Source organism: Rhinatrema bivittatum, chromosome 7 (genome assembly GCF_901001135.1).
Source record: "Rhinatrema bivittatum chromosome 7, aRhiBiv1.1, whole genome shotgun sequence".
Classification (NCBI taxonomy): Eukaryota; Metazoa; Chordata; class Amphibia; order Gymnophiona; family Rhinatrematidae; genus Rhinatrema; species Rhinatrema bivittatum.
Genome location: NC_042621.1, coordinates 95,063,721 through 96,203,498, shown reverse-complemented (window position 1 = coordinate 96,203,498; position 1,139,778 = coordinate 95,063,721). Strand labels below are relative to the sequence as shown.

Genomic DNA, 1,139,778 nt, shown 5'->3' with positions numbered 1-1,139,778 from the left:
GGTGCTCATCTCCGTAGAGGTAAAAAGGAATGGGTTACCTTGCCCTTGATCTTTTAGAGTGCTACATTTAGTCATTCCTACTCATTTTCCCTTTCTTCACCACAGAGTATCCAGCCTGTCAGCACAGTGCACTGTAACACGCAGGGCCTTCACAGTCCGTTCTTCAGTACCTGGCTCATAAGAGACTTGTGACTTCAGGGCGATGCAGAGCACCATGTCAGAAATTATACATAGACTTAGACATACATGCACATACAACACACAAACCTTGAACGTCACCCATGCCAACTTATTGTAAAACTTGATGAGGTCAGGAGCAGTTTTTCTTCTACCCAATATCCAGAGCAGGAAGAAGTAAGCAGCCACAGCCTCTAAGCTCAGTGTATAATTACAGTACCTATACAAAGTACATTTAGGAAACTCCATCCCTACTGCTTTTACTAGCCCAAGATAAGGTGACTCAAGTGTGAGCGCTTTCATACTGTCACAATGAGGATATTTCTCAGGATAAGTACCAATCAGTAAGCAGCACTTCACCACGCTACTCTTTTAACAGGTACATAGTGCTGCTCGATACTATTGGGGAAGGAAAATATCATTCAGAAAGTAAAGAAAATTAAGTACGATGATGTTTTCACTTAATTTACATTTCTTCATCTATAGCCAGTAAAGTCAATGAGGGAATGGGAGAGATTGTTTCATTCATCAATTGATCGATTCTCTCTGCTTATATACACATGAACAGCACAGAAAGCACTTAGTCATTGTCTTTCTAGTCTAAATTCTTTCCTGAAAAGGTGAGGATTGTTGTGGCAATTGGATTTTATGTCTGTGGTATAACAGCATAATAGTGCTGAAAGTTAATTAAAGTAGCGGGTTCTCTCACATTTGCTATAGTTCTGTTATAACAGAAAGTTCAGTCAGGACCAGCTGTTAATTTAAAAGATGTTTTTTCTGAGCTCCATCCCCTCTGCATCGATAACCCTAATTCATTAAAAGGTCATGCAAACCTTGACATCAAGGAGCGTGTTTGCGAGCAGAGGATACCATAGCACGCTCCCTCTTCACAGAACACCAGTGGAGGCAAGGAGCCTGCCTGGATGCGTTAATGTTTGGGGGTGGCTTGCCTGGTGTTCATAAAGGGTTAAGGTATCACAGTAAATAGTGATGTCAGACCTACACATGAAATATCACATTCTATGGATATGTCTGTATGACCTACAGTACATTGCAGAGCTATGTAAGATCCAGGAGGAGGAACTTGAGGACCTGGTAGATAAAACTGGAATTAAGTAATCAAGGTATTCATCCCCACCACACGTAGTTTGAGGACTAGCATTACTGCTTATAAGTTTCAAACTTGTGCTAATGTTACCCCTCTTTGTGTGGGTTACCCACCTCAAGGTTAGCATAAAACTAATAACTTTATTTTGGCACTAAAAATAAAGATGGCCCAGCCAAGGACTTCCATGCCTTTAACACTCATACATGCTTCTGCAGTGGTCTCTGCTTTTAATACTGCTCCTCTTTTCAGTTTTCTATGAACCTGGTAGGGGCCTGCCCCTTATTCAACTATCTTTTGCAACAAGTTTTCAGTCAGCACCAGGTTCCAACTAGATAACCAACATGCCCTGGCATCTATTTCTGAATGTTTGGATGGTTGCATCTGCACCTAGTTGGTCTGTAACTGTGAGGAATGCCTGGACTTTCTGCTTTCCCTGGCCTTCATACAAAGCTAATCTGAAAGCTGCTTTTGTAGAGTCCAAGAGAGAAATGGCCCCGAGAGGTGCCTAGGGACAACTGACAGTGACTGCAACTGCCTGAACAGGAGTTAGAGCAATGCCGTGATAAACACGTAATAGGTGCGTACTGCCATTAGGCGTACACCTACGTGGGTGTAGCATTCATTGACCCCCACCAGTAGGCTTATCAGCTGTGGAGAGCTGTTCTACCTACCATGGGTTCATTCACATTTGCTTGTAGACACAACATAGCAGTTTAGTGTGCATTAGAGCTCGTTAGTGCATGCTGGCACCAGGTGGAATGTTCCCCTCACCCAAAAACACCAATGCCAAAGCCTGTAGCTGTACCCTCCAACCTAGGCCATTTATCAACTGCTTCAGCCCTTCTCTGACAATTTTCACACGAGGCCCTGCCCAGATTTCTGAGTTGCAAGAGGATCAGAGACAGACATGCAGGATAGGAATGAGCTCTCCATTAGGCATTTCTTTGTACTTTATCAATGAGTACCTAAAAAGGAGGAAAATAGTTTCTATTTCAACCATTTCAGTTCCTTAAGAAAAAAAAGGAAATTATGTTCTTAGAAATAATATCAATGAGGACTGGTGGCTCATTAGTTAGATATGGAAGAGCGGATTGTAGCTTATTACCACACAGGACAGTTATAATCCTGTATAGCAGAGCTTCCCAAATGTATCCTCATAAGCCCACAGCCACTGGAGTTTGTAAGATATATTATATATATATATATATACTCTGAGTCTCTAGTGTATATAAATCTATCTTATTCATATTGGCTTTCCTGCAAACGCAACTGGCTGTGGAGTCATGCAGATTTAGAAAGGCATGAGGTAAGCCCTAGAACTGAGGGTTCAGAGAGTTAAGCAAGAAATGTAAACTGATACCCAAGCCAGAAATGATATTCAAAAGTGATGAGTCAGAGGAACTGAAACAAATCTCAGTGAATGTGGAAGATGTAATAGAGCAAACTGACAAACTAAAGAATAGTAAATCACCTGGACCAGATGCATACCTCCCAGAGCACTGAAAGAACTGAAAAATGAAGGTGCGGATCTGCTACTGGTAATTTGTAAACTATCATGAAAATCGTCTATGGTACCTGAAGACTGCAGCATTGCTAATGACAATTTTTAAAAAGGGATCGAGGTGTGATCCAGAAAACTACAGACCAGTGAGTCTGACATCTAGGTCAGGCAAAATGGTAGAAACTATCACAAAGAACAAAATTACTGAACATATATGTAAATAAGTGAAAAAAATACTTGCATTCTGTATGCCTGGTTGAAAGAAATCCCAGCCACGCTGCAGTGGTTAAAACCAGGGAAAGACAGGCTGAGAGAGCCAGCCTGTGTTTTTATCTCATCCATACCCTATTACCTGCTATAATTCTGAAAGAACAGCAAAAAGCAGGCTTCAGCCAGGTCAAAAGTGAGAATAGAAAGGATCCAGCTCCTGTTATTACAGAAGAAGCGGGAATCACAAACCCCCCCCCCCAAAAAAAAACAACAAATAACCACAAAGAGATTGCACTGAGAAAGTTGCAGTTGTATCTTTTGAATCATCCTGGTCTGCAGGGAAGGGAAAAAGGAAGTGACATCAGCACAGATCTCCAGTAATATAAATCTCTCTGAGAAAACCAGAACAAAAGTATTGAAACCAGTGCCAGCCTAGATGTGAGCAAACATTGAGCAATCCCTTCGTATAATATTTATTTCAAACCAAATTTCTTTAAAAGTTTTAGAAGATAAAGTTGGATGGTATTTCACAGGAAGCAGTTGGAGACAATACAAATCTATGGGAGGTCAAGGAGTAGCATCAATCAGTTGGCAAAACAAAGTTCCGTGTGTGCATAGGTCCCCTGTGACAAGCTAATTTGAATGGGCGCTGACCTTAAATGCAAGAAAGCTTTGTGCTTAATTTTTTTTGTAAAAAGGCTGTGGAAGAATCAAGGAGCTGTGAGTTGACTGTTTCATAAAAGTTTATTACTATGTTTAACAAAAATTCTAACTGGATAATATTAATTGTCAGACTTCTGCCATCTTAAGATTATAAAGGAGTCCAGGAAGAAGAGTTTAAGGCTATAAGAGCACTACGTAAGGAACTATTTTCTATTGTGACCTCATCCAGGGCAGTAATTCTCCTTGTGGAAAAAAAAAAGCCAGTGCAGAAAGAAACTGGTCCTTTGCAGAGGCAGGAGCTTACAGCTGGAGCTCTGCCTTGGAATCAGGGGAAAAGGAGAAAACCCTGTTTGAGACAGAGTGGGAACAGAGAGAGAAAATCTATCATTGTTAAAGCCTGAGCTAGTCAAAGAATTAGGAGGAGACTGTGAAAAAAAATCCATTGTCAAGGAATGCGGAATTTACCTATTCTATTCAGGAGTGATTTACCAGTTAAAATGTTACTGGGAAGAGGGGGAAGTGATGTCACCCGCACCAGATGGACGCTCCTCACTCATTCTCAACCACTGCCGCTAAAACTTCTCAGCCCAGGTAAAAAATACCTATTTCTGGTGTGGGAAACCTGTCGGAATGTCCTGCAGGAAGAAGCTGGTCGATTTGAAACTTTTTTCATGTGATTCGAGCGGCTTGAGGTTTGCGGTCTTGACGGACGCCACAGACTCAGGAGACACTAACATGGCCGCCGCATCCATAAACCTTGCGGCAGAAGGGGACTCCCCTACAATGAGCAGGGAACCTACAAAAACTAATTTTCAAAACTGGTTCTCAGAGATTCAGAAGGACATTAAATCTGTTAAAAAAGACATGCAGAGTGCCCTTAAGGAATGCCGCTAGGAGCTATTAGACTTTGGGTAGAGGATGTAGAAGCTGAGATGGATGAATAAAATTCTGAGGTGACTCTCCTAGAAAGAGATAGCTGTGTGCCAGAAAAACTCAGAATTTGCCCTCAAATTGGAGGTCCTAGAAAATAGGTCTCGTAGATCTAATATCCACATTCACAGAGTCCCAGAAGACGTGGGCCTGGTGGTGAGGAAGATATGCTGTGCAATCTTAAACGCTAGAGAAAATGCAGATACGCTGGGAGATGAAGATATTGTTTTAAACCGGCGCATCGCGCACTAGGAGTGCCCAAGAAGAATATACCCAGGGATATAATAGCATGCGTACATAGTTACCAAGTGAAGTGCAAGGTGTTGCATATAGGGAAAAATAACCGTTGCTGTAGTTACAAGATGTTAGGTTCCATATTAGGAGCTACCACCCAGGAAAAAGATCTAGGCATCATAGTGGATAATACTTTAAAATAGTCAGCTCAGAGTGCTGCAGCAATCAAAAAAGCAAACAGAATGTTAGGAATTATTAGGAAGGGAATGGTTAATAGAACGGAAAATGTCATAATGCCTCTATATCGCTCCATGGTGAGACCACACCTTGAATACTGTGTACAATTCTGGTCGCCGCATCTCAAAAAAGATATAGTTGCGATGGAGAAGGTACAGAGAAGGGCAACCAAAATGATAAAGGGGATGGAACAGCTTCCCTATGAGGATAGGCTGAAGAGATTAGGGCTGTTCAGCTTGGAGAAGAGACGGCTGAGGGAGGATATGATAGAGGTCTTTAAGATCATGAGAGGTCTTGAACGAGTAGATGTGACTCGGTTATTTTCACTTTTGAATAATAGAAGGACTAGGGGGCATTCCATGAAGTTAGCAAGTAGCACATTTAAGACTAATCGGAGAAAATTCTTTTTCACTCAATGCACAATAAAGCTCTGGAATTTGTTGCCAGAGGATGTGGTTAGTGCAGTTAGTGTAGCTGGGTTCAAAAAAGGTTTGGATAAGTTCTTGGAGGAGAAGTCCATTAATGGCTATTAATCAATTTTACTTAGGGAATAGCCACTGCTATTAATTGCATCAGTAGCATGGGATCTTCTTCGTGTTTGGGTAATTGCCAGGTTCTTGTGGCCTGGTTTTGGCCTCTGTTGGAAACAGGATGCTGGGCTTGATGGACCCTTGGTCTGACCCAGCATGGCAATTTCTTATGTCCTTATGAAGGAGAAAATTATGCAACAAGCGAGATCTATGGGCAGTATCTCCTGGGAAGGTCATAATATAGCTGTTTATAGTGACCTAGCGCCCATTACACTTTGAAGAAGAGGAAGGAACTGCAATCTGTGACTGCATTCTTGCGAAGGGAGAACGTACACTATCGCTGGCTATTCCCCTGTAGTCTGACTTTCACCATAAGTGGAGTTACGTCAAGGATTTTTTCAGAAGAGGAAGCGATCCCAATTTTGACCCCATTTTGATTTTCTGCCCAGCCTAAACCTGACACCGCACGCCCGAAAATAATATTGGAGACCCCCAGGTGGCAACGAGCAGGCAAAAATGGTTCTCGACTGCGTCGCAGATCCCACGAGTACCCTCTACGGGAGAAGGATACATGAGGATATGATCACTTGATTCAAGGGAAGTCATGCAGATATGGCTATTATATGGAGGATGACTGTTTTCGGATTCTACAGATGGACACAAGGGCTGAGGATGGACTTAGTGCTGAGTTTTACTTCATAGGTGGTGGTTGAGAGACAGCACTGCGGTGGTGGTGGATATGGTATGATGGGGAGGGAACCAGTGGGGATGCCACATGAATAATAGAGGTCACATTGCCAGATTGGTAACTGATATATTTGTCCGAATATATTATGAGCCACGGTTTTGGTTTTACTGATGATAAAAAGGTTGGGTACATACATGTTCTCCTAATGGCTACTGTTAAGTTTGTTTCGTTAAATGTTAAAGGTTTAAACTCTCCCTATAAAAGGAGTGTGATGTTTAAGGAATTGCTCTCTCTGAAGGCCTCGATTGCCTTTATTCAGGAAACACACCTGCATAAAAGAGATGAGACTATTGTTCTCGCCACACTTCAGCCATATTATTCTTGTAGCTAATTCCCCAACTCATAAATATACTGGAGTTGGGAATTTAATCTCTAAAGATTTGAGAGTTCAAATAGACTCGATGATTAGAGATAATCAGGACCAATACCTGACTGTACATTTGCGCATTCAAAATGAGCTATTTGTGTTGAACATTTACTGTCCCAATGTGCTTCAGAGAGAGTGGGAAAGTAATAATAGGAGATGATTTTAATTTAGTACATAATCCACTGCTGGATTGTTCAAAACGCAGTTTTCATCACTCCCCTGTAGATAGGAAAGCACTACATAATCTACTCTCCCGGTGGAATCTGGTGGATGCCTGGAGAGACAAACACTATACAGAGTGGGATTATACTTTCCATTCTATACCCCATGATGTTTACACGAGAATTGATTTCTTTCTCATTGACCAATCCTTGGCTTTGATAACTAAAGAGGTTAGGATAGGGAATATTTCCTGGTCAGACCATGCCCCAGTGTGTTGGGAAATGAGAAGCACCCCGTAGAGTGATGGGCAGCGCTTCTGGAAATTAAACAACTCCTTGATAAAAGATAAGGATATAGAGGTACAAATCAGATCCGCAATATTGGAGTACATCCAGCTCAATAAAACACCGGAAGTGAATCCGGTTGTTCTTTGGGACTGTCTGAAAGTGGTACTTAGAGGGCATTTAATATCCCTAGCCTCTTATAAAAGAAAGTTAAAGAAAGGTTAAAACAACAACTAATTATCCAACTGAATAAAGCCAAACAAGCTCATAAAAGGGACCATTCCCAGAGGATACTACAAGATTTAAGGAATATTTGCTATAAATTGAGAGCTGTGGAGATGGAGGATTTGGTGTACAAAATGGATCTGCTAAAACAGACTCATGAGCATGGCAATAAAGCAAGTAGGCTTTTGGTGCATGCACTAAAGGCTAAAATGACACAGTCTCAAATAAAAATAAAAGATGAAAAGGGGACAATGTTGGAAGAGGAAGATAAAATTCAGGACAGATTTAACCAATTCTATGCTACACTTTATACTAGGGATTCTAATATTCTAGATCCCAGTATCGACTCTTTTTTGGCAAATATCCAATTACCTTGTTTAGACTTGGAGACTGCCCAAAAGCTGGGAGATCCGATCACATCTGTTGAGGTGTTGGAAGCGATAGGGGAACTAAAGTTGGGGAAGGCCCCAGGTCTAGACGGTTTCACCTCTTTATTCTACAAGAAATTTAAAGAAGTGATAGTTAAACATCTCAACCAATGGGCCTACTATCTCAGGACAGACTTTTTTTGTCCCCAGTTTCCAACACTGCGGGAATAACTATTTTCCCCAAACCAGGGAAGGATGAGACAATATACAGTTCATACAGACCCATATCTCTCATAAATGTAGATCTGAAGCTGCTAGCCAAGATCCTTGCCAAACGTTTGAGTCTTGTTATTACGGTGTTGGTACACAAGGACCAAGGAGGTTTTATGCCCGGGCGAATGGCAGGGGATAATGTCCGCAAGATTGTCAATCTCACCCATTATGCTAAACACACCAAGACCCCATGAGTTCTGTTAAGGGTAGATGCTGAAAAAGCATTTGACCATGTGCATTGGTCTTTCCTTTTTCAGGTTATGGGGAAAATGGGACTTGGCAACCACTTCCTTAACTGGTTAAAGAACTATATAAGAACTCCTCGGCTTGTATCAAGATCAATGGGGGGTATTCCAAGAATTCTGAAATGCAGCATGACATGAGACAAGGATGCCCACTGTCACCGTTGCTATTTGCAATCTGCGTTGAACTGTTGGCCAAAAGGATTAGGCGACAACATGACATTCAGGGTATCACTATTGGGGGGAAGCAATATAAAATTTCCTTATATGCTGATGATGTTCTATTCACACTATCTGAACCTGAATCATCCCTAAATGCAGTAGTGCAGGAGCTAGATGAATATGGGAAGGTCTCCGGATTTAAAATTAATATTGATAAGTCAGAGCTGCTACCCATTTACATACCAGGCTCAAAAAGCGGTTCCCTTGACAGTGGGCACGAGTGGCAATGAAATACCTGGGGGTTATGGTGGGAGCAGATTACTCTAAACTGTTCCAATTAAACTATGGACCAGTAGTTAGGAATCTGGAAAAGGATTGAGCGTGCTGGGATAGGCTAACTATATCTTGGCTAGGATGGATAGCAGCGGTGAAAATGTCCCTACTACTGAAGATTGGGTATCTGTTTCAAACATTGCCCTGCAGTGTACCAGTGGGATATCTGAAATCCCTTCAACAAAAGATTTTTTCCTTTATCTGGAAAGGACGGCCGCCCCGAATCTCCAGAACAGTATTGTTCCAACCCAAACTAAATGGTGGCCTAGGAGTCCCTAATATTTTCAAATAGTATGCCGCCGCTCACATAAAAGCCACTGTTGAATCCCACAACAGGATAAAATGCAAACAGTGGGTGGTCATAGAAGAAGGCATGGTGGGGGATGGGAAAATCCAGGACAGATTCTGGATGGGGAAAATACATAATTTAATGGACGTGTCACCGTGCACAGCAACCACATTGCTGGTATGGAGATCTTGGCGCACACACATTGTGGGTCATCAAAGCTATACATTCTCCACAGCAATTGGACAGTGTGAAGCATTTCCAGCAGGCAGGGAGGGTAAGCCCTTTCAGTAATGGGCAGAGAGAGGACTATGTACCATCGGACAGGCCTGGCAAGGACAGTCTGTAATACCTTTTGAAGTGCTTAAGGAAAAATTCCTTTTGACACAGACTACTTTGCCTACCTTCAGTTGAGGCATTTTCTTCTCAGTAAACAAGTACAGATCAAGGGGACAGCAATGGGGGCTACAATGGCCCCCAGCCTTGCCTGCTTATTTGTTGCACGGTTTGAGGAGATTTACATTTACCCCTCTGTGTGGCACAAATTCATACATGCCTGGTACCGATACATTGATGATGTTTTCCTAGTTTGGTTAGGCACTGAGATCCAATTCTTTTTATTTTTGGATTGGCTGAACAGTTGCAACCCACATCTCCAGTTTTGTTCTGATTTTCACCATGACCGGATTCCATTTTTGGACATGTTTATCACACTAAAAGATGGCCTTTTCTCTACTTCGATTTTTAGAAAACAAACTGATCGGAACACGATTTTGAAATTTGACAGTTGTCATCCAAGAATCCTTAAATCTAATATTCCAACTGGTCAGTTCCTTCGCCTTCGACGGCTCTGCTCTTCTAGAGCAGAGTATACGTCTAAAGCTAAGGAGATGATCTCCCGGTTCCAGCAGAGGGGGTACCCTTTTAAGATTCTCAAACGTGCTTTTAAAAGAGCGTTGTACGTTAACAGGGATGTGCTGTTCCTTCCTACACAAAAGGATGGGAGTAACACCACAAACTGCATTTTACCATTTACACCTTTTAGCAAGGATATCTCCACTATTATTCGTAGACACTGGTCAGCTTTATCCTTTTCTGAGTTTTTTCAAAGTTCTTTGCGGTTTACTTATCGCAGGGGTAAGAATCTAAGGGATATTTTAATCCGGTCAGATTTTTCACAAAATATATTGCAACGTACACCTGGTTGTCATACCCCTTGCGGGAACTGTTCCGTTTGTAAACATACAACTACAATGACAAGTTTCACAGATCCCAGTTCCGGAAAAATTTATACTCTATACGGGTCATCTGACTGTAGTTCAGTGGGTGTTATATATGTTATTCGCTGTCCATGCGCAAAACTTTACATTGGCAAGACTAGACGACAAATTAGGACTAGGGTGATCGAGCACCGTTCCAATATTAAACATGCTAGGGCTTTAGCCCCTCTTGTTGATCATTGGGTGTCCTCATCTCACACAATATCGGACCTATTTTTCTTTGTACTTGAAGTAGTCCCTGCCCTACCCCGTGGAGGTGATTTTGATTCTCACTTGATTCAGTGTGAACAACGCTGGATTCATCGTTTGGACACGGTTGCCCCGGCGGGGCTCAACAAAGAGATTGAATGGGTGCATTTCATCTAACTCCCGATTGGTCAGGAATTCGTGGCTCTGATTGGTGGGCTAATCTCTTAGCTGATTGGTCTGTAAAAAATTCTTGGCGCCCTTTGACAGGTTTAAAGCTCCCTGTCTAATTATGTGAAACGCGCTCCCTGCTATGTCACCCTGAAGACTTTACTTTGGTAAGCGTTTGTATGTTTTGTATTGATATGATAATCATTATGTACGGCACTGGTGTTATTCTAATACGGTCCTATGTTTATGCTTTGTTTACAGTACTCATTTAACTCTTTTGTGCGTCCCTCCCGATGCAGCCCTTGGCGAAACACGGGACCGTGTCGGGGGACCCCTCTTTTTGCAAACAATTATTGATATATACAGTGGAGTTGCCGAAATGAACAATAAAAATTTCTGATACTTTAAAATTGAAATTTTTGGGACTGTATACCCTTTATTCTAGCACTCAATTTCTGGTGTGGATATATATAGAGTGCTAGTGGTGCTCGTTTGGCTGTGTACACATAATAGGGCCACATTGTTAGATTGCCAGAAGATAGATGTGAGAAGCAGATAGTTTCCTGACTTTTTTTTTTAAGTCAGGCCAATAGGTTGTTCCTGCCATTCCTGGAAGGCGATCAAAGAGAAGAGGACCAGAGCCACAAAACCAGGAGTGCTTCACTCTCAACCAGCACCACAAGCACCTTTTTGGAGCATCCTGCATCCTTCAGCTAAGTTTGCACTCTCACAATAGCCTATGTCTGGCCAGACACTAATGACATTCGCTCAAAAACAAAAGAAATACAGGTATATGTGGATAGACTTGAATCCTTGGAAAATCAAATTAGAAATCAAAATCTTAGAATTTTAAATTTTCCAAGGATTAATTTGATTGCCCCGAATGATTTGTTTCAAAGCTATTTAATGAATATTTTGAAGTATTCAGAATCAGCTTTACCGGCAATATCTAGAATATACTATCTTCCCCAGAAACAAGGGGAAGAAGTGAAACAGTGCTCGGAGGAAGAACACAAAGCAAATCTAAATCTGATATATTAGAGAAATCCTTTGAAGTAAATATATCGTCTAGGGCCACCTTGATTGTTCATTTCACATTTCTGATGGAAAAGGACTCGGTATTGAAGTTATATTTCAGAAATCAAAAACAAAATTTTTATGGCCAAACTATTAAAATCTTTCCAGATATAGCTCGCCCCACACAATTACGTAGGAGAAAATTTATATCAATGAGATCAGAAGTGGTGGAAAGAGGGGCAAAGTTTATACTTAGATATCCCTGTCGTTGCCTAATTACCTACCAAAATTCTAGATATATTTTTAATTTTCCGGAACAGTTAAGAGCTTACCTGGATTCCCACTCTTAAAGGTCCCTATAGTAACTGGGATAATTTAGAAATAAGATGAAGTATCGACAATTAATATTTTCTTGGTGGTAAAATTAATTTATTTAACTGCTCCGAGTGAATAAGTCCTGCAACGTCTCTATTTTCCTTGCATTATGAATGGAGGATATGTAAGAGAGTACATTATTGTTTATTCTTAAAATCTTTGTTGATTTATGGTTTAAAATTTTATCCTTTGTATATTCTATCCTGAAAATTATTTGAAAAGTTCAATAAAAAAAAAAAAAAAAAAAAAGGAATACATAACAGAATTACAAGAAGAAAATTATACTTACATAAGAGAAAATGTTCAAACATACTGCAAGCTAGAGAGCAGTCCAAAGCATCAGTTTCAGAGAATGTATTGGTGTTAAGTAAAATACAGTACAAAGAACAAGAATGGACAATATTCTGACTTGCCTGAATAACTGTTCTGAATGCATCTTGCTTCTTTTGAGAGAGACTTTGAAGGAAATGCTAATTACCATAGTGACTTAGTTGGTAAAGATTGTTCTGATAACCGTTCTGATATCTCAATTGCAAAAGATTTAAAATGAATTGCATTTTCCGTTGGTGCACAATAGCTGTTGAACCTGGTTTTAACATCATTGCCAGCTGGTTAAATTTTGTTTTTTTATTATTTGCATTTCATAATTGTTACCACAATAAAGCTTTTGTTAATTTTAAATGATTCTTTCCTACTTAATATTTTTCTTCCTCTTCGCTTCCCCTCCCAACCTCCGGGAGCTCCATTGGCTGGGTGGGATTTCCCATTTCTTTTAAATTACCCAGTCAGGAAGAGGTCAATGTGTGGAGGCTCCTTTAGTTGCAGCTCAACTCTAGTACCATCGACCTACCGCACCGCCACTCGGAAACTATAACCACCGTAGCGGAAGAGTCGCCATGTCCACCAGTTGCAGCTAGGGGGCGCTACATATAGATAGGCATAGTTTAATGGGACAAAGCCAACATGGACTTAGCCAAGGGAAGTCTTGCCTCCAGAAAGTATTTGACAAACTCCCTCACTGAGAGGAAATAAATGGGATAGAAGTAGTGTCTTATTGTGAATTGGGAGCTAGCTAAAATATAGAAAACAGAGAGTAGGGCTAAATGGTAAATTTTTTTCATTGGAGAAGATGAATAGTGGAGTGCCCATGGAAATGAGAACGAGTGTGGTGATCAAATTTGTCAATAACACAAAATTATTCAAAGTTGTTAAATCACAAGAGGATTGGTGAGAAATTGCAAGATGATCTTGCAAAATTGGGAGACTGAGCATGCAAATGGAAAATTAAATTTAATGTGGGCAATTGCAAAGTGATGCACTTAAGAAAAAAGTAACCCAAATTATAGCTACACAATGCAAGCTTCCACATTAGGAGGCACCATTCAGGAAAAGAATCTAGGTATCAATGTTGATAATATGTTGAAATCTTCTGCTCAGTGTGCAGCAGCAGCCAAGAAAGCAAACAGAATGCTAGGAATTATTGGGAAAGGAATAGAGAATAAACAGAGAATATCATCATGCCTCTGGATCGCTCATGAGTATTGTGTGTAGTGCTGGTCACCACATCTCAAAAATGATATCACAGAATTAGAAAAGATACAGAGAAGGGCAACCAAGATGATAAAGGGGATGGAATGAATCCCTTATGAGGAAAGGCTAAAGAGGTTAGGACTCTTCAGCTTGGAGAAGAGTTGATTGAGGGATATGATAGAGGTCTATAAAATAATGAGTGGACAAGTAAATGTGAATTGATTGCTCTTTCAAAAAGTACAAAGACTAGGGGACATACAATGAAGTTACTAAGTTGTACATTTAAAACTATTAAGAGAAAATATTTTTTTTACTCAATGCATAATTAAACTCCAGAGTTTGTTTCCAGAGGATGTGATGAAAGCGGTTAGTGTAGCTGCATTTAAAAGAGATTTTGACATGCTCCTGGAGGAAAAGTCCATAAATTAAGGTGGATTTTCAGAATTCCATTGCTTATCTCTCGGATAAGGAGCATGGAATCTATCAACCTTTTGGGATCCTGTCAGGTACTTGTGACATGGATTGGCCATTTTTGGAAAGAGGATACTGGGTTTGATGGACCTTTGGTCTGACCCAGTATGGCAGGTCTTATGTTACTCCTTTAAGAAAGTACAGGGTGTTTCCTGTTTTCACTGAAGCAATGGTGGGACAGTAGTAGGAGCTCCCAGCTAAAACGTGGACAGGGGTTCCCAAACATATCCTGGTAAGCCCACAATCCGTTAGGTTGTCAGGATATCTGCAACAAATATACATGAGCTCAATTTTCATAAACTAGGTTTCCAGAATATGCAAATTTATCTCTGGTATATTTGTTGCAAATATCCTGAAAACTCAACTAGCTTCAAAATGACCAGAACACGTTTGGAAAGCCCTCGCTTATGTCTACCTAGCCCAGGACAATTCAGATCATTACACTCTTTCTACGTGTTTTTAAATCTTTTTATTGTACTATCCTGTCTATTTTGCTCCTGTGACTGCTCTTAGCAGCACTGCCTCTTGATCTGCAGAATCCCCCAAACCAATTTTTGGTCATCACTAGCAGCAACAAAGGGGGAAGAGCGATTGTCACTAACGGCTCAAGCCGAGCCGCCCTCTCAATCACATACCGTACAGAACAGCACATTACCATTAGGACCTGACTTTTCTGTTCCTGCCTCGTCATAGACCTTCTGTCCTTTTCCAGTGCAGACAGCATGGCATTGTAAGGGAAAGAAATGCAGTCCCTCAACAAGCCAGAATCCAACAGGGCCTGGCGGAGGCTTTGGTGCTTTTAGAGTGATTAAGTAACTAGTTAGAAGGGGGTGCTTGCTGTAAGATTATATTGCACCAAAGGCGTGCTTTGTCCTCCTATCAGCAATCCCTCCATACATCACAGACAGGTAATTGCTATTATAAAATGGTTAATAATTTGTTATGTTGACCCTGGTAACAGTTAACATAGTAAATGAGAGCAGATAAAGACCAAATGGCCCGTGTCTATTAAACTGAGAAGTGCAGCAGAGAAGCTTAGTGCATATTAGGTATTATTAAATCTACCGTGCTTTTAGTCAGTGTCACAGCACCGTTCAGATCCGAGAAGCCATGGCACCCCCAGACCGTTTGCAGTACCACCTATAAACCTACAACCAGATTCCCTTACAAAGATCCTGCGCTGAAGGGTTTAGGGAGAAGAGTTAGCTCAAGCCAGCTAATGAAGACAGACATCATATTGGGAAGCCTTGATTCACAGGTCTGGGCACCCTATCTCCTCTGGGATTAGTCGGATAGACAGAGGTGCTACCAATCACCAGTTAGTACCACGCACGTGTGATGCTTAAGAAGGGAGCAGCCAGTGCTCTAGGGCACAAGGGGCAGAGCTGCCAGGAAGTGTAGATCCAGTGTGAATGACTCGTACGTGAGGAACGTCATACACAAGGGGAAGGAAGGGGCTCACTGCTCAATGTGGCTAAAATCATAGCAGAAGTTGAAGTTACTGGGGGGTTGGGGGATGACGGGGGGTGCGTCGGGGATAGGAATGCTCTCCAGGTCCAGCAGGCGTAGTTTGATCTCCATGGACAGCAGAATGTCAAGATCACTTTTGGTTCTCTCGCTCGTCATCTCTTTCCCCATCAACACATTCAGGCCATCTGTCCAGAGGCAAAACTGCAGAGTAAAGGAAAGGGAGAGACGGATAATTGCTGTGTGTGTGTATGCGTGTCTATACGTCACTGTGCATCAGATCACACCAGACCGCCGGTTTCTAACAAACAGGAATGCTGAGTTTTTGAGAAGATCTCCCCCGACATTCTGTGCCGGACCTTCCACGAGCAGACGCCGTGGGATGAGAGAGGATTATGCCACGCGACTGCCCTCCCCACTCCTGGCACACTCATCATACCCACAAACTCAGCCCTCGCAGCACTTGGGCCGTCCACTAGCCCCTCCTAGATCCCCCGCTGCATCTCCTGGCCCGGGTTGGCATCAGGCGGAGGGGAGAGGTAGCAGCGGTGCCCTGGAACCAGGAGCAGAGGAGGGGCTAAAATAAGAGACCCCCCCCCCCCCCCCATGGCAGCATCACCTCCTCTTTCTGGTGACCTCTCTCCCTTCCTCCTCTCCCCGGTGCACAATTCCTACACCAGGCTGAAGCACATGCGTGCAGGAAGGGAAGGAGGGATGGCAATTGCCAGAAGAGGAAGAGGAGCTGGCCCATAGGGCAACCATGCACGGCTCTCTTACCGCTCTCTAGGCTGCTGCTGGGGGAAGACGAAAGCAAGAGAGCAGGGAATGGAGGGCTAAAAGGGAGCCAGGGATTCAGTGAGTGGACAGAGAGAGCTGAAAAAGGGAGAGAACTACAGAGTGAGTGGTGGAAGAGGCAGAGAGGGATGATAAACAGCAAGGATGGAGACCTGAAAGGGGGAGCCAGAGATCTGGAAAAGAAGGTGGAAGGCGGGCAGGTAGGAGAGATGGATTGAGGAGGAGGAAAATAGAGGAATGAGACTAGAGAAGGGGGGAGGTGGAAGAGTGATTGATGGATAAGAGAGAGGCAAAGGCAGTGATGATGGGGGGAGAGGAATCAGGCAGCAGAGAAGACAAATTAAGAGAAAAGATAAAAAAAAAAAAAACCCCCAATAAGCTAGATGTAGAGTCAGATGAAGGGAAGAATGGAGATTCAGGAAAAGAAGAGAGAGAACAGTATAATTAGGAAAAGTTCCCTAGACAAAGGCAGGATAAAAGAAAACATTTTAATGTCAGACAATTTTAAAATCTGTAACATTTTGCCTGCACAATCTATCAAAACTGCACTGCTTAGAGTTGGCACCGTCTCCTGAACTTCGCCTTTGCAACTTCTATGCACCAAATGCTCTTTTTGACACAATTTTCCGCAGGGCGTGGGGGTGCTGTGCAACTCCCTGCAGACGCGAGCTGCCCGGGGGTCCTGTCCCTCGTCAGTCACTCACCTCGTATCTAGTGGGAGCGATGAAGTTCAGGCAGTACTCCTCCATATCGTAGGTGATGGTAAACGCCAGTTCCAAGACATCCTGCAGGAAAACAGCGGAGGGGAATCCCAGGGTTTAAGTGTGAAGGCAGGTAAAGTGGCAGGCGGTGTCACAAGCTAGCAGGAAGCGAGCATTGGTCCTCGCCTTTCATCCTGGATAAGGAGGAGAGCTGGCGGACCCGGCACAGGTGAAAGTCAGCCCCCACCCCATTCCCTCTCACTATGAGGAGGCAATAAGAAGGATAGGGGGAGGCGGATAGTAATCCAAGCCTAAGTATTGTATTTCACTTGGGCGTAAAAGTATTTCTTGTTCTGGCATTTAGTTGTCCTTTGTCCGTTGACGTATTTTTCCTCTCTTGCGGTTGGCTAATGACTGTCTCCTTATTCTCAGCACATGGAAAGAGAGTTTTGAGTGATTCTGCAGCCAACACGTTGCGTGCTACTGCTGCTGCTGCTGCGGGGGCTTCAAGCCCTCCTTAGTTTTGGAGCAGGAGCTCTCTCTCCTGTACAAGACACGAGATCCAATCAAAGCCACTGGCTTCCTGCGATTCCACTGCTGCGGCAACTGCCCCAAAATCTGGCTTCCGGGGCATCATTGGAAACCCGGAACCATTATCTGCCCTGGGCCATTACATTCGCTTTCTCTCCTTCCCCCCCCCCCCCAGCCGTCACCAGGCTACCAGACTCTCTTTTCCCTCACCCCCCCCCCCCCCCCCCCCCGGAAGATTTTCCCAGGAATCTATTTACTAAACTAAGTTAAAAACATTTAACAGCTGATTTTCATGTGAATGTGAGCGCTAGCTGCCAACGTAATGTCAGATTTACTAAAGGTTTTGCCATGGTTGATAATGCATGTGCTCTGTCCTTGACACATGGCAAGACCAACCCTAATGGAGGCCCCTCAGAGTCCAAGATAGAAGGGGCCTTATGTGTTGATTCCCCCCCCCCATTTTACACCCTGCTACTAGATGAATAAAGGGCCACCCCCTGCCCGCTCTGATATACCCCCCCCCCCAAGTCATGATCAAGGGCTTGCCATGGGCCCAATCAACCCTCCCAGTTCCTTCCCTCCTCCCGCCAGGTGATTCCCTTCCTCCTCGCCTACCCTAACCGACGGGCTCCCAATGAACATGGAAGCACAAAGAATCCCAACTGCAAACTGGCACTTCACAGAAACATTTTACATTTTGGAGGCCGATGGCAGGGGGAGGGAAGGAAACCGGAGAGCTGTCTGGACCATGGCAAGCCCTTGATATTTACTTGAGGAGGATGGTACATCAAGGCTGGCAGAGGGTTGGTTTTGTTCAGCCAGTGGGATTCGGGGGGGGGGGGGGGGGGGGGAGGCTGACTACCAATGCTCACATAAAAGCTTAACTATCCCTCAAATTTAGTTTCCGTGATCCCAGAGTTAGCACAAATCACATTGCTTTGCTACATATGAATATAAACGAGCTTTTCAACATGCATTTTCATGCTGTTTCATTTACTAATTTTATGTCTTGCATGTACACCACAGCTCCAAGCAAGTTACAGCAGAATAAAAAACTGTATAAATCCATAATAAAAAAAATAAACATAAGCCAAATCCTATAAATACAACCAGAAAATAAACAAACCAGAACATAAACAGACCACAATCAATACATATAAACAAATTACAGACATAAAGCAATGAACACTGCAGCTCATTTAAATATGCTTGTTATGCTGCAAATATTTGCATTAATATTAATGTAAATGCGTTAATGCACTATAGCAAATAGGCCTCTCTATGTCCTTTCCCTTCTGCATACTCTCTGTTCCCCACTTGCTGCTGCTGCTCTCTCTCTCTCCCATCCTAAACCACTACACCTCTTTTCCACTGCTGCGCCATTCTCTCTTCCACCCCCATCCTGGCACTCGCACCATCTACTCTCTCTTCCACAACCCCTGAGCACTGCATCATCACATCATGCTCTCTTCCACACACACAACACCCTGGCTGTCGCACCGCTCTTCCAACACCAGCATGCGGCTCTCTCCCTCACACGTACTCCTCCACCAGCTAAGGCATCATTCTCTCTTCCACCCTCAACGCACTTCTTTTTCGCACTCCCTAATCATCACGGGGGCCATCGTGCAGCAGGCAATGCAAACAGTAAACTATTCTCACCGTCAGCAACAAGAAATAAGTTCCTGTCGACAGCACGAAGACTGCAGGCTGTGAGGGAAGGGGGGAGCAGGCGTTAGCATTTGAGGGGGGAGGGTGACAAATGGAGACGAGGTGAATCAGAGAATTTGGAGGGATGGGAGATGGAGGGGCAAGGAGGGGAACCTGAAGGGATGGAAGGGTCAGAGAGGGAACGTGACTGAGTGTGCAGGTAGAAAATAAGGGATGGAAAAGTGAGAGGGCAAGATGGTGGAAGTATGAGGGGAAAGAAGGATGGAAATGTTCTGCAGAGGAATGGGATGAGGGAAGATGGCAGAGACATGTAGGGAACGAGGGTGGGTGAGAGGGAAAGATGGAGGAAGGAGCGAGGAATAAAGGTTAAGAGACTGGAGGGCAGGGAAGAGAGGCATGAGGAACATCAGATCACAGCGGAGGGAGAAGCAAGACGGGGTGAGAAGAAAGGAAGGATGAGAGAGAAAGCGATGACAGATTAGAGGGAGAGAAGAAAAGGAGAGACTGGAGACAGGAGGAAAAGTGGCACTTTTGATGGGGGAAGAAACAGGCCATAATGAGAGCAGGGCGTGAGAGGAAAGAAAACGGAGAAGAAAGGAAGTGAAGGGAATTGGAAAAAAAAACAAAAAACCCTAAAAATGATTCAGACAAGTTAGAAGAATATTTTATTTGAAAAGAACATTTTTATAACGAGAGAGATTTTCCATTATTTTTTTTGTATATAGTTATATGCAAATTAATGTAAACATGCCACAGATTTTTCTAACCCTTGCTATAGAATCTACATCTGAGATGGCAAAGGAAACTGGAAGCCAGGGCCATCATGTAAACGTTGTACATGAGAGGTGCTGTGATCTCCAGGTAAAGCGAGACCTGAAGTGTCCTAATGCCATCATCATAAAGATCATTTTGGTCAATATCCTCACTTTTATATCCTGACGTCTTACCACTTTGAGTTCAAATCCTATATGATCAATCACAGAAGCTAAGAAGGATGGAGCAGGGCCACTGCGTGGATGGAAACTCCCCAGGACCTCTGGGTAATGCAGGACGTGGTTGGTTGCTCAGTGGACGCTGCCTTCCCTCTGAGCTAGGGTTGAATCAGTGCCCCAAGCTTAGTGTAAGGGGGCCCGACACTGCTGAGGAGGGAGCCTTAAACTTATGCCCGATTACTCTGTGAATGTTAAAGATCCCACAACCCTTTTCACAAGAGCAGGGACATTAATTACGGTCGCATGTTTAAATTTCAACACAGGTTTAACAAGCTTTTAACCTGCCAAATTTCCCCTCTAAAATGTGTTATGGAAAATCTCTTTTGTATAAATGCATTTATCATCAACTGTACAGTATTTTATATGAGAGGACTACACAAATGCATATATATTGCTTTGACTAGTTTGCTATCAGACCATAATGCTTTGTTTTTTCCCCAGACCATGACAGGATAGGTCTTATATAATCACAAAGCCGGTTCACCAGTCCTATTGCCCTGCTGTTTCCATCCACTGGCAGTCCAGGCCTCATTCTAACCCCATACACTGCACAGCTTGCTGTACCGAAATGCCCCCACAGTCCCATAGAGACTGTACCCCTCATGCCTTCCCTAGAGAGGCCTTGTGTCCCTCACCTCCAAAAACCCCCAGGACTGAAACCTCAGGAGCTCACCTTGTTTTGTTTGCCGGCACCTTTCTCCCGCATGTGGGGACAGTCCTTCCCAATCAGCAGGGTCTTGATATCAGCCACTGGAACTGAGGAAGGAGAGAGAGAGACACAGAGCTTCAGTCATGAGAATTTCACTTCCACTGCCTTATTCCTATGCCTCTGGAATAACCATGTCAGACAGCACGGGTCCAGATGGTGGCGAATAAATGGAGATTTCTGGAGTTCCTGTTTTAGTCACAAACAGGAAGGCAGTGAGCTTACATACTCTTCTCCTGAAGGCTTTCAATTGGAGGGCTCTCAAGCCCATCCTCCACATCTCCATAGTGCAGGACTTTGTGATTGGGCGACAGGCGGCAGTACCAGAGTTTATCTGAAACGAGAAGGCAAAAGAGCAGCAGAGCTCAACAATCTGGGCTCAGTATTCAAAGGAAATTGTGAAATAGCCGGATAAGACCTATCTGGGTAACTCACACACAGGCTGATACAGTAAAGTGCACTCACAATAAGGGGTTTAGCGCGGCCAAAACGTGTGCCCGAACCCCCCCGAAACTATCAGCGCTCATCACATGCAAATGCACGAGGCTATTAGCTATTCGCCCAGGTACAGTAATGTGCGCCCGATCCGCACATTTTACGCTCAGAAATTAGCGCCTGGCCAAGAGCAGGCGTTAATTTCTGAGCAGCCCAAAAAAGTGTACAGAAAATACCCCTTTTCTGTAAACCCTCCGCCTTAATATCATGCTGAATTAAGTCAGAGGAACCAAAAGGTTTAAAAAAAATTTAAAGACATTAAATAAGCATGCCGGCGGGTTAGGTTAGGAAAACGGATGCCCGATTTTACGAGCATCCATTTTCCTAACCCGTGGCTTTGCATAGGTTAGGAAGACGGACGCTCATAAAACTGAGCGTCCGTCTTCCAAACCCGCTGACAGCCACCTCTCCTGGGCTTCTGCTGCTGAGGAGGCGCTAGGGGTGCGCGATTGTCCCTAATGCCTCCTTTTTAGCACGACCCCTCATTTAAATACAATATCGCGTGCCCAGGAGAGGTGGCTGAGCACGCGTTAGGCGTTCAACACTGAGGGCCCGTTTTCCCGCAACCTACTGTACTGCCTATACAGCTGAATAAATCACTAGGTAGCCAGCTAAGTCTTCTCTGACTAACTTCAGACCTGCTATTGATCAGGTCTAATTTATCCAGTTAACACAGCTAGATAAGTTTGAATAGCACTAGTTATCCAGCTTCGTTAACTGGACAAGTAGTTTCTCCCCGAAACTCCCATGTCCCACCCACCTCTTAGCCGGATAAGTACTTATTTATCTGGGTAAGTAACAATGAATATTGACCTGCCTCTCTTTTTCAGACCACACTGTTGGCACATCTCAGAGTTGGTGCACTTTTTTGTCTCAGCATGGCATACGACACATACAGCTGGCATAACATCTGGTAAAGGCTTTGAATTGTTTTGCATGTTTCTATACCTTTTGTTGGTCCAACATATAAATAATCTAATGATGAATTTCAGAGACCCCTTGGGCCCTGTCATCAGATGTGACTAGGTCCTTACACAATTTTTTGCCTATTCGTCTATCACACAACCTACCAGAAGCCATGCTTTTCCAATACATATATGGATCACAGAACTCTGTGTACAGACTTTGCACCTTTCTGCCAGGGCACTGCGACAGCAGTAGTGTTTGGAATATGCAGGTTACACGTGCAGTGTGTATGAAGCCTGTGACATGGACCATCACCGTGTACACATGGGGCTGTGCGGGACCCCCCCTAGCCCCCGGCATGGAATCCACTCAGTTCTGAACAGGACAGAATCTCAGGCGCAGAAGCACCGGGCTCCACCTGCTATAGGGTTTGACTCTGCCTGCTATTCTTTCTGACACAGACTTGGGCCTGGGCTGAAAAGGCTTCGGGGCCAGCTTTGAGCGAACCGATGGTTCCCCCCACCTTGTCGGCGTCGGCTGCTGATCTTGCGGAAGAGCGTTCCCTCACATAGTCGGTTCAGACGCTGCTGCTTAATGAGCTCCAACAGTTCAGGTTTTAGCTTCTCTCTCAGTTCCCTAAAGAAGGGACAGGAAACTGACCACACTGGAAAGCAGACTAAACACCTCCCACAAAACATATTGCCAGGTTCCCCCTTGCCCTTTATAGCAGTGAACTTCCACCCTGCAGCTCCATATGCACCATACCCTTCACATTCAGAGCACTGATAGCTCGTTGTACTCCTAACCTCAGGTCCTTGCAAACTCACCAGATCGCTGCATAATCATGTACTGAGGCATGTCCTACAGCTTTAGGAACCTATGGGGGCAGTCCCTAGCCATGAAGGACCTTCGGTGCTCAGTACTTGTGAATGTCCTCTAGGCTCCTCAACCCCACATGAGCTGCGCTCTACTCACAGGACAGGCGCCGCCAGTGTTTCCTCCTGGTGCATCCTTTCAGTCTGCCTCAGTTTCAGGATCTCACTGTAGTTCAGTGCATACACTTTTGTCTTGAAGAGTTCCAGTGAGGTGGGCTTGGAGGTTAGTGTTCGAATTATCTGCTCTCGGACTACCTGCATCACCTAGGAAGAGAAGATAGCAATTCTGAACAGAGCATGGGCCCACTGGCAACAGGGAGAGAAAAATGCAGATGAACAGAGTAATGTGAAAACTACCTAGCATATAAACATCCAGTTACACCAACTCGATTCCCAACAGACAAAGAAACTTCACTCGGTCTACAGCCATCTCTACCCCAGTCACCTGCCAGTGTTAACACCATTCCATAATACACACACACACACACAATCTGACAACATTTTTGTTGATCATGAAAACCAACTTTTTATTGCAACTTTTCGCAAGTTATTTGATGACATCTAAATCATGTGTAATATGGTCATGATAATGAGCTGCATCACACGCAAATGCATGCAAAGCAGCTCATTGCTTTGGCAAAGGTGGTGAGGCTTGCGAAAAAAACCTTTGCAAACTGCACTACTGTGGATGCCTGGCGATGCTCCCAGGGCACCGACCTAAAGGGTTGCAAAGCCCTGTAAGAGTCCCTCCACCCCCACGTTAAGGGCAAAGGAGCACCTGGGAGTCAGCTGGCACCACTTTGAAAGATGGTGCCAGCAGGGCAGGAGTGAATAGGGATCGCTCCTGCCTCTAAGTTCCCCAAGATTATGGGGTATGCCTGGGAAATGTGAGGGGTGCGATTTCGGAAAGGGGAAGCATTTGCTTTGCAAAGTTAAGTGCAGATAACATTTTCTTAAATGTATGCACCATGTACGGAAGTCAGAGGGTGAGAGGGTTGTTTGTCCTCAGACCATCATGGAAATTTATTTTTTTTTTTTTTAACAGGGGGAATTCATACAAAGCCATTTTAAAGATGGTGGCCCCAGGATGTGGACTGCAGCCAGGAACACTTGGCTTTCCAGCCATGGCAATGCAAGGAAAATTCCTGCAGGATTTAATAAACTGCAGTGCCTGAATTTAGTAAAACCTACTAGAATTTCCTAGCGATAAAACAGAACGGGAGTACACTGTTTTATTGCAACTTAGTAAACTGGCCTCCAAATTATCTGACCACTAAACTACAATGACGGATGACAACAAATTTGCTGGAGTTGATCTAGTCACGGAGTGTACAGACATCCATTTTTTCCCCATTTTAACCTAATCTCTCTTGCTGCCTCCCTCAAACCCGGCCCAATTCCTTCTGCTGTCCACTGCTCCCCAGGCCGGGCCTTGCCTCACCTTATCAAAGTCCTCCTGTGTAGCTCGCATTTCCTTCCAGGTCTTGTTGAGGAGCTGGATGCAAATACAGAAAAGTTCTGCGAAGCAGTTATCCTGAGCAAAGAACAGGGGGTAGAAGTTCTGACCTGTTTCAGAGGCTGCAGCAGAGAGCAAGAGAGGAGTATTGCAAATCAATGAAAACCCTACCATTCCACCTTCAACTATGACCTGCATCTCACTACCAAGGTTCTAACCACAACCTCCACCCAAGTAGTGAACGAAGACCTGGCCTCCTAAATCAAAACTGGGACCTGCTAAAGGGAAGGCAAAGTTGCTTACCTGTAGTCAAGAGTTTTCCCATAGACAACAAGATAAATCAGCCATAATGGGTGACTTCCTTTATTGATGCTCTCATGGATCCAGCTCTCAGAGCTCAGAAGCCTATCAATGCATGCACAGACGTTCTCACGTGCGGTCACTGGCTTGTGAGCCTGTGCTGGGGGACAAAAGACTGACGTGCATGGACTGAGAGAGAGACCTCAGGATGATGACATCTGATGATTTGAAGGTGGCAAAGCAACGTGACAAAGTAGTAGCTAAGGCCAGAGGGATGCTGGGCTATACAGAGAGAGGCATAACTAGGAGGAATACGGAGGTTATAATGCCCTGGTACAAATCATTGGTTAGGCCTCACCTAGAGGCCTATCTCAAAAAGGATAAGGACAGAATGGAAGCGGTCCAGAGAAAAACGTGAGGTCTGCACACAAAGAAATATGAGATTCTCTGGAAGAGAGGAGAGACAGGGAAGATATGATACAGACTTTCAAATACCTGAAAGGAATTAATAATGCGCAAAAATCAAATCTTTTCCGATGGAAAGGAAGCTGTATAACTAGAGGTCACAATATGAAACCAAGGGGGAAGACTCAGAAACAATGTCAGGAAATATTTTGTCATGCCCTCCTAGAAAAGGTGGTGAAAACGAGAATGGTAATGATATTCAATAGGGCATGAAACAAATACAAAAGATCCCTGCTAGCTTGAGAATGGAACTTTTCTGCTACACCTTTAGTTTATATTTAGGCTTGGGGTGGCCTGCATGGTGCGGCAGTCGCTACTACCTTAAAACTAAACTAAATTTTAGAAAAGATAGATTCTAAAAAAAAGAATTGCTAGGCAGACTGGATGGACCATATTGTCTTTATCTGTTGTCATTCACTATGTTACTATGTCATGTACCTGAAGGAGGATCCGCAGTGAAGATTAAAGTCGTAAGATGACCACTGATGGAATTAGGTAGGCCCTCAGAGGTAGTAGCTGATAGATAGGGCTGGAGGCACCATGCTGTAGCAGGAGGTGAAGGCACGGTCAGGCAGGCAGAGATTGGGACAGGGAGCATTCATACACAGGTGACAGTCAATCCGAGGTCAGGGCAGGCAGCAATCAGTATGATGTCAGGAACAAGGCTGGGTTGCAAGAAGTAGTCAGAGCAGGAACAGCAATGAGACTCAGGAGCAGGGAGCAAGACCTGTTGCTAAGGCACCCGATGAGTAGAATTGGCTTCTATATATAAAGGAGTAGTGCTGACATCATCAGTCAGTGCTACAGGAAACTCAGGAAATCAGGCCTATAAAAACCCAGAAATAATAGCGTGCCCTAGATAGAGTGGGATACAGAGTAGAATTATCTACTCTGTATCCCACTCCGTTTCTCCGTTTATCCCACTCCGTTTCTCAAAGAAAAAAATAAATAAATGGACTCTTAGACTTCAGATTAAAGCACCGTTCTTAAGTTTGTAACTTGTACACTCTACGGTAAAATTACTTTACTGGCCTTTTCTTCTTTCCAGCTTGTTGCAAGCTTCCAAGTTCTCGCCCCCTGTTGATTGTAACTGACTTATTCCTGCTTTGGTTATCTTTCGTTTACGTGAATTTGTTACTCTAGTTTTTTTCCCTTTGTTAAACTGTAAACCGATCCGATATGGTAATCTACTATGAAGGTCGGTATATAAAATTGTTAAATAAATAAATAGAAGCTAAATGTCGAGAGCCATGCTAGAGGACCTCAACAGGCCGCACATTTCAGCAGTGGGACCCGAATCGCGAGGCAAGAGCACATGGTCGACAGTATGTTACTGAGCCCCTGAGTCTCTTCCAGAGGTTAAGTTTAGTTGAGTAGTTGATTCCCCAGGAAGGTAGGCATATGATAAATTTATGGCTGATTTATTCTGCTGTCTATAGAGAACCCTGGTTAGAGATAAGCAACTTTGCTTTCTCCACTGCCATCAGGATTTCATCAGCCATAGGGAATCCCACATTGAGGGTTGCCTTGTGGAACAAATACTTAATAGACAATCCGGACCCCACCAGTGAAGAGTGGACTACTTGGTGAATAGGTTGCACAAAATTGCTTATCCAAAGGTACTGTCTCTTTGGGACATGGTGTCCAGAAAATAGTGGGACTTGAAGATGTGGATCGATGACTAAATAGTAGTTTTGCATGTGTCTTCAACAGAAGCGGCTCTCATATGAGCCACTGAAGTCACCATGGCTCTCATTTGATGACTTCGATAAAGTCTAATCTGTAAGTCAGTCAGCTCATAGCAGTGCACTCTACCGTCCACTAGCCAATTTGAGGTTTTTTTGCCACTGCACTTCCCAACCTGTTGGGATGAAAAGAAATGAATAATTGAGAAACTTTATGGTGAGGTTGAATCCTCTGCAAATAATAAGCTAGGGCTCTTTTACAATCCAAACAGAGAAGAGCCTGTTTGCTTGTTGTGTGCATGTTGTTACTGATTGAAGGCATGGTATGCCACAATCCCTTCATGAACTTTGATACTAAAGGGTGGAGAGAGATTGGAGCTCTATCCAATTACTGGTGATAAGCCATAGTGGCATTGAGATGTACCTTGACCATAGAGGCACTGAAGCCTAATGTCAAGATGAAGGAGAGATGCTGAATAAGGTCTCTCAGGCTACAACAGAAAAGGTCCAGGAAACTGTTCACATGCTTCTTGAAAATATAGGACTTCCTTGTGGAAAGCTTCCTAGCTGAGATTACAATGTCATTCACAGCTGTGGGAAGAAGCAAGAAGGGCACTACTGTGTACTCAACGTCCATGCCATGACGGCCAATTATGGAAGATCCAGGTAGCAGTTTTCCATTCTCTTGGGTGATAAGAGTAGGAGATAGCATTAAATGGATCGGAAGCTGAATTAACAGATGAAAGAGATAAAGTACCAAACCTGATGCAGCCAAGCTGGGGCTATAAGAATGATCCTCCCCCTGTCCTGTAGAATCTCCTGGACAGTCCTGGCAATGAAAGCAATTGGAGGGTATTTGCAGAGCAGAGTAATGCTACAATTTAGCATGAAAGCAATGGAAGCTGATCTGTAGCTGCTCAGTTTCATGGAACTGAACTGACTTACCTTCCAATTGTCCTCCAAGACCGATGCAAACAGATCAGTCATTAGGGATCCCCAACAAAGGAACAGGTTGTCCATGACATCCTGATCTAGGGACCACTCATGGCATTGCAGGACTTTGTTGAGCCAGTCTGCCAGCATATTCCGAATACCTGAAAGATAGTTCACCTGGAGATTGGAGTGATGATTGGCCTATGACCACATCCGCAGTTGTTTCACAGAGAGCATAAGAGCCCATTGCTCCTTGTTTGTTTATATACAACATGGCCACACAATTATCCATTTAGGTTATAATTCTGCTGCCAATGAGCAAGTGGGAGAACATTTTTAATGCATGCTGAATGGCCCACAGTTCCAGCAGGTTGATCTGCAATGACTTTCCACTCAGGACCAGACCTCTTGAGTTAAAAAAAGAACCAGGGTGTGCCTCCCACCCTCTAGAAGATGCACTGGGACATGCAATGGAAGTCCTATTGCTAGAACCTCTCTGCAGTGCTGGATAAACTGGGACACTGTCTGAGGAGCAGCATTCTGTGCTGGAGTAGGTGGGGATACATCCACCTCTGATACCCAGATAAGTTCTTCCCACTAGGTGCCACAGTTTCAGGAAGTGCTCAGTAGACTAGGCACTGGGGCCAGGACACGCTTGGAGATATGCTCCATTGGCTGGAGATCTGCTGCACTAGTAGAACTTGTCTTTGCGCTAAGGTTTTGCTTTCCATCATGCATGATCTTGTTGGCATTAAGACGCTCCACTCCGAGGAAACAGACTTGACCTTGTGCCTTGGCCAAGGCCACAGCACTCTATGCAAAAGAACTGATGCACCTTGAACAGCACCAGTATGCTCTGTGCCAATATAACCAAAGGCATCCTTGATGGCGCCATGGCCAGGGCATCCAGGGAGAATAAGCTGGCCAGCACCATGGAAATCCTCCATGCCATGGAAGATGACAATATCTGTGCCAAGGAGCAACTCACTAAAGAGACTGAAGGTGCTCTTGGTGTTGAAATGGGATCTACCCAGCAAAACTCAGAGCAGACGGCGCTAACTTCTTTGGCGTTGAGGGAGACTGTCTCAGAGGGGATCCCTTGCACTGCTTAGGCACTCTTCTCAGTGCCTCCTCCTGCACAGGCCTTCTACTCCAAAGCTCAGATCCTGATCTGTGATGGCTGTAGAAACCACACCAACAGGAGGGGGGCCTTCCTAGCCAATTTATGGGAAGAAGGGGAAGTTGATTCCTGGCAATGATCTCCAGTGCTTCGTATGGTACTGGGAGTCTGGAAAGGCCTCTGTCCAGGAGGTGCAGTAGCTGTTCTGCCCGCTCTCATGCAGAGGATGACTTCCATAGGTGGTCCTCTTTCAAGTGTGGATCTGAAGCACCCATGGAAATATCATGTCACAAGTAGAGCAATTCATGGCATCGTGGTCCAGACCTAAGCAGTGGTTGCACACTGTGTGGGTGTCCATGATGGACATCAGACATGCGTACTCGCCAACCGCACGTTTTTTTGGTCTTTGATTTCTTTTCTTTGAAGTTTTTTTTTTTTTGAAGGGCTGATATGACAGTGGTGAGAAAAGGAATTCACAATACGCAAATCTAATGCAAATCTGAGCAAAAAGAATAGATGTAGAAAAAAATATGCACGTCAAAATGTGTGGTAGCTTGGATGAAGAAAGACTGAGGGGCTCACGCATGGGAAACTCCTGCTCAGAAATCATCTGACAGTGCCATCAGCTGACATCACCCATGGTTTATGGCTGATTTAATCCTGCTTTCCAATGGAGAAAGGGAGAGGGCATCTAGAAGAGAATGGGTCACGGAAGGCAAAGGCAATAGCAGCCGAAGTAGAATAATAAAAGGCTAAAAGGGGGGAGATGCAGGCTGCCCTGTGAAATCCCAATCATGGCCACCACCCACCCTACTCAGTAAGGCTTTGTGAAAGTCACATGACTGCATTGAGCTGCCCTAAGTACCTGCAGTAGAAAGGAGGAGCCACAGTCCTTCTGGGGACAAGCAGCAGAGAAGATAGGAAGGAGCACACAAGCAGAATGGAATGAGATAAGAGAAGGCACAAAGGTAGAAAGGAGGGAAGGAAAATATGTTGGTTGGGGTATGAAAGGGGAGGAAACACGCAGGGTAAAGATAAAACCAGGGGATTACACAGGAAGGGGAGAGCAATGGGAAGAACGAGGACTTTTATTTCCGCATGGACAGCCCCTTAAGAATTCCCCTCCATCACTGACGGAAGCAGAGTAGTTTATCAGTCCCAAGCCTAGAGTTTGGCCTGTGGGGAGAGGCCTGCAGCTGACTGCACTCTCCAGGCATCATTTGGGAGTCAATTTATTCAACTGCAGTTTATTCCTGTGTTAGTGTGCGCTGACAAATCTTGGGAGCCTGAGAAGATCAGACACGAAGAACAGCAGCAGCCCATGCAGTACGTTACAGGGAATTAGTAATTTGCCTGCCTTGCTATGTCAAAAGGGAGTTGATGGGGATCAGAGCCCCAGATAAAGTGGTAGAAGTCAAACTTACGAGGTTCCCCAATGCGCAGAGTCTCACATAGGATCAGGGTGAGCTGAATGCTGCTCCGAGCAAATGGACATTCGTGTTTATCCTCACGGCTACTGTTCTCAAGAATAAACTAGAACAAGAAACACGAAATTAAGGCTTGGAGTAGAAAATTCACTGCAAAACTACATTCCTCCCAGCATATTTACAGGTACGTCAATCCCTCCCCTTCTCTCAGTAAATATACATCTAATCCAGCCTCTCCAGCAAATCCTCAGATTTACCAACTCTTTCCTTTGTAAATATAGGATTAACCTAGCCCCCTCCCCTCAAATCAAATCCATATATATCCCAAGCCCTACCCAAGCAAATCTAGACAAACTGGAATGCATTTTTAATTTTAAAACACTCCACATGTAATAGGCATGCCTTTAATGTGGACACTTTACACCATCAGTCAGCACCACTTAAGCATATACACATACGTTTCCGCCACATAAGTCGATCTGCAAAGATGATGCACACGGGTACTTTGCGTCTGAAAAGCAGCTACGTTTCTGCAGGCTGAAAAGGATGTGTCCTTTTGAAGTTTAGGTGACCTAGTGAAAATTGACTCTGGGAGGAATTGTCTATTCCCCGGGGATATCCAGGTGCGCAAAACCTCTTATCCAAGCAGCTCCAGAGCTGTCCCTTCTCTTACTGCCTCAGTCACAGAAAAATATATTCCACCATGAGGTCCATACTGAAATGGTTTTTTCAGGTAAATTCGGACTGAGCCAGACAAATCACAGGATTCAGAAATCAGGCCACTCTGATTGCCTCTGACTTTTCCAGCTAAGGTTTCAGCCAGATAAAACTTGCCGGGATAAATCTGAGGCATCCTGGGGTGGAGCTCACTTATCCCGAAGGAGTACTGAGAGAGCAGAAACTACCTGCGCTTGTGCTGGAACAGGATCCTAAGTATTGTTTTGCTGGGGAAATTTTGTGACCTAAAGCTTGGGAGAGAAGAGAGACTGTGGGGATAAAGTTGGTTATTCTTGTGGGGATTTTTGCCTTTAGAATTTAAAAATGCTCTTATTTCTGTGTCCTCTGTCTTAAAAGAAAGGGTATTTGAGAAGGCATGAGAGAACTGTGATATTGGATTTGAATAGTGTTAAAGTACTGTCAGAAAGGGAGAATGGCTGAGAGGATCATTCTGGCAAACATACGGGCCGATACAGTAAAAACTGCGGGAGAGCCGGCGCTCCGAGGCGAGCGCCCACTCTCCCGGCGCATGACCAGGCCATTCTCCTGGGCGCGCGATCGAATATTTAAATGCGGGCCTGCAGTAAAAGGAGGCGCTAGGGACACTAGCGCGTCCCTAGCGCCTCCTTTTTGACAGAAGCGGCGGCTGTCAGCGGGTTTGACAGCCAACGCTCAATTTTACCGGCATCGGTTCTCGAACCCGCTGACAGCCACGGGTTTGAAAACCGGACGCCAGCAAAATTGAGCGTCCGCCTTCCAGCCCACGGGCAGATTTTAAATGTTTTTCTTTTTTAAATTTTAATGTTTGTTTAATTTTGGGGCCTCCAACTTAATATTGCTATAATATTAAGTCGGAGGGTGTACAGAAAAGCAGTTTTTTCTGCTTTTCTGTACATTTTCCCTGTGCCGGCCAAAATTAACTTTTGTCTTTGGGCAGGCATTAATTTCTGAAAATAAAATGTGCGGCTTCACTGCACATTTTACTTTCTGTATCGCGCGGGAATAGCTAATAGGCCCATCAACATGCATTTGCATGTTGCGGGCACTATTAGTTTCGGGGGGGTTGGCCACGCGTTTTTGACGCGCTATTATCCCTTACTGTATAAGGGGTAAAAATATCGTGTCGAAAACGCGCGGCCAAACCGGGGCTAAAGGTGCGCTCAGCCGAGCGCACCATACTGAATCAGCCCGATAGTGTGAACCATCAGAGGAGTTTGGTAGAAGGAATCTGCCTATATATTTAGCAAGGCAGCGAATATTTGTGCTATGCGCAATTTTATGTACCTTGTGTGAACTATGGGGGATGACCCACAGGAATTATTTAGTAAAAACAATTTAACTATAATAAATCAGTGTTCTTTTAGATACTAGATTAGTTTTGAATTATGATAAAATGCTCATCAAGTGGTTAGATAGGTTTTCCCTTTTGAGAAGTTTGGGGATATTAAATGATGACGTTATAGTGAAACTGAGTGAGGAAGTAAGAAATTTACAGGCGATGTTTGATGATAAATTGTCTATGAAAGTACAAATAAAAAGTTGATAAACTGCATTTTATAAAGTAAAGATCATTCGTCCATTTAGGAAGTTGCTTTCTGTTCAAGAGTTTTGTACTGCTAGTGTAATGAGCAACTTAGATTATTGTACGCTAGTTTACCTAAGGGTTTGTTACCGGGTTTACAATTTAATTCAAAACGCTGCAGTACGTGTGATTTTTGGTTTAAAAATGGGAAGACAGTGTAGCTCCTCATTTGAAAGAGTTACACTGGTTAGCTATTGCTCAGAGAATGCAGTTAAATTATTGGTTTTATTGCATAAGGCCTTGTATGTTGAACCTTATTGTCTGAGTGATAAGGTTACTCGGTGTATAGCACTTTGTTCTTTACATTCTTCTGGTCAGCTCTTATTGTCCGTCCCTTCGGTGCAGCAGTATACTTTATGTACTAAAAGTTTAAGGCTTTCTCTATTATGGGCCCTGGGGTATGGAATGCTGCTCCAATTCAAATTTTCAGTGAGTCTGATTATTTACATTTCCATAAATTGATAAAAGCTTTTCCTTTTTAGACAGGTTTTTAATTGAATTAATGTAGGAGTCATATTCAGTGGGGAGGCTAGTGGACGAATTATCCGGATAACTTGTCCCATGTATTCAACCGGATAAGACCAGCCTAAAGTTATCCGGCTACATGTGCTCCTCTGTGCCTTTTTCTTACACTCATACACACACATCCATGCTCAGTTACACATAGCACCAATGCTTATAAGATCTTCAACTGTACTACATTTACCCAAAGCCAAGCAAGTTGACTGTATTAATCATATAGTCAGCTCAGGGGCGGATTGGCCTATCGGGGGATCGGGCATTCCCCGGTGGGCCGGTCGCTCCAGTTATGTGTCTGCCATGCACGGCCGTGACGGAGCCGCGCTCGGCAGACCACGTGATGTGTCCTGGGCGGCGAATCCCCGGGCCGGTCTTCCTCGGGAATCCGCCACTGAGTCAGCTGCAGCCTGAAATCCTCTAACACAGACATTAAATCATTAACATCTTTGACACTAACTGAATTTGCGATATGACTCAAATGTCTACTGGGTTTCAATTGACAGACTCATAATAAGAGGCTTCCAAAGAGAAATACATTTTTAAAAATTTTCATCAGTTTTCTGTTGGCATACCAATTTCTCAAGTTGAAATCTTTGCCATAAATCTATATCAGGTTCATTTTATTATACATTTCCTAGCTACCATTAAGGCCAAGTCAATAAGCATCTATTGCTCTTATGTACATTATTTTCCATCATTCTTAAACCCAACAATGCTCCTGTGCCATCACAAGGCACGCTCACTTTAAAAATTCTCTGTATTTCTCCAAAATTGCTGGGCCCAATATTCAAAGATATTTGGTTATTTAAATTAGCCGGATAGAACTTATCCGGTTAACTTAGAAGAGACATTCAGTGGCATGGCTATGCTGCTAAATATATCCATTGCTATTTCGGTGCTGGTAACTGCGGCTTCTGAAGGAGTCTTACCCACAAAAATTGTGTTAATTGGAGGGGGATCATAGAAAATATAGGTATTATTTGCATGTTTGACCATACATTTGCATGGGAACTTTAGAAAGTCAATGCCTCCCAATCTAGGTGACTTACACATATGCGTCAGAGACTCTAACATTTAAACCGCACTTTGTGAATTTTAAGATGGTTTTATTGATGCTGCTTCTCCCTAGGTTATCCCACACTGTAATAGTATTTTTATGTTTGCAATATTTATGGAAGCAGTGTTAGAATTCTCTCTCTCAAAATCTGCGCTGGAGTACATTTCATACTAAATATATAATGCTGTGCTTCCAAAGAACCAAATAAACTGATTATTATGCAAATCAAACTTTCTTTTCCGCTCGGCAAGTGTTAACTGAGATTATCTGCATCATATCTGATACTTGCCTTGTCTATGACATTTTAAAAATGTTTTCTCTACTAAATTCAAACATTGGATTCAGAGGTGAATAATTGAATATTGGGCTAACAAAGACCATCATTTCCTCATGTAATTCCAAACTAATCTAGCTGATTTAATCAGTAGGTGCATTTTGATTTCCCTGTGTAGGGAACCACACATCCCATGAACCACATTAATAGACAAATATGACTTCATTATATCTAGGATCCAAATCTGGTGTAAAATTAATAGTTCATATGCTTCCCATTTTTGTAATCATTGAAATCTGAGTCCTGAAAGAATACAAGGTTCAGCCTCCAAGAAAATGGTTCTCTCTCTCTCCTCTATATATACTCAAAGTGGCATCAACAGGCCAATGATCAGAAAGTGGATTTGCTCCTCTATATGCAGATTAGGTTTTACATTACAAGCTGTGACATATCAGGACATAATCTAATGCACATTTGAAAAGGTCTAATCTTGATCCTCTCAATGTGTCGAAGAGATCTAGATCTCTTCATTAGGGCATTTTCACCATTTTTAGCATCTAATTTACCTATTAAATAAGAGGGAAAAACATCTACAGTTTTGTTTGGAGTTATGTTGAAATCACCTGCTAATATAATTTGATAATCTGCAAACTGGGCCACCTGTATAACAATTTGGGAGAAGAAACTATGATTGTATTTGGAGTATCCAGATTTCCCAGCAATATTTTCACTCTTTTCACTTGACACATTACCAAAATAAAATGCCCCTGTCAATCATGTAATGAAAGCTTTTATGTATGAGGATCACAACTCCTGGAAAAAAAAAAAAAAGTACACACAACTTTCAACGCTGTCAGATTTTAATTTTGCATGTTCTGTAACTTGCAAGTGTGCCTCTTGCAAACAATGCAATTTGTGTGTGTTTAATATCTTCAAACAGGCCAATATTTTCCTCTTTTTAGTGGGGAATGAATACCATTCACATTCCAGGCCTAAGTGTCAAAGTAATAATTATTTTTACAATATTATAGTTCCAAGATAACTGAATAATTGCAGTTGGGGCCTCCCAGCCTAGGTGACTGACACACTACTTACACACATGCTTCAGAGAAGATTTCTGTGTCCAGTTTATTTGGTTCTTTGTTAGAGAAAAAGGGATCTTAATGATTGGGACTGGGGAGAAGGGAAGGGGAGGAACCTGGGAATGGGAAGAGAGTAGGGAAGTGGAAAAGGAATCTTAGGCAGGAAAGGTGGAAGGAGAAAGGAAGAAGAAGGAAAGAGGCACAGAAGGAGGTGATGGGGAATTCAGGAAGGATAAAGAAAGGGAATGAGAAGAGAGGAGAGGAGGGGGAAGGGAAGAGGGATCAGGAATGGGGAGGAAGAGGAAGGATTCAGATGAGGAAAGGAGTATAATTTGCTGACTTACATTTTTTGTTTTTTTTGAAGGGCTGTTCATCTTTGTCAAAGTTATGGAAAATTTAATTCCCTATTTTTATTATTTCAATAAAGCACGAAATTAAAATAAAACAGAGCACGATCCTTACCCTGCTGTAAGCATTGGGCCATCGGTTTGAGAAGTAGACCATGTTGTCGAGGGCCAGCAGCCCTGGCGGAGTGCGGTACAGGTCCAGAGAAGGGTTGCTGTAGTTCTGAGGAAGGTGTGGAAGAGAAGAGAGTACGATCAGAGCGAGGGCAGGACAGGACACGAGAACCAGAAAACATTCCAGTGATCCAGCCACCCAACTGGATCGGCAGCATTAAACAAGAGAGCCAGGCCGAGTGACAGGGCCAGGCGAGAGGCTGAAAGTTACATGCGTAGATGCTGCCCAAACCTAGGGACTATAGTAGAAGGCCTACATCCAGGCAGTCCAAATTTGGTCTTGGAGATTTAGCTGAATTCTCAGCCACAAACTTAGTCAATAGACTCGGCGGAAAATTTCCCAAACCTAGATGGCCAAACCGGGTGGGTCTAGCTAAGGTGTTCGGCCACAGCCGAAGAGTGACCTCTAAATGATACAAGGCCAGATTTAAATGGCAGGCAAAGTGGGGCAAAAAAAAAAGTGTTCAAACCAGTTTTGCTGCCCAAGGATTTTATTTCCTGTTTCTTCTGGAAGGGAACACATTCCACAGGCAAAAAAAAGTCCAAACGAAAACCATCTGCAGACAAATAATGTGGACCTTTCACCCCCAAAGTGCTGAATTTAAGAATCAGGCCAAAATTCCCCAGGGCTTTGTGCACAAGTTTGTTTTTGCAGCTTTGTGTATATTTTTTTCTCTTCTGAAGCTGCAGAAAATTAAATCCTTGGGAAAATCATGCACTATTGCTAAATTTTGTAAGCAACTGGCTGGCAGGCTTTGTGTGCATCCTGTTGTCCAAAACTTAAAAATCTGCTCTTGACATATTTATTTAAAAAGTAGTTCATTTCTGATCAACAGTTATAATCCAAAGTGCAACTGCAACTTTTTTTCATCTAGCGTTGAGCGCTCTTAAAATGTATCCAGGATATTACCTTGAAATGCCAACGCCTTGTTTCCAAGTCGATGTCACCATAACTAGTTACATTTAGTGTCACAGGAAAAAGGAAGCAGTGCTCACATCAGCACCTCCTACATTTTTATGCAACAGGACCCCATCTTAACACTTGAAAATGTACACGACCTCAGAGAGCAGCCAAAGTATAGCAGCAGATCTCCATTCCCCCTCCTCTGCCCTCCCTTACACCTCACTCACCCCAATGCAGGGAAGCAATTAGCAGCAGCAGTCAGTCAGCACGGGGCCTGCGAGTCAGTCTGCGCTCACAGGTCCCGAGACTGGAAACCTGTGCAGAGCGGAGGGGTGCAGAGATCCCCTGTGGTGGTGGTGGTGGAGGGGAAGGAGCAACCCTGCTTCTGAGACTCCCATCCACTGCTTTTGTGACCCTATTTCGGGGTCTCTCGACCCACAGTTTGGGAACCGCTGGCTTGGATGACTATTCTGCTAAAATATCATTATAGCCCCTCTGCAGTGCAACTACCCACAATGAGCATCATTGAGCATGTAAAGCAGGTCAGCAGAGCTCCTTGACCTCCTCTGCTGCTTTTGTCGTCGGTTTTGCCCTGGCAGTAGAGTGAGAGTGAGAGTGTGAGTGAGAGTGTGAGTGAGAGTGTGAGAGTATGTGTGTGTGTGTATGTGTGTGTGACAGGAAATAGTACCTGCAGGTAGCCACGTTGCAGACATCACGGAGCACGCCAGAGGATACGTACCGTGAAGCCCAGCTTCTTGAACTCCTTGCAGCAGAGCGAGCGTCGGCGCTCTGTGTTCAGATGGCCGGCGGCAGGGTCGCTCTCGGACTCAAAGGCAGTCTGACGCAGGGCCTGGAGAAACTCTCTCTGTTCCTGAGGGACGGCATGAAAGAGTGGAGAAGGAAGCGCCCCCGTTATTCCCTCTCCGCACTAAACAACAGGCGGCCCCCACAGAAGCTCGGCGGCCAGCATCAGCACCGCCACACAGCACCGTCTGGCACAAGCAAGACGTTTTATTTATTTATTTATTTTATTTAGCATTTTTCTATACCGACCTTCATGGTTAAATACCATATCAAATCGGTTTACATCGAACAAGGGTAGATAACAGAAGGAACAACTTTTTATATTCAAGAAACAAAAAACAAAAGCAATAAAAGACGAAAAGTTACATTTAACAAGGACTGTAAACTTGGAAGCTTAGGTAGCTGGAAGAAAAAGCCCAAAGAGGGTATTAAATTAGATTAAACTTTTCTGGGAAACAAGCCATCCATGCTAACCTGTTACATGCAAGGGACAAAACTGCAGTTTCAGAATCCCGGTGATGCAACAATCCTGTTGACATCGTACGCCTGTGTGATGTCAGAGGTCTAAGTGCTCTAAGGCCCTGAACACATCCAGATGTTCTTCATTTGTCAAAGCTGCAGCATGCAAAAGTGAGTGCATAAAACAAGATCTGCGAGGGAAGTATCCTCATCATCCAGGTAAAGCTAGCTTTACGCTATTTTGTTCTAACGTGTGTATGTGCTCTAACACATTTACAATGTTCAAAGTTTCATCTGCACTGCAACTGATATTCAGGCATCTTCGTGTTCAGTTATTTTATTTTCCTTGGGAGTTTTTCACCGTTTTATCATAAAACAAAACAAACTGGAGAAAAATCAGTAGAAGAAGTGACTCTCTTTTTTCCCACTAATTTTTCTCTTGTTTCTGTTCATCGTAATAAAATTAAAAAAACAAAAAAGAAAAGAAAGGTCCCTGCTAATAACGAAGCTACGGGATTAAGTTCATAGCTAAAGTGTTGGTAGTCCTGCAAGCGGCCTCCCGTGTTTCCTGTGCACTCTGCTGAGGTACGACTTCCTGGAAAATATCCCCCGGCCACCTCTCAACGTAAGCTGCTGGTGAGAAGGAAGGGTCCTGCTAATAAGCCGATGCAATAAACTGGCGGCTGGACAGCCTGGCACCGGCCCTGCTCCCTGCCCAGGATCAGGAGTGTGCACTGCTTTCACAGCTCACCTGATCCCAAGCTGGCTTCAGAGCAGGTCTAAAGTTATCCGGCCTCGTGTGGCCAGCTAACTTTACAAATAACTGGCTACATTCTTTAGAAGTAGTGCTGTAAAATAAAAAAAATTGTGAATTTACAGCCCTAACCGGTCCCCTCCTCCCTTTTATTCCAGCTTTAAAGGCTTGGCCCTATTCCTCAAATTGGTGTCATCTCAAATTAGAAAAGCAATAGGGGTCATGCCTCATCCCCTCCCCCCACTCCCAGGTTTTTTTTTTTTTTGTTTTTTAAATAAGCTTCTTTCCAGGGTTAGCCCCCCCCCCCCTCCCATCCCAACACTATCCCTTCCACCCCCTTGTAAGCTGCAAGCAAGGTTTTCTTTTGGCTTGGATAGCTGCATCATCCTACCGCGATCCGGGCCCAGCACATCTGCATCACCCAGCTGCTATTCAAAAGAATAGGAACATTGGTTCTCCCCTGCTAATTTTCATTCCTGTAGTACCACAGATCAGTCCAGACTCCTGGGGTTTTGCCTCCCTGCCAGCAGACTGAGACAGAGAAAGTTTCACTGACACTGTCCATAACCCAGTGTGTCCCCTGCAGTCCCTCAGTACTGACCTGTAACCAAGCAGACAGCAACCACCATACATTTCTAAGCAAACTCCCTCCCCTCCAAGGGGTGGAAGAAGGTGAAGTTGCCCAAAAAGACAATGGAAAACTCGTTTCCCAAATTTAACATATGTGGTCTGCATTGAAAACCTTCAACAACTCTGCACTATATACAAAGCAACAGTACGAGCAGCGGACTCTCTCCCCCCCCCCCCCAGTAAATCGGTGGATCTCTGGACTGATCTGTGGTACCTCAGGAACAAAAATTAGTAGGTAAGAACCAAATTTTCCTTTCCCTATACATACCCAGATCAGCCCAGATTCCTGGGATGTACCTAGGCTCCCCTTAACTCGGTTGGGACCTGGAGAGTTCTGTTCTCAAAGCACATGGAAGCCGGAGCCCCAACATCAAAGCAATAATGCCTAGCAAAAGTGGGCAATGACTTCCCAGTAGCCACCCAGCAAATTTTATGCAGAGGCACCTGTTGCAACTCAGCCCAGGAAGTCGCCTGAGAACACGTCAAGTGTGCCCCTTTAGAAATGTAAATTGACTCGATTGCGTCCTTCAGCCACTGCACAATTGTAGCCTTAGACACCTTACTTCCCTTCTTTGGACCGCTCTATTTATTTATTTTATTTTTATACACCGATGTTCGATTTTACATATCATACCGGTTTACAGACAACTGAGTGGTGCAGGAAACCAAGTGTTTCCCTTTGTCTAATACAAGGAATGTTTATAACAGCAAAGATGGATAAAAACGTTAAACAAATAGTCAAGGTGTAGATATATATTACAGGATAACATCTGTAATTGATTAACGGTTAAACAAATAAATAAAGGTATAGATATTATATATCAAGTCGGTATACAGGGAGCTGAGGTGGGGGTAAGCTACGGATACAAAGAGGTGATCCGATCTATGGAAATCATAAGTGACCTTTAGATACCTCAATAATGCATGCCTCCCATGTAAGAGCCTAAGTTCTCCTACATGAGACGTAGACGAATCCAAATCCGAAAAAGCTGGAAGCTCCACTGTCTGTCTAACTAAGATGAAATGCTGAGACTACCTCAGGCAGAAAAGAAGGCACCATGCATAAAGATACCCCCCGAATCAGACATCTTGTAGGAAGGGATCTTGACACAACAGTGCCTGGAGCTCTGAAATTCCGCTGTCTGAACAAATAGCCACCAAGAAAACCACTTGAGTCAAGTCCTTAACTGCAGCTCTCTTTAGTGGTTCAAACCGAGCTTCACACAATCCTCTAAGGACTAGATTCAGATTCCAAGACGGACAAATGTTCCGCACTTTGATCAGAACCTTTCTGTAGAAAAGCCAAAATTGTGTGATTTGGATGGAATCAGAGCTCTGGTGCTGCCGTGGATTAGAGGGATTCTTCTTTGTCGTCCTTCTGTGGTCTCTGATGGTCAAGGGATTATGGCAGATAGAAAAATATCCAGGCAACATGATCCTGGTAACTCCAGCGTGGCCACATTGACCCAGCCTGAACAGGCTGAGGCTGCACTCCGTCAACAGCAGACCAGGACTTGAAGATCCTCCAATTTTGGACATACATCAAGGATGTAGAAAGTCGCCTAGCCTGGCAGTAAGTTGGAAATAACTGCTTTGGAACTCCTTCTCAGTCGTCTTCTCTCAGAAGCGAAGCTGTAAGACAGAAGTGAGCCACCTGACCCGAAAATATTGGGCCCTGGTGGAAAAGAGTCTACTGATGTCCAAACCTCAGGGGCCATCTATGGCCATGTTGATCAGATCTGGGAAGCATGGTCAATGTGGCCACACTGGAGTTACCAGGATCACGTTGCCTGGATATTTTTCTATCTGCCATAATCCCTTGACCATCAGAGACCACAGAAGGAAGACAAAGAAGAATCCCTCTAATCCACAGCAGCACCAGAGCTCTGATTCCATCCAAATCATGTTTCTGTTCAGCAGCTGTAAACTGTGACTCTTTGGTTGGCATACTCCCATCTTCCATGAATGAGACACATCGCTGCCATTGACAGCTCCCATTCCCTGAGGTCTTTCTCCAACTGAGAAAATCTGCCTGAATGTTGTTCACTCTGGTGATGTGAGATGCTGCCAGCCATTCCAAGTGCTGCTCTACCCAGAGAATCAACTCCCGGGCCTCTCAAGCCACTGCCTGATTCTTGGTTCTGCCTTGGCGGTTGATTAGGCCACCATTGTTGCATTGTCTGATAGTATCCGTACTGGATGGCCACGTAATCCTTGGCAGACAGGCAAGCAACATGAAATGCACTGCTCTCGTCTCTAACCAATTGATAGACCATGAGGCCTGTTTCCACCACTAGCCCTGTGCCGACTGATCTTGCCACACTGCATCACCGGTGCAAGCCAAGAGGCTTGCACCGGTGATGACTATTACCCAATTCAAAACCTCCAATTCTGCAACACGTTTGAGATTGGTGTGAGTAAACCACCACAAAATACTATCCCTGGCTTCCCCCTCTACCAGAAGAGGAAGATGAAACTCTTCCAATAACAGATTCCAGCGGGACCGAAGAGCCCCCTGCAGAGGCCACATATGCGCAAACGCCCAATGCATTAATTCCAATGTTGATACCATAGAATCCAGGACCTGTAAATAGTTGTATTTTAAGTGAGATGTTTGGCACTTGATCACATTTTTATTTCTTTTATCCTGTTTTATATTTTGTGCTTCTTGGGAACCGTTGTGAAGGAACTGCTCTAAATGACGGTATAGAAAAGTCACTAAATAAAATAAATAAAATAGTTCCAAACCCTGGACTCCGAAAGCTGTAGCAGAAGCCTAATCTGACTCTGCAATTTCAGCAATCTCTCTCTTTGAGAAGCACTCTCTCCGCCAACGTGTCAAACTGAACTCCCAGATACTCCAGTTTGAAAGAAATGGCTCGTTGCTAGGTTCACCAACCATCCTAGAGACTTCAAGCTCATCAGTACCTTTTGCACTAATTGTCAACAGAAGTCCTTTGATTTCACACGAATGGATGCACCAACATACTCTCCTTTTTGCAATGCGGCCACCCCCACCATCATCACATTGATGAAGGTACATGGGGCCATCACCGGCCAAAAGGAAAGGCTCAAAACTGAAAATGTTCCCTTAGGACCATGAACCTCTGGAATCTCTGGTGTTCTAGCCTGATGGCTATGTGCAGATGTGCCTGAACTCTTCCTTGTGTACCACCACTATGACGGACCTCAGAGTTTCCATGCGGAAACGGGGAACCTTGAGATCCACATTTAACTTCTTTAAATCAAATATCTCTTGAATTGGATACAAGGGGGGAAAGAAACAGGACACTTTTTAAAATTTGCCTCCAGCCACACTAAGCATATTCAGGGTCTGAGCCAACAAACTCAGCAAAACATCTCTGCATATGACTGAGAGCTAAGAAAAAAATCTTAGCTCTCAGTCATATGCAACATCTCCCTCCTTCTACATGTAAGAAAGCCAATTCCCCACTGGAATCCTCCGATGTCACATAATCCACATCCCCTTAAACATTAGCAGGGACAGCCTCTCTGCGGCATTTGCCCGCTCTGAGTGACAAATGGGAGGCCCGAGCATACGATCCCTACATAGTAGGTTGCTTCGCCTTCAGCGGGCACCCCTACAGAAATGTCTGCAGACCCTGAAAACATTCCACCCAGGAGAAGGAGGCTGGCTCTATATCAGAGCCTGGATCTATACTGGAGCTCATAGGCCCAAATTTGCTCTAACCTCTCTCTCTCTTAGGGAAGCTTTTGCCTTTGGAAACAAGGGTGGATGGAGAACTGACTGTTGCCTTGTCTCCCCACTCCACTCACCTCTAGACCCACCATAGGCCGAGGGGATGCAGCAACAAGGGCAAAAGCTGTAGTAGTCAAATCGCTCTGAGCATCTAAACAGTACTGACACAAACGGAGAGAGAGTGAGGAATGAATTGTTATCAGACAGCAAGCCTCACAGATAGCAAGGCATTTGGACCTGTTTGTCCCCAGCGCCTAGCTCTCCTGAACTTTGGCTCTAGGCGGCCTCCTGTGCGCACACCAATGCCGTCCGGACATACACACCCCCCCCACCCCCCCCAGGACGCGTGCATATACAAGCTCAAAACTAGGTCGCGGTCGTATGCACACAAGTATATGCGCAAATATGCACTTGTATAGTCCGTGGTCGTACATGCACAAGAACTTGCTCAAACATGCGCTTACGTTTAGATTGCAGTTTCATGTGCACAAGTACCCGCGCAAACATGTGCTCCAGTCTAGGTCACGGCCTTATGCGCACAAGTACCTATGCAAATATGTGCTCAAGTCTAGGTCGCAGACGAACGCACTCAAATCTAGGCACAGATCACCATGCATGCAACTGCCCCGCGGTGAGAATGCGCACACGCCTATGCACGAGGAAAAAGAACCGCTGCCGTAGTCTACCACACAGCTAAGCAAAGCCTGCCTGTACCTTCAGCACATTTAGGCCCAAATCTTTGCAACATATGGTGCCAAAAATCATCAAAGGCCTGAAGAGCTTCTCAAAAGCTCAGGCCTCTTGATTGGCCAAGAATCCATCAAGACTGGAGCCAAGAGCCAGCATCCCCTATTGCCTTTTCCATTAAACAAGCTTTGCGCATAAGCAAAGACCTCTACCAGAACCAGAGACGACTCCTCAGTGCAAGTGCCTCTCTGTATCTCCCAGGGACAGGGAATCACCAGTGAGAGTTGAGGAGGGATTCCCTACTTCTCCCGCCATCGCTACTAGGGAATCAAAAATGGCTGCTGTTTCTAAGCTGACGGGGAAAGCCTCAGCGCTAGACCCCGTCACCTGCGAGGCTTCTTCTACAGAGGCGGCCCTGCTCAATGCAGAACACCCTCTCCCCGAATGCCATGCCGCTTTTGCTACACACACATGCTGTTCCCTCTCTGCACCCGTGGCACCACCAGCACCTCAACAGTAAGCAGGGAAACAATCCCTTAACACTCTAGAGCCAATACCCAGTCTCCTCCGTGGGCAGAGAAGCTCCTTCCCTGGAACCCCGATACTGCACAGATTCCTCTAACTAGTTCCTTGTTGTTGGTTTGTTTGTTTTTTTTACCTTTGAGAACAAATAAAAATACATAGAAACCAATAGTTTCCTTTGGTGCAGAGGTTCCGGTTCCAGGAGCGCAGGCCACATGGCAGATCAGAAGCAAGCCAGACCACTGGCTATATCTGTCTGCTTTCAGCAAACTTTAGAACCACAGCCCAGGACAAACCGTGTAAAAGGAATACCTCCCTGCTCCACTGGGCTTGCAGTGCAGAACTGCCTGCAGGTCCACCACTGTCTCATGGGGAATGAGGGATCTGGACCACCAGATGTCCACCACACGGACCTCCAGACTGAGCTATCAGAAAGGTCACCAACCTACTGCTCTCGTTCAACTCAAACCAGGGGGGAGTGGCCCCCACCAGGACTTCCCAACCCCCTGGGAGGATCCAGAAAATGTTGTCTTTTAATCTTGTCTCTCTCTCCAGGCTGCAGGTTTTACACCATCTACCATCTGCTGGAGACACAGAAATACTGAGGGACTGCGGGAGGCACACTGTGTTATGTACAGTCTCAGTGAAACTTTCTCTGACTCCGTCTGATGGCAGGGAGGCAAAGCCCAGGAGTCTGGACTGATCTGGGTCTGTACAGGGAAATCTGGTTATGTTTAAAGTTATCCAGCCACCATTAGCCAAGGATATTCAGTGGAACATTTATCCTACTGAATATCCAAAATCAAGTTAGCCGGATAAATTGTCCACTAAATGTCCTACTGAATATGGACCCTAAATTTCCACCATGTTACCAGCTAAGGAAAAACATGTTTTCCTCAATTCTGGAGAAGATCAAGTTCATTTATTTGATTTATATTCTGCTTTTCAGGCACTTCAAAGTTCAGATTTATGGAAGTTCAAGTCTAGATTTCTTTTCATAATTGCTCTGGTAGCTTTCAGAAGAGGATTCCAGGCTACCTTCCACCAGTGGCCTCTGAGAACAAACCATCTGTAAGAGTCTGGGGCTACAAACACCTCCAAAAATCCCAAGTCCCACAATTATACGTCTAGCTATAAGCCCCCCCAAAACCACTGTCTCTGATCTGTTGATAAAATTCGGTTTTGCAGCTTTATAAACCATCCTGGGCACGGAGACTGGGAAACCGTGGGCTCCTGGAAACAGCATCTCCAAAGTTATCCCACTTCATAGAAAGAAGGGACCCTGCTCATATTCTATGAGACCCATTGCCTGAACGCATCAGGCTCCTAACTGACACCTTGGGCTTTAAGATGGCTTTAAAAAACTGTTTTATTTACAGAGGCCCTTAATGTAGACACCTAAAGTACCAGTTGCCGTTTATTGTATCAGGAAGGTTTGTAATTACTGTTTGTCTCTGTACAGCTCTACAGAAGATCTTATACAGCTTTGTAATCTATGCTATTTTGTCTTGTGAACCATTTCGTCTATTGTTATTTTGTATTTTACGAGTGTTTTTACTATAACCCGCTTTGAACATCGCAGAACATGGGCTATAAATCTTTTAAAACAAATAAGAACATTCAGACTAATAGAGCTACCAGTATACAGTGAAAAAGAGGCCTAACTGCGCTCTGAGGTTTGGACCATTGCTCCTCTTACTGACTGTACAGCAGAGCTCCCCCCCTTCTCGCCAAATGATCCTCCTCCATCCCTGAACGCACCGGGTTATACGGATCCATAGACATCTTCATACGCGGCTCCAGAAGATTCAAGGATAAGGACTGTAGAACGTACAGATAATGAGCCATCTCATCTCCCATTGACTCTGAGCTGTGGATAATTTTCTAAACAAGCCGACACACACACACACAAAAAAAAGCAACACATTATACATTGTAGTAAATGCAGCTGTCCAATGCAGGCAACTGGGTGGAGCATGGAACTACTATACTATAGTATTGCTGATTGGAGAGAAGTCTCAAACTGTGTAATCTCATGAATCTCCTGGGGTTTTCAAGTATGTTCAGACTGCAACCATCTTGTGAAGTTCTTGAGGGAGCTCCAGGCAAGCAAAAGTAGGGTACTGCCTCAGACAACCTTCCATGTGTCAGATTCTAGTCACCACCGATATCCATAAGATAATACTAAGACTGCTGCACTGTCTGGATCATCAATGCACAGAAATAGGAAGTAATGTCAGGAGGAGCAATAGGGGCTACCAGTATGGTGCAGGGCCCTAAGGCAGTCACCCCGAATCCTGTACCCAAGGATGGTCTTGCTCATCAATGATCTCCAGAACACATACCTAAGGGCTTCCCATGAAGGTAAAGTGGGAGATAGGTGGACAAGAGATGGGGTGAGTATAGTTGGATGGTTAAATAAGAGATGACGACAAAAGATTAGTGGTAGACTTGTTTTTCTCACCTTGTGAATAAACTGCCTCACATCCCTTCTCCAGAGAAAGTCAACCATTTCCTTGAATAAAAAAGGGAGGCAGAACATTATGAAAATAATTTCCTACCCTTTTTCCTTTTCATCTCAGCTAACCCCTACAAAAATATATAGCGAGCCATTTCGCATGTCCTATCATTCCGATTGCTTCCTTCAACAAGTTGCCTGTGTTGTCTCAAAGGAAGACAAAAAAAGCAAACTAGCCAACCTGGTAGATATCCTCTCCTGATATGGTCAAGGAGACCCTCTTGAAACAAAATTTCCATGGATTATAAACCATTACCATCTGACCATGGGTTCAGTGGCCTGTGTGTATGTAATGAGTTAGTAGGCTCAGTCAAGTTCCCTCTGGACAATTGCACTCACCACTTGACATGAACCACCAAGGTCATTCAGCACTCTCAGCAGAGCTGCCGAGCATTGGATGTGAACAGAAATTGAATTCTCCTTCAGAATAAGAATGAGGTAGATATTGACAGGATAGGGGGAAGTTTACACTGTCATTGACTCTGCTGTGCCTGTTGGGTGGATGGGGGAGCTTTGTCTACAGTGCTTCCAGTTTATCACCTTTTATAAACAGTAAACATAATCTAATGAAAATGAAATGAATGAGTCCACCACGTTTCAGCTATTACCTTCTTCTCCCCATCGCTTGTGCTCTGCAGCAAGGCAATCAGTAGGGCCATGGCTTTTATCTGGATCTTCTGGTTCATCCTGCAAAAAAAGGTTAGATACAGGCAGTGACTAAATGAAGAAGCAACAGATGGCTACAGTCAGAAGGACTCACCAAGCAACTGATAGAAAGAGGCAGATATCCCAACAAATGCACCCACAGCGTTTGATACCTTGGACCATAGTATTCTAATATCACATCTAGTTCAAACTTGGAATCCCAGGGACTGTCCTTGCATGGTTGCATTCCTAATTGTCAGATCACATGCAACAAGTCAAATATGGCTCCCAAACCTTCTCCAGATATCTTTTATTGACTGGAGTCCCCTCAGGGATCATCACTGTTGCATTATTTAACATCTAGTTAAGGCCAATTTATTATTTGCTATCTGGTTTAGGTCTCCATGTTCATTTGTGTGCAGACAATATTCAGTTTTTCTTTCCAATTACAGCTGATATAAATACCATGCTCAGTCTTATTGCCACCTATTTGAGTGCTATTAAGAGTTGATTATTGCTCAGTTTAGCTAAGACTGAGATTATCAGACTATGCAGATTTTCTTCATTTTATTTTCCATTGTCCTTTCTGTTTGAAGGTTGCACAAAGTCCAACTTAAGAAAGCTAGGAACTTGGGAGTCGGAGTTATCATTGAAAGCTCAAGTTAGAACAGTTTTACAGAAATCCTTTTTTAAGTTTTGGATGTTGTGGAAGCTTAAACCATATTTGGAAACGTGATTTTCATACAGTTGTGCAATTGCTGGTATCAGGACTAGACTACTGTAATTCTATCTATCTTGGCCTTCTTCATTCCAATTTAAAAGCTCTTCAAATAATTAAAAATTCTGCAGCGTGCATTCTTACAGGGACCATGCGCTTTGAACATGTCTCTCCGATTCTGTATTCATTATACTGGTTGCCAGTGGAATGGAGAAGATGATATAAGAATTTATCAAGGATTCATAGGAGCATTGAGCAATGAAGCCCGGCAATGGATTAGCTCATTAATAAAAAAAATGTATTGGTCTGTGAGAAGTCTTCGATCTTCCGGACAATGCTTGCTGGATCTATTGTCTGCTAAGTTTGACAGATTAGCAGCGTCACAAGAGAGGCTGTTCGCAGTAACAGGTCCAAAATTATGGAACAGACTTCCTGATGCTCTCGGGGAAGGAGGTACGTTTTATAACATTTCTGTTTAGGGAGTTGTTTAACTTGAGTTGCGACTAAGAAAGCAACGAAAGGTCTCAAGAGTGCTATTCATGCTAGTAGGTTATAGTCCATATATTGAAGAGAGTTCTGGCCCATAATGTATGTTTGTTGATCAATTGTGAATGGTTTTATGTAAGCTGCTTAGGACCCTGGATAATGCAGCATAGGAATTTAAAAAGTTAAATCGTAAAAGAGCCTCTGGTGTGAGAAAGAAGCATTCAGCACAGAGATCGATATACAATCAGACATCTGAGGAAAATGATTAGAAGCCATCCAGCGATGTGCGGTGCCTCCCTGTCCATACAGTTAGCTGTAAGTTAATAGGTATTGGTGCCAGCGTGATTTACTATTCAAGACTATCACTGTATGCAAGCTTGACCATTGGATTTGTATGCAGAGACAAGCGAGACCAACCTGTGCACAGTCACAGCCTTGTACAGTATGACATCTATAAATTTACTATAAAGCACTTACAAATTTTAGATTTGTCAAGGCTGTATAATATATTTTTGAATATTTTAAAATGCCCTGGGCAACAGGTTTATTTATTTATTTAAAACATTTTTAACCCACCCTTCCCACGTTCAGGGCAGGTTACAGTATAACATTCACAATTTTTTTAAAAACAGAACATCGAGATGTCACATATAATCCTTATAAATAATCGACATGTAGTCAAAAAAATATTAGACATGAAATTAATAACTAAAAGCAAGTTTAAATAAAAAGGTTTTTAATGTGTTTTTTTTAATTTTAAAAACCTCAGGTCATTTAGGCTTCTCAATTTGTTTGGTAGCGAATTCCAGAAAATTGGACCGGCTATTGACAGTGCTCTTTCCCTTGTTTCATCAAGGCGTGCCAATTTAAGGGAGAGAATCTCTAAGAGGTTCTGATCACGCCGGGGAGTGTATTTTCATGATGGCGTTAATCCATGGAGATTGTATATTATTAATCAGGGAATGAGTAATTGTGGCAAGTTTATATTGAATTAGGAATGGTATTGGTAACCAGTGAAGTTGCTGTAATACTGGGGTAATGTGCTCACGAACTGCTGTGCCAGTCAGTAAACGAGCTGCAGAATTTTGAATGATCCGTAATGCTCGAAGGGTATACTTAGGTAAATCAATGTGGAAGGAATTACAATAATCTGTGATAGAAAATAGTAGTACCTGCAAAACAGTTTGGAAATCAGCAGAGTCAAGAAATGGTTTAAGGTGATGTAATAGCTTTAATTTGTGATATGATGTCTGAATCAAACTTAATTTGAGCATTCATGCTTAATGATTGATCAGTTTGGATACCGAGATTTCGTACAGTTTTTTTCATTTCAATGCATTGACCATTAAGAGTAAGTTCAGAAGGAGCATTACATAAAGGAAATCTTGCTAAGCGTATTATTTCAGTTTTTTTGAATATTAAGTGCTTATTTGTTTTGAGATAACCAGTTTTTAATAGTGGTAAGATAATTAGATAAAACTCGTTCAGTTTGTGCCCATGTCGATTTAATTGTAAGGAAATATAGTACATATCTGCATATAATCTATAATGTAAGCCAAGACTTGCAAGTATTCAGCATAATAGTGTCATATAAATGTTGAATAACTCGGCCAATAATGTGGAGCCTTGAGGAACTCCAGACGTTATGTCTGCCAAGACTAGATATAAGATTCGATCTTGACTTGTAGAGCTCAATTTGACAAAAACGAAGTGAACCAAGCTAATACTTTCCTTGTTAGTCCTAATGCACCCAAGCGGTTTAACAAGATACTATGGTCTATTGTATCAAATGCTGCCAAGATGTCCAGCAGCACCATAATATCACTTGTACCATGCTCAAAGCCTCATCTAAGTATGTCAAAACTCAGATGAGGCTTAACTAGCATGGTACAAGTAACTAGAAGTGGAACAATCCAACTCCCAGTAATACTTGCTTAACACAGTACCAGAAATACAGGTAAAAGGGTTGTTTATCAATCAATCAATGTGATTGATTAGAACATAAGATTTGCCATACCGGGTCAGACCAAAGGTCCATCAAACCCAGTATCCTGTTTCCACAGTGACCAAGCCAGGTCACAAGTACCTGGCAGGATCCCAAGGGATTGAAAACCCTCTGCTGCTTTATAATGCTAGCAACAGTGTTCAGTGACATTAAGCTCAAAACAGAGCGTGGTTAAATGCAAGAAGCTCACTCTGGACAGACCGTAAGAAAAGAAGAGTCACGGGTGAAAATTACTTTGAGTGCCGCAACCAAACCTCCCTCCCCAGCCCCCAAAAGTAGAAAATACAAAAGAAGATCAGAGGCACACCAAAAAGTGCAGTATATTTTATATTTGGAAAACTAATTCCACAGTTATAACAAGCAGCTATTGTCATAACAGATCACGTCCCCAACATGTGCTTCATGTCTACATAATGATTGTCCTTTCTTCTTACATAATCAACTTATACACTGATTTTATAGTCATAAGATTAAAAACTTATATTCAGATAATTATTATAGGGGCCTGATTTACTAAATTTCTTTTCCCCATAGACTTAGAATAGGAAAAGAGCCTTAGTAAATCAGTCCCTATAGCGTAGGTATACCGGCTACCGTGCAGACAGATGGATAATATTTATAGCTGCAGGGCAGACTCCACTGATGTGGTTATAGATAATCCTCTAACTGCAGGCTGGCTTCTGTTTGCATCATACTTACACCTGCAGGTGGGTGACAAGCCTGTCCAGCGTCACATCACTTTTGACTAGCTTATAGAGGTAAGGGCTACTGAGTACCATGTTCTCCAGGATTGCCAGTGAGAGCTGCTGGACAGTGGCATCCATTAAATTCTTATTCACATAGCTCACTATCTGCAATGGGAGAACTAAAAGTAAATCATGTCGTCATGCAAAGAGTGGTCAAGTCAATGTCATAGAAAACTACAGAGATCTTGTAAAATTGGTTCATTCAGAATATCCAGTGCTTTCAGTGATGAGCTCTATGTATGTGTACAGGACAGAGGAAAGGTTTTCCCTTGAGCACAGTAATAAAATGCCTAAGACAGGGTTACAGGAGGGTCCATTCAGTTATAACTGACAAACCCTAGCTATGGTAAGATATCATTAAAAAAAAAGCCATATCATCTCAGAAGCGATGCAGTTTCTATACAGCTAATATTAGGCAGCTTTAAAATGATTAAAAAAAAAAAATCCTAATCCACCCAAGCAAAATCTGCTTCCCAAAATCCCCTGGGCTCTCCTCACAGTTAAGAAAGGTCTCCAGGTATTTTCTTACCTTTGAAATGAAAGTCAGGCTTAGTGTCTCCCAGGAGACAAAGCCGTGCTCCATAAGCTCCATGAAGGCGTTCAGAGTATAAGCCAGAATCTCACCAATCCTGAAACACCAAATCAGCAATGTGCGGTAAAATCCAGAGAGAGATGTCACCGAGACAGACAAAAGAAAGGATAAGCGAACTAACAGAGAGCTGGAGAAACCGCAGAGAAGCCCAATTGTGACAAAAAGGAGAAGTATTCCAGCAGAAAGCAGGAGAGGCTGCTAAGGAGACTGACAGAGAAAGGAAGGACAAGTGAGTTGAAGAGACTGCAAAGAAGACCAAGTCGAAAACAAAGGTAAAGAACAAATGAGTTTCTGAGAAAATCCAAGATAGAGAGAGCTGGCGGGATCTAAGGCTGAACCAGTGAAAGAAGAAGTACTATCAGACACCTATCCAAGTTCAAGAAGGAAGGCCCAAGAACGTGAGGCAAAATAAAAAGGAAATCAATGAAGACTGCTAGGAAGTAAGGAGAAACAATGAGAAAACAAGACCAATGAGGAACCAAGGAGGAACATGTAGGCGGAGACCAGAGGTAACCTAAAAGGAAATAATTCCAGCAAGAGAGGCTCAGAAATCCTCCACAAAAATCATGTAAAAAGTAAGATCACAAGAGGCCTGGATGAGTGGAAAACTGGGACGGACCAAAAGGCAACCATGACAAGACTTGATAACAGAGTGCTTGGGATAGTAACCAAGGGAAAGCCTTAAAAAAAAAATCATAGAAAGATTTAAAAGTCTATACTCTGTCTAACTTCAGGGCAGCTCTTTGGTTATGACCAGTTTTACCTGGATATGTTATCCAACTAACTCTGAATATTGGATTGGCCTGGATAACTTAGCTGGTTAATGTAACTCCTCCCAGAAATGCCCCCAAAAGGCCCCTAAGCTAGCTGGATAAATTTTAGCCTGATAATGAGATATCCAGATAAATACCAAAATATTCAAAAGTCGGCAACTAGCCCGATAGCTTGTGAGTTATCTGCCTAAATGACTCTGAATATGACCACTCAAGAACAAGGGGTGTTTCTCCAAGATCCTGGTCTGGCACACAATAGTCAAACATTCTAGTTTAGGATTCTAATAGTTGTCATTCCTCCACTTCTTACTCTAAAATATTCTCCTGTGCACTGCTTCTTAGTAGAAAATAAACAAAATGACCCTCTGCTTCTTTGCACATCTTAAAATTCTCTTCAAAAAGAAAATGTGTAATAAGAAGTTATCGTGGTTGTGTTGTCCTGGAATAATACTTTTATTGGACTAAGATGAAAATTATGCACAGATGAAGATGCATTTGAGTTTTCAAAACCACACAGGCCCCTTTCTTCAGCTATAATCACAGAAAAAAAATACATGGAGGCATTCCTTAGCTCATTTAATACGATGGGATCGCATTTGCAGAAGGGAACTGCGTGATCTCAAAAATTCATGTACATCACAGTCTCTGCCCAATTTTCATGTTGGTTCAATTAAAAGGTACAACAACGTAAGAATGAAATGAAATTTGAAATGTTGGCAGTATCCAACTTTATACTCACTCGTTTCCTTCTTCTACAATCTGAAACAGGATTTTCAGCCCATCCCTGCTGATAAACTCTTGTGCAAAGGTAATATCTGTGGAAAGGCTGGCAAGCTTCTTCAAAGAATCCAACTTTACATCCTGGTTGCTGCTCTGAACTCCGCTGTACAGCCTCTGGGCCTCTTGCTCCTATTGTGAAGCAGGGCAATCAGACCATGCTAATCAAAGGCCAACAGAGAAATTCCAACCAAAAAGATCGCACCGTGAGAAAGCAGTAGGAAAGCAAACACAAGCCAAAGTTGGGTTTTATGTGCGCAAGTTGCTTTCAAAATCAACTGGGTGTTTTGGGTGAAAAAGATACATGCAAAACATGATTTCAGGCATACTTTTCCCTGCACTCCTGGTAGGCATTCCTGAACGGTGGCGCTCTGGCGGGGAAAGGATTTATGCGCACATTTGATTTTCACAGGAGCAAGGTTCCTTTCAACATGTTGGGGTGTTCTGATTTCACGCCAACATCCAAGTCAGTCCTGGTCATGCTCCTTGCAGACGCTGTTCACTTTGCTCTATATCAATGTGCACGGATAGAGTTGTCACTCCCAGTGGCTATCAAATCCACCTTCACCATTCTACTCATGTCAAACCAGTGGGGTCATTTATGTGATTAAATGCCCCTGCGCTAAGTTCTATGTTGGCAAAACTACCTGGGCTACATGTACCAGGATGATAGAACATCGTAGGTGTTTGGACAAGGGTCAACTTGTGGCACCACTGGTCACGCATTGCATTGATTTTGGACACCGTTTTGAGGATCTTCGGTTCTGCATCACCAATGTTCCCTGACTAAGTTGGTGTGGGAGTGACTTTTCCTACTGCCTTTTACAAACAGAGCAGCACTGGATTAATTGGTTGAATACTTTGGTTCCCCACAGTTTAAATACAGATATGGATCTTAAAGTTTTCCTCTGATTTTTGTTGCATATTTTCACTTTTGCTGACTGTATTAGTGAGAATGGACTTTTGTTAATTACCTTTTAAGAGTTTTGATTGGTTTTGATTAATTTCTTTGCCATTGGGCCTTTTCAACAGCAAATAAATGAATTAAAACCAATCAAAACTCTTAAAAGGTAATTAAGAAAAGTCCATTCTCACCAATCGTTTGTTTTTTGGGTTTTTTTTTGACAGCTTGACATGGATGGATTTTGGCATCACTTCTTGATTTTTCCCTGTAAATGCCATCAGATTATGGCCAAGTTCAGAAGACCTTTTAAATGTAAGAGATTGGGAGATCCATTTGGAGCAAATTATGCAGACCTTCCCCCAATGCAGGTTGTCCAAAATGCCAGCTGATGTTGGGGTTTGATATTGACTTTCTGCTGTTATATGATTTATTAAATGTTTCTCAACTGCAACAAAAAAAATAATCTTGAAAAATAACTGTGTTCGGCATCCTCAGTGGGCCCTGGGTGAATGATTGAGTAGACTGGGGATCCGCCTTACTGACCCCCTATTATAATAGTGCATTTTTTGCAATTTCTGCATTATCTTTGAACCTTTTGCCTGGTTACAGTTTGATGTCCTTATCTTTTGTGGATATTTCAGTCTTAGGATGGTGTCTACAGGCTTTCATTTCTCAGATAACCCAGAATTAAACATGGAGGCGTGTATTTTATATAGTGTGCACATATACCGTGCTGTATTAATTAAACTTGCTTGGGTTATTTAAGTTGGGGGGGTTTTTTTAGGGGGTTTTTTTGTTTTGTTTAACAATCCTGCAAATTTTAGTCCACAGAAATTGGAGAGAGTTTAAGAGAGAAAAATAGGAAAGTAAGCCCTATGAAATTAGCAAAACAGGGCATTCAAGAAAGGAACAGCATATTCCATCTTAAAGCAAGTTGTCATGTTGGGCTGACAGTCGGCTCCTCTGGAGGCCATACGAGATTTTATTAAATAGAAAGCTGACACCTAGGAGTAACGAATGCCTTGATATTTTATGATGCATTTGCAGGGAAACCCTAAAGCAGACGAAGTCCAAATTTAGTTGGGGATGGAACCATAAAAATTGCTTCCTCTTCCTCTGTATTAATTTGTTTTATGTATGTTTCGTTGAATTAAGAACTTTTTTTTGTATTTGTATGTTTTCTTAAATGTATACAGTGGGGTAGATTTTATAATTTAGCGTGAACAAGAGTACGCGGGATTTCAAAAGATACGTGCGTAGCCGCGCGTATCCATTAAAATCCGGGATCGGCGCGCGCGCAAGGCTGCCAATTTTGGGCAGCCTGCACGCGCTGAGCCGCGCAGCCTGCCTCCGTTCCCTCAGAGGCCGCTCCGAAATCAGAGCAGCCTCGGAGGGAACTTTCTTTCGCCTTCCCCTCACCTTCTCCTCCCTTCCCCTACCTAACCCACCCCCCCGGCCCTATCTAAACCCCCCCCCCTACCTTTATCGCTGGATTTACGCTTGCCGGAGGCAGATGTAAATCTGCTGGCACGCCATCACCCGACCCAGGGGCTGTTCCGGAGGGCGCGGCCACGCCCCTGGGCCGAAACCACGCCCACGGCGCCGCCGGCGAAACGTCACGTCACCCGCGCCACGCCCCCGAAACGCCACGTCACGACCGCTGCGCCCCCCGGCACACCTCTCCATGCAAGCCCCGGGACTTGCGCGCGCTGCCGAGCCTATGCAAAATAGGCTCGGCGCGCGCAGGGGGGGGTTTGGGGTAGGTTTTTGGGGGGTATGCGCGTACCCATTTGAAAATCTACCCCAGTGTGTGTAGGGGAGGTGGATTCTTTGGAATTATGAGGATTGTAGATGGTGAGTTTTTGAACTTTTGAGGATTGTAATTTATATTTTTTTGTATTTTGTTAAATTGTTTTGTTATTTTTCATTATATGATAATTTTTTGAATTGCTTTTAAATAAATTGGTTATGTATATATAACTTTAATATATGGTTATTCATGAATATATTTTGTTTTAGTGTGTGATATATCAGGAAACATATGAATTGTTATTCAGAAACAATGTGAAATTTGAGAGCTTACAACTAGAAACACAAACTATGTTGACTGTTTGGAGCTATATACGTGTAGTTATACGTAATGCATCAGAAACCCGCTGCCATATAGAGGGAACTGGCTTCGATTCCTAGCTGAGGTGAGTATTTATTCATTTATTTCTTTAATTTCTTTATTACATTTTCTAACCAGCATATTCCACAAATTTCATGGTGGCTTACATAATTATATTGTAAAATTAATATGCAGAACAATGAAAACAAAGATAAAACAGTGCCTAGTTACAAGGAGTAGGCGAGGGCTGGGAGAGCGGTGGCACGAGGGGCTGGATTTAAGGCCCATGACTGAGGGTTTTTGAAAGGAGACCCTGGTGCAAAGCACTCAGCCAAGAACTCTTGTTGCAATGGCCGGAGTAAAGTAAGTTGGGAGAGTATATAAAATAAGGTAAACAATACACCCCCGAGTTTTAAAAAAAACACATTTCCAGCAGCCATTCTCTGAGTCCAAAGCTAGTTGGACAATCAAAGTAGATCGTATTCCAACCTCTCAAAAAATGCAGTCAGATCAAAAACCGTCAAGGGACAGTCGGGATGGCTTTCCCTCACTTTTCAGTCTCCTACAGGTCAATACAGTAAAGTGCGGCCGCAGTTACCCTGCTTCTAACCCGCCTTTTACTCACAATTTGGCCGCGTTAGCCCAACCCACGATTCACTATCCCCTTTAACCCATTCTTACCGCCTCTTTAAATCAACGGGTAACCCTTTCCGCCCGCGGCATGTGTATGAGATGTAAACGATCGGATTAGCTATTCCCCCCCATTCAGTAACGCGCGCCCCGACTATCGCTTTTTTAACCTGGAGTCTAGCCGCGAGTCATGGTGTGCGTCACTCACGCCCGTCCCTATGCTTTCATGGGCTTGAGCGCCCGTCAATTTGGGCGCTCAAGCCCATGAAAGTACGTTTCGCTTCCAAGGCCGTAACTCAGCAGTCTTTTTTTTTTGGGGGGGGGGGGGGGGTTTAGCTGTCAGCCAGAAGTCGAGCTGGCTCCCAGGAGAACCGGGACCTGCGCGGGGGGGGGGAGGGGGGGCCGCTGCAAGTCGCTTTCGCCGCCTGCTGCCCCCTCCGGAGGATGGCAGAGAAGGCTGAAAGGGCTGAAAAACAACAAAAGGTAAGTTGGCACATGTCGAGCCGCTTCGGGAGGAGGGGATTTTAGGTTTTCATGGGTTAAAGTTGGGATCCACTTCCTGGTGCCTGTCATTTGAAATGACATTTGAAATGACAGGTACCAGCGCACCCAGGTTACTGTATAGGCGCTGTATTAAGTGCCTATACAGTAAAATGGTTTGCGCAGGCCTAACGCTTCACGGACGCTTCTTGGACGCGGCTTGCATTTGCAAGCTATTTAAATACAGTATCGAGCGGTAGGTGAGCCGGACTGTGTGTGCGGCAAACGCAGGTGCGCCTGGCACTAACGCAGCTCTTCCTACCGCTCCTTACTGTAATCGGCCCGCTAGTGAGTGGAAGGTTATATATTTTTGAAAGAAAAGGGATACATGTAGTGCATACCTTAAGAATCTCAAACATATATTTCTTAAACATAGTATACGGAAAAATTGTAACAACATTATGTGATTTGTTGCCCTGCATTTTGTATTCACAAAAGCAGGAGATATCTCAGAATGCTTAACAATAAGATCTAACCCAAAAAAAAAAAATATATATATATATATATCTCAGGGCTGGAACAAAATCTCCTGCCAGTTTGGGTTTAGCTAGCAGTTCTGTCCAAGGTTAAGTAGAAGTCAGACTAGAATCTTGCAGAAAGCATGGGGCAATCAGCTCAGAATAATCAAGTGGAAACCAAATCAGAGGACGATCATGTTCAGTGTGTAAAACCATAAACTTATTAGAGAGAAACGAAACAAAGGAAGAAAAAAAAAAAGGCTACAATGAGAAAAGCAGAAAAGAGATGGTGAAAGCTCATAGCTCTCCATCCTGCCGTCGCACGGTGACGTGCAATCTGTCATCTTACGGTGCTCCTACAGGCAAGCCACAGCCTTCCTATGTTCTCGTGCACAGCACCCTGCATCTTCCAACGCTCTTATACGCATCGAGAGCACAGGTCAGGCGAGATGGCATCACCACTGTCACATGGGCTGCTAGTGCAGCAAATCGGTAAGGAGGAATGAGAAAAAGAATAGCGAGGGAGAGCTTACGTTATAAAGGGAAAGAGAGCTGAAGCTAAAAAGATGTAGGTTTTGATTACGCACCGGAGCAGTGGTCAGCCGCAGAATGCTGCCATTCTTAATTTCCAGACGGTTCTAGAATATAAAAAGTAAAGGGACAAATGAAAAAAAAACCCCAAACCTGAACCTTGCAGGAAGACGCACAGCAGGCCTCTGCTTCCTGCCTCTCCCCTGTTGCTTCTGAGCTGAGCAGGGTGGTGGTAGCTGGGCACAGTGGCTAGTGACTCACTGGGACCTAGAAGAATGGCTGTTCGGGCAACCATCTCCCTAGTTATGTCAGCGGTTTTCAAGTTTAGTGGTAAGACATGGGGAAGCTGGAGGCCTGCCGGATTAAGTACGGGATCACGCGTGCTCACCTACCCAGGACGGTAAAACAAAAAAGGAGCTGATATCTTACAAGCAGTCCCGCTTCTACAGCTGGCACACCCGCCCTCTGCCGGGCTCCTCCGGTCACCCCTCCCTGCTTGCCATCTTCCACTTTTCACTGTCTGTACCCTCCAATGCTCCCCCCTCCATCTTCCCATCCCGTTGTCCTCCCCAGTCCTCAATATCATAAAAACATAAGATCAGCGTTCCCCGTTTCTTGCAGCAGATTTTTCAAGATTCTCTGGCAGATTTTTAAACATCCTGTGCAACTAATTTGCATACATTTGCGATTCAAATAATCCTTTTTTTTTTCTTTTACTTTGTAAAAATAAAGCTGTTTTATGACATTTCTGGGGCCAGCTCATTTATTTAGTTCTTTCTTAGAGGGAAAGGAACCTTCTTGATTGGGGCTGGGTTAGTAGGGGAAGGGATCTGTAATGGGGAAGAGAGGAGATCACAGGGGAGGGAAATGAAGAAGGAATCTCAGGCAGGAGTGATAGAGGTTTAAAGGATGGAGAGACAGGCACAGATGGAGAGGGAGAAGAGGATGGGCGATTCAGAGAGAATAAAGAAAAGAGAATGAGAGGAGATGAGGTGAGAGGGCTCAGGAGTGGGGTGAGAAGGGAGGTGGGAAGAAGGAGAGTTAGGGATGAGGTGGAAGAGAAGGAGGGAAGATTGGGATGAAGGAGGAGGAAAAAGGGAGGGGGTAGAGGTGAAGGGGATGGGGATGGGGTGGAAAAGGAAGGAAGCCACATCCCCTTTTCCCTTATCCCTCCAATCCCCTCACTCACCTGAGTTCCCCCCCACCCCCCCATTCACTCACCTGGGTTCACTCCCTCCTTCCCACAAACCTCTCAGTCACCCTGGTTCCCTTCCTCCTCCATCCTACTCACCCTCATTCACCCTGGGTTTTGCCCCCGCAGTGTACGTTTATGTTTCTTTATTATGCTGCCACTCAATGCTATCTTATGGTATCGCTTATCTTAGAGTCTCTGCATGTTGTAGAGCTCTTTTGTCTGATTGGTTATTATCTGAATATTTCTGGGCTCCTTATTGGATCTATCCTACTACTACTAAACATTTCTATAGCACCACATGACATACACAGCGCTGTACAAACACAAAAAAAGCCAGTCCCTGCTCAATAGAGCTTACCATCTAATAAAGACAATCATACAGGACAAGAGACTCGGAGTGTTTCATAAAGCAAGACAATGGTTAAAAAGAAAAGAAAGTTAACAAGACTAAAAGCAGACATTCAGACATAAGATGTAAAAGCAGTTTAAAAAAGGTGGGTCTTTAGATGGGATTTAAACATGGCAAGAGAGGGAGCAAGACGCACCAGTTCAGGAAGACTATTCCAAGCACAGGGCTCCGCCAGGTGGAAAGCACGGAGTCGGGAACTGGCAGTAGAGGAGAAGGGCACAGATAGGAGTGACTTATCTGACGAGCGGCATGCACAAGGAGGGGTGCAGAGAGAGATAAGAGAGGAGAAGAGGTGAGAGAGCGGCATGCACGAGGCAGGGTGCAGAGAGAAATAAGAGAGGAGAGGAGGTGAGGAGCTGCAAAGTGAAGGCAGTTCTAGGTGAGAAAGAGGAGCTTGAACTGTATGCGGGAGGGGATAGGGAACCAATGCAGTGACTTTAGAAGAGGGGTTATGTGAGCACAGTGACTTTGGAGAAAAAAGTCATGAAGCTGAATTTAGGACAGATTGCAGTGGAGAGAGGTGGCTTGCTGGGAGACCTGTGAGGAGCAGGTTTCAATAGTCTAAGAGGGAGGAGGTGAGAGAGTGGATAAGGGTTCTGCTAGTGTCTCTGGTATCTGTTTCATTTGTCTCTCTGTCTGTGTTCATTTGCCTCTTTCTATTGGGCCCTTCACCCAAGTAATCTCTGGGACAATTTTCCTGCAGAGACATTCAGTTTGAGGTAGGCTTTTGGCAGGTAACAGCTTTTACCCACCCTCTTTTGGGATCTGAGAGGGATCATCTTTTCACCTCAGAGAAACTTATCCCAGCTGTATCAATCTCATCAACCTGTTCAGCTACTCTTGGGACTTTCTCATCTACTGTGGGCGTTGAACTGTTCTTCATTCACATAAATGCTTTTGGTAACCAAAAACTGAGTTGATCCGAAATCTGCAGCTAGGGAACAGGTTTAGTTGACTGTCTAGGGGTTCAAGTTAGACACTGAATGCCAAGAGCAGTACACACCTTGCAGGGTTCCCTCCCTCCCATCTCCAGTTCACCCCTTCCCACCCTAAACCTTCCCCGCTCTTAACATGAAACAGGAGGAGGATGGCAGCCTTACAGAGGTGATGTGATTAAACTGTCTTGGACTGGCTAACATTTCATATGCCACAACCTGTTCTGTTTCTGATAACCTCACCTTTCATTTAGATTTTCTGGTGTGAAACCTAAATCATTTTTTTCCAATTTAGATTTTACTGTTTAATGCATAAAGCAAACCCCACAGCAACATACTCTATAACACACGGAGCTAAGAAATGGAAATAAGCTAAAGAAAATGAAAATGCATAACAAGAGAATATTTTGTTTAAATATAAACCGATGTGATATGTAAAATCGAACACCGGTATATAAAAATAAATAAATAAATAAATCAATATTAAAATAAGCAAACAAACCGGATCCTCCAGGCTCTTGGCATATATATATCATGTTAGAAGGCAGCCCTTGCTGATGTCAGGGGGGTTGGCCCTCTGGCCACTCCGTTAGCCCTTTCGGACTACAGGCGGTGATGTGGACCCCTGTGTGGTGAGGCAGCAAGAAGCACCAGTGATGAGCCTGACACAGGCAGAAATGCCAAAGAGGGACCCGAGGAAGCTTCACCGACACTAACCCATCGTTCCCTCACGTTGGGCCCTCGGTGCGGACGGCCAGCAGGACTTGGGCAGATGCCAAGACACAATCAGGCACAGGCAGAAGCCAGGAGGTAGTCCGGGATCGAGGCAGGCAGCGGGCAAGCAGAATCCAGAATGGTCCAAGGTCGAGACGGGCAGCAAGCAGGCAGAAGTAGCGTCCAGAACTAGGCACACAGCAAGCAAGGCAGGAACCAGGAACAGGCTAAGGAACTTGTTGCCAAGGCAAGGAGTCCAGGTCTAGGTAGTCTCAAGTAGTTTTGAGAGTGTGACATCATCATCATCGGGGTAACTACCTGACCCTCTCAGACTGCGCACGCACAACCTATGTGTCTCTTTGTCGGGTCCTGTGTCAGAACATGCAAAGGTGGCTCCCTGCCATGCAGCGAATATCCGAAGCCAAGGATTCTGGGAAGGCAGCTGAATTCTGAACACATAAAAACCCACTGCTCAAAACGTATTGTCTTATTTGGCCCAAGTGTTTTGTAGGGAGACTTTTCACTTTACATATGGATCCCATATCTCCTCAAATCTAGAAATATTATGCCACTTATAAACAGTGATCTTTTCCAAGCAATAAATACATTCTAATCATTTAGTGACTGCTGATATTGGGGGATTATTTATACATTTCTAATGGTACTCAATGAAGTTATTTAATTTTTGAACTCTTATTTTGATTGGCCACCTCTCTGTTTATAAAATTAATCACATTTTTCTGCAGTTTTTACTATTTGCTGATTTTAACAGACTGAAAATAATAAAACAGTAAATAATGGCATAAGCAAATTTAGACACCCTTCTAGTTGATTTATCACTACTTTCTTTAAAAAGTTTGCAAATAAAGTCCAAAAGGTTAAATGATTTATTAGGCCTTCAACTAATCAGGTGAAGACAATTCCAGGTTTGAACAAATACACTGATCCTTCTAACCTCTCAGGTTGTGATTGTTCTTCTGTCTACTTTCAACAACCATGGGTTTCTCTAAGCAACAGCTGTTCAAGCTTTTGAAAATTGTATTTATTAAAAACATTTATATACCACATTAATTCACTCTTACAAAGCATAAGTCTATAAAACAAATCTCTAAAGGCTTCTAAGCTATCAATTTCAACTGTCAGAAACATTGTGAAGAAATGGAAATTACATAGAACTGTTCAAATTAGGACACGATCTGGAAGGTCAAGAAACATTTCTCACAGAATTGCCTGAAAATTGGTCAAATCTGCAAAACAGAACCCACAAATCACTGTAAACGTCCTGCTGAAAAGTTTAGATACCACTACAACAGCTGTCCACAGGTCCCCAGTACAGCATTGCTTACAGAACAATGACCTGCCTGGGAAAGTTATCAGAAGGAAACCTTTTCTATGACCTTATTACAAAAGTCATCATCTAAAGCAGGAGTCCCCAAATTCTGTCCTCAAGGACAGAGGTTGGGTTTTCAGAATACACAAGAGATCTATTTACATACAATAGAGGCAGTGCATGCAAATGGATTTCATGAATATTCCTTGTAGAAATTCTGAAAACCCAATCAAGTTGTGGCCCTAGAGGATTGAGTTTGGGGACCCCTGGTCTAAAGTATGCAAAACAAAACTTTGATAAACCTAAAATCTTTTGGAACAAAATGCTTTGGACAGATGAATCTAAAATTAAACTGTTCGGCCATAACCACAAAAAATACATTTGAAGAAAAAACCCTTGCCAACCGTTAAGCATGGGGGTGGATCAATTATGCTTTGGGGGGGGGGGGGTGTGGCAGCCAGTGGCACAAGAAACATTGTGCAGATGGAATAAAGAATGGATTCACCTAAATAGTGACATATGCAAAGCTAATGTAATGTCAGTGAAGACATTTAAGCTGAAAAGAGATTGGATATTTCAGCAATGCAATGATCCAAAACATACTTCAAAATCAAACAGGAAAGAAAGATGAAAGTTTTGGAATGGCCTTCCCATTTCCCAGACCTGAATATTTTTTTAAAATCTGTGGAGAGATCTCAAACATGCAGTGCATGCAAAGAAACTTAAGAATATTTCTGAGCTAGAGGAGTTCTGCAAGAAGGAATGGGGAAAACAAAATTCCAAAAGCAAGAATAGAAAGACTCTTAGCTGAGCTACAGGAAATGTTTGGAAGCTGTTCTTTAGGCCAAAGGAGGTGTCCAAACGTTTGCATATGCCACATTCATTGTTTTATAATCTGCAATCTCTTAAAATCAGCAAAGAGCAAATTTGCATTAAAAAAACTGGAAAAAGATATCATGTTTAACTTTGTACCATGAAGAGGCTGCGTCAGCTTCTGTTCACTTAGAAATTCATTGCCTGAACTTCTGCACACAACTTAATTAAAATAAAACTAACTACATAAACATAGCTTTTTTTTTTTGGCAAATATTTGCCAAGGAGCAATATTCTGAATCCAACTCCAATATGTGAATAAAAAAAGGAATGGTATGTATTCAGCTTCACATGTAACAATGTTAGCATCGGACACTAGATAGCAGCCCCATTGTACTGTAGCTGAAGAGCGCACACTTATCTGTCTTTATCTGCATCTGCTGGGGCAGTTCTCCCATTGTGACATTGGCCTTAGCTTTTGAATAAGCCTGCTCTATCACACCTTCCACTTCTCCTCATTCTCTCTGGGTGAGAATATAACCAGGGAAACGTCATTAGGCTCTATGGAGCACATGTTGTTGGGAAGCTAGCAAACGCTGTGTGATGAGTATTTGTTTTGTACGAAAGTGGCATTAGGCAGAATGCAAAACTCTAGGGAGGGGACAAAGAAAGCTGAGAGATGATGAGGAGTGCATGAAGTTGCGCTCACCGTCTCTGTGATGTACGTCTGTTGTCCGTCCACATACTGCAGCGCATATTGTTCGGAGTTATTGAGGTTCCACCTGCAGTAATAAGAAAAAAAGCTGTCAGAGCTACGTTTCACCTCCTGTTTGGTTACATCCACCAGGTGTAAAGAGATTAGATCCATGCAAGGTAACCTCTCCCTTGCCAAACATTCTGAGGGCAATTTTCAACGCCATTTAACGAGTAATTTACACACAGGGACAGTAACTTTCAAACTGATGCACAGGCGCTCTTTGGCGCGCGTGCGCGTCGGTGCCAAGACACGCAGTCATTTTATACCTTGCGCGCACATAGGTTATAAAATATCGCATACATGCACCCAATTTGAAGGGTAAATTGGGGAATTTTAAAAGGGGCTTGTGTGCACGCCACTGCCAGTTTCATCAGTTCGCCCAGCTAGGTCCTCCAAACCCTCCTAGTTTGATAGCCTGCACGCTGCCCAGTAAGCCCTGAGAAATGGCTCTAACTTACGCGTCATCCCTAGCAGAAGTAAGCTTACATGCCACTGGACCTTGGCGCGCAAGCATTTATGCGTACAGCTCTTGGCCATGCCCTGCCCCTTTCTGAAAACTTTCGACATGTGCAGACAGCAGGAGATGGGCATTTCTGGGCAGTTTTTCTAAATTCAGTCAGGGCGTTCCAGCCCGACTGCTGCACGCCTCTCCCAGTTGATGCTTGTGCCGGGCTTCTGAAATTCACCTTTTAAAGTTGGCCATCTGGAAATTACTGTCCGCAACACATGTCCTTTAACTGTATTTATTTATTTATTTAGAATTTTTTATATACCAACATTCTTGAAATTATTTAGAAGAGATGTTTATATATTTATAATTATTTAGAAGAGATGTTCCCCAGGGCTACTTTAGCCCTGGGGATGGGGAATAATGCATGTAAATTGCGTTTTCAACTCTATGTACATTTTCCATGAAAACAGCACGCACATTAAAAGGAGGTGCAATGTCCATGGGTAATTGGTACCCATGGTAAGTTTCAAAGTGAAAATGCGGGTGCAACGTTTGCGGATAAAGAGTACCCACAGATTCTGACCCAATGCTGGCAATTTGAAAATTCCCGCCTCCCGTGAGACCAAAACAAATCACTCGTCTATCCCATTTCCCTTCATCTCTGCTGTCCAAACATAGGGTGCTTCAACCCCCTGATAGTCCAGGAAGGTCAAGGATTGAACGCTTACAATGATGGACAGCGACAATCCAACACACTTAGCATAAGGTTTTAATAAATTCCTGGGGGGTTTTTTGGGTTGGGGTTTTTTGTTTTTTTTTAACTTGGCAGCTTCCAGCTCAGTTGGAACCAGGGCTGGAATCTGGTATCTCGAGCCTTCATTCCCAACTACTCAGATGTTTCCCCCTCCCAACTTACTCTAGTCCGATCCTTGCATGGACAGTCCTTGGCTGAGGGCCCAGCACTAGAACCTCTTTCTGAACCCTGCAATCCTCAACCCTAAATCTGACCACAAGGTGTCACCATTGCACAATGACTATGATGCCCTTCCCCTGGGGTTGTGAACCTCTGCAGCATCCCCAGCCATGGCCAACCTGGGAAGCAGAAGATCTGAGCTAGGAATTGAACCCAGGTTACTCACAAGAACATAGGAAATGCCATGCTGGGTCAGACTAAGGTCAATCGAGCTCAGCATCCTGCTCCACAGTGGCCAATCCAGGTCCCATAAAGCAGATCTAATTCCTGTTAGCAATGGCTTTCTTTAGTCTACCTGGCTAATAATGTGTTATGGGCTTTTCCTCCAGGAACTTGTCCAATTATCTTGATCATGCCCTCTGGCAAAGGATTCCACAGCCTGGAGTGAAAAAAGTACTTTCTATAATCTGTTTAAAATCTGCTGGTTGTGCGTTTCATGGAATGTCTCCTTGTTTTAGTATTATTGGAAAGCGTAAATAACCATCCTTTATTTACTCGTTCCACCCTACTCATACATTTCCCCTCGTTTAATCAATTCTAAGCAGTATTTTAGAAAGAGTAGCAGCAGCAGCAGTGCCATTCATTCTGAAGCAGGAACAGGGAGGGTATCAAGAGAGCACAAAGGGGATGCTGACTGCAGTAAGAAAGGCAGAGATACCAGAGGAACAGAGAAAAGTTACTCACGCATCACAAACTTCCTTTAAGACAGATGACAATGGCTTGGTCTGCAAAGGGAGAAAAATAATCATGTTAATCCTGTACTTTAAAGCCAGCAAAGCCTTTTGACTCCATCCCCACTGACTGTTATTAGACTTTACCACCTCCCATTCTAACACAGTCCTCTAGTACACACCACAGATATAACTGGGAGCTTCTTCCCAAACAGAGACACGTTAGAACCAGAGAACACTCCAGCATTCTCCTAACTGCACCCTGTCAGTGCAAAGGATTACATTCAGGCAACAACCAACAAGGACTGAACTTCACAATCTGGGTAAACAATCCTGGGGGTAGCTGCTTATTACAGTGGTTAATACCCTAAACCAATTAAGCCTGATACATCACTTTGAAAGCATATACAGCATTGCTCTCTGCTTCAACAGTAGGGGGAAGTGAGGAAAACAGGATTTATATTCAAACATCATCCAACAAGGCATTGATCTGTGCAGTCTGGATAAACAAGCATCGGGGTAACTTGCTTGATGCGGCGGTTACAACCCTTGACCATAAGCCTTATGCTCACCTTTGATGCAACTCCAACATTACTCTCTGCATCAATGACAGGGGATGGCAGGAAATTGGAATCAAACAGTTACCAACAAGAGCCCTGAAGTTGGTGGTTGGTGAAACAGATAAGTATGGGAAAATAAGTGTGGGAGCTTGCTGGGCAGACTAGATGGGCCGATTGGTCTTTTCTGCCGTCATTTCTATGTTTCTTTGATTCTATAGCAGTGCCTCATTAGTACCAGAGAAGACTCCAGCAGAAGGCCCCCTTCCTAGCTGTGCCCTGTAAGTGATAAAGAGGATTCTGGCAAGATCTTTCAGCAGTGCCTTAGCCGTGCCAGAGCGGACTTCAGCACCACAGGATCACAGCCCCAGAGAGAACAGCAGGAAAGCGTTGGATCAAGAGAGGGCTCCACAATCGTGTCAATCTCCAGCAGTGCCTTCTGCGCAAGAGTGAATTTTCCCTCCCAAGGAACTGAAGCAGAAATAGCCTCCCAGAGCCATAAAAAGAATCCTTCCTTACCAAACCAAGCAGGCAAGGAGATAAGAGTACAGGAAAAAAAAAAGTGCTGATTCATGCAGCCACACCCTGCCATCATCATCATCCACACCATAATTCATGGAAATAAAAGAGACTGGCTCAATACAGCAATTAGACTACCTGTTCCACAAAAAAAAAATCTGGGATCTGCCAATAAAGATTTAACAACAATTCCCACAATAAAAACAGCAAGATTATGTGAGGTACGTGAAAGGGCAATTTCTATTGCAGGACCCAAGTTGTGGAACTTGTCCAATTCTCTTTTAAACCCTGCTGTGCTAGTCACCTTGATCATGCCCTCTGACAAAGGATTCCACAGCCTGATAGTGCACGGAGTGAAAAAAGTCTAGCTGCAAACAGTCTAGCTGCAAACAGACCTTAAGAAATTTAAACGTGGCTTTTTAAGTGCGCCTATGCAGAGAGTGGGTAATTTCACATTATGCTTTTACTTTGTTTATTATTAATTTATTTATGGTGTTTCCTTAACTTTAGTAGGATGTTTATGTTTTATTTTATATTTTAGTCTAATTTTAACAGCTTTAGTTTAATTTTATTTCTACTTTGTAATTTTAGCTGTTATTATCTTTTATTGCTATCTATTGTATTTCCCTGTTTTAATGGATTGTACACCGTCCTGAAGGTTTTTACTGATTTGACGGTCTAAAAACCAAATAAACCATAGAAAAAGCCCGTGCCTCACAGAATCTATGGGGGCTGATGCAATACAATGTGCAAACACACACACAGCCACCTCTCCTGGGTTCCTGTTGCTATACTTTAATGAGCTGCTGCGTTTAAAAGGACGTCCTAGGGAAGAATTGTGCGCCCCTAGCACTCAAATGCATCGGGCACCCAGGAGACGTGGCTGTGTTCCCACAATATGAGCGTCTGTTTATCCCGCTTCAAGTCGATTTCTGGATGCCTAGTAACACACACACAATAGCAAGGAGCGAAATCGGCCTGGAGTGCGTCTACTGTACAAGTATATTATGCATCCAGGATTTTTTTTTCATGAAGACGTTACATCATACCTTTATTCTTAAACACCGTGAGAAGTAGGTATTTAGGAATAAAGGCAGGAACCATACGGGACGAGTCCTTGACTCGCGGACTGATTTAAAGCCAGCTACGGGGCTAGAGTTAAATTTGCCGCATTAAAAAGTGCGCATTGGGCACCCAGCGTTTTTCTGCATCAGGGGGCAATAGCTAATAGCCTCATCTGCATGGACTTTAACGTGTGATGAGCGCTATCGGCTACGCGTTTGTTTGGGCGCGTGTTCTGCATGCGCTCATTTTATTGCGTTGGGTGCTAGTCTAGCACATCCAAAACACTCGCGTCCAAACCTGTGCACTAGGATGAGCGCACTTTATTGCATCAGCCTGATGGCCTGCAAACGTGTGGGAGGACTCCAGCCGAGTGTGGTGAATCCAGAGAGTCAGGTAAGCCAGCCACAAATTGGTAACAAGAAGGGGGATATTCCCTGCCTAAAATTATCTGCTTACCTTGCCTGCGATAGTACCTGGCTGTGGCTGTCTCCCCGAGTGAGGGCTTAGGCTCCGATGGGCTCATAGAGCTGCTTAAAGGTTGATGTTTTTAAAAAGTCAGGCCTGTGCTATGTTCTGTAATGGCCCAGCCCCGACACTGAAAGCAGATCTTTTTCTGGCCTGCCTCCGGTAAACATTCAGAGCTGAGGAAATCAAAAGGCAGACCTTTGTCCGAAATTTCTTAAGAACTTGGCTATTCAAATCTCTGGGTGCTTCTTTGTATAAGGCCACAGGGCCAAGAGGCCCAGGGTCTTTATTTTACTGAGGCTGGGAGCCTGGACTGACAGTTTGCTCTAAAGTTGTTCTACCAAGGTTGAGTCAGATCCCCGAGAGCTTCAGTGGTCTGGCTCTCTCCCCCCCTGCACAGGGGACTCCAGCAGCATCGGCTATCAGAGAGGATATGAGCAGAGCTCCTTCTCCCAGCAAAGCTTTGCCATTATCAGCGAGAACCCCAGCAACACGTCCCCTCCCGGCAATTCCCGGCCGTGTAGCAGAGAGGACTCCGGCCAGGACCAGATTTTGACGCCTTTGGGCAAAGGGCCACGGTGGCGTCCCTTTGAAGTTCTGCCAGCACACGGCCCTCAAACAAGTGGGAAGCAGGATCCTCTTTGGCCTGGATATTTGGCACCTCCAGAATCTGGCGCCCAGGTCAGCTGCCCTTGTTGCCTCTGCTTAAATCCAGCAGGGCATCTCCTCCCAGCAGTGCCAGAGAGGACTCCAGACTCCTCTTTCGGCCCTGCCCCCGTCAGCAGCAGAGAGAGCTCCTGTAGCACTAGCTTCCTCCTAGCCATTCCCTGTGGCGTCTCTCCCCTCCATTCTATAAGCTTCAGAAAGTCAGGCAGAACGGGACTAGAGAAGCTGCCCGCGCTTCCATCTCCTGCAGCCCCAGTTCTTAGTGCGCGGCATCCGTGGCCTGAAGACTGAAACCGGAAAGGGCAAATCTAGTCCTGCCTCCTCTTCGAAAGCTGTCAGATAACAGGGGGCCGATTACCTGGTTCAAGTCAATGAGCTGTGGATAAGCCCCCATCATCTGTATGGCGACCTTCACAATATCTTTTGTGGGTGGCATGCTCTCCCCTAGCTGCTTCTGAAGAGGGAGGTTGCTGCTGGGACATCTGTCTGTCTGGAAAGAGAAACACGGATGCATTCAAAACATCTGAGTAATGGAGGAATGGGTCAGAGTGAGATGAGAAAAATATGCTGCTGAATTTCAGACAGAGTAAAAAAACGTATATATCCTTCCAGATTCCACATGGAGTAAATAGCATGTCCTTGAATTAGATACTGAATATGCATTAATTCTATTAACTTCTAAAAACTCATCCAACTTAACTGAAAAAGTGTTAAATGAAGTGGCCAAGTTTGTCGTTGTCCACATCATATTCCATAATTTAATCTTCCAAGGAAGCTAAAGCCACAGCAGTAATTATGAAGTTCAAAATATCAACCAGCCTGGTTTCCTGCCTTTCCTGGCCACCTTTCATTTGTGCTCAGCATCTTTCACTGCCCTTTTTAAATCTGTTTACAATAAAAGCTTCGCATCTTCATTGTAACACAACTCCCAAAATTTCTCCTTCCAAATCTGCTCTATTCAAAATTTTTCCATGTATCAGCTTTCAAAAGCTTCAAACCCTATTAATCACCTAAAGAATCAAATAAAAAAAAAAAGGTGACAATTGTGTGTGTTTTATATGCCAATTGAATTATTTAAAAAATAGTTGTGTTAGTACTACTTAAAACAGGATCGACCCTTGCAGGACACCAAACAATAAAAAGACACCTTGCACTAACAGCAGGAAATCTTATATACGCCAACAACAAACTGCTAATAGCAGCGAAGCACAAAAGCTGCAGAGATAGGAGAAAACAGAAGAGAGGGGGGACACCAAAACAAAATATTCAGACGGAACCCAAAGGGAAATGGGAAAGAAGATTAGCAGATTAACCCACCAGCAAGCAAGGCTGAAACAGGACCCCTGCTATCCTCTCCTGGGAGGTTTAATGGGCTTTACCGGGGTAAGGATGCAGGTAAATCTGCTCTCAATGGGCAATGGACGCTGGAGAGTAAATGTCCCCAATTTTATTTTTTAACGTAGCATTCCCCCCCCCCCCCCCCCCCTAGAGATTTCTCCAGCTCTATTCCAGAGAGTTCTGGTAATGAACACGAGGCCAGATTTTTCTGTTCGTTTTCCTCACTTTGTTGTGCAAGGCGATTTTAGTCTGCATATGGATGTGGACGTGGGAGGAGGGCTACCCACAGATGTTATGGGGTGTATGGCCGACTTTGGGTTTATCTCAGTTAATTCACGTACTGACGCATGAAGCATGACAGACAGTGGATTTCATGTTTTGGAGCAGGTATGCGGTGCCTCTGAAGATACTTTAGGAAGTACCAGGTACTGTGTGGACGGGATCGCTATTTTATTGCTTCTACTACGGTGGAATGTCATCTGAGAGAAAAATCAGCCCCTCCTCAGACTGGACAATTTAGCGCTAGTTTTTAAAAAGGGCTCCGGGGTGATCAGGGAAACTATTGACCGTTGATGTACAGTGTCTTTGGCAGAATGACCATTTCAGCCACTGCATACCTGCCCAATTAATAAGGGCAAATGCCTCCACTTCTTCAAAAGTTTGTCTATACCATCCAGCCCACATCCAATATTCAAATTATATAAAGTCTTTTCAAAGTGTGCCAAATCAATCCCCAGGTATTTCAATTCCCTATCAGCCCAAAGGGAAACTCGTCTGCCCAGATAAACCTACGGGAAATGCTTGTGATTTGGCATCATTTATCTTAAGCCCAGAAAATTCTGGGCCCATGCCATCAAGTCCTGGAGCCTTTGCCGGCTTAAACTGAGAGACCTTATTCTTTATTTCTGTCACAGACTACCGAATGCTGCAAAACTTCAAGAGTCTCAGCAAATACTATATTTACATTTCAGTGTGATATTTAGGCCCATTTTACAAATGTAAAAATAACTACTCCACACACATCAGACTCTGATGCTGCTGAGTTTAAACCGAGGCTAGCAGGGAATGACGACAGTGCTGTGGAGCTGGCAGGATGGACGGACCTGGAGGGCCCAATTTCAAGTGGTGCTTTGTTGTCTCCTCAACAAATTGGGGGCAATTTCATGCTCCAGGAAGGAACAGAAGGAGCTGTGGCACAAAAAAGGTGGGTCAGACAACCAAAGTTTACATTGTGCACATCAGGGAAATAGGGATGAAATTTTACAAGTGGACACTACCCTACTTACCGCACTTCTTCCAACATTAAAAAATATGAACAAAATAGTGTATGGTGTATTTCAGATATACCTACTAGATGCAGAAAATGGAGCTAACAAGTACAAAAGTAAATACTTACATACTTAAAAAAAAAAATTAGAAATAAATATTGCATAGAATATTAGGGAAGTGCATTCGTTGGTTGATTCGTTTCGGTGGTGCATGCAAAACTGATGGTATGTGGGTGGCCACTTCTATACATGTATATCATCAGTTTTGTGATGTGATGTGATGTCTCATTCGCGAGATCCAGATTGGGAGAAGCAGAGGGACACAGACAGATCCCGGTCTTTGCTCCCATCCTTCATATGGAATGGTAAAAGAGCTAGGGCGAGTTATTACACATTAAGAGTGGGGAAAGAAGAAAGGGGACTGGTGATACCTGATCTTCGTATATATAATGTCGCATCTTTACTTAGCTATGTGCAGGATTGGGCGTCCCGGGGTTCTGAATTTGATCCAGAGGGCTTGCTGAAAGATGTGGATGTGCTGTATAAGCCTATAAATGTATTGCATGGGCCAGGGGAGCTGGCAGCTAGCGAGTTCTGTGGTTCTTTTTGTTTTAGGACATTTCAGAGGGCTTGGAAGTGGTGGCATGCTTTATGAATGTATTGCCCTTTTTATCCTTGATGGGGAACCTAGATTTTCCAGCAAGACTGGGCTCACGGGTCTTTTTTGATTGGAGGGATCAGGGGTTATACGGAGTGAGGCAATTTTATGATCCAGAATCTAAGATAACGTTATCATTCCAGGACTTGGGACCTACTAAATAATCATTATTATGGCCATCTGCAGACTAAGCATTATTGCTCAAGCTTTAGTAGAGGGCAGGAGGGGTACTTCACTTTTTCTGATGAGGAAGATGCCTTCTTTGATACTAAAGTATCTGTGTGGGTCTCTTCTATTCAACAGTCTATAAAACTGCCACATTTGACCACATTAGCTGCCAAGGGGAGTATTGATCTTGATATTCAATTAGACGCTGAAGAGGTTTTCATGCTTTTCTACTTGAGTATTTATTTAGCATTTGTTTATATACTGATGTATAGCATACATTGCCTTCACTCCGGTTTACAATGAAACAACCAGTTACATTTAAATTCATAATAAAATGACAGAGAATGAATCAGAACAATAACTTATTAAAATCATTAAGATCAAATACAATGAACATTATAACATTAGAAATGAGTGTATGCAACTAGAAGTTGACAGTAAATACCGTACATGAAAGAAAGGATTCTGCGAGGCATGGCGAATGACAGAAAAGGGGAATGCAAGAAAAAAGGAACATGTAGAGGATAAGATAAAGGAGTTATGTTCTGCTGTTGTTGGGTGAACAGCCATTGTAAGACTGTGATAGAAACCATTCTTTAAGATCTTTTTTAAATGATTTAAAATTTTCTTGAGAGTTGAGGTGTTGAGGTAGTGAGTTCCATAATTTTGGGCCGATGATAGAGATGGCTCTATTTCTAGTGGAGGATAGTTTGGCTTGTGGAAGTGAGGGGACATCCAGCTGAATTTTATATGTTGATCTTGTTGTACGTGCTGAGGTGTGTAGATGTATAATATTGTTCAGGGCAGTGTAGTCTGCTTTGTGAATTGTTTTGTGTAGGATAGTGAGGACTTTGTAATCTATTCTTTTTTTAACTGGTAGCCATTGTAAGTTGTAGAGTATTGGGGAAATATGGTCGGACTTTCTTTTACCAGTCAAAACTCTGGCAGCTGCATTTTGGAGTAACTGCAAAGGACTTAAGGTTGAATTAGGAAGGCCAATTAAAAGGGAATTGCAGTAGTCTAAGCTGGAGAAGATTAGGGATTGAAGAACAGTTCTGAAATCCTTGGGGTGCAGCAACGGTTTTAGGTGTTTGAGTGTTTGAATTTTGTAGAAGCCTTCTCTTGTTCTTGTTGTGATGAGTTTTTTAAAATTTAGCTCATTATCTAGCCAAAAGCCAAGGTCTTTAACGTTATCCTTGAGTTGAATTTGAATGTTGTCAAATTGGAAGGGAGGAGTGGAAGAAATGCCAGAGATTTTTCTTGTAATTAGTATACATTCTGTTTTGCTCATATTTAGGCATAATTTTAGGTTATTTAGCAGTTTCCGTATTGCTTCAAGGTGTGAGGATGCTTTTGAAAATGCTTCTTCTAAAGATGAAGTAATGGGAATGAGAAGTTGTATGTCATCAGCATACATGTAGAAAATGATGTTAAGGCTTGTTAAAAGATGGCATAAAGGTAGAAGGTAGATATTAAAAAGAATGGGTGATAAGGCCGACCCCTGAGGAACTCCAGTTTCCAGAGGGATGGCCTCAGATGAAATGCCGTTGTAGGAGACTTTGAAAAATCTGTTTTTCAGGAAAGAAGAGAACTAATTAAGGGTTATTCCAGTGAGTCCGATGGATTCCAGGCTAAAAATAAGCCTTTTGTGGTCCACTGTGTCAAAGGCTGCAGACAAATCGAGTAGGATCAGAAGGTGATCTAGTTTGTTATCAAAGCCTCTTAGTAATGTGTCAGAAAGATTGAGTAGAAGGGTTTCTGTACTGAGGTTTTTTCTAAAACCGTGTTGTGTGGGAAATAGAATTTTGTGATCGTCAAGGTGTTCGTTGAGTTGTTTCAGAACCGCCTTTTCTGTCAATTTAGCAAAGAGGGGAAGGTTTGATATTGGGCGATAGTTGTTTAAATCTTCTGGGTTGAGGTTCTTTTTCTTAAGTAGTGGCGTGATTGTAGCGATTTTTAGTTTGGAGGGAAGCTCACCCTCAGTAAGAGATTTGTTGATGATAGCTGCTATTGTTGGGGCAATGGGATGAGCGATTTCTTTTAAAGCTCGAGTTGGGATGGTGTCCAAGTCATGACGCGCAGGGTTAATTTTTTTCAGCATTTTCTCTGTTTCCAAGTTGGAGATAGGATTGAATTCATGCCAAGGACTTATGTTTAATAATGATTGCTTTTCTATGATTGAAGGGGTGTTGAAGGCATCAGTGATTTTTGAAATTTTGTTCTTAAAGAAGATGGCTAAATCTTGGCTCAAATTTTTTGTTACAGTAGTGTTGGGAATGTTGTTATCAGCGATGAGGTTGTTTACTATGTTAAACAGTGATTTAGATTTGTTGGCGGAGTTATTTATTTTTTTACTATAGTAATTACGTTTCGTGATCTGGATGGTTTTCTTGTAGGTGGCTAGATGAGTGCGGTATTTCTGCTGTAATAAAGGCTGTAATAATGGCTGTTTATTTTTTTGCCACTCTTTTTCGATTTTCCTGAGAGCCGATTTCATATTTTTTTAGAGTGGAGTTGTACCATGGGTTTTGGAATTCTCTTTTGTTCCTTAGCCGTTTGATTTTTTCTGGGTTAATGTAGTTGGCGGTTTCTTCAGTGATTTGATGCCAGGATTGGATGGCGTTATTTATGTTAGATAGGTCGAGATTGGAAAGTTGATAACCCAGTTCTTGTAGGAGAAGATCAGATTGAAATGGTGGTCGGTATTTGACGCAATTTTGAGTGTCCTTGGTGACAGATGAAATGTTGGAGTTTAATTGAGCTTTGCATAGAATAAGATGGTGGTCAGACCAGGGAACTGGATTATGGAGAGTTGAAGTATTAGAGAAGTAGTTATTAGTGAAAATTAGGTCTAATGTATGACCTGCTTTGTGAGTGGGGTAGTTCACTTGAAGGGAGCAGTTTAAGCTTGAAAGCATATCTATAAGGGTTTGGCAATTTAAAGATCTTGGGTTGGCATCTATGTGGAGGTTGAAGTCACCAAGAATGATTGTAGGTTTTTTCAGATTAATGTAGTTAATAAGAAACTCAAGAAGGGGAGAGATGTTGCTATCGAGAAGTTTAGGAGGGCAATAGACAAGGCAGATTTGTAGGTTTGGCGAGTCGAAGAGCGCAACTTCGAATTGTTTTGGGAGGTTATGTGGGATCATTTTCATGGAGAAATGTTTTTTGATAATTAGGAGTAGACCGCCTCCTCTTCGGTAATTGCAAGGGATTGAGAAAGTGTCATAGGTATTGTTGTCAAGTTGGTTCAAGAGGACTTGATCGGTGTTTTTGAGCCAGGATTCTGTGATGGCAATGAAGTCAGGTTTTTTTTCTTGTAATAAGTCGGATATTAACATGTATTTTTTGGTTAACGATTGTGCATTGATGAGGAGGAAGGTGAGGCAAAGAAAGTTTTTGTTATTTTTTGTGAGTGGGATGTTTATTAGGTGCTTGTGACTATTGTGGTGTTGAAGGTAAGGTGGATTCCCCATCTTACGAGAGCTTGTGCTGGATGTTGAATGAAATCAGGTGTTGACTTTTGGGATCTGATTGACGTTGCCTGTGGTCTGGAAGAGGAGTGTTGAGAGTTGATTGACGTTGCCTGTGGTCTGGAAGAGGGGTGCTGGATGACTGTATGAGCAGTAAACTTAAAGGAAATACAATTCAAATTGATTCATCAAATTTACATAAACAGGGTGCGGGGAATGAGAAGAAAGCTTTGGACTACTGACATATACTTAAAGTATGGCATAGATAGTGCCTCATTATGCCATATGTTCACTGGATACAACAAACTGAAGGAATATTGGGCAAAAGTGTGTTACTTGATTGAAAACATTTTGGGCTGCATTGTTGATTGCACAGAGAAACATTTGTTTTTGCATTTATTAAATAATGAAGTGCGGCTGCAAAGAGGAGAGCTGACATTCTTAATTATATCTGGGTTTTGTTTTGTTTTTTTTATCTTGCAAAGGGGCTGATATTCCCGACTTCAATGTTTGGACACAGTTGATGATACAATCTGCCCTGTATGAAATGCAGAAGTCTGCGGATATTATTAATCCGTAGCAGGCAGCGGAGTTGAAAGTTATCTTCAACTATGGAAGAAAGCGTGCAAGAGTCTGTAATTCTTAGAAACAGGAGGAACGCGCGCATTGAAGGGTAAGTCACGGTGAGCGTGTGTGTATTGCTGTGAGTATGGGGTGTATGTTGCTATGGTAGTAAGTATGGGTGGGGGGGGGGGGAACTGAAAGAGGTTACGTTGGGCATGTGTGACTAATTTGCAGTACTCTCTAAGGGTTATAATAAGTCATTTCTGTTGACATTGGTGTTTCTTGCCTTTTTCTGTAATGTCACAGTGATTCCAATAAACAAAGTTAACAAAAAAAAAAAAGAAAGGCATGTAGTCCTGCAAGGTTGAGAACCACTGCCCTGATCTCACCCTCCTTTCTGTTGGAATCCAGTCAAACAATTCTTGCATACATACTGTGTGGATGAGAAAAAACACAAAACGTGTAATCCCTCCTTCTTGGGTTCAAGGTTCTCCAGGAGCTTAACAGCTCCATACCCTTCAGAAACATTTGTATCACTTTCCTGGCCTTTGTATCACGTGTAATGTTGGTTTTGGAGCAGTCCCAGAAAGACTGTATGACTGTTGTCTTCCCAGAACTATGCTCCCCTGAGCAAACTTGGCTAATTTAATGATTAACTGGAGGAAAAACCTGAACCTGATTTTAAATTAGGCGCGGAAACTATTGCAAGAGTTAATGGTGCCCTGTTTACTGATCATTTCACAAATAAGAATTCAGCGTGGTTAACTGCTGCTCTCTCTTCTGGAGCATAAAATAAAGCAGGAGCAAAGATACGAACGTGGGGGAAAATCCCACAGGGGTGAGAGAGTTGACAAACAGATGTGTGGATACCTGGGAAGGTCTGTAGGAACGTAGTCAGGAGGTTCCGGAAGGCGAGAGAGCGTCGGCGCAGCCTCAGGCACCAAGGTGGCAGAGTGTCAAATCAGGCAGCAAACAGCTACAATGAAAAAGGACAGACAAAACAGCTTATTCGTCCTCTTTATGAAGAGCATTTCCTGGTTTTTATTTTCTTTCAATTCTCCAAACAGTTTCCTCTTACTGGGTGAGTTAAGATCCTGTACAATTAGTGTAAAACATCTTACCATTGGTTATCTATTCCAGTCTAAGCTGCATAATGACAAACTTATTCATTTAAACAACTAAAATTAACAGCCCCTTATTGTCTGGTTGCAATTATCATCCCTGGACCTTTTACTACTCATGCTCAGCCAAGTCTTCCTGAATTAGAACCCAGATGCCACCCAATTTCTCCTATTCGTATTAATCCAGGCCAGGATTAGGTGTCTCTCCCTCTCACTCCCCAGTGGGATTCCAGTTTTCACGTGTTGCTTCCTCAGAAGGAGATGATCATTTCTGTAATTTTACTGTTTTTTCTCATTATTTTAACCATTTATTCTTCCTCACTCCAACACTCTCCCCAAATCTCATCCTCAACCAGCCCACAAACACAATTACCTCAATCTTTTACCTGCCCAGTCATAAAATTCTCATTTTTTAATTAAAAACACTTTTATGGTACAAAAAACTCCCAAATGGATTATGCCTACTACGCACTTAATATCTTGATCAACTTTTGACCTCACCTAAGAGTTACTACTATTAATGCTCTTCATTATCAGGGGCATATGGCAACTGTTGATGCTGCTGGTGCCCAGAAACCGTGCAGCTGCCACGTGATTGAAAGACAAGAATTTTGAGATGCTAAACAGAATTATATCCGGCCCTCTCTCAGGCTTGCTGCTAGGGAGAAGTAAGGGAGAGTCAGACTGGGGGATGCGAGCAGAAAAGCAGTCCAGGGGCAGAGAGGGAGTCACTACAGCATGCGATAGGTTTGTTTATCACCAGCCTTTCTGGTCAAATTGCTTTCCAGGTGCGATACAGAGGCATTATGGCATTTTCTGTTTTATTCTCCATTCAATTTCTTTTTTTTTTTGACTGCCACCACACACTTAGCAGAGGATTTCAAAATACTGTCGACTCCTAAGACAGAACCTAACATCGTGTAACTACAGCAAGGGTTATTTTTCCCTATATGCTTCACTCTGCATTTGTCTATATTAAATTTCATCTGCCATGTGAATGCCCAGTCTTTCAGTCTCACAAGGTCCTCCTGTAATTTTTCACAATCCAATTATTATTTAACAACTCAGAATAATTTTGTGTTGTTTGGAAATGTGATCACTCATTGTTTCCCTTTCCAGATCATTTATAAATATACTAAGAAGCACCAGTCCCAGTACAGATCCCTGAGATTCTCCATTGTTTATCCTTCTCCACTGAGAAAATTGACTATTTAGTCCTACTCTCTATTTCCCATCTTTTAACCAGTTTGTAATCCACAGTAGGACATTGCTCCCTATCCTGTGACTTAAAAACTTTTTTTTTTTTTTTACAGCTTTTTTTTTAAATACATCCATGAAAAATTCTTCTACAGAAAAAGAAAACAATATTGAATATATCAAATATATAAGGAAAATTATAATCAGCTTTAGCCCACAAGTACAATAGTAGAGAACAAATGTTTAAACAAAAGGAAAAATACAATCAATCATGTCACCTAAACACAGCTAACAATTTATACTAAGCTAGCTTGAGGAGGCAAATGACCTGGAAGAGAATGAAACAGGTGGAGCACTAAGGGTTTGCCTCTGGATATTCCTTTTTTGATCCCCAACAATTGACAAACTTCATAACTCAAGAGGCCTGTAACTTTTTAATTTTCTCAGGAGTCTCTCATGGGGCACTTTGTCAAATGCCTTCTGAAAATCCAAACACACTATATCCACTGGTGCACCGTTATCCACGTTTATAACCCCCTTCAAACAAATGCAGCAGATTGCTGAGGCAAGATTTCCCTTGAGTAAATCCATGCTGGCTGTGTCCCATTAAACCATATACCGGCATTTCTATATGATTTTTCCTGGTATTGAAGACAGTCACATTGGTGTATAGTTTCCCGGATCGCCCCGGAGCCCTTTTTAAAGATCGGGGTTACATTGGCCACCCTCCAGTCTTCGGGCACCATGGATGACTTTAATGATAGGTTACAAATTACTAGTAATAGATCTGCAATTTCAGTTTTGAGTTCTTTCAGAAATCTGGAGTGTTTATCATTTGGTCTACCATAGGGCTTCCCAAACCTGTCCTGGAGACCCCACAGCCATTCAGTATATGCAAATGTATCTCATGCATATTCATTGTGGATATCCTGAAAACCCGACTGGCTGCGGGGGCCCCAGGACAGGTTTGGGAAGCCCTGGCCTAGGTGATTCTCTACTCTTTAGTTTATCAGTCTGCCTTATTACATCTTCCAGCTTCACTCTGATTTGTTTTCGTTCTTCTGAATCATCACCACTGAATACCATTTCTGGCATGGGTATCTTCCCAACATCCTCTTCAGTAAACACCAAAGCAAAGAATTCATTTAGTCTTTCCGTGATGGCCTTATCTTCCCTAAGTGCTTCTTTAACTCTTCGATCATCTAACGGTCCAACTGACTCCCTCGCAGGCTTCCTGCTTTGGATATATTTTAAAAACATTTTTATTACGAGTTTTTGCCTCTAAGGCCAGTTTCTTTTCAAATTCTCTTTTAGCCTGCCTTATCAATATTTATTTTCTACCAGCCAGAACAGTTAAAAGAATTCCTACATAATAACAGCTCTAAGCTACAGTTAGATAGCATTTACGTTCATCATGTTTGTATAACAGGTTAATAAGGAAGCCTTAAGCTATTTTTTCTTTATTTCCTAGATTTTCTCCTTGATTTTCTGTATCCCCGCCCCCCCTTATTTTTTGTGGTCTAATGGGTAATAGTAATAGAAATTTTTTTCCTGAGATGTTTATTTTATTAATGTAAAATTGCTTAATATTTCAAATGTGAAATACCATATTTTTTTTGCAAAGTGGATGCTTTGTTTATAATTGTAAAATGAATAAACATAAAATAAAATAAAAAAAAAAAAAGAATTGCAACTACCTTGAGATCACCACACAAATTCCAGTTGTACCTTGAGTACTCAAAGAGGTTCAGCAGTAGCTGCATGTTCTCATATGTTTCTTTCATATGAACAGCATGTCCGACAGGTATTGATGAGTAGATATTGCCGTTGTACAGCAAAACAGCCTTCAAAATTAAGATTGATGAATCAATAAACAGTCGCCATTCTGTTGGGTTGTGGAGATATCCGAGAGCACAAAACAATCCATTGATGTCACAGCAAAAAGTCAGACTGTCTACTTAGTTGAAATATTTTGTCAATTCTTCATGACGGCTGAGAAATAATGAAATTTTCGTATCAGATGACAAAAGATTCCATTCTTGCAGCCTTGACCCAAGCAGCTCCGCCTGACTCTTCAATAAAGCCAAATCTCTGACCAGATCGTTCAGCTCTGACCGAGATATTAAATGAGGATCGCTGGATGTTGATGGCACAAAGTCAGGATCAGCCGCAGCTTCCATCTGCGACGGCTCGCCATCATCGCCTACCTCCTCATCAAGTGTCCACACCTCTGGCAGGTTTGGAACAGGAAGACTGTCGTTATGCGGCACTGGTCTCATTGCTGATACTAGGTTAGGGTACTCATACTTCCTCTTTTTTGATGAGTATCCTGACACATTCGTCATGCAGAAGTAACAGTCAGTTATATGATCTTTCTGTTCCCTCTATATCATTTGGATAGCACTTCATGAAGTTAGCAAGTAGTTCATTTAAAACAAATCGAAGAAAATTATTTTTCACTCAGCACATAGTTAATGCTCTGGAATTCATTGCCTGAGGATGTGGTTGTTGCGTCCGGTCCCAGACGGCTTCGCCCGACATTCCTCACCTCTATTTTAGCCTCCTCCACCAGCCTCGGGAGAATGGCGTCCATAGCGTCTCCTTGCCGCACCCTCCGGCGTCCCCAGAGCGGCTTTGGCACGGTGTCCCGCCATGTTAACCTGAGGCCTCCTAGGGCACGCGCGCACGCCTCACGTCTTGTAACAGTGTTGGCGCGAACCTTGGGGGCATCCCCCTCAAGTGACGACACTGCTTCCGACTACAAAAGGTTGCCCATTTGCTGACTCTCGCGAGTTAGCAACGGATTGGATTCGTTCCGGTCTGAAGATGCTCTGCTGCTTGAAGCTATCTTCACCCTCCCGGGTTCTACTAACTTGGGTACCCGCTCCTTGGGAGCCCTTTGCTTATTTCCAGGTGCCTATCCTGAATCCAGGTACTCACTCCTCGAGGGCCTGTGTGTCTATCCTGGTGCCTGCTACCAATTCTTCTACCTGCTGGAACACTACCTATCAGCTACAGAGAGTGAGTGCTACTTCTCCCAGTCTGTTCATCTACAGCTCCTCGTTGTCTATCTGCATCGGGCCCTACACCACCACTGTGGAATGGGACTCCTCTGCCGAGGATCACAGACTGTTGCTACTTATCCTCTCTCTACTGCTTATTGGGAACTTTATCTACTCAGCTACAAGGGAGTGTGTAATAACATCTGCCAGTCTGTCTCTCCTACAGCACCTCACTGGACATCTGCATCGGGGCCTTATACCACCATTGTGGGACGGGTCTCCTCCACAGCGGATCACAAACAATTGCTATCTAATCCACTCTCTACTGCCACCTCTGATGAACCATACAAGCTGCATAATAAAGATATATTCTCTGTGTTTGTGCTTCTGAGTCTAGCCTGGTGCTACAGTTCCCTACGGGGCTCCTCCCCGTGGGAGTCACTATCACTGTTGCCCCTAAGAATCCACCCACCAAATACCTCGATATCACAACAGTGGTTATGGCAGTTAGTGTAACTGAGTTTAAAAAAGGTTTGGATAAGTTCCTAGAGGAAAAATTAATAAAGGTTTATTAATTAATAAGCAATAGTAACATGAGATTCATCTAATGTTTGGGTACTTGCCAGGTATTTGTGATTTGGATTGGCCACTGTTGGAAACAGGATGCTGGGCTCGATGGACCCTTTGTCTGACCCAGTATGGCATATCTTATGTTCCAATGTTATGGCAAACGGCATGGATGGTCGTACACCTTTCAGCCAAGCTCGCAGACTACTGGCGCAAGATGCGCAACATATATGAGGAGCCCATGCTCTGTCCTGGTCACCAATTTTGCACCAGAAATATAACTTGTATGCCTTCTTAATGAGTGCAGTCATACTCCTTTTCTGTGCTTTCAGAGTAAACTCACCACAGATGTAACAAAACATGTCACGGCTATTAAGACATTGGCACGACATTTCATAAAGTATATGAAATTAAATCCACAAGCTTTAAACAACAGTTTTAGCGATACGATTCGCTCATTCACACAGACGTTGCATAGGAGACATATAAGCAACAGCAATAGTAAAGGCTGCGTCGTCATGGAAACAAGTTGGAATCTTGAAGCCGAGCTGGGGCTTGCTCGAGCAAGTTCTGGCATGATCAGGTAGAGTTTCTTGGTGTATTTTTTAAAAGGTTAGTCTCTGTTACATGTTATGTTGCTTATGGCCGTCAAAAATATGACATGAATTTTAAAAATTACTGTCCAGCAAGAAAATATATGCACGTGAGATTGTTTTAAAATTTCACAAATTATTGCAACACAAAATTGGGCGTTTCTCAAAAACCTTACATGATGTACAAATTTTGAAGTAATATCTGTGATCAGCATCAAAAAATCTATTTGGAACATCAAAAATCCTGAAGGAAACAAAAACTTTGTTTACCATTTAACCATACTTGTGGGACTCTACAAAAGACTGGAAGGCCAACATCTCGCTGATGCACTGCTGTCTGCATCTTAATTCTGTCGAATTCTTAGTTAATTCAGGAGGCTATGACAGTATTGATGTGTAGATCAGAGTTCTTTAAATTTATGTGGTTTATTTAATGGTAATTTGGCAATTACCTGCAAGGGTACAATTAATTGATAATAGCTAGGTTACTCAGTTTTAAATAAATCTCAGATTTATTTTTTTTATACATGAAAATGTCTCTCGTCTTCTTATATGGGATAATTTATAAATCAGAGCTTGGGGTGGGTGGGAGGGATAGAAAGACATTAAAAGAAGTAATCTACCTTTTCTGGTCTTTTTTTTATTTTAATCACGGCACACACACTAAAAATTAACATACTCTCACAAGGTCACCTCTCCCCAAACTTTTAAGTTCCAATATTACCCAACAAGCAATACTTACCTATCCTCTTCAGCCACCAGCAAAATCATCTTCTCCTCTTAATAGCTACACTAACAGCTTTCACCACATCCTCTGGCAACGAATTCCAGAGTTTAATTATGCGCCGACTAAAAAAATATTTTCTCCTATTTGTCTTAAATGTATTATCTAGTAACTTCATTGTGTGTCCCCTGGTCTTTGTACTTTTTGAAAGAGTGAACAACTGATTCATGTTTACTTGTTCCACTCTACTCTTTTTAAGGACCTCTATCATATTCGCCTCTCTGCTGTCTCTTCTCCAAACTGAAGAGTCCTAACCTCTTTAGCCTTTCCTCATAAGGGAATTGTTCCATCCTCTTTATCATTTTGGTCTCCCTTCTCTGTACCTTTTTTGAGATGAGGTGACCAGAACTGCACACAATACTCAAGGTGCAGTCTCACCATGGAGTGATAAGAAGCATTATGATAATCTGTTTTATTCTCCATTCCTTTCCCATTAATTTGTAGCATTCTATTCACTTTCTTGGCTGCCACCATACACTGAGCAAAGGATTTCAACATAGAAATGTGACCATATAACTCCAATATTGCAAGCACACCACTGGTTGCCTGTAGGATTATATTTAGAATACTTTTATGCTTCATGCCCTACTGTAATGGTTTCGCCTGCTGTACAGCCTCACTGTGCCCTGCTTCTATCTGCTATGATGCCACCCCACCAGAAGAGGCCTCCAGTGAGCTCTATTCCCAGCTATCCGAGCCTGCTCCTCACTGACCATCTGACTCAGTAGTTCCTGCACTATTTAAGCCAGCCTGTCCAGTCCATTGATGTTTCTTCATGGAGCGACCCTTGGGTCTCTGACCTTGCCACACTTACTTGTTCCTTACCCTGTCTTGTAGTTCGGAAGCTAAAAAAACACCATCTCCTCCTCCTCCAGTTTGTCCTTCCCTTCTCTACATATCTGTCTCACTTGTGAAGCCAAAGTTTCCACCCACCCTACTCTCAGAGATTCCATCCCCAGAGCCTCACTGAACTTTCCAATCCTCTTGCCTTCTAGGAATTGTAGTCCTGGCTCTAGCTCTGCTTGCCCTGGAGACATATGGCTTTATTAAACCTTTCTGACCTTTAGTGTTCAAATTATTTGGTCTCCTGATTCTGGTCTCAACCATAAACTGGGACGAAGATGTCTACCTTGTCACAGTACATACAGCTCTCTCTCTTAGTGTCTCACTTGAATTTCTTTGGGGACCTAGAACTCTATGTGCTCTATTAATATCAATATTTTCTGACTCTCAGCTATATATTAGCTATAGTCCTTTAAGTATGGCTCATTAAATCATCCTATTCCAGATCTTCAGAAATTTTCCAATTTACAGATGTTCTCTGGTCTTATTTTCAACAATATTGATCTTTAATGCTTCATTCTCCTCTTTCAGCACATTCACACTGCTCTTTATATCGTAAGCCAGCTCCTCATTCTCCATTTTCTGTTCTTGTACCCTCTTTCCAATGTCATCTACCTCTTTTTTTAGTTTGACCCATGGTTGCATCTCCTTTAACTCATTTAGCAGTGCTTTTAGGTCTGCTTTAGTTACTTGCCCAATCCACTTCTCTGTCTATGTCCCCCACAGTTGCACCAATACCATCTTTTGTGGGTACATGTTGTCCCTCCTTCATTAATAGGTTTGTCTGTCTTAAAGAAAGATTTGAGTTTGCTTGATAGTTTTTCCTGATATTTGCCTCAACATTCACTGCTTTTACCTTTGGTATGTGGGCAAAATGAAAGTTTTGAGTTAAGAACATAAGAAATGCCATACTGAAACAGAGAGTCCATCTGACCCAGTATGGCATATCTTATGTGGCCAATCCAAGTCACAAGTACCTGGCAAGTACCCAAACATCAAATAAATCTCAAGCTACTATTGCTTATTAGTTAGTAGTAGTTTATGGATTTTTCCTCTAGGAACTTATCCAAACCTTTTTTAAACCAATTACCCTAACTGCTGTAACCACATCTTCTGGCAAAGAATTCTAGAGCTTAACTATGTGTTGAGTAAAAATGAATTTTCTTTGATTTGTTTTAAATGAGCCACTTGCTAACTTCATGGAGTGCCCCCTAGTCCTTCTATTATGGCAGTGAGTTAGTAATCCAAACAGCTTACAAGCTGCCATTAGAGTTGTTGGTCAGGGGGACAAGCTCACCCCAGAAGTATAATTTCCCTAAAAGCTTTATTGGGATTTTTTTCTTGAATGCATGTTTACAACCTAGTCTATAGCATGGGAAATTGATTGAAAATGCTGATGCCTTGAGCCAATTACTGCTGAAGAGTCAAGAATTCAATATTCTGCCACTGCCTGAAGTTCTGATGCTAGAAGCAATGCCAAAACTGCCCCTGCATGGCAATCAGATTGCAAGAATGATATCAAAGGACCAGATCTTGTCACCTTTCTGCAATTAAATGAGGAGAAAGACCAAAAGAAGCTGGAGAAGCATTTTAAGACTTTTGTGGCTTGTGGAGAAACACTGTCAGCCTATAAAAGATGTTTTGTGAGGAGAAGTCATGTCATCATTCTGAAAGAAGGAAGGTTGCACAAATTGGAAGTTCTTCATGCTATGCATCCAGGCATCATACATCTGAATGCTTAAAGCTAGAAGCCAGAGAAACTGCTGACAGCAGAAACAGCATTTGCTAATAGGTATGCAGGACTTGTGAGTATTGGTTTGCTTGGGAAAGTGTGTGTTTAAAGCTTGCAAAAGAAATAGAAGATTAATAGTTTATTCTGTCACTGACAGGGGCGTGGGTGGGTTTGAGGTTACTTTGGTAATACCCTTAACATGTGTTTTTCTTTACTATTGATGTGATCTGTCAGAAACAATCATGACCATATCTATTGATGTTTTCTAAATGTATTTTAATAAACAGATTTTAACAATAAATGTTTATTCTGTGTGCCTATAAAATGTGTTAAGCATGTCTGTTGGCCAAAGGCAATGTTGAGCTTGACCATACAGTGAACAAATATATCTTCTCAAAATTGAAGACAGCGTTACACCCATGGAAAATGACAGTGAACCCATAATCAAGACTGACTTTGAGGGACTGTTCCAAGGACCCGTGTTTCTCATTGTCTTCACACTTTTATCCAAATGATGAGAATTTGCCCCAGTCAGAACAAATGCAGCCATTACTATTATTATGCTATTTACAATGCATGGAATTTCAGATGTCATGAAAAACAATGGAACCGTATCAAAATCAGAATTCAAGACACATAAAATGAAATCTAATTTGTCCCACATCAAATGATCAAGCTAGCAAACGATCAACCACTGATAAAGAATATCAAAGGATGCAGACCAACCTGACTCACTGTTTCCTAATATCTTAACATGCTATCTCATGTACTATGATGAGAAGTCAAGCAGAAATGTTCATGAATAGCTGTCTGAAAATTTGTTTAGATCACTAAAACCCAGACTAAGCTGAAGATCTTAAAAAAAAAAAGCAAGAGTCTACTACAGAAGTCAAAGACACAACCAAAGTTTGAAATGGATGTTCCAGTTTCCCCACCTAACTACAGCTTTGGAACACAGTGGGCACCAGTTGTCATCATTGAGGGGACTGGACCAGTTTCATACATCTCAACAGGTCCGGCATTGTCACATTCACCAGTTCCGCAACTGTGAACCAGAGACACTATTAGAATCATATGTGGTTTTTGCCACAGCATAGATTCTTTCACCAAGCTCAATAGGCATGCCACCTTCTGTTCCATGAAACAATGGAGCCATCCTTGGATGGCACATTGATCCAAACACCTGTTGAGTCACATTTGTCTGAAACCACTGGGTTGGGAACACCAACACCAATCATTATTTACACCCCTGAATTTACAGCGAGACTGTAGCATATTCAGGTTTGACTCTAGAAGACCATATGCAGTCTAGTACAAACGTTAGTGTCAATTGCTAGGTTTCAGCCAAATCATATTTTCTCTGACTGCACTTTGTGTGTCTGTCTACTACGCTGCATGGTGTGATTGTATAAAACAATCAATGTTTAGCTCCTGAATAATCCTGCATTATCAAGCCTTTTGCCTCGCCTATGAGCAAGGACACAACGTGTGCTATGAGCTATATGAAGGTAGTCTTGAATTACATGAGCCAAGGCTGTGAGTTATTCAAGCCACGGCTGTGTTTTTCAAGTGAGGCTAAGTAAGGAACACCAGTATATTAGGATGCAAGAAGAGCCAATGCCTCTGATCTGCCTAAACTAGTCCACATTCCTCACATTCCTCAGTTAGCCAATTCTTCTCATACTCACCTGGAAGTACAGGGATTCCAGAAGTAGAGAAGCAGAAAAGAGCAAAGGATATGTACACTGCATATTAGCATCTCCAGAAAAAGGAGTCTTCAGTAGCAACAACTCCCCCAATTCCAGCATCATACATAGGAAACATTTTTAAGAAAATCCAAGATCTCGTCCCAGTTGTGATGCCACTATTTTCCCCAGAATGTCAGCCTCATTAGAAAAATTACTATTAGCAGTAGCAGGACTCCAGGAAATTGATAAATGGAGAGGAACGATCTTGGGCTAGTTGTTAGTTCAGCCATGTCTCCAAAAAGCAAAAGAATTGCAGGGTTTTGCTGGTCCTTCTGAAATGGGACAATTCCTCATTGAGGGCCTGCTACCACCATCTACCTCGCATATGGGCTTGTTGCTTACTGACGAGCTACTGCAGCTCTCTCTCTCTTCTAAAGCCTCCAGATTCCTGTGGCAAATCTGTCAAGCTTCTGTTGCAAGAGTTAGCAAATTTACATCGTTTTGCATAAAGATTCATACCTCTGACTCTACAAAAAGAGAGGTTTTTTTTATTGCACACCCATTCATGTTTGTTTTAAACACTAAACTATATACAAATAAAAAAAAATGTACCAAGTTCAAAAATCAACAATTTATCAAGACACAGAAGTTACAAACTTTTAACCATGAAATGTTACTATTGTTTTGAACTGAAATAATGCAACCATCCTTTTTATATTTTCTTGTCAGCTTTCCAAGAATATGAGCTTATTTGTGCCGAAAATGCCCTCAATATCAGCAGCTTATCTTTCTGTAATTAACAGCATGGCATGTGCACATATATTGGACACAGGCTAACAGATACAGAAAGGGGTTGAATTAGCCAAGTTTGAAACGCGTCAGCAGTAGTGTCAGTCATCAAGGGTTCTATGAATTAAAATTCATGCCCTCCCTGCCAGCTGTGGGACACCAGCAGTTGGAAACCTCCAAACACATCCAGGTCTTTGTAAACTGTGTATGACTGGTCACATACGCAGGTGCAAGAACATAGTAACATAGTTACGTATTTTGATACTAGTAGTAAAAGCCCATCCAAGGACAGGAAATACTATGAAGTGTAGGAAGTAAATGAGGTACGTGGTGGTAACAGCACGCATGCTAAACATAAGGTATATTGAGTGATAGAGAGTTGACTATTCAGAGAGAGAGGGGGGCAGAGCTGGAGAGTAGAGTACTGTCAGAGAGAAGGGCAGAACTCAGTTTCCATATATGGTAGTAGAGAGTGGATTGGACAACAGAGAGAGAAAGAAATGGGTGGAGCAGAAGAGTAAAGGGAAAGAGAAGAGTGGAGCTCAATTTCTACAGAGAGAAAAGACAGAGCTGGAAAGCACATGGAAGGAGAGGAGCAGAGTTCAATTTGCAGGTGCAGGGCAACTTTCCTCTCCTGGATGGAATGATGTCCCTTTAGAAGAATGTAATCATTGGCTCGATTTAAAAGATCTTTAAATGATCAAACATTGACTGAACTTTCTCTGTCTATTCCAACTTCACTTCTCCCTTCCTGTTCCCTTCAGGACAAAAGAAGGTGGAGGGGGAACAACAGAAGGAAAAGGGCTGGAAAAGGGGAGAAGACTGCCTCTTATTTCATCCGCTACAGCCTCAGCCTCACCTCTTCTATTTCCTGAAAGCTATTTACAAAGGGAGGGGCTGCGGCGGGAGCAGAGATGAACAGAGGGCACCCTTGTAGCTTTCTTTAGAAGACTGAATTAGGAGGTGGGAAAGCATCAGGCAGGTTTTCTCCCACAGCCACACACTTGTGGGAAGCTAGCGACACTGCACATAACCAGTGCAGACAGCAGTGCCCACTGCAATGCAAGTAAGACAGTTGCTAGTCAGTAACCAGCAGTCACTCTGGACTAGCAGTGTCTCATTGCACTCCTCGGCCAGCATGCACATTATATATATATATGAGATTGACTTCTACAAATCCTTCCTCCTCCTTTAGGTTATTTTTCTTGAATTTAATTGAAATATGAAACTAGAGCAAGCGGAGATCTCCTGTCTATTAGGTAGCTCTGGAGGGCTTTATAGGCCACCGAAATGCCTCTTCTAGGGATATCCTCTGTTTCCCATAAAGTGAGTACTCGAGGTTCCCATCCCCCCCTCCCTGTGCCTTCTGAGCACATTCAATAGCCTATAACAGCGACCAGAAGAACCCTCCCCAATCCCAGAGAGTCTGAAAGGATTTATGATACCCCTTTGCCTTCCAGTAATTGACCAACAAGCTTTAATCCCAATCTCCACTAATCAGCAGCTGCTCTACCAAAGGCTTGGACAGACAGTGAGGGATTGCCTCGAATAGGAGACAAGGCAATAAGAGAGTCCAGCAGGATCCCCAGACCCTTCCGTACCTCCCCACCAGACCTTCATAGTCAAAAGATGCAGCAACATGTCCAGCTCAAGTAAAAGGAGCTTCAACTCCAGACGCTCCTTCAGAGCCATCTCTGGGGAATACCAAGTCACCATCCTATCTCCATGTCCCCAGACCAATGCTCCCTACAACCCAGCTGCCCAACAGGAAGCCTGCAAGTTAGGTAGGGCCATACCTCCTAGCTCTTTGGGTCTCCACAAGGTGTGCAGCTTAATGTGGGGCTGTCTATTGTGCCAAATAAATCTGGAAAGCATCCTGTTGACATTAGCAAAGAAGTTATCTGGTAAAAAGCATGGGAGATGTAGAAATAAATACATCAGTTTAGGCAAGGCATTCATCTTCATTGCTCCTCTCCTGCCAGCCTAGGATATAAAACGCCCATCACAATTCATTAGGTCTCATTGGATCTTGCTAACAAAGCTCTTCCTATATAGGTCAGAAAGCATCCAGAGCTCTCCTAAATCGCAAAATCCCACTCTGCTTATCATCCGCAGCAGCCACCCCGATATGGAATCCCCTCAGATTTGTGAAAAAACTTACCTTATACCCCTAATCTGCCATATTCTGATATTAAGCGCAGCACTCCCTCCACCCAAACCCTGAGATAGCAGAAGATGCTCTTATAGGCTGTGCCAACACTTAAACTGCTGGGTCAAATAACAAATGGGACGGTGGACAACCTTGTCAAGTGCCATTGAGAATCAGGAACAGGAATAATTTAACCTGGGACCTGAGAGACTGAACTTCTCTAACACTGAAAACAGAAAAGGCTAATGTATCCTGCCTAAGGCCTTCTCTGCATCCAGCGCCACCACCAGGCCAGTCACCTTATCCTTCTTAGCTAAGGACATAATATTAACCTTCTCATATTAGCAACTGTTGTTCTCCCTTTGATGAAATCAGTCTGGTCGGACTTAAATATTTCATAGCCCTCTATAGCCTAATCTGGAGCACCTTAGTTAAGATCTTACTATCAGTGTTGAGCAGCAAAATGGGACAATAAGAACCAGGGTCGAGCTTATCATGAGGTGGCGGACCTCACGCGTCACCTAGATAGGATTTTAGACAGCGCTGGGGAGGAGCCGGCTGTCGTGGTACATGTGGGCACCAACGACATAGGAAAATGTGGGAGGGAGGTTCTGGAAGCCAAATTTAGGGTCTTAGGTAGAAAGCTTCAATCCAGAACCACCAGGGTGGCATTCTCTGAAATGCTCCCTGTTCCACGTGCAGGTCCCCAGTGTTACTGCCACGGCAAGCTGCAACCGGGGCCGGGTGTCATGGCCACCGGCCGCAATCAGGTCTGGGCCAGCGGTCGCGCAAAATATAATTACCCGAGGCGTCGGGCATCGTCGAGGGCTCCTGCGGGTACAGGCAGCCCTCTTCCTCCAGTAGCCACTGCCGCGGCCAGGATCACCAGCATGGTCCCGCGACGATTCGGCTCCTCCCCCTCTGCTTTCTCTAGGAGCCGTGCGCACGACTGATGAGTACTCTTAAAGGAGCCATGACAGGAAGTAGTCATGGCTCCTCCTGAGACTCCTCCCCTGGCTTCCTGTACTTAAGGCAAGGTCTGAGCCTCAGACCTTGCCTTGGTATCAAGGTTCCTGGCTGAGTGTGTTCCTGAGCTCCCTGTTCTTGGTTCTTCGTCCCGCTCTGCTTCCCTGCTCTGTGGATTGATTCTTGGCTTCTGACTTCTGGACCGGCGTACATGTTTCCCTGGCTTCGGACCCTTCACCCGCTTGGATCTTGGACTGGACTTCGACCCCTCTTGTGTACCGAACCCTTGGACCGGCTTGGACTATTCTGGTTAGTGTGGTTTCCACTGCCAACCTCTTGGAGGGGGAATGGCAGGGAGATTTCACAAATTTGTCTGGAGGGATGCTATGGAAGTCCAGAAAGTATCCCTCTCGAATGATGGTTAGGACCCACTTGTCCGACGTTATCTCGACCCATCTTTGGTAGAATCGGGCAAGCCTGCCCCTATGGCTTCTTCCTGTGGATGGGTCTGTTGATTCTCATTGTGGGGTGCGGCTGGGGCCTGGACCTGAGTCGGCTTCCCTCTTGTTGTGTCTGTTCCGAAAGGATTGGCCCCTGCCTGCGGGGCGAGGTGCTTGGTATGTATTCCTGTACGGTCTGAAACACGGTGATCCTCTGCCCCTGGATGTCCGGGGAGAGGGGCGTTGGCTTCTCTTGATCTTGTCCTCCAGTAACCGAGGTACTGGAGATTCGCCCCATTTGTCAGCTAACTTCTCCAGTTCACTGCCGAACAGGAGGGTTCCTTTAAATGGCATTCTCATGAGTTTCGTTTTGGACGTTGCATCCACTGACCAGCTTCGGAGCCAGAGTTGTCTTCTGGCTGCCACAATGGATGAGACTCCCCTGGCTGAAGTGCGCACCAGATCGGAGGTCGCATCCGTGAGGAAGAATATTGCCGATTCTAATGTTTCGACGGGCGTGGTTGTGTTCCTGGCCTGTGACACGCATGCGCGTGTCACCACGGCACAGCAGGCAGCGATCTGCAGTGACATAGCTGCTGCCCCAAATGACTGTTTAAGGATGGACTCCTGACGTCTGTTTTGGGCATTCTTGAGTGCCGTTCCTCCTTCGACTGGAATGGTGGTGCACTTTGTGACTGCGCAGACCATGGCGTCCACTTTAGGAAACCCCAGGAGTTCTTTGGCTGAGGGTTCCAGTGGGTATAGGGCTTCTAGGGTACGTCCTCCCTTGAAACTGGCCTCCGGGGCATTCCATTCCAGGTCGATCAGCTGTTGTACGGCTTGCAGCAATGGGAAATGGCACGAGGCCTGACGGAGCCTGACCAGGAGAGGGTTCGTCTTTGGCTCTGCTGAGGCACTTGTGTCTGGGACGGCCAGCTCCCTCAGACTCCCAGACACGAGGTCTGGTAGTTCGTCTTTGGAGAAGAAACGCATCATGGTTCGGGATGGTTCTGTTCCTGGAGGGGGATTTCCCCTTCTTCCAGGGAGTCTTGGTCTTCCTCCGAGGTGTCCGTGTCACCTAAGGTTAGGATTTGTCCGGGGGAGGCACGTCTCTGGGAGGCCGAGAAGGGCCTGGGAGGTTTGCGTCCTCTAGTGGAGGCTGGGGCTGTGTCATCGGTGACGCCGATTGCGCCTGAACGAAGGTTTACAGACCATTAAAGAATTCCACCCAGGAAAAGGTTCCTGGGTCTATATTGAACCCAGCGGCGTTCCCAGAGGGCTCAGTCTGAGGGAGGGCCGAGCTGGGGATAGAGAGGTCCGGAGTACTATCAGTGGATCAGGATTCCTGTACTGGCTGGGGGGGACCTTGCCCTGGTTCTCCCAGAGCCGCCTCGCACTGTAGGCACAGGGCAGTAGCCTCTTCATGCTGGGCAGCTCTTATGCGGCAGGCTGGGCAGAGGGCTTGTGCTTTGGCTTTCTTGGCCGGTGGTGCCATGGTTTGTGCGCGTAGGGACGTTCAAACCCGGTCTGTGCGTTTATATACGCGCGCCGGAAGGCTTAGATACGCGCTCCGGGTGCGCCGAGGGTGTGCGTACAGGCTGTGAAGATATGTGTGCAGGCCAGTCTGTGCGCTTACGGAGATGCATGCGCCGCTGTGCGCGCAGCTGAACTTGTGCGCCCAGTACTGCTGAGCGCGGCACCTATGCGCGCCCCTCTGTGCGCGCGGCACCTATGCGCGCCCCTCTGTGCGCGCGGCACCTATGCGCGCCCCTCTGTGCGCGCGGCACCTATGCGCGCCCCTCTGTGCGCGCGGCACCTATGCGCGCCCCTCTGTGCGCATAACTATGTTATGCGCCTGGCTCGCCACTGTGCGCACGGCTCAGTTAGGCGGACAGTACAGCGATCGAGATGGGGAAATGGCGCCGGTGACCACGTGATTAAGATAGTGACACCCCCCCCCGGAAGGTCTCCACGTGGGAGGACCCTTCAGCCGGATCTAGCCTGGAAGGGGCTGCTCAACTTGATGGGACAGACGCCGACGGGCAATCTGTGCGGCTATCCGAGCCTCAGAGACTGGAGACTTAAGAAAGTTTTCTACCTTACCTTGTCTCAGTGCTCCCCGGTCTCGTGCCGGGCGGTCTCTGGCTGCGGGGGGAGAGGGAATATACCTTCACTGTCGTGCTCGGTCTTGCACCCGCTGCCACTCAGCCGCTCCTTCCTGGGGGCTAAGTCCACACCGGGAGCCGGCTGCCGAACCGAGGCTTACCTCTGAGGGATCTCGGAAATCACCTCAGGAATTCTCGACTGGGGGAGGAAGGACCCTTAGGTATCACCGCAGGACAGCGGGGCTCGTCTTGTAGAGGTAAGATTTTAGAATTTTCTTTCTTCTTTGGGTTTGGATTTTCTAACGCTGTGCAAGCGTGTATAGAGTCCCAAACTGCTATGGAGATGGAGAAATACTGAAGAGCGGAGCTTCCTGCAGGGGTACGTGTAGTGCTGATGTTAGATTGAAATCTGATCCATCTCCAACTACTATCAGGAGCACACTATACCCATTGGTCCTGAGTCCATCAGCTACATGTAGGAAATAGACAGTTTTTGGGTACTTGGATTGGCCACTGTTGGAAACAGGATGCTGGGCTTAATGGATCCTTTGTCTGACCCAGTATGGCATGTTCTTATGTTCTTAAGGAATAATAGCTTGGGATCTATTTAATGTTTGGGTACTTACCAGGTACTTATGAACTGGGTTGACCACTGTTGGAAATAGCATACTGGGCTTGATGGACCCTTGGTCTGACCAAGTATGGCATTTCTTATGTTCTAATACATTGAAATTGTCTGCTCAGTGTGCAGAAGTAGCCAAGAAAGCAAGTAGAATGCTAGAAATTACTAGGAAAGGAATGGAGAATAAAACAGAATATCATAATGCCTCTGTATCGCTGCATGGTGCAACCTCATCTTGAGTATTGTGTGCAGTTCTGGTCACCACATCTATTCCCATTTCCATTTATTACAATGTATTAATCGCTTAACATTTAGAAGTATAAGCGATGTAGAATAATATTCTCATATAAAATACAAAAACAACTCTAACTTACTGTAATATAAAGAACTCACAGGGCAAACTATAATTTTGTGCATCAGAGACTTGATAGAAAGGTTAAGCTGCAAATTAAAAGCTATTATCGAGATAACTTAGCTGAAGGCCCTCTTCAATAGAAAATTTTGTAAAGCTTGCCTCAAAGACTTAATACACTGACAAAGCCTTAATTCAATCAGTAAGGTGTTCCAATCAATAGGAGCTGCTACAGAAAAAGCAGATTCTCTTGTGCTTGTAAGCCGGGCAGATCTGACAGAGGGAACGTCGAGCATGCCAAAGCATCTCAAAAAGATAGAGCAGAATCAGAAAAGGTACAGAGAAGGGCAACCAAAATGATAAAGGGGATGGGACAATTCCCCTATGAGGAAAGGCTAAAGAGGTTAGGGCTCTTCAGCTTGGAGAAGAGAAGGCCAAGGGGAGATACAATACAGGTCTATAAAATAATGAGTGGACTGGAACGAGTAAACGTGAATCGGCTGTTTACTCTTTCAAAACGTACACAGACCAGGGGACACACAATGAAGTTACTAAGTTGTATGTTTAAAACTAAGAAAATATTTTTTTTTTTACTCAATACATAATTAACCACAGAAAGGGTGATGGATACTTGGAATACCATCTCGCAAGAAGTAGTGAAGACAAGAACAGCAATGGAATTTTAAAGAGCATGGGATAAAACACTGAGGAACCCCAGTGGCTAAAGAATGAAAATAAAAAATAAAAAAAACCACAACCACCAGGGTAACTTGTGTTAACTTTAGCTACAATACTTTTCTGCATGGGGGTAACCTGCACAGCGCAGCATTATTACCCTTAACAGAAAGTATGGAGGTAACCTGCACAGAGCGGCGGTTACTACCCTATCAACTTGCTGGACAGACTGGATGGACCATTTGGGTCTTTATCTGCCATCATTTATTAGGTTCCTATAGATTCTAATTTGGGGGTTATGGATGGTACAGTTTTGAGGTTTATAGACGATGGGTGAAGAAATGATAGAAATAATTAGATTTACAGACTTTGAGCATATGGGATGCACTGGGATGACACTTTGGGCAGTAGAGTTGGGGGTGAGGGGCTGTGTAGTTTGAGCGCATTGTGAAGGGACTGGGGTATTTTAGGGATATTATGAGGGGATCAGTGCAGTCTGGGATTATTTTGAAAGATCATGCATTTGAGAATGATCGGGGTAAAACTGGAGCTATTTAGACAGATGGGGAGTGCAGGGTTGGGTCATCTTTTCAGGAGCTGGGGAGGTTTCCCAGCTCTGAGCAGTGACATACAACTAAAGGTTAACAAGTGAATTAACATGGCGATCTCACTACTTCATTCTGTGTCTCAATGAGAAGGGGGAAGTAATCCTGGGTGCAGGGGACATGAATTTGTACTCCCAGGCCTAGTGCAGAGCAAAAATCTACTCACGGGAGCAGAAGCTGCAGGGCTGAACTCGCTGACTCAGCTTAGCTCCAGACTCCGGGAATTTCGCTGCCCTGTGATTGGTACAATTCTGGGTTGGAATTAAAAGTGAAAGGGGAGTGCCCTGGGGTAGCCGGAGGAGGTTCAATCTGGGCAGAGGAAGCAGGAGTGCCCTGCAGTCAAGGACTGACAGAGAGAGAGGGAACGGCAGGCAGGAGGAGGGATCCAAGACTGAAGGAGAAAGGTTGGAAAGTTCCAGACAGGAGCAGAGAGGATGTAAAGGGGAGGATCCAGCAGTTTATAGAGGAGACAGCACCCTAAATACAGTTTTGGATCCGTTCTCTGGTTCCATCCATGCGCAGGACTTCGGCCATAGAGTAGCTGGTTCAGTCAATGCTTAAACACACACTCTGATACCAGCAGAGAGAGTGTCCCACTCCTCTCCTCCCCAGGTACCAGCCACAGTCCATGCTTTACCCTCTGCTTGCCCTTCAGTCACAGCTCATATTTAACTCCTCAGTCTGCAGACAGCTCCCACAGACAGCGCTTAAAATCCTCACCCCTGGGAATCACCCACAAACCGACAAAATTGAACCCCTTTCCTCCAGGATAAAGGCCATGGAGCTCAACCCAGGAGAAGACCTACAAACAGAAATACCAACTGCAGACAGTGCTTAAACCTCTCCCCAAGAGGGACCCCCCATCCCCTATCTGTGCTGGGGAAACCATTCTCCCATGCCTGGAGGGAGAAACATCCCCTCCCTTCAGGCAGGGGAGAAGCTCTCACCATAAGTACCAGTCACAGACAGTGCTTAACCTCTTGCCCTGGGTAAACCATGCCCTCCCCAATCAATGCTTACGTTTCTCGTCCCCTCCTCTGGCGAACAGTGCTTAACCACCACAGACTGCTTAACTATTTACCCACAGAAAGCATTCTAGTGCATTATGGCAGACATTTTTAGGGGGTGGGATGGGGCTATATTTGGAAGGTATAAGGGGGTCTGCGGAATTAAGGTGCAGATTTGTGGATACAGGAGGGCTTGGGAATACAGAGTGGGTATAGGAAGTGTTTTAGATAAAGAATTTAGAAGTACAGAGAGGTTGGGATAAAGAATTTGGATTTATAGAAGAGGTGAGAGGATAGAGGTAAAAAGTTGAGAGGTATAGAAGGGACAGATTCAAATTTGGTGGCACAGTTTTGGGTATAGAGAGGATGAATTGAGAATAGGGATAAAGCAACGTTCAGAGCAAAGCGATGCTTTTTTTTTTTTTTCTAGAAAATAAAGATGGTAATACTCTGATACAGAGCCCTCCTTGACAGGAAGAGGGGGACAAATAAGGGCAACCACTCATAGCCCGGTATCCCCTAGAGTAGCCCCACCCCACCCACAAAGCCCTGGCATGGGGACACGGTGCTTCTGCCCTATCTGAACCCCATTCCACAGGGACCATGTGCTTCCTGCTCCAGCACCTCCAGGCAACCTGGAGGGAATTGGAGGGGAGGGGGGACAGATCAGAGAAGAGCTGTCCTGGCCCGAATCCAGTCCCTCCCTTCGCTTCCCCTGGGGCAAAAGTGGGGGGGGGGGGGGGGATGGGCGGTACCTGCAATAAAAAGTGCCCAGAGGGATAATTAGGATATTATGTACTGGGACGGAAAGTTTAGAAGGGAGAGATGGGGGATGAGAGGCAGCATAGTCTGAGAATATTTTGAAGGGATTGGAGAGTTTTAGGGATATGGTACGGGGTTCAGTACACTTTGGGAATATTTTGTGAGAACCCTGCAGTGCAATTGGGGGATATTTGAATGAGCTATTTGGACAGAGGGGGGTGTAGAGGGTTTGGTCATCTTTTCAGGGGCTGGCTGTAGTCGGAGGATGTTTCCCAGCCCCCGAGCACTGCCATATACGACTAAAGTTTAACAAGTGAACCTCACTCCCTTCGTTGAGAGATAAGGAAGGAATCCTGCGTGCAGGGGCCCGCGGGCCAGCACGAGACGAGATTTACTCACCCGCCGAAGAGAAAAGCAGATCGGCTCTCACGGGCCCAGCTGAGCTCCAGACTAAGGGGGATTGCGTTGCTCTGTGAACCTACGTTTCCGGGTTGGAGTGAAAGGGAGCAGGAGGGAGTGTCCTTAGGTGGCTGGAGGAGGGATCCGAGGAGAGGAAGAGGTGGGAGGGGAGCAGGGAGCAGGGAAAAAAGAACCGAACTAGAATTGATTTGTGTCATTTGTATCTTTCCTTTGTACCCTTTTGTTTTAATCATTGCACGTGTTAATTTGGCATTTTATGTAAAATTATCCTGCCAATGACGTTACCTGACTCGGGAGTAGGCCAGACAGAAGAAGGGTAGCAAAGGTCACGGTGTGAAAGGGGAGAGCCGGCAGTACCTTAATGCGGCGCTTGACCAGCTCTCTGCTCCCACCTCTGCCCTGTCCATGGTTACCAGGCACAGCGCCTGCTTGCTTATCTCTTCGGCGCTTGAATATAAACCTCTCACTTCTGGGAATCATCCAAACAACACAGCTTAAACCAACCCCCACAGACAGAAGCAGAGGAAAGCAACAGAGCTTAGCGCGCCACCCCTGGGAACACTGAGGACCGGTACTTAACCCCTCAGCATAATGAGACAACATCCCCAGTCAGTGCTTAACCTCCACCCAGGGATACCACACCCACAGAAAACTCTACAGTGTATAGTGCTATAAATATTGGGAGTCTGAGACATTAAGGTGCAGAGCTTGGTACGGAAAGCCTTGGCTCACAGAAGAGATTTAGGTACAGAAGTACAAAGAGGTTGTGATGGAGGAATAAAGGGTTGGGGGTGAAAAGAGGTGCGGAAGGGCTATTAAAATTTAGGGGATAGGCGTGGCACGGTTTTGGAGTTTACAGAGGGTAGAAGAGATTAGAACACAGCTTCCCAACTTTTATCCAATGTGACCCCCATTTTAGCACTTCCAAATTCACATGACTCCAGAAAGCGACCAAAACAAAGTTAGGTGTACAATCTCCTAACAATCAAGGCATTGGCACTCTCCCCACACTCCAGCTGATTTCCCTCTCAATCTTCACACTCTCCAGTCAATCCCTTCTCTCAACCTCTACTGCCTCCAAAGGTTATCCTACCTTAACCTTCTTCCTTCCCAGTGCACCTCCTCTTTCAACCTTTGATCTTCCAGCTGATCCCCTCCCCCTTCTGCAGCCCTCCCCAGTGATCCTCTCTCACCCCCAAGCCCTTATGACCTCCCTCTCTACCCAGCTCCTATTTTTTTTTCTCAATCTCAGTCTCCTCTCATCCTTCCCTCCCCCCCCTCCCCCCCAGCTGAACTCCTCTCCCTCAGCTCCTCTCTTACATTTCCCTGTTGATCTTCTGTCAATCCCACACTCAAATCCTTCCTGCCTTCCTTCCAACAGCCCCTCCTCCAAACATCCCCCCTGGCCAGGGTCAGTGGCCACATTGTCCCTTGGGCCCTGCTCTAAAAGTGGATAACAACTGGTGGGAAAGAAAGGGTTAGGATGATGAGCGGGGCAACATTTTTATCTTAATCTTAAGACACACACGTTAAGTCACTCCAATGTTATATGTAAACCGAAGTGATTAGCAACATTGTTGCTGGAACTTCGGTATATAAAAAATGTTAAATAAATAAATAAATAAAATAAAAATCTTGGTTAGGTTCACTGGTGGCTGAGGAGAAAGGAGGAGTGGCAATTTCCAAAGGCTCGTACACACTCTCAGCCTCCCCTCAAAGTTGGTCTCAATCCTGACACAGACCTGCAAGCGAGAGCTGCATTAGTAATGAAAATAAGCACAGGGACTGGTGAGCCAGTGAAAGGTCTCAGGCCCTACAATGGTCCTGAACCCGTCCTCACGCAAGGTTTTCCTGTTACCACAGAAACTCATGGGAGGGCAGGAACACTGAAGAGTCTGAGTGTTGCTGGTTCGCAGGCTCCACTCTGACTTCCACTACTAACGCCACTGCTGCTGGCATCTGAAAGGAGCTTGCCATCCCCAGCTGGGGCCCTGACCCACAGTTTGGGAAGAAGGGTTCAGAATGACATAGAGAAATAATTAGATTCACAAACTTTAGAGAATATAGTAAGTATTGGGATGGAAAGTTTGGGGGAGTAGAGATGGGGATGAGGGGCAATGTAGTTTGAGAATATTTTGAAGAGATTGCTGTATTTTAGGGATATTGTGAGCGACTTGGTAGAGTTTGGGAATATTTCGAGAGATCATGCATTCCGAGAACACTACAAGGGATTGTGCAATGTAGGGATATTTTGAATAATCAGTGTAATCGGGATGTTTGGATGGAGAGAACAGAATTTGGTAATCTTTTCTGGGACTGGGAGTAGTCTGGGGATGTATCCCAAGCCGTATCATACAACTAACAGGGCATTCTGAGTTTGGATGAGAAGCAGTCCTGGGTACAGGGGACATGGACCTGTACTCTCTGTGCCAGTGAAGGGTGATTTACACACTGGAGAAAGCAGAGCTGCTCTCACCGACCCAGCTCAGCTCCAGACTGCAGGGATTTTACCATTCTGGGCTGGATTAAGAAGCGAAAGGGGAGGAGGAGGGAATGTCCTGGGGTGGTACAGGAAAATCTGGGCAGAGGACACAGAAGTCTCGCACAGTCAAGGGGAAAAGAGAGGGAACGGCGAGCAGGGGGAAGAGATCCATGGCTCACAGAGAAAGGTTGAAATGTCCCAGACGGAAGTGGAGCAAAGCAGGTGTGGAAAGGAGAGTCTGTCCGTTTGTAAAAGGAATAGCACCCCAGATGCAGTGCTTGATCCACTCTCTAGCATCAGCCACAGAGAGGGTTTGATCCCACTTGAGTAGCTGGCTGCAGTCGGTGCTTCAGTCCACTAGGGCGCCAGTGCAATTAGCTGATCATTAAAACCGTGTACTGAAATTCAGCTGTTTCTTCTTGCACACGCTCATTTGTTTTTCAAATCCCCGCTTATGCAGTGGGAGTTAAAAAATGCACACAAAGTAGAAAATGTGCACAGAGAGAGAAAGTGTGTGAGAGAATATTGTGGGCAGTGCCCCCCTCCCCCCGGTACATCTCAGGAAGACCACAACTGGAAATATTTCTACATATGTTGTGTGGCGTTATCTTTTCATTGGACACACACATTTCTTGACTAGCCTTCAAGGCACAATTATCTCTTCTTCAGGTCAGAATTAAAACAAGAAAAAGATAATACCAGGAAATATGAAGGCGTGAGGCTGCCATAAGTGAATCATAAAAAGCATTAGAAAGATAGGATGGAGGGGAAGGGCAAGGGGGGGTTGGTGGGTGATCAGAAAGTGACAAGCAGTATAATTTTTGTGGCTCATACTGTGAGACGAAACTTAGGCCTCTGCTGTGACCGTTTTTGTCAGTTTCAATGTGTCTGATCATTTTGATTTCGGAAGTCTTGCGTTTTGGATTGTTTTACATTTTCTTGTGATTATCGTGGGCATAAAGTCATTGAGGCAGTGGTCTGGGTTCCAAAAAGTGCTCCCATATGAAGCTGTCAGCCTCGTCTTCCCTGTGGCATTTGATCTCGTGTCCATGTGAACTGACTCATCTTTAATGTTTGACCTAACTCACCAATGTAGCACGCTTCTTCACATTTTCTGCACTGAATAATAAACATTACATTAGAGGAACATAAATAGAATGTCCTTATGCTGTTTGTCCCATGTGGATTATTATGGGGTTCTGATATGTATTGGCATAGTTGGCAGCATAGTGCATTGCAAGGATATGGGCCATTTTCTTCTGTTAGAAGCTTGCTTTTTTACTAATTTTTGATTCAGATTAGATGGTTGCCTGAAGATCAATAGTGGTGGTGCAAGGAATATTTCTTCAGGTGCTTCATCCCCCAGAAGTACTAGCTGTAGGTCTTTTAAAGATGTTTCTTAGTTTCTGGCCTGCCCAATACTGTCAAAATGACACCAGCTTACACTTTCTATCTAGCTGCAGGTCCATGTATGAGACAGGAATTAGCCTGCACCAATTGAACAGTGATGGGCAAGGCAGCAGGTGGTAAGCACCCAGCCTCCTGCAAGAAGTAGGGGAAGTCATTTAAGGTGGTCAGGGCCCTGGGAAGGTTTGAGGGATGGGCAGCTTGTTACAGGCAGCTCCAGTTTGGATTGGTGAAGGTCAGGGAGATGGGCAGGGCAGTGAGGAAGAGAAGCAGAATTTACAACATCCACCTCCACTGCAAAAATGTTTAAATGCATTTACTAAGCAGTAGGGGACATAGCTTTAACATAATGAAAGTGCTGCCACCCATCTGGTATCAGTTATTACACTTAGAATGGGCTGGTGCTGGGCTAGGGCAGCATCCCAGCTGGATCCTGCCTAGAATGTCAAACACTAAAATTCCCATAATCAAAATAAATGTTTGGGGGGGAGGGGTCATTACCTCACACCAAAATCAAAGAAGCTGATCCATTTCTGGTTATAAACACCCCCATCCCCAAATTGCATGCCTGGAGTTTTATTTCTGATTTTCTTAGGCAAAGCAATAGGAAATGAAGCCAGAACTGGATCAGCCTGATTGACCTGGATGAGGTGGCAGTCCCCCCTTTCCTCTATTTTTCCTTACCTCCCAGCTGGTCAGCTCAAGTCTAGAGCTGTCACATCGTCTCCTGGCTCTAGTTTATATTGGTCTGTCATCCTCTCTCCCACGCTGCTCAGCTTCTTACTGTAGATCACTAGGTACATTCACTAGTGCTATAAAATGATAATCATTAAGTCTCCTCCTCTCTCTCCCCATCATTTTAGATTGTAATTTCTTTTGGATAGGGACTCTCCTCTCTACCACAACCTCTCCCTCCTCTGTGCCCATTGCCAAGCATCTCCCTCTTGCTACTCAGCATTTCTTCCCTCCCCTCCCAAAGAATGGCTGATCATCAATACTAGTCCTAGCAGCAGGTTCCCTCAGTCCCTCCGTTGATGGCTTTGTCTCGGCACTGCTGAGCACAGGCTTGGCTGACACCAGTGGTAGCTTTGCAGCTCTTAACTCCTGCACATAGAAGTGGCTCTCCCTTTTCAGCAGCCAGCTGACCCCCCACAAGTTACAACATGCAGACGCATGCCAGGCCCCAGGCACATAGCTAGACATTGTTTCATTTGTGGTCTTCCTGAGATGTGGCAAGGGGGGTAGGGGGGACAGGGGTGCTGCACCCTCCCCCCCCCACTGCAGTACTATCCCCCTTTTGCCAAATTGGAGGACACTCTCCCTTCCTAGGTATTTCACTCAGAGCCTCTACTTTCACCTCCTCTTCCAGGCAATCTGCCGTGGGGGGAGGGGAGATAGAGGCTGGCGCAGATTCAGATAACTTTATCGGCAGGACAGTTTTTATAGATAGTGCCCATTGACACATAAGTGGCTAAAGCAAAAGGGAGAAACCCTCCTCTACTAGGGACCGTGCACTATCCATTGCAGGCCCTAAACAATGGAACACCCTCCCTACCACTCTCAGGCTAGAGCCATGTTACGCCAAGTTCAGAAAAAAACTTAAAACATGGCTCTTCCGACAAGCCTACCCTGATTAAGTACACCGACTTCTGCAAGTATCTTGCCTACGCCTTGTATATTCCTGTAAATAGTCCGTTGCAGTTTTTATTTATTGCTTTAATTCCTCCACCTCCTGCTCTTTGTATACTCCTCCTTGTTCGCCCTCCCTGTTCATTGTAATTTCTACCTTTAAAGTTACATTGTAAACCGGTATGATGTATGCATACTAATACCGGTATATAAAAGTTTTTAAATAAATAAATAAATAAGTGAGATAAAGTTACAGAGCAGACAAGGACGATTTCCAGGTTCTGCTGCTGGGCCTTATTGTCTCTGGTCAGATCCCGTTTCTTGGGTGGTGGCAGAATATGGAGTGGAGGAGTAGCCTAGTGGTTAGAACAGCAGACTACAAACCAAGAGACCAGGATTCAAGTCCCACTGCCACTCCCTGTGATCTTGGGCAAGTCACTTTACCCTCCATTGCCTCAGGTACAAACTTACGGGCCGATACAGTAAAGTCCACGGGAGCCCGCTCTCCTGTGCACGCGATTCAGTATGCAAATTAGGCCTGGTGGTAAAAACAGGTAAAAGGAGGAGCTAGGGACACTGACGCCTCCTTTTGGACCGGAGCAGCAGCTGTCAGTGGATTTGACAGCCGACGCTCAATTTTGCTGGCGTCGGTTCTCGAGCCCACTGACAGCCATGGGTTCAGAAACCGGATGCCAGCAAAATTGAGCATCCGATTTTCGACCCACGGGCCAACTTCAAAATTTTTTTTTTTATTTTGGTAACTTTCGGGACCTCCAACTTAATATCGCCATGATATTAAGTCAGAGGGTGCACAGAAAAGCAGTTTTTACTGCTTTTCTGTGCACTTTCCCGGTGCCCGAAGAAATTAGCGCCTACCTTTGGGTAGGTGCTAATTTCTGAAAGTAAAATGTGCGGCTTGGCTGCATATTTTCCTTTCTGAATCGTGCGGGAATACCTAATAGGGCCATCAACATGCATTTGCATGTTGCGGGCGCTATTAGGTTCGGGTTGGGCGCGCGTTTTCGGCCCCTTACTGAATAAGGGGTAAAGCTAGTGCATCGAAAACGCGCGTCCAATCGAGGGCTAACAGGGCGCTCCGTTGGAGCGCACTGTACTGTATCGGCCTGTTAGATTGTAAGCCCTCTGGGGACAGGAAAATACCTGCAGTACCTGAATGTAATCTGCTTTGAAGTGCTGAAAAAGTGCAAAAAGCGAAATCTAAAATATGGAGAACCTTCTTACCTGCTACGTTCCTTTCCAATAATCCTGCTGCATCAGTCCAGTCCCTCACACGTGGGTTATTTCCCCCGACCACTAGAAGCAAAGAACCCTGTTTCTTATTGTGACATCACTGGCACTAGGGGCGGTGCTAAGCAGCAGGAATCCAAGAGCCTCTGCCTCCAGACGATGGGAGGACTGCAGTGGGGCAGCAGCATGGTGTTGGATCTGGGATCAAGAGGCGGGTCCAGGCTACTGCCCACCACCAGCAGTGTGAGGCCGACCAGCCATTCCCAGTCCTAGCAGGGGCTTTGGTTGAGTGTGGCTAGGGGAGCAGTTGATTGAAAAGGAATTTAAAAAGAATATTTTCCTTCCCTTTTTTCTTTCTGAGGGGAAGTCTGCCTGCTACCTCCCCCCCGACCAGCATCCCCTTCTTAGCCTCCTGCCTGGACATGTCCTCTTTTTTTAAAGTTAAGAAAAAAGAAAAGAGAGAGGAGGTGAGATCAGCTCCTCAGCCTGAGGAGAAAGCAGACTGAGGGCGAGTCCGTCGCAGACTGGGGGAAAGAGAGGATGAGATTGAAAATAGTTTACTGCTAGAGTTACTGTTTCCCCCCAGGACACAGCTGAATCCATCCAGCTCTTCTGCTCCTCTTTCTCCCTCCTTTCACCCACAACCTCCATCTCCAAGGAAACCTGCAGAGAAAGCAAAGTTGCTTTCCTGTAACAGCTGTTTGCCATAGACAGGACAAGTCAGTCAGACAAGCATGCACCAGTGTGGAACTTACTCGTTCAGAAAGACCTAGAAGTCTTTCAAAGTAAGCACAGGGCTTCATGTGCCATCGCCACGGCTCTCCTCAGTCATTTTACAAGCTAAACATCAACTCTCTAGGGAGGAGGGTGGGATGGTGTGGCTCATTTGTACTGCTGTCTACAGCAGGACAACTGTGCTTTCACCATAGTCCAGCAGCCACACAAGTGCAGACTCCCATGATGAGGGTTGTATTAGATATTCTCCTCTTACACAATTCTTCAAGACCTACCAGAGATGCATATAGAGGTTCACTCCAGGTTCCTCCAACCAAAGCCTCTAGACATATTACCTTGAGAGATCAGGCCCTCTCTACCGCCGGTCCCCCTTTATGGAATTCCATCCCCCCAGACCTAAGACAGGAACCCTGCCTCCCAACCTTCAGGAAGAGACTTAAGACTTGGCTCTTCAAACAAGCTTTCCCGGACTCCTGCTAATGTCCTTCAACTTCAAGTTCTATAACACAACCAGCTCATTTAACTGTTCGTTGTAAATATTTAAAATGCTATTAACCTTTTCTTTTTCCTTCCTCTCCCAGTTTAAGCATCCCTGTTTTTTGTAACTGCTTTTTTCCACACTACAGTTCCAGTTTGTTTTTTCTTTCTATGCACCACTGTTTTAATGTAAACCAGCATGATGTGATTTTATCTTGAATGCCGGTATATAAAAACCTTAAATAAAATAAATAAATAAATATTTGTTTTTGCTGGTTAAGGAGGAAGTGCAACCTGGTAAGAGAGAAAGGATGGGGAGTGGAATCTGTTAAATAAGTTCTTCAGGACTTCTTGACCAAAACTAATCTTTGCAAGAGTCTTCTTTGAAACATTAATGCTTGGCAAAGGCATGGATGGGAAGGCAGATTCATTAACTGATGGAATCGTGCAGCAATAGAACTCAAATGACCTCTTACTGAATTGGTTGCTGGTCTATATTTAGAGAGATTCAGAAGATGCTGCAGCAGGATGGAGGTTAAGCATTTGAAGGAATTCTGCTCAAGATACATACCAAATGAAGAACCGTTTCTATTTAGATGTAAGAATGTCTGGTAGATGCTGTTATTGCTGCCAAAATTATTTCCATTGTCTGTCCGTACTTGCATTCAATATCCATGCTGAGAGCTAGAGATTGAAGACTGGGGTGAAGAGACCCTCCTCTTGTGTTACAAGTTGGGACTATTTGCAGGAGAACCAGCTGTACAACAGTCTTTGAAGTCACAAAAACCATACTTGGCGTGTCCAAAACAGAGCTATTAAAATCATTTTTTCTCTTTGAGTAGTGTCTTGGCAACAAGAGGTATGGCAGGGAAGATACACATCCGATCTTTGTTCCACTGAATCAAAGCAGCATCTGATGACAAGGCCTTTGGTAATGGTCTTTTAAAGTAGTATAGTGGGAGTGTGTGTAATTCAATGGGGCTGCAAATAATTATTTTTACAGTATTATTCATATTTGAAAAAGAAATTGAATTGCATTGGTATGAAGAGACCACTTGTGAGGCTGAAGATGACTTGGTCTAATTTTTTTTTTCTTCCTGAAAAATGAATAGTATTGAAATTAATCTTCTTTACAATTGTCCAATTCCAAAGTTGCAGGCTTCCTGCCATAGGATGATGGATCCTGTTTCTCCATGTAGGACACTACAACTATACTGTCTGTCTGGCTTTGGACTATTGACCTTCAACCATGGCTCGAACATTAGAAGAGCTTTGAAATGGTTTTCAATTTCAGAAGGTTTATATGGAGAGCTTGTTCTTGACCAGACCAAATTCCTTGGGAACAAGCTGTTTTGAGATTAGCTCCCTCCCCCTGGCTGGAGACAGCTGTGGTTAACTTGTGTTGAGGCTGAGGGAAATGAAAATGTTGACTGCAGCGGATATTGGTTGGTAAAGGTCACCTGTAGGACAAAAGCACCTCCACGTTGGGGCAAAGATCTGTATCCTGTTCTTTTTATTTATTTATTTAAAATTCCTTCTATACCACTATCTACAATAGCACAGGAAGTAGTTCACAAGGCATATTTATAATACTTTAAAATAAAATACAATAAATCATAAAATCAAAAACCACTGCTCAAAAACAATGTGAATGCAAGTAAGATTGCAAATGCTTATTAGATAAAATCAGACACTTGCAATAACAAAATAAGCTTTACCAGTTACTAAAGGCCTGTTTAAATAGGTCTTAAAGTCTCTCCTAAATTACTTGTTTCTTGTTCTATCCACTGGCCATTTTAGGGGCTAGAATATCTAGCAAATTTTACTTGCGGAGTGCAGCTGTTGCGGTAGTTTATATATGCACAGCGAAGTACAAAGCCAGGTGTTGAGATAATTTAGCAAATTAAAAATTAACATTAAAACTTTGTACTGTATGCAAAAAGAAATTGGTAGCCAACGTAACGATGCAAGTATAGGGGTGATGTGTTTTCTCTTCCAGACCCAGTCAGAATATGGGCAGCAAAATTCTGAATCAATTGTAGTTTGTATATGGAATTTGCGGAAATGCCCAGATACAGAGAGGTGCAATAATCAATTCTTGATAGAATTAGGGTTTAAAGAACCATATGAAAATCGTGGGGCTCAAGCAGTGGTTTTAAACATTTTAGTAATTGTATTTTGTATAAAGATTTTAAAACTGATGAAATATGATGTTGCATGTAAAGAATCAATTATCACTCCTAAAGGTCTAGCTTTATGCACATTGGGAATCGAAAAGCCACTGAATGTTACTGTTGCAGGTGGAGAATTAATGCAATTAGGATCCTGGATAGTAATAATATTTCTGTTTTTGCAATGGTTAAGTTTTAATCTGTTGTGAGCTAATATCTTTTTCTAATATGACTAGCGGTGACCGATCCTGATTTCCTGTGTACAATTTGACAAAAATAGATTTAAACCTAAAACAATACCAGCAATACCAATCGATTCCAGGCACTGCAGCAAGATATTATATTCCAATGTGTCAAAAGCAGCTTTTACATCTAGCACCAGAATGTAATCTGTGTTAGAATCAAAATCACGCATAATAGCATCAAAAGATGAGAGCAAGAGTGTTTCTGTGCTATGACCATGTTGATTTGCACCTAGAAATGCATTTTCACTTATGTAATCTGTTTGCTGATATAAAACAACAGACTATTTTTACTAGTGCTGTCAAGGAAGAGATGGGTCTAGAATTGGCATAATCTTGAAGATTACTTAATTGTTTCTTAGGGAGTGGCAAAACTAAGGCACATTTTAGCTAATTTAGCATTGACCCACAGGAAAGAGATGAATTTCAAATTTGCATGAATTATTTAGCAATAGCCTTTTTTTGCTTCAGTAGCAATCCCACTCAGGAAACGCAGTCTGTGTTCCCCAGGAAGATATTAATGAAGATACAGTTTTGCAGTAAGGCAATTCTTCTTATGTTCCCGAGGACAGTTCCACACTTCAGTGATTGTCTTGGGCAAGGCTGGAGTCACGCACACCAAGCCTTCTGGTTAGCTACAGGGAATTCTCACCCCTTAGAGTAGGAAAATAGATGCTGGCCATCTTCTCTCTATGTCTTTCACACACTTGCTGCCATGCCTCAAAAGCTCAAGCTGGAGATCAGGGAAACATAAGAGAAGAAAAAACCAACAACAATTGTCCCAACCTGTTCTCCTTCTGAGGCATGTACATAAACTGAAGGTGCGCTTACATCTTTCAGAGATTAGCTCCCTTCAGTTCAGTAGGGCAAATGAAGAAGAAAAAAAAGTCTCTTGCCTACTTCAGGCAGACCCTTACACTCATCGAGCTCCTGTTCTCTAGGCTTTCCTCTGAAGGCTCCTGAGGGTTTCTTCCTTCCTCCCTTCCTGCTTCAGGTTTCTCAGCTCACAGCTAGGGCATGGGAAGTCCTGTCTGTCCTCCAATGAGTTTCTCTCGTTCTCCCTGACCCCTGCCTCGGCTCTGGCTTGCACTTTTGGGGGATGGGAGCAAGATCCCTTTTGCAGCCTCTCTGTGCCATTTACCTTTTCCAGGAATTTCAAATTGGAAGGAAATGTAAATCCCATTACACCACTACTTCAAGGAAGAAATGAGAGGTTTGGGGACAGGAATCCTGCAGGACAGTGGATGCAAATATTGACTGCACTGAAGTTTCAAATGCCATTGAAGAATGAGTTAGACATAACTGGCATCTCAGAGACCGGGTAGGAGAATAACCAAAGGGACAGTGCTATCAGGGTACAAATTATACTGGGAGGATCAACTTGGTGGAGGTGTGGCACTTTATGTCTGGGAGAGTATAAAGTACAACAGAATAAAGATCATACAAGAGACTAAATGTTCAGTAGAATCTATAGGGGTAGAAATCCCATGTTAATTGAGTAAGAATATAGTGAAAGGAGTATACTACCATCCACATGGCCAGACAGATCATGAAACGCTAAGAGAAATCAGGGAAGCTAATCAATTTGCTAGTGCAGTAATAATGGGAGATTTCAATTACCCCACTATCGACTGGGTAAACGTAACATCAGGACATGCTAGAGACAAAATTCCTGAATGGAATAAATGACTGCTTCAAGGAGCAATTGGTTCAGAAACCAACAAGAGAGGAAGTTATTTCAGATGTAATTCTTAGTGGATCGCAGGATTTGGTAAGAGGTAATGATGGTGGGGCCCCTTGGCAACAGTGATCATAACATGATCAAATTTGAACTAATGACTGGAAGGGGGACAATATATACATCTACAGCTCTAACATTAAATTTTCAAAAGGGAAACTTTGATAAAATGAGGAAAATAGAAAAAACTAAAAGGTGCAGCTGCAAAGGTTAAAAATGTATAGCAGGCGTGGACACTGTTTAAAAATAAAATCTTAGAAGCGCAGTCCACATGTATTCCACACATTAAGAAAGTTGGAAGGAAGGCAAAATGATTACCAGCATGGTTAAAAGGTAAGGTGAAAGAGGCTATTCTATCCAAAAAACATCCTTCAAAAATTGGAAGGATCCATCTAAAGAAAACAGGAGAAAGCTTAAGCATTGATAAGGCAGGCTAAGAGAGAATTTGAAATGAAGTTGGCCATAGAGGCAAAAACTCATAAAACCTTTTAAAAATATATCCGAAGCAAGAAACCTGTGAGGGAGTCGGTTGGACAGTTAGATGACGGAGGGGTTTAAGGGGCTCTTAGGGAAGATAAGACCATTGCAAAAAGACTAAATTAATTCTTTGCATCCTTGTTTACAAGTGAGGATGTTGAAGAGATATGTTTCAGAGATGGTTTTCAAGGGTGATTGAGTCAGATGAACTGAACCAAATCACTGTGAACTTGGAAGATGTAGTAGGCCAGATTGACAAATTAAAGAGTAGTAAATTACCTGGACTGGATGGTATTCACCCCAAGGTTCTGAAGGAACTCAAAAATTAAATTTCAGATTTTTTAGATAAAATTTGTAACCTATCATTGAAATCATCCATTGTACCTGAAGAGTGGAGGGTGGCCAATGTAACCCAAATATTTAAAAAGGGCTCCAGAGGCGATCCGGGAAAATATAGACCAGTGAGTTGACTTCAGTGCCGGGAAAAATAGAAAAAAAAACTATTCAAAAGATCAAAATCACAGAACATATAGAAAGACATGGCTTAATGGAACACAGTCAGCATGGATTTACCCAGGGGAAGTCTTGCCTCACAAATCTTCATTTTTTTGAAGGGGTTAACAAATATGTGGATAAAGGTGAACCAGTAGATATAGTATACTTAGATTTTCAAAAGGAGTTTGACAAAGTCCCTCATGAAAGGCTTCCTAGAAAACTAAAAATTCTTGACATAGGAGGCAATGTCCTTTCGTGGATTACAAACTGGTTAAAAGACAGGAAACAAAGAGTAGGATTAAATGGTCAATTTTCTCAGTGGAAAAGGGTAAACAGTGGAGTGCCTCAGGGATCTGTACTTGGACTGCTGCTTTTCAATATATTTTTAAATGATCTGGAAAAGAATACAAGTGAAGTAATCAAATTTGCAGAAGAAACAAAATTATTCCAAGTAGTTAAATCACAAGATTGTGATAAATTACAGCAGGACTTTGTGAGACTGGAAGATTGGGCATCCAAATGGCAAGGTGATGCATACAGGTAAAAATAACCCTTGCTGTAGTTACACAATGTTAGATTCCATATTAGGAGCTATCACCCAGGAAAAAGATCCAGGCATCATAGTAGATAATACATTGAAATCATCAGCTCAGTGTGCTGCGGCAGTCAAAAAAAGCAAATAGATTGTTAGGAATTATTAGGGAGGGAATGGTGAATAAAACAAAGTTTCATAATGCCTCTGAATCACTCCATGGTGAGACCGCATGTACAATTCTGGTCGCTGCATCTCAAAAAAAGATATAGTTAGACTGGAAAAGATACAAAGAAGGGTGACCAAAATGATAAAGTGGATGGAACAGCTCCCCTATGAGGAAAGGCTAAAGAGGCTAGGGCTGTTCAGCTTGGAGAAGAGACGGCTGAGGGGAGATAATATAGAGGTCTTTAAAATCATGGGGTCTAGAACAGGTAAATATGAATCGGTTGTTTACTCTTTCGGATAATAGAAGGACTAGGGGACACTCCATGAAGTTAGCAAGTAGCATATTCTTTTTTTTATTTATTTATTTATATTTTATCAATCTTATAAACAATACTGACAGCAATGTCCGCTTGTCTAAACAATAGGTACAAGTAATTTTTCAATTATGAAACATAGTCATAATAAAAAGAAAGAAAGAAAAAAACCCTGTTATAAAGCAAAAGAGACTGATTGGTTGACCATATTAGAGCAAAATCATAGTAATACAATAGAAGTAATAATGATGCATCTTTACTTTACCTTAGACTAGGATATAGTGACAGGCAATCGTGCATTAAGAAAACTTCTCAACTCACTTGGTTCCAAAAACACAAAGCTTTCCTGTTGGTATTTCACCACACATTTACATGGATAATATATAGTACACTGGGCCCCTAATGACTTTACCTCCTGAAACATTTGTAGGAAATTTTTTCTACGGACTTGGGTTACCCTTGTAATGTCAGGGAAGGTCCAGGTCTTTTGACCTAGATATAAATTTTCTCTACTCCTTAAACACAACTTAAGTATCTTATCTCTTTCCATACTTTGAGAATTTAACACATAAAGTGCCTCTAAACTCGACCTGCTCAGACATAGTCTGTTCTAAAAAGGTTGTTAAATTGCTCAATTCACCTTGTTGTAAATTCTGTAAATTATTTCCATTTTTCTTTTTTCCCATAGCTATAAAGTATATTTTCTCAATAATTGGTAACTCTCCTTCCGTTAATTTCAAACTTTCTATCAGAAAATTCCTAAACTGCTCGGAAGGGAATATTAATTTCACCTTAGGGAAATTCAAAATTCTTAAATTGTTATATCTTATTTGATTTTCAATCATTTCCATTTTTCTAGCATTCAGCATATCACTTTGAATCAAACCTGTCTGAATTTTTTCAACCTGGATGAACCTATTCTCTAAATTTACTAACTTCTCTTCATGTTTAACAACAACTGGTTCAACCTTTGAAACCTGATTTTGTGTACCTATAATAGTTGCGTTCAGGTTTAAAATAATTGACTTCAAGTCTGTAAGGGTAGTCCAGATTGTTTCCAAGGTAATAGGCTGTGTCTGAGTCACATTGGAGTTGTCCAAAATATTCACTATTCCTTGAGGGCAGGTTCCACTTCTCTTAATGGAAGCTTCTGTCCCTCCTCCACTCCCATTAGGTGTTGACGTTATTGGTACACCGTTTTTCCCATCGGTGTCCCCCAAACTTAAATGTCTAATCACTTCTTCCTCCATAATTCCTCCGATAGGGTTGGCTTCCCTTAACCCAATGGGTTGGTTACCCAGTCCCAAATTTGGAGGCTGTGAAAGACTTGGGTGTAGAGGAGTCTGAGGTTCTCCGGGGCTTACGAGATGTTAAGTTCCAGTGGTGCTTGTGTTTGCTCTCCACTTGCACCAGCACCAGAAATCGCTCCCGGATTCACTGCACCAAACCGCGTGAAGAAGTCTCCAATTGTAGATTGAGATGGGATATTGGCTATTGGGGTCGGGAGTTCCCCTCTGACCCTCCCTTTTCTCTTCGTATGTGGCATAATATACAAAGAAATAGTTTACTGGGGTCCTCACGCGAATAATTTCACTTACCAAATCAGTCTCAGGTGGCAGTTGCGTTGAGAAATAGACTTTTCCACCTATCCGCCGAAATCCGGACAAAGCCGCGCGCGCCGGCGGCAGCGGTGCGCCGCTATGACGCCGATTTTATGGGCATCTGTTCCTCCCCTCAGCGTCGCGAGATGTCAGGAGTGGGTCCAATCAGATGAATTCTCTGGTTCCAGTCCAGGCAGGTCTGTAATCCCCAGCAACTGCGGCTGAGAACCGCAGTGACGCCGATTTTATGGGCGTCTGTTCCTCCCCTCAGCGTCGCGAGATGTCAGGAGCGGGTCCAATCAGATGAATTCTCTGGTTCCAGTCCAGACAGGTCTGTAATCCCCAGCAACTGCGGCTGAGAACCGCAGTGACGCTGATTTTATGGGCATCTGTTCCTCCCCTCAGCGTCGCGAGATGTCAGGAGCGGGTCCAATCAGATGAATTCTCTGGTTCCAGTCCAGGCAGGTCTGTAATCCCCAGCAACTGCCGCAAGTAGCATATTTAAGACTAATTGGATAAAATTATTTTTCACTCAATGCACAATTAAGCTCAGGAATTTGCTGCCAGAGGATGTTAGTGCAGTTAGTGTAGCTGGGTTTAAAAAAAAGTTTTGGATAAGTCCATTAACTGCTATTAATCAATTTGTCTTAGAGAATAGCCACTGCTATTACTGGCATCAGTAGCATGGGATCTACTTAGTGTTTGGGTGCTTCCAGGTACTTGTAGCCTGGATTGGCCACTGTTGGAAACAGGATGCTGGGCCTTGATGGACCCTTGGTCTGACCTAGTCTGGCAATTTTTTATGTTTTGCCTCCTCTGAGGATCTGCTCAATATTAGCTGGTCATTCGAGGACAGAAACATTAATACATTGTTCTTTCTGATATGGGCAGCTACAACCACTAGGCATTTGGTAAATACTCTTGCAGCTGCTGAGACCGAATGGGAGTATGCAGTATTGGAAGTGCTCTTCTGCTATGGAGAAACAGAAGTACTGCCTGTGATTGATGTGAATGGGAATATGCATATAAATATCTGTCATGAGCAAGGTGGTTAAGCCAGGCACTGACTTCCAAGGCAGGAAGGATGCTACTGAGGAAGTTCATTTTAAACTACTCTTTTTTAGTTTCCTTACTCTAGGATGGGCCAGAGACCTCCTGACTTCTTGGGGATAAGAAAATACATAGATTAAAACTCCCTTCTTTCTGTTATCAGGACTGGCTCTAGTGCATGAGCTAACAGCAGAAAATGTATCTCATCCTTCAAAATTTGGAGTTGGTCTGTAGAAACTTGGAGGGGGCATAGAACTACAAGAGGTAGTACAGCCTGAAAGTTTAGATAACCTTTGAGAATCCTTTTCAGAACCCAATGATCTGTAGTGATAAGTGACCATGGGAAATGGAAAAAAAAAACCGGAAGCCTTCCCCAAAGAAGAGCTTTGAAGGGGGGGGGGGGGAATAAGAGAACACATTTCTCTTACCCCATCCCCTCAAAAATTCTGAGCTGGCTTTTTTGATGATTGTTGGTTAGACTTTGATTGAGGTCTATCCCATGGACAAGATCTTGCCTGAAGGTGTTGGTTGCTGTTGGGAACATTGGCTCTGAAAGGGATAAGGATGGTGTCTTCTGAGGATAGTAATATTATTTCTAATAGCTGCAGTTGATCTCTATTTTGAGATGAAACAGAGTCAGAAGTTGCAGTTAGTAGTATCTGTAAAGTTGAACAATGTTCCTTAATAATGTTGATTATTTCTTTAATCTTATCTCCACATAAATGCTCCATGTTCTGGTGGTGATGTGCTAACTTATCATGGATGTCTTCACCAAGTCCTGATGCTTTGAGGCAAGCTATTCTTCTTGTATTTATAGTTAAGGCTGATGACCTTGAAGCTGTGTCAAACTCGATACATTGATCTTATGAGGTGAATTTTGAAACCTGGCTGCCCAGTGATACATTACTAGAGTTTCCTAGCAAAGGGGCCACAACCCCATGCCTCCCTGCTTGATATAAATCACCACCATCTGGTTGTTTGTTTGAATCAAGATCCGCTATCTCCGGAGGGTTTGTTGGAAGGTCACAAGATCGTATCTTATTGCACTTAGTTCTAGCAGGTTTATTTGGAAGAGACTCTCCTTGAGGGACCAAGTGACCTGAATCCAAAAAGAACCTGTATAGGCACCACATCCTATTGTGTAAGTTTCTGTCAGAGTAACCTGGTGCAGTAGAGTGAAGTGACACACCTTGCAGAAGCTCTCAGGATTGCAAACACCAGCAGAGGCCCTTTTCCATATGCGGGGAAAGAAATCACTGTGGTCAAAGGCTGTAGCAGTTTGGCACATTGGTGGCACAGACCCCATTGCAGATGACGAATGTGGATGTGTGTGAACAAGACCACATGCACTGTCACCACCATGTGATCCAACACCATCAAGACAGCTCTCACTATGGACATCCGTGAGGACTGAGCTTGTGTATGAGACACACTAGCATGGCAGCCCTTTCCAGTGGCAGAAAGGCGCTCTCCTGTATAGAGTCCATCCATGCCTTTGGGAACCAGGTTCAATTTCTTGAAATTTATCAGGAATCCCAACTTCTGGAGAAGCTGAACCATTGTACACAGAAGGGTCAACACTGCTTCCTAGGAGCATACTATCACGAGCCAATTGTTCAGATACAGGAACAATTTAATTCCATGAAGCTTCGTTGAAAACCCTTGGTGATGTCAACAAGCTGAAGGGGAGCACCAGGTTCTGGTAGTGGGAAAGAGTCCAGTTTGAAGTGAAGGTGGCGCCAGTGGAGCAGGTGAATTGGATTTGTGTACACATGCATCCGTGAGGTCTAGGATGCATATCCTTTCTCCATTTCACCCAGATGGGGGAATTGTTCTGAGTGAGTACACTCTGAATTTTTCCCGCTGTGTTTGTTTGGCCTTCTCAAATCGAAGATTGGCCTCAATTTCCCCATCTTCTTTGGAATGAGGACGTAGTGGGAGTAAAACCCCTACCCTTACTGGGACAGAGGGATTGGTTCTATCACTCACTGTCACAGAAGGGAGTCCTAGACAGAGCTGTTTGCGTCAGATCTGAGCTGAGCGAGGAGACATGGGGAAGTGACAGCAGTGTAAACAAATGCAATCAGTAACCAAAGTGTACTATTAAGGACCCACTGGTTCTGTGTAATGAAGTGCCACACCTTCAAAATATATTGATTTCTTCCCCCCACTGGGGCCTCTGGCTGGCAGAGGATCAGAGCAATCAAAAACTAGGTCCCAGCTTAGGTAGGGTTTGCTGTTGCACCTTGGGTTGCCATGGTTCGTGCTGGTAAGGCCTCTGTGAAGATTCCTGCTGGTACTTGGTCAGAAGACAATACCTCTGAAAGGAGCAGAACGGACTCCTAGAAGCAGAAGGCTGATCAAAGTGACTGAACCGCCATGTTCTGTTCCTTGATGTGGGCCATTGTTTCTTGGAATTTCTCCCCAAACAGGTTGTCCCCCAGACAGGGGAGGTCTGCCAATGTTTGGTCAGCATCCTCCTGAATGTCACTAGCTCTCAACCATATGGAAGCAGTTGAGGTGCATGAAATGGAGTTGAATGATTCATAAACCATAGAAAGTAGATGTCTCACGCCCTACTCTGCATCCAAAAAAAGCTGGGGAGTAGTAGTTAGAACTCTCCATCAGTTTGCGAAAGATTTACGTCTCTGCAGACACTTGTAGATGTACTGCACAGTGTAAAATTGGGGATTACCAATGCAAGCAGTCAACATGGAGAGCTGAAAAACCCTCTAATCAAAGGGCCATGCATTGAGAAAAGTGCAACAACTTCCATTGGTAGTTAAAGCTTTGGTGCCATCTGCAATGCTGATGCACCATGCCTCAAGGTAAGCTTCGGCTGCACAGATGTATCAAAAAGGATGGTGCACTGTGTGTTGACATCGACATGTGGCCAATATTCCATACATGAAAGCATCCCTGTGCACTCTGTTTCTTTGACACCGAGGGATCCACAAAATAATGGCATCTCTTCACTGACATAGATCAATTTCCACTACTCGAGCCTAACGCCTCAGCCCGATGCACTGACAGGGAAGTTTTTGAAGAGATTCAGCTTAATTCTATACACTATATCAACAGGCTCACCTTTGCATGCATATTTACACCTTCAAAAAAAATTAGTAAGGCAAGATTTCCATTTATAAAAACCATGTTGATTCTTTCCCATTAAGCCAGGTCTATTTACTGACCACATGAACAGGCATGGTTTAATGAGGGAGAGCCAACATGTTTTTTTTGCAAAGGGAAGTCTTGCTTTACTAATTTACTAGATTTTTTTGTGTGTAAATAAACAAGCAGACAAAGGTCCAGTTGATATAATGTATTTGGATTTTCAAAGGCATTTGACAAAGTCCTTCATGAGAGACTCCTCATGGGATTGGAGCCAATGTCCTATTATGGATTAGTGAGTAGGTAAAAGACAGGAAACAGAAGGTGGGAGTAAATGATCAATTTTCTGAATGGAGAAGGAGAAATTACTACTTACCTAATCATTTCCTTTTCTTTAATAAGGACAGGTGGATCCAAAACCAGTGGGTTATGCACCTCTACCAGCAGATGGAGACAAAGCAAAACTAACATCATGGTATATATACCCCTGCACTGACATCAGCCTGCCAAGTATTCTCTGCAAAAGCCAATTGTGGACAAACTAACAAAACTTGATTATTAACAGATAACCATTCCAGCACTTAGCCAACAGGAAACCACTGAGCTCAGAAAAAGTGTGTAACACTAGTCTAAGGACTGCAGGAACACTTACCACTAACCTCTGAAACACACGGCCATGCAGGACAATAACACAACCATCCGACAGCCAAGGGTGGAAAGGTGGATCCACCTGTCTTTATTAAAGAAAAATAAATTATCAGGTAAGTAGTAATTTCTCCTTAATATACGGACAGGTGGATCAAAAATCAGTGGAATGTACCAAAGTTACTCCTGAACAAGATAGGAGGCTGCTGCGGTCCGAACAACACTGCACGTGCAAAGGTCGTGTTCTCCCAGGACTGCACATCTAGGCAGTAATGCCTGAAAAAGATGTGTAAAGAGGACCATCAACAACAACAGAATAATGTGCGGCAATTAATTATACTAGACAATATCACTTTAGCAGGAACAATTTTTAATTCTATATTGTGCACACAGCAACTGTGCACAAAGGTTCAATATCAAGGTCAAATGTTGATTAAAAAAGGCCCAGACACGGCCGTGTTTCGCATCAGGCTGCGTCAGGGAGACAAATTCCAAAGATTCTTAATGCGACTGAACCTACAGCTCAAAACGCGGCGGAACCGTAGCTATGCGACTTTGGAGCAAAGCTTCAAAACTGAGAAACCCCGCACGGACTCTCTCATATATTAGCAAAGCATGAAAACAATGGGTTCCATCCCTAGGACCATCATGGCACGGAATAGCAATTCAAGGAGCGGACCAGAAGGTCTCTAGGACTGTAAGCTTATAGCTTTAGGAGTGTAGCACGTGAAATTGACCAAGAAGTCAACAAAATTCTGTGCCCAGACCGATTATCTTGAGAGGTGAAGACTCTTCTGCAGAACAACCTGGCACTTAGATAACTTCAACGCGATGTCCAAGAGGACCATGTCACAGCTCAACAAATGTCAACGGGAGACAACATTTAACTTCCACCTATGACACTGCCTGAGTCCTAGTGGAATAAGCCTTAATCTGACAAGGCAATGGCTGCTCAGCATCTACATATGTGGCTGTGACTACCTCCTTAATCCAGTGGGCTACTGTAACCTTTGACGCCAGCTTGCTCTGTTTACTCCCCCTGTGGAGAGCAAACAGACCAGCCATCTTCCTGAGAGGTTTGGAAACCTCCACATACCTCAAGACATGCCTCTTGACATCCAGGGGCCGTAAAAGGCGATATTCCTTCACATCTCTTTCCCTGGCCAGAGACAGCAGGGAAATTCACTGATTCAAGTAAAAATCCAAGACCACTTTTGGCAAAAAAGGAAGGAACAGTATGCCGCTTTATCACCCCCACAGTCACTCATAGAAATGGCTCCAGGCAAGACATGGCCTGCAGTATGGATACTCTACATGCCAAACAAATTGCCACAAGAAACACAGTTCTGAAGGTCAGTAACCTCAAGGAAAGGCTATAAATTGGTTGAAAAGTGGGGCCTGCCAAAAAATCCAAAACTAGATTAAGACTCCACAAAGGCACTGGTAACCACAAGGGAGGATGAAGATGTTTCACTCCTTTTAAGAAACAGGTTGGATGAGCCAACAAGGGTCCACCATTCACCTTACCTCAGAAACAGGCAAGAGCTGCCACCTGTACCTTTAATGAATTAAGGGCCAACCTTTTACTCAATCCATCCTGCAAAAATTCTAAAAATGAGAGGATCTTAACCAAATGAGGGAGAACCCCTTGATCCTCACACCAAGCCTCAAACACTTGCCAAACCCGCACATAGGCTAAGGAAGTGGAGAACTTTCTCACTCGTAGCAAGGTGGCAATCACCGTAGCAGAATACATATGCTTCAGTAACAAAGCCCTCTCAAGGGCCATACCATAAGACAAAATTGAGTCAGATCTTTGTGAAGAACAGGCTCCTGCTGAGGCAGATCCCTGTGAACTGGAGGGGAGAGTCCACCAGGAGCCTTCACAAATCTACATACCACGGTCTTCTGAGCCAATCTGGTGACACCACAAGCACCTTCCTCATGTGACTTTCAATCCTCCAAATCATTCTGCCCAACATGGGCCATGGGGGAAACCCATATAGTAGCTTAACGTCCGGCCAGTCCTGCATGAGGGCATCGATGCCTAAGGACTTTTAATTTCTCTTGCGACCAAAGAAGCAAGGAACCTTCACATTGCAAGAAGTCACCAGCACGTCCAGAAACAGAAGGCCCCAGCGATCCACTAAGAGCTGGAATGTCTCGTTTGATGAGTTCCATTCTCCTGGACACAGACCCTATCTGCTGAGAAAGTCGGCTCTTACATTGTCTTATCCTGCAATGTGCAATGTGTGAGGCTGAGATCTCCTGAAGATACACTTCCACTCACTCCATAAGTTGGGCTATTTCCTGTGACATTTGCTGGCTCTTGATTCGGCAGATTGATATAAGCCATTGTCATCGTATTGTCTGACATTATCTGGACCACTTGATCCTGCAATCGGTTGCCGAATTGCAAGCATGCCAACCAGATGGCACAGGCTTCCAGCCGACTAATGCTCCAGAGAGACTTCTGAACTCCTGCACCCTTGCGCTGTCATCTCCTGTCAGTAAGCTCCCCAGTCCTGAAGGCTCGCATTGGTCATGAGTACTAGCCAGTCCTGTGATCTCAGGGAAACTCCCTTTACTGGATGATCTGCTTGCAACCACCACTGCAGGTGTACACAGATCTCCATCGGTAGGTGGAGCAGAATTAAATAATCCTGAGACTGTGGGCTCCAATGAGACAGCAGAATGTGCTGAAGAGGATGCATATGCATTCTCACCCATGGCACCACCTCCAAGGACGCCGCCATCAATCCATGTACCTGTAGATAAGACCACACTGTGTTTGTCAATAGATGCACCTGTGCCATCAGCTTCTGAATACAGCCCTCTGGCAGGAACACCCTGCCCTGCTTCATGTCAAACTGAACACAGAGATACTCCAGTGACTGTGATGGCTGAAGAAAAGGGATCCAGACCATGTCCCACACACCAAGCCGAAAACTACTTCCACTTGAGAAAGTAGGATTTCCTCATGGAGGATTTTCTGGACTCTCAACAGGATGCACGATATGCCCTCTGAAAGGCCCAGAGCCTGCATAGTCACACAGTCAACATTCAAGCCGTGAAAGTCAGGCCTTGGAGGTTGGGGTGACAGAGCCTGCCCTGGGCCTGAGAGATTAGGTCCAAAGCAGTCCCCAACCAGATCGGGGGTGCAAGGCCAGCTCCTGTAGAAGTGAAAACCAGACCTGGTGAGGCCAAAAGGGTGCGATCAAGATCATGGTACCCCAGGTCCTGTTGGAGCTTTTGGAGTGTTTTTGAGATTAGTGGAAGGGGAGGCTAAGCGCATAGCAGTCCAGTGCCCCAGTGAAGCAAAAAGTCATCCGACACCGATCCTCTGCTCGTTCAGCCCAGAGAACAGAAGCGATCCACTTTCTTCTTCTCTGTGGAAGCAAAGAGGTCCATGTCTGGGGTCCCCCACAAGCGAAAAATGTGGTTCGCTACCTCTTGATTGAGGGACCACTTGTGAGCCTGGAAGGCCTGGCTCAAGGAGTCCGCAAGGACGTTGTCCATCCTGGGGAGGTACATCGCCCAGAGGAGAATGCCGTTCTTGATGGCTCACAACCAGATTTGGACTGGCTCCTGACAGAGGATGTATGACCCTGTTCCTCCCTGCTTGTTCAGATACCACATAGCTACCTGACTGTCGATCTGAACAAAGCCACTTTGTTGAGCAGTTGGCTCTTTGAACATCTGCAGGGCGTACCGGATCGCCCATAATTCCAGGAAGTTGATCTGGGACTGCGCCTTCTGCAAGGGCCAAAGACTTTGAGAGTGTGGAGGCCTGCAACAAGGGTTCCCCAACCCATATGGGATGCATCTGTGGTGAGGATAATCTGGTGTTGCGGGCTCCAGAAGGGCATCCTCTTTTCCAGATTTTTTGGGGTTCCCTACCATGCAAGGGATTGCCGAAGGGGAGTGGTGATCAGGATACGAACCCGTAGATCCTGAGTGGCTTGATACCACTGGAAGCATAACATCCACTGAGCCTTGCACATGTGAAGTCAAGCAAATGGCGTAACGTGCAGTGTCGATGCCATATGACCCAGCAGCTGGAGAAACTGGTGTGCCTAGACATGGGAGCGACTGGAGACTTCCCGAGCGAGAGCAGCAAGGGTCTCCACCCTGTCTTGAGGTAGAAAGGCCTTCTTCTGGACGGTGTCCAGACAGGCCCCAATGAAGTCCAGTTGTAACGACAGCTGGAGATGGGATTTTGGATAGTTGATCAGAAAACCCAGATTTTCCAAGAATCATATTGTGACATGCAGGGCACTCTGCGCCCCATCTGGAGTTGCTCTTGATAAGCCAATTGCCGAGGTAAGGGAAGACATGAACCCCCCGACTTCGAAGACAGGTCCCGAATACCACTAGGCATTTGGTGAAAACACATGGTGCGGACAAAAGGCCGAAGGGCAGCACCTGGTACTGATAGTGTTTCCCTTCCACCAGGAATCGCAGATACTGTCAATCCGCCGGAGCAATGGGAATATGGGTGTTCTGTCCCCAGCAGTGGGTACATGTTTGTATCTGTACATACATTGCAGTTTAACTGTGTCTAGTGCAGTCCTTCCTTCCGAGGACTCTTAATATTAAAACCCTCAACCCTCAACTATGTACAAGAAGGATGCCCTCAACCATCCTTCTTGCACATAGTATTTAAGTTGTATATTGTTTAAGCGTTACTAATTTATCTCTCTCTTCCTCCTCATCCCAGTTCTGCTACCCTTGTTAAATGTAACTGCACTTTCGGGCACCTCTGTTCCAGTTTCGATGTATCTACTGCACTCCTGTTTTATGTAAACCAGCAAGATATGTTTTCATGATTGCCGGTATATAAAAACCTTAAATAAATAAAATAAATAAATAAAACACTTTTTTTTGCCCTTATAAGAAGCTCCCTCCCTCCTTTACTTTCTCTCACTATCGGAAGAACTCGAATGCCCCTCAATCTAACTTGAGTCTTCCTAAGTGCCCTATTGGCTCAAGGGACTGCCCTTCATGCTCCTCCTGTGTCACATGGGTCCTAGGCTCGCTGCCATTGGACCTTGCCCACTGTCCCCAGCTTGTGGAGGCGTTTTCTGTAACAGATCTCTAGGAGAATTTCAGTCTTGCCCATGTGGGCTTCAAAGCCAGCAGCACTTTGTAAAGCCCTCCGAAACGATTGGCTTTTTTACATTCTTCTTATCGCTTTATTCTAAAGATTAAATCAGCCTCAGAACCCTCTCACTCTGCAACCCAGAAACTCCATTCTCCCCTCTCCTACCTATCTCCAGCTACAAAGATCTTTGCCTGGGGCTAGATGTTTGAGATACAACAATTGTAAGTAGAATCTACTTGTACAATAAATAATTTCAAACTTAAAGGATCTTTGGCTTGAGGACTGATTGGGAAGAAAAATTAGCTGTCTGGATGAGAAAACACGTATGTTTTTATTGAGCCAGAACAATGGGCATAGCCATCTTTGAGATTGAGGGAGCAGAGACAGTCTCAATTTTACTTAGGGAATAGCCACTGATATTAATTGCATCAGTAGCATGGGATCTTCTTAGTGTTTGGGTAATTGCCAGGTTCTTGTGGCCTGGTTTTGGCCTCTGTTGGAAACAGGATGCTGGGCTTGATGGACCCTTGGTCTGACCCAGCATGGCAATTTCTTATGTTCTTATGTTCTCCCGCCCTGAGGAGGGGAATCAATTTCTCTGACCAGAAACTGGTTCAATGCCCTCAGATCCAGAAAGGGCTGAAGGCCACCAGTTTTCTTGGGAATCAGGAAATATCTGGAGTAGAACCAGTCGCCACTCTGGCATGGCGGAAAGCTCTACTCGCAGTAGCTGCGGGCTCCCTACTGCTTTCCACCGTGGACATAGAGGAGAGCAGAGTGGAACTCGTTGGAAATGCAATCTGTACCCCTGGCGCACAATGGATAGGACCCAGAGGTTCGATGTAATCAGTCCATCAGTCTGCGAACTGCAGTCGACCCTCCACTGGGGAGTCAACACCATGGGGCAGGGGAGGCTGGCTCATGCCGGTCAAAATCCCGTAATGGGGTTCTGCGACAGGGCACATGAGGTTGCTGTGTCCTTGGTCTCGCTCTAGGGACCAGCGGGTAGTACTTGTGTGGCTGGTAAAAAGGCCATCTCGGATTCTGCCTAGGGGGCTTGCTGGGAGGCTGGGTGTTGGAAGTACTGGCTGACAACTGTTGAAAGAGCTCATGATAGCCCTTCAGTTGCGCCACCACTTCTTTAATCCTGACCCCGAACAGGTTTTCACCCATACAAGGCAAATCTGCCAGGTGATCCTGGACCTCCGGGTGCAGATCAGAGGTGAGCAGCCAAGCCATACAGTGAGCCCCCAATGCCCTCTGTGGCAATTATCATGGCCGTTTCAAACATCATATCCAGAGCGGAACCCATGTTTATCACCTCAAGGCCCTGCTGCACTACCCAATGAAATTCCTCCTGAATTTGCTGAGGGAGGTATTCTTCCAACTCCTGGGCCTATTTCCAGAGGTTCCTGGCGTTTTGACTCATAGAGAGTTGGTAACAAGCCATCCTGGCCGCTAACATAGCGCCTTGAAACACCCGGCACCCGAGAGCATCCAGAGCCCTATGCTCTTGGCCCGGGGGGGCTGAGACATGAGTGCGAAGCCTCTTCGCCTTCTTCAAGGCCGATTCTACCACCGCCAATTGGTGGGGAGCTGTTGGTGCTCAAACCCGGTGGTAGGCAGGACTAGATAAACTGTGTCTGTTTTATGGCTCACCGGAGGAACAGAAATGGGGTGCTCCCAGAGTCAGGCTACCAGCTCCTTAAAGATGTCATGGACAGGGACAGCCACCACCTCTTTCCAGGAATTGCAAGATCTCCAGTATCTTGTGCTGAAATTGCTGCTCCGTTAACAGCTGGAAAGGCACTGACTCCACCATGATCTTCCAGGGGGATTTCCGCCACTCTTCCGGCGGAGGGCTCTGAGGGCAAATACTCTAATCCCCTCGGTGGAGGAAACAGATGCCTCCCCTTCCCAGGGATCACAAGGGGCCTCCCCTCACTCTGTGCTTCCAGAGACGCAGGGGGCCGAGTATCCAACTGCGCCCTAAGCATCAAGTTAGGGGGCTGCGCAAGCACTGTCGGAACTGAAGAGGGAACTGAGGGCACCAGAAGGGCTCAGGGCCGTATGAGCACTGAAGGATTCATCGGCTTCGGAAATGCCTATGGCACTGATGGTACCGAGGGCATCGGTCCCAATGGCCCCGGGAGAGCCAGAGAGTGGCAGGGCGCCATGTGCAAGCGGGGCACCACCGATCCCGATGGGCTGTCCTCGTCCGAGGAATCACTCACCAGAATGGGAACCGGTGGCAGCAGCAGCTATGCTTTTGGCCACGAAGAGGCTTGGGGAATTGGAGCCAGCTGCGTCAGCAAGACACGAGCAGCATATGCAGCCACTCCAGGAGACATGCAAGCACCATTGGAGTCCGTTCCAGCAGCGGTTGGCAGTCCAGGTAGAACCGGAGGCTCGATGCCCTACAGGGCCCAGCCAACCGCACACGCCTCTCCAACTCCTCCTCAAAAGCTGCTGAGGATAAAACGGCTTGAGGAGGTGGCAGCAGAATCAGAGTGTTCCATGAGTCAGGGGAGATACCAAACCCTCCACCAGCGCCGGTGGAGACCGCCGTGAGTCCTCGGAAGGACCAGAGGGAGTCGCTTCCTCAGCACAAGACTGCTTCGGAGGAGGCACTGATGCGGTCGATGCTTGCCTGCGGTCCAACTTGGAGGAAGATGAGGGGACCGAGAAGCAGCAGCAGAGGTGACCCTGACCCAGACGCCGAATCCGAATGTTTAAGGACAAACAGCTTCTCCATCTTCTCCAAATGTGCCCGACAGCCCTTGGGGGTCATCTGGGCACAGAGATTGCAACCACGGACATTGTGTGATGCCCCCAGGCAGAGGACTGACTTCATGGGGCTTGTGGGGGCACCGGCAAAAGCCAGACGATGGCATAGCATAAGGACACAGCGCGCAGTTGATGGCTGGCAGCCACCTAGGAGTGACACAGTCTGTGATCAATCTTGAGAACCCAAGAATCTTACCAAGACCATAGGGGAAAACCCCGAGAAACGCAGGGGGACCCAACGCGACGCTAGTGAAGAAAAAACTGCAAAAAAGTGAAGAAACAAGCATGAGCCCCACGACCACGAGGCAAAATCTTTGCAGAAAGGAAGAGACTGAAGAGGGACCCTGTGTGGACGTGTGGTTAGCGGCATGCACAGTGTGCCAGTCAAAGTTTCTAGAAACTGATAAAGGTTTTCCGAGCCGGGCTCCATCTGATGTCACCCATGTGTGAGGACTACCATCCTGCTTGACCTTGGAGAACTTATGGATAATACTTTGAAATCTTTAGCTCAGTGTGTAGCAGTGGTCAAAAGGCAAATAGAATGTTAGGAATTATTTGGGAAAGAATAGAGAACAAAACTGAGAATATCATAATGCTGTTGTACAGATCCATGGTGTGACTGCACCTTGAGAACTGTGTGCAATTCAGGTCACCTAATCTCAAAAAAAGACATTATGGTCATAAGAAAGGTATAGAAAACGGCGACAAAAATGATAGGGATGGAAAAGCTCCATTATGGAGAAAGGCTAAACTGAATAGGGTTCTTTAACTTGGAAAAGAGATGACAGAGAGGATATGATTGGAATTTATAAAATCATGACTGGGGTCAAATGGGTAAATACAGAACTGTTATTCACCCTTTCAAACAAACCTAGGATTAGAGGACACTCCAAGAAACTTGCAAATTTAAAACAAATCACAGGAAGCATTTTTTCACTCAGCACACGATCGCGCTATGAAATCTATTGCTGGAGGATGCGGTCAAGGCAACTAAAATACTGAGGTTCAAAAGAGAATTGGACACGTTCCTGAAGGAAAAGTCTATAACCAGTTATTAGCCAGTACTTATCCCTGGGAATGAAATATAAGAAATAGATCAACTATTGGGGATCTGTGACTCAGATTAGCCATTATCTGAGACAGAATGCTGGGCTCAATGGATCTTGGTCTTATGCAGCACAGCACTATGTTCTTTACCTAAGGCAGATGATGCTGCGCTGCAGGTTGAGGTATGATTACTGCTTTGAAACTTGCACAGCTTTTCCAATTCTATGGGTCCTGGATTGCTAAGAACAAGGAGACATTCTCCCACTGGATTATCAGTTTGCCTGGTAATGCTCTGGGGCAGAGGTAGAAGTAGCACAACTCGTGCCCATCCGTAAGGGACAAGATTTTACCGCATATGCAACTTTTTAATACACTTATGGTGCTCTTCTTTTTGCCTGACATGCCTGGAGGTCCAAGGCAAATAATATTCCACTTTCCAACATGGTACATCTTTTCTTTTTTTTGTTAGCACTTAAAAGTTCTGTTTTGGGGCTACCAAAGCAACAAAAACGGAATGGAAAAGTGTGTTAAGATTAGGAAAACATTTAATGGGGAGACAAAGTTCATGTCAGTGCTGTGCTCGGACAAAGAAAATGATTGAGAAGGCTTACAAGGCAACATCTGAGCAGGTACCCCCAGACGTGCTCAAGAGAGCTCAAAGCTCTACTGACTAGGAAAGACAAGTCAGTTTGATGCTAACAGATGAAGTCACCCATGTGTTGTGGCTAATTCAGCCTGCTTATTGATGGAAAATTTCTAATATTTCCAAAACTATAGTAAAAACTATTTTAGGGTTTTTTTGGGGTATTTTGTAGGAAACTTGAAAAGAAAATAAGAAAGAATAAAAGAAAAAAAGCAAGAAAACATGAAAAAATAAATCAAAAAAAGCTTTGAAATACCTCAACACCAGAGCAAAAGCAGAAAAAAATGTTTTTACTGTGGCAGAAGAAAAAAGACTGAGGAGACTCAAGTAGTGGCAACTGAGCAGGAATATCCATGCATGTTCAGCAAGACTTCTAGGTCTTTCTAAACTCTGTAGTGATGACATCCAATAACGTCACTACTTCTACGGATGTATTTTGTCCTGCTTGTCCATGGAGAAACCCTTTGAATATCGGCCTATTTCTTCAATATACTTCTCCTGCAGGGTCCCTAAATATCCGGGAATGATAAGTTACCTCTCACCCAACTGGCCCATATTGGCTATGACATCACAAGTTAAAAACCAATCAACTCCTACTCCAAGTATGGTAATTTGTGACAATGCTTAAACACAGCTGCTCTGAGACCCTCAGAGAACTGTAGGGAAGTGGCTTCCTGCCATTCAAAACTGACAACTACGATGTAGTACAATACTCGTTTGGTGGCAGAGTATTTGGTTTTGTTACATTCACTTTTCAAATATTGCATAACATGAACAAAGATTCTTTAAAGCAAGGCTTTCAAAATCTATCCTGGTGACCCCACAGCTTGTCACAAGTTTTAGGATATCTACGAAGATTACACATGAGATAAAATTTGCTAACAATGGAAATGCAGCGCATGCAGATTTACCTCATGCATATTCATGCTGCATATCCTGAAAACTCAACTGGCCGCGGGGCACCAAGATAGATTGGGGAAGTTTTGCAGTACAGTATGGTCAGAGTAAACAAGGTACAAAACAGTAACAGTACAATAAAATCATGGTGGTATGGGGAAAAAAAAATGCAAAGTTCAGACCAGCAAAAAAGAAAATAAATTGCACTAAGAAACAGATAAGGCAATATTTTGCAGAAAATAGCATTTTCCCTTTTCCCCTTTCTGCATACCACCCAAATCAGACATAGCTGCATGTCTGTTTCTAAAGTACTGAGATTCTAATGATCAATGATCTCTGGACAGTATATCATAAAGAACATTATAAATATCACAAATAATTAGACATTAAATGAAAACTCATGAGAAATCAGATTTTTTTTTAGTTACCAAACCACATTTTCACTTATAAATATTTTATTCAAAAGTATCTTCAGTGTTGTGATGAGAGGTATTTGAAAGGAAGTGCTTTAAAAAAAAAACTGGTGAGGTCAGAGTTTGTTCATTGAAAAAGCTTTAACATCATAACCTAGCTGGATGCCTCCAGCATTACTAACTGGGTCAGTGCTAGCCCAAAGCTGTGAAAACAATGAATGTTTCTGCTCCTATTCAGAAATTAACATGTTGTGTTATCAGCTAAGAAAGATATAAAGAAACACAGGGGAGTAAAATATACCTCAAGAGAGACCATGGCAGGTCTGATCACACCAAAGCATACATTGGCTTACCCCAAAACTCCCATAAACTAATCATTAGGATCTCTGGTCTGTGAAATTCAGACATAATTTTTGCACTTTGTATTAAGGCAAATTTACATAAGATAGGGCTACATATCATCTGCCCTAGGCCAACCCAAACATTTTTATGCTGCTTGAACAAAAAGCGCCACAAGCTCAAGTATTTGACTAATTATATGACTTAGGAATTTTGCAAAAAAGAAACCAAGATCATTCTTTCCCAATGACACATACTAAAACTTACAAGCTCTGATGAATGCACATTCAAATGTTAAGAAAACCAACCTACAAGCAGGCCTGCATTAAAAAAACCCCACATGTACAAAATATAAAACATGGAATCATTTATTATAACATTGAATAAGTATGATTACCCTATGTAACCAGGATGCTGTGCTGTCAATGTCTCCTTCCACCAGCAGCATGAGTTGGTCTATTGTACCTTTACTCACAAAATACTTTCTAGAGAAAGCACAGTTGCTTACCTGTAACAGGTGTTCTCCTAGGACAGCAGATGGGTGACATCATTAGATGGAGCCCAGCATGGAAAACTTTTGTCAAAGTTTCTAGAAGCTTTGACTGGCACACTGAGCATAACCAGCATGCCATTATCCTTGTGCCCACTATCCAGGGCCCACTTCAGTCTAGTCACATAGAGAAAGTACAAGCGAAAAAATAAAATATGCAGGACAACCCAACTCTGCGGGGAGGCAGCCGGATTTCCTGAGGACCAACTTCCTGCTGTCCTAGGAGAACAACTGTTACAGGTAAGCAACTGCGCTTTCTCCTAGGACAAGTAGGATGGTAGTCCTCACAGAAGGGTGATACCAAGCTCCAGGCTGTTCACGGCAATAACCTGGACCAACAGGTACCGAACAAAGTGCCAACGGGCACAAACACAACTGAGGTACTGTTGGGTGTTGGCAAAACAGCCTGGGTTCATCTTCCAGGGATTTTTGCAGGAAGAATTGGGTTTAAGTCTGGAAGAGGCTGTGTAGGAAAGATTGGCCGAATCTACCATCTTGTCGACCATCCTTGTCCAAGCAGTAATGGGCGGTGAATGTGTGAAGGGAACTTCACGACGCAGCCCTGCAGATTTCGGTGAGGGGGACCGCCCGTAAGTGAGCCACCGATGTTGCCATAGCCCTCACAGAGTGAGCCTAAACTCAGCCTTCAAGTTGAAGGCTTGATTGTATCTCATTCTGCTATGCACAGTCTGTTAGCCAGTGGATAAGGCCTGTTTACCCACTGCGACCCCCAGTCTGTTCTTATCGAAAGATATGAGTAGCTTGGTGGACCATGTATGACCTGCTGAACGATCTAAGTAGTAGGCCAGAGCTCTCCTGCAATCCAAGGTATGCAAGGCCTGTTCCCCTTGATGGGAATGGGGCCTCGGAAAAAAGGTAGGTAACACAATGGACTGATTAAGGTGAAAATCAGTCACGACCTTAGGCAGGAACTTGGGATGTGTATGCAGAACCACACGATCATGAAAATATTTTGTGTAAGGTGGGTACGTCACCAAGGCCTGAACGTCACTTATCCTCGAGCCAAAGTAACTGCAACCAGGAGCAGGACCTTCTAGGTGAGGAATTTCAGCTCAGTTGCGAAAAGGCTCAAAAGGAGGATGCATGAGCCTTGCCAGCACAATGTTGAGATCCCAAGAAACCACGGGGGGGCTGCAGAGGCAGCTTTAGCTGCAGCAGGCCCTGCATAAAGCGACCTCAGTTGTGTGCTTTAGCTGCTGCAGGCTCCACATAAAGCGACCTACTATAGGTTGAACCGAGATGGGTGTGCTGGCAACACCCCGATGGTAAGCACTAATCGCGCCGAGATGGACTCTGACCGAGATGGTTTTAAGTCCGGCCTCGGAAAGGTGCCACAAGTAATCCAGGAATCTGGAAAGTAAGCAGGTAAATGGATCTAATCCATGCCCCTTACACCACACAGAGAACCTTTTCCACTACAACTTGCAAGACTTCCTGGTGGAATGGTTCCTGGCAGCTACCAGCACCTGGGCAACATTTTCTGAGAGATCCAGGGGCTGAAGAACTAGGTGCTCAACATCCAGGCCGTCAAGGATAGCGCTTGGAGGTTCGGATGGTGCAGGGCACCCTGATTTTGTGTTATTAGATCGGGCACAGTCCCCAGGCTGATGGGATCCCTGATTGACAGGTCCTGAAGGAGGGGAAACAGAACTGCCTGGGCCAGTGAGGTGTTACTAGGATCATGGTCCCCTGGTACTGCTGGAGCTTCAGAAGGGTTTTCATGAGAAGAGGAAGAGGAGGGTATGTGTACAGGAGACCCGTGCCCCAATGAAGGGTGATGGTGTCAGAGAGAGGACGGCCGTCTGTCCTGAATAGGGAGCAAAAACTACTCACCTTGCAGTTGAATGGGGAGGCAAAAAGGTCCACAACTGGAGTTCCCCACCAGCAGAAGATCTGGGCTGCCACTTTCGGGTCCAATGACCACTTGTGTGGTTGAAATGAGCGCCTTAGACAGTCTGCCAGCATGTTCAGCGTCCCGGGCAGGTATATTGCTCACAGAGTCATCCCTTGCGATAGAGCCCAGGACCAGATTTGTACAGCCTCCTAGCAGAGTGGGAACGACCCCGTGCCCCCTTTCTTGTTGATGTACCACATTGCAACCTGATTGTCCATTCGGATCAGGGTCACTATGTGGGACAAGCGGTTTCAGAATGCCCAAAGCACGTAGTGAATTGCCAAAAGCTCCAAGACGTTTGTCTGGCATAGAGCTTCTTGAGCGGTCCATTGACCCTGTGTGTGGAGGTTGTCCACATGGGCTCCCCAGCCCTGGGGAGAGGCATCAGTCGTTAGCACTACTTGAGGCGGGGGAAGCCAGGAAGTGGATCCCCTTCTCCCACCAGGATAGAGAGACTCTCAGAGGTTGCATGATGCAGACACGGGTCTCGAGATCTGGGATGCCTGCTGCCATTGAGACTGCAATGTCCATTGAGCTCTGCGCATACAGAGTCGGGCTAATGGGGTAACATGAACAGTGACTGCCATGTAGCCCAACAAGCGAAGTAGTAGCTGGCACTCACGCACTGACTGTTGCACACCAAGGTTGCCAGCGAGGATAGAGCAAGAGCCCGATCGCAGGGCAAGAATGCTTTTGCCTGAAATGTGTCAAGCCTGGCTCCTATAAAGTCCAGCTGGGGAGACAGACAGGAGCGGAATTTCGGGTAGCTGATAAATCCCAACGAGACTTCAGCACCCGTACTGTCAGGGCCAGGGCAACCAGCACTCCTACACTTGGGAATCGCTCTTGACTAGCCAGTCATCTAGGTAAGGAAAGATGTGCACCACATGGCATCCGAGGTGCGCTGCCACCACTGCCAGGGATTTGGTGAAGACACGAGGGGCTGAAGCCAAACCAAATAGCAACACTCTGTACTGGTAATGAGCCTTTCCCACCACAAAGCAGAGATACTTCCTGTCTCTGGGGAAGATGACAATGTGGGCGTAGGCATCATTGAGGTCGAGGAAGCAGAGCCAGTCCCCCTTTTTGAGTAGTGGGATCAGAGTACCCAGAGAAACCATTTTAACTTCTCCCTTCGGAGGAATTTGTTCAAAACCCAGAGATCAAGAATGAGGCGTAAGCCTCCACAGTTCTTTTGGGTATCAGGAAATACCTCGAACAGAACGAACCCTCAACCCTGATGGTGATGGGGAACAGATTCTACTGCCCCGCCATTAGAAGGGCGGAGAACTCTATGAGAAGTATGTCCTGTTATGCGGACTAACTCCATGATGGACATGGGAGAAGAGTTCTCCAGGATTTCTCTGAAAATTAGATGATACCCCTGATGAAAAATAGTGAGGACTCATTTGGTCCGAGGTGATGATCGACCAACGATGGGTGAAGCAGAGAAATCTGCCCCCTACTGGGGGATCGGGTGTCAGGGATACATCGTACTGACGCATGATCCCTTGCCTCCAGTCAAAAATCCCATAGCCGAGGCCGGTTGGGGTCTAGGAGTTTTCTGTTGATGGGGCGGCCCCTGGAAGCAGTATGGGGCGTGCGAGTCTGGAGGCAGGGGGGATAATACATCCGCTGCCCTTAGAAGGGCTTCCTAGAACTTGGTCAGGAAGGTTTCCTTACGGAGGACAGCAGGTCCAAAGCACTAGTGGATAGCTATTGAAGGGTTTTCATGGTGATCCTTCAACTGGGCTACTGTATCCCTGACCTTGTCTCCAAAAAGATTCTCTCTTGGACAAGGGAGTTCAGCCAACTTCTCCTGGACCTCTCACCGTAGGCCGGAAGCACAGAGCCAGGCTATCCTACGGGCACCGATGCCCACAGTGGCCACCCTGGCAAAGGTCTCGAAGACGTTGTAGGTGGATCTCACCTCGTGTTTTCCCGCCTTGAGACATTGTTGCATTATAGCGGAGAACGACTCCTGCTGCTGTTTTGGTAGGTGCACCTCAAGTTCTTGCACCTCCTTCCATAAGTTCCGATTGTTCTGGAGCATGTATAACTGGTAAGAGGCTATCCAGGCGATGAGCATAGCGCCCTGAAATAACTTCCTATCCAAGGCATTTAGCTCCCTATGCTCTCGCCCCGGAGGGGCAGACGCATGGGTGCGGGAATGTTTGGCCTTTTTGAGAGCAGACTCCATTCCACAGACTGCTGGGGGAGATGATGCCTCTCAAAGCCCAAGGCCTGTTGCACCAAATAGGTTGCATTCACCTTCCTATTTACTGGGGAAATGGATATCGGGTGTTCCCACATCCGAAGAAGGAGGTCCTTAAAAATATTATGGATGGGAACAACCACTATCTCCTTTGGGGCATCAACGAATTGGAGGACTTCCAACATTTTGTGCCGTGCATCCTCCTCTGTGAGAAGCTGGAAGGGGATGGTCTCGGCCATGGCCCGTACAAAACCCGTGAAGGAGAGGTCCTTTGGGGGAGACTGATGCCTTTCCTCCGAGAGAGGATCGTCAGATACTTCGAGGAAGATTCAGAAACGTCATCTCCTCATGGATCATATGGACCCGCTTCCCCGCTGAGGTCCCTGTGGGGCCTGCATGGGCGAGATCTGCACAAATCCTCAGACCTAGGCTCCGAGGAACTCGAGGGAACCAAAGGCACCGATGGAGCCGCTGGCCCCAGTGTTTTCTGGAGGCAGGATGGCCCAGGCAAAGGCTTGGGGAACAGAGGCCTCGAGACCTCTGCACCGGATGGCACCAGCAGTCTGTGTGCATCTTCTTCCTCTGAGGACCCAAAGATGGGAATCGCTCCTGAGGGAGGCATTGGTGGCCACTGGGGAATAGAGGGTCCCTCGGGCACTGGTTGCGTCAGAAGTGCTCCATGCAGGACATCCAGATGCTCGAGCAGGGGCGTCAAGATAGATGGCGCAGGCTCCGGCACCGGTATGGGGGCCAGTGGCAGGGGCGGTTCAATGCTCCTTAGGGCTCGGAGTACCGTACACTGCACCCTGTAGTCCAACTCCTCTTGGAAATCCTGTGAGGACAGGATGGAGGGGGATGAGGCATCACCAGAGCTCTGAGGAGGCACGGTGCCCGGCACCTTTATCGGTGGGGAACGCCTTGGACTCCTGGGCCTTTCGGAGGATGGGGCCCTCCTCACCATCGGGTCACTTCAGTTGTGGCATGGCAACTGCCGGTGCCGTACCGGGACTGGTGCCATGTGTCGGTGTTTACGGGATCTCCCACAATGCTCAGACCAGTCTTTCCCCAGCACCGAGGAAGCCGAGGATCCCGATGTCCTTGAAAGTGGAGAGACCATGGAACTGTGGATCACCATCTCCACGGTTCATGGATGATGTTGCCAGCAATGTAGAGAGGGAAAGCATATCGAGCGGTTCCCCTCAACCCCTTGGCGCCGATGATTCCAATGCAGGTATGGATGGAGCAGACTTTTTGGGGCCAAAAAGTTTCTCCATTTTATCAAGATGCGCACGATGTCCCTTGGGGCTCATCTGATCGCACAGCTGACACTCTCAGATGTCATGTGATGCCCCCAGGCAGAGGATGCAAACCTCATGCGGATCCGTGATAGGCATGGTATGCGGGCACTGGTGGCACCAGCGAAAACTGGACGACGCCATGAAAAAGAACAACCAGTGAGCTGTCTATGGCCGGCGGGCACTGTGAAGTGACGCACCGGGAATTGACTGCAAAGAGGTAGAAAAGTTAACCTACCATGCCGAGCAGGGGGACACAGTTCGGAGAAGGAGGACCCGGCTTTTGGAATGAGCAAAAAACCAGAAAAAGAAAAAAAATATCCCTTTGAAGCAGAGTTCCAAAACTGTGAAGCAACTGCACCGTGGAAAAAAAGACTGAAGGAGGACCTTGTGTGGACACACGGATAATGGCATGCTGGGCATGTTCAGTGTTCCAGGCAGCGCTTCTAGAAACTTTGACAAAAGTTTTCTGTGCCAGGCTCCATCTGATGATGTCACTCATCTGTGAGGACTATCATCCTGCTTGTCCTAGGAGAAACTTTTTAAATCTTTAAAAGACCTGGGGCAGAAGATGAAAACTCTTAAGCTTATTGCTCCTGAACACACACACAGATGAACACACAGGTGTCCTACACAGACTCAGAAGAAAATACAGGTATCCCATGAACTGATACCATGTAAGTTTGCCATGAATCAATCAAGACCCTATGAGAAAGGGATATGCTGGTGTCCAATAAATCTACACAATACCCCTCTGAGGTGGGTGTTGAGTAGGTGTCCCATAAAACCAAGACTCGTGAGTGTTTAAGAATGCTGGTATCCCAAGCAGGCTTCAGTTAGAGATATATATGCCATACACAAGGATGCTTTGAGTGAGGAACATGCTAGTACTAGATGAACTGAGACTATCTTAGAGCATCGTAAGTACAGATATCCCACACACAGATCATCTGAGAACATGGGAAATTCAGCTCTCCCATACTTTGAGAATCTAAGCCAGAGACATAAAGGCATCCCATACACAGACTGATTAGGGAACATATAGATAGGTGTTACATGCAGGAAATGTGAGCATTAGGACATGGACATTTCCCTTCAGCTAAGATTCTGAGGAAGAGATATTGAACTATCCCATGATTTCAGGGACTTCAGGACATACCCTGACTAATGAGCAGCAGGGCTCAAGTTCATTATTCTTTGTCAAGAAGAGCAACTTCAACTCCTAGACAAAGATCCAGTACATGAGGCAGCTATCAGCAAAGACCTACACGCAACACCTTGCCAATCTGCTCTTGCTCCTTCCTAGCACTGGGTCCCTGAATGATTTCAGTTCAAAAAAAAGGAGAAAAGCTCTGCTGGAGGAACAGGAAGGAGCAGCATCTCTCTTGCAGGGAGCATAGAGTTATTTCACAATACAGGTTTCTTTCCAACTTTGTCTAAAGTGCCAACACAGGAGGCCACATCTTTTTATTCATCAGAAAACACTTTACAAAAATTATATGCCTCTCTAAACAAAAAAATATAAAAAATAATTTTATATGACGCAAAGCATTTGTGTTAATGTATATTTTTTCTAAATATTTTTCTTCAAACATTGTTTAACTGATGTTCAGAGATTAACAAACAGGTTGACGGAAAGAGGAGGAGTCTGGGCAGTAATATGGATAGCTCACGTTAACTATCACTAGCTGTCGCTACACGAGGAATACAGTCATTGCTCTGCTCTGTACCTAGCAACCTCAGGGCAGTTTTAGTGCAGGGAGGGGGGGAATAAGATTATTTTGAATTTGCAAGAAATTGTCCATTTGTTTCTGATCACTGCTGCACTAAAGATGGGTAGCAAGATTTGTCTTTACTTTAATACAGAGAGTTTTTGGAACTGCTCCCTAAATTCCAATGTTATAACATGGAAAAAGGACTCCAGGGCTCTATCGCATCAGTGTTCATCTGAACATGCACTGCTATTGCTTGCAACTCAAATGTCTGTGCTGCAGCCCCCTTGCCTTCTCTGACACTTACTGCACAGATCTTTCTCTCAGTCTACTCATCCATCCTAGCAGACATGACTGGCAATGGTGTCTTTATCCAGTCTATTCCTCCTAAGAGAGGCTGGCTGGTATTTGTGAATTTTAGTCCATTCTTCATGCGACACCATTCAAAGATACAAAGCCAGTGAGAATACCATTATTCCTATAGTCCATCCCAGTCTCTACCCTCCTATTAAATTTCCCACAAAAGTGGAGTTTGAAGCCAATAGCACCTCCTCCAACAGGGGAAGGGATCTCAGTCACCATCTCTTTCTCTATTCCAGCACTCTTCCCCCATTAACCTCTGAGGGGAAGTCAGTCCACTGCCTCTTCCTTTATTACAGCATCAACATCACTCTTGGAGTAAATAATCACTTGCATCTCTTCGCCTTAATTCTGTATCCTCAGTAGCCAAGTTGCACATCAAATATTAATATTCTGCCTAGCAGCAGAAATGGCCTGACATTTTCTGAATGCTGGGCAGCTGGAACTTAAAGAGTACCTTGTTGGCTTAGCAGCAGGGATTTTTGTTACACATTATAAGCTGTCTTAATGAGAGCATCACCAAGTTGTACTGTGGTCACACTCTCTTCCTCTCACTCTAGAAGCTGTGAGTACATTCAGAGGTGTGGTGACTAACCAGCTCAGAGCCCCAAGGAGACAGGCAGAGGGCCACTTCTGGAAATGTTTACACACAAATTGGATTCCTTGGCAAAAAGTGAGGGTTTGTGTAAAGGTCAATGACGACGAGTCAAATATTAAGTGCACCAAACTGCTCACAGGGCAGCAATGCCCCCAAAGGTCATCAAAGTCATCCACATTTTCTAAGGACTACAGGTACAGATGCCACAATTGTGCTGGACTAAGTATCCAATGAATCCTCTGCAAATGGTTTCAGACCAGAACTCATTATCCAGTGAAGAGATGCCTCAGATCTTCCTTGTAGGCAGAGAAGAATGGATAGTGATTCAAAGATATCCCAACATGCATCTCGTCTCAGTAAAGAGACAGGGACTTCCCTTCTCCGGAAATATCTGCTTGTTCAAAGTCCAAAAGCACAAAAACATTTCATTTCCTTGCTAGGTCGTCACTCACACACAAAGAATCCAAAAATAGACATTTTCTCCAAAAATGGTTAAAAGACTGTTCATATTCACAGAGTTGACTAGCAGAGTTCAAAGGTCAGAGGTTGAGAATAGGCACATCAAAGAGGTCGCAAACACCTTCACTCTCATCTAAATTGTAGATGTAGTCATGGTCTCCAGGAGGAGGGGAAAGTCGAAGCAAGGGAGCAAATACTGGCAAAGGACAAAAACAAATGTACTATTATAGTAACATCATATCAGTCTTCACACTTTGAAACCACCCCACCTCTTAATTCCTCTCAACAATTCCATGATGCACTGTATAGCTTCAGGCTCAATGTTGGATTCAAACCACAGCCCATCAACATTCAACTACAAGCACGTCTCAGTCAACATCATGAGCAAACTCTGACTTAAGCACTGATTTGAAGTTTGCAAGATAAGTGATTAGCAACGGAGCTTCCCCGCCTGTATTGAACCATTATGCTGACTCTTACATGGCTTTCACATACAAACCCTTCTGATCTTGGATTAGTTAATGCAGCATTCAGTTCTCAAGGAATCAACCTGGCTTTGCTACCTGTTTCAATCACAAGGAAACTACTCCAGGTATAATCCAGATTTAATCCTGGAGTTGTTTTCCCTGTTGAAAAAAAAAAAAAGGCAATAAAGCAAGTTTGCTTAGCTGCTGTAGACAGCAGGATAAATTAGCCATGACGCGTGGGATGATGACAGCAAATGGACTTATTTCTCTAGCTCGATTAAAATCGTTTCAGCATTTAAAACCTGTATCATCAGCGACAGAGATTCTGATGGTGGTCCAGGGCATGGTCATGATTAAAGTTGACTACAGTAATGCTCTGAATGTGGGGTTATCAAGAAAATTATTACAGATGCTACAAATAATACAGAATAGGGCAGCACAAGTAATAACAGGAACCAAATAACATGAGCACATGCACTGGCTGCCAGAATATAGTTTAAGATGTTAAATATTATTTAATGCATTAGAAGTCAAGGTGGAGAGCCAAATCACCACTACAGTAGGAGAACACAAGACAGATTTGGCAAGAACTTCAATGTCCAAAATATTCAAAGCTGTTTGTCCAAAATAATTTAATAAATTTCATCAAGATATTAGGGAAAGCTTTTCAACTACATTCATGGTCCCCCACTGTGTTGGGAGGGACCAAATCTTGATAGTGAGATTCAAAGCATGTTCAATACATGCTTTGGACATGGACATTTTCCATCAGCTAAGATTCTGAGGAAGAGACATTGAACTATCCCATGATCTCAGGGACTTAACTTCAGGATATACCCAAAGCAGTGGAGGACTGTGAATACAGTTGAAAAAGCTTTCCCTGATATCTTGATGAATTTATTAAATAATTTTGGACAAATAGCTTTAAATATTTTGGACACTGAAGTTCTTGCCAATTCTCTTTTGTGCTCTTTTTATTATTTAATGTAGTACATAAGAGGGACTGCCACCGGATGAGTTAGTTCAACCATTTACTAGTATTCATTTCTTGTGCACTGCAAACCAAAGTCTGTTCCATGTACATATTTTTAACAATTTCGCTCATCAGGAAACTCGAAATAGGGTATTCTTAGAAGTTGGACCTGTGATTTGGAACACAGATGATGTAGTGCTAAGGAGGAATGATGAATTTAAATTCTTTTTTGGAAACACCTGAAGACTAGTCTTTTTAAACAATGATTTTAAATGTTTTGTAATCTGATTTATCTCTATGAATGTATTTTTATTATTTATTTATTTATTTCGGATTTTTATATACCGACATTCTCAATACAAGTATCGAATCAGGTCGGTTTACATATAACAAAACTTTCGCACAAAAGGCGTTACATGGAACAGCGTTTCTTAACATATAATGTATAACATATAGCATATAGCATGTAACATATAACATATTTTGTTATATGTTAGATATGTAAGATATGTAAGATATATGTAAGATATATATGTAAGATATGTAAGATATATGCATATATGTAAGATATATGCTCCGTGCAGACTGACTACTTTAGATGTTGTGGATTTATGAATGCACCAAATAAATAAATAAATGCTGCCTTGTGCATCCTTCATGAAGAGCTCACAAAACAGCTTTAGCTACTAGGTAGTCTACTCTCCAGGGAGGCAGGCAGGTATTAAACATGGCTAATTCATCCTGCTTTCGGCAAAGAATTCCATTTATGGTAAGCAAACTTGCTTTCTCCATCAACCAGCAGGGCTAAATTATCCATGACACATGGGGAGTCCAAGGCTGAAGCTTGTGTGCCAGAGCACGTACTGAAAAAGCAACTACCTCAACTCCCACCATGAGGAGAGTGGACTATTAGGGGAAGAGGGCTGCACAAAACTGCTTGTTCAAAGTTACTGCTGCTTGTTCAAAGTTACTGCAGCTGTCTAGACAGTAATGAGATGTGAATGTGTGAACCAATGACCACTTTGCAAAGGTCTTAAATGGACATTGCTCTTAGGTGAGCCAATGAGGTAGTCATGGCTCGTACATGATGCGTCTTAACAGAGTCTGTGATCTGGATGCCAGCCACAGCATAGCAATGTGCAATACAGTCTGCTAGCCAGTTGGACAACGTGAACTTGGCAATGGCTATTCCCAGTCTGCTAGGTTCATAAGAGATGAAAAGTTGAGAAGCCTGATGATGTGATTGAGTTCTCGTTAGATAATATGCAAAGTCCTTTCGCAGTCCAGTGAATGGAGGGGCCTTCTCCCCTTTATGTGCATGAGGTCCTGGAAAGAACTCTGGTAAAACAATGGCTTGAATCAGATGAAAAGCCAAGACTACTTTTGGCAGAAACTTGGGAGTGAGGGTGGACAACCATCCATTATGGAAAAACTGCAAGTATAAAGAGTAACAAATTAATGCTTGCAGTTCACTGACTCTTCTAGCTGAAGTGATGGCGACTAGAATACTGCTTTCCAGATAAGGAACTTTAAGGAAGCTGACAAATGTTTATAGGGCAGCTTCATCAGTTGTATCAAGACAACATTAAGATCCCATGGCAATAGTGGTTTGGCAACCAGAGGTCTCAGATGCCACAAAAGCCTTTCATGAAATTCAAAACCAGAGGATGTATGGAGATCGGCTTACTATCCACTTGAATACGATAAGGACTAATGGCACTGAGGTGCATCTTGACCAATTTGAATACGGTAAGCAGTAATGGCACTGAGGTGCATCTTGACCAATGATGTATTGAGACCCGACGAGGAGAGGAAAAATAAATACTGAAGTAGATCCTTTGGTGGGCAGGCAAACAGATTCAAGGAGCCTGCCTCACATCAAGGTGAAAAACGCTTGCATTTAAAACTGTATGCTCTCATGATAGATGGCTTCCTGGACGAAATACAATATACTCAGCTTCTTTGGATAGAGACAGAAGAGACCATTGAGTGCTCAACATCCATACTGTCAGGTTAACAGAGAGGAGCTTCGAATAAAAGATGACTTTCTTCTTGAGTCGGTAGATTTAGATCGGATCCCAGAGAGATTGGTGGGCAAACTGACAACCAGACTTGTCTGGGCCACACTGGAGCAATGAAGATAAGATGTGCCTGGCCCATGAGTACATTCTGTACCGATTTTGCTACCAATAAAAGTGGAGGAAAGGCATACAGAAGATCTGCATCCCACTTGTGCAGAAAAGCACCTGGAGCGGATCTGAACCTGCACTGAAGAATGGAGCAAAAGTTAAAGTTAATAAACTTCCTGATGCAAAAAAGTCAATTGAAGGTTGAATGTGTTGACGGAGATGGTGGAACAGAAGGCTGGTGCGGCGATAGCACAAGTTGCTTCAACAGGGCCAAGGCTCAGTGCGATGCAGGCTTCGGCATTGACTCAAGTTTGGGTGGTGCCGACTGCACTGCCTGCTCTGACATATGGTGTTTCTTTTTATGTACTGAAAAGTCTGTTCTAGCCTCAGTGTGACAGAGACCAAAGGGGAGCACCCAGTACTGGTCATGAGAGGATTCCACTACAAAGTGAAGACAATACTAGTGGGAGGGATGAATAGGTATGTGGGCATACACCTCCTTCAAATCCAGGGCACACATTCAGTCCCCCAGCAGAATGGTATGGAGTGAGTTCATCTTGAATCACTCCCATAATATATTCTTCTTCAGACTTCTTAAATCCAAGATATGTGTCAAACCCCCTGATTTCTTGGGGATAAGGAAATAGTGGGAGTAGAACTCCTGGTCAAGCTGATCTGCAGGATAGGTTCTATTGCCTACTGAGGAGTCTTCCTCCTCCAAGAAAAGACTGATACAATTTGAAGACTGAGTAATGAGGAAGTGTGGGAAGTAGGAAAACTGCAAGTGGTAATCAGATTCCACAACTTTAAGAACACAGCAATCTGGTGACCTTGCGCCACTCTTCCAGGTAGTGACAAACTCTCCTCTCTACTGGAGAGGATGAGTGTTAGGTCTGGAGATTGGTCAAAAAATTGAGCCATGTTTTGGCTGGGCTTGCTAAGTGACTGTTGATTGGTGCCTTTTGCTTTGTTGGCCCTGAGCCACAAGCTGCTATTGTGGAAGCAGAGGAAGAGCATGGTGTTGCTAAAAAGGGCATATTTGAAAGTATGACAGTTTAAAATTGAAGTAGAGCCGCTTCTCAGTTGATTGTTGGTCAAAGGCGGTTGAGATTATTAAACTGCCATTCACTGCTCCTTAATCTGAGCAAATTTCTCTGAGCTTTTCTCCGAAAAGGTGATATCCTAGACAAGGAACGTCTGTTAGTTTATTGTGGACATAGTCATGAAAATTGTTGGCCCTTAACCAAGTCATTTGGCGTGTACCAATGGAGAATGAAGAGACGTGGATCGCTGTATCAAATACCTCATAAACCAATTGAATAATGTGGCGTATACACTCTTCCGCATCTGCAGGTATACAGAGGTGCCCTCAACAGGGGCAAGGAGAGGTTTCAGGTTCAAACACAATTATGCAAGTATTGCACTATGTAAAATTGGTGAACAGAAATGCGCACATTAAGCATGGAACTCTGGAATACATTTTTACCCACAGCTTTCCCTGGTGAAGTGTTGGAAAATATCCTTGTTTTAACTGTCTCTACCACAACTGATTGGTAAGGTACAGCTATGGCCCATGTACTCATGGGCCATAGCTGTACTATTCCAAATCCCATAATATACTGGACTCTGTATTTTAAATACAATTTTCTGACTACTGAGGCACAGGAAATCAGGTTCTCCGACATTCTCATCTATTATTCTTGTAGGATCGCATGGATCGGAATGGCTGCCAGCTCTGCCAGGGTATCTAAAATCTGGAGAACATTGAAGACTTTAGTGTGAGGGTTCTTGTCTTTATGGATATTGACTCCTAAGGCTTTACCCAACTTACTCAGAAATCTGGCATAGGAAAGGTCCTTGGGTGAAGATGAGTGTTCCAGAGGCTTGGGTCGGCGGGTCAGACAGTATTAATAGTGAACCTTTCTTGATTCGTGGGGAGAAGGGACACTGATCCAAGATCCTGCCGATGTAGTAGGTGATTGAGGAGGGGTTCTTGGTTGCCAAGGAGATGAATATTCCAGGTGAACATTCTCCAACTGGCTAGACTCTACTGCAAAATAGTGTTGAGGATTTGAACCACCTTGCAGGGGTTCTGATGGTGTACCCCTTAAATGTGGGGGAGGGAGCAAATCTGATATTTTGTAAAGGAGAGGTTGAAAAGTGTCCTCCTCGTCCTTAGCCACCAGTAAAGTAAAGAAAGTCTTCACCAATTTCATCACTTAGTCTAAAGGCTGCCATGCTATCTGGCCAGGAGTTGAGGGGTGAAACATCCTCTTTAAAGACCAAGAAGGATTCTTCTTACAAACCCTCTGGACTTTGCAAAATTGGTCCCAGGAGCTGGCTAGAAATTAAGGGTAGCAAAGAACAATTAGGATCTGGAATATCCAGACGTAAACCTTGCTCCATAGGTCTCGATGGGGACATCAACCTTGACACAGGAGAAAGTAAGCAGAGAATCTCCTGTGCACCTGCCATGCTCCCTAAGTGTCTGGGAGGAACTGGGGACGTGATGAAAACTGTCAGTAGAACCAAGGCTCGGAGTGTCAATGGTGCTGATCATCTCTAAATCTTGAGGCATTGATGGAGGACGCATCATTAGTGTCGAAATTCAATGCGTCAAGTGCTATAAAGTAGGATATGTCGACCGTGCTGGGACTTAATGCTCTGGTGAATGGTGCACCTGCACTATATGAGTCAACTGCATTGTTGGCATTGAGGCTCTGTGTTTCTTTGGTGCCACCATCTCCAAGAAATGGTGCTTCCTTTTACTAAACCCTGAGCTCCGTAATGTATGCAAAGAGCTTAAGAATGGTGAAGAGGCTTCAGGCCTGATCCATGAAGGGGAGAGCTTACTAAAGAAGCTCCTGCTCAATTTGGCATCTGGGGAGCTAAAATGACTGTGGATCTTCAGAGACTTGCACACCTCCTCCATTTTCCAAGCCCTGGACTTCTGAGCGTGCAGGAACATCTGGCCACAGTGGTAGCAGTTAGACTAGTCATGATTTGGTCCTAGGCACTAACAACAGATATTTCCATTGGTAATGGCTATTTTCCTATCACATATGCAGTCCTGGAAGCCACAGATTGTGGGCTTCTTCGTGCTGGACATCTCTGTGGAGAAGTCTGTTTTATTTTAAAATTAGCACTGAAAAGAACTGTTTGAGAGGGCTGCCGAGGCAGCAAGGCAATATAGTAGACTTCAGAGTCGAATTTAAGATACTAAGAAATATTACTCAAAGAAAATGAGAGCATACACATCCGTGCTGATGTTTGGATGAAAAAAGATTGAGGGGCTCATGAGACAAAGTCTATGCAGGAACTTCCACCCATGCTTAGCAGAGCAAAAGCTCTATGAGCTAAGAGAGAGGGGTTCATTTGGAACCAGATGATGTCAACAATAAGTCATGGCTAATTCAGCCCTGCTTGTTTGCTGGCAACTTCTTGGAACCAGACATGATCTTCTATTTTTCTTTTTTGGTACCACTGAAAAGTGTTGTTGAGGGGCTGCCGAAGCTGCGAGGCAACGCAAAGTGAATTGAAGAGAAAAACTCTGAAGTAAAAATTCCCCCCAAAAAGACAGAGAGAACATGTCCATGTGGAAGCTTGGACCAAAAAAAAACAAAAAACAGAGGGGTTTCATGAGGCAGTGCATATGAGAATTACTGTACATGCTCAATAGTAAAACTATACTGAGCTAGAGAGATGCATCTGTTTGGTACCAGAAGATGTCATCTTATGTGTCATGGGTAATTCAGCCCTGCTTGTTGAAAGAGAAAGCCACCCTAACTAATCCAGAACTGAATACTGCATTAATTAATCCAAGGTCTATGTATGAAAATAGTGACAGCCACTTGTTACCACATTAAGTAATCCAGGAGCAAAGCTACCTCCCAAGAAGGATTATGTTATTTTCACACAAACTGTTAATTCAGATTTGAGAACAGTTTCAATCTAGGGCTGTTCCTTTTTTGCACTCAGAGCTTGAAGTGAACAGGGAGCAGATGTGCAAATACCACATTCATCTTTCTCAAGTGGTAGTTATGCTGGGTGCGACTAGTGCTAGATTAAATACATGAAAATTAAGTTTTGCAGTCATAGAGAAAGAAACTATTCCACATTTAATCTTGGAGTAGTTCCATAGTGTGAAAACAACAGGGAGAGAAGGCAGACTAATTAATCCATAATCAAGAACATAAAATAGGAGGGCTCAAGTTACCTTTCCTCTTTATTAAGTTTATCAACCATCACATATTTTGCTATTAAGTAAACCTGAAATCGAGCTTTCTTTGTTTCAGGCCCTACTCATTGGAATTTTTTGCTGGACTCCCTTCGAGCAATTGATAATATAAAAGTGTTTTGCATACAGTTGAAGGCTTTTACTATTTCAGGCAGCATTTCATAGATGCTGTTTTTAATTTCACTGTTATAAGGATTTGTTGTTTGCTTATATTTTATTGCAACTATTGTTTTACATTTAATGTTTAAAATTTGTAATCCGCTTAGCAATGTACTTCATAATGGGGCGGATTTTCAGAGCCCTGCTCGCGTAAATCCGCCCAAAACCGGGCGGATTTACGCGAGCAGGGCCCTGCGCGCCGGGAAGCCTATTTTACATAGGCCTCCCGGCGCGCGCAGAGCCCCGGGACTCGCGTAAGTCCGGGGTTCTCGGAGGGGGGCGTGTCGGGGGGCGGGGCCCGGTCGTCGTGGCGTTTCGGGGGCGTGTCGGCAGCATTTTGGGGGCGGGTACGGGGGCGTGGCTACGGCCCGGGGGCGTGGCCGCGCCCTCCGTACCCGCCCCCAGGTCGCGGCCCGGCGCGCAGGAGTCCCGCTCGCGCGCGGGGATTTACGCCTCCCTCTGGGAGGCGTAAATCCCCCGACAAAGGTAGGATGGGGGTTTAGACAGGGCCGGGCGGGAGGGGAAGGTGAGGGGAGGGCAAAGGAAAGTTCCCTTCTAGGCCACTCCGATTTCGGAGCGGCCTAGGAGGGAACGGGGGTAGGCTGCGCGGCTCGGCACGCGCAGGCTATACGAAATTGATAGCCTTGCGCGCGCCGATCCAGGATTTTAGCCGATACGCGCGACTACGCGCGTATCTACTAAAATCCAGCGTACTTTTGTTTGCGCCTGGAGCGCAAACAAAAGTAGGCTATTCGCGCTCGTCTGAAAATCTACCCCAATATGCGTTAATAAAGAAGATATGCAATGCTCGGTCAGATCAAAGTCAATTTGAACCCTGCATCCTGTTTCCAACAGTAGCCAGATCTCAAAAAGTAGATCTATTTCTTGTTGCTTACTCCCAGGGATAAGGGATGGCTTTCCCAAGTCTACCTGGCTAATAATTATTTATAGACTTTTCCCCCAGGAACTCATCCAAACCTCTTTTAAATCCTGTTACAGCATTTGCCTTGACCATGTCTCTTTGGCAACATATTCCGCAGTTCAATTCTATGATTTGTTTTAAATCTGCTGTTTGTTAGTTTCATGCCATGTCCCCTCTATTATCTGGAAAGGTAAATAATTGTACTCTATTTACCCATTCTACTACACTCATGATTTTATCACCTTCTATCATATATCCACTCTCATTGTCTCTTTTCCAAGTTTAAGAGCCATAACCCATTTAGCCTTTCTTCATAAGGGAGCCAATTCCATCCCCTTTATCATTTTTCTTGCCCTTCTCTGTACTTTCTCATTCTGCGGTCATATTTTTTTTTTTTTAATATAGGGTGACCAGAATACCACACAATACTCAAAGGTGCAGTTGTACCATGAATTGATAAGAGCCATTATAGTAAGGAGAAATTTAGTCTTACTCATGACTTTAGTCCTTCCATGAATCCTGCTAGACCAGTCCAGATATGTGGGTTTGTACTATCTCACCAGCAGATGAGAACAGAATACAATCTTTTCATTACTGCCTACAATGAGTGGTGCAGGCTAGTCATTTGCCAGTATCCTTATGTCAAAGCAATTGAGTGGAGGAAAAAAAAATCCTATGAAAACAAATTGTGAACAAAAACTTCTCAATAGGAGAGGACCCTTCAACAATTATTCAATACCTAGGACTCCACGAGGGAGAAATGGTAGGAATACAGAGAGAAGAAAAAGAATACATAAGGAAATCTCTAGCTCCTTCCCAAAGAGACTGTGCATCTCTGAGAAACCTGAAAAGAATTCTCATTCAAAACAAACAAAATGCTGTTGCTTTACCGGAGAACCGCTGGGAGAGATAAGGAACAAATCGCGCAGGGGTCGTGCAAAATCTAAGGCGTATCCGTGAGTTATAATGTCGAGGACCCATTGGTCGGTGGTAATTGTGGCCCATTCCTCCCGAAAGTGAGAGAGTCGTCCTCCGACCTCCGGAACGGAGGAATGGACCGGTGTCCCTTCATTGAGCCGCCTTAGAGGTGGCGAAAGTGTGAGACGCTCCTGCGCGTGCCGGTCGTCTACCACGAAAGGAAGGAGTCCATGCTTGGGAGCGCGTAGATGGCTGTCTTGTAGCATAAGAGGAGCCCCTCCCCGATCGAAAACGGAGCTGCCTGCGAAATCGCCCGCGGAAGGTGCCCGAAGGACGAAAAAATCTAGGCTTGTCCTCTGGCAACTTGAATACCTTGTTCTCTCCCAAAGATCGAATAAGTTGCTCTAACTCGGTCCCAAATAATAGTTTGCTCCGAAAGGGAAAAGAACCGAGTTGAGCCTTGGAGGAAGAGTCTGCTGCCCAGTGACGCAGCCAGAGTAACCTCCGTGCGGATACTGCCGAAGACATAGACCGGGCCGAAGTGCGGAGTAGATCATAGAAAGCATCTGCGGCGTAGGCCACCGCGGATTCTATGCGGTTTGCTTGCTCTGCTTCCTCCGGAGGCAGCTCTTGAGCTGTCAACATCTGTTGTACCCAACGAAAGGTAGCCCTCTGTACCATGCAACTGCAAACGGCCGCCCGTACTCCCAAAACTGAAACCTCAAAAATGCGCTTAAGCAACATCGCCAACTTCCGATCTTGAAGATCCTTAAGGGCTGTACCCCCTGTTACGGGGATGGTGGTATGTTTAGCCATGGCTATGACCGCCAAATCCACCTTTGGCACCTTAAGGAGCTCCAAGGAATCAGCAGGGAGTGGGTAAAGCTTATCTATAGCGCGGCTGACTCTAAGAGTTGCCTCCGGATTATCCCATTCCCGGGATACAAGCTGAAACAGTTTATTGTGAAAAGGAAAAGCATGTGAGGGTGTGCGGAGCCCGTCTAACTCAAAATCCCCTGGCTGGGAATTCGATTCAATCTGGGGTACCGGAATTCGTAGTTCTTGAAGAACATGAGTGATCAAGGGATCTAATTCTTCTTTATGGAATAACCGGAGTATCTGAGGATCATCCCCCTCAACTGGGTCAACTGGGTCCGTATCCCCCACATCAGTACCAGAATCCGGAACGGGCGGGTCCTGTGAAAAAGGATCCGGAGCTACATGCTGTGGAGGTTTAGGTTTAGGAGGAGGGGCCGGATTTGGATCCCCCCGTCCCAGGTCAGTGAGACCAGTAGAAATTTTGCCACGTTTATCTGGGGCAGGAGCACCCTGCTCCCATTCAGCTTCGGCCTCCATATAAGCCTTGTGCAGCAAAAGAACAAATTGTGAGGTAAAAGGATGAGGTCTCTTCAAAGAACCCCCCTTTGCTCCCATAGGTGGCAAATCTATAAGCCCTGGTAAACCGTGGGGGCTAAGGTCCGGTGGGGACAGAGGCGGGAGGTCCTCCCCATCTTCCGACGAAACTGCATCGCAATCAGGCTCATTTAAAATGGCCGCCGAATTTTCCAAAATGGCCGCCGCCCCCGGTATCGGCAGCGAGGACTGCCGAGAATTGCCCAACGCTGCCCGTGCCCCAAGTCGTGGTGAAGAAGAGCTCCCGGCCGCGGCTGGCCCCCGCGAGGAACCCTCACCCCCGGGAAGGCACTGGGAGCAAAGGCCCTCGCGGGAGAGCCGGTGGCCCGGCCCTCCACATGCAGAGCAAACTGTCCCTCGGGGCATTTTATATATATATATTTTTTTTTTTAAGAAGAAAAACGGCGCGAAAAAGGGCTGGGTGACAAGCCACCCCTTCCGGAGACCACAGTGAGTAAAGCAGGCAGTGGGAAAAATCACCTCGTTTTTTTTTTTTTTTTTGTAACTTTTATAGCGCTGCCACCGGCAGCTATGAAAATACCTCACAAGTCAATTCTATGGTGGAGCCTGCAGAGGGTGTAGCATACCCGTCTGAACTTTCTTCTCCGAGGAATTAAACTTCTCAGGAGGCGGAGAGGGAGAGTGACCGGCCCACCGATTAATCCTCCCCTCCTCTCACTGGGCAGGGCTGAAATAAACCCCGGGAAAAGGCTCTAGGGCAGTGCCCTGCCTTGCCTGCTACGGCTCCTATTACTAGTATTAAAGTAGTTCAGAAAAATTACATTGATCCAGTCACAGGATTTCTCAGATAGTCTAAATCAAACCTGATAGGGAAAACCCCTCTCAATTTACAGGAGATCAGGACCGCAGGTTATGCTCTCTCATCTGCTGGAGTCAGAGATATACTGAAGGATCACAGGGGGCGCACCAGGGTATATCAGTGGTGCCTTTTCAGTTTCTCTCTGACTCCATCTGCTGGATGGGAGGCATAACCCAGCAGTCTGGACTGATCCTGGTACGTACAGGGAACAAGAGCTTAAGGTTTCCATGCAGAAATGAATTACTCGTAGATGTCAGTTGACGCTCTTGAGGTCCAGGATGTGACAAAAGGGACTTTCCTTCTTGGATACGATGAAATAACGCCCCTTTATTTTCCTGGGGCACAGGTACTGAGATTATAACCTTCATCCTGAGAAGCCTTAACAGGGTTCTTTCCACTGCCTGCTTCTTGTGCTAGCAGTGGCAAGGAGATGATATGAATATGTCCAGAGGAGTGCTGCGAAATTCCAGTGCATATCCTTCTCTTATGACCTCCATACCCATTTGTCCGAAGTGATCTCGAGCCACTGCTGGTAGAAGAGGGACAGTCGACTCCCTATCTCCTCGTTCCCAAGTGGGTTGGCAAAATTTCATTGGGGGGTTCAAGACAAACATGAACCTGAGCCTGTCCCTCTCTCTTGGGCTGTTGGCTCAGAAAGAACTGAGACCTCCTAAAGGACGGAGACCTCTGAAATGTCAAAATTTCTGTAGGGGCGAAAGCGTTGGGAGCCCTTGGATCGACCCCTCATAGGCAAGGGGGCGCTGAAACTGCTTCCTCTTATCTTCTGGTAGCTGGGGAACTGGAGATTCGCCCCATTTACTGGCCAGCATTTCCAATTCGCTTCCGAAGAGAAGCGATCCTTTAAAAGGCATCTTTATGAGATTTGCCTTGGAGGTTCTTCTGCTGACCAATTTTGCAGCCATAGCTGTCTTCTGGCTGCCACCACTGAGGCCACTCCTCTGGCCGAGGTACGAACTAGGGCCGAGCCCACGTCAGTTAAAAAGGTGGCAGTGGGTTCCACAACTGCTCTGGAATTTGCCCCCAAATCATCCACCTCCTGAGAGAGGACCAGGGACGAACGGACTACTAGGGCACAACAAGAAGCAATCTATAAGGTCATGCTGTTGCGTCAAAGGCCTGTTTATGGATGGACTCCATCCGTCTATTGTGTGCATTCTTTAAGGCTGCTCCTTCCTCCACTGGGATAGTTGTTCACTTAGAGATGGAACAGACCAGGGCATCCACTTCAAGGAAACGCAAACATTCGCTCACTGCCGGATCCAGTGTGTATGGAGTTTCTAACCCTCACCCACCTTTAAAATTTGCTTCTGGGGCGTCATTCCAGGTCAGTCAACTCTTGGATCGCTTCCAGTAGCGGAAAGTAGCATGAGGCTTTCTGTAGGGAAATCAGAATGGGATTCTTCTTTGGTTCAGTCACAGAATCTGCCCCAGGAACTCCCAGCATCTTCAGGGTCTGGAAAACCAGGGCCGGCAATTTGTCTGTATGGAAAAACTGCAACATGGTCAGGTACGGTTCAAAAACCAGGGGGAATTTCTCCATCTTCCAAGGAATCTGTATCCTCCTCTTTGTCCGTGCCATCCGGGTCCCTGCCAGGGACACCCTTGGTGAGATGAGGCTTGTCTCGAGGTCTGCCAATAGGACTGGGAGAGGAATGGCTTACCGGCTGAGGTTTCGTCCGGACAGGGGCAAGTGAGGTAGCAGACTGCGCCAGTACAAAAGCTTTGAAAAAATTCCAGCCAAGAGAAGGCAGCTGGGTCCATGCCTAGCCCAGGGGGTACTGGGTTAGATGCCGCCAAATTTCCCTCTCCCATGGATGACCCAGTCCTGGGGGTACTCAGATCTGGGGTACTTCCAGTTAAGGCTGTGGCTGACCCATCCTCTAAATGGGAGGAGCTGGGCTTAGCAAAGTCCGGGAAGGCCAACTCTCCCTGGGTTTCCTCAGAGTACTGACATAAGCAAGAATCCAGGTCACACTGTGCAGCCCTAATATGACAAGCAGCGCAGAAAGAAAGGCACTGATCTTTCTTGGCTGCTGGAGCCATTGGCGATTTATTTTATTTATTTATTTATTTTAAATTTTTATATACCGGAATTCCTGTATGCAATACAAATCAGTCCGGTTTACAAGTAACGAAAGAGGTTGCCCTGGTCTGGGAAGTTAGACCTGGGTTTTTTTTACATAGAACATGGAACAATAACAATAAACCATTGAACATTATTACAAATAACATAGAGTGTAACAATAGCGTTTAACAGATTTAACCTTTTTTACAAGGAACTTTAGTAGCGAATATGGTCTGCAGTAGACGGTTATATAAAGGTGAATAATGACTGTTAGAATTGTGAATAAGCAATTACGGTATGAAAATTAAGTGGCAAGGTGTTGGTGATACCCTGCAATGGTTGGATCTGAAAGTCAGGAGGAGGTGCCTATTGGAAAGCTTGCCTGAAGAGCCAGGTTTTTAACCTTTTTTTGAACTCTAGTAGATTGGATTCGAGTCGAAGGTCTGGTGGGAGCGCATTCCATTGGTGGGAGCGCATTCCATTGGTGGGAGCGCATTCCATTGGTGGGAGCGCATTCCATTGGTGTGGCGATAATAACTGCGTGTTCAGTCGGCTCTCACTTAAAATTTTATGCGCATAGATTTCGGGCATCTATGCAGGCCACGGAAAGGCGCACTCAGCCTGTGTGCCCGGCTATACTTGTATTCTGTACCTAGTAAGTTGCGCTCATATGTATGCGTGCAACCTTATTCGCACAGCTCGTGCGCAGAGCCAACATGCACAGCGTGTACAGACGCTCTATGATGGGCAAAACAGCACGCACAGACGTGCACAAGATGACGCAGACGCAGCCTACCACGCCTAAAGCGGGACCTAGCCACTGGAAGGCCACTGAATCTGTTCGCAAGCCCACTTCCCCTTACCCCAATGGGATCGGGAACGATGTTGGAAGAGCACACCGAGCAAGGAGATCGGAGGAAGTCTTACCAAAAACCCTCCAAATGTCTCTGAATTGGGAGGTAAATCCTCTTCTCTTTTTTTTTCTTACCTGGGCTCAGCGCTTACCGGCTGAGTACAGAGATGGTCTCCAGCTGTGGGGGAAGAGGGCTTTTGCCATTACTGCAGTGCTCGGCTTCCTGCACCCACTGCCTTTCAGCTGCTTAAGCAAAGTCCATGCCGAGAACTGGCTACCGGACCAAGGCACACCTCTTACGGATCTCAGAAATCACCTCAGGAATTCTCAACTGGGGGATGGACTTTTACGTATCATCAAAAATAGAGCGGGGGTTCAATTTTTTTTCCAATTTAAAAGTAGAATTTTTTCTTCCAAATGTACAGCGATCCCCATAGGGAAAGCACGTCCACCATCTGCTGGAGATGGAGAAATACTGAAGGGCTGAGGTCATTGCAGGGTGTATATATAGGTTGATGTCAGCATTGAAACCGGACTCAGTCTCCATCTGCTGGCAGGGGAGCATAACCCACTGGGGTCCTGAGTCCATCTGGCTACATGCTAGGAAAGCAGGTTTTCCACGCATAAAATATGCTTCATGCACAAAAAATGCCTTCTGTGCAGAAAACATTTTGTGCGCATAAATCATACTTTTATATGCAGAAAATATGATTTGTGCATGTAAACCATGTTTTGCTGCGCACTAAGCCTTTTTCTTTATACACATTTTTAATTCCCAATGCAGTAGCATATCATCAGTTAAATAGAAATTAGCTTGTGCGTCAGGAACTGTGCGCTGAATTTAAGAGCACGGTTTTAATGCTAAGCTTTCTGCATATTAATAGGCACTGTTCATTTTGCAGTGTGATTGCAAATAGGGAATGAGTTTACCCTGAAAGTGAATTCAGATCAGAATTAACAGAAGGTGTGAAAATGCTAATTAGCAGAGAGATACTGAGAGTATTCAATTCTCCCAAAAGCTAGAACATTTCATTAGGTAAATAAGTTTTCAGTTTTGGAGGAAGAAGTCTGCCCCCTCTCCTATCTGTACGTTCAGAATTCAAGTGGTTCCACGCAAACTTCTTGAGAGGTTGGCTTTGGAGGAAAATATGCTAAAACAGAGAAAAAGATGGAGAAGGAAAACCAAACGTACCTTCTGATGACATTAATTCATCCAACAAAAAATCGGAGTTCATACATTCTGAAGAACAAAAAAGGATTATTAGAAATGTTTGCGTAAGTCAGACCAATACCCCACTCCCAAAATGCCACAGACAAGATCCTTGCCAACTTACTGCCGCATACTGCTACAGGTAAGTCTATGCCATGTCCCCAATCCATTTCCAGACACCCAAGCTGCCATAGACAGACATATCATGCTCCTCAAACTGCTATAAACATAGCCACACATGCTGACGACTTGTTCGCTATACAATGCGACAAAGCGCAAAGGCGCAGCAAGGAGACTTCAAAGACAAAAGTCAAGGAGGACATCTCTCAGTCCTAAATTTTTCTAGTGATTGTTACTGGGTGTCAAGCACTAGGCATATTCACTGTTGGCACAGAGAACACCGTAGACCTAGCAACCTGATGAAAGAGGAAATAAAGTCTTCATATGTTACCCCTCACAAGAGACCTAGTACCTAAGCAGTAATACCTCATGTGTACAGTCATGTGCTATAAGGCACTCAGAGGTCAATGTGGAGTGTAGAAGCAGGCACACCAGCTGGCATTACTCTGCCTTTACATTGGGGACATAACCCACTGTCTGGACTGATCCAGGTACGTACAGGGAAAAGAGTTTTCTGACAGCAGATCTATTCCCATAGGGGCGGATTTTCAGCGCCCTGCTCGCGTAAATCCGCCCAAAACCGGGCGGATTTACGCGAGCAGGGCCCTGCGCGCCGGGAAGCCTATTTTACATAGGCCTCCCGGCGCGCGCAGAGCCCCGGGACTCGCGTACGTCCCGGGGTTCTCGGAGGGGGGCGTGTCGGGGGGGCGGGGCCGGAGCGCGCGGCGTTGCGGGGGCGTGTCGGCAGCGTTTTGGGGGCGGGTACGGGGCGTGGCCACGGCCCGGGGGCGTGGCCGCGCCCTCCGTACCCGCCCCCAGGTCGCGGCCCGGCGCGCAGCAGGCCCGCTGGCGCGCGGGGATTTACGTCTCCCTCCGGGAGGCGTAAATCCCCCGACAAAGGTAAGGGGGGGGTGTAGACAGGGCCGGGTGGGTGGGTTAGGTAGGGGAAGGGAGGGTAAGGTGAGGGGAGGGCAAAGGAAAGTTCCCTCCGAGGCCGCTCCGATTTCGGAGCGACCTTGGAGGGAACGGGGGGAGGCAGCGCGGCTCGGCGCGCGCAGGCTATACAAAATCGATAGCCTTGCGCGCGCCGATCCAGGATTTTAGTGGATACGCGCGCCTCCGCGCGTATCTACTAAAATCCAGCGTACTTTTGCTTGAGTCTGATGCGCAAGCAAAAGTAGGCTGTTCGCGCGCCTCTTAAAATCTACCCCATAAGTAATAAAGATATATATATATATATATATACACACATACACACATGATGAGTAAACATTACTTAGCAAGTCTCAACAAGAAATGTTGGTTTTAGGACATACACTAAGGGGCGGATTTTAAATGCCCTGCGCGTGTAAATCCGGCCGGATTTACGCGCGCAGGGCCCTTGCCCGTCGGCGCGCCTATTTTGCATAGGCTGCTGGCGCGCGCAGAGCCCCGGGACACGCATAAGTCCCGGGGCTTCGTAAAAGGGGCGTGTCGGGGCGCGTTGCAGAATGACACGGCGTTTTGGGGGCGTGACACGGCGTTCCGGGGGCGGGCCCGGGGGTGTGGCGCCGGCCCGGGGGCATGGTCGAGGCCTCCGGACCAGCCCCCGGGTCGGGTGATAGCGCGCCAGCAGCCCGCTGGCGCGCGCAGATTTATGCCTGCTTTCAGCAGGCGTAAATCTGCCAACAAAGGTAAGGTGGGGGTAGGGCAAAGGAAAGTTCCCTCCGAGGCCGCTCCGAAATCGGAGCGGCCTCGGAGGGAACAGGCAGCGCGCGCTGGGCTCGGCGCTCGCAGGTTGCACAAATGTACACCCCCTTGCACGCGCCGACCCTGGATTTTATAAGATACGCACGGCTACGCGCGTATCTTATAAAATCCAACGTACTTTTGTTCGCGCCTGGTGCGCGAATAAAAGTTCGCAATCGTGCAAATTTATAAAATCTACCCCTAAATGTTGCTGCTTTACCACAACTCCCCACTGGAGTGTATAAAGTAAACCAGAGCGCACAAATCCACTGCTCATCTTGGGAAAGTTCCGCCCTTACTGTGCATTAAAACAATACCACAAGCTATTTTTCCCAATTAGGCATCTTGGGATTTGAACCAACCACCTTCTGGTACCAAAGCAGGGACTCTACCTCAGAGCATCAGTTACGGATGACTCAGACTGCTCAAAATTAACAGATAGCCACTGCTTTTTAACAACCACAACATCCTGTGCTGAAAGCAGTTTTAAACTGCGTAGGGATTGGAAAAAAAAAAAAAGACACTATGAGGGAGGAAAAACAGGAAAACAAAAGAGCAGGACAAGCAGGATATGAGAAACAAGAAAGGAGGACCTACCTTTTGGATCAAACATTTCTGATAGTTCTTTGGGAAATTCCAGAACTGGAATAAAAAGAAGCAAGTTATGTTCCATCATTCATCTTGTGCCTGAGCAAAGGGGAAGGCTTATCTTGTCCCTCCCTAAATCTGAATCTAGTCCTGTTGCCAGGATCTGTGCCCAGTCTCTCTCTCCCCCCCCCCCCCCCCTTCTATTTCCTCTTCTCCTGAAGCCTTAAAACTAATCAGGCCTGGAATCGCCACTCTGGTAGAAGCAGTAAGAAGCAAAATGGTGAATATCCTCAAGACAGATGCAAAGGATGGTTGTGAGGGTAAATGGGAGATACCCAGGTACCAAAGAGTCTACAGTGGTGCAGTGGACAGCAGTAAGCAGGCAGACTGGACAGGTCACGCTCTCTTTATTTGCTAACACCTACTACAGTACTGTATGTTCTGATGATGTAACAATCATGCTAATATCTGTGACATATTAAAGGCCTGATACTAGAAAGCCCTGGACATTTCTAGCTAGTCTTCATTTTGTAACACTGCTGCCTCTTATAGATAGTTAAATTATTGTGCTCCTTTCACACTCCACTTAACCTTTGTCTTAAAGGCAAGATCTTTTACATTGTCAAGTATTCATTTAGAAACTACTGAAATCATTGTACAATGTTACAATTACTTACCTGATAATTTCGTTTTCCTTAGTATAGGCAGTTGGACTCAGGACCAGTGGGTTTATGCTCCCCTGATAGCAGATGGAGACGGAGCAAGCTGACGTCACAGTCTATATAACCCTGCAGTGACCCCAGCCTGCCAGTATTCTCTTCAAAAGCAACTGTGGACAGACTAGCAAAACTTGATTAAAAACAGAACTGTACTCAACCAACCATAAATACTGAACTCACGTAAGAACCTAAGTACCCTGAGCTAGGGACTGGATGAACACTTACCAGTAATTCCTTGGGACCCAGAACCCCACAGGCAGATTACTGATACACTCAAGCGGCAGCCAAGGCCCGGAAGCTGAGTCCATCTGTCTACACGAAGGAAAATGAAATTATCAGTTAAGTCATTTCTCCATTTCCTAGCGTGTAGCCAGATGGACTCAGGGCCAATGGTATTTACCAAAGCTACTCCCCAACAGGGTGGGAGGCTGCCCGTGGTCCAGTCAATACCGCACGTGCAAAGGCTGCATCCTCCCAGGCCTGCACGTCCAGACGATAAAACCTGGAAAAAGTGTGCAAGGAGGACCACGTCGCAGCTTGGCAGACTAACCTCTGCCCATTATACTGCCTGAGCCCTACTGGAATGAGCCCTAACCTGAGTAGGCAACGGCTTTCCAGCATCCACATATGCAGCCGTGACCACCAACTCAATCCAACGAGCTATGGTAGCCCACAAAGCTGGAGCACCCTGCTTACTCCTGGCCATGGAGAACAAACAGGTGATCCTTCTTTTGAAAAGACTCAGAGACCTTCAGATACCGCACGACAAGATGCTTAACATCCAAGGAGCGCAAAAGGTGAAACTCCTTCGCATCCCTGATCTTAACCTGTAATGGCAAGGAGATGGACTGATTCAAATGAAAGTCTGAGACTACCTTGGGCAAGAAGGATTGAACAGTACGCAGCTGTAATGCCCCAGGAGTCACCCAAAGGAACGGCTCATGGCAAGACAAGGCCTGCAACTCAGAAATTCGACACGTAGAACACATAGCCCCCAGGAACACAGTCTTCAAAGTCAACAAACGTAAGGAAAGTCTATGCAGTGGTTGGAAAGTAGGACCGCCAAAAAGTCCAATACCAAATTAAAACTCCACAATGGCACTGGTAACCTCAAAGGAGGCCTAAGGTGCTTCACTCCCTTCAAAAAACAGACCATATCAGGATGAGACAACAAGGAAATACCATTCACCAGCCCTCTGAAACAGGCAAGAGCCACAACCTGCACCTTCAAGGAGTTAAGGGCCAAGCCTTTATTCAATTCATCCTGCAAAAAGACCAGAATGAAAGGGATCTTAACTGAACATGGAAGAATCCCCTGCTCCTCACACCAGGCCTCAAAAACTCTCCAAACCCGCACATAAGCCAAGGAAGTGGAGAACTTGTGAGTGTGGAGTAAAGTGGCAATCACCACAGAGGAATAACCATACTTTAACAGGCGAGCCCTCTCAAGGGCCAAACCGTAAGACAGGATGGAGTCGAATCCTTGTGAAGAACCAGTCCCTGCTGAAGTAGATCCATGTGCAATGGAAGACAAAGGGGGGGCCTCCACCAGGAGTTGTCGCAAATCCGCATACCATGGACGCCTGAACCAATCTGGCGCTACCAGGAGTACTAGCCTCCTGTGGCCTTCGATCTTGCGAATTATCCTGCCCAGCAAGGGCCAAGGAGAAAAGGCATAAAGCAATCTGTCTTCCGGCCAGACCTCTATGACAGCGTGTGTTCCCAGGGACCACAGATCTCTCCTGGGACTGTAGAATCGAGGAACCTTCACATTTCGAGAAGTCATCAGCAGGTCTAAGAATGGAAGGCCCCAGTGATCCACAAACAGCTGAAATGCCTCAGCTGACAACACCCACTCACCTGGGTCCAAACTCTCCCTGCTGATAAAGTTTGAACTTATGTTGTCTTTTCCTGCAATGTGAGAGGCTTATATCATCTGCACATGACTTTCCGCCCATTCCATCAGCTGGTTTATTTCCTGCGACATTTGCTGGCTCTTTGTTCCTCCCTGGCAATTGATATAGGCCACCGTCATCACGTTGCCTGACATCATGCAAACCACTTGATTCCATAGCCTGTGGCTGAACTGCAAGCATGCTAGCTGTACTGCTCGGGCCTCCAGGCAACTGATATTCCAGCGGGACTCGTCAGCATTCCAGAGCCTCTGAGCCGTTAACTCCAGACCGTGAGCTCCCCTAACCGTGGAGACTCGCATCTGTTGTACCAACCAGGTCAGAGAGGACAAGGGAACGCCCTTTCTCAGATGATCCTCCTGCAACCACTACTGGAGGTGGGAGCAGATTTCCATCTGCAAGTGGAGCCAATCTGTATAATCCTGAGATTGCGGATTCCAACCAGATAGCAGAAAGCACTGAAAAGGATGCATCAATCACCAGGAAAAAACAAGAGGCTTTATGTAAAGAAACCAAAATGGGATTCTTCCTCTGTTCTGACACAGCATCTGAACCAGGAACACCCAGCTGTTTCAAGATCTGGGAAATCAGGGCCAGCAGTTCATCTCTATGAAAGAACCACAACAGGGTTCGATACGCTTCCAGCCCTGGAGGACTTTTCTCCATCTTCCAGGGAATCAGGATCAACCTCATTATCAGTGCCATCCAGATTCCTGTTGGGAACACCCACAGGGTGCCAAGGCGAGTCCTGGCACTTAAACATAGGACTGGAAGAGGGAGGATCCACCGACTGACGGTCCGATGGGGGAAGTGGAGGACTGCACCTAAAGAAAGGCTTGTAAGCCTTGAAAAAATACCACCCAAGAAAAAGCAGCAGAGTCCAGATCAAGCCCAGAAGGAACTGGAGTCGGTCCCACAGAACTGCCCTTGTCAGCGGAGAAGCAGTCAAGGGAGAAGCAAGATTTGGCATCTCCCCAGTCAAGGCTATGACCAACCCATCATCAGAATGGGAAGAGCCAGGCTTAGCAAAATCCGAGGAAGACAGCTCTCCCTGAGCGTCTGAGCAGTGCTGACACAGGTTAGAAACCAGGTCAGGCTAAGAAGCCCTAATATGACAAACACAAATAGGAAGATACTTAGGCTTCTTGCTTACCGGCGTCATTGCTGCAGTAAACATGCGTTGCAATGGCTTGCGTTCAAAAATGAAATGCGCCCAAAAAATAAGCGCCTAGAAGAAAGCACAGCAAGGCACATGCACAACCTGTGCACTGAATTAAGCATGTAAAAAGGTTTGTGCACATAAAAAGCGCACCCAAAAACAGAGCGCACAGTGCATGCGCAGAGTCGACACTGCACACACCAATGGCCTATAGAGGGCAGAACACGCAGAAGAGCACACAAAAACGGCTGCCACGGCCTACCATGTGGTGTGCAAGAAAAAAGCCTAAGTGCGGGACGTAGCCTACCAGGGACCACTCAACCCGCCAGGCTGCCCAATTCCCCAAGCCCAATGGGAGCGGGAACGAACGTTGGCACAGTGCGCTGAGAATAGAGACTGGAAGAAGTCCTGAAACCCTTGTAACTGTCTTTTTTTTTTTTTTAAACCTTACCTGAGCTCGGCACTTACCGGCTGAGTACAGAGATGGTCTCCTGCTGCGGGGGAAGAGAGCATCTGCCGTCACTGCTGCACTCAGCCTCCTGCACCCACTGCCTTTCAGCTGAACTAGCAGCTAAGTCCACGCTGGAAAACCCAGCTACCGAACCAAGGCACACCTGTGAGGGACCATGGAAATTGCCTCAGGAATTCTCAACTGAGGGAGAGACCTTTAAGTATCTCTGCAGGAAAGTGAGGCTTTCTTTTCCTGAATTTAGAATTCAAATTTCTCCTTTCAAAAAGCTCAAAGCAATCCCCATAGGGAGATGCACATGCACCATCTCTGCTGGAGACAGAGAAAACTGGCAGGCTGGGGTCACTGCAGGGTTATACATACTGTGATGTCAGCTTGCTCCATCTCCATCTGCTGGCAGGGGAGCATAAACTCGCTGGTCCCGAGTTCACCTGTCTACACACTAGGAAATAATTCATTTTAATTTATACTGTAAATCCTGATAAAGATAAAGAATTAAGAGTAGCAGAGCAGTGGGAGGAATTTGAGGCCCTGTGTCCAACAGGAGATGTAAGAAAACTGTGCTGGAAACCAGTATTCAGCCCCAGGGACCACGTGTTTACATAGCTCAAGAGAGATTTTGGACTCTCAGTCTTGCTCTGGCCCTGACTCTCTCCACCAAAGCAGGTGAAAAAGAAAGTCCTCCCCTGCCAGAACCTCACCACCCCTTCAGAATACAGCACATGATTTCACTTTCTATCACTGATGGCAGGAAACTGCAATGTTCTGGAAAGCTGAACTGCAACAAAATGAATCAGAAACCCAAACAATCTGGCAGCCTTGAAAGAACAAGACATAAAATAGCACAAAAGCCTAGAAAGAGTCCAAGGACACAGCTAGCAGCACCTGTCACAGAAAATCATCCTTCTGGCCTGGATTAAGGACTTTTAGACTCCCGAAACAGAAAAATCCATCCACCACCCCAATTCATCTTATATATAGCAGTTTTCTGTATTTCAGAAGGATTGGGAGGCGGTTCCTGTATGCCTGGATTCTTTATTTTAAGGCATCGAGGAACCCATAAACTCTTTTACCCCTTTGTAACCCTTTCAATCCAGCCCTGCCCATTTCTTTCCCCATCCAACTCCCTTGTACTGCCAGGGTGGTGGCCAACTCCTCTCCCTATGTCAAGTCCAGGGACTGACAGGCTATCGGTGTCTACAGGTTGTACTGAACAGCAGCTGCTGCACTTTTCAATTCCAGGGCAGTGTTACAAGTCTCTCTTTGCTCTACCTAGGCCCAATGCCACGGTACAGATTCCTCTTTAGCATGGCTTTGGCTGCACCAGATGTCATGGGCCCCCTCCTTTAACTAAGGGTCCCTCAGCTTGTCCTCAAGATGGTACAGGCAGAATTTTAGCCATAGCTCTCCTCTCTACCTCTCTCTAAAAACACAAAATGTGGAACAGATGATCTTCCAGTACCTTTGGCTAAAGGAAAATTAGTTTCTTACCTGATAATTTTCGTTCCTGTAGTACCAAGGATCAGTCCAGGACACCTGGGTTGTGACTCCGCACCAGTAGATGGAGACAGAGCAAGAGCTGTCGGGCTCACCCATATATGGTCACACTCCTGTCACAGCCCCTCAGTCTTACGTAATGTCAAAGTAGCAAAGGACAAAACAAACCAAAAGAGGGATCCCTCCCCAACAGGGAGCAACGACAAAACCCCCAACTGGAACAAAACTCTCAACCGAGAAAGCAGAACCGTAAACCGAAATACTGAAAACCTACGAGCGGACTCTCCGTTTCTTCTGAACAGTACGGGCGGGATCCTGGACTGATCCTTGGTACTACAGGAACGAAAATTATCAGGTAAGAAACTAATTTTCCTTTCCCTGTACGTACCAGGATCAGTCCAGGACACCTGGATGTACCAGAGCTAACTTACCGAGGGTGGGAAGCAGAGAGTCCCGCACGGAGTACCCTCTCTCCAAAACCCCTAGCAGTGTTCTGAACATCCAGCCAGTAATGCTGCGTAAAAGTATGCAAGGACTTCCAAGTAGCTGCCCTGCAAATTTCTTGAGGCGACACCTGAGAAGATTCTGCCCAGGAAGCAGCGTGCGACCGGGTCGAATGAGCCTTGAGACCCTCAGGCACTGGCTTCCCTTGTACGATGTACGCGGAACCAATGGCCTCCTTGAGCCATCGGGCAATTGTCGTCCGGGAAGCCATGCCCCCACGCTTTGGACCTGAGAACAGAACAAAAAGATGATCCGTTACACGGAACGGACTGGTGACTTCCAGATAGCGGAGAAGTGTCCTCCGAACATCCAACCTCCGTAAATCCCGCAGCTTTGACTGCGACGCACCCGGACGTTGAAAGCGGGAAACTCAATGGACTGGTTCAAATGAAATGGCGAAACCACTTGGGCAAGAAAGAGGGGACCGTACGTAAGGAGACCCCGGAATCCGAGATCCTTAGGAACGGTTCCCTACATGAGAGCGCCTGCAACTCGGAAACACGGCGCGCTGAGGCAATAGCGACAAGGAAGAACGTTTTCAACGTGAGATCCTGGAGGGTTGCCCTCTTCAAGGGCTCAAAAGGAGCCGAACACAACGCAGAGAGTACCCAATTGAGGTTCCAGGACGGACATGGAGGACGTAAGGGAGGACGGAGATGCTTGGCCCCCCTCAAAAAACATGCAATGTCCGGGTGCAGCGCCAAGGAGCCCTTCTGCCCCTTGCCACGCAGACATCCAAGTGCTGTCACCTGGACCCGAAGGGAACTACACGAAAGACCTTTAGCCAAACCAGCCTGTAAAAAAAAAAAAAAGGAAAGGAAAAGCTACGCCCCAGCAGTACCGGATCCATGTTTGCTGCCTGCCGGGGTACCACCGGCGGCGCCTCTACCCCCAGTTCCTGGAGGATAGCCGGAATAAGCGGGGTTAGTTCCTCTCTGCGGAACAACCGGACCACCTTTGGGTCAGCACCCTCGACGGCCGGCGTTCCTTTCCCCGCTCCCGGCTGAGAAGGACTCTCGTCTGCCGTATCACCGCCCCCCCCCCCCCCCGGGGGCTCTGCAGCCGGGTCATCTTCCTCCTGGGAGGTAGAATCTGAGTCCGTAACCTGAGGCATCCCCCGCACAGGGCGCTTCCGCCGCATTGCGTCGCCCTCAGGGACCGCCGAGGATCTCCTCTTCCAGGATCCAGCTGATCTGCTGGAACCCTTCGCTTTCTTCGGCCTCCTTTTGCTCCGTTTATATTTTAAGATTTTGCGCAAAAGTAGCGCAAAATCGGATGAGCAGGAGGACCCGGAGCCCGCAGTGTCCTCTTCAGACCCGGACCCCTCATGGGACCGGGCCTCCCCAGGGGCTTCCCCCGAGGGACGTTGTTGTGGCGAAAGCGCGGGAGGCAAGCCGCCATTTGCGACTGCCACCCGCGTGGCTTCCCTGACTGTGGACAAAATGGCCACCGTTCCCGCGCTAAGCGGGAACGGGTCCCCCGGGCCATCAGCAGCAGCGGAATCGCGAGGCGGCGAACGCGGCGCCCGGGAACGACCTTCCTGAGAGACCCCCGAAGGACCTTCGCCCCCGGCAGCACAGGACGCGCAGACGCTATCCAGGGAGAGGCGAGAACGCGCCGAGCCGCACGCGCGGCAGACGGATCCTCTCGGCATGCGGCCCAGATGGGAAGGAAGGCCCCGTGTAAATTAAGGTTAAAACGGCACGGGCGGCGACGAAGACGGCCCCCCCCCCCCCCCCCCCGGAAGGAACGGAGAGCCGGCGCGAAGGAGAAGCCGCGGCACAAAACAAAACAGGCAAACACTTTTTTTTTTTTTTTTTTTTTTTTAAAGAAAACTGCCGCTGTCCACGGTCCTGAGGCTCCTGTTCCAGCGGGGGTGAGTGAACCGGGCTCCCCGGTGTCACCCCCGACGCTGCTACTTCCCTAGGCGGGTCCTCGACCCTAGCAGCGGCCTCAACCAGGGGGGGATGGTCCCCTCAGAACCTTCCGAACCCCCCTGGGAGGCTGGACCAGCGGGGTGTATCCTTCTCAGCAGAGGAAAAAAATTCCTAACTTTTTTTTTTTTTTTTTTTTACATACCAATCAAATCCCAATTAAGTAAAAGAACCTTAACAACCAAAGGAAAGAACCCCCAGGGAACAGCCAAAACCCCCAGGGACCAGGGCTGTGACCAAACCTGCACCATCTACTGGAGACAGAGTAAGACTGAGGGGCTGTGACAGGAGTGTGACCATATATGGGTGAGCCCGACAGCTCTTGCTCTGTCTCCATCTACTGGTGCGGAGTCACAACCCAGGTGTCCTGGACTGATCCTGGTACGTACAGGGAAACCACATTAACTTAAAAATAAACACGAACATGACAGCAAGTTTGCTTACCATAAACAGGATTCTCTGTAGACAGCAGGAGGAATTAGCCATGACACGTGGGGTGACATCATCTGATGGCGCTGAACAGATCCTTCTCTCTTAGCTCTCAGAGCTTTTTGCGCTACTGAGCATATGCAGGAATTACTGCACAGACACTGGCTTGTGAGCCGCTCAGTCGATTTTAGAGTTAAACTTTAGCTATATAATAGACTATCCAGGGAGGCGGGTGGGTAATAAGCATGGCTAATTCATCCTGTTTTCTATGGAGAACCCCATTTACAGTAAGCAAGCTTACTTTCCCTGTCAGCGAGCAGGGCTGAATTAGCCAAGACCCGTGGGGATGCAGCAGAGCAATTACTTACAAAGCAACCCACACCCCGCTGTAGAGAGTAGACTAATGTGTGAAGAGGCTATGCAAAACTGCTTGTCCAAGTTGCCCAGACAGTAATGGGACATGAAAGTTGCAGCTTTGCAGATGCCCTTAATAGGAATGGCTCGCAGATGAGCCACTGATGCCGCAGTGGCTCTCACTTGTTGAGCCTTTAATGGCGTCTGTAATCTGAAAACCAGCAAGTGCATAGCATTGTGCAATACGGTCTACTAGTCAGTTGGACAACATAGGTTTGGCAAGTGCTATGCCCAGGCAAATAGTTGTGAGGCTTGACAATGTGGTTGACCTCCTCTGGTAGTTAGGTTTGCTTACAGTCAATGAAGTGCTTTTACTCCTTCATGCACACATGGCTTTGAAAAGAATGTGGGTAACACTATGACTTGATTTATGTGGAAAGCTGACACCACATTTGACAGAAACATGGGGGAGTGCAGAGCACCACCCTATTGTGGAAGAATTGCATAGATAAAGAGTATTGTACTAATGTCTAAAGCACATTCTTTTGGCTGATGTGATTGCAGCATAGAAATAGATGGGCACAAAGAGATCATATAGCCCATCTATGTGCTCATTCAGCCATTTAGCTTTATAATTCTCATCATTCCCTTAGGAATTATACTTTGCATGTGAGAAACTTCAAAGAAGCAGATTCCAATGGCTTGAATGGTGGCTTCATAAGCTGTGTCAGAACCACATGAAAGTCCCACGTAACAGGTGGTTTGGTATGCCATAGGACTTTTATGAACATGGCCGTAAAGGATGAGTGGATATTGGTTTACCCTCTACCTGAAGATGGCACTAAGATGCACCTTGACTGACAAGGTACTGAATCCCAAAGAGGAAAGGGAACAAGTATTGAAGTAGCTCCCATAGTTCACAAGTGAACAGGTCCAGGGAGCTCCATTGACACCAGGATGGAAATTATTTTCATTTAAAGCTGTAAGCTCTTCTAGCTGAGGGCTTTCTGGTAGATACTAATACATCTTCAGTTTCCTTAAGTAAGGACAGGGATATGATAAGCGAGCATTCAACATTCAGGCTATCAAATTGATAAAAAAGAGGTTTAATGATGCAGACAGCCCTCTTCTTGAGGCAATAAGCTTGGATTAGTTCCTAGAGCAAATTGTGAGTGGGGGTGCAGGAGGGGCTGAGGGACAGTTGCACTAGGTACAAGAACCATACCTGTCTGTTCATGCTAATGCAATAAGTATCAAGTGGGCCAGGTCTTTGAGTACACTTTGCACTGTTCTGGCTATTAGCGGAATTGGTAGAAAAGCATACATGAGATCTGCATTCCAGGTGAACAGAAAAGCATTTGGAGCAGATCCGAGTTTGCTTGGAAAAATGAAGCAAAATAGGAAAATTGGTTCTTACCTGCTAATTTTTGTTCCTGTAATCCCACAGATCAGTCCAGACAAGTGGGTTTTATTCATCCCTACCAGCAGATGGAGGTAGAGAACAAAACTTTGGGCACTGCCACATATACAAGAGTGCCACCTGCAGCCCCTCAGTATTAACCAATACCTAAGCCAAGATAATTAACCCAGAGGGCAAACGAGGCCCCTAAGATAGATACCCATGAACACTGGATAACAAACTTAGAAACATTAAACGTAAAAACATGTTACAATTCTTAACAAATCATGGAAGCTCTGCTTTGCAAACAAAAATCCAGCAGCAGAACAAGCAGTCTTTCGGCATAGATCACCAGAGTGGGCCTCTGGACAGATCTGTGGTATTACAGGAACGAAAATTAGCAGGTAAGAACCAATTTTCCTTTCCTGAACATACACAGATCAGTCCAGACAAGTGGGATGTACCAAAGCCCTCCTATTCCAGGCGGGAACCCCGAAAGACCTGCTCAAAGAACACTCTCCCCAAAAGGAGCTGTCTCCGGGGCTCACACATCCAAACGGTAATGCTTTGTGAAAGTGTGAAGCGAAGATCACACCGCGGCCCTACGTATCTCCTGGGGAGACACCAATTGACACTCGGCCCATGATGCTGCTTGAGCCAGTGAACCCTAAGCCCCACCGGAACTGCCCGGCCCTTGGAAACATGTGTGGCAGAGATAGTCTCTTTCAACCAGACGCCTTCTCTCCCTTTTTGGTTCCCCCGAAAAGGTCAAATAAATGATCAGAGCGACGGAAACAGTTGGTGACCTTCAAGTATCTCAACAAAACGCGTCGCACATCCAAAAGATGGAGCTCCTTTCCCATCGAAGGATCCCGGAGCCCAATCCGGGAAACCTGGTAACTTCACTATCTGGTTTACATGAAATACCGACACCACCTTAGGAAGGAACGAAGGCACCGTCCGCAAAGACACTTTATCAGACGAAATCTGGAGAAACGGATCACGACAAGAAAGCACCTGCAATTCTGAAATCCTCCTAGACGAGCAAATAGCTACCAAAAAGGCAGTCTTCAGGGTAAGGATCTTTAAAGACATCCGACCCAGTGGTTCAAAAGGTTCCTCACAGAGGGCCAACAATAGAAGATTGAGATTCCATTCCGGGGATACGTTGCGAAGAGGGGGACGGAGACGCTTAACCCCCCAAGAAAACGCACCACGTCTGGATGGGAAGCCAAAACCTTCTCCTGCACCTTCCCTCTGAGACAACCTAAAGCCGAAACTTGGACCCGAAGTGAAATATGGGTCAACCCTTTGGATAAGCCCAACTGCAAAAAGGACAAAATATGCGATACGGAAACTTTAAGAAGATCCAATCCCTGATGTCCACATCAGGTCTCAAAAACCTTCCAGACCCTGGAATAGGCCAAGGAGATAGAAGGATGCCTCGCCTGAAGGAGGGTAGCAATCACCGATTCGGAATATCCCCTCAAACACAATCACCACCTCTCAAAAGCCAGGATGCTAGACTGAAGCGATCCGCCCGATCCGAAAATATGGGATTGTGGCGTAGTAGGTCCTGCAAGTGGATCAGGCGTAGCGGTCCATCCACCGCCAGATGAAGCAGGTCTGTGAACCATGGACGACGCAGCCACTCCAGGGCTACAAGCACTACTGGGCCCGGATGAGTTTCTATTCTTCTGATACTCTCGCTATGAGAGGCCACAGAGGAAAGACATACAGAATGATTCCAGTCGGCCACGGACATACTAGGCCTTCGAGCCCCACAGCCCCTGACTCCCTCCAGCGGCTGAAGAACCTCTCTGTCTTGGCGTTGAGACTCGTCGCCATGAGATCCAACAGAGGTGTCCCCCCAACGATCGCAGAGGAGACCCCAAGCTTCCGAGGACAGTTCTCACTCCCCTGGATCCAACGGTTGATGGCTGAGATAGTCCGCTTGGATGATGTTCAATCCAGCAACTTGCGAGATGGCGATCCCCTCGAGATGGAGCTCTGCCCACGCGAATAATAGCTGAGCCTTCTGAGCCACCACGGGACTCTCGGTTCCCCCCTAGTGGTTGATGTAAGCCACAGTGGTCGCGTTGTCTGATAACACCCGTACCATGCGAGTGCAGACCAAGGGTAGAAATGCCAGGAGGGTTCTGTGCACCGCTCTCGTCTCCAACCTATTGATGGACCACGCCTGCTTCGATGTAGACCAGAGGCCCTGAGCTGACTTGCCCAGATATACTGCATCCCAGCCCCGAAGACTGGCGTCCGTAGTGACCACCACCCAATTCGGGACCTCGAGGGGCATCCCCTTTTTCTAGATTGCTCCTTGTCATCTATGAGGCCAGATTGGACCTGGCCGACATCGGAAGAGAAAGGGACAGAAAATATTGCTCCGACAGGGGACTCCAGCGGGACAACTGCTCTCTGCAGGGGCCTCATATGAGCAAATGCTCAAGGCACCAGTTCCAACGTGGATGCCATCGATCCCAGGGCTTGCAAGTAATCCCAGACTTTGGGAAGCGGCAGAAGAAGCAAACAAGCTATTTGCCCCTGAATCTTGTTCACTCTGTCGTCCATGAGAAACACTCTGCCCTGCTGGGTGTCGAAGCGGGTGCTCAAGTACTCGGGGGATCGGGCAGGCACCAGGTGACTCTTCTGCAAATTGATGATCCAACCCAGCGACTCCATAAGAAACCTCACCTGGACCACGGACCACACACACACTCCCTTCTGTGACTTCGCCCTGATCAGCCAGTCGTCCAGATAAGGGTGTACTACCACCATCACCTTCGTGAAAGTCGAGGGGCGGTGGCAAGACCGAAGGGAAGGGCCCGAAACTGGAAGTGCTGTCACAGGACCAAGAACCCAAGGAACTTCTGGTGTTCCTGCTCAATGAGGATATGAAGATAAGCCTAGGTGAGATTCAGGGACGCCAAAAACTCTCCTTTTCGGACCACTGCAATCATGGTGCGTAAATGTCTCCATCCAGAAGCGTGGCACTCTCAAACTCTAGTTGACTTTTTGCAGGTCCAAGATGGGCCAAAAGGTTCCCTCCTTTTTTGGTACCACGAAATAGATGAATTACCTGCCTCGCCGCTGTTCAGAGACCGGTAATCGGGACCACTGCCTCCAGACTTAATAACCGCTGAAGTGTCTCTTGGACAGCTGCCTGCTTGCTTCGGGAAAGACATCGCGACTCCAGAAAAATGACTGTAGAGGATGAGAAAATTCTAAGGCATAGCCTTCCCCGACAACGCCCAGCACCCACCAGTCAGATTTAATATTGGTCCACTCCTCATAAAAATGGGCCAGTCTGCCCCCAATCACCAAAACGAGGAGTGGACCTGCCTGATCTCATTGGGAGAATTTAATTCCTCCTGCCCCATGGGTGGGCCCCCTTCTAGATGCTCTTCCAGACCCCCGAAAGGACTGCTGTCTATTTGAGGACTGCCTCAGAGCCGAGGACCCTGTTGTCCTGGCAGAACGAAAGTGCCTCGACTCCCGAAAACGAGACCAAGAGGAGAAAGGCTTCCGGATAGACTTCTTATCCTCCGGCAGTCTATTGCCTTTCATCTACCCCAAAGACTTCATAAGGCGGTCAAGGTCCTCACCAAACAACAGTTTGCCCTTAAAGGGCAGATTACACAGCTGCGATTTCAACGAAAGATCCGACCAGTTACGCAGCCACAAGTGACATCTGGATGCTACCACCGAGACCATACCCCGCACAGTGGTCCTTACTAGGTCATATAATGCATCTGCTCCATAGGCGACTCCTGCCTCCAGGCAAGCCGCTTGGGTCAGGGAAAGAGCCCCGGAAACCGCCTGCTCCTGCGGCTTCTGGATCCAACACAAACAGGTTTGCTGCATCAGACTGGCACAGACCAGAGCCCCAGAGCCATAACCCGCTTAAGGTGCATCTCCAGTTTCCGATCCTGAACGTCCGTCAGAGCGGAGGCTCCAGCGACCGGGATGGTGGTCTTGGTGATTGTCGAAACAGCCGCATCCACCTTCGGAACCTTGAGGGCATCCAAATGCTCCTGTAACAACAAGTAAAGCTTCGGCATGGCTCTGCCCACTCTCAGTCCCGAGTCCGGGGAGTCCCACTCACGGTTGATCAGCTTCTGGATCTTCTTAGGAATGGGGAAGGCACTGGGAGGTCTCCGTAGGCCATCGAGCACCGGATTAACCCCTTCGGTATCAGAGTCCTCCAAACAGAGCTTGATCCCTAATTCCTCCAATACCTGGGGAATAAGCGACGTAGCTCCTCCCTCTTAAAGAGACGGATCACCCATGGGTCATTGTCCTCAGCCTCCGGACCCTCAGAAACACCCTGATCCGCCCTAGGGTCTCCCAGGTCCTGGGGGCCCCCGCCCCCCCCGCAGAGTCTGCATCCTGATCGCCTGCCAAGGAACTATATCCATCCTCCTGAGAATCATCCGAATTGGAATCCAAATGCACTGGGCGACTTCTCTGCGACAGTCTCCGTGACCCCGCAGCACCCTTAGGAGGCACCTTCATCTGTTTAGCTGAGTCCGCCGGGCTGTCTTTAAAACTGAGCTTGCCTGCCTGCCTAGCCAGGAAGGCCTCATGCAGAAAAAGAACAAACTGGGGGAAATCCCCCCCCCCCCCGAGGGTTCCTTGGGACTGCTAGGACCCGAATCAGCCGGGTCCTCCTCCCGCGGCTGTACGACAGGGGAAAGAGGTGGAAGAAACTCCCCAGAGCCTTGGTGAGGAACCCCCCTATCCAGCTCTCCTTCCACAGACAAAGCAGCACCCTCTGTGGTAACTTAGTGTGTGACTTAGTTTTTGGGTACTTGCCAGGTTCTTATGGCCTGGATTGGCCACTGTTGGAAACAGGATGCTGGGCTTGATGGACCCTTGGTCTGACCCAGTATGGCATTTTCTTATGTTCTTATGTGGTCCAAGCAACGCCGCTGCGGTCTGCGAGGCTCTCCGAGACCTCGGTCACTTTGCCAAAGCCCCCTCTCCCCCTGCACACTCCACACAGAGGAGGAGGGCATTAAAGGCAGATGACCAAACCTCGTAGGCCCGACCGGGAGGGGGAGTGGGAGGGGCACACCACGCGGCTGCTGCCGAACTCAGAAGAGGGCGCACTGCCGTAAGAAATTCCCGCCGGCACGAAAAAACGCTGGTGTGGCTGAACACGCATGTGCTCAAACAGGCCCTAAAAACAAACACCAAACTCACAGGAGGCACTTTCCCCAGTCGGGGTACACCCTCCTCAGTTGGCGCTGCCCCAGGCTCCCCTGCACCATCTTAGCACAACAGGGCACTCTCCCGACGATCCCGCCAGGCTGGCTGCCTGACAGGCAGTTCTAACACTACGTCCGAGCTGCCGCTGCTAGCACAGCAGGCACTCCCCGTTTCTGGGTGGTTTTTTTTTGTAACTTTCTTAAAGGCCCAGAGCACATAATAAGCAACATCCCAAACAAAAACCAAGAAGGGATACTCTCCTGAACTCCTGGGCCGGCGGAGGGGCTTCGGATCCCACTGAGGGAACCAGACCACTGGCTGTCAGGGATCCCGGGGTTGCGGGCTAAAACTGGGCCGGGGTATCCAACCCCCCATTCGCCCGGCTCAACCCGAGGGATGGCCCTTCTCAGGAACCTGGCACCTCGGGGAGCAAAATTCCTCAAAATATCCAACCAGTCAGGACTGCAGGTCTAGCACCTCTACCATCTGCTGGAGATAGAGAAATACTGAGGGACTGCAGATGGCATTCTCGTATATGTGGCAGTGCCCAAAGTTTTGTTCTCCCTCCATCTGCTGGTAGGGATGAATAAAATCCACTTTTCTGAACTGATCTGGGAATGTTCAGGAACTTTCCATTTTTCTGTTTTCCTGTGATGCGAAAAGGTCAATTAACAGATGTCCCCAAAGGTTGATCATCCTGTCTGCTACTGACTGATGTAGAAAACATTTGTGAGGCTATCTTCCTCTACTCTTAGATATTTATATACAACCTTCCTGCTCCAGTTTCTTTATATTGCAACCTTCAGTCAGGGAGATGTTTTCAGTTTTGCTTAATTTTCCTTTAAGGAAAGTTGCCTTAGCACATTTGTCCAAGCCAAATGTCATTCTGATGTTATCTGAGAGAAGAGGTTGAAGAGTGCCCTTCATATTTATAACCACCAGGGAGGCAAAGAAAGTCTTCACCAACTATGCCAATTGGTCTAAGGGATGAAATGTTCTTTGACCAGGCGATGGGGGTGGAACATCCTCTTCTGATCCCAGAAGGGGCTCTTCTTGAAGGCCCTCTGGACTTTGCAATATTTGCCTTGGGTAAGGGGGTGGGGGGTTACAAGATTAAGAGCACCACCAAGCATATGGGATCCGGTGTCTCTAGACAAAGAACTTGCTCAAGCAGACTAAGAAGAGTTAGCCCTTGAGATAGCTCGTGCAGCATGTCTCCCTCCACATTTCCCATCCTCCCTGAATGTGTCAGATAGACTGGCAATTTGTATAATAATTGTGTTGGCAGCACCAAGATACAGTGCATCAACAGCACTACAACCACTCCAAGGCATCAAGGGATCCTGAATCCAATGTGATGAGGGAAGAAGCATCATCAGTGTCTAGGCTCAATGCTCCATCGATTGGTACATTTTGTTTGTTTATTAAAATGTCTTTATCGCTTACTGCGTATGCTCTAAGCGATTAAATTACATACATACATTTTTTTATTTTTTTTAAATGACAACAAACCACATTACAACAAATGAAATAATTTCATCAAAATAGTCCAGATCTTAAAGGGCTAAAGTTAGCTGAATGCACAGTCAATCAGAAAAGCCTTTCTTTAATGCTGAAATAAATTTTTTTGAACATTCCATCAGACTCAGTGATGCAGGAATAGAATTCCACAGGGTAGGAGCAGCAACTGAAAAAGCACAGTCTCTTGTAGAAGATAACCTTGCACCCCATACTGTAGGTACCTCAAGTAGGCCTCTCTCTTGTGATCTAATGTTCCTGGTCGGTTAATATATATACACAATAAAAATCGTATCCAAGGAAATGAATAGGTACTCAGTAATTTATGAGTCAAGAGTAAAGTTTTTTTTATTGAACTCTGTAGTGAACAGGAATTTATTGAAGATGATACAGAGATGGCGTGATGTGATCAGAGCATTTGGATCCAGTAATTAATTGTGCTGTAAGAATTGAGGAACAGTTGAACGGGTTTTAAAATCAACTAAGGAAGACCAAGATATAGGGCGTTGCAATAGTCTATCACTGGTAACAATGATGCCTGGACCACCAATTTAAAATCATTTGGTTTAACAAATTTCTTAAACCATGCAAAACCCTCAACTTAAAAAACTATTCTTTGTCACAGTCTTAATGTGATGACGAAATGAGAGAGATGAATCAATCCAAATACCAAGACTTTTGACATGTGGTGCTAGGGCTTCATAAATTGACTGCCACTAATGCCAAGGCTTGGTGCTGCTTCTTCAGCCCCAACTATCTCTGAACAGTAACGCTGTTTCTTCTTACCCTGCTCGGAGCCCCACATTGCCTGCAAGAGACATGCAGACATCTGAAAACAGCACCTTCGCTGCTTACTCATTCCTGATGAGGTTGAGGAGGCCCCCAGCTTGCTTCACAGGGGTGGGGAAGGTCTACTCAAGCAAAACCTGCTCAACTCGGCATCTGGGGATCTAGAAGAAGTTCTGTTTCGAGAGGAGGAACTACAAAATAATTGCCAGCCCTGTCCCCAACGAATCCAAGGGACTGGAACCACTGCATCAATGATGAGAAAACAAGCAAGAGATCTTTGAACCAACTCCTTCATTTGAGAGGTGAACAAGGGAAACCATAATGCATCCATTAAGGATGGAAAAAACTCCCCAGCATAGCCATCTCTAATATCCTCCAGGAACCACCGTTCTGACATGATTGGAATCTGTGTGAGTAAGATATCTGTCAAGGGAACACCTTGCTTCGTCTTGGAAGATTGAGTCCTGAAATTACCACAGAGAGTTTGGGGAGGACAAGGTTCCCTCTATCTTTTTTTTTTTCTCTGTTTTTGGTTTTTTTTTTAAAGATAGAATGAATGAAATGGAACCCTTTAGAGCAACCTTATTTGATACTTCTTCAGTGAAGATAAGTTCTAGTTCATACCTCAACCCAAGATTCTTAAAGCTTAACCTCAGAAAGCTTTAGACTCTCTCAATTCTGGAGCTTGCTAAATACAGTAATAGTCTTCTTTTAGGGAAGCTTGGTAAGAGTATTTTAGAATCTACTTCACAGACCAAATAAGGTGCTCCGGAGAGTGTCTTGCTGCTACCACGAGGGCCATGCTCCTCACCATTTTGTACACCAAGACAAGAGAGATGTCCTGCTTATCCTTTGTAAACAGATATTAATGGGCACACCAGGATAAAGAAAAATTGGTTCTTACCTTTCCTTGAGTCCCACAGACTAGTCCAGACATGAAAATACAGAAGAAAAATTTTCTGTACTGCTGGTACCTAAGTTACTGTGCCACCTGCAGTAACTCAGTATAATCTGAAACCAAGCCTAAAATTTATACCCTTACCATAGAGCAAGGGAAAACAAACACTATCAGTAAACACCAAAGAAAAACTTGAAAATTTCCCACCAGAGGATGTAAAAATCAGAAATCATGCTGAATACACACACACAATTCTGGCCTGATCTGAGGGACTCAAGGAAAGAAAATTAGCAGGTAAGAACCAATTTTTCCTTGCTTAAGCCCCCCAGACTAGTCCAGATTCATGGGATGCACCCAAGCTTCCCTAAACTAGATGGGAACTTGCAAGATCCGCTCTGAGAACAGGGCATGCTGATCCTGCATGTTCAATCTATAATGCTTGGAAAAGGTGTATAATGAAGACCAAGTCACAGCTCTGCAAATCTCCTATCGTGAAACCAATCGATATTCAGCCCATGACATTTTTGCTGTTGAGTAGAATGCACCCGCAGTCCCTGAGGAATCTGTAGACCCTTGGAAATGTACACTGATACTATTTCCTCCCTAATCCACCTTCCAATTTATGCCTTTGATGCTTTCCCTTATTGCGACCACTGATCATCATGAAGAGATGGTCCGATTTCTTGAAGCTATCGATAACCTTTAAATATCTCAGAAGGTGCTAAAAACATCCAAAACATGAAGTTCACTAGAATGCACAGAAGGTGGTGAATCCAATTTCCGAAACACGGGCAACTCAACTGATTGACTTAAGTGAAAGGAAGAAACCACCTTCGGCAAAAAGAATGGAACCATATGAATAGAAACCACCCTCTTCCAAAAATTAGAGGAAAAGATCTCTACATGACAAAGCCTCACTGACAGCCACTAAAAACAGCTTTCAGCATAGGATCCTTCAAAGATGCCCTCCTAACTGGCTCAAAAGGAGGCTTTAACAAGGCCATCAACACCAAATTAAGATTCCACAGTGGAACTACATGCCAAACTGGGGTACGCAGATGCCGAACTCACCACATCCAGATGTGAAGCTACTTTTCCACTGTAAGAGGACAGCGCTGCTACTTGCACTTTAAAAAAGTTCAGTGCTAAACCCTTCTGCAAATCTTTCTGCAAAAAGGCCAAAATCACTGGTTGAGACCTGAAGTAGAGAGACCCCCTGACTCGTCACCAGGACTTGAATACATTCCAAACATACATGTACACCAGAGAAGTCTAAATCTTTCTAGCTGTAGCAAAGTCATAATGACCTCTTCCGAGTATCCCTTCACTCTCAATCTTCTTCTTTCAAGAGCAAGGCCGTGAGACAAAAGTGGTCTTCCCGCTCCAAGTAGACTGGAGCCCAACACAGTAGCCCGAATCATGGCAGAGATTCACAAAGTCTTTAAGATAGTGTCATCTGGACTACTCTGGAGTTACCAGAATTACTCTTCCTCAAAGTCTTTCTATTTGTCTAACTACCCTTCCTATCAGGGGCCAGGGAGGAAAGGCAAAGCAGGAGCACTTGAGGCCACAACTGAAACGGGGCATCCAGATCATCTGACCCTAGCTTTCTCCATTATCCAAAGAACTTCAGGGCTTTGGCATTCTACTTCATTGCCATCAAATCCAACTAGAGAATTCTCCATGTGACCCTGATGAAAGAAAATACTTCCTCCACTAACTCCCACTCTCCAGGGTCCAGAAGATACCTGCTCAGAAAATCCACCTGCACGTTCTCTACCCCAGCCATGTGAGTCACAGACAATGTTTTTAGATGTCATTACACCCAAAGGAACAATATCTCCACTTCCACGGAAATCACTGGACTCTTATTTCCTCCCTATCTTGTTTATATATGCTACCGCCATTGTACTGTCCGAGAATATTCTCACCACTTGTCCTTGACCAAGAGCTGAAAGAATCCCAAGGCTTTCCTGACCGCCCTCGTTTCTAACCAATTGATAGATAAGGTTGCCTCCATTTCAGTCCACACACCCTGTGTTGATTGATTCTGAGAAATGGTCCCCCAGCCACTCATACTGGCAACCGCAGTCACCATTACTCAATCTGGAATATCCAACCCCATCCTTTTGACAAACTGGCCTTCAAGAGCCACCAGGAAAAGCTGGATCCAACTTCCTCTCAGGGACAACAGATCTCAAAATCTTTTATCTGGGGACTCCATTGTGAAAATGGGCTTTCATGTAAGCCATAGAGCCTACAATCTAAATTTGCTCTTAGCAAAATTTACCATCCAGCCTAAGGACTGCAACAGCAGAATTACTCTGTGAACAGACAGCGCTTGTTTTTGCCTGAATTAACCAGTCATCCAAAAAGGGATGCACTAGGATTCCCTCTTTACACATAGCTGCTGCTACTACCGCTATCACCTTGGAAAATGTGTGAGGAGCTATGACCAAGCCAAAGGGAAGTGCCCAAAACTGGAAATGTTTGCCTAGCATTGCAAATCTGAAGAGTCTTTGATGGCTTCTCCAAGTAGGAAAATGGAGATGTACCTTTAAAAGATCCAAGGATGCTAGAAACTTTCCTTTTCGGATTGTCACGATTACCAATTAGAGTTTCCATGCGAAAATGCTTCACCCGCAAAGATACATTCACTTTCTTGAGATTCAGGATGGGCATAAGAAAGGGCATAAGAAATTGCCATACTGGGTCAGACCAAGGGTCCATCAAGCTCAGCATCCTGTTTCCAACAAAAACCAAACCAGGCCACAAGAACCTGGCAAGTACCCAAACATTAAGAAGATAAGAACATAAGAAATTTCTTGTAGTGCATAAGCCAGCCATCCTAAAAGGATGTGCACAGCCAAATCAAACTTCAGGCCTAAAGCAACACAAAGATAGAATTTTCCAATCACGATGAATTCTGCACTTTTAATGAGACTGTGTGAATTACACAAAGCGAAGAAACTGCTTGTAAGCCTGGTCCACCTTAAGTCATAGACATGAAAGGAGTTCCGCTCTGAGAGCGTTCTCCTTATATGGGGATAAGAAGCTAGGCCCAGGGAAGAGAAGGAAGCCTAGGAAAGGCTAATACTGTTGAACTGTAAGTTATATTTCTGTCTTTATTTTGAGATCTGTGAAGATAAGCACAACTGCTGCTGGTTCAGTTTTTTTGTTATTAATAAAGAAGTTTGAAAGAAAGCCAGAGTCCAGCCTGAATCTGGCTAGCCCAAGACCGCTCACAGTGCCTCACTGCTATTGTTCTTCTATCTGACTTTTGCTGCACTTTATAATTTGCTAATACAGCAAACATAGGACTTGCTAAGCTGTGGCATTGACCACAACTTTGTATATAGCCAGGAAATGACCACTGATTCCTTTATTACCAAACGGTGAAAATATGCATATAGCTTCTGACAGAGATGAAGTTATATCAGCAGTCCACCAATCATCTGTCTACAAATGATGGTAACATCCAATCAGCATCAACATTCAGACTTTACGGTTCTCAATATGCATGAAATGCCAAGCAGAGAAAAAGATTCTGGACTTTACAGAAGGATTTGGATTCTATTCCATTACTTGGAACTTTCTATTCTATTGCTGCTGTTCATGTGAACTCCATGCCTGTGACCTAATCAGCATTGAAAAAGCTAAGCTACCAAACTGAATTCAAAGCCTGGCCCAACCCTGCTCTAGTACCCATGGAGTACTTACAGTTTCTGCCTGCCTAAGCCCTAGGCAAATACAGCCTTCTTCACCCCATTCATGCCTGAATTGATACAGAAGTTCTGTAAGCATTATGGGTTTTGCTGCCCTGAGACTGTGGCACAACATGTTGTTTGCCTGCATGAAGGTTGAGCTGGCGAGCTGCTTTCCAACTGAGACAGGACACTGAACTCTTCAGAGGGAGTAACTCATCAGTGGAGAATGAAATCTGGCTTAATTACTACTTCAGCTAGGGCTAGTTAAATTGGCATTGCATTTGTCAAGTGCAGGCTGACCGAGTTAACGCAAGGTTTGTTTGCATAACTTCTAAAAACAGGGCTATGCCCTGTAAATCAGAAACTTAAAACAAATATATTTACTATAATATATTTACTGTAATACCGTTGTATACTTATGCTGCTATAATAAAACAAACATCTACTTAAAAATGTGTAAGCGTTCTGTTCTCTTTACATGAATCTAGGCCTTATTTTATCTGGTTTAAATGTCAGATAAATCATGCAAGACAAATCCCTTACAGGCCGAAACATGCCCTCCTTTTTGGGCACCACGAAGTAAACAAAGTACCTTCCCAGAACTCTTTCTTCCTCTGGAACCAGGACCACAGCATCCAGAAGAAGCAGATGCTCTAGCGTGGATCACACTGCCAACTTCTTTATCCTGGAAGTGCAAGGAGAAACCATGAAGGCCTCAACCACTGGATGAGCAAATTCTAAGGCCGAGCCATCACCTACAATGGAAAGAACCCATTGATCGGCTGTTATTTTGGTTAACTCCTTGAAAAAGCAGACCAGTCGCTTCCCTATGTGCACACATGTGGAGTGGACCAAATGATCTTCATTGATAGCTCTTAAGTCCCCCTGAAGTGGGACTGGAGGTCTCTCCCCTATAGTTCCCCTGAAAGGATTGATTTGGATATAAACTGGCACTGCAAAGAAGAACCCTTTCCAGGCCGATAATGCCTGGCCTCCCTAAATTTCTGCCTAATGTGGAAGGTTTTTTGAACCTCTGAAGTTATCCTCTGGAAATGTATGGGATTTTGAGTCATCATGCTGCTTGACCATCTGCTCCAAATCTTTCCCAAAACACTGCGTGCTTCGAAAAGGGAGATTACCAAGCTGAGACTTGATCAGACATCCACAGCCCACTTACACCGCCAGAGCAGCATTCTAGCCGAAACTGCCAACACCATATTCCTGGCCAATGTACGAAGTAAATCATACAAGGTATCAACTATAAAGGCTAAGCCAGCTTCAAGCTGCTCCACCTCCCTTTTCTGAAAAAAACACTTCCGAATCTACAGCTGGGATCTGCTGTACCCAGTGCAAGCAGGCTTGAGCCATAAAACTACTACACAAAATAGCACGGAATGCCAAAGCTGAAACTTCAAGTATCTTTTTAAGCTAAAGCTTGATCTTGCAATCCTGAGCATTCTTAAGAGCCATAGAGCCCTCCACTGGAATGGAGAAATTACTTACCTGATAATTTCATTTTCCTTAGTGTAGACAGATGGACTCAGGGCCAATGGGTTATGCTCCACTGCCAGCAGATGGCGACAGAGTCAGGTTGCAAAGCTGACATCACCGTACATATACCCCCTGCAGTGACCTCAGCTCTCCAGTATTCTCTTCAAAAGCAACCGTGGATATACTAGTGAAAGGACGTAATTGAAAATATGAATAAAAATATGAATAAAAATATGATTAAAACGATTAAAAACAGATAAACGTAACTGTACTTAACCAACCATAAACACTGAACTCCAGTAAGAATATAGGTATCTTAACCTAGGGACTGGCTGAACAATTACCCGTGATCCCTTGGATTTGAGGCCCATTCCACAGGTGAACCCGTGGCACAGATCTTGGGCAGCTGAGGGTGGGATGCTGTGTCCATCTGCCTACACTAAGGAAAACGAAATTATCAAGTAAGTAATTCCTCCATTTCCTAGTGTGTAGCCAGATGGATTCAGGACCAATGGGATGTACAAAGGCTACTCCTGATTGGGGCGGGAGGCTGCCCATGGTCCAGCCAACACCGCCCGTGCAAAGGCCTCTTGGGCCTGTATGTCCAGGCGATAAAACTTGGAGAAGGTGTGCAAGGAGGACCACGTCGCCACCCAGCAGATATTGACGGGAGACAGCAGTCTGACCTCTGCCCATGAGACCACTTGAGCCCTAGTGGAATGAGCTCTAATCTGAGAGGGTAATGGCTTTCCAGTCTCCATATAGGCTTCTGTGATCACCTCCTTAATCCAGCGAACTATGGTAGCCCATGAAGATAGTTCACCCTGTTTCCCTCTGCCATGAAGGACAAACAGGCGGTCCGTCTTTCGGACTGGTTCCGAGACTTCCAGATACCACACTAAAAGTCTCTTGACATCCAAATGACAGAGGAGCCTATATTCCTCCGCATCCTTGAGTTTATCTAGGGATGGCAACGAAATGGACTGGTTCAAATGAAACTCCAAAACTACATTGGGCAAGAAGGACAGAATAGTATGTAACTGCAATGCACCTGGAGTCTTCCGGAGGAAAGGCTCCCAGCATGACAATGCTTGCAGTTCAGAGATGCGATGTGCTAAGCATATAGCTACCAGGATCATCGTTTTCAAATTCAATAAACGTAAGGAAAGACCGCGCAGCGGCCAAAAGGAAGGACCTGCCAAAAATTCCAGCACTAAATTAAAATTCCACAAGGGAACCAGCAATTGCACGGGAGGCTGAAGGTGCTTCACTCCCTTCAGAAAACAAGTCACGTCTGGATGAGCTGACAGGGAGACCCCATTCAACTCACCCCTGTAACAGGAGAGAGCCACTACCTGCACCTTCAAGGAGTTAAGAGCCAAACATTTATTGAAGCCGTCCTGCAAAAATTCCAGAATAAGTGGGATTTTGACCGCCCAAGGGGAGACAGCGCATTCCTCGCAGCAGGTCTCAAATACTCTCCAGACCTGCACATACGCTAGGGACTTGCAGAACGTCCGAGTACGAAGTAAGGAGATAATTACCGCTGCGGAATATCCCCGCTTCTTCAGGCGTGCCCTCTCAAGGGCCAGACCGCATGACAGAACCAAGTCAGATCCTCATGCTGTAACAGGGGGGTTCTCAACCAGGAGCCTCCGCATGTCTGCATACCACGGACACCTGGGCCAATATGGAGCTACTAGCAGGATTAAGTCTCCTATGGTGCTCGATTCTGCGAATGATCCTGCCCAGTGGGGGCCATGGAGGAAAGGCATAAAGCAATCTGTCTTCCAGCCAGATCTGGGTCAGACCAAGGGTCCATCAAGCCTGGACTCCCAGGGACCACGGATCTCTTCTGAAGAATCCCAGGGACCACGGATCTCAACTGAAGAATTGAGAAACCTTCGCATTGTGGGTTGCGACCAGCAGGTTGATTAACGGGAGGCCCCAATGATCTACTATCAGTTGAAACGCTTTGGCCAACAATTTCCACTCTCCTGGATCAAGACTCTCCCTGCTTAGAAAGTCTGCTCTGCCATTCGGGCTGATACAGTAAAGTGCACTCAGGCTGAGCGCACTGTTAGCCCCCGTTTGGAAGCGCGTTAATCGACGCGCTATTTTTCCCCCTTATACACTAAGGGATAATAGCACGTGGAAAATGCGCGGCCAACCCCCCCGAAACTAATAGCGCCCGCAACATGCAAATGCATGTTAATAGGCTTATTAGTTACTCCCGCGTGATTCAGAAATTAACGCCTGCCAAAGGCAGGAGTTAATTTCGGCCAGCACCAGAAAGGGTTACAGAAAAGCTTTTCTGTATACCCTCCGACTTGATATCATAGCGATATTAAGTCGGAGGCCCCAAAAATTAAAAAAATAAATAAAAATTCTTAAAAAAAAAAAAAAAAATCTGCCCGCGGGTTGGAAGATAGATGCTCAATTTTGCTGGCGTCCGTTTTCCAAATCTGTGGCTGTCAGCGGGTTCGACAACCGACGCCAGTAAAATTAAGCGTCGGCTGTCAAACCCACTGACAGCTGCCACTTCTGTCAATAAAGAGGAGCTAGGGACGCGCTATGTCCCTAGCTCCTCCTTTGTACCGTGGGCCCTCATTTGCATGCTCTTGCTTACTGAATCACGTGCCCAGGAGAGTGACCTGGGTGTGCGTCGGGAAAGCGGGCGCTCGCCAGCTCTCCCGCGCGTTTTACTGTATCAGCCCGATTGTCTTTTCCTGCAATGTGGGAGGCTGAGATCACAGGTCTATCACCTGTGACACTTACTGGCTCTTGGTTCCTCCCTGGCGACTGATGTAGGCCACCACAGTTGCATTGTCCAACATCATACGGACCGCCTGGCCCCAGAGTCTGTGGCTGAACTGTAAACCCGCCAATCTGACTGCCTGGGTTTTCAGGCGATTGATGTTCTAGAGGGCCTCTTCTTCTTTCCAACTTCCCTAGGCCGTCAGCTCCCAACAGTGGGCTCCCCAACCCTGGAAACTCACATCTATCGTGAGAATCAGCCAGTTCAGGGAGGACAAGGACACATCCCTGCTCAGATGAGCTGACAGCAGACTCCCCTCAGTAAGTGGAGACGAACCGAATAGTCTTGAGACTGTGGGTTCCAACATGATAGCAATGAGCATTGAAAAGGACACATGTGTGCCCTCGCCCACGGCACTACTTCCAGAGCTGCCACCATCAAACCGAGAACTTGGAGATACATCCACACCATTGGGTGTACCGTGTTCACCGACATGCCCAGTACATCAACTTCTGTATCCGTGTGGATGGAAGAAAGACCTTGCCCTGCCTGGTGTGAAACCAGACTCCCAGACACTCCAAGGACTGGGAAGGCTTGAGGCTGCTCTTTGAAAGGTTTACTACCTAACCGAGTTCCTGTAGCAAGCAGATCACCTTGTTGGTCACCAGGAGGCTCTCTTCCACGGACTTGGCTTGGATCAGCCAATCATCCAAGTATGGGTGCACCAGTTCCCATCTTTTCTCAATGCTGCCACCACGACCAACATAATCTAGGAAAAAGTTCTGGGGGTGGTGTCTAAGCCAAACGACAGTGTCCAAAATTGATAATGTCAACCCAGCACCACAAAACATAGAAAACGTCGGTGATCCTGTCGGATTGGAAAATGTAGGTAGGCCTTAGTTAGGTCCAGGGAGGTTAGGGACTCTCCCGGTTGTATGGCCATTATCTCTGTGTGAAAATGAGTTACTCGCAAGGGATGGCTGGCGCTCTTGAGGTCCAGGATGGGGCAAAAAGCAATCTTCCTTCTTGGGTATGATGGAATAGATGGAATAATGTGCTGTATTTTCCTGGGGCATAGGTACTGGGATCACCGCCCTCATCCTGAGGAGTCTTAGAAGTGTAATCTCCACTGCCTACTTCTTGTGCTGGGAGTGGCAAGGAGACACCATAAATACATCCCAAGGAGTGCTGTGAAATTCCAGTACATATCCTTCTCATATGACTTCCAGTACCCATTTGTTCAAAGTAATCTCGACCCACCGTTGGTAAGAGAGAGACAGATGAGCCCCTATCTCAGGGCTCAATTTTCTTCAATTTAGAATATAGAATTTCTCCTTCAAAAAAGTACAGCAATCCCCATAGGGAGAGGTACATCCACCATCTGCTGGAGACTGAGAATACTAGGGAGCTGAGGTCACTGAAGGGGTACATGTACGGTGATGTCAGCTTTGCATCCTGACTCAGTCTCCATCTCTTGGCAGGGGAGCATAACCCATTGGTCCTGAGACCATCTGGCTACACGCTAGGAAACCAGTGGTTTCTTGCTAACCGCTGAGACCAAGGCATCCAACTTAGGTAACTTAAGAAGATTCAAGGTGTCCTCCCAGCAAGGAACATAGCATGGCCATAGCCCTGCCAAATTTAATTCAGATTCCAGAGTATCCCACTCTTTAAAGACCAGAGCTTTCACAGTTCTATGAAAAAAAAGGCTCTAGGGGGACCATAGCCCCTCCAAAATTGAAACCTCTCCATTGTGGTCTGACTCTACATGCTTATCCTTTATCCCCGAGCTCTGCCAGGACTTGAGCAATCATCACAGGCAATTCTTCTCTCTTAAAGAGACTAACCACTTCAGGGTCATCCCCCTTCACTACAGGAAGTTCCCCTTCTTTCAAGGGATCCCTAGCCATGTCCTCATCCCCAGGGATATCAGAAACTTCTGCCCCACTGACCTCCCATGACACATGAGACATGAAATCCAGACCTGGATCCAGCTCAATTGTACTCTTTTTGGGATTTGACGGAACCACCAGCCCCCCTCTCCCCTTAGGGGAAAAACATTTGACCTCTGCTCATTTCTTCGAAAAAGGCTTTGTGCATTAAAAGCACAAATTCTGGAGAAAAGGGTTCTTCAGAATCAGAATCCTCTGCTGGACTGGCCCGAGGAGCACTGGAGCCCCTCAACATGGAAAGACAACTGTGAGGACTCAGCCTTCCCCGCCCCTGAACTTGTCTGCCCTATGAAGGAAGACTACAATATGGCCACCATTCCTGTGCTCTACTCTCTCTGCCAATCAGTGATCAAGCACCGCAGGTCTGCTGTTTTCCTGCCGACTTCCTCCCATCAGCAGCAGCACACAATCCTGCAGCTTGGCTCTGTGGTCTCCGCAAGCTAAACAGCGCTCAGTGAGAATGGCCATGATTGTAGTGCACCTTTGCACTGAAAACTGACAAGGCCTTGCTCCCTTTTACTTGTGGTCACCACATTGCTCCAATAGCTCGAACCACAGGCAAACTGACCACAACTTTCCCTGCTCTCCAGAACACAGAGTTTCGTACTCACACACCCAGCCATCCAGTCATGCACTGCTGCTGCCTAACTGCCTTTTTTTTTTTTTTTTTTGCAAAAACTTAAAGTGACCCAGCACCCAAAATAAAAGAGAGGCCCCTAAGAGAAATGTAATAATTTCCTTACTGGAGTCTTCAGATGATGGCAGGAGGAATCAAAGAGATTGAGGTGAGATTAGGGCAATGGGAGCCAGCAGCACTGACTTTCAAACCCTCCTCTAGGACAGGGTCCGAGACACCAAGGGCCATCGACCCCCTTCTCTACCCTACTCTACCAGGGGGATGCCCCTAAAACAGAGCCTAGCACAATTGGGGGTAACAATTTTGTCTCCAAGTCCAACTGCAGGTTTGATATCTCTACCAGCTGCTGGAGACATAAAACACTGAGCAACTGCAGGTGGCACAGTAACTTAAGTACCAAGAATAGAGTAAAGCTTTTCTTCTCTATCTCCATCTGCAGATAGGGGAGAAAAACCCATGTATATGAACTGATCTAGGGGATGATACGAAATGTGGCCCTGGGATTCTGAGACACTTTTATTAGATCAGACTCTGAACCATGCTGACACCTACAGAACTATACTGGAAGCTTGAAGGTTTGCTGAAGCTATGCCCTGTTCCCCAGGAAGAGTAGTCCCAACAGCAACAACCTACTCTAGGGTGCTGAACTTCTATCTCCCAGGGGTACATCTTACCAAGCCCACTGAGCTCTAACCTCAGCCTCTGGTGCCTTGCCTTCTAGACCACTTTCACTGACCGACAGAAGCAAGCCTTGAAGGGTCTCCTCACACTAATCCTATTGGAGATTCGCAACTTGCTCTCTGCTGGCAAATCGTTCAAGTCTTTTAAGGTTTAACAGCCAGAAATCTGATAGTCCTAGGAAGGAATGCATCGCAGAAAACAGCCTTGGAACAGAGCTCTGCTCCATACAGGAAACTGTTGAAGGCTTTTTTTTTTTTAAGAGGTAACAGTTATAGATAAGGGGCATACTGGCTCTGCAAACAGTGAAGCCAGTACAGCTGTGGAGAAACATAAAACCACCTCCTGTCCCGTGAGCTAAACACAGCAGTCCTGAGAGAAGTGGCTTAAACATATGGCTGCTAGTCCCACTACAGCAGCAAGAACACCAGTGGGAACACAGTGGACTGCTTGCCTTGCTGTTTCGGGTTCCTTCTAGGCATCTACAAACAATTGCTGACCTGTCTCCTTCCTCTGTGCAACCTCAGCTGGCCTGTTCCACTGCCACCCCCCTCCCCCCCCCCCCCCCAGCAACTGCCTGCAGTGAAGCCCACTATATCTAGAGAACATGGACTTCTTCCCACACTCCGGGAGAGCCGCCGTCAGCACCATGCTAAACGCCACCGCGAACTGCCATGGAAGGGCTCCTTAACTTCCTGGATGCTGCCCCGCTAAATGAAGATTCTTCTCTCCACTCACCTGTTTTCTGTTTTATTTAACATTATGTTGTGCACCAAAAAATAAGCAAAACTGCTGCCCCCCCCCCTTTTTTTTTTTCTCAAATCATTGAACAGGAAAACAGAAAAAACTGGGGGTGGTGGAGGAGAGAAGGGGACAGAGTTGGGGAGAGGAGAAAGGGCCTGAAGATATCCTTCTTTTCCAGAAACTTGAAGTCCCCCCCAGTCCAGTGCTCTGCTTAACTGAGGGAGGGAAAATATGCAACTTTCACCTCTGCAGCTGCCCAGACACAATAGAAGTTTCTTCTTCATCAGGCCTAACCAGGTCTCAGCTCACAGTACGGGATTGCCTGCCTACTAGCTACTGGAGACAGAATACTGGAAGGCTGATTTAAGGCATGATATCAGTGATCTGTCTCCATCTGCTGATCGGTGAGCATAACACATTCATCTGGACTGGTCTGACAGGATGAAGGTCCATTTGGCGCCATCGGATGTCACCCCACATTTCATGGCTAATTCAGCCCTGCTTGTTGATGGAGAAAAGTGCTATTATTTGTAAGTTTAATTTCTCTTCAATGATCTCCTAAACGTAACCAAGTCAGACCCGCTTCACTCCCTCCCTCCCTACTTCACAAAATCCAAACTGTGGCAAATCTCAGACAAAGGACACTATTGAATAGTAGAGCAGAAACACCCAGCTTCAAACCACTTGAAAGGCTACTCACTTTCTGTAGGATCTGGCTTGATTGGCTCAAAGGAAGTGGAGGGTTGGTGCACAGTGGAGCTGCTATCTAAAGAGGCAGAGGATTGCAGCGGCTGTGTATCTAAAGAAGCTGGTGATACAGTGCTGAGAGGGTCCAGCTCCAGAACACTGTTACTGTGGCTCTGAGACTCTGTCCCTGACTTGCAGGATACTGGGAAAGGCACAAAACACAAAATCATGTTCATTAAATGGTGCACAAGCCTGAAAAACCACTGAAATCCGATTTAATGAGGCCCATATTCAATAAGACGGTGAGCAGCACGTTAGCTAATTAAAGTTAATTGGCTGACTCTGGCTGGAATATTCAGCAGGACTTATGTCTATTACATTTCCTGCCTGCCCACCACCATGACCATAATGGCTCAGACCAAAGGTCCATGAAGCCCAGCATCAAGGCCACATATACCCAGAAGGAGCCCAAAAAATAGATTCATTTTTTTCTTACCCATAACCTGGGAAAAGCAGTAACTTTTCCAAATTTTTTTCATTTGTGCACGCCCATTCCCTCCCTACTATCTTCCTTTCTTATGCGTGTCTCTCTCTAACATGAGATGGGGCACACATGCCTATATCTGACTTTGACTGACCTGTGCTTGTTACTGTAGGGGAACTGGAGCAATGGGTCTGATGGCTGGCAGAGGTGGGTGTAGCAGGCTGTGTGTCATTGGGAAGTGTTGCCTCTTGGTGCTGAGTCAGAGCTGGTCTCTGTGGTGTGGTTGGTACAGCAGGCTGAGACTGGACCAGATCATCAGGTGGTGGTACTGGTACTACGACTGGCGGGGAACTGCATGCATCCTTATTCACCAGCAGCACATCGATTGGACCTGTTGTGCTTTTCAAATGGATCTGATACTTTCTCTGTCCATTGAGACCCTGGGAGATGGAAAATAAACCCAAATAAGAACATGCAGAGCTAAAAATCACTTACATATACACATATAAAATATGAAGTAAGTGTGGGATCCCTCTGCCTATCACAGTTCTGTTTATGAGGGGAGTCACCCTCTTCAGTAGAACACACATATATTGCAAAGACAGCACATGTTCTTTCCTAAGCTGTGCAAGACTGGAAACAATGCAGGATCGGGGCAGGCAGTAGGACAGACAGGAAGAGGATGCCTGCATCTGAAGCAGTAGTAAGGTGGAAAGGAAAAGTGTGTTGGCCTCAGCCTGGGCAGGCATGGGACACATCCTAGATTTGGTCTTGGAGGGTGGAAGCCACATGTCTTCCACTGAATTTTCAACAAGTTGCAGCTAAAATGTATCTCATAAGAACATGCAAAATGGAGAAATTCTGATAATTTCATTTTCCTTAGTGTAGACAGATGGACTCAGGACCAATGGGTATAGTGCTTTTCTGCTAGCAAATGAGAGACTGAGTCAGATTTCAAAGCTGACATCACTCTAGATATACCCCTGCAGTAACCTTAGCGCTTCAATACTCTCTTCGAAAAGCCATTGTGGATATATATCTTTGCTCAATTAACTTGATTAAACTTGAATGAACTGGTTCAACTGATTCAAAACTGGAGACCACCAGTGCACTCAACCAATTAACGCAGACATCGGATAAACTGTGGGTGTCTTGAACTATGGGTAGGCCATAGCTTACCCGTATTTGTTTAGTCTCAAGGTTTGCTTTCCAAGGTTCTCCTTCTCTGGGGCAGCCGTGGGCGGGATGCTGAGTCCATCTGGCTACACTAAGGAAAACAAAATTATCAAGTAAGTAATTTCTTCATTTCCTAGCGTGTAGTCAGATGGACTCAGGACCAATGGGATGTACAAAAGCTACTCCCGGATAGGGCGGGAGGCTGCCAGTGGCCCACTTAGTACTGCCCTTGCGAAGGCTGCGTCTTCTCGTGCTTGACCATCCAGGCGGTAGAACCTGGAGAAGGTGTGTATGGAGGACCACGTTGCCGCCAGACAGATCTCAGCAGGCGACAGTAGCTTGGTTTCTGCCCAAGAAACTGCCTGGGCCCTCATAGAATGAGCCTTAACCTGTAATGGTAAGGGCTTCCCTGGCGGGCTATGGTCGCCCGTGAGGCTGCTTCTCCTTGTTTCTTCCCGCTGTGAAGGGCGAACAAGTGATCCGTTTTGCACACCGGTTCCAATCTTTCCAGGTAACTTACTAGGAGTCTGCTGACATTTAGATGGCGAAGGCGGCGTGAGTCTTCAGAGTCCTTGTGTTCATCCCGAGATGGTTTGGTTCAAGTGAAACTCGGAAACCACTTTCGGTAGGAATGAGGGGACGGTGCGCAGCTGTATGGTTCCAGGCATGAACCTAAGGAATGGTTCCCGACAGGATAGTGCCTGTAGTTTGGAGATGCGACGAGCTAAACATATTGCCATCAGGAATAACGTCTTCCATGTTAAGAGGCGTAGTGATAATGTTAAGAGACGTAGCACATTTAAAACTAATCGGAGAAAGTTCTTTTTCACTCAACGCACAATTAAACTCTGGAATTTGTTGCCAGAGGATGTGGTTAGTGCAGTTAGTGTAGCTGTGTTTAAAAAAGGATTGGATAAGTTCTTGGAGGAGAAGTCCATTACCTGCTATTAATTGAGATGACTTAAAAAATAGCCACTGCTATTACTAGCAACAGTAGCATGGAATAGACTTAGTTTTTGGGTACTTGCCAGGTTCTTATGGCCTGGAATGGCCACTGTTGGAAACAGGATGCTGGGCTTGATGGACCCTTGGTCTGACCCAGTATGGCATGTTCTTATGTTCTTATGACTGCGTGTTGGTCTGAAGGACTCCCTAGCTAGGAAGTCTAATACTAGATTGAGATTCCATAGAGGCACCGGCCACTTCAGGGGTGGTTGGAGTTAACACCTTTCAGGAAGCAGGGTCAAATCTGGATGGGTTGATAGCCGGATACCCTCCACGCCAGTTCTGAAGCAGGACAGAGCGGCTACTTAGACCTTGAGGGAGTTGAGAGACAACCCCTTCTTCATACCATCCTGTAGGAACTCCAGAATCATGGGAATCTTGGCTGTCCATGGGAGTATCCCGCGGTCCTCACACCAGGCTTCGAATACTCTCCAGATCCATATGTACAACAGGGATGTGGAGAACTTGCGCACTCGGAGCAGGGTGTCAATCACGGCCTTTGAGTAACCGCGCTTCTTCAGGTGAGTCCTCTCAAGGGCCAGACCGTAAGAGAGAATAGAGACAGATCTTCGTGGAGAATCGGGCCCTGCCGGAGAAGGTCCCTGTGTGGAGGGAGGCACAAAGGGTTCCCCGCAAGGAGTCTTTGCATGTCTGCGTACCATAATCGTCTTGGCCAATCCGGGTCCACTAGTAGAACTGGTCCCCTGTGATGTTCTATCTTGCGGATGACCTTGCCCAGTAGTGGCCATGGGGGAAGGCGTACATTAAGTCTTCCTCTGGCCACGTCTGGACGAGAGTGTCGATTCCTTGGGAGTGTGGCTCTCGTCTGCGGCTGAAGAACCTAGGGACTTGGGCATTGAGATGGGTGGCCAGTAGATCCATGGCTGGGAGGCCCCAGCGATTTACTGTCAGTTGGAAGGCTGTGGTCGACAGCATCCATTCTCCCAGGGCCAGGCTCTCTCTGCTGAGTAAATCTGCTGAGACGTTGTCTTTTCCTGCAATGTGGGAGGCCAAGATCTCTTTTAGGTTTATCTCCACCCATGCTATGAGAGGGTCTATCTCCAGAGACACTTGCTGGCTCCTGGTTCCTCCCTGGTGGTTGATGTAAGCAACTGCTGTTGCGTTGTCCGACATTACTCAAATTGCTTTGCCTCAGAGTCTGTGGCTGAATAGCAGGCACGCTAGTCTGACTGCTCAAGCTTCCAGGCGGTTTATGTTCCATTCCGCCTCTTCCATGTTCCATTGTCCCTGGGCCATCAGTTCCTGACAATGGGCTCCCCACCCTCACAGGCTCGCATCCATGGTGAGCAAGGTCCAGTTCGGTGGGGGATGGGCTTACTCCTCTGCTTAGGTAGTCTTTCTGTAGCCACCACTGGAGCTGAGAACGTACCCCTGCTGGTAGTTGGAGGCGAATTGAGTAGTCCTGGGACAATTGGTTCCATCGTGACAGTAAGGAGCGCTGGAGCAGTCGCATATGGGCCCTTGCCCATGGGACAACCTCCACGGTTGATGCCATGAGGCCGAGGACTTGAAAAAAGTCCCATAACTTGGGGCGTGCATTGGTCATCAATCGTCATAATTGATCCATCAGTTTCCTTCTCCTTGGAGAAGGGAGGAAGATTTTGTTCTGTTTGGTGTCGAAACAGGCCCCCAGATACTCTAGCAATTGGGAGGGCTGCAGACTGCTCTTGCCTGTGTTCACGACCCAACCAAGTTCCTGCAGTAGGTTCTTGCCTCTGCTGGTCACCTGCCGGCTCTCTTTCGAAGACTTTGCTCTGATCAGCCAGTCATCCAGGTAAGTGTGTACCAAGATGCCTTCCTTCCTCAGTGTTGCTGCCACAACCACAATGATTTTGGTGAAGGTTCTGGGGGCAGTTGCTAGGCCGAAGGGTAGCACTCGAAACTGGTAATGGTATCGCAAAGCGCAGGAAGCGCTGGTGATCCTGATGAACTGGGATGTGAAGGTAGGCTTCGGAAAGGTCCAGGGAGGTTAGGAACTCTCCCGGTTCTACTGTCATTATTACGGAGCGAACAGTTTCCATGTGGAAGTGTAGTATCCGCAGATGACGGCTGACGTTCTTGAGGTCCAAGGTGGGTCGGAATGATCCTTCCTTTTTGGGAATGATAAAATAAATGGAATAGCACCCCATATTTTGTTGGGGCGTGGGAACCGGAGTTATTGCCTTCAGACTAAGTAGTCTTGTCAAGGTGGCTTCCACTGCCAGTCTCTTGGTGTAGAAGTGGCAAGGTGACATTATAAATTTGTCTCGAGGGATGCTGTAGAACTCCAGAGAGTAATCTTCTCGAATGAGGTTTAGAACCCATTTGTCCGACGTGATCTCGACCCATCTTTGGTAGGGCAAGTCGACCTCCTATTTCCTCTTCCTGTGGATGAGTCGGTCCATTCTCATTTTGGAGCATGATTGGAACCTGCCCCCTGACCTGCTCCTCTCTTGGTTTGTCAGTTCCAAAAGGACTGGGACTTTGTGGAGGGACGAGGTGCCTGGAACTGTGAATTCCTGTAGGGTCTAAAGCGTTGCGAGCCTCTGCCCTTGGTTCTTCTGGGAGAGAGGCGCTGAGATCTTTTATTCTTATCTTCCGGTAGCCGAGGCACTGGTGATTCGCCCTCTTGCTGGCTAACTTCTCTAATTCACTTCCGAACAAGAGAGATCCTTTAAAGGGCATTCTTGAGATTCACTTTAGATGTCATGTCAGCAGACCAATTTCGTAGCCATAATTGTCTTCTGGCTACCACTACCGAGGCTACGCCTCTGGCAGAGGTACGCACCAGGTCTGAGCTTGCGTCCGTCAGGAAGGCTGCTGCAGGTTCCATCAACTCACCGGTATACGTTCTGGAGTTATTTGCCTCTCTCGAGAGGAGCAAGCAAGAACATGCTTCTTGCTACGCACTGGTGGCAATCTGCAGTGTCATTGCTGTTGCATCGAAGGCCTGCTTAAGGATGGATTCCAATCGTCTATCCTGAGTATCCTTCAATGCAGTCCCTCACTGAACAGGAATTGTTCGCTTTGAGACAGCACAGACCATGGCGTCCACTTTCGGGAAATGCAGGCGTTCCTTGATGGCTGAATCTAGAGGGTATAGGGTTTCCAGGGCCTGACCCCCTTTGAAGCTGGCCTCCGGGGCATCCCACTCCAGGTCAATCAATTCCTGGATGGCTTCCATCATTGGGAAGTAGCATGAGGCTTTACGAAGGGACACCAGGATAGGATTCTTCTTGGGTTCCACCATCGGGTCTATGCCTGGAATACCCAGTCTCTTCAGAGTCTGGGAAACAAGGGCTGGTAATTCATCCTTGTGGAAAAAGCGAAGCATGGTTCGGTATGGTTCCAGGCCTAGAGGAATTTCTCCTTCTTCCAGGGCGTCTCCATCATCATCTGAGGTGTCTGGGTCCCTGTCAGGGAGATTCTTGTTAGGCGAGGCATGTCTTGTGACATCCGAGCAGGGCCGGGAGGATCTTGTGCTTCTGGCCGGGGTTGAGCCTGGGGCCAGCCAAGGCTGATTGCGCCTGAACGAAGGCTTGTAGCCCTTGGAAAAATTCTAACCAGGAGAAGGTCCCTGGGTCCATGTTAATCCCAGATGAAGTCTGTGTAGGAGCCCTCCTGTGGAGAAGTCATCTCAGAGATGCATAGGTCTGGGGAACTATCGTCTGTAGTAGTTCCTGACCCATACCCGGACAGTGAGTGACCAGGCTTTGTTCCCCCTGAGCTTCCTCACAATGCTGGCACAGGCAAGATTCCAGTTCAAGCTGCGAGGCTCTTATGTGGCAGGCTGTGCAAAGAGAGTGCCTTCTGGCCTTCTTGAGCGCCGGTGCCATAGTGTTTGCATGCGTGCAGTTGCAAACGCAGCTGTGCGTGTAGTTATGCGTACGGGTGCGCTTAGTTGTGCGCGCCTCTGTGCGTGCGTCTGTATTGGACGCACGCAAGTTAGGTGCATCGGCTGCCTGGCTTGCCCCGCACGTACCACTGGTCGAGAAGGGAAAATGGCACAGACGACCCCCGCGCATAATATGACACCCCCTGAGGGTCTCCACGTGTGTGGACCCTAGCCCAACCAAGACCCTAGCCCAACCAAGGCTGCTCAACCCGATCGGTGCTCTCTTTTTAACCTCGCTGGAGAAGAATTTGGTACAGCAATCCGAGCTCTGGAGACCGGAGACCTGAATTTAAAGATTTTTTTCCTACCTGGTCTCGGCGCTTTCCGATCGTGTGCCGGACAGTCTCCAGCTTCGGGGGGGAGAGGGAATTACCTTCACCGCCGCACTCGTTTCTGCACCCACTGCCTTTCAGCCACATTGGGGGCTGTCCACGACGGGAATCGGCTACTAGACCAAGGCACACTTCTGAGGGATATCTGAGATCACCTCAGGAATTCTCAACTGGGGGAGGGACCCTTAGGTTTCACCGCAGGAGAGCGGGGCTCGATCTTCTTTAAGGTAAATGTTCTTTTTCTGTAATTCTTAACACTATTCTAGTGTGTGGGATAGTGTCCGCATCTGCTAGGAGACGGAGAGATACTGGGGAGCTAAGGTTACTGTAGGGGTATATCTACAGTGACGTCAGCTTTGAAATCTGACTCAGTCTCCCATCTGCTAGCAGAAGAGCACTATACCCATTGGTCCTGAGTCCATGTGGCTACACGCTAGGAAATCTTTCATTATTTTGTGCATAATCTTTTCTAGAATTGCATTTTAATTTCATTCTAATTCCAAAATTATTTTATTTCAATTCTGCTGCAACCTGCCAGGGGAAGACAGGCCAGATGAATGCACATTGAGGTCAAAGCAAGTGAAATAAAAATCTATGCATAAAATTATTTCTGGAAAACAAGTAGAAAAATTCCAGCTATTCTGCTCTCTGCCTCACACCATCGTTTCTGGCTCTCACACCAATGCCTCCAGTATGCACCTCATCTCACACCACTAGTTTCTTTAAAATCTGACAAAATAAATCATCACCTACCTCTGGGATAGGAACCTCTAGGCGTGTGCCTGATGGTGCTCTAATAGCTAAAAGAGTATCACCTGTAAAAGAAAAACCAAGCTTTCAGATAATGTGCATCATGCTCTAAACCCCTTCCTGCCTACCCTAGTGATCAAACCTCAGACTCCTGTATCTCCACTTTACCACTTCCCTCACCCCCCAACATCCTGGAGGCTGAGAAGCCACTATATCCTAACCTGTGTCAAAGATTAACATGCCTCTATCACCAGAAGAGAAGCCTTCTCAAGTACCCTAGGAACCAGCTCACCAGTCTGATCTAAAGTTAAGCTGAAAGAAGACCAGAGATTCATCCAGTCCAGCCTTCTTCTGTCTCCCTGTGATAACCCAGAGGAAAGGGCATTTGTAGCCAACTACAGTCAAGCAGTCCTTGCACTGCTTTGGAGGAACAAGGTCACCTGGTAGGTGACCATCACCTTGGGATGGCAAGAAGTGATCCTCTGGCTAGGACCTACCCTCCACATGATGCTTTATCCTCTCGCATTGAGGATGTGTCTCCAGGGTCTGTGCCCAGGAGGGAAGGGTTAAGATGGCTATTGTAGTATAATTCAATTATTTGAAATGTAGATGGCTGGAGGGCAAGAGGATCACTTGTTAACGTGCCTGCCTGGTGCAAAGGTAGTGGGCCTCACGCCACCTAGATAAGATTTTAGAAAATGCTAGGAGTGAGTCCGATGTTGTGCTATATGTGGGTACCAATGACATAGGAAGGTTGCAAGAGGGAGGTTCTGGAAATACATTTAGGCTCGTAGGTAGGAAATGAAATCCAGAACCTCCAGGGTTGCATTCTCTGAAATGTTCCCCATTCCACATGCAGTACCCCAGAGGCAGGCAGAGCTCCGGAGTCTCAATGCGTGGATGAGATCATGGTGCAGAGAAGAGGGTTTTAGATTTGTTAGCAACTGGGGAACATTCTAGGGGAAGGGGAAGATTATTCCTAAAGGATGGGCTCTACCATAAACAGAATGGAACCAGGCTGCTGGCACTAACATTTAAAGAGATAGAGGAGCTTTCAACTAGATCATGGGGGAAAGCCTACAGTTGCTCAGAAGTGCATGGTTCAGAGGGATGTTTCTTCCAAAAGGTACCTAAGACACTCCATGTCAAGTAGACCAATTTAGAAAATCATCTACGCTCGGCCTCCTTCAAATTGAATAAAATTGTGGATATTCGCTAGGGCCTCATACAAACCTATGCAGAATATTTCAGATGGATCTCTACTGGTTCAAGAGCTAGAGGCAGCTGAATGAAGTCACTCTTTAGAGTACTGTGCTTTGAGCAACACAAAACGGCCACTTTTTCTGGGCACTGCAGCCAAACAACCCCCGATAGGGGCCTGAAAGTTTGTGGATTATTACAGCCTCTGGTGTTAAATTCCTGTGCAAAGTTTTGAACCTAATATGAGCTTGCCACCCTTTTTATGGACCAGCAAAGTACATGAAAACTTTTACAAAAGAAATTTAAGGCCCACTTTGACTCCTCATTGCTCCTGATATATATTTCAATTCAGGCCATAACTGGATCAGTAGTTGTGGCTCATGACTACATCTAGCATTTGTATTAGGAGGCTTTGCAGCCAACTGGAAGCAAAAATATAGTTACATAAAGACAATGTCATCTTTTTATACAAGTTTCATCATTTTTCAGTGCAAATATCTGTGTAGGTTTTAATTTTTTTCTTTCGAATGTCATTTGAAAGAGCACTTTTTTTGCTACAAAAGTCACCCTGTTTCGTCTTGGACTCAGCCTTGTTCTGGTCAGAATTACAGTCCCAAAGATAAGCATCATTTGCATGCTGTTATGACTATGGCTGCTGTGCAGCCTCCTCACCACCAGAGGCCCCTCATGAGCACGCTCCCTTGGCTGGCCCAGTCTGTCCTGCCTATCTGCTCCACTTCTCGAACTCCTTACTTAACCCCACCTAGCCCATGCCTCGGTGCTTCGGCATCGAGTTCCCTTGGGCTCCCTGCTTTAGCCTCCTGTTACTTATGCTGTGCACCTCCGGGCTTCTTGCTTACCTGTCTTGCTCTGTGGTCTTGGGCCTCTGTTTAGTCGGTCTTGTAGGCATTCTGCCTTGCCTGCTTCCTTGTTCCCTGTTCCTGAATCCCTCCCTGTTGCTGTCCTACTTCCCCCTGCTTCCTTGCCTCGCCTGCCTTCGGGTTTTTGTGTTTCCTGTTCAGTGTAAGTCTTGTCTTTGTTTGTCTAGTCCCGTCATTATCTGTCCTGCTCTCCCTGGTTCTCTCATCCAGCTCACACTTACCTACTTTCAGACTTATGCTTACCTCCACGCTATCCTGATTCCACCCATACCTGCACTCAGTTCCTGTGTACAGACCATGCTTACCTGCACTCACATCCACGCATAACCCCATGCTGTTCCAGTGTTTCCCGAAGTTCACCCTTATCCCACGCACCTTGTTCCAGAGACTCCTTCTCAGCCAGCATCAGAGACTCTTTCCTGCCAGCACCCACCACCAGAGACTCCTCTCAGCCAGCACCAGAGACTCCTCTCAGCCAGTACCCAACACCAGAGACTCCTATCGTCTTGCACCCAGATCCAGAGACTCTAACCAGCCTTACCAGAGATTCTGCTGTGGCTCCTACTCTCCCTGTCCTGAGTCACCCCTGCAGGTGGTGTTCACCACACCTGGCTATCGCCCAACCATAACACATGCGTGAATGCACTATGTTAAAAAGAGCCATCTTTGGCACCCAACTGTGAAACATGCAAATGAGCTCGAGATGTGAAATTTTACAATGCAGCCCAGTTTACTATGTTTACCACATTTTTAGCTTTTGACACATATTTGTTTAAACATGTAGTCATAAATTAGTCAAAGTCAGTGCAAAACTTTAGTTACCTTGCATTGGTTAGTGGTGGCTGAGCCTAGGGATATGAATCATTTTTATAACGAATATCGTACGATATTTCTCAATTCGTTATATATCTGTTAAAAAGCGAAACGAACATTTTTTCCTCCGAATTTTCATGAAAATCATTTCTCGGTTTAGTGCACGCTAACTCCCGTTAGTGCGCGCTAACAAAAAAAACAGTTTATTTTTGTTATTGTTTGTTACTTTTTGTTATTTTTTGTTAGCGTGCACTAAGCTGAAAAGCGAATTTTCACTACAAAAAAAAAAAAAAAAATGCCGATCCAAGGGCCAACAAGATTTTCCCGAGACCACACGAACCCGAAAGCGCAAACGATCGGGCACCTGATTCACATCCCTAGCTGAGCCACTGCCAGTTCAGTAAAATTGACAACCCCATCGCCTAGGAGCCATTCCACACAAGGTACCAGCCACAAGTTTCCAAGCTTTTAAACAAAAAAACAAGAAAACACAAGAGACTACATACAAGAATTGCCTTAACTGCAGATTTCACAAAAATTCAGTGTCTTTTTTTCTGTCTTGCACACGCTTTTGAATGCCCCATCAACACATGACAAAGTGGCTTGTGAATAAATGTTCTGACTGCCTGATGACGTTGTTATGGATGCATCGGGAGTAGCAATAATGTGCTCTTCTGGAACCCAACAGGTGTCTCTAAGGGGCGGCCAGTAAAATGAGCTGGCAGGACCTTGGGGTGCAAGAAACTGACCAAGACGTTCCTCAGTTGAGACTTCGCATATATGGCCAATCCACCAGGATTTATCACAGATGCAAGCTAAATACTGACCAGGTTGGAAGCTGCATACTTGAAGGGTAGGAAAATATTCACGTTCCTGTTCTAGAACACTTGCAATGAATGAGGTGATGGCATTCGAAATTTTGCTAATGCACATTTTAGTTGCATAAATGGGTTTGAATTGATGATTTTTCTTTGTGCCAGCAACTGTATGACCTTTGCTAAAACTCTCAATCTGAACAGGTCTGATTGCTTCAATGTCCTCCTTTGGCACAAGGAAAAATTTGATACCAGGGACACAAAGAGCACAATGGTGTCACAGGCCAGGGCATGTTCCCAAAATCTCTGCCACAACACACTGCTAGAATGACATGACCATAGCTCCTTGTGAAGGTGATACTTTTGCATATTCAGGCTTGCATGCAGTAAATAACAGCACAATAAAGCGTCCATTTTGACGGGTTATATATAAAAGTATGTCGAAGCAAGATGCATCTTAAGCTACAAGCAGGGTAAGCACAATAAGCTTCATCGCACCTTAGAATTTCACATCTCTAGCTTATTTATATGTTAGAAAGAAGCATCTTTGGCCTTAATTCTGACCAAAGCAAAATCAGGACCAAAACGAAACAGGGTGACTTTTGTAGAAAAAAAAATGCTTTCAAATGACATAAAAAAGAAAAGAATTAAAAACCACACAGTAGAGATATCTGCACTGAGAACTTGCAAAAATTTGCAAAAAAGAGTGACATTGTGTTTTATGTAATTCTATCTTTGCTTCCAGGTGCCTGGAAAGTCTCTTAGTGCAAATCTTATACATATACCATGGGCTATGAGTACAGGTCCAGTCAGGGCCTGAATCAAAGTATAGGTCAGGAGCAATGAGGAGTCAAAGTAGGCCTTATATTTCTTTTGTAACATTTTTCAGATACTTTGCTGGCCCATAAGAAAGGAGGCAAGCTTGCATTATGTTCCACCAGGGATTGTACTAATCCATTCTTAAAAACAAAATCACTGTACTTATAGATTGACATGATTTAACTGAGAAGAATCAACAGTTTTAGTAAGAAGTTGTCTTACCAATTTTTTTAGAATTTTTTGAAGGTGTAAATACACATATAGATAAAAGGTGAGCCAGCTGATATAGTATATTTGGATTTTCAGAAGCCATTTGACAAAATCACCCATAAGAGACTCCTCAGGAAACGATAAAGTCATGGGATAAAAGGCAGTGTTTTATTGTGGACTGGTAATTGGTTAAAAGGTCAGAAACAGAGGGTAGGACTAAATGGTCAGTTTTCCAAATGGATGAAGGTCGTTAGTGGAGTACCACAGAATCAATACTGGGACCTGTGCTGTTTAACATATTCATAAATGATCTGGCAAAGGGAATGATGACGAGCGAGGTGATCAAATATGCACGAGACAAAATTATTCAAAGTTGTTAAAACAGCAGTAGATTGTGAGACTAGGAAACTGAATGGCAGATGAAATTTAATGTGGAAAAGTGCAAAGTGATGCACATGGGGAAAAATAATCCCAACTACAATACTAATATGCTGGGTTCTGTATTGGGAGTCACTATCCTTGCGGACAATATGTTGAAATCTTCTATCAGTGTTTAGCGACAGTCAAAAAGTATGTTAAGAATGATCCAAAAAGGAATGGAAAATAACAGAAATTATATTGACTCTATATCAAGCCATGATGCGACCACACCTTGAGTATTATTTGCAGTTCTGATCGTCCCCCTCTCAAGACATGGCAGAACTATAAAATGTGCAGAGTATGGTGACAAAAATGATAAAGGGAATGGAATCTCTCTCCCTGATGAGGCTATGCAAGCTAGGGCTCTTCAGCTTGGAAAAGAGATGGTGAGGGGATATGATAGAAGTTTATGAAATCATGAGTGGGGTGGAATGGGTAAATAAAAGCAAGTTTGCTTACTGTAAATGGTATTTTCCAAACATAGCAGGATGATCTGTGGGTGACGCACTCTGATGGCACTGGACAGAATTGTCTCTCCACACTATTAAAGCTTTTAGCTCTACCAGGCTTGCCTGGGACTTCCCGTGCAGGCATAGTCATTGCAGCTCCTTTAACGGCTATTAATCAAGTTTACTTAGGGAATAGCCACTGCTATTACTTGCATCAGTAGCATGGGATCTTCTTAGTGTTTGGATAATTGCCAGGTTCTTGTGGCCTGGTTTGGCCTCTGTTGGAAACAGGATGCTGGGCTTGATGGACCCTTGGTCTGACCCAGCATGGCAATTTCTTATGTTCTTCCAAAAGCAGTAGATGGTATTAAGAATCTGCTATCCAAGGAGGAGGGCGGGCATCTCATGGCTAATTAATCCTGCTATCTATGGAAAACACTGTTTATGGTGTTTTTTTCCGTCAATAAGCAGGGCTGACTTAGCCTTTATCTGTGGGGAGTATAAAGCTCATGCAGTGCAGTGTTGTAATATAGCAACCTGGACGCCACCATGGAGAGTAGACTACTTGGACATAGCATAGCATGCCCCACTGCACTGTTCATAGAAGCCAAGGTATCCAGCTAGTAACAGGAAGCGAATATATATATATAGATAACCAGGTGGCCACTTTACAGATATCCTCAATTGGAATTTCTTTCAGGTAAGTGATGGAAGAATCAGTAGCATGAACCCGATAAGCCCCGACTGGACCCATAAGTTCTAGTCAACTTGTGAGTAATAGCATTAAATACATGTGGATAACTACTACTAGATGGCCTAAAAGCTTAAGCAGGTGGCAAGCTGTGGTTCAGGGCATTTTCAGAAGTAAGTTGGTAATCCTGCGGCAACTCTATCTGGGGGATGGAACACATTTGCCTGTATAGTGTCTATGACTTCCCCAAGAATTGCAAGCATTGGGTGGGATCCAGGACAGACTTCTCAATTGATGAGGACACCCAATGATTAGAGGAGGAAAATCGTGGTTTAGGTGCATCTGCAGAGGATGTCCTACAATGGCACCACCAACAACCAGTCATCCAGGTTGGGAAATAAGTCAGAATCTCTTGATGTATGAGGTGCGTGGCAACCACTGCCAGGCATTTCATGAAGATCCACTAGGCAGATGAGAGCCCAAATGGCAGCACTGTGTACTGGTAATGGCAGTCAGCCACCCTGAAGCAGAGAAACTGCCAGCAAGACAGGTATATGGGTATGTGAGTATAAGGTCCTTGAGGGGCAGGGAGCACATCCCCCATTTTCTTTGGTATTAGTAATAGAAGACCTGGTTGTAAAAATGGTTCGGTTCTTCCTGAATCGCATCCTGGTGTAAGACTTAATGGACCTCGTGGGTCAGAAGCTCCACCTGGGAGGGGTTGGTGGGCAGACTGCAATGTATGCCATCAATCACAGCAGAACAAAACTGAATCAGTAGCTGTGTTCTACTATGTTCAATACCCATTGATCATTGGTGATTTGCCTCTAGGTGGAAAAGAAGAACTGGATTCTCCCCTCCACTCAAGAAGTCAATTCTGGGCAGGGGAACATCAAAAACTGGATGCCAGTTTAGCGGGTTGCGTTGACAGCGCTCCCTTGAGCATGCATGTGAAGAAGGCCCTTGGGGTTGTTGTCTGGTAGGTGGGAGGGGTGGTAGCCGGTAGTGTGGATATGGCCAGTAGGGCTTCCTGGGATAGTATGGTCTCTTGAATGAGAAGTACAGTCATCTAGCAGTAGCCTGTGTGTCTGCTGTCATCGATAAGGACTACACTGCCACATTTTGCTCTTTGATTTGGGATATCATTTCTCTGAGTTTTTCTCCCAGGCATGGAAGGTCTGACAACTTTTCATACACATCCTTCCAGATGCCACTGAACTGGAGCCAAGCCATGCAGTGAGCACCTATCAAGGCTGCAGATGTGTTGGCAGTAGTGTCAAATGCCTCGTAAACAGACCACATCAAGTGGCGGACGGCCTCCTCCAGGTCAAGCAAGGAAGTGGGTGATATTTGTGCCTCAGTTTCTACTCAAATTAACAGTTTGAGGTTCTGGACACACTCATAGATGTACTGCACCATATAACACTGGTGTTGTGAAATTCGGGCTGTGAGCATGGACACCTGGAAGACCATTTTCCCAAATTTGTACAGGAGCCTGTTGTCTTTTCCTGGAGAAGTATTTGAATACAGAAGTGTCTCTTTTGCTTTCTTCATCATAGATTCTACCATCAACAGAGTTGTGGGGCAACTGTATGACTCCATATCCAGGAGCCTTCCACATGTGAAATTTTAAGTCCAGTTTCTGGGCCACTCTCCCATGCATAGTGAATACTAGACCAAGAAGATCATGGTGAGGGCTGAAGACTGAATATCGCAGGGTGGGCTAAGGCAAGAGGTGATCGTTCATTTGATATAGACAGCATCGCCCAGATGATGATGATGATGATGGTAGTAGCAGCACAGCTGGCATTACTCTTAGTGGCAAAATTTGAAGATTTGGGTAGGCCGGTGGAAAGACTGGTTGTTCCGGTTCTGGCAAAAAAAAAAAGGCAAAGAAGCCACAAACTATATTGGTTATTTTTTCCATTGCCTATTGAGATTTTTGTGCTAGTGTCAGTGGCAGGGCATCTTCTTGACACTACAACAGACTCTCATTCCATTACTGGTGGAGAATTGGCGACTCATTCCATTACTGGATTGCCCAACACTGTGTGTTGGGCAATCCACGCTTGCTTCAAGTGCACCAACACAGCATGCATCTTGCGATCTGGTGCAGCCTGTGTCGATGTCTTCAGCGGCCCAATGTTTTGTATTGATTGCTTTGGAGTCCTCGATGCATCTTTATGGGAGGTCATTTCTCTCGATGCTGCACTGGGGCTGATTACACAAAGTGCGTTGAGCAGTCTTGGTACTTGGCCTTGGTAGGCACTCAATAGATTCCATTGAACGAAGCTATCTAGGGCTGAATACACCTTGGGCCATCCAGTCTAGGTCGTCATGGTGCAAAGAAGCGGTATCTGAGGATTTGCTTCAGCCGCTTTTGGAAGAAGGTGAAGAATGGTGGCTTCTAGAAGCTGATCTGATTTTGCTTCTTGCTCTCATGTTAGTTATTTTAGCAGCTCTGGATCTCTGTGACCTCTGGAATGTCCAACCACACACAGGACAGTTCAACCGGTCAAGATCCGGTCCCAACATAAGTCATGCCCATCTGTTATGGATAACATCTGCAACAAAAATAATGTGTGGCAAATAATATACTGGTCAATGGATAGATAATATCTGACCACAAGTGCAGAATTTGTAGCCGCTAATTATTTTCCTAAATGCTATGCTCTAGAATGTTCAAGGTGCTCTTCACACTTTTCTTTTACTTTCTTTTTTCCTTCAAGTCAGAAGACTGAATAGCATTGAAAAGTGAAATTACTTCTTACTTAATTTCCTTTCCTCTAAGGAAAGCAGGCCAAGCCACACCAGTGGCTTATGTACTCGAAGTAAACTGATTTGCTGACACCATTGACATATAATCCTGCCCCAACATCAGCCCACCAGTATATCTCTAGAAAAGCCAAACTGTGGACAAACTGATTATACTTGAACCATGACTTAACAGCCAACGACTCGTTTCTTCCAGCCAACTCAGAAGTAATGACATCAGTAAAAACTATCTTAGAGGTTGGTTCCTCACTTACCACACCTTCAAACGACTCACAACAAAGAACACTTTGCATCATCCTTGAATAAGAGATAAACTGAAACCAAAATAAAGTAGGCAGCCCAGGACAGGTTGTAGATTTGCCTGCCTTACCTATAGAAAAGGAAATTATCAGATAAGAAGTAATTTCACCTTCCTCTGCACTCAGGCAGGCCAATCCATACCGCTGGGATGAACCAAAGCTACTCCCAAAATGGGTGGGAGGCTGCCTTCGCACCCATCAACATCGCCCACGCGAAAGTCGCAACCTCTTTAGCCTCAACATCCAAGTGATAATGCTTGGAACAAAGTATGCAACAATGACCATGCTGCTGCCTGGAAATAACCGAATCTCTGTCCACAAGATCGCCTGTGCTCTAGTGGAACACACTTTGACTTGCCTGGACAATGGAACATCTGCATCAACATAGGCATCTATGAGGACATCTTTAACCCAACGGGTTACTGTCACCCGCAATACCGGGTCTCCCTATCTACCTCCACAATGGAGAACAATTGAATGTTCTCCATTGAATGTTCTTATCTTCGTATTCTCTCAGACTTAATGTTTTAATGTAACGCTCACCCGCGACTGTTCTGTTGTACTGTAAACCGGTGTGATCTGTATATCATACAGGAATGTCGGTATATAAGAATTCAAAATAAAGAAAGAAAGAAAGAAAGAAAGAAAGAACAAACAGCTAATCATTCTTCCTCAAAGAGCGAGAACCTTCAAGTACTGCAACAAAGGCCACATCACAATCAAAAATCCCATTCATCTCTCTCCCTGTCCAGTGTGGGCAGGGAAACAGACTGATTCAAATGGAACTCCAATACCACCTTCAGCAAGAAGGAAGGTACAGTCCTGATCTGCACTGCCCCCCGGAGTTATTAGTAGAAACGGCTTTCGGTAAGAAAGCCTGCAACTCGTAAATATGCCTTGTAGAACAGACAGTCACCAGGAAAACTATTTTAAAAAATAAGCAGCCATAAAGAGAGATCACGCAGCAGCTGATAAGTAGGGTCCATCAAAAATCTCAGTACCAGAAAAAAGTTCCAAAGAGGCACCGGTAAACGCAAGGAAGGCCATAGATGCTTAATTTCCTTCAAGAACCTAGACCCATCTGGATGGGAGGACAAGGGCCTGCCATTAATCTGCCCTCCATAGCTTGCAAGTCACCACCTGCACCACCAGGGTGTTTAGGGCCAAGCCCTTAATCTCGCCTGCAAAAATTCCAAAACTACGGAGATCTCTACGCAGAAGATGTGAACCTCTCCCCCCATTCAGTTCTCGAAAACTCACCAAACAGAAGCCAGAGATATAGAAAACTTTCTAGCACGAAGCAATGTGGATATTATTGCCAGAGAATAACCACTCCTCAGCAGACGAGCTCTCTCAAGAGCCAAACCGTAAGGCAAAACTGACCCAGATTTTCATGTACAATCATTCCTGACCGGCAGTCTCATAGAACTGCCCACTAGGAATCATCAGAGGTCAGTATGCCACGGTGTCCAGAGCCAATCTAGAGCCACCAGAAGCACGGACTGGATATGACTCACAATCTTCTGAATTACCCTGGAACATCAGCCAGGGAGGGAAAACATAACACCTCGTTCCATGGCTGCTGGAATGACATTGATTCCGAATACTTTCAGATCCTTTCTACAACAGTAGAACTGTGGCACCTTTGCATTGCTGTAGCTTGCCAATAAATCCAGATAGGGCTACCTCCATTGAGAAGCCATATGCTGAAAGGCATTGTCTGCCAGCTCCCATTCTCCTGGGTCTACGGCCTGCCTGCTGAGAAAAATCAGCCCTTACACATTGTCCTTCCCGGCAACCTGAAAGGTGGATAACACCTAAAGATTTTGTTTTACTCATGCCATAAGAGAATCTCTCTTCACTGACACCTGATAATTTCTGGTTCTACCCAGATTTATGTAGGCAACTGTCACGGCATTGTCTGAAATTACTCTAACCGCTCGACCTGTCAACCTCTTGGCGAACTGCACAGGCTTCCAACTATCGATGACCCATCGTACCTTAACAATGAGCTCCCCCAGTCCCAGACACTCACAACTGTTATGAGCACCAACCAACCTGGTGCCTTCAAGGGCACTCCTTTCTTGAGGTGGTCCCGATGCAACCACCCCTGCAATTGCTCGCTCACAACCATCGGCAAGTGTAGCATCACTGTGTACTCCTGTGAATGCAGATTCCAGTTAGAGCACCGCACGATGAAGTGGTCACATATGCGCCCTTGCACAAGGCATTATCTTCAACATAGCTACCATCGACCCTAAGACCTATAGATAAGTCCATGCCGGTGGACAAATGGCCCTCCTCAAAGACTGAACTTGAGTCACCAACCTCTGAATGCATTTCTCTGGCAGGAACACTGTGCCCTACTCCATATCGAATCACAGTCAGAGGTATTCCAGGGTCTGTGTCTGCTTTTAGCTAAGCTCACCACCAGCCTAGCTCCTAAAGGGGATAGATCACTTTGCAAGATGCCAATTGGTTCAACTCAATCAGTCATCCTTGCCCAGAAACACTGCTACTACCACCATGACCTTAGGGACGGTTTTGTGCGCTGTAATCAAACCAAACGGAAGGGCTTGAAATTGATAATGGTGTCTTAGGATAGTAAAACAAAGAAAACTACTGATGCTCCTGTCAAATGGGATTATGTAAATAGGCTTCCATCAGATCAAGAGATGTGAGTAACTTCCTTTTCTATACTACGATGATTACAGAGCATAAGGTTTCCATTCTGAAGTGAGTCATGCGCAAATGCCGGTTGATTCCCTTCAGATCCAGGATTGATCAGAAGAAACCCTCTTCCTTCTTGAGAATGACAAAATAATTAGAATATCCCCTGTATTGTCCTGCAATCTGGAAACCAGAATCATGGTCCTGAGATTTAGCAGCCTTCTCAAAGTAGCCACCATTGCCACGCTCATTAGCAAATTGCATGGAGAGACCATAAAGGCATCCAGAGGAATTCGGAGAAATTCTAGAGCATAGTTGCTTAGTACATCCAGGATCCACTGGTCAGATGTGATATAGGCCCACCTGAGATAAAAGTGGGATAGATGCCCACCTATTTTCGGAATCAGTGAGTCCCCGCACCTTCATGGCAAAGATCAAAATGCTCCGGTCCTGGAATCTACATCTTTATGTGGCTTCCTAGGCCGAAAGGATCAAGATCTTACGAAGGGCTCAGAAGTCATATCCTCATTCTCCAGTTCACTCCCGAACAAGAGAGAACCCGACCAGTTCCGCAGCCTCAGCAGGTGACTTGCGCTATCTCGGAACCTACGCCTCTAGCAGCCATATGCACCAAGTCAGAGCCCGCATCAGTTAAAAATGTGGCTCCTGGTTCCATCACCGGCCCACTATCGGTTCCTGCTCTTTGAGTCTCCTGAGAAGCACAATCCACTCGTGCCACCAAGCAGCAGCAAAACGCTATTTGCAAATTCACTGCCAATGCTTCAAAAGCTTGCTTAAGAATGGCCTCAATCCTTCTATCCTCAGCATCCTTTAGTGCTGTTCCCCTTTTGACTGGTATAGTGGCTAGCTTGGTGGCAGCACAGATCAAGGCATCAACCTTCAAGAATCACAACTGCTCTCTTGCCTTCAGATCTAAGAGAATATCCACCTTTAAACCTTGTTGCCAGAGTTAGCCTCAAGGTCAATTAACTTTTGCACTGTTTCCAGGAGGGGAAAGAAACAGGACACCTTGCATTAGGTAACCAAACTGGGATCTTTCTTTAGTAATCCCTTAGCATCTCCCCTGCCTACTCAGAATGCTTTCAGGGTCTGAGTCAACAGACCTGGCAACTCGTCCATACAAGAGAAGCGGATTAGAATCCTATGTGGTTACAGGTCAGGCGGAACTTACTCCTCTTCCAGAGATCAGGAATCCGAGTCACCACTGGAATCACTGATGGATCACGATCCTCATCCTACACTAGCTCACCAGGGACAGCCTCTCTCTACAGGGCTTGCCCAACTTGGACACCAAGTGGAAGACCCATGATGTGTTCCCTTCTTAGGGGGCTGCTTTGCTTCCGCTGGATGCCTTTCCAGAAAGACACCTGTAATCCCTGGAAAAACTCCCGCCAGGAGGAGGATGAATCCATACCAGAGCCCACAGGACTGAACCTGGCATACTATGAATCCTCCCCCAGGCAGGGAGTCTATCATATCACCTCCTGTACCCCTGCCACTGAGTCCTCAAACAGTAAGGGAAATGTCCTGATGGCCAAAACTTTGGGAGGTAAATCGCTTTGAATCTCCAGACAACACTAGCATAAGCAAAGTGGGAAAGATGGCCAGATTGCCCTTATATGGCAAGCCAAACCAAAAGAAAGGCGCTTAGACCTTTCAGCCCTCCCCAATGCCATTATCCATCACCAAAAGGTTTCTTTCCATATGGCCTCCTGCATGCACACCAATGGGCGTGCGGACATACCCGCTCAATTATGAGTTCAGATCTAGGCCATGGTCATGCACGCCTATTCCAAGGCATCGCTGCACTGTGCGTACTCGTGCATGGGAACAAAACACCGACCACGGCCTAAGTACGTTTCGCTGTGGCCCAGCCGCCCACCATGCAGCAACCAACAGAGCCTGCGATGCATGGCCTATTGCGAGTGCTGTTCCACCCACCAACTTATTCCGCCTCCATTCTCCACTAATTCCCTGGAGGTGTGAGGACCTATTACTCCCTCCTTTCTCTTTTTTTACCTGAAACTTAGCTCACCTCTGGCTGACAGCATGATCAGGTCAGCGGCTGTAGAGTGAGAGGGCACAAGTCTTCAACACCGAGCTCTCCCTTGTCCTCCAATGCTCTCGTTTTCTTGAAGCTTAAGCCTAGTCAGGCATTGAGGCTCAACCACTCATCTGAGGGAGAGACCAACCCAGTGTCAATCTCCACACGGGCAATCCCCGCCAGGGAGATGCATGTCCACCATCTGCTTTAGACAGAGAATACTAGTGGGCTATCAGGGCAGAACTATGTCAGTGACGTCAGTGAATCAGTTTACTCCGTCTCCCATCTGCTAGTAGGGGTGCATAACCCACTGGCTTGGATTAGCCTGCCTGAGTACAGAGGAAAATGATGTTGTAGGTTGCTGAAATAGCAAGGGTTGAATATTTTAAGACTACGGAGAAGGTATTCCTGAGAGAAACAGAAAAGCCATCTGTGCGAAACACGGACAAAAACAGACTAAAGAAATTCTGAGACAACGCCTGCACGAAGAACTCTTGCACATGCTCGATAAAGCTCAAAGCTCTACTAGCTTGGAGAGAGAGTTCAATTCAGTGCCGCCTGATGTCACCCGCAGATCTTGACTAATTCAGCCCTGCTTATTGAAAGAAAAAGGGACTATTATTTACCCTTTCAAATATTATTAAAATAAGGGGACACTCCATGAAACTAACAACCAGCAGATTCAAACGGATTATAGAAAGAACTTTTTCACTCAGCACACTATCACGCTGTAGAATCTGTTATCAGAGTATGTGATCAAAGTGACTAGCATAAAGGAGTTTTAAAGAGTTTTGGACAAGCTCCCAGAGGAAAAGTCCATAACACACTATTCGCCAGGTAGACTAAAGAAAGCTATTGCTATGCCTGGGAGCAAGTAATAGGAATTAGATCTTCTTTATGGGGTCTGCCATGTACTTGTGACCTGGACTGGTTACTGTTAAAAAAAAACAAAAAACCCACCACGAGTATGCTAGGCTTGATGGAGCTTGGTCTGAGCCAGCATGCCAATTTATATGTCCTTAAGTTATGTTTGTTTGAAAACGTCCTCCCCAACACGTCATATAGCGATATCTTTAAGAGTCTAACTATACGGTCTTGCCCAGTAAATTTCTATTCTTCTAAAAACTTGCCTAATTTACTTTTCAGGTTTTGTGTTGTAGCCAATGACTGTCTGCACTAGCAAAATGTTTTCTGTCACCCCATCCCCGTTGAATACCACCAACATGCATCCAGCTTTGGGCCACTCACTTCTAGTTGGTTATTAACTAATATGCTCAGGTCATTTTCCTGATTAGGGTTAGCAAGTAGTTTCACAATATAGGCTAGTGTATTTGTGTTCATATTAAATCTCATCTGCCTCATTCTGTGCCCACTTAGCTAAAATATCTGTATCCTTTTGTAAAATCAGTGAATCCTGCATGGTATTTATAATGTGACAGTCTGATTTCATCTTTAAACAGTGACATCTATGGGAACCCATTTATTACCCTCTTCCAAAAGAAATAGGTGCCAGTAATTATGTCCTACTGGTGCCATCCTGTGACAGGAATTGCTGTCTGGCTATACCAGCTATGCTGGAGTTCCTGAGAGTGAAGCACAGTATAAAACCTAACAGATCATGACTTTTTCCATTAACACTTGGCTTCCTGAAGAGCTGGACTACCTGCACTCTTTCTGCAAGTTGACCAAATAGAATAGCTTTATTCCCTTTCAACCCTCCCATGCTTACCTTTGAAGCATCTGCAGATGTCCTCATGTGTTACATATGCTAACGTTTCTGAGGTTAAGAAGAATGTCTCTGGCACATACTATGCCATCACCATGCCTATCCTAGCCTTCTAGAAACAGTACAGCTCAGCCAGCTTCTCCCAGCAACTCCGGATTTAAACGCACAGGTCTTGATTACATCTATGATCTGCTATCTACGCAACATAGTCAAAGAGTAACAATGTACATAACCAACACAATATAGCTACATCCAATACTGCATCACTCTTACAGCTAAAACCACTTTCTCAATTAATGCTCTATTAACCTCACAGGTGTTCCCAGTACAAGTCAATACTGTATCATTCCCATTGCCATACCATTACTGTATCCGACAATGCATACTGTTTGGTATATACAATTTCAGATAACACTATATCATCAGTCAATGCTATATCATTTCTGCAATCAAGATCTTTGCAACTGCCAATACTGAATCACTCTCAGTACTACCATTCATGTGGTGTCACTGCCAGTTGTTGCGCCTAACACTACATTACTCCTCCTACAGAAGGTAAAATTAGTTCTTACCTGTTTATTTCATTTCCTTGAGTTCTGCTAGACCAATCCTTACAAGTGGGATTTCCCTGCTTATCACCTGCTGGAGACAGAGGTCACACCTTTTCCTGTGATATCATTCTCAGATATAAAAGGTGTGGCTCTAGGCAGTTGTCAGTAACTTTTTGTCAGAGCAAGAGGACACCTTCCTAGCCTGGAACCTCAGGCAATGTTTATACAAAAAAGGGAATTTTGAGACTACCGAAGAAACTCAAGGCCTACCCCAGGGAGGGTTAGAGAGGCAGGAGTAGTAGAACTGACATTTATTTATTTATGAATGAACATTTGATATTCCACCTTTTATTAAAGTAGGTCTCAAGGTGAAGTCCTCACCAGCAGCCCCTGTATTCTCAGGAGAGCCTTGGGCTGGTCTAGGAGCACTCAAGGAAAGGAAATTAATAGGTAAGTACTAATTTCACCTTCCTTTTCTTCCTGCTAAACCAGTCCTTACATGTCAGAGAGTTACCCAACCTATGACTAGGCCGGGAGGAAGGACCCCAGATCCAAAGGCCACTTTCACCTTGGCTTTAATGTAAGGAAGACAAAGGGCCATCTTACAAATTTCATCTGGACACCAAAAATGCCTCTGCTCAAGATAACGCTGATGTACTTGTGGTATGCACATGGAGCACCACAAGTACTTGCCTACCATCGAGCACGCAGGCTGAAGTGACTATTCCTTAGTCTACCTGGCTAGCATGGCTTTAGAGACAGTTTCTCCTTTCCGAGAACCCCCATACAGTATGAACAGCTTATCCATTTTAATGGCAGGGGTTCATCACTTTGAGATACCTTAAGAGAATGCAGCGTATGTCCAGAAGATGCAGCCTTTTATCCTATCCCTTATACTCGCTGCCTCTGAAGGCTGGGAGAGATACCACCTGATTTAAGTGGAAGGATGACATCACCTTGCCAGAAAGGATGGGATTGACCAAAAAGTGAGAGTCTAGTGAAAACACCAACTATGGGTTTCTACATGAAAAAGCTTGAAGTTTCAAAATTTGCCTAGTGGAGCAAATCTGTTGCACGTTAAGGAAAGATCTTTAAGGGATGCCTGTTTAATTTGTTCAAAAGGAGCCCCCACCAGAGCTCTGAGGACCAGGTTGAGATCCCACTGAGGCACCAATGGTCTAAAGGGAGGCCGAATATGCTTTACCCCCCTTAGAAAGAAAACTACATCTAAGTGAACGGCTACCTATGGCTCCTTGATCAGGCCCCTATAGCATGATAAAAGTTGCTACCTGTACTTTCAGGGAGTTGAGAGCTAGGCCTTTATCTAGTCCTCTTTCCAGAAAGTCCAAGATACAAGAGATGTCTGCTTTCCATGAGGAGGTTCTATGCTCGAGGAAGAATTAATCGAAAAGACGTCAAACCTAAAATGTAGGCCAATGAGGTAAAATTCTTATACACCTTTAGCATGGTTATGATAACTAATAGGGAGTAGCCCTTCCTTCACAAGCATGCCCTTTCAAGGGCTAGACCACAAAACAGAATGGGGATGGGTCTTGCATTGGTAATGGGCCCTGCCACAGCAGTTCTTCCACAGCAGGGATTCTGGCCAGTAGCATTTTTAGATCCACATACCAAAGACTCCCTGGCCAACCCAGTGTTACTGGGATCACTGTTGATGGGTGATCTTCTAACCTCTTTATTATCTTGTCTATAAGATGTACAGGAAGGTGTACAGAAGATTGTCCCTTGGCCTTGGCCTGATTAAGTCATCTATTCCCCTGGACTCCATTTTCTTCCAGTGGATGAAAGACATACTACTGGCTTTGGCATTTGTTCAAGTTGCCATTAAGCCCATGAACGGGAGGCCTCATTGGTCCACTATCAATTGGAAGGCTTCCTGGCTGAGCTCCCATTTCCCTGGGTCTAGTCTGGTCCTGCTGAGGACGTCAGCTTAGATATTCTTGCTTCCCTGAGCCGGTGCAAGGGAAATAGATGCCCTAGGCGCCTTCTGCCTCGTGCCAACCCCCCCCCCCCCTTGTCATGCCGTCACCCCCAATAGGGGGTGCGAGCCATGTGGGGCCGCAAGCGGTGGAGTGCCACCCCCCAAGTCGCGCCCCAGGCCTAGCTCACCTAGTGGTTCTGCCAACCCTGTTTCTTCCTGCAATGTGAGATACTGAAAGAAGCAGCAGATGGAGCTGCACATGCCACCTTCCTTGTTCGCATATGCCACTGCTATGGCATTTGCCGAAAGAATTCTGACTGCCTTTCCTTTTATTAGCAAAATTGTTGAAGGGCTAATCTGATGGCCTTTGTCTCCAATTGTCCAGCAGCCCCGCACCACCGGTCCCTGACAACGGGCTCCCAACTCACCTAAGCTGGTGACCATGAAGGTGATAATCCAGTTGGGAAGCTCTAAGCATACGCCTTTCAACAAGTTCGAGGGCTCCTTCCATAATTCCAGGCTCCTTCTTACTGCCAACAGTACCTGGAGGCGGGATTCATAGTCCTGGGAGGCAGGGGACCACCGTGACAGGAGAGCCCACTGTAAAGAACGCATATGGGTTCTGGCCCACAGGACCAGGTCTAAGGTGGCTGCCATCAGCCCCAAGAGCTGGAGGTAATCCCTTATCTTGGGTGGCCCTCTAAGAGCAGATGGCTCTCACCTGGTTGATTAATTTGGTGACCCTTTTGTGAGATCAGGTAACCCAGTCCTTTGCTGTGTTGAACAGAACACGCAAAAAAACTCCAGAGACTAAGGAGAGTTTAGGTTGCTCTTTTCATTATTCACTATCCGGCCTAGTCATTCCAGGAGTTGAACCACAGAGGCTGATGCCTTTTGGTTCTAATGGTACAATTAGGCTTTCATGAGCCAAATGTTTAGATAAGAGTATCATTATGCCCTGCTTGTGTAGGGCTGCAGCTACCACCATCACCACCTTGGTAAAGGTCCTTGGGATGGTCAAAAGCCTGAAGGACAGAGCCTGGAATTGAAAATGCCTGCTTAGTACACAGGATCACCACCAACGGGGAGACTCCATTTGGTAGTGGAGTACATAAAGACACTTGTTGACCCCTTTTAGGTCTAGGACAGGCGGGAAGGATTAAATCTATGGGTCCACAAAATAAATTATGTATGTTCCTTGACCCTCTCCAGCAGGAACACAGGTACTATGACCTGTAAGTTCTGTAACTTTAGCAAGATAGTTTCTATGGCCTCCCTCCTGGCCTGAGAGGTACAGGTAAGACCATAAAAGCAATTGGGACAGGTATAGCCAGTTCTAGGAAGTATGCCCTCTATATAATCCCCAGGATCCACTGGTCTGTAGTTATTCGGGTCCATTCCACATAAAACTGGAGAAGATGTCCGCCCACTAGTATTATCACCGGAAGGACCCACTGACCATCAATGGGGAAGACGGCTACCACCTGCTGTTGCCAAGGGGTCACCTCTTACCTTAATGGCTTCTCAAAAAGAATGGGGGCTTGCCCCAGGTTGTCTGCGGAGGTAACTGTTTACTTGCTCCAGTTGTCCAAAATTTCCAGAGAAGTTGGTGCTTGAGGCCTCTTGCTCCGTAACAGGGCCTATCCTCAGGAGCCTTTGGGGCCTCTTCTAGGCCCTTAACTAGCTTCTCCAAACAGCAAATCATCCTTAAAGGTAAGCTTGCAAAGGCAAGTTTTAGAGGCGGAGTCTGCCATCCACTTACGCAGCCAGAGGAATCCCCTCCTGCCTCTGCCAATGCTACCGCCCAAGAGGACATCCTAATCAGATCATACATCACATCAGCTAAAAACACGATGCTGAATTCCAAGCATTTCCGCACTCTCTAAAGGTGCTGGATCCAGCTTATGACTGCTTGGGTCATGCATCTCCTGCAAACGGAGGCTTGTATCACCATCGTGTCTGTAGAAAAGTCCTGCTGGAAGGTAGCCTCAATCTTCCTATCTTGCAGGTCTTTTATGACTGTCTCTCCTTCCACTGGGATAATTGTTTTATGGGTTACAGTTAACACAGGTTTGTCCACCCTGGTGATTTTTAGAAAACACATTAACATAGTAACTTAGTGAATAAGGGCAGGTAAAGACACAAATGGTCCATCCAGTCTGTCCAGCAATTATTTATTTTTTTGTTAGGGTAGTAGCAACAGCCATTACTTGCAGACCACTCCAAGCCTTCTGTTAATGGTAGTAGCAACTGCCACTCAGTGCAGGTCGCTGTCTCTCCAATCATTTAGCAGGCCATCCCAAAGATTATTCTTGTCTTCTAGAGATAGAGGTAGAGGATATGGTCTGCTCATAATCCTTTAGCCTTAAAGACCCCGTTAGTACTCGCATTTCAGGGCCTCATGTAAAGGGAAGGTTTTTGGGGTCTCTGTATCCCTTGCAAGATAGAATCACCTTCCATCAAGTCCTCCGCCTTGGCACTCGAAATATTCAGGATGACAAAAACATTAGAAATGAGGGCTGAAAGTTCTTCCTTACAGAATAACTGAACTATTGTGGATTCTCAAAGGAGCAATCCCTTTATTCTTGGGAGTCTGGGAGAGTCTGATCAGATTCAATCACCTGACCAGGAGCCCTCCATTGATTCCGGAACAGCAGTCAGGGCCAGGGACCCCAAAGCCTTCAGGAGTTTTCTGGGTTGGTCAGGTCAGGGCAAGAGGAAGACTCTCCCTTGCCCCCTCTCCCCCCACCCCACCCACTTCTGCGAAGCACAGAAAGCTTGGTGCATAAGCACCATGAATTCAGGGGTGCTTGGTACATAAGCACCTCAGCGTGCTCCCAAAAATTCCCCTTCAGATTCCCACCCTGCTGCCTCTACAATGAAAGAGGCATTAATCTCTCATCTCCCAAAGGAAAAGGCAACGAGGCCACATGTGATCTCTTCCAGTGTTACCTGCGCCGGATCTGGCTCTGCTTCTACCTGCTCTCCTGGGTCTGGAAGGGGCCTGTCGCACACCCGATACAAAGAGCCTGCAACCCTGGGGATTTGCTTTGAGCCACAGGCTGTGGACCTGCAGCCTCAAATCATATTGCGCAGTGCCTAGCCAGAGTGGCACCAGTCGCAAGCACAATTTGGTCAGAGCTACTTGCTCCAGGTCGTAGATGTCACCACTGCCATTGACTGTCCCTTGATTTCCCCCCACTCTTTATTTATTTATTTATTTATTTTTAAATATTCACCATCCCTGGGGGAGGCTGAATGCACCGGGTCTTCCAATGGATTTGAGCTAATGCTGCACGAGGTTCTCTTTCTTTCCCCAACAAACTTTACACCTATTGGGAGGCATCTTCCTTTAAGATGCAAAGGGAAGGTGGGGATGGAAGAGTCTTGAGTGCCTCAAAGAGCCTTTACTACTCAGGCTAAACTCCTTCTGGTTCTATCTGGTCCTGAAGACTAGAGAACCCCTTTCCAGGGGTGATCAACCAGACCCCAAGGGATCAAGCAAGAGGGTGCCTTTAGGTTTTCTCCTGGGAAACAAGCTCTACTGGGCGAAGCAGCCCCAAAGGACAGTTGCCCCAGGAACAGATGAGCTCAGCCAGATGGAGGCCCAACCTTGGCTGTGGGAACTGTATGCTATCATTCCTCACTTGACTGCAACCAAAGAAAAGTGTCATTACTAGCAACTGCCTAGGGCCATACCTCCCTTACACCCAGGATGTTGTCACAGGAATGTCTCCAACAGTTGATCAGCGCAGAAATCCCACTTGTAAAGGACTGGTCTAGCAGGAAAAGGAAATGACATTACTCATGCTGCCGAAACTCCACCTTTGCCATATCAGCAAACCAGGAGGCAGTAATGTCACAAAAAAAGCCAGGGTATAAAGATACTGCAGGGAAAAAGAGACTGGGATAGCAATGACAGTGAACGGAAACACTGAAAGGATATCTGCTGTTCTGCACATCATCGGTGACATTTTTGATGCTCTGCTGGACACGGATTCTCTGCTGGTCAAGTTCCTGCTCTCGTCGCTCCAAGTCAGAAATCTCTGCCTTCAGATCAATGAGTTTATCTGCGATTTCCCGAGTGTTACAGCCGGGTCCCACACCCCTGATAAAGAGACACATAATTAGGTTACCAGAGCTAGGAGGCAGCGTCAGCCCAGAGCAGAATGGATGGAGTCACTCACTTCCACTGAATGCTGTTTTTGGATTTCTTCTCAATGAGTCCTATCCCTTCCAGCACATTTGTGATGTCATAGATCCGTCGCTTCTGCCTCACAGCAAGCGTGTCAGCTGCCTAAGGAGAGCAGGACTACATGTCAACAACCAAAGAGCACAAGAGGATAAACACCAAAGAAAGTTCATGCCACCCTGTGCGCAGGCAAATGCAGCACTAGAACTCCTGTACCCAATACCACCCTAAGTCCTAGAGTATTGAAGTCTGACTGTGAAACCAAGTTTCTCTGGGTTTTAAAAAGCAGTACATAAAGCAGAAAGAGGTAGATGTACTGCAGAATACAGGACAAGAGAGACACTAAAACGGAGCTTGTCACATGGATGGCTAAAAACTTGCTCCGCAAATGCGATCTCGGAGGATGACAATTCCACAAACAGTCTGCATAAATATGTGCCTCAATCTGGCTTTAGGAAAGGCTACAGAAAGGAATCCGTCCTGGCAGCCTTAACTAATAACATCCATCTGTGTGTTGACAACAATAGACACTTCCTCCTGGTCCTACTAGGCTTTTCTGCTGCATCTGACACCACTGAGTGTGCTCCTGCTACAATGCTTGGGAGGCAACAGAGTCAAGAGCTCAGTCCTCAAAACGGCTCAAATCATGCCTGAACCTCCACAGTCCTTTTATTTTATCATAAAACATATAAACTACATCAAAAGAAGATAGAACAAATAAAATATTCATAAAAATGTACAAATTACATGATAATAAAACAGACATTCTCACTCGAGTCAACTTATCATGCACACCTAGGGATCTCATCTGTGGAGAGCCCCTGGGGTTCAGTGTTTTTACATTTACATCCACTCAATTTTTCAACATCAAATGTCACCTATTTGCCATCATTCAGCTCTGCATCAGAATATAGATGGACCAAACCATGGCCGTCACTCATCTCAGCGATTGCCTCAGAACAGTAGCACCATGGCTTAAACAAACACAAGCTCTGGTGAAGTCAACAAGGCTATTTTCTATCTACTTTACTAACTTTTTCAGGAACTCCCTTACAACCTAAGGGTTTGATTTTAAAAAGCATTTACTCGAGCAAAACTGGTTTTTGCTCGAGTAAATACACTTTACTCAAGTAAGTGGGCTTTTCAAAATTGCTACAATATATGCCATTGAATTGTCCATAGGATTTACTCAAGTAAGTGCACTTTACTTGAGTAAATAGCTTTTGAAAATTGCTACGATAGTATGTCACATTTACATGCGTAACTCCTTTGAAAATGACCCCCTAAGGACATTGTATGCAGACTTGGGGTACATCTTGACAACCAACTTACAATGGAAACCCACATCTCAGCTGTGGTAAAGACCTCTTTTGCGCATCTGTGCCAGATCCATCAACTGCACAATTACTCTGAGAAACACAATCTAGCTACTGTCATACACTCATTGATCACCAACCACTTTGACTGCTGTAACTTCTTTTTCCAAGGCATCCACAATACATCATCAGAAGTCTCCAACTATTGCAGAAAACTTTTTGGCAGGGGCTAAATCCACTGGCCATGTATTGTCGATTTTGAATCAGCTACACTGGCTCCTGGCTGAGAACAGGATAAATTTAAAACACATTGCTTAGTCTTCAAATGTGTGAATCAAGTGGCTCCTAAATATCTTTACTGACTTCTGCTTTCCTACACTCCAAGAAGGGAGCTTCGATCCTCCCAGGAGTCCCTTTATCCTGCCATTCATTGGCTTCAGCTAGGCCAGCATGCATGAGACTTCACGTTTTCAACTGCTCTGCCCCTAAAACATGCAACAAGTTACTGCTAATGCAGAGGCAGCCAACTCTGGTTCTCAAGAGCCACAAACAAGTCTGGTTTCTGGGACATTCACAATGAATATGCATGAGACAAATCTGCATACAATGGTAGGTAGTGCTTGCAAATCATCTCATGCATATTTGTTGTGGATATCCTAAAAATCAGTACTGTTTGTGGCTCTTGAGACCCAGAGTTGGCCACCCCTGCTGAAACACCATGCACTAAAACTTATATTTCATTTCAGAAAAAAGTCTGAACTTGGTTGGTTAGGTACCTTCCACTAGAACCCACAGCAGAGACTCAGCCTTCTATCACCTACCTACCCAAACTCTTTCTGATCACAAAATTCACCCACTTCTGAATCATATCTACACAACTATTTCTTAAATAAGTCTCACACTGACACTGCTTAACATTTCTTAATACTTGCCCTCTCTTGCTAGATATACACACACACACCACTTTATATATCCAGTTAACCTAATCGTTAATTCTTCCCAATGCACACAGATTACACATCATTTAAACTAAAATTACACCTTACCTGTAATCTACCCATCTGTATATTGTACCTACATATACTTTATTATATGCTCAATGATACTTCTTAAATTTTATGTAATCTGCCTTGCCCCTACTTTTAGGAAAAGGCAGAATATCAAATGCTTATAAATATATAAACATAATATTAGCATGTCAGGTTCTGCACATCATCCTAAAGACAATGGTAATTCTATCTTTGGAGGAGAAGTCATTCTTGTTACATTAGGAAGGAGTGTATGAGTTACATAACAGTATGTATAAATTATCAGTTTTTAAGGTCCAAGCAGGCTACCCTTGGCATCCACTCATGTTGCTACTGAAGAAGAGCCAATAGCTTATTGGTACTGAAATATAAAAAATATAACACAAATAAACAGAAAGATTATTCCCACTATAAGGATCACTGCACTTTTTCCTGAATGTTTTCTCACTGACCAGCATAACAATTTATTTAAAAAATCACTGTGACAGAGGAAAGTATGCATAAATATAATGGTGAATATGAATATTGTTTCACTGTAATTCCCAGCATCTTATTCAAAACTCAATGATACCAGCAGATGTATACATATATATTTCATAACTGTCTTCTAAAGCACCATGACACCATATAAAAACAAATGTAATTAAAATGGTTACTGCAGCATACACAATCGAAGCCAAAAGTGCATTATATATACATACAAATGCCACATTTTTAGACTAGAGATACCCCTCCTGCAGTCAAGTAGTCTAACACGACAAGAAGACTACTTTCCCCAGTAGTTGTATAAGAGCGATTAAGGGAGGTTAGATGCTACCGCAGTTAAATGGTCACAAGCCAGTAAATATATACATAATCGGATGATTAGAAGCATGCATGGAAATGCCATTATTATTACCACCCTAAGGTTCACCGGTTAATACTGTCACCGACTAAGCGGGCCAGCTCGTCCTGACAGCATCACCACCACAGACCCCCGGCAATATTGTCACTGTGAGCATGGAGGCTGCGTACTACTGCTGCTGCTGCAGCGTGGATCCTGACACCGGATGGTGTTGTACACAAACGATCGGATCCCACGCGCAGCCCCCCCCGGTAATCCTGTCACCGGGCAGACGGGGTGCGCGCAAACGATCGCGGGTCCCAGAGGCGTGCATTTAAAGGCTCTTATTACCACTTTCAGGTCCAGCACGCCGTCCTTGGCCTCCTGCAGCAGGGACACGAACTTGGTGGTGAGGAGGCCCAGGCTCTTCTCGTGCCGGCTGGGGATCACCGGGAGCTGCTGCGCTGCCGAGTCGGCCATCGCGGGATCCGACCGAAGACGGGGGGGGGCCCTTTCCGGGGTCAGGGGGAACGGGGCCGGGCTCGGTTCCGCCGCGCTGGACTCTCCGGAGCAGCCGTTGGGGGGCCGCACAGCACGCCGGGACGGGTTTGAACAACGAGGAGCGTCTCGCAAGTCCGAGCCGAACAAAAGGAGGAAGGGAACACGCTCCAGGGACCGTCTCCAAACTACCAGTCTTTGCGGCTCAGCTCTTCTCTTGCCAAAGAATTGACTTTCATTCTGTACCTAAAGGGGAAAAACATCTTGATAAAAATAAACCCAGGATGTCAAACATTGTCTCAGGAGATTTAAAACAGATTTTGTTTTTCAGAGTGAAAAGCTACAGCGGTTTTTAGGGTTGACAATCATTTTTACAAGAAAGTTTTATTATGCAGTATCTGGTTACACGCAATAGTAACTGGACATAGCATAAGTACAGTTGGCAGGGCCCACGTTCTCTACTGGACATGGTTGGTGCAAGGTGGTGATTATGCTAATTTACCAACCTGCTTCTATGAAATATTAATCCAGAACAGGGCTTAAAATCAGCTATAGCTGGACCCAGGAAATAAGGAACAGACTAAGCCAGTCCTGGTTATACCCTATTGCATGCAGGGACTTGTAGTTCTGATTGTGAAGGAGAAGCCTAATAATAGAGCATGGATTGCTAAAGGCAAATTACCTCTCCCTCTGGCAAAAAATAAATGTGGTGACTAACCCTATTAGTAGAGCAGCAGATTATAAACCAGAGAAGCCAGGATTCAAATCCCACTGTCATTTCTTGGTTAAGTCACTTCACCCTCCATTGCCTCAGGTATAAGCTTAGATTTTAAACCTTCTTGGGATAGTGAAATACCTACAGTACTTGAATATAATCTGCTTTGAAGTGACTGGAAAGCAGAATATAAACGATTTATCTAAGAAATATGATCTACTTTAGATCATTCTCTGATACCACTGGGTAGAGGCACCCAAATCAGTGCATATGAACTTAGTTCCCTCAGGGGGAGCCAAAAGAGAAAGGACCAATTTAAATTAAAATTCAACATAAACTGGTAACCGTACCTATAAATCAAAAATGAAATACTGTGCACAGGGGAAAAAAACTCAAATGTTCAAATGTAAGTGAAATCTGGAAGGGCTGGAGGTGAGAAGAACACACGGCTGATGACGATATCTACTGAACCAGCAAACATTATGAGGTGGGAGTGCACCGTCACCCAGAACAAAACCCACTGTCCCAGGATGTCTCCCCATCTGGTTGTTGCCTCCAAATCTTGTAGATAAAATGCTTCATGTGGGGGGGGCATTTAATCCCAGGGCACACAAATTTATTTCTCTTCAGGGCTGCTTCATCTAGCAATGTACTCCTATGCTTAAATTCTTAATCCTGGGGAGCATTCTTTGTATGGGGAGAAGCTCTTGCTTATGGCTCGGACCATGAGCATCGGTATAGTAAAAGAAATAAATAAAATAAATAAATGGTGTCTTGCTTTCAATGTGTTTAGAGTATAGTCGCACCTCTGAGGTGAGATGCAGGGACAAATTGTTATTTACACTTTTGAATAATAGAAGGACTAGGGGGCATTCCATGAAGTTAGCAAGTAGCACATTTAAGACTAATTGGAGAAAATTTGTTTTCACTCAACGCACAATAAAGCTCTGGAATTTGTTGCCAGAGGATGTGGTTAGTGCAGTTAGTGAAGCTGGGTCCAAAAAAGGTTTGGATAAGTTCTTGGAGGAGAAGTCCATTAATGGCTATTAATCAATTTTACTTAGGGAATAGCCACTGCTATTAATTGCATTAGTAGCATGGGATCTTCTTAGTGTTTGGGTAATTGCCAGGTTCTTGAATCCTGGATTGGCCACTGTTGGAATCAGGATGCTGGGCTTGATGGACCCTTGGTCTGACCCAGCATGGCATGTTCTTATGTTCTTATGACCAGGCTTGGATGTTAAAGTTTAGTGATCTGATAATAATTACATTAAAAGTCCATTTTGTCCATAAAGAGTGAAGTTACATCTGACTGTGATACATGAATGATTTTCTCTATAGGCAGGTATCCTTTATTTAGGTATCTGGGTGGAGCTCCCATGGTGATTTTACTTGTACAAAGTTCACCCAGCAGCTAACCCAGGAATCCTATTTGAGGGGGTCCCACTTCACAACAAAAATCCTACCTTGCTCCATCTCCCTCCTGGACACCCAGCCTGTCCTGGTCCCATGAATGGAGATCCAGTTGGGATCTCCCAATCCTGGTCTTTCATCCTTAGTTGATATTTTTGGGCACTTATCTTTGGGAAAAGTCAAATGGGATCAGGCTACCTAAGCACTGCAATCCCTAGGGGGAGGGAGATTCAAAAACCTCCCCACACTGTCTGTCCAAAAAATATTTCCAAATATAAACGTTGGCTATACCTTCAGCCTTCAATGTCTCTCGCAGCAAGATCTGTCACTGGTTGCTTGTCCACCTAGGGTTTAGAGTGGACTCACAAATCTTCAGTCCTCTGGTTAATAGCCCTTTCACTCCGAAACATAATCAGGCTTAAAAATGTGTCTCTTCTGAAAATTAGTGGAAGAAGGACCCTCTGGGCGAGAGTCCGGGCCAGCGCGTCCATTAGGCGAACTTCGGCGGTCGACTAGGGCGCCGAGCCATAGGGGGTGCCGAAGAGCAGCCACGTGGTGCCACAATCCCACTCACGGCAAACAGAAATAGAGACTGTGTGCACTCAGTGTCACACCCCCCCCCCCCCCCCCCCCACACACACACACACCTGTTTCGGCGCCGACTGTTTCTATTTCTCTTTGCCGCAAGCAGGATAGACCCCGCTTGTGGCACCATGTGGCTGCTCTTCGGCGCCCCCTACGGCTTGGCACCCTGAGAAGCACAAAGTCGGCGCCAAAACAGGTAGGGAGGGGGCGCGACCAGGAGGAGGCAGCAGCACAAGGGTCGCCTAGGGTGCCCAATACCCTTGCACCAGCCCTGGCGAGAGTGCCTGATGAAATATCACTTCTAACTGAAACTCCTTCTGGGTGAAGCTGGGAGGCCTCACCAGAGTATAAAATTTAAGCATCCTTTCTGTTCCAAGGCTTCCTACAACTGATCCCAAAGAGTCCTAAAATGGCTGCGCTAAACAGAACTGAAACATCCAATCCAGACCCTTCAGGTTGGGAGGGGCAGTGAGGGATGAAAGGCTCAGTGATAGTGTGTTCTATACAGGGACAGTGACATTTAGTGGCCAACCCAGGGAGGAGGTGCTACATTCACAAGATCCAGGAGGAGGTTGATGAGGAGTTCCCTTGCCTGTATGCTATAGTCTTGGATCTGGAGCCCAAAAGTAAATATGAGGGGAGAAATTCAGCTCAAACTGCAGAAGTAGGTTTTTAAGCAACAGAAAGAAGAGCTGCAATCTGGCATGTAACATGGACTCCATCCCTACATAGAAGGGGCAGGAAGGTGAGGAGTCCATTAAACAGGCTAAAAACTCAACTGTACTGAAAGCACCATGCAAGATTCTCTAGCTCGGCTCTCCATTGAGCCTCAGGATATGCTGGGAATAGAAGGATGCCCACTGGGGGTTCTTGTTCTCAGATGAAAGAATGGCATCCCGCCGGATGGTGTCTGGGTGGGAGATGATGGCAAGGAAGAGCATGGTATGTAGCATGAGCGAGTAGACCTTCTCCCCTGACATGGTGCACAAACATGTCCGAGTGAATTCCAGCAACCCGGATGGGGTGTCAGGACAGGGATATCGAGGGCATTTAAGGAGCTTGGAGTTGATGAGCAGATAGAGATGCATGGGGCTCTAACTTCCGGTAGTGACATGTGGTCTGCAGAACCCTCTCAAGGAAGCAGCGTTGGTCAGGTGATAAGGTATTCTTAATCTCTTGGAGCAGGTGATGAATGACACAAGAGGTTGCTAGACCCATGAGATGGGCTAGGTTCACCCACTCATGTCTATCTTAGTTTAGGAGATGCGAGACCCTAGTGATCCTGGCTGAGAAGAATCATTGGCAAACTGCTGGGGATTGTAGAGCAGAGCTCAGACAGGTATTCTGTGCTTATGGTTGCTGAGACTTCTCTTGATGCAATGATCACATTTCAGGCTCTTATCAGATCTTAATAGAAGACTGGAAGCATCTCGAAGTCTCTGCTAAAACCCCTTAGATCAGTGGTTCTCAACCTTTCTAATGCCGTGACCCCGCAATACAGTTCCTCATGTTGCGGTGACCCCTCGCCCCGCCCTCGCCCCGTGAGGGTGGGGTGAGGGCGGGGCTTTGGTCATATGGGGGCGGGGTTATGGATGGGGTTGGATTTTAGTGCACACTTATCATTTAATTATGACATTTATAATGTGAATGTAACTCAACTCACCATAGGTTCTCACATGCATGGCACACTGACCCATGATTGTCACGGGGCTAGATGTAAAAGTACAGTTTGTATCCACAGGAACCCCCCTGACCCACAATAATGGATGTAAAGCAGAATTATGACATTCCCCATACAACTCACCCTACAAAAAAGATATTCTGGTTCTAGTGACATCTCAGTAACAGCAACTCAAACTCCTTCTATTTCCAGGCTCAATAGCCCTACTTATGAAAAGACAGCAGTTTACCACCAATGCATGTTCTCTGAGAAAACACAACAAATAAGACCGATACAAACGCTTACATGCTAGCAAAATATCTCATCTCGGTAACAGACACAGAACCGACCTAACATACTCCCAGGATCTGTAGTAATGCACATAAACTAATCCGCACACAGTTACACCTGTATTATGGAATACACTCAAACAGGAGCAACCCTATCTATGAAAAGGCAACACTACAAATATTAAATCAGGTCCTAAAAACCAATACACCTCTTATTAGGAAAACAGAACTAGCAAGCAGCTATAGATCCCCACACAGAAATAATTGTAAAACTATACTAATAAGCAGAATAAATGTTTCAAAACAGCTATGAACATCCAACAATTAAAAACTCATAAAAACTATTAAACATTCTCCAAACACCAATAAAATATTTCAAAAAAGCAGACATCACACAATTAAAATGGCAGTCAAGAAAAATAAACTTAAAAAGCCACCTTTACTTACCCCCTCCAGCAGCTCTCCTACTCCCCTTCCCTGCAGGCCGTGGCACTCACCAGAAGCAGCAGTAGAAGCTAAGCTCTATACTTATGGTCCTCTTCCTTAGTGCCCATGTCTCTCACACACACACACCATACCAGTCATGCCCCCATGACCAGTTTCTGTCTCTCACACACCAATCATCTCCCAAACAGTCTTTGGCACACACACACCAGTCACCTTCCTGAACAGTTTCTCTCATGCCATACACACACACACACACACACACACAGAGGCTTCCCACTCCCGTGTTCTACTTACATATATGGGCTTCTCACTCTCATAATCACTTTCTCTGTCTCTCTCTCTCTCTCACACACACACACACACACACACACACTCACTCACTCATTCCCATGCTTGTTCTCTCCACATGCACAGGCTTCTCATTCCCATAATCACTTTCTCTCTGTTACACACACACACACCCCCACACCAGTCTCTCTCATTTCCATGCTCACTCTCCACGTGCACAGGCTTCTCATTCCCTGAATCACATTCTCTCATATTCACACACACACACCAGTCTTTTTCTCTCACACGCACCATCACCTTACCAAGCAGTCTCTCTCTCTCATGCATGCACACTCACCCAGGTTTCTCACTCCCATGCTTTCTTTCACCCCCACAACACCAGGCTTCTTACACCCATGCTTTCTCACATACCCAGACTTCTCACTTCCATGCTTTTTCTCTCTCTCACACACACACATCAGTCACCTCCCTGACTAATGTCTCACACTCTCACATACACATCAGTCATCTCCCTGAGCAATCACTTTCATTGTCTCTCACATACACACACACATCAGCTCTCTGACCAGTCAATCACACACAGGCTGGCTGGCTGCTTCTCTCTCTTTCTCTCACTCATTTCCTCTTCTCCCCCGAGCACAAATGGGAGCTGCAGCAGCCTCCGCTGGCCAAGAAAGAAGAATCCCATCGGCCACGGGAGGCTCATGCTGCTGTCTCCTTTCTCCATTACCAGCTACTTCTATTGCTCGAGGACCGATGCTGCAGCCGCTGCTGCTACTTTTTCGCGCGGCGCAGCTCTCTCTCCTTCCCGCGCACCGCGATTCACTTCCTGTTCCGGGTCACGGGAGGGAGGGCAGGCGCAGGAAGAAGAAAAGGCCCAGCCACGGGTGCACAGCTTCTTCTAGCGCCGCTGCCGTTCCCGCTGGGCTTGAACGTGCTGACAGCCCGGCGGCAACGGCAGCGGGAGAGACCGGGAGCGCGCGACACACCTGCCGGTGCTTGGCGGCGCCGCGGACCGGCAAAAAACTCCCACGGCCTGGTCCCGGTCCGCGGACCGGTGGTTGGGGACCCCTGTGTTTTGGGCGTTCGACCCCCGCCGGGGTCGCGACCCACAGGTTGAGAACCGCTGCCTTAGATGAATACAGAAGAACTGCCAGTTGAATCATACATAGGTTGTTCAACTGGCAAACATAGTAGCATAATCACACAATACGTAATCACAATAAGTACTGACGAGAACTTGAAAATAATGTGAAAAGACGTCAATATAAATACTTTTCGCTCTAGCAAGGAATAAACCTTTTTGTAAATCAATGAAGTTTAACCAAAATATTTTGTTTTTAGTTTTTGGTTATTTAAGGACCGTCATACCACCCTGCGGATACTGGAGTTACTACTTGAGCTTCCAGTCTGTTCACCGCTGCAGGTATACTTTAATCATTGGTCCATATAGGCACTTTCAAAAAGCATATATATTTTTTTCAATTTTTTAAGCTTTTTTATATATAAAAGAGAGATACTTCCCCTGTTTGGCATAACCCGACATGTATATCATGTTTTGCTCAAGCTGCCTCAGGGGCCTGCCAAAACGGCTTCTTTTCAGCACGAAGGTATATCTCCAAGCATGTCAGATAGAAAAAACTTGCACGAAACGTGCACTGACAGTGCACGTTACCGCTCGTGTCCAAAGTTTCAGACACGGTTTTTTCTATCCGACATTTATAAGGATACTTGAGAAGAAATGTGGCTGCAAGAGCCCCAAAACCTCTCTCTTAGCAGAAGAAATTGTTTCCTCTGAGCTTGAGTAACGGGGGATACATAAGGAAATATTTGTACCTTTATAGCCACAAAAAAGGAAATCTTTGTTTTTAAAATATTTTTAAACTACCAGGTCTTTATCCTGTTCTAATCAAAAAGAAGTTAGGAAAACAAAGGAGATAGATACCAAGGTCTTTTTCAATTCTGTGCTTATGTAATCCGCAATGGCATTGAATCTTATCTCTTTTGAAAGTGAAGATTCAATCTTTGTTATTACAAGTGGAGACTATAATCTGGAAGTGAAGCGCAAGGAGCCAATAGAAGAATTGTATCCACAAGATTATGATTCACTTTCAAAAGAGATAAGATTCAATGCCATTGCGGATTATGTAAGCACAGACAATGAGAGGTCGGGTAGGCTTCATGCCTGCCCGACCAAGATAATATGGCGCCAGGCTCGCTAATGCAAGCCTGGCTGGCGTCATGCGGGGGGGGGGGGGGGGGGGGGGGGGAGGGGAGTCTCGGGGTGGCCGGCCAGCCCCCAGGCTCCTCGTGCTTCCTGCTGCTCTGGGATTGGTGGTTCTTTTGAACCACATAGTGGTGGGAGCCAATTGGCTCCTGTGGTGTCTGGTTGGGAGGGGGAAGGAGGAGTTGGAAGAGAGACTACCTGATTCTTTGGGTCTGTCTCTCTTCCTGGCCTTGCATCTGGTGCTGCATCCCACCCGCCCGCCCTTGTTGTTATTGTTTGTTGTTGGGGTTTTATCGTTGTCGCAGCTTCATTGGGGGGGGGGGGTGGCGGGTAGCCCGAGCCGATTGGTGGGGGGTTGTGCTGTGGTAACTGGTGGCTGATCTGGCAGGGGGCAGGTCAGTGGTCCCTAGCCAAACAACTGGGTGCAGTTGTGGCTGGTACGGCTCCTTCCTGGACGGTGGCGGGGGTCGATTTATTCGGCTCATTGTTGGACAGTGGTGGGGGTCGATTTATTCGGCTCCTTGCGTGATGGCAGTGGGAGTCGTGGGGACGTGATAAAGGTGGGTGCTTCATACAGGTTAGCCTGAGTCTTGGAAGAGAATTCACTGAGTATGAGAGGTTTCAAGAGTGAAACGTGAAAAGCGTTTAGTCCGGGTGGTAACTTCAAACTGTAGGTGATGTTGCCAAGACGTCGGAGGATTGGAAATGGTCCAACATAGTGAGGAGCGAACCGAGTGGAGGGTAATTTCAGTCTGAGATGTTTGGTAGATAACCAGACTTTGTCACCAGGTTTGAAGACAGGCGCTTGAGAATGGTGAGCGTCATAGAACTTCTTAGCGCGGTCACTCGCTTTAACTAGCATGTCTTTCGTCTGAGTCCACAGGTTATGGAATTCATCAGCAGTAGATTGAGCTGCTGGGGACGTCACTGAGAGCTTCAGTGGAAGTGGCCGTGTTGGAGAGCATCCATATACCACTTCAAAAGGTGTTGATCCAGTTGATGTTGCTGGATGAGAGTTGATGGTGAATTCAGCCCAAGGTAACAGTTCAGCCCAGTTATTCTGACAGCAACTCACGTAGGCTTGAATGACCTGTTTTAAGGTTCTATTCATCTGTTCTGTTTGGCCATTTGATTGCAGATGATAGGCTGAAGTGTAGCCTAGAGAGATGTCGAATAACTTGCACAAGGCCCTCCAGAATCTTGCCGTGAATTGAGATCCTCGGTCTGAGACAATGTGTCTTGGTAAGTCGTGAAGGCGAAAAATGTGCGATATGAAGAGCTTCACAAGTTCCAAGGCTGAAGGTAAGCCAGGCAGCACCACGAAATGGGCCATCTTGCTGAAGCGATCGACTGTTACCCAGATGGTATTCATTCCTCCAGAAGGGGGTAAATCGACTACAAAATCAATAGCAATGTGTGACCAGAGCTGTTCCGGAACTGGCACTGGTTGCAACAAACCCTGCGGTTGGCTAGAAGCAGGTTTGTGTTTGGCACAGTTGGTACTGGATGCCACGTAGGATAGGGTATCCTTCTTGATAGTAGGCCACCAATAAAACTTCTGGATCTTGGGCAGGGTACGGCGTTGACCAGGATGGCCAGCCAGCTTGGAATCGTGCGCCCAAAAGAGCACTTTCTTCCTGAGGTGTTTAGGCACGATGGTCTTACCAGCGGACACAGAATGTGTAGTCGCCAAGATGACTTTCTTCGGGTCAATTATGTGCTGAGGTTCTTCAGGCATATCCTCCAAGAGAAAGGAGCATGACAAAGCATCAGCTCTGGTATTTCTATCTCCGGGGGGATATTTAAGCACAAAGTCGAAACGATTGAAGAATAAGGACCATCTAGCTTGCCTGTGGTTAAGATGTTGCGCATGGCGGAGATACTCTAGATTTTTGTGGTCCGTGAATACGGTTATTTGATGTTGAGCGCCTTCGAGCCAAGGCCGCCATTCCTCGAATGCAAGCTTTATTGCCAAGAGCTCTTTATCGCCGAGCCCATAGTTCTTTTCTGCCGGGGAGAAACGTCGTGAGAAGAAAGAGCAGGGACGTAAGGCTTTAGAGTCTCCAGTCTGGCTCAATACAGCCCCCATGCCGACATCTGAAGCATCAACTTCTACGATAAAGGGCTTGTTGGGGTCAGGATGCCGCAAGCATGGTTCTGTGGAAAAAGCAGTCTTTAGTTTATCAAATGCGGAAATGGCCTCCGCAGACCATTTTGAAGCGCTGGCACCCTTGCAGGTCATTGCGGTCAAGGGTACTGTTAAAGAAGAGTAGTTCTTTATAAAGCTTCTATAATAGTTGGTAAACCCCAGGAATTGTCCCAGGGCCTTCAGGCTGCTGGTTGGGACCAATTTTTGATACTCTTGAGCTTTTGAGGGTCCTTCTGGAAGCCATCTTTAGACACGATATAGCCAAGAAAAGGCACTGAGTCTTTATGAAATTCACACTTGGAGAGTTTGGTGTAGAGCCGGTGTTCACGGAGTCGGCGTAGTACTTACTTGACATCCTCTAGATGAGTGGGCAAATCCTGGGAAAATATCAGGATATCATCCAGATATACCACGACACTCTTGTACAGTAGGTCCCGCAGGATATTGTTCATCATGTTCTGAAATATAGCGGGTGCGTTGCACAGGCCGAAGGGCATAACTAAGTATTCAAAATGGCCGCCTCGAATGTTGAAAGCTGTTTTCCATTCGTCGCCACTACGAATGAGAACTAAGTTGTAGGCCCCCTTCAGGTCGAGTTTTGAGAATATTTTGGCCTCCTGAAGCCGGTCAAACAGCTCTGAGATTAAAGGCAGGGGGTAGTGGTCTTTAATCGTGATCTCATTCAGACCTCGGTAATCAATGCAAGGACGTAGGGTACCATCCTTCTTCCCCACAAAGAAGAAGCCTGCGCCGGCTGGAGACTTCAATAGTCTAAAAAACCCCTTCTGTAAATTCTCCTCGATGTATTCAGACATTGCCTTGTTCTCAGTCGCTGAGAGTGGATAGACATGTCCTTTAGGAGGTTCAGTATTGGGTTTCAGTCTTATGGCACAGTCATAGGATCTATGCGGAGGAAGAATGTCAGCAGCTTCTTTGGAAAACACATCACTAAAGGATGCGTATTGGGGCGGCAGTCCCAGCATCACTGGAGTAGTAGGCATGCAGATGACAGGAACAATCTCCTTAAAGCACTTCCCATGACAACCTGGGCCCCAGCGGGAGAGTTCCAAGGATGCCCAGTCAAATTGGGGTTGGTGCGACTGCAACCAGGGTAACCCCAGGACGATAGGGTCTCAAACACAAAGAAGGGAGTTGACTCAATATGGAGAGCTCCGGTGCGGAGAGTTACCGGTACAGTTTGGCAAGTCACGTCACCCGGTAAGGGCTCTCCATGAATGGAGGATAGGAGTAGTGGAACCTTCAAAGTGACGAGGGGAATCCTCAGATGTTCCACTAGGCGTTGAAGAATAAAGTTGCCTCCTGCCCCTGAGTCCACCAGGGCAAGAGTTTGAAACTCAGACGGTCCGCAGATCAAGGAGACTGGGAGAGAGAGCGGAAGAGAGGGCGTAGTAAGGCCCAAGAACAGTCCTCCTGCAGGACTTAGGCCTGTCCGTTTCCCAGACGAATTGGGCATGTTGGGACATCGTGACCAGTCTGTCCACAGTACATGCATAGACCATGCCTCTTCCGAAGTCTTCTCTCTTTGGAAGTCAAATGTCCGCGACCAAGTTGCATCGATTCATCTCTACTGACAGCAGGAATTACTGGAACCATCCGAGGTACAAGTTTAGCACTAGCCTCCTTCTGATCAAGTCCTCTATTAGGCCGGAGCTCTTTCACCTTATCACGAAGCCGGTGATCGATCGTAGTAGCCAAAGCCACTAGTTCATCCAGCGAGTCAGGTGTTTCACGAGCAGCCAGCTCATCTTTCAAGCGAGTATCCAGGCCTCTGAAGAAGAGGGTCTTCAGGCATTTGGGGTCCCAGCAGAGTTCTGTAGCAAGAGTCTTAAACTTTATCGCAAAATCAGCCAGTGGTCGGTTGACCTGCTTCAGGTCCACCAGAGTAGAACCAGCAATGGTCACTCGAGCAGGATCATCGAAAACGGATTTAAATAAGTCCAAAAATCCATCTATGTCCTGCAAAATAGGATCCTTGCATTCCCATAGTGTAGAGGCCCAAGACAAGGCCTTCCATCAAGATAAGAAAGAATGTAAGTAGTCTTGGAAAAACGTGACGTCCCCAGCAGCTCAATCTACTGCTGATTTAAACCAGTGCATGCAGCACTGGTTTAAAAAGCCCCTGGTCTTCTGAATCTCTCCCGAGAAACGAACTGGAGCAGCCAGCGGTACAGCAGTCTTTAAAGTTACTTCATGTAACTGACCTTCATTGCTGGAATTAGCGCCTTGGGTCTTCTGTGTGTGCAGCTGATGAAACGCTGAAGTGAGTTTCTCCAATGTGTCTTGCTGTTCAGAAATGCGCAGGGCCAGGCCCGGAATGGCCTGCAGGGCATTGAGCTGTGCCGGATCCATGGAGTTAGCAATCTGTTATTGTTTGTAAGGTTTTGGGTGGACCCTTGGACACTGTGGCTACTGACCATGCCCACGGGGGGAAGTCCCATGAGGGGCAACAGGTCAGGCTCAGCTTAGGACACATAACACAGATAGATCTTTTATTTACAGTATTGAGGAGCCACCAGAGGTGGCAGTAGTGAGCAGAGATGAAGCCCGGCTGGGCTTGTAGTCCCTCAGGCTCTGGAACAGCGATCCCTCAATGACTGTGCTGTAGTGAAGTGAGTGCAATATGCAGGGTTCTGGAATAGAGCCTCGTTGGTTGACTACTCACATAGCGGTTTCTCTCAGTAGGAAACACAGGAGCTGGAGTAGAGGCAGGCCCTTGAGGAGTGAATACCTGGTTCCAGGGAACAGCTCTGAGAGAAGTAGATGGTAACTCACTGATGGTGTAGGCAGCGGTATCTTCCAGGCAGAAGTAATGTTCAGGCAGCGAGTCTGGAAACATGGGCCCTCGAGGAGCGAGTACCGGTTCCAGACAGCGACCTGAAAGAGAAGAGAGAGGCCCCCGAGGAGCGGGTACCCCAAATAGAGTAAGTCCAATAATGGAGAGGCAGAGTACCTAGGTACAGAGAGTGTATCCCATCCGTAATGAGTTCCTGAACGAATACCTTTGCTAACTCGATTAGCTAGCAGTAGAGTAGGCTTTTCGTATCCGGGATGTGTTTCGTCATCACAGGGGGACGCTCCTGAGTTTCGCGCCAAAGAAAGTATTTGAAGCAGGGCCGCGTGGCGCATGCGCCCTAAGGCAGCTAGACAGCATGGCGGGAGGCAGCGCCCAAGCCGGACCAGGGATGCCAGAGAGGACGGCAGGCTGACGCAGCGGTAGCCAAACGTCCGTCAACCACAGGAGGAGTCGCCAGAGAGGTAAGGAGGGCGGAGTGGAGACGTCGGGCAGCGACAGTCGTAACAGTGGGTAACCTCACGAGGAAGAGGTTCTCCATGGATAGATGAGAGTAGTAACGGCACAGGAGAACGGATGGTGGGGATCCACAAGTGTTCCGTGAGTTGTTTCAATATGAAGTTCCCACCGGCCCCAGAGTCCACCAATGCCAAAGTGTGAAACTCCTGGTTGTCCATCTTAATGGAAACGGGGACAGTCAATGGAGGAGATGGTGAAGTCAGGCCTAGGAGTAGTCCTCCAGCAGAACCTAGGCCCAGGAGTTTCCCGGACAGACTGGACACGAGGCAATGGCATGTCCAGGTTGGCCGCAATACAGGCAGAGACTGGATTGCTGGCAATGCCGTTGTTCCTTATGAGAAAGTCTGCTCCGACCCATGTGCATAGGTTCTTCCTCTGCTAGGTTCTGCGATGTGTTCATTCTGGGAGAGGAAGAACGTCGAGTTCAGGACGAGCCTGAGGTAGACTTCCGGAATGCTCTGGACTCTTGAGAGCGTTCTTGTAGGCAACTGTCAATAAGCGCAGTAAGGTCTATCAATGAGTCCAATGATATGGGCAATTCACGAGCCGCCAACTCATCTTTAATCCGAGGGCTCAAACCTTCGAGGAAGATGGAACATAGACAGTCAGAGTCCCAGTGAAGTTCCGAAGCAAGGGTTCTGAATTCAATAGAGGCAAGAGCCTTGTTGGAGATGAAGAAGTGATGACCTGGAAATGGCTCTTCGGCCAGGGTCTTCAAAGATGGACCGGAACAGGGCCAGGAACCCTGGAAGATATCGAAGAACCAGGTCAGCACGCTCCCAGAAGGGTGTCGCCCACGCCAAAATCATACCATCCAAAAGGGAAAGGATGTATGTAGTCTTAGTGATCACGTCTGGGAAGTAAGCTGGTTGCAGACAGAAGTGCATATTGCATTGATTCAAGAAACCCCTGCACATAAGAGGGTTCCCTGAAAAGCGTGGAGGTGCCGGCAAGGGCACAGTTGGCCAGGGAACCAGCGTAGAGGTGGAGGTATTGAGCTTGATAGACGTTGTGGTGGCAGTCATGGTAGCATCTAGACGAGTGCTCAAGTTGTCGATGGCAGCTGCCAGAGACTCCAGGAATTTTTGCTGTTCACTGATCCTTTGTGCCAGGGCCAGGAATGGCCTAGAGGGCCGAGACCTCTGCCGGGTCCATGGTCCACACCGTCGGGAGGTGAGGTCAGGCACAGCTGGGAGCTGTGGGTAAAACTGTGGAGAGGTCCCAAGGAGCGGGGTAAGAGACACAGCAAGGAGGGATCCCCACAGTAAGTAGGCAGGTTGGAGATCAGTACCTGGGCAGAGACCTCCGAAGGGGGTGGCACTAGGCAGGCCCATGGAGCGGGAAGCGCAGGACAGGATGTGCAGGAGGTATACTGTAGAGGCAACCCTGAGGGGCGGAGCTGTGCAGCGAGGGAGGTACTGATGTGATGACGTAGACTAACCCGCGGAGGGGGAAAGCCCGAGTCAGGTCTCCAGAAGATGACGTAGACAAGCCTGAGGAGCGGGAGGTGCTGGTAGTCACTGGTGGTTGAATCAAGGGTACTGCCCCGAGGAACAGGGAAGCACAACAGTTCCTGATATCGAATGTAGGCACTACCCCGGGGTGTGAGGAAGCACTGACAATACAAGTGTAGAATGTAGGCACTACCCCGAGGAGCGGGGAAATGCAGAGGTAGAACTCCTAAGTGGTGAAGGCGTTCCAGAGGCGGCCCCGAGGAGTGGTGTGCCAGCAGGACAGGACTTCTGGAAAGGGCAGGATCAGCCCAAGGAGTATGGAAAACCAGGAGACCAAATCTCCGTAGAGTGCACGCTGGCCCCCGAGGTGCGGGTACCAGGCAGGGTTCAGAGTCCAAGAAGGGTCCGGTAGTGTCACCACAGGTCCAACGGAGACAGGAGCTCGAAGAGTATCGATGGAACTCATTGCCAAGTCGGCTAGCTGGGGGTGAAGGTGGAGCATAAGAACCCTGATCCAATGACGTCATCAATCAGGGACGCCCCGAGGTTCCTGCCGTAGAGGCTTCAAAAGAGGGCCCGATGGTGTACGTGCATGCCTAGGAAGGCCCGAAGTCGGCGTCGGTGGCAGTGGCATCCCAACCACCACGAGGAACCATGGGGTACGTGGCGGCAGAGACTAGCCCCGCCGTGAGCAGGCCCAGAGAGGGAAGGAGGACGGTACAGGAGGTGCGTATATGTGGTCGCTGCCATCTGTGACCGACGGATATAACAGATATTTTTGAAAAAGTCAGAATGGGAGTCTCTGAAAATATGGCCTTTTGTAGATTTAGAAAAAGCATCTTGAAAAGCAGCACTGTTTGGGACCGAATGAGATAGTTTGGACTGCCACATTTTGTTCTTTAATTTGAGCACTATTTCTCTGAGCTTTTCTCCAAATTTTATTTATTTATTTATTTATTTAACTCTTTTCTATACCGACCTTCATGGTTAAATAACCATATCAGATCGGTTTACACAGAACGGGGTAAACTGTAACAAAGCACAATCATTTAACAGAAGAAGCAAAGCCACATTCAATAAGGCGGTTACAAAGTTACATTCAACAAATAGATTATCCCCTAGACAAAGAATGTCTGCCAACATCTCATGTACATCATCCTGGATGTGTTACGTTCAGCGGCTCACGGGATGGTCCCATGAGCCGCCTTACTCATCCCTGATGCCACCAGCAAGTGGTGCCACTGACTGCGGCTCGAGATGCCACACACACTTCCTGCCTATCTCACCCTGCTGGGTCCTTTGGCACATGCGCCGTGCCAGTATTTAAAGGCCCCTTGGCGGGAAGGTGCCTGAAGATGATATTAGTGCAGCTGTGTACTTAAGCCCCAGCCACACGCCTCAGCAATGGGTCTCCTGCTTGCAGTTCATGTTGCTACTTTCTGTGTTCTGTTTCTTGCCCTATCCAGCCTTGCCCTCTAGCCTCACCTTGTCTCCCTTACTCAACTCCTCCACTCTTGGCTTGCCTCTCTGGATCTTGACCTTTTGCCTGGACCTGACCACGTTTGCCTGCTGCTTGGATCTGTCCCCTTCCCTGGCCCTGACTATTCTTGCTAGCAGCCTGCCCTGACCTTGGCCCATCTCTGACTGTTAGCCTGCTGCCTGCCCTGACCCTGGAGTGTCTCTGGACTCTAGCTAACACCACCGCCCTAGAGACCCGCCTATGTCATGCTGGCTGCTAGAACCCAAGGGTTCAACCTGCGGAGGAGGTGACTGATAAAGGTGAAGCTCCAGACTGTCAAGCTACAGGGCACATTCGCCAGCTGCCAGCATAGGCCTCGGGTGTAGGCCCTCGAAGCTGCATCAACTGCACCACAGACCTAAGGGCTCACATACCACTACCCTTCACAGGATGCTACTGGCTCTGAGCCATACCATACATCAAGCTCCAACTGAGGCAGAAGAAGTACATGAAATGGAATCAAACGACTCATAGATGGAACGGAGAAGATGTCATATGCTTTCTTCTGCATCCAACAGCGGTTAGGGGTAGTAATGTCTGCCCTCTGTAGAAAGGGCTTTAGTTTCTGAATACAGTCATTAGATATTGAACCACATAAAACTGGTGAGTAGTGATACAAGCGGTAAGCATGGAGCACCGAAAAACTTTCTGTCCAAAATTGTCTAGTATCCTATTGCATTTTCCGGGGGGGGGGGGGGGGGGGGCAAATTCAAATGAATTCATGGGGGGGGGGAGGGGTTCACCTTTTTCGAGGCAGATTTAATGTCGACAAATGAAGCAATTGGACAATTCCAAACCCCAGGGATTTTTTAACTTTACATTTACTTTACATTTCAGATCTAGCTTCCTAGCTGTAGGAATGCCAGAAACAGGAGTTTGCCACATTCTCATCTGCAATAGGTGTATAAAGTTGTGGACTGGAAGAGCCATGAGTTCTGATAGAGTGTCCAGTATATGAAGGAGCCCAAATACTTCCGACCAGGTGTCTTTGTCTTTGCATACATTGACACCAAGTGTTGTTCCCATCTTTTTCCACAAACTTGGATTATCTAAAGTCCTTTGAAGGCGATGTATAGTCAAAAGGATGCAGAAGTGGGTCAAAAGGAATTCCTGAAGACCCTTCTTCTGAACCTAATAGTGGGGGCTCACTAAGCCAGGTCCCCAGTAATAAAAGCAACGCTGGGCTGATCCCTGTTGCCACTGCAATTGAAGAACCCTGTAGCAAGGGTTCTGATGATGTGTGCACTCTTATAGGCAAAGCTGGGACTCCAGCCTGTGGGATCGCCATAGCAATGGTGGAGAGGAGAGAATGGCTAGTTTCTTCTGTCTCCTTCGTCAAAGAGGGCTTTTGATCCTTGTGCTGCTCCTGCTGGGGAATTACTTTGAACCAGCTGGCCCTAACATACATGTTGGGTTCCTGCAGCATCAGCCCAGTGAGCCTCTTTTATAGTAGGTGCAGGAAAGGCTTAATGGACAGTGCATACATTTGCCCCAATAAGGAGCACCCTTGACATTCTCCTCACCTGAATACCAGAGATGCTATCAGAGAACAGTTGACCTTCATGAGGCACCCTGCAGAGCTAAACAGGAGTTGCAGAAGTTCCACAAAATGCGGGTCAAAACAAAACACCTGCAGGGTTTTCATGAGGTATCTCTGAACCATCCTATTGAGCACCTTTTCCTGGTCTAGCACAATCACAGCAATTGACAGACCAGTCCTGTGAGCAAGATGGATCAGATCCTGGACTAGGGAAATATTACTAAATATAGTTCAGCCTGGGATCATGTAATTCATATCAGCCAGAAAAGTCTTAAGCTACAGTGAGATTGCTTTGGCTATGATTTATAATCTGGTCTGAGTAGTGAAACTGGGCACCAGTTCTTCATGTTGTACAGATCCCCCTTCTAAGATATTAGATTTAACACTATGCAATGGCATGAAAGCAATAACTGCCCGGTCTGGAGGGCTTTTTCTAGGACTCACGGAGGATGGGCCCTACCTTTTTCCAGAAGTGTTGACAGACCTCCTCGGTCAGCCCAGAGACTTGTTGTAGGGAATTATACCTATAGTTTCCGAGAGCTCGGCTAAGCTGAGACATTTGTCTAACCACTCTGACCGATCATGGGAAACCCCTCCCATAAAATTCTGTTGGTATCTAGGTCAGTGTTTCTTGGCTTCTCTTCTCTAATGCACAGAAGAAGCATGAGCATGCAGGGAGAGCGGAGTAAAGGGCACACACATTTAGAGATACAGCAACAAGAAAATAATGTGCGGCAATAACTTAAACTGAACAATACAACTTTAAACAAACTGTTAAGTTTTAATAGGTACACACAACAATAGTGCACCAAATTTAAATATTAGCATTTAGAATAAGTAGTTACACAAAGCCCCGACACGGCCGTGTTTCGCGTCAGGCTGCGTCAGGGGGATGATTCCAAAAGTCTTGAACAGGCTGAAGCTGCGGCTCAAGGCACGGCAGGAACGTAGGTACATCAACATCTTCAAAAACAAAGACTTGTAAGGGAAAAACTTCGGGACGCTGTGATAATATTTGTCTGAGTCTTCAAAGTTTTTCTCTTACAAGTCTTTGTTTTTGAAGATGCCGGGTGCTACTGCCTAATTTAAATGACGGTTTGCCGACCGCGTATGCACTTTGTACATATCCGAGAGAGCCCCGGTTCCGGTTCTATATGTTGATTTACTGACATGGTGATCCCCGGACATTCATTTTTTCGAGGTTCTCTTTACTCCTTTAAAGGGTTTACCCGGATCCCTCCTGACCCGAAGCTTTGTTGATGTACCTACGTTCCTGCCGTGCCTTGAGCCGCAGCTTCAGCCTGTTCAAGACTTTTGGAATCATCCCCCTGACGCAGCCTGACGAGAAACACGGCCGTGTCGGGGCTTTGTGTAACTACTTATTCTAAATGCTAATATTTAAATTTGGTGCACTATTGTTGTGTGCACCTATTAAAATTTAACAGTTTGGTTTTAAGTGGTATTGTTCAGTTTAAGTTATTGCCTCACATTATTTTCTTGTTGCAGAAGAAGCATGAGCCACAATCTGTTTCTCAAAGGATATGGATGTGTGATTATATGTAACTCCCCCAGTCTGAACATTCAACTAGATCCCAGAGAGTGCGCTTCTTCTCAGTGTACTGTACAAGCTTGGCAGACAATGGTCCCTAAGTGCAGGTAGGCGCTTCCCCCTCCAGCTACTTAATCCCAGCATCATGCCTCCTGCTAGCTCCTCTGGCATGCTCATGATAGCAGATCCAGAGACAGACCTTCCCCATGTCCAACCACTGACAGGAGAAAAACTGGAGGGGCTGTTGTCCATGAGGTTGTTGTTGTTTAGGCATGGGTAGTAGTGGGTGTCCAAGGTATCCGGATATCTTTTGCTCCTGCTCCCTTTTTTTTTCCTTGGTGGTGGTCTCCACCCCTTCTGCTGGAATAGGAGGGGCAGCTGACAGCTCCACTGATGGCAGCAACACAGAGGTGGCTACCACATTCTTGTCCAAAGCAGATTTCTGCAGGATGACCTTCATAGGGACGTCTACCTCAGGAGTCCTTAATTGAGGGGCATTTCTCTTACAGGTGGTAAGTACTCACATACCCCCCATCTGGCCTGCCTTATTGGTTTTCCTTGTCTTTTTTAGCATGCAAAAGGAAACTATCTCTTGGTGTGGCAGTAGAGGGTGCTTCTATGGTGGCCTTGGTAACCTCTGAGGTGACATTGGAGGTCTTCCTCCCCATTGAGGCCTGCTGTTACCTGGTTGGGATGGTTATGCCAGTGTGGTGGATGTCTGCAGTTATGGTAGTGGCGGTAGAGGGATGCAGGTCCTAGCAGCAGCAGTGTTGGGAGCATGAGGACCTTGTCCTCCAGAGGCATGGATATGTACTTTGACTCCTGGGCTGCCCTGGGAAGGGCTGCTGCAGATTTCTGATGAGTTCAGCCTTCAGACCCTGCTCAGCAGCTGAAATGGTTACACTGACTCCTGACATTCCGGTAGGAGTTGTTATGAATCCTCCTGTAGCTGTGCTATGGGAGGCTTCTCACCTCTTTCCTGGAGGCTGCTCTGAAGCTGGGGGATCGCCTACGAACTATCCAGGATTTGCTCCAGGGCCTGGCAGGCCTTCGATGTCCTTGGGGCCTGCCTGAGGCTTGCTTGGGTTTGCATGGACTTCCTGGTTTGGGCCATGCCCTTCTCCCTAGGGGCCGGCCCGTTGCACTTCTCCTCAGTTATAGGGCCAGCTAGGTGTGGGCCATCCAAACTCCTCCCAGGGAGTTGCCTGTCTTCAGCCCTATAAAAGGACTTTAACTTCCAGTCAGCTTTGCCTTCGCAATGAGCCAGTCGTCTGAGGAGCTTCTCCTTCCTCTTGGACTCCATGTTCCTGCTTTTGCTTGGTGTTCCAGTATTCCAAGGGATCCGCTTTGTTTCATCTCTGCTGTTCCTGATCCCGGTCCCTGATGTCCTGATGTTCCTGACGTCCTCTGTCTCTGCCCTCCTGATGTTCCAGACGTCCTCTGGGAGAACAAGGCCTTCCCAGCTGGGGCTCAGACCGGCCAGGGGCAGCAGCTGATGGCACCTAAACAAAGGCTTGGAAGTCCTGAAAGAATTCCACCCAACAAAAGGTCACCGGGTCCATACTTAGCCCAGGAGGAACTGGGGTAGGGGCCGCTGAACTGTCCTCTCCCGGTGAGGACCAGCCCCAGGATTGCTCAGATCATGGCTGACCCATACTTCGACTGGGAGGGGCTGGGCTTGGAGACGTTTTGAGAGTCCAGCCCTCCCTGGGCTTCCTCACAGGGAGTGTCTAGCCATCAAAGACGTCAGGCCCTTCTGACATTCCAGAAGGCCTGACGTCCTTGATGGCTAGAGGTCCTTATGTACCTGATCTTCCTGATGTCTGTTCCTGCAATGTTCCAGCTCCCCAAGTCCTCCAGATGGCCACCCCGAGGGTAAATCCGTTCCGTCCAGTTCCTGTTTCCGGTCATTGGAGCCTCTGTCAGTTGGATTCCTTTCCTGAGCCTGCCCCGCTCCCGCATGGTCCGTGACCAGCCTCCTTAGGATGTGTAGGGTGCGTAGAGGACAGGGTGGTCCGTGACCAGCCCATTGGGTCCGCCCTGAGTACTGGGCTGTGTACGGCGCCCTGAGAAACAGTGCCCACTTGTCTTCGTCTAAGTCTTCCAAGTCCTTTTCATCTCGGCTGGATTTCCAAAGGTCCGTAAGAGACATCCTTGCCTCTGACATTTCTGTTGCCTTGAGACTTCACCTACTCTAGTCTCAGATGCCTTCTATGACCAGAGCTTCCATCTGCTCGCCTTTCTGCATGTCGATGCCTTGTGTTCTTCTCCTGAGTCCTGAAGCCCTCGTCTCAGCCTTCAAGCTTCAGCCCTTGTCCGCCCTCGTCTCTTGTCCGGCCTGCCGCCTGTGCTGCTCCCTGCAGCAGGTCCAAAAGGGCTGGGAGTAGTTGGAGGACCACTCAGAAACCAACCTTGCGTGGTTGTCCTCATTCAGGCATGCAGGTCGGCAGGGGCCTGGTCACCTCCAATCCTAGACGAGGTCCGTCTCACCGCAAGGGGCACACATCTCACCCCTGGCGCTCCCAGCCAGCGGAGTGCAACAGATTGCGAAGGCCTCTGAGCTTTCCCACGCTCAAGGCCGCCCTTTCTGTAACAGGAGTAATCAAGAAAAATCAAAATTGGGAAATTTTGGAGTAAGATAGATTACAATAACTAAATAAAACTGTAAAGATAGAGCACCTCTCTTTCAGCTCCTTTGGGTGACTGAAGAGAGGAGCACAAGTGAATGTAAAATTTAAAGCAAACAAGAAGAATGTGCCTGCGACACTAAAAGCTTCTAAACTAAAAACCCAGGCAGTAGTTAGAAGACCGAAAACTGCCTTCCCTCAACAAACAAAATACAACTGGAAATAAAAGAAATGAACTGTAAATGAATAGGAGGAAATGTCTCTCTTTACAAATTTGAAAGAAATATGTCAGAATTTACAAGGATATGAAAGTAAAGTTTTTTCATGCGGGAGCGTGACGTGCACACAGGAGCGTGACGTGCACACAGGAGTGTGATGTGCATGCAGCAAGGTAAAACCAAGAACGGCTTAACTGTTCTTTATGACATGGAACCAGGTGGCAACCCTAACGCCATGGGCCGGGACTCTACCGACCGTCACAAGCTGGACTGAAACCTCTTGTGCGTTGGATAGTTCTGCTGGTAGCCAGGGTCGGGCGGTCAGTGTGTGTGTGTGTGTGTGTTCATTTCTGCACGTATGCAGGGTGTGTATATGTCATTCTCTCTTGCTATAATGGTTTCTGTGGGTTGCCAGGGTCTAGGATTCTGCTAGGTTAGGCAGGTTCTGCATTGTTTACTGTGAGAGACAGAAACAGAAAAGTATTTCTTCCTGTGCTGTGCGAAATACAAAGATATCCATGATTCACATTTATTTACTTATTTAAAGGCCTGAAGCTGACAGGGAAAATCAGACCTCTGGCAAAAGAAGGAGCAGGAAAAATCTCTGTATAATCTTGGGGGAAACAGAGAAATCCTGCTATCAGGCCAGCAATGTAATCTGACCATTGACAATATGGACCAGCACCAAAACCTAAGACTTGTACTCTCTGCAACCCGTAGTTTTACTTTGTTGATATTTTTTTAAAAGTGTTTTCCCCTTTTTAATTATTCTGTGTCTTACTTTGGCAATACATGTAAAACTGTCATGCCAATAAAGTTATCTGAATGAGGTTACAGAGGAATTAATCTATCCTCATAAAACAGTCGTTTACTCCTCCTTCATGCCCTGCCACCCACCACAACAGCTTCCCCCTCTAACAATTTGCTCTTTCAGCTGCTAGTCTCTGGAGTTCAGAGGTCAGAGCCTTTGGTCAGAGGTAATTAGTCCGAATGACTGCAGCCTTTGCGGAGATAGAAATTGCGTAAATGAGCCTTTCCCCTGAAGCTGCAAGTAAGATATACTAGGCATTTTTGTCATAGATACAAAATGATAAATACAAAAAACATTAATGCATCAGGTCCCTAAGCTTGTGTGCATCGGGCATTAAATTAACTGTTCAACGTTTACATTAAAGTGCTTTGGACATGCCTAATGACCAACTTTAAGGAAAACTGAAAACTATGTCTTACTTAGGAACCATCAAATCCATTTTTATTTTCTTAAACATCAGAAATATTAGCTTCCTTTTCATTTTATGGAGGAAGAATACAAATTTCCATTGGTGCTTTCAAGAAGGCTGGGAGAGCTCATAGGTCCACCTCTCAAAGCTGCACCATTGGTTTTTCGCCTGACGGGACTAAATAGCATAAGAACCTAAGAAATTGCCATGCTGAGTCAGACCAAGGGTCCATCAAGCCCAGCATCCTGTTTCCAACAGAGACCAAACCAGGTCCTTTGAAAGGAAGGCTGCTGAGAGAAAGGACTTAGGAAGCAGTTATAAGAGGTGAATAAAAGAGTTATGCTCTCTGTCTTTCAAGAACAGAGTTAAAAATAGCACAACAATGCGAGAGTGGCGGTGCGCTATCGCAGTTGGGCAGCAGGCTTCTGAATGCTGCATTGTTACCCAACGTTCATCTCTTTGGACTGAAAATTAAATTGTCTTGATTCCAGGAATAAATTGGCTAGAATTTGAAGGGTCTCTTCCCCTTCACCTCCAGAGTTCCCAAGGACAAGAAACAGAAGGACTAGTTGGGAAGAGCGAGAAAGCTGATGATTCCAATACCCAGTGCCTTTTCGATTTGCTACCTGTCTGTGGCCAGGGATGAACTAAATATAATCCAGACCAGAAGCTTCAACCAATAATTGGAGAACAGATGCAAGGAAGAGAGGTTTAGCTGCTTTAGAAACTAGTGCACCACCTGGAGGAATTTATCTAGAAGTGAAAGTCAGCATCTTTCTGCGAGAGGAGGAGTCCCCCATGGACAGTAAGTATAGTTCTACATTCGCATGCGTTTAAACTGTTTGAGACTGAGAGAGGTCTGCAGATTGAATTAGGGAGAAACAAGCTGTTATCCCCCACATACGATTGAGGTCAGAGGAGAAATTCTTAAAGAGGGAAACCTACACATGTACATGGAGCTTAAAAATTGTAAGAAAGGGGGAGGGATGATAAAAAGCAAAAATATGAAACAGGTATGTTAGAGAGTATTTCTGATAGTACCACCATTAAGTAACTTATAAGCACATGGACAGGCATTGCAACATTCAGCCATTTATACATCACAGTACTAGAGTAGTGTTCAGCCTTTGCAGTATATTTAATTATAAATAATATTTATAAATGTTTCTTTGTTACGCTACCACCCTGTGTTATCTCATTGATATTGCACAGATTGGGTTCGCTACATATTGTAGAGCTCTCCCTCCTGATTGGCCATCTTTGGAATGATTCTGAGCTCTATTTTGGATCTTTTCCTGTTTTGATTTGTCTCTCTGCCTGTGTTCTCTTGCCTGCTCTCATTGGTTCCTTGCCCCAAGGATTGTCTGGGACTGTTCATTTCCTGCAGAGACTTTGTTATAAGAGGTTCCTGGCAGGCTAGCAGCTCTCTCTCTCTCTCTATGTCTTCCTACACAGGCTCCTTAAAGCATCGCTTTTTCACCTGTTTATTCCTATCCCAGTATCTACAGTTTCTATCACAGTTGCAGTTGTCTCTCCCCTGACTACTGAACTTTCAGAAACTCAATGGCTGAACTGGACTCTGCTTCCTATGCGGCTTTCCTTGATACCTTCACATCCACAGTGAGTTTGAACTGTTCAGCTTTCTAATAAATGTTATTTGCTACTCAAAAATGGAGTTCTCTGGTACTTGAAGTTGGGAAAGGAAAACGTTTTACTGAGTGCATAGGTACTCAATCTAAGAGAGCGAGAATGGAGGGCAGTACAAGTGGCATCCAGGTTCTTCCCCATGGGGCTACTCATGGGGGGATTCTGCACACAAAAATTAAAAATTCTGCAAACTTTATATTGGTCAAAATAATACAATTTACATGACAATCTTTAAGTAATTGCATTTTAAATTAATACAGAAAAAACTTGTTACTTAGAGATGCAGAATTTCCCTAGAAATTCACTGTAATTCACTCGCTCTCCCTACTCCCCTGGCCACTTTGCTCTCTCAGGCCCCAACTCTTCCACTGCCAGTATCTCTCCCCTCCACCTTTAGGTTCAACCCCTTCCACTCTATCGCCAGTCCCAGAATTTGACCCCATTCTCAGTACTGCCCCTCATACAGGCTCCCTCTGTCCCTCCCTCTCTCACACACATGCTCCCTCTCTCTAGTACACATACATATACCCTCATACAGGCTCCCTCACTCTCTCTTGCGCACACACACACATACACATCCCCTCATACCGGGCCCTCTCTCTTGTGTACACACCCACACAAGCTCCCTTTCTCTCACACATACATCCTCACACAGGCTACCTATGCCTCTCTTTCACGCACCCCTTCACACAGGCTCTGTCTCACACATACACAATCCCTTTGCACAGGCTGGCACCCTCACATACACATGATCCTTTTCCATACACACCAGCTCCCAAGCTCTCACACACATACACACTCCTTCACAATCTCCTCATATAGGCTCCCTCTCTCTAGCACCCACACTCAAGGGTCCACCTCCAACGCTTCTTGGGCATCCGACTCTCCCGGTGACGCTCTTGGAGACGATGATCGATTCGGCCTGTCAAGTCTATAAGTCTATAAGGTCCTCAAAAAAGGAAGGGAGCTCCCTTGCAGCCAGCTCATCCTTCAGCTGTGAGGAAAGTCCATCCAGGTAGATAGCTCATAGGCAGTCTTCCTGCCAAGTGAGCTCGGAGGCCAAAGTTCGAAACTCAATGGTATAGTCGAAGAGACTTCTTTGACCTTGACGAAGATGTAACAAGTTGATGCTTGCCATGGCATGCCACCCAGGATCATCAAAGGTCCGTCGAAACAGAGCCACAAACTGAGATAACTCTCTTAGGAGTGAGTCCGATTGTTCCCATAAGGGCGAAGCCCAGGCCAGTGCCTTTCCTTCAAGACGAGACAGGATGAAGGCGATGTTATGGTTTTGAGGTGTTTGGTGGATTCTTAGGTGCTGCCAGTTCTCCGCAGGGGGGTACTGCCAGTTCTCTATGGGGGAGGAGCCCCCCGGAGAACTGCAGTACTGGGCTAGACTCAGATGCACAAACACAGAGATAGTCTTTATTGTACAGCTTCTAGAGTTCACCAGAGGTGGCAGTAGTGAGTAGATTCCTGCAACAGTCTTGGGTCCTCGGCTGAGGAGCCCCATCCCACAATGGTGGTATAGGGGCCCCGATGCAGGTTTCCAATGAGGAGCTGTAGGTGAGACAGACTGGTAGATATTAAATTTCTCACACTCCTGTAGTTGTAATGTTGGAGTTCCCAGCAGGTAGAAGTAATAGTAACAGGCACCATGATAGACAACTCAGTCCTTCGAGGAGCAAGTACCTGGATACTGGATAGGCACCTGGAAAGAAGCATAGGGCCCCCGAGGAGCAGGTACCCAAGTTAGTAGAACCCCAGAGGGTAGAGAGAGCTTCCAGCAGCAGCAAGAAGCAGCAGAGCAGCTTAGACCGGACAAATCTAATCCTTGCTAACTCAAAGTCAGTCAGCAAATGGGCAACCTAAATACCCGGGTGTTGTGACGTCACTCGAAGGGGACGCCCCAGAGGTTCGCGCCAATGTTGGAAAAAGACGTGGGTAGCGCGCACCCTAGGAGGCCCTTAGGTGAATCATGGCAGAATGCCTTGCCATAGCAGCTCCGGGGATGCCGGGGAGTGCGGCAAACAGACGCAGTGGTCGCCATTTTCCCGAGGCTGGTGGAGAAAGCGAATATTGAGGTGAGGAATGTGGGATGAAGCCGTCTAAATCCGATAGATGCAACAGGTGACTTTGGTCAGTTCATCCTGGAAGACGGAGGGCTGCAGAGCAAATTGCATATAGCATTGGTTGATAAACCCTCTGCAGAGTCTGGAGTCACCGTTGAAACGTGGGGACACTGGTAGGGCCAGCAGGGCTCGAGGCATCAACGATGATGGCTGTGGATGAGGAGGAGCCAGTGTAGGAACCGGATTGCTGGTGAGGGCATCAAGCCGGGCGTGAAGACAAACAATGGAGGAGGCCAGTGCCTCAAGAAACTGCTGCTGTTCTTGTACCTTGGATGCCAGGCTGGGAATGGCCTGGTGGGCACGCGGCTCCACAGAGTCCATGGCCTTTGCAACCTGTTACGTTGGAGGTGGACCCTTGGGCCAAGGTGGGGTTGATACAACCCATAGGTAGGTACCTATGGGTCCCCACCGTCGGCAGGCGGAGTGGGCTGATAGAGGCCCCTGGAGCTTCACCTATACCAGCCCTCATTCCCCGCAGTTTGAGCCTTTGGGTGCCGGGGCCAGCAGGACTTAGGTGGGCCTCTGTGTGTAGTCGAGGTGAGAGTCTGTTCAGCCCAGAGATAGCAGGTGAGAGATGGTACAGTCTTACTCTGGACAGGGTAGTGTCCTGGAAACTCGAGCGCCAATGGAACAGAAGCAGACAGGGGGCACTCAAGCAAGAGCAGGCCGAAGCCTGAGTAAACCACTTCCAGAGAGTAAGCTGGAGAAGCATCGAAGATCAGGCTTGAGTCAGGGCTGGTGGCAATCTGAAGGCAGTGGCAAGCAAGGCTGAGGTCTGATCACGGAGATAGTCAATAGCGTAGTCATGCGAAGCAGAGGTCTGGGTCTGGAGATAGGCAATAGCGTAGTCAGGTGAAGCAGCGGTCTGGATCTGGAGATAGGCAATAGCGTAGTCAGGTGAAGCAGCGGTCTGGGTCTGGAGATAGGCACTAGCGTGGTCAGGCAAAGCAGCAGTCCGAGTCTGAAGATAGGCAATAGCGTAGTCAGGCAAAGCAGCAGTCCGAGTCTGAAGATAGGCAGTAGTATAGTCAGGCGAAGCAGAAATCCGGGCTTGGAGAGAATCAATAGCGTGGTCAGGCGAAGCAGACATCCGGGCTTGGAGAGAATCAATGGCATGGTCAAGCGAAGCAGAGGTCCGGGCTTGGAGAGAATCAATGGCGTGGTTAGGCAAAGCAAAATCAAAGTCCATGAGGTCAATCCGAGGAATGAAGCAAGTTAGGGACAAGGAGACAGGAACCAGGAACATCGAGGAAAAGGAACGCAGAGATGAGACGAATCTCTAGAAGGCAACGAGTATTCGACCAGTGAGGAGACCTGTTGCAAAGGCAAAGCTAGAGAGCGGAGCCTGAGCTTTAAGATATAGCTGGGTTGACGTCATCTTCCGGGGCCGCGGCTAGATTCCTGCCGCAGTCCTTACTTAAACATCAATGGTGCGCGCGTAGCAGCATCTCTCTGCGGGCCACACGGAGAGACCCGATGAGAAGTGGTGGCAGGACCGGGAACACCAGGAACTGCGGCAGGGCCGGAGGCACCGGGGGAGGCCTGAGGACGAAGCTGACGGCCCACCGCCACCAGCGAGGAGGAACCAGGAGCTGAAGTCACTGTAGAAAGGTGAGGGAGCCGTGCTGCGGGTCTGCCACAGACGGCACGCGTAACAAGGACATTAGAGACACTGCATCCATCTGTCAGTACCAGGTCTAATATTGCCTGCCAATGAGTAGGCTCCTCCATTAGCTGCCAAAAGAATGGAGTTTCGGATGACTCTTTTCGTAGATGATACTGCAGGTAAACAGACTCCACTCCACCTTAGGTAGATCAACGTCCCATACAAGCAGCAGCTCCCCTTTCCACATAGCTTCCTAGCCGAAGGCAGGCATTGGCTGGTAGGTTTGTTAATTGGCTCCAATATTTACCAAGAGGTTAATTCAGTCCTGGTTTTACCCATCTCAGTTCATCATTTCAGTATTATGGCACCCTGCCTTTACCCTAGAGATAGGCTTAACCAGACAAGGATTCTTCCATCTGAGTTATGTCAGTGGCAAGAAAGCTATAAATGAGTTTAGTGATAGCTCAGAGATGCATTCAGTCACATTTATTTATTTATAACTCCAATTTATTCTCAATCCAACTAATAATAACACTGTTCAGGGTAAGTTACAGAGCGGAGAAGTAAACCCAGCACTCCTCATTACACAGGATCTTACAGGCATGTAATAAACTGACCCTGACAACAGTGATGGAGCCAGAAGCTTCTTGGTGTTTGTGCATCTGCAGAATGAATAATCTTCAGTTATAGAGCGCAGCTGGGATCCTGTTTCAGAGCCTGTTTGCTGAGCACTGGCACTCAAATACCACATAGAAAGCAACAGCATATATTGGCTAACTCTGACAGCAGTACATGTGCTATGCACTTCAGATCATTGTGGCTACAATAAAAGGCACACTTAAAGTTTGCAGTCCTCCAAAGGAACTACAGAGTTTGCTAAGTAAGTAAGGCATTTGAAATACCTTATATCCTAGGCCATGCTGGAACACCTCTGCATAACAGAAGAACAGGTGAGATAAGGACAGAAATCAGGGAGTACAAAATCCTGTTATTACAAGCTTGTCTCAAATTATTTTAAAGTAAAAACAACAAAAAGAAATTTCCCAAAACAACTTAGCTGAAAGAAAAAATCTAGAAATTAGAGGTTGTTAGAGCTATAAAAAGCCTAGTAAGACATACTTTATTATTATTTTAGCCTGGCAGGTTTCTCTGCTTCCTGTGCACTTACAGCATCATTAGAACTAGCTGCTACTATGCTATGAGCTTTCATTTGCAACTACCAAGAGGTAGTTTTCCCACCTTTTTAACCCTCTTTCCCCCTCGTCTACCCCAGGCATTGCAGTGACAGTCCTTGGCCAGGGAACAGAAACTGACTCCCTTCAGAAAATGGCAGGCATGCATTCTGAATCTGGCCACTGGGTGTCATCAGGGGGCAGAGTTCCTGTCTCTCTTTGCCTGGATGCTATGAACACTGCTTCCACAGCATCCCAAGCTCTGGCCAACTCGAGGAGCAGAAGCTGGGAAATTCGAGGAGCAGGAATCCTCGCAGAAATTCCTTCCAGCAGCAGACAGTGTCAGATCTTTGTAGAGCCTGGTTAGGAGTTTAAAAAAAAACCAAACAAAAAAACCTAAATGATTAAGCTCCCACTTTTTGTACTCATCTCTATTTAATTCCTGAGAAAATATTAAATTTTTTTAAGCTTCTGAAAGCTTCTCCAACATAGTTACTCATCCCATTCTGAATGTAAGGAAATCATGGCACTGCTGTGCTGCTCTTTATCAGAAGCCTATGCAAGCATCGCACTGAAGGATGAAAAATTCATCTCTGGTCGAAAACCCGTTTACTGAAATGTTTGGGGTCAACGAGTGAATAGAAATATTTGTATCATTCCTTGTGAATTTAGCAGTGCCAGTGAGCAGCGTCTTTACTGTAATTGCATGGACCCTGCTGAGCTGGGTCACTTGCTACCACTACATAGAAATACACTTGGAAATAAATGCAAAAATGGAACTCTAGAATAGATGTAGATAATGGTTGGTTAAGATAAACAGTGGCAATAAACTGTTAAGTCTTTCATGGTTTCAGAGAGGTTTATTTATATATTTACAATAATTTGTATTCCACCTATCACCAGGCCCTGTTCTAGGCGGATTCCAAGCATTTAAACATAAGATTAAAAAAATGTCCATACATCATGACATTGCAGCAATACAACTATAAAACCTAGATAGCAAAGAAAAACAGCATTAATACATCATACTTAAAAGCCCGACCACAGTAAAATCAGCCACAGTTAGCAAATGCTTCATGGAACAAATGTGTCTTTTAGAAGCTTTCTAAAACTTTTGTAATCATCCAGCTTTGCGAATCGCTAAGGGAAGGCTGTTGCATAGACTCTGCGCTGCTATAGAAAAGGCTGGTCGACAGATTTCCATTAATTAGACTCTGTTCTTATTAGTCTCAGCGGGTAGGAATAAATTCTCGGATTGCAGTGCTCTCGCTGGGCAGTGCCATGTTAGCGGCTCTGAGAGATAAGCAGGGCATTTGTCACGGAGAAGCCCTGAATGCCAAAGTTAAGACTTTAAACTTCATCTCTGCTCTACTGGAAGCCAGGGTAAAGCTGGGTAGGTATATGATCTACGTGAGGAACTGCCTGAAACCAGATAGGCTGCAGCATTCATCAGTAACTGTAAAGCTGCTAAATGATATTTAGGAATACCCAGGTGCAAGGAATTGCAATAATCCAGCACAAATGCCAGAATAACCGACCTGAAATCATTACAATCCAAGGTGGATTTAAGATGCCCTAGCTTCCTTAATCTAAAAAAAGCCATTCTTTACTACTAAGTGCAGTTGGGACTGGAACTTAAAGGAAGCATCAAATTGAAATCCCAAATTGTGGACATTGCCTAGAAAAGGAATGACAGCCCCGTCTATAGTCAGCTGAGGAGTTAACAGACTCAGTTTTTGTGTGTGAGATCTGTATCACTTCGGTTTTATGAAAATCCAACAGCAGACCATTATGATTCATCCATGTCTTGACAGTACCCAGAGTCAAATTTTATGTCTCCACTAAATCTGTGGAAACTTGGAATAGAAGCTGAATATCATCTGCATACATGTTAAAAGCAACCCCCAGTTCATACAATCAAATGGCTAAAGGTCACTTGTATACTTTAAATAAGGCAGCAGATAGACAAGATCCCTGTGGCACACCTAAATCAATAGCATATCAATCGTTTTTTCAATGTAATATTTATTGGACAACAATTAATAAACACATCCAACATCTTTAGGCTATAGCATCAGACCATAGCTCATATCAAGATAAGAATAATCAGACCATCAATGCTGAACAAGCAAAGGTATAAGCCCTTAAACCATTGAACATACTCCTTCTGTGTCCTATACCTCATGCGTGATCTTTTAATGTTATTTTAATAATGCAATCCCCCCAGACCCTTCCCCCCCATTGGATTCATCTCATCCCCCTCCTCACAACAACCCACCAAAGATATCCAAGAATAAAATAAGGGAGGGTGTGTCCATTAGCCCTAAATATGTTAGCCCGTAAACGTAGTTCAAGCAAAATCCCCCTTTTCCTTCCTTTTTAGATAAGGCGCCCAAATCGTCTCAAATTTTGGCAAAGTGTCATGCAATATAGCAGTAAGATTCCCCATCACGAACACTCTGGCTAACCGAATGCACACAGGGCTTTTTGACGGAACTTCCACTCTTCAGCGCCACGCAGCCAATTCACATCTAGCTGCCACAATTATAGCTATAATCAGGCGCCTTATCGATTCTCCCAGTTCCCCCACCTCCAGAGTTATCAAAAACAATTTTAGGTCTTTCGTCACCTTGCGACCAGTGATCTCAACTATTAACGCTCTAATCATATCCCAGTATTGCCTCACTTTAGGACACTTCCACAAATATGATAAAAAAAATCATCCTTTTCTCCGCATTCCCTCCAGCAAGAATCTGAAATTGAAGGATATATTTTCCTTAATTTAGCTGGTGTCAGATACTACCTGTAGAGAATTTTATACCCATTCTCAACAATATTTGAAGAGACTGAGTTTCTCCCCATTAGCTGAAAACAGGAATCCCAGGCATCTTCCTCCAGCTTTTCACCCAAATCTTTTTTTCCTATGCTAACAAATGCCTAGGTTTGAATTCCAATACACCCAGCAAAGAGCATAGATTTTTGAGATTGCTTTAGAAATCCAATCTGCCTTACCACAATATGCCTCAAATAATGTTTTGCCCTGTTGCAAGTCCCTAGTTACTGCCCTTGAAACAGATAAATGAAGCCACTCGTATATACATAAACCTATCTCTTTCCCATAGGGCAAAGCTCTGACCCAGCTTTTCAAATGTCACAGCCTTTTCTTGTCCTAAATTTATCCCATTCTCTCCAGGCCCACGTTAATCCATCTAGTTGCCACCCCCCCTTGTAGTTACCCGAATGAAAATCTCTATGAAATAGAAATGAAGTTCTGTGCCAATATTATTTATCACTCGCCCATACCTTCCTCTATTTAACCAAGGTTGCAAGTGTCGATTTGGTGCAAGGAGACAAACCTTCCCATATGTCCCCCTAAAACTCCCCGGCATCCAAACTAGAGAAGGAACCCCAGCGATTTCCCGCTCTGTCATTATCCACGGTTTCTGTGTTCTCACGCAGCGTCACTCCAGCACTGCTCTCAGCTGTGCCACTGCATAGTAATAGCCCGGCATTGGAGTTCCCGGCTCCCCCCTGCACTTTTGGTTGCTGAAGAACCCTTCTGGCCATCCTAGACAGTCTTTTCCGCCAAATACATCCAGATATTTTCCCACCCTCTTAACACTGCATCTGGAGCCTGCATGGGAAGGTTCTGAAAAACAGCAGAATCTGGGCAGGACATTCATTTTAATAGTATGCATTCTTGCCAGCCATGATAACTGTAACCTCTCCTGGTCCCTAAATACCCCTCATGTTATGTTATGAGTAAAGTCAATAGTGGACCCTTGGGCCGGCTGAGGTGGACAGCGTCCACAGGAGTTAATAAGCCGGGAGGCGGCACTCAGCTGGAGCGGACTGATGGCGTCTTCACCCTGGAAACCCAAGACCCCCCCAGGAGGAGCCCGTAGGGGTCCGAGTCGCTGGGACTTAGGAGAATCGTGAATGAGTCCAAGGTCTGTGGCTGGCTGAAGACAAAGGAGAATCGTGAAGAAGACCAAGGTTCGAGGCTGGCAGAAGACAAAGGAGAATCGTGAAGAAGACCAAGGTTCGTGGCTGGCTGAAGACAAAGGAGAATCGTGAAGAAGACCAAGGTTCGTGGCTGGCTGAAGACAAAGGAGAATCGTGAAGAAGACCAAGGTTCGTGGCTGGCTGAAGACAAGGAGAATCAGGAACCGGAGCTGGAGTCAGGATATGTAGACAGCAAGTAGAGCCCAGAGCTGGAGCCAAGGCACAGCAGGACCAAACAGAACCTGACCTGGAAGCAAGGCACGGCTGGGACAAGCTGGAACCGGAGCTGGAAGCAAGGCACGGCTGGAACAAGCAGGAACCAGGGCTGGAAGCAAGGCACGGCTGGAAACAAGCTGGAACCGGAGCTGGAAGCAAGGCACGGCTGGAACAAGCAGGAACCAGGGCTGGAAGCAAGGCACGGCTGGAACAAGCAGGAACCAAGGCTGAAAGCAACGCTGGGAAGCAACTAAGCACACAGTAGAGTGACCTCGTTGCAAAGGCAAAGCAAGGAAGTCAGACGCTGGTTTAAATAGCCGGCCAGCGTCTGACGTCAGGAACGGGGCGGTTCAGCACTTCCGGGTGCTGGACCTTTAAGAGCCCCCTGCTCGCGCGCGCGCGTTGCCTGGCAGTGGGAGGAGTCTGAGTCGCTCCTCGGCAGCGTCTCCACGTGGAGAGAGACGCTGCCATGCGGCCCTGCAGGCCCCAGGAGCAACGGAACGCGGCGAGACCGGGAGAGGCAGCAGAAAGGTAATAGCGACCGGGACCGCAACACCTCATACTAAAGATTTATAATTTACATCCAATAGGTTTTCCATATTCAAACAGATCCTTACTCCGAGATATTTCACGCTCTCCTTGGCCCACCGAAAAGGCAGCTGGGTCTGCAATCTACGCTCCTCTTCCTTGGACATCTCTGATTTGTTTCCTCGTTTACTTTAAACCCTGATACGGCCCTGTATGTCCTAAGCTCTTTAAGTAATTTTTTTCAAAGATACATCCAGGTCCGTCAGCATAAATAAATCATCAGCAAACAGTCATTTTATAATCAATCCCCCCACCCCGCCACTGAAACCCCTTTTATAATCAAATTTAACCTAATTTTTGTAGCCAGCGGTTCCAAAGAGAATGCAAATAACTGAGGCGACAGTGGGCAGCCCTGCATGGTTCCCCTCTTTACTGGAAACAGCTCAGAGCACCCCCCCCGTTTACCCTAATACTTATCTTCAGTTGATCATCTAATGCCTGAATCCACTTTATAAAATATTCCCCCAACTCCATATTCCTCAGGACCTGGAACAAGAAAGAGCAGTGCACCCTATCAAATGCCTTTTCTGCATCGATTGCTAATAATACAGATGGGACCTCCCGCTTCCCCCACCACATTAGGTTGATAACCCTCCTCACATTATCTGCAGCTAATCTGCCTGGAACTGAGCCCGATTGGTCCCCATGTATTCATAGATGAGCCACTTTACCTAATTGTAGGGTTAGGACCTTTGCCAGAATTTTCAGATCCAAATTTATTAGGGAAATAAGACGATAAGACCTGCAAAGGGTGGGATCACGGCCTTCCTTTGCCCAAACCGTTATGCCAGCTACATTCATCCCAGGAGCTAGTTCACCATTTTCCCTTAAATAATTAAACATCTCAACTAAAGGTCTAATAACAGACGGTTTAAAGGTTTTATAAAATGTGGATGACAACCCATCTAACCCTGGTGCCTTTCCGGCCTTTAAATCTGATATTTCCATAGACTCCTCCTCTGCTCTTATTTTCTCATTTAACAAATCCCAGATATCCTCTGCTAGGCAAGGAAGGGGAATACCCTTGAGAAAGTGTTCAATATTTGCTGCTTCAATATTGGCATCATTTATTTAAAAACTTTTCTATAGCGTCGCTATGTTATATACCATCGTAATGGTTTACAAATAGGCACATAGACTAAGGTAAGTAAATGTAGGTTATCGTACATTCTAACAGGTGCCAATAAAGTTCAGTTACAATTTCATAAATAAAATCATTATTTGAGTAATGTTGGTCAAGTCCAGGTATATTATTGAGTTACTATCTCTTTGAGATATTACTTCTTAAATGTAGGATTGAGTAAATTCATTCTCATCTGCATTACCCTGTACTTTCATTCTCTACCCTCCACACTCTTTAGTGAAGGCTTTTTTAAAGAGCTATGTTTTTAAATTTTTCTTAAAAATTTTGAGATTATTCTGTAATCTGAGTTCAGGGGGCATCATGTTCCATAGTATGGGCTCAGCCAATGATAAAGCCCTTTCTCTCACTTGGGTTAATTTTGCTGACTTTACTGAAGGGATTGTTAGTAGTGCTTTGTTTGCTGAGCGGAGGTTTTTTTGTGGAACGTGTACTCGTAAGGCTGTGTTTAGCCAGTCTGCTTCTTTATCATATATTAGTTTGTGTATGGTACATAAGCCCTTGTATTTTATCCTGTATTCGATGGGTAACCAATGTAAGTCTGCTAGAGTTTCGGTTATATGGTCCCTCCTCTTTTTTCCCGTTAGTATTCTGGCTGCAGTATTTTGAAGTATCTGGAGCGGTCTTATTGATGTGCTTGGGAGTCCTAGTAAGAGTGCATTGCAGTAGTCAGTGCTGGAAAAGATAAGTGTTTGCAATACTGTTCTGAAGTGGGCGGGGGTGAGTAATGGTTTCAATCTTCTGAGGACCATAAGTTTTGCGTAGCCTTCTCTTACTTTTATAGATATGTGTTGCTTCAGGTTGATTTCTGGGTCCATTATTACTCCCAGATTCCTTACTTTTTCGGCTAGCTCAATTTTCTGGTTATTTCTTAGGGTTATCGGTGTTTGAATGATTTCAGTATGTTTTCTCTCAAGGTGAAGGAATTCAGTTTTGTCAATGTTGATAACCAGTTCCATTTGGTTTAGTAGTTGTTTATGTCTAGGTACATGTTAGCTAGACTTAATGTTTTTTCAATTGTGTCGTCTATTGGTAGAATTAATTGAATGTCAACTGCGTAAATATAATGTATTATCCCTAGGCCTGCCAGCAGATGACATAAGGGTAGCATATATATGTTAAAGAGGGTAGCAGACAGCGCTGAACCCTGAGGTACTCCTGTTTCAAGTTTAAATTTTTCTGATAATGTGTTTTTTATCTGGACTTGAAAGAACCTGTTGTTTAGGTAGGATCTGAACCAGTTTATTGTTTTGTCACATAATCCAATTTCTTCAAGTCTTTTTAGTAGTATTTTGTGGTTTACTGTATCAAAGGCTGCAGATAAGTCGAGCATTATAAGGATTTAATGTTTAGTGTTATCAAAACCTCTTAGTATGTTGTCTGTTAGTGAGAGAAGTAATGTCTCAGTGCTGTAGTGTTTTCAGAAGCCGTGTTGTGAAGGGTACAGTATGTTATTATTGTCTAGGTGTTCAGCTAGCTGTTTCTGTACTGTTTTCTCAATTAATTTAGCTAATAATGGGAGGTTTGAGACTGGGCGGTAGTTAATGAGGATTAGTGGGTCACTGTTTTTCTTTTTGATGATTGGTTTAATGATTGCCCCTTTTAGTGTATCTGGCATTAATCCTTCAGTTAGGGATAGGTTTATGATATTAGTTAGTGTTGGGGTTACTACATTGGTAATCTTTTTTATCTCAGTTGTTGGTATTGTATCGATTTTGTGTGGAGCAGGGTTTATATTTTTTATCATTGATTCAACTTCTTGTTCTGATATTTCTGTAAATGAGGACCATATGTTAACATCTCTTTTTTGCATTACGATTGCTTGTTTGCTGTTTTTTGGGAGTTTATTTCTTAGGTTTAATATTTTGTCACAAACAAATTTAGCTAATTCATTGCATTTTGATTCAGGAAGACTTTGAGGTGATTCTTGTTTGTCATTTGTGAGATTCGTTACTATGGAGAATAAGGTTCTTGTGTTATTAGCAAACTTTTCTATTTTATTGGAATAGTATTCTTTTTTAGTATTAAGGATCAGTTGTTTGTAGAAAGCTAGATGTTTCCTGAATTTGGTTAGGTTTTCAGTTGTTTTGTGTTTTCTCCAGTTTTTTTCAAATTTTCTGAGCTTTCTTATTGCATCTTTTATTTTTGCATTATGCCAGTGGTTATTTTGTTTTGTTTCTTTGATAGTTATTGTTTTGATGGGGTTTATTTCATCGGCTATTTTTTTGGTTGAGTCTAACCAGAGTTCCGTAGCTGAGTAACAATCATTAAGTGTTATGTCTTTTAGTTCTTCTTCTAATTTGTCCTTTAGTTCATCGTTGTTATAGGGTGGTCGATATTTAAATTCTATGGAATTATGAGTTTGTATGGTCTGAGGATTGAGAATATTAATATTGGACTGAATAAGGAGGTGGTCAGACCAAGGAATTTGTGTGTAGCTTGTTGCTAAGTGTTCTAGATAGTTGCTATCTAGAACACTTAGCATAAAATTGGGCAAAACGATCAGATATAAGTTTGCTATCATAAATATAACCCCCCCCCCCCCATCTTTAGATCTGGTTTTGCATAATTTTCCTCTTTAAACTTCTGGCTAGCGAACGTCCCATCTTGTTACCATATTCAAAATATTTTTGGTGAACCCTTTCCGTTTGCATAGCTATTTCAGACACATCTAAAGCTTTTCATTCCTGCTTGGCTGACTCCAAACGTGCCATAACTGATCCCTCTCTTACTGGTATGCCTCAATTCCAATTTTGCTGTCTTTTGCAGCAGCTCCACTCTCATCTTATTTTTCTCCTTTTTCAAACATAAAGCTCTGGGGGGGTGCTGTTCGCGTCGGATGCGTGCAGGCGTGTGAGACCACAGCTCCGATTACCCACCCGCTTACAAGACCCTGGAAACCGCTTGAAAATCAGCTAAAGTTGGCGAAACAGCTTACAATTGTGAGTGGAACTCACTTTACCTCTCAGAACATGACTACGAAGCGAAAGACTGCAGATTTGAGACAATTCTCCTACGAGAAGTTGTCTGCTGAAACAAGCCAAGATGGCGCTGATGCCGAGGACACAGCGTCGCAGGGGTCGGAGAGTGTGCCGGCGCAGGCAGAGGCTCTCAATCCTGATGCACACAGTGCTAACAGTACTAGCGCGGCGCTCCTCACCCGAGATGAAGCCCAATCATGGTTCCTCGAAATTCAGGCTGATCTTCGACAGCACCGGGAGGAAATCATGGCGTCTGTGGCAGATCTGAAGGAGGACCATGCCGCCTTAGGAAACAGGGTGGATGAAGTTGAAAATCGAGTGGACGGGCATGGTGACTCCATTAACTCTATTATTTCTCAACAAGCCTCTACAGTCTCTATTATATTAGACCTGCAAAACAAAGTAGAGGACCTGGAAAATAGAAACACGCGCAATAATTTGCGCATTCGGGGAGTACCGGAGACCCCGGAGTATGCTGCTGTGGTGGAGATCGCGACTCAGATCTGCCAATTCATACTTAACCAAACAATGGAGGGGACACAGACTACCACTCCATCACTGGAAGAGATTAAATTTGAGAGGGCGCACCGAGTGCTAGGCCCCATTGTGCTGTGTTTTTCCAGCTTTCCAGTTAAGGAGCGAATCTACTCTTCTGCCAGGAGGCTGAAGGAAATTAAATGGAATAATCATCACACTTCTCTCTATCAAGACCTGGCACCTGTTACTTTAAAGAAAAGGTACGAGCTACACGAGGTCACTGCGCAATTGAGGGAGAGGAATATCAGGTACAGATGGACTTTCCCCTTTGGACTTTCATTTCAGTTCCAAGGAGTGGGGTACAAAATCACTTCGCTGGACGATGCAGCAGCGGCCTTCTCCAAAGCCCAAATTCCGATTACATTTTAGCAACCAGTGCGTCGCAGAAACAGCAGAGGATGGACAACGCACTCAGATGGCAGAGAGCGGATAAAGGAGGAAGGCGGCTCAAATGACAATCCGACTCTAAACGTTTGCTGGAGCAAGATCAAGGGTGACAGTTGGTAGCTGTCAGATTCACTGCTATGATGTAGGGTCCACAATATTCATAAGTTGTGTTTTTGCGCTTGACTTTCACAGATATACCCGGGAGGGAATATCTCTGTTTCGCTGAATCCCAGTTCAAACATGAAGCTCTAAAAATTAATTTTCCCCTTAACACTGCCTTTAGACATTATTACCTCACCATTACTGTTCGTATCTAGATGTCCATGAATTTTCTTCATCAATCCCTCATTAAAAGATTTATCTGATATCAGTCCCTCATTCAGCCTCCAATATTTATTTCCACCCTGATCACGCCTTACTCGTAACTCCACCCACGCTGGGGCATGGTCGGACCAAATTAGATTTCCTCTCCCTGCGCCTATTGTATGTCCTACCAAAATCTTATCTAACAGGAAAAAATCTGTCCTAGAGTAGGATGAATGTGGTTTGGAGTAGAAGGAGTAATCCCTCATTGTCAGGTTCCTCAGTCTCCAGACATCTATCAGATGCCAGCTAATTAGGCAGATCCTTCAGTTTGGCTCTCTGTTTCTTGGAGACCCCACTTCCCCCTCCCGAGTTATCTAAATATGGATAATGGGTCATATTAAAATCTCCAGCTAATAATGCCATATGATGGGCCTTCCACCCATCCTATAAGTGTGTCAGAAGGAGAGGAGAGAAAATTCCCTTGATTTGCATTGGGAGCGTAGACATTCACCAAAATAAAAAGCTCACCCTGAAGGAACACCTTCAATATTAAAAACCTCCCCTCCATGTCTCTTATTACCGCCACAGCCACAACCAACTGTTTTGCAAACAAAATCCCCACCACCCATATGTTGCTTTTCGTGGCAGGCGCAAAATATTGAGTAAGGTAAGCACCCATTAACATTACTCTCTTATGTCTGGCTCTAAGGTGGGTTTCCTGGCAAAAAATTACATTCGTCTTCAAGGTTTCAGCTTCCTTCATTATTAGTTTTCTCTTTAAAGGCAAATTCAAGCCTTTGACATTCAAAGACATTAACTTGAGTTGTACCATCGTTCCCTCCAGCTCCCTACCCCAACTTTAAGCCTATCCTTACATCCAGCACAACACACTCACCATCATCTCTGGCACACCCACATTCTCTCCTCTGACATCCCACTCATCCCCTCTACCCCACTGCATCTCTCCAAATCCCCTCTGCTTCCATTTCCATACCCCATCATCTCTTATGATGTACTCCCCCCTCCATGAGGAATGATCCCCGATGAACAGCCACCTTGGTCCGTACCCCCCATCCCCAAATAACCTTGTCAAAGTCACCATGTTTTCTCATGTCAACCTATTGAAACAATTAGTGCCCCTTTCTCCATTGCTCGCATCCCACCCATCTTATATGAAATAATCCCAACATCCGGGCCCCATTACCCTTTGCAGACAATCAGTTAAGCTCTAAATTCAAGCCTTATAGGAAGATAGTCAAAAGGTCCTTCATTTGTATCAACCATTCGCTGTTCCAGGTGACGAGGGACTCCTCGTTTGTCTGTGTAATCTTCTGCCAGCTCCTGGCACTCTCTCCCATTTTGGCCATTCCTCTCTTCTCTTCTGGATAGATGAGTGCCCATTTTCTGCTTCTCCCAAAAACACAGTCACTCCCGCTTCCCAGAGAAAAAGTGCAGCTGCCACCACTGTCTTCACTCTAGCTGTTTTACATTGAATCATGAAGGGCAAGCCAAAAGGAAAGAGCCAACGATATTTTATGCCCTATCTTTTCAACACCAGAAGTATACTTTTGAATTCTCTGTGTTTCCTTATCGTAATGGGTGAAATATCCTGAAAGACGTCCACCTTCTGGACTCTCCAATTGATGGGGCCCATTTTTCCGGCCTGCTGTGCTACTTTTTCTTTAACCGTGAAATTGTGAAAACAGACCACTATGTCCCTGGGTAGGTTTTCATGCTGTGCTCCTAGTGCCCTATGTGTTCTCTCTAGTTTTATGATAGAATCTGCTTCCAAAATAGTTGTGCAAATGCTGTTTACTATTTGAAAACTGTCATTAAATTCTGCCATTTTCTGGATGCCCCGAAATTGGAGGTTAGCCCACCTAGACCTATTCTAGCTATTCCTCCAGCTCCTCTGCCAGTTTTGATAAGCCTGACAACTCCCCTCAGCATGCATGTAAATCCCTGGCCTCCTCTTCTAGCTGAGCCTCTGTGCTCTCCACTCTTTGTCCCAATTCAGCGACATCACCTCTCAACTCGGCTACCATTGCACCAAACTCCTCTTTAATCCCGTCCATGTCCTGCCAGACTTCCACAAACCATTTTTTAAAGTCTGCCCTTGTCGAGATACAACTTTCATCCCCTGGCATTTTGGCGACATCTGATGGCTTAAGGTTGCTGGATCGGGGTAAGAGCTCTGAACTCAAGCCACCGTTTCCTGGGTGATGTTATTTCCTCCCTAATATAGAATACCAATCTGAAAACTTTAGACCAACATGAATCTGCTGAGATCAGTTGGCAAGGAATGAACAGAACCAGTCTAGAACCACTCCTCCTATCCCATTTTCTTTTAAGCACCGCAGCATGTTAGTATGTATAACTGAATCAAAAACTACTGATACTTCTATGAAAATCACAATCACTGACTGTTTTTGGTCTAACTTGGCTAACATCAAGTCCGACACACATATCAAAAGAGTTTCCATATTGTTACTGTTATGAAAACCTCACTGTGCCTCTTGTAGAACATTATTTTCTTTAAGAAAGGAGTCAAACTGCAATAAGAGAATTTTTTTCTATTAATTTGCCTAATGAGGGCAAAATAGAAACCGGTTAGTACAGTGATGGCCAACCTTTTGAGCTCAGTGTGTCAAAATTCATTTAAAAAAAACGAGCATAACTCGGGTGGTGTGTCACTTCTAGAAAAATCCATAATTTAGTGATATTTGTAGCTCTAATCAATAACAAAAAGTTATAATTTTAATATGCACTGTATTTATTAATAACGCAAAAACAAATAATTCTTTACCTTACCTGCTTAGTGACTTTTTTGTTGCTGAATTTCATTGGCTAAATCTTCAATTGAAGGTTGGTATTTCGTACACTTCAAGCCCAAGCAAGCGTTACAAACTTCATCTGTCAGTCGGTTTCTTTTATTGGCTCCCATTCATTTTCACACCACTCCCTCCCCATCCCCCAGGCATGCACACATTCATTCTCACTCACACAGACCCCCAGGCAGGCACCCATGCATTCACACACATACACCCCCAGGCAGAATCCCATTCATACACATGCACACACTAAAGGCAGACCTCCCTCTCTTTTGCCAGCAACCTCAGAACCTCTCTCATTCCTCTGCTGCCACTGTCACTGATGCTGCGTGGCTATTGGGGAGGTGCCGATTGCTGCTACTGACACTGAAGCCCATTCTGCTGCCTCCTCTGTGCAGGCCCCGTGGGCTTCCACTTTCTCCATGCTGATCTCGTACATTGTGAGATCCATAGAGAAAGTGCTATTCTTGCACATTCCAATGTGCCAATCACTAAAAAGTAATTTTTTTTTTTTTGCCTTTGCTGTCTGATCTTAATTTTCTAATTGGTTGGTCACAGGCTTTTTTTTTTCCACCTTCCCTTTCTTATTTTTTTGCCAATTCCTTTTATATTGTCTTTTTTTCTGTTTCTTTTCTCTCTATCTTCTTCCCTCAAACACAAAGTCAGGTTCTCATTCTCACATGCATTTCTCTTTCTCACACACACACACAGGCTCTCACTGGCACATGCTCTCTCTCATACAATCATTCATACACACAGGCTCTCACTGGCACATGCTCTCTCTCATACATTCATACACACAGGCTCTCACTGGCACATGCTCTCTCTCATACAATCCTTCATACACACAGGCTCTCACTGGCACATGCTCTCTCTCATACAATCCTTCATACACACAGGCTCTCACTGGCACATGCTCTCTCTCATACAATCATTCATACACACAGGCTCTCACTGGCACATGCTCTCTCTCATACATTCATACACACAGGCTCTCACTGGCACATGCTCTCTCTCATACAATCCTTCATACACACAGGCTCTCACTGGCACATGCTCTCTCTCATACAATCCTTCATACACACAGGCTCTCACTGGCACATGCTCTCTCTCTCTCTCTCACAAACACACAGAGGCTCTCACATGCTGTCTCTGCAAACATTCAGGTCTTCACTCCCATACACAATCTCTCAACTCATCTCATACACGCACACATGCACACTCTACAGACCCTCAGCCTCTCTCTCACCTCTGGGCCTCCTCTTCGCGGGTCGCCGCAGGATGGGCTCTGCAGCGGCCCTGATCTTCTCGGGCTGCGGCGGCCCTGCTACCGGGCCTCTTCCTCTTCTCGGGCCGCTGCGACTTGGAATTCGCGGCGGCCCACTCAAATGCTGCTCCTCTTCTGCATGCGCTGATGCTTCACATCCTTCCTGCCCACGCGGCTCCGGCAACGTTTACTTCCGGGGACGCACAGGCAGGAAGGAGGAGGAGCATCAGCACATTTAAACGCGATCTTTGTCTTGCGCCTCATCGCTGCGCCGCATGAGCTTCCCTGCGCCCGGGGGCATTGGTGGAGGGGTTCGGAGGGTAGGGGGAAACTAAAAAAACAAATTTTAAAGGCTCGGCACAGCCGATAAAAAAAAAAAAAAAAAAATCCCGATAGTACTTGAAACGCTGCGTGTGTCAGCAAAAACGTCTCGGCGTGTCAACTCTGACACGCGTGTCATAGGTTAGCCATCACTGAGTTAGTAGCTGGCTGGATCATCCAACTGACAGTGTGAATTCTTTATGATTGGGCGCACTATAGCGCAGAATGGATAAATTCCCTCAGACAAATACATGTTAACCAATTTATTCAGAATATCGACAAACAACTTTTTCAATCTAATAAGGAGCCAAAACGGACAAGGATCTAACAGACAGAATGACGGACCTCGTTTAGTACCTGATTCACTAAGATTTTTCACATAGACACAAAATGGGAAAAAAGCCTTAATGAATCTGGCCCTTAGAGAGAACTGGTTTTGGCCACATACTCAAAATTAGTCCACCTTACTTCACACTCTATATTAGGTACAACAGCCACACTATCTATAATGGTATCAGTGCCTACCTTAGTGTGTATTTGTCCCAATTTATCCTTACAGAATTGAGTAAACATATTGCAGTCAAATGTCACTATATCTCTGTTAGTGCCAGTGACATGGTCAAACGAGAAACTAACTGAAAAAGTTCCCAAGGATGATTCAAAGAGGATGATAAGCGTATGGAATAATATCATCTCTGCACTATTTCGAATGCAGAGCACCAGGACCTACGTGCAGTGCTATAGTTTTCCTTTGTTACATCAGAATCGTGTTTTCTCCATCTTTTCTCTGCCTATCTCATTACACTTTTCTGCTAAAACTGAGTTATACCACTGCACCCATGGACACAATAAAGGAAAAGTCAAAGTCTTTTAAGAGGATAACCTTATCAATAACTGTAGTTAACGCAACACAACAAATGTGCCAGTCCTAAAAAGGTGTCAAATAGTAAAGTATCTTCCACCAATATCCTTTAGTAAAGACTACCTCCCCTCTAGACTGATGATGATACCCCTTGGGGTGAAAATTAAAACTAATCATAAAATGGTCAGTCCATCCTACTTCTGTAGAGTGTAAATCAGGTAGAAGGTTAGTGTGAGAACCACAGAGGCAGTCATGGCAGCCATGTTTTGTAAACTCACAATATTGTCTTACTCTGCTTTGTTACAGACAGTAATCTGCTGACCCAAGTTGTAGTATGGTCACTAGAGAAAATCACAGGGGGATATCAATGGAATCAAGAAAAAGCTACATCTCTCATTCTAATACATTCTCCAGATGGTTAAGAATGTTGACGCACTGGAGCTTTCTCAACCTTAGCGCTACCAAGAACAAGAACCATCAGAAACTTCCAGTCGATGTCAAGACTGAATCTTCAGTTAGTGCACCTAAAGAAGCAAGATGAAAACAGGAAGGGCCTGCAAGGGTGGTGTCTTTCCATTGCAACATTCAGGAACTGTTCTGATCTACAGAGGAAGTCTGAGGTATGTTTCTATCAGCTCCAGAAACAATTTGTTCAAAGTTTTATCAGCACTCTTCAGTGCCATGAGGCTCAATGCAATGCAAAGTGCTGTGCAATGTGGGAACAGCATAGGGCTCATAAGGCATTTATAGACCATAAGTCAAGTATACACACAATCTATTCTAGGTGGGTCCATGTTATTAATTTCTTAGCCCAGGGACGAAGTAACCTAATTTCATTGGGAAGCCTGAGAGGATTGTCTATGGAAACATTTTGTGCTTTCTGAACCACTTGTAAAAGTTTACCTTTGGGAACTTAGTAATGTAGTAGATGATGGCAGAAAAAGACCATCTGAACATCCAGTCTGCCCAATTACTCCTGCCCACACTGTCAAGGAACTATCCCAGCTGCCAGCCACAAAGAGTGACTGCCTGTAGTATATTCTTTATCCAAGACAGTTTATATCAACTTCCTCCATTACTCCACCCTCTTGGGTAGCTGAACATATAAGATCCCCGCTTTAGTTCCCACCCAGCATCCCTCTCCTCCCATGGCCAACCACAAGGTCTCACAATAATCCTAGCAGTCACAAACACCAGGAAGGCTATAACACAAACATCTAGCCTCCTAACTTCTCATGTGCTTTCCAGATGGTGCCAGCTACCACCAACCCGCCACACTAAGTCAACCTGAGTAGTGTGTGGCCTGCCAGATAGACCCAGCTACATCAATGCTTGTGTTTCTGCTAGGATTTCTCATTTTTACTGTTCTTCCAGCCTGATAAATGGACCCAGCTGCTAATATCTTCTTTTCTTCATTTTTGTACAGCTAATCCCATGCTTTCTTGATGTCCATTATCCAATTGTGTACATGGCTTCTCTACAATGGGTCAACGTCTACCCACTAATCCAGACTCTTGGATTATGTTGCTGTCATTGAAAGCTCTGGATGTCCCATGTTCAGAAAGGGCAGGCTACCAGGGCACTTACCTTCACATTCCTAAGACCTTTTTGTCTTCTCCTGGGTCTTCCCATTCCCTGCTTTTCCATTTTCCTTTTTATCATGTGGAAAATATTCCCTTTGATCTATGCGTTGTGGCACACCTCAAGGCTGACATGCCCTTCTAGTAAATGATATTGGTCTGTGGGAAATCTGCTGAACTACCGGCACAGTTCCCTGCTCAGCTGTAGTCTCCTGCCAAGGTTTCTATCTCAGTAGGCAGCTCCTCCAGATCTTCAGTAATGAATTGTTCTTATTGGATGAATGTGATATCTCTCTGCAAAACTGTGCAACATGGCAGAAATTGTGAAGATCTTGCAGATTTTCCCACAAGCTAAAACTAAAGAAACCAAGGAATTTTTTCATTATTGACTTTTTACTTGTGAAGGGAGAAAAGAAAACAAGTCCTACAACAAAGTCTGCCAGGCATGAGATCAGATTAGAATGACTATCATGTCTACTCACTCAGAACAAGTTTGGTCTGCATGGACATACTGTCAACTGTTTGGGGTTTTTTTTTTCTGAATTGCTTTTCACTTTGAATGTTTTATTGTAATCTACTTAGTAAGACTTGTGTCATAATAAGCAGGATAAAAGAATTTTAAAATACATAAATAAATACAATTAATATATGGGCTCAGGAAATTCACCCATCCTATTCATAATCAGCAGCCTCTTGTTCTTATGTTACACTTTTCCATCCCGGAAGGTCAAAGCGAGTTACAGATAACAATTAGGTTCTACAATGCATCGTGATGGGTTACGGTATTTGTGCTCCATGAGCCATATGTAGATAATAGCAGATATATAATGAGGCAGATTATGTTATGCTCTCAGCTACCCAAGGCAGTGTGTCAAGGTTTTGCTTATTTCACAGGCTCTCTGTGCCCTGGTTCAGCATGTTGTGCAGCCTTCCCTCCATCAAGGGTCCTCAGCAAACCTTACCTCCAGCCTTGCCAAGTTCCTCCTCATTACTCACACCACACCCAAGCTCCAGCCTCTTTTAACCCTGCCTTGCCAGAACCTCAGTGCCTCTTCAAGGAGTCCCACTTGGCTCTCTGACCTGGCTGCTCTTACCTTGCACCTTGCCTTGTGGCCTCCAGGCCTACTCTTACCTTGCACCTTGCTCTGTGATCTACCTAGGCCTTACCTTGCCTTGTGGCCTCTGGGCCTGTTCTTACCTTATACCTTGCTTTGCGGTCTACTCAGGCCTTTCTTTGATTTGTGGACTCTGGGCCCCCTCTTACCTTCTGCCTTGCTCAACGGCCTATCCATGCCTCTCTTCCTAGTGGCCTCTGGGCCTTATGCTTAGTGGCCTACTGGCCTTTTGTGTCTCTGCCTCGGGCCTCAGTGTTTTTACCCTTGTCTAGTCTTGTCTGGTCCTTTCCTTGTCTGCCATGTCTAGTCCTGTCCTTGTCTTGCCCTGCGCAGTCCAGTCCCTAGTATCCATGCCTTTGCATTGTCTTGCCCCAGTCTGTATCTAGTCTCAGTCCCTGCTCTGTGCATGTCCAGCCTAGCCTGTATGTCCAGCTTTCCAGCTTCTGCCAAGCCCAGCACCAGACTAGCTTCTAGCCATGATGTACTGCTGCCACAGCCAAGCCCTATCGGATCCCAGAATCCAAGGGCTCAACCTGCAGGAGAGGGGCTGGCTAGGCGGAAGACAGGCCTTTGTCCAGCCTTCCAGCCCTGCACTGTACCTGAGGGCGTGTATTCCTCCAGCCTGGCACCCCATGATAGTGTGAGTAGTACATAACACGGATCATTTTTCAGTGTTCAGTATGGAACAGGTAATTAGTTAAAAGAAATTCTACATAACAATTCAGTGTAACACAATGCATTACTTAAGTAGCTGGTATAGAGAGTTTTTAGACAGTTGAAGATCCTTGTGGCTAATAGTTAAGTAAGCTGGGTAAGTCTCTATATAGTGCAAAAGGGCAGAGCAATTATATATATAGTTTTATATAGTTCAAGTCACTGGTTGACACTAGTCTAGCGTGAAAGATCCGGGGCAAGTCTGATATGAGGAGATAGAGAGTTCCATAGTGTAGAGATTGATCCAGTAAAGGTTTTTTTCCTTGTGTTGATGAGGTTTATTCTGGGGAAGGTACAGCTAGGCAGGCCTGACTCAACAAACTAGTGTGCTGAAGCTATAAAAATACTTCTGGTTATGGCACATTGGCTCCTGAGATCTTGAAGCACCAAGTCCATGGGCATAGTTTGGGGTGAGGGGGGGGATCATTCTCCCCCTCCCCCCCCCCCCAATGTAACTGAGCTGGTCACCTGCAGTGGGCACTCTCCTTGCTGGCTGGGTCTGGAGGTATGCCCGTATCCAGACTCGGCAGCAAACATGACACAATGCATGTGCACTGCTGCACTTGCTGTGCTCTCTGCCATCCCTGGCACATGCTGGAGCTGCCACCAAGATGGAGTCAGAGGAGCAGCAGCAGTGCCTGTGCAGCATGTTCAGAAGTCCCCAGGCACTGCTGGGCCACTGGGGACACTGTCAGAAGGCACAGTGCTGCAGAAGGCAGCACATGGCTGTGATGTTTGATTTTTTGCTTTTATATCACAATTCCAGAATCTCAGGTGCAGTCTTACATAGCAGTGAGGATCAATCAACCACCAAGAGAAGTAGGAGATGGTAGGAACCAGCCTGATGATGGGAGTGGGGTGTGGAGGAGGCCTGGATTCAGACTTTTTTGGTGAGAAGCGGCAGGCAGCACATATGGTGACCAAGAGGGAAGAGGGCTGGATCAACCCCTGCTTTGTCCCCCCCCCCCCCAAATTAAGTAGTCAAACTATGCCTATGACCAAATCCACATGCATCCCATTGGTAGCCCCATGCACACTGGGCTATCTCATAGAACTCCCTATACAGGTCCCTGATCTGCCAGGCTAGCATGGCATTCCTTAAAAGAGACTAACACCAATCAGAACAACAGCCACCCACTGAAAGGAGCTCATAGCTAGGACACTAAGTGCTGTCAAAACCTGGTTCATTACTTTGGCAGCTATACAAGCCAGACTGGATAAGATATATACCCTTTGCAAAATCACTGCACATAAACAAGGGAAATATGGGACCTTTCTACGGGTATGGCAGACCTACCAAATATGGAGGGATTCTCGTACATAGGAGTGTTTACTACCAATTTTTATTTGAAACTAGGATAATTCTTATTTGGATCATACATGCCTGTAAGTGATTCATTTGCGGGGAGGGGAGGGAGGATGAGGGGGGGTGAAGGGGTTATTTCTCAAAGGAAAAAACATACAGAGACTGTTGTGTTCTTTATAATGTTTATTTCGCCTGAAATTTCTGGTACATTGGTTTGTACGATATATTTGTACTTGTCTCTAATAAAAACTTTAATTATAAAAAAAAAGCCTGGTTCATGTATAGACAAACTGTAGGAGTTCTGGATGTGGCCTCAGCTGGTCACTCAGCTCAGGGAGGAAATGCTTGGTCAAAATGTATCCATCCACTCTCTCTGTTTCTGAGACCACGTCAGACGCAGTCTGGGTGAGCAAGTCTATTTTTAAACAGGGCCATCGTCTCATGCTCACATTCCACTCATACACTGCCCCAGTGATGTATGTAGAGCAGGAGAAGAAACTATTATTCAATACAGAGAGTGCTGTGTGAACCATAAACATACAACTTTATTTACAGCACGTGAGCCAGCCGGTCACTGTAAATAGGCGCCTGCCACGTTCACAGTGCAGATTTCAGAGATGGCACCATCAATGGCTCTGCAGGACAATCTCTGTGATTTCAGCTCTGCTCAGCAACCTCATTGGTATTCCATAGTACACTGTTCCAGGACTGACGTACACAAAGGTTTTCTGGCCAACTTCATACAAACCGGAGAAAAATGGATTGAACAAGTAGGCAAAAATAGTTAGAGGGAATATCTGTCCTCCGTGTGTGTGACCTAAGGAAAAATGAAGAGCTGTTACCAGTGCATACAAAAGGATTCAATCGGATGGCATTCTCTTGGCTGCTGTGTGGTCTATGCTTTCTGTACACTGCCACTGGCGGTGGCGTGGCATTTATGACCCAGCAATAATTTAGCTTCATAATGATAGAACCAGGGTCGTAGCCCGACAATAACTTCTTCCAAACAACAGATGGTAAGTACATTTTGCATTATGGTTAAGTGGTATTTTAGCAAGCGTACACTGTGTAGGCCAAAGACTAATCAAAACCCTGAGGCCTGTTCCCTACCAAATGACATTGTAAATACTAAAGCGACATCATCCTTCACTATTTATTTATTTTTTCAAATATCCTTTTTCACTAAGGCCCTCGATAATGTAGCAATTGTATTAATAGAAAGACCTTATAATGCAGAGACAGAATGCAGGCTAAATTATGCCAACAGGCCAAAACCCTTCAGCATAATTTAGCCTGGATCCTGTCTCTGCATTAATGTCGGCTATTTTTCACTTGTAATTACAGCTCACCCTCTCGGACTTGCAAGGATTTCTACAGCAGCAATTTCTGGTCATTAGATTAACATGGAAACAAGCCACCGAGTACAACAATTACAAGCCAATTTAATTATAACACCCACTAATTAAAAATGAGTTTGCTGCTGCTGGCCAAGGCAGTGCAGAGGGATCCAAAAAGCACCACCCAAGGGCTAGACCCGCTCTGACCCCTTGCACACCACACACACTGAGTCAGATTTAAGGACTGGAAAGCAAAGCAATACTCCTGCTAAATTACAAGTACTTTGTCTTTGCAACATATTTAAGGTTTGTACAAAAACCTTACTTATGCTCACCATGCTGCGAAGAAACATTGCCTACAAATCTGCAAAAGTCCACCGTTTAAAAAGAGCACAAGGTTTGTTCAAGGCATAGCAGACAAAAAAAACTGGCTCAGAAATGTTGGGGACCACTTAAAGATGTGCAACTAGCATTGCAGAGGTTTGCCCAATCCATAAATCTGGCCCTAAGTCAGTAAAGAGAAATCAGGAGCCAAAGACAATTGCAATTGTAATTATGTTTATCTTTCTGACAACGCAAAGATTCCATATGGGCAGATGCGCTCCAGAGACACAGAACACAAAGGCAGACTGATCAAAAGGAAGGAAGGCGGGAGATAGTACTGAGCTGCTGGGAATCGTAGTTCAAGGAAGTTACAGTAAGATCCAAGAAAGGGAAAGGCTGATACAGCTTTAACGGGCCGATGCAGTAAAGTGCGCTCAGGCTGAGTGCACTGTTAGCCCCCGTTTGGCCGCGCGTTTTCGACACGCTATTTTTACCCCGTATACAGTAAGGGGTAATAGCATGTGGAAAACGCGCAGCCAACCCCCCAGAAACTAATAGCGCCCGCAACATGCAAATGCATATTGATGAGCCTATTAGTTATTCCCACACAATTCAGAAAGTAAAATGTGCAGCCAAGCCGCACATTTGACTCTCAGAAATCAACGCCTGCCTTTGGCAGGCGTTAATTTCAGCCAGCACCAGGGAAGTGTACAGAAAAGCAGAAAAAAACGCTTTTCTGTACACCCTCTGACTTAATATCATAACGATATTGGATGTTGGAAGACGGACGCTCAATTATACCGGCGTCCGTTTTCCGAACCCGTGGCTGTCAGCGGGTTTGAGAACCGACGCCGGTAAAATCGAGCGTCGGCTGTCAAACCCGCTGACAGCCGCCGCTTCTGTCAAAAAGGAGGTGCTAGGGACGTGCTAGTGTCCCTAGCGCCTCCTTTTACCGCGGGCCCTCATTTGCATTTTTTTGTTTTTCTGAATTGCGTGCGTGTTTTTCTGTATCGACCCATAAATGAGGAATATCTGAGGATTGTAGTCCCAGGGTTGCTTAGCTGTGAAGGTAAACAGGGTGAGCAGGGAAGAAGGTCTCCAGGGGGGACATGCAGCATTCCAGGAAACTCCGGAGAGGGCAGAGGCAGGGGCCATAAAATTACTAGGAAGGCCACAGAGTGAAAGCAGGGGCTAGTCAGAGAGAGGCCATGGTAGATTTAATGCTGCCACTCTAATTCAAGATGTAAAAGCTGGAGGGCCTAATTGCTAGAGTCCTAGCAGCGTGTTGATGGATAGGTCAGAAGGGGATGTTGGGGGTGGTCGTACAGAGGGAAGGGACAGATGTAGCTGTGATGAAAGCGGCTTGATCAAGGAATGCAGACATTACTGCAAGTGTCTGGCTGTGTGCAGTATTTTCAGGAACCTGATCGTGGTCCAGAGCAGGTCTCAGGCAGCAGCCTCCTATAATCTTTGACACTCACATCCGCCTCTTGCCTCTTTGGACCTTTTGGGCTTACAGCTCAATCAGAACTGCTCTCCTGGGGCTATAGTGCCATAAGCTTTAATTCACAAATCACAACTACTCCAGAGTATCTCACTCATTTTTAACCATCTCTTCCCTCCCTTTTAGGCCGTAACTGTTGCTTGGTGTAAATTACCCCCATACAGAAATGTTACCACAGGTTACCTGATCTCTTCATTTCCATCCTCAAACCACTAGGGATTCTCTGTGCACTCTGGGCCTTTTTAAAACTCCGTTACCATCCTTGTCTTCACCATCTCTTCTGGAAGGGCATTCAATTATCCAGCATCCTATCCATAGGAATTTGGTGCAAGAAATGGTAGACAAATACTAGTGCAGCCTCAACCAAATGGCAGAAGCCATGCGTATCGCTTTTAAGATGCACCTTATAAGTTGCTATTTTAAAACCTGCCAAAGTGACACACCTAAGTCTTTTAACTGTGTTTATTTACTTCCATTCAATATCTGGGGTAAGTGATTGTAAACATCGTTAAAGTGAAACAATGAGTGGGCAGAGGATCTGTGTTCACTGGGAGGACTACAAGCTGAAGAGCCAGAAGGTTTTCACAAGCTGCAGATGGACTGAGAGAACGGGTAGATTAAATGGTAAAACTGGTTATTTGATTGCCGCATATATGTTATAAAACACCCTGATTTACATGTGTAAAAGCCAACTAATGGGAAGTAAAAGAATCTAATTAATGCAGTAAAAATCTACACACATATCCTTGTAAAACTGGAAGTACAAATATGCAGGTATATGAGTTGTACAAACTTATCTGGCTAATTTCAACTTCTTCAGCTAAGTAGCGCTACTTAGATGGACAAATTTGAACTTATTTGGATAAGTTGTGGCACTTACCTGTCTATATTCTGATTTATCCAGCTAAGTAACAGCATAGCTGGATATGTTTGAAAAGTGCTACTTGTCTGTCTAAGTAGCACTTTTTGGACTTACCCGGCTCAGTGCTGCTACTTAGCCAGTTAAATCAGCATTTATCTAGATAAGTTAAAACTTGCGCAATTGTGTTTGCGCAAATGTACTTGTATTTTCCTAGCATGTAGACAGATGGACTCTGGACCAGTGGGTTTATGCTCCCCTGCCAGCAGATGGAGACGGAACAAGCTGACATCACAGTATATGTAACCCTGCAGTGACCCCAGCTTGCCAGTATTCTCCATCTCCAGCAGATGGTGGACGTGTATCTCCCTATGGGAATTGCTTTGAGCTTTTGAAAAGAGAAATTTGAAATTAAATTGAGGAAAAGAAAGCCCCGCTCTCCTGCAGAGATACCTAAAGGGCCCTCCCAGAGTTGAGAATTCCTGAGGTGATTTCCGTGGGCCCTCAGAGGTGCCTTGGTCCTGTAGCTAGGTTTCCCGGCGTAGACTTAGTTGCTGGTTCAGCTGAAAGGCAGTGGGTGCAGGACACTGAACACGGCGGTGACAGCAGATGCCCCCCCCCCCCCCCACACACACACAGCTGGAGACCGCCTCTGTACTCAGCCGGTAAGAGCTGAGCGCAGGTAAGGTTTAAAAAAAAAAAAAAGGAGAAAGTTTTACCTTCATCAGAATCAGAGGGGTTTCAGGTCTTCCTCCGGTCTCCGTTATCGGTGCACCGTGCCGACATTTGTTCCTGCTCCCGTTGGGGTTGGGGTACTACTGAGCATCCTGGCAGTTTGAGTGCGCCCGGTGGGCTAGGCCCCACACTTAGGATTTTTTCTTGCACGCTGCGAAGTAGGCCACAGCAGCCGTTTTCGCACGCGCATCCCAGTCGTTGGAGTATCTGGGGGTCCAGTTTGACACAGGACAGGACAGATTTTTCCTACTGGAAGTTCGGATCCAGAGGTTGATGTCTCAAGCGTGTCAGCTGATAGATTCAGCTTCCCACCCATGGCTGCCGCATGAGTGTGTCAATAGTCTTCCTGTGGGGCTCTGGGTCCCAAGGGATTACTGGTAAGGGTTCATCCAAGTCCCTAGCTTGGGGTTCCTAGAATCTTATGTGAGTTCAGTGTTTATGGCTGGTTGAGTACAGTTCTGGTTACCTGTTTCTAATTATTTTTTTAATCTCTTGCTAGTCTGTCCACAGTTGCTTTTGAAGAGAATACTGGCAGGCTGGGGTCACTGCAGGATTATATATACTATGACGTCAGCTTGCTCCGTCTCCATCTGCTGGCAGGAGAGTATAAACCCATTGGTCCAGAGTCCATCTGTCTATACTAAGGAAAACGAAATTATTAGGTAAGTAATTTCTCCATTGATAAAACTTTCCACACTGGTTATAAAATACAGTAGCAGCTTTGCATGCACGAATATACACACGTAAATGGATGGATATGAGAAATTTTGAAAGTTATCCTCTTAGAGAAGAGCAACCCAAATTATAGCTACAAAGTGCAAGGTTCCACATTAGTAGTCATCACTCAGGAGAAGGATCTAGGCATCATCTTGGACAATACATTGAAATCTTCTACTCCGGTTACAGTGGCAGCTAAGAAAGCAAATAGAATGCTGGGAATCATGAGTAAGGAATGGAGAATAAAACAGGTATAATGTCTCTGTATCGCTCCATAGTTTGAACACAGCTTGAGTATTGTGTGCAGTTCTGGTCATTGTATCTCAAAAAAGAAATAGCAGAATTAGAAAAGGTACAGGGAAGGGCGACCAAAATGATAAAGGGGATAGAATGATTCATCTGTGAGGAAAGGCTAAAGAGGTTAGGGTTCTTAATATTAAAGAAGAGACAATTGAGGTGAAGTATGATAGAGATCTATAAAATAATGAGTGGAATGAACAGGTAAACACAAATCGGTTTACTCTTTCAAAAAGTACAAAGATTAGCGCACATGCAATGAAGATTCTAAACAAATAAGAGAAAATATTCTTTTATTCAACACATAATTAAGCTCTGGAGTTCATTGCCAGAGGATGTGGTAAAAGCTGTTAGTGTGGCTGGGTTTGAAAAAGGTTTGGACAAATTCCTGAAGGAAAAGTCCATAAACCATTATGAAGATGGACTTGAGGAAATTCACTGCTTATCCCTGGGATAAGCAGCTTGGAATCTGACCACCCAGCCAGGTACTTGTGACCTGAATTGGCCACTGTTGGAAACAGGATGCTGGGCTTGATGGACCTTTGGTCTGACCCAGTATGAAAAATTGTATGTTATGTATTTTCCCCATTCCCAGAAAATAGTTTATTACTATAGTTCTTCATTTATAGTGACAGCCCCTCTTCCCCTACCTCCAGTGAAATATGTGGTCATTCATAGCCACACCACTGAGGGGTGATGTCTTTTTGGCACCCCCCCTCCTGTGAGGGCTGATGCCCAGTGGTCCTGGTGATGCAAGATGATCCCTGACGACTGTCCCTATTTGCATAGATATATGTGTTCATGTTATCTGTAGTTATTTAGTCTGCTTTTCAGAAAAAATAATTTGTAGCTGTTGTTCATTTTTCAGAAGCAAAAAATTACAGTGAAACTGGAAAAGGCAGTGCAACCAACACAGGTTGAAGTGGCCTAAACCTAGGCTCCCTATTCTCACTGAAAATGGTGACTGAACAACAAAGCATCCAGACTCAAAACTAGATAAAACAACGCTTTCAAAAGTGAAAAACAAACTGATGTGTTAAAGGGTACGGGTGCATTCTATTTTACTACATCTTATAAAGTATTTGGGGATATTTTTGTTACACAACTGTATTGTGAAACTACTGAGAAGATAGAAAACAGAGATAGGAATCAGGGGCAACGAAGAGAAGAAGTTCTCAGACGGGGGATGCAGAGAGGCAGAGAATCCATGGCGAGCCTGTTCAGCTGTAGAGAGGCCGTCCCCTAACTGTGCCTATGACAGGGCTCACAGCAACAGCAGTATGGAGGGTTAGGAAGACAGAGCTCCACACTGACAGCTACTATGAAGTGTGGCCTCCTTGCTCCAAATCTTTTATTTCTTTCACAAGAATTTCTTACCTGAAAGGATTAGGTCTATGTCTGGTCGAGATTGGAGGGCCCATTTTGCAGCGAGGGGCTGGTGGGCTAGAAGCACAATGGGGTGGTCCTGGCTGCAACCGTTCAGGGCTTTCTCTAAATCCATTCCATGTCCTGCGTGCCTAGAACCATAAATCAGCATTACTAGGAGCAGTAAATAAAATATAGGCAGTCTGAGGCACGGATTGGTTCTCTCTGTCATCTGCCTGTAATTACTGCAGCAAGTGGCACCAGTTAACTTTTGTTTTAATCAAGACCTAGGATCATGTTTTAAATTATAATTAGGGCTTCTGATTTTCGGTGTTTTATAAATTGTAAATGTAGGTGTTTATTTTCCAGCTAATTAGGAATTCTTTGGGGTTTATCGGTGATTTTGCAGTGCAGGTACTATTGCTGGGTACCTCCTCTAGTTGAATCAAATTTGTCAAGGAAACGTTAGCATGGAAAAGGATCCAGGTCAGGCAAAGGAGGGAATGCAGAATACTAGGGGCGTGATGTTTAATAAACACCTATTTTATTATTTTTTTGTATTTGGGATTTTTATCAAGGTTTATCGGTTAACATCTAAAAGCAGAAGCCCTAATCATAATGGATAAACCTTTTTTTTCCCCAATTTATTTATTTCCAGCATTATTACTTATTATTTTACTTGGGCTCTGCTGTTCAGGCACTTCAAAGCAGATCACATTCAGGTACTCTAGGTACTGCAATCATGTGGCAATTAAATTGACTAAAATAGGTAAATCCTACAAATCACATAAAACGAAAGTTGTGATTTAGCCATGCAACTGCATGCCTGATCTGCAGTACACAGCCAGGATAGGAAGCCTTAGCTTTATATCAGCAAAATAAGGAGACAGTCAACATATTACTAATGTTCAGGCCTCTCCCTTATTAAAAAAATATAAATAAAAGCTGCAGAATAAGCAATCTTGTGACTATTAGGGAATACAACAGATGTGTTACAAACACAGACCGAATGCCACCGCCGCTATGGGTCAGAATTAGGGAAGAGGCCATTACTACCACTGGAGGGGGAGAGCCTGGTGAAGCTAACCAGGGAAGCCAGGACTCAAATCCTACTGCAGCTCCATGTGATGTTGGGCAAGTTGCATTAACTGTTATCCCCCAGTGCAGAGAGGTGCCCAGGCTTCAGGTTTTGTTAGCCCTAGAAACTTGAAGGTTTCCAGCACTAGTGTCAGCCTGTGAGCAGAAGCCAGAGTTCAGGCCCTGGGACCTGTAATGTGGAATCGTGAATGGAAAACGTGCTTTGTCCACAGCCAAGGCTTGTTTTCTGTGCATAAATATGATTTATGCTGAGCACACATTTCCACCCGGCACACTGTTTGCTGCCCAGTGCAGCTGTTAAAACATTTTTTTAACCTGTGCATTAAGAACCTGTGTGCCGAGTTTCAGTGCACAGTTTCACTCCCACCTTATTTCATCGGGCCCTTAGATTGTAAACCCTCTGGGGAGAGGAAAGTACCTACAGTACCTGATCGCAACTCACCTTGAGCTGCCAACGAAAAGGCGTGAGCGAAACAAAATTTAAAAGCTAGTGGAGATTCTCCCTTCAACTCCCGTCATACGGTTACTGCTTCTAGCCTAGAGGGTTGCCATTTTTAGCCTCTCTGGAGCATCTGGCAGGGAGGCTGAGGTACGTATGGGGTGCGAAGTCCAATACATTGATAGAGGTCAAACTGAGATCAGGTCTGTGGGAAGCTACATCTCTGACTTACAGTGGGAAAAAATAGGAGATGCCCAGGGAAGTAAAATCTCATTAATTCTGAAGTCTTCCATTGGTCCACAAGCAGCTGGTGGATTTACAGCAGCAATACAAACTGATGCTCTGTCCTGTTATTACATTTCAACCCAGATCTGGAGAATTCAAGTTACCCGGGTAAAGACGAATTCAGATTCCATACTGAGGCAATATCGAAAAAGTACCCTCCCACAGTAAAGAAGGAGCTTCAAGGGTTACATAGTAACACAAAACATTTCACAACTACCACTCTTTTTTTTTTTGTTACTAATTTGTTTATATGGAGGAAAAAGACTTCCGAAACCAACAGGGGACAACTGGGGACACAGCCCCTTCTGCAGGTGCATGACTGCAAAACACCGATAGGTTGTGACTGTAACTCCACAGAGAATGAAACAAGTTCCTACTTTGGTGAGCATCTTCTTGTCTCCTGGATTTTTCTACAGATTTGTAAAAATAAAAAAGTCACCAATAAAATACACAACCTCAGAAAGCTATTCCCCCTTTCTTGATCTAGCAAAACACGGGGAAAAAACCAAATCTTTGTGGATAGACTCTTGTCCGGTATCTTTATAGGTAACATCCAAAGGGAAGTACCTCGATATGAATATGTACTGGTTTTGCTTTTACATTTTATGAGTGAGCTTAGTGCTAGTGCATCTATTTCAATTCGGACTGTTTACAATAAGTTAAGTCGGCGACACTAGTCGTCCCAGCAATGGGCGGCTTTATAAATATTCTGGATAAATGATTTATTTAGCCGATCAAAGACCTTGTCAAGGCCTGTGGTTATGAAGGAGAGCCTATACAAGTGGGTTTTAAAAGACTTGAGTACATTATGATTGCTAAAATAAAGAGGTCACCAGAGGTCACCTTTTTGCTGCACCAACCCAATAGAACGGTATCATCCTATTTTTTACATATTTAAGTAGACTAATACAGCAACCACACTACTTTTGCTTTGCAAGTTTGCAATGAAGGGCCGGCCCAGTGACTCAGTGGCAATGTTATGCACTTGCCATGCAGAAGAGCTGGCTTCAACTCCCAGGCTGAAGCAGTAATGCTTCGGAAGCAGCATTCACACCCTTAGGCGTGGGGTGGGAGCCTGAGCCATCTCACAGCTGGTGGCCAGATTCAGGGGCCCTGCCTGCCACGTTCCCCAGGGAGCTGTGGCCATTGAAAGGGCTGCTGCTACAATGGGGGTTGGATAGGTTGGGGGCGGATAGAAATTGTGGTTAACAGTGCCAGTGGAAGGCTGTCCAGCTGCCCTAGGTGTAATGTCTTCATGTGATCTCTCTCTCTCTCTCTCATTGTAGGCAACGAACAACCCCAGCCCCTCCCTCCAGCTCCGTGCCTCACCCAAGCCACTTTTCATCTCCTCTGTTGTTTCAAAACTGCAATGCTTAATGGGCTACTCTGCCGCCCCGCCCACTTCTGGCACCCTAGGCCACTGCCTTCCCCGCCTAAAGCTTCCCCCCAGCCCTGGTGGTTAAACCCCAGGTAATTGCTATCACCGAAGAGAGTCCCAGCCGAGCTGGAAACTCACAGGTGCAGGAGGAAACCTACTGAGTCAAAAAACAACCCAAATTGGAACAAACAATCCCTGGCTGCTGAATCCGCATGGCTAGGAATATGGGAAGCTGCGCTGACTTTTCTTGTGCGATGATAGCCAACTGACTATTTGTTTTCTGGGTACTGGATTGACCGACTCATTTAAAAAAAAAAAAAAGAGATGGTGAGGGCTCGATTTTAATCACAAGTTTTCTCTTGTTTTGTGCCAGTGGGGATACCGCTTGGCAAACTGGTTCCTGAATGTGCTGGACGCCAGAGCCTTTTTAACTGGAAGAAATGTCTATTCCTTGCAAACCTGAAATCTCCACTGAGAAAGTGAGACGAGTTTACCCCAGAGCATTAGCTTCGATATCATCCACCCCAGCCAAACAGAGCCAGTCCTGGCTATTTCTCAGTCCAGTGATCTTCATGTTTTCATTGTGCAGAGGGTGAATATTCATTGACTCAAGAAGTTTAAACCAGTTGTCTACGTCGGAGGTGTAATATTCATGGTTTCCTAAAATACGAAAACATACCAACAAATGCATAAACAACCAAAAAAACAGAAAGATTAACAAGTTTTAATTCTCAGTAGATCTGCTGTCCTGTGGCAGATAACCAGGCTTTTCTAGCCCTACCCATTCCTACTTTTTTTGCCCAACTAGACCTGGGCTACTGATCACCTTACATTCCTTGCCAGCCCCACTCCCAGGTGTCTGTGACTCCCTACTATTGTTCCCCCACCCCGGGAGAGTCCCAATGGCTAGAGTTGGGATTCCTCCACCCACCAAACACCAAGGGGATGAAGTCCAAGAGCGACGGCTGCGTTATGCACCCCTGGCCACCAAGAAGCATCCGAGGTGATTTAATGGGGCCACCTTTTGGGGCTCATAACCTTTTCCATTCCTGAACACCCTTATTATTGGGCACTATGCGCTTATCATTACCTGCCTCACACATACTCTTAGGGCTGATTGTGTTCCATTAAACCATGTCTTTCTATATGCTCTACGATTCTGATCTTGAGAATAGTTCCCACTATTTTTCCCGGCACTGAACTCAGGCTCACTGGTCTATAGTTACCCGGATCGACCCTGGAGCCCTTTTTAAATATTGGGGTTACATTGGCCTCCCTCCAGTCTTCAGGTACAATGGATGATTTTAATGATAGGTTACAAATTTTAACTAATAGATCTGAAATTTCATTTTTGAGTTCCTTCAGAACCCTGGGGTGCAAACCATCCGGTCCAGGTGATTTGCTACTCTTTAGTTTGTCAATCTGGCCTCTTCATCTTCCAGGTTTACAGTGATTTGGTTCAGTTCATCTGACTCATCACCCTTGAAGACCATCTCTGGAACTGTTATCTCCCCAACATCCTCATTAGTAAACACGGAAGCAAAGTATTCATTTAGTCTTTCTGAAATGGCCTTATCTTGCCTAAGAGCCCCTTTAACCCCTTGGTCATCTAATGGTCCAACCAACTCCCTCATAAGTTTCTTGCTTTGGATACATTTTAAAAAAATTTTATTATGAGTTTTTTGCATCTATGGCCAACTTCATTTCAAATTCTCTCTTAGCCTGTCTTATCAATGTTTTACACTTAACTTGACAATGCTTATGCTCTTTCCTATTTTCTTCAGATAGATCCTTCTTCCAATTTTTGAAGGATTTTTTTTTACTAAAATAGCCTCTTTCACCTCATTTTTTAATCATGCCAATAATCGTTTTGCCTTCCACCTTTCTTAATGTGTGGAATATACATCTGGACTGCACTTCTAAGATTGTATTTTTAAACAATGTCCATGCCCGTTGTACATTTTTAACCTTTGCAGCTGCACCTTTCAGTTTTTTCTAACTATTTTCCTCATTTTATCAAAGTTTCCCTTTTGAAAATTTAGTGTTACAGCTGTACATTTACATATTATACCCCTTCCAGTCATTAGTTCAAATTTGATCTTTATGATCACTGTGGCCAAGTGGCCCCACCATTACCTCTCTCATCAAATCCTATGTTCCACTAAGAATTAAACCTAAAATAGCTCCCTCTCTTGTTGGTTCCTGCTCCATGAAGCAGTCGTTTATTACATCCAGGAACTTTATGTCTCTAGCAAGACTTGATGTTACATTTACCCAGTCAATATTGGGTAATTGAAATCTCCCATTATTACTGCACTGTCAAATTGGTTAGCTTCCCTGATTTCTCTTAGCATTTCATCATCTGTCTGACCATTTTGTCCAGGTGGACGGTAGTATACTCCTATCACTATACTCTTGCCCAACACACAAGGGATTTCTACCCATATAAATTCTACTGATCATTTAGTCCTTGTATGATCTTTATCCTGTTGGACTTTATACCCTCTTGGACATAAAGTGCCACACCCCCACCAAGTTGATCCTCCCTATTGTTGCAATATAATTTGTACCCTGATATAGCACTGTCCCATTGGTTATCCTCCTTCCACCAAGTCTCTGTGATGCCAATTATGTCAATCTCATCATTTACTGCTATACACTAACTCTCCCATCTTACTTCTTAGACTTCTGGCATTGGCATACAGACATTTCAAAGTGTGTATTTTGTTTGTATTAACAGCCTGCTTTTAATAAGTATGTCCCCTTGCCTGATTGCCTACAAAGAATTTTCCTAGGGTTGAAAAATTAGATCTCTCCATTTGAGGACTTAGATTGAAGAAAGGATCTCTAACTGCATTTGCCTAATATCAAATAAGTTTTATTTCTATTATTATTGCGTTTTCCTGTTTGCTAAAGTATTTGAAATATGTATATCCATTTTATCTGTTTTCCATTCAAGTGTCATCTTGAAAATATTGTAAAAAAACCCCTTTAAAATAAAAAATAAAAACAAAAACCCCCCTGCTTTTCAGTTGATAGGGATAACGTGGAAATCTTTAGCTCAGGTGATTTTTTTTACATATAGGCACATGGACTACTTTTGCTTTTATTGGAACCTCTCTGTTGGGACGCCCTAACTCTCCGAACCATGCACTGCTGAGTGACTGTCAGCTTTCCCCCTTGTTCTAGTTTAAAAGCTGCTCTATTTCCTTTTTAAAGGTTAGCGCCAGCAGCCTGGTTCTTCTCTGATTAAGGTGGAGCCCGTTCTTTTGCAAAAATCTCCCCCTTCCCCAAAAGGTTCCCCAGTTCCTTACAAAGCTGAATCCCTCCTTCCCTGCACCATCGTCTCATCCACGCATTGAAACTCTGAGCTCTGCCTGCCTCTGGTGACCTGCGCGTGGAACAGGGAGCATTTCAGAGAATGCCACCCTGGAGGTTCTGGATTTCAGCTTTCTACCTAAGAGCCTAAAGTTAGCTTCCAGAACCTCTCTCTCACATTTTCCTATTCGCTGGTTCTATTTACATATTTTGACAAAAAAGCAGGTAAAGAACACCCCCCTTCCTATGGTACGGAAGCCCTAAGTAAATGGAAATGTTCTTTCTTTCCTTTCTTCCTTTGTTGGATTCTTACACCCTGAGGAACAGAGCTATCCTAAGGACTGATGGCTCCGTTTGGAGTTATAACTCAAGACCAATCAATAAAAAGGCCTTACCTGTAACAAAGTAGGTACCTAGCTCCGAGTTCAGTTCTCTAAGAGGTTCAGTAGCTGTCTTAAGAGTTGACACTTCAGAATCAGTTAGGTCTCCAACAATGACAATGATATCTGTGGTTGAACACAACCCCGTAAAAAGTTAGGTACTGTTTTAAGTTTCCTCATACCATATGGCAAAAAAAAAATAACATTAACACAAGCAACAATAGTAAACCTAAAAACATGCTCATAATGGTGTGAAGTATCTCTGTGTGTAACAGAATCTTGCTATAATGGTGTCTTAAAGTTCAATGTCTTTGTCTTATTGTTGAGCTTCTGTTTTAAGTTTACTTCTCACTAGTTTTTACTTTTTGGTTAGGTAGTTATCAGCAGGAAATATTTGTTTGTGACTTATCCTCCATTAGTAACAGCTGTACATCTTTTAACCATGGGTTGCCTTTTACGACAAGACTTGCTCAGTGGTTTTTCTCTGGTTGTAATGTAGCACATTCTCCCTGGGTATTTTAAGGGAAGACGAAATTTTCCTGGAGATCATTTTGTGGTTATATTCCATTTGCTTTGCAATCCAACTAGTACTTTCAGATATTTGTCTCTGTCAGTTTGCGCTTCAAGCTCTGATTAAGACATGCTAAGGCCCTAAGCCATGTCAAGTTTAAGAAGACCCATAGCATTACTGAAAAATGTAACCCCCGCCCCCCCCCCCTGAAATTTAGAAGCACTTCACAATCTGAAGTCCTAAACTGTAGTTTAGGTACTTTGGGGGCCGATTCAATAACTGTGCACAGAAAATGGATGCTCAGAGTGGAGCGCCCGTTTTTCTAACGGGCATCCAGCCACCTCTCCTGGGCCCGCAATCCAATATTTAAAAGAGGGGTCACGCTAAAAAAAAAGGAGGGGCTAAGGAAAAATGTGCATCCGTAGCATCTCCTCAGCATCAGGCACATAGGAGAGGGGCTGTGAAGTGGGTTGGGAAAATGGACACTCAGTCTACCAGCATCCATTTTCTCCTACTACCGACATGCACAAGCACGGCCTGGACTGTGCATCTTGTGTGTGAATTTTTTTTTAATAAATACTGCTTTATTTGGTTCCTCCTACTTAGTATTGCTACTATAGTGTTAGGAAGAATCATAGAAAGCAGGCTTTTTCTTTCTCAGTGCGCCCTTTAGGCCAGCCCCGAGCTGGTGTAAACTTTGCCCCGTTGCAAGGGCGCGTTGGCCACGCAGAGAATTTATTGGATTGCAGGGATTACCTAATAGCCTCGTCTGCATGAATTTACACGTGATGAGTGCTATTAGCTCACAGCGATTTGGACGTGCGTTTTGGATGTGCTAATTCCCGTAGTGGATCCAATCACGTGTTAAACCATGCGCAGCGGCCTCTTTGTTCCTAAATCCGGCACTGTTGAGCATATACAATGGGTACCAAGTGACTGAACTATTTGCATGTGAATGATTTGTGGAAGGGGGCAGAATCCTGGTCATATGTCAATTAGTGCATGTGAAAATATAAGCGTGAGGTCAGTGCTTTGAGGACAAACAAGCGCCCGGGGCCCTTTTCGCCCCAGATGCCACCATCAGACCAGACCCGACCCCCGGACCTCGCCGGACCCACCAGACCCACCGGACCACGCCGGACTTCGCCAGACCGGAAGAGGACTTGGTGGCTGGCGCGATCAGCGCGCACCCGTCGGGGTAAGGGCCGAACTCGATCCAGGCCTTACCAGGCCCTATTCGCCTTCCAACGCTGACGCTCCGCCCCCTCGACGTCACAGGAGGCGGAGGCAGCAGCAGGCCCTTAAGGCCTTCCGCTAACTCTGGCGCCGCTCGCCGAAGGAGCACAAACTAAGGGGTCTGCCCCTTGGTGCGCCCCTTAGTGAGCACCTCCTTACCTCAGAACCAACGACAAACCCCGCATCGACAGATCGGACGGCTTCATAATTGGACCTTCCTTCTATTAACTATAACTATTAGCAGTGCTCTCCGCAGTCTCTAGCTCATCGTTAATCAATACCAAGAACTCCCACTGTCTTTTACTGCCTCTTGGTGTTTACTTGCTGTACCATCCCATATCTTAATTGCTGTACCACTTTGCATTCTATCCACAGTCCTCTCTTCATATTCACCATATCCTCGCAGCCCCCCAACTTCCGCCCAATCTCCTCAGCTACCCCCCCACAGAGACAACCCACTCTGTCCACCCCCCTATTATTACCAGCTGTCCCCAATGGCTTCGTACCCCATCCCTCGCATCCACTATCCCCTCTCCAGACTATCCTCCCCACGCCCACCATCCCTCCCCTCTTCGCAAATCTTTAATCCCCATCCTCACCTCTTCCCTGACACAACTCTTAGGCCTCACCACCCTCTCCATAATATTCTTTAATGCACAATCCCTATCCAAAAAGACTTCCATCCTTAATGACCTCCTAATCGATTGCAAACCAGACATTTGTGCTGTCACTGAGACATGGTTCAAAGATTCAGATACTATCCTCATTAACCAACTCCCTACCTCCTCTTATGAAATCTTCTCTATCCACAGACCCAAAAAAAAGAGGAGGAGGTCTCCTTTTGGCAGCCAAGAAACGTCTAAACCTCAAGCCCATCCACGTAACTACCCCACCCAAGCTTGAAATAGGCCTCTTCAGATCAGCTGCATTGCAAATCTGTCTAGTATACGCTCCTCCCACCTGCCTCGAGTCCAACCCCTCACCTCTAATTGAATTCATTGTTGACTGGATAAAAGCCGATATCCCCTCCATTATCCTCGGAGACTTTAATCTCCATGTAGACTCACTAACCCCCTCTGCGTCATACGAAACTCTCATTCAGTCCCTCCACGCCATAGGCTTCCGGCAAATTATAGCATCTCCCACACACAAAGCCGGACACACTCTGGACCTGATGTTTATCAACTCTGATGTCCTTGCCACCAACACTCCTACTTGCACCCCAGTTCCCTGGTCTGACCATTATCTAATAGAAGGCCTTCTTTCTACCAATGTCCTTCCCCCAAGCAACAATACCCTCTGCACCACCATTATATCCAGAAAATCCTGCCCTAGTGAAGAGCTAGCAGATGCACTATCCACCTCCTTATCCAGTCTAGTCTGCTCAGATCCTGACACAGCATTAGCATCCTGGAATAACCTCACAGGAGACATTGCCAACAAGCTCTGCCTAATCTCCAAATGAGTCATCAGTGCCACCTCGAAACCTACAAAGCCATGGTACACACCAGAGCTAAAAACCCTAAAAAACAATCTCAGGCAAAAGGAGAGAAAATGGTGCAAGGATCCGACCCTGCAACACTCCTCCATCTACAAAACAGCACTACATAGCTACAAACTTTCAACCCAAAAACATAAACGAGACTTCTATGCTAAAAAAATCCATGATTACAGATTCAACCCCAAAGTGCTTTTCTCCTACGTCTCAAGTCTTACCACATCTATGCCCCCCCACTAACCAGACTCTGATGCAGCATCCAAATGTGAAGAACTGGCCAACTACTTCCAGAGTAAAATCTCCAACCTCCTTTCGAGATTCCTCCCCTCCACCAACTGTCCCCCCTCCGCCCCACCCACCTTACCCACACCCTCCCAACCCGCAATGACTGCCCTCGATTTTACTTCCTCCAAAGAAGTTGTAAACATTCTCAGAAAACTTAAACCTGCCTCTCATCCCATGACACCATCCTTCTAAAGCCCTACTAGCCATCCCTAACGCCATAGCTAGGGCTATAGCAGATATCATCAACTACTCTCTCGCCCATGGGATTGTCCCAGACACACTCAAGCATGTGGTAGTCAAACCCCTCCTAAAGAAACCCTCCCTAGACCCGAAAGACCCCACCAACTTCTGCCCAATCTCTAACCTCCCATTTATTGCCAAGCTAATGGAGAGAGTTGTTAATTCACAACTCATGGACTACCTTGAAAATCATGCGATCCTCCGTGTCTCACAATTCGGTTTCCGGAAACACGTCAACACTGAATCGCTACTCCTCTCCCTATCCGACCACCTCCTCAGAGGTATGGACCAAGGCCACAGCTACCTCCTCACCCTCCTTGATATTTCGGCAGCGTTCGACACCATCAGCCATCATCACCTCCTGGCCCATCTGGAAAGCATTGGCATCTCAGGCCTAGCCCTTGCCTGGTTCAAATCCTACCTCTCGAACAGAAAGTTCTCTGTTAAAATAGGTAACATCATATCCACCCAGCATCCCTTACAACAAGGAGTCCCGCAAGGCTCATCACTTTCATCCACCCTCTTTAACGTCTACCTTACCCCACTCTGCCAGCTCCTCTAATCTTAAACTCAAGTTCTCTCTCTACGCTGATGATGTCCAGATCATCATTCCTATCCACAACTCCATCTCTGATGCCCTAGAGCACTGGGAAACTGACTCGCAGCTATCAACTCCCTGCTCACCAACCTCCACCTTGCTCTCAATACGAATAAAACTGAACTCCTACTTAACTCCTCCCACTCTTCCCCCTCCCCCCCACTGTCTAACAACCCCAAGCTTAACCTCCTTACAACGCAACCATTTGTTGCGTTGTAACCTTGGAGTTCTCCTGGACCACCAATTAAGCATGAAGAATTACATTAATTCCATTCTTAAAGCAGGTTTTTTCAAACTCAACGTACTTAAAAAACTCAGACCACTACTATACACCCAAGACTTCCGCACAGTGATCCAGGCCACCATCTCTTCCAAATTGGACTACTGTAACGCTCTCTTCCTAGGGCTCCCCCACTCCACGATAAAACCACTACAAATGTTACAAAATGCAACAGCAAGACTCATCGCAAATACCCGTAAACATGAACACATCACTCCCATCCTCAGAGATCTACACTGGCTCCCCATACTCTCCCGCATTCACTACAAAACTCTGACCATAGTACATAAATCCATTCACACCCACAACTCCAAATGGCTTGACATTCCTTTCAATGCTCCCCAGTCTACCCGTCCTACCAGAACCGCCAACAAAGGCACCCTACTTGTACCCTCACTGAAAATAGCCCATCTCTCCTCTACACGCGACCGTGCCCTCTCAATTGCTGGCCCCGCTCTCTGGAACTCCCTGCCCCCTAACCTGCGCCTTGAACCATGTGTGATCAGCTTTAAAAAGAAGTTAAAAACTTGGTTATTTAAACGAGCCTATCCAGAATAGATCTTCCCCCGACTTGTCATCCCATACGTCACCACATGGTGATTATACATTCCTTATGTTAAGGATCTCGTTGTCTTGTTAATCTATATTTCCACGCTGTACTTTGTTACCCCCCTCCCAGTTCCTATTTCCCTGTTAACATGTATTTTCCAGCCTAATTGTTCGAATGTAAACCGGGATGATGTCCCCTACTAATACCGGTGTATAAGAGTCTCTAAATAAATTAATAAATAGATAAATTAATAAATAAATACCGTTTGTTCGCAAGTTGTTAACATTGATATTACCTGGTTTCAAAGCGTTCACCATTCGAACAAGCATTGCCATTTTAGTCTTTCCCACGGTGGGTCCAAGATGAACATCGGACAGTAGCACCAGTTTCAGTTTATTGAGGGATGGGGGCAAGCTGGGCACGGGAATTGCCACCGATCTCACTGTAGGGGGCTGGGCTGCATTTAGGAAGCCAGTAACACTCAGCGCCGCAGTCACAGCAATGGCTGCAACTGATTTCACCACCACCGGTTTACTAGTCTTGGGGACGAAGCTCCCACGCGCTCTCTGCACCAGCGCGTAGCTTTCCTGCATGCAACCGAAAACGAACAAGAAAAACAGCAAGATGACATAAGCCCCTAGGCAGACGTAAGCAGCTAAGGAAATCAAGTAGGGCTCTTCCGCCACAAGGAAGATCGGGGTAAAGAAACTGAAATGCGCCAAACTTAAAAAGACGAACACGGCAATTTTCCACGGTATGCACGACGGAGAGTACGGATCCGCGGTCGATCTGCAGAGGGCGGTCACCGTGTGCTTCCAGATATACCGGGAGCCGATGAGCATCAGCAGGTTCACAAACAGAGTCACCTGGAGGCGGAAAAATGGTTTCCCTACGCCGGGAAGCCTGCTCCCTCCCAGGTACTTCCGCGTGAGCAGCATGGAGAGGAGGACGAGCCCGGCGGCGGCCACAACTTTCGCCTCCAGGGACAGCGCTCCGAGGCGGGGCGGCATGGCCGCCGGATCACGCCGCTTCCCGTCACCGCCCGGCCTGTCAGCGGACTCCCCCCTTGCCCGAAGCGCTACTGCGGCGGAGGTCGCCTCGCTTCCCTAGCTGGTCTCGCGACGAACATCTCACTGGCCCCCGCGAGGGACTTTTCCGCGATCCCCAGCCGCGACGCCGCCACGGGGTCTCCGGAGCCTGCAGACTATGCCCGCCCGCCCGTCCGGGACACTTCTGCTGCAAATTGCAGGGCTCGGTCGCATTAGGTTGCCGCCTAGTAGACGCTGGATTAACTGCAAAGTGGCCTCCACCATCCTAAGACAAAAGGGGAGTTCAATCAATGACTGCGCAAACGCTGCAAAGATGTTCCCGGAATAAGAAACCGGTATCTCCTGGCCCTCCCTTCGGCTGTGTTGCCACACTCGTCCTTGTCCAGAAAGCACGGGCTCCGCCAGCCGGCGATCAACATAAATGTAGCGCGGCAGAATATACCTTTCAGACTTTATGAGTAGCCTAGCAAGAGGAAAATAAAGTGATAAATTAGGCTAGACTAAATAATCGTATTAAAATATGAAAAAAGACAGAGCCCCCGTAATCATGATTGGGAAGTTTGTGTAAGTGTTGGAGGGAGGTAGGCAGCAGAGAAGTCAGGATGGCCGAGCGGTCTAAGGCGCTGCGTTCAGGTCGCAGTCTCCTCTGGAGGCGTGGGTTCGAATCCCACTTCTGACAGACCTTGGTTTTTTTTTTTTTTTTTAAATCATAAATCACCTTTCCAACCATTTTATTAAAAATATTACATTTTAAATTGTAAAAAAATGGTAAATCTCTGTTAGAAATACTTGGATATTGTTCACTAATTCTTTTGCAGGAAGTTGTAATTTCATAACAGTAACAAATATAAAGCGAAAAGTAAACAGTGGTTTTGAGTAAAAGTTTTACTACGGTTAACGTTAGACTTGGGGGTAACCTGCACCACGGAGTGACATTTACTAACGTAAGAAACTTGCTGCGCGGACAGATTTGGTCTTTTTCTGCCGTCATTACTATGTTACTATGTAAACATTTAGTGTTAAATGATTTCACTTTAACATTTGATTGTTCTCTTGTTGATAAGTAATATGTATTTGTAAAAGGTAATCGCGTTTCTCTGTTGTCCTGAATTTACTACTTTACCAGGGCACTGAGCAGATAGCATTAATATAATTAATTTCTCTATTTTTTGTACGTGAAAGCCAAGCATTATTGAGTTTGTAATCTATTACTGGCACGTAGTAAATCGTTTATATCACAAACTTTTCAAAATAATTAGGAGTGCTAAACTGTACACTGGGAAGGAAGTTGTTCGATATAGAGGGGTGCTCTGGCACCTCTCTTTTGTATTGCTAGTGCTTTCGCATTATAACATCAAATGCATGTATGACAATACGATATTATTTTTATTGCCATAAGAGTGAGGAGTATAAAATTTAAAGAAGTACACACTTAAATTTTGTATAAGTAACCTAGAAAAATAATTTGTCAGAAGTGGGATTCGAACCCACGCCTCCAGAGGAGACTGCGACCTGAACGCAGCGCCTTAGACCGCTCGGCCATCCTGACATAACGCTTAACACGTTTTTCAATAAACTAGTACCTAACCAGATTGTGGCAATACTGTAAACATAACATGCCATGCTGGGTCAGACCAAGGGTCCATCAAGCCCAGCATCCTGCTTCAAACAGTAACTAATCCAGGCCATAAGAACCTGGCAAGTACCCAAAAACTAAGTCTATTCCATGTTACCGCTGCTAGTAATAGCAGTGGCTATTTTCTAAGTCAACTTAATTAATAGCAGGTAATAGACTTCTCCAAGAACTTATCCAATCCTTTTTAAACACAGCTATACTAATCGCACTAACCACATCCTCTGGCAACAAATTCCAGAGTTTAATTGTGCGTTGAGTAAAAAAGAACTTTCTCCGATTAGTTTTAAATGTGCCCCATGCTAACTTCATGGAGTGCCCCCTAGTCTTTCTATTATCTGAAAGAGTAAATAACCGATTCACATCTACCCATTCTAGACCTCTCATGATTTTAAACACCTCTATCATATCCCCCCTCAGCCATCTCTTCTCCAAGCTGAAAAGTCCTAACCTTTTTAGTCTTTCCTCATAGGGGAGCTGTTCCATTCCCCTTATCATTTTGGTAGCCCTTGTCTGTACCTTCTCCATCGCAATTATACCGTATCTTTTTTTAGATGCGGTGACCAGAATTGTACACAGTATTCAAGGTGCGGTCTCACCATGGAGCGATACAGACACCTGGGAGTGGGGCTGGCAAGGAATGTAAGGTGATCAGTAGCCCAGGTCTAGTTGGGCAAAAAAAGTAGGAATGGGTAGGGTTAGAAAACCTATAAAGGTCTTGAGCGGGGGAGGGGGGAGGAGAGATACAGAAAGCAGAAGAGTAGCAGAGTACATAACACACTGATGCTCTGAATCAACACTGAGAGGGGGGGGGGGGGGTTGCATACAGTGACGTCATACAACCAGACGCAGGTTGATCATGTCACACAGGCAGCATCACAATGTGTGAGGCCTGGCAGCTGCAACTTAGCATGAAGGGAGGGGCCAACAATGTCTCAGACAGACATGGTTAGAGGATCATCTACACAGCCACTGGGTCAGTGGGGGAGGGGAGGGAGAGATCTGCAGGACCACAGCAGAGACTGACTTAGTTCATTCAGAGTTCTCAAACCCGCCAGCAGCTCACGAGTTGCAGAAAATATTTAACCATAATTTACAGAATATTTTATACTACTGCACTGCGAGAAAAAGAAAGAAAAAGCTAAGGCGGAAGTTATTTGCCAAGTTCAGACGGAAAAGATGAAATCTGGATACCTTGATGGGTTGAACATGGCCAGGAGCTGGGGCTTTAGCTGTCCTCTCAGGCAGATCCGTGCCAGGTAGTGGGGCTCCAATGCAGTTAAATCTTCTGCAGAAGAGAACAACTTTGGAAATGTGCAGCAGAAACTCTCCTAAGTATTCTCCTCTAGCCACTCAGCATGGAAGATCTTCCAGGAGACTGCTGGAGTCTCATTTCACAGTTTGCTTCAGAGACAAGGAAAGGCACGAACTGGGACCCCGTGAAGGAACACAAAGGAATTATAGACTCTCTCATAGAAATAAAGGTCAGCAAAGACTTTGTAAGTGATACTTTTTATTGTACTAACAGATGTATTAAGTTATGCCAATAAAAAGATATCTCCTACAATTTGGGGTTTTTTTTAATCAAACTTTATTTTTATAGATCTAAATATAGGAATGCTGCAACCACATTACATTATTCAAGATTTCTCTAATCAGGGCCTGATTTATTAAGCTTTTTTTCAGTTTTTCCCATAGAAGCAAAATGGGGGGGAAATACCTTAGTAAATCAAGCTTGGCCTGCCTGCCGAGTCTTTCACTGGTGGATCCGCATTGATTGCATGCAGAAGGGAAGAGTTATGACCACATCTCATTGCAATATGTCTGAGAATCTGACTCTAGGCTGGGAGACAGGGAAACAAAATGTAAAATATTTTTTATAAAGAAGGCCAACATAAAAAGTATTTCAAAGCATAAAAGAACTTGAAACTAAGAAGAACACAAATGATTATTCTCAGACATGTAAGGAAAGCAAAACGACAGACAGGTAGAGTTGTTATCAGACTATAGAAGCTATTTACTAAGCAAATGCCTTAGGTGAGGAGAAGGTTTCTGTTCTTCTGACCCCCTTCGAAAAAAAATCTAAGGAGCACAGGAGAACAAGAATGAATTAAAGGGAGAAACTGGACACAACAAAGGAAGCAAATGGACACTGCGACTTGCCATTGAGATTTATCAAATGGCTAGAAACGTTATGGCTTCAGTACAGAGACCAGACATCAATGACTGGATAAGGATTGGGGAGTATTTTAATATGGAGTTTGGCATCAGATAAGGCTGCCCCATATCTCCTCTGTTTCACTTATTCCGGTTACTCAGTGCCTCGGATGAATAGCACAGCACAAATGATGGCAGGAAGCCTAGCCCCCTCTTCAGAGATTTACTGATGGGCTGAAAGTATTGGTCTGTGCAGGTAATAATATCATTTCGGGGTTGGGACTAGGGGTGCTTGGAGAAATGCACAGCCCCAGAGAATGCAAGCTCCCACTATAACAATCGGAGGAGCCTGTTTACAATGCTACCGTAGAGGCAGCACAGGCAACCAGCTCGAGCGACAGATTACCTGACACAAAATATGGGGCAGCCTAGGACCACTCCTGTTTAATGTCCCTAATAGAGAGGGACCTTCATTTTCAGTTTTTATTTTATTTTGTCTGAGAATTTCAATGTGAAAACAAAAAAAAATCAGTGGAAAAAATGACTTACAACACTTTAATATGGGTTGCACGCCACACTGTGTATTCTATTACTATCTCATGCTACATTGTATATATTGTATCATAGTATCTTTTAAGAGGCCCCCTAGCCCAGTTCTACCTCTGACTTTTGCAACATCCTAGACTTAATTTATAATGTTATTTTTGTTCTATGTTGACCCATTAAGGTTCAAGGTTGCAATGTATAAATATAGTAAGACACCCCTGTCATACTATTACACCTGTTATAATGTAAACCGATGTGATGTACTCCAACGAATGTCGGTATATAAAAGCAAACAAATAAATAAATAAATAGGAAAAGATAAAGTAGAAAAGGCATTTTCCCCCATTGTTTTTTGTTGCTATCACATTGAAATGCCCAGGAAAAATAAAATAAACACTAAAAATGAAGGTCCTTACTAGTAGACAATCTTATGACCTGATAAATGCTGATTTAACAATATTCTCTGTATCAAACAACCCATGTGAAGTGGGTAAATCTGTGGAAAGTTTAGTGGTAGATGAAAGCCCCGAATTCCTTGTCACTGAGGAGATACAGATGAGCACAAAAAGGAATCAGTTTTAGGGGTGTTTTTTCACAAGGAGAGGCCCTATTTACTAAGCATTTTTCACATGGATACAAAATAGGAGAAAGCTTTTATTACATAGGCCCCTGCGAGTTTGCAAAGAGAAAGTGATTAGGTGGAAAATTATCAAGACCTTTCTTATCTCAGTTTTCATTTATTTATTTATTTTTTTTGTTTTTTTCCCTCCACTGGATCAGGTGACATCCCAAAACATTTTAGCTTTATTTTCCCCCCCACATACCATGTGGGAACATTGGATTAATAGAGGAACTGTATCCCTTGAAATAAAACACAAAAATGTATTATGTTACTCCCGTCGGTCACAGACGGCTGCGACCGCAAGTGCTCATCTCCTACACGGCTCTCCTGCCCTCCCTGGGGCTGCTCGCTGCACGGGATTGCCTGCAACGCCATGTTCCATGGGATTCTCTTCGGCAGCATGGACGCTGCCGTTCCCTGCTCCGATGCTGGGCCCTCCTAGGCGCGCACACTCGCGCGTCACAGGCCCCGCCTATGAAGCCTCTTCGGCGGGAACCTAGGGGGCGTCCCGCTCTGATGATGTCATCGGCCTTCCATTTATAAGCGCCAACAGTGTCCCCAGCAAACCGACTTGGCAACAAGTTCCATCCTGCACTGAGCTCATGCAGATCCCTGAGACGTCGCCTGCTGCTGTTCCTTGGACCCTGTCTGGCACCCGCTCCCCGCAGTGCCGATAACCCGCCTCCTGACAACACGGACCTGTGGGGCTCCTCCCCACAGGCTGTAACAACTCGTGCCTCGGGTCAAGGGTCCACAAACCCACAAAGCATAACATATTATATGCACATGGAAGACTAGAATTTGATTTAGGACAATTCTTATTTATTACAGTTCTGAATTGACATTGGAGGAATATAAATAAATAAAAAGATGTAGCACTGTTTCCACTGCTTGGGAGGCTGTTAAACTAATCCTGATCAGAGGAGGGACCCTGTTAGAAATTCAGAGGAAAGCTTGGGTATTTGTCATTCCATAAACCATCAAATTATTGAACAAATGGAGCATATTTAGCATAAATTCAAAATCCCTGTCCCTCCCCTACAAAACAAAATTCCAAACATTGGGGCCTCATTTTCCAGTAACGCAGTGAGTGAGAGAGAGAGAGAGAGAGAGAGAGAGAGAGAGAGAGAGAGAGAGAGAGAGAGAGAGAAAGCCTTGCTATTATGTCTACTCCCTAGACAGGTATTTGTATCCCTATGAGAGGCTCACCTAGTAACTCGAGGTGGGGATTAGGTATGAGTGTAGGGGGTTGGGGGCCACTTTCACATTCAACATGAGACGTACGAACAGAACAGTGGTCACTTGTGAAGATTTGATGGCCTTCGGAGTGAGGAAACTCACTCCAAGATGAGATTTGGGCAACGTTCTCCCAAACTAGCTTGATGGACACTCTACCTGGGCAACAACAAGCTAGGTTGAGAGAACGTTGCCCAAATCTCATCTTGGAGTGAGTTTCCTCACTCCGAAGGCCATCAAATCTTCACAAGTGACCACTGTTCTGTTCGTACGTCTCATGTTGAATGTGAAAGTGGCCCCCAACCCCCTACACTCATACCTAATCCCCACCTCGAGTTACTAGGTGAGCCTCTCATAGGGATACAAATACCTGTCTAGGGAGTAGACATAATAGCAAGTCTCTCTCTCTCTCTCTCTCTCTCTCTCTCTCTCTCTCTCTCTCTCTCTCAAAAGATCAAGGACATTCATTGAAAGGGCTGTGTTTTTTTAGTTGCTTTTTAAAAACAAAAAAAAAAAAGCATTTTTATTTTTGTAAAACTGCACCCTTTGCTGACATCTCAAATATGTGCGAAGGGTAGTAACACAAGTCTTTATTACGCATCAACAGAAGCAAGGTGAGTTTGCTGTTAGTACAGAGTTTCCGAAGAAATGGATTCCAAAAGCTCATGTGTAGACTTTACTGATTTTAGGACTGATTCATTAAACTTTCCCCCATAGATAGAGAATGGAAGTTTAAATCTTAAAAATGTTTCTTACTGATGAGACACACAACTAAGACATCAGATAGGAGGTGCAGTGGTTTTGTGCACTCCCTACTGGAGATGTCTAGGGGTTTTCAGCTGAATACAGCGAAGGAACTGAGAAGTGTCTATGCTTTGTTTTGTTTTTTTTTCATAGGTGCAGTCCAGGACTCAACATCAGAGTCACTGGAGCAGCTTTGCAGGGGCTCTAAGCCAGAATCTCGGAAAGATGATTTTAGAGGGAAAAACTTAATCCAGGTCTGTGAATTCTTGGAGACATGTAAATACGCTCAGGAGTAGGCCAAGCACTAGGAAGTACCAGTTCTGCAGCCGAGGAGATGTGCAGGCAAAGTGCCCTGTAAATCAAAGGTGTATTCAGAGAAGGAAAAATTGACAGTTTGATTCTGGAACAAAAGAGGTACTCTCACAGCCTGGGAGGTTCCTGTAAAGTATCCTGATAGGAGTCAGAGTAATCCTCTGGAAACTTGGAAAACTGTATTGTAGGTAGTGTGTATTACTGTACTGTAATATACAAATTTTGTTTTTGCAAGTTGTTTGCCACTCATCAGTTGTTTCCGTAAACATTTGCTTTTGGAACAAGAAGAAAGTCTGGGGTGGACAGTGAATTTTTTTTTCTTGTGTAATGATGTTGTCCTAACTAGGGTTGCCAACTGGCTCCAGGTTTTCAGGACAAGTCGATCCGGTGCTGGTTTTACCCCAGTGCATGCAGGGACCTGCAGTTCTGATTTAAGAAAAAGAAAAACTACAAGTTCTTGCACACAATGGAATAAAACCAGGCCTGGATCAAGCTATCCTGAAAATCCGGAGCCAGTCGGCAACCCTAGACCCTGTGGGCTCCCAAACTATCGGAAGAAGCCCAGGGGCTGCATACTCTGCAGTAGAGGAGAGGGGTGTTACAGAAGAAAGCCTCCGTAAATTAAGCCCTTACATTTTCATTAATAGGTAAATTATCCCACTCTCCACCTTCTTGAAGCCTTGATTTCGTTGGAAGATCATTCCTGTTGCTTTTTTTTAAGGCGGTCCCACTGAAGGCTCGCGTACTGTTTAACCTGCAGGGGTGGAAAGTTCACGGCTGGTGGTGGCTGCTGCTCTCTGGTTGAACCGGAGTAACACGTTTCCCCGGCGGGGATAGCGCGCTCCCAGCCCGCCCTCGCGGGGAGCCTGTAAGCGGATACGTACATTCCTGCGCTGCCTGGGCGCGGGCTCCTGCTGCAAGCAAACGCGAGAAAGGCATCGACCGGAACCGAACCAACTTCGGTCTCCCCCTTCTGCTCGAGCCATCGGGAGGCCCCCTGTGCAAGCAGGCGAGGCAGGTGCCAGCCGGGAGCCCGGGCCCCGCGCCGCCATGGCCGAGTTTCCCTCCAAAGTCAGCACGCAGACCAGCAGCCCGGAGACTGCGGCGGGCGCCGGCAGGACCTTCTCGCTGCGGGCGCCGGCCTGCGATGTGGCTTTCCTGCGCTCTTGGCTCGGCGTCCTGATGGTGCTGGAGATCGTAAGTAAACCCCCCCCCCCCCGAGCCTCCTGCCGGCGGTGCCCGTCTCGCTTCGTCTGCAGACCCGATCCCCCGGAGCACTCAGCGCCTGTGAAGGGCTTGCGCTCCCGGTGCGATTGCCGAGGCTCCCCCGGAAGGCTGGGGGGGGGGCGGACACCTGTTGGGCGCCAGCAGTAGGGCTATGGGGCGCGTTACTCCGTACATGCTGCGAAGACAGCGAGGGGGGCAGGAAGGAGGCCCCTCCAGGGTCTGCGGGGCGGGCGACCCCTTCCCGGGTTTCAGCAGTTTCAAAGGTTTTATTTAACCTGTTAATTGTTCTCATTAAGTTACATAATAGGACTTAATGAACCCGTTCCTCACGAGCCGAAGCCAGGCGATCACCCTAAAATCATATTATTCCCTTTCCCAATGCTTTATCCAATGGCCAGGCCATAGCATAGAGCAGCGGAGGAGTATTCCGCCTGTTTTTGTTTTTTTTTTATGTGCTCGGTTCAGTTAATGAAGGCAGGAAGTCTGAGAGGGTGACCGAGGGATTGAGGGTGGGGAGGCTGCAGAACCAGAAATGTAGCTGCCAGCGTCAGTGACAGAATTTCCACCAATTCCATTCTCTCCTCTCCCATTCCCCCCATCCCGGGAAGACTTTGAATTCCATTCTCTCCTCTCCCATTCCCCCCATCCCGGAAAGACTTCGAATTCCATTCTCTCCTCTCCCATTCCCCCCATCCCGGGAAGACTTTGAATTCTATTCTCTCCTCTCCCATTCCCCCATCCCGGAAAGACTTTGAATTCCATTCTCTCCTCTCCTCTCCCATTCCCCCCATCCCGGAAAGACTTTGAATTCTATTCTCTCCTCTCCTCTCCCATTCCCCCCATCCCGGGAAGACTTTGAATTCTATTCTCTCCTCTCCCATTCCCCCATCCCGGAAAGACTTTGAATTCCATTCTCTCCTCTCCTCTCCCATTCCCCCCATCCCGGAAAGACTTTGAATTCTATTCTCTCCTCTCCTCTCCCATTCCCCCCATCCCGGGAAGACTTTGAATTCCATTCTCTCCTCTCCTCTCCCATTCCCCCCATCCCGGAAAGACTTTGAATTCTATTCTCTCCTCTCCTCTCCCATTCCCCCCATCCCGGGAAGACTTTGAATTCCATTCTCTCCTCTCCTCTCCCATTCCCCCCATCCCGGAAAGACTTTGAATTCTATTCTCTCCTCTCCTCTCCCATTCCCCCCATCCCGGGAAGACTTTGAATTCCATTCTCTCCTCTCCTCTCCCATTCCCCCATCCCGGGAAGACTTTGAATTCTATTCTCTCCTCTCCTCTCCCATTCCCCCCATCCCGGAAATACTTTGAATTCTATTCTCTCCTCTCCTCTCCCATTCCCCCCATCCCGGAAAGACTTTGAATTCTATTCTCTCCTCTCCTCTCCCATTCCCCCCATCCCGGAAAGACTTTGAATTCTATTCTCTCCTCTCCTCTCCCATTCCCCCCATCCCGGGAAGACTTTGAATTCCATTCTCTCCTCTCCTCTCCCATTCCCCCCATCCCGGAAAGACTTTGAATTCCATTCTCTCCTCTCCTCTCCCATTCCCCCCATCCCGGGAAGACTTCGAATTCCATTCTCTCCTTCATACTTCATTTTTTCACCATCTAATCCCTTAACCCACCTGCTGGCCTCAGAATCCATTCTCCTCCCCCCTCACCTACCTTCCTTTTCACAGCCCTCCATCCCGTCCTGAAAGCCAGTATAAGCGTTCCTTCTTACCTTACCCCCTCCAATCCCTTAACCCCCCCCCCCCCCAGCAGACTTCAGACTCCATTCACTTCCCACCCTGCATTTATTTACAAATACTCATATCTTAAAATATCCAATAAATCCTGTTTCCATTTTCATTCCTCTTCCTTCTTTCCACCTCACATCCAATCGCTTAACAGCCCTCTCTCACTGCAGACCTTAACTTTTCTTCTCTACCCTCTCCTACCTCCAATTCCATTCTTTCACCCAGGATTCTCCCCATCCTGAATCTTAGATCCCCTCTCTTAACCCCACCTGCTGACCGCAGAATCCAGTCTGCATACCCCCAGTTTCATTCCCCTTACCTCACCCTGCAGATTTGATCCCTTAACCTTCCATCTCCTCACCCCCATCTCCAACTCCGGGATATCAGGTTCTGATCTCTCTTTCTCACCTCCAATTTACATTTTACCCACCTTCTGACCTCAGATTTAATCTCTTAACCTTCTCATCCCACCCCTACCTTCTCCTGCAGATCCTATCCCTTAACTCCCTTGGAGACCTCAGAATCCATTCTCATCCCTCCCCCCCCCCCCCCCCCCTCCCAAACCTCTGGTATCATTTCTCTCCCCATCCCTCCTTCCCCAATGTCCTTTTGCTTCAGCAGAAGGAGGGGAGCCAGGCGGTAATTCCTCACCCCCCTGGGACATATGGAAAAGAGGTGTCGCATTGCGCCTTTCTTCAGTCCCCGCCATCAGGCCATATGGAGAGGAGCTGGGGACTGGCTCTTCACTCTCACGGGCTTCATCCCGGGGTCAGTCGCAGCCCATCTGCTTTTCAGCCTTGTGGGCCACCTCCTGGGTGGACGGTACTACGATGGCTGCAATGGAGGTAGCCGGTGCACTGGGACCAAAGTGATGAAGGCAGGCTCTGTCGCAATTAGAGTAAAGCCTGCGAAGCTCAACCAGCTGGCCCCCGTGTGGCTCCTATACAACGGGGTTCAAATCAGCTGAGCTGCGCAGGATCCCTTTGGGCCCAGCGCAATCCGGTGTGCGCAGCAGAGCGCGCGGTTTTATCTCCAGTTGCACGTAACATTTGTTTTGTGTGCAAACTCTACTTCCGATGCACCAAGGAGTTTTGTGCACCAGAAATGTGTGAGTAAAACGGTGCGTGCATTGAACGCATTGTGGAAACTATAAGACAGAAAAGTCGCTAAATAATTGAGAAATAATAATAGCATTATGTGGCTGCTTCCCTCTTCTCTCTAGCGTATTTCCTGCGGTCCTGCTGACTGATACGTTCTGCCAGGCCACCCTCCTTAGCTGTGAAAATGTTTCTGCAAGTGCTAAATTTTAAAGCTTGTTCAGATCTATATTGTTGCAAGAAAAGCATTATATATTTTGCCTTCAGTCAGGCTTTTGCCTAGGGTTTCTTCAGTTTATTACTTTTGGTGCCTTACAAGGCACTTTTGGTGCCTTACAAGTGGAGTGTTTTTTTTACTCATAATTCAATTGTAAATAAAATTGGAGAATTTAAAGATAGTCCACTTTAAAACTGATGATTAAAGCCTGCTCTGGGCAGCCGTTAATTTCTGATCCCTAAAATGTGCGTCCTAGACACACATTTTTTATTTATTTTTGGCATTGGGAGTGAATAGCTAATAGCCTCATTCCCATGCATTTGCATGTGATGAGCGCTATTAGATTCACTCCGCGTTGGACGTGCGTTGTAGAAGCGCTAAACTCCTTATTGCATAAGGGGATTAGTTAGCGGCTATGCAACCCGCGTCCACCTGCGGCTTATACAGTGCACTCGGCTGAGCGCACTGTATTGCATCGACCCCACTGACTGTGTTTGTCCTAAATGAGTGTGGATTAAGATGATCTTGAGATCTGTTTCTATTTTGATCCGTTCCCAGGTAGTACACAATTCACTGTTATTGATGACGCGTCTTTACCATTTTAACATTTGTTATGATTTTTATTTGCTATGACATAAGTTATTTTTTGAGATGAAAAACAAAAAAAAAAGGAGGCAAACCTCAAATTTTGAGCAAAATTGTAAATAACACACCCAAAAAAGGTAAAGAAACAAATGTAAAATCTCCCCAGAAGAATGAAATTGATGAAGTGTGGTGCTTTCATACAGAATCTAAGTGTCAGGCTTAGCACCAGCACAGTGCTTTCAAATCATGAGGTCTCTTAAGAACAAAAGAAGTGCCATGCAGGGAAAGACCAATTGACCATCATACCCAGCATCCTGTCTCTGAGAGGTTATCACTTTGGGTGACACAGTTTTCACTTTATCATACAATCTACTCACAGGGAAGTCACTATATGTTGAATTTTAATAGAACAAGTGGAAAAGGTGCATCCTGAGGCTTCCTGTAGCTTGGTGAACAAGCACGTGCCAGGGGAATCTATGTAGAAAAAACTCACACAGGTCATGTTTCACCCAGAGGGCTGTCTCGTGAAGAAGCCGGCGTGCATCACAGACCTGGCACAACACACTCTCTTTTAGGGGAGCCCAGCAATTTTCTCTTGAGCTTCCAGATCAATTGGAACTGGAGTAGGGAGCCAGCACCACGAGTGTTCATTCGCAATAGGGGACATCTCCCCCCTATTTAATATCTCCTCCCAACTCAACAGGTTGTTTGTAAAATTCAGGCTCGGAGATATTTAAGAACTGCTAAGGTAGCTAAGAAGCATTACTGCTCAGAGGTCTTGAAAGCTTCTCTGGGTAAACTAGAGGAACAGCTGCATTAATGCAGGAGCCGATTTTTCCACCTTTGACACAAGAGATGGTTGATCAGGCTTAGTGGCAGAACGAGCAGTTTGCAAAACATTTTACTGTATTGCAGGGGCCTCTTTGTATGATACTTATTGTGAGAGTACTGAGGGGGGGGGGGTGTTCAGGAGTTGGATTTGTATCTCCCTCTAAAGGCTGAAGTAGCAATGAAGCTTTTTTGTGGACATGCCTCAGGGAAGATATCCAGTTTAGCTGGGTTAGAGCAGTGTTGGGTTGCATGTATTCAAAGAAGAAAGTGGGAGGGGAAGGCAGACCCCTGGATTAATGAAGTATTGGAGATTGGTAACCCAGTCTAGTGATCTCTTGGAGCTACATTATTGCTAGTGACCTTGTTGCGGGTTCACTCTGTGGATGTGGAAAGACACACATCCGCTGCCCGGAAACAAACAAGGCCCAGTGTCCTGCGAGCCCCTCTCCACAGGATCCGCTGCTCTGAAACAGAAATGAAGCCACTATCCTTCCTGAAAGGATCTGCTACACAAAACACTTCCCACCACAATTTCACACTCAGACCCTGAGACAGCACAACTGTAGACTCCAGGATAAATCAGTGGTTTATTTCTAATGCTAGATAATTCTCCAGAAAGCACCGCAGCAAAAGTAATGTACAGATACAGCAAAGACAATAGTTGCAGTAATCTAGTACAAATACTTTTATTACAATTAGGAGTGCGGCAGAAGTTTTGGGATTCTGTCTCTCCGTCTGTCCTTCGCGCCTCTCTCTCCCATGCCTATGTTAATTATACTCTTTTCATCTTCACATTTGAAAACATGTTCTGAGAGGTTGCATGCCATTTCCCAAAACATGGTCCAGGAGGAGAAAACAACTGGCTTTCTCTTGTGACTCTAACTCCCTCCCCCCTTGTTCACTTCTTCCTTTCCCACACTTGTTGCACCGTCACATGATGCAGGGATCAGCGGGGAGAACACAGGGTCCAATGAGTGCATCCTAATCCACGTTTGGTAGACTTCGGCCAAAAAATGCCATTACAGGCCCATAAGCCACTAGGGGATGCAGATGAGATAGACAGTGACTAGAGCGAGTGAAAAATAAATTATGGGTATTCTTTAGCCATTTAGACATCCATAGCTGCTCCTTATCCCTGGTTATGAACAAAAGGAATTGGATCTATTTGGGATGCTGCTGCGTACATGTGACCTAGATAGGATGCTGAGCTTGGTGGACCTTGATATGATCCATTATGGTATTTCTTATGTTCTTTATCCAGCTGGATTAGAAACAGGAATTTGGACATTATAACCTCCATGTAGCCTACCTCCTGTGATTTGTGATTAAGTTTTTTATATTTTGATTTATCTGTTATGTATGTTGCTTGTTACAACTGAGATTTGTGGGTCAGCGGAATATAAATTTCCTAAATTGACTAAATTTGGACCCATGTCATTCTTGGGCTGTGAGATCTGCGAAAGAGAATTTTTTTGGGTTTATTTTTTTTTTTTTTTTAGTGGGATGGGTGAGTCAACTGATTAATTACTGCAAGAACACTTATTTTACAGATTGGGTGAAATGACTATCGAAAAAGCCATCTCTAGCTCCAGTTGAAGTGACATATTATAGGCCTGTTTCTAATCTCCTGTATCTAAGAACACTGATAGAGCAGTGGTGTCGAAGAGCTGGAATAGTTGGATACATTTCAGTCAGGCTTCAGGGTGTGTCATAGAATTAAGACCATATCTGTGGCATTATCAGACAATCTACATCGGTGAGTAGACAATCACTGCAGGATTAGACTGATCCTATTAGATCAGTCAGCTACATTTGATATGTGTCAACTATAGTATCCTCCTTGGGTGGCTGAAGGATATGGGAATAGGCATCAACGTCCCAGATTGGGTTTCATCATTTCATTGAAGAACATAGCCTGTGATTTTCGGGGAGTACTTTTCAGATCTAAGGCATGCCACAGGGCTCCCTGGTGTCACCAATGCTCTTTAACATATTCCTATAGCTACTGTGTGCCATTTATATTTGTGAGCTTGGATTACGTTATTTTGTTTATCTAAGGTACAATACTAAATCGGAGTATACAAAATATCGCATATATAATATAACCCACCATGTGTACATACCTCAAAGTACTTTACATTTAAAATAATTATTCCTTTATACATGTATATAGATTATTTTGTTTATGCCAACAACTTTCAGGTATATTTTCTGTTGAACAGAAATATTAGCGGATACTTTTAATTATGTCAATCAGGCGAGCGATAGAAGCTGCCTCCAGTTGTGGATGCAGGCTAAGCTCGTCTCACTGTCTGGCTGATGCAGTAAAGTGCGCTCAGGCTGAGTGCACTGTTAGTCCCCGTTTGGCTGCGCGTTTTCGACGCACTATTTTTACTCTTTATACAGTAAGGGGTAATAGCGCGTGGAAAACGTGCGGCCAACCCCCCCCCCCAAACTAATAGCACCCGCAACATGGGCCTATTAGTCATTCCTGCGATACAGAAAGTAATGCCTGCCAAAGGCAGGAGTTAATTTCGGCCGGCACCAGGAAAGTGTACAGAAAAGCAGAAAAAACAGCCAGCAAAATTGAGTGTCTTCCAATTCGCGGGCAGATTTTTAATTTTTTTTTATTTTTGGGGCCTCCGACTTAATATCGCTATGATAGTAAGTCGGAGGGTGTACAGAAAAGCAGTTTTTTCTGTACACTTTCCCGGTGCCAGCCGAAATTAACTCCTGCCTTTGGCAGGCGTTACTTTCTGTATTGCGTGGGAATGAGTAATAGGGCCATCAACATGCATTTGCATGTTGCGGGCGCTATTAGTTTTGGGGGGGGGGGGGGGGGGGGGGGGGTTGGCAGCACGTTTTCCACGCGCTATTACCCCTTACTGTATAAGGGGTAAAAATAGCGTGTCAAACACGCGGCCAAACGGGGGCTAACAGTGCGCTCGGCCTGCACTTTACTGCATCGGCCCGTTTGCTGCTTCTTGAGTTCTTGCATATTCTTGCCAGCACTGCAAGCTGCTGTTAGCCAGCAATCCACTATTAGCTCTGAAAATAACCGCTTTTAAGGTTAAGGTTTTGCAGTGTACTAGAAAGCCCGAAGAGAGTTGGATAAAATTAAATCTGACATTCACCTCTTACAGGAAATCAATTTGTAATTTATCAGCTCAATTTATAAGTTAAAGGCACCTTGAATTGGAGAGACTTGTCACTCTAACAGTGCTAGGGTGCCAGTATTTGAAAATATGTACCTATTATGATTGCTGGACAGGGAGACAGGTTAAATGTGACAGGGCAATATATCTGGAACTGGAAACAGACAGTGGAAAGTTTTGCTTGGCTAACATCAGTATCCCTAATATAGCCTAATTACAATTTATAGTTGCTGTATTAAATACAGGGGAGGACTTTTCAATATAACCACTGGTTAGGGGTGGGAGTGGATTTTACATGGGTACCCTGAGAGTCAATGGATAGGTCAGGCCATTCTTCAGGCTCATTGGGAGAGACAGTGTTGCTTCCTGATAAATTTCCGATCACTCATTAATCGATGTATGGAGAGAGTTGTACCCTGAAGGAAAGCTTATACCTGTTGATCTTATTGCTGTATAGATTTATTTTTAGTTAACCCGGGTTTCTTCATGCAGTAATTATTCCATAATATGCTCTGACTGTGCTTCGTTGCATTTGGGGCTAGCTGGATTTTTTTAAGTTGAATTTAGGAACAAGAAACTTGGCTCTGAGTAAATCCCTTCTTCAGAGAGAAGATTTTTGAGCCATAATTGATGCTGGTGTTTACAGGTTATTGGGTATTTTAATGACAGTCCCGAAATAAACTCTCAAACCCTGTGGGATACAATGAAGGCAGTGGTCTGAGGTAGGCCTATTGCATTTTGCAATGAAGTGTTAAGGTTATTTCCAGATGATTTGAAATTTAAGGAAGCGACATGCAAGCAAGAACAGTCTGTGGAAACAACTCTTAACGTTATTACAATTAGAGAGGCAATTAATCTTCTTCTAGTGAAAGAAACAGACTCTTATGAAAAAAGCAGGGCAGGTGTTTTATGCTATGAGGGGGGAGAATGAAAACTACCATTCTGCAAATTAAAGGTGTTAAGGGGGGTGTGCATAATACACATTATACTTCTCGGATGGTAAATGCTCAGAGGAAGATATGAAACGTTTTCTTATTCACTTAAGTGCCATTTCTGACCCTGGAATGGAGGCCGTAGAAGTTCCTGTTGTGTGCCGTGAAACGCCTTGGGCTACAAACTCCCCAGTGGAAAAGCTATAGGGCCCCATTGGCTTTTCGGTGGAATTTTTCCAGAAATTCATGCAATGCATTGTCCCCTTGCTGACAAGAGTCACAAATCGTGCTTTGGAACCTGGCCAGGTGCCATGAACTCTCTTGTAGGCCACTTGTCACAGTTTTGCCCAAGAGTAGGAAGGATCCTTCATTCCCTCATTATGCAGCTCATGTAGGCCAATATCCCCAGTAAAAACAGATGCACAAATAATGGCATTTTCTTATGTTCTTATGACTAAAGCCCTTTGCGATCAACCAGGAGCTAGCGTAAAAATAAGGAGAGCTTTGACTCTGGCGATAATACTGGGAATATGAACTCGATAAGGGTGCCCATTGTCACCTTATGTGCTGTTGCTGTGGCTACTCAAGTCACTAATCACAGAATACGGATTACAACGGGGGGAGGGGGGATTTAAGGATAAAATTGCACTCTGCAGATGAGGTGGTAATATTTTTAAAGAGACCTTTCACGTCTCTTCCTAATTTATGGGCTCTCTGCAAAAGGTTTTGGCTTGCTTTCCGCTTATAAACTTAATGATTCTAAATGTGCTCTTATCCCTTTCTTGAAGAAAATAGGAAAAATCATTTCCCCTTTAAGTGGCAGCATTGACATGAAAAGGGGAGGAGAAATTCCTTCCCGAATACATTGTTATGAATGAATTTTAGCCTCTCCTTTTTATGTCAATTAAAAGAAAGACCTATCCCCTATATTGCAGATTACTTGGGACAAACCTAATTGTGTTAGACGTGACGGAGGACCTCCCGGCATGCAGGGGCACACAGGAGGAGCAACCTCCCCGGGGTTCTGGGCTCACGGGGGTGGGGACCCTCAGATTGTCTCTCGAGCCCTCTGGAGTTTCGGTCACAGATGTCCGGGCTTCCCAGGCGCTGAAGAAACAGGCGGGGCCACTTGAAGCGGATGTTCAAAAACAGTGCAACTTTACTGCAACCAAGGAGAACGCTTTCAAAGTCCCATTCAGGAAAATATGCTTTGGAAAAAATCATGATGCGCAAACAAAAGCCCCACATGCTTTAGTATCTCAGGGGGATCTTTCTCCTGAGTCCGAGCCCCGCTTCTGGTGACAAAGCCCAAAACCCTCCTCCTCTTTAGGTGGGCAGGATTTTTAGTGGTAAAATATTCCTCCCCTAAACAACTGAGAGAACGTTCTTGAAGGAAAAGCTTTTATCTAACGCAGAATCCTGCTAACTCTCTTTTCCACTCTAGTGAGAGACATGAGCTCCTTATCCTGCCCTTTCCCAGACAGGGGTGACTTCCCTTCCGGGCAGCAACACAGCTCAAAATCTCAGACCAGACTTCCTCCAAAACTCCCTTTCCCTCCTCAGGTTCTTGGGGCACCAGTCCAGGCAAAGGCCTTGTCCCTATTGCACAGGCCGTGAGGCCAACACAGAGGTCCGCCATCAACTTCTTCCTTCCCTTTCACCCTGCCACCTCCAGCTGTGCAAACCCTGAACTTGTAGGGAATTTCTGACCAATCCAGGCTAGCCGAGAGGGGAGGAGTCATTAAGGATGCTCTGCAAAGTGCTAGAATTGAAATCCTAAACCTAACTAAGGGCCATCCTATTGGTAAGGGATAGAAGAATCCCTCACATAAAACTGAATATTGCCCCAAAACCTTTATATTTATTTGCTGTAATCCCCTGCATAATATCTGATTTATGTTTTTCAGATATTAATGGGACTTTATCTCCCATATCTAGTGCAGCAAGCTTGCGCAAACAAGATATGCGTAAATGTGTTTGCGTTTGCCTTTTGTTGCTATTATTGGATGCTGTGTATGTGTACAAGACTTGTTGGCTGGTTTCAGTTCTTTTATGTAACTTATCTTATGTTAATAACCCTTGTAATTGTGTTTATTGTTATTAGCATAACAAAGTTTGAAAGAAATTGAAAATAAAATTGTATTTCCTGCTTTCTTTGAAGGAATTTGAGCTTCAGTTTCTGGTAGATTTTTAAACAAAATTGCTTAGAATTCAGGGTATATCTTTCTTTTTTTCTCTGCCTGCTTTTGTAAGCAAGCTGATTTCCCGGCAGGTATTTCTTCCTTCTCAGCCACCCTGCTTCCTTTTGTTATGTAAAGATTAACAAACAGAAAATATCAGCTGATACCTTTTTCATTGCACTAACTTAATGCATTTTCAGTCTAGCTTTTAGGAGTTCACACTCTCTCTTCCTTGGGTCAAAACAAAATGAGCAAGTCGGAGCAAGACGTGACATTGTCAGGAAAACACAAGTGAATTAGTTAAAGCCCATCTATTCTCTGGAGATGGAAATGATGAACTTGTAAGCTAGCATGCGGGATCGCTGTCTGTATTGGTACAATATTACCAGGGAAGGCATTTGGGGTCTGGGTCAGTAAGTTTGACTGGTCGTCTGTGGTACTGCAGTATTTGGGGTCTGGGTCAGTAAGTTTGACTGGTCGTCTGTGGTACTGCAGTATTTGGGGTCTGGGTCAGTAAGTTTGACTGGTCGTCTGTGGTACTGCAGTATTTGGGGTCTGGGTCAGTAAGTTTGACTGGTCGTCTGTGGTACTGCAGTATTTGGGGTCTGGGTCAGTAAGTTTGACTGGTCGTCTGTGGTTCTGCAGTATTTGGGGTCTGGGTCAGTAAGTTTGACTGGTCGTCTGTGGTACTGCAGTATTTGGGGTCTGGGTCAGTAAGTTTGACTGGTCGTCTGTGGTACTGCAGTATTTGGGGTCTGGGTCAGTAAGTTTGGCTGGTCGTCTGTGGTACTGCAGTATTTGGGGTCTGGGTCAGTAAGTTTGACTGGTCGTCTGTGGTACTGCAGTATTTGGGGTCTGGGTCAGTAAGTTTGACTGGTCGTCTGTGGTACTGCAGTATTTGGGGTCTGGGTCGGTAAGTTTGACTGGTCGTCTGTGGTACTGCAGTATTTGGGGTCTGGGTCGGTAAGTTTGACTGGTCGTCTGTGGTACTGCAGTTAAGTAGTAGAGGGCATTGTCTTGGTTTTGTCTGTTTGTGATTGTTTTACATTTTTATGTATGTTGTATGGTAAACCGATTTTATAGTTTTGTGGGGCAAAAATCTCTTTATTAGTTTTAAATGTAACTTTTCTTGAACCAGCAAAATCAACAGACATCTTCAATTATTACTAGAACAAGAATATTACAAAAAAGCAAGATCCAAAAGGGTTCACACAATTTATAATCCCCTTTATCCCTAAAAATAACACCCATAGCTCCACCCATACCCAGCAATTGCCTTAGAGAATCTGAGAGTGGATAAGCTGAAACAGATAATGGACTAACTAGTAGCTCAATTTATATTTATATTTACTGCTAAGTGTAAAACAGCAGCTTGTTGGAGAAAGATCCTTGTACCCTCCCTGGATCCATTGAGTAAGTGAATATGGATTGTCTTTTTTTTTTTTTTTTTTTTTTTATGGCTAAATTGACTGCTCTTCTCTACGTAAAGATTCTCTACCTGTTTTTTTGAACTAGTTTAATTTTGTTCATAGGTAGATCAATAGGGAAAAGAGAGAGAAGCAAAATCTTAGGATACCTGGGCAGTCTGGCATCCAACCCCTACTTAAATAAATCCATATCTGTCTTTCAAAAGGTTTGAATATGCACACAATCCCACGCCAAATATGGAAGAAAGATCCAACCTCCCCACATTGACGCCAACATAAGCCAGTAAGTGAAGGATATATCTTGTGCACTTTGAGTGGAGTCAGATACCACTTAAGAGCACCTTATAGCTATTTTCCACTATTGGTGTAGAGATTGAGCTCTTAGCAGCCCACCAGTAGCACTTGTCCCAAAATATCTCATCAATCTCACCTCCCAGATCGTTCTCCCAGTCAAGTAAATGTTTGGTTTTATGAGCCAATGTGGGAGAAAGCAACCTGCAAACTTTGGAAATAAGAACCTGCAGCACAACAGCTTTAGAACCTAATAGCTCAAACTGGGTTAAAGGTCTAGATACCTCTATACTAATCTTCTCATTCCTCAAAAAGTGTCAGATTTGAATAAAACTATATCTATCCTTCTCTGTCAACCCAAACTGTGAGATCGTATCATCAAAACTGAGCACATTTCTATTGTGGAAAAACTGCCCCAGTCATTTTAGTCTCAAAGTGGACCATCTAAAAAAAAAACAAACTGGCAAAGTCATCCCAGGTGTATTCAGGGTTAAAGGTGAACAATCATTATGCCCAGTAAGAGCAGCCCTATATTTTCCACATAAATGCATAGTTAGCTCAGTTGTTTGCTGATTTTAGCTATCCCAGGAAACCATCCTAGAACACTCAGTGGGATAGTCCTCAACACCCACTGTTCCATAAACCCCATTGTTTAAGCTTAAGAATATACGCCACCCACACAGAACCCCAAATTGGGTGGCCACATAATAGTGTTTAATGTTAGGCGTCTAGACACCCGAGGCAGCTTCCACTTCCAGATAAAACTAAAAATGCTCTGCTGCAGTAATCGCAAAATCTCTTACGAGGAAGTGCAAAAGGCAGAGTCTGAAAAAGAGAGCACCATTTAGGTAATAGAAACATTTTATTCCTCTTTGTCCTGCCAGACCAGTCTTCACAGTGGGTTTTGTCCCCCTACCAGCAGATGGAGGCAGACCTCTTCCCTGAGGCCCTCCTCTATGTAGCCTGATTCAGCAGGGAAAGGAGTCAGTAGTTCTCTGCCTCTAGCAGATGGTAGGTGGAGCTGGTTCAGCAGGAGGAACAGGTAGGGGTGATGGCCTTCCTGAGGTCGCTTTCCCCGGGGAAGAGCCTGGGCTGGGTCAGGGGTCCTCCTTGGAATGACGGCCCTCCTAGGATCGCTTTTCCCTCCCTTAGGTTGGGCGATCGGGCCTTGTGGCCTAGCATTTCCCACACATAGGATGCTCAAGCAGTGGTAGTGGTGAGTAGGCCCAGTGCCTAAGGATCACTGGACCTGGCCCGGTCCCCTGAACCCCACGCAGCGACAAGGTATGGAGAGGGGCAGGAAGTGCCTAGTGTGCAGGGTGCAGCGCATGCCGACTGTCACCGGCTCTTTCTGCCACAACTGCGACGGCGCAGCAGCTGCTGATCCGGACATAGTTGGGGGGGGGGGAGAGACAGCGGCACAGCAGAGGGCAGTGAGGCAGTCCCGGTTTCTGCACCGCTATCAGAGATCGCCACTGGACAGCTCCCCACCTCCTCCCCGGCAGCCTTGGAAGAGGAATTTCCGCAGGGGGGGGAGAGAAGTTCTCTTCAGAATTTGTGTTCCTGATGCACAAAGCAAACAAAGAAATGAAGGGGAAGCCCATGGACGTGGGCCCCAGAGGCCAAGGCCCTGACTCCACCCTCCCCTGCAGGAAAGAAGAGGAAGTTGGCAGTTAGGGAGGAGGAGAAACCCAGGCCCCTTCAGGAGCTCCTGTCGGACAAACAGGAGGAGTCTTTCCAGGGGGATTCCCAGAAGGAGACGGAGGAGGATGAGGATCTGGGACCAGAGCAGGAAGACCCAGCAGGTTGGCTGTTTAGGGCTGAGGAGTTAGGGGCTCTGATTTGAAAAGTCTCCCAGGTCCTCAGGCTCTCAGAGGAGCACCAATGCCCCAGTTCCCAGCCAGGGAAAAGGAAGAGGCACATACTCCATATTTTTTCATAGTGCCAAAAAAGGACGGATCCTACCACCCAGTGCTGGACCTCAAGAATGTAAACCAGGTGCTGAGAATCCCGCATTTCAGAATGGAGTCCTTAGGTACAGTCAAGGCGGCAGTAAGAAGGGGCAAATCTCTCTCTTCCCTGGACCTGCTGGAAGCCTATCTACACATTCCTATGTGGGAAAGCTTCCAGCGGTTTTTGCACTTTGCTCTTAGGCAATCACTGTTAGTTCCAGGCATTACTGTTTTTGGTCTGGTAATGGCCCCTCGTATCTTCACGAAGGTCTTGGTAGTCATAGCAGCTGCCCTGCCTAAGGAGGGAATCAGAGTCCATCCTTATCTAGATGATTCGCTAATAAGAGCGGACTCTAGGCAAGAAGGGGTCGCAGTAACAGAAAGGGTCATTCGACAGCTAGAAGCCTTGGGGTGGATAGTAAACAAATGCAAGCGCCATCTCAAACATTGCGGTATCTCTGAGCACTGTTCAATACAAGCAGAGGGATGCTGTTCCTGCCAGAAGAAAGCATAGTCAGGCTGCAGCAGCAGGTGAACAGGTTGATCTCCACCAGGCAGCCCAAGGCAAGAGTGTATCTACAAGTTCTGGGATCGATGGCCTATGCGAGGACCTGGTGCTCTCAGAGAAACATTGCCCCAGACAAGACGAACAGGCCTTGCAGTTTCTACAAAGATGGTTTGGACAAGGGGCTAGCAGTACTCTCCTTTAGAGGCCAGGTAGCGACTATCACCTGCAACAGAGGGCGGATTAAAGGCTCATCTGTGTCATCTCTGCCAAACGTGGTCCACTTCCTATGAGGGGCAAACCACATATGGCCTCCCTGCAAACTGGTAGAGCCAGCTTGGGATCTGAACTTGGTGCTGAGAGCGCTAGCGAAAGCTCCTTACGAGCCGCTCAAAAGTATCCAAGTAAGGGACCTCACCTGGAAGACAGCCTTCCTGGTGGCCATATGCTTGGCAAGAAGAATATCGGAGATACAAGCCCTATCGTGCCAGGAACCATATCTCTCCTTCTCGAAAGAAAAGGTGATACTGAGGTCGGTTCCATTCTTCCTCCCCAAGGTGGTGTCTACGTTCCATGTTAGTCAGCCGATCACTCTGCCAGGGATCAGAAGGGCGGGCTGTACAGAGGGGAGGACTTACACTCTCTGGACATTAGAAGGGTCCTCCGGAAGAATCTGAACAAGTTCAGGAAGTCAGACTCTGGAGCCCGCAAAGGGGAGGCAGCCTCCAAGACCTCTATCGCAAGATGGATCAGGGAAGCAATTGCCGCGTCATATGTAGCATGCAGCAAGGAGGTACCACAGAGCCTGAGGGCACCCTCAATAAGGGCACGGTCCTCCTGGGCAGAATTTAGGTTGGTGGCTCCTATAGACAGAATCGTTGGAACTAAATTTAATAGGGATATATAGGCCTATAGGAGCTTCAAAGCATAGCATCCTTGCCTGGTTTAAGGATCACTGTGGTACCCGCTTGATTCATAGAGGGGGGGGGGGGGGGGGGGCAAGCTTGGGATGCACAAAAGAGAACTGAAGAGCTTCACCAAATGCAGAATTAAAAGGTCACTGAATTATTATTATTATTATTTTTTTTTTAATAGAATTTTGCAGTGAAGCCATCGAGTCCTGGTGACTTGTTCATTTTCAGTGATCTAATGGCCAACAAAACTTCCTGTCCAGAAATGTCTTTATCTAGTGTCTGTTGGGCCTTCTGCAATATCATAGTCTGCTCTAAGCACTGATCAGTTTTCTTATGTATAGTTAGATTTTATAGAGAATTATATATGGAAAATCAAACAAATCGTTCCATAATCAAATCATTCTCCAATAATAATAATAAAAAAAACCAACCCTCCCTTCTCATCTCTGATTTTCTTAATCTGGTTTAAAGTCTGTTATGATTTCACCTTCCAGGCCAATAACCTGCCGCTGGGCTTATTGCCAAATTCAAAAAAAGCTTGCCTTGTTAGATGTAATGAATAACAAATATATTTACAAAATAAAATACATTACAATGGTGTTGTGGGGAGGGTTTTATGTGTTAGAATAAGAAAGTGCCAGAGATACAGTAGAATTATTTCTGGTAGTGAGTTAAAAAAAAAAACGAGCAAAACAAGTCTCTGTTAAGTTCTTATGCGTCCTTTTCTTTTTGGACCTGAGGAAGGGAGTGCTGACTCCCAGAAGCTAGTCAAGAAATCTATGAAATGAGGCTGATATCTTTTTGTTGGACCGTGTTATTATTTTTTAATCTTTATTTCAGTGCATTCAAGTGGACTAACATGAGACCCACACTCCTGCTGTTACATAGAGACTGATCCCTGATTCGGGGTGGGCACTTCTGGTGTGGCTGCTGCTGCTGCCGGTATTTTCAGGGTAACTGAGTGACTGCTGAGGGAACTAGTGCAGTGCTATGGCTGTGGGCTCGCAGCATTCAGGGGAACCTTGTGGAAGCTTCGCTCTTGCCCTATCTATGTTCAGTGTTCTGGGTTAAAGAGGGAGACCGCCAGACTTGGGCTGAGCTGGAGTTGGTTAAAATGACCACTCGAAAGGGCTATTGGAAGGATATTAGGTGCTCTAGGCAAAACTCACATCTTGCTCCTTCCCTCTTGCTCACCTGCCTATTGATGGCAGCTCTGGTCCCATCATCTCCCGCCCCCAGCATCCTCCTCTCACTCTTTTTTTTTTTTTTCTCTCCCATGTTCCACATCCCTCTCCCTTATCCAGCATCGTGTCCCTCTTCTTCTCCCACCAAGCATTCTCCTCTTTCTCCTCTTCACTTTCTGCTCAGCGCATCAGCATCATCCTAATCTCTTTAGCTCCCTTTCTGCAGTGCCCAGCATCCGGTGTGTGTGTGTGTGTGTGTGTGTCTCTCTCTCTCTCTCTCTCTCTCTCTCTCACCACACCCTACCTGTCCAGCATTCTCTCTCTCTCTCTCTCTCTGACCACCCCACCCTCGCCTGCCCAGCCCCCATTCTCCCCAGCTCTCCCACCCAATCAGCTTTCTCTCTGTCTCCTACCCCCACCTCTGCCCAGCATCCATTCCATTCTCTCTTTTTGGGGCCCTGCCTTAGAATTGGGGAGGCCGCACTGGAAGTTTGTGGGCTTTTTGCGGCCTTCCTTCCCCCACAAAACCCCCCCCCCAAACTTTGGTGTCCTTAGGCGACCCAACTAGACTGCCTAATGGAAGGACTGGCCCTGCAGCCTGGGAACTGCTGGTACTGAGATCTCCAGAAAGGAAGGCTCTGTCGTGCTGCGGGCTCAGGGAGAACAGGCTCCTGCCGTGTCCCCACTCCTTTACCACATTTGGTGAGCTGAAGGGCACTCAGGGTAGGGATTACAGTTGACGAAGGGGGACCTCTATCGAAATACCGGTGGCAAAGGTACCAACCAGAAAGGAAACCACCTGATGGAGGACACCTCCAGAGAGCTGTATAGCGCTAAGAATTAACCAAGGGGAGAGGAAAGTTATTTGCTTTTTAGGTGTCTCAGCCTAAGGAATGGGCAGAGTGCAGAGATAAGCTAGAGAAATGTGAAAGGGAGGTGAACTGGATATCAGTGTGCACCGAGATACAAATGACCTAACAAGTGAGGAGCAAACAAAGATTAAACAGCAGTCAAAGGAGTTAGGGAGAGGTCTTGTACAGGTCCCACACAGAAACCTTCGATCAGCAAATCAAGCACTCTTAATTAGAGATGTGAATCGGAACCAGAATCTGTTTGGATTTCAGTTCCGATACACCTCTCTACTCTTAACCATTCCGTCGGTAAAAACGGCGAGACTAACCCAAGTGAGAGAAAGGGCCTTATCACTAGCAGGCCCCACACTTTGGAACACAATGCCTACAGAGATCAGATTGCAAAGAGATCTCAAAACCTTTAAGAAAAGTTTGAAAACATGGCTTTTCAAACAAGCATTTTATAAAGAGACGGGAGAATAGAAAACATTTAGGAAGAGGCAGAAGAACGCTGGCGCACAGCACTTAGGATTGTACAGTAGAGTGGTCCACAAACTCTACATCACTATAAACATAATTGTAACACTATGAATAATGAATTTTACTTGTGAACAGTACCTTCCTGGTACACTTGGTCATGACCTACTCCACTAAACAATTGATTGTCTTTAATGATATATTGTAACTGAACCTTTGACGGATCTGTTAGAATGTACTGTTGTACGCCCTCACCCACATTAATTTATGTACTTACATGTAAACCGTTGCGATGGTATATGACTTAGCGACGGTATAGAAAAGATTTTAAATAAATAAAACTATGTCCATGGTCTGTACTAGGTTGAGGCTGCGACGCAACGTGCCCTACACAGCCCACCCATGGGACTGGTCACAGACCACGCTTGAATGCGAATCAGACTCCAGGAGCAGAAGTGGAACTTGAGACTGGAACATGTCGAAGATTCAGTAGAGACCTGCACCGGTGCGCGCCCTACACAGCCGCCAGTGGCTGGTCATGCGGGAGCGGAGCAGGTTTTGGCAGAGTCTTGGTCATGGACGGAGCAGCCACAAGGGAATCCAAGGGCCGGAACGAGCCTCAGGGAACAGGACTGAGACAGGACTTGGCTACAGGGAAGGATGTTCCTCCGGAGGCTTGTGCTGTGGACGAGGAGGCAGGCCTGTGCCACAAGGTGACAGAGCACGACGGTGGCACGCCAAGAAAGGTGGACGAGGAACCAGGGGTTCAGGACATCAAGGCTAGATCACGGAACATCCGGAACATAAGGATTGGATCACGGAACATCAGGACTGGATCACAGAACACGGAACATCAAGACATCAGCAGAGACCAGAAATGGAATAACGAGGGATCCCACGAAGAACAAGGAATGCCAGCAGGAGTGAAAACGAGAGGTCCTAGGGAGGATTAACCCCTTGTGAAGTCAAGGACAGACTGACTGCAGAGCCCTTTTATAGGGCCGAAGAAGGAAGATGCCCAGGGAGGAGTCCAGGTGGGGGTCAGAAGTGCTGGCCCTTTAAATCTTGAAGAAAGATGCAGCCCTGCCCTTTAGGGGAAGTGGGCAGGGCCAAGGACAGGGGCCATGCTGCCGCTGCATCGCTGGAGAGCGGGAGCTGGGCCGCGGAGCAGGCCCCGATTGAAAACGGCGGCGTCCTGCCGCTGAAGAGGCACCAAGGGCGGCTCCAGCCACCAGGCAAGACTGGGGATTGTGGCCTTCGGGCTGCGAAGATGGAAAGGGCGGCGGCAGCAGCGGCTCCAGCCGCATAAAGATCGAGTCGGCAGGCTCCGGGCCTCGTGAGATGCAATAGCACGGCTCCAGCCACGTGAGGAACGCATCGGCAGCCCCGTGCCGTGCAGGTAAGTGCCCCCTCGTGGGTCCCAGCCGCAAGCAGGAGTGTAACACACCAGTCTCAGAAATTTTGTGAAGTGAAGAAAATGTGCTCCTAAAAAGAGACCTTTAGCTCACCCAGCTCTAAATTCTCAGGCTTTGAGTGAACACCACATAGCAGGTTACCATAGTCATTTTGAATATCTAAAACATTTTTTTTTTTTTTTTTAAATCAAAGTAGTCAGCAAAAGGCATCTGCCAAAAAACCTTTTATACTGTATGTTGGCCTCTCCCTGGAATGCCCTTAGACTGCCCCCTTTTTATTTATTTATTTATTACTTTTTACAAGCGTATTATTTACCTGCATATTCTTGATGTTTATACAATAGCACGTGCGCATACGTGCTATTTACATTTTTATATGCTAACTTTTTCACCTGCAGCCTTTTGAAAATTCACCCTAAAGAGTTTAACTAAGGATGACATAGGGTAGTTTTTCAAAAGTACGCGCAGGCGTACATGCTCGCCCGCTACCTGGTGTGCACACGTGTACGTCCGATTTTATAACATGCGTGTGCAGGCGCGCGCATGTTATAAAATCGGGGGTCGGCGCGTGCGCGCAAGGGGATGCACACTAGTGCACCTTGCCTGCGCCGATGCCCGCAGTCTTCCTCCGTTCCCTCCCCCCCCCCCAAGCCCTACTCGAACACCTCCTCCCCCCCCAATTTCTTATCTCACCTTTTGTGCCTGCCGGCAGCCTGCCGGCACGCAATCCTCCAACACGGCGGCAAATGGCTGCTGTGTCTGAGGCCTCTGGCCCCGCCCCCAGACTGCCCCTTTAGTAAAGCCCCGGGGCTTTAAGTGCGTCGCCGGGGCTTTATAAAATAGGCCCAGCACGCGTAAGCCACTCTATGCGCGTAAATCCTTTAAAATCCGGCCCTGTATGCACATGTTTCTATTTTAAAAGATACACGTGAAGACTTGGCAACTTAAATAATTTTATACCTGCTAATTATCTTGCGTAAATGATATCAAATGGATTTGTTTTGTATTATTGAGTGGGTGGGAAGTCTGGGGGAATTGTGTGAAATAGTTTTGTTTTTTTTTCCTATTTATTTAGATCAACTGTTCTTACTTGTTCCAAGATTTGTTCCATGTAAACTGCCCCCCGGCAGTAGTTCTTCTGTTAATTGTGAACCGGAGTGATATGTATTGTATACAGGAACTCCCGGTATATAAAAACTATAAATAAATAAATAAATAAATAAATAAATACAGGAGAGTCGCAGTGACCTGGAGATGGACTGGGTGAACTGGTGGAGGGAGTGAAAAAAAGGGTTACTTTCCTTTACCCGTGCAGTTTGAAAATCTGCAGGCTTACATGTGTAAATAGGGTCTTAGGCAGGCAAGTCCTACTTAATTTTCGCATGTAAATTACCCATGCATATTATTTTTAAAAAGATGGGGAAAATACACACTTTTTTTTTTTGCATCATATGGACATTCAGTGGTTCGGAGCCACTCAGCCAGATAAGTTCCGACTTCTTCAACCAAATGGCGACTGCTTAATGCCACCACTTAGAAAGTCTCAAAACGAGCTACTTAGCCACCTGAGACTTTCCAGCTAACTTAATTAAATATTTGTGCATTCCCATACCTGTGCATATGCAGGAAGGTTGCAGGCTGGATTTTATGTGCCCTGCATACGTGATAGGCACCGCTTATAAAATATTAGGGGGAGATCGTCCCGCGGCCACAGGTGCCCGTATCTGGGGCCATGCGCAGTTCTTTCAGAGAAGGGATAGTAAAATGATTCAGGGCCTGTAACACAGAGATTTAAGGCCCTCCCAATGCACTTGCTGAAGGGAAAGGAGAGTAGGTATGATATTTATTTATTTGTGTTTTTTCTATACCGGCATTCGCGATAGGTATCACATCATGCCGGTTTACAATTAACAAAGGGGTGTAAAAAGAAGATACAATAAGAACATTAACAGGTGCGGAACAAAAAACGATGCAGTTACAATAAAACAGGGAAATACACAACTGGGAGCAGAAAAGGCGATAGGAAGTTTAACAGAACGAACAAAATTTACAACATTTTTTTGGTATTTGCTAAGTTATGGTGTTTTGCAGTGTTGTTATTTTACCGTGTTAAGGTAAAGTCTGAGAGTCTGTTAATGGTGAGTTAAGGCTCTATTAATGGTTAGTTAAGGTTCAGTTGGGGTCTGGAAAGGCTTTTTTAAATAACCATGTTTTGAGTCTTTTTCTGAATGTTGGAAGCCATGGTTCCTGTTGTAGATCCGGTGGAATGGAGTTCCAAAGAGGTGGTCCTGCTGTGGAGAATGCCCTGTCTCTGAAGGTTATATGATGTATATATATGATAGAAACATTCAAAGATTGGACAAGTTTAATAAAGTATAGGGAGGGGCCATTTTCCATAGAAAAAGAAATGCAAGAGGCAAGGGGTCATGATAGGACGTTGGAAGGAGACAGGCTCAGAAGAAATACTTATTTTATACTGAGAGAGGGTTAGATGCCTGAAATGAAACTACTAGCAGAGGAAGAGGAATTAAATATTTTGACTGAATTTAAATGAACGTGAGAGAGGGGGCAATGCTAGAAACAGGATTATGAAGTGGGATGAAAGACGTGATGGGGGCCTGGTGGTTGTTGTAAGTATGGTGCATTCTATTCTCAGCTACCCCTAAATGGTAGAGGATCAAAGAGGCAGACGACAAAACTGCCTTGGATAAGGAGTGATATCCTGCAGGCAGATGACAAAACTGCCTTGGATAAGGAGTGATATCCTGCAGGCAGATGACAAAACTGCCTTGGATAAGGAGTGATATCCTGCAGGCAGATGACAAAACTGCCTTGGATAAGGAGTGATATCCTGCAGGCGTTTAAGCATATACAGCTGGGATATAATAATAATAAATAATTGTTTATTTATATTCTGCCTTCAAAGTGGATTACATTCAGGTACTGTAAGTACCCCCGAGGGCTTACAATAATAAATATTTTGGATGCATGGGTTTTGGACCACAATAATGATGATATTTTTCCCTTGAAGCCGGACAAAAATGTTGTGGGTGTTTTGGTTTCTTGCATTGATATTTCTGCTAAAGGAGGGGGTGGGGTTAAGTAGTAGCCCTAACAGGTGCTGCTCTTAGCCTTGGTCCTGGTCGAGGGTCTCTCTTATCATTACATAATATCCTGAGCAACTTAAGAATGACTGATTCCAAACTTGATAACTAAAGAGGCTAAGGAGTCTTTATTGGAGCAGCTAGTTTAATTATTAACAGCTGTCTTTCTGAAGCAATCTTTCCAATTCGCTTCAGTTTGCTCCTTATTGAAGGAATCTAACACAGATCATCGGCTTAAAAATAAAGCAACCAGTTTTGAAATATGCATTTTTTTTGTGCAAGTTATTTGAGAAAGTGGTTGCTAACCAGCTCTTAGACTATCTGGAGGATGCACAGAAATAGATTATCAAAATAAATATAGGATGATACCTTTTTTATTGGACTAACAATATGTTTCTTGACTCGCTTTTGAGACCTAATACTCTCTTCTTCAGGTCAAATGTGTAAAAGACGGCATTACCAGGAAATATAAAACAGTGCGGCTGCAATAAATGAGTTATAAAAAGGCATTCCAATGATAGCGTGAAGGGGAAGGAGTGCGGGAGGTTCGATGGGTGATCAGAGGGTGACAAATTCATCCTTACATACAACTGCTTCAGCTTTACATATCTACAAATCACAGACACTGCCATGGGCATCAGTTTGGGCACCACAATATGCCAACCTTCGTATGGCAGAACTAGAAGAGACAGTTTTGAATAAACATCAGGCTAGACCCTTCAAATAGTACCAGTATAATGATGACATTTTTGTGATTTGGACATAGCAGAGACTCTCAAACAATTTTATAATTTCCTTCACGCATTCCATCCTTCAGATTCAATATGGACAGCTCCACAGAAAAAGTTAACTTTTTGGATGTCACAGTTTCTATCGACAATGGCTACCTCCAACATCTGTATACAAGAAATTGACTGGCAGGTGCAGTTACCTTCACAGTTCCAGTGTGCACTCTTCACATACAAAAGAAGTACATTACACACAGTCTGGCCACCCATTATTACTTTATATGCCCCGATCCAGAAGACAGGGCGAACACCTCAAAGGCCTGACTGAATCCTTCAAACAAAAGCTGTTCACATAAAACATCCAGGACCATTCTACTGCCATGCAGAGTACCCCTTGTAGTTACATACAATCTAGAGCTGGAAAAATTAAGACAAATATGGATCCCGCTGAGCTGGCTGTGCGTGTGGTGGCCCAGGGTAAACTCCTGGAGGAGCTGAACGGATGCCTGGTAAGCCTGCACAAGAGCCAGTTGATACGCTCGCTTGAAACCTTCTGGGCCACAGTCTCACTATACCCCCTGCAGCTAAGGAGCATACGCATAGGGAGCCCTAGGAGGAAATCCCTCCACGTTTTTCTGGAGATCCAAAAGCCTGTCGCGGCTTTTCTGAATCGGTGCTTTTATAGTCCTTACCCTGCAGGCTTCCTGTATTCCCGGCCATAGGTCACGAGCGGCATACATTAATAACACTATTGACTGGGGAGGTTCTGGCCTGGGCCCTCCCCACTCTGGGGGAAAAACTAGGATCCCTTGATCTGACTGTGATGCATTTGTTATGGTGTTTCAATGCATTTTTGATGTCCCAAGCCACTTGATTTCAGCTTCTACCTCCTCTTCTCCACATGAAGCCAGGGACTCATACTGTGAGGCAGTACGCAGTGGAGTTTTACACGGCTGCGGCAGAGACAGGTTGGAATGATGAGGCCCTTGTCACAGCGTTCTGGCATGGATTAGCAGACGGAAGCTCCTAGAAGCAGGAAGAAACTGCTGAGCCAAAAAAAAAAAAAAGCACGAACCTCAAATTTTGAGCAGAGACTTTGGTGAGATGCTCTTCTGAGCTTTTCCTCCGGCCCAACCAGATTCCCTGCAGATCCAGGCACAACTGTGCTCTTTGACAACCTGGGAAGTTTAAGGCATCCTTGACCGTCTCATCCGCCAAGGGGCGGGGAGTCCAAGTCATTGCACGGTGACAACGGCCAGTCTCCTGGCAAGGCCCACGATTGCATGGCCCCCAACCAAGGACTGGGCTAGGTGAGTGGTGAGGGGATATAAAGCGGGGTAAACAAAAAAAACCCTCCAAAAATAGCTCCCTAGCTATTGCACAGGAAGGCTCATGAGGCTGGGTCCCAGCCGTCGTTTCAATTGAGCTGGAAGCCCGACCGAGCAGGAGGGAACTGCTGGGCGCACCCATTTTGGAGTCATCAGTCAGGGCCCTGTGGATTCTCCTCTCAGCCGCTTGTTGGCCTTGTGAAAAGACTATTGAAACTGAAGCCCATTCTGTGGCTGGGGCAGTGCTCTATTATAAATGCTGCTCTCGAATGTCCTTTAACAAAAGCTCTCGCAGTATGTTAGTGACTTGTAACATGAGCTTACACATATTGAAATAACTTCATTTTTATCTCAATTATTTATCTGACCTCGCCTTGTTCTCTGGCTGCTGCAGGCTGATGCCCTGTTTGCTTTTTAGGATTATAAACCACAAAATAATAATTTCCAAGCCCTTAATGACCACAGGTATTTATTGGCATTCCTCTTTGAACCTATTATGTACACATAATAAGAATGAGCATAAGATCAACCCATACATGTGGATGAAACCAAAATATCCGATGAATGCCAGGGATAGATACAGAAATAAAAGCCCAAGACACATTTCTTTAATTTCCTTGGGCATATCTTACTGCATGGCCACAAATGACAAAAGGAACGTTTCCTTATACATTATACAGCTGCCGAACGTGCGCGCTGGTGCAGACGTCTCCCTCTGCTGTCTGTGGGATGCAGGGGCTCCGGAGGTAACAGAATCTGGTACTGTGGTCTAGTGGGGAGAATCCAAGGCTGTGCAACCTAACCATACAGTCCCGTATTTCACCTCAGCTGTTCAGCAGGAGCAAACCTGCTTTGTAAAAGAGAAATACCCATGTTCTCACACCTAAAATAGACTTCTTGAGCACTGTTAGCAAGTTTTAAGTTGAGCAAGGTATAAATCTGTTTTTTATTGTTGTTTGTGTGACCTCTACCTCTGGTTGGTGCCACAAGAAGGGGGCGAGGTTCAACCCCTTAGAAGAAGTAATTTCCCACTTAACCTGGTTCCCTTCCCGTGTCCCTATATTCCTCACGGGCCTCACTCTTGTAGTTCTGCATCTGACCTCAGCTCCCGACACCCCTCATCTAGAGCGGAGGTGGGGAACACAGCAACACCACAACAGAAGAAAGGGAGCACATCTGAACTGTGGGATTTATTGATTCACACAGTATGTGCCATACTTATAACTCTTTGTGCAATGGGGAAAAAACTGGTCAGGTAACAGTGACAACTCGCACAGCACAAGAACAAAATAAACTTGTAGCAGATAAAGCCGGACCTAGCAATAAATGAACTTCTTCAAAATCCAGCCTCTAAACTCGGGACAGGCCTGAACTACCATCCCCACGGGGAAAGTAAATAGTACAACCAGGGAAGAACAAAAAAAAAACCCTTAAAAAAAAATAAAAAAAAATATATATATAATACACTGTCCAAAATGAAGGCTGCGCACAAGTACAAAATGAGGTATTTTAGATGGTGCCCCCTTGGAGGTGCTTTTCCTTATGGCTGGGAAAGGTGAAACAAATGTTTATCCTGTGGATGGGAGGCAATGCTGCTATTTCTGTACAGTCGGTGGCCTCCCTTAAGCTGGTAAGTCACTGTAGTTCAGGACAGTTTCAATCTCAATCCATAAAGCACCCACTAGAGCTCTGCCAGCTACAAACTCGCTGCTCCCACTACGAAAGATTTACTGGAGTCTCTGGGGTCTCCCTGCTCTTGAAGCACCGGATGAGCTCCCGCACAGCTTTAGTCTGGAGGTGTAATCTGAAATTACAAACCAGTGCAGAGGGCAGCTGCAGTCTATCCTCTGAGCTGGCTCTGGTTCCTCAGTGTTAGGGGAAGCCTATCTGGTACTCACTCTGTCCAACACGCAAATCCTTCCTGATCCTCCATAGCTCTCATGGCTGTCCCACTGATCCCTGACTCCTCTCTCCTCGGTTGGCGGGAAAACACAGGTCCTCAAGGAATTACACTATTATAATTTTGTTTTATATTTCTTGATTTTATTGTTTGATGCTTTATAAGGTATGGTAATGTTTCTCTTTTTCCATTGTTGTACTGCATACAGAGTTTGTCTTGTTGCGGTTTGTTTTTGTCTCCATGTTTTTATTTATTTATACTTTATGGTCTCTTGGGTCTGTGTTCTGCGTGTGACCAAGGTGAGGTATTCTGTTAGTGTGTAGTTTCTGTGAAGGGATCTATAGCAGCTTGGCTTGTTGTATATTCCTAATAGGGGGTGTATTGGTGTTTTAGGGCCTGTTGTGATATTTGCAATGTTTTCATAGGTAAGGTTGTTACTGTTTTGAATGCTGGCAGTGAGTGCTGTTTTGGCACGGGAGATTTACTATATTGCAATTGTAATTATAGATGTATGGCTTTCTGAGGGCCAAGTCCACACCTAATACCATATGGGTTCAAAGTGTCTTTTTGCAAGGTTTTCTGGTTGGCACCACAGCAATATATGTAAATGTAATGTACACATTGTTGGAAGTGGTATTTTTATCTCAGAAGACTGTACTTTAAATGCCATTTTTTATGTAAATCTTTTATTATAAATGCATATTTTTTCAATTGTGTAAGGGCAGGCACAAGGCTCTAAGGTTCACCTGAGGCACCTAATACTTTGTACCAGACTTTACTCCTTCAGTGGCTATAAGATTGATATTGCAGACAGTTATGTTGTATACAAGAATATTCATGAACTAGCTCCCTACAATACATAGGCTTCTGACAGTGCTTCTACTGTTCATGAGGTGTATTTGTATGGTTTCAGTTTAGTAAGTGAAGGGGAAATGGTACAGCAGACTTTCTGATGGAGAGAGTGTTTTCTAAAATCTTGTTTCTTTCCAATTAATTTCAGTGACACCAGACCTCTGAAGAACTTTATAGTTTAGTTTATGAGAATTCTTTGTATACTGCAGTTTCATGTTAAATATCAAAGTGGCCTAGAAATAAAAATTAATAAATACAAATAAAAACATATGTGATGGACCCTCCAGTCCATTACCATGAAGCCCTGGGTGAATCCTTAATTTAGCTTGGTAAGTTAGGGGAGGTCCCCTTTAAATACAGCCTCTCCCTTTGAGGGGGCTGGAATGGCCACCCCCCAGGAAGCTTTTAAAGGCAGGCTCTCTCTTGAGAGCTCTGGGGGGTGGTGTAGCTTGTGCTTGAAGGTTTAGGAAATGTGTGGGAGCGTTTGTCTCTTTTTGGGGTCTGCTGGGAGTTGGTGAGTTGGGTTGGGTTATGTGGCTTGCTTATCCACTCCTGGTGGGTAGGGTTAGTATCCCGGGATATTCTGGGCTTTTGAAAGACTTTTGATTTGTAGGAAACGTGGTGAAACCCTGCGTACCTCCTGGTTTCAGGGCGTGGGGAAATCTGTGTCTAGGGCTGCCCAGGCTAGGGAAGGACCTGCTCCTCTAAACCCTCAACGAGGACAGAGGAAGGTGATGACCCGGTGCCGGGACCTTCTGGTGTCTTATCTCAGTTTTGGGAAGAAGATCTGGGAGGAAGCGTATGTCGTCCCCTCTTCCTGCCCATCAGAAGGAATAACTGGAGCTGCTTGTTCCAGAGTCAATCTCTCCCATCAGGGATTCGCCTAAGAAAAAGAGAGAGTATTGCAGACCATGTAACTGTGAGTGAGGAACTGAGTAGGAACACTGAGGACACCCATTGGGAGTCTTCACCCTGGGGAGAGAGAAGGTTTGCATTCTTTGTGCAGAGACAGGACTCTGATCTTCTTCTTACCAGTCACCCGGGGGACGCTTACTTATCCAAGGCCTGGATGGTGGATGTTTCCCTGGTACAAACAGAGGGAAAGGGACTGAGAACAAAGCGAGAGGTTTGTGGTGCTGAAGATTTAGTGTAGGCTACCATACTTTATCAGAGTTTAATTTTGGCCACTAACCCAGTGGCTCCAGTGTTTTTTTTTTTATTCGGCACCCACAGTGGAGGAAAGGTGCCCCTCTCCCAGGGACAAGAACAAAGGCACCTAAGGTCACCCCTAGCACTCTGGGCCTCGAAAGTAAATCTTACCCCCCCCCCCCCCCCACTCCCCACCACCAGCAACAAAGGATCCCGGCTCTAGGGAAAAGGGAAACATGTCAGAGCTAACCCGAAGTGCTTCCAGCTCCAAAGAGACTACTACATCTCTTATGGTCCCATCGGAGTGCAATCCGCACCCAGGGATGGGGGCTGAACGAACAAATAAATAAATAAAATCATCCCAACTATTATCAAAAAACAACACAAAACAATTTCAAAGTTCATGTAATACAATCTAATGTCCACAGTAAACGTTAGTGAGCAACCATGATTTCACAAATTTCTGGAACTTATAATCTTTTTCATGTCGTAGGTCTAAAGGTGCCAAATCACTAAACGCTGTGGAACGTGTACGTTCCACCCTGATTTACATTTGGTGCAGGAGTTGCTAGTAATTCCGGCTGAAGAGATTTATTTATTTATTTTTATATCCCGGCATTAGATCAAAGATGTCCCATCGGTTTACGGGGAACGGAGAATGAAATAAGCGAAGGGATTCTTATTTCTTACAGAGAAATGTAACCGTATAAAACGTGCATCGAACATGGGTAACTTAGTGACGTGGAAACCCTATAAAACATGAGTCTGACATTGGTAACTTGGACATGGGGGGCATTAGGTCACTGGCGAAAGAGCCACGTTTTTAGGTGTTTTTTGAATAGCTGAGTTGAAGGTTCAGTTCTCAGTTGTACTGGTAGAGTGTTCCAAAGCGAGGGTTCAGCTACAGATAGCGCGCGTTCTCTCGTTGGGGTTAGATGTGCCTCTTTTGGGGTGGGGATGGGGAGAAGTCCAGTCTTGGTGGAGCGGAGGTTTCCTTGGGGTGTGTGAAAGCGTAGGGATGCGCTTAGCCAGTCCATTCTGTCGTCGTGGAGGGTTTTGTGGATGAGTGTTAGGGTTTTATGTTGGATTCTGAAGGTGATGGGTAGCCAGTGGAGGTCCTTGAGGATGGGTGTGATGTGGTCATAGGCAAGGCCGGAGGAACCACTAGGTGAGCTAGACCCGTGCCTAGGGTGCCAAGACTTAGGGGGCGCTGCAGGCAGCAGAATTTTGAAAGGGCAAAAAGTGCGCCTTCAAAATTCTGCCCAGCCACCCTCCCAACGCCCCCTGGTGGTCCAGCGGAGGGCCCGGGAGCGATCTGCGCTCCCAGGGCCTCAGCTGCCACTAACCAGAATGGTGCCGGTGGCCTTTAGCCCCTACCATATGACAGGGGCCAACCAATGGCACCGATAGCCCCTGTCACATGGTAGGGGCTGAAGGCCACCGGTGCCATTTTGGTTAGTGGCAGCCAATGACCCAGGAGTGGCAGTTCGCTCCCAGGCTCCCCGCTGGACCAGGTGTGTTTTTGGTTTTTTTGGGGTTTTTTTTGGGGTGGAGGGGAGGTTGGGAGGGCGGGGGAGTGGCGGCATGTGGTCCCTGCCCCTAGAGTTGGGGCTGCGACTGGGGGCGGGCTGGTGGCAGCACGATGTGGGGCGGCACAAGGCTGAAGGTGCCTAGGGCGCCGAATCCCCTTGCACCGGCCCTGGTCATAGGATAAGTAGTCAGCAATGTGATCAATTATTGAGGGAGCCCTCCATGAACTGTTTTAAAGCTCAGTGTTAAATGTTGTTCTACATTTCATAAGTAACCAGCTGAACCAGGGAGTGGAAGACCAGCTCAGAGGATTGAACCCTGGAACATCCACATGGCAAAGCACAGCACTTGGCACCCAAGCCACTGGAGCATCCCCCATAAAATGCTTTTTTTGAAAATTGTCCATTCTACTGTTAGATTGTCAGGCATGAGGCCAAAGGTTGAACAGAGCTGGATTTCACATTAATCGAAGCAGACAGACCTGTACCACCCAGGGTGCTGTCAGCATTATGTTAACCCCTTACTTTCCCTCCCTCTGGCCAGCCGGAGGACAACAGCGTTTCTTAGGCCTGCATTTGTCTCCTCCTTTGCTGGCTTCAGTCTGAATAGTGCAGGGCGCCACTTGTTTCACCTTCAGATTTAAGCTGGGAAAAGAGGAGGCAGATGCGGATCAGAAGTGCTGTTCCCTTCCTGCTGGCAGGAGTGAGAAGGGAGATGGTCTGAGGATTGTGCTAGAGGCAGTAGCATCTAGGGACACATGAAATGTCAATTTGGTAGTGAGTTTGAGGCTTATATCCACAAAAAGCAGCAATATCACCCAATGCCTTCCTGTGATTATACAAAGGGGTAGATTTTAAAAAGTGGCGAATGTGCGTCCATGTGCGAGCGCTACCCGGCACGTGCACATGGACGCCCGATTTTATAACATGTGCGCGCAGGTGCACGCATGTTATAAAATCAGGCATCGGCACGTGCAAGGGGGGTGCACAATTGTGCAACTTGCACGTGCCGATGCCTGCGGCCTTCCCCCGTTCCCTCCCAGGCCGCTCCCAACCCCCTAAACTAAACTCCCTTCCCCTTCCCCTAACCTTCCTGTCCCCTAGCCCTATCCTAAACCCCCCTCCCCCCGACCTTTATTTTACCTGTTGCGCCTGTCTCCGGGCAGGCGCAAGTTGCGCACACCGGCAGCCTGCCGGCACGCGATCCTCTGACACAGCAGCAAATGGCCGCTGTGCCGGAGGCCTCTGGCCCCGCCCTGGGATCACCCCGCCCCCCCCTCCCCGCCCCTTCTTCAAAGTCCCAGGACATACACGTGTTCTGGGGCTTTACGCACATCGCCGGGCCTTCCTAAAATAGGCCTGGCACGCGTAATCCCACCTATGCGCGTAAATCCAATGGATTTACGCGCATAGGCTTGTTAAAATCTCCCCCAAAGATTTCAGTTTTTATATCATTACATGTTGGGCTCTCTGAAGTTTTCCTATTGTTTTATAAATGGTGTTTAACTGCTGTGCACTGCTTTGCTTCTGCTAGCATGCAGCTTGGAGATGTCCTGAAGTACCACTGTGCTAGCACTGCACTGACACTGCTAAGAGGTGGAGCAATAAAGATATTACTGTTCATGTTACTGTGAGGAGAGCCCTTAACCACATTAAAGGGCACTGCACTGCCAGGAGGACCAAGAAAGCCATGCATATTACACCTTCAGCAATGCAAAGATGTGGCTGGAGTCCCTTCTTTTACACAGCTTGGGCTTAGTCTGGCAGGCTTGCTCAGATATTAAAGATGCAATATTAATAAGAGCTTTCAAAGTGCCTCCTGACTCTTGCTTCCTTTTTCTGCTCCTATTCTTAGATTATATGCCCTGCCCAACAAGTTCAGGGTAAGTTACACACCAACATCGTAAAACATATGATAAAGGTACAATTGAATTACAGTGACAAAATCAAAAAGGAAAAACCAAACTGGTAAAAAATAGTTTATTAACCCAATACTAAATATTTATTTTGTGATTTTTTTTAAACATTCCTAATAAAAAGCTGTGCCCTCTAGGTAAGACTGCACTATTTTTAGAAAAGGAAAAAAAAATCTTCAGAGAGCCCATAATAAAATCACAATTATTTTTAGTGGTTTTTGACAAGAACTTCAGCTGCCATCATAGGAAAAACACTTTTTTCATCAAAAAACTCTCCAGTTATGTACTGTTCAAATCAACTTTGTATATATCCACAAGCTGTGAACAGCTGCAGTCATTTAGTTCACCCAATGGTTACTATAACTCTAACCAGATTTTTTATATCTAATAAGTGCAGTTCTTATCTGCAGAGAGACCAGACCAACGTGGCCACCTTTTGCTATCATCAAGCTGCTTCAGGGCCTTGGAACCAGATTTTAAAGTGGTAGCATCCCAGATCTGCTCAATGGTAATCAGTCTTCTTGACTCTACAAAGGAAAAAGGCATTTCTTTTCTAAGAAGGCTACTCATTGTATTGACCAATCAGTAAAAAAAAATTATTGTTGTGTTGACGAATCAGCAGAAACCTATTGTTCGTTTACAAATCCTTAACACAACAATCAATCTAACTCTAAGTATTTAGCAATTAATGAGTAGCCTTCTTAAAAAAGGAACACCTTTATCCTTTGTAGATTCAAGATGGCTGCCTACTATTGAGCAGATCTGGAAAAGAATAGGGACAAAATTGAGAATATCATAAAGCCACTGTACAGATCCATGGTGTGACCATGCCTTGAGTATTGTGTGCAGTTCTAATCGCCCCATCTCAGAAAAGAAGGGCAATCAAAATGATGAAGAGGGTGGAATTGCTCCTGTATGTAAAAAGGCTGAAGAGATTAGGGTTCTTCAGTTTGGAGAACAAATGGTTAAGGCAGAGAGATGATAAAGATCTATAAAATCATGAATGGAGTATAATGGTTAAATGCAAATCAGTTGTTTACTCTTTCAAAAAATAAAGACTAAGGGATACTTCATGAAGTTACTAAATAGCACATTTAAAACAAAAGACGGAAAATATTTCTTCAGAATGCACAATTAAGCTCCAGAATTCATTGCTGGAGGCTGGAGTAAAGGCAGGTACATCCAAGAACTTTGGAGAAGTTCTTGGATGAAAAGTCCAAAAACTGTTGTTAAACAGGTAGATGTGAGGAACGCCACTGCTTATTCCTGAGTGTAAGTAGCATGGAATCTATCTAGGGTCAGTTTTGTCCCCGACCTTTTAAAATCTTTATTATTGTTATATTATTTGTTGGATTTGTTTGACATCTATTTTTTTTTTAATTTTTGGTAACAATATCCAGTTGTATTTTGAGGTGTCTGCAGATGTGCAGACTACTTTGTTGCAAGTCTCTCGCTTTCTTTCGGCAGTAATTAAATCAGTTCTCTCCACTGGATATTTTAAATTGAAACAGTTGCGGCATCTTAGACCTTTGAGTTAACTGACTTTAGGACCATTGTGCAGGCCTTTGTTTTAATTACATTGGATTATGGAAATGCAGTCTATTTAGGGATTCCAAAATCTAGGCTCTGAGCACTCCAGCTGCCTCAAAACTCGGTGGCTAGATCGGTGTTAGTCTTTGCGATGTGATCATGTGACCCCCCTCTACTCTGTTGGCTTCAGAGAATCAAATTTAAGATTTTAATTTTTATATTTAAAGTTGTACATAGAATTGCTCCTCCTTTTTTTTATCTGATTTGGTCCAATTTTATGTCCCTAAAAGAGCACTTCAGTCTTGTGATAACAAACTTTTGGAATTGCCATCATTCAAAGCTGTTCATTTTCAGGATTCCACACAAAGGTCTCTTTCATTTGGGGGAGCTATACTCTGGAATAATTTGCCAAATGAGATCTGGGGGCGTGTCTGATTTCAAGTTATTTAGGAAAGCTGTTAATACACTTTTATTTTCTGAGGCATTTTTAACTTGATTTGTTATTTTACCTATGATGGATACTGTTTGTTATTGTATTTTTTGTATGATGCTATATTGTATTTTGATGTTTGTAGTCCGCTTAGCATGATAGTTATCAATATAGGCGGAATATGAATTTTAAATAGATAAATCTGCTATTTGGGATCTTGCCAGGTCTTATGATTTGGATTGACCACTGTTAACAAGATACTGGGATTGATGGACCCATGATCTGACCTAGTACGGCAGCTCTTATGTTATTAAAATCTGATTTTCCACTGGTAACTAATGTAACCACAAGCAGAACTGTGACATGATCGTAACTTTTCTCCCCTAACAATAAATTTGTGGTTGTATTTTGTAATATTTGCAACTGGCTGATGCTGTGTTTTGTCCCTCCCGAAGCAGCATTATATGTGAAACACGTACATGTCGGTGGATACACTTGCATGTAAATACACTGCTTTTGAACTGCACATCAGAATGATACACTGATTGAATAAATGTTGCTATTCGTTGGATCGGATGAAGTCACTTTGTTACTATTAACTCTTTGACCTTAAATTACATGCCATCTCACCTTTGTGCATACAATACATTACAACAGTTAATCCGATAAGTCACTAAAGCGTGAACAAGTGTTGCAAGGTCGGTCTCTTTCAAAAATGGATGCAAATGTTCCTTCTACTTCTGCCATGATCTGTTTCTGCATGAATAAAGGTCCAAAAGCACTCTGACTTTTAACCTCTTCCTGCAAACAAAAGGACTTTTACCTACTTCCCAGAAGGCACAGGGTGGGGGTGAGGGGATGTAACCTACCCTTAAGAGAAGACACGGGGTATGGGGGGACGGTTACTGCATGTAGCAGAAGTTACCATTCGGGCAACTTGCTGGGCAGACTGGATGGACCTTTATCTGCTGTCATTTACTATAAGGACAACCCCCTAACTCTCTTCCCTGCCTACCCAACCTGTTTCTTATATTTTTATACTTTCTTGAGATAAAAGATTGGCACCGTTTTAGAAATCCTCCTTCCCTCCACTCTTCAGGGTTTTTTCCTGCATTCCTATTTTACATGGCGGATGCGTGGACTATCGGTGCAGCAGCGCATACATTCATGATGGCGGCAGCGACTGCGCAGGAGAAGCTTTTGAAAATTCTTAATATGTTCTTAAGAAATGACCTGATATTCAGTACAGAAAAAGTCTTTTTCGCTTCCTTATTCCCCCCCCTGTTGGCTGGTGGGTTGGCATCTCCGGGGCACATCCTCAGTGCCACGCTGCGACCAGCTGGGGCCACCACTGCAGTGGCCTTTTCCTTCCCTTGGTCTACACACGTCAGTCACAACCAGACCTGAACAGCCCTGATGGACCTCCCCCTCCCCCCAACCTGAATCCCCCCCCCCCCACCTTCACAACACTGCGGACCCCAGCGTTGCAGCCTCGGCTGCAGTGCCAGTGCCTTACCCATGGTTTTAAATACAATTTATTTTTGCTTATAAAAGAGCAGACCCATCCTGGCTGAGCTGCACATGTCTTTAAGCAAAAAGGACAAGTTGTAGCAAAGCATCCCCACGCCTGGGGAGTAATTACAGCAGGTGTGGTGCTATTGATATAGAGAACATGACACCACACCCCGAGGGTTCCCACCAGGAGGAATGCTGAGCTAATCGCTAGTGATGGTAGCTTGCATGTGCACAGCACCTTTCAGACAATCAACAGCTCAAAGCACTTTTGAGAAGTCTGCATGCAACCAGCTCTGGATAGGCCTCTCCCAAGGGAAGAGGGAAAAGAAATGGCTACTATTCTGCATAATTAAGTGCTAGGCAAAAAATATCTTCATGGGGGTAAATCTTCATGAGACGGAGTCAGGTATCCCCTGAATGAACCCAAATCATCTTCTTCTTTTTTTTTTTTTTTCTTCATATGAAAAAATGTCACGGTGCGAGTGTCTCCAGATTGTTGATCATTTTACAGCAATTTCGATAAACTGAGGACAATGTTATTACTTAATGTGGGCTAAGCTGAGGCACAGGGTATAAAGTTACCCGCAGAGGCTGACGACAACCCCTGGAGAACAGAGGCCTACTGTAGCGACAGCTGCACAGTAACCCCTACTGATGACTCAGGGCACACATGTACCAGGTTTGGGGGAGAGCTGTGGTCCGTAGGGATGTGCAAGCTTTTAATTTTTTACGGGCTTTGTTTGTTTTTATCCAAATTTTCTTTATTCAGGGAGCCATTAAGAAAAATACATCTTCCTTCAGTAGGAATCAACCGGTATAAAACGGGCCACAGTATTCACATACAAGCTCAGTCCCCTCCTCCCTTTTCTCCAGTTTCTCTCCCTCCTTTTCAGTAGTTCAGGCTATATTACAGTAGTGCACGCTAAAACATTTTACTGGCACAAGAGCAGCATGCACTGAAAAGCCCCAGACTGAACAGGGGGTAGGAGGGATCCTCAGCTGCTTGCGCCCTGCCCATGCTGTATTCCAAAATGGCGCCGGCCTCAGGTCAGCTGATACCGTCCTGGAGCTCGGCACCAGTAGGCCAGGAGTAACTGGGGAGCTTTTCTTTACTCACTGCCCGCCAGGAACTTTTTAATTTTTGAAATGAAAACCAACAAAATTACCATTTTTTTGGTTTCATTTTAAAAACAAAAGGAAACGAAATACTTATTTATAAATACGTATGTTCTGCTACTTCCAAAGAGTATGTTCAGCGTGGATTACAATTGGAAATGTCAATAGGAAATTACTATAGGAAGTGTAATTTTCAACAAAAGCGTGCTGCTGGTGGTCTGTGGCCTCTGACCGAGGAATGTTGCTGCTGTGCCTGAGCCGGATGCAAACAGGATGAAATGGGCTAATCCTGCGGCTCAAGCTGCAATGCTTTGCTTTATAGTCCGGGGGATCCAGGTTCAGATCTCTCCCTCTGAGTGTATTTTACACTGGGTGAATTACAGAGATGATATGGGGAGGGAAGGAAGACGGGTGCTGCTACAGTATTAGTCCATATCTGCCAGCCGGTGGCACTCCTCTAGCCTTGGGGCTGATACTGTTCAGACGGCCTAAGGAAGGGTTGAAGTAGCAGAGACTGTTGAAGAATCAAGAGGATATTGGACTTCTCCTCCAAGAACTTATCCACACCTTTTTTAAACCCAGCTACACTAACTGCACTAACCACATCCTCTCGCAACAAATTCCAGAGTTTAATTGTGCATTGAGTGAAATAATTTTCTCCGATTAGTCTTAAATGGAATGCCCCCTAGTCCTTCTATTATCCGAAAGTGTAAATAACTGATTCACATCTACCTGTTCTAGACCTCTCATGATTTTATACACCTCTATCATATCCCCCCTCAGCCGTCTCTTCTCCAAGCTGAAAAGTCCTAACCTCCTTTAGTCTTTCCTCATAGGAGAGCTGTTCCACTCCCCTTATCATTTTGGTAGCCCTTCTCTGTACCTTTTCCATCCCAATTATATCTTTTTTGAGATGCGGCGACCAGAATTGTACACAGTATTCAAGGTGCGGTCTCACCATGGAGCGATACAGAGGCATTATGACATTTTCTGTTTTATTCACCATTCCCTTCCTAATAATTCCCAACATTGTTTGCTTTTTTGACTGCTGCAGCACACTGAGCCGACGATTTCAAAGTATTATCCACTATGATCTTTTTCCTGGGTGGGTAGCTCCTAATATGGAACCCAACATTGTGTAATTATAGCATGGGTTATTTTTCCCTATATGCATCACCTTGCACTTGTCCACATTAAATTTCATCTGCCATTTGGATGCCCAATTTTCCAGTCTCACAAGGTCTTCCTGCAATTTATCACAATCTGCTTGTGATTTAACTATTCTGAACAATTTTGTGTCATCTGCAAATTTGATTATCTCACTCGTCTTATTTCTTTCCAGATCTTTTATAAATATATTGAAAAGTAAGGGTCCCAATACAGATCCCTGAGGCACTCCACTGCCCACTCCCTTCCACTGAGAAAATTGTCCATTTAATCCTACTCTCTGTTTCCTGTCTTTTAGCCAAGTTGCAATACACGAAAGGACATCGCCACCTATCCTATGACTTTTTACTTTTCCAAAAGCCTCTCATGAGGGACTTTGTCAGACGCCTTCTGAAAATCCAAATTCACAGCATCAAAACACTTCCCAGTTTCCAAATTTTTCTGTGCCCCTGTCATTTGTTCCCATCCTCAGGAACAACTCCCTCGAGACCTTTATGCCCTTATCAATGGCAGATGTAAGTCGTCATCGCCAAACATTTGCAAGGAATTAACAATATTGCTTCGCAGCTGGGATACCAAAGAACTAATAAAGGGATCCCATATCCATAAAAAAAAAATAAATTGGCTGGCTTACATGTAAGCACTGACAATTTCCCTAAAGTTAACAAATCATGCATTGAACTCTCCACATAGACAAGCCGGGCAGATCTTTCTCAATGCATTGTAATAAAATTCACTTCTTTACAATGAGACAAGCTTGCTGTAGATATAATAACAAGTGACGGGGAGTCCAAGCAATCACTAGTATTGCCCTTGTAATTGGAATATTCAGTAGCTATAGGAGGGTCTGGTATTTTGCATTCCTCCCTATGTGATAACCCCACTGTTTTTGGGGGGGGGTGGCATCTGGGGCATACATTGCCCAGGAGCACGCTCAGAACCTCAGAGGGTTCGGCGCGGCTGAAGGAGCCACTGGAAAGCAGCTAGAGATCCCCCCCCTGGGATTTCGGAGCAAAGGAGTTAGCATTTTGACATCCCCCCCCCCCCCCCCCAGATTTCAAATACTTTTGGAAAGCTTTGGATCCTCCTAGGATCTAGGAGAGGGCGAGAGGTGTTTTGGGACTCTCCATAGGGTCTCAGAGGGGTCTCTGCTCATCAAGGTTGGTAATTGAACAGTGACAGAGTTTGGATTAAAGGCCTTTTTTTTTTTTTTTTTTTTAACGGACTTTGGCTTGACCAGTTTGAAGGGAAGGGTGTGCCCGCGGTATCCCTGAGAATTTGGGGCAAGACTGAGGACTTTGCGACAAGCGTGGGGATTTGAAGCAAGACTCTGCTGAGAGACCTGAAGAATTAGGGGTAAGAAGATTTTGATACTTTGAGACAAGGACTCAAAGGGCTAAACCCACTGAGATAGTGATAGTGTTTTCCAATTTTGAAGAAAAAGTTAAAACTTGGACCAACTGAGGATGAATGTTTTTGTATGTGGGGACAGTTTTCCTGCAGTTTTTATGCTTGGGAAGTTTCTTCTGCCTGCTGACTGACTGTTATGCTCGGCAGTCCTCGGGCTATTCTCTCACCTCTGGCTGGCCTGGTGGGGCCTCCTCTGGTATTGTGCCACTTCCCGCTGCGAGGGGTTACTAGGACTCGCGGCCGAGATGCCATAGACGGGTTTCCACGCGGCGCGTCTTCCTTAGGTGTGCGTTGTGCGGCCCTTGTCGGAATTAAAGGGGCCGCGGCAGGAAGAGCCTGCAGGCCCCTCCTGATTTCATCGCTCTGCCAGCTCTTTAATGGGCCTCTTCTCACGCTCCACGGATGCCTCGGCAATAGGTTGACAACCTCGATAGAAGCAAGTTGCCTCCTGTGTTCCTGATCTTCATTCCTGTGTTCCTGGTCCTCGTCTTGTCAGCTTCTGGTTTTTGTTCCCAGGTTCCTTTGTTCAGTCCTGTGGTCAGTCTTCAGATCATCATCTTTGTTCCTGTGGTCAGTTTTGGTTCTTCAGTGTCTTCTCCTATCCGCCCGTGCTGCTCCTCGCCTCCCTGCCTGCCTTCCTGTCCTGTCTGTTTTCAGATGGATTTCTGGTTTTGAATTCAGTTTGCCTGACATTGACTCTGATTGAACTCCGCCTGTCACTGACCCCTGCCTGCATCTTGTCCATGTTAGAGCTACACCTGCCACCAACCACTGCTTGAATCGACTACAATTGAACTCTGCCTGCTTCTGACCTTTGCCTGACTCCGACCAGTCTGAAGGCCACCTGCCCTGTCCTCTGCTTGACTCTGACGACCATCTCGATGGACCATGACCTCCTCCGCAGAGGCCCACACCTAAGTCCTGTTGACCCTGGCCACCTGAGGGCTCAACCTAAGGGGAATGAGGGCTGGTACAGGCGAACCTCCAGTTGGGCCTCTGCCACAGTTAGCTCTGCCAGCCGATGGTGGGGGACCTGCAGGTTGCGCCAACCCCACCTCAGTCCAATCAGATTTTTCTAGCAAGGGGCTCCATGCTCCAACAGGGGACATCCCCCCTTCGTCCCTTGCATAAAGGGGAACTGCTCGGTAATAAATAACTGCAGCTGTGGGGCTTCGGTGAAGTAAACGGATCCCCTCCACAAACTGCCCACGGAGCCTCCATTTCTCTAACATAAAAAATAAAAAAAAATTGCAGGATAAATGATGAAAAGCGCTTCACAGTATCGAAACTGATGAGCATTGAACGATTTCCAAATTTACCTCCGGTATCGACCACTGCCAACATTTTTCAAATGTTAGCCATAGCTGTCCTACCCTGAACAAAGCCCACCTGCGCCTTGCAAATTTAATCAGGCAGGACTCCTCTTGAAAAGTTTTTACTTAGAAAAAATAAACTTGCAGGCAAGTATTGTTAGTGCGTATAAGACACACAGATAATGATTAGGAATTTCAACAACTCGGTACCTTAATGATAATAGAATATCACGAAACAATATACTGGGTAGCAAGTAGTTAAGCATCAATGCAACGAGTTTGTCCCCTGCTCAGCTACCAGATTACAGAGAAAAAAAACTTTAGTTCCCTCCAAGCTTCTCTCTTATGACATGAGAGGTCCCTCTGTATCAAAGTCCTTGAGTCAACAAATCATTCCATGTTGGGGAGAGCATTTTGGGATTTTGGATGCTTACTGTGTAGGCTATTCATCCCCCGAAGTTACCAAATAGAACTGAGTCAGTACTGGTATTCCTCAGTTAATCCTCTTTCACAAGATAGGTCCCTTTGGCAGAGGATTTGCAGTAAATAATTAACTGTTTTTAGACTCATCCCATCAAAGCTCCCGTCAAGATTTTTATCCTTTCTCTCAGTAGATTTCAGAAAAGGGAAACCATTGCTGGAACAAAACCAGCAGTTTTTTCCTGTCATCTAGCTAGCTGTCACTTGTAGTTCTCACCTGGATTTCCAAACAACAGACTTCAACTTCTCCCAGTATCTTTTTTTCTCTCTCTCTCTGTCTCACAGCACCTAATGGCTCTAGTTCTCCCCCAAAAGCCTTCTTAGCTCTGATCTTTTATGGCAGGCTATTTGTAACTGATCTGTAATTCTACTGGACAGAATCAGGAAGTACACTGTCTATCAGATATTTACTTTTTCAGATAATACAAGGCCCAGGGGGCACTCCATGAAGTTAGCATGTGGCACATTTAAAACGAATCAGAGAAAATTCTTTTTCATTCAACGCACAATTAAGCTCTGGAATTCATTGCCAGAAGATGTGGTTAGGGCAATTAGTGTAGCTGTCTTTATATAAAAAAAAAAAAAAAAGGTTTTGATATGGTCCTGGTGGAGAAGTCCATAAACTGCTATCAATCAAGTTGACTTAGGGAATAGCCACTGTTATGTCTGGCATTAGTAGCATGGGATTCATTTAATGTTTGGGTACTTATAACCACTGTTGGAAACAGGATGCTGGGCTTGATGGACCCTCTGACCCAGTATGGCATTTTCTTATGTTCTTAAGCCCCTCTTTGGTCCAACAAAGTCAGAAGTGTTTTGCCAAACTGGACTATACCTGTAGCCTGTCATCGCCAACCTGCTGTGTGTATTTTTTTTTTTCAGTCTTGAAGCAAACACATATTTCCAGCACACAGTCATAGATTATTCCAAGCTAACAGCTATAGTTAGGTAGGCAGGTTGTGCTAGACGTGTCCAAAGGTCTGACGTCCTAAATCCTGGTAAGGGACATGTTCCTTTCTTCCCATTCTGAAATAAAGGAACATTAGCAGGGGGTCCTGTAAAATGCATTAGGAGGTTAAAAGTCCCGGTGAAGGTTACCTGTAGCTCAGAATGTACATCCCCCACACACACACCTATTAACTTGTTCCATACCTCACACAATTTTATAAACGTCAATCATATCCTCCCTTAGTCATCTGTTCTCCAAGCCGAAGAGCCCTAACCTGTTTAGTCTTTCTTCACTGCTCCATTCCTTAATCATTTTTGTTGCCTTTCTCTGCACTTTCTTCTAGCTCTGGTATCTCTCTTTTTGGGTTATGGTGACCAGAACTGCATACGGTGCTCAAGGTATGATCGCACCAGTGCGGGCCTGTGGCCCCAGGCAGTCGGGAGGCAGTGAGAATGACGCCACCAGCCCAGCCCGGGTCCCCGCCCAGCGATCCGTCACTGCTCGGAAGAGGCTCCTGCTCCACGTGGACAGGGGGCGGGGCTGGAATGCTGTTGACCTGCCCTGTGACCTCGCCCGTGACCAGGTACATTGATGTGCCCCGGGCAGTCACTCACCTCTTCTGACATCGCCGGCACCACGGATCGATACAACGGCATTATTATAGTCCTAGCTTTGTGTTCTGTTCTTTTCCAAATAATTCCTAACATTCTGTTTGCCTTTTTGGCTGCTGCTGCTGCTGCACCCTGAGTTCATGATTTCAGTGTATTGTTCACCATGACTCCAAGGTCCTTTTCCTGGACGGTGACTCTGAATTGGAACCCAGGAGTGTGTACATACAAAGGGTAATTTACAAAGGCATTTCCACAGGTTAAACAGTGGCTTATCCATAAATATGGCTTGCTATACAATTGCCTGCCTGAAGTGTAGGTAAACTTACACATATATGTCTTATATGTGCATAAGTTTACCTGTGCTGAGCAGAGGCATTTCGTGGGGCAGAGCTGGAGAGGGGTGTGGATTTACCATTTTCAGAAGTATGCACCTGCAATTTCTCAACGTTTCTGCACACACATTAGCAGGTGTAATTATGTCTTCATAGTTTTGGTGAATGAACATATGCACTTAAGTTTACTTTTAAAATTGGTGTTTTATGCACATATTTGCCAACTTTCTTATACGGGCTGTTACAAAATTACCCCCAAAGGATTGGTTTCTCTATGTGCGTCACTTTGCTGTTAGGGTCCAGCCTGCTATGCAGCCTCCCTGCCACCAGAGGTCCCCATGGACCTATACCTGCTCTCTCTTCAGCTGTAGTCTTTATGGGCTCAGGGTTTGGCCTATTTAGCTCTGCCTCTTGCAATACCTGATGCCTTGTCATCAAATCTATTTGGCTCCTTGCCAGGCCCTACTCTGTCTTGCATTCCCTGTGGCCTCCGGGCCTTCCAGCTCTGTTTTGCCTTGTGGCCTTATACCCAGCTCTGTGGTGGTCTCAGGTCTTCTGCCTAGCACTGTGGTCTTCTCAGGCCTTCAACCTAGCCCTGTGACTTTTGGGCCTTCTGCTTGTGACCTTCAGGCCTTCTGTGTTATCTGTCCTGTCTAGTCCTTGTCTTATCTGGGTCTTGTCCTTGTCCTGTCCTTGGTATCCGTTCCCTGTACTGCCAGTGCCTTGCCTTATCTCAGCCTATCTAGCCTACTTCCACGTGTGTCCAGCCCTTGCCTCCCACCTTGCCTTGCCTTGCCTCAGTCTCCAGCCTGCAATGTCTTTGCTTCCAGTCCTGGTCTCCAGTCTGTGTCTCCAAGTTCCAGTCTGCACCTTGATCCCAGCCACAGCCCAAGTCCTACCAGCTGCCAGAGCCCAAGGGTTCAACATGTGGGGAAGGTGGCTGGTACAGGCAGATCTCTCTGCCCTGCCCCTGTGGGGGTTCCCCAGCTCTAGCCGGACCATCAGTTGAGACATTTGCATTAATTGATCTACTGGTTATAATGTGCATTTCCAGAATTTATTTTATTGAGCAGATGTTGGGGGTTTTATTAATTTTTGTTTTATTGATTGTTTTGATATTGATATTTTCGGTTGCATTTTATTGAATCTTATGTATATAATATAGGGGCAATATTCAACCTCAGGCCAGCTTGCAAAGTTAGCTGGATAAACTTACCTGGTTAACTTTGTCAGGATATTCAGTGGCACAGCTACACAATTGAATATATTCAATTATCTTAAAGATAGCCGACTAACTTTAGGACTACTGTATGGCACAACCAGAGTTAGCCAGATAAGTTATCCAGGGGTGGGCAAACTTATCCAGCTAACTTAATTCCACCCTGGAATGTCCCTGGAACACTGCTTCCTTATTTGGCTAACATTTAGTCAGATAAGTGCCCAAATTATCCAAAAGTCAGCATTTAGTGAGATAACTGAAAAATCTGGCTGAATGCCTTTCAATATGGGCTCCTATGTTTTGTTAAGATTTGTAAATTGCTTCGGGCTATTTTATAGAGGTGGCACTACCTAAATCAGAATAAATAAGTAGATGCCCAGTTCCCCAGTGTCATAAGGTCCTCCTGTAATTCCTCAATCAGCTCATGTTTTAACTATTTTGAATAATTTTGTTTCATCTACAGATATGGTAACCTTACTCTGCTTCCTTTTCCAGAATCATTAATTAATGTTAAATCACATCGATCGCAATATATGTCCCTAGGGAAACTCCACTATTCACTTTTCTCCATTGGGAAAACTGACCATTTAGTCCTACTCTTTGCATTCTATCCTTTAACCAGTTAGCAATTCACAGTAAGACATTACTTCCTATCCCATGACTTTTTAATTTCCCGAGGAGTTTCTCATGAAGGACTTTGTTGAATGCCTTCTAAAAATCCAGATAATACTATATCAACTGGCTTACTCTTATCCACATGTTTTACACCTTCAAAACATTCTAATAGATTGGTGAGGAGGGACTTCTGTTTGCTAAATCCATATTGACTCTTTCCCCCGTAAGCATTGTCTATCCATACACCCAATAATTCTGTTCTTAACAATGGCTTCTACCATTTTGCCTGGCACCAATGTCAAGCTCATTGATCTGTAGCGTTCTGTGCCGCTCCTGGAGTCCTTTTTAAAAATTTGTGTTACATTGGCTACTCTCCAGCCCTCGGTGGCAGATTTTAATGATAGATTACAAATTACCAGTAGGAGATCTGCAGTTTCATTTTTGAGTTCTTTCAAAACTCTGGGGTGAATACCGTTCTGTTCTGGTGATTTTCAGTTATTTCACTTGTCAGTTTGATCTCCTGCATCTTCCAGGCTGCAGTGTTTTCCTTCAGTTCCTCTGAATCCTCAACGTCAAAGAATGGTTCCGATGTGCGTATGTCTCCAACATCCTCTTCACTAAAGACGAAAGCAAAGAATTAATTTAGTTTTTCTGTTATGTTTTTGTCTTCCCTGAGTGCCCCTTTTACCCTCTGGTCATCTAGTGCAGGGGTGGGCAAACTATGGCCTGGGAGCCCAAACTGGCCCACAGAATCACTTTATCCTGCCTGCTTTTACTTTAAAAAAAAAAAAAGAAAGAAAGAAAGAGATTATTTAGTGGCCCACCAATGCCAAAATTCTGATGTGTCACTGGTGGCATCATCCCCAAAGGTCTGAGGTCATGTGTGCCTCTATATGAACAACATGGGCTTCTGCTAATGAAGTCACTAAACAAGAGAAGCTGCCACTGCTTTGCTCCAATAAAAGTAGCCACCATCGTGCAGAGAAGGAACTGCTGCAGCAGCCACTATGCATGGGCCGAAGAAGAGGGAGACACTACTGTTGCCATCACATGCAGCCAAGAAGGAGCCTTGCCTATGGGCATGAACGGAAGAAGAGGACGTCATCACAGTGAAGGCAGAGGAGCCACTGCTGCACAGGAACAGCATGTGCTGGAGAAGGGAGGAAGGAAACCTCACTGGTAGGAGGGGATCTGACTGGCGAGAATAGTGGTGTCTGTTTTTAATTTATACATTGATACTCCCATGTGCTACAATTGTGCATTGCAAAGCCTAAGTGTATTTTTGCTTATGTAACCTGGGAGTTTATTTATTTAAAATATGTATAACCTGCCCCTCCATAGTTCAGAGCAGGACATGAAAAATACTCATCATAAAATCAATGTTTATACAATAAAACGACATATAATATTCAAGCCAACAATACAATACAGTAGCACTGCAAGGGATAGTCAATCTGTCTTTGTCCTGAGGAGGGAAGGTCATGTCTGAATCGCCTGTAAGTTGAATGCTAGCTTGCAGAAGCCGAGTCTGTAGATCCTTTTTAAATATTTTAGGATCCTGTCTATTACAAATAGACTATGGAAGGAAATTTCAAAGCAATGGTCCAGCCACAGAGAATGAAAGCTCCTGTGTCTCATCGAGGTGTGCCAGCTTGAAAGAGAGGACATCCAAAAAAGCCTTGTCTGGTCAATCTTAATGTGCACGATGAAATCCATGGGGAATTGAGATTATTTAGTAAACTGTGAACGATGACTGCCATTTTGTATTGTATGTACCATGAGACCGGGAGCAAATACAATGATTGTAGAATTGCTCTCGGAGCGGTGTACCACTTAATAGTCTGACTGCATTGTTTGGGACTAGTTTGAGGTCTGAGTGAGGCTGCATGCAGCCCAATGTAAAGACAATTGTAATAGTCAAACCTAGAAAATAATAAAGTTGTAATACAGTACGGAAATCAATAGGTTCTAATATGGGTTTTAAATGACACAATAACCTGAGATTACCCAACGAGGATTGTACTACAGTCTTAATTTGTGCTTGCATGGACAAAGATTGATCTAGAGTAACCCCCAAATTTTGGACAATGTTTGAGATTCGGATCTGTTGATTGTCAAATTCTAATGTGCCGGCTAAGTCAGAAGAAGGAAAACAAGAAAGAATAATAATTTCGGTTTACCAATGTTTAGCGCAAACTTATTGTGATGGAGCCAACTTTGAATAGTGGATAGACATAAGCAGACAAACTGTTTTGTTAGAGACCAATTGAATTTGAGGGGGAAAAAAAAACTGAATGTCATCAGCATACAGTTTATAATGTACCCCAAGGCTCGCCAACAACCGACAAAGTGGCATCAAATAGATGTTAGAGTGCTGAAGATAAAGCCGAGCCTTGGGGTATTAAATGGAAAAGCAGGATTATATTTTTATATTTTATATATTTTTTTTATATTTTCTTGCTGGTGTCACGCTGGTGAGAGAAGGGGAGGTCGGAACCAGGGTGGGGGGCAGGGGGGGGGGGGGCGCAGCGGCCCCGTACTCCTGCAGCCCCTGGCAAAAGTGATGGATACGATGTGTGAGAGAGGAAACCCACATCCTATCTCACACATAGGAGAGTGTAAGTTATGCTTTTCTGATGGGGTAAAGGAAACCCCTTCTCTTCTGCTCCCTGACTGAAGCTTTGAAAGGGGATCCCCCCCTGCTCTCCCTGACCAGAGCTTCATGGGGGGACCATGGCCCCTGGTGCCGACGAGAGCCACAAATGTGGACCATCATTAAAAAAAAAAAAAAAAAAAGTCTGCCTACCCCTGATCTAGTGGTTCAACAAATTCCCTGGCAGGCTTCTTTGTTGATGTACTTGACAATGTTCATATTGTTGGCTTTTGCCTCTATGGCAAGCTTCTCACATTCTTCTTTGGCAGGCCTTGTTAAAGTTCTCCATCTAAATTGCCATTGCTGACGCTCTTTCCTATATTCCTTGTGTAAGCCAGATTTCCATTTTTTAAAAAGATATATTTCTTTTGCTTGAATAACCTCTTTTACAGTATCATTTAACCATGCTGGCAGTCACTTGATATTTCTTCGAGTTGTTTTTTTTAATGTATAGCATACATTTTATTTGGGTTTCCATGCCTCAGCCCTTTGCAACTGCTCATTTTAGGGGTTTTTTTTCAACTTCTTTCTTCCTTTTATCATAGTCTCATTTTTTAAAGTTAAATGCTACTGCAGTATTTTTCCTTCAGGTGATTACGTAAAACTTTGATTGTAGTATGATCATTCTTCTCAAGCGGCTCCACCACTTTTACCCCTGTATTCCACAGGGAACGAGATCGGAAGCAGTTCCCAATCTCACTGGTTCCAGGATCAGCTGCTCCATAAAGCAGTCATTTATGACATCTCAAATCTTTATTTATTTATTTATTTATTTAAAGTTTTTTATATACCGACAATCGTTAAGAAACATCACATCGGTTTCCATAGAACAACAAACTGGCCAACAGGGCTTCACAGTGTAACTGATAAAAGAACTAGAACTAGAACTAGGGGGGAGGGGGGCAAACAAGGGGGGGGATGGGGTGGAGGGAGGAGGTTTTACATAGAAACAGGGGAGATATTAAGGGAGGGGAAGTGGGGGGGGGGGGGGGGAGGGGTAAGGGAAACTAATTTTTAAACTGTACAAATATTTACATACAAAATATAATGCTTAAATACAAGAAAAGTATAATAGGACGGTATACTGGGAGGAAAGGGAAATGAAGGGGGAATTCAGTAGGTGTGGAGAAAGAATAAGTATGGGAGAGAAGCAGAGAAGGGAAGTGTTTTTACCCGATCTAGCTTGCCTTTACCGATCTTTACCGATCTAGCTTGCCTGGATTAAACATTCACCTAGTTTCCCAGCATTCTTGTGTTACCAATTTTACTCTCCTGTCTTTTAATGTATGTTAGCATTTCATCATGCTGGTCAGTAGCACATCCTCCACTGCTTTGTAGTCTTAATCACCCATGGAATTTCCATCCATAGAGATTCCAAAGTGCATTTTTTCCCTGCAGAATGTTTATCCTGCTTGACTCCATGTCATCCTTAACATATAGTGCCATCCCATCATCACTTTGATCAGCATTTTGTGTATCTTATTAATTAATAAAAGATTTTTATATGTATTTTTTTGTATTTTGTATAAATAAAAGTAAAAATTGTATATGGGTTATTATATCACTTTTCTTGTTTTAAGACTGAAGTATGTGTGATATATGTAGATTTGCTGTATTTTTTTTTTACAGTATTTTCCCTGACAAAGCTGCAGTATTGAATACTGTGCAGAGTCCATGGCAGTACAATACTGTGGGGGAAAAATACTGTAGCTTAGCTGAGCCCCATCAAAACCATGCAATGGCGGCCACGAGCTGTGAATTAAGGGGGGGCTGATCGGTCGGGAATAAACCCACAAAGTGTAATAAAGAACCCAGAAGTCTCTCAAGACCCCCTGTTTCCACCACCCCACCACTACACCCCCTCCCTTGAGGCAGCTAAGACCCAAAAATAAACTTCAAACCCCCTGTTGTGATTCAGGCCTTCTCCTAACACCTCTCCTTTTACCAAAATACACCTTCTGGAGGCCCACAAATCCTCCATTCTAGCCCACCGTGCTGACCCCATTGGACTTATCTCTAACTTGCCCTGCTAATCTAGTGAGAGTCAGGAGCAGCCCCTGGGCTCCAGACCTGCCGGAAGCCATTTTCCTAAACGGCACCAGCTGTCCATATCACATGAGGCATAGACAAGATATCAGCTGGCTGGCACCATTTTGCACAGTTGCGATACTGGGAGCGAAATTGTGTGTTATTGGATTAAGGATTTGATGCATGATAAACACCTAATGCAGCTAAGTAAATGACCCCTTAAGTTTGAATCAGAGGCAAACTCGGAGGGTAAAGTGACCTGCCCAAGGTCACAAGGCGTGTCAGCTGTCCTCTGCGAGGCCATCAAAACTATGGGTGTTTAAAATAAAGTTTACTGATTTGGCAATAATTAAAGTCCATTGTCCATAACGTTGAAGTTATATCTGATTGCTGATATGTGAGTATTTCTCCATAGCTAGATGTCTTTTAGTTTCAGGCATCTGGGTAGAGCTCCCATGGTGGTTTTAATTGTGCAAAACTCACCCCCAGCGGTTAACCTATTTGAGGGGTCCCCACATTCACAGCAAAACAGTCACACCTGACTCCATATCTTTCCTGGACATGCAGCCCACCCTGGTCTCATGGGTGGAGATCCAGTTGGATCTCCCGATCTTGCTCTTTCATCCTTAGTTGTTACTGAGGACTTCTCTGGGAAGAAAAGTTAAAAAAAAAAAAAAAAAAAAAAAAAAAGGATCAGGCATCCTCAGCTCTGCATCCCAATGGGGAGGGGTGAATCAGAAAAAAACCTCCCCATACAGCCAATGTCCAAAAAAATACTTCTAAAAGGTAAAGCTGGAATCATCTTCAGCCATCACTGGGTCTCTTAGGATCTGTCACTGTGCTTGCCTCACCTAGGGTTTAGAGTGGACTCACAGATCTTCAGTCCTCTGGGTGAGAGTCCTTTTGCCCCAATCTCTCTGTAATAAATGTGAAAAGGATCTTCTGGCAGGGAGTGCTTGATGAGGCATCACTTCAAACTGAAAGTGTAGCGTGAGGCTGGGAGGCCTCACCAGAGAGTACAACCAAAACATCCTCTCTGTTTGGAGGCTCCCTAGAACTGATCACACTGAATTCTAACATGGCTGGGGTTTGAAGCGTCCAACCACAGCCCTCCGGTTGAGAGGGACTGATGGGGATGGAAGGCTCATGATATTAAAGTTCTCTATAGGGACCTAGTGACATCTAGTGGCCAAACTGTAGGAGTGCCATACACAAATATTTATTTATATACATTTAGGAGAAAAACAAAGAACATGGAAAGAGAGAAAAAATGAGACCAGTAAGTCCTCATACTGGAAATGTTCTAGTTCTAAGATTTCTGGGCAGAGTAGTGTTTAATAAAGTTAAGCAAGGTGGATTCAAATGTATTCATATTATTTTCTAATACTTCCCATTTGTTTTCTTCAGGTGCTTGGCTTATTGGTCTGGGCGCTCATTGCTGACTCACATTATTACAACTGGGGCGCCTACCATTGGGTGATGTTCGTGGCCGTCTTCTGCTGGCTTCTGACAATAATTTTCCTGGTGATCTATCTCCTGCAGCTGCACTTAAAGCTTCATGTGATACCGTGGGCCATTGTGGTAAGCTCAAAAGTTACTGAACTAAATTGAATATGCTACTGGCCAAATCTGCCTCTGAACATGTCCCTTCAGTAAATGAAATTACCGCTTCACTCCAATTACTTTGAGGCTAGCATGAACTGTTGAACATGAACAGAGCCCCCGGTTTCCTGCATCAACTCAAGTAGATTATGTGGCACATTTGCATAAATTAACATCTTATAGCTATTCAATAATGTACATTTTATTTTATGTGATAGCAAGAGTGGTTTTCCAACCTTTCTTGCGTGGCTGTATAATTTATTTGTTAGAGTTTTTGTGGGGGTGATGAAAAGGGATCTTGGGTATTGGAATAGGGAGGGAATATTGGGGATGTGAGGAGGAGATGAAACGGGGATCTCAAGAATAGGAGGAAGGAGAGGGAGAGAGGACCAGGGATGGCAGGAGGAGAAGAAAGGAGGATTGCAATTTGGGAAGGAAGATTTGGAATTAAAGGGAGCATGCTTAGGATTCTGGCATCATGGGGTGAGAGAAGGAGGGAGAATCTAAGATTGGAAAAAGAGAGAGAAGGGCAGGGGCACCGTCAGCTATGGGCACATAGGGTCCATGCCCCGAGTCTGCTATAAAGAGAGTGCGGAGTGGGGAAAAACAGGCTCAGGAAGGAGTGAGAACAGAGAATGAAATCTGAGGACTATGCAGGAAGTGAAAAAGGGAAGGATGGTAGGGAAGTGAGATGGAGAACGAGAAGGGGATAAGGAGTGAAATCTCGTTTTACTCCTAGGGGAATTCTGTGCTACTGTGGAATGCAGAATTTGCGCAGAATTCATCTCCTGCACAGAATTGACTTTTTTTCATGCAGAATTTGGAGATTTCTGGTGGACTGCGAGTGAAGCCCATCCTGCTCACAACTGAAGAGGATGTGTGCCACAAGCGGAGCCCATCCCACTGGCTGCTGCGAGCGGAGCCCCACTTGCGGCTGAAGATGACGGAGGCCCTATCTGTTTGTGATTTGGAGCCTGTGTGCCTGAGTGATGGTGTGTGAGTGTTGAGAGAGGGAGCCTGTGTGAAGGGGGTTGTGTGTGAGAGAGAGCGCCTATGTATAGAGTTGTGTGAGTGTGCAAGAGATAAAAGAAGCCTGTGTGAGTGTGTGTTTGCAAGAGAGAGATGGAGCCTGTGTGAGGGTATGTGGATGTGTGCATGAGAGAGAAAGGGAGCCTATGTGAGAGGGTGTATGTGTGCAAGAAACATAGCCTGTATCTGAGAGAAGGACAGAGGGAGCCTGTGTGAGGGGATGTGTATGTGTGTGTGTGTTGAGGGAGCCTATGTGAGGTTGTGTTTGTGTGTGAAAGAGAGGCAGCCTAAGAGGGTGTGGTGTGTATGAGAGAGGGAGCCTTTGAGGGGATGTGTATGAGAGAAGGTCAGAGGGAGCCTTTGTGAGGGTGTGTATGTGTGTATGAGAGAGGAGCCTTTGAGGGGATGTGTGTAAGAGAGGGACAGAAGAAACCTGTTTTGAGAGTGTGTGTGCATGCAAGAAAGAGAGAGCCTGTGTGTGTGTGGGTGTGTTTGAAAGAAGGAGGGAGCCTGTGTGAGGGGATGTGCATCTGAGAGTGGGACAGAGGGAGCCTCTGTGACAGTATGAGAGAGTGGTCAAACTTTGGCAGTGGAAGGCTGGGAGGTGAAGTTAGTGGAAGGAGTTGAGCTTGGAGGGGGAGGGGAGATAGTGGAGAGCAGAGGAGTTAGAGCCTGGGAGGAAAGAGTGAAAGGAGTCTTGCCAGGAGACTAGAGAGAGACTGTGGAAGGGTCACTCTTACAGTGAACTTCTAGGAGAATTCTGTTCAAAATATTTCAAACTTTGCATCTTTGAGTAATAACTTTTCTGTATTATATTAAATTTAATTACTCAAAGACTGATATATATTGTGTTATTTTGACCAAAATAAAATGAGAATTTTAAAGTTTTGGGCACAGAATTCCCTCAGGAGTATAGTTTGGAGTGGATAGAGGCAGAAAAGCTAATGAAGAAAAGAGATGAAAGGGGAAAAGACAGAGACAGGAAGGGGAGAAGGGAAGAAGATAGGAGAGAGAAGAAGCAGAAAATGAAAAGGAGATCCTGGAAGTTAGGAGAAGATAGACAAGAGGAGGGAAGAAAAGAGAATGGGACCCAATGGCAGTAAAAAAAAAATATATATAATGCCCAAACAATAAAGGCAGAAAAAACAGCCATCTTATTTTCAGCGTAGTGACTGGAAGATTTCAGCTTGAGAATGTGCCTGTGCCTCTTCTATTTTTGTAGTTTGCCTAGGATAGGAGGACATGAGTATCCGTTTCTCCTCCGGCAGTGCTGCACTTCTCAGGGTTTCCGTTTCAGTTTTTGTCTGCACCTTTCTAATTTCTAATTAGCAGTCAGGTATTCTGTATTTGGTGAGGTCTGTCTGTGTCGTGCATGGGTGACCGAGGTAAGGGATTCAGCTCGGCTGTTTCCATGTAGGAAGCTAGAACAGTCTGAATTGTTCTGTTTGTCTACGAGGAGACGTCCTGATGTAATGTTTGCAGAGTTGCTTTTTCATGGGTAGGATTGTTGTTGTTTGAGTCTGGCAGTTAATGTTCTGGTATGGCAGGTTTGCTCTAGGGTCCAAGCTCAATTTTTTGCGGAGTTTTGTATTGTTTCACGATGTACCTGATAGCAAAAGGGCGTGCGTTTGGCCGTTACTGATGTGACACAGAATTTGAATTTTACTTTTGTATGGTAAGTAGTAAGTTTAATATTTAAAAGTATGATGTCCAATTACTCATGTTTTAGAGCACTTTTTTGGTGCTAGCCTTACCCGGATACGTAATAAGGCTTTTAGTGCTAAAAAAAAAAAAACAACCAACAACCCCCGTGGTATGATTAGTTATTATCCTGCAATGCAAAGAGGCGCGCCAGGGCGGAAGCTGTCTACGCACCTCATTCTACTGCAGACATTTTAACTCCTTAAGCATTTCATGGTAGAGAGGAGGGCACCAAACACCACCTGGGCGGGCAAAGCAGGTTAGATTGGGCGGGTTGGCTTGGCAAGTCCTCTGTCTCCTCTCCCAAGCACACCAGGCCCTCTCACTATAAAAAAAGAGGCGAGTTGGGTCAGTCCTTCCTTCCTCCCTCAAGCACTCTTCCACCCTCTCATCTTAAAAAAATAAATCAGGTCGGCACCCAAACTCCAGCACAAGGGGGGGGGGGGGAAGAGCTTATCTCAAGCCACCTGTTAGCTTGCTGCAGCTCTCAGCTGTAAAGAATTACTATTAATTATTTCACTTCACTGCTGGTCACCGATTGGTTCTTTCACTGACAGCTGACAGTGAAAGGACCAATCCCCATTCAGTTCACGGGGATTGGTCCTTTGGCTGCTAGCTGTCAGTGAAAGGACCAATCGGTGACCAGCAGTGACAGGAGGAGGTAAGCTTTTCTCCTCCTCCTGCTGCTGCATTTGGGTGTCAGGAGGGAACTTAGCCCTAAGCTCTTCTCCTCCTCCTTACCTTGTGCTGGAGTATGAATTATGGGTTTTTTTGTTTGTTTTTTTGCAGTATTAATGCAGGAAATGTGCAGGCTTTTGCTGTTTCCATGAATTTAGGTGAAAGCAGATGATGCAGGAGGATGGTGCTGTCCTTAGCAATGAGGGTGAGCAGAGAAAGTTGAAGAGGAGGCTGTGCAGCAAGGGACGTCACTTTGCTTTGGAATAGGAGTCTGCTCTGCATTTTAGAAGATTACTTTTCACACATTTTCATTTTCTTTTCAGCTTCTGATGTTCAATCTGGGAGCAACCATCCTGTACATTATCGCCTTCATAACATGTGCAGCTTCCGTGTCAGTTACATCTGAGAAGTACTCTCAACCATACAATAAAAGGGCAGCTGCCTCAGTAAGTATAAAGACCACAGCCCGTATCTAAGCTTGCTTCAGTACGGAATAGGAAGACTTTGGGTTTTAATTTGAGCTTTTTGACATAGTGACTATCTAGCTCCATGTCTAAGTGGACAAGCTGAGCCAGGCCTAAGTTTACCCCATTGCATAAAACCAGGCACCAAATTATCACCATAAAGTGGGAAAATATATCAAAAGAAGTATGCTTTGGGCTAGCTTGATGGCTTAGTGGCAGTAATGTGTTTTAGTCTCTGGAAGACCAGGGACAGGAAACTACAGGCCAGTTGGCCTTACCCTCTGGCGAGAAAATTAATGGAGTCTCTGCTAAAGGAAAGAATAATGAAGTATCTACAATCCAATGGGTTACAGGATCTGAGGCAACATGGTTTTATATAGAAACATAGAAATGACGGCAGAAAAGGACCAAACGGTCCATCCAGTCTGCCCAGCAAACTTATGGTAGCAACTGCCAACCGTACAGGTCTTCCCTATAATGGCAGCATCAAGGGGTGGCATCTGCCATGGCATACAAGTTACTCCCATACTTAGTTTCCCAAACCATTAAAGTCAGGGCCCTTGTTGATTACTGTCTGAGTCCAATTCCCTGTTCCCTCTTGACACTGAATCAGAGAGCAATGATGAGTTACATCACAAGTTTAAGGTTTATTGGTTAAGGGCAGTAACAAATAAGGGCATGCTTATTTGTTTTCCCAGACCGTAAAATTCAATGTCCTTGGTGGTTGTTGTCCAAAACTAATTCCCCTTTTCCTCTTTTCTCCTTGCCGTTGAGCAGTGATGGAGTTGCATCCACAGTATGAAGGCTTATTGGTTAAGGGTAGTAAGCGCTCATGCACTCTTTTCTTCATTCCCATCCTCTAGCCTTTAGGGATCCACAGTGTTTATCCCATGCCCCTTTGAATTCTTTCACTGTTCTTGTCTTCACCACTTCCTCTGGAAGGGCATTTCAGGCATCCACCACCTACTCCATGAAGAAATATTTCCTGACATTGGTTCTGAGTTGTCCTCCCTGGAGTTTCATTTCGTGACCCCTAGTTCTACTGATTTCTTTCCAACAGAGAAGGTTTGTCGAATGTGCATTATTAAAACCTTTCAGGTATCTGAAGGTCTGTATTATGTCTCCCCTGCACCTCCTCTCCTCCAGGGTATACATATTTAGTTCCTTCAACCTCTCCTCATAAGTCATTTGATGGAGACCTCCCATCATTTTAGTTGCCTTTCTCTGGACAGCCTCTATCCTATCTCTGTGCCTTTTAAGATACGGTCTCCAGAACTGAACACAATACTCCAGATGCGGCCTCACCAAGGACCTGTCAAGGGGATTATCACCTCCTTTTTCTTACTGGTTATTCCTCTCTCTTTGTAGCCCAGCATTCTTCTGGCTTTAGCTATTGCCTTATCACATTGCTTCGCCGTCTTCAGATCGCGAGACACTATCACCCCAAGGTCCCTCTCTTGCTCTGTGCACAGCAGTCCTTCACCCCATCACATTCAGCTCTTTTGGATTACCACACCCCAGATGCATGACTCTGCCTTTCTTGGCATTGAATCCCAGCTGCCATATCTTCGACCACCGTTCAAGCATCCTTAAATCAAGTTTCATTCCGGCATGTCCATTCTGTTGCAGATCTTAGTATCATCCGCAAATAGACATAAGAACATGCCATGCTGGGTCAGATCAAGGGTCCATCAAGCCCAGCATCCTGTTTCCAATAGTGGCCAATCCAGGCCATAAGAACCTGGCAAGTACCCAAAAACTAAGTCTATTTCATGTTGTCATTGCTAATGGCAGTGGCTATTCTCTAAGTGAACTTAATAGTAGGTAATGGACTTCTCCTCCAAGAACTTATCCAATCCTTTTTTAAACACAGCTATACTAACTGCACTAACCACATGCTCTGGCAACAAATTCCAAAGTTTAATTGTGCAAACTTTACCTCCAAAGTTTACCTCCAAACTTTACCTTCTATCCCTTCTGCAATGTCATTCACAAAGATGTTTAACAGGACAAGTCTCAACACTGATCCCTGTCGTACTCCACTTAACACTGTTCTCTCTTCAAAGTAGGTTCCATTTACCATACATGCTGTCTCCTATCCGTCAACCAGTTTGTAATCCATGCCACCACCTTGGCGCTCACTCCCAAGCTTCTTAATTTATTCACAAGCCTCCTATATGGGACTGTATCAAAAGCTTTGCTGAAATCCAAATAGATCACATTGAGCACTCTTCTTCGATCCAATTCTTTAGTCACCCAATCAAAAAAATCAATCAGATTTGTCCGACAGCTCCTTCCCCTGGTGAATCCATGCTGCCTCGGGTCTAGCAATCCTCCTGACTATTCTTTCCTTCAGCAGAGTCTCCATTAATTTTCCCACCACCAAGGTGAGGCTAACTGGCCTGTAGCTTCCAGCCTCCTCTCTGCTCCCCCTCTTGTAAAGCGGGGACCACCATCGCTCTTCTCCAGTCTCTCGGCTCCACTCCCATTTCCAGGAATCTATTGAACAGGTCATGCAGCGGAGCCGCCAGCACATCTCTGAGCTCCCTCAGTATCCTGCGATGAACCTCATCAGGCCCCACGGCTTTATACACTTTCAGTTTTCTTAGCTGTTCCCATACATTCTCTTCTATAAACGGTGTTTCGTCTATTTCTCCCCCCTCCAATGTCTTCTTAACTAGTGATGGTTTTTCTCCAGGATCTTCTTTAGTGAACACAGAACTGAAGTATTTGTTTAATATTTCCACCATTTCTTTGTCTCTCTCCACACATTGATCCTTTTCACCTTTCAATTTCACTCTATCTATTTATTTACATCTTTTGCTATACCGACGTTCAGGACAAAGTCTTATCACACCGGTTTACATCGAACTGAACCTGGGGAAAGTTACATATAACAAGGGAATAGTCAAATAAATTCAGGATAACAGACAGAATAGATTAGAACTTAACTCTAAACTTAACTTAGTTCTTAAAGAAGGACAGGGTTGACTAGGTAACCACTTCGGACCTTTCTCTGATGTATCAGAAAATTATTTTGTCACCTTGCTTTACCTCTTTGGCAATCCTTTCCTCCTCCTGACTTTTTGCATTCTTGATAGCTTTCTTCGTCTCCTTCAGTTTCACCAGATATTCTTCCTTGTGTTCCTCCCTTTGGGATCCTTTTATTTTATCAGAGGAAAGTCCTGTCAAAGAAATCCTGATTTTTTTTGGATTGAGTGACTAGACAATTAAATGAAAGAAGAGCATTTGATTTCAGCAAGGCTTTTGATATAGTCCTCCCGAGGAGGCTTGTGAATACGAGAAGTCTGGGAATGGATCCAAGGCTATGGAATGGATTAGAAATGGACTGAGAGATGTCAGCAAGTAGTGGTAAATGGAACCTACTTAGGAGAGTGATAAATGGAGTTCCTCAAGGACCAGTTCTTGGGCTGGTTCTGTTCAATATCTTTGTGAATGATATTGCAGAGGGATTAGAAGGAAATGTTTGTCTCCTTGCGGATAACACCAAGTTGTGGAATAGAGTGGTCACCCCTGAAGGAATACAAAAGATGAGAAGTGATCTAAGAAAGGTCAAGGGTTGGTCGAAGGTTTGGCAGCTGGGATTCAATAAAAAGACAGTCATAAAAGTCCACTCACCATAATCTACTAACGAGATCTATTTAAATCTTTATTAGTATATAACTTTTTATCTCCTAGGCAGATACATAAATGTGACAAAATCTAACACACTTGATCTGGTCCTGCTTCAGAATTGGTAGATTTGGGGGAACAGATATTAGATTAGATGCAAAAAGGTACTGGACTTGTAGATGTCGTATATGAGCCAGTAGGGACTATTCCTGTTCATACCCCAGATCAGTCCTATACAAGTGGGTTTATGCATCCCTACCAGCAGATGAGGCAGAGAACAAAACTTTGAGGCATTGCTATACATCCAAGAAATATCAGTTTTCTCTGTCTCCAGCAGATGGTAGAGGTGCAAACCTGCAGTCTGTTAAAGTAAAGTAAGATTAGTTTAAGATTTTAGACCAGATAGAAAACTGGACAGAGCTCCCTGAGGTGTTAGATGACTAACGAAGGAACCTCTCTGGTTGAGCAAGGTGAGTGGAGGGTTGGAAATCCCTTGCCAGACTCGACCCTTGATTCCGGGGAGGGCGGGGGGGGAAGCCAGGAGTTCTGGTTCCCTCACCCCCCCCTGAGGTCCTCTCACCCAGGCTGACCGGATGCAGCATCCTGGAGCTTCCAGAAACAGGAAAGTAGTATTTTCATTTGCTTTTACTGTTCTGTGTGGCTCAGCAGGCTGTTTCTTTAAGAGCTTAACTTTAAAAAAAAAAAAAATAAAATAAAATAAAAAAGCTCAGAAGCTGTGAGCCCTGTTTATTTTTTCTCCATCGGAACGCCTGCGGTGTGTGTCAGCTCAGCATCGGGTGAGGAGGAAATTGGCTGGGGCTTTTTCAGCACCTGAAGCTGGGACAGTGGCGGCAGCTTTTTCTCCTGCCGGGGTTACTTTTAGCCCTGAGCAGTGTTGTGTATGATGCCATCTCCCGCTGAGCGCAGGAAAGCCTGTTGGGGCTGCAGGGGGAGGCGCTCTCGCCTCAGTGCGGCCCTTCTCTGCTCTGCCTGTGTCTCTTGAGGCAAGGGAGCCTCAGCAAAAGAATCAGGGTGCAGACGCTGCACACGTGCTGCACGTCTTATGCAGGAGGCCCGGGGGTGAAAGAGATGGCGGCCATTTTAGCTCTAAATGGCAGGAGCCCTGACATGGATAGCGAAGGCAGGGAGTCCCCTCCCCCGCTTTCTCCTGTGCATCAGGGGCCTGGAGGAGGGGAAGATGTGCCAGCAGACGCAGGTGAGGACCCGGCGTCCATGGAACAGGGAGACCGCTGCGGATTTACCACAGATTTTGCTTTATTAATGCATGAGGCCTATCTCACCAGGCAGGAGCTGGTGGCAAAGAGGCCAGCTTTTCAGACAATCCGAGGCAAGGCTAAGAAGGCTCGGGCTAAAGCGCCTCCCAGGACGGGGGGCATTTTGCGTCTGTTGGGTCTGGATCGATCGAGAGGGGAGGATCTTTCCTCCAAGGATTCTGATGGCGCTGATCTGCAGGGCAGCGATCCACAGGACCCGCAGGTGGACCAGGGCTCTGGTCAGGGCATGGATCCAGTGACTGATCTGCTGGAGGACCTGGATGTGGATGATGTCCCTCTGACGGAAAGGGATGACCCGGTTAGGTTATTCCGTAAGGAGGAATTGCGGCCTCTCATCCCTCATGTTCTGGTGGAGCTGGGAATTAAGGTTGCGCAAGAGGATTCAGACAATGAAAGGGTAATCCTGGTATTGGAGGGACTGCAAGGACCTCCGAGAGCATTCCCTTTGCCAAAGCAGGTAAAGAATCTGATTGACCAGGAATGGGATTTCCCAGAAGCTGGTTTGCAGGTGGCCAGGGCTATGGCCAGGTTGTACCCCCTGCTGGAGGACAAGTTAGAGCTGTGGAAACTGCCGAAAATGGATGCGGCAGTCTTGGCGGTCACAAAGAAAACTATTCCTGTGGCAAGGTCGGCGGCCTTGAAGGATGCCCAGGACCGGAAGCTGGAGATCCTGTTGAAGAGGCTGTTTGCAGTCTCGGTTCTGAGCCTTAGGGCTGCAGTCTGCGCTAGTCTAGTGCAGAGGGCCTATTTGTGCCGGGTGCAGAATGTGCAGGTGAAGGCAGCGGAAACCTCGGTGGAGCCTGGCCAGAATGCTCAGTTGGAAGTGGGGGTGGCCTATGTAGCTGATGCCCTCTATGATATGCTTCTCACTTCAGCTAGGAATATGGTGTCTGCGGTAGCCACACAAAGGCTTCTGTGGCTACGTAATTGTTTGGTGGATGTTTGGTCGAAGGTGCAGCTTTGTAATCTCCCCTTCAAAGGAAGGTTATTGTTTGGGGTGGATCTAGAGAAGCTGATGAAGCATTTGGAAGATTCTAAAGGGAAAAGGTTGCCTGAAAATAAGAAGGGAACTAAGAAGACCTTCCTGCCTCGCGCTCGCTTCTGTGAAATGAGGAGATTTTGCTCCAGCAGAGGGTCCTCAGGCTCTACACCGAAGCAGGGTTCAGGAAGGTCTACGGGTCCCTTTCGAGGGACCCATAGACCAGCCAGAGAGAGTACTGGACAGGGCTCCGAAGGTGCAAAGCCTGTCCAATGAAGGCAGGCTAGTCCACTCCTCCCTGGTGGTGGTCGAAGGAAGATTATTCTGGTTTTACGAGGAGTGGATCATAATCATTTCGAACCATTTGATGTTGGAAGTAATAAGGGAAGGCTACGCTTCAGAATTTTCTCGACCCACCCCCCTCGAAGACACCTTTGTGCTGTCCCGTTGCTCTACGCCTGGCAAGCGGGCGGCGTGCAGGACACTCTGTTGTGGCTGCAGTGATTGGAAGCCATCCTACTGGTGCCGCAAGAGGAACACTGTCAGGAAAGATATTCTGTGTACTTCGTGGTTTCCAAGAAGGAGGGCTCGTTTTGGCCCATTCTGGATCTGCAAAGGGTCAATGCGGCATTGCAGGTGCCATGTTTTCTGATGGAAGCGTTATGAATGGTGATTGTAGCAGTGCGCAAAGGGGAGTTTCTGGCCTCCTTGGATCTTACGGAGGTATATATCCACATTCCCATCAGAGCAGACCATCAGAAGTTTCTACGCTTCACGGTGCTGAGGAGCATTTTCAGTTTTAAGCTCTTCCCTTCAGGCTAGCTACTGCTCTGAGAACATTTACAAAGGTGATGGTGGTAGTGGCAGCGGCCCTCAGAAGAGAAGGGCTACTGGTGCATCTGTACCTGAATGATTGACTCATTCGGGCAAAGTCGGAGGTGGAGTGTCTATGTTCCATTCGGCGAGTTATGGAGCACCTGGAGTCCCTGGGCTGGGTGATAAACCGGGCAAAGAGCCATCTGGAACCATCCCAGTCCTTGGATTATCCGGGAGCACGATTCAACACCCAGTTAGGCAAGGTGTTTCTTACCCCAGAAAGAGTGCTCAAATTGCAGTGGTTCGGCTGAGGGTCCTGTTAGTCCCCAAGATCTGGGATTATCTTCAGGTGCTAGGGTCCATGGCTTCTGCACTGGATTTGGTGCCATGGGCGTTTGTGGACGAGTCCACTTCAGAAGGCACTCCTATCCTGTTGGAATCCAATGTCAGAGGAGTTTCAGCTGCTGTTACTGCTTCAGGAGCAATCCAGGTCCAGTCTCTCATGGTGGCTGTCACAGTCCATTTTAGAGAAGGGAGTGGATTTTGTGGTTCTAGACTGGGTGGTGGTAACCACAGATGCCAGGCTGAGTGGCTGGGGAAGCGATATGTCAAGGGCAGTGGTCTCCGATGGAAGCGTCCTGGTCAATCAACTGCAGGAAACAAGGGCAGTCCGGAGGGTGCTGTTCTTTCTTCCTTGGATTCAGGGACAGGCGGTATGCGTATTCTTGGTCAATGCGATGCTGGTGGCCTATATCAATTTACAGGCAGAACGAAGAGTCGCTTGTTGGCTCAGGAGGTTCACAAACTCTTCGCCTAGGTGGAACTTCATCTAGCAGCTCTTGCAGCTTCTCACATGGCAGGGTGGACAATGTGCAGGCGGATTATTTCAGCAGACAACAGCTGGACCCGGGATAATGGGAGCTGGCAGCGGAGGCCTTTGCGCTCATTCAGTGAGGTGAGGCGAACCCCAGTTTGATCTCATGGCAACGAGAAGGAAACCAAAGTGACCAAGTTTTACAGCCGCTGAAGGGAGTTCAGCTCCACGGGGATCGATGCCCTAGTTCAGCCGTGGCCGGAAAGGCTTCTGCTATATGTCTTTCCTCCATGGCAACTCATAGGTCGGGTGTTGCGGCGCAACGAGCAGCATCAGGGACACCGTCCGTGGTTTGCAAATCTGGTTCAGCTAGCGGTAGATGGGCCCATTCGGTTAAGCCACCTGGAGGGAGTGCTGTGTCAGGAACCCATCTTGTCAGAGCAGGTGGATTGCTTCTTTTGAGAGGCATTTCCGCTTGAAAGGATATTCCAAGCCGGTGATTACTACTCTTCTTCAGGCTAGAAGATCCTTCACTTCTTTGGCATATATCAGAGTCTGGAGAGTGTTTCAGTCCTGATGTGGGGTCCATGACTCTGATCCTTTGCAAACGAGCATTGCCCAGGACTTGGCCTTTTTGCAGGAGGGCTTGTCAAAGGGTTTGGCCTATAATTCTCTCCGAGTCCAGGTGGCAGCCTTGGGTTGTTTCAGAGGGAGGATGCAGGGAAGACCCTTAGCATCTCATCTGCACGTTGTGCGCTTGCTGAAAGGAGCAAAACATGTGTCCTCAGTCCATAGACTTTGTCCGTCCTGGAATCTTAACTTGGTCCTGCGAGTACGGTGTGGTCCTCCCTTCAAATCTTTATGAAGGGCTAATTTGAAGGATTTTACCCTGAAGGTGGTGTTCCTAGTGGCAATTTGCTCGGTGAGATGGATTTCTGAGCTCCAAGCCTTAATGTGCAGAGCCTTTTTTGCGAATTTCTGATGAGGGGTCTCGTTGAAAACGGTTCCTTTTTTTTTTTTTTGCCCAAGGTAGTGTCGTCTTTTCATCTTAACCCAGATGGTGGAGCTGCTGGGGTTTTCTCACCCGATGATCAAGCTCCCTCGTATGGGGAGAATCGGGCTTTTTGGATGTGCGTCAGGTTCTCCTCAGATATATCAAGATGACCAATGGATTTTGGTTCTGACTATCTTTTTGTGTTATTCAGTGGACCAAAGAAGGGTTGCAAAGTGGCTAAGAGTACGATTGCTCGTTGGTTGAAGGAGGCGATAGTTTCAAGTTATATTAGTAAAGGTCGGTTGATCTTTGAGGGATTGCATGCGCATTCTACTAGGGCACAGGCAGCCTCTTAGGCGGAGTGTCAGTGTCACCGCAGATTTTCTGGGCGGCAATTTGGTCCTCTTTGCACACTTTTACCAGGCATTACTGTTTGGATGTCAGGGCCCCAGAGGAGGGCTCCTTTGGTGTGTACTGTGTGCAGGCCTTTTGGGATCCCACCCAGGTTAGAAGGGCTTGGGTACATTCCACTTGTCTGGACTGATCTGGGGTATGAACAAGAAAGGAAAATTGTTTCTTAGGTGCTAATTTTTGTTCCTGGAATACCACAGATCAGTCCAGAATCCCAGCCCATTATAATGCTCGAAAGACCTCTCCTGATTCTGGACTTTCCTAGTGATGCAGACTTAAGTTGTGTGCTGCAGAATAATATTGTATATAGTTCTTACTTGTTTGATACTCAAAATCCTTTTTCTTGCCCCTAGTCTGGAGTCAGTTTAGGTGGGGGTTTGCAACTTGTGCCCCAGCTTTTTTTAGAGGAAGAAATCCTGGAGGTGGGGGGTTAGACATCTTGGCTTGGGTACAGGTCAATACTGAGGGACTGCAGGTGGCACTCTCGGAATTGTAGCAGTGCCTCAAAGTTTTGTTCTATGCCTCCATCTGCTGGTAGGGATGCTAAAAACCCACTTGTCTGGACTGTTCTGTGGTATTCCAGGAACGAAAATTAACAGGTAAGAACCAATTTTCCTTTGTCAGATCAGTGCGGGAAGTCTGCACCTCGCTCCCGGCGGGGCATTTCAAAGTATTGGGAAGGTCCAGGGGCACAGCTCATCACATTGGGAATGCAGGTGATGTGGGGACTACCCAATTGTGACTTTTGTCAGCAATAGGTGAATGGGGGATGTTGAACTGCAAGCCCCAGTATAGTATTTACTCATGTCGGAGACTGGGGATGGCCCAAATAGTGCTATATTTGACATTTTGTGGGACAAAGAAGGGATCGGGCCACAGACCCTTTCACATCTTTTATTTTTAAAACCGTGCCACTTACCTGGGTATCTTTGAAGATATCTGGATAAATAGCAAATTATCCAGCTACATCGTAAGCCCTGAATCATCAAGTTCTTTTCCCATGGACGCAGAATGGAGAAAAGCCTTAGCTGGTTATAGTTTAAAATCAGCTAAGTTAGATGGATAACTTAACTCCTCCCTGAAACACCCTCAGGCCACTTTTTAAAAAATCTAGCCTGATAAGGGTCTGAATATATAAAAGCTTGCCATGTAGATGGATAACTTTTAGTCTATAAGACTTTTGAATATTGACCTTTCAATGTATATACTTTTTGACAATGCAGGTAACCTGTACTTGATTTCTGGGTGTTCATTTCTGACTGCTGATAGTTTTACATGGTGAAGCATTATCTTGCTTTTGTGTTGTTCTCTTACAGTTTTTTGCATGCCTGGTGATGATCGCTTATGGTGTGAGCACCTTCTTCAGCTTCATGGGATGGCGAGGACTTGGTTCTAATGCAGCAACCAGCCAGGCCCATGGGGCTTGATTTTTCAGGCAACTTTTGTGCAAGATGAAACGTACAGCTAGTGTAAATAATGTAAAAATGAACACCTTTATATTCTGCATTATCTGACTTGCAATATTCTGAATTAAATCTTTTTATAAGCTCTTCATTCATTTTTGAGTTTATAACTTCTAAAATCATCTAACCAAATCAAACTTACATTAAAAATTTTTCAGAAAGTTTATTTCATTATAAAAAAGATTGGGCAACTTGTGGTCTATACTGTTGTAGATGATCCTACCCTATTAAGTACTACTGAAAAATGCCCAGCATTGCTTGAGTAGTCTGGTCTGTGACAGCCTGTGTGTGTGTGGGCCTGAGTCTCTGCCTTTGTGTGTCAGCCAGTATGTGCGCTTGTGCACATACTGGCTGACACACAAAGGCCTATGCCTGCTCGTCTGTGTGTGTGTGGGAACATGAGACCCAGCGTTTTGTAGACAGAGCTTATTAGGAAAAAGTATCTGGCTTTGCCTGGGTTGTCACGTCAATAACAGCCTGTGTAGGGGCATGTGTGTGTGAGCCTGACAGACCGGGCATTCATGATGGAGCAGATTGTCTTTGAGCCATGCACCTTCCACTGTTCTGGGCATTACCTGGTTGCCAAACCCAGACATGACAGTGTGACAGACTGACCATCACGACACAAGCCTTTTAAATGTATAGATTTGGAATTTTTGTAATGTAAAGGTGAGACAGCTGAAGACAATGTAGAGATTACATAGACAATCACTAATTTATGAATTCAGCATGAGAATGTATTACTAGTTTAATTTTTAATACATTTTAATATGATGGAAATGAGAACTTTATATTTTAAAAAGCTTACAATTTAGAAGGCTAAAAATGTATTACCATAAGTTAGACTTCTACCGTCCAGTATAGGTTAGAGCATAATCAATGATAAAGACAAACTATGGGCTGGCCCAGTAGTGACAGTTTGGAGAGCAGATGCTGCACTCAGTCCTGGAGCTTGTACCCTAGGCTGGTAGTGGTTACTCACAACCTGTAGGGAATTTGGGCTGAGGGTATGTTACATGTTGCTTTTCAGCATTAGACTTGTTACAATAATTAGTGTAATCCTTTATCAATGTAATTTCAAATAAATTCTCATTTTTTCTCATGCCTAAATGTAAAATCTAATTTCCAGTATGACTAGCAATTTTGTGTGACCATTTTGCTCTGTTCTTTCCTCAAGAATCTTTAACCCTTTTGGTGTTAAAGGAATCAGTAATATATTGCATTCTAGGAAATTCAATTAATTAAAATCATCATCTATAATATGCTTGTAGACTCAAAGTATTCATGTCTATGGAAGTTCACTCCAGCACTGGCCACAAGGTATAGTCCTCGGCGAATTCTGCGTTACTGCAGAGAGAACATAGTTTGTGCAGAATTCCCATCCCCCGCAGAATTTGTATTTTCTGCACTTGGAGGAAGACCTAGTTGACTGGGAGTGAACCCCATCCTGCTTGCAGCCAGAAGATCAGGATGGCCGAGTGGAGCCCATCCCACTCGTGGTGAAGGTAGGCAGGCCTGGTGTCAGAGAAGGCCCAGCCTAAGAGGCAAGAAAGCAGTGCTCATGAGCCTTTGTGTGAGAGAAATTGTGCTGTGGAGTGGCTGTGTGTAAGAGAGAGGAGGAGGATAGGTGAGGAGAGATTGTGAGGGAGTGTATCTGTGAGCAAGGGTGTGCGTGAGAGAATGATTGTGCATGCATGTGTGTGAGAGGGAGCCTAGGTGAAGGTGTGTATGGTACAAGAGTAGGAGCTTGTGTACAAGTGGGTATGAGAGGGACAGAGGGGGAGCTTGTGTGAGGGGCTGTATGAGAGAGCGCTCAACTGTGGGAGTGGAAGGTTGGGGGGGGGGGGGGGGGGTATGAAGATAGTGGAAGGAGTTGAGCCCGGGAAGAGCGGAGGAGGTGGGGGGCCTGAGAGGGCAGAGTGAAAGAGATCTACCCAAAGGAGTGGGAAGAAGTGGAAGGGACACTTAAGAGTATACTTCTAGGGGAATTCTGCTCAAAATATTTAAAGCTACATCTTTGAGTAATTAATTTAAAATGTAATACAGAAAAGTTATTACTCAAAGACTTTGATGTATATTATGTTAGGTGCAGAATGCCTCTTGGCATAAAGGTGATAATATCCTGCTACTGACATCTTGTGACCACTGCTGGTATCACAGCATCTTGGTTTTCCGGGATAGCTACACAAACATGCAGTAAACAGATATCCACATTTGTGGGGATACAGCGCATAAAATACTGGGCTGCCCCTTTGACGTATTGCATTGTCTACAGTGTTAGCCTTGTGTTTGAAATTTCAGAGTTATCTGCTGAAGTTGCAGCACCCTAAGATGAGCATTGCGATTAGCATGGTGCCTTGGCCATGCAGAACCACACTTGTATAAGGAGTACCTTGAGGGTAGGGTGTTACCTACTAAGTGGAAGAGAGATGGGTGTAAGCATGGGACGATGGAAGAGTGGCAGGGCATGCATGGCAGCAGTTCAGCTGTATCTGAGCCACAACTGTTGGCCATCCATGAAAGTCACAGAGCCAGAGACACACGTGACTGCTGTGCACCAGTCTGATCAGCAGCATGGGCTACACTCGTGCTGAAAATCATGGCCACACCAGAAGCTGCAAATGTAGCACAGGCAGACAACCCAAAGTTGAAGCAACAGAGGAAACTGCTGCAGTTGATATGAGCGGGAACGGTCCAAAGTTAATTTTTCCTGGATATTCAGCTGCACTTAGCTGGATTAGTCTGCTGCTGAATAAACAGAGGGAGCTAGGACAGTGATTTTGCCAACGAGACTTACCTGTTGATGTTTATGTGGTTAGTGCTGAATATTGCTGCTAACCAGCTACATTTTAAACACACCCAAGTACAATTTCAGCAGTGGGAGGGGCAAGAAATTTAAAGCTCAGGTTTTGTCCAACATCAAACCCTATTGAAGATCCACATTGCAGTATTGATACTGGTTTTACAATCATTTCTACCATTCATTATGACTTTGTATTGTGATATCTTACATATTAAAAAAAAAAAAGGGTACTAGAGCTGGGCCAGTGGCCGTTATGGGTACTCATGTAGCAGATTCAAGTTTGATTCTTGAGCCCAGTTTCTGTGCTGTAGCTGGGCCGGTGCTGGGATGCCATGAAGGCAGTGTTCACAGCCCCTGAAGGGCAGCAAGGGAGTCTCCCCAAGCATTCAGTGGTCCTGATCCTGTATTCCAGAGAAAACTGTAGTTTGTGGCCCCTGGCCTAGGACCAATGCTACATGCCTACACTAAATGAGTTGTGAAGTGATATAGTTCAAAATTATTCCCAACCAACTGGTCTGGATGAAACGTTGATCTCTCAGCTGTGGGGGTCGACTAGGGGTCAATGCTTTTCCCAATCTTTTTCAACATTTACATTGAAAAACTGGCTGAAGTCACAGACTGGGCACCTGACATCAGCCGTGGCTTTCACTTAACTCAATGATTGTCTCTCAGCAGTATCACTGTAGCTTTATGAATACAAACAAGTTAAACCCCTCCAAGTCCAAACTCCTCTCGTTAAGCTGAAAAGAGCATCCTTTATCTACTTTCTCAGGATCTCCCTTAAAACCTAAAGACTCCATACTCTGTCTAGGAGTACAATCTGACCACCATTTTATGACAAAAACCCACATCTCAGCTGTGGTAAAGATCTCTTTTATGCATCTGTTCCCAATCTGCCAACTGCCCAAATACTTCAAGAAACATGATCTAACTACTGCACTCACCGATTATCAACTGCCTCGAATATGTTAACTCTCTTTTCAAAGGCATCCCACAATACAACCTTAAATGCCTCCAACTATCAAAGAACACAGCAGCAAAACATTTGGTAGGGGCTAAATCCACAGACCATGTAATGCCAATTTTGCATTAGCTACACTGACTTCTAGGTGAGAGCAAGATCAAAGTTTTAAAATTTCTTAGTTTTCAAATCCATGAATTAACTGGCCCCTGAATATCTTTCTTAACTTCTGTTCTCCTATACTCCCACAAGGAAATAGTGATTCTCCCAATAGGCCCATTCATCCTCCAGTTCACAGGCTTTAAGTAAACTAACATGCACAAGACTGTGCATTCTGCTGCTCTGCCCCTAAAATATAGAACAAATTACCCCTAACACTGTGCCTGGAACGTGTTAGACTCATGCAAGAAAAACATTAAAGCTTGCCTGTTTAGCTAGCCCTTCCCCTAGATCATCCCTCTTCCTATCCCAACTTTCTGACCACCAGATCCACCTCCTTCTGGGCCATTTCAACTCAACTATTTTTAATATCTCTTGTACCTTTGGTACTTAATGCATGTCTTAACTCTATCTAGGAATTTTCTGTACCCAATTAATCCACAACTTTACTGCTAGCTATAGCAGTAAAGCTTATAGCTATCCTTATGTATCACTTATACCAACTGTATCTTACTTGCAATCTACCACTTATCTGCAGCTCACCCCTGGTAAGCTTTCTTATATGCTCAATGTTCTTCTTAAATTGTATATAACCCACCTTTAGGGAAAGGCAGAATATCAAATGTCTCTACATTAATAAATAAAACGGGGGGGGAGGGACCCCAGGCAGTTGCAAATAAAGCCTCATGGTAACATAACCCAAAACAGTGGCTGCTTGCGACTGAGCTAGAAGCTTAACCAAGCAAAAGCAAACTGATGGGCTAAAAAAGGCATTAAATAAATCCTTTAGAAATTTATACTTGCAAGTGTCAGTTTATGGGTGGCTAAAAGAAAAAGGAGTACAAGCTACCAGAAAGGCATATTTATTTAAATTTAACAATACTAAATGGTACGTGATGAAAGTGGCCATGTTAACCTGAACAGTAACTACTATTTATAATCATAGCAGTGATAGATTTCTGGAGGGGCACAGGGAAGGTATGTAACATTAGTAAAAGGGAAAAAAGCAAGTTTGCTTACCAAAAACGGTGTTTCTGTAGATAGCAGGATGAATTAGCCATGCTGTCAAGGGATCTGTCAATCAGGTCCGGGAGGCGGAGCTTGTCAAAGCAGAGATCAGAGCTTTGCTCTCTGCGGCTGCGTGTGTGTTCCCCGTGCAGGAAAGTAATGGAATCTCCTCGTCTGTGCTTAAGCCTTTATGTAGTCGAAGACTTGGTGACTGTCAGGGAGGAGGGTGGGTCAGCATGGCTAATTCATCCTGCTATCTACGGAAACATCGTTTACGGTAAGCAAACTTGCTTTTCCCGTCGATAGCAGGGCTGCATTAGCCATGCTGTCATGGGAGTCCCAAGCTCCCGATCACGTTGTTTTGATATATATGTCTGTACGTGATCTCTGACAGTGTGGCAGTTACCGTGGACAGGAGGATAGAGATTGCAGGATTGCTTGCCCTATCTTCGCATCAGTGGCTGCTTGTTGAGCAAGGCAGTAGTGAGATGTGAAGGTATGGAGCGATGACCATGTTGCTGCCTTGCAAATGTCTATGGGTTGTACATTGTTAAGGTGTGCCAAGGAGGCTGCTACTGCTCTGACTTGGTGAGCTTTAGGAGCAGAATGTAGTTGTAAATTCTGTTTATTGTAACAGAATTTGATGCACTGTGCTATCCAGCTGGAGATGGTGCGTTTAGCCACTGGTAATCCAAATGCCTTTGGATCAAAGGAGACAAAGAGTTGAGAAACACGGGAGGCAGAGTTTGTCCTTTCTTTGTAGTATGCTAAAGCTCTTTGACAATCTAATGTATGCAGTAATTTTTCCCTATCATTTGCATGAGGTTTAGGGAAAAAGGTGGGTAATTCCATAGTCTGATTGAGATGGAATTGAAAAACCACTTTTGGGAGGAAGGATGGGTGAGTTCGGAGGACTACCTTTTGGTGATGAAATTGCAAATATGGAGAATAATGGACCAAGGCCTGCAATTCACTAACTCTTCGTGCTGATGTTACTGCAACCAAGAATATCACTTTCTATGTGAGGTATTTAATATGTGCAGAGTCCATGGGTTCAAATGGGGAAAGCATGAGCTGTTCCAGAACTATGTTGAGGTTCCATGGAACTGGAGGCTTAGAGATTGGAGGACGAATATGGGTTAGACCCTTAATGAAGCGAGATAGTAAGGGGTGATTGGATATTGGAATATTAACTGGTCTATGATATGCCCCTATGGGACTGCGATGAACTCTGATGGATGATGTTGCTAAACCAGCTGCATATAGTGTATGAAGATAATCAATGAGCAACTCAGGTGAGCAGTCCAATGGTGGTACACCTTTGGAAGTGCACCAGGTAGAGTAACGCTTCCATTTATAGCTATAATTTTTCCTTGTGGAGAGTTTCCTGGATTCTAAGAAGATGAATTGTGCCGAGGTGGAAACTCCCTGTTCTGTTAGAAGGAGCCTCTCAATCTCTATGCTGTCAAGTGGAGAGATGAGTGTAGCGGGTGTAGAAGCGTCCCTTGATCTTGGCAGAGAAGATCCTGGCGATTCGGTAATCGAAATGGATCCATGATGGATAGTCGGAGAAGGAAACTATACCACGGTTGCCTCGGCCAAGCTGGGGCTATGAGTATCAGTTGAGCTTTGTCTGGTATGCATTTCTGAATTATCCTTGTAATGAGTGGTATGGGAGGAAAGGCATACAGGAGGCCCGTCGTCCACGGGATGAGGAAGGCATCTTGAGCGATCCTGAATTGGCTTGGTCTTATCGAGCAGAATTTGGGAACTTGAGCATTGATCTCTGTTGCAAAGAGATCTATTGAAGGTGTCCCCCACTGCATGAATATGTCTTGGGCTATGTCTGTATTGAGTGCCCATTCGTGAGGATGAAAGATGCGGCTTAGCTTGTCCGCTCTTGTGTTTGCAACTCCTGGTAGGTAAGTTGCCTGGAGATGTATGCAATTTCGGTAAGCATGTTCGAAGATTGTCAGGGTCTCCTTGCAAAGTGACCATGAACCGGACCCTCCTTGTTTGTTGATGTAAAACATTGCGACTTGGTTGTCCATGTAGATCATGACCCTGCGTCCTTTCAGGTGGTCTTGGAACACTCGTAATGCATTGCGAATCGCTCTGAGTTCCAATAAATTTATTTGCAGGTTTTGTTCCGAGATTGTCCATAATCCTTGTGTTTCGTAAATCTCGAGGTGTGCACCCCAGCCCTTGCGAGACGCATCTGTGGTTAATACTGCGTTGTGAGGAGGAGAACTGAACAATGCTCCCTTGGATAGGGTGGAGTTTAGGAGCCACCATGTTAAATCTTTCCTCATTTTGGCAGTCAGCGATACCTTCTGTGTCAATGGTTGCGAGTGTTGTTTCCATTGACGTTTCAAGCCTCATTGCAGAATTCTCATGTGTAGCCTGGTGTTGGGAACCATGAAATTTGCCGCTGACATGTGGCCGAAGACTACTAAAATCTGTCTCGCTGAAGGTCTCTGAGTATGGTTCAAGTTATGTAACAGAAGACGGAATTGTGATATTCTGTCGCTCGGTAGGTATGTCCTGTTGCACGTAGTGTCCAGGCATGCTCTTATGAATTGTAACTTGTGTTGGTTGTAGGTGTGATTTCTGAAAATTGATCACCAATCCTAATTCTTGCAAGCACTGTATCACTCGATGAAGGTGTTCGATTAAGATGTTTGGAGTTGGGCCGATTATGAGCCAATCGTCCAGATATGGAAAGATGGTTATACCTTGTTGTCTGAGATGAGCCACCACCACTACCATGCATTTGGTGAACACCCTGGGTACAGCCGATAGTCCAAAGGGGAGAACTTTGTACTGGTAGTGATGATGCCTGTAGCGCAAGCATAGGTAACGCCACGAGGATGGATGGATTGGAATGTGTGTGTAAGCATCTTTCAGGTCGATGGAACACATCCAATCGGTTTGGATCAGAGGAAGGATTGATTTCAACGATACCATTTTGAATTTCTCTTTGGTGAGAAATTTGTTCAATTCCCTTAGGTCTAGGATCGGGCGAAGGCCACCCGACTTCTTGGGTATGAGGAAGTATGGGGAATAAAATCCTACTGATTGGGTCCCTGGGTAAATTTGTCGAATTGCTTGTTGTTTGCGAAGCAACGCAATTTCCTCCCCCAGTTGTGGTTGGAAGTTGTGAATCTTGAAAGTGGAAAGATGAGGTAATATGGGTTTTGTGACAAATTGGAGTTGGTAGCCGTGACGTACTATCTCCAAAACCCATTGATCGGATGTTATTTTCTCCCAAGCTGTCAGACAGGAATGAATCCTGCCGGGTGGTGCTTGATGTTGTGGTGGTGGCTGGGTAACTAAAAAGATGAAGTCACTTTTACTGCAGTAGCTGGTTGTTGTGCCTGCTGGCTCTGGTTACGTGGTTTACCTCTACGTTGGTTTGAGGTATTCTATTGTGAAGCAGGACGCTGGTACGCAGGGTAAGTCTGTGTACGAAAGGACTGGTAAGATCTATAGGGTCTCCTGGCATAGGATTGCCTACGAGTAGATCCAATATAATGACGTGTGGTCGAATAGTTAAGATGTGATGTTAATGATTGTACTGCTAGAGCTTCTTCTTTTAGTTTACCCACTGTGTCCTGAAATCGTTCTCCGAACAGGTTATCTCCTGTACATGGGAGGTTCGTTAGTTTCTCGTGTAAATCTTCACGTATGGAACTTGAGAGTAACCATGCTAGTCTGCGGGCTGCAGTGGCTGTTGCCGATGCCCTATCTGATGTTTCATATGCTTCGTAGATTGACCTCAAAAGGTGACGAGAACACTCTTCCATGTCATGAAAAGGTGGAGGTATCTGATCCGCAGTCGAGGAAAGCATACCTTTTATAGCTTGTATGCACTCATACAGGTATTGTACCATGTAGAATTGATGGTGCATAATCCGGGCGTTCAACATTGAGTTATGGTATATTTTCCTTCCAAACTCATCCAAATATTTGTTGTCTTTGCCTGGTGGGTATGAGGAATGTGACTTTGTTTTCTTAAATCTTTGCATCGCCGACTCTACTACAATTTAAGCATGACGTAATTGTGGTACAGAGTACTGTGATTTCCTCATACGGAATTTTATGTCCGCTTTTCTGGAAACTGCTGCAATTGTGTAAGATGTTTCCCAGGATTTCTGTAAGACTGAATGCAGGAGCTCTTGTGGTGGAAGAGATGTTGGGTTCCCCTGGAGTGTCAAAAATTGTTAGGAGACCAAGAGTTTCTGACCTGGGGTCTGTCTCTTTTTGGACCTCTAGATGCAGTATTGTACCCAATTTTTCCAGAAATTCTGGGTATGTAAGGTCTTCTGGAGGGGAATACGACTCCTGAAGTTGTTCCTGCAGATCCGATAGGAATCCCGTAGATGATGATGGGGATGTTTGCGGTGAAGGAGAATCACATGATGGTCGTTTGCTATGGGAGATGTCGGAGGCTCCACAGACTGTTCCCTATTAGTCTGCGTCTTATGTTCCGGAGAACTGTCAGCAGCAATATTAGTCATTTTGAATGATGACTGAAGAGTTTCATAAAAACCTGCTAAGGATTGGGACAGTTGATAAATGCCTCTTTTGTACAAGGGGGTATTATTGTACGATCTGGTTCTTGTGACCCACATGCTTAGGGTGCTTTGGTGTGTTCTGAGGTAAAGTAGTGTATACTTTATGGTCCTTCTGTTTTTCGTCGCATATGATGTCCCTCGAATCCTCTGAAGCTGTAGAAGTGGTAGAGGAAGCAACTTGTATTACCTCTCTGTGAGAGAAGGTATTTGAAGTTGGTATATAAGATGACTTTGAAGTTGAAGGGCTTACTTCCCATGTAGCACTCCTCTTTACCGACTTTTTGTGGTGGGAGTGTCGTGAGTGCTTATGATAGTGTGACGAGTCTGTATGACTTTTCCGTGAAGGCGGTGATCGTTTTCTACGTTTTATTGTAAACTCTGTCGAATTCTCTCTCGAAGAGAGGGAAGTACCCAAACGAGGTGAGGGTATTGATAGAGAGGCTAAAGAAGACCTGTGTGAGGTTCCACATCTTAGTTTCAACTCATTTTGTAAGTCATGAGATAGGTTCTCATACATCTTATGCGCGGATTTGGATTTATGCGCGGATCTAGACTTGTGCGCATATCTTTCTGTTTCTGTACGCGCAAGAGTGATCGGCGCTGATGTCTCCGGCGCCGTGTGCATAGATATGGTTGGCGCCGGGCGCACAGATGGTGTCAGCGCTGTGCGCTCAGACGTCTTTGGCGCCTTGTGCGCTGATGTCTTCGGCGCCCTGCGCACAGAAATCTTCTATGCCGTGCATGCAGGGTCCTTCGGCGTCGTGCGCACAAGTGTCTTCGGCGCCATGCGCATAGAAATGTTGTGTGCCGATACTACTTCAGGCGCCGAAGTGCTATGCGCCGATCCTTTTGTGTGCGCATAAGGCGCAGAAGTTTTAGGTGCCGAGATTTTTGGCGCCAATGTGTTCTGCGCCGGCGATTCTGGCTCTTTGGATTTTTGAAAATCCGATGGCCTTTGTCGGCTTGCCACCTCCTTACTTCCAAGATTGGAGGACTGAGGATCCCACGATGATGCCCTCTTTTTTGAGGGAGCCGATAAAATCGCAGGGCCAGGTGACGAATGAGCCTCCAATGAGGCAAAAAGTTCCTGAAGCCTGTAGGCCCTTTGCTTCAGTGATCTGGGTGACATCCTTGAGCAAAATTCACAATCTTCCCAATTGTGATCTGGTCCTAGGCATCGGTAACATCGGTCATGGCCATCTGTGACCGACATGACCTTGCCGCAATTACAGGGCTTAAATCCCGATTTTGACATGTTTTGTTCTATTAATGCTGAGGAGAAGAATAGATCTGCATGCGATCCCACGCGCGGAAAGAACAGACGGAGGAGATTCCGTTACTTTCCTGCGTGGGAACACACGCGCAGCCGCAGAGAGCAAAGCTCTGATCTCTGCTTTGACAAGCTCCACCTCCTGGACCTGATTGACAGATCCCATGACAGCATGGCTAGTTCAGCCCTGCTATCGACGGGAAAACTCCACTACTCCACAGGTGTTAAACACTCAGGGCCAGATTTTAAATTCCCTGCTCGCGTAAATCCGGCTGGATTTACGCGCGTGCCGGCGCACCTATTTTGCATAGGCTGCTGGCGCGCGCACAGCCCCGAGACGCGGGTAAGTCCCGGGGCTTCGTAAAAGGGGCAGGGAGGGGGCATGGCGCCGGCCCAGGGGCATGGTCGAGGCCTCCGGACCAGCCCCTGGGTCAGGTGATGGCACGCCAGCAGCCTGCTGGCGTGCCAACAAAAGGTAGGGGGGGGGTGGAAAGAAAGTTCCCTCCGAGGCCGCTCCGATTTCGGAGCGGCCTCGGAGGGAACAGGCGGCGCACGCAGGTTGCACAAATGTGCACCCCCTTGCGCGCGCCGACCCCGGATTTTATAGGCTACGCGCGTATCTTATAAAATCCAGCGTACTTTTGTTCGCGCAAAATTATAAAATCTACCCTTCACTGTCACAGCTGTGTTAATACACATTTGAACAGGGCACTTCAGAACATAAGAGGTGCCATGCTGAGACAGCCCAATGATTCATCAAGCCTAGAATCCTATCCCTAGCAGTGGCCAGTCTGGATCACTAGGAGGAACCTAGCAGAGCCTAATGGGAAGCGCCAAGTCTAACTAGCTAATTGTTTATGGATTTGTCCTGGTTATTACTTTGAGAAGAAGTAAGGCCACCATGAGGTAAAACAGAAGACAGGAAAAGGCCACCCAGGATTTATGATGTTTATTGTACATAGAACAAATTATAAAAAGAAATATAAAGTCCTGGACTTAGATTACCAAGTTTTACCATAACTATGACTCCATTATTGTAAATCATAAGAAGCTCAAGACATCTACTTAAATGGAAGAATGAAACATTACATCCTAATGTTAATACAACTGCAGGATGTGATTTTTTTTTTTTATACTTGATGAAAAACTCTCCATAATATAAAAACACTTAAATACTTTACACATATACAGATCAATTCAATGCACAAAAATAAAAGTATTTGAATTCCATATAAGTAGTATTTTAACTAGTTTGGCTTTTTCTTTAACTAGGGGTTTTTGCTTGTTGGAACAAATGGTTTCAGTTTGCTATTCTAAATTTCCAATAGATTTAACCGATTATTGAACATTTGTATTAAAAACAATAACAAATTTAATGTGTTAAGATGAATATGAATTACATTATTCCTACACTACATTTGACTAAACATTTCATGACTGCTGTAATAGAGATCAATAAAAAAAAAATAATCAGCCAAAACCTATCTGTAACAAGATGGGAGACTTTTGTCCCCTGCACCCCAAAAATAAGAATAAAATGCAAGGAATCCATTCTAGCTTGTATTGCTAATGCCAAAAGAGGAGGAAGCATTCATCTCACTATAACACTCTGTGGAGGACCAAATTTGGATGTAGCTTGTCATGGTGCTGCATCATATGCTCATGGCTATAGTAATTGACCTCTAAGTGAGAGAAAGACACTGTCTGATAAGATCCTGATGAGAAAGTAGTAACAAGTGAGCACAAATGCAGCAGACAATGAAAAGAAATAAAAATAGAAATGCACCTGTATTGTAAACTCCCATTGAGGAATTTTCTCCAATGGGACATAATGTAAGGCTTGAAAAATGAAGTTGACCGTGTCCTGATTTTCTTCTATGATGGTTTAGAATCCAATCAAAATGCAGGCTTTAATGATCAAAAGAGCAAATCTAGTAATACTGCCAATTTGTAATATGCACGCCTGACGAATGCAACAGCATTTAGCCTAGAATAAAGGCATCTAAGCCAGAAAACTGAGGGTACAGGTTTTAATACAAAACATGACTACAGTAACACAGGCAATAGTCATTTTGAAGAATTTTATTGGCTTTTCAATGTGGAGTGTCAGGTGGTGCTTCTAAATCCAAGTCCTGACTAAAGAAGTTAGTCCATTTAGAGTGGCCTTTTTCCTAGGCTGCAATCACATGAAATGTGAATGAATGAAAGACAAGAGCAGGAGAACTGTACAGTAAAATATTAGTCATCCTTATTATAGATTTTCTGTTTTATTATTTGACTGCAAAATTAAACCTCACTTCATTTTAAGCCCACTAGATACATAAGTATTATTTTTAAAAGTCTAAAAATCTGCTGCAAGCATATAGTTCAAAGGATATAAAATCAGCAACAGTGAAATATAAAGCAATACTGTTGTGATGGGCGCAAGCTGAAACAAGAGTATGTTATTGATGACATTCTTACACAAAACAGCTTTCACTATATTAGCTGGATTGGATAATAAAATAAAATGTTGTAAAGGATAAATAATTGAAATATGATGATGTTATATTACACTGTTCACATGATTACAGCCGAAGGAACAGGAGGGACATCTATCACCACCTAGGTCAGCTGTTTCTAGATTGGGTCCCCAAAAACCTCCAGCCAGGTCTGTTTTTTTAGGGCAACCAGAATACTGTATATGCAAACATATCTCATGAATATTCACTGTGAATGTTTTGAAAAATAGACCTGCTGGGGATTCTCAAGGTCTGTTCTGTGATATTTGTTTTTATACGGGCAGTGGTGGAATGTGTTACATTAAATGCTGTCCTGTTCCAGAATTTATTGCACAAGTTGTCATTACAGACAGAAGTCTTCCTTTCAATGGGCTTGGTTTCTTCTTCTTTGGATTGTTTACCACTCACAGCAGTAATTTGGAGGATCTCTTTATAATGAAGTCATTTTTCAAACTCAATAATTGAAAACTTTGTTACTGTGCTGGTGCACAATAACAATTTACATAGAGACTGATGCACTAAGGCTTTTCCTTCCATTTTGTAGAAAAAGCTTAGGAAATCAGGTCCATAACTGTTGAAAAGTTGTTTTATAACTAATGCATGGCACCTTAAAAGCTTCTCAGAACGTAGCCAACGTGTCAGTTACAGCTGCAGTTGGCATTACCTTTAAGCAGTATGTGTCAGCTTCCTGATAAGAGTCAGAGATAAAGAGAAAGCAGATGAATGCCAACTTTCTTAAACAAAACAAAAAAAAAAAATCATCTTTAGAGGATTTTATGTTATTGCGGTGTAGAATCTGACTGCACAGTAATAACTTTAAAAAATGCTTCCAATTCTTGACTTGGTTGAAAGAGACACTTTAACATAAGTAATAAAACTTCCATAGGGGTAGCTGTGCTAGTCTGTAAATAGCAAAAATGACACAGACTGATGGCGCCTTACAGATTAGATGCATCTGACAAAGTGGACTTTTGCCCTAGAAAGATTTTGCCTCAACAAATCTGTCTATAAGGTGCCACTAGTTTCTGTGTTGTTTTAACATAAATACCTGTTTAAATTAGTCAGTCATTCAACACTCCATTAATCTTGATGAAAAAAAATTACAAACCTTGTGGCTTATGATGTTTTCATTGCAAAAGTTTGTCATTGACTGCCATGCTGTGTTTGATATGTCCCAAATCCTAAACATACTTTAGCATTGTAAATTGTTCTGTGATGAATCTACTGAAGATTTACATAAGGATGTCACCACTAGGCCACTGCTGAAATCAAAACCTCTACCTTCTTTTTCCTAGAAAAACGGGAGATGGGGTGGGAGAGAAAAAGGAAAAGAGGGAAGTGTACATAAATAATCTATTTGCATCAAAGCGAATTGTGTACACAGGCATCAATCACTCTCTAAACCACAACAGAGAAGAATCTAAAGGAGAAGGAGCAAGAGGTAGCAAAACGTACATGCACCATGGCTCAACTGTCCTCCGTTAAATGCTGGGGTGGGCATGGGGAACAGTATGAGATACATGGAAGGAGAACCATGGCCTGGGGTTCTAGAATGACTCGTGGATATAGTGGGTTTTGAAATGGGAATAGATGGTAGAGAGAAGGTGGTGGCAGATCAGGTATCATCCAACTTGGGGGGAAAACCTCTCTCATTCTCAATAAATTTTTAGATTATAAACAAATTGTTGCACCACTGATGCAAGTATAATTTCTTTTATATTGCTTGGACTTGCTATATTAGATAAATATCATCATTTTCAGAAAATCAACAGTTTGTCCCCTTTATTTCGGAATGGACAGAACTAGACTTACATCTCACGAGTCTCTAGGCGCAGGATGTTCAGCACTTTCCCTTCTGCCAGCGAGAGGGAGGGGAACATAAGGACATAAGGAACTGCCATACTGGGTCAGACAAAGGGTCCATCAAGCCCAGTATCCTATTTCCAACAGTGGCCAATCCAGGCTACAAGTACCTGGCAAGTACCCAAGTATCCCATGCTACTGGTGCTAGTAATAGCAGTGGCTATTTTCTAGTCAACTTGATTAATAGCAGGTAATAGATTTCTCCTCCTAGAACTTGTCCAAACCTATTTTAAACCCAGCTACACTATCTGCACTAACCACATCCCCTGGCAACAAATTCCAAAGTTTAATTGTGCGTTGAGTGAAAAAGAATTTTCTCCGATTAGTTTTAAATGTGCTACATGCTAACTTCATGGAGTGCCCCCTAGTCTTTCTATTATCTGAAAGAGTAAACAACTGATTCACATCTACCCATTCTAGACCTCTCCTGAGAGGATTGCATGGTGGGGGAGGGGTACAAATGGCTATTTTATTATTTTTAATCCTCCTCTTTTTACTTTGGCCAGGTGATGCCAATCTTTTTTGTTGACTGCATGAACGTCTCTAAGACTAAACCCTTCAGCATTCAAGTCCCAGAAGGAAAGGATGTTCATATGCAGTTATTTATTGGTTTTATCCCTTACTTTTTCTTCTTTGACTGATATATCACTAACAGACCTCTGGCTTAGGGCACAGAACAAAGTTTCGCTATCAACAAGCAGAGCTGAATTAGCCATGACATGATTTATTTATTTCAATCTATATACTGGTATTCCAATGTAATCATACCAGTTTACAATTTTAAAACACTTTAAAATAACAAAATCAACATAAAATATCCAAAACAATAAATTATTCAATAAAACATACAAAAACAATCTAAAATAATATAATATAGAATGATATGTACAGAGACATCATCTGATGGTGCTGAATGGACTCTTCTCTCTTAGCTCACAGAGCTTTAGCTTAAGAACATAAGAATATGCCATACTGGGTCAGACCAAGGGTCCATCAAGCCCAGCATCTTGTTTCCAACAGTGGCCAATCCAGGCCATAAGAACCTGGCAAGTACCCCAAAAACTAAGTCTATTCCATGTTACCGTTGCTAATGGCAGTGGCTATTCTCTAGGTGAACTTAATAGCAGGTAATGGACTTCTCCTCCAAGAACTTATCCAATCCTTTTTTAAACACAGCTATACTAACTGCACTAACTACATCCTCTGGCAACAAATTCCAGAGTTTAATTGTGCATTGAGTAAAAAAGAACTTTCTCTGATTAGTTTTAAATGTGCCCCATGCTAACTTCATGGAGCCCCCCCTAGTCTTTCTATTATCCGAAAGAGTAAATAACCTATTCACATCTACCCGTTCTAGACCTCTCATGATTTTAAACACCTCTATCATGTCCCCCTCAGCTGTCTCTTCTCCAAGCTGAAAAGTCCTAACCTCTTTAGTCTTTCCTCATAGGGGAGCTGTTCCATTCCCCTTATTTTGGTCGCCCTTCTCTGTACCTTCTCCATCGCAATTATATCTTTTTTGAGATGCGGCGACCAGAATTGTACACAGTATGTATAGGAGTTCCCAAGCAGGTGTTGCTGCGTGAACCCCTCAGTCCTTTTTCATCCGAGTATTGGCACAGATGTGTACCCTCTCTCTCATTTCAAGTGATATTTCTTAGTATCTTAACTTGTTCTTTATATTCTTTTATTACATTGCCTCTTTGCTTAATCAGTCTCTCAACAGCACTTTTCAGTGCTAATTAAAAAAAAACAAAAACAAAAAAACAACCCTCCACAAAGGTGTCTGGCACAAAGAAGCCCACCATCAGCGGCTTCAAGGACTGGATATGTGGTAGGGAAATATCCATTACTGATGGACGCTATCTTTTATCAATGCCTTGGACTGAATCACAACCCATCTAATTTCTACCACTGTGGCCAAAATGTCCTCACACACAAGTCTAGAACTTGGAAAATGGAGGAGCTGTAAGACTCTGAAGAGCCACAGTTGTTCTCTCTCTCAGAACAGAGTCTCTTCTAGCTCTCCGGGTGCTGAGTTGAGCTGGAGCTCCTCAAGAAAATGTATTCTCTTGCTGGAGCAGGCCTGGGACCCCTCCACCTCACAGTCGAGTAAACAGAAAAAGCGTCATTCTCAGACGTTGACAAGCCCTTTGTGTTCATCCAAAGCTTGGGGTCCAGTAAAAAGAAGAAGTGTCATTCCTCAGAGCTGCTGGTGCAACTGGTGCTGAAGAAGCACCGAACCTCGACAGCAATGATGCAGTTGATGCATGAAGCACCAGTGCACCATTCATCGGCACCTCAAGCACTGGTACTGTTGGTGCATCAGGCCTTGGCACAGTCAACAGATTCTGCTATGGACCACTCGACACATTGAGTCTTGATATCGAGGATGTCTGCTGAATCAGCACAGTCGATACACAAAGCCTCACTCCTGCCAACACAGCTTTTCATCAAGTCATCAGTTCCTCCCATACATGTAGGTCGCATAGGAGGTGCACAGGGAGATAAATGTCACTTATCTTCACCTATCCTAGGGAAAATACCCACTGAGACTTCTGGAGCAAGGCCTACATCCGGATATTCCAGATCCCATCTGTTTGCTCTTAATTTCTAACTGGTCCTAGGGACAAATTTTGCAAAGTCCAGAGGGTTTGCAAGAAGATTCCATTTTGGTCTCTGAAGAGGATGTTCCACCCCCAAACCTGGCCAGAGAATTCGCCAGCTCCCAACCCAAGGGGTTGGTGTGAGACTTTCTTTATCTCACTGGCAGCTAAGGATAATGAGGAAAGTCTTCAATCTTTCCTTTCCAAAATATCAGATGTACTCCCTGCAGAAGAAGTCCCTTCTATCCCTGCTCCAAAGAGTCTACCATCAGATTAGTAGATAAGTAGAATAGAAATGTAAAATAAATCAATCAGAAACCCGTGAGGTGGTTTGAGTCCTCATTAATCTCTTGCAGCGAAGTCTAGCACTCGGATGATGTTCACCAGGAATACTTCCCTCTGAGGTGACCAGGGAATTCTCAGTTGCCTAGTTCATCATTGGGATCCTGGATCAGTGACTCTTCTACCTCAGAGGAAGTTTCTATAGGATGCCTGACCTCCTACCTGAGCCTCTGGAACATTTGTCTCCACCCGAGAACCTCTCCTATTCCAGATTTCTGGATAGGTTGGGTAGCGCCCTAGGAGTAAAGACAATGACCCTGGCACTGAAGGCTTCAGTCCTCTCCCGTGATTCTGATCCATGCAATCCTGCAAGAATTACAGATAAGAATGTGGGAGAATCCAATAGCCAGAAAATTGTATTTAAAGCATAGAAAATTCTGGCATTTGGAGTAGTACAGCTAACTCACCAATCATTGTAGTGCATTTAGCATAAAAACTAGCAAAGAAAATATGGATATTTTCCAATACTCCATCAGGGAAAGAACACAGGTGCCTGGATAACTTTGAGAAAAAAGGTATTCCAGAATTCCATGCTTAATGCGTGCATTTCTATTTGCCAAATTTTACATGGTGCAATACTTGCATGATTCCATTTAAAAACTAAAACCTCTCCTTGCCCCAGTCAAGAACACCTCTGCATAACCGCAACATCCATTTCTGGATGTTGAAAAATGTATACACCACTTTTATTTGATCAGTTTATGAAGCATTTGATACAGTGGCCTGCTCCTCCTCAGTCTCCATCTGAGCATGCCGAATAAGGATGTGATTCGGCTGAACCTTTTGGTTCGGCCTTCGTTATTGGCCCGCTGCGGGAAATTTCGTTTATCCCGTGGTTCGGGCCGATTTTGTTCGGTTACCCCAATTTTCGGGGTTAGTGTGCACTAACCCCCCCATCCTCTGCTTCCACAACGGCAGTTTCCAGCTCGAGGCCAACAATGCGAAAGGCACCAACTCAGCAAGCCCAGCCAAAACCTGTCCACCTGGCCCAAATTTTTGATCTACAGCCAGACCCAGAACTCATTTTCTCTGGTAGGGGGAAGAATTCATCACTACCTGAAGAAGAGGCACAAGATCACTAAAGATCGCTGGGTTTTAGAACTGCGGAATCTGCTTATCACTTGTGCTTCCTTCTGAATTCCCACTCTTCAATACGGGTCCATCTCATTCAGTGCAACTCCATCTGGAGGTGGAGATGTGCCTCAAACAGCAGGCAATGGAATCTGTCCTGCCACATCAACAAGGCTAGGGATTCTATTTCCACTATTTCCTTATCATCAAGAAATCCAGGGATTTGAGATCCATTCTGGATTTAAGAAGTCTGAACAAGAATATTACAGGGCAGATTCAAGATGAACTCACTCCATACCATTATGTGCTTCATTCAGGCAGGGAAATGGGTATATGCCCTGGATTTGAAGGACACAAATGCCCACATACCCACTTATCCCTCCCACTGGATTATCTTCACTTTGTAGTGGATTCCTCTCACCCAGTCCTGGGTGCTTCCCTTTGGTTTCAGTCACAATAAGGGGTTTTTTTTCCAAATGCTTAGCTGTAGTAGAAGTGCATCTCCGCTGTCAAGGCATCTGTGTTTTCCCTTACTTAAGAAACTGGAACATCCCAAGAAGGAGTGTTGACCTTCCTACAGAAGACAATTCAGCTCCTGAAATCCCTAGGATTCCTAGTGAATGTGAAAAAACAAACAAAAATCAACCCTGATCCCCTCTCAGAAGATCAAATTCATCAGGACATGGATAGACTCTCTACAGGAAAGTGTGTTTCTCCTGTCAGATCAAGCTGATGTCCTCAGGTTCCTAGCTCATAAGTTGGTAAATATGGAACAGACACCACTCATGAAGTGCTAGTTGTTCTAGGCCACGTGGTGGCGGCAATTCATAACTCACCTCCAAATGCAACTCATGCAATGGCGCCTCCGCTCCCAATGGAATCAGATGATTGAGCCCTTGACTGCTTCACTGAAAGTCTTGCAGGAAAGGCATTCAGAAGACTGGTGACTAGACCTCCACGTTTTATAGGAGGGGGCACCCCCTACCATCTCATCAAATGATGTTAGTGACAGATGCTTTCAACAAGGGATGGGGAAGTCCACACAGGTCTCTTTCGAACTCAATGGACTTGGTTGTTATTAGAAGGATGGTTTCAAATTAACCTGCTGGAACTTCAAGCAATCAGACACATCTTAAGTGCATTTTCACATCTCCTCAAGGGAAAAAGAATTCTCATTCAAACAAATTCAAGTTGCTATATTTTATATGAACAAGCAAGGAGGCACAGGTTCATGGATTCTCTGCCAGGAGGCAATAAAGATATAGGTATGGGCGTTGTTAGACTTGGGGGCTCGTGGGATAGTCCCACAAGCCGCCACACTCACCCTGATGCCACCAGCGGCCCCTGACTCAGATGCAACATGAATGCCGCTGAGCGCGGCATGACATGCCACCATGCTGCCACAAGCCCAACTCATCTTAAGGTGCATGCACATGGTTTCTCCTTTTAAAGGGCCCATGGAGGGAAGACAGTCACAGCGCCTTCTAATGACCTCATTATCAACGATAAGCAGTGGATTTCCCCATGTCCACCTTATTAATGGTTTATGAAATTTTCTTCCAGGAACTTGTCCAAACCTCTTTTTAAACCCAGCTACACTAACAGCTTTTGCCACATCCTCCAGCAATGAATTCCAGAGTTTAATTAAGCATTAATTTTAAAAAAAGTCTCCTATTTGTCTTAAATGTATTACCTAGTAACTTCATTGAATGTCCCCTAGTAAACCACTGATTTGTTTTACCCGTTCCACTCCACTCATTATTTTAGATATCTATCTTATCTCCTTTCAGCCATCTCTTCTCCAAGCTGAAGACCCCTAACCTCTTTGGCATTTCCTCATAGGAGAACTGGTCCATCCCCTTTTATCATTTGGGACCTCCTTTTCTAATTTTGCTATATCTTTTGTGAGATGCAGTGACCAGAGGTGCACATAATACTCAAGGTGCGGTTGCACCATGGAGCAAACCAGAGGCGTTATGATATTCTCAGTTTTATTTTGCATCTCCAAACAGCATGTTCAAGGCGGACTGCAGATTTAGACAAACAGATAAAATTACAGACATACAACATACAATTACGAACAAGACAAATATTTAACAAGACAACAAAATCATGAAAATGCTTCATTAAAAAATAGGGCTTTAAATTTATTCCTAAAAATGTCCAGGTCCTGTTTTTCATGTGGATCTAAAGGAATTATGTTCTACAGTGAAGGAGCAACATAAGAAAACATTTGGTCTTGGTTAGACTAATTTTACAGGAATGGAGACAGTCAAAAGATGCTTTCCACCAGGCCGCAAGGCAGCAGCACTTGCAGAACTGTTCTAACATGTCACTGTGTTAGAAAATTCCATGTTGACTTTGTCCTGTTAAAATATATCTATACATTCAGTAAATTTGTTCCTTAGAATAGTTTCAACCATTTTTCCCAGCACTAATGTCTATAATTTTCCAGATCACCTCTGTATCCCTTTTTAAAAACTGGCATTACAGTGACCACTTTCCAAACTTCAGTCTCCATAGCTGATTTTAATAATAGTTTACAGATTCCTAACGGTAGGCCTGCAATTTCATTTTTCAGTTCTTTCAGCACTTGGGGAAGTATACCATCTGGTCTAGATGATTTGCTACTCTTTAGTTTATCAGTTTGCCCTATTACATCTTCCAGGTTCATTCGGGCCGATTCAGTACATTGAGCTCAGGCCGAGTGCACCGTTAGCCCCCCGTTTGGAGGCGCGTTTTCCACGCGCTATTATTACCTCTTATACAGTAAGGGGTAATAGCACGTGGAAAACACGCGTCCAACCTCCCCGAAAACTAATAGCACCCTCAATATGCAAATGCATGTTGATGAGCCTATTAGTTAATCCTGCGCGATACAGAAAGTAAAACGTGCAGCCAAGCCGCACATTTTACTTTCAGAAATTAATGCCTGCCCAAAGGCAGGAGTTAATTTCGGCCGGCACCGGGAAAGTGTACAGAAAAGCAGAAAAATCTTTTCTGTACACCCTCCGACTTAATATCATAGCGATATTAAGTCGGGCCCAAAAATTAAAAAAAACAAAACAAAAAAAAAACAAAACTGCCCGTGGGTTGGAAAACGGACGCTCAATTTTGCCGGCGTCCGTTTTCTGAACCCATGGCTGTCAGCGGGTTCGACAACCGATGCCAGTAAAATTAAGTGTCGGCTGTCAAACTCGCTAGTGTCCCTAGCGCCTCCTTTTTACCGCGGGCCCTCATTTGCATACAGAATCGTGCGCCCATTTTACTGAATCGGCCCGATAGTGATTTGTTTCAGTTCCTTTGAATCATCACCTTTAAATATCACTTCAGGCATGGGCATCTGTTTTACGTTTTCCCCAATAAAGACCAAAGCAAATAATTCATTTACAGCCCAATTTTAAAAGGCTGGCGCACGTTAAAACTGTGAGATACGTGTGGCTGGGCTGCGCGCGCACCGTGCATATTTTCAAGGGCCACGGCTACACACGTATCTCCTGGTATGTGCCGAAGACCGGCTCGATAAAAAAATGGATGGGCCGGAGTCTGGGCAGGCTGGGAGAGCGCCATTAGGCCCTATCCCACTGACGTGCAGGCTGGTAGCCAGCCAGCTTGCACAACCTACTACTGCTCCAGAGAGCAGGTAAATATTAAAACCTTCTAACTAGTTTTTGGTTTTTTTTTTTTAAGGGGTCGAGGCAGCTAGGGGAAAAGGGAGGCAAGTTAGCTAGGAGGTTTAGGAAGTTCCCTCCCAGTCTGCTCCTTTACTGGGGAAAGGCCCTATCGTGTCGCTGTGTAAAATTTACCCCCCTTATGTGCGTGAGTTGGCACTTACGTGCACATACACACTCCAATATAAAATCTGCCGCGCATGTACGCACGGGTAGCAGATTTTATAACACATGTGCGTTGACATGGGCATGTTATAAAATAGGCGCGTCCATGTTTGGGTGCCAGGAACCGCGTGCTCGTGGACATCTGTGCGCGCATTTTTAAATTTCCCTTTTAATCTCTTCGCTATGGCCTTGCCCTCCTTTAGCACCCCTTTTACCCATCAATCATCTAATGGTTTTTTGCTTCAAGTGTACCTGAAAACATTTTTATTAGGAGTTTTTGCTTCTACAGCAATCTTTTCATTAGAACATAAAAACTTGCCATACTGGGTCAGATCAAGAGTCCATCAAGCCCAGCATCCTGTTTCCAACAATGGCCAATCCAGGCCATAAGAACCTGGCAGGATCCCAAGGGATAGATTTCAAGCTGCTTATCCCAAGAATAAGCAGGGGATATCTGCAACTCCACCTTAATTATAGTTTATGGACTTTTCCTCCAGGAACATGTCCAAACCGTTTTTAAACACAGCTATACTAATATCCAATGAATTTCAGAGCTTTTCATATTCTGTCTTTGCTTTACTTATCAATGCTTTGCATTTAACTTGCCAGTGCTTATGCTGTTTCCTTCATTCGGATCCCTTTTCCATTTTTTGAAAATATGTTCTTTTGGCTTGCATAGCCTCTCTTAACCTTTTAACCATGCTGGCAGTCAGTTGGCCTGCCTCTCATCTTTTTTAATGAATGGAAATCATTTGGTCTGGGTTTCCAAGATGGTATTTTTAAACAATGCCCATGCTTGATATGAACTCTTGATCTTTGCTGCTGCTCCTTTCAGTTTTTTCCTAACCATTTTTCTCATTTTATTATAATCTCTCTTTTGAAATTTAAATACCACAGTAGATTTCCTTAGTGTCCTCCCTCCAGCTATCAAGTCAAATTTGATCATGTTATAATCACTATTGCCAAGTGGCTCTAACACTACTACCTCTTTCACCAATTCATGTGTTCTACTAAAGATTAGGTCTAAAATAGTTCCTCCCTTGTTGAGTTTTATACCAGCTGCTCTATGAAGCAGTCATTTATTTCATCTAAAACGTTACCTCCTTAGCATGTCCTGATGTGACAATTACCCATCAGTACTGGGGTAACTGAAATCATCCATTATTACTGTGCTGCTAATTTTGTTAGCGTCCCTAATTTCTGTTACATTTCAATGTCTGCTGTTCATTCTGGCCAAGTGGACATTTATCAGCCCCCCCCCCCCCCATTGCTATTCTATTCCCCTTTTCACATGGAATTTCTATCAATAAAGATTCTACAGAGCATTTTGTTCCCTGTAGAACTTTTATTCTGTTTGACTCCATGCCCTCTTTAAGAAGATATTGAGTCACTCCTCCACCAATTTGATCCATCCTATCACTGCAATATAAAGGATAAAAGGGGAACCGGTAGATGTAATGTATTTGGATTTTCAGAAGGCGTTTGACAGAGTCCCTCATGAGAGGCTTCTAAGAAAACTAAAAAGTCATGGGATAGGTGGGGATGTCCTTTCATGGATTACAAACTGGTTAAAAGACAGGAAACAGAGAGTAGGATTAAATGGTCAATTTTCTCAGTGGAAAGGGGTAAACAGTGGAGTGCCTCAGGGATCTGTACTTGGACCGGTGCTTTTCAATATATATATAAATGATCTGGAAAGGAATAAGACGAGTGAGGTTATCAAATTTGCAGATGATACAAAATTATTCAGAGTAGTTAAATCACAAGCAGACTGTGATACATTACAGGAGGACCTTGCAAGACTGGAAGATTGGGCATCCAAATGGCAGATGAAATTTAATGTGGACAAGTGCAAGGTGTTGCATATAGGGAAAAATAACCCTTGCTGTAGTTACACGATGTTAGGTTCTATATTAGGAGCTACCACCCAGGAAAAAGATCTAAGCATCATAGTGGATAATACTTTAAAATCGTCAGTTCAGTGTGCTGCAGCAGTCAAAAAAGCAAACAATGTTAGGAATTATTAGGAAGGGAATGGTTAATAAAACGGAAAATGTCATAATGCCTCTATATCGCTTCATGGTGAGACCGCACCTTGAATACTGTGTACAATTCTGGTCGCCGCATCTCAAAAAGATATAATTGTGATGGAGAAGGTACAGAGAAGGGCAACCAAAATGATTAAGGGGATGGAACAGCTCCCCTATGAGGAAAGGCTAAAGAGGTTAGGGCTGTTCAGCTTGGAGAAGAGATGGCTGAGGGGGGATATGATAGAGGTCTTTAAGATCATGAGAGGTCTTGAACGAGTAGATGTGAATCTGTTATTTACACTTTCGGATAATAGGAGGACTAGGGGGCATTCCATGAAGTTAGCAAGGAGCACATTTAAGATTAATCGGAGAAAATTATTTTTCACTCAACGAACAATAAAGCTCTAGAATTTGTTGCCAGAGGATGTGGTTAGTGCAGTTAGTATAGCTGTGTTTTAAAAAAGGTTTGGATAAGTTCTTGGAGGAGAAGTCCATTAACTGCTATTAATCAAGTTTACTTAGGGAATAACCACTGCTATTAATTGTATCAGTAGCATGGGATCTTCTTAGTGTTTGGGTAATTGCCAGGTTCTTGTGGCCTGGTTTGGCCTCTGTTGGAAACAGGATGCTGGGCTTGATGGACCCTTGGTCTGACCCAGCATGGCAATTTCTTATGTTCTTACCTTGGTATAGCACTGTCCATCAGATATTGTCTTTCCACCGGGTCTCTGAGATGCCAAGTAAGTCTCTCTTTTCATTCAGTGCTATGCATTCTTAACTCTCCCTTCTTATTTTGTAGACTTCAAATCATTCAATTTTTTTGTATTAACAACCTGCTTACCTGTTGACAGGGGTAATTTGGAATTTGTCTGTTCTGTCTGCTCTTTCCTTAAAGGCACATAGGCTATTTTAGCATTTATTGCAACCTCTCAATTGGGATGCTCCAACATCCCTGTTTTGTTAGTATCTTTCAAAGATAGATCATTCCGAAACTTGAGCTTCTCAGCAACTGTTGACCTTTCCCCCATCATCTAGTTTAAAAGCTGCTCTAGAATGGTGAGGAAGAGCAGACAACCAAGGTAGTGTGATTGATGCCCTGGCATTGATTCTCATGGTCCACCTTCTACCTAAGCTCCAGTGCCAGCATCCTCCCAAGGATATGCAGAAGAAATCAGTGATCTGGAGGCACTTCAAAGTCAGGGAGAACCCAAGTTTTGTGCAGATACCCTTTCAGTTTTGGTCTGTCTCCATCTGCTGGACAGGAGGCTCAACCCATGGTCTGGACTGATCCGGGTACGTACAGGGAACTCACATTTTGTGCAGTTTATTCACTATGCAAAGGACATAAATCGATGGAAATAAGTGGGGCACCTTACAAACTCTGTTATGCAGTATCACCTGCAGAAGCAGCACCCACCAGTATTAGCATCTGGGGAGGGTGGAAGTACTACTAGGCAGGGGAAAATGGTTGAAAAGGAGAAATGTGTTCCTCAAGCCGATTCCATGCCCTCAACCTAGCTATTACACATCTCCAGTATAAAATGGAAGATATTGCACTTAGCTGCACCATTCATCCTTAATACTGTTTGCGTCAAACTGAACTATTTAAGACTTTTTTTTTATTTCAGCAGCTTCTATGCTTCCTGGGGAACAGTAAGCAAATACCATAAATTAAGTCTTCTGAACTGATGTATATTTGCTGATGCAGTAAACTCTGAGTTAACTGTACCCTGAAATCCAGCATACAGTTTATTAGCATACAGATAACATTTTTTTTAAACTCCCAATGCAGTAAGCTAATGCCATGTTAATGCATCAGCAGCTAAAACCCAAGTATGATGAGTTAAAGCGTGCGTTCAGCAAGGGCTGAACGCAGGTTATAACTTGGGAGGACAGGGAGCTTTAGGGAGCTGCCAGTCTCCAGTGCGACAACCCCGTGGTGCTTGCAGAAAAAAAGTTCCCATAAATTCCAAAAAAAAAAAAAAAGAGTCAACTCAAGCCACATGGAAGGCACTTCCCTGCTGAAGTATTGATTCCAGCTTTTCGCCTACGGCTGAAAATGAACCGGAGACTGAGAAAAGTGTTTTATCTGCTGGGGGAGATAGAAAGGCCCAGAGGCAAGCAGCGCAAGAGCTGATTCAGCTCAGAACATGGGGGGTCCAGCACCACATCTCCTCCATCGCTGTTTTTGGCACTCCCCGATTCTCCAGTGCTGGAAACTTAACTTCATACCTGACCAGTAGTTAAGCTTCCAGAGCTAAGAAACCCTGGGTTAGATCAAACGCACCTCTCTGTATCAGGGCATAGGGCATAATGCCCTCATTTGCATGGAATTTCCATGCAAGAGTACTAAGCAGTTCTCACATTTAACACACATTTTGTGAGTTTAAAAATCCTTGCTGCATTGGCATTAAGGTTTACGTTTACAAAACGTGCATTCAAGTGTGAGTAAAGCCGTGCATTTGACTCAACGTACATTTCTGCACTAGCTTCACAGTGAGTGGTGTCATTTCTGACCTTGCCAACAAGATGTCTCTCAGTGGAACTGCTTCCAAATAAAAATAAATAAATAAAAAAATAGTGGCTTATGTACAAGTATGGTGGGTGCAACTGCACAAAAAAAACCAACTCTTTAGAAAAAAGAAAAAACTGGATAGATTTGAAAAGGCTGTGCACGGGCATACACGTGAGCACGCTACCTGGCGCGCACACATGTACACCCGATTTTATAACTTGCGCGTGCAGGGTTGGCGCGCCCAATGGGGTGCACAATTGTGCACGCCGAGCCGCACTGCCCTTCCCCCGTTCCCTCCCAGGCCACTCCGAAATCGGAATGGTCTGTGAGGGAACTTCCCTTCCCCCTAACGTGACCTTCTCACCCCTTCCCCTACTCTAACCACCCCCCCCCCCCCCAAAATTGTGTTTTATCTTTTGTGCCTGCCTCTGGGCAGGCACAAGGCAGGTGCGCAATCCCCGGCACAGCAGCAAATATGGCCGCTGTGCCAGGAGCCTGCCCTCGCCCACTCCCCGCCCCTTTTTGCAAGCCCCGGGACTTACACGCGCCGCCATGCCTTTTTAAAATAGGCCCAGCGCGCGTAACCCTTTTAAAATCCGGCCCAATGTGCTTTGTCTAGCAGGGCCACAAGTGCTTTTGTGGTGTGCTACCGCAGAGTGAGCTGCTCACTCTTTGAGACAAGGAGAACACACTGGCCCCCTGATCAATAGGGTCATCTCTAGGTAGGGAGCCCAGGAGGGTCTTATTTGGTCACTGCAACCACTGCTGAAATACTATTATCAATTTACACAAGAAGAGGGTGACCTGCCAAAGCTGAGTCTTTGTAAGAGACAAGAAAAGGCACACTGTTAAAAACTGGATCAAAAACTAAGAGAGAGACTTACAGCTCTGTAGTCAATGAACATTTCTTTGAAAGCCAGAAAGTCAGTAAAGGTCAGAAGCATGTCAAAGATGTCGCCTGCTATCTCCTCTTTATGTAATCTGAAAAAGAGATTGTAACATTTTACGTCAGCTCTATATGTGGTATAATATAGTCTACTTTGTACAGGAATATAGCACAATATTTCCCTATGAAAAAAAAATAACTGTAGTAAAATAATTTTAATAAAATTAGTCTTTTTTTTTTTTTTTTTTTTTTAATTTCTCCCCAGTGACCTTTGCAAGGCGGTTCAAAGATAGGAGCAGCATGTCGGGTACAATAAGTTACCTGACTAAGGCAGTCAGATTTCATTATCAATATGGATGTAACATAATATTATCAAATATCTAGCAGGATTCAGTGAAGTGCAAGACAGCAGCATTACCCATAAAAAAGAAGCTCGAGGACAGAAGATCAAGATATGAAGGAAGGAGGCTAAGAAATACAAATAATCACTTATCAGCCAAAACGGTCAAAAAATTCAAGCATAGCTGGGACATATACAGAGGGTGGTGGTAATTGCAAATGAAGGGTACTACCAGAGACAGAATATGATCTGTGGTGAAACTGCATACCGGAGTCCTTATTTGCAAGTAATATTACTATAGGGCTGATATTCAAAAGATTTACCCAACTGAAACTGGATTATCGCCAGGTAATTAATCTAACTGGATAAATTTGTGTGAGCGAAACTGGAAGTTAGGTAAAAAAGGAAGACAGTGGGAGACTTTCCCAGGCCCCTGAAATTTAGCTGGTCAGCACGAAACTCAGCATTAACTGGATAAATTTACTTGCACAATTCCAGCCACATAAATGGCTAGTTTAATCTACCCGCTCAGATTTTGAGTGAGTAGATTGAACTGGATACTGGGCTGCAAAATTAGCTGGAGAAATGTAGTTAAATATCTGCTTAAAGACAACAGGTAAATTTATGCAGTTATCTTTACCCATTCAGCGGGCTCTGAATATCCCACCCCTATGTTTCTGGTTCTACCATCCCTTTGCCAGGGCAAAATTCTATGGAAAATGGAGTGTGAAAAATGTTTACCCTCTTTACGTGATTCTAGTTTCAAAAGCATTCAAAACTTCACACAAATGTAATCTAATTTAAACAAGCAACAAACATGACTTACTGTAAAGACGCAGTGAAAGATGTCATACTAAAGCCAGGAAGCCTCTTGATCAGTTGTTGTTCAATGTATTTCTCCACTAAGGAAATCTAAAACATTTGAAATTATGAATTCTATTTGACAAAGCAGGTTATAATACCTAGCCAGTAAGATTAGGTATAAAAGAACATTGCTGATCACTAATGGCTAGAAAGAAGGCAGCCAGTTTTACAATGCAAGGAAACATGCCTCTGCAGCTGGGTGCCCTTGACTCTCACAGAGGTGGTAATGGGATTCACATTCCAAAGATGTCCACGAAGCCATAGCATGTCCTTTGCAGCTTTTACATTTTAATTTTTTTTTTAATTATTTTTAAACTCTTTGGGCTCAATATTTAAAACTTATCCAGCTGAGCGAGTTAGCCGGATAAAATTTATCCCATTAACTCACCCGGTATATTCAGTGGCCTGGCTATGTTGCTGAATATGGCCAAATAAATTGCAAGTTAGCCGGATAAGTCCTAGCCAGCTATTGATCAGGGACTAACTTATCTGTATAACAAAGCCAGACAAGTCTGAATATCGCTACTTATCCAGTTATTTTAACCAGATAAGTAGCTCCTCCCTAAAATGCCTATTTCCTGCCCTCCACTTGCCTGGCTAAGGGGCTGATGCAAAAAACTCGCGCTGAAAGCGGGCGCTGTGTATTCAGCGCCCGCTTTCATAACGCGCCCCCAGGCACCTCTCCTGGGGGCACGATGCAATATTTAAATTAGGACTCACGTTGTTGAGGAGGCGCTAGGGGCGATTGCGCGCCCCTAGCGCCTCATTGACAGCGCAAGCCGGAAAGAGGTCTGCTGTCGGTGGCTGTCCGCCGGTTAAGAAAATGGACGCTGAATTTATCAGCGTACCGTTTTCCTAACCAGCGCACATGCAGGGGTTAGGAAATGGACGCTGAATCAGCGTCCATTCTCCCAACCTGACTACCGGCACCAGAAGGAGTGTATAAAATCAATATTAAAGGGTCGGGCACTTAATATTAATTTCACTCCTTCACTTACTGCTGATTGGTCCCATGTTAGACCAATCAGCAGTAAGTGAAGATTGGTCCTTTCACTGACATGTGACATTGGTCACATGTCAGTGAAAGGACCAATCCCCTTTCAGGACAGCCTTCTGAAGTCATTCAGGTTCAGAGAATGGACGCTGAATTAAACAGTGTTCATTTTCCTAACCCCTGCCAGTGCTTCCTTAAAACTTTTTTTTTTACTATTTTTTTTAAAGAGTTGTTCCTCCCACTTAATATCCCAAGGATATATTAAGTAGGAGGCAGTACAGAAAAGCAGTTTTTTCTGCTTTTCTGTACTAGTTTTAGTAGTGCTCAGCAATTAACGCCTGCTACAGGCAGGCATTAATTTCTGATCGCTAAAATTTTTTTTTCATAGGGAGTGAATAGCTAATAGCCTCATTCCCATGCATTTGCATGTGATGAGCGCTATTAGTTTCACTCTGCGTTGGACGTGCATTGTAGAGGCGCTAATCCCGCATAAAGGGATGTTAGTGCCTCTACAACCCGCATCCAACTGCAGGTTATACAGTGCGCTGGGGCTCAGCGCACTGTATTGCATCAGCACCAAAGTACTTATCCAGATAAATGGTGGCCAATAAACACAGTCAGATTTTCAGCCGTCACCACTTAGCCGGATAAGTTTTTACTTATTCGGCTACGTGGCGCTGAATATCGACCTCCTTATTGATAACTTCCTATAGTATGTGTCTATGGTTATGTTATTTAAGAAAATGCAAAACAAACAAAGGTCAAGGGTAAATGCAAAACAAACAAGGCCAAGTTTGCTTAACATAAACAATGTTTTCTGTGGATAGCAAGATGAATTAGCCATTAGATGTGGATGATGTCATCTGGTGGTACTGAATGGATTAATCTCTCCAAGCTAGTAGAGCTTTTAGCTCTACTGAATGTGTGTGGGAGTTACATAAGAACATAAGATATGCCGTACTGGATCAGACCAAAGGTCCCTCAAGCCCAGCATCCTGCTTCCAATAGTGGCCAATCCAAGTCATAAATACCTGGCAAGTACCCAAACATTAGCTAAATCACAAGCTACTACTACTTATTAATTACTATAATAGCAGTTTATGGATTTTTCCTCTAGTCTAGGTACTTATCCAAACCTTTTTTAACCCAGCTACACTAACTGCCATAACCACATCCTCTGGAAATGAATTCCAGAGTTTAACTATGTGCTGAGAGAAAAAGGATTGTGTTCGATTTGTTTTAAATGAGCTACTTGCTAAATTCACGGAATGCTCCCTGGTCCATTTATTATCTGAGAGAATAAATAACCGATTTACATTAACTTGTTCAAGTCCTTTCATGATTTTGTAGATTTCTATCTTATCCCCCCCTTTAGTTGTCTCTTCTCCAAACTGAACAGCCCTAACTTCTTTTAGCCTTTCCATTTTGGTCGCCCTTCTCTGCACTTTCTCCAGTGCAGCTATATCCTTTTTGAGATGCGGTGACCAGACCTGCACAAAGTATTCAAGGTATGGTCTCACCATGGAGCGATACAGAGACATTATGGCATCCTCCGTTTTATTTTCCATTCCCTTCCTAACACAAGTTCCTAGACAATATTGGTCGAGTGTTCCAAGGGGCCATGCTCATCTCCAGAATTGCTTCATATCAGCTGTACATGACCCAATACAATAGGGTCATTTTCAAGCAAATACAGGATTTCTCTGAAACCCTGCCTGACCAATTCCAAGAACATCTTCAAACCCTTGTCAACAAGGGGTTTGAGGCAGGAAAGCATGAGATCCGAACAGCTTATGATATCTTCGACACCTCCACTAGAGTGTCTGCAGCTGCCATTTCGGCAAGACACTGGGCCTGGCTCAAGTCTTCTGACCTTCGCCTAGAAGTACAAGACAGGCTCTCTGACCTGCCCTATATAGGGGATAATCTATTTGGTGAACAGATTCAGCAAATAGTTGCTGAATTAAAGGACCATCATGAGACCCTCAAACAGCTCTCATCGATACCTTCTGACTTCCCTTCCAGACAGCCCTTCAAGAAAGGACTCTAAGAAGTCATTCTTCCGCCCAAGGAAGTATTATCCCCCACCAACAAAATCCCGAGTTACGCCAGCCCCGGAAGCAAAAGCCGCAAGCAGCTCCCCAGCCAGGGCCTGCTTCAGGTTTTTGACTTTCACTCGGAGAACACCAGCCTGATCCCTCTGCCAGGCATACCAGTGGGAGGTCGATAACAACCGACCAATGGGTGCTAGCAATCATTGCTCAGGGTTACCACCTGAACTTCCTCACTCTTCCACCGGACTCCCCACCTCTACAAGCATGGAGAGTAACAGACCACTCTGTCCTTCTGGAGCAGGAGGTTTCCCTTCTTCTCCAGTTAAGAGCAATAGAACCCGTTCCTTTTTCACAACAAGGCCTAGGGTTCTATTGCCGGTACTTTCTGATCCCCAAAAAATCAGGAGGACTTCGTCCAATTCTGGACCTACGTGCCCTCAACAAGTACCTACAACGAGAAAAGTTCAAGATGGGTAACCTTGGGCTCGCTTCTACCTCTTCTACAAAGAGGAGACTGGCTCTGCTCTCTGGACCTCCAGGACGCAGGACAGATTGGCTGAAGATGGAATCCTGTCTTCCGGCCTTATCCAAGCAATAATGGGCTGCGAAAGTGTAGAGTGAGCTCCAGGTACCAGTCGGAGGGACCACCTTTACAGGCGGAATCGCGACTCCCAAACCCCAATCGGGTGAGGGTGGCCTCGATGTCCCGGTCGCAGGAGTGGACGGTGCCGTTCCTGGTCGGGGCTTCTTCGATGGAGGCTCGGACGGTGGCGAGGTCGATGATTTCGCTCCTTCGACGGTCCAAGACTTACGATGCCAGTGATGATGTTTCTCCCTACGATCCCCTCGATCTTGAGGGGAAGGGACGGGAGTCGATGGCCGTGTCGAAGGTGGTGCGACTTCGACGGTGCCGGTTCCGAAGACGTCGATGCGATGGATGGCGTCGGGGTGTGAGCACCGAAAAGGAGTTCCATCTTTTCCATTCTGGCTTTGCAACCTTTAGGTGTCATGAGGGCACATTTGGTGCAAGTCAGGACATCATGCTCACAACCTAAACACAATACACAGACTCTATGAGGGTCTGTGATAGACATGGTGCGAGTACAGTCCGGGTACCGACGAAAACCCGACGCCATGGCCATAGGAAAATCGAGCCACGGTACGGTCGACGGCCAGTAGCCACGAGGGCCAAACTCGACGGTAATCGACGAAAAACGGTGAAAATCTTACCGGAGTACCGCGGCCTGAGAAAAGATAGAGGAGGGACCCCTGTGGGGCAATTTAATTTTTATTAAATCCGTGAGGAAAATTCCTGTCAGGAATCTCTTCAGAGCTCCTAAACCGCGAGGCTACTGCTGCACGGAAAAAAGAAGACTGAAGGGGGACCCCTGCTGGCTGCAGGGTTAGTGCCATGATGGGCATGCCCAGTAGGGGCCAGTCAAAGTTCTGGAAACTTTGACAGAAGTTTTCCGTGATTGGGCTCCATCCTGTGATGTCACCCATATGTGAGGACTACCATCCTGCTTGTCTGTGAGAAATAGAAAACTCCCACAGACTACCGTAAAGAACTGGGCACAGCTGTCTCGCCCGGTCCTCCTTAAAATCCAACAAACCCATAGGGAATCCTGGGTAAAGGGAGGAGCTCTGCACTAGAGTTTAAGAACTCGGGGCCTGGAAGGTTTGCACAGTGCCCTGTATGAGAAAACTTGCTATGTTTTAGGACTGTGTGTTACCTGAAGCTAAGGTGAGGTGCATTATTTGTTTGTTTAGCTTTGCTCTTCATTTTTGCACTATAAATAAAATGCACAAAAAGAAATCTGCCAGAGTCTGCCTCCTTGTTCTTTCTGGCTGTTTCCAAGCTGCTATTGGCTAAGTTACCACAGCTATACTCTGGTGGGGGTATGATTTTTTTTTTTTTGGTAGCAATGAAGTGTGCTGTTGTTGGGCTACAGAGGCAGCGAGGCAACTTAGTAAGTAGAAAATTAAGAAAATAAATATTGAATTGCAAAATGTTTTAAGGATTTTTACAAACAATGTAGGACAGAGAGTTTACGTCCATGCTGTGCGCAAACAAATAATGACTCCTGAAGCAATGCCTGCATGGGAACTCCCGCACATACTCAGAGCCCAAAGCCCTACTAGCTTGGAGAAACAAGTTTGTTTGGTGCTGCCAGATGACACCAACATGTAATGGCTAATTGATGAAAAATATCACATTATCTTTTAACATATGGAATTGCAGACCTTATAAGTATTGGTTGTCTGAATCAAAAATGTTCAGAACTAAAATGTCCTCTTATTCAAGGTATGGCATTTCTTTATTTTGTATTATAGATTACAGTCACAGTGGAATACTTTATTCAAGGGAACTAAGTTTTGTTTCAAATGTTGCTTCTACAGCTCTTCACTTCTCCTTTAAGGGGGTACACGGGTGCAAAGTCTGCAGGTACTTTTTACCAGCAGATTTTGTATCAATTTTCAAAGAGAAAGTATGTGCATATTTTCACTTTGAAAATTATCACAGGAAAACTACCCAGGCACATTTACATCTGTTAAGTTGTGCAGGTAGTTTTCCCAAGAAAACATGCAGGCACAGTTTTGACAATTCAAATGTATGTGTGCAAGGATAAACTCCTTCCTCTGGGAATGCCTCTTTACAATGTGGGTAAATGTTAGGGATATAACGGTATGATGCGCTAAGTTTATCTGCACAATGAAACAACAATTTTCTAAAAGCTGTTTACCATAGGGAAAGGACTACTCAGGGCCGGTAATTTTCAAAGCAAGCTCACTTACTGTAAATAGCAAGCTAATTTAGTCATGACAAATAGGTGACATCATCCAACGGCACTGAACAGCCCACTCTCTCACAGCTCAACAGAGCTTTGTTCTGAGCATGTGCAGGATTTCTCCCATGAGATTTGCCTTGTGAACACCCTCAGACCAGTTACAGAGCTTAGCACTAGCATGGAAGAGAAGGCGAAGGGAGAAGGGCATGTATAAAAACACGGCTAATTCATCCTGCTCTGTATGGAAACTGTCATTTGTGGTATTTAAACTCACTTTCTCTGTTGACAAGCAAGCATTAGCCATGACAAGTGGGGGAGTCCCAAGCTGAGGGTTGCATTGTGGAGTATTAGTGTATGAGAATCAGAGTCTCTCCCCTTCCCCCTGCCATAAAGCGTGGACTACAAAGAAAACAGATTGCATAACGGTTGGTTTCTTAGGCTCAGGTATGTTCTTCTTTACCTCTTTTTTTGGGCAGAAAGAACTTTTTTATTTGAATGACAGCACTGAAAAGTACTATTAGGGGGCTGCCAATGTAGCGAGGCTCAGAAAATTAAAAACAAAAAAAAAAAAGGGAGATAAAAAACTTCCAAGAAAAAAAATGGAGAGGTTGGCGATTATTGGGACCACACTGGGGCGGATTTTGCATAGGCCAGGTGACGCGCGCAAGCCCCGGGACGCACGTATGTCCCAGGGCAGGGCTGGAGCCTCCAGGCACAGCGGCCATTTGCTGCTGTGCCTGGGATTGCGGGCTGGCCGTCGGCTGGCGCGCGCAACCTACACCTGCCCGGAGGTGCACAAGCGTGCACCCCCTTGTGCGTGCCGACCCCAGATTTGTGCTCACCGGGTTGCGCGCAGAAATCTACACCCGAGCGTAGGTCTTAAATTTCGGCCCAGTATGTACAAAAAGACTGCGAGGGCTCACGAGGCAGTGCTCATACAGGAAATTATGCACATGCTCCGTAGAGCAAAGCTCTATTAAGTTATGTGAGAGCGGTTTATTCAGCGCCTTTGGCGGAGAAAACAGTGCTTGCACAGAATAGCCTCCCCATTGAGATGGAACAGTGGATGCAAGGAACAGCTTCTCCGTGGAGGTGATGGGACAAGGACAATATCTGAATTCCAAAAAAGCATGAGATAAACAGAGGGTGGTAAGGATTATAAAGATGAATAGTTGGTGTAGATGGGCAGGCTAGGTAGGCTGTATGGTCTTATACTGCAATCATGTTTCTATGAAACGGTCTGTCATAAAATTGCTCATCCAATATGTGAGTAAACTTACATGTGTATAGCCTTTATATGTATAAGTTTACCTGCAGTGAGCAGAGCCTTCCCAGGGATGGAGATGGGGAGCCATCTGCATTTGTATTTTTAAAACTATGCATATAAATTTCCTTGGAAAAATTCTACATACAAATTAGCAGGTGTAAATATGGTAGTGAAATTTTCTACAGGAAGTATGTGGCTCAAGCGGAATCATCCAACTGCTGACAGATAACCATTTCTTTCAGGTTGGTGCTGAATTATTTTTCCATTTCATGGCTATTCTGAGCAGCATCTTTTAGCTGCTACAGGAATAAGAGACAATCTAACACCCTTGTAAAATCCACAAACCAGACTTTCTACTCACATATTCATTAAAAATGGGAGTGTAGATGAGTTTATTTTCTTCTGTATCCTCAAACTCGCAGTAGTACTTGTCCATAAAATTTCTCTGTAACAGCTGGAATTCACCATCTGTGGCACAATTAAGCAATGGCATTGCTTTAAAAAGACAGTAGGTCACTTTTATAATTAAATGTAAAATGGACATCACTTTATATTATACAGCAGGGCTATCTGTTGGGGTATTATGCATATTGGGTAGCTGTAAAAAGTAAGATCCCATTTGTTCTTCTGAATTCTCCACACTGCTGTGTTCGAGGGAATAAACATTTACTACAAAGGAAACCCAGTTTTCTTTTACATATTGCCTAGTGTATTAATAGTTGATTTAGATAACTATTAAAACAATGTTTGATTTGATATTTGTTTTCTCAAAATGCTGATATTGAGCAATCCTGAGATCCCTATTATTCAGATATCAAATTTTAGCAAGTAGTTATCTCATACCCTCACTAAAACTCTGGGGAGAGCCTTGATGAACTGAAGACCTGAATTTCCATGTAGGTAATGGATTTATAGTATAGCATCACAGAAGGTACTAACTCTGAAATCATAGCATATTATCCCAGTTCCATCCATATATATACAGGATGCTTTCACTGAAAAAACAGTAATGGGAAAAATGAAATTAAGTTACTCTATGTATGTGAAGTATAAATAAAGTCTGAATAATCAGATACAGAAAGAACTAGACCATGTAAAAATAAAGTAGACTCCCGGTATTTTCTCCATGGTTACGATGGGAAATGAGTGGTTACCACTTAATATTTCAGTAATTTCTTAGAAAATGGCCATTTTCTCAAATCTAGTAAAAGGGCATATGTAGTGGCCATAATTTAGGGCTGAATTTTCTGAAGGATTTACACGCATAAACACTTGGTTCAAAATGGGCTTTTGAAGACTGCCTGAGGTGAAGGGGAAGGTGCGGGGCAGGGGTCGTATGCATAAAAGTGATTGCAAAGGCAATTTTGCACATGCTTTTTACTTGCACTAGAAAGAGGCATTTGGGCAGGGTAGAGTTGGGGCAGGAAAACCATTTTGCAGACATACATTCTATTTTCAGAAGTATGCCCACACAAACCCATGACCATATATGCACCTACTAATTTTCAAAGAAGACATACACATAAGTCTACTTTGAAAATTCAGGTTAAAGTCTGTGTGAAATTTAGCCTGACATGGGCTACTATAAAATTACCCTCTTAAAAAACAAGGATTTAAATGGCAACCACTGAAGTATAGATTGGTTAATCCCACATCATTTCCAGGGAAAGCACTGAAAGTGTTATGAAAGAGCAGATGGTTATAGAGATGGAGAAGAGAAAAATGAGTAGCATGAATCAGCTTAAGTTCAGGAGCTCCTGGTCCTGCCACATCAACACGATTAGGTTCTTCAAGAATGTAAGCAGTAAGCTTGATCTGAGAAATGAATGGTATTTATTTATTTAAAAGATGTATATGCTGCCTAAATCCATAGTTCTAGGCAGCATACATAACAATCATCTATACAGAATAGAGAGTGACAAACTGCCACGTGCCAAAAATTAAAAATTAGATAACATATTACGAACGGCTGCCCAACTCGTACAAATTGAGATATGCAGGAACTTTATCAATTAAGCAAACTGCCTGCTGAAACAAAAATAGTCTTAAGCAACTTCCTGTAGATCTTCAGATTTATTATTTTTTTTTAATTTATAGCCTGCAGCCATCCAATGCTGTTCACAGCAGGAAACATTGTAAACATGCATAATAAAACAGATATAAAGCAAGCAAAGTTAACAGACAGGTATACATTAACCTACATCTGCATAATGCAAAATACAATACTTCATTGGAATGTCGCATCTAGTCCTGAAAGCTTATTGCTGGTTAAGAGGCCAGCTTGAACAAAGAGATTTTAAGTGCTTTTTTTCTTTTTTAAAGACTTTTGTAGAAGTAATTGTCTATATCTGCCCCAGAATAATGGACCTGAAACTGAAAAGGCTCAGTTGCTGGTTTCGTCAAGGTAGGCCAGTCGCAGGGAGGGAATCTCTAACAAGCTTTGTTGGGCAGATCTCAGGGCATGTGGCAGTTTATAAATTTGTAATATTGAATTAATCCATGGTAAAGAAACATTATTAAGAAGCTTATGGATAAGTATGGTAAGTTTAAATTTATTTCTATGAGATAAATTTAAACCGAGGTGATGTTTGCTAACGAGCCGCGGTATATAAAAACCCTTAAATAAATAAATAAATTTCTCCATTGGATGGGGAGCCAGAGGAATAAATAAGTAAAGGTGTAATATGTTCACATATTAGACCCATTTAGTATCCGGACTGCTGCACTTTGTACCGTCTGCAAAGCTCTGAGAGTATTAGCAGGAAGTCTGGCTAATATGTAGTGCACTGCAGTAATCGATGCTTAAAAAGACAAGAGTTTGGAGAATAGTGCAGAAATCTTGTGGCTTCAATAGAGGTTTCAATCTATGAAACATTCTTAGTTAAAAAAAAAAGCTGTTTTAACCACAGATTTAGTCTGGGCATGCATAGGTAAATTACTGTTAACACCACCACCAAGATTTTGTTTGAGATACTATCTGTAATTGATGACCTTCAAAATGGAAAACAGAAGAGGCATCAGAAAGGGGAAATTACTTAAGATTATCATTTCTGTCTTGTCTATGTTAAAGTTTATTTATTTATTTAACACTTTTCTATATCGACCTTCATGGTTAAAAGACTATATCAGATCGGTTTACATCGAATTGGGAGACTGAACCAAAAACAATAGTATAAACAGGAAAAACAAAGTTACATTCAACAAGGATAGTAAACTTGGAGGCATAGATAGCTGGAAGGAAAAAGGCCTAGGAACGTAGTAAACAAGTATAAACAACTGGTGAGTCAGGGGAGGATCTTATTAGAAACTTAAAGGGGGTATGAAGATCCATAGAACCTCGGCTAATGTGTGTCAGGGGGATCTGAGAAGGCCTGGTGGAAGAGCCAGGTCTTAAGATTTTTCTTGAATGTTGAGAGGCAGGGTTCCAGTCGGAGGTCGGAAGGGATATTGTTCCAGATAGCTGGGCCTGCTGTCGAAAATGAACGGTCTTTGGTCGAGGGGAGGCGAGTAGCTTTTGTGGGAGGGGCCTGTACGGTTCCTTTATATGCTTCTCTCGTCGGTCTGTTGGAGATATGAAGAGTGAGAGGGAATACTAGGTCCAGATGTAGGTGATTGTAGATGGATTTGTGAATTAGAGTGATTTGTGAAGGATTCTGTAGTTCACTGGGAGCCAGTGTAAGTTACGGAGGATGGGTGATATGTGTTCTCCACGGTTGTTGTTGGTCAGGATTCTTGCCGCGGCATTCTGTATCATCTGTAGAGGTTTGGTGGTAGAGCTGGGGAGACCCAGGAGGAGTGCGCTGCAGTAGTCTATTTTGGCGAATAGCAGGGCTTGCAGAACTGTCCTGAAGTCGTGGAAGAATAGTAGAGGTTTGAGTCTTTTTAGAACCTGAAGTCTATAGAAGCAATCTTTGGTTGTGGTGTTGATCATTTTCTTTAAGTTTAGGCGATTGTCGAGTAGAAACCCCAGATCTCTTACATGGGTATGTGTGAGCTGGATGTTGTGGTTGGTCTGTAGGGGTGGGTTGTCTTGGTTAGGGGAGATGAGGAGGAGTTCAGTCTTCGATGCGTTAAGAACCAGATTAAGACTGTTGAGGAGGCTGGTAATCGATTTTAGGCAGTTGTTCCAATGCGTGAGTGATTTTGCGATGGATTCAGTTATTGGAATCAGAATCTGCACATCATCTGCATATAGGTAATGTGTTAGGTTAAGGTCTGTTAGAAGCTGGCAGAGGGGGACGAGGTAAATGTTGAAAAGGGTGGGTGATAAAGAGGATCCTTGAGGTACACCAAGTGATGATAATGTCGAGGGTGATTCTTTGTTATTAATTTTAACTTTGAAGCTTCTATTGCTGAGGAAAGACGTGAACCAACTGAGGGCTGATCCGGATATACCTATGTCTGCTAGTCGATTCAGGAGGATGGAGTGGTTGACGGTATCGAATGCCACCGAAATGTCTAGGAGTACTAGAAGAAAGGAATGGCCCTTGTCTAGTCCCATGATAATGTGGTCTGTCAGTGAAATGAGAAGAGTTTCTGTACTGCGGGATTTACGAAATCCATATTGGGATGGATATAAGATATTATGTTCTTCTAGATATTCAGACAACTGAGTATTAACCACTTTCTCTGTTAATTTGGCTAAGAAAGGGAGGTTCGAGATGGGGCGGAAGTTAGCCAGCTCTTTGGGGTCTACGTTGTGCTTCTTGAGGAGCACAAAAAAGTGAGAGTTTGTGTACTACCATCATGTTTTGGGCCAAGTAAACCAGATGGGAAGAAAAAACTGGATATCATTAGCATAGATTTTATAAAATTATGCCCCACCCAGCACAGATTTTGCAGTGAGGGGATAGGTAGATGTTAAAGAAAACCCTGAGGCGCTCTTGAATTAATAGAGTTTCAACCTGAGCTTGAAAAGGCAATTCTAACTTGTTGGGTTCGACCTGTTAGGTCAACTTAACATTGTTCCAGTTATTCCATCACCACACAGATGAGAGAGAAAGATTTCATGGTTTGGCAGTAATGTCCAAGACTACCATAATATACTTCATTCCCCTGTGAAATCCTCATCTGATGGTGTCAAAACTAGAGAGGAGAGTTTCTGCACTAAAAAAAACCCCCAAATCATCTAAACCCAAATTATTATTGATCTATAATGGGGTTATCATACAGGAAATCAATTAACTAATTTAATTCTTTTATTATGCATTTCAAAACTTTACAAGTTATCTTTAGCTTGTCAACAGAAACAATATGAGAGCCTCATATAAGAAGAGAAAAAGGAAAACTAAACTAAAGAAAAGAAACATACATTGCTGTCATAAAACATTATCAATAACGATCCAAGGAGGACAAGAATATAGGAGAATAAAGGAATTAAAAAAAAACCCAAAACGAAAGATGATATAGGCTTAACCTGATATTTCTGCACAATATTCAAGTCCGCAGCAAAGACCAGATACATCAAGCAGGGTGTAGTTGAGCTCTAGCATCTATGAATGTTCTCAATTGTTCAGATGAAAAAAAGATAATCATTATCCTTTTTTATAATCCATTTACAGGGATATTTTAATAAAAAGGAAACCCCCAAAGACAAAGCTTCGACACATAGCAAGAAACCCCTTCTTCTTTCCTGAGTAACCTTAGAAACATCTGGAAATATTCTTATGTTTTGACCATGAAAAGGAGAATGAATATGTTTAAATTATACAGACATAATTCTGCTGATATCATGCTCAAGAACAATAAGTGACAATAAGAGTAGAATGATCAATAATTTCATAAGCAGACTTCTCTAAAATGTTAGTTAAATTCTCCATATCCAGGAAAGCTCCAGACGAAATGGGACAATGGCATCTTTCACCAACCGATATAGGAAGAAAATAAACTTTATTAATTGGGGGAATCTGATCTTCAGCAATATGAAGAACTTCACGTAGATAGATCTTTCTTAAAGGTAAAAAGAGGAGGTTCCCCCATAACTATGACAAATTTTCCTAATCTCAGGTTCAGGCATCGGTTCCAATTTTCCAAAAGCTTGATTCTCCTGGACAAAACGTATTTCTCTTTTATTGAGACAGCAGTGAAGTTGTGAATCTCTCGTATCTCAGATTCTATCTTATCAACAGAGGAACATAAACCTGAGAGAGCTTCATCATGAGATTGTACCAACGGATCCAGCTGATTGGTTAAGGAATCAATTTTAGTATTAGAAGCCTTTACAGCCTGTGAAAGCCCAGCTAGCATTTCCCACAGGGTATCAAGAGTCAGCACCACCGCCTTAATGGAAGAGATGAATAACTCACCCTGAACTGAGAGAGTCTCCACATAGGAGGGAAGATGTCGGGAAAACACCTTCAGCTGACACACCAGAACAAACTGAGGGAGTTGACTGACCCGGAGCGGGGTCCACTATCACTATCCCGAGCCGAGATATTCAGCAGAATCGCTTCCCCACTCTCTGCTTGGCGAGCCCCCTCCTCCGGCGACTGAAATGTGACATCATTGGTCAGGGACACCGGAAGCGCATCCCAAGCTGTATCTCTCGTCACAGATGGCAGCCAGGGATTGGGGGGGGGGGGGGGGGGGGCTGAGGAAAACCTCATCCCCAGGTGACCATGGCACTCTTTCGTCGACAGTTGCAGCAGGGCTCACCCCCTCGAAATTTGCAGAAGCAGCAAAATTCATATATGATGAAATAAGCACCTGTTCAGCAAGATGAGTTGGAATGGAGAGGAAAACCCTCACCTTGCTCTCTCTCTTTGGTGGCATTACAAAGAAGGAAACAAAGGAAAAAACAAAACGGGCAGAGCCGGACTGTGTATGACTCTAATCAGGACGTCATCTTGTCTTCCCACCTAGTTAACTGATTTAATACTACTGTTTCAATAATCTTTGACAGAAATGGAAAGGAGGATATTGGACAATAGTTCCCAGGAACTGAGGTCTGCAGTCATCTTTTTTAGCAAAGGACAGACAGAGGCTTGTTTTAATATGGCAGGTAATATGCCTTCAGATAGTGATAGACTGTTGATTTTAGCTACTTGCATGCCAATGTCTTCATCGATAGCTTTAAGTAGTGCAGTTGCACATGGGTTTTGGGAACAAGAAGATGAGTTCAACTTGGAATGATTTGAGCATCCTTAGATATTAAACTGAAAGAATCCTATTCCATACATCTTAGGTTCATTAGACAGACTCTTTGAATCAGAAGTTTACTGCAGATGTTAGCTACTTTGTTCGAGAAGACAACAAACTTCACATCAACTAGGAGAGCAGAAATTTGTTCTCCATAGATCATCTGTTTTCACCCACCAAATGTTTAACAGTTTGAAAAAGTTCAGATATACTGTTTCCAGAAACTTGGATTCTGGGTGAATAGTAATTTTTTAGTTGTATCATTAATCAAGGTACACAGAGGGGCGGATTTTAAAACCCATGCGCACCGGCGCGCGCAGAGCCCCGGGACGCGCGTAAGTCCCGGGGCTTCCTGTCGGGGGCGTGGCGGGATGACGAGACGTTTAGGGGGCGGGGCGCGGCCGCGGCCTCCGGAACAGCCCCCGGGACCGGACCACGGAGCGGGGTTGCCGGCCAACAGACGTAACTTTGCCGACAAAGGTAAGCGGGGGTTTAGATAGGGCCGGGGGGATGGGTTAGGTAGGGGAAGGGCGAAGGAAAGTTCCCTCCGCGGCCTCGGAGGGAACAGGCAGCGCGCGCTGGGCTCGGATACAATAGCAATTCCCCCGATTTATCGTCAAAAAATCGTAAATCGGGGGAGGGCGGGAAAACTGGCACCCTAAAACCCACCCCGACCCTTTAAAACAAATCCCCCCACCCTCCCGAAGCCCCCCAAAATGTTTTAAATTACCTGGGGGTCCAGTGGGGGGGGGGGGGGTCCCGGCGCGATCTCCCGCTCTCGGGCCACGGCTGCATTACCATATGACAGGGCAAAGGTAGCGCCGGCGCCATTTTGGTTCCTGTCACCCGACGTCACGAGTGCAGGAGATCACTCCCAGACCCCCGCTGGACCCCCAGGGACGTTTGGCCAGCTTGGGGGGGGCCTCCTTTTGCCTCGAGGGCAAAAGGAGGCCCCCCCCAAGAGGGCAAAATGGCGCCGGCGCTACTTTTGCCTCAAGGGCAAAAGTAGCGCCGGCGCCATTTTGAATATTGGCAATACGGCCAGCGTGCAGGAGGTCGCTCCCGGACCCCCCAAGCTGGCCAAAAGTCCCTGGGGGTCCAGCGGGGGTCCGGGAGCGATCTCCTGCACTTGTGACGTCGGGTGACAGGAACCAAAATGCCGCCGGCGCTACCGTTACCCTGTCATTCTAACAAAAAAAAAAAAAGGATGTGCCTACCTTAAGATGCTCCAATGACATCAATGGAACAGGCCAATGGAGAGCCCAAGTCCCACCAGTGCAAAAAAATCAGAAGCACCGCAAGAACAGCAGTCCACAATTTTAACTTGCATCATGAAAACACTGATAAACACATTTTTGGCACCCTAAAAAAAACAAACCTTAATTGCATGAACAATAACCCCCTACATTTGCATTTTATAGACCCCTAGAATCAAAAGCTCTAAATATAGGCAATGTCCATACGCTCTGCACCCTCTACAAAGCATTACTGAAGTAGGAGACTTAATAGCCTAGCACAAGGCTGCAAATTCCAAAGCTGTATGCATGTTATAAAATCTTCTCTAGCATGCCGAGCAGCTGTTTTTCTTCTCATTTTTCATTCACTGCAGATATTCTAGGTTTGTGGTCCATGACGTAATTATACACATTGTACTTTTCATATACAAATATATACATTTCTAATATTCTTGTTCACTAAAGAAGAAAGTAAAAGTTTACAAAATTGCTTTATATGACTTTTTCTCGCTCTCTAATGACAGACATTTTGAAAAAAATGCTTCAACATCTTTCTTATCCATAGACTGATTTCACCATTACACTATCATTGTTATTTTTTATATATTCTGAGGTCAATTATTCAAACAGAAGACTTATTTGGCTAACTTACATGGGATCTGCTGAATATCCCCATCAAAAGCAGTACTTCGCTAGATAAGTTTTATCCAGCTAAGTTAGACCTGTTCTACGGCAGGTTTAACTTATTTGGTAAACTTAACTGGATAAATCTGAATATTGGCACTTATCCAGTTAAATTAACCAGAAAGTAGCACTGCCCTGATCAGACCGTTGCCCACCCACTGACTATACAGCTAGCTACTTATCCGGATAAGACACTTAGGCCTGGATTTTCTAAGGTCGCAGACCTTAGAAAATCTGGCGGTAAGGGGGGAGGGGCGAAGCCGGGGGCGGGCCTGCAAAAGCCGCGGTGCGATCGGTGCCGGCTTTCGCACCTAATAGCGCCACTATGAAAGGTGGTGCAATTGGGCGCACTGCTGGCAGTGATAAGGTGCCTACCTTTTCGCTGTCAGCGAAGTCATCATGGAGTCTGCCCCGAGGCAGACCCGACACCTCCCCTTCTGATGCGGATTCCGCCCAGATTTAGATATCGCATGTGAAAAGGGACTTTTCGCATGCGATACCTTTGGAAAATGACCCCCTTAGCCAGCTAAGTGGAGGCTGCTAAACATAGCTAGATATTTAGCGGTTTCCGCTTAGCCGGATAAAATTGCTACTTATCCAGCTACTTATCAGCGCCATTTGAATATTGGGGCCACTATAAATCCTTTGCAGAATACAATGTATGCTTGTCCTTAGTGTTATTGTCCTGATTCGTTTTTCTATGTAAAACCAACAGCACATGCCAAAGAAGGATCGGATAAGCCCAACAAGTACATGCTTAATAAATATTTGTATTACATAAAAGGTTTCGATTTATTAAATATTACTTTTCCTGTTCACATAACAGTCCAAGATCTATGCTAGACAATGTCTACTATATAAAAAGATAGGATTTCTAATCAGTTGACCAACGGTTTTCAAAAGTGAACTTTGTCCTCTCTGATTTATTAAAAACTGCATTTATAGACCTTTATTTTATATGTGATCTTACCCATTATAATATCTTCTATGTGCCCAACAACAGCATCAAATTCTGCATCAGAAGTAGATGAACTAAAAACAAAAATGGAGGATGTTAAGCTTCTTCATCCAAACTACCACTAAAAAAAACATATGAGTACATCTCTCACATTAGTGCTGGCTGGAAGAAAAGTTACTTCTGCTAAGGACACAGAAGCAGCTAACACACTAGCTTCACAATGCAAGACACTTTTCTTCAGCTAAAAGAAAGTACTGATAAAGAAAGGATGGGGTTTGGGGTAGTTACATCAAAAGGAAAATGAAGTTAAAACAATTCTGTAAAGCAATGGCTGGGCTGGAGATGGACCACAATATTGCAAGTGCTATTCTGGCTTTCTTACTACAGGAAGGACATCCTGGCAGTAATTTTTCTACATTTGCAGATTGCTTCATGCATAAGTTATACCAATTTTCAAAGCTAACTAGGAAACTTATCCTGCCAAACTACCCACACACATTTATACCTGCAACTTAGTGTGAGCAGGTTTGCTATGAAATTGTGTGTGCATACTTTTTAACATTAAAAAAAAACTATGCAAGTAAATGAAACTCTGCCCAGACTCTGCCCTGCAGAATGTTGCTAAAATTGGGCACATACACTTTTGTTAAACTTATTTTTAATTATTCAATTTCAATGTACAATAAACCAAGCAGGTAAAATTTCCAATTCTTATATGAGCATTTTTGTAGCAAGTTTAATTCAATAGGTCACAAAGACAATGGTAGGAAGTCATTCTGTTCAATGCCCCCATTTTAATAGTCCTCTTCCCCCAGTTTCTTTAGGTGGCCCCACTGTCCTAGGGCTTGACTGCCTGAACTTAGCATGTAAAAATTATCTTAACACTTTGAACATCTGGATCCTCCAAAAATTTAACTTTGGCCCAATCACGTTTAACACCTGCATGTTTCCCTCTGCAGCTTCCTGATAACAGTTCGATGTCTATTGACCTAATTCCCTCTACCAATCTTAAATAGTGGTGGACTACCTTATTCCAGTTCACTAAAATTAACTTATTTAAATTTGCAGTTCTTCCGTCTCTTGCCTCCTGGGGTAAAGACGCACAAACTCTTGGAGATGCCCCATATATGTGATTAATACTCATCAGCACCTTTCCAGAAATTCCGAATAACCGGCCATGATGCTAAGGTATGGCCCAAATCTCCCCAGTTATTACAGAGCCTCCAGTAATCGTCAGCTCTCCATTTATCCATAGCTTTTAGACGAATGTATGTTAAATATGCCCTCATGTACTGTATACCCTATATTCTTCTACGTTTGCTGATAAAGAACATTTCCAGATTCATTCAGTAATTTGATCCTACACTTTTGGTTCCATAGTTTTTAACATAGAAACATAGAAATGACGGCAGAAGAAGACCAAACGGCCCATCCAGTCTGCCCAGCAAGTTTCGCACTTTTTTTTTTCTCATACTTATGTTTCTCTTGGCTCTTAGTAACCTTTTGGTTCTATTTCCCTTCCACCCCCACCATTAATGTAGAGAGCAGTGTTGGAACTGCATCTAAGTGAAATATCTAGCAAACGGGCCGATTCAGTAAAGTCCGCAGGAGAGCGGACAAACGCCTGCTCGCCTGTGCGCGCGATTCTGTATTTAAATTAGGTGGTGCGGTAGAAACAGGCAAAAGGAGGCGCTAGGGACACTAGCGCGTCCCTAGCGCCTCCTTTTGACCCGGAGCGGCGGCTGTCGGGTTTGACAGCCGACGCTCAATTTTGCCAGCGTCTGTTCTCGAGCCCGCCGATAGCCACGGGCTTGGAAACCGGCAAAATTGAGTGTCTGGTTTTTGGCCCAACTGCCGCCGGCCCATTTTAAATTTTTGGGGTTTTTTTTGTTTTTTTTACCCTTCGGGACCTCCGACTTAATATCGCCATGATATTAAGTCAGAGGGTGCACAGAAAAGCAGTTTTTACTGCTTTTCTGTGCACTTTCCCAATGCCGGCAGAAACTAGCGCCTACCTTTGGGTAGGCGCTAATTTCTTAAAGTAAAATGTGCGGCTTGGCTGCACATTTTACTTTCTGTATTGTGCGGGCATACCTAATAGGGCCATCAACATGCATTTGCATGTTGAAGGCGCTATTAGGTGCCGCGGGTTGGACGCGCGTTTTCCGCCCCTTACTGAATAAGGGGTAAGGGAAAACGCGTGTCCAAGGGCCTGTTAATTAGTTAGGGGTAGTAACCGCCGCAATAAGCAAGCTACACCCATGCTTGTTTACCCAGACTATGTAATTCAGTCCTTGTTGATTGTTGTCTGAATATAGATCCACTTTTCTTCATTCCCCCTGCCGTTGAAGCAGAGAGCTATGCTGGATTTGCATTGAAAGTAAAGTATCAGGCTTATTTGGTTTGGGATAGTAACCGCCGTAACAAGCAAGCTACTCCCCGCTTTTTTATGAATACAAATCCTTTTTCCACATTTCCTCTTGCCATTGAAGCTTAGAGCAATGTTGGAGTCGCATTAACCATGTGTATGTTTATTGAATAAGGGTATTATCTCCAGATAGTAGCCATCATTCCCGCGAGCCACCCACTCTTCATTCACGTCCTCTAGACTTTATGGATCCACGGTGTTTATCCCACGCCCCTTTGAAGTCCTTCACAGTTCTGGTCTTCACCACTTCCTCCGGAAGGGCATTCCAGGCATCCACCACCTTCTCCGTGATGAAATACTTCCTGACATTGGCTCCGAGTCTTCCTCCCTGGAGCTTCAAATCGTGACCCCTGGTTCTGTTGATTTTTTTCCGACGGAAAAGGTTTGTCGTTGTCTTTGGATCATTAAAACCTTTCAAGTATCTGAAAGTCTGTATCTTATCAATAACTAGACTCACTGTATCATATCAATAAATAAAATTTAAACAAAACCTTAAAACCTGGTTATTTAAAAAAGCCTACTATTAATGAACTTAATCTTCTACTACTCTTCTTAATTTCCACAGTCTCTCATATATTGCTTATATTCTATTAATACAAAGTTATACATGGTTTTGTATTCGTTCAGTTACAATGTTATATCGTAAATCGTAATGCTGAATTACTGTTTGAATGTAAACCGAGGTGATGTTACTTATGTACCCCGGTATAGAAAAATCTATATATAAATAAATAAATAAATAACTAACTAGACTCACTATCCCACACCTTTAATGATCTTGGCTACTCCATCCAACAGATAGCTTTTTTTATTCTGCTTATTTAGCCTTTGGAGGCTGCATTATGAAAAACCATCTTTTCTGGCAGTGTCGAGTGTTTCAAAATAGATTTCCAAGACTCAATGTTGGTTGCCATGTCTCTTAACTGAAAGGTGAATAGAAATTAAACTTTTCTCCGAACTCATCCATTTACAAAAGACACCACCCTCAAAAAGTTAGAAAATATATTAAAGGTCTGAAATTTGAATTATTCTGCTTTCATTTTGGGACCAAATTCTCCACAGCTCTGCATACACTAGGCTAAGAGTTATCTCAGCACAGTGTTTACCCCTCGATTTCTTAAAAGCTCACAATTCCTGGTAGCAGTTTCTGAGCCATACACTCTCAGTTTTAGAAGATCCCCAGGGACAGCATCCCCTACTGCTCCCTAACTCTCCTTTTGTCAATTTCTATCCAGTGCTGACTTGGGGAAGGATTACTCCATTATGAGAGTATACTAAACCATGAAGCTAAATACTACTTTGAAAAGGCAGGTAAATGTATGCCTCTTATGTCCCTTAGCCTTCTCCAGAACTTTTATAGTAATTCTTGAATGCTTCAAAGCATCCAAACATAACCTGTCATTATCTTGAAGTGTGTGAGATTTGGGATAATGCTTTTGATACCATCGCAAATAGGTACAGAGCTTGAGGCAACAAATGCACACATATTGCGCTTGCTCTTCCCAACCAGCTTACATATAGCTTATCCACTTAAGACTATCCTCTTTCAGCATCTTTAGTAAAAGTATATAGCTTCCGGCGATGACATAGCAGAGCCAGGAGCAGGGGAGAAGAAGCTCCTCGGACCCCCTGCGGAAAACTGACTTTTTCTCCTAACCTAACGCTCCGCTTCCCCAGCAAGTGGCTGAGCAGGTGCTGAGGGCAATGGGGGCTGCGTTTTGGGGCTGTTTCGTGTGATGTGCCATAGAAGCACTGCAGTGCAACAGACCGGTGAGAGCCAGCACATACAAAATGGCGACGGCACCCAAACCCAAACCTTATGCTGGCAAGTGTGTCCGTGGAGGTGCTTCAACAAATCTCCAGCGTGACCGCGGCTCTCGATGACCGGCTCATAAAAATCCAGACAGTGATGGAAGATAAAATCCACCATCAAGGGGCAATCCAAACGCCTAGATCAAGCAGGGCACCATCTCTCTGACCAAGGGGACCGGCTTGCTGTGTTGAAGCAGCACGTAAGGGAGCTCCAGGCCCAAAAAGCAACTTTATTGGAGAGGATGGAGGATCAAGAAAACCAAGGCCGTCGCAATAACATAAAAATCATCGGGCTACCCAAATCGCTGAAGGAGGAGGAGTTGTACACCTTCATTGAGCACTGGCTCCCAGAGCAATTAAAATTGGCCCTGCCTAATGATCACCTCAGGTGTGAAAGGATCCATGGGGTAGGCCCCCCCGCGCCCGGTGATGGCGCGCATCTTAAACTGGACTCACAAAACCCAGCTCTTGTGAGCCTACTGGCAACAGCCAGTTGTGGAGTACCAAGACCTCTGCATACTCCTTTTCAACGGTTTCTCAGCTAATACTGCGGCCCAGAGGCGAGAGATGTCCCCTGCCTGCACAGAACTCCACAAAAGGGGAATCAGGTTCGCTCTCTTATACCCGGCCAAACTGCGGGTTTCCCACGACAATAAGGTGTTTTTTTTCACTACCAAAGAGCAGGCGGCACAGTTTTTAGCTTCGCTACCTGCTGAGCCAGCGTCCTGAGCTGGGGCTATGACGTGCCACGGATCTCGGCCTATGCCTGAAATAGGGACACTGTAGTGAGTACTGCCTGGCCTGGCACAGTTGGCCTGGGGTCGGGCTCCATTCTCTCTACGGATGCTGGAATTTTGGAACTGTTTGGGTTCTCAGGTTTATGGTGTCAGTTCATGTATGGGATTGGCAATGTTTAAAGGCTTAAGCCCCCTAACAATCTGTTTTGTGCTATCCCAGGTTACCCCAACAGTACCATTTGTGCAGTCTGTCTCTGTTGAAATTATGTTAAATTGGACCTGAAGGGAGCGTAAAGCTATGATGTAATCTGGAAATGGGGAGGGGTCAGGAGTATTCCTGCTTGCACTCAATAATGGTTGGGAGGCGAGTAGGGAGAACCCGAGCCTCTAGGAGTTATAGACGGATGTTTGTATTTTCATGGATATGGTATGGGTGCATGAATGTGTTAGGAGGCTTGTTTGAGTGGGGTGGGGAGTGTGTGTATATCAGGGGCAGTATAAGGAAGCGGGCGAGCTGTTTTATTTGGGGCTTAGGCTGGGAGGCCCCAAAAAACAAGATTTTCAAATGTATTCTGGGGGTCCTCCGTGGACTCCTCTTCTATCTCTATCAGTTATGGGACAATATGGCTAAGGTTAAAGTTACTTCTTTAAATGTTGATGGGATTCACTCTCCTGTAAATCGGGGGAAATTATTAGCTATGTTTCGCCGCATGCGATCTTATGTGGTGTTTCTACAGGAAACCCATCTGTCAGATAGTGAACTTGGAAAGTTGAAGAGAGACTGGGTAGGCCAGTGGGTATACTCCTCCTTCTCTTCCCGAAAACGTGGAGTAGCCATTCTCTTTCACAAGCACTTGCCCTTCCAAATAGATTGGGTGTGGACCCTGAGGGACGTTATGTAATTGCTACAGGGACGCTTTATGGCAGAAGTTGGCGTTCTGCAACATCTACGCACCAAACACCTATTCCCACTCTTTTTTTATTACCTTAGTTGTGCACCTCACTGAACTAAATGACTACCATTTAGTGGTGGGGGGAGACTTCAATACAGTAATGGATAAAGCTTTCGACTGTAAACCCCCCAGGGCAAGAGGTCCCAAAGAGAGTCCCATGGGGGTAGGTTTTGTGGCACAAGAGCTCAGTTTGCTTGATGTCTGGAGGCTGCTGCACCCGGGGGAACAGGATTTCACCTTCTTCTCTAACCCTCACCAGGCGTACTCTAGACTAGATTATGTCCTGATTTCAGATGCTTTATTCCCGAGGGTGGAATAAGCTAGCAAAGGCACCATCTGTCTCAGACCATGTCCCCGTGTCAATAGGCCTGGAGACTGGCTGCTTCGCACATGCCCCCTTTTCATGGCGCATGCGTCCCGACCTGTTCCTAGATAAAAAAACATTCCATACTTATTTACAGAAATGCTGGGAGGAGTATATTCCATGTAACACTACCCCAGATATACCCATAGCCACTGTGTGGGAGGCTGGGAAAGCTGTGCTCAGAGGACACATTATCGCCTATGTTGTCAAAAAGCACAGAGCTCACCATAGCGAGATTCTGCATCCTACCCAGCTGCTTAAATCCCTCCAACTATAGCATGTCAGACATATGTCTGACCAGAACCGGTTGCAAATGGAACATGCTCGAGAGGCTCTCAACCTTTTGTTACACCAACAGGCCACCAAATCCCTACGCTATTATCAGTATCAATTATATAAGCATGGTAACCAGCCCAGCAAATTAATGGCCAATTTGGTGCGGGGCCGGCGACATAAAACCGCCATCACTGGTATCAAAGACGAGGACGGCAACCACCGGGTCACACAAAAGGACATCTCAGCCTGTTTCTTAGAATACTATAGTGTCCTGTATCGTCAGCGAATCCGAGACACTGAAGTGTCAGCCCAATTTTCTGCTGACCTTTTTTGACCGCGTTTGCTGCCGGATCATACTGTGCAGTTGAATGCGCCAATAAGGGAGGGGGAAATCTACTCCGTGATACAAGGCTTAACCCTGGGAAAAGCTGCAGGGCGAGATGGGTTGGGGGCTAAATTCTATAGGATAATGAAATTCCCTCTTCTCCCGACCCTGGCCTCTTTCTACAACGATCTAGCCGCCACGAGCTGGCAAGCCCCTAGTATGAATCAATCAACGATTGTGGTCCTTCCCAAAAAGGACAAAGACCCCCTGGACGTGTCGTCGTATCGACCCATATCTCTTATTAATGTGGACATAAACATTTTTGCAGCAGTGTTGGCCGCCAGGCTGAATATACTACTCCCAAGGTTAATCCACTCGGACCAGACTGGTTTTGTTAAGGGGCAACATGGGGTGCGGAACGTGCGATGCCTTATAGTGGCACTAAGCTATCAGCTCTCAGCGGAAGCTCTGATTTTAAGTCTGGATGCTGAAAAGGCTTTCGACTCCGTATCATGGACTACCTGTTCTGGGTTCTGCAGCAATATGGGTTTATGGGCCCATTTTTAATTGGTTGATAGGCCTCTATAATACCCCCAGTGCACACATATTGATCAATGGAGCCCTAACGGACCCTTCTCTCTGTACTGTGGAGTTCGCCAGGGGTGTCCTCTCTCCCACTTTCTGTTTATCCTAGCAATACAACCTTTGGCGACCCGGCTTCGTCGGGATGGAGATTTCTGGGGTCTTAGTATTGGAGGGCACCTGATAAAACTGGCTACGTTTGCCAACGACATACTATTATTTGTGGGACGCCCTCGGACTAGTATTCCAGTAATTATACGGCTGTTTACCCAGTTCCGGGACATTGCGGGGCTTACGATAAATTTTTCAAAACCTGAGGCCCTAGCCATGGATCCTCAACTACAAATACTTGGGAGTGGTGGGGGGCCTTTCCATTCACATGGGCTTCTGGGAAAATTAAGTATCTGCGGGTGTGGGTCCCCCAGGATATCAAATGTTTATATGTTGTAAATATTCGGGGGACATTGGCTTCACTACAATCACAGCTGGCAGCATGGCATTCCCTCCCGCTATCACTGTTTGCTTGCTGTGCCCTGGTAAAAATGGTTATCGGCCCTAAACTCCTCTACAAATTACACATGCTACCTTGCTGGCTCAAGGCCCGGGATCTGCAACAATTGAAAACAGCTCTTACTCGGTTTATTTGGATGGATAAAAGAGCACGGATACCATATGGCATCTTAGAGAGCTTCAGGGAGATGGGCAGCCTGGGCCTTCCAGATTTCAGATTGTACAGTGCTGCCTGCCAGTTGTGTGTTGTGGGGGAGTGGCTCACCGACACCTATGCCTATTATGGACGCAAGCAAACCTGGTTCACGACGGCCCCCTGGTCACCACTGGTCCTCCTGCAGGCCACCTCGGCACTACTGCGCAACTAGGACTTTCCCAGGACACTATTTTATCTGTGCATTAAAGCTTGGCGGTGGCTGCATACTGCCCAAGGAATGCAGGGCATGGCGTCTCTGTTACTTCCCTTACTGGGCAACTCAGATTTTCCCCCAGGGCAGGATTGTAACCTCATCTTTAAGAACTGGGCCCAGAAGGGTATTATCTTCTGTTTCATCTGTACGACGATGAGGCACATGTCATACGAACATTTCTATCTTTGCTACATACCTTTAAGATCTCTCCCCAACAATTTTTGCCTATTTACAAGCCCGGCATTACTTTCAAGATTTTCATTGGACGGTTGAAACCTTTACCTCGGAACATGTGTTTGCAACTATTATGTTTGATACCGTGTGTGTCTCAAATAAAATTGCTGGCTGGAGCAAATTGGGCAAAAGTTTCCACCCCTACCGTCACTTGGATGTACTGGCTGGATACTGGTCGGACTTGTTGGGATACCCGCTGACAGCCAGAGCACTTTTGACCTGTTTCAAAACAACATATTCTCATATCCCGGACCAAGGGTTGAGAGAGTTACAATTCCACATTATCTGCAACGATGTATGCCGGTTTCACATGAAACGACTAGCTTCGTCAATATGTATAAAATGCAAGGCTGGGGAAGGACACCTTTTGCATCGCTTGATGGACTGCCCGACCCTGGACGGGTTCTGGTCCGCAATGCTGGCGGTCATTGACCAATGCATGAGAATACCGGTCACCAAAGCTGGTGCGATTCTCCTTCAAGGTACGCACCCCCACTGCCTGTCTCTGGATAGATTCGGCCACTGCGCTGTTTTGATGGCTTGCCGCACCCTCCTTTCGGTGTGGGTGGAACAGACTGCGGAACCTTCCATTAGTCGCTCATGCAACTGGAAACTATGGACTTTGTTGCTGGACATCGTAAACCTGATAAAGTGTATTGTGCCTGCTGGGGCGTATTTTTTTGGCCTTTTGCCTCAAGACATGCAAAATAGTTTGAGCGCTGCTGGATACACATTGGACTGGCATTAGTCACCGAAGTGCATGTAAAATATACCTTTGTGCTCCTGAGGTGTGAGATTACAGCTCGGTCTCCTGGGGGGGGGAGGGGAGAGGGGGATGCATGGAGGCGTGAATGGATATGGAGTAGGAAGTTGTATGAAGGGATGTGTTTGTTACAAAATGGGGTTCGCGATGGAAATAGCGACATGAACCGCACCTCGCAACTGCAGGCTGTTGGTGCGGGAATCAATGTGTTCTTGAGTTATAAAGTGCTGATGTATTCTCGTCAGTAAACTATTGTATGGGCTCTGCTGCCCTGGAAGTATTGTTTCCTGTTTGTGAACCCCTGAAAATGTTAATAAAAACTATTTTGGGGGGAAAAAAAGCATATAATTTAATTGGTACAGTTCCTCCAATCTGGCTGATATATTAATTGTTATTCCATTTAAAGGAGAAATTACTACTTACCGTATTTTTCGCTCCATAAGACGCACTTTTTTTTCCCCCAAAAGTGGAGGGAAAATTTCTGTGTATCTTATGGAGCGAATAAAAAAAAAACCAAAAAAAAACAAAAAACCCTCCTGATCCCCCCAAGACCTGCCAAAAGTCCCTGGTGGTCCAGCGGGGGTCCGGCAGCGATCTCCTGCACTTGGGCCGTCGGCTGCCAGTAATCAAAATGGCGCCGACGGCCCTTTGCATGTCACAGATTACTGGCAGCCGACGGCCCAAGTGCAGGAGATCGCTGCCGGACCCCCGCTGGACCACCAGGGACTTTTGGCAGGTCTTGGGGGGGGGGGGGGGGGTTTGTAGTTAAACTTAAAGGGTTAGGATGGGGTTTTTTTTGTTTTGTTTTTTTCCCCACAAAAAGGGAACGATAAAAGCTTTCTGATCTGGGGAGTGGACCAAAATGGCCCTCCCCAGACCCGAAAATGAAATGGGGACAAAAAAAAATGTTTATGCACTCCCCTAATTTGCTCCATAAGACGCACAGATGCCCGGGGACAGAGCCGGTTTAGCACACCATTTTTTTTTTTTTTTTTTTAAATTTCCCCCCTCTGAATCCTAGGTGCGTCCTATGGTCAGGTGCGTCTTTCGGAATGAAAAATACGGTACCTGATAATTTCTTTTTCCTTAGTACAGAAAGATGAATCCAGAACCAGTGGGTTATGACCTCTACCAACAGACGAAGACAAAGAAAAGCTGACATCAGTATATATACCCCTGCAGTAACATCAGCCAGCCAGTATTCTCTGCAAAATTTGATTATTAACAGATAACCATTCCAGCACTCAGCCAACAGGAAACCACTGAGCACAGACAAAGAATGAATTAAAACATTTGTTTAGGGACTGACTAACACTTACCCGTAACCCCTGGAACACGGAGCCACACAGGAGGACAACAGCCCAACCCACCAGCAGCCAAGAGGGGAAGGTGGATCTACCTGCCTATGTTAAAGAAAAGGAAATCATCAGGTAAGTAGTAATTTCTCATTTCTCAGTGTTTAAACAGGTGGATCCAGAGCAAGTGGGATGTACCAAAATTACTCCCAGACAAAGCTGGCCCAGACAAAACTGCATACGCAAAGGCTGCGCTCTACTGGGCCTGCACTTTCAGGCGATAATACCTGGAAAAGGTGTGTAGGGAAGACCATGTTGCAGCTCGGCAAATGTCGACGGGAGACAACCTAACTTCCACCCATGACACTGCCTGAGCCCAAGTGGAATGAGCCCAAGTGGAATGAGCCCTAACATCACTAGGCAACGGCTGCTCGGCATCCAGATAGACAGTTGTGACTACCGCCTTAATCCAGCGGGCTATTGTAGCCCGTGACATGTCCGAGACAGACAGACGCAACAGTACCCCGCTTCAAAGGGCCCCCTCCAGACCTCCTACCTGGTCTTGGTTTCTGAGGATGCGTTATGTGGTATTGCTGAAGCATCTCTTTATACATGATATTAGCCAAAGGTTCCCATGAGTTTTCTTCAGGTATGTAACCCTCCCATGACAGGAGGTATTCCCATACTCTGCCTTTCTTTCTCACATCAAGGATGGCATTTACCTTGTACTCTGTCTTCTTCTGCATCAATAGGTATAGGTTCAGGTGTTTTGGTGGAAAACTCGCTAAGGACTAGCGGTTTCAGTAGCGAGACAAAGAACGCATTATAAATCTTCATTGCTGGTGGACGTTTCAGACTGTACGTGAGAGTACCCAGACGTCGGAGGATGGGAAAAACGAGCTGATGGTAGCTTGAGTCTTAGATATTTTGTAGACAGCCAGACTTTGTCACCAGGCTGGAATTCAGGAGCCTTGCTGTGGTGAGCATCATAGCCTTTCTTTGCTCTTTATCCTGCTTTTTGGAGCATCTCTTTAGTCTTATTCCACAGTAGTTGGATATCTTTGGTAGTAGACTGAGCTGCCGAGGACGACACTGAAAGTGGAAGTGGTAAAAGTGGTAAAGATGGTAATGGTAGTCACCGGTAAACCACTTCAAATGGTGAGGATCCAGTTGATGTAGCTGGATGATAGTTGATGGCGAATTCAGCCCAGGGCAACAGTTCAGCCCAGTCATTTTGACATGAACCAACGTAGGCTCGAATGAACTGCTTGAGTGTTCTATTCATTCTCTCAGATTGGCCATTCGACTGAGGATGGTATGCAGAGGCGAAGTTGAGAGAGATGTCAAACCTCTTACACAAAGCTTTCCAGAACTTTGCTGTAAATTGAGCCCCTCTGTCAGAAATGATGTGCTTTGGCATGCCGTGTAGGTGAAAGATGTGGGTGATGAAATGTTTTGCAAGCTCCATGGCTGATGGCAAACCAGGGAGAGCCACAAAGTGAGCCATCTTCGAGAAACGATCCACTGTAATCCAGATGGTATTATTACCTCCAGAAAGTGGTACGTCTACCACAAAGTCTGTAGCAATGTGAGTCCAGGGCTCATCTGGTACTGGCAAGGGATGAAGCAGGCCCCAAGGACGTCCGGGCGGAGGTTTCTGTCTGGCACAATTGGAACAAGAAGCAACATAGAAAAATGTGTCTTCCTTCATGGTGGGCCACCAGTACTACTTCTGTAGTTTAGCCGGAGTTCTTCGTTGACCAGGATGTCCAGCCAGTTTTGAGTCGTGAGCCCATGCTAACAGTTTTTTCCTTAGGTTACCGGGTACAATGTCTTGCCCGCAGGTACTGGATGAGTAGCTGACAGGATAACTCTCTTCGGGTCGATGATATGCTGGGGTTCATCAGGTACGTCTTCAGAGAAAAATGAGCGAGATAGGGCATCTGCTCTAACGTTCTTATCTCCAGGGCGATATTTCAGCACAAAGTCAAATTTGTTGAAGAACAGGGACCATCTTGCCTGCCTATGGTTTAGGCGCTGAGCATGATGGAGGTACTCCAGATTTTTATGATCCGTGAAAACGGTGATCTGATGTTGTGCACCTTCAAGCCAGGGGCGCCACTCTTCGAACGCCATCTTTATTGCCAGTAGTTCTTTATCCCCAATGCCGTAGTTCTTCTCCGCTGGCGAAAAGCATCGGGAGAAAAAGGAACAAGAATGCAAGATCTTAGAGTCACTGGACTGGCTTAGCACGGCCCCTACGCTTACATCAGAGGCATTGACTTCCACGATGAAGGGTCGTGTCGGATCCGGATGGCGGAGGCATGGCTTACTTGAGAAGGCATCTTTTAGCTTCTGAAATGCAGTCACAGATTCTGTAGACCAATTGGCGACGTTGGCACCTTTCTTAGTCATTGCTGTTAGTTGAACAGTTAGTGAAGAGTAATTCTTGATGAATGTTCTGTAGTAATTGGTAAATCCCAGAAATCGTCTAAGGGCTTTTAGACCAGTGGGTTGTGTCCATTTTTGAATGCTCTCAAGCTTTTGTGGGTCCATCTGGAAGCCTTTGTTTGAAACAATGTACCCTAAGAAAGGCACAGATTCCGTGTGGAATTCACATTTAGACAACTTGGCGTACAAGTGATTCTCGCGAAGTCTTAGCAGTACTCTTTTGACATCCTCCAGATGAGTATTCAGGTCCTGGGAAAATATCAAGATGTTGTCTAATTACACCATGACACATTTGTAGAGTAGATCAAGCAGAATGTCGTTCATCATGTTTTGGAAGACAGCGGGGTGATGCACAGGCCAAAGGGCCTCACCAGGTATTCAAAGTACCCATCCCGGGTATTAAAAGCTGTTTTCTATTCATCACCAGAGCGGATGCGATCTAGGTTATAGGCTCCTTTTTTTTTTTTTTTTTAATTATTTATTTATTGAATTTTTCCAAAAACAGTTTACAGAACAACTGTTCAGAAAGCGACAATATATGACAGTATTAATCAGTTCTTACAAATCAAAGAAGTAATACAATTTAATCGAAAAGTAACAAATCCTACCCCATCTATAGGTCATAACTTATAGGAAACTGGGAGACAAGATGTATTTTGAGCACATACATAAGAAATTATGTCAATTTTACAATAAACATTGCTTAGGAATTAACCAGTGTATTTCCCCTTAACTACCAAACCCCCTCACGAGCCAATTGGAGTGCGAATCGAGACACACACGGAGCTGTTCAGGTTCTCTAAATATGTATTGAGAATTCTGATATATGATAATACAATAACAAGGAAATCTAAGTATAAATTTAGCTCCTCTCATCTGAACTTCTTCTCGCATTGCTAAAAATTTCTTCCTCTTTATTTGTATACAGGCACCGAGCCAGGGAGAGCAGGCCCTCAAGGAGCGAGTACCTGATCCCAGATAGGCACTTGAAAAAAAGCAAAGGGCCCCCAAGGAGCAGGTACCCAAGTTATAGAAATATCCCGAAGGGCAAAGAGAGCTTCCAGCGGCAGCAAGGAAGCGACAGAGTAGCTCAGACCGGAGGCTTTCCATCCATTCACGATCCTCGCTAACTCGATTAGCTGGCAAACAAGGGCAGGCTAAATACCCGGATGGCATGACGTCACTCAAGGGGGACGCCCCCGAGGTTCCCGCCATGACGTGGATAAAGATGTGGGTGGCGTGCACGCACCCTAGGAAGCCCTTAGGAGAAACATGGTGTGAGGCTTGCCATAGCCGTTCCGGTGACGCCGGAGAGAGCGGCATGCAGATGCGGCGGTAGCCATCTCCCCAAGGCTAGCGGGGAGAGCAGAGAGAGAGGTGAGGCACAAAGGTCGAAGCCGTCTGAGACCGGACACAACAAGCTCAGCCCTTCCTGGCTGAGTACAAGGTCAGTCGCCGCTGCAGGGGGAGAGGGTGTAAACCTTCACTGCCATGCTCGGCTTCCTGAACCTGCTTGTCTTTCAGCTGGTTTTTTTTCTTTTTTTACAGCTAAGTCCACACCAGTTGAAAAAACAGCTACTGGACCAAGACCCTCATTTGAGGGACCACGGAAATCACCTCAGGAATTCTCAACTGAGGGAGGGACAATACGGTATCACCACAGAAGAGTGGCGTGAATTAAAATTTACTTCTTCTTTTCTCCTTCTAAAATTTACAGCAATCCCCTAGTAGGGAGATGCACGTCCACCATCTGCTAGAGACGGAGAATACTGGCAAGCTGTCACTGCAGGGGTATATATACTGCTCCTTCTCAAACTGCTGGCAGAAATGCATAACCCACTGGTTTTGGATTCAACTGTCTATACACTAAGAAATGGACAATATAGCATAGAGTGAATGTTCAAATGGGGTTCTATGCGTAAAAATAACATATGTGCATAAGCTGAAAGTACGTCTGTATTTTTTGTTTTGCTTGTACATTTTACTGGGGGGGGGGTGGAAAAAGGGTGGTGTAGGGCATTCTTGGCCGGGTTTTAGAAATATGCACGGTAGTTGGTTCGAGTCATATATTTCTGAACAAGCTCAACAAGTAAACAACGAGTAGCGATTGCTCGACCTGGCATCCTGTACATACTGGAGTCTCACAAGGTTCAGCCCTGATCACCTTGTTATTTAACATATATTTGGCTCCAATTTGAAGGCTTCTAGCCGGGTTGTGATTGGGATACAGTCTGTATGCTGATGACATACAGTTCTATATCCCTGTATGATCTTAATGGGAAGAGAGTGGAATATGGTGACTCTATCTGCCATTAAGCAATGGCTAGTTCATAAGCTAGCAAGTGGTTTTCAATTAAAAATGTGCATAAAATAAAAAAAATACACAGAAATACAGCACAAAATGTTAATATACAATAAAACACTATTAGAAACATGGTATTGGTTGACTAAAGTGCAAATAAACAATAGTAACGCAGCTGTAAGACAGGGTCTGGTAAAAAGTTCTGCTGCAAATTATTAACAATCAAAGGCCTGAGAGAGTATCCAGGTTGTCACTGCTTTCTGAAATGTCATGTAAATAGGCTCAGCATGGATATCAAAAGGTAAGGCGTCCTAGAGGAGAGGCACCTGATAACTGTATGAGCAGTCTCTAGTAACATCCAATCTGATAACTGAAAGAGGAGGAAAGTGAAGGAGACCCTTTTGGCAGGACCGCAAGAGGCGTAAAAGGGGTAGGGAATCAATAGCTTTGAAAGATACAGAATGGACTCAAGAGCGAAGGGCGCAGAAAGTAAGGTAGAGAATTTTGAATTTAATCCGGCTAGTGACAGGTAACCAGTGAAAAGATTTGAGGTGACATGGTCTGATCTTTTCAAACCATAAATAATCTTAGCAGCCATATTTCGAAGTATTTGTAATCATTTGAGCTGCGAAAGAGGAAGACCTGAGAGAATGGAACTGCAATAATCAATTCTAAAAATAACAAAAGCATGGGTTGACAATTTCAAATTGTGGGAATTGTGAAGCAGATGAAACAGTTGGATATACCAAAGGGAAGAAATCCATTTTTGAATGAAACAAGAAATGTATGGAGTCCAAATAGTGGTCTGGCACCAACCAGGTTCCTTCCTTCCTTAGAAAATATCAAGTTACCGATTCAGACATGTCTAAAAGTTTAGTAGTGCTACTTGAAACAAATTTGACATTCTCTCAGTATATTAAGACAGGGATTAAAACTGTTTTTCTTTTTCTTAATTACAGTCACTTCGAGGGCTTAAACCCCCTACTGAGTTACTCAGATTTTTCATCAGTGGTTTAAGCTCTGGTATTGCCCTTCCTTGATTACTGCAGTTCCATCTAAGGCTACCAGCTTATGCCCTGTGAGCATTGAAGCTTCTTCAGAATGCTGCTGCTCATTTGATTTCTGATAGGAGCACGAACATAAGAAACTGCCATGCTGGGTCAGACCAAGGGTCCATCAAGCCCAGCATCCTGTTTCCAACAGTGGCCAATCCAGGCCATAAGAACCTGGCAATTACCCAAACACTAAGAGACCGCTTTACTCCAGTTTTACCATGAGCTACGCTGGCTACCAAACAGTGGCAAGCAAAATATAAAATCGCCCTCCTGGTACACAGAATGATGGGTCTTGAGTCATTCTCGTGGGTATCTTCCTACACATGCCTTACAATCTACTGGAACACATCTGCTTGCATTTTTGGCTGCTAAGGACTATATGCACCTGCTGATCTGAACTCATGTATTTTCCTATGCTGCTCCATCGCTTTGGAATTGGACATGCCTGAAGAAATAGAGAGCATGAAGAGTAATTTAAGAAAGACTGAAGCGTGATCGAAGGTTTGTCAGCTGGGATTCTGCCAAGAAGTGCAGATTTATGCATCTGGAGTGTGGTAATCCAGTTCTTTGTATCCAAGTTTGATTACCCTGGTTTAATGTAAGACATTCTCATGTCATGGTTATTGTTGGAATGTAAACCGACGTGATTGGTAACTATGTTACTTGAATATCGGTATATAAAAGTGCTAAATAAATAAATAATAATAAGAGCTGTATGTGATGGGGGTGAAACCCTAATGTGCACGGACTAGTAGAAGTTTGTTGGGGTGATAGTGCCTGGCAATTTAAAGATAGTGATGCAATATAACAAGGTGATATCTAAAGCCAGTATAATGCTGGGCTGTACAGAGAGAGGAATAACCAGTAAGAATAAGGAGGTGATAATGCCCTTGTAGAGGTCTTTGGTGAGGCCTCACCTGGAGTAATGTGTTCAGGTTTGCAGACTGTATCTCAAAAAGAATAGAGCAAAGTCAGAGGTGGTTCAGAGAAAGGGGACCACAATGGTGTGGGTGTGTATTGTAAAACTTATTAGGAGAGGCTGAGGGATCTAAATGTGTATACCCTGGAAGAAAGGAGCTGCAGGGAAGATATGAAACAGACCTTCAGATACCTGAAAGTTTTTAATGATGCAAGATACTTCAACCTTTTCTGTTGGACAGCAAACATTAGAATTAGGGGTCACGAAATGAAACTCCAAAGAGGATGACTCAAAACCAACATCAGGAAATATTTTTTCACAGAGAGGGTGGTGGATGCCTGGAATGCCCTTCCGGAAGAGTTGGTGAATATGAAAACAGTATACTAATTTAAAAAAGACATTTATTTATTTATTTTGCATTTTTATATACCGACATTCTTGTATCAGATACAAATCATACCGGTTTACATTAAAAACAAAGTATGCAGGAAAATAGGTTTCCTAAGTCAAATACATTGAACATATTTAATAAACAAAGGATTACTAAACACTATGAAAAAGGTTAATTAACAAAGGAAAACTTAAGGTAATTAAAATAAGCGTAGCACAAAGGATTGCACGAAGGGGTGCACAAAGGGGAGTGCCCCTTTGGCGCACCCCTTCGGAGTGCGACGCACAGCGTGCGACGCCTGGTGGAATGTGGCCATGACATGGGATAAACACTGTGGATACCTAAAGGCTAGACATGGAAATGAAGGAAAGGGTGCATGGGGGTAACCTGCATGGAGCAGCAGCTCTGCCCCTAACAGAAGGCATGGGGTTTACTACCCTTAACCAATTAACTTTTCATGATTTTGATGCAACATTGCTCTCTGCTTTGATGGCATGGGGGAAAAAAAGGGGGATAGAATTCAGATGACAGCCAACGCTGGGCCCTAAATTTTACGATCCAGGGTACTAATACGCAGACATTAGGGAAAAAACGCAGTACTGCTTCTACGGCCAAGTCCAAAAACAAAGTATGTTCAAGCAGCATTATCTGCTCACCCTATAAAAAAAAAAATGATAGTAGCAGTAATTTTGTTATGGGTTTGACAGTGCTTGGTTTTGATTGTCAATAGTACTACTCTTAACATAAGTCTTGAGGGTAATTTGCACGGAGAAGCAGTTACTACGATAAGAAACTTGCTGGGCAGACTGGAAAGACCAGGTTTTTTTTCTGTCATCGCTACTATGTTAATAAGATATAGCAGAACTAAAAAAGGTACAGAAAAGGATGACCAGACTGATAAAGGGGATGAAATGGCTCTCCTTTGAGGAAAGACTAAAAGAGATTAGGAGAAGAGATGGTTGAGGGGAGATATGATAGACATACATAAAATCATGAGTGGAATGGAACGGGTAAATGCAAACTGGTGGTTTACTCTTTCAAAAAAAAATAATAAAAAGATTAGGGGGACATTCCATGAACTTACTAAGTAGCACTTTTAAAACAAATCAGAGAAAATATTTTTTTCACTCAATGCAAAATTAAACTCTGGAATTCATTGCCGGAGAATGTGGTAAAATTCAGATAGTATCGCTAAAGTTTACACAAAAATATCTTCCTTCTTTTTTTTTTTAAACTGTACCGCAAGGAGAGGGAATAAACAAAAACCTAAAACTAGCCATCTTACACCTCTACACTAACACCTAATTGAATCAGGCAAGACTGTGGGTTAGGCATCTGACCATCTGCTGGAGACAGAGTTATACTGACAGGCTGTGGGTGGCACCCTGGTATATATAGGGGGAGCCTGACAAGTTTGGCTCTGTCTCCATCTGCTGGTGCGGAGGCACAACCCAGGAGTCTGGACTGATCCGGTACGTACAGGGAAAAAAGGTTTGGACAAGTTCTTGGATGAAGTCTAAACAGTTGTTAACCAAGCAGACCTTAGGAAAGCCATTGCTTCTCCCTGGGTCTAAGCAGCATGGAATCTATCTACCCTTTGGGATCCTGCAGGTACTTGTGACCTGGACTAGCTTTGTTTGAAAAGGGATACTGGGCTTGATGGACTCTTGGGCTGACCCAGTATGGTGGTTCTTATGATACAGGGCCTGCAATATAAACCCTACAAACATGTTTAAGACACTCAAAATGTACTCACTGGAGGAAGTAAGTGAAAGGGAGAATATAACAAACATTCAAATATTTGACAGATTCCAATAAAGTATGGGACATGAAAGTTTCCATAGAAAAAGAAATTAAAGAAAAAAAGAGGTTACAATGAAGTTGCAAGGAAGAAAGTTCAGAAAAACCATGAGAAAATAATTCTTTACGGTCATGATGTTAGATGCTTAGATGCCTATGAGCAACCAAAATTATGAAAAAATTCGAGTATGCTTGGGACAGATACAGGAAAGAGAGCAGTGGTAGGAACAAGGATAAGAAGCTGCAGTTTTGCTAATACCCATCTTTGACTCCCTCAAGAACTGAAGCAAGAGGAAATGTACACCTTCCTTTCCTTATCACATCAGGGATGCATTAACTAGCAACCCTATAAGTGATAGATTAGCTGGGTGGAAACCAGCAAGCTATGCTCCCCAAAACCAATCAAATTAATACTGGCAAGTTGGTAGTGGCCAAGTACTATCTAGCAAGCAACAGAGACAAATGTGGCTGGATGTTAGGGCAATAGCCTTGCTAGTTTAGTCACTACTGCCCTAACATCTGATAATAAAACCTGGTGGGAACGAAGACCTAGGTATTGAGTTAAGTAGATGAATTTGTATGCTCATCTAGCTAAGATGACAGAGAACCAAAGAGGAGGCCAACCAAAACTAACTGAGAGAAATGCAATATCCTAGAAGCAGTCAAAAATGTATGGCTGGCAGCTAGGATAGATCTTTAGCAGCAAGGGTTGAAAAATCCACTTGCACACAGTGAGTGGATTTTTTCAGCAGATGAGATGGCATTGTCACTTTTGAGGACTGGGAGAAGAGAGGAGGTTGCAGCTGATAGGGAAGATGACCGCCACAGGTCCTGTGCTGGCTGCTTCTTCCCGGCCTTCCATGCCTACCAGCCAATTAGAAGTTTGCCAGCATGATCAGTTGTTTCATGCCAGCAAACATCTGATTAATTGGCACAGCAGAGCTGGATGTAGGCAAGTGTGGAATGGCAGCAGGAGACAAAGACAGAACTGGACCAGGGTCTGTGAAATGGTATGCGCTTTCAGGCCCCATGGCTGCTCTATCCCCATCCCATGTAGGTTTACCTTTACTAAGAAAACCTGTGCATGGGGTGGGGCTTGAGAGGAAACTCCAGCTGACAGGCCCCATTCTGATTCTATCTTTGATTGCCACTGATACAAAACAGTGAAATGGACCTGGAACCAAAAGGATGAAAAAGGGAGGCAAAGGATCGCTGGGGGGGGGGGGGGGGGGGGGGAGTGATGGAGAAGTTTGAAAGCAAAGTTGTCTTATGCATCTCAGGGAACAAAAAATGTTACTCCAGGAACAATTAAGTAACCTCCTTTTTTGTGCCTCTGCCCTTGGTTATGGAATCAGCCTCCCTAAACTACATACTTATGCTCCACAATGCTTGGGAGAGCAGTACAGGAGGCAAGTGAAAGGACTTGGGGGGGGGGGGGCGGGGGGAGAAGAAAAAAAAAAAAAAAGAGTGGGAGAGGGAGAAGAAGAAGAGACTGAAGAAAGTGGAGAGGACAGTGATGTGTAATAGGGTGGAAACTGTGGTGGGAAGTGGAGGAGGAGGGCTGCGTAAGTATGCCTGAGTACAAGTGTCTGATGGAAGTAATGATATACACTTGCCAGGGAAGTAATGCATTTACTATGCATTACAGCTGCTTTCCAGGGCCAGATTTAAGATTTTGGTGCTCATAGGCAGCTTGTCACAGTGCTGCTCTTTTGAAGCTGTGCCAGCACACTGCCCTAAAGCAAGCAGGAACAGGCTTCTCTTTGACCTGAATATTCGTTGCCCTATGTGTAAATCTGGGTCTGCTGCTGCCCCTCACTTGACGAGTAAATCATGGAGGAATGTTTCAAACCCTGCTTAGCTGTGCATTCCACAAAAACTGGACAGACTGGCTGGGCCAATTCATCTACTATATTAGTATGATAATACAAGATAACACATAGTATGGCAGTTTGAAACTCAGATCAATACTAAAATGGATCGATTTCTAACAAAGGGTGAGCACCACTGTAAAAGAAGAAGAGATCACAACTAAAAGTAACCTTCACAACATTTAAGCTACATAATCACTTACTAGAAGAAGAGACCAAACAAATCAAGCCAGGATGGATCTATGAAAAATCTAACCTAGTCTCTCTAATGCCTGAAAACAATCTAATATAGCGAAACGATTCCCTGGCCCAACTAACATGGCTATGTAAAGATCAAAAATTATATTTAAGCTTCCAAACAGCTATTCTGATATGAAATGAACATAATGTGAACCAAGTCCATACTGGGTTCTAAAAGATCTGTTCTTGACATTTAGATGCTGTTCTAGAGATATATATATATATATATATACATACTATTCCAAATCCTGAAATGACAACCCCAAAAAAAGACTACAGCTATTTTGTCAAGAAGGGATGGTTTTCTGTTATGGAAGCTGTTCTAATTCTGCCTTCATCCTGGTTTTCATGTAAACCCTGTAAAATTGTAGTCAAACATGGCCATTCTTTGCATACTTACATAGACACAGCAAAATTTTCCTCTTCTAAACTTTCCATAATTATTAAATCATTCCCTGTAAAAGAACCTGTAAATTAAATAAAACAAAACATTAACTTTGAACCTTTCATCAGCTTTGTTATACAATTTGCATTGATCCGATGAAGGGTACATAGATCTCAAAAGTTTGTCACAAATGTATTAAGTTAGTCCAAAAAAGGTATTACCTACAATATATTTGCTGACTTTTGTTTTTACCTATCTGTGAATGATAACCACAACTCAAGATAACTATGGAAAAAATCTGATAGAAAATTTTGGGGCACAAAACATTTTGTAAGTGAATAATGTTTTAGTTAACAGAAACTCAGTCTTTGCAGGTCTACAGTTTTGCCTGCACTGTGGCAAATGGAAATTATCATAACTTTTTTTTCTGATAATAACCATCTGAGATTTAGGAATTTAAGAAATAGTTCTTTAAGAAAAATTTTAACTACTAGAGCAAAACGGGGTTTTGATGAACGGATATGAGTAATTTTTATTGTTAAGTTTAAATTTTGCTTCTACCTTTGTTTATTTATATTAATTTAGTATTTGTAAGCATTTTGGGTAATTTAGAAAGGCAGAATACAAAAATCTATAGAAAAAAAAGAAATACTATAAAACATTCCTAGTATATATCCTCTTTATGAGAGATAGTTGAAGAAATCAGTCTTCTTCTGGGAGGTAGCAAGAATAGCAACTCTGCTTTTATTGTGTCTAAGTCTCAAAGAGCTCAAGTCTATTGTTTCTGCAGGAAAACAGTTCAAGATGTTTTTATTTCCATGACAACCAATGCATAATTTAGCCCATCCAAAAAGAAGGGGATGAGGGGGAAATGTTCATCTCTAGCCATCAACAGCATCTCAATAACTTCAAAGAAAGCAGCAAACAATTAAACCTTGTATCTGGAGTGCAGAATTCTAGTAGCCATGTTGGTCCTGGATAAAACTAGAAACAGTGGCTGCAATAACTTTAATGGACCAATAAAAAAAAAGAAGATGTAGTCGGGGTGGAAAATTCCTAGGTGCCATATTTCTTAAATGTTAGTGCATGGTGCCTGCTGCTGACCTGGGCCCAGGAGAAGCCGTTGCTGCTGCAGCAGACTGGAGATCAATGGGAGAAGCTGCCACTGTGGTAGGCCCCTGTCTGCTTCCTGCCTGCAGAGAAGCTTCAAGGAAGGGGGAAGAGACCAAAAAAAATAAAAATCAATTATTAAACCAAACAGTCTAAAAATTACAAAAAAAGAAAAGCACAGCCATATGAAACAAAAACTAAGTAAAACTGGGAAACAAATAAATCCAAAAAATAAACAAAACCAAACAAAAGTCCAAAAATAGACAAATAGGTAAAAAAAATAACAAAATAAAGAACACAAGAAAAAAAAAATAGGATAAGGAAAAATACGTTTTTGCCCTGACTTCTAAAATTTTGGCTGGTACCCAATTTTTCTTAATATTTTTCCACCCCTTATATGAACTTAATTTAAAATCACAACAGTCCCTTCTTCAGATGTAGCTGAGGAAAGTTTTCATTTCCGAGATCTGGCTTTCCGCTGTTTCTTTAATCATTTTTACTGTAGCTTTTATTTTAAAGGAAATCGGGTAGGTCTCATAATATAAACCAGAAATGATACATCGCACAAGTTTCTGTTTAATTACTTACATAGAATTATAAATTAATAAATAGTACAAACTGGAAACATTTCTCGGCTTTTCAAATTTAGAGAAACAGGTGGGACTGCTCAGCAGACGTCCACAGACAAAGGTGCTGAAACTAAGGGTACGGGGCGGAGGAGGGGCAAGTAGCACACCCTGACTGTAAGCAGAACTGATGAGACGAGAACTGAACTCTCCTGCATGACTTTCATTATAGAAATTGTTCCAGCGGATGGGTCTATGGATCCTGGGAAGAAAATAAAGCTGTTTATAAACCTGTTGCCCATTATGCCCTCACCCCCTTAGTTATTCTGCAGCGTTGACCTTTGGGGCGAAATGGTCAGAGAAGAGATTTTTTTTTGGGGGGGGGGGGGAGGGAAGAGACTGAGAGACAAAATACATTTCTGTGGCAGGGGAGCCGAAATCCCACGCGGCTCTGGGTCTGGATTTCCAGGAACCAGGGCTAATCTCTATTGGCTGTATCACGGCGGGCGCGGGGCAGGCCGAGTCCTTCCTGCAGTTGTACGGCAGAAACGAGCTGATAAACCGAGCGCTTTGCGCAGGATTTCCTCTCCCTACCTCAGTACCGCTCCTCGGCTCTGCAGCACCGCCCGGCCTGGGCCTGTTCCAGTTTGCGGTGAGAGGTCTGCGGCGCACTCCGCCACCATCACCCCGCGGGCTGCAGCGTCCTCCGCCAAGAAGCTCGTAGCCCAGGAAACCCCACCTTCCGGCAGAAGGGTGGCCAGCAGCCAATCACAACAGCAGTTCCCTCAGCGTGGTTACCAACAGCAGCACGCCGAGGTGCGTTCCGAGCCTCTCTCTCTCTGTGACGCCAAGCTCCGCCTCCTACAACTGCCATCGAAGAAATTCATTGTTTGCAAATACATTTGCCATGCACGTTTTTTTTTTTCTGATTAAGACGTCGTCTACGTAACTACAAGTGTGAAGTAACGACCGGTACGGTTCTCGGTGACTCCTAATTTAATGGACAGTAAACTTGTGACGGTCCCTTTTTAGTGACGTCATAATAGTATGTTCTGATTGGTTGCTGTCATTAATCCCACTGTCAGGGGCGTTTCCAGGGCTACAGTCCCGTTCAGAGAGAGCTGGAAAGAGGAAGCGTTTCTGCTCGCATCCATCTTTAAATCCTGCGCCTAGGTTTCGAGCCCTTCTGTTCCAAGCAAGCCTGGCCGCATCATCAACAACGAGTAGCTCCCCCGGGGGTTCGGCACGGTGAGCACGGGGCTGGGAAGGGGTGGGACAGCGTCACTTTTCGCGAGCTCCGGGGTCGGGGACGGGCCGAGCTCCGCGGGAGACTGGCACACAATAGGCCGGGGGCGCGCAGAATAGAGCCCGCCCTGGCTAGTGATAGCAGCGGAGCAGCACATTTCTCGCCGCTTCCTTCTGTTCGAGGGCTTGTAGCTGTATATTTCGGGGGCCCTTCCCTCGCGGGATTTCTGTGCTGAAAGGGATCGATGGTCTACGGCACTGAAGCCTGACCTTTGGTACTCCGTGAGCCACATTAGTAGCCTGCTGAGTTAGTACTGAACTACAGTAGCGTTTAACTTTAAAATGCAAGCAGTTTCAGTTTTATTTTGTTTAATGGTTCTTAACTGTATTAAGGTCTTGATTGGGGCACTATGGACTGGGAATGTTTTGCACAAATCGCCAGTCTCTGGAGGGGGACACTTTTTTGCTATGAAACAGCTTTGTGGTTTTCCTTTTGATCCTTGTTTTAAAATTGTATTTCTATTTACTGTAAATTTTTTTAAGAGGCGAGTGCCATGACAATTTTTTTGTTCCTTGGGGTTTCTTGGCATCACTATCAGTATTATAGGTACACTAAATAGCCAGTTTGCGCTTTCTTATAGTAAGCTATCATTATATTTTCTAATTCTATGGATTTACGTTTTTATTACCAAAGTGAACTGTTTCAGTGTATCCATCAGTGAGGATTTCCATTTTTTTTTTTTAAAGAGGAGGCTGAATAATCTGTGCTTTGAAAACTTGAGGCTGTGTTCCATACATGTTTTTTTTTCTTTTTTAAATTTCTAGCAATATAGTTTTTATTTGGGTTTTAAATTTGATTACTTACATTTCAAGGTGGGTTATAAATTCCAGTGCGGTTGGAAGGTCCATGCTGTAGATGCCTTATAATTTAAGTTTGTACCTGAGAAAATAGTGTCAGTGGGAAAAGCAGGATCTGAAACCTGGCTTTCCTGGTTCTCAAAGATTGAATGCAAAATTAAAGTGCATTGTGGATATGACAGACTAATATGGAATGGAATTCCTTATCTTGCTGTCCAGACTAGTAGGTTATCTCTGCCTACTAGCATATAGAGACAGAGGACACACCCCTTTTCAGTGATGTGATATTAATTGGTATATAGACTGGTGCTGCACCAGCAGTAGACAGTATTTATCTTCAGCAGATGGACACATACTACTAGACTGAAATACACAGGAAGTCTAATGCTTTCCGTTGCTAAGTTTGCTAAGGGATGTATCTTGATACCAGGTTAGGCAGAGACTTCCTGATTCAGATGAGCATCAGTAAATGGTTAGCTCAGATGTGAGATTTATTCCACAGTTATGTGATGGCCTCTCTAGATCTAATTCCCTGGATCCAGGGCTTACCTGTGGCTTCACATATCTCCGTTGTCCTGATAGTCCCCCACAGTTAAAGCACTGTGGGGCGTGTCTCCCTCTTTCCACTCAGTCAGGAGTGGCCTGACTTGGGTTGCAGGTACCAGGATCTAACCAAGAAGAATTAATCTGGATTCTCCCAAATTAGTTGTGGGCATGTCAGACACAAGTCTGGTGTGCTGTGCTGCGCACTCAAGGGATTTTGTCCAAATAAGCAGCATGGCTATCGAGCCTGCCTAGTTGTAGTGCTTAACCTTAATGGTCACTTATTATATAAGAACATATGAGTTGTCATACAGGGTCAGACCAAGGGTCCATTAAGCCCAGTACCCTGTTTCCAACAGTATGTATGGGCAAAGGGATGCTCGGAAACCAATGACGGTTCAGAAAGCAAGCAGATTATTCTAGTGGGCAGAGCAGAATTTACTGCATGTTTTAGGAGTTCACCATTGCAAGGTTAGCACAGTTTAATCTGACTTCTTCAACAGGAATATGTTAGTCACTAGACCAGAAGCATTCCTGAAAAGAATAGATTATGGGAAATTGCCATAATTGAATCTGATGGCAAATCACAAGTTTCTAAGGCAGATTATTCAGCTATCAAAAAAAAAAAAAAAAGGCTGGTTCATGGTGTACCAGGCCGCAAGCAATAGCTGAACCTTTTTTTTTTTTTTTTTTTTTTTTTGGTCTTAGCCTCACCCTTGTGTATGTTAACACAGAGAGGAATACTCTTTGTGCTGGAGTCTCATTAGACTTGAAGCTTCTTTCAGATTTCTGGCTCTTTCACTATGGACATCCCATCCATGCTCATCTTCCTGCAAAAGGGATTTTGACAAGAGCTGAACTCTTAATTTCCTGGGGGTCCCCAGTTGCAGTTGTTTACCCTCTTGGGGTTCTGGTGTTCAGAGGACTCTGGATCTGTTTCTTATAACTCTTGTTTCCTCCTTTTGAGATACTTAGTCACACATTTTTGAATGATATTCTTTAAAAGTGGTATCTCTAGTGGTCTGTAACCAGGGTTAAGGTCCTTAATTGGCAGTGATCACTCCTAATCTTTCCACAGAGTTAGTTACTTCTAACCAGTGCCTTCCTCCTCATTCAAGGTCATTTTTGCCTTCAGTTAAACAGGCAGTATCTCTTCCAGTGTCCCATAAAGTAGAATGTGAAAGTAAAGGTATTCTTTCCCCTTATTGAAGGTTCTTTGAAACTTCCTTAGGTATTTAAATGATAGCTAACCCCTTTGGCTAGCCGATAGGCCTTATTCAGCAGATCTCACAGGAGAGGCAGCTTCAGAATCCTAATTGTCCATGTAAATCAAGCAGATGATTCCCCTCAGCCTTTGAAAGGTCAGCAGGTTCTGAAGATGCTTTGTGTTCATTTTTTGAGGACTCTGGCTTCCTCTTGATGAGAGGCTACAGTTCCTGCTTTGGAGGACATCTGTAAGGCAGTCACTTGGTCTTTACAGTCTCTCGTAGATGCTATAGATTAGATATGCAAGCAAAGATACTGCCTTGTGCAGGTATTCTCGGAGCAGCCCTGTCCTTGTTGGAATGGATGGGTAGATCCCACTAGTCTAAGGAAGGTAAGGGATAAGGAAAGTAAAACATAGTCTTGCCTATTAATTTCCTTTTCTTGAGTCTTTCTATACCAGTACAGGATCCTCCTGGGAAGTTAGGACCTGCACTGTTATCCTTGTCAACGGACTTTGGATTTGACAGTAAATTTAGATTTCACTTTTGAAGTATGCCTGAGGCTGCTGCTTCTGTGCTATTTATCTCTCCTGTGGCACTATTTGGCATGTGTGGTGCCATACAGACATAAATGGGATACGAGCAGAGTTTGCTTTCTAAGCAGGACAGACAGTTTCCTCTGTTCCTCCAATTCATGAAATTCTATTTATCAATATTAAAATTAATTGTTTTAGGGGCAGTTGGTATTTTCCATTGCTTTGACATAAGAATATTGACTATTGTCAGTGCAGCACTAGCCTATATATATCATACGATGTCACTGAAAAAGGTGTGTCCTTTGTCTCCATCTGATAGTAGACAGAGGTAACCCAATAGTCTAGACAGGTGTAGCAGGACTCAAGGGAAGGAAACTAACAGAGAAGATTACATTTCACCAGATCTACTAAAAATTGTAAATTTATCAAACCCTTATCTGATCAATTTCTGTTCTGATACCACAATAAGCCTAAGCGGGGAATAGATAATACATTTTTTATCCAACACCTTGATGTTTTATTGATGTGACCCAAGCACTGTTCTCTCTCAGCTGAGTGTGTACGCATCCGTTCGCAGGTTGTGAATCCTGTGCACAGGGCAACACATGGATTGCACAAGAAGTCCCAATATTATCTTCATTATACTGGCTTGTAGCGCACACATTTGAACTTGGTGTATCAGAAGTTGCAGAAAAGAACGTTTTTGTGCATGTGGCCTTTCAAACATTCGTCCCAAGCCCCCCCCTCCTTTTTTTTTTTTTCTTTTTCTTAATGCATGTGAAATCATGAAAAGGAAAGATACCTCCCTAAATTTAGGCGGCGGTATTTTTCCTTTCTGTGGTTCTTTGCCTGCTGCTGTAACCATGAGGATACTCCTCCACTCATTGCCAGTTTTTCATTTATAGTCATTCACTGTGAGCTGTTTTCTCACAGTAGATAACTTTTAGAGAAGGTCAGCATTTTGCTTAAATAGGTAATCTTGATTTCATGAATTATTTTTTGTTTAATTACATCTACCCAATGTCAGTTATGGTTCTATGCAGCATTTGGCGGTTCTAATTTGATTCTTGTTTTTTTAATAAGTGCAAAGTTTGAGAATACTGAGCCTTAGAAGTATTCGATTTCTGTGCACCGGCCCATGCAGGGCCCTGGACTGAGGAACCTTTGTACTTTTGTGGGAAATGGCATCTGCTTGTTGAGCAGTTTCCCTGCAGTACTGAGATCCCAAGAGGTGGTCCAGTTGGCCAGAGGAGCACGAACCTCCAAAGTAGGGTGGCAACCAGCAGCAGCCATGTGCAGGTGCCTCCTTCCCAGTACGGAATACAGGAGGGTTGTTGAGCCTGGAGGTAAATGGCTTGGGGATAATGCCAGTTGAGTTTTAGTAATATAGTAGAGTGCAGTCTCTGGGAGGACTGTACACCCTTCCTACCCCCTACCCCCACTTCTGTTTGGGCAGCATAGGTTTCTTTGATCCTGCAGAACTGCTGGAGAATAGGTTGCAACTGACATACATTTATTTATTTATTTATTTTAAAGATTTTTTTTTTTATATACCGTGGCACATCACCTCGGTTTCCAGATAACAATAACTCAGCAAGGCACTTTACAATACAACATATTAACTGAAATAATAAGCAAAAACGTATACCCTTAAACTAGGAGAATAAACATCGATGTTATGAGGGTGTAAAGGAGTCTGGGGAGAAAAACAAAACATGATCAAAGGGGTAATCGCGATTAACTTACAGAAATAATTAACAAAAAGGGAGCATTTCTAGGTGAGGGGGGGTAGGGGAGGAATGGGGGGACTGGGGAGGTTGTGATGGCGACGTAAGTGGGTAGTATAGATCCCAGTAAGTTAATACTATGCTTTTTTTGAACAACCAGGTTTTTAGGTTTTGCTTACATTTTTTATGGCAAGATTCCTGGTGTAGATCCGAGGGCATGCTGTTCCATATTGTGGAACCAGCTATGATGAGTGATCAATCTTTTGTAGAGGCAAGTTTGGTCATTATATATCTATACAGGAACTTGGATTTTCTTTTGCCTTTTTTTTGCCAATTTGGGGTATTTTTTGTTCTTTCTATTTAGGAAACAGAGCTGTACACTTTATGGAGGAAAGGGAAAGTACTGACCAACCTCGCTCCTATCCTTTGTGGGCTTCATTGACTCCCTGTGGAGCAGAGGATTCAATTTAAAATAATTGCAGTAGTTTTCAAATGCCTTCATTGAATTGTCACTATGCCTGTCAAGTACTTTCTCTTGATGAGGCACTAAGATCTTTGCAGAAGGATTTACTTTCAAATATGAAATTGCAAACCTGTTTAGTAATCTGTGATCTATTTAAAACAACTACATTACCTGAAAACTGGAGGTTGGTCAATTTGATCCTGAATTATTCTTATTTTATTTATTTTTTAAGAAGGGCTTAAGGGGTGATCCATGAAACTATAGACCTAGCTTGATGATGATGCTGGGCAAATTGGTAGTAGCTATTCTTAAAAAAAAAAAAAAAATTGCTGGACATATAGATAAATATACCTTAATGAGGAAGAGTCAACATGGTTTTAGCAACAGGAAGTCTTGCCTTACAAATCTATTACATTTTTTTTAAAGGTGTAGATAAAGGTGAGCGGATCTTTTTTTTTTTTTTTTTTTAATTTTCAGATGGTATTTGATAATATTCCCTATGAACGTCTCCTCCAGGAAATTAAAAAGTCATGGAATAAGAGGCAGTGTCCTACTGTGGATTGTAGCTGGTTAAAAAAAAACAGGAAACCAAATAGTACAAAATAGTTTATTTTCTAAATAGAGAGAGGTCATTCGTGCCTTACACAGGGATCTGGACTGGGACCTGTGCTGTTCAACATTTCATAAGTGAATGGAAAAGAGAACAACAAGTGAGGTGGTCAGATTTGAAGATGAGACAAAATCATTCAGAGTTGTTAAAACACAGTGGATTGTGAGGTATTACAGAGGGACTTTGCAAGACAAGGAGCCTGGGAAACTGAATAACAGATAAAATTTAATGTGGAAAAGAGTGAAGTGATGCATCTAGGGAAAAATAATTCCAACTACAGGTACACGGTGTTGGGTTCTGTATTAGGAGTCACCACCCAGATAAAAGGACATTGGAGTTCTTGTTGGCAATATGTTAGAATTCTCAACTCGGTGTGTCACTGTTCAAAAAAGCAAAAGATGTTTATAAAATGAGTGATATTGAACAATTAAATAAAAAATTATGTATCCATGAAACCATCAGTTTTAACAGAAATCTCATTTGACACACAACATGGGCATAGTGTCCATAGTGCACAGGCACCACCAACTTTAAAACAGAGTGTGCCGTGCACCACCAACTGCAAGAGGAAGAGGCAGACTCCATCTCTCCGGCAGCCGAGAAGAGGAAGAGGCCCATTCTCCTGCTTCTCTAAGTGTGCTCTTTGCTGATCTCGTGCATTGCAAGATCAGCATAGAGGAAGCGCTAGCCCCGTGAGTTTTGAATAGCCTGGGGCAGGCACAGGTTTCTTCCTCTTCTCGGCTGCAGGTGGGATTGGTCCGCCAGTGGCCTTCCGGGCCCGATGGGAAGACTGTGTGAGAGAGAATGGTAAGCTGCCTGGGTGTGGGTATGTGTGTGTAGTGTAAATGGTATCTTACCTGGTGATGTGTGTGTGAATGGGAGCCTGCTTGGGTGCAAGAGAGAGCCTGCGGGAGTGGGAGCCTGAGAGCGAGAGCTTGGGTACGTACATATGTTTTCTCACAGACCCATAGGCTCCCACTCCCATATATAAGAGTGAGTGAGGGTGAATGGGAGCCTATGTGAGAGAGCTTGCATGTGTGTATGGGAATGGTAGCTTGCATGTGAGAATGTACATTTCTTATATATTTTGTATTTTGATTTTTCTTCAGTATTCTAGGGTTCAGAGTCTGGTTTCTCTGGCTCCCTGTTTCAATTTTGATTGCATGTTTCTAATTTGTAGTCTCTTATTCTGTATTAGGTAAGGGTCTGTCTTTGATGCGCATGTGTGACAAAGGTGCATTATTTTGACTAGCATGTTTCTCTCTAGGGATTGGTAGCAGTCTGTCCTGTTCTGTTTGCCCAGTAGGTGGTGTATTAGTGTTCTATGGCTTGAGGGAGTATGTTTGAGAGCATTGGCATGTATATGAGAGAGGGAACGTGTGAAAGAATGAATGTATATATGAATGAGAGATATTCTACCTCCCCTAATCTATGATGATCTCAGGGTGAGTAGAAATCAAAAGCTCCCAGGTATGGAGAGCAGGAGGTTTTTATAATCCTTATTAGTTTTAATTATTGGGTGTAAATTTGTTTCTATTGATTTGAAACACTTTATTTTTTGGGAAATATAAAGAATATTTCTTTTTAACTATTTGATGTTTTATTCATCAGATGTTTTGAAATATATTATTGGTTTGTGAAATATTAGAACAAATATATGCAAACTTTTAAAAATGATTGGATGTTCATTGGCTTTGTTAACATTTTATCTTTTATTAGCATGGTTTTAATATTATGGATGATTTGTCCTTTATTTTTATTGCTTGATGTTTTGTGAGGTATAAATACAGTTGGGCTTCTGGTTTCTAGTACAGTTTTTAAGGTACATTTCTATTTTGTATTTGGTGAGGGTTTGTCAGAATTTTAAAGGTCCAGTTCTTGGTGTAACTTGAATTCTTGCTATGAAAATTACGGTACTTATCACTGGCTTTTGTGGTATTATGGTCCTAGCTTCCTCATTTCTATTTTAAACAGAAGTTTGCTCTTTATTTTCATCCGCATGCAGAAAATATTTTTTTCATTCCCATATTTTATTGTAACTGCTGTTAATAGATTAGGAAATCAAGGGATGGCTTTAGCTCATTTTCCCTCTAAGGATTGGGTTGCTGTGAGCATAAAATTGATGGGCTTTTTGAATCAAAGAAAGTAGTGTTTACAAGGATGTTCTAGGGCACCTGGCAGCAGCTAATTTTCTGGTACACCATCAACTTCGGCAGTCATGTGACGCCCCTGGCACACAAATAAGCTATTTATTTAGAAACTTTTATATACCGGTAATTGTGGGGACATCATACCGGTTCACATGATAACTGAAAGCTTGGAAAGTACATTTCAACAGGGAGAGTAACTGGGCGAGGGGGTAACCAAGAAGCAGTAGGAAGGAAAGAAAACAAGTAAGTCATAACAAGAGGATAATAAATTAACAATTTACAATTTACATTGAGTATCTCCTTGGAATAAGGGAGGGCGGTCAACTGGAGGGGGGGGGGGGGGGGGCGGGCTACGGACTAAGAGGCTATTCTGTGTAGGCATGGTTGAACAGAAAAGTTTTTAGTTTCTTTTTGAATTTGATTGCACAGGGTTCAAGCCGCATGTGGACAGGCAGGGAGTTCCAGAGGGCCGGACCGGCAATGGAGATGGCACGGTCGCGGGTGGAGGAGAGATGAGCTGTTTTCAGGGATGGAACATGAAGGGTGCCTTTGTTGGTAGATCTGGTGGCTCGGGTGGACAAGGAGGCGGTGAATGAGAGGTCGAGCCAGTTTGAATTGTGGGAGTGGATGGACTTGTGTATTATGGTCAGGGTTTTGTAGTGAATACGGGAAAGGATGGGGAGCCAATGTAAGTCCTTGAGGATAGGGGTAATATGGTCGTGTTTACGTGTGTTCGTGATGAGTCTTGCAGTGGCGTTTTGCAATAGTTGGAGGGGTTTTATTGCAGATTGGGGGAGTCCTAAGAGGAGGGCATTACAGTAATCAAGTTTGGAGGTGAGGGTGGCTTGAATCACTGAACGGAGGTCATGCGTGTAGAGTAGGGGTCTGAGTTTCTTTAGAACATTGAGTTTGAAGAAACCAGTTTTGAGGATGGAATTGATGTGGGGTTTCATATTGAGATTGGGATCGAGAAGGACTCCTAGGTCCCTGACAGAGGGTTGAGCAGTAAGGAGGTTCAGTTTGGGGTCGTTGGGCAGGGGGTCACGGAGGTCAGGGGGATGCGAGGAGATGTGGAGGAGTTCTGTTTTATTTGTGTTAAGAGCAAGCTGGAGGAATCTGCTGCCAGAGGACACGGTTAAGGAGTGGATGAGTAGTGGTTAGAGCTTTGATTTTTTTTGCCTTACCCTAATCCTTGAGGAGTGGGTTAGCTCAGAAAGGAATATTCTTCAGCTGTTTTTTCTGCTGGAGTCTCATTAGACTTGCGGCTTCTTTCAAATTTCTGGTGGTTTCACCCTGGTGGGTGGATTTTCCGTCACTGCTGGTCTCCTGCAAAAGGGTTTGGGACAAGGGCTGAGCTTTTAATTCCCTGGGGGTCCCAGTTGCAGCTGTTTCATGGAACAAGACATTTTTTATTCTAGGAGTTTGATATTCAGAGTATTTGCCCTCTCCTTGGGGCTCTGTTGCCCCAATAGAATTTGGATCTGGTTCGACATGCTTACTCACACATTCTCAAAGCGATATGCCTTAAAGATGTCTTGCTAGTTCCCAGAGTTACATACCTTAATTGTCAGGATCTCTCATTTTGAAACAGTGCCAGCCTTCCTTCTTTTCTTTTTTTTTTTTTGCCTTCAGTAAACAGGCAATAACTCTTCCCATGTGTCCCATGAAAAAGGGTATGTTTTGGTGAGGATAATCTTACTAAAGTTTCTTGAACATGCCTCATGTATTTAAAAGATGCCTAATCCCTTTTGGTTAACTGATAGGCCTTTATTTAGAGGATCTCGTGAGTTGAGGAGACTTCAGAATTGTCCATGTAAATCAAGCCGAGATCCCCTCAGCCTTTGAAGTGTCAGCAGGTTCTGAGGGTGCTTTGTGCTCATTTTTTTGAGGGCTCAGGCTTCCTCTTGCCCAGAGGCTACAGCACCTGCTCTGGAGCACATCTGTAACACTACAGTCTCTCATAGATGCTGTGGATTAGATGTGCAAGCCAAGGGAGATACTGCCTTGCAAGTATTCTCAGGGCACCCCTGTCTTCTTCCCATCTGTGTTGGAATGAGTTTGGATACATCCCATTAGTACGGACTGGTGTAGTAGGATGATAAAGAGCTGAAATTTAGTATTGCCAGTTAATCTCCTTGAGTCCTGCTACACCAATCCAGCACCCTCCCAGGAAGACAGGACCTGCACTTTTATCCTTGACAACAGACCTTGGGGCTGATGCAATATTTGTGCGCTGAACAGTCAGCGCCCGCTTTCCTAACGCTGGGGTGCCATGCAACCCTCCTCCTGGGGGTGCCATGCAATATTTAAATTAGGGAGTCGCGCCTCCTTGATAATGGGAGCCCGAGAGCGTCTGCCATCCGCTGGTTAGGAAAACAGACGCCAAATTTATCGGCATCTATTTTCCTAAATGGCACACAGCCAAGGGTTCAGGAAACAGATGCTTGTCAACTAAGTATCCGTTTCCTGCACCCAACTGCTGGTGCTTTTTTTTTTTAAAGATTTGTTCCTCCTACTTAATTTCGCAACGATATTAAGTATTGCATAAGGGGATTAGGTAGCGCCTATACAACTCGCGTCCAACTGCAGGTTATACAGTGCGCTCGGCTGGGCTTCCAGAATGGTATTTTTAAACAACATCCATGCTAATGTAAACTCTTGACCTTTGCAGCTGCTCCTTTTCAGTTTTTTTCCTAACCTTTTTTCTCATTTTCTCATAATCTCCCTTTTGAAAGTTAAATGCTATTGCGGTAGATTTCCTTAGATTCCTCTCTCCAGTTATCAAGTCACATTTGATCATGTTAGGGCTGCTTGGCAAGAGTATTCGTAACAGCATTACCTCTTTCACCAAGTCGTGTCTTCCACTAAGGACCAGGTTTAATTAGCTCCCCCACTTGTCAGTTCTTGTATCAGCTGCTCTATGAAGCGGTCATTTCAGAATCTTTGCCTCTTTAGCATGTCCTGATGTGACATTTACCCAGTCAGTTCTGGGGTAATTGAAATCACCCATTATTACTGTGTTGCTATTTTTGTTTCTAATTTGTCACATTTCTTTGTCTCTGTTCATTCTGGCCAAGTGGATGGTGGTTCACCCTCACTATTGTATTCCTCTTCTCACATCGGATTTCTAGCCATAAAGATTATACAGTGCATTTTGTTTCCTGTAGATCATTTATCCTGTTTGACTCTATGCCCTCTTTAATATATAGCTCCACCCCTCCACCAATTTGATCCGTCCTGTCATTGCAATATAATTTGTACCATGATATCAGTGTCCTCCTTTCACCAGTTCTCTGAGATGCCAATTATATCTACTTCTTTATTCAGTGCTATGCATTCTAACTCTCTCATATTATTTTTTAGACTGCTAGCATTTGTATGCAGACATTTAAAGTATGTATTTTGTTGAATTAACAACCTGCTTATCAGATGACAGGTAATTTGGAATCTTTCTGCTCTTTCCTTAAAGGTACATGGGCTATTTTAGCATTTATTGCGAGCTCTCAGTTGGGATGCTCTAACATCCCTGTTTTGTTGGTATCTTTCCAAGATAGATCATTCTGAACCATTTGCTTCTGAGCACCTGTTTTATTTTCCTATCTCCTTTTTAAAGGTCCGTGCCAGCAGCCTGGTTCCACTCTGGCTACGGTGAAGCCCATCTTGCTGGAATAGGCTCCCCCCTCCCACCAAAAAAAATGTTCCCCAGATCCTAACAAATATAAAAACCCTTTTCCCTGCACCATCGTCCCATCCACGCTTTGAGATTCTGGAGCTTAGCCTGCCTCTGGGGTCTTGTGCTTGGAGCAGGGAGCATTTCTGTAAATGCAGTCCTGGAGATTCAGGATTTCGGTTTCCTATCTAAGAGCCTAAATTTAGCCTCTAGAACCTCCCTCCTGCATTTTCCTATGTCATTGGTACCCACATGTACATGACAATCGCTTACCAGAATTTTCTGAAATCTTATCTAGGTGGCGCATGAGGTCTGCTACCTTCATACTAGGCAGGCAAGTTACCAAGCGATCCTTAGGTTCACCAGCCACCCAGGGCTGGCGGTAGCTTTTTTGCTGCCCTGTGCGAACGATTACTGTGCTGCCCCTCCTATTCATTCAGTCTCTGTTCTGGGCCCATCAAAAAAAAAAAAAAAAAAGCACAGCTTCCTCCAGCAATCTGTATTTTAAAAACAGACATCCTCCCGCCTCCCCAATGGAACCAGAGATAAAGAGAAGAGCATTAAGTACCCTACGCCAACTTTACAGCCTTGCATGCGCACACTCTCTACAGATACACGCAGGTTTTACATGAAAAAAGAATATTCAAAAGTTCAGTCTTCTGAGGCAAAGATATCACTTACAATGTGCGCATTATATCTACATGAACTGCTATGGTGCCAACCAGAAAATCCTGCAACAAAGATACTTGGAACTCTTATGGAATTAGACTTTTTATAATGTGTGTTGGGTGTGGGCTTGGCCTCAAAAGCCATGAACAAGCAGAATTACGATTACAGTATAGTAAACCTCCCATACCAAAACAACCCTAACTGCCAGCACTCACAGCAACAGCCTTATGAAATGGCAACACTGCGCATATATTATAATCAGGCACTAGAACACCAATACACCTCCTATTAGGAGAACAGAACAAATCAAACTGCTATAGATCTCTGCAGATACATTACACGATAATAGAAAACCTCAGCTCTGTGTCACATGCAGAATACAGAATAAAGAGACCAGAAAGTATGCTGAGAAGAACTGAACTGTAACCCACAGCAAGCCAGCCTCTATATGCAGAAAAAAAGAGAAACAGTACCAGTCTTCATAAAACATCAATCATAATAGTAAAATCTTATTCATAAAAAGAATATTTCAAACCAGTTAATAAACAGAACATCCAGAATTTCCCAAACACCAATAAAATATTTCAAAGCATCTGATGAATAACCCCCCCCCCCAATAATTAATAAATGTTCTACTTCCCCCCCCCCCCCCCCAAAAAACCCCAATTCAAAACAGTAGAAACATCAAATTACATCCAATAAGTAAAACTAAGGATTAAAAAAACCCCCTCCTTCTCTCCAATCCTGGCATCTTTAAATTTCCTGTCACCCTGAGATTGTCATGAATTGTGGGAGGTAGGGCCACCAACCTTTATCTTCACACTCATTCTCTCATATACACAGACATTAAGTACACAGGCTCTCACAGAAATAGTCATACACAAGTTCTGACACAAATACACATGCAAGCTTTTACACACATACTCACACATGAACTCGAGCTCTGACTCACACTCACACGCTCCCTCCTCTTTTCTTCAGGCCACAGCGGGATGAGCTCCACCGCAGCTACATTTGGCCTCCTCTTCAGTTCTACCCATGGTGCGATGAGCTCCACCATGGCCCCACGGGCCTGTCTTTTCTTTGGCCCTGCTGGGCTTCCTACGATAGAGATGGGAAGCTGTGTGCACTTTTCTCCATTTTTGGCTGCTGGCGGGTTGAGCTCCTCCGCTGGTGGCCCTGTGGCCTCTCCTGCTGCTGCCACCCCCTCCTCCCCCCAGGTGTGCTAGGCATGCAGCCATCCTATCTACATTTCTAATGATCGAATCGCCCACTATAACAGCTGTCCTATGGCCCTGGAGACACATCCTTGGTACGAGTGGATAAGGCATCACCTGGAGGGCAGGTCTGGCTACGGGATCCCTTCTTGCCACACCAATGTGATGGGTCTCCTCTCAGGTGACCTTGTTGCTCCAAAGTAGCACATGGGTTGTCTGATTTGGAGTTGGGACCGCTGTGCTCTGTCCCTTGAGGTTTCCTCTATATACCTTCCAGATCTGCAACTCTCTAGCTTCCAGAGATCGGACTTGTTCTGTGAGAGCTAGGTGCCAGGATCTCTTTGCATAGAGTGTACACATCTCACCAACAGGCAGACAATCATACATGAGGCACTTGCTGCAGATTTTCACTTTTAATCTTTCAAATGTAAAATTCTTCACATTTCCCAGCCTTTTCATTTTTTTAATCTGTTTTTTATCTTAAAGTAAGGAAGACAGATTACTATATCCTTTGACTTCTCTCACATTTTGCTGGGTGCCAAGGGCTCTGTGAGTTTTGGCAATTAGTACTGTCTCACCTTCTTTCAATTGCAAAATACTTGCTAATCATATCTGTGTAAAAGATTTCCCATATGTCTTCCTGCCTGTCCTGGACAGCTTTTAATTCAAAAAATGATTTCTCCATGCTCTGTTCTCAGTGTCATTCATTTTTGCTTTTCAGAGCAGTATCGCTTACTCTTCAAGGCATTTATTAGGTCTTTATTGTCTCCTCTTATTCATGTAAGCCCTGATTTTCAAAGGCCCGCGCACATGAAAATAAACCCTGCTACGTGCGCAAGTGCTGGGGCTCTCCAAGGGGGTGGGATCTGGGCGGGGAGGGGCAGGACGGAGGCCAGCGGACTGGGAGGGAACTGGAGGGAGGCACGATTGCGTCGCCATGCGTATTACTCAAAACCTTGCACCCCCTCCATACCCACACATGCGCAATTGGATTTTAAAATCTGCCGCACATGTGCGCACGGCCATCCGATTTTATAACACTCGCGTGCGTGTGCCAGGAACCACGCGCACATGGACAGCTGCGTGCTTCTTTGAAAATCAACCCCTTAGTTTCTCCCCAATGTCAACAAAATCCTCTTTCCCCCCCCCCCCTCCCTCATTTTAGGAGTAGATTCTGCTGCACCTCTTGCAGATTATGCTTTACCACCATGCTTTTGGTGACACTCCCCACATCTGCATCTTCCAGGGCTTCTGCTTCTATCCATCCTGCAGCACCGCCATTTATTTTTTTTTAATGTTCCCGCATTAACCTGCTTTCAACTCCGGCATCTGAAGGCTTTAAAATAGGTTTAAGATCATTCACTACTTTTTTTTTGGCTGCTATCAGGATAATTTCTTACCTAGATCTATAAGAATAGCTTCACATTTAGCTTTGTGTATATGTGCATTCTCTGTTTTGAGTATGGGTGGCTGTTGTGGGCAGTGGAAAAGCACTTGTTGCAGTATAAAATAAGTTTATTTCTTGATGTGGCTAAAACATCTCCTGTTGCATGATTTTTTTTATGGAGTTTACCTTGCTTTTGTAATGGTTTCTTCATATTTGTTACTGTTTCTGTATTTCCCTTACTATTTTTCTCCTCTGTAAACTTTTTTTTTTTGTGAATTTTATAGATCCATGCAACTGCTTCTAAATTAAAACAATTTCCTAGTATGTAGACTGATGGACTCAGCTCTGGAATTTGTTGCCAGAGGATATGGTTAATGCAGTTAGTGTAGCTGGGTTCAAAAAAGGTTTGGATAAGTTCTTGGAGGAGAAGTCCATTAATGGCTATTAGCCAATTGCATCGTAGAAATATGGGCATGAAGATCACAGTTAGCTGACAGCATCGCATTGAAGAAAAATACTTTCTGGAAACGAGAAGTCTAAGTTTTGAATTCAAATTATGGACTAAAACACAAGCAAGTTTCATTGTTACTTGAAATATAGAGACTGAGAATTGATATTATCAATTTTTATTTTCATGGGTGAAGGATATTACAAGAAGCATATATTAAAAATAATCAAAAATTGTTCTGCTTAGTGGACTGATCTATGATTAAAAGTAAGGCAGAGTGAATAAAGGCTGTATAGCACCACACGATAATGCCTGTTATGATGGTCACAATATACGCGTCAATATAAATATGTTGATATTGGGAAATTGGTTGTTTATAAAGTATTACATTATTGACCAACAATTTCCATCACAAAAAGTGGTCGTTCTGAGCATTTATAGTAGAGTCCTACATCAATCACCAGAGAGGAACGAAGAGCCAGCAAGTGTCGCAGAAAATAGACCAACTTATGGAATGGGTGGAAGGTCATCTACGGATGATCTCAGCCTCTTATACTGCAGGAAAAGAAAGCGTACGTGAGAGTCTTGACCCAGGAGAATGGGTGTTGTCCGCTGAGGCGTTTCAGCTGATTGTGGATCCCTGGGGCCTCTTCTGTTCCTAGACCTGCTGGTGACTTCTTGCAGTGCGAAAGTTCCTCGATTCTATAGTCGCAGGAGAGATCCGTGGTCTCTGGGCATAGATGCTCTCGTACAAGTATGGTCAGAAGACAGATTGCTTTACACCTTTGCTCCGTAGCCATTGCTGGGCAGGTTGAGTAGCAAAATCGAAGGCCACAGGGGGCTAGTACTCTTGGCAGGCTGGCTTGGCCTAGGCTTCATGGTATGCAGATTTGTGAAGACTCCTGGTGGAGACCCCTCTTAGGCTTCCGCTGCACTGGGATATGATACAGCAGCATCCAGTTGTTCACGAAGCTCCGACTCTGTTCTGTCTTATGGTTCGGCCTTTGAGAGGCATGGGTATTTTTGCATAGTGGTTTCCACCTAACTCCAGTGATCGGAAGTTCTCCTCTTCCTTAGCCTATGTGCAGGTTTGAAGAGTATTTGAGGCCTGGTGTGAGGAGCATGGTATTCTTCCTCATTCAGTTAAGATCCTGTTTGTTTTGGATTTTTTGCAGGATGCATTGAATAAAGGATTGGCCCTTAATTCCTTGAAGGCGCAAGTTAAGAAATTTTAAGAACATAAGTTGCGACTCTTGTCTATTTTCAGGGGTCCGGTGAATAGTGATTCCTTGTCATCCCATTCTGATGTGGTCTGTATTTTGAAGGCAGTGAAGCATCTTAGGCCTCCCTTGAGGTTACCTGCTCCCTTGTGGGGGCTTAACTTGGTACTGGATTTCTTGGTGGGCCCTATGTTCTGACCGTTGCATAGCCTTTCCTTGTGGTTGTTGACTTTGAAGACTGTTTTCCTGGTGGCTAGATGTTCTACGCGTCGAATTTCGGAGCTGCAGGCCTTGTCTTGCCAGGAGCCATTCCTTTTGTATGACTTCAGGGGCGTTACAGATGCGTACATTTTTCTCTTTCTTGCCCAAAGCAATGTTGAAATTTCATTTGAATCAGTCCATCTCTTTGCCGTCCCTGGATAAGGTCAGGGATGCAGAGGAGTATCACCTCCTGCGCTCCTTGGATGTCAAGAGACTTGTTGTGCGGTGTCTGGAGGTTTCTGAGCCTTTCTGGAAGAAAGATCACCTGTTTATCCTCCATGGTGGGAGTAAGCAGGGTGCTCCAGCTTCACGGGCTACCATAGCTCAGTGGATTAAGGAGGTAGTCTCGGCCATGTATGTGGATGCTGAAGAGCAGTTGCCTACTCAGGTTAAGGCTTATTCCACTAGGGCTCAGGCAGTGTCACGGATGGAGGTTAAATTGTTGTTTCTTGTCTGCGTTTGCTGAGCTGCGACACGATCCTCCTTACATATGTTTTCCAAGTTTTATCATCTGGATGTGCATGCCCGGGAGGACATAGCCTTTGCGTGGGCGGTGTTGTCTGGACCACGGGAGCCTCCCATCCTGTTGGGGAATAGCTTTGGTACTTCCCACTGGTCTTGAGTCCATCTGTCTACATGCTAGGAAATGGAGAAATGACTTCCCTGATTTCATTTTCCTTAGTGTAAACAGATGGACTCGGCTTCCTGCCCTTGGTTGCTACATGAGTGTGATCCCAAGGGGTTACTGATAAGTGTTCATTGGGTACCTAGATACTTATGTGAGTTCAGTGTTTCAGTTATAGTTGGCTGGTTTTTGTTTTTTTGTGTTGTGTTTTTTTTTTATACTCTTTTTTTTTGCTAGTCTGTCCACAGTTGCATTTGAATAGGATACTGTCAGGCTGGGGTCACTGCAGGGTTATATATAATGTGACGTCAGCTTGCTCCGTCTCCATCTGCTGGCAGGAGAGCATAAACCCACTGGTCCTGAGTCCATCAGTCTACACTATGGAAAAACCAAAATTATCAGGTAAGTAATTTCTCCATTTTAAAACATTTTCTCTTGGGGCCCTTTGGAAGAAAACACTTAAGCCCCATTACCCAAAGAATAATATCTTTTGACTTGAGTGTTTTTATAAAATAAAGATGAAAAGTAGTAATTGCTAGATATTTTCATGTCCAGTATTTTATTTATTTAGATTTATATTCCACTTTTTCACACTTTCAGTGCTTCATAGTGGATTACATTCAGGTACTGTAGGTATTTTCTCTATCCCCAGAGGGCTTACAATCTAAGTTTTGTACCTGAGGCAATGGAGGGTAAAGTGACTTGCCCAGGTCACAAGGGAGCAACAGCGGGACTCGAACCCTGGTCTCCTGGTTCATAGCCCACTGCTCTAACCACTAGGCTACTCCTCCACTCCTTAAACTTAGTAATAACTAAGTTTAGACCTTGATGTTTCTTGTAACTATTTTACAGACAGTATAGTATAAATATGGTAAAACAAAGATCAGGTTTTTCCACTTATGTTTACTATGGGGATGGGTTCTGATCTCCTCCTAATCTGGTTCAAAAGATGAACGTGCTACCTTCATATAAGTTCTGTTCTCACGGTTTCCCTCGTATTCTCTCATTCCTGTGATTTCCTTTGGTGCCTGGTCTCTTGCTCACCCGGCTCTTGTGCTCTCTCCCAGCCCTCCAGCTGCCATAGTTCATCCTCGCACATCTTGTTCCCCCTGTTTATATTTCTTTAGGCTCCTGGCTTTGCAGTGCTTGTACTCTGGTGCCTTTTGGTGTTCATTGCAAGAACAACATGGGAGTATGGGTACTATGTTACTCAAGCTACGTGAAAGTCACACACAAGCTGTGGTGGTCAGCAGGAGAACGATGGAGCACTTCTACTAACTCAGTGGAACATCTGTTCTACCAGAATGGGGCTGTGACCCTGAGTTTGAAAGCCATTGCTTTAAGGACCCCAAGTCATTCAATTGAACTTTGACACCAGTGAATGAAGGTACACGGTGGAGTGCCATCAGTGTTCTTTCTAATTTGTTTTTGTGTGGGGTGCGCACTGCTGTTAGACAAATAATTTCATCCATGAGCAGTGGGAAAGGAGAAGAAATTCTTCTTCCCAATGTGTGCTGTCTCTCCCTGTCCCCTTCTAGTTGTGGTCTTCTACCATGCTGCTGCGATCAGGAACCTGACCTCTTCCGTTCTCTCTTGTTCTCTCCATCTTTCTTTCTCTTTTCGGTTTCCATCTTACCAACCCTCCTCCCTTCCCCATCACGCCTGCTGCTAACACAAATTCAAAACCAGCATTGTTAAAGCTGCTTTGGATCTGCCCCACTCTTGCTGCTCACCAGCTGTGTGAAAGAGCACATGGGCAGTAGGACCACAGCAAATCTGATGGGGGAGGAAGCAAGAACTGCCCACTCTGATCTCCCCCCACACAGGTTTTCTTCTGGGTGGGGAGAACAGATATAGATGGGCCTGCAGACACAATGGCAACTCTCGCTCAAGTTTAGGGACTCCTGATCCGGGCTGCTTTTCATTAGCACCAGGCAAGTTGTGGGGGTGGGAGGAGGGAATGCGGGTGGGAGGAGGGAATGCATGCTTGGGTGGGGAGGGTAAGGAGGAGCTGAATGCTAAGGGTGAGGGTGATGAGTGGAGAAATTACTGGACAAAACAATTTCCAGAGCAAGAGTATTTTGGTGCCCCCTCCTCTTCTGGGCTCACATGTTTGCAGACTCTGATTTAAAAAGTTAGTGTTCTCTCCTTTTCAGCTTGGCCCCTGAGGTGATTTGCTTGCCTAGCCCTTGTGACAGCCCTGGAGGAGGGAGTGAATAGTGTGGTGCAATTGCTAGAGGTTGGGACAAAGTGGCAGGAGATAGTAGAGGAGGATGTGTGAGATGTGTTTTCTTTTTTTCTTCCCTCCAAGCTGTTAACCCTACTGTTCCCCATACTTGGCACTAAGATCACATTTGAGCAATCAGTTCTGCTCTACTCCTGCCCACTACTGCAAGAGGCAGGTGGACTTGCACAAGCTCAGCAAATTGGCTGGCTGCAGGCAACCAGAACATAGACTTGGAAGGTAGCCGATTCCTCTTAACATGTAAGGTAGGCTGTGTGGTCGCCCTTCTCTGCATTTTCTCCAGTGCAGCTATATCCTTTTTGAGATGTGGAGACCAGAATTGTACACAGTATTCAAGGTTCGGTCTCACCATGGAGCGATACAGAGGCATTATGACATCCTCCATTTTATTCGCCATTCCCTTCCTATTAACTTCTAACATTATTTGTTTTTTTGACTGCCACAGCACACTGAGCTGATGATTTCCATGTATTATCCACTATGATGCCTAGATCTTTTTCCTGGGTGGTAGCTCCTAATATGGAACCTAACATTGGGTAACTATAGCATGGGTTATTTTTCCCTATATGCATCACCTTGCACTTGTCCACATTAAATTTCATCTGCCATTTGGAAGCCCAATCTTCCAGTCTTGCAAGTTCCTTCTGCAATTTATCACAATCCGCTTGAGATTTAACTACTCGGAATAATTTTGTCATCCACAAATTTGATAACCTCACTCATCGTATTCCTTTCCAGATCATTTATATATATATATATTGAAAAGCACCGGTCCAAGTTCAAATCCCTGAGGCACTCCACTGTTTACCCTTTTCCACTGAGAAAATTGTCCATTTAATCCTACTCTGTTTCCTGTCTTTTAGCCAGTTTGTAATCCACAAAAGTACATCGCCTCCTATCCCATGACTTTTTAGTTTTCTTAGAAGCCTCTCATGAGGGACTTCCTATAGTAAGTTGTTCCTTTGCCTGTAGGGGAACTCTATACTTTAGTAATGACTTTTGTCATCACATGAAGCTTTGTTCTTAATAGTCTGTCCACAGAGCTCTTAGAGCTGCATTTTATGCAACAGTGCTAATTATTCCTCAACGTATTTGTACCTTGGCTTTACTTCCTGTTGGTTTAATATTTTGACTCCTTTCTATTCTTTTGTTCAGTTTTATTTAAAATATTTTCATGCTACTTGAGAATAAAGCATTGGGCCATTTCCATTTTTTTGTTTTAAACTTTCATTTTTACTATGTACTGTTCCACATGTGCTTTAACAATGGCTCAAGAAACCTGCATTATGTTTAAATACAATGGTTTAAAAAATTGTAGAGATTTTTCAAATCCTTGCCTTTTTTTTTTTTTTTCCTAGAATTTGTGTGCCACACCACTTTTTTTTTTTTTTTACCTGCCCTAAACAGGTGGCCCTGTTCAGAAGTCACCTTTATTCCCATGTTTACACAAGCTTCCACTCCACTTAATGAAGACCAACTAGATAACTGCTCATTTTAATTCTCTAAAACACTTTTGCTGTTTTAATGCCAATTGTTAAAATAAGCTGAATATCTAGAAGCTCTGCTTACTGAGGATCCATAGAGTAACACTGCTTTTAGGGTTTACCATTTTTTTCCCAGTTACTGGACATGGCTAAGGCTGTTTTCCTAGCATGTAGCAGATGGACTCAGGACCAATGGGTATAGTGTACTCAACTGCTAACAGGAGTACACTATACCCATTGGTCCTGAGTCCATCTTTCTACACTAAGGAAAACGAAATTATCAGGTAAGTAATTTCTCCAATGCTTCTTAGGTTCCTTCTCTTTCTTTCTTAAAAGAAGTTATGCAGTGCACAGAAATCTGTTTGGGTATCTCTCTGAAATCTTGAGTTCTTGTAGCCATTCATTGCTGAAAGACTAATATGATTTGGTAAGTATTTTTGGTTGTCAGGATATATCTAGTGGCCACGTTTGCTCTTAATTAGCTGCCTACTTTTTAAAAATAAAACAAATTGCAGCATAAGTTCTTATGAGAGGCTTCTACGAAAACTAAAAAGTCATGGGATAGGAGGCGATGTCCTTTCATGGATTACAAATTGGTTAAAAGACAGGAAACAGAGTAGGATTAAATGGTCAATTTTCTCAGTGGAAAAGGGTAAACAGTGGAGTGCCTCAGGGATCTGTACTTGGACCGGTGCTTTTCAATATATTTATAAATGATCTGGAAAGGAATACGATGAGTGAGATTATCAAATTTGCGGATGATACAAAATTATTCAGAGTAGTTAAATCTCAATCGGATTATGATGACTTGCATGAGGGTCGTGCGAGAATGGAAGATTGGGCTTTCAAATGGCAGATGAAATTTAACGTGGATAAGTTCAAAGTGATGCATATAGGGAAAAATAATCCTTATTGTAGTTACAGTGTTAGGTTCTATCTTAGGATTTACCACCCAGAAAAGAGATCTAGGCGTCATAGTGGACATTGAAATTGTCGGCCCAGTGTGCTGTGGTGATCAGAAAAGTAAACAGAATGTTAGGAATTATTAAGAAGGGAATGGAAAATAAAACAGAGGATATCATAATGCCTCTGTATCGCTCCATGGTGAGGCCGCACCTTGAATACTGAGTGCAGTTCTGGTCACCGCATCTCAAAAAGGATATAAGTGCACTGGAGAGAGTGCAGAGAAGGGCAACCAAAGTGATAAGGGGCATGGACCAGCTCCCATAAGAGGAAAGGCTAAAGAAGTTGGGGCTGTTCAGTTTGGACCAGAGACGACTGAGGGGGGGATATAATAAAAGTCTACAAAATCATGAAAGGACTTGAACAAGTTAATGTAAATCAGTTATTTACTCTCTCAAGATAATAGAAGGACCAGGGGGCACTCCATGAAGTTAGAAAGTAGCTTATTTAAAACAAATCAAACAAATCAAAGAAAATTCTTTCACTCAGTGCATAGTTAAGCTCTGGAATTCATTGCCAGAAGATGTGGTTAAGCAGTTAGTGTAACTGGGATTAAAAAAGGTTTGGATAAGATCTTAGAGGATAAATCCATAAACTGCTATGATGGCAATTAATAAGCAATATTGGCTTGTGATTTATCTAATGTTTGGGTACTTGCCAGGTACTTGTGACTTGGATTGGCCACTGCTGGAAAGAGGATACTGGGCTTGATGGACCCTTGGTCTGACCCAGTATGGTATCTCTTATGCTTATATGTTCTTACACAGTGACAAAAAGTTTTGATGGTATCTCCACTTTAAAGGACTTGGTGGTGAAGGCTGAAGAAATCTGTGATACTGGCTGAATTGCTTGATTCTCGTAGCGCACTGAACCAAATTTTACAATGTCACACATTCCTTTCCCTGGTCATGTGACTTTGAAAATGCCAGGAAATGTACATTTAACTAAATTGAAAAGCCCTACCTTCCCTCCCCAAGGGCCAACCTAAATAGCACTTTTTCTCTCTAAACCCAATCCCCCTCAAGATCCCTTTAAGAATTCCCTTTTGCTGTGTGCAAAAAGTTTTATAGAGTTACATTACCCTCTGACCACTACTTTATTTGATGGAAAAAAACCTATTAATTTTATGCTCACACAACCCAATCCTTAAAGGGAACGTTGGCAAAGTTCATCTCTTGCTTAAAATAATCGCCTAATATCTACTAACAGCAGTGAAAATAAAATATCTACGAAAAAATATTTTCAGCAGTAACATTCAAAGCCACTTCTCCATGCAGGTGAAATGAATAAAGAGCAAACCTTTTGTTAAAAAGAAATGAAGGGATGGCCATAATGCCATAAAAGCTAGTGATTAAGTACCATCGTTTTCACAGCAAGAATTAGTTATACAAGACAGACCCTCACCAAAACAGAATAGGCCATAAAGTATAAAAAGTAACGTGCCAACAAAAACTGAACCAGAAGCCCGACTGTATTGTGCAGTGCAACGATAGAAAAAAACCAAACATCATTTCTCCCAAAACACCAAGCAATAAAATCAAGACACAAAACATTCATAATATTAAAAGTATACTAATAAAAAAGAATAAATATTATCCCAAGGGAGACAAATACATTCAACAGTTTATAAAATTTGTTGTCACAGCGGCTAGATGTGAAATTGCTTTTAAATGGAAGGAACCTACTTTTCCCACCTTAGCTAAAATTCAAGCCAGATCGGATAAGATTTATAATCTTTGTAAAATTACAGCTCATAAGCAGAGAAAGATGGAGGCCTTTTGGCACACTTGGCAATTTTATTTGGACTGGAGAGACAGACGAGTGGTATTATGAGTGACTTTCATTGTTCGGTTCTGAGGTACTTTGTGCCGGTATAGGGATTGATGCTTGTGTATGACAGATCCTCAGGGGTTGGGGAGGCGGGAGGGATAGGGAGATAAAATAATGAATCAAGACTGTATCGTTATAGTTGTTTATTGTTTCTTTACAATTGTGTATTTCTGGTTTAAGATTGTTCTTACCTGTTTTGGATACTGTTATCGCTGAAGTGTCTAATAAAAATTTAAATTTTACAAAAAAAAAAGAATAAATATTAAAACAACCAACAAACATCCAATAATTTAAAAACACATGTTATAAATTTCCCAAAACACCAATAAAATATTTCAGAACAGCAGAAACATCAAACACCACCCAATAATTAAAAAGGATTTTAAAAACTCCTCTTCATACCTGGGGTTTGATTTCCAGTCACCCTGCTATTGTCATTAATTGGGGGAGGGAGGGAGGGTCGTACAGACATTCTCTCTCTCATATACATGCTTACGCCCCCACATACACAGGCTCTCTTTCCCTCACAGGAACATTATGCATTTGCTTGTATGTGACACACAGGCTTTCACAAGCAGGCTCTCTTTTTCTCTCACAAGCGCACACACACTGATAAATAGGCTCCTCATCTCTCTCACACAAGTGTGCCTTTGCTCATTCTTCAGCCCCATGGGCCTGGGCTTCAGTGGCAACAACAGTTGTCTCTAGCTTTTCTTTTTTACTTCAGCCCCGCTGGCAGCTTGCAGCGGGATCTTTTTTCGTTTTTCATTTCGTCCCCACTGGCCTAAAATCTAGCGGCGGCCTTCAACAGGATATCTCTTTTTTTTTTTTTTTTTTTGGCATTTCAGTCCTTTAGCAGGATCTTTTTGGGGCCCCCCCCCCCCATTTTGGCCCTGCTGACCTGAGCTCTGGTGGCAGCCTGCCTTTAGTCTTTCACTTGCCTCCCGTGGAAAACGTTGTGCACAGGCGTGCAGCTTAGAGGGAGCATTGCTTGCCATCAATGAGGCTGTGTTCCGCACGCAGCAGGTATTGGAAGGCAGGCTGCTGTGGTGGCAGCAGACGGTGGCTGGTGGATTAGCCCAGGCCAGGTTAGGCTGGTAGGTACTCGTGGATGGTCAAAAGTTGTAGGCTGCAGTGCAGTACGTCTGTGAGAGAAAGGAGGGAAGACCACCATGGCGCAGTGGGGATCTTGCTGTGGAACAGCGGTTGATTCTGATCTTCAGATTTTGCAACTCTTTAATATTTTCTTGCAAACTTTATCTTTATTAATATTGTGGTATTTGTATCGCAGCAAAAACGTAACTGTTTTTAGCACATGCGCGAATGTCCTTTTTTCATGGCCATAGATAAATGCGTTGTTATAGGAATGTAACCCGCACAGAGAAGGTGCATTGTTAATCAGCATAATCCAGAAAGGGCACTGCAGCTGGAAGCAAGGTCATCTTTAACTAAAGCAGAGGGATGTTCAGGTCCAGTATTTGCCTCACTTTTAACATGCCATTCTGGTAAGAAAAGCAGATTGATACGTTTCCAGGTAGAGGCTATTGCTAGCCTAGTGCTTAACAAGTTTTGCAAATGTATCTTATTGAGAATAACACTGTTTGACTTAATATTGTAAAGCATAAACAAATGGAAGCGGACATCTATTAATACTGTAAATTAGGTTTACCACATCTTTCCAGAAACTCTGAATATTGGGAGAATTCCCCAGGATCAGAAGTAGGCAACTTCGATCCTTGAGTGCTGCCAACAGGTCTGTTTTTCAGGATGTCTGCAACGAATACGCATATGAGAGGTTTGTATCCATTGCCTCGATGGTATGCCAGCTTATTTTTAACATTGTGGATCTCCTAAAAACCAGAACTGCTTGTAGCACTTGAGGACCAGGCTTGGCTACCCCTGCCCTAGATGCACCAGACTGCCATTGGAGAGGCTGTGTGTACTCTGGCCATACTTTTTGCGCTGGTGGAGGGGGTCAATCCTTTTTTTTTTTTTTTTTTTTTTTTAATTGCTTTCTGCACAGTCTTGTTATCCACAACAATGGAGCTCCACATAGGGACTCAAAATTTACTTGCCCTCTAAGAGGAGAACTCTGATATTAACCGGATATCCTGTGTCCACATGTGCTCTAACAATGGCTCAAGGAACATTCAAATACAATGGTTTTAAACACTGTAAAAAGAGGTGGCTTTTTAAATACCCTTGTTCTGGAATTTTGTGCCATACCATTTTTATACCCGCTCCAAAGAGGTGGCCCCATTCAGGACTTTCATTTTAATCCCATGGTTACCCAAACTTCCAGAAATAGTAGTCTTGTTTGCTTTCTGCAGATGTGGAATAGCAGGAGTGCAGTAAGCATGTCTTGTCAGTGATGTAACAGTTCCAGTTATTGCAGCTTGTTTATGACGTGCACCTTGCAGTTAATAGAAAGGCCAGCTACATGCACTGGTGGTACTTAAAGGTTGATCAACCATGCTACACTAGTTCAGTTCATTTTTTGCATTGGAGCTCACATTAAGAGGAGAAATGTCAGTTTTTTTTCTTTGGTGTTCAGACTTGAATATTAAATTTTACTACCTGAAACTTTCCGTCTTCTGCTATTGAGAGGACTTTAAGAGATCAGGAGAGAAATTTGCATCATGTTATTTTGTTAGGATTATTTCTCCACTCAATCCCCCTACACACAAAAGTAGCTTCTTTAAAGCTTGCCAGTTAATCACATGGCCACCTGTTAATGAACTCTAGATGCCAAATCCATTTGGTCAGCATTAATGGTTATTTATCAACTAATTTTCTGCCAAACTACTTCCCCCCCCCCCCCCCCCCCCCCAGAATTGGATGCAAGTCTATGTCTAATGAGCTATAGTTCTACACATTGTCTTGTTTGAAGGTGGTGTTCTGAGATCTCGTGTTGAATCTGAATGTAGTAACTATATGTATCTTTTCCTTTTCTTTTCAGACTTGGTTTTGGGTGACCAATGCATATTTCAGATAATGTTGGACACAGAGCTTAAGACTTCTTGTCCGTTCCTGTTTTGGAAAGCTAATACAATGCAAAAACCTCCATTCAAGACCATGAAGATGCTACTGTTAAAACTTTCTAAATGATTGTAGTTGCTTTGGTTGTGTTTTATACGAGCAGAAGCCTCATTCAGGGTTTACTGCTGACTCTAGAGAACCACGTGCCGTGCTTACTGGGACACTGGGGGACCAGAGAAATGGGAAACAGTTGTGTATGTCGAGAAGACAGTGGCGTGGAAGACAATCTAGAATCCCAACATCATCAAGCAGAAAACATCATACCTGTTCCTACAAGAATCCGTCCACGGGACCCTGTAAGGCCACCGAGGAGGGGAAGGGGACCACATGAACCAAGAAGAAAGAAACAAAATGTTGATGGGCTTGTGCTTGATACCTTGGCAGTAATTAGGACTCTTGTAGACAAGTAAGTGCAGATATATAAATTGTTTTTAGTTCTCTGGGGGGATTATTCTAGAGTTAAACATGACTGACAGAACATTAATGTTGCTTATCTATGGCAGCACAAGTTTAATGCTCTTTTTATTGTTTAACTCCATTCTCAGTGGAGTCTCAACCCTGTAGTCTTGTTTTCTCTATGGACCAAATCCTATTGAAATAGGATTTTAAAAACATAAACTATAAATAGAGGTGTGATGAAGGCAATGTCAATCTTTGTTAGTCCAGTTTGCATATAAAAGTGCATGTCCAGCCCCTTGGATCACCCATGATAATTTGCAGCACAGAACTAATTCTATATTTATGAAATCTAAGTATTCAAGATAAGAGAGAATATTCTCTATATATTACGTTTTTCATTTCAATATAAAATTAAAATTATAGACCAAATGGAATTCTAAGGAGGCATTTCAGCTTTGACTCAAATGCTGACAAGGTGAAATGTACTTGGATAATTATACCATACACTGTCAAACTAACTTTTAAATAATTTTATTTGGGACTAAGGACTTTGTGCATACCAAGAAAATGTACACCCTCTGAGGTGCTTCAGTTCCTTAAGAAGGTAGTACTATAAACTACAGCAACTCCTTGCCAGGGTCTTTATGGGTTTAAAGAGTATCCTGGCATGTCCTCAAAGATGAAAGTCTCAAATTTTCAAAGTAAATTATTTTTAAAAGTAATGCTTTATCTTAGGATATATAAAGCTAGATTTTAGCAAATATATTATTCAAGAAGATTTCTGCTTTTCTCTTTAAATTGAAGTTAAATGGCCTTTCATGTATTGTCTTATAGTGTGCAGAAGTACAGATAATCTTTAACAGACATTGAAGACAAAAACAAGATATGTAGATTCACCATAAAAAATAAAATAATCTTAAATAACTCAAACAAACAGAAAACACTATGCTTAGTTTTGTCTAGAAATTACAACTCTTTTCTGTAGTTTGATAAACCTGTTCACTGTTTTGCAATTTCCTCATCTCCTCTAAACTTATTAAAACTTGCTTTGACATATATTAAGGGACAAGTCAAAAAGAGGTCCCAGGCCCACCCATATTTCTGGGCCAAACACTATTTAAAAAAAAACAAACCAACCCAAAAACTTTATATTTCTTAGACAAGTAAGTTTGTTCATGTGTCAAGGATAAATTGGATAGGCATGTCTTCATGTTGTACAGCAGTTATGCACGTGCATTTACACTTATAAAACAATAAACAAAAGCACAGTTAAGGAATTCTTAGTGTTTAGCTTTCAGCCGTGGAGATCTTCTGGGCCTAGCCAAACAATTACTGGAACTGTACACATTCACATAGAATATGCAAAGACATGCACTCATAGTAAATCGGTGGGGTAATTACCACAAAAGAATAGAGCAATGATTTATCATCTTTGGTTTTTCCCCAATCCAAATAGCCTAAACAGGGTGTCCAGAAAACAATATACTTTTACATCACTGATGCTGAAAAGTGGTGAGTTCTCCCAGATTTTATGTAGCCAGTTAGGTTTTTTTTTTTGGTTTTTTTTTTACAGTATGTACTGTAAGTATGTACCTGACCATTTGTCTGTGGTCTTTCATCTGCACACATGCAGGTAACTTGTATATTGAGCTTACTGTTGCATGCTTAAGTTTTAAAATAACAGATATGCTTGCAGAAATTGAGATCTGACAAGCAGCTGAATGTGGTAGATGGCAGACCAATTCCCTATTCTTCTTTTTCATAGGACAAGCAGGATGGTGGTCCTCACATATGGGTGACATCATCAGGATGGAGCACTATCATGGAACACTTTAGTCAAAGTTTCTAGAACTTTGACTTGGCACACTGAGCATGCCCCCAACCCTGCATCCAGCAGGAGTCCCCCTTCAGTCTTTTTTTTTTTTTTTCTGCACAGCAGTAGCCACGAGGTTTGAGGAGCTCTTCTTATATTCCTGACAGGAATTTCCTCATGGAATTTTTTCAAAAAAATTTGATAATTTTCACCTCATCCGGGGTCCCCCCATTGACCGTCTATACCCGCTGACTTGAGGTAAGGCTTTGCCTCGTTTCGCGGTTGGTTACTGACTGTTCTTCTTTGTGAGGCCTATTAGCCACTGACCGCACCGCGGCTAGATTTTTCATAGAGCCATGGCATCTGGTTTTAGTCGGTGCCCCAATTGTCCGAGGACAATGTCCATCACAGACCCGCAAAAGGTATGTGTCTTATGCTTAGGGGCCGACCATGACATTTTAACATGTACCAATTGTGCCCAAATGATCCCGAAGGGCCGCAGGACACGGTTATGAAAAAATTGAGTTTCTTTTCTAGGCTAAACAGCCTACTCCATCGAAGGCCTCAATATCATCGGCATAGTCATCGTCCACCTCTCGACACCAGCCGGACGCCGGAAGTTCTCGTCCGCCAGGATCCACTTCGAAGTCGTCCACCTCTTCATCCTATTTTTAAACAATATGCGCAATCTAAACCTCACCTGAAAAATTCCCAATGTTTTAAAGAAAGGAGGAAAAGACCTCAGAAAATTGATGTTGCAGCTATCAAAAAGGCATCACTCTCTTCAGTCAACGGTCATAAAAACTTTCAATCTCCACTTTTTATTTTTGACTATTAATTTAACTTTTTTTTTTATTGTTTTGTTTTCATATACTTAAAATATGAGACCAAATTGTGTGACTGCAGTCACTTGAGCAGACAATATTTATCTAACTTTTTAACTTCTTTTCCCACCAAAATATAGGAAAACTGTACCACTCAACCAATCATCTCGGCAGATTGCTACAAATGCCGATGATTCTTGCTCAATCAGCTACATTTGATGTTATATTTGTTGCGGGAGCACTCCCGATTCCAGGGATATGTGTGCCTTTGGACCACGACGCAACTGCAGAGAGGAGCTCTGTGGAAGTACCGCAGCAGGCAAGATGTGTCCAAGCATGGGAAGAGCAGGCTGGCCATCGAGCCTTAACCTCTGCCGAACCTGTACACACCGGTAGAGACCCAACAACGCAATGCTGGTCTCTGGGGTAGCCCTCCGGCTACTCAATAGCCCTTTCGGACCTGCTACTGGGGAGCGGCAGATGCAGCAGGATGGACAGAGGTCGAGAACAGGCAATGGTACTGGAACTTGGAACAAGACGGGACCTCGGCTTTAGACTAGGCTGATGGCTTGAAGAAAACGAGGAAGCTCAGAGGCTCAGATGAAACGAAGACATGTGGAGCCTGGGATTCAGACGAGACTAGGACACTTGGTACTTGGGAGCTCAGAGGAGACGAAAACATGAGGTGGCATGGAACTCAGACGCAAGATGCTCACGTGGATGAAGATCAGACGTGGTTACTAGAGAGTCCGGCGAGGATTCCGGATACTCCGATGAGGACTGGAACTGGGGAAGACTCAGACGAGGATAAGAACAGAGGATACTCAGACGAAGACAAAAGGCTCAGGATCTGGGTTGAGGACAGGAGCAGGCATCCGGGGAGTACTCTAGGAAGGATCCAACCGGAAGAGGGCTTCAGCCACTGGAAATGAACTCCGGGTAGAAATGGATTTACTTCCAGGAAAGGTCAGCTGTAGACAAGGTCCGAGGTGAAGCTGAACCCGGAGCTAGGAACTAATGGTACTTCAGGATCAGAATTGAACAAAGAACATCAGGAGTGAGACTTGGAACATCAGGGTTGGAACCTAGGCCATCGGATACGAAAGGACACTGGTACCTTGGGACATCTAGGTGTCTGGGCATCTGGACATCAGGGACCTCTAGAGAGGAGGACCTCAAGGATGCCTGGAACATAACGGACAAAGACATCAGAGGACAGAGGCGTCTGGACATTTTTTATTTTTTATATTCTGCTTTTCACAGTTTTTCACCACTTCAAAGCGGATTACATTCAGGTACTGTAGTATTTCCCTATCCCCAGAGGGTTTACGATCTAAGTTCGTACCTGAGGCAATGGAGGGTAAAGTGACTTGCCCAAGGTCACAAGGAGCAACAGTGGGACTTGAACCCTGATTTCCTGGTTCATAGCCCACTGCTTTAACCACTAGGCTACTCCTCTACTACCCTCTGGACATCTGGAGATGCGGGAACGTCTGGACATCTGGAGACAAGAGGACTGGATCAGTCGAGAGACCAGAACATGGAACGAAGATGACTGAGGATCAGGAACCATGGACAAAGACAAGGAGGATCAACGAGGAACAGAATACCTTGAAGTGAAGAGGGATCACGGAGGACTCCTGGAATGAAGAGCTGGAACTGAAGATCCAAGAGAGGTCCGACTCCATGACCAACTCCTTGTGAAGGCATTGATGAAGTGAAGGATGGCCCTCTTTTTAGGGCTGAAGAGGAAACACCTAAGGACGTCAGCAGGAGGAGCGTAGAAGGACTGCCCACCGCTGGCCCTTTAAGAGAGAAGGCGTGGCCATGCGCCTAGGAAGGGGCAGGACCATGGGAAAACAACGTCCTGCAGTGAAGGAGGAGGCAGGACCCGATGAGAGCGGCTCCCTGCCGCGAAGAACAGAAGATAGATGGCGGCTTCCTGCCACTTGAAGAGGAGCTTCAGGACGGCCTCCTGGCTGCAGAAGAGGATGTTGAAAATGGCCTCCAGGCCGTGGAAAAGGGCCCGGCGATGGCGTCCTCCAGCCGCGGGTGCTTCAGGGTGGCCTCCGGGCCACAGAAGAGGAAGGCTTCGGCTGTGGCCTCCAGGCCGCGGGAAGAATTGGAGGCAATGGCTCCCAGACCGCATGGGAAGCCTGGATGGTGGCAGTTCCCCGCCACGGACAGCAACGGGACTGATGGCGGCCTCCAGGCAGCGAAGGAAATGGTGGTCGGTGGCAGTGGCTCCAGGGCCACATAAAGGAGGGACGGTCAGTGGCGTTCATGGCAGCAGCGGCTTACGGGCCGCGCTGCGAGGTGAGATACTGTTTGTGAGGTTAGCTCACAAGCAGAATCTTAACAATATTCAGTGGTGCTTCTAGCTTCTAATGACAACATGTACTATAGCCGCACTAGTGATCAGGTGCTAAAGCAGACAGTGGCTTTTGCTTTGACATTTGCTGTTTCAGGGCGAGTCTTTTGTTTTATTTTCTTCCGTTTACTGTGCTGAAGCTTCAAGATGGTGACCAAGTTCCTCAAATTCTTTAGACTCTTAACCTTTTGTAGCTGTACCTTTCAGTATTTTTCTAACTATTTTCCTCATTTTATCAGTCTCCCTTTTGAAAATGTTATGCTAGAGCTGTAGATTTACTTAATGTCTTCCCTCCAGTTAAGTCAAATTTGGTGGCACTGTGATCACTGTTGCTGAGCGATGAGCCCTTTCCCCACCCCGCCTCGTTCTCTTGAACCAAATTCTATGTTCCACTAAGATTTAGGCCTAAAATGGCTCCCCCCTTCTCGTTTGGTTCCCAACACCAATTGCTCTGAGAAGCAGTCATTTATTTCATCTAGAAACTTTACTTTCCTAGCATGTAATGGTGTAACATTAACCCAGTGAATAATGGGGTAATTGAAATCACCCATTACTGTGTTGCCAAATTTCCTAGCTTCCCTAATCGCTGTTAAGGTTTCATTGTCCATTTTGTTCATTTTGGCCAGGTGGACAGTAGTATATCCCCACCACTATACTCTTCCCTATTACACACAGAATTTCCACCCATAAAGATTCTACTGCAGTACTTCTATCAATAGGCCCTGAATAATAGGTGTGTTTTTGTTTTTTGTTTTTTATTTCCCTCCAAGGTTTGCTTCCCAAATATCCTCCTGCTTCTGTTTAGAAATATTTTAAGTACAGTCTTGCTGTTTGTGTTATGGTGAGAGATGAGCATTCATTATCATTGTAGTTGACATTTTTTAAATTGGTTCCCCCTCCTCCTTTACCAGACTTTGCTAGTTTCCGAGAGAATCTGCCTTGTGTTTGATTTTTTGCTTTTATTCTGGAGGTGACATACAGATTATCTTAGAAGGTATAGAAAACAGGAGATTGTCTCATATTCTTTTTTTTTTTTTCAGCTGTTTAAGAAACATGTAGTTCTCCCAGAAGAGATCTGGAAAGGCACTTGTACTTTTTTGCACGCCAGGTTCCTAATCTCAGAAGGGATTTATCATGTGAATGGCTGAGTATGGGAACATTCCATTTGTGTGTGTTTATTTTCAGCTCTTTGCCAGATTGAAATGACATTTTGAGCAAATGGAAAAGGATGAGGCAGACTGCCCTCCGTTGCCTTTGGAAAAGGTGCTAATTTATTTAAATCTAACACGTTTTTTTTAAGATGGTGGTGACCTAAATCATAGCAATGACAAGGTTCAGGTCTAGCATTTCAGCATACCAGGCCTATTAGTATAGCAGCCCAACTATATATGGCTTGAAATCTGGAAAGTTCAGTCCACCCTTGCTTTTACTGTGATGAGACTTTTAGCTGAAGGTCAAGGTCTCTGAGCTGTCCAGGTATACCTGGAAATACTAGCATTAAGCTACTAAAAAAAACAATGCTCCCAACAGGAGTTTGGTGAGAGAAAAGTTATAAAATATTCATTTTCAGTGTCTGAAGATAAGGGGTCATAGAATGAGGATGAAAGGGGATAGACTTGGGAATAATCAAAGGAAGTATTTCTTTACAGAGAGGGCAGTGGATGCAAGGGATAGTATCCAAATTCAAGAAAGCATAGAAGTATCACATGGGATCTCGGAGTGGCAAGGATTGAGATGAACAGACTAGATATGCCATATGATCTTTTTTTTGCTGCCCTGTTTCAATGTAATCACTAATCATAGAAATGGAGGAAGTCATTGTCACTTGGCGCCAATATGGCTTTTTCCAGAACTTTCTAGAAGATGTTAAACACTTCTGGACTTGCACCAAAGTTCCTATGCTACTATAATTATGCAGTGCGCTTTATTTTGTTTTTTTACACAATTTTTGTTGAATGCATATTCCCCACTCCACCCCAGAGTAGCAGCCTGCTGATCTTAGGTCTTTCACATTTATTCTTTTTATGAGCCTATAGTATGCCTCAGGATTACTTTTCTCTGCTTTTCCAGCATTTCCCCCCCCCCCCCCCCCCCCCCCCCTTTTGCCTTTTTGATGATATCAGTGAGCCTTTTTTTTTTAGGCCAAGGCTTCTTGTGATGGGACTTATGGTTGTCTTTGCTAGTTAAAAAGATTTTAAAAAAGTATATATATATATATATATATATATATATATATATATATATATATATATATATATATATATATATATATATATATATATAAATGACACGGACACACTTATCTGTTTATCAATCTATTAAACTATCAGTCATTTGCACCATGTTTTAGAGGTAATGCTGGTGACTTCAAGTTTTGTCCCAAGTGCAGGTTAATGTCCATCAGACTATAAAGTCTGCATTAAGTAACTGGGAAGGGAACATAACTCAACCCTTTTGTAACCTTTACTTAAGGATGTCAATTCTGAATAATTAGGTTTGAGGCCTACCTTGCAAAGCTGAAGAAGAGCGGATTCACTGAACCAGTTCTGCAAGACCACATAACTGCTCTGACCCCCTTGTGGCATGAATGATCAAAGGAATTAGGCTTTGGATATGAGAACTCGCTCTCCCAGTTGTTGCTGAGCATTGGGCTCTGAGTGCTAAAGCATGGAATCATACAGTGATGGTGCTGAAAATCTGGTGAAGGTGTGCAAACTTCAGCACTCATCCCTTTTGGGCAGCTCTTCGAACACCTTCTGCCACCTCCCCATCCAGTAGTTTAAATGTCTGATGTATGATCGGAATTTTTCACTTAGGATCTTCTTTCCTGCCACTGCCAAATGTGAGCCATCCTTATTTGTATAGTCTCTTACTGCTCCATACACGATCGTAGCATCCAATATGTCCAAATCCATTTTCTTTAAACCATGTTTTGAGCCATGTATTGAAACTTTCTATCTGGCTTATCCTTTCCTTTTCCTTTCTGTGAACAGATATTTCAAAAAAGGTAATATTCTTTACCGTGGGTTTAATTTCCTTCCCCAGAAACTTTTTACATCTTTCTATACTGATTGGATACTGTTTCTAGCAAGGTCAGTGGTCCCAGATGGATAACATTGATATCCGAGACTGCTTTCTTCTATAATTGCACTGATTACCTGGTTTATATTTCTACCAGCTGAAGATCCTGGAAGGCATTTAATTTTTGTGTCACCTTTGAAAAGAGATCCCAAATTAGTTTCTTTAATAATTGTCTCTTATCAGCAGGATTGGGTGGCTTCTTTAACAGACATCCACTTATTGTCTGTTGGAGGAGCAGCTTCAGTTTCCAGTGCAGAATAGGCATTATGTAAGGACAGAGAATGTTTCTTTACCCTAGGCCTTAATCTACCAGAGCCCACTGTATTCCTGGATATTTGAATCCTCTGTGGGAGTGAGGGGCAGATATCCTGAATGTTTCTCTGAGGAGATTGAATGTCTCTGGGTCACAGGTCTTGTTCTGCCAGAGCCCACTGTAATCTCTTTTTCCCTGGGTTTTAGAATCCTCTGTGGAAGTGGGCATTGATATTCTGGATGCTGTGAGGAGGATTTTCGAAGTCTAGATAATTCCTCTTCCAGATGAGTCAGTTCCTTCTTCATTGCAGACAGCTGGAGGCAAATTGGACAACCCTTAAGTCTCCAAATTCGATGCCTTGGGGCAAAAGCACCACAGTTGTTACCCTGAATAAAACATTCTGGTTATAAGGGTCAGTGAGGAGACTTGAGTAGTGTTAACTTAATATGCAAGTTGTATTGTTACTTTAGGTCTTGGTGTCCAAGTGTTAATTTCAAACACAATAATTCTGTTAATTCCACCTTTCAGTGATTGTGATAAGGACTTTCAGTGAAAAGCTTTTAGTTAAAATGCATTTCCTAGCAATAAGGACCCCTTTCAGCAAATACAGCATGGTGTATTTGGTACAGCCAGGGATGTCAGAAACAGATCCCAAAATAAATAAAAACAGAGAAAAAGGAATATCAATTTTCAGCACAGTGGACAAAAACTGTATTCCCCCTCCAAAAGGTTTGTATTATGAGCACATTGCCATAAACCATGATAAAGAGTTGCATTGTCCATTGAGCATTTCAAGTATGAAGCGGATCCAATGATACCCACTCTGAAAGCTCTATATGAGGAAAAATTACCCTGTGGAGAACTGACAGTTCCGCAGCAGGACTGAGTCCATACATTTATACAGTGACAAAATGCAATAATATATATATATATATATATATATATATATATATATATGTTTGTTTGTTTGTTTTTTTTTATATCCCAGTAGCCAGATACTTGCTCCATACTTCTGCCAGTACCTTCAGATTGGTATAACTCACAACCGAATGGAGGTACTTGTATTACAATGACAGTTTACCCAATTTGTAAACCTGCACCAATCTTAGTAATGCCACAAACTTATAATTTGATGTCTTTGTGCTGTTTGCAGTTGCTGGCATTCTACGTCTTGGGGGTTTTGATACTATTCCGCCTTGCTACTGTACCCCATATTCTACATCTTGGGGTGTCTTTCTTTCACTCTGTCGTGCTTCCAGACCCCAGATTCTATGCCTTGGTGTGTTCTTGTCACTGTGGGTGGCTGCTTTGCACCTCTTATGGTTCTTTGGGGTCTTCATGCCACTCTTTTTGTGCTGCTTTGCTTCCCATCAGTGCCTTCGGGTTCTTTTTCCTGCATCTTTGCTGCTTTGTTCCCTGTTCATGCCACTGTTATCAGTCCCCCCTTTGGAGGGTTCTTGACATTTTGATGTTGGTTTCCTCCTCAGATGGTGCTTGGAGAATTCCTGCCACTGCTGGCACCCTTTTACCTCTTTATAGGGACTTAGACCAGTGGTTCTCAACCTTTTTTCTGTCTGACACACCTGACAGATGGTTCTTACATGCATGACCCACTGAACACATGACCATCATAGGGCTAAATGTAAAAGTACAGTTTGCATCCATGGGAACCCCCCTGACCCACAATTATGGATGTAAAGCAGAATTATGACATTCCCCGTACAACTCACCTTACAAAAAATGTTCTGGTTCTAGTGTCATCTCAGTAATAGCAACTCAAACTTCAACTACCAGGCTCAATAGCCCTACTTATGAAAAGACAGCAGTTTATCACTAATGCATGTCCTCTTGAGAAAATACAACAAATAAGACTGATACAGTAAAATACCTCACCTCGGTCACATACACAGAACAGACCTAATATACTCCCAGGATCTGCAGTAATGCACATAAACTAATCCACACACAGTTACACCTGTATTATGGAATGCACTCAAACAGTAACAACCCAACTATGAAAAAGCAACACTACAAATATTAAATCAGGCCCTAAACACCAATACACCTCCTATTAGGAAAACAGAACTAGCCAAGCAGCTATAGATCCCAACACAGAAATAATTGTATAACTATACTAATAAGCAGAATAAATGTTTCACAACAACTATTAACGGAATAATATCCAACAATTAAAAACTCATAAAAATTATTTAAAATTCTCCAAACACCAATAAAATATTTCAAAATAGGAGACACATCAAATAGGGGTAGATTTTTAAAGTTATGTGCGGGCGTAGATTTGTTCGTGCAACCCGGTGCAAACAAATCTACGCCCGATTTTATAACATGCGCGCGCTGCCGCGCATTTATAAAATCCAGGGTCGGCGCGCGAAGGGGGGTGCACAATTGTGCAACCTGTGCGAGCCGAGTAGCCTTCCTCCTTTCCTCCGAGGCCGCTCTGAAATCGGAGTGGCCTCAGAGGGAACTTTTTTCCAATTTCCCCCCCCCCCCCCCCCCCCCCACCACCTTTAAGAAAGTTATGCCTGCCGGCGGACCATTTCCTGGCCCAGGAGCTGGTTCGGAGACCACGGCCCCGCTCCCGAATGTCGTGCTGCCCCCGACACGTCCCCCCCCAAGCAAAGCCCTGGGACTTGCGCGCATCCTGGGGCTTTGCACACACACCAAATGTCTCACTCCTATGCTAGCTCTCTCCACACGCATAGGCTCCTCTCTCTCTCTCTCTCCCTCTCTCTCGTCATCTCCCTGACCAGTCACTTCCATTGTATCTCCTATATACACACATCACCTCTCTGACCAGTTTCTCTCAATCACACACTTACATAGATGATCTCAATCAAATGTTCTCACTTACACACAGGCTGTCAATCACAGTTACACCACATGCACACTCTCAATCACACAGACAGGCTCTCTCTCTCTCTCTCATTTCCTGCCCCCCCCCCCCCCCCCCCCCGAGCACAAATGGTAGCTGCAGCTGCCTCCTCCTCTAGCCTCCGCAGGCCAAGAAAGAAGACCCTATCTGCCACGGGAGGCTAATTCTGCTGTCTCCTGTGCCAATTTTGCTTCAGGCCCACACTACTGCTCGGGGCTGCCGTCGCTACTTTTTCATGCAGCATGGCTCTTTCTTCTTCTCGTGAACCCCACTGCACATCACTTCCTGTTCCGGGCCAGGGTGGGGGCAGGTGCGGGAAGAAGAAAAGGCCCAGCCTCCACTAACACTGCTGCCGTTCCCATCCAGGCTTGAACGTGCCGATAGCCCGGGCAGCAACGGCAGCAGTGGAAGATAGCCTGCCTTTCACTCAGTGAAGAAAGAGGGGGGAAGAGCAGCGGGAGACCGGTAGCATGCGACACACCTGCCGCTGCCTTAGGCTATTCATATCCCTTTTGGTGCCACTGTGGCACAGTCTTTGGTGCCTTGGTGTTCTCTTCCCCTTTCTGATGTAGTCTACCCTCAAGTTACAATAGAATTGACTAGAAATCTTCAATTTTGAAGCTCAAAATAGGCTGCATTGCTTCCCCCCCTGGATTTTTAATAAGAAATGAAAAAACTATTGAAACAAAAACTGTATTTTGTTTAACACTAATGAAATAAATGCTGGTAACATATGAACCAGAACAAAAATATTGCCTCTGCACATCCCTAATATATACACAAGCACAAAATGGAGTTCAAATCCATAAGTTGCCAACCATTAGCGGCGTTTATCCCTCTTTATGCTTTCCAACATACACAATGTTGGAAATATATAAAAGGGATCAATGTCGGTTATGTTACATTTATATACCTCCTTCCTTGAATAAAATTCAATCCAAAACCTATCTGTAGGCACAATCCCTTTATCAAAAAAGAGACACACATTCATCAAATTTGGCATACAGGAAGCAACAGTGATTATTTCAGTCATTTCTGAAAATCGGAAATGCTGGATAGGTATTTTTAGAGCACTGAATTTCTCAAACATTCCCCATTGCATTCTATGGAAAACTGTTAGAAGCTACAAAAGTTGATCAGTTTTCCATTCCATAAGCTAACATTTCCTAGAAAGCTCTGGAAAAAGTCAGTAAACAGCAACAGTGATTTCACTTTTTTGTGTGACTGATTTTCCCCATCTTCAGAAAACATTTTTTAAAGGTCAGCAAATATTTTCTATTACCCAAATTAGCCTATTCTTCTTTTTTTTTTTAATTAATTTTATTCAACAGTTATATTCACTATACATATATCAACTGAAGTAAAAAATATACAACACAGTAATACACTTGTTTGTCTGTCCTTGTTTTTCTTATTCGTACCCAGTATACACAATTTCACGCATACTCATTCATACCCACTTAGCCTATTTTCTTAAGACTAATCAAGTTTTGTGCCAGGGTAGTTTGGTTGAAATATTATTCAATTTGCTGTGACTATGACCCCGTTTTTAATAATTTTTTGTTTTAAAGCGGAAACATCTGTAAATTCCTGTCAACTATGGTCTTTGGTAATTTCCCTCCATCCTTTGGCATCTTGAATCTGACAATCTTCCTGTTAGTAGCTGCTTTCCTTTTTGAGGGTGTGATGGTGGCTCACATTCCTCCATGCCTGAGCTTCCAGCCCAGTCAGAACCTGCTTCGGTTCCACTCCCATTTATGACTGTGTCTGAAGCTCTAGTGCCTTGGGCTCTTTCAAATCATAGCTCCTTGCAGCCACAGCTCTTGAAAGGAGGCTAAAGACTGTAGCTTCATTTTTTTTAACCTGATTATGCATTGTGAATCCCACTCATAGATGCTGATGTACAAGGCAAGGGTTCCTTCTCCTATTTTCACACCATCCCTATCAGGCTAATTCACAAACACTTCCTGACGTTCTACTTGCACTTAGAACATTCCATCATCCCTACCCCTTATAGGGACAATCTTGTCAACTCTCCAGCAAGTTAGCACATTTTCATAGTCAGTATTTGAGCTCATTATTACCCCTTGCAGTACTGGTTTGCAACAAAGAAAAATAGTTTTCAGAGAAATGTTAGAAATTCTGACAGGGTGACAATAGGTGCCAGAAGATCATGGAACTGCTTTTAACGTATAAGATCGCTTCAGATTTAAAGAGAGACTAGTTGGACAACTTCTAGGTAGATTCGTCACTGGATTACCCATTAGCCACAGTAGGCATGTCCCTAGGGGCTCCTGTACAGAACAGAGCACTATGGGTTAAAATTGGGTAGGTGAGCTTATTTAAAAATATACTGTAAATAAACAGACAATATTAAAAATGAATTCATGGTAATTTGTGGGGACTTGAGCTTTAACAACATTGGCAAGATCTGCTTCCCCTCTTCCCACCAGCAGAGGGGAGGGGGGAGGCACTGTAGATACTGCGCCCAAGGGCATGTGAGATGTAAATCCTTGGTTGAATAATGCAGCGTTTCCCAGCTGGTATGCTGTGGCTGCAATGCAGATGTTCTGTGAAAAAAAAACCTGACAGGAAGCAGTCTTCATTTTCTTTCCTTGGTTCTCCTTACAGTTGAAACTGCACAGGGCCTTGTAGTCTTGAGACCTGCTCGCCCTGTGCAGCTCCAATTGCAGAGAAGGAAGCAGGAGTACTAGCTGAGCACTTCTCGCAGACTGCTGGTTCCAGGACATAGGAGACAGAGCAGGTACGGCTGAATGTGCCACTAAGTGAAGAGGGAAGAGAAGGTGATAACGCCAGGTGTTTGCAAGATGGGGGGGAAGGGAATGGGGGGGTGAGAGGAAAATTGATGATGCCAGGGGGTGAAGGAGAAGGCATGTGATGAGACTGGAGTGGAATGAGAGGGAAAGGAAGAGAAGAGAAGGTGATGAAGCCAGAAGAGAGGGTTGAGAAGATGAGGATGATGCCAGAAAGTGAAGGGAGAGCAAAAGAGAGAAAAAGTGATGGGGTTGGGGTAGGAAAGGAAGGGTGATGATGCTACAGGGTGGGACAGAGAAAGTAATGATGCCAGGGGGAAGGGAAGAAAAGGTGATGCTGCCAGGGGAGAGGAAAGGGAAGGTTATAATGCCAGGTAGTGGGGGGAGGAGAAGAAAGGGAGGATGATGATGTCAGGGGTTAGGGAAAGGAGGTGAACATGATGCCAGGGAATTGGAGGGAGAGGGAAGGTGAATGGAGGCCAGGGCAAGGGCCTAACTATGAGGAGCTGAACTAGCTATACCACTACTCAGTTAACCAGATAACTTGTCTGGTTGTCCCTTAGACCTGTCCTAAAGTTAGCCAGATAGACTTATCCAGTTAACGTTAGGATAGATGGTTATATTCAGCAGTGCAACCCTGCTGAATATACAGGCTAAGTTAGCTGAATAGATTTATCCAGCTAACTGGTCAAGCCGCACAGTGGCTGACTATGGATATGCATTAGAATAACTTGTAACCTTTTTTCTCCCAGGACAAGCAGGATGGTAGACCTCACAGATGGGTGACATCAGATGAAGCCCTGTCACGGAATATTTTTGTCAAAGTTTCTAGAACTTTGAGTGACACACTGAGCATGCCCAGCATGCCACTAACCCTGTGGCCACACGGGGTCCCCCCTTCAGTCTCTTTTTTTTTTTTTTTCCGCGCAGCAGTTGCTTCGCGGTTTAGGAGCTCTGTGAGGAATTTTCCTCACACTTCTCCTCACGGGAAAAAAATTCGAAGTCCATCTTCATTATTTCACCCTCACCAGGGTCCCCTATCGCGCTTCGTTCCCACTGATGCTCAGTTAAGTGTATTCCCCGCAATTTGCGGTCTGATCCCAGCGGCATACCTCTCGGTGCCCGACGGTCAGCGATAGCATGCCACTTTTTTTCGGCATGGCGACCAGATTTAGGAAATGCCCCACGTGTCCGAGGACTATGTCCATAACAGACCCGCACAGTGTTTGTGTTTTTGTGCCTAGGGCCTTCGCATGATGTCCGTCCGCTGCCCCAGTTGCGCACAAATGACCCCCAAAGGTCAGCACACTCAATTGGAAAAGATGGAGCATTTGTTTGCTTCCAAACGCTCTGCTCCATCGACTCCAGTACAGGGTGCACCAACCGGAGAGGGTCCATCTACTTCAGAGACACCTTTCCAGGAACACCATGGAGCGGGTGACTGTCCATCACAAACTCATTCAAAGACATCGGCTTCATCGTCCTCTGCCGGAGAAGGACCTGACTGAGCACTATGGGAAACATCGCCACTGGCACAGATGTGCATCCCCACCCAGTGCCACCATAGATTACCGCAGCAGCATCAACTTCCACCGAGCCATCTGCAAAGAGGGCCCAGGGAGAGGAGCCCCCATCCTTCTCTGGACCCAGGACCCCGAGGCGTTCCCCACAGATATCTGTGCCAGATACTGAGCCTCCACAGACTCCTGTGAATTCTCCAGTAACGCCTAGCCTGCTTCCTACCCCCAGGCGCAGTGTTGTCCACACTAGCCTTCAGGGAGGAATTGGACAGATTGGTCCAACAGGCAGTGCTGAATGTCCTTTGGGGCTTCCAGTCGCCACCAGCGCTCTCGATGTTTGCACCGCCCTTGAGCATTTGGACACCCTTATCGGTGCCTTGCCGACTCAACCCGTGCCATCGAACACGTTGGCACCGAGTCGACCATTGAGGCCTCCCCGATTTTCTCATTCCGGATTCTTCTTCGGAGGAGGAAGCAACTTCCGGCCCGATCCCTGCATGGGACCCACCGATGCGGAAACCTGTTCCAGGGCCATCAGGACCTCATCTACCTCGGTGCCAGCACCGCCTCCTTCGATGCCGATGCCGCCTCCATTGATGCCACCTTGACATCCATCGATACCTTCCCACCTTCTTGGCTCTGGCATCCTTCCTCCCTCAGGAAGCCCAGCAGGAGAAGGAGAAACTCCCTATGATCCCTGGGAGGCTGCATCCTCTGACCGTTCCTCACAAGCTTCCGATGAATTGCTGTCAGAGCCTTTACCCCTGGAAGAAAGGCATCGTTCTCCTCCAGAAGACTTCTCCTTTGCCAGCTTTGTCAGAGATGTCAAACCATCCCATTTCCACTAGTAACTGAGGAAGACGCTCTCCACAAAATGTTTGGAGGCCTTAAAATTCGTAGATGCTCCAAAAGAGGTAATGGCGATACCAGTGCACGAAGTTCTACTTGACCTCTTGCACCGCCTGTGGGACCATCTGGATACTGTACCTCCAGTCAACAGAAAGACAAATGCTATGTACGTGGTCCAACAAGCCCCAGGTTTTCAAAAAAGCCAATTGCCCCACCATTTAGTAGTGGTGGAATCAACCCAAAAGAAGGCTAAAAGATCCCATCTGCACTCCTCTGCTCCTCCTGGCATGAAACAGAAGGCGTTGGATGCATTGGGGCGCAGAGCCTTTCAAGGGTCCATGTTAATAGCGCGCATAGCAGCATACCAATTATACATGACCCAGTATAATAGGAATCTCTGGAAACAAGTCCAGGAATTCGCAGAGAACCTACCACAGCAACATCAAGAGACCTTGCCCTCCATCCTGCAAAAAGGATTGGAAGCAGGTAAACACTAGGTCAGAGCTGCTTACGACTCTTTTGAAACAGTATCCAGAGTCTCGGCAGTGGGCATCAGTGCTAGACGCTGGGCCTGGCTCAAGGCCTCAGACCTACGCCTGAAGGTGCAGGACAAACTAGCAGATCTCCCCTGTACAGGAAAAAAACCTGTTTCGGGGACAAGATCCTGGATGCAATGGCCCAGTTAAAAGACCATCATGAGACCATGTGTCAGCTGTCAACTATCACCTCAGATACCCCCTCCGTAGCCCGCAGGGGCACACATCGGGACACCAGGAAGCAATTCTGCAGACCACATAGGTATTACCCTCCTGCGTCCCATGCTCGAACAGCTCAGGCCCCTGAGAGAGGACACGCACGTCAATCGAGAACTCCTAGAGCGCAGCCAGCTCTACAAGCTTTCCAGAGAGCAGTAGCCATCCCCACCCCCGATCCCACAAACTGGTTCACCAGTGGGAGGCCGCCTCTGCCATTTTGCAACCAATTGGTGCCCAATTACCACGGACCAATGGGTACTGTTCATCATAACCCACAGTTACCGTCTAAATTTTTCAGCTGTACCCCCAGACTCCCCACCCATTCCAGTGTAGAGCCAGGACTATCACACAGCACTTCTCGAGTCAGCTCTTAACCCTTCTGCTTGCCAGGGCCGTAGAACCAGTTCCCTTGACTCAACAGGTTTTCTGATCCCCAAAAAGACCGGCGACCTCCTACCTATCCTAGACCTTCGTGCCTTAAACAGGTTTCTTCACAAAGAACGGTTCAGAATGCGTAAGCATTTTGAAGATCTAGAGAGCAGACCCAATCCTACAGCAAGGGGATTGGGTCTGCTCTCTAGATCTTCAAATGCTTATGCCCATATTTCAATCTTCCCTTCTCATTGCAAATACCTGCGATTTGTAGTGGGACACAGGCATTATCAATACAAGGTACTACCATTCGGCCTGGTCTCAGCGCCCCAAGTGTACACGAAATGCCTGGCAGTCATGGCTGCATAGTTATGCTGCAAGGGCGTCCATGTCTTTCTGTATCTAGAAGACTGGCTCATAAAAAGTCAGTCCAGGTAAGGAGCCCTCCACTCCTTCAGTCTCACCATACGACTTCTACACTCATTGGGATTTCTGATAAACTACCCGAAATCCCACTTAACAGTCTCACCATCTCTCCTTTATAGGAGCAGACCTGGACACCAGAGTGGCCAGAGGTTTCCTACCCAAAGAATGCGCAACTACGCTGTCCAGCCTTGCCAGTTCGATACGTCGTCGGCACATGGCCTCAGGTCGCCAATTACGCACGTTGCTCAGCCATATGGCATCTACAGTCCAAGTCACGCCAACGGCACGCTTAGCCATGAGAGTGACACAATGGACCCTAAGATGTCAATGGAACCAAACCACTCTCGTCCCTTGTCCATCACCAATCAGCTTCATTTATCCCTTGCTTTGTGGATGCACAAGGCCAACCTGCAAACAGGTCTTCCCTTTGTTCATTACCTGAGGCTTGTTCAAATCATCCTCTGCTACCAAAATGTTAAAAACCTTGAAGCTTACCCTGCCTGGATTACTTCCCAGAGATAGTGATGAAACAGACTTTGTTTCAAAACATAACATTTATTAAGTAGCTTAGAGATCTTATAAGAGCTGGCAGGATTTGTTCATTTCATGCATGCATACAAAAATCAAGATAGCAGAAACGATAAGGAATCAGATTGTGTTTCCTTATGGGAGTAAACATAGCCGATTACAGAATATACTGTATCCCGAGCCATGCCGTTTGCTCATCATTTTAAATTTGCATTAGACTTTTATACCCTGTTAAACATGGCTCTCATATGCTTACCCCTCCCCTCGCTCATCCCCTACGTTTGCTGGTACTTTTCCTTCATGCGCCTCTCAGACATCACACATTCTGCTTAACCAATACTTTGTTTCTTGTTTTAACTTTCTTGGCACCTTCCTTAACTCACATTTGCTCTGCACTCCCATACCGTTCTCAGCCTTGAGCTAACAATTACATTTTTCTCTCTTCAGGCCTTTTTATTCCAGTTACTTGTTAACATGAGGTAGTTTTCTTAAAGCAGCAATTAACAAATAACCTAAATCTTCACTTTCCAGCAATCAGGTGACCTTAACCACGGACACAACCTAGGTTGGGGAGCCCATGTCGAAGGCTTACAAACCCAAGTGGTTTGGACAAAAGCCGAAGCAACCTGTCAGATCAACTTCCTAGAGCTTCAAGCGATGCGGTACACCCTTTATGCATTCTGGGACTGCCTGTCCAACAAGGTTGTCTTGATTCAAACAGACAACCAAGTAGCAATGTGTTACCTAAACAAACAGGGGAGCATGGGCTCTTACCTGTCAAGAGGCAGCGCAGATTTGGGCCTGGACCCTGTCGCACTCAATACTACTGCGCGCCACTTACCTAGCAGACACGCAGAATGTGGTAGCGGACCGCCTCAGCCGGACATTCCAGCATAACGATTGGTCATTGGATCCCTTTGTAGCGAGCAGAATATTCCGCCGGTGGGGTCAGCCGGACATCAACCTCTTTGCATCCAAACAGAACTGCAAAGTGGACCGGTTCTGCTCACTACACAAAGACCGGATAACTCCAGCCTTGGACGCCTTCGCTCACCCCTGGACCACAGGTATCCTATACGCGTTCCCTCCGATCCTGCTAATAAGCAAGATTCTCGTGAAACTACAACAGGACTGAGGCTCAAGGATACTCATAGCCCCTTAGTGGCCACGCCAAGTCTGGTTTCCCATTCTTCTCGATTTCTCTGCCCAGGAACCCGTTTGACTGGGCAACGCGCCAAACTCATTACTCAGAATCACGGCAAGTTGCACCACCCGAACCTCCAGATCCTGTCCCTGACAGCCTGGATGTTGAAAGGTTGATGCTACAACCCCTCAACCTTTCTAGTAACATTACTCAAGTCCTTGTAGCTTCACGAAAGCCTTCCACGTGGAAGTCTTACTGCTCTAAATGGAAGAGGTTAACCTTGTGGTACACACAGAAAGGCTTAGATTCCTTTTCTTGCCCACACCAAAACTTAGACTATCTCTGAAACCTCTCGGAATCTTCCTCCATATGAGTACACCTCAGTGCCATCTCTGCTTACCATCAAGGAATAGGGGACGCCCCGATAATGTCTCAACCCACTTGTGGGTCGCTTCATGAGAGGCTTACTACAGCTTAAGCCTCCTCTATGACCACCGGTTGTGGCATGGGACCTCAACGTGGTACTTGCACGGCTCATGCATCCTCCTTTTGAGCCCTTGCACTCTTGCGAACTCATATCTTACATGGAAAGTAATTTTCCTGGTAGCTATCGCATCTCGCAGGGTCAGTGAGTTGCAGGTCCTTGTAACCTACTCCCCTATTTAAGGTTCCTCCATGATTGGGTGGTTCTCCGCACTCGCCCTAAATTCCTTCCTAAGGTGATAACTGATTTCCACTTAAACCATTTATTGTCTTGCCCACTTTCTTTTCAAGGCCTCACACTCACCTGGGTGAGCGAATTCTGTACACCTTGGACTGTAAACGTGCTCTTGCATTTTACTTAGACTGCACTGCAGTCCATAGAAAGTCCACCCAACTCTATTTCTTTTGACAAAAACAAGCTTTGAGTTCTGGTGGGCAAGCAGACTCTCTCCAACTGGTTGGCAGACTACATTGCATTCTGCTACCAGCAAGCAGGCCTTCCACTTGAGGGACGAGTGAAGGCGCACTCAGTCAGGGCCATGGCAATGTCGGTAGCATACTACCGTTCAGTATCGATTGCCAACATCTGCAGGGCTGCGACGTGGAGCTCTCTTCATAACTTCGTAGCCCACTATTGTCTTGACAAGGCTGCACGATAAGACTCCGTCTTTGGCCAGTCTGTCCTATGGAACTTATTCCCAGTGTAAAAACCCAACTCGTTCTACCTCGACCCGCTGTGAATTTCAGGCTGCCTCATCATTGCCAACAGCATCATAGTTGTTGTGTCTATTGCACATGTGTGCTGGTTGGCCTGCTTGTTCTGAGTCAACCTGTAACTTGCTATTCACCCATCTGTGACGTATACCTTCCTGCTTGTCCTGGGAGAAAGCAGAGTTGCTTACCTGTAACATGTGTTCTCCCAGGACAGAAGGATGTTAGTCTTTACAAAACCTGCCCGCCACCCTGCAGAGTTGGATTCAATACCATTTTATTTTTCACTCGTACTTTTTGCTACAAACGAGACTGAAGGGGGATCATGTGTGGGCACAGTGTTAGTGACATTCTGGGCATGCTCAGTGTGCCAGTCAAAGTTCCAGAAACTTTGACAAAAGTATTCCGTGACAGGGCTCCATCTGATGATGTCACCCATCCAGTGGCGGACTCACAATGTCGGACCGGCCCAGGTATTCGCCGCCCAGGCTGGCCCAGGACACGTCACATGGATGGCGAGCGCGGCTCTGTCACGGCCGTTCACGGCAGACCACGTGACTGGAGCCATCGGCCCACCAGGGGATGCTCGATCCCCCAATAGGCCAATCCGTCCGTGCACCCATCTGTGAGGACTAACATCCTGCTGTCCTGGGAGAACACCTGTTACAGGTAAGCAACTCTGCTTTCTTCAATATACTCTTCTCTTGCACTTAGCTGTACATTCTGTATTCATTTGGTCTGTTTCTGTTTCCAGGGTTATATGTTCCAGTTTTGTGTCTTGTATTAATATATTTATTTATTTATTTAGCATTTTTATATACCGACGTTCTCGATACAAATATCAAATCAGGTCGGTTTACATAAAACAAAACAATCGCGGTGAGGCGTTACAATAAACGGAGTTTCAGAACATGAGAATAAATATTAAATAAACAGTGACTCATCAAATGACGAGAATCTATATATAGTAAATAACATGTAATAAAATAGATAATGGTGTAAATAACTAACTTGAAATAAAATAAATAATAAATAGAATAGTATAAAATATATATGTAAAGACAACAGTAACTCGTTATGATACGTGAAACATGTAGAGAATAACTAAGAATAAATGATGTGTTAATTTGGGATAAACAGGTATCAGGGACCAATGTTTATGTGCCTGGTTATGAGTAATGCATGGGCTAAAGAATTAATGCATCCACAAGTGGAACAATCAAACAGGTGGGCTGTCAAATAACGTGGGCAGAAAAAAACTTTTCAATAAAAAAAAATAAATGTTGGTTGGTTTTCTGCTGTTCACATGAAGCTTAACTTATAAACCAGGTTGAATTTGAGAATTGTCCCATAAGTGAATGAAGCAGTTTTAGGAAGGTAGGAAAACAAGAGAATGAAACTTAAATAATCATAGGCATAAATTTCTGTTTTTTTGGTGGGCTTAGATTAAAAGCTAATGGTTATTCTGTTGATAAGGCAGGTCCTGAAGATCAAAGAATAAATCAATTAATTGCACAATAACTGCACAATAACTGAACAAAGACCCTTGGTAGAAGGATCTGGATTTTGGTGCTAATGACCTCAGTAGGGATTAGAGATGCAGTTATAATTTTTTTTTTTTTTTTTTTTTTTTTAAACAAATGATCAAATTGATTCTGATGTGAGGCCTAGAGAGGCTGAGCTGGATGGACGGGATGACCCAGCATGGTATGTCTTATGCTCTTAGGTTGATGACGTTGCGTCAAAAGTGATGGCTTTCTCCCTCTCCCCCTCTCTCTCTCTCGCCCATCACTAGTAGCAGGGTTATGTCTAATCTGAGTCAGCTCCTTAAAGGTGCAGCAATTAGAGGGTCTGGAGGCATTGGAATCCCTGCCAGTCCATCATCTCCTGTGCCAATTAAGGGGGCCAACTTGAATGGGAAACATCATAGCACTTGGGCTAGTCATGTAAAAGTTTGAGGCCATAAAGTCTTTGGTAGGTAACTAATTATGCCCCCTCTTCTCAGCTCCTTCAAAGTTCAGGAATTCCTGGACTGTGTGGAAGCCAGTTTACATAATCTCTCCAGTTGCTATACAGTGAGTAAAACATGTAAAATATAGTTGCCTGAACCACAAAGGGAGAGTGAGAGACAGCAGAGAAAGACCAGGGAGAAGGTGAAGAGACAGGAGAGCGAGTGTTTATAGCCATTGCCATGAAGATTCACATAGGATGGGGCAGGGCTGGCCACAGTGCTCACCTGTGTTAGCCTTGGGGCCTCCTAAAGATTCAGTTCCTGCTCTGCCCCTGCTGCAGAGAACAGCTCTGTTTCCTGCTCCAGGCCTCATCTCCCAGGCAGCCTGCAGAGAATAGGAGGGGACAGGCTGGCACTCAGAGATTTCCCAGGGGTCTCTGGAAAGCCAGAGTTTATTTTGAAATCGCAGAGTCTCTGGGACATACCAGGTATGTGTATAGTTATACACAGCTTCCCATCTTAAAACTGTATATTACAATCAGGGGCCTTTGTTTTCAGTTTGTATTTTATTTTTCCTGGGAATTTATCAGTGTTTATTACAGCAAAATGAGAGAAATCAGTGGAAAAATAACTTTTTTTTTTTTCCAGGTAAAAATCATGTTAGTTCTTGCTGTAATAAATACTGTTAAATTCCCAAGGAAAAAAATATCAAAATTGAAATCAAAAGTCCCTAGTTACAATTAACGTATTGTTGACTTAAGCACCAGAGTAGCACTCTGGTGCTTCATTTTTACTTGACTTCTAATGGCAATAACTTAAAATGATCTTCATAATGTGTATTTCTGTTTTAGTGACCAGGAACCTCCTTATTCCATGATCACGCTGCATGAAATGGCGGAGACAGGTATAAAAACTTTTATTACAGTATTATAATGTGATTTAATACTAGTTCGGAAATGCATAAAAGCTTACTTTTTTCCCCTTCAATAACCAAGCTGAATTAGCCCTAACGTGGGTGATGTCATCCAGCAGCACCAAAGTGACCCCTGTCTGATACCTAATAGAGATTTTGCTTTACTGAGAATGAATGGGAATTCCTGCTCGGGCATTACCTTTGAGTCCCCTCAGTCTTTTTTCGTTCGAGCATGGACATGTACCCTTCTCTCTGTTTTTAAATTTAAATATTTTTAAAACTTTATCTTTATAAAGTTGCTTCACTGCCTCAGCAGCCACTCAAATAGCACTTTTTAGTGCTACCCTGTTAAAAATAAATAAATAAAAAATAAATGTTTTTTTCCTAGCACATAGACAGATGGAGTCAGGACCAGAGGGTTATGCTCCTCTACCAGCACATGGAGACAGAGCAAACTGATGTCACAGTATATATATTCCTGCAGTAACATCAGCCTGCTAGTATTCTCTGCCTCCATCAGATGGTGGATGTGCATTTCCCTGCTGGGCTTTGCTTTAGATTTTGGAAGGAGAAATAGAAGAAAAATTAATTGCCCCATAATCCTGCGGTAATACCAAATGGTCCCTCCTCCAGTTGAGAATTCCTGAGGTGTTTCCGTGGTCCCTCAGATGAACGCCTTGGTCCACTAGCTGGTTTTTCAGCTGACGTGGACTTAGTTGCTTGGACAGCTGAAAGGTAGCGGGTGCAGGCGGCCGAGCACAGCGGTGACGAGATATGCCCTATCCCGCGCAGCTGGAGACCTTCTCTATACTCAACCAGGAAGGCTGAGCTGAGGTAAGCTTTTAAAAAAAAAAAGATCAGAGTAGAGGGACTGTTTTAGGGTTTCCTCTGGGCTGGTCCGATGTTTGTTCCCACTCCCGTGGCGGTTAAGAGAACTGGGCAGCTTGGGCGGGCTAGGCCCTGCTTTTATGCTTTCTCCTGTGCCCCATGTAGTAGGCCGCAGAGGCGTTTTCGTGCACTTTTCTGTGCGTTCGGCTGCCCTCTATAGGACTGTCGGTGTACACAAATGAGTCCAGCCAAGCATTCAAATTATGTGCCCAGTTTCTTTTGGGCGCACATTCTAAGTTGTGCGCCCAGGTTTGGCACGGTGACAATGTACTTGGTTTTTGCAGCGCATAGACTTGGGATACCTAAACTTTTTGTGCACCTAAATTTTTTCAGTCGCCTGTTAAGCAGCTGACGGACTAATAGCTCCGATGACTAAGAAATCTGAGCGCCTTTCTTTCTGTGTGCTGCCTGTCATTCAGGTATCTCGGTCTGGAGTACCCTCTAACGTGTTAGCTTTGCTTAGAGGCTCAGGGAGAATTATCTTCCTCTGATTTTACTAAGCCTGGTTCTTCCCAGCCTGTTGATGGTCTGGTTAAGGACATGTCAGGAGAGGGCGCCTGACCGTAGAATTCCCTTGACTGGTTCCTCAGCAGGGGATGGCGGCTCAGTGAGGGCCGCACAAGTACCTTCTGGTTTTGGCATGGCTCCTTCTGCCTTTTCTTGGGTAGAATTCTTTCAAGGATTGCAATCCTTTCTTCGGGCACAGTCCTCGGCCCCATCCAATCCTGTCAGGTCAGATCCTCAGGCAGTGGCCTCTCTCTCTTCCGGTTCTACGTTTAAGCGCCAAAGTACGTGTTTGTTAGCTGTGAGTATTCCCGACAGGAATCCGGATGGCACTGACGATGAGGCAGATCCTGACTCTCTGGCTGAAGGGGGAATTCCTCCGGGACTGTAACTGTGTTTCTTAGAGATGAACTGCCGGCTCTGATTTCCCAGACGTTGAAGATGCTGGGAGTACGTGGGGCAGATTCCATGTTTGAGCCAAAGAAAAATCCCATTTTGGTTTCCTTGCATTAAGCCTCTTGTTTTTCCCCCTGTTGTGGAAGCCATTCAAGATTTGATTGATTACTGAATTAGGTCAGAGCTAAATTTCAAAGGGGGTCTTGACCTTGGTAGCCTGTACCCCCTGGACACAGTTGTGAGAGAGCGTCTGCGTTTTCTGAAAGTGGATGCGCTTGTTTTGTGCTGTCTCTTAAGTGGATGATTATCCCTTTGGAGGGAGGAGTGGCCTTGAAGGATGTGCATCATAGGAGGATGGAGGTCATCTTTAAGCAAGCATTTGAAGTAGTGGCAATGACCTTGCAGATTGTTTTCTGGTGGCTCGCTCTTGTTTGCTTCTGTCTCAAGAGGTTGATGATTCTAGTTATGGAACCCACTGCCGCCTTTTTAGCAAATTTGGGCTGTGCTTTGGTCCGTACCTCGATAATAGCAGCCAGGCATTAGTTATGGCTGTGAAATTGATCGGCTGATGCGACCTCCAAAACTAAGCTTACAAAACTGCCTTTTAAAGGCTCGCTCTTGTTTGGGAGCAAGTTTGAGAAACTGCCCAGTAAGTGGGGCAAATCCCCAGTTCCTTAGTTGCCAGAGGACAAGAAGCAGTTGTTTCATCCCTTTGGCATAAGGGTTTTGTCCTTACAGAAGGCTGACCTTTCGGAGGACTTGGCCTTTCAGCAGGTCTCTGTCCTTTTCTCCCAGACAGCCCAAACGAGGCGTGAACTCTCAGGTAGTGGATCCTCCTGGGCCTCCCAATGAAGGTTTGCTGACCCTACACTCAGGAATGGGAGATGTCTCTCTCTCTTTTATCAAAGGCGGGGGCGAGATCACATCGGATCAGTGGGTCCTGGAGGTAATATGGGAAGGATATGCGCTGGAGTTTCACACTGTTCCTCGGTATGGTTTAAGGTGTCTCCCTGCAGAAGAAGCAGGCAGTGGAGTCTATGCTGTCAAAGCTCCTCAGTCTGAGGGTTATGGTTCCAGTACCTACATCTCAAGAAAATACAGTTTGATATTATACTTATTTCGTTGTGACCAAGAAGGAGGGCTCCTTTCGTTCCATCCTGGATCTCAAAGGAGTCGACCGTTGCAGGTTACTCATTTTCATAAGCAAACATTGTGCTTGGTGATAATAGCCATGTAGTCGGGAGAATTTTTTCCTCCTTGGATCTGTCCGAGGCGTAGCTCCATAATTCCAATCATTCTGTGGTTTCATGGTATTGGCGTGCCATTATCAGTTTTGTGCACTGCCTTTTGGTCTGCCCACTGCTCCCAGAACTTTTTCCAAAGTTGTGGTGGTGGTGGCAGCAGAGTTCAGAGAAGGTGGAATCCTAGTACTCCCGTATTTGGACGACTGGCTGATTCGAGCCAAGCCTCTGGAAGAGAGCTGCTTAGTGACCCACAAGGTGAGCTCACTGTTGCAGAGCTTGGTTGGGTGGCGAAACAAGCCAAAAGCAGTCTTCAGCCATCTTAGTTGTTGCAGTATATGGGTGTTTGGTTCGACACGAGGCAAGGCAAAGTTTTTCTGCCAGACGTTTGAATTCAGAAGCTGAAGTTGCAAGTGCATCTCTTGGTGAACACTGTATGCCTGTCAGTGTGGTCCTATCTACAGATATTCAGTTTGATGGCAGCAACCCTGGAAGTGGTGCTGTGGGTGAGAGTGCATATGCATCTCCAGTGCTCTCTGCTGTCTCGTTGGAATCCGCAGTCTCAGGACTATTCGATTTGGCTGCTCTTGCCTCCAGTGTTGGTTTCAAACAGATAATCTGGGAAAGGGAGGCTTCTAAGAAAACTAAAAAGTCATGGTATAGGAGGCGATGCCCTTTTGTGGATTGCAAGTTGGTTAAAAGACAGGAAACAGAGTAGGTTGATTTTCACAGTGGAGTGCCTCAGGGATCTGTACTTAGACCGGTGCTTCTCAATATATTTATAAATGATTTGTGAAAGGGGTAGGACATATGAGGTGACTAAATTTGCAGATGAAATAAAATTATGCAGAGTAGTTAAATCTCAAGCAGATTGTGATGAATTACAGGAGGACCTTGCAAGACTGAAAGATTGGGCTTCCAAATGGTAGATTAAATTTAATGTGGACAAGTACAAAGTGATGCACCTAGGGAAAAATAACCCTTGCAGTAGATACACAATGTTAGGAGTTTACCACCCAGAAAAGAGATTTAGGCGTCATAGTGGATAATACATTGAAATCATTGGCCCGGTGTGCTATGGCGATCAAAAAAGTAAACACAATGTTAGGAATTATTAGGAAGGAAATGGAAAATAAAACAGGTATGACGACATCCTCTATCGCTCCATGGTGAGACCGCACCTTGAATACTGTGTGCAGTTCTGGTCACCACATCTCAAAAAGGATTTAGCTGCACAGGAGAGAGTGCAGAGAAGGACGACCAAAATAAGGGGCGTGGAATGGCTGCCCTATGAGGAAAGACTAAAGAAGTTAGGGCTGTTCAGTTTGGAGAAGAGATGACTGTGGGGGGGATATGATACCTACAGAATCAAGAAAGGATTTGAACAAGTTAATGTAACTTGATTAGTTACTCTCTCAGGTAATTGAAGGACCAGGGCACTCCATGAAGTTAGCAAGTAGCTCTTTTTTTTTTTTTAAATTCTTTATTTTCAAGTTTTTTCACAACTTATTTACCAGGAAAACTCCTTACAGAAAAGTCAATGTCAAAAGGAAAACAATAAATTTCAGATTAAACATTATTTCAGCATAATGATTAACGACATTTAAATTATAAGAAAATCAAATTTAGAAATTAGGAGGCGGTAGGAGCAATGACAGAGTATAAGAAAATTAATCCACAAGTATATTTGGTTCGTCGTGGCTTCTGCATCATTTTTCTTTTCTTTTTACACCGTCTCTAATGAAGTCTCCATAGGGGCTTTCCCAGCAAGTAGCTCTTTTAAAACAAATTTGAAGAAAATTCTTTTTCACTCAGTGCATCGATAAGCTCTGGAATTCATTGCCAGAGGATGTGATTACAGCAGTTAGTGTAACTGGGTTTAAAAAAGGTTTGGATACATTCCTAGTGGGGGGGGGGGGGGAATCCATAAACTGCTATTACGGTAATTAATAAACAATGGTAGCTTGTGATCTGTCAAATGTTTGGGTACTTGTGACTTGGATTGGCCACCGTTGGAAACAGGATACTGGGCTTGATGGACCCTTGGTCTGACCCAGTATGGCATCTCTTATCTAGTATCTGAAAAGGATATTCCACCACCTACACCAGATCACAGGACATGTCAGCCACTTGGCCAGGTAGCGGAGTTAGTGAAAGTTATATTTACCTCTGTAGTAGCCGAGGATAAAGAAGGTACCATTCAGTCTTTCCTTTCTAGGATGACATCTTTACTTCCATGAGGAAGAGTCCCAGAATCCCTGAAACACGTGGATTCTCTATCAGATACCCTGCAAGGTGCTTCTAGCCCACGGCCTTTGCATGCAATAGACTCTAGCCACTCCGAGGATATGCACCAGGGGTTTTCTCCTCCAAGGTGACCAAGGAGCCCTCAGTCACCACCATCATCATTGCCATGATGCCATGGGACAAGCGACAACACTATGGAAGACTTATCATACCTAGCCTTTATACAAAGGATGACTGAAACGATACCTTTTCAGTTAGGGAAACTGTTAAACCAGAAGAATATCAGGGAATACTGAAACTTATTAAGCCTCCAAAACAAAGGCAAGTTCCTGTGCATAAAGCGTTACAAGATCTGTGTACTAGAATCTGGAAAATGCCTATCCCACTGGTGGTGAAAAGTATACAGTAGATGTAAAATATAGAATGCAGAAAGCTATAGGGTTTGAAAGAGTGCTGTTGCCACATGAGACCTTTGTTGTAGAATCTGCTAAGAAGTGAGTGAAAAGATCAGTCTTACTCTAGTGTTCTACTGGGCAGAAATTCAAAACTTTTGGACTCCTTTTGGGGAAAAAGATAGTCCAAGTACCTTACAATCAAATATTACAGCTCGTCAGCTGCAGATGGTGCAGGTCATCTGTAACACTATAGAAAAGATAAAGAAAACTATTGCAAAGTTAGACTTTCTTGACAAAATGGATGCTGAAGAATGCTCAAAACATTTAACCAGATCTATCTATGACAGTTTTGATGCAGTGTCGGCTGCATCAGCAGTGGCTGTTGCAGCATAAAGATTAGCTTGGCTGAGAGAATCTGGATTTGGAGAAGATGTATATAATAAACTAGCAGATGCACCTTGTTCACGAGAGAGCCTGTTCGGGGGAGGGAGGTTAAAGAAGCAGTTCAGGACTTAAAAGAGCATTCTTCGGCTCTATAGTAATTGACAACTTTGCAAAAACAGCTCATTCCTCTCAGAGAAGGTTCCAGTCATCTTACAAAAGACAGTATTACTATCCAAGGAGAAAATAGAATCTGTTCCCTTGCTATAGACACAGTTGCCTCCACAAGGGCAATCTCAGCAGGTTCAGCAGCAGCAACAACCATGTGCTAGACCGAGAGAGTGTGCAGCAGTGACTTGCCCAGCAACCTACTCAAAAAGCCATTGTGGGTTTTTGATTACCATCGGTTTACAGCATTCGCTCCTGATAGTCTGCCTATGTGTTTCGGGGGAAAGACTCCAATTTTTGGTAAACCAGTGGTCACATCATTTTTAGTACCCAATTGCCTAATGTTATTATCCAAGGGTCTCATTTGAATTTCCAGTCCATTCTATCAGAAGTACACTATATCCCTTGCATCATTCACAGCAACAGATATCTTAAGAGGAACTTCAGCTTATGTTAAAGCAAGCGATAGAATCTGTTCCATCACCACAAAAAGGGGGTTTTATTCCAAATATTTCTTCATTCCAAAGAAATTAGGAGAGATGTGTCCTATACTAGCTCTAAGGAGCTTAAATGTATACCTCCAGAAGAAAAAAATACATGATGAATTCTCTGTATACCATTTTACCATATCCAGAATAAAGTGTGGTTAACAACTCTAGATTCGAAGGATGCATACGCTCACATTCTAATCCCTAATGCACACAGAAAATAACTAAGCCTTACACTGAGAGTCAGCATTATTATTGTAGTCCCAAGATCTCTTGAGTAAATGCTTAGCAGCAGTAACAGCATATCTAAGAAAATCATTTATGGTTTTTCCCTATTTAGATGATTGCCTAATATTGAGAAAAATTCTTCAGTGAGGATGTTAGCACACATGGTCTCAATGGTGCAGGTAACTCTACTGGTGCATCCACATATGAGACAGACTCTGTGGTATCTCAAGTTTATGTTGGAATCAACTAATTCATCCTCTTGCAAAGGAAGTTCAAATATTCTGCCAGTTAGTAAAGAAAATAAAATGGTGGATAAAGCCAACAAATCTATTCTATATCTAGGGAGGAGGAATAGCCTAGTGGTTAGAGCAGTGAACCAGGAGACCAGGGTTCGAGTCCCGCTGTCGCTTCTTGTGACCTTGGGCAAGTCACTTTACCCTCAATTGCCTCAGGTACAAAAATTTAGATTGTAAGCCCTCTGGGGATAGGGAAATAACTACAGTACCTGAATGTAAACCGATGTGATATCCCGATTGAGATCGAATGTCGGTATATAAAAAATAATAAATTCAAAGATCTGTTTTCACCCACCGTGGATGGATCTCTGCAAGCCCAACTTGTTCACAAGAAATGCGGCAGAAGCCTTACTACACATCAGTTTATTCAAACGCAGAGCAATATACAGAGCACTTTAGGTGTTTGAGCCTTGGATATTGCAGACAGCACTACAAATTCAGACAATCGGGTAGCAATGCTTTACATAAACAAGCAAGGAGGAACAGGTTCATTTCAGCATTGCAAGGAAACAATCAAGATATGGAATTGGGCACATGTAAGAAAAATTCAACTATCTACAGTCTGTCTCCCCGGGAAAGACAATGTCTTGGATGTATTGTCATCTCCAATCATACAAATGGTCTCTTCATCACAGTGCAGTAACACAGTGGTTTCATCAGTGGGGAATCCAAGGATAGACCTTAATAGCATCTACAAGAAATCAGACTTCCCCTGTACTGCTCAAGAAAACCAGCACCAGATGCATTAATGTCAGATGCCTTTTTCCTTGGAACAAGGAGTTAATGTATGCATTTCCTCCAATCCAATTCCTCTGACCGAATGCTTCTAAAGATGAGGAAAAACATAGAAGAGATGATCATAGTAGGATAGTAGGCCTATTTTGACCATGTCTCATATAGTTAAAAAAAAAAAAAATAGTGGTGCAATTCCCATGTGTGTCTGCAATTAATTCCAGATCTACTGTATCAGTATGATGCAATACTTAACCCCATCTTACAATTATTGGTCCTGACAGCATGGAAATTGAAAGTAAAATGATGTATGATATATCCTTACCGTCAGAGAGGTTTCCTTGCTACTAACAGCGCTGTCTTTCTCTGGTATATTGTGCACAGCAGTGATCTATTCTCCTATTGCCCATCCTCAATGCTCCAGTATTTCCTGTACTTGTCAAATTCTGGCTTGAAATCTTAATTCTGTAAGACTACGTTTGGTGTGATTGCAGCATACCATGATCCCCTTGAAGGATATCATATTTCTCAGCACTCACTGGTGTTCTGTTTCATTTAAACCTACCCATCAGATGCCCACCATCTCAATGGGATCTGAATGTGGTGCTAGGTTAGTTAATGAAGTCTCTGTATGAACTGCTGGCCACTGTGGAATTAAAATACTTAACCTGGAAACCCCCTGTTCTTTATAGCAATAACTTCAGCATGAAGAATAAGTGAACTTCTGGCACTGGTGTACAGTGTACGTTACACTCAAATCTATAGCAATAGAGTGGTATTAAGAACACATCCAAAGTTCTTACCAAAAGTAGTTCCACATCAATAAAATCTATTGTGCTTCCAAGTGCTTTTCCCAAAACCATATTCATCGTCTGTGCAACAAGTTCGTCATATGCTAGACTGTAAAAGAGCCATGCTTTTTCTATCTAGGCAGGACTAAACTTTTCAGAAAATCTTCACAATTTCTGTTTATGAGGGTTGCAAGCAGGGATTTCAAGTTTTTTAAAAGGTCACTATCGAAATGGCTTTCTCAGTGCATTCCTTATTGTTTCTCAAGTGTAGTAATTGATCTGTCAGAAAGGGTTACAGCAGTCTGGGTACGAACAGCTACAGTAGTGCATGTACAATCTGCATTCATTCAAAACATTTGCTAGGCATTTCGGTCTAGAACAGGATTCAAGCAATTACAGTGCATTTGGTCAGGCAGTTTTGAGAAATCAAAATAAAGAGCTTCAATTACAGCCCACTACATGGGGTGGGTTGTGATATACAAAAGAAGCTTTCGGCTGGGGAGTCCCCATTTGTGTGGCTATCTGTGTTGCTGCTTGTCCATTGAGAAAATTAAGGTACCAACCTGTAGCAGATAATCTCCATGGGCAGCAGAACAGACTGCTACACAATCTCTCCCATCTCCCAGACAGTTGAAGCTAACTAGGGCAAGGGACTGACATGTTTGTGTGCAGGAAATCCTATGCCTGCTCAGTTAAACTTTTGCATACTGAGCTATATATGAGCTTTTTTGAAATCTGGCGCTGTGCCATCTGATGATATCATCCATTTGTGTGGCTATTCTGCTGTCCAAGAGAACATCTACTACAGCTTAGTATCTTCATTTAAATTTATTTATTTTTTTTTTTAAAGGTGCTAGGCGCTGGCTGTATGAAAAATACAATGAAATACACTGGAATAGATTGATTATTCTTGACCATATTTCATAATCTGTTGCATGCAGCAATTAAACATCACATGTGAATTCATTCATAATATACTTAAGTAAACAGCTGCTAGGCAGCAGTTCAGCTGAATTCCCCTTTTTACCGCCATAGGTATTTACAGCTTTGACATTTGGGGCGAGAATATCTTAAATGATTAAGATAGACAAGTAGATTATAACTAATCTGGTGCATACCAAATTTCTGTCTTCCTCCTACCCTATTCTCCACTTGGTAGTGCCAACTGACAACACAGTTCTTTTTAATTTTGTGAGCTGTTCTGTGATTTGCCTTCTGGTTGGTCTGGTCTGGAATTACTTTTGTTAGCCTACTTAAAATTATTTTCAATTCTTAATTTTTTTTGTTTCCTGATACAAAAGGAAAAGGCAGAATATCTAATGCTTATAAAGAACGAGGCTTTGTTTGCTATCCATCACAAAAAGTGTGATTATATATCCAAAGTTGTGTGTGTTTGAAATAATTTATAACATGGGGAGAGGGAGCTTGGAGTCTGGGCAATGAAAGGACTGTAGATTGGCTGGCCCTAGAGAGAGGTGACTACTGCCTGTAGTTCTGGACTAATTTCCCATATAGGCAGTGAAATGAGTAGCAGGAACATTGGACAAAGCATGTGGCAGGAAAGTTTTGAGGGGACATAAAAATCACCAGGCTACGGCATTGTGCAACTTCCCCATAACTCTGTAGTCATTGAAAAAGCAATGAAGAGGGTAAAAAATCTAGGCTCTACTCTCTCACCCCAGGAAAAGATTGCAAACTATTGGACGATTCAGGAAGCAAGTTTTCCAAAGTTCGATGCTAACAATATGCATGCAGCAGCATCAGTTTTATATGGTGCAATATTTGTACGAATGTTTACAGTTGCTAAAAACCATACATCAGAACGAAAGAAGGCCAACTGTTCTAGCCTCAACCACCTCATGACATGAAGGTGGGACTCCAGGTAGATATATGAGAGATTCGATACAGTGGCAAGTAGCAGCAGCCTCAATAAACAGCAAGACACATGGCATAGCTGTGAGCAAGCAACATAAGAGAAGATGTGCATGACAAGTTGAAAGAATGCACTTGTTTAGGTGACAACCTTTTCAGCAAAAAGCTGAGAGGCGGTCATGGCCAACCTTGGACACCTTACATGGTTATTTCCACTCGACTGTGCCCAAATGACCCTTCTACATTTGGAAGTGCATTCCTTCTGAAGCAGAATGCTATACAAGAACTAGCCCACTCTTAGTATAATTAGGGCTATGACTCCAAATACATCCTCATTCCCAAGAAATCCGAAAATCTGCACCCTATCCTAGACCTCAGATCTCTCAACAAACTCCTGTGCCAAGAGAAATTCAAAATGACATCTCTAGTAACCATCTTACCTTCCATCCTACCATGGGACTGGATGTGCTTCCTAGACTTCAAGGATGCCTATGCTCTCATCCCTATGCATCCATCTTCTGGACGTTACTTCTGCTTCAGAGTGGGAGAGAGACACTAACAATACAAGGTGCTCTCCTTTGGCCTGTCAGCCCCAAGAATTTTCACAAAGTGCTTAGCTGTGGCGGTAGCCCATCTGCGCTATTCTGAAATAAGGATATTTCCTTACCTGGATGACTGGCTGATAATATCCCCCTCAAAACATACCCTATGTCCCACACAGTCAACAATTACCTGCCTGAAGACATTTTCATAATAAATTACGAGAATTCAAACCTCAATCCGACCCAGTCAATACAGTTCATAGGGCTCTCGCTTCAGTCCAGAGCTTTCCTCCTGGAAGCCAGAACAAAAAACCTTTTATATTTGCAAAAGACCTGTACATTGACACGTCACATCTTAACATTATTGGGATATCTAGATGCAGTAATACATGTAGTCCCTTTAACCTGTCTACATATGCGACGTCTGCAGTGGGGGTTGTGAGCACATTGGAATCAATTCCTACAATCCCTTTCATCCAGAATTCTTATTCATGAAGATGGATATCAAATGGTAACACCATCAAGGAATATTGGAAATGGGAACCCACTTCAAGCAGAACCACATCAGATCATACTTGCAAAGAATGACTTCACTCAGGGCTGGGGAGTCTATTTCCTGCAATTCAAAACAGAGGCTATGGTGTACCAAATGAATTACTAGAAATAATAGCAATACGGTATGCACTGGAACTTTTTCAGTATATACTTTGGGGAAAGAATATAATGATTCATACCGACAATTAAGTAGCAATGTATTACGTAGACAAGGAGGAATGGGTTTTGGGACTTTCTGCCAAGAGACGCTGAAGATCTGGAACTGGGCAAAGATCAATTTAGCAACCCTGCAGGCTGTTTATCTTCCTGGAATTGCAAACACTGAAGTGGTAGACTCTGTAAGAATGGGCCGTGTTGCAGGAAATAGCCGATTACCTGTTCCATCGATGGGGACTTCCTTGGATAGACCTGTTCAACACAGAAGGGAAAAGGAAGGTGATCCATTTTTGCTCCATATGTCCCAGCCCATACAGAGCGGCTCCAGACGTCTTCCTAATTCATGGCCTTAGGAACTATTCTACACTTTCCCTATGATTCCATTAATAGCTAAAAGAGTGCAGAAATGCATGTGAGACCGCACCAAAATAATCTTAGTAGCCCCATCTTGGATGAGAGAACTTTAGTATGCATATCTTGTACAACTTTCAGTAAGTCCCCTGCAAAGTCTGAGAAATAGCGCATCACTGCTAACCCAAGAAGAAGGCTTGCTCCTTCACCCATTTTAGGCTTCACTCAGTTTCACAGCATGAATGTTGAATACTCGACACTAGTGCATTTGCATTTATCTAGTGATGTTGAGAACATCCTAGTATCAGCAAGAAACTATCTATATGCTGTAACTACACTTTCAAATGGAGTCGTCATTCTGTGAGGTGCAAATACCATTCCATTGATCCACTTATCTGTGAACCACTTGAGTTATTGGAATATCTGTTTTCTTTTCCAAAAACGACCTCACCTCTTCCTTTCAAGTACATCTAAGTACAATAGCAGCTTATCAGCAAAAAAAGGGAAATTTATATCTTGATACATCTGCTCATCTCCTGATGCATGACAGGACTCTTTCATGTTCATACATAAGAACATAAGAATATGCCATACTGGGTCAGACCAAGGGTTCATCAAGCCCAGCATCCTGTTTCCAACAGTGGCCAATCCAGGCCATAAGAACCTGGCAAGTACCCAAAAACTAAGTCTATTCCATGCTACTGTTGCTAGTAATAGCAGTGGCTATTTTCTAAGTCAACTTAATTAATAGCAGGCAATGGACTTCTCCTCCAAGAACTTATCCAATCCTTTTTTAAACACAGCTATACTAACTGCACTAACCACATCCTCTGGCAACAAATTCCAGAGTTTAATTGTGCGTTAAGTGAAAAAGAACTTTCTCCGATTTAGTTTTAATTGTGCCACAATCTAACTTCATGGAGTGCCCCCATGTCTTTCTATTATTCGAAAGAGTAAAAAACCAATTCACATCTACCCTTTCTAGTCCTCTCATGATTTTAAACACCTCTATCATAACCCCCCTCAGCTGTCTCTTCTCCAAGCTGAAAAGTCCTAACCTCTTTAGTCTTTCCTCATAGGAGAGCTGTTCCATTCCCTTTATTATTTTGGTAGCCCTTCTCTGTACCATCTCCATCACAATTATCTTTTTTGAGATGTGGCGACCAGAATTGTACACAATATTCAAGGTGCGGTCTCACCATGGAGCGATACAGAGGCATTATGACATTTTCCGTTTTATTCACCATTCCCTTTCTAATAATTCCCAACATTCTGTTTGCTTTTTTGACTGCCGCAGCACACTGAACCAACAATTTCAATGTGTTATCCACTATGACACCTAGATCTCTTTCTTGAGTTGTAGCACCTAATATGGAACCTAACATTGTGTAACTATAGCATGGGTTATTTTTCCCTACATGCATCACCTTGCACTTGTCCACATTAAATTTCATCTGCCATTTAGATGCCCAATTTTCCAGCCTCACAAGGTCTTCCTGCAATTTATCACAATCTGCTTGTGATTTAACTATGAACAATTTTGTATCATCTGCAAATTTGATTACCTCACTCGTCTTATTTCTTTCCAGATCATTTATAAACATATTGAAAAGTAAGGGTCCCAGTACAGATCCCTGAGGCACTCCACTGTCCACTCCCTTCCACTGAGAAAATTGTCCATTTAATCCTACTCTCTGTTTCCTGTCTTTTAGCCAGCTTGCAATCCAGGAAAGGACATCACCACCTATCCCATGACTTTTTACTTTTCCTAGAAGCCTCTCATGAGGAACTTTGTCAAATGCCTTCTGAAAATCCAAGTATACTACATCTACCGGTTCACCTTTATCCACATGTTTATTAACTCCTTCAAAAAAGTGAAGCAGATTTGTGAGGCAAGACTTGTCTTAGGTAAAGCCATGCTGACTTTGTTCCATTAAACCATGTCTTTCTATATGTTTAGAACACTTTCCATTATTTTTCCTGCCACTGAAGTCAGGCCTAACTGGTCTGTAACTTCCCGGATCTCCCCTGGAGCCCTTTTTAAATATGGGGGTTACATTAGCTATTCTCCAGTCTTCAGGTGCAGTGGATGATTTTAATTGCTCCATAAAGCTATTATTTATTCCATCCAGGAACTTTATCTCTGTAGCGTGTCCCGATGATAGATTTACCCAGTCAATATTGGGGTAATTGAAGTCTCCCATTATTACCGCATTACCAATTTGGTTAGCTTCCCTAATTTCTCTTAGCATTTCACTGTCCGTCTCACCATTTTGACCAGGTGGATGGTAGTATACTCCTATCACTATAGTCTTCCCCGACACACAAGGGATTTCTACCCATAAAGATTCAATTGTGCATTTAGTCTCACGCAGGATGTTTATCCTGTTGGACTCTATGCCATCCCGGACATAAAGCGCCACACCACCTCCCATGTGCTCCTCTCTGTCATTGCGATATAATTTGTACCCCGGTATAGCACTGTCCCATTGGTTATCCTCTTTCCACCATGTCTCTGAGATGCCAATTAAGTCTATGTCATCATTCACTGTTATACATTCTAATTCTCCCATCTTACTTCTTAGACTTCTGGCATTAGCATACAAACATTTCAAAGTTTGTTTTTTGTTTGTATTTTCATTCTGCTTTTTAATTGATAGGGATAAGTTAGAATTTTTTAGCTCAGGTGAGTTTTTAGTTACAGGCACTTGGACTACTCCCAATCAAAAGCCTCTGGTGCCTTGGGACATAAATGTAATACTCGGAGCTTTAACAGAACTGCCATTTGAATCTCTGCATAAAGCCAAACTAAAATACTTGACGTGGAAATTAATTTTCTCGATGGCGATTACCTCGGCTAGAAGTGAGTGAATTGTGAGTATTGGTGCACGTCCCACCATACCTCAATTTTTCCATGATAAGGTAGTCAAAGTTCTTGCTACAGGTAGTATCAGCATTCCACTTGAATCAATTCATCATGGTCCCCACTTTCTTCCCAAAGCTGCATAAACAGGAGCAGGACCTACAGCTGCATATCTTTAGACTGAAAATGAGTGTTAGCCTATTACAAATGTAGGATGTAAGATCATAGACAATCCTCTGAGTGTCTTACATTCCCAATAGATTGGGAGCACAAGTTCCAAAACGAACTCTAATTGGATAAAATCCTGCATATAACACTGCTATGAGGTGCAGTCCCTTACTGTTTCGCATCCTGTAAAGGCTCATCAATTCCAAGAGATGGCAACTTCCATAGCGCATTAGCAAAATGTGCCCATAGAAGAAATCTGTAAGGCAGCCACCTGATCATCTGTTCATACCTTCACATCTCGCTACTGCCTAGATGAATTGGAAAACATAGATTGATCAGTGGGGAAGGTAATATTGCACCAGTTATCCACATAGATGCTGTCCACAGAGGAATCCGGGTTGTACCAAAAAAAACCCCTTGCCTATATGAGGCCTTAATCTTTTTTGACAAACCTCAGCTTGGGACTCCTCATTCAGTATAACTATTTCAGCCTGCTTATCGATGGAAAAAGGCAAGTTTGCTTACCATAAATGGTGTTTTCTGTCAATAGGAGAATGAATTAGCCATGCATTCTCACCCTCCTCCCTGGACAGTATTTGCACATCTCTAGATATCTGCTTTGCTTGGATATGAACGGAGGAGACTTCTAGAATGATCATTTGCGCGGGAACTGCCGCACATACCCAATAGGACAAAAGCACTAAAGCTCAGAGACTGCTCTGCCTATGATATCTATAGAAAACACGGTTTACTGTAAGCAAATTTGCTTTTCCTATGGGGGTAATTTGTGCAGAGAGGGAATGTGCCTCTTGAGTCGTCAACATCACTTACTTGCAGTACCCATTTCTTGGTGTCTCCCATTTAAGTGCTGGCCAGGCTCGAAGCTGCCTGGCTCTTGAAATCTTGTGGCACGAGAACCAAAGGTGATATGGCTGAAGACGTTCATTATTTTTCAATAAATCATTCATTTATCTATTTATTTATTTATTTATTTATTTATTTATTTAAGGTTTTTATATACCGGCATTCATGATAAAATCACATCATGCTGGTTTACATTAAAACAGTGGTGCATAGAAAGAAAAAACAAACTGGAACTGTAGTGCGGAAGAAAGCAGTTACAAAAAACAGGGATGCTTAAACTGGGAGAGGAAGGAAAAAGAAAAGGTTAATAGCATTTTAAATATTTACAACGAACAGTTAAATGAGCTGGTTGAGTTATAGAACTTGAAGTTGAAGGACATTAGCTGGAGTCCGGGAAAGCTTGTTTGAAGAGCCAAGTCTTAAGTCTCTTCCTGAAGGTTGGGAGGCAGGGTTCCTGTCTTAGATCTGGGGGGATGGAATTCCATAAAGGGGGACCAGCGGTAGAGAGGGCCCGATCTCTCAAGGTAATATGTCTAGTGGCTTTGGTTGGAGGAACCTGGAGTGAACCTCTATATGCATCTCTGGTAGGTCTTGAAGAATTGTATAAGAGGAGAGGAATTTGCAGGTCGATAGAAGTATGTTGATGAATGATTTTGTAGATAACGGAGATGGATTTGTAGAGAATTCTGAAGTGCACTGGCAGCCAATGAAGGCTTTTTAGGATAGGGGAGATGTGATCTCTTCTTCTGGTGTTTGTTAATATTCGTGCTGCCGCATTTTGTACCATCTGAAGCGGTTTGGTATAGGAGGAAGGGAGACCTAGTAGGATAGAATTGCAATAGTCTGACTTTGAGAAAACTAATGCTTGAAGGATTGTTCTAAAGTCCTGCAAGTGAAAGAGAGGTCTTATCCTTTTCAAGACTTGGAGTTTGTGAAAACAGTCTTTGGTAGTTTTGTTGATAGATGCTTTCAAATTCATCCAATTGTCAATTAAAACTCCAAGGTCTCTGTTGCGTGGATTGTGGGATGCCAGGGTGAGTGGAAGTGATGTTACTGTTCTCGGGAGAGATGAGCAGGAGTTCGGTTTTGGAGGAATTTAATACTAAGTTTAGACTAGTGAGGAGGAGTTTGATTTGTTGGTGGCAGTTTTCCCAGTGATCTAGTGTTTTCAAGTATGTGTCTTTAACGGGGATTATTATCTGAATATCGTCCGCATATAGAAAATGTTTTAGATTGAGGCTGGAGAGGAGCTGGCATAGCGGTAAGAGATAGATGTTAAAGAGCGTAGGGGACAGAGAGGAACCCTGTGGGACTCCTACAGTTGAATTGTAACGTGATGATTCTTTGTTTTGGATTTTAACCTTGTAGCCTCTGTTGTTGAGAAAAGTTTTGAACCAATTAAGTGCGGCGCCAGTAATTCCTATTGCCGCCAACTGATTTATGAGGATGGAGTGATTGACAGTGTCAAACGCTGCCGAGAGGTCCAGTAGAATCAGTAGAAATGATTGTCCTTTGTCGAGGTCCATGATGAGGTAGTCTGTCAGGGAAATGAGGAGTGATTCTGTGCTAAAGGCTTTGCGGAACCCATGTTGGGAGGGGAACAGGAGATTATTATCTTCTAAGTAGTCTGAAAGTTGAGTGTTCACTAATTTTTCCATGAGTTTTGCTATGAAGGGCAGGTTGGCGATCGGGCGGAAGTTATTTGGGTCTTTAGGATCCAGATTTGCAGATAGCAGCTGGTTCATGCAATCAGCTGTCTTTTTGTGATTTGACTGGTACAGCTCCATCTTTGTTGCTATTGGTGGGGGTGGAATTTGGAAGCTGGGGGCCATTGTTCTTTTTTTCCTAACCTGCCACGTTGGCCTCTGCGTTCAGTAAATGTAAATGCAATGGCTTAAGACAGCCACTTCTAATATCAGGCTGGTAAATGTGCTTGCTGCTAGTGTGTGTGACCCGTTCCTTCTCACATTTGTGACGGGGGATGAGCCATACGAGACAGGTAAGTGATGCCAGCTTTGCAGGAAAGAGGCGTGGAACACTTGGAGGTGCATCTTCCTTGGCAGTTTTGGCATTTAAAGATATTATGCCTTGGTGCTGTTTACGTACGTATATATGCATACATACTAACATTTTTTTTTTTTTCGGGTTCAGTCAACTCTTTGTTTGGTCAAATACAAATTATCATTTTCTTTTTTGGGTGAAAATTAATACATTTCCAAAATGTTGTACTATTTTAAGTTTCCTTTTAAGTTAAATGTTTGTGGTGACAAATGGAAAAATAATCATGAAAAAAACCAATACCTATTAAAGGCTGAGGTGTTTTGATCTTAAACTATAGTATATTAATCATACAGTATCTTACAACATAATTGTATGCATCTAATGTTAGTATACATAATGCTCTAGTATAAAATGAACTTGGATGCAGTACTTTCCTAATGAGCTTAGATTCTGTGTTGGAGAACATGGAGGTAGCACAGTGCGTGGCGAACAAAGAATAGAATTGGTATCACCATTTTTCCTAGCTATGTGATCTAACCACCAACAAGCTTAACCTTTTTTTTTTTTTTTTTTTTTTTAAGCAATTTAATAAAATACGAATGCAGTAATATTTGCTTTGTTAACAGATGAGGGTTGGCTCGAGGTTGTCCAGTCGCTGATTAGAGTTATTCCATTAGAAGATCCACTGGGACCAGCTGTTATAACCTTACTACTGGATGAGTGTCCACTACCAACTAAAGTAGGTTAAGTAACATGGTATATGTTGATGTATATGTGTGCAGAACAACAGTTCAAAAGTATGCACAACCAACATTGATACTAGCCTTTTTATTTTTGACTTGGCAGTTCCATCATTCTTTTGAGTTTGCCACTTAAGCAAACTGACTTACTGGGCTACTAGGTTATGAGCTGTCATTTGTAATTATCCTGGGGTTTTCCCCCATTTTATGACTTCCCTCTCTCGCCATCTTGCTCGATTTTTTTTTTTTTTTTTTTCCTAAGCAAGGGTTTTTAGATCATGGCTCTTTCTAGACCTCAGAATATATGTACCCTGAGTCTGACTGCTAGGAGTTGTGTTCTGCAGTGGCTGAGGCTCCTTTCTTTGGTGGCCAGCCCAGAGAGGTGAAGCTGAATTTTGGTGACAAACCTAGGTCTCCCTGCCATGAAATTGCAGAAATGCCCACCTGGTAACGTGCCATGATGATAAGCTTGAGCTTTGTTGCTTCCTCCTGTTCCCTGGTAGGAAGAATGGCATGGTATGGCATCTTGTTGGTACATGCATTGCGTGTGAGATGTCTTCTTCTAGTGAGTCTAACCTAACTTAATAACTTGGTTTTTCACAGATGCTCATGGAAATTGTTAGGGAGAGTTGTTTATTTAGAAGGAAGTCTCGCTTTCCTCCCTCCTATGTCTTGCATAGCTTGTGTGAAATTTTATCAAACTAATTATAATATAACTTTTCTCGGCATGTTTCATTAGTGCAAAAGTAGTGTTGTGCCTGTATCTGCAAGCCCTCTCCATGAATGGATTTGTCTGAAATTTTAGTAGGAGTGTCTTTCTGAACATAAGAACATAAGAAAATGCCATACTGGGTCAGACCAAGGGTCCATCAAGCCCAGCATCCTGTTTCCAACAGTGGCCAATCCAGGCCATAAGAACCTGGCAAGTACCCAAAAACTAAGTCTATTCCATGTTACCATTGTTAATGGCAGTGGCTATTCTCTAAGTGAACTTAATAGCAGGTAATGGACTTATCCAATCCTTTTTTAAACCCAGCTATACTAACTGCACTAACCACATCCTCTGGCAACAAATTCCAGAGTTTAATTGTGCATTGAGTAAAAAAAGAACTTTCTCCGATTAGTTTTAAATGTGCCCCATGCTAACTTCATGGAGTACCCCCTAGTCTTTCTATTATCCGAAAGAATAAATAACCGATTCACATCTACCCATTCTAGACCTCTCATGATTTTAAACACCTCTATCATATCCCCCCTGAGCCGTCTCTTCTCCAAGCTGAAAAGTCCTAACCTCTTTAGTCTTTCCTCATAGAGGAGCTGTTCCATTCCCCTTATCATTTTGGTAGCCCTTCTCTGTACCTGCTCCATCGCAATTATATCTTTTTTGAGATGCAGCGACCAGAATTGTACACAGTATTCAAGGTGCGGTTTCACCATGGAACGATACAGAGGCATTATGACATTTTCCGTTTTATTCACCATTCCCTTTCTAATAATTCCCAACATTCTGTTGCTTTTTTGACTGCTGCAGCACATTGAACCGACTATTTCAATGTGTTATCCACTATGATGCCCAGATCTCTTTCTTGGGTAGTAGCACCTAATATGGAACATAACATTGTGTAACTATGGCATGGATTATTTTTCCCTATATGCATCACCTTGCACTTATCCACATTAAATTTCATCTGCCATTTGGATGCCCAATTTTCCAGTCTCAGAAGGTCTTCCTGCAATTTATCACAATCTGCTTGTGATCAAACTACTCTGAACAATTTTGTGTCATCTGCAAATTTGATTATCTCACTCATCGTATTTCTTTCCAGATCATTTATAAATATATTGAAAAGTAAGGGTCCCAATACAGATCCCTGAGGCACTCCACTGTCCACTCCCTTCCACTGAGAAAATTGTCCATTTAATCCTACTCTCTGTTTCCTGGCTTTTAGCCAGTTTGCAATCCACGAAAGGACATCGCCACCTATCCCATGACTTTTTACTTTTCCTAGAGCCTCTCATGTGGAACTTCTTGCGCCTTCTGAAAATCCAAGAATACTACATCTACCGGTTCACCTTTATCCACATGTTTATTAACTCCTTCAAAAAAGTGAAGTAGATTTGTGAGGCAAGACTTGCCCTGGATAAAGCCATGCTGACTTTGTTCCATTAAACCATGTCTTTCTATATGTTCTGTGATTTTGATGTTTAGAACAATTTTCATTATTTTTCCTGGCACTGAAGTCAGGCTAACCGGTCTATAGTTTCCCGGATCGCCCCTGGAGCCCTTTTTAAATATTGGGGTTACATTTGCTATCCTCCAATCTTCAGGTACAATGGATGATTTTAATGATAGATTACAAATTTTTACTAATAGGTCTGAAATTTCATTTTTTAGTTCCTTCAGAACTCTGGGGTGTATACCATCCGGTCCAGGTGATTTACTACTCTTCAGTTAGTCAGGCCTACCACATCTTCTAGGTTCACCGTGATTTGATTCAGTCCATCTGAATCATTACCCATGAAAACCTTCTCCATTACGGGTACCTCCCCAACATCCTCTTCAGAAAACACCGAAGCAAAGAAATCATTTAATCTTTCCGCGATGGCCTTATCTTCTCTAAGTGCCCCTTTAACCCCTCGATCATCTAACGGTCCAACTGACTCCCTCACAGGCTTTCTGCTTCGGATATATTTTAAAAAGTTTTTACTGTGAGTTTTTGCCTCTACGGCCAACTTCTTTTCAAATTCTCTCTTAGCCTGTCTTATCGATGTCTTACATTTAACTTGCCAACATTTATGCTTTATCCTATTTTCTTCTGTTGGATCCTTCTTCCAATTTTTGAATGAAGATCTTTTGGCTAAAATAGCTTCTTTCACCTTCCCTTTTAACCATGCCGGTAATCGTTTTGCCTTCTTTCCACCTTTCTTAATGTGTGGAATACATCTGGACTGTGCTTCTAGAATGGTATTTTTTTAACAATGACCATGCCTCTTGGACATTTTTTACTTTTGTAGCTGCTCCTTTCAGTTTTTTTCTAACAATTTTTCTCATTTTATCAGTTTCCCTTTTGAAAGTTTAGCATGAGAGCCATGGATTTGCACACTGTTCCTCTTCCAGTCATTAAATCAGATTTGATCATATTATGATCACTATTGCCTAGCGGCCCCACCACCATTACCTCTCTCACTAATTCCTGTGCTCCACTGAGAATTAGATCTAAAATTGCTCCCTCTCTCGTCTGTTCCTGAACCAATTGCTCCATAAAGCTATCATTTATTCCATCCAGGAACGTTATCTCTCTAGCGTGTCCCGATGAAGTGCCACCATTTTGGAAAGGGACCACCCGAAGGGAGTCAACCAAAGTGCAGCGGCTGAGAAGTTTCAGGCTGAGCTTATCTCTAAGAAGCTCTGCTCTCAGGCTGCTGCTACCTAATCTCACTGTTTGATCCCACATGAGAGGAGGAGAGGAAGATTGTGGCTTTGAGCAGCCCAAACTGGCAAAGGGGTTTGGGGGGGCGGGAGACAGACTGCTCCCTGCCATGAGAAGCTGGAAGCTGTGCTAGGAGGAGGACGGGATGTGTGCTGCCAACAGTACCTTCAACACATGCTGCTCCACACGACCAGAGAAAGGCAAGGCTCTAACCTGGAGGAGTGGTTCTGGCCCACTGCTGCATGTGCTTGGTTTGAGGAGATGGGGAGCCAGCAGTCAGGGAAGGGGGCGGGCACGAGAGCCCTTTGGAAGGGGTTGTGGGTGGGGGGGAAGCAGGAGGGTGGAAGAAAGCACGCGGGAAGGGGCCTTGGCAGAAGAGTAGGAGGGAGAGAAGCAGGGAAGGGGCTGGAAGGGAAGACAGGAGGAAAGGCATTCAGGGAAGCAGGCCAGGAAGGGAAAGCACTTGGGAAGGGATCATGGGGGACTGCAGCACTCTGAAAAGGGCTGTGGAGGGAGAAAGGGGAGGGCAGGAGGGAAAGCACTCCTCCTCCTGGAAGGGGCCTTGAGGGAAGGAGGGACAGCATTTGGAAAGGGAATATGGGGGTAGAAGTCACGGAAGAGGACAGAAGAGGAAGGCATTTGGGAAGCAGACGGGGAAAGAAGGCAGAAAGCAAGGCACTTGGGAAAGGGAGAGAGGGCATGAGGGTGAGCACTGAGAAAGAGGAGGAGAGGGGGAGGGAAGCTGGGTATGAGTGAAGGTATTAGGGGAGGGACAGCACTCAGGAAGGAGTTGTGGGGAGAGAGGTTTAGAATTGCAGACAGTAGAAAACTCAGGAAGTGTCCATGAGAGGGGGAGAGGAAGAAAGGAGGGAGAACACTCAGAAAAGGGGGGAGGGATGAGGGAAGAGAACCAGAGAAAAGGATGCAGGAGGGAGAGAGGAAAAGCACTAACGATGGGGCTGTGGGTGGAGGGAGGAAGGCACTTTGGGAAGAGGCCATGGCAGTAGGGGTTGGGAGGGAGTAGCACTCATGATGGAGAGCATAGATTCTATCAGTAAGCATTCTTTATTTAATATTTTTTATACATTATCAATTCCATATTTTATTATACTGCCTTTCTCTAATAATAAAATTAAAAATAACAGAAACAGATAAAATGCATATTTGTAATTACATTAATCAGTTTTTCCACATGGCATTTAACTGCATGTAAAAATTAAAGAGACGCGTGCGAGTCAGCAAAATTTGTGAAGCTTGAAAAGGGGTCCACTCTCCCAACGAGTCTGGGAATCCTTGCAGTAAAAGATTGGGGCCATATCTGATTGACAGGAGTGAGGGAACCAAAACCTGAAACAAGGACTTGCCTTCCTTTTGTTATGTTAGCAGCATACATTTAGTATCTATGTGTGAATAGATTGAGAGTTAGTACCAGAATGAGAAATATGGGGTCAGGATAATGTTGCCTGAATATACAATTACATTATTGGTTAGGTTATATCTATGTGTTAATTTTTTTTTTCCTTGGCCTGGCAGTTCTTCCTTTCTCCTTTCTCCAGCTCAATTGAAAACAATGCTGGGATTGGGGTCCCATGACCCCTCCCCCACTCTAATAGACCTCCCACTGTTCTGGCTATTGCAGCAACAGCCCTGAGGCCGCGAGCCATGCACCAGGGTTCACTCTGAGCCCTGTACCATACAAACAGAGAACGTGTCAGGAGGTAGACCATATGGTTCATCCAGTATTGACTGGGTAAATGTAACATCAGGACATGCTAGAGATATAAAGTTCCTGGATAAATGACTGTTTTATGGAGAAATTGGTTCAGGAATTGACGAGATGGAATAATTTTAGATCTAATTCTCAGTGAAGACCAGGATCTGGTGAGAGAGGTAATGATGGTGGGGCTGCTTGGCAATAGTGATCATAATATGATCAAATTTGAATTAATGACAGGAAGGGGGATAGTAAGTAAATCCATGGCTCTAGCGCTAAACTTTCAAAAGGGAAACTTGTTTAAGAATGCCATCTTAGAAGCGCAGTTCAGATGTATTCCACACATTAAGAAAGGTGAAAGGAAGGCCAAACAATTTGCCAACATGGTTAAAAAGTGAGGTGAAAGAGGCTTTTTTTTTTTTTGGTCAAAAACTGGAAGAAGGATTCATCAGAGGAAAATAGGATAAAACATAAGCATTGGCAAGTTAAATGTAAGACATTGTTCCCAGTACGTACCAGGATCAGTCCAGAGAAGTAGGTTGTGTATCCCTACCAGCAGATGGAGTCAGAGAACAAAACTTTGGGCACTGCCATATATACAAGAGTGCCACCTGCAGTCCCTCTGTATTTCTCTGACTCCAGCAGAAAGCCTGCGAGGCAGTTGATTGGGCCATTAGATGATCGAGGGGTTAAAGTGGCACTTAGGGAGGATAAGGCCATTGTGGATAAACTAAACAAATTCTTTGCTTTGGTGTTTTACTGAAGAGGATGTTGAGGAGATACCTGTTCCAGAGTCTGTTTTCAAGGGTGACGATTCAGATGGACTGAACCAAATTATGGTGAACCTGGAAGATGTGGTAGACCTGATTGACAAACTGAAGAGTAGTAAATCACCTGGACCGGATGGTTTACACCCCAGGGTTCTGAAGGAGCTCAAAAATGAAATTTCAGATCTAGTAGTAAAAATTTGTAACCTATCATTATTTATTTATTTATTTATTTAAAATTTTTATATACCGGCATTCATGTTGCAAACACATCATGCCGGTTTACATATAACAGGGGTGTACTGTGAACAATTCAATAACCTATTTGTGTAGAAGGAAGCAGTTACAAATAACAAGGTAATAGAACTGGGAGGAGAGAAGAAAAGGGAGAGAATAACATTAGGTATAGGTATTTACATTAGTAATAACATTTTTACATGTGGAAGTGGTAGAATCTGTACCGGAAGACTGGAGGGTGGCTGATCTAACCCCAATATTTAAAAAGGGCTCCAGGGGTGATCCAGGAAACTACAGACCAGTTAGCCTGACTTCAGTGCCCGGAAAAATAATGGAAAGTGTTCTGAAGATCAAAATCACAGAATACATAGAAAGGCATGGTTTAATGGATCAAAGTCAGCATGGCTTTACCCAAGGCAAGTCTTGCCTCACAAATCTGCTTCACTTTTTTAAAGGGGTTAATAAAAATGTAGATAAAGGTGAAACCAGTAGATGTGGTATATTTGGATTTTCAGAAGGCATTTGACAAAGTTCCTCATGAGAGGCTTCTAGGAAAAGTAAAACGTCATGGGATAGGTGGCAGTGTCCTTTCGTGGATTACCCTCTTATTTGTATATAAACTATTGGACTAGCAGTTGACTCCCTTTTGCCTATCCAGTTAGTCTAATTATGTCTTAGCTAGTCATCCCTTACCTCTTTACTACTTTAATCTCAATTTAAATCTGACTCCTCCTCCTTCCAAGTTATTTTCCCTTGTTCATTTGTAACTTTGCCTCTTTTTTCCGTGTTATGTTATCAGAGTTCCATGTAAACTGATGTGATATTTTATATGAATGTCAGTATAGAAAAGTTTTAAATAAATAAAAGACAGGAAACGGAGTAGGTTTAAAGGGACACTTTTCTCAGTGGCGGGGGATGGGCAGTGGAGTGCCTCAGGGATCTGTACTTGGACCGGTGCTTTTTAATATATTTATAAATGATCTGGAAAGGAATACGACAAGTGAGGTTATCAGATTTGCAGATGATACAAAATTATTCAGAGTAGTTAAATCACAAGTGGATTGTGATACATTTTGCAGGAAGACCTTGTGAGACTGGAAAATTGGGCATCCAAATGGCAGATGAAATTTAATGTGGATAAGTGCAAGGTGATGCATATAGGGAAAAATAACCCATTCTATATTTACACAATGTTAGGTTCCATATTAGGTGCTACAACCCAAGAAAGAGATCTAGGTGTCATAGTGGATAACACATTGAAATCGTCGGTTCAGTGTGCTGCGGCAGTCAAAAAAGCAAACAGAATGTTGGGAATTATTAGAAAGGGAATGGTGAATAAAACGGAAAATGTCATAATGCCTCTGTATCGCTCCATGGTGAGACCGCACCTTGAATACTGTGTACAATTCTGGTCGCCGCATCTAAGGTGGAGATGGAGAAGGTACAGAGAAGGGCTACCAAAATGATAAGGGAAATGGAACAGCTCCCCTATGAGGAAAGACTAAAGAGGTTAGGACTTTTCAGCTTGGAGAAGAGTCGACTGAGGGGGGATATGATAGAAGTGTTTAAAATCATGAGAGGTCTAGAACGGGTAGATGTGAATCTGTTATTTACTCTTTCGGATAGTAGAAAGACTAGGGGGCACTCCATGAAGTTAGCATGGGGCACATTTAAAACTAATCGGAGAAAGTTCTTTTTTACTCCACGCACAATTAAACTCTGGAATTTGTTGCTACGGGATGTGGTTAGTGCAGTTAGTATAACTGTGTTTAAAAAAGGATTGGATAAGTTCTTGGAGGAGAAGTCCATTACCTGCTATTAAGTTCACTTAAAGAATAGCCACTGCCATTAGCAGTGGTAACATGGAATAGACTTAGTTTTTGGGTACTTGCCAGATTCTTATGGCCTGGATTGGCCACTGTTGAAAACAGGATGCTGGGCTTGATGGACCCTTGGTATGACCCAGTATGGCATTTTCTTATGTCAGGCCGTTTTTGTCCTGCTTGTTCACGAAGAATGCCATAGTTGCTGTCATTATTATTAAATCGTAGGGAAAAAAAGTGGTTAGGGTGTAAATGGCTGCAAATGCTGCACAAACAATATCCATCCTTTTGGGTTTGAAATAAATCCGTGTATAGAAGAGAATGTATGGAATGAGCTAGGGAAAACCTGAAAGTGAGCAAGGCTATGGAGCTGGAGGTACATCCCAGGATGCTGAGGGAGCTCAGAGATGAGTTGGCAGGTTTGCTAAAAGACCTGGAAATCGGCGTGATGCCACATGATTGGAGAGCGGCGGTTGTCGTGCTTCACAAGAGTGGTAGCAGAGAGGAGGCCGGAAACTACAGGCTGATTAATCTCACCTTGATGGTGGGAAAATTTAATGTAGACTCTGCTGAAGAAAAGAAGAGTGAACTATCTACAAACTGGTGGGTTGCTGGACCCAAGGCAGTATGGATTCACCAGGGAAAAGGTCCTTTCAGACAAATCTTATTGACTTTTTTGATTGGGTGACTAGAGAATTGGATCAACTCTTGATGTGATTTACTTGGATTTCAGCAAAGATTTTGATATGTCCTGCTTAGGAGGCTTGTAAATAAAATGAGAATTTTGGGAGTGGATGCCAAGGTGGTAAAGTGGATTACAAACTGACAGGAAACAGCATGTAATGATAAGTAGAACCTATTCTGACGAGAGAACTATGTTAAGCGGAGTGCCGCAAGGATCGCTGTTGGGACTGGTCATGTTCAATATCTTTGTGAGCGACATTGCAGAAGGGATAGAAGGTAAAGTTTGTCTATTTGCAAATAATACTAAAATCGGCAACACAGTGGATACGCTTCAGTGAGCAGAGATTAAGACAAGTGATTTAAGAAAGCTTGAATAGTGGTTGAAGACTTGGCAGCTGGGATTCAGTGCCAAGAAGTACAGAGTCATGCATCCAGGGTATGCTAATCCAAAAGAGCTGTATGCGATGGGGAGTGAAAGACTAATGTGCACGGAATGGGACCTTGAGATGATAGTGTCTGGCGATCTGAAGGCAGCAAAGCAATATTATGACAAGGCGATAGCTAAAGCCAGAAGAATGCTGGGCTGCAAAGAGAGAGGAATAAACAGTAAGAAAAAGGAGTTGATAATACCCTTGGTGAGGCCTCACCTGGAGTACTGTGTTCAGTTCTGGAGATCAGACAGGATGGAGGAAGTCCAAAGAACGACCAAAATGGTTTGGGGTCTGTTTTGAAAAACATATGAGGTGAGGCTAAAGAATCTAAATATGTATATCCTGGAAGAGAAGTGTTATGGTTTTAGCTGCTATGCAGCCTCCCCTCCACCAGGGACCACGAAGAGCATGTTCTCCAGGCTGGCCAAGCTCCTACCCTCCCTGTCTGCACCACACACAGACTCCAGCACTACATAACTCTGCTTTGTCCATCCCAAGATGCTCTGCATAGTCTCTCTTGGCTCCCTGCCTTAGCCACCTTTGCCTTGCTGCCTACCTGGGCCTATCATTGTCTTGCCTTGTGGCCTCTGACCTCAGCCTTGCGTTGTGCCCTTTCGTCCTTCTAGGCCTCTTCTTGTCTTGCCCCTCAGGGCTTCTTATTGCGACCATCACTGCCCGACGTCTCTTCTCCGCCCTCCTTACCTCTTTGGCGACTCCCTCCTGGGTTGATGGAAGTTTGGCTGCCGCAGCGTCATCTTGCCGACCTCCTCCGGCGTTCCCGGACCGGCTAGATGCTGCCTTCCGCCATGTTCTCCTGAGGCTTAAGGGCGCACGCGCAGCGCGGCCCCGACTCAAGTACCAGCAGTGGCGCGAACCTCAGGGGCGTCCCCCTGAGATGACGTCATCATCTTAGGATATTTAAAGGTCTTTCATTTCGCCAACTATTCGAGTTAGCAAAGGGTTTCCTACCTAGCTGCCTCCAGGTATCGCTGTGGATGGGATTCGCTCTCCACATACCTTGCTACTCTGCCTCCACAGACTTTACCAGGGGTACCCGCTCCTCGGGGCCTCGCTCTCTCTTTTGCTTTTCAGGTCGCAGTCTGGAACCGGTACTCGCTCCTCGAGGGCCCACGTTCCCGGACCTGCTACTGAATATAACTTCTGCCAGGAAGTCACCGCTGCCTACAACACCAGTGAGTTACCATTTCTCTCTCAGAGCTTTCCCTGGAACCAGATACTCTCTCCTCGAGGGCCTACTTCATTCCAGCTCCTGGGCTGTTCTAAGAGCCTACAGTGTGAGTGTTACCATCAAGGTTCTGTTCCTGAACTCTGCATACTCTGCCTACTCACTATCTCAGTTTCTCTACAGCTCAGCCTTCCTGGGATCGCGGTTCCAGTGCCTGAGGGACTACAGCCCAGCCGGGCTCTTCCAGCTCACTACTGCCACCTCTGGTGGTTCAGTATACTGTTTAATAAAAGAACTTGTGTGTGTCTGTCTCCCAACTCTGAGCCTGACCGGTGGTCCCTCTTGGGATCTTCCCCCGAGGGCGCGATCAGCTGCCACCGGCCCAAGGATCCACTCACAAATATCACAAATAATAACACTTCCTGTATCACTGCCTTCTAGCTTTATGTTCCATGTTCTGTGTTGTCCCAGTCTTGCCCTGTCTTGTCTTAGTCTGTTTCAATCCAAGCCTCTGTTCCAGCCGTATCAGGCTGCTAAAGCCTTGCTCTGCCACTCCGCACCACTCTGGGGGTGGTGTTCTTTCCCTGTGCTCCACCCAGACCAGAGCCATAACAGAAGAGGTGCAAGAAAGATAAGATCAGATCTTCAGATCCCTGAAAGGTTTTGAATGATGCACGATCCTCAAACCTTTTCCATTGGAAAGCAAACAGTAGAACTAGGGGTCATGAAATTAAACTCCAGAAGGAACAACTCAGAACCAGCATCAGGAAATATTTCTTTACGGAGAGGATGATGGATGCCTGGAATGCCCTTCTGGAAGAGGTGGTGAAGACTAAAACAGTAAACTAATTAAAAAAAAAAAAAAAAAAGGCATGGTATAAACACTGTGCATCCCCAAAGGCTAGAGGTGGAAATGAAGAAAAGAATGCATGGGAGTAACCTGCATGGAGCAGCAGCTCTGCCCCCAACAGAAGGCATGGGGATTTCTACCCTTAACCAATTAGCTTTCACGGTTTTGATGCAACTGCAGCATCGTTCTCCACTTTGTCAGCCGGGGGGAAATACAAGGAAATTGGATTCAGCTGACAGCCAACTCTGGGCTCTGACTTTAAGTTCCAGGTTAATGATACGCAGACATTAGGGAAAAAGCACTGGTCTTACTTCTACAGCCAAATCCAAAAGCAAAGCACGTTCAAGCAGCACTGTCTGAATTATCAAGAAGGCTGCTCACCCTGTATAAAATGTTGCTAGCAGTCATTTTGTTATGAGTTTGTAATGGTTTTGATTGTTAATACTACTACCCTTAACGTAAGGCTTGGGGGTAACCTGCACGAAGCGGCAGTTACTACCATAAGAAACTTTCTGGGCAGATTGAATGGACCATTTGGTCTTTTTTTTTTTTTTTTCTGCCGTTGCTACTATGTTACTAACTGCTGAGATGGGAGTATGGCAGCCCACTTAAATCAAAATGGGCGCCTGCCATGGGGACATGGGAAGATGGGTGGAAGTGGTATGACCTGTGAACTGCACAGCCCCCTTCCTTATACTTATTTTCCTCCTCAGATGTACGCATGTGCTCCCCAGGCTGGCCAACTGGGGAGGGTAAGGGCCCCATTGCCTAGGATGCCATGTTCTCCAGGAACCATCCTGCTGGTGGTGTTTAACTCTCTCCTATTCCTGTTCAGCTCTCCCTAGTCGAATATCTTGGTACCTCAGGGTATTCTTACTGCCCTGAAGGCTGGAGGTGCATTCTTCTCTAAGGCATTCTCTCAGCAGCACCATCAGCCACTGCAGGAGTCATCCAGGCTTGACAAGCCCTGAGATGATCAAACTGATCCCTTAGCCACAGTATTCTGACTTGAGACACGGGGGTCACTTGAAAGTATGTTTTTCTAATTCTGAATGAGTGATGTGCTACTTTATAGTCTTAGTTTTATTAGTGGTTGAAATGTGTTCAATATGCACATCTTCTCATGAATGGGGGGATTTTGTTACGAACAGCCCCATCTAGTATGATTTAGTCTTTCCCTGATACGTGGAGGTCGTAATAGTTTGAATCAGAATTGTTAAAATGTTTGTGTGTTTTCTTACTGCAAAAGCATTACTGCATGTTGTGTTATTCCTAGGATGCACTGCAGAAGTTAAGTGAGATATTAAACTTAAATGGAGGAGTTGCATGCCAGGATGCATGCAATCCTGCCAAACACCGTAACACGACTGCTGTGCTGGGCTGCTTGGCTGAGAAACTAGCAGGTAAGCTAGTATGTGAAAGTTTTTGCTGAAGGAAAAGCAAACAAAAGATGTACAGAGGAAAATATTAGAAATTTGATGCATTAATATTAATTTTCAGGAGCTACTGAGTTTTTTCTGCCAAATCTTTTTTTTTTTTTCCTCTGTCTTTAGGATTTTAGGTAGATAATTTTCGAATGGAGGGGAAATGTTAGCTTTAAGTACTTTGATTGTATGGTGGAAATAAGCTGCATGTTCTTAAAATACATGCCCTTGGCAGTGTATTATAATGGAATAATTGTTCACACCAGTATATGCTTTCTCAGGAGCCCAATATGTGTGAACCTCAGAGGTCTGGCCACTAGGTGCTACTTTTGTGTGATATCTGGAACTCTTCCTGCCCCCCACCTCAAACATTCCTGGGAGCTGTTAATGAAGTAATAGTCCAATCTGATGTAAAGAAGCACTGCATTGGCTTTCCATGTCCACTAGATATAAATGTGTATTTTTCTCTTCCTTGCAGGTCCTGCAAGCATAGGTTTACTTAGCCCAGGGATCTTGGAATATTTACTAGAAAGCCTGGTAAGTTGGTTTCTGTGTCATGGTTTTTAATTGTTCTGCTTTTGGACCATATCAGAACTTGTTTAATATACAGCAAATATAGGAGCCAGTGTAGTAAAATGCACTGTTAATCGCACATGCTAATAGCCAACGTTAATGACATGCAAATATGGCAGACAATAAAGTACATGCATTCTTTACCGGTTGATGTTGTTGGAAAACCTTAATTGCATCTTCCTGCGGTATAGTTAATTTGTGTTAATGCATCTGTGATTAGCACACATTTTAGTTGTACTAATAGATAATGAGCTTATACATAATTTTGCATCTCATTAACTCAGCATTATTTTAGAGGGGCTCAATTACAAACAGTGGTAGGATCTCAAGGTGGCCTAACGGTTGGAGAAGGTTACGGCAAAAGCCAGAAAGATGCTTGCAAGCATAGGGAGAGGAATGATCAGCAGAAATAAGGGGGTGATATTGCCCCTATATTTCACTGGTTGAGACCTGTATAATTCTGGAGATTTCATCTTCAAAAGGATATAAAAGTCATGGAGCTGATCCAGAAGGGGGCTACTAAAACGGTCAGTGGTCTTTATTGTAAAGCATATGAGAACAGACATGTACATCTTAGAGGAAAGGCGGAATAGGGAGATATGATAGAGACATTTAAGTACCTCTAAGACATGAATGCACAGGGGAGGACTTTTTCAACAGAAAGGAGACTATGGGATGAGGGTGAAAGGACATATACATCAGAACGGGAGGTTGCAGGGGCCGCTGCCCCCCCCCTCCCCACCCCAAACTTTGGGCTGCCACTGGCAATGACTTCCCCCTCCCGCTTCTCTTCTCCTAACTGACCAAGTGCTACAGCTCATTTGCAGCAGACAGGAAGAGGACCTGCAGTGATACCCATGGGGTTTCCACCTCCTGTGGGCAAGAAAATGGCCCTTCAGTAGTATGAGCTGGTAATGTGCCTGTGGGGTTCCCATCCCCTGGGCTGGCATGGGCTGACTATGTGCTCATGGGGTTCCCAACCCTCCCATGGGCAGGAAGAGGACCCAGCGGTGCCTGTGGGATTGAAGAAGACCTAGTAAGGGAAGGAATGAGAGAGAGAGAAAATGTGTATGTGAAGAGGGGATGGGATTGGAGTGAAAGAAGGGATGGGGTAAGTGAAATGTGATGAGAGGGAAGAAAAGGGTGAATGAATGAGGGGAGGGAAGGAGTTTGAGTGACAGGGAAGGAGAGATGGGAGTTCAGGGTTGGGGGGGGGGAGTAGAGAGGGAGTGACATTGTGTGGGGAGGTGGGGGTGAGAGTGCAGGGTCAGCGGAAGCACCAGGCCGCCGCCTAGAGCACCATAGTTTTGGGGGTAGCACGGCAGTGGCAAGACTGCAACGATTGGGACTCCTTCCTTTTTCCCTCTCGTATGGACCCAGATGGGGAAGTTGTGCTATGTGGGCCTGTACGGATGGGAAGAAGGAGATTAAAATGCTGTGGTTGTGAGGAGCAGGAGCAGCATTGCCCTATGCCCTGGGAGGAAGAAAGGGGAGTGGGCTGAAGGTGAAGGCTGCGTCCGCTTGTGTGTTCCGGAGAGGGAGAAGAGTTGAGCATGTGTGTGTACGGGTATGAGAGAGAGTGGACAAAGTTTGTGTGCAGTCCTCTCCTCCCACTAATCCAGAACAATCTTGGGGTAACTGGAAATCAAAAATTCCCAGGAAGGGAGGATTTTAATTATTGCAATGTTCTTTTCCATGGATTTTCTTCAGTTCAGTTAAGTGAGGTTCAGACAGTCGAGAACACAGAGACTCAACTAATTATCACTAAATCTAAGTTTCATCATGTTACCCTTCTCCTGCAGGACTTGCACTGGCTTTCAGTCCGTGCATTCAGTTTAGGATTGGATGCTTGACCTTTAAGGCCTTATGGTGGGGGACCTCTCCTTTCCAGTCTAATTACTCCCTATTGTCCTGGGTGACTACTCAGTTCCTCTCTGCAGGAATTGCTAATACTACCATCTCCAAAGAAAATTGGGCTGGAGAGAACAAGGGAAATCCATTTCTTCTATCTAGCTCGATGTTTATGGAATTAATTTCAGCTTTCATTATGACTGCAGGGGGGATATGATAGAGGTGTTTAAAATCAGGAGAGTCTAGAACGGGTAGATGTGAATAGGTTATTTACTCTTTCGGATAATAGAAAGACTAGGGGGCACTCCATGAAGTTAGCATGGGGCACATTTAAAACTAATCGGAGAAAGTTCTTTTTTACTCAACGCACAATTAGACTCTGGAATTTGTTGCCAGGGGATGTGGTTAGTGCAGTTAGTATAGCTGTGTTTAAAAAAGGATTGGATAAATTCTTGGAGGAGAAGTCCATTACCTGCTATTAAGTTCACTTAGAGAATGGCCACTGCCATTGGCAATGGTAGCATGGAATGGACTTGGTTTTTGGGTACTTGCCAGGTTCTTGTGGCCTGGATTGGCCACTGTTGGAGACAGGATGCTGGGCTTGATGAACCCTTGGTCTGACCCAGTATGGCATTTTCTTATGTTCTTATTTAGTAAAGCCTTAAAAACTTTCCTTTTCCTAGCGTGTAGCAGATGGACTCAGGACCAATGGGTATAGTGTTCTCCTGATAGCAGTTGGAGACGGATCAGATTTCAATCTTATGTCAGCCCTAGTACATATTACCCCTGCAGGAAGTGCAGCTCTTCAGTATTTTCCGTCTCCATAGCAGTTAGGGACTCTATGCACGCTTGCACAGCGTTAGAGTAATTTTACCAAAGAAAACCAAAATAAGAAATCTTACCTCTACAGACGAGCCCCGCTCTCCTGTGGTGACACCCATTGGGTCCCTCCCCCAGTTGAGAATTCCCGAGGTGATTTCCGTGATCCGTCGGCGGTAAGCCTCGGCCCAGCGGCCGACCCTCGGCAAGGACCTAGCTCCTGACATCTGGTGAGGCTGAGAGACAGTGGGTGCAACTTCGAGCGCGGCGGTGAAGGTATTTTCCCTCTCCCCCCGCAGCCAGAGACCGCCTGGAACGAGACCGGGAAGCGCCGAGACAAGGTAAGGTAGAAATCTATTTAAAAGTCTCCGGTCTCGGAAGCTCGAGGAATCACACAGGTCGCCAGTCGGCACCAGTGCCACCGGGTTGATCTGCCCTAGCAGGGCTAGATTCTGGTCAGATCCGAGGGTCCTCCCACGTGGAGACCCTCCGAGGTGGTCGCCATATTGTCCGCGTGGTTGCAGTCACCATGTTGAGCTGTTCGCCATTCCTATCCATGTGCACAAATACCTTGTGCGCACAACGTCGCACGCCCAAGTACTGTACGCACAAGCGATGCACATAGCCACACGCTTACTGTGCCAGGCGCATAACTTCGATCTGTGCGCATAACAGCGCGCACATCTCACTGAGCGCGCACCAAACCTAAGCGCACAAATTTGCACTGGAGCACACAACTGTATCTTACGCACACAAGCCATGGCACCTCCAGAAAAGTAACTCAAAGCTCAGGGCCTTAGCCCAGCATGCCACATTAGAGCTGCACAGCATGAGGAGGCCACGGCCCTGTGTATATAGTGCGAAGAGGCCCTAGGGGATCCAACTCATGGCCCTCCCCAGCCAGTACCGGGTTCCAGCCTCTCAAGCAGTATGCCGGACCTAGCACTACACAGCGGGACCCCCCCTCAAACGGGGCTCCCCAAGGACACGGCGCCCCTTAGTCTAGACCCAGCGTCTATCTCATGGGTGGAATTCTTCAAAGGTCTACATACCTTCGTCCACATACAACCGGGGCCTCCTATAGTATGGCCACAGGCTCCATCAGAGGACCTCAACATCCCGGGTCTCTCTATGCCCAGGGAAGTGATCCCACCGCCCAGAAGCTTCACCTTCAGGGACACGGTCAACTCGGATGAGGATTCAGAGCCCCTGGAGGAAGGGGGAACTCCCTCCGGCAACAGAGCCCCACCGAACCATGAGGCGCTTCTTCACCAAGGGCGAGCTTCCAGACCTGGTCACACACAGCTTAAAAGAGCTTGCTATCCTGGGCACAAGTACCTCGGGGAAACTTAAGACGAACCCACTACTAGAGGGACTCCGTCAGACCTCCCGCCATTTCCCACTATTACAAGCCGTCTAGCAACTAATTGACCTGGAATGGGATGCCCCAGAAACTGTTCAAAGGGGGCCGGGCTCTGGCAGCCATGTACCCTCTGGACCCAGCCGCCAAAGATCTCCTGGCATGTCCGAAAGTGGACGCCATGGTCTGCGCGGTCTCGAAGCGCACTACTATCCCGGTGGAGGGAGGAGCAGCACTCAAGGATGCTCAAGACAGAAGTCTGGAATCTATGCTCAAACAATCCTTTGACGTCTCTGCTATGTCTTTACAGACTGCGGCCTGCTGCGCTGTGGTGACACATGCCTGCTTAACACAGTCCAGGAACAACACTCCTAGGGAGGCCCTGGACCCAGCAGTATCATTCCTCACGGATGCCGCTTCTGATCTGGTACGCACCGCAGCTAGGAGTGTCATTCGCCGTGGCAGCCAGAAGACAAATCTGGCTGCGAAACTGGTCGGCCAACGCATCCTCCAAAACGAGACTCACAAGGATACCTTTCAAGGGAACACTCCTGTTCGGAAGCGAACTAGAGAAACTAGCCAACAAATGGGACAAGTCCCCACTGCTGCGGCTACCGGAGGACAGGAATAAGAGAAACCAGCGATCCTTCCCCCGAACCTCCAGGGGCAGAGGATCACAGCACTTCAACACATATAGAAGCACATATCAAGTGGCCCGCCTCACAAGCTGGAGCCAGTCCTTTCGGAACAAGCTTAACAAAAGGGGAGCCAGCTCGGGCTCAGGCCCCAGCCGCACCCCACAATAAAAATCAGCCGACACGTCCAAACGAAGAAGCCATAGGGGGCAGACTTGCCCTATTCTACCAAAGATGGGTCGAGATAACTTTGGACAAGTGAGTTCTATCCATCATTCGAGAGGGATATTACCTGGATTTCCACCACTTCCCTCTGGACAAGTTTGTGGAATCTCCCTGCCACGACTCTTCCAAGAGGATGGCAGTGGAAGCCACACTGACCAGATTGCTAGCTTTAGAGGCTATAACACCGGTGCCCCCACAACATCATCTATTTTATCATCCCCAAGAAAGAACGGAACGTTCAGACCCATCCTGGACCTCAAGGCGGTCAACCGTCACCTGAAGATTCCTCGCTTCCGCATGGAAACCCTATGCTCGGTAATAAGGGCGATACAACCGGGAGAGTTCCTTATATCCCTGGATCTGTCGGAAGCCTTACCTACACATTCCAATCCATCAAGAGCATTAGCGTTTTCTATGCTTCTCGATCCTGGGCCGTCACTACCAGTTCCGGGAACTAGCTTTCAGGTTAGCCACTTCACCCTGGACGTTCACCAAGATCATAGTGGTGGTGGCAGCAACACTGAGGAAGGAAGGAATCCACGTGCACCCTTATCCAGACAATTGGCTGATCGGGCCGAAATCCCAAGAGGAAAGCCACCAGGCTACCAACAGAGTCAAAACTCTACTGGAGAGCCTTGGGTGGGTGGTCAACACAAATAAGAGCTACCTGCAGCCCTCCCAATCTCTAGAATACTTGGGAGTCCGGTTAGACACCAAACAAGACAAGGTCATCCTGACACAGACAAGGAGATCAAAACTGATGACCCAGTTGCGAACCCTGTTGAGCGAACTTCGCCCCACAGCATGGGATTACCTACAAGTCCTCGGCCTCATGGCATCCACACTGGAAGTAGTGCCATGGGCACGAGCTCACATGAGACCCCTACAACGCTCACTACTATCACGATGGAATCCACTTTCCTAGAACTACACCATACGTCTTCAGCTCCTGGACAGAATTCAGGCCCAACTACGGTGGTGGCAACAAGGCCATCTGAGCCAGGGAACGAGACTATCCTCACCAACCTGGATCCTGCTCACCACGGATGCCAGCCTACGAGGATGGGGAGCACACCGCCAGGAGCTAACCGCCCAAGGGCAATGGAACAAAGAGTCGGAATGGAACATAAATTGCATAGAAGCCCGGGCAGTCAGACTAGCCTGCCTACGGTGCAGTCAGAGTAATGTCGGACAACACCACAACAGTGGCCCTCATCAACCGTCAGGGAGGAACCAGAAGCCAACAGGTGTCTCTGGAAATAGACCTCCTTATGACATGGGCAGAAGCGAATCTTCAAGAGATCTCGGCCATCCACATCACTGGGAAAGACAAAGTTGCTGTGGATTATCTCAGCAGAGAAAGTCTAGACCCAGGAGAATGGAGGCTGTCGACCATAGCATTTCAATTGATAGTAAACCGTTGGGGAACACCAACCTGGCAAACCAGTCCAACGTTAGAGTGCCCAGCTTCTTCAGCCACAGGCGGGAACCCCAGTCCCAGGGAATTGATACCCTGGTACAGACCTGGCCACAGGAGACTCTGTTATACGTCTTCCCACTGTGGCCCCTATTGGGCGCAATCATCCACAAGATAGAACACCACAGGGGACTGGTACTTCTAGTGGCCCCGGACTGGCCAAGAAGACCGTGGTACGCAGACATGCGAAGACTGCTGACAGGGAGCCCCCTTCCGCTACCTCCACACAGATCTGCTCCAACAGGGACCGATCCAGCTCTATTCTCTCTCGGGGCAGTAATTGACACCCTACTCCAAGCACGCAAGTTCTCCACATTCCTAACATACATAAGGATTTGGAGAGTATTCAAAGCCTGGTGCGAGGACCACGACATCATACCATGCTCAGTCAAAATTCCTGCGATTTTTATTTTTTTTTTATTTTTTTATTTTTTTTTAAATTCCTGCAGAACGGCCTACAGAAGGGATTGTCTCAACTCCAGCAAGGTACAGGTGGCCGCATTGTCATATTAAGGAACCAAGAGGGAGAGCGGCAGCATAGCCTCTCACCCGGATGTCTCCCGCTTTCTGAAAGGAGTCAAGCAGATCCGACCATCCCTAAAATGGCCGGTGCCTCTTTGGAACCTCAACCTGGTCCTAGATTTCCTAGCAGGAACCTCCTTCAGACCTCTCCGCAGCCTGTCTCTCCGTCTATTAACATTGAAAACAGCCTTCCTGCTGGCAGTCTGTTCGGCCCGTCGTATATTCGAGCTACAAGCACTGTCCTGCTGAGAGCCATTCCTCACTCACCCTGGGAACCTTCCAGTTACGCACAGTTCCGTCGTTCCTCCCCAAAGTGGTGTCTCACTTCCATCTCAACCAAACCATCTCGCTACCATCACCAGATGAGCATAAGAATTCGGAAGAGGCTCGAAGTCTACGCCATCTCAACTTGGGCAGGCTCCTAGTCCAATACCTGGAAAGATCAGAATCCGTACGAAAGACGGACCACCTATTCGTCCTTCACACTGGGAAGAAGCAAGGGGAAGCGGCCTCTCGAGCAACCATAGCCCACTGGATCAAAGAAGCCATCAAGGTGGCCTACGTAGAAGCAGGCAAGCCACTGCCTTTACAAGTCAAGGCCCATTCTGCTAGAGCCCAGGCAGTGTCCTGGGCGGAAACCAAGATGCTGTCACCCACCGAGATCTGCAGGGCGGCGACATGGTCCTCCATCCACACTTTCTCCAGGTTTTACTGCCTGGATGTTCAGGCTCGGGAGGACACAGCATTTGCAAGGGCAATACTAAGTGGGTTTCGGGCAGCCTCCCACCCAGTTCGGGAGTAGCTTTTATACATCCCATTGGTCCTGAGTCCATCTGCTACACGCTAGGAAATGGAGAAATTACTTACCTGATAATTTCGTTTTCCTTAGTGTAATCAGCACACAGCAAGTATTAAAGAGCAGAAGATTGAACAGTCCGATACTTCATAAATTAGTAAACAAAGTTCCTCGTTTAATTATAATTTGTCCATAACTTCAGGCTAGTCCAAGAGCTCAAGTGGAGTACAGAGTATAGTGTATTATTTCAACCACTTCACTCAGGTTCGATTTAGAATCAAAGGAGAGTTTTCCTTAATGTAGCCAGATGGACTCAGCATCCCACCCACGGCTGCCGTTACTCATGGAATTCTCGGGGGACATCCCTGGGAGTGAGTGATTCACGGGTAAGCTATGCTTTCTTTCATCTAGGACACCCATCCTACCGGGTGTTGACGTTTCTCGGAGACCGCACTGGCGGTCTCCAGTTATAGCCAATTCAACCAGTTCAAATTAATTAAGTTAACCAAGTTATAAAGTTAATCAAGTTATTCGAATTATTCAGTCATGCATATATCCACAATGCTTTTCGAGGAGAATACTGAAGAGCTGCACTTCCTGCAGGGGTATATGTACTAGGGCTGACGTCAGATTGAAATCTGATCCGTCTCCAACTATCAGGCGTACACTATACCCATTGGTCCTGAGTCCATCTGTCTACACTAAGGAAAACGAAATTATCAGGTAAGTAATTTCTCCATGTCTGAAAGTGGATGTGCCGTCACCAAGAGGACGACTATTCCCCTAGAGGGAGGAGCAGCCTTGAAGGATGCACACGATTGGAGAATTGAGTCCATCCTTAAACAAGCCTTTTAAAACAATTCATTGCCAGATGATGTGGTTACAGCAGTTAGTGTAACTGGGTTTAAAAAGGTTTGGATATGTTCCTAGAGGAAAAATCCATAAACTGCTATTACAGTAATTAATAAGCAATAGTAGCTTGTGATTTATCTAATGTTTGGGTACTTGTGACTTGGATAGGATACTGGGCTTGATGGACTCTTAGTCTGACCCAGTATGGCATATCTTATGTTTTTTATATAATGTTCTTATCTGAGACAGGGGGTTTCCCTAAGATCACCGGACTGGCTAGTGCACAGGAAAGATGCGAGTCTGTAAGGAGCTCACTGTAAGGAGCTGACAGCACAAAGGTGTTGGAGTACAGAAGAATCTCTCTGGAGCATCAATCAGCTGGAAGCCCGTGCCGTCTGGGTGGTATGCTTGCAGTTCAACTGTCATTTACAGGGTCAAGCAGTCCAAATATTGTCAGACAGTGCTAAGACAGTGGCTTACATCAATTGGCAGGGAGGAACCAAGAGCCAGCAAGGTCGCAGGGAATTGCCCAACTTATGGAATGGGTGGAAGTGCATCTTTAGGAGATCTGATTGCAGGAAAAGATAATGTAAGGGCAGACTTTCTCAGCAGACAGTCTGGATCAAGGAGAATGGGAATTGTCAAATGAGGCATTTCAGCTGATAGTGGATCACTGGGGCCTTCCGTTTCTGGACCTGCTGGCGACTTCTCAGACTGCAAGCATTACTAGTTTCTTCAGTAGCAGGAGAGATCCAAAGTATCTGGGCATTGATACCCTCATATAGGAGTGACTGAACGGAAAGCTACTGTATGCCTCACGCCCCCCCCCCCACCGTGGCCCATGTTGGGCAGAGTTATTCAGAAGATCGAGAGTCACAGGGGGATGGTGCTTTTGGTGGCACCAGATTGGCTCAGGAGATCATAGTATGCAGATCTGCGCAGGCTCCTGGTGGACTCCTCCCCCCCGCCTTTCAATTTCCAGCGCCCAGAGATCTGTGTATGAAGATCCTGCTCATTTTGGAATTTTTGCAGGATGGATTGAATAAAGTGTTCACCCTTAATTCATTAAAGGTACAGGTGGTGGCTCTTGCCTGTTTCAGGGGTCAGGCCACACCTGCTCATCCAGGTGTGGCCTGTTTCTTGAAAGGAGTGAAACGTCTTCGTCCTCCCTTGTGGTTACCGGTGCTCTCATGGATTCTTAATCTGGTTTTGGATTTTTTTAGCATGCCCTCTCTCCTTGCAGTTACTGACCTTGAAAACTATGTTTCTCATGGCAATTTGTTTGGCACATGGAGTATCTGAACTGCAGGTCTTGTCTTGCCAGGAGCCATTCCTTCGAGTGAATCTGGGGGTGGTACAGCTGCGAACTGTTCCTTCCTTTTTGTCAAAAGTGGTTTCAGATTTTTACTTGGATCAATCCATTTCCCTGCTGTCTCTGGACATGGACAGAGATGCGGGAGGAATATCGCCTGTTACGGCCCTTGGATGTCAAGAGGTATATATCTTGAGGTTTTTGGAGGTTTCTAAACATCTCAGGAAGACTGATTGCTTGTTCTCCACAAGGGAAGTAAGCAGGGCGAACCGGCATCGCGGGCTACAATAGCCCACTTGATTAAGGAGGTAGTAATGGCCATGTATGTGGATGCGGGTCAGCCGTTGTCTAGTCAGGTTAGGGCTCATTCCACAGAGCTCAGGTAGTGTCATGGGCGGACGTTAGATTGTCTCCTATCGACATTTGCCGAGCTGTGACGTGGTCCTCCTTATACACCTTTTCCAGGTTATATCATCTGGATGTGCAGGCCCGGGAGGACACAAGCCTTCGCACATGCGGTTTTGACTGGACTGCGGGCAGCCTACCGCTCTGTTCGGGAATAGCTTTGGTATATCTCGCTTGTTCTGGATCCACCTGTTTAAACGCTAAGAAAGGAGAAATTAATACTTACCTGATGATTTCCTTTTCTTGAGTATAAACAGGTGGATCCACCCTTGGCTGCTGGCAGGTTGTGCTATTGTCCTGAGTAGCTGCGTGTTCCAAGGCTCACTGGTAAGTGTTAGTCCAATCCCTAGACTAATGTCAATACATTCTTTGTCTGAACTCTGTGTTTTCCTGTTGGCTAGGTGCTGGAATGGTTATCTGTTAAGTCTTGTTAGTCTGTCCACATTTTTGGCTTTTGCAGAGAATACTGGCGGGCTGATGTCACTGCAGATATATATATATATATACTGTGATGTCAGCTTTGCTCAGTCTCCATCTGCTGATAGAGGTGCATAACCCACTTGTTCTGGATCCACCTGTCTATACTAAAAAAAAAAAAAAAAAGGAAATTATTAGGTAAGTAGTAATTCTGATTTTTGCAAAGAATCTGTGTAAGAAAGAATAACATTAACTATAAACGAAAAGTAAGAAATTGGCAGTGGTTGTGGAGCTGAGGGTAGAACTAGGGGCAGAGCTTGTCCCTCCCCACCCACCCCAAACACCCAAAAAGGGTTCCACTGCCCCTGAAGGAGGTAGACTCTGGAGTAACCTAAGGAAATATTTCTTTACAAAGAGGCTGTTGGATGCATGAAACAGCTTTTCAGTGGAGGAGGTGGAGACCAGGACAGTATCTGATTTCAAGAAAGCATGGGACAAACTTAGGGGATCTCTGAGGAAGGTGGGGGTAGTATGGTCTCTATCTGCCGTCACGTTTCTGGGTTTTAGGTTTTGCATTAACTTAGATAACTTTATTAGCATGACAATTTTACATGAGTTGCCAAAGTAATATACAGAATGATTAAAATGTAGGAAAAGAAGGGGAAAAAATTACAAAATGGTAATAAGTCTAGTACAGCATCAGGGACTTGTCGCAGGTTTTGATTCTGATCTGATTTGTCCTTGGTCGGGTTTCATTTCTGGCCTGGTGGCAGGATACCACATATTTTGCTGCTATAGCTGCTGTTTCTCTCTCTCCTCTAGGATTCTTGCAGCTAATTTACATGTGTTTTAAAAACACTGTTAATGTGCAAATGATTGCATCTGTTAAACAGTATGTTAACATTTGCAAATATGGTTCACTTTAGTGTATTGCCTGCATAGTTAAATATTTGATTATAGAATAATGAGCAGAAACCCATTGTTCTACCTTTTTTTAATAGCTTTAAAGTATTCTCTGCATATTAATTGAGAGAGTGAAAAAAGCTGTATAGTGACCCAATTTTGTAGTATAATTGGAAGAATTCTTCTGGACCTCCAAATATGGTATCTGTGCTTTTCCCTAGAGCCCAACTTCTACCTACAGTGCATTTCTACTACCAAAATTCACCCAATTTTATTTTGAAATTAGTGTAATAGCCATGCTAGTATTTCCCAGCAGTACTGTTCCATACATTTTACATCTTTGCATGAGAATTCCTTTTCTCTGAAGTTGGTGGAGACTTCCAGCTGCTGTATTGAGCCTGGAGAAAACTGGATCCTTTGTAGCTTGTGAAACCTTTTTATTGGACTAATGTGAAAGTTATCCAAGGATGGTTGTGTTCTTTGAAATCTTTCACATCCGCATATCTGAATAAATGTCATGTTGATCCTATGACAAGTGTTACCTGTTTAAAAAAATGAAGGAAATCCAGGTGAATTTTCAAAGCAGTTACTCATGTAAATGCAACATGCTGTTTGTAGCAATTTTCAAAAGCGATTTACCCACGTTACGTGCACTTAATGCAGATACAACCTATTGACAATTCAATGACGTATATTGTAGCAGTTTTCAAAAGCCCACTTACATGGGTAAAGTACATTTTCATGTGGATAACACAGTTTTAAGCGCGTAAATGCTTTTGAAAATCAGGCCCACAATGTCTGAAGGTGGTAAAATGGGTTTCCTCTTAATTTAAACAAGATATCCCCTTGCTTATGTGTATTGCTCTGTTAAAAAGACTGCATTTGGAATTCTTGTAGGATCCACTGAGATATTTGTATGGTGTAATTGAATCCCTTCTCAACTGTCTTGTTTCTAGGGAAACTTAGTCATATGTTAGAAAATCTGTTGCATGTAAAGCCATTGTATTCCCTTTAATGATCTGGATATTTTTGTGATGATGGGTGCCCAAGATGGAATCTCTTACTACAAAGTGTGGCTTGACAAGAGCCTTATACTGTGTGGAAAAAAAATGACATTTTTATCCTTGCTTCCACCTTCCGCTTTTATCCCACTCTTTCACCATTTCTGGGTGGGGGAGGGGGGGCAGTCCTAAGCTCAACTAATACAGTTGAAAACAAAATACAGAAAATAAGCATTGCTGCCACGAGTGGACCCTCGCTTCCAGTTTCTAAAGCCAAGTTGGTGCAGTCAGTCTGCCCAGCCATAGAGGCTTGAGTGCTGGTATGTTATCGGTCCTCCTCTAAGCGTTTTGTTGTCTTCATCTTTGGTTCTTTACCATTCTGCTTAGATAAAGCACACAATGTTTGGCAAGTATTGCCCTGTTCAAAATATGCTGCAGCTCCTTGTTCCTGTGCTTCAGGTGCAAGTGGTGACAGGGGAAACAAAACAAAATCAACTGGTGCAGATAGTGGCCTTTTATTAAAACAATGATTTCAAAAACAGCTTTATTTTAGCCTAAGAAACTAGATCAGGAATGTAGCAAAAGCTTTCAAAGGCTCAAACTCTAGCACACATTTCTTTGTCTGTATTTAAAAACTAGGACTCTTTTAAAGAAGCCTAGCATGAAGGTATGAGGTGACCCATATGCAGCGAATGATAGGAGCGGGCTGTTAATTGAATCCAGTATTCTCTTTTTCCCCATAGAAATTCCAGTCACATCCCACAGTTATGCTGTTTGCACTAATAGCATTGGAAAAGTTTGCACAAACAAGTAAGTAATATATAGCAGTGTATCTTAGTGTTTTGATAAGCATACCTGGAAACCTTTGCTAATCCTATGATTAGCAGGGGATTTGAAGTTATGGAGACAGATGTTCATGCAATAATTTTTGCTACGGATGTTAGTACCCAAAATCGCTATGTACGTGCTAATGTACCTACCTTCAGGAAAAGTCCATTAGTGCCTACAAGCCAAGTTCTGTTACTGTTGTGTATCGAAGAACACTAATACCACGCTGTCCTTCCTTCACCACCATCTCCTCCTGCTCTGCAGCTTATTTTACCTTCTCTCAGACCTGTTTGGGCTCCTCCTCCATTCTCAGCACAGAACTCCCACTTTCTCTCTCTCTCTCTCCCTGCTCTTCTGACCTCTCCTTCCTTTGTGCCCTTTTATGACTCACCTTCTCTCCTCTGCTCCTCATCCTTATTTATGTTGTGCCTTTCCAGGGTGTTGCATCAGCTTATGATGAGCGTGGGTGCAGGGAGGGGGGTACATATTACAATAGGCACCTAACAGATATGGTATACAGAGAGTGTGAGAGTGCAGCTGTTAATAAGGTTCCAGGATTTAACACCTCACTTCCTGTGCCCTCACCCTTTCCCCAGTGTAAACATTACCAGCAGCAGCACCTTAGATCCATGCTTATCCTCTGATATCTTTGTTGTTACTCTGTTAATTTTAATTTGATGGTTTGTGATGGATATATTTTTCAAATATCAGGTGTTACTTGTGAAATATTATGCATGTTTTTATTGTAATCTACTTAGTGTTTGAAATTGGTGGAATATAATAATTTAAATCTCTGGAAAATGCCACAAAACGGCTTCTCTCCAACATGTGCTGCTGCAGTTCCTCTCAAACTGAGTATTAAGGACTGGGGAGAAGCAGTAGCAGATGGGAGCACATACTGGCACATTTTGTGTTAAACTCCAAGTATGTTGATGTTTCCCATTCATGTACTAAAGTGAATAATTGTTCTCCTTGGGGGTCTTTGTACACCACTGTAGCACAAGCTCATTGGCTTTTTTCCCATTTGATACCTCTCTTTGAAAATAGAATCCTTTCAGTGAAGCTTTTACCTTGGTCTTTGAATGAAAAAGGTTTGAAGAGAAGCAAAGGATCTTCTATCCTGGTGTGATAGAGTGTGGGGCAGCTCTTGGCTTTAGCAAAGGTGCCAGAGGACAGAAGAATTAATCTGGATTCTTGCCTTTTTTTACACAATAACTTCATTATTACAGAAAGAAACCAACAAAATGCTTACTTCAGCACTTTGTCTCAAAGGTTGTGGTATTCAGTCCTGCAAAATTTTAGCTTAATACCTGGGGCTTCCTCCTCCTGTCCTGAGCCTCTTTGTTCCTCCCTGAGCCTGAGCTTTTATTCCCCTCCCCAGGGAAACATTTTGTGACCTGGATTCCCACCCTGGGTGGACTGGGCTAGATGACTTATCTTGGTACTTTAAGGCAACAGTTCTCTGCCGGAGTGCCGCAACACACCAGTGTGGCACCAAGCACGTGCAGGTGTGTCACTACACTTCCCGGCCTCCCGCTAGCTCGGCTGCTCATTTCTACCTGTCTTCTGCGCCAGGCTTGAAATCCTGATAGCATGGGTGGAATGCAGCAAAACTACTAATAGGGATACTTTGGGGCAGCGGCACTAGCAGCAGTGGTCTCTCCTTCTTCCTGTCCCCGGAAGAGGAAGTGCAATGTAGTGTGCCCACAGACGCGGTAAAGAGGAATTCATGCAGTCGTCACAAGTAGAAGCAGCATCGGCCTGAGCAGGCTAAAGAGCAGCATAGACCACAGCAAGAAGAGGAAACAGCATCTACTCCCGCAGTCGATGGGAGTCTTCTTATCTTGAGACCATAGAGGTTGCTACTGCCACCACTTTTTTTGGTGGAGGGCTGGTGGGGGAGGGGGGGGAGTGTGAGAGACATTGCAAGGGAGCATGTGTGTATGTGATGTAACTGGGAGAGAGCATCTATGTGATTGAGAGCCTGTGTGTAGAAGTGAGAGTGAGCGTGTGTGTGTGTGATGAGAGAGAGTGTGTGTGTGTGTGTGTGTGTGTGTGATGAGAGAGAGCTTGTGTGTGTGTGTGTGATGAGAGAGAGCTTGTGTTTTGTGTGTGTGTGTGTGATGAGAGAGAGCTTGTGTGTGTGTGATGAGAGAGAGCTTCCACCAGGAAGTCTTACAGATCAGAGTGGAAGAGGTTCTCTGCCTGGTATGAGGGGCATGTCTTAGATGCATTCACATGCCCCCCTCCCCAAGTTCTTGGACTATTTGTGGCACCTTTCTGAGTCTGGGCTTCAAACCAGCTCAGTCAGGGTTCATCTTAGTGCCATTAATGCATACCATCGGGGTGTGGCTGGCAGTCCCATCTCGGTACAGCTTTTAGTTGGTCGTTTTTATGAAAGGTCTGATTCAATTGAAACCCCCTATTCGGCCTCCTGTTTTGTGTCCTGGGACCTCAACATTTTCCTAGCACAGTTCATGCATCCTCCCTTCAAGCCTCTACACTCCTGTGACCCAAAGTTCCTCACCTGGAAGGTTATATTCCTAGTGGCACTCACTTTGGCTCGTAGAGTTAGTGAGCTTCAGGCCTTGGTCACGTACCTGCCATACACAGTTTTTCATCCCAAGTTCCTGCCTAAGGTTGTGACTGACTTTCTCATCAATCAGTCCATTGTCTTGCCCACCTTCTTTCCGAGGCCTCATTCCCACCCGGGGGAACGGGCTCTTCATAATTTGGATTGCAAAAGGGCTTTGGCTTTGTTTGGAACGCGCAGCAATTTAAAGGCAATCCACTCAGCTCTTTTGTATCTTTCGACAACAAAAGGCTGGGAATTGCGGTGGGTAAACAGACTCTATCTAATTGGCTAGTGGACTGCATTGCTTTCTGCTATGCACAAGCGAGCCTTCAGCTGGGAGGCCGAATGAAAGCTCACACTGAGAGGACCATGGCGGCAATGGTAGCCTAACTGCGGGAGGTTGCTGTTGCTGAGCAGCGATGTGGAGTTCCTTAACACATTAACTGCCCACTACTTTTTGGACAAAGATGGTTGACAAGATAGTGCCTTCAGCAAGTCTGTTCTCAGTAATATCTTCAGGTTTGGATCCAACTCTTCCTACCTAAGGCCCCTTTTGGAACTAGGCAGTCTCCCTGTTGACCAACAGCACCACAGTTGTGCCGATTGACACCTTATTCGGTGACTGTTGGTCTTCGTTGTGGCCGGGAGCAGCCTGGAGCTTGGTATTCACCCATCTGTGAGGACCACCATCCTGCTTGTCCTAGGAGAAAGTGCAGTTGCTTACTTGTAACAGGTGTTCTCCTAGGACAGCAGGATGTTGGTCCTCAGGAAACCCACCTGCCACCCTGCGGAATCGGGTCGTCATGCGTTTTATTTTTTTTTTCACGTGTATGTTTTGCTGTGTTACAAGACTGAAGGGGGACCGCGTGTGGATGCACGGATAGTGGCATGCTGGGCATGCTCAGTGTGCCAGTTAAAGCTTCTAGAAATTTTGACAAGTTTTCCATGCCAGGCTCCATCTTATGTCACCCATCTGTGAGAACTAACATCCTGCGGTCATAGAACACCTGTTACAGGTAAGCAACTGTACTTTTTCCCAATAGGCGGTGTATTGATGTTTTAGGGCCCGATGTAATATGTGCAGTGTTGCCTTTTCTTAGGCAGTTTTGTTACTATTTGAGTGTTGGCAGTTAGTGCTGTTCTGGTATGGGAGGATTACTATATATGTAATTTCTATTCAGAGAGAGTACTCTTATCTTTCCCTTGAGTCATTCTTAACGAGAAAAGTAATACTTAAGCTTTTTTAAAGTTTCCGCCATGGATTGTAATAAGTAGTGTGTCACATGTGTGAGTGTTGACCATCAGGTGTGTCACGATGGGGAAAAAGGTTGAGAGCCATTGCTTTAAGGCAGGGGTCGGGAACCTTTTTGGCTGAGAGAGCCATGAACACCACATATTTTAAAATGTAATTCCGTGAGAGCCATACAAGACCTACTAAATTAATTTACTACAACCCCTACTCTCCTGATGCCCCCCCAAGACCTGACAAATTAATTTACTACAACCCCCCACCCTCCTGACCCCCCCGCCCCCCCAAGACCTGCCAAAAGTCCCTGGTGGTCCAGCGGGGGTCCAGGGCTCGCAGACAAATCTTTAATAAAAAAAAAAGTAAAAATCTAACAAAAGCCCACACCCTCCAAGACCTCCAAAATTAATTTACTACAACCCCCCCCAAGACCTGCCAGAAGTCCCTGGTGGTCCAGCGGGGATTCAGGAGTGGTCCGGGAGCGATCTCCTGGACTTGGGCTTGTCGGCTGCCAGTAGTCAAAATGGCGCCGACGGCCCTTTGCCCTCATTTTGATTACTGGCAGCTGACGGCCCTTTGACCTTACTATGTCACAGGGGCTACCGCCGCCATTGGTCGACCCCAGTGATAAAGTGAGGGCAAAGTGCCGTCGGCGCCATTTTGACTACTGGCAGCTGACAGTCCAAGTCCAGGAGATCGCTCCCAGACCGCTCCTGGACCCCCGCTGGACCTCCAGGGACTTTTGGCAGGTCTAGGAGGGTGGGGGGTTGTAGTAAATTAATTTTGGAGGTCTTGGGGGCATCAGGAGGGTGGGGGGTTTTGTTAAGATTTTTACTTTTTTATTAAAGATTTGTCTGTGAGCCAGATGCAGCCATCAAAAGAGCCACATCTGGCTTGCGAACCATAGGTTCCCTACCCCTGCTTTAAGGTGTTCTGGAGATCTTACATACCCCTTCACATCTGGGTAGTGCAGACAGCACTGCAGCACAATCTATTGGAGAAATGCAGATGTCTGTAGAATTATCCAGTCCTTGGGGTGACTGTGTATAATCCCTCAAAAGCAGTGCTGTTTTTTGCCTGACCTGAACCAGAGTGAATGAAGAAATGAATGTGTCATGACTGATTGACAGTGTGGCAGCTACCTTAAATCATGTTTTAGCTGATATTGTAAGTTATGAGGCATTACCTGACTGCCCAGTAATAACTAATAAAGGGCTATTCACGGAAGACATGTAGAATAATGTCATTCAAGGAACTTAGTACTGGATCATTTTTGTAAAACATTCCAGAGCTTTCTACATGTTCTACTGAGCATGTGGGGGTTGCCCCATGTCGGTGCATGTGGGACTTGCCTCAGTTTTTTTCATGTGTGGTTACTTCAGGATAGCTTCTCTTTTTGTCAATATATATATATATATATATATATATATTTATTTTTTTTTAATTTTCAGCCTTTTGTCAACTGTTTTTTCTTCTTGGGCATTTTTTAAAATAGGTTTCCTGCCTGCTCCTGACCCGGTAAGCTCCAGAGTTAGATTTTGCGGTGTTTGTAGCTTATCTTTCTGTTTTGCAGCTTTGGGCCTGTACACCATCGTTGCACCTCAGAGGTGGCATCAGTTGTGTGTTTGGTTTTTTCATAATTTTGTGATTTCACTGTATTTATTTCTTCAGTGATGTCCAAGAAGCATGCCTGCAGCTTCAAGAAGCATGTTCGATGCACTCGCATAGACGGTCATTTTCAAACTTCGCAGAGGGTAAAGTCTGCAGATACTTTTTGCCTGCAGATTTTAGATCAGATTTTCAAGGCAGGCTTATGGGCAAAAGTCTGCCTTGAAAATTTTGCTGGTTATGCTGGATATACACAGGAATATACACGTGAAAGGAGCAGGTATAACTTTTCACGCATTCATTTAAAAATTGAAAGTATGTGTGTAAATCCCACTCCAATTCCGCCACCTGGAACACCTTTTAGTATGCGTATAAAAGTATGCGTGGAATCATGTTCCGAATGTACTTTTTATGCACATAGATGCTGGGGCTATTTTTTGCGTGTAAGTACTTTTGAAAATTGTCTGCGATGGATATTTTGGTGATAATCACGTCAACTGCATTCAATGCTTTTGCTTCAGGCATGATATCTTGGGGTTCGGCACTGCCAGTGTTTGTTTCAACAAGAGCAAAATCTATATTTACCCTGAAAAATGGCAAGTTATTTTTTCCCCTCTGATTTCTCCTGTTTTTGTTCCTGTTATATAAACCCTGATAAATTTGCAGGAAAAATGAAAAAGAAATCTGAAAATGATGGTCCCTGTGTAATTCGTAATTTTATGTTTGACTGGTAGCACTAATAAAGCAATTAGATTTGTGTTTCTTTACAGTTGTTTTGTCTAGTAATTATATGATTGTATGTACCCTGCCTCAAACTTATGGATTGTGTGGGAAATACATATTTATTTTTTATTTATTTATTTTATTTAAAACTTTTCTATACCATCATTAAGTAGCTTCCGTCACAACGGTTTACAGTGGGCACATAAAGATAGGGATGCTGAGACAATTTACACAAGTGCCATATCAGTTTGGTACCTAGTTTTTTTTATAATAAAATAATTGGAATGTGATACAATATTGTTTGGAGTTTTTTTATTTTTTCAGAAATAAAAGCAATACTAATTTTATAAGTGTCACTTTATCTTAACGTGAATGATGATAAAATAAAGTAATATAGAATAAAATACAGCTACACACGTATTGATTGTGGTGGTGTGTGTTTGATATTCATTTTCATTTGTTCCTACCACGCACTTCGCCGGTTTCTCTACTCCCCCACTCTTTTTGATAAGCTTGCTTAAATAGCCAGGTTTTTAAGTGTTTTCGAAAGGATTTATTGTCACTTTGTAACCTTAACTCTAAAGGCATGGTGTTCCACAGTATGGGTCCTGCTAGAGACAGAGCTCTCTCTCTTACTTGGGTGAGTCTAGCTGTTTTTAAAAGTAAGAGGGCAGGAAAATTTTCAGTTTCTTTCTTAAGAGAAACAGGATGAATTTGTTTGCCTAATGGACTCAGGAGAGGAATAAGGAAAGCCATCGGTCAGGGTGACCTATGATGCTTTCAATATGATATTGAGAGCCTTTCCCATGACTACTGCAGATATTTATTGTACCTGAATACTTATCACTATTGTATAGCACTACATACTTCCAGTAGCATTATAAAAATTAAAAAAAAAATTAAATTGGAGTGTACATACTCATAGCTGTGAGTCTCAGACCTAAGAACAAACATGCGGGACAGGCATAATGTGCCGTGTACTGGAGAAAATCTCTTTGGGAATAAGGTCAAGGAAGATGTGACTCAAAGGACCCTAACTCTAATTTAAATATATAATATTAACATCCAGAATTTTATTGTTTACACATGTTATATAGCCATAACTTCAATATATTCTTACATACATATATAGATACATAAACATGTAAATCTACACAAAGCATATCCCATATGTCTAACAATATTTACACATTAAAATTACACATTTTATAATCATTACACACAGCATCCGCATATATATATAAAAAAAAAAACTTTCACATATAAAATACTCCCGCCAACAAGGGGCCATTGTTTTGCCCTAACCAGGCTTCTTCAGGGGGAATACCACTAGATTTTCTCCATATTAAAATGTATATTTTCAACCCATTGTAATAACTGAGAATTATTACTAAGATGGAAATTCCTCCAGTTAACATCCTCTTCTGAAGATTTTAATTCACATATATTTTCAGCCTCATTGTGCCAGTGGCTATGCAAATTTAAATGCATACCAATAACTTTGAGATAATCTCATGATTTCTTAGAGGAAAATCCCTTTTACTTATGCTGATCTTCTTGCAATGCTGGGATTACCTGGGGCTGAATCCATTTCTGAGCCAAAGAAAGATCCCCTTTTGATTTCTTTGCATAAAGCCTCATGTTTCTTCTCTATTGTGGAGGCCATTCAAGAATTGATTGATCTTGTCCCGGAAGCTAATTTTAAAGGGGGAAGAGTTTTTTGGAAGGACTATACCCCCTGGAACCAGCTATGAGAGAGCAATTGTGCTTTCCAAAAGTGGATGCGCTTGTGTGTACCATTACTAAACTGACGACTATTCCTGTAGGAGGAGGAGTGGCCTTGAGGGATGCACAGGATAAAATTGAGGTATCCTTAAGCAGGCCTTTGAAGCAAAGTAAATTTGCAGATAGCTTCTTGTTGTTCCCTGATGGCTTGCTCTTGTTTACTTCTCTCTCAGGAAGTCTATGAATCTGGTGTGAATTCCAGGGCAGTGATGGAACCAGCAGTCACTTTTTTGGCAGATGTGGGCTGCGATTTAGTCCGCACTTGGTCAAGAGGGGTAGCTTAGGTAATAACAGCCAGGCATCAGTTATGGCTGAGAAATTGGTCAGCTGATGTGGCCTCCAAGTCTAACCTTATGAAGTTGCCTTTTAAAGGCTTGCTCTTGTTTGGGAGTGAGCTAGAGAAAATGGCCAATAAGTGGGATGAGTCCCAGGTTCCTTGGTTGCCAGAGGATAAGAAAGAAATGCCGCGCTCCTTCAGCATGAGATGTTTTTCTAGGAGATCCAAACGTTTTCAACCCTAAAGAGGGGGCAGCCTTTCAGAGGGCTCGACCTTTGGGTATGTCTCAGTCTTTTCATCCCAGGCAGTCCAGATGGGGCACAGGCTCAGGAAGTGGAGCCCCCCAAGCCTTCCAATGAAGGGGTGCTGACCCACCCTGGGGACAGGAGATACGTTGTCTTTCTTTTATTGGTGATGGGTTGAAATCACGTCAGACCAATGGGTTCTGGAAGTGATACGAGATGGCTATATGCTGGAGTTTCGCAGTGTTCCTTGGCACATGTTCATGGTATCTCCCTGCAACTCTCCGCAGAAGAGACTGGCAGTGGAGTGTACGTTGTCGAGACTCTTCAGTCTGTGGGCTGTGGTTCCAGTGCCCACATCTCAAGAAAATACGGGCCATTTAATTTGTTGTGCCCAAGAAGGAGGGCTCTTTTCGCCCCATCCTGTATCTCAAGAAGGTCAACCATCATTTGCATGTGACTCACTTTCGAATGGAAACCTTGCACTCAGTGATAATGGCAGTACAGTCGGGGGAGTTTCTGATGTCTCTGGATTTGTCTGAGGCGTACCTGCATATTCCCATCTGGCAAGAGCATAAACTATTTTTGCAGTTTGGGGGGTGTCATCAGTTTTGAGCTCTACCTTTTACCGTATTTTTCGCTCCATAAGACGCACTTTTTTTCCCCCAAAAGTGGGGGGAAAATGTATGTGCGTCTTATGGAGCGAATATAAAAAAAAAAAACTAAAAATCTAACAAATCCCCCCCCCCCCACCCTCCTGACTCCCCCAAGACCTGCCGACTTAATTTACTACAACCCCCCACCCTCCTGACCCCCCCCCAAGACCTGCCAAACGTCCCTGGTGGTCCAGCGGGGGTCCAGGAGCGGTCCGGGAGCGATCTCCTGGGCTTGGGCCGTCGGCTGCCAGTAATCAAAATGACGCCGACGGCCCTTTGCCCTCACTATGTCACTGGGACCGACCGCTGCTATTGGTCGGTCTCAGTGACATGGAGAGGGCAAAGGGCCGTCGGCGCCATTTTGTTTACTGGCAGCCGACGGCCGAAGCCGAGGTGATCGCTCCCGGACCGCTCATGGACCCCCGCTGGACCATCAGGGACGTTTGGAAGGTCTTGGAGGGGTCAGGAGGGTGGGGGTTGTTAATTAATTTAAAGGGTTGGGATGGGTTTTTTTTGGGGAGGGAGGGGTTCCCAGAGAGAGAAAAGTTTTCTGATCTGGGGAGTGGACCGAAATGGCCCTCCCCAGACCCGAAAACAAAATGGGGAGAAAAAAAAAAAGCTATGCACTCCCCTAATTTGCTCCATAAGACGCCCAGACGCAGAGCCGGTTTAGCACAAATTTTTTTTTTTTTTAATTTTCCCCCTCTGAATCCTAGGTGCGTCTTATGGTCAGGTGCGTCTTATGGAGCAATACGGTAATTTGGCCACTGCGCCCAGAACCTTTCCAAGGTTATGATGGTGGTGGCGGCCAAGATGAGAGGTTGGGATCCTGGTACACCAGTACTTGGACGACTGGCTGATTCAGCCAAGAGTCTGGAAGAAAGCCTCCAGGTTTCACGCAAGGTGATCTCCTTGTTGCAGTAGCTAGGTTGGGTGGTAAACTTAGCCAAGAGCAATCTACAGCCATCGTAGTTGCTAGAGTATCTCTGTGTTTGGTTCGACATTAAACAGAGCAGAATGTTCCAACCAGAGGGCCATATTCAGAAGCTGAAAGAGCAGGTGCGTCTATTGATGAACCCAGTTTGCCCAACAGTATGATCCTATCTACAAGTGCTCGGATTGATGGCAGCATCCCTGGAGGGTGGTGCCCTGGGCAAGGGTGCATATGCGTCCTCTTCTTCAGAGCACTCTGCTGTCTCGTTGGAGCCCACAGTCACACTTCTATTCGATTCGGCTTCACCTACCAATGGTGGCCTGCACTCACCTGCAGTGGTGGTTAAAAGCAAATCATCTAAGAAAGGTGATTTCCCTAAGATCACCAGATTGGCTAGTACTCATGACAGATATGAGCCTCCAGGGTTGGGGAGCTCACTGTCAGGAGCTGAGGGTGCTGGAATGCAGAAGAGTCTCTATGAAACATCAATCAGCTGGAAACCCGTGCAATCCGTTTGGCATGCTTGCAGTCTGGTGACAGATTTGTAGGGTTCAGAGGTCCGGATAATGTCAGACAATGCAATGATAGTGGCTTATATCAATCTGCAGGGAGGAACCAAGAGCCAGTAAGTGTCGCAGGAAATAGCCCAACTTATGGAATGGGCAGAAGTGCATCTTCAGGAGATCTCAGACTCGCACAAGACAATGTAAGAGCCGACGTTCTCAGCAGACAGTCTGGATCCAGGAGAATGGGAATTGTCAAACGAGGCATTTCAGCTAATAGTGGATCACTGGGGCCTTCCGTTTCTGGACCTGCTGGCGACTTCTTGCAATGCAAAGGTTCCTCACTTTTTCTGTCGCAGGAGAGATCCAAAGTCTTTGAGCATTGATGCCCTCATGCTGGAGTGATTGGAGTACAAGCTGCTGTTTGCTTTTCCCCAGTGGCCCAAGTTGGGCAGAATGATTTGGAAGATTCAAAAGTCACAGCGGGGTGGTGCTTCTGGTGGCACCAGATTGGCCCAGGAGACTGTGGTATGCAGACTTGTGAAGGACTCTTCCCTCTGGTTTCTGGAAAACAGGGCTTTGCTACAGCAGGGGCCTGTTCTTCATGAAGATCCAACTCTATTTTGTCTTATGGTATGGCCCTTGAGAGGACTCAATTGCTGAAGTGTAGATATTCTACTGCGGTGATTGCTACTTTGCTATGAGTGAGAAAGTTCTCCACTTCCTTAGTCTGTGTGGGTTTGGCGAATGTTTGAGGCTTGGTATGAAGATTTGAGGGATTTTTTCTCATTCAGTTAAGATCCCGCTCATTTTGGAATTTTTGCAGGATAGATTGAATAAAAGGTTGGCTCTTAATTCATTAAAGGTGCAGGTGTCAGCTCTTGCCTGTTTCTGAGGTCAGGTGAATGAATAGTGGACCCTTGTCGGCTCATCCGGATGTGACCTGTCTCTTGAAAGGAATGAAGCATTATCACTCTCCCTTGTGGAGGCTTAATCTGGTTTTGGATTTTTTAATGGGCCCTATTTTTCAACTGTTGCGTAACCTTTTCTTGAGGTTACTGACCTTGAAAACTGTGTTTCTAGTGGCAATTTGTAATGCTTATCAAGTCTCCAAACTGCAGGCCTTGTCTTGCCAGGAGCCGATTCAACGAGTGACTCTGGGGGCAATACAGCTGCATACTGTTCCTTCCTGTTTTTGCCAAAAGTAGTCTCAGATTTTCAGTTGAATCTGTCCATTTCCCTGCCTTCTCTGGACATGGAAAGAGATAGAGGAATATTGCCTGTTACTACCCTTGGATGTCAAGCGGCATATTTGAGGGTTTCTAAAAATCTCAGGAAGATGGATCACCTGTTTGTACAGACAGGTGGATCCACCTTCCTACCCTTGGCTGCTGAATAGTTGTGCTATGGTCCTCCTGTGTGGCTATGTGTTCCAGGGAGTACTGGTAAGTGTCAGTCCAGTCCCTAGACTAGTGTTATTGCATTCCTTGACTGAGCTCAGTGATTCCTGTTGGCTGAGTACTAGAGTGGTTGGTTGTTTAATAATCAAGTTTTTGTTAGTTTGTCCATAGTCTGCTTTTGCAAAGAATACTGGCAGGCTGATGTCTGTGCAGGGGTATATATACTGTGACATCAGCTTTGCTCCATCTCCAACTGCTGGTAGAGGTGCATAAACCACTGATGTGTATCCATCAGTCTGTACTAAAGAAAAGGAAATTATCAGGTAAGTACTAATTTCTCCTTATCCAGCACTTTTCTTTTAGACTTATCCGGGTATGTAAGATAGCCAGATAAGTCCAAAAAGCACTACTTAGATGGGTAAGTAGTGCTTTTCAGACTTATCCAGCTACGTGCAGCTACTTAGTTAGAGAAGTCCGAACTTATGTGCCTCGTGGATTCTACATATGCGAGCATGTTTGCACACCCGTACTCGTATTGTATAACTTTGCATGTATCATTTGCTTGCAGGTTATAAAATACTGTAGCAACTTTGCCCGTGACCATATACAGACCTATATGGGTGCACGCGTGCAGTTTTGAAAGTTATCCTCACACGATGTAGAAACAAAGATGTATAACCCTGGAACTCAGAGCTGCTGCTTAAGAGAAGACCAACAATCTAGAATTATAGGTGAATTTTAAAAGCCTGGCACGTGCCAAAATCATGAGATCCGCGCATATGTAAGGCTTACTTGCCATATTTTAAAAGCTGCCCAGATGCACATGCATCTCCTGCAGTGTGTTCATCTCGCTCAGATTAAAAAAGGAGCATGGTGTGGGCATTTCGAGGCATGGCCAAGAGTTGTCCTTAAATACTAATGCGCCCGGGCGTTCATGGTGCTGGACCTGGGTGTAACTTTACTTCTGCTTTTGACAAAGTTTGTCTAAATAACCCCAGTACTAGGTATCGCAGAAGGGTTTGAAGGGTCTGGGTTAACTGGGGAGAAAGCATAGAATTGCCATTGGACTGACCCAATTGGGGTGCATCTAAGTGTTGGCAAAGCAAGTGAGTGCAGGTGTGATATAGGCTGAACTATATACTGTAATTAGGAATTCTTTGTATATTTGTTTAGTCCCAGGAGTTGATGTAGTAATACATAGTTTAAAGTGATCATAGAAGTTGAAATATTGATAATTCAGAGATATGAATGCCAATGACGGTTTTCAGAAACTGACAAAATATGAATTTTTCTTCAGAGCAGGACTCTTTATTAGCAGCCTATAACGGTAAATTTGATATTGTCCGAAACAAGAGCCCTATAAGCAAAATGGCCTCTAGCTGGGTGAACTTATGTACTTGCTAAATCCTAGGCATATAATTACAGAATGCTGATCACTTTTAAGCAACTCTAATATTTTATGACTTTTTTTTTATTGGTCAGGTGAGAATAAAATGACCGTTTCTGAATCGTGTATTAGCAATCAATTGCTTATGCTGGAGAAGTGGACAAATAATCCAGACTTTCTGAAACGCCAAGTTGGATTCTGTGCCCAGTGGAGTTTAGACAACCTCTGTAAGTGAAACTTCTTGTATATGACGGTATTTAAGCTATAATAATGACTGTGTGAGACTAGAAAGGAAGGGCCTGTTATTTTGGTAACAAGCTGCCCTCATATTAAAAAAGAAAATACACAAATGGCCCGTTTCCATTAAAGACACTTTTTGCCCGTTGGCAGTGTTTGTGTGTGTTTTCTCATTTGGGGCAGTTTCTAGCTAGGGATTCCCCATATGTTATCCTAATTGTCCTTGGAGAAAACAGTTGCTTACCTGTAATAGATATGCTCCGAGAATAGTAGGATATTAGTTCTCATAAAATACGCCCACCTCCCGTTGTAGATGATGGTTCTTGTCCACTAAATTATGGACTGAAGGGGCCCAGTGTGGAGTTCTAGCATGCTGCACATGCCCAGTAGGGCATGCTCATAGTTTTTAGAAACTTTGAAGTCAAATGTTTGTTCTGAGCTCCAACAGATAATATCATACCATGTGTAAGGACAGACGTCCTGCTGTCCTTGGAGAACACTTCTTATAGTAAGCATCTCTGCTCTACTGCATATCCTGGGAAAAAGGAAGCACTGGAGAAGGCAGAGAGACAAAAAAGAAAAGTTAAAGGAAAAACCCAGAAAAAGTAATTGGGGGAAAAGACAGGCAAGATAAAAATAGATTATTTTGAAATCCTGGCATGTACTTTCTCCCTGCTGTAAAGCAGATGTAAAGTACCCACCCACTCCGAATCTTCAAAGGGGAACTCCACTTGCATAATGTGCATATGGTACTTCCAACAAAACTTCACCAGTGCTATATTCAGCATGTCGTTAAGGGTGCTCGGTGTAACCTTTGTACACCCAACTCCTTGCTCTCCCAGACGTCAATACTCCAAATGGCTAATATTGAGGACCGTTTTCAAAAGCCATTTACCTGATTAAAAGGGCTATCTGAAAATTGCCAATCCTTCAACCTGCAAAAATTAAGTGTTGGGTTCCACAGTGCACAGACCTTTAGCCAGGTTAAGGAGAGGCATCTTGGGGCCTTGTTTTGGGTGGGATTAGAAAACACATTGCATTTTCAGAAGTATGAATGCTATTTCCTAGCCAAATTTAGCCCGCACTAAAAGCAGTTGCAAAGTCAGCAGACCTGCTGTACCCGTGGGCAGCTTTAAAAGTATCTTTGTCTTTGCAAAATTCGTATAATGCCTATGGATACAAAATATCCAAAGACTTTGCACTCGGGCGGGCTGTTTTGAAAATTATCCCTATTAACAGGTCGATACAGTACAGTGTGCTCCGTCGGAGCGCACTGTCAGCCTGCTCTGGACGCGTGTTTTCCCTTACCCCTTATTCAGTAAGGGGAGGAAAACACGCGGCCCACCCGCGGCACCTAATAGCGCCCTCAACATGCAAATGCATGTTGATGGCCCTATTAGGTATGCGCGCAGGATCCAGTAAGTAAAATGTGCAGCCAAGCCGCACATTTTACTCTAAGAAATTAGCGCGGACCCAAAGGTCGGCGCTAATTTCTTCCGGCGCCAGGAAAGTGCACAGAAAAGCAGTAAATAACTGCTTTTCTGTGCACCCTCCGACTTAATATCATAGCGATATTAAGTCAGAGGTCCCCAAAAGTAAAAAAAAAAGTTAAAAAAAAAAAATAAAAATTTGAATGCGGCCCGCGGCTGTCGGGCCGAAAACCGGACGCTCAATTTTGCCGGCGTCCGTTTTCCGAGCCCGTGGCTGTCAGCGGGCTCGAGAACCGACGCCGGCAAAATTGAGTGTCGGCTGTCAAACCCGCTGACAGCCGCCGCTCCTGACAAAAAGGAGGCGCTAGGGACGCGCTAGTGTCCCTAGCGCCTCCTTTTCCCCGTTTTTCCCGCGTCGCCTAATTTAAATACTGAATCGCCCGCACCGGCGAAGGGCCAGTGCGCGCGCCGGGAGAGCGGGCGTTCGTCCGCTCTCCCGCGGTCTTACAGTATCGACCTGTAAGTTTTGAAAAATGGCAAATCTTTTAAGTGTGATTGCATTGTTATGTTGTCTTCCATAATGCATAGGATTAAAGTTTTAATGGGAAGCAGTTCTTCAAGGGTCTGTTTGACAGCACTTTTTAAGCCCGATATGGTGAAGGAAATGACCATAGAACGGGATTATAAAACTCTGCTCAATGGAGCAAACAGAGGAGCCTGTTTACTAAAGGTTTTCTCCCATTCTGGGTCTATGGGAAAAATGCTTAGGAAATGACTCCCAAACTGAGAATTCTGGTTAGAACTGTTGCAGACAGCTGAATTCAGAATTGATGTTTATGGTTACATTTTATTTAAGTGGAACAATAATATTCTTTTCTCTTGTAGTTTTAAAAGAAGGCAGACAGTTTACATATGAGAAAGCAGACTTAACTAATATTAATGCGATGCTGAATAGTAATGATGTCAGCGAGTACCTCAAAATCTCACCACATGGACTGGAGGTAATTAATAGCAAGGCAATAGATTAATAGTAATATATTGCATAATGTTGGCTGCTCATTGGTGAAAACCACATCTTTTTCTGTTCTAACGGGGCTAGTGTTGGGGGAGGGGGCTTGTGAGTATGCAAAACTGTTTCCTCCTTAATGCCACTCTTTTTTTTCTCTGCTGACCCTCTCTGTAAACCACATGTTGCCATAGTGACTCGGTGATAAGCCCATCAAGGGACAATAGCACAGTTGGGTACATGGAGCTGATGATAGGCCCCAAATTATCGAAAAATAGATTTTTATTCGTGCTGTTTTTCCCTTTCTAAAGGTGTAGAGCAGGAGTAGGCAGCCTTTTGACGTGGTGTGCCAAGATTTAAATTGGGGGTAGGCAACTCTTGTCCTCTAGTGCCACAAGCCAGTTGGCATCCTGAACCCTAGATTCCTTTCATACACCTCTTGAATATTAATTTTAATTGATATTAATTTTCAGTTAAAATATTTGAGTTAAGTGAAAATATGACTGAAACTGATATGTTTTTCCTCACATAAAAACAAAATTATAAAAAGGAGCAGAGAGAAATGTTTCTCCCTCCTTGCCAATGCATCCCCCTGTTAGCAGCTTGGCTTGTTCTGTTTTCCTATCGATCCCTACACAAAACTTACATCAGGGCTTTTCAAACTTTTAGCCAATGTGACCCCATTTTAGCACTTGAAAATTCATATAGAGGATGACCAAAACAAATCAATAGGGGTGCAGTTTCCCTCCAACAATCACCCCTCTCTCCCTTTCCACATTCCAACTGATTGCTACTCCGCTTCTCAACCTTTTTTCAGTCTGGACACACCTGACATGGTTCTTACATGCGTGACACACTGAACATGTGACCGTCATGGGACTATATGTAAACATGCACTCTGCATCCACAGGAACCCCCCTCGACCCCCAGCAATGGGTGCAGAGCAGAACTAGGACATTCCCCATACAACTCACCATATAAAAAAGATATTCTGGTTCTGATGACATCTCAGTAAAAGCAAAACAAACTCCCTCTACTACCGTGTGCAATAGACTAATTTACTATTAATGCATGTCCTATTGAGAAAACTCAACAAATAAGACTGATACAAATGCCTACATACTAGTGAATGTCGATGCTATGTGTGTGACTGAGGTGAGGTACTTTACAGAAAGATCGCAACTTATAAATATGGAGGCAGAAACTGGAATGGGAACCCAAAAAAGCCACTCTGCATGCAGTGCAAACCTGGAGAAATGGAAACCAAAATATAGCATCTAAATCTCCTAGGATCTGCAATAATGCACACAAACTAATGAGCAAAAGTTACATCTGTGTTATAGAACACACTCAAACACTAACATCCCTACCTATAAAAAGGCAATGCTACAAATATTTAACCAGGCCCTAAATACTAATGCACTTCCTATTAGGAAAACAAAATAAATCCAAGCTGCTATAGAGCCCCACACAGAAATAATTGTAAAACTATACTAATTAATATTACAAAACAGCTGATGAACAGAATAACATCCAACAATTAAAAACTCATAAAAATTATTAAAAATTGTCCAAATATCAATAAAATATTTCAAAACATCACATAATGCCCAATAATTAAAATGGCAGTCAATCAAGAAAAATAAATTTAAAGCCACCTTTACTTACCCTCTCCAGCAACTCTCCTACTCCTTTCCCTTCCAGGCCAATAGCACTCACCAGAAGCAGCAGTGGCTGCTGAAGCTCTGTCCTCAGTCCTCTTCCTTAGGGCCCACAACCAGTCACTCACAGAAACACATCCCCTCCCTGATCAGACTCTCTGTGAGTTGTGGTAGAATGGGTGCCTGGGTGTGTGAGTGAGAGCTTCTGGCTGCCGGGATATCTGTGAACAGTGCAAACTATATTGAACAAATCATCCCTGGTAAAATTATCAGTTCAGAACATTATTGCTTGGGCGGATAATAATGGGTAAGCGACTTCTGTGCATAGTGCAAACTAATAAAAGCAAGTGCAGCATAGGCATGTTAGGGACCTAGATGAAGAGTTTTTTGTTTTAATTTTATTCTTTACCTATGTCTGGGATTGCCCCCCCGTGAGAAATGCAAGCATTTTATAATAATTCAGAAAACATCCCAGGCTCCCACAGCCCTCATCTGCCTGGTTTTATGGCCCCCGGGAGCTGTAATGGCCCCATCTGTAACCAGCGCGGCTGAGTGCCACTTTTACTTTAATCGCAGCTCTGCCGCGCTCACTGTTGCATGGGGCGGGAGGAATCCCTGGAGCAACTGGCCTCTTTGTGCTTGCGGCTCACTGCTCTATCGTGGCTCCCTACCTCTTTAGAAGAGAGAAATCCTGGTGCAGCTGGCCTCTTTGCAGCTCACTGCTGCATTTAATTTCAGCGTGGCCAGCCTGTGCTTCTTCACTGCCCATCCTCCCATTCCCCTTCAAACCAACCCACCCCTGGGCTATGGGATGCGCCCCCTTCTTCCTGCCACACCGGCCAGTCGGAGGCTTCCCATTGGCCAGCAGGGACAGGAAGAAGAAAGGAGGCTTCCCTTTGGCCAGCAGGGTGTAGGCAGAAAGAATAGAGGAGGCTTCCCATTGGCCCGTGAGGGGGGGGGCAGGATACAAGGAGAAGGGAAGCACAACCAGGCAGTGGGACACCGGGAGCCGCGACACACTGGTTGAGAATTGCTGCTCTAGAAGACCACCTCTCTGAACCTCCTCCCCTCCAGTGGACTCCCTCTGCCCCTCCAGGTGATCCCCTCTTATATCCCCAGCTCCTCTCACTTCCTCAACCCTCACTTCCCCCCCCCCCTCCAGCAGTTTTCACACGCCCCAGCTGATTCTCTTACCCCAAGCCCTTCTTATAACCCCAATTGATCCTCTGTCATTTCCTCCCTCTTGCTCATCCCTTCCTCATGCTCATTACCCATCCCTTCTCTTATCTCCCAGCCTCACTGCACTTCCTGCCCTCCAACCCTTCTCTCACATCCCCCCCCCAACTGATGATCTCTCACCTCCAGCTCCATCCCCCAGTCAATCTTCTGTCTTCCCACTCTTGCCCTCCACAACTAATCCCTCTCCAGCTGATGTAACTCCCAGATCCCTCCTGCATCTGATCCAGCCCTTCAAACAGCCACTTCTGCAAACATCCCACTGACCAGCGTAAAGGACAACATTGTCCTTTGAGCCCCCAGGCATAGGTAGGTGACAACTTGTGGAAAGAGAGGGCAGACTGATGACGGGGGCAACGTTTTTCTCTTGGGTAGATTCAGTGGTGGGTGAGGGGAGAGGAGCAGTGGCATCGTTACAATGACCTGACTAGGTATTCTGGAGGCAAAAAAAAAAAATCCCTGGGTATTGGTGAATGAAAGCTCATGGTGCCAGATCCAAGCCTTGGTTCTGACAACTGAAAGTACAAAGGAGCAGAAGGAATCTGCCAGGTCAAAAAAAAAACAGAAAAAATTGGAGATCATGGCAGAGGGCAAAAGAAAGAAGACAACAGCACAGTCTAGGATTGAAAAATGATCAAGATCTGGAAACTTGGATGAAGTAAAGAGGAAAGCTGAGCACAGGCAGCTGGTGCAGCCTAGTTTCCAAGCTTTATATTGAAGATGGTCTAGGATGCGTAATTCAATATTGTATAATTTCTCTCTTAGGCTCGATGTGATGCCTCCTCTTTTGAAAGTGTTCGGTGTACATTCTGTGTGGATTCTGGAGTCTGGTACTATGAAGTTACAGTTATTACTTCCGGAGTAATGCAAATAGGTTGGGCGACCAAAGATAGCAAATTTCTCAATCATGTAAGTACTGAGATTATATTAAATAAAAAGATACTGAGGGAGATTTTCAAAGGGTCTGATCTCTTCACTTTGAGAGTTGAGCAGTTAAATCCAGCCCTTTTGAAAATCTGCTGCTGCTGATTAGGCATTCTGAGGTCAGGTAAGGTCGGTGGTAAACTTAACTGATTTTCAGTGCTAGCTGGTCAAGAATTAAGTGAATTTTTATCTGCAGTTTAGCTGGCTAGGTTGTGGCTGAAAATGTGCTTTAATTTAACTAGCTAAAATAAAGCCAGTTAGGTTGGGGCTCAGGCTGTTTTAAAAATTGGTCCCATGGTGATTGTTTTCAAAAGAGCAACACTGCCATCCAACTGACCTGAAAGTTGGCAAGGTTAAAATATTTCCAGAAATATAGCATTTTATCACACTTTACAGGCGAGAAGACATTTTTAAAGTGTATTTTCTCTGAGGACAAGCAGAAAGGAAAATTGGTTCTTACCTGCTAATTTTCGTTCTTGTAGTACCACGGATCAGTCCAGGCTCCTGGGTTTATGCATCCCTGCCAGCACTGCTTGATAAACCCTAGTACCACCTGCAGTTCCTCAGTATTGATCTATACCCAAGCAATAAAAAACAGTTGCAAAAACCAAACTAATGAAAACCTTCTTAAACTGTATGACAACTTTCTTAAACTATACCAATAAAATGGCCTTCCATGATAAAAAAGAACACATGAGCGGGTGTCTCTCTCCACCTACTTAAATCGGAAAGGTTCTCTCTCACTTCGTCCTCAAGGGGCAACGGTATTTGAAATTCCTCAGATATCGGCTGCCAATGAGTCAAAAGCGTCCTCTGCAAGGGTCTCAGATGGGAAAATGTCCATGGCACCAACTCCAGGGTGGAAGTCATCTAGCCCAGGACCTGCAAGTAATCCCAGACCTTGGGAACATGTAACTGCAACAGCCGGCGAACCTGACTCTACAGTTTCAATACTCTCCTCCAAAAGATACCCTTTTCTGCCCAAGGTGTCGAACTGAGCACTCGGATACTCCCAAGATTGTGTCTGGATCAAATCTGCCACGTTCACTACCCAACCGAGGGACTGAAGAAAACTGAGAACCTTGCGACCCGATTGGCGACAAAGGGCCTCCAACCTTGCTCTGATTAGCCAGTCAGCCAGATATGGGTGCACCAGAACACCTTCCTGCCGCAGGGCCGTGGCCAGGCTGAAAGGAAGGGCCTGAAACTGAAAAAGCCGTCCCAGAATTATGAAGCGGAGAGAATGCTGCGAGTCCGGTTGGATGGGAATGTGGAGATAGGCCTTGGTGAGATCCAGTGAAATCAGAAACTCTCCCTTTCGAACCGCCGCTACTGCTGACCGCAAGGTCTCCATCTGGAAGCACGGAACCTCGAGCGCTGCATTTACCTTTTTCAAATTGAGAATTGGACGAAATGTGCCCTCCTTCAGGACCACAAAATAGACTGAATATCTTCCCTCGCGAACTTCCGCCGAGGGAATTGGAATTACCACCCCCAGGCGTTAGAAATGATCTAGGGTCTCCCATACTGCTGACTGCTTGCTCCCGGGACCTCAGGGGGAACTTAGAAACAGTTTGCAAATGGGCTGACCAAATTCTAAAGCATAGCTGTCTCTATCCTCACTGAGAATCCACTGGTCCTGTGTAACTCTGGTCCACTCGTCATAGAACTGAGTCAGGCGACCTCCTATAATAGGAACGACGGAGTGGACCAGCCTTGCCTCATTGCAAGGACTTACCTCTGGCCATAGACCCTCTGGCAGCTCCTCAGAATGGCCTCCGAGCACCCCGAAAGGACTGACCCCGAGGAGAGAACTGCCTCTGAGAACAGGGCGTGGCACTCAAGGGTCTAGATCTCTTATCAGAGCATCTGAAAAAACCTTTTGGCTTTATGCTTACCCTCGGGTAACCGGAGGGCCTTATTCTCTCCAAGAGACTGCATTAGCTGCTCAAGATCCTCCCCAAATAAGAGGCGACCTTTGAAGGGAAGCGATCCTAACTGTGCTTTGGAAGAGACATCTGTGGCCCAGTTATGTAACCAAAGCAATCTTCTGGCAGCCATTACCCTAGAGGAGGTCTGCACCAAATCATAAAGCGCATCCGCCCCATAAGCCACAGCTGCCTCAATCCGTTCAGCCTTGTCTGCGTCCTCCCCCGACTTGAGTAGGCTCTCCTGCAACTGCTGCACCTAGTGGAGGCACGCATGCTGCAGAAAACTAGAACAAATAATGGCTCTGAAGCCCAAGGCCGAGACCTAAAAAATCTGCTTGAGATGGATCTTCAATTTGCGATCCTGAACGTCTTTCAAAGCCATGGGATAGTCGTTCGCTTGATGACCGCAGAAACCGCAGCGTCCACCTTAGGGAGAGCAAAAAATTCCAGTGCCTGCTCCAGCACCAGATAAATCATTGACATGGCCCCTCCCCACCTTGAGACTGGAATCAGGAAAACACCATCCTGCCTCCACCAATTTCTTCACCGATATGTGGTATGGAAAAGCTGTAGGAAGGCTGTGCATACCATCCAAAACGGGATCAGCCCCTCCAAATTGGACTCCTGCGAGGGATTTTAACCCCCAGGCCCTGTTAGGCCAAAGGCATAAAGCCTCAAGTTCGTCCTTCCGAAAAAGGTGAACCACCCTCTGTCATCCCCCTCAGGGACTGAGGCGAACAAACTGTCCCCTGGGTCTGGCCCTCCAGTCCCCGGATCCCCTGGGTCGACCGGGACATCCTGATCAGGGTTCTCCCCGGTGTCCCCAGGAACCTCGAGCATAACGTCTGACTCCTGACCGGTACCCGAAGGAGGAAGAGGAGGACCGAGCAGCCGCTGGACTTGGGAGGTTCGACTGAGCCTGGAGCCATGCTGCCTGGGGACCCCCCAAAGGGCTTTCAGCCTGGCTGACAGGCAGAGTCCTGGAAAACTGAGCCCTGCACTCTGCTTGCTGCCTTGCCAAATAGGCATCATGCAGCAGCAAGACAAAATCCAGAGAAAAAGGCCTCAGCAGTTCTGGCCGCCCCCACCGCAGGGGGCTGGGAACAGCAACCTATGGCTTACTTCCTCCTCCCCATCCCCCAATCGAGATCAACTGAGCTGCGCACGAGCAGAGCCACAGGCCCTGCAGGTCATCGCATTGGAGGGGGGGGGGGGAATGCCTGTGCCAGAAACAAACCTACCTTGCTCTGAGATAAGACACCCCACCCCCCCCCACACTGTAGCCTTAAAGGAAGAGGAAGCCACTCGCACAGCAAGCCTTCTCGGTTCTCAAAACATCTGCTTCTGGCTTTTTTTTTTTTTTTTTTTAACAAAAAATATTTTTATAGAGGCACCAGCTTAGACCTGAAATATAAAATAATAGTGCTTCTTTTAGAGACAAATGGGCCAATGCAGTAAGTCGCGCGAGAGAGCTGGCGAGCGCTCACTCTCCTGGGCACGTGATTCAGTAAAGAAACATGCAAATTAGAGCCCGAGGTGAAAGGCGCTAGGGACACTAGCGTGTCCCTAGCACCTCCTTTTTGACAGAAGCAGTGGCTGTCAGTGGGTTTGACAGCCAACGCTCAATTTTACCGGCGTCTGTTCTCAAACCCACTGACAGCCACGGGTTCGGAAAACGGACACCGGCAAAATTGAGCGTCCATCTTCCAAAGCGCAGGCTGCGGGCAGATTTAAAAATTTTTTTTTTTATTTTTGGGGCCTCCGACTTAATATCACTATGATATTAAGTCGGAGGCCTTTACCCTCCATTGCCTCAGGTACAAACTTAGATTGTAAGCCCTCTGGGGATAGGGAAATACCTACAGTACCTGAATGTAAACCGATGTGATATCTCAGATCGAATGCCGGTATATAAAAATAATAAATAAATAAATAAATGATATTAAGTCGGAGGGTGTAAATCATTTTTTTCTCCTTTTCTGTACACTTTTTCCCGGTGCTGGCAGAAATTAACGCCTGCCTTTGGCAGGCGTTAATTTCTGAAAGTAAAATGTGAGGCTTCGCTGCACATTTTACTTTCTGTATCGCGCAGGAATAACTAATAGGCTCATCAATATGCATTTGCATGTTGCGGGCGCTATTAGTTTCAGGGGGGTTGGCAGCGTGTTTTCCACGCGCCATTATCCCTTACTGTATAAGGGGTAAAAATAGCGCGTCAAACGCACGGCCAAACGGGGGCTAACAGTGCGGTCAGCCTGAGCGCACTTTACTGCATCAGCCCGAAAGAGGTATCCGAGCCTGCAGCCGCCAGAGCGGCCTCGTGAAGGGGAGGGATCTGGACCACTAGATTTACACCCCATGGATGCACAAGTCAAGCACACAGAGGTCCCAGACCCCTGGTTCGCCCGCCTCGACTGGGCAGGATAAGAACCCCTTAGGATCCCCAAAAAGCAAAAAAGACCCCCGGGAGGAAGGCTCAAAAACAAAAACTGTCCAAATCACAAACTGCAGGTTTAGCACCATCTGCTGGAGACAGAGAAATATTGAGGAACTGCAGGTGGCACTAGGGTTTATCAAGCAGTGTCGGTGAAACTTCCTCAGTCTCCATCTGCTGGCAGGGATGCATAAATCCAGGAATCTGGACTGATCCGGGTACGTACAGGGAATGGCAGTTCTCCCAAGTGGGGTGATATTATTAGATGGAGCCTGCTCCCAGAACCTTTATGTCAAACTTTCTAGAACTTTGACCATGCCGTCCTGGGCATGTGCAGCATGGCATACCACTTGTCCATGCAGGGGCCCTTTTGGTCTCCTTTTCCGTGGAGCCCACCGGATTTTTGCTTCCAGCGCAGCTTATGACGGAAGCTGGGAGCAGGAAAGTGCATTTCTGATAGCTGTGTGCTCAAGACTTGCTGGTTCTTGCAGCAATCATGAAGCTGTTATATTTCAGGAAAGGACAGAATTAGATTCCTGGAATATGTTGTACAAATAAAACTGGGAAATGTAGTCCAATGCTAAACCTACAAGACCTGGATTTTATTCTGTAAAGGAAAATTGAGAGAGATTTCCCTAAGTACCATTTTTCTGCCTCCTAAATGAAGGGGACTGGCTGACTTCAGGGAGGCTTAATAGAGCGATCAACATTAATTTATTGGTGCAAGGTCATCAGTATTTTGTCCTAACATTAGCACAGGCTAATGCAAGTAATGTTCACCTTCCTAGAGTGCTAGATTTACGTTGGCCAGTGTTACTGATTTTGGTTTTGAATCCATAGTTTTCCTAAAGGAGGGGCCAGTATAAGGAACATGATATTTCCTATCTAACAAACCCTGATTTAATGGCTTTAGTGTTTAAACTATTTCTGCTGTCTTATTTCTCTAGTGTCACAAAAATGAAGGGAGAAAAGCAGAGTTCCTAAATGCCTGTGCTTTCTTTCTGTAAAGGAGGGTTATGGTATTGGCGATGATGAGTACTCCTGTGCGTACGATGGCTGCCGGCAGCTTATTTGGTATAATGCCAGAAGTAAGCCCCACTCACATCCCTGCTGGAAAGAAGGTACACTAAACTCCAGATTCTTTACTCCCTTTTAAAGACTTCTAGATCCCTTTCTTTTCTGAAGGATTTATTTATTTTTACTTGTAGTAATTTTCTGTTGGAAACCATTATCTGTGTCTGCTAGAATGATTTACTAGCTCATAGACAAAAATTTGAAAATACGTTAACAAAAAATGGTCTCGCTTGACCTTAAATTTTAGGCAGCCTAAACCTGTCGCTCTATAATATTTAGCAGCTTTTACATTGTTTCCAGTTGTCATTTCCCTATTTTTGTAAATATTTCTGTATTAGATGTAATGAAAATATATTGAAAGAATTTAACTTGGTAGAAGCTTTACAAAATTTATCTTGGAGGGTGCCTTTGTATTGTAGTTGTATTACTGCCAGGTTTATACCTGTATAGCTTAATAGATAAAATAACTTTAGGCTCTTGGATGTTCTGCATTGAAAAATGACGCAACATTTGAGCTGCATTTGACCAGTAGGATAATAAATGCAATGATGCCAGTTAATAGCACAGAAAAAAAAATAGGGATCAAAGAGATTTCTGGTTGTGTTATGCCTGAAATAAGTATGTAGTTTAAAACAAAAAACCCCAACCAGAAAACAGTTTGTCTTAATCACTAAAATGAGCAGAAAATCCTGAAAGCAGGGTCTGTTACATGTTGGGATCCAGGGTAGAAACTAAAGAGTAAAGATCTCCTCTCCTATCCCTATCATGTTTTATTTCCCTCCACCCTACCATCCCTGGTCCTGTTTATCCTGCTCCTCCTCTTCCTCTCCCTCCCTCAGCGGCCCCTTTGGTGTCCAACCTGAGGCCTCTCCATCCTCCTCCTATCTGTTGATACCAGGTTGGGGGGATGAGGAGGGAGAAAGCTAAGCCCAGATTAACATTTGTTTTTTCACCCCAGGGTAAACTAGTGTCTCCCCCAACCACCATTCTAGTAATCCCTAGATCTAACTCACCCTGAAGAAGGCCACCTGCTGATCTCATATCTCCCTCTATTATCAATACCCCCAACCATCCCTGCCTCATAGCTCTTTTCTTCTCAAGCAATGAGCAGTTCAAGGCCACATTGTGGTGATGATTGCAGAGCAGGAATGCACTCTAAAGTTGTGTGGGCCCACGAATCTTGATGACAAATTCCTGCTACTGCAGCTGCCACCACATCAGACCCTGGATTGGCCCCTGCTGGAAGCAGAAAAGATCTGTAGGTCTTCTGGAGAAGGGAGGATGAAGTGTCTGCTGATCCAGAGATTAGAAGTCAGCAGAATACTAGCAGATTGGCCACTTTAAAAGTCCTGTCATCCTCCAGCCTTCCTTAATAATAATAATAAAAAAAACCAAAACAAAACAGCCAGAAGGTTGGCAACTTTTCTTCTCCCTGTTTCTCAGTCTTCCCAATTTCAATTCTTCCTGGCTGGTCGTTAGGTCTACCACACACATCTTTAGGAGGCAGTGGACAGAGGTTTTCAGAGCATCAGCACAGGGCCTGTGAACAGGCATATGTATCCGCAGGCCTTACAGTGTCCTGCCCTTGCAGGGATTTCCTTTGTAGCAGGAAGTGGATGCAGAAGAAGGGGCAGGGCCTATGAGCACATGTGCCAATTCTGTGACTTCCTCTGCTCAGCATGGCCAGAAGACATTTACTCATGATACCCACCCCTAATACCCTTTCATTAGATCCTGGCTAGGGTTCTGCATCTGTCATCTTCAGCCCAGCAGTGGTGGCTGGGCTTCTCATGGCTTTTGAGGCCCCTGGCAATAGCCTTGGTTGCCCACTAGCCCTGCCTGAAAGTTGTGGAGCAGGCTGAGTGGAAATCTGAAAAATTAATTTTTATAAATTGGTTTTTATCAGTTCAGGAGCCCTACACAAATATATTGAACACATCTAATTTTTTGTAATAAAGTATGATTAGTAAATATATCTCTTTATGGAAAGAAGAAAAAATACAATTTAAATTTGTTTACTTAATATCTAAAGATTCTTGTATATCTTGTTATATGTTTCTATCTTAAATTAACTATTTTTTTACCTTACATTTTATATATTTTTAAATTTAAAAACTGTATTGGTCTTTGAATGCTAAATGATTACTATTGTGCTTAATCTCTCTGGGCACAATTCATCCAAATTGTTTTACCTCAAGGAAGTGAGTTTCAAGGAATATTCTTTTTTTTTTTTTGCCTATTTCTCAGTTTTATTCTTTTTTTTTTTTTTTTAAATCTGCAAGAAAAATTAGTGTATTAATCATTTCAAACAAGAATGACCAATAAATGTAGGGGTTTATAAGAAATATGTTTCAGTTCTGTTTAGCACTGTAGTTTGATGCCCATATCAAAATTAATTGGACTTTTCACATTTTTGAAACAAGCTACAAAGGTGACTTGATTTCTATGTGCACATACGCCATTAGTTGTACATGACCAAAACAAAATCCCCATTCCTGAACTGAAAAAGGGAAGGGGAGCAGGTGCTTTTGGCTGAAGTGAGGGCATCAATTTTAAGCTTTGTGTTCATTGTCCATACTGATGCTCCCACCTCACCAGCATTTTAAGCATATTTTATAAATGAAAACTCACTAAAGATGCTGTTGAAGTGGGTGTGTATTTCATAATACATGTATCATCCTGGAGAACGGGCACTGCTTCTCCTAGTTTTGGTTCGATCAGCAGTAAAGAGGAATAGGGAAGGAGAACATGAGCAGGGGCTGGAGGGGATCATCAGGGGGACATAAGGGGCTGGGGAATAAAAGAGGAATCATTGGGGGCATGTGTGTGGTAGAGGGAGTGCAGGATTTTGGGTGGAGGAGAGGATCAGGATTGGAGCCCAGAGAAGGGACATCATCTCCCTACCCCCATCCCAAGGTCGTCTCGCTATCTTTTTCCTTCCCCACCCCGCACATCCTCCACCATCTATTGTCGTCCTAACCCCAGTCCTCTTTCCTACTCTCCTCCTTCCCATTTTTGGGCATATGTCCTTCTCCTCTCCACCCCTTAAAAACTCTGTCCTCTATACTTTCTTCCTCTCCTATCCCCTCAAGAAATCACTCATAAATTGTGTTCTTTTAATTTGCCTCACAATCCTAGACTTGTGTTTTGTTTTGGGGGTTTTTTGTTTGTTTATTTTTTTTTTTAATTTAATTTATTTTTTTTTTAAATTTTTGTCCCAGCAGTTTCCTCCTGCTCCTTTGGGATTTCAGATGAATTGGAACCAGCCTGCATTGAATTTCCCCTATTTTTATAACTTCCCTAGCCTCCAGCTATTGGCTGGGTGCTACAGACATTGGTTCCAGCCAATAGATTTCACTGTTGTATAAAGGCTGAGACTCTCTTCCTCAGTAACCGTAAACGTAACATTCCCAGAACTAGTCAATCCAGGGCTTGAGAACTGAAACTGGGTTTTCTGCACATCAATATCATTGGGCTATGGGACAGGCCAGCATTTTTGTCAGTTGACAAGCAGGGTTGAATTAGCTATGACACATAGGTGACGACATCTCACAGCACCAAACGGACCCATCTCTCTAGCTCAGTTGAGCTTTTACCACTGAACATTTGTGAGAGTCTCATGTGCACGTTGCCTTATGAGTTGTGCACCCTTTCTCTGTTTTAAAACATTTGTTTTTGGCCTTAAGGCCTTGATTTTTTATCTCATTTTTTTTCACTGCCTAAGTAGCCCATCAAATAGCACTTTCAGTGCTGTAAAAAAAAAATATTTTTTTTTTGTTCTTTCCATAAATCTCAGATCAGTGTCCACGAGACGCTATACTGCTTCAGATGCATTAGAGTAGAGCAGGAGCTCTTTGAATAGGGCTCCCCCTCTTCCCTGTGGAGCCAGATTCCGGATCTGTCTTAGACTTGGGGTTAGGCAGGGATATGATGGTGCTGGGGGATGTCCCTGTCAGGGGCCTTGTGGAGCCCAGCACTGTCAAAGCAAGTGCCATTGATGCAGGAGTACCTGGCATAAACAGTGCACTTTGCATCTGCTCCTTTTTTCTTGATCTGAGGAATTCTTATCCTTGCCTAGGCCTCTCTTGCCAGAGTTCTGGGTGAGGAAAGGTGATATGAGTCATTTGGAGAAGATTGTTTTGCAATATTAGTAGTGATCTTGCTGTTTCAGTGGTCCACCAACTACCTTAGTCCATTGTGGTATGGTAGACATTTTAGCAGCGAAGAAGTCCCCTCTTTTTTCCAAATGCATTGAAGGAAAAAGTCCACCAAGGCCCTTTGTTGAAAGTTTGTATCGTTTCTCATCAGCCTTATATGTTCTGATATTCACGTGACAATAAGGAAGCTGATATCCTATTCTCTGGCGATATTCTCTTTGAGAGTTTTAGGAACATTACATGGCTCCAGTTTTTTGATGGGTCTTGGAGCACATCAGTTTTTTGCTGATCCTTGACGATTGCAGAAAAGTCATGAAAGACCATTGGGTCCTCAAAGTTGCAGAGTGTGGTTACTGTATACACTTCCCCCTTCTTCCAGCATAACACTATTTTTTTGCCTTTCACTTGAGTCCATATTAAAGGAGTCGCTCTTTCACCAGCAGGTGTTTGAGCCTGTTCCTCACGAGAGCATAGCATGTGGTTCTATTCCCACTATTTCTCTAATCTCTAAGAATTCAAATGGATTGAGACTTATCCTGAATTTATGAAGGCTGTTCAGGGGGTTGTTCTAGGAGAAGTTTAAGATAAAAGCCCCTCTCTCCACCTTGTCCCATTTTTTCATAGCAGGGAATGGGATGTAAACTCTGGAGCCCATGGAGTTCTACCATCTGAGCTTTTGGTTGTACCAAGGATCTTCAATGACGTGACAGCTGTGATGCCAGCATATTTATGCTGTCGAGGAATATATATCTTTATACCTATCTGAATAACGGCTGGTGACAGGAAGTCTTTTTCGGTCATTAATTTTATTACTTCAGGTCATGCATAGATTTGGTGAAGGAAGGTTAATAATACTTGTTTTGAGCCACATGGCAGGAGCAGGGCATATAGTTCCCTTTATGCTCATAAACCTAAGAGCTCTTCATTGGGGCCTCCGCTCTCACTGTATTCAGCTACATCAAACCTTTTTACACCCTGTGTTGGTTCCTCAATGAGGAAGATGCCCCTGTTGGTCCTAGCAATGTTTTCCTCGTTGGGTTTCCCCCTTCTCTGCTGTCACTGCTTAAGGACCATTGTCTATTACAGAATGTTTGTTTTTTCCAGACAAACCTCATAGAACTGTGAGCCATTTCAGTTTGTGTTATGAATATTCTTCCATCTCATGCAAGGAATGAAATTATTGATGCAACCACTAATCAAAGGATAATCTATGAAAGTAAGTAAGGAGACACAGGGTTTGTGACCCTTTGCCGAGAATCTCAGCAGACTTCTGGGTCTGGGTCGCAAGTCCTCCTTTCCAGAGTCTCCTACACATGAGCAGATCACTTCTACAGGATCTTACAACCTAAGAAATGGTATGGCCTTTTGGGGCAGCCATCCTTAGACTTGTTTGCATTGGAAGTCAACAAGAAGGTTGAATGTTTTGTTCCATTCTGTCTGTCTGGTGACCACTCTGGTCACCATTCTGCTATAGTGGGAGACAGGCCTGCTGTAATGCTTTTCCATGTTTGCAGTTACTGGCAAGAATGTTCAGAAAGTACTTTAGGATTGGGCCAAATGTTTCCTCATTGTTCCAGCATGACCCAGTAAGGGTATGTTTTCTCCTATGTCATCAAGTTGGTGATCCACCTTCCAATTCCTCTGCAAGTTGAGCCATTGTTGCTACCACACGAGAAAGATTGTCTATACCTTCTGAACCTTTCTTCACACAACCTGATGACAAGGGTGTTAAATGTTCTATAGTCTCCTCTTTTTCATAATCCAAAGAGCTTGGGGGCATCGTCTGAAGCTAGGAAGCCGTACTTCAAAGGGTTGTACGGATTTAGATGGCAGATATTTTCATCCTTGTACCAGGTGGGTTCTCTGGTTCTCTTCACCTGTTCTATCAAGGATCTGCATCCATACTTATTTCCCTCTCTCCTTCAAATGTCAATACTTAATCAACGAGAGTGTCTCTTGTTGCTATCATCACTTATTTCTTCCAAGTACAGGGAATACAGCTCTTGCTTCATTCTTGAATATCAGAATTTATGGAGAGTTGATGGCACCTCGAGTTTCGAAACCACTTGTGTTTTGGAACCTCAGTGTCAAACTTCTAGATTTGGCATCTTGAAGCCTCTTACTTAGAAGGTGGTGTTCTAGCCACTATCTCTTTCACTAGACTAGTCAGTGACACCAGTCCTTTCATAACTGAGTGGTGCCCCATACCCTTCTTGAATTTCTTCTAAGATGGTCTTTTTTACTGGAATCAAGCCACATGCATTGAAGAGAGAAAGCCCTTCATTCACTGGACTGTGAGAGGCTGTTGCCTGTTACTGGAGGAGAACTCAACCACATTAGGCTTATCAACATATTCCATGATCCCAATGATTTGGGAGATGCCATTGTCATTCCTTCTTGTCCAACTGGCTAGCAGGATGTATTGTGCACTACTGTGTGTTGACTGGTCTTCCAATTACAGAATTTGTCAAGGCTCATCGAGTTAGTCATGGCTTTTCATTGCTCTTCTGTCCCCATTGCAGACATCTCCAAAGCTGCAGTTTGGTTATCTGTATATTCCACTCCTGTCAGGACAACGTTCTATCCAGAGGAGACAGTAAATTTGGACAAGCAGTTTTGCTCAGCCTGTTCACTAGTAGTGCACTCTCCACAGTGTCGTTGGGTTGCTTTATTCAGTAAGTGCTCTTCTACGCAACCCTCAGTTTGGGACTTTCCATATGTCATGGCTAATTCAGTCCTGCTTTTCAATAGAGAAAGCAAGTTTGCTTACCATAAATGGGGTTTTCTGTAGATAGCAGGATGAATTAATTGACTCCCTGGAGAGTCAACTACCTAGCTAAGGTTAAGCTGTACGTTCAACTGAGGGACTCGCAAGGCAACACATGCATGAAAACTCCCTTACATACTCAGCACTGTTGGATGATGTCACTCATGTGTCATGGCTAAGTCATCCTATCTACTGAGAACCCTGTTTACTGGGAATTTTGAAATGCCATAATTTGGGTAAATTGAGCTGTTTGTACATACCAGAATTTTTGTATCGAAGGTTGAATTAATATTCTAAATTCATTTTTCATATTGCTGTTCAGGAGATGTTATTGAAGAGGCAGATCAAAGGGATGGAAGCATATTTTTTAACTGAAATATAAATACATGCTACTCAGGATATTAAAAAAAAATATACAAGTGAGTTGCTCTGTTATGCAAACTCCTCATTGTTTTTCAATAAAACTGTGTAATTTAAAAAGCATAAAAAGAACATACATAAGATGCATATTATAACATGATACTTATTGTTTCAAAGTGTGCAGAAACAGCAGTGATAAAAAAATCATTCATCAAACGCATCATTATTAATACATATTTTAAAAAAAAAAAAAAAAAAGACACTAAGACCTCAAGGAACATAACCTTGGGAATCTCAGTATGTATTTTTGGCGACATCTGTCTCTTGACTGAGGAATGTAGAAACCTGAAGTAGATATGGATATGATGTGAGAAACATGAAGTAAACTAATGTATAATGCATTAAAGTGTTTCACAATGAAAAAAGGATAGACATAAAGTATAATAACCATATCTGTGAAAGAAAAACACATACTGTGAGGATGAATAAAGGAATAAAATCCTCAGTGTGTATTAAAATCACTTCAAAAGTGGAGTACAAATTGAAGCCAAAGGTATTTGAAGCTTAAGAAGTTGATGGAACAAATAACGGAGGTCTTTCTACACTAAATGCCATTTCTTACATACATTTTATTTTCTATTCCTGATTCTATCTTAAGACTTCTATTAGTTTTTCATTTTAACACTACATTACTCACATTGTATCTGTATTTGCTTCACAGATTTTTATGTTTGTAATATACTTATTCCCTGTACGTACCAGGATCAGTCCAGACGGTGGGTTATGTCCCCCGTCCAGCAGATGGAGTCAGAACAGAGCTCGAGAGTGGCACCTCATATGCTAGCGCACCCTCTGCTGGAGCTCAGTATCTTTCTGACTCCAGCAGATGCGAGTTGGGGAAATCAGGATTTCCCAGAGGGACAGGTTTCTTCTTTCTTTTTGCTCTCCTTTGAGTTCTTCCTGTCATTTTTCTTTGTGTGTCCTCTTTGCAAGGTTGGATCAAGTTAGTTTAGAAAAAAAAAAAAAAAAGTACATAAATTTCTGTTCACGTTGATTTTTGAGGAGGCGTTTCTTCGAGCTCTACTCTGCCTCCTCCTGCTGTTCTATACTTACGCTTTGGGGTAAGTGTGTTTCCCTTTGTGTTTTTTGCCTTTCAGCTGAGTTGGCCGGTGGAGCCGGCTCCTACGCGCGATTACTGACAGTCCCGCGGCCCGGCACGTTTTTTCTCGGGCCTGGGCGCACCGGCGGGGGGTTTGCCCGCCGGTGCCTGAGGACTTGTTGGGCGGGTTGTGAAGGCCTCTCCGGCCCCCCCGCGGTGCGATTTCTTTTCGGCCCCCCCCGAGGCGTCCTTTTCGTCGCGGCGATCGATGCCGCGCTTCTCTAGGTGCGAGACCTGCGGAGAGCAGGGGTCTCGCTTCTCGAGGGAGGGGGTGTGCCCGCGCTGCCTTCCCGAGGAGGAAGGCGCCGCGCACGGCTCGGGCGCGCTCCCGACCCCCCTCTCCCCGTTGCCCGGGAAGCGTGGGCCGGCCATTTCCTCGCCAAGGGCGGGAATGGCGGCCATTTTGGAGAGGGAGCTTGGCGCGGAAAACGGCCGGGAGGAGGATGCCGCGGCTCGGGGCGTCCCTCGCCTGCAGTGTAGCCCCGAGGAGGGCTTGCCGAATCGTCTGCCCCAGGAGCCCTCTACTTCTGGCGCGCCTCCCGGCATGCCATTTTTCTCCCCGGATTTTATTTTAAAAATGCATAGGGCATATTTACAAGGCCTAGCAGATCCGGGGGGCGCTACGGCTGGACCTCCCTCTCCCAAGATCCCTAAGCTAGCATTGCCGCCCACCGGGGCTCCGGGCCCGGCTGGGGCAGTCCCAGGAACCCCCGCTCTGCCATCCCCGCCTCGCGCTGTGGGAGTGGCTTCCACCCCGGGATTCGATCCCTCTGACCCTCCGGATCCGGCGCACGCGGATGGACAGACGGAAGGAGACGATCCGCGCGCCCTACGAATATTCCACAAGGAGGAGCTGCAGGATCTGCTGCAACAGACGCTGCAGGAGCTGGATTTGGATCCACCGCCGTATCCGCCGGCGCCAGTGGCTCCAGCGGTGGCGACGTGCTTTAAGAAAGGGGATCCAGTCCTGGCCGCGCTCAGGCCTCGGGCGAAGGCGTTTCCGGTTCATGAGTCTTTTCTGCAGCTACTTACTGGAGAATGGGACGCCCCGGAGGCGTCCCTGAGGGTCACCCGAGCCATGAAAAAATTGTATCCGTTGCCGGAGGATTTCTTAGATCTCGTCCGGGTCCCTAAAGTGGACTCGGCGGTCTCAGCGGTGACGAAGAGGACGACGATCCCGGTCACGGGCGGTACGGCCCTACGGGACACGCAGGACCGCAAGCTGGAAACGTTCCTCAAAAGAGTGTTTGAAGTCTCGGCCTTAGGCATGCGTGCCGTCATGTGTACCTCGTTGACTCAGAGGGCTAGTCTCCTCTGGGTTCAGCAGCTCCTGACGTCCCAGCAGCTGCCTCCGGAGGAGGCCGCTCAGGCCGACAGCCTGGAATCTGCCATTGCGTACGGGGCGGATGCTCTGTATGACCTCTTCCGTGTCCTGGCCCGGTCCATGGTCTCGGTGGTGGCAGCTCGTAGGCTCCTATGGCTTCGGAATTGGTCGGCGGACGCCTCTTCGAAATCGAGCTTAGGATCCCTTCCGTTCCGGGGGAAGTTCCTCTTCGGCAATGAGCTGGATGAAATCATCAAATCATTGGGAGAAAACTCGGTGCATCGGCTACCCGAAGACAGACAGCGGACTTACCAGCCGTTTGCTTCTTCCAGAACCAGAGCGAGGGCGCAGCGACGTTTCAGGTCGTACCGACAGCCGGGACCTCGAGCCGCCCCCAACAGATCACAGCCGTGGTCGCGTTCCTTTCGCGGGCGGAGGCCCGCGAGAGACGGCTCGGGGCAGGGGAATCCCCCCGCCAAATCCACCCAATGATGCCAGGGTGGCCCACTCCTCCAGCCCGACCATCGGGGGCCGACTCACGGAATTCTTCGAGGAGTGGGCGAAGATCACCTCAGACCAGTGGGTCCTGGACTCCATCCGGCACGGTTACGCCTTGGAGTTTGCCCGCCCGCCACGGGACAAGTTCCTTTTCTCCCCGTGCGGCTCCGAGGACAAACGAATGGCGGTTCAACAGACTCTGGACCGCCTTCAGGCTATAGAGGCTATTGTGCCCGTCCCCTTTGCCGAGGTGGGCTCGGGGCATTATTCCATCTACTTCGTAGTTCCCAAGAAGGACGGGTCGTTCCGCCCCATACTGGACTTAAAGGAGGTCAACCGGTCACTCCGGGTCAGCCGTTTTCGCATGGAGACACTGCGGTCGGTAATTGCCGCAGTGCACCGGGGGGAGTTCCTGGCGTCCTTGGATCTGACGGAGGCGTATCTCCATATTCCCATACGTCCGGACCACCAGCGTTACCTTCGCTTCAAGATCCTCGGACAGCATTTTCAATTCCGGGCCCTGCCCTTCGGGCTTGCGACAGCTCCCCGGACCTTCACCAAGATCATGGTAGTGGTGGCGGCGGCCCTTCGAAAGGAGGGTATCTTAGTGCATCCCTACCTGGACGACTGGCTGGTACGGGCGAAGTCCTTCTCACATGGTCAGGCCTCGGTTGCCAGGGTCTTGGAGGTCCTGCGCTCCCTGGGCTGGGTCGTGAACCTTCCCAAGAGCTCACTCGTGCCATCTCAACGCTTGGATTTCCTGGGCGCGACCTTCGACACTCAGCAGGGCATGGTATTTCTGCGTTCCGACAAGGCCCTCTCTTTGAGGGAGCACATACGTCATTTCGCGGCCTTGCCGGAGCCCACCGCTTGGAATTATCTGCAGCTCCTGGGAGTGATGGCTTCCACGATCGACATGGTGCCCTGGGCCTTTGCACACCTGCGTCCCCTGCAGGCGTCCCTGCTTTCTCGTTGGAAACCGGTCTCACAGGAGTATCAAGTGATTCTGCCTCTTCCTCAGGCGGCTCGGGACAGCCTAAAGTGGTGGTTGGTTCCGGCTCACCTGGCCCGCGGCGTTTCGCTCGAAGTCCCCACTTGGGTGGTGGTGACCACGGACGCCAGTCTAGTGGGCTGGGGCGCCGTCTGCGATCGCAGCGCCACACAGGGACTGTGGGCGCCGGAGGAGGCCCGGTGGCCGATCAATCGACTGGAGACCAGGGCGGTACGTCTAGCGCTCCAGCACTTCCTCCCTCTGGTTCGGAACAGGGAGGTGCGGATTCTTTCCGACAATGCGACCACCGTGGCCTACATCAATCGTCAGGGCGGAACGAGGAGCGAACACGTCTCCGCCGAAACCACGCTACTGATGGCATGGGCGGAACTACATCTCGCGCGGCTCGCGGCCTCTCACATAGCCGGGGTGGACAACATCCAGGCGGATTATCTCAGTCGGCAGCGCCTGGACCCCGGCGAGTGGTCACTATCCGACGCCGCGATGAAACTCCTAGTTCAACGCTGGGGGATGCCGCGACTGGACCTGATGGCGACGGCGTCCAATACCAAGGCCCCGCGCTTCTTCAGTCGCAGAAGGGAGCGCGGTGCGGAGGGAGTGGATGCTCTAGCACTCCCGTGGCCAGAGGACCAATTGCTCTATGTCTTTCCACCCTGGCCCCTAGTGGGCAAGGTCATTCGCAGGATAGAAAGTCACAGGGGCCTCGTGATTTTAGTGGCTCCAGAATGGGCCCGACGTCCCTGGTTCGCGGACCTGCTACTCCTGGCGGTGGATGGACCGATTCGGCTGGATCACCTTCCCCGGCTCCTGCACCAGGGTCCGGTATTTTTCGACCAGGCAGAACTCTTTTGTCTTGCGGCATGGCTTTTGAGCGGCGGCGACTCCGTCGCAGAGGCTACCCAGAGGCGGTGATCTCGACGATGCTTAAGGCCCGCAAGCCCTCCACGTCCGTGGCCTATGTCCGAGTGTGGAAGGTCTTCGAGTCCTGGTGTGCCGGTCGGGCCGTCCGGCCCACGGAGGCGACGGTCGCACTAATCCTCCAGTTCTTGCAGGACGGACTGGATAAAGGTCTCGCTTATAATTCTCTCCGCGTACAAGTGGCGGCTTTGAATATCTTGGTGCGGAACACGTCCTCGCTCCTGCTCCATCCGGACATCGCCCGGTTTCTGAAGGGGGTTCAACACGTCCGGCCGCCGGTCAGGGACCCCTGCCCCTCGTGGAATCTTAATCTAGTACTTCGGGCACTGGCGGGTGCTCCATTCGAACCTCTCCAAGGGTCCACACTTAAAGATCTCACTATGAAGACAGTCTTCCTCTTAGCGATATGCTCCGCCCGGCGTATCTCGGAGCTTCAAGCGCTATCCTGCAGGGAGCCCTACCTGCGTATTTCGGATGCCGGGATCTCGCTTCGCACGGTACCAGCTTTTCTGCCGAAGGTGGTGTCGTCCTTTCACTTGAACCAGACGGTTGAGCTCTCGGCTTTTTCTCCAGAGGATTCTCGGACGCTTCGCCATCTGGACGTGAAGCGAGTGCTCCTCCACTACTTGGAGGTTACCAATGACTTCCGGGTTTCCGATCATCTGTTTGTCCTCTGGTTGGGACCTAAGAAGGGTTCCGCCGCGTCGAAGACGACCATCGCCCGCTGGATTAAGGATGCCATCTCGGCGGCTTACATTGGTTCTGGACGAGACCCACCCAGGGGAGTTCGAGCCCACTCTACTCGCTCGCAAGCAGCATCCTGGGCTGAATCTCGTTCCGTATCTCCGCAGGAGATCTGTCGGGCGGCGACATGGAAGTCGCTGCATACCTTTGCCAGGCACTATCGGTTGCACCTGGCACCTTCGGGATCCGGTCTCTTTGGAGATCAGGTCCTCCGAGCAGGGCTTTCAGGGGCCCACCCGGTTTAGGGAAGCTTGGGTACATCCCACCGTCTGGACTGATCCTGGTACGTACAGGGAAAAGAAAATTATTCCTTACCTGCTAATTTTCGTTCCTGTAGTACCATGGATCAGTCCAGACGCCCACCACGCTGGGATTTCAAGCTCCTGCTCGGGTTTTCGTCTGTATGGCTGTCTTGTTGGCTGTCTTTTTTCATCAGCTAATTTTCTTTCGGGGTTACAACTCCTCACAAGTTGACTGTTACGACCTGAGTTGCAGGTCGTCTCTGTTATTGTTCTTGATGGTTTATTTACGTCAGGTTTCTTGATCCAACTTGCTCTTTACATTGCTATTTTCAGCTTTGTTATCCATGATACTGAGCTCCAGCAGAGGGTGCGCTAGCATATGAGGTGCCACTCTCGAGCTCTGTTCTGACTCCATCTGCTGGACGGGGGACATAACCCACCGTCTGGACTGATCCATGGTACTACAGGAACGAAAATTAGCAGGTAAGGAATAATTTTCTTATTTATCTCCCCTTAAGAAGGGCCTAAACCCAAAGTTTGCTTTGAAAATACTCTGCAAAGTCTGCACGTACAGTGCAAACATGTGCTAGGCAGGCTTTTTGAAAATTACGTTCTCAAAAAATATATGCTCTCATTACAGGTAGTCTTCCCCCCTTTCCCACCCAACATGCCTGCATGCTCCCCAGGCTGGCTATTAGTGACCCAGCCTACCCTGTGGGGAGTTGCACAGCTCTCTGCCGAAAGGGGAACCCAGAAGTCTGCCATGGGCTGACTTGAGCCTGGATAAACGGTGTTTACCATGGAGAAAATCTCTTTTAAAATTGCCAGCCCTCACCACAGTGGGAGATAAAAAGGGTGGGGGTCGGGGGTGCCCTGGAAAAGGATGCCTGGGGAATTAATTTTTAACTCCCTACATGTACTTCTCAGAGGGGAGTTTGAGCCTGCAAACTCTGCGGGTACTTATGTACCTGCGGTCCTTGTGGACAAGAAATTTTCAAGGTGAAACTGCAGGGAATTTTCCTTTGAAAATGAAATTGTCATAACTGCAGGGCTGCAAGGTCTGTAGGAGGGACAGAAAATTGTCCTCAAGGAGGATAATTTTCAAAACAGCTATGTGTGTGTCCATAAACGTGTAAATGGACGTACAAAAATCTACTTCTGTATTTTATAACCTGTGTGTGTATGATATACACAGGTTATAAAATGTGCAAATGCATTGTGAAGTCAGGTAGCTGGTAACTCAGAAAGTGCTATTTATCCAGCTATCTGATTTAGCAGGATAAGTAGTGACTTTACTGCTACTTGGCTGGATAAGCTGGATCTTGTCTGGTTAAGTGTCACTACTTAGCCGGATAAGTCAGAAAGTATCCACATAAGTGCCACTTTCAAAATGTAACCAGATACATCGGAATTTATCCAGATAATTAGCGCGCAACTGCTACTCGTGTATTCTTACATCTAACTTTAAAATTATATGCGTGGAGATTTTACCTGTATAATTAACATGCATTTACCACCCCACCCCACCGCCCCCCATAAGCCAGGAGATTTTCTAACCTGAGGGTGGCAATGAAATTACCAGTTTTACCGATTGGTCTACCAGTTCTGCAGGTCATGGAAACTCTCCTGACTCTTCAGCCCGAACTCTCCCCATTTCACCCAGACCCCTACCCAGTCAGTATTTCACTTAAGACCTTTACGATCACTTACTCCAGCTACAGAGCAGGTGTAAATACATGAGTAAGCTGCCAAACCTACACGCGTAAATTGCTTGTAAGCACACTTACATAAATGTTGGTCCCGGCTCAGAATATCCCTGACTCGCCCCTATTTTACACACTCACATTTACCTACCTTTATTTTGAGGTTTATAAAATAGCATATATGTGAGCATGTGCTGATTTTTACACGTGCAGCTCTTTGAAAATTTAAAATGACTAAATGGTAAGGTGGTGACTTTAAAACAAGCACACAGGCACCCATACACAGGCGCACGAACGGACATATGCTGGAATTTTAAATTGTGCATGTGTATGATTTAAAATATGCTTACAGCACATATTTTAAGCTGTTGCTTGAGCAAACCTACTTCACTTTTCTTCCTTAGGACTTTGTCAGCTTTAAAAAGCGCATAGGTAAGCAGATTTTTAAAACATGCCCATTTGAAGGACATTCCCAGTTTGACCAAGTAGTCCACCAATTTGCCCAGTCTATCTCTAGGTCATCCAGACCCCTCTGTTCTTCAGCCTGCACTCTCTCCAGTTGACCCAGACCTCTCACCCTGTTGTGTAAGGCCTAAAAAGCAATTTCTGCAGACTTACACCTCATCAGGAGCAGCAGTGAATATATGCGGTTAACAAGCCGCCGCACGCTGCGGCCTTCAGTTTTAAAATACGGATTTATATGCATACCCATTCCACGTCCCTATTTTTTTTTCTCGAGCAGGCATATATATATATATATATATATACACACACATACGGTAATTAGCGGCATTTAGAGTCTGTGTCACTTGCACGGCTCACATACTGGTGTATATGAGCCTTTTAGCGTGAGCAATGCTTTTAAAATTCACCCCTATGATTTTACATTCCTAAGCTTGAGGGGTGTTTTGTTTTGTTTTGTTTTGTTTGTTTTTAAACTTTATCAGACACAACTTTGTGCCAGTGCAGGCAATTACAGCACACATAACTGAACCAATAGTACAGTTAAGGTTACTGTATATCAGATGAAGTTAGATGCGACAAGTGTCTTCCAAAACATGGAAGTGGAGAATTTGGTAGTACAAATCTATTGCAGAATCTGTTTTTCTTGTACTTAAATCCATAACATCCATCATCTCAAAGACCAAGGGGAGATACTGACAGTGTAATCAAAGCAGTTTCAAATTCTATCCTCCACCAGATGCACCACACATTTAATGAGAACACCGTTCATCACAGTTTCTTCAGCACATACAACTAGCTGATGAATATAACCTAGAAAAGTATTGTGAATATCTTTGCGTATGGTATAGGTATCTAATAAACAATTTTACTCTTCTGCAGCAAATTGAAATCTTGTGAGTATTTCTAAATCAACTACCTTGAAGTCTTGGCAGCTTTTTTTTATATGCTTTTTCCTTCCTCTGTATCCTGATTATCATGGATTTATCCTCTTAGTAGATTGATTACAAATCACATATGCTACTCATGACCTTCACTAACGTTTGTTCTCTGTCAACAAGCAGAATTAAATTGGCCATAACCAGTGGAAGGCGTCATCCGTTGGCGTTGTGAGATGATGTCACTTATTGGTTATGGCTGATTTATCCTTCTGTCTTTGTAAAACCCCTGTTACAGGTAAGCAGCATTGCTTTTCTGATCCAGCGAATAGGCATGATCCCTTTTGTGTTCTTTGCTGTTTAGGAGATACCATAGGATTTCTCTTAGATCTACAAAAAAAACAAATGATTTTCTATTTGAATGGAAACCACCTTCCTCCGGAGAAACAAGTTTTTTCCTCAGCCACGTAAGTCTCATTTCTAAGCAAGAGCTTTGTTTATGGCATTCTAACCCATTCTCTTTTTTTCTGTTTTCAGTTCTTGAAATATTTGTGCCCTGGCAAAATTGGATATCAGAGTTAGTATTGAGATTGTAAACTCTAGCAAGTCAGATCAAATACTGCAAACATTTTTTCTATTTCTTTTTCACATTCTCTGGGACTCCCTATTTATTTATCTTTCCTGGGCCTGACAAACATTATCAACTTCCACTCCATTTCAGGTGGTTACAATAGATTTCCTATTATCATAAAGTATTGCATAGGCTCTTTCATTCTGTAGTTTTTTGTTATTTTTTTCCCCTTTTAATCCTTCCATTAATCCTCTGTTCATTTAAATTTATTGTAATCTTCCTTGAGACCAAATTTGTGAAACAGCAGAATATCAAGGGCCCAATAAGCAAAGATATCCAGTTATCCAGATATAACTTAGAAGGGGTATCCAGATAACATTAGACCTGCTATTGAGCAGGTCTAACTTATTCAGTTAACTTAACCAGCTAAGGCTGAATATAGGTACTTATCCGGTTAAGATAGCCAGATAAGTTGCCTCGCCTCGATCCACCCATTGCCCACCCTTAAGATATCTGACTATCTGCTTAGCCAGATAATTGGTTGCTGTTTATCCATCTAAGTAGAACTAAATATCAGCCTCCTCATGTTTATAAATAAATAAATCCCTTCTTCCCAAATGGCTTGCCTATGGAGCTGGGACTTTCACTGGACCAAGAGATGCCTCCTCTGATGTACTACCATAGTATCCACAGCTGTTTTTCTTCCTCCTCTTCCCTGATTCTAAGTACATTTACCTCTGTGGCACACCAAGTCCTGACTGATCCTGAGGGATGGAGGATCTCAACATGGATCTTCCATGTTCACAGTACTATGGACTGATCCATGAGGGACTGGCCAAGTCTCCAACATTCTTATATGTATTTATTTCCTTGGATTTCATATTGTTCCTTCTCATGCAAACCACAAAGTAGATAATGAAATAAAAAAATAAATGCATGATATAGAAAATATAATCATAATAATACAAACACAATATTAAAAATAATATAATAAAACACATTAAATAATATACAACCCCCTTCCCTCAACCATTCCAATCAATCTCATCTAACTATAGAATACAGCAAAAGATAAAACCATAGTCCCATAACAATACCCAGCTTCATCACAATCGGCCCCTTAATCTCCGTCGTCATTGCTTATTCAAGCTGGGAAGTTCAAAATGAATTTTAGGTAGAACCATTCTATTCAGTGCAATGCAGTAGAATTACACAGGCTAGTGCTATAGGAGCATGAATGAATTTGATTTACAGGTACACAGTGATTTACAGATATACAATAATTTATCTAGGTAGAGCAATAGGGGTAGTCCATTGTGGTTGGTTGAGTGCAGTATGGATATTAGTTAAATTTCAGTACAGATACCAGTTAGAATGGAGTATAATATAGACACTAATTAGAATTCAGCATGTCTTAGTACGCTGGTAATATGAACAAGAATATAGGATTCTGTTCAGTAAGGTCATGGTTAAATATGAAGTTCTTTGTGGTTGAGATGGTAGATAATTTGGGTGGGTTAGTATTGTGCAAGAAAATAGTAGAAATTAGCAAGTTTCATGTCACTGGTTGGTATTGAAGGCTACCTCAGAGTCAGGTTTTCACCATTCTTCTGAAGGATAATCGGTTTGAGGCAAGTCTGATGTGGGATGGTATAGAGTTCCATAGTGTTGGGATCAATCCTGCAAAGTTCTCTTCCTTGTTTTGATGAGGCATATTTTGGGGGAACGCGGAAACAAGGTGAGCTTGTACCAAGGAGTGACTGCTATGTATGGGCTTAGGGATGTGTTGAGGTAGATCGGCACTAGGCCTTTGAGTATTTTGTAGGCAAGGATTAGGAGTTTGAATTTTATGCGGTAGAGTGTTGGGAGCAAGTGTAGGGTTTTTAGGATTGGTGTTATGATTGAATCTGCATTTGTCAGATGGGTTGCAGCATTTTGTATGAGCAGCAGCCAAGGGTTTCAGGAATCTCCTAGCATATTTCCAGTTACCAGAGTAAATAATCATGGTGTACAAATCCAATTCAACTAATTAGGAAAAGCTTGATTTAAAAAATCATGAAAGAAAGCTGAAAGAGGTCCGTATTCAGCAGCTGTGCTAACCGGCTAACTAGCAGGTTATATTCAGTGGCGCAGTCACACTGCTGGATATGCACAGCTCTTAAAGTTAGCTGGTTATGTATAAGGGCTAAATATAGTCGGGTAAGTGATTTAGAAGATAACCTTTATCATCTATATGGCTTTTGAATATGGACCTCAATATGCTGATACATTTCACTTCCTCTGGAGGTACTTTCCACACCTCATAAGTGTTTGTTTGGTTTTTTTTTTCTGATAAGTTGCATTCTGATAAGTTGCATTCTTCTCTGTTCCACAAGATCTAGTGCTTTAGAGATATCTCATAGAGAAGGCAGGCATGAGGACCTCAGAAGATGATCCTGTTCTCTTAGACAAGCAGGATGGTAGTCCTCACATGTGGGTGACATCAGATGGAGCTTGCCACAGCATGCCACTAACCACACATCCACGCAGGGTCCGTCTTCAATCTCTTCTTTTCTATGGAGCTATCATCTCGCGGTTACGAAGCTCGTGCTGTTTTTCTAGGAAAACTGCCACATTTGAGTTTTGGGGTTTTTTTTCCCATGCCGGGTCCCTCGTCTCCTCCCAGCCTTAGAGGGTGTCACGGTAAGTTTCTATGTTCCCTATGGTCAATCCCCGATGGTGCCGTCCTCCGGTGTCTGCCAGCCATCGACTGTTCATCAGTTGGTTTTCAATATGGCGTTGGGTTTTCGGCAATGCCCCAGTGGCCCCGGACCATATGAATCACAGATTCCCACGAGGTCTATGTTTTATGCCTGGGGGCATCGCAGGAGTCATGGGTTGGTGTCACTTTTGTGCCCAGATGATCCCCCAAGGTTTGCCGCACAAAGCTAGATAAAATAGAGTTGTTCAGCCCCAATAACTCCGATGCCTTGGCGTCGGGGGCATAGACACCTTTGGATAGCGGGGAACCGGTGGCTACCGATCCCGTGCTGTCCAATCCGCCACTGGATCTCCAGGTGGAATCTGGTGCCTGAGACCAGCCTTCCGGATCGTCAGTCTTCCTCAATTCCAGGGAAAGACAGAGCCAAGCATCGTGGGAAGTCTAAGAAGCACAGTCAGCAGTCTCCTTCCTCGCACGAGAACAAGCTCAGGAGGGGCCGGCTTCGACCTAGATGCCCCCATGCCAAGGAGGCATGGCCCTCTATCGAGGCCCGGGACTGTCCCCACTAATTCCGGTGCCAGACATCGGTCTCCCTTGGGGCTCCGAGGGAGATCTGGTCATGCTGCTGCCTCCTCCTCAGGCTGTTCTGTCTTCGGCAGTTTTTGAGGAGGAGTTAGACTGCAGAGTGTAGTTGGTGGTTGGCTGAGTCCCACAAGGCATCGAGCTGCTGGCCCCATTGGGCCCACCACTGATGTCGGAGCCTGCACCATCGATGCTGGCACTGCTGCTGGAGCTCCTGGATCTTCTCCTCGGTGTGCTACCAATGCAGTCACTACCGGTGCCCCTGGTGCTTTTGATGCCTGTGGAGCACATGTGCTGCCTCCAGCGGAGACCATCCCAATCACCAGTTCTTCAGAAGAGGGAGATCCATTAAGGCCGGTGGCACTGCCTCCAGGACTGACCCCAAGGCCGGCATTGCCTGAGCCCATACCAGGTCCCTTGAAGCCGTCAGTGGGCCGGGGCGTGGTTCAGGCTCTGCCATCGGTGTCCGTGGGCGATCTAAGTGATGATGCCTCAGAGTCCTCTTCTGAAGACTCTGAAGACAGATTCCCCCCCCCCCCCCCCCCCCCCCCCCCCCGATATCTTGACATTCGCGTGCTTTGACCGGGCCATGGCAGAATCCATTCCCTTCCAGCTCCTTACGGAGGAGGAGACCAGGCACCAGATGCTGGAGATTCTCCAGTTCATGGATGTGCCTAAGGAGGTGGTAGCTATTCCAGTCCATGACATATTTAAGGATTTGTTTGTTCGGCTCTGGGAACCTCCCTTTTCGGTGCCCCCTATGAATAGGAAAACCAATGCAGCATACCTGGTTTAGCCTGCTATGGGGTTTGAGTGATGTCAGCTCCCACACCAGTCCGTTGTGGTAGAGTCCACTCTCAAGAAGACAAAATGGTTTTGTACCCATTCTTCTGCTCCCCCAGGCTGGGAGCACAGGGCACTGGATGCCCTGGGCAGGAAAGTCTTCCAGGACTCAATGCTGCCTGCCCGTATTGCCTGTTACAAGTATATGACACAGTAGTCCTGGAATCTCTGGAAGCAGGCCCGGGAAGTGGTTGAGCGCCTGCCTCAGTAGCTACAGGAGGACTTCCTAAAGATGGTCCAGCAGGGCTTGGAGTGCAATAAGCATAAGGTCTGGTCCACCTATAATGTATTGAAATGGCAGCAAGGATGGCCACAGCGGGCATTGGTGCCCACCGCATGCCTTAGCTCCATGCCTCTGACCTCCGTCCCGAGGTTCAGGAGAGGATTACGGTCTCTTTGGGGATAAAATTAAGGATGTTGTGGCCCAGCTAAAGATTCATCATAAGACCCTCCAGCACCTTGGACCCACAGTCCTCTGGCAAGAAACCCTCGCAGCAAGGACAGAGGTACCCTTTTTACTGTCCCCAGAGGCACTACCCTCTGGTGGCAAGGGCGAGGCCTCAGCAGGTGCACCCTAGGCAACAACAGGCCCTTAGGACTCAGCCGGTACCCCATCAAAGCTCCACCATGGGGTTTTGACTGACTGAGAGAGCGCATAGGCCAGCATCCCATGCCCTCGACGGCAGACCCTCTGGTCAGAGGCCGGCTATGGTTCTTTGTGGACCATTGGCCGACCATCACCTCAGATCAGTAGGTCCTATCAATTATTTGACAGGGGTACAGGTTGAACTTTCAGGGTGTTCCTCTGGACTTTCCCCTGTGCCCCTCATGGGGCCCTTCTGCGAATCAGGACATATCCTTGGCGGAGCTCTCCTCCCTTGTAATGGCCAGGGCAGTCGAACCCGTAGCGGCTTCTACTCCAGATATTTCCTGATTCCAAAGAGAATGGGGGGATTCTGTCCTATTCTGGACTTGAGGGCCTTGAACAAATTCCTGAAAAGAGAGAGGTTATCGTTGGGTGCCCTGATTCCTCCTATGGAGGGGGGACTGGCTCTGCTCCCTCGATCTAAAGGACACCTACACCCACATCGGGATTTCCCTTGTCCATAGGGGATAGCTCCGGTTTGTGGTGGATGAAGAACACTTCCAGTATTGGGTGCTACCATTCGGCTTGGCGTCTGTTCCCCGAGTCTTCACCAGGTGCCTAGCTGTGGTGGGGGTCTACCTACAGAGGCTGTGGGTGCAGATTTTTCCCTATCTGGATGTCTGGATTATCAAGTATGCCACCCAGGAAGGGAGCACTGCAGTCCCTTCTCTCCACCATTCAGTGATGGAGACCCTGGGCTTTCTGGCCAACTACCCGAAGTCTCAGCTTGCCTGTCGACTGAGCTGGACTTTATTGGTGCCAGGTTTGACGCTACGCAAGCCAGGGCATTTCTGCCCCAGGATCGAGCGCTCACCTGAGAGATCTCTGAGTCGCCTGGTTTCAGTGCACGGCATGCTGTGCCTGTTGGGGCACATGGCTGCAACTGTCCATGTTACTTCCTTTGCTCATCTGCAAGTGCACAGGGAGCAGTGGTCCCAGTGGCACCAGGCCACCTTCGGGTGTGCATCTGTATTACCCCACCACTCCAGGACTTCTTGGCGTGGTGGGAGAATCCATCCAAATTGAGGTTAGGGATGCCCTTCCAAGCTTCCCCTGCTCAAGTGTTGCTCACCATGAATGTTTCTCACCTGGGTTAGAGTGCCCATGTGGAGGGTATCCACATCCAGGGTGGCTGGTCTGCTCAGGAAGCACAGTGTCAGATAAATTTCCTGGAACTCCGGATGATTCGATATACTCTTTGGGCATTTCGAGATTTGCCTAGCCAACAAGACAGTCCTCATCCAGTCCGACAACTAAGTGGTCATTCCTCCTTTGCCAGAAGGTGATCCAGATCTGGTCATGGGCTCTGTCCCAGGGTATTCGGCTTTGAGCCATGCACCTACCAGGGTCGAAGAATGTGGTGGCGGATAGATTGTCATTCCTTCTACCCCCACGAGTGGTCCCTGAAGCAGGAGGTTTCAGATTGGATCTTCTATCTTGGACATGGATCTCTTCACTTCCCCCTGCAACAGGAAGGTAGCTGAGTTCTGCTTTTGGTTCAGGAAAGACAGCAGACCAGCATTGGATGCCTTCACCCGCCATTGGGTCCAGGTCCTCTCCTATATGCATATCCTCCGCTTCCGCTGGTGCCAAAGACTCTCCTGAAGCTCCAACAGGACCATGGCACCATGATTCTCATAGCTCCTTATTGGCTGCAACAGATCTGGTTCCCACTCCTGCAGGATCTCTCCCTTCAGGAGCCAATCAATCTGGGGACCTTCCCAGACCTCATCACGCAGGATAAGGGCAGGGTGTGTCATCCCAATCTCCAGACCTTGTCTTAAAAGCTTGGATTTTGAGAGGGTGATTTTACCGCCCCTGGACCTCTTGGATGATGTGTCTTGGGGCCTGGTGGTGTCCAGGAAGCCTTCCACTAGGAAGTCTTATGGCTTGAGGTGGCGGAGGTTCTCCATTTGGTGTGGGCATCATGGCTTGGATCTGTTCTCTTGCTCCACACCAAAGCTACTTGATTATCTCCTGCACCTCTTGGAGGCTTGCCTAAAGACCAACTCCATCAGGGTACATCTCAGTGCTATCGGGGCCTACTACCAAGGGGTGGATGGGTTGCCCATCTCGGTTCAACCTATCATGAGGTGCTTTATGCAGGGTCTGCTTCAGCTGAAGCCTCCCTTAAAGCCCCCTGCTGTGTCCTTGGACCTCACTGTGGACTTGGCCCAACTTATGAAGGCTCCCTTTAAACCTTTGTGCACCTGTGACCTGAAGTACCTGACCCAGAAGGTCATCTTGGTGGCAGTAACCTTGGCGCACAGGGTCAGCAAACCTCGGGCCTTGGTGTCGATACCTTACATGAAGTTCTTTCACGACAGGGTGGTTCTGCGAACACACACCCTAAGTTCCTGTCTAAGGTAGTGACAGATTTCCATCTGAATCAGTCAGTCATCCTGCCCACCTTTTTTCAAAGCCTCATTTGCACCGAGGTGATCGGGCACTGCACAGTTTGGATTGCAAGAGGACCTTAGCCTTCTACCTGGAGTAGACGGCAGGCACTAGGCAGTCCATGCAACTCTTCTCTTTTGACAGGAACAGATTAGGAGTTGCCGTTGTCAGGCAGACCCTGTCCAACTGGCTAGTGGATTGCATTTCTTTGTGCTATGCATAGGCAGGACTGTGGCTTGGGGGCCATGTCAAGGCTCATTCTATCAGAGCCATGGTGACCCACTTGTGATCTGTTCCCATGGACGAGATCCGCAAGGCTGCGACTTGGGAGTTCCCTCCACACGTTCGCCTTGCAGTACTGTCTGGACAAGGACGGCTGACGCAACAGCAGTTTTGGCCAGTCTGTCCTCCATAGTCTTTCAGCTGGGAAACCTCAGGCTCTTTGTTCGGGTTCAGGCTGCTTCCCTCTGTTACCAACAGCACCAGTATTGTTGTGCCCGTTAGCACCTGGTTAGGTGACTGTTGGTCTCCTTGTTTTGGGAACAGCCTGTAGCTAGGTATTCACCCATTTGTGAGGACTAGCATCTTGCTTGTCCTAGGAGAAAGCAGAGTTGCTTACCTGTAACAGGTGTTCTCCTAGGACGGCAGGATGTTAGTCCTCAGGAAACCTGCCCGCCACCCCACGGAGTTGGGTTTCTCCTGGTTTGTTTTAATTTTTTCGTAATTCTGTATTATGAGACTGAGGAGGGACCCTGTGTGGATGCAGGGTTAGTGGCATGCTGGGCATGCTCAGTGTGCCAGTCGAAGTTTCCAGAAACATTGACAAAAGTTTTCCTGCCGGGCTCCATCTGAAGTCACCATGTGAGGGCTAACATCTGCTGTCCTAGGAGAACACCTGTTACAGGTGAGCAACTCTGCTTTCTTTCTGTCTTAGAATTGTGTTGAATTCAGTTCTCTGTTTTGCTAAGCTTAGTAACTCAGGCCCTGCACACTAAGGGCCTGAGTTACTAAGACTTTCCCCCATTAGTAAATGAGGCCCTAATGCATGAGAGAACAGGCATACAACTGCTGAAGGTTTGTGGTGAAAGGAGGGCTGCAAAGAAAATGTTCCTACTTTTCCTCTCAACCTTTCCATTCATCACTGCAGGAGCTTTCCACTCTTGTTTTTCCATTCCTTTTCCCCTTCGTTTTTCATATTAGCAGCAGCAACCTCCTCTCTCTGCCATGCTGCTCCTATTTCTTTGCTCATGTATGAGATCCATCCTGTGGTACCATATTGTTTCTGTTCCTACCCTCACATTGCTGCTGTCTGATGCTGGCTGTTAACCCATACAGCAGAGTAGGAGATTACGGGCTCTTTTGTGTCTAGAATATGTGGCATATTTGCATATAGTTTACATTGCTTAATAGACAGGCAATATTTTTCTTAAAATAGTTTATTTTGTTTTCAGCCTTTGGATAATTGCGCCATTTCTTTCCACTTCTGTTTTTGTTTCCTTCACTCTTTCTTGCTGCATCTCTTCATTGTCATCTTACTGTCTCTCACTGCAGCTTTCCCGCTTCTTCCAGATGGTGCATTTTCATCTCCCAACTGTGTGTGTCTCTCTCTCTCTCTCTCTCTCCTCCATCAGGCTGTCCTTTGTCTCCTTCCCTCCTGCTGTGACCCATACTATTCCTCCAGCTATCTTGTTCTGCTGGTGGCATGAGCGTTGCTTGGATGGGAAGAGAGATTGCAGGGCCAAGCAGCAGCAGTCAAATTGAGGTAGTGGTGGGGAGCCAGTGTGGTCCAGAGAGGTAAACCAGAGGAACAGCAATGATGGACTGAGATCCCACTGGTGGTTTCCTGTAATTCTGTGGCGCTTGGCTGAGCCTTGGAATCTCATGAAACTTAGGGGCTTTAATGGGAGATGAATTCCTGATGTGAGAGGCAAGACGTGGGGATGTTGCTTTACATTATTCATGGGTTTTACAGTCGTAAAAGCTAGTACCACAAATTAAATGTATTTGATTTTACACTTTTAGTTTCTGCGGTGTTTATCTGATGTAATTGTTTTTCTGTTTCATTTATATTTTTAGATCTGGCTTTTTTGCTGCAGCAAGTTTTATGTCCTACCAGCAATGTGAATTTAATTTTGGAGCAAAAGCCTTCAAGTTCCCACCTGCTATTAAATTTAGTACTTTCAATGATTATGCCTTCCTTACACCTGATGAAAAAGTCATTTTACCGAGGTAGTAGTCGTGTGAATATCTATATAGTGCATGTTTGTTTTTCTAGGCAACATATTGTAGTAATATGAATGCTAGCCTAATGTTCTCGGCAGCGTTATGCTGTAAAACCTATTTGGGTGGGCAAAACCTGTGACTTGCCTATAGCACTGAAGAACTGGTGAATGAGTTCCTGTTGATGGGGTTTGGATCCTCCTAGAGCTGATGAATCTGGCTCTTGGGGACAAGGAGGAGAGTTACCACTGCAGAGGTGACCGTGGTTGGTGCCTGAACAGCAGTAAAGAATTTAGCTTCAGAGGCGTTATCCTGGGAGAGGCAAAGAACATAAGAAATGGCAAACCCTAGCGACTGTAGCACCTGGCTGGTGCTCTGTGTGGCTTTGTCTGCTTCTGCCTAAGATGTGCTCTTGACTAGCCAGTCATCCAAGCTGGGAAGTACATGAGCCCTCAGTTCATGTAGAGGTGCCAGAAATGACTGCAAGGTATTTTGTGAATACTGACAGTACCAATACTAGGCCAAAAGGCATTAAATGGTCTTCGTACTACAAATATAAGATATGTGTGCCTTTAGATCCAGAGAATCGAGCTGGTCTCTTTTGTTTAGAAGGAAAATGTTAATCAGATGAGTGAAATGGTGTAGTGATTGGAATCCTAAAATCAAATTGTGTGAAAACAAAGCTTCTCATATTTGAGTAAAGAAATCTAGCTTTTTAGACCATAGAGAGAAATTAAATTGAAACTATACCACGTTATGAATATCTGGGGCTAACTTTAAATTATAAATTTACCATGGAGAAAGCAAAGATAAGAATGTAGAACCTCCCTAATGATTCAAGGGATATCCCATTTTAGTTCCAAGTCTGCTGGAGATTTTAGTGCAACAATTAAAGCAGAAGCCATATCATAATGTACATCTTGTTACAAAGCTTTGAATATGACATTCTACAGACATTTCACTAAAAGTAACCCAGAATATTTATAGACGATTGGGGAGATTCTTTATCCATCTCTTACATTGTATGAACAGAACTGGGGCATATTAAATTGTAAAGCGCAATGCTGTATTACTGTTTGAATGTAAACCGAGGTGATGTTTTTTACGTACCCCGGTATAGAAAAATCTATAAATAAATAAATAAATAAATAATATCCAGTTTTTAGTGTACTCTTCCAAGATCTTTCTCTGATTCAAAATAGCAAACTTCTCCAGCCATGCCACCCAGAAAACTTCACATTTTAGCATTTAGCCAGTAGAAGAAATGAGAATGTTGGGATTAAAAATCAATGTTTCACAATTGATTGTGGAAATATTTGGAAGGCCCCAGGTAATATGGGAAAGGTTTATGACATTCAGTTGCTGTGAATGATTCAGGATACTTACAGGACTTATAATATGTAGAGAGAATCAAATCTCGCATGGGTTTGGGAGAGTTAAGATTTTGAATTAGAAAATACAAAATTAACTAGCCTCAGTAAACTTAAGAAGGCAGGTAATAGAAATGGATGTAAGTAAAGGGAAACTGAAAAATATTCCTTACCAGCCAACAGATTGTCCCTGTGGTGTAGGAAAGATGGGAAACTGAACTCATCATTTGTTATACTGGCCAATTTGTGCACAAAGTTATGAGTAGCATCTGGCCATGAGGAAGGGAACATGTATGATCACAAATATTTTGGTGACTTGGGGGAAAAAAAGTGTCAAGAAAAAAGACTGAGGCTATTGAACACAAATAGTATTGTAATTCTAGGAATTATATAATTGGTTTAGCTTGCTTTTACATTTCAATGTATTTTATGAAATTGTATACTTTTGATTTTTGTCATGGTGAAAGCCATTGAATGATATTTTTTTCATATTTCTTGTAATAAGACTTCCTTTTGACCCTTTTTGTATGTCACATACGTATGGGGAAAATTTCACTTTGAGCATGTCTGTATATACATTTCCTTCTTTCAGAGGTTCAATGTGTATTGCCTTATTGCTTTTCAGGCATAGGCGTCTAGCCTTGTTGAAACAAGTGAGCATCCGAGAGAACTGCTGCACTCTTTGCTGTGATGAGATAGCAGACACGGAGCTCCGGCCCTGTGGACACAGGTATGCTTGCTCATTGCATACTATAAACCATATTATACAGAGAGATTGTATTCCATTTATTATAGAATACGTGGCTATATAATAAGTCAAAGTGGAAGTTTTCTTTTTTTATTTACAATATTCTCCAGATTAAAACAACGAAAATATGTTAAATTAATGAGGAAATCCCTCCTGCTGTGAGGAGTTGGCTTTTTACTGTCCCAATAAAACAGTAACACTAGATTATTCAAAATCCTAAATTGCCTCTTAGCTTTGTTTCCAGGGTTCAAATCCCACCTCCTCTCCTTGTGATTTGGGTAAGTCATTTCACCTCAGGTACAAACTTAGGAATTCATTTACTAAACTGCGATAAGGATATAATGCATGAAAACAGTATTATTGTGCAATCTTACTGATATCATTTGATATTTTCCTAAAATCCCACCCCTCTTAAAATGAGCTGCTCTGCCCATGCTTTGCATGCATAATTTTTTCAGATGCCTGCAAAGCAGCTCATAATATAAATAGATTTTATTTATTTTTTCTCTTAACTCATCTTTCCATTTTGTGCTTATATTTTATATTTACACATTATTATTGGTGCATTTCAGCACATGGCAAAAAAACACGTTGTGATTCCATCTGTTTGAAATCACAGGATGACTTTCCTTCAAGTAGGATTGATCAGGGTTAAATTTGGGATGAAGCTCAACTATGGGCCTACAATTTACCTTAATGAAAATGAGATTGAGGTAGTTTTTAATAGTTATGCTGGAAAATTCATGCATTGCATGATTTTCATGTCCTGTGTTACTTTTGTTGTAATAAGATATGCACCTTTTTATTATGCTGATGTTTCTACCTGCTCAGTAAGAACTGGCCTCCACTGGGTTATGGCACCATGAGCCTTCATTCACAATTACCTAGTGTTTTTCCCTATTTTATACCCTTCCACCTAGCCCAGACATTGCAGTGATAGTCCTTGGCCAGAGGCCATAGACCGAAACTCCCTCTGTAACCCAGCATGCACCTACCCAAAGTACAGCCAGTAGGCATCACTGCTTGAGCAATGGTTGATATCCTTTGGACTGTGAATGTTATCTCTTCAGCATTCCTGCTGACCTAGGAATCAGACCCAGGTCCTCCACCTGACAGAATGCTGGTCCCATGATACCTATTATTATAAAAAAAAAAAATCTGCTTCCCAATTTTCAGGTATTCATGTTATGTTTGTCCTTCACATGATTTTGAAGGCAATTGATCTAGGATTATGATAGCTAGAAGGGGGGAGGGGGGGGGGGGAGAAGGATCCCAGAATTGTAGTTCCAAATGAATTGAATAGAAAACTGTTTTGTTTTTTGACCCGGCAGCCTTATTGATATATGTTCTTGAGTGCCTCATTGTGGCAGATCTGACTTCTGCTGAGAGTTGGATGTACTGCTTGCTGCCAGTTGTCGATTTTTGAGCATTTTCTTCTTTCGCAGTGACCTGTGTATGGAGTGTGCCTTGCAGTTGGAGACCTGCCCATTATGTCGACAAGAAATAAAGACTCGAGTTCGGCAGATCGCTCACATTTCATGACACTGGTAGAACCACTTTGTGAACCCAATTTAACTACAGCCGTGGGGGAAGAGCAGACTTCACGCTACTTCATGCATTCACGGGAACAGCCAAGGCCAAATTTTATGCTAAAGAAAACTTTTTTTTTTTCCTTAAAACAAAAAAAAAAAAAAAAAATGCAATTAAGCTGCGAACTAATCAGCTTGCCAACGCTGCATAACCTAGTTTTGAGAGAAATGAAAATATACTTGAAGCAGCTGCTCAACATTTCATGGTTATATTCAAGTTACTTCCAAGACAACTAAGACTTTTCTACACTGTTACTGCAAGTGCTGGAAGAAGAAATTGCACTAGAATTCTGCATATTAAATGCATTTAACCTACTAAAACAGTGACCACACCCTGCGTCTTTATTTTGGCTGAGGAAGGGGATTGAACGGTATAAGTAATTGATGGTGTAATAATCAGTACTTTCTGGGTAATGTAATTTCCTGCTGGTCAGAGATCTCCTATACGTACTTTCTAAAATATAAAAAAAAACCAGTGAATATGAATCACTGTTTTGAAAAGAGTAACATACATACATATGTCTTACTGGTAACCTGAATGAACTAAAAAAAGGTGTACAAACTGTTTAAAGAAAAAGTAGGACTTGTAATGAAAATCACTGATTCCAAAGAACATCCTATTTGACCGTGTCTGAATCCAGACTTCCTTATTTAAATGTTTTCTTTACGCAGGAGACGTTCCTGCCTTTATTGTATAGTTGGACTGGACAAGGTTTAACTGGGTATTTTTTTACAGCACCATAAATCAAGATTTTGTTTTTTAATCAGTATTCTTTTGCAAGATATGTACATTTTGAAAAAAAAAATTAATTATATTCTTGAAAAGCCTGAGAAGGCTTTAGGCAAATGCATTAATAATATTGTTTTGAAATAATAAATGTTATTTGATTAGGAAAGACTTATTTAAAGAGTTTCTTTTTTTCACTCTTCTAACAAGTTCAGAGAAATGACATTTGCTTATTTTGTTTTGGTATGAAATGCCTTTTATTTTACTTATATATCAAAATGTTTGACTATCCATTGGTTTTACAGATTCACTAGGGCACATTTCTCAAAGTACTAACCTGCCTACTTCTTAGGTCTGTTGCTTGCTCTTTGGATCTTTTTGCAATAATATATTGTATTGTTGTGACATGAGTCACAGCTAAGTATCAGCTTGGGACAGTCTAATACTCATGCCAGTATGTTGTAATAACATAGGGTCCTATTTACTAAAGGGTTTTTTTCCCATTTTTGTGTCTAAAAGTTACAGTCTAAGCATTTTCCTAATTTCCCCCAGTTTTTAGTTTGGTCCTCCTAACCCCCTAGCTAGTTAGCCTCCCTTTTACCCTATTAGCCCCGACCCTTCAAACCCTTCTGCCTAGTCCTGATTTTTTAATTAAAAAATGTACACACCATCTTTAGCAGAAGTAAAGTTACGCAGTAGGGGACCCCACGTGAATACTTACATGCAAACTTCGGGTATAAACCCAGAATGCCTATAACTCGCCCCTTTTTTTGACTTTCCGATTTATGCGTGTAGTTAGGTGCTTCTTAAAATCCGCGTAGCACGTGCTGGCCCAAGATATTCGCGTTTCTCCCAGGGCAAGCAGGATGGTAGTCTTCACGTATGGGTGACGTCACTGGACGAACCCTATCATGGAAAACGTTTCTGTCAAAGTTTCTAGAAAGCTTTGACTGGCACACTGAGCATGCCCAGCATGCCATTATCTCTGTGTCCACAGGGTCTCCCTTCAGTCTCTTTTTTTCCGTGCTGCAGTTTGCCTCACGTTCAGGAGCTCTGTGAGAGATTTCTCACAACTTTTCCTCACGGAAATATTTGAAGTTTTACTTCACAAATAATTTTTCCCTACACGGGTCTCCCTTCGTGTACATTTAATCTGTTCTCGGTGAGTACTATGCCCTGTTTTTCGGTCAGTTCCTGTCACCTCACTAACAGTTTCCCCGGCTTACCAACCGAATTGCGGCCTCCCTTCTCCCTATGTTTCTCATCCTCAGTTAACCCCACAAAGCCTGCGAGTGTCCTCCTGCGATCCTCCACCAGGTTATTGGGGCTAGAGTAATAAGGATGTCCACGGTTACCGTTGCTGCCAGGGCCGCCGTCAAGGCCATTGATGTGCTCATCGATTCCATCCATGCCTCTGTCGATTCCCTTGTTGCCGTCGGTGCCCCCATCCATGTCATCCTGCCTCCTTCGATGCTGTCTTCGATGTTATCGGTGCTCCGCCCGTGCCATTGACGCTTCCTTCGATGCCGCCTTCAGTGCCGCCATTGATACTGTCAATACTACCGGAGCACCTAAACCCAATGCCCTCGACTAAACAAAACGCTCCATACTTCGGGTTCTTAACCAAAGCCCCGTATAATCCTAGGGCACTAGACAGTGCCAGGAGCAGTGCAGGCATGGTGACAATCCGTCACCATTCACCATCCAAGACAGCGAGGGCATCCACCTCTGTGCTGGGGAATGACCGGGCCAAGTACCGAGGGAGTCATAGCTACTGCCACCGACACTGTTCTGCACATCGGTGGCAGTTCCTCTGTGCTGGAGAATGACCGGGCTGAGCTCTGAGGGATACTTATTCCGCACTGGCATCAATATCCATTGTGCCATTTGTGAAGCAGGCCCGGCTGCAGGAATCCTGTGCTCCTCTGCACCTGAGGTGCCGAGGTGTTCCCCACCGATAACAATGCTGGGTACTGAGCCACCACAAAATAATGTGGAACCGCCAGTAACGCCTAGCCTGCTCCTCTGTATCTGCACTACCATACCAGTTTACAGAGCTGAGCCGAACGTTTACATCCCTCAGGCTGTCCTCGATGCCTCCAGAAATCCACTAACACTGGAGCCATCGCTATTCACAGACTTGTCCTTCTGCGCTCCACCATGAAGAACGGTAAGTACTCTACTCCCGCTTCAGCAACAATCCCATTGAAACCTGGTCGCTAAATCGGGCCACATGGTTTCGGAAGGTTCTAGGTCATATTCTCCTCCAAAAACCGTATTGGTGTCACATATCGCTATTGCCAGCTATGTTTGACACAACACCAAGAGACCCTCTCTATCAATTATTTGGGATTGTATCGAGACGTCCTCCCATTGCCAGCAACGGGACTCCATACTCGATAATACTCTGGCTTCTGATTCCTAATTATGGCCCAAAATCCCAGATACATTAGCTGATCTGCTAGACACAAGATCCAGCAGTCACTGCCTCAATTGTAAGCCCACCTCGAGACCTGGCAACAGCTTTCGATGTTTTCTTGCACAGCAGACAGAGATGCGGGTAAGACTTTTACCACTCCCACTCCCGCATGAGACCAGCTGATATCCAGATTACATCAGTTCCACCAGTTGGACAGCCTCCTGGTCTCTCAAACTTGCCGGATATCAGAATGGCCATTCCACTTAGTACCAGAGCTTGGGGTACAGTTCCCCAGACGCTACAAAGCGGTGGTGGGGTATTTAATCCCACTATTCCTTCTTTCAACAGAAAGCAGATGCTCTCCGCCCATCCTGGACTTCAGAAATGTCAACCACTTTCTTCAGAAAGGACAGGTAAAATGGTGTCTCTCGTAACCGTGCTTCCCTTACCACAGTAAGTGGGTTACCTCTCTCCTCTAGTCTCTCTATTTGCTTCATAGTGAGTCGTCAACATTCCAGTACCAAGTTCTGCTGTTCACACTAGCTTCGACAACTTGTGTATTTCACCAAATGCCTAGCAGTGACTGCTGTTTCTCTACGGAGCAAAACATCATTCACGCTTTTCCTTGCATGAACAACTGCCTATTAGGAGTCAATCCAAGCAAGGAGCGCTAAATTCTCCAAGACTCACTATAAATCTACTACATTTGCCTGGGATTTCTGTTTAACTACCATTAATCCCATATGGAGCAGTTCTGGGCACTACAGTCACAACGAACTTCCTGCCCAACAACCGCGCAGACATCCTGTCAAATTCCTACACATCTCTGCACGCATGCAACATAGCCTCAGTCCCTCAATTCTTTCATTGATGGGCCACAGGGATTTTCACTATCCACTTCATTCATATGCCCAGACTGGCTATGAGTAAGATTCGATGGATTTTCACATATCAGTGGCTCTAAGCTGTTCAACCGCTTTCGTCCCTGATCCATATTACCAATCCAGAACCAAATCCTCAGATGATCCTGTTCATGGTCTCATTCATTTAGGGTTGAAGCGTTCGAATCCACATCTTCCCAACCCAATATGCGTCTATTCCGCTCCATACAGTTTCACATCAACTTCCTGGAGCTTCGAGCCATGAGTTATGCCTTTTATGCCTTAAAATACTGCCTCTGACACAAACCTTGTGCATACAGAAAGACAGCATAGCGACAATGTCGTACACAAGCACGCACAACCTCTTAGCTGCTCTGGCAGGGAGCTGTGCAGCTCTAGCCTTCAGCCCTTGCACACTCCATGCATTCCTGGGCTACTTATCTAACAGACTTACCAAACGCATTAGCAGACCTTCTCCATAGATGATTCCATCCTCTCGAATGGTCTCTGACTTCATATGTAGCGAGCAAAATCTTCTAGCGCTGAGGTCAACCAATCTTGCTCTCTGTGTCCGAATCGAAGCATATGATGGACAGAATCTACTCCCTACACATGTCTTGGAATGCGTTCCCATGGTCACCTTTGCTCACTCTGCAACAAAGGCCTCTTATATGTGTCTCTTTCGATGCCTCTCATAGCCAAAACTCTCATTATGCTACAACAGAACAGGGTTCACTGTTTCTCAGACCCTCGTCCTGACTGCGACAAGTATGCTTTCCCATACTTCTCAACCTATCACTCCAGTACCCAATTCACCTGCTCACAGGTCAGTCTCATATCACAGACTCACTGATGTTCTCAGGTACTGGTAGCATCACAACAGCCTTCCACCTGTAAATCTTACCATTCGAAATGGCATGATTTACCACATGGTGCTTACAGAAGGGTATTAGCCCCTTTTTTTTCTACACCACTCCTTTTCTCTTACGCTATCTAACATACCCTCGGATTCTGGTTCCCAGACATCCTCTGCATGGGTACACCTCAGTTCCAAATCAGTGTACCACTTGGGAGTGAGGATGCCCAATTAATGGTTCAACCCCTTATGAGTCGGCTTACCATAGGTTATCCACTGATTAAGCCGCCTCTAGGTTCACTGGTTACGGAATGGGGCCTACATTTAGTGCTTACAAGACTCATATGATTTCCGTTCAAGCCTTTGCATTCCTATAACTTAGAGAAGATAAGGCCATCGCGGAACGATTAAATGATTTCTTTGCTTCGGTGTTTACTGAAGAGGATGTTGGGGAGGTACCCGTAATGGAGAAGGTTTTCATGGGTAATGATTCAGATGGACTGAATCAAATCACGGTGAACCTAGAAGATGTGGTAGACCTGATTGACAAACTGAAGAGTAGTAAATCACCTGGACGGGATGGTATACACCCCAGAGTTTTGAAGGAACTAAAAAATGAAATTTCAGACCTATTAGTAAAAATTTGTAACTTATCATTAAAATCATCCATTGTACCTGAAGACTGGAGGATAGCAAATGTAACCCCAATATTTAAGAAGGGCTCCAGGGGCGATCCGGGAAACTACAGACCGGTTAGCCTGACTTCAGTGCCAGGAAAAATAGTGGAAAGTGTTCTAAACATCAAAATCACAGAACATATAGAAAGACATGGTTTAATGGAACAAAGTCAGCATGGCTTTACCCAGGGCAAGTCTTGCCTTACAATTCTGCTTCACTTTTTTGAAGGAGTTAATAAACATGTGGATAAAGGTGAACCGGTAGATATAGTATACTTGGATTTTCAGAAGGCGTTTGACAAAGTTCCTCATGAGAGGCTTCTAGGAAAAGTAAAAAGTCATGGGATAGGTGGCAATGTCCTTTCGTGGATTGCAAACTGGCTAAAAGACAGGAAACAGAGTAGGATTAAATGGACAATTTTCTCAGTGGAAGGGATTGGGCAGTGGAGTGCCTCAGGGATCTGTATTAGGACCCTTACTTTTCAATATATTTATAAATTATCTGGAAAGAAATACGACTAGTGAGATAATCAGATTTGCAGATGACACAAAATTGTTCAGAGTAGTTAAATCATAAGCAGATTGTGATAAATTGCAGGAAGACCTTGTGAGACTGGAAAATTGGGCATCCAAATGGCAGATGAAATTTAATGTGGATAAGTGCAAGGTGATGCATATAGGGAAAAATAACCCATGTTATAATTACACAATGTTGGGTTCCATATTAGGTGCTACAACCCAAGAAAGAGATCTAGGTGTCATAGTTGATAACACATTGAAATCATCGGTTCAGTGTGCTTCGGCAGTCAAAAAAGCAAACAGAATGTTGGGAATTATTAGAAAGGGAATGGTAAATAAAACGGAAAATGTCATAATGCCTCTGTATCGCTCCATGTTCAGACCGCACCTTGAATACTGTGTACAATTCTGGTAAGGGGAATGGAACAGCTCCCCTATGAGAAAAGACTAAAGAGGTTAGGACTTTTCAGCTTGGAGAAGAGATGACTGAGGGGGGGATATGATAGAGATGTTTAAAATCATGAGAGGTCTAGAACGGATAGATGTGAATCGGTTATTTACTCTTTCGGATAGTAAAAAGACTAGGGGGCACTCCATGAAGTTAGCATGGGGCACATTTAAAACTAATCGGAGAAAGTTCTTTTTTACTCAACGCACAATTAAACTCTGGAATTTGTTGCCAGAGGATGTGGTTAGTACAGTTAGTATAGCTGTGTTTAAAAAAGGATTGGATAAGTTCTTGGAGGAGAAGTCCATTACCTGCTATTAAGTTCACTTAGAGAATAGCCACTGCCATTAGCAATGGTTACATGGAATAGACTTAGTTTTTGGGTACTTGCCAGGTTCTTATGGCCTGGATTGGCCACTGTTGGAAACAGGATGCTGGGCTTGATGGACCCTTGGTCTGACCCAGTATGGCATTTTCTTATGTTCTTAACAGTGTAACATAGGAAAATTTTTCCCTCGTAACCATCTCTTCTGCTAACAGGGTCAGTGAGTTACAAGCCCTTGTTGCTTACTCACCCGACACTGTGTTCCTCCATGACCGAGTGGTCCTCCGTACTCACCCTCATATTCTTCTTAAGGTAGACACAGACTCACCTTACTCAGAATATACTCTGCCCACTTTTTCCCAACGCCTTTCTCCCACCAGGGCGAGAGGGTTTTCCACTCCTTGGACTGTAAGAGTGCACTTGTATTCTATCTGGACCGCACTACGCTCCATAGGAATTACACCTAACTCTTTCCTTCTTTGACAAAAGACAAGCTGCGAGTTGAAGTGGGCAAACAGACTCTCTCCAACTGACTAGCAGACTGTATCTGCTATGATGCATGAGGCCTTACTCTCTAGGTGTGAGTACAGACACATTCTGTATCAGCCATGACAACATCGGCACCACACTATCATTCAGTACCAATGGCCGCTATTTCCTAGGCTGTGACTTGTAGCTCTCTTCACACTTCGCAGCCCCCTACTACTTAGCAATGAAAGTCTGTCAAGACTATGCCTTTGACCAACCTGTCTTGAAAAGCTTTCTTCCACGATAATCCCCAATTCCTTCCACAGTCACCTGCTGTGATGTCAGGCTGCCTCAAAATTGCCAATAGCACCCCAATTATTGTGCCTCCGCACGAGTTGTCTGCTATTGGCTTGTTATAATACGAGTCAGCCTGTAACTTGCTAATCACCCATATGTGAGGACTACCATCCTGCTTGTCCTGGGAGAAAGCAGAGTTGCTTACCTGTAACAGGTGTTCTCCCAGGACAGCAGGATGTAGTTCTCACGAAACCCACCCACCACCCTACAGAGTTGGGTCCGCTAACGTTTCTTATTTTATTTTTCGCTCGCACTTTTTGCTACAAATGAGACTGAACGGAGACTCCTGTGGACACAGGGATAATGGCGTGCTGGGCATGCTCAGTGTGTTCAGTGTGCCAGTCAAAGCTTTCTAGAAACTTTGACAGGTTTTCCATGATAGGGCTCTCTCAGTGATGTCACCCATATGTTAGGACTACATCCTGCTGTCCTGGGAGAACACCTGTTACAGGTAAGCAACTCTGCTATCTCCCGGCTTTGGCACACGTAGGGCTATAAAAATCCCCCTGCTAATAACTAGGTCCACAGGTTTTGTTTATTTTCCCCCACTGGAAATGTAGCCTTTGGAATTATATTTCATACGATGCTACTACAGCAGCTGGCACAATCTTAGGAACTCTTGAGCATGATGAGATGGAAGGCTGAGCGGGCAGGAAACTCCTTGAAACGTCTCTCCCAATCTTCCTGCTCTTTAGGATTTGTGCTAAGAACATAAGTGTAGCCCCTGCTTGGGGTGCATAAAACTATGGAAAGGCTTTCCCTATTGGATAAGGGTCCTCTCTAAATTTGTTTAATGGATTCTTAAAATAGGTCTTGCAGATGGTGAAATGGACCTTTACAGAGACAGCAGGAGTTACCATTAAGTACCTTTTCCTCTGGTGGGACAGGGAAGATTCACAGCCTTCTCCATGAGCTCTAGTCCCTGTTTTCTGCTAGTGCTGGATAAATTCAAGCCATTAACTTTATTTCTGGATGAACCAGCCAGAAACTATGTATATGAATATGAAACAAGTAAAATTATGGATACTGAATACATCAGAAATTCATGGGCTTTCAGGCACACTCACATTTAAAAAAATGTTTTAAATCCATGCTACTTGGGAATATAGAGGAATGTAAAGTTTATCTCTTTCCATTTGACTACTTTTTACCTCATATACAACAAAATATAAAAAAATGAAAAAAAAAATGCAAATTATAGAATGTGGATACCTATGATTAAAAGCAAAGTCAATCCAGTCAAACAGTTCTCAAACATACTGGCAAATGGTATATGTGCAAGTTTGACACATTTGTTGTGAGCATTCTCTGATAAACATTGAGAAGCTCAACTGATATATGAGGTATCACATTCATGGTAAAAATATTTGGATAAAAAATTCTGTTTCAGCTTGTGTTTATGATGTTGCATGAAATATAGTTTATCAATACATCATATTTTACAGTTCCTATTCTAAATCCATACTTTTTACCTCAGCCAATCCCAAGAGTTGATCTGAATTCTTAACTTTCTCTTAAGTTGTACCTCATTCCCAGTCCTGTTTAAAGAATGGGCTTCTCATGTTAAACATACCCATGTAAAAATTCACATCCAAAAGGGACCAAACGCAGCTCCCGTTTCACAAGATCTACTTGCACTTCTCTGGTCTTCGACCTCCTCTTGTACGCACCCTGACTCCTGTGCTCTTGGCCCACTTTCTCTTGCTCCCACTTTCTGGTTGATTCCTCTGGAGGAGAAATAGCCCACTCCACTCCAAGACCTCGGGCCTCTCCTTTTGAGGAAGAGTCCCTGCAGGATCCCACTCACCATTGGGGGGAGGGTACCAGGTCCCAGCCGAACCCATAGGCTAGCACTCCAACCAGCTACCGGTGTGGAGCTCTCTTAATCACACTCCATCCTGCAAAGGGCAGGAACCAAAAAGGGCAAACCCACCAAAACCTTCTCACTCTTATACCTCCTGCTAAACTTTAGTCAGCCAATCAGAAAAACCTGCATATTTAAGGTAACACATACCATTTTCCTTTATAAAAAAAAAAAAAAAGTCACACCAAACAGCTGTTGCTCAGAATTTAAAAATGCCACCCAGTGGGCATTGATTATTGCATATACAAAACATTTAGAGGTCGATTTTTAAAAGCCTGGCACACACATCAAAGAGGGGATGTTTGTGTGTGCCGACTGAATTTTAAAAGCTGCCCAGATGCACACCTATCTCCTGCAGCATGCACATCTTACTTGACTTCAAAAATGGGCCTGGTCTGGGCAGGATATGAGCATTAAGAAGCATGGCCCCGGCACACGTCCAGATCCTCTGCCGCATAAGTTTATTTCTGCTATGGAGGAGGTATAAGCTTAAAAACAGCCATTTCAGAGGGGTTTGATGGATTTGAGGTAACTGAGGGAGTGCAGGCTATTAAACCAGGGGGGTTTGGAGGACCCAGCTGTAGACTGGGGAACTGGTGCATGAAATGGTGAAAACTGGTCATGGCATGGCCATGTGCCCATTTTAAAAATACCCTGACTTATAAAGTAGAGAATCCAGTGTATGCGGCTGGATGTGTGCACGCTCTGGATGTTTTATAAACATGCGCACAAGTTATAAAATGGCTGCGTATCTGGGCATGCTCCGGCGCACACATGTCAGCATGCACCAGTGCACCACTTCAGAAGTTACTGTCTTAACATTTTTCAAAACAAGGCAAACATAACTCCCCATATCTCCCCCACCCAGATTCTTTGGTATTGCTATAGAACTCAGAGTGCATCGTGTCTGGGGGGTACCTCTACAAAAGAACATAAAGTGTCATCTGGGTCAGACCAAAGTCCATCAAGCCCATCATTCTGTCTTCTACAGTGACCAGTCCGGGTCCCAAGTGCCCAGCAAATCTCCCAATCGTTGATTTATTCCTTGCATCATACTCCCAGTGATAAGTGCTGGCTTTCCCAAGGCTACCTGGCTAATAACTGTTTATGGACTTTTCCTTCAGGAATTTGCCCCAGTCCTCTTTGTTGCCTTGACCACATCCTCCAGCAATAGATTTCATAGCTTGGTTGTGCGCTGAGTGATAAAATGCTTCCTCCAATTTGTTTTAAATCTGCTGGTTGCTAGTTTCATGGAGTTTCTCATAGTCCTAGTATTGTTTGAAAGGGTAATCCAGTAGTGCAAAAAGCAAAATATGTATAAATCTAAATAAATAAGCATTCCCTATTTACCCGTTCCATCCCACTCATCTATATAAATAAAAATGTTAAATAGTTTGGACAAAATCGTTAATCTCAGAAACCACTGAACCAATTGCTTTCAAATTTGGACACAACCTTCATTTCACATATAGGAAGGTTCTTCTCTACTTACATTACAGATATGTCACACCTGTGACAGGTAAAATAGGTTTAAAAAATATTTTGAGAAAACGGCGACATCTGCTGGACGTAAGCACCATCTGTTACACCTTACACTAACACATGCTACACTAATCATTTCGCCAGTCCAGGTCCATGTTTCACTTCCATTTTAACACATTCGTGCACTTTTATCGCCGGAAGATAACTATTTCCTTTACAGATAAAATACACCCACCACCCTCCTCACACCCCCCACACACATGCCAAATTGATTTACTTCCCAGGCCCTCACAACACACACAAAACCTGACAGAAGTCCGGGAGGCTCCAGCGGGGGGCCAGGACCGGACCAGGATACATCTCCTGCACTATGGCCGTCGGCTGCCAGCAATCAACATGGCGCTGATGGCCCTTTTCCTTACTATGTCAGAGGACCTACCGCTGCCATTGCTCCACCCCACTGACATAGTAAGGGCAAAGGGCCCCGTTTCAGTGCTCGTGGCCGATGGACCAACGCCAATATATCGCTCCCAGACCGCTCCTGAACGCCTGCTCCACCGACTGACATTTTTATCAGGTCTCGGGAGGGTCTGGAGGGTGGAGGGTGGGGGGTGGTAATTAATTTATTGCGAACATCTTGGGGAGGGGTCACAAGGGGGGGTCAGGTTTCATTCATTCAGCAACTCTGGGGGGGGGGGCTACTGTTTTTTGCAGGGCTGGGGGGGGAGGGGGGCAGGAGAGTGTGGGGTGGTTAGTTTAAGAGAACTTTTCTCATAGGGTTGTTTTTTGGGGGAAGGGGGAGGTTCACACACAAATACATACACTAAACTTGCACGATCTTGGGAACACACCAAAATAGCCCTTCCCAAACCACAAAACAAATTTGGAAGTGCAAATTTGGTTACGCACTCCCCTATTTGGCTACATAACACGCACAGATGCCCAGGGACAGACCACATGTAGCACCAACATTTTTAATTTCCCAGGTCTTAGGAGGGGGCAGGAGGGTGTGGGGTTATTATTTGATTTAAAGGGTTGGGATTGGGGGGGGGGTTCACACAGAATTAGAAAGACAAAGGTTGTCTGATCTGAAGTGTAGGCAGTAGGTGAGGGGAGGTGAGTGTCAGGGGAGGGAGAATGAGGGGAGAGGTGAGTGTGAGGGGAGAGAGTTGGAGTGGGGATAGGGGAGGGGAGGGAAGTGAGTGACCAAGGGGGAGGAGGATGAGTGACTGAGGTAAATGAGCAAGGGGTAGGAGGAGGGAGGGTAAAGAACCTGACTCTGCCACTGCAACGTGTGACCGGGTACCGCTAGTGATTTTATAAATTTCAATCATATCTCCTCTGTCATCTCTTTTCCAAGCTAAAGATTCCTAATCGGTTTAGCCATTCTCCATAAGGGTGCTTTTCCATCCCCTTGTCACTCTTCTCTGTACCTTCTTGTTCCAATGTGCAGCGAACAGATCCACTTCTGGGCTTCCCTTAGGCATAAGATCCAATTTGCCATCCCTTGGTTCAGAGACCATTCAGGGGATCAGAAGGAACAACAATCTGTCCGCAATCACATTGTCTGTTCAGATACATGGCTCTGAGCATGATCCTGTGGGAGAGTGCCCATGACCATATCTGGACTGCTTCCTGAAACTAGAGGTATGAACCCGTACCTCCCTGCTTATTGACATATCACATTGCCACTTGGTTGTCGATCTATATCAGCACAATTTTGTTGGACAGCTGAACTCTGAAAGCCCACAGAGTGTGCCTGATTGCCCTGAGCTCCAGGAAATTGATTTGATACAGTTGCTTTTGGTAGACCATAGACCCTGGGTGTGGAGCCCATCAACATGAGCCTCCCAGCCCAGTGTGGACATCAGTCATTAGCACAATTTGGACCCGAAGATTTTGGAAAGATATTCCCCCCCTCCCCCCCAGCCAGGAATTTACCCACCACCAGGACAAAGAATCCAGGAGGTGTGGGGTTATTTGGATGCAATCCGGTAGATCCTGTGGCTTGTCGCCATTAGGATCTTAGGGTCCATTGGGCTCTCTGTATATGCAAACGTGCCAAGGGTGAGACATGTACTGTTGCGGCCATGTGGCCTAACAGCCTCAACACGTGCCATATTGAAACCTGCTGGCTCACTTGAATCTCTGCCACGATGGTCATCAAATTGATGGCCTGTTGCCGGGGCAGAAAGGCCTTGGCCTGAGCTGTGTCTAGCAGGGCCTAAATTGTGGTGATGGGCTGAGATGGGACTTGGGGTACTTGATGATGAACCCTAGTAACTCCAAAACCCAGATGGTCGAGCACATGGACTCTACGACCCCTTCCAGAGAAGTACTCGGGACCAACCAATTGTCCAGATAAGGGAAAACAGACTCCCAGCCTGCAAAGATGCTAGGATTCCATCCCTAATTTTCACTCTCAAAACAGTAGCTCAATGGATCAGTTATGAGCTATATTTTCTGAAATGAAGCAAATGGACAATCCTGAGGGAGTATTCCAAGGAGGAGAAGATTTGGCTAGTGGCGGAAGAGGATTAATAATCTTTGCTTGCTGGGTAATACTGTAACAAGTTTGGGAAGAGGTGAAATTGTGGGGTCAGGTAACTTTGTGTGTGTGTGTGTGTGTCTTGATCAAAAGCTAGGAAAGATAAGTAATTTATTTTAGTATGAATGTGTGCACACGTGATATAAAAAAAGGCTAGGGAGAGAGGTAATTTCTTTCAGTGTGTATGTGTGATTTATAAACTCTTATCCCACATAAAAGAGGACAAAAGACATTTTCACATTAAAAAAACCCCAAAAAAACCCAAACTAAACAATCTCATTTATCTAGAACAGTGGTTCCCAACCTATGGTCCACAGACCCCTAGGGGTCTGCAGAAGTGAGCTGTGGGAGCATCCTTGCTAACCTTGGGCTACATTATAAACTTTATGCAGAAGACGTCCAATTTTTCTTTCCCCTTGAAGACTCATGGGCACAAACATACATTTCTTCTCTCCTGCCTCTCTACTATCCAAACTTGGCTCAATCAAAATAAATTCTCTCAATATCATGAAATCTGAACTGATCATTCTGTCTTGTTTCCCAAATGGACAGTCCACCCAACGTTTTATTGTTTTTGATCAGAACAAGTTGGGGATTGCTGCTAAGACGTTTTCCAGTTGGCTAGCAGGCAGCATATGTTTCTGTTATACCCAAGTGGGATTGGATCTTGGGGGCCATGTCAAGGCTCACTCTGTTCAAGTCAAGGCCGTGCTGGTACCCCACTTGTGAGCAGTCCCCATGGAGGAGAGCTGAAACATGGAGTTTCATCCACTCATTCACATCTCATTACTGTCTGGATAGGGATGGCCGACGCGACAAAAGGTTTGGCCAGTCTTTTGTTTGGAACTTGTGTGAGGTGTAGAACCCAACTCTGTTCCTGCCTAGGGCCCATTATTTCTGTTCAGGATGTCCATCCCTCTTGTTAGCAACAAAATGTTGTTCTTGTTCCCATTGGCACTTGTTTTGTTGGTCCCCATTTTTGTTTAGGGGGCTGCCTATAGCTAGAGACTCACCTGTATGGGAGGACTGCCATCCTGCTTGTCCTCTGAGAAAGAATTGTTTACCTGTAACAGGTGTTCTCAGAGGACAGCAGTCCTCATGAAACCCACCTGCCAACCCGCGGAGTTGGGTTTCCACTTAATGGGCTTTGTTCTTATTTTATTGTTTGTATCCTCCATTCTATGTTATAAGATTGAGGAGACCCCACCTGGATGTGTGGTATAATAGCATACTCAAGCATGTGCAGAGAGGCTCAAAGTTCTAGAAAGTTTGATAGAGGTTTTCTGTGCCGTGCTCCATCGGATGATGTCACCCAGGTGCGAGGACTGACATCTTGCTGTCCTGGCAGAGCACCTGTTACAGGTAAGCAACTCTATATGCGTAAAACGCAATTTTAAGTGTGTAAATGCTTTTTAAAAATCAAGCCCAAAGATTTTAGGAAATGGTGATTTTTCTTCCCCTACAAACACTTTTTACCCACAGCCCCCTTGAACTCGAGGTGTATTTCTGAAAAGAAGCAAGGTTTTGTCATTGTGGTTTAGATATTCAGAGGGAGAGCTGGGTTAGGGCCTGATTTGTTAAAGCTTTTCTCCCATTGTGTCATGCATCTGATGACGTGGATTCTTCTCCAAAACTCATGCCTAAATGAATTGGTTAGTCTATAAGGTGCCATTCCCCATGTGTTGTCCATTTTAGTTTTGTCAATCTTGCTCTAGTTTGTAGGTTTATGGGTAAAAAGCTAAGGGTAGTACCTGCTGCTCTATGCAGATTACCCCAATCTGTACTGTCACACCTCAAGTTAATATAGGTTACTCTCTTTATTTCCATCCTCTAGCCTTTAGGCAGCAATAGTCCTTATCCCCTGCCCTTTTGAATCCCATTATTGTTGTCTTCATTACCTCTGCTGGGAGGGCATTCCAGGCATTCATTACCCTCTCTCTGAAGAAATATTTTCTCATGTTGGTTCTTAGTCATCCCCTTTTGGAGTTTCATACTATGACCCATAGTGCTACAGTTTTCTTTCCAGTGGCAGAGATTAGGTGTCTGTGCATCCCTGAAGCCTTGCCCCTATCTGAAGGTGTGTATCATATCTTCCCAGCACCTCCTCCAGTATATACAGGTGTGCTCATAAGTTTACATACCTCTGGCAGAATTTGTAAGATGTGTAGCATTTTAAGAAAACACGAGTGGTCAGACAAAATACGTCTCTTACTTTTAATGTGTTTCATATTAAACTATTCATCATAGAATAGCACAGTCATTAAACAAATCATAGCAATAAAGGAAATAATAAAATGAGCATAACTATCCCTTCGCAAATGATAAGCCCCTTGAAGAGGTAGTTGGGAAGAGGGTCATATCAGAAGTGGTGAACTCTGAGAAAACAGCTATGCCCCTACCTGTAACATCTGACTCATGTGTCTCTGGCCTCCAGCAAGGTGTTCTCCTTTGGGGAAGAACCATAGGGGTCTGGGGTACTGTTCCAGGGGACCAGGAGGCATGTTTGATGGCCCTCACCTAATTTGTGGTGTGCTAGTGGGGGGGGTTAACAAACGTGTAAATAATTAAATAAATAAACAAGCCAAGGAGCAATGAAAAACATTTGGCTGATGTCCAACAGAGGAGACCCCTCCTGAGGCAGCTGAAGTGTAGATTAGCAGCATATGGTGTTCTGCTGTAGCTAGCTTGGTGGGACTGAAAGCTGTGCTGGTGGCCACAAAGACAAATGGGGAGGCAGTTGTTCTTGCTTCCATGGCTGTGCTTAAAAAGGCTGTAGGAGAGGATATTAAGATTGGGGGGACAACCTGCAGGAAGAGCCAGGGACAAGGGTAGTGCTATCAAATGCACCACCCTACCTCCTAGATGACATTTTGCGAACTTACCTGAGTGCCCTAGGGGAGGTCATATTGGAAATTTCTGTAATCCCCCTGCCATATAGAAATGTAGAGCTGTGGCAACTCCTTCAGGCACCAAATTAATACCTGGTTCTAGAGGAACAGCAGAAAATGAGGGGGTGGTTTGGGATCTTTCACCTGGGCTACCCCTACTTGATATATTATATTACCAGTGAGGAAAAGTGCTACTACTGCCAAAAGCCAGGACCTAGCCAGGTGGGGGGAGGGAGGCTGGTGAACCTACCTATCTCTTCCCCCCCCCCCCCCCCCCAGGGCCTCTAAGCCTAGGAAGATTGCTATGGCTTCACATCCTGCTGTATCTAGTGGTATTGCTGCTGAGTCATCTAAATCCAGGAGGATCCCAGAACATCTGAGACCTCAGGAGTGATCCTGTTGGCCTCTAAAAGGCCAGTGGTGAGGTGTCCTCCAGTATCGTTCTTAATTCTCCACCCCCAGGGAAAAAAAACCTGAGAACACCACGGGTTGGAGAATGGGAAGGTAACCTCCAGAGAGGTGGGAATAGATAAGAAAAAGGAGCCTCAGAGGTGGGGGTAAGTAAGAAGAAGAAGAAGCCTCAAGGTGGTCTCACACCCCAGCAGTACCATGAAGGTTCCTGAACACAGAGGAGCAGCAGAAGTTGAGGGAACTCTTCCACTGATCCCCCGTTCTAAAATGTTGGAAGGACTGAGGAGGATAAAGGTGGCAGTGAAGGGAAGAACTGGGAGACCCAAGGTCATCATCCCCAGTGGAGACTTTACAGTTGTCATCTTTGCCTTCCCTTAGGGGGCTCTTATGGTGGGGTTGGATCCAGGGTTTGGAAGAAGGGAGACTGTTTCTGCAGCAGACTGTCTCCCCCCCCCCCCCCCCCAATAGCAGAAGAGACAAGAGAGAAAACAGCACTATGAATTGGGAACTGTATTTCTTCATTGCCAGTTGGCAGGAGGAAGGGTTTTGTGGTGGGGTAGACATAGATGTAGAATCACCCCATGAAACATGCATGCAGCCTCTTGAGATGCTCCTTGCTTCCTTGGGTCCAGGACCTCCCACCCTCCTGATAAAGATAAAAGCAACTTAGCTGTTTTAACATCTCAGCTAAGATGTGACATGGCTTAGAAGCACATGCATTGTGTACATTTTGTAAGGTAGTGTTTAGTTTGTGGATATTTTGAATATTTTGTAGTGTTTGGTTCCCATCCCTACTAAGAGAGAGGCAGGGGAGGTAATGGTGTGGCTTTGTTCCTTTTCCAATTTTGTATCAAGGAACAGGGAGTACTGGATCTTTTTGCGAGTGAAGGAACACCGCCAGAGACTGAGTATTGTCATCCTAGAAATGCGAAGCAGGAGTGACAGTCAGTTGGTGCAGTGAGTTGTTAGAATGTCCCTTCGTGGGGTAACTGGGGTTGTCAGAAATAGTTCTGCTTTATCTTTGAATTTTGGAAGAGCACTGAGATTTTCAGTCTGTTGGGTGGAGAGGCACCTGACAGTTATTTGAGGTAGGTTTTGTAATCACTCATGAAGTGTGGGGTCTAGTTGGCATACCTGGGAACTCTCTGGATTTGGGCTGGAGACTCCAGAATTTTGAAAAAATTGTTGGGTCTCTAGGCCAACAAACAAAAACTCTGGGTGTCCTGCTGCAGAAGAATCCCCAGAATAAAAAGGGGCTAGAGCAGCATCTGACTGAAGGAGGAGCATCAGTCTGTAGGGCAGGAGGAGGAAGAGCAGGAGTGTCAGACCCCCTCATGGAGAACAAGAAATGGGCATTACGAGCCCCTCTAAACAGAGGCAGGAAAAACAGCAGCATTGGGCACATGCAGGGAAAATGAAAGAAGGGCAGTGTTGGGCCTGCAATGCAGAAGGAAGAAGAGGAATTTGGGTCTTGGGAAAGAGGCGGTTGCTGGGCCTAATGGAGATCTGAGTTGAGGAGAGAAAATGAGTGTGCGTGGGTGTGTAGAAGATGGAGGAGTGAGCGAGTATGTGTGGAAGAAGGAGGGGACTGTGCATTTATGTGTGGAAGAAGGAAAGATGAGTGTGCATGTGTGTGAGGGAGAGAGGAGAATGCATTGGGTGTGGAAGAGTGAGTGAGTATATATGTATGGGCAAGTGACACTGCAGCTGTGTGTAGAAGAGGGAGAGGAGTGAATGAGTATGGCTGTAGGAATGAGGAGTGAGAATGGGCATGTGTGAGAGTGGACAACTGTGTGGGGTAGTGAGGAGTTTGTGTACATGCTGCTATCTACCCCTGCCAAGCTCATGACTGGAGATCAAAAGTGCCCAAGTATGCTAAGTGGTTAACATGCGGGGCTGGGTGGGATGCCTTGGCCTTTCCTTGCCAAGTTGAACTCGGGGTCTATTGTTGAAACAGATCCCTAGTTCCCATTGTGGGGGTGGCTGCCTTTTTCAGCCCCACCCACGTTCATTAAATGACGTGAATAGGTCAATAAGCATCCTAGAACTACACGTCCATGCAGGCACTGGAGTACAAGCAGGATTGTATCAACCTGTTCTGAAAATCTGAAGACAGTTGCTAACGCTAGCTCATACTAATCCCCCCCCCGATCCAATCTTTGTCCCCATCAGCCACTATCTCTGCTTGAGCGCCAGTACCGCTCGGCCACTGTAGTCAATTCCTGTTTTCCAGCAGCAAGTCTGCTTCGTTGGGGACACTTTCCTGCGTCACTGCCCAGCCCATCTTTCCCTTCGGACCACTAACAGTGCATCTCCCAATCCTTGCTGCTGCTTTGGCTGCATGAGTTGGGGGTTGGGTTTTTTTCTCTTCTTGTTGTCTCATAGCTGTATCTGACACGGCCGTCACCTCTTGAAAACGCACATCGGCCGTGCAAAGCCTCGGCGCAGTGACCCGTTGTGCTCTCTCTTTCCCAGAGGAAGAGCTCTTAAACAGGCAGGCGCCCCGAGGACACTTTTCCCCGCAGCACCGCCCGACCCGTGTTTTCGGCCGGAGCACAGATTGTGTAACACCAGCCTCCGTCTCTCCGCAGGCCTTGTACTGAGGCTTTCGCTTATTTGTCGGTACTGGGTTGGGTTTTTTTTTTCCCGTGCCACGGGACTGCTTCCGCTATGGTCCCTTCACCTCTCTAAAACAGTGAACGTTGGACTTGCAAAGTCTGAAGGCAATGTCCTGCTGTAATCCGTCTTTTTCCTGTTAACAACTTTCTTGAAAAGTATTCTACACCCAAGTAAGTATAAAACAATACTTTTTTTCCCCCCAGATTTGCATATATGTGTATATTTTCAGTGTGGCCTGCCCCTGTCCCATATACAGGGGGGGGGGGGGGGTGAGCCATGTTTATGAGGTCTTGCAGTTGGCGAGATGGACTCTCAACAACAGCAGGAAACAATGAGCGGTAGCACAAACCTGCCCCAGAAAACGGGGGCGGTTGTTCCCAGTCCTTGCATTTTATTTTGGGCGGTAGATACTCGAACTTTGTATCGGAACGGGAGCAGTTCTGTCTGTTTACCTTTCAGTGCTGATTACATACAATTGCCATACTTCCCAAAGGACAAATGTTGTCTGTCCATATGGTACATCAGTGCTGCTGTACCAGGTAATTAAGTCTCTGGCCATTGATCCAAAGGCTGATCCTGCAGATGAGGGTCATTCCTTCCAGGAGGGTAACTATTTAGCAAGCAGCACAAGGGGTTTCTTTTAATCCCCAGCTTCCCTCCCGATTCCTCTGGCATTTGCCACACCAGGGCAACCCACTCTTTCTTTGCAAGCTCTTTTTCTCCCTCTAAAAACTGCTCAGAGGATCTGGTTGAGAATATGTGACATCAAAGATATGTACTGGATACCAGCATTCCCTGTACAAAGTCAGTTAATTTTTAAGGGCAATAGGAATTCACTTTTCCCTCCCTATTCCTCAGCTTCATTGAAAATGAACAGTATTTCTCACCCCATCTCATGAGCATGGCTGAGTTTGTCTGGGAATTCTATGGTGCAGCAGAGAGGGATGCATGACTGCTCTGAGCTATGCCGATAATCCCTGTACATGCTATCCTGATGATACTATCTGCAATAAAATTAACATCTTTGAAAAGTGATCTGAGACAATTCAAGGAGTGGTCAAGTGCCTGGCAGTAAAGATTCAGTGCAAAAAAGTGCAGATATCTGAAGGAGTAGTATATGATGAGATTAGAAACTGATGAGCACCTACTAGAAGAAGAATCTACTGGTGATTGTGTCTGATCTCAAGGTACCACAACAGTGTCTAATAAGACCCGAGGAATGCTCGGTTGCATACACAGGGGCATAACCAGTTGAAAAAAAAAAGGTAATGCTGTCTCTATATAGGTTGTTGCTGAGACCTTACTTAAAATATTGTGTCCAATTCTAGAGGGCATGTCTCTGAAAGGATATAGATAGACTGGGGTTGTTCAGAGAGATGCTTCCAAAATAATGCTGGGACTGCACCAAAAGCTATATGAGGTGAAACTTAAGAATCTAAATATGCATACAGTGCTGGATAACTTCTCAGTCAAATCACTCAGGCATTTAAAATTCAGGGTTTGGTGCCTAATAGAAGAGACACTGGCAATGGAGACCAGGCCATGGAGCGGCGTGGCTGTGCAGTACTATTGCTGCGAGACAGAGGAGGTAGAAGTGGTGTGAAGAAAAATGTATGGAGAGAGAAGGGAAGAGCAAAGAAAATCAAAAAGGAAAAATAAAGGAAAAGAAAAATGGGCAAAAAACTAAAAACCAGACAAAAAATAAAGAGCAAAACAGCCAAAAAAATAAAAGGAGAAAAGCAAAAAAGAAAATCTCCCTGGTTCCTAATTTGTTTTGGCTGTTTAGGTTTACCTCTCTAAGAAAAACAAGGCAATAAGTCCATTCAGGCAGTGAGGTAAACCTAAACAGCCAAAACAAATTAGGAAAAGGGGGAGAAAGGAGAAAGCATGTATATCATGTTATTTTGACCAATATACAGTATGCAAATTTTTGCAGAATTTTCACACTTTGTGCACAGAATTCCCCCCAGGAGAAGTAGTTCTGATGTCCTTATTGATCAGAACTACTACTCCTGGGGGGAATTCTGTGCACAAAAAAAAGAAAATTCTGCAAAATTTTGCATACTGTATATTGGTCAAAATAACATGATATACATGACAATCTTTAAGTAATTAATTTAAAATGTAATACAGAAAAAAGTTCTTAATTAAAGATGCAGAGTTTTAAATACTTTGAACAGAATTTCCCTAGAAGTACATTGTAAGAATGTCTCTTCCAACCTCCCTCCCTGCTCCCTTGGCCATTCTTTCACTTTGTCTTCTCAGGCCCCCCCCCTCCCCCCCCCCCCCCCAGCTCCTCCACTTCCCTGCTAGGCTCAACCTTTCCACTCTATCTCTACCCCCAGAGTTTGACCCTTTTCTCAGTACTGCCCCTTACATAAGCTCCTGTCCCTCTCTCGTGTACATAAACATCCCCTCATATAGGCTCCCTCTCTTTTGCACACACACAACCCCCTTCACACAGACTCCCTTTCTCTCTCATGCATACAACCTCACACAGGCTACCTATCTCTATCTCTCACACACCCCTGCACATTGGCTCCCTCTCACACACATCCCCTCACACAGGCTCCTTCTCTCACAAACACCCGCACTTACTCACATACGCACACCAGCTCCCAATCGCTCACACACATACTCATTCCTTTACAATCTCCTCAAAGACTCCTTCTCTCTCCCGGTGCGCACACACCCGCCCCCCCTCGCGTGTGCTCTCTCCCTGGATCGTGCGTACACACTCGCTCACTTCCCTACACGCAGCCTCACTCTTACTGGGGCCTGCTCTGCTCACGGCACGCCAGGGCTTGCCTCGCCATCTTTGCCGTGAGTGGGATGTGCACTGCTTGCAGCACACCGAGGCCTTTTCTCTCTGCCGCGATGCAGCATGCCGGGGCCTGCTCTTTCTTTGCCGCCAGCAGGATGGGCTCCGCTATCAGCATGCTGTGGTCTGCTCCATCTTCACTGTGGCAGAATGGGGTCCGCTGAGGCCTGCTCCAAATTCTGCGCAGAAAATGGAAATTCTGTACAGGGGGGAATTCTGTGCAAACTCTGCGCTCTGCAGTAGTGCAGAAGTTCCCCAGGACCATGCAGGCAGTAAGGTAAAACCAGGACTGGATCAGCCTGCTTTTTGTCTTTGCTGCTTCCTCTCATAGGCTTCCCTGGGCTCGAAGGAGGGTTTTCTAGGAGGATTCTTTTCTTGTTTTTGCTTTTGAGTTATTTGGTGAGGCCTGGTCCCCCAGCAAGAGAGAGGAAGCTTTGGAGGAAGGGGCTGCTGCTCACTCAAGCTAACTCTGGTTCCTTTTTCCCTTTTGGTTAGTTTGAGTATTTGGTGTTTTGTTTTTTACCTTAGACAAGTTGCCTTGGCTTTCTCCTTTCTCCCCTCTTTCCCTTTTCAAAAGGAAAACGGTTATTTTCCTTTTTTGTTTAGGTAGTCATTTTTCCCCAACCTTTTGTTTGCTGGGGAGAAAAGCAGGGAAAGAAGGCAGCCAGTAGTAAGCCTGCTCCTGCCTCCAAACATCAGGGGATCATTGAATGACCTCAGGGCCCCACTTATCAATGAAACTGCCTCGCAAGCTGAGTCTTGTAACTTCCTGGTGTCCCTTTCCCCCTCCCTGCCAGAAAGTTCTGCTGGGATGCTGGTGGGGGACCAAGACTACAGCAGCCTCCAGGGAGAATCAGGATTCGGTGGCCTCTGAACCCCAGGGAAAGGTTGGGGAGGCAGTCCTTATCCCCCCAGGAGGAGAACATCATGCCTACCCTAACCCCCGGGAAAGAGCATCCTAATTTTCTCCGATCCATCAGGAGAGAACATCCTGGCTGTCCCTGATCCTGTAGGAAGAGAGATTTCTATCATCCTCCCTGATCCCCCTCCCTGATTAACAGGGAGGGAATGTCTGCTGTCCCTGACCACCAAGGAGGAGATATCCTGGTTGCTGTTATCATCCAGGTAATGCACACTTTAATCATTCCCAGCACCCGGGGAGGGAACATCTTATGATTCTCCCTTTGCTGCAGGGGAGATGAGGCAATGGTAGACCCTCATAGATTAAGGTAAGGCCTCCAAAACGGGACACAATAGTTCTTGTGGGGTCTTGCCACAAGGGTATAATTGGTTCCTTATTTCTACTAGTTATACACCCTACCACTGTGGTACCTGACCTTCTGGCACTTTCTATGGAGAAATTTCAGCTGGTTTACAGTCTGGTATGGATATCATTATGAATTTATGTGGGTCACTACCAATGCTGCTACCTGTGTCAGATCATGTAATTGCATATCCATTCATGTTCATTCTCCAGTTTTTTCTGTCCTTTATTTCCTGGCTACTCTAGCCTCCAAGTTCATTCCCCCTGTTATTTGTATCTGCGCTTCGGCCTTCTTGTTATATGGTTTTTTGTTAAGTTAACCCCCAAGTTTGATGTAAACCGGCCTGATATGAAGCTTGTCATGAAGTTCGGTATAGAAAAATGTTAAATAAATAAATAAATTCAGCACAAATAGCACTTTGCACAGCAAGCTGGGGAAGCAGAGAGAGAGAGAGAGTTGAATGCAGGGCAAGCTGGGGCCAGGGGAGACAGTATGGGAAGATGAGTGAGGTGAGGTAGGGAGCAACACTCCCACCCCCACCTTATCCCCTGGTGACTTTGTTCCCTTGGTGGATCTGGCAGCAGGAGCTATTGACAGCACAGTCTCTCTCTATTCTGGGAGAGCAACAGGGAAGTGGTAAAGTTTAAACAAAAAAAAAAAAAGCTTGGACTACTTCAGTCTCTAGGCTCACACCTTCTCCGCCTATTCCTGAATATCACGAGGGGAGGGACTGCTCCAGGCTCACCCCTTCCCTCCTGATCCCTGCATGCTGCCTAGGAGGGAAGGGGCTGGATCAGGAAGCAGTTCTCTACTAAGTGAGATTCAGAACAGCTGGAAGATAGCAAATCTTCAGCCAGCCTGCTGCCCTGCCAAAATTTTACCACCCAGGCCTGGTCATGGCACACTCATCCTGCTATATATGGGAAATAGCATTTACAGTAAGCAAACTTGCTTATTGCTCCATTATTATTTTTTTGTTTTAATAGCTTATTCCATTATGGATGGAGACCATGGAAGTGATCTTATTAACAAAAGATTTGTGACTGAATCAGAACTAGAAGAACGACGAAAGAAGAGGCAGGAAGAATGGGAAAAAGTTCGGAAACCTGATGACCCAGAAGGTAATGGAATAGTTTCATACAGACCCTATCTGAAAGCATTTAACCAACCATTGTATGTTGCTGCATCTATTCGCCACAAGAACACAGCATAAAAGAATAATAATAATAATACTTTGGGTTTATACAGAGCCTTTTGTTCAGAAAAGACCCTTTCAATGATTTACAACAAGGGCTGGTAATGTTTTTGGGCAGAGTGCCAAAAACTACACATCTGCCATGGAGATATTTGGTGTGTTGACATCTGTCTCTGGGAGTGGGAGAGAAATTCCCTGCCAAAGTTCTGTGTCCTCAGAGGTGGGGGAGAAAGTCTGCAGCCTCTACTTATCCAGCATTTTCTTGGTGTTCAGAGAGGTGAATCCCGAACCTGTGGGTTATGCACTTCTACCAGCACATGGAGATGGAACAAAGCTGACGTCACAGTACATATACTCCTGCAGCGACAGCAGCCTGCCTGTATTCTCCGTCTCCAGCAGATGGTGAACATGCATCTACCTACTGGGGATTGCTTAAAAAAAAAATTTTTTTTCAGAGGAGAAGAAAAGGATTATTCGTCCTGTTCTTATGTGGTGGTACCATATGGTTCCTCCCTCAGTTGAGAATTCCTAAGGTGATTTTCTTGGTTCCGGTAGCTGGTTTTTCAAATGGTGTGGGCTTAGCTGTAAAATAAAAAACAAAAATGAAATCCAAAAAAAACAGCTGAAAGGCAAGCAGGTGCAGGAGGCAGAGTATGGCAGTGAATGTCTGTCCCTTCCCCCTGCAGCCAGAGACCGACCCTGTACTCATCTGGGACAGCTTGAGCTCAGGTAAAGGGTAATTAAAAAAAAAAAAAAAAAAAAAAAAAAAATCATAGAGAGAGAAGAAGGGGAGTTCAGTAGGGATTCCTCTTTCCCCCAGTCTCCATGCTTGGCACGTGATCTGAAGGTCGTTCCTGCCTCCGGGGGATCTCGGGGGACATGGGCAGCATGGTGGGTTGAGTGGCCTTTTTGGCTAGACCCCACTCTCAGGCTCATCTTGTTTGCCACGTGGTAGGCCACAGCGGTGTTTTTATGTGCCCAAGACTTCTTTGTTCAGTTTTCGTCAGTTCGTGCTTTAGGCTCATAGGAGCACCTACTGGAGTGCCCAATTGTGCACGTACGCACACACACGCACACACTATCTGAGCATCCTGGGGGAGCTCAGTTTATGCGCTTATCAAGGCACAGTGGTGAGCGCCTAATTTTTAGGGGCCTAAATTTGGGGCGCACTATTGTCAGGTGCCTATTAGAGCATATTAACAGTCTGATGGCACCCATGGCAAAGAAGCCTAAGCGCCTTGCTCTGTGTGCTGCTTGTCATATTCCATTTAACTTGTGTCAACCCTGTTTGGAGGCTCTGGGAGAATTGCCTCTGGCTGATTTTACTAAGCCCGATTCTTTCCAGCCTGGTGCGGGAATGGAAAAAGAGCTGTCAGAAGGGTCGTCTGATTTTGGAGCTCCCCTAACTGGTTTGTCAGCAAGGGTAGGTAGTTCAGTGGGCACAGGGCAGGTGCCCCCTGGTTTTGGCATGGATCCCTCTGCCTTTTCTTGGGTAGAATTGTTTCAAGGACTGCAGCCTTTTTTTTTTTTCTTCAGGCCCAATCCTCAGCCCCGGTCAAACTTAACAGGTCAGGGTCACAGGCGATGAAATCCTATGCTGCGGGTAAGCGTCAGGGTATGCCCAGATCAGCTTTCGGTCATCCCAATAGGAGACCCAGATGACATGGATGATGATGCCAATCCTTACTCCCTGGAGGATGGGGAAATTCCTCCGGGATTGGAGCAGTATAGAACTATGTTGTGGTTCTTTCATAGTCATGAGTTATTGGCTCTGATTTCCCAGACATTGAAGATGCTGGGAGTACCTAGGGCTGAATCCATGTCTGAAAAATCCCATTTTGATTACTCCGTGTAAAGCCTCATGTTTCTTTCCTATTACGGAGGCCATTCAAGAATTAATTGATCTTGAGTGGGGCACCCTGGGAGCTAATTACAAAGAGGGACGAGTCTTATACTTTAAATTATTTATTATCTTGTATTTCTCATTTAGATTTTTACTGATGTATTTTATTTTACTTGTTAATTGTATTTGTATTTTCTGTAAACCACCATAGTGTATTTTTGAATATCGGTATATAAAACCTATTAAATAAAAAATAAATACCCCCTGGACCCACCTGCGAGAGAGCTATTTCGCTTTCCAAAAATGGATGTGCTTGTGTATGCTGTTACCAAGTGGCCAACTATTCCTGTAGAGGGGGGAGCGGTCTTGAAGGATGCTTAGGATAGAAGAACTGAGGCCATCTTTAAGCAGGCCTTTGAAGCAGTGGCAATGAATTTGCAGATATCTTCTTCTTGTTCCCTGGTGGCTCGCGTTTGTTTGCTTCTGTCTCAGGAGGACAATGAATCTGGTGTGAATGTCAGGGCAGTGATGGAACCAGCAGCCACCTTTTTGGCAGATGCGGGCTGCGATTTGGTCCGCATTTCAGCCAGAGGGGTAACTTCGGTAATAGCAGCCAGGCCACAGTTATGGCTGAGAAATTGGTCGGCCGATGCAATCTCCAAGTCTAACCTTATGAAGCTGCCCTTTAAAGGCTTGCTGTTGTTTGGGAGTGAGCTGGAGAAAATGAACAATAGGTGGGGAGTCTCCCAGGTTCCTCTATTGCCAGAGGATAAGAAACAGATGCCGCGCTCCTTCAGCATGAGAGGTTATACTAGGGGATCCAAACGTTTTTGAACCTACAGAGGAGTAGCATTTCAGAGGGCTCAGTCCTTTCATCCCAGGCAGCCCAGAAGGGCGCAGGCTAGCGTAGTGGAATCCACTCGAGCCTTCCAATGAAGGTGTGCTGACCCACCCCTGGAATCAGGAGATAGTGAGTTGCCTCTCTCTCTTTTATTGGAGATGGGTCAAAATCACGTCAGACCAGTGGGTTCTGGAAGTGAAACAAGATGGCTATGCACTGAAGCTTTACAGTGTTCCTCGGGACTTATTCAAGGTATCTTCCTGTAACTCTCTGCAAAAGACACAGGCAGTGGAGTGTACTTTAAGTCTCTTGTCTGCAGGCTGTGGTTCCAATGCCCGCAGACTCAAGAAAATACGGGCCGATGTTCCATTTATTTCATTGTGCCCAAGAAGGAGGGCTCTTTTTGCCCCATCCTGGATCTTAAGGGGGTCAACTGTCAGTTGCGGGTGACCCTTTTTGCATGGATACCTTGTGCTTTGTAATAACGGCGGTCCAGTCAGCGGAGTTTCTGACATCTCTAGATTTGTCTGAGGCATAACTGCATATTCCCATCCAGCTAAAGCATCAATGGTTTCTGCATTTCGTGGTTTTGGGATGCCATTATCAGTTTCGAGCGCTACCTTTTGGTTTGGTCACTGTGCCCAGAAGGTTTTCCAAGGTTATGGTAGTGGTGACGGTGGAATTGAGAGAGGATGGTATCCTTGTACACCTATACTTGGATGACTGGCTGATTTGGGCCAAGAGTCTGGAAGAGAGCCTCTGGATGTCGTGCAAGGTGATTTCCTTGTTGCTTGAGCTAGGTTGGGTGGTAAACCTGGCTAAGAGCAATCTTCAGCCATGTCAGTCACTAGAGTATCTCAGTGTTTGATTTGACCTGAAGCAGGGCTCTGTGTTCCTGCCGGAAGGCTGCATTCAGAAGCTGATGGCGCAGGTGCGTCTGTTGAACATGATATGTCCCATAGTGTGATCTTATCTACAGGTTCTTGGTTTGATGGCAGGGACCCTGGAGGTTGTGCCATGGGCGAGGGCGCATGTGCATCCTCTTCAGCACTCTTTGCTGTCTTGTTGGAACCCATACTCACCTGCAGTGGTGGTTGGAAGCAGAGCATCTAAGAAAAGGGGTTTCCCTAACATCACCGAACTGGCTAGTACTTGCGACAGATGCAAACCTCCAGGGTTAGGGAGCTCACTGTCAGGAGCTTGACAGCGCAAGGGCACTGGAGTACAGAAGAGTCTGTATGGAGCATCAATGGGCTGGAAGCCGGTGCCGTCCGGTTGGCATGCTTGTGGTTCGGCGACCAATTGCAGGGTCAAGCGGTCGGAATAATGTCTGATGTGCAATGACAGTGGCTTACATCAATTGTCAGGGAGGAACCAAGAGCCAGCAAGGTTGCAGGAAATAGCCCAACTTATGGAATTAGTGGAAGTGCATCTTCAGTAGATCTCAGCCTCGCACATTGCAGAAAAAGACAATGGTAAGAGCAGACTTTCTTAGCAGACAGAGTCTGGATCCAGGAGAATGGGAATTGTCAAACGAGGAATTTCAGCTAATAGTGGATGACTGGGGCCTTCCGTTTCTAGACCTGCTGGCAACTTCTCGCAATGTGAAGGTTCCTCATTTCTTCAGTCGCAGGAATGATCCAAAGTCCTTGGGCATCAATGCCCTTGTGCAGGAGTGGCCAGAGAGCAAGCTGTATTCCTTTTCTCTCTGGCCCCTGTTGGGTAGAATGATTCGGAAGATCAAGAGTCACAGGGGGATAGTGCATCTGGTGGCACCAGATTGGTGTAGGAGACCGTAGTATGCAGATGTTCTGGACTCTCCCTTCCGGTTTCCGGCGCACAAAGATCTGCTGTTGCAGGGGCCTGTTGTTCATGAAGATCCAAGTCAATTTGTCTTATGGTATGGCCCTTGAGAGGGCTCCGTTGCCAAAGCTTGGATATTCTTCTGCGGTGATTGCCACCTTGCTATGCACAAGAAAGTTTCCACTTCCTTAGCCTATGTGAGGGTTTGGTGGAGACTAAGGAGTTCTTCCTTGTTTGGTTAAGATCATGCTCATTTTGGAATTTTTGGAGGATGGCTTGAGTAAAGGGTTGGCCCTTAATTCCTTAAAGGTATAGGTGGCAGTTCTTTCCTGTTTCCGAGGTCAGGTGAATGATAGAACCTTGTCAGCTTATTCAGATGTGGCCAGTTTCTTGAAAGGCATGAAGCATCTTCATCCTCCTTTGCGGTTACCGGTGCCCTTGTGGAGTCTTAATCTAGTTTTGATTTTTTTTAGTGGGCCCTACTTTTCGACTGATTCGTAACCTTTCCTTGCAGTTTGAACTTGAAAATGGTGGTTCTTGTGATAATTTGTTTGGTGCATAGGGTATCCGAACTGCAGGCCTTATCTTGTTGGGAGCCATTTCTACCAGTGACTCCGGGGCTGATAAAGCTGCTTACTGTTCCTTCTTTTTTACCAAAAGTGGCAGACCATTTTCCTTTTGTCTTTGGACAGGGAAAGAGATGCAGAGGAATATCGCCTCTTATGGCCCTTGGATGACAAGAGACACATCTTGAGGTATTTGGACACAACCTCTCAGGAAGATGGATCGCCTGTTTGTTCTCCATGGTGGAAGTAAGCAGGGCGAACCGGCATCACGGGCTACAGTAGCCTTCTGGATTAAGGAGGTAGTCACAGCCGTGTATGTGGATGCTGAGGAGCCGTTGTCTAGTCAGGTTAGGGCTCATTCCACCAGGGCTCAGGTAGTGTCATGGGTGGAGATTAGATTGTCTCCCATTAACATTTGCCAAGCTGTGATGTGGTCCTCCTTACACACCTTTTCCAGGCATTATCGCCTGGATGTTCAGGCCCAGGAGGATGCAGCCTTTGCACGTGCGGCTTTGACTGGACCGCAGGCAGCCTCCCACCCTGTTCAGGAGTAGCTTTGGCATATCCCACTGCTTTTGGATTCACCTGTCAGAACGCTAAGAAAGGAGAAACTAACTACTTACCTGATAATTTCCTTTTCCTTAGTTCAGACAGGTGACTCCACCTTCCCACCCTTGGCTGCCAAATGGTTGTGCTATGATCCTCCTGCATGGCTGTGTGTTCCAGGAAGTACTAGTAAGTTTCAATCCAGTCCCTAGACTAGTGGTAATACATTCTTTGAGCTCAGTGTTTTCCTGTTGGCTGAGTGCTGGAATGGTTATCTGTTAATAATCAAGTTTGTTAGTTTGCCCATAGTTGGCTTTTGCAGAGAATACTGGCGGACTGATGTCACTCCAGGGGTATATATACTGTGATATCAGTTTTGCTTTGTCTCCATCTGCTGGTAGAGGTGCATAACCCATTGGTTCTAGATTCACCTGTCAGTACTAAAGAAAAGGAAATTATCAGGTAAGTGATAATTTCTCCTTTATTCTCTCTGTGCTGCTGGTACCTCATTTTGAAAACTTGCAGGCTGGCTTTGCTAATCTCACGATGCGCAATTTAGCTGAACTAGTCTGCAAATTGTGAAACTGAGCATGGTGCTAGTATTACAAAGCAAGCAGTGTGCTAGGAGGGCAATCTTTGCATACATCATGTGGCGTGTATGCTGAAAACGTTTCCTTTCATTGAACTGACTTAATTATGTTGAGCCCACGCAGGTCTGTTCAAAAATGGAATCTCAGAGACCCATGCACATGGTCATTTTTGGCTAATTCTCATGATGCTCCAGTAAAATGTATCACAACCTAACATATACATAGTAACATAGTAATGACTGCAGAAAAGGACCAAATGGGCTATCCAATCTGCCCAGCAAGCATCTCATGGTAAAATCTGCTGTGCTGTGCTTGTTACCCTCATGTTTCTCTTAAAGGTAATATTGGTCACTCTGTGCAGTTATCTCCAAGCCTTATGATAAGGGGAGTAATATTTATAGTCAAAATCAAGAAACTGTCAAACCCATAAATTACAGCTAGCAACATTTTTACGGGTGAGGAGCCTTCTTGAAAATTCAGTCGATGCTGCTTGCCGTCCTTTGCTTTTGGGCTTGGCTTGTGCTTTTTTTTTCCTTATGTTTACATATGAGTACCCCAGTCCGTAAAAGTCAGAGCCCGTGTTGGTTGTCATCTGAATCCAATTCCCATTTTTCCGCCCTGCCTTCGGCGCGGAGAGATGTTGCAGTTGTGTCAAAAGCATCAAAGCCTATTGGTTAAGGGTAGTAATCCTTATGCCTTCTGATTAAGAGTAGTAACTGCTGCACCAAGCAGGTTATCCCCATGCACTCCTTTTCTTCATTCCCATCCTCTAGCCTTTAGGGATCCACAGTGTTTATCCCACGCCCCTTTGAACTCTTTGGCTGTTTTTGCCTTCACCACTTCTTCTGGAAGGGCATTCCAGGCATCCATCACCTCTCCGTGAAGAAGTATTTCCTGATGATGATTCTGAGTCTTATTTCGTGCCCACTAGTTCTACTGTTCTCTCCAGGATCAATATAGTTACTAAACCCATGTGGTTCTGAAGAATTGCACACACTTATTTTTAAAACTTATTTTCTGATGAGAGAGATTTAAGAGCTGTCAAAGGGATGGTGCCATTGATAAACATAAGTAAGTAAAAACTATTTATTCCTAATGTGCGTGTGTTTTTCTTGTACAGAATGTCCAGAAGAGGTCTATGATCCACGGTCCCTATATGAAAAGCTCCAGGAACAGAAAGAACTGAAACAGCAAGAGTATGAAGAACAATTTAAATTCAGTAAGTGCCCAGCTGTATTTTTCTAAGCCAACAATGAGTAATTGCACAATTGGGACTGTCACAAGGAGTGGGCAAGCAGGGCAAACGCTCTCCGTGCCAAGCCAGGGGGGGAGTACCATGATTGCCTTTTGAGTCAGAGCACATGAGCCTGAAAGAGAAGGGGTGTGACTGAAAGCAAGTCTTGCCCAGGGTGCTGTTTTATTCAGTGACTGCTTTGTGCACAATAGGCCAGATGCAAGCAGAAAACTCATATTGTGCAGCTTGTGGGATTTATTATAAATGCCAAACATTGTGTGCATTAAGCTAAATATGTTCATAGACCTCATGAAGCTGTTGATCATTGTCTTCTTTAATCAGAAGCAATAGCAAAGTTTCCTGATGTTCTGACTTTGACCCCTGCTTTACCGCTGCTCTGTGGCCGGAGCAGTAGAATCTGCCGCTTGCCATGGAGTTGTGGTATTCCTGCTGTCGGCTGCTGCCATTGTCTGCCCCAGCCCTGCAGTCTGCTGCTGTCTTCTGTTCCATGATTAACATTCCACATGGGGGACAACACATGATGACATCCATATTCAGCAGCTGTGCGGCTTGGCTAGTTAGCCGGATATACCTATCAGCTAATTTAGCCCTTTCTTAGTGTCCAGTCAGATGAATCCAGAGCCAAGTGGGTTATGCTCCTCTACCAGCAGATGGAGTTGGAGCAAGCTGACATCACAGTACATATACCCCTGCGGTGACATCAGCCTGCCAGGATTCTCCGTCTCCAGCAGATGGAAGACGTGCATCTCCCCACTGGGGATTGCTTCATGTTAAAGAATAGGAGAATTCAGGAAATTTGCCCCGCTTTCCTGCAGTGATACCACTTAGTCCCTCCCACAATTGAGAATTCCTGAGGTGATTTCCGTGGTCCCTCAGACAGGTGCCTTGGTCTGTTGGCTGATATCAGTCGACTTGGACTTAGCTGCTTGAGTAGCTGAAAGGCAGCAGGTGCAGGAAGCCGAGCGCGGCGGCAACGGCACTTGCCCTCTCCTCCCGGCAGCCGGAGACCATCTCTGTAATCAGTCAGGTGGGGCTGAGCTCCAGTATGTTTATAAAAAAATAAATAAAAAAAAAATAAATAAATATATATATTATACAGAGATGTACAGGAAACTTCCCCTGGGCTCCGTACTCGGCACTTCAGTTCGATGTTTGTTCCAGTCCGTGGGCAGCCTGGCGGGTTGAACAGCCTCCTTAGGCTGAGCCTGCACAGAGGCTTTTTGCCGCATGGTAGGCCGCAACGGTTTTCTGTGCATTTATTAAGGCTGCCCTCTACAGGATTGTCGGTCCGGCATGTGCGTCTAGCTGGGTGTCCAGTGGTGTGCTCCATTTTTGGGCACCTAGTTGGGCTTGTAGTCTGTGTGCCCACGTTAAGTGATGTTTCTCTGCGCTCAAGTAGTATTGTGCGCTTACCTTTTTGGCCGCCTAGGTGTGTGCGCTTACCTGTTGGATGCAAAGGTTTTGTGCGCCTAGGTGAGCGCTTAATTAAAAAAAACAAACCAAAAAACAGCTGGATGTACGCCTCCGGCCACCGCTAAGCGCATTGTCTGCTATAATGGCACCTATACCTAAGAAGCATAAGTGTCTTGCTCTTTGCAGTTGGCCAGAGGCGCAGGTAGGAACCTTGCCTGGACCTTCGGTTAAGCACTGAAGCACCCCTATAGGGGCAGCAGAACCTCTGGATCGGGATCTGGATGGCACGGATGATGACACCGATCCTGCCTCTCTTGAGGATGGTGAAATCCACCCCCCCTCCCCCCCCACCACCAGGTTGGAACTGTATAAAACTGTTTCCTAGCGTGTAGACAGATGGACTCGGGACCAGTGAGTTTATGCTTCCCTGCCAGCAGATGGAGACGGAGCAAGCTGACATCACAGTATATGTAATCCTGCAGTGACCCCAGCTTGCCAGTATTCTCCGTCTCCAGCAGATGGTGAATGTGCATCTCCCTACGGGGATTGCTTTGAGCTTTTTGAAAGGAGAAATTTGAAATTCTAAATTCAGGAAAAGAAAGCCCTGCTCATCTTTGGTGATAACTAAAGATCCCTCCCCCCCAGTTGAGAATTCCTGAGGTGATTCCAGGAGCTGGGTTTCCCGGCATGGACTTGGTTGCTGGTTCAGCTGAAAGGCAGCGGGTGCAGGAGGCCGAGCACAGCGGTGACAGCAGATGCCCTCTGCCCCCACAACTGGAGACCATCTCTGTACTCAGCCGGTAAGCTCTGCTCAGGTAAGGTTTAAAAAAAAAAAAGGGAGAAGGCGCACGCACAACCTGTGCACAAAGTTAAGCGCATAAAAATGTGTGCATAAAAAGTGCGCCCAAAAACCGAGCGCACAATGTGTGAGCAGAATTGACGCACTGTGCACAGAAAAAGGAGGATCAATGAACACCAGGAGTTCTTTATTGAGCACAGAACATAAAAAGCCTGACTCAGGCCGAGTTTCGCTCGTTGAGCTGCTTCATTGGCTTGCAAAATAAATATAAATAAATACATGTAAAAACATATATAGACATATAAAAACATATACACCATACATAAATAAATTATATAAAATCAAAATAATATTGACAAACTTAATCACAAAACAAACACATATAATTCAAACATGGTCTATCCACTGGTCTATCAAGTTTAGTGTGTAATTAATATATGTACGCATATATATTTATGCATAAAAATTGTTAATTAATGAAAGTGCTAATAACAAACATTAGTGCAGTCTATAGACCAAAAAAACTGTTACCATCTCGCAGTCTAGCTAAAAAATGTAACAAGTTATTTCTAGCATGACTGAGAGAATGAAACAACACTACAACCACTCATTCATTAAGTGTGGAGAATCACGAATGATAAAACAGCAATATAAAAAATAATACGAAGGACCTCATTCACTCACTACCACAGCACATATATGAAACATATGTTTCAGTCATGCTAGAAATAACTTGTTACATTTTTTAGCTAGACTGTGAGATGGTAACTTGTTTAAATAAGTTGTTACTTCGTTTCATTTAAGTGAATTGTTTCTTATTTTTAATTATGTCTGGCTTTTCAGTACATTGAAAAAGATCACCAGATGTATGGAGACAAATTATCAGCAATAGAATGAATAGGTACAGTTTTTTTGGTCTATAGACTGCACTAATGTTTGTTATTAGCACTTTCATTAATTAACAATTTTTATGCATAAATATATATGCGGACATATATTAATTACACACTAAACTTGATAGACCATGTTTGAATTATGTGTGTGTGTTTTGTGATTGAGTTTGTCAATATTATTTTGATTTTATATAATTTATTTATGTATGGTGTATATGTTTTTATATGTCTATATATGTTTTTACATGTATTTATTTGTATTTATTTTGCTAGCCCCTGAAGCAGCTCAATGAGCGAAACTCGGCCTGAGTCAGGCTTTATGTTCTGTGCTCAATAAAGAACTCCTGGTGTTGATCCTCTTTTTTTTTTTTTCTTTGGTTGTTACCACAACATTGGATCAATTTTCGATCTGTTTCTTTGGACCCGCACTGTGCATAGGACAGGGCAGCAGAACACACACAAGAGTGCGCAAAAACAGCTGCCACAGCCTACCACACGGCGTGCAAGAATAAAGCTTAAGTGCAGGGCCTAGCCCACCGGGGGCCGCTCAACCTACCAGGCTGCCCAATTCCCCAACCCCAACGGGAGCAGGAACAAACGTCGGCATGGTGCACCAAGAACGGAGACCAGAGGAAGTCCTAAAACTCCTCTAACTATCTCTGATTTGGGTAAAACTTTCTCCCTTTTTTTTTTTTTTTTTTTAAAACCTTACCTGAGCAGAGCTTACCGGCTGAGTACAGAGATGGTCTCCAGTTGCGAGGGCAGAGGGCATCTGCCGTCACCGCTGTGCTCGGCCTCCTGCACCCGCTGCCTTTCAGCTGAACCAGCAACCAAGTCCACGCCGGGAAACCCAGCTACTGGAATCACCTCAGGAATTCTCAACTGGGGGAGGGATCTTTAGTTATCACCAAAGGAGAGCGGGGCTTTCTTTTCCTGAATTTAGAATTTCAAATTTCTTCTTTCAAAAAGTTCAAAGCAATCCCCATAGGGAGAATCATGTCCACCATCTGCTGGAGACGGAGAATACTGGCAGGCTGGGGTCACTGCAGGATTATATATACTGTGATGTCAGCTTGCTCCATCTCCATCTGCTGGCAGGGGAGCATAAACCCACTAGTCCTGAAAGCATCTTTCTACACTAAGGAAAACAAATGATCAGGTTAGTAATTTCTCCATTGCATTCCTTTCATAAAGATGAACTGCCACCTCTAGAAAGACTAGGGGGCACTCCATGAAGTTAGCATGTGGCACATTTAAAACTAATTGGAGAAAGTTCTTTTTTACTCAACGCACAATTAAACTCTGGAATTTGTTGCCAGAGGATGTGGTTAGAGCAGTTAGTATAGCTGTGTTTAAAAAAGGATTTGATAAGTTCTTGGAGAAGTCCATTGCCTGCTATTAATTAAGTTGACTTAGAAAATAGCCACTGCTATTACTAGCAATGGTAACATGGAATAGAGTTGGTTTTTGGGTACTTGCCAGGTTCTTATGGCCTGGATTGGCCACTGTTGGAAACAGGATGCTGGGCTTGTTGGACCCTTGGTCTGACCCAGTATGGCATGTCCTTATGTTCTCTGATTTCCCAGACTGGTTGATTTGACAGGAGACAATGTGTAGTGGTAAATAGAACCTGCTCTGAAGAGAGGACAGTTTTAAGTGGAGTGCCTCAAGAATCAGTTCTGTTCAATGTCTTCGTGAGCGACATTGCGGAGGGGTTAGAAGGAAAATTTTGCCTTTTTGCTGTTGATACTAAGATCTGTAACAGAGCGGATATGCCTGACAGAGTAGAAAGAATGAAAAGCGATTTAAGTAAACTTGAAGGGTGGTCGAAGATTTTGGCAGCTGAGATTCAATGCCAAGAAGTGCAGTCATTCACCTGGGGTGTGGTAATCCAAAAGAGCTGCATGGGATGGGCGAAAGACTAATGCGTATGGATCGGGAGAGGTGAATGTGTCTGGCGATCTGAAGACAGTGAAGCAGTGTGGCTGGTCTGCATCGAGAGAGAAATATCCAGCAGGACAAAGGAGAGGTTGTCCTTGGTGAGGCCTTACCTGGAGTACTCTGTTCAGTTCTGGAGACCGTATCTCAAAGGGATACAGGATGGAAAAAGGCCAGAGGAAGGTGCCCAAAATGGTGTGGGGTTTGTTTCAGACCTTTGAGATATTAAAAACTGTACAGCTAAGAGTCACAATATGAAACTCCAAGGGGGATGACTCAGAACCAACATTTCTTCACAGAGAGGGTGATGAATATCTTTGATGACCTCCCGAAAAAGGTGGTGAGAACAAGAACAGTAAATTTTAAAAGGGCATGAGATAAACGTTGGCATATCCCTAAAAGATTGAGGTTGGTAACGAAGACATGGGGTTGATAACGAAGACATGGGGTAACCTCTGTTAACTTTAAGTGAAACATCTCTGTATGAGAGTGACCTGTGTGGAGTGGCAGTTACTACCCTTAACAAAATGCATGGGGAGTAACCTGCTTAGTGCAACAGTTACTACCAGAAGCCACTTGCTGGGCAAATTGGTCTTAATCTGCCAACATTGCTATGTTACTATGTTTGTTGTTTGTTTTTTTTTTTTATCTGCCAACTCAAAACCCTCTGGGGCTTGAAACCTGCTCAGTAGAGCTTGCAAGCCTGAACAAACCAGGTGTCTGGCCACGGGGGGGGAAAAAAGGAAAAAAAACCCCAGTACCTGAGACTCCAAACAAGAAGGCAGCCCAGTGAGTGGAATCCTGCTGCCCCAGCAATATGTCCTCCTGTCCGCTGGAGGCAGAGAATAGCAGATATTGTCTGGATGCACAAGTAGCAGTGACATCACGGAGACAGCTGTGTTCTCTGCCTCCATCTGCTGGGGATGGGTGAGGGGGAACAACCCACTTCTCTCGACTGGTGTAGTAGGATAGTGAGGAAGAGTAACTTTGCAAAGTTAGTCAATCTATTTTGTTTATGCTGTGCAAGAGAGATGGATCTATGTGAGGAAGACAGGGGAGGGAGTTGGTTCTTTGGAGATGGGTGTTTGTTCCTATGTTGGGTTTCAAAAAGTAGGCACTCCAAGATCTTTTGATGCACTCCAAGATCTTTTGATGCACTTTGTCTCTGCTCAGAGGTCAATGGATATTTAGAGGAAGCAATCCCTGATATCTTATTGGGGACTGCACATTCATAATGCTGGGAACATTATGGGGATCACAATCGCTGAATGACTTCTGGTATGCACACCGTCTCCCTGAATGGGAGGGGCGTTTCAGCTACCGTCAAGAGGGCCAGAATCTCGCAGAACCCAGGTAAACAGAAGGCTGATGTTGTCTTCCCCCAGGAAACTCCTCTCCCATACAGAATATGCTAAACTACATCGAAAGTGGCTGGGCAGGTGTTTGCTGCATCTTTTCTCTCTAGGAGCAGAGTGATATCCATTTTTCTTTATAAGAATCTCCCCCACAGAGTGGATAATGCATACTCAAGGGCTTCTTCGTTATTTTGGAGGCTGACAACCAATCACACTTGTTAATGTCTATGGCCCAAATAAAAATCAAAGGAAATTCTCTCTTTCTCTCCAATTGATCCTGGCCAGTTTTGGAGCATCAGTTTTATACCCAGGAAGAGACTAAAACATGTGCCAGATCCCATCTCTGGGCAGGCAGTTCTGGGAAGATTTAGGAGCCTGGGTCTCTCTTATAATGCCCCTCTCCTAATTTGCTACCCTGTATACCTGAATGTTCCAAATTCGTTCTGCAAAGGTTCAATACTTATTGCAAATAGCAGAGGCAACAGTGGGCATCCCTGCCTAGAACCCTACTGTACCACAACATTATTGGAGTACCCTCTATTAATTTTTATCCAAGCGGCCAGATCTTTATATAGTGCACGAGCCCACCCCAGAAAGTGATTCCCCAGGCACGTCTTCTCCATCACCTTAAAGAGGAATGGCCAGTGCACCCTTTCAAAGGCTTTTTCAGCGTCCACTGCCAATAAGATAGAAGGGCAATGTTGGCTCCTAGCATAACAGACCAGATTTGTAATCTTATGCGTCCTGGCAAGAAACTGGATGGATCCGGATTACTGCCCTTAAGCGATGAGCTAAAATGTTGGCTAAGATTGTCCATTCTCTCTATCTATTTATTTATTTATTTGTTTGTTTGATTGAAGTTTTTGCTATACTGACATTCGTTAGATACATCATATTGGTTTACATTAAAAACATAACAGTAGCAAGAAAATGCTTTACAAAAAACACAGTGATATTAAAACAGAGGTTGTAGCTACAGGGGTGGAACTATATACAAAAAACATAGATAGTAACAAAACATTTGTATGAGTTGGATTCTTGCAGGGTTTGGATTGGCTAAAAATATAGGGGAGTTGGGTAGGAAATGTATAATAAAATAGAAAGTTACATAGGGACCTGGTGAAGGGGGGAGGGCATTGAAAAGAGGGTTAAGTGTATGCTAGTAGGAAGAGCCAGGTTTTTAGTTTTTATTTGAACTTTTGTGGGATTGTTTATAAGGGATGTTGGCCTCTATGAACTACATACAGTTTTATAATTCCCCTCCTTAGGCAATACCGTAACTCCTGCCATAGGAGCCGACTTCAAAAGGTCTCTTTCTGCCATCACATTTCTCAGTTTTTATGTCTGCTTTGTTTCCTCTCTTTGTACTCAGAGAATATGGTGCGAGGTTTGAATGAAGAGGAGACAAACTTCCTTGGTGAAGTCTCCAGGAAACAGCAGCTAATAGAACAGCAGCGAAGAGATGAAGAAAGGAAAGAGCTGAACGAATACAGAATATCCTTTGCTGTGAAGGGTTCAGTGCTGGGCAGAACCTGGAGATACTGCTGGGTGTAATAGGGGCCTCATTTACCCACGTTCCCCTTGCCATTCACCCGGGTCTGGTAGTTTGATGATGATTTTGCGTTCCGCAGTGTTTGAATTCAGAGTCCTTTAACACATCCTAAGCCATGGGAACAGTCCGAGCGTGGTGCTTATTAAAGACTGTGACTTTTAGGCCCGTTCTCTCCATGTATGAGCCTGTGACATGGCTTATTTCAGGGAAGAAAGGCAGAACAGTCTGTCAAGCAGATTCCTGAACCTTGTCAGCCAAGATTGTGGGAGGCCGGGCTCTTTACTTGGCAACACTAGTAATAACCTCTTCTTTTTCCTTTGTTGTGGTTTTTTTTTTTTTTAACTGCCACATGGTTTAGCAGGAATTTTCTGTCAGTTAATGCCTGTAGTTTAAACCATGAATCTGATTTTTTTTTCATTACTGACATCAGAGTTTTTGGGAGCCGTGCAGTGTGGAGGAAACTCTCTCTTTTGTTTCAGTGGGCAGCGGACATCTTCCATTTTTTTTCTGTTTTGGCCTGGCAGTTTTCTCCTCCTCCTTTGGGCTTCCAGCTCATTTGGAACCGGCCTCTATTGGGCTGTGGTGCCATGAACCTTCATTCAGGGGGCTTTCCCCCTTGTTTTATAATCTCGCCCCCTCCCCACCCACCCTCTGAGGAATGCGCTATCTGCACCCGGAGTCTGCCAGTAACTGTCACCTTTGTGCAATGGCTGACACTCCTCCTCCTTCCCCTGCCCACCCCACCTTAGGGACTGTGAGCGCTGCCTTGACATCATTTCTTGGGCAGCAAAAGCCAGGCCTGGAGATTGAATGCAGGCGCTCGATGAGGCAGGGCTCAGCTCTTGCCACTAAGCCACCAACTTGACCCATGTCCCATTTTCTGACAGATAACCACTGAAATGACCAACAGGGAAGGCATTTTCTGCCAGCTGATGCCCCAGAAGGAAAAGCTGAGTGAACCCTCTAGGGTAATAACAGAAAAGTGTGACCCTGAAGATCATTATTACTATTATAAACAAATTATAAACAAATTGAAATAAAAAAAAAAATGTCCATTTTTTTCACAATTGCCACGATTATTTACTCGTGAGGTTCTTGCCAATCATGTAGCTCTTAAATAGTGTTGGGTTGCTAGACAAAATGGAAAATTCTCTATTTACTGTCCTAGGCAGTGGTTTGCAATCGGAGGTACATGGAAGCCTTTCCTGGGGTACCCAGCCAGTCCTCTACCACCAAGCTGCAAGAGACGGCCACCCGCCACTGTGAGGCAAGAGCCAGTCTTGTGGCTCTCAGTGGTCCCTTGCCAGCAGTGAGCTGTACGGCTACCTAGAATACCTGCAGGCGCCACCATAATGCTAGCTGCCATCTTCCTTCTCTCCCTAGACCTGCGTACACCGCCTGAGCCTGCAGATGTGACCACTACTTTATCTGTTGCTACCTAGGCCTTCTGGCTGATAAGCTTATGGAGCAGTTGCTTCTAACTCTGTAAGGTGAGGAGAGCAGGAGAGGCACCAGGCTGAGGGAATGAATAGACTTAATGTTTGATTTGGTCCCTGTTAATAGCAGCAAACGAGAGGCAAAAAACGACCCCACGAATCTGCAAATACAAAAATAGACATGCTGGAAGAAATCAAACAAAATGTGTATTTTAATTAAACATTACAGTGCACATAAACTAATTTTAATAAAACTTCGCAAAACATATATTGAAAAATTAAAATCTGTAAGAACCAGTTCAAAGCAAGTTATTGTTTAACCTGGAAGTCCCCAACTTGTGGGTGAAATAATTTTTTATTTTAGAAAAGATCAGGTGCTAACCTCTGAGGGCTCAAGGTAGAATTTACAGCTATCATGTCCTTTGTGCCTTGATGATACTTAAATTATATTATATTGGAGATGCACTAACCAGCTACAAGGTGATTAATGGGGATGGCTGTAAGTACTTTACATGACCATTAGGTGTCCTCATTGCACTGTACGTGCACTATGTACAGTGGATTACTAGAGGAAGAGTCTTTTTGGCTTGGCAGTTTTCTCTTGCTGCTTTTGGCTACCAGCTCAATGGGAACTGCTTTCTGTGGTGCTATGAGCCTACATTTGCAGCTACCTTGTTTGTACCCATTTTAACTTAAGCTTCCTTCTGACTCTCCTTGCCGTTGGAATGACAGACCTTGGCTTCCTGTTGAATGCAGTGTCCACGCACCCCAAGTGTTGCTCTTGTACACTCTCTGTAGGACTCCCTCCCCTGGGGCTGGGAATTGAATGCGGGTTTCTAGGCACAATACTGCCACAGAACCATTGGGCCTCCTCCAGAATGTGACATTTTATATTGCACCTTATATCCAAAGGGATCTAGACAGAGCAGAGGCCACACCACAAACCATACGAAATAAGACTTAAGAACCTAAATTTTGTAAACCTGAGAAGAGCAGAGAGAGAAGGGATCTCATAGAGCAGTTCCAAAACCTCGAAGTGCATAATCCTAGAATAAGATATCATGATATGAGGCTCTAAAGGGGTAGAATCAGGCATAACATTAGAGCGAGGCATCACAGAGTGGCTTCCCACTGGAGGTGTAAAAAGTCACAGAATTCAAGAAGGCATAAGATAAGCAGGGAGGATCCCTAGCTGCGAAGATGTAGATCAACTGGGGTGTCTGGCAAGGCAAAAGGAAGTACATAGTTAGGCGCTGTGGTTCCTATCTGCCGACCTATTCTCTGTTTCTAATCCATCTCTGGAGTGGATGGTCCTAATAACATGACAAGCCACATGAAGCAGAAATGTGAGAACTACTGAGGCCAGGGCTCATTTCTACTTAGTTACTACACTGATCCTTTAAAGTATTGAAAGGTTCCTCTTGATAAGTTTATCAGAAAAGGCACCACCTAGTTTCAATTTTACCTTCACTTATTACCTTTTTTAGATCTGTGCTTTCACACGTCTTATTCTCTCCAGTATTTATCATAATCAGAACATGCCTCGTGCACCGTCCTTTCCGTTGTGGCCTCCCCTATTTGACCAGAAATAGATCCCATTCTTTTTCAGTTGCCCATTGTGTCATATTAGGTTTTTTTTTAGTTTCAGTTCTTTGGTTTGGTCTTGATCCATTTAATTTCCTCTTATAATCGCCTTACTTTTCCTAAAGCTTTCTCATTTCTTTGCAGTACTGCCTTTCTTTACTAACACTGGCTGGAACATTTCTTATTCAGCTAACCTTTTACTTTGGGGGAAAAACAAAACTACAAGCGTTTTCTGTCCTAAAAGCATTCCTGAAAACCAGTTGTCGTTTCCTGCTTCCAGCTGCCGTTTAAACAGCAGCCAATCAGAAAGAGTAACTGGTTGGACAACTGCCTACCCCACAACTGCTCTTTGGATGCATTTTATGTTCACTGAACAGCTGGGAGTGGGTTGAGGAATAAATATGTGCTTTTTAATCATTCTTTTCCCTTGTTCACCAGGCTTTGCCTTCAGTTATTTTAAAGTACAACTCCTAGCGCTACAGGTTAGCAGTGGGTTGCTGAATCTCGGCTAGATGACAGGATGACCTTGAAGAGGAAGATTATCAGTCTCTAACTTGTGTCCTAGGTATCTGAGTATGCTTTGTGGGGTGGCTTCTTAGTCTGGAGGTTGAGATGTAAAGTTAGACTCCGTCTGCAGTAGTGAGGCAGTCTGTGTTTGCTGTTTTCGACCCTTAATGTTTGGCTTACAGTGCCCTGGCAAGAGTGGGTGGAAGCACAGATGCTAAGAAGGAAGCAGAGAGGAAGCCAGCCATAAAAGCAGTGGAGAACAAGAGCCGCTTCTCTCAGGCTAAGCTGCTGGCCGGCGCTGTAAAGCACAGAAGGTTAGTTGTATATCTCACCGTACCACAACATAGTATGGAACACGTAGATGTTTGTCGCAGAAGCTTATTGTGAATTTCAAGACCAAGATGGGCTAAAAATATATTATTATTAGTTATCCACCACAGTTTGGATAAGGAGTATTGTCTTCCTGCATTGTCCTCCACGCTTCTGGATAGCTGAGCATGCAACATCCCCTTTTTAGTTTACACACAGCACCCTCCCTTTTCCAACCACAAGGTCCCACAATAATTCAAATAACCCCCAACATGAGTGCAGTTGTTTTCTGAACATCTAGTCCCTATGGCCTTTCTGGACATCTTCCCACCCGCACCATCCTATCACACTGATCTAATCAACATGTGGAGTTTGTAGCCTGCCAGAAAAATCTGGCTATGTGAGTAGGGTTGCCAACTGGCTTCAGATTTTCAGGACAAGTCCTGGTTTTACTCCCCTGCATTCATATATTTGTCTTGCTTTTCTTAGGGAATAAAATAGGGACATCAGAATAAGTCCCAGCATGCAATGGGGTAAAACCAGGACTGGATCAGCCTGTCCTGACAATCTGGAGCCAGTTGGCAACCCTGTATGCGAGTGCCTATGTTTCTGCTGGGTCTATACTTGCAGCCTGCCAGACAGACCTGGTTATGTGAGTGCTTGTGTTTCCACTAGAATGTCTAGTTCTAGTCATTACTGTACATTTTCAATGACATTTTTAAGCTTCTGCAAACAAATAAATGAAGGCTTTTTCAATTTACCTGATGCATCATGTGGCCCAGACTTCTCTACACCCTTTTTATTTATTTATTTAGTTGTTTTTATATACCAACATTCATTGGAGTATATCACATCGGTTTACTTTATAACTGTTGGAAATAGTAAAACTAAGGTGTCTTACTATTGATACATTGTAACATTGCGAAACATAAAAAAAACTTAAAAACTAAGATGACTAATACATTATAACATATAGGCATTTAACTTAAGGCTAAGGTGTATTATTATTGATACATGGTAACATTGAAGCATTGGAACATAATAGCATTGATATATCGAAAATGTATGAGATGATGTTGATTGCTGAGAGGATAGAATACTTGTATCTGCTATGGGGCATGGGCGGAGTAGTTAGATTAGTCTGGGTGTTGGTAGGCTTTTTGGAATTGCCAGGTTTTCAGGTTTGTTTTTGAATGATTGGGTGGAGGGTTCCAGTCTTAGTTGGGTAGGCAGCTTGTTCCAGAGGGATGGGCCTGCTACTGAGATGGTGCATTTTCTGGTGGAGGTGAGGTGGGCTAGTTTTGTGTGAGTGATGGCAAGCAGGTCAGTGTTTTGAAATTGCAGGTTTCTCTGGGAGTCATGATGCTGGGGAGAGTCCTTTAGCCATTTGGGATTTTTATTATTAATGGTTTTGTGTAGGAGAGTTAGGATTTTGTATTGTGCCCTGTATGTTACGGGGAGCCAATGGAGTTCTTTTAGTAAGGGGGTGATGTGTAGGAGTGATTGTTGTTTGCAAGAGATCTGGCTGCTGCGTTTTGCAGAAGCTGGAGGGGTTTGGTGGAGGAGGCTGGGAGTCCGAGGAGGAGGGAGTTACAGTAGTCCAGTTTGGAAAGTATGAGGGACTGGAATACAGTGCGGCAATCATGGTTGAATAGTAGGGGTTTGAGTTTTTTGAGGACTTGGAGCTTGTAATAGCCCTCTTTGATTGTTAAGTTTATGTGTTTCTTCATGTTGAGTTCAGAGTCCAGAGTGATACCAAGGTCTTTTACTTCGTTGGAGAAGTTGTTTGGTTGTATGGACACAATGTCTTTGATGATCTTTGTGGTGGGTTTGTTGGAAATGTGTAGTATTTGTTTTTTTGTGGTTGAGTATGAGTGATATCTGAGTAAGGAGGTTTTTTTTCTTTGGATGGAGAGGGATTCCCATAAAGAAATGGTGTTTGGTATGTTTTCTTTGATGGGGAGTAGGATCTGGACATCGTCTGCGTAGATGTAATAGTGGAGGTCCAGGCTGGAGAGGAGTTTGCAGAGGAGGAGTATATATAAAGATAGCGCTGGCCAGTCAGTACTCCTCCCATGTGACAGGCAATGGCACGGATACCCTGTCACATGGTAAGGGCAAAGGGCCATTGGCGCCATCTTTATGAGTGACAGCTGACGGCCCGAGAATGGGAGATCGCTCCTGGGACCACCAGGTAATTTTAAAATGTTTTGGGGGGACCGGGAGGGTGGGGGAAGCTAAGGGGTCATTTTTAAAGGGTCGGGTGGGTTTTTGTTTTTTTTATCGGGCCATCGGCGCCATTTTTGAGTGGCAGCCAAATTGGCGCCAATGGCCCGAGAGCGGGAGATCGGTCCCCGCGCCCCCACTGGACCACCAGGTACTCGTAAAAAGTTTTAGGAGGGTGGGGGAAGGTAAGGGATTAGTTTTATAAGGTCGGGTGGGTTTAGGTTTTGGTGTGCCAGTTTAGGTTTTGGTGTGCCGGTTTTCCCGCCCTCCCCCCATTTTTCACGATAAATCGGGGAAAATTTATATTGTATCGCGCACTCTAACGATTTTTGACGATTTAAAAAATATTGGACGATTTTTTTAAATCGTCAAAAAACAATTCACATCCCTAATATATATATATATATATATATATATATATATATATATATATATATATATATATTGAACAGGGTGGAGGAGAGTGAGGATCCTTGAGGTATGCCGTGGGGGAGCGGGAATTGTTTTGATTCGGAGTTGTTGAGGTGAACTTTGTAGGATCTGTTAGGTAGGAGCCAAACCATTTAAGGGTGTTTTCTCCTAGCCCAATCTTCATTAGTCAGGTTAGTAATATGTTGTGATTTACGGTATCGAAAGCGGCAGAGATGTCCAGTAGTATCAGAAGGTAGGAGTGACCGGTGTCGATGCCTCGTAGGGCTGTGTCTGTGAGTGACAGAAGGAGAGTCTTGGTGCTGAGAGATTTCCTGAATCCGTGTTGGGAGGGGTGCAGTACATTATGGCTTTCCAGGTATTCCGAGAGTTGGAGGTTCACATGTTTTTCCATGATCTTGTGTGTTTTTCCATTGTGTTCCATGGTAAAATCATAGTAATACACATATTTCTTTTTGCTAGAGCAATGTGACAAAGCATGAAAATATATTTGTGTTTGCTAAATTATAGTGAGGTTTATAAAATTATGTATTGTGGAAGAAATTAATAGGGAATGGCTACTGAATAATAATGATATTTCCTAGTGTGTAGCCAGATGGACTCAGGACCAGTGGGTTATGTGCTCTTCTGCTAGCAGATGGGAGATGGAGTCAGATTTCAAAGCTGACGTCACCCTAGATATACCGCTGTAGTGACCTCAGCTCTTCAGTATCTCTCCGTCTCCTAGCAGATGCATACACTATCCCATACACTAGCACAGTGTTAGAGAAATTGCAGCAAAGAGAAGAAATTCTTACCTTAAAGAGGATCGAGCCCGTTCTCCTGCGGTGATACCTAAGGATCCTTCCCCCAGTTGAGAATTTCTGAGGTGATTTTCAATATCCCTCAGAGGTGTGCCTTGGTCTGGTAGCCGGCTCCCAGCGTGGACTTAGCCACTAGAGGGGCTGAAAGGCAGCGGGTGCATAACAGAGTGCGGAGGTGAAGGCTAAGCCCTCTCCCCTGCAGCTGGAGACCGTCCCTGCACGCGACCAGTAAGCGCCGAGACCAGGTAAGAAGGAAACTTTAACTTAAGGTCTCCAGTCTTCGGGGCTCAGAGTGCCATACTGACTCAGTTTTCCATCCGGCGAGGTAAAAGGGAGGACTGATCGGGTTGAGCAGCCTTGGTTGGGCTAGGCCCCGGTCCGGTGCAGGGGTCCAGACATGTGAAGACCCTCAACGGCGCAATCTTATGAGCGGGGGACGTCAGCGCCATCTTCCCTCCTCGGCTGTTGGTATGCGCGGGGCAGACCCGGACGGTCAGTGCGCCCAACTTGCTCGTCGCTAACATAGCCGCGCACATAACGGCGTGCACAGCTGTGCGCAAACTTACATATGCGCATATCGAAGCACATTACCTGTGCGTCTATACACAGAAGCAATGGTACCGGTGGCAAAGAAGCTCCGAAGGTTCTCCCTTTGCACAGCTTGCCACATCAGAGCCACACAGCCTGAACTGGAATCCTGCCTGTGTCATCATTGTGAAGAAGCCCAGGGGGGACCAAAGCCTGGTCCTTCACAGTCTGAGGATGGGTCAGGAACTACTCCATATGACAGCACTCCGGACCTATGCAACTCCGAAATGGCGTCTTCTCCACAAGAGGGCATTTCAGGGGCCCCTACTCAGACTCCCCCTGGGGCTAATATGGACCCAGGGGCCTTCTCCTGGTTGGAAATTTTCCAGGGACTGCAAGCCTTCGTTCAGGTGCAATCAGCCCCGGCTGCGACCCAGGTGGAACTCCAGCCGGGAGCACCTGACCCTCCCAGCCCTGCTCAGGTGCCTTGAGACATGCCTCACCTCACCAAGAATTTTCCTGACAGGAACCCATACACCTCAGATGATTATGGTGGCTCACTGGAGGAAGGGGAAATCCCTCCAGGCCTGGAACCATACAGAACTATGCTTCGCTTCATCTACAGGGATTAATTACCAGCTTTTGTTTCCCAGACTCTGAAGACTCCAGGCATGGATCCTATGGCGGAACCAAAGAAGAACCCGATTTTGGTGTCCCTTCGTAAGGCCTCATGCTATTTTCCAATGATGGAAGCCATCCAGGAACTGATTGACCTGGAGTGGGATACCCCAGAGGCAAACTTTAAAGGAGGTCGGGCCTTGGAAGCCTTGTACCCTCTGGAAACAGCGACCAAGGAACTCCTGCATTTCCCAAAAGTGGACGCCATGGTCTGCGTCGGCTCGAAGCGAACAACCATTCCCGTTGAGGGAGAGCAGCATTGAAGGATACGCAAGGTAGACTATTAGAATCCATTCTTAAGCAAGCCTTCGACGCAACAGCAATGACACTGCATATCGCTTCCTGCTGCGCACTGGTGGCACGCTCCTGTTTGCTCCTCTCGAGAGAGGCAGATGACTCCGGAATGGACACTGGTGAGACGATGAACCTGCAGCAGCCTTCCTGAAGGGCGCAAGCTCAGACCTGGTGCGTACCTCAGCAAGATGAGTAGCCTTGGTAGTGGCAGCCAGAAGGCAGTTATGGTTGCGGAACTGGTCTGCAGACGCAACTTCTAAGGTGAATCTCACAAGAATGCCCTTTAAGGGATCTTTCCTGTTCGGAAGCGAATTAGGGAAATTAGCCAGCAAGTGGGGCAAATCTCCAGTGCCTCAGCTACCGGAAGACAGAGGAAAAGGATTCCAGCGTCCTTCTCCCAAAAGAACTAGGGGCAGAGGCTTCCAACGCTTTTGACCCTACAGGAATTTGTCGTTCCAGGTACCTCTTCCCTCCGGAAGGTCCCAGTCCTTTTGGAACCGACAAACCAAGAGAGAAACAGGTCCGGGGGCAGGCTCGAACCGAGCTCCTCAATGAAAATGGGCTGACCCATCCACAGGAAGAGGAAATAGTGGGTCGATTTCCCTCTTCTACAAAGATGGTTCAAAATCATGATGGACAAATGGGTACTAAACATCATTCGAGAAGGTTATTCTCTGGAGTTTCGCAGCATCCCTCGGGACAAATTTAGGATATCACCCTGCCACTCCCACATCAAGAGACTGGCAGTGGAATCCACTCTGACAAGACTACTCAGCCTGAAGGCTATAACTCCGGTACCTACACCGCAGCAAAATACGGAGCGTTATTCCATCTATTTTATTGTTCTCAAGAAAGAGGGATCATTCCGACCCATCTTGGACCTCAAGAATGTCAGTCGTCATCTGCGGGATACTACATGTCTGCATGGAGACTCTCCACTCCGTAATAATGGCAGTACAACCGGGAGAGTTCCTAACCTCCCTGGACCTCTCCGAAGCCTACCTTCACATCTCAGTCCATCAAGACCACCAGCGTTTTCTACGCTTTGAGGTACTGGGACACCGTTACCAGTTCTGAGCGCTACCCTTGAGCCTGGCAACCGCCCCCAGAACATTCTCCAAAATTATGGTGGTTGTAGTGGCAACACTGAGGAAGTAAGAGATCTTGGTACACCCTTACTTGGTACACCCTTACTGGCTGATCAGGGCAAAATCTTCAGAAGAGAGCCTGCAAGTGACCAGCAGAGTCAAGAACCTACTGCAGGAACTCAGTTGGGTCGTGAACACGGTCAAGAGCAGTCTGCAGCCCTCTCAGTCTTTAGAGTACCTGGGGGCCTGTTTTGACACCAAACAGAACAAGGTCTTCCTCCCTCCCCCGAGGAGGAGAAAGTTGATGGAGCAGTTTTGACGATTGATGACCAGTACGTGCCCCAAGGTATGGGACTATCTTCAAGACCTCAGGCTCATGGCATCTACCCTGGAGGTTGTACCATGGGCAAGGGATGACATGCGACCACTCCAATGCTCCTTACTGTCACGCTGGAATCCACTGTCCCAAGACTACTCAATTCGCCACCAACTACCAGCAGAGGTACGTTCTCAGGTTCAGTGGTGGAACAGGAAGACCACCTAAGCAGAGGGGTAAGCCTATCCCCACCGAACTGGATCGTGCTTACCACAGACGCAAGCCTCCGAGGGTGGGGAGCCCACTTTCAGGAACTGACGGCCTAGGGACATTGGAACAAGGAAAAAGTGGGATGGAACATAAACCGCCTGGAAGCTCTGGCAGACTAGTGTGCCTGCGAGGGAGGAACCAGGAGCCAGCAGGTGTCTCTGGAAATAGACCCCCTCATTGCATGGGTGGAGGTAAACCTACAGAGGATCTCGGCCTCCCACATCGCAGGGAAAGACGACGTCTCAGCGGACTTCCTTAGTAGAGAAAGCCTAGACACGGGGGAATGGGCGCTGTCGACCAGAGCCTTCCAACTGATAGTAAATCACTGGGGCCCCCCAGCCATGGACCTCCTGGCCACACCTCTCAATGCCCAAGTCTCTAGGTTCTTCGGCTGCAGACGAGAGCCACACTCCCAAGGAATCGATGCCCTCGTCCAGACCTGTCCAGAGGATAACTTACTGTATGCCTTCCCTCCATGGTCTCTATTGGGCAAGATCATCCGCAAGATAGAACATCACAGGGGACTAGTTCTACTAGTGGCCCTGGATTGGCCAAGATGCTCATGTTACGCAGACATGCAAAGACTCCTTGCAGGGAGCCCTCTGTGCCTACCTCCACACAGGGACCTTCTCCAGCAGGGCCCGATTCTTGACGAAGATCCGTCTCGATTCTCTCTTACGGTTTGGCCTTTGAGAGGACTCGCCTGAAGCGAGGTTACTTGATTGACACCCTGCTCCGCGCGCGGAAATTCTCAACGTCTCTGGCATACATACGGATCTGGAGAATATTCGAAGCCTGGTGCGAGGACCGCGGGGTATTCCCGCGAACGACCAAGATTCCCATGATTTTGGAATTTCTACAGGATGGTATGAAGAAAGGGTTGTCACTCAACTCCCTCAAGGTTCAAGTAGCAGCCTCTCCTGCTTCAGAGCCGAAGTGAACGGAATCCATCTATCAGCTCATCCAGACTTGTCCCGTTTCCTAAAAGGGGTTAAGCAACTTCGACCACCCCTAAAGTGGACAGTTCCCCTATGGAACCTCAATCTGGTATTGGACTTTCTAGCGGGGGCTTCCTTCAGACCAATGCGCAGTCTGTCACTATGCCTCTTAACATGAAGACGGTATTCCTGGTGGCAATATGTTCAACCCGGCGCATCTCTGAGCTACAGGCATCAGTCTTGGAATTGATTATTTTCAACATTATCATCCAGCGAAGCTCGAGGAATGGTCTAGAGACTGGTAGTTAAGATTTAACGCTAAAAAATGCAAAATAATGCATTTAGGCTGCAAATGGAGAGGTACAGTATTGGAGGCAAAACTTTTCTAAGCACCAAAGAAGAGCAGGATCTGGGGGTGATTTGTTTCTGATGATTTTAAGACAGCCAGATAGGTGGATAAAGCAACAGTAAAAGCCAGAAAGATGCTTAGCTACATCGGGAGAGGTGTGGTCAGCAGAAAAGAGATGTGATATTGCCCCTGTATTAGATCCCTGGTGAGACCTCATCAGGAATACAGTGTACAATGCTGGAGGCCACACTTTGAAAAAGATATAAACTGGTGGGAAGGTGGGTACTAGAGTGATCGGTAGCCTTCATTTTAAAGCATATGGGGATAGACTTAAAGATCTCCTCAAGTATTTATTTATTTAAAAACTTTTCTATACCGTCAAGTTAGATAACCATAAGGGCACAACAATGAAACATATGGATGGTATAGATTACAAATTGGTTATGTGCCATCATAGTACGGTAACAATTCATAATTATAAACTAAGTGTGTATGTTAAGCTTGTTTGTTGGGAACATATTAGGCGGTTTGGTTTTATCATTACTATGCATTGGTAGGTTAAAAATAACAGCTTCTAACTTAGTGCATCTTTATTCATCATCTGTTTTTCTCCTTCTCTTTATCTTTATAAAAAGCTTGTTTAAAAAGCCAGGTTTTCAGATAGGTTTTGAAAATTTTCAAATTTCTCTGCAGTCTTATTTCGAGTGGCATGGTGTTCCATAGTACGGGACCAGCCAGTGACAGTGCTCTTTCCCGTACTTGCGTGAGATGTGCTGTTTTGACAGAGGGGATGGTTAGAGTCTTATTAGCAGATCTCAGGTTTCTCTGTGGAACATGGACGCGTAGTGCTGTTAAGCCAGACGGCTTTTTCATCGTGGATTAGTTTATGGATTATACATAATGCCTTGTATTGTATTCTTTGTTCAATTGGAAGCCAATGAAGTTCAGCAAGTGTTCCTGTAATGTGGTCATTTTTTTTTTGCCAGTCAAAATTCTAGCAGTGGAATTTTGCAGTATTTGCAGTGGCCGAATCGTAGATTGAGGTAGTCCTAATAGCAGGGAATTACAGTAATCTGTGCTTGTGAATATCATTGCTTGTAGAACAGTGCGGAAATTGTTTGTCGTTAAAAGAGGTTTTAGTCTCCTCAGGATCATAAGTTTTGTGTATCCTTCCTTTATTTTCTGTGAGATGTGTTGTTTCATGTTTAGTTCAGGGTCAACTATTACTCCTAGATTTCTTGTTTTTATTGCAAACTCAATGTCTTGAATTTTTTTTGTTATGAGTGTTGGTTGTATATGGTGAGTGTTTTTTCGTTCAGGGTGTAAGAACTCGGTTTTGTCAATGTTAATTACCAGTTCCATCTGGTTTAGGAGTTGTCTGATTATTTCAAGATACATATTGGCTAGTTTCATTGTTTCTTCAATGGTGTTTACAATGGGTAATAATAGTTGCATATCGTCAGCGTATAAGTAGTCGAGTATCCTTGATCTATGAATGTATGTATATTGTGAACCATTGTGATCTTTACTGGAATGATGGTATATAAAATGCTTAAAGAAAGAAATAAACATGTATATCCTAGAGGAAAGGCAAGATATGTAAATATCTCAAAGGTTTCCATGCACAGGAGATAAGCCTCTTTCAACTGAAAGGAGGCTCTAGAACAAGGGGCCATGGGATTTAGGAATAGTCTTAGGAAATATTTCTTTAGAGAGGATAGTGGATGCATAGACTGACCTCCCAGTAGAGGTATAAATGGTATCTGAATTCAAGACAGAATGGTATCCCATTCTGTCTTGAATTCAGATAGAAATATTTCCTAAGACTATTCCTAAATCCCATGGCCCCTTGTTCTAGAGCCTCCTTTCAGTTGAAAGAGGCTCATCTCCTGTGCATGGAAACCTTTGAGATATTTACATATCTTGCCTTTCCTCTAGGATATACATGTTTATTTCTTTCTTTAAGCATTTTATATACCATCATTCCAGTAAAGATCACAATGGTTCACAATATACATACATTCATAGATCAAGGATACTCGACTACTTATACGCTGACGATATGCAACTATTATTACCCATTGTAAACACCATTGAAGAAACAATGAAACTAGCCAATATGTATCTTGAAATAATCAGACAACTCCTAAACCAGATGGAACTGGTAATTAACATTGACAAAACCGAGTTCTTACACCCTGAACGAAAAAACACTCACCATATACAACCAACACTCATAACAAAAAAAATTCAAGACATTGAGTTTGCAATAAAAACAAGAAATCTAGGAGTAATAGTTGACCCTGAACTAAACATGAAACAACACATCTCACAGAAAATAAAGGAAGGATACACAAAACTTATGATCCTGAGGAGACTAAAACCTCTTTTAACGACAAACAATTTCAATCTAGGGGCTCTCTAAGGGAGTGATGGGAATTGTAAGGGCTAAATAAATTGGATGGATGGGCAGACTAGATAGGCCATATGATCTCTTTCTGCTGTCATGTTTCTGTGTTATTTAAACAGTTACTTGTGCAGACAACAGAAAGGACCCAGTCGTGGGTTTACATAGCAGAGGCTGACTGAAAAGGAATAGGTTGAAAAGAGGTGTTTCTGGAGACATTTCAGATATACCTTGCCTTAAGCCACGAAATGCATTAGCTCTCTTTCCTTATGCATGAGACTCCTCTTTTTTATAATATGCAGTCACTCGGCTGCAAGGCATCCATCTCCTATTGAAAAAGGAAGGGAGACAATATTAAGCAGGCTTGAGTTGTGATCTAAGGACATGGAGACAAAAAAATGTGCCCACAAGTCTGTCCCACACATACTTACCAAAAGAGTTATTGGGCATGAGTCTGTAGGAGTCATTGGGGGAAAACCCTAGCACTCTCACAAACAGAAAAACTACTTATTAAACTGGAATAACAACCTGCCAATTTCTTAGCAATCTGCAAGACTGGAAGAACTGCTGACGTGCAAGGCCAGTGTGTTCAGCTGAAATAATTGGCACATTTTCCCATCTAAACACTTTATTCTTCCCTCACAGCTGTCTTCTCCATGCAAGGACAACATTTACTGGATACTAGCCAAACATCTCTCCCTTAAACAAACCATGCAGTCCTCCATCCCGTCATTGGTGTCGTGGCCTCATTGTCTTGCAACCCCCTTCCATATAAACCAGCAAGGCTAGGGGCACTGGCCCCTTGAGACTCATTATCATACATGTTAGCTAGCAATAATGCCTTCCATTGTAGGATACCCTGCACATCACCTGCTGACATTGCTTTGGATCCGGTATGCAGCTCTGTACACCTAGAGGGAGCCATGCTGGAAACCAGGAGTGGATACAGGGAGGTCATAAAACAATTTTCTAGCCCCCTTCTCTATAGACAACTGTTTAGAATTGCCAAAAAGCACAGCATGTCTGCCAGCTGTGTCTAAGCAGCACAAACAGCACTCGCCTCTTTAAAAACTAAGGTGCCTGATGGAAAGATCTTAACCAAGAAAGTAGCCATAAGAGTAGCAGTTGTTAGGCATTGGCAGTGCACTCTGATCATTCTGAGTTTATGCCAGGTAAATGTACAGCTCTTAATGTGAGGCCGTTATTGTTTCATGTGTTGGCAGTGATATGTCTAGCAATTAGTAATGATGAAAAAAGCATTGCAAGGCAGCATGACATCTAAAGTCATTTCAATAGATGCAGTTGACCTGCTTTTCTCACTACATTCTAAAAGTATTTGGGGCTCCGTGTGAGTGCCTCCTGCCTGCACTACTGCATTAGGCTGCAAAAGACAGCAGCATGAACCACACTAAATGCCAGAAAGTTTGACTGAATCATCCCAGTCAGAGCTCTATACTGGCTCCTGAAATGCTGCCGTGCCCTATTCAAAATCCTGGTCCTGGTATTCAGCACCCTCCGAGGCCTGGCACCACTCTCGCATCCCAAACACTCTTTCCCCCGCCCACTCTGCTTCTTACCTCAGGCCCGCTTACAGCTTCCGCCTACGAGCTGGCTGTCCTTTGGGCTTTGAGACGGATCCGGGAAGGTGGTAAGTGGGAAATGTGGTGGGAGCTTCCTGACCTTAGCAAATTTGAATGAGGGGGGATGGGAGGGGCCTGGTGAAGTTCTGGTTTAAATTGTGGGAGGGTGGTTGAGAGCCACGGGTGGCCCCTTTTTTTTTTTTTTTTAAAGTTGTTTGTTTTGTTTTGAGATGTCTTGGCTTTTTTTTTTTTTTTTTTGGTTCAGCAAATGAACTGAAATAAAATTAAAAAAAAAAAAAAAAGTTACTCCTCCCCACTCCCAGAAAATGAACTGAACGGACAATTTGGGGGCTGCACATCCCCATTAGAGATGGTTAAGATTCTCTTTGAATGTAAATTACTATGTAAATCATATTTGTCTACAGTGTCTGGTATAGTGTGGTTACAGTTGAAGGATGATGCAATGACAGCTGACATGGTGATGGGGAGCCTCTCCCTAGGCCATGAAAGAAGAGAGCCTGTATGAAAATAGTAATGAAAGAGATGGAGCAAGTTCAGACTAGGGCAGCAGTGGCCAGCTGGCATCTCACGAGCCATATATGGCTCTTTGGAGCACAAACAGCCACTCGCCAGTGAAGTCAACCTCTACTGCTGACTTATCTGCCTACTGCATGCTGCGAACCTTGCCCTTCTCAGCAGCCAGCTCGTAGGTGGAAGTTCCTTCACGTCTGCCTCCATGAAGCTTGAGTGGTAGGCCGCCATGGACCCCTTCTTGAAGTGGCCAAAGGCAGGGTCCAGTGGGACCCCATCCTGTGGTGGCCAAAAAAACAGGATGGATAGGGCCACTGCAGATCTCATCCCATGGCAGCCAAGGAAGAGACCTGGCATATAGTGGCTTTTCAGGAAAAGGCCCTGAGAGAGAGTGTCTGTGTGAGAGAGAAGCAGCATATGTGCATACATTTGTGAGAGAGATCCTGTGTGTGTGAGGGGGAGAGGGAGCCTGCATATGTAAGAGTGTGTATGTGTGAGAGCATGTATGTACGCATGTGTGAGAGGGGGGAGAGAGAGAGAGCATGTATGTGTAAGGGAGAGGGAGTATGTGAGAGCATATGTGAGTGTGTGAGAAAATTGACGTGTAAGTGTGTGTGAGATAGGATAAAGTTTCTATGTGGGTAATGCTTCCCTCAATCCACAACAATCTCAGAGTGACTGGAAATTAAAAGATCCCAGTATGGAGAGAGGGAGATTTTTTAATCCTTATTTTTCTTAAGTATTGGATATTATTTGTCTGCTGTTTTGAAATATTTTATTGGTGTTTGGGAAATATTAAAACACACTTGTGAGTGTTTAATTATTGGATGTTCTATTCATTGACTGCTTTCAAATATTTGTATTAGTATAGCTTTACTATTATGAATGTGCTGCTTTTTTATGAGGAATGGTGATTCTGTTTTTCCATATGCACTGCATAATATAGTCAGGCTTGTTGTGGTTTCCAGTTCAGTCGTTATTTGCACATTTCTATTTGTCTCTTTATTCTGTATTTGGTGGGACTCTGTCAGTGATTTGCATGTGTGAAGTATTCTGCTAGCACAGGGGTGACCAACCAACTCTCTTGAGCTGATTGCACTGGCTGTGGGACCAGTGAGTCTCCTGGAGAGTATGGATGCTGAGACGAGGTGGGAATGGGAAAGAGCGAGGGGTGTTAGACCCTCGCTGAGTGAGCACATGGGTAGCGTAAACATAACAGAATGTGTATGTGTGTCTCTCTGTCTTATAGACAATGTGTGTGTGTGTGTGTGTCTCTTTGTTTCAGAGAATGAGTGTATGTATGTGTAGAAGTGTCTTTGTGTCAGAGAGAGACTGGTAGGAGATTTAGAGAGAGTCTGCCTTTTCTTTTGGGGGTGGGGGGGGGTGGGGGGAGGAGAGTATGGTGGCACCCACTCGTGAGGAGCATGGTGGCTCTTTGCCTCTGTGAATTCTAGTTTTTGGCTCTCTATGTATGAAACATTGGCCACCCCTGAACTAAGGTATATACTTTCCAGAAAAAACAGTAGCTGCTAAACTAAAAAAAAAAAAACAAAACCAAACAAAGTCCTATAGAATCAGACCCTCTTCTCTTTTAAATGAATCCTAACTTGTTCATGTGTAGTATTTTCTATAAGTCTTTTATTTATGAATCACTAAGGCCTAGATTTATCAATCTGCTGTAAACATCGCATGCGATAGGAAAAGGGGCGCCACACGACGAGATTTGGACAGTGGTCTCTCTACCTGGGTAACATCAAGCTAGGATGAGAGATCATTGGACAAATCTCATCGTTGTGAGAGTTTCCTCACTCCGAAGGGCATCAAATTTTCACAAGAGTGCACTGTTCTGTTCTTACGTCTCTCTCTGCATGTAAAAGTGGCCTCTAACCCCTACACTACTACCTAAACCTCACCTCAAGTTACTTGGTGGGCCTCCTATAGTAGCATAAATAGCTGCTTATTGTGGCGCGAGTCTCTCTCTCTCTCTCCCGGCCCTTTCCCACTCTCCTCCCACATCTCAGGCCCTTCCCCAGCCTAAAAATGCCCAAAATGGAATTTGCGAAAAAAATTGCGTTATGGGCGTAACGCAATTGAAAAAAAGGGGTTAAAACTGCTATATTGTGCGTTATGGCTTCGCAGCCCTCCCCTTTTAAAAATGTGCATGGCACCATGCGTTATGGCGTTTCACAAGCGTTAAGCACCATAACGCGATTTGATGACTGACCCTGTAAGACAGGAATCTTGATTGGACGTTATTGCTGCATTTTCTTTTTCAGCTCCGAGAGCTCAAACAGTGGGAAGAAACTGAAACTGGAGCCTGACCATGACAGAAAGCACAAAGGTATGGCGTGGCCTCTGTTTATTGTAAGTTCTCATGCATTTCACAAGCAGAGGGGGCGCTGTCTCTCTTTGATGATGGCTTGCATAAAGGAGTTTTATAAAGCCTATGTTAAAAGCAGCTGCACCAGCAAACTAAGCCTGCCAGTTATCAATTAAAAATAATTCTCATTTGTTTAGAGGAGGAGGAGGATGGTTTTTGTTTTGAATATTACTAAACACCCTAATCGCACCATATTAGGCTGAGATTTTGGAAACTGACTAAAAAACCCCAAAACAGTCGTTCTTCCTTATGTTTTTAATTCTGTACGTTAATAGTATGAAAGGGGCTTTTGATGTTACTGTAGGCATGACATTCCTGCAATGACCTCACTGTGCTCTCTACGTGGAGCTTCATTCCTGCAGTGACAGGGTCAGCCCGGTTCCAGTTGTCAAGTCGCACTTTTTAAAACCCAGAACGAGTAAGGAAGGCTTTCAGAGGCCTGGCTTTGGGAATGAATTGATGAGAGAGCAGGATATTTACTGGTAGGTAGGGCCTTTCCTTTGTTTTCAGTGGCATTAGCTTGATGCTTTAGCTCCACTCTTCGAAATGCCAAGTTCTTGTTCTCACTTTTGGCGTTACATTCACTGGTAGTATATAGAGGTGCTTACAGTCTGCGTCACTGTGCGTTTCTTCTCCTCACTGAGACTTTTCTGCCATTCTGTGTTTATGGCAAAAGTCCTTGATGAATTGGGCTCTTAGTGGAAACAATGGAATTAGGGCCCATGATATCTCTTAGCGTTTTTATTCAATCCTACGTTGGGTAAAGACTGTTTAATGAGCTCTTCTAAATCATTGAGGTGTGGTAAAATATTATAAGATGGTTCACCAGGTTCAGGAAGGGACATTCATTTTTCCACTTAAATGTTGCAGAACCTTTACAGACTGTTTATGTCGAAATGTACAATTGATTTATAGAGTGAGGCTATTGATGGCAAGTCATTGCAAGCTCTGCGGGTTTGCCCCGGACATTCTGTAAATCAGCATCTGATGCCTCAAGTCTGTTTAAATTTCCCAGTGAAGCACTGCATCTTGATTCTTGAGGGGGACAGATTTATAGATACAGCTTGGTTTTTTTTTCCGCTCCAGTAAGCATATAATGTTAATACAAACCCTGACAAGGTAGATAAGATTGCTCATTTGTGTTAACTGTGTTCTTGGCCAAGATATTAAGGTAGTCTGTTGTGAGGCAAGGTACTTTTCCATTTACTCTTTTTTTTTTTTTTTGTTTCTTTAAATTGCCTTTTTCCTCTGAAGCATTACTAGTGTAACAAAACAAATAAAGCAACCAGATTAAAAAAAAAATGAAGTAAAACCATGAAAAGAAGTCTAGAATTGCATGGCAACTTAAAAGCACATTTTATAAATCTATGCCCTGCGTGGGTTCATCGCTCCAGATGTGTGTGTGCATGAATACATTTTATAAATCCATGCCCTGTGTGGGTTCATCGCTCCAGATGTGTGTGTGTGCATGAGCACATTTTATAAATCCATGCCCTGCCTGGGTTCATCGCTCCAGATGTGTGTGTGCATGAGCACATTTTATAAATCCATGCCCTGCCTGGGTTCATCGCTCCAGATGTGTGTGTGTGCATGAGCACATTTTATAAATCCATGCCCTGCCTGGGTTCATCGCTCCAGATGTGTGTGTGTGCATGAGCACATTTTATAAATCCATGCCCTGCCTGGGTTCATCGCTCCAGATGTGTGTGTGTGTGTGCATGAGCACATTTTATAAATCCATGCCCTGCCTGGGTTCATCGCTCCAGATGTGTGTGCATGAGCACATTTTATAAATCCATGCCCTGCGTGGGTTCATCGCTCCAGATGTGTGTGTGCATGAGCACATTTTATAAATCCGTGCCCTGCCTGGGTTCATCGCTCCAGATGTGTGTGTGCATGAGCACATTTTATAAATCCGTGCCCTGCCTGGGTTCATCGCTCCAGATATGTGTGTGCATGAGCACATTTTATAAATCCATGCCCTGCCTGGGTTCATCGCTCCAGATATGTGTGTGCATGAGCACATTTTATAAATCCATGCCCTGCGTGGGTTCATCGCTCCAGATGTGTGTGTGCATGAGCACATTTTATAAATACATGCCCTGCGTGGGTTCATCGCTCCAGCTGTGTGTGTGCATGAGCACATTTTATAAATACATGCCCTGCCTGGGTTCATCGCTCCAGCTGTGTGTGTGCATGAGCACATTTTATAAATCCGTGCCCTGCCTGGGTTCATCGCTCCAGATGTGTGTGTGCATGAGCACATTTTATAAATCCGTGCCCTGCGTGGGTTCATCGCTCCAGATGTGTGTGTGCATGAGCACATTTTATAAATACATGCCCTGCGTGGGTTCATCGCTCCAGATGTGTGTGTGCATGAGCACATTTTATAAATCCATGCCCTGCCTGGGTTCATCGCTCCAGATGTGTGTGTGCATGAGCACATTTTATAAATACATGCCCTGCGTGGGTTCATCGCTCCAGATGTGTGTGTGCATGAGCACATTTTATAAATACATGCCCTGCGTGGGTTCATCGCTCCAGCTGTGTGTGTGCATGAGCACATTTTATAAATCCATGCCCTGCGTGGGTTCATCGCTCCAGCTGTGTGTGTGCATGAGCATATTTTATAAATCCATGCCCTGCCTGGGTTCATCGCTCCAGATGTGTGTGTGCATGAGCACATTTTATAAATACATGCCCTGCGTGGGTTCATCGCTCCAGCTGTGTGTGTGCATGAGCACATTTTATAAATACATGCCCTGCGTGGGTTCATCGCTCCAGCTGTGTGTGTGCATGAGCACATTTTATAAATCCATGCCCTGCGTGGGTTCATCGCTCCAGATGTGTGTGCATGAGCACATTTTATAAATCCATGCCCTGCGTGGGTTCATCGCTCCAGATGTGTGTGTGCATGAGCACATTTTATAAATCCATGCCCTGCGTGGGTTCATCGCTCCAGATGTGTGTGCATGTGTCTTGCAGTTGCTCCCAGGAAGGGGCTTTGTTGTAGGGTTTGGGAGGTTGTGGTACAGCTGCTTGATGGGTGGGAGGGTGATATAGTAGATATCCTCCACACTCACTCTCTCCCCTCCTTACTCCCTCCCTATTCCAACTTGCTGTGCTCCGCCCTCCTTACTCTCCCACCTGCTCAAATGTTGCCCTGTGTTCTCATCCCTGCTTACCTCCACGCTGCGGAGAGGCGTCATGGCCACCGCCTTCTCCAGATCTTTGGCTGATAGGACCTGGGGATCCCCACCAGCCATGTTGCATCCCATGGCACTTCTGTTTTGGTTTTGCCCACATACTAGTCCTTCCTGTGATGTCTGTGTCACAGTTGGACAAAAACTGAAAGCTAGTCTATTTTTATTTTTTAAAACCTGTTAAATCTGACTAGATAACAGCTGAGGAGTAATAAATAAATAGTTAAGTGCAGCATTTATTTTAAAAGATTTATAGCTCCCACTCGTACCAGAATAGCCCGAGGCGGGTTACACACTAACCTATGTAAGTTAAATCATAAAAATTAAACATCACAACAAACATAACAACAAAAATTGTAATCCTGCTGGTCACACCATCAATACAATGGCGCAGGAGGTGATGGACCTTAGGAGCTTGTCTCACAGGCCAAAGAAAAGAAAACTGTGTCACTTCCTTTCTCAAAGTCTTGGAACACGGGACAGCATGGAAGATTGTCCCATGAGCGAGGACCTGCCACTGCGAGTGCTTTATTTCTTGTACTGTCCAGGAGAGCCATTTTTGGTACAGGGCCTTTAAGAAGATTTGTATTTGCCCATTGTTAGACATTGCAGACTTCTAGCACCAAAGAGCCGCATGGTGGAATCCTTGTGTGAATAAGGCTAAAGCCAGGTGAAGTTGTGTGTGTACTGTAAGCGTAACGGGCTATCGTAACGATTTTCCACAGCCCAGTTCTGCGCTTAGGGGGTAATTTAAAAAGGCGTTGTGTGTAAATATAACATACTATCATAGCAATTTTAAAAAAAGTCATTTATGTGCATAAAAGGCCTCCGTGCGCCTATATTGGGAGAAACGCACATTTTCAAAGGCCCGCGCAGAAGAAAGACCTGCCAAAAAAAGGGTGGGCTGGGATAGCACCATTAAGGCACGGTCCCATTGCCGCGGGTCCCAGGAACACTGGACCAGTGCAACTTGCTGCTGCTCCAGACCATGGATAAGTAATTTAAAAAAAAATAATGTAGGGTAGTTAGCGGGGGAAAAGGGAGGCAGGATAGGAGGTTTAGGAAGTTCCCTCCCAGTCCACTCCTTTATTGGAGCGACTGGGAGGGAGCGGGGGTTAGGGCCTATTGTGCTGCTGTGTACAACTTGTAAAATTCCCCTCCCTGATGTGTGTGAGTCGGCATTCGCACGTGCATGCCAATATAAAATAGGGTGCACGTGTGTGTGTGTGTGCAGGTAGCGGATTTTATAACATGAGCACGTGCGTGCGCCTGCGTGCATGTCTTAAAATTTCCCTTAAAGTGCACTTACACGTGAATAAGCTATGGCTAATTCAATGGCATATATTGTACCAATTTTCAAAAGCCCACTTACATGGGTAAAGTGATTTTTATGTGTAAAACACAGTTTAAGAGCGTAAATCCTTTTGAAAATGACTCCCTCCTGATATTGTATTTGCCAACCACTGGAAGTCAATGTAATGAGAATTAAAACTGGTGTAATGTGATCCCTTAATCTTTAGAATCTTGCTGCCGTGTTCTGAGCAACCTGCAGTGCACGGAGACCAAGATATACAGGCCGACACAGGAAAAACGCGTGGGAGAGCCGGCGAGAGCCCGCTGTCCCGGCGCGCGCACAGGCCACTCTCCTGGGTGCTAGATTCAGGGGGGAAGAAGATGCAAATTGGGGCCCACGGTAAAAGGAGGCGCTAGGGACACTAGCTCGTCCCTAGCGCCTCCTTTTTGACAGGAGCGGCGGCTGTCAGCGGGTTTGACATCTACGGGTTCGGAAAATGGACGCCAGCATAATAGAGTGTCCTTCTTCCGGGCCCCGGACAGATTTTTAATTTTTTTTTTTTTTAATTTTTACTTTTGGGGCCTCCGACTTAATATCGCTATGATATTAAGTTGGAGGGTGTACAGAAAAGCAGTTATTTCTGCTTTTCTGTACACTTCCCTGGTGCAGGCCGAAATTAACGCCTACCTTTGGGCAGGTGTTTAATTTCTGAAAGTAAAATGTGCGGCTTTGCTGCACATTTTGCTTTCTGGATCGCGCGGGAATAACTAATAGGGCCATCAACATGCATTTGCATGTTGCGGGCGCTATTAGTTTTGGGGGGCTTGGGGGGTTTTCTTAAAGTCTTCGGATAGCCGCACAGATCGCCCTCTGGCGTCTGCCCCATCGGGTTGAACAGCCCCAATTCAGTACGAGGGTCCTCCCACATGGAGACCCTCCGGGGGGGCCACCATCTTGCCCGCATGGTTGCCGGCGCCAATTTCTCCCCCTTGATCGCCGTATTGTCCGCACAACTGAGCCGTGTGCACAGGCGCATTAACCACTTGGGCGCACAGCGGCACGCTCAATGGCGCCGGGTGCACAAATTAAGCCTGTGCGCATAGCGGTGCGTGCATCTCTCTAAGCGCACATAATGGCCTGCACGCATATCTTCGACGCACCTGGAGTGCATATCTAAGCCTCCCGGTGCGCGCATATAGGCGCACAGACAAGTTTTGAACAACTCCACGTGCTCAAATCATGGCACCATCGGCCAAGAAAGCCAAGGGACAAGCCCTCTGCCCAGCCTGCCACCTGAGAGCTGCGCAACACGAAGTGGCTTCTTCCCTGTGCCCGCAGTGCGAAGAGGCCCGGGGGGAACCAGGACAAGGCCCCCCCCCCTGGTCAGTAGAGGAATCCGGCTCCATCAATGATAGTACCCCGGACTATCCCCGGCTCGGCCCCTCCTCAGTTGGGCCCCTCTGGGAAGGCCACTGGGTTCACTATGGACCCAGGAAACTTTTCCTGGGTAGAATTCTTCAAAGGGCTGCAAACCTTTGTCCAGGCACAATCGGTGCCACTGGTGACACAGCCACAGCCTCCACCAGAAGACCAAAACCTTCCAGGCCCCTCTCGGCCTCCCCAAAACATGCCTCCTCCGGACTAAAGCCACCCCTTAGGGGGGACACTGATACCTTGGAGGAAGAGCCAGACTCCCTGGAAGAAGGAGAAATCCCTCCAAGAACGGAACCATACCGAACCATGATGTGTTTCTTCTCCAAAGAGGAGTTATCGGATCTCGTGTCTCTCAGCATGAAGACGCTGGCCATCCCAGGCACAAGCACTGCAGCGGAGCCAAAGACAAACCCTGTTTTGGTCGGGCTCAGTCAGGCCTCATGCCATTTCCCAATGCTACAGGCCGTACAACAACTGATTGACCTGGAATGGAGTACACCAGAGGCCAGTTTCAAAGGAGGATGGACCCTAGAAGCCCTATACCCCCTGGAACCCTCAGCTAAAGAACTCCTGGTGTTCCCCAAAGTAGACGCCATGGTCTGTGCTGTCACAAAGTGCACTACCATCCCAGTCGAAGAAGGAGCTGTACTCAAGGATACCCAGGACAGACATCAGGAATCCATCCTTAATCCGTCATTAGATGTCGCATCTATGTCTCTGCAGATCACTGCCTGCTGGGCTGTGGTGACACGTGCCTGCTTGTCACTTTCCAGGGATGCAACCACGTCTGGTGAAACATTAGAACCGGCAATATCTTTCCTCACAGATGCGACCTCCGACCTGGTACGCACCTCAGCCAGGGGCGTCTCATCCATAGTGGCAGCCAGAAGACAACTCTGGCTCCAAAGTTGGTCAGCCGATGCAACTTCCAAGACGAAACTCACGAGAATGCCCTTCAAAGGAGCCTTCCTATTCAGCAGCGAACTGGAAAAGTTAGCCGACAAATGGGGCGCATCCCCAGTACCTCGGCTACCGGAGGACAGGAACAAAAGAAGCCAATGCTCCTCTCCCCGAACACCCAAGGGCAGAGGATTGCAGCATTTTAGGCCATACAAAAACACATATCAAGCACCTCGCCCCGCAGGCAGGGGCCAGACCTTTCGGAACAGACACAATAAGAGGGGAGCCGGCTCAGGTCCAGGCCCCAGCCGCACCCCACAATGAGAATCAACAGACCCATCCACAGGAAGAAAACCATAGGGGGCAGGCTTGCCCTATTCTACCAAAGTTGGGTCGAGATAACGTCTGATAAGTGGGTCCTAACCATCATTCGAGGGGGCTACCACCTGGACTTCCACAGTATCCCCCAGACAAATTTGTGAAATCGTGCCATGCCCCCTCCAAGAGGACGGCAGTGGAAACCACACTGACAAAACTACTCGCCCTAAGGCTATAACACAGGTGCCCACACACCTGTGGGCAAAATACTGGGCACTATTCCATCTATTTTATCGTCCCCCAAGCAAGAGGGAACATTCCGGCCCATCCTGGACCTCAAGTCCGTCAACTGCTACCTGAGGGTACCACACTTCCGCATGGAAACCCTACGCTCTGTCATAAGGGCAGTACAGCCGGGAGAATTTCTGACCTCTCTGGATCTGTCAGAAGCCTATTTCCACATCCCGGTCCATCACGACCACCAGCGCTTTTTATGCTTTGCGATCCTGGACCATCATTACCAGTTCCGGGCACTGCCCTTCGGACTGGCCACGGCCTTTCGGGCGTTCACCAAAATCATGATTGTAGTGGCAGCGATACTGAGGAAAGAAGGAATCCTCGTACACCTGTATCTGGACGATTGGCTGATCAGGGCAAAATCACCAGAGGAAAGTCGCCAGGCTACCACCAGAGTCAAGAATCTACTGCAGACTCTCGGGTGGGTCGTCAACACAACCAAGAGTTGCCTGTAGCCCTCCAAATCACTAGAACACCTGGGAGTCCGGTTTGACACCAAACAAGACAAGGTTGTTCTTCCCCTTACAAGGAGAAGGAAATTGATGGACTAGTTGCAAAAACTATTGAACTGTGCTCGGCCTAAGTTATGGGACTACCTCCAAGTCCTCGGCCTCATGACATCAATCCTAGAAGTCGTCTCATGGGCAAGGGCCCACATGCGACCACTTCAACGTGCCCTACTGTCACGCTGGAACCCGATGTCCCAGGACTACGCTGTTCGCCTCCAGCTACCGGTAGAGTCATGGACCCAGCTCCAATGGTGGCTACAAGAAGACCATCTGAGCAAGGGAGTAAGGCTATCCCCACCAACCTTTTTTGCTCACCACGTATGCGAGCCTACAAGGGTGGGGAGCCCGCTGCCAGGAACTGATGGCCCAGGGGCAATGGGACAAGGAAGAGTCGGGATGGAACATCAAGCGATTGGAAACCCAGGCAGTAGACTAGCCTGCCTATGATTCAGTCACAGACTCCGGGGGGAAATCTGTCAGTCATGTCAGACAACGCCACAACAGTTGCCTACATCAACCGCCAGGGAGGAACCAGAAGCCAATAGGTGTCCCTGGAAATAGACCCCCTAATGGCGTGGGTGGAAGCAAACCTGCAAGGGATCTCAGCCGCCCACATCGCGGGAAAAGACAACGTCTCTGCGGATTACCTCAGCAGAGAAAGTCTAGACCCAGGGGAATGGATGCTGTTGACACAGCTTTCCAGTTGATAGTAAATCGCTGGGGAACAGCAGCCAATGGATCTTCTGGCAACCCGGTCCAACGCCCAAGTTCCCAACTTCTTCAGCCGCAGACGAGAACCACAATCTCAGGGGATTGACGCCCTCGTCCAGACCTGGCCACAGGAGGACCTGCTGTATGCCTTTCCTCCATGGTCACTACTGGGCGGGGTCATCCGCAAGATAGAACACCACAGGGGGCTAGTACTTCTAGTGGCTCCAGACTGGCCAAGAAGGCCGTGGTACACACACATGCTAAGACTTCTGGCGGGGAACCCCCTGTGTCTACCTTCACACAGGGACCTGCTCCAGCAAGGACCGATCTTCCATGAAGACCCAACTCGATTCTCTCTTACGGTCTGGCCATTGAGAGGACTTGCCTGAAGAAGAGTAGATATGCGGGGACAGTGATTGCTCCGAGCACGCAAGTTTTCCATGTCTCTAACTTACATATGAAGATGGAGAATATTCAAAGCCTGGTGTGAAGACCGCGACATCCTTTCGCGGACAGTCAAAATCCCCATGATCCTGGAATTTCTGCAGGATGGCTTAAAGAAAGGATTGTCTCAACTCCATCAAGGTTCAGGTGGCAGCACTGGCCTGCTTCAGAGCCAAAGTGGACGGCATCAGTCTATCTTCCCATCCAGACGTCTCCCACTTCTTGAGAGGGGTCAAACAAATCCGACCACCACTAAAGTGGCCGGTACCCCTATGGAATTGCAATCTAGTACTATACTTCCTTGTGGGAGCTTCCTTCAGACCTACCCGCGGTCTGTCCCTACGGCTCCTGACCTTGAAGACTTTATTCCTAGTGGCAATATGTTCAGCCCGTTGCATCTCCGAACTTCAAACACTATCCTGTCGGGAACTGTTCCTCAGATTCACACCGGGAGCCATACAGCTACGCACTGTCCCCTCCTTCCTTCCAAAGGTGGTTTCGCATTTCCACCTAAACCAAACCATCTCGCTACTATCTCCAGACGAGCATAAGGATTCATAAGAACATAAGAAAATGCCATACTGGGTCAGACCAAGGGTCCATCAAGCTCAGCATCCTGTTTCCAACAGTGGCCAATCCAGGCCATAAGAACCTGGCAAGTACCCAAAAACTAAGTCTATTTCATGTTGTCATTGCTAATGGCAGTGGCTATTCTCTAAGTGAACTTAATAGTAGGTAATGGACTTCTCCTCCAAGAACTTATCCAATCCTTTTTTAAACACAGCTATACTAACTGCACTAACCACATCCTCTGGCAACAAATTCCAGAGTTTAATTGTGCGTTGAGTAAAAAAGAACTTTCTCCAATTAGTTTTAAATGTGCCCCATGCAAACTTCAAGGAGTGCCCCCTAGTCTTTCTACTATCCAAAAGAGTAAATAACCGATTCACATCTACTCGTTCTAGACCTCTCATGATTTTAAACACCTCTATCATATCCCCCCTCAGTCATCTCTTCTCCAAGCTGAAAAGTCCTAACCTCTTTAGTCTTTCCTCATAGGGGAGTTGTTCCATTCCCCATAGGGGAATAGAACAACTCCCCATAGGGGGAGTTGTTCCATTCCCCTAGGGGAGTTGTTCCCAGTTGTTCCATTCCCCTATGGGGAGTTGTTCCCCATAGGGGAACAACTCCCCATAGGGGAATGTTCCATTCCCCTATGGGGAACAACTCCCCATAGGGGAATGGAACAACAGAAGACTCTCGCCTTCTTCACGTCGGCAGACTCCTAGTCCGATACCTGGAAAGATCGGAATCCGTACGAAAGACGGACCACCTATTCGTCCTTCACAGCAGGAAGAAACAAGGGGAAGCGGCCTCGCAGGCAACCATAGTCCACTGGATCGCCAGAGTAAAGTCACCAGGATACCACCAGAGTCAAGAATCTACTGCAGACTCTCGGGTGGGTTGTCAACACAACCAAGAGTCTTCACAAAATGTCTAGCGGTAGTGGTGGCACACCTCCGTCGACAGGGGGTTCAGATATTCCTTTACCTAGACTGGCTACTACTAGCCCCCGATCCTACTCTTCTGCGAAACAATTTAATTCACACAATAACCTATGTTAGATAATCTAGGCCTCCTGATAAACTACGAAAAATCCAACTTGCAACCTACTCAAACCTTGCAATTCATAGGAGCGCACATTGACACCATTCGGGACAAGGCTTTCCTGCCACAACCTATTAAGAGGAAGAAGGTTTTACAACATCTGAAAAGGTGTAAAGTCACTATTGCATGTATTCAGGAAATACAGTTGTCAGACACTGAAAGTAAGAAATTGTGCAGAGATTGGGTCAGCTCCTGCTACGTTTCAGCTGCCAAAGATAAGGCAGGAGTTGCTATTCTCATTAGTAAAAACACTAACTTTATAGTGACCAAATCCTTGCAGGACCCCGAGGGTGGGTTTATTTTTTTTTCAGGATGCTTAAATGGGAGGGAAACTTCTATCTGCAATCTCTATGCCTCTAATGATTACTCCCATGCCTTTTTTGTTAATATCTTTAATTTTTTAGTCCTTCGCTCTCAGGGTGTACTTTTTTTAATGGGTGATTTCATCGTGTGTACGATTCCTTACTTGATAAATGCCCTGCCATTCTGAGTGGCAGGCCATACAAAGATAGGAGAGTAGCATTTCTTTATCTGAGATTGGCTCCCAGGTCATCTCAGACCATGCACCTATATGGGTGGGATTTTATGTTCTTAGGCCCTAGGGTTTAGGACCAAATCTGGAAGTTCCCATGTTTTTTGAAAAATGATCCTGATTTCCAGTCATTTCTGAGGGATAGATAGGAAGATTTTGTCTTCCACAATAAACATATGTCCATGCCCCAACTTTTTTGGGAGACTGGAAAGGTGGTTATGCAGGAAAAAATGATTGCCTTCTTAATTAAACAAAAAAAGCGCATAAACCAGAATATTCTCCAGCTGGAGGCTAGGTTGAAGTCTGCTAAGGAGATCCCGATTCTTAACCCCACTAAAGAGAATAAGGCTGACTTCTATGCCATTTTAGAAAGTTTAAATGTTTACCTACATTGAAGAGCACAGCAATCTTTACAAGTATCTGAGCATAATTTCTTCAGATTTGGGAATAAAGCGGGGAAGTACTTAGCTAATATGGTTCGAACAGCCTGGGGAAACATTTTCATTGATCGAATGAAAACTGTGCAAGAAAAATTAGTCACAATGAAATCAGAGATTGGGGAGGTGTTCAAGGGTTTTTATAACTCACTATACACGCTGGGGCAACAGGGGGGGAGACAGGGAGAAGAGGGTTTTTTTTTCCCTCAGATGTCACCCTATCGACACTCTCGGAAACTCACTTAGAATTTTTGAACAGACCAATCCAAACTTTTGAAGGTTTAAATGTAATTTCTACCAGCAAACCTCTAGGCCCTGATGGGTTTTCTTATGATTTTTATAAAGTATTAAAACTGCAGTTAGTTGAGGAGAGCTTTCAAGATGGCGTTCTGAGCAGACGCGTTGAAAGAAGCTCTCTATCCTCCGCTATTATTTCCTTTTGATTCTCGTTCCAATACAGCTATAATGCCTCATACTAAGCGGAAGGTGCGGGTTAGAGGTGTAGAAACGACTTCTACACCTCTACAGACATCACAACCCCATATTGGCAGCTTCTTCCCCGCCATACCGCTGTTCTTGCCGGGAGACCAGGTTGCTGGAGAGCAGTCTTTGGAGCGAGACCGGCTCTCCCTGACCGAGACATCGCTGAGTCCCGGTTCGCCAGCGAGACCAGCACCTCCAGGAAAAGCGGAAGAGAGAGAGAAAGAAAAGATGGCCGCTGAAACGACCGAGCAGCTCGGAGAAGGGACAGCGATGAGATCGGGGAAACCCGAAATGATTGGAGGACTTACTATTCAGGAGCCCCAGAGGAAGGTAAGGTCCCAGGAGGCAGGAAGAGCCAAGGGACAAAACCTTTCTGAAGGGCTGGGATCCGTGGAACTGGAGGAGAACGCTGGCCTCGTATCGGGTGGAGGAGGGGCTGCTCAAGTGCAGGAGGAATCGAAACTGTTGAAGCTGGTAAAACCTCCTGAGGAAATATCCTTAACAATGATATGGGGAGCACTTCAATCGCTTGAAAAAGCTATTCTGGGGCTCACTAAAGAAGTTATTGAGGTAAAAAATCAAGTAAATTTAAATGCTACTGAAATAGATCAACAGAAACAAAATCTGCTTAAAATGGAGAACCGAATGACTGAAATGGAAAAAGTTCATTCAGCTGTGATATTAACACACAATGATGTGAATAGAAGGTTGGAAAAACTTGAGAATAATATAAGAGTTCATAATCTACGCTTCTTAAATTTTCCTGTGATAAAAAATGTTTCCCGTCGATAGCAGGGCTGAATTAGCCATGCTGTCATGGGATCTGTCCATCAGGTCCAGGAGGCGGAGCTTGATAAAGCAGAGGTTGATTTTTGTATCCTCTGCACCTGCGTGTGTGAGTTCCCGCGCAGGCAGATCTACTCTCCTCAGTCTGTTTTTTCCGCGCGCGGGATCGCACGCGGAGCCAAGACTTTCCTCATGTCCAAAAGCGGGTTTAAACGCTGCCGCTGCAACCGGGTGATGTCAGTCACCGACGGCCATGACAGGTGCTACCGGTGCCTCGGCAGCGCACACGATGTCTCCAACTGTGAATTTTGTGCAAAAATGTCCCCCAGGGCGAAAAGACAAAGGGCCTACAGGCTCCAAGAGCTCCTGAGCACTCCGGAAGCTTCGGAGGCCCATTCTTCACCGGGACCGGTGAAGAAGGTGAAATATTCGGCACCAAAGGCTCTTTCGGATAGCCAGGTAACAGGGGAGCAGGGCTCTGCAACCCTTCATAGCCGAAAATCCTCTATTCAGTCGACGTCCAGTAGAGACTCGAGGCGCGGCAGATCGCCTCATAGACGTACTGAAGGTTCGCGCCACATTACGCCGGGACTAGGCCCCAGATCACCACGCCCTATGGCAGAAACGGTGCAAGAAGAGCAGGAACGGCGCCGCGCAGTACCCAAACATTCGGCGCCGGCCTTGCACGCCTCCATGGTGCCGGAGAAACAAGGGCATATGTTGGCGCCGAAAGTTAGGGCCCCGAAGGGCGCGTCTTCAAAAACGCTCGATCGCCCGACGCCAAAGATTGCACCAGCGCCGAGGACCATTACGGCGCCGACAGTCTGCAAGGCGCCGAAACCACATACGACACCGGACAAACACATGGCGCAGGAAGGCCGCAGGGCGCCAGACGACCTAGCGGCGCCGAAAAGCCACAAGGCGCCGGAGAGCCATACGGCGCCGGAGAGCCAAAAGGAGCTGAAAGGTCACCCGGCGCCAAAAAGCCATAAGGCGCCCAAAGGTAGCACGGCGCCGAAAAGCAACACGGCGCCGAGAAGCCAAACGGCGCAGAAAGACCAACCGGCTCCGAAAAGCCAGAAAGAAACGAAACGTCACAAGGCACCGGGAACACATATGTGGTCGGAAAACCAAGCGGCGCCGAAACAAGTGCCGGAGCCGCAAATAGAAAGGGAGACACTAGCTTCTTCCAAAGATGCATTCCTCTTTCCACCACTACAGCAAACAAAGGAGCAAGCAGGATTGTTGGTGTCGTTACCGACTAACAGAGATCCAAAATTGTATTCCTTATCTGGCACAAGGAAGGGGAGTCACAAACGCAAAAGAGCGGACACCCACAGTTCCACTTCACGTAGTTCTCAACACAGGAGGTCCAGTTCCTCTTCACACAGCTCCCGGAAAGCTCATACCTCTTCACATGATTCAGCATCTCTTCATGGTAAGAAAAGGAAACTGGATCCAGAACGGGACCATAGACATGGGCATCGAAGGCATAGGGCAATTAGCCCTTCAACGTCTAGATCCTCTCGGTTGTCCCGACACAAGGAACACGACTCCCCGATATATCTCACATCCTCGCACACTTCTCTGGGTTCAGGGTGTGGGCCGGAACGCCCACATCATCCTCCTAGTCCTCTGAAAGATCAACAACTGCAAAAAGCACCGAAGGTGATGCCACAGGCCACAAAGGATGCTTTTTGGCAACTATCACAATCCTTGTCAGGATTTTACGAAGCCATTCAAACGTCATTTATCCTAGACAAGGATAAAGCAGGCTCCACGCAAGATCAGGAATCTTCGGACCCATTCGAGGACATTAGCGAAAAACAATCTCCCCTCGCAGAACGGGCTATCTCGCTTTCACCGGCCATTTCAGTATCACATGAACCTGATGACTCCTCCTCTGATTCCCCTACTTCATCAACGGGATTTCCCTCCGACCCTCCAGAAGGTCAACAGGAGCCATATTCACCTCCGGAAGATCTCTCCTATCCGAAGTTTTTGGAAAAGATTGGGAAAATCCTTCAGCTACAAATTCAAAAAGAACCAGACCCCAGAGCTGAGACGTTGGGGCTTCTCAAAATTTTCGATGTACCGGGAGAACCAACCACGCTCCCGCCTCACGACCTACTCCATCGACTACTATTGAAGACTTGGGAAACTCCTCAATCTATACAACCGGTATCCAGAAAATCCGATATTAAATTTAGGATCAAGAAAGAAACTCCATATGCACTGCAACAGCTGCCACATGAGTCAGTGGTTGTCGAGTCCGCTATGCAACGGTTTAAAAAGTCAAAACTCCATACTACCTATCCGCCAAGTAAGGACAATAGGTATCTGGATGAAGTGGGAAGAAAAATATACCAAAACTCTATGCTTACAACACGCATTATGCACCACCAATCCCGTGTTGCGTTTTGGGATCAAATAACATCGGATCAATGGGTATTGGACATTGTCAATCAAGGTTATCGTCTTCAATTTCAGTCCAAACCACATCTCCCACACGTCCTAGCCGTCAGGCCGTTCCGGGACCATCCACAACTCCAAACGGAGATATTACACCTTTGCCAACAAAAGGCGATAGTGCGATTACCCTCGAACAGCTACAATCTAGGATTCTATTCCCCATATTTCCTAATTCCCAAGAAGTCGGAAGGCCTCCGACCCATTCTGGATCTCAGGGAACTCAACAAATGTCTGATAAAAGAGAAATTCAAGATGGTATCCCTGAAATCAATCCTACCCTTACTGCAACCCAACGATTGGATGTGTTCCATCGACCTGAAGTATGCATATACTCACATTCCAATCCATCCTTCTTCTTGGCAGTACCTTTGCTTCACATACAAGCAGCAGCACTACCAATACAGAGTACTTCCCTTCGGGTTATCAGTGGCTCCCAGGGTGTTTACCAAGTGCATGGTAGTGGTGGTGGCTCATCTCAGACAACGGCGTATGACAATTTTCCCGTATCTAGACGACTGGCTAGTAGTAGCGCCATCACAGGACCGCCTCCTCTGCCATCTCAGTCAAATACTTCATTGTTTGCATCAACTAGGGCTAGTGGTGAATTTCAAGAAGTCTCAACTAACGCCGACACAACATCTACAATTCATAGGAGCGTATCTAGACACCACCCAATCCAGGGCATATCTGCCACAGGACCGCCGAGCGCAAATGCAGAAGCTTCTGCACGACCTCTTACCGAGACCAACCTCGTCTGCCAGACAAATCCTAGTTCTTCTTGGCCATATGGCAGCGGCCAATTTCTTAGTACCGAACACCAAGTTACATATGAGGCGGCTACAGTGGGGACTCAAACGACAGTGGAGTCAACACTCCCAACCACTCACGCAAGCTGTTGCCCTCACCGCAGAAATGAAAAGGGATATAACCTGGTGGCTCCTCCCGTCCACACTAGTAAAGGGAGCTCTATTCAGACAGCCCATGCACGACTCTGTTCTAACAACAGACGCCTCACGGAAAGGCTGGGGGGCACATCTAGAGATTCACGAGACACAAGGTCTTTGGTCATTAACAGAACAAACGATGCAGATAAATTTACTGGAGCTTCGAGCGATTCGCAACGCTCTCCAGGCTTTTCAGCACTTCCTGAAAGGACGAAGAGTCATGGTCTAAACAGACAATCAAGTTGCGATGTTCTATATCAACAAACAAGGAGGCTCGGGCTCCTGGACCCTCTGCAAGGAAGCATTACTCATCTTCCAATTTGCGCACCAGCACTGCATACATCTCCAGGCCACATACCTACCAGGTATAGCAAACACGAGAGCGGACAGATTGAGCAGAATCTTCCACCCACACGAATGGTCCCTCAACAGGGAGGTAGTGCTCAGCATTTTTGCCAAATGGGGCACGCCACAGATAGACTTATTTGCGACGGAGCTCAATGCACAGCTTCCAAAATTCTGTTCAATTCGTCCAAGCCAGTTCCGGATGGTACAGGATGCCTTCCTCATTCCGTGGATGTCGGGGCTGCTATACGCGTTTCCGCCCATTCCCTTGATCACCAGAACAATTCAAAAATGCATATTGGACAAGGCTCAGATGATCCTCATTGCTCCAGCCTGGCCGAGACAACCCTGGTACAGTTACCTACTGCACCTCTCCAGCGACACACCGATGCGACTTCCACACCGTCCAGATCTGCTACTGCAGGACCAGGGAACGCTGTTACACCCACTGCATTCATCCCTACACTTAACGGCGTGGAGATTGACAGGTGGGTGCTAACGGAACAGAACGTCTCTATTAATGCTCAGCGTATCCTAATGGAATCTAGGAAACCCTCTACCCGACGCAATTACCAATATAAATGGAAAAGATATACTACATGGTGTATAGCCCAACAGGTATCAGCTATGGACTGTTCGCCACAGCGGTTGCTGGACTATCTTCATTCCTTATTTGAAGCAGGCCTAGCCACGACTTCGATTAGAGTCCACCTCAGTGCCATCGCGGCCTACCACACTCCATATAAGCAGGGCTCTATAGCAACTCACCCTTTGCTTACCCGTTTCCTCAAAGGTCTCCTACATATCAGACCCCCCACGGCCAGACCACCGGTTCCGTGGAATATTAATATTGTATTGGAACAACTCATGCTTCCTCCTTTTGAACCTATGGAATCAGCACACATAAAGTTCCTTACATGGAAGGTGGTATTCCTTGTAGCAGTCACATCAGCTAGACGAGTTAGTGAATTGCAAGCACTAGTGCACTATGAACCATACTTACAGTTCTTTCACCAAAAGGTGGTTCTTCGAACTCACCCTTCATTTTTACCGAAGGTCGTTTCTACTTTTCACCTTAATCAGAGTATAGAACTTCCAAAGTTTTTCCCAAAACCACATACAACGCCAAGGGAAGCTTTGCTTCACACCCTGGACTGTAAGAGGGCACTAGCTTATTACAGAAATAGGACGTCTTCTTCGACACGTCCATCACAACTCTTTCTATCTTTCGATCCTAAAGCACCAGGACGATCAGTCTCCAAACGAACCATATCCAGCTGGATAGTCCAATGTATTCAGTTCTGCTATGACAAAAGAACTGAGGTTCTCTCATGTAAGCCAAAAGCTCACCAAGTTCGTGCCCTGGCGACATCTTGGGCTCATCTCAGAAACATTCAACCAATAGACATTTGTAAGGCAGCTACTTGGACTTCCTTACACACCTTCACTACGCATTATTGTCTAGATCAGCAAACATCAGCAGATGCCAGTTTAGGTCGAACTGTCCTACAATCTGCAGCAGAGCATAATAAGTGATTGCCACTCATATCATATAGTTGGGAGCTTGTGACTCCCATGACAGCATGGCTAATTCAGCCCTGCTATCGACGGGAAAAAACAAGTTTGCTTACCGTAAACGTTGTTTCCGTAGATAGCAGGATGAATTAGCCATGCTGACCCGCCCGCCACCCTGGCAATCACAATACATAGAACACTTCAACTGCTTAATCACAGACTGAGGAGAGTAGATCTGCCTGCGCGGGAACTCACACACGCAGGCGCAGAGGATACAAAAATCAACCTCTGCTTTATCAAGCTCCGCCTCCTGGACCTGATGGACAGATCCCATGACAGCATGGCTAATTCATCCTGCTATCTACAGAAACAACGTTTACGGTAAGCAAACTTGTTTTTACACCACTTGATTTGTTTAGGCTTTATGTTGCTCAGGTCCTTAAAATACCTGATGAAATAAAACCAGTGGTAACCAAAGCCTATTACTTATATGCTAAGCAAGGAAGCGCTGAAGGGCAAGACGAACAAGCTTTACCTGATTTGTCCTCAATACTGGATTCATCACAAGAATTGGAGATTACTCTGAGAAGACCTCTTCTAGTTACATTTGCCTTCTTGATGGACAGAAATAATATATTTAAAAATTATTTCAGAAGTAGTCATGTACTATTCTTTGTGCAAAGAATTTGGTGTTACCCAGACCTTGTTAAACAAACTCAGTTTAGAAGGAAGCAATTTCTAAATATGAGAGAGGAGGTAATTAAAATTGGAGCTAAGTTTAAACTTTGTTTCCCTTGTAAATGTTGTATGCAATATCAACAACAGATGTATGTATTTATGGAACCTTTACAGTTAAGGTCCTTCCTAAACTCACATAGCGCCCCTTGATAACCCAAAAAGAGCATTTGGAAATATAACGGTGGTTTGAATTCAGAATGTCAGTTCTGTTAGAAATATTTCATTTCCTTTTGTAAGCTCCTAGATTGCATGCTCTCCCATTATTTCCTTTATTATTTAGGTGCATAAATGTAAAAATTGCTTATAGAAAATGTTTCATATTCTTGATTAAGAATATTTTTGTTAGTCATTTATGTACTTAAAAATTACAATGCAAGAGTTTCTTGTACTAAATGTTAAAATGCATAAATAAAAAATTTAAAAAAAACCCCAAAAACTGCAGTTAGTTGTCCCCTTGACAGATTTCTAAACTGCTGCTCTGAGTAAGAGCTCCTTCCCAAAGGATTTTAATGCAGCTCATATTACGGTATTGGCAAAGCTGGGAAAGGATCCATTGCTTCCATCTTCCTATAGGCCCATTTCACTTTTAAATTGTGACCTCAAGATAATAGCTAAAGTTTTAGCAGATAGAACCAGCCTTGTATTACCTTTTCTTATTTTAGAACATCAAGTGGGTTTTGTTAAAGGGCGGATGGCCAGTACACACATCATCAGACTGCTCACAGCTATGTCAATTTGTCAAAAACATCAAGTACCAGCTCTAGTCATTGGCTTCGATTCAGAGAAAGCCTTTGATCGTGTGTCACAGCCTTATCTCTTCTCGGCCTTAATAGGTATGGGTGTCAAAGAAACATTTTAGCCTATATCTCTCCTTTATGAGAACCCCTTGTCCACTATTATTGTTAATGTATGTAAGTCTGATAGTGATAAAATACAACAGCGGGTGAGACAGGGCTGTCCTCTCTCACCTTTGTTATATATCTTCTCCATTGATCCTTTATTGAGGAAAATTCACTCCAAACACCGCAGGTTTTAGCTGGGGCTTGAAGTCTTTCAAGGTCGCTGCTTCTGCAGATGATGATCTGATCTTCCTTACTGGCCCAGAAGATTCTTTGGCTTTTCTTTTGACTCTGCAAATGACCTTTGGCTGGTTTGTTAGCCTAAAAATTAACCATGAGAAGTCGGAGACCTTGGATGTATGTGGGAATGTAGAGCAGGATTGGTCAGGCCATTTTCCGTTGAAATGGGTTGTTCAGGAAAAAGTAATTTAGGTGTTAGGAATCCTATCTATCTACATCCCCTTTAAAAGCCAGTATTCAACCATTGTTAACTGGCATGTCCAGCTCCCTAATAAACTGGAAATCTTTACCATTGTCTCTCCTAGGTGAAAACACATCTGCTTAAGATGATTGTTCCTAAGTGGCTATATGTCCTTCAAATGGTTCCTTTATGGATTATCAAAAAGGATCATAATGAAATAGATTGGATATTTCAAAATTTTTTGTGGAATGGGCAGCACTTACGACTCCCTTTGCAGGTGCTCACTAGACCTCTGGAGCAAGGGGGCCTGGGTTGTCCAGATTTTAAAAAGTGTAATTTGCCATGTATGCTGCGCTGTTTGGGAGACTGGATATCGGGAACCTCATATACAGTGCCTTATATACATTTAATAAAGTGGTTTGATGTTCCTTCCTTAAATAGCTTACCCCAAATAGAAACCAAATTACTCTCACCCGACTTAGTCGCATCTGTTAATAAATTCCTGCAAGAAGGCCTGGTCATTAGCTTACTGGCCGCTCCACTAAATTGTCTTCCCCCCCATTAAACATTTGTGATGATACTTTTTCTTCCTGGCTTGGAAAAGTCTGTTTTACAGTTGGCGCAAGAAAGGCCTCACCAGCATCTACCAGTTATTTTTGGGGACTACGGGATTACTGCTCAGTTTTCAGGTATTACAGGAAACATTCCACTTATCCCGGAGTGAATTTTTTGCCTATTTATAAGTAAGGCACTTTATTGGGGCTTCAGGGGATGCAGTTCTAGAAACTCATTCCGCTAAGATGCTGAGAAAGTATTAGGCGATCGACAGCATGAGCCCTTGATGGCTCGCTTTCGTAGGCCCTTTATGTGATACCACACGATGATACATTACTTTCTCTATTTCAGTGGTGGCAAGGCTGGTTGGAGTTTCCTTTCCACAGTTTAAGGAATGTTACCTTGATATCCCGAACTTAACTGAGAAAGTAATCTTGTGGGAAATGCAATTTAAATTTCTTTGGCAATTCTACTGGTGTTTAAAGCAAAACAATGCTCCTCAGATCTGTGCCCCATGTGTGGAACTGATGTTGGTAATTATATTCATACTTTTTGGTCTTGCCCTTCACTCCAGTCTTTTTGGCAACGGGTGGGAGGATTATGTGCTACTATTCTAGGGTTTGATATTCCCAGTGACCCAAACATTTGGCTCTTTGGCAAGTTCAATTATGCTCGCACAGAGTGCAAGATGAGTAAGTGTTGACTTGTGAGAAAAATGGGTTTTCTTGGCAAGAAAGTCATACTCTCTCATTGGATTGGTAACTCTTGCCCTCAACCTGATCTTCGGTTTCATAGAATGGTAAAAATTGTTTACATTTGAATATCTTTTCACGAGAGTTGGCTGTCCCAAACATTTTCACACTATGTTGGACATTTGGAAGCACTTCCAGGACTCTCTCTCCCCCCCACTATTCGGAAGACTCTAGCGGATGGATGAAGGTTTTCTTTAATATTTCCGATCTTACCTATTTTTCTTTTCTTGCCTTGATATCTTGCTATTTCTTTCCTTCTTCCCTGTATGTTTTATTAAGTTATGTCATATCCCATTGTGATACAATGAGAGGTCTAGAACAGGTAGATGTGAATTGGTTATTTACTCTTTCGGATAGTAGAAAGACTAGGGGGCACTCCATGAAGTTAGCATGGGGCACATTTAAAACTAATCTGAGAAAGTTCTTTTTTACTCAACACACAATTAAACTCTGGAATTTGTTGCCAGAGGATGTGGTTAGTGCAGTTAGTATAGCTGTGTTTAAAAAAGGATTGGATAAGTTCTTGGAGGAGAAGTCCATTACCTGCTATTAAGTTCACTTAGAGAATAGCCGCTGCCATTAGCAACGGTAACATGGAATAGACTTAGTTTTTGGGTACTTGCCAGGTTCTTATGGCCTGGATTGGCCACTGTTGGAAACAGGATGCTGGGCTTGATGGACCCTTGGTCTGACCCAGTATGGCATTTTCTTATGTTCTTTTCTCCTTCTCACCCAGATACTAGCTATGAAACAATGCCTCTTTTTGGATGCCTCGTGCAAGGACTGTTCTGGTTTGTTTTGCATTCCTATCTCCGGAAGGCAGTTTCTCTCTTCTTGGTATACCAGATATGGAGGGGGAATGGGAAGGGGCTTATTGGATGTTCACATTTCAGAAGGTGGTTTCCTTTTGCTCTCATGGACATCTCCTCTTTATTTGTTGTATGAGCTTATACAAGTGAGCTGTTGATCTTGCTTAGAACTTCTGGTTTACTGCTTAGTGTATTGCTTCTGAAACTTCAATAAATATGATTGGAAAAAAAAAAAAAAGCTTCTGTCCGGAATCAGTCGCAAAGACCGGGGCAGAGCATTCCACAGCGTTAGCTAATTATGGAGCATGCCCGTCTGCGTGTTTCTGCATATTGAATTTGCTTAGAAGCAGATACCTCTAGCAGTAAGTAATCTTGTGAATGCAAAGAACGGCAAGGTTTGTATATTAAAAGTAGAAATAGCTGCATTAGTAACCAGGTGTGTGTGTTAGCTGTTTAAGCTTCCAAGTTTTGCAGTCCTCGTTAAATGTAACTTTTTGTTTCTTCTGATTAGAATAAGTAGTTTATGTTTACTGTTCTGTCCCTGTTCGATGTAAACTGATCTGATATGGTATTTAACCTTGAAGGTCGGTATAGAAAAACAATAAATAATTAAATGTAGGGATGGAAACATTTTTAGAAAGCTTAAGTATCAGCCAATAATAGTAAGAAAAACACTCTCTCAAAAATTCTTCCCCTGGTTCCTATGCCAATTTTTGCTGTCCCCCCTCCCCTCAGCCAGCTCCTGTCCCTCTCCTCCCAAATTTTAGGTAGGTTCTGTCCAGCCCTGCTTACATTGGCTATATTTATTTACCTAGTGCTCTAACAGGAGCTAGTTAAGAACTACAGCCATCATTATGTGAAGACACAGTGAGCCTTAAGAAGCTTAATGTAAAAACACTGAGGTTAGACTAACTTGTTGATAGATTGTGATTTATCATTTTTTTTTGTTGCAACAGGAAACAGCTCTCGTGATCATCTCGGAAGCAGCGCATTGAGCGGCTCGGTCGTGCACTGCCCCTCCGCTTCTGTGTGCATCGGCATCCTGCCTGGCCTTGGCGAATACTCGGGCAGCAGCGACTCTGAATCCAGCTCAGATAGCGAAGGCACCATCAACAACACTGGCAAGATCGTCTCGTCTATTTTTCGTACCAACACCTTCCTTGAGGCCCCATAAAGTGTGCCCTAGAAAGCTTCCTATATCTACTGCTGTATTGCAGTAATTAAAAAGAATCTAGCATAAAGAGCTGAGTACACGCTTTCTTGCTGCTGTACGGGTGTTGGGGGAATAAGAAGCATTTTCAAACCATGGATGATAGATTGAAATTTCTGTACCTGGTTGGGGGAGTGGATATGTTTTAAGATGTAAATAGTTATTTGTTAGCAACCCAAGTTCTTTCTGTTCAACCAAGTAAAGCTGAGTAGCCAGTAAGGTAGGCCCAGGAGTGTAAAAGATCATGTTCTGTCTGTTCGGGAAATCTGTACCGCTCTGCCACCTCTGAACCAGATCTCTTACTCTTGTACTTGTAAATAAGACACTTGTCCAAAGACCTCATTTAGCATAGGTGCCCTTAACCTTGAATGTTGCGTCCAAATATATAAAGCAAATGCACTGCTTACTTTTTTTTTTTAAATGTCTGAATTTGTTTATTAATCTGAGAATATAACAAATAACATGTCCACTGTATAAAAAGGAACATACAGCATAAGAGGTATAGGTACAACACTGCTACGCACATAGTTCTACATAATGTACATTAGGGCGCTTTAAGAAGAGCAAAGTGAGATTTGTAAAAATTTGTTTTAGTTACATTAAAATTGTACAAATTACATTCAATACTGAAAGTGTCTGCAGGGGGGGGGGGGTACCTGGTCTGCTTTGTGTGTCATGAATTTAAAAAGCAAGGTCCTCTCAGAATTGATCATATTTTGTTTAAAAAAAAAAAAAAGGCCCCTAAAATCCCTGTGACCCATGCACACTTACTTAGTAAACAATGTACTGAACGTTTGCCACATGCAGAAGGAGGGGGGGGGGGGGGTGCTAGGCGGGCTCTGAGTGGACGGGAGGCAGATTTTGATGCTTGAAATACTGAACAACTTGCTGGGGGAGTTCTGCAAGCACCGCTTTGGCCAACGTTTCCTTTGGAGCCTGGAAAGAAAAAGGTGAGAACAAAAATCTGTAATCTTATACAACACTGAAGAAAGTACCTATGCAGTAGCAGGGTAAGGGCATTACAAAAGGTATCCAACCAGTGCTACCTACCTACCCGCCACAGGAGCCTTGGGTTATTTACAAACTGCCTGCAACGTTTTGCCATTTAAAAAGCAATTCAACAGTTGCACAATGCGGTTTGCTGCTAATTTTTTGCCAAGTAAAATATAACATCCATTTTTGCAAAAAATAAATAAATAACCCTTTTGCAGTTCTAGTTCATTAGGAGCTGATAGTAAAAGCTACCAGTATTGATTGTATTTGTGATGCAGCTGCCCCTAATAGCTTCCTCATTTTGGGTCTTACGGCATTGCTTCAGTATATTTAGTAAAAGTTTGAAACATGAGCAGTAGCACCAATCGTCAAGGCTTCAACCGTAGCTGCTGGCCATTTACACATCTTTCATATACATTCAGCATTCACCCACGGTAAAACATATAAGTAAATCTAAGTAGAAAGTAGATTTCACATTTACATATCTCAAGCTTGAATGAGAAATGGTTGGACATTCAGATTGCAAACTCAAAGAGTGTCCATGGAAAATATCAGTAGAACAGGTTGGTAGATGGGATTTGGCCAGCGCCAGGACTGCAAAAAGCTCCAGAAAAGCATTCCAGCATCATTAAAAAAAACCAAACAAAACTTCTGTCCCAGCTCCTTTCCCTAGACAATCACATCTATCTACAAACCTGTTCCCTATTTCTGTTTAAATTTCCTAAGAAAACTCAAGAGATTTCAACCTGATGTAAGAAGGTGCACTGAAATTCCTAATGTATTAGGAATTTAAAAAAAAGCAAACAAACCCAAATTAAAATGTGTACTCAGCTCTTTGCATAGGCTAACGACCGGCTTTTAAAAGCCTTACTCACACAAATTCCGGCCTTTATGCTCGTGGCCGGGCCTTTGCTCGCACCAGGCGAATTCTTCTGGCTCACAAATTTGTGCCTGTAAGTTATGACTTGTGAGCTGGTGGGCACAGGAGGAGGAGGAGCGAGTATGGAAGTTATTTTTATATTTCACCAATACTGAGGGAAAGAGAGCCTGCAGCACTGGTAAGGCCAGCTCCCTTTCTGGGGAGGGAGCAAGATCGGGCACTGCAGGAAAAGGAAGCATGGGGCAGAGGAAAAAACTACCTTCTCCTTTATGTTCAGAAAACATGCCGTAGGTGTGATTCCAGAGCCGAAAAGGTGAAACGTAAAGTTACCTGTTAATTTCCTTGCCTTTAGTCCTGCCAGACCAATCCAAACAAGTGGGTTATATCCTCCCTGCCAGCAGACAGAAACAGAGAAAAATGCTCAAAGCGGACTTCACTCCCCCCCCCCCCCCCATAGGGGTCATGTGCTGCCTCCAGCTCTTCGATATCCTCTGTCAAAGCTAAGATAACCAATGATGATTGATTGTTTTGTTTTCAAAATCACCACAACTAAAACCGGATGTAGCCAAGAAACTTCACTCTAAGGTCATTAACTCAAGAATTATATAATTCCTACAGCAAGGTCATGATTAGGCCAACGTACTCACTGATAGTTTTCTGAACGCAGCAGACAGAAGAGCCCTTAATAGTTGTGGCTTCTCTGGGGGAGTTCTGGATTGGTTTGGTAGGACTAAAGTAAGGAAACTAACAGATAAGTTTAAATTTCACCTTCCATGCCAGACGAGTCCAAACAAATACCAGAGCTCCACCTAGACCAAGGAAGCCACTGAAGCTCTCAGGCCTCCTGTGTGCAGGGCACATCCTTGCCCAGCCTGCACACCCTCACTGAGGTCCTTAGAGCAGGGATGCAATAGGGTCAAGGGCATTGCCCTGCCATGATCCTCTGAAAGACAGTTTCCGATTCTGCCTAGACGGAGGTGTGCACCCTCAGCAAGCGGGCATGATGGCTCTCTGGGATCTGCAAACTCTTGCTGGAACAAGCCAAAGCATTCATCTCCTTGAGTCCTCCTGAAATCTGTGTCTTATAAACAACTGTGCTTTAATAGGATATACCAAAGACCTATTCAAGAAAAAACTGGTCACCTACAAATATCTCAAAAGTGACCTACAACAGGCTTGAGAATGACTGTCCCTACCCTGGCCTACATTGCTCTACTTTTAAATAAGAAAAGCCTGATTTCAACAGAAATGAAACACTACCTTTAGAAGAGGGATAGAATTGGGCTTTTTTATTAAAATTAAAGGGGCACTTAGGTAAGATAAGGCCATTGCAGAAAGACAATTAATTCTTTGCTTCGGTGTTTACCAAAGAGGCTGTTGGGGAGAAACCTATGCTGGAAACAATTCAATGGTGATGATTCAGAAGAACAAACAAATCATGATGAAGCTGGAAGATGTAATCGGGCGGATTGACCAACTAGAGTAGCCCGGACCAGATCTTATAGAACCCAGAATTCTGAAGGAACTAAAAAATGAAATTTCAGATCTATTACCAGTAACTTGTAACATACATTAAAATCATTGTACCTGAAGAGTGAAGGGTGGCCAATGTAACTTCGATCTTTAAAAAGGGCTACAAAGGTGATCCTGGAAACTATAGATCAGTGAGTCTGACTTTAGTGCCAGGAAGATCATATAAACTATTCTAAAGAACAAAGTCACAGAACATATAGAAAGTCATGGATTAATGGGACATGAATTTACAGAAGGGAAATCTTGTTGTCACCAATCTGCTACATTTTTTTGAAGGGGTTAATAAACATGTGGATAATGGTGAGCCAGTGGATGTAGTGTATTTGGATTTTCAGAAGGCGTTTGACAAAGTTCCTCATGAGAGACTCCTGAGAAAATAAAGTCACAGAATAGGAGGCAATGTCCTAATGTGGATTGCAAGCAGACTCCCTCAAAGGCTTCCTGCTTCAGATTTATTAAAAAACTTTCTAGCCCACTCCTATTGCTACTATTTCAAGGCGATTTACAGGATAAAAACATACATAATTTGTATCTAAACATAATTAAAAACATTACAAGTAACATAATATGAGGGTCGGCCACAGCAAGTTCATTTAAACTGGAATGCTTAAGTCCTTAAAAGCCAGTAGGAATACGTGGGTCTTTAGGTCCTTCTTGAATGATTTGAGTGTCGGCACCGAACAAAGTGAATCCGGTAGATTATTCCAAAGGCTTGGATACATTTTAAAAAATAATTTATTATAAGATTTTGCCTCTATGGCCAGCTTCTTTTCAAATTCTCTTTTAGCCTGCCTTATCAATGTTATCTGACTTGCCAAGGCTTATGCTTTTTCCTATTTTCTTCAGATGGATCTTTTCTCCAATTTTTGAAAGACGTTCTTTTGGCTAAAACAGCCTCTTTCACCTCACCTTTTAACCATGCTGGCAGTTGTTTGGCCTTTCTTCCACTTTTTAAAAGCATAGAATACATCTGGAATGGGCATCCAGGATGGTATTAGATATATGAATGGGATTACAATTGTATACTCTCCAGATACACTGCTTGAAGTCAAAAGCTGCAAGAATCAGCATCAGCAGTCATCAGACAAGAAATTAAAAGATACATTTAAAACATGTTGTATTCGCAAATATTTATTTTTTTTGAACATTTTTTTGAAGACTTGAGGACCAATGATCACTGATAAAACAATGAAAGGCTTTTTACCAGTAGTGCTTATTGTAACAGTCCATCTTCTGAATAGTTGGTGGTTTTTTCCTTTCCTTGATCTAATTCTCTATACACCCAATCTAAAGGAAAGTCCACTATCTTTTCCTTTAGCAGAGTCTCCACCACTGAGGTAAGGCTAACAGGCTTGTAGTTTCCAGCCTCCTTTCTCCTACCGTCTTTATCCTGTGGGACCAAAACTACTCTTTTCCCATTTTGTGGCACCACTTTTACCAGAGATCTATTAAACAAGTCCTTCAGTGGACCTACCAGCACATCTCTGAGCTCTTAGTATCCTGGGATGGGATGTACCTCGTCCAGCCCCTTGGCCTTATCTACTTTCAGGTTTCCTAATCTTCCCATATAGTCATATAGTTTCTTCTGTTATTGGGGTTGCATGTACTCCATTTTCATCTATGGTTTTGTCAGTCAGAAATAGTCCTTCCCCATGGTCTTCTTAGTGAACACGAACTGAAGTATTTGTATAATGTTTCTCCTATTTTTTTCCTCTTTCTAAGACATTGCTCCTTGTCTCCATTCAATCTTACAATGCCACCTCTTGTTTTCCTACTTTCTCTGATGTATCTGAAAAATATTTTGTCACCTTGCTTTACCTCTTTGGTGATCCTTTCTTCCGCTTTCCTTATTAATTTCCCCATCTCTTTCAACTTCCTCAGGTATACTTCCCTGTGTTCCAGTTTTTGGGATCCTTTGTATATCTTGAGTGCTAATCTTTTTGCCTTTAGTTTTTCAGCCACCTTCTTTGAGAACCAGATCAGTTTATTTTTCCTCTTACTTTTGGTTACTTTTCTTACATAAAGATTGTTGCCTTTGTAATAGCTCCTTTTAATTTGGCCCACTGAATTTCCACTTCATCCATCTTTTCCCAGTCTTCTAGCTTCTCAAGGTATGTCCCCATTTTACCAAAGTTTTCATTTTTGAAGTTCAAAACTTGATCTTGGTATGACTGCTCTCTCTCTCGGTTGCTATATCATACCATACTGTCCGATGAGCACTTACCCAGCATTATCCCCATTTGTGAGACTTGGGGATCTATTTATGATTTAGGATCTTGCCAGATACTTGCAACCTGGATTGGCTATTGTTGGAAACAGGATACTGGGCTTGATGGACCTGTGATCTGATCCAGTATGGCATGTTCTTATCCTTTCCCTTGATCACAGGATTCTTCTAGGTTGTAAAAGACATGGAAGGGATTTTCTAGGATTTACAACTTTGACTGTTGAGAGAATCAGGCTCCATAATGAGGATACTTAGTGTCCGGGATTACACCTTCACTGGCATGAAAGAGGATCATTAGCAGACCGGAATTAGTTTGGAACTTCTGTGAGTTCAGTTTATGGAATAGGCAATATGTCCCGCTAACAGATCCATTCCTTCAATCTTGTTCTTCCACCAGAGGAGTCTGGGATGAAAGCATAACTTGTAAATCTTGCAGAGACAGGCTCGGGCTTGCAAGAAAAGTACAGAGTCATGGAAGCTGCTCTCTCAAATGGGATACTTTCTTCATGAGGGATAATGTCTAAGAAAAGGTCTGCCATTTTGCACGGGGACCCAAAGAATAGAACTCACAGCCCTTTCTGGGAGACCTGAAATAAATAGTACTATGCCCCTGACCTCTTTTCAAGAAAGATAGAGAGCCCAAACATATGTGGATGACTGAACCAACCTAATACCATCACCTTCAAAGCCTACACTGGGACAACAAGGAAATCTTCCTGGTTGGTGTCCAAGCACCCAGAGTCACTGTGAGGGAGCATGCCAAGTACACAGCAGCTGAACCCACTGTCCTGGAATACAACCCTGAGAAAGGGAGAGAGTTGCCTAAGCAGATTGCCTCTGAAATGGCCCTGACCAGGACTGGTACTGAGGGGCTAGCGAGGCTTCCAATAAGCACCCTTAGCTGGCCTCTGAAGTTTGGTCCCTAAACTTTCAGGACTACTCCAGAGCACAGATAATCTCTTAAAAAAGGTAAAACTGCAGAAAAAGGTCAAGATTGCAGTGGCCATCATTCTGTGGGAGGAGTGCCACAGCTATAAACATTGCAATCCTATCTTGAACGCTAAACCTCAGGCCACATGGAGGATCTGACTGATGGAGCTCCTCGGATCACTTACTTCCACTGTGCTAGACTTGCCAACCATGAATCCATCCTGTTAACTGCAGGTTCGCAACCTTCCCCCTCAGAACATTGTTACCTATGGAGATCACCATGGCCACCTCCTACGGATGCTAGACCCAGTGCAGGAGGATTTGAGTCGCAAAGCTACCTTGGGAGAGAGATACAGAAAAAGAAAGATCATTTAAGTAGAGACTCAATCTTTCTATCATGAGGGATCCTAAATGTTGTACTTCCATCCAACGATTATTCTCTTAAAAGATGATCCAACACCATCTGGGAATAGAAAAAAGATCCCTCACCATCTTAAGGCTGGAACTAGTTGAGGAGATCCCATCTCCAACTGTCAATCGTAGCAGGAAACTCTTGGAAAGGGGGGCCTAAAAGCACCTAGTAATAAGGGCTCTTCCTACAACTTACTGCCTCTCATTGATCTCCAAGAGCTGCAGGAGATCATGCCCCAGAATTAAGGCTTCTCTCTTCTGAACAGCTTTCGCCCTGTCTGCTGAATTGGTTATCTCCTCCTAGCCAATTCCCTAGGCCTGTCCCAGCCAGTTGAGTGCTCTAGCAACTCAAATGCTGCCAATGATAACCTACATTTCTTCCATGCAGGGACATAGATAAGGGCTAAGAAGGGCTCAAGTAGAAATTCAAAGCTGATGCCCAGGCAGGATCACCTTGGAACTCTATTTTTTTCCCTAAACAGGCCACAGTAATATATAGCTTAACAAACCTAATTTGGCCTTAAAAGGCACTCTGGCAATCTTCATTGGTGTAGAGATGAAGAGATCCATTTCTGCAGGCTGTTCCCTCTATCACTCAGCTATCAGAGAGGGCAGAAGAGAGGAGCTGCAACATGAATGTGAGGTCGCCTGTTAAAATAATTCAGTAGAGAACAGGAGTTGCTTAAACTAATTTCCTTGAGCAATCTGATGATAAAGTTGAGGAACAGGCAACCCTTTTGATCACATGTTCTGTTGAGAGTGAGAAAAATCTGATCAGGAAGCTTTTTTTTTTTTTTTTGCTAATAGGGAAGCCCTTTTTACGGGACATAAAATTTGAAAATTTCAGATCTCTCCAGACCAACCCAGAACAAGAGAAAAGCTTTTCTTCTGTTTAGAGCTACTTTTCTTAGCTTGCGTGGAGATTTTTTTCTTTATTCTTCTTCTAAGTGTTCAATAAAATCGGGTGGGAATAGGTTCATTTTTTATGAGCCTAATCAATTAGAGGTATTATTGGATAGCAGACTAACTATGGCACCAGCTTCTACTCCAGTGCTAAATTCATTAGTTGGTTTATTGCGGATATTATCATTATTTGAACAATCTGTTTGGTTTTTTGTTTTTCCTTGTGAATGAGAAGTTGTTCCAAATGTCCTGCTCCCCCCCCCCCCCCACCCCTTAGTGATTTTGTAAACAGATGGATGTGGATTATTGCTTTTTCTGTTTGTTTCTTCTACTATAATCTGCACATTTTATTCTGTATTTCTGTTAAGCTTTATTGCTTGATATGTATATTGCAAAAAATATAAATAAAGTGTTAAAAAAAAAAAAAAAGAGAACTGGAATTGCAAAGGCTCTGCTGTGCCTGAGGGAAAATATGTAAAAAGGTAAAAAGTCTGGCAGTGCAAATGTGAACTAGTCCTAGAGTAACACTGGAAGCAGCCCGGGATTGCTTTGTATTGCGATCCTGGGAAGATGTAGGGGACTGCGATTAAGGTATCAGGTGGGTGGGAAGGCTTCAGGGGGAGGGTAGTGGGATATGTGTGGTAGGCCCATATTGATTATGGGCCGGATTTTAAAAAGGTTACGCGTGCTGGGCCTATTTAAAAGGGCCCGGCGAAGCGCGTAAAGCCCCGGGATGCGTGTAAGTCCCGGGGCTTGCAAAAAGGGGCGGGGAGGGAGCGGGCAGGGGCGGGGCCAGAGGCCTCCGACACAGCGGCCATTTGCTGCTGTGTCCAAGGATTGTGTCCGGCAGGCTGCCGGCGCGCGCCACCTGTGCCTGCCTCCAGGTAGGGGTAAAAGGTAAGATAAAGATTTTTTTTTTGGGGGGGGGGCTAGATTAGGGCTGGGGGGGGAAGGTTAGGGGAAGGGGTGGGAAGGTCTGGCTAGGGGGAAGGGAACGGAGGAAGGCAGCGCGGCTCGGTGCGCACAAGGTGCACAATTGTGCACCGCCTTGCGCGCGACAACCCCGTATTTTATAACAAGCGCGCGCATATGTTATAAAATCGGGCATACATGTGTGCGCACTGGGTAGCGTGTGCACATGTATGCCCGGGCGCAACCTTTTAAAATCTACCCCTATATATTTAGCAGGGAAGGAGGGCTGGCTCTAATATATGATTTATTTATTTTTTTAATTTCAGGGGAGTGGGGGTATCATACTTTTATGGTGGGAGAGTCACATCAGCCCAAGAGGTCTGTGGTTATATAGGGTTTTTGGTTTGTTATTTTTTAAAGGATTGCCACTTAACTGGATATCTTTTGAAGATATCCGGTTAAGTAGCAGGTTCTCCGTTCATACAAGGCCAGATAACTTTAGGTCAGGTCTGAAGCAGGTCCAAACTTATCTGGTTTACTTGGCCGGATATATTTCAAAATTGGCTGAATTAGCTGGATAACTAAACCTCTCCCAGAAATGCCTCTGGAGCGCTCCTTTTTTATCTGGTTAAATTATAGCTGGGTAAGTCATTATCAGGCTATAATTTAGCCGGTTAAGTGGCTGAATATGGCAGACCTTGCCATTTATCCAGCTAAATGGCTTTTAAATATTGGCTTCCAAATCTCCAGTGCTAAGAAAAAAAAAGTTCAGCCAGCGCATCTGTCTGCAATGAGGGATAAGAGATAATGTCTTCATTGGCATGGGATTTGTATGGGAAGATGCTAACCTGTACGCACATTGTTTATATGCATCATCGGGAAAATCTGCAAACAAAAATTGTAGGCACAATTGCAGGTTAAACATGTGCTCTGCTGAGCGCACCTGATTACATTCGCCTGTAAGTACTGCTCAGCCATTTCTGATCCATGTGAGGGGTAAGTAAATGCAAACCATACTCTCCACTTTAAACAGGTTTTTGGTAAGAGGACTGAATTCTGAATACATACGAGCGATGCATGAAGGAACAGTCGCTACGGTTGAAACCTTGGCGATTGAAATTTGTGCTAATTCAGCTCCTTTTTGTTTGCATTACCATATATCCAGTATAGGTACACACATTTTTCAGGGTACTTGGAAGTCATGCAGGTTGAATTTAGTTCCCTTTAGGTGTCTACTACCCGTGTTTTATGGTGGCTTTTTTTTTTAGGAGAAAATATCACGAGTAAAGTTGATTTTAGGAGTAACAAATGCCAGACTAGCTTTACTACTTTGGCGGGGCATGCAGGCATTGAGAAGGCAGCTGAAGGAACAGCACCCAGAAGAAGCCCTCAAGTTTGGAAAAAAGCTCTTGTACGAGTCTCTTTAAGTGTAAACAATGTTGTAAAATAAAGTGTTTCACCAGACTGAAATGTGGTTTGCAATCTCAGGGATGAATGCAACACCAGCTAGTGAGAAGCCCTCTGGAATGCAGAAACTCCAGTATCCTATAGTGTGAACTAATTCTGTGACACAACCCTGATTAAAATACAACATAGCCTTCATTGATTCTGATCTATCTTGCCCAAATCTATCAAAATATTAGCAATACTTTTACTGAGGCTGGATACACAGATTTCTACTACATATTTTGGATTGTGTTGGTTTTGTTTTTAAAATAAACAGTAGGCTGTACTGATGTTCTTGAATTCCTATACAGCCAAATCTCAGATTTCATGCACAGGCATCCACTTCTGGTTGATAGCTGTATATTTGCTATTAATCGCATGATATTATAATTGCATTATTGGAGAGTTAAACGCAGCCACTGGATCTGTCATGGCTCCATTAATATCTTGTCTTTTTTATGTAGTTAGAATTGCTATATAGAGTGAATTGACTTCTTTATTGCTTTTGCCTATTTCCCACATAGAATGATTATGCCCAATAAAATCATCTATTAGCCAATCTCATTGACCACTGCAGGCTTTTCCAGTTAGTAGATGCTGGTTGTATAACTGTATAAGAAGGACTGAATGTTCTTGAAGCATGTAGCAGTATGAGATTGTATTGATATTGGTCGTTATAATGAGAAATGGTTATGCATTTAAATTTTATTTCCTGTCTTCTCGCTAGCAGTTTCCAAAAACTAGAGTAAGGTCCCTCGTATTCAACTGTATATTAATATACTGAGTACCAGGGTAAGCATTTTCGATAGTAAGAGTTGGGTGCAGTGTTTAAAGCACAAAATCCTGATCTCTCAATAATTGCGGGTGAGACCTTATTCATTTGATCTTCCATTGTCCCTATTTGCCCAGCTGGAAATCAGTAGTGTTAGTAACAGGTGCAGGATTTTGAAAATCCACTTGCCAGTTTTTGCAGCTGGCAAGATAGTTCAGGGAGCAGGTGGTGGCCTTTGTGGCCCTGCTCAGGGGCCTGGGAGGGAGGTGGCATCCTGGGAAAAAGGCAGCAGCAAGGTCCAGGGGAGGAGAATGAGAGGGCTGTTGGGCAGGGGGGAAGAAGAGAAAGAGGACTACACTGAGGAGGGGGGAGGGAATGGGGTGGCAGTGAGAGAGGGAGGGGAGAGGTGAGGTGGAGTATGGTTGGGGGGAGAAAATATTGCATCTGTGTGGGGTGGAGAAGAGATAGAGAATGCTGAGGGCTACCTTGGGGTGTGCATGCCTTCCCCACGGTGAGGGATGGGAACAGGAAAACATGGCAAGTGCATTTTGGCCCTGGTGAGCAAGTTCTGGTGGAATTTTCAAACCACTGAATTTCCCCTAGTCTTCTTCCTTTGAAATTATTACACAGTTTGGGCATCACAGCCAGTAGGTAGGCTGTGCACCTAGAGGTGGATGCATGCATGTTCTGAAGTATCTACTGTGGTGCATTGAAATCCTGCTGGATAAAAGGCACTATATAAATTACTAGTATACCATCGCCTTACTTACATTGCGAAATTCACGGAACGGTACAAACTGTACAATGTCTCGTGCTGCCTCTTCTCCTGTGTAAGACCTGAGCATTCTATTATCTCCATCCAGGAACTCCATGGCTGCAAAATCTGCGTTTCCTACGCCAATGATTATTATGGACATGGGTAACTTTGAGGCCTGGACAATGGCGTGTCTCGTCTCATCCATATCGCTGATAACACCATCGGTTATAATTAAAAGAATGAAATATTGCTGTAAATGAACAAGAAAAAGAAAATGCAAAATTGGCTAATATGATGCATGTCAATATTTATTAAATGTGTCCCTTTTCTCCCTCCCGAAGGTTAATATATAGAATATAAAGCATGAAGATTGGTTCACCATGAGGTCCAAATTCCAAAGGATTAGTTGATTAACTTTTGGAGTTAGCTAGACAAACCCAGACATTTGAAAGTTCACTCCTGCTCGCCAGCTACATTTTATCTAGGCAAACTGTTCAGACAGAATTTACCCAGTTAAGAGAGGTGGCACAGGGGGCATTCCTAGAGTCCAGTTTCATTTTGACCAGGCAGTGCTGATACTCAGTGCTGGCCGAACAAGGTTACCTGGGTAACTCTGATTGGCCAAATAGCAAGTCTAAAGTTACTCAGACAGCTTTGTCCAGGTAACTCTAGACTGGAGCTTCAGCCTTGCTGTGTTGGGTTGAATATGCGGATAATGTTAACTGGCCACTTTGTCAGGACACAGCTGGCTGCATATGAGCCTCTATATAAATATGCAGCTGTATACAAAATGAACCATAAAAAAAATATATATATATGCTTTCTCCATTTTTGGTTAAAATAACTGACTTTAACAAAACAGCAATCAGATTCTGTATTAGGGCTTACAATGAATCAAGAAGTATAAAAATTGCAAGCTTAGAATACAGTAATCATTTTCTGAACCTATATACAAACTTCCTGTGTGAGATACAGGAATTTTTTTATGCTATATTAAGCACTGAATAAAACTAACACAGTTTGCTGCTTAAGGTTGTAAACATTTATTTAGCCATTTTATATACCATTGTAACAAGTGAAGGTCACAACAGTTTACATCATGACATCAATATTATAAGTAGCCAATTAAAGTAATTCAAAGTGATCATATATCATACATTTAGCGAAGGGCACGTACATAGATTAGGGTGGTCATGGAAGGGGAGGTATAAAGGGATGAGGTAACAGGGAAGAGGAAACATTTTTATCACAAGAGGAGCTTAGAGGTGCTAATGGGATATGGGGAGAGGGAAGAGAGAAGGTGTTAGCTGGTGAGATTATAGAGAAGGGGTGTATCAGATACACATCTTAGGGCTGGATTAGAAAGGTAGTGGTGATGAAATCTGTAATTCAATTAATACTGAGAATGTCCATGTAGAGGCAGGTGAAGATATCAGGAAGGTTAAGTTAGATTGTAAGCATTTTGAAATAACCATGTTTTGAGGTCACATTTGAATTTCTTAGTTTCAGTGATCAGATGTAGAGATTCAGGTAGAGAGTTCCAAAGTGAAGGGCCAGCAATGGAGAACATACGGTCTCATTTTTGTCAGATGTGTGTTCTGTAATGATGGCACATCTGCCAGAATCCCAATTTCCCGTGCAACACATGCTCCATAACTGCTTTCTAACTCATATCCTGAAGCATCTGGGTACTAGCTGTCCTGTTAGTCTGATAGAGAAACTACCAATATATACTACATAACATAAATGTGCATATACTGTGTTTCCAAAGTAGGCTATTGTAGCTATTGCATATTCATTATGGATATTTTGAAATTCAAACTGGTTAGATATGCCTTCAGATCAGGTTTGAGAACTGCATTACAGTACTACAACACTATAAGATTTACCTCCAGTTCTGGTTTTCTTGGAAATTTCTTTTTAATGAAAATGCTAAATGGCTTCTCTCTGTATGTTATACAAATATTATTTATTTTTATTTAGAGAATTTTATATACCGACAGCCGTTTGCACATCGTATCAGTTCACATGTAACTTATAACTAGTTGGGAATGCCCTTACATAGAACAGGAACAAAGTGTACAGTAACTTACAATAACAAGATAAACTGAGTAACTGAGAAACTATTTACAATATTCAATGGTACATAGACCATAATTTGGTTAGAGAAGCAGTCCATAGTATGATTGAGTAACTGGGAAGGCATAGGCGTGTTACAGGCATAAGAGTGTTACAGGATAAGCAGTCCATAGTATGATTGAGTAACTGGGAAGGCATAAGAGTGTTACAAGCATAATACATAAGCATATTAGGGGCTCAGGTTGGGCATCATGATGTATATATGCATGTGCAAGCACAGCAATGCTCACCTGGAGTCGGGGGACCAGCTACTGCTATCTACTTCAGGCAGTGAGAGCAGGGGAGGTGGGATTAGTAGCAGCGGGAAGGCAGATGAGGATTCCCAAGCCCCACAATTGGCAGGAAGTGACTCAAGGTAGCGTGGGAGGAGTACAGTAGGGTTAAGGGAAGAATGAAGACGGGATTAGAACCACATCGTGGGGCTGGCAGCAAAATGGCTGATGTGGTTTCCCAGGCACCACCAGAGGCAGGAAGCAGATTGAAGTGGGACTGAACTGGAGGGGTGTGAGAGGGAAAGGTAGGGGCGAGGTGATAAAGAGTATGGAAGGGAGGGGAGAGGGGGAAAGAATGCATGACATACACAAACACACACCTCACAACCCCCCAGCCCCCTCCACACCATCGCTTACTCCTCTAGCACACCCCCCCACCCCAAATACACTTCCCTCACACCCACACATACCACCACTATCCCCCTACACACACATGGGAGAAGGGAGGAGGACAAATTGGAGAGTGTGAGGTGGAAAGACTGCCCCCAACTATAAACACACCGTTGCGACACTGAAGGCAGCGAGAAGGCCTACCTGGCCTCACTGCGAGCCCTTCCACCGGCAACAGCACTGACACTGGGGGGTGGAGAGAGGGACACACCTCCTCCCCCCTGTGAAATGAGGAGGTGACAAGAGAGACCGGCATTGATGAGACCAGCCTGCCCACCTTCCCATCAAACACACTGAGGTGACACCAAAGGCGCTTGTGCCATAGGGCACATGCACTTTGTCGCGCACACAAAGGAGAGCGACAAAGGAGCCTGCCCCTTTGTGCATCCCTTCATACGTGCCTGAAGTGAAACTCTAGAGTATGCAAAAATACAAAAAAGTCATCGTGCTGCACACTAGGACTTGACCCTAAGTCCCCTAACCGAGACGAAAGACACAGGCTGAACCCGAGAGCAACAAAAAGTGCTTCCTCTCTTCTCGCTCTAGAAGCAAGGAAGCTTGCAGATGACATTGGCGACAGTGACATTAAGCCCTCATACCAACCAGCACACAATCCACCCTGCACCAAGAGACTCCTAAGTCTTGGCTGGTGTGGCTCAAATCCACACCTGCCAAGACTTAGGAGAGACACTATTGGGAGACCGCAGAACGGGGAGCTCCATCGCCAAAGGTAAGGGAAGAAACGCACAGGCGCCAGTCAGCCTGCTCCCACTCATCAACTGCCCCCTGTACCCACAATTCGACTGCCCTCTTGACTATACACCATGATTCAGTTTCTCTGTAACCTTTACTAGTAATTAAAACTAGTCTAACAATGGAACACAAACTGCAAACTGCAGAACAAAAAAAGGAACACAAAGCAAATCCTACACTTGAGGATTAACAACTCTCCCACAACCCCGTCTCGCCTAATACTTACAATACTACTATTGAATGTTTAGTCACTTGCAAAAAAAATTTCACTAATAAATGATCTGTTACAAGATAAAAACCTTACTGTATTCTGCATCTCTGAAATTCCCCACTAACTCACTCAGGGGTGGATTCCCGCTGACGACAGGCCCGGGGATTCGCCGCCCAGGCCGGCCCAGAAGATACCATGTGGTCTGCCACGCTCTGCAGACCACGTGACTAGAGCGACTGGCCCACCGGGGGATGCCCGATCCCCCATCCCCCAATAGGGCAATCTGCTCCTGAACTCACTAACAAACAAACGTGAAGAAAATCCTGGAAGTCCCACATGGAACACTTTCGATGTAGCAACAAAACCAGAAATAAATCAAATTATTTCCAAAATTAAACCTGCTATCTATCCTCTAGACCCAATTACAGCAAGTTCTCTGAAAACTATACATAACAATCACTCCAACAATCACAACCATAATCAGCCACTCACTCTCAGAAGGGTTGGTCCCATACAAAGCGAAACAAGCTGTAATCAAACCAATCTTAGAAAATAAAAATGGAAGAATAGACGATTGGGACAACTACAGACCAATACCCAACTTACCATTTATCGCAAAAGTTCTGAAAAAAGCTGTGTTATCGCAACTGGAAAATACCCTAGAAGATAATGACATTCTATACCCGAACCAGTTTGGATTCAGACAATATTGCTCGACAGAATCTCTGCTCTTATCTCTGTGCTAAAAAGAGCTTAACAATGCTGATTCCTACATCTTGGGTACTATTAGATTTAACAGCAGCATTCGACATGGTCGAGCACACTCTGCTATGCCAATAGATGAAAAAAATTGAAATAGATGGAAGTGCACTCAAATGGTTCTCCTCCTTCCCTGCTGATAGGACTTTCCAAGTTAAACTGGGCAACAACCTATCTGACACATTCCTGATCGATACAGGTATCACCCCTCAAAGCACTGCACTCTCGGTGACACTCTTCAACATCTATATGCTCCCTCTATGCAAATTACTAGCAGATCTAGAAATCAACTTTTTCCTATATGCTGATGACATACAATTCTACATTCCTATTGATAAATCAATTGAAAATACAGCAGTGAAACTATCGACATACATGAAAAGCATTATAGCAAAAGCTATCTCGGCTAAAACTAACACTAAACAAAAATAAATCTGAAATCGTTTGGCTAAAGAGAAACCAAATCTATAAATAAATCACCATTCCTAGACTTGGGTAACTTCCTCATCACACCCTCTGAACAAGTATGAGACATAGGAATACAAATTGATGAGAACATAACAATGAAAAAGCACATAAACAAATTAATTAAAACAGGATACTATCTCTGGGTATTGTAAATAGGCGGTAAGACCCTGACTAATAGACCCAATAAAACCCAGCTCTAAAGAGTCATAAAAGTGAGAGGTTTATTTATGGAGGACGGCGTGGTTCCTCCAGGTGCAGAAGCAACACAAAAGAAGTGGTATATAGTTCTAAGCCTGCTCAGAGATCTGACGTGCGTGTTCAGCAATTTAAGGGTTTCTTTCAGCCAATCAACAGATGTCTGCAAATGCCCACCCATTATCTTATAGCCAATTAATACATTTTAGCATGTGTACGTGCTCTGTTACTATGAACAGGTGCCCTCCTACAGGTACTTTCAGAGAATAAGTCCAGTCTAAGTTTCGTTTTCCCAGAGTTTACGTCACTGTATGCTGACGTGTGCTGGCTAGCAGTCCACTAGGTGTAGTTTTGTGCTGGCTATTCATACAGTATATATGCACAGATAACATTTTTCCTTCCTTTTAGACTTCATTATATTTATGTATAAAATATTTAGAAAGAAAATGCTGCTGCCCTGTTTGTCATCAGTCAAAGTCTATTGTTTATATCTAGTATACTGCCCAATAATGCTACTTTTTCGTGACCTTTCCCCTTTTTTCGAGTTGATGGTTTTGTCTAAAGCCAACTTGAATAAGATGATAATCCTAGGGGATTTTAATTTGCACACTGATCAGGAGATTGCCTCACCCCAGAATCTTTCCACTCTTGGGTGGATTCAACTCATTTCTGTGCCTACCCATAATCTTGGTAACATCTTGGGTTTATTTTTTGTTAACAGTTGTTTTGCAAACTATAGTGTTGAGACAGTTGATATCACACTTGTGCCTTGGTCAGACCATTTTTTAATTAATTTAAAGTTCCATGTGCTACTGCCCCTACCCCTGTAAGTTGTAGCAATAGTAGGCATCATACATCCAGAGAATTAATTAATCTGGAATTCCTTAGTGAAGCCATTAGTACAAACTTGTCTTCTTTCTGTTTCTTGAATATTGATACTGGTGTCTCTGATCGGATCAATATTGTAAGTAGTTCTCTTGCTTCCATCGCCCCTTTAAAACCTATAAAGAACTGTCAGAGGAAATTTGTTCCTTGAAAGACTACAGATACCAGACATACACTACAAAGTGCTAACACTCATCTTCAACATAATCGATGATAGTAAATCCTGCTTATTAGGCGTAACTCTCAAACAATACACACCACAACGAACACTTAGATCACAAAACGAAGGACTATTATCTGTACCTTCACCATGGAACGCTCATCTAGTGCATACCGTCGGTGGTAACTTTGCAGTCCTTATGGTCTGCTATTACTTTGTTGGAGAGATCTATCACCCAGTGAACTGATAAAGTTTTAGGTTTGTCTGGTGAACTGAAGTCTTGAAACCAGAAACATGAGCATACTTTAGAAGAGCAAGGGAATAAATATGAAAAACTGAGTTAAGAGTTATCATCATAAAGCATATGAGGATATTTATTATCTATTTTACTAATTGGTATTTGATATTCCGCTTTTTTTTTGCCATGAATGACCTCAAAGCAGATTACAATAAATTTAAAACAGGTTACAATAGCATTAGATCAATAAACAATATTGGTTGAGGGTCTCTGTATTTAAAGACAGATTAATAGCTAGGTTCTTTTATAGTTGAGGTAGAAATTGGAATACTTTTGTGGACAGGATATTTCTATTGGGACTGCTTGGCTAAAAAGCCATGCTTTAGCTTTCTTCCTGAAGATGAGGTAGCTGGGCCCCAAGTGTAGGGATAATGGAAGCATGCTCCAGATCTTTGATGCATAACAGTTAAAGGCCCAACGTCTGGTGCAGAACAGTCTAACAGAAGCCAGATGCAGGGTGGAATGTAAAGCCAGTTGGGAAGATCTAAATTTTCTCTTGGGGGGCATAAGAGAGAAGAAGTTGAGAGAGATATTCTGGGGCCTGTTTGTTCATGCACTTGAAGACAAAACAGAGTGTTTTGAATTTGATCCTGCTCTCTATTGGTAGCCAGTGCAGTCAAGATAGAATACGTTTTCTGTGGTCAGATGCTTTTGCTCTTATTAGAATTCTTACTGCTGTATTATGTACGAGCTGGAGGCATTTTGAATAGTATAGGGAGATGCCAGTGAGTAAGGAATTGCAGTAGTCTATTCTGCTGGTGATTAGCGCATGGATTACTGTAGCCAGATTGTGATTATCTAGGTAGTTCTGTAACTGACAGATCTGATACAGGTGCATGAATGAGGTTTTTACTACTTTGGAGATATGTGTTTCCACATTGAAGTTTTGATCAAGTAGGACCTCTAAGCTTTGCACTGATTCTTTGAGAAAAGCTTAAAGATCTAAACATGTATACCCTGGAGAAATGGGGAGATAAGATAGAGACATTTAGATAACTTCAAGGTTTAAATGTACAGGGGGCAGGTCTCTTAATTCAAAGTAGGCTCATGGGATGAGGATAAAAAATGGTAAAATCAGGAGTAATCTAAGGAAATATTTATGAAGAGGGAGATGAAAACACAGAATAGCTTCCCAGAAGTGGTGGAGATGGGGCACAGGGTCGGAGTCCCACTTAGCTTTATAATCCCTTTAAAATTCCTTCTAAAATTCCTTCTCAGGCCTCATGCTCACAAAAGTCAAGAAGCCTTGAATAGTTTGGATTGCAAAACAAAATAATTGCTTTCTACATGGAGTGGACCAAGACCCTTAGAAAGTCCTCCCAGCTGTTTCATTTGATCCAAACAGGCCTGGATTTGCCATAATCAAATATACCATATCGGATTGGATAGCAGATATCTCTTTCTTTTATGCTCAATCAGATCTAACTCTAGACAAACGCATTAAGATTTATAATGGTAGCGCTATGGCTGTATTGGCTGCCCATCTAAGATCAGCTTCTATTGAGGAGACTGGCAAGGCTGTGATATGGATGTCTGTCCACACTTTTTTACTTCCCATTATTGTTTGGACACTGACTCCTAATGCAACAACAGGAGTAGCCGCCTAGCGTTAGAGCTACAGGCTAAGAACTAGGGATATCAGGGTTCAAATTCTGCTTCTCCCACTGACACTCCTTGTGACTTTGGGCAGCTCCCTGCACCCTCAGGTACAAATTTAGAGGCTATTTACTAAAGCTTCTCTCTCATTCCGTGTCTATGGGGGAAAAAAAAGCTTAGTAAATCAGGCCCTTAGGACTGTAAGCCCTCTGAGGCAGGGAAATGCCTACTGTACCTAAATTTAACTCACTTTGAGCTCAGGTCTAGAAAGGTGAGTAAGTAAATCCAAAATCAAATCCAAATCGGTTTGGTCAGTCTGTCCTTCATGGATTCCTCGAGAGGTAACATTCTATTCATAGACATAGAAACATAGAAATGACGGCAGAAGAAGACTAAATGGCCCATCCAGTCTGCCCAGCAAGTTTTGCACTTTTTTTTTCTCATTCTTATCTGTTACTCTTGGCTCTTAGTAACCTTTTGATTCTATTTCCCTTCCACCCCCACCATTAATGTAGAGAACAGTGTTGGAACTGCCTCTAAGTGAAATATCTAGCTTAATTAGTTAGGGGTAGTAACCGCCGCAATAAGCAAGCTATACCCATGCTTATTTGTTTACCCAGACTAAATAATTCAGACCTTGTTGGTTGTTGTCTGTATATAGATCTACTTTTCTTCATTCCCCCTGCTGTTGAAGCAGAGAGTTATGCTGGATATGCATTGAAAGTGAAGTATCTGACTTTCTCCCCTGCCGTTGAAGCAGAGAGTTATGCTGAATATGCACTGAAAGTGAAGTATCTGACTTTCTCCCCTGCCATAGAAGCAGAGAGTTATGCAGGATATGCATTGAAAGTGAACTATGAGACTTTCTCCCCTGCCGTTGAAGCAGACAGCTATGCTGGATATGCGTGATGTATCAGTCATTCTCCCCTGCCGTTGAAGCAGAGAGTTATGCTGGATATGCATTGAAAGTGAAGTACCAGGCTTATTTGGTTTGGGGTAGTAACCGCAGTAACAAGCCAGCTACTCCCCGCTTTTTTGTGAATGCAGATCTTTTTCCACATTTCCTCTTGCCGTTGAAGCTTAGAGCAATGTTGGAGTCGCATTAACCGTGTGTATGTTTATTGAATAAGGGTATTATCTCCAGGCAGTAACCGTCAATCCTCACCTGCCTCCAGGCCCATTTTTATTATTTCAGATAACCTCTTTAAAAAAGAATAAAACTGAAAAGGGGATGGCCCTATGCAGAAAAGAAGAAAAAGTTATCTTGCCTGTTAGTGGTTCATTGTCTTCCCCCAATTTGTTGAAAGATACCCCTTAACTAGAGATTCCCACTTGTGGCTGATTCATCATGCTTGCTGATGGAAAAGACTTAGGGGGTCATTTTTTAAAGCTAGCAAACGCAAAAAGGGAAGTTTTGCACGCGAAAAGTCACTTTTCGCACGTGATAGCTAAAAAGGGGCGGAGTCGGGGCGGCATCTGTCCCGGAAGAGGAAGAGTCGGGGCAGACGCCGTGAAGACAGCGTGGACGGCGAAAAGGTAAGGAGCCTTTTCGCTGCCCATTTCGCGCCCAATAGCACCACCTTTTATGATGGCGCTATTGGGTGTGAAAGCCGGCACCACAGAGGTGCGATCGCTGCTGGCTTTCGCAGGCCTGCCCCCCACTTCGCCCCCCATTCAGGGAGCCCTGTGACATTGGTAAATCTAGACCATAATATAATCAGTCACACATTTCCATCCATCCCTTCTTGGAGTTGGCTTCTTAAGCTTTTATAAAGGATCGAGGGCACCTCACATGGCATGGACTGGGCAGGAAGTCCCATGCAGGTTAAGTAAAGCCTTTTTAGGTTTTTTTTGTTTTGTTTTTTTTTACAGTTGTGGAAGAAGACCTCCACCTCTTTGCCATCAGATGTCACCCACTTGTGTGGCCAAATATCTTGAGGACTATGAAGAACACCTGCTACAGGTAAGCAAGGTGGTCATTTCAGACAAAGCATATACAGATATGCAGGTAATAGAGTGAGAAGTAGAAATAACCATCTTTGCAGAGAGCTTCTGCTTATTGGAATACATATCAAAAAATGCAGACAGACACTTGTTTGTCAAAGCCATGAGCAAAGTCAGAATCTACAAGGCGGCTGCAGTTACACAGGAAAACTGGATAAGTATTTATAAGGGGAAACAAGGATGAAGAGTGACTTTGTGGTATGCCAACTGCAATCTGCAAATTCAATGAATAATTCTATACAGAGTAATATTTGACTATTCTGTTATTTTTAGCCTGGTCAATTTTTTCATTACTAAAATATCCCAAATCTTAAGGTACCATGACAATTTAGTGGAATGGCAGTCCTGGGTTTTTTTGGGTTTGTTTTTTTTAATTCCCTGTTCTAATGCCTTCTGGTCCTTGAAGGTCAAGGTGACAGAAAACCAGGACTGCCTATGAACTGCTTGACTATTAAAATGTGCAAAAGCCATAAAGAAATAGTTAAACGAAACCTCAGGATTGGATTTGAATCATAATGGCATGGACATAAATTACTAGAAGTTATGAGGCCTGAGATAGTGAAGTCTATTTAATTAATTAATTAATTAATTAATTGCCCGCACTTCCAGGAACAGTCAGTGGTGGGGTACAAAGGTTACGCTCATAAAAACATTACAAACAGTCAAACAACAAACTAAAACAGTGAAAACAGGGAGTGCAGTAACCGGGGACTTAGAGAGAGAGTCCTACAATGGCGCTTACTTCCTATCTTTCTGATAGAGTATTCTAAGTAATATTAGATGCCACAACCTCACCTTGGATCCCACTTGATACAGGAGTACCCCAAGGTTCATCTCTGAGACAGAGAAAGAGAGAGAGCGCCAGCCTCTGGGGAGGCCTTCACAGTATTCAATTATTTATATGACTATAGGAGGGCCTGGTGATGGTTTAGGGGCCAGTTTTACATGCAGAGTGAGATGTATGAACAGCCCAGTACACCTCGGTGTTTGAAGTCCTTTGGAGTGAAGAAATTCTCACAAAGATGCAATTTCTACTGTTATCTTGGCCTAGCTTGATGGTACCCTGTTATAGAACCAATCAAGCTAGGGCGAGACAACACTGTAGAAATATCATCTTTGTGAGACTTTCCTCACTCCAAATGACATCAAATCTTCACTGTGCTATTCATACGTCTCACTCTGCATGTAAAACTGGCCCCTAAACCCCCACCAACACCTCACCTTGAGCTATTAGATGGCCCTCCTATAGAAATTTAAATAGTTGACTACAATGAGAGCCTTAGAAATAGTCTCTCTCTCTCTCTCTCTGTGATATTATAGCATTTTGATGAATCTTAGGGGTAAGGATGTTAAGACACTTAAAACCATATTTAGGCTTTTCTAATTTTTGTCTGGTTTTACAAATTTTAATTTTCTCAAATTTGAATTATTGTAATTCTTAATCTCTAGGGTTGCCAAAATATATTTTATGATCCTTGCAGATGATTCAGAACTTTGCTGCAAGAATCTTAACGGGCACTTCAAAGTTTGAACACATTTCACCCGTTTTAAAATCTTTTTATTGGCTTCCGACTGAATATGGAATTAAATACAAAATTTTAACTTTAATATATAATGCCCTAAGCCATGACGCTCTTGTTTGTCTTAATATTCTTTTAAAGATTCATTATTCAGTTAGAAATTTAAGATCAGAGGGGCAGTGTTTACTGGATATTCTGAATCACAAAATAATTCATCTGATAGACTCCTGAGATAAATTATCTGTTGCTGGTGCTGAGTTGTGGAACTATCCTTATTACATAAGCAGGTGTGTTTTAAGTCTTTTAAAAAGCAGCTTAAAACACATTTGTTTGAGATTGCATTCTTTAATGTATGATTGGCATGAATATTAATCAGCTTTGTGAGCAAATGTGGGACATTTTATTTTTTATTTTGTTTTATTTAATTTTGTTTTACATTTTTATCTTTTCTGTTTATGTATTTTATTTTGTTTTATGAAGTTTGAAATTTATGTAGTTTTGTTACAAATAATTATGTATGTTTTATTGTAAGCCGCTCAGAATGTTAGATGATGCGGCATATACATTTTTTAAAATAAATAAATAAAATAAACTTAGATTGCTGGAAAGCATCACTAAACAAATAAGATTTTAGGAACTGCTTAGAATCTTGTGTGAGCCTCAGAGATAAAGGGAGAGTATTCCAGAGTGTGGGGCCGGATATGGAGAAGGAGCATTCTCAAGTCATTGATAGCCTGGCTGCTCTGGGAGAGGGCATGTCTAAGAGAAATTGGAAATTGCTTACCTGCAGCAGGTGTTCTTTGTGGACAGCAGAAAAAAAATCTGCCACACAAGTAGATGACATCATATTAGATGCCAATAATAGTGCATGTTCTTCTCGAGCTTAAAAGAATAAATAAATCTTCTAAGGATACAGGGGTATTCTTGTGCTGCCGCCACTGTGTGAGTCTCGTTGCAGGGAGGCAGGTGGGATTGTGTGCCTGATTTCTTCTGCTGTCCACAGAGAACATTGGTTATAGGTAAGCAACTTCAATTTCTCCATGGTCAAACAGCAACAAAATAACCACACAAGTGCAGAATCCCAAGCTAAGGATTACAATTAATAATTGTTTGCTTGTAAACCAAATTTAACAACCTAACTTAAGAGGCTGGAAGAAAAGTTGAAGCTGTTATCTAAATAATGCTGCTTGACCAAAACTACTATCATTGCAATAATCCTGGTTTAGATAATAATAATTAGTAAAGGTATGTATGGATGACCAAGTGGCTTTACAAGTGTCCTGTATGGATGCTGAACGTAGGTGGGTGATGGAGGTATAGTTGCCTACACTTGATGAGCTTTTACTTTGCCTGGAAGATGAATTCCAGCAGTTTGGAAGCAAAAAGAAATACAGTACATTGTGACAACCAAATCAAGGAAACTATTCTAAAGATCAAAATCACAGGTCATATAGATAGACAAGGTCTAATGGGTCAGAGCCAGCATGGGAGGTCTTGCCTCACAAATCTGCTACATTTTCTTTTGAAGGGGTGAATAAGCATGTGGATAAAGATGAACTGGTAGATGTGGTGTATTTGGATTTTCAGGCATTTGACAAAGTACCTCATGAGAGGCTTCTAAGAAAACTAAAAAGTCATGGGATAGGAGGCAATGTCCTTTCGTGGATAACAAACTGGTTAAAAGACAGGAAACAGAGTAGGATTAAATGGACAATTTTCTCAGTGGAAAAGGTAAACAGCAGAGTGCCTCAGGGATCTGTAGTTGGATCTGTGCTTTTTAATATATTTATAAATGATCTGGAAAGGGGTATGACAAGTGAGGTGATTAAATTTGAAGATGACACAAAATTGTTAAATCATAATTGCAGGACCACCTTGTGAGACTGGAAAAATGGGCATCCAAATGGAAGATGACATTTAATATGGACAAGTGCAAGGCGACATATATAGGGAAAAATAAGCCGTTCTGTAGTTACATGATGTTAGGTTTCATATTAGGAGTTACCAGCCGTAAAGCAAATGTTGCTTACCTGCAATAAGTGTTCTCACAGGACAGCAGGATGTTAGTCCTCACATATGGGTGACATCACAGGATGGAGCCCAATCATGGAAAACATCTTTCAAAGTTTCCAGAACTTTGACTGGCCCCTACTGGGCATGCCCAGCATAGCACTAACCCTGCAGCCAGCAGGGGTCCTCCTTCAGTCTTGTTAAAAAGCTACAGGTAGTGCCGAAAATAAAATAAGAAAATGTTACGAACCCAACACTGCGGGGCGACGGGCAGGTTTCGTGAGGACTAACATCCTGCTGTCCTGTGAGAACACCTGTTACAGGTAAGCAACATTTGCTTTCTCACAGGACAAGCAGGATGGTAGTCCTCACATATGGGTGAGTACCGAGCTGAGGATGTCCGAACATACACCAAATGTACCCAAAGACGTGCCACAGGCACAACAACTGGGGTGGAATTTGGTAGAGGGCATCTTGAACCCCACCAGGCAGGCAGAAGGGTGTTGGTACGTCACGTTGTAAATAAGTTGCGCAAGACAGACTGGCCAAAGATGGAATCTTGTCTTCCAGCTTTGTCCAAGCAATAATGGGCTGTAAAGGTATGGAGAGAACTCCAGGTGGCAGCCCTGCAAATGTCAGGAAGCGGCACGGATCGGAGGTGTGCTACTGAAGTTGCCATGGCCCTCACAGAGTGTGCCTTAACATGGTCTTGAAGTGGAATGCCTGCTTGCTGATAGCAAAAGGATATGCAGTCCGCCAACCAGGAGGAGAGAGTCTGCTTACCCACAGGCTGCCCCAATTTGGTGGAATGGAAAGAGACGAATAATTGAGTGCTTCTCCTGTGGGCAGCTGTACGCTCTAGGTAGAACGCTAGAGCCCGTTTACAGTCAAGGGTATGCAGAGCCTGCTCTCCTGGATTGGAATGGGGCCTGGGAAAAAAGGTAGGTAGTATGATGGATTGATTTAGATGAAAATCCGAAACTACCTTAGGTAAGAATTTAGGGTGAGTGCGCTGTACTGCCCGGTCCTGCAGAAGTTTAGTGTAAGGCAGATAGGTAACTAGAGCCTGTAATTCACTAACTCTGCGAGCCGAAGTGATTGCCAGAAGGAAAATCACTTTCAATATGAGATAGCGAAGATCACAGGAGTGAAGACGCTCGAATGGTGGTTTCATGAGCCGACCCAAAACCAGGTTGAGGTCCCAAGAAGGGGCCGGAGGACGTAGAGGAGGCTTGAGGTGAAGCAAGCCTTTCAGAAAACGTGTTACAAGGGGATGTACTGATATAGGAACATCCTCGACACCTTTATGGAAGGTGGCTACCGCACTGACATGCATTCTGATGGAAGAAGTTTTTAGACCTGACTCTGACAAGTACCAGAGATAGTCCAGAAACTTCGGGATTGGACAGGTAAAGGGGTCAAGGGACTGAGAAGAGCACCATGACGTAAACCTGTTCCATTTGTAAGAGTAAGATTTTCTCGTGGAAGGCTTCAGTGAAGCAATCAGGACACGGGAAACTGGTTCAGAAAGGTTAAGTGGCTGAAGGATTAACCTTTCAACATCCATGCCGTCAGGGACAAGGCTTGAAGATTGGGGTGGCGCAGGCACCCGTTGTTTTGAGTGATCAGAAGCAGGTCCTTTCCTAAAGGAATGTGCCTGCGGATGGAGAGATCCTGAAGTATTGGAAACCATACTTGGTGTGGCCAGTGAGGTGCTATCAGGATCATGGTTCCCTTGTCCGACGTAACTTCCAGAGAGTCTTCGAGAGAAGAGGAAGTGGAGGGAATGCATAGAGCAGACCGGTTGTCCACGAGAGGGAGAATGCGTCTCTGGGCTGAGAGTGTTTGCTGCGAATGAGAGAGCAGAAGTTCTCTATTTTGCGGTTTTGAGGAGACGCAAAGAGGTTTATTTGAGGATAACCGCATTGTTGGAAGACGGAATTCGCTACCGAGGGGTTGAGAGACCACTTGTGCCATTGAAAGGCGCGACTCAGCTTGTCTGCCAACACATTGTCCACTCCTGGCAAGTAGGTGGCCCTGAGGTACATCAAGTGGGAGAGGGCTTCCGCCCATATCTGTGCAGCTTCCTGACACAGAAGGTAGGAGCCTGTCCCTCCCTGCTTGTTGATGTACCACATGGCCACCTGGTTGTCCGTCTGGATCAGGATGACTTGATTTGAGAGGCGATCCTGAAAGACCCTGAGAGCATATCTGATTGCTCAAAGCTCCAGGAAATTTATTTGGTGTTTGGCTTCCTCTGGAGACCAAGATCCTTGTGTCTACAGATCTGCCACATGGGCTTCCCATCCAAGGCTGGAAACATCGGTGGTGAGAGTTATTTGAGGGTCTGGAGCCTGAAAGGGCAAGCCTTGGAGGAGATTGATCTGATTTGTCCACCAGGCAAGAGACTGACGGACATTGGTCAGTCAGGGGCTGAATGCTTTGAGTCCATTGTGACCTTAGAGTCCACTGCATGACTCTCATGGCCAAGCGGGCCATTAGGGTGACCTGGACTGAGGACGCCATGTGTCCCAGGAGGATGAGAAAGTGGCATGCAGTCATGGAGAGCTGAGACTGCAGCTGGTGTGCAAGAGACACGAGAGTGAGAGCTCACTGTTGAGAGAGAAAGGCCTTTGCCTGCAAGGTGTCCAGGTCTGCCCCAATGAACGACAAGGTTTGAGATGGGACTAAGTAGGATTTGTCATAGTTGACAAGAAATCCTAGTGAAATTAGAGTGTGCAAGGTAAGGTACAGGGACGACAGGGCAGCTTGCTGAGTGGGGGCCCTGATTAACCAATCATCTAGATAGGGGTATATGTGAATACCTTGGGTTCTGAGGAAGGCTGCAACCACTATGAGACATTTTGTGAAGACTCGTGGTGCAGACGTGAGGCCAAAGGGAAGCACTAGGTACTGGTAGTGCTTAGGGCCTACTAGGAACCTGAGGTATTTGTGATGAGATGGGGTTATCGCAATATGAGTGTATGCATCCTGGAGGTCGAGAGAGCAGAGCCAGTCTCCTCTTTGCAGAAGAGGAAGAAGCGAGCCTACAGTTACCATCTTGAACTTCTCTCGCTGTATGTACTTGTTGAGGGCACGTAGGTCCAGAATTGGACGGACACCTCCCAATTTTTGGGGATTAGAAAGTACCGGGAATAGAACCCTAGTTCGTGCTGAGCGCAGGGTACTGGTTCTATTGCCTTGGACTGGAGGAGGTGGGAGATCTCCTGTTCCAGAAGGATGGAGCGATTGGATGTTCTCCATGTCGGTAGAGGTGGGGAGTCCAGTGGAATGGAGAGGAAGTTCAGATGATAACCCTGAGTGATGATTGCCAGGACCCACTGGTCTGAGGTGATTGAGTGCCACCTGTTGTTGAAATGGTACAATCGACCTCCCATAGTATGTGAGGCAATGGAAGTTGACAGTGCCGGTTCTGACGATGTCGATGCAATGGATGGAGTCGGGGTTTGAGTGCGGAAGAGAAGTTCCATTTTCTCCATTCTGGCCTTGCGACCTTTTGGTGTCATTAGGGCACATTTGGTGCAGATCAGGACATCGTGCTCACGTCCGAATCACATTACACAGACTTTGTGGGGGTCTGTGATGGACATGGTGTGATTACAGTCCGGGCACAGACGGAACCCAGACGCCATGGCCATGAAAAAATTGAGCCGCGGTACGGTCAACGGCCAGTAGGCCACTAGGGCCAAACTTGACGGTAATAGACGGAAAACGGGTAAAAAACTTACCGGAGTACCGCAGCTTGAGAAAGTTAAAGGTGGGACCCCTGTGGGGTAAATTTATTTCTAGTAATTCCGTGAGGAAAATTCCTGTCAGGAATCTCTGTAGAGCTCCTTAACCGCGGGGCTACTGCTGCGCGGAAAAAAGAAGTCTGAAGGGGGACCCCTGCTGGCTGCAGGGTTAGTGCTATGCTGGGCATGCCCAGTAGGGGCCAGTCAAAGTTCTGGAAACTTTGACAAAAGTGTTCCGTGATTGGGCTCCATCCTGTGATGTCACCCATATGTGAGGACTACCATCCTGCTTGTCCTGTGAGAATATGATGTCACTGTGCTGTGGCAGTCAAAAAAATAAACAGAATGTTAGGAATTATTAGAAAGGGAATAGTGAATAAAACGGAGAATATCATAATGCCTCTGTATTGCTCCATGGTGAGATCGAACCTTGAATACTGTGTACAATTCTGGTCGCCACATCTCAAAAAAGATAGTTGCATTGGAGAAGGTACAGAGAAGGGCACCAAAATGATAAAGGGGATGGAGCAGCTCCCCTATGAGGAAAGCCTAAAGAGATTAGGATTGTACAGCTTGGAGACGAGATGGCTGAGGGGGAATATGATAGAGGTCTTCAAAATCATGAAAGGACTTGAATGGGTAAATGTGAATCGGTTATTTACTCTTTCGGATAATACAAGGACTAGGGGGCACTCCATGAAACTAGCAGGTAGCACATCTAAAATTAATCAGAGAAAATTCTTTTTCACTCAACGCACAAACTCTGGAATTTGTTGCTAGATGATGTGGTTAGTGCAGTTAGTGTAGATGGGTTTAAAAAAGGTTTGGATAAGTTCCTGAAGGGGACATCCATAAACTGCTTTTAATCGTGCTGACTTAGGGAATAGCAATTGTTTATTACCGGCATCAGTGACATGGGATCTAGTTAATGTTTGGGTATGTCACAGGTACTTGGATGCTGGGCTTAATGGACCCTTGGTCTGACCCATAAGGCAACTTATTATGAACTTTGAGACCTCCAGATAATAAAAATAAAAAAGGCTGGGCCTGCATAAGCTGATGGTATGTTGCTATGGCACTCAAATGTACCCTTACTGAGTTTGGCTTTAATCCCGAATTGGAAAGATGTAGCAGATACTGGAGGAGTACAGAAGTTCAGGCACTGAAATATTTTTTTTTTCTGTCTGCCTGTCTTCGCTGACAGATGGAAAAAAATTGTAAGACCATCTAGTGGCTGATTTTTGAGCTTCCTATATAACTTGTTTTACTTCATATGAGTAGGGTATGGTCATTACTACTTTGCTCTCAATATCACATTGACAGGACTAGAGACTGAAGTTTTGAGTGAAGCAGTAATCTTTCATATTGACTTAGGAGATCTGGAAAAATGTGAAGATGAATTGGAGGAGCCGTTGCTGGCTTCTGAAGTCAATTAAATCAGATTTGAAGAGGACGAAATAGAACTATTAGAATCACTTTTCCTTTCGTTTTTCCTTAACTTTAGTATCATCTTTGATATTAGAGGAACTGGAGGAAATGCATACATGCACATCTTGTTCTATGGAACTGAGAATGCATTGGAAGTCAGAGCATCGCGTGCTGGTCTCTTGGAGCAATGAAGAGGTAGTTTGTGGTTTACTTGAGATGCTAACAGATTTATGCTCAGAGCTTCCCCACATGTAAAACAGATAGGGGGGGATTTCCAAAGGGTTACGCACGCAAACCTGAGAATCCGCTCCTGCGCGCCGAGCATATTTTGCATAATAAGCCTTGCGAAGCGTGTTTGTCCCAGCGCTTGAAAAAGGGGGCGGGGCTGGAGCCTCCAGGCACAGTGGCCATGTGCCGCTGTGCCCGGGATCACGGGCTGGTCGTCGGCCAGCGCGCATAACCTACGCCTGCCTGGAGGCAGGCGCAACTTATCAGATAAAGGTAAGGGGGGATTTAGGTAGGGCTGGGGGGCGGGTGCGGAAGGAAAGTTCCCTCCGAGGCCGCTCCGATTTCGGAGCGGCCTCGGAGGGAACGGAGGAAGGCTGTGCGGCTCAGCACGCGCAAAGTGCACAAGTGTGCACCCCCCTTGCGCGCACCGACCCCAGATTTTATAACATGCGCGCATGTTATAAAATTGGGCGTAGATTTCTGCGCGCCGAGTTGTGCGCACAAATTGACGCCTGCGCGTAAATCTTAAAATCTGGCCCATAGTTTACTGCACTGGGGTGTGGAAACCACACATGAGGTTGAAAGCAGCGATTTGTGAGTCTGTGAAAACATTGTCCTTCCCTGGAAGATAAACAGCAGAGAGATGTGTTCTAGTTATCGTCCAATTCCATACCTTGAAAGCCTTTTGCATAACCTTGATTATCGATTCTCCCTTGTTTATTTATGTAAAACATTGCTACCTGATTGTCTATCCGGAATCAGAACTGTATGAATAAGCAGAATCCTCTGAATCTGCAGGACTACTGGAGAATCCTTTGGTATAGATTTATCCTTTGAAGATAGAAAAGAAGGCGATTGTTTAAAAGGAGACCACCGACGTTTCTGATAGGGAAGAGAAGAAGATTGTGATTGGAGTTGAGCTGGCAGCTTCTCAAAGACTGGTTCTGTAAAGGGATCCTGTGTAGAGGCAGACAATATTTTTGACATATATGATTTTACAAAGACTGACTGTAGCTTCTGCACAAATACAAGATGTTTTGGAAGAGGAGGCAGAGGAAGTATGGACTGTTCAATTGAAGAGTCTGACTCTGGAACTAAAACAGGAGAATTCCTCTGAGACGATGTCAAATATGCTTACATCTGACATCAGTGATGACTTTCAGTACTGTGGTTTCTTTCAGTGCCAAAAACTAAAGAAGACAGCGCCAATGACTGCTGAGCCAAAGCTTCTGCACTGAGGCTCGACGGTACAGAGATTTTCTGCTCTGAGGCAATTTTGTATCGGCACAGTGTCTCTTTAGGGATGGCTCCATTGGGGACAGATTCCTCTCTCTCTTACGGTCAATGTGATGAGAGGGGGAGCTTTTCTCTCTCCTTTTAGAAAACTTTGACCTCCTTGGATTCTTGTCTTTTTGATCTCAGGCTTTCCTTTTCTGAGGGAGAGTTCATACTGTAATTTCCTGATTGTAAAAGCATGAGCCTGCGGTGACATTTTGCCATGTGATCTGCACCAAACAGAGTTGTGAGATGGATTGAGACACCTCAAATGCAGGTTGTAGAGGTCTTGACTTGCCACGGTGGCATTTGGTACAAATGTCAGATATAGCAAGGAAATTTTAAAGAAAATAAATCTCCCCCCCCTTATTTTTTTTTTTGGGACTCAAAGCAAAGGAAAAAATAAAGAAAGAAATTAAATAAAAATACAGCAAAAAGAACAATTTGTGGTGACAGCAGGAATAGCATTATAAATTGCAACCGATGCAGGGGCAGACAAAAAAAAAAAGAAAAGGAGATTTGCATAGTGGCAGCAGCATGCGAATACCCACGCATGCTCAAAAGGTTTGTTTATTCTTTGGAGCAAGGGAAGAACAAACTCTGTTGTCAGTGCTGTTGATGATATAACTCACTTGTGTGGTTGTTTTGTTGCTGTTTGTTCACAAAGAAAACCTAATCCCTGCCTTCCCTCGCTTTTCTGTTCCTACGGTGCAGAACACAGGTTAGGGGAGAAACAAAAGCAGACCTGGCAATTACTTCAGACAGTTGAGCAGCAAAAAATGAATTTACTACATGTTTATAATGCAAAAGCTGTTCTATTCTAGAAATGTAATTGTCTTGAAATTCTGAAAGAATTGTTTAGTTTGAAAGGGTCATTAGAGTTTATTGAAATCATCTGAAGGCAAATTCAAAGGCTTGAGCATCTATAATCTGTTCAGTTAAACACCAGGCCTAAATATATTTTAGGCCTAATTGTCAATGTAGCTATGATGAATCTCAGAACAGTATATTAGAAAGCAAATTTTAAAAATGCAAGGCCAGCTTGATTTATGCTCTTCTTCAGAAGAAGCCGAAGAAAAGCCTATAATTGTTCCCCAGTTTATAGAAATTACAGCAATGAAACAAACTTTGTACTGATGTTTCCTATTGTATTTCACAAGGATTCACATTTTGGGATCATGTAGTCTGGTCACATGTTGCCCTGAAGGAGCCTCCTGAGCTGAGACTTCTAAAACCTTTAATCATTGTTCCAATTGTCAGTTCTTTTCAAGCTGCAGTAAGCAGTTTTGTCTGGTTTACTGCATAGAATCACCCATTTTTAATACCACAACATTACAATTTTCCCCTTTTGCACAGGGTAATAACACTTCTGCATGACAGATATTTGTCTTTTCCTAAGAACATAAGAAATGCCATGTTGAGTCAGACCAAAGTCCATTGGGTCCAACAGTGCCAATCCAGATTCCAAGTACCTGGCCGATCCCATAAAGTCGTTCTATTGCCTTTTACTCACACCCAGGGACAGCAATAACTTTTTTTTTTTTAGTTTACTTGGCTAATAATGTGTTATGAACTTTTCCTGGAGGAACTTGTGCAAACCTCTTTTTTATTTTTTTTTAAATAACTTTTTATTTAATAAACCAGCAGACATTACCATTTTGTGGTAGATTTTAAAAGCCCAGCGCTCACATGAATTAGGGAAGGCGTGAATAAGTCAGGCTTGTGCATGCAGAAAGGACATGGTTACTCTCAGATAGACAAGACCCATAGCATGTGCTTTACTATTTTCTCACCTAGCTCCAAGTATATCAACTATTTTTAAACAATGGCAAGTTTTAGTGCTAGATTCAATTTTTCGGAAGCCTCCAGTAATTGCCTATAAAAGAGGGAAGATATCAAGGACTTTGTCGTACATTCTGATGTATCCTCTAACATTCTAACACTCAGAGTTACCCATGGGACACAGTCAGTGTGGCAATTGCAGCTTCTGGGCCTTGCCTATCACCGGTTCAGGCAAAACCATTCATTTTTTAGGAACCACCAATTGTCTTTCAAACTATCTAGTGTATTTTTTTTGCAGTGCCCTTGTCATAAAGTCTATTTGGGGTGCATGAAACGCAACATAAAAACCAAACTCCATGAACATAAGAGTTGCTTCAATACAAATAAGATTCAAGATCCAATAGTTGCCCATTTTTGGAAAATAAACATTTTAGCGACTTCAGGTGGGGGATCCTGGAGCAAGTCGGAGAAATGCCGAGAGGATGTATCCAGGCTTCTTGTTTGAATGTGAGGGAACAATTTTGGATTTCCTTTCTAGATACTGTAACTCCTCAAAGACTCAATTTGAAATTGATTTGTACACTGTTATTTAATTACCTAACAATACAGCCTCAGTATAGTAAGGAACATATATAAATCAGGTCCAGATGTGCCCTCTGGGCTTCTGGTATACACTTTGGTGCCACAAAAAGCATCACGGCGACAGCATGACAGCTAATTTCTTCTTAGAAAGTGTTGATTGCTAGATAAGATTACACGTTGCTTGTACTTTTGCATTTTATTCAATAAGCAGGGAGTTCACTTCAGGCATGCTGGTTAAGTAATATGCAAATGTCACAAAACAGAGCGGTTAAGATGGTGTTCTGGTTTATCCTTTTATTGTTCTATCCTTTTTATTTTTAGTAAAACCTACTCTTTCTAAAAAATGAATGCGCGCATGAAACAGAATACCCCTGATGCAGATTCCTGAAGCATAGACTGGAAAAGGAAAACAGATAAGTACCTTATATTTGCATAATATTGAACATTTTAAAAGAGGACTGTTTAAGACCTATGATTAAATGTAAGGCAAACAAAGGTGGTTTCTGCTGGAAGTGCCTGTTATGATGACCACATGGATGGCTAAAAATCAATAAAGAGAACCTTGTTTTAGTTATTTCAAGTTGGATCCTTTCAGTGGGGTACCGAGGGTCTCCAGCGCCTCTCCAGCACCTCCTCCCCCCCCCCCCCATCCTTCTTGTACTAATGCTTAAGGTCACAAAAAATCAGTGGCGTCTCTAGACAGAAGAATTGGGGGCGGGGGGGGGGGGGGAGCCAAAATGACATTTCCCTCATATCACACCCACCTCCATAGCAGGGCCCCCTGCTTTAAAATTGTCTATAAAAAGTCTTAATAAGAAAGTTCAAAGGGTCTTCTGCATAATTTTAAAGCTGGCCAGTTTCACTACTATTAAAATTATTTGATAGCCTCATTCAACTAATTCTATATGGTTATTTATTTATTTAGATTTTTTTATATACCGGCATTCGAGACAGCAGTCACATCATGCTGGTTCACATAAAACATGAGTGAAAGTCTCATGAATCATGCTGGTTCACATAAAACATGAGAGTGAAGTCTGGAATTTATAGGAAGGGACAGAATGTCAATATAAATCCTGCACCTCCAGTTCTGTAACTCTGTGCATCCACTGAAATTCCCCCAAACAATGGAGCTTGGATGTTTCCCTTACAGCTCATCATACTAAAAGATATTTTCAAATTCTGGAGTCACCTCACAGTAACAGCAGCACAAACACCTTCCACTGCCAGGCACACTGTGAACTAACACGAACCCCACAAAACAGATACTCAAAATCTATTCAGCAAACTTATCTTAATATAACAGTAGTAACACAAAGGTCTCAAACAATAAGAACCCTACCTGGGAAAAAGCAAGGGTAAATATTACACTGGTCCCAGAATACCAATGCACCACCTACTGGGGAAACAAAACAAACCTGATTGCTAGCTGAATCTCTCATCTTGGTCACACACACAGAGCAGAGGCATATCCTCACCAAATACCGAATAAAGGATCACAGACACAAACTGAAATGGAAACCCCAAGAAGCCAGACTCTGTGTGTAACAATGGAAAAACAGAACCACCATTCCCCACTATGTGTGCCTGAGTCTGAGACCAACATGGAGACTGTGATTTACCCAGAATCCTCTGCTGCCTTGGCCTGCTTGCAGTTCTGACCATGTGAAACCTAACTGCACTATTAAGCCTGACCTGGAGAAATTACAGGAGACATCTGGACAGCAGCCGCAGCTGTCCAAAACTTGTGATGGAGGGTCAGAGGGTCACAATAAGCAGAAGGAAAAAGGTCAGAATCTCAGGCTAAAATTTCAATTACAGTAGCACTTGAAAAAAAAAAACTGCTTAAGCCATGAAGATCTCTCTGAGGGTAAAATATTGACAGGACAAAGGACTAATGGAAGATTAATATGACCACCTAGCAATTAGGCCCCCAATTTGGGAAGGGGATCAGGGTAATATAGGTCTAATTTATCTTCTTTTTTACATGAGAAACTGTGTAAGTGATATTCCCATAGGTTCATACAATTTTACTTACTTGAGATTGCCTGTTTCATCTATAAAAAGAAAATTGTACTGATGCACAAAGAGAGACAGAGGCTAGTGCTTCTCATATGCAGAAGTCCTGCCGTCTGTATCTCCCAAGGATATCTGTACTGCTTATTGATATACAATAAAAAATTGATATTTGTTTCTACAAATTTTGGTATGGTATCCTTGTGTCCGTGGAGAAGCGCCTTAAGCGTGTTTGGCGCTTAACACATTAAAACAAATAAAATCAAGAAACATAAAGCATCAATTATAATAGTAAAACCATACTAATAAAAGAATATTTTACAACTACTGACAAATAATTCAAATTATATACATTATTTTAAAATTTTCCCAGCACCAATAAAAATTTTCAAAACAGCACATATATCAAATAACACCCAATAATTAAAATTAATAAGGATAAAAAAAGCCCCTGCTGTTTATACCTGGGAAATCTTGACTTCCAGTCACCCTGAAATTGTCGAGGATTAGGGGGTTAAGGGGGCACACAAACATTATCCTCTCTCTCTCGCACACATACTTGCATGTCCATTCTCGCTCACACATATACTGTCGCATACACACATATACATACATGCTCTTAAACACACCCACCACCTCTCTCTCTCATAGACACTGACACACACTCAAGCTCAAAGACTCTCTCTCTGCCCACACCTCCCACACATAAGCTCTTACTCTCCTGGATTATCTTATACACCCACACACTCTCAATCTTACACATACACACACACACACACACACAGACCGCCAGGCAGGCTCCCATTCATTCTCACACCGCTCCCCCCACCTGGCAGGTATGCACCCATTCATTCTCATGCATAGACACACCCTCAGGCAGGCACCCATGCATTCACACACACAGACACACCCAGGCAGACTCCCATTCATACACACACACACACACTGAATGCAGACCCCCTCTCTTTCTTTTGCCAGCAACCTCGGAGCCTCTCTCATTCCTCTGCTGCCATTGTCACTGCTGCCACATGGCTATTGGGAAGGCGCCGATCGCTGCTACTGGCACTGAAGCCCATTCTGCTGCCTCCTCTGTGCAGGCCCCATAGTATTAAAAATTTGCAGTTCCTTCCAGTTCCTCCATGCCGATCTTCTACACTGCAAAATCAGCCTACAGAAAGTGCTACTCTTCCACATTCCCAAAGATATCATATGCCAATCACTAAAAATTAAAAAATTATTTTTTTTTACCTTTGCTGTCTGATCTTAGTTTTCTAATCGGTTAGTCACAGGTTTTTTTTCCCTACCTTCCCTTTCTTGGTCTTTTGCCAAGTCCTTTTACAGGGTCTCTTTTTTTCTGTTTCTTCTCTCTCCACCTGTCTTCCTCCCTCAAACACACACTCAGGTTCTCATTCTCACATGCTCTCTCTCTCTCTCTCTCTCACACACACACACACTCAGGCTCTCATTTTCATACACTGTCTCTCTCTCTCACACATACACAGGCACAGGCTCTCATTCTCACATGCTCTCTCTCATACATAAATACAACCTGTCTCTTTCACATGCTGTCTCACACACATACTCAGGCTCTCTCACTCTCACATGCTGTCTCACACAAACACACAGGCTCTCACTCTCACATACATACACACACATACTCACAGAGGCTCTCACATGCTGTCTCCAAACATACAGGCTCTCCCTCCCACACAGTCTCTCAACTCACTCTCTCTCACACACACACACACACACACACACACAATCTACAGGGCCTCAGCCTCTCTCACACTTCTGGGCCTCCTCTTCACAGGTTTGCTGCAGGATGGGCTCCACGGCGGCCCTGATCTTCTCGGGCTGCTGCGAGGTAGGATCTGCGGTGGCCCTGCTACCAGGCCTCCTCTTCTCTGCTGATACAAGGTGGGATCCGCAGCGGCCCTGCCATAAAACACTGCTCCTCTTCTGCATGCGGCCGATGCTCCTCCTCCTCCTCCCTACCTGCGTGGCTCCGGCAATGTTTTTCTTCTGAGGCCACGAGGGCAGGAAGGAGGAGGAGGAGCATCTGGAGGTGACTTTTCTTCAGGCCGTGGTGGGATGAGCTCCTCCACGGCCCTGTTGATCTTCCTGCTGAGTGGCTGGCACAGAGCATAAAAGTAACACGCTTCCCTGCTTAGCCGCATGGACCTCCCTGTCGGCCATCAACGTCTCCCTATAGCCCTGCACCCGGGGGACACTGGCCCACCCTGTCCGCTCTCGGTACACCACTGCCCTCTCTCTCCTTTGTTTTAGAATTTGGAAAAGAGACTGGTGGGGCTTTCACTAATTTCCTAGCTCTTCTTTTAACCATATAATCCCTCTCTGAGTCTGCACTGCTAGCTCCATGGAGGTTAGTGTGCCGAACAACATTTTTGTTAATGTAGATGTGCCTCAGCTTGAAAAGGGTGGGAAATGCTGTACTGACATATTCTCTCATCCTATGAGTTTTGTGGAGTTATCCCTTTGCTGTGTTTGTCTGTCTACCACATACAGTTCATCGTTTGGGTTAGTTATCTGACATATTCGGACAGACTTCCAAACCTCAACATAGATGAAGTCAAAATGAACTTGCTATGGTTCTAATTCAGATTAGTTGTATGTGTAGTCTCTTCTGTTTCACTGAGGGTTCAGGTCCTTTGCAGTTTGCTGTGGGCTTAATGCTTTAGCAGACACCTTGGTTTGCCTATCACTCCCCATGAGTTGAATCCATGCAAAAATACCTCCAGAGAAAGAACTGAGGAACTTATAATAATTGTTCCCTGAAAGTAGCATCTTTCATGGTAGAGTCACACAATACACACACCTCCCTGTAAAGAGTTGCATTTTCAGTTCTCTCTACTTCAAGCTCTTAGCAGAAAGGCTACTGACAGCTAGAGCAAACTGCCAGCAGGTGCCGGTTGCTTGGCAATTGAATTCAAAGCTTCCAGGGCACGTGACACACGTGTGAATGCATGAAAAATACTCCCTTTGGAGAACAATCATTACAAGTATCTAAGTCCTCTTTCGCTTCAAGCAGCATTTTATCATCAGTTTTTTGCCATTACCAGTACGACAAGAACACGAGTGCACAGGGATCATCATCCGCGTTAAAAGGCCAATGCATTTCTCCAACCTTCCAGCAGATTTAGCACCTGTGAGTTCATCTACCACTGAATCTGAGTCGCTAACAAAAAAAAAAAAAAAATCTATGCTTCCCTGGTTCTACATGCGCTAGAATTAATTTTCTTGTCAAAGACTGCAGAGCTAGTCACCTTTTAGCAAACACATTTTAAAGGTAGGATAATGATGTGGGGAACAAATGTACCAGCTAGTCTAATTCTTTTTCCTTCCCAAAAAAATCGGAGCAATACTATATTTTGCCACCTTAATCGACACACCTGGACTCATCATCATCATTTTAAGCTAACTTGATCCATTCTGTGCAATCCTAATTAATCCACTAGAGACAAAATAGAAAATGCTTTTAAATTAGCAGATAGAACACCCATATTAGACAATAAGCAAGCAATACGATAAGACTATAAGCAGAAAATCTTCTGCAGTTATCCCAGCCATCACTGAGTCTCTTTAACCCTCTTTCGCCATCACTCTACATGAACTTTGAGGTTACTTTTAAAACATAAACCCAATTGTTCCTGCACATGGCTTCCTTAAACGCACCAACAAGCTGCTCCCTCATATAAACTCTCCTTGCGGCTGGCCCTGTTGTTTTAACTCAAATGCCCCTCCATTCCCCTCCCCCCCCTCCATATATGTTAATAATAATAATCATTATTATTATGGTCTTAGATCAATAAACACTGGCTTTAAGTAAGGCAATCACTTCCTGAAAATAATTAAGGAAAGCTGCCCTGGAAGCTAAAACCACTCCCACACTGATTTGAAAAGCTGCATAAATGGTACAGGTACTCGTACTATAGGTAACCTAGTGCCACTCTTTCTGTCCAAATCAGCAGGATTTGGACAGAAATCCTGCTCCGTCCAGCCCCCTCCACGGTTCCCATGCCACTCCAAAACAACACTACGGGATTCACTCTGCCTCCAACAAGTCTCGACTATTTCCTGACACAGTCATAGCAGAGCGTGCAGGCTCCAGACATGAGGTACAATGTTGTGCATCACCCCCCAGAATTCCCAACCGCCAGCACTGTCTGATGCGATTTAACTAGTCCAACATCAGACCATGCTGCTCATACTTTGCAGAGTTCACTTAGCAGTAGAACTGCTATAACCCCATGGTACTCACGCACAGATGATTTATCCCACGCCCCAGCATTAACCCTCCCCCTTGAGGCTCCAAAATTCTCAACCGGGACCTGGGTTCCTCTAATTCGGCAAGCTGGAAGGAGCAGGTGTTGCATCCAACCAGCGCCTCCATGGAGGGACTTCAATTCGCACTAGAGCAAAAATACAAAAATGCCGAGGGGCTGCCAGAGTACTACTCTAGCTAGTAACCAGGGCTTACATGTATATCACTAGGATGATGAGCTGCTGTGAACAGCTGTTAGAGGCTTGTTTGGGTCAGAAAAGGTTCGGATGCTTTTAAAACTGCTAACTGCAGAGTCCAAAAATGTTATGATTGCTATATACCCAGTGGATCTGGGCATCCTGCTAAGATACTGGCTTAGTTTTTTTTAAATTTTCAAGCTTTCTGAATTAAAATAAAAAATTAACTTCAATTGATTTGTTATATATTCAAGCACTAAGGCATTTGTTACAGCCAAAATTATTATAGTAGTCTCAAAAGCCACACTGATTTTAATTTAAAAAAAAAAAAGTTCTCCTACTAAAGTTAAAATATTGGATTTGAAATACAGTAGAGCAATATTTATTTTGTGTGCAGCAGCTTCATTCTGTCCTTCCAGGGCTTTCAGCTCAACTGGCACTTGCTCCAATTACTTCTATGTCATGACCAGTCATTCAAAGCTACGCAAGCTACCCTCCCCCACTCTCCCTGTCTTTATTCTGTCACCTTCCCCCCTCTATACCTCAGCCACTGCAGTATCCATCTTTGGGAAGGAGGTCCTTTCAGAAACCAGTATACATGCAGCCTAAGTCCCAGCTAAAAGGTGTCACTGTTGTGCAACTGCTGCGATTCCTTCCCCTCGCAGGTCATGATTGCAGCAGCTTTGGCACACCCGGCCTGCTCATGGGGTAATTAGCATCAGCGCATATGCACACTTTATGATCACTCCCATGTGTCAGCAGAACGTGGTAAGCCAAGCCCAAGAACATGCCAAGCTGGGTCAGACAAAGGCCCATTGACTCGGATAGTGGCCAGTCCAACTCACAAGTACCCAGCAGATCCCAAAAAGCAGATCTATTTCTGGTTTCTCACTCCAGGAATAGTGATGGCTTTCCCTAGTCAAACTGGCTAGTGATGTTCTATGGACATTTTCTCCATGAACTTGTCCAAACCTCTTTGAAATCTACTACGCTAGCTGCCCTTGCCTTCGTCTTTTGGCAACAGATTGTGTGTTGAGTGAAAACGTATTTTCTACCATTTGTTTTAAATCTGCTGTGCCCTTGTTTTAAGAATTTGAAAGGGTAAATAACCATCCTGCATTTAGCTGTTCCACCCTACTCATGCTTTCATGACCTCCTATCATGTCCCCTCTCAGCCGTCTCTTTTCCAAGCTGAAGAGTCCTAGCCCGTGCAGCCTCTCATCATAGGGGCCCCCATTCCTTCCCTGTTATCATTTTGGTTTCCCTTCTCTGCATCTTTTCTAGAACTGCATAAAATACTCAAGGTGTGGTTGCACCATGGCACAATACAAAGGCGATATGATATTCTTTAATTTCCCACGGCTTTTTGGGTCATTCCTAGCATTCTATTTGTTTTTTTTTGACTGCAGCTGCACACTGTTTCAATGTATTGTCAGCAAGGATTTCCAGGGTGGTGATTCCTAAATCAGAACCCAGCATTGTGTACCTGCAGTTGGGATTATTTCTCCCTACGTGCATCACTTCATACCTTTCCACATTAAATTCCATCTGCCATTCAGATACCCAGTCTTCTAGTTTCACAAGGTCCTTCTGCAGTTTATCATAATTGCAGTTTTAACAACTTTGAATCATTTTGCGTCATCTTAAAATTTCTTTCCCTCACTCAGGGGCCGATGCAATAAGCAACGCTAAAGCTGCTGCGGGTTTTTCCCGCACTTGTCTCATGCACGTATGTAATAACTATTCGGCATGGGGAAAATTCACAGGTAAACCCGTTTAAAAAAAACTCACAGCAGGTTCTGAGTGGATGCATGCTAATGGCCATCAAAGGAACCGATTACCTACTCATGGGCAATGCAGGGAGCCACACTAGCAGGGACACTGGATTAGTATAGGTTTTTTAATGCAGGCATTTAGCGCCTGGGACAGGGTAGAAGTTAATTGAAAGTGCCGGTGAGGAGACTGGGTTTTTTTTTAAGCTTTTGGGGGACAGCCAAGCAGCAGACGGAACTGGTAAAGAGAAGGCAGCTTCTCGATGAGGCAGAATCACTGATCTGTATTTCCCGCTCTCGCCAGCAGTCAAGAGTCTGATCACGAAAGGGTTAGATATTGCTTTACCTACCTGCACGCCAACCTCCGGACCAATAATGTGTTCATTTATTTGAAAAGGAAAGGCTTTCGCCCAGAGAATCATTCGCGGGTGTTCACGTGCTGATGCGTGTCCTTGCGGGTTTTTGCCGATGTCTGCATGATTTACTACATAGGGCTATGAGTGAGCATTACTGCCCGCATTATGGGGTATGTGTGTTTGGTGTAAGTGGATGTTTTGCATGTACTTACTTAGCATATGCGGCCGTTATTATATCCCGTGCTGCTGCTGGTCTTTGCCATGCACACTAAAAAAATCTGCACAGAAAAATCAGTTCAGATTTTAGCGCGGATCTTATTACATCGGCTCCTAATTCTCTTTTCCAAATCATTTATGAATACAGTACGTTAAACAGCACAGGTCCAAGCACCTATCCCTGTGGTACTCCACTAATGACCTTTCTCCATTTGGAAACTGATCAATTTAGTCTTACTCTCTGTTTCTTGTCTTCTAACCAGGTACAAATCCACAATAGGATACCATTTCCTATCCAATGAAGAGTCACCCATAGGGGACTTTCTCAAATGCCTTCTTAAAATCCAAATACACTATATCATCTGATTCATTTTTATGGACATGTTTATTTTATATTCAAAAAGATATAATAGATTTGCAAGGTTTCCCTTTGATAAAACCATGTTGACTTTTCTCCATTAAGCTATGTTTATCTACATGGGTAGTAATTTTATTTTTAGAAACAGCTTCTACCATTTTGCTCAGCACCAACATCAGGCTCACCTGTTTGTAGTTTCTTGAGTCACCCCTGGAACTCTTTTTAAAAATTGATGTTACATGAGCCACTCTCCAGTCTACAAGAACTGTGGCTATTTTAAATGATAAGATTACAGATTATTAGTAACAGATTTGCAATTTCATATTTGAGCTCTTTCAAAACTCTGAGGTGAATACCATCCAGTCCTGGTGATTTGTTACTATTGAATTTGTCAGTTTGATCTACTACATCTTCCATTATCACACAGATTTGCTTTAGTTGCTCTGTGATAATGGAAGATGCGATAGATCAAATTGACAACCTGACACCAGTGATTTGTCTTAACAAGCTCTCCCTCCTTCTCAGAGCAAGCAATTAAACTTTTGTAAATTCTCAAAGTTACTTTCCTAACAGACAAATAACCACTCAGAACAGAATTAAATTAAAACCTTAAAATACACACATTTAATTCAAATTCTCACAATACTCTCCTAACACTCAAATATACATTCAAGCTAGACACGGTATTAATTCAAGCTCTCAAATTACATGCCATACAAATATAACAATAATTCAATCCTTAAACAAATTAATTTGCAAGTTTTAAGTACACTTTCCTTCTAAATTAATACAAGTCCTGCTTACCCACCAGCAGACACAGCTTTTACTTACAGCTCACTAAGGGGCTTATCATGGATAAATGACTAATTTCATTGTGTTTCTCAAAAGGACAAATTATGTATTAATTTGCAGTTCTGGCAACAAATATTCATCTCATTTGCGATACAGTAGCAGAGATCTCATGTCAAGTGTCCCACATTTCATGAGACTCTCCAGCACCAGGGAGGTCTATATCCCACACAGGAACAGGAACCTCCTATGAATACTAGAGAGCTCAGGAAGCAGCAGCGAGTAGTTGTGCCAAAGGAAGGGGAATGTGCAGTAGTATCAGCTATGCCTCAAGGAAATGTGCACAATGGAGCAGCTTGTGCCAGAGGGAGAGACAAGTGACTGGCACCAGCTGTGCAAGCATGGGCAGACACACGTATCCAGCCTCAGATTAGCTTAGTTTAGTTTATTAATTTGATATACCACAATTCCAGCATAAGGATGCAGCTTGAGTCAGTTGTATTAGGAAGAAGACAACTAGAGAGAGCAATGGCAAGGCATGTGTGGAGCCTTGTTGGAGAGACGGGAAGAGGACTATCCAGAAGTTTCCAATCCATGTCACAAGCTCTCTGCTTCCACGTTCTCCCTCGACTCATGTATTTCTCCTGTGGCTTGCACACTTCCCACCTCCAATCACAAAATCCTGTCCCTTTGCACACTCACAAACAAATCCTCTGGTCACAAGCTCAACATTTTCCCACCTCCCTGAAGTCAGCAGAACAAACTTGGGCTATTCTTAGTGGCATTTTAAACATTTGGTAGAAAGCAATAGCAGCCGGGGGGCGGGGGAAGGGTGGCCTCAATACAAATATGTGAAGCTTTCCCACTGTAGGCGAGAGAAAGCTTCTCAACTTGCCCTTTCTCTTCCCAATCACGAAAAGATTAAAAAAAAAAAGTAAATCAGTGGGAAATAAGGTGTAAGAAGCTGTAAGCAAGAGGAGATCTGGCTATCAGCATGTGCTTAGTGCTAGAAGTAATTTTTCAATAAAAAGTTATTTTCATAGTACCCCATACACTCCTGTAACACAGCATTTTACACATTTTCCAGTTGGTTGTGTTATACTATCTTAGGAGTAGATCTGTTTGAAGTGAAAGGCTTCATATGTTGTTAATGGATTACAGCCCTCAGTAGGTTAGGACTGTTATAACCATCCTGAAAATAAATTATTCATCCCAATAGACAAACATGTTTAGTCACTCTATAATCATTATATACATTTCTCCAGCATCTCTCACAGAGATCAAAATGCTGCAAAAATAAACAAACACCTGATTAAGCCAGTATTTTAACCTGTGCAGCAAGCTATTTTCCAATGGGGTGCTGACATCAGTCTGAAAGGCAACATATAATATAAGAGGTGATATTTCCCTGCTACAGATCTGAGATAGCTCCTGAGAGCTGGAACTCTCTCTGTGTGGATGTAGCAAAAATGACACGGGGTGGGTGACATCTTACAGACTAACCAATTTATTGAGGCATGAGCTTTTGAGGATAGAGTCCACGTCGTATGTCCTCAAAAGCTCATGCCTCAATAAATTGGCTAGTCTATAAGGTGCCACCCGCCTCATGCCATTTTTGCTACTCCAGATTAACACGGCTGTCCCTCTGAAAATGTTGGGTGTAATCATCCTTTAGATCTAGAGAGCATAGCCAGTCACCTGTTTTAAGGGATGGAATCAGGGTGCTTGTTTAACGCCCCTGGGTACAGGATGGAATGGAGTCCCCCCCCCCCATATGCTTGGGGATCAATAATATTCAGAGTATAATCCCCACCCCCTGTCACCTGGAAGAACGGATTCGAATGCATTGGCCTCAGATAGGAAAAAGAACTCCTTTTGCAACATTCCCTGATGCTGAGAAGCTGCCCAAACGCTTCTTGGTAGATGATTTGGAAGAATATCCAACAAGTGTCAACTGTATCGTCTTCTGATTATGCTGAGAATCCAAGTGTTTGATGTTGCTCTGGGCCAGTGGTTTACCTATTAACCTCAGCCTTCCACCAACAGGAAGGTTCTCTGGCATGGATACAGGGCTCATGACTATGTTCTTTCTGATACAATGAAAACACTATCCTGGGCTTTGGATGTGACTTCTGGACTCTCTTGGATGAGAATGAGGACACTATGGATGATGAGGGTAAGAAGCTCTACCTCTAAGTGCTGAAATAATTCTTCTGCATCTCACTTGGATATCTACTGGTTGAATAGGCTAGGAGTGGAGCAGCAGTAGAGATGAGCTGAAGCAATGTACAGTGGCTCTTTATCTGATACATAACTTCCCTCCTCTGAGAATCACTTCTGTGCATGGCATGTCAGCAAGCCTGTCCTGGACATTCTATTACAGGTCTAAGACCTACAGCTATACGAGTCTGCTATCATCAATATCCACTACAGAGACTCCCACTGCCAATTCAAAAGTCGAACAGACCTTATGTCTTCTGTATGCCAGTTGCCCAACTCCAGGCTATCACTCTTCTTTTGAAACATATAGAAACATAGAAATGACGGCAGAAGAAGACCAAACAGCCCATCCAGTCTGCCCAGCAAGCTTCACACTTCTTTTTTTCTCATACTTATCTGTTTCTCTTGGCTCTTAGTAACCTTTGGTTCTATTTCCCTTCCACCCCCACCATTAATGTAGAGAGCAGTGATGGAGCTGCATCCAAGTGAACTATCAAGCTTGATTAGTTAGGGGGGTAGTAACCGCTGCAATAAGCAAGCTACACCCATACTTATATGTTTACCCAGACTATGTTATTCAGCCCTTATTGGTTATTTTTCTTCTCCTCTGCCGTTGAAGCAGAGAGCTATGCTGGATATGCATGAAGTATTAGTTTTTCTTCTCCTCTGCCGTTGAAGCAGAGATCTATGCTGGATATGCATTGAAAGTGAAGTATGCATTGAAAGCCACATTAACTATCAACAAATATTGAACAAGCCTAATAATTGGTAATACCTATAGCCTATGAACTCACCGTTAATTTTACATACTCTTACCCACCCCTGGTTTTTTTGTTTGTTTGTTTGTTTGTTTTTTTTTATAATTTGGAGATGGCAGCCCTCCATCCTTCCGCTCCGTGAAGGTGGAACACCAACCACTGGCCACTGGCATCCCGCTCCGTGAATGCCTCTGTGGCTACTGCTGCTCCGTGCAGTGTTTTGCTGCCTCCTCTTTATACACGTCCTCTAGACCTGATGGATCCACAGTGTTTATCCCACGCCCCTTTGAAGTCCTTCACAGTTTTGGACTTCACCACTTCCTCCGGAAGGGCATTCCAGGCATCCACCACTCTTTCTGTGAAGAAATACTTCCTGACATTGGTTCTTAGTCTTCCTCCCTGGAGCCTCAGCTCGTGACCTCTGTTTCTCCTGATTTTTTTCCGACGGACACATAAACTGCCACATAGAGAGCTGGTAGGAGGCTATACTCCTGATAAAACATTCCTTTCAAGAGAGTCAAGGGCACAGGAAACCCTCTGTAGGTACACCAAATGCCTTTTAAGGGTGAATTTGACAGCCACTGATTGGTGCAGTTGCTGCTGCCCTCAGCCAGGTCTCCTGTGGGATCTCACAGACAGACACTGCCACGATATCTTTGGGTAACCAACAAACTGGAGGATGTTGAGCAACTTGATCCTCGACTTTTCCTCCTTCTGCAACTCAAATGGAATGGAGTCTGCCACTCTTTTCACAAGTCAGTGTGGAGAGGTCCTCAGAAGACCTTTTCCCTTCCTGTGGAGGAGAGGGTTCCAAGGGGAGATCTATTGACCCTTCCTGATCAGAGAACCCCAGGAATATTCCAAGCCAACCGATATGACAATGGCATGGAACATGATCTCACCCAACTAGCAGACAAAGCCTCAGGGAGGATATCCCTTGACTGGTGAGGCATAGGCTCCAATGAACACCTTCACCTCAGTAAAACTTCTACTTCATGCGCTGGAGATTTGCATTGGTGCGGTGGTACTTGATGTATTCCTCTGCAGGAGGTGGCATCAATACCTCAAGTCCCCATCTGCATAAACACCAATGCTCTTCTGATGATTCAGGATTCCTTTCTCCCTCGATGAATGCAAAACCAGGCAGGGAGGTCACATCTTCCTGGGACACCAGGATGAATCAGCAGCAAATAACTGGGCTCAAGGAGACTGATGGGATTTCCAGGGAAGCATCGAGGATGAGGTCTTGGAAATGCTTTGGGGAACTCAAGGCTGCTGACAGAAAGTCTCTGCTTTCAACTTCAATGTTGATGCTGTTCTTTTGCCTGATGCACATCATTGGGGCTTGATGCCAGCACCTAAGAAGTACACTCTATGCTTTCATCAGGTGGAAGAGGGTAGGCAATAGTCTACTCAGGGGGTGAGAAAACAGGGGGGATGAACAAACTTGACAGGGGTGGGGGGGGGGGGGGAACACACCAGATACCCAATCATGGATCAAAAAATGGCTACACTGTCAAGTCTCAGTGCCACGGAGCTACTGCAAGCTTAAGAGGGAGAGAGCTGCCAGAATGTAGTAACATCATAGTAAGCATGCCATGGCTTAGTCATGTCTCTTTTTTGATGTGCCAGGGAGAGGATCTGCTTCTTTTGTGCAGGCTGGGTGTGGAGAACTGTGGCAGAACTGGACATGGGAGGAGCCATTGTGATGATCCACAACCCAGGAAAGAGCTGCCACACTCAGAACTTGGCCTGGAAGAAGTTTCTCCTGCTACCAGTCCCTACCCAGGGAGAGGTGTCACAGCTGTTGCCCGCCCAGGGAAAAGAAGTGATGTATTTGGATTTTCAGAAGGAGTTCGAAAAAGTCCCTCATGAGAGGCTTCTAAGAAAACTAAAAAGTCATAGGATAGGAGGTGCTCTCCTTTCGTGAATTACAAACTGGTTAAAAGACAGGAAACAGAGAGTAGGATTAAATGGTCAGTTTTCACAGTGGAAAAGGGTAAACAGTGGAGTCCCTCAGGGATTTGTACTGGGACCGGTGCTTTTTAATGTATTTATAAATGATCTGGAAAGGGGTATGACGCGTGAGGTGATCAAATTTGCGGATGACAAAAAATTATGCAGAGTAGTTAAATCTTCAAGTGGATTGAGATAAATTGCAGGAGGACCTTGTGAGACGCGTACAAAAATTGTACGCGTGCACCCACATAAGCGCGTATGTAGGCACGAGCACACATACGCTGGAATTTTAAAACATCCACACATGTGCACGCGTACAATATAAAATACGCCTAGAATGCGCACGTGCTCCTAATTTTAAGCATTTACATGAGGAAACGATATTCGGTTATCTTTCCTTAGGACTTATTGACTTTTACATGCGTGAGCACAGTTTAAAAAATGCACGCACAAGGAAATAACCAGTTTGATCACTTAGTCCACCAGTTTGCCCAGTCTATCTGTAGATCATAGACACACCTCTCGTTCTCCATCCTGCACTGCCCCCAGTTTACCCAGACCCCTCTCCCAGACAGTTTTTGGCTATAACGAGTTTTATTCTGGCTTACACCTGAACAACAGCAGAAGTAAATATGCGCGGGTAATGGCCCGACACATGCTGTGTTTGCCGGTTTTAAAATCGGGATTAATGTGTGTAAATGTTGGCCCTGTTCTGGAACTTCCCAATCCACCCTTTTTTCTCGCATGCACACACTTATAAGCACATATTTTTCCAGGTTTTAAAATAAGAATTGCTTGGCTTGACTCATACTCTAAGCTTGAACACCAAGCTGGCAGCTTAGATACTTAGCAGTTGTTTGCTATTTTTTTTACTTATTTCTACTTACTTAAAATCTGTTTTGTTTTTTTTAATGTTTTTTTTTAAATTCTATCCAACCTTCTTCTTTCAATGTTTATCATCCTATTAGGATTCCACTGAGCATTTCCTATGCAGAACCTGAACAGCTAGCTTAACTCAGTCTTTACTCATAGACAGAGAGACTGCTTCTTCAAATCCAAATTTTATTAACATGTAAAACAATTAAACTGGAGATAATAGCGACCAGAGCAATCTGGGCCACAGAAATAAATACAAGTAAAATGAGAATTATTTTGCAAGGCTGGGCCAGATTAGCCCTTACATCACACAAGCTGGACAGGACAGAGCTAACTGAAAAACATGAGGAAAAACACCCAGGATCCTTTGCTTCCAAGTCAGATGTTAACCCTTTAGAACCAGCTGCACTTAGGTTCACCACCTATGCAGAATAACCGCACTTGATCAGAAAATTGCACAGCATGATGGTGATCGGCTTCATTCCCTAGACACCACTGTCAGTGAGGTGCGTAACAGGAATTGCTCACTAGAAGATAAATTTGATGATTTAGAGAATTGTAGCCGATGAAATAATGTGCGGATACTTGGCTTACAAGAGGCTGTTCAAGGGGAAGCGCTGCTCCGGCCTTATGTGAGACTTGGCTCCTGGAGATGCTAGGAGTCAGTGTGCAGGAGCCCCTGATTTTGGTGGAGTGGGCCCATCAGTTGGGCTCCAGGAAATCAAGCTCAGAGAAACCTCGCCAAGTTATTGTAAAGTTCTTAAACTTTACTGACAAAATGAAGCTATTAAAACGTGAAACGCAGACATAAAGGAAAAAGCACAGGATGGCTTCTACGGCCAAGCAGCATTGTCTGAATTATCAAGAAGGCTCCTTACCCAACAAAAATTTTGCTAACAGTAATTTATGGGTTTGACAGTTGTTTGGTTTGGATTGATTGTAATTATTACTTCCCTTATCATAAGGCTTGGGGGTAACTGCACGGAGCGGCAGTTGTTACCCTTGAAAGAAATACAAAGGAATATTGCATGGAGTGGCAGATATTACCATAAAAAGATTACTGGGCAGACTGGATGGACCATCTGGTCCTTTTCCGCTGTCATTACTATGTAAATGCTTATAGGAATGTTGGAGACTCAATTTATGAGAACATAATACTCCTGTTTTTCCCAGATTTCTCAGCATGGGGTCTGTCACAACACAAAGAGGTATTACCCTACTGCACTCAGACCTCTCAAGTTGATATACACTCTGAAAGTAATTCTGTACTAAAATTTAACAGCCAGGAAAGAAGATTTAGCTATTTAAAAAAAAAAAAAAAGATCTATACAAATTCAAAGCTTTTTTCTGGTTGCTGCACATCTGGATGCTCTCTGGTCCTCTGTAGGGCCTGGCAGAGAGCTGCTTTGCCCTCACTGTATATCCTGTCAGAAACTGCTGTGCTTTCCTGCGCCCTGCAGAGTCCATCACACAGCCACTATTGCCTTATGATTCCTTGCAGAGCTAAATATGTGCCCTCTGTCCCCTTCTGAGCCTCTCACTGGGCCTTGTTCCCTGCAGAACCTTTTCAGAGAGCTGCTGTAGCGGTGCAATGCCCCTGACGGATGCAGCAGGGCTTGCAGTAAAGAAACCTGCAACCTTTTGGTGCATGCCAACTCTCAAGAAAACTGGCTTTAAAAGTTTTACATTTAAAATGTGTTTTCTTGTTTAGCGGGAGTCTAGACATATGTTTAAGCGCTGTACATGTGCAGGTAGCACTTGAAGCCAGCTGGCATCTTGCACTAAAATGTCTCTTTAAATAGAACATATAGGACAAATTATTATTTTACTTGTTGTATAGCAACTTTTCCCCAAACTGCAGAATATTTCGCAAACAAGTTAACATAGTTATCAAGATAGTAGCATGTGTCAAATTACTGATACGTGGAACTCCCCATTATCTAAACCTATTGTTTCCTGTTGATGAAGCCCTGGATATAGAAAAAAAAGAATCATATACCTCACCTGTTCAAAATATATATCTTAAAATAAACTACTCTTCTGCTGCTTGCGAGTTGCTGTTATTGTAAACCTATTACAAATGGTATTGTGTTCAGCACGGTTTTACAGTGGAATTCTGTGTGGATTAAAGAGTGAATGTCACTTGGGAATGAAAAAAACAAAAAACCTTTTTAATACTTATTTGTTTAGCTATACTAAAATTATTCCCACAGCTCTGTTTTTCTGTTTCTAACACTTTCATCCTGCTCCTTTGGGCTTCTTGCTTTAATTGTAACTATCCTCAACTGGGGATATGGAGCCATAAGCCCTCATTTACAACTAATGTATTTTTCCCCATTTATTTTAACCTACATTCCCCTTTCATGTAACCCAGGAGCGCAGCTCCTTCCAGAACTTGGCATGCATGTAACCTGAATCTGACCAGTAGGCATCACTATTATACAGGGTGGCCCATGGAAAAGTAGCCTGCCTCCAGTGCACTGGTATTGCAGGCGGGCTACTTTTCCATGGACCACCCTGTATTATAACTGGGACCTGGACTCTTCTCGGAGGGCTGTGAATTCTGTCTCCACAGCCTCTCCAGCTCCTGCTGTCCAACGCACTGATACTGAACTTGGGAATCAAACTTTGGTCTCCTGCGTGGAAGTGCTGCTGCCAAGTCATAACGCCAGTCCACTTTCTGATGTATTAATCATAGTTCAAATGAAAGAAGGTACAATTCTAGAAATATTAGCTTATGTTGCATCCCCATCTTGGGGCAATAGCATGGCGAGCCAGAAGAAGACAAAAGAAACGCTGCAGAATTTCAACCAATTTTGTCTCTGTGAAAGATTTCTTATGGCTTACGAGGAGGTGATCAGAGTATCTCTCTGGGTCAGCAGCCTTGGAAAGCTTGGGGCCAGCACCTGGTTCAGAGTCAGCTTATTATCCTCACAGATGAAGAGCCAACAATGAGCCAGGCCAGGTCTACTCTGCTCACCCACCAGTTTCACTACAAATTAAAATTATGGTAATTCCCCCAGTTAGCTGCAAATAAAGGCTCATGGTGCCATAGCCACAACAGAGATAAGTTTGGATTTACGGAAGTTTCAAAGATACGGGAGCAAATTGTTTTCCCCCAAAAAATAAATAAGTAGGGGTAAGGGTTTTTCCCAAAAATGATAGATAGATACGGATAAAATGGTTTTGTTTACCTACCGCTGCAACTTTCTGCTGAGTAGCCTGGGCAGCAAATCGAGCTACGTGATTAATAATAGGTGAAAAATTTGTTGGCCCATAAAACCGGAGATGAGGCAGACAGCTGGAGTATGCTTCCACGATGCCGTCCACTCCTAAAAACAGAACAATGGAAACTTGAACTGCATTACTTCTTACTTAGGCATACGAGGAGGAGGATAGGGATTTTCCTGTTATATTGTCATCCAAAGCCAGCTGGGGAGAGACAGAATGTAGAATAAAATAGGGTTATTCAGGAGCTCAAGTCCAATCACACAAAATTATTCAAAGTGGTCAAATTACAAGAGCATTGTGAGAAATTGCAAGAGGACTTTGCAAAACTGGGAGACTGGGCATGCAAATGGAAAAAGAAATTTAATGTAGACAAGTGCAAAGTGATTCACTTAGGGAAGAGTAACCCAAATTATAGCTACACAATGCAAGGTTCTATATTGGGAGTCATCACTCAGGAAAAGGATCTAGGTGTCATCGTTGAAAATACGTTGAAATCTTCTGCTCAGTGTGTAGCAGCAGCCAGGAAAGCAAACAGAATGCTAGGAATTATTAGGAAAGGAATAGAGAATAAAACAGAGAATATCATCATGCCTCTGTATCGCTTCTTGGTGTGACCTCATCTTGAGTATTGTGTTTAGTTCTGGTTAATACATCTCAAGAAATATGTAGCAGAATTAGAAAAGGTACAGAGAAGGGTGACCAAGATGATAAAGGGGATGGAACAATTCCCCTACGAAGAAAGGCTAAAGAGGTTAGGACTCTTCATCTTGGAGAAGAGATGGTTGAGGGGAAATATGATAGAGGTCTATAAAATAATGAGTGGACTGGAACGAGTAAACGTGAATTGGTTGTTTACTCTTTCAAAAAGTACAAAGACCAGGGGACACACAAGGAAGTTACTGGGTAATACATTTAAAACTGATAAGAGAAAATATTTTTTTTACTTACGGGTAGATTTTCAAAAAATGCGCGTTCGCGTACTTTTGTTGGCGCACCAGTCGCAAACAAAAGTACGATGGATTTTAGTAGATACGCGCGTAGCCGCACGTATCTGCTAAAATCCAGGATCGGCGCGCGCAAGGCTGCCGATTTTTGGCAGCCGGCGCGCGCTGAGCCGCGCAGCCTGCCTCCGTTCCCTCCAAGGCTGCTCCGAAATCGGAGCGGCCTCAGAGGGAACTCGCTTTCGCCCTCCCCTCCCCTTCCCCTCCCTTCCTCTACCTAACCCACCCCCCCGGCCCTATCTAAACCCCCCCCCTACCTTTCTCCACGGATTTACGCCTCCCGGAGGGAGGCGTAAATCCACGCGCACTGAGACGCAACCCGGGGGCGGTTCTGGTGGGCGCGGCCACGCCCCCGGACCGCCCCTGGCCGAAACCATGCCCTGGACCCGCCCCCGAAACGCCGCATCCCGCCCCCAAAACGCCACAATCGGCCCCGCCCCCGACACGCCCCCGTCAAAAAACCCCGGGACTTACACGAGTCCTGGGGCTCTACGCGCGCCGGCACGCAAGGCCCTGCTCGCGTAAATCCGGGCGGATTTACGCGAGCAGGGCTCTTAAAATCCGCCCCTTAATGCATAATTAATCTCTGGAATTTGCTGGCAGAGAATGTGGTGAAAACTATTAGTATAGCTGCATTTAAAAAAGGTTTGGACAAATTCTTGGAGGAAAAGACCATTAACAATTATTAAGGGAGAGTTGGAAATCCACTGCTTATTCCTGGGATAAGCAGCTTGGAATCTGTCTACCCCTTGGCATCCTGCCAGGAACTTGTGACCCAGCTTGGCCACTGTTGGAAACAGGATACTGGGCTTGATGGCCCCTTGGTCTGACCCAGTATGGCAAGCCTTATGTTCTTATATGTTGGCTTACATAGACACAAAATCAGAGAACTAGTGCAGCACCACAGACAGAGACATAATAAAGTGTGCTCTCAGCCAGAATATATTTTACTTCTACCTAGCAACTGGAGCTCACATGTGCATGCTAGGATGAACACCACACACCTTGCCTCCGACTGACCTTGCTCATTCACTGCCAGTGGGATGAAGAGCTGGCACAGCTCCACGGGCAGAAAACAGCACAGCGGGCAAGACAAGAGAAGACGGCTCTTGTTCGACTGGGACCAGTCTTCCTCCTTTGCCGCTGCTGGGCATGGGATCTTTGGCGTACTTCCTGGGGACATTGTTCCTGGTTGGGTGAAGGGCTGGCATAGCTTTGCGGGCGGGTTGCCCCGAAGGAACAAACCAAAGGGGTGACACACTGGGTATCTCTTTTGAGAGCCATGAGAACATAAATGCCGTGCCGGGTCAGACCAAGGGGTCCATCAAGCCTCACCTCCTGTCGCCCATTCAGGGCCAGAGAGAGCAGGAATTAGGCCTGTGGCAGCTAAGAAAAATGTAAGGTTCTGATGTGATACTTAATAAGAGAAATCGTTTTCTAAATTTCCCAAATAATTTTTATTTATTTAAGGCGGCTTTACGAGCTTTCTTGTTAGCAAATTCTTCAATTACAATTGAAATTTTTATTTATACGTGTTAGAAATAGATATATTTAGCTTTTTTTTTTTTAAATTTTGCCAGACAAAAGTAGGCCCCTTGAACATTGTAGGCCCTAGCCAAATGCTGGCACCCCCTCTCTCCTGGAGTGCTCCCATTGCGGTCAGTCTGAGTTGCAAGCATCCAGCAGATTCCATAGAGTAGATTTGATTCCTGTTATACTCATTCCCAGGGATAGCAATAGCTTTCATTAATCTGACCTGGTTAATAATGTTTTGTGGGCTTTTCCTCCAGAAGTTTGTTGAAACTTTTTTTTAAACCCCACTATGGTAGTCGCCTTGCCCACAATCCCTCTGGCAGCAGATTCCACCGCTGGATTTTGCACTTAGTGAAAAAGCACTATCTATAAGATTTGTGTGAAATTTGTTGATCATTAGTTTCTTGGAGTGTCCCCTTGTTTTAATATTATTTGAAAGGGTAAATAAGCATCCTTTATCTATCTGTTGCACCCCACTCATGATTTTATAAACTTCTATCGTGTCCCCTCTCAGCCTTCTCTTTTTTTAAGCTGAAAAGCCCTAATGTGAATAACCTGTCTTTATAGGAGAAATGATCCATCCCCTTTATCTTTTTTTTGCCCTCCTCTGTACCTTTTCTAGTTCTGCTATGTCTCTGTTTGAGATGGGGTAACCAGAACTGCCCATAGTATTCAAGGTGCAGATGCACCATGGCTTGATACAGAGGCAATGTGATATTTTCTCTTTTTTTTCCCCTCCATTCCTTTTTGGATCATTCCTAACATTCTATTTGCTTTTTGGCCGGCGCTACACCCTGAGCTTACATGTATTGTCCACAAGGACTCCGAGGTTCTTTTCCTGGGTGGTGACTCCCAATATTGTCTACCCGTAGTTGGGATTATTTTTCCCTCCGTCTATTACTTTGCACTTTTCCACATTAAATTTCATCTGCTGCTCAGATCAGTGATGGATTTAGGATTTTGTCGCCGCCTGCCTCCCCTCTTCCAGACAAAAACATCAGAGCAAAAGGTCTAAGGCACGGCCTTCTGTGCTCTTCTTCAGGCTCACCTCCTTCCCTCGTGTTCCTGAATGACAGAAAGATCGGGGCTGGATTAAGGAGCAGAGTGACATTTCTTTGCTCCCTGCCCCTGTGCTCTGCCCTCAACTCCTATCTCTCTTCCTGTTCCAAGCACAGGACAGGAAGGGAGCGGCTGGAATAGGGAGCAGAGAAGTTTTTCTTCGCTCTGTTCTTTCCAGACTCACCCCTCCCCTTCCTTCTGTGCACTGGGAGGGAAGGGGCTGGAACAGGAAGCAGAAGGCTGCTGAGTGAGATGCAACACAGCTGGGCGGCAGCAAATCTTTAGTTGGTCTGTTGCTCCCTGCCCCTAAGCTTTTGTCACCCTAGGCACAGGCTTAATGTACATGTTGGGGAATTCAGGCCCGATTTACTGTAGATGTCCAGTCTTCCAGTCTCACAAGGTTTTGCTATAGTTCCTCGCAATCTGCTGCTGTTTAAACAACTTTGAATAATTTTGAGTCATCTGCAGATCCGATTACCTGATCTGTTGTTCCCTTTCCCAGCTCATTTATGAATACGTTAAATAGCACAGATCCCAGTACTGATCCCAGCAGCACTCTACGGATGACCTTTCCCATGACTGGTGCTAGCTTTTTTCCTGCCCTGTGTGAAAAATTACTGGGCTGCCCCCTCCTCAAAATTATCGCATTTTCTGAAAATTATCACATGCAGCCAAAATGAAAAATATGCATTGCAAACATACGGCAAGATAGAAAAATTGCTTTACAAATACATATAACAATCCATGTGAAACCAGACTCAATCTTCAATGTGGACAATAAAGTTTTAAAGATCTTACTCTGACTACTGGTGTAGACCCTGGGACCCAGACTGAGACAGTGGCACAGCCAGAACTGATGCTTTGGCAGGACCTGAGGTTAACCTGGGTGGGGCATTAGGCATACAAATCTGAGCTATGCTAGATATACTTTCATCAACATTTTCCCCCAGCAGTCTCTCTCTCTCTCAATGCCCTCCTCTCCATTCATGCCGGGGAGGAAGGGCACTGAGAGACAGGTGACAGGGTGGGGCAAAGGGAGGAAACTCATAACCATGTATCACCCTTTCCCGGTTGCTTCTCTCTCTCTCAACCCCACTCCCCTGTCCCCTGCAGTCTCATCCTCCATCCTGTCCCCAGTAGTCTTTTCAGTCTCTCTCTCGATCATAATCCCACCCTGTCCCCCAGCAATCTCTCTGTCAAACCCTCTGCCTTCCTGTGTCCCTAAACAGAATATACTGCCAAGCCGTCCTAGAGGCACTGCTAGCTGCTTCAAAGACGTGGGACTCAGGCCCATAGGACCCTACCAAACGTTTCATAACCAGTCATGATTCCCTTCTCTCCAAGAATGAGCCTGGAAATACATATAATAGGACATCATAGTTTTAAATAAAAAAAACTTTAAACTCCAACGTGGCAGGGTGCCGCCATGATCCCAGCTTCCTTAGGCGGGAAAGTCCCTGTGGCGCCCCCTGATGATCTCATGCAGCCTGCACATATAAGGGCTCCTCAGAGTGCTGGTCTTTGACTTGGCAACAGGTCTCCCGCATTCTGTGCACTACGTATTGCTCCTTTTGCGTTCCTGGTTCTTGCTTAGTCTTCTCTCCCAGCCTTGCCTCGTCTTCCAGCTCCAGCCTCATGCAGTCTTGTCCTCCGGCCCAGTCCGTCCAGCCTGCCTTCCTCATTCTTGTGGCCAGTGTCCTGTGTGTGTGTCCACGTCTCCCTTGGCTTGCTTCTCTGGATCTTGTCATCTTGCCTGGACCTGACTACGATTGTCTGCTGCCTGGATCTTGACCTGCCGCCTGGACTCTAGCTACAACCTGTGTCCCAGGCCCCACCTAAGTCCTGCTTAGCTGCCAGAACCCAAGGCTGGTATAGGTGAAGCCCCAGTGTGGCCTGTCATCAAGTTCATTCATCCGCTGCAGGCGTAGGTTTCAGGGGTTTGCCCTCGAGGCTGTGTCAATTACGCCGCAGCACTAACAGCTCAAACATCCCATATCCATTACACATTCTGCTTTTTCAGACACTTCAAAGCTTATGTGGAGGAAGAAGTACACAATTTTAAGTATTACAGATGCAGGAAATCAGAAACTGTAGTTCTAAGCATCAGCTCAAGTGAATAGGGAGGATTAACCCTTTTATTTGGATGCTCCATGAAAAACAGCCCCCAGGGTTCGAGCAACAGCCGGCTTACCACTAAGAAAAAGTGTAAGCTGCCTGAGCTAAAAAAGAATTCCCACCATATTTAACATCCTTATATTTAATCAGACATTTTGAGGGATACTTAAGAAAAAACAAAGCTCTGATCTGCAAAAATTGCTTCCTTCTCTTTTGAGTTTCACATGCAATATTTGGAAAATTTCTAATACGTTAAAAACGATTTCATCGTCTAGTCCTGTACTAGATTCGCTATTACAGTTTCAGGTTTTACTTGCATTTCTACTGAGGAATCTAAAAAAGCTGAGGTTAATATTCAGACAGCCTGGATAGAAAAGTTAGCTTAAATAAACTTATCCGGCTAAATTAGAGGGATATTTAAATAGTGCAGCCGCACTATAGAATATAGCCAATTCATTTTTATCTGACTAACTTTAAGACAGTTCTCTGGCCTGAGCAGATGTAGCTGACTATGTTAACCGGCTAACTGAATATCGGAGTTAGCCAGTTAATACAGCCAGCTAACTCAATTCCTCCCACTTATGCCCCTGGAACACCCCTACCTTAACCAGCTACAATTATAGCTGGCTAGAATTTAGCTAGATAAGGGCCCAAATATTCATTTGACTGGCTAACTTCTGAGTTAGCCGGCTAAATGCTTTTGAATATGGACCTCATTAAGTCAGACTATCTGATGAAATTAAAGACACCTCCTCTCTGTTCCTCCTTCCTCAGGACTTCTGTCTGCGGTGGGAGATTAAAAAAAAAACATTAGCTATAGGACGTAATGACTCACATTGAACCTTGAACATTTTGAAGCATGTATTTTTTAAACATCTCCTTTGTTGAAATTAACCGTCTTGGGGAAGTTAATCGGATGCAGTTTCTTGGACTTAGAAATATTCTCTAAGTTCTTCAATTTACGATATAGAACTAAATTATCTTTCACTAGGACTAGCTTCATTTATTTGGACATGAACTACTGTCTCTTCCAGATGTTACAATCTCTTGTAATTCTCCTCCAGTTTCTTCTCACAAACTAAAAGCTGCTCATAAATATACTGATACATACATGAAATTTGAGAAATCTGTGGCGACTAAATCCTCCCAGACCTTCAATTACCATCCAAATCATTTCAAGAATAAGAACTTGGGGCTTATCTCAACTGAAAAGTGTCTGTGGCAGCCCAATAATTACTTTTCTCTCCAAAGGTCCATCATCTTCTCACTCAGGTGTTTCTTGATCCTCCATGAGGGATTCCACCGACAACAGAATCTCCCCGTCTCTGGAAGACGCCAAAGCACAGTCTCCCTGCTGAGACCAGAGCGAACCCTCTGTCGTAGTGAAATCATCTTCTGTAGCCATCCAAGAATACCAGGACCTCCCAACATTAGTTCTACCAGTGTGGCCCGCTCCTTCTCCAGGCTTAAGGATGCCTCCAGGCTTAAGGAGCTCAACAGTGAACTTTCCCCCACTGATCTTTCAAGTGACCCAACTCCTGACAATGGGCGGCTGACAAGTGTTTGATGGGTCGGACACCAGAGATATCGACAATGCAGATGAAAACATGCAGTTCTGCCTTTTCTCTTCACCTTTGCGCTAAGGCAAGAATTTTTAAAAGTCAATAACAGTCAAAATCAGGGCTGTGCGAACTATCACCCATCAGCTATATTGCTCCCTGCTTGAGGTATATTTGGAGGCACTATCTCAATTGTATGCAAATATATTTCATGTATTTAGTTCTGGAGGCCGCACCTTCAAAAGGATATAAACCGGTAGGAAACGGTTCAGAGGGTGGCTACTAAAATGGTCAATGGCCTTTATTCTAAAGAATATGGGATAGACTTAAAGATCTGAACATGTACCCTAGAGGAAAGGTGAGATAAAGAAATTATATATAAATATTAAAATATTTCATAGGAGGTGGGCTTCTTCCAATGGAAAGGAAGCTCTAGAACAAGAGACCATGGATTGAGGGTGAAAGGGGTTAGACTCAAGATTAATCTTAGGAAATATTTCTTTACAGAGAAGTTAGTAAATACATGAACAGCCTCCCAGTGGAGGTAGTGGAGACAAAACATTATCTGAATTCAAGAAAGCATCAGATAAATACAGGGGATCTCTAAGGCAGTGATGAGAATTATAAAGCTAAATTAATTGGGCGGATGGGCAGACTGGATGGGCCATACGTTGTTTTTCTGTTGTCATGTTTCTATGTTTCTAAGAACAAACAGAAAGTCAATATACTAGATTTAATCCTTAATGATGTTAAAATGTACCATGTAATTATAGCTGGATACATTCAGAGCTTATATTGATAAAATTCCAGGAATGGCACAAAGATGCTGTTACGGCTATGGCTGCTGTGCAACTGCCTCACCACCAGGGGTCCCTCTAGAGCTGTCTCTCCTGACAGGCCCAGTCCATCTCCCTTGTTCACTCTATGTTCTGGTCTTCCCTTTATAACCCTGCCTGACAGTTCCCTCGGAGCTTCGGCATCGAGCTCGCTCGGGCTCCCTGCTCTAGCCTTCCTTGCTCGCTGTGCGTGTGGTCTTTGGACCCTGCTTTGCCTTGCCTTGCGCTGTGTGCGGCCTTCGGGCCTTCTACCCTGCTTTGCCTTACCTTGTGCTGTGTATGGTCCTCGGGCCTTCTGCCCTGCCTTGCCTTGCTTACTGCGCGTGCGGTCCTCGGGCCCTCTGCCCCGCCGTGTGAGTGAGGCCTTTGGGCCCTCTGCTCTGCCGTGTGAGTGAGTGAGGCCTTCGGGCTCTCTGCCCTGTGTCCGTGTGTGGCCTACGGGCCCTCTGCTCTGCCGTGTGTGTGAGTGAGGCCTTCGGGCTCTCTGCCCTGTGTCCGTGTGTGGCCTACGGGCCCTCTGCCCTGCCGTGTGTGTGAGTGATGCCTTCGGGCTCTCTGCCCTGTGTCTGTGTGTGGCCTACGGGCCCTCTGCCCTGCCGTGTGTGTGTGCGTGGTCTTCAGGCCCTCTGCCTTGTGTCCGTGTGTGGCCTACGGGCCCTCTGCCCTGCCGTGTGTGTGTGGCCTTCAGGCTCTCTGCTCTGCCGTACGTGTGTGTGTGGCCTTCGGGCTCTTTGTCTTACTACTAGGTACCCTGACCCAGCCTGGACTCTGACACTGTTTCCAGCCATCCCTGTCTCTCTCCACCTGGAGCCACCCTTCTGGGTGGTGTTCACAACACCAGAACACAGCCCGAGCGTAACAGATGCATGCTCATAAATACTTGATTATGCAGTACTTTTTAAAAAAATATTTATTTATAACAAACAGAGCAATACTTATTTGGACTATTAATGTAAGTTTCTTGCTATTGATTTATTGGTTTATGTATCTTAAAGTGGCAGCGATTTTCCCTTCCTCGGAAAAAGCGTGAAATCAGTTCTGAATTTGCAATTTCAACAACTCTTGTCAGTTCAGCTCAACCTTTTACCCTGTGACTCTAATTATCAGTAACTTAAAAATAAAACACACGTGCTAAAATAAAAAATGCATTTTGTTTCAATTCTCCTAGAAAAGCCCATGGCCTTGCATTCACAAGTAGTGCAACGCATGCATGAAATGAAGATTGCATTTCTACAGCAAGTGAACCATGTTGTCTTTTTCTCTCCTCATGTTACGCCTTCTTTTTCATCCTTTCCAACACTGTGCTGCTGACTAGTCATGACACAGAGGCACCATCTCTCCCTCTTTTTTGGTCAAAAAATGAAAAAAGAAAATCCTAAGAATATCCTTCCTCCTAGCATTTGAAAGACACCTCTCCTTCAGCAAATTCAGAAGACAGTTTTCAAAGATATGTACCCAGGGAAATTGTTATGGCTGAAAATCAGCCTCCTCTGCCCAGCTTTCACAGTCAGGTCGATACAGTAACGTTGAGTTAAAGATTCCCCGTCTGTAACGTGCTAGGAGCGCACAATACAGACGAGTAAGGCCATCCAGCGATACAGTCTCCAGTTTCACGCGTCCTTAGCGCTTCCTAAACCCTTTCCTAAACCCTTTCCGCACCCAGCATGTAAATGAACGAAAAAGCTGTATAATGAAGGAATTAGCTATTCCCCTGCGATACTGTAACGGGCGCTGATATTATCTCCTCCGTAACCCGCTGTTCTGCCGCGGCCTTAACCTGCTAGTTTACCGCCTCCCCCTAGTAGGAGTTAGTGTAGTGTAGTGTAGTGTAAAAACATTGCTTACCCGCCCTGGTCCCGTCCGGTCTCCTGCAGCCCCGTCCGGTCCCCTCCTCCCGAAGCAAAAAAAAAACAAAACGAAAAAGTAGCAAGGCTCGGGCCTGCTACGGTAAGTGTAAAAAGTGTAAAAAGTGTTAAAAACAAAAAACCTGTGTGTTATATAAAAAAATAAAACAATTTTAAATACCTGTCGGAGGGCCGTGGGTCCAGGCGGCCGGTGGGCGGCGGGCAGCCATCAGAGGCATCCGGTAGTCCCTTCTCCCTTCCTCCCTCCCTCCCCTGCCTGGATGAGCGCCAAAATCGCACGGGCGGGTCGGCAGCGGGGGGGGGGGGGGGGCGGCAGCAGGATCCGGGAGCGGCGGGTAGGCAGCAGCGGGGTCCGGGGGGGCAGCGGCAGCAGGATCCAGGGGCGGCAGCAAGATCCGGGGGGAGAGTAGCGGCAGCGTGTTCGATCGGGCAGGCAGGTAGGTGGCAAAATAAAGATGGCCGCCTGCACGGGAAAATCGTGCAATTGGCCGCTGAAGACGTGACGTCACGACGTTTGGCGTCACGGGGTGTGACGTCACGTCTTCAGCGGCCAATTGCAGCTTTCCCCCGTGCAGGCGGCCATCTTTTTTTCCCACCTACCTGCCCGATCGAACACGCTGCCGCTACTCGCCCCCCGGATCTCGCTGCCGCTACTCGCCCCCCGGATCTCGCTGCCACTGCCGCCCCTGGATCCTGCTGCCGCTGCCTCCCGGACCCCGCTGCTGCCTACCCGCCGCTCCCGGATCCTGCTGCCGCCCCCCCGCTGCAGACCCGCCTGTGCGATTTTGGCGCTCATCCAGGCAGGGGAGGGAGGGAGGAAGGGAGAAGGGACTACCGGATGCCGCTGATGGCTGCCCGCCGCCCACCGGCCGCCTGGACCCACGGCCCTCCGACAGGGATTTAAAATTGTTTTATTTTTTTATATAACACACAGGTTTTTTGTTTTTTACACTTTTTTACACTTCCTGGTGCCTGTCATTTCAAATGTCATTTGAAATGACAGGTACCAGCGCACCCAGGTTACTGTATAGGCGCTGTTACAGCGCCTATACAGTAAAATGGGTTGCGCGGGCATAACCCTTCCCTAACGCTTCACAGCCGCGGCATGCATTTGCATGCGATTAGAGGAGAGTATCGGGGAGTTAGTGAAGAGAACTGTGCGTGCGGGGAGGAAGGGTGCTTCTGACACTGCCGCACTGTTTTTACCGCGGCCTTACTGTATCGAGCCGAGTGTGTATCACTTTTGGCTGAGCTGTGCACAGGCATTCCCTGGGGCATAGGGAGTAAAACAGCGTGCATTCTCGACATTTTCAAAAGTCTGCAAATTACTTTCCCCTTTCTCGACAGCCCCTATAAAATCAAGGAGCAAAGTATGCATTCATTTTAGCGTGCACACTTTGTGGCTGCTAGTTTTCTAAGGGGAATGCTACCCATTGTTTCCCTTTCAAAGCTGACTGCCCTGTACTGCCCCCTCTACTCTTTCACCCTCCCCATCTCTCTTCTTCTTCACCAGTCTGTCAGCTTTATGTTTATTCCTCCTTCTTCCCTTCCCTCCTTCCATGAAATTAGAAAACATAATATGGGATTATTTGATGTGTTACTGTTAAATCTGGAAGAACATTAACTCTTTTTAAAGATCATTTTAAGAAAAAAACTGACAGTTTTAACTGCTGAAAACGTTAATAAAATCAGGGTTGTATGAACAGCAAAATGAAAAATGGATATCTAGAGCTCCTGAAACAGCTTAAACATGATGGATAATGGTATAACACAAGTAGTGTAACCCTGTGAAATAATAACTCTGACTCTGCATTCAGTACAGCAGAGCTAGAAATAGTCAGTAAGATAAACCGATAAATCACAGACAGCCAGATATTAAAAATGCCGCTGACTATCCGGCTACGGACAGCGGGCACCACTTAGCCTCTTACGTGGCTTAGCTAGCTAAGATTTTTAGCCAGACAAGTCAAGGATGAGGAGGAATGGGCGGATCAGGTAAGAGTCGAGTAGGCTGGATAAATTAACTGACTAATTCAACATTCAGAGTTAGCTGGCTATTTTATCTGGCCAACCAAGGCTAAGCCAAAGAGCTGTCCTAAAGTCACACAACTAGCTAACTTTGAGATTCATTCACTGCTAGTTAGCTGGTCATGTATAACCGGCTAACTAGCAGAGCCACGTGGCAGCTGAATATGCAGCTCAGAGACAATTGTGCATCTCTCTTGCTGGGAGGGTTGCCTTGACGAGCACTCCTGGATAATTCTGACTTTGGGTCGCCACCTTATTAGTAAACTATAAATCAGCCCTTAGTTTGCAATTCTACAAAAAGACTCTCACATTTCAAAAACTTATTTAAGAGGTTGCAATTATAAGAAATCTGTACAAATAATTAATCCATTTCAAACCTGTATGTTCATTGTTTGCCTATCAATCAGTCACTTAACTCCTCTTGTCCAGCCTGGTAGGAGAATCCTCTTATGGAGGGTTTAGAGTACAGCATATGAAGTTCTCTGTTTAACAGGCAAGAAGAAATCAATTCATAGTGTGTTATTAGATTACAAATGCTAGCACATATATACCGACCTGAACAAAAGGGATTCGTAGGATTGAAATTAACAGCAAACTCATGTGACACCTGAAAAATATAAAAAACTGACTTTGAAATAAACAATTGCAAATATGCAGCACTGCAAAAGCAACTTTAAAACTGTTCTATGAGTTACAGTTGTAAGATATTGCCCATTTATTTTTATTTTTAATATGGTTGAATTATTTTATTTAAAAAAATGTAATAACATTACAGAAGGAAACAAAAATGGAAGCTGAAGTTACAATAAGGGCACATTAGAGAATATGGAGAATTCTTTAACGATCCAGAACAACTTCAGTACTGCCCCTGAAAAGACCTGTAAATTGCAGGAGGTAAATACATACAGTAAAACATATACTACTGCGAAAGACCTCAGAGTTAAAAAAAAAAAAATCAAGCTGCACACACGTGCATGGCCAAAGTAGTGAGACAGCTCAGCCAACATCATTTTGGAAGTCAGTGGAGTGGAAGAGAAGCTTGATGCCTCCTGCCCCCCATCATTCTGGCCTTGCTGTGGAAGAGAAAGGATGGGGAGATCAGTCTACAGGGGAGGGAGGTTTGTTGGGGAATTGGGTTCCTCTCTGGGAGGGTGGGGAGACGGAGAGGAAAAATGAATCCATTGGGGCACGTGGCTCTTTGAAGTTTTCTCCACGAGGAGATGGAGCGGAGAGAGCAGAGTTGCTTACCCTGTGACAGATATTTTCCCAGGCCAGCATGACGTCAGCCCTCATACGTGGGGGAGACATCATCCGATGGAGCCCGGCCCAGAAAATTTATGTCAAAATTTCTAGAACATTGATTGTGCCTCAGTGAGCATGCCCACACATGCCATTATGTCACACATCCACCAGGGGGCCCCCTCATTTATATTTAAGCAGAAAACACAGAGGCCAGTTTCAAAGGGGAGGTGGGTGGATTTCGTGAGGACTGACATCCTCGGAGAACACCTGATACAAGTATGCAATTCTGCTTTCACTGAGGACAAGCAAGATGGCAGTTCTCACATGTGGGGAAATCCCTATACAGGCTGCTCCAATAAAAAAGGGGAAATAAGTGCCAACAGGCACAACAATATTTTTGTTGGCAACTAGCCTTTTTTCTCTTATGCACCTTACTTATGAGGAGCAGCCTGGAAGAACAGGCAGCAGGAGAGAATTCCGCAGGATAGACAGGACAAACATGTTGCATTGGCCATCCCTGTCCAATGTATGGAGAAAAATAGATATTAATGTTACCAAATAATAAAAATTGATATTAATTACCCTGGGATCTGTTATCGTTCCACTGTGTGTGTGTGTGTGTGTGTGTGTGTGTGTGTGTGTGAGCTAGTGTGCAGTGCCTGGTGGGGAGTTTGCCAAAACCTGTCAGAGAGGGAAGTTGGAGGATGTGGGCCCCTTGTGTGCTCGTGTGTTTGCCACACCCACATGCAGCATACAGCGGTTCAGCCACTGATGCTGCCATGGCTTAGACAGAGTGAACCTTGATATGGCCCCACCTGATTCAAGCCCTCTAGGTAAAGCAGAAGGAGATGCAATCTGCTAGCCAATTAAATAAAGTCGGTTTGGCAATAAGTAGCCCTAGTTTGCTGGCATTAAAAGAAACAAAAAGCTGGGTGAACTTTCTTTGGACTTCATTCTGCTCCAGGCTGAAGTCCAAGGCTCTCTTTCAGTCAAAACTGTGTAGTCCTTATTCAACTAGATGGACATGTGGCCTGGGAAAGAATGTTAGAAAGATGTTTGGCTGGTTAAGATGGAACTCTAACATCACCCTAGATGAGAACTTTGGATGGGTGAGTAAGACCACCCTATCATGATGAAACTTGGTATAAGGTGAATAAGTTACTAGAGCCTGGAGCTCACTGACCCTGCATGCTGAAGTGACTGCCACAAAAAAAATATAATCTTCCAGGTCAAGTACTTCAGGTTACAGGAGTGCAGTGGGGCTCAAAGGAAGTTTTCATCAGCTGTGACAGAATGATGTTGATGTCCCAAGACCCAGTGGGAGACCTGATGGGAGGATTCAGATGAAGCAGGCCCTGCATACATCAGATCAACTAAGGTCAACTCTTACTGAATTGGTCTTAAGGCCAGACTTGGATAGATATAGAAGGTGATTAAAAAGCTTTTATGTGGAATAGGCTTACATAACAAAGTAAACCTCCTCCGCTTAAACCCATAGATCTTTCTAGTGGAATTCTTTTTTGAAGCCAAAAGAACTTGAGCCAGATCCTCTGATAAATCAAGGGGTTCCAGGGTCAATCTCTCAACATCCTGGCAGTGAGTGTCAGGGACCTAATGTTAGGATGGTACAACCTGCTTTGATCTTGAGTGATGAGACCTGGGGAAGTCTCCAGTCAGATTGTTTTCCTGATGGACATCTCCCTGAGGAGTGGGAACATTTTCTGTCTTGGCCAAAAAGGAGTTTCATAGTTCCTCATACTTTTGAGCTTTAACAGAGACTGCAATTAACAGAATAGGAGAATATGCATACCCCAATTTAGGGCAAAGGTATCCAAGGCTAGTTTGATCTGCCCTCTCTTTCTGAAACAGAAGAGTGGAACCTTCCTGTTCTGAGGATCCACCATATGTATGCTCCTTTGGCAGAAATCTGGTTTGCTACACCCTGGTTCAAGGACCGCTTGAGGAGTTCCAAGGACTGATGGAGTCTGTCTGCCAGGACATTCCTTCATGCCAGCAAGGTATGCGATCCTGAGAACCACTCCGTGAGAGGTGGCAGAGTCTCACGTCTGGATCCCGTGTCTCCCTGTTTATTGATGTAGTATATCACATGATAAAGAACCCTAGTAACTCCAACACCTGGATGGTCATGTACATTGATTCTGCTGCTCCCACCTGAGATGTTCTCTTGACTAGCCAGTCATCTAGACAGGGATACTTGTGCATCTCCAGCTTGCGCAAGTGCGCCACACCATGGCAAAGCATTTGCTGACGAAATGTGGGGTTGATGCTAGGCCAAATGGCAGCATGCAATACTTGGGGTGATGGACTTCCAAGATGAATTTGAGATATTTCGTGTAACCATGGAAAATCTCTCTGTGGGTGGAAGAATCCTTTAGGTGTCAAGAGAACATAGCCAGTCCCCTTTTTGTACAAAAAGGATCAGGATGCCCAGGGAAACCATGTTGTACTTTTCTCTTTTGATAAACTTGTTTAAAGCTCTTAGGTCTAGGATGGGATAGAGTCCTCTTGTTTTCTTCAGAATGAAAAAGTAGGATCTCTGCCCTCTTTCTCTTGGTGGAACAGGCTCAATCACACTGGCCTGGCAAGAGGGAGGAGAGCTTATTTTGTAGCAGTTTCTGATGACGTGAGAGGCCCCAACTGGGCTCCGGGGGCCAATTTGGTGGGAGACCCAATAGATTTACTTTGTACCCTCTTCTAATGATGCTGACGTCATAAGCAGCTGAAGTTACACTGGGCCACCGGTTTATGTAAAATCGCAACCTGCCTCTGATGGGAAGGTTTTCATCATGGGTACTGGGATGCTGGCTATGCTCTTTGTGATCCAGTCAATATCGCATCCTAGCTGTTGATTGGGTTGCTGTCTGGGGCTAAGGGGCCTGCTCTTGCTAAGGATGGGCATGGGGGGCATGCTGTGAATGGGATCAAGGAGGTGGAGGATAGTGCTTCCTCAGAAGGAAGAAGCACCTCCTCGAATGGAAGAAGATCCTTCTCTACCCAACTCTTGGTTACCTCCTAGTTGAAGAGGCTAGGTTTGGCATGTCACCAGAAAGCTGTGGGAGCGTTATACAGTGTTTTCAGATCTGTGCGACCGCTTCTTCCACGTTATCTCCAAAGAGATTCTTTCTTGTACACAGCACATCAGCGTGTCTTTCCTGTACTTCTGGTCAAAGAGCTGAGGCACGCAACCAAATAAGTTTGTGGGTGCCAATCCCCATGGCAGCGACTTTCAACTTAACCAGCTATATTAATGTGACAGATCTTCAAAATGGGCCTTTATTCCTGGAAAGTGGCATGGGACAGCATTTTGGGGAAGGCCTTGACACGCTCCTGAAGTCTTGAACCTGGTTAATAAAGTTTGCAGTAGTGGTTTTTAGGGAAAATTACTATGTAGACAGTTGCTGTAAATAGCCACTAGATGACAGCGTATATAATGAATGAGTACTGTGTATTGTACCATAATGGAAAAGTTCTGGATAGAATGTTTATTGGGTTCTAAATATGTGGATATGACAGAGGTCTATAAAATCATGAGCAGGTACATGTGACTCTGTGATTTACTCTTTGAAATAATACAAAAAGTAGGGGGACATTCCATGAAGTTATAAGTAGCACATTTAAAACAAAACGTAAAAAATTACTTTTCACTCAACTCACAATTTTCTGGAATCTAGTGCCAAGGAACGTGTTAAAGGCAGCTAGCATAGTTAGGTCAAAAAAAGGGTTTGGACAACTTTTTAGAGGAGAGGTCCATAAAGTGTTATTAACCAGACAGACTTGGGAAAAGCCACTATTTATCCCCAGGCATTAGCAGCATGAGATCAATCTACTGTTGGAAACAGGATGCTGGGCTTGATGGACCCTTGGTCTGATCCAAAGTGGCAAGCCTTATGTTCTTATGTGGAAGGACAGCAGGGACTTGCCACAAGAGAAGTATTTTTGGTGCTGAGAAAATCAGTGTCCTTTCTGTTGTTTTGGAAAGACGTTCTGCTCACTCTTCCTGCCCAGGAGATGGGACTGAGGATTTCACCTTTGTACTACATTTTGGGACTTTCAGTGAGAGGTTCATCTTCAACATTTGAGAGGAAACTGAGGAGTGGAAAAAGAGTTCAGCTGGAGACCAGGAACAAAAAGGGTGGAGTGGTTGGGACTCTGGGAAAGCATCTGTGACTTTAGGTGATTTTCTTCATATACGAAGGGAGACCCAGCCCCTGCCCTGCTAAAAAGCCTATCGTCCACATTCTGGGAGGTTAGATGATCTTAGTGCCAGCCACCTTCAGGGACACTCACCCAGAGAAACATGACTGTGACTGTGGATAGAGATTGGACATAATCTTGACAGCACTGTACTGGTGCCAAATAATAACCCACTGAAGATTGCTACAGTAAATTTTGTATTTTGGAACACCCCGAGGAGTGTCCAGCGTGGTTATTGGCTCGGCGACAATGCATCACCAAAGAGACTTGAGTACATCAAGAGTACATCAAAGAGACTTGAGTACATCCAGAGTACATCAATGAGAATAAGTACATCCAGAGTACATCAAAGAGACTTAGTACATCCAGAGTACATCAAAGTGAATGAGTACATCCAGAGTACATCAAAGAGACTTGAGTAAATCCAGAGTACATCAAAGTGAATAAGTACATCCAGAGTACATCAAAGAGACTTGAGTACATCCAGAGAATAAGTATATCCAGAGTACATCAAAGAGACTTGAGTACATCCAGAGTACATCAAAGAGACTTGAGTACATCCAGAGTACATCAATGAGAATAAGTACATCCAGAGTACATCAAAGAGACTTGAGTACATCCAGAGTACATCAATGAGAATAAGTACATCAGAGACTTGAATATATCCAGAATACATCAAAGAGAATAAGTACATCCAGAGTTCATCAAAGAGACTTGAGTACATCCAGAGTACATCAATGAGAATAAGTACATCCAGAGTACATCAAAGAGAATAAGTACATCAAAGAGACTTGAGTACATCCTGCAACCTTGGGCTTTGTATGTTCAGCCTTCCCCACCCCCATTCAAAAAATTCATGCCCTGGGGCTGAAAAGACCGTGTGACTGTACACGTGGACTTTGTCCCAGGACAGAGTGTGTCTCCTGCACAACTCAGCCCAAACCTTGAAGTAGAGGCTACAGAAGCTACTGCAGCTATTGGTTAAGATGCCGAATGTTAGCTGCAGAGAATACCTTCAGCGTCAGTACAGTATATGCTTCGCATTGCATTGGAAGTCATCCCTACTCTGCATTAGTGCAGTACATAGTCTGAACTGCAATTTTCATTTATACAATGGCAAAGTCATGATTGCCCCAGAATTTTCCACAACAAATTTATAGGCCTATTTAGGATACACTGACAGTCAGCACTCTTTCAGGTTAGTATTAACATAAACATGACTTAGCATTTTAGTGGCACATCATGGGTTGGGTGATTTTCTGAGGGATTTAGCCAGGGACCAACAAAATCACTTCCCGTGTTGGAAAATTGTCTCCCTCAAAGCAGCTAAAGGTACATACTGGCTTTCGCAGCCTGTGCACTTTTAGCCAAATTATGAACAGGCATTCCCAGAGGCACAAATAGCATGTGTGTATTTGCATTTTCAAATGCATGCATGCTGCTTTACCACTGAGTCACAGAAAGTTCAATACAAGCTGTGTGTGTGTGTGTACCTTCCAACAAAATGGGCTGCTGAGAATTGCCCCCATGGGCACGGCATGGTCAAAGGAGCTTACATTGTATGGATAACACTGAAAGGACTCGGTCAATGCTGCTCTGAAGAAAAGGAGGCAGCAAAGCACTGAAAGTCAGATCCCCTCCTTGGGAAGAGTGACTCACCTTATTGTATTGGGCAGCACAATAACTGACCTGAAATCAGACCCTAATGAGTAAGCAGCCTCTGTAAATGTAGTCATAGAGTGGTACAACTTGTACTATCCAATTACTAGACAAAAAGGAAACAGCCTGTTCAGAGAGCTATAACTACATACAAATCAGCAGATAATTGCCCCTTTCTCCACCCTGTAGTCAGATTTTCTATTTTGATCAAATTTGGTGAGCAAATTGCAGCAGTAGCCAACTTGCAGAGAATAATTTTCTTAGAATTTTCTTACATGCCAGTAGTTATATTCCATGAAAAGATTTTCATCTGTACAAAAAAACACTTTTGAGATCTTTTTAGGCTGGGAAAAATGTCAGTGGCACCTGCTTCTAAAGTTACAGTTCCATGCTGGGATATGACATTTTCTATTTCACACGCTGCTATGACCTGGTAAACTTTTCCTGGCATCTGCAAAGATTCCTGTCGTGCTGCTGCATTGCCCAAAGGTGGTCCTGAGAGCACTGATATGCCACGATGGTGATGCAGCAGTCCCAGATGTTCTGGGACGCACAGGCCAGGAAGATTGCTGGTCTGGTTTGCACTCATAGATGAGGTGGGGGGAGTTTGGGGGGGGGGGGTATAGAAATGGGGAAAGATTCCCCTAATTGCATGCTCAAACCTTCCTCTCAGGGGTGGGCACCCCAGTTCCGCACCGGCCACACAACAGCAGCAGCAGCCAGAGAAATTCAGCACGGGGCCTCCGGCAGCTGATGCGCACTGACAAAGATCCGGCCGCACTCTGTCCCCCCCCCCCCCCTCCTCCCGCAATGGGCTTCCTGTAACCCATGGGAGCCACTACGAGGGGTGGGACGCTGTAGGGTCTCTGTCAGGCACAATGGCTGCAGGAGCCCCCTGTTCTGGATTTCTTTGCTTGGTTCTGTACGGCTGGCGCCAGGGCAGCAGACCCAGATCCTGGCAAGCAGCATCAGCAACACCCAGTACCTATAAACATCTGGCGCCAGAGGCAACAAACTTAGATTGTCTAAACCCAAATGCAGGTCTGCTAGTTTACAGTTCCTCGTTATGCAACAGGGCAAGATTACTAGTTACAAGTTGTTGCAAACCAAGACAAACTAGGTTCGGTGACTGAAAACTACAGACAGGTTTGCTGTGGTATCAATCAGAAAACAGAAGAAGATTTTAATAGATATGAAGCATCTTTAGAAACAGAGCAGTGGGAACCAGCCTGATGACATTCTCTAATGGCAGTCTGCAAGTCTACTTTTTTTTCCTATAGACTGGCACACACTGCTTGATTTGTTTCCTCACAAAACTAGCTGAATCTAAAAATATTTATAATAAAAGTAGTATTTCATATTTATAAGCTCCTCCCCTGTTGTCCTCTTTCATTCAAATTGTACGGGATTTATATCGGTCGATACAGTTCCAATTAAAGTTTTAGTTGTCGATTAGACTACAAGGCACAAATGCCTGAGTGAGGTTTTATTCTGGTTATAAAATTACAACTAATAATAAAAATAAAATATTGCACCAAGCTTTATGCATGAGAGGTAGAACCAGAAGGAGATGTAAGGTTGTCACTAAAGTATCTCTTACTATATATCAAAGTTTTCACAGACACTGGCTATATGATCAGAAATGGAACTTAACAAATAAAAGCAAAAAAAAAATAAAAAAATGGTGAAACCTTTTTATTAGCCTAACTTACTATATTTCTTGACTAGCTTTGAAGAGCTAAAACTCTCTTCTTCTGGTCAAAAGTTTAATAAGCAAATGGTGATACTATCTGAAAATATAAAGCAGTGTGACCGAGCATGAAGGGAAAGGGGGGAGAAGGGTTGTGGGCCTGCGGGGGGTTGATGAGTGATCAGAAGATATCAGGCAGTATAGTTTTATGGCTCATAATGTGATAGGAATCCCAGGTCTTTACCGAGTCCTTTTTTGTCAGCCTCAAAGTGTCTAATCATTTTAACTTCCGAAGTCTTGGATGTATGACATCAGAAAAACTAACAAGGTGTAGTGTTCCCTGACCCTGTCTAATGGGAGGAGTCTTGTGAGAGAATGTTATTTAACAAAATTCATGAGCCCATTTTGGCTCATATTGTGTTCCTTCAGTCTCCCGTCCAGAGAAGGTGGCCGAAACCCCAGGATGGGGTACTCGGGTCCTCGAAACTTGAGAAATTTTCTTGGAATCCAAGTAGGTATCTTAAGAGGGAAGAGTCCCAAAGAGATCCAACGGAAGAGGGTAGTGTCATACTCCTTTTAACAGTGTGGGAGATTACCGAGGAGTTCTGGATTTCTGGTTGGAACTGGAGTAAGGATTGCCACACTGGGAGATCTACTTTCCGAGGTTTTGCCTTGAAGCAGTCAGCAGAAGCTCATCTGCTCAAGACTACATTGACCTGCACACCAGAAAGCAGGTACCAAAAAGGAAACGCCCAAGGAGGGACCCATCTTCAAAGAGTACCTCAGAGCTAGCAGATAATGTAAAGTGACTAACATTTTGGACTATGACCTGTCCTTTGTTTTTGCTGTATGAATTGCTCTGTTCTTCAGTGTGCATGCTGCTGGTTTTAATCTTCAGTTATTCCAATGAAGGATTTCGTTTTGAATATCACCAGAGTGTCTGGCATGTATTATTATTACTGGAAGATTTCAGAACACCTTCAAACAGACTGAAGGGTCTTCAATAACTGTAACAGCGCCCCGGTCAGGAAAGAACCCACAGTAGCATGGGTGTGTGGATTTACCCCACCAATCCCGAATGTGCCTCACAATTGCAACAGAGGTGATACAAACTATTTCAGGTTTTAAATGCTTCAAAATACCTCAAGTTTTAGAAAGACTGGGTCAAGGGAAATACCTTATCTTTACACAAAACTTAATTAAAGTAACATCTTATGAAAGAAAAGTAATTGTTTATGCAATCAGTTATCTCAACACAGAAGTAACCAGTAACTTTTTAAAGTAATATAGTAATATAACCAACATATAACAATTACCTTCTACAGGGCTGACACTATGGAAGGGTGGGGCCTGCTCCCCCTCCTCCCAAGACTGAAGAGCAGACAGCTGTCCATAACATCTGCTGCTGTGGCTCCTACCATGTCCCTATTCAATCTCTGAGTCCCTAACTCTCCCTCCTAATCTAAGCCTCCCCCCCCAATCCTCAAGTATCCAGTCTCCCTCTCAATATCACAGTCCCCACTCTCCCCTGGAACATCCACTTCTGCCATCGATCCCCAATCCCTTAGTCCAGTGGTTCTCAACTGGTGTGTCACGACACACCGGTGTGTCACCAAGAACACGCAAGTGTGTCGCCACACTTCCCAGTCCCCCGCTGACCCAGCTGCTCCCCCTACCCAAGCGAAATAGGTCCTCCGCCCGGGCTTAAAATGCTGATAGCCCGAGCGGAACGCAGCAGGAGAGCTGGAGTCAGCGGCACCGGCATGCTCTCTTCTTACCGCGCCCCGGAAGAGGAAGTGGTGAGCAGCAGGTGCATGCACAGGAAGACGACACCATGCTAGTGCGGACAACATTGGCCCGAAGAAAAGAAGAGAAGCGCAGCCTGAGGAATGAGCAGCGTGGCTCGGAGAAAAACGAAGAACGTCGTCATCCCCCATGGCCGATGGGACTCCTTTCTCTGTGAGGGCTGAAAATGAAGGAGGTTGTTGCTGCCTTTAGGTTTGGGAGGCTGCTCCTGCTACTAGTTCGGGGAACGGGGGAGAGTGAGTGAATGAGCAAGCATGTGTGTTTGAGATCGTGTGTGTGTGTGTGTGTGTGTGTATGTATGTGAATGATTGAGAGCCTGTATATGTGAAAGAGAGTAAATGTGTGTGTGACTGAGAGCTGGTTTAGGTGAGGGAGCATGTGAGTATATGATTGAGAGCCTGTGTGTAAATGAGAGAAAGAGAGAGAGTATGTGTGTAAGCATGTGAATGAGAATCTGTGTGAGAGAAAAAGATAGCATGTATGTGTGTGATTGAAAGCCTGTGTGTGTAAGCGTGAAAAGATAGACAGCATATGTGTAAATGTGTAATTAAGAGAGAAAAAAAGCATGTGTATGTGTGAGCGATTGAGAGCCAGTGTGAGAGAGAGAGAGAGGAGAAAGTTGCAAGCAAACCACCCCTCCTCCTGCCAATTCAAAACAATCTCAGGGCACCTGGATATCAAATGTTCCCAAGTATGCAGAGCAAAACATTTTTTGTATCCTTATTATTTTTCATTACTGGGTCTTTCTGTCTATTTTGAAATATTATATTGGTATCTAGAAATTTTTGATATGAGTTTTTAATTATTGGATATTCCATTCATTGGCTGTTTTGAAATAATCTGTTCTTTTTGTTAGTACAGTTTTACTGCTATTGATTTTATATTTCTTGATTTGTTTTATAAGGATGGGTGATGTTTCTTTTTTTCCTTTGTTGCACTGCATACAGAGACTCCGGCTTGTTGCAGTTTCCAATTCAGTTTTTTGTCTGCATGCTTCTAGTTATGCGTTTTGGTCTCTTTATTCTATGTTAGGTGAGGGACAGCACGTGATTCAGGTGAGGTTTTCTGCTGGCGTGTAGTTTCTGTGTAGGGCTCTATAGCAGCCTGACTTGGTCCATTTTCCTAATAGGAGATGTATTGGTGTCTTAAGGCCTGGTGTAATATTTTCAGTGTTGCCTTTTCTTAGGTAAGGTGGTTACTGTTTAAGTGCTGGAAACTGGTGCTGTTTTGGTGTGAGATGTTTACTATATATGCAGTTTCTGTTCAGACAGAATACGTATCTTTTCCTTGTGTCATTCTTAACAATAAAAATAATACTGGACCTTTATTTTTTATTTCCACTGTGAATTGTAATGAGCAGTGTGTCATACATGTGAGCGAGGTCTGTCAGGTGTGTCACGATGGGAAACAGGTTGAGAACCACTGCCTTAGTCCCCAGGTCTCACTCTCTACCACAGACCTTTTTACCCCTCACCTTCTTCCCTTCATTTCTCAGTAATTCTCACATCCAACTCTGCAGTGACTCTAGCCACCCATGCAGCTGCTCTCCATCCTGTGTGCTTCAGCAATCAGTTGTTTGAACCATATGGGCTTTCTGAGGTCCATAATCAGAGACATTTAACCAGATAACTCACTCCTTATCCAGCTAAATGAATATTTTGGGCACTTAACCATTGGAACTTAGAAGACAAGTTAGGGAAAATATTTTTTCTCAGTTATTTGATAAAGGAAATTTCTTCTCAAGTATTTTAAGCTATTGAATTTTCTCACATTTGCTTTTTCCCAGTTGACAGATGTTGATACCTTGTGAGAAATGAACCTCTTGTTAACTTGCTCCCTCTCTGACAGAAAATGCAATTGTTTCAGGGAATGGGATGTATGGAAGAGTAAATAAGATTTACAAAACCTTAAAAATGAAAACTTCACTCTCTATAAATGGGGCCTTACATATGTAGTCTTGGGAAATGGGAGTAGATCTGTTGCAGAAAGAGTGGAATAATATTTTTTTCTTTTAATAATCATTGCTCCATCTCTGCAATAATAGTTGAGTAATAAGATAACATTTTACACTGGGCTTATTTGACTCCCAACAGGATGAATGCTATCTATCCTGAATGCTCTGATAAATGTTTGCAAAATTATGGGGCCAAAGGGTTATTTCTTCATATCACTTTTCAATATCTGGCTATACAGAATTTCTAGGGTAAAGTGAAGCAGAAAACTGAAAATATTTTGTAGATTATTTTACGTGCTGATCCTCGTTTGTACATTTTTGGTCTCACTCCTTCCTTTTTCTCTACTGAGGATACAGTTTTGTTACTTACAAAATTGGTGATAGCTGCGCAGGCTTTGATTCTGGTTAACTGGAAGAAGCAGCTTTCCCCTGCCCCAGAGAATTTGTTAAAAAGAGCAAGACTTATGCTCAAATGGATTTTTTGTCCGACAAGTTCTGGAAGGAAGTAAAAAATCTCTGACAGATACAGGCTCCTTTTAGAGCATATTATAGGACTTCTATGCAATTTTCACTGACTTGAATAACACTAGCAGTAGTACCTATTATGGTTCCGCAGAGGCTGGTGGAGGAGAGGGCTAGTATCAGCAGAATTGCTCTTTTGGTACCATAGAGGATGGATTTAGATTTTTAGATCTGATTACTCACTTTTCCAAACCCAAGTACAAGGAAAGTTATATTCAGGCTCCAGGCATGATCCGTGAAACTATAAACCAGTGAGTCTGATTTCAGTGACGGGAAGATTCATGGAAACTATTCTAAAGAACACGATCACAGAAAATATAGAGAGTCATGGTTTAATGGGACCCAGCCAGTATGGATTTACACAAGGGATGTCTTGCCTCATCAAATCTGCCACTTTTTTTTTTTTTTTAAAGGGGGTTAATAAACCCATGGATAAAGGTGAGCCGCAGGATGTAGTATATTTGGATTTTCTGAAGGCATTTGACAAAGTGTCCCATAAGAGATTCCTAAGAAAATTAAAAAATCATGGGATAGGATGAAATGTCCTATTATGGACTGCAAATTAGTTAAAGACAGGAAACAAAGAGTAGGACTAAATGGTAATTTTTCTCAGTGGAAAAGGGTCAACAGTGGAGTGCCTCAGGGATCTGTACTGGGTCTGATGCTTTTTAATATATTTGTAAACTGTCTAGAAACAGGAACAATGAGTGAAGTGATCAAATTTGCAGACGATACAAAATTATTTTGAGTCATTAAATCACAAGTGGATTGTGAAAAATTGCTGGAGAATCTTGCTCAACCGGAAGTCTGGGCATTTAAATGGCAGATGAAATTTAATGTGGATAAGTGCAAAGTGATGCACATGGGGGAAAGTAACCCACACTCTAGTTACATGATGTTAGGTTCCATATTAGGAGTTACTGGCCAGGAAAAGGACCTGGATGTCATAATGGATAATACTTTGAAATACTTGGTTCAGTGTGCAGCAGTGGTCAAAAGAGCATATAGAAAAGTATAAAGAATGTTAGGAATTAGGAAAATAAAATAAAATAAAATAAAATGGTGATTGCCATATTGCCTCTTTATTGCTTCATGGTGAGACTGCATCTAGATTACAGTGTACAGTTCTGGTCACCACATCTCAAAAAAGATATAGTTGCACTGGAAAAGGTACAGAGAAGGGCAACCAAAATGATAAAGGGGATGGAACGGCTCCCCTATGAAGAAAGGCTAAAGAGGTCAGGGCTGTTCAGCTTGGAGAAGAGACGGCTGAGGAGGGATATGATAGAGGTCTAATAAAAGCAAGAGTGGAATAGAATGGGTGAATGTAAATCGGTTATTTAATCTTTCAAAAGTACAAAGACTAGGGGGCACTCCATAAAGTTAGTAAGAAGCATATTCAAAACAAATCAAAGAAAATTATTTTTCAATCACTGGACAATTAAACTCTGGAATTCATTAGCAGAGGATATGGTTAAGGCAGTTGGTGTATCTGGGTTTAAAAAAAAAAGGTTTGGACAAGTTCCTGGAGAAATCAATAAACTGTTATTAACCAAGTATACTTAAGAATGGAGAAATTATTTACCTGATAATTTTGTTTTCCTTAGTTTAGGCAGATGGACTCAGGACCAGTGGGTTATATGCTCTTCTGCTAGCAGATGGGAGACGGAGTCAGATTTCAAAGCTGACGTCACCCTAGATATACCCGTGCAGTGATCTTCCTTGAAAATCCATTGTGGATATATATCTTGCGTAAACAACTTGATTAAAACTGATTAAACTTGATTCAACTGATTTCAAAAACTGGAGACCTCCAGTGTACTCAACTAAGTTAACGCCGACACCAGACTAACTGTGGGTGTCCTGAACTAGGGGTAGGCAATGGCTTACCCGTATTTGTTTAATCTCGAGGTTCTCTTTCTAAGGCCCTCCTTCTCTATGGGCAGCCGTGGGCGGGTTGCTAAGTCCATCTGTCTAAACTAAGGAAAACAAAATTATCAGGTAAGTAAATTCTCCATTTCCTAGGGTGTAGCCAGATGGACTCAGGACCAGTGGGATGTACAAAAGCTACTCCCGGACAGGGCGGGAGGCTGCCCGTGGCTCACTTAGTACTGCCCTTGCGAAGGCTGCGTCTTCTCGGGCCTGAACATCCAGGCAGTAGAATCTGGAGAAGGTGTGTAGGGAGGACCATGCCGTTGCTCGACAGGTCTCAGCGGGCGACAGCAATTTGGCTTCTGCCCAGGATACTGCCTGGGCCCTAGTAGAATGAGCCTTAACCTGTAGGGTTAAGGGCTTTCCTGCCTCTATGTAGGCTGCCTTGATTACTTCCTTAATCCAGCGAGCTATGGTCGCTCGCGAGGCCGCTTCGCCTTGATTCTTCCCGCTGTGGAGTACAAACAGGCAATCCGTTTGTGTACCTGTTGCGATTGTTCCAGGTATCTTAACAGGAGTCTGCCGGCATTTAGATGGTGAAGAAGGCAGGAGCATTCAGAGTCCTTATGTTCCTCTGGAGATGGCTTGGTTCAAATGAAACTCGGAGACTGCTTTCGGTAGGAAGGAGGGGACTGTGCGAAGCTGTATCGTTCCAGGAGTAAACCTATGGAACGGTTCTTGACAGGATAGTGCCTATAGCTCGGAGATGTGATGGGCAGAACATATTGCTACCAGGAATACAGTCTTCAATGTTAAAAGGCATAGTGATAGACTGTGCATTGGTTTGAAGGAAGCCCCCGCTAGAAAGTCTAATACCAAATTGAGGTTCCATAGGGGCACCGGCCACTTTAGGGGTGGTCAAAGTTGCTTCACCACTTTTAGGAAACGGGCCAAGTCCGGATTCCGCTCACTTCAGCTCTGAAGCAGGAGAGGGCTGCTACTTGAACCTTGAGGGAGTTGAGAAACAACCCTTTCTTCATACCGTCCTGTAGAAATTCTAGAATCATGTGAATCTTGGCCGTCTGCGGGGATATCCCACAGTCCTCGCACCAGGCTTTGAATATTCTCCAGATCCGTATGTATACCAGAGATGTTGAGAACTTCTGTGCGCGGAGCAGGGTGTCAATCACGGACTTCGAGTACCCGCGCTTCTTCAGGCAAGTCCTCTCAAGGGCCAGACCATAAGAGAGAATCGAGATGGAACTTCTTGAAGAATCAGGCCCTGCTGGAGAAGGTCCCTGTGTGGAGGTACGCACAGAGGGCTCCTCGCAAGGAGTTTTTGCATGTCTTTGTACCATGGGCATCTTGACCAATCCGGGGCCACTAGTAGAACTAGTCCCCTGTGGTGTTCTATCTTGCGGATGATCTTGCCCAGTAGTGGCCACGGGGTGGGGGGGGGGGGGGGTAGGCGTACAAGTAAGTCCTCCTCTAGCCAGGTCTGGACAAAGGCATCATTCCCCTGGGAGTGCAGCTCTCGTCTTCGGCTCAAGAACCTAGGGACTCAGGCATTGAGAGAGATGGCCAGAAGGTCCATGGCTGGGAGACCCCAGTGATTTACTATCAGTTGGAATGCTCTGTTCGACAATGCCCATTCCCCCGGGTCCAGGCTTTCTCTGCTGAGGAAGTCTGCTGAGATGTTGTCTTTCTCTGCAATGCGGGTGGCCGAGATCCCTTGTAGATTTACCTCCGCCCATGCCATGAGAGGGTCTATTTCCAGAGACACCAGCTGGCTTCTGGGTCCTCCCTGGCGGTTGATGTAGGCAACCGTTGTAGCATTGTCCGACATTAATCAGATGGCTTGCCCTCGGAGCTAGTTTGACTGCTCGAGCTTCCAGACAGTTTATGTTCCATCCCGCCTCTTCCTTGTTCTATTGTCCCTGGGCCGTCAGTTCCTGACAGTGAGCTCCCCATCCTTGTAGGCTTGTGTCTGTGGTGAGTATTATCCAGTTCGGTGGGGATAGGCTTACTTCCCTGCTCAGGTGGTCTTCTTGAAGCCACCACTGAAGCTGAGAACATACCTCTTCTGGGAGTTGGAGGCGAACTGAGTAATCCTGGGATAGTGGGTTCCAGCGTGACAGTAAGGAGCACTGGAGAGGTCGCATGTGAGCCCTTGACCACGGAACAACCTCCAGGGTTGATGCCATGAGCTTGAGGACTTGAAAATAGTCCCATACCTTGGGACGTGTACTGGTCATCAATTGTTGTAATTGTTCCATCAGCTTCCTCCTCCTCGGGGGAGGGAGGAAGACCTTGTTCTGTTTGATGTCGAAACAGGCCCCCAGGTACTTTAGAGACTGAGAGGGCTATAGACTGCTCTTGGCTGTGTTCACGACCCAACCAAGTTCCTGCAGTAGGTTCTTGACTCTGCTGGTCACCTGTCTGCTCTCTTCCGAAGACTTCGCCCTGATCAGCCAGTCATCCAAGTAAGGGTGTACCAAGATCCCTTCCTTCCTCAGTGTTGCTGCCACGACCACCATAATTTTGGAGAATGTTCTGGGGGCGGTTGCTAGTTCAAAGGGTAGCTTTCGGAACTGGTAATGGTGTCCCAGTACCACAAAGCGTAGAAAACGCTGGTGATCTTGATAGACTGGAATGTGAGGCTTCGGAGAGGTCCAGGGAGGTTAGGAACTCTCCTGGCTGTACTGCCTTTATTACGGAGCAGAGAGTCTCCATGCGGAAGTGTAGTATCCACAGATGGTGGTTGACGTTCTTTAGATCCAAGATGGGTCGGAATGATCCTTCTTTCTTGGGGATGATAAAATAGGTGGAATTACGCCCCGTATTTTGTTGGGGCGTAGCAACCGGAGTTATAGCCCTTCAGACTGAGTAGTCTTGTCAGAGTGGCTTCCACTGCTAGTCTCTTGGTGTGGGAGTGGCAGGGTGATATAAATTTGTCCCGAAGGATGCTGCGGAACTCCAGAGAGTAACCTTCTCGAATGATGTTTAGTACCCATTTTTCTGATGTGATCTTGACCCATCGTTGGTAGAAGAGGGAAAGTTGACCCCCCTATTGTTACGTTCTGTGTGTCTTGAACTAATAGTGGGCTCTTGGGTTGTGGCGAGTGAAGACTCCGCCCACAGGGAGGAGCACTGTGGGCCCTTACCACAACAGACAAGGCCTCAGTAGTGATGGACAACAGAGGAAACAACTTTATTATACAGCCAATGGTGATCCGAGGAGCGGATCAATCAAGTTAGTCCAGAGAGAGTGACCTGCAGCTGGTCAGTTCAAGTAGTAATCCTCAGTGTGGAGTAGTCCGGTGAATACCTTCTCTAGGTGTAGCTTGTGCTGGCAACTCTGGTAGTGGTCCGCAGCACAGGGTAGGCCGGAAGCCGATGGGAAGTTGCACAAGACTGGAGGGATCTGGTAGTGGCCCGCAAGCGGGGTAACCTGAGGATCCATGCCACAAAGGTAGAAGAGCAGGTTCTGTACTCACGCCGGTACTGTGGAAGTAGATGGAGGATCAGGCACAGAGGAGGACCGGACAAGAACAGCAAGGGCCGTTTGAGGACGATGCAATAACTCACTGGAACAGAGAAACAGAAAGTAATGGCTCTCCAAGGAGCGGATAGCCCTGAGTGCGGCAAGGCCCCCGAGGAGCGGGTACCTAGGTCACCCAGTAGGATAGCGAGATGGAGTCCCAGTGTGGCAGAACTAGCAGGACAGGAATCCTTGCTAACTCATATTGCTAGAAGTCAGCTGAGTTTAAGAATGGTAAGCGGATGACGTTATGCGGTGGGGACGCCCCCAAGGTTTATTTATTTATTATTTATTTATTTAATGTTTCTTATATACCGATGTCCGTTTGCACATCGCATCGGTTCACAGTAAAACATGAAATTTATGGGCGAAGCCCTTACAAAGAACAGATAAATACAGTTAACTTTAGGGCGTAGCCCTTAACAAAAACCAGGGAAGCAATACACTGGAGGGGGGTATTGATTTACATACTATAACCTATATATATATATATATAAATAATTATAAACATAAAATTATAACAGTTCAAAGTACCAAAATCAGAGGCATATCGTAATCCATATTCAGGCCGAGTTCACAATTGTGGATTGGGGTTATCCATTTCAGAAGAAGTTTATGTGATGGGGGGTGACGTAGGGTAGGCTTGCTGGAAGAGCCAGGTCTTTAGTTTTTTTTTGAAAGTGGGTGTATATGTCTCCAAGCGGATGTCATGAGGCAAGGAGTTCCAAATAGTGGGACCGGCTAGAGAGAAGGCTCTGCTTATGGTGGAGGAGAGTTTGAAAGCTTTAATGGGTTGGGAACGTAGAGTTCCTTGTAGAGCTGTGCGGGTGGTTCTGTTGGAGGTGCGAGGGATGAGTGGAGGGTTGATCCAATTTAGGTTGGAGTGTAGCAGACTTTTGTGGATGATGGAGAGTGCTTTATAAAGAATTCGGGAGCGTATAGGGAGCCAGTGGAGAGAGATGAGTATGGGAGTGATATGGTCCTTTTTTTTGGAATTTGATAGTATACGAGCGGCAGCATTTTGTAAAAGTTGTAAAGGCTTGGTGTGTGAAGCGGGGATGCCAAGGAGAAGTGCATTACAATAGTCTATTTTGGATAGAATAATAGCCTGAAGTACAGTGCGGAAATCCATGAAATGGAGAAGAGGTCTGAGTTTTTTTTATCGTTTGAAGCTTGTAATAACATTCCTTAATGATAGAGTTAATGAATGATTTAAAAGTCAGGTGATTATCTATAAGTACACCTAAATTTATTTATTTATTTAATATATATTTCTATACCGGACTTCACGAATAGAAATTCACATCAGGCCGGTTTACATGGAACTTGGGGGAAAAAACAAGTGTAACCAAGAACAAGAAGGCTGAATCAAGCAAAGTTACATAAAACAGGGGCATTGAACTTGGGGGCTAGAGTAGCCAGGAAGAAAGGTAGGGCGGAAATAAGCAACAAATAAATAATAAATAACTGGTTATGAGATTGGTAATTATCTCATTCCTTAGGCTGAGTTCGAAGTGGCATTTTGACTAGGGGAAGGCTTGGAGGAAAAGCCACGTCTTCAGTTGTCTTCGAAAGGTATGAAGGCAAGGTTTCCAGTCTTAGGTCGGTCGGAAGTCTGTTCCAGAGGACCGGGCCTGCTGTGGAAAAGGAACGTTCTTTGGTGGTTTTTAGACGGGTGTATTTTGAAGGTGGGACTTGAAGGGTCCCTTTATAAGCTTCTCTGATGGGTCTTTCGGACGAGTGGTGTTTGAGAGGGTTCTGAAGGTCTAGTGTGAGCTGTTGGTGAATAGATTGTAATAGATTGTAATAGATTGTTGGTGAATAGATTGTAAATTGCGAACCTGTGTGGGGAAAGAGGAGGATGAATGTGAAGGTGGAATGTCTGGAAGAGGTTGCTTATTAGATATGATTAAAAGTTCAGTTTTTTTGGGATTTAAAGCTAGGTGCATGTCATTAAGAAGTTGGGTGATGGAGGAAAGGCAGGATTCCCATTTATGTAGGGCAGTTTGGAGGGAGTCGGAAAATGGGAAAATGATTTGCACATCGTCAGCATAAATGAAATGCTTGATGTGCAGGTTGGTCAGCAGGGTGGTGAGAGGAAGCATGTATATATTGAAGAGGGTAGAAGAGAGGGAGGAGCCTTGGGGAACACCCTGGGGCAGACTAATAGGGTCGGATTCATTATTATCCACAAAGACAGTGAAGAAGCGATTTTGGAGATATGATTGTATCCAGGAGAGGGCATTGCCGGAGATCCCAATACTCCTGAGGATGTTGAGGAGGACATCGTGGTTGACTGTGTCGAACGCAGCCGAGATGTCAAGCATGGCAATCAGATAAGAGGAACCTGAGTCAGTGCCTCTGATGAGATTATCATGAAGGGAGAGCAGTAAGGTTTCAGTACTGAGATGTTTCCTGAAACCATGTTGGGTGGGTGGGAGGATATTGTTTAGTTCAAGGTGCTCAGAAAGACGAGAGTTGACTAGTTTCTCAAGAATTTTAGCTAGGAAGGGGAGGTTAGAGACAGGTCTATAGTTAGACAAGGTGGCAGGGTCGAGATTGGGTTTTTTGAGTAGTGGTTTCACTACTGCTTGTTTTAGGAAATTTGGGACTGTGCCATGTTCTAGGGAGCAGTTCAGGATATTCGATAGAGGTTTGGCAATCACTTTGGGTATTGAAAGCAGAAGTTTCGAAGGATTAGTTTCAGAGGGATGCGATGAGGGTTTCATCCTTTTAAGGATGTTTTCTACTTCAAGGGAGGAGGAAGAGTCGAATGAGGAGAGGGAGACTGAAGCGCTAAGAGTTGGTAGGCAGATATTTAAAGTTATTATTAGAGAATTGAGTTGTGATGGCGGAGACTTTATTTTTAAAGAATTGGGCTAATTCATTGCAGCGATTTTTTGAAGAGTTAGAAGTTTGTTGTGTGTGGGAGGGAGAAGTGAGTTCAGCTACCATAGAGAAAAGGGCCTTGGGATTGTGTTGCAAGCCATGTATTTTTTTGGCGTAGTATTCACATTTGGTGTGCATGATGGAATTTCTATATTCATGCATGCGTTGGTAGTAGATTGTTTTATTAGAGGGGGATTGTTGTTTGCGCCAGGATCTTTCAGCAGCTCTGAGTTGTGTTTTAAGATTTCTGAGGTACGGATTGTACCAGGGTTTTCTATTTCTGTGGTTCGGGTTTACAGTTTTTGTTATTTGTGGGCAATGTTCATTGGCAATGGAGAGAGTAATGTTGACCCATGTGGAGAAGGCGTTTTCTGGGGAAGAGAGGTCAATTTTTTTTTCTAAGTCAGCGCATGCTTGTGAGATGGTATCAATGGTGCAGGATTTGCGAAATTTAAAAGATAATGGCTGTCGTGGCAAGGTGGGAGAACCTTGAGGAAGAATAAGTTTAGTCTGGATCAAGTAATGATCTGACCAGGGAACTGCTGTGCAAGAGGGTGGATTGCTGATGTTGATGGGGGAGTTAATAAAAATCAGATCAAGTGTGTGGCCAGCTTTGTGTGTGGGGGAGTTCACAATTTGATGGAAACCCATAGCTTCAAGGGATGATAGGAAAGCTTCGCAGGCCGGGGATTGTGGGGAGGTATCAACGTGTAAATTAAAGTCACCTAGGAGAATCGTAGGTATATCAAGGGATAGTGAGTTTGCAATAAATTCAATGAGTGGGGATGAGTCTTTCTCTAGAAGCCCTGGGGGGGTATAAATGAGACAGAGCTGGAGTGATTTTGATTTGAAAAATCCAATTTCGTATTGAATTGGAAGATCGCATTTTTGGGCCAATAGTTGTAAGTCCTTTTTAACAGCTAAAAGGATGCCGCCTCCTCTCTTCTTTTTCCTAGGGATTGAGAACACATCGTAAGAATCTAAGGGTAATTGGTTGATGAGTGGTGTGTCATGCTGTTTGAACCAGGTTTCAGTGACAGCACATATTTCTGGTTTTGAATCAGTTAGAAAGTCATGTAGTATATGAGTTTTCTTTTGTAGTGATTGTGCGTTGAAAAGGATAATGGAAATGAGTGAGATACTAATTGCTTGAGTGCGTGTGAGTGTCTTTATGGGGATAAGCCTTTTTTTGTTGAGAGAGATCTTGTGTTGTGAGGTCAGGTGTGTGATGAAAAGGGCTGATTAGAGTGGTGTTCTGGTTGGTAGGCTATAGAGCAGTTGGTGATTAAAGGAGGCATTGTGTCCTGCAAGTGTCTTGAGGTATAGAGTCAGGAAAGAGTGGGAAATGAAGTAAAATTGCAGCACAAACAGGGTACAATCCAAATGTCCGGGCAAGTGCATTCAAACAACATACAGGTATCAGGAATACTACTGACTGCTAATTAATAAGGTGGATTATACAGACAAAACCTAGATAGTCGATACTTTTATCAGTTGAAAGCTAGCAGACTACAATACCATTCGTGCTGCTTAGCCTTGTCTTGCTTGATAAGAGGTGTACGGTGTACTTTGCTGTCCTTTCCGGATGGGGGTAGCGTGATGAGGTGGATGGAAAGAGGTTGCCGTACTCAGCGTCCATTTATATGTGGCCGCATATTATAGGAAACAAGGTACAGTGCTTTTGGGGCTGTCTGACGGGGCTGCTCGAAGGGGCGCTCAAAGGGGCAGGCCCCTTTGTCGCGCTCCTTCGGCGCGTGACGCCTAGCTTAGCAGGTCTTTTTTAAAGCCGAGCGCGGGCTGCCTTGATAGGCCGGCTGTCCCTTCTTTCTTTTAATTGGTCGGGGTCCGGTGGAGGCGGGGCGTAGGCCCGAAGAGGACGGCGATCCGGCTGCGGGCGAGGTCGGAAAGGCTCAGCTGGCCTCGTGGTCGGTGAGGGGACCTGCCTGGGGTAGGAGTGCAAGAAATGCTAGGCCTTACCCCGGTGGGTCCTCGGCGCCGATCGCACAGGCCCTCCCTCCTAACGCTGAGTCGCCGGGACGAAAAGGGGTAGCTTCGCTTCCGCGGGTGTTTTAAAGCCCAGCGCGGGCTGCCTTGATAGGCCGGCTGTCCCTTCTTTCTTTTAATTGGTCGGGGTCCGGTGGAGGCGGGGTGTAGGCCCGAAGAGGACGGCGATCCGGCTGCGGGCGAGGTCGGAAAGGCTCAGCTGGCCTCGTGGTCGGCGAGGGGACCTGCCTGGGGTAGGAGTGCAAGAAATGCTAGGCCTTACCCCGGTGGGTCCTCGCAGGGTTCACACCATGATGCATTTAAGATGCGTACCTTAGGTAACCCTGGATGTAAGATGGCTGCCAGGAGCGCCCATGCCGTTCTGGGCACTCCATGAGGGTCGGCGTGTGGAAGCAGAGGCCGCCATTCTGCCCAGACTCGGAGCTGCATAGAGAAAGGAGGTGAGCAGCAAAGGTCGCAGCCGCCTGCGACCAATGGGCGCAACACCTATTTTCTCTTCCTGTGGATGGGTCAGCCCATTCTCATTGGGGAGCCCGGCAAAGCCTGCCCCCGGGCCTGTTCCTCTCTTGTTTGCTGGTTCGGAAAGGGCTGGGACTTTCCTGAGGGACGAGGTGCCTGGAACTGCGAGTTCCTGTAGGGACAAAAGCGTTGAGAGCCTCTGCTCCTGGTTCTTCTGGAGGAGGGGTGCTGGGATCTTTTACCCCTGTCCTCTGGTAGCCGAGGCACTGGAGATTTGCCCTACTTGCTGACTAACTTCTCCAATTCGCTTCCAAATAAGAGAGATCCTTTAAAGGGCAATCTTGTTAGATTCGCTTTAGAGGTCGCGTCAGCAGACCAATTCCGCAACCATAACTGTCTTCTGGCCACCACTACTGAGGCTACTCCTCTGGCTGAGGTACACACCAGATCTGAGCTTGTGTCCATCAGGAATGCTGCTGCAGGTTCAATCGTTTATGTTCCGGAGTTATTTGCCTCTCTCGAGAGGAGCAAGCAGGAACGTACCACCAGTGCGCAGCAGGAAGCAATCTTCAGTGTCATTGCTGTTGCATTGAAGGCCTGCTTAAGAATGGATTATAATCGTCTATCCTGAGTATCCTTCAGTGCAGCCCCTTCCTCAATGGGAATGGTTGTTTGCTTTGAGACGGCACAGACCATGGCATCCATTTTCGGGAAATGCAGACATTCCTTGGTTGCTGGTTCCAGAGGGTACAAGACTTCCAAGGCCCGACCTACTTTAAAGCTGACCTCCAGGGCATCCCACTCCAGGTCAATCAGTTCCTGGATGACTTCCATCATTGGGAAGTAGCATGAGGCCTTACGAAGGGATACCAAGATGGGGTTCTTCTTTGATTCCACCATAGGGTCTGTGCCTGGGATACCCAGAGTCTTCAGAGTCTGGGAAACAAGGGCTGGTAATTCATCCCTGTGGAAGAAGTGAAGCATGGTTCTGTATGGCTCCAGGCCTGGAGGGATTTCTCCTTCTTCCAGAGAGCCACCATAATCATCTGAGGTGTCTGGGTCACTGTCAGGGAAATTCTTGGTTAGGCGAGGCATGTCTTGAGACATCAGAGCAGGGTCGGGAGGATCTTGTGCTTCCGGTAGGGTTTGAACCCGGGTCGCAGCCGGGGCTGATTGCGCCTGAACGAAGGCTTGCAGTCCCTGGAAAAATTCTAACCAGGAGAAGGTCCCGAGTAGGGGCCCCTGAGGTGGAGATGCTGCTTCGGAGTTGCATAGGTCCGGGGTGCTATCATATGTAGTAGTTCTGGACCCATCCTCAGACAGTAAGGGACCAGGCTTTGGTCCCCCCTGGGCTTCTTCGCAATGATGACACAGGCAGGACGCGAGCTCAGGCTGCGTGGCTCTGATGTGGCAAGCTGTGCAAAGAGAGTGCCTTCTGGGCTTCTTGGATGCCGTTGCCATTGCCTCTGTGTATAGGCACACAGGTAATGTGCTGCAATATGCGCGCAGTTATGCGCGTGAGCATAATGCGTGCGTGTAATTTCAAGAGCGGCTGTGCGTATAGTTATGTGTGCAGTTGTATGCGCAGTTGTGCGCGCGTCTATGTTGGAAGCGCACAAGTTGGGCGCATTGGCCGTCCGGCCTGCCCCGCGCATACCGCCGGTCGAGAAGGGAAGATGTCACCGGCGCCCCCCCCCCCCCCGCGAGGTCTCCACATATTCGGACCCTTGCCCGGACTGGGATCTAGCCCAACCAAGGCTGCTCAACCCCATCAATGCTCCCTTTTACCTCGCCGGATGAAATACAAAGTCGGTACGGCACTCCGAGCCCCGGAGACCTTAATTTAAGGTTTTCAGCTTACCTGGTCTCGGCGCTTACCGATCGCGTACTGGGGACGGTCTCCAGCTGTGGGGGGAGAGGGGTTTACCTTCACCGCCGCGCTCAGTTGTGCACCCGCTGCCTTTCAGCCGCTCTAGGGGCTAAGTCCACGCCGGGTTGCCGGCTACCGGACCGAGGCACACCTCTGAGGGATCTTGAAAATCACCTCAGGAATTCTCAACCTGGGGAGGGACCCTTAGGTATCACCGCAGGAGAGCGGGGCTCGATCTTCTTCAAGGTAAATTTTGTCTTCTTTGCTGTAATTTCTTAGCACTGTGCTAGTGTGTGGGATAGTGTCCACATCTGCTAGGAGATGGAGAGATACTGAGGAGCTGAGGTCACTGCAGGGTTATATCTAGGGTGACGTCAGCTTGGAAATCTGACTCCGTCTCCCATCTGCTAGCAGAAGAGCACATAACCCACTGGTCCTGAGTCCATCTGGTTTCACGGTAGGAAAATAACCACTGCTTATCACTGTGCAATAACAGCATGGGATATATTTACTGCTTGGGATCTTGCTAAGTACTTGTGACCTGGGTTGGCCATTGTTGGAAACAGGATACTTGATGGACCTTCAGTCTGACCCAGCATGGCAAGTTCTTATGTTCTTACAATTTATGGAGTACCACAGGTTTACTAATTCTGTGGCGTTTACCCCAGCGGTAAAATGCTGCAGGGAAAAATACCGGGGCTTTAGATGACTCAAAAGAACACTGTGCAATGTTGGGTCACACGATGTGAAGCCACCATCCTTTAAAGGGCCCAAATGGCCTACATACTGGGCCCCCCATCCTGGTAGAGTAAAAACCCCTGGGAGGTCTATTAAGGCACCCTCTCCCACCCCTCTGTGCCACCCCTAGGAGGCAGCCAAAGTTGGAAAAGTAATTTTTTTTTTTTTAAGTTGACAGACCTTGGCTCCGTCCCCATTTTCAAACTCTGCACCCTTTGACTGAAAAAAATTAACCCTCTGACCCCTTCTCAGTAGTTAAAACAAGACCCTGGTGGTCCAGTGGAGCTCAGAGCGCTCACTAGGATTCTGGGCTCAACCACCATTTTAAAAATGGCACCAGCTGGCCGCATACACACTTTTGCCACATGAAGCGATAGGAGCAAAACTGTGTATGTGACCAACTGGTGCCATTTATAAAAAGGTGGCACTGGTACTGGAGCCGTAGGGGATGCCTCAAGCTCCACTGGGGACTAGTTGTAGGTAGAGGTGGGGGGGGGGGGGGTACTTTTTTTTCACCGGGGTTGGGGACTTTCAACTTATTTAAAATTACTTTTCCAACTCTGGGCAGCTCACAGGGCAGTACATGGGGAGAGATGGGACAGGGGGCTCTCAGTAGAGCCCAGGGTTTTCTACTCTAACCGGGGGGTGGCAAGGCAGTATACATGCAGCAAAAAAATAATGTGTGGCAAACAATCTACTGATCAATATCTCTTAGAAAGGGGTCCTTGTGTATATCATGATTCTGTGACTGTGTAATTAAAAAATATGTACCACACTGGTGATTGTATGTACAATTAAAAATTTCTATATTGCTTTTTTTGCTGTATGTTCTCTACATGTATGTGCTGTTTACTCCGCCTGCTTTGTGAAGGCAGTATACATGCCAGAAGCATGGGGACGTGTGTTCAGGTCCTGATGCTCCTGGGAAAGTTAGCTACACCGCTTGAGGGGCAGCTAACTTTTGATCAAATAACGCAACTTGCGAAACGTGGGGCAAGCTGCTTTATTTGATTTGAATGACATTTTCCTGTGCATGAGCTGATTTGCCTGCAGGTGGCATTGCATCGGGGGGAAAGAATGCGTGCTCTGTGAAATACCACACACTATCTCTGTGTCCCAGCTTTGTACCTGAGACAGTGAAGGGTGAAGTGACTTACCCCACCATCAAAGCGCGTCAGTAGGAGACGTGGTACATGAGCCCTGGAATCCACGCTTCGCAGCCTGCTGCTTTCACCACTTGCTGAGGGCAGTTACAGAGGGACAGAGGATTTCCTTGGAAAGAGAGTTTGCTTTTTTTTGGGGGGGGGGGGCATGGCCTTATTGTGATTCTGTTGCACGTGTCTCATATTGGAGATTGAATTTCAATAAAACAAAAACTAATTACAAGCAATAACGACAAAGTTTAAAAAAAAAATAAATATATATATATAAAACAAACTGTGCTTTACCTTCCAGTCTGGGGGTAACTGAGCACCAAATCCCAAAGCAGGAAACATTTTGTCACTTAAAAAAAAACAAAACATAAGAAATGCATTTTGTTACCAAAAAATAAATTGTTTACTAGCTTACCAGAGACAATACTAGATAACTATTAAATGTTTTGGTCAGTGATGCTGTAAGCATGCTTAAAAGTAGTATTCATACCAAAGCACTGCTGAAACAGTTCAGTTAGAGGTCAATATTCAAAGCCATTTGGACAGATAACTCACAAGTTATCTGTCCAAATGGCAAATTTTGAAGAGGCCAATATTCCATTCAGTAAGCGGTTTAGTGGTTCAAGTTATCCAGTTAAAGTTAGGTGAATAACTTGCCCCGTATATTCAGCGGGATAAATGTCCCGCTGAATATATTTGTCAGTGTTTGAATATAGCCAGTTAGGTTTTTAAGTTCTCTGCCAGGATGTCTACAAAGACATCCTGTTAAGTAGCAGACTAAAAAAAAAAAAGTCACTTGTGGGCCAATGGCCTGATGCCCACTCCCTACCCCCATTATGTTCAAACTGGCCCCAACGGGCCGAGCCATGCCAACACCTCCCCCCAATAGTAAAAATAGTCAGGGGGGGGTCTGCAGATTGCCCTAACCTCCTCTTTCCTGTTTGGTAAATGTTTTAATCCAAAGCTCCCTGCCACCCCCTTCCCCACCCTCCCGATACTCGAATCCCGCCGGGACCAGAAGAAACTCTGGCGGGAGCGAGAGAAGCTCTCACCTGCTCCCGGTGACTCCAGCGCCCTTCTGCTGCGACAAGCGCCGGAAGCGTAAACTACCGCAGCTTTATGTGCCTGCAGCGGCGGCTCCACCATAGCAGAAGGGCGCTGGAGTCACCTGGAGCAGGTGAGAGCTTCTCTCGCTCCCGCCAGAGTTTCTGCTGGTCCCGGCGGGAAACGAGTATCGGGAGGGTGGGGAGAGGGGGCTGGCAGGGAGCCCTGGATTAAAAAAAAAAAATCTACCAAACAGAGCAGGAGGTCGGGGTGATCTGAGACCTCTCCTCGACAGATTTTACTATATTTTGTGTGGGAGGGAGGGTTTGGTATAGCTCGACCCATTGGGGACAACTTGAACATAATGGGATAAGGTGGGGGGGGGGGGGGGGGGGGGGGAGAGGGGTGGACACTGGGCTGCTGGCCTTGATTTTTTTTTACTTTTTAATTTTTACTGTGCTACCAAAGCTGATATCTTTGAAGATATCCAGCTAAGTATTTATTTATTTAAGGCTTTTCTATACCAAATTTCTTGATACAGATCAAATCAATTCGGTTTACATCGAACATAAGTTTTAAACAATAACATAGCCAGTAAACATCTTAATACGAAACAAACAGAGGCAGAGTCAAAAGTTACATTATAACAAGGGCGAGCAACTGGGGATAGGAAAAAGAAAAGGGGAAAACCAAAGTATACAAACAAATGGATACTTTATACAGAGAGTGAGAGTGGCTAGTATAGCCAATCTCTAAGGCAACTTCAAGAAAATTATGACATCTATGACATCTAAGTGACATTAATGTGTAGCGTAACGAAGTAGTGCATTATAGTTCAATGATGTAAATATGGTCTAGGCGCACGGAAAGGCTCGGCCGAACAACCATGTTTTGAGTTTCTTTTTGAAGGTCAGTAGGCAGGTTTCCTGTCGGAGGTCAAAGGGCAGGGCAAGTAGAGAGTTATCTGGCCATACAAAGCTGAATAACAATCTAACTGGTTATACTTAAATACAGGCAAGAATATTCAGTTATCTGGCTAACTTTATCCAGATAACTTGTCCGCTAAACAGCTTTACTGAATATTGGCCTCTCAGTAGTTAGAACAAAGAAAGCTTCTCCCACTTAATGTCTCTCTTTCTCTCCACTACCTAGCAAGAGCTCTGTGGCCCTCAACATGGAGGCAGATTTTAGATTTAAATTGAGGACAATTACAAATTCAGGTAATGTAGCTATAAACGTATGCATCACAGGTCACAAAGCCATGCGTCATTCTGAGGTTAATACAAGTGCCAAAATGTCTTGTCTGTAAATTACCTGGTACTAAATGTCTATAAAAGAACTAATATTTGCTATTGCAGTGGTAAGTAGATCTGGAAACTGCTGTGCTCATCAGCCCTCCCCCCTCAGCAGGTGTTAGCTCGGTCTGGACAAATCTAAAGCAGACTTATAGTAGGGGGGAGCAATCTTGTGTGTCCGGGTGTGGTCAAAATAAAAGGTGCGTGGAGGAGGAGTGCGGACAAGCTGCCTGGCATCCTAAGAATAGCAGGGAGTTATCTGCGCTTTCATCGCCCACGGTTTTCTTGCCATGAATGTCCAGCGGCTGTGGTGACTGGGAGCCACAGCTTTACATTTCCCCGTGTGGAACCTGCGCAGGGCTCCAGACCTCCATGCGTACTCCAAACACAGAATGCAGAATTTCTCAGATGGGCACCACCTGTTCCGAACAAGATCCTTCTTTCACCTCGGCTGCAGCTGTGCGGAAGTCACTGCTTGTTGCTGAGCCTTTAGGCAGCATCTGAAATCGAGAGGAAGAGCCAGGGGCTCCAAAATAGAACAAGTTTTCTCCTTCAACCAGCTCAGGTTCAAAATCCCTTGGCTCTCGGTATTTATCAGATCTATTTATGGGAACACATGCATTTCTGCAGGTAAAACAATGTTTTACCCGTGAGAACTGGCTTTTTAAAACCTGCCTACCCGATATGTGGGTAAAAATATGCACAAATGTCTTGCTCGCGTGTAAGTTTACTCAGACCGAAGGAAGGCATTCTCGGAGGCTTTTAGGGATGGACTGAAACGTATGCGCATAAACATGAAAACTCAAAATATATGTGCGGACGTTTTCCTGAAAAATTCTGCATGCTAAATAGCAGGTATAAGTGTGTATGAGTGGGATATTATTCAAAGTGGGATTATGCGCTTAAGTCTGCTTTGAAAATTGGTATAACAAAATGTGCATGTTTGTTAACTTATGCACGATGTTACAAAATTACCCCCATAAAAATCGCACTGAACCAGAAAGGATATAGAAAACTAAGGAAACTAAGCCTGCATGGTCCAAGTGCACTGCAGAGTTGATAGAAAACAGAGGCATGAGGCACTCAGTCTATATAACAGATAGCAAAGGTGTAAGAGGCAAATTGATACAAAGGGATAGAAAGTGGCTGGTCCAAAGTTAAAACAGTTTTGTGGAAAAGAGAATGTGAATTATTGTCCAAAGAGCAGTCCTGATTCATAGTTCAATGATCACATTCCCTCCTGTAACAATTACCCAAAGTAAAGTACTTACTTTATATTTTATTATTTTATTGTATTTAAAGTCTCTCAGTAGCTGGCACTGTCATTTTTAAACCCAGCTATGATTTTTTTTTTTTAGATTAAGATTGGGGCAGATGGTTTATCAGATCTCTACACCAGAATCTTCTGCAGGTCATTTTTGTAAAATCTGCCAGTCAATCCACTGTCCCCCATCACACACAGCACCACATTTGGATACAAAGTTTCACAAACTGACAGGTTAAGTCCATTTTCAGCAACACAGTAAGTCAGTCTGCTTATTACACATTCTTTACAGCCTCTTTCCCACTTTCTCCTCTTCAGCCCTCCCACCCCATTGCCCACAACATTCTGCCACCTATTTAATCTGCCGGACACAGGCTGGAGAATCCCATCTGCGCGACCTAACAGAAGTAGAGGGATAGCTGATACCCTGCAAGGGGCTCTGTTCAAACAAATGGCAATAGAACCCATGAGAGAGGGAGTTATACTCGACTTAGCGCTCAGTAATGGAGATAATGTCTCTAAAGGCCAGGTGGGTGCCCACCTCAACCCCAGTGATCAAACGGTATGAGTTTAATATCGCAGGTAGGATACATAAGAAACTGCCATCCTGTTTCCAACAGTGGCCAATCCAGGCTACAAGTACCTGGCAAGTACCCAAATACTAAGTAGATCCCATGCTACTGACACCAGTAATAGAAGTGGCTTTCCCTAAGTCAACTTGATTAATAGCAGTTAATGGACTTCTCCTCTAAGAACTTATCCAAACCTTTTTTAAACCCAGCTACACTAATTGCACTAACCACATCCTCTGGCAACAAATTCCAGAGTTTAATTGTACATTGAGTGAAAAAGAATTTCCTCCAATTAGTTTTAAATGTGCTACTTGCTAACTTCATGGAGTGCCCCCTAGTCCTTCTATTATCCGAAAGGGTAAATAACCGATTCACATTTACCCATGCTAGACCTCTATCATATCCCCCCTCAGCCGTCTCTTCTCCAAGCTGAAAAGTCCTAACCTCTTTAGTCTTTCCTCATAGGGGAGCTGTTCCATTCCCCTTATCATTTTGGTTGCCCTTCTCTATACGTTCTCCATCACAACTATATCTTTTTTGAGATGCGGCAACCAGAATTGTACACAGTACTCAAGGTGCGGTCTCATCATGGAGTGATGCAGAGGCATTATGACGTTTTCCATTTTATTCACCCAAATTTTGAAATTCAAAAATATGGACTTTGTTGAAATGGGGAAGTATCTGGAGGGTGAACTAGAAGACTGGGAGAAAATGAGACAGGTGGAACAACAGTGGGCCAAACTAAAAAGAGGTATTACAAAGGCAACTAATCTATATGGTAGAAAAGTAAGAGAAATAAGAAACCTATTTGGTTCTCAAACAAAGTTGCTGATAAAATAAAAGCAAAAAGAACAGCCCTAAAGAAATATAAAGGATCCCAAAAAGAGGAACACAAGGAAGAATATCTGGTGAAACTGAGGGAGATGAAGAAAGCAATCAAGAAAGCAAAAAGTCAGGATTGCCAAAGAGGTAAAGCAAGGTGACAAAAGTTTTTTCTGATTCATCAGAAAAAGGGGAAAAGTCTGAAGTGATATAGTGAAATTGAAAGGTGAAAAGGATCAATGTGTGGAGAGAGATGAAGAAATGGCAGAAATATTAAACAAATACTTCAGTTCAGTGTTCACTAAAGAAGATCCTGGAGAAGGACCATCGCTAGTTAACAAGATATTAGAGGGGGGTGGAGTAGGCAAAACTTCCTTTACAGAAGAGAATGTATGGGAAGAGCTAGGAAAACAAAGTGGATAAAGCCATGGGGCCTGATGAGGTTCATCCCAGGATCCTGAAGGAGCTCAGAGATGTGCTGGCAGCTCTGCTGCATGACCTGTTCAATAGATCCCTGGAAACGAGAGTGGTGCCGAGTGTTTGGAGAAAAGTGGTGGTGGTCCCGCTTCACAAGAGTAGGAGCAGAGAGAAGGCTGGAAACTATAGGCCTGTTAGCCTCTCCTCAGTGGTGGGAAAAGTAATGGAAACTGCTGAAGGACAAGATAGTGAACTATCTACACTCAGGAGGACTGCTGGACCCAAGGCAGCATGGATTTACCAGGGGAAGGTCCTGTCAGACAAATCTGATTGATTTTTTTGAATGCGTGTTTAAAGAATTGGATCAAGGAAGAGCGCTCGATGTGATCTACTTGGATTTCAGCAAAGCTTTTGATATCGTCCCGCATAGGAGGCTTGTGAATAAAATGAGAAGCTTGGGAGTGAGCGCCAAAGTGGTGGCCTGGATTACAAACTGGTTGACGGATAGAAGACAGCATGTATGGTAAATGGATCCTACTCTGAAGAGAGAAGTGTTAAGCGGAGTGCCACAGGGATCAGTGTTGGGACCGGTCCTGTTCAACATCTTTATGATTGACATTGCAGAAAGATAGAAGGTAAAGTTTGTCTATTTGTGGATGATACTAAGATCTGTAACAGAGTGGACACGCCAGAAGGAGTAGAGAGAATGAGACATAATTTAAGGACGCTTGAATGGTGGTTGAAGATATGGCAACTGGGATTCAATGTCAAGAAGTGCAGTCTCATGCAGATGGGATGTGGTAATCCAAAAGAGCAGTATGTGATGGGGTGAAGGACTGTTGTGCACGGAGCAAGAGAGGGACCTTGAAGTGATAGTGTCTAACAACCTGAAGTCGGTGAAGCAATGTGACAAGGCGATAGCTAAAGCCAGAAGAATGCTGGTCAAGATCTGAAAAGATGAATATCCTCTTCTATCTGGCAAAGAAATACTCCTTGCATTAAGCTGTCTACTTTACAATGCCATATGGATTGTGGAGGACTGGCTGTACCCTATTTGTTTTTATAGTATCTCCTGGCTAAGTGGGGTAAAGGGATAGTTTGATCACATTGGTATGGAATTGAATACTTTACTTACCATACCACCAACATGTTATACATGTGTCAGAATAGGAGAACCAATCCAATTCTCTCACATACTTTAAAAATTTGAGGATAGATTTTCAAAGATACACACGCGCGTCCAGGTGCATGCGCTACCCAGCGCGTGCACATGGACCCCTGATTTTATAAATGCGCGCGCAGGTGCGCACATGTAATAAAATTGGGGGTCTGCGCGCGCAAGGGGGGTGCACATTTGTGCATTCTACGTGTGCCGATGCCCACAGCCTTCCTCGGAGCGAACTTCCCAACCCACTACACTAACCTCCCTTCCCCTTACCTACCCGTTCCCTAGTCCTAACCTAACCCTTCCCAAACTTTTATTTTACCTTCTGCACCTGCGTCGGGGCAAATGGCCACTGTGCCGGGGGCCTCTAGCCACACCCTGCCCCACAGACCGCCCCACCCCGCCACTTTCCTGAGGCCCCGGGACTTACACGCGCGAGGCTGGGCTTTGAAAATAGGTCCGGCGCGTGTAAGGTTTTTAAAATCTGGCCCTTGGCGTACAATGAATAAGTTATTGGTTATCCCATCTGAGAGACTCTCCCCTATATCTTCCTTGAAAGACAACATTCTCTATCTAGGGTTACGTTATCTGTGGACATGAATAATTAGTTTCTTAAAGTTTGGCGATTATTAGACTAAATCTGGCAAGGAGGCCAATTTAAAATTTTTGAGAAACTTAAAACTGAATTTGGCATTTTCGTTCATACTCACTATCAGGTAGGTTTTTGCTTGTGCGAAAATGGCCCCATACATGCCTATGTGGGCTGCACGTGAACAATGCAAATTTTAAGAAGCTAGAAAGTGCGCATGTCAAGAATAAGGAAGCAGAATGAGGGCAGGACCAAGACTTACATGCATAACCTCTGAATTCTGCAAGGCTGACTATGGCAATCCACGCCATATTACCTGCATAACTTTACTACTGGATTTTGAACACTGGAGAGAGCCACAGAGAGACAATCTGACACACTATATATCTCCCACTGTAAGAAGGGCATTTTCAACTCAGGGAACGTTTTTATTTTGGAGGGGGGAGCGGTGTTTCATTGGTCTGCTCAGGGCACAATGGTCTATAGACCCTTGTAACAGTGCCCCCCCCCCGCCCAAAACCCACCCTCAGTTGAAAGTGCCCTCTCGCCGGTCACTTGTGACTTCGCGCATAAATGCTCTACACATACGTGCAATAGGGATATTTTAAATAAGCGTGTAATTGCACGCACAATATAAAATTGAGCATGTTTATGGGTGCACATGCACTCCTTTTAAAATTTACCTGCAAGTCTACTTACAATTACATAAAGATATCCTTGTACCCAGGGCCAATGCAAGGGTCTGTAGTGCCCTAGGCAGACCAATGAAACTGGTAGATATCTAGAGTTATGGTCACACACTTACAATGCTCTCTCTCTCTCTCTCAACCTAGCGAGTGCTCCGTGACTGCTGTTGCTCCTTCTTTTTTACATTTTGAAAATGGCATCCTCACATACCCGCCCACTAATGCTGCCCTAGGCAGCCATCTAGTCTCGCCTAATGGTCACACAGCCCTCCTTGTACCTGGAAGAATTCAGAGGACTTAAGACAGCACAAAGTGCTGGAATCGCTATTGAGTCTGCCAAACTATCATTCAAAAATGATCTCCAGTTTACATATCTTCATTTTCGGGATGGGATTAATATGCTTGAAACTAGAAATTATTTTATAGAGCAGTGGAATGTTGATCTCTTACTTCAAAAGGATAAATACCCAACAGAGTTGATCCAAAGGCTTGTTTCTAAAATGGTCAATGGTCTTCATTACAAAGCATATGGGGACAGTCTTAAAGATCTAAATATGTATACCCTAGAGAAAAGACGGGATAGGGAAGATATGATAGAGACATTTAAATACCTCCAAGATATTAACGCACAGGAGGCAAGCCTCTTCCATCAGAATGGAGGCTTTGGAACAAGTGTTCATGAGATGAGGTGAAAGGAGGTAGACTCAGGAGTAATCTAAGGAAATATGTATTTTCAGAGAGGGTAGATGATGCATGGAACAGCCCTCCAGTGGAGGTGGTGGGGACCAGAACAATATCTGAATTAAAAAAAGCATGAGATAAGCATGGGGATCTCTGAGGTAGTGATAGAGTTTGAAAACATGAGTAATTGTGGATTGGCAGACAAAATAAGCTGCATGGTCTTTTTATGCTGTCATGTTTCTATGTATCAGAGCTGACATGGAGATGGTGCAGAAACCACATTCTTGAAGCAGTACTGGATGCATCCCACTCCTATCACCAGAACCTTTTAGTTCTAAATGTAGAAGAGATGAGATTGCGCTCAACTGGGCAACCAATCTAGAATGCCACAGCATGGCTTTCAGTTAAAACTACATTTAATTTCAAGAATACCAATCCGATTTTCCCAGTAATGGCTTTTTCTCATTAATTTAATCCTATTATTCCATCAGTTCAAGGATTCTGCCTGCTCAATCTGCAAACATTACAAAGAGAAACAATTAAGTATTTGCTGAATTCTTAAAAACAGAAGAAAAATTAACATGGTAGTGCCCCAAAACTCTTAGCCCCAAGCCAAACAGAGGTGAATCAAATTGGAATTCTTGTACTCACGAGTCGTAGTCCTGAATGATCTGTCCAACTGCCCAGAGTGCTGACAAATACTCATTTGTTCCCATAGGGTTTATATAGTGCAAAGATGAAGGGTCCCGGGGATTCCCATTTGATGCTGTAAAGTCAATTCCAACCTAAACAAGAAGAAAAAGGAAAAACTATTTTGGTATCAAGGACGAGATCAATATTTAAAAGGATTTGTCTAAGTTTAGCTGGAGAAACCTAGGGTTTTAAATATATATTCCCCCCATCCCGGTTCTCCAGTCCCACTAACAAGGACAATATCTCATTTCAAGAAAGCATGGGGATCTGTGAAGGAGTGGTAGGGATTGTACTGTAGAGGGATTATTGATGGGGAGAGGGTGAGGAGGGACTGGGAAATGAAAGGTGTATAGTCTTGGAAGGTGGCAAAAAGCAGATGACGAGTTTGGAATGCGAGGGAGAGGAGAGGGAGAATGGATGTTGAAATGCGAGGGAGAATGGATGTTGAGGGAGGCAGAAGGCGAGAGAGAGGGCGAGAATGATTTGGGATAAGGAGGAGTTTGAAGAAGCATGAAAGGAGTCAGTTTCTAAGGGAAATGACATGCGTGCTAGATAGCTGAAGATGATAAAGGGAGCAACCTAGCATGGGTGAGATGGAGGGTTGAGAAGAGGTAAAACTTGGGGAGATGTAGGGACAGGAAGAAATGGAGGGGGAGAAGAAGAGATGACATCTAGCTATTAGGTGTATAGTGAGGCAAGGAAAAACTATGAGAAAAAGGACAGATGACAGGGAACGATCAAAGTCAAAGAGGTGTAGGGGAGGAACTGAAGATGTCAGGAGGAGAGAGAAGAAATGGAAAGTGGACAGAAGATCCTCAAACTAGAAAAAGGAAATGAGAACCAAAGTGATAAGAAAAATAGCCAGACAACAAGGTTAGAAAAAAAGTATTTTATTTTCAGTTTAGTGAATGGAAAAAGAATTTTGCAGAATATGGGAGGAAATACATTTGTTTTCTGCCTTTTTTTTTTTTTTGATTATTTTTCTGGAGTTGCACTGCATCCAGAGTCTGACTTCTTAGGGTTTCTATTTCAGTTTTTGTTTACATGTTTCTGGTTCTAAACTGTGATTCTTTTATTTATTTTTTAATTTGGCCAGGATCTGTTTGTGTTCATGTGTGACAGGTTTTGCTAGTGTTTAATTTCTGTGTGGGGATCTGTAGCAGTTTTGCGTGTTCTGTTTTCCAGTAGGATGTGTATTGGTGTTCTAGGGCCCAATAATACTACTTTTTTGGGACTTACACCTTTGGGGGAAGGGGGAGGGGATACTGCTGTGCGGGCTCATTTTTCAAATTTTTTTTTTTTAAACTTTTGAGGAGTCAGGGTTGCCTCAATTGTCAGCCCCAGATTGAATCCTGCTCAACTTTCCCATTTTGCCATGGCATTTTTTTGCAGGGGGCAGCAGCCCTTTAAGGAGATGGCAGCCCCTTGAGATTGAGGCCACCATCGCATTAAAGGGCCGCTCACTGCGTTCTTTTGTCCCGTGGTGTTTGGCCGTGAGAAAAAAAAGAACGCGCCACGTAACCATGATATCTTTTCAGGGGAGGGGTCCCAATATGGTAGCAACATCCCCTGTGATAGTGGGACCCCCTCCTGCAAAAATACATCGCAACTTAGTGGCTCTCGGCCTGTTTGTGATTTGTTGCAGCCACAGAAAAGATGACAGGGACCCAGCAGTTTGTTTTCCTTTAAACATTTTTCTGGGGTGCAGGAGTCTCTACCATTGGAAGACCGGGAGATTATCATTCCACCAGTAATGAACTAATCGGAGAATGACGTGTGGAAAATTACTAACACCAGTAATTTATTTTCAGTTCCAAACAGGAATGTACTGGTGGAGAGTATGAAGAGGTGTAATGCGGTGTTTGACCTTAACTATGAAGGGTGTTTTCATTAATAAAATTGAATTTAATAATTTGTATTTGCCAGGAAGATAATCAGGAGAGAAGTGGAAGGTGCCGTGTATGTTTTTGTATTTTCAGGTACCTAGCCCTGAGCCTCGGTAAACCTGAATCTACAACTGACTACCCTCTTGAGGAGGAAGAACGGCAGGGGGAAATGTGGAAAAGAGGATTTGCATTCAGATAACAACCAACAAGGACAGAACTTCACAGTCTGGGTAAACAAGTGTGGGGGTAGCTTGCTTATTACGGTGGTTACTACCCTAAACCAATTAAGCCTGATACATCACTTTGAATGCATGTACAGCGTTGCTCTCTGTTTCAACGGCAGGGGGAAATCTGGAAAACAGGATTTACATTCAGACAACATCCAACAAGGCATTGATCTGTGCAGTCTGGGTAAACAAGCATCGGGGTAACTTGCTTGATGTGGCGGTTACTACCCTTAACCATTAAGCCTTATGCTCACCTTTGATACAACTCCAACATTACTCTCTGCATCAATGACAGGGAATGGCAGGAAATTTGAATCAAACAGTTACTAACAAGGGCCCTGAACTTGGTGGTTGATGAAACAGATAAGTATGGGAAAACAAGTGTGGAAGCTCAATGGGCAGACTAGATGGGCCGACTGGTCTTTTTCTGCAGTCATATCTATGTTTCTATGTAAGAAATGAATACCCTTGTGAAAGAGGATGAAGTGTATTTTCTGATTTTAATGTCCTTGTATTAGTTCACCAAATGTTGGCCAATAAGAAATAACTAGCAGTTTTTGAGACTTATCTAAGTAGCAGTGTTGACGCCACTTAGCCGAATACGTCAAAACTTAACCTGCTATGTTGAAAATACACGCTGCGTATCTTTTAGAGACACGAGCATGCTGTAGGGTAGATTTACACGTATTTTACATCGTGCGCGCACATGATATAAAAAGCAAATGTTGCTTACCTGATGTAACAGGTGTTCTCACAGGACAGCAGGATGTTAGTCCTCACAAATGGGTGACATCGAGGATGGAGCCCACCACGGAAAACTTCTGTCAAAGTTTAAACAGAACTTTGACTGGCCCCTACTGGGCATGCCCAGCAAGGCACTGACCCTGCAGCCAGCAGGGGTCTCCCTTCAGTCTGATTTTCAAAGCTACAGGCAGTGCCTAGAAAGTAAAAATAAAACGAACCCAACACCGCGGGGAGGCGGGCGGGTTTCGTGAGGACTAACATCCTGCTGTCCTGTGAGAACACCTGTTACATCAGGTAAGCAACATTTGCTTTCTCACAGGACAAGCAGGATGGTTGTCCTCACAAATGGGTGAGTACCGAGCTGAGGATGTCCCGACCTGCACCAAATGTACCCAACGGTGTGCAGCAGGCACAACAACTGAGGAGAAATTTGGGAAAGGGCATCCGCACCCTACCGGGTAGGTGGAAGGGTGTTGGTACATCAGGTTGGAAAAAGGTTACGCAAGACAGACTGGCCGAAGATGGAGTCCTGTCTTCCAGCCTTGTCCAAACAATAATGGGCTGCAAAAGTATGGAGAGAACTCCAGGTTGCAGCTTTGCAGATGTCAGGAAGCGGCACCGATCGAAGGTGTGCCACTGACGTCGCCATGGCCCTCACAGAGTGTGCTTTAACACGGTCTTGAAAAGGAATGCCAGCTTGCTCATAGCAAAAAGAAATGCAGTCCGCCAACCAGGAGGAAAGAGCCTGCTTACCCACAGGTTGTCCTAACTTGTTAGGATGGAAAGAGACGAATAATTGAGTGCTCTTCCTGTGAGAAACTGTACGGTCTAGGTAAAAAGCTAGAGCTCGTTTACAGTCTAGGGTATGCAGGGTCTGCTCTCCAGAGTTTGAGTGGGGCCTGGGAAAAAAGATAGGTAGTACGATAGATTGATTGATATGAAACTCCGAAACTACCTTAGGTAAAAATTTAGGGTGAGTGCGGAGTACCGCCCGGTCCTGCAGGAGCTTAGTGTAAGGCGGATAGGTAACTAGGGCCTGTAATTCACTAACCCTGCGAGCTGAAGTAACAGCCAAAAGGAATAACACTTTCCAAGTGAGATATTTCAAGTCACAGGAGTGCAGAGGTTCGAAAGGAGGTTTCATTAGACGACCAAGAACCAGGTTAAGGTCCCAGGATGGGGCCGGAGGACGCAAGGGTGGCTTTAGATGGAGCAAGCCCTTAAGAAAGCGTGTTACTAGGGGTTGCACTGAAATAGGATTACCCCCAATACCCTTATGGAAGGCGGCTACCGCACTGACATGCATTCTGATAGAAGAGGTTTTAAGACCTGATTCAGAGAGATGCCATAAATAGTCCAAGAATTTGGAGATTGGACAGGAAAGGGGATCAAGGGACTGAGAAGTGCACCATGATGTGTACCTTTTCCATTTGTATGAGTAAGACTTTCTTGTGGAAGGCTTTCGTGAAGCTATCAGGACCCGAGAAACGGAATCTGAAAGGTTAAATGGTTGAAGGACTAACCTTTCAACATCCATGCCGTCAGGGACAAGGCTTGGAGGTTGGGATGGAGGAGGCATCCGTCGTTTTGAGTGAGCAGATGCGGGTCCCTTCCCAGAGGAATGTGCCTGCGGATGGAGAGATCCTGGAGTATTGGAAACCATACTTGGCGTGGCCAGTAAGGTGCTATCAGGATCATGGTTCCTCCGTCCTGGCGTAGCTTCACGAGAGTCTTTGACACAAGAGGGAGTGGAGGGAATGCATAGAGCAGACCGGTTGTCCACTTGAGGGAGAATGCATCCCTCGGCCGAGAGTGCTGGCTCCGAATGAGAGAGCAGTAATCGTCCACTTTGTGGTTCTGAGGGGACGCAAAGAGGTCTATGCGGGGAGAACCCCACTTGTGAAACAGAGAGGTCGCTACCAGAGGATCGAGTGACCACTCGTGTGGGTGGAAGACACGGCTCAGCTGGTCTGCCAATACATTGTCTACTCCCGGCAGGTAAGTGGCCCTGAGGTACATGGAGTGGGAGAGGGCTTCCGCCCAGATCTGCGCAGCTTCCTGACACAGAAGGAAGGAGCCTGTGCCTCCCTGCTTGTTTATGTACCACATGGCCACTTGGTTGTCCGTCTGGATTAAGATTATCTGATGAAAGAGATGATCTTTGAAAGTGCGGAGCGCATAGCGGATTGCTCGAAGTTCCAGGAAATTGATCTGGTGTTCGGCTTCCTCTTCGGACCATAACCCTTGGGTTTGAAAGTCGTCCACATGGGCTCCCCAACCGATGTGAGAAGCGTCGGTGGTTAGGATTATTTGCGGATCCGGTGGAAGAAAAGGTAAGCCCTGAAGGAGGTTGACCTGAGTCGTCCACCAGGTTAAGGATAGGCGCAGCGCTTGTGTGACTGTGACTATGGAGGACAGAGGCTGAAAAGCTTGAATCCATTGGTGTCGTAGAGTCCATTGTGTTACTCTCATGGCTAGTCGGGTCATGGGAGTGACTTGAACCGAGGATGCCATGTGTCCTAGGAGAATGAGGAACTGGCGAGCCGTGGCAGTGTTCTGAGACTGGAGCTGGCGAGCCAGGGACATTAGGGTGTGGACCCTCTGAAGAGGAAGGTAAGCCTTTGCCTGTAAGGTGTCCAAGTCTGCTCCAATGAAGAATAAGGTTTGAGACGGGACTAAGCAAGATTTCTCGTAATTGACAAGAAACCCTAAGGAAAGGAGTGTTTGAATTGTCAATTTTAGGGAGGATTGAGCTATCTGTTGGGTGGAGGCCCTGATTAGCCAATCGTCCAGGTAGGGGTAGACGTGGACACCTTCCTTCCTTAAGAATGCTGCTACCACTACGAGACATTTGGTAAAGACTCGTGGGGCAGAAGCCAGACCGAAGGGTAGGACACGATATTGATAATGGTCGTGGCCTACGAGAAACCGCAGATATTTGCGATGGGATTGTGTGATCGCAATGTGGGTATAAGCGTCCTTGAGGTCGAGAGAGCACAGCCAATCCCCTCTTTGTAGCAGAGGGAGCAGCGCGCCTAGGGTTACCATTTTGAACTTCTCTTTTTGAAGGTATTTGTTGAGGGCTCGAAGGTCCAAAATGGGACGTAGTCCCCCTGATTTCTTTGGTATTAGGAAGTATCTGGAATAGAATCCCTTGCCTCGTTGAGAGGGAGGAACGGGTTCTATAGCATTTGATTGCAGAAGAAGAGACACTTCCTGTTGTAATTGAGCCAAATGGGTGGATAGACTCCACGCTTGAAGAGGCGGGGAGTCTGCCGGAAGAGTTATGAAGTTGAGGTGGTAACCCTGTGCGATAATTGTTAGCACCCACTGATCTGAGGTGATCTGCAACCAAGGTTGTAGAAAATGGTACAGTCGACCTCCTACAGGAATGTTTGGAAGAGGGGTTTGGCATGTGTTCCCTACAGGGGAGTCAAAGGCCAGCCGCAGGCCCAGGAGGAGGGGCTACAGTAGGCCTTTGTTTCCTAGGCTGACGCGGCTGAGGCCTAGTAGAGGATCGAGCTGGACGAGGCCTGGCCGATGGAGGGTAGTAACGGCGTGGCCGAATGAACGACGACTTAGAGTCCTTCTTAAGTGGTTGTTTGGAGGAAACCTCAGACGGAACAGAAGAAAGTTGTTTCAACGTCTCGTGGTGATCTTTCAATTCAGCTACTATTTGCTGAATTTGTTCTCCAAACAAATTGTCCCCTAAGCAGGGTAAATCCGCTAAACGATCCTGGACCTCTGGGCGAAGGTTGGATGACTTTAACCAAGCCCAACGTCTGGCCGAGATGGCAGTAGCTGAAACCTTTGTGGAGGCATCGAAGATGTCATAAGCCGTTCTGATCTCGTGCTTCCCCGCTTCAAACCCTTTGTTAAGAAGGGCCTGAAGCTGTGGCTGGTATTGGTCAGGTAATGTGTCAGCAAAATCTTGCATCTGTTTAAGGATGGCTCTGTTATATTGCGTCATGTAGAGTTGATATGAGGCTATGCGAGAAATCAGCATAGCTCCATGGTACACTTTCCGTCCCACACTGTCTAGGAATTTATTGTCCTTGACCGGCGGAGTGGAGGAGTGTGGCTTGAGACGCTTGGCTTTTCTTTGTGCGGACTCCACCACAACAGAGCGATGATCCAGTTGAGGCTTTTGAAAGCCTGGTGCTGACTGGACGAGGTATGTGGAGTCAGCCTTCTTGTTAACTGGTGATACAGATGAAGGAGATTCCCAGTTTTTCTTTAAGAGATCGAGAAACACCTGGTGAATGGGGATGGAAGCGATGATTTTTGGAGCGTCCAAAAATTGAAGCAGTTCCATCATCTGGTGTCTGTCATCGGTCTCAGATTGCAGCTGAAAAGGTACAATTTCGGACATCTCCTTTACAAAATTAATAAATGAGAGATCCTCTGGAGGAGATCTTTTTCTACTCTCTGTAGGAGAAGGCGGTGATGGTAAATCTGTGTCAGAAGATGTATCATCACCCCAGGTATCATAGGGATCACTTGGGGGTTGAAGCCCCGATGGACCTGGTTGAGGATCCGAAGGCATCGAAGGAAACCTTGGAGGAACCGGTGGTACAATCGGTACTGGGAACGGCATCGAGGGTTTCGGTGCTGCCGATGGAGTCGGTGCCGGTCTTGGAACCGATGGAGCCAAAGGATAAATCGGTGGAGATATACGAGAAGGCACCGATGGGACCACCCCGGAAGGGGGAATCAGGAACGGTGTTTCTCCCGCCGATGAAAATCCAGTCGGAGACGATGGCGCTGGCGGTGCTACTGGAATCATCGACGGGAGGGCATGTACAAGTGCCTCCATACGTTGTAGTAGCGGTGCCAGCGCTTCCACCAAAGGTTCGGTGGTCGGTTCCTTCCTCGGTGGCGGAGTCGGTGCCGGGGTCGATGCCGGTGCCGGAATCGGTGCCGGAGACGGTGCCAATGGAGGTTGGAATCTTTGCATCGATTTCTCGATGGCCTCCTGGACCAGCCGGTCCAGTTCTGCCCGGAGACCAGGGGTAACAATACCCGGCTCGACGGGAGAGGGAGGCTGAGGCAGAGCCGGAGGGACCACCGTAACCGGTGGGATCACGGCTCCCACACCCCGAGAGGGTGAGGGTTTCCTCGATGCCTGCGAACGAGACGTGGACGGTGCCAAGTCTGAACGAGGCCTCTTAGTCGGTGGCTCGGCTTGTTCAGAGGTCGATGACTGTGGATCCTCGACAGGCCGAGACTTGTGCCGTCGATGGCGATGCTTGTCCTTCCGGTCTCCTCGCCCATCCGGGGAGGGGACAGGAGTCGACGGCCGAGAAGTCATCGATGGTGGACGGTCACCGGAGGGTTGACGATGGTGGTGCAACTTCGACGGTGCCGGTTCCGATGACGTCGATGCTATCGATGGCGTTGGGGTGGGTGCATGGAAGAGGAGCCCCATCTTCTCCATCCTGGCTTTGCGACCCTTAGGTGTCATTAGGGCACATTTGGTGCAAGTCAGGACATCATGCTCACTACCCAAACACAAAACACAAACCCTATGGGGGTCTGTGATTGACATAGTCCGGGTACAATCCGGGCATCGACGGAACCCCGTCGCCATGGCTGAAGGCCAAATTTAGTCGCGGGCTCGGTAATTGCCAACAGGCCTCGAGGGCCAAATTCGACGGTAGTCGAAGAAAAAAGGCAAAAAACTTACCGGTTTCCGCGGAGGTGACAAAAATTTGTCGAAGGGAGACCCCTGAGGGGCAAATTTTCTTCGGAAAGAAAAATACCGAATTCCTGTCAGGAACGTGGTAAGAGAGCTCCTTTCACCGCGTGGCAACTGCTGCGCGGAAAAAAGAAGACTGAAGGGAGACCCCTGCTGGCTGCAGGGTCAGTGCCTTGCTGGGCATGCCCAGTAGGGGCCAGTCAAAGTTCTGTTTAAACTTTGACAGAAGTTTTCCATGGTGGGCTCCATCCTCAATGTCACCCATTTGTGAGGACAACCATCCTGCTTGTCCTGTGAGAATGCATACACATGAGCATGTGCGTCTCATGCACACACATAGGGATGCAATTACACGTTTAAAATATCCTCTCTACACGTAAATGGTCATTTTGAAAACTGCTACAATATATGCTAATTTTCACGGTAAATCCTTTTGAAAATTATCTCCTTTGCATTTTCAAGCCTACATATTTTTTTTCCAAAGAAGATCTACCCACACAAAAGGCAGATACAAACATCTATGCGCGATGTGTAATTGCAGCAAGTTTCAAAATGAAAGTTTGCAGATATAAATATCTGCGGACTTAGTCCCACAATTTGTTTAAACATTTCCCTCTCTTTTTTTATAAGCAACAATACAGCAGTAAGTGGTAGAACAACCATAAACACAAGTAGTATAGAGGACACCAAAGATCACTAAACAAAATTACCTACTACACAATTACTACAAATTAACAACTGGATTAAATTTCATGTTCTGAAATCTAAATTCTATACATCTAAATGAAGATATAGTCTCATGTCTACATCTAAATGAAGATATAGTCTCATGTCTCAGGGGAGGAGGAATAACCTAGTGGTTAGAGTAGGGGACTGTGAACCAGGAGACCAGGACTCAAGTCCCACTGTCATTCCTTGTGACCTTGGGCAAGTTACTTTACTCTCCATTGCCTCAGGTACAAAAACTTAAATTGTAAGCCCTCTGGGGATAGAGAAATACCTACAGTACCTGAATGTAAACCGATGTGATATCTCGATTGAGATCAAATGTCAGTATATAAAATAAATAAATAAATAAATGTTTTGGAAGATCCAAAGTCTAACAATTTTTGGAAGTTACTTACTGTTTTCCCTCTTAATTTTGGAGATTTTTCCACAATTTTTGGAGACAATGTCTCCTTCCCCTTCCAATATAACTTTCACAAAAGCCCCGCTCATAGGACATCCTCTTCATTTTTGGGATTTTGCATCTCTCCAATGCTGCATGAAGAATTTGCTATTCTACATAAAACTGAATGCATAAGACCAAGTGTTCCTACAGTAAAAGCTTATTAATTCTCAGGATGGATATCACAGATTCATATCTGGAACAAAACTGAAAGCTGTGCAGTTTCTTCTTTTGCCAATATATCATGCATCTGTTATTGACCAAAATTTTAAAGAGGAACTCACATATTCAGACAATGTTTTAGATTCCAGCAGGTCCTGACAAGCTTGAAATAAAGGAGGTTCCCTGGTGCTTCTAGGAATATTCACTTTATGCTGCAGGGAAGGCAAAATGTCAGCAGGTCTACTTCACGTTGGGAAATTTGGGACACGCTGGTATCACTGACTATGTTATAGCTTCTGATGCAAAATTGCTATCCCCAGCAGCATTGGAGGGCTGTCTTCAAAGTAAGCTAGTTTAATAGCTTCTTTGCTTCTCAAAAGTAATGGTCAACAAATGGATAAGGTCAAAATTCTGTTGGGATTCAGTTTAAATTTTCCCTGCTTCATGTCAACTCTTATGAGTAAGTATTTAAGAACAATGTGCTTTGTTCACTGATGTTAAATTATACTTTCTGCCAGTACTCTCTTAGCCATTGTGGACTGGCTGTCAGTTATATCAATCTGATTTATTCAGTATTTGTTAAATCCAGAATTTTAGTTAACCACTTTTCTTCTTTGATCATTTCATATAGAGCCATGCATTCAGCTTCACAGGTAGATAAGGCCACCTGTTGTTTAATAGCTTTCCAGCTAATTGCTGCTTCGATAGCTTGCATACATAACCTCCAGTAAACTTGAGTCCAAGAATTTCACCTTGCATCTGAATAACCAATTTTTTTCCCAGAATTTCTGTAATACTAAATATTATCCTTTGTTGCTTGAAGCTACCTGAGAATACTATTGGCCATCTTCCAGTGTTTAATTGTATAGCAAACACTGAAATAGCTCATATAATGAACCGCATATGTAATATCTGGTCTTGTTGCCTAGATAAGATACATCAAACTGTTAATAATACTCTAGTATGAAACATCTGGACCTTGTAGGTCTTCATTTTCTTTATGGTTTATCCTAATAGGTGTTAATACTGGGTATCAGTCACTCATATCAAAATTTTGTAGGATTTCTTCTTGTTCTTTGGACTGACTTACACATTTTTTTTAATGTTTTCTATCAATGTAAAGATTCAACTTGGCTCTTCTAAATCATTTAGTTCTATTTCAGTCTCTAGAAATAGCTTTACTTCTAGTAGAAACTTGTCATTGGTAGTTACTACTAGCATGTTATCTATATGAATAGATAGTACAGCAAATTATTTTCCTTGTCACAGTATATAGATGCATTGATCTGATTCTATTTGATAACAGTTGTCACGTAGCATTTGATCTAATGTCATTTACCATTCAAGATCTGGTTATTTTAATCCATTTATTTCCTTTTTGAGCTTGTCAACTCTGGTCATTTTTTCCTGTTCATCAATCTTTGGAGGTTGCTCCACATAGGCTTCTTCTTGTAGTTATCCGTGAAGACTTGCTGTTTTTACATAAATCTGTTACATAATTGAAGGGTCAATTTTAAAAGATTCATGCGTGCATCAATGTGCTCATGGTTCTCAGTGCATGCACGTGGACACGATCATTTTATAAATGCGCACATTATAAAATGCGATATCTGTGTGCACATGTGTGGGCTGTCTGCGACTCATGCGTGTGGGGAAGGGGGGAGAAATTTCAAAAGTACATGCAGCGACACGATCGGGCCTTTGCCCAGTTCCCTCCCAGTCCGCTCCAATTAAGGAGCGGTCTGGGAATGAATTTTCCTAACCTTCCTCCCTCTTCCCCAACCCCTAAACCTACCCTAGCTTTCCCCATTTTTTAAAAAAATGTTAATACTTACTGCTCCTCCCGAGCAGAACTATCTTCCATGTGCCAGCCGGCTGCCGGCGCGCGCTTCTCTGGGACAGAGCCTAATAGTTCCTTCTGCGAATAATGGGGGTTACACTTGTGGCTGGGCCTGTTCTAAAATAGACACGTCACGTGCAAGGCCTGGCCGCGCGCATATCCCCCGTTTTTTATGCGCCTGGCCTTTTAAAATTGGGCCTTAAATTTTCATTTGATTAAGCCAATAACCTAAAAGTTGTCATTTTTATTACTGGTGAATATTTTTCTTAATATTCTTTTCTACAATCGTTGCCTATAACCAACTGTTACTAGTCATGCTTTATTTCACTCTATATTATCTTTAGGACTTCATTTTAACCTAAATACCCAGTTTGATTTCATAACTTTCTTGGCACCAGTTCCCAAGTTTTCACCCTATGAGATGAAAGTTCTTCAGCAATAGTTTCCACCCACTTATGCTGATAGGTCTTCATTGCACCTTCATTATATATTAGTTCTTTCATTTTATGATGCACCTATTGCAAAAACGAATTTGCCTTTGGTTTAGGTACTAATCTAAAGGGGGATTGCAACTTATGCATTAAATGATGTCGTTCCTGCTACCTAGTTGTTTGTTCTTGATCTTATGAGATTTCACTATGTGTTTCTGTCACTGATGATGGAACTTCATGTGATGATGACTGTCTCATTATCAATTGACTTCTGTCAATTTTAAGCTCAGGAATTCATTGCCAGAGGATCTGGTTAAGGAAGTTAGTGTAGCTGGGTTTAAAAATAGTTTGGATAAGTTCTTGGAGAAGAAGTCCATAAACTGCTACTAAACAATAGGGAATAGCTATTGCTTGTTGTCGGTATTAGTAACATGGGATCGTTTAAATATTTGGCTATTTACCAGGTAATTTGACTTGGATTGGCCATTGTTGGAGACAGGATACTGGACTTGATCCACCCTTGGTCTGATCCAGTATGGCATATCTTATGATCTTAGGTTATTCTTCTCTATTTCATCAACATGATAATGTCCAATGTACTTTTATTTGGGAAACAAGTGTTTTGATCATATTTTCTCAAAGTGTCACCTCCATTTTCTAGAATTTCAGCTCCTGTTTTTGACTCAAGAAACTTTGAATCTCTGCTTGTCAGAAAATTCTTCATTTTGGGATTGTGAAAATATCCTCTCTTATTTTTGCAATAATAAACACAAATTGTGGGCTTGCTCTTAGCATCTAACATCTTCCAATATTGCTTGGGAATCTAGGCATATACAAAACATCCAAACACTTCAAAGTATCCTATGGATCTCCTCTTTCATGTCCATTCCTCTTGTAATTTTTCTTTCAGTAACTTGTAGTTACAACGGTGTCTTACATCAGCAGCAGTACAAACTGCATCAGCCCAAAACTTGACAGGTAATTCAGATCTTATCAGCCTTGTTGCTTCTAATAGTGTTCAATTAGCATGTTTTGCAATTCCATTTTGGGATGATGAATATAGAGCTGTCTTCTCCTAATTAATTCCATACTCCCTCATGAAATTCTCAATATTTATGATAGACTCACTTCTTTTGCTGGTATGGACTCGTTTCAGTTTCTTGTCTGTTTGGCGCTCTAGGTATTGTACATAATCAATGAAAATATATGGGCCTTTTTATTTGGGCTTATGGAAAATTTCTGGCTGCAATCAGCTACGATGATATATATATAAAGGAGTTAATTTTAAAAGGAGTTTCATGTGTAAATGTAACTTAATATCATAGCAATTTTAAAAAGCCATTTATGTGCATAAAGTGCACTTACATGTGAATAGCCTGTGGACAAGCCCACTTACAGGGTAAAATGCATTTACACATGTAAAACCCACTTTAGGGATGGTAACTTTAAAACATGTGCGTGCACGCCCCATACACTGCAATTTTATATCCTGCGCGCATATACATGCACATGTTATAAAATAGGCCTGGTGCATGTAGGTGTGCTTCTAATTTTAAAGCATGTACGCACACAGCAGGGAAATGTTCACAATCAGATGAGCAAGTGAGGGAATTTTCCAACATGCGCACATCCAAGAAATAACCAGTTTAACCAGTTCGTCCACCAGTTTGCCCAGTCTATAGCTATATCCTCAGGACTCCCCTTTTTCTTTAGCCTGCACACTCCCCAGTTAACCTAAACCCCTCAAGCAGTTCCTATATAGCTAATAATAGTTTTATTCAGACTTGCACCTCATCTGACATACGCCTCGAACCTTGTATGAACAACTTCAAGAAGAAATTGAAAACATGGTTGTTCAACCAAGCTTACCCAGAATAAAGTGTCATCAATCCGTGCCAAAGTAGACCACAATACGCCTACTCTCTTTTTTCTCATATTGAGGAACTATGTTTTGTTATACTCCATCTCCTCACCTCGAGGAACCTTGTTTTTGGTTAACCTGTCTTTCTTAGCTGCCTGTCGTTACCCCCTCTCCCAGTTTGGACTTCCCTGTTAAAATGTAATTTTCCAAACTTAACCTGTTTACTGTAAACAGACATGATGTCCAACGAATGCCGGTATATAAAAATGTTTAAATAAATAAATAAATAAATCTATAGCAAAAGTAACTTTGCATTGAAATAGACCTGGGCACACACCCATGCACATAGCTACTTGTGTGCATCTCTCTTGGCCCTGCTCCAGAATGCCCAGATCCCACCCCACATCACACCCCTTTTTTCTCCTGATGCGAGATATGCATGCAGCGGTACTTGTGTGGGTATGTGGCATGTTTATGAAATCAGGCGGATACATGCATGTGCATCTCCCAGTTTTGGTGCACATATCGCTTTGAAAATTCACCTTTAAGCGTGAAAATGCTTTTAAAAAAATCAGACCAAAAATGTCTACTACCAACAGACTCCACTGCATGGGTCCACATAAATCTATATGTTTTAGCTTCAATGGGTTTGCTTGGTTCCTTAAACATTGCCTTAAAATGATTTTTCTTTAATGTTTACCTTTAATGCAGTCTTCAAATGTTTCTAGAACTCTGATCTTCAGTTGAATCATTTTGATTTTTTCACTTTTGTTCATAGATATTGGAGTATCATAATTTAAATGTGCAAGGTGTTCATGCACAATGTGACATTTATTGCATCATCACTCACTAGTATAGCCTTGGCATTCATCCAATAAATGCAAGTCAGTTGATGCAGTGAACAAAAGTTCTTTGCCATTTTTTACTTTGCAATTCTCTTTTTCAAAAATCACTTTCAATCCAGCATCTGCTAATTTGGAAACTGATATGAGATTTTCAGCTAATTCAGGTACATATTGTACATCTTCAGCTATCAGACTTTCATAGTCGCTGTCTCCATATGGCTTGAATTGGATACTTCCTACTCCCACTGCTTTCTTGGATGTGCCATCTGCTATTGTTACATATCTGTCCTGTACTGCAGTGTAGTTATCGAGAAATTTGCACTGTCCAGATAAATGACTTGAGGTAGCAGAATCTACTGAAAATGTCTCTTTGTTGTCAATTGTTTCTTGATCTATATGGCTCGTTTTTAAATGGAATGCATATTGCTTCTTGATAAATCCAGTGGTGTTCTCATCATTAGATGACCATTTAGCTAATTTTTGCTTTTAGATTATTTTTTTCTTTGATCCCTTTTATTGCTTGAAAAAGATTTAGTCTCTTATATTTTGAGGATTTTCATTTTTCTTGACTGCAAAATTGCAATCTCTTTTAAAATGTTCAAATTTCGTGCAGTGATAGTATTTTGTCTGTCATGTTCTTTGAAGTTTCTCCAATTCTGCATGCATTATATGATGATGCAGTATCTAGAGAATCCTTTTTCTGGCTTTATTCTTTTTGTAGAAGTACTCTGTAGAAGACTTTTTCTGGTCAGCCCAGACCTACTGCATACATCAAGACATCTGCCCTCTTCATAGTATGCTCGAGGGAGTCCTTAAATTGCTAGTGATGCAGCTTCTTTCTACTCAGTTGGATCTTCTAGGATTCAGAGCTGTTCAGCTGATTCCACATGACGGTATTTATCTCATGCTTAGGGTTCAATTTTATTTCAAGGATGCATCCTCTATTTGTCTGTTCCAAATGTTGCCAGATACCTTTTGCCATCATCTGATAAGGGCAAAGACAAGCCCCCCCCCCCAGGCCTGGAACCTGGGGGGGGGGGCACTGGGCATCCACTAGACTACCAATGTGACATTTTAGGTAAGGGGAGTCCAGGGTTGGAGCTTTGGGGTCTACTAGACTACCAGGGATCTTGTTATGTGTAAGAGAGGTGTCTGGGACTGGGGTGTGAAAGGGGGGTCCAGGGAGCTAGAGTGGGGGGAGGGGGTCCTGGTTTCTTGGCCTCTGGGGGCTGAATTCTTTGTGTGAAGGGGAGGGGTGGGGGTGGGCTTTGTGATCCTTCTTATAATTTTTTTAAAAATTAGGAACAGCCGCCACTTCCAAGGGCAGCTAGGGGAAGAGGAGCCTGGGGCTTTTGACTAGTTTCGGGTGAGGGCCTACTTGGGGCCAAGCAGCCTATTTAAGTAATAGTGCCTCCACAGTCCCAGAGCTGCCATTGCACATTGCTTGGGGAAGCTTTCGCTGCTGTAATATTTTTCCCTAAGGGAAAATACCGTAGGCCACATTATTTTCCCATGAAGAAAAACATCGCATTATTCACAAAGCCACAAGGAATTCACAAAGCTACAGGGTCTTTTATCATGGTTTTTTGATTCTTGTGTTTTTTCCCTTTGGGAAAAATACCAAGGCTTAGTGAATGACCCCCTCTCTCTCCAATTTGGAAAAAAATCCTTTGGATAGGGTTTCCTCTGCTGTTTGCTTACTTGGCTTTTGTTTCATGGTTTTTTTTTTCTTTTTTGGCGGCTTATCTCACTCTGATCTAGTTGTGGGATATGTTTATCTGCTCCTTCTTTCTCTTCTTTTGTACTGTCTGGGCTTTTGATCCATTTTTTTGTTATGGCTTTTTGTTAGCATTTATGGTAAAATGGAGCTTGCTTTACTTTATAAGGTGTTTTATTATCTAAAACAAGCCAGGTAGATTTTTTTTTATTTGCATAAGCAGTAAAACAGCATTGCTTATTAATAAGGTGAAAGGGACCTGCAAGCAGGCAGTAACTCAACTCACACAGAAATAGGGAACAAGTTCACATACAGAGAGCAGTACAGAAGCCCTTAATGCAGTCCAGCACAGTGACATAAAACATTTCCAATAACAGCCATTTTTTTAGTTAATGAAAGTGCTGTTCTAGAGCAAGCTTTGTTCTAACATATTCAAGAACAAGATGTAGCAGGAATTTAAAACAAGACTTTATTTATTCTTGATTTCATGCTTTCCCTTTGCATGAAAAAGCAGGTTACAACCAAAGTAAAAAACACAGCTGCAGTGGCATAAAAAACAAATACAGGGTGGAACATCATTTTGTGTTGCTGACATTGCTCCCGATTGCCGCAGCTTGCGGCACACAATGGGGGATTTTCTTCTCTGTTACATCGTTCCCAACAGCAGCCATGAGCAGAGGTGGAAGCAGTGACGCCCCGTAAGCGCTGACATCACTAGAGCACCAGGGCTATTTAATCAGCTGCTTGTGGTGCGCAGCTGCCGGCAAACGTTGCCGAAGCCGCGTGCCAAAGGAGCGAGCCCCTTGTATCAGATTGGGCAGAAAAAGGAAAGGGAAGACTATACAATCCTCCATGGCTTTGACCCCAGAAAGAGGTCCTATGGACCAACATATTCCAAGAACTGAGTTGGTTCTCTCTACAGACTTGACAAGGGAGATGTTTGAAACAGCATTAAGTCCCAAGGATCGCAACCCACTCCTTTTACCTGCTTTAACTTCTCTGGGTCCTGGGATTTCTGAAATTTCTAAGGGGGTTTTGGTTAATAATTCCCCTGATCATATTTCCGGGAACCGAATCACCTCATTCCAATAACAGGGGGATTATAGATAAGGAAGTGTCTCAGCCTGTGTCACATAATGTCCCTAGTCCGATGCGACAGGAAACGATGTTGGAGCCTGTTTCCTTTGCTTGTAATGTGCAGGAAATGAAAGCCACTAGGTTTTATATATATAGGCTTGAGATCACCCTGAGGGACATTGGGCAAGTGGTTAACAGTGGTTCAACAGTGCTCTTATGGGCACTGTTGAACGCTTATGCACTTGCTCTGCCGGAGTCACCACTAAAGTTTCTGCCACTGAATCTAGAGTCAATAAAATTGAGCAACAATTTCCTGAATTGAAATCAGAAGTAGCTATGCTTCAATCTACAATGATGTCCATTATTAAAGATAATTTGCTTCTATATAGAAAGTATGAAACACTTGAGAATATGATGGGAACTCAGAATTTGCGATTTTTGAACTTAAGTCCAGATGGATTAGTTCAAGTGAAATTTTGTAGAAATATTTTGTTGATATCCTTCATCTTTCTCCTCAGAAAGAAGTTTTACCATCTAAATGTAACTACCTTCTGGATAAGGTCTCCTTAAGTGATCCCGATCTTTCAGCTTATTTACAAAAGTCTCAGGACACTACGCTACTAGTAAAGATTTTCTGACTGACAGAGATTTAGGGGTAGATTTTTAAAAAAATGCGCGTTCGCGTACTTTTGTTGGCGCACCAGTCGCCTCGGACGCAGGCTGCGCCGAGCCGCGCAGCCTGCCTCCGTTCCCTCCGAGGCCGCTCCGAAATCGGAGCGGCCTCGGAGGGAACTCTCTTTTGCCCTCCCCTCACCTTCCCCTCCCTTCCTCTACCTACCCCCCCCCCCTGCCCTATCTAAACCCCCCCCCCCCTACCTTTGTCCAGGGATTTACGCCTCCCGGAGGGAGACGTAAATCCACGCGTGCCAGCGGGCCGCTGGTGCGCCGAGACGCAACCCGGGGGCGGTTCCGGAGGGCGCGGCCACGCCCCCGGACCGCCCCGGGCCGAAACCACGCCCCCGGGCCCGCCCCCGAAACGCTGCATCCCGCCCCCAAAACGCCACGTCGATCGGCCCTGCCCCCCCGACACGACCCTGACACGCCCCCGACAAAAAACCCCGGGACTTACGCGAGTCCCGGGGCTCTGTGCGCGCCGGCGCGCAAGGCCCTGCTCGCATAAATCCGGGCGGATTTACGCGAGCAGGGCTTTTAAAATCCGCCCCTTAGTATTTAGCCAATATTTTAGGTATAAAAATGAATTGTCTTGCGGCCAATGCATACAAATCTTTCCAGACATTGCAAGAGGAACTCAGCTTAGAAGGAAACTTTTATTGCAGTTAAAGCAGCAAATTATAAAACTAAGGGCCACATTCTATTTAAAATATACTTGTAATGTCTGGTGAATTTCCAAGGAAACAAGTTTATTATTATTAATCCAGCCTATTTAGTGACCTTTTTTTTTTTAGATAAAATCAATAATACTGAGTAGCTTCAGGTAGTAGGGCAATTTAAGTAGTCTTTTGTCATGCAGCATTATTTGATGAATATTTGCTTATAACTATTTCTTTTATTCTCCCCCTATTATGTGGCCTTTAGGTTGGGCAATCTGCTGTTTTATTTTCCTATATTGAATTTATGGTGTTCACTAGTTGCATGGTTCCCACCTTTTCCTGTATTTTTTTTTATCATTGTATCAATGTGTAAAAATTCAATAAAGAAATAATTAAAAAGCAAACCCAAAATAAAATAAAAAAACATAATACCATTCTTAAATGTAGTGGCCACAGTGACCCAGGGTCACAGTACAAAGTACCAGGCCCTTTTGCCCAATCCTAATCATAAAGGCTATACTGAAAGAGTGAGAACAAAGAAAGATTAGTTTACGACTAGCCAAACACCTGTTCATATAACCAGGTTTGGATCTGCTGAAATGCAAGATAATTATTTTCAAAGTGACCCTCTAATGATAGCCTGTTTCAGATCGCAGAGGCAAAATATCTGAACACATACCACCTAACAGTCATCAGTCTTGCCATTGAAAGAGATGGAGTATCAAATGAAGATTGTTGTGAGGACCTAAAGAGTTATGTTGGGTTCAAACTATGATAGTAAATCTGCCAAGTGTTTTAGCGTAGCTGTTTGAAAGCACTTACAAATAACTGAAAGTACTTTAAATATGCTTTAAATTTAACTAGCAGCCAATGCAGCTCTCTCAAAATCAGTTATGTGGTCAATGTTTATCCCCTCGCCCGCCATTCAATAACCTTGCAGAAGTGTTTTGAAAGAGCTGCAGTCATTGGATGCTAGATAAAGGCCCTGATATAAAGAATTACTAGTCTAAATAACTAGTAATAAGGAAATTAATAATAATGATTGGCAAATACTTCTCTTCTAAAAAGGGGTGAAGCTGATGGCTCTGTCATAGGTACATGAATGTATTTTGAACCACTAAAGATACCTGGTTTTCCATAGTTAGCTGTGCATTTAGCTTTATTCCCAAACTGCATATACTCTTTTTTGTGACTGATTTGCCACTGCAACTGAAGGGAGCACAGCCAATGAGCTCTTTTGCCTATTCATTCACAATGTTTCTAACATTGAAGGATCTACCAGGGCCTTTACACACACATTTAATGTGGTTATTCCATGTTGAGAGCAAGCATTTCATTTGGGCTATTTCATGTAGACAAGCTTTTAATTTGGCACCTATGTAGAGAAGAAGTTGAATGTCATCTGCGAACATGTTACATTCAACACCAAATCGTTGGATCAAATCGGCCAATGGAGTTAAATAAATATTAAAGAAGGCCGATAACACCAAATCGTGTAGTACTCACAATCTGGATGTCTAATAATAGAATCATATGACCCCAATGAACACACTGAGTTTGATTAGTAAGAAATGAATTGCACCACCTCAAATTGGTCTCTTCAAAGCAAAGTTTTTTTTTCAAATGTTTTAACAGTAGCCTAAGACCAATGATACTGAGTGCCACTGATCAAGCAGTATGAGAATAATTTGACTTATCCACCTGCATCTGACTACCATTCATCAGCATGGGTAAAGCAATTTCTGTACCATAGCCTTTGCACAACCCCAATTGATAAGGATGGAATCCCTTGATCTCAATCAAAAAGTCCAGTATCTGCTGGTAAGCAGCTTTTTGATTACTTTACTAACAGGCCGATATAGTACAGTGTGCTCTGGCAGAGCAAACTGTTAACTCGCATTTGGACGCGCGTTTTCAATGCGCTAGCTTTACCCCTTAATTCAGTAAGGAGTAATAGCGCGTCAAAATGTGCGTCCAACCCCTCCGAAACTAATAGCGCCCGCAACATGCAAATGCATGTTGTTGGCCCTATTAGTTATTCCCGCGCGATTCAGTAAGTAAAATGTGCAGTCAAGCCGCACATTTTACTTTCAGAAATTAGCGCCTACCCAAAGGTCGGCGTTAATTTCTGCTGGTGCCGGGGAAGTGAACAGAAAAGCAGTAAAAACTGCTTTTCTGTACACCCTCCGACTTAATATCATGGCTTTATTAAGTTGGAGGTTTCAAAAGTTAAAAATTAATTAAAAATTAAAAAAATTTTTTAAATCTGCCCACGGCTCGCGGGTTGAAAACCGGACACTCAATTTTGGCAGCGTCCGCTGTCAGCGGGTTTGAGAACAGATGCCAGCAAAATTGAGCGTCGGCTGTCAAACTCGCTGACAGCCGCTGCTCCTGTCAAAAAAGAGGCGCTAGGGACGTGCTAGTGTTCCTAGCGCCTCTTTTTACCGCAGGCCCTAATTTGAATAATTTGTTTTAGTGAATCGCGCACACAGGAGAGTGGCCTGTGCTCGCCCGCTCTCCCATGAACTTTACTGTATCGGCCTGTAAGAAAAGATAGATTAGATACCAATGGTAGTAATCGACTATTTTAGGGTCCAAGCCCTGCTTCTTGAGTACTGGCTGGACTAATACTGTCAGCAGTTTTCCCTGTTCCAGGCTAGTATTAATATTATGGATAAGATAAGGCAACACCCCATTTCTGTCATTATTACATATTTGGAAGGAGAAAGGTTAAGGCAGCAGGCAGAGGTCTTAATATATATATATATATATATATATATATATATATACATACACTACTTCTACTAAGTATATTGTCCGGAAATCCCTAAAACCTTTTAGGATATTTAGGTGATGAATGACGAATAGGTTTAACCCTTGTCACCAACCCCAGGAGATCAACATCTGTGATTCCCATTTCCCCAGACACCATTAGGGCCATAAGAGTAAGTGAAACAAAATCCAAATAGATTGCAAGGCTCTTTTGTTCTAAATGAAGTCCTCACTTTATAGCCTCAACAGCTAGAGGTTGTAGATTAGCTAAGTCCCTTTACTATCTGATAAAGCTTTCTTGGCCAATTTGCTGTTAAAGGATAACTATGTTCTTTTCTCTCTGTTTTTTTCAAATCTATGCACTTGGGTTTTACTAAAACTCAAATTTAATAGTGATTTGTCTTTCTGCCATCCATGTTCCAGTTGGTATGCTTGTTGCTTAAGCATGTACAAGCTGCCATGGTACCACAGGGAATTATTCAGTGCGTTTACCTAATGCAATTTTACTGGAGCAGCCTAATCAACAGCCAACATAAGTTCAGTGTTCCAAGTTCTACTTGGTCTAATGACTTCCCCATGCAATTAATAAGGGAAGCCTTCAAAATCTCTGACAGTTTATCCACAACCACGTTTTTCAGATTTCTTGGGGTGATCTTCATCTTATCTGTCTGTTGGACAATCACTAAAATAAAATGAACAAACTAGGATAGTGGTTCAATCAGGATAGTGATAGGAACAATAAAACTTCTGTCTGATGCAAAAGCTACATCTAAGGAATAATCCAAATCAGCAGGTAGTTTCTCTTTAAATATATATATTTTTTTAAAGCACACATTAAAAATAACCATATGGCTTGCAACTATGCGGGATATTTGAACATTTCCCCCCATTATTTGTGTGATATAGTTTATTACACTATAGGGTCCTTTTTAAAAAATATAACTGCAAAATCCTTCTGGAAACATTTTCCACCACTTTGGCAGCCAATGGTGGCATTATAGTAATTGATGCTGCCTTTACCAGCAATGGCAAAGCACAACTTAGAAAGACTCCGGCAAGAAAAGCACAATTCCTTAAATAAACTCTACATAAATGAAATTGCGAACTGTGTGCTGGTAATGCATGTTTGGATACAGAAAATACATACGTTCTGTTTTATTCATTCTTTCACATTACATCTTTTACAACCCTGAATAGAAAAAGCTTCCTCGCTCCGGGACTGCTTCCATGGTAACCATTTCTCTTTCTTCACGTCTCTTTAGACAAGTAAACAAATACCAAATTGGAGTGCTGTGCACACATCCCTCTAATCACATAGATCTCAGGATCCTGTATAAAGCAGTTTGCATAAATTAAAGGTGCACAAAAAGAAAAATAAAATCAGTTTTCTTAACCAGATAAACATTGTTGTTGCCTAGCATAATACTCTTCTTAAATCAGAGAAATTTAGGACGACTCAAAGTAAGTATACTAAATGCAAATCTTAATACTGAAGGGGTCAATTGTCCAATCAGCTGGCAGGGATTAACACATGGGATGTAGACCTAAGGGCCTATGTCTGGATTATGGCAAGAAGTATTATGTTCTATACTCATTTTGCTCTACTGGAACACATGTTTTGTGTGGTTTCAGGTTTTATGGGATGCATTTGTTTTGTACTATATGTGCCCTAATATTCAGGATCACATGAGATTTTATAATTTGATATGTGCTTAAGGTATTATTTGTAAACAATGTTTAGTCATCATTTAAAGCTCTTACAAACATAAGAAATACTATAATGGGGCAGACCAAAGGACCATCTCGCCCCAGCATTGTGTCTCGGACAGTGGCCAATCCAGGTCACAAGTACCTGGTAGGATCCTAAAGAATAGAGCCAATCCTTCTTGCTCATACCCAATGAAAAGCAGTGGATTTCCCAAGTTTACATGACTAATAATAGTTTATGGACTTTCCCTTCAGGAACTTGTCTAAACCCCTTTTAAACCCAACTAGGCTAACTGCTTTCCCAACCTCCTCTGGCAACAAATACCACAGTTTAAGGTGAATTTTCAAAGAGTTGTGCATGTACAAATTAGCAGATTGCGTGCAAATAGCACATATTTGGATAAAGCTATTTTATAAACCTCAGTCAGACATGTGAAAGGAATGGTGAGTCAATAAATTTGCTCCGATTAGAAAGCGGTGTGCCAGGGGTGGGGGGCCATCATTTACACGTATAAGCTGCTATTTGATAACCTGTCAAAGCAATGCACATAGGTATGTGACCTGCGTATATTTACACCTGCTAATTATCTGGTGTAAGTAGGATAAAATTCTTCATAGCTAAATACTGGATTCATGAGGGGGTCAGGGTAAACTGGGGGGAGTTCAGGTTAAAGAACCAGAAGGGCCTTGCTCCCCTAAGACATAGACTGGGGAAACTGGTGGACTACTTGGTCCTTCATGCGCACAGGATACAAAATTTGATGACTTACACGTGTAACAGCCAAGTGCTAAGGAAAATATGTGAGTTAAATTTTCACGTGTAAATGATTAAAATTAGGAGCATAAATATCCTAATTGCGCAACTTATCCAGATAAATTTGTACTTCTCTGGATAACTGGCGGCTTTGCTGCCACATAGCTGGATAAGTCTAAAAAACTGCCAAGTAATATAGCCAGCTAAGTGTTAAAACATTTATCCGGCTATGTTGAAAATACATAATGCATCTTTTAGTATGTTATGTGGATTTAAGCATATTTTATATACTATGTGCACATTTGCATGCATGATACAAAATATCTATGTATGTTCATTGGCGCTCTCGCGCATGTATTATAATTATCCTCCCTGTGTGCTGAATAAAAAAAAAATACTTTCTCTGATTTGTTTTAAATGTGCTACCTATTAGCTTCATGGAGTGCCCCCTAGTTCTATTTGAAAGGGCAAATAACCATTCCCTATTTACCCATTCCACCCTACTCAAGATTTTATAGACCTCTAACATTATCTCCTCTCAGCCATCTCTTCTTCAAGCTGAAGAGCCATAACCTGTTTAAGGGAGCTGTTGCATTCTCTTTATGGTCATCCTTTTCTGTAACTTTTCTAGTTAAACCACTCTTTCTACAGTTGCACTATACTTAAACACTGCCGATGCTTGGCTATCTCTCTTAACAGCCTTAAGTTAAACCCCACTAAAACAGAAATTATCTAACGTCAATATCAAACCCAATAAATGAACCCCCATCTCACCTTCTTTATAATGACTTTTCTATTCCCACCTCAACTCAAGCTCATAGCTTAGGGGTGATGATAAATACTGACTTGTCATTAACACAACACATTTCCACAATAGTAAAGAACTCATGCTACAAATTACATATGCTGAAACATCTTCGTCCCTTGCTTTTCAATCGAGACTTTCATACAGTTCTTCAATCTTTAATTTTCTCATGACTTGACTACTGTAACACTCTTTACGTAGGTCTTTCCGATATAGCAATAAAACTTTCCCAATTAATTAAAAATTCAGCTGCTTGAATTTTAACTGGTACCCCCATTAAAAAATCATATCCCCCATTTTTTTTTTTAAATTTTGATTTATATTCCACTTTTTGCACTTTTTTCAGCGCTTCAAAGTGGATTACATTCAGGTACTGTAGGTGTTTTCACTACACTGGCTTCCTATTAAATTTAGAATTCAACATAAAATTCATTATTCATTCACTTATACATAATCCATCTTCAACCTGGCTGTGTTCCACTTTGAGAACTTATAAACCTGCGAGACACCTGAGATCTTTAAATCAAAACCTACTTGATGTCCCCTCAGTCCAAAATGATAAAGGGGGTGGAACAGCTCCCCTATGAGGAAAGGCTGAAGAGGTTAGGGCTGTTCAGCTTGGAGAAGAGATGGCTGAGGGTGGATATGATAGAGGTCTTTAAAATCATGAGAGGTCTAGAACAAGTAGATGTGAATCAGTTATTTACACTATTGGATAATAAAAGGACTAGGGGGCACTCCATGAAGTTAGCAAGTAGCACATTTAAGACTAATTGGAGAAAATTCTTTTTCACTCAACGCACAATTAAGCTCTGAAATTTGTTGCCAGGGGATGTGGTTAGTGCAGTTAGTGTAGTTGTGTTTAAAAAAGGTTTGGATAAGTTCTTGGAGAAGTCCATTAACTGCTATTAATCAAGCTGACTTAGGGAATGGCTTCTGCTATTACTGGCATCAGTAGCCTGGGAACTTCTTGGTGTTTGGGTACTTGCCAGGTTCTTGTGACCTGGTTTGGCCTCTGTTGAAAACAGGATGCTGGGCTTGATGGAATGTTGGTCTGACCCAGCATGGCAATTTCTTTTGTTCTTATGTCTTGCTAGGTTAGATACAACCAGTAAAAGAGCTTTTTCAGTTGCAGGACCATCAATCTGGAACAACTTATCCAACTCTCTCCGACAAATCTCAAATACCAAGGAGTTCAAGAAAACACTAAAAACTTATCTTTTTCAAATAGCATTTAATATTCACTTACTAGAATACATCTAATATTTACTAGTCTTCACTTTCCTCAATATTCTCATTCAGTTTCTCTTATTACGTCTTGATATAGGCTTAGTTTTATTTTAATTTTAAATATGTTTTTATTTATGTCGTCTCTGATTGCTATATTTATGTATGTTTTATCCAATATCATGTATTTATTTGATATTTACATTATGTATGTGATCGAATGTAAACCGTTTTGATCAACTCCAATTGAAAAGGCGGTATAGAAACAATTTAAAGTAAAATAAATAACATTCGCGCACATACAAGTGTGCATACCCCTACTTTATAAAACTGGGTGGACATGCGCATGTGCTAGATGCGCTCCCATCTCCCAATTTTGGGGGGCACGTCTCTTAAAATTCACCTCTAAGGAGGTAATTTTAAAAGGAGTTACACTTGTAAATGTAACATACTATTGCAACAATTTTAAAAGTCATTTATGTGTGTAAAGTGCACTTAGATTGAATTGTCCATAGAATATTCACATGGCATATATCACAGTCATTTTCAAAAGGCCACTTACATGGGGTAAAGTGCATTTCCATGTGTAAAACCCAATTTTACAACCCAATAAAGGCTCTAAATTAACTGAAAAACAAAAAAGATGCTGTTTTAGATGTAGCCAAAAATTGATACACAAACACTACTAATAAACAAACATCGCAGCAGTCAATGTCACCTACCGGTTTAAAGTAAATACTTGCCACCAAATCAAAGCTAATATATGCCAACATTTCTGTTGTATCTCAATGTATATTGCACCTGTTTACAACAGTCATGCTTTCCCTCATGTAATTTATCAGTTCCCATGGAAAATATTAATACCCCAAACATATTATCACTATTCACAACTAAAGCCCCAGAATAAAATAAAATAATACAGTAATCTAGAAGACAGCCCAAGATTGGGTTCCTGAATGTTTTATAAAAAATACAAAAAAATCAATGACCAATTTTCATCACATACATTATGAAGTGCAGCTCTCTGGGCCTCCCACGAGCTGCCTCACTTACCCTAGACACCGCCAGATTTTATATGTGGCAGCAATGCTGCTCTTCACTTCCTAGGTCACGCGGCTCGTACGCCGACGCAGCGCCTAGGCCACACTATCATCCTGCCTCCTCTGGCCCCCTTTAAGCGCACACACTGGCACTTGTGGGAATCCTGACCCTGGAGCCCAGTGATGACGTCAGCCACCGCCAGTATTTAAAGCTGCTGCAGACACCACTCAGATGCCTGTGCAACATGTCTCCTGCCTTGCAGCGTCTGTTGCTTGTGTTTTCCTGGTTCCTGAATCCAGCTTTATCTTCCAGCCTTGCCTCATCCAGCCTTGTCTTCTCCAGCTTTCCTTGTTTAGCCCGCTTTGTCCTGTTCACTTTGTCCAGTGTCTCCTTTGTGTCTTCTTCCACCTTTGGCCTGACTCTCCGGATCTTGACCTCTTGCTCGGATCTGACCACAACTGCCTGCCGCCTGGACATGACAATTCTTGTTAGCTGCCTGCCATGACTTTGGCTTGTCTCTGACTCCCTTAATCTGCTGCCTGCCCTGACCTCAGTGTGCCTTTAGATTCTAACTCTCTTCTTCACCCTAGAGACCCACCTAAGTCCTGATGGCCACCAGACCCCAAGGGCTAAACCTGCTTGGGAGGCGGCTGGTATATAGGTGAAGTTCCAGACTGTGCCACTACAGGGTGCATACACTAGCTTCCGGTGAAGGCCTCATAGGTTCGCCTATGAGGCTGCGTCATCTACACCGCAGCACAAATGGCCACACACCCTTGCTACCCTTCACAAAATATCAGCCAAGATCCATGCCAAAATATATCATTAAAGATTTAACGTATAGGAAATGCATAACAAATCACCCTCTTTCAAATGGATTTTTTTGTGGCCACCATGGATGAAAGAGTCAACTAAAGTTAATTAGTATTTTAGTAAAAAAAAAATGTCACTGCGACCAACAAATATTGTATTCTAAGAACCCTTGTACTAAATACATTGTCTACTCTAGTATTACAAAATACTAGATGTGCAGTGGTAATATGTTTACCATCACCAGTAATAAGAAACATTTAAGATCTAAAAAAAAAAAAAATTTTGCAAAGTTTTAATATGCAAATGTTTCCATCATGGGATGAGCTCTTACGAAGTACACAGGTGCACCTTTACTCTGAATTGATCAAATGACAGGAACTGAAACAGAAGTCCTTACTCTGCACATAGAAGAAAATTGGTTAGTTTTGCTTATCCTTCTAGCCAGGACAAACATTTTGGGAGAAAGGGCAAAATATGATATTTAAAATCTTTTGTCCAAAGATTTACTTCAAGAAAGGAAAACAAGAAGCTGCCATATGGAATTAATAAAGGATCAGCATGCACATTCACTCATATACATGGATCTGAACAAAATATCATAGTCATGATCCTGCTGACCTGCCCTAAAAATAGAAGATATTGGTGGGGAACATGTGGACGCACACACAGACATGGTGATCTGAAAAGCCTACTTTTTTCCTTTGGAAAGTAGGCTAAAAATTCACAGAAAAACCGTGCAAGGAAAAGCTTTAATGGAAAGTGCTATTGTGTGTTTTGCCAGAAGGCGTTAAATTTAAAAATCAGCTAAAAGCACCAGAGCCGCAACAAGTGAGGGGAATGCACGAATCTGTAGGGATCTGGCATTTCTTTATGCTCTCTCTGTTTGCCTGAAGCATAAGGAAGGCCTTTAATGTAAAGCGAGGATGTGACAAATCCATAAATAAATGGTTATCAACTGAAATTTTATTTGGAATAGACTGTCAGAAAACTAAAATGATCATGGTTCATCAGAATGAAGTAACATTATTTAGAGTCCCTCATTATACAATTCTGCCAATATCCGAGCTCATTTGCTTCAGCTTTTGCTTTCATTCCAAGGCATCTTTTTGGCTGTTGTAATCCAACCCCCAATTTACTTGTATTCAGACAACATCCCAAGCTCATGTTACACTGAGCTGAGAGAGACAGCCACAGATTTGGATTGGATTTCAGATTTAAGTTATTTTCCTTACCAAATCTGAGCTCAAGGGGAATTTACATTAAGCTACCACAAGTATTTCCCTACCCCAGAGGACTTACCATCTAAGACCAGGGAGGGCAACTTTCAAAACTGCTCTCCTGTGCACATGTATGCATGAAAATTTACTACTGCATTTTATAAAATGTGTGCAAATGATATGCACAGGTTATAAAATACAAGCACATATGTGTACAAACATGCTCACGTATGTAAAAACCGTGAGCGGCACAAGTAGGGCACTTAGCCGGATAAGTCCGGAAAGTGCTACTTGTCTGTCTAATTAGCACTTTTCCCAACTTATCAGCATATGTAAAACAGCAGGATAAGACTAAAAAAAGAAAACGTTATTTATTCAGGTAAGTTCAAATTTCTCAGTCTAAATAGCAGCAAAAACCCTACTTAGCCGGATAAGTCAAAAATTAACCAGATAAGTCTGCGCAAATGATATACCCGTATATTTATATGTAACCCTTAGTGGGAGGTGTCAAGTCCCAAGGGCACACAATCTAATTTATATCTTCTGGGTCTGCTGCAGCTAATCATTCACTCCCACGCTGACTCTTCTTTATCCTTTTTATGGGGGGAAGCTCTCACTTATGGCCCAGACAATGAAAGAAGGTCGCCAGTGCGGGCGCTGTTCTTTAAGGGCTTCCCATTAGGTGAGAGGCTCTAATGACTCAGACAGGACCAGATCTGGGTGTTAAAATAAAGTTTACTGATTAATAAAGTTAAATATAGTCCATTTATCCAAAATGATGAGTGTGCATCTGACTGTAGTTACAGGGTTCTTCCTGTGCAGGTAGGTGCTCTTATTACAGACCTCTGGGTAGAGCCCATGGTGATTTTAAATACGCTCACTCTCCCAGCAGCTGTGTGGGAATCCTATTAGAGGGGTCCCTCTTTGTTTTGCAAAAATCCTGCTTCTAGGCATCTTCTTTCTTGTGGACAACCAGCCTGTCCTGATTCTTTGGGTGGAAATCCAGATGGGATCTCCTTCTCTTGTTCTTTCTCCCTTTGATTCGGATGATCAGGGCTCCTTAGCTGTTATTTCTGGGATTTCTCTGGTGGAAAAATCAGGGGTGGGGGGGGGGGGGGAATCAGGCTATTCCACAGCACTGCAATATCAGTGGGGGAGGGGGATCCAAAATACCTCCCCCACTACTACTCTTAAGTTCCAAAAAATGCTTTAAATCTTAATCTGGAGAGCTTCTCTACAGTCACAATCTCTCACAGCAGGATCCAGCACTGATGCTTCCCTACCTAGGGGGGTAGAGTAGGATCTCAGGTCTTTGGTCCCCTGAAGAGAACGTCCCTTTGCCTCAAAGGGGTATCAGGCTTAAAAGTCTACCTCACTGGAAATTATAAGGACGAGCCTCTGGCAGGGAGCGCACAGTGAGGCATCGCCTCTAAAAGGAACTCCCTTTGGGCAGGGCCTTACCAGAGTATGGAAAAAATACGTTTACTCTGCGGCTGCTCTCTCTAACTGAACCCCCCTGAGCCTTAAAACGTCCGGGCTAAACAGCACACTGCGTCATCCAGTCAGAAACTCCATGTGAGAGGAGCTGAAGGGATGGATGTGTCCCAAAGACAGGGAGAGTGGCATCTAATAGCCAGGTGGGAGGGTCTGCCACGTATACTTCAAACTTTAAAGGGAGACAAATAGTTTTTACTTGCTTTATTTAGACGCATTTTGTAAGATGCGTGTGGCAATGAAATAACCAGTTTTACCAATGAGTCTACCAGTGCGCCCAGTCCTTCTGAAGCTCAAGACGACCCTCCTGGCTCTTTAGCCCCATTTCACCCAGACCCCCTAACCAGTCACACTTTCACTTTTAAGATGTTTAGGATGACTTACACCAGATATTCAGCAGGAGTAAATATATACAAGTAAAAGATTTACGCGCGCCACTTTGACAGGCTGTAAAATAGAAACATTCACGTAAACGTTGGCCCCACACCAGAACGCTCCTGGCCCGCCCCTTGGTTTTTTTTTTTTTTTTTTTTTTTACAGACATACAAATTTACTAGCAGTCCCTGATTTACGCACATAGGGATAGATTTTAAAAAAAGAACGCACGTGCCTCCATGTGCGCCCCTATCCTAGCACCTCCCCCAATTTTTTAAACTTAATTTTTGCTCCTGCAAAGGAGCAGGAGCAAGTTGCATATGCCGGCACCCTGCCGGTGCGCGATCCCCCGGCACAACAGCAAATGGCCGCTGTACCGGGCGCCTCCAGCCCCGCCCCTCTGCAGAGGCCCGGCTCTTGTGCGCGTAACAGGGCTTACACGAACGGCCAGGCCCCTTTTAAAATGCTTGCGGCACGCGCAAGGCCCGACCGCGCATAACCCCTGTGTTTTATGTGCGCGCGAGCCATTAAAAATCCGGCCTATATAAGGATGACCCTCTGACAGGGCATGCATAGTTTCCAAAGGGTTACATGTGTATAAATGGCTTATATGTGTGGGTGCGTGTATGACACATATGCATGTATACCCAATTTTACCAAAGGGTGACATATGTGAAAAATTGGGCATGGTTTGCAATATCACACATACTTTGCTATTTTATAAAGAACGTATGTGGGAATGTTATCAAGAACGTGTGAACAATTTTACTACAGCTTCATCTCTCTTCATTTGTAATCCTGTTCCTTCTTCCGTCTCTTACTTCCCACAACTACCAGAGCTACACAGTATCCGACGGTATCTAAGTGAATCACCCCTTTTGTGCCACCGAACGTCCCTTCTCTTGAAGTGACATAGTTGAAATAAACAGAGAGATGAAGTGTGTTGTTGAAGGATTCGGATAAAGTAGATATGAATGCTTGCGAGGTGGTGGACTCTACCTGGGTAACATCAAGCTAGGTTGAGAGAACATGGTACAAATCTCATCGTTGTGTGAGTTTCCTCACTCCGAAGGACATCAAATCTTCACAAGAGTGTACTGTTCTGTTCTTACGTCTCTCTCTGCATGTCAAAGTGGCCCCTAACCTCTACACTACTACCTAAACCTCACCTCGAGTTACTAGGTGGGCCTCCTATAGTAGCATAAATAGCTGCTTACTATGGTGCCACCCAGAGAGGCTCTCTCTCACTCTTCCCTCTCCCCCTCTCCTCCCCATCTCAGGCCCTCCCCCAATCCTCCCCCCCCCCATCTCAGGGCCCTTCCCCAGCCTAAAAATGCCCAAAACACAATTTGTGAAAAAAAATCGCAATTTGCGTTATGGGCATATTGCACAGCTTAACGCCAATGAAAAAGGTGTAGTTATTTTTGGCATTATAACTGTGCAATATGGCTTCGCAAACTGCAAAGCCAGCCCACTTTTCCAAAAGTCCCGCCCACAACTCCACCCCTTTTAAAAATTAGCATCGCACCATGCGTTATGGTGCTTTTCGCATGCGAAAAGGCCATATCGCAACTTGGAAAATAACCCCCAAAGTTAGCTGGATAAACTTATCTGCTAACTTTGATTTTGCCAGGTATATTCAGTGGCTAACTTAGCCGGATGCCCCATGGCTGAATATTGGCCTCTTAGTTTCCTTTATAATGTTCTCAAGAGTGCACTGCCATAAAAGTTTGTCCTTAAATATAATTTAATTACTTTCTTTAGTTATTTGAGATCCACTTGAGAAAGATATCCCATGGCCACAAAGAGGTTTTACTTTTATCTTGCATACACATTTACAAACAATAAAAAAAACCTCTAATACTGCTTTAGGACAAAAATAGATCTATTTCTGATTCTGCAGCTATTTTAAGAAAAAGAATCATTGAAAACGTGTCCCTTTACCCTCAAAATATTTTTAGATAAAAGCTTTTAGTTACCTTGTCAGAAAAATGTGATTAGTTATCTTGGTTGGACTAAAAATATCTAATTACAGGAAATGTATTATGGCTTGTCTGTATGGCTTGTCTGTATGTACAGTTTAAGGACAAGAAAAAAATTTGAGTAGATTAAAATTGCCAGTGAAGTATTAATAAGCATTACAGGCTCCCTAATCAATTATCTGCTACTATATTCTGAATGTTAAAAATGTCCATCATTTTTTGCTCCACTTGTTTTCTATCATCTTAATATCCTGTCTTCCTTTACCAACTTTCTTTAAAAACTAGCACAGGAAGCACAATTCTGCCAGGAAAACCAGCACAGGAGGCAAGTTTTTATTGTATAACAGTATTTCAGAAACCATGCTAAAGATTTGGGGGGGGGGGGGGGGGTTAGGAACTTTGCTATAGATTTTGCCTTGGCTTCATATTTGTAGAGTACATTTCAATACACCAAAAATACTGGAAATTCCAGCAAAATGTACAATTCAGGAAATTTAAAATGGGTTGAAAAGTCCTGCAGAATGCTAGAGGCAGGGAGGGTATGAAATGCGTTCAGGAACTAATTTCTTCCTTAAATGAAACACTAAAGCGGATTTACAAAATAAATAAAAATACAAAAAAAATCTAAAAAAATTCCAATACTGAGAAAAAAAAAACCTTAGAAAATTTTAGGATTAAATTTTACATGAAAACAAGGTCGCAGACCTTAGAGAATCCAGCGGTAACGGGGGGCCAAAGCGGGGGGCAGTCCTGCGATGGCCGGCAGCTATTCACGTCGAATAACGTCACCATAAAAGGTGTAGTTATTTGGCGCGAAACTGGCGGCGATAAGGAATCTTACCTTTCGCCGCCAGCGATGTGTCTGCAGCGTCGGCCCCGGTGCCGCCCCGACTTCTCTTCCGGGGCCGACTCCGCCCCGAGCTAGCTATCGCACGCGAAAAGGGACTTTTCACGTGCGATAGCGTTAGAGAATGACCCCCTTAATCCTTATTGGTTTATCTGAAATCTGCTTCTTTTTACATTTCGTAATTTGGAAATGTTATCATCTTGTCATCAAAAGTGCTTTTGGAGGCATTTCCTGTTTTCCTGTTAATCACAATCATGGTTTTTGTGTTTTTTTTTTTAAATTCATATTTTATTGCTTTTTTCACAAAGTATTATTCACATACTTCGCCAGGAAAAAACAAGACATGTATTGTACAAATTCAATCAAAGAAATAAAAATAATCTCAGAAACCAATTCCGATATACATGTTTTTATACACAAGGATAATAAGGTGTGACTCTTAGCCTGAAAAGTAAAGGAGTACACATTATCAATTACACATACAAGAAAAAACTGGCCTAGCGTGTGATGTCAGTTTTTTTTTTCTTTTGATTGACTTATTAGCCTACTGCGATAGAATTAGTCACATTCCTGGCATTCAAAAATGACTTGAGTTGTTCTACAGCTGAAAATACAAATTTCTCATCTTTTCAGCCTATTAAACAACAAGGGTATTTTAGGACAAAAGTATATCCTAATGCTTGAACTTGAGGCCTAAAACTCAAACACTCCTTTCTCCTAACCTGGGTCAGCCTTGACAAATCTGGAAAGATTTTTCTGCTTGGCCATGAAATTCTAAACCCAAATTTAGGAAATATAATATTCAAAGAAATATTTTTTCAATGTGCATTGGGTGTTCTCCCCCAAAGCTCTAGGAAAATTAGTGAACCTCAGATTCAGATGTCTAGAATAGTTCTCAAGATATTCCAGTCTTTTAGACTGAATTCCAATATCTTTAATGAGGTTCACAGTGACTGTTTGCCCTTGTGCAATTTTATCATCCATTTCCGTTAGCTTTTTTTCCATTTCATTTATTTGTCCACCCAGGTTTTGCTTAGTAGTTAGCATTTCCTTATCCAGCTTATTATATTTGGTTTCACAAACATTTACCAATTTCCCGATTGATACCATCAAGTCCCATAGTGTATCCAGGGTGACTACTGCTGGTTTAGGGGGTGGTACAAACAACCCATCCTCTTGCCAGGGCGGTTTGAGATCCTCCGGTTCCCAGCGCTTGGATTGCTCGTAGCCTGCTTTCCTCCTCAGCAATACATACTGGGGATAGCGATGTAATCAGTCTCTCTGATCTTTCAAGCCCTGCAGTTTCAATCGGGCTAGAAGAGAGCTGCTCTCCAGGCACGTCCTCGCTCCCTCGGCATCCCCCTACCTTCAGGTAGATGAGATCATCTCCTTGCGACGCCCCGGGAGATCTCACCATCAACGCCGGCACTGGGGGAGGCTTGCAATCAGGAGGGCTGAGCGTGGTATCCCCAAGGCAGCAAAAGAGATCCTTCTCCACTCACTGCAGCGGGGCAATCGCTCTCCTTTTCTGACGACATCGGGGAAGCATAGGAGTCGATCTTCTTTTGTCCCAGGGGTAAGAGCAGAGCCGGGGGGGGGGGGGGGGGGGGGGTACACCCAGACCTTTCCCTTGCGGTTTTGCAGGCATAATTGTCGAGGAAACTTAGATCATAGAGAAGCGGCTTCTCTACGCGTCCTCTCACGCTGCCATCTTGGCCAACAGTCTGTTTTTGTGGTTTCAGTTGCAAAAGTTACTAAGTAAAAGTAAAGTTACAGTGCATGACTCCACTGGGAAAGACTCCTGCAGGAAGAGGACCAGAGTGGATGGGAGGTAGGTACAAGGCCGCTGCAAGGATCTGCAGTGCCCTAGGCAGATCAATTTAACCCCGCCTCCCGCCCCTCCCCCCAACCCCACCCTGAGTTAAATTTGCCCCTCTAACAGTGGCAGATATGTAGCGTTATGGTCTCTCTGGTACCTGGTACTTGCCAGGTACTTGTAGCCTGGTTTGGCCACTGTTGGAAACAGGATGCTGGGCTTGATGGCCCCTTGGTCTGACCCAGTATGGCATTTTCTTATGTTCTCTCTCTCCATGTCGCACAACCTAGTGAGTGCTCCGCAACTGCTGTCGCCTCTTCTTTCACATTTTAAAAATGGCGCCCTCACGTACCCCGCCCCCCGCCTCTGCCCTAGGCGACTGCCTAGTCCCACCTAATGGACGCGCCGGCTCTGCATTGGGGGCAGGTGGGAGGAGGAGGACCTGAGGAGTGTGGGCAGCCGCTGCTGGAGATAGGAGGAAACCAAAGAAGTGGCAGCTGAAAAGGATGGAGGGTAGATAAGCAGCAGCATCAGACCGGGGGGGTGGGGGAGAAACAATGAGAGGCAGCAGGAAGGCACAGAAGAATGGTTGCAATGGCAGCGAGAGGTTGGGGGAGGCTGGAGATATAGGGAAGATGGGTGGAGAATTGCTGAAGGCAATTGCTACCTTGATCAATTAATGTAATTATTACACAGTTAAAACGAACACTGAAAGAAATGCAGTAGAATGTAATCTTACACTACAGGAAGTCTGTTTAAGACACTGTGGAATTCCTGTGTGAGCTGCAGTGTTGTGAAAGAAGCAGAAAAAGAGATAGAGCTGAGAAAGACAGAAAACCGGTTCACAAAGAGTATGTGGGGATTTTATGTTGCTGCTGTAGAGAATCACCCCAAAAAAGGTTCATAGACCATGCCAAATAACAACACGGTGCCGGTTTTGGGCTAAATGACTGAGTAGTCCAACAGCAGGTACTTTACACTGCATGCGTTACGACTTGCTGATACCCCATATTGACAAGTTAGAAGTTCATTTTTGACCGTGCCTTTACATAAGAACATAAGAACGTAACATACTGGGGTCAGACCAAGGGTCCATCAAGCCCAGCATCCTGTTTCCAACAGTGGCCAATCCAGGCCATAAGAACCTGGCAAGTACCCAAAAACTAAGTCTAGTCCATGTTACCATTGCTAATGGCAGTGGCTATTCTCTAAGTAAACTTAATAGCAGTTAATGGACTTCTCCTCTAGGAACTTATCTAAACCTTTTTTAAACCCAGCTACACTAACTGCCTTAACCACATCCTCTGGCAATGAATTCCAGAGCTTAATTATGTATTGAGTGAAAAAAAATCTCTTTGATTTATTTTAAATGAGCTACTTGCTAACTTCATGGAGTGCCACCCAGTCCTTTTATTGACTGAGAGAGTAAATAACCAATTTACATTTACCTTTCATGATTTTGTAGACATCTATCATATCCCCCCCCTCAGCTGAATCTTCTCCAAACTGATCAGCCCTAACCTCTTTAGTCTTTCCTCACAGGGGAGTTGTTCCATCCCCTTTATCATTTTGGTCACTGTTCTTTGTACTTTCTCCATTGCAACTGTATCTTTTTTGAGAAGCGGTAACCAGAACTGCATACAGTATTCAAGATGCGGTCTCACCATGGAGTGATACAGAGGCATTATGACATCCACCATTTACAAAAGGACATTGCCTCATATCCCATGACTTTTTAGTTTTGTTAGAAGCCTCTCATTAAGTACTTTGTCAAGCGCCTTTTCAAAATCCAAATACACCACATCTACCAGTTCACCTTTGTCCACATGTTTATTAACCCCTTCAAAAAAATGTAGGAGATTTGTGAGACAAGACTTCCCTTGGGTAAATCCATTCTGGCTGTGTCCAATTAACCATGTCTATCTAAATCTTCTGCGATTTTATTCTTTATAACAGTTTCCATGATTTTTCCTGGGCCTTTAAAAATCCGGGCTAAAGTGTAATAGGTCTAAAATTTAATTTTTGAGCTCTTTAGGAACCCTGCGGCGTATACCATCCGGTCCAGGTGATTTACTACTCTTTAGTTTGTCAATCTGGCCTACTACATCTTCCAGGCTCACCATGATTTGGTTCAGTTCATTTGATCGTCACCCTTGAAAACTGTCTCCAGAATAAGTATCTCCCCAACCTCCTCTTCAGTAAACACAGAAGCAAAGAATTTGTTTAGTATTTCCGTAATGGCCTTATCTTCCTTAAGTGTCCCTTTAACCAACCTCTTTATCAACTAATGGTCCAACCTATCTTGCAGGCTTTCTGCTTCAGATATATTTTTTAAAGTTTTTATTATGAGTTTTTGCCTCTACAGCCTACTTCCTTTCAAATTCTTTTAGCCCGTCTTTATCAATGTCTTACATTTAACTTGCCAATGCTTATGCTCTATCTTATTTCTATCTAGATAACAATGCTGCTGTAGAGAAACTTTCCTTGTTGAAGCTATTGTGAAATGTATTTTCTGTTTTGCGAGTTATCAATAAACTTTTTTCTCATTTCACCAATCTCTATGTGGTTTTTCCCAGGAAGACTAGTGTGAGAAAAATTAGCCCTTGAGAATATAAAGAGATCACAGAGTACAACAGATAGTGAATACATTAGCCCTGGCAATGTCTTCTGGTTAGAGACCTTTGTTTTCAGTTTTTACTTTATCAGTGTTTATTGCAACAAACAAATAAGAGAAAATCAGTGCAAAAGATAAATAGGAGAAAATCAGTGCAAAAGATAAATAATTTCTTTACCCATTTCTCCTATTTGTGTTTATTATAACAAACACTGATAAATGCCCAATAAAAAATAAAATAAAAACTGAAAATGAAGGTTCTTTTTTCTGTTGAACACCGCAATTCTTAGGCTATAGAAGAAACAGCAATTTGTTGTTGAAAGAAATACATATTGGGATATATCCTAGAATTGGCAGAGAAAAGATAAGATGGCAGCAAGCATGCTAATCCTCAGGTCTAGAAACCAAATGATGTTTTCAAAATAAAATGTTGCTCAATAGTCTCCCTCCCCCACCATTCTTTGCAACTTCTAAGGTAAGGAGCACAATACATAAAACCTGTGCAGAGGATACATCCCTTTCAATGAGATCTGACTAATCACTAGGGATGTGCATTCATTTGAAATGAAATAGGAAATGTCACTATTTCTTATTTCATTTCACTTCATTTTCAAAATGGAACTAAAGAAAAACCAATGAAATTTTATTGGTTTTCCTTTTTTTTTCTCTGAAAATGAAAGCTACTCAATTTAAAAAACAGTTATAAAAAAATACTGTGTCATTGGTCTGGGTTCCCTGAGCCTCTCTGTGGCCTCTTCCCCAGAAAAGCTGCTGGGAGTCAGGCCCTGAGAGCTCCCAGGCTCCTCCACCCCCCAAACAAGTTGCTGGGGCCCTTCCATGCCTCTGAAAAGGACGTCTGAACCAGGAACTGTCCCAGCCTTCACTTACCCCCTTCCATGAAGGTTCTGCTTAGTGAAAGGGGCAGAAGGTATTCCCACTCACCTCCTGCCCCCCTCCAGTATCCATTTAAAAATGGCACCAGTTGGCCCTAAGGTCTGCACCACAGTGACATCAAAATCGTGCAAGTCTCAGGTTTGGCGATGTCCAATCAAGAAGTTCAAAACAATCAAACAGCAGCTATTAATGACCTATCAGAGCAAAGGTCTTATGCCCTGCAGAAAATAAGCTAAACAATATTACAACTGGACATAGGGAAGCAGTGCAATAAGGGAAAAAATTGTGATTCACATAAAAATAGTATTCCAACCTGCTAGTAAATAGTGCAATCAGGGAAACATATCAAATACACCATGAAGACATAACAATGACCATCTGACCAGTTTAGCTGGGGTATTAGATTGGATCCAGGACTGACAATTAAACCTAGCAAGTGTCTGATAGAAATGGCAGTCCAGTATCTAGGACAGAGGCTGGAAAATGGACAGTTAAGGCACAAACGATTTAAAATAAAGGCAATAGAGAACTGGCTCATTTCCCACACTAAGAAACAGATTTTAGATTTCTTAGGGACAGCAAGGTATTATTAAAAGAAGTTTGTGCCCCAGTATAGTGCAATAGCCAAACCCCTGACTGATCTGAGAAAGAAACAGTTTCCCTGTTATCATCTTCTGCTCCCCAGAACATGAAGCAGCCTTTCAAGCTCTACACACTGCGTTGGCTACTGCTCCAGTACTGGCTTATTGAGACTAATCCCTAAACTTACGGCACTGGGGCTGTACTGTCAAGTGGGTAATAAAACAGACCACCAATCACCCCACTGTATATCTAAGCCACAAATTTCTGGACAGAGAGAGGACCTATACCAATATAGAAAAGGAATGTCTGGCCTTAGTGTGGGCTTTCAAAACTCTGCAGCCATGGCTGCATGGTCAAGGCTTTATTATCTTCATAATTTTTGCTTTGGCTGAAAAGAGTTTAAGGAGAAAATGGAAATTTTCTACACTGGCATCTATTCTTGCAAATGTGCAACTTTACCATCCAGTACAGGAAAGGCAGCAAACATGGAAATGCAGATGGTCTCTCCAGAAAGGGTAAACCACGACCATCCTGGCAATGGGCTGCTGAGACCAGATGAGTAGTCTGAATAGGCCACAGTCTAGGTCTCCTTTTAAGGGAGGAGACGTGGTAAAACAATAATTTGACTGCAAATGTTTAAAACTCCTTATAGTGGACAACAGGTGGCAGTGTTCCATAGTCACCAACAGCTAGCACTGAAAGGGTTAACCTTTCAGACAAAGCCAGCTGATGATGTCACTGCTGCTATGGAGTCTGGAGAAAGTGTCAATTAAAACTATCTGTAGAAAATGTCAGTTAGGAGCAGCTGAGAATGGGAGATATACAACTAGGGTTGGACTACCAAACAATACTCAGAATTGTCAGTGTTAATTAAGAGAGGGGCAACATTCATACCTGCAAATAGGTTCAGTAAATAGTTATGTAATCCCTTTTCTTTTTTCCTCTATCTGCTGCAACACAGAATTATGCAATATCATGTATGTTCAATGCTCCTTCTTTTTAATAATAAACTCATTAGTTTATTACTTCTCTGCTTGTACCTGATTATTTCCCAGGTGAATGAGAAGCTGGGTAATTCCAATGTTTTGGATGTGTGGTCTGTGAGCATTTCTCTGGGAACTGTGAGAACCCAGATTTGTGGCATCACAGTTTCCCCAGAAAAACTCGCAGGGAATAAATAGCTGGTAGGCAGGGTACTTGCCCAAAGGCAAGCAGAAACTCAGTTGGTAGATAAGTAATTGCCAGGAGAGAGGCAAGTGTGCAGGTGCAGGCAAGACCTATGCAGTGCCTACTAGGACCCTCAGATTCAATTCCAGTGGGTGTTAGGGAAAGAGCAAAGATATCACCAGATCCACACGTCCTGCCCTCCAAGGAACACTCCGTTCCCCCCTCTATCAAACCCTTCAAGCTCATCTATACAATGAACAGGGCTTTCTCCCTCGCCACCCCCACTCTTTGGAACTCTCTCCCTCCAGATCTCCGCACAGAAACATCCACACCAAAATTCAAAAAGAAACTAAAAACTTTTCTCTTTCAACAAGCCTACCCTCCCGCTACTCCACCCACATGACATATTAAAACCTTTTGTTCCATAGGACTGTTTGATTCTCTTGTAAATATTTTGTACATATAGTTCATATCTATTATAAAACCTGTGATTTCTATATCTATTGTAATTCCATTATCGCTTATTCTATAGTTACTGTTCTATGAAATGCTCTGCTTACCTTTTGCTTCTTGTAATACCTTTTAATTTTAATTTTTATAGTTAATGTTCCATGTAAAGGCTCTGCCTACCTTTTTTGAGTTAAATGTACACCGATACGATGTGCAAACGGTTGTCGGTATATAAAAAACGTTAAATAAATAAAATAAATAAATATTATATGATAGGACCTATATGGTCTCAATAGCTCATGTATAACATTCTTTGATAATACTTCCATTGATCCAATAAAAGTCATCACAGCATGCAGAGAATTTGTTCTCGGAGCCATTAGACTCCCAGACCACTAGTCACTATAAAGTGACAGCACGAGCCAGAAAGATGCTTGGCTGCATAGGAAGAGGAATGGTCAGCAGAAAAAGGAAGGTGATATTGTCCCTCTATAGGTCCCTGGTGAGACCTCATTTGGAATACTGTGTTCAAGTCTGGAGAGTGTACCTGCAAAAGAATATAAACCAGCCCAGAGGGAGGCTACTAAAATGGTCATTGGCCTTCATTCTAAAGCATATGGGGATGGACTTAAAGATCTAAACATGTATACCACAGAAAGGATGGGAGATATAATAGAGACATTTAAACACCTCCAAAGTTTCCACAGGAGGTAAACCTCTTTCAATGGAAAGGAAGCTCTATAATGAGGGGTCATAGGATGAGGGTAGGAGTAATCTTAGGAAATATTTCTTTATAGAGAGGGTAATGGTTGCATGGACCAGCCTCCCAGTGGAAGTGATGGAGACAAAAACAGTATCTGTATTCAAGAAAGCATGGGATAAACACAAGGGAACTCTGAGGAAGAGATAGGAACTGTAAAGCTAAATTATTTGGGCAGATGAGTAGACTAGATAAGCCGTATGGTCTTTTTCTGCCGTTATATTTCTAATTGTTTTTCTCCTTCTCCACCCCTCTCCCTTTCTGCTCCCTGCAATGAAGCAAACAGAAAAGCTGTTTGAAATTCAGGGCATTGGCCAATAGATTTGGGACACGAGCCCTGTGTGCCCGTGATTAGCAATGCCTCTGGTTGTATGATGTATATGTCTATCTTGCTTATGAAAATATGTGTGCATTCTTCCAAGCACCAATTCCCCAAAACTTACACTAGTTGAGACTTGCAGGGCTAAGCATGCCAGTGCAAGATAATCCCCAAAGAAGGGGGGGTCTTCTGCCTGCCTAGCCACCTCCCCCTTGGATTGGGCCTGCAGGACTTCTGTGGCAGGGACAAAGCAGGCCACAAACAGGACAGACAGCATTCAGGCAGAGTTGTGTTCAGGCAGGGGTCAGAGCAAGCAGAGATCACATAGAGTAGGAGTGCAGGCAGAGATATGGCACAGCAAAGGCAGAAGACGGTCTGGGTCAGCAACAAGTTCGAGGAAGGCTGACTGGGTGGCAAGGCAAAGCAGGATAGGGAAATGAGGCAGTGCAGAGAAGCAAGCTAGGAACACACTGGCAGGAACAAGGTAAAACACACAGGCTGGAAGAAGGGGTTGCAAAGGCTGGGTACAGACAGGCAAGGCCTGGACAAGACAAGGAGCACAGAGACAGGATAAGCCACTGGGAGGCTTAGATGAGGCAAGAAAAAGTCAAGGAACTGGACAAGCTAGGTCACGGGGAGACAAACAGGACAAGGGCAAGGAATACACAGACAAGGAGGGCAACCAGGAGGCCCAGACAGGATATGAACAAGGCATGGGACAAGCTAGACCTAGAGGAAACAGGAGGGCACTGAGAGAACCACAAGGAACAGAAGGGCCACTGGGAGACCTACAGGAAAACATCCAAACAAACAGGAACAAGATAATATGGCAAGAAGGTCTAAACAGGCCACAGAGGAAGTACAAATAAGCTTAAGGTTGGTCAGAGCAAGGAGCCAAGGCAACTCAATAATAAGGCTCAAAACATGCAGCTAATCTAACATTATCAAACAAAATCTGACTAGGGGAAGGGTGCCCTGCTGGTGTTTCATTTGTAAATTGTTCATTATGTTTGGAGGTTGTGGAGTAAAAGCCATTCTGAAGCCTGATTACCACACCATCGCCACCAGAAAAGAAGTCCCTTCAGTTTGACAAGTCTGTCTGGAAAAGCCACAGGAGAGAATTTTTTTTATGTCTCTGGTCCTTCATTGTGGAATTAATTAATCAATGTATTAAGAAAGGAACCTGTTCTTTTAAATCTCGTAAAGTCTAAAAGCCTATTTTTTTCCAACAGTTATTCTGTTTGACACAGTAGTAACACAGTCCATTTATTACGGGAGTTATAAGTCCGGCTAAAGCCTATAAGATTACTGTTTTCAACAAGCATTTTTTTGACACCATGACAAGGGATTTATAATAATTGGGCCTAGTTGGCAGTTTTTATTTTTTTATTTTTATTAGTTTTATACTAATATGGTTATTATTATTATGATGTATGTTATTTGTACATCACCTAGAATTGGGGCTTGGCAAGTTCTACATTTTTAAATAAATGTCTTTGCACTTCCCTTAACACTCACCAAGGATTCAACCTGTAGCCAGCTTGAGGGTCCCTACACCTACACACTTGCCTGTCTCCTGGCAACTACCCACCCATCAACTGGGGTTCCACCTGTCTTTGGGCAAGTATCCTGTCCACAAGCTATTCCCTGAGGTTTTTGCTTGGACACCATGATACCACAAACCTGAGGTCCAACAGTTCCTGGAGAAGTACTCACACACCACACTTCCAAAACAATGGGATCATCCAGCTTCTCACTTACCCGGGGAACAATGGGTCAGATGTACAGTGGTAATAAACTAAAGAGGTTGTTTTTTTTTTTTTTTTATTAACAAGGAAGACAAGGTGAACATAAAAGATATTACCAGCAATTTGATTTCAGAGCAAACTATTGTATGGAGACATTATTATTAGTTAGCCTAGATGTATTTCATCATGGGTTTGAATCTGGCCAGCAATTCTTATTGAGGTTTTTTTTTTAATGTATCTTCAGCTTGTAATACTATAAATCATGCATGTGTTGTCTCTCACCTGGCTGTGATTTGGGAATGTGTGGATCCATCCTAGCTGGGTTCAAACATTTTCTAACAGATCATGCCCAAAAGGTGGCTGTTGCCAGCTCATCATCTTCCTGGTTTCTTTTATCAACTGGGGTCCCAGGGGGTTCAGCTCTGACACCTTATTCACTATCTACTTCAGAGCTATATGCACAGCTCTAGCTGGGTTTGCAGATGATATTCAATTTTCCATTCCTCTGTCAAACACTGATAGTGCTTTGAGAAAGACTGCCAACTGTTTTATCATCACACATCGATGGCTGTCTATGAATAAGCTAAAACTAAACCCAGGGAAGACAGAAGTGCTATTTCTATCTAGGTTCCCTAAACCAGAGATTCCTTTGTCTTTACAGCTTGGTGAGTGTCTGAAACTTATTTCCAGGCAAGTTCGTAACCTGGGAGTAGTTTTTTATACCGCTGTCATTTAGAACCCAAATGAGCACAGCAGTAAAGAGTATGTTCTTTAAACTTGGTTGCTGCATAGGCTTAAGCCTTTCCTGTCCCCCGAGACAGTTCTACAGGCACTTATCTCTAGAATCAAAGTCTGCAATGCAGATTATATTGGATTACATCTTCATCACTGCATGCATTACAGGTGGTTCAGAACGCGGCAGCTAGGGTACTGGATGGGGCAAGCAGGAGTGAGCATTTATCTCCAATTTTGTAATCTGGCTTCCAGTAGTATGATGGATTAGAGTTAAGATTCTTACTATCATCCTTAAAATGTAAAATGAAGGGGCTCGCTTCAGACTTAATACCTTCTTAAAGGTTTATATTACAAAGCAGGGTAGTCACGGTTTGTCTTGAGTTGACGCTGAGGCCAGTTTTTATTCTCTCTTGCTTAGTTAAAGTGAGACAATTAGATTTTGTGTCAGTGATGTCTTGGTCACTGTGACTCGCCTAGGATCTTAGAGTGAGTAATAAATATTTTAATTAAATTAATTGACATATATCTGTGTTGCAGGGGGAAAAAGAAACAACAAATACTGTTTACTGAACTTTACTGCAGGGCTGAGCGTTGTCCCTCTTTTAGCTAACACTGACAATTCTGAGTATTATTTGGTAGTCCAAACCCAGCTGAGTGTCTTCCTCTTTTAGCTGCTGCTGCCAAATAACTCAATCACACTTTCCACAAACAGATTTTAACTGAACCTTTCTCCAGACTGGATAGCAGTGATGTCATCAACTGGCGCTGTCTGAGGGCAGACGGCTCATCTCTTCTTTGAAGAATTCGGGACCATGCACAGCGGCACTTCCATACCGCACCTGTGAAAGATAAGTGAAGGGGCTCCAACGCGAGTATATGAGTTGGGCTGATCGGCTGAGGAGAGTTGGAGGTTTACCTTATACAAAAGAAAGATATATTTGGGCCGATTCAGTATGGTGAGCTCGGCAGAGCGCACTGTTAGCCCCCGTTTGGCCACGCATTTTCCATGCGCTATTTTTACCCCTTATACAATAAAGGGGTAATAGCACGTGGAAAACGCGCGGCCAACCCCCCAAAACTAATAGCACCCGCAGCATGCAAATGCATATTGATAGCTCTATTAGCTATTCCTGCGCGATTCAGAAAGTAAAATGTGCAGCCAAGCCGCACATTTTACTTTCAGAAATTAACGCCTGCCCAAAGGCAGGCGTTAATTTTGGCAAGCACCGGGAAAGTATACAGAAAAGCAGAAAAAACTGCTTTTCTGTACACCCTCTGACTTAATATCATAGCAATATTAAGTCGGAGGCCCCAAAAATAAAAAAAAAATTTAAAATCTGCCCGCAGCTCGCGGGTTGGAAGACGGACGCTCAATTATGCCGGCGTTCATTTTCTGAACCCGTGGCTGTCAGCGGGTTCGACAATCGACGCAGGTAAAATTAAGCGTCAGCTGTCAAACATGCTGACAGCCGCCGCTTCTGTCAATAAAGAGGTGCTAGGGACGCGCTACTGTCCCTAGCGCCTCCTTTTTACCGCAGGCCCTAATTTGCATAGCTTGGCTTAGTTAATCGCGTGCCCAGGAGAGTGGACTGGGCGTGCGTCGGGAGAGCGGGTGCTCGCCGTCTCTCCCGTGCGTGGCCCGTTTATAATTTAAGCAAACAGAAAAATCAACATATAAAACTTCTGAGCACTAGATGGTAGCACAAATTGATAATATTAAAATGGTATTAACTTCCACTAGAGTCATAACCAACAAGTGGCTACCACTTATACAAGTGATACCGGACTCCAGAGTTTACACAGAAAATGTTGTTTCCCCGTTTTTGGTTTTTTGGACACTTATAGGGGGATTCTTTTCGAGGCATTGTTTATAGGGGTATTCTGTCTGAGGTTAACCTCTTCGGTGCCAGTTGCTGGTGGCTATGGAACACTGTTACCTGCTGTCCAGTAAAAAGAGGTTTAAATGACAAGCTATTACATTTGCAGTTAAACTACTGTTTCACCAAAGATCCTTTCTTCAGATATCAATAATGTCTTTATATGACATCTGACCTCTGTGGTTTCAAAAGTTCATGTACAATGTTTCCAGAATTTGCTTAGAATCCCATGATTACAGTATAGGTTTTGGTGTAATGTTATTATATGTTCTATGTAAAATTTATTTTTGCTATATAGAGAGGGGTGATGGAGGGCTAAATAATTTTGTGAAAACAAGGAGTGCCTCACCAAGTGGAACAGAACTGGTGCAAGCCCCCTTGATAAGAAACTTGCGGATCATTGATCATGCAAGAATCAGCTACTATAGTTTCTCTCTTCTGCTCTTGGTTGGTACCAATTTCTTAAAATGTCCCCCTAAGGCCAGCAGGATCTCAGCAACACTAGTGTCTTGTGTTTTACAGGAGGGTTCTCAGGTTGGGGGAGGGAGGTCGATTGTGATTGTTGAATTTATCAAAATTTCAGGAGACTTATGGTCCCAAGACCCAGAGTCCCTTGCCCCCAGTCTTTTAAATAATTAGCAATACCTCTATTTATTTATTATTATTTTATTTTTAGCTTTTATATACCGATCTTCTTGCATTGGATACAAATCAAACCGGTTTACAGTGAACAATAAAAACTTGCCAGTGGGCTTTACATAGAACAAGAAACATCTAAGCAAACTTTAAGTAACAAAGTATGAAAAATGAATTCAATAACATCTTAAACAATATCCAGCTTTGGAAAGTACCTGTCTTTACACTAACCTAAAGGTTATTATGCACACGCTAAAATTATTGTATGCGTAAATTCTCCACGTGTACTTTAATAGAATATTTGCTGAAATTATACACATTTCATTACAAACTTATCTGGGTACTGGCATAAACATGCATAGTTTCGGGGTGGATATGCAGTATTTTATAAACAGCTGCATAGTTTATCAAATGCAAGCATAACTACAGACACACTGACTTATGCATACTACTTAAAATTATCCTCTGAATCTGTTACCAGTTAGTTTTGTGGCGTGTCCCCTGGCCCCTGTACTATTTGAAAAAATAAATAACTGCTCCCTATGAAGTTGTTTCACATCACACATAATTTTCTTCAGTTCTTTAAAAAGGAAGAAAAGAAAAATATCTTACAGTAAACATCAATTGGCAGCCTCCAAGGATATAGTCCAAGAAGGAGTAATCTCTTGTGATCTAAAATGAAAGAAAACCTTTGATGAGTTATTTCAGTTTCTGCTCAGATGAATCTCTTGTGCCTCACTTCCACACTGCAGGGTTTTATGAGGTGAATTGGCAAATATAAGCTGCATATTTGCTTAAAGTAGGATTATAGATGACTCAGTTTGGGTGAACAAAAATACAACAAAGATTTTCAATCAATATTAGATGTGTAAAACTCCATTTGACAATAAGATTGGACATCAAGAGACCTTCTGTAGAAACGTATGAGTGATTTGGAGTAGACAGCTGAAAATTACCCAAGGCATCCAACTGTAAAACCTACACATCTACACCTCCTCCTTTTGGATGTCTAACTCTTGCCTTCTAATTTTGCTTGATTCTCCTGAATATTTAATTTATTAGACACACAAGTGGTCCCTTTGCAAGTCTGAATTCCATTTCAAGAGGCCTAACTGTTGTCCAAATCTTTGAAAAGTTTATTGCATGTATTTTAGCTTTTCAGACAAAATAATTTAACTTTCAGTCTTCCATCAGTTTATATCATAAATCTGTGAAAATGTTTCAAAAGTACGATAGGACTACTTCTTAATTTGGATCATAGTGATCATAAAGAGAGTGCCACAGTTTCACCTGTTACACTGGCTCTCGATGTCAGGGTTTGGCCTGGTGCACAGTCTTCTCTCCATCAGGAATCTTAAGTGAACCTTGTCTATAGCCTTGCCAAGGACCTCCTCACTGGTTATACTTTGCCCAAACCTCAGTCCCATTTAACCCTGCCTTGTCATTACCTAGTTGCTTCTTCATCGAGTCATCTTGGCTCCCTGACCTGATCACCTTATTCTCTCATTCTTGTCTTGTCCTGCAGCTGACCCAGGCCTCCTGTCTTGTCTTGCAGCTGACCCAGGCCTTCTGCCTTGCCCAGTGGTCTCTCTTGGCCTCCTGCTTTACCCTATAGCCTCCCAAGCCTCCTTGCTTTGCTCTCTGGGCCCCTGGGCATTTCTGCCTTGCCTTACACTCTCCGGGTCTGTTAGGTTCTCATATCCAGCCTTGTGCCCTGTTGGGCTTCCCTGTTCATTGCTGCCTGTTCTGTCTAGTCCAGTCCTGTCCAGTTCTTGTTCTGTCTTGTGCCACCCTGTCCAGGTCCTTGTCTGTTTCCTAGTCCTTGCCTTTGTCCCTGGTCCAGGTTGTTCATTATACCCAATCCTAGGCCTAAGCCTGTATCTAGTCCTCAGATCCAGCCTGTCTCTGTCCAGCCTGCTCCAGTATCCAGTCCCTAGCTTCCAGTCTGCTCCAGTATCCAGGCCTCAGCTTCCAGCCTGTCTCTGCCACAATGTCCAGCCTGTGCCTGACCTCAGTTCCTGCCTGTGCCCGTCCTGCCTCATCCAGTCTGACTTACCATGATGTTCTGCAGAAGAAGCCAAGTCCTACTGGCATGTAGAACCCAAAGGCTCAACCTGCAGGGAGAGGGCTGACTAGGCAGAAGATAAGCCCAAGTCTTGCCCTGCAGTCCTGCCCTACTCCTGCAAGGGTGCAACCAGAATCCAGACGCCACCCACATGACAAAGTTACCAAGTGTTTGATGAAAGTTCTTGTATAAACTAAACTGTTAATTCTGTACCAAAATTCAAATATATATCCATCTATTATTCCTAATATGTGAGATCTTAAAAAAGATAAATGTGTAGGGCAGTGGTGCCCAACCTGGGGTCTGCAGACTCCTCAGGGTCTGCCAGACCATAACAAGGGGTCCATGGGAAGTGAGCAGAAATAGAAGAAAGCCCACATCGTGAAAGGAGATGCCCTACAGATTGCTGATGCACCACAGTCAGAGAAGGCTGAAGGAGGCATCAGAGCCACTGGCACATTCATCCCACCAGTGGCTGAAGATTAAAGGAGGACCTCAGACTGCCAAGTTCATCCATCCCAATGGCAGTTGAAGACTGAAAAATGCCACAGTGCCACTGCAACCACATCCCAACTCATTAACAGCCTGAGAGAGGAAGAGGCCATGGGACCCTCCCCCAGATTCCAGGAACTAAAGCAGAGCCCCAGGAGAGAATGAGGGTGTGAAAGCCTGTGTGAATGAGAGAGAAGGAGCATTTCTATGTGTGTGTTTGTGTGTAGGCGAGAGAGAGAGGGATCATGTGTGAACGAGTGAGAATGAAAGTGAGCATGTGTGTATGTGTATAAAAGAGAGAGTGATTATGTGTGTGGGTGAGAGAGAGACCATGTGTGTATGAGTGAGAATGAAAGTGAGCATGTGTGTATGTGTATAAGAGAGAGTGATTATGTGTGTGGGTGAGAGAGAGACCATGTGTGTATGAGTGAGAATGAAAGTGAGCATGTGTGTATGTGTATAAGAGAGAGAGTGATTATGTGTGTGGGTGAGAGAGAGACCATGTGTGTATGAGTGAGAATGAAAGTGAGCATGTGTGTATGTGTATAAGAGAGAGAGTGATTATGTGTGTGGGTGAGAGAGACCATGTGTGTATGAGTGAGAATAAATGTGAGCATGTGCGTGTGTGTTAAAGAGAAAGGGACCATGCGTATATGAGTGAGAATGAATATGAACATGTGTGCGTGTGTGTATGAGAGAGAGAGGGAGAATGTGTATCAGTGAGAATGAATATGAGCACATGTGTGTGCTGAGGCGATCAAAAAAGAAAACAATGTTAAGAATAATTAGGAAGGGAAGGGCAAATAGAATGATGGATGCCATAATGCCTCTGTATCTCTCCATGGTGAGACCACATCTTGAATACTGTGTGCAATTCTGGTCATCACATCTCAAAAAAGATATAGTTGCACTGGAAAACTGCAGAGAACAGTGACCAAAATGATAAGGGGCATGGAATGGCTGCCCTATGAAGAAAGGCTAAAGAAGTTAGGGCTGTTCAGTTTAGAGAAGAAAATACTGAAGGGGGATATGAAAGAGGTCTACAAAATCACGAAAGGACTTGAACAAGTTAATGTAAATCGGTTATTTACTCTCTCAGATAATAGAAGGACCAGGGTGCACTCCATGAAATTAGCAAGTAGCTCATTTAAAACAAATCAAAGAACATTCTTTTTCACTCAGCGCATAGTTAGGCTCTGGAATTCATTGCCAGAGGATGTGGTTACAGCAGTTAGTGTAACTGGGTTTAAAAAGGGTTTGGATAAGTTCCTAGAGAAAAAAATCCATAAACTGCTATTCCTGTAATTAATAAGCAATAGTAGCTTGTGATTTATTTATTGTTTGGGTACTTGCCAGGTACTTGTGACTTGGATTGGCCACTGTTGGAAACGGGATACTGAGCTTGATGGACCCTTGGTCTAACCCAGTATGACATATCTTATGTTCTTAAGAGAGAGACAGAGAGCATGTGTGTGTGAGAATGAATGTAAACATATATATCTATATCTATCTGTGTGTGAGAGAGAGCAAGCATGTATGTGAGAGAGGGACCATGTGTATATGAGTAATAATGAATGTGAGCATGTGTGTATGTGTAAGAGAGAGAGCGGGAACATGTGTGTATGAGTGAGAAGGAATATGAGCATGTGTATGTGTGAGATAACATAAAATATTCTGGGTCAGACCAAGGGTCCGTCAACCACAGTATCCTGTTTGCAACAGTGGCCAATCCAAGTCACAAGTACCTGGCAAGTACCCAAACAATAAATAAATCACAAGCTACTATTGCTTATTAATTACCGGAATAGCAGTTTATGGATTTTTTCTCTAGGAATTTATCCAAACCTTTTTTAAACCCAGTTACACTAACTGCTGTAACCACATCCTCTGGCAATGAATTCCAGAGCCTAACTCTGCACTGTCTCTCCTACCCTGCCAGTCTCTCTCTCTCTTACCCCCCCCCCCTACGCCACCAAAAAAGGTTGGGAACCTTTGGTGTAGGGGAACCAACATACATTGAATCACTGTCAACTTTAAAAGCAATTCATTACCATAATCATAGGTTTCCCCTTATATATTTTGAAATTCTTGCTGCATATAAAGTCTTAGAAATTGGAGATTTATGAGGGGTCATGTGATGCTGCGGTGTTAACCAGATGCTGCTCTCCCTCACATCCAGCCCCAGTCTCTTTTCATGGCTTAAATCTTTGGCAATTTCGGCCCTACCTTGGAAAGCCATGGCGGACAAGGCAGCAAAAAAGTCTCTGCCCATGATTTGGGGAGACCAGACAGTTTGCACTAAGTGAACATGCCGAAAAACTGCAGCAGATTGCGCGGCCTGCCTCCGAAGATGACAACATGGCGGACAATGAGTTGCGATGGAGAAGGTACAGAGAAGGGCAACCAAAATGATAAAGGGGATGGAACAGCTCCCCTATGAGGAAAGGCTGAAGAAGTTAGGGCTGTTCAGCTTGGAGAAGAGACGGCTGAGGGGGGATATGATAGAGGTCTTTAAGATCATGAGAGATCTTGAACGAGTAGATGTGAATCGGTTATTTACACTTTTGGATAATAGAAGGACTAGGGGGTATTCCATGAAGTTAGCAAGTAGCACATTTAAGACTAATCGGAGAAAATTCTTTTTCACTCAACGCACAATTAAACTCTGGAAATTGTTGCCAGAGGATGTGGTTAGTGCAGTTAGTGTAGCTGGGTTCAAAAAAGGTCTGGATAAGTTCTTGGAGGAGAAATCTATTAACTGCTATTAATCAAGTTTACTTAGAGAATAGCCACTGCTATTACTGGCATCAGTAGCAAGGGATCTTCTTGGTGTTTGGGTACTTGCCAGGTTCTTGTGGCCTGGTTTAGCCTCTGCTGGAAACGGGATGCTGGGCTTGATGGATCCTTGGTCTGACCCAGCATGGCAATTTCTTATGTTCTTATTATATTGCTAATTCATTAATGCCTTACAAGCCAACCATAGTTTTAAGATCTTCCCAAAAAAGAACTCTCACCCAAAGAAATATTTCTGGAAAGTACCAAAGAATGTACCTTTCAATTTCAGGCCCCATTGATATGGAATACTCTACCTTTTAATTTTTTGTATAGAGTGATTTTATGAGATTTAGGAAAATGATTAAGATTTGGCTCTGTAACAAGTGTTTTCCTAGGACAGTAGGATGTTAGTCCTCTTTTTTTCTCTGCAGGGCTCCATCTGATGATGTCACCCATGTGTGAGGACTACCATCCTGTTTGTCCTAGGAGAATTTCCTTTTTCCTATAATACACGATGAAGACTACCTGCTTAGATTTTAATATATGATCAAAGTACTTGCTCTCCCTGTTTTACCTTTTGTTTTTGTTTCTATGTTTTTTATTTTATATAATATAACTTTAATATGTGTTACTTTTTTTGGTTTGTGTACTTTATATTATGCTCTGTTATTGTATTTTTATGATACTGTGTTATATTGTACACCATTTTGAAATTTTTGAGAAAATCATTCTAACAAATTAATATTACCATTACCCAGAAAAAGGACCTTGGAGTCCTTGAGGATAATAAATGGAAATCCTTGGCTCAGTGCATGGTAGCAGTCAAAAAAGCAAATAGAAATGTTAGGAATGATCCAAAAAGGAATAGAGAATATAATGGAAAACTTCATAATGCCTCTGTATTGAGCCATGGTGCAGATGCACCTTGAGTATTGTGGACTGTTCTGGTCACCCCATGTCAAGAAAGATATAGAGCAACTAGACAAGGCACAAAGGATGACAACAAAAATGATAAAGGGGATAGAATATCTCTTCTATGATGAAATTTTGGCTTGGAAAAAAGCTGGTTGACAGGAAACATGATAGAAGTATAAAATCACGAGTGGTATATAACAGGTAAATGAAGAAAGGTTATTGACCCTTTCAAATAATAGTAAAATAAGGGGACACTCCATGAAATAAGATGTGTGCTAATTCATTTAGCACACTATCAAGCTGTGGAATTCTTTTGCCAGAGGATGTGATCGAGGCGACTAGCTTAGCGGAGTTCAAAAGAGATTTGGACAAGTTCCTGGAAGAAAGGTCCATAACACATTATTAGCCAGGTAGACTAAAGAAAGGTATTGCTATCCTGGGAAAAAAATAACAGAAACTAGATCTATTTTATGGGATTTGCCAGGTACTTGTGTCTTGGATTAGCCATTGTCAGAGACAAGATTGTGGGCTCAATGGACCTTGGTCTGATCCAGCATGGTTAATTCTTATATTCTTATGACTGGGTTAGAAATTGGTCAAGTGAGAGGTAACCAAGGGTAGTGGTAAATGGAGTTGATTCTGAGGAAGGGGTGTTAATAGTGGTGTGTCACAGGGTTCAGTCCTTGGTTCTTTTCGACATGCTAGTAAGTGACATAGCAGAACGATTATTGGGAAAGGTTTGTCTTTTTGACAATGATACCAAAACCTGCAATAAGGTAGACAGCTAAGAAAGTGTGGAAAACATGAGAAGGGTTCTAGTGAAGCTCAAAGAATGGTCTAGGGTCTGGCAGCTAAGATTTAATGCTAAAAAATTGAGAGTTATGCATTTAGGTTGTAAAAACCCCAAGGGAGAAATACAGTAAAGGGGGGAAAATTCTTCTAAGCACAAAAGAGCATAATCTGGGGTGAGCATATCTGATGATCTTAATGTGTCCAAATAGGTGGATAAGGCAATGGCAAAAGCCAGAAAGATGCTTGGCTGCATAGAGAGAGGAATGGTCAGCAGGAAAAAGCAGGTGATATTACCCTTGTATAAGTCCCTGGTGAAACCTCATTATACTATGTACAGTTTTGGAGACTGTATTTTCAAAAGTATATAAACCAGTTGGAGTGGTTCAAAGAGTGCCTACTAAACAGTCCAGTGACCTTTGTTCTAAAGCATATGGAGACAGACTTACAGATTTAAACATATATACCCTAGAGCAGGGGTGGGCAGTTCCGGTCCTCGAGGGCCACAAACCAGTCTGGTTTTCAGGATATCCCTAATGAATATGCATGAGAGAGATTTGCATGCACTCTGCCTCAGTTGTATGCAAATCTATGTCATGCATATTCATTAGGATATCCTAAAACCTCGACAGGTTTGTGGCCCTCGAGGACTGGAATTGCCCACCCCTACCCTAGAGGAAAGGTGGGATAGGCAAGATGTGATAAAGACCTCCAAGGTTTCCATGTACAGGAGGTGAGCCTTTTTCTTAAGAAAGGAGGCTTTACAATAAGAGGTCATGGGATGAAGGTGAAAGAGGGTAGACTCAAGAGGAATCTTAGGAAATATTTCTTTACAGAGAGGGTTATGGATGCATGGAACGGCCTCCCCATGGAGGTACTGGAGACAAGGACAGTATCTGAATTCAAGAAGGCATGGGATAAACACAGAGGAAGAAGTAGGGATTGTATAGCTAAATAATTGGTGTGGATGGGCAGATTAGATAGCTGATATGGTTTTTTTTCCCCTGCCATCATATTTCTATGTTTCCATTAGACCTGATGAAGAGCATCTATACTTCTTCTATGTATTATCCTATTCTTGGACACAGGATGTTCCCACACCTCTCTTTCAATTGTCTGGGTACCCATGTCACAACGATGACAAGCGTTATGTCCCTTTGTCCCAACTTGAACAGTCTCAGACCAAGTAGTGGAATCTACATTGCCTCCTGTTCAAGATGGGCTGGAGGGACACAACTCTTGTCATCATTGTGACATAGGTACCCAGACAATTGAAAGAGAGTTGTGGGAACATCCTGTATCCAAGTATGGGATAACACGCAGCCTAAGTACAGATTGCTCTTCAACAAGTGTCATTTACACCATTCAATGTCCATGTTTAATACTCTATGCTGGCTATACTTAAAGATCAGTTATGTACCGGAGAAGATAGGACTTGCTTGAACACAGTGATGATACAGGACCTGTAGTGCAGCATTGCCTGACTCATAATCATAACCAGATGTTCGCTGATCTTAAAAACATAATTACTGAGTATGTGGTAATATCAGATAGAGGAGGTGATCGCATTGCTCATTTGGATCATCGAGAACAGCAGAGACAGAAGAACGCCCTTTCAGTTGGGGTGGGGACAACCAAGATCTTTTCCAACGCCGCCCGTATTTCTACTGTCAATTTTTTTTATATTACATTTACAATTTTCTATCTTGATTACATTCTTTGCATAAATTAGAGAGATTAATTATTCATTCCCAGACCAAATGCTTGATGCTAAATGTAATTATGTAATTATGCTCTTAGATTTCATTACTATACTTTTATTTGATATTTGAAAGTTATTATGATTTTGTGCTTTAGATTCTTTTACAGTCACAGATTAATTTTTAATTGCATTTTACTTTAAATTATCTATATACCTTATTGTTTACTATTTGTATTTTTATATTTATAACTGTAAACCGTTGTGATGGAAACTCCAAATGACAGTATATAAAGCCTATAAATAAATAAATAAATAATAAATGAACCAGACATAGTGGTAAAGGAGAAAAAGAAAAAAGAAGCACTGCTAATAGAAATGTCATTACTAGGTGACTATTATGTACAGTATGGAGAGAAGATCATCAAGTACCAAGAGTGAAGGCTGTTATGTTGAAATCACACCCCTCAGAGAAAAATCAACAGTGCCCACAGTATCTGGGATTATGTTGGAACCGATAAGCCTTTGTCATTTTTTTGTGGTAGGTGGGTAGGGTTGGGAGCGGAGGTAGAGAGAGCAACAGGAGAAGGAGTGAGAGCAGGGAGAAGAGAGCAAGAAGAGGTGGATAGGAGTGGGGGAAAAGAGGAGGGGGGTCAAAGGGAGAGAAGGGACCTGTACTTTTCAATATATTTATAAATGATCTGGAAAGAAATACGACGAGTGAGGTAATCAAATTTGCAGATGATACAAAATTGTTCAGAGTAGTTAAATCACAAGCAGATTGTGATAAATTGCAGGAAGACCTTGTGAGACTGGAAAATTGGGCATCCAAATGGTAGATGAAATTTAATGTGGATAAGTGCAAGGTGATGCATATAGGGAAAAATAACCCATGTTATAGTTACACAATGTTAGGTTCTATCTTAGGAGTTACCACCCAAGAAAGAGATCTAGGTGTCATTGTGGATAACACATTGAAATTGTCGGTTCAGTGTGCTGCGGCAGTCAAAAAAGCAAACAGAATGTTGGGAATTATTATTGACCCCCCTCCTCTTTTCCCCCACTCCTATCCACCTCTTCTTGCTCTCTTCTCCCTGCTCTCACTCCTTCTCCTGTTGCTCTCTCTACCTCCGCTCCCAACCCTACATGGAGCGATACAGAGGCATTATGACGGAAAATGTCATAATGCCTCTGTATCGCTCCATGGTGAGACCGCACCTTGAATACTGTGTACAATTCTGGTCGCTGCATCTCAAAAGATATAATTGCGATGGAGAAGGTACAGAGAAGGGCTACCAAAATGATAAAGGGGATGGAACAGCTCCCCTATGAGGAAAGACTAAAGAGGTTAGGACTTTCAGTTTGGAGAAGAGACGACTGAGGGGGGATATGATAGAGGTGTTTAAAATCATGAGAGGTCTAGAACGGGTAGATGTGAATCGGTTATTTACTCTTTCGGATAATAGAAAGACTAGGGGGCACTCCATGAAGTTAGCGTGTGGCACATTTAAAACTAATTGGAGAAAGTTCTTTTTTACTTAACGCACAATTAAACTCTGGAATTTGTTGCCAGAGGATGTGGTTAGTGCAGTTAGTATAGTTTAAAAAAGGATTGGATAAGTTCTTGGAGGAGAAGTCCATTACCTGCTATTAAGTTCACTTAGAGAATAGCCACTGCCATTAGCAATGGTAACTGGGAATAGACTTAGTTTTTGGGTACTTGTCAGGTTCTTATGTCCTGGATTGGCCACTGTTGGAAACAGGATGCTGGGCTTGATGGACCCTTGGTCTGACCCAGTATGGCATGTTCTTATGTTCTAATAGGTGATAGCTTATGAATTTCTATTTAAAATGATATAGCTAGATCTAAACACATATACATAGGAATTTCAGCAATTACCTTCACAAACTGGCTCTCTGATAACTGCCCTCTCTCAATCTGTGAAATTGAAAAAGTACATGTGGTGCTTCGCAATTTCTGCACTTTTAGCTGCATTTGGGGGAAGCGTTTCTGGGGCCATGCTCTGGGCACAACTGCAAAACATGCACAGATTGCATCTTGAAATCTACACGTGTTATTTTCCTGAAAATTCTACTTTACTTAGAAAAGGCGCAAATATCTCTGGGTACCTTTTGCTCTCAGAAATTTTCAAAAGGAAAAACGCGTGTACTCTCCTTATTGAATTTGGTGGATAAAGTCTGTAGGTAAAAAGCACCCATGGATTTTGCAGCAAAACAACTAATTTGATGACTGCCTCCATATGCATGTTTGTGTATTAAATATAAATGTGTGTGTGCTTGTAATGATATGCAGGCATTTTTCTCCATATGTATATGCACACACATTAATCCTCACTGCTTGGCTTGGTTCCAGCTGTTAAGTTTCTACAGAACCAGGCAGCAGGCACTGGAGAATCCTAGGGCAAAAATCTGACCAATGATACGCTGCAACAGTTTCCTATTAGGAACACCAAAAATGTAGAGACCCAACTGGTCTCCAACTAGATCCCTGCCCTTAGATTTAGTCAGCTAGAAGGGATATACCATTCCTTACAGCACCTCCCCCTGAGGCTGGCTGGGTGCTATCTCATTCCAGTAAGGGGGGGGGGAGAGTCAAGGTTTCAGCTGAGGCAGATTTGTGTTTGAAGAAGGAAGAAATGTTTTGTGTGCTTTCCAAGTTAGGTCCTCAGTCTAACAGAGATGGAGAGACACAGCCCTGCCAGGTCTTTGTATTAAGGTCTGAAGGGAAGGAGGTATTTATCACTTTTGACTGCTGTTTAAGATTTTTCATGAACAGACCTGTACCTTCTGTGACGCAGAAACCCTCTCCAGGTGTGCAGGAGGAATCTGTGCACTTCTTTGCCCAGCCCAGAGGAGGTTGCGGAGGCCACAGGAAGGTTCAGGTATGGTTTTTTTTTTCTCTAAGATTGAGTTGTCACCATCTAATTGGGAAGAAAGTTTTTTTCTGCCACCTTCCTTGCCCAAGACTGGAAGTTAAGATCAGCTTCCAGAACAGACCTTTCCCCCCAGAAAAGTCTCCCTGAAATCCAAGATGGAGGCAAGAGGAGGAAGACACCTGGAGACCCCCCCCCCCCCAAAACGAAATTTCCACCCCAGGATGCAGGACAGCAGCCAGACTGAAGACTGGGACTTACCTCGTGGACCTCAGGTTCTGTGAGAACCAGGAACCCTACCCACGGTTGGGACACCCCGGCCACGCTGGGATACATAGTCTTCCTCAATGGAAGATACTAAAACGTCAACGCTGCACCCCGATGGAAGAGAAACAAAGACAGCTTGCATTCTCTGGCCATCACTAAACTTGTATGTACTGGGACATTAATTTGTTTACTCATCTTGATTGCCTTCATACCAATCACAGTAAAATATTTTTTTTAAACACCCATCCAGTGAGTCTTGCCCGGTCTGTGTTAGTACCTGGCCCAAAGAGCTGGGACAATGCACACATGAAGGAAGCTAGACCTGCCCTGGGCCTTAAAGGTTATCTTTTTGCGCCCCAACAGCCAGAGCCCATTCCTGGGGATGGGGAACATGGAAGAGAGAGAGAGAGAATGGAATCCCAGAAGCCTTTGGACACAGTAAATCCGCTGAAAAAGGGTTACAAAAACATCTCCTAGTGCAGCACGACTAAGTTATATTCTGAGCTTTGAACTTCCTCCAGCGGGCTGAGTTTTTACCCACTGCGGTTTATGACTACTGTTCCCTCATGTGGGCAATAGAAAGGGAAATACTTAACGAGTATTCTGCTGTCTTGCGTATCTCGCTAATTTCATCTCCTTCTCATCTGCACCTTAGTACAGGAAGTGGAGGGGGTGCCTGTTATAGTGGGTACAAGGCCTAGTAGGTCGGGGAGAGGGGTTAAATTATAGATTTCCCTGATCATTACTTTCTGTGTTGCTGAGCGGTACATTTGTCCATTCGCACTAACCCGGACTGTTGTGTGTTATTGGTCAGTAGGCTCCACTGAGAATAATGGGGCCTGCTGAATATCAATGCATATTAATAGGATTTAACTACTTGAAATGCATGCACGTAAGTAGATATAATATTATGGAACTCTATTTAATCATACTCTAATCTGCTTTGAAGTGACTGCCAAACCAGAAAAAGCAGAATACAAATCCCAAATTAAATTTGTGTATGCGCAGCGATTTGCATTATGCATGTTACTGCAAACTGATAAATATTCCCCTAAATAAAACGCAGAAGAGGAACACAATGGATTTTGACAATTGTATTCATTAAGAATTATCTTCTGGAGCTAAAATGTAATTGGCTAATCTCAGCTGACAAACCGCAATGAGGCAACCAGAATTTTTGTTTTTATACTTCAAACCTTGATTTTAAATTCTGTTTACAATAAGCTGTGAAAAAACAGCATGAAGATCTCCGTCCTACCTTGCACGATTTGACTGTGATAATTCCTGAATTTTTGTAACTCTTTTTCTTCTTTTGCTTTTTTGGGTTAATGCATTCCATCTCCACCTGTAATAAAAAGAAGAAAAAAAAATAAAAGGTACTTTGCAATGCTTTCAGGAAGGTAGCCGGTTTTAGAAAGGAAATAGAAAACAATTTGGCAATTTGAAGCTTAACTGCTCCAAAGTCATTGAAATGTCTTTCTAGCTTTCATTCGTACTACAAGTGTTTCCTACAACAGAATTACTTTCTGTGCAGGCACAGTTACAAAACGTTAACTGTATTGGTTGCTTCCTTGCATTTTCAGCTCCGGTTCTCACAGCACCCCCCCAGAACAGAGCTGGCTCTCAGGATATCCTACAAACATTGGCTTTATCATTTGCGTTATTTTGGTTATCCTGAAAATCAGACCTGTTAGGGGGCTAAGGGAACCAGGACTGAAAACCACTAAGTTAAACATGAACCAAAACATTGTGGGGCGGATTTTCAAAGGCCCGCGCGCGCGCCGGCGGCCTATTTTGCATAGGCCGCCGGCGCGCGTAAAGCCCTGGGACGTGCGTAAGTCCCGGGGCTTTTGTAAGGGGGCGTGTCGGGGGCGGGGCCTACTGATGCGGCGTTTCGGGGCGTGGCGCCGGCCCGGTGGCGTGGTCGAGGCCTCTGGACCAGCCCCCGGGACCGGAGGACGGAGCGGGGCTGCCGGCCGACAAAGGTAAGGGGGGGGGGGTTAGATAGGGCCGGGGGGTGGGTTAGGTTGGGGAAGGGAGGGGAAGGTGCGGGGAGGGCGAAGGAAAGTTCCCTCCGAGGCCGCTCCGAAATCGGAGCGGCCTTGGAGGGAACGGAGGCAGGCTGCGCGGCTCGGTGCGTATCTTATAAAATCAGGCGTACTTTTTAAAATCTGCCCCTGTCTGTTCAGGGCTTTAGTTGCATTTTAATTTTTAGATGTCAAAAAGTTCCATGGGAGGAAGGAAGAATGTATTGCTTTTGTTGCAGTTTTCCCCCACACCACTGAAAACAGTGATTATCTTTTCCTTCATCACCACCTTTGAAGCAAGTTTTCTACTGCAGCAAAACTGATAAATTCTCTTTCTATTATGTCACCAAATCTGGAAAAAGTCTCCTGTTTTATAAGCCAAAGTAGCAATACATTTGCAATTTTAATAAACAAGTTTTGTTTTGGTTTTTTTTTCAATCAACCGTTGCCTTCTTTTTAAGCAAAAAGAAAAATCTCCACACTGAGATTAGCTAAAGAGAGTTACATGCCATCTCATATCCAAACTGGACCTCAAAGCCCTTGACAATCGTGATGAATACAAGATCAGAATTACCCAATTGTGATAGGAAACCAGGATAAGAACCAGTCTAGAACTCCCTCACATTCATGCCCCAGATGACATACAAATGCAGGAAGGGCTGCGGTCTTCATCTGTCTCAGCAGGCCTTGGATTCACACAGGGGGACAATTTAAACTGGTTTCATCTTTATTACTCCTGGGGGAATTCTGCGCAAAATTTTTTAAAATTCTGCACATAAAAACTTAAAATTCTGCAAACTTTATATTGGTCAAAATAACACAATTTACATGACAGTCTTTAAGTAATTACATTTTAAATTAATACAGCAAAATATTACTTAAAGATGCAGCGTTCTAAATATTTTGAGCAGAATTTCCCTAGAAATTCACTGTAAGAGTGTCCCTTCCACTCGCTCTCCCTACTCCATATCCAGCTAAATTTTAGCCAGATAAAGAGCTATCCGGCTAGAATTTAGCCAGATAAGTTGCCGAATATCGCAACTATCCATCTATCATAGTTATCCATCTAAATGGCTTTTGAATATGAACCCCAACATAAATAGATAAAAGCAAGGACATAACAATAAATCACAAACAAATAAAAAATAAAAATTATCTAAAAGGTTAGAAAAACTGCTTGTTACCGAACTTTATGGCACCTGTGTAAAATAGAGGTTAATAGCATTTCTTTTGTGCCTTACTGTAAACCGTTGTGACAGTACCCACCTTAACGACGGTATAGAAAAAGTTTTAAATAAATAAATAAATAAAATCTGCAGAGCCTCAAAGGAAAAAATTCCTGAGGCATCTGTAAAACTGATAACTGTAAGTACTTAAAAACTGAGCAGTAACTAAATGTATAACGCCTTCTTAAACAAATAGGCCTTCAGCATCTTCTTAAATCTAATAGATATTTTATTTTTTTTATTCAATTGGTAAATCATTCCAGAGTGAAGACCCTGTTCCCTGCAGGCTGCTTGTGAGGGGCAGGGCTTGTGCAGGAAGCAGAGACTGCAAACAGTCGCTCTGTAGCTTTTTTCAGATGACTGGTGGTGGGGAATTTCAGGTTTATTGATTGTGCAGCAACAAGCTGATCATGCAATTTCTCCAGCTGCTGCAGAAACACGGGAACCTGGCTGCATTGCTCTTATCTCATTATAGTTTGTCTATTCTCTGGATACCCAAGTCTTTATATGGCTCACAGGTGACTAAAATTTCCCTTTCCAGTCTATAAAAAGTTTCTTCAATTTAGATCACAAGTGTCGGAATTACAGAATAACTAAGAACACTGGTCACAATGGACCTGAGTTACAAAATGTTTTACCCACACAAAAGAGTAGATAAACAGGTCTGAATTGTTCACGTTCCGTACTGGCCAGTTATGAGGCCGTTATACATGCCTACCATGAAGTCAGAGTATACACTATTAACACATTCTACAAACAGGATACACTATAAAAAGATATCGACTATCACATGAGCCAGGTGGATTTGCTTGTAATATTTCCAAACAGTATTATACTGTCTACTTAAAAGGAAATTCAAGTTATTTGTCATTTGGAATTGAAGGTCTCATTCAGGCCGATGCAATATCACCATGTAAAAAAACATGCGACCAAACTGGGTGCACCTTATTTGAATGTGCACACATCTACCTCTCCTGCGCGCTTGATGCAATAAGCAAATGAGCTGCAGTGTTAAAAGGGACACGCAGGTGCTCAGGAGACGTGGCTGTGCAACCACAACAGCCTGGCCAGAGCTCCCTTCCCAAACCCAGCAGAGCTGTTCCTGATTGATCCTTTTCACAGATACACCACTGAAAAGGACCAATCCCTTTTCAGAAAGCTGTCCTGAAAGGGGATTGTGGTCCTTTCACTGACATGTGACACTGAATGGACCAATCAGCAATAAGCGAAGGAGTGAATAAATTAATATTAAGTGCCCAACACTTAATATTGATTTATTTACTCCTTTACTTACTGCTGTTAGGGGTACCAATTGGGCTAGACCTTGGGGATGCTGCTTTCTGTTGTTCCCCCTTTGAGGAACCACAGAAAGCAAGATTTTATTTTTGTTGAGCCCTTAAGCATGGCATGATTCTGCTTTCTGTGGTTTCTCCTCCTTAGTATCACCACAATACTAATAGGATAAATCACAGAAAGCAGAATTTTTTGGGTTTTTTTTGGTGAGTCCTTGAGCACGTATGCTTTAATGCCAGCTCCCAGGCATGCATTAAATTTGCCGCATTAAAATGGGTGCTTTGGATGCGCAGCAATTTTTGGCATTGTGGGGTAATAGCTAATAGCCTCGTCTACATGGAATTTGCATGCAATGAGGACTATTAGCTATGTACTCGATTGTACGCGTATTTTGATCGCGCTAATCCCCGTATTGCATCAGGGATTATTTTAGCTCGTCCAAAACGCGGGTCCAATAGAGTGTTACTCGGTACGCTAGCCTGAGTGCACTATATTGCATCGGCCTGATGGTGGGGTATGTTTTGGGGAAAATATATCCTGTCTATGTGGAATGGATTCAAATGCTTTTTAGTTGAATTTCACTTGTATGTGGGAACTTTCTGTAGTGTGCATTATTCTTACTTTGCTAAGAAGGACAGGAATGAATTTCTCCTTTCCACACAGAACTTACCCATATTTTTCCAGCCTTTATTATCTTAAGCAAAAAAGCCATCTACAATACATTTTAGTACATTTACTGAAAACAGCTTTAATCTAGTAGAGGTATATTAGCTCAAAATCTCCAAGAAATTTCATAATGATAACCACTGCGAGGTCTATTTTCAAAAAAACATAAAACAGATATCTGTCTTATTTTAGCTAGATAAGTTAAGTTATCAGGACATTTAGCAGAAAAACTTTGAAAACTAGCCAACTATGGGGGTCATTTATCAAAGGCTTATCGCACCCAAGGCGCAGCCAACTGTCTAGAAGGGGCTAATAACTGTAGCCTGATAAAGCAAAGTGCCTGTCTGACAGCAGCTGAAACCACAGGTAAATGGGCTCAGTGCAAATCTCTACAGCTGAACTGAAATAATTCTGGGCTCGACTTGACAAGCCCTAGATATGGGCACCATTAATGTACAAATAAAGATCCTTTTACAATATGATTATGAATTTGAAATTAATCTCCTAAAGTAATTAACCCATTACCACTTATTTAAAAAAAAGTATCTCCTCTTCTTCATGTTCATATAATAATGCTTTATAGTATGTCATGAACCTCTGTTCATTTGGTATTTACTTTTGGTTCACTTAATATGGTTGAGAAAGTTTTTAGGACTGTTTATGTATTTTTATTAATTAAATATATATATATATATATATATATATATATATATATATATATATATATATATATATATATATATCGTTTTGAAAATTCTGTTTATCTCTCAATAGACACCTTTAAAAATTATAACTGTTTATGTACTCCTGATGCAGATGATCAGCTGAAACATGGCCATGTTGGGTTTTTAATTTGTTTTTTTTATTTCAATGTTTTATTTTCTATTACAAAGCCTATGGGACTGTTTATTAGCTTGACAAAATACATGTTCAAATGTTACAGAATTTCGAGTGTTGACTACTTAAAGGATTTAATTATTTTTATATCTGTAAATGAATTTCTTTATTTGCACCTCTTATATGACGACGTATTTATCATTTTATGACCTTATTTCAGCTGTAGTGGTTCTGCCTTTCATTGCCATGCCACTTTTGCTTTGTCCGTTTTCACAGACCAATTTTACCCAGGCAAATGGCTTTACAAAATTCCTCTCATAGGTCCTACCAGTGTCATGAATCAGGACAGCTTCAGGTTAGCAGCAAAATACTTCTTCTATCACTGTCACACGATCTCCATCACACAGCTTGTGCTAGAACACTTTCATGAATTATATGCATATTTTTGCTTGAACTATTTTTCTCATATTAAGTAGATAATGCCAACATAATGTGTAATCGATGACTCAAACATTTCTGCCATATGCCATATTCACGCACCATTCATGAAGAGCTGCTTGTAATTGTTTATCTGCCTTGACTTATGCTATAAGCAAAGCACTGAATATACAGGAGGTAAAATCTGCTGCTATTAAAGGGAGTCTGTCGAGAACTGACTGAAGTAGGAAATCAACTTGCCATTAAGCCAAGCGAGGGCAGAAGGCTGTGTCCCTCTGGAAGTCTACATGGCACAGATTTAGTGCATTTCCCAGACAGAGAGAAAGACAAATCAAACAGCCAAGTTATGAATTTCAGATGTAAATGGGATTGAAGGCTCAGAGGAAAACACATATATAGAAACAGAATATTATGACATATAAGGAACGTAAGGCCTGTCTAGTCTGTCCAATTTAAATTCCTGGTACAATGCCATAGACCAGTGTTTCCCCAACTAGTGTGCCTTCAGACCTGAACAAGTGTGCCATGGAAAAGTCACTTCTGCGTGATGCTCAGATCCAAGCCAGCACCTGAGCTCTGCTCTCAGCACCTCACAGCAACAAGAGACATTAGCAGTGGCTCTTAAACGTGTAACAGCTTCTTTCTGAGAACATGGATATTCATACATTTCTTCTCTTCTAAGTTACAACACAAGCTACACAGAGGTAATTAATGGACAGCATTGCAGGGCATGGTTAGCCAGCCCCTGCTTTGTTCACCATACAAAGCACCTCCATATCTTCTCCTGCCTGAACTTTCTTGTTTGAGTCCTTCCAGCTTCGGTCCTATCCCCAGGCTGAATAAGATGGGGAGAGTGTGCACTGAGCACTGGATGTGACTCATTCTGAGTGTTGGAAGCAACAGCAGTGGAGAAAACAATTATCTGCATGGCAGCCAAAGCAACTAACCAAGCCAACGGCCCATATCATACCAATCTTTTCCTTCTATACTTGTACGTAGTGCCTACTGTAATGAGCTCATGTATGACTTTGGCCCCTTCTCTTACTTTGTTTCAAAGATTGGAAGAGAAATTGGTGGAGCTTTCAGTGCTTCCCTAGCTCTTCTTTTGAACACGTTAGTCCTCTCCATGTCTGCTTTGTCTGCCCTGCAGAGGTTGGTGTGCCACCCAACATTTTTTGTTAATATAGGTGTGCCTTGGGCTTAAGGAGGTTGGGAAACACTGCCATAGATTGCAGTTGATCTCAGGTATTCTCCTCATTTCCTTGCAGCTAGGAATCCTCTGTCCTCAGCTCTTGCTTTCTTACCTTTGCAACAAGACTGTTCTCCATTTGACTTTCAATAAAATAGGAAGGGGAGAGAGAGGCAGGGTGAATCACTATGAGACCATTAAACAATTTACATTGTAAAATGATATAGTAGATAACATACAGCAGCATACATGGGAAAAATATTTGGTTCAGATTTATGCTTCGGATCAGAAGCTCATTTGTTTCTTTTGGGTTGTACTGCCCTTGGCCCTTGATCTCTATATTAAGTGCCTAGATTGTTAGTTAAACCTTTTTTCTAGCTTCGGATACCAAAAGACTCATTTGCTGAATACCAAACAACATTTATTAGAACAAAGAAACAGTTCAGCACTAACTGTGAATGGCAAGACAAAGAATAGCTGTATAGTCAGCAGTGGCTTGTTCAGCTGAACGGTTTATCCCTGTCCCCAGAGGGATTACAATCTAAGTTTGTACTTGAGGCAATGGAGGGTAAAGTGACTTGCCAAGGTCACAAGGAGCGACAGTGGGACTTGAACCTTAGTGTCTTGGTTCATAGCCCACTGCTCTAACCACTAGGCTATATATATAAATTTGCACCCCGTTTGTGAAGCAGGGCCAGGGCCGAACGATGTAATCAAACGCTGCCCTGAAGGGAGAGTTGCCTCGGTGGGGTTAAGTTCGAACTTTCCCTTTCCTCTTTGCCAGTATTTTTCAAAAAAAGTAACTTTCACACGGAGCAAGCATTTCTCGGACCTGGCTCACGCCGCCATCTTGTTCCTCCCGCCTTAGAGTAATTGTTTTAACCCTGCATTGGTGTTTACCAACCCAGGCCTAGGTTGGATTAAGTTGTCTTATATGCACTACCTTATTGATCATTTTTTGGATTGAGTTGTCTTGTATGTACTATCTTATGGCTTCATTATTCTGTCAGGGTCTGGCTGGCTGGGTCTGGGGATTCCCCCTACAGGAGCATCACAGGGCTTCATGGCAGGTATAACTTTATATGCATAGATTTATATCCACAAACATGATAGGAGCAACTCACCTCCTCCCCCTGGCCTATTTATTGCCCACCCTCCCTTTTCAACTATATCTGTGAAAGAACTCTATATCATACCATTACTATATATATATATATACACACACACACTCTACCTTATTGATCATTTTTTGGATTGAGTTGTCTTGTATGTACTATCTTATGCAACCCCCCCCCCTTTTTTCCAACCCAGTCCCTCCCCAGGTTTATTGTTAACTCCCTTGGGGTCTAGTAGGGGCAGAAGTGAGCTCCACTCACTCCTAACCTGATGGTGCTATTTTTTCAAAATGACACTAGTTGACCCCCATTTTGGGTTACTCATTCACAGGTACATTTTCAAAGGCGTTACGCATGTAAATGTAATGTACTATCTCAGCAATTTTCAAAAGCACTTAACGCAGGTAAAACCTATTGGCAATTCAATGGCATATACTGCAGCAATAAAATTGGACATCCAAATGGCAGATGAAATTTAATGTGGATAAGTGCAAGGTGATGCACATAGGGAAAAATAACCCATGCTATAGTTACACAATGTTAGGTTCCATATTAAGTGCTACAACCCAAGAACGAGATCTAGGCATCATAGTGGATAACACATTGAAATCGTCGGTTCAGTGTGCTGCGGCATTCAAAAAAGCAAACAGAATGTTGGGAATTATTAGAAAGGGACTGGTGAATAAATCGGAAAATGTCATAATGCCTCTGTATCGCTCCATGGTGAGGCCACACCTTGAATTCTGAGTAAAATTCTGGTCGCCGCATCTCAAAAAAGATATAGTTGCAATGGAGAAGGTACAGAGAAGGGCTACCAAAATGATAAAGGGGATGGAACAGCTCCCCTATGAGGAAAGACTAAAGAGGTTAGGACTTTTCAGCTTGGAGAAGAGACGGCTGAGGGGGGATATGATAGAGGTGTTTAAAATCATGAGAGGTCTAGAACGGGTAGATGTGAATCGGTTATTTACTCTTTCGGATAATAGAAAGACTAGGGGGCACTCCATGAAGTTAGCATGGGGCACATTTAAAACTAATCGGAGAAAGTTCTTTTTCACTCAACGCACAATTAAACTCTGGAATTTGTTGCCAGAGGATGTGGTTAGTGCAGTTAGTATAGCTGTGTTTAAAAAAGGATTGGATAAGTTCTTGGAGGAGAAGTCCATTACCTGCTATTAATTAAGTTGACTTAGAGAATAGCCACTATTACTAGCAACGGTAACATGGAATAGACTTAGTTTTTGGGTACTTGCCAGGTTCTTATGGCCTGGATTGGCCACTGTTGGAAACAGGATGCTGGGCTTGATGGACCTTGGCCTGACCCAGTATGGCATGTTCTTATGTTCTTATTCAAAAGCCCACTTACAAGAGTAAAGCGAATTCATACATGTAAAACCCAGCTTCACATGTGTAAATGCTTTTGAAAATCAGGCCCTCAGGCTTTAAGCAGAACTTATGATTTAGCTGCTGCACTGCACATATATATTCCCTCGCTTCTATATTAGGTTCTCCTCATCTGCATCACCCTTATTGTTGGTGAGGTTGCAGACTAACTGGAATTCATCTACATGTATGTTGGGACTGCCTTCTGGATGGAATTGGAAAGTGAAATTATAAGCATCACCTGTTATCAAGTTTATACTTGTGTCTAATCTTGGTTTGTTGGGGTACTGGGGAGAGAATATTGTTTCATAAGGGAACAAGAAGCTTATGATTCATCTCTTGCATGCTGCCGGGTTCATAATACCATTGTTTTAGAAATATGGCTCCTTCGCTTATATAGTAGTGTAAGCAAATGCAAGAGATTTTCTTAGTCAAAAAGCTTACGCTGATAAGAAGAACCAGAAAAGTATAATCTCCATTGGTATAAAGTTAACTCTAGCATGTCTTGAATATGGCACAATTGTCATACCTACGGTGTCTATATCTTTGGTTTAGATATGCATATGTAATATCTTCTGCTTTGGCCCGACTTCTCAATTTATCTTTACTTTATTCTGTAGACTAATGTTCATCTATCTTCATCCTTTTCTTATCTGTTTCTCACCAAATTAAATACAAGCTTTTTTTATTTTAAGGATTGGCCTACAGACTCTTTCTGCAAACTAGAATCCTTGGCAGCTTCATTGTTACTGAAGCATCATTGGTAAACAAAATGATTGTCTATATTAACTGAATTCTATAATAAATTGTTACCAAAAAAATGCTGAAAAACTTTCAATTTCATTGCATAGTTGTGTTAGCATTACTTTCCACAAGCCAGATTTCAGTGTGAGTAGAAGGCAGGCTTGCTTTAAGAATGGAAACTAAGTGACTCTAGAAACAGGGGAGGTCGTAATGCTACTGCTAACACCCATTCAAACGTAACCCCTTGGTCACTTGGTGAGACACCAAGCACTGCACAAGCCTCGTCTGTGTGTGTGCATGTGCCCAAAGGCTGGCAACTCTCTAGTCTCTGGGCAAATGACCTTCCCCATAAGTTATACCCTGGTGGTTTCTAGGGATGCTTTGGCTCCCATAAAACCCAGGGTTCACATAGTACCGTAAAATGACACTTATGGACCAAACACAAAAATACTGGAATCACCAAATGACATTTCTGTGGGTCACTGAGCAGTCAAAAACACAGAGCTAACAAACTAAATTACGCTAACTCAACAAAAAAACAAACATGCACAACTTGCAATTTCTGTGTATTATTTCTTGGCCCTTAAATCTGTAACAATGTGGGTATGTGCCTGAGCTGCTTTTGTTTGCAAGCAAATGAACAGCACAGCACACAAAAAATCTTTGTGCATTTAATACTCCAGGAAAGTTAATTACATCTTAAAAGAGGTGCTCTTAGTTTTCTCCTGGAGTATCGTCAGACTAATGTGACTGGTGATGCTCCTGGAACTGCAATTTAATGGAGCTGCAAGACCCCATATAATCACCCCTATTTCCCCTGTCTAAATATCCTGGTGGCCAATGGTACCACAACTTCCCTATCCCTTCCATGTTACCTGGCTATTAAAAAGTAAAAATTATAAACCCTTGACAAAGCACTGCCCTCTGCAACGGAAACCCTGCCCCTTTCCAGTAAACCTCCCCCCCCCCCCCCCCCAAAGTTCATCTCCCCGGACCCCTCCCCAACCTTACTGGCATGTTCAGGGGTCCAGAGGCAGGAACAATCCACACTTGCTCCAGTCCTACTGGTGCTGTATAAGAACATGGCAGTGCACGGTAAACTCCAAAAAAGTCAACTTGCAGACAGCAAGTAGAGAAAAGGAAAAAAAAAAAATATTATACAGAGAATACTATGTAATTATTTTTATTACTTTTTTAGGAAAATGGAGGCATAGGCAGTCTAAGCCTCATTTTGAGTTAAGGCAGCAGTGTTAACTTTTTTCAGTCCTGGCTGACAGAAAGGAGTGCCCTGCCCTCCCCCGGGTACCAGGAATTGTAGCACGTCAGGATGTCACTTGCGTGATAACTTAAGCGTTCGGAAGGGAAAGGAGTTCTCAGTAGCAATGACAGAGGTCCCGTGGCAAAACAAAGAATCACAACAGGCACAAAGAGCCCTATTCTGCCAGACAGGATACATGTAATAAAGCACTTACTGCTCTGGCATCTTGCGCTTCACACATCTTAGCCACAGAGGTCTGGAATTCCCCAATGAGGTCATGTCCCCCATCATTATCATAATCATAACATAATACCTTTGAAAAGGAGAGAAAATGACAGTTCAATATTTACTATCATTCACTTATCTCTATAATTTGCATAAAGAAATCACTTATTAAACAGACACAATGAAGTCACTGGCACTCTATATTTAATTTTCTTTGTTTTCAGACAATACCATTCTGTGGGAAATGTTATTTAAAACTCTATTCTTTTTAAGAAAGGTTCCATAGAGGAGGATTCTAGTTGAAGGCTTCACTAGTAGCAAAAAAACACTGCTCAATAAGCATGAGGATCAGCTGAAAAACACTGAAAATATAAACAGCCTGAAAAAGGAACCGTAACACTATTAGATACAATCTGCAAACATTTTATTGAATAGAGGAAATATTAAATATTTTTTTAAAATAAAAGGTCCAGGTTTTAGGGTGACTACACAGCTTGTTATGATAAGTAGAAGGGGATGGCATGAGATAGTATATTATGGGAGACTCAGCATCCAGGCACTACAGCCGTTTGATTAAGATCTGAAGAGGCTTCAAGAAAGTACGGATACCATATTTATTTATTTAGCATTTTTTATATACCGATAATCATTTGGAACATCTAATCGGTTTACAGAAAAAAGTAATGTAGCCACAGGCTTTACAATAAACATAAAACATTAGATAATAGTACAATAATTTGTATTATTTGAATAATTGCAATGAACTTAGAACATTAGATAGTAATACATGAGTAGACCTCAGGAACAATATTAAGAGAATTTCCACATCTCTAGAAGCAAACAACTTATGTCATAAGCCTGAAGGATTCCACTAAGTATGCTTTCTGACTGTTGCCATGTTTTCCAAGAGGGATAACCAAAAAGGGTGATTGGCAATATGAGAACAACATGGTTGCAATATTTGTAATGTTGCAAGCCAGGCCACCCTGACCTGACCAATGAGAAGGAGCATGTCCAAGGCAAACCAATTAGGAAAAGACAAGCAGGCAGTCTATCCAAGACTGGACCAATGGGAAGAAGGGCATCCTGGAGTGGTCCCTAAAAATCTCCATAAGAGGGAACCTTTGGGAAAATAGCCAGTCTTGTGACTCCAACACAACAGACCAGAGGTACCTGAACTTGTGAGAGATGCCAACTTATCTGACCCCAGACCAGAGAGGTAGACCTGCAAGATTCTTTACCTGAGGCTATGGTGCGAAGTGTGTCCAAATGAGTGGTGACAGATAGACAGACACAGGTGCACAGCGCTCCTCTATGAGGCCAGGCTATACTGCTGCATCCTTTGTGTGGTAACCAATAAAACACTAATTCAGATGTAAGAGCTGCAGTGTTTGGTGGGTTCACACTTTCTAGTTTGGCCTTCACATATACAAACTTCACTTCCTGGGGCTGGTATGGGCACTGTGGTATAATTATCCTACTAGGTAGTGCCCCCTAGTGGTAGCAAGCTCAATAGTGACAGGCTCAGCCAGCTTTTCCTTGCAGCACGCAGTGATGTAACCCTGTTTTCAGAACTTTTTTTTTCCATACATGCACTGGGATAAAGCCAGGACTGGCTCAGCCTGTGCCCTTTTGGTATGGACCTAATAAACTATTTAGGCTGTGCGTATTCTGGCTGGAAAGAAGTTTTGAGAGCTCTGCTAACTGTATGCTAGCTGTGATGTCTGTTCTCTTCAAGAACAATCCTCAGGTGCAAAAAGCAAAATAATTCTGCTGCTATCTTAAAAGCACTGCACACTTTACTTGCTGGATGTCTGAGTTTGTTGTGGACTGAGCCTTCCTGTTTGCAGCTGATATCCCCCGCCCCCGATTGCATCATTACTGCCCACGGCCTGCAGGGCCATTTAAAAACACAGGCCCATAGGCAGGGTCCACTGCCGGCAAAGAGCCATGGGAAAGGGATGCGTCCCTTTGCTGGCCCCTTCGCTAGCAACTTTGCTGATCACTCTCCTTGCTAGTTATTCCAGTAGGTACTATCATTTGCTAAAGGACAGCAGAACCACTATGGTAACTGGAAAGGGCGAGTACTGCAGTTCTTTTAACTATAATTTCAGGTAATATGATTAGACCGCTGTCCCTTTTATACCCAACATGTGTCCCAGTTAGAGAATTTCTCTCTATCTGCAGCTAATGGAGGTAATTTTCAAAGGAGTTACGTGCGTAAATGTGACATACTATTGTAGCAATTTTCAAAAGCCCACTTACTCGAGTAAAGGGTATTTACATGTATAAAACCCAATTTTAAGCATGTAAATGCTTTTTAAAATCAGGCCCAATGTGAATATTTCTTCCATGAGGGAGATGTAATTTCCTGCTGTTTAGCAGATGGGTCATTCAATATTCTGTTTCTGACATAAACTAGGATAACAGACACTGATTTGTCTTTATTAAATCTTAATTGTCCATTAGGTTACTCTTACCTTCAACAAACCAGATCTGTTGGAAGGGGAGGTGGAGTTTTGTTATTTTATAAACGCCACTTTGAAACTGAAATCCCTTCCGATCTGTCTTGGGCTCAGGTATGAGAGTGTAATTGTTAAATTAAGGGAGTGGATATTTTGCTTTGGTTGATTGTCCCCCTGAGGTTTTGAGTAAGGATTTAACGTTTATTGTTGACTTTTTTTTAATAGTCTATTTCTACAACATGCCAAAGTTATTATCCTTGGGGATTTTAATATTCATTTAGATATTAAACCTAAGAATACTTTAAAAAATTTTCAAGATTCTATAGTCACACTGTAATTAATTCCATATATTTCTTCCCTTATGTACTGAGGCGGCCGCATTCTCGACCGGGTATTCAGTCCCGAATCTATAGTAGGCAGTAATGCTATTAGTAATCTTGCAATGCATCCAGTTTTTATGGACTTATCACTATCTGATAACGTTTAGTTTCTCTTTTACTGAATCTAGTTTTGGACAGGAAAATAGACTGGTAGTTCATATGGTATGCCAGCCCATTGACCAGATTTGTTCAAACAAGAATGGTGGTCATTCCATTGATGGTCTAACCACTTCTTTTTACTCAATTGTTGTTAGATGTTAGAGATAAAGTTGCCACTATTACATATAAAAAAAAAAAAGTAGAAGTTTAAAATGTAGATTCCCTTGATTTAATGCTTCTCTTATACATTATAAAAGGGAGATGGAGAGAGAAGATGGATGAAAGCTCCCTCGGCTTATTCTCAGCAATTATTTGTGATCTCTAGCAGCAAATATAAAACTCTTGATGAGTCCTCTAGGAAAGAATTCTATCTACTCCATTATAATCTTCCTTAAATCGCCCTTATGAATTATTTAACACTATTAAACCTGCAACAAGTGGTTTACATGAGAAAGTATTGAATTTCAATTTTCCTCTCAAGATTTTGCTGATCGTTTGGTTTGGAAAGCAGAGCTGCTGGTTGTGCAACATAATAGTCTGCAGAATGTTTATAACCCCCTTTCTGATGACTAATGATTTACAGTAGATCCAGCAACCTGTAATTCATGGGAAATATTTAGCTTTGCTGGGTTGTCTGAAATAGAAATGCATATGGGTCGGCTTAAGAATTACTGGTCTTTTAGGCCCATGCCCTTTTCAGTTTTGTATGTAATGAAGGAGGAGTTTCTAGAAATTTTAATGTCACTAGTGAAATTCTCCTTACAAGAAGGAAGGGTACCAGGGACCTTGGAAAGTGCAATTGTTCAGCCAATTTTTAAAAAAGAGGTAATCTACCTATTGAATTACCTATGATTTATGGACCTAATTCAAATGTATCCACCTTGGGCAAATTGCTTGAAAGAGTAGTATACCTCCAGTTCTCTGACTTCCCTAAGGATATCATCATCTTGCGCCCACAGCAATGCGGGTTTCGGAAGAAACACAGTACTGAAACCCTCCTTCTTTTTGTAACTATTAACAGCAGGAGTTTGATAAAGCGGAGGCTACTGCTGTCTCTCTAGATCAGTGGTCCCCAAACCTGTCCTGGAGGGCCACCAGCCAGTCGGGTTTTTGGGATCTCCTCAATGAATATGCATTAGAGAAAATTTGCATGCACTGCCTCCATAACATGCAACTTTTCTCTCATGCATATTCATTGTGGATATCCCAAAAACCCGACTGGCTGGTGGCCCTCCAGGACAGGTTTGGGGACCACTGCTCTAGATGGATCATCAGCTTTTGACATTGTTTCTCACAATTTGCTGTTGGAAAGATTGCGAGAAATAAGGACATGAGGAAATGTTTATGACTGGCTCAAGTCTTATCTAGAAGACAGGCAACAGCAGGTCTATATTTCTGATTCTCATTCAGATTGATTTAATGTTATTTACGACCTGCTTATTGCTGGATCATTATTCAATTATATTTATGGTCTATGCTGATGATACATGAATCAGAAGAGATGCGGTCAAGTACAAAGTCCATGCACATAAACATCAAGCGTTAATGTAAAGCTTTATTTAGCGTGGCAGCTCTGCTGTTTTATAACAAAAGCAATACTTTAAATGGGTCCCCTGACACGGACCCATTGTTTCGCTGAAAGGCTGCATCGAAAGGGACAGTTGTACATAAGATTTCAGATCTAAAAAATAAATAACAATTACTCAGAACTAAGGACTCTCAAAGGATGGGGAAAAATCATATGATGTTATTAAGGCGGTATTTACACAGGTGTACAGGAAGCATAATCCGTGCACACAGATATAAACATTTAAAAACGCTGTCAAATGGCACAAAAAAAGTATTCAATCAGGTAACACCAATGCGGTGAAGCCTGACCAATCAAAATCCAGTGTTATGAATACAGTAGGTCAGTGAAAAACTCCTGAAATGAAATCAAATGAAATAACACCATTCTATTTCATTGACCAGACCATTTGGAAACAAACTATCCATCACATATATCCACTTTTGTTCCTTATGAATAAGCATTTCAGAGAAATTACCTCCCTGAGATGGAGGCAGTAACATGTCAGTTACAAAGAATTTAAGGTCATGTTGGGTATGGGACAGAGAGGACCAGTAAGCGACCAATGGGGGTTCTCACGGTGATTATTAATGCTGGAACGATGTTCGATAATTCGAGTTTTCACCGAGTGTATGGTTTTGCCAATATAAAGTTTATGGCACAGACAAATAATGATGTAAATTACTCCCATAGATTGACAAGTAGTGGACAATTTGAGAAAATACCATTTATGAGTGACCGGGTGTCAAAGCAAGTAAGAAAGAAAGGGAGCAGATAAAACAACGTCCGCAGGGTTGGTGACCAGTAGTTGCTGGGAATCAAGAGAAGGAGGAGTGCGCAACTGTGAGTGAACAAGCTGATCTTTAAGGTTTCTGCCGCGAAGGAATGTATATCTTAGGGGGCAATCAAAAATCGTATGCAAAGATAAACAGGCCAATGATGGCGTACAGTTGCTGTAAGGTTGTGTGCACGGGTCAAAAAAGGCAGAAAGCCTGTGAGGGAATCAGTTGGACCATTAGATGATCGAGGGGTTAAAGGGGCAATTAGAGAAGATAAGGCCATTGCGGAAAGATTAAATGATTTTTTTTTTTTAATCTTTATCAATTTTCACTATATAATTCATATATTAATACATTACATACGGCTCGATACTGTAAGGCCGCTGTAGAAACAGTGCGGCAGTGTCAGGCGCACCCTTCCTCCCCGCACGCACAGTTCTCTTGACCTAGCGCCTGATACTCTCTTCTAATTGCATGCAAATGCATGCCGCGGCTGTGAAGCGTTAGGGAAGGGTTATGCCCGCGCAACCCATTTTACTTTATAGGCGCTTAATACAGCGCCTATACAGTAACCTGGGTGCGCTGGTACAGGAAAATTAGGTTCTTACCTTTGCTAATTTTCATTCCAGTAGTACCATGGATCAGTCCAGACAGCTGGGTTATGCCTCCCCTCCAGCAGATGGAGTCAGAGAGAAAACTGAAAGCACCCCCTAGATATACTGGTGTGCTACCTGCGATCCTTCAGTATATGTGATATCAAAGCAGAAATAAAGAATTGAGCACAGTCAAAACTGCCCCCAAGAAACTCCTTTGTATTAACTTCTTATTAACTAGGTGACCAGATCAAGTAGAAACATCCTTGAGAACAGATAAAACCAGACACAACAAATAGAACACCAAGAGTGTACAGTAACACACGATACACTGGAATAACTATAAAGGGAACCTAAAACATGTGGTAACCGTCACAATACCACTGAAATGGAAAACTCAGAGAATACGAGCGGACTCCCAGAACACCGTGGGCGGGCGTCTGGACTGATCCATGGTACTACTGGAATGAAAATTAGCAAAGGTAAGAACCTAATTTTCCTTTCCCAGTACGTACCAGGATCAGTCCAGACAGCTGGGATGTACCCGAGCCGCCTTAACTGGGGTGGGACCCTGAGAGTCCCGCTCGAATCACACTGCTCCCAAAGGACTCTGCAGGAGGTCCCCGGACATCCAGACGATAATGCCTGGAAAAAGTATGCCAGGATTTCCATGTGGCTGCCCTGCATATCTCTTGGCAAGAAACCAAGTGATTCTCTGCCCATGAAGTTGCTTGAGCACGCAGAGAATGAGCCTTAAGCCCAGCAGGAACAGGCTTACCACATCCAACATACTTGGACGCAATAGCACCCTTTAACCAGCGTGCAATCGTAGCTTTGGACGCTTGAAGACCCTTCCTGGGTCCATTCCACAACACGAAAAGGTGATCTGACTTTCTAAAGTCATTCGTAACCTCCAAATAGCATAAGAGAATCCGACGGACATCCAGACGCCTCAAGTCCCGACCCTGAGAAGACTGTAGGTCCTCGTCCGAAAAGGAAGGTAACTCCACCATTTGGTTGACATGAAACGCGGAGACCACCTTAGGTAGGAAGGAAGGGACAGTTCGTAGGGAAACTCCTGACGCCGAAATGCGCAAAAACGGTTCCCTGCAAGAGAGAGCCTGCAGCTCCGACAACCGACGAGCCGAGGAAATGGCCACAAGGAAAACAGTCTTGAGGGTGAGATCCTTCAAAGAAGCCGCCTTAAGAGGTTCAAACGGAGCCGCACACAATCCACGGAGTACCAAGTTCAAGTTCCAAGACGGACAGGGAAGCCTGACGGGAGGACGCAAGTTTCTAACCCCTCGCAAGAAACGAGCCACATCTGGATGACTCGCAAGGGAAGAGCCTTTAACCTTACCCCTCAAGCAACCCAAGGCCGCCACCTGAACCCGAAGCGAATTATACGCCAACCCCTTTTTCAAGCCATCCTGTAAGAACATAAGGATATCCGCCACTGACGAACGTCTGGCCGAAGTACCTGCCTTGTCGCACCAATCATGGAAAACCTTCCAAACCCTCGCGTAAGCGAGCGTAGTGGAAGAACGACGCGCCCGAAGGAGAGTAGACACCACCGCGTCTGAATAACCTCTCTTCTTCAACCGGTTCCTCTCATAAGCCAAGCCACCAGACAAAAACGATCCGCCAGATCGAAAAATACTGGACCCTGACGAAGGAGATTGGGAAGATGACCGAGACGCAGTGGGCCGTCGACTGCCAAGTTGACCAGATCCGCGAACCACGGGCGCCGCGGCCATTCCGGAGCCACGAGAATCACCGGACCGTGATGGGACTCTATGCGTCTTAGCACTTTCCCTACCAGAGGCCACGGAGGGAACACATAAAGAAGAATGTGACGAGGCCACGGAAGGGCTAGCGCGTCCACCCCTTCTGACGCGTGCTCTCTCCTCCGACTGAAGAAGCGCACCGCCTTTGCATTTTGACGGGTCGCCATGAGGTCCAAGCGCGGAGTCCCCCAACGCCGCACGATGAGAGCCATCGCCTCCGACGAGATCTCCCATTCTCCTGGATCTAGGTGCTGCCGGCTGAGGTAATCCGCCTGAACGTTGTCCACGCCGGCAATGTGGGTGGCCGCGAGACGCTGTATGTGCCTTTCCGCCCAGGACATCAACAGCGCCGCCTCGGTCGCTACCGCTTGGCTTTTTGTGCCTCCTTGTCGATTTATGTACGCCACTGTGGTCGCATTGTCCGACAGAACTCTTACTGCTCGTCCGCGTACCAGTGGAAGGAGACAACGCAAGGCCAGGCGGACCGCTCTGGTCTCCAATCGGTTAATGGACCAAGTCGCTTGGAGTGCCGACCAGTTGCCCTGGACTGCACGGGACTGGCAGACCGCACCCCAGCCCGACAGGCTGGCATCCGTCGTCACCACCAACCAAGACGGGGGTTCGAGGTCCACCCCCTGTAGGAGATTGGCTGGGGTCAACCACCAAGAGAGACTGGAGCGAGCCGGCTCCAGCAAAGGCAATTCCATCCCGTACTCCTCCGAGCGGGGATCCCAGCGAGATAGAAGTGCTCTTTGTAACGGACGCATATGCGCAAAAGCCCATTGTACCATTTCCATAGTAGACACCATATGACCAATGACTTGTAAATAATCCCAAACCGTGGGAATCTCGAGCTCTAACAGGCGCCATACCTGAGTCATGAGATTGAGCATGCGTTGCTGCGGAAGAAAAACCTTGCCCACCAAGGTGTTGAACCGAGCTCCCAGGAACTCCAGCTGTTGGGTCGGTTCGAGTCTGCTCTTCGCAAAGTTGACTACCCAACCCAAACTCTGCAGCTGGTGCACCACTAAGGAGACCGCCCGGTTGCATGCCGCGTGCGACTTTGCTCGAATGAGCCAATCGTCGAGATAGGGATGCACAAGGACGCCTTGCCAGCGGAGGGAAGCCGCTACCACCACGAGGACTTTGGTGAACACCCTCGGCGCGGTGGCCAACCCGAAGGGGAGGGCGCAAAACTGGTAGTGGTCTCCCATCACCATGAACCTCAAGTACCTCTGATGCCGTTCTCTTATTCCGATGTGCAGATAGGCCTCTGTCAGGTCCAAAGAAGCCAAGAATTCTCCCTTGTGGACGGCCGCAATAACAGACCGGAGGGTCTCCATCCGGAAGCGGGGCACACGCAACGCCTTGTTTACTCCTTTGAGATCCAGAATGGGTCGGAAGGTGCCCTCCTTCTTGGGCACCAGGAAGTATATGGAATACCGACCCGTCCTGAGCTGGTCCTGCGGAACCGGAACCACCGCCCCCAGAGCCTGTAGATGGGCGACCGTTTGGGCTATAGCTACCTGTTTTTCTACTGGGCCGCACGGCGATATCAGGAAGAGATCCCGGAGGGGACGTACAAAATCCAACTCGTAGCCGTACCGAACCACGTCGAGGACCCATTGATCCGAAGTAATTTTGGCCCACTCCTCCCAGAACCGGGACAGCCGACCTCCGATAACGGGCACGGAGGAGTGGGCCCGCGCACCTTCATGGTGCGGGCTTGATGGCAGGAAAGCCTTGGGAAGAGCCCCCGCGTATAGGCCTCCTGCCGCGAAAGGAAGAAGACGACCAGGCCTGGGATCTTGTCACCTGCTGCCGCTGGGGAAGGGAGCCCCCTCTTCCCCCACGGAAACGCCGTTGCCCCCGAAAGCGAGCCCTAGCGTTACCAAACGACCGAGGTTGCCGAGGCTTATCCTCAGGCAACTTGTAAACCTTGTTGTCACCCAGGTCCTTAATGAGCTGGTCCAGCTCCTCGCCAAACAGCAACTTGCCCTTAAAGGGGAAGGAACCTAACCTTGCCTTGGAGTTGGCATCCGCCGACCAACGACGGAGCCAGAGCAACCTCCTGGCTGAGACCGCCGAGGACATAATGCGAGCCGATGTGCGCAACAAGTCATACAAGGCATCCGCTGTATAAGCGACCGCCGCTTCAACACAATTCGCCTGCTCGGCCTCGCCCGGAGGGAGCTCCTGCATGGTCAGCAGCTGCTGAACCCAGCGGAGGTTGGCCCTCTGCACAAGGCTGCTGCAAGCCGCCGCTCGGACCCCCAGTGCCGCCACGTCAAAAATGCGCTTTAATAAAACCTCAAGCTTGCGGTCTTGGAGGTCCTTCAACGCTATACCCCCAGTCACGGGGATAGTCGTATGCTTAACCACAGCCGTGACAGCCGAATCTACCGCGGGTGTCTTCAGAAGTTCCAATGAATCCTTAGGTAAGGGATATAGCCTTTCCATGGCTCGATTCACCCGCAGGGAAGCCTCTGGGAGCTCCCATTCCTTTGAAACGATCTGTAAGACCTTGTGGTGAAAAGGAAAGGTCTGCGGGGGAGCTCTAATCCCTGCCATCGCGATATCCCCTGTAGACGTGTCCGCCTCCTGAGGCGGAGTCGTTAACTCTAGCTCCTGTAACACGTGGAGAATAAGGGAGCTTAATTCCTCCTTTCCAAACAATCGTAGCACCTGGGGGTCATCCCCTTGTACGGCCCCCTGATCATCCGTCGCCAGCAAGTCCGGAGCCCCCGGGGACTCCGGAGCGGCTCCTGTGTCTCCCAGGTCCTCAGTTTCCCTCCCCCGCGGACGGGAACCCTGGACCCCGGAGGACCCCGCGCCCGGCGGGCTCCCTCGGGGCAAGGAAGTGGTCCTGGGGACCTTCGGGGGAGCGAGAACCTCTGCCTCCCAGCCGGACTCTGCCTGCAAAAAGGCTTTGTGCATTAAAAGCACAAAATCCGAAGAAAAAGGTACTGACCTCTTTAAATTCTTCTTCAGGCCATCCGATGGGGGGGGCCGCGAGGAGACCCCAAATCGGGCTGGGAGCGCGGGCTCAGTGGCTCGGGAGAGGGAGGAGGGGAGGTTTCCTCCTCCGACGCTGAAAATGCAGCCTGCCGCGTGTTCAAAATGGCCGCCGCACTCCTCCCCGATGGAGGAGGGGCCGGAGAACGGCTGCCTGAAACGCTGCCGTGCTGGGCTGCAGAGGACAGAGGAGAGCCGCTGCGGGCAGCGCTCGGCCCCCCCGAGGGTCCCTCGCCCCCGGGAATACATCGGGGGCAGAGACCCCCGCGGGAGAGTCGCGCCCCCGCCTCCCCACAGGTCAGGCAGACCGAAGATCGCGGCATCAGGCCAGGAAGCGGAGCAGCAACGGGAAAAAAAAAAAATGGCGCCAAAAAGACCCCCTGAGAAGAACTCCACAACCAACATGCGCCGGGTGAGCTAGCCACCCCCTCCGGGGTCCGAAACAGGCACTGGCAGGCCGGGGTCAAAGAAAAGGAGCGCACTGCCTGTCCCCAACAGGGCTTAAATGGCTCTGGATTAAACTTTTTTTTTTTTTTTTTTTTTTTTTTTGAAACCCCCTTCAGGCCAAGTAACCTGGAATTGGGGGGGGAGGGTGACCGGCCCACCGGTAAGCTCTCCCCCGGCCTGTGGACACACTAACCCAGGAAGAACAGGAGGGTAAAACCCTCCTAGCCTGCCTCACTCTGCCGCTAGCCTCGCAGCGCAAGACACTCAAACAGACACTAACGCAGACCGATAGTTAGACAGAGGAGAGAAAAGGAAGCATCGACAGATCTAGTCCCCTGTCCTACCTCACTGTTTTGTTTGTTTTTTTTTTTTTTTTTACTTTCCCAGTACCGAGTAACACGGACCGGACCAGGACCGCAGGGTTTTGCCTCTCAATCTGCTGGAGTCAGAGAATATACTGAAGGATCGCAGGTAGCACACCAGTATATCTAGGGGGTGCTTTCAGTTTTCTCTCTGACTCCATCTGCTGGAGGGGAGGCATAACCCAGCTGTCTGGACTGATCCTGGTACGTACTGGGAACTGTCATTTCAAATGTCATTTCAAATGACATTTGAAATGACATGAACCAGGAAGTGTAAAAAACAAAATTTTTAAATACCTGTTGGAGGGCCGCGTGGGTCCAGGCGGCTGGCGGGATCCGGGGGGCGGGTGGTCGCGTGTTAAAATCTAGGCCGCGGGCGGGTGGGCGCCTGTTCCAGGCGGCGGCGGGGGTGGGTGGATGTGCGTTAGTTTCAGACGGCCGGCGGCGGGTGGTCGCGTGTTAAATCTAGGCAGGGTCGCACAGACGCGTATTCATCCAGGCGGAGGAGCCGGCGGCGAAAGCCGCCGGCTCCTCCACCTGGATGAATGAATGTGCGCCTGTGCGACCCCTGCGATTCGGTGCTCAAGGCAGTCACATGCCGTGACGTCGGGCGTTGTGACATCATGCCTTGAGCGCCGAATCGCAGGGGTCGCACAGGCGCGCATTCATTCACTGCCGGTGGGGGCTACCAGCAGTGAATGAATTCATTCATGAATGCGCGTCTGTGCGACCCGGCCTAGATTTAACACGCGACCACCCGCCGCCGGCCGTCTGAAAGTAACGCGCGTCCACCCGCCCGCGGCCTAGATTTAACACGCGACCACCCGCCTCCCGGATCCCGCTGGCCGCCTGGACCCACGCGGCCCTCCGACAGGTATTTAAAAATTTTTATTTTTTTTTCTGACAGGTTTTATGTGTCCCACAGCATTACATTTTCTCGATCATCTCTGTATCGCTTTTTTTTTTATTGTGTTTTATTGTTTTTGAGTATCTTAAGCCGTGTCGATGGATTTGTTACTAGACTCACAGTCCTAACACCTACTAGGGGGAGGCGGTAAACTAACACGTTAAGGCCGCGGCAAAACAGCGGGTTACTAAGGAGATAATATCAGCGCCCGTTACAGTATCGGAGGGGAATAGCTAATTCCTTCATTATACAGCTAATTCGTTCATTTACACATCATATACATGCTGCGTGCGGAAAGGGTTATGTGTCTATTTTACGAAGCGCTAAGGACGCTTGAAACTGGAGACTGTATCGCTGGATCGCCTTACTCGTCTGTATTGTGCGCTCCCAGCACGTTACAGACGGGGAATCTTTAACCGCACGTTACTGTATCGACCTGTAAGTTGTAGTAATGACAATGAGTGGTTAATAAAATGCATTGTATACTTATTTCCTACAATGAGGAAGAAGAAGGAGAATAATTATTGACAAAAAAATAATAATAAATAAATAAAAAATTAAACCACTACATTTAATTATCAATCATATTGGAAGGTCATTATTCCTGAAAAAATGGGAGCTTAACAAGAGAAACAAAACATTCAAACTATTGCAGTCCCTATATATCTTTTTCTTTTCTTTATTGCCTTGTTAACTAGAAATTGGAGTAGATGTCGGCACTCTAACTTGTTCCAAGAATTTCTTTAATTGGTCTGGGGCAAAAAATATATATGTATTATCTTGTTTCTGTATTATGCAGTTACACGGATAGCGTAATGTATAAGAATATCCTAACGAAATTACTTCTTGCCGAAGCCCCAAAAAGGCTTTACGCCTCAGTTGGGTAGGGGGAGCTAGATCCGGGAGAATTTTTATTGATTTTTCATAATAGGTAATTGGAAACTTACTAAAATATTTTTTCATTACAGTATTTATATCTGTGGTGGCATAGAAGGTAACTAACAAAGTTCCCCTATTTATTACATTAGCTGCGGAGTCTTCCAAAAAGTTGGTTAGATCTCCCTGAAAATTCTCATCTCTAGGCAAACCATTTCTTATAGGGAGAAAATAACAGCTATTAACAGTAGGAGATCTGTCAGAGGGAAATCCTAATTGATCAATAAAAAATTTCTTTAAAGATATTATTGGATCTTCCCCTACAGTTCTGGGGAAGTTTAAGAATCTTAAGTTAAATCTTTTTGTATTATTTTCCAACATTTCTAATCTTCTGTCAATAGCAGCCCTATCTTTCACCACAGCGACATTAAATTCCAATGTCTTTTTCCCCTGATCTTCCAACAGCTTAACTCTTTCACTTGTATCTTTTATTTGCTTTGAGTCTCAAAATGTTCTTGTTCATTTTTCCCATTTAACAAATCCATTTTTCTTTCCAAATCCTTGATATTACTTGACATGCCTGCCATCAAATCCCATAGCATTTCTAGTGTCACTAGTGCAGGCTAAGAGAGAATTTGAAAAGAAGTTGGCAGTAGAGGCAAAAACTCACAGTAAAACCTTTTTTAAATATATCCGAAGCAGAAAGCCTGTGAGGGAGTCAGTTGGACCGTTAGATGATCGAGGGGTTAAAGGGGCAATTAGAGAAGATAAGGCCATTGTGGAAAGATTAAATGATTTTTTTGCTTCAGTGTTTACTGAAGAGGTTGTTGGGGAGATACTTGTATCGGAGAAGGTTTTCATGGGTGATGATTTGGATGGACTGAACCAAATCACTGTGAACCTAGAAGATGTGGTAGGCCTGATTGACAAACTGAAGAGTAGTAAATCACCTGGACCAGATGGTATACACCCCAGGGTTCTGAAGGAACTAAAAAATGAAATTTCAGACCTATTAGTAAAAATTTGTAACCTATCATTAAAATCATCCATTGTACCTGAAGACTGAAGGGTGGCTAATGTAACCCCAATATTTAAAAAGGGCTCCAGAGGTGATCCGGGAAACTTCAGAAAGGTTAGCCTGACTTCAGTGCCAGGAAAAATAGTGAAAGTGTTCTAAATATCAAAATTTAAAAAATTTAAAAAATTTAAAAATTTAAAAAATATCAAAATTTAAAAAATTCTTTGAATCCCCATTGAATACCCCATAGAATAACTCAAGGAACTCCCCAATAAAAAAAAATAAAAAAATTTTTTTCCAACTCCAACTCCTTGGCAGTTCAAAAGTCCAGCATTTAATTCCCTACCTATTGTCAGTCCTAAACTCTTTACACAACCCCACACCGATGTTATCTGCCTCAGCCTATATTAGGCTTTGTATATTGTATTTCTTTGTTATTTAACCCCATATATTTATCTCCAAGTTATTTCTACCTGTTTTTTGTAAGACATTTTCTTGTCACTGTTATTGTTCAAAATGTAAACCGAATTGATCAGTAATTCTGTTATTGGAAAGTCGGTATAGAAAAGTTCTAAATAAATAAATAAATAAAAATTACAGAACATATAGAAAGACATGGTTTAATGGAACAAAGTCAACATGGCTTTACCCAAGCAAGTCTTGTCTCACAAATCTGCTTCACTTTTTTGAAGGAGTTAATAAACATGTAGATAAAGGTGATCCGATAGATGTAGTATATTTGGATTTTCAGAAGGCATTTGACAAAGTTCCTCATGAGAGACTTCTAGGAAAAGTAAAAAGTCATGGTATAGGTGGCGATGTCCTTTCATGGCTTACAAACTGGTGAAAAGACAGGAAACAGAAAGTAGGATTAAATGGACAATTTTCTCAGTGGAAGGGTGTGGGCAGTGGAGTGCCTCAGGGATCTGTATTGGGACCTGTATTTTTCAATATATTTATAAATGATCTGGAAAGAAATACGACAAGCAAGGCAATCAAATTTGCAGATGATACGAAACTGTTCAGAGTAGCTAAATCACAAGCAGATTGTGATAAATTGCAGGCAGACCTTGTGAGACTGGAAAATTGGGCATCCAAATGGCAGATGAAGTTTAATGTGGATAAGTGCAAGGTGATGCATATAGGGAAAAATAACCCATGCTATAGTTTCACAATGTTAGGTTCCATATTAGGAGCTACCACCCAAGAAAGAGATCTAGGTGTCATAGTGGATAACACATTGAAATCATCGGTTCAGTGTGCTGTGGCAGACAAAAAAGCAAACAGAATGTTGGGAATTATTAGAAAGGGAGTGGTGAATAAAATGGAAAATGTCATAATGCCTCTGTATCGCTCTATGGTGAGACCGCACCTTGAATACTGTGTACAATTCTGGTCGCTGCATCTCAAAAAAGATATAGTTGCGATGGAGAAAGTACAGAGAAGGGCGACCAAAATGATAAAGGGAATGGAACAGCTCCCCTATGAGGAAAGACTAAAGAGGTTAGGACTTCTCAGCTTGGAGAAGAGACGGCTGAGGGGGGATATGATAGAGGTGTTTAAAATCATGAGAGGTCTAGAACAGGTTAAATGTGAATCAGTTATTTACTCTTTCGGATAATAGAAAGACTAGGGGGCACTCCTTGAAGTTAGCATGTGGCACATTTAAAACTAATTGGAGAAAGTTCTTTTTCACTCAATGCACAATTAAACTCTGGAATTTGTTGCCAGAGGATGTGGTTAGTGCAGTTAGTAAAGCTGTGTTTAAAAAAGAATTGGATAAGTTCTTGGAGGAGAAGTCCATTACCTGCTATTAATTAAGTTGACTTAATAGCCACTGCTATTATTAGCAACAGTAGCATGGAATAGACTTAGTTTTTGGGTACTTGCCAGGTTCTTATGGCCTGGATTGGCCACTGTTGGAAACAGGATGCTGGGCTTGATGGACCCTTGGTCTGACCCAGTATGGCATGGTTCTTATGTTCTTAAGGTAGTATACAGTTTATGCATTCATCTGAAGAACTAAGCTGTGGAATGAAAAGCAGGTCCTGTTTGGCATACAAGGTGTGTTTAAAAGGCTTTTTTGAGAACATACTGAGGGTACCCTCTTTCTCTAAACCTAGCCAGGATCTGCTTAGCTTGAAGCAAGAAATCAAATTTAGATGAGCATAGCCGGAGTCTTAAGAATTGGCCCACTGGGATATTGTTTCTTAAGAAATAAGGATAGTGGCTATTACAAAACAGCTGATGAACAGAACAACATCCAACAATTAAAAACTCATACAAATTATTTAAAATGGCCAAATATCAATAAAATATTTCAAAACAGCAGACATCACATAATACCCAATAATTAAAATGGCAGTCAATCAAGAAAAATAAACTTAAAAAGCCACCTTTACTTACCCTCTCCAGTAACTCTCCTCCTTTCCCTTGCAGTGCAAAAGCACACATGAGAAGCTGTAGTGGCTGCTGAAGCTCTGTCCTCAGGGTCCAGTTCCTTAGGGCCCACAACCAGTCACAACCAGTCTCTGTCTCAGACACCAGTCACCTCCCCGACCAGTCTCTTTCACACACACCCACCAATCACCTCCCTGACCAGTCTCTCATACACACACACCAGTCACCTCCCCGACTAGTGTCTTTCACACACACACACCAGTCACCTCCCCGACCAGTCTGTCTCTCACACACACACTAGTCACCTTCCTGACCAATCTGTCTCTCACACACAGACACCAGTCATCTCCCCTAACCAGTCTCTCTCTCAATCACAGACATGCTCTCTCACTTACATATAAGCTCTCAATCATACACAAAGGCTTTCGCTCCCATTCTACCACACACACAAGCTCTTGCTCACGCACCCAGGCTCCCATTCTACCACACACACAAGCTCTCGCTCACACACCCAGGCTCCCATTCACACACAGACACCAACACCTACATCCAAGCTCCCAGTCTCTCACACACATGCACCAGGCCTCACCACCAAACCTCTTCTTCCTTTGCTGCAGGGATGGGCTCCAGTTGTGCCATGGCTTTACTCTGGTGGGCCTTCTATTTGGCGCCAGGGGGATTGGCTCCAGTGGCAGCCTTGCTTCAGTGGGATCGGGCTTCCTCTTCATTGCCATGGGGATAAACTCCTGTGGCAGCCTTGCTTCATGGGCTCGGGCTTCCTCTTCGCCGCCACGGGGATGAGCTCCTGTGGTGGCCTTGCTTCGCGGTGTCAGCCTTCCTTTTCTCCACCACAGGGATGAGCTCCCATGACTGTCTTGGTTCAAGGGGGTCAGGCTTCCTCTTCACCACCATAGGGATGAGCTCCTGTGGCGGCCTTGCTTCATGGGGTTGGGCTTCTTTGCTATGGGATGCCCCTTCTTCCTGCCCTACCGGCCAATCGAAGGCTTCCTCCCTTCTTCCTATGCCTTCTGGCAGGAAGAAAGGAGAAGGTTGCTGACTGGGCCATGGGAACAGGAAGAAGTGAGGAGACTTCCCATTGGCCAGCAGGGGCAGGAAAAAGGGAGAAGGGAAGCACAAACAGGGCAGTGGAACACCGGGAGCCACAACACACCTGCTGGTGCTTGGCGACACACCGGTTGAGAATCGCTGTTTTAGGTGAATGATTTGTTACTTTTTGTTTTATGCATAGAAATTGTTTTATATATGTTTTTTATTGCTTTTATATTGTATGTTAATTGTTTTACTAGATTGTGATCCACCTAGTATGGGGTCCTGGTATAGGCAGAATGTAAATTAAAAAAAATAAAATAAACAAATAACACACACATGCAATTTGTGAAGGCCATAATACATATAAAATAAAGACTTATAATATGTTGAAGCTAAAAGGTACCCCATAGCACAGAGGTTCCCAAATATACTACAAAATATTGGCCCTCTGTGGACAAAGGCGCAGGAGAGGGTCACAGCCGCCACTGCTGCAGACAACACACTCTCTTCATCCTCTGCTCGGTAGTCTCCCACCAGGAGGAGAAGTCAGTAAGTAGTGCTCCTTATCTTTTGCCGGCTTAATACAGAAGTTGAACTGTGTGGAACTGGCAGATCTCACAAGACCACGGGGCCTTTTGTGGTTCCAACCAGCAGCTGGCAGAGGGGAAGGCAGCAGCAGGTAAGGAGTGCTGCTTGCCTGATGATGATCCTTCTTGCTAAAAGGAGATGATCCCAGAAGATAATGCCTGGGAGGTGGGAGAGGAGGAAACTGGAGATGCCAGGGAGTGGGGGATGGGAAGGGATGTTTGTGATGCTGAAGGGATAGGGAAGGTAAGCGGTGCTGACAGGGGGAGGAGGAGGGAAGAGAAGGTGGTGATGCCAGGGAACAATGGGAAGGAGGAAGGGAGAGAAGGTGGTGATGCCAAGGGGTCCGAGGGAAGGTGGTGATGCCAGGCGGTAGGAGAGAGAGAAGGGAAATTAGTGATACCAGGTGGCTGGAGAAAGGGAAGAGAAGGTGGTGATAGACAATGCCAGGAGGCAAGGAAGAGATGGGAGGAAAGTGGTTATGCCAGGGGGAAGGGAAAGAATAGGATTGTGGTGATACCAAGGGGTAGAAGGGAAGGAAAAAGGATGGTGCCAGGAGGCTGGAAAGAAGGGGGGAGGGAAAGGAAGGTGATGATGCCAAGGGACTGAAGGGGGAGGGAAGGTGATAAGAGTGTCTGGGTATAATAAAGGTTGGGAACCACTGCTATAGCAGCATAAACCCCACTGTGCATGGCCTGCAGGCCACTATTTAGATGAATCAGCAGTCTATATCTCCCCACAAACTAAGTCAATGCTGGCAGGTTGGAGATGGCCAGGTATTATCCACAAAAGCCCAGGGGACATAGGTAGCCAGATGTTATGGCAACAGCCTTATTAATTTTGGTAGACATTTAGATATCTATAAAGCTTGGTGATAAGACACAGGTCAGAGGACCTGGGTGTTGGATTACATATCAAAACTTGCATGTTCATCTGTCCAGCATGGTAAAGAACAAACCAAAAACTGAGTTGGATAAGAAGTGATATCCTACTAGCAGTCAGGCCTCTAGAACTGGCAACCTGGCTATACAGTTCTTCAGAGGAATAGGCATGTTAGTCTGGTGTAGCAAGAATGACAAGAGGCAGGTAGCACCTTACAGACAGGCCGATTCAGTAAAGTCCACGGGAGAGTGGACGAACGCCTGCTCTCCTGGCGCGTGCACCAGTCCCTTGCCGGTGCGCGCGATTCAGTATTCAAATTAGGTGGTGCGGTAGAAACAGGGAAAAGTAGGCACTAGGGACACTAGCGCGTCCATAGCGCCTCCTTTTAGCCCGGAGTGGTGGCTGTCAGCGGGTTTGACAGCCGACGCTCAATTTTGCCGGCGTCTGTTCTCAAGCCCGCTGACAGCCACAGACTCGGAAACCGGATGCCGGCAAAATTGAGCGTCCGGGCCGAATTCAAATTTTTTTTTAAAACTTTTTTTTACTCTTCGGGACCTCAGACTTAATATCGCGCGCATACCTAATAGGGCCGTCAACATGCATTTGCATGTCGAGGGCGCTATTAGGTGCCGCGGGTTGGACGCGCATTTTCCTCCCCTTACTGAATAAGGGGTAAGGGAAAACGCGTGTCCCAGAGCAGGCTAACAGTGCGCTCCGGAGTGCACTGTACTGTATCGGCCTGAGACTAACTAATTTATTGAGGCATGAGCTTTCAATGACAGAGCTGCCTCTTGTCATATATCCTAACAGAGCAGACCTGAAAAACTAGGCAACGAGATGAGTCAATTGGTCTTTATCTGGCATCACCTATGTTATGATGTGCATTTTAAAGATAACTCAACAGGAGGATGTGCAAAGAGCATAACCAATTCTTTAAAAATCTTATCTCCCTTCTTAAAGGCACATACCCAGTCACTACAGCATTAATTATCAATCAGTTTCTAATATAAATAAACGGAATCCAATAGTTATACAGAAACATAGTAGATCTGGACAGATAAGGCCCAACTGGAACATTCAGTCTACTCAGATGTACCGATCTACACTGCTAGATCTAAGCATATATCTAAGCTGTATAATCTTGACTACCTGCTAGGGTTGCCAACTGGCTCCAGATTTTCAAGACAGGTTGATCCAGTCCAGGCTTTACCCCATTGCATGCTGGGACTTATTCTGATTTCCCTCTTGCATTCCCTAACCAAAGCAAGACTACAAATAACTGCATAAAGGGGAGTAAAACCAGGACTGGATCAACCTCTCCTGATAATCTGGAGCCAGTTGGTAGGATTATCATTACTTATCCAGGTCAGTTTATTTATCTTTTTTTTTAATTATTATTTGTAATCCATCTTTCCTGGAATAGTTCAAGGCACAGCTTTGTTGTTTCCCCCATCCCTTTTGTTTTCTGTCATTCTGAGTAGATGAGTCTACAAGTTGCTGTAGTTAAAACAATCGTTCCATTTGTTTAACCCAACCTCTCAACCCTGTTTTTACCTCTGACCTCTATATCTGCTCCGCTGTTAGACTACCAACCTCTCAATAAATAACTATTTCTGCTCAGCCTTCTTCTCTCCAATTTCATATCATGACCCCTTGTCCTTGAATTTCCTTTTCCATGGAAAATGGCATCTTCTTTATTGAAGCTAAACATCTGAGGGTTTCTATCATATCCCTGGGTCCCCTTTTTTCTTTAAATGAGGGCTTTGAATTTCTATAGTTATACAAATTGCATCTTAATTTTATCCATAATTACTTTAAAATGTTATCCATATACAGAGCAATGTTTTGCTATTATTTCGTTATGTTTCCTAAATGAGTATTTATAGTTGCCATGTGATCTGTCACAATATTTAGACCTGTAGGGTAAATGTCTCTAAGTTTACCATCCGTTCCACATTTTCTTTCCCAAAGAATCTTTATGTCTGTATCATGAGCTTCATTTAGATTTAGAAAACACACATACAGGCTCCCTTAATTGTTTTTAATATGTTAAAATAAATGTATGTTTCTGAATGTGTATGGTCCCCTTGGACTGCATCCTTGTTTTGGCACTGCATCCTCTGCACTTCATTTCCGTGTTTATTTTTCTATGAACAGGTTTCATGCAGAAACTGAAAAAACTGGTTTGCAGGTTGTGACATCTTTTATTGGACCAGCATATGAATTAACCAAAGCTGATGATGTCCATGAACTTACAAGTTCAAATCTCTTTCCTTTTCAGAAGGTGTCACAATCTGAGCCAGAAGCCTGAGGCATCCAGCTGCCTTGCATAAACTAAATAGACTGGAGGAGGTTCAGAAAAAGGCATGTATATCCTGGAGGAAAGGATACGAGAGAGACATTTAAATACCTAAAATGTATGAATAATCTGCAAGCAGCAAAGCTTTTTCAATAAAAAGGAAGTCGTACAAGTAGGGTTTATGATATGAAGCTCCAAGGGACTAGACTCAGGAACATCATCAGGAAATATATATTTTTTTTCATGGAAAGGGTGGTGGATGCCTGGAATGCCCTTCTGGAGGAGGTGGTAGAGTCAAAAACAGTAACATAATTAATGGAATAAAACTGACGATCCCTAGTGGCAAGAGGATGGTACTGAAGTACTGGGGTAACCTGCATGGAGCTATGGTTTAGCCCAAAACAGCACGGTATGACTGCATTGTGCTAGCAAGAAGTCACTGGGGCAATCTGCACAGCAATGGGAGAACAGCATCGGGCTTCCAAGAGGGCTGGGGTGGCCTGTATGAAGAGCCCATGGTTAGAGCCCGAACTTCAATGACCATGGGGAGGACTATATATATATATATATATATATATATATATATATATATATTTATTTTTTTATTTTTTTTTTTTAACAACAGCCTCATTAATCTTGGTGGCAGCAGAGATTACTTAAAAAGTTGATAAGACATTAAAGGCAGTCTACTGGTCTTGTAAGAAGCAAAGCTGAAGGTGGCACGGCTTGAAACGTCCTACCAGCAAAGGTGGTGGAAGCCATTGCTGTAACAGATTTTGATCATTTTTGGGACAGATATGGGGGTCAATGGTGAGACGAAGACATGGGGGAGATGAGAGTTGGTGTTGCATATCTACGCAAAGTGGAGGAACTTCAACTGGACAGAATAGATGAGAAAATTTGGTCTTTGCCACCATTTACCATGTTACTAAACTTCCTGCTGCTTTGATAGCTATTCCTACTATCTAGAAATTCCCACAGAGAACTATTGTTATTCAGACAGCACAGCATTCAAAGCATGGGAGGATATTTGCAGTTTTGCTGAAGACAGATTACAGAGCATTTTACCGTGCTCTCCACTGTTCTCTGAATCCCTAAATGAGTTTAATAGTTCTCTGCGCATAGACAGGTATTCAGTGATTGTAAAAAGGATTTGCAGAGAACTTCATTATGCCACAATAATTTAATATTATCATGAAAAAAGAATACCAAGAGGGCTAAGGATTTTCAAAGAGTTAAGATTACATAATAAAGATCCAGAATTCATTACTAGTTGGAATGACATTCTTAATCAATATTCTTTGAATCTTGTAAGACTTATTGTGAAAATATCTAAAAGGACTGCAGATTATTTGAAATTGGAACTTGGTCCTACGTTAACTAATATAAATAATTGTATACATGCTGAAGCTTTAATTTACTTGACTTAAAGAAAATCATGGACTTTACAAAGGACACTAAGAAATTTAAGTTTGATGAATGTAAATGTCATGAGATAGATTAAGAGATTCATTTACTCTTGGCCAGCATCTGCACAGTTTTCAACATGCAAGAAACGTGTTACATTTGACTTTACTACTACTGAGTAATCTAGAGAGGAACAGAATATTTTCTTTCATTCCTGTGATTCAGTTGCCTTATTTTTCTGTCACAAGATACACATGGAACAGAGCTCATTCAAAGGGAAGACTAAGAAATCCAAGGAACATACATTATATCCACAGATGATACAGGATGGTCAGTTTTAACTTTTTTTTTTTTTTTTTTAGAAATATTTAACATTTGCTCAGATCGACGCACTTGACAGAGGTTTGTGATTTGTGTCTTCATCTATGTAACCCCACCTTCCTCAGAGATCACCTTTCCAGCCGCAGGGAGCATTGGTCTAGCTCTGCCGGCAGGGGGGAGGAAATGCTCAAAATCTCAGGTACTGTGGGCTGGGGGGCAGGACCATCTACAAAGCCCAAACTAGGCTGAGGATGGTCCCATTAAAAAAAAAAAAAAAATGTCCAGACATTAAGGGGCAGATTTTATAAAATTACGCGCCAGAGGCAGGCGTAAGTTCCCCGGCCTGGGAGCTGTTTCGGAGGCTTCGGCCACGCCCCCGAAACACACCCGGGCCGGAACCACGCCCATGGCCCCACCCCCGAATGACACCCCCCCCCGACACGCGTGTCCCGGGGCTTTGCGCAAGATAGGCTTGGCGCGCGCAGGGGGGTTTTCAGGTAGGTTTTCGGGGGATACGCACTTAAACTACGCGCGTACCCCTTTGAAAATCTGCCCCTAATTGTGCTCCAAAAAACTCCAGATAGTTTACTTTTAATAACAGAAACATGTTGAATCTATTGTCTTTCTTCAGTAGTCAGATCAGGAAAACACTGGCCAAATCTCCAAAATACAGTCCACTCTCTTCCAACCTCTAGTTCCACCACTTACTTTTCTTCTCTATTTTCTTGGATCCTCTACAGTCCCAGATAAAGTACAGTCTCTTTGCAACTTTCTCGTCCAATTCTCCTCTTGCATTTCATTCACTCACACATGGCATGGCTCCCGAGTAACTGGCCGCCTCCTGTCAGGGAGATGCGGTTTCCCAGCCCCTCCCTGGAGATCCACGCAGGCCCCACTCTCCCTTGGGTCCTGCCAGACTCCACTGCAGCTTCTCTTTTGTGCTCCAAATTTCAGCTTCTCCCTTTTCTTACTTCTCACCAGCCTTTGGTCTCCCTAAACTCTTCCTTTCTCCTTCCAGTCCTAGTGCCCAACTCCTTCCACTCCTAGCTTTACTCCTTGAAGGCTTGATGAGCACCCCCAGACTCCTCTCAACTCTTCCCAACTACTCTTAGAATTTGTGGCACCACAATGGGTAGCACCCGCCCTCTCTCCTGCGGCTCAGACTCTCCAGAGACTCCCTCCTACACAGAGACCCCCTTCCTAAGTGACCAACAGCTAATCTTTGTGGAACAGTCCCTTTTATGCTTCTCCCTAACGCCTCCCCTTCGGGCCGATACAGTACAGTGTGCTCTGATGGAGCGCACTGTTAGCCGGCATTTGGACGCGCGTTTTGGACACACTAGCTTTACCCCTTATTCAATAAGGGGTAAAGCTTATTGAATAAGGGGACGCGCTAATACCCCTTATTCAATAAGGGGTAATAGCGCGTCCAAAACGCGCATCCAACCCCCCCCGAACCTAATAGTGCCCACAACATGCAAATGCATGTTGATGGCCCTATTAGGTATTCCCGCGCGATTCAGTAAGCAAAATGTGCAGCCAAGCCGCATATTTTACTTTCAGAAATTATTGCCTACCCAAAGGTAGGCGCTAATTTCTGCCGGCACCGGGAAAGTGCATAGAAAAGCAGTAAAAACTGCTTTTCTGTGCACCCTCCAACTTAATATCATGGCGATATTAAGTCGGAGGTCCCGAAAGTTTAAAAAAATAAAAAATTAAAAAAAAAAAAATGTAAAATGGGCCCGCAGCTATTGGGTCAAAAACCGGACGCTCAATTTTGCCGGCGTGCGGGCTCGAGAACAGATACCGGCAAAATTGAGCGTCGGCTGTCAAACCCGCTGACAGCCGCCATTTCTGTCAAAAAAGAGGCGCTAGGGACGCGCTAGTGTCCCTAGCGCCTCTTTTTACCACCGGGCCTAATTTAAATAAATTAAGATACTGTATCGCACGCACAGGAGAGTGGCCTGTGCGCACGCTGGGATAGCGGGTGTTCGCCCGCTCTCCCGTGTTTTTACTGTATCGGCCCGCTTATTAGCCTGGATCCCCCTGTCACTCACCGTTCACTGACACCTCCTTGCATTCCAAATTAACCCCGCAGGATGGAAAGTTCTACATTTTTCACATAGAATTTATCAAGGAAGTGTAGCCTGACACCAATCTGACATTTAGTGGCCGGTGACGCCACTTTTTGGCGTTCCTTAGGTCTCTGTATTAAACTATTGCACTTCATCTGATTAGTGATTTGTCTTTAGCTATAAATAAATCGATGACAGTGTGCAGAAAAGGGGACTGCAAGTTGTTTTTTTTCAGTGCTTTTGGAAGTGCACCTCATCTGGGTATCAGATAATACTTTTCACCTGAAGTTTATTTCCTTGGTTGGTGGGAGGGAGTCTCTGTTCCTACCATAACAAAACATTTAATATTACAGATGGCTCATGTGGCTAGGTCCACTATAGATTTATTTTAGAAAGAAAAAAAAATCACAGCTTAATAATTCCTGGGAGAATCAACTGCTAGGCACTGCATCTATAGAAAAGATCTAATAGGGCTGTTTGGAGTGGGAATGGGGGAAGGGGTGAATGGATGGATTATAAAATAAGAGGAAGTTGTGAATAAAGGCTCATGGTGCCAGGATCCCAACACTGGTTCTAAGCTGGAAGCCCAAAACAGCTGGAGGAAACTGCCATGTTAAAAAAAAAAAAAAAAAAAGTATGAAATCTGTTAAAGCACTGGGACTGGACAAGTTTGGTCTTGACTTTTACAAACGTTTCGAGACCAGATTTTGTCCCCTTTAAGAGAGATGTTTCAAGCTTCTTTACTCCAAAAATTACTTTGTCCAGAAACTATGCAGGTTATGAATAATAAGGCAATTCAAAAGAAGGGCAAAGATCTTTGCGGGCAAGAATCAGATCAACCTTTACTGTTAATGAACAAGGATATGAAGATATTTCTGACAATACTACTAACAGAGAAAATTAAAAATTTTTTACCAGGTTTTTTGTCACTGGATCAAGTGGATTTATAATCACAGAGGCAAGCAATGTCAGGAAAATAATTGCATCTCTATGTTGAGAGGAAAAGGTGGTGTCCAAAAGTTGCTAGTACCCTTGGATGCTGAAAAACTTTGAGAAAGTAGACTGCTATGATTTAGGTTTTCAACAAATATGGGTTAGACTGTAAAATAACACATTACAGGGAAGAATGATAAAATCACTAGATGAACATTTCTTAAGAAAAGATCACACCCTTAACCATCTCACAATCAAGATACTTAAAGGGAATTTTAGAAGTACACATGAATGAAAACATGAAATTAAGATGATCAAATAATTTGAAACAAGCACAACAGGACTTTAAAAAGGGCAACAGTTGTCTCATCTATTATCAGACATAGGCTGCCGGGAACTGTAAAATTGTACTGCCTCTGTCGTTTCCAGCAACTCTCACCTCCCATCCCTTTACTGAGCTGTGATGGCATATGCAGTCTCACGCTTGGGCTGACTGTTCTATGTAAACCCAGTGTAACTGTACTGTTTCTTCACTGACCTGATGAAAACAGCATAGTTCTTGAAAGTTAGTCATGGATAATTGTGTCAGGCCAATAAGAAGGTATCACCCACAACTTGTTTGTTGATCCTTAATTCTACACATCCATTACCTTGTAAGTCATTTTAGTGCTGTGTATATAAGTCCCTTTTTATTTTCCCCCATATATTTACTTATATACAATCATTTAGACATATATATTGTTCTTGGCATTGTATGTATCTGTTCATGGCATTATATGTATTTATTCTTCTGTTACCTGTCAAACGCCACCTTAAGCGTAGTTTCTCATTTATTGTAAACCGATGTGATAACCTTGATGAATGTCGGTATATAAAAACCGGCAAATAAATAAATAAATAGACAGACAGACAGTAGCTATGCTCAAAGATGGCAGAGGATACTTGCAGGGAATCGCAAATACTAGGAAGATTATGTAGAGACACCTTCGGATCTCCACTACTACATGCTCTAGTCTACTACAGTGCTGCCTCTAGACAGAATTGTGTGTGTGTTTGGGGATGGGGGTGGGGGGGGGGGGGGGGACGGGACAGGCAAGCTAATTATAGAGGGGGCAAGCGAAAGTGACATTTCCACAAATCAGGCTCATCCCCACAGAATGGTCCACTGCCTTAAATTGGCTATAAAAGACCAAAGAAAATATTCCAATGGCTTTCTGCACAATTTTTAAAAACTGTCCCATTTCATCTTCCCACTAAAACTGAAGACAGAGAGGTATATAGAGACCTTCAGGGAATAGTAGAGTGATCCCAACTGTAGTCAAGCAGTTCCTTGTGTAAGATCTTTAGGTTTGATTTACTGATATGAGGAACTGTAAGTGTTTAGTCCAGATTTTACCATTCTGAATTAGTAAACCAGGTTTGGTTTTAAGTTCCTTCCACATGTTCCAGAAAGAATTATCTAACAGTGCATGAGCTTACGAGACCTTATAGGGTCTATCTTCAGATATTTTGAGATCTCCTAAAACAACTATCCTTTTTGGACAATTCTTAAGATAATCCAATAAAAGTTATCACAACCTGCAGTTTTCTCCAGAATCAATCCAGCTACATCTCTACTAGTGGAAAGTGAAATTGGATGCACAAACATTCTGAGAGATTACAAGGCAAGGCAACAAATTTTAAAATAGAATAGAAAGAAATAGTTGTTGATGTTACCTTTACTATTTTCTCTATATCTCCATCACACAGGGACACTAAAGGCACAGTAAAAGGTTTCCAGATTGGATCCAATGTGTACTTAATCACCTAGGGCATGAAAAATAATAGATGTATTGTTAGAGAGTGATACAAAATAAGTGCTGTCCTTTAAAAAAAACCAAAACAAAACATTTTCAGATTTTCCTATTATGGCTATAGGAATGGTTTAGAAAGTTACATTAAAGGGATGAACGTCCATCAACAAATCTCTAGAAGGCTTAGCTAAAAGTGCCATTCCTACCCTGTATTTCCCATTTGGACAAAACATTATAGACCCAAGTGGTATGCGAGCTAGCTTGCAATGAAAAGGGTACTGAGATACTGTAATTGCAACAAACATAGCCTATCAGCCAAAATCAAAATTTGAAAAAAAGTTCAAAAGTGAAATTGGCCAGCAAGATTCAGATATTGAGGAGTCTTAACCTTTTTTAGGTATAATCGTGAACAAAGCTTTGTTAGTCTCACAAGGAAAATGCCCCAGTGTCATCACTTGTTCATACATTGCACCAAGCATGAGGGTCAATTGTCCATAGGGAACTTGTAAAATTTCACTTAAAACCGTCAGGTCCAGGGATCTTAATAAAGTTTCAAACACTGAATTCTTTGTTAATTGGCATATTCAATAACTGAAGCTGCACATCAATAAGGCTAGGTAGCTCTAAACCAGACAAATATTTATGGCCTCTTCCACACTGCCATCTTCTCAAGCATAAAGGTTCTCATATGAAAATGAATAAAGAGACATCTAAAACTGGATTTCATATTTAATATTTCACCTACATTGGGAGGGAAGCATTAAACTTGCATTATGCTAGTGGGAAGAGAGAAATATCAGACTAAAGACTGAATTAATTGACTTCACCATCTTATAGCTTTTACAAGAGGTCACAAATTTAAAGAAACCACAAATTTAATTGGAAGCATTGAAACATCAGTAAGTGAATTAAACTGCTGTAAAGATCATTTCACTAATTTATCACATCTCAATAAAAGTAATGATGGAAACCAAGTCAGCTTTCAGTGTGCTTCTTGCAGCTTAGTAACGTTAATGCTTAACAGTGTTAATATCACTGCCGCTACAAGAACCTTTAACTTGGATCAGTGTATACAATGCCAAGGAGCGTGAAAGTTATTCCCCCCTCAGGGGGAGATTAAAGCAATTTAATATTAAGGGAAGTGTACCAATTAAAACTGTGATTGAGATATGGCCTCCGGGACAAATTAGCCTAGGGTTACACACAGAAACTACATTTTAACAACCTATCATCTTGATCACACACACAAAGTCAGACTCTCAACAAATGCAGAATAAGGGGCCACAAATCAGAAATAAAAATATGAATGGGGCACCTGAACAAGTGTCATAGAACAGACACAGGAATGGAGACCAGAGCCATTCATTCTACAGTTGGCAGTGGAAGTTAATTTCTGGTTACTATTGTAACTGCATTGTACGAAAAGAAGCCAAACTGGTCTGTATAGTCCGAAACCAGGCAGTTGGCAACCTTAATGACAAACAAACCTAGACGATATCACTGCCCCTTCTGCATCCTCCCTTCCCCCCCCCCCCCCCCCCCCCAAATAAGATTGCTACCTCATGCGGGTCAATACAAACAACTGATCCAGCCCTACTATTGCCCCACTGCATGCTCGGAGCTATAGTTTTGGGGAAAATCTAAGAAAACTAGGGACTATTCCATGCATGCAACGGGGCAATACCAGAACTACATCAGCCTGTTCAGCTTAACCTAGGTAAATGTTCCCCCTGACTGTAGCTCCTACCTCCCCCTTTCAGTCCCAAGTGTACGGAGCCTAGAGGAAGAAGAGCGGTGATAATTTTGGCTGGATGTTCTGTGGCCCACAGCAGCAGCAGAAATACCCCCAAACCATTAGGCTTTTCCTCCCCAGTCATCCACACTACCTGCTCAGAGGGAGAACAGCAGTGAATTTTGGCCCTATGTGGGGTGGCTCATGTCTACAGCACAACACACCCAGACTAGCAGCCTCTCTCCCATTCTCTCCTGAGGCCAGCCCGGAAAAAAAAGAGCGGCAATTTTGGCCTTACATGCGACATGTCTGTATCTACAGGTCTTCCGTTGCCTGGATTGGCAAGGGAGTCTATCCTCCAGGCAGCAGTCTGGGCCTATAAAGGGAGCAGGTTTTGGTCAGGCTATAGCATCTTTGAAGGCAAGCAGATAGCAAAGAGCAATACCGGAAAATTGGAGTTGGGGTTGGTGCAAAGGGAAGTTGCATTGGTACCTGCTTCCAGTGTCTTCAGGGTTGACTCTGGAAGTCACCATAACTCAACTTCAAGCCTGAGCTGCTCCCACCCCAAGCTCCTCAAGCAGCCGGCCAGTTAATGGAGAGGTTGCAGCTCATCTATATACTTCTCCCAATAGCCCCAATGGTTGGAAGTCACCACAACTCACCTTGGGCCTGAGCTGCTCCCACCCCATGCTCCCTGAATAGCCGGCCAGGTACTGGGAAGGTTACAGCCCATTAGCATACTTTTCCCAGCTGCCTCAGTGATTGGCTCCAGAAGTCATTACAATCTACCTCAGGCTTCAGTTGCCCCCACCCCACATTACTTGAGCAGTTGGCCAGGTACTGGGAAGGTTGCAAGCCCCTCTATTTCATGGCTCCATTACAGTTTCTCTTTCCGATGTCAATGTTCCCCAATCCTATTCTCTGCTGCAAAACACTACTAACACCAAATCCATCTCCTCCATTCCCTACATTATTTATCTCCCTTATTCTGTCATCTGAAATGTCCACTGCTCTTGAACTTCAAAGTCTTCTTCCTCTCATCTAGCCATCTCCACTCTCACAGACAGCATCTCAATCTTGTCTCTGTCATCACACCTCTACTGCTCTTCCTCATCTCAGCCAGGGATATCAATCCCAAACCTGCCCCTCCAAGGCAACTTTGTTCCCATTAGTGCATGTCAAACCATTATCCCTCCAATCTTACCATGCTTCCCTCTCTCCCTCCCTCTTCTTTTCCTTTCTCGTGCTCCCTGTGGAATGCCCACTCTGTTTCCAATAAGCTTGCCTATATTCATGACCACTTTATCTCTCATACTCTTCCTCTCCTTGCCTGAGACTCTGCTTTCCCCTGAGGACTCTGCTTCACTTGCTGCTCTCTGTCATGGAGGTTATCTGTTCTCCCATATATCTCACATGGTGGTGATGTTGGACTGCTATGTCTCCCTCTTGTAAGTTTCAACCCCTTCTTCCTTCTCAAATCCCACCTCCTTTTCTTCCTTTGAGACCAACTGCTTCCACCTATTCATCCCACTCCCTCTCCAGGTGACTTATTTATCACCCCCTTTACACAGTGTTTCCCAATCTTTTCAAGCCCAAGACACACCTACATTAACAAAAAATGCTGTTTGGCACACCAGCCTCCACAGAGCAGGTCAACCTCCACATGCAAGAAGCTGATATGTTCAAAAGAAGAGTTAGGGAAGCACTGAAAGCTCCCCCAGTTTCTCTTCTAGTTTGTGAAACAACAGAAGGGAGGGGGCAGAAACTCATTACAACAGGCCAATTCCCTCTACTTGTGAGTGCAGAAGGAAGAAATTGGTGTGATATGCGCCGTTGGCTTGGTTTGTTGCCTTGGCTGTCATATGAGTCACATCCAGTGCGCAGTGCAAATTCTCCATATCTTATGTTCAGCTTGGGGATAACACTGAGACTGGAAGGACTCAAACGAGAAAGTTCAGAAGGGAGAAGATGAGGAATGCGTGATTATCCATGATCTCAGAAAGAAGCTGTCACATGTTTAAGAGCCACTGCTAATGTCTCTTGTTGCTATGAGGTGCTGAAAGCAGAGCTCAGGTGCTGACCTGGATCTGAGCATCAGGCACTGATGATTTTTCCATAGCACTCCTGATCAAGTCTGAAGGCACAGTGGTTGGGAAACACTTCCCTAATAAAATACCCCTCCTCTTTTCTCGCTGATTTTGATTCCTGGCTTTCTTTCTTCCTGTTCACCTCCACTGTCTTGATTTTCTTTAATCACAAGTCATTCTTGATTCAGTCCAGTCCGGTTTTCGCCCTCTAAATTCCACAGAAAAAGTTCTTTTCAAAGTCTCAGATGACCTGTTTATGGCTAAAACCAAAGGCCTTTACTCAGTCCTTATCCTTCTTGACCTATCTGCTGCTTTTGACACTTTTGATCACCAGCTACTCTTGATTCTCTGTCCTCACTTGGATTTTAGGATTCTGTCCTGACTTGATTCTCTTCTTAACTTTCCCATCACACTTTTAGTATTTCCTCTGGTAGATCCTCCTCTACTGCGATCCCACTGTCAACTGGTGTCCCTCAGGGTTCTGCTTTAGGCCCTCTTCTCTCTGTATACTAATTCCCTTGGTGCTCTAATTTCCTCTCATGGCTTTCAATACCATCTTTATGCTGATGATTCCCAGATTTACACCAGAAATCTCATCAGGAATCCGATTTCAGCTTGCTTGTATGGTGTTGCTGCCTGGATGCTCCACTGCCACTTTAAACTCAACATGGCCAAAACTCAACAAGCTGGCCCCCCCACCAGCCCACTTCCCCTCTTCTTCCTTTCTCTATTTCTCTGATTAAGATTATAATCCTTCCAGTTCTTTCAACCCTTAACCTTGGAGTCATCAACTCCTCTCTCTCCATCTCTACACATATCTAAAACACTGCTAAAATGTGCAATTTCTTTCTCTGTCACCACCAAAATCCATCCCTTCCTTCCGAACACACTACCAGAACCCATATACACTCTTCTCATTAACCCTTGCTTAACTATTGCAACCTGCTCCTCCACACAGGTGAGCCTTCTCTCTCCACTAAAATATATCCAAAATTCATATGCACAATTTATCTTTCGCCAAAGTCACTACACCCATATTAACACTTTTGAGGTGGTGCCCCCTAGTGTTCCCCTATTTACCTGTGCAGGTCCAGACTAGAGGCCTGGTCAACCTTCAATCCACTAAAGAGAGTAGGCTCTATGGGCAGGATCCTGCGGGGCAGGTGGGGCTCAGAGGGTGTAACCAAAGACTGGGGAATAAGAGCTGGGATCCATGTGGGGATAACCAGACCAGGCCCAGGTCTCCAGGGGGAAGGCATCTCCTGTAGAATATTGCTGTCCAAACACTGAGCAATACCAAAGCTGTGTGAGTACTGAGGGAAGCAGTACAAACTGTGAATAGAGACGGTACACTGTCTGAGGGTAAAGGCAGTCTACTGTTGTGTTTATAAGAGCTAATGTTTTAAAAAAGGCTGGAGTCAAGACAATTTTGACTCCAGGCCTGTGGGAATCACTGCTCATTCCCACATATAGTGTCATGCATGGGATTTTTTTCTAAAGCTTTGCACAGAAAAAAAAAATCCAGCCTCCAAGAAAAAGTGTCTGTTTGGAGTACAGAAAGAGTTGTGAAGAGACCTGTGGCTCTAAACATAGTACAGAACACAGGAGGCCTGTGGCTCTAACACAAAGTACAGAGTGCAGGGGTGCATAGAGCATGGTAGCTTGTGAAGAGGTATGGCGCAGGAGCTGCACTGAAGAAAAAAAAAAAAAAAGCTTCAGCAGAAAGGAAACTATGAGTGGGCGTGGTTGCAGGAACAGCCAAGAAGTGGTAGGTTTGTACTGGCTAACCGGAGAAACCCAGCTGGATGCAGATAAGGATTAAAAGTGATTTAGTTATTGCTGGTTATGCAGGCTTTTTTTTTTTTTTACTTTTTTTTTGCCTTGAAAAAGAAAAGAGGAAAGAACACTGGTGCAGCTGGGCTGTACTGAACAGGGTGTGGCTGTGAATGTGGTGAATGGAAACAGGGCGGAGCTCTCTTCCAGTGAGCAAGCCACTCTGTAGGGAAAGTGTGCAGCCACAGGAAAACCTGGAGTGGAGCAGTCGGGATACTGCAGCAACTGGTGAAGGCTAGAAGGAAAACCAGCATGTATTTCTGTGTAGGGGGAATTACCCACTCCCAAGAGTTGGGTCAGAGGGAGGACCTGAGACTCGAGGTTTGGCAGCTGGAAAGACCTGCCAGGGTAATCGAGCAAGGGAACCGACTCCCAAGAGTCCAGACCAGGCAAGAGAGTGAATGCCTAGACTGGCTGGACAAGGAGTACCCACAGCTCATGGAGGAACTGGATGAGTGGCTGGCAGAAGGGTCTGGCAAGCTGACTGAGTTATGGCAACAGTCTGAGATTGGTGTTACAAGTGGTCCAGAGGAAGACAAACACTACAGGGAGTCCAGAGACTGCTCCCATGAGAAGCCCAGAGAAGGGGGCTGTGATGAACCGTGAGAGAGGGGTCAGAGAGAGCCCTAGGAAGGGCAACACAGACTGCCCAGGAGGGGGCAGTATTGGAAAGTTGTAAGTCCGTGCTACAGGAGGTCCTGAGGAAGACCCTGTAGGGTGCCCAAAAACTACCAGGAGTCCAGAGACAACTCCCGTGAGAAGTCCAGAGAGATAGGGTGCGAAAAGGCAAGCCCAGAGGGTTGGAAATTATCATGTCTAATGATGTTAAATGCCACTGAAATATCTAATTGTATTAGAATGCCCGTTTCCCTTGTTCTAATTTGCAAAACAAGCTGTCTAATAACAAGAACTCTGTACTATGAAGCTTTCCTAAAGTCAAATTAGCCATCACCCAATAATGCATTTTCTTCTAAGTACTCATTCAACTGCTGCAAAACACATTTTTCAATAACTTTGGTCAGTGTATGAAGGTTAGATATTGCCATATCATCCATCTCCATCCTTTAAGACTGGTCTAACAGTTGCTTCTCGAAGCTGCTTAGCCAGGTGGCCCTCATCCAATTATTTGTTGGTAATGGCTTGAATGATCTCAAACAAGTCACCTCTAATGATTTTTATATAGACAAATGGGTACGGATCCAGTTTAGAGTGGATTGATTTTAAGGCCTCCATCACTGTAGTTGCTTCCTTAATGGAAACCTGCTTAAACTTTGACCACTTCACTACATAATCCCCCCTGGGCAAATCCCTTGACTCAGAAAAACAATCCTTAAGCAACCTCAAATTTATATTAGAAACCTTTTCTTCCAAATAGTCTATCTTATCACACTCCAGATAAAAACCCAAACAGAGGTAAGATTTTGAACTATAGAAAACAGTTCCAAAGGACGATTCAATGACTTTTCTATTTTACCCTTACAATAATCTTGACAACTCCTTCCATAGGATCTCAACTGCCCATCAGAAGCTTTTCCGCCATCTTCTTTTGGCCTTCTAAGCAACTCCCATTGGGCCACCAATACTTTGGTGAACCAGGGAGCATGTCATCTTTCATTAATTAATACGTCCTATCGTGCTTTCTGCTCCTAAATCGTAGACAAGCTCACATATCATCTACTTGTTAACTTCTCTGCAGAAATCCCACCTAATTCTTCTCAATCCACCTGCACAGGAATTCCTCTCTGTCTGAGGGGGGCCCTGCATCACCCGCTTAGTACATCGAGTCACATGAAAGGGCTTTCTTCCGTTGTTCAGTTAAAACAGGATTAAATAATGGTCTAATCATAATATTTTTAAAACTTGCAGGACAATCACCAAATGAACCCAGTCCTTTTGACAATATAACAAATCTAGAGTCTGGCCTATAGTATGTGCAGGGGAACTAATTAACTGTTGATAATTAGCCATGGCCATTACAGACATCAACTCTTCAGCATATATCAATCAACCATCATTGATATGAATGTTGAAATCCCCTATAAATATTGTCTTTATGAACTTAGATTGTATAGAAAGCAAAAACTCTACCAAAATTCTCCTACATTGAATAGCCCCGGAGGATGATAAATCACAGATGGCCCAATCAGATACTCTAATTGATAGTGAGACTATTGGCAATGGTGATTGTCAAGCCTATCTGATTAACATGAAGACTTTGTTTATAAATGATAAGCTCCCCACCTTCCTCGCCCCACAGGACGAGCTTGCTGAATATAGTTATACCCCCTGGGGAAGAATATATCATGGTCTTTATGCCAGGATTCAGTAATCAATTAACAGGTCAAACTTATGCTGGAATATAACATCATATATATAAAACTCTTTTTCCCTTATTGATTGTGAATTTACTTATGACATTATTACACCATACGTTCGGGGATTGCCACAGGGCTACCGACATTCTGATACTGGGGTTGATGCAGGCTGTTCCAGGCCAGTGGCTGATCGGGCAGCCTAGTTCTCGAAGGTAAAGTGTATTATGCAGTTAAAGCAAGTAGAAGAGCAGTTTACAAGGTAGCAGCAATAGTCGGGACTTATGCGCCTAATTAGGGCTGAACTCCACATTTATTTTCTACACGTGGATTTTAGTCCTATGCAAGCTGTAATAAAATGATCTTCCCTAAGTTTGAAGCTTAAAATCCAAAAAGTCCCAACATTAATGTTTTGGCCTCTGACAGTTTTCAGGGACCTGTGAAAATGAATGAGGTAAAAATTATGGTCATTAAAGGTGGAGAATTTTAGTTAAAACTGGTGGGGTACCCTATTGCTTTTTAAGCACATAAATGGGCTTTTGAAAATTGCTATGATATACTACTTTTACACGTGTACATCCTTTTGAAAATTACCCCCACAGTATGGGAAATGAAGTCCCAGATCTAAAGGCAGCCATGGAACTGGCTGACTTAGATATAGTGGCAGTCACAGAGACATGATACACAGAGAATCATGCCTGGGTATAGTTATACCAGGCGGTAATCTATTCAGGAAGGATGGAGTAGGAAGAAAAGGAGAAGAAGTGGCACTATATAAAAAATTAATATTAAAGTAATTGAATTACATACTTTCCCTTTCAGAACTGGTCAAAGTCTGCAGGAAAAGTACTCACTAACTTCCCTATGACCTGCAGACATTTGAAAATTGCCCCCTTTGTAAATATTAAGTACAGTGTATGAAAGGTGAAATATAAATCAAATAAATACAATACACGCACTGCTTGCAGACCTGTGCGTACTGCGTACCTGCAAACTGACTTTTAAAGGGAAATCCCTCTGCGTACTTGATCTGGCCTGCCCTAACTCAAGCCCCAGTGACATCCTTTTCTCCAATAGGTAAAAGTATGTCTGCTGTCCACTGCGGAGTAGGAGGGGGCAGTTTTCAAAGAGGCTTTTCTCCGTGGTTAAAAATCCCATTTACCCACAGAGAGTCCCTTTGAAAATTACTCCTTAAATCCAGAAGAATCAGATTATACATTCTACAATCTCCCTTCCCCACATACAGTCATCTCTCTCCCCTCCCCACTTCCCCCCCCTCGCTCGGTGCTGTGTGGCCCTTGCACGCTCCTCCTTGCGACTCTGCTGCTGCTGAATACCGCATCCTTCTCCTCTGGGTACCAATCTGGGCCAAAGGCAGAACAACCTCTTTTGGGCCCAAATCGGGCCTAAAGATGCTCCATATAAATCTACCCTCCAGCCATGAAAATCCTAAACTTCATTCAGAATCATTTTTCCCAAAGATATGCACCACTAAAATAGGAGTTTGAACATTTTCAGACCATGCTCCTATCTCTGTAAGTTTGGAAGCAGGGCAATAAATGAACAGAGCTTTCAGCTGGCAGTACAGAGATTTATGTCATGATAAGAACTTCCAGGAATTTTAAAGACAAAAATGGACAGAATATTCTAACAATAATTTACTACCTGAAATAGGACCCAACATTTTTTGGGAAGTGGCAAACAGTTTTGAGACATGATATTATTTCATTTCCTTATCGTCCACCAAACCAGTCCACATGGATGGATTTTTCTCCCTTACCAGCAGATGGAGACAGAGAACATAACCTTTACTGTACTCTTGGTACTTACGTTACTGTGCCACCTGCAGTCACTCAGTATTCTGTATCTCTAGCAGATGATAGGGGTGTGCCAACCTGCAGTCAGATGGTTCTGGTGAAGAAATTGCTCCCAGGGGTATTAGTTCCTTTAGATCATTCTTCTGGTAGAGAAGGGTTGAGCAGCAGGTTGGTGGCCCTTGGTTAGCATGTACCTGTGCAGTGAGGAGAGTCTGATAGCCAGTAGTGCTGACTCCCTAATTCCCTGGCCTCTTCTACTTTTCTGGAAATGGAGCCCTTCCTGGTCTCCTGCACAAGACTTTATAAGGGAAGTATCACGCTCTTATTTTAGGTTTTTGGCTTGGTGGTTTTGTCCCTTTAAGAAGTTGTTTAAAAAAAAAAAGTGAGTTGGCAAGGAGCAGATGCCTCCAAGGAGGAGAGGCTTAGTGTCAGTCCTGCCTGCAGAGTAAGCTCCACGGAACAGAGGTATGGATGGCCTTTACCTTGGCCACCACATCTTCCTGGGAGACAGAGACCAAGGGGCAGGACCACCAAACATGACTGTAAGTGCCCCGACATCCACAAACTTTCTAACACAAGGGGGAAGCAGAATTTGAGAATGTGGTGTAAAAAATAGGACACCTGGGTACCTGGTGAAGGAGTTTAACCATAAGTCAGTTTTTCTAGAACACATGGACAATGACTGGGTTGCCTGCCAAATCTTATCCCAATTAGACTCTTCTAAGAAAACTGCAAAGCTATGTTCCAGTTTCAAATTAGTGTGAGCAGTCTATGAGGTGATCCAAACCAGTGATACAGTTATAAAAATGAGAGGTAGCCTCTCCTGGCATTGAAAGATCGTTAAGGAACCTTTCTAGAGGACTCAAGAGTACAGGCAGAACCACTTGTGTCGACCCATTTTGCTAAAGTGTTTCGGAGTTGTAGGTAAATGTGATGTGTGTTATCTACATGATAGGTGTCCATCAGATCTTTAAAGGAGACAATTTCACTTCTCTTCCACATCTGCCAAAGAAACCACAGACCATTCTCTTTCCAGTTCAACATATCAGGAAAAAATGAGCCTTAAGAAAGTTTCAGGTTTTTAGCCAAAAGCATGATTGGAGAATAATCGCAGTCAGGAAAGTCCAGAAATTTACACACCTTCCTCCAAATATGGACTGAATGGACAATGACAGGACTTGTACGCAGGATTTTCCTGATCACAGGGAAAAAGGGTTGTACCATCAAGAGCAAAGGGAGCTCTATGCCTTCTGTTTAAGCTCTCTCAAGCTGGGTTCACAAACATGAAGACTCTGGGATAAATCATTCATGTAGACACAAAAGTCTGGCCGCCCAGTAGTAACAACACCCCCACTTGGGTTTGCACAGGGCGGCCATGTTGATATATGCCACCTTACCCTGCCAGATAAAGCTCTCCAACCAACTATTTAAGGAAGTGAAAGTATTTTGTGGTACATCACAAGGAACATGTTGAAATATATTTAGGGAGGATACAAATTTTAATCAGATTGATGTGGCATACCCAGGATATGAAAAATTTCTGCCAGTCCCTTAAATCCTGGCAGACAGTGGCAAGTAGAGAGGTAGAATTGAGTTCAAACAGGTCTTGTAGATTATTTGATAGATATATTCCTAAATATGTAAATCCTGTAGAAGCAACTTGAACTCTGGTCAGACTTCAAGGAGGCCAAGGGACAAATTTCAGATTTAATTAAACTAGTACCCTGAGATCTGTCACAACTGCATCAGACAGGATGCCAATCTATCCAGCTGCAATAAATAAATCAGAACATTGTTGGCATATAGAGATATTTTATGTTCAACTCAAATCCTGCTTACCTCACCGGCATCTCGAACAGTTTGGACTAGGGGTTCAATGGCAATGTTCAAGAGAATGGGGACAAGGGAAAACCCTTTCACATCCCACTAGAAATTGTGAAAACATCTGTCAAAAGGCCATTTACAAAAATATGTGCCTAGATGAGGTGTACATAGCTACAATCCAATGATTAAATTCCTCCAAGAACTCAAACTCTTTTCGAAAAATATATGGCCATTGGATCCAATCAAAAGCTTTGTTGTAGATGAGAACCAGCACTGCTTAGACAACTTGCGAGTTTTAATGATATGAATAAGATTAAAGAGCCTCCTAGTTTTGATCCAGGTGAATGATACATGGCATAATATTTTCTATGTGAAGTTGGAGAACTTTAGCCAGGATTTTAATATTTGCATTAATTAGAGAAATAGGTTAATAAGACAAACTTCTTCATATCTCCCATCTTTTTGTGGATAAGAATAATGTGAGCAGAGTTAAGCTCCTTCACTGATGAGGGAGCAGTCGGCAAGTAGTTAAATAAATCTTTTAATACAGGCATGAAGAGATTAGAACATTTCTTGAAAAAAATCAATGATATCCATCTGAACCTGAGCTCTTGTTAGCTGGCAAGCTAGCAATCGCTCTCACAATTTCAAAATCAGTTATCAGGACCTTTAAACACTGAGGCAGCTCATCAGGAATTTTAGGGCATTTCAGTGATCCCAAGAAGTCAGCCAGAGTCAAAAGCATGAGATCCATTGTACAATATTTCAAAAAATTTTTTAATTGAACCCCAGTGTCTGATGTTGACAATTGTGGCCCCACAGCAGATCTAAGCTTATGTATAAAAATGTGTCTCTTTTTCATCAGCCTAGCTAGCAGAGGACCCAATCTTGTTATGTTCGTAATATCATTGTTTGGAATCTCTGAATGCTAGCTCAGTTTTGTGGATCTGTAAAGCTATGAGGCAATCCCTCAAGACCAGCAATTTTTTATAAACATTTTGAGAACATATCCACTTATGTTCACTTTCAAGTTGCATTATTTCACTTTCACTTAGCCTGAGCTTTCAGAGACATTTTTTTGAGATGACTTGCGTAGATTATAATTTGTAGGGCATAAACCAGACATCCTAAAAGGATGTGCACAACTGAATCAGGGCCTGTAATCTTACACAGACTTGAAGCAAAGTGCAGGCCTAAAGCAACACAAATTGGAGTCTTTAGCCAAAATGATGAGCACTACAGTATCATTTTTAAAGACTGCGAGAAACCACACAGAGAGAAGAAACTGCCATTCTTCTTCTATCAGACATCTGTTGTCTACACCTCACTATTTGTTAGTAAACCCAGGACACAGAACTACTAAGCTGTGGCCTTCACTGCAACTTTGTATGCAGTCAAGAAGCTAGCTATGAAGTGGGAATTGTTCGGCAAATGACTGCAGGTGCCCTCATTATCAACTGTGAGAAGATGTCATACCAGCATCCTACCAATCTTGTGCCTCTGGATGGTGGTGATACCAATCAAAAATCCACATTTGGATCTATGGATGTGCCTATGCAGTGAAGTCCCGAGCAGAGAAAGACTCTGGATTACACAGACTGCGTAATCTTTCCCCCCAGAACTACTGCTATTACTGCTGCTGCTTACTCGAAGACTGAGAACTTTCTCTCGTTTCCTTGCTGTTGGCTCTCTAAGCCATAAACTAATCTGCACTGAAGACTGGGTTCAAAGCTTGACCCAGCCATGCCACAACTGTGGAGTGTCTGCCAGTTTCACACTGCCTAAGCTCTGGCAAAATGAGCCGCTCTCCCCTGTCCCTGCTGGGATGCCTCATAGAAGCATCTGTGAGTCCTCTGAGTTCTGCTCTTCTGAGACTGTGGCATAACCTATTTACCTGATGGAGGTGTTGCTGGATTTCCTCCATGCTATGAGACGAGCCCCGGATCTCCCTGCCTACGGCTCAGTCAGGCCGATACACTAAAGTGCGCTCCGATGGAACACACTGCACTGTTAGCCCGCGTTTTGGCTGCGCGTTTTCGACACGCTATTTTTACCTCTTATACAGTAATGGGTAATAGCTCGTCGAAAACGCGCGGCCAAACACTGCCCCCCCACCCCCACCCCGAAACTAATAGCGCCTGCCAACATGCAAATCATGTTGATGGCCCTATTAGTTATTCCCGCGCGATTCAGAAAGTAAAATGTGCAGCCAAGCCGCACATTTTACTCTCAGAAATTAACTCCTGCTAAAGGCAGCCGTTAATTTTCGTCTTGTAACAGTGCTATTGTATCTACTATAAAATTCCTTGTATACTTACGATGCCATAATAAACCTATTAACTATCTCAAAAAATGGTGTACATTTCTAACTCTCAAATTACTGAACTGGATTGCAGGCTGCTAAATCAGGTAATCGACACTGTAGCCACTCCCCTACAGATTTTCCCCCTTAAGGGTATGAGGAGACATATTCCATTGCTCCATGATGATGACTAAATCAGCAACCTGAGAGCAAATAAGACCTGCTTTCCCTGCAATGAAAGACTAAGTCTTCAGAGCTAAGAAAGTTGCAGGCATTCTCCCAGATCAATGGTCAGATAATTGACAGGGCAAAATGTTACAGTCGGAAACACCGCTCAATAACCCCTTGAAACATAGTGGTTCGTCCTTTTTAAAAAGGACATATTGTCTACCGTGACTACTCAGGCTCTTGCAGAGCTGGGGATTAAGGGGTACAGAGTGGAGCCAAAGCTGGAAGGGGAGGATCCCATTTTAGAGGGGCTTAGAGCTTCTGCTAAGGCTTTTCCTTGGACAGCTAAAGCCTTAAGAGTCCATATTCAGGCACATTCTGGCTAGCAAAGTTAACCAGATAAAACTTATCCGGCTAATTTTGGAGGTACATTCAATAGTGAAACCGTACTATTGAATATAGCCGGCTATCTTAAAGTTAGCTGTCTAACTACAGCCACCTAATTTTAGGACAGCACTTTGGCCTGACCAGACTTAGCAGCTAAATCATTCAGCTAACTCTGAATATTGGAGTTAGCAAGTTAACTTAGTTGGCTCTCTCAACTTCTCCCAGTTGTGCCCTCAGAATGCCCCTAACTTAGCCAGCTAAATTCTAGCCTTCTAATTTATTAGGTGGCTAGAATTTAGCCGGATATATGCCCAAATATTCATTTAGCTGGCTACTTCTGAATTAGCTGGCTAAATGCTTTTGAATACAGACCTCTTAGTTTTTAAGGAATGGGATACTCTGTGATTGATCTGAAGGGAGACAGAGCCATGGTGAAGCTGTATCCCCTTCTGAAAGAAGCCTTGGATTTAATGAAGATGCCCAAGGTAGATGCCTTGGTATCAGCAGTTACTAGGACGACCACTATTCCAGTAAAAGACCATGTGGCTCTCGAGGACTCTCATGAAATGAAGGTGGAAATTCATCGGAACAGAAGTTTTGAGGTTTCGTCCTTGGCACTCACGGTGGCTGTTACTAGCAGCATTATGATGCAAGTGTGCCTATGATGGGTGGAAACAGATTTCTGTGGCTGGCTCTGAGGAAGCACTTTCAGAGAAGGAATCAGAATGTTTGGAAGCTGGCTTAGCTTTTATTGCAGATGCTTTGTATGATTTGCTTTGCACAGCATCCAAAAATATGGTGTCCATGAGGTCTGCAGGTGTCTGCACTGGTTGTGCAATTGGGCATCAGATGTCTGGTCCAAGTCTCAGCTTGGCAATCTCCCCTTCCTTCCTTGGACAATTACTCTTTTGAAAGGATCTGGAAAAGTTGGTTAAGGACTTAGAGGAATTTAAGATTCATAAGTTACCTGAGGATAAACCTACGGAAACCCACAAGAATTTCCCCAGTAGACAGACGTTTTGGGAACCTAGGCGGTATCGTCCTGTGAAGAGTTCTTCTTTGCACTAGTATGCCTGCAAATCTCAGCCCTTTTGTGGGGCTGGAGTGCTCAGGAAAATGAGGACTCTAGCTTGTTAAGCGCCATGCCATTCTTTAGGACGCTTATATATCCAGGGATACAAGAACACTTAGATTTTTGTAGAAAGTATAATTTTTTATTGATCAATATAAGTATTCTTGGGAGATGCTGATGCCATTTCTCTGACAAACTGACTACCAGCATCTCCTCGTATACATGAACTGATCCTTCTTTTATAGGTAAAATACAATACAGTACTAGGTCAGAAATTCTGAAATTGTGTGACCACCTAGAGAATCTTTTACATAGCTTGTCATGTCAACAGTATGATAAGATCATCCCTAGCTACCCTGTGTATTTCTCCAAGGTGGGGCCCATTTACCATCACTCTTTAGATTGTCCTTTGTTCTGTTAGAATCTTGCTGGTCAGGGCAATTAACACATCTGCGGCTGTGTTTATAGAAACCCCTGAGAAAGAGTGCTTCTATTATGACAGTATAGCCTGAAGTTTCCAACCGTTGCCTTTTCCTTTTAGGACCCTATAATTAGGCATCATAACTGGCGCCAGCTTCGCATGCTGTCCAGGTGTCCCTAGAATTTCTGCAAGTCAGGCTCAATAAGTCACTTAAAGTTCATATAGCCAAGACAGGCTAAGAAAGCAGAGGATTCTGGGTCAGTTGCCCTTCTCCATGTTGGTTTTCAGGCTCAGGCACACTCATCAAGCTTCGGAGGGTTCAAGGGTTCTCAATGAAGTTCAGCTGGTTCACAATTCAGTCAAGTAAATGGGGGGGGGGGGGGGGTTGTCCCACATTTATGCAGAGTGTACCAAGATTACGATAGACCAATGAGTCCTTTCCATTGTGAAAGACAGCTATGACTTAGATTTTGCTCACCCAGTAATTGAGGCCTTCAATGTTCTCACCATGTGCTTCATGAGTAAAAGGAAAGAAAGTAAAGTCCATATTGGATCACCTTCTCCTTTTGGCTATGGTGGCTCCAGTCCCGGAGGAAGAAAGAGGTCTGGGTTCTTATTCATTTTACTTTGTGGTGTCCAAAGAGGAGAGTACATTTCAGCCCATTTTGGATCTAAAGATGCTGAATGCATCTTTGCGGGCACCTCACTTCTGCATGGTCTATAATTGCAGTGGTCAGAAAAGTAGAGTTCCTGGCATCACTGGATCTTTTGAAGGCTTATCTGCAAATTTCTATTCAAAGAGATCATGAATGGTACCTCAGGTTTGCTATCCTAGGGGGGCATATCTAGTATCAGGTGCTCTCTTTTGGGCTGGTAATGGTCCCTTGCACATTTTCCAAAGTAATGATTGTATGGCGGAGGTTCTTCGCAGAAAAGGAATGACGTCCTTTTTTGAACAATTGGTTGATTTATGTGAAGTTTGAGGTTGAGTATCTGTGCTCAGTTAACATGGTGGTTTTCCTGTTGCAAATTATAGGCTGAGTGGTCAATTTTGCCAAGAGCAAGCTGGATCTATTCTCAGAACCTGGAATACCTGGGCACCCAGTTCAAGAGACAAGAATATGTAAGGTGTTTCTTACAGTGGAAAGGAGCCTGAAACTTTAGGGTCAAATTCGTGAATTGCTGTGGATGCAGGTTTCCAGGGTCTGGGATTACCTTCAAGTGCTGGGAATGGGATCCATGGCATCCATATCAGATCTAATTTCTTGGATGGCAGTTCATATGAGGCCACCGTAGAGGGCTATTTTCTTGCAATGGGATCCCCAGATGCAGTATTTTGTGATAAGGTTGTAGCCTTCTGAAGGAGCCACATCGAAGTTTTTCTGCTGGCTCTCGCAATACAGTTTCTCCAAGGAAGTGGAATTGGAGATCCAGGATTGGGTAACAGTGACCATGGATGCCAGTTTGAGTGGCTATGGACCCATTTTCCAGGGGCAGATGACACAGGGTCAGTGGACTTGATTAGAAGCTTCCTGGTCCATCAATTGTTAGAAGCAAGGGCAATCAGGAGAGCCTTGCTGTTCTTTCTGCCTCTAATCAGTGGCAAGAGTGCTGTCAGACAATGCAATGGCGGTGGCATATATAAACAGGCAGGGAGGAACCAAGAGCCCAACGGTTTCCCTGGAAGTGGGAATGTTACTTTGGGGGGCAGAGCACCATTTAAGAGCACTTTCAGCTTCTCATTGGGGTGGAGAATGTGCAAGTGGATTTTTTGAGCAGGCAGAAGTTGGATCCTGGGAAATGAGAGCTAGAAGCAGAAGTGTTCGCTTTCATCAGTTCCAGATGGGGGGCTCTTCTTTTGGATTTGATGGCGACAAAGCATAATGCCAAGGCATTGAGGTTTTTCAGTCACAAGTGAGAAGCAGGGTCAGAGGGCTTGGATGCTATATCTCAACCAAAGCATCAGAAGATTCTTCTTTATATGTTTCTCCCTTGGCCCTTGCTAGAAAGGGTGATAAGGCAAATAGAAAGGCATTGAGGTTTGGTGATCCTGAAGGCCCCAAGTGGCCCAGAAGGCCGTGGATTTGTTAAATCTCAAGGTAGCGAGGCCCTTGCAGCTCAGACATGTTCCCAGTTTTCTACATCAGGGCCCATTTTGCTTGTATCAGGCGGATCACGTTTGCCTTGCAACTTGGCCATTAAGAAAAGGTGGTTGGTAGTTAAGGGCTATTCGAAGGAATGATTTCAACTTTGCTTCAAGCCAGGAAGACTTTGAATTCCTTGGCATATGTTCAAGTTTGGATGGGGTTCGAGATATGGTGTCAAGAATCGGGGTTGTCTCCATTTCAAGCTTTGGTTTCCATGATCCTGTCTTTCTTGCAAATGGATTTACAAATGAGTTTAAGCTCTCAGTTCTCTTAAGGTGCAGACGACTACTTTATCCTGTTGTAGAAGAAAAGTGCAGAGGTCTTCTCTGGCTTCGCATTCGAAAGTGTTGAGATTCTTGAAGGGAGTGAAGCATTTGTAATGCTGGTTAAAAATTTGGTCTTACCCTGGAACATCAATTTAGTCTTGAAAGTCTTGTGCAGAACTTCATTTGAGCCTATAGAGAGCATCTTTGAAGGACCTCATTTTGAAAAACAGTGTTTTTAGGGTGGCTGTTTGTTGAGGCATATTTCTAATCATAGGCATTGTCATGTAGAGACTCTTTCCTCCAGCTTCTGGAGAACAGAGTTTCTATTCAGATAGTTCCCTCCTTTTTACCCAAGGTGGCTTCTTCATTTTGTTTATGTCAGTCTATAGAGTTGCTTCCATTTAGAAAGTCGAGTTCAGGTTCTGCCACTCATCTCAGGAGGTACATATTCTAGATGTGTGTAGGATTCTCCTGAGATATTTGAAGGTTACAAATGAGTTTTGGAGGTCAGATTACCTTTTTGGTTTATTCAATGGTTGCAAAATTGGGGAGAAGACATCCTATTCATCTGGATTGGTCTGGTGAGCAATAAGAAAGGGAAAATTGATTTTTACCTGCTAATCTTTTTTCTTTGAGTCCTATCAGACTAGTTCAGAATCCTGTCTTTTTCAATCTGAAGACTGTGCCTTCTTTTTCTGTATATGTATTGTTTGTTAGGTTTCATTGTAAATTTTCTAGCATTTTCATCTCCTTGGTGGAGGTGTGCTGGGCCTAGCTTTGGGTTTCATTGATGTTTTTTTTAATTCTCCTGCTAAAAATGAGTGATTGATTGATTTAGCTTTATTATAGATTTACTGAGAGAATGTAGGTGGCATAGTAACTTAAGTATTAAGAGTACAGTAAAGCTTTTGTTCCCTGTCTCCATCTGCTGTAGGGGAGGAAAAACTCATCTCTCTGGACTGGTCTAGTAGGATTCAAGGAAAGAAAATCAGCAGATAAGAACCAATTTTCCCTTTTTTTCACAAAGAAGTAGAGAGAAGAATGTCAACATTTTGGACCTTATCAGGTTGTTTCAGGAGAGAAAGACATGTTTAGAGTTATTTAAGCAATAAAAATGTGCTGGAGACAGTGGGAACATCTTTAAATGTATTACATATAAAATTAATAAGTGATACATTTTCAAAAATGCAGATAATTTATGTCCAAATCAAAACTATGTAAACTAGTAGCAAGGTTGATTTAAAAAAAACTCTGAATAGGCTAATTATATTACAAGAGGATTAGATGATAGAAGAATGGAGTTTATTTGACGTATATAAATGATTAAAATATTTCTGGATTTCTTTTTTTTGGCCTAGTAGTTTCCTCCTGCTCCTTTGGTGTTCTAGCTTAATCAGAACCAGCGTTAGTTCTAGAGAAACATTATATAAGTGCCATGTGAATTCAAAAATGTTTTTTGTTAAACAATGTTGGAATGTATAAATCATGTTAGTTGAATAATAAGCAGGGGGTTAAAATCTTGAACCTATATTTTGACATTGATATTTTTGACAAACATTGCATAATTGCTATAGGAAGATTTAAACATTTTCCTGTGAAATAATTTTGGAATGAATAATTTATATTAGCTGATTGATAAGAATTGATTAACTTTTATTTTAAACTGTGTGAATGTATATATATATCGGGTGTGGATATATGACAGATGTATGCATGTTTTTTATATGATTGAGCATTGTTTTTACAGAATGGCTTCCTTATAATAATTTGGCTATAAAGTGCTGTTTGGGGGATTTAGGGTATAATTGTATATAAAATAATACATTAATATTATCTAAAAAAAAAAACCAAAAAAACCCCCAAAAGATGAATTTTTGTAAGATTTGTAATAAACATTTTGCTAAACATTTTTATTTCCTTTCGTCAATCCAAAGGCCACTGCAGGCATTCTGAGTCTTGAGCCAAAACAGCGGTATGGGCCACAAGGGATTTTTCAGATCAACAATGGTTTGGGTTTTTTTTTTTAATTTTGACTGCAGAGCTCATAGAGTTTTGAGCCCTCCCAGACAGTGTCCTTCCTATTGTTGTAGCCTTGGTTAGGGCCTAAAACTGCAACCTGTCTTCCTTCGATATCTTTAAATTGCCTGCACAGGTCACCACCAAGGCAAAGGCAGGTCCTGACCTGAATATTACAGGGTGCTCATAGAGCGGGTACAGTTGGATGCCAGTGCCCTCTGGAATTAAGGCAAGCAGATATTCGTCTGTAGTGTCAATGGGATGGGGGGGATGACTGAGGCACCGTGTGATGCCAGTTCATCTATTCCTTGCAGACTCTCCTGGTTGAATGTCATGTGAGGGTATAGGTCAATCATCCTGGGTATGTGTAGCACTGTCTACATGTTAATATCATTGCCTTCCTGCTCCAATTCCTCTACAATTTCCTCCTCTATCACCTTCTATACATTTTCTGTTTTCTTGGAAGACATTTGAGGAACAAGTCTCATCTTATTTTCCACTTCCTTTCCTTGGATCCAGATAGTCTCTTACTTCTCTCCCCCCACACCGACAACTAGCTTCACATGCCAGGCTTATTTTCATGCAGCTTTATAGCAAGGTGGCTGGACTATGAGGAAAAGAGGAATGCACATGCTCAGTTTAATACATATGTGCTAATTTATATAGTGTCCACATGCTATTTAGCAATCAGGTAGATAACACAGAGACTCTATACTTTTTGGCTTAATATGTGTCCTATCAAGGCTGATTTTTAGTGTGATTTCATGCATCGCATGTTAAATGAGGCTTTAACTGTACATGTTAAACTTTTTAGTGAGCACAGGCTAAAAATTATGTTGCTTGAGTTTTAGTGTACAGGCGCTTTGATTATGTTCCTTTTAAAAAAAAAAATCTCATACATCTTAGAAAAATATTTCTTCTCCCAGCTCTTATGGCCACATTTCTATAATTGGTTCTAGTACCTTTGTCTTGTGTTTTCCCCACTAGCCTACATATTTCATGTAGACAATTATTTTTTATATTTCCTCATTAAATCTATCAATTACTGATTCTTCCTGGAAGAGCCCCAAAAAGTTTAACAAGTAAAAATAATATCTTATCTGGAAATAAGCAGAAAAACCGATTATGAGTCAAATTCTATTTTGTTTCATTTGATCAAAGGAAAGAATAGCAGTTATTTTTGTCTATCAAGCTTGTCTAAAAATTTCTTTTGCTTTCTAGCAAGTGAAAATAGGTTTCCCATTACTGGCTGGAAGTCATTATTCTCTTACAGAAGTATAAAAAATGAAATTTTGTAATCCACCCTTTAACTGCACACCACATTTTGATCATTGGATTAATGATGGCAACTGAAATCCTTTTTGGATAATGCTGCAATTAAGATTCTGGTATGGTTATTGGAGTGTAAGACTATTACAATGGGTTGTTGGAGGGGTTACAAAGCTGCTTGATTAAAAAAAAAAAAAAAAAAAGTTGCAACTAATTCAAAACAGTGCAGTGAGGCTGATATGTAGGAAATCTAGGAAGGATAGAGAGTGTTTCCTTTGTTAGCCACACTATATTGGCTTCCAGTTACCGAAAGGGCGAGCTTTTAGTAATTAGAAATGACTTTCTGCTTTGTCCACGTGAATGGTCCGCGATACCTCTCATCAAAGTAATTGTGGCATCTGCAGGATGAGTACTTAAATCATCTCAGGGGGCACCCCTGGATTCTCATGTGGATAGAAATTTAGCTCAAGTAGAAGCTCTAAGCATGCCTTTACAGCAGCAGCCCTTCTGGCCTGGAATAGTCTACCAGTGTTAGTTAGAAATGAATAGAGATGCACAAAATTTTGTAAATTACTTCAGACCCATTTGTTTCCTTTCCGGATATCAGAGGAAAGAGCTGTTTAACTTGATTTAAGGTTTCATTTCATGTCATTTAATATTTATACACCTCATAAACCAAACTTACAAAGCAAATCAAGGCGGTTTACAACAAATAACACATACAATTTCAACATGGCTTTTGATGTTGTGGAAAGTTTGGTATTTTGCTCCAAGGAGTGGCAATACCTGGGGAGGAGGTGGCAGTGGCAATTGGCAGAGTGCTATCTTCTTAGCAGGGGTGGTTGGGCTATATGGTCTGTATATGCAGGGGCAGATTGGCCTACTGGGGCTTCGGGCATGCTCCGGTGGGCCGTAGGACCAATCATGTGGTTGGTGTTGGTCGCAGCGGCCCCATGCCTGCGGAGCCATTGTGTCCACTATCAGCCAGTATTCATTCTTCTCGCGCTCATTCTCTGCTTTTCATTTTCAATATAAAGACTGCGTAGGGCCTGCACTCCCCTTCTCCTTAACCAACACAGAAGATTGAAGCCGCTGACCGCCATTGGAGACCAGACCAATGGGGCCAAAGATTGGAGCTACTCAGCTGGGGGCCGATGTGTGTATGTATGTATTTGAGATCAAGAAGGTGCTGCTGTGTGTCTGTAATGTTTTATGTGGAATGGTTACTGTTTATCCATTGCTGTACTGCATACAGAATCTGGCTCGTTGCAGTTTCCAGTTCAGTTTTTGTCTACACATTTCTGTTTGTACTTTATGGTGTCTTTATTCTGCATTTGATGAGGGCTTGTATCAGACCAAGGTGAGGTAAGCATATGAGTGAGTCAGATACCCCATGGGATGGGTTGAAAAAAATTCCTCGGGCTGATATTTTCCTGCAATTCACCCCTGTGTATATGTCATTTTGTATTGCTGGTAATTGGTTTTATGTTGGATATTATGCATGTTAAATTTGTAAGCTGCTTTAATTGTAAATTTTACTGGTTATGTGGTATATACATTTTTTAAATAAATAAATGGACTCATTCCAGGTGACTTTGCCCCTCCAAAGCAGCACAGGGCTGATGAACTGGAATTGGAACAGCTCTACTATGTCCCTAAAGGGTGTGTGCAGATGTGCCCTACCATTAGACACATAACCTTTGCACATGGGCAGTGAGTGGTAGGAGGTGGTGTGGCGGCAAGAGGCTGTTCCTACCACAGTGCCACTACTTATTGTTGCCCCTAGCCCACCAAGGAGCCAAGTTCTGTTCTTTATCCTCTCCATCTTTCTTTTCTCTTCATTACCATCTCTTCTCACTCCTCCCAAACTTCTCTCACATCTTTCATCTCTCGCCTCCCACTCGATTTTCCTCTCCAATAGCCTTCCATTCCTCTCTCATGCCTTCCACCTCCTTCCCAATTCCTCCATCTGCACACCATACATCATCTCTAGAATGCCTCCACTTCCATTCTTAAACACTTGCCACCAACAACCTTCCTTGCCTCCCCAGCATCCACCCTTCTGCTTCCTTCTCATATGGATAGATGTGGCTTAATGGGAAAGAGCCAGTATGGCTTTAACAAAAGGAAATCTTACTTTCCAAACTATTACAATTCTTTGAAAGTATAAATAAGCATGTGACAAGGATGAGCCAGGTAGCATATCTGTATTTTCAGCAGACATTTGACAAAGTCCCTCATGAAAGACTTCTCATTAAATTAAAAAAGTCATGAAATAGAAGGCAATGTCCTATTGTGGACTAGTAGTGGATTCAAAAATAGGAAAAAGAGTTGGATTATATGATTGGTTTTCCCAAAGGACAAGAGGTAGAAAATGGAATCTCCGGGGATCTATACTGGGACCAATGGTAAGAACATAAGAACATAAGAACATAAGAAAATGCCATACTGGGTCAGACCAAGGGTCCATCAAGCCCAGCATCCTGTTTCCAACAGTGGCCAATCCAGGCCATAAGAACCTGGCAAGTACCCAAAAACTAAGCCTATTCCATGTAACCATTGCTAATGGCAGTGGCTATTCTCTAAGTGAACTTAATAGCAGGTAATGGACTTCTCTTCCAAGAACTTATCCAATCCTTTTTTTAAACACAGCTATACTAACTGCACTAACCACATTTTCTGGCAACAAATTCCAGAGTTTAATTGTGCATTGAGTAAAAAAGAACTTTCTCCGATTAGTTTTAAATGTGCCCCATGCTAACTTCATGGAGTGCCCCCTAGTCTTTCTACTATCCGAAAGAGTAAATAACCGATTCACATCTACACGTTCTAGACCTGTCATGATTTTAAACACCTCTATCATATCCCCCCTCAGTCGTCTCTTCTCCAAGCTGAAAAGTCCTAACCTCTTTAGTCTTTCCTCATAGGGGAGTTGTTCCATTCCCCTTATCATTTTGGTAGCCCTTCTCTGTACCTTCTCCATCGCAATTATATCTTTTTTGAGATGCGGCGACCAGAATTGTACACAGTATTCAAGGTTCTGTCTCACCATGGAGCGATACAGAGGCATTATGACATTTTCCGTTTTATTCACCATTCCTTTTCTAATAATTCCTAACATTCTGTTTGCTTTTTTGACTGCCGCAGCACACTGCACCGATGATTTCAATGTGTTATCCACTATGACACCTAGATCGCTTTCTTGGGTTGTAGCAACACATTTTGGTGTTTAACAAATTTTATTAATGATCTGGAAAACTGAGCAATGAGTAAGGTGATCAGATATGCAGATGTATTGGGCCAGTGGAGATCAAATTTGCGGCCCCAGTTATTCAATGCAAGGGAATCTTGCAGTAGAGCCACAAAGACTTTGACTCAGCAAGAAACCCGTGGGAGCTATGAAACTAAACAGCATTAGGAAGACTCGCCTCCAGAGGCTTCTTATTTGGCCAGCACTAGGTATGTCCCAAATTGAGGCTGGATATAAGAAGCCCTAGCCTGACACACCTTTGCTGGTCCAACAGTCCTCACAGAGTTCGCTCTGTCATCCTGCTGTTAATAAACATGTGGATAAAGGTGAACCAGTAGATGTAGTGTACTTGGATTTTCAGAAGGCGTTTGACAAAGTTCCTCATGAGAGGCTTCTAGGATGCTTCTGAGGAGCCCATGCTGGTCGACAGCATGAAATGTCACTTTTCTGAGGAAGAAAAAGTGTGGCACCAACAAGAGGGTACATGCCTCCATTGTGGACTCTCAGGACACTTTCAAAATACCTGCGAAAGTAACCAAAACCAGGGTCACTTTTCAGCAGGGAAACACAGACTGCCAGCCCCCAAAGAGGGAATGGATCAGGAGGTAACTATCCCTCTGAGTATCAAAATGACCCCAGAGACTCATCAGTCTCATATTACTATCCCAGTTTAACATTCATGGGGGGACAATGGAATCTCCACGCTAGCCATAATTGACTCTGGATCATCTGTTTGTTCACTGGATCTCATATTCACTCAACAATACCAAGTTCCTACATGACAGAAGGGGGCTAAACGTAATGGTACAGACAGAGAGCCAGTGCAAGGGTAAATTAGCACCACATAAGAACCTTATAATCCTGCACTTCCCTCCCATGCCCCTTCCGGAACTCCCCACAAACAATTAAAAATTATGAACTTATATAAAGGACATTCCAAGTTAAAAGTATTACTCACAACAACATATATATTATATTTACATACACTACTGTGGTGCCAACCAGAAAACCCTGCACAAGATTATTAGTTCTATTGTGATGCATTTTGGTCTTCAGAAAGCCATAAGTAATCTGAATTACAGTTACAATATAGTAAACCTCCCATAGTAAAACACTAGCTGCCAGCACTCAAACAGAAACAACCCTGAAAAGGTGCACTGAAAATATTATTCCAGGCCCTAAAACACCAATACACATCCTATTAGAAAAAGAGAACAAGCCAAGCTGCTTTAGATCCCTAGGCAGAAACTACACACTAACAGTCATACAAGCAGAACATAGAGAGATCTGCATCAAATAAAGAATAAAGAGACAAAGTATAAATAGAATCGTGCAGACAAAAACTGAACTGGAAGCCGCAGCAAGAAGGTTACTGCATGCTGTGCAAGAATGGAAAAATAGAATTGCCACCATTCCTCAGAAAATATAAAACAATAAAATCAAGATTATATAAAACACTAATTACAATAGTAAAACCATACTAACAAAAAGAATAGTTGAAAACAGCTAATGAACAGAATAACATTCAATAATTTAAAACTCATATTCAAGTTTTTAAAACATTTCCCAAACAGCAACAAAATATGTAGTTAACTGAATAAGTTATGGATGGGCAGTAGGTAGGCGGATTGGAGCAGTGTTACTTATCCATGTGTCAATATTCGGCTGAAGAGGAACAGGTCTAACTTAGCCAGATAAGACTTACTTGGCTAAGCAGCACCAAATATGGGGATAATCAGCAGCATAGTCATGCTTTAATAAACCCCTAGGCTTATTAGTATTCTCTGTGTAATGCACATTAACTATTTCTAATGCTTTTTGCCAGTTTGATAGATCTGATAACCTAAAAGATGATTTCCATGCATGCTGCAGGTGAATACCAAGCATCCCTGGTTTCCCAGTCATCTCTACATCTTTGTACTATAAGATCTTGTATATCTACAAGTCTTACAATAAACCTGATCCCTTTTCCTTCTCATCAATATTTATATCAAAAAGAAGCTAGCAATAAGCTAATATTAGTAATACTACTTCTCTAGATAGGAAAAATATACAACGTACCTCTGTTCTGTGTACAAGCATCCATTTCCCATCATCTCCCTGTTTGTAGAACTCCAAAAATGGGTCTGACTTTCCAAAAAAATCCTGTTGAAACATCAAAACAGTTAAAAAGCTGAAATAAATGTTCAGTTTGATTTCAAAGAATCTAACTAGTTGAAACACAAGGCATTCATCTATTTTAAATACAGAAAGCTGTAGGGATGGAATAGCCTCATCTACTTTATTTTCCCCATTTACTGAATGCTTTCAAATGTCTCTTCTGGCCCTGCCCATCACACCAAACATTCTATCCCGGGCATCCTAGAAACTCCCTGTTGTAGGGCTTTTCCTGTAAGATGCACCCTCAGCCTCTGACTGCCTTCCCTCCCCTTCCTGGGCTGAGCTCACTAACTCCATGATGCACCGAGGCCTGACTGACTCCAGGCAGAGATCCCAACCAGGATCCTTTGCATACACACTTCAAGCAGCAGTGCCTGCTACTCAAACCAAATTAAACTATGACACTTGCTATTTGATGTCAGGGGACCTCAGGGAGTTGTGTGTTGAGGAAGATCCAGAGGATAGAGCCTTTCCCCCATATTTAATATGCTGACCCTGTGGGCATGATAATATTTTATACCTACTTCAAGATGGGTGTTAAATTTTGAGCTTTAGTGAGTGTGTACAAAATAGTGCACAGAGGGGAGCATACTATGCTATTTCCCATGGATCTGCTAAAGCCTATTTGCATGTTATGTTTCCTCATTTACTTGTGGGTACACTCAAAGGTTTAGTACATCCCTGGTATCATCTTCAGGAACCCATTTACCATGCATGAGGAGGGCATTATTACATGTTAGACCGGTTAGCATATGTGCTAAATGGCCATAGTATGTATTCTAAGCTTTAGTGCAAAGGCAACTAAATGGTAAACATCTGGAAGGCCAAGAATCCACATGTACAAATTTGGAAAGGAGAAACTGTCTAGTGTACAAAACACTGAGTTACAAGAACTCCTCAGACTTGTGAATTCAAATCCGGCTTTCCTACTGACAATCTGACCTCATAAGCCACAAGCCTCCATATACTTAATTATAATAATAGTTCACTGCTCTCTCTCCCCTTTGGAAGAAGTCATGCAGGCCAGCTACTAAAATCGTTATCCAGACTTTAGACCAATGGCCTAAATGAATATTTCAAGTGCTGTAATTTTTGTAAATGTACCATACCAGCATTTTGTAATCTCGCAGAACAGCAAAATGTTCTTTTTTTTATTTATTTATTTTTAAAGAGAAGGCAACAGTTGTCATGGGGAGGGCTATTGCTATCAAAATCAGCACTGATCAATTATTAATGGCACCGAGAAGAAACCTACCTTTTTGTCCAGTTTCCTGCCAGCCATGCTAAGGGTTATCACTCTATTATCTGACAGCTCTTGGGCAGCTATCTGAAAAAGACGGAAATTAGATTAACACTGATTTATCTCACAAAATAATCTGCAATGAAATCTTAGGATATTTGTTTAAGGAAATGACTTCAGGCCCTGCTGTATGGCTTCTCAAATTATGTTTTATTCCACTTATCATATTTGCATGATGTCTTTTATTCAGAAGTAAAGAGCAGCTCCCCATAAGAAGAGATGAGATAGGAAAGGAAGAAAGGAACAAACTATCCTAGGGAGAGGGAATAAACTATCCTAGAGGAGGAGAGAGTGAATTTTTTTTTTTTTTAATTTTGAGGATGCTGAGGGCGAGAGATAAGCATGTGTTGTGGTAGGCTCGTTCCCCACATGCATATAGAAGAATGTGAAAAGGTTCAAAGCCAGTCTTTAAAGAATAAGGGAAAGGTGGTCCAGCTTATAAGCAGCTAGAAAGATGATCAGTAGTGAGAAAGGCAAGAACGGCATGAACAAATATTGGAAGTGAGGCAAAGTTGGGGGGAAAAAAAAAAAAAGAGGGTAGGAACAAATAGGGGGCAGAGCTGAGACAAGAAGTTGAAGAAGAGAAAGAAGTATGGTAGGGAAGAAGAATGACAAGGAGCAGCTAAGAGAAGCAAGACATAGGATTAGGAAGATCGGATGAATCAAGACTAACAACAACGCTAGACAGGTGACAGGACATGAGCTACAAACGTCTGGAATTTTATCATGAAAAGAAATGGGCCAAGTTATCAGGAAAGGAGGAAGCATGAAGGGGGGGGGGGGGAGAAGGAGCATGGAGTTAATAGTGAAAAAAAACATTTTTGCATGTTGGTACTATATGCAGGTTGAGCGCTTCATATTTATTTTTTACTTTGTAAGAGCTCTGAGGAAAAAGGTAGGAAAAAAAAGAGAATTGAAGGTCAGTAAATGTTTATGTTAAACACTATAAAATCAAGGAGGATAACTTTAAGACACGTGCATATGGGCACATGTGCACGAGTATGGCCTCCCGCAGAGCTACCCCAGTATTTTATAACTTACACATACCATATACATACAGATTGTAAAATACTTGTAAATCTACCATGCAACATTCGCACGCATGCAAAAGATACACACAAATAGATATTCGCCAGATAAATTCCAATTTATCTGGCTACGTGCCAGTTTTGCTGCTACTTATCCAGATAAGTTTGAAAAGTGCTACTTGTTCGGCTAAGTAAAACAGTTGGATAAGTCTAAGATTTATCTGGCTATGTTTCTTAGGCCTAGATTTACTAAGCCGCGATATGGTTACAGTGTGCATTTAATAGCGTTTATCCCTTGCAGTTTGAGCTTTCATGGTAGCCGGGTAAACACCAGGCCCTACTGGGGATGGATGATTCCCTTGTGTTCATCACATCTCCTGTGCTCCCTAAATCCAATTGACCACAGCTAAGTATACCATCTAAGAAATCTGCTATCCTGCTGCATACAGATCTCACCAGGGTGAGATTTCAGGGACTGAAACTACAGGATTGTGCATAAAAGTTAGAATAATTGAACCTTTTTATATTACAAATTATATTTTCCTTTCTTGCTCATTTAAAGTCCTTAACCCCCCCTTATTTATTTATTTAAAAGCATTACCTGCCCTTCTTGCATTCTGAACAGGGTACATTAAGAACACACATAATATAGCAACTAGCTAACAAAAGTATCTGTTAAGTGAATCAACAATATGAGTAAAACCAAACATCATGTAACAGGGCCATATGTTGAAATAACATGCGTAAAGTAACTAGTCAAAATCGAAATTAGGAACTGCAGGGAAGATTTACAGGCAAATCAGAGGGGCTAAGGAACTCCAGAAGGGAGTCACGTGGGGAGTATAAATCGTCGCTTCATGTCTGAAAAGCGGGTCTTTAATGCTTTTTTAAAGAAAGCTCTTCCGCGGCAGTATCTCACTTCCTTTGGTAGACTGTTCCACAGGAGAGGACCTGCTGAGGAGAAGGCCTGCTCTCTGGTTTTATCAAGATAGGCCAGCTTTGGAGATGGAACATTGAGTAACATTAGGTTTGCCGACCTGAGGGACCATGAAGAGGTGTGGATTTTCAGTATCAAAGAGATCCAGGGGGAGCGTATATTGTATTTAAATGAGTGAGTCATCATAGCAAGCTTTTATTGTATGTGGTGTGAGATTAGGAGCCAGTATAATCTTTCAAGGACTGGAGTAATATGTTCATATATGGGAGTGACCGAAGTCTTGCTGCCGAGTTTTTATAATCTGTAAGGGACGGGTAGCATGTCTTGGGAGACCTATTAAGAGGGAGTTGCAGTAATCTATACCACAGAAAAGTAGAGACTGTAGGACAGATCGTAATTCAGAGTGCTCCAGAAGAGGTTTCAGGTGGCAGAGTAGGCGCAGTTTATAAAAAGATGAATTGGTAACAGTCTTTATGAGATAATGTAAAGAAAGAGAAGGTCAATAGTAATTCCTAAATTATAAGCAGTTTGGGAGATTGGAATACAGTGAGAATCAAATGAGAAGTAGTCAGGAGTGCTTTGGACTTGGTTTCGTGATAAGACCATGATTTGTGTCTTCGAGATATTCAGTGCTAATTTGTTGCAATGGAGCCACTTTTGAATGGCCTTCAGGCAGTGGGAGAAATGATTCAGTTAGGGCCCATGTTTCCTTCAGGGGAAAAAAAGAATTAGTATCATCAGCATAGAGCTTGTAATGAACTCCAAGACTAGAGAGAGTACGACATAAGGGTGTTAGGTAGACATTGAATAGAGCCACAGAAGGCAGATCCTTGGAGAACCCCAGATTATAAGGGTTGTGGAGGAAGTCATAGTAGATTTAATGTGGACTTTTTGAGTCCTATTAGTGAGGTAGGAGGAGAAGCGGGATAGGATGGAACCACTTAGACCAAAGGAGTGCAGCCAGGTTAGCAGAATAGGGTGGTCCATTGTGGCAAATACTGAGGAGATGTCGAGAAATCAAAGAAGGAAAGGGAAGCACTGATCGAAACCCCGTCTCACTGTGTTGAAGCTAGAAAGTAGTAGTAATTCAGTACTATAATGTTTCCTAAACCCAAATTGGTATTGATTAAGGATATTGTTAGAGTCAAGGAATTTGCAGAATTTTTGCAATGAATGGTAGCGAGGAGATTGGCAGATAGAAATATTAGTGGGATCAGCAGAAGGGGGTTTTTTTTATTATAAGCTGAACTGAGGCCTGTTTTACGGAGTTAGGCAGACCGCCTTGTTGTAGGGAAGAATTGATGAGATTAGTAAGAAAAGGAGCAATATCAGTTTAAATAATGTAGTGTGACAAGGATTAAGGGGCTTGAATGAGGGATTCATGTTTTTGATGATTTCAGTAATATCAGATATTGGCACATGGTTGAAATTTTCTCAAACTTGCCTAATAGTGGCTGATTCATCCTCATTAACTGTGTAGGAGATATTAAAGGTATTGTTCATAATTGCCATTTTATTATTAAAGTATGAGGCAAATGTTTCGGCAGTATTTATTCCAGGGAGAGCAGCTGGTAATGTGGAGGACATTGAGGAGTTAATGATTTTCTTTACAGACGAGTATAGTTCTCTTGGATTATTAAGTGTAGATGATAGTTTCATATAGGATTTTTTTGCAGTATTAATGGACACTTGGCAGGATGAAAGTTTAGAGTTGTAGAATAATTTATTTGCCTGGGCGGGATCTTTTCACACTTCCTCTCAAATCTTCTCAACTCACATTTCTTAGCCTGAAGCATGTTATTAAACCAGGGGGCTGATTTAGCTTTTAGTTGAGCAAGGTTTCAGCAGGGCAAGATTATCAGAACAGATATTAATGAGTTGTTCCAGAGTTCTACAAATTCATCAGGAGAGTTGCATGAGTTGTTGTCTAGTAATGGCATTAAATCTGATGTCAGGGTCTCAGGATCTAAGTTTTGCTGCTTCATGTAAGTTGTATTCTTCTCAAGGGAGATTTGTTCGGTGGATTTAGATGTAAAAGAGAAAGAGACAAGGAAGTGGTCACACTATGGAATTTAAATTGCCAAGATTCTAGCCTCATCTGTATGAAAACCTGAAGGATTGACAAACACCATGTCTAGGCAATTACCCTTCTTATGTGTGGGTGAAGAAATAATTTGCCTCCAGCTGCAAGAGAGCAGGGTATCAAATAAAACTTGGGTAGGGGACAATGTAGAGGGAATTGCAGGATGAAGATTCAAGTCACCTAAAATTATGATCCTAGCAGGATTTATTTATTTAGAATTTTTTTATACTGACATTCTTGATAAAAATATCAAATCATATCGGTTTCCAATGAAACAGAACAATCGCAGTTGTGGCGTTACATAGAACAAGTCATCAAAAACATTAAATAACAGGTGATTATGAGTAAGATTATAAGTAATTATAAGTAAGCAAAAACATTAAACATTAAATAACAGGTAAATATTAGCAAGATGAGTAATTATAAGTAAGCAATTCTAATAACAATTAGTTATAATAAAATGAAATAAAATAATATAAAACATGTCATCTAGAGACAAATAGCAATTAACAACTATGATGGAGCAGCATAGGCAGTGATGAGCAGTGGTACATAGATTAGGTCGTCTGATATATGTTGCTATGAGAAGGCGGAAGGAAAGGGCGTGAAGGGACCAGTGGAATAGGGTAGACATGAGGAGGTTATGAATCTCAGGCTGGCAGATGGGTAGAGAAGAACCAGCTAGTATATGGGGAATAGGAAGAGCGAGGAGGGGGAGGGATGAATGGCATTACATCAAGGTCGGGGTAAGCTAGAGAAGTAGAGTCTGTCTGTGTTTCAGTTAAGACCAATTGCATTTCAGTTAAGTCCGTTAGGATTAGGTTGAGATTCAAGATAGATTCACAGAGAAGGGAAGAGTTAAGCCGGGAGGGGAGGGGGGGGGGGGGGGGCGCAGTAGGTCAGGCAAAGGTTGATATATTGATATTTAAGGCATAGCAGTTAATACGGACAAGAAGTCGAGTCTTCAACCAAATAAAGTTTCAGATGAGATTTAAAGAAAATCGCTAAGCCCCCTCCCTCTTCTACCTTGTCTAGATTTAAGGAAATACGAGAAGTTAGGTGGCCAGCAATGGTTTAGTACCGGAAAGTTATGGTTTTGCAGCCAGGTTTCAGTAATGCATAGACAGTTGTATGATCTGGAGGCAAGGAGATCATAGGTAACGGCAGACTTTTTTGTTATAGAATGAGCATTAACAAGCAGGAAGAACAATGTAGTAGATGCAGCAATGGAGGTCAAAGTGTTTAGGACAACATATATGAGAGTTCTAATTGATAGAGGACAAAACTGACATTGAATACTGCACCTCCCATAATGTCCTTGGCCGGTAATAGTTGAAATGGGAAAATGATCTGGATTGGGTGCCATTCTTTACTCAGATTCCTGCCAATGCCATCGCGAATATGTTGATAGCTGTGTATAATGCACACTTGAATGGATGCACAAAGGAGCAAGCTCCTTTGTCGCACTCCTTTGTGTGCGTGCTCCCGTGGATGATGTCGGCAGTGGGCGGGGCCAGCAGTTGAGATGCAGGAGGCCCTCTCGCTGTATTGGGTAAGCCGGGATGGTGAGCATCCACTTCCTTGGGAATGCAGCAGCTCATCTCTGGCATCGGTGCCTCGCCTATGGGGCTCTGTGCTCACGGATGATGTCAGCAGTAGGTGGGGCTGGTGGTTGAAGTGTGGGAGGCCCTCTCACTGTATCAGGATAGCTGGGATGGCGGGTGACCACTTCCATAGAATCAATTGTAAATAATTGTATATTGATTACAGTGTGGCTGGTTAGCCATAGTAAAAAGATTCTTATTTTTATAGGACACAGAGCAATTTCATGGAATGATACACTAGAACAGGGGTGTGCAAACACATTTTTGTATTGGGGCCACATTACAAGTTATCAAGTAGCTCATTAAAACAAACTGGAGAAAACTCTTTTTCACCTAACATATAATTAAGTTCTGAATTCATTGCCAGAGGATGTGGTTATGGCAGTTAGTGTAACAGGGTTTAAAAAAGGTTTGGATAAGTTCCTAGAGGAAAAATCCATAAACTGCTATTAATCAATAATGATCAGTAGTTTGGGATCTATTTATTTAATGTTTGTGTACTTACCAGGTACTTGTGACCTAGATCGGCCACTGTTGGATACAGGATACTGGGCCTGATGGACCCTTGATCTGACCCAGTGTGGCATGTTCTTATGTTCTTATGTACTTCCTCCCTCCTTTTTCCCTTCCATTTCACTCACCTTCAATCATTTACCTTCCTTCTCTCTCAGTCACTCAATCCCTTTACCCTCCTACTCAAATCCCTTATCTTCCCTCTGTCACTCACCCCCTCTCTCTTCCACTCACCCTTTTCCCTTGCTTCGTTATCCTTCTCTCTCATTCACTCCCTCCCATTCAATCCCTTCATTTCCTCCCCTCTCACTCTTACTCACACTCACTCCCCTGTCACTCACCCTCCCACTCAATCCCTTTCCTTCTCAATCACTCACTTCCTCACTCCTACTCACCCTCTTCTGTTTCTCATTCTCACCCATTTCCCACTCAGTCACTAGCCCCCTCTCTCTTTCTCCCACCCACTCACTCATTTTCCTTCCCTGATACTCAACACCCCCCATCAGTCACTCACCCTCTCCTTCCCACAATGAGGCCTCTCCTCACTAGCAATGGATGGGAAGCGATGCACTGGGGGCTCTCCTCTCCTTTCCCCTTGTATAAGTGTTGGGATTGGCTCTTGCAGCAAACATAAGAGACAATCGCAACATTTATACGGGGAAAGGCAGGTAGGTGAGCGTCTGCATTGTGTGGCATCCTGAATAAAGATGCGACTGGCTTATTGTAAGTCTTACAGCAAGCTAATTGCATCTTTATTCAGGATGCCACGTAGCACAGACGCTCACCTGCCCGTCCTTGTGGAAATAAGTCTGGCAGCATGCTTACCCCCTCCCCCTCTTTGGTTGCCGACGTCATCAGCAAAGGCCAGGACCCAGCGTCGCATGATTCAGCGTCGCATGATTCAGCACATCATTCAAAAGGAACTGCGTGAGCCTTTGCTGGTGACGTCGGCACTCTGCGAACATCGCAGGTCACATCTAGTTTTTTGGGTTTTTTTTAATGTTTAGCGGGTCAGATAGAAGTAAATGAGGGGCTTGATTTGGCCTGCGGGCCGTAGTTTGGCCGCCTGTGCACTAGGATAAGGGTGTAAGAGGTGGGCAAAACAAACAGTATCGTTGCACTGTTGGGAACAGAGTGCCCTGATGAGATCTATTTTGCGCTCTCTCCCCTTTTTTAGGTAAGGAACCTGCATTTGTGACTCACACATAAAGAAACGACACCGAGTATTTATTTTTATGGTGAATCACCTTCTCTGTTACTAGCTTTAACACTTTGAGGTGTTTAACACTTTGAGGTGCTCCTGACGTTTTATTGCATAAATAAATTTATGCAATAAAACGTCAGGAGCACAGCGAAAGCGCTGTTCTTAAGATCAATGCATCATATGACACTCCCTACCAGAAGAGTTCTTCAAGAATTTGAGGTAAAGTCATGCTAAAAAAAAAAAGAACGCCAGCTAAGGTCTTTTTTGGGATACTTGGGCTTAACCTGCAGGGCATGCCAAAAACTGCTGCTTCTTCAGCTACACTTTGTCCTTTGCTGAATGACACCAGTAACTGACTCAAGATGTCTGAAATTGGTAAACAATATTAGCAGCATGTTACAGCAACTTAGCAGAAACTTCTCAAATACATACAGATTTCATTTGTTTCAGAGACTTGGGAAAAAAAAAACCAGTTGCTAATTCTAGATCATTTATTTCACGCTTTTCCATCAAATGAGCTCAGAGTATGTTACAGCAAATCAAAACATGCATCAGTTAAAATACAATAAAATTACAATTCATAAGTACAACTGCTAACAGACAGGCTTGAAAGGTAATTTACAAAACCAACAAAAAAAGCTTAAGAAAAATCAAAGCCAAAGAAGTGCTCATGCATAAAAATTATGTTCCTTCGCAATTATCTAGAGACTGAGAAATCTGTGGCTAAGCAAGTATTAAGTGTCAGCGAGGTCCTGAGAGCTGGGGATGCTCCTGAAAATGTTCTCTCACCAGACAGTGTAGGAAAAGATGCTGTCTAATGTTTACAGTGGCCGTACCTGATAAGAGCGGCTGGGAGAACAAGGAAAGTACACAATGATCAGAAGGAGCTGGGGTTCAGTTCAGCGGTGGAGTCTCACGTGAGTAGAACTGTAATTTTCCATCCTGTGAATCCCAGATGGATGAGCCTGAACTGAACCCCCCCAACACCACCACCACCACCATGCCCTCCGGAAAAGTGTGGGCAAACTCAGGACTACTGCGCTGCACTGACCTCCTCCAGATGAGCAGAGTAACTGTCATGGCTGACCACCGAGCACCACCTGAAGTCTATGACCAGGAAGAATCAGAACTCTAAAAGCCGTATGCTAGCTTCATATGCTAACAGATCAGCAAATACTGTAAAGAGCTGTTTAATTACAACATGTAGTGAATTTAAAACTTGGCAATTTATCCCAGACAGTCAATAGCTGATTTACTATCTCTTGTCTTCTGCGTTGTTCAATTGGTCTCTTAAACCTTCGTAAAACAGAGCTGCAGTGAGGCTCTGGGATGCCTTAGGCTTAGAGTCAGGGTATAAGAGTTTGGAGAGGAGCTTACCTTGTCCTATAACTCACCCCGGGGAGGCTGGCTGGAATGGTGAGGGCCTATTTGCTCAAACACAGGCAGAGTGTGAGTTCTATGTGGCATTTACGTTGTTAGAAGGAAAAGCATTGCATTTGCTTTGATCCCTGGGTGGGCTAAGTCTCATGACCTGGTGTCCCAGGACAGGAAGGAGACATTTTACCTGGCTGGAAAGGGTAGCCTCAGCCTTGCAGTTTAAGGATTGTTGGGCACGGGGAGCCCTGTGTAAGGAAGACCTGAACCTGCACACCCTCAACGGAGGAGGAAGTTATGGTGGTGGCCTGCTGCAAGGAAGATCTCCGGTGCTAACTTCAGTTCGAAGGGAAAACTATTTTTGGTTTGTGAGATCCAAGAGGAAGTTCTGGTTGCCCCCTTCCTTCCTGCATTGGAGCAGAGAGCGCTACTAGTTCTAAGTGGATCCAGAGAGAGAAAAAGAAGTGAAGAAAGATCCACCTCACTGTGAGTAAAGAAACCATTTAAGAGCACTGAGTTTACCTATCAGGAGTCTTCTCCCCTGGGGAGAGACAGGTTTGTGACTCTATGTGCCGAGACTGTATTTTATTATTTTTACCAGCTGGAAGAGGTTTTCAGTCCAACCAAAGGATTCCCTACCCACCTGGGAATTCCACTTATCCAAGCCCTGGAGGATGGATGTTTCCCCCTTGCCCTGATAAATAAGAAACTTGCACAGATAGAGGGAAAAGAACTGTAACAAAAGCAAAATTCTGTGGTGCTGAGAACTAAGTTAAATGTGCCATACTTCATCTGATTTTTCTATCAGTAAAGACGAATTCTGGACACTAAACCGGTGGCTCCATTGTTTTTATTTGGCACTTATATCACACACAGTGAAGGAAAAATACTCCCCCCACCCCCCAAAGCAAAGGATCCAGACCCTGGGGAAAGGAGACTGCGTGTATCAGCCAGCCTGAGTGATCCAGCCCCAAAGAGACAATACATTCTTTTATGGCCCATCGGTGTTAGGACTGCACCCAGAGATGGGGTAACAGACTGAACTCTGATCAGGATTTTTCAGTGTTTTATGACTAATTTTGGAGTTTGCTGCTATTCTGCTGTGCATATTTTGTACATCTTTCAAGATACATGACATATTGGGGCAGATTTTAAAAGCCCTAGGTGCGCCGAGCCTATTTTGCATAGGCACTTGGACGGCGCGCGCAACCTACGCCTGACCAGAGGCAGGTGCAACTTCTAAAATAAAGGTCGGGGGAGGGGTTTAGGTAGGGCTGGAGGGCAGAAGGAAAGTTCCCTCTGAGGCCGCTCCGATTTCAGAGCGGCCTCAGAGGGAACAGGGAAAGCCATCGGGGCTCCCCTAGGACTCAGCGCGTGCAAGGTGCACAAGTGTGCACCCCCTTGTGCGCGCCGACCCCAGATTTTATAACATGCGTGCGGCTGCGTGCGCATATTATAAAATCGGGTATAGATTTGTGCGTGCCGGGTTGCACGCACAAATCCACGCCCGCGCGTAGGTACTAAAATCTGGCCCATTGTTAGGAAAGCACAAGTATCATTGGGAATAATTGTTATACTTTTTGGTTCTCTGCATTATGATTATAGAGAGACATTTTTGTTATGATTTTCTATGTACATTCATTTTCAGACATTAGATGGTTGATTTTTGGGCATTAACAATAAAGTTTGTTTTTTGTTTGTTCTTTTTTGACAGTTTCCGGTTTAGTGTGTCTGACCTCAAAATGAACCACTTTGGAGCCTTTTATAATTGTTTTTAGCAGCTCTTGTTGAATACAGCACTGAAACTGTGGATGTCCGGATATGAGCACTCAGTCCAGATGTGTTTTGTCTTACTGCTATCCCAATGAAGCAGGGCTGTTTTCTGAAACATCAGCTGATGTTGGGGTTTTTAATATTGTATTATTTGTACAAGTTTGCTGGATGATTTTACTTGCATTGAAAACCATTTTAGAATAATGCCTTTTGGCATGTGGACTAGTTGTTGAAACATTGCAATACAGGATGGATAATAGAGAAGACCGGGCAGACTGTTAGCTGATTGCAGTCAGTCCTATTGATACTATAAAGTTATCCCGGCTTGCTGACACTCTTCAACTAATTTCTATATGTGAATGGTGCCTGTTGAGTATGTATTATTTCTCTCTTTTGTTTTGGGTTGATTAGTCTTAATTTTTTAGATAGATCTAAAAAAAAAAGCTAAAAAAAAAAATCTATTTATGAAACATGGTTAAAACCCACCGACATAGTATTAACAAACCAGCTCCCCACACAAGCCTATGACATCATCTCAGTCCCAAGACCTAAAAAAAAAAAAGGAGGCGGCCTCCTCATTGCAGCAAAAAAGGGACTAGGCATTACATTACAACATTCTAACTTTACCTCCAAACTCAAATTCTCCCTCTTCAAAGCCGAACAACTACAAATTTGCCTCATCTATGCCCCGCCAGGAATTTTAGACTCTGACCCCTCTCTTCTGATCGAGCTAATAGCCAAATACATCAACGCAGACAAACCAGCTATAATCTTGGGTGACTTCAACTTGCATGTTGACTCTTATCCACAATCTACCAATTGTGAAACAGTTCTCTCATCTCTCAACCATATGGGATTCACTCAAATTGTCAATAGCCCCACCCACAAGGCACGACACACACTGGATCTCATCTTCATCAACGACAGCTTTTCCTTCTTCTCCAATCCCAACTGCTCTCTAATCCCCTGGTCTGACCACAGAGTCATCCACACGACCCTCAAGATAAAAAACCTCCCACCCCCAGCCTCCACCAAAACCACCATACATTTCAGGAAACCCTGTCCTTTGGACTTACTCACTGAACATTTCTCCAAAGAAATAAACCAGCTTGACCTCACAGATGCAACCACAGCCACCACCTCATGGATCAACCTCTCCAATAAAATTGCGGATCAAATCTGCCCATCGACCACCAAAATAATACAACCTGCACTAGACAATAGAAAACCCTGGTTTACACCGGAACTCAAATCATTAAACAAAAACTAAGAAATAAAGAACATAGCTGGAGAAAAAACCCTTCCACCGCATCTCAGGCTATCTATAAATCCCTCCTCAACTCCTACAGAAATGCCATCAACAAAACCAAAAAGGATTTTTATGCAAAAAAAATCCACAACTTCGTCTTCGATTCCAAGGCACTTTTCTCATATGTCTCATCTCTTACCAAACCAATACCTCCTCCCATTCCAGACCACCTAGCACTCAACAAAGCCAACGAACTTGCTAACTATTTCAAGACAAAAATCTCCAATCTTACTAGTGCTCTTACAACCCATAGCTCTTCATCATTACCCAACCACACAACACAGCCTCAACAAGTTTTCAAGCTGGAGTCCTTCGAACCCACCTCCGCTCTCAAGGTAGAAAACACCCTCAAGAAAATCAAACCATCCTCACATCCCTCAGATCCTCTACCTACAAACTTACTTATCGCCATCCCGAATACCATCGCACAACCACTAGCAGAAATCATTAATACCTGTTTAGCACAAGGCATAGTACCCAACCAGTTAAAGTTAGCAATCCTCAAACCTCTTCTAAAAAAACCAAATGCCTCCCCTAATGACCCAGCTAACTTCAGACCTATCGCAAACCTACCTATGATCGCCAAACTGATGGAAAAAACGGTCAACAAACAACTTGCAGAATATCTTGAAGATCACAATATACTCTCCCCAGCTCAGTACGGCTTTCGCAAATCCCTAAACACGAAATCCCTTCTTCTCTCACTTACGGACACTATCCTCTCAAACCTGGAAAAAAAACAATCCTGCCTACTGATCCTTTTAGATTTATCTGCTGCTTTCGATACGGTAAAGCACACCATACTCATCGATCAACTAGCAAATATAGGCATCAAAGGTTCCGCACTCAGCTGGTTCAAATCTTTCCTGAGCAACAGGCTCTATAAAGTAAGGATAAATAATACAGAATCTCACCCCGTTCTTTCAGACCAGGGAGAACCTCAAGGCTCTTCTCTCTCACCCACCCTGTTCAACATCTACCTTCTCCCTCTCTGCCAACTTCTCTCAAACCTCAATCTCACTCATTTCCTCTAGGCAGATGACATACAGATTCTCATCCCTATTAAAGAGTCCTTGCAAAAAACTATTACGCACTGGAATGACTGCCTTCAACCCATTAAACAACTCCTCTCCAGCCTCAACCTAGTGCTGAACGCCAAAAAAACCGAGATGCTCATCATCTCCCATGTCTCTCTCACCAACCAAGCAAACATCGCTCATACCACAAGTTTAAACATCAACCTCTCAAATGATGTCAGGAATCTAGGAGCCTGGCTGGACAATCAACTAAACTTAAAAAAATTCATAAACACCACCACAAAGGACTGCTTTTACAAATTGCAAGTCCTAAAAAAGCTAAAACCCCTCCTTCACTTCAACGACTTCCGCCTAGTTCTACAATCCATTGTCTTAACTAAGATCGACTATTGCAACTCTCTCTTACTCGGACTCCCCACCAACTCAATCAAACCCTTACAGATGGTCCAAAATGCCGTCGCCAGAATCCTTACTAACTCTAAAAAAAGAGAACATATCACACCCATTCTCCGCAACTTACACTGGCTACCCATCAAATACAGGATCCTTTTCAAAGTCCTTGCTATCATTCATAAAATAATTCACAGCATCTCTCCCATCAAAGACACAACTTCGACTGCACACCTCCACAAGACCCATCAGGAGTTCTTACAAAGGTACACTTTATGCCCCTTCTACTAAAACATCACTAAGAAAGAGAGCTCTAGCTACAGCTGGACCCCACCATTGGAATGCACTCCCCCCAGACCTACGACTTGAACCCAGCCATCCTGCCTTCAAAAAAAAGTTAAAAACCTGGCTCTTTAGCCTAGCTTTCCCAGACACTTAATGAACTCTCTATTTGCAGATATTCTCGCCAATGCCACCCATTACTTTACCTTAATTCTTTTTGAATGCATATTTACTCCCCTGTCACATGCATCTCTCTTCTACTAATTTTTGCAAGTGTCAATCTCTAAATAGCTTCCTTCACGGTATAATTATCACTCCTTTATCTACATAATTGTTACTACTGTATCTATACTTTATCGGTATGTAATTTGTATTTGTAACTCAATTTAAACAGTATTTTTATATGTTTTATTCGTTTAATCTGTTTGAAAGCACTGGGTTTATATTTGTAATTTAATCTAAATAGTATTTTATATGTTTTATTCGTTTAATGTGTTTGAAAGCCTCGGGTTTGTTCTAAAACCCATAGAGAGTTACCACATTATAGTTTTATGGAATCGTTTTGTTTAAACTGTTCTATGTAAGCCAGGGCATTTTATATGCTCGTTGGCATTTCTGTTTCATGTAAACCGGATTGATTTGTATCCCTACAAGAATTTCGGTATAGGAAAATTCTAAATAAATAAATAAAATAAATAAATATATCCAGAACATTTACATTCATTATCTTCTACACTATGGAATAGAAAATGCATTCTAGCAAACTCTTTTCCCCTATCATCAAACTTCACTAACCAAAGATTGGCTTTTTTTCTTGTGTTTTCACACTACTCTTTGTATATGCTGGAGCTTCATCATTACACTCCATGTGATAACTACATTTATATTACCATATCTTATCCAGAAATTTAAATAAATACTCACAAATAACATTACCAGAGGTGTGAATACATTTTTAGGTGCCATGGATTTATCTGAGCCAATTCTGAATTTCATTTTAACTTGAATTTGTGTCTGCAAAGCCACCATCTACAACTTCATCCATCTCAACTAGCATTAGTAAGTGCCTGGCTACAGGCATAAAAACAGACACTGCTAGCACCAGCAGGAGCCTCACATTTGCGGTCAGATTGATGGAAAACTACTTAGGTCTGAAACTTATTGTGCAGCCAGGCAGGCATTTTCATCTAGTTTAACAATAAACCTTTTCTTTTCTTGTCAATGAAGCTGTCCTTTAAAAATATATAGTTCCTCCTAATATCAACCTTTAGCTTAAATTCTCTCTTTGTGCTTCTGTTAAAGAATCTCAGGTTCTAAATGGAGTGGTCCCACAGAGTATTTTGCTAACTATGACTCCCGCAGTTCTTGTACCAGGAATCGTACATGCTCACTTTGGAACTGTATAAGCCAGCAGAGAGATGGTAAAGGGCGAAGGGAAATACTTTCACGGAGGTTGCAGCTGCCTCCTTCTCCCCCCCTCTGGATGAATCTCCAGTAATACAGAATACCTGACGTTACCGGATATCGGGCTTATCATAGGCTCTTCATTTTACCAACATAATGCCAAGAAAGTTTTTGGGTTTTTTTCTTATTCATTTTATACTTTAGCAGTTTCAGTCCTGCTTTAAATGCAAAACAGTGAAACAAGCATTTTCCCCTAACCTTATTATTTTGCTTAGGCTCTCAAGGTAAGTGAAACAGCCTGACTGTCCAAATTCGACGAAAAAGAAAGGCATTCTATGAGAAGTAGAACCCAAAAAGAGTGGGATGGGAAAACAAGTTTACTTACCTGTAAACAGGATTCTCCATAGACAGAAGGATAAATTAATCATAATTTGTGGGTCAATGATGCCGAATGCATCCATTTCTCAGAGCTTAGTAAGTTTTACGGCGTATACGTTGGCATTCTCATGCATACACACTGCTTACATGAGTTCCTCAGTCCTTTACAGAGCTTATTAAACTTTAGTGAGGTAGTTGACTCTCCAGGGAAGGGGAGTAGGTAATAAACATGGCTAATTCATCCTTATGTCTATGAAGACAGTGGTAAAAAAACTAAACTACCGGTAAATAACATGGCAAACAAAAAGGCAAGGTGCCTCAATGTCAATGTCATAATGTCTCTGTATCGCTCCATGGTGAGACCGCACCTTGAATACTGTGTACAATTCTGATCACCACATCTCAAAAAAGATATAGTTGCGATGGAGAAGGTACAGAGATGGGTGACCAAAATAAGGGGAATGGAACAACTCCCCTATGAGGAAAGACTAAAGAGTTAGGACTTTTCAGCTTGGAGAAGAGATGGCTGAGGGGGGATATGATAGAGGTGTTTAAAATCATGAGAGGTCTAGAATGGGTAGATGTGAATTGGTTATTTACTCTTTCAGATAAAAGAAACACTAGGCGGCACTCCATGAAGTTAGCATGTAGAACATTTAAAACTAATTGGAGAAAGTTATTTTTCACTCAACGCACAATTAAACTCCGGAATTTGTTGCCAGAGGATGTGGTTAGTGCAGTTAGTATAGCTGTGTTTAAAAAAGGTTTGGATAAGTTCTTGGAGGAGAAGTCCATTACCTGCTATTAATCAAGTTGACTTAGAAAATAGCCACTGCTATTACTAGCAACGGTAACATGGAATAGACTTAGTTTTTGGGTACTTGCCAGGTTCTTATGGCCTGGATTGGCCACAGTTGAAAACAGGATACTGTGCTTGATGGACCCTTGGTCTGATCCAGTATGGCATGTTCTTATGTTCTAATGAAAAGGATTTCCAACATAAAAAAGTAGCAAGAGAAAAAGTACACATCCACGTAGAAGCTCTGACAAAACAAGACTAAGGGGCTCACAAGGCAGTGTGTATGCGCGGGAACTCCTGCACATGCTCAGTAAAGCTTATTGAGCTCTGAGAGAAGAGTCTGATCAGCGCCATTGGATGACATCATCCATGAGTCATGGCTAATTCAGCCCTGCCTGTCAATAGAGAATAATGTAACTATTGTCAGACTTGTTTAGAAAGAACAGCAATCAATACCTGAAAAACCTTGTTTCCCGGCAGTATCTGCTTCATAAAGCACTGTGAGAAATAGCATAAATCAGAACATGTTATTTTTCTTTTCCACTAGTATAAATGTGCACTAGTGCAAAAGAAAAAACAAACAACCCCCTCCCCATTTTATAGACCAATGATTACAAATGATTGACAGCTGCAATTAACTGATTTTGGTCTAGTTTTCAGTAACTAAGCTCCTTTTTTGGATAGTATATATATTGTTTCCTACCTTCTATATTTTTTTCATTTAATATTTTAAAGGGCTCATACAAAAAGGTTTTTCTGTTTTTGCCCCGACACAGGAAGTTACCACAGCACATAACCATTACCACACCAGGACAGGTATCTGTCTGTGAGCAGCTCAGTAGCACCAGGTTTGAGTTTTCTAGCAAGGCAGAAAGAAGAGTGTTTAAAAATAACAAAACAATTGACAACCTGTGCTCGTCTGATGACGAACAGTTATCAGAAAGAAACAGAAAAAGCGGAAAGGGAAAAAAAGGGATCTGTTTATTTAAAAGCAGACACTAAATTATCGTCAGCTTTTTCTTATCAATGGGAACAATTTCATTTTAAAAATACACATCGAGAACAAAAATCTGAAGGCCTGGAAGTGACCTCTGCCTGTTTTATTTCTTTTCCTTAATACAACTATAGACGACGACAATGGGAGATGCGTACATCATGACTGAACATGTTGCTAGGAAACCTGTTGCTAAGATGCAAATCCTATCCTTTTTACTACAAATAAAATGATGATTATGGGCAGTGTAATCAGCCATTTCAGTCAGTTATATACTCAGAAAAGGTTTGAAAAGCATACATTTAGGGCTAAAGTTTCAGTAGCATGTCTAACTGCAAAGTTGCACATATACTATTAAGCCTGCACAAAACAAGTCAATTGTCAAATACAAGAGTATCCAACTATCCACATAAATTCAATTTGAAAATTGGGTTTTTATGAAGCTAAATATATATGCGTACATTTGGGCAATGCAAAACCTTTTGAAAACATGGGAAAGGAGGGAAAAGTGTTGTTCGTTGGAGATTTTAATCTGCCGATGTAGACTGGTCTATCCCTTTGGCGGAATCTACGAGAATTAGAGAGATAGTGGATGCCCTCCCAAGGGGCTAAGCTCAAACAAATGGTAATGGATCCCACGAGGGAGAATGTGTTACTCTATCTAGTGCTCACAAATGGGGATATTGTCTCTAATGTCCAGACAGGTGCCCACCTGAGTACAAGTGACCATAGACAGTATGGTTTGATATTGTGAATAAGATACAAAAAAGTCACAGGAAGACCCGAGTTTTGAATTTCAAAGATACGAACTTTAACAAAATGGGGATGTACCTGGAGGAAGAACTAGATGACTAGGGAGAAAATGGGTGAGGTGGAACAACAGTGAGCTAAATTAAAAAGAGCTAATACAAAGGCAACAAATCTATATGTTAGAAAAGTAAAAAGCTCAAGGAAAAAGAAACCAATTTGATTCTCAAAGGAGGTGGCTGCAAAAGAAAAGGCAAAAAGATCAGCTTTCAGAAAGTATAAAAGATCCCAAAAAAAGGAACACAGGGAACAATACCTGGTGAAAATGAGGGAGATGAAGAAAGAAATCAGAAAAGCAAAAGGTCAAGCAGAAGAAAGGATTGCCCAAGAGATAAAGAGAGGTGACAAAACATTTTTCAGATCTATAAGAGAAAGAAGGAAAGCCCAAAGTGGTATGGTGAAATTGAAAGGTATTGAGGAGCAATGTGTCAAGATAAACAAGGAAATTGCGGAAATATTAAACAAATACTTCAGTTCAGTGTTCACTAAAGAAGACACTGGATAAGGACTGTTGCTGATTGACAAGACCGTAAAACAAATGAACTAGACAACTCCTTTTACAGAAGAATATGTATGGGAAGAGCTAGGAAAACTGAATGTGGACAAGTCCATGGGGCCGGATGAGGTACATCCTAAGATACTACAAGAATTCAAATGTCCTGGCGGAACCACTAAATGACCTGTTCAATAGATCCCTGGAAACGGAGTGGTGCCATTAGATTGAAGAAGAGCAGTTGTGGACCCACTTCATAAGAGTGGTAGCAGAGAGGAGGCTGGAAACTACAGGCCAGTTAGCCTCACCTCGGTGGTAGGAAAATTAATGGAGACGCTGCTGAAAGAAAGGTTACTGAATTAGCTACAATCCAGTATGTTGCTGGACCCGAGGCAGCATGGATTCACCAGAGGAAGGTCCTGTCAGACAAATCTGATTGATTTTTTTGATTGGGTGACTGGAGAATTGAATCGAGAAAGAGCACTCAACATCATCTACTTGGATTTCAGCAAAGCTTTTGATACCGTCCCACATAGGAGGCTTGTGAACAAAATGAGAAGCTTCAGAGAGTGCCAAGGTGGTAGTGTGGATTACAAACTGGTTGGCTGATAGGAGACAGTGTGTAATGGTAAATGGAACCTACTCTGAAGAGAGAGCCGTGTTAAGTGGAGTGCCACAGAGATCAGTATTGGGACCAGTTCTGTTCAATATCTTTGTGAGCAACATTGCAGAACGGATAGAAGGTAAAGGTTGTCTATTTGCAGATGATACCAAGATCTGCAACAGAGTGGACATGCCTGAAGGAGTAGAGATAATGAAAAGTGATTTATGAAAGCTTATAGAGTGGTTGAAGATTTGGCAGCTGGGATTCAATGTCAAGAAGTGCAGAGTCATGCATCTGGGATGTGGTAATTCTAAAGAGCTGTATGTGAAAGGGGTTGGAGGGGGGAACTGATGTGCACTGACCAAGAGCGAGATTTGGGGTGATAGTCTCTGGCGATCTGAAGATGGCAAAGCAATGTGACAAGGCAATAGCTAAAGCCAAAGAATGCTGGATTGCACAGAGAAAGAAATAACCAGTAAGAAAATGGAGGTGATGATGCCCTTGTACAGGTCCTTGGTGAGGCCTCACATGGAGTACTGAGTTCAGTTCTGGAGCCCTTATCTCAAAAGGGACAGAGAAAGGCTACCAAAATAGTGTGTGGGGTCAGTATCAGAAAACCTATGGGAAGAGACTGAAGGATATGAATATGTATACCCTGGAAAAGATGATGCACAGGGGTGATATGATACAGACATTCAGATATCTGAAAGGTTTTAATGATGTACTAACGTCAAACCTTTCTCATTGGAAAGAAATCAGTAGACTATGGGTCATGAAATGAAACTCCAGGGAGAACCAACATCAGAAAATATTTCTTCGGGGAAAGGGTAGTGGATGCCTAGAATGCCTTTCCGGAGGAGGTGGTGAACACCAAACAGTGAAAGAATTCAAAACTGCATGGGACAAATATTGTGGATCTCTAAAGGCTTAAGGATGGAAATGAAGATAAGCATGCATGGAGTGACTTGCTGGTGTGGTGGTTACTACCCTTTAACCAATAAGCCTTGATACTGTTGATGCAACTCCATCATTGCTCTCTGCTTCAATGGCAGGGGGAATAGGAGAATTGTATTCATACAGCGAGCAATGAGGGCCCCGACCTTTACGGTCTGGGGAAATAAGTATGGGGGTAAACTTGTTGATACAGCGGTTACTACCCTTAACCAATAAGCCTTGATACTGTTGATGCAATTCAAACAGTGTTTTCTGCTTCAATGGCAAGGGAAATTAGATTCCTACAACAAGATCTTGCCTTTTACAGTGTGGGAAACTGATAAGCATGGGGGTAACCTACAAGGCGCAGCAGATATTACCATAAGCTTACTGGGCAGACTGGATGGTCCATTTGGTCCTTTTCTGCCATCATTTCCATGTTTCTATGAAAATAAAAATAACTTGCACACAGTCTATCCTAGAACATATTTTTATAATGTGGCCAGGTTTGTGCTTTTTCCAAATGAGCATACACACTTTCAGGTGGCTGAAAACTCATTACTGTATATGGCTCATCTACATAACTTTTTCAACCCACATAAATGGTGATTAAAGGCCCAATTCATTAACAGGTGAATTTTCAAAGGCATTATGCATGTAAATGTAACATATCTTAGCAATTTTCAAGAGCTATTTGCCTGTGTTAAGTGCACTTAACACGGGTATAATCTATTACCAATTGAATGGCATATACAGTATTGTAGCAAGTTTCAAAAGCTCACTTACACGGATAAAGTGCATTTACACATGTAAAACCCAGTTTTAGGTGTGTAAATGTTTTTTTAAAATCAGGCCCTATGGTTTTTTTCCAATTCTGTGTCTTAATGTATTAGGCCCCAAGTCTTTGAAGAGTTAGCCTTTAAAACAAAAAAACAAACAGAAAAAATCAAGAGAGACAAAAACTCACTGTACCGTTATCTGGCCTTTCCCAGCTGGTTTGCCATTCCCAAGCACAAGCGGCCGTGTGATCTTCTTACTGGAAACAATCTAAAAAAAAGCAGAGAAAATAGAAAAGATGCTGTAATCACCTGGAAGGACAGGTAGCATGTGATTACTTGCTATCGTTTGCTCCACTGATAAGTGTACGGCACCCTGGACCACCCCTGACTTATCTGGTTAACTTCTTAGCCACATAAAATGTTAGCTGGCTAAATCTAGGGTGGATAGACTAGGTTAGGGCTGTTTCAGCTTGGAGAAAAGACGGCTGAGGGGGGATATGATAGAGGTCTTTAAGATCATGAGAGGACTTGAACGAGTAGATGTGAATCCGTTATTTACACTTTCGAATAATAGAAGGACTAGGGGGCACTCCATGAAGTTAGCAAGAAGCACATTTAAGACTAATCTGAGAAAATTCTTTTTCACTCAATGCACAATAAAGCTCTGGAATTTGTTGCCAGAGGATGTGGTTAGTGCAGTTAGTGTAGCTGGATTCAAAAACGGTTTGGATAAGTTCTTGGAGGAGAAGTCCATTAACGGCTATTAATCAAGTTTACTTAGGGAATAGCCATTGCTATTAATTGCATCAATAGCATGGGATCGTCTTAGTGTTTGGGTAATTGCCAGGTTCTTGTGGCCTGGTCTGGCCTCTGTTGGAAACAGGATGCTGGGATTGATGGACCCTTGGTCTGACCCAGCATGGCAATTTCTTATGCTCTTATGAAAGAGCTAGTTAAAGCCAAAAGGGCTTTGTTAAAAAAATAGAAAGCAGACCCAAATGAAGAAAATAGCCAAGAACCTAAGCATTGGTCAGTTAGATGTAAAAAAAAAAAAAAAAAAGTGGTAAGAAAGTACATGAGAGAATTTGAGAAGAAGCTTGCCAGAGAGGCAAAAACTAATAATAAAAACTTTTACAAATACATTCAAAGCAAAAAGCCTGTGAGGTAATCAGTTGGACTGTAGATAACCTTGGGGTAAAAAAGGTACTCAGAGAGGACAAGGACAAGGAAACAGCAGAAAAACTGGATTAATTCTGTGTCTCAATCTTATCTGAGGGGAATGTTGGGAATAAACCCACATCTGAAACATTATTTAATGGTGCTGATTCTGAGCAACTAAAACATATTCTACCTCTGTGATAATGGAGGATGTAATAGATCAAATTGACAAAGTAATTAGTAACAAATCACCAGGACCAGATAGCATCCACTCTAGAATTCTAAAAGAACTAAAAAAATTAAATTGCAAACCTTTTATTATTGTTTCATCCTGGTAAACTGTCTCAAATGAGTGCAGGTTATAAATTGTATAAATAAATAATATGTAACCTATAATTTAAAACATATACCAACACCTGATGACTGGAGGGTCACCAATGGGATGCTGATTTTTAAAAAGTGCTCCAGGAGCGATCCAGGAAACTATGGACCCTTGAGCCAGATATCAGTGCCAGGCAAAATAGTAGAAGTTATTCTTAAAATCAAAATCACTGACCATATAGATAGACATGGCCTGATAGGGAAGAGTCAACATGGTTTTAGCAAAGGTAAATCTTGCCTTAATCTTTTAGATTTTTTTGAAAATGTAAAAAAACATGTAGATAAAGGTCAGCCAGTTATTATAGTGCATTTGGATTTTCAGAAGGTATGTGACAAAGTCCTCCATGATAGACTCCTCAGGAAATGAAAAAGTAATGGGGTAGAAGTCAGGAAGTGGTTAAAAGACAGAAAACAGAGAGTAGGACTAAATGGGCAGTTTTCCAAATGGAAAAAGTTAATTACTGGAGTGCCCCAGGGATTGATATTAGAATCTGTACTGTTTAACATAGTCATAAATGATCTGGAAAAGGGAATGATGAGTGAGGTGATCAAATTTTCAAACACAAAAATATTCAAAGTTGTTAAAACAGTAGCGGATTATAAGGAACAGAAGAAAGACCTTGTGAGACTAGGAAAATGGGCATCTGAATCGCAGATTAAATTTAACGTGGAAAAGTGCAAATTTATGCACACAGAGAAAAATATTCCCAAGTACATTTACCCATTGTTTGGATTACTTACCTGGTAATCCCCTTTTCCTTAGTGTAGACAGATGGACTCAGTACGAATGGGATAGTATCCGCGTGCTAGCAGTTGGAGACGGATCTGACGTCAGCACGGGGTATATAGCCCCACAGGAAGCGCAGCGATTCAGTAATCTTCCTTGCAAAAGCTGTTATGGATGTGTGTACTGACGCTCAGTGAAAAGTGAAAAGTGAAAACAGGATTCCCCTGACCAATTGACAGTGGCTGGAGACCGCCAGCACTCACAACCGGAAAGCGCAGAGACTGGTAGAGTGTACGCACGTATGGAAACAAATGCCCGGCGTACCCGGAACCGGTGAAACCAATGTACACAGGCAGCTGGGCGGGATGCTGAGTCCATCTGTCTACACTAAGGAAAAGGGGATTACCAGGTAAGTAATCTCAACATTTCCTGGCGTGTAGCCAGATGGACTCAGTACGAATGGGATGTACAAAAGCTTTACTCCCCGCCGGGGCGGGAGGCTGCCTGAGGACCATATAGTACCGCCCTTGCAAAAGCAGAGTCCTCCCTGGCCTGGACATCCAGACGGTAGAACCTGGAAAAGGTATGAAGGGAGGACCACGTCGCTGCTTTACAGATTTCAGTCGGTGACAGCATCCCGGATTCAGCCCAAGATGCTGCTTGCGCTCTGGTAGAATGAGCCTTAACCCGAAGAGGCGGAGCCTTCCCAGCCTCCACGTAGGCTGCTCTGACAACTTCTTTAATCCAGCGGGCAATGGTGGGCCGAGAGGCTGCGTCACCTTGCTTCTTCCCGCTGTGTAGGACGAACAGATGGTCCGTCTTTCGCAGGTCCTGTGTCACGTCCAGATACCTGGGCAGCAATCTGCCAATGTTGAGATGGCGTAATAAACAGCCTTCTTCAGATTTCTGCAAACCTACCGTGGTAGGCAAGGAGATAGTTTGGTTAAGGTGAAACTGTGAAACCACTTTAGGGAGAAAAAGAGAAAATTTAAAGTAGACTTGGAAAGCACGCTGAACCAGCGTGCAGGCACTCCAAACTGCTTTGGAGACGGAAATTACTGACTCGCTGCGCTTCCTGTGGGGCTATATACCCCGTGCTGACGTCAGATCCGTCTCCAACTGCTAGCACGCGGATACTATCCCATTCGTACTGAGTCCATCTGGCTACACGCCAGGAAATGCTGAGTTTTGTATTAGGAGTCACCACACAGGAAAAGGACCTTACTTTGGATAATATGTTGAAATTATTGGCTCAGTGTGCGGTGGCAGTCAAAAAAAGCAACTAGACTATTAGGAATGATTCAAAAAGGAATAAAGAATAATACAAAAAGTGTTCGTGTAGTTCCTGTCCGTCCATCTCAAAAGGAGACATAGCAGAACTAGAAAATGTACAGAGGAGGGCAACAAAAATGAGAAGGGGAACGGAACGGCTCTCTTATGATGAGAGGCTATGCAGGAAAGGGTCTTAAGCTTGGAAACGAGACGGCTGAGGGAGGACATGATAGAGGTTTATGGGGTCAATATTCAAAGGCATTTAGCCAGATAATTCACAGGTTTCCTAGGTAAATGGCAATTTTTGTGATATTCAGTCATTTATCTGGTGTTCCGAGAGAGTGCCAGGGTGGGGTAAAGTTATCTAACTTAACCAGTTTTCAACTGTACCCAGCTAAGGACTTGATTCACATTGGGGCAGATCTTCAAACTTGCGTGCAGGCGTAGATTTGTTCGCGCACCGTGGCGTGAACAAATCTACGCCCAATTTTATAACAATTGTGCAACTTGCGCACACCGAGCCGCGCAGGCTTCCTCCGCTCCCTCCGAGGACGTTCTGAAATCGGAGCGGCCTCAGAGGGAACTTTTCTTCCGCCCCCCCCCCCCACCTTCCCCTCCCTTCCCCTATCTAACCCGCCCCCCAGCCCTATCTAAACCCCCCTCTACCATTATTGATGAAGTTACGCCTGCTTCTGGGCAGGCGTAACTTGCGTGCGCCGGCCAGCTGCTGGCACGCCATCCCCTGGCACGGCAGCTGTTCCGGAGGCCTCTGCCCCGTCCCCGGAACGCCCCCGGGCTGGTGCCCCTCCCTCGGCCCCGCCCTCGGAATGCTCCTTTTTCGAAGCCCCGGGACATACGCGCGTCCTGGAGCTTGTGCGCATCGCCAAGCCTATGCAAAATAGGCTCGGCACATGCAGGGGCAGATTTTCTTGGGTTACGCGCGTAGCCTTTGAAAATCTGCCCCTAAGGGTTTTTCTCCTTAGACACAAAATAGGAGAAAAGCCTGTTAATGAATCTGGCCCTAAGTTAGCCGGATAATTTTAGAGCTGCCTTAGAACACACCTAAAGTTATCTGGCAGCCTGTGGCCAAATAACTTGCACCGTTTTGGGGGGGGGGGGGGGGGAGTATATAGGCCTGCGGTCCCCCACCCCTCTACCCCCACTTTTAACAAATGACCCTGCTCAGCTGAACAGGCCCTACCCCCTCCCACATTTCTCAGGAGGCACATTAAAATATTTAGTGGGGTCCATAGGTCGATCTCCCCTCTCCCCCATTCTTCAGAAAATGTCCCAAATTGCCCCTCCTCTCTCTCTACACTACCTGGAGCTGGAGGGTACTTGGGGACACTTTTTAAGGAATCAGGGAGAGGGCAGGAGGAGAACAACCTGAGGACCCCTCCACATATTTGGTTTGGGGATTTTGAGGGATTATTCAATAGGGGGGGGGGGGGGGGGGGGAAGTGAGAGAATCGAGCCACAGGTCCATACGTCACTTTTATTTTCCAAAACAGTGCCATGTAACAGATATTTTTTGGATATATCTGGTTAAGTGGCAAATTATCAGGACACATGCTGAGGGATAACTTTAAAACCTAACTGGTTATATTCAAACATAACCATTAGGTTTTAAAGCTATCTAGCTACATGTAGTTGGATAAGTAAGTACAATATATTTGGTGGGACATTTGTCCCACTGAATATCCAGGGCAAATTGTCCTGCTAATTTTAGCCGGAAAACATGCCCGCTCACTGGCTTATTGGCCCCTATAAAATCACGAGTGGGGTGGAAATGAAACTAAAACGTTATGACATTAACAACCAGGAGAATTAAAACAAATAGTAGAAAGCATTTTTTCACTTGACGCACAATCAAGCTGTGGAATCTGTTGCCGGAAGATGTGGTCAATGTGACTAGCATAGTTGGGGTTGAAAAGAGGTTTGGACAAGTTGCTGTAAGAAAAGTCCAGGCAGACTAAAGAAAACGATTGCCATCTCTTTGAGTGACTAACAGGAAATAGGTCTGCCTTATGGAACCTGCCTGGTACTTCCAACCTGGATTGGCCACTGTCGGAGACAGGATGCTGGGCTTCATGGACCTTAAAAAGTGCCATGCAGGATCAGATTTTGTTCTTATGATGTCAGAAAGACCCATTCAATCTGGACAGTTATTCTGTTCTAATTAAGGATACGTTTCCACTACTGGCCACCAAGTGTGGCCACCTGCAAGTTTTATCCTTGTCCAAGACAGTTTTTGTGTCTCTCTCCTTTGTACTCAACCATCCAGGGTAGAAGAGCATACAGAATCCCCACCCCAGTTCCCTCCATCACCCACTTGTCCCATGACTATTTCAAATCTGAGGAATAATCTAAATGGCCAACAACACTAGCATGACCATTATTGGAACATCCGACCACCTAGGTCCCTGTGTAGCCTGCCAGACTGACCTGGCTACATGAGCACCTGCGTTTCCGCTAGGACTTCTGGCTATTACAGGACTTAGTCTGCCAGACAGGCCCAGTTACTGTTTTTACTCCTTCGTCACAATCTAATCTAAATAGCTACCATTTCTAGTGAGCTTCCCAAGTTTCCAGCATAGCCTGCCCAAGAGAGCTGGCTATGCAAATATCTTCATTTCCACTAGGCCTTCTAGTTATTATTGAATTTACATTGTAGCCTGCCAATCAGACCCAGCTGCTAGTTGATTCTACCACTGCAACCTGCCAGACAAATCTGGGCATGTGACTGCATGTGTTTCTGCTAGGACTTCTAACATTTTATATTAGTCACATTGCCATGCATTCTGGCAGCGCCAACACTCATTGTCTGAATCAGGCAAGTATGAGTATATGCTGCTATTTTATCCTTTTCTACTCTTCACTTTTAGCAATTAATTATCCTCGATGTTTACCCTATGCCCTCTTAAACGCCATTAATTTTTTAGCCGTCACTGGCCATCCCATGGAAGGCATTCCCTTTTCATGAAAATATATTTCCTTACAATTTCTCCCTAGCCTATCCTCTCAGAGCCTGATATCATGACCCCTTATTTTAGAACTTCCTTTCCCTTTAAACGGGCTTGACTCCTGTGCATCATTAATACTTTTCAGGTATTTCCTGTCTCTACCATATCTCTTCTATCTTGCCTCCACTAGTGTACATTTAGATTTCTAAGTCCAATCTCGTAGGGTTTTTGATGCAGACTCCATACCATTTTGGTAGCCTTCTCTGGTTTGCCTCCACTGTCTATGGTCCTTCTGGAGGTAAGGCCTCCAGACCACAAGTGAGACCTTTCTAATGGCCTGTACAGTGGCATGATCACCTCCTCTATTCTACTAGTTAATCCTCTCTTTTTGAGTCCTTCCAGCTCTGGCCACCATCTTGCTGCATGGTTTCCCTACCCCGAAATGATCAAATATAATCATGCAGAGGTCTCTTTCCTGTTTCTTGGACATCAGCATCTCTCCCCTTATGTACTGCTCTTCTGTACGCAAAATGCCTAACTTTGCTTTTTTTTTTTATTTTTTTTATAAACTTAACTGCCAAATAGCCGACGATTCATGAAGCTTTCCTAAATTACTTCTCATGCCTTCTTCTCCTTCAGGTGTATCCACTATGTTGCAGATATTAGTGTCATCCACATGTAAGCTTTTCCCAAAAAGTGTCTTTGCAGACTCATATCTATGATGACAGTGAGGAGGAGCACGTTAATGCTCAGACATTTTCCACTGGGAGTTGTCTTAAGAGTGAGGGAGAGGTTTCTCCATGGCAGAGGAGCCCACAAATTTCTCTGTTCTTTTTGTCCTGGCTCTCCTCCAGGGAAGATGGCTGAGGCTCAAGGTCGGAATCCTCAGGCCTTCCAGGAGGGGAAGTAAAGTTCGGAGTCCAGTGAGACTCGGAGTGAAAGAATCCAGATGTGATCCTTGTGAGAAGGGAGTGAGCACTAAACTCTTTGCTGTGGAAGTTATCTTATCTGTCTTAAGAGGTGAATTTACTTTCTTAAGCAAAGGATGCCTGCCTGGCATATACGCTTGCCCCAGGGAGGCTGATGTAATAAGACATCAATAAAAATCAGCACTACATTTTTGGCACTGATTTTTTGTTTTACTAGCCCAGTAAATATCAACTTTACTTTTGATGTAACAAGGAAGTGAGGTGCATAGTGCACAATAGTTAAAATTGTGCATTAAATCGGAAGTAAAATTGAGCACTGAAATGGGAAAGCAAGTTTGCTTAACTGTAAATTGGGTTCTCTGTAAACAGCAAGAAGAATCAGCCATGGCGCATGGGTGAGGTCACCTGACAGTACTGCCATCGAGCCAGCTTTCAGAGCTTACTAAAAGTTGTACTGAACATGTGCAAGAGTCAGTGGCACGTGGTGACATTTATAGCAGGAGATTCAGTCTCACATCCATCCCCCCACCCCAAGTCACCAGCAGTATTACTCGTTCAGTTCCCTCTCCTCCAGGTTTCTTGCAATCTCACTCCCTCAACCCCTTCTCCTCAGGGCAGAAGATATTTGGAACCCATAAGACAAGGGCTTAAGATATTTGGAACCCATATGACAAGGGCTTAGCCCTCAGAAAGTCATGAATAAGGAATTACAATATAGCAAACCTCCTATACCAAAACACTGCTCAAGCAACAACAACCCTATCTATGAAAAACAACATTGCAATTAAAACACCAGGCCCTAAACACCAATACACCTCCTATTAGGAAAACAGAACATGTCAGTTTGCCTAAAAATATCTGTAAAATAATAATATGTGTCCAAAAATATTGTACAATAAGCTTTTAAAACTACATAGATCTCTTCTTCAGATGTCAGATCAGGGACATTCACAAGACAGGCTCACATACAGTATTTTTTGGATAGCACTTAAGCACAGTCCAATGTAATCACAGTCTGCCAAGACTACAGTTTACCCTAAAAAACAAATCAACCATATCAAAACAACACTAACTCCCAGAACTCAAACAGTTACCACTATACCCAGGAAAGAGCAGCATGGCAAATATTATAGTAGGCCCTAGAAAACCAATATACCTCCTATTGAAAATAGAACAAGCCAGACTGCTATAGACCCCTAACTCAGAAATTACTCACTAGCACGAGGTTACACTGGAAGACTGACCAACAATAAAATCAAGAAATATATAACATCAAACATAATAATAAAACAATACTAATAAAAAGAATAAATATTTCAAGGCAGCTGATGAATAGAATATTCAATCATTTCAATCTCATAAAAATGTTTATAAAGTTCCCAAAACACCAATATAATATTTCAAAAGAGCAGACACATTGATCATCATCCAATAATGAAACTGATAAAAATTAAAAGCCTCCTGCTCTCCATACATGCACGCTCAAGTGATTTCACTCACACACCCTCTCTTTGTCTTACACACACACAAATGCTCACAAAGTGCACTCCCCTCCCCAGCTATTATACACATGGTCCCAAGCTCCTCACCCCACCTAGTCCCAGCAGTCTTGCTCACCAGCCCCATCCAGAACCCCCAGTAACCAGCAGTCTTGTCCCTAGCCCCCTCTCCTCACCCAGATGCCCCCAGTTCCCCAGCAGTCATACTCCCAGCCTCTCCAGTTCCCAGCAGTCATGCCCCTCAGTCCCCTCTCCTCACCCAGCTCCCCCAGTCCCCAGCAGTCTTGTTCCACAGCCCCTCCCCTCTCCCTCCAAGATCCCCATCATGCTCCCCAGATCCTTACCCCATCCCCCAGCAGTCATGCCCCCCAGTCCCCTCTCCTCACCCAACTCCCCCAGTACACAGCAATCATGCTTCCCAGTCCCCTCTCCCCACCCAGACCCCCAGTAGTCATGTTCCCTAGCCCCCTCTCCTCAACCAGACACCCCACCCTAGACTGCTTCAGCCCCCAGAAGTCATACTCCCCAGTTTCCTATCCTCACCCAGCCCCCCAGGTATCTTATTCTGCATCCCCTACCCTCCCAGTCATGCTCTCCAGTCCCCTCTCTCCATCCCCAGTAGTCATGCTCCCCAGTCCCCTCTCTTCACCCAGTCCCACAGCCTCTTCCCTCCAAGACTCCCCTTGTCATGCTCCCCAGTCCCATCTCCCCATCCAGAACCCCAAGTAGTCATGTTCCCTAGCCCTTCTCCCCACTTAGACCTCCTCTAGACCCCTGCAGTCTTGTTCTCCAGCCCCCAACAGTTTTGCTTCCCAGCCCCTCCCCCTTCCATTCTCCAGTCTTGTTCTCCAGCCTCCCTTCTTCTCTCACTGTCATTCATAGTTCACTGAACCTGTTCTCAGCTCAGTTCAAACACTGGTACTGAGATCCTAGAACAAATAGCTGCATAGCATTTACTTATCCACCTACTGCCTGCTCTTGGATCCACATGGGCATAGAAGCTAGCTCAGAGTCTGAAGGTGTCCCATCCCACACTCCCTGTCTGCCTGTTTTTCACGTGGGGTAGAAGGCGGGACCTTCTTCAAGCCGAAGCAAAGCCCCGCCTTCTACTTCATGCTGTGCTGCTGCTTCAATCAGTTCCAGAGCTGCCACTTGCCTGCATCCAGTCCCCATGATTGGTCCCACCCATGAGGCCCCCTACCTGCTCTGCTCGAACCTTCTTTTTATTGGCTCCTTCTGAGGTACAGGCTGCTGTTCTATTGGTCGCAGAGACATGCAGCTGAAAAAAATAATTAATAAAGAAGGTCCAAAGCTGGGGATTCATTGGCAAGAATTCCCATGTGCGCATACTACCTTGTGAGTCCCTCAGTCTCTTCCATAGCTTAGAGTGACTTTGTAGGCAACCCTGTTAAGAAAAAAACTGTAGCTATGGGGAATATGAAAATAAGTGCCTGACTTTGCTTACTCTTCATGCCAAAGCGATAGCAACAAAAAACACCAACTTCCAAGTGAGAAACTTCATTTCCACCATCTCAAAAGATTCAGAGGAAGGTTTCATGATTTGAGGTAGACTATGTTGAGGTCCCAAGGAACTGGAGGCTTAGAATGCAATAGACTTTTCATGGACAAGCGGGCCGATACAGTACAGTGCGCTCCGACGGAGCACACGGTTAACCTGCCATTGGACGCGCATTTTCCCTTACCCCTTAATTCAGTAAGGGGTGAAAAACGCGCGTCCAACCTGCCGAACCTAATAGGGCCCTCAACATGCAAATGCATGTTGATGGCCCTATTAGGTATTCGCGCACAATTCAGTAAGTAAAATGTGCAGCCAAGCCACACATTTTACTTTCAGAAATTAGCACCTATCCAAAGGTAGGCGCTAATTTCTTCGGGCACCGGAAAAGTGCACCGCGGACTTTACTGAATTGGCCCATTTGATAAAGGTGGAAAGAGATTGGAGCCCATTGCAACTGCTCATTATATACTGCACTGGGGCTGAGGTGAACCTTCACTGAAGAAGTACGAAGGCCTGATGATGAAAGGAAGGATATTAAAGCAAGTCCCTCACCATCCTTCTGGCAGTGGCGCAATGCTTTACATAATATGATGTTTATAGAATCCTTGGCTGCGCATACTTCTTTTCCATGTAAGAAAAGGTTACTTGGGACAAATATATGCAGAGCCTATCCAGCAGAGCTCGGAGTTTAATTTTGAATAGTTTATAGAGTGGTTACAAAGCCCACTGGGTTTGTCATCATGTGGAGAGGTAGCACTTTATACCCTCATATTTAGTTGGTATGAATGTGGGCTTGAGATGTGAGGTGGGGAATTGGGTGTTGTATTGTTTGGGAATTATACCTGCTAATGTGGTTTGGATATACAAGAAAAAAGACATCTGGACCAATCTACCTTATAAATGGGCTCTGACCGACGGCCCGCAAATGCGCAGTAGAGAGCAGCTCTACCGCGCATGTGCGGGCCAGCACGTTGGTCAGAGCCGTGCGTGCCCGAAACAAAAAACATGGCGGTGGGGCCCGCAGGAGCAGCGGCGGCCGCGAAGCTGGAGCGGGAGGAGGAGCAGAGGCGCCGCGCGCGAGTGACAACCCCCCCCCCCCCCCCCGAGATCTGCCGGCAGGAGAAGCAGCGCCGCGCGCGCGCGGAAAGCAGCGGCGCCGCTCGCGAGTGACACCCCCCCCCCCCCGAGATCTGCCGGCAGGAGCGGCAGGAGAAGCTGCGCCGTGCGCGAGTGACACCCCCCCCCCGAGAGATCTGCCGGCAGGAGCGGGAGGAGAAGGTGGTGAGAGAGAGAGAGGGAGGGAGGGGAGGTGAGAGAGAGGGAGGTGAGAGAGGGGGAGGGAGGTGTGAGAGAGAGGGAGGGAGGTGAGGGAGGTGAGAGAGAGGGGAAGGGAGGTGAGGGGGTGAGAGGGGGAGGTGAGGGGGTGAGAGGGAGGTGAGAGGGGGGTGAGAGGAGGGAGGGGTGAGAGGAGGGAGGGGTGAGAGAGTGAAGGAGGAGGGAGAATGAGGGGGAGGGAGTGGGAAGGAAATGGACCGAGCCCGTTGTTACGGGCTTAACGGCTAGTTTATATATAAATAGTTACTCCTCGAATGTTAGGGGTTTGGTAAAGGGGTGGGGGGGAAATTAAAAAATTAAAAAAAAGAAAGAACTCTGGTTGGTTGCATCTAATGATGGATGCTGGACTTGCTTTGTTATAAGATTGCTCTTGCTGTTATCACCGGTGTTTCTTGATAAGTATCTTCCTTTTTCATGCATGTGATATCTTTATTACAATAACAAAACGACATTTAAACAAAGCAAATCCTTGGGCCATAGGAAAAGGGACACAGCTTGCTGGTTCCACTCTGTCTTCCATCTAGATGCCCAGTTCCTCAGTCTGGCAAGGTTCTTCTGCAGCTCCTCACAGTGTGCTTATATTTTAAGTGCTTGAATATTCTGTGTGTCATCTGCACTTATTGCTCCCTTTCCCAGATCATTAATGAATAAGGTAAACAACACCGCCCTCACAGTACAGATCCCTGAGGCATTCCACTATTCACCTCTCTCCTTTGAGAAAACTAACCATTTAGTCTTATACTGTTTCCTATCTGTTAATTAGTTACAAATCTATATTACCTCCTATCCCATGACATTTTAATTTTCCTTGGAGTGTCTCAAAAGAGACTTTATCAAATGCTTTCTGAAAATCCAAATACACTATTATTGACTGGGCACCTTTATTCTAATAGGTTTAAAAGGCATGACATTTTTGCTAAATCCAGGCTGGCTTTTCCACATTAAACTATGTTTATCCATATGACCTGTAATTTTGTTCTTGACGATAAGGTCCGCCATTTTATTTGGCACCGATATCAGGCTTGAACCTCCCCCACACCACCCTTCTAATGGCCCAGCTGAATCCCTCACAGGTTTCTTGTTTTAATGTACTTGAAAAACTTATTATTAGCTTTTGCCTTTTTGGCAAGTATCTCATCAAATCCTTTCTTGGCCTGCTTTATAAATGTGTTATATCTAATTTGGCAGTGGCTATGTGCCTTCCTACTTTCTTCATTAGGTCCTGCTTTTCATTTCTCAAAAGAGTTTTGGCTTTGATAGCCTCTTTCAGAGCATCAATTAGTCATGCTAGCAGACACTTTTTCTTCTTTTGCTCTTTTTTAATTTGTGCAAAACATTTTATCTGGGCTTCCAAGACAGTGATTGTAGACAGTCTTCATACCTCATGTAGATTTTTTTATCCTCTCTTTTTCTTCTTTTAGTTTCCTTCCGACTAGTTTCTTAATTTTATCATAGACTGCCTTTTTAAAGGTACATGATATAAAGTAGTTTTATTTATTATTTTCCCTCCAATGATTATCTCAAATTTGACTTCATTATGATCATTATTGACAAGTAAGATGTAAATCTTTCAAGAATTTTACCATCAGTCCCACATGCCTTCAAACAATATAGTAGAATGGCATCAAAGCATGAAAGAAATACCTCTGTGTTAAGTGATTTTCTAAATCCCAAATGATAAGGATCTAAAATTTTATTATCCTGAATAAACTGTTCTAACTGACAAAGGACAGATGTCTCAAAGATCTGGAAAGAAACAATAAAGAGGATATAGGACAATAATTTGATAAATCATGAGGAATTAAATCTGACTTTTTCTCTTTAACAATGGGCAAAGTGAAGCATGCTTTAGGACAGAAGGCAGACTTCCTAACTTCTTTCAGTGTGGGAGAGATTTGCAGTCTTTGTGACGGTCAGTAAAGTTATGTCTTTAGACACTTTTCAGGACAGAGTTCTGACAAGGGCTGGGTGAAAATGCAGAGGTATTCATTGAACTGATAATTTGCTCAAACTCAGATGTTGTCATGAGCTGAAATTTGCCCCAGATTACAGACCCTGGGCCACATCCTTCTCACACACAATTAAAAATTATGCATTTATAGTAACAAATTTTACATGAAAAGGAACATCAAAAGTACAGTTTTCTGACAAAAAATATCACTTACATGTGTATTATATTTACAGGCACTAAACAGAAATTTCTGGTATTAACCAGAAAATTCTGCAAAAGTGACACCTGAAACCATATGGAATTAGGCCTATTGTAAAGCATGTTGGGTGTGGCTTTGGCTCTCAGAAAGCCATGAGTAAATGGAATTACAATATAGTAAATTTCCTATATGAAAACAGCACTAACTGCCAGTACGCAAACAGTAATAACCCTACCTATGAAAAGGCAACACTGCAAATATTACACCAGGCCCTAAAACACCAATATACCTACTTTAGGAAAACAGAACAAGTCAGGTTGCTATAGATTCCTACAAAGGAACTACACAGTAGCAGAATATTTCACTTTGGTCACACATGTAGAAAACAGACAGATCCTCATCAAATACAAAATAAAGAGATCAAAGTATAAATAAAAACAAACAAATAAACTGAAATGGAAACCGCCACAAGTCAGAATCTGTATGCAGTACAACAAAAGGAAAATAGAAACATCACTTTTCCTCATTAAACATCAAACAATAAAATACAAAAACAAACATCATAATAGTAAAGCCATACTCATAAAAAGAATATTTCAAAACAGTTGCCAATGACTACAAAACTCATAAAAAAGTTCTTTTAATTTCCCACACACCAATAAAATATTTCAAAGCTGAAGACCCATCAAATAACACCCAAATATTAAAACTAAGGATAAAAAATATGCCCTGCTTACCATACTTGGAATCTTTAGAATCCAGTCACCCTGAGACTGTCATGGATTAGTCAGGGATGGGAGATACACACATACATTATGGGGTAGATTTTCAAACCGCGCGATTTGGCGTACTTTTGCTGGCGCATCAGGCGCAAGCAAAAGTATGCGGGATTTTAGTAGATACGCGCGTAGCCGCTAAAATCCTGGATCGGCGCGCGCAAGGCTATCAATTCCGTATAGCCGGCACGCGCCGAGCCGCGCAGCCTACCCCCGTTCCCTCCAAGGCCGCTCCGAAATCGGAGCGGCCTCGGAGAGAACTTTCTTTTGCCCTCCCCTCACCTTCCCCTCCCTTCCCCTACCTAACCCACCCACCGGCCCTGTCTAAGCCCCCCCCCTTACCTTTGTCGGGGGATTTACGCCTCCCGGAGGGAGACGTAAATCCCCGCGTGCCAGCGGGCCGCTAGCGCGCCGGGACGCAACCATGCCCCCAGACCGTAGCCACGCCCCAGGAACGCTCCCGACACGCCCCGAAAACGCCGCGCGGTTTGGGCCGGCCCCGACGCCCCCCTCAGAAAACCCCGGGACTTACGCGAGTCCCGGGGCTCTGCGCGCGCCGGTAGGCCTATGTAAAATAGGCTCACCGGCGCGCAGGGCCCTGCTTGCCTAAATCCGCCTGGATTTGGGTGGATTTAGGCGAGCAGGGCTCTTAAAATCCGCCCCTATATATATATATATATATATATATATATGAGAGAGGAGAAAGTAATGGACAATCCAGGCCTGTTGCCAATAAGCCCTGGGAACTCCCTATAGTGTTAGTGCAGTCCAGGTTAGTCTATAAGGAGAGGTACCATTCAAAGGCAGCCCCTCCATTTGAGTGAGTTGTTACGGGCAGCCCCTTGGAGAGATGTTATAGCAGCACTGTCTATGGCTCTGGGGGCAGTGTGAGTTGATTTTGAAGTTAGAGGAGGCGTTTGGAGTTTTTCCTGTTTTGAATTTTTGGGCCTGGTGGGAGGGTCTGTGAGTTGGGACAGGGATCTACCTCTCTTTTCCATTCCCTGGTGGGGGGGGGGGGGGGGGGGGGGGGGGGGGGGGGGTGGGGAGGTCTGTATCCTGGGACTATTTTGGGCTTTTGGAGAGACTTTTAGTTTGTAGGAAACCTGGAGAAACCCTGCGCATGGACCTGGGCTCAGCTCACAGGGAGCCCCGTGTCTGGGGCTGCCCCGCGTTAGGCAAGACCTGCCCCTCTGCGCCCTCAGAGAGGATGGAGGAGGTGGGGACCCGGTGCCAGGATCAGTTTGGGAAAGAAGATTTTTTTTCGTAAGAAGATCTGGGAGGAGGTTTTGGCTGCCCCTCTTCTTGCCCCATCAGAAACCTAAGCCGCTGTTCCAACTGGATCCCTCTCATCAGGGATTCGTCTGAACCAAGAGAATACTGAAACCCAGCTAATTGTGAGTAAAGAAATAATTAAGATCATCAAAGATACCCAACAGGAGCCTTCACCCTGGGGAGAGAGGTTTGGGCTCTCTGTGCAGAGACAGTGACTTTCTAGTGTTTCCAGTTTAGAAGAGGTGCCCTGCCCATCTGAGGGATATCCTGACTATCTGGGCACTCTACGTTTTCCCTAAGGGTAGAAGTTCCCTTGTCCTGCATAGATAGAGGAAAAGAGACTGTAATAGACAGACAGAGAAATCCTGTGGTGCTGAGGATTAAGTTTAAATTGTGTCATTTTCATCTGACGTTTTGCAACAGTAAAGAAGTTTGATTTTGGACACTAACCGAGTGACTCTCCTGTGGTTATTGGCAGGCAATGGCATACTAAGGGGGAGGCGAGGGGGCGGGGGTTAGGGGGGGTGTTTGGAGTGCCATTGCCACCAGCAGCAAAGTCCTGGGGCAGTGTGGAGCAGTGACATGCTGGCGGGGTTCCCACGCCCCGCCAGCAAAAGCAAGCTCCTGCAGAAGTAGAGGCCAGTGGCAGAAGACAAGGCCCTGCAGGGCTGCCGGTGTTTCCTGGGAGCCAGCGGCAAATGGAGAGGCTTGCTGTGCAGCCAGCGGCCAAAACATGGCCCAGTGATAGTAAATGCCAGTGTATGAGATGGGTGTGCATGAGAGGGATGTGTGTATGAAAGGGTGCCTGAGTGTGTGTTTATGAGGGTGTGTGTATGAGACGGTGATTGTAGATAAGAGTGAATGAGTGTGTCCCTGTGTGTGTGTGTATATATATATATATATATATATATATGAGAGGGTGCCTGTATTCAAGCTGGGTGGGGTGAGAGAGAGGAAGCATGTGTGTGTGTGCATGTGTGAGACAGGAATCATGTGTGAGAGATAAAGAGGAAGCAGGGGTGTGTGTGCGTGTGTGAGAGAAAGACGGAGAAAGCAAATGTTGCTTACCTGATGTAACAGGTGTTCTCACAGGACAGCAGGATGTTAGTCCTCACAAATGGGTGACATCGAGGATGGAGCCCACCACGGAAAACTTCTGTCAAAGTTTAAACAGAACTTTGACTGGCCCCTACTGGGCATGCCCAGCAAGGCACTGACCCTGCAGCCAGCAGGGGTCTCCCTTCAGTCTGATTTTCAAAGCTACAGGCAGTGCCTAGAAAGTAGAAATAAAACGAACCCAACACCGCGGGGAGGCGGGCGGGTTTCGTGAGGACTAACATCCTGCTGTCCTGTGAGAACACCTGTTACATCAGGTAAGCAACATTTGCTTTCTCACAGGACAAGCAGGATGGTAGTCCTCACAAATGGGTGAGTACCGAGCTGAGGATGTCCCGACTTGCACCAAATGTACCCAACGGTGTGCAGGAGGCACAACAAGTGAGGAGAAATTTGGGAAAGGGCATCCGCACCCTACCGGGAAGGTGGAAGGGTGTTGGTACATCACGTTGGAAAAAGGTTACGCAAGACAGATTGGCCGAAGATGGAGTCCTGTCTTCCAGCTTTGTCCAAACAATAGTGGGCTGCAAAGGTATGGAGAGAACTCCAGGTTGCAGCCCTGCAGATGTCAGGAAGCGGCACCGATCGAAGGTGTGCCACTGACGTCGCCATGGCCCTCACAGAGTGTGCTTTCACACGGTCTTGAAAGGGAATGCCAGCTTGCTGATAGCAAAAAGAAATGCAGTCCGCCAACCAGGAGGAAAGAGCCTGCTTACCCACAGGATGTCCTAACTTGTTAGGATGAAAAGAGACAAATAATTGAGTGCTCTTCCTGTGAGCAACTGTACGGTCTAGATAAAAAGCTAGAGCTCGTTTGCAGTCTAGGGTATGCAGAGTCTGTTCCCCGGAGTTGGAGTGGGGCCTGGGAAAAAAGATAGGTAGTATGATGGATTGATTAATATGAAACTCAGAAACTACCTTAGGTAAAAATTTAGGGTGAGTGCGGAGTACCGCCCGGTCCTGCAGGAGCTTAGTGTAAGGCGGATAGGTAACTAGGGCCTGCAATTCACTAACCCTGCGAGCTGAAGTGATAGCCAAAAGGAATAACACTTTCCATGTGAGATACTTTAACTCACAGGAGTGCAGAGGTTCGAAAGGAGGTTTCATTAGACGACCAAGAACCAGGTTAAGGTCCCAAGATGGGGCCGGAGGACGTAAGGGTGGCTTCAGATGGAGCAAGCCTTTAAGAAAACGTGTTACTAGGGGTTGTACTGAAATAGGGACACCCTGTACACCTTTATGGAAGGCGGCTACCGCACTGACATGCATTCTGATAGAAGAGGTTTTAAGACCTGATTCAGAGAGATGCCATAAATAGTCCAAGAATTTGGAGATTGGACAGGAAAGGGGATCAAGGGACTGAGAAGTGCACCATGATGTGTACCTTTTCCATTTGTATGAGTAAGACTTTCTTGTGGAAGGCTTTCGTGAAGCTATCAGGACCCGAGAAACGGAATCTGAAAGGTTGAAAGGCTGAAGGACTAACCTTTCAACATCCATGCCGTGAGGGACAAGGCTTGGAGGTTGGGATGGAGGAGGCATCCGTCGTTTTGAGTGAGCAGATGCGGGTCCTTTCCCAGAGGAATGTGCCTGCGGATGGAGAGATCCTGGAGTATTGGAAACCATACTTGGCGTGGCCAGTAAGGTGCTATCAGGATCATGGTTCCCCCGTCCTGGCGTAGCTTCACGAGAGTCTTTGACACAAGAGGAAGTGGAGGGAATGCATAGAGCAGACCGGTTGTCCACTTGAGGGAGAATGCATCCCTCGGCCGAGAGTGCTGGCTCCGAATGAGAGAGCAGTAATCGTCCACTTTGTGGTTCTGAGGGGACGCAAAGAGGGCTATGCGGGGAGAACCCCACTTGTGAAACAGAGAGGTCGCTACCAGAGGATCGAGTGACCACTCGTGCGGTTGGAAGACACGGCTCAGCTGGTCTGCCAATACATTGTCTACTCCCGGCAGGTAAGTGGCCCTGAGGTACATGGAGTGGGAGAGGGCTTCCGCCCAGATCTGCGCAGCTTCCTGACACAGAAGGAAGGAGCCTGTGCCTCCCTGCTTGTTTATGTACCACATGGCCACTTGGTTGTCCGTCTGGATTAAGATTATCTGATGAAAGAGATGATCTTTGAAAGTACGGAGCGCATAGCGGATTGCTCGAAGTTCCAGGAAATTGATCTGGTGTTCGGCTTCCTCGTTGGACCATAACCCTTGGGTTTGAAAGTCGTCCACATGGGCTCCCCAACCGATGTGAGAAGCGTCGGTGGTTAGGATTACTTGCGGATCCGGTGGAAGAAAGGGTAAGCCCTGAAGAAGGTTGACCTGAGTCGTCCACCAGGTTAAGGATAGGCGCAGCGCTTGTGTGACTGTGACTATGGAGGACAGAGGCTGAAAAGCTTGAATCCATTGGTGTCGTAGAGTCCATTGTGTTACTCTCATGGCTAGTCGGGTCATGGGAGTGACTTGAACCGAGGATGCCATGTGTCCTAGGAGAATGAGGAACTGGCGAGCCGTGGCAGTGTTCTGAGACTGGAGCTGGCGAGCCAGGGATATTAGGGTGTGGACCCTCTGAAGAGGAAGGTAAGCCTTTGCCTGCAAGGTGTCCAAGTCTGCTCCAATGAAGGATAAGGTTTGAGACGGGACTAAGCAAGATTTCTCGTAATTGACGAGAAACCCTAAGGAAAGGAGTGTTTGAATTGTCAATTTTAGGGAGGATTGAGCTATCTGTTGGGTGGAGGCCCTGATTAGCCAATCGTCCAGGTATGGGTAGACGTGGACACCTTCCTTCCTGAGGAATGCTGCTACCACTACGAGACATTTGGTAAAGACTCGTGGGGCAGAAGCTAGACCGAAAGGGAGGACACGGTATTGATAATGGTCGTGGCCAACTAGAAACCGCAGATATTTGCGATGGGATTGTGTGATCGCAATGTGGGTATAAGCGTCCTTGAGGTCGAGAGAGCACAGCCAATCCCCTCTTTGTAACAGAGGGAGCAGCGCGCTTAGGGTTACCATTTTGAACTTCTCTTTTTGAAGGTATTTGTTGAGGGCTCGAAGGTCCAAAATGGGACGTAGTCCCCCTGATTTCTTTGGTATGAGGAAGTATCTGGAATAGAATCCCTTGCCTCGTTGAGAGGGAGGAACGGGTTCTATAGCATTTGATTGCAGAAGGAGAGATACTTCCTGTTGTAATTGAGCCAAATGGGTGGATAGACTCCACGCTTGAAGAGGCGGGGAGTCTGCCGGAAGAGTTATGAAGTTGAGGTGGTAACCCTGTGCGATAATTGAGAGCACCCACTGATCTGAGGTGATCTGCAACCAAGGTTGTAGAAAATGGTACAGTCGACCTCCTACAGGGATGTCCGGAAGAGGGGTTTGGCATGTGTTCCCTACAGGGGAACACATGCCCAGGAGGAGGGGCTACAGTAGGCCTTTGTTTCCTAGGCTGACGCGGCTGAGGCCTAGTAGAGGATCGAGCTGGACGAGGCCTGGCCGATGGAGGGTAGTAACGGCGCGGTCGAAAGAATGACTTCTTAGAGTCCTTCTTTTGCGGTTGCTTGGAAGTCAGCTCAGGTGGGACAGACGAGAGTTGTTTCAACGTCTCATGGTGGTCTTTTAACTCTGCCACGATCTGCTGAATTTGCTCTCCAAACAAATTGTCGCCTAAGCAGGGTAAATCAGCAAGACGATCTTGGACCTCTGGGCGAAGGTTGGATGACTTTAACCAAGCCCAACGTCTGGCTGAAATGGCTGTGGCTGAAACTTTTGTGGAAGCATCGAATATGTCGTAGGCAGTCCTGATCTCGTGCTTCCCTGCCTCAAATCCCTTGTGAAGAAGGGCTTGAAGCTGCGGTTGGTATTGGTCCGGCAACGTGTCAGCATAGTCTTGCATCTGCTTAAGGATGGCTCTGTTGTACTGAGTCATGTAAAGTTGATATGAAGCTATGCGTGAAATCAACATAGCTCCATGATAGACTTTCCGTCCAACACTATCTAGGAACTTGTTGTCCCTGGTAGGTGGGGTAGAAGAGTGTGGCTTAAGACGCTTGGCCTTCTTCTGCGCGGACTCAGCCACAACAGAGCGATGATCCAGTTGAGGTTTTTGGAAACCTGGCGCTGACTGGACAAGGTAGGTGGAGTCAGCTTTTTTGTTAACTGGTGAAACTGATGAAGGAGATTCCCAGTTTTTCTTGAGCAGATCCACAAACACCTGGTGTATAGGGATGGAAGCGATGATCTTTGGAGCATCCAGAAATTGAAGGAGTTCCATCATCTGGTGTCTGTCATCAGCTTCAGATTGTAGTTGAAAAGGTACAACTTCTGACATCTCTTTCACAAAATTAATGAAAGATAAATCCTCTGGAGGAGATCTCTTTCTACTCTCTGTAGGAGATGGTGGCGAAGGCAAATCTGTGTCAGAAGATGTATCATCATCATCACCCCAGGTATCGTAGGGATCAAGTGGGGCTTGTAGCCCTGATGGACCTGGCTGAGGCTCTGAAGGCATCGATGGAAACCGAGGTGGAATCGGTGCCGTAGGTGGAACCAGAAATGGCATCGATGGCTTCGGTGCTGCCGATGGAATCGGTGCCTGGCGTGGAATGGATGGAATCGAAGGATATATCGGTGGAGATATACCAGAGGGCACCGATGGAACCACCCCGGAAGGGGGAATCCGGAACGGTGTTTCTCCTGCCGATGAGAATCCAGTCGCAGACGGTGGTGTTGTCGATGGCACTGGAATCACCGATGGAAGGGCCGTCATGAGCGCCTCCATGCGGCTCAGTAGCGGTGCTAGCGCTTGTATCAACGGCTCGGTGGCCGGTTCTCTCCTCGGTGGCGAAGCCGGTGCCGGTGTCGGTGCCGGGGGCGGCACTGGAACCGGTGCCGGAGACGGTGCCGATGGAGGTTGCAGTTTCTTCATCGCTTTCTCGATGGCCTCCTGGACCAGGCGGTCCAGTTCTGCCCGGAGACCAGGGGTAATCATACCCGGCTCGACGGGAGAGGGAGGCTGAGGCAGGGCCGGAGGGACCACCGTAACCGGTGGGATCACGGCCCCCTCACCCCGGGAGGGTGAGGGTTTCCTCGATGCCAGCGAACGAGACGTGGAGGATGTCCGGTCTGTTCGCGGCTTCTTTGTCGGTGGCTCGGCTTGAACAGAGGTCGATGGCTGTGGATCCTCGACAGGCCGAGACTTGTGCCGTCGATGGCGATGCTTTTCTGTCCAGTCCCCTCGCCCATCCGGGGAAGGAACGGGAGTCGATGGCCGAGAAGCGATCGATGGCGGACGGTCACCGGAGGGTTGACGGTGATGGTACAACTTCGACGGTGCCGGTTCCGATGACGTCGATGCTATCGATGGCGTTGGGGTGGGTGCATGGAAGAGGAGCCCCATCTTCTCCATCCTGGCTTTGCGACCCTTAGGTGTCATTAAGGCACATTTGGTGCAAGTCAGGACATCATGCTCACTACCCAAACACATTACACAAACCCTGTGGGGGTCTGTGATAGACATAGTCCGGGTACAATCCGGACAACGGCGGAACCCCGTTGCCATGGCTTGAAGCCAAAATTTAGGATGGGGATCGGTAAGTGCCAACAGGCCTCAAGGGCCAAAATCGACGGTAGTCGATGGAAAAAAGGCAAAAAACTTACCGGGTTCCGTAAGATGTCTAAAAATTTGTCGAAGGGAGACCCCTGAGGGGCAAATTTTCTTAGGAAACTAATTTCCAAATTCCTGTCAGGAACGTGGTTAGAGAGCTCCTTTCACCGCGTGGCAACTGCTGCGCGGAAAAAAGAAGACTGAAGGGAGACCCCTGCTGGCTGCAGGGTCAGTGCCTTGCTGGGCATGCCCAGTAGGGGCCAGTCAAAGTTCTGTTTAAACTTTGACAGAAGTTTTCCGTGGTGGGCTCCATCCTCGATGTCACCCATTTGTGAGGACTACCATCCTGCTTGTCCTGTGAGAAAATGTGTGCCTATCTCGCACATGCACACACTCAAGCTCCCTCTGTCTCTCACCAAGCGTATATGTGTGTGTGAGACAAGGGAAACCTCTTGTGTGTGTTTGTGTACTCCCAGTTCATGACAATCTCAGGGTGACAGGTATGGAAAGCAAGGGACTTTTAAAGTCCTTATAATTTTTAATTACTGGGTGTTATTTGAAGTCTGCTGTTTTGAAATATTTTATTGATGTTGAGGAAATTTCTTAAAATTTGTACAGGAGCTCTAATTATTGATTATTATTTTATTCATCAGCTGTTTTGAAATTTATATTTTTAGTATGGTTTTACTATACTGATTGATTTATATTTCTTCATTGTATTGTTTTGATGAATAGTGATTTTCTTCTTTTCCCTTGTTGCAGTGCATACAGAATCTGGCTTGTTGTGATTTCCAGTTCAGTTTTTGTCTGCATGTGTGCATTTGTGAGAGAGACACAGAGGAAGCATGTGTGAGAGACATGGAGGAAGCATGTCTGTGTATGAGAGACAGAGAAAGTGTGCGTCTCTCTCTCACACACACACACGCGCTCCCTCTGTCTCTCACCAAGCATGTATGTGTGCGTATGAGAGAGAGGGAGGATATATTTTGTGTGTGTGTATGCATCCATGCCCCCAGTCTACAACAATCTTAGGATGACAGATTATGGAGAGCGGGAGATTTTTAAAATCCTTATTAGTTTTAATTATTTGGTGTTATTTTATGTATCTGCTGTTTTGAAATATTTTATTGATATTTAGGAAATTTTAAAATTATATATTGGGGGGGGGGGGGGGGGGGGAGGTTGCCAAAGAAATATCCACCCAGGTGCCAAATACTTTAGGCACGCCACTGTTGGCACATTCAACATACCCACTGAGGAAACAGTGTCCCTCTCCCAGGGTCAAAGATGAAGGTAAAAAGGGTCACCCCTAGCACTGTGGGCCTTAGAAGTAAACTTCCCCTCAGCAACTTAGGATCCTACACCCTTGGGGAAGAGAAAGAGCCATGCTAGTGCTAGCCAGGAGAGACTCCAGCCCCAAAGAATTTACAAATTCTTTTATGGCCCCACCTGTGCAGAACAGACATACTGGGGCGTGGTTACATTCTCACATAAACTCCCTTATATTTTCACTCACACGCACACTCACTGTCAAACACATGCTCACTTGCACACTCACACTCACACACTGGCTCACATACTCTCTTCATGCAAATGCAGATTCGCCGTTGCTCACACACACATCCTTGCTGGCTTACACGCAAAGTTACTGGCTCACATACTAGCTTACTCACTCTCACTCTTATGCTCATACACATATTCATTGGCTCGCATGCTCTTGCTCACACACACACATATGCAGGCTCTAAGCAGAGACCAGAGAGAGATCATTTTCTACTGCCAGCCCCACATTATGGAACTCTTTACCTTGTGATCTACGCAGCATTGCAAATACTCAAGAAAGCTTAAAAAACTTTTTTTTTTTTTTACAAAAGCATTTGGTTGTTAGCTGTGACTGTTTACTTCCATCTGAACTCATAAGCCCTCTGATTTGTCAGCAGTCTCATTATTTCCCGTAACTGGTTTACTTCCTTCTGCTGTCACATGACTGTCTCAAACGTGAATTTATTGTCCATGTTTGTTTGTTTTTTTTTTACTTTGTAACCTGATTTTGTTTTTAAATATTATTATGCATGATTCATATTCCCTGCCCCAAACTACTGGAGGGCACAGGTTAATGCATGGTTTTTTAAATAACTAAATAAATGTTCGCTCAATCGCTCTTACACTCGCTCACACGCTCTGGCTGACACACATCCTCACTGATTGACATGCTCTCTCTCATGCTTGCTTTAGTCCCTCTCCACCTGTAAATAAGAAAATGTTTTTGCTTATATTGGTGGTCAGGGTGGATCCAGGCAAGTCTGTCTGTTCATCATTTGAGAAGTCCTTTGGGGAGGGAAGAGGTGGGCCAGAAGGCCCAGATGATGCTTTTTTTTTTTTTTTTAAATTAGTAATTTTTGCTGGCTGGAGCATGAGAAAAGCCAACAGCCAACAGCAGTGGGATGTTTGAGGCAGCAGTGAGACAGATGCAGATGTTCTGCTGGCTGCCTCCTGTGCCCAGGAGAAGCGGGTCTGATGCGAGGGCAGCCAGCAGCAGAGAGAGACTAGCTGCAGTGAGTCCATGATTAGACAGTAGCAAAGGGGCTGTTGGCTGCTTCCTGCCGCAGACACTGCAGGACAAGATGTGAGAGGAGGTGGCAGCAGAGTTTCCCGTCACTGCAACAATGATGGAGGGAGGAGCCTGAGAGACCTGGCCCAGAGAGCTGCTGCCATGGGGAAAATTTTGATCCCAGAGTCATCTAAATGGAGAGTTTCAGGGCAGGATCTATAGGGAATGATCTACTGTGGGGCCTGGTGTTGGTCCAGTAGCGAAGCCGAATTTAATTTTTTGGGGGCAGTAGGCATGCAGATCTGAGCCCTACTAATTGTACTTATTATCAATAAATAATGCCTTAGAGTGTACCCCACAATGGATTCTTATGTAGTCTGCAACAGCTGTCATGCATTATGAGTGACACTTTATATTTTAACTCTATTTTAAGCACTTAACATTAAAAATGTCTTATTAATCTGCATTAATTTTATATTACAGTTTATGAATCACAAAAATGTCATGTAAAAAAAAAAAAAGCAAACACCACAAACATTAGATCCAATCAATCATGTAATAAAACAATTATCAATGTATTCTTTTATGAATCTTTTTTCCAGAAAAGCAGATAATAAAGCAATAATCATAATAGTCTTAAGAACTTAAGATTTGCAACTGGTCCAGAGCAGAACTAGGATAATTCACATTACAAGCCAGCATACAAAAAATATCTACCTTATAAATGGGCTCTGACCGACGGCCCGCAAATGCGCAGTAGAGACCAGCTCTACCGCGCATGTGCGGGCGAGCACGTCGATCTGAGCCAGCGTCAGAAAAAAAAATGGCGGCGCCCAGTGGCAGCAGCGGGCGGCGACGCGGCGGTAGCGGGCGGCGGCGGAACCGGGCAGCGGCCGGCGGCGGCGGCGGTAGCGGGCGGCGGTAAAGCGGCCAGTAGCGAGGGAGGGAGAAAGAGAGAGAGAGGGAGAGGAGGGAGGGACGGAGGGACTGAGTGGGAGGGAGGGACGGAGAGAGTGGTGAGGGGAAGAGAGAGAGTGGGGAGGGAGGGATTGAGTGAGGGGAGTGGGACTGAGTGAGAGGGAGTGAGTGGGACTGAGTGAAGATGGAGAGGGGGGACTGAGTGAGAGGGAGTGGGACTGGGAGAGAGAGGGAGGCAGTGGGACCGAGGGAGAGTGAGTGGGACTGAGTGAGTGAGAGAGGGGGGGAGGGAGTGAGTGAGGGGGAGGGAACTGAGTGAGAGGGAGGGAGTGGGACTGAGGGAGAGAGAGGGAGGGAGTGGAGTGGGACTGAGGGAGAGGACGGAGGGAGTGGGGACTGAGTGAGAGTGAGTGGGACTGAGTGAGTGAGAGGGAGGGAGAGAAGGGGGAGGGAGTGAGTGAGACTGAGTGGGAGGGAGGGACTGAGTGAGGGGAGGGACTGGGGGGGAGGGACTGAGAGAGGGAGGGGGGACTGAGTGAGAGGGAGTGAGTGGGACTTGAGGGAGAGAGAGGGAGGGAGGGAGTGGGACTGAGGGAGAGGACGGAGGGAGTGGGGACTGAGTGAGAGTGAGGGGGACTGAGTGAGTGAGAGGGAGGGAGAGAGGGGGGAGGGAGTGAGACTGAGTGGGAGGGAGGGACTGAGTGAGAGGGAGAGGGAGGGTGGAGAGGAGTGGGGTGAGGGGGAGGGAGGGAGGTAGGGGGTGGTGAAGAGTGAGGGGAGAGAGAATGAGGGGGAGGTGAGAGACAGAGGGATGTAGCCCGTTTTAACGGGCTTAACGGCTTGTATATATATATTCAAATTCTGGTGTCACCTCAGTGAAACAAATTCCCTCCACTGCCAAACACTTTGGGCTGGATTTTCAAAAGGTTACGCGTGTAATTCTGGTGGATTTAAGCGCGTAACTGGCCTTACGTGCGCTGGGCCTATTTTCAAAAGGCCCAGTGACGTGCGTGTAAGTCCCGGGGCTTTACTAAAGAAGCGGAGCGTGGGCAGGGTCAGAGGCTCCAGGCACAGCAGCCATTTGCTGCTGTACCAGGGATCACGCACCGGCAGTCGGCCGGTGCGCGCAACTTACTTCAGCCCCAGGTAAGCTGGAGCACCAACATGGAGAAAGGCAACTGACTCAGAATCCTCTGCTGTCTCAGCTTGACTTGGCTGCATGAACTTCAGGTGACTTATTGAGCCTGACCTAGAGGAATTCAAAAGACACCTGGACAGCAGTTGAAGCTGGCGCCATATTGTGATGCCTAATTATAGGGTCACAAAGAGGAGAAGGCAACGGAGAGGCTATACAGTCACCATTGAGGCATTATTCTCAAGAGCATCTGTAAACACAACCTCAGATGTGTTAATTGCCCTGACCAGCAAGATTCTAACAGAACAAAGGACTATCTAAAGCAGCGGTTCTCAACCTATGGGTCGCGACCCCGGTGGGGGTCGAACGCCCAAAACACAGGGGTCGCCTTGTGTCGCGTGCTCCCGGTCTCTCCCGCTGCCGTTGCCGCCGGGCTGTCAGCACGTTCAAGCCCAGCGGGAACGGCAGCGTCGCTAGAAGAAGCTGTGCACCCGTGGCTGGGCCTTTTCTTCTTTCTGCGCCTGCCCCCCCCTCCCGTGACCCGGAACAGGAAGTGAATCGCGGTGCGCGGGAAGGAGAGAGAGCTGCGCCGCGCCGTGCGAAAAAGTAGCAGCAGCGGCTGCAGCATCGGTCCTCGAGCAATAGAAGCAGCCGGTAATGGAGAAAGGAGACAGCAGCATGAGCCTCCCGCGGCCGATGGGATTCTTCTTTCTTGGCCAGCGGAGGCTGCTGCAGCTCCCATTTGTGTTGGGGGGGGGGGGGGAAGGAAGTGAGTGAGAGAAAGAGAGAGAAGCAGCCAGCCAGCCTGTGTGATTGACTGGTCAGAGAGCTGATGTGTGTGTGTATGTGAGAGACAATGAAAGTGATTGCTCAGGGAGATGACTGATGTGTATGTGAGAGTGTGAGACATTAGTCAGGGAGGTGACTGATGTGTGTGTGTGAGAGAGAGAAAAAGCATGGAAGTGAGAAGTCTGGGTATGTGAGAAAGCATGGGCGTAAGAAGCCTGGTGTTGTGGGGGTGAAAGAAAGCATGGGAGTGAGAAACCTGGGTGAGTGTGCATGCATGAGAGAGAGAGACTGCTTGGTAAGGTGATGGTGCGTGTGAGAGAAAAAGACTGGTGTGTGTGTGTGAATATGAGAGAATGTGATTCAGGGAATGAGAAGCCTGTGCACGTGGAGAGAACAAGCATGGGAGTGAGAGACTGGTGAGTGAGTGAGTGAGTGTGTGTGTGAGAGAGACAGAGAAAGTGATTATGAGAGTGAGAAGACCATATATGCAAGTAGAACACGGGAGTGGGAAGCCTGTGTGTGTGTATGGCATGAGAGAAACTGTTCAGGAAGGTGACTGGTGTGTGTGTGTGTGTGTGAGAAAGTGATTATGAGAGTGAGAAGCCCGTATATGTAAGTAGAACACGGGAGTGGGAAGCCTGTGTGTGTGTGTGTGTGTGTATGGCATGAGAGAAACTGTTCAGGAAGGTGACTGGTGTGTGTGTGCCAAAGACTGTTTGGGAGATGATTGGTGTGTGAGAGACAGAAACTGGTCATGGGGGCATGACTGGTATGGTGTGTGTGTGTGTGAGAGACATGGGCACTAAGGAAGAGGAATGTAAGGTCCACAGCAAACCGAGCACAACTAGCACTCTAATATATATCCAAACCAGAAAGTGAGTGCTAGAATAAAGGGTATACAGTCCCGGAATTCCACGTCAATTTTTAATGTCACACATTTTTATTATTCATATTGGCAACTCCACTGTATAAATCAGCAATTGTTTCAACAAGAAGGGTCCCCCGACACGGACCCGTGTTTCGCCAGGGGCTGCATCGGGAGGGACGCACAAAAGAGTTTAAATGAGTACAAAGTGAAGCTCCCTGTCATGTTTTCTAAAGACTTCACTTTGTACTCATTTAAACTCTTTTGTGCGTCCCTCCCGATGCAGCCCCTGGCGAAACACGGGTCCGTGTCGGGGGACCCTTCTTGTTGAAACAATTGCTGATTTATACAGTGGAGTTGCCAATATGAATAATAAAAATGTGTGACATTAAAAATTGACGTGGAATTCCGGGACTGTATACCCTTTATTCTAGCACTCACTTTCTGGTTTGCACTAAGGAAGAGGACCATAAGTATAGAGCTTAGCTTCTACTGCTGCTTCTGGTGAGTGCCACGGCCTGCAGGGAAGGGGAGTAGGAGAGCTGCTGGAGGGGGTAAGTAAAGGTGGCTTTTTAAGTTTATTTTTCTTGACTGCCATTTTAATTGTGTGATGTCTGCTTTTTTGAAATATTTTATTGGTGTTTGGAGAATGTTTAATAGTTTTTATGAGTTTTTAATTGTTGGATGTTCATAGCTGTTTTGAAACATTTATTCTGCTTATTAGTATAGTTTTACAATTATTTCTGTGTGGGGATCTATAGCTGCTTGCTAGTTCTGTTTTCCTAATAAGAGGTGTATTGGTTTTTAGGACCTGATTTAATATTTGTAGTGTTGCCTTTTCATAGATAGGGTTGCTCCTGTTTGAGTGTATTCCATAATACAGGTGTAACTGTGTGCGGATTAGTTTATGTGCATTACTACAGATCCTGGGAGTATGTTAGGTCGGTTCTGTGTCTGTTACCGAGATGAGATATTTTGCTAGCATGTAAGCGTTTGTATCGGTCTTATTTGTTGTGTTTTCTCAGAGGACATGCATTGGTGGTAAACTGCTGTCTTTTCATAAGTAGGGCTATTGAGCCTGGAAATAGAAGGAGTTTGAGTTGCTGTTACTGAGATGTCACTAGAACCAGAATATCTTTTTTGTAGGGTGAGTTGTATGGGGAATGTCATAATTCTGCTTTACATCCATTATTGTGGGTCAGGGGGGTTCCTGTGGATACAAACTGTACTTTTACATCTAGCCCCGTGACGATCATGGGTCAGTGTGCCATGCATGTGAGAACCTATGGTGAGTTGAGTTACATTCACATTATAAATGTCATAATTAAATGATAAGTGTGCACTAAAATCCAACCCCATCCATAACCCCGCCCCCATATGACCAAAGCCCCGCCCTCACGGGGCAAGGGGTCACCGCAACATGAGGAACTGTATTGCGGGGTCACGGCATTAGAAAGGTTGAGAACCACTGATCTAAAGAGTGATGGTAAATGGGTCCCACCTTGGAGAAATACTCAGGGTTAGCTTAGGGATGATCTTATCATGCTGGTGACATGACAACCAATGTAAATTATTCTCTGGGTAGTCACACACTTCTAGAATTTTCTAACCTAGTCCTATATTGTATTTTACCTATAAAAGAAGAATCAGTTCATATACACGATGAGGTACTGGTAGTCAGTTTGTCAGAGAAATGGCATCAGCATCTCCCAATAATACTTATATTGATCAATAAAAAATTATGCTTTCTACAAAATCTAAGTGTTCTTGTATCCCTGGACATAAGTGTCATAAAGAATGGCATGGCGCTTAACACAGGGCTGAAGTAAGTTTTGGAATAAAAGAAAGAAAAAAAAGGGAGGAAGGGGAAGGGAAGGGAAAGTGGGGTGGGAGGGTTAGGGAAGTTCCTGAGAGGGAACAGGGGAAGGCAGTGCACCCCCTTGCACGCACTGACCCCTGATTTTATACCTAAACTAGTTAAAAGTGTATGTATGTGTGTGCCTGTATGTATGAATGTGTACCAGGACTCACGCGATCACTGCTCTGCCACTGTCTCAGTTCAATTAATCTGTCTAAATTAAGTATACATTTATATTCAGTTACCTTCTGAGGAATTCACAAAGACAGGGACCGTTCTTCCCAAAATATAGTAATATTTACATTACATAACTCCAAATTGCCCTAACTACAATTAATAAAGATAAAGTTGTTCACAGTGATTCAAAACAACGACAATAGTATTAATACTGAACTTTCACACAACTTATATGATAACAATGTTTTTTTTATAGCTGAGGGAGTAGTAGGTATTGTACAACTGAATAATTGGTATGGATGGGCAGACTAGATAGGCCGTATGGTCTTTTTCTGCCATCACATTTCTCTGTTTCCTTGTTTTGCATTTTAGAATATACAGATATAAACAGCTGTAGCACATGAATTCTAAGGGGTCTGTGTTACCACAGCTAACTACTCCCATTAATCAAGCATATCTCAGACAACAAAATTAAATGCTACCCTCATAAACCTTTTAATGGTGGGTGCGATGTCAATAGCTCAGTACAGATGAGTTTACCTTGCCTTGAACTTATGACTGGATTTCTAAATCAGCTGCAGTCCAGTTTGCATTGAAATCAGAATTTTCAACTGCCACTCAAATTTACATTCTGTCTTGAATTATAATTTCATCTCCTTCCCTCTCTCCATCTTCACTCTTGGTGGTCTCTGCCACCGCCTCCTCTCATGCCCTGGCAGCTCAAGGAACCCTCGCCAGACTGAGCACCGGGGAAGCAATGCTTGTGGCTAGCAGGAACAACAACAGTATTTTATTTAGCAGCAGCCATCTTTCCCTCTATCTCAGGCTAAAGCGTAGCACTTCTGTGATGCACCCAGGCCCATCCAACAGCAAGAGCCAGGACTCTAAACCATATCCCCTGTGCTTCAATGCACAGAGATATAGTCTAAGCCACACAGCCCTGTCATTTCTTTTTTTTATATATTAGAAACATTCCTGAGAGAATAAAGGCCCAAAGTCATCTGCATAATAATGGAAGCCAAGCCATGGAATGATGGTGGGTTACTTTACAGGCTAGAAAGAAAAGAACAAACAGGAAACAAGAGAGAGTGAGAGAAGTAGAAAAGCGACTTGGAAAGCATTATATGCAAACACCTAAAAAAAAACCAGAAACAGAAGCCACCATAGTGGAAGAAAATGGTGATGTGGCTGCAGTCACTGAATCATAGTTTGGTGATAATCAGAACTGCGAGGTGACCATGGGTACCGGGATACACCCTTTTCATAACAGAGTTAAAATAAGATAGAGAAGTAGCTTTATATGCTAGGAACAAAACAGAAGCCACTAAGAAACAAAATAAGCAAGAAGTTAGTTTTCTATGTTTGTACCCGTCTGTCGCAGACGGCTGCGCCCTCTATTTCTCACCTTTTTTCTGCCTGACTTGGTTCTTTTGGGAAGATGGCTGCCTCCGCTTCTCCACGCCGACCCCTCCAGCACCCCCAGTCCGGCATGGGCGACTGCGTTTGCCATCTTTCTCCCGGAGACTCCTAGGGCGCGCGCAGCCCTGTCCTTTACGTGCGTCATGGCAGGAACTTTGGGGGCATCCCCACCGCATGACGTCACGAGCTCTGGTATTTAAACGCCGTTCACGATTCCTAATACGAGTTAGCAAGGAATCCTCCATGCTGATCCCTCTACGTTACCAGACGCTGCCGCTCTGTGTACTCCCGCTGCAGGATGACTTAGGTACCCGCCGCTCCTCGGTGGCCTTGCCTCGCTCCTCTACACCCTCTGAGGTTACCTGCTACCAACAAGGATGCCTAAGATATCCGCTCTTTGGGGGCCTTGCCTCGCTCCTGTCTAACCTCTGGGGTTGCCTATCACCTTCAAGGATGCCTAAGGTACCCCCTTCCTCGGGGGCCTTATTTCGTCCCTGACCTCCGTTCCTCAGGGGTTCTCTCCTACTACAATTTGTCAGCATCAGAGTGAGTGCTATCGCTCCAGTTCTGTCTCTGCATTGTCTCACCTCTCTCTACCTAGATCCTCGGGCTACCCCGCACTGCGGACCACTACCGAATCTACTCTCACTGGCCTTCCATCTAGGCCTGGGTTCTCGGCCTATCCCGCTTCGTGGACCACTACCGGACCCATCTCCCTCTCGGGTTTTGGTGAGACTGTGTGACTGCCTTGCCACTCTGCAGCTTTCAGACGGAACCATTGCCATCAGAGATCTCCTCTTCTGGCTGGGATCATTGCCCATTCCTCGGGTTACCATCTACGTTGCAGTATAATAAAGACTACCTTTCTCTGTGTCCATCTCTGCTTGGAGCTAGCCTATCACTGCAAGTCCTCGCAGGGCTCCGCCCTATGGGAGGTGCCATCTCTTGCAGCGACCAAGGGCCCACACCTCAAAACATAACAGAAACATAATACTGTGAACAGGCGTGTAAGCTGTATGCTGACATCAAAAGGGGAAGATAAACACATTGACCATGGAAGCCATTCAAAGGGCAGCATGTAAAGAAGGGTGCTTAATTAAAAATACCAGGCATAGGCTGAAGAGTCCACAAGCTAAACTTAAAGTGGGGGGGGGGGGGGGATACTTGAATCATTGCAAGAGTTACTTCTCAAGCAGCTAGCTGAGGAGCCCACTCCATAAAGATTTGCACAAGACAGCAGCAAAAAAAACTACAAACTTGTTAGTTTGATAATGATAGTGGGTAAAGTAATGGAAACATTACTGCAGGTCAGTATAGTGCAATACCTTGAAACCACTCACCTAGGCTACATAGCTTACATGAACCATGGATTTTAAGACTTCAGACATTACAGTTCTGTACCCCAAAAGCTCTTTTATGAATCCTCAACAATCAAATTATCAACCCCTTAGATTCATAAGAACTTACAACAAACATCCTACTAATCCGGATTTCCATGATTACATCACCAAAATTGAGGCACTGGATGCTCAACGGGGGCTGGAAGCAGCCCTCATATGGGCGAAATTCAGGCCTAGAGTCGGGCATCTACTGGGCAACTTATTTATTAATAAACAAGTAACAAGGTCCTCTGATCTATCTCTTTTTTCACATCCCTGACGGTTTTGTTAGACCGCCTTCCCTTTCTGTTTTTTGGGTCATTCCCTATTGATAACCAAATATCAGCCCTGATGCTGACTGGCATGAAGTTAAAACAAACAAAAAAAAAACCTATTTAATAATATGTTTATAGAGGAGACACTTTGTGGTGGAGTAACCATGCATTGACTGGAATAGATGACTGAGAACCTTAGATGGGTGAATACATCAGCTGAGCCCTCTAAACTCTGGTATCCCACATCTGTTACAATTTCATGTTGATATACATGTGATATAAGGTTTTGGGGTGCTTTTGAGGTATACATAGGATTGCATTTTGACCTTTGTTTCACTTTCTCTGTTTTGTGTGCTTTCTGAATTTCAATCAGTACTTCTTTGGCATTGTTTCACATGTAAGACTGGTCAGCAAGCTAGCCAGTCTGAAACTTGGAAGCAAAAATATAAACTTAGCGAGAAATTAAGTAAGAGGACAATGCAGTAATCAATGGGATCTTCTCTGGATCATGACTAATGTGGTACCACAGAGATCGGACTAGACCTGCTCCTCTTCAACATCTTTATGAAGACATTGTGGAATGGCTAGAATGGAAAGAAGCAACAGAACGGATATGGAAGGGGGTTAGACAAGATGAAACATTGACTGATGTTAATTAAAAAATGCTAAATCATGCATTTGAGGGTGCACAAATCCAAGGGTCAAACCTCATTTTAGGGGGGAAGAACTAAGCAATCACCAAACAAGAAAGAGACCCGGAGGTCATCATCTCAGTTAATTTGACAAAGCAGTTGGGAAAGCTAATAGTATAGAATCTGTGATAAAGAGAGGTCTCACTAGTAGAAAAAAGGAAGTAATATCTCTCTACATGTCACTGGTGAGACTCTACCTTCAATATCGAGTCCACATCTTCAAATGGACATCGAGAAAAGGCAATTCAAAGAAGGGCCATCAAAATGGTACATGTCCTGCACGTTAAGCCCTCTATAAAGGGAGTGGAAGATCTAAAGATCTGTTCTCTTGAAAAAAGAAACAAAAGGGGAGATATTATCTGTAAGTACTAAAAGAAGGAATTTTCCATGGAATGAACATCTCAACAGGACAAGGACTCAAAAAGAAAGCAAGAAAATACTTCTTCGTTGTTGCAGGCTTTTGGACACCTGGAACAGACTTCCAGTGGGGATGATAAGGATCAAAATAATGGCAGATTTAAGGAGAGGAATGGAGAATGGGGGAGAAGAGAGACAGACTTTTAAATACATTAAAGTTATTAATGATGCACATTTAAAAGTTCAAGAAAAGCTGTAAAACTTGGCATCATGATATGAAACTCCAAAGGGGTAGACTCGGGAATAATATTAGGAAATATTTATTCATGGAAAACATGATGAATGCATGGAATGCCCTCCTGGAAGAGGTGGTGAAGACAAGAAGGGTAATGGAATTCAAAAAGGCTTAGGATAAACCCAGAGGGTGGAAATGAAGAAATGTGGTAACTTGTGGTGTAACACTTATGCACAGAGCAGCAGTTACAACCCTAAACAGAAAGCATGAGAGTAACTTGCCGGGAAACACATTTGGTTTTTATCTGCCATCATTTACTATGGTAAACCATGCTTGGAACAGTCATAAAGGGACTTTAGTGGCAAGAGGATGAAGGGATAAAATTAAAGACTGTTTAAGATGTGTGATAACACAGGAGGCAGACACAAATAAAGCAGAGTTAGTCTGTCCAGTCTGCCTATCAATTGACATGCTCTATTTTCTATTCATTTTTTCCACTCAACAAAACATCTTGCCTAGGAAATATAAGTTTCCAAAGAAGAAAAGGACTAGCAGGGCCTTTTTTTTTTCCTGACAATGCATCCTTCAGAGCCTCCCTGGAACCTGAGGAGTCATCCCTGCAGTCACCATCAAGCATTCTCTCCCTCCCAGGGACCAAATAAATCATCTCGATGACGTTGTCAAGTCCATCAATTCCAACATACAGCGAACACAAATGAAAACCTTCTGCTCCACAGTGCACAGAATTCCCCTGTACTTCATAAACAAGCTGACTTGCCTATATGTTGCTTTGAGCTGGTTCAGATATACCCAGCTGGCATAAATAGGGCATAAGCAGAAAGGCTGTATATGAATCTAAGCCACTCTCCCCACCTTGCTTACTTTTGGCAGCGTTACCTCAAGGCATTGATATATAGAGCACTCAAAGAAATTCAGAGCGCTCTTAAGAACTGGATAAAGTACTTAAGCAACATGCGTTTTAATGTATTTACAGAGGCTGGAAGGGTACAACCACAGAGTCTCCATGTACATTTTATTGTACACTTAGGGCCAGCCCTGTGCTTCAATGGCTCAATTCCTAGCCAAGTCCTGCTCACCCAGGGGTGCTCAAGTAACTTGCCCAAGGTCACAAGGAGTGCTAGTAGAGGAAGTGGGATTGAACACTGGTTTTCCTGGTTCTCAGTCCATTGCTTTAACCACAAAGCTACTCCTTCTGTAAACTGCAATGAACATTTTGTTAATCAAGGGTCAAAATAAATCCACCTATTGACACTGTCTAGAATGACACAAAACAATGGCAAACTTGTAAATTAGAGATGAAAGCTTTAATGCTGTAATTAAAGAAACCTAGTCTATCTTGTGTTAGGCTTTGAAAGAACTGTTATTTAAAACACACAAAGTGCAGCTACCCTTCTATACAGGACTGAACAAATGACTGAACTAGGTAGATGTATGGTTAAGTCATTGTGTTCAGTCTGGTATAGAAGTGTGGCTAGCCAGATGTTTTATCCGGACTGCAGTTTTTCTGGACATTTGATCTGAAGTCAATCAGCATTGTGCCCCCTACAGATGAAAAAAAAATGAATACAACCAATGAAATGACTGGATTAGCTTTGGCTATGCACACTCTATTAACAGTAGTCATCCTGCAGGAACATAAGTACCACCAAGCTGGATCATCCTAAAGGTCCATCGAGCCCATCATCCTGCCCTCCTGCAGTGGCCAGTCTCACAGAGTAGGTCCAATTTCAGCCACAAGTAGTGGGTTTCCTGGAGTCACCTGATTAACAACTGTTTTATGGACTTTTCTTCCAGGAACTTGTCCAAACCCTTTCTAAACCCAGCTATGCTCGTTGCCTAGACGACATGATCTGGCAACAAACTCCCTGCTTGATTGTGCGTTGAGGGAAAAAATATTTTCTCCAACTTGTTTTAAATCTGTTAGTTTCCAGGAGTGTCTCCTAGTCCTAGTGTTAGGTGGAAGGGTAAATAACCGTTCCCTATTTATAAACCTCTATCATGTCCCCTTCTCAACTGTCTCTTCTCCAAGCTGAAGAGCCCTAATCTCTTTAGCCTTTCTTCAGAAGAGAGCCGTTCCATCCCCTTTACCACTTTTGATGCCCTTCTCTGTGCCTTTTGTAATTCAGCTATATCTTTTTGTCAGATGTGATGCCCAGAACTGCACGCAGTATTCAAGGTGTGGCCGCACTATACAGCTATACAGATGCATTATGATCTTCTCAGCTCCTTTCTGAATAATTCCTAGCATTGTGTTTGCTGTTTTGACTTCCTCCACATACTGAGCTGGGGATTTCAGTGTACCGTCCCACAATGACTCCAAGATCCTGTTCCTGGGTGGCTGCTTATAATGCAGAACCCAGCATTATGTACACATAGTTATGACTATTTTGCCCCTAGCATAAATTACATTTTCACCTGCCATTTACAGGCCCAGTTCTCCAGTCTTGCACGGTATTTCTGCAGTTCCTCACAGACTGTGTGTTTTAACTACTTTGAATATTTTTGTGTCATCTGCAGCTTTGATCACTTCACTGGTCACTCCCTTTTCTAGATCATTAATGAACAAGCAGATCCCTGGGGCACTCCTCTATTCACCTGCTCCACTAGAAAACTGACTATTCCTTCCTACTCTTTGTTTTCTATCTTTAACCAGTAACCAATTCACAGGTTATTGGAACAGCATAAGAACCATTTGGAAATGAGCTTTACAGATCATAGACTTCCATTGTTCAGTTAGCATCAACTTGCAAAGAATCCAATTAACTTTATTGTGAGAGTTTTCAACAATGGTAACCATCTCCTGGAGAACATATGTTGTCTTAAGTTTCATTATCCCTAATGGTGCTTTCAAGAGCCATGAATGTGGACTGCAACAAGCTGTCCTTTCAGCCTGGAGAACTAGAAAAGATGTATTATAAGATTATGCCTCATCTAACAAACCTGGAACCAGATGTTTCACTAGGAGAAAAGTCATCCATTTTTGTTAGAAATCTTTCAGTCAAATTCTTCCAAAGACATAAGTACTGTAGCTCTGTGCACCTTATTTGCTAAGATAATAGACAATTCTGCCCCAAAAGATAGTTAAGAAGCAATTTTTCTCTTGTTTCCTGAAAATATTCGAATTACAAGACAATCAAACAGAAAACTGTCTACTATACAGCCACCTTCTGCTTTAGTGGACACATTTAAGGTGACATGTACAAAAAGGTCGACATTCAAAAACCTGCTGAGTGGGTAAGATAACTGGGTGACTTCACATGGTTATCTTTATCTGGATATTCAGCAGCACTTATCTAGTTAAAGCTGCCACTAAATATCTGGCTAGCAGGTCAAAATTTGATCTACTAGATTTGAGATCATTTAATAAACAACTTACTGAATCCCGTGGTATTTTCTCTGGTGGAAAACACTGTGGTAAAAAAAATACCACAACTTAGGTGCCCCCAGTAGAGTTTACACTGTAGTGGCCCCATAGTCTGGGGCTGCCGTCTTCTTAAAGGGCCCGAATCCAAGGAATCTCCCCTACCTAGCATGAGCAAACCCCACGGTCTGGAGAGACACTCCCCCCCCCCGTACTCCCCCACCACTACTCTTGAGGTCTAGGTAACAAAAAAAACAACTTTTAACAATTTTGTGCCACAAGTGCAGGCATCGCTCCCTCTCCCAAACCCCTTTTGTTTTAATCAATCACCCTCCGACCTCTACCAATGAAGCTCTGATGCTTCACTGGTCCCCGAAGCAACCCTAAGGTTTTTCAACATGGGACGGGCTGGCTGAGGTCAAACCTTTGCACATCAAATTGGACCTCGACTGCCAGCACCATTTTGAAAATTGGCAGTACTAGGCCCATATCCCAGAGGGTGATCTGGGCCCCACTGGACCACCAAGGCTTCATTGGTAAGGACCAGGAGGGTTGGGGATGTGAGGGTCAGGTCCAGAGACGTTAACTAAAGGGGGAGTGGTTTGAGGGAGGGGGCAGGGAGTTTCTCGATCCCCTCAGAGTTTTGCCAACATTGGGTGGTAAGCGGGGGAGATACTCAGACCCTTTAAGTGGTGGATCTGCTCGCAGCCAAGGAACAGTGAACATGAGAGAGGCTCAGGACACTTGCCTGCAGCTGATGACATTCACGCAGCCAGAGAGAGTGAGAGTGTGTGAGTGAGTGTGTGTGTGTGTGTGTGCAGAATTACAGCGCACTGACCAGGAACTTGTATCCTGGATTGCCACTGTTGGAAATAGGATGCTGGGCTTGTTGGACCCCCGGTCTGACGCAGAATGGCAACTTCTTATGTTCTCATGCATGAACTCCCTTTGCAGGAAGAGCAACCCTAAATCTCCAGGTCTTTCTAGTGACCCTTACAGCAACTTTAACCGCTGAGCAGGGGAGAATCTTCAAAACGTTTGATCTAGCCAGCTAAGTGCTTACTTACTGGTTATATCCCTTTGAAATCTGATCTCTAAGCATTTTTCTCAGATATAAAATAAGAACATAAGAAGTTGTCGTACTGGGTCAGGCAAAAGGTCCATCAAGACTAGTATCCTGTTTCCAGGGGTCACAAGTACCTGGAAGGATCACAAGGGAGAAAAACATTTCCTTTATATATTTAGGTGCAGCATACGATGGAAAGAACAATCATAATAAAAAAATTTGTCATCCATTCAGCCTTACACTTACATGGACAGGGCACCATGAGAGGATAATCTTTGTTGTAAGTTTTTCTTTTTAAAGGCCAGTATAGGAAAGATCAGGTTTTCAGGATTGCCACAATGAATATACATAAAATAGATTTGATTGAAGTAGAGACCGAGTGTAAACAAATCTCTCTCATGCATATTCATTATGGATATCCTGAAAACTCGACTGATTAAGTGTGCCTCCTGGAGAGAGTTGGGAAACACTGCCAGATCTGACTTCAAATTTACAACTTTTCGCGACATGGACATTCTAGGTAGGTTTCTTGCAGGTCATCGAACCCCCTCCACACCCACCAATTATTGTGACTTCTAATAGTTCTGAATCTTCACAAAGGTATTCGTCCTTCAGGCTCTTGGTCCAAAGTTGATGGCCAAGGAGTTTTTAAATTGATGATTGTTTGTTGTTACATGATTGACACGTAAGCTACTTTTTTTTTTTATGTACAAGAATTTTTTTATGCTTTGTTGATGAATTGGGTTGCCTTTTTTGTAAACTGCTTTGGTTAAACTGTACTGATATAGAAAGGCAGCAAATAAATGAATACACCTTTAATAACGAGGTGCTATGAACATACAAAGCTTGGATCAGACCAGTAACCCTGATGAAAATGTTATCCATCAAATACTACAGATTTCCCTGAAGAACCAGAGCCAGCCAACTTCTCTCTAAATCTCTGCAGCAGAAACCCTGGCCGTGTGTAGTTAAGTTTCACTGAATTGTACAATCTGATGTGATGTGCAAGGCACCAAGAAAAAGCAAATAAGTAAACACCACTTAAGGTATTAAACACACACCTTAACACTAAAAAAAAAATGCCATAAGCACACAAACTGTTCTGTTAATGCGAGATACAAATTCATTTCATTGTCCATGGCTGGATGTCTGTGTTGGGTTGATGTTAGGTAGGTTAACGTTTCCAAAATGTCACTTCAGTCCTTACATTGCAAATAGGATCTGCACATAATTAGTTTTCTAAGTTATTTGAAACACTGGGGAACTCACCGTTCCAAGAGTACAAGCAAACTCCCCTAGGAAGTCGTGCTCATACAGCTGCGTGCTTGACTTGTCCTGGTCAAACATGGCAAATTTTAATTTTTGCACTTCTTCGAAGTGATAGTTGATGATGAACTTCTTGGCAAATGCAGGATTCAGGTTGTTCACTGTTGTTTCCGTCCTATCGATCTGAAAGAAAATAATGCTTTTCTTTAGGATTTTAGTTCAAGTACTACTACTACACAGATATGTAGATGCTCTAGGCAGTGTCCCCTGCATCCCATAAAACACCGATTTGAATCTATTTCACTGGGGATCATACCAGTAATCTCATTTTATAAAAGGACTCCAGGAGTAGGGACTATGGATCCTATTTATTATGGCCTCCTAAAATTCGAGAAAATGTTTGCATTGCTAGAGAAGCCTCTATTATCAGGAAATTCCTTGCTGTACGTCAGGACGTGCTCTCCCTAATTCATATCAGAAACAGGAGAGAAAGGATATCTGATGAACCTAGAAAGTAAATGTTAGCTCTAGCCACTAGGTGGCAGCCAAGTGTATTATCTGTCTGCTATGCCGCTGCCACAACTCTTTCAGCATAAGCAACCTGTGTGGGCCTTAAAGTTCTGGTATAAAGCTGTTTAGCTTTCGAAAAAAAAAAAAAAGTTTTAATTACCCATGGTGCAACAGTATTTCCAACTGATACATAACTCTGACTTTTATGGTCAAAAAATCAAGGTGACGACAGCCCCACCCAAGGAATGAGAGCCTTCTATAGACAATACAACAAAGAAAATAGCCCCTGGCACACCGTAACAGCAACACCGTGATTAATTTAATTAGTATTCACGTACTCAATATTCCAATGTTTTGGTTCAATAAGGAGTTTCAATACAAAACACTGGACTACTGGCTGTACGAGTTTAGATTGAATTAATGACGGAGTCACTGTTTTCTTTGTTCTGTTTTAACTTCTACCTCTCCTTACGGCTCATTCTGGGCAGCCACAGAAAAGGAAATATGCCTGACACATTCTGCATGAACTGAACATCACCTGTATGCCTGCACAGTATTTCTCTCTTACTTTGTTAAAATATAATTTGATTATAAACTATTCAGCTTTTTAAAAATATAGCTTACTTTTACCTATAGCTTCTATACATCATCTCTCTTACCATAGTTGCTGAAGATTCTTACCTGACTGGGTTTCAAAATTTTGGTTAACTGGATAGTTTTTACCACTGCATTTGTTGATTTTATACTCCTATAAAATTACTGCCATTTTAGTATTTTGCGCTCTCTTGTATAATCATTTTTACCCTTATAGTTGTCGCAGCACAGACTAGCTGCTGCTGTGCTGTACTCCATCCCTCTCCTCTTCCCCCAAATTGCTACTGCTGCTGTAGCTCTTACCCCAGCAAGTGACCATATGGACAGCACCCTACGGGAGTGCTAACAGCTACAGACTGATGTAGATAACATTTTGGGAACTGGTTTTCCGCTAACCTGGCGTTACTTTATTGGCGGGGTATTTTTTTTTGGGGGGGGGGGAGGAGTGTTGCTGTAATACCTGTGTTTAAACATGCAGATGTCAGAGCTCTAAAAGGGTACATTTCGCTTTTGTCTGTAGTGTTCTATTTATGTTGCGCCCTCATAGGAAATAAAACTGCTAATTGAACTTGCAATGTCATATAAATCCAACTGCTTCACTATTTTTTGTGTAGGGTGCTTTTTCCTTTCTAGTTTAGATCCTGGAGTGTGTAGTAGTGCATTCAAATGCTTTATAGCAGGGGCAAGTTCTGTGATTCCACTTAAGTTGCAGACATTGGTCTAGATCTCAGACTAATCATGATTAGAGTGCTGCAAATTAACTTTAGGCCTTTTTTTTTTTTTTTTAACAGAAATTTGTGCAAAAAGAGATTATATTTGTGTACGAATCTTCCCTCCCCAATACCACACTCTATTGGGAACATGGGAAACACTTCTTTACTCCTGGGGGAATTCTGTGCAAAAAAACTTAAAATTCTGCAAACTTTATATTGGTCAAAACACAATTTACATGACAGTCTTTAAGTCTATAAGTGACATGAACGTAAACGATGGTGGTTCAGTGGTAAGCGTTATGCAATGAGCTGGTAGGTTATTCCCAGAGTATGAGATGTTCATGTCAGTGTTTTTCTTTCAGAAGAGAAATTTGAGGAATTAAAATACAATCCCTGTTGATAACCATAATCCAGAGGGTCCCTGACGCAGCAGGACGTGAAATGTGATATCATGTCGGACCGGATTCTGGACTACAAATTTCCATCGAAGGGAAAGTATTACAATTCTTAAAAAATGTAATGCAATAAGGGAGGGGGGGGGGGCATGCTGACGTCCCCAGCAGGGATGGCTGCCTAAACCGAGAGCTCCCGGCGAGACTAACTAAATCCACTTAAATCAACTTCATCCGTCAAGAATTGTGGCACAAAACATCGAGGAACCAGCAGATAGTAACCTGCTATGGCAGCGAAACAGAAAAATCTGGATCTCCAGCAATTCTCCTATTCCAAACCTGAGGGAGAAAAAACAGAGCACAAGCGTGACCAGGCCTCAGGAGAAGCCTGTGAGCCAACACCCGCACACGTTACACCTTCTGATTTATCAGTTACCCTCCAGAACAGAACTCAGAGAATGGTTTATAGAACTACGCGCTGATTTAAAACAAGACCTACTTCTTTCAATCTTGGAAGTAAGAGAGGACCTGGCCGCCATGGGATCGAGGGTTGACGAGCTTGATACCCAGATGGAACGGCAGGAGGATTCAACCCAGAAAATGAGAGACCTACAGCAAAAATTAAGGGCAGACTAGGAGGCCCTTGCAGAGAAACTGGAAGACCTGGAGAATCGATTGAGGCGGAACAACCTAAAGATCCAGGGAGTTCCGGAGACGCAAGAGTACACAGACTGTCGCTCTGTGGCATTAAAAATCTTTAGGTTTTTACTGAATTCCTCGCCATTCGAGCGGTCAGATGATCAAGAACTAATATCGGAGTTCAAAATTGAGAGAGCACACCACACCCAGGGGGCAAAAATAGCAGAACGCCTGAGAGACATAGTGATCTGCCTATATACATATACAGAAAAGGAACAACTCTATGCAATATCGAGGAAGCAATGGGATTGGACCTGGGAAGGACACAAAATCTTTATTTTTAATGACTTAGCTGAGGTAAAGCTGCGTAAGAGATATGAACTTAGAGCAGTAACAACAATGCTGCAGGAGAACAATATGCGATACTGTTGGACATTTCCCTTCGGTCTATTTTTTTTTTTTTTTTACAGCACATGGCAAATCCTAACGAATCAAAACTCTAACTGAGGCGACAGAGGCCTTTACTCAAGCAAACCTGTCGATCACCTTTGCGGCGAAATATCGTATAAAGCAGCAGTGATTCCGTGATGGCAGAGAGCGGGTCAGCATAAACAATTGGAACACCAAAGTGGGATTCCTAAATCTCCAAGCAAGCAAATCAATGGATCAAGGAAGAATCAAGGCGGCAATGACTGCTGGAGACCTTTGATGGATAGAATACCTGGATGTTTTAAGGAGCACATTAGAAGACGGATATACACACTTTTTTGTTCTTTCATGCATGAGCAGAAATAAACAGCGGTACCCACCTGGGAAAGGCAGGGTATTTCACCTGAAAATGAGAGCCAGGGAAAGCGGACCACTTTCTGGTGCGACATACCCCCGCTATCCAAGAGGTGGATTCAGTAAAAAAGGAAGGGGTGGGATTGGGAAGGGGGTTTATCTATGAGGTCATCAGGGACAATTGTTATTATATTTGTCACAAACACATTTTGAGGTTATTTGTTTGGGGGATGAAAATGTTCCATTGCACTCCTATTATATAAAGAGATGGTGGCTTTGAAGATATGATCCCTTAATGTTAAGGGTTTGAATTCCTACAAGAAATGACAGTTATTGCAACAGGATTTAATTAGGCAGAAAGTGTCAATAGCCCTGGTCCAAGACACACACTTAAGAAAAAGACATGTACGAGTGCTACAAGTACAGGGCTTCCCCAATCAATATCTAGCCGCTAGCACCAAAGGCTCTAAATATGCAGGTGTAGGTATACTCATCTCCCAGCAAGTTACCTATGAATATATATATATCTCACATATCAGACCCTCAAGGGCGGTATAGTTTACTGAAAATTAAGATCGAAAAGGAGGTACTAACTTTGATAAGTATCTATGCATCAAATACTGAACAAGGTCAATTCTTGAGATTGTTAGATGGAGTATTAGAACAATATGTGGAGGGGCAATTAATTTGGGGGGGGAAGATCATAACTTAGTAAGAAATCTGAGACTGGACACATCCAATTATAGACTTGTGGTGAGCTGGAAAGCTAAATCCGAATTAACTTCACTCATGTCCAGATGGAGGTTAGTAGACATTTGGAGGCAGCGCTTCCCAACATCCAGATCCTACACTTTTTATTCTAGCCTCCACGGTACCTACTCAAGAATTGACCTTATATTTGTAGACAAAACCCTACAAAATGAGGTGATGGATATGGGGATTGGGGACATTGCATAGTCCGATCATAGCCTGTTTGGGTCACAGTGCAGCTGTCCTGCCCAGATAATGGTGTGAGATACTGGAGGTTGAATGATGGGTTATTGCGGGACGATATTAATTGCAAATTGGTGACTGATGCTCTGATAGATTACTTCAGGGTGGAGACAGCAGGGATCCTCTGGAAATGCTCCAAGGCAGTTATGCGGGGTTGTTTTATCGCACAAGCTACTGCCTTAAAAAAAAAAAGACTGAAAGGCGTAAATCTGAACTACTACGAGACATAGGTTAATATCACAACATCACGCAGTCACATTGGATCATACTACACTTAAGAAACTGCGTGCTGCATGCAGTGAACTAAGCATTATAGAATCTTCCCGGATAGCGTATGCAATGGAGTGCAAGAAACAAAGTTTTTTGTTTTTTTTGAGGGAAATAAAGCAGGAAAGGTTCTGGCTAGGAAGCTGAAGCAGTTGTCCCTACAGAATAACAGCTAAAATTAAAGATACTCGGGGTCACATCTTAACCTCTACACCGGATATAAGGGACTGCTTTACTAAATTCTATTCCTTATTATACAGTAAGGACAGGTCTATAACATCAGATTCCATAGCCAATTACCTGCAATCAGTCTCCCTGCCCACCTTAACAGAATCGCAAAATCAACTTCTAGGTGAACCTATTAGTACAAACAAAGTTACAGCAGTCATTAAATCTCTCAAGTCAGGAAAGTCATCAGGCCTGGATGGCTTTACGGGCTGCTATTATAAAAAGTGTTGCCCTTTGTTAGTGGGACATCTCACAGATTTTTTTCAATAGCATACAGGAAGTTACGTCCTTACCTGCCCACTCTAATGTTGCTGGCATAAAAATCACTGCGAAGCCCGGGAGAGACCCAACACAGTGCGGGTCCTACGGTCCCATATTCATAATTAACATAGATCTAAATATTTTTGCTAAAGTATTAGCAGGTCGCCTAAATATGATACTTTCTTAGTTAGTACATAGAGACCAGATAGGATGCCGGCGGATAATGTTCGCAAGGTAACGGACATATTATGGTGGGCCAAAAAGGAGAACATACCCCTCATATTATTGTCAATCTACGCTGAAAAAGCGTTTGACATGGTCCATTGGGACTTCTTATGCGCGGCCTTGGATAAAATGCGCTTTGGTTCTTATTTTATGACCTGGGTGAAACAACTATATACAGATCCGTTAGCTAGAATCAAGGTAAATGAAGGGTATGGTAATCCATTCTCAGTACAAAGAGGGATGCACCAGGGAATTCTCCATTGTTGTTTGCACTTTTTCTTGAACCGCTCACTACGAAAATAAGAGAATCTGAAGGTACTGAGGGGGATATAGAAGGGAAACAAATTTGTAGAGATTGCACAGGATTGGTTAGGGTCAGCAATATATCATCTGCAAATAGAGAAATTTTCAGAGTGTAGCTGCTGAATTACAAGCCTTTAGCACAGTCTGAGGCTTTAAAATACATTTAGATAAATCTGAAATCTTGAATGTCTCCGTAGACCATCAGATGATAACAGAGCTCAGGCACCAATATCCCTTCAAATGGGCATCAACAACTATTAAGTATCTGGGAGTACATATTGAGCCTAATGTGAAAGATTTGTTTCAGCTAAATTACACCTCTCTGATCTGCACATTAGAGAAGGATTTAAACAAATGGGAAAGAAAGCAGTTCTCTTGGATGGGACGCATTGCTGTAGTGAAAATGAATGTATTACCCAGACTTTTGTATTTATTTATCACATTGCCAATATTCCTTAGCACAGCCATATTGCAAGCCTGGCAAAAAAAAATATTTGATTTTATTTGGCGGAAGCGACCCCCAAGAATATCACGACGATTATTGTACCAACCCCATGTTAAGAGTCCAGAGGTGGACCCTTGTTCTGAGGTAAGGTTAATGCTACCAAAGAGAGAATCAACCCTCTCTGGTCCCTACCGTTAGAGGGCAAGGCTTGAAGATACGGTAGTAGACTGAAAACTTCGCCCTGGAAGCTCATGGTTCCCCCAGGAGGAGACCGTAGGAACCTGGCCGCTGGGACTTAGGAGACTCACCGAAGACTGAAGATAGGTCCGGATGCAGGCGCCTCCTGCAGGTCGTGGATTCCGGATGGCTGACACCTCCAGCAGGTCGTAGACAGTCCAGGAGCAGGCGTCGAAGAATAGTCAAGAGCCGGTCCCAGGGTCGAAGTCCAAAGAAGGGTCATCAGCCAGTCCAGAAGCAAGTCAGGAGAAAGGTCCGAAGCCAGTCCAGGGTCAAACCAGGGAAACACTTCAACCAGTCCGAAGATCCAAGCCAAGGAAGCAGTCCAAGAAGAATCAGGAGCAGGACGAGGAACAGAACCAGGACACGGAGCACAGGCAACTACCTCACGAGCCTCAATCCCAAGGCAAGGTCTGAGGAGCAGACTTTGCCTTAAATACCTGAGCCAATGGGACCTCTTCAGGAAGGAGCCACAACAACTTCTTGTCGTGGCCCCTTTAAATAATATCTTCAGCCGCGCACGCAGCTCTAGAAAAACAGAGGGGGAGGAGTCAGCCCGGCATCGCCGGACCACGCGGCCAGGCTCAGCAGTGGCCGCGCAGAGAACATCGAAGGGAGCAGCCCACTCCCATAGGAGCCCCAGAGACTGCCAGACCTTGAAGCCAGGTACTTGGCCCCGGTTGAGGACTACTGCGGCCGGCAGCCATGACAGCGTGGCCCGGCCCTGGTTGCGGGATGCCGCGGCCGGTGGCCATAACACCCCAAGACCGAGGTGAACTAGGAGTACCCAATTTAGAATGGTACTGTGTAGCGGCCCAGCAATTCCTGGCATGCATAGAAACACTACTGCTAAATAGTGGGTGTCCTTCGAAGAACACATAGTAGGAGGTATGCCCTTGAGCGCCATGCCATGGCAACCTCGGGAGACTTGGGTTACCAGAGGAGACTTGCCAATCTCGAAAGCGACTACTATGAGACTCTGGTCCAAATGGAAAAACACGCATGGTGGGAAACTGAGATTATTTTTACTCCACCCATCTCTTCTTTAACACGCTTTTTCAGGCAGGGAGCACTAATACCTCCTTTAGGGCACGGCGAGGACAGGGTGTTGCTAGGGTTGAACATCTCTTAAAGGGTGGCTCCATTATGAGATGGGATGAAATGCAAACTACTTACTACCTGATAGTGACTACCTGGCTGGCTACCAAGTACTGCTTTTAAGATCTTCGGTAATGGCCCCATCTATTAGTCATGGGAAAACTCTATTTGAGCATTATTGTGAGGATATCGATAAGTGGGGAATGGTTTCTAAATTATATGCAATCTTACTTGGTCTTGAGAAACAACCTCACCCCCATATCACAGCGTGGGCAATTGATTTGGGACACTCCTTCACTCCTGATGTGTGGGATCAAATCTATGATGTGGCATGCAAATACTCGATATCCACATCCTTGCAATAAAATTGCTATAAGATTCTTACTAGATGGTATCTTAATCCTTATACCTTACACCGCAGATATCCAACAGTTAGCGAATTGTGTTAGAGGAATTGTGGGCATATGGCAACTCACTTCCACATCTGGTGAAGCTGTGAAAAGATATATAGATTATAGGAGGTGATAATACAATGGGTGGAAGGGTTATTGGGACTCAGCAATTTACTGGATGCGGGTTTTGTATTGCTTAATGTTCCCAACCAGACACTGAAGAAACAACAGAAACTGTTTTGTCAACAAGTCTTTATTGCAGCAAGAATAGCAATAGCAGGACACTGGAAATTGGCAAACATTCCAACACTTCAAATTGTACAACAAAAAGTACACTTCTGTTGTAGAACGGCAGCCATCACAGCTGTTCTCTATCATGACACGTCTAAATTTCATGATATATTTATTTATGAACTATTGACAATCGGGCCGATACAGTAAAAACACGGGAGAGCGGGCGAACGCCCGCTCTCCCAGCACGTGCACAGGCCACTCTCCTGTGCGCGCGATTCAGTATTTTAATTTATTTTAATTAGGGCCGGCAGTAAAAAGAGGCGCTAGGGACACTAGCGCGTCCCTAGCGCCTCTTTTTTGACAGGAGAGGCGGCTGTCAGCAGGTTTGACAGCCGACGCTCAATTTTGCCGGCGTCTGTTCTCGAGCCCGCTGACAGCCACGGGTTCGGAAACCAGACACCGCCAAAATTGAGCGTCCGGTTTTCAACCCGCGTGCCTTTTCTCTATTTTTTTTTTTTTTCTTTTTTTTTTTAACTTTCGGGACCTCCGACTTAATATCGCCATGATATTAAGTCAGAGGGTGCACAGAAAAGCAGTTTTTACTGCTTTTCTGTGCACTTTCCCAGTGCCCGGAGAAATTAGCGCCTACCTTTGGGTAGGCGCTAATTTCTGAAAGTAAAATGTGCGGCTTGGCTGCACATTTTACTTTCTGTATCGCATGGGAATACCTAATAGGGCCATCAACATGCATTTGCATGTTGCAGGCGCTATTAGGTTCGGGGGGGTTGGACGCGCGTTTTGGATGCGCTATTACCCCTTACTGAATAAGGGGTAAAGCTAGAGCGTCCAAAACGTGCGTCCAATAACAGGGTAACAGTGCGCTCCAGCGTTACCCCGTATTTGTCTGTATACTATTGTCTGTATTTGTCTGTTACCCCGTATTTGTCTGTATACTATTGTTATTACTATATACTGTTTGACGATCAATAAAAATCTTTAATTAAAAAAAAAATTATTGCAATAAACCAACTTTTTATAAAAATTCTTAAGACATTTAAAATCTTAAAAAATTTTCAAAAAAAGTTTAAAAGTTAAGGACATTAGGACCAATGATTAAAGATGACCCTGAAGCGGTGAAAATACTGAGCGAAAGTGCTGTTTATCCGTGGGGTGTTATGACAGTCCTATTCATAAAATAGAGAGTGCTTTAAATACATCTCTCTGAAGACTGAATTACATGTAAGGTGGAAATCAATGTTTTTTTGTTTTTTGTTTTTTTTTAAATTTTTTATTTTGCAATTATCCAATATACATCAAGATAAAACATTCTTGTGTAGATAGCAGTTTAAGCATTAACATTATTACAACTAAACACCTTATCTTTCCCTAAACATTCTGCTTTAAAGTCCTCGTATTAAGGGAGAGATCCTTTACTCAACCTCATGAATAATCATTTTACAATACTGAAATTACGGGATTCCATATACAGGAGAATTCCTTATTGCGGGTCCAACTGAGGGATAATAGTACTTAGCCTTCCATTACAGGAGAGGAGGTTGTTATTTCTAAGGAATACTTTTTCAGAAAATTCTCCAGCTGCTCTGGTTGAAAAAACATTTACGAAATATTTTTATATTTTACATAACATTTACACGGATATTTAAGGATATACATAGCCCCCATTTTTTGTACTAGTGGTCTCAAACTCAAAAATAATTTTCTCCGGAGCTGAGTACTTCTCGCTAAATCAGGGAATATACCAACATTCAAACCTAGAAAAGTCTCAGTCCTATGTCGAAAGTATGATCTCAAAATCCAATCTCTATCCGATTCAAGTAAAAACGTCACTATAAGAGTAGCTGGCTTTACTTGTTCACTCTGTGTTGTTTCCAATAAATTTGTTATATCCGAAGCTGGTGTTTCCATTTTATTTGATATCATAGGAGTTATAATTTGAAATTCTTTTTCTCCTTCCTTCTCCACTTTTTTAAATGGTGGTATGTAATACATCTTAGCTGTAGGAGGAATCATTTCCTCTGAAATCTTCAATACCTGAAGCAAATATTTCCTCCACATATCACGTGGGGTCACCGTCGGGTCTCTAGGAAAGTTTATTAAACGTAAGTTTCTCCCCTTTATTTGATTTTCCATGTTTTCTAAACGATTCGTTAACACACAATTTTCTTTTATAACATTACATTGAAGTTTTTTCATGTCTTTAAATTCTTTCTCGATTTTTTCAGATTTTTCCTTTTGCAAGTTCATATCTTTTTCTAGTCTTCCCATTCTCTCCATTGTTGTATTTACCACAGTAACTAAAGGATTTATCTGACTAAAAAGATTATCGTTTACAATTTGTATTGCCTCCCAGATTTTCTCCAAAGAGAAGGTATCTGGTTTAGTTAATTCTTTCTTTTTAGGTAAAGAAAAACTACTTCCCTCTCTGTTGGAGGCTGTATCGTACAGCCCTCAGCGTCTCCCAAGGCGTTCTCTTCGGGAAACAATGATCTCTGTATTTCCTCTTCCCCACCGTCTTTATCGTGCAGCCACGAGTCTCCGGTGGTTTCGCTGGCGCCATTGAGATCGCTCCCGTTTGCCCCTCGCAGGGTTGCAGGGTTTCTTGGGGGAATCCGCATTACCGGGGATAAGGTCGTCTGGAGCTCTTGTGAGGTAGCGGTTTCTTCTTCCACCCGCTCACCTCGCTGCGAGCTATCTCCCGGTAGTTGCTCCCGTACGACGTGGGAATCCATAGGGCCCACAATTCGACCCACAATAGATTCTGCCATCACTTCTTTTTCCTTTGCTCTTCGTTTTCTGCCAGTATGGGGCATTTTCCTCCACAATATCACAATAATTCTCAGAGCCCTGGTTACCCACATCCGGACCCGACGGCCATCTTGGATCTCTCCGGAAATCAATGTTTTTGAAGTATATTTGTTCTCGGTCAAGGGAAGATTTTTCTATATAATATTAGTCTAAGTATTTACATTTTAAATTAATACAGAAAAAAAAAGTTATTACTTAGAGATGCAGAATTTTAAATATTTTGAGCAGAATTTCCCTAGAAATTCACTGTAAGAGTGTCCCTTCCACTCGTTCTCCATACTCCCCTGGCCACTTTGCTCTCTCAGGCCCCAACTCCTCCACTTGCCAGTATCTCTCCCCTCCACCTCTAGGCTCAACCCCTTCCACTCCATTGCCAGTCCCGGAGTTTGACCCTGTTCTCAGTACTGCCTCTCACTCAGGCTCCCTCTGTCCCTCCCTCTCTCTAGTACTCATACACACACCCTCATATAGGCTCCCTTCACTCTCTCGTGCACACACACACATACATCTCCCTCATACAGGGCCCTCTCTCTTGCATACACACCCACACAAGCTCCCTTTCTCTCTCATACATACATCCTCACATAGGCAACCTATGTCTCTCTCTCATGCACCCCTTCTCACACATACACAATCCCTTCACACAGGCTGGCACCCTCACATACACACGATCCCTTTTCCATACACACAAGCTCCCAGTCTCTCACACACATACACACTCCTTCACAATCTCCTCATATTGGCTCCCTCTCTCTGAAACCCACACTCAAGCATCCCCCACACTCTCTCTCACCCTCCCCTCTCTTACACCCCTCTCCATGCTCTCACCCTCCCCTCCCCTACACCCCTCACACACACATTCTCCCTCACCGGGGCCTTTTTCTTCGCTGCGAGCAGCGCACACTCCGTTCGCAGCACACGGGGGGCCTTCCATTTTCACTGCGAACGGCGTGCCCGGGCCTTCATCTTTGCCACAAGCAGAGCATGTCCTGCGGCACAAACGGGCCTTCGCCTTCATGCACTCCGTTCACGGCATGCCAGGTTCTCCTTTATTTTCTGCGCAGAATTTGGCAATTCTGTGCAGAAAATGGCAATTCTGCGCGGGGCGGGGGGGGGGGGGGGGAGGCTATTACAAAGCTCCTTTACTTAACTAGTGAACAATCATCTTACTGTTTAATGGAGAAATTACTTACCTGATAATCTTGTTTTCCTTAGTGTAGACAGATGGACTCAGGACCAGTGAGTTTATGCTCCCCTGCCAGCAGATTGAGACAGAGCAAGCTGACATCACAGTATATATAACCCTGCAGTGACTCCAGCCTGCCAGTATTCTCTTCAAAAGCAACTTTGGACAGACTAGCAAAAAACTTGATTAAAAGATAACCAGAACTGTACTCAACCAACATAAACACTGAACTCAAGTAAGAACATAGGTACCCCAAGCTAAGGACTGGATGAATACTTATCAGTAATCCTTTGAGACCCAGAGCCCCACAGGAGAACTATTGATACCCTGAGGGTGGGAAACTGAATCCATCTGTCTACACTAAGGAAAACGAAATTATCAGGTAAATAATTTCTCCATTTCCTAGCGTGTAGCCAGATGAGAGACAGGTGGGATGTACCAAAGCTACTCCCCAACAGGGGAGGAGGCTGCCCACGGTCCAGTCAACATCGCACATGCAAAGGCTGCATCCTCCCGGGCTTGCACATCCAGACGATAAAACCTGGAAAAAGTGTGTAAGAAGGACCACGTCGCAGCTCGGCAGATATCGAAGGGCGACAACAAACTAACCTCCACACATAACATTGCCTGAGCCCTAACCTGAGTAGGCAACGGCTTCCCAGCATCCACATACGTGGCTGTGACCACCATTTTAATCCAACAAACTATGGTAGCCTGCTTACTCCTGCCATGGAGAAGAAATGGGTGATCCATCTTTCAAAGAGACTCAGAAACCTCAAGATACCACGTGACAAGATGCTTAACATCCAAGGAGCGCAAAAGGCGAAACTCCTCCACATCCCCGACTGATGGACTGATTCAAATGAAAGTGCAAGACCACCCTGGGAAGAAGGATGGAACAGTACACAGCTGTAATGCCCCCGGAGTTACCCAAAGGAACGGCTCCCAGCAAGACAAGGCCTGCAGCTCAGAAATCTGACGCACAGACCATACAGTCATCAGGAACACTGTCCAAAGTCAACAAAGGAAAGGCTACGAAGTGGTCAGAATGTAGGGCTCGCTAAAAAGTCCAGCATCAAATTAAGACTCCACAATGGAACTGGTAACCTCAAGGGAGGCCTAAGGTGCTTCACTCCCTTCAAAAAATGGGCCACATCAGAATGAGACAACAAGGAAACACCATTCATCAGGCCTCTGAAACAGGCAAGAGCCACAACCTGCACCTTCAAGGAATTAAGGGACAAGCCTTTATTTAATCCATCCTGCAAAAAATCCACAATGAGAGGAATTTTAACTAAATCAAAGCAGGCCTCAAAAACTCTCCAAACTTGCACATAAGCCAAGGAAGTGCAGAACTTGCAAGTGCAAAGTAAAGTGGCAATCACCGCAGAGGAATAACTACGTTTTAACAGGTGAGCCCTCTCAAGGGCCAAACCGTAAGACAGAATAGAGTCAGATCCTCATGAAGAACTGGTCCACGCTGAAGCAAATCCATGTGCGATGGAAGACAAAGGGGAGCCTCTACCAGGAGTTGTCACAAATCCGCATACCACAGACGCTTGGGCCAGTCTGGTGCCAATAGGAGTACTAGCCGCCTGTTACCTTCGATCTTGCGAATTATCCTGCCCAGCAAGGGCCATGGAGGAAAGGCATAAGGCAATCTATCTGCCAGCCAGACCCTCACGAGAGCGTCTATTCCTGGGAATCATGGATCTCTCCTGCAACTGTAGAAGCGAGGAACCTTCACATTTCAAGAAGTTACCTGCAGGTATAGAAACAGAAGGCCCCAGCGATTCACAATCAGCTGAAATGCCTCAGCAGACAACACCCACTCTCCTGGGTCCAGGCTCTCCCTGCTGAGAAAGTCCGCTCTAACGTTGTCTTTTCCTGCAATGAGAGAGGCAGAGATCATTTGCAGATGACCTTCCATCCATTCCATCAGCTGGTCTATTTCCTGCAACACTTGCTGGCTCTTGGTTCCTCAGTGGCAATTGATATAGGCCACCATCATCATGTTGGCCAAGATCATGCAAACCGCTCAATTCCACAGCCTGTGGCTGAACTGCAAGCATGCTAGCCGTACTGCCTGGGCCTCCAGGTGATTTGATGTTCCAGCGGGATTCTTCAGCATTCCAGTGCTCCTGCAATAAGGAGATCACCTTGTATGTCACCAGGTGGCACTCTTCCTGAGACTTGGCTCTAATCAGCCAGTCGTCCAAATATGGGTGCACCAGGATTCCTTCTTTTCACAAGGCCACTGCAACCACCACAATTATCTTGGAAAATGTTCTGGGACCGGTGGCAAGATCAAAAGGCAGCACCCGAAATTGATAATGGCGCTCCAACATTGCAAAACGTATAAAGCATTGGTGTTCCAATCAAATGGGAATATGAAGGTAAGCCTCTGACAGATCCAAGGACGTCAGAAATTCCCCTGACTGTACCTTTAAAGTACAGAGTGTAAGGTTTCCATTCGAAAATGAGTCACCTTCAAGTGAAGGTTGATCCTCTTGAGATCCAAGATGGGACAAAAGGAGTCCTCCTTCTTGGGCATAACAAAATAAATGGAATATCGCCCCATACTTTCTTGAGAAATGGGCACTGGAACCACAGCCCTCAGTCTGAGGAGCCTTTGAAGCATGAATTCCACTGCCTGCTTCTTGTGCAGGGAGTGGCAAGAGGACACCATGAACACGTCCTGAGGAATACTGTGAAATTCCAGTGCATACCCTTCGCATATCACCTTCAGGACCCACTGGTCTGACATGATCTCAATGCAGCTCCAATAAAAGAGAGAACGATGTCCCCCTATTTCCTGTGCCAGAAGGTGGGTCAGCAAGCCTTCATTGGGAAACTCGGGAAGGTCCACTACCCAAGCCCACTCCTTTCTTGGGCTGCCGGGGACGAAAGGACTGAGACCTACCAAAAGATCGAGTATGCTGAAAGGTTGTTCCTCTGTAGGGACGAAAATGCCTGGAACCCCTCATACCAAAGGAGCAGTGTAACTGTTTCTTATCCTCTGGCAACCGAGGCACCGGAGACTCTCCCCACTTACTGGCCAGTTTCTCCAACTCGCTCCCAAACAAGAGTGAGCCTTTAAAGGGCATCTTGGTAAGACTGGCTTTGGAAGCTGTGTCAGCTGACCAATTTCACAACCCAAGTTGACACCTGACCACTATCACCGAAGCCATTCCTCTGGCTGAGGTCCGGACCAAATCACATCTTGCGTCTGCTAAAAAGGCGGTAGCAACCTCCATAACCGCTCTGGAATTCCCTCCAGACTCATCAACCTCCTGAGAGAGAGAAGCAGACAAGATCTCACCACTAGGGCACACCAAGAGGCAATCTGTAAATTCATTATCACTGCCTCAAAGGCTTGCTTAATAGCAGCCTTAATCCTTCTATCATGCACATCCTTCAAGGCCACTCTTCCCTCTATGGGGATAGTGGTCCACTTAGGCATGGCACAAACCAAAGCATCCACACTTTGGGAAAATGCAAATGCTCTCTCACAGCTGGATCCAGGAGGTACAGGCCTTCCAAGGTCTGACCCCCTTTAAAAGTTGCCTCTGAGGCATCCCATTCCATATCAATTCCTTGATGGCATCCATCACCGGGAAAAAACAAGAGACTTTATGTAAGAAAAACAAAATGGGATTCTTCCTCGGCTCTGACATAGCATCCAAACCAGGAACACTCAGCTGTTTCAAGGTCTTGGAAATCAGGGACGGCAGTTCATCTCTATGAAAGAATCGCAACATGGTTTGATACGGTTCCAGCCCTGAAGGAATTTCCCAATCTTCCAGAGAATTAGGATCAACCTCATCATCAGTGACATCCAGATCCTGATGGGAACATCTTCAGGGAGCCCGGGTGAGCCCGGGTACATAAGCATAGGATTGGAAAAGAGAGGAGCCACATGGGGAAAGCAGAGGAATGCGCCTGAAAAAAGGCTTGTAAACCTTGAAAAAATTCCACCCAAGAAAAATCAGCTGGGTCCAGACCAAGCCCAGAAGGAACTGGAACTGGTCCTACAGAACTGCCCTCACCAGCAGAGGAGCCAGTCAAGCGAGAACCAAGATCTGGCATCCCCCCAGTCAAGGTCATGACCAACCCATCATCAGAATGGGAAGAGCCAGGCTTAGCAAAATCCGAGGAAGACATCTCTCCCTGAGCGTCTGAGCAGCGCTGACACAGGTTAGAAGCCTTAACAGGCTGAGAAGCCCTAATATGACAGGCAACACAAACAGGAAGACGCTTAGACTTCTTGCTTACCGGCACCATTGCTGCAGGAAAACGTGCATCAGAACGGCTCACGCTCAAAAATGAAATGCATCCAAAAAATAAGCGCCTAGATGAAAGCACAGCAAGGCGCACGCACCGAAGGTCTATAGAGGGCACCGAAGGCCTATAGAGGGCAGCAGAACACACACAAACGTGTGCGAAAATGGCCATTGCGACCTATCACACGGCATGCAAGAAAAAAGTCTAAGTGCAGGGCCTAGCCCTCTGGGGGCTGCTCAACCTACCAGGCTGCCCAGTTACCCAACCCCAACGGGAGTGGAAACTAACATCTGCATGGCACGCTGAGAATGGAGACTAGGAAGTCCTCAAACCCTTCCAACTGTCTCTGATTCAGGTAAAACGTTCTCTTTTTTTTTTTTTTAAACCTTACCTGAGGTCAGCACTTACCAGGTGAGTACAGAGACTGTCTCCGGCTATGGGGGGAGGGGGGGGGGAGGGTATCTGCCGTACTGCCTTTCAGCTGAACTAGTAGCTAAGTTCATGCCGAGAAACCCACCTACTGGACCAAGGCACACCTCTGAGGGACCACGGAAATTGCCTCATGAATTCTCAACTGGGGGAGGAACCTTTAGTTATCACTAAAGGAGAGCGGGGCTTTCTTTTCCTGAATTTAGAATTTCAAATTTCTCCTTTCAAAAAGCTCAAGGTAAGCCCCATAGGGAGATGCATGTCCACCCTCTGCTGGAGACGGAGAATATTGGCAGGTTGGAGTCACTGCAGGGTTATGTATACTGTGACGTCAGCTTGCTCTGTCTCCATCCTCTGGCAGGAGAGCATAAACCCACTGGTCCTGAATCCATCTGTCTACACACTAGAAAAAGGTCCTTTTCTTTGCTATTTTGCTTCTTTGTTCTTAGGGTCCCGCACGTCCACAAAATAGCAGCAGTGCTAAATGAAGAGCAGCCAGAAATGTACAGGCCTTTATAGTGCCCAATACCTGTCATGGCACAGAAGGGCTCCAAACAGCAGAATTATTGCATCACTAAGACCATGGCATCAGTGATTGGATGAGCAGCCTGTCACACAGCTGTTACGTGGCTGGTATAGGCACTTTCCCAGGCAGCAGTGATTTGTGGGATTTTTTTTTTTGGTTGTATTTTCTTTTTTGCTTTACTTTAGGTGGGGTCATCCTCCTCCCTCTTAGATTGACTTTCATTTGTACTATACAGCAAACCATCTTACTTTTATGTCACCCAAGGTCAAAGAGAACTGCCTCCAAGGCACTTGTAGCCTCAATAGGTTGAAGTATGGGGAGACAGACTGAGGACTGAACACCTGAGGAGTGAATTTTCAAAGGAGTTACGCATGTTAAAGTAGCAATTTTCAAAAGCCCATTTGTGCAGACAAAACCAGTTTTTTTGTAAGTAAACCCTTTTGAAAATTATCTCCTGTATTTCTTACATGGCACCACATATCACTGCCAATAGTCCATTAGGCCAGCCCTAAGGTAAATACTTTATTTAATAATTGATTTATATTGACTTTGCCTTTTACAAGTTTGCAATGCATTCAAAGAAATAGTGTATACAGTATCTCTCTCCTATATTGACTCATATTTAACATACATATAACAAAACAAAGCACCACTATCTGATTACAAAATTGTTGCTTAAATATAACATTTTTATAATATTTCTGTAGTACTATTAATATGCACACTGCTGTAATTGATAGCTTGGAGTTTTCAATTTCAGTTTCCCTGCCCCAATGAATATGCACACTCAGTGCGAACAGAGAGATCAATATTTAGCTGGGTGGAAAGCAGATAAGTTAGACAGATAAACTTATCTAAGAACATAAGAACATGCCATACTGGGTCAGACCAAGGGTCCATCAAGCCCAGCATCCTGTTTCCAACTGTAGCCAATCCAGGCCATAAGAACCTGGCAAGTACCCAAAAACCAAGTCTATTCCGTGTTACTGTTATTAGTAATAGCAGTGGCTATTTTCTAAGTCAACTTAATTAATAGCAGGTAATGGACTTCTCCAAGAACTCATCCAATCCTTTTTTAAACACAGCTACACTAACTGCACTAACCACATCCTCTGGCAACAAATTCCAGAGTTTAATTGTGCGTTGAATGAAAAAGAACTTTCTCCGATTAGTTTTAAATGTGCCACATGCTAACTTCAAGGACTGCCCCCTAGTCTTTCTACTATCCGAAAGAGTAAATAACCGATTCACATCTACCCGTTCTAGACCTCTCATGATTTTAAACACCTCTTTCATATCCCCCCTCAGTCGTCTCTTCTCCAAGCTGAAAAGTCCTAACCTCTTTAGTCTTTTTCTCATAGGGGAGCTGTTCCATTCCCTTTATCATTTTAGTCGCCCTTCTCTGTACCTTCTCCATTGCAACTATATCTTTTTTTAGGTGCGGCAACCAGAATTGTACACAGTATTCAAGGTGCGGTCTCACCATGGAGCGATACAGAGGCATTATGACATTTTCCGTTTTATTCATCATTCCCCTTCTAATAATTGCCAATATTCTGTTTGCTTTTTTGACTCCTGTAGCACACTGAACCGATTATTTCAATGTGTTATCCACTATGACACCTAGATCTTTTTCTTGGGTGGTAGCTCCTAATATGGAACCCAACATTGTGTAACTATAGAATGGGTTATTTTTCCTTATATGCATCACCTTGCACTTACCCACATTAAATTTCATCTGCCATTTGGATGCCCAATTTTCCAGTCTTAGAAGCTCTTCCTGCAATTTATCACAATCTGCTTGTGATTTAACATCTCTGAACAATTTTGTATCATCTGCAAATTTGATTATCTCACTCGTCTTATTTCTTTCCAGATCATTTATAAATATATTGAAATGTACGGGTCCCAGTACAGATCCCTGAGGCACTCTGTTGCCCACTCCCTTCCACTGAGAAAATTGTCCATTTAATCCTACTCTGTTTCCTGTCTTTTAGCCAGTTTGTAATCCACGAAAGGACATCGCCATCTTTCCCATGACTTTTTACTTTTCCTAGAAGCTGCTCATGAAGAACTTTGCCAAATCTAGCTAACTTATACCAAATATTCAGCAGCACAGGGTGCGCAGTTGAATATACTCAGCTATCAGGAAATTAGCCAGGCAGCAGTGATTGCTGGGATTCGTTTTTTTGGTAGCCAGATAAGTTTATCTGGCTAACCTTAAGACTGCACCCCTGGAAAGTTTTATCCAGATAACCTGGAGACATTCAGCACTTTGGAATTTTTAGACCCTGCCATTTATCTAGCTAAGCCCCAAACTTAACCAGAGAAACAAGATAAATATTCACCTCAGAGATCCTAAGACTTGCTTAAGGATCTCAAGGTAAACGATAGAAGGGAAACATTTCCCACAACTACAGCAATCCAATTTACCATTTTTCTAATTCACATCCAATTTAAACATTAAGGAAGCCAAGATGAAAAGTTCATATTGAGGGAAACCTTCAAACCGGGAGCAGAAGATTAAAGTTTCAAAGAGGAAACATAGAAGAGAACTGAAGAAGAAAAAGGACATGGAGAACAACAAAAGACATGGTGCCAAGACAGCAATATTTGTTCAGTTTGCAAATGTATAAGCAGCAATGTAGAGAAGGGAAAAAAAAAAAAGGTCTATGATGCTTTCAAATATTGAAAATCCATTAAATCGCCCACTGGTGCTTTTTTGTATTGTAAAACTAAGAATTAAGTCAGCAATTTTTTCCAAATTGTGATGTCTTTGTAAGGATCCACCGCTGGATTTGCCTCTGGCCCACAGGCGGAGCTGTGAGCTGTTGTGGACTATCTAGCCAGTATTTCTATCCAGCTCCTCTCGCTTCCCCCTGACAACCATCTTGTTTCCTGTACAGACCTGTATTTATAATGAAGCAGGTTTGTCTGTCATCTCTGGCACTGTTCTCTCATCTGGAAGACTACTTCACCTTCAGATTCTACATTCAGCACTCCTACTTGTTCTCTTTTCTGAGTTCCTAGATTCCTGGTTTGTTCCTGTTCCTTGTCCTGCTCCAGACCTCTCGCTCCCTGTTTGTGCCAGGGTCCAACCCTGCTTCTCATGATTTGCTGGCCACTAGCACCAAAGGGAAGATGGCTAGCATAGGCGGAAGTCCCTCTATCACTGGTGGCCTAGAGTTGGCTCCCGTGGCACTAGGCCACTCATTTGTGGGACAAATCATGGATGACAGCTGTCAGTTTTGGTGGATTTTTTTTTTTTTTTAACTAAAAGGTCATTTATGAAGCCTGACAAAATATTGCAGTGCTTGAACTGCACAATTTTTTTTCTAGGGACAAACGCGGCTATCACTGCCTGGGTCATCAGCTTATAAAAATTCTAGCCTAAAGAAAAATGTCTTTGCCATGTGTTTGAATGTCTTATTACAGTCCATCAGCCACAGCATCAGATACAGGCATTTGCTTATCCATAATAGGGAAGATTTAGCTACATTTAAAGCTAAGTAATTTTCACACAACAACTTATTAATATCAGTCATACAGCACTGAAAGAACAATACAGGAAGGGACCAATTCATATAAGGAATACAGAACTGTATGCATCTGCATAGATGAAATATGCCACCTCTAGCCTCTTAAAGATGGCATCAATAGTTGGTCATTCCATAACAAGTGGACCAGGGATCCTCGCTCAACCTCCTCCAAATCAAACAAAAATTTGCATGAATGATCTCTGGAGTCTCAAACATGGCCATACTAAATTATTCACCTGGATCTCCATTGGTTGGAGAACTAGAGGCAGTTGAATGGAGGTTACCTCTTAGTTCCTTGCTCTGTGCAACCTAAAATGGCCATTTTGTCTGGGTGCTGAAGCCCGACAACACCTCTCAGGGGCCTGAAATTTTGTGGATAAGTACAACCCCTGGTGGTAAGTCCCAGTGCAAAGTTTGGAACATAACATAAGCTTGCCTCTTTTATTATGGGCCAGCAAGGTATCTGAAAAATGTTTCAAAAGAAATATAAAGCCTACTTTGACTCCTCATTGCTCCTGACCTATACTTTGATTCAGGCCCTGACTGGACCTGTACTTATAGCCCATGGTATATGTATAAGATTTGCACCAAGAGGCTTTCCAGGCAACTGGAAGCAAAGATATAATTACTGGTACATAAAACACAATGTAACTTTGTTATGCAAATGTTTGCCAATTTTTATGTGCAAATATCTCCACTGTGTAGTTTTTAAATCTTTTCTTTTTTATGTCATTTGAAAGAGCATTTTCTTCTATAAAAGTCGCCCTGTTTCATTTTGGATCCAATCTTGCTTTGGTCAGAATTAAGGCCCCAACGATATGCATCATTTGCATGAATGGGTGCACTATGTTAAAAAGAGGCATCTTTGGTGCCCTGATGTGTAATATGCAAATGAGCTAGAAATGTGAAATTTTACAGTGCGGCAAAGCTGGTTGTGCTTACATGTTTGTAGCTTACGTCATATCTTGCTTCGACATACTTTTATAAATGACCCCTCAAAATGGGCATTTTGTTGTGCTGTGTTATTTACTGCATGCAAGCCTGAATATGCAAAAGTATCACCTTCACAAGGAGCTATGGTAATGTCATGTTAGCAGTGTGTTGTGGCAGAGATTTTGGGAACATGCCCTGGCCTGTGACTCCATTGTGCTCTTTGTGGTATAATGACTACCTTGAAGGACATGTCCTGGCCCATCCTGATGTTTTATGTATCTTGATGAAACTATCAGTTTCCACACATCATTTCTATTTGTTCCTTTCTACAAAATAGCTGATTTTTTGTATTGGTTAACAGACTTTTTTGCTGTTTCTGTTATGTTCTTGCAAGTTTTCCTTGATTCATTTCACGTTTTTTTAAATCTTTGGGCAACCATTTATTCTGATCACATGGAGGTTACTAAGTTAGGTTCCTGTAGTATTGGAATTTATGATGGTTCTGAATGCCATAAGCCATCAGGTTTTATTTTAGAAGAAGTGGCTTAAAGTCCATCAAGGATTTCTCTTTAGTGTTCAGTGGGAGCACTGAGAGGAGAGGATCACCTTACTGGTGGCTGAAAAGAATCAGTAAGTCCTGCTTGGGGAAAGTTTTAAAACTTAAAAGTAAAGAGAAGAAGTAAAACTATTGGGGTATATTATTTAGTGTGTTTGTATTGATTAGCTAGTCAGAGGGCAGGCAAAAATCAGGAGTTTTGTGTGTTTTGTATTAAATAGATAGTCAGAAAGGCAGGCAAAAAACAGAAGTTTGTGTGTTTGTATCATGAAACCCGCCCGTCACCCTGCAAAATTTGGTTTTCTCCCCATTTATTTTATTTTTTCACGAACACTATGTTATAAGACCTAAGAGGGCCCCCACGTGGATGCATGATAAGCGGCATGCTGGGCATGCTCAGTGTGCCTGTCAAAGTTTCTAGAAACTTTGACAAACGTTTTCAGTGCCGGGCTCCATCGAATGTGTGAGGACTACCATCCTGCTTGTCCTTGGAGAAGCAGAATCACAGCAATATCAAAGGTCTGTGGTCAATTGAACTTGCGACAAGCTGATCATTTGAAAGTTTTTACAAAAAAAGACTTTAAACCAGGTCAAAAACTTTGTCCATGTTGTAGGCAAGACCTTAATACAAAGCTACAAGAACCGGAAGATCCTCAATATGATTCTGGTAGTGATGACCCTATCAATGCAGCTGAATACCTCACTGCCAGCTTTACACCTCTTGGCATTTCCCCTTTAAAGATTCAGCAGGGTAGTAGCAAAATTCTTTGAGTTATGCAAAGTGCAAAATCAGTAATGCACAAGGGGCCATTGCTAATCAAATTGCAGTCATTAGTGGCTTAACTCCTGCTGATCTTGAACGAGAACCAGCAAGTGATTAGTGTCAAAAATGTACTGACTTGGAAACCTGTGGCCGATACCTTGTCTGGCTGTCTGGAGTAGCCCCCTAGGTGATGGGGCTCAGCCACCATTGACCAATGCAAGGTAACTAATTAGCATACTCTTTATATCTTGGCCTTCCATTATCTTCTATTAAACCCCTTCAACTTTCACAAAACACAGCGGCACGTCTTCTAACCAAAACCAAATTACATGAACACATTTCTCCTGTTCTTCTAGAATTACATTGACTACCAGTCTCCTGGAGAATTAAAGTACAAAATCCTAACTGTTCTACACAATCTGATTCACAAGCACAATAGCCCATGGCTTTCCGCAACTCTCCACCTTTACACCCCATCACAAAATCATTTTTTTCTTGATATTCTCTCCCCCAAATCAATGAGACTAAATGTGACAAGAGGGCAGGCCTTTTCTATCGTTGGCCCCATCTTATGGAATTCTTTACCCAATTCCATCAGAATTTTAAATGATAAACAAGATTTTAAGAAAACACTAAAGTTTTATCTATTTAAACAATCTTTCAAAGACTTTTTATGATTTTTCTCCTGTCTATGTCCTCCGATATTTTCTACCTTAAGTTTGTCTATAATTTTCTTCACTGTGCTTGGTTATTCATTTATTGATTTTATACTTTTAATTAAATTTGTTTTATATGCAATACTGTACTATAACTTTTATTATGCTTGTTTTATTGTAAACTGCCCCGAACCTTGGAGGTCAACAAATCTATTTAAATAAGTAAATAAAATAAATACAAAGTTTTGCACTGACTTTGATGACTAATTTATAAAATATGTCTAAACCAATGTGTGTCAAAAGCTAAAAGTGTGGTAAGACAGGAAACTGAGCTGCATTGTAAAATTTCATATCTCTAGCTCATTTGCATGTTTCACTGTTGGGTGCCAAAGATGGCTCTTTTAACATAGTGCATGCATGCATGCAAATGATGCTTGTCTTTGGGACTGTAATTCTGACCAAAGAAAGACTGGGTCCAAGATGAAACAGGGTGACTTTTGTAGCAAAAAAAGGTGCTCTTTCAAATGACATTAGAAAGAAAAAAATTAAAAACTGCAGTAGAAATACTGGTACCCAAAAATGGTAAAAATTTGGATAAAAAGGTGACATCATGTCTTTATGCAATTATATCTTTGCTTCCAGTTGGCTACAAAGCCTCCTAGTGAAAATCCTATATGTACATCAATGGCCCTGACTACTGAAACAGTTATGGCCTCAATCAAAGTATACATCAGCAGCAATGAGGAGTCAAAGTAGGCCTTACATTTCTTTTGTAAAATTTTTCACGTATTTTGCTAGCCCATAAAAAGGGTTGCAAGCTCATGTTAAGTTCCAAACTTTGCTTAGGAACTTAGCACCAGAGGTTGTAATAATCCACAAAATTTCAGGCCCCTAACAGGGGTTATTTGCCTACATTGCCCGTTTAGTGTTGCACTGAGCACAGTATTCTAAGTGTGACCTTCATTCAGCTGCCTCCATCTCTTGAACCAATAGAGATCCAGCCAAAAAATTTTGCGTTGTTTTGTTTGAGACCCTAGCGAACATCTGTGCGAAAATGTATTCAATTTGAAGGAAGTCAAGTGTGGGTGATTTTCTAAATTAGACTACTTGACATGGAATGTCCCACACATTAAATAAAATAGATGATAAAGCTGATCCCCTTGTGAGACACTTAATAACATCAGCCTATGAGCAGTTCCTTCCCATCTGAATCCACTGTTGCCTAGCTGATTAAAAAAAAAAAAAAAAGATTGAAACTATATCAAACCAGATCCTCCCAAACACGTTCAGGCTAACAGTAAGTGACCATGATTCACTGTATCTAATGCTACAGTTAAATCAAGTTGAAATCAACACTTCTGACTTTCCTTTATCTAACTCTTGATGTAATGTATCAACTAAAGAAAGCAACAAAATCTCTGCCCCATGATGTTTACATAACCCATATTGTTGTTCATCTAATATCCTATATCCATTCAAACTTTCATCCAACTGGGGACAGAATTTGGTGTCAAGACCTGACTGACCTGTTTTTCCTGCGCTTGAGACTCTTTCCGGGGGTAGCAGAGGGATACCTAGGCCCCGACGGTGAGTCAAGCGGTTAACCCGAGAGGTGACTCCGGAACCGGAAACCGGAAGTGGACTATAAAATCGTCAGTGCCTGCGGGAGTTCTTTGGACAGAATTTGGTGTCAAGACCTGACTGACCTGTTTTTCCTGCGCTTGAGACTCTTTCCGGGGGTAGCAGAGAGATACCTAGGCCCCGACGGTGAGTCAAGCGGTTAACCCGAGAGGTGACTCCGGAACCGGAAACCGGAAGTGGACTATAAAATCGTCAGTGCCTGCGGGAGTTCTTTGGACAGAATTTGGTGTCAAGACCTGACTGACCTGTTTTTCCTGCGCTTGAGACTCTTTCCGGGGGTAGCAGAGGGATACCTAGGCCCCGACGGTGAGTCAAGCGGTTAACCAGAGAGGTGACTCCGGAACTGGAAACCGGAAGTGGACTATAAAATCATCAGTGCCTGCGGCGCGCAGCCGACGCCGGCGCACCACCAAAGCCACGCGCGCCTAAGGGGCGCACGCGGCTTAGTCCGGCTTTGTCTGGAATTGATTGGAATTGATACCGATAAATTGCTGTTTTGTCAGGTAGGAGTGAGGTTCGAGCTCCAAGTTCTCTTCCCTAGAGAATTGTCATAGCGAGTGTGATACAAGTGCACCCATCTGAGGCAGTTCGTGTGTGTCCAGGTTCAATTAATTGCCTTTTTAAAAATATGCCGCATACTAAGAGAAAGGCTAAACTACGCCTTACCTCTAATATTGCCCCTTTGGAATCTGGACAACGATCTGTCTCTGATTGGTTGGAAATCCCTCCAATAACCCCCGATGATCAGACCGCTGTGGGTCAGGAATTAGAGCAGATTCCTTCCCACCAGGTCAATGAAATATCTTTAAGCCCGGGGGCACCGGATACTCCATCTCCTCCTGGCTATAAAGGGGTTTCCTCTTTAGAAGAGCCAGGAATAGTTCAAGGGGATTCGGAAGGATCAATGGAAAAGTTACTGCAAGGAAATGAAATGAAGGAGAATATACAGACAGGGGAAACCTCCCAAATATCTACTGAAATAATTTTGAATGAGGGTGGAGGATCTCAAATAGAGTCCAGGAAATCTAGTACACCTAAGATTTCCAAGATAAATGTTGTCAATTTATCTAAACCTGATGTTCCTAGAGTTGTAGATTCAAAACCAGCTAATATAACTTTAGAAACACTATGGAATTATATGGCCAAGCTAGATTCCTTAATAGTTAATTTAACAGAAGATGTAAGGAAAATGAATACCTCTTTAAAAGAAAATGTAGTTAAGTTAGAAGATCAACAGAAGGAGATTGGTAATTTAGATAATCGTGTTAAGGCTATAGAAGATATTCAAGAACACCAGATAAAAAATGAAATAGTGCTTCAAAGAAAAATTGAAAGCTTAGAAAATAATGTAAGAGCATTGAATCTGAGGATTATTAATTTCCCTATCTCTGATTATATTGGTCCAATAGAAATGTTTAAAACTTATGCTACAAAGATTTTAAATATACCTGATCAGGGATATCCAGTAATTGTCAGGGCTTTTTATTTGGGATTGAAAAAGAAGGGAAGAGAAGAGAAGGTATTAGTAATTGATAGAGAGAAGGAAGAAAAACAGGAGGAACATCAGTCAGATATGTCAATTAACATATCAGACTTATTACAGAAATCCCAAGACGAACTTGAGATTAAGAAAAGAAGTACTCTGTTAATTCAACTTGCCTTCATAACAGATAAAGACAACATTTTGAAGCAATTCTTCAGAAATAGAATGAAACCATTTTATGGGCAGAAAATTTGGATCTTCCCTGATCTAGAGAAGAATACTCAGATACGTAGGAAAACATTTTTGACTTTAAAAAAAGATGTGGTAGATAAAGGGGGATTTTTTCTGTTAAAATATCCCTGTAGATGTGTAGTCAAATACAAGGGGAAAGATTACTCCTTTTATGATCCAGAACAACTGAGAATTCTCCTTGAAAATAACGATTCGGTTAAATGAGTTAGTTAGAAGGGGATTCCATTGTATCTTACTTTAAGAAGTTTCAAATAATAGAATAATGCTCCTTTTCCTTTTAGCTATAAAAGATTCTCTAATTTCTTGTGGTTAGTAGATCATGTGCATTATATATTTTATTAATTGTTCTTGTAAATTTTGTTTCTACTTGATCAATTTTTTTTTTATGTACATGTTCAGTAATTTCCGACAAGAGATGTAATTGTTCTTGTATTATATTGAAAATATGCATAAATTAAAAAAAAAAACAAAAACAAAAAAAACTTTCATCCAACTGAATGAGGACACACTTTTCAACTATCTTGCCCAATGTTACGATACATATTGGATGGAAATTTGATACACCTGGTGCAATGGTCAGGTTCATTTAAACTGGTCTTATTGTGGCTGCCTTAAGCTGTTTTGGAAAACTTCCCTCAGATTATATCCTATTTACAATACTATGTGTGATTTTGTATGTAACCCACTTCCAATCCCTTGACAACCCTAAAAAGGCATGATCTAATACTGAAAATGTAAATGCAATTTTCTAATTACTGATATAAGCTCTGGCAATGTAATATGCCGAAACATAGACCATTTTATTTGCTCCGATGGCAGCACAGTCAAACCAAAATTTTCTACTCTATGGATCACAAAATTGAGCTTGTATTGTTGCAACTTTATAGGTACATTTACTGAGCTGCGTAATGGCTATAACATGCAATAAGCAGCGTTCAACACACGCTAAATGCTGTTTATCGCACTATGGGGCAGATTTTCAAAGCCCTAAGCACATAAATCTGGGAGGATTTACGCGCACCGGACCTATTTTCAAAAGGTCCAGCGGCACGCATGCAAATCCCGGGGCTTGAAAAAAGGCCGGAGCATGGGCGGGGCCAGAGCCTCCAGGCATAGCGGCCATTTGCCGCTGTGCCCGGGATCGCAGGCTGGCCGTTGGCCGGCATGCGCAACCTACATCTGCCCGGAGGCAGGCGCAACTTATAAAATAAAGTTGGGGGGGTTTAGGTAGGGCTAGGGGGCAGGTTAGGTAGGGGAAGGGAGGGGAGGGGAAGGTGGGAGGGGGGCGGAAGGAAAGTTCCCTCCAAGGGCTCGGCATGTGCAAGGTGCACTATTGTGCACCCCCTTGCACGCGCCGACCCCGGATTTTATAACATGCGTGTGGCTGCACGCATTCAGGCAATAATCAATACATTTTACCAAAGGACCCTAACAGATTTAAGATCAGAATTCTCTAGTCAACTATCTTATTCTAATTTAACTAAAGCTGAAGCAGTAGCTCTTAAAACCCTACGTACCAAAGAACAACTGGTAATCAAACCCGCAGACAAAGGGGGCAAGATTGTCTTGATGAATCGTACACAATACTCTATGGAAATTCAACGACAATTAAATGACTCACGTTTTTACAAGTGACTATTGGAGAATCCTACGGAATCCAACTTCAATGAAATTGAATCTCTGGTTAGAGATGGTATAGAAGTTGTTTTTTGACATCTCAAGAAGCTTCTTTTCTTCTTCGTAAATGCTCCCAGGTTCCAGTTTTCTACACATTACCCAGGATTCACAAGGACATCACTAACCCTCCAGGAAGACCAATCGTCTCCAGTAAAGGCTCCTTGTTAGAACCTTTGTCTCAATTCGTAGATTTCTTTTTGGCACCCTTTGTTTCTCAATTGAAATCATATATAAGAGATTCTCAACATCTTATACAATTTCTTGATGGTTATCATGATGATCGTGTGGATTTTTCATTAATACATTTGGTTACTCTTGACGTGGAAGCACTGTACACGAACATTCCCCAGGAGCAAGCGATCGAGATTGCCATATCCTTTTTTGAAAAAAGGACCGCGACCACACAGGATCTCTTCTGTCTTTTTAGAAGCACTAACACGTCTTGCTTTGACAAAAAATTTTTTCGCATGGGAGGGTATCTTCTATCAGCAGATTTGCGGCACGGCCATGGGGGCAACAATGGCCCCCGATATAGCCAATTTGTTCATGGGTCATTTTGAAGATGAATGGATATACACAAACAATCCCTTCTCCCAATACATTCCCATATGGAGAAGGTACATCGATGACATTTTTTTATTTTGGATTGGATCTATGGAGGTTTTCACGAATTTATGATATGGCTCCACAACTGTAACAACCATTTGAAATTCACAGCCAATATACATAAAACACAGATTGATTTTCTTGATATTCACATTTCCAAAACAACTACAGGTTTTGAAACCACCCTGTTTAGGAAATCAGTAGCAAGTAACACTTTGTTACACTTCTCTAGTGCCCATCCTAGATCATTAAATAAATATCTTTATTGTTATCTAATGTTATCCTATCCTTTTTTTCTCTTCTCCCAGTTTTATCTCCCTTGTTATTTGTAACTGCTTACTTCCTCACCAATAAGTTACTCAATTGTTCATTGTACGCCCCTTGTTCTATGTAAACCGGCATGATGTGATTGTATCACGAATGCCGGTATATAAAAATCTTAAATAAATAAATAAATTAATTAAAAGAGACTTTGCCTACCAGTCAGTTTTTTAGGCTGAGGCACATTCTAATAATGTGCACTACATTATTAGAATCTCAACATCAAGCTAAAGATTTGTGGACAAGATTCCTTCAGAGAGGATACCCATCCAAATGTATTAAGAAAGCTTATTTGAGAGCAAAATACACTCATCGAGAATGGTTATTTTTACCCCGATCTGATGATAAAGATGATTCTCTCACTTGCATTTTACCATTTTCATCAATGACAGTAAAAATGAAGTCCATCATTTCCCACAATTGGAACATTTTGCAATTAAATTCAGAATTCCAACATATTCCAAGATTTGCATACACTCGTGGAGCCAACTTGAAAGATCAGCTGGTACACTCTGACTCCACAATTCGTGATCTGACTTATCATTCAGGTTCCCATTCGAAATGTGGCTCTTGTACTGTCTGCCACGTTATGATAGAGACTTCAGTTCTACACTTTTCAACACTGAATATTAATATATATTTACATCACACCACCAATTGTGTCTCCTCAGGGGTTATATACATTATCCAATGTCCCTGTCAATTATGCTATGTGGGTAAAATGAGGAGGACCTTAAAAACACGATTAATAGAACATCGTTCGTGCATCAACATGCACAGAATTACTGCGCCTCTAGTAACCCACTGTTTAGACAGTTCACACACCTTTGAAGATTTGAGAGTCTGTGTACTCGAGCAGCTGATTCCATCGTGGCGGGGTGGTGACTTCGATAAAAAACTGCTTCAGGCAGAACAAAGATGGATCCATCGATTAAACACTGCTTATCCTCAGGGTCTCAATAATACCTTGGAATACAATGTTTTTCTATGATTTTTAATTCCATCTTTGGAATACAGTATACGTCGTTCTTTGATGGTTGTTCGCTTTTACTACGTGTTGATATAAGACTTGGAGTTCGCGTCTTGTATCCTTGACTACCGAACACGTTTGTTATGACGTCATGACGTTCGCAAAAGAGCGAGCTATTTAATCAGTCAAACCAGTCGAATGCGGTCTCTAGCCCGGCGTTGCTGTAAAGGATGACATTGAGACTTCATGTCCGGTTTCAAAGAGGTGGTCACACCGTTGTCAGCTAAGTACTGGTTTAACTTTCCCACTATATTCAAGCACCAACGGTTTGTTTCATTTTATAGATCACACAACAAGAGTTTTTTGACTCCTGAAGAAGCAGCCGGTAGGCTGCAAAACACGGCCGCTGTCGAGTCGGCACCTCATGTATTGTTTGAATACAAGTTTGTACACTGTCAAGCATATGAGTTGAACGGACCAGAGTGTGTGAGTTTCGAAATACTTGCTGTTCCATCCTGCTAGAGATGATTGTTTGAACCCTATATATCGTGGGATTTTTGAAGTACCAATACACCGGGATATTGTTTGAAAGAACACCGTATATTGTGAATAGACACAGTCATATATATCAATACTGTTTGAAAGAACACCGGAGAGTGTGATTTGAACACATACAGGCTGCAAATGATAGATAAGACCGGACGGCTCAATGTGATTATACTGAGCACGTTGACAAAGGCTTGCTGATGCAGTCCTGTTCTCAAAAATTTATTTCTCTTTGTGAGTAGACTGTGTTGATTATTCATATATTTTTTGGCGATACCTTTTGTATACATTGGTTAGTTTCGACAGGTTCGCGAATAATTGCTCTTTGTGTTGTTGCTGTTATAAGGATGTACAACATGCACTGATGACTAAAGACAGCTCGCTCCACCCTGAATCTAGACCAGGACTAAATATAAGTAAACACTGCAAGGGTAAATTCAGGGTAAGCATCAAAAGGAATGAATTGATGAACAGTCTGTATAATTAATGAGCTTCAGATAATCTGTGGTAGTAACCTATCATCATTACCCTTACCAGAAACTGACAGAACAGCACTTCATTTACATCCAGATGTGCACAGCTGGTTCCAGGCTAAGAAATTGTTTTGTTTATTGAACCATTCACATCTTATGGTGCTGTCATTACTGATACAGGAGGGTGCTATTTATATTGTACTAAAACCACTTTCCTTGTCCTCCTATGATGATTTGCTCACTTTAGCATGTGTTACATTTCTTTGAGCACGTAGCACTGGTGCCAACATCTCCTATCTAGAAGCTCTTTACTGGAGAGATGTGAATTGCCCTCTCTTCTTTATACCAATAATGTCTCACAACATCTGCCCTATGCTCATGATATTAAAGTCTATACGTTTAAAAATAAACATGCAGCCATCTCTGCGGTGAACGGGCTGGAAATCTACATCTAGTGCTTGGACTGTATTTAAGCATTCAAGGAGAATAGGAGAAGATTGGGCAGCAGGGACTGTATCTTGTTTTATGCATGATAGAAAATCCCTGGCTAGATAGATCAGGCTCAAAATTTTTAACACAGTAAACAAACTTAGGACCTCATTTACTTAAGCTTTTTCCCCATAGAGACAGACTGGGAGAAAAACTTTAGTAAATCAGGCCCTTAAGAAGATAAATTTCTACAAAGGTCACAGAAATAGCCAAATACAATAAAGTCCCAAAACAGCAACATTCAGGGCCAGATTTTATAGTAGGTACGCGCACAAATCTACACCCGATTTTATAACATGCGCACGCAGCCCGGCGCATATTATAAAATCCAGGGTTGGCGCGCGCGCAAGGGAGTGCACACTTGTGCACGCTGACCCCTAGGGGAGCCCCGATGGCTTTCCCCATTCCCTCTGCCTCCCACACCTTCCCCTCCCTAACCCGCCCTCCCCCCCGACCTTTGTTGAAAACGTTGCACCTGCCTCTGGGCAGGCGTAGGTTGCGCGCGCCGGCCAAGTGCCGGTGCGCAATCCCCTGGCACAGCCGCTGTGCCGGAGGCCTCGGTCCCGCCCCCGGACTGCCCTGCCCACTCCCCGCCCATTTTTTCAAGCCCCGGGACATACGCGCATCCCAGGGCTTGCGCGTGTCGCCGGGCCTATGCAAAATAGGCTCGGTGTGCGCAGGAGCAGGTTTTCGGGGTTACGCGCGTAACCCTTTTAAAATCCACCCCTCATTTATGCATTTATTTGTATTTAAAACATTTCTAGACTTCCTTCCCGGTCATCAGGATCGATCTCGGTGGTGTACAACAAGCAAAATAAAAAAGAGACCCATTAGCTGTGAGCTTCAGACAAACTCAGGAGACCATGACATTAAGCCTATGGTTATTTTACAAGCCAGGGCTATTCCAGTGAAATGTCACTATATTTTACATGGCCTGTATACATCAGTGTGCTAAATAGCACCTCCCATTCTCTCTTTATTGCAGAGCTCTTTTGAAGATGGGGCTCTTCACACGTATCTTGTTCTCTGAATTTTCAATCACCTTGTTTTGTGGGAATCTTAAATTCATTATGGTATATATAGCTTCCTATATTGCCTGCAAAGGGCAGAGTCACTACCCAGCTGGTGAAGGTAGAGAGTTTGTTGGGAGTCTCTGTGTGTGTATCTATATATATAGTTAGATATAGTCTTCACGCCAATGTTCATTTTTCACATTCTGCTGTTTAAAAAATACAAATCAAACTGCATTAAAAGCAGGAGCTTGTTTCACTGATCTACACAACACAGATCCAAAGGTTATTAAGAATTTAAAAAAACAAGAAGTCTTGACTGCACAAGTCTTCACACCCCTTGACTTACTGCTTGGTGGAAGCCTCTTTTTTTCTGCATTACCCTCCATGAGTCATTTTTAGAATAAGTGAATATCAACTTTCCATAGCAGGGTGGTGCAGTTTTTGCTCATTCTTCTTGGCAGAAGAACTCTTTAAAGTTGGCTAGGGATCATCTGTTGTGGACTGCAGTCTTAAAGTCTTGCCACAGATTTTCTATGGGATTCAGGCCTGGGCTTTGATTGGGCTACTTGAGTACATTTATTCATTGCTACTTAAGCTAGATAAGTTAGGACTTATTTGGCTATGTAGCGGCAGTTGAATATCCAGCCCTGCTGAACAGCTGCCATTGAATTGGATAACTAGTTATCTGGCTAGTTAGCTGGCTAAGTGACTGGTAGGATGACAGCATTCCAGGAGGGAGCCAACTTAACAGGTTAAGTTATCCGGCTAACTCAGATATTAACAATTAGCCAGATAACTTATATGGCTAAGTCTGGTCGGCTCATAGATAAGATAGCCGATTATATTCAGTAATGCAACTGCACCACTGAATAGCTCTTCAAAGTTAGCCAGATAAATTTATCTGGCTAACTTTACAATCCAGCCAGCGACTGAATATGGACCTCAAAGAGTTTTACTTGTTTAGAATCAATTAAAGAGTTCTTGAAATGCTTTCTAAATGTCTGGCATCTCTGCTGTACAGTATGCATAAAATAATGGAAAAATTCAAGGCCATCTGTTTCTTCAAAGCCTAGATTTCATTTTATGGCAATCATAATTTTATCAAATAAATGAACAGGCCCTATAGTAATTAGTATTGTCACTGAACCAGGAGACAGCTGCTTGCATATGACACATTCTGCAAATGTTATTCGTTAAATTGTCTTATCCTGGCTGGCCTGGTGGTTCAGTGGAAGTGCTGTGCACTACCGTGCAAAGAGACCTAAGTTTGGTTCTCAGCTCAGGCCTTCTACTCACTGGCAGGCCGATACAGTACTGTTAGCCCAGGTTTGGACGCGTGTTTTTGTCGCGCTAGCTTTACCACTTATACAGTAATAGTAATAGTGCATCGAAAATGCGTGTCCAACCCCCCCATAACTAATAGCGCCTGCAACATGCAAATGCATGTTGATGGCCCTATTAGTCATTCCCGCGCATTACAGGAATTAAAATGTGCAGCCAAGCCGCACATTTTATTTTCAGAAATTAGCGCCTACCCAAAGGCTGGCTTTAATTTCAACCGGCACTGGGAAAGTGTACAGAAAAGCAAAAAAAAACTGCTTTTCTGTACACCCTCCGACTTAATATCATAGCGATATTAAGTCGGAGGCCCCAAAAGTAAAAAAAAAACCGTAAAAATTAAAAATTAAAAATAAAAAAATCAGCCCGCAGCCTGCAGATCGGAAGATGGACGCTCAATTATGCCGGCGTCCGTTTTCCGAACCCGTTGCTGTCAGCGGGTTTGAGAACCGAAGCCATAAAAATTGAGTGTCGGCTGTCAAACCCACTGACAGCCACCGCTCCTGTCAAAAAGGAGGCACTAGGGACGTGCTAGTGTTCCTAGCGCCTCCTTTTTCCGCGGGCCCTAATTTGCATAGGCCACCCTCCTGAATCGCGTGCCCAGGAGAGTGGCCTGGGCGCTTGCCAGCTCTCCCGCACATTTTCTGTATTGGCCTGTGAGTCAGGCCAGCTGAGGCTGGGAATGCTGCAGGAACAGCATTCACAGCCCCTAGGGGGAGGGTCATAGTTATCGTTCAACAGCAACGCCCTGACCATATTTAGGATCCATGATTGCTGGATTCTAGAAGTAGCCCTGGTGAATGTCTCTTGGCTATTGCTGCACTTACTGTTCTAATGCAGGTGGGGAGGGGAGAGGGGAAAATTCCCACAGGAGTTGCAGTGGCTCCTGATGCCAGATCCCAGCCCCAGTTCCAATTGAGCTGGAAGCCCAAAGCAGCAGGAAGAGCCTGCCTGGTCAAAAAAATAGCTGCATCCTGCCCTACATGCTCTCCAAACGGCTGGAAGAATGCAACCCCAAGACAGGAGATTTATAAGGAAAAATCAGTTCTTACTCTGCCTTTCCTCAGAAGTTATGCTCTCTCTGCATTTGTGTTTCCCAGCATATAAAACTTGAAAACAAGCGAGCAGCAAAGAAAGTATCTATTAAACATAAATCAGCACACATCTAGGAAAACAGGTTAAAAAAATAAATATATATATATATATATATATATATATATATATATATATATATATATATATATATATATATATATATATATATCAGAAACTGGTTAAGACACAATAAAGTCGGAGGATCTTAGGCAAGAAAAATAAACTGGAAATGATTATGGAATACACACAATTTTCAAAGACATTCTTTACCCTGAACAGAAATTTCCAAAATGTATTTGGGTATGTGTGTGAGACAAGAGAGGATGCATTTTTGAGAGAATGAGGTTTGTTTTTTTTTTAATTTTAGATTTATATTCCGCTTTTTGCACTTTTTTCAGCGCTTCAAAGTGGATTACATTCAGGTACTGTAGGTATTTCCCTGTCCCCAGAGGGCTCACAATCTAAGTTTTTGTACCTGAGGCAATGGAGGGTAAAGTGACTTGCCCAAGGTCACAAGGAGCAACAGTAGGACTCGAACCCTGGTCTCCTGGTTCATAGCCCAAACAACTAGGCTACTCAGAGATGCTGTTGTTGCTGTGCGGGTGCCTGTGAAATAAGAAGATATCTCTGGGGATTGCCGAGTATGTGTTAGTGTATGTATGTCATAAAAGAAGTGTGATTTGTGTGTGAAGAGCCAATGTGCATTTTAGAAGTGGAGTGTGTATCTGTGTATGTCCTTGCCAATTTCTATCTGTCGGGCCGATACAGTAAAATCCACGGGAGAGCCGATGCTCCGAGGCGAGCGCCTGCTCTCCCAATGCGCGCCCAGGCCACTCTCCTGGGCACGCGATTCTCTAAGCAAATGAGGGCCCGCAGTAATAAAGAGGCGCTAGGGACACTAGCACATCCCTAGCACCTCCTTATTGACAGAAGCGGCAGCTGTCAGCGAGTTTGACAGCCAATGCTTAATTTTACCGGCGTCTGTTGTCAAACCCGCTGACAGCCACCGGTTCAGAAAACAGACGCCGGCAAAATTGGGCATCAGTCTTCCAACCCGCAAGCCACGGACTGATTTTTTTTTTTTTTTTTAATTTTTGGGGCCTCCGACTTAATATCGCTATGATTAAGTCTGAGTGTATACAGAAAAGCATTTTTTTCTGCTTTTCTGTACACTTTCCCAGTGCCGGCCAAAATTAACGTCAGACAATTTCTGAGAGTAAAATATGTGGCTTGGCTGCACATTTTACTTTCTGTATGGCACGGGAATAGCTAATAGGCTCATCAACATGCATTTGCATGTTACGGGCGCTATTAGGTTTTTGGGGGTTGGACACGCGTTTTCTTCGCGCTATTACCCCTTACTGTATAAGGGGGGGAATAGCACGTCGAAAACACGTGTCCAACAGGGGCTAACGATGCGCTGGGCCTGAGCGCACCATATTGTATCGGCCTGTATCTTCTTTTTTTTCAGCTTACATGTGCAAGTTTCAGACTCAAATGTAGGAATGGACACCATCTTGCTATAACTGAAGTAGCTGACACATACATTTATTTCCTATGCCATGAAGCTTAGCTGTGTAATTTTGAAAGTTGTGTGTATAAGTTGAAAAAGGACATTGATGAAATTAGCATTAACATAAGGTGAGGGTGGGCAGATCTTTGGACTCAGAGGCCACATTGGCAGCCTGGTCTGGGAGGCGGTCCAACCAAGACCCCAGGACTTTTCCCTCCCACCCCCGCCCAGATTCTGCAGAGTAGGGGAGGGGCTCTTCCTGGACTCTGAAGAGAGCAATCCCTCCTAGACTCTGAAGAGAGGACCTCCCAACTACCAGAGGTCCAGTGGGTTGGCAGCAATATCACTTACAACCTGACAATATCATTTCCAGTCATATGTTGTCACCACTGTGTACCAGGACCCGACTCATCTGCAGGCCAGAAGGAATCCACCTATTGGACAGATGTGGGTCATGGTTTGTCATCTCTAACATAAGCCATTTTCCATCATTAATGTAAGGAATTCCTGAAAAGGAATAAAAAGTCTAAATAATTTCTAGAGTAACCCAGAAATCGTTATGTAATAGTGGGGGAAGATAGCTAAGCACAGGGATAAGAGTCTGGGCCTAGCTGGGAACTGCAGGCCACGGGGATTAAGGAGAAGGCAGCTCCTTCTATATTCCTTCATGAGGGGAACACAGCTCCTGCTACAAGTCTGTCCTAACCACAAGTGCTGAAACTCTGAATAGTGCTCTGAGGCAAGCAGATTGCTTATGTTACAATTTTTATGCACTGTTAATAAAGCACTGTTGTATGAAGAAAAGGCTGGACAGAGCGGTTCTGTTCTCCAGCCCTACATATGGTACTATGAGAATTAACCCACAAATAAAATAACAAGAACATCTAGAATAGAGAATTCTACTAAAAAATGTCACACAATATTAAGCAAGCAAATAGGAACTTTCATATGACCATCATATACACGCCAAGGAACCGCATCAATTGCTGGAATGTCTTAGGTCCTATTGGGCATGAGGATATAATCTTCGGTCATTAGGTGTTTAAGCACTCTCTGACAGTATCTTTTTAAATAATTTTTTGATATGCACATAATGTTTCAATAGTCTTATAATATGTTACATTATGTTTAGCACTTACCTGAAAACACTCCAAATATTTGGAAGATGTAAAACAAGGACAAGATCAATGAAAAGCAGTCCAAAGTTGCTTGCAGAGTCAAGGTATTGTAAGCGCAGTCCAGTGTCAACAGATGAATATTGGATCTTTCAATATTCATGTGAAATTTCCTATTTATTTGCTTAATGTTGTTGTGCAACATTTCTGAGCAGAATTCTCTATTCGTGTTACACATGGTTGCAGAGTGGGATGTCTATTCTAAGTGTCTACACAGAGCAGAGACTCATATTAGAGGAAAAAAAGCATTTCCTGGGGCCTAGCTGAAGTGATAGCCAGAAAATACAGCAGGGTAAGGGGGTTAGCTCCGCCTGGGCAGACAGAGACAAAGTCAGTGAGAGCCAAACAGGCTAGAGTTAAAAAAAAAAAAAAAAAAAAAATTTCCAGAGTCAAGTGAGAATTTTTTTGTGTTTTTGAAAGCTGACATGAAAGCTTTATGCCAAGCCCTTGCAGAAGTACAACAGCAGCAGGGGTCGCAATTGATGAAACAGATCTTTAAGGCCCATCAGCAAGTCCTGCACAGCAGCTGCAAATGTTGAGACAGACCTGCGAGGTCCAGAAGCGAATCCTGAAAGATATTCAAATTTGGTGTACCCTTCTGATTCCAATCGTACCAGAGCCAAGTTCAGGAGAAGTGTTAAAGCACTCTGAAGCCAGAGCAGCAGCAGCAGCAGTAGTAGTATGCATCACCTAATCTACAGCCTACCACTGAGGAATGGGAAGGCCGTGTGGTGCAAGAGGAAGATGTGAGTTTCGCCAGAGCCGCCTCTACTGAAAGGAGCTTCCATAATCATAGTAGCACATCTGAAGATGACAGTGTAACTAATGCTGAGGATACTTTTGAAATGGGTAGAGTTTTCAAAAATGAGGATGAGAGCACGTTTGCGGTGCCATACAGGCCTGATGCTGACGAGTATATCGAAAAGATCAAAGCCGAACAGGACTATCCCCCAAGGAGGGAGCCCCTGCACAGATCCTAGTTGACTCAGAGACTGAAAATCCTCTCTTTCGGAGGGCGCTAACTAAGCAATATGGTGATTGTGAATCTGCAGTGAATGTAGCGTACTTTGATGGAGACCAGCTTTGGTCACGGATCATATGGATCTCACTGCAGCCATCAGCTGGACAGGCCAGCCTTGGGGACTAGTGGTCCTCTTGTCCGGCTGTCCTGGAAGGAGACTTCCAAGATTCTGGGACTCTGGAGGCCCAACTTAACGTGGAGTTACCCAATTTTGAAGAAGACAGTTTGCTAAAAGTTCCCCCCTCCCCCCCCCCCGGGAAGGCCTAAAGTTTAATTCTCAAGGAAAAGGAAGAGTTGACCCTGGAGGGTAGTAAGCAACTCTACAATGTGGAGAGAGATGATTAGAACTCAGATCCGTTATGGGACTTGTGTGGGACATTGATCCTTATATAAATTGTTATTTTCTTTTCAAAGGGAAAGGGGGCATATGCTTGACTGCAGAACTGCATGTTGAGGGTATTCCCTAGAAAGGGCAAGGGAGGGTAACCCTGTAAAAATTATACAAACTTTGTTAGGAACTGGTGTTGTCAACAAATAAATGGTGCAGCAGGTGGTATCATCATTGCTTCTGTCCATCCTGGATGATGCTACTTCCCCAACATTACCCCCTACCATCCCCTTCTTCATTACATATTTAATTCATCTCTAGTTTAATTAATGCCTGGTTGAATTAATCCAGTCATTGCCTGACCCTTTTCTCGGTCTCATCATCTCTAGTCTTTTTTTCAAACTTTTCCTCATCTTCCTAATTACAGCTTCCTTTTATCATCTCTTTCCCCCATCTCTGCACATGATCTGTACCCATCCCCTTTCCCAGCCAGGTCATTTTTCCCTTCACTCTAGACCAGTTTTCTCTGTCCTCTCTTCCTTCTCCTTCTAATATTATATTATATTGTTATATAAATATTATGTTACATTGTTACATTGTTTCATTGTATTTCCCGCCTGAGTTCTTTGTAAACCGGCATGATGTGCTTCACGAATGTCGGTAAATAAAAGTTAATAAATAAATAAATAAATAATAATGTACCCAGGTTTTGTCATCTCTCTGCCTGACCAGCCTGCTCCTCCATCTTTCTCTCTCTCCCAAGCCCAATTAATCTCTCTCAAGTTTTCCTCTCTTCCATTCCACAGTCTGCTTCCTTCTCTTTACCCACCACAGTCTGCTTTTTTACCTTCCTGCCTCTCTCTTCCTTACCCAGTGTCATTTCCTTCTCTGCTCACCATCCTCCAATCTACCTGCTGTCCCTGCCTTCCTGCTCGCACCTGAGCTTCCTCTTTTACCATGTTCCAGTTCTTGTTCAATTCTCTCTCATTACACCTCCCCAGTCCCCATCTCGGTCTAATACCGGACTAATACCGGACGCTCTAAAACTGGCCATTCTCAAACCTCTATTGAAAAACCCCAATTTGTCACCAGCCGACCCAGCCAACTTCTGCCCTATAGCTAACCTTCCATTCATCTCTAAACTCTTGGAAAAAATAGTCAATAAGCAACTCTCTGAATACCTGGATGAAAACAATATTCTAGCCGCATCTCAGTTTGGCTTTCGCAAGTCCCTAAATACTGAATCTCTCCTAATTTCACTCTCAGACACCTTACTCCTGAATCTGGAAAATAAACAACCCTGTCTTCTCGCCCACCTTGACCTTTCAGCCGCCTTCGATACAGTGAATCACTCAATTCTCCTGGATCGTCTATTGGATATAGGCGTCAAAGGTACTGCACTCTGCTGGTTCAAGTCATTCCTTCACAACAGGTTCTACAAGGTTAGACTCAATAACAAGGAATCCCACCCTGTTAGCTCCACCCTAGGAGTCCCGCAAGGTTCTTCTCTATCCCCAACTCTCTTCAACATCTACCTTCTCCCACTCTGTCAGCTTCTAGCAAATCTAAATCTCACTACATATATGCCGACGATGTACAAATTCTCATACCGATCAAGGAGTCACTCCCCAAAACCCTCTGCTTTTGGAATAACTGTCTTTAATCAATAAACCACCTTCTCTCAAGCCTCAACTTAGTCCTCAACACCAACAAGTCAGAACTACCCCTCACCTCCCAGGATGACAACAGCGCAGTATCCAAACACCTCTCCGTCCAACCAAACTTCACAGCCCAGGTGAAAAATCTAGGAGTCATCATGGACAACCAGCTTAACCTAAAAAAAATTTGTTAACACTGCCAGGGATTGCTTTTTTAAGTTACAAGACCTGCCCTCCAGACCTTCAACAAGGATGGAGGAGTTAGTGACCTGCTGCAAGGAGAGAACTCCGGTGTTAAGTCCTGTTCCCCTCCAAAGGAAGTTAAGTTTTGAGATCCAGGAGGAAGGTCTGGAGCAGGGAGAGCTGCCTGCTTCAAGGGATCCCTCTCTCATCAGGGATCTGAAAGAGGCCATGAAAACCTAAGTGATTCAAAAGAGCTGCTAACCGTGAGTAATAGAAGCCAACAATTACTGAGGATACCCATCTGGTGCCTTCCCCACCCCGGGGGGAGAGAGGGAGAATTGGGCTCTCTTTGCAGAGACCGTGCTTAACCTTTTTTTTTTTTTGCCAGTCCTAGATGGGTTTTCCTGCCCGCACAAGGATCCCCTATCCACCTGGGAACTCCATTTTTCCATTACCTGGAGAGTGGATGTTTCCCTGCTCCGGTACAAGATACGCCTGCACAGACAGAGGGAAGAAAGACTGCAATGCAAAAGGAATTGGGTGGTGCTAAAGATTAACTTCTTGTGCCATATTTCACCAGTGTTTAAACAGTAAAGGCTTTGGGCTTTGGGACACTAAACAAGTGACTCCATAGTGTTTATTTTTTTGCACCTTCAGCACACAGTGAGGATACATTACCCCCTCTCCCAGAGAGAATGGAAGGAAAGTCACCCCTAGCACTTGGGGCCCTGAAAGTTAACTCTCTCCCCCCCACCCCCCCCCCCCCCCCCCCCCCGAAAAAAAAAAAAAGAATCCACAATCTGGGGAAAGAGACTGAAGGAACATCTAGCCAGGGTTCCAGCCCCGAAGACATAACAAATAGGTTTATGGCCCCACTGGAATGCAAGCTGCCTCCTGGGATGGGGGTTACATATTGTTACCATGTAAAAGAACAAATTAAACTGGGGTCTCTCATTTGACAACACATTCATAATGGGATAGTATGTCCAGATTAACATTAGTTTGACTGTTCTTCCACCTACATTTTAAGGTCAGTTTAGGCCAGTTTTACATCATTATTACTATTAAACTAAGCCAATTTCCATTGCAATAGCGACAGGTACTGGCGGTATAAAACCTGTGAAAGCCCAGACCGGGTTCACTGTTCAGATCCAGACGGTGGAGCAGCCAAAGGCTAAGCTGCTCCGTGTTCAGGTAAGTTAAAGCCTCATCTTTCCACTTCCATCCACAGATTAAAACTCGCCAGGTACAGCATCAGGAAAAAAAAAAAAAGCAAAAAAAAAAAATATTAAAAAAAAAGCTTTTTACCCACTCTAGCAATGTTCTGACATGAGCAGAGTCCATGCAGATAGAGTGACTAGCCGTTCAAAATAGTTTCTTCAAAATAATATAATCTAAAAAAGGAATAAAGTCAATAATGGCATTTAAAAATGTGCCATGCAAGGGTCAGACAATGATATATTTTGACAGAAACCTTGAAAAGCTTTTCATAAAAGTCACTTAAAACTTGTAAAATGCTGCACTGCAAAACCGCAAACAAAGGCCATGTTATTATAAACGCATACACATATATAGATATATATATTTTCTTGCACATTACAAATATTGTCAATTTTAACTTCTGCTCTGTTCCTCAGGATCTCGCTTTCTAAAGGGCAGGGCGCACCTGGGTTCCTCTGGAAACTGAACTGAAGGTCACTATTTAAGGTGCTTTAGAGTCACCATGACTAAACTTTAGAAAGACTACCCTAGCAATTAGCACCACTGTGTGGGTAAATGCACGTGCTGATTTAATTCGCAGAGCCTATTTAGTGCTGACAAAGCTCTGCACATACATTGAGCCCACACAAATGGGTATTCAAGCTGAACAGCATGGCTCACACATCCGGCACTTGCATTTTACTTGTTCTAAAGAAACTTGTATTACAATTGCTTAGCTACAGAAGGGCAACTTTACTGGCATCACAGATTTTACCTCCCCCCTCCCTGCCCAGTGAAAACAGAGTTGCTTACCTGTAACAAATGTTCTCCAAGGACAGCAGGATGTCAGTCCTAACAAGTGGGGTGACATTATCTGATGGAACCTAGCCCAGAACATTTAAGTTAAAGTTTCTAGAGCTTTCTGCCTCGTGGGCGTGCCCATCAAGCCAATATGCCATGCGTCCACGTGGGGGCACCTGCAGTTCTAACCCCTAGCAGCATAAGGAGACTCCAAGGGGAGACAGGAGGGTTTAGTGAGGATTAACATCCTCCTATCCTTGGAGAACACTTGGAACAGTAAGCAGCTCTGCTTTCTCAGAGGACAAGCAGGATGGCGGTCCTCGCAAGCAGGGAATCCCTAGCTGCAGACTGCTTCAAATGAAAAAAGGGAAACCTAAGAACAGCGCTGTTGCTAACAAAAACATTTTGTTGTTGTTACGCTCGTCGGTCGCAGACGGCTGCGACCACTGTTGCTCCCCTCTCTTTACACTTCCATGACTCCATGGGGTAGACTGGCAGCCTCCGCCAGCTGCCGATGGCCTGCCTACCGCTCCCAGGCCTCCCGGGGCGGCACGGACGTCGCCGACCACCATCTTGCCATTGGGATTCTTTAGGCGCGCGCGCACGGGCCAGTCTTAAGCACGTCATGGCGGGAACCTCAGGGGCATCCCCTCCAGATGACGTCATTCCTTCAGGATATTTAAACCAGCTGGCCCTGCTTACCGACGACTTGGCAAAGAGACCCAGCCTTGCTCAATCTGCCTCACTCTCAAAGGACCTGCGTTCCAGTTCCTGCTTCCTGGCGTAGACGACTCAGGTACCCGCTCCTCGGGGGCCCTCTTCTCATCTTCGGCTATCCGCTCCTCAGAGAGCCTGATGCCTGGGATCCTGCCTGCCCCGTTACCCAGGGCTTCCCTGAAACCATCGCTACTCTCTTTGTGAGTACCCCGCTCTGCGGACCACTTCCTGTTCTACTGAGGACCTCTCTGGCACACCCCGCTCTGCGGACCATTACCATCTCTACGGAGGACTCCCTTGGACGTAACCCGCTCTGCGGGCCTTTACCAACTCTACTGCGGACCTCAATGGTGTTCCCCACTCTGCGGACTACTATCGCCTCTACTAAGGATCCTCACCGGTGTACCCCGCTCTACGGGTCATTACCATCTCTACTAAGGACCTCATCAGCGTACTCCTCTCTGCAGACCGCTATCATCTCTACTGAGGACCCTTTCTGGTGTACTCCGCTCCGCGGACCATAACCATCTCTACTAAGGACCTCATCGGTGTACCCCGCTCTGCGGGCCCGTACCATCTAAACCGAAGACCCCTTTGGTATACTCCACTCCGCAGATCACTACCATCTCTACTGAAGACCTCATTGGTGTACCCCGCTCTGCAGACCATTACCAACTCTACGGAGGTATTCCCTCTGGGTATCCCCCATTCCACCAATCCTGTGTCTCTGGGTCTGTGAGACCTCCTCTCTGGCACCCCCCGCTCCACGGGTAGTGCTTCTATCTCTTTAATAAAGTCTCTAGACTGATACTGTGTCTGACGTCACTGAGACCTCGCCTCTCGATGGTGAGGCTCATGGGGCTCCTCCCTGTGTACCATCTCTCACCTCGGCCCAGGGCCCACATACTAACTAAATCCTAACAGTTGTACCCAACAGGCCTTTTTTTTTCTTTTAATTTTCCTATATTTATTTATTTATTTATCAGTTTTATATACCAAATTTCTTGTAAGAGGTTACAAATCAAAACGGTTTACATTGTAACAGAAACAGTGCCTCAAAGAGTGCAATTACATAAAACAAAGGAATACAGAACTAGGATCATGAAACTATTGAGCAAACCAGGGTATAAAACAAACTATGATACAAGGCTGGTAGGGTTATGGTTAGGTTAAGACCATGGTATTGGCTAAGGACCTTGGGATTGGGGCTATAGTAGGACAAATAACGATTTATCTATATCGAGAAAAAGGCAGGCAGGAGTCAATGGATTACTAGTGATAGAACTGATTTAATTCATCTGGCGACTGATTTAAGCAAAGGCCTGCTTGAAAAGGCCCGCTTGAAAAGCCAGGTTTTGAGTCTTTTCTTAAATGTCTTTTCTTAAATTCCTTAAATTTTTCTTAAATTCCTTAAATTTTAAATTCCTTAAATTTTCCTTAAATTCCTTAAATTTTTCTTAAATTTTCTTAAAGTCTTTTCTTAAATTCCATAGGAATCTGCGGCACCGTCCTATCTTGGTTCAAAACCTCTCTCAACAACAGAGGTTACAAAGTTAAACTCCAAAACAAGGAATCCTCAAGATTTGACTCTGCCATAGGAGTCCCACAAGGTTCTTCATTATCTCCGACTCTATTCAATATTTACCTGCTTCCTCTTTGCCAACTTCTCACTGACCTCAATCTAAAGTACTTCCTTTACGCAGATGATATTCAAATCATCATCCCCGTCAAAGACACATACTCTAAAACTCTTGACTACTGGGAATCATGCCACCAAAAAATCAAACAACTTCTCAACAGCCTTCACCTCATCTTAAATTCCTCCAAGACAGAAATCCTACTCATCTCTCCCGAGAACAATACACCTAACATTACTCTTCCCACCAACCTACCTACTGCACAAGTTAGAGACTTAGAAGTGTTATTGGACAACCGGCTAAACTTCAAGGCACACATCAACAAAACAACCAAAGACTGCTTCTATAAACTCCAGGTTTTGAAAAGGATAAGACCTCTCTTCCATGCTCAAGACTTCAGAACGATCATCCAGGCAGTCATTTTTTCAAAATTAGACTATTGCAACTCCCTATTGCTAGGTCTGCCTTCTTCCTATTCCAAACCATTACAGATGGTGCAAAATTCAGCAGCCCGACTACTAACAGGCACAAGAAAAAGAGACCACATATCTCCCATCCTGAAAGAGCTACATTGGCTACCCGTATACTTCCGTATCATGTACAAAACCATATGTATCATTTTCAAAACTATACATCAATGCACTTCCCTCGATCTTCAATTTCCTCTCCAAGTATACAACTCGACAAGACCTACCAGAGATGTTTATAGAGGCACACTCCAAGTTCCCCCTGCAAAAACGACTAGACACATTACCCTAAGAGACCGCGCCACCTCCACAGCTGGCCCCCTTCTGTGGAATTCATTGCCCACAGATCTCAGACTGGAACCTTGCCTCCCAACTTTTAGGAAAAGACTTAAGACTTGGTTATTCAAGCAAGCTTTCCAAGACACAATTTAATGACACAATCCAAGGACACAACCCAAGGACTCCTCAAAACATTCAGCCATTAATCATGCCATTTGTACATAACTTGTAATGTGACTTGTATATCGTTTAACCATTTATTCTTTCCTTTTTCTTCCTCTTCACCAAGTTCTGCCACCCTTGTTAATTGTAACTGTACTTTCGGTCACCTGAGTTCTAGTTTGATGTATTTAATGCATTCCCGTTTCATGTAAACCAGCAAGATATGTTCTCATGATTGCCGGTATATAAAAACCTTAAATAAATAAAATAAATAAATAAAAATGTGACCGGGCAGTGTTCCAGCCGGAGGTCTGGTGAAAGAGAATTCCAATGTGTTGGCCCAGAGGCTGAGATGGCTCTCTTACTTAATGAGGTTTTTAAAAGGGGGACCTGGAGTGTGTCTTTATATGCTGCTCTTACCGGCCTGGATGGTAAGTGCGGTCGGAGAGGGATCTCGAGTTCTAGTGGGGTGATGTTGTAGAGAGCTTTGTGAGTAATGGTGAGAGCTTTGTACAAGATTCTGTATTTGATCGGGAGCCAGTGGAGGTTCATCAGGATGGGAGTAATGTGGTCCCTTTTTTTAGTCCTGGTAAGAATTCTGGCTGCTGCATTTTGCAGCATCTGTAATGGTTTGATAGTAATGGCAGGAAGGCCGATCAGAAGAGAGTTACAGTAATCTACTTTTGAGAAGATGATTGCCTGGAACACAGTGCGGAAGTCATGGAAGTGGAGGAGAGGTCTCAATCGTTTTAATACTTGAAGTTTGAAAAAACAGTCTTTAGTTGTGTTGTTGATGAAACTTTTGAGGCTCAGTTGTTTATCCAAGATGACTCCTAAGTTTCTGACTTGGGGGGAGAAGTTAGGAAGGGTTGTGGAATGCAGGTTGGGCAGTGTGATATTTCCGTCGTGAGAGATGAATAGGAGTTCTGTTTTGTTAGTGTTCAGGATCAAGTTGAGGCTTGATAGAAGGCTGTTAATAGACTTAAGGCAGGTATCCCAGAAGACAAGGGTTTTGTTTAATGATTCAGTGATCGGTAGAAGGATTTGAACATCGTCCGCGTAGAGATAATAAATTAGATTTAGTTTGGAGAGGAGTTGGCAGAGAGGGAGCAGGTAGATGTTGAAGAAGGTTGGGGATAAGGAGGAGCCTTGAGGTACACCCAAGGGAGAGCAGACGGGGTGGGACTCCTTGTTGTTAATTTTGACCTTGTAAGTCCTGTTATGAAGGAACGACCTGAACAAGCTAAGGGCGGTGCCTTTGATGCCAATGTCTGATAACTGATCTAAGAGAAAGGAGTGGTTCACCATGTCAAAAGCCGCAGAAAGGTCGAGGAGAATGAGAAGACAAGGTTGTTTTTTGTCTAGATTCATGAGTATGGTGTCTGTTAATGTGATTAAGAGGGATTCAGTGTTGCGGGATTTCCTGAATCCGTACTGATTAGGATGGAGGATTTTGTTGTTGTTCAAGTAATCTGTGAGTTGCTGATTTACTATTCTTTCCAATATTTTGGCTATGAATGGAAGGTTTGCAATAGGGCGGAAATTGGCTGGGTCGTCCGGTGATAGATTAGGTTTTTTCAGCAACGGTTTTAGGATAGCAAGTTTAAGGGGGTCAGGGACATGGCCCTGAGATAAGGAACAATTTATGATCTCTGCAATATGTTTCGAGATGGTACTAGGTATGGCGATGAGTAGATTGGATGGGATTGTGTCCAAAGGGTGAGATGCAGGTTTGAGCTTTTTGAGAATGATTTCTATCTCCAATGATGAGGTAGGTTCAAAGATTTCAAGTTTAGTATTCGGAGGTGCAGGTGAGATAATGGGGGGCGGAGGGAGTGTTAAATTGTTATTCGTGAGCGGAGCAATGAGGTTTGCGATTTTCTTTTTGAAGTAAGTTGCTATTTCGGTTGCTTTGCTTGCAGCTTGTTCATCAGGAACAGCTGCAGGTGATGGTTTGGTGAGAGAAGACACCAGAGAGAATAAAGCTTTCGGGTCGAAGATGAAATGATGGATTTTTTGAGAATAGAAGTTTCTTTTCATACGGAGGATGGCGATCCTGTATTGGTGCATCGTCGATTTCTAAGCCGTAAGGTTGATTGAAGAAGGGTTTTTGCGCCAAAGGTGTTCTCTACTTCTGAGTTCTCTTTTGATGGTTTTTAGTTCAGGTGTGTACCAAGGTTTTCTGTTGTCTATATTTGATTGTAAGATTTTTGTAGATAGTGGGCAGGTGATGTCTGCCACTTTTTTAGTGATTTTGGACCAGGAAGCCGTGGCCAAGTCTGCGTCTGTGAGGTCGAGCTGTTCTAACTCGGAAGACAGGTGATTGCTGAGGGTGACAGTGTTACATAGCTTCCTGTATTGAATCGTGGTCTTTTGTGTATGCGCAGGGATAGACTGACGGTTTTTCAAAGTAGTGGTGATCAATTTGTGATCCGACCATGGGAATGAAGAACAGACTATGAGCGAAGATGGGGAGAGGCTCTCATTTAAGAATATCAAATCCAAGGTATGTCCTGCTTTGTGAGTGGGTTCATTGATAATTTGTTTGAAGCCCATGAAGTTCAATGAGTTGAGAAATGTGTTGCAGCTAGGTGAATGAGGGGTATCATCCACATGGAGGTTAAAATCTCCCAAGAGGATGGCTGGTTTTTCGGAGTTAATGTGTTTAGCTATGAGTTCTATTAAAGGTGATGAGTCTGATTCCAGGTATCCGGGAGGGGCATAAGTGAGGCCAATTTGTAAGAAGTTGGATTTGAAAATGGCAAGTTCTAATGGGGGGGAGGCGTTTGCCCACTGAAGGGATAGTCTTAGATTTTTATTTGCAGCAAGAAGCAGACCTCCACCTCTTTTCTTAGGTCTGGGGATAGAGAAGAAGTCGTTTGTGTTGAGCGGAAGTTGGTTGATTAGGGCTATATCTTCTGGTTTTAACCAGGTCTCTGTGATGGCACATAAGTCTGGTTGGGCCTCCAAAAGATAATCATGCAGGAGGTGAGTTTTTTTTTAAAGAGATTGGGCATTTAAAAGAGTTAAAGAGAATAGCGTGAGGCCTAGTAGTTGGTTCAGTGGAGAGATCATAATTGGGATTAATCTTTTTTGAATGAGTGAAGGAGAGGAATGGTTTTTTGTTAAGTTTCTCCTGCTATTGTAGATGATAGGGATGGCGCAAGAGATCATGTTTCGCAATAGCAGTAGAGGAGCGTGAGGAGAATGGAGAAGGATTTGTCTGGGAGCGCAGGAACACACAGCAAGAGATTGGGTGGGAGAGACTGCTTATGGTAAAATTAGCTTGAAGTTGCTTAATGCGAATTAGCTTGAAAGATGAGCTTGAAAGAATAACAGTACAATATCTCCGAGCTGCACTAAGGGGCGCACAAAGGGGTGGGCCCCTTTGTCGCGCCCCTTTGGCGCGCGTCGCCGGAACAAGGAGCCCCAATTTAAAGGGCTTTACCTTTTTTTTTTTTTCTTTGTTTTGTCGTCAGTTCCTGTTGGGGCTGCTACCCAACTCCTGGCTTCCGATTGGTGGCAGCGGGTCCCACGTGGTCTGCGGGTCGGATTGCCGGGAGGCTGCGGCTGGGGCTGAGGTGGTCGGCGGGGCTTGGGTCCCGGGCGGGGTGGCGCCGACGAGGTCGAGATGGCCTGCAGGGAGGCAGGTGAGCCGCGGCAAGGGGCTCGCCGGAACAAGGAGCCCCAATTTAAAAGGGCTTTACCTTTTTTTTTTTTCTTTGTTTTGTTGTCAGTTCCTGTTGGGGCTGCTACCCAACTCCTGGCTTCCGATTGGTGGCAGCGGGTCCCACGTGGTCTGCGGGTCGGATCGCCGGGAGGCTGCGGCTGGGGCTGAGGTGGTCGACGGGGCTTGGGTCCCGGGCGGGGCGGCGCCGACGAGGTCGAGATGACCTGCAGGGAGGCAGGTGAGCCGCGGCAAGGGGCTCACCGGAACAAGGAGCCCCAATTTAAGGGCTTTACCTTTTTTTAATTGTTTTAATTGTTTTTTTAATTGTTTTAATGTTCTAGTCTGACCCTATAAGGGTCAGACTAGAACAAAAGCAACTGGACTTAGGAAGGAATGGAATTGGGTTCTACACCTCAAAAACGTTCCACATTACAGACTGACCAAACCTACTGTTTCATCAGGAATCCCTATCCAAACAATAGAGAGACGTGAATGTATAGAAATAACTCCATATCGCAGCTTTGCAAATCTCATCTCTTCCATGGAGGCCAATCTTAGGTGAGCCACCATTGCTGCCAAGACTTAACATACCCAACAAATTGAGACCTGTCTGGTCTTAACAGAAGCCAATTAGATAAAGTCTGTTTGGCAATGGCAATTCCCACTTTGTTGGTGTCAAAAGAAATAAAATCTGATGTACTTCCTATGGGCTTCACTCCTTTTCAGGGAGAAGGCCAAGGCTCTTTTGCAGTCCAAATAGTACAGTGCTTGTGCATCTTGGTAGACATGTGGCCTGGGAAAGAATGTTGAAAGGACAATTGACTTGTTAAGGCACTTAGAGTGGTTCTGTGCATGCATCCTATTATGAAAAAAATTAATATAAGGTGGATAAGTTATTAAAGCCTGGAGCTTACTGACCCTGCAAGCTGGTGTGACCACCACCAAAAGTACATTCCAGTTCAAATACTTTAGGATACATGTGCACAGAGGTTCAAAGGGAGCTTTGACACAGTGGGAGGCATAGTGGGAGGCCTGATGGGAGGCTTCAGATGAAGCCTATATGGATTTGGTCTTACATGATTTGGCAACTATTGAATCTTCCCAAATCAGACCAAAATTACATGTGACTAAGTTAGAATATTCAGCTTTGTATTCCCTTGGTAGTGATTCTTCAGTTGTCATCAAGCAAGCTGATAAAGTTGGAGCAATTGTCATTCAAAACAAACAATATATGCAAGAAGTTTTATCTCAATTGTCAGAAAGTACAAATTATGAAATATTGGATGATGATCCTGTTTCTTCCTTACAAAATATGATATCCAAGTTAGTAGAGGATGGGTGCACACAAGGGTTTTTGACAGCGAAAGAAGTCGCTTTTTTTTTTGACTACAGAGTTTCCCAGAATGCCTACCATCTACATGGTTCCTAAAATTCATAAAAAATGTAGAATCCCCTCCAGGAAGACCCATAGTCACTGCTATTGGGTCAGTTCTGGAGCCTTTGTCTATTTTTGTGGACAAGTTTTTGCAACCATTGTACCTCAAGCTAGATCTTTTATTAAAGATACAAAACGTTTGCTAAGGGTTTTGGATATGATGTCACTTTGGATATTAAATGATTATACATGAGAATTCCACAAAACCAGGCTTTATTGGTTATACTACAAACTTTGGATTCTAGAATTCATCCACAACAGATACCCAGTGAATTATTTATGTCTTTGGCAACGCTGGATCTTCGAGAAAATTAATTTTGTTTTCGATGGCATTTTCTATAAGCAAATTCATGGTATGGCCATGGCTCCAGATTTAGCAAGCCTGTACATGACTTTTTTCGAAGAATTTTTATATCCAGCTCCGAAGTTTCAACATATACCTGTGTGAGTCATATACATTGACAATATTTTTTTCTTGTGGCAATAAGATGAGCCCAGCCTTATCGAGTTCCAGGACTGGATCAATTCTTTGAATGCAAATTTGCATTTTACAATGACATCATATTTTGATTCGATTCATTTTTTAGATATTACCATCTCCAAATGTGAAGACACTTTTCAGACCATATATATATATATATATATATATATATATATAGAAAGCCTACAGACAGAAATACATTGTTACACTTTGAGAGTTTCTATCCATTTTGTTTGAAATCTAATTTACCTGTAGGTCAATTTCTTCAACTATGCTGCTTACGTTCAAACAAGACTGATTTTCTTAAACAAGCGGAAATATTGTTTAGGAAATTTCTGCAGTGTGGACATCCTTTTTCACATATTAAATGGGCGTTCAAAAGAGCTAAACATGCTGAAAGGCAATGGCTCTTATTGGACAGTAATTCACGCGAATCGTCATCACCTATAGTTTGTACACTTTGTTATTCTTCTAAGTCAACTGCTATAGCATTGCTTATACACCGATATTGGTCAATTTTGCAGATACATTCTGTTTTTGCTACAGCACCATTAATCGCCTATACAAGAGGCAGGAATCTACGTGTACTCAATGTGTGATCAAGCCTTGACTGGCCCTTTCTGGTCTGATAACATGGGAATACAATATAAAACTGATGTTTATATTGATTGTTCCACTTCTAATATCATCTATACAATCTGTTGTCCATGTGACAAATTTTATGTTGGACATACCAAACACCCCATGAAAAAACAACTGATAGAACATCGCAGCTGTATTCAAATCTCTAAGTTACAGGCTCCTATGGTACAGCATAACATTCAATTTTCCCATCAATTTAAGGATCTACAGTGGAGGGTTATAGAAAAGGTTCAATTGAACCCGGGGGGGGGGGGGGGGGGGAAGATCCTAGATGGTTTCTTAATCAAAAAGAAAAAAAGTGGATCTTTCTTTTAAATATGGTCCACCCACACGGTCTAGATAATGCTATAGAATGGTACACTCTACTGCAATATTTCATCGCTAAGAGTCTGACCATTGATCCCATTTAAAATGTTTTAACATCATATGACAGCAAGATCTTATTTGAGTGATAGCATGGTTGACTTAAAAGGACGAAACAGGTGCCTTTCAGGTTGCCATTTCCGGCTTAAGAATGCCATTTTACAGTTGAGTGACAGCTCTGGTAATTTAAATAAATGAAGCAGGTGCTTTTCTGGTTGCCATTTCCGGTCAGAAACGCCATCATTGTTAACAAAAATAAAAAAACAAACAAAAAAAAAAAACCTTACATCGATCGATGATTTCATAAAAGAATCCCTTGAAGAAGAGCTAGAGGAGCTTGAAACACGGACCCGTGTCGGGGCTGTAGTTGACATCGGGCAAGATCATCTTGAAAACCAACATTTAACACACAACTATATAAGATAAGCAGATAAGCGCATTAGAATTACTATTGGTAAATGCTGACTTTACTGACGCAAGTCAAGTCATGAAACTATTTTATTTGCAATGAAAAAATTATTGAAAAAATAGTTGTCACGTTGTTTTCACAAATAAGACTGCACCATTGACCAATGATTATATATAAGACTATGCAATGAGTGGTCACACAGGCCGATGATGCCTAGTATGATGGTCAACTAATTCACTGGTGTCTGCTTTCATAATAGAGTTCTATTAGAGGGGAGGAGGAACATTGTGATTATATTTTATCCACCATTGTATCAGAAGCCAGTGAAGCTCTTTTAATACTGGGGTGATATGGTCAAAACGTGAAATGCCAGTAATTATTCAGGCCGCTGAATTTTTAATCATTTGTAATGATTTAATGTATGAGATGAGTAAGCCCAAATATATAGAATTGCAGTAACCTAGGCCAGTGATAACCAAAGATTTCATAACAGTTGTCATGGTCCAGCAGGCTGGCAGGGAGCACACCTGCAGGAGCAGATTCAGGACTGCAGCTTGGCTCCCATTGGCTATAGGTAAACCCACCCTCTTCACCCAACTGTTCATAAGTGCTAGCCAGCAGAGAGCTCTCTGCTGGGATAAGGTCTCCTGAGTGTTTCATTGCTGGGTCTGTACAAGGCTGTGCTGAAACATAGTGAGCTGGATTGGGTCTCTTTCTTCAGATTGCCCAGTAAGGGAGACTGCATCTTTTGGATTACTTTGGTTGGTTTCCTGCAAGTTTAAAATCAGGAACCACATTTCCATATATAGCAGAAAGAAAAATGTATGTGAGCGATGTTCCAAAATGCATGAGCAATCACGCACACACTCAGCTTAGAGGGAACTATGGCGTGGAGTTTCTGTGCAGGGATCTATAGCAGCTTGGTTTGTTTTGTTTTCCTAATAGAAGGCGTATTGGTGTTTTAGGGTATAATGTAATATTTTCAGTGTTGCCTTTTCATAGGTAGGGTAATTACTGTTTGAGTGCTGGCAGTTAATGCTATTTTCGTATGGGAGGTTTACTATATTTCAATTCAGTTTACTCAAAGCTTTCTGAAGACCGAGCCCACACCCAACACCCTTAACAATAAGCTGTAATACCACATGGCCGCAGGTGGCTTTTTTTATAGAGTTTTCTGGTTGATACCATAGTAGTGCATGTAAATAATATACAGGCTGTACATCTTTTTACTTTAGAAGACTGTCCTTTGAATATTCTTTTTCATGTAATATCTGCTATTATAAATTACCCTTGCACCAACCCTGGCTCCACAAGAGAAAGCAGGATTCCCATCTGGAGCTGGGTTAGGGGCTCTCCCTCATCTTGGCCAGGGCTTAAGTTTTTCTTTTTATAAGCCCAGGGAAAAGTATGGATCACTTCTGGTCCCCTTTCCCCTGGAGTAGGTAGGCGGAGTCAAGCCTGGGGAACCATAAAAGCAGCAGACTGTGTAGCATGCAGTCAATGGGAATGACCTGGAGTGGTGGGAGGGTGGTGGAGAAATGGAGGCAAGCTACAGGCACAGGAAGGGAGAGAGTGAGCCAGGAGGACGTACCTGTACAGTGTTGGGGAGGCTTCTGTCTCGAGAGACTGGACTGAGCTGTGAGGAGCATGTAGCTGTGGAACCAGCAAGCAGGGGTAGTTCTATGAGGCAGGGTGAGGCGGCCGCTTCAGGCGGCAAAATTTTGAGGTGGCAGAAAATGTTCCCTCAAAACGTCAGTGCAGCATCTGCCTCACCTCGGTGCCTCATGTTTCAAGAGCGACACACATTTAAAAACAGAGAGGTGCGGCGTGTGCATCCCAGGTCATTGCAGTGCGCAGGCTCACCACTTTATTCTGCCTCGTGCTGCACCACTTTACTAAGCATGCGGCAGGGCTGAAGCTAAGGTGTGACTATTTCCTAGCCTTGATGCTTTGCCTTGCTCAAATTATGCTGGTGCAGTTTGCCGTCAGTACTGTGCACTGTCTGAGTGCTGTCCCGCGGGATATCATGTAAGAAAAAAAATGGTTAAGGCTACGTCTGCATTATTATTTTTAAAAGGTCAGTGGGTAGCATTTCATTGGTCAACTGCTGTTTTCCCTCTGTTGCTCAGCACAGCAATTTGGTGGGGGCCAGAGGAAGGAGCACAGAGAAGGAGGTGGGACCACGACCACAAACTGGACAGGAAAGCTGAGGCAGCAGCAGAACGGCAGGCAGGGAGGTAGCACACAGGTTGAGGCAGGGCAGGTGTTGCAACCGTCCCTTCCCGATGGCTGCACTCCTACCTCTCTCCTTTTGCTCCTCCTCTTGCTGTTAGTAGACGCCTGGCTGCCGCAGCGTCTGTCTGCCATCCTCTCCAGCATCCCTGGACCGGCTTGGGCGCTGCCTCCCGCCATGCTCCATCTGTACCTTAAGGCGCGCGTGTGGCCCTCGCTCTTATTTCCTACTTGGCGCGAACCTCAGGGGCGTCCCCATGTAATAATGTCACGCTGCCCGGATATTTAAAGCCTACGATGTTTGCTAGCCTTTGAGTTAGCAAGGGGAATCTTACGGATGGGATTCACTCTCCGTACCCAGCTACTCTACCTCTCCAATTTCCATTGGACTCTTAACGCTAACGGGGTACCCGCTCCTCGAGGGCCTCACTTGCTTTTCAGGTCACTCCTCGAGGGCCCATGTTCCCTGACTCACTGTCTGCTCTTACCTTCTCTTCTGCATGGAAGGATTCGCTATCTTCAACACCAGTGAGTACTACCATCTCCACCTCCGAGCCTTCCCTGGAACCAGGTACTCGCTCCTCGAGGGCCTGCCTCCGTTCCAGCCCTAGTGCCATCTCCTACGTCATACCGCTGTGTGAGTACATTACCTTCAAGCCTCTCAGCTCTTAGGGATCAGGTACTCGCTCCTCGAGGGCCTGCCTCCGTTCCAGCCCTGGTGCCATCTCCTATGTGGAACCGCTGTGTGAGTACATTACCTTCAAGACTGTCAGCTCTCAGGGATCAGGTACTCGCTCCTCGAGGGCCTGCTCTCCCTATCCTGGGGTTCTCCACACTGGGGCTTTGTGCATATTCCACTGTACTCATTATTCTCAGTTCTTTCCACTACAGCACTGCTACCGGAGGAGTCGCTGTTCCAGCACCTGAGGGATACTAGCCCAGCCGGGCTACTTCAACTACTCATCACTGCCACCTCTGGTGGCTTCATAACATTGTCTAAATAAAGATCAATTTCTGTGTTTGTGTGTCCTCAGCTGAGCCTGACCTGTGGCCCCTCACGGGACTTCCCCCTGTGGGCATGGTCAGCTGCCACAGTGTCCAAGGGTCCACCCAAACCTCACTGATTATAACAGCAGGGCAGGGCTCCGACTGAAGGGGAGCACAGCAGAAGACCTAGTAAAAACAAGGTATTGGTCTGCAGATCCCACTCTTCACAGCAGCTCTGGGGTGAGCTGGTGATAAACTCCCACTGGAACCTCTGCTCTGAATTTAGCCAAACACTCTGGCTCCTCCCTGCTCCTGGAGAGGAGAGAGAGAGAGGACACTCATCTTGGGGGGGGGGGGGGGGGAGGGGAAGAGTAAGGGGAGGGGGGAGTGACAATAATTGTAGAGAGAGAGGAGAAAGACTGGTATGGGGCAAGGGATGGCAGTGACTGGCAAGAGAGAGGAAGAGAGAGACTAGTCTGGGGGGAGGGGCAACTGACTGGTGAAAGCAGGAAATAGATTGGTCTGGGGAGGGGTGACGGTGATTGGTGAGAGAGAGAGAGACTGATCTGCAGGGAGGGATGACAGTGGCTAATGAGAGCGAGAAAGAAACCTTTCTGCAGGGAGGGGAGAGCAAGAGAGAGACTGATCTGGGAAGGAAAGGTAACAGTGACTGGTGAGTGAGCAGTGTTGGCCTTTGGGTAGGATGCGCTGGACCATTGCTGCGGGCAGCGCCAGCATCACCTATCCTGCTGCAGCCCAAAGAAAGGCCCGGTGGGGGCTGCAGCAGACCCCATCCCAACGTGGCCTGAAGATATGTGGAAACCCTGAGAGCATGTGTGGGTGTGTGTGTATATGTGCGAAAGAAGAACGTGTGTGTGTGTGTGTATGTGTGTGAGAGACAGGCTGTGTCACACACACACACATACATGAGTATGTCACGCACATGAAAATGTGTGTGAAGGAGTGAGAGACTGTGTATGTGAGAGAGAGGGAGTATGTGTAAGTATGGGTCTGTGTTTTATTGGTGTTTTGGAAAATTTATAACAGTTTTTTAAATTATTTTGGATGCTCGATCAGATATTTTCAAATATTTATTCTTTTTATTAACCTGGTTTTGCTATTATGATTCATGATTTATATTTCTTGGTTATACTGTTTGATGTTTTTGGTCTCAATGCTAAGTGATACATATGGCATGTAACAGAGCACATCGCCCTGGTTTTTTATTCTAAATTACTTTTGTACTATAATTGTTTTTTTTAATGATGGAAGTGTAAAGTATGGTGTATAGATCAGTGAGATCCTAATATAAAGAAGGAGCAAGGCAGCACTCCAAAATTACAATATCCAATCCACAAGGAGTGCAAAGAAGTTGTAGGTCCAAAGGTTTTTATCATCAAAAGAAATTTATTGAAACTTTTAAGTAGGCAACTCCTATTCTCCAAAACAATGAAGGTAAATAGCTTTTTCAGGGTCCCCCGACACGGACCCCGTGTTTCGCCCGAAGGCTGCGTCGGGAGGAACAAATATAGTTTTGCAATAACTAGAAGAGAACAGCAAAAAATGAATTTTAAAATTAATGGACCAAATTTAAGGGTACAGAGTGTATCTATTAACGCCGGAACACATACCTTGAAAGTAGCTGAGGAATTCACACAGCTAAGACGGCAAGGAGAGCGGGCGGCTTGACAAAAACACAGCGTTTTAAAAGCAGCTGTTTTGGCGCGGTTTTGTGCACCCAATCAGAAAGCGAGTAGATCAGCCAATCAAAAACAAGATATGCCGTATGAAGGTAAACAGTCAAATGATACAGTAATCAAAGCAACAAAACAGATAAATCAAATGGAGTAAGCACAGATGAATCAGATAAAATATTGAGATTGAATATTTAAATAATGAGATTGAGTGGCAATATTTTATCTGATTCATCTGTGCTTACTCCATTTGATTTATCTGTTTTGTTGCTTTGATTACTGTATCATTTGTTCAACCTCAATTGGATCAACCCCCCCCCCCTCCTCCCACGTACCTCCAACAGACCCACCCGCCCTGCCCTACAAGGAACTCTACGCACCCAACCCATCAAATCTTTCAAACTCTCCTCCACCATAAGCAGAGCCTTCTCTCTCGCCGGCCCCACTGTATGGAACTCCTTGCCCCATGACACCCAAATTCAAGAAAAAATTGAAAACCTGGCTTTTCCAGCAAACCTACCCCTTGACACCGCCCAATTCATAAAACCACTCTCTAAATGATTCAGCGACCTATGATTAAGTATGCTCTACGACTAAGAATGCCTTATGACCAACGATTTATGCCTTTCGCTTTTATGACTACTGATGCTTTGTATATAGTTGTTATGTATGTTTATATTTATAGTTTTCACTATTTATTGATCTATTAATTTGAATTACCTACTCCCCCTGTTATCTGTATTGTTATCGGTTATATGTAAGGGCGCTGCCCAAAAGTTTTTTTGTTCTTTGTGAACCGATGCGATGTGCGAACGGCTATCGGTATATAAGAGACTTTAAATAAATAAATAAATAAATAAATAAATAAATAAATAAATAAATAAATAATGATATCCTTAACTCCCTCAGAGCATGGCAATCCACTTTAAACGTAAATAAATTTCCAGGCCATGCTTTTGATTGTTATATTTCCTCCCCCTCCTGGACAGCAAACACGTTCTCTCCATAGTGTATAGTCTCTGAATACCCTGCTCTCACCTTAAGTACACACTTCTTCACATCAGCCGTGCATATAATTTTCTGTCAATACAGCCAGTGATCTACTCCAAACATAAATAACTCACTCTGGTCTTAGTGTCTAACTGTGATTGTAAATAATTCTTCAGGTTATCCTTTTGGTTGAATTGTCTGAACATTTTCTGGCCCCCCCCCCCCCCCCCCATACATGGTCACCCTTTTTGCCTTTATAGCTCTTAGTCGCAATTTCCCAGATCAGTGTTTACTGTAAAGCCTGTTGCTACATTATGTTATATGTAAACCGATGTGATGTTCCCAACGACTGTCGGTATATAAAATTGTTTAAGTACATAAAGTATCTATGTTCAGAGTAAGTTTGTTGTGCATTAATCAAGCCTTCACTGATGATAGGCATAAAGTTCACTGAAGAGAGACCAATACAGCCGTTTCAGGCCAGAGGAGACGAACAAAAAATTGGATATAATTGAGGTACACACCATAATGTACACTGAAACAAGCCAACAATCTGCAGATGAGGGCAAGATATATGTTGAAGAGGGTGGCAGAAAGTGTCAAAACCCTGGGAATGCTGGTATTGATAATATGTAAATAATGTATTCTGTGATTTTGTTTTTGTTTTTTTTAATTGCATTGTATATGTTTTTGTTGTTAGCAGCCTAGGGCTTTGATAGGTGGCATATAAATCTTGAAATAAACAAACCACGTTTTGTGAGACCACAGAGCCGCTGTCAGGATCAGAAACCTCAGCATCAGGTCTTATTTTATGTGCCCTGCCCCCCAACAGGGTTTACCTGACCTTCTTCTGAAGATTTAATATGGGACATTATAATTTTTTTTTAAACAACATGCAGAATCTTGGAAATGTACCACAATGAAAAAATAGGAGGATAAGTACTTCCCATGGATGGAGAATCTCTCTCTAACCAAGGCGTTTAAATATTTGGTAGAAGTTCTAAAATACCTAAGAAACATTCCCTCTAATCAACCAAGCATATTACTTGCCAGTAAAAGAAGATAAAGCATATCATGTTTCCAACTTAGAAGCCCGAGTATTAACTTGCAAATTTTTTCACAAATGGGGCTTTCCACACAAAATGTAAAAATGTGTGTGTGGGGGGGGGGGGGGGGGGTAGAGATTTGATTGGTTTTTCACACAAAGCCTCATTTGTGAAAAATTTGCGAGTTTGTCATTACATGTGAATATTTAAATTCAAAATTAATGAGCTGCTGTTGATGCAAAAGAATGCAAAGCAGCTCATTAATTTTGAGTTTCATGGAAAATTAATTTTGAGTTTCATGGAAAATTATTTATTTCTATTTATAAAAATCTCTATTTTGCCCTTTGAGGGAGTCTATAGGAAACTCCCTCAGACTACCTTAAGGGACCGGGCACAGCTGTCTCGTCGGTCCTCCTTAAGATCCAGACCCACAAGGAATCCTGGGTGAAGGGAGGAGCCCTGGGGAGCAGGCAAGAACCCAGTTTATGTGAAGTCCTACTATGGGTAATGTCGGAGTACTACCAATTCTGCAAGGTGAGCTGCATTTGTTTTCTGTTTTGTTTTCTCACCGTAAATACATTTACACCTAAGGAAACAGCCAGTCTACCTCCTTATTCCTCTTCGCTGTTTCCCTAAGCCACAACTGGCCATGTTACCACATGCCCACTTACCAGAATTTCTATTCTGGGTGGATAGCAACAAGTTAAACAGGATAAAACAACAAAAAACAAATCAATCAATAAAACCATATCCCGAATGTCTTTACACACCGGGTTTCACAAAAAAGATAACTTACAGCTCAGTGATGTATGGTTATCTTTTTCCTGCCAGGCCCTGTAACAGAATTGCGTGCGCAGTTTTTCTACAGAGCTCATTTCCATCTGTAGAAAAATTGCACACAAAAATTGACAATAACCCACAGGTTAGTACATCGGCACTTTTATAATTTGATTATTATGCACTTAAAAATAATACCCAGAGAAGAACATTCTAGAACTAGATAATGAAAACGTGTCCAGTAGTAATATAATAATTTACCTTTAAGTGCAAACTTTCAAAATTCTGAGAACTTCTTCATGGGAACAGTCATGTTTGGAATGAAGTTACAAATTATTTCATACTCAGTGGTATCCAACTGATACCAGTAGTGTATGTGATGTCTTTTTTGACAGGATAGCCAATATGGACTAATCAGATCCATGACTTTATACCCCTTTCAGGGTGCATGGGCTTTCCTCAAAGTAAAAGTAACTTTTTTAATTGACAAAGGATGAGTGTTGCTACCTAAATGTGTATTTTTTTTTAAATACAACAAAATACAAACAGTTGAATATTCTTTTAACAGAGATTTTTATTGGTTGACCTACGTTTTCCAGAAATTACCTAGAATAAAAAAGTGCATCATCCCAACTCATGTTGTAAAAGGCTTTCTACTTACCTCAGACCATTTTCCATTGATTTCCAAAAACAAGACACAGAATGGATCTGATTTGGACGTGACATCCCTGTCCAATAGGTTTTGGCAGTACACAGATAGTTCCACCCTGCAGACGCAGTACTGGGAGCCGACAGGCCCAGAAGGCGTGGGGCTTAGTGTATATGCCATGGATTCTGGCAACAACAGTTCCAGGCAATCTGCAAAACAGAAGGAAATTGCAGAAATGCTAATGAAGTGGAGGACGTGAACAGTGCACTTTGAACCAGCCTTACATCAGCAACAATTCATGCATCTTACGTCACCTACAGCAACAATACTACAGTTGGTTATTTCAATTGAAACTGCTACATGTGTCACCAGTTTACTGTGCTGATTCACTGTGTTACCCTGCATCCCCTACTGTAATGTATGGAGCAGAGCACTGCTTATGTCAGAAGGCTGAAAAATATAAATGACATTTATGGAATTCTCTTTTTTTTGGGGGACCAGTAGTTCCTTTTTCTTTCCGCTCAGTTGAAGTAGGTCTGGAATCTGGCGCCATGGGCCCACATTCACAGCCACCTGGGGGATTTTCTCCCCATGTTTAATAAGCTTCCCCCTGTCACTGTTCCTTGTCCGAGACTAACAGCCCATGCAATCAGAGCTCCTTCCGGATCCCTGCATCGTGGGGTTTAAAATCCGTCACCAGATATCCCGTTAACAAACGTCCACGGGTCCTTCCCCCACCCCCCCCCTTCCCTCTTTATGGGCTGTGAATGCAGTTTCTGCAGCCTCCCCAGCTGACCCCCGAGATGCGAAAGATACAATCTGGGAATCGAACCAGGGAAGCGTTGCCTGGCAGTGCACGGTGGTACGCCCACTAAACCATCCGGCCAGCATGATGGAAATTCTTCTATGCCACTGACCAGAATGTTCATTTCAAAATCAAAAGACAGAAAAGTTATTCCAATAGTTATCCCCATGTTTACATTTCATGCGCTCCCACCACCCTTCTGTCGCCCCTGAAAATCCATTGCTTTCCAAGAAGTCTTCTTTTGGGTCCCTGAGCCCTTACCCAATTTTAAGCTATGCCATTTTTAACATGCTTTTAAAACTTTTGGATGGAAACCAGACACCTTCCATGTCTGTTTCTTTTTGCATTGATCATGTAATCTCATGTGCCTCTTTCTCTCTCTCTCTCTATATCTATATCTACACATACACACACACAAACACATATTAACAGCATTTTATAAATATTAGTGAACACCCCTGAGCTGTACAGTTCTGGCTTCTATGATTAGAGGCTCTCATGACACAGACTTCAAATGCTGTATGTATACACTTTAGCAAAATGTATGCTGACCGATAATTTGGCACATCCCACAGGTAATCTTCAGAGGCAGCCCTGCCCTTTATTAGCCTAAAGCACTGCATCGCAGTATTAATGCAGATGCTATTTTTATGTCATTCCTCATTAAGTGTAGACAGTTTATCCAACAGTTCTCGAACTAATAGCACAGTACCCTAAGCTTGATGTGTGGTCAGCTAACCACAGCACAAGTATGATTGTATCACTGATGAGTTATATCGTCCACACGCTCATGGAAAAACTGAAGTCACCATCCCAGCTAGGATAATGGCCTGTCCCACACTGCATTCTGAGAGCTCTGCATGCAGTGCAGTCACCTGGCTCTGTGGTGTTGCATTTTTTTATACTACTTGATACTATCGAACCACAGCCCCATAAGCGTGTCAGTATATTTTTGCTCAGTTCACTTAACGTTTTTGATTGGTTGGGCGACGTTCAACATGAAAGCCAGATTGTACCATTTTGTGATGCATAATAGTTTAACTGGAAACATATTAAAAATAACAGACGTGTTTTGTCTGATCACTCATGTTTTCTTAAAATGCTACACAACTTACAAATTCTGCCAGGGGTATGTAAACTTATGATCACAACTGTATATTTAGCATCACATCTCTCATTGACAATGACTTTTGGGATTAAGATGCTGAAGCATGGGACACCGGAGCCTGAGAGCTCTGTGTTGCATTCCTTAACCTTGTCCCTCCACAGGGGGCTCCAAGGCTCCTAAGATTTAGAGTTGGCCTCCAACTCTGGAGTTCCCAGTACCGTCGAAACATTTGGCAATGAAAGAGTTCATGGTCAGGCACATTTTCCCTGCATCCAGTTAGGTTGATTGGAATGATGAATGTGTGCACTGGATAGTTAGATCAATATCAATATCAACAACATTAATTTCTCATTAATGATGTGCTTGCCCAGGAAGATCTGGGTGGACATTCTGTTTTCGTTACTTTATTTCTTATTGTTATTCTACCAACATGCATATTCGAAATTGGGTTTGAAACTCTGGGTTAACTGGAAAACGGTACAGACATCAACACATTTGATATTGTTTATTATTATTTTGTTCTCATTTTCACAAGCATACATGTTTTCTTCTCTTCGCTGTACTCAGCAATAAGATAACTACCAATGTTTTGCAGGTATTTTACATTGTATGTCTTTATGGGCGAGGTACAGAAAAGCTAATGTTAGGAATTACTAGGAAAGAAATGGAAAATAAAATTGAGAATGTCATACTATTTCTGTATTGCTCCATGCAGGGACCGCACTTAGTATTATGTGGAAAAGGTACAGAGAAGGGCGACCAAAATGATAAAGGGGATGGAACGGCTTCTCTATGAGAGAAGCTAAAGAGGTTAGGGCTATTCAACTTGGAGAAGAGACAGCTGAGGAGGGATATGACAGAAGTCTATAAAATTATTAGTGGTGTAGAATGGGTAAGTATGAATCAGTTATTTATTCTTTCAAACAATACAAAAACTAGGGAACACACCATGAAATTAGTAAGTGGCACATTTAAAACAAATCTGAGAAAATTCTCTCTCACTCACTGCACAATTAAGCTCTGGAATTTGTTGCTGGAGGATGTAACAACAGCAGCCGGCATAGCTGGATTTAAAAAAAAGGTTTGAACAGGTTCTTGGAGGAAAGGCCTATAAACTGTTTTTAACCAGAAGACTTGGGTAAAGCCACTACTTATCCCTGGGCATTAGCATCATGGAATCTATCTGTTTGGGATCCTGCCAGGTACTTGTGGCCTGGATTGGCTTCTGCTGTATTCAGTGCAACTGGTTCTGAAGTGTTAACCACTGACGTGAAAGCAGGGAAACCTAGGAGTTTGGCCTGGGTGTTTCAGAAGCTGATTTGCCCTGGCCCTGCAGAAGGATCCTCTTTTTACCTATCTTTATTTTCTGTGACTCAGACTCCTTTGGTTGCTGTCTTTTCCAGTTTATTCACAATAAGACTCTGATTACCTGTTTTACTTTTAATAAAGTTTGGACTTGAAGAAGCCACCTCATCTGTGAGGTAAAGACCAAAGTTAAGCTATCTGCATAGTTGCACATAGTAAATCTGTAGCTAGGTCAGAATAGTAATGACTTAGCTAAAACCTATGGAGAAATATTAAAAATCCAGGTTTGCACTGCTAAATCCCAAACTTAACTGGGCTAATCCTTCTGAATATCAGCCCCTCACTATTTAAATTCGATGGTATATAAAAGCCACAAATGAGTCTCAAAATCCAAGCAGAGTATCACTATTATATGTAATGAAACTATGGTGATTTCAAAGAAGATATACGAAAACCTTGCCAGTTTACATCAGTGCTATGATTTCCTGTAAATATTAATAAAATAGAAGCAGAATTAATTTCAGATAGTCCAACTGAAAGGAAACATTTCATACAAATAGACAATATAGAAGAGCTGTGGACAATTTGGTGAGGCACACAGGCGGAGGGAATAGGGTTGCTCACTTGGGCCCTGCCTTGCCCAAGTTTACCTGGCATTAAGGGGATTATCTTTCTCTTGGCAGGTTCCCCAACCAGTGGATGCCAGCACCGTGCAGCTGCCTCCACTCTCTCACAGTCCAGAGTCTCATGAGATCAGACTAAAAGTGGAGGAAACCACACAGTGCAGGCATCAGCTGCTTAGGGGGACCTTCTGACAGACTGAAGATCAGCAGAACAAGCCAGAAAGGTATCGCTTGCTGGCCGAGAAGGGTAGTGGTGGAGGTAGAGGCAGGCAGGCTGGATTTGGGGAGTGGGGGTGGAGACCAGCAAGCTTGTTAAGGGAGGGGATGGTGGTAGAGACTGGCAGACTTGTTGGGGGGGGGGTGGGGGGAAGCCAGTAGGTTTGTTGAAGAGGTGTAATGGTGGAGGCTAGCAGGTTTGTTGAGGGGGGCTGGTTGTGCTAGAGGCTGGCAAGATTTTTGAGGTGGATGGTGCTGGAGGCTGGCAGGCTTATTGGAGAGGTGTGGAGGTAGAGGCCAGCAGGCTTGTTAGGACAGAGGAGGATTGGAGGCAAGCAGGTTGCCTGGCCTATATGGGCTCAACTCCCATCCACCCTCTTTCTTCTCCCCATCCCAGTCCTCTCCTTAATCTTCCCTTATCACTATTCCGCTCACAATCTTGGTTCTCTCATCCCCTCTGTCTCTTCTCGCTATCCTTGCTCCTCTGGTGGGGCTGGAAGAGAAGCAGAGAGAGAGAGGGATGGAGACAGGGAGAAAAAGGAGGGGGAAGTTGCACTCTAGACTGGGGAAAAAGGCAGGGAAGTAGAGCAAGGGGGGCAGGATGTGCTATGTTGGGGCTGCCATGCCTCCAACACCATCTGCTAGCATGTAGGGATCTGTAGCAGTCTGGTTTGTTTTCCCAATATATGTATTGGTATTTTATGACCTGTTGCAATATTTGCAGTGGTGTTGTGAGTTAGCGCTGCTACAGTTATGACAAATTTGCAACATATGTGCTGAATTTATTATTTTTTTTGCAGGAAATTGTATTATTTCACAATGTGCCTGGTAGTAGGAATGTGCATTCTGTTGAAACATAACAAATAAGACCCTATTTGTGGCTCCCCTCCCCCAGAATGAATGAAGGGATCCCATGAATAAAACAAATTATTTATCCCATTCATTTATGTTTCCCATTCATTTATATGGCCCATAGAAGTTTACAGCTCTGCAAGTAACCATAGCAACCAGTCCTTTCCTGTGTGACCTGACTGCCTTGTCAGGGAAACCACAAACATGACAAATCACAGTGAAGTATTTTTCTAAAGTAGCCTATCACTATCTAGATCAAGTGACGAGGACCCACTCCCATCATATGGTCTCAGCATATGCAAAATATACTGCATTTCCTTTCTAGCTTTGGTCAGAGAAGGACATGTACTTAAGTTTTCTTGGAGTTTAAAAAAAACTTTTTGGAATTTTAGCAGTGGCACTGGTGTAAAAAAAAAAAAAAAAAGGTCTGCTTCTAAGCTGTGCTGCACTGCTTTCATTCACTGTTTCAGTCACCAGTGAAAGACAGGCAGTGGTACTTGTTACTGATTCTTCTCTTTACTGGAGGAGAGTATGGGTGTGGATGTGGAGAGTAGTGATAGAGATTTTTTTGTGTTTGACTGGGCACCAGTGAGGTGACTAAGCAGTGCACAGAGACTGAAGTGAAGAGTCTATACCAGGTTACCTGTTTTTTTGGTTGGTATTTTTTTGTTTGTGGAGCGTCAGCACAGCACACATACACACACAGTCAGTGCAGTGTATGTGTATCAGACAATTCTCCTCACACACTGTAGAATGGTATTATGAATGGGGTTACAGTTACAATACTAATAAATAAAAAATCATTTACAATATTCAAAACACCCAGTAGGCAGTGCACTAAACTGAACAAATTCCATCATGTCAGGGAAAGACAATGTTGCATGGGCAGCAATAAAAAAAAAAGGCAGTCTTGCACCTAAACCGAAGAGGGACACAAGTCCAGAATGGCAGGAGAGGAAGGCAGCTCCAAGCAGAAGAAATTGAAATTTGGATAGGATCTGCCACCATCTGCTCCTCTCCTTATTTTGGAGAAGAGGGAAACAGTGGGAGAGCCATCCAAAACTGATATTATCAGAGAAACAGGGGTAAACAGAAGAGCAATGCCCAAAACCAGCAACTGTGCTCTTTAGTTACCACTGCTGAAGCATTGAAGGCAGTATTTGCATCAACTGATTCTGAAGAAGAATCCTGTGTAAAATTACCTGAATCATAAATTGAAGAGTTACTAGCTGAAGAAAATTTGGAGGATTAATTAGTAGCATTTTAGCCTCCTCTTCATTGATAGCGGAAACTATGGATGGTGAGGAAAAGCAGGCAGGACAGGTACAGTGTATGAGAGATGCCCCTGGCATTGTTACTTAGGGTCTACCTTCTACCTCAACTCTAGTCCCATCATCAGCTCCCAAGGATGTAGAGAAGAACCTGGAGTACTATGTTCAGTTCTGGAGACCGTATCTCCAAAGAGACAGAGACAAGATGGAAGCGGTCCAGAGAAGGGCGACCAGAAAGGTGGAGGGTCTTCATCGAATGACTTATGAGAAGAAATTGAAGAATCTAAATATGTACACCCTGGAAGAAAGGAGGAGCAGGGGTGATATGATTCAAACTTTCAGATACTTGAAAGGTTTTAACAATCCAAAGACAACGACAAACCTTTTCTGTCAGAAAAAAATCAGCAGAACCAGGGGTCAAGAGTTGAAGCTCCAAGGAGGAAGACTCAGAACCGTCAGGAAGTATTTCTTCACGGAGAGGGTGGTGGATGCCTGGAATGCCCTTCCGGAGGAAGTGGTGAAGACCAGAACTGTGAAGGACTTCAAAGGGGCGTGGGATAAACACTGTGGATCCATCAAGTCTAGAGGATGTGAATGAAGAGTGGGTGGTTCACGGGAATGACGGCTACTGCCTGGAGATTATACCCTTATTCAATAAACATACACACAGTTAATGCGACTTCAACATTGCTCTAAGCTTCAACGGCAAGAGGAAGTGTGGAAAAAAAGGTTTTGCATTCACAAAAAGTGGGGAGTAGCTTGCTTGTTACAGCGGTTACTACCCCAAACTAAATAAGCCAGATACTTTAATTTCAATGCATATCCAGCATAGCTCTCTGCTTCTACGGCAGGGGAGAAAGTCTGATACTTCACGCATATCCAACATAGCTCTCTGCTTCTACGGCAGGGGAGAAAGTCTGATACTTCACTTTCAACACACATCCAGCATAGCTCTCTGCTTCAACGGCTGGGGGAACGTAGAAAGGTGGATCTATATACAGACAATAACCAACAAGGACTGAGTTACATAGTCTGGGTAAACAAAGGCATGGGTGTAGCTTGCTTATTGCGGCGGTTACTACCCCTAACTATGGTAGATATTCATTTGGATGCAGTTCCAACACTGCTCTCTACATTAATGGTGCGGGTGGAAGGGAAATAGAACCAAAAGGTTACTAAGAGCCAAGAGTAACAGAAGTATGAGAGAAATTTAAAAAAAAAAGTGCATAGCTTGCTGGGTAGACTGGATGGGCCGTTTGGTCTTCTTCTGCCGTCATTTCTATGTTTCTATGTAAGAAATCGCAAATGAAATCCCTGATCTGGAGGCACTGCAAAGTGTAATCACTGTGTGAAGGATATCGGTTAAGGCAAGAAAATTGGACATCTCAAAAATACCTGGAGGAGCACCTGCTAGCATTGGCATCAGAGGATGGTGCCAGTACTAGCTTGAGGGCTTCTGCCACTCCAGGTAAAAGCCAGAGAAAAGGGAGCCGTGGGATAGCTTGGGGAAAGACTTTTCCCCAAGCTATCCCATGGCCTCTTCCAAAAATCAGGTGGCAGGCCAACATCCAAAACGACACTACCCTAGGGCAAGACGCAGACAGAAGCAAAAGTTGTAATGAGACGCATTGGGGAAATGATTGCACCAATGACCAGCCCCTGCGAGTATTTGAGAACATGGATTTTTAAGTGTTTGCTGCACGTGTTAGCCCTCAATTACAAAGTCCCCTCCAAGACTACATTTAGTAGGAAAGTCATTCCCAACCTGTACAACCCGTGCCACAGCCACATTCAGAAGCAGCTGGCTAAAGCAGAGGGGAGCACTGTGCAGTTCACCAGCAATATCTGGACTGCCACAAATACAATGCACACTTATCTCTCCCTGATGGCACACTGGTGAGATCTGGCTGAGGCAGGGTTAGGCAGCAGTTCTAGCAAGGATAGAGGATCAGGGTCCAGGTGAGCTTTGCTTCGCACCCAGTTGATGTATAGCCCCCATACCTCGGCCAATATTCTATCAGCCATAAGACTGATGCTGGAGGATTGACAGATAGACCAGAGAGCCAAGAGTCTAAATGTGGGTTTCTTAGTGACAGACAATGGTTCAAATACGTAAAGGCAATAGAAGATGTGTGCTTTCAGGGTATCACTTGTTTTCCACACGTTACATCCGGCCCTGAAGGATGCCCTGGGGCTAGGGTCTAAGGACCACTGGAATGTAAGCCTGCAAAAGCTGATAGAGAAAAGCAGGAAAATAGCAGGGTATTTCCATCAAAACATGAAGGCAGGGCAGCTTGTCCATGAAAAGCAGGTACAATTCAGGATGCCTCAGAAGCATATAATTTACGATGTTGAATCAGCACCCGCTGAACTTCCAACTACATGATGCTGCAGAGGTTAGTGGAGCAGCAGGCACGCTTTCATGATCTGTCTCTGAAAACAGAGATAGGTGTGGGTTGCCCCTCGGGGCATCATGACTGGGTAGTGATGAGGCAGCTGGTACAAATCCTGAAGCCCTCCAAGGATACTATGGAAGGCCTGAGCTCCAGAGGCACCACCCTAGATGGGGCTCTCTCTATGTTAAATATTCTGGAGGAAAAGTTAGAGGGCTTCCAAGAGGTAGAGGGAATGGAAGCAGAGTTGTTGTAGTTTCTGGACTCCTTACAGCAGCAGATGCAAGCAAGATTGAAATATGCCATGCCCCAGATTTGCCACTTTTAGGCTTTTACTGCTACTGTACTACCTACCTGCCATGCTTCAGATAAAACCACTTTAAAGGGCCTTGCTGCTGCTGCTGCCGCTCTGCCTACCTGCCATGCCCTCTATGTACCACCATAGAGGCCTTACTGCTACTATTTATGTTTTTCACATACCGACATTCAACTAAAGCCATCATGTCGGGTTACATATAACAAAAATTAGAGAGGTTACATTGTAATAGAAAGTAAAATAGAAAATAATAAAACAGAGAAGGAGAAATAAAAAGAGTGATAAGTAAGTTAGAATTAGGTGTTAATTCTTCTTATGTTATACATGCTTTTTGAAAAAGCCGCGTTTTTAGATTCTTTTTAAAAGTTTGTGAGGATGATTCCATTGGAAGGGTATTCCATATATATACTCTGCCTATCTGCTATGCCCCTTATACCACCCTTAGGGGTCTTGCTGCTACTGATCTGTCCATCTGCCATGCACCTTATATACCACCCTTAGGGCTCTTGCTGTCACATACCTACCTGCTACGCTCTTTGTATCACCCTAGGAGTCTCACTGCTACTGCTCTGCCTACCTGCCATGCCCCCGAACTTCCACCTTAGCAGTCTTGTTCCTATCATCCCCACCACCCCCATCACCAGGCCAAACCAGAAGTGTTGCAGGCTATGATGGGGTTTCAGTTTTTCTCTGTATGCTTACTTCTAATTTATGGCCTTTTATTCTGTATTAGGTAAGGATTAATCTGTGCTCTGCATTTTTCACAGTGGTGAGGGATTCTGCTAACTAGCATGTAAGTTCTGCAATCTGGCTTGTTTTTCCAATAGGAAGTGTATAGTGCTCTATGTTGCCTTTTCATAGGAAAGGTAGTTGCTGTTTGAGTCCTGGATGTTAGGGCTTTTATGGTATGTCAGGTATATTATATAGCATCTAAGTGTCTTTTTAGCAGGTTTTTAATCTTATTTCACAAAGTGTCTGGCAAGGGAGGGATTTTGATGTGCTGTTACTGAGCGCATACCAGAATTGGACAATTTTTTTTTTGTATGGCAAGCTGAAAGGGGAAACTTCCTAACTCTGCTCTGCATAAACTCCAGAGGTCAGAACATCTTGAGGTTGACAGTGAGATGCACAAAAGTTTGTCTGTATCAAAAAACCTTATGTGGCATTTCAGTCCCAGATTTCTCACTGATGAAAAAATAAAATGTAATAACTTTTTTTTTTACAAGCAGTTATTGAAATGAAATAATATCTTACCTTTCTTTTGCAACATTTTAAATAAAATATCTACAAATTTGTTTAGTACAACTGCTAAACGTAGTGTGCACTGTTTCACGCATGTGAGCATCATCATCTGTTCAGGTGTATCATGATGGCAAAAAGGTTGAGAACCACTGCTATATGATATATTCAAAGAAAGTATGTAAAAAAAAAAGACTAATTGCAAACAAAGTTAAGAAATCAAAGGTAGGATCAAAGGACAGATATAGATTTGGTTTTTTGGGGGGGGGTGCAAACCTGGGAGTATGTGCATACTGTAACCGATGGGCTCCAAACTGAAGGCAACTCCACGGAGCCGAAGAAAAACCGTTCCCATAACTGAGCCAGCAGGCAAAGAAAATGATCTTAACTTAGTTGGTTATTATCTATCCTCTGCTTAGCTCGGGCAGATCTGAACATGAACACTACGAAATCTGATCAATTTTAATCCAGAAAAGTATCTATATTGAAAAGTGTACAAAATGTACGATACGGTGCTGTAAAGAAACCTACAATTTCTCATTCTTCCAAGTCAGCATTTACAGGGAAGCATACATATTGGACTTTTCTTTTAGACATGTTTTCCATTTGATAAACCCTCTCAAAGAAGGTCCTTTATGTACAGCAGAAATGCATGCATCCCAGATTAAAGGGGGGCAGAATATGGCATTGCATTATAAAGATCTCATCTTTGGCCACCAAGTCAGCACTCTTTCCTTGTTTTGTTAACCCTCTCGTTGTCCCTCAGGCACGCAATGATTTATACTTTGTGTTTATGTAAAAACATAGAAACATGCAATATGATGGCAAATAGGGTCTGTGAGGTGCATTTCGTCTGCCCAATTGCATTCCTGCTACAATGTCACAGACCCCCAGCTGATCTCTGGCTTTCCCCTCACTTCTTCATAAATAAGAATCATCTGTGCTCATCCCGTGCTTTCTTAAATTCCACATGCCATATCATTTTCACACTTTCCATAGAAAAACAAATTGCACTGAACACATAGTATGAAGAAATACTGATTGAACAGACATTACATTTTCATATCTGAAATACAGCGGTAAGAACCATTATGACTTTACTGTATTTTGCCCAATTAAAAAAATGAGCAAATGGGGTTTGTTTGTTGTTACTGAAATCTATGCAGTACATTTTACCAAAGGATGGGTAAACCGTACACGTTGTTAAAACTCTATTTTCAAGGGCCACAAACAGGTTTGGTTTTTGGACTAACAACTATGGGATATTCTGAAGTTTATTCATATGCAGCAGCTCTAGTTTATTGTGAGCTTTGGTTGTCCATAAAACCAGGCCTGTGTGCAGCCCCCAAAACAATTAAATACAACAATAAAGATGAGACAGTAGTGCAAACTCGTTTTGCCAGGATAATGACAGTTCACAAAAAAGGAACAGCGTCTCTCACAAAGCATACAGTGCAGACCAAAAAGCCTAAGAAAAGTCTTAGCGGTGCTGCCAAGTTCCCAAGTGTGTACGTTTAGCTGAGGAGCACAGTTAAAGGAACAGGCTGCGGAATGAAACCGTGGAATGGGCTTTTAGATTAAAAGCTTCGGCAAAAAATGTCTTCTTCCATCCCACCCCCCCCTTCCAGTAATTTTGTGTGTTTGGCCCCCCCCAGGAGTTTGAGCCTCACTGGTGGGATCATGCATGGTTGTAAACCCCAGTGATGGTGAACATGTGGCACACTTACCCAAAGTGGCACTTATGCTCGTATTAACAGGCACACCAGAAGTATATGCGGAGTACCTTAAACGGGTGGCCGTCCCCCCCTCCCCCCACTAAGAAGTAAATAATTGTGCTACAACTGCACAGCTATCAACCTACTTAATATCATAAGCTAGGTAAGATGAAATGACATTCAACTTTGGAAAATAGTAACAGGAATAAATCGCATACAAACACAGGCTCGCATTAACACACTTTCACTAGAAGCCCTCCAGGCTCTCTGTGCGCATTTCCTATGCACTATTTGCTCTGCGAATTTTAATTTCCACTTATACAATGCCAAAAAGTGCTGCACGGACCGGTCTGCCTTAGCTGCAAATTTACAAAAGTAACTCCAACAGGGCTATAACTCAGAAAGAAAAAAAGTTACACAACACTAAAAGTAGTTAAAAAATCGAGTACTTACCCTCAATAGACTTTTGGGTACTGAAAATTGAGCACATTTTTTTAAATCTTTATCCGTAGAGAGATATTGTAAAGCAAAAAAGCACCTGGTAACCAAAAGGAGCTGAGTACTTCTGCTGTATTAAGTGTTCAGCTTCTCAGCAGCACCTTAGTTTATCAGCCAGGTTAAGTGTACGGTAGCTTATAAATACATATTATGACGCAATGGAAAATAAGACCTAGACACAACAAAATATGTAATTAGAAACAACAAAATGTGCTAAATGGAAATTCTTCATAATTCTTCTTCAGTGGATAATTACTGCCTGTGTCACTAATGATATGCCCTGAGGTAAGACTTTTCATGATAATCACTATAGAGTGCAAGATACCTTACAATCTCGGCTCAAATGGGTTATTTACATATACTATATAATATATATATACATACATACACACAGAGATATGCAGTATATATATATATATATATATATATATATATATATATATATATATATATATATCCCCACAGGCTTCTATCACACCTATACACACACACACACACACACACGTTCGACAAAATGTATTAATGAAATTAGTGGTACAAACATCAACTCTGAGCCTAATGTACCCAGTTATAAAAGATTTCCAGGGCACTGAAGCAGATATTTAAACAACCCACTGACACAGAAATAGACAATTTCAGGGGTTACAGAGCAAATGTTTCATGTATACTGAATGGTTCAGCACAGCTGCATCCAGCTGGCAAGGTCAGAAGTGTTTCTCAATTTCTTTCCCACGTAGACAGTTTCCATCTTGTCAAGATCCTGACTCAGTGGTTTTAGCTAAGCACTATATTACTTGACCTATCACAGTGATTTGTATAGTTTCAGCAATTTCTGCATAAAAGCTCTGCAGCTATTAGTAGTTTTCAGTTTCCCATAGTGCTACGGTTGCAGGTTTGCTGCAAAATATCTCTCTCTAAAGTAGCAGAAGTTATAGACCAATGCCTCAATCAACACTACAGTTTAGAAATCAGTAACCTCCACGTGCTGTCCAACTAAAGAACCATGTCCCCTGTGTTACACGATGTGCTTCACCATACATGCAAACTACTCTGGCCAGTGATAAAGCCTAAAAATGCCATTATGAGTGCTGTGACTGACCCGACAAAAATCATACAACCATGCAGTAAAAATCCACTTTTATCAACCATCTTATAGGATTTATCTGGCCAACTTTTTATAAATTGGAAAACGTAAAGGTTCCTCTCTTACATATTCCTTCCCAAAATATAGGTATACTAGAAACTGAATTATTTTCATCCAAGTGTGGGGTAAGGAAATGTGGTTGACCTGTTAATTCACTTGGATATGTAAAATTAAGAGTCAACAAACAAGCTGCACACCTCTCATGGATGTAACCTTCACTCTGAGTTTCTTTTATAAAAAAACCCAAAGGCATCACTTATAGCTTGTTTGTTGACCCTTAATTTTGCATTTCAACGTGAGGGGTAAAACTGATTTTACTGCACTTCCCAGCTGGGTGTGAGAACACAACCCAGGATATATATACACATATACATACCCACACACACATATATACAAAATAATGCAACTACCTACAATCCGGTGGGTTGCTGGACCCAAGGCAGCATGGATTCACCAGAGGCATTGTCATGTCAGACAAATCTAATATTTTTTGATTGGGTGACTAGATAATTGGATGGAGGAAGAGAGCTAGATATGATCTACTTGGATTTCAGCAAAGTTTTTGAATAGGAGGCTTGTGAATAAAACAAGAAGCTTGGGAGTGAGCAACAAGGTGAAGTGTGTGGGGATTACAAATTGGTTTACTGATGATAGACTGAGTGTAATGGTAAATGGAACATATTCTGAAGAGAGAACAATGTTAAGGGATTGGTGTTGGGACAGGTTCAGTTCAATATCTTTGTGAGTGACATTATGGAAGGGATAGAAGGTAAAATTTGCCTATTTGCGAATAATACTAAGATCTGCAATAGAGTAGACACGCCTGAAGGAGTAGAGAGAATGAAAAGAGATTTAAGAAAGTTGGAAGAGTGGTCAAAGATTTGGCAGCTGGGATTCAATGCCAAGAAATGCAGAGTCATGCATCTGGGGTGCGGTAATCCAAAAGAGCTGTATGTGATGGGTGGATGTAAGACTGATATGCACGGACCAGGAGAACGATCTTGGGGTAATAGTGCCAGGAGATCTGAAAATGGTGAAACAATGTGACAAGGCTTTAACTAAAGCCAGAAGAATGCTCGGCTGCATAGACAGAGGAATAACCAGTAAGAAAAAGGATGTGATAATGCCCTTGTACAGGTCCTTGGTGAGGCCTCAATTGGAGTACTGTGTTCAATTCTGGAGTCCATAAGTAAAGGAGAATAAAGACAGGGCAGAGGTGGTCCCGAGAAGAGCGACCAAAATGGTGTGGGGTCAGTATCAGGAGAGGCTGAACGATCTGAATATGTATACCCTGGAGGAGAGGAGATGCAGGGGAAATATGATACAGACCTACAGATACCTGAAAGGTTTTAATGATGCACAATCGTCAAACCTTTTCCGTTGGAAAGAAATCAGTAGAACTAGGAGTCATGAAATGAAACTTCAGGGAGAATGACTCAGAACCAATATCAGGAAATATTTCTTCACAGAGAGGGTAGTGAATGCCTGGAATGCCCTTCCGGAGGAGGTGGTGAAGATGAAAACAGTGAAAGAATTTCAAGGGGCATGGGATAAATACTGTGGATCTCTAAAGGCTAGAGGATATGAATGAAGAAAAGAGTGCATAGGAGTAACTTGCTGGTGCAGTGATTACTACCCTTAACCAATAAGCCTACATATTGTTAATGCAACTCCATCATTGCTCTCTGCTTCAACGGCAGCGGAGAAGGGGAATTTATTTATTTATTTATTTGATGCTTTTATATACCTTTAGTCTGAAATACATTCATAACGGTTTACAAAGAAATTAAAATGCTCTAATATAATAATACAATGAGATAAAAAATAAATGCAATAATATAATAAGACTAAGTCAAAAACATCCAAGCAATTAAAATTTAATAAAATGAACTAAAATTACAATAAAAAGAAAATAAAAAATAGATCATGAGTTTTGAGAGCATGTCAGCGCTGCTAGTTCAGATGTTATATGCCTTTTTAAAGAGTCAGGTTTTTCATGATTTCTTGAAAGCTTTTAGATCTTTTTGTGCCCTGAGTTTGCATGGTAATTGATTCCATATTATTGGTCCAGTTATCAAAAAGGCTCTCTCTCTTACTTCTGTTAAATGAGCCGATCAGACAAATGGTACTGATAGGCGTCCTTTATTGGCAGACCTTAGCTTTCTTTCAGAGGTGTGAAGGTGAAGAGAGGAATTAAGCCATTCAATGTTATCATCATAGATAGATTTCTGAATTAAACATAAAACTTTATATTCTGTTCTATGACAAATAGGTAACCAGTGCAGATTGATGAGTATGGGAGTTATATGATCATATTTTTTGCCACCACAAAGAACTCTTGCAGTTGCGTTTTGCAGGATCTGTAGTGGCCTAGTGTAGGAAGATGGTAAACCAAGTAGATTAATGATTGTAAAATGGTTCAAAAGTCGCTAGGATCTAGTAAAGGTTTAAGGCGTCTAAGTACAGAAGTTTAAAATATCCTTCCTTGATTTTGTGGTTTGGGTCTCCTTTTAGGTTTAATTCATTGTCGATTAGGATTCTCAAATCTCTAACTTGGGCTGCGGCGTCTATTTGCATAAAATTGATCTTAAATTGGAAATTATTCTGTTGAGCCTTTCTGCTCAACAGAATAATTTCAGTTTTATGATGATTGAGAATTAGATTCATATGTGAGAGCAACTGTCTAATAGAAGAGAGATAGAGTTCAACTAATTTCAGGGTTTCAGGCACTGAGTCTTTGATAGGAATCAAGAGTTGAACGTTGTCTGCGTATATAAAATGAGAAATACCTAATCCACTTAAGAGTTTACAAAGGGGCAGGAGGTAGATGTTAAACAGGGTCGCTGAAAGCAATGATCCCTGGGGAACCCCAGTGTCGATTCCAATTTTTTAAGACATTTTTTAGTTTAACTGAACTTGAAAATTACAATCAGACAGAAAAGATTTAAACCATGCAAGAACTGTTCCACTTATTTCAATATCGATTAATCTTTGCACTAGTATGGAGGGGTCCAGAGTATCGAAGGCCGCCGACAGATCTAGAAGAACAAGCAAATACGAGGTACCATTGTCGAAGCCTCTAAGGACAGTGTCAGAGAGAGCTAATAGAAATGTGTCGGTGCTAAAGTATTTTTTGAACCCATGTTGTGAGGGGAAGAGAATACTGTTGGAATCTAGATCATCCGACAATTGTTTTTGAACAACTTTTTCAATGATTTTAGCAAGAAACACTAAATTGGAAACAGGTCTTAGATTATTAAAGTCAGAAGGATCTTTCTTGTTATTTTTAAAGTATTGGTTTAACTATAGCACTTTTTAGTGGCAAGGGCATGTATCCTTCTGATAGTGAGAAGTTAACTATATTAGTGATAGTAGAAAGGATCAGGTCTGAGACAGCTTTTAAGTGTTAGGGAAAAAGGGTCCCAAGGATGGTTTGCTGGTTTACGGTTGGATAAGATTGACAAGATTTCTAAAGAACTGGTCAGTTCGAAGGTGGACCAGGAAATGGAAGAGTCACATACCAGGGAGATAATTTGGTGAGGTGTGGCTGATAGAAAATGGCACATTTCTTTTGAATATCATCACAGTTAGGGGAATAGAACAGAAGACAATGGATTGATTAAGCTTTGTACAAAGGTAAATAAGGTCTTAGGGTTAAATTTTAAGCCATGGATTTTGTTTCCACAGTATATCTGTTATTCCTTGTTAATACTAGTTCTGTATTTAGAGAGCAGAATTCTGTAACTGGAGAGATTCTCAGTATTTGGATGTTTCCTCCATGTTCACGCTCTTCTTCTAAGTAAGGTTTTCATTTCTTTTAAACTTTGAGTGAACCAAGGGTTTGTTTTTATATGTGCTGATGTGTTTATTAAGGGGCAAATTTTGTTGCTAATTTTTCAAGGGCCATGGACCATTGAGAGGTAGCTAAGGTCGCATTTTCAAAAGTGATACTCTCGATTGCATCCAGGAGATCATTGTGCAGTTCTTCTGGTTTAAATGATTTTCGGCAAGAAAATAGAGAGTTAGTCATGGACTGTATCAATGAAAGAGATTTAAAAGATAGGGTACTGGAAATGAGATGGTGATCGGACCATGGAACAGCTATAGTACCAAATTTGGAAACAGAACATCTGTTGTTGGTAAATATTAGATCTAATGTATGCCCTGCTTTATGGGTTGGACCACTGACAATTGGGTCTCATCCCATGGCTTTGAGGGAATCCAAGAAAGTCTCACAAGCAATAGAACGTGGGACTACATCTGGGTGAAGGTTAAAAGTCTCCCATTATAATAGTTGGCAGATCAGGGCATAGGTGGGTGGCTAACAGCTCAACTAAAGGTGAGCAGTTACAATGTAAAGACCCAGGGGTGCAATAAGCAAGACAAGCTTGCATAAATTTGGATTTAAAAAGATATTTCAAAAGGAGTAGAAATGTTGTACTGCCCTTGTTGCAACCTTAATTCTTTTTTTGCTATTAGAATAATACCTCCACCCTTGCAGTTCTGATGAGGAAAAGAAAAGACATCAAAAATATCGTTTCTAATTTGGTTAAAGAAAGCAATATCTGATTGTTTTAACCAAGTTTCAGTAATTCAACAAATAGAAGGGGAGTATTCTGATAATAAATCATTAACGATAGATATATTCTTGCTAATAGATTGAGCGTTAGAATCAAAGTTAATGTCAGACGATGTAAGAGAAATAGTGGCATTTAGTGGAATATCGCGCAACATTCTCGGACGATTCTGAGACAGTGACTTGTTAAATGACAAATAGTGATAACATTTTTTAGGCTGGTATAATCTGCTGAAACTACTATACTTGCCACAGTTCAATACAACTGGTATATTATTTATAACTGGCAATGACATAATTGAAAATTAACAGGATAGAAATCTCAGAGAAAACTTACAGGTGAAAAAGGAGACAAGAAAGTTCCAAAGGTTTAGCTCTCAGGGGCTACACGAAGGGGCTCACAAAGGGGCCTGCTCCTTCAGCGCGCAGCCTCCGGCATCACGCGCATGCTCTTGATCCCTCGCCCCCTGGTGACATCACACGGGGGAGGAGTTAGTGTTGGTGGGACCAGGTGGCTCTCGGACTCAGGTAGAGGGACCAGCAACAGGTGGAGGGACCAGCAACAGAAATGAAAGGCTGGAGAGTGGCTAATCCAGCAGGCTCTTGTTGCATCGCTTGGTAAGAGGAAAAATGGTTTGTTAGATGGCAGTGGGGATCTTTAAGGCCAACCAACGAGGTTCCAGACTTTTACAGTCTGTGGATAACTTGCTGGTGCGTGAGTTACTACCTTTAACCAATAAGCCTTCATACTGTTGATGCAACTTCAACATGTGCTCTCTACTTCAATGGCAGGGGGAAACAGGGAAATGGATTCAGACAGTAACCAATGATGGACCTGACTTTTACGGTTTGGGAAACTGAAACATGGAGGATAACCTGCACGGCAGATACTACCATAAGCTTGCTGGGGAGACTGGATGGCCCACATTTGGTCCTTTTCTGCCTTCATTTCAATGTTCCTACGATTCCCTCTAATCACAACCAGAAGAAACAAAAAATGAAAAAAAAAATATCTAGGGTACCTCTACTTGTTACATAACTTATTTGTAAATACTCTTGAATATATTAGAAAGGATGAAAAGCCAGGTCATAGATTCTACCTCATGTACTGGGGTCATAAAGGTAGGCTCATTCCAATCATTGATGGCAAATACATCCCAAATGTTTTGTATTGTTTTTCATTATATTTTTATAATTTCCATACCCTCCCATGTGCTAATTTCCAGCACACATAAAAACGTATTTCCCTATATATCAGTTACAAAGATAAAGTTTTCTTAGTTTGTACAAAGTTTCTCTTTCTTTCTTTCTACCTTTTCCTCCATAGCTATTTAGTTCTTTTGTTATTATATATAATCTCTGAATGTTTTTACGATACTTATATCCTACACCATTTGCGTTTAACTATGACGTTATTCTGTTCATTGTATTTTCCTCTTTTCAGTTCAATGTAAGCCGGTATGATGTGCCTCACGAATGTCGGCAAAGAAAAGTCTATAAATAAATAAATAAATGTCAAATCTCAAAAAATTCTTGAGACATTGTCCTCTTACCGTACATACAACCCTAACGGGAAATATGAACAGCACCCAACAATCAATATGTTACTATCACCCCAGGGAAAAATTTTAACTTGAATGGTGCCTTCTTAATGTCCCTCCATTTTCTGTTAGTTTCCTTTCACAATTTAACAAGGAAATAATGATGTAACAGAATTTTACTTATAAAACTGCACTCGACATTTTTTTTTTTTTTTTTATTTATGAGACAGAGCTTTGTAGTCCATGGGAGATTGCATCTTAACTACAAAAACAAATCATAATAAAAACTGCAGGATTTTTACATATCCCCTTCAAAACATTATTATAAATGTACTTTTAAAATAACCTTATTTAATGTTTGAAAGTTTTTTTTCTATAAAACATTTTTGTTCTGTAACTCTACACATAGGATTCAAATTTATCCTTATGACACTTTACATATGTAAAAAAAAAAAAAAAAAAATCATTACATGACCTCCAAATGTCTGTGCTTATTAAGATATAATTTTGTTGCGATATAGTTTTGCCTTTAAATAGTTCAACACCCTCAATAGTATGGTATTATATACAAACAATAGATAATATACTCGAGTATAGATAATATACTTGAGTATATTATCTTAAAAAAAAAAAAAACCCACACACACAAACAGACCATTGCGGGTTCAACTGGAAATTTCCCCCTGGGGTAACAGTAATATTGATTGATGGTCACTGTTCATATATCCCATTGGGATTGTTTGCACAAGGAGGACACTGACCAAGAACTTTTGAAAATTTGAAGTTTTTTGTAATTGATTTATAGGAAAACTTTTGTGTGTGTTGGAAATTAGCATATGGGAGGGTATACAAAACATTTGGGATATATTTGCCACAAATGATTGGAAAGAACATTTGTTTATGAACCCAGCACATGAAGTAAAATGTGCCCAGGATCTACGAGTTATCTTTTCATTCTAATATATTCATATTTTTTTTCATATTCACACACACACACACATATATATACATACACACATATATCTACAGTCAAAAAATTATTTATAATAACCCTTTTCACAAACCCCACCTACAGCATAAAACCCACTCTATTTATACCTCAAATCATCCATTCATACGCATCCATACATCATTCACCTTATATGATAAACTACACTTCCCACCCTTCCCTCGCTATCTTATCCCTTAAAATATATGAAGCCAACCCTATTATATTCCCATCAATGAGTTAACCCTTTCCTATTAAATAACTTGATTCATGCATACACAAGGCTGTTATTTAACACCATTAACACTAAGGTATCTCCATATAGGTTAAAACTATCATATAAACATGTACATTATCTCACTATTTTACAATAACATATCCATTTCTACCTAGTAATCAATTATGCATTGTTTCAAAATCACATTCAATATGTTTATATACACATGAATCAGTTAATTAGCCGTATTAACACATTAATGTCTCTATGTAATGGTACTTCCTCTTATACTGTATCTTAAACAATGATATTCAATTATCTCTTCTTTACAGACGATGTATCTCTGTTCCTGTTATGCCTATGTATCGTTTAAGATACAGTATAAGTATGAATGGATGATTGAGGTATGAAAAGGGTGGGTTTTATGGGGTAGGTGGGGTTTGTGAAAAGGGTTATTATAAATAATTTTTTGACGATAGAAGATTTATTTAATAAAGAATTGGAATTTAAAGATTTTTCTTACATTAAAAGAAATGTTTTTTACAATTTTGTAGATGTTAAATCAATATTATATTATTGTAATAAAAGCTGTGTGATAAGTTATCTGGAGGTGGATGTGTATTGATATATATATATAGAAATTAAAATAAAAAAAAGGGAGAGAGTGCTCTTATTCCACTCTGTTTTTAAGAGTGTAGTTTATGATACGTAAGGGGAGATTTTCAAAGGGTTGCGTGTAAGATACACGCGCAACCCCCGAAAACCTACCCCTGCCTCCCCTTGCGCGCGCCGAGCCTATCTTGCATAGGCTCGGCAGCGCACGTAAGCCCCAGGACGCGCGTAAGTCCCGGGGCTTGAAAAAATGGGCGTTCCGGGGGCGCATGTTATAAAATTGGGTGTATAAAATCCGGGTAGCGTGCACAAATGTACCCCCCCGCACATAATATTAAAAATCTGCCCATACATACACACACATACAAATATATATATATACACACACATATATATACACACAAATGTACACACATACATACACATATATATATACACATACATACAAAACCACAGGTTGTTATTTTTAACCATGCACTAAGTCATGAGCATTCTAATGCTGGCACATCTGTAGTGAATCCCATAATACTTCAGAAAAAGGATGCCAGTTAAAATACCCATGTCTATTGCCAAAATTCCCCAGCGAGAAAATGGTTATAGGAACACAGACTTCTAAGGAGCAGTCAACTCAAGGGAGAAGGTCAGGCGCACTGGACAGAGTAGGGACAGAGGAGGAAAGCAGAAGTAAAGAGGTAATGGTTCTCAGAGTCTATGCATGCAGCACCACCTACCCAGCCTGGAAAAGAAATGATCTGCTGGCTTGTTGCAATTCTTCAGGAGACAGCCTGAAAGAGGTGCTCATCTGGCATTGTTAATGTGTTTCTTTGTGTGTGGAAGGGGGAAAAATCAGACAGTATAAAGTTATATTGGGCTGTGCAAGGTTTGCATTGCTACTGTCTGTGAATAAATTGAGTATTTCAGTATTCAGTGTTATAATATGGACATCATCCAGTTACAAATGACTTATGGTATCTCAGGTTTGCACCTCCCTATCAACACGATGGATGACTTAGCAGAAGGAAGCTATCACAACAATAACAAAAAAAAAAACAAAACCTAAAACATTGTGAAGTCAATAATCAAAAGCAAATAGCCAGATTACTCACAAGTTATCTGGCTAAATGCCAACTTTTAAATATTTGGGCAACACATGAAGCTAAATTTTAACTGAATAAGGTAGGAGATTCCGGAGCAGATCCGATTGGATAAGGCATATTTCCAATTTTAGCCAGTTAAGTTAAGTTATCTGGCTATAATTGTCACCTCTTCTGATAACAGATCATCATCAAGCTCCAGAGAGCCTGGTTTCCCTACTCGTGGTACCTCTGTTTTGGAGGCATTTAATTTCAACAACTTGTTAATCATTGTCAGGTTGCTAGCCTGGAAATATTAAGCACCACTCCTATAGGTCGTTTATTTTCAAACAACAAAACACTTGATTAACTTTACCTACAACATGTAAGCTCCCATCCTATGCCGGGACTGCAGCAAGTTCACAAACCTTAGCATTTAGTTCAGACCTTAAGAAGGCAGGCCCAGTTCAGAGTGGACCAGTCTAGATACACGTGCAGAGAGGAGGTAGATTTCCTGCTTTGGGATGCATTATACAGCCCTCAGCCTGCTGGAACAATGTATTGTTCCCAGCAATCCCATTTTAAATCCCCGAAAACCAAGTTGGATCTTCAGAGGTGTGGCCACAGGTCTGAGTTTCACTCTACAGCCTCCTTTGTGTTGTAGATCATTTGAGGCTGACCAGTGGCTGAAGAACAAAGTTCAACTTCCCACCCCAGTACTCCACTGGTTCAAAGCCAGTCAGAGCTGTCTTTTGCCCTGAGAATAGTCTAGTTATTTATTTCCTTGCATACATTCTGCAAAGTTTGCCAATGCTTCAGCCAGCTTATTCCTCAATGACAATCAGAGCTGAATGTCATCAGCAGAAAATAAATACTTGATCCTGAATTGTTGCATCATTTTCCCCCAATGGCCTCAAATACAAATAACACCAGTGAAATAAAAGATCCTTGGGGCACTCCCTCTAACACTGGCCTTGGATTAGATTTAACGTCACCCAGCACCACTACCTGGCATCTAGTACTTATATATATATATATAAAATGGCCTACCCTATCCATATACAATATTTTTATTTTATTTATTTATTCACTTTTATATACTGACATTCATGTTAACTTCATGTCGGTTTACAATACAAATCCAATACAAACAAAGTCATTGATAAAATACAATATACAGTAATTCAAGCAAATTTTTAACTAAAGTGTAAATTAAGTAAAAAAAATTCTTAAAACATCAATATCAATACAAACAATATATATGTGAGGCAAAAAAAGGTCAGGTGGGAAAGAGGAATGCCATGTGAAGATGTGAAAAGGAGACAAAAGAAATGGGAGAGTGAGTTTGTTTCCCTGTCTCAGAGAGGGCTGCAAACAGGACTGGTTTTGAGGATTTCCACAGTAAACATTTGGGATATTTAGATAGGATTCAATATCCAGGTGTAGCTGCATGATTTGATTAACCCGAAAAGTAAGAACCGCTTGCAGCACTCAAGCACTGCTGGCTTCGAGAATTTTCCTGCTGGCATATAGCACTTTCTAATATTTTTCCAGCTCTAGCCTACTAATAATTTTACTAACAGTTAACCAAAGCATATTCATCATCCATACTACTGAAACAGTCACAGAACTAAACCGCAGATAACACTGTACTATGGGGGATTTTTTCAGTATTAGACATCACAATGATTGTATCAACATTTTACACAGTACTTGGTACTTTCCTAAAATACCGGGGCTGATCTTTTATTTACCCATCCAAATAAAGTTCTAGTTATATCATCTCATGCTAAAACTATTCATTAACTATAATTATACTATTAGTATCTCTGTGCTCTATAATTAATTTAGCTCCAGAAACAGGCAAGATCCTGTACAAGAATGTTAAATTAATACAACGAAATAAGGTGGCATCCATTAATATTTCCTGACGACAGATTCATCACAACAAATTAATTTTTGGCAATCTCAAAAGCAGTCAAAATAATAACATAGTAAAGACGGCAAAATAGGACCAAGTGGTCCATCCAGTCTGCCCAGCAAGCTTCTTATGGTAGTATCTGCCGTGCCATGCTGGTTACCCATGTTTCTCTTAAGGGTAGTAAATGCCAATAAAAGCAAATGTAGTCCATGTGCCTATATGTAAAAAAATCACCTGAGCTAAAGATTTCCAAATTATCCCTAACAAATGAAAAGCAAGTTGTTAATACAAACAAAAAACACACTTTGAAATGTCTGTATGACAATGCCAGAAGTCTAAGAAATAAGATGGGAGAGTTAGTATATAGCAGTAAATGATGAGATTGACATAATTGGCATCACAGAGATCTGGTGGAAGGAGGATAAACAATGGGACAGTGCTATATCAGGGTACAAATTATATCGCAATGATAGGGAGGATCAACTTGGTGGGGGTGTGGCACTTTATGTCCGGGAGGGTATAGAGTCCAACAGGATAAAGATCACACAAGGATCAGTAGACTCTATAAAAGGATAGAAATCCCATGTGTGTTCGGTAACATTATAGTGATAGGAGTATACTTACATCCACCTGGACAGAATGGTCAGACAGATGATGAAATGCTAAGAGAATTCAGGGAAGCTAACCAATTTGGCAGTGTAATAATAATGGGAGATTCCAATTACCCCAATATTGACTGGGTAAATGTAACATCAGGACTTGCTAGAGACAAAGTTCCTGGATGTAATAAATGACTGCTTCATGGAGCAATTTATTCAAGAACCGAGAGAAGGAACTATTTTAGATTTAATTCTTAGTGGAATGCAGGATTTGGTGAGAGAGGTAATGGTGGTGGGGCCACCTGGCAATAGTGATCATAACATGATCAAATTTAAACTAATAACCGGAATGGGGACAATAAGTAAATCTACAGCTCTAACACTATATTTTCAAAAGGGAAACTGATAAAATGAGGAAAATTTAGAAAAAACTGAAAGGTGCATCTGCAAAGGTTAAAAGTGTTCAACAGGCATGGACATTGTTTAAAAATACAATCCTAGATGCGCAGTCCATATGTATTCCACGCATTGAGAAAGGTGGAAGGAAGGCAAAATGATTACAGGCATGGTTAAAAGGTGAGGTAAAAGAGGCTATTTTAGTCAAAAAAACATCCTTCAAAAATTGGAAGAAGGATCCATCTGAAGAAAATAGGATAAAGCATAAGCATTGTCAAGTTAAGTGTAAAACATTGATAAGACAGGTGAAGAGAGAATTTGAAATGAAGTTGGCCGTAGAGGCAAAAACACATAATAAAAACTTTAAAAAATATATCCGAAGCAAGAAACCTGTGAGGGAGTCTGTTGGATCGTTAGATGACTGAGGGGTTAAAGGGGCTCTTAAGGAAATAAGGCCATTGCAGAAAGACCAAATGAATTCTTTGCTTCCGTATTTACTAACGAGGATGTTGGGGAGATACCAGTTCTGGAGATGGTTTTCAGGGATGATGAGTCAGACGAACTGAACCAAATCACTGTGTACCTGGAAGATGTAGTAGGTCAGATTGACAAACTAAAGAGTAGCAAATCACTTGGACTGGATGGTATGCATCCTAGGGTACTGAAGGAACTCAAAAAATGAAATTTCTGATCTATTAGTTAAAATTTGTAACCTATTATTAAAATCATCCATTGTACCTGAAGACTGGAGGGTGGCCAATGTAACCCCAATATTTAAAAATGGCTCCAGGGGTGATCCGGGAAACTATAGACTAGTGAGCCTGACTTCAGTGTCGGGAAAAATAGTGGAAACTATTCTAAAGATCAAAATCGTAGAGCATATAGAAGGACATGGTTTAATGGAACATAGTCAATATGGATTTACCAAAGGGAAGTCTTGCCTTACAAATCTGCTTCATTTTTTTGAAGGAGCTAATAAACATGTGGATATAGGTGAACCAGTAGATGTAGTGTATTTGGATTTTCAGAAGGCGTTTGACAAAGTCCCTCATGAGAGGCTTCTAAGAAAACTAAAAAGTCATGGGATAGGAGGAGATGGTCCTTTCATGATTACAAACTGGTTAAAAGACAGGAAATAAAGAGTAGGATTAAATGGTCAATTATCTCAGTGGAAAAGGGTAAACAGCAGAGTGCCTCAGGGATCTGTACTTGGACAAGTGCTTTTCAATATATTTATAAATGATCTGGAAAGGAATAAGAAGAGTGAGGTTATCAAATTTGTGGATGATACAAAATTATTCAGAGTAGTTAAATCACAAGTGGATTGTGATACATTACAGGAGGACCTTGCGAGACTGGAAGATTGTGCATCCAAATGGCATATGAAATTTAATATGGACAAGTGCAAGGTGATGCATATAGGGAAATAACCCTTGCTGTAGTTACACGATGTTAGGTTCCATATTAGGAGCTACCACCCAGAAAAAAGACCTAGGCATTATAGTTGATAATACTTTGAAATAGTCGGCTCAGAGTGCTGCAGCAGTCAAAAAAGCAAAATGTTAGAAATTATTAGAAAGGGAATGGTTAATAAAATTGAAGATGTCATAATGCCTCTGAATCACTCCATGGTGAGACCGCACCTTGAATACTGTGTACAATTCTGGTCGCCGCATCTCAAAAAAGGTATAGTTGCGATGGAGAAGTGCAACCAAAATGATAAAGGGGATGGAACAGGCTGAAGAGATTAGAGCTGTTCAGCTTGGAGAAGAGACGGCTGAGGGGGGATATGAAAGAGGTCTTTAAAATCATGAGAGGTCTTGAATGAGAAGATAATTGTAGGGGGCACTAAATGAAGTTAGCAAGTAGCACATTTAAGACTAATCTGAGAAAATTATTTTTCACTCAACGCACAATTAAGCCCTGGAATTTGTTGCCAGAGGATGTGGTTAGTGCAGTTAGTGTAGCTGGGTTCAAAAAAGGTTTGGATAAGTTCTTGGAGGAGAAGTCCATTAATGGCTATTAATCAATTTTACTTAGGGAATAGCCATTGCTATTAATTGCATCAGTAGCATGGGTTCTTCTTAGTGTTTGGGTAATTGCCAGGTTCTTGTGGCCTGGTTTGGACTCTGTTGCAAACAGGATGCTGGGCTTGATGGACCCTTGGTCTGACCCAGCGTGGCAATTTCTTATGTTCTTATGCCACTCTATTGTTTTTCCAAGCCTTATAAGTGTAGCAATATATACAATCAAAACCAAGCAACTGTCAGACCCATAACAAATTACTGCTAGCATCATTTTTACTGGGTGAGGAGCCTTCTTGAAAATTCAGACAATGCTGCTTGACATGCTTTGCTTTTGGACTTGGCCACAGAAGCCCTCCTGTGCTTTTTCCCTTATGCCTGCGTATCAGTACCCCAGACCTTAAAAGTCAGGAACCTTGCTGGTTGTCCGCTGAATCCAAGTCCCCTTTTTGCCACCTTGCCATCGAAGTAGACAGTGATGTCGCAGTTATGTCAAAAGCATCAAGGCTTATTGGTTAAGGGTAGTAATCCCCATGCTTTCTGTTAAGGGTAGTAAAGTGCCGCACCGAGAAGATTATCCCCTTGCACCTTTTTCTTTATTTCTGTCCTCTAATAGCCTTTAGGGATCCACAGAGTTTATCCATGCCCCTCTGAATTTGACGACTGTTTTTGTCTTCACCACCTCCTCCAGAAGGGCATTCCAGTCATCTACCATTCTCTCCATGAAGAAATATTTCTCGATACTGGTTCTGTCATCCTCCCTGGAGTTTCATTTTATGACCCATAGTTCTACTATTTCCTTTTTAATGGAAAATGTTCAAAGTTCGTACATCATTAAAACCTTTCAGGTATCTGAAGGTCTGTATCATTTCTCCCCTGCACCTCCTCTCTTCCAGGGTGTACACATTCACATCCTTCAGCCTCTCCTCATAAGTCTTCCTTACTGAATATGATCTACTAAAACTTTCTCCTTTGCTCTCCGTTGATGAGGACTTTCAATGCTTGTTTTTTCTGATTACTGTATTTAGTATATGAATTAATTTCCTATATTGTAATTATTTCCTGTTTTATTTCATGTAAAATGATTTAATACTAATAAAGATAATTTAAACATTTTTTTTTGTGTAAAGTTCCACTTTAAGAGAAAGCTATCTACTTGCATACCATGCCACTTAGGGGCTTATTTTCAATAGGCTGCATAGTCGCAAAGCACATGTACACCTTTTAACCTGCCTCCTTGGTGGGTAATTTTCAAAGAGAAACCACCTGAAAAATCTCTTTTGGAAAATAAGCAGGCATAAGATTCATGAGTTTAAAGCACCTGTGTACTTTACACCTGCTATTTATATTATTGGCCTATCGGGGATAAAATAGTCTCGGTTTTCCTCTCTTGATTTAAACACATCCCTGGGAATGCCTCTTTTTAACCTGGCTAAAAGTATGCTCACATTGGAAGCCCTGGGCACTTTTAGCGAGATTGAACAGTCTTCATCCAGATCGATTTACCCGGATAAATGGCTTTGAAATTTGCCTTTTGGTAGTGCAATTTAGAAATTCCCTGAGGAGCTTGCAGTCAAGTACCCATGAGCTTGCAAACTCATTTTCAGAGGGAAACTCTTCGCAGGGCTTAGCCCACTAGCCTCATTTTGGAGGCTAGCCATTTCGGACGCTAGTGGGCCCTTCACAGGGCTGAGCCCACTAGCCTCATTTTGGAGGCTAGCCATTTTGGAGGCTAGTGGGCCCTTCACAGGGCTGAGCCCACTAGCCTCATTTTGGAGGCTATTGGGCTAAGCCCTGCGAAGAGTTTCCCTCTGAAAATGAGTTTGCAAGCTCATGGGTACTTGACTGCAAGCTCCTCAGGGAATTTCTAAATTGCACTACCAAAAGGCAAATTTCAAAGCCATTTATCCGGATAAATCGATCTGGATGAAGACTGTTCAATCTCGCTAAAAGTGCCCAGGGCTTCCAATGTGAGCATACTTTTAGCCAGGTTAAAAAGAGGCATTCCCAGGGATGTGTTTAAATCAAGAGAGGAAAACTGAGACTATTTTATCCCCGATAGGCCAATAATATAAATAGCAGGTGTAAAGTACACAGGTGCTTTAAACTCATGAATCTTATGCCTGCTTATTTTCCAAAAGAGATTTTTCAGGTGGTTTCTCTTTGAAAATTACCCACCAAGGAGGCAGGTTAAAAGGTGTACATGTGCTTTGCGACTATGCAGCCTATTGAAAATAAGCTCCTAAGTGGCATGGTATGCAAGTAGATAGCTTTCTCTTAAAGTGGAACTTTACACAAAAAAAAATGTTTAAATTATCTTTATTAGTATTAAATCATTTTACATGAAATAAAACATAGGAAATAATTACAATATAGGAAATTAATTCATATACTAAATACAGTAATCAGAAAAAACAAGCATTGAAAGTCCCCATCAACGGAGAGCAAAGGAGAAAACAAATGGTAAAGAAAAACACAAGGTAAAATCAAAAGCAAACCGTGATCTGCTTATTAACCCACATCTCAAGTCTTACAGCTAATTAGCATGCCCCACTTTATCCACTATAAATCATTCACGATGTGTAGGGTCAAGAAAAATAAATTTAGCCTCATGAAAAACACTTAGAAAGAAACTTCAAATAAAATTAAGCCCCCATCTCAACGACACGTTGCTTCAGTTGCAACAACTTTGTCCATGCTTGAGTTATCTGGAAACATCTGGGAAGACCTCAGTTTTTGTCCACAAAATAATTCATGTTTATATCAGAAGTATTGTCTCAAGACCAAATCTTTATCATTTGTCTATACAAAGGAAAAAGTTGCACGAGTAGAGATATTATCATTACAAGTGCACAAAATAATGGAAACATCTTTACTTTCAAATGTTAAGAAATCCAATCCTCCTTCCTCCCCACTAACAACCCTCTTACCATCAGGAACACTGTAACACTGCGATACCTGAAATAATTTTTCTCTAGTAATTTATATCATCTTATATACATATTTTTAAAAAAAGAAACTGGTGACAAGAACCTAATTTTGGGGAAATTTAAAAAGCGCAGATTTTTTGAGCGGATAATATTCAAGAGATTCAATTTTATTATTTAAGATCAAGTTGTCCTTGACACTAGTTACTTGAACTGCCCGTAAAGATGAAATCTGATCTCGAACTAATGAGATAACTGGCTCTGTAGCCCCCAGACATTGCTCTCTCTCAGTCAGCTTTGTTGAAGTTCCTAGGGAAAACTCACACAGCTGAGAGACCGCCACATTAGTGTATTTTCAGTGTGTGTGATCACTTGCCTTATATCTCGAAGAGAAATATTATGTTTCAGCCGAAGCCTCTCTTATTTTGTCCACACACACTCTGGGGGACAAGGGGAGGCACTGCCACTTTACCTACTTTGGGTGGTGTCCCAACTTCAGCAAAGCTGGAATATCTGTTGACTGTGGAAGAGGGAGGGGGGGTCATTGGTCAGGGCAATTACAGAGCCTTCACCGCTCACGTTGCCCAGAATAGAAGAACCTAGGTAAAATATGTGAGCATCCATTGATCCTTGTGTTGGACACGGGGCAATTGATATAACAGAAAGCTTTCCCTTCCTTTTCCTACCCATCAATTCATTTTCAAAAACTGAAAGAGGGGCGCGCAACTGCTGCTGCCTCGAAGATATAGGGGCCTTCCGGCACCTCTTGATGATTCAATAGAGTGCCAATAAGGAGTGTGGTCCAGCTGAGTGAAGGTGGCAATTGCCACCTTCACTCAGCTGGACCACAATGGGGCTTCCTCTTTGTTCTCCCAAAAAAAATAAATATTAAACCAAGAGAAAGGAGATGACACTGAGTCACCTGAGAGAGGGATTTTGGCTCGTCCATCTACAGATCTCCAGTAGAGACAGAAAAATTAGACAGTGATCTAGTTAAAGACAAACTAGAATACAAGGGGGAGGTGTTGCTGGTGGAAGATCTGAATCTTCTGGATGTGGACACGAGGATTCCATGTGCAGAATCAGAAGTCTTGAAATTCTGAACCCCTTTTAAGGGACTCTACCTCAGACAAATGGCAAAAATTGCAAAGGGTTAAACTCCTCTATAGCATAAGATAGTGCTATGGTATATCATAACCTGGAACTAATGGAGAACAGGTTAAGACAGCTGATGGAGTTCTCAATTTTCTATAAATGCCTATCAGACTGAAGAAGATATTTAAGAAATATCTGATTAAGATCCTGCAAATGCCTGGGGCAATTCAGCCTCCCTTCTTAAATACAGTTTTCCAGCTTCATTACTGGAAACAGGTTTGTGGGGGAGGGACTGCCTACAGCGATAGATCAGTTTTACGTATTGGTGGATAGTTTGGCTGTTACTGCATTCCTGGAAGGGGCTGTTGAAGAAAGAACTACTCATACCATGTTATTGGTTTCATTTCTTTTTTGAGACTGGTAAAGATTCCATGATGAGACTTTTGGTCAAATAAGAGAGTGTTTAAGGGTCAGCGTGAATGGCTTTTTCCTGATGTTTGTGCAGTGATCCCAGGGGATCTAAATCAGTGATTCTGGTCTAGTAGTTAGGTTAGAGGAATGTACCATATTGCCAAAGCTATCCCATGGAGGTTGCTGCAATGACCCCTAGGTTCTGTGTGGCATTTTTGGTTTGGAGTTAGAGGAGAAAGATCAGATATTTTTATTGTAGTTCCTCTTTCTTTACTCAGTATTGGCTACACCCTATGTTGAATAGGTTAGGAAGTGAAAAAAAAAAATCACACCTTCTGACCCATACCCAGTGGTTAAATAGTAGTTAGATCTCAGTGTTTTGAGTACTTTGATGTTTCATGATTTAATTTGAGAGGATGTTTTCTGTCTACCCATCCTGGCCATGATAAAGTAATGTTTGCATATAAATATGCATAAATAAATAAATAAAAATTTCTGATCTTTCAGTTCAAAAGAACTCAGTGACTTCTAGGAAGCTGGGAGAGTGAAAGAAAAACATATGGAGGAAAGAGAAGGAGCATCAACAGATGCCATTACTCAAAAAAATACTGAAGTACAAAAATAAACAGCCAAAACAGGTCACCATCTTAAGCTTGGATGATCATTTCGGCCAGTGAAGAACAAAGTGAAAATTTACCAGCACATGATATGAGAGGTAAAGGAATATGCAAAACAGGAGAAAAAAACCTCTTTAAAGAATCTAACCAGCAGAAGAGGAAAACCAACCGGCAGAAGCATAACTATATTAGGAAATATAGACAGTTGCTTCAGAAACCCCACGTGGATCAAAATCTGACTCAGGAATGGTTAAGGAGAAGTGAGCTTAGACCTGAAGATGAGAAATTGATAATTGCAGCACAGGATAGTGGATTACAGACAAGATGGCTCATAGCCAGCATAAGAAAAAATGGAAAAACAGATAAATGCAGATTCTTTAGAACGGAACTAGAGAGGGCATAATAAGGTAGCACATCTCATCTACTAGAAACTGTGTAAACATTATAACGTCACTATACCAGAAAAGCACTGGGATCACAACCCTGCCAAAATTACAGATAAAAAGCTTGATGTAAGAAAACCGGATATTGTGGTAAAGGAAAAAAGCACAAGAATAGCATTGTTGATAGTACTAAGCAACTATTCTGTAGAGCGTACAGAAAAAGAGAAAATCCTCAAGTATCAAATGATGCAATCAAGACATCAAGTAAATGTGGCAGAAAGATACAAAAAAAGTCCCAACTGTATTGGGTGCCATTGGCCTGATTAAAAAGAACTTCCAGGAGCTTCCAGACACATTGCCTGTATATATAAAACCTTATTGTCAAAGGTTTTGCCTGCTATGCAGCCTCACCGTGCTGTGATCGAGCCTGCTGTGATACCTACCCACCAGCAGAGGCCTCCATTGAGCTCTGTACTGAGCTACCTGAGCCATCTACTCACTGGCCACCTGACTCAGCCTGTGATGCAGACTCCTCTCTACCAGGGGTCCTCACAGCAAGCTTCATTTCTTGCCTTGCCAAGCTCCACCTTGCTTCCTGCACCAGACCCAAGCTACAGCCCCATTTAATCCTGTCTTGCCAGAACCTAGACTCCTTGACTCTCTAACCTAGCCTCTCTCACCTTGCTCTATGCCTTATGGCCCCTGGGCCTTCTTTGCTCCTTGCTCTTTGCCTTGAGGCCGCTAGGCCTTACCTTGCCTTGTGGCCTCCAGGCCTTCTTGCTCCTTGCCTTGTGGCTTATCTAGGCCTCACCTTGTCTTGTGGCCTCTGAGCTTTCTTATACCTTGCTCCTTGCCTTGCAGCCTATCTAGGCCTTACCTTGCCTTGTGGCCTCCTAGCCTGCTCTGTGGCCTATTCAGGCCTTACCTTGCTTAGTGGCCTTCAGGCCTCCAGCCTTGCTGCCTTTGGGCTTCTCTGTTCTCAGTTCTGTGTTGTCCTTATCTGCCTTATTTAGTCCTGTCCTTATCTGGTCTTGTTGTGCCCTTCCCAGTCCAGTCCCCATATCCCATCCACAGCTCCCTGCCTGTTCCAGTACCCAGTCCACAGCTCTTTGCCTGTTTCTGTATCCAGTCCTCAACTCAATGCCCGTCTAGCTTGTCTCTGCCCACAACTTCCAGTTTGTGTCTGCCCTGCCTCAACCAATTTATCCAGCCTGTCCAGCTAAGTCCTACTGCCCCCAGATCCCAAGGGCTCAACCTTCGGGGAAGGAGGCTGGCAAGAAAAAAAGACCAGCCCAGCTTTCAATTACGATGTTCAGCTGGCACACTCAAGTCTTATTGGCCCCCAGAACCCAGGGGCTCAATTTGTGGGGGAGGGAGCTGGCTAGACAGGTGACAGATCCAGCTCCTGCCCTGTAGTCCTGCTTTACTCCTGAGAGGGTATTTCCTGACTCCAGCCCTCATGAAGTCCAGAAGGAAGCTCTTTTTGGAACAGTGAAAGTATTAAGAAGGGTACTAACTGTGAATCTGAGAGATTGAGAGCATTCCCAATATACCCTGGTTTATGAATGAGGTTCATTCCTGTCAAGGTGTGTGCAAAAAATCAATCCAGCTGGAGACATTACTCCAAGTGTCTACCAAGGAGAAACAAGAAAGGAGAGGTTTAGAGATTTTGGCGTCAAGCAGTAAACCATAGTTCTTTGGAAATGGGAGATCCATGAAAGATAGGACAATCCATGCCATTGCACCCTGGGCAGCTTTATATTCTTTACAGGAAGAAAGAGGACCCCTCAGAGGAGAATAAAGGACTACAGACACAGATCATTTTGGAATTTATTTATTGAAGTGATTATGGATGTAACAAGAAAATGTACCTGTGCCAATAAGTATGCATGCATAAACTGAACTGTAAACTTTTAATTTTGGAACACCCTACTCATGAGTCTAGCCTGATTATTGTCCATCTTCAGTACACAGACAGAATCAGAACTTGCATCTCCAGAAAAACATTTACACTGCGCCTTGGGCCCTGGAGGTCCTACCTCCCCCTCACTGGAAGAATCCACTCCAAAGTTTAGTGGGACTCTGCAAGGACAAAACCCTGGTAATGAGTGTGACCTCTGCCTTCATAGAAAAATACAGTTGCTTACCTGTAACAGGTGTTCTCCTAGGACAGCAGGATGTTAGTCCTCACATGTGGGTGACATCATCAGATGCCCAGCCTGCCACTATCCGCATGCCCACGCAAGGTCCCCCCTTCAGTCTCATAACATAGCAAAACATACAAGAGAGAAAAAACAACACAACAAACCGGAGGTGAACCCAACATCGTGGGGAGGTGGGCGGGATTCCTGAGGACTAACATCCTACTGTCCTAGGAGAACACCTGTTACAGGTAAGCAACTGTGCTTTCTCCTAGGACAAGAAGGATGGTAGTCCTCAAATATGGGCGATTACAGAGCTCCAGGCTGCCCTCTGATCAGAGGGACCCACAGTAGTTGAACAAAGTGCCAACGGGCACAACACAACTGTGGTGCTGTGGGAAAACAGGAACAGTCTGGCCCCACAAGAGAGCACGATGAAAACAGTTTGGTTCAAGACTGGAATAGATTGCGGAGGACAGACTGGTTAAAAGCGCTGTCCTGGTGACTATCCCTGTCAAGGCAGTATTGAGCCGTGAACATGTGGACAGAACTCCAGGTCGCGGCTCTGCAGATTTCGGTGACAGGGACCGCACACATATTTATTTATTTAGGAACTTTTAATATACCGACATTCGTAGGACACATCACGCCGGTTTACAAAAAAATAAATCAGGTAGAAATTACAATTAACGCGGGGGGGGTGAGATTGGAGCAGGCAAGAAAAGGGGGAGGGGGCAAGAACATCAGGAGGAAGGAGGGCAGAAAGAAAGAGAAGTAAAAGGAACAAAAACAAACAATAATGGATGGTAAGATAATGGATAAAAAACATATCTGCAGAAAATTTCTTAAATGACAAAAAATAGGTGAGGTAATTATTTACATTATTTTGTTAGATGCCACCATCAGATGCCACTGATGCCGCCATAGCCCTTTACAGAGCGAGTCTTCACTCTGCTGGCCAGCTGGAGGTCAGCCCGCTCGTAGCAGAAGGCAATGCATGCAATCCGCTAGCCAGTTGGATAGGGTCTGCTTCCCCACTGCTGCTCCCAGCCTGTTGGTATCAAAGGACACAAAGAGCTGGGTAGACTATCTATGCCTCGTTGTACGGTCCAAGTAGAAAGTGAGCTCCCACTTGCAGTCCAAGGTATGAAAAGCATGTTCCCCCGGGTGAGAATGAGGCCGAGGGAAGAACGTAGGAAGGATAATTGACTGGTTGATGTAGAAAGCAGTCACCACCTTCGGCAGAAATTTTGGATGAGTGCACAGCACTACACAATCATGGAAGAATTTTGTGTAGGGAACCTACATAACCAGGGTGTGGATCTCGTTGACCCAGCAAGCGGAAGTGATTGCCACCAGGAACATAACTTTCCAGGTGAGGAGCTTCAGGTCACAGGATTTGAGAGGCTCGAACGGATGCCGCATGAGCCTAGCCAGGACAATGTTAAGATCCCAGTGGGCGAAGCAGGGGCTTCAGTTGAACTAGGCCCCACAAGAAACATCCGACCAGTGGCTGGTCTGAGATGGGCGCCCCAGCAACACCTTGATGGTAGACACTGAGGTGTACTCGGACCGAGTGAGTCTGGACAGGTGCCACAGATAATCCAGCAGGCGGGGGATTGGGCAGGAGAAAGGTCCAGTCTGTAACCGCCGCACCAGGTGGAGAATCGCTTCCACTTCAAGCTGTAAGATCTCAGAGTAGAAGGTTTCCAGAATTCAATCAAGACTCTGGAAACACCATTCGAGATCTGTAAGGGCTGGAGGATAATGTGCTCAATTAAACTCTGGAATTTATTGTCAGAGGATGTGGTTAGTGCATTTAGTATAGCTGTGTTTAAAAAAGGATTGGATAAGTTCTTGGAGGAGAAGTCCATTACCTGCTATTAAGTTCACTTAGAGAATAGCCACTGCCATTAGCAATGGTTACATGGAATAGACTTAATTTTTGGGTACTTGCCAGGTTCTTATGGCCTGGATTGGCCACTGTTGGAAACAGGATGCTGGGCTTGATGGACCCTTGGTCTGACCCAGTATGGCATTTTCTTATGATCCTATGCTCAACATCCAGGTGGCGCAGGGTGCCCTGGTTATATGATAGGAGGTCAGGAGCCATCCCCAGCAGAATTGGTGTGCTCATGGACAGGTCTTGGAGCAGAGGGAACCATACCTGCCTTGGCCAGGAGGGTGCCCCCCTGTCCTCTTGCAGCTTCGTCAGAGACCTCAAGAGAAGCGGAATAGGGGGTACGTGTACACGAGACCTTGTCCTCTGTGAAGGAAGAATGCGTCGCAAGCCGGATGGTCCTTCCCTGGAATCAGGGAGCAGAACATATGCTCACCTTGTGATTGTGAGGAGAGGTGAACAGGTCCATGTCCGGTGTGCCCCAGCAACGGAACAGGTCGACTGCTACCACCAGGTTCAGGGACCACTCGTGTAGCTGGAAGGACCGGCTGAGGTGGTCCGCCAGCGTGTTCAGGTGGCCTAGCAGGTATATGGCCAGTAGGTACATCCCCCCTGTAGAGGGCCCAATCCCAGACATGTATCGCTTCCTAGTAGAGGGGGAAGGAGCCTGTGCTGCTCTGCTTGTTGATGTACCACATCGCCACCTGGTTGTCCGTTCTGATGAGGATGACCTTCGAGGACAGCCTGTCCTCGAAGGCCCATAAGGCATACCGAATCGCCCGCAGCTCCAGAAAATTTATCTGGCAGCGGGACTCGTCCGCAGTCCAAAGGCCCTGGGTATGCAGGCCATCTGTGTCAGCCCCCCACCCCTGAGGCAAGGCATTGGTGATGAGGGTCACCCAGGGTGGTGTGAGCTGGAATGGGAGTCTTGAGTTCCAGAATGGACCAGGCCCCCCCACCAGGTTAGGGAGAGAAAGAGAGAGTCCGAGATTGTCACCTGCGATTCCAGGTCCTGGGATGCCTGCCGCCACTAGAACCGCAAGGCCCTCTGTGGGTCCCTCATGCGGATGCGAGCCAAGGGGGTCACAAGGACAGAGGCTGCCATGTGGCCCAGTAGGCGGAGCAGCAGATAGGCCCGGTACCTTCTTTCTGTTGTGAACGAGGGTAGCCAGCGAGGAGAGGCGACCGCTCAATCCCTGGGCAGGAAAGCTTTCACTTGTGCCGTATCCAACCTGGCACCGATAAAGTCCAGCTGTGGAGACAGATTGAGATACGACTTGGGGGAAGTTGATAACGAATCCCAAGGTCTGTAAGATCTGAACCATCAAGGCTAGAGCATTCATGGGCCTGGAGTGTGATTCGCTCCGGATCAGCCAATCGTCCAGGTATGGAAAGATGTGGACCGAGCAACACCTGAGGTAGGCAGCCACCACCACCACCAAGCATTTCGTGAAGATGCGTGTGGCTGAAGCCAGCCCAAAGGGCAGCACTTTGTACTGAAAATGTGCTGCCCTCACCAGAAAGCGGAGGTACTTCCTGTGGTTGGGGAAAATTTCAAATATGGGCATAAGCCTCCTTTAAGTTATGGGAGCAGAACCAGTCTCCTCTTCAGAGGAGCGGGTTCAGCATGCCCAGAGAGACAATTTTGAATTTTTCTCTTACAAGAAAACGGTTTAATGCCCTGAGGTCGAGAATGGGGCGCAAGACGCCATTCCTCTTCGGAATGTGGAAGTACCTCGAGTAGAAACCATGGTCCCACTGCTCGCGAGGAACTGGTTCTACCACATCCACCGCTAGAAGCGTGGAAAGTTCAGATTGAAGAACAACCTGGTGGGCGGCCATACCCCACGATGGTCTTTGGGCACCTGCTGAGGTTTAGGCAGTAGCCCTGGTGGATGATGGAGAGGACCCAACAGTCCGAAGTGATCACCTCCCAGTGGCGGGCGAAGCAAAGAAGCCTGCCGCCAACTGGGGAATCGGCTGCCAAGTGAACCGCATTTGGCTCATGCATTATTTAGATGATTTTTTTTAATCTGCGGGTCCGGCTGGTTTTGCAGTTTGTGCCGATATTATGGACGTTTTTTCCCGCGTGGGCCATAACTTTGGTATTCCTATTACTTGGGATAAGTGAAGGGCCTACTATGCATTTGGTATTTTTGGGCATTGAATTGGATTCTGTGGCTATGGTATCCCTTTTGCCGTCTGCTAAGGTTGACCAATTAAAATTTCTGGTGGCAGGTGTGTTGCCTGCGAGGAAGCTTATGCTTCGTCAGATGCAGTCGAGTGGTGGGTAGCCTCAATTTTGCTTGTAGGGTTATTCCTATTGGTTGTGTTTTCTTGCGGCAGTTGTCCACAGTGATGTCTGGTGTTCGGAGACGGCACCACCGTATTAGGATTACCTAGTGGATCATGAGGATCTGAGAGTTTGGGACACCTTCTTGAAAGGTTTTAATGGGGTGTTGGCCTGGCAGGCGGAGCCACTTTCCAACCGTGATCTGGAGTTATTTTCTGATGCTGCTGGTGGCATCGGTTTCAGTATCTATTGCCAGGGAGCCTAGTGTGCCACTGCTTGGCCAGAAGCTTGAGTCACAGCTGGCTCAACTAGAAATATTACCTTTTTGGAGCTGTTCCCTATTTGGTTGCTTTGGCCATTTGGGGCGACAGATTGCGGGATAAGAAGGTAATATTCTGGTGTGATAACTTGGGAATTGTTCAGCTCATTAATAAATTGTCAGCTAAGTGTGTTCTTGTAGCAGATTTATTGCGCAAGTTTGTGTTGCGCTGCTTGAAGTTAAATTTGGCGGCTTCGGCACATCATGTCCCTGGGGTAGATAATAAAATTGCTGGACTTTCTCTCTCATTCCAAGTGGGAGCTGTTTCGGAAGCTGATGCCAAATGTGGATCCAGAGGGGGCAGTGATCCCAGATTTCTTTTGGCATTGTAGAATCCAGAGGCTTGGAACTTGTTGAGGGCATCGGTGGCTGCATCGATGTGGACCTCTTACATCAGTGGGTGTTCTAAAGTGCTTCGATTTTTGCTTGCCCATGATTGGTCTTGGGGTCCTGTTTCTAAGGTGTTGCTATCAGATTATATTACTTCCTCTAAGGTGAATGGTTTGTCAAGGTCTTCGGTGGCTGCTCACCTTTCAGGTTTGTCTTTCTTTACTAAGGCAGATGGTTGAGGTGATCCAGCTGACAGGTGCCTGGTCAAGTGCTTGTTGGCTGAATGGTTGCAGGGTTTGCCTCCTTCTGCTGATGGTAGGCTGCCCATCACCCATTCTATTTTGTTATGGATGTGGGAATGTCTCCCTTCGAAGTTAGTTTATTTCAAACTGCTTTTGTACTAGCCTTTTTTGGGGCCTTTAGGGTTGGGGAGCTGGTGGATCGGTCTGGGAAGTATAGTGATCATTCTGGTCTACGGGCTGTGAATGTTCATTTAAAGGGTGACATGGTTCACCTGAAAATTCACCGTTCCAAGATAGATCAGGATGGGAAGGGCTCTTGGCTTGTATTGTCTGCGGTACCGGGGTAGTTGACCTGCCTGGTCACTAATGTGTGATCATACTTGTTTATATATCCCCCTGGGGGTACTCCCTTTTTTGAGCATGCTGATTGTGCCCCTCTTACCAAATACGAGTTTGCTATGGTGTTGCAGAGGGTATTGGGGGCTCTTGGTTTATGGGGTGGGAAATACGTGACTCATTCTTTCCGTATAGGGGCAGCTACTTCGGCAGCAGATTCAGGTTTGTCTGGTGGGGTAATTTGTTGTATTGGCCGTTGGAAGTCTGGGGCATTTGCAAATTAAGTGTGCAGTGATAAACTGTAAATGTGGCTGTGTGTTCTTTTCTTGGGTTTGTTTGCTGCATTAATTTCTTTGTTTTGCAGGTCCATATCAAGGTGAACGTAGTGTATGGATTGTTGGCCACTCGTATGTGGTTTGGGCCCATTGCTGGGCTGCGAAATGACTTTATGCTCTCATCTTGGTCTGGCTCAACATGGTGTGTGAGTGAGATGGCTTGGGCATTGTGGGATGCATGGGGACCAGTTGCTTTCATTTGTGTGGTCCTTCTTATCCAAGTGGCCACCTCCGGCAGTTCTGCTGATTCATCTTGGTGGCAACGGTTTAGGAAATTTGGCAATTTGTCTTGTCGCCACCTTTTGAATGCAGTTCGAAAGGACTTTTCTGTTTTGATGTCTAGGTTGCCTGGCACGATTTTGTGTTGGTCAGATATTATTCCAAGGCCTGTTTGTATGGGTTTTAAGATTTGGGGTCACAGTAGGGCTAAATTGAATAGACAGATTGGTGCTTGATTGAGTGCACACGGTGGCTTGCATGTTTGTCCTGGCCTTTATAGCAAGGATGGGGTGCACCTTTCTGGGGTTGGTGTTGCTTTGTTTATTAATACCATTCAGGAGACCTTGGAGTGTGTCCTTCAGCTGGTTGTATAGGCTGCATCTTTATTTTGGGGGGGGTGAGGGGGCGGAGTAGGTTTCACCTGCCCTGCCCCCTCCCTGTGGAAAAGTTACCAGAGCCATGGTTAACTTGGGGGGTGATATCAAGGAATCCGCTAGATGGCGAGTTATCTTGATGCTGAGTTCTTTGAGGTGCATGTGATTGGGTTCAGTCACATGGTTGGGACTCCTTGTTGGGCTGTGGTGGGGATCCCGGTGAGCGGCAGGATGCTGCTGGTAGTTATAGGCTTGGTGGCCTGTGGAGGAAACATCTTACTGGGGCGAGGCGGATGTATCCTTGGGGGATTATTGTGTTTGGCTTTTGGTGGCTCTGAACTGTATGTTAATAAAGCTGCAGCCTTTTAGGCATTCCATTCAGCAGTTTTCCTGTATCATTTCTTTGAATGGTGTGTGTTTGTAAGGAGCTGAGGGAGAGGTGCCTTGAGTCCTGAGACCATATTATGGGAGGGCAGGCGGAGCCAGGTCTCTGGATACCCATAATAATATGGGCACCAGGCTTGACTCCTCCTGCTTAGGCAGGGGAGGGGTTATAATTTTTTTTTTAACTTGGTACTCGGATTTGAATCTCCTGGGACACTGCTGTGTGCTAGTTGGTTGGGCCCCAATGCACCAAGGTATTTGGGGCTGGTCTTGGAGAGGGGGGGGTATAAAAGGGGACAGTACCTTCGGATGCCGCCTCTTTTCCTTCCAGCGTGGCTTCTGGCTCCCCTCCTTCCCTCCCCTTTTTGTTTGCATTGTTTGTGGTTGGCGCAGCTTGGGGGTAGCGGAGTTACGAGAGCCATGGTTAATTTGGGGGGTGATATCAAGGAATCCGTTAGGTGGAGTGTTATCTTGACGCTATGTTCTTTGAGGTGCATGTGATTGGGTTCAGTCACATGACTGGGACTCCTTGTTGGTCTGAAGTGGGGGTCCCCGGTGAATGGTGGGATGCTGCTGGTAGTTACAGGCTTTGTGGCCTATGGAGGGAATATCTTGCTGGGGCGAGCTGGATGTATCCTTGGGGGGTTATTGTGTTTGGCTTTTGGTGGCTCTGGTGAATTGTATGTTAATAAAGCTGCAGCCTTTTAGGCATTCCATTCAGCAGTTTTCCTGTATCATTTCTTTGAATGGTGTATTTCTAAGGAGCCAAGGGAGAGGTACCTTGAGTCCTGGTTGCCCATATTATAGTTAACAGCGGGCTTTATTAGCTTTACACTGAACCTTGTCTGCTCCAGGCTCACAGCCACCATGATGTTTCTTGCATGCTGCTTGGGAAGGAAGGGACTGGAGTAGGAAGCAGAGGGCTGTTTTCTGCTGCTTGAGATTTAGGGCACTGGTCCGTACACTCATCAGGACTGAGCACTGTGTGCTCATGCAATGGGCTGTTATACCCATAAGTAAAAGCAGCACTGCTGATGATGCCCCCTTGGGCTTGACTCCTGGGTCAGCCAGCCCCCTTGCCCTCAATTAGTCTCAGCCATGGCTCAAGAGCATTGTCTATATGAATTTGGTCATAAAACAGGGAAATTATTGGCTCAATTATTGAAAGCTGAGAAGGAAAGAAAATGCATCATGGCAATTTGATCTCCTAATGGGGGAAGTTTACAGTTCTCTTTACTGGTCCAAATCAATAAATGGTGACAGTTTCCTGGAAAACCTTCCTTGCATTAGTCTTTCAGAAGAAAACAAGTTTTTCTTGTCAAACCTCTTTATGTGGGGTGACATCATAGATGCTATAAATACTATAATACCTGGGAAATCTTCAGGAATGCATGGTCTCTCATTGGACTAGTAGAAGTTACAAAGTAAGCATTGTTTACAGTAGCAAAAGAAATAGGAAGATTGTAAAAAGAAAACGAGAGGTAAGCCAATCATAAAGATATAAGTGGTGGCAAAAGAAATACTAAGATTGTAAAAAGGAATCATAAAAAAATAGCAATAAATAAATAAATATCTAATTTGCAGAATAAAATATATCCAAAAAAAATTCACAGATTGCTAAACCATCACGTAAATGAAAGGTGATGTAAATGTAAATATAAAATTTAAATTAAGAAAAGTGAGACAGAAGCACATGAAACATACAGTTCATTGATCACTAAATGGAATAATGAACTGGGTATGGAATTATATTCAGAAGACTGGTGCAGCATTTGGTACTCCATTTTGAAACTTTTCAACTGCAATAAGAGTAGAGAATTAATGTATAAGCTGCTGCATTGCATATATAGATTCCTAATGTACTGCACCAGGTTTAGTGCTTCTAGCCCTCAATGTTGCAGGGGGTATGGAGGAAGAGATGCTTCATATATTCATATGTGGTGGGACAGTCAGATTGTTGCAGAACTTTGGTCCACAAAGGAACACTCATTACTGGATGGCAGCTCAGATTTTCAGCACAGCTATGTCTACTGAACAGATGGGATAGAGACATAGGCACAGCCTTCTTACGAACCCTTGTATCACATATTCTACATACAGGCCAAATTACCATAGTCTTTTATTAGAAACTCACACCTTGTTTGGAATATTGAAAAACAACATTGGCAGAAATTGCATCCATGAGGAAGATTACTTACCTTCTTAAAGGGAACACTGAAAGATATAATCAGATTTGGGGACCCTGTTGGTACTGAGTACAGTCTGCATTAGCCCTGCAGTGCTTATTGCTATCTGAATCTCACAGCATACTCTACTCGTGTTATGCTGTGTATTATTATATTAAAATATGTTTGATTTTTTTTCAGAGCACTTCTGTGCTTTATTTCTGTATGCCATGTTTATCTGTATTTTGTATTGTTCAGTACATCTTGTGTTTGGTTGTTTGTATAAAAAAAAGGAAAAAAATTAAAAATAAAGTTTTAAAAAATTTAAATAAAAATACAGTAATCTTTATATTTCTTTTACCACTGCTCACTCACAATCGGGGTGATACAGTACAGTGCACTCTGGTGGAGCTCCGGTGGAGCGCACTGTTAGCGCGCGTTTGACGCGCTAGCTTTACCCCTTATACAGTAAGGGGTAATAGCGCGTCTAAAACACGCTGCCAACCCCCCCGAAACTAATAGCGCCCGCAACATGCAAATGCATGTTGAAGGGTCTATTAGTCATTCCCGCGCGATACAGAAAGCAAAATGTGCAGCGAAGCCGCACATTTTACTTTCAGAAATTAATGCCTGCCCAAAGGCAGGCGCTAATTTCGGCCGGCATCGGGAAAGTGCACAGAAAAGCAGAAAATAAAACTGCTTTTCTGTACACCCTCCAACTTAATATCATAGTGATATTAAGTCGAAGGCCCCCCCCCCCCAAAAAAAAAAAAAATTAAAAATGTGCCTGCGACCCGCGGGTCGGAAGATGGACGCTCAATTATGCCGGCGTCCGTTTTCTGAACCCCTGCCTGGGGATCCTGATCAGGATCAAGAGGGTATTCCTTCCGGTCCACTCACTGGCTGGTTGGGAATTTTCTCTCTGGAATGGTTTTTGAAATATTTTCTTGGTAGGTGCCTTGGTAGACCCTGGGTACCACCTGAGCTCAGGGCATGGGGAACCCTGTGACTGGGGCTGCTCAGGTTAGGAAAGACCTGCTGTTCCATATCCTCAATGAGGATGGAGAGGGTGGTGAACTGCTGCAAGGAAAAACTCCGGTGTTACAGCTTGTTGAAAGGGAAAAGGACTTGAGTTTGAGATCCAGGAGGAAGATTTTTGGCTGCCCCCTTTCTTCGTGCACTGGAGCAGGTGAGCTGTCTGTGTCCAGAGGATCCCTCCCATCTGGGATCCAGAGACAGAGAGAAAGAACTCAGAGAAACCAGAGAAAAAGAAATAGATCACTTAATCATGAGTAAGAGCAAAGTAAAGATCACTGAGGATACCCATCTGGCTTCTTCACCCCCTGGGGAGAGAATTTTAGTTTATGTGCCAAGGCCTGAATTTGCCATTTTTACCAGCTTGGAAGGTAAAAATCCATTTATCCTAACCCTGGAGGGTGGATGTTTCCTGGTACTGGACTAGAGCAGGGGTGGCAAACTCCAGTCCTTGAGGGCCACAAACAGGCCAGGTTTTCAGGATATCCACAATGAATATGCATGAGATAGTTTTGCATACATTGGAGGCAGAGCATGCAGATCTGTCTCACATATATTCATTGTGGATATCCTGAAAACCTGGCCTGTTTGTGGCCCTCGAGGACCGGAGTTTGCCACCTGTGGTCTAGAGAGTCATGCACGGAAAGATGGAAAAGACTGTAAAGAGAAATGAGAGATATTTGTGGTGCAGAGGATTCTTAATATTGTTACTTCACAACTTAATTCCCCATTCAGTAAAGACTTATTTGGACACTAACCCAATGAGTCCAGCATGGGTTTTTGGGTTCAATAGTGCACACTCATTTGGGGGGGGAGGGGAAGAGAGACACCATTCCCCAGGGGTAAAGAGAAATGTGCATCCAAGTCACCATTAGTATTCCAGGCCCTCTCCCCCTCCCCCCCAATAGAAAAAGGATCCAGGCCTTGGAGGAAAGAAACCATGAGAGAGCCAGGCTGAGGTTCCAATGCCAAAGAGCAATAAATAATTTTATAGCCCCACCGAAGCACAGCTCACTCCCGAAGGTGGAGTTATATAAAGAAATAGCTGACAAGGTAAGAAAAAAAATAGTTAATGTTGGTAAATTACAAGAGATGGCAGAAAGAAGAAGACAGGTAAGCAATATCTGGAAAAGCTAAAAGAAGCTGGGAAAGTGAAAAAAAAATATAGCATATAAGGTAAACTGGGAGACCAGACTTATTCAGATATGTTAGTGATAGGAGGGAGTGCAAAAGTGGCACTGTGAGAGACTTAAGAGGTGAAGGAGTGGCATAGGTAGATTCTGATGAGAAGAAAGCAAAACTGCTTAACAAATATTTCTGTTCGGTGTTGTGGAAGAGACAGGAGCAGGACCACATAAAATGAACAGAAATAGGACTGGAAGTGTGCTAAATTACAATCTATTTTCAGAAAAGGGTGTTCGTGAGGAGCTCAATAAACGTAAAGTAGATAAGGCAATGGTGCTGAATAGGATGCATCCAAGAGCTTTAAGGGAACTTAGTGAATTTCTGGCAGCTCCATTTCCTGACCTTGTCAATGCTTTTTTATTTTTTGAGTCAGGAGTAGTTTCGGAGAACTGGAGACAGGGAGATTTAGTTCCTATTCACAAAAGTGGAAGTAAGGAGGAGACTGGGAACTACAGGTAGGTTTGTCTCGGGTAAGCAAATTAATGGAATTGCTGCTAAAATAGAGGATTGTGTAGTTTCTGGAATCCAATGGACTGCAAGATCTGAGGCAGCATGGATTTTACCAGAGGTAGGTCTTGTCAGACAAATCTGATAAATTTCTTTGTTTGGGTGACCAAAGAGTTTGATCAAGAGAGAGCGCTAGATGCAGTGTACTTGGATTTCAGTAAGGCCTTTGAAACAGTTTTGCATAGGTGACTTTTAAATTGAACACACTTGGTATGGGCCAGAGAGTGACTTGGTAATAAACTGGTTGAATGGGAGGCAACAAAGGGTAGTAGTAAATGGAGGTCACTTTGAGGAAGAGAGAGTTATTAGCAGTGTACTTCAGGGATCGGCTCTTGGACTTTTCTTTTCCCCAACATTTTCATGAATGACATTGTAGAAGGATTGTTGTGTAAGGTTTGACTTTTTGCCAACGATACAAAATCTGCAACAGGGTAGATAGCCAGCAAGGTATGAAATATTTGAAGAGGGATTTAGTGAAGCTCAAAGAATTGTCTAGGGTCTGGCAGCTAAGATTTAACGCTAAAAAAATGCAGAGTAATGCATTTAGGCTGCAAAAGTCCAAGAGAGAGGAACATATTGGGGAGAAATTCTTCCAAGCATGAAAGAGCAGAATCTGGGGGTAATCATATTTGATGATCTTAAAGTAGCTAAACAGATAGATAAAGGGATAGCAAAAGCCAGAAAGATGCATGGTTGCATAGGGAGAGGAATGGTCAACAGAAATAGGGAGGTGATATTGCCCCTGTATAAGTCCCAGGTGAGACCTTATTTGGAATACTGTATACAATTCTGGAGACTGCACCTTCAAAAGAATATAAACCGGGTGAGTCTTTACAAAGGGTGGCTACCAAAATGGTCAGTGACCTTCGTTTTAAAACATATGGTGCCAGATTTATAGATATAAATATGTATACCCTAGAGGAAAGGCGAGACAGGGGAGATATGATGGAGGTATTTAAATACCTCCAAGGTTTCCATGCACAGGAAGGTCGTTCTAGAGCCCCCTCTTGATCATCCCTTGATCATCCCTTGATCCCTTTAGAACAAGGGATCAAGGGATGAGTGTGAAAGAGGATAGACTCAGGAGTAATCTTAGGAACTATTTCTTTGCAGAGCGGGTAGTGGCTGCATGGAACAGCCTCCCAGTGGAGGTAGTAGAGACAAAAATAGTATCTGAATTCAAGAAGGCATGGGATAAGCAGAGAATAATAAATTTAAATTATTTGGGCACATGGGCAAACTAGATAAGCCATATGGTCTTTTTCTGCCATCATGTTTCTAAAAGATATTAACAATGAAGTATGTTGTCTGATTTTCAAATTAGGCGAGGAGAGATAAAGGAAGGTGTACTGGTGGCAGAGGGAAGAGAAAGGGGCAGCTTCATTAGTGGCAGAGATGGGAGGAATTGAGACCAGGAAGCAGCCAAATTAACCATAGTGATGGAAGGGGGAAGTTAGGCAACAACATTAGGTGACCAGGATATTTCCCACAATTTTGTGAAAAAAAGAAAATTCTGAAACAGTTACAGTGGCATGGCAGGAAAATGGGGCTCCAGGTCATAACTATATAGCACTCCTTTGCAAGTGAGGTCCTTTTCCAGTCAATTTGGCATATGCAGGTAAATACATTTAGGGGTCAGTTTTCAAAGGTTCTAGCTGCTTAACTTTGGAGAACCAAGCCAACCCATTGAAAAAAAAATTATAAACAATAGTTGAACAAAAAACTCTTGCAAATTGTGTAATGTCTCGTGGTCAAAATTACTTGCAAATACAACATATATTAAACTGATCCCTGTACTAGTTGCTCACACAAAGAGCAAAAGTGTGATAATTAATCCACACAAGGTAGTTCTTAGCAGCTGATTGTGCAACATATTGTGTGCACTGAAATAAACTACTCAGTGCATCCACATAATTTGCATATAATCGCTGAGCATTTGCAGTGCTGTGGTTACAGTTCTATCAAACACCCTCAATTATCTGTCGACACCAAAATTCATTGCGGGTTGAAGATTGCATATGAGGTCTTAGTCAGAAGATGCTGATTTTACATGCAGAGTGTAAAGCCGTAGGAGCAGGCTGTGGCTTGGGAAAAGTACTGAAGGATAGAGAAGTCTGGACTCCGGCTATTTTTGCATAAAAATTATTTTCAAAGCAAAATATGCAAAAAGGCCTGCTTACCTCAGCAGTGCTTAGAACAAAAATGTAGTAGTTACTAGGGATGTGCAGTCATTAGAAACAAAATAGGAAATGACAACAACATTTCCTGTTTCGTTTCATTTCATTTCCAAAACCTGAAGAAATTTTGTTGGTTTTCATGTTTTATTTTGAAAACAAAACAAAACAAAAAAGACACCCATCAGACTTAGGTCCAGGTCTAAAGCAGGAGCCTTGCCTAGGGAATAGGCTGAGGCCCAAAGCAGGGGCCATGGCCTACGTCCGAGCACGACGCAGGCGCCTCAAACTAGGCCTAGGTCTGAGGCCAGGGCCTTGCCTAGGCACAGGCTGTGGCCTGCACAAGGCCTTGACCTACGACTGAGCAGGACACTGGGGTCTTTGCCTAGGCCCAAGCCTGACTTGAACAAAGGAACAGGTCTGAAAAAGTTTGCCAAGGTCGGGAAAGTTCCCAGCCCCCCCATTTACCTTCTCTGTCGGGGAAACATCACTGAGGCCCCAGCCCAGGCTTATACTTGAGGTTGGGGCCTGGCCCGGAGACTGGGTCCTGATGCCTGGGCCTCTGCCCAGGTTAAGGCCTGTCACCAGGGCCTAGACCCAGGCCCAGGGCCTGCTATACATCAAAATGGTACCCTCCGCTGAGAAGGAAGGCGTAGGAATTAATTTACTCTGGCACATCCCCAGCAGATGCTGTCATTTTAAAGAAGAAAGAAGAGGACATCAATATACAAGGTCTGGTCTCCGGCTTCCAGGCTTGGGCTGAGGCCCCAGCATCAGGACTCTGCCTCCAGACCAGGTCCTGGTATCGGGCATGGGTCTGGGTTTGGCTTAGGCCCAAGCATTGGGACCCAGCCTCTGTGCTGGGTGGCAGCATCAGGCCTATCTCTATGCTGCAGGCTTAGGTCAAGGCATTGGGACCAGGCCTCCTAGCAAGGCTTCGGCCTGGGCCTATGCCTTGTCAGTGGTTCCCCCTGACTGGGTAAGTGGGGGCTGGGGAGAATCCTGGCCCTGGCGTTTTTCTGAGGGATTAGTGGTGGGGATGGGAGGCTTTGTTTCTTTTTTTTAATTTGTTTTTTTTAAAGTTTTATTTTGTTTTCTTTAGTTTACAATAACAAAACAAACATTAAACGAAATGAAATTCATGGAAAAAAAAACACCCCAATAAGCCCTTCTCTCGATTCGAACGGAATACAGGACACAGGATCTCTGAAGGTATTTTAAATCTTTTTCTCTTTGTTTTTTGTGCTGTATCATTTGTATTGCACTAACATGAAGACCTTTAAGGGAAGTGTGCTTGCTTATTGTTTTTGCACTATTATGTGGAGACTAATGTGTTCCTATGAATTACAAAGCAGTCAGAATTACAATGTAATGGATCTGACATAGCCAGCGGATTAATACAAGGAGCAAGGAATCCAGGACCCCATTAAAGGGGGTGCGGATATCCGAGACAAGTGGGATCAGTACAGGGGTGTAGGTGTTTCTCTGGATGACCCGTACGAGAATTACCACAGGAACAAGAGCTAAAATTTCAAAGAGGGTGGAAGCTTCCCAGGGGTTGCAGCTCCCCCAGCTAACGCTCAGCACCTGGCTTAGGGTTATCAGGAGCGCCCTTTTAGTGAAAATGGGATGGAGTGGGTCTGGCTGACTTGGTGCTAAGGTTGCAGGCTCCAGGAAAAGGAATTTAGGGAGTTAGACTCCTGGGAAAAATACTGGGCCCGGTGGAATACAGGGAGGTGTAATCCCTGGGTATATAGCCTAAGGTAAATAGGCTGGGACAGTCTAGATGGACCAAAATCAGGAAGACAAATTCTCTGGGAAAGCCTAGGACTGGGATATAGGGAGACGAATTCCCTGGGAATATAGCCTAGGAAAAGGCTAGGATAAGTCTGGGAAGTGCACTCCTGCTTACGGTATAAAAACAGAAAAATTAAAAAATTTAAAAAAAAAGGGGGGGACAAAAAAAAACAACAATAAAAGTAGACCATAAAAATGTAAACGGGATATCAGGATAGCAAAGGGAATCTTGATTTCTTGGGAAATCTTGAATACATGGAGTATTTGTGAATCGAAAGGAGAGTGTCTGTAATCCAAAGGATTGCTACTAGAAAAAATAAAAAAAAAACAAAAAGAACTACCAGTAAAAATTGTGGACCAGAAGCAGTCTGATATATGTTTGGATGGCATCATGCCACTAAGGGGGTATTTCCAGCTGAAGGTACCTTTAATTTAGAAAAATTATGGCAGTTATAAGAATTTTTAGTTAAATAAAAATGGTTTGAAAGATTTCTTTTTGGCCAAGTGCACTATTTATTTTGATCTACTTTGGGGACGCCCATTGTAGATTATTCTACTTAAGGAGAACTTATGAAGAGTGATTGTGAATTATTTGTCTGTATATTTGTTAATAAATGTGTGCTGGAAAGAAAAAAAAAAAACTATACAAAGAGATTTAACAACAGTGCCAGTTAGCCTATGGTTATAAACCCTTGCCCTGCTTGCGAGGCTGAGGGATTATTAGAGGAACATAAAAAAGGGAAAGTGTTGGGAAAGTATAGTTTATGTCTGATTTCTGCTGTAGTGTAATGTATTGCAGTGTATGGGGTCTGCATTACAATTGTTATGGCAGTTTCAGCACTTGAAAGGGCACTGGGAGCTGGAGAGTTAACTGGGTTGGCAGATAAAGAGAAGGTGGAAGGGTAAAGCTCCAGGCAATTCATATGTACAGTAGGACACAGTGGGGGAAAACTGGTTTACTTGACTTGCTTTTGTTTGAAAAATATAAGCAGACTGATGAGGAATTAAAGTTGTGGGAAAGGTTACAGTAAGTGATTTAATTTAGTAGGTTGCTTCAGAAAGTTTGGTTTTGTCGGCTTTCTCTGGCTGGCTAACATTGAATTTGATTAGAAGTTAATAAAATATTGGGTTTGTAAACAATAAACTTAAAAGATTTTAGAGCAGACATAGGAGAAATATTGCATTTTGAATTGAATGCACCTACAGGCCAATACAGAAAGAAACGTGGGAGAGCAGGCAAGTGCCAGTGTCCTGTGCGCGTGATACAGTAAATAAAAATATTCAAATTAGGGCCTGTGATAAAAAGAGGCGCCTCTTTTTTGATAGGAGCGGCGGCTGTCAGCGAGTTTGACAGCCGACGCTCAATTTTGCCGGCTTCGGTTCTCAAACCCGCTGAACCCGCTGACAGCCACGGGTTCGGAAACTGGATGCTGGCAAAATTGAGCATCCGGTTTTCAACCCGCGAGCCGATTTTACATTTTTTTTTTAAATTTTTGATTATTTTTTAACCTTTGGGACCTCCGACTTAATATCGCCATGATATTAAGTCGGAGGGTATACAGAAAAGCAGGTTTTACTGCTTTTCTGTACACTTTCCCGGTGCCGAGAGAAATTAACCTTTGGGAAAGCGCTAATTTCTGAAAGTAAAATGTGCGGCTTGGCTGCAAATTTTACTTTCTGAATCGCGCGGGAATAACTAATAGGGCCATCAACATGCATTTGCATGTTGCGGGCGCTATTAGTTTGGGGGGGTTGGACGCACATTTCCGCCGGAGCGCACTGTACTGTATCGGCCTGCTAGTTTGGCTCTTGTTGATTTAAGTTATGAGATTGATTTATGGGTATATCATGGGTCTGAAGGATGGGCAGCGGCTGCTTCTCAGCATGACAATATAACCCCAATGACTTATTTCTCTGATACGTTTGGATTTTCAAATTGTGAATTAGGGATTGTGGCATGTGCAGAAGCTATCTGTAAATTGCAAGCATATGTACCAGGGATTTTAATTGTTTTACATATTTCCCATGAAGTTAGAATACTTTTAGGGGATGCCCACATCTCCTTTAACTACGAGACTTGGTAAATATTCAACCATATTACTGACTTCTATAGTATCCTATTAGACAATTATAATTAATTCCACATTTAATTTTCTTCAGGTCCTTCTAGAGAGAGCATACTCAATTCCCCATATGGAAATGGATTTTGGAAGTTGCTGCAATAAGTGGTCGAGACGGTGAGATTGTACAAAATAGGAAAAAAACCTGGAGAGTTGCAAATGAAGACTTGTGGAGCCACAGCCCCCCAAGAAAGACCAGTTCTGATCAAGGTAAAAGCTTAAAAGGAGGAGAAAGAGGAAAATGCCAGGCAGAAAAAAAAAAAAAGTAAATGTAAAACTTATTTGTTCCTACTCAAGTAGTATGTACCTTTTGAAAGGGCTCAGAGAATATACTGGATACTTACCAGTTGGGAAGGAGGGTTGGAGTAATCGGCAGAGCACCCACGAGAGGCTAACACACTCAGTCTCTGTGGTTGCTCTCTTCCTTAAAATGTGCAATTCCTTTCTCCATCTCTCCTCCCTGTCATATGGCAGAAAATTGTCTTTTTTTTTTTATCTCATTTCTCGCCATTTCTCTTATCTATCCCCACAACCATTTTACTTCTTCCCCCATCTTTCATTTCTAATACCCACTCACTGTGCCATCTCCCTGCTTTATAACCCTCATTGCCTTCCATTTATTTGCCCTCCATGACCCTTAAACACCTTCCTCTTATTCATCCCCCCCTCCCTTCATCAGATCAATGAAGGCGCCAGGGGAAATTGTGCACCCCTAGCAAGTCATCAGCAGCGGGCGCCCAGGAGAGGTGGCTTTCAGTGCAGATTAGGAAAACAGACGCTCAGTTTTACAAGCATCCGTTATCCTAACCTGACCACTGGGTGACTTTTTTTTTTTTTTTTTTTAATTTCTTTACTCCTTTTTTCTGTTCCTCAGACTTAATATCACCAGAATATTAAGTCAGAGGAACCAAAAAAAGGAACAGAAAAGCAGTATTTTCTACTTTCCTGTTAACTTTAGAGACTCCTCAACGCCTGTTCCAGGGCAGGCGTTCATTTTCGAGAGTAAAAATGTGCACGTCAGGCGCACATTTTTTTTTTTTTTTTGCATCGGAGGTAATAGCTAATAGTCTCACCAACATGAATTTACATGTGAAAAGCACTATTAGCTTCGCGCTGGTTAGGATGCACATTTTGGATGCGCCACTTAGGGGCCGATTTTAAATCCTACGCGCATGGCTTACATTTGTGCGCATTACCCAGCTGCCGCGCGCATGTTATAAAATCCGGAGTCGGCGAGCGCAAGGGGGTGCACACTTGTGCACCTTGCACAATCTGAGCCCAAGGGGAGCCCCGATGGCTTTCCCTGTTCCCTACCCCTACCTAAATCCCCCCTACCTTATTTCACCGAGTTACGGCCGGCTGCCAGCGTGCGAACCTTCAGCACGGCCGCTGTGCCAGAGGACTCAGGAACACCCCCGGACTGCCGCCCCGCCCCCGGCCCGCCCATTTTTGAAAGCCCCGGGACATACGCAAGTCCCGGGGCTTGTGCGCTCCACCGAGCCTATGCAAAATAGGCTCGGTGGAGCGCACAGGGGTAGGTTTTCTGGGGTTAAGCGCGTAACCCTTTGAAAATCTACCCCTTACTGCATAAGGGGTTTTGGATGCATGTCCAAAACGTGCATCCAAGGGCATGTTAGGCAGTGCGCTTGGCTGAGCGCAATATATTGAATCGGCCTGTATGTATTTAGCGCATGCCTTTTCGTTAATTAGATCAAGCAAGTTACATTCAGGTACGGTAGTTATATTTCCTGTTCCTAGAGGGTTTGAAATCAGGGAAGCCTAACTTTCAAACCCACTCGCAGTACTGCATTTGCATGCAAAACTGGACACACCGAGATTTATAAAGGAGTAGTTTATTTTAGTGCAGGAGCTGCACAGTTTATAAGTATATATGAATGTTTCAGTACATCAAAATATTTCCAATGAAATGAAAGCGCCTACATTCTCTATTTTATAAACATAGGCGCATATAATTTAGGCGTGAAAAAAAAAAATCTAATGTGTGTACACCTAACAACCCTGATCTATAAACAGAGGCAGGTGTTTTACAAAGTATGCACATATACCATTTTGTATGGGTATGTTTGATAATGTAAACATTTATCTCTTATAAAATAGAAACACTCACACGTACTTCTTGACCCTACCCCTAAACACCCATACAGTGCCCCTTTTTTGCACCAGTAAAGTGTGTACATGAAAGCAAAAATATGCATGTTTTTGATGTTTATAAGATAGCATATATGCAAATACATGCCACTTATATGTGTATGTGCTATTTTTCCAGGCCGACCCCCTTTGAAATTTTACTCATAAGTTTGTACCTGCGGCAATGGAGGGTGAAATGTCTTGCCAAGGTTACAAGGAGGGTCAGCAGGATTTAGGCACTGGTTTCCCAGCCTGCTCCTCCACTCCTCTTCATATTCCACCTTAGCTCTACTCCCTTCTCAAATCTCTTTTCACAAGCCCTCCAAATCAAGGAACTCTCCCCAGGAGTCCTCTCCCCTCAGCCCTGGCCCATCTTTAGTATCCAATACACAAATGAAAAATCCAAAAAATGTTAGACACTGAGAAAATAACAAATCTGAATGAGTCTAACGCAAATGTGGAAAAGGATTGTGTAACAGCATCTGGGGAAACCTCATATAAATGCCTTCAATAGGCTGATGATGCCTTGCGGGCTTGATACAACTTCAACCCCACGGCTGTGGATGTTGAATGTGTTATAATCATTGGTACCCCCAGAGTGTATGATGCTTTTGTAGTTTATCAAGCTATCACTTGTGACAGGTAATGCTCACTGTTGTGACCATCTTTAGTATCAGCAGTACAGAAACAGTAATTTAGCATGGTGCTGCTGTTCTAGTAGTCACCCCCCTTCTGCTTCTCTACATGTGGCATACTTCTAAATCACAGAGGTACAAAGGGAGTGGAGTGGGGACAGCTAGAGCTGCCTAACAGTGCCTGCAGGTGCATCTTGCTAGCCATTTCAAGGATCTTCTTTGGCAGATGATGGAATGGACTCCACCACCCGCACCTGAATCTGGGCTTGGTTTTTTCCCAGCAAAAACCTGAACTCCTTTTTCAAGGTTAGCAGGGAAGGCTCTCCAGTTTTCACCATGAAAGTTCTCTTCTCTCCTATGCATTAAGCTGCGCTCCATTCTTCCCCATTGTGTCACCCTTATCCCATTTCCACTTCTTTGGGCTAGATGCTTGTAGGAGTTGTTCCCATTTTGCGTCTATGAGAAAAATGCTTCATCTACCTGGCCCATAGTCTTTGGTGCATGAACCCTAAGACAGTAATCTCTTGTTCCTATTTGTAGTATCACAATCCTTCATCAACAAAGTCTATTGTTTGATATATGGTGTTATATTTCATGCTCGTGCTGTAAGTTTTATATTCTTCTATTGCTGCTGAGATTCACGGTAGGATGAGTACTATACAACTGTAAGGAAAAATATCAAGTATATGCTGTCCTGGCTACCACTTACCCCCATAAGAATAAGATACCCATTGTCCTGCTCAAAAATGTTCACACAGAATGAAAAATGTCATCAGCTCTCTGACTCAGAAGTAGCATTGTAGAATTCAGTGTGCAACATGTGGGTCCAGATCCTATGACAAAGGCTGCTGTTGTTGGCAGCGCCTGGCTAACAGACAACAGTGAAGGATCCAGCCTCCGGGAAAGCTTTCCTGCCAGCCCTCCGGCAGCACAGAGACCTTAAGCAAATGGGCTATCAGAGAGGATGGGGGACGAAAAACAAACCATATACACTTCCTTGCGAATTAATAAGTATATCTTTAATTGACCTGCTAGAAAACATGCTGTGCCATTCATTAAAGATCAGAAGGAAAGAGATACAAAAGTATTACAGGAAGAAGTGGTTTGTGTATATGGGTGTGGTTATAACATGGAATATGTTGCTGAATGAGTCAGCTCTAACCATTTCAGTAAAAGTTAAATCAATACCTAGTTATATTGCTAGGCAAAATCAGACTGGCTAATTATTGAAGTAGATATTCATACAGAAATTAGTTCTGCTTAGAACGAAAATTCTTTATTTGTGGCACACACCTAGTTTAAGTTTCTTTTTTGGATCAAATGTGCCTTTTTCCAGTTACAGTGGCTACGATAATTTTGACCAGTGCTGCATTATTTCATGTCAGCTGTTGTTATTCTTGTTATGGCGTCTATCTGGTTAGGCTACTACAACTTTCTTTATGTGGGTTTTCAAACAAAAGTATTTTAAAAAATGCAGCTAGTCCAGAACGCTGCAGCTTATTTATTTTCTGGTGCCAAATTCTCAGATCACATCATCCCTATGTAACCCCTTTTTTTTGGAGAAATGTTGCTCCATAAAGCATAGGGCTGTTTAGCTTGGAGAAGAGACGGCTGAGGGGGAATATGATAGAGGTCTTAAAAATCATGAGAGGTCTAGAATGGGTAAATGTGAATTTACTCTTTCAGATAACAGAAAGACTAGGGGGCACTCCATAAAGTTAGCAAATAGCACATTTAAAACGAATCGGAGAAAATTATTTTTCATTCAACGCACAATTAAACTCAGGAATTTTATGCCACGGGATGTGGTTAGAGCAGTTAGTGTAGCTGGGTTTTAAAAGGGTTTGGATAAGTTCCTTGCTATTAATCAAGTTGACTTAGAAAATAGCCACTGCTATTACTAGCATCAGTAGTATGCGATATACTTAGTTTTTGGGTACTTGCCAGGTACTTGTAGCCTGGATTGGCCACTGTTGGAAATAGGATGCTGGGCTTGATGGTCTGACCCAGTATGGCAATTTCTTATGTTCTTAATTGCTTTATTTGTTTAAAGGTTAACAGGAAATAACACTTGTTTAAACAATATACTCTTATTCTGAAAAGGTAGCAACACCCCTTTTCAGAATAAGAGTATGTTGTTTAAACAAGTTTTCTTTCCTGTTGGCCTTCAAACAAATAAAGCATTTAATATATGTATTGAACAGTTTATATTGTAGTGCCATGCATTATTTTGGGATTCATACCTCAGACAGGACCAGATCTGGGTGATAAATAAAAGTTTACTGATTAATACTCATAAATTAAAGTCCATTATCCAGAAGTGTGGATTTACATTTGACTGATGGTACAGGTTCTGGGTAGGTAGGTGTCTTTTTACCAGACCTATGGTTAGAGTCCATGGTGATCTTAATCGTACAAACTCTCCCAGCAGCCATGCGGAAATCCTAGTGGAGGTGTCCCCAACTTTACTGAAAAAATCCTACCTTTGAACATCACCTTCTTAGACACCAATCCTGTCCTGGTCCTTTGGTTGTAGAAATCCGGAAGGGGTCTCCTACTCTTATTCTTCCTTCCTTAATGATTCTTTCATCCTTGTTCTCTGATCTTTCAGGGGGAACTTCTCTTGGGGGAAAAGTCTGTGGGATCAAGCAAGTTCTCCGCTCTGAAATCCCAGTGGGGAAGGGGGATCCAAAAATCTCCCCACTCTTAAGTCCAAAAATTACTTTAAAAGCTTAAACTGGATGCATCTTCTGCCTTCACTGTCTCTCGCAGCAGGATCCATCACTGGTGCTTGCCCACTAACGGGCCGATACAGTACAGTGCGCTCCAAGCCGCACATTTTACTTTCAGAAATTAGGGCCTACCCAAAGGTAGGCCCTAATTTCTCCGGGCACCGGGACAGTGCACAGAAAAGCAGTAAAAACTGCTTTTCTGTGCACCCTCCGACTTAATATCATGGCGATATTAAGTCGGAGGTCCCGAAAGTTTAAAAAATTAAAAAAAAAAAAATTTAAAATAGGCCCGCGGCTAGCGGGTTGAAAACCGAACGCTCAATTTTGCTGGTGTCCGGTTTCCGAACCCGTGGCTGTCAGCATATTTGAGAACCAACACCGGCAAAATTGAGTGTCGGCTGTCAAACCCGCTGACAGCCGCCGCTCCTGTCAAAAAAGAGACGCTAGGGACGCGCTAGTGACCCTAGCGCCTCTTTTTACCACGGGCCTAATTTAAATAAATTAAAATACTGTATTGCGTGCACAGGAGAGTGACCTGTGCGCTCGCCCGCTCTCCCGCGATTTTACTGTATCGGCCTGTTAGGGTTTAGAGTGGACTCACTGGCCTTTGGTCCCCTGGTGAGAGCCTTTTCCCTCCCTAAAGGGTATCAGGCTTAAAAGTCTCTCTCTCTCTGTAAATTATAAGAAGGACCCTCGGGCAGGGAAGTGCACTGAGAGGTGTCACTTCTAAAAGAAATTCCTTTGGGTGAAGCTGGGAGGCCCCACCAGAGTATGGAAAAAAAAAACCATCTTTATTCCTTGACTGCTTCCTCAAATTAAACTCACAGTGTATTGAAATGGCTGGGCTAAATAGTCTTCATGCATCCAATCCAGGCTCTCCAGGTGTGAGGGCCCGAGGGGGTATGGATAGCTCCTTACAAAATGTGTTCTAATCTAAGACAGGGACAGTGACTTTCTGATGGCAAAACCGGGAGGGTCTGCCTCACCTATATTAAAAAGTCTGCACTAGCTTCCGGTCAGCCACTGTTCCCTTTTTAAAATTTTAGCTTGGTATTTAAAACTTAGCAGAAACATGGGAGCCTTCTATTTGACAAGACTCCCAGTTGAGTGTTTTCCCCTCCCGCTCTCTGCATGTCACTATAAAAGGGCTTTTTAAAGGTGCCCTCTTTGTGTAGTGAGGCTTTACTAGGATAAGAAAGCATTTCTGTGCGTCGTAGAACAGAATTCCATGAAAGCCATAGGGGTGATTTTGTAACAGCCTGCATAAATGTGATGGCAAACATATGCATAGGTTAAACCAATTTTCAAAGCAAACTTATGTGCGCAAGTTTGTTTGAATGTTATCCCTCCAAAATTACCTGCACACAAATTACAACTGCTACATAATTTATTTTTTTTATTTACCTGCATACTTTTGAAAATGGAAAAAAAACAAAACATGGAGCATAAATGCAAACCCCTCCCCAACCCCAAAAGGACTGGATACCAACTGGAATTCAGAGCCAGGAGGAGGAAACAGGGACCCCCGTGCTGGAGTTTCAGCCAGCAGAACAGTAAGGGCGAGGTGTGGAGATTTTGGGATCGAGCAGTGGACCACAGGTTTTTGGAAAGAAGGACTGCTGAGGAATAGCAGTTTTACTTTTCACTCATAGGAAGAAAAGGGGCCCCCCCAAAGGACCATATTTGGGATTTGTTTTACTGCTGCGAGTATGAATGCGACAAGGAGCAAAAATATACCTGCTGCCAATTAATTTCCACTGAACAGCAAGCTGTTTATGTTTTAAAATACCCTGCTCTTGTGTGCAGCCTGCTTACTGGCACTCACCGAATTTCAGCTAATACCCACAGAAAGAGACCTGCACTATGCCTTAGGCCTGGGAGGTCCACATCAGGGTTTGATGGCATGGTGCATTGATTAAGCCCTGCTACTGAATGTGCTCCAACCTTCATAGCTACAAACAAGAAGAGGGGGCTACATACTGCTGTATTTTTGCCTTGGGCCCTATCGGAAAAGGCATTTTGCTAAATAAAAGCTGAATTGCATTGTATTACAGACAATTACCTAGAAGCAACAGCGGGCTGAAGCTGAAGTGGGACTGATGATGCCTTTCATCAGATCTCACAATTAACTTGATCGCTCAGATCAAGTTAATTGTGGGATCTATTATGAGAGAGTTTCCTAAAATATTCCTGTAACCCCCGGGCAGGATGGATCCTTGAGCTGGCACCTAGGGGCACACAGAAGAGAGAGAAACGGACCCTTTCTGCACACAACTCTAAAGTCTCTCACGCCTCACTCTCTCCTCAGATATCATTAAAAATCTGAGTTCCAAGGCTCCACTTGGGGACAAACAATAGTTCTTAAACCCTGTTCTTTTATTTTTGCAGTAGAGTCCCTTCACCATTCTCTGTACACAGCACTGATAATTATCAGTCTCTGCATCGAATAAACACACAGAGAAGCAAGGTGGTGTCCAATTTCTTTTACCAACAGACGTCTAGATGACTGGATAGCATTCATAGCCTCAACCAGGATCCCAACCAAAGTCAATAAACAATAAAACAGAAGAAAGATTAACAAACTTGTGACTCCATTTCTCCAGCAAAGTCTCTCAAAATCCTCTGGAAGCACCAACTCCCAGTGGAACAAATTAATCTCCGAACCCAAAAAAAGTGGGGGAAAAAACCAATCAAGAGACAGGAAGGGTGGAATAAAGCTTCCTTGCCTCAAAACAGAGGAGATAGCGCAAACAATTAATTCAAAGTTGAAACCGCTCTACATCAGGTCACTGTCAGGTCTCTCCTCTGAAGGAGGAGAGAGAGCGCACACTGCAGGTCTTCCTTACCCAAGTCTACTGCAACAAGGGGGACCATCTCTCACAGGGAATCCTCCACAAATGGACCAAAAAGAGACAAAACAAGTCTGAAGCAGGTCAGACGGGAAGCTGACCTATAAAAGGGAAAATTCCTTACTACTTTCCCACAAATGAGGAGAAAAATCCATACAGCAGGAGGCAACAAGCACCTGTCCGAACAGAATCTGAACTAAAAAACCACAACTGGTCTGAACAAAAGCTGAATTAAAAATCCATGAGGATAGTCAGTGATTTGGGATGATAAACAGCTAGGTCACACCATATGCAGCTCCTACATGGGGGGGGGGTGTCAAACCCAAGCCTCTCTTCAATAATTCCTATACTGAATCTCCCCAGACAAATGGTATATACTCCTTTAGGGAGGGAAACCAAGGGTTCCCTACAATCCTTTACATAGTTGGACTAGCCAAAAGCCTAAAACCAATTAGCCCATTGTTAAAAATGCATATAGGAAGAACAACATGTGCCTGAATTTGTCACACCAAGGTAATATTCTTCTTCCTTGTTTCAGTAATGCGCTTTTCCCCATACCTTCAACCCCTCCCACTGTTCCCTCAAGACCATTGCTTCCCCCTTGAAGTGTTCATCCTATATTGGTATTTGATGGATTTTCCTCTCCTTGTCTGGTACCCAGTTCTGGCCCCGATCCATTTATTCAAGGTCAGAACCAGGTGTATGTACAGCAGCAGGGACCCTCACGCTTCCAGGGGAAACCCTAACTGAGAAGAAGAAAAGAATCAGAGCTCGTGTGTGGCAGCATGCAAGGATTCTTTACTCTGGAAACCTGAGATAGAAAACAATAAGACATTATGGGGGTGATTTTCAAAAGGATTTACACGTGTATATGCAACTACTATTGTAGCAATTTTCAAAAGCCATTGACCCGTGTAAAGTGCACTTATGTGGGTAAATCCTATGGACAATTCAATGACATAAATTATAGCAATTTTCAAAAACCCATTTACTCAGGTAAAGTGGGTTTTACATGTTTAAAATACATTTTTAGGCATGTAAATGCTTTTGAAAATCAGTCCCTGTATATATATATACAAGCCGTAAAGCCCGTTAAAACGGGCTACATCCCTCTGTCTCTCACCTCCCCCTCATTCTCTCTCCCCTCACTCTTCACCACCCCCCTCCCCCACCCACTCCTCTCCACCCTCCCTCTCCTCTCACTCAGTCCCCCCTCTCCCTCACTCCCTCCTCTCCCTCACTCCCTCCCACTCAGTCCCCCCTCTCCCTCCCACTCACTCAGTCCCCCTCTCCCTCCCTCCCACTCAGTCCCTCCCTTCACCCACCTCCATTTCCTCCCGGCGCCGTAAGCGCGACTTCCCGCAACCCTCACCCGGCTCCATTGACTCCTCCCGCTCCTGCCGGCAGATCTCAGGGGGGGGTGTCACTCCCGCGCGCGCGGCAGTGACCCCCGCGAGATCTGCCGGCAGATCTGGGGAGGAGAAGTAGCGGCACCGCGCGCGCGCGGCGCCGCTGCTTCTCCTCCCGCTCCTGCCGGCAGATCTCGGGGGGCGCGGGAGTGACACCCTCCCCCCCCCCGAGATCTGCCGGCAGATCTGGGGAGGAGAAGCAGCGGCACCGCGCGCGCACGGCGCCGCTGCTTCTCCTCCCGCTCCTGCGGCCCCACCGCCATTTTTTTTTTCTGATCGACGTCCTTGCCCGCACATGCGCAGTAGAGCTGCGCTCTACTGCGCATTTGCGGGCCGTCGGTCACAGGCCATTTATAAGGTAGATATATATATATATATATATACAGTAGCATGGTTCTGTGCAGGTGGTTATACTGGAATATAACCAGCGTAACGGGCAAGGAGAAAGATGGACTCACTAGTACAGCAGAAGCCCCCCCCACCCCCCATCCTCCCATGACATGGCTGGGAGGATCTTGGGGGGGGGGGGGGGGGGGATGAGGCTCTATCCCTTGCTGCCTGTACTGGAGGATGGGGCACCTGTTATCCGCCGTCCGCCAACAAAATTTACATTCCTCCCAGAGTTGTCCTTAAAAGCCCGCAGACCACATTTCCTGATCTTTTCCTCCTGTTGTAATCATGAGGCGAGTGACTACAGGAAATGTTTCTAAGATTGAACTGAAACATGAAAGTGTATGAAAGCTGCAAGACTGGACAAGAATTGGAATTATTGTAGGTGGGATCCACCGTAGTGTGGAGCCTTCATATTAGTCGCTCGTCAGGTTTCTAGGATTTTCTTTATTAATGTTAATGCTTTCTATATTGATTCACCATAGCTGGAAACTAGTTGTGCAGTGGTCAGCAGTTAATAAAAAAAACAAACAACTAGGCAATAAATCAAATTGCAAAGTTTTAATAGTGTCTTACATTCACGCCTTACTGCTTTGAATCAGACACTTGCACGTACCAGGCACCGCTAAAACTTTTTAACATACAGAGAGCAGAAAGCTGGCCTGGTGATATGATCCTCTACATCGGCGATTCTCAGTCCAGTCCTAGGGCTATCCCATCAGTCTGATTTTCAGACCAGCCACAATGAATATGTATGAGAGATGTTCATATGCACTGCTTCCACTACAGTTAAATATTAAGAGTGTGCAGCCAAAATTTTGTTTTATTCTTTGCCTCGTTTCATTTTACTGTATACTAATCCCTATTAAATATCTCATATGCATATTCATTGTGGACATCCTGAAAACATGACTGACCATGATCCTTGAGGACTGTACACAAGTTTTAACTGCTTTTAATTCCCAAAGACAGCCAGAACAAGCGCCAGAATGAGTTATGCCTCTACCGGACTCTGCCACAGAGCAGACACAAAACATTTTTACTAAAAGTAAAATCGTGCACACACACGTGTTTTATCCAAATGTAAAGTGTTCTGCACAATACAATTATGCATCATTAACTGGCAGAATTTCAGCTGGCAGTGAGGTTTTTTGGGGGTTTTTTTTCCCTGCCAGCATCAACTGTTGCTCACAAAGCAGCAGCAAAAGATACCTCCAGTGTGGTTAAGAATAAGCTGTGCTACTGTGCACAGTAAGGCAAGACATTTTGCATTTAACAGTATTGCTAAGCCAGTGAGGAGGCAGTAAATTAGGTTTGGCTCTCTGGCCTCAGTTCTGCTTTAATTAAGCCAAGCTTTAATTGTTTGAGATAAAACAAATGTGCACTGTAAAATGGCCACCAGCAGAAATATTTTTCAAAGGAAAAACAAAACAGTTCTACAGTGCCTAGAACACCACACTGTAGCCTTAAAACAGAAATACACTCACAACATTTTTCCTAAGATCTTGTTTGGCCCGAAATCAGCCAATCTTTCTCTCTTCTTTTAGAGCCATTTTCTGTGTGAATTGCCATCTTAATTTCTTTGTTTTCTATTGCAAGAGCTGTTGGGTAGAAGTACTCTCACAGTGCTTTAGGGCAGTCTTGCAGGCGTGTACATTCTGGTCCCTATTTCTTATAGCGGGTTTCCCCAGTAGAGGCAAAACAGGGTCAGCAGGAAGCAGGCTGCAGCTCTCAGCTGGGGTCACAGAGGAAGACAGCAGAGGCTGGATGCAGGGACTAAAGTATCAGGAGACAGGCCAACCTATGCGAAAAGATTCCGCGGAAGCTAAGGAAGGCCGTGAGCGCAAACGGATGAATTTTAAAATGGCCACGCAGGCAAATATCATTCAGTACTTATGCACAAATGCCCCGTGCGCATTTTCAAAAGGGCCCGGCCCCGCACGTAAGTGCCAGGCTCTGGGGGGGGTGTGGTCTGGGCGGCCGGTTCAGCAGCCATCAGCTGCTGTCCTGGGGAAGCGCGCGCCGGCAGCAGGCCAGCGTGCATAACTTACTTCTGCTGCAGAGGAGTAGTAAGTAAGAAAACAAAATAAAAAGTACGTTTTAACAAATGGTTTAAGGGGTGGGGAAGGGTGGGGAAGAGAGGGGAAGAGGGAGGGAGGATAGGTAGGGAAGTAGGGAAGTTCCCTCCCAATCCACTCCTTAATTGGGGAGTGTGAGAGAGACCATGGAGGGTGAGCAGGGGGGTGGGGGTGTTTGAGTGTGGGTGCCAGAGAGAGGAAGCCTACATGAGGAGATTGTGAAGGAGAGTGTGTATGTGTGAGAGATTGGGAGCTTGTGTGTATGAAAAAAGGATCGTGTGTATGTGAGGGTGCCAGCCTGTGTGAAGAGATTGTTTATGTGAGAGACAGAGCCTGTGTGAAGGGGTGCGTGAGAGAGAGACATAGGTAGCCTGTGTGAGGATGTATGTGTGAGAGAGAAAGGGAGCTTGTGAGACAGTGTGCTGACAGGGACCTTGTATGAGGGGATATGTGAGTGCACTAGAGAAAGGGATCATATGTGTCAGAGATGGAGGGACAAAGGGAGCTGTGTGAGGGGCAGTACTGAGAATGGGGTCAAACTCTGGGAGTGGAGATAGAGTGGATGGGGTTGAGCCTAGAGATGGAGGGGAGAGACACTGGCAGTTGGAGAAGTTGGGGCCTGAAAGGGCAAAGTGGCCAGGGGAGTAGGGAGAGAGAGTGGAAGGGACGCTCTTACAGTGAATTTCTAGGGAAATTCTGCATCTTTAAGTAATAACTTTTCTGTATTAATTTAAAATGTAATTACTTAAGGACCGTCATGTAAATTGTGTTATTTTGACCAATATAAAGTTTGCAGAGTTTTGTAGAATTTTAAGTTTTTGTGTACAGAATTTATATTTTTTATGCGCAGAATTAAAAAAATGTTTTGTGTAGAATTCCCCCAGGAGTAATCACTTTACCCTTTGTCCACATTAAATTTAGTTTGCCATTTACATGCACATTCTCCCAGTTTTGCAAGGTCCTTTTGCAATTTCTCACAATCCTCTTGTGATTTAACAATTTTGCACAATTTTGCGTTATTGGCAAAATTGATCACCTCACACATTGTTCCCATTTCAAGGTCATTTATAAATATTTTAAAAAGCAGTTTGTCCCAGAACAGATCCCTGGGGCACTCCACTATTTACCTTTCTATATTGAGAAAAAGGTACCATTTAGACCCATTCTCTGTTTTCTATCTTTTAAGTTCCCAGTTCACAACAGGACACTGCCCCCTATCCCATGATTTTTTAAATTTCCTCTCAGGGACTTTGTCAAATGCTTTCTGAAAATCCAGATGCACTATATCAACTGGCTCACCTTTATCCACATGTTTATTTATACCCTGAAAAATTGTAGCAGATTGATGAGGCAAGACTTGCCTTGGCTAGATCCATGTTGGCTTTGATCCATTAAAACTATGTCTATCTATATTGTTCAGTAACTTTGTTCATAATAAGTTTCTCCCATTTTGCTTGGCACAAATGTCTGACTCACCAGTCTGTAGTTTCCTGGATCAGCCCTTTATCCCTTTTAAAAAACTGGCATTACATTGGCAACCCTCCAATCTTCAGGTACTATAGACTATTTTAATGATAGTTTACAAAATTTCTAATAGCAGGTCCGTAATTTCAGTTTTCAGTTCTTTCAGCACTCTGGGATGTATGCCATCTGGTCCTAGTGATTTATATTATGAGGTTTTGCTTCTATGTCAAGCTTCTTTTCAAATTCTCTCTTTGCCTTCCTTATCAATGCTTTGCATCTAACTTGCCAGTGCTTATGCAATTTCCTGTTTTTTTCATTCAGATCCCTTTTCCATTTCTTGAAAGATGGGGGGATATGATAGAGGTCTTTAAGATCATGAGAGATCTAGAACGGATAAATGTGAATCTGTTATATAGGCTGCGTCTGGTCTCAGATGGCTTCGACCCCTGTGCCTCACCTGTCTCTCTGCTCTCCCCACTAGCCTTGGGAAGATGGCTACCGCCGCGTCCGCATGCTGCTCTCTCCGGCGTCCCCGGAACGGCAATGGCAAGGCAATCAGCCACGTTTCTCCTGAGTGCCTCCTAGGGTGCGCGCACGCACATGCCACCCACGTCTTTATCCACGTCATGGCGGGAACCTTGAGAACGGCCCCCTCGAGTGACGTCACGCCATCCGGGTATTTAGCCTGCCCTTCGTTTGCTAACAATTCGAGTTAGCAAGGATTGGACTTGTCTGATCTAAGCTACTCTGCCGCTTCCCTGCTGCCGCTGGAAGCTCTCTACACTTCGGGGTATTTCTCTAATCTGGGTACCTGTCCTCGGGGGCCCTTTGCTTTCTTTCAGGTGCCAATCAGGGATCAGGTACTCGATCCTCGAGGGCCTGCTCTCCCGGGTTCAGTGCCTGTATTCAACTACTTCTGCCTGCTGGCATCTCCATCTATACAGCTACCAACTTAGTGAGTAATCTAACATTCTCAGTCTGTTTCATCTACAGATCAGCACTGGGAACCTGCATCCTGCACTCCCTATACTATCATTGCGAGACTGGTCTCCTCTGCCGAGGGCCCCTGGACTGCTACCTCTGGATCACCTCACTACTGCCACCTCTGGTGGTATCATTCTGCTGTATAATAAAAGACAAATCTCTGTTTTTGCGTGTCTAGAGTCTAGCCTAGTACTGTGGTTCCTCACGGGGCTGCTCCCCATGGGAGTGGTCATCACCACAGTACCCAAGAATCCACTCCAACACCTCAAAACCATAACAATATACTCTTTCAGATAATAGAAGGACTAGGGGGCACTCCATGAAGTTAACATGTAGCAAATTTAAAACTAATCAGAGAAAATTCTTTTTCATTCAACGCACAACTAAACTCTAGAATTTGTTGCCAGGAGATGTGGTTAGTGCAGTTAGTGTAGCTGGGGTTAAAAAAAAGTTTGGATAAGTTCTTGGAGGAGAAGTCTATTACTTGCTATTAATCAAGTTGACTTAGAAAATAGCCACGGCTATTACTAGGATCAGTAGCGTGAGATATACTTGGTTTTTGGGTACTTGCCAGGTGCTTGTAGCCTGGATTGGCCACTGTTGGAAAGAGGATGCTGGGCTTGATGGACCCTTGTCTGACCCAGTATGGCAATGTCTTATGTTCTTACCACTTAACTAGTTAAATCCAAATTTATCCGGTTAAGTAGCAGTGAATATCAACCTCTTAGTTTTTCAGTTAATCCTTGTCCTCCCTAAGCACCTCTTTTACCTTTCAGTCATTTAGCGACCCAAATGACTCCCTCTCCAGCTTTTTTGCTTTGAATGTACTTGCAAAAGTTTCTCTTATTAATTTTTGTCTCTTTGGTAAGCTTCTTCTCAAATTCTCTCTTAGCCTGTCTTACAGGGTTCCAAATGGAGTCTTGCTACAAAAAAAGAATAAATAGCAAAGAAAACACATTTTCAAATTCTTAAGGCCTTTTAAACACCCAGAAAAATATCTAAAATATAAAAGGAGAAACTGTTTTTAAAGTCAAAGGTCTGACACTTCTAAACTGTATCCAAAAGGACCTCAGGTAACAATCAGGTTAAATAAAGCAGATGAGGGCTGAAATAAATGAAAATCAAAATACTAATAATCCAAACAGAAGAGAGGAAATGTTTGCACTGTTGATCAGAGTTTAGGAAGGACAAGCACAGAGTTAAAGGAGCGTGTGAGTACAATACTCAATACGCTTGAAATTTCAGTCAAGAACAGACATTGAAAGAGAAAATCTACACCGCATACATTCAAGTTTAAAAAGATTAAAAACCTAACCTGCAGGTAACAATGTGGCTGTAAAGGCTACAGCCAGATCAGGCAGAGGGCACTAACGATTTGCGTGCAGCAGCTCTAAAAAAAGAATACGTTTTCTTTCATTGCATCAGACCACTTTAGGTCTCCACAGGCTGCAGCAGATAAAACTGTGAGGGAAAGAAACCTAGTTACATCAGAAGTAATTCGTAAAACAACATCTGGTTAGTAGAAAGCAGACGTGCTGAAAGTAGCAGTATAATATATACTTGCATATTTACAGTTGTTGTCTGGAAGAAAGCACCAGGCTGGGTCAGTGCATGGGAGGAAAAGGTAATAAGTATCTTAAGTTTTGGAGTTGGTTTCTGAATCTGGACCACCTTTGTCTAGGCTGGCCATTTATTAGTGCAGTCCGGATGCACTGTCATCTTTAATTCACAAATAGTAGACTTCTATAACATGAACACTGTTCTGGCATAAGAAATAGTCTCTATAAGAGATGCTCAGCACAGAAAGGACAGGTGAGTAAATAAAAGTCACATGTTTGCAAATGTATAGTACACCTAAGGAAAAAAAAATTGTTAGTATTTGCAAATGCAACCAAAAAGAAAACACTGCACAGCTTATTTTGCATAAAGCCCATACAATAAATAAATGGCAACTGTTGACTTAACAAGGGCTTTTAAATACTGCCAAAATGAGTTGTACAGATTGTGCCAGAGCATTTAGAAGCAACTGTTAAGTCAACAGTTGCCATTATTGTGTAGGATTTCTGCAAAGGAAGCTCCAGCTCCATGCAGACTGACATCACATGACACTAAAAGGGTGATCCTCTTATTCACAAGTTTTTTGCTCTCACACACACACACACACACAGAAATCTTGGATGACTGTGGCTGCCTGCTGAGAAAGGAAGTAGTTTACAGAGCTGAGAATAATTGTAAGAGAGGCTTTTATATGCTGCTACCACTAACAGGAATCACTCTTTGCCCTGCCCTGAAACAATTGGTCAGCCAAGCAAGAGACCTCGGAGTTATAATTGATAACCAGCTAAATCTAAAAAAGTTCATCACCAACACAACCAAAGACTGCTTCTTCAAACTTCAGGTACTAAAAAGACTCAAACCGCTACTGTACTTTCAAGACTTCAGATCAGTACTCCAGGCCATTATATTCTCCAAATTAGATTACTGCAATTCCATTCTGCTAGGCCTTCCCGCCTCTTCCACCAAACCGCTTCAGATGCTACAAAATTCGGCCGCTAGAATTCTAACAAACTCTAACAGAAGAGATCACATTACACCTATCCTAAAAAACCTGCATTGGCTCCCAGTAAACTTTAGAATTCTTCACAAGTGTCTCACCATCATCCATAAAACCATTTACAACAGAACACCCATCAATTTACACTACCCACTCACGCTGCACTTCTCTTCTAGACCCATCAGAGAAGCATACAAGGGTTCGCTACACCCCCCCAGTCAAATCCACACATCTCTCATCCACCAAAGATCGAGCCTTCTCGACAGCGGCTCCAACCATCTGGAACTCCATGCCCCCAGATCTTAGACAAAAACCTTGCAGACTGACATTCAGAAAGAAACTCAAGACATGGCTATTTCTACAAGCCTTCCCTGATCTATAACCGCCCCAACTATAACAAATCGCCATGGTTCTCCAGTCGACGTACCACATCCCTGACTTGGCTTCTGACTATACATTAATTAGTCCCGAGTTTTATGAACTGACACTATTTAGTCAGGAACATATGATATTATTACAGCCCTGAGTATATGATATTTACATTTTTGAAATAATCCAGTCCTGAGTACATGTTTTATTATAATCCTGAATATTTATTTGACTAGATATTATTTATTTCCGAGACTAGATATTATTTATTTCTGTGTTGGAAGAGCCAGAGACATGGCTCTTCCTCCTCCCAGTTCATGTGCCCCTGTTTTATTGTAACTTTTGTTCACGTGTTCTCTCTTCGCCTATTGTTCATGTTGATGTTAATGTTTTTGCACCATTGTTTCTTGTAAACTGATATGATATGATTGGTATCATGAATGTCGGTATAAAAAAGCCCTAAATAAATAAATAAATAAATTCAAATTCTCTGATCTAAACAATATAACGCTCTTTCTTCAAAATCACAGCAAGAGAGTTAAAAATAGGAAAACTGGACTGAGAGATGAATAGGGTAGAATGGAAATATTTGTTTTGGATTTTGAAGGAATATAACTTTGGAATACATTTTCTTGATTGGATCAAATTATTATATTTTCGACCAAAATCACAAATTTTAATTAATGGTTTTTTATCTGAAAAATTTGAATTGAATAGAGGAACAAGACAAGGGTGCCCTTTATCACCATTATTATTTATATTGTCACTTGAGCCATTAGCTATTAGATTACGTCAATTGGAAATGTTTAAAGGTATAAATATAGGAAATAAAACTTTAAAGTTGAGCATGTTTGCAGATGATATGCTACTTTTTATAGGAAATCCAGAATATAGTATATCTTTAATTATAAAAGAAATATCTTTGTTTGGATCATTTTCAGGATTTAAAATTAATTACAAAAAATCTCAAGCCTTTCCTATAAACCCTTCATTGAAAGATAATTGGAATACAGTATTCCCATTTACATGGGCAAATGAAACATTAAAGTATTTGGGGATTCATTTAACATATTCTTATAAAAAATTATATAATTTAAATTTAGTTATGGTAATGGATAAAATAGAAAAATTATTAATTAAATGGAGAAATCTTCCTTTATCACTAATGGGTCGATGTGCATTAGTTAAAATGATAATATTACCAAAATTATTGTATATCATACAAATGTTACCCATATGGATAAAACAAACAGATATTTTAAGATTGCAATCAATAATTAATAAATTTATTTGGAATGGTAAAAGAGCAAGATTAAATTATAATATTTTAATATTTGAGAAAGAAAAAGGTGGTTTGAATATTCCTGACTGGCGTATTTATAATGTTTCTTCACTTCTGAGATATATTCAAGAATGGATTTCATTAGGAGATCAATGGGATCCTGAAAGTTTTTTGAATATTAGCTTTTATCCATATAATCCAATAAATTATTTTCATATGCCTATAAGATTTACTAATAAAATTAAAACAAAGGCTTTTTGGCATATAGCTTTTAGAAAAGCTTGGTGGTGGTGGAGAAAATTTTATAAGAAGGACCCTTGTGTTTCTCCATTTTTGATGTTTTTAAATAATCCGGAATTAACAGAAAATAAAAATGTATTAATTTATCGAGATTGGAAAAATAGAGGATTATATTGTATAGGACAATTTTTTAATATCACCAAAAAAGTTTTATTTTCTTTTCAAGAAATTCAAAATAATTGGTCTATACCAAAAAAACATTTCTTTGCATATTTGTATATAAAATACTATTGTTTGAGTAAAGGTAGAACTAATGTTGAAAAACTAATATTTTCTATAGATGAAGAAATATTTTTTGATATTATACCAAAATTTAATAAAATTTCAAAATGGGTTATTACTTTAAAACAAGTTTTAAATTTATCTCATTTAAATAAATTAGCAAATTTATGGGGAAGGGATTTAGGAATGTTATTAACTGAAAATGAAATTATTATAGCATTTTCTTTAATTTATAAGTATTTAATGATAGCTAATTTAAGAGAAATTCAATTTAAAATTATACATAGAAGTTATATTTCTAGAACAACAGGTTATTATATGAGATTGTGGAATAATAATTTATGCTTAAAATGTAAAATACAAAATGGTACTTTTTGTCATATGTTTACAGAATGTCATAAATTAAAAATATATTGGAGTAAAATACAATGTTTTTTAGAAAAAATGTTAAATACCAATATTGAATGGTCAGGTAAATTATTGTATTTACACTTATGTGAAGACATGAATACGATGTCCAATGGAGAAAAATTTTTTTTATGTTTATCACTTTTATTGGCTAAAAAAAATATATTAATGTCTTGGAAAGAAGAAGAAGTACCACTATATGAAACATGGATAAAATTATTACACCATACTGCATTATATGAAATTCAAAGAAGAAAAGATATTCAAAATCCTCATCAAAAAATAAAACAAAGAAAATATTTCCAATTATGGAAAAATGTTTTGTTATATATTACTTGAATATATTTAAAGGAGAAAGTTTGTAATAATTAGAAAAATATATTGATGTTATTTATTTAGAACCAATTCTTTATTATAAATATAAGGAAAAGTATTTAGGGAAAGTAGTTGGGAGGGCTTAGTAATAAAAGGGGGGAAATAGTTGGGTTTGGGAAAGAATTACAAATTATATTTTAATTGTAAAATTTTTAAAGAAAATTGAATTGATATTGTTATTGTCTAATTGAATTGATATTTAATTTGTATATTATGAAAATTTCAATAAAAATATTAATTACTGAGATGAATTGAGTTCTATCTGATATGAAGGTAAACTTTCAGTAGATAATCACAATTGACAAGCAAAAATAGGAAACATTTCAGGGACTTAGGTGAGGATGGGAGAAGTACTACTCAGTATAGCCTATGCCGAATGCATATGTTCCAGTTTACACACTTCTTTAAAACTCCCGATGCATTAGCTTGCTACATGGGAGTTAAAAAAATAATTTAATTTGTGTATTACAACTATGCACTTAAATCCAGCACGATGTTCTTAATGTTAACATCTTTATTCAAATGAAATGGTACAATTGAATACAGTTATCTTTTGCACAATGTTTGTAAAGTACGTTATTCTATGATATACAACACATAAAATACATCCTTAGCTTTTATTTTTTTCCCCACCCCTTCACTTCTGACTAGCACCTCCACCTACTTACAATACTCTAACCCATCCAGACCACTAAAATCAAATACAGCAGTAAAATTACCGTTCCCTTCCCAGCAAAAACCTCTTTCACCCAGATTCTCAGCAAATCCCACCTTCTTTCCTCCCTTCCACAACATTCCCAGCCACCAATACGAGAATTAATCATATCCTCACCACAAAGTTATATTGAAGAGTTCCCATTTCAGTTTATAAAAGTGCTCAAAATTAAGCTTCTGGAGCACGGCAGAAGGCTCTGAACATAGTTGTCCTACACTGCCAAAAAACATCTGTTAGAGAAATTAATGGAGGAAGCCATAGATTCCATGAACATCATATCATATAATGAATTCCTCCATTGCCAATAGGAAGGCAAAGCCTCTTCCCTCCTCTTTTTTTTTTACCCTGAACAAAAGCTTTTCTAGCAAAGTGCAGGTCCCCTTCCATTCTGAAGTGACTAGGGAGATCTGCCTCATACAGCACCAATTCTGGAACAAGAAGAATAGGATGACCCAAGTACGGTGCCCTCATACTTCTCAGACCTTCCCCAAAATTCCAATACCCCCGTACATAACCAAAATGCAGGCGTTAAAGAGACTCTCTTACCTGACACGTCATACATATCTCCATACTCAATATTTTAGCTCAAAATACCAAGGTTTGTGATATTTAATCCCTGTGTAAAATGTAAATTGCAACTCTCACAAATACATCTATGAAGAAGTACTCTTTAGACGTTTAAAGCAAGTATGGATCGTACGCTGTGCTAGAGTAAATTTACTTTCTTGAGTCCATCTCTCACACAGGAGACCTAAGGAGTACCTTTGGTAATTCTTTGTGAGATCTTGGCTCTTTCTACGTGAAAAAAAATATCTTCAATAAGCAACTTTTAGTTAACATCAAGCCCTCTCTCTCTTTATTGAGAGCATATAGTGATACAATTGTATGTATGAGAAAAAAAATCACTATAAATCGCAAGCCAAATCAAAGTTTAATGATGGAAAGGGCATCATATTCCCATCATCTGCTAATACATGCTGCAATAGTATAAAACCCTTTTCCGTCCGATAAGAAACGCTGTTTGATTGGGAGCTAGGTGAAAACTCCCAAGTTTCCTCAAACTGGCAATCTGGCGAGCAGGAACTCTTACGTTTAGTCAGACTCAATTTCCTCCATGCCCATCTAAGCGGGGATATTCACATACTTGTTGAATACCCTTGAGCATCTTGTTAGCGGATGCATGTAAAAAATAACAAAACCTAAAAGGATCTGTTAGAGCTTTCTCCCCTTCTATATAAACATATATAGAGCCATCATATAACCAATCCCGTATTATCCTTAATAAAACTAGCTAAATAATATTTCTCCATATCTGGGATTCCAAGGCCTCCTTGAGCCCAATCTTTATATAATCTTCAAAAAGTTATGCAGGGTTTCTTACCCTTCCAAATATATCCCAAGACCAGTGGTTCCAATTGCCTTATGTCCTTCTGCTTTATTCGAACAGGCAAAGTCTAAAGAACATACAACCATTTCAGGAATAGAATTTTAAATAAATTAAATATGGCCAACTAGCGATAAGGGTAGCATCAGCCAAATGGCTAATTCCTCTCTAGTATGTACCAATAATGGAGAAATGTTTGCAGTATAGAAATGACGCAGATCAGAAGTCATTAATATTCATCCTATATATTTGAATTTTCTAGGTGCCCACTTTAAGGGAAATTCCCCCTCCCAATGATTTTGCACTGAAGCTGGGTAAGCCAATGCCTCCGACGTATCCATATTTAAGCCAACATCCCAAGAATTTCCCAAAAGAAAAACAGTAAGACCAAAAGTTTAGACAATGTTTTTTCTTGGCTCATTAAGAACACTAATAGATCACCTGCAAATGCAGCATATTTTAAAAGTTTTGGCCCAATATGAATTCCCTCAATTTCTTTCTCCAACTGTATTGATTTCCAAAGTTAAAAGAACAGAGAGTGATAAAGAGCAACCTTGTTTAGTGCCCCTACCTACGTGAAATGATGATGGAACAGGCCCCATTAACAGCTATACTCACCAAAGTAATGTCATATAATAGTTGTATTGCATTCTTAATACAGACCAACCATCTTCATGTGCTATAAGACACAGAATAGGAATGGCCATTATCCTGTCAAATGCTTTTTCTGCATAAAAACTAACCATCAGTGGCATTCCTCTCCCATAGCTGTTAAGAGCGTTTGGACATTAGCCAAGGCATATCTACCCCTGATAAAGCCCACCTGTCCCTGGGAAATAAATTTTTGTAGAATTAAAGCCAAATCTATTTGCCTTGATTTTTGCAATAAACTTTTGATCAAAATTCAAAAATAAGACTGGGCTGTATGAAGACGCCTGTGTCAGATCCTTTACAGACTTAGCAATGACTGTAATCAACACTTTGCTGGAACCATTAGGAAATTCTCCTTCGTCTATGAGAGCAGCGTACATTGCACAAAGCAAAGGAGAAATTTGCTTGTTAAGATTTTATAAAATTCAGTGTTGAAGCCATTCAGCCTGGGCGCATTCAGTTGATATTTGAGGATGCCCACTCTCATTTCCTTATTGGTCTGTTTAATAAAATTTAGCTGCTGGTCAAGTGTCCTCATTTGGGAACTCTTTAAGAACCTCTGGCATTCAGTCGCATCAAAATCTTCTGAATATAAAACTTTGCATAAAAATCTTCAAAAGTGTTTAGGATTTCAGCATTAGCGTTCATCAGTTTACCCTCTTTGGTTTTTAAGGTGGAAATAAATTGAGACCCTGCTGAAGATGTTATTAAATCGGGCCAGCAATTTCCCTGCTTATTTGCTATAGCTTAAATTTATAGAACAAGATACTTTTCTTGGCTCTTTGACGTAGTAGCATGTTCAAAGCTACCTGTATTGACAAATAGGCCTCTTTTGCTCTCGTATTTGTACTAGCCAGAGTTTTCTTCTGCTTATGTAACCGAAGCCAGAACATAAGATATGGCATACTAGGTCAGACTAAGAGTCTATCAAGCCCGGCATCCTATTTCCAACAGTGGCTACCCCAGGTTACAAGTACCTGGCAAGTACCCAAACACTAAGTAGATCCCACGCTTCTAATGCCAGTAATAGCAGTGGCTATTCTCTAAGACAACTTGATTAATAGCAGTTAATGGACTTCTCCTCCAAGAACTTATCCAAACCTTTTTTAAACTCAGCTATACTAACTCCACTAAGCACATCCTCTGGCAACAAATTCCAGCGCTTTATTGTGAATTGAGTGAAAAAGAACTTTCTCCAATTAGTTTTAAATGTGCTAACTGGAGAAATATGGATAAGCTCTCCCTTATCCATATCCTTCCTATGGTTTTATCAAATAGGCCTATTATATCTCCTCCCATAAAAGCTTTGGCCATTTGCCAAAACTGTTTCTGATTATCTAGGTGAGTGGCATTATTGTTTGCATAATCCGCCCATTTTACTTTTAAGTATTTGCATTTTAAGTATTTGCATTTTACTTTTAAGTATTCTTGAAAACGCGGCTCAGTGGCTACATGAAGTGAAGCAACCTCCAGGAATCCATTAAGTGAAATTCAGGGTTCAGAAAGGAAATACCTCACCTCCCAGGTATACCATCCCTCCCTAGATGGGTGAGATTCTAGTTCAGGATTACCAAATACGACGAAGTCACCTCCTAAGATCAAACACTTGTTTATAGTAGGGATCAGATTGCTTGATCTCCTCTACAAAGAAGGAGTGACTGTCAGCATTTGGGGCATAGAGAATACAAAGTACCATGGGTTTCCTATATCAAACTCACTCAATAAGATCACACAGCACTCTTGAGTCCCTAATCTCTTGTTTAACCACCAATGGCAAATCTTTATGGATAAGCAAAGCTACATCAGCCATTTTGGTAGGAGCAGAGGCGAATCTGGCCTCCCCCACCCACCATTTTTGAAGCATCACAGGTTCACTATCATTTAAGTGTGTTTCTTGTAGGAATGCTATCTGCAAGCTTTTTTTTTTTTTTTTTAACGCCAAATCTTCATTCTTTTAATAAGCGTATCAATCTCACATGAATATTTTACTCATTAACCACTTGACAAAAGGATTATTAGCTGCTGAATACTCCTTGGCCAGTGAGAGCTTTCCCAGCTGAGACTCCTGCTCTCCCTGAAGTGAGCTCTTTTATAGCTGTCTTTCCAAAGGGAACTATACTTAGCCCTCCAAAGGTCTCTTACCCTCCCCCACACCCTCACCTTCCCCCCCAGCGCCAGATTAAGGAGAAGGCCAATTGAACAATCCCCAGTGCTCCAGCCAATAGAGTGCTGGATGCCTCCCTTCCATTGGGGAAATTCCGGTGGCGAAAGAGGGAACAGATTGCATGGCTGCCCCGTGGAGCCCAACCTGCCAGCAGCTGAAGTGAAGAAAACCAAAGATCATCTGGAGAGGCCAGAAGGGGTGTGTGCGTGTACTGGAGAGCATGTGAGAACTCCTTGTGACCTTGGGCAAGTCACTTTACCCTCCTTTGCCTCAGGTGCAAACTTACGGGAAGATACAGTAAAAACCTCTCCCAGCGCGCGCACAGGACGCTCTGTCAGCGGGTTTGACAGCCGACGCTCAATTTTGCCGGCGTCTGTTCTCGAGCCCGCCGACAGCCACGGGTTCGGAAACCGGACGCCTGCAAAAGTGAGCGTCCGGTTTTCAACCCGCGAGCCTATTTCAATTTTTTTTTTTTAACTTTTTTTTTTTTTTTTTTTTTTTTAACTTTCGGAACCTCAGACTTAATATCGCCATGATATTAAGTCAGAGGGTGCACAGAAAAGCAGTTTTTACTGCTTTTCTGTGCACTTTCCCGGTGCCCGGAGAAATTAACACCAGCCTTTGGGTAAGTGCTAATTTCTGAAAGTAAAATGTGCGGCTTGGCTTCACATTTTGCTTTCTGAATCACACGGGAATACCTAATAGTGCCCGCAACATGCATTTGCATGTTGCGGGCACTATTAGGTTCGGGAGGGGTTGGACGCGCATTTTCGACGCGCTATTACCCCTTACTGAATAAGGGGTAAAGCTAGCACGTCGAAAACACGAATCCAACCGCGAGTTAACAGTGCGTTCCGCTGGAGCGCACTGTACTGTATCGGCCTGTTAGATTGTAAGCCCTCTGGAGATAGGGAAATACCTCCAGTACCTGAATGTAATCCGCTTTGAAGCGCTGAAAAAAAAAAAAAAAAGTGCAAAAAGCGGAATATAAATCTAAAATAAATAAATAACTGTATGTACAGGACAGCATGAGAGCTTGTGTGTGCATGTGTATTTAGGAGAACATGCGAGCTGGTGTGTGTGGGGGAGAGAGCATATGTGTGTGTGTGTGTGTGTATATATATATATATATGAGACAGCTTGTGAGAGAAAGGTAGTATGTGAGCCAGATTTGAAGAAAGGTGACACTTCAGACTCCTTATCCTAAGCACAGAGAAACTGAAAGAGGGAGAAAAACTTCTAAGGCTAGATTCATTAGCCTTAACCAAATTCTGTTTGGCAGTATACATAATGGAGAGCTCTTGCCTGGAGGCAATCGAGCCTGAAGAAAAGTGCCCATTTCCGAGTGTTCAAGCAGAGGTGCAGTTGCATGGTGGTTAGTTACTCAGTGTACTGTGGGTTCCCTGTGTGATTCTAAACTACAAGAAATTTCCAGCACTCACTGCACCAGACAAGTAAAGTGGATACTTATTGTGACAAAGACCTTTCATGTCATACCTACAAGCATTCAGAGGAATTGATACGGAATGAAGTAAACTGCACACTGAATACTGCAAACTCAATTAATATCTGGGCCTCACCACTCCATCTAGCTATACACAGTAACACACTAAAGAAGATTTTTGTTTAATTTGTGCTAAGCTGAACAAGGCACATAAAGGGGGTTTGCTTATGAACCTCCCAGGACAATGCCATTAGGAAGAGTGCTGGGTTATTTTTGTATAGATTGTTCCATACTGATCATTTTTCTGTTCCTTTCTGCACACTGTTATTCTCAGTAAACAATGTTTGTTACTTACAATTAAGTGTGCTTTCCTTGTGAATATTTTGCTCAAGATATGCTTTTATTTTCCTCATTCGACTGAAACTACAGTAAGTAAAGAATATACTTGCATTTCTGGTATGGTATTTTCCCTGCCTTGGGATAACATACAATACAGAGTAATGAAGGCAAATAAAGACCAAATGGGCAGTCTAGTCTGAACAGCAATTTGCTTATGGTAGTAACTGCCGCTCTGTGTCAGCGGATTGTGATACATTACAGGAGGACCTTGCAAGACTGGAAGATTGGGCATCCAAATGACAGATGAAATTTAATGTGGACTAGTGCAAGGTGATGCACATAGGGAAAAATAACCATTGCTGTAGTTACACGATGTTAGGTTCTATATTAGGAGCTACCACCCAGGAAAAAGATCTAGGCATCATAGTGGATAATACTTTAAAATCGTTGGCTCAGTGTGCTGCAGCAGTCAAAAAAGCAAACAGAATGGTTAATAAAACGGAAAATGTCATAATGCCTCTATGTCGCTCCATGGTGAGACCACACCTTGAGTACTATGTACAGTTCTGGTCACCGCATCTCAAAAAAGATATATTTGCGATGGAGAAAGTACAGAGAAGGGCAACCAAAATGATAAAGGGGATGGAACAGCTTCCCTATGAGGAAAGGCTGAAGAGGTTAGGGCTGTTCAGCTTGGAGAAGAGCCGGCTGAGGGGGGGATATGATAGAGGTCTTGAACGAGTAGATGTGAATTGGTTATTTACATTTTCGAATAATAGAAGGCTAGGGGGCATTCCATGAAGTTAGCAAGTAGCACATTAAAGACTAATCGGAGAAAATTTGTTTTCACTCAATGCACAATTAAGCTCTGGAATTTGTTGCCAGAGGATGTGGTTAGTGCAGTTAGTGTACCTGGGTTCAAAAAAAGGTTTGGATAAGTTCTTGGAGGAGAAGTCCATTAACGGCTATTAATCAAGTTTACTTAGGGAATAGCCACTGCTATTACTGGCATCAGTAGCATGGGATCTTCTTAGTGTTTGGGTAATTGCCAGGTTCTTGTGGCCTGGTTTGGCCTCTGTTGGAAACAGGATGCTGGGCTTGATGGACCCTTGGTCTGACCCAGCATGGCAATTTCTTATGTTCTTATGTTCTGTTAAGGGTAGTAACTGCTGCTCCGTGCAGGTTACACTCGTTCTGTTAAGGGATCCTGTGGTTTAGTGGCTGGGATGAAGGGGCAGGGGTGAAGATACTCTGAACTGGAAAGTGGGTCATGAAGATTCATCTATTCCTGGATCTACCTAGCAACCACCAACTCATCAAGTCCAAACCTAGTGAGCCTGGTGGGCTTTCTTCTGTTACAGGTCCCACCTCCCTTGGTGGCAGTTCTTTGTTTTACATGAGTAGGACTCTACATGTCTATTTCTATTTATAAAATGATGGCTGCTTATTCTGCGTTTAGTGAGGACTGTTCTGTATGAGCCACCAACGAGGTATGCTGCTAACCTGTGATTTCTGTGTATGTGTGTTCTGTTTTCCCAACAAGAGGTATATTGCCAATATAATACAGTCCGATTTTCAGCTTGCCTTTCCAAATAATGCTCAAGGCAGCTCAAAGCATTCTTAGAACTCAGGTACAATACGGTCCTTCCTCAAAGAGGGTACCTGAGACAATAGAATACAAAAGCAACTTGCTCATGGCCACAAGGAATCTCAGTGGTTTCCCAGGTTATCAGCCCATTGCTTTGACCAGAAAGCCACCCTTTTTCCCTGCTGAAATAAATAGTAATAATGTTCTAGGGCATTGCTACCTTTTCATAGGTAGCTTTGTTTCTGTTTGAGTTCTGAGTGTTAGTACTTTTTTGATATGGAAGGTTTGCTGTGTAGGTTCTGAGTGACATTTTGTGTCATTGTTATTGAGGTGACAACAGAATTTGAAATTTTGTTCTATAATGGAGTAATATTCTGCTTTTGAATTGTTTCTAAAAACAGTTTACCTTTCTGGATATATTCATCTTTAAAGAACAAGTATATTTAAAGACAACACTCTATTGTAAAGCAATAGAGAGAAGCAATTTTTTTGAGATTTCAAAGTCATTATCCAAGACAGTTCAAGATGAGTTTACCAGTAAGTCAGTGCCTGCATTTGTGGCAAATATGCTCAGAGGAATATAATTTTAAGAATTCTGCTAATGAACTTGTTCAGAGAGTTTCTGGATAGGGATACCTGGTCTCTAGCATAACAGCAGCATACAAATGAGCACTTTTATTGCCAATAAGGCAGCTGTTATCGATAGTATGGTTACATCATTTATCAAACTGATTGACAGGTGAGATAAAGATGATGTCAGCCAATCTTCGCTCGCTTCCGCCCATGTCCTGCCCATGCCCCTCCCCCAAACCACATCTCCACCCCACTGTGCTACATATATATTTGTAGTCGCTGTTATAATTGGCAAAGCAGATGTCGACTAAATAGGCTGCCATTGTGCGTACACATCTGACATCATTGTTTTGTTTCTTTTAAAACATTTCCTAGCAGGTCTGCAAAACCATTATGTTACTTGTTTTTTTGGTCACTATTTCATTACATTTTTAGCAGCCTGGAAAAGATGATTTATCCCACCAAAACTTCCTATTGCTTCTGGGTCATAATAAATTATATTTAACAGTTCCTCACGCATGGTTTTTGTGTGCAGCTATAAAACAGTCTGTATTTAAAAACTCAAGGCTTTTATTCGCTTATTTTAATTTCTAGATCCCCACCCTACTACATTCTTTGTAGCACTACAATGGATCTGCTCAAATTTCACTCTGAATGCCTGTCAGGCTTGTGCATTTTTTTTTACTGAAACCTCCTGATCATTTCTTCTGGTCACTGAGCATAGAGTGAGAGTTTCCTGCTATTTCACAGGTCACCCTGTAGCAATAATTAGGAATTCTGGGGGTCAAGAACATCTGTTTCTGGCTGTGTCACCACCCCAATAGCAATTGCTTGAACTTCTGGGAGGGAAGGGGGATTTTTCCCTGAACTATGTACATACAGAGTGAGAGAGCTTCCTGCCACATCATAGATCACCCTAGAGCAGTAAATTTGAATTCCAGGATCAGGAACTCCTGCTTCTGGCTGTATCACCACCCCAATAGCAATTGTTTGGACTTCTGGCGATGTCATCAACAAGCAGACAGACTCCATTAATTCTGTTGTCATCAAAAGTGATAAGGGCCATTTCTGATGATGTTCTGGGGGGGTCATATTTGGGGCAGGTTGGCCACATGATTCAATTGGACTTCTGGGGATATCATCAAAAATCAGTCAGGGGCCATTAACTGTGATGTCATCAAAAGTGGTCAGGGCCAGCCTCATTATTTGTTACCCTCTTCTGCAACTTTTCTAGTTTCACTATGCCTTTTTTGAGATGGGGCAAGCAGAACCGCACACTATGCTATACATTTTGTTCCCCATCCTCCCACTTGTGTGTGTCCCATTAGCAATCCCTGTAGTACTCCTCGAATGATGTTTCTCCATTTGAAAACCTGGCCATTTAGTCCTACTGTCTGTTTCCTGTCTTTTAGCCACTTACCAATCCACCATAGGACAATGCCTTCTATTCCATGATTTTTAATTTTTCTGAGGAGTCTTTTATAGAGGACTTTGACAAATAGAAACATAGAAATGTGATGGCAGAAACAGACCATTTGGCCTTTCTAGTCTGCCCATCCACCCAACTAATTCAGCATTGCAATTCCCATCACTCCTTCAGAGATCCTCTGTGTTTATCCGATACTTTCTTGAATTCAAATACTGGTTTTGTCTTCACCACCTCCTTGGGGAGGCTCTGCCATATATCCACCACCCACTCTGCAAAGAAATATTTCCCAAGATTACTCCTGAGTCTACCCCCGTTCGCCCTCATCCCATGACTCCTAGAGCCCCCTTTCCGTTGAAAGAGGCCTATGGGTCTGAAAGTTATGTAGGGGAGAAGGGATAAGGCCGAAGGTGCACCCAGGTTGTTTATTAGGACAGGTCAAGTGAAATAACAAGAAAACAAGGCGAGTGCACTCCAGAAATACAAAGAGAATTATCAGTGCCAAATGTGCTCTGGCAGGCCTTGTACAGGGTCTAGCGTCTTTCATGCAGAGCCGCAGAATCTCTTGAGAAGAGATAGGCTGTTAGCCTGGTACATGGTCCCATCCTAGAGAATCTGGATTAGTGACGAGGGGAGTCAAAAGTTTTGTGCTCTCAGCATTTAGATGGCTACACCACCATTTGACAGTGTGGGATTTTTGAAGAAGACCCATGAGCTCTACTTTCTACGTACGCTGCTGTTATATTATGTGATGTGATGTCTTGAAGCTCTGTATTAGTCTTTTAAGTAGAAGTTGTCTCTCAAATACTGACTGTTCATGCAGGAAGAGGAATTATTGTGGAACTTGACCTGGCTCAGATGAGTGGACTGGATTTAAGCTTTGTCCTTACCATGAGTGTTTGCAACTTTGATTGAAATTAGCTATTTATTTGTACCTGCAGTGCATAAGTCATCAAATGTTTATGTTATTGTCTTATCTAATAATAAACCAGCACTGAGTTGCCATTTCCAGTGTGGAGGATAAGGCAGTTAACTGTATTGAATATTAAAGATAAACTGAAGAAAAATGAGAATGGTAGTTAAAACAGGTAACTAAGCCCCTCATTTATCAAAATGCGCTAAGGCGTTTTCGCAAGAGAGAACAAGAGAGCGAGAGACTAGCCATGATGTCCTCACACTAGGTTTAGGTATTAGTGTAAGGCAGTGGTTCTCAACCCTGTCCTGGGGACCCCCCCAGCCAGTCAGGTTTTCAGGATATCCACAATGAATATGCATGAGAGAAAATTTGCATGTTATGGAGGCAGTGTATGCACATTTTCTCTCATGCATATTCATTGTGGATATCCTGAAAACCCGACTGGCTGGGGGGGGGTCCCCAGGACAGGGTTGAGAACCACTGGTGTAGGGGGTTAGGGGCCACTTTGACATTCAATGTGAAACGTACGAACAGAACAGTGCTCTCTTGTGAAGATTTGATGACCTTCGGAGTGAGGAAACTCACTCAAAGATGAGATTTGTGCAATGTTCTCTCAACCTAGCTTGATGTTACCCAGGTAGAGAGTCCATCAAGGTAGATGGAGAGAACATTGCATCAAATCTTCACAAGAGACCACTGTTCTGTTCGTACGTCTCACGTTGAATGTTAAAGTGGCCTCTAACCCCCTACACTAATATCTAAACCTCACCTCGAGTTACTAGGTGGGGCTCCCAAAGGGATATAAATACCTATCTAGGGAGAGGGCATTATGGTTAGGTGCTCTCTCTCTCTCTCCCCATTAAAAATGGTCCTCCAGTGGTTGTATGCAGGAAATACAACAGGTCTGGCACTTATCACAAAGTGTGAAAAAGTTATCGCAATTTGTGCTAACTTAGCTCTTCACATAGGTATTAGCGTAAATTGTGATAAACTGTCTAGGAGCATAACACACACCCCTTTTGCTATCGCATGCGATACTTATCGCATTTTGATAAATCCAGGCCTAAGCCATTTAGCTTTGCTGTTTTTTTGAGGAAGGATATTAGTGGACAGAGGGAGAGAGGAATGACTGTAGTCAGAACCAGAGAAGGCTAAAAGGCCATACTGTATATTATCTTGTTAAATTGTTTATTGATTTTCAGCCTATTTGTTGTATTATCCTGTTTATTAGTTTTGAAAACCGTTTGGATGTCTCAACACAAATTATGTCTATCAAGTAAATGAAACCAAAGCTAAACTAAGCATAAGATATGAGAATGGAAACTATCAGATAGCACCTACTGCTCCACTTCTGGGATGGGGTGGTGGAGTAGCCTACTGGCTAGAGAAGCAGGGGCTGCAAACCAGGGAAGCCAAGATAAAACTCCTGCTGCCACTCCTAGTGACCTTGGGGAAGTCACTTCACTTTCTATTGCCTCAGGTACGAACGTAGGGGTAATTTACAAAGCCGCAGTATTTTTCCCCAACTGGAAAAATACAGTGTGTGTGTGTGTGTGTGTGTGTGGGGGGGGGGGGGGGGGGGGGGGGGGGTACCAGCTTAGAAAACCCAGGGGTATGCCCCCTCCCCATGGTAAAATACCTACAGTTAGAAAGCCCCAAAAGCAGACCGATGGTGGACCCTTTGCCCGGGCTCGCCATCTTATTAAAGAACCATAGCAGACTGATTGACACCCCCACCCCACCCCATGTGAAACCCTCCTACTCCCTCTCCCCTGCTGCCTCTAGAAGCAGTCCTAACATAAACACACAAAACAGCAAAGTTTAATATTGCGCAGTGAACAGCCCCTCCCCCCTTTTCAATCAAATACCACCCCCTTCCAGCTCCAACCTCCCCCTCCCTCTACCAGCTGATGGCCTAGTGCTCCGGGCCCAGCACAGGTCTCAAAAGCAAAAACAGCATCAGGTGGCCGCAATTCAAGTTATGTCCCTATCATGGCTGGCCGGAGCCAAGAAATCCATACAGTGCTGTGCATGTGCGTAACACAAGCATTTACTTTATGAAGGAGCTTCTTTATCTTAGCAGCAGCAGCACAATATACAAATGTGCTACTGGGGTTGCCATGGTAAACATGCACTTTTTTTTTTTTTTTACTGAATCAGAAGAGTAAACAGTCAGGGCCCACTTCTAACGCATGCATGATTCATGCTTTTCCACACACACACAAAGCGTTTCATACAGCCATGGAATAGAAATGCTATAAAGCAGACCCTCAGTCTCATGCACTGCCACTGTGGCTGCTGTGACGTGCTATCCATTGATTACAGCCTGCTGAGGTGGGAAGAGCTGCTATCATGGGAAACAGAGGACATAATTCTGCTTGCTAAAAAATGGACAAAATAAAAAATAAAAAGATTTCCCACACTGTGAATGCTCTTGTAAGAAATTAGAGATGTTCCCTGCTGTAGATTTCAATGTTAAAAAAACCAAAAAAAAAAAACCACACAACTTTTATGCAATCAAAATCTGGCAAAATTTTTCACAAAAAAAAAAAAAAGTGAAGTTTATCGTCAAACGTGATCCAATGGGGGGGGGGGGGGGGTGGGTGCTGGGGGTTTTAGGGATTCTGGGGACTGGGAAGTGAGGGAGTTTGGGGAACGGGGGTTTCTAATTTCTGTAATCACGAGTGGGTGGTTCGAGTCGGAGGGGGGGCTGGTCCAGCTGGGACGGCCAGCTTCCTGCACACACCGAGAGCATAATGTCCTTCTCCGATTCTTTCTTCCGGAAAATGGTTAATAAGGGGCCTAAAATATTGTCCTGGAATGTATGTGGTATAAATTCCCCTGTTAAACGATATAAGATATTACAAGCCATGAGGCGAAACTCTGCAGATCTAGTCATGCTTCAAGAAACTCATTTATCAGACGAGGAACATGCCAAACTAAAGCAAGGCTGGGTGGGTGAAGTGTATTTTGCATCGACGACCTCTAGGTCTGGGGGTGTGGCACTGCTGGTACGGAAGAATATTCCCTTTCACGTGTCTAATGTGTTAAAGGACCCAAATGGGAGATATCTGATTGTGGAGGCGGAGATTTATCATGCCCCCTTGGTATTTTGCTGCATGTACGCCCCTAACTCTCAGCAGGCAAGCTTTTATAAAACTTTAAGTCAGGTGCTGCTCCCCTATGTAGATCGGCATTTGGTGGTGGGAGGGGATTTTAACGCCTTAAAAGACCCAGCCTGGGATAGGATCTCCTCTACACCCTATACTGGGACCCCTAGTAGGGATCTACTGGCGTTGGAAACTACCCTTCATTTGGTTGACTCATGGAGAATGCTTCATCCATTTGATAAAGAATTTTCACATGTTGCAAGGGCACATGCGACCCAATCTCGCATAGATTATTTTTTTGTGAGCGCCTCCTATTTCTCTCAGGTTCTCTCAGCGGGGATCGGGGATGTCTTAATATCTGATCATGCTCCGATATGGTTGGAGTTACAGGCTAGCCCGCTTGACCGTAGGGAGCGACAGTGGAGGTACCCATACTTTTTAGCAGAGGACATGGCTTTTCAGGCGTATCTTAAGGAACGGTGGGAGGAATTTGCGGCCAATAACGCACAACACCTGGAGGACCCTGTTTTGTTTTGGAACACAGCTAAAACGGTCCTGCGGGGCGATGTTATTTCTTATATAGCACATTGGAGGAAGTCTGTCGAAAGTCGACTTTTAAAGCTTAGTGCCCAACTTCAAAAGGCTAAGCTAGCTTTAATAGCCACTCCCTCTGCAAGACAGCGTACCTTGTATGTCTCCCTACAGGCTGAGATAAATTCATTGTTGCATCAAAGGGCAAAAAAAAGCATCCAGTACTATCGTTTTAAACTTTATCAGTATGGGAATCGGACCGGGAAATTGCTAGCTTCCCTGGTGCACTCTGTGGGAGGGTCACGCCATATTTCGGCTCTGAAATCTGGGTCAGGCAAGGTAGTTAACAGTACTCCAGATATACTAGCAACTTTTCAAGATTATTTTGCTACTTTCTACCAAGCAGGTACTTGGAATCTGGACCGATGGGAGGATTTTTCCGCCCGAATAGCGCTTCCCTCGATTACCGTGGCGCAACAGCGATGGCTCAATGAGCCTATCACTCAGGAGGAAATGCGAAAAGCCATACAAAACGCCAAAAAACTTAAGGCCCCCGGACCTGATGGCTTTAGTTCCAAATTTTATAAATGCCTGGTACAACCGCTTACTACGTTCCTTCCAGAGGTGTTCTCGAGGCTGGTGGAACGGGGTTCGTTCCCCCCTTATGGTAATATGGCCCACGTGACTCTAATCCCCAAACCCGGAAAGGACTCACTGGAGCCTACGGCTTATCGGCCCATCTCTTTGTTAAATGTAGACAATAAGTTTCTTGCCACAATATTGGCCGACCGCTTGGGGGCTTTGCTACCCAACCTGATCAAACCAGGTCAGGTGGGATTTGTCAAAAGACGGTATGCCCTGACAAATATTCGCTGGATAACCGCGGCGATGACACTATGTCGCAGATCCAGCCTTCCCTTTTTGGTGGCGAGCCTAGACGCTGACAAGGCCTTTGATAGGGTTGAGTGGGGGTTTTTGTTTCAAGTTCTTAGGGAGATGGGGTTCGAGGGTTATTTTTTACAAGCTATCCAATAACTTTATAGTGACCCTCAGGCGCGGATTTCCGTGAATGGAATGCTATCTGCTCCCTTTTCCATACATAGAGGTACCAGACAAGGCTGTCCTTTATCCCCTCTTTTATTCCTGCTTAACTTAGAACCCCTCTTATTAGCACTGCAGGCCACCCCTACCATCAGGGGCATACAGTTTTCGTCTCAGAAGACAAAAGAGATCTATAAATATTCGGCTTTTGCAGATGATGTCTTGGTCTTCCTCACCTCTCCTGACCGCTCCCTGCCCACTCTTCTGGCTTTGTTTGGAGACTATGGAACATTCTCTGGCTTACGTATAAATTGGGATAAATCAGAGGCTCTGGGGTACCCGCCCACATTGATTGAGAACTGGCAGGGGACCTTCCCAAAAGCAGCTGGGAGTTCCTTCAAATATTTGGGGATTTTCATTTCCCCAGACCCAACCACGATATATTCATTAAACATTCCTAAATTACTTGTTATGATGCGTGACAAATTGGCCGTGTGGGGGGGCCTTCCACTTTCTCTGGGTGGGCGTATTAATTTGTTTAAAATGATCATTTTGCCAAAATGGTTATATGTCTTACAAAATATTCCCTTTCGGATCACGCGGAAAGATTTGGGGAGTTTTGATACCCTGCTGAGAACCTTCCTTTGGAGGGGGAAAAAAGCACGCATCTCGTTGCGTTGGTTGAAGTCCAAATGGGGGTCTGGGGGTCCCTGATTTGTTTCAATATTCGGTAGCGGCGAGTTTGCGCATAGTCCGAGACTGGATTTTGGGGACCTCTACCTCGGTAGTTCTGCTGGCTGACCAGACTTTACTTGCCCCGCTAGATCCCCACTATGTCCTCATGTGTCCTACACGGGAGTTAGCTCCCACGGTCCGACGAGACCCACTTATAGTGCCATTACGGCTTGCCTGGCAGGTGATGACTAAACAGCTGGGTATTGCGGCCTGTTGTGCCTATCTGACCCCTATATGGGGAAATCCAGATTTCACTCCGGGCTCTCAGAATTCGATCTTTCGTCATTGGGCTGCTAAAGGGATAACGTTAATGGGACACCTGATTGACACCTCTGGAAGGCCTTATTCCTTTACTGACCTTCAATCACTTTATGGGTTATTAGGGACTCATTTCTTTGGATATTTGCAGATTAGCCATTATTGGAGAGCACTACCAGACATATACAAATCCCTCTCGCAATTTCAAACTCTTGAAAAATTCCTTCAGCTGAGTAGCTCTCATGTGCCTTCATTGTCTCGCTATTATCAAAGTCTCCTACAGGGGTTAAACAACGACGTGTTTTCAACGGCAGTGAGTAGGTGGAATCGGGATGGGGTCTTTCAGGTGCCCATTGGGGTCTTCCGATCCAGCATGCGCACGCTCACCCGCACTACGAATAATATGTACTATCGAGAAATGCAGATGAAGTTGTTGTATAGGGCTTATATCACCCCGCAGGTCGCACATTATGCTGGGTTGGTATCTGATGCTAACTGTCCTAGATGCCGCTGTAAGCTGGGCAATTTCACACATGTTTTCTGGGCTTGCCCGGTGATTCAACATTTTTGGGGACGAATTGTGGGATATCTGAACACATTGTTGGGTGTCACTCTGTCTCTCTCTCCCTATCTGATTCTTTTTGATTGCATTCCTCGACCTCTGATTAGGGGATTTGGGACTCGTTGGTTTCTGCGGAAAGCATTTGCTGTGGGGAAAAAGAGTATCTTGCTTGCCTGGAAAGAGGCAGAGGGACCTTCTTTTTGGACACGGCGGATTCATTTACACCGTATGATGCAGATGGACCATATGGCGTCCGCTGGCTGTCCTCAACAGCGTGGGAAGTTTCTTCAGATTTGGCATGACTACATACAGGCTTTACCACATCGTGCAAGGAGCCTAATTCTCAACCACTGAGTCGATGGGGAAGTACGGAATCATCTACTCGTGACATTCTTCTTTATCATTTCCTATACGGGGGAGGCAGGGTGGGATGGGTGGGGGAAAGGGTGGGGTAGGCTGTAATGGAAGGTTGGAATAATAGGGCTGACAAGGGGAGGGCGGCAAGTCGGAGACCTTCTAATCCTACATCACATATTCAACGGGTGGAGGGTGGGGGAGTGGGGGGGAGAAAACAGAGATTACTATTTGAACGTTTCATTATACTGTATGGAATTGATGCCAGGAGGGGTGAAGTGTAACCCCCCCCCCCCCTGGCGGTGTGGTTGTTTATTCTGTTTGTTCAATAAAAATTGTTTATATAAAAAAAAAAAAGTGAAAATCTAGTAGTACAAAGCTTGCTGCAGACAATCCATGTGGGTTCTTCTACGAGTTATGAGAGAGGAATTTAGTATAAAGTTCAGTTTACAGGGGTGGGAGACCTTCTCTGCATCTTCCTCCCCTTCAATGGTACTGCTCTGTCTCAAACACTTCCTGTCCATGTTGCTACCGCAGTCTCTCTCTTACAACAGCTTACAGTCTGCAGCTGTCCTGCTCCTCCAAGGTCCAGCAAAAGTGCCCTTCCCTTCAGCCCAGGCAAGCCTGTGATGCCACTTCCTGCTCCCTTAGTCTCTGATGTATTCCTCCGGTCTCGGTCAAAACAGGCCACCGACCACAACTCCTACCTTTTAGTCTGCATGGGTCATTGGCCCTCCAAAAAGATTCCAGCCCAGTGGCCCAGCATCACCCAGCACAAAATCACCCCTGCCGAGGGTTAGAGGTGCTGGAGGAGAGAAAGACGTGCATAAGGTTTGGGGGGGGGACACACACGACTGTACTTTGTAAAGAGAAGAGCGAGAGTAAGCAGACAAATTAAGTTCGCTTTGCAGAGCAGGGGTTCTCAACTCTGGTCCTTAAGGGATGCAAATGACAGACAATATGAACATATACATTTTATTTATATATATAAATGTTTAATGGTTAAAAAAAATGATTAGGGAAGAGACTGATGGTTTCATATAGGATTAAGACTGTTGGCACCGGTAATCAGTACCACTTTGTTTGTATAATCATCATTAACCACCAACCACCTTCCTACCTATCTAGTTCATATTTTTTGAAACAATTTTTTCTTCAATGCAACCAAAAAGATATCGTGCAAACAATAAGATATTGTGATCAGATGCCTTGGTTTTATTTTTTGCCCATGTGATATTTAAAATCCTTGGATATAGGTATTAACTGGACACTAGAATATTTTTTGTTTGCATTTAAGAAACAATTGTTTCAAAAAAATATGAACCAAATAGGAAGGAAGATTGGCGGTTAATGATTATACAAACAGAGCGGTACTGACAGGGCCGGTGCAAGGGGATTTGGCGCCCCAGGAGAGCCTTCTCCTTTGCGCCCCCCCCCCAAATCTCGGCCCCAAATCCTACCTCATTCTCAATCACGCCCGCCAACTATGTTGCTTTCTGGGTCACGAGCAGGTTGGGCACCGCTTGCAGCCCGCCAAATCTCCACTCCTCTTTGCCACCGCTTGCGGCCCCATGGGACTCGCACCCAGTGGCACACCAAGGGTCTCCAGCGCCCGGGGGCGAATGCATTTGTTTGCCTCTCCAGCATCCTCCCCATAATCCTTCTTGTACTAATGCTTAAGGTCACAGAAAATCAGTGGCATCTAATCTATAGACAGAAGAATTATTTTTTTTGGGGAGGGGGAGCCAAAATGACATTTCTTCATCACACCCACCTCTATAGCATGGATCCTGCTTTAAAATTGGTTATAAAAAAAAAAGTGTTAATAAAAAAGTCCAAAGGGTCTTCTGCGTAATTTTAAAAAGCCGGCCAGTTTCACACTATAAAATTATTTGATAGCCTCATTCAACTAATTCTATATGGCTATGAGAGTGAAGTCTGGAATATATAGGAAGGGACAGAATGTCAATATAAATCCTGCACCACCAGTTCTGTAACTCTGTGCATCCACTGAAAATTCCCCCAAACAATGGAGCTTGAATGTTTCCCTTACAGCTCATCACAGTAAAAGATATTTTCAAATTCTGGAGTCACCTCACAGTAAGAGCAGCACAAACACCTTCCACTGCCAGGCACATTGTGAACTAACACAAAACCCCACAAAAAAGACACTCAAAATCTATACAGCAATCCCATCGTAACATAACAGTAATAACACCAAGGACTCAAACAACAATAACCCTACCTGGGAAAAAGCAAGGGAAATATTACACTGGGTCCTAGAATACCAATACACCACCTACTGAGGAAACAAAACAAACCAGATTGCTATAGATCCCTATGCTAGCAGAATCTCTCATCGTGGTCACACACACAGAGCAGAGACAGACCCTCACCAAATACAGAATACAAAATAAAGGAGCACAAATTAGACAAAAACTGAAATGGAAACCCCAAGAAGCCAGACTCTGTGTATTAACAATGGAAAAACAGAACCACCATTCCTCATAAAACAAATAAAATCAAGAAACATAAAGCATCAGTTATAATAGTAAAACCATACTAATAAAAGAATATTTTAGAACTACTGATAAATAGAAATTCTAGTAATTAAACTCATATACATTTTTTTTACAATTTCCCAAACACCAATAAAATATTTCAAAACAGTACATATATCAAATAACACCCAATAATTAAAACTAATAAGGATTTTTAAAAAGCCCCTGCTGTCCATACGTGGGAGCTCTTGATTTCCAGTCACCCTGAAATTGTCGAGGATTAGGAGGTTATCCTCCTTCTCTCTCACACATACACTGTCACATACATACATATTCATGCTCTTATACCCACCATAACCTCTCGCTCTCACAGACACCGACACACTCTCAGGCTATAAGGCACTCTCCCCCCACCCCTCCCCACCCAAACTCTTACTCCCCTGGATTTTCTCATACACACTCATGCTCTCACTCTCACTGGCTCCCTCACATACACACAAAACACACACACCCAGGCAAGCTCCCAATCATTCTCACAAAAACACACACACCCAGGCATGCACACATTCATTCTCACACACACACACTGACCCCAAGGGCAGGCTCCCATTCATTTTCACACCATTCCCTCACCATCCCCCAGGCATGCACACATTCATTCTCACACACACATACACCACACACAGGCAGGCACCTATTCTCACACATACAAACCCCAGGAAGACACCCATTCATTCTCATACACAGGCACACCCTCAGGCAGGCACCCATGCATTCACACACATACACCCCCAGGCAGACTCCCATTCATACACATGCACACACTAAAGGCAGACCCCCCTCTCTTTCTTTTGCCAACAACCTCGGAGCCTCTCTCATTCCTCTGCTGCCACTGTCACTGCTGCCATGTGGATATTTGGGGAGGTGCTGATTGCTGCTACTGGCACTGAGGCCCATTCTGCTGCCTCCTCTGTGCAGGCCCCGTGAGTTTCCACTTCCTCCATGTTGATCTCATACATTGTGAGATCCGCATAGAGAAAGTGCTACTCTTGCACATTACCAATCAGTATAAAGCAATTTTTTTTTAACCTTTGCTGTCTGATCTTAGTTTTTTAATCAGTTGGTCACAGGCTTTTTTGTTCCACCTTCCCTTTCTTATTTTTTTGCCTATTCCTTTTATATTGTCTTTTTTTCTATCTTCTTCCCTCAAACACACAGTCAGACTCTCACATGCTTCCCTCAAACACACAGTCAGACTCTCATACAATCATTCATACACACAGTCTCTCACTCCCACATGCTGTTTTGCTCAAGCACAGGCTCTCACTGTCACATGCTGTCTGACTCACACACACACTCTCTCATATCTCATACACACTCTCTCATATCTCATACACACACACACTCTCTCAACTCAACTCATGTATACACTCCACAGGCCCTCAGCCTCTCTCTTGCCTCTGGGTCTCCTTTTCACGGGTCGCCACAGGATGGGTTCTGCAGCGGCACTAATCTTCTTGGGCCGCCCGCAATATGGGATCCGCGGCGGCCCTGCTATCGGGCCTCCTCCTCTTCTCAGCCCACTGCGACTTGAGATTTGCGGATGACTGTAAACGCTGCTCCTCTTCTGCACGCCGCTGATGCTCCTCCTCCTTCCTGCCTCTGCGGCTCCTACAACGTTTTCTTCCGGTGCCGCACGGGCAGGAAGGAGGAGGAGCACCTGCAGGTTCGGACGCAACCTTCTTCTTCGGGCCGTGGCGACATGAGCTCCACCACAGCCCTGCCGATCTTCCTGCTGTGTGTCCCCGGTACACAGCACAGCGGTAGTTCACTGCTCAGCCATCAGTGGGATGAGGTCCACCGGCGGCTGCATTGGTTCCCCCTGACCTCCCCTCGGTATACCATTGCTCAGCGCCCCCTAATGCTCGGCGCCCTAGGCCCAGGCCTATGGCTTCCACTGGCCCTGGGTACCAATTACCGGTGCTAACAGTCTTAATCCCATATGAAACCATCAATCTCTTCACTAATAATTTTCTTTTTAACAATTAAACATTTATATAGATAAGTAGAATTTATATGTTGACATGGTCTGCTCATTTTGAAAAAGATGGGAGGAATGGTGTGATTTTGTATTTGATAGTATTTATTAGTACACCTTCTTTAGTGGTGATTTTGGTTTTTGATATTCAGACTATACATATTGACATATATATATTGAGAGAAGTTAATTATACTCCGTTGTAGATTTTCACAGTAACCAGAACGTGCAAATTAACTTGGTTCTTTGACGAAACGACTTTTAAATATATTTTGGACATCCTGAAAACCAGGCTTGTTTGCAGCCTGTTAGCTACAGACTTGAGAAGCCCTGCACTTAGAATACGCTGCCCGGCAATCTGCCAGCCTAGTTTGATTGTTTCCTACTCACTGAAGCTCAAAATTGACTTGAGTGAAGACAGATTCAAAAGAGTCAATGAAAACGCTAGTGTCTTAAGAAAGGAAGGACGAAAGGGAGTGGATCATTAGTAACAGTCGGCAGAAGACGACAAAATGGGCCATCCAGTCTGCCCAGCAAGCTGCACGTAGTAGCAACTGTCGCTCTGTGCGGACCACCCCCGAGCCCTCTGTCAAGGGCAGGCACTGCCGCTCCTCGCAGGTTACCTCCATTCTGTTAGCCTAGCAACTTTTACTCCCAAGCCTCATGTTGAGGGTAGTAATATTTACGATCAAAACCCAGCAACCGTAAAACCCATAACAAAAATACTGCTAGCAATATTTTTACAGGTTGAGCAGCTGTCTTGATAATTCAAACAACGCTGCTTGAACGCCCATTGCTTTTATGACTCGGCTGTAGAAGCAGCCCTGTGCTGCATAATGCTTTTTCCCCCAAAATGTCTGCATATCAGCACCCCAAACCGTAAAAGTCGGGGTCCAGTGTTGGCTGTCATCTGAATCCAATTCCCCCAATACTCTCTAATTACTGTAATTGCAAGTGCTGCTGCCCCCACGAGTGCCACCTGTATAACTGCTACCACCAGGAAAAAAAAAAAAAAGTGTATCATTTGAACCGCTGGAATATTCTTCCCGCTGCTTCCAGGCTTGGATTTTGGCATAGGCAACTGCTTAGGGTGCCAAATTTTGAAGGTGCTGAATATCCAGGACAAAGGGGAATCTGCTTGCATTAGGGCCACGTACCGGCACATCTTCAAAGGGGGGTGCCATCCCATGCACTCTGCCCATAAGCACTAAATTCCTAAATCTGGCCCTGGTTGCTGCAAGTCTAACATTAGCAGTGTAAGGTGCTTTACCAGGCTCATCACGGCCAAGCATGCCCACTTTAACCTCTCCTCATTACTGCCCGAGTCAGGAAAGTGAAGACAGCAGGAGGGGGGCAGGAAGAAACTGTTGCTGAGCTCATGGATGAATATGGATGCAGAAGAAGAAAGTTTATTTTGTGGTCTCCCAAAAAAAAAAAAAAAAAAGAGTAGAAACAAAACATTTAAAAGGTCAATATGCAAAGCTATATACATGGATAACTCACAAGTTATCTGTCTCAACGGGCCTTACCTTAGAATGACCAGGTGGGAGTGAGGTAAACACAAAACCGGATAACTTAAAAACCTAACCGGCTATATTAAAATTAAAAAAAAAAAAAGTTATTTTCAGTTATTCAGCTATATGTAACTAGATAAATTTTAGGCAACTATATTCAGCAGCAAAAGTTTTAGCATAAACACTTGATGGAGCTGTTGAAGTAGCAAGACATAGTGGGGCAGTAAGAATTGCAATACGTAAGATATTCTGATCACAGAAGGGCATGAGAGCTGGTTGACAGTGAAAAAGTATGACATATGGCACGCTTCTACGTTTATAAAGCCCCGATCTAAGTTCATCAGCAAAGTATGACAAAGCTGTTCATCAAAGAACTCACACAAAGGGGAAAACAGGCCCTGTGAAGCCAGGTGACGTACCTTACTGTGACAAAAACACCAGCATTCTTTTACATTTGAAAGGAGAGATGCTAAATATCAGCCTTCCTCTCATACTCTCCTGGTGCAGGCACTACGACCTCGAGCTCCGACTCTCTGGCCAGAATCCTCAGGGTCAGACAGCATTAGCATGCCCAACACATCCAGCAATTGCTGTGGTGAGTCAAGAAGAACTTGTGCATGACTCAGGAGACAAACATGGAGTTATCCCGGCACACTATCTGTGTGTCAGGACTGCAATGCTACGACATAAATAGAAGAGCCCAAAAAGGAGGAAAAAAAAAAAAAAAAAAAAAGAGTTCAATGACCGTGAATGGCTAATGAACATTTATTTTCAGCCCACCCATGACTGTTTGCTACACACTGATAAATGCCACAGTGCCACCTTACAGTCATTGTCTGTCGGTCTGTCAGGCACAGGAGGGGAGACTATGCCATATACCAACAATCTTCAAAACCTCAGGCAAAAATCAAAACTTCATGCCCCTACACTCATAGGGTCGCCTGTTAGGCTTCCTCTTTACGTGTGCCCTTCTTAATCATTAAAAAAAAAAAAAAAAAAGTTGGATATTCACTTTACGCTGTGCAAACTGACCACAGAGAGCAGCAGCAGCAAAAGAGAGAAGATACAACAAAGTAACTTCACAAAAGGGTCCCCAGTCACAAGAACTGTTCAGAAAAAAAAATAAATAAAAGCCCTACAAAATATTTTTTATTTAAACGTATTCCTGCTGCCTGTTTGTATATACAGCAATATTACAAATGTACAATAGTAACCTGAATAGGTATTACCCTATCATCTTATGCCTTCTTCTTCACTGATGCTACAAGGCATCCATGATAAGAAGGTGTGGTGCAATCAAAGGCATTTTCCATTAGTCAATGATAGCAGCCTTATCATTGTGATCATCCTTCTCTACAATACAATCACAATGCCACCATGATCTGAACCACCACTTCCCTTGTTCTCTAGTTTCACACTAAAGGATTATTCTCCTAATTATAATGACAGAGAAACACATCTGGGACAGAGAATGGGAGCTGGAGACCTGATTCTCCTGTGCCGACAATATATATCTTCCTTCCCTACCTCTTCTAAGTTAGTAGATCATGGACCTGTAACTATAAGAAATGGTCATGTAGATGGGTACATTTAGCACTGCACTTTACAGAAACAATGCCACCATCAATGATCCTTCTATCTCCCCTCCAAAAAACATAACACAAACCAGCCACTAGATAGAATTCACATTCAATCTCTAGAAAATTCAAAGTCACCGAGAGTTCTCAAATATATTCATTAAAAAAAAAAAAAAAGAAGAAGGGAAATCAGGACATTTACAATTTGCTTCTACGAGGACAAGCCCAAAAGTTAAAATGTATAATTTATGGAATATTCACAAAAGAAGAGCCCATTTTTCAACTTTGGTTTTGAAGTGACAGATTTAGCTCATTTTTCCTTGTATGCAATGTCCACAACATATCTGCTTCATCCAGCAAAGGAATGCACAGCGCAAAGAAAAACACGGCAAAGCGAGCAGAAGGTTCTTGCCTTGACAATGGGGTCTGATGTGAACAGTGTAAAACCTGCAACAGCAACAACTAGCTATTGTTTTCCTTAGATTCCCAGCACAGTTGCACAAGCCTATGTGCATTTTAAATCCCACATTCTCCTTTAATTATTTATTTTTATGGTGTAATACTTTAATTAATGAAGATCTGTTCTTCATAGTTGTACAAGCAATGAAGAGCTCTGGCCACTTATTGCTTACCTGTGCACATAAATAACTAGACATGTAAGTCTTAGTAGTATTCTGCTTAGATGGCAAGCAAACACATTGCCCAAAGAAATATTTTGCTGCCTCTGGCTTGTGATCTTAAATTCTGCTTTCCCAGTTTTGCTGAGGAGCATGCTTATTTGGGCACAATGACTTAAAGGGTACTAAAATTATTGTACAATGTATATTACCAACAGAATGTGTTTTCATCATCCTGGGTCCTGGCTGGTTGCTGTAGCACGCAGCACTTCAAGGAAGCAGCCTACATGGATCTTGCTGTCTTTATCTGCTGCCATATTCTGTTTTCATGTGGTGCATGTTTTTAAACAAAAATACATTTTCACTGTCTTGTATTTAATTTTACAATTGAAAGTATAGTATTTTATGAACTAGTTCAGGCTGGTTGCACAGCTGTAACTGAGGGTTCTTGCATAAGGCAGAGGTGCTGCTGTGCACTATGGAGAAGGACTGAACGGCACTTACTAAACAGTAGAAGATTATTTTATCAAACTGGCATGCTTGAGACATCTGCAATGCCAACATACAGATGAATTAAAGTCTGACTCAAACCAAAGAGTCCAGATCACTGCTGTGGGATACTTCAGTGAGCAGAACTCTTTAAATTATTATATGCAGAGATGAAGTGAACAGATCCCCACATCTCCATCTTTCCTGCCTCAAAATGTCAAGTTACACAGCTCCTGCACCTTCAGCCTCAAAGACCCAGCAGTGCTGGGCTTGTGAGAGAGCCAGGTAAGACATTGATCTTTGGGATGGTATGTTTCACCACATGCCGAACTTATTAAAAAAAAAAAAATCCAATTGTCCACCGCACAGGAGAACATAATCCTACTTTGTATAGCACACTTGCAAACCTTTGATAGCTCTATGTGTTTATGACAGAAGCTAGTCTCCCTTTCCAGAGCTTGAATTAAAATGCAAAAACCTTCACGTTTTTTTTTTTAAGTATGATAAATGCATCCGTAACCCATCCATATAAATCTGATTTTACAAGCGGTTCTGACCAGAGTTCCAGCTGCTTTCTCCCAGCACCCGCCCCCAGACTGTGTCCAAAGTCAAAACAAGCCACAAGTTGCCAGAACTTAACAGCTTCTCGTTTGTCTTAACGTTTTGACGAAAGCTTCCCCTAACCACCTAGGGGTCAGACTTAGAAGAAGCTAAAAATAACCCTAAGCAAACAACCAGGAAGGAACACTGAGCTTCAGTCAGGGCAAAAAGGCATAAAAAAAAGCGGCTTTTTCCCGAGAGGGAGGAAGGTCTGCAGAGTGAGCACGATATTTACCCAAGAGCGCGGGGGTAATAATGGTTACCGCACTTTTGGTGGGGGGGGAAAGAAAACTTAAGCGGCGCAATTCCACGTGAAGCAAACAAGCCTTACCCGGAGCAGCCAAACACTCCTTAAAGCGTCACTCGAGTTTACGGGGGCCAGAACCTCGCCCGCCTCCTTTTTTGAAAACTATTGGAAAAGGCACGAGAGGCTCTCTCTCCGCTCCACTTTCCCTGAAATGACAGGAGCAGCGCGCGCGCGCCACAAATAATAATAATAAGAGGAAGAAAATAAAAAAAAACCCCAAACAAACCCCTCCAGCAGCCGCCTCGGAGTCACAGCCCGTTCCCGGAAACTCTCACCCGCGAGCTCCGGGGCAATGACGGGACCCGGGCTTCCCAGCCAGGAGCCCCCCAAGCCCAGCAGCGCTAAAAGGCGGGGGGGGGGCCTGCCCTGCCCTGCGTCACTTACCGCTCCACCACCGAGAGCCGCCCAGCCCTCTCCCACCTCGGGGCTCTCTGCTCACGGCGCCGGGACCTTCTCGGACATCCTGGGAGGCGGAAGCCCCGAAGCTGCCTGCCCGCCGCCGCCGCCGGACGGAGCTGGAGCTGCTTTTTGCCGCGCGCGTGGAAGCGACTCCGCACTCTCCGCTCCTCCCACTCTGGGCGGATAAGTGAAGGGAGGAGCGGCCGCGGGCAGTTACCGGCAGCCTTGCTGCGCCCCGAAGGTGGGTGGGGGGGGGGGGGGGGGGTTCCCTACTTTCCATTCTTTACTGAACATCTGGAGCGGCCGCGGCCACCCTGGGTGGCCAGAGGCGCAAAATGGGAGCCCTGGCCTTCAGCCACCTCCGAGGTTTACAGTTTAGGTAGGATGAGTCCCTGCTACTAACGGTGGGGACCCTTGGGGTGTAAATGAATAGGGGTGGGACAGGATTTAGGAAGAGCAAGTTACAGGAGGGGGGGTGGGGGATTAGCAGGGCAGGAGCCAGTTCTCCAGGGCGGATGTGAAAGATAAGGCTATAAAAGAGGGAGCAAGTAAGGGGAAGTTAGCCCTTGAATGCTTCCGGCAGGGGACCGCAGACACCAATAGCAGCAGGAGAAAAGCTGGGAGACCACAGGGGTGTGTTTTTGTTTGTTTGTTTTTTTTACACCTTTCTAGAAGTACAGCTGGGACTTCTGTAGGCAGTGCTTGTGAGGAGGAGCGTGGCAGTCCCAGTACAGCCCCGGCATGGAGATCACAAGTTTCAATGCACCAAACCTGCTTCAGCACAGGAGAGGTGCAGCAGATTCCTAGGGCCTGGAGATCAGCTACATGGGGTGGCTTGTGAAGTAACCCCAGCCTAAAGGAAGAAGGGCATTGTGGATGTAGCGCACGTAGTTATGGAATCAGAGCAGCCAGGTGTAGACTGGACAGAGTGGGATTTTCAGTTGTCATCTGAACATAACAGTTTCACTACATTGGCATTGGAGCCGGTGGAGTAGCAAAGTGTGTGATGGGAATAAAGAAGATACAGAAAGAGTCTCAGGACAGCGGGGGGCCTGCAGCAGAGAGAGAGAGAGAGATCAGAAGGAGCTGCACAGGGCGGCAAGGGGCTAGATAGAGAAGCAGACGGAAGAGGAATGGCGAGGGAACCGAGGGAGAAGCGGACAGACAACAGAGCGGCGAGGGACCAGCCAGAGATGCTGACACTAGGCAAGGAGCGGACAGGGACGCGGGAGTGACGCAGGCAGAGGAGGAGCGGCGCGGGACCTGAGAGATGCAAACAGACGAGGAGCAGCGTGGATATAAACAAAGCAGCACCTGCTGGCCCAGAGATCAAGTGGACTGCAGGAACAGAGAATGCGAGGAGGTGGTGTGCGTTTGCGCGCACGCACGCACAGCAGATTCACGAGGCAGCGCATCAAGTGGTTTGCAGGAACAGAGAAGGCAAGATTGGGGTGAATGTTCATGCACACGCGGGCCGGGGGAAGGGAGGTGAGATGATTGTCTTCTTTTTGAAAGAAAAATGGTGTGAGAGCCATATTAGCAGCTAAGTTTTATAAACAAGATAATGTATATCAATTGATTTAATGCAGGAGCAGAGATGTACAGGTATTAGTAGTTAACTGTGGCAGCATGTGGAATGGGCTTTGGAAACTAGCCAGGAGCAGTAAAGCAGGTAATCAGAATTTGCTAGTAGTGTTAGTGCGTTGTATAAGAGGCTGTTTTAGATAGGCAAAGACAAGCAAATGAATGAGTTCCCTAGCAATAACAAACTGCATCTTTCTATAAAAGGATCGGACTAGTAGCAAATTCACTAGTTAGGGGTTGCAGGAAGAATCTGATAACACCAAGCACAACGAATTTCTAGTTAGGAGGAGGAACAGAGAGGTTGTAAATATATGTACTGTATATGTACATAGACAGATATATAACTATCTAACATTAAATGCTGCTGCAGATAGCTAGGATAAGACAGAGTTAATTAATTTTGGTTAAACTTGTTTCAAGCTGTTCCTTCAGAGTTAACAAATGGCTAGGACATACAGTACAAGAAAATAATAGTTCAATTATATTTTGCAAAACTGATGGGGAAGGTTATTTTGATGTTAAACTATAACTCAAAGGGCTATGTAAGAAACCTGTAGTTCTAAAAGTTTTTGTTGCGAACGCGCCCTGCAGGTCCTGAGGAGGAACGCGGAGGCACGATCGTCTGCTCTTGGGAGAAAGTGAGCCCTTGGCCCACGAGGCAACTCAGGGAGGAGCCCAAGACACACCCCGAGGGAGGTGAGCGATGCAAGACACAGGCGAAGCAGGAACACAGGAACTGAGACGAGGCAGGGTCAGCCCCCCACTGAACAAACACACACCAGGGAGACCCAGCAACACAATGCTGGTCTCAGGAGTAGCCCTCTGACCACTCGGTAGCCCTTCCGGACCCGCCACGAGGGGGCGACGAGTGCGTGAGGTCAGATGGAGGCAGAGGGCTGGAAACGAAGAGACAAGGAACCGGAACAGAAGACTCTTGGGAGACACAGAAGAGTCAGAATACTTTGGACTGAGGACTCAGACGACGACTTGAAGACTCAGGGTACTTGGAAGACACAAGGAAGAGTCAGAGTACTTGGACGAGACGAGGACTCTTGGAACTAGGACAGGACGAGGGCTCCTGGAACTTGGATAGTACTGTCCCTCAGGGCGACCTACACAACCTGAAGAGGCTGGTTGCGGACCACGCAGAGAGCAGGACATGCACAGGACGGAGAAGGGATCCAGACAGCACTTGAAGAAAGATCCAGCTGGCAGGGACCTCCAGTCATCGGAGACAGACACCAAATGAGACTGATTTACTCCAAGGGAGGTTGGCTGGAGACGAAGTCCAGCGTACAGCAAGGCTACTAGCGGATTCATCAGGGATAGGACTGGAACGAAGGACATCGGGTACACAGGAGACTGGTACCTCTGGACACAAGGACATCTAGGATACAGACGAGGAGCACCAGGGCTGGAAGAGGGACCTGAGGACTGGAACATACCATGAAGAAGGTCCGAAGAGGGATGAGACCCGGAACATCAGACGAACATCAAGAACAAGAAGAACATGGAACACAAAGTCATCTGAACAGGGGCAGACCACGGAGGACCTTGACCGGAGAAGAGGAGACATGGACGACCATGGAATCCGATTCGAAGACCCTGAGAAACTGAAGCAGGGCCTTTATATAGGATTGAACCAGGAAGTGCTGAGATGACATCATCCGGAGAGACCGTGGAGTGTTTCCTGCTGCTGGCCCTTTAAAAGGGAGGAAGAGGCGCGTGCCCGTGCCTAGAGGAGACCCAGAGGAAGATAGAAGGACTGAGGCCTGCGGCGGCGGCGTCCTGCTGTGAAGGAGAGCCACGCTGGGGGCGGCTTCCTGCCCCGAGGGAGGAGAGGAAGATGGCAGCGGCTCCATACCGCTGGAGGGAATCCCAGAAGGGCTTCCCCGCTGGAGGCAGAGTCAGCGGTGTGGCTTCCAGCCGTGAAGAGTGGAGTCGGTGGCACTCATCTGACGAGAGGATGGCGTCGGGCCGCAGCAGCAGGAGCAGACCGGAGCAGCAAAGGCCGCGAAGATGGAGGAATGGTGGTGGGGGCTCCAAGGCCACAAGGAGGGACTCCGGCGGCAAAGCACTGCAGAGGAAGGAGGCAGCACAGCTCGTGGGTAGCCCAGGCCATGGAAGAGAGGCAGCAGCATCAGACCAGCATGGAGGAAGGTGAGTGCCTGTCTGCGGGATGGGGTCCACGGGCAGGAGCTTATAGTTTTTTGAGGAGATTGATTGATTTATTTTATAATACCAATAGTCTTTCAATGAAAAGGTCTCCAGGGGTGATCCGGGAAACTACAAACCGGTTAGCCTGACTTCAGTGCCAGGAAAAATAGTGGAAAGTGTTCTAAATATCAAAATCACAGAACATATAGAAAGACATGGTTTAATGGAACAAAGTCCGCATGGCTTTACCCAGGGCAAGTCTTGCCTCACAAATCTGCTTCACTTTTTTGAAGGAGTTAATAAACATGTGGATAAAGGTGAACCGGTAGATGTAGTATATTTGGATTTTCAGAAGGCATTTGACAAAGTCTCTCATGAGAGGCTTCTAGGAAAAGTAAATAGTCATGGGATAGGTCGCGATGTCCTTTCGTGTAGTGCAACTTTTCTAAAAGACAGGAAACAGAGAGTAGGATTAAATGGACAATTTTCTCAGTGGAAGGGAGTGGGCAGTGGAGTGCCTCAGGGATCTGTATTGGGACCCTTACTTTTCAATATATTTATAAATGATCTGGAAAGAAATACGACGAGTGAGATAATCAAATTTGCAGATGATATAAAATTGTTCAGAGTAGTTAAATCACAAGCAGATTGTGATAAGTTGCAGGAAGACCTTGTGAGACTGGAAAATTGGGCATCAAAATGGCAGATGAAATTTAATGTGGATAAGTGCAAGGTGATGCATATAGGGAAAAATAAACCATGCTATAGTTACACAATGTTAGGTTCCATATTAGGTGCTACAACCCAAGAAAGGGATCTAGGCGTCATAGTGGATAACACATTGAAATCGTCGGTTCAGTGTGCTGCGGCAGTCAAAAAAGCAAACAGAATGTTGGGAATTATTAGAAAGGGAATGGTGAATAAAACAGAAAATGTCATAATGCCTCTGTATCGCTCCATGATGAGACCGCACCTTGAATACTGTGTACAATTCTGGTCGCCGCATCTCAAAAAAGATATAACTGCGATGGAGAAGGTACAGAGAAGGGCTACCAAAATGATAAGGGGAATGGAACAGCTCCCCTATGAGGAAAGACTAAAGAGGTTAAGACTTTTCAGCTTGGAGAAGAGACGGCTGAGGGGGATATGATAGAGGTGTTTAAAATCATGAGAGGTCTAGAACAGGTAGATGTGAATTGGTTATTTACTCTTTCGGATAATAGAAAGACTAGGGGGCACTCCTTGAAGTTAGCGTGTGGCACATTTAAAACTAATCGGAGAAAGTTCTTTTTTACTCAATGCACAGTTAAACTCTGGAATTTGTTGCCAGATGATGTGGTCAGTGCAGTTAGTATAGCTGTGTTTAAAAAAGGATTGGATAAGTTCTTGGAGGAGAAGTCCATTACCTGCTATTAAGTTGACTTAGAAAATAGCCACTGCTATTACTAGCAACAGTAACATGGAATAGACTTAGTTTTTGGGTACTTGCCAGGTTCTTATGGCCTGGATTGGCCACTGTTGGAAACAGGATGCTGGGCTTGATGGACCCTTGGTCTGACCCAGTATGGCATGTTCTTATGTTCTTGATTAACGGATTAATTTTTAAAGATTGTTCCATTTACCATAAGAGCTACTACTGTCCCCTTTCAAAAAAGCTGGATAAGCAGAAAGACAGCACTTGTGAAAACATAAGATTGAGAATAAGTGATTCTCAGTTTTGTGATGAGTAGGAAGGTTAACGTTGGGGGAGGCTCAGGATTTGCATTGGGAGCTCACACAGGGGACTGGAAATGGCTCTTTGTCATACGATAGTGGGAGCAGAGTAATGCAGTGGGAAAGTACATTCACATCTTTGCTAGTTTCTGCAAAACCAACTTGGTGATTGCATTGGAACATGCTGTATCGAGGCAAGAGTCAGAAACCAACTGTAGGGTAAAAAGGTAGAGATGAAGTTTGAGATAATTTGAAGAGAAATTGTCAGAGACCTGTGAACAAGAGGAAGCCATGGAGTTTGTCAGTTTAATGGTTGGGGAGTCAGCAAACCATGTCTGAAGAGCACTGATGAACAAAATGGTTCAAACAAAAAGCATTTAACAACTGCTCATAAGGTAATTAAGCTGTAGGGAAGAGGCCCACATTCTAGCCAATTAGTCCATTGAGGGTATGCTAATGGTTGTTGGAGACACAGGAGAAGAGACAGATAAAGGATTGGGAACTATTTCCCATGCAGTAGGGTTAATCAGTAGTCTTATGAAGTTTAATGCAAAGCAAAATTTGATATTTTACAGCATTTGTGGGGAGATCAATCCATTCTGATTAGTTACTTTGAGGGCACAATTAAATTCTGCTTTCAACCTCATGTAGGAAATGATTAAGTGGAGCCAATGGTTAATCATTATTTGGGCAAAGAATTGGGTCACAGATACATTTGCATTGGGGGCTAACCCTCTGCCCCCTCCCCCCCCCCCTTTTTTTTTCTCTGCTTGGAGAATTTTACTAAGTGGAGCCTTTCTTTCCATGATTAAGGAAGCCTCTCAAGATTGTTGGAAGAGCCGCTGCTCGTGGACAAGAGAATACTTTATACAATATTTTTCAGCTTTCCTATTGGTGATAAATAAATAGCAATTGTAGGTACAAAGAGGTAGGTGGGACCATCATGCATATGTATGTAAGACATGCATTATTACTTAGTTACCATAATCAGCATATAAGGGCATAATCAGTCATTGTCAAGAGTTGGGGCTGCAAGTTGGCTACAGGGGTGGTGGGGAATAAAGCAGTCTTTTCAAAGCCTGGCACAGGTGATCAGGGCTGGTGCTAGTTTTTTTGCTACCCTGTGCAAAAAATTACTGTGCCGCCTCCCCCCCCCCCATGGGGCCTGATGAGCTTCATCCGAGGATACTGAGGGAGCTCAGATGTGCTGGTGGGTCCGCTGCATGACCTGTTCAATAGATCCCTGGAAACGGGAGTGGAGCCGAGTGACTGGAGAAGAGCGGTGGTGGTGCCGCTTCACAAGAGTGGGAACAGAGAGGAGGCTGGAAATTTATAGACCGGTTAGCCTCACCTTGGTGGTGGGAAAATTAATGGAGACTCTGCTGAAAGAAAGGATAGTGAACTTCCTACATTCTGGTGGCTTGCTTGATCCACGACAGCACGGATTCACCAGGGGGAAGGTCCTGTCAGTCGAATCTGATTTATTTCTTTGATGGGTGACTAGAGAACTGGATTCGGGAAGAGCGCTCGATGTGATTTACTTGGATTTTAGTAAAGCCTTTGACACTGTCCCGCATAGAAGACTCATGAACAAAAATGAAAAGCTTGGGAGTGAGCGTCAAGGTGGTGGGGTGGATTACAAACTGGTGGACAGATAGATGACAAATGAAACCTACTCTGAAGAGAGAATGGTGTTAAGTGGAGTGCCACAGGGATCGGTGTTAGGACAGGTTCTGTTCAACGTCTTTGTGAGCGACATTGTGAAAGAGATAGAAGGTAAAGTTTGTCTATCTGCGGATGATACGAAGATCTGCAACAGAGTGGACACACCGGAAGGAGTGGAGAGAATGAGGCATGATCTAAAGAAGTTTGAAGAGTGATCCAAATATGACAACTGGGATTTAATGCCATGAAGTGCAGAGTCATGCATCTGGGATGTGAAGGAACTGTATGTGATGGGGGATGAAGCGTTGCTGTGCACGGAACGGGAGAGAGACCTTGGGGTGATAGTGTCTTGCGATCTATAGATGGTGAAGCAATGTGACAAGGTGATAGCTAAAGCTAGAAGAATGATGGGCTGCATAGAGAGAGGAATATCGAGTAAGAAAAAGGGAAGTGATTATCCCCTTGTACAGGTGCTTAGTGAGGCCTCACCTGGAGTATTATGTTCAGTTCTGGAGCCCGTATCTCAAAAGGGACAGAGACAGGTTGGAGGCGGTTCAGAGAAGGGCGACCAAAATGGTGGGAGGTCTTCATTAAATGACAGGAGGAGAGTTTGATGGATCTAAATATGTATACTCTGGAGGAGAGGAGGAGCAGAGGAGATATGATTCAGATACTTGAAAGGTTTTAATGATGTAAGATCAACAACAAACCTTTTCCGCTGGTGAGAATCCAAAAGAACTAGGGGTCATGAAATGAAACTCCAGGGAGGACGACTCAGAACCAATGTCAGGAAAGATTTCTTCACGGAGAGGATGGTGGACTCCTTGAATGCCCTTCCAGAGGAGGTGGTGAAGGCAAAAACGGTGCAAGATTTCAAAAGGACATGGGATAAACACTGTGGATCCCTAAAGACAAGTGGGAGGGGAATGAAGTAAGAGGCATGGGGGTAACTTGCAGGTATGGCAGATACTACCCCTTAACAAATAAGCCTTCATATTGTTGATGCAACTCCATCATTGCTCGCTGCTTCAACGACAGGGGCAGATAACAACCAGCAAGGACATTGAACTGTACAGTCTGGGAAAACAAATAAGCATGGGGGTAACTTGCTTGATGCGGCGGTTACTTACCCTTAGCCAAAAAGCCTGATACTACACTTCTGATGCAACTCCAACATTGCTCGCTGCTTCAACAGGGAGGGGGAGGGGGGAGGAAATTGGACTCAAACAGTAATCAACAAGAGCCCTGACCTTGGTGGACTGAGTAACTACTATGGGAGCTTGCTGGGCAGACTGGATGGTCCATTAGGTCCTTTTCTGACATCACCTCTATGTTTCTATGTCCGCAGTCTATATTTTTAAAAACTGACAAGCCCCCCCCCACCCAAAACCCATGGATAAGGAAAATGTATT

General features: G+C 44.1%; 8 protein-coding genes and 2 non-coding genes across 30 annotated transcripts; 4 read left to right on the top strand and 6 right to left on the bottom strand.

The window, feature by feature from the left end:
- Positions 1–13,903: 13,903 nt before the first annotated feature.
- ELMO3 (engulfment and cell motility 3) lies at positions 13,904–100,786 on the bottom strand. Of its 3 annotated transcripts, XM_029608752.1 has the most exons (22): positions 100,646–100,786; positions 79,118–79,223; positions 71,137–71,268; positions 67,520–67,560; positions 65,364–65,436; positions 59,315–59,365; positions 54,048–54,217; positions 52,473–52,572; positions 51,897–52,048; positions 47,952–48,030; positions 47,290–47,340; positions 46,587–46,709; positions 37,988–38,119; positions 36,289–36,393; positions 30,593–30,701; positions 24,651–24,787; positions 23,310–23,473; positions 22,858–22,970; positions 21,163–21,267; positions 20,901–20,983; positions 17,037–17,117; positions 13,904–15,741 (listed from the first exon to the last, which is right to left on the bottom strand). In XM_029608752.1, the coding sequence occupies exons 3-22, from the start codon at positions 71,212–71,214 to the stop codon at positions 15,529–15,531; spliced, it is 2,160 nt and encodes a 719-aa protein (XP_029464612.1). In that variant the 5' UTR covers positions 71,215–71,268; positions 79,118–79,223; positions 100,646–100,786; the 3' UTR covers positions 13,904–15,528. The 3 variants fall into 3 exon arrangements, with proteins under 3 accessions (XP_029464612.1, XP_029464613.1, XP_029464614.1); XM_029608753.1 differs by lacking the exons at positions 51,897–52,048; positions 52,473–52,572; XM_029608754.1 differs by lacking the exons at positions 36,289–36,393; positions 37,988–38,119; positions 46,587–46,709; ... (9 more) ...; positions 79,118–79,223; positions 100,646–100,786 and having other exon boundaries at positions 24,651–24,743.
- Positions 100,787–139,824: 39,038 nt separating this feature from the next.
- E2F4 (E2F transcription factor 4) lies at positions 139,825–225,678 on the bottom strand. Of its 4 annotated transcripts, XM_029608749.1 has the most exons (11): positions 225,286–225,678; positions 221,763–221,872; positions 221,522–221,683; positions 215,086–215,129; positions 199,253–199,314; positions 192,246–192,531; positions 191,621–191,809; positions 160,155–160,199; positions 157,692–157,739; positions 142,022–142,148; positions 141,585–141,718 (listed from the first exon to the last, which is right to left on the bottom strand). In XM_029608749.1, exons 1-10 carry the CDS (start codon positions 225,412–225,414, stop codon positions 142,060–142,062), a joined length of 1,164 nt encoding a protein of 387 aa, XP_029464609.1. In that variant the 5' UTR covers positions 225,415–225,678; the 3' UTR covers positions 141,585–141,718; positions 142,022–142,059. The 4 variants fall into 4 exon arrangements, 3 of the variants coding, with proteins under 3 accessions (XP_029464608.1, XP_029464607.1, XP_029464609.1); XM_029608748.1 differs by lacking the exon at positions 142,022–142,148 and having other exon boundaries at positions 139,825–141,718; positions 225,289–225,676; XM_029608747.1 differs by lacking the exon at positions 142,022–142,148 and having other exon boundaries at positions 139,825–141,718; positions 225,286–225,672.
- A 49,868-nt stretch (positions 225,679–275,546) lies between these two features.
- TMPPE (transmembrane protein with metallophosphoesterase domain) lies at positions 275,547–296,002 on the bottom strand. Of its 2 annotated transcripts, XM_029608746.1 has the most exons (6): positions 295,479–295,999; positions 294,908–295,199; positions 289,430–289,540; positions 286,211–286,376; positions 282,529–282,668; positions 275,547–276,195 (listed from the first exon to the last, which is right to left on the bottom strand). In XM_029608746.1, the coding sequence occupies exons 1-6, from the start codon at positions 295,620–295,622 to the stop codon at positions 276,005–276,007; spliced, it is 1,044 nt and encodes a 347-aa protein (XP_029464606.1). In that variant the 5' UTR covers positions 295,623–295,999; the 3' UTR covers positions 275,547–276,004. The 2 variants fall into 2 exon arrangements, with proteins under 2 accessions (XP_029464606.1, XP_029464605.1); XM_029608745.1 differs by having other exon boundaries at positions 294,908–296,002.
- A 255-nt stretch (positions 296,003–296,257) lies between these two features.
- Positions 296,258–296,340, top strand: TRNAL-CAG. The gene has a single exon. It is a non-coding gene; the product is annotated as a tRNA-Leu (tRNA).
- A 787-nt stretch (positions 296,341–297,127) lies between these two features.
- On the bottom strand, positions 297,128–297,210 carry TRNAL-CAG. Its single transcript has one exon. It is a non-coding gene; the product is annotated as a tRNA-Leu (tRNA).
- A 6,182-nt stretch (positions 297,211–303,392) lies between these two features.
- Positions 303,393–370,756, top strand: PLLP (plasmolipin). Of its 5 annotated transcripts, none has more exons than XM_029608737.1 (6): positions 303,393–303,558; positions 346,659–346,898; positions 355,181–355,354; positions 356,193–356,367; positions 359,107–359,229; positions 369,506–370,756. In XM_029608737.1, exons 2-5 carry the CDS (start codon positions 346,683–346,685, stop codon positions 359,187–359,189), a joined length of 648 nt encoding a protein of 215 aa, XP_029464597.1. In that variant the 5' UTR covers positions 303,393–303,558; positions 346,659–346,682; the 3' UTR covers positions 359,190–359,229; positions 369,506–370,756. The 5 variants fall into 5 exon arrangements, with proteins under 5 accessions (XP_029464597.1, XP_029464595.1, XP_029464598.1 ...); XM_029608735.1 differs by lacking the exon at positions 303,393–303,558 and adding an exon at positions 303,617–304,108; XM_029608738.1 differs by lacking the exons at positions 303,393–303,558; positions 346,659–346,898 and adding an exon at positions 303,625–304,108.
- ARL2BP (ADP ribosylation factor like GTPase 2 binding protein) lies at positions 349,418–441,097 on the bottom strand. 7 transcript variants are annotated; one of them, XR_003857738.1, is made up of 10 exons: positions 440,776–441,097; positions 439,610–439,709; positions 438,521–438,587; positions 427,116–427,199; positions 416,415–416,476; positions 406,750–406,856; positions 399,247–399,332; positions 398,079–398,175; positions 384,040–384,222; positions 349,418–349,709 (listed from the first exon to the last, which is right to left on the bottom strand). XR_003857738.1 is itself a non-coding variant. In XM_029608740.1 (9 exons), exons 3-9 carry the CDS (start codon positions 438,556–438,558, stop codon positions 384,124–384,126), a joined length of 573 nt encoding a protein of 190 aa, XP_029464600.1. In that variant the 5' UTR covers positions 438,559–438,587; positions 439,610–439,709; positions 440,776–441,097; the 3' UTR covers positions 381,365–384,123. The 7 variants fall into 7 exon arrangements, 4 of the variants coding, with proteins under 4 accessions (XP_029464600.1, XP_029464603.1, XP_029464602.1 ...); XR_003857736.1 differs by lacking the exon at positions 349,418–349,709 and adding an exon at positions 381,365–383,619; XR_003857737.1 differs by lacking the exon at positions 349,418–349,709 and adding an exon at positions 381,365–382,606.
- Positions 441,098–441,183: 86 nt separating this feature from the next.
- On the top strand, positions 441,184–593,308 carry RSPRY1 (ring finger and SPRY domain containing 1). 2 transcript variants are annotated; one of them, XM_029608734.1, is made up of 15 exons: positions 441,184–441,429; positions 468,497–468,982; positions 492,575–492,627; positions 511,390–511,502; positions 523,903–524,029; positions 524,529–524,587; positions 537,942–538,008; positions 551,458–551,589; positions 553,915–554,030; positions 557,698–557,841; positions 563,231–563,342; positions 579,884–579,986; positions 589,336–589,488; positions 591,475–591,579; positions 593,043–593,308. In XM_029608734.1, exons 2-15 carry the CDS (start codon positions 468,642–468,644, stop codon positions 593,137–593,139), a joined length of 1,722 nt encoding a protein of 573 aa, XP_029464594.1. In that variant the 5' UTR covers positions 441,184–441,429; positions 468,497–468,641; the 3' UTR covers positions 593,140–593,308. The 2 variants fall into 2 exon arrangements, 1 of the variants encoding a protein (XP_029464594.1); XR_003857735.1 differs by lacking the exon at positions 579,884–579,986.
- An 18,913-nt stretch (positions 593,309–612,221) lies between these two features.
- Positions 612,222–676,238, top strand: FAM192A (family with sequence similarity 192 member A). Its single transcript, XM_029608732.1, has 7 exons — positions 612,222–612,845; positions 617,748–617,882; positions 625,266–625,364; positions 633,171–633,292; positions 637,058–637,191; positions 651,900–651,964; positions 675,366–676,238. The coding sequence occupies exons 2-7, from the start codon at positions 617,759–617,761 to the stop codon at positions 675,581–675,583; spliced, it is 762 nt and encodes a 253-aa protein (XP_029464592.1). The 5' UTR covers positions 612,222–612,845; positions 617,748–617,758; the 3' UTR covers positions 675,584–676,238.
- Positions 676,027–1,131,749, bottom strand: CPNE2 (copine 2). 4 transcript variants are annotated; one of them, XM_029608728.1, is made up of 16 exons: positions 1,131,233–1,131,746; positions 1,030,507–1,030,703; positions 968,066–968,245; positions 927,197–927,271; positions 906,234–906,305; positions 904,880–904,963; positions 877,839–877,928; positions 849,865–849,963; positions 838,733–838,819; positions 826,191–826,250; positions 777,918–778,051; positions 769,026–769,080; positions 741,672–741,723; positions 729,088–729,221; positions 687,397–687,633; positions 676,027–676,555 (listed from the first exon to the last, which is right to left on the bottom strand). In XM_029608728.1, exons 1-16 carry the CDS (start codon positions 1,131,525–1,131,527, stop codon positions 676,448–676,450), a joined length of 1,959 nt encoding a protein of 652 aa, XP_029464588.1. In that variant the 5' UTR covers positions 1,131,528–1,131,746; the 3' UTR covers positions 676,027–676,447. The 4 variants fall into 4 exon arrangements, with proteins under 4 accessions (XP_029464588.1, XP_029464591.1, XP_029464590.1 ...); XM_029608731.1 differs by lacking the exon at positions 1,131,233–1,131,746 and adding an exon at positions 1,130,873–1,131,015; XM_029608730.1 differs by lacking the exon at positions 1,131,233–1,131,746 and adding an exon at positions 1,042,791–1,042,879.
- Positions 1,131,750–1,139,778: the final 8,029 nt, after the last annotated feature.

Excerpts from the sequence above, each read along its gene's own strand:
- CPNE2 (XM_029608728.1), bottom strand. The coding sequence starts at position 1,131,527 with ATGGAAAGTAGGGAACCCCCCCCCCCCCCCCCCACCCACCTTCGGGGC. Across the intron at positions 1,030,704-1,131,232 it reads CGGCTCTCGGTGGTGGAGCG|ATTGCCTGGAACTGTTGTTG; the intron begins GTAAGTGACGCA and ends TCTGTTTTGCAG. Across the intron at positions 849,964-877,838 it reads ATATAGAGAAAATAGTAAAG|GTATTATGTTATGATTATGA; the intron begins GTAACATCAACA and ends TCCTTTTCAAAG.
- FAM192A (XM_029608732.1), top strand. The coding sequence starts at position 617,759 with ATGGATGGAGACCATGGAAGTGATCTTATTAACAAAAGATTTGTGACT. Across the intron at positions 637,192-651,899 it reads GGCGCTGTAAAGCACAGAAG|CTCCGAGAGCTCAAACAGTG; the intron begins GTTAGTTGTATA and ends TTTCTTTTTCAG. Across the intron at positions 651,965-675,365 it reads CCATGACAGAAAGCACAAAG|GAAACAGCTCTCGTGATCAT; the intron begins GTATGGCGTGGC and ends TTGTTGCAACAG.
- RSPRY1 (XM_029608734.1), top strand. The coding sequence starts at position 468,642 with ATGATTGTAGTTGCTTTGGTTGTGTTTTATACGAGCAGAAGCCTCATT. Across the intron at positions 524,030-524,528 it reads CTTGGCTGAGAAACTAGCAG|GTCCTGCAAGCATAGGTTTA; the intron begins GTAAGCTAGTAT and ends TCTTCCTTGCAG. Across the intron at positions 551,590-553,914 it reads GTGGAGTTTAGACAACCTCT|TTTTAAAAGAAGGCAGACAG; the intron begins GTAAGTGAAACT and ends TTTCTCTTGTAG.
- TMPPE (XM_029608745.1), bottom strand. The coding sequence starts at position 295,622 with ATGCCGCCCCGCCTCGGAGCGCTGTCCCTGGAGGCGAAAGTTGTGGCC. Across the intron at positions 286,377-289,429 it reads AGGTACCTACTTTGTTACAG|GAAACCATGAATATTACACC; the intron begins GTAAGGCCTTTT and ends TTCGTATTTTAG. Across the intron at positions 276,196-282,528 it reads CATAGACCTAATCCTTTCAG|GTCACACACACGGAGGACAG; the intron begins GTAAGAAATTCT and ends ATTTTTCCTTAG.
- ELMO3 (XM_029608752.1), bottom strand. The coding sequence starts at position 71,214 with ATGCCACCCACAAAAGATATTGTGAAGGTCGCCATACAGATGATGGGG. Across the intron at positions 48,031-51,896 it reads CTTGTCACCCACCTGCAGGT|GATGAACCAGAAGATCCAGA; the intron begins GTAAGTATGATG and ends CTTTTTTTGCAG. Across the intron at positions 20,984-21,162 it reads TGAAAGCCTTCAGGAGAAGA|TTCCAGTGGCTGATATCAAG; the intron begins GTATGTAAGCTC and ends CTCCTTCCTCAG.
- ARL2BP (XM_029608740.1), bottom strand. The coding sequence starts at position 438,558 with ATGGAAAGTTTAGAAGAGGAAAATTTTGCTGTGTCTAT. Across the intron at positions 427,200-438,520 it reads GAAAATTTTGCTGTGTCTAT|GCAGGTAGATCCACCTTCCC; the intron begins GTAAGTATGCAA and ends TCTTTAACATAG. Across the intron at positions 384,223-398,078 it reads TGTTCATTGACTACAGAGCT|GAAAAAGAAGGTAGAGGTTT; the intron begins GTAAGTCTCTCT and ends CCGTTTTTCTAG.
- E2F4 (XM_029608747.1), bottom strand. The coding sequence starts at position 225,414 with ATGGCCGACTCGGCAGCGCAGCAGCTCCCGGTGATCCCCAGCCGGCAC. Across the intron at positions 215,130-221,521 it reads GATGATGTGCAGAACAGCAG|GTTAGCATATGTAACACATG; the intron begins ATATCCTTTCAG and ends AACCTCAGAAAC. Across the intron at positions 199,315-215,085 it reads CATCTGCAGATGCTTCAAAG|GTGATACTCTTTTAGCTATT; the intron begins GTAAGCATGGGA and ends TTTCTTTTACAG.
- PLLP (XM_029608735.1), top strand. The coding sequence starts at position 303,962 with ATGGCCGAGTTTCCCTCCAAAGTCAGCACGCAGACCAGCAGCCCGGAG. Across the intron at positions 304,109-346,658 it reads TCCTGATGGTGCTGGAGATC|CTCTGGTATCTCTCTTTTTG; the intron begins GTAAGTAAACCC and ends ACTTTCTTCTAG. Across the intron at positions 346,899-355,180 it reads GTGACCTCGCCCGTGACCAG|GTGCTTGGCTTATTGGTCTG; the intron begins GTACATTGATGT and ends TGTTTTCTTCAG.